General features: G+C 47.4%; 5 protein-coding genes and 1 long non-coding RNA gene across 18 annotated transcripts; 5 read left to right on the forward strand and 1 right to left on the reverse strand.

Moving 5' to 3' along the window:
* The first annotated feature begins 6,654 nt into the window (after positions 1-6,654).
* On the forward strand, positions 6,655-329,473 carry LOC140396225 (protein bicaudal D homolog 1-like). Of its 3 annotated transcripts, XM_072484546.1 has the most exons (9): positions 6,729-7,354; positions 155,944-156,156; positions 219,954-220,106; positions 241,559-241,996; positions 249,048-250,157; positions 262,602-262,753; positions 269,793-270,000; positions 302,082-302,157; positions 322,941-329,473. In XM_072484546.1, the coding sequence occupies exons 1-8, from the start codon at positions 7,139-7,141 to the stop codon at positions 302,127-302,129; spliced, it is 2,538 nt and encodes an 845-aa protein (XP_072340647.1). In that variant the 5' UTR covers positions 6,729-7,138; the 3' UTR covers positions 302,130-302,157; positions 322,941-329,473. The 3 variants fall into 3 exon arrangements, with proteins under 3 accessions (XP_072340648.1, XP_072340646.1, XP_072340647.1); XM_072484545.1 differs by lacking the exons at positions 302,082-302,157; positions 322,941-329,473 and having other exon boundaries at positions 6,727-7,354; positions 269,793-278,470; XM_072484547.1 differs by lacking the exons at positions 155,944-156,156; positions 219,954-220,106; positions 241,559-241,996; ... (3 more) ...; positions 302,082-302,157; positions 322,941-329,473 and adding an exon at positions 8,634-8,955 and having other exon boundaries at positions 6,655-7,354.
* A 13,481-nt stretch (positions 329,474-342,954) lies between these two features.
* Positions 342,955-375,782, forward strand: LOC140396226 (uncharacterized). The gene is made up of 3 exons (XR_011936485.1): positions 342,955-343,626; positions 349,815-349,904; positions 375,447-375,782. It is a non-coding gene; the product is annotated as an uncharacterized lncRNA (long non-coding RNA).
* A 17,378-nt stretch (positions 375,783-393,160) lies between these two features.
* Positions 393,161-825,135, forward strand: LOC140396227 (FYVE, RhoGEF and PH domain-containing protein 4-like). Of its 6 annotated transcripts, XM_072484548.1 has the most exons (19): positions 393,161-393,371; positions 481,619-481,657; positions 694,679-694,852; positions 706,498-706,669; positions 709,956-710,457; positions 715,994-716,083; positions 722,910-723,058; positions 737,519-737,675; positions 739,734-739,872; positions 753,534-753,592; positions 760,192-760,341; positions 762,698-762,790; positions 768,573-768,652; positions 789,936-789,966; positions 790,423-790,518; positions 792,224-792,349; positions 799,778-799,927; positions 802,655-802,798; positions 821,703-825,135. In XM_072484548.1, exons 1-19 carry the CDS (start codon positions 393,287-393,289, stop codon positions 821,940-821,942), a joined length of 2,676 nt encoding a protein of 891 aa, XP_072340649.1. In that variant the 5' UTR covers positions 393,161-393,286; the 3' UTR covers positions 821,943-825,135. The 6 variants fall into 6 exon arrangements, with proteins under 6 accessions (XP_072340649.1, XP_072340651.1, XP_072340654.1 ...); XM_072484550.1 differs by lacking the exons at positions 393,161-393,371; positions 481,619-481,657 and adding an exon at positions 558,171-558,244; XM_072484553.1 differs by lacking the exons at positions 393,161-393,371; positions 481,619-481,657 and adding an exon at positions 598,237-598,315.
* A 9,501-nt stretch (positions 825,136-834,636) lies between these two features.
* Positions 834,637-852,683, forward strand: yars2 (tyrosyl-tRNA synthetase 2, mitochondrial). Its single transcript, XM_072484555.1, has 5 exons — positions 834,637-835,489; positions 835,602-835,769; positions 849,068-849,223; positions 850,341-850,511; positions 851,596-852,683. Exons 1-5 carry the CDS (start codon positions 834,693-834,695, stop codon positions 851,750-851,752), a joined length of 1,449 nt encoding a protein of 482 aa, XP_072340656.1. The 5' UTR covers positions 834,637-834,692; the 3' UTR covers positions 851,753-852,683.
* A 20,792-nt stretch (positions 852,684-873,475) lies between these two features.
* Positions 873,476-966,017, forward strand: dnm1l (dynamin 1-like). Of its 5 annotated transcripts, none has more exons than XM_072484556.1 (20): positions 873,477-873,761; positions 890,106-890,253; positions 897,014-897,052; positions 905,853-905,899; positions 906,931-907,002; positions 907,852-907,938; positions 914,614-914,776; positions 915,238-915,358; positions 917,011-917,142; positions 918,262-918,468; positions 918,898-919,018; positions 919,408-919,563; positions 926,434-926,523; positions 932,966-933,058; positions 937,516-937,569; positions 938,331-938,408; positions 948,692-948,874; positions 949,759-949,868; positions 958,602-958,761; positions 965,370-966,017. In XM_072484556.1, exons 1-20 carry the CDS (start codon positions 873,660-873,662, stop codon positions 965,424-965,426), a joined length of 2,220 nt encoding a protein of 739 aa, XP_072340657.1. In that variant the 5' UTR covers positions 873,477-873,659; the 3' UTR covers positions 965,427-966,017. The 5 variants fall into 5 exon arrangements, with proteins under 5 accessions (XP_072340659.1, XP_072340657.1, XP_072340658.1 ...); XM_072484560.1 differs by having other exon boundaries at positions 873,481-873,761; positions 890,111-890,253; XM_072484558.1 differs by lacking the exon at positions 938,331-938,408 and having other exon boundaries at positions 873,476-873,761.
* Positions 966,018-1,012,999: 46,982 nt separating this feature from the next.
* pparab (peroxisome proliferator-activated receptor alpha b) lies at positions 1,013,000-1,124,442 on the reverse strand. Of its 2 annotated transcripts, none has more exons than XM_072484561.1 (7): positions 1,124,276-1,124,442; positions 1,091,925-1,092,164; positions 1,059,210-1,059,370; positions 1,056,086-1,056,224; positions 1,039,238-1,039,437; positions 1,034,483-1,034,930; positions 1,013,000-1,014,540 (listed from the first exon to the last, which is right to left on the reverse strand). In XM_072484561.1, the coding sequence occupies exons 2-7, from the start codon at positions 1,092,124-1,092,126 to the stop codon at positions 1,014,293-1,014,295; spliced, it is 1,398 nt and encodes a 465-aa protein (XP_072340662.1). In that variant the 5' UTR covers positions 1,092,127-1,092,164; positions 1,124,276-1,124,442; the 3' UTR covers positions 1,013,000-1,014,292. The 2 variants fall into 2 exon arrangements, with proteins under 2 accessions (XP_072340662.1, XP_072340663.1); XM_072484562.1 differs by lacking the exon at positions 1,013,000-1,014,540 and adding an exon at positions 1,032,509-1,032,854.
* Positions 1,124,443-1,153,433: the final 28,991 nt, after the last annotated feature.

Below are 1,153,433 nucleotides of genomic sequence, written 5' to 3' on the forward strand. Positions count from 1 at the left end.
TTCCCTGTGGTCAACAGGTCGAACTCCGTCTGGAGGTTCCGTCGCTCCATGTGTAGCCCCTCCTCGGTGGCCTCTGCATACCTCCTATCCACCCTTAGAATCTACCCCACCAACCTCTCCCTCTCCTTCCCCTCTCTCTTCTCCCTGTGGGCCCTAATGGAGATTAGCTCTCCCCTGACCACCGCCTTCACCGCCTCCCAGACTACCCCCACCTGCACCTCCCCATTGTCGTTGGCCTCCAAATATCTTTCAATGCACCCCCGTACCCACCCGCAAACCTCCTCATCCGCCAATAGTCCCACATCAAGGCGCCACAGCGGGCGCTGGTCCCTCTCCTCCCCCAGCTCCAGCTCCACCCAATGCAGGGCGTGGTCCGAGATGGCTATGGCCGAATATTCCGTTCCCTCCACTTTCGGGATTAGCGCCCTACTCAAAATGAAAAAATCTTTCCGGGAGTAGGCTCTATGGACGTGGGAAAAGAAGGACAATTCCCTGGCCAGGGGCCTGACATACCTCCATGGATCCACTCCCCCCATCTGGTCCATAAACCCCCTGAGCAACTTGGCCGCAGCCGGCCTCTTACCCGTCCTGGATCTAGAACGGTCCAGTGCTGGGTCCAGCACCGTGTTGAAGTGCCCCCCCCCCCATTATCAAGCTTTCTACCTCCAGATCCGGAATCCGACCCAGCATGCGTTTCATAAATCTGGCATCATCCCTATTCGGGGCATATACGTTCACCAGTACCACCCGCACTCCCTGCAACCTACCACTCACCATCACATATCGACCTCCATTATCCACTACAATATTCATTGCCTCAAACGACACCCGCTTCCCCACCAGTATTGCAACCCCTCTGTTCTTCGCATCCAGCCCTGAATGAAAGACCTGCCCTACCCATCCCTTTCTCAGCCTAACCTGATCTGCCACCTTCAGATGTGTCTCCTGGAGCATAACCACGTCTGCCTTCAGTCCCTTTAAGTGCGCGAACACCCGGGCCCTCTTGACCGGCCCATTCTGGCCCCTCACATTCCAAGTTATCAGCCGGATTGGGGGGCTACCACCCCCCACCCGACTAGCCAGCTCCTTATCTAGGCCAGCCACATGCCCGCGCCTCCCGCACCCTCCAGTCCCCCAGGTGGCGGACCCCCGCCCCGGCTACCTCTCCTACTTCCAGCTCCCTTTTGGCCAATGCAGCAGCAACCCTCTTCCCCCCCTCCCCCTCCCCCCGCTAGATCCACATCTAGCCATTTTGCTCCCCCCATGACACTCCCGTAAGTCAGCTGACTCCTGCTGACCCCGGCCCCTCCCACCATTCCATTGACCCCCCAGTGTGAGAATGCCCCCATCCATTGGCAGTCAGTGTGCGCTCCTCTCCAGCACCGCCCCCCCCCCCCCACCCCCCCGGCCCCACACCCATCCTTCCCTACCGCGGGAAAAAGCCCGCGCTTTCCTGAGCCAGCCCCGCCCCCTCTGGCGCAGCTCCTTTTTGCGGCCTTACCCCAAACCCCCATCCCCGCGCCTCCACTCTCCCTCTTCCTCCGTGGGCCCCTGCCCCTCCAACACTGACGCCCACACTCTCCCACAGCCCCCACATCAAATCCATTCACCCATCCCTACCCAGCAGTCAAACCCAGAGAACTTCCCCAAACGCAATAAACACAGTAAACATCTCCCCACGACCAACCCTCAATTTGAGTCCAACTTTTCAGCCTGGATAAAGTTCCATGCCTCATCGGGCGTTTCAAAATAGTGGTGCCGATCTTGGAACGTGACCCACAATCGCGCTGGCTGCAGCATCCCGAACTTCACCGCCTTCCGATGGAGCACCGCCTTAGCCCGGTTAAAACCAGCCCTCTTCTTAGCCACCTCCGCACTCCAATCCTGTTAAATTTGGATCTCCGTGTTCTCCCACCTGCTGCTCCGCTCTTTTTTGGCCCATCTCAGGACACACTCTCTGTCCATAAAACGGTGGAACCTCACCACTACAGTCCTTGGCGGCTCGTTGACTTTAGGTCTCCTTGCCAGGACCCGATGAGCCCCATCCAGCTCCAGGGGCCTCGGGAAAGCTCCCGCACCCATCAACGAATTGAGCATAGTGCTCATATATGCCCCGGCATCGGGCCCCTCCACTCCTTCAGGGAGACCCAGAATCCGAAGATTCTTCCTCCTCAACCTATTCTCCAGGTCCTCGAATTTTTCCGCCCACCTCTTGTGCAGCGCCTCGTGTGCCTCCACGTTCACCGCCAGGCCCAAGATCTCATCTTCGTTCTCCGAGGCTTTTTGCCACACCTCCTCGATCGCTGCCCCTCGGGCCTTCTGGGTCTCCACAAGCTTCTCAATCGCCGCCTTCATTGGCGCCAGCATTTCTGTCTTCAGCTCCTCAAAGCAGCATTTAAGAAACTCCTGCTGCTCCTGCGACCACTGCGCCCATGCTGCTTGGTCTCCACCCGCCGCCATCTTGCTTTTCTTTCCTCGCACTTTTCGCTGCCCCAAGATCACTTTTTTAACCGCTCCACTCCTGGTCCAATCCATATACTATCGGGGGGACCTTGCTGTCACCTTCCCACACTGGAAGCCGTCGAACAATTGCCGTTGGGGCCCCTCTGTAGTGCCCAAAAGTCCGTTCCTGGCGGGAGCTGCCGAACGTGCGACCTACCTCGGCATAGCCGCACCCGGAGGTCCTCGCTGAGGCTCCTTAACCAGAACCTTCAAAACCCAAGACCACTACCATCGAGAGGCTATAGCCCACAGGCACATTGGAACACCACTAGCAGGAAGTTCGTCTCCAAGCTGCACAGACACAGAAAACGTGACTTGGAAATATATTGCAGCTCTTTCACTGTCGCCAGGTCAAAATCCAGGAATTCCCACCCTAACACCACTGTGGGTGTACATAGATCACATGGACTGCAATAGTTCAGGAAGGTGGCTCATCACCATCTTCTCAAGGGCAATGTAGTATTGGGTATAATTGGGATCTAGAACCTGGTGCAGTTGGGTTCCAATGCTGCATGTAATTGGCATTGCGCATCATTGGGATCCAACACTAGGTGTCTTTGGGGTCTGACACTGGGATCCGGCACAGGGTGTCATTGGAATCGGACACTGGGTGTCATTGGGATTTGACACTGGGTGTCATTGGGATCCAGCACTGGGTGTCATTGGATCTGACACTGGATGTCATTGGGACCTGGCTGGGTGTCATTGGGATTCAACACTGGGTGTCATTGGGATTCAACACTGGGTGTCATTCGGTTCAGACACAGGGTGCCTTTGGGATCCGGCACTGGGTGTCATTGGGATCCGGCATTGGGTGCGATTGAGATCTAGCACTGGGTGTCATTGTGATCCCCAACTGGGTGTCACTGGGACCATGCACTGGATGTCATTAAGATCTGGCACTGGGTGTCATTGGGATCCGGCACTGGGGTGTCATTCGGAACACGCACTGGGGTGTCATTGGGATCCGGTACTGGGTGTCATTGGGATCGGACACTGGGTGTCATTGGGATCCGGTTCTGGGTACCATTAGGATCTGGCACTGGGGTGTCATTGGGATCCGGCATTGGGTGTAATGGGTTTGCTCTGGGATACTGGCTGTCATTGGGATCTTGCACAGGGTGTCATTGGGATCCGGCATTGCGTGTCATTGGGATCCGGCATTGGGTGTCATTGGGATCCAGAATTGGGTGTCATTGGGATCCAGCACTGGTGCCATTGAGATCCAGCACTGGGTGCCATTGAGATCTGGCACTGGATGTCATTGGGATCCGGCACTGGGGTGTCATTGGGATCCGGCATTGGGTGCGATTGAGATCTAGCACTGGGTGTCATTGTGATCCCCAACTGGGTGTCACTGGGACCATGCACTGGATGTCATTAAGATCTGGCACTGGGTGTCATTGGGATCCGGCACTGGGGTGTCATTCGGAACCCGCACTGGGGTGTCATTGGGATCCGGTACTGGGTGTCATTGGGATCGTACACTGGGTGTCATTGGGATCCGGTTCTGGGTACCATTAGGATCTGGCACTGGGGTGTCATTGGGATCCGGCATTGGGTGTAATGGGTTTGCTCTGGGATACTGGCTGTCATTGGGATCTTGCACAGGGTGTCATTGGGATCCGGCATTGCGTGTCATTGGGATCCGGCATTGGGTGTCATTGGGATCCAGAATTGGGTGTCATTGGGATCCAGCACTGGTGCGATTGAGATCCAGCACTGGGTGCCATTGAGATCTGGCACTGGATGTCATTGGGATCCGGCACTGGGGTGTCATTGGGACCGGCATTGGGTGTCATTGGGACCGGGCACTGGGTGTCATTGGGATCTGGTACTGGGTGTCATTGAGATCTGGCACTGGGGTGTCATTGGGATCCAGCATGGGGTGTAATGGGGTTGCTCTAGGATACTGGGTGTCATTGGGATCCGGCACTGGGTGTCATTGGGATCTGGCATTAGGTATAATGGGTTTGCTTTGGGATACTGGGTGTCATTGGGATCTGGCACTAGGTGTCATTGGGATCCGGCACTGGGGTGTCATTGGGATCCAGCGCTGGGTGTCATTGGGATCCGGCACAGCGTGCCATTGGGATCTGGCATTAGGTATAATGGGTTTGCTCTGGGATACTGGGTTTTATTGGGATCTGGCACAGGGTGTCATTGGGATCCGGCACTGGGGTGTCATTGGGATCTGGCACAGGGTGTCATTGGGATCCGGCACTGGGTGTCATTGGGATCCGGCACTGGGGTGTCATTGGGATCCGGCACTGGGTGTCATTGGGGTCCGGCACTGGGTGTCATTGGGATCCGGCACTGGGTTGTCATTGGGATCCGGCACTGGGTGTCATTGGGATCCGGCACTGGGTGTCATTGGGATCCGGCACTGGGGTGTCATTGGTTTCCTGCACTGGGTGTCATTGGGATCCGGCACTGGGTTGTCATTGGGATCCGGCACTGGGTGTCATTGGGATCCGGCACTGGGTGTCATTGGGATCCGGCACTGGGTGTCATTGGGATCCGGCACTGGGTGTCATTGGGATCCGGCACTGGGTGTCATTGGGATCCGGCACTGGGTGTCATTGGGATCCGGCACTGGGGTGTCATTGGTTTCCTGCACTGGGTGTCATTGGGATCCGGCACTGGGTTGTCATTGGGATCCGGCACTGGGTGTCATTGGGATCCGGCACTGGGTGTCATTGGGATCCGGCACTGGGTTGTAATTGGGATCCGGCACTGGGGTGTCATTGGTTTCCTGCACTAGGTGTCATTGGGATCCGGCACTGGGTGTCATTGCGATCCGGCACTGGGTGTCATTGGGATCCGGCACTGGGTGTCATTGGGATCCGGCACTGGGTGTCATTGGGATCCGGCACTGGGGTGTCATTGGGATCCGGCACTGGGTGTCATTGGGATCCGGCAGTGGGTGTCATTGGGATCCGGCACTGGGTGTCATTGGGATCCGGCACTGGGTGTCATTGGGATCCGGCACTGGGTGTCATTGGGATCCGGCACTGGGGTGTCATTGGGATCCGGCACTGGGTGTCATTGGGATCCGGCACTGGGTGTCATTGGGATCCGGCACTGGGTGTCATTGGGATCCGGCACTGGGGTGTCATTGGGATCCGGCACTGGGTGTCATTGGGATCCGGCAGTGGGTGTCATTGGGATCCGGCACTGGGGTGTCATTGGGATCCGGCACTGGGTGTCATTGGGATCCGGCAGTGGGTGTCATTGGGATCCGGCACTGGGTGTCATTGGGATCCGGCACTGGGTGTCATTGGGATCCGGCACTGGGTGTCATTGGGATCCGGCACTGGGGTGTCATTGGGATCCGGCACTGGGTGTCATTGGGATCCGGCACTGGGTGTCATTGGGATCCGGCACTGGGTGTCATTGGGATCCGGCACTGGGGTGTCATTGGGATCCGGCACTGGGTGTCATTGGGATCCGGCAGTGGGTGTCATTGGGATCCGGCACTGGGTGTCATTGGGATCCGGCACTGGGTGTCATTGGGATCCGGCACTGGGTGTCATTGGGATCCGGCACTGGGGTGTCATTGGGATCCGGCACTGGGTGTCATTGGGATCCGGCACTGGGTGTCATTGGGATCCGGCACTGGGTGTCATTGGGATCCGGCACTGGGTGTCATGGGTTTGCCTGGGATACTGGGTGTATTGACTTTTTAATGGGGTATTGTACTTGAACTCTAGGTTTATTAGGGTTGTTCTAATTTGCAGCTGTACATGTGATATTTATGTCCTGGAAAACCAAGTTAGTGTTCTTGGTTATTTCTATCTATTCCAGAATATCCTATCCAGGCTTGGGATTTTAGACCACACCTCTCCATGGGATAGGGTTAGTCAGTGATACAGATTTAGGCTGGAATATCGATAGTGTGATTTCTGATATTATTACCACATGGTCTGTTTATCCTTGAATGCTGAATCTGCAATTCCTTTCTGATGGGATTCCTCTGGATCTTAAACTCCTCAGTATATTTGGGATTGGCACTTTGTCTCTGTTGAGCTCTAGGTCTTTGGCTTTGTCCCAGGGTTGTTGGAGCTCCAGCTCTATTTAAAGGGTTTATTCCAGGATTATGGAGCAGTTTCTCAGAGTGATTGGATTATCCAGAGAAAGGAAATTCCAACTCTCTTAGTAATAGGATTATCCTCAAACACTAAAGGGTGTTGGTTAAGGGGATAATCCCGATTAGGGAGCTCCAGCTCGGCGCCATGGGTTTATTCTGGGAGGCCTTGTCCAGAAATAATGTGTGGGTTATCCAGAAAGGCTGAGCTGGAATTTTGTGTGCAACCAGGGGAGTATTGACCTGCGCTGCGTTGAGGGTGATGTTACTCGGGGATGCTCCCGCTGCCTTTGCGCTGCTGGGGACGTCATGTGACAGAGGGAGGTTCAGTCGGTGTTCCATCGGAGATGGCGGCTCGCTTCCCAGCAGGAAAGATGTGTGGCTGCTGAGCTGACCGGCAAGAAAGCCAGAGGGAAGATGACGAGAGGTGAAATGTTGCCAATGCAGCGGCGGTGAATCAGCTGCTCCTCCTTCATTGCCATTCAGTGTAGTGTGTGTTGCAGCCGGCCTGCTCCCTCTGCAAGGTGCTCTTAACATTCAGCCAGGGCCATGGCCGCAGAAGGTGAGCTGCAGCACAATGTGGAGCATTACAAAGCGGAGATCGACAGGCTCGCCAAGGAGCTAACGGAAACGACCCACGAGAAAATCCAGGCTGCAGAATACGGGCTGGTGGTGCTGGAGGAGAAACAGTCGCTCAAGCAGCAGTACGATGAGCTGGAAAGCGCCTACGAGACGGTCAAACATGAGCTGGAACAGCTGAAAGAGGTGGGTAGGCGAGGGAGCTGCGAGAAACGCCCAGTTTGTCTCGAAGCAGCTCACCTTGTGTGGCTCACACCATCCAGGACCAGAGAGAGATTCAATGTGAGGAGTCTCCCCCCCATCCTCACAGCTCAATAGCAAATTCAATGTTAATTAAAACAGTGCGTTAATGCGGGAACATGGTTATATCCAGTTCAGGCGGATCTCGGTGTCTCCCAGAGGGACAGTGGAGCTGAAATCGGTCACTCACATTTACATTGTGAAGCCCTGACCCTTAAATAAGAGGATTCGCTGTCTACCCCCCTCCTGCGGGGTGACAATCTAGCAGCCGGTGTTATACCAGCGTTACACAGAAAGACACCAGGCAGTGTATCAGCAATAGGGCACAGTCAGGATTTAGTGTGGGTGTGTTTTTTGAAATGTGGCTTTTGGATTGTAAACTAGACTCAAAATCCCCCCCCCCCCCCCCCCCGAGTATTGGGCATCAGAATGGACCCATTGCTGCTCGCACCTCCCAGCTCCAGAATGTCAGTCCTCCAGCCCCACAGTGAGAGGAGGCTGGCGGGAATGACAGGAGCTGGATTCCTCCTCCACGAGGAATTAAAGCCGTCACATCGAACTCTTCCCGGAAGAAGCCGAGAGATGGATCTCTTTCTTCCCCAATATGTTTTTTTGGGCGAGATTCGGTGTCGGTGCAGCCAATATCCTTGGCGAGCTGCCATCTATCGCATCACTTCCCTGAGTGCAGGCTTGTGTGTGTGAGGGGGGGGGGGGGGGGGGGGAGGAGGAGGAATGTCGGCACGAACTATTGAACGCAGAATAGTCTTCCAGCCGCAGGAGCAGATGCGATTTCCACAGCTTAATCCCTCCCTCAAACTGCATTCTCAGGAGCCAGAGGGCGATTTCTGTGGGGAATCTGCCACCCGTTGTCCGGCTCTTGCATCTCCTGTCGGATGTTGATTTCAACCCCACTGATGGTCAGAATATATCTATGGGATTGATCATAGCTGGCGTCCCACGCGGAATAAATGCGAACTAGGAAGCTGTAATTTAATTTGCATCAAAGGTTCAGATGACAAAACTGAAACCAGAGTGGGATCCAGCTCTTGACTGAATCCTCAATCCACCCCCTGACTATTTATAATAACCCCATGTTACCACTTCACTGCTGTGACGTTTCTCTGCCTACATCAGCTGGTGGTGCAAGATGCCCTGGATACTGAGCAATTCACTTGGTGCCATTCTCCAGCCTTCTACTGAATCCCTGCACATTCTTCCTTTTCAGATGCCAGTGTGATTCCCCTTTTGAAGGGTCCAATTGAAGCTGCCTCCACCACACTCTCAGGCAATGTGTTCTAGACCTTAACCACCCGCCACATGAATGTTTTTCCTCCGCTTGCTGTTGCTTCTTTTACCAATTACTTTAAAATCTTTGCCCCCTCGTTATCGATCCTTTCACAAATGGGAACAGTTTCTCCCTATCTGCTCTGTCCAGACCCCTCATGAATTTTGAACACCTCTATCAAATCTGCTGTCTGCCTTCTCTAAGGAAATGTGCAATGGATTACCAAATAATTCTACATCCTGTTTATCTTGTCTCATTTCAATAAATGTTGTAAATCAATGCTCTAAGCAACTATTTGCAAGGTTTTGATAGAGGTTTTTATTGATACGTATGTAACAGTGAAATAGTGTATTAATTATGGAATAGATAGATATTTCTAGTCAACTGGATAATGACAGGAATGGGGCGTGTGCTATGTTATCATCTACATGTTCAGAACGTCTTGCAATTTGCACTTGTGCCATAGAATTTACAGTACAGAAGGAGGTCATTTGGCCCATTGAGTCTACACTAACACTCGAAAAGAGCACCCTACCCCACTCCCCCGCCCTATCCGCGTAACACCATAATCCCACCTGACCAGCACATCCTATCATAGAATTCATAGAATTTACAGTGCAGAAGGAGGCCATTCGGCCCATCGAGTCTGCACCGGCTCTTTGAAAGAGCACCCTACCCAAGCCCACATCTCCACCCTATCTCCATAACCCAGTAACCCCACCCAACACTAAGGGCAATTTTGGACACTAAGGGCAATTTAGCATGGCCAATCCACCTACCCTGCACATCTTTGGACTGTGGGAGGAAACCGGAGCACCCGAAGGAAACCCACGCAGACACTGGGAGAACGTGCAGACTCCGCATAGACAGTGAACCAAGCCAGGAATCGAACTTGGGACCCTGGAGCTGTGAAGCAATTGTGCTAACTACCATGCTACTGTGCTGCCCTAAATCCCAGGATAGTAAGGGACAATTTGGCGAGCCAATCCACTTAACCTGCACATCTTTGGACTGTGGGAGGAAACTTTAGCACCAAGATGGAAACCCACGCACACACTGGGAGAACATGCAAACTCACAAAGACAATCACCCAAGGATGGAATTGAACCCGATCCCTGGCGCTGTGAGGTAGCAGTGCTAACCGCTGTGCCACCACAAACCAATCATTAACATTTTTTGGTGCTATAGGAGAGAAAACGGGTAAAATCTTTGAATGATGGCAAAATGAGCTACTTGTGACAGTTGCTCATGACTTTTACGCCTGTTCACTTGTGAAATAACTTTACCTGGCCATAACACACTGTCACTCGGGTAGCATCCTCATTGGGAAACCTTCTGCCGATATTTAATCTATTTCTAGATTAATTAGCATTAGAATATCCCACTTGGTGAGGATTAGTGGGAAGCCAGAGGATTGCGAGCAGAGGGCAACTAAATAAGCAATAAGGGGGAGAAGATGAAGTATGAGTGCAAGCTAGCTAGTAATATAAAAGAAGATAGGAAGAGTTTTTTTCAAATATATAAAAGGTAGGAGAGAGGCAAAAATAGACATTGGACCACTGGAAAACATGGCTGGAGAAGTAAAAATAGGAAACAAAGAAATGGCAGAGGAACTGAATAGTTACTTTGCATCAGTCCTCACCAGTGGGATGCCAGAGCTCCAGGAGAACCAGGGGGCAGAAGTGAGTGCATTGGCCATCACTAAGGAGAAGATTCTGGGGAGACTGAAAGGTCTAAAGATGGATAAGTCACCTGGACCGGATGGACTACACCCCAGGGTTCTAAAAGAGATAGCTGAGGAGATTGGGGAGGCATTGGCGGTGGTCTTTCAGGAATCACTGGAGGCAGGAAGTGTCCCAGAGGACTGGAAAGTGGCTAATGTAACACCACTGTTTAAAAAGGGAGGGAGGTAGAAGACGGGAAATTATAGCCGGTTAGCCTGACTTCGGTCATTGGTAAGATTTGCAGTCCATTATTAAAGATGAGATCACAGAATAATTGGAAGTGCACAATAAAATAGGACTGAGTCAGCACGGCTTCGTCAAGGGGAGGTCATGTCTGACAAATCTGTTAGAGTTCTTTCAGGAGGTAACTAGGAAGTTAGACTAAGGAGAATCACTGGGCGTGATTTATTTAGATTTCCAGAAGGCCTTTGACAAGGTGCCACATAGGTGACTGTTAAATAAGTTAAGAGGCCATGGTGTCAAGGGTAAGATCCTGGCTTGGATAGAGGATTGGCTGACTGGCAGCAGGCAGAAAGCAGGAATAAAGGGGTATTTTTCAGGATGGCAGCCGGTGACTAGAGGTGTGCCTCAGGGGCCGGTGCTGGGACCACAACTTTTACATTAATGATCTGGAAGAAGGAAATTAAGGCACTGTTGCTATGTTTGCAGATGATACATAGATCTTTAGAGGGACAGGTAGTATTGAGGAAGCAGGGGAGCTGCAGAAGGACTTGGACAGGCTGGCAGAGTGGGCAAAGAAGTGGCAGATGAAAGACAATGTGGAAAAGGGTGAGGTTATGCATTTTGAAAGGAGGAATGGAGGCATAGACTATTTTCTAAATGGGGAAATGCTTAAGAAATCAGAAGTACAAAGGGATTTGGGATCCTTGTTCACGATTCTCTTAAGGTTAATGTGCAGGTTCTGTCGGCAGTTAGGAAGGCAAATGCAATGTTAGCATTCATGTCAAGTGGGCTAGAATACAAGACCAGGGAGGTACTTCTGAGGCTGTATAAGTCTCTGGTCAGACCCCATTTGGAGTATTGTGAGCAGTTTTGGGCCCCATATCTAAGGAAGGATGTGCTGGCCTTGGAAAGAGTCCAGAGGAGGTTCACAAGAATGATCCCTGGAATGAAGAGCTTGTCGTATGAGGAATAGTTGAGGACTCTGGGTCTGTATTCGGAATTTAGAAGGATGAGAGGGATCTTATTGAAACATACAGGATACTGCTTGGCCTGGATAGAGTGGACATGGAGAGGATATTTCCACTTGTGGGAAAAACTAGAATCAGAGGGCATAATCTCAGACTAAAGGGACGATCCTTTAAAACAGAAATGAGGAGGAATTTCTTCAGCCAGAGGGTGGTGAATCTGTGGAACTCTTTGCAGCAGAAGGCTGTGGAGGCCAAAACACTGAGTGTCTTTAAGACAGCGATAGCTAGGTTCTTGATTAATGAGGGGATCAGGGGTAATGGGGAGAAGGCAGGAGAATGACAATAAGAAAAATATCGTCCATGATTGAATGGCGGAGCAGACTTGATAGGCCGAGTGGCCTAATTCTGCTCCTATGTCTTATGGTCTTATTTTTAAAAAAATATATTTTATTGAAAATTTTTGGTCAACCATCACAGTACATTGTGTATCCTTTACACAATAATATAACCGTATAAATAACAATGACCTGTTTTATAAACAAAAAATAAATAATATATAACAAAAACGAAAACTAAAACTAAATGGCAACTGCCTTGTCTCAGATAAACACTCTCCAAAAATATGATTTAACAGTCCAATATACAATTATTTATAGCAACGACCTATACATATTATACATATATATTAACAACCCTGAGAGTCCTTCTGGTTCCTCCCCCCCCCCCCCCCCCCCCCACCCCCCACCCCCCGGGCTGCTGCTGCTGCCTTCTTCTTTTCCATTCCCTCTATCTTTCTGTGAGGTATTCGACGAATGGTTGCCACCGCCTGGTGAACCCTTGAGCCGATCCCCTTAGGACGAACTTAATCCGTTCCAGCTTTATAAACCCTGCCATGTCATTTATCCAGGTCTCCACACCCGGGGGCTTGGCTTCCTTCCACATCAACAGTATCCTGTGCCGGGCTACTAGGGACGCAAAGGCCAAAACATCGGCCTCTCTCGCCTCCTGTACTCCCGGCTCTTGTGCAACCCCAAATATAGCCAACCCCCAGCTTGGTTCGACCTGGACCCCCACTACTTTCGAAAGCACCTTTGTCACCCCCACCCAGAACCCCTGTAGTGCCGGACATGACCAGAACATGTGGGTGTGATTCGCTGGGCTTCTCGAGCATCTCGCACACCTATCCTCTACCCCAAAAAATTTACTGAGCCGTGCTCCAGTCATATGCGCCCTGTGTAACACCTTAAATTGAATCAGGCTTAGCCTGGCACACGAGGACGATGAGTTTACCCTACTTAGGGAATCATCCCACAGCCCCTCCTCAATCTCCTCCCCCAGCTCTTCTTCCCATTTCCCTTTCAGCTCACCTACCATAATCTCCCCCTCGTCCCTCATTTCCCTATATATATCTGACACCTTACCGTCCCCCACCCATGTCTTTGAGATCACTCTGTCCTGCACCTCATTCGTCGGGAGCTGCGGGAATTCCCTCACCTGTTGCCTCGCAAAAGCCCTCAGTTGCATATACCGGAATGCATTCCCTTGGGGCAACCCATATTTCTCGGTCAGCGCTCCCAGACTTGCAAACTTCCCATCCACAAACAGATCTTTCAGTTACGTTACTCCTGCTCTTTGCCATATTCCAAATCCCCCATCCATTCTCCCCGGGGCAAACCTATGGTTATTTCTTATCGGGGACCCCACCAAGGCTCCCGTCTTTCCCCTATGCCGTCTCCACTGTCCCCAAATTTTCAAAGTCGCCACCACCACCGGGCTTGTGGTGTATTTCTTCGGTGAGAACGGCAATGGGGCCGTCACCATAGCTTGTAGGCTAGTCCCCCTACAGGACGCCCTCTCCAATCTCTTCCACGCCACTCCCTCCTTCTCCCATCCACTTACTCACCATTGAGACATTGGCGGCCCAGTAGTACTCACTTAGGCTCGGTAGTGCCAGCCCCCCCTATCCCTACTACGCTGTAAGAATCCCTTCCTCACTCTCGGGGTCTTCCCGGCCCACACAAAACTCATGATACTCTTTTTCGATCCTTTTGAAAAAAGCCTTCGTGATCACCACCGGGAGGCACTGAAACACAAAGAGAAATCTCGGGAGGACTACCATTTTAACCGCCTGCACCCTCCCTGCCAGTGACAGGGATACCATGTCCCATCTCTTGAAGTCCTCCTCCATTTGTTCCACCAATCGCGTTAAATTTAACCGATGCAATGTACCCCAATTCTTGGCTATCTGGATCCCCAAATAACGAAAGTCCCTTGTTACCTTCCTCAGCGGAAAGTCCTCTATGTCTCTGCTCTGCTCCCCTGGATGCACCACCAACAACTCACTTTTCCCCATGTTCAGTTTATATCCTGAGAATTCTCCAAACTCCCGAAGTGTCCGCATTATCTCTGGCATCCCCTCCGCCGGGTCCGCTACATATAACAACAAATCATCCGCATACAGAGATACCCGGTGTTCTTCTCCTCCTCTTCTTGGAACCCCTCAATGCTATTGCCAGGGGCTCAATCGCCAGTGCAAACAATAATGGGGACAGAGGGCATCCCTGCCTTGTCCCTCTATGGAGCCGAAAGTATGCAGATCCCCGTCCATTTGTGACCACACTCGCCACTGGGGCCCTATACAACAGCTGCACCCATCCAACATATTCATCTCCAAAACCAAATCTCCTCAGCACCTCGCACAGATAATCCCACTCCACTCTATCAAATGCTTTCTCGGCATCCATCGCCACCACTATCTCCGCTTCCCCCTCTGGTGGGGGCATCATCATTACCCCTAGCAGCCTCCGTATATTCGTATTCAGCTGTCTCCCCTTCATAAACCCAGTTTGGTCCTCATGGACCACCCTCGGGACACAATCCTCTATCCTCATTGCCATTACCTTGGTCAGAATCTTAGCGTCTACATTTAGGAGGGAAATAGGTCTATAGGACTCGCATTGCAGCGGGTCCTTTTCCTTCTTTAGGAGAAGCGATATCGTTGCCTCAGACATAGTCGGGGGCAGCTGTCCCCTTTCCTTTGCCTCATTAAAGGTCCTCATCAGTAGCGGGGCGAGCAAGTCCACATATTTCCTGTAAAATTCAACTGGGAATCCATCCGGTCCCGGAGCCTTCCCTGCCTGCATGCTCCTAATTCCTTTCACTACTTCCTCTATTTCAATCTGTGCTCCCAGTCCCACCCTTTCCTGCTCCTCCACCGTGGGAAATTCCAGCCGGTCCAGAAAGCCCATCATTCTCTCCCTCCCATCCGGGGGTTGAGCTTCGTATAATTTTTTATAAAATGCCTTGAACACTCCATTCACTCTCTCCGCTCCCCGCTCCATCTCCTTCCTCATCCCTCACTCCCCCTATTTCCCTCGCTGCTCCCCTTTTCCTCAATTGGTGGGCCAGCAACCTGCTCGCCTTCTCCCCATATTCGTACTGTACACCCTGTGCCTTCCTCCACTGTGCCTCTGCAGTACCCGTTGTCAGCAGGTCAAATTCTACGTGTAGCCTTTGCCTTTCCCTGTACAGTCCCTCCTCCGGTGCCTCCGCATATTGCCTGTCCACCCTCAGAAGTTCTTGCAGCAACCGCTCCCGTTCCCTACTCTCTTGCTTTCCTTTATGTGCCCTTATTGATATCAGCTCCTCTCTAACCACTGCCTTCAGCGCCTCCCAGACCACTCCCACCTGGACCTCCCCATTATCATTGAGTTCCAAGTACTTTTCAATGCACCCCCTCGCCCTTAGACACCCCCCCTCATCTGCCATTAGTCCCATGTCCATTCTCCAGGGTGGGCGCCCTTCTGTTTCCTCCCCTATCTCCAAGTCCACCCAATGTGGAGCGTGATCCGAAATGGCTATAGCCGTATACTCCGTTCCCCTCACCTTCGGGATCAATGCCCTTCCCAAAACAAAAAAGTCTATTCGCGAATAGACTTTGTGGACATAGGAGAAAAACGAAAACTCCTTACTCCTAGGTCTGCTAAATCTCCACGGGTCTACTCCTCCCATCTGCTCCATAAAATCTTTAAGCACCTTGGCTGCTGCCGGCCTCCTTCCAGTCCTGGACCTCGACCTGTCCGGTCCTGGTTCCAACACCATATTGAAATCTCCCCCCATTACCAACTTTCCCACCTCTAGGTCCGGGATGCGTCCTAGCATACGCCTCATAAAATTGGCATCATCCCAGTTCGGGGCATATACGTTTACCAAAACCACCGTCTCCCCCTGTAGTTTGCCACTCACCATCACGTATCTGCCCCCGCTATCCGTCACTATAGTCTTTGCCTCAAACATTACCCGCTTCCCCACTAATATAGCCACCCCCCTGTTTTTCGCATCTAGCCCCGAATGGAACACCTGCCCCACCCAACCTTTGCGTAGTCTCACCTGGTCTATCAGTTTCAAGTGCGTTTCCTGTAACATAACCATGTCTGCCTTAAGTTTCTTAAGGTGTGCGAGTACCCGTGCCCTCTTTGTCGGCCCGTTCAGCCCTCTCACGTTCCACGTGATCAGCCGGGTTGGGGGGCTTTTTACCCCCCCCCCCATGTCGATTAGCCATCCCCTTTTTCCAGCTCCTCACCCGGTTCCCACGCAGCTGTGTCCCCCCCCAGGCGGTGCCCCCCCGCCCATCCCACCCCATACCAGCTCCCCCCTCTCCCCAGCAGCAGCAGCCCAATAGTTCCCCCCTCCCACCCCCCCGCTAGATCCTCCACTAGCGTAGTTACACCCCCCATGTTGCTCTCAGAAGTCAGCAAACTCTGGCCGACCTCGGCTTCCCCCCCGTGACCTCGGCTCGCACCGTGCGACGCCCCCTCCTTCCTGCTTCCCTATTCCCGCCATGATTATCATAGCGCGGGAACCGAGCCCGCGCTTCCCCCTTGGCCCCGCCCCCAATGGTCAACGCCCCATCTCCTCCACCACCTTTCCTCACCCCACCACCTCCTGTGTAAGAGAGAAAAGTTACCACATCGCAGGATTAATAACATAAAACTCCTCTTTCCCCCCTTTTTACCCCCCTCTTCGCCCCCCCATACTTGCCCCACCACTTTGTTTCAAACGTTCTTTTTTTTAAAAAAACCCGCTCATTCCAATTTTTCTTCCACAATAAAAGTCCACGCCTCATCCGCCGCCTCAAAGTAGTGGTGCCTCCCTTGATATGTGACCCACAGTCTTGCCAGTTGCAGCATTCCGAATTTTATCTTCTTTTTGTGAAGCACCGCCTTGGCCCGATTAAAGCTCGCCCTCCTTCTCGCCACCTCCGCACTCCAGTCTTGATATACACGGATCACCGCGTTCTCCCACTTACTGCTCTGAGTTTTCTTTGCCCATCTAAGGACCATCTCTTTGTCCTTAAAATGGAGGAATCTCACCACTATGGCTCTAGGAATTTCTCCTGCTCTCGGTCCTCGCGCCATCACTCGGTATGCTCCCTCCACCTCCAGCGGACCCGCCGGGGCCTCCGCTCCCATTAACGAGTGCAGCATCGTGCTCACATATGCCCCGACGTCCGCTCCCTCCGCACCTTCAGGAAGACCAAGAATCCTTAGGTTGTTCCTCCTCGCGTTGTTCTCCAGCGCCTCCAGCCTTTCCACACATCGTTTATGGTGTGCCTCGTGCATCTCCGTCTTCACCACCAGGCCCTGTATGTCGTCCTCATTCTCGGCAGCCTTTGCCTTCACGACCCGAAGCTCCCACTCCTGGGTCTTTTGCTCCTCCTTTAGCCCTTCGATCGCCTGTAATATCGGGGCCAACAGCTCCTTCTTCATTTCCTTTTTGAGTTCTTCCACGCAGCGTTTCAAAAACTCGTGTTGTTCAGGGCCCCATATTAAACTGCCACCTTCCGACGCCATCTTGGTTTTTGCTTGCCTTCCTTGCTGCTGCTCTAAAGGATCCACCGCAATCCGGCCACCTTCCTCTCCTTTTTTCATCCGTATCCAGGGGGGATTCCCTTCTGGTTCACCGCACAGTACTTTTAGCCGTTAAAATTGCCGTTGGGGCTCTTATTAAGAGCCCAAAAGTCCGTTCCACCGGGAGCTGCCGAAACGTGCGAGTCAGCTGGTCATCGCCGCACCCGGAAGTCCGTCTTATGGTCTTATGATGGTCAAGGAGAAATGAAATCTAGAAGGAATGGTGAGATGCCGCCAAACAAAGGCACTACCTGCTGTCAGTCAGTGTAGGAGAGGTGTTAATGGCAGCACAGAGAAATGGTTAACTAAACATCGGAAAAGGGAAGTGTGGTGGCAAAAGGCAGCGGAGAGGCCGGGGGTGACATGAGAAAAACCTCAAAGGGATGGATATCAGGTGAAATAATGCAAAGCTGCTTTTGTTAATTTCAGTGCGTGCTTACAACATGGCAAGAAGGTTGATCTCTTGCCCGTGCAGTTAGCTGATTCCAGTCAGAGAGAAAATTGGCTTCTGAATTGGCCTCAATGCCCTTGGAGGCTCAGTAGCTTTGTGTCCCTTTTGTATATGTAAAGATGTTGGGTGAGGATGGGATCTCGCCTAGTTATGATGTGCTGTGTGGTTAAACAGCCAATTGGCGCTCACTGTCCTGGCTTTCGCATATATAGCTACATGGACTGGACACTTTGGGTGGGTTGGGAAGTGGGGTTTTGAAACAAAACTGCAGAGAGAGAATTGGTGCCAATAGAATGGATATTAGAGAAAACTGGGGGCAAAAGGTTGATTTTGATCAAGAGATTCTGCTGCTGAGAGAGAATATGAGTAAAGTAGTAGAACCAAATATTGAACAATACCAATTTGTTACATGTAACTTGTAGATTGCAAATTGAAATAGTTTAAAATACTTTTCTTCCATTTCCACAGTGTCAGCAATGTGACACAGTTGAAAGGGGATAAAGTTATAGAGACAGAGCTGACATAGAAGGTTAAGGATTATATAAATCGTCCTATAGCAACAGGAGCCATTTTGTTTTGTTTAAAATGAAAATCAACTGGTAGTGAAAAGGTTTTCACGCTAAAGGACCTTTTCTGTTTTTAGCAATAATGGAAAAATATTTTGAATTAACGATGTTCTTGACGCCTTATTAAAAGCTGTTCCTTTTAGTATATAGTCCCACAGACCAAGAAATGCTGTGTGTGTATAAGAGTGGAAACACGGGTGAGTAAAGAGGCACAATGAATAACCAGCAAGATTATCTGATTTCTTATCCGGCTGCTGGAATACAGCAGTGTGTTGTGCACTTGGTTGGGAATTAGTGTGTGCCTTAAGTTTCATTTGTGGAACAGACATCTTGTCATTGGGTGATACTTCCCAGAAACCACCTTCACTTCCTTGAAGGGTGAAATAAAGGTTAAATTCACCAATCATCCAGGATTTTAATCATACTATTGCAAGTCGTTTGCAGTGGAGCAACATTGGCAGTCGGTTTGACTATTTCTTTCCACCCCTTTGGGCAGACATTGCGTACATAGTGGAAGGTGCAATAAATGTGAATGGGGCAGGGGGAATTAGGAAGTAACATTTCATTAGTGAGTTTGTGCTCCGATGCGATAAAGAGTGGAAGGAGAATTGGAGGATCAGTGATGCGGGATTCCACACATCAAAGAACAAAACAAAGAACAAAGAAATGTACAGCACAGGAACAGGCCCTTCGGCCCTCCAAGCCCGTGCCGACCATACTGCCCGACTAAACTACAATCTTCTACACTTCCTGGGTCCGTATCCTTCTATTCCCATCCTATTCATATATTTGTCAAGATGCCCCTTAAATGTCCCTATCGTCCCTGCCTCCACTACCTCCTCCGGTAGTGAGTTCCAGGCACCCACTACCCTCTGCGTAAAAAACTTGCCTCGTACATCTACTCTAAACTTTGCCCCTCTCACCTTAAACCTATGCCCCCTAGTAATTGACCCCTCTACCCTGGGGAAAAGCCTCTGACTATCCACTCTGTCTATGCCCCTCATAATTTTGTATACCTCTATCAGGTCGCCCCTCAACCTCCTTCGTTCCAGTGAGAACAAACCGAGTTTATTCAATCGCTCCTCATAGCTTATGCCCTCCATACCAGGCAACATTCTGGTAAATCTCTTCTGCACCCTCTCTAAAGCCTCCACATCCTTCTGGTAGTGTGGCGACCAGAATTGAACACTATACTCCAAGTGTGGCCTAACTAAGGTTCTATACAGCTGCAACATGACTTGCCAATTCTTATACTCAATGCCCCGGCCAATGAAGGCAAGCATGCCGTATGCCTTCTTGACTACCTTCTCCACCTGTGTAGCCCCTTTCAGTGATCTGTGGACCTGTACTCCTAGATCTCTTTGACTTTCAATACTCTTGAGGGTTCTACCATTCACTGTATATTCCCTACCTGCATTAGCCCTTCCAAAATGCATTACCTCACATTTGTCCAGGTTAAACTCCATCTGCCATCTCTCCGCCCAAGTCTCCAGACAATCTAAATCCTGCTGTATCCTCAGACAGTCCTCATCGCTATCCGCAATTCCACCAACCTTTGTGTCGTCTGCAAACTTACTAATCAGACCAGTTACATTTTCCTCCAAATCATTTATATATACTACAAAGAGCAAAGGTCCCAGCACTGATCCCTGTGGAACACCACTGGTCACAGCCCTCCAATTAGAAAAGCATCCCTCCATTGCTACCCTCTGCCTTCTATGGCCTAGCCAGTTCTGTATCCACCTTGCCAGTTCACCCCTGATCCCGTGTGACTTCACCTTTTGTACTAGTCTACCATGAGGGACCTTGTCAAAGGCCTTACTGAAGTCCATCCTTGCAAGGAGGAAGAATTGTCCTAAACCTTTAATGTGCATATCATGCTGAAAAGATTTCGGATTGGCATTGACAGCTGTCAGGTTGTCCAGCTAATTAAAAATGCATAACATGGAAGATTTGGAAAATATATTTTGGTCTTGCTCTCAAAACAGAGTCCGAGCGGCTGCATCATGACAGAAGGGCTTTGGGAGTCAGGAGGTGGGTGATCTTGTGGACGGTGTCCCAATGTTGCGCCACGCTATGATTACACACTACCATGAATTTTAAAGCCGATTTTAAATCGTGCAGGAACACACTTTGCCATAAAACACATTCAGTCATTGAAAGGCTTATGTCATCGAAAGTCTCTGAAGGCACAGAAGGTCATTTTCAGCATTGTGCCATTGTGTCCTGGGTACAACATCCAGGCTCAGTAACTGCTGACAAACTGCTCAGTATTCTGCTCATAAAGCCTGTTGTCTGCAATTGATGAGCCATTCGTGAGTGAAAGGTCAAGGAAGTGTAAACATTGAAGTAAATCTCCATGTCAGGCATGCTGAGTCACTTTTTTTTCTTGATTTACACTTGGCAACTTTTCAGCTCCCGCACTAATTTCGGAATAAGTATTTTTTACATACCGTTTAAAGAACAGAAGGTAGAGCCCGAAAACAATTCTGCGAAAAGATATTTGCCAAAATTATGCAGAGGTGAAATGAGGGGAATTCAGTACAGTTGTATGTCATTGGTATCATGGTGGGTTCCCCAGTTTTATGCATTTGTTTCCCCCTTTTTTTGTATGAGTGCTGATGGCTGCAGTGGTATCTTTCCTGCACATCAGGTTGCCCAAACCTCACCCAAGTGCCATCCTTCCTGTAGAAGGATAGATAGGTGATAGTGGCAGGTCATCCCAGCAGGCAGGTCTGAGGAGAGGACTGAACTCTTTGCTCTGTCCTAACTCTAATAATAATAATATTTATTATTGTCACAAATAGGCTTACATTAATACTGCAATGAAGTTACTGTGAAAATCCCCTAGTCGCCACACTCCTGCACCTGTTTGGGTAAACTGAGGGAGAATTCAGAATGTCCAATTCACCTAACAAGCACGTCTTTCAGGACTTGTGGGAGGACGGAGCACCCAGAGGAAACCCACGTAGACACGGGGAAAACGCGCAGACTCCTCACAGACAGTGATCCGAGCCGGAATCGAACCTGGGACCCTGGCTCTGTGAAGCAACAGTGCTAACCACTGTGCTACCGTGCCGCCCATACAAGTGCACAGCACATCCATGTCTGTGGAAAGGACGGAGACATTAACCTTTTAGGTAGAGATCAGAAACTGGATGTTGCCGGGGGGGACAGGTGAACATTTGGCCAGATGTACTCCCTCAGTGTACCCAAACAGGCGCTGGAGTGTAGTGACTGGGGGATTTTCACAGTAACTTCATTGCAGTGCTAATTGTCTACTCATGCTTTTCGGCTAGGGGATGGTGCATTGTACAGCAAGGAATGAAGAGAATGGATTCACAAGAACAACACAGCAAATGTTTATCATTTCACCCAGTTTTTGAATCTAAATGTTGGAGGCGCTAATTTAATCTGGATTTAAATTGAACTCGGCATCTCGAGTTGCCAACTGTCTTAGATGTTGGTCAGGTGAGTTGCAGCTTGGTCTTTGGCAGTTCATGAGCTGGTCACCAGGAGGTGATCAAGAGGCCTTATAACAGCAGATTTTCACAGAAAATCACTTTATTCAACTCAGTCCTGATTATATAACCAAGATAATGAATTCACGCAGGAGTCAATGGCACTCTCTTGTTCCATGCTTGGTGATGCTGGATGCCTGCCTTTGCCATAAACAACCAAACTGCTTTACAGTGATTCTGGTACTCGGAGTGTTTCACCTGAAATGTTATTGGGGAATTTCAAGCTTTATTAATTTAGCAAACTGATGCGACCATCAATTCACACGAGACGGAGAGTTGAAGTGAACAGTGGCTTTAATCAGCTAGAACTGTGCCTGCCTGCGACTGCTCTGCACTGAGAGCCGTCTGCAGGACAGCAGCTCTATATACCTCCCCCAAGGGGGCGGAGCCAGGGGCGGAGCCCACAAGGGCACCAACATGATACAATGCGGTGTAACACAATGCAATGGTCCATAGGTGGAGCCCACAAGGGCAACAACATTGTACAATGCAATACAGTGGTGAATGGCTGCCATAATACATTCACCACACAAACATTGGCGGAAGAAAACTTTTTTTCCTGAATTTCTTTTGGGAACAAGACGTCAAAAACATTGTGAACTGAACAAAATGCACAAAATACACATCAGTCTGATCAGCATCTGAAAGTTGGACGAGGGGAAAGAGTTACAGATCAGATTTAATCCCAGATCATGAACTCCCACGTGTTTTCATTAGGGTTTTGTTTCCTGATGTTAGTCAAACTGCTGGATATTCTGAATATTTTTCTGGTTTTGTTCCAGGCAGCTCTGATGTCCGATTTTCATTTTGCTCCCGAATAAAAATGGTTATTGAGTGTTTTGCGCCTTCAGAAATCATGGCTTTCTCTGGGTAAGATTTGTTATTGGGGTTGTAAGCGATATAATGAACACATTACATAAGGCTCCTTAAAATGTGCTCATGGTGATGTTGGTTAGGATAACCTGAGCTTCAACATTCCTCTTTGGTATTAGATCCATCTAATAATTAAGGTAATTGCCAAGATTTTATTGCCAGGCGGGGTGTTATGCTACTGGAGTAAATGCCTGCTCCATCCGTTTGGGTTGGGAAACGCGCTGTGTGGTCGGGCTGTAATATCCTGGCCTTTGTTATCATCTTTAAAATTGCTTTAATAATTCATTTCTTGCTGGGAAGAAGTAGTTTAGTGGAAGAACAAGTTCAGCCAGGAAGGCAAGATGTCAGTGGATAGAAACTGTTCAAGGAAGAAGGGGAGAGTCAACGGACCGCCCTGATGGAAGATGGAGGTGTAGAGAAACTGGAAACCAGTCATGGAGCTAGGTGCAAAAAGTCTGGACAAGGAAAGAAAAAATAGCCGGGATAGGAAGGATTCAAGTCCGTCAGGCTGGAAAGATGGATCCATTAGGGCATTCCAGTTTGTGAATTTTAGGAAAAGGAGGTGGAAAGATCTCCGGAGGGGATGAGGTCAGAGCCACACCTGGAAGTAACGGTAGTGGTGGTCATTGTCCAGGGGTGGTTGGAGGAAATGTCTGAGTGTTGGAATCCGCTTCTGCAAGGTTGCGGTTGGTTCGCCAGGCAATAATAGCATCACCCTTGTCAGCAATTTTGATCATGTTAAGGTTGGAGCGAAGAGAACAGAGTGCAGAAAGTGCTTAATGAAACCTGTCTCCTTGAGTCCATGGTTTATATTCCCGTTATAAATCTTGCAAAATAAATCAATGTGATTTGAAGTAAATTGCAAAGGATTGGGTGGCTCGGATTTGGAATTGAAAGCTGCTATCAATAGAGTCTTGTTAGAAACCCAGCCCCACCGATTTGGAGTGCATGGGAGAGATTCAACTCCAAAGTAAAATCATGCCCTGCTCCACACGCTATTCAATCTGTAAAAATTCACATATGAAATTTCAGCAGCATGCAGTCCGTGGTAGTGCTTCCTCTAAACAAGATCAATGCCATTTCAGCCACGAGTTTGCGACCTGCCAAAATACTTCAGTTTAATGATTACAGTCTGAGATTTCCAAAAATCTTTGGTGTATCTATGAGTGGAGTTGCATTGCTTTCCCCCTGAGGAAATTTCTGTGTTACAGGTTTATGCTCAAATATCGAAATGCATGAATTTCCTCGATTGTTTGTGCCATCCCGAGTTAAGTCTGTCAAATCCAGTTAGCTCATTAAACTATTTTGTAAGGGCCATGAAGAGTCCAGCATGAGTTTGTAAAGTCAAACAGAAAGTAACTTTTATTTACAGCAATATTTACACAGCACCAGTAGTTCACTACTGGTTCTCTCTCTCTCTAGCCGGCATCACACTGGCCACTTCTATTTATACAGCTGAAAGGTTAACGATTGCCCCGCTCCCCCTCATTGGGGGAGCTCATATTCCTCAGGAGTCATGGGGTAACCAATTATCCCCCGCCATTGGATTTGGGCCGGTTATAACAAACTAACTCCACCCCCCATGCAAAACAACAATTTTGAACGGGTGTGAATTTATATCCAATAATTTAGGCTTCGTAGTTGTAAGTCATTACATCTGGCATTTCAGAGCATTGCTTTTATCTTGGTTTTCTTCAATACAAGGCACTGTTTTGCTTGCATCCTTGAATTCTTTGACATAATTGGTTACATTAAAGTCAGAAAAGCTTCTATAATTATTCTTAAACATGCATACTTAATTAGCATAAATGATGAGTTGATGCCTTCAAACATAACTTTTCATAATAATATGAAAAGGAGAGCATTAGAATTTAGATTGTGCATGCCCCATGCTTTCGGAACATCGGAATGGGAATTGACCTGTCATTCAGTGAGATCATGGCTGATCTGTGACACATGTTCATAAGCATTCATTGCCCCGTACCCCCCGTACTTTTTGGTGAGCAGAAATATATCAATCTCGGATTTAAAATTCATTCTTAATTTAGCATTAACTGCTGTTTGCAGAAGAGAATTCAAAACTTTTCTCATTCTTTGTCAGAAGAAGTATTTCCTAATTTCACTTCTGAAAAGGTATAACTCTTGATTTTTAGACTCTGTCCCCTATTCCAAATTTCACAAACAGTACAAATAGTTTATTTGTCATTTATCCTATCTATCCTTAATATCTTAAATTTAGTTGCATAATCTCACCTTATAATTTAATAATTGGAGTCCAGATTCTGCTAAATCTATGTTACACTGCCTCCAAAAGCCAATGCATCTTTTCTTAAGGTGTGTTATCTAGAATTGTTCATTGTATTCTAGGTGTGGGCAAACTGGGGCCTGTATAGTGTGAACACCACACCACCCTTTGAACACCACACCACACTCCCATTTTAGTCCTCCAGGTATAAAGGCCTCTTTGATAATTTTCTGTACCCATCCATGATGTGTGTGAATCCCCAATCCCTGCTTCTAGCTTTACTATTTATAATGTAACCTGTTCTACCTGTTGTAAAGGTCCAAAGTAGATAAGCACATAGCTTGCCCATATTGAAATCCAATTGCCGGTTTTGCTCATTATGCTTCCATCTGCACTGTTTATAATGCTGCTGATCTTCTTGTCATTTGCAAACTGACTCTATCGTGTCTGTCATTAACCAATACAGTGAATAGTTTTGGGTCTCACACGTACTCTTGTGGATGCCACTAGTCACATCTTGCCACTTAGAGTATCTGCTCATTACCCCACACACTGTCTCCTATTATTCAACTAATCTGCTATCAGGCTAATAATTTTCTCTCAATTTCATGAGCTTCAACTTTAGCTAACGATCTTGGGGGGGCCTTATTGAATACCTCTTCAAAGTCCATAATAAATCCCATCCATTGACCGTCCTCTATCCACCCTGTTTCCAGAACCTACATGAGTTTCTTTCTTTTCCGTGTGATCAAGTCACAAAACTTCTTTTCTGTGCTCCTTTCTGACAGGGTAGACATCAAGGGTTTTGGTCTATAGGGAATAGTAAGCACAAATGTCACGTTCCACACTATACAGGTTGCAACCTTTCCTCCATTGCACTTGTGCAATAGTTAACAAATAGGAATCGAGCTGGACTGCAAATGGAGGCTGTATTATGAGCCTGACATGTGGTTATGAGCTTTAAACTTTCGCATTAGCTATGAGGAGCGGTTGAATAAACTCGGTTTGTTCTCACTGGAACGAAGGAGGTTGAGGGAGACCTGATAGAGGTCTACAAAATTATGAGGGGCATAGACAGAGTGGATAGTCAGAGGCTTTTCCCCAGGGTAGAGGGGTCAATTACTAGGGGGCATAGGTTTAAGGTGAGAGGGGCAAGGTTTAGAGTAGATGTACGAGGCAAGTTTTTTACGCAGAGGGTAGTGTGTGCCTGGAACTCGCTGCCGGAGGAGGTGGTGGAAGCAGGGACGATAGTGACATTTAAGGGGCATCATGACAAATACATGAATAGGATGGGAATAGAGGGATACGGACCCAGGAAGTGTAGAAGATTGTAGTTTGGTCGGGCAGCATGGTCGGCACGGGCTTGGAGGGCCGAAGGGCCTGTTCCTGTGCTGTACATTTCTTTGTTCTTTGTATCTTTTGTTCATACGTTTAATTGCTTTACATTGAGAGTTGGACCAAACAACTATTTGTATTTATATTGCACTTTTTTAATGCAGTAATCTTTCCCATGAAGACACCTTGGGATGTATCAGACACAATTTGCCACCGAGTTTCAGAGATATTAGGACAGGTGACCAAAAGCTTGTTGCGAGGTTGGAGGTGGGGGTTGGCATTTCGATGTTCTGGCTCAAGACAACTGAGGGTGTGGTTGGCAACGATGGAGTGAAGCTGAGCTGTGCAAGAGGCCAGAATTGAATGAGTACAGAGCTCTTTGAGGGTTACAGAATAGAGAAAACTACAGAGATAGGGAGCAGTGAGGTCCATGGAGAGATTTGAACATCTGGAAAAATGAATGGTGTGTGCACAAACCACTATTCCTTCCAAAGATTGTGCTGCGTTGTGCAGCTTCTAAATTGAGAAAAAGCATCTGCTTTGCATCTTTCTTTTTTAAATCGCTGACTCTCAAAAGACGTTCCAAATTAAATTAAGCTGGTTCAGTGTTGGTTTTTCATTTTATTTCATTTCATTCTAGTGAGCAAAGTCAAACATTTAATAATTGAACTGAAGCAAAATTATTCCCATTTGGACCTGGTCTCCTGTTACTCTGGGAACAATGATTCAAATGAAGGTATTCGGGGTTTCCACCCTGTGGCTACAAAAGCAGATCAGAGTCTGGATGTTTTACAGTGAGAGACTCTCCTCCTGACTCGCCAAAGTCTGTCTACCATCTACACTTCTCTGGGTTCATGGGAACACCAGCTGCAGGTCCCTCCCAAGATCCACACCATCCTGACTTGGAAATATGTCGGAGCTCCTTTATTATCACGGGATCAAAATCTGAAGTGCTCTAACAGTAAGTACTACTGGGACTGCAACAGTTCAAAAGGACCTTCATCACTACCATCTTGAAGATAATTCAAGATGGACCTCGCCAGCATTGCCCACATCTTGAGTGAATTTAATGGGGAAAAATCGGGATCACCATATAGCTTAAAGTGGTATTTAATACATTTGAAATTCAGCAGTCCATCTGATGCTTGATGACCAGTCACAACATGCCCGTTCTTAATACTAATTTTTGTTGATGCTTTTTGTCTATTGTTATGAATATAATAGAAGTATATGGATAACGTAATGGAAATTCTAATAATATTTCACCATAAGAATTATTTGCCAAACCTTCTCTGCCGTTGATCTAGATTACAACAAATTGATTTGTCTGCCACAATATTTTCCTGCACTATCCCCATCTCCATTGATGTCAGTGATATCTAGAAATCTATCAATTTTGGTCTTGAACATGCTCAATGCTGACCTTCCACGGTCCTCTGGGGTAGAGAACTTCAAAGATTCACCACCCTGAGTGAGGAAATTCCTCCTCGCCTCAGTTTTAAATGACCTGCCCCTTAATCTGAAACTGTGTGTACTGGTTCTACGCCTCCCCCCCCCCCCCCCCCCCCCCCCCCCCCCCCTCACCAGCCAGGTGAACCATCCTTGATTCACCCACCCTGTCTAACCCTTTAGGAATTGTGATGAATGTAAGAAATTATTATATATTTTGTATTTTATAAATGTTCCAGTAATATTATTAAACACCTGGATTAAGATATATATCTATTGCAGTAATAATATTAAATAATCTAGGTTATTGTCTGCCAAAGCTGGAATGAAGGTGTTGTAAGAGTGAGGTAATCATTCATTCCAACCACTTACTTGGTTACAGTTAAAGGGCTAATGGAATAGTGTTTATATTTTGGATGGTTCCTGTGCTACAGATAATTTGAGGGATTGTATTTAGTTTGAGCTAAACAGATCATGGGACACCTTAGTGGGATACAGATGATGTAATTAATGGGAGGAGCCAGGTCTGTCTGTAGTTTGCAGTTTTGGTTGAGCAGAAGTGTCTGACAAGATAAGTGTACTAGATCTACTCTTGAAAGGGCCTACACAGAAAATCGAGTAAACCTGTTTTGTTAACTCTATTTATAAATGGCATTTGCACTGTATTGGGCTGGAATATTTTTAGTGAAGGTGTAGGGCAAAAGTTTTTAAAAATTATTTTATTTGATAACTGTTTAACTGTGAATTGTAGAGCTATTTATGTGATAGTGTGGTTAATATTGTGTTTAACCTAAACAATCCCTAATTGTCAGAGCCATCACAATTGGGGAAAGTATCCTTTCCTCACAGTTTTACAAATTGCAAATTGTTATCCAGTATCCTCACAGAAATTGTGGCCTTGCCCAGTAATCTAACAGAATTCTGTAAATTTCCATTAGATCACCACCTCTTATTCTTCTACGCTCCAGCGAATACAGACCTCATCTCCTCATGGGACAGTCCCACCATCCCAGGAGTTAGTCTGGTGAACCTCCTCTCCACCCCCTCTATGGCAAGTATCCTTCCTTGGGCACGGGCAACAAGACTCTACACAATATTCTCAGTACAGTCTAACCAAGCTTTTACACAATTGAAGCCAGACATGTTTACTCCTGTACTCCAATCCTCTTGCGTTACAAGCCAACAGGCCATTTGTCTTCCTAATTGCTTGCTGAACCGCCATGTTCGCTTTCAGTGACTTTTGAACAAGGACACCCAGGTCCCTTTAGACATCAACACTTCCAAATCTCTTACCATTCCAGAAATACTCTGCACCTCTTCCTCCTAACAAGTGGATAACCCACATTATATTCCATTTGCCATGTTCTCGCCCACTCACTTAACCTGCCCAAATCCCCTTAAAATCTCTTTGCATCCTCCTCACAACGCACAGTATCACCTAGCTTTGTCATCCGCAAACTTGGAGATATTTCTTTTGGATATTACATATCCAAATCATTGATATAGATTGTGAATATCTGTGGATTCAGCACTGATCCTTGTGGTACCCCACCAGCCACAGCTTGCCATCCTGATTATGACACATTTATTCCCACTCTCTGTTATTGTCCGTTAACCAATTCTCAATCCATACCAGATAATTACCCCCTATCTCATGTACTGTAATTACCTCCTGTGTGGGACCTTGTCGAAAGTCTTCTAAAAATCCAAATGCACCACATCCACTAGTTCCCCTTGCCTGGTCTGCTAGTAATATCCTCAAAGAATTGGCAATGGGTTTGTCAAACATGATTTCTTTTTTAAATCCATGTTGACTCTGCCCATTAAGACTCTTATTTTCTAAGCGTCCAGTTATAACATCCTTTAAAATCTAGTATTTTTCCAACTACTGACATTGAGCTAACAGATCTGTAGTTCCTAGTTTGCCTCTCCCTCCTCTTTTTTAAATAGTGGGGTTACATTTGCCATCTTCCAATTTGCAGGAGTCATTCCAGAGTCTCTAGAATTTTGAAACCTGACCACCAATGCATATACTTTCTCTATTGCCACCTCTTTCAAAATTCTGGGATGTAGATCATCAGGTCCCAGTCATTTATCAACTTTCAGCTGCATTAATTTCACTAGTATTACTTTAAAAAAAAAACTAGTATTAATTTATTTCACTTCCTTCTTCCTCCCAATCCTTTGGTTCTCGAGTGTTTCTGGGAGGTGTTTTTTGTATCTTCCTCCATGAAGACCGATGCAAAGTAGTTATTTAGCTTCTCTGTTATTTCCCAATTACAAATTATCCTGACACTACCTACAATGAACCCACATTTGTCTTTGCTAATCTTTTGCTTTTTACATACCTATAGAAGTCTTTTTTTAATGTTTCTTACGAGTTTACATGCATACTCTATTCTACCTTGCTTTATCAGTTTCTTGGTCCTCCTCTGCTGAATTCTAAAAATCTCCCAGTCCTCGGGCTTATTGATGTATTAATTCTTTAAATACTCTTCATTGTCTTTCTGCATACCTTTTCATGTATTTTCCCAATTCACAACAGGCAACTTGCCCCTCATATCGGTTCAAATTTAAAACCTAATTTGAGATTGAACATCATTGTCAAACTTAGTGGAAGATTCAGAATAGATTAGAATAGAATGGTAGCGAAGTTACAGAACAGAAGAAGGCCATTCAGTCAATGTTGTCCATGCCAGCCTGAGGACACCCTCTTTAAAACAAAAATATTATTCACCTTTTTTATATTTTAACATTTTTGATATTTTAACATTTGAAACACACATTATGAAACAACCCCAAATGCCTCCCACCCCCCGCCCCCAACACAAACAATCCCTATCTATTGTGGAACCACTTACTTGCCCCCTTCAAAGCAAATTTCACCGTTTCCAAATACAAAAACTCCATTAGATCCCGCAGCCAGGCCGAGGCACAGGGTGGAGAAGCTGACCTCCACCCCTACAGGACCTGCCTGCGAGCGATCAACGAGGTGAAGACTAAAACATCCTCCCCCGCCCCCATTTGTAGCTCCAGCAAGGCCAACACCCCAAATATAACCCCCATGGGACTGGGCTCCAAATCCACGTACAGGATCACCAACATGGTGCTGAAGAAGGACCTCCAAAATCTCTCCAACTTCAGGCAGGACCAGAACATATGTACGTGGTTGGCTGAGCCCCTCCCACACTGTTCACAACTATCCTCCACCCCATCAAACAACCGGCTCATCCTCCACTTTGTCAGGTGTGTTCTGTGCACTACCTTTAGCTGTATCAACCCCAGCCTCTCACACAAGGTTGAGTCATTCGCCCTCCGCAGCACCTCACACCGCAGCCCCTCCTCAATGCCATCCCCAACTCCTCCTCCCTCTTGGCCTGAACCCCCTTCAGAGATACCCTATCCTCCTCCTCAAATCCTCCAATAGATTGCCGAGGTGACCCCCCACCCCCAACACCGACAACACTCCCTCCAGCAACGAGGATGGTGGTGCCACCGGAAAAGTCGGACAGAGCTTTGTCGCAAAATGCCGCGCCTGCATAGCACCCCCCCCCCCCCCCCCCCGAGGACCCCACACCTCTTCCCCCAACTCCTCCAAACTTGCAAACCCCCTTCTAAAAACAAGTCCTTAATTTCCGACCCCTTAACTCCGACCCCTTACAAGAACCTGCCTCCATCCTCACCCACAAAGCCTCTGGCTCCCTGCTCCAGCCACACACTTTCTCAGCATTCACCACCCAATAATAATAAGGTTTGGAAGGGCCAGGCCCCCTGATTGTCACCCTCTCTGAAATACCGTCTTCATAATCCTTGCCGCCTTACCTGCCCACGCAAATGACACAATCAACCGTTCCACCTCCATAAAAAAACTACTTCAGCAAATGACCAGTCAGCACTGAAATAAAAATAAAAACCATGACAAAATGTTTACTTTAACCGTCTGCATCTGGCCAGCCAATGCTAGCGGAAGGCTAACCCATCTCAAATCCACCTTTACCCTACCCACCAGATGAGGTGCCCTTTCTAATCACACGTTCCTGAACAAGGTCCATAGCCCTGTAGCTTAGAGCACTTAAGGTGCAGATCCAGGTACTTTTTAAAGCGTTTAGGGTCTCTACCTCCACCACCAACTCTGGCAGCGAATTCCAGACTCCCACTACCCTCTGCGTAAAAAGTTCTTCCTCATGTCCTCTCAATACCTTCTGCCACTTTTATCTTGAACCTATGTCCCCTGGTTCTAGAATTCTCCATCAAGAGAAACAATATTATGGTCACTCTTCTCTAAAGGTTCTTTTACAACAAGATTATTAATTAGTCCTTTCTTGATGAATAATACAAGATCTAAAATAGCACATTCCTCAAAATATTGCTCAAGAAAACCGTCTTGTATACATTCCAAGATTTCATCCTCCACAACATTAGTAATACTGACTAGATTTACCCAGTCTATATGTAGAAGGAAGTCACCCATGATTATTGTATTACCATTGCTATACGCATCTCTAATTTTCTAATTCTTGTCACCTACTCTTCTGACAGTTTCCCATTCACTTTGGCAAAGCAAAGGCTGCTTTTCTCAAAAAATAGAAGAGATTTATTGGGGAAATCAAAGACGGTTAGTGCCAAACAATATTTTGATGTGATATTTTTTGTGCCTGTATTGGGGAAATTTTGTAAAGATTAGTCAGTCCTGCATTGTTGACATTCTTATGAAGGCACTGGGCAGTAAGTACCTCCTTTAGTTGTTTAGTCTTTCATTCTCAGTTTGAGGTTTTATTTTCTTGTCTCATTTCCTGCCTTTCTTTCAAAATTGCTGATTCATGCTGGGTTCCAAGAATCCCAGAAACCTTTCAACCTGACTAAAGCAACCACTTGGACATTGAGATTTGATGGCAGCAATTGTCTGAAGGCCATTTAACCATGTATGCTAAACACATCAAACCTTATCTTGTCCTTATTCAATGCTACCTCATGACCTTGTATTCCAGCAAGAATAACAAGTAGGACAGCATATTTCCTTTTCCCTGCTGCAGAGTTCTCTGGGCGGGGTGGAGGTCTGCAAACCCAGACCTTGGTTGAAAGGAATGATGCTTCTGGCCTGCGACAAGTCTGGTGGCACGTTTACTGACTGCTACAGGTGACGTTTTTATTTTTTCACACTGAAATATTTCTAACAAAAACGTTGAAACATATCGCTAATTAAGCCCCTCGTTGAACATGAGTCACCACCAGGGTATGATGTGAAGATGCCAGCGTTGGACTGGGGTGAGCACAGTAAGAAGTCTTACAACACCAGGTTAAAGTCCAATAGGTTTGTTTTGAATCACTAGCTTTCGGAGCACTGCTCCTTCCTCAGGTGAATGAAGCGGTAGATTCCAGAAACATTTGACTTTGTCTATATATAAATAAATAAATATATATATATATATATATATGTGTGTGTTTCTGGAACCTACCTCTTCATTCACCTGAGGAAGGAGCAGTGCTCCGAAAGCTAGTGATTCGAAACACACCTGGACTTTAACCTGGTGTTGTAAGACTTGATACTGTGACCACCAGGGTAGATAGTGGAGGAGGGAAAAGGAAAAACAATTGTCCAAACTCTGTCTAATCTCATTGCAATGGGACCCTGTTGGTTTCATTTTCCTCGATCTATAATTATTTTTTCCCTCTAAGTGGATTTAAATCTAAACTACAAATTGGCAAATGGTCTGACATTTAATGCATCTTGCGCATTAAAAGTCAAAGTCAAAATCAGTAACATCTTTGTCATAAAAGTGATGAGTCATCTTCCTTCCACTTAAGCTTTAATATTACTGGAATTTTGAATGGGTATACTACTTCCTATTGCAGATTATTCCTTTTAGTCTCTCCTCCATGTGCTGTCATAGGGACAGCCAGCAATTTATTATTTGTACCAGCTAATGGATTCTATTTAACACAGCCACGATTGTTTCAGTGATATTCACAGTTTTTAAATTTATTGTAAGTGCTGAATCCCTTCGTTTCAGTCCCAGCTAGGGTGAAGAATTTTTTTTTTGTACATATCCATCTGTTTTCCTTCTATTATCTGTATATATATATCACTGCTGTTTTCTCATATTTGCTTTTGAAAGATAATCCCATTGTCATGTCCTGTACTGAGTGTTTTAAGTGTTGTAAATCTCCATTATAACTGCATAATATTGCTTCTGAGATATCAGCAACAGATTAGAATGTTTGGAGCTAGATTGAAAGGTTGGACATCTGATAATTTCATTTTATTTTTCACTGAGGTTTCCAATGAGCATTTTCATTGCTGCAATTGGTGTTGATGTTGATGTGTTGGGTAGGCTGGGTCGATGTGGACTGCACTTGATGCAATGTAGCGAGAGACAGACCTCCAACACTTGATAAGATGCAACACGATTTTATTTAACATCTAAACTATTATACATGTTCAACTGTGGGTTGACACTATGCTGACTTGACTGGAGACCTGATACTAGGCTAACCAGATTTACTAGGTACCACATGGTGTTTGCACTGGCCAGCTCACTAACTCTGACTGTCTCAGAGGCTGGGTCCCGAGAGAGCGGGGAAACTGGTGCCCTCTGGCTTTATAGTGGTCGTGTCTTGTCTGGTGATTGGCTGCTCTGTTCTGTGTGCTTACTGGTCATCCTGTGTGTCAATCACTGCCTGTCTGCACTCCATTATATACATAGATGTATATTATGACAGATGTTTTGCATTACTGATGAACATTTGGGTAGAATAACAAAGCCACGTTGGGCAGAATTCTCCTAAGCCGCTGCTGGTGGGTTCAATGGTGTTGGGGGACGGATGGGGGAGAGAATTGGACAGGAGCCACAAAAATCGGTTTCACGCTAGCGTGAATTTACAGCGGATCTTTGCTGGTGCTCGCCATGAACCTCATTTGCATCCCGGTAATAGGATACAGGTGAAGTCCTGACCACCCATTCCCGATTCTCCACGACGGAAAAACCTGCCAGTACGCAACATTTTTGGAACAACATGATGTGCAGATGGTGGGATTCAGCTGAACAATGCCTGGAGCTGAATCCTGGGTTCAGGAATGGGAGCTGTCCGCAACCCTGGACTCGGAAACACCACAGCAGTGGGTGGGGGGAGCATCTACAGGTGTTCATCTTCCAGCCTCAGAATGTTCAGATCCACCTTAGTTTTCAGGAGGTCCGTTTTCTTCCTTCAATAGTGGGTCAGTGGTGTTGAGCACTTTTTCAATCTGATGCCTGGATAGGACGGCGGGGCTACTCTCGATCAGGCCTGGCCCCCATGGAATACGATGCACAATATACAGCTTCATAATTAATGAGATCAGTGCCGGGAAATTTGGTGTGTTTTTCTGTCGGCCTCTACAGGGGGAAACACTCCATGCTCCTGCCCCCACCATGGAATTTAGTCCTCAGATGGGAGCATTCTGCCCATTGTTCGTTGCACTGAATGTTCCCCTGCAAGGAAACGTCTTAAAGCAAAATTTGAAAGTGTGAGATTGGTGTCTTCAAGGGAATTGCATTCCTCCCATTAATAGAGGGCAGACATTCAAAGACATCACCAAAACAATAAAGGGAGAGATGAGGAGAATCTATTTGTGCAAAGGTTTAATCTGGCACGGAACGAAACAGTGGTAGATGCTGAAATGGATAAATGCTTGAAAAAGAAAGTGAATAGGATGTAAAGAGCAGCCCAAGGAATGCAATATTCAAATAAAAAACCTCAGAGACGTGCCAACACATCTGGTCGAATAGCTTTCTATGCTGTCAAATTCTATTTTGATAATTCTGCTTACTCTTGGCATATTCTGACCGAATCCTTGAAACGGGGATCTGCAGATGGATGTAAAAGACTAACTTTGCAGTGAGGCATTTCATTCCCAGCATTAAAAAAAGATTTGAACCTGTAAATGTGCCTCTGGGACCATTGGCCAAAACATTTGTTGAAGGTAACAAGACAAAAGTCAAAGTTGCAGAGAAATGTCGCTTTGTTGCGATGATTGACCTCCATCCAGTGAGGCTTGGATTCAATATACCACAAATCATGAGGACTTCCAGGTAGATTATGCATTGAGGGACTGTTGGATGTGGAAAATATCTAACCTATGACCTTGGAGAAAGTACAGGTGGAAATTGTGCATTGCCATGATCAGTAATTGACTTTTGGCGTTTAAAACAAATATTAAATGATTCCTTCAGACGTCATAACTAATCCCTTGAATACCACATTATGTAGTGTGGATATTTTCTTGAAAGGTAAATATGGTGGCAGTTCTTGGGTGTAGTGTGCAGTATGTAATTTTTTACGTCCATCTCATACTGGCCTATTTTAAATTTGTGTGTGTTCTTAGAGTATAACTGAGAGAAAACATTAAAGCACAAGGCCATAAATCACCACAATAAACTCCTATGGGAAAGAAATTCATATTCAAAACTATCTTTCTACTTCCGGAACATCAGCCACCTTTGATTCTGCCTCAGCCTTCTGCCAGCTGAGATCCTTATTGATTCTGAAGCTGATTGTTCCAATATTTCCTTTACTGGAATCCTCAAGTTGATTGGACATTGGCACCGGGGAAAGGGGGAGCTGTTCGTTGGGATGGGCTCTACTTGAATCATGCTGGGATCATTGTTTTGGCAAATCATAGTGTAAGGTAGGAGTACAAGTTAATGATGAGACTAATTGTTACCTGATAATGAAAGGAAGGGACAGAGCATGTCAGCATCATATTACACCAGGGAATCATGCAAGACCAGGCAAAATTAATAATAGGAGAAACCTAAAGGCTTTGTATCTGAATGCGCACAGTATTCGGAATAAAATCAATGAGTTAACAGCGCAAATAGAGACATCTTGATATGATTTGGTGGCGAGACATGGTTACAAAGAGACCAGATCCAGGAGTTGAATATCCAAGAGTACTCAGTGCTTTAGAAAGATTGACAGAAAGGAAAAGGAGCTGGTGTATCTTTGTTAGTGTTATGGGCCAGGGTTTAGAGAACCCCAAAGTGTATCGGGAAGTTCACCTGACCCACAACTTTTAATAGATTGTGGTATGGGGAGCACACGGACAACTCTACAGGTACAGCAGAAATGGGAAAGTACTTTTTAAAGCAAAACAATGTTTATTTTATGAACTCAAGTTAACCTTTTTAAACATACAGTGAACATCTTAGCAACCATCAATTCAAATATAACCCCCAAAGAATACAACACTAAATAATCCTTAAGTGGTCCTTTTAACATCCATAAGACTTGAAAAAAACTTTTAACAGAAACACATCAGGTTAAAGTCACTACTGAGAGCAGTTATTAGTTTTAAATCACCAAAGGATCGACTTACAGTCTTTAGATTACAGAGAGAGAGGCGAATACACCTTCTGGCTGTGGCTGCAGCTATCCAGCTCTGAAAACGAAACTGAAACAAACCCTGCAGCAAACAGCCTAAAACAAAAGTTAAAAGCAGACAGACAGCCCAGCTCCATCCACACTCTGACATCGCTGCAGTAGTAAACACCCATTTCTTAAAGGTACTCTCACTGCAGATACTTATATACACACTCCTTTATAAACACCCATTTCTTAAAGGTACTCTCACATGACACCCCCCCCCCAAGAAAAAAAATCCCATCAACTTCAAGATGGTTTCATTTTTCACTTTTTCACTATCCTTTAAGAAATGCACACAGTAAATATACTTTATCGTTTAAAAAAACACAACACACACAAACAGGTATAATAATATAGTACATTTATTTTCGTTCTTCTTCCTCCAACTGAACCTGCTTCCGTTTATCACATTCGTGACAAAGCCTCGGCTATCACGTTTTCCCGTCCTGCCACATCTACTATTTTTAAATGAAATGGCTGCAACAATAAACTCCAGCGAAACAGCCTTGCAATGTTTTTCCAGAATCGCTCCAAAAACGTCAATGGATTATGATCAGTATATATAATTATTTCAGACAGATTGCTGGTCACATAAATGTGAAAATGTTGCAAAGCTAGCACCAAACTCAAAGTCGTCTTCTCAATCGTGGAATACTTTGTCTGGTGAGAATTCAATTTCTTTGAAAAATAACCAATAGGCCGCTCTAGCCGTTCGTCGTCGTCTTGTAGAAGCACCGCACCTACACCCACATCACTCGCATCAACCGCCACTTTGAATGGGCTGGTATAATTTGGGATGGCTAACACAGGAGCAGTGGTTAACACAGCCTTCAGGCCGTCAAATGCCTGTTGACACTCCGCTGTCCACTGGAATTTGTAACGCTGCTTGAGCAAGTCCGTCAGTGGAGCGATCACACTGCTAAAATTCGGTACAAATTTCCGGTAAAATCCACTCGTACCAAGAAATCGCATTATTTCCCGTCGTGTCAAGGGTATCGGAAACTCCCCAATAACTTTCATTTTCACATCCCATGGGACCATTTGGCCCTGTCCGATTGTATGGCCAAGGAAAGTGACTTGGACTTTTCCAAATTCACTTTTGGCTAGGTTTATCACCAAACCCGCCCCCTGAAGTCGATCGAATAACTCCATCAGATGTTTTAAATGTTCTTTCCATGTCTGGCTGAAAATTACCAGGTCGTCGATGTATACCGCACAATTGGGTAATCCTGAAACAACATTGTTAACTGTTGAAATGTGGTTGGGGAGGGATAGGGCAGGGAAGTTGGTGGTGGCTCCAGATCTGATTGACAAGGTTTTTAAGGCATTTTATGAGAGGTTGTACAGGTCAGAGCCATCTGGGGGAGCAGGAATTTCTACTTGGGTTGGAGTACCCGAGGTTAGGGGAGGGGGACAGGGCTATATTAGAAGGAGCGATAGTGGAGCAGGAGATAAAGGATGCGATTGGGAGGATTCAGTCGGGGAAGGTGGCAGGGCCGGATGGGTTTCCGGTGCAATATTATAAAAAATTCAAGGATAAGCTGGCACCCCTGATGGTGGGGATGTTTGAAGAGGTCATAGGGAAGGGGGTGTTGCCACAAACTTTGGGGCAGGCATCGATTTCCCTGTTGCTAAAAAAAGATAAGGATCCGACGGAATGTGGGTCGTATAGGCCCATATCACTTCTGAATGTGGACACAAAAGTATTGGCGAAGGTACTGGCGGGTAGGCTGGAGGAATGCCTCCTGAACGTGATAGGTGAAGATCAGACGGGGTTTGTGAGAGGGAGGCAGCTCTTTTCAAATGTTAGAAGGGTGTTGAACATTGTTATGGCACCGGCAGAGGGGAAGGAAACAGAGGTGATTGTGGCATTTGACCGGGTAGAATGGGGGTACTTGATGGCAGTTCTGGAGCGGTTTGGGATTGGACCAAGATTTGTGAATTGGGTAAAGCTACAATATAAGGAGCCGAGGGCGAGTGTCCGCACAAACTGCATCACCTCGAGATACTTTTCTCTCCACCGTGGGACTAGGCAGGGATGCCCTATTGTCTCCTGCTGTTTGCACTCGCGATTGAGCCGTTGGCCATCGCATTAAGAAGTTCTGGGGTATGGAAAGGAATAGTGCGGGGAGGGGATCGAGCATAGGGTGTCCTTGTATGCCGATGACTTGCTGTTATACGTGTCGGAACCGAGTGTGTCGATAGCGGGAATATTGGAGCTGCTTCGAGTGTTTGGGCCTTTCTCGAGGTACAAACTAAATCTTAACAAGAGTGAGTATTTTGTGGTGCCGGGGGTGGAGGCAGGGGTGGGGGGGCTGCCATTCTGTAGGGCAGGGACACACTTTAGGTACCTGGGGGTGCAGGTTGCCCGGGTGTGGGGGAGGGGGGGCTCCACAGGTACAACATTTCTAGTTTGGTGGGGAGAGTGAAAGCTGATCTGGCAAGGTGGGATGGTCTCCCTCTGTCACGGTCGGGTACAGGCGGTTAAAATTAATGTGTTGGGACAGAGGGGGGAACACGGTGCGGAGTTCGGCTAAAATAAATGAGGTATTCAGGGATTTCTATGGGAACCTGTGTAAGTCAGAACCCCGGGGGGGTGGGATGCGGAGGTTCGTGGACCAATTGAGGTTCCCAAGAGTGGAGGAGGGGCAAGTGGAAGGCTTGGGGGCCCCGATTGGGATAGAGGAGCTGGTTACAAGTTGGGGAGCATGCAGGCGGGCAAGGCCCCGGGGCATGATGGATTCCCGGTCGAATTTTACAGGAGGTTTGTGGATCTGCTGGGTCCGCTGCTGGTGAGAACCTTCAATGAGGCAAGGGAGGAAGGGATTCTCCCCCCTGACAATGTCCCGGGCGCTGATCTCGCTGATCCTTAAGCGGGACAAGGACCCGCTGCAGTGTGGCTCGTATAGGCCGTTCTCGCTCCTTAATGTAGATGCCATGTTGCTGGCAAAGGTCCTAGCCACAAGGATTGAGGATTGTGTCCCGGGAGTGATACACAAGGACCAGATGGGGTTCGTGAGGGGCAGGCAGTTAAATGCAAACGTGCGGAGGCTCCTGAATGTGATTATGATGCCCTCGGAGGGTGGGGAGGCAGAAGTGGTGGCGGCAATGGACGTGGAGAAGGCCTTTGATCGGGTGGTGTCGGAGTACCTGTGGGAAGTGCTTGGCAGGTTTGGGCTCGGGGAGGGGTTCATAGGGTGGGTCAAATTGTTATACCAGGCCCCGGTGGCGAGCGTATCTACGAACCGGCGGAGATCAGAATATTTTTGGTTGTACCGTGGGGACGAGACGGGTGCCCCCTGGGGACGAGATGGGTGCCCCCTGTCCCCTCTGTTGTTTGCTTTGGCAATTGAGCCGCTGGCCATGGCGTTGAGGGAATCTAGAAACTGGAGGGGGTTGGTCCAGGGAGGGAAGGAACATCGGGTCTCGTTGTATGCTGATGACCTGCTTTTGTACATCGCAGATCCAGTGGAGGGGATGGTGGAGGTCATGCGGATCCTTAGGGAGTTTGGGGACTTCTCAGGCTACAAGCTTCACGTGGGGAAGAGTGAGCTCTTTGTGGTGCATGCGAGGGGCCAGGACAGGGGGCTGGAGGAGCTGCCGCTTAAGAGGGCGGAGAGGAGTTTCCGATATTTGGGTATTCAGGTGGCCAGGAGTTGGGGGGCCCTGCATAAGCTTAATTTGGCGCAGTTGGTAGACCAGATGGAGGAAGACTTTAGGAGATGGGATGAGTTGCCACTCTCCCTGGCGGGCAGGGTGCAATCCGGTAAGATGACAGTCCTCCCTAGGTTCCTGTTTGTGTTCCAGTGCCTGCCCATCCTCATCCCTAAGGCCTTTTTTAAGCGAGTAAGCAGCAGCATTATGGGGTTTGTATGGGCAAGTAAGACCCCGAGGGTCAAGAGGCTGTTTCTGGAGCGTAGTCGGGACAGGGGTGGGCGGGCGTGGCAATGATTCGGAAATGGGTAATGGAGGGAGAGGGGGTGGCGTGGACAGGATTAGAGGCGGCGTCATGCGTGGGCAGTAGCTTGGGAGCGCTGGTGATGACACCTTTGCCGCTACCGCCGATGCGGTACACCATGAGCCCGGTAGTGGTGGCGACTCTGAGGATCTGGGGGCAGTGGAGACGGCACAGGATAATTTGGTCCCCAATACGGAATAATCATAGGTTTGCACCGGGCAGGATAGATGGCGGATTCCTAAGCTGGCATCGGGCCGGGATTAAAAGGATGGGGGACCTATTTATCGACGGGGCTTTTGCTAGCCTGGAGGCGCTGGAGGAGAAAGTTGGGTTATCCCCGGAAACGCTTTTAGGTACATGCAGGTGAGGGCGTTTGTGAGAAGGCAGGTAAGGGAATTTCCGCTGCTTCCCGCACGGAAGATTCAAGACAGGGTGACCTCGGGTGTATGGGTGGGAGAGGGAGATCTATTAGGAGTTGCAGGAGGCGGAGGAAACCTCGGTGGAGGAGCTGAAGGGCAGGTAGGAGGAGGAGCTGGGCGAGGAACTGGATGAGGGCTTGTGGGCGGAGGCCCTGGGCAAGGTTAACTCCTCCTCGTCTTGCACCGGACTTAACCTGATCCAGTTCAAAGTGGTACACAGGGCACATATGACAGGGGTGAGGATGTGCTAGTTTTTTGGGGTGGAGGACAGATGCGTGAGATGCTCGGGTCCCCAGCGAATCACACCCATATGTTCTGGGCGTGCCCAGTGCTAGAGGGGTTCTGGAGGGGCTTCGCAAAGGCTATGTCCAAAGTCTTGGATACTCGGGTAAAACCGAGCTGGGGGATAGCAATGTTCGGGGTATCAGATGAGCCGGGGGAACAGGAGCTGAAAGAGGCCGGAGTTCTGGCCTTTACGTCCTTGGTAGCCCGGAGGAGGATCCTACTAATGCGGAGGGATGCGAAACCCCCAAGCGTGGAGGCTTGGATTAATGACATGGCAGGGTTCATCAAGTTGGAGAGGATAAAGTTTGCCTTGCGAGGGTCTGTGCAGGGGTTCCTCAGGCGGTGGCAACCGTTCCTAGACTTTCTTGCGGAACGTTAGGTGGAGGTCAAGAGCAGCAGCAACCCAGGGGGGAGGGAGGCGGTGTTTGGCTTGTTTTTATTATTGTAAGGGGCGTTTGCCCCATTTTTGTTCTTAGTTTTTTTGATAGTTTAATGTTTCGTGGTTTAAGTTGTTGGAGGGGATGGCGTAAGGCCCCCCCTTTTTATTTTTCTTATGTATATTTTCTTTCCTTTTTGGAGTGTTTTGTAAAAATTTATCGAAAACCTTGAATAAACATAATTTTTAAAAAAAAATGAATGTGTTGCCGCGATTTCTGTTTATTTTCTAATGCCTGCCGATTTTCCTGCCAAAAGCTTTTTTCAGAGAGATTGAGGGAAGGATTACTTCGTTCATATGGGGAGGGAAGGTGGCCAGAGTTAGAAAGGTGCTGCGACAGAGGGGAAGGCAGGCAGGGGGTTTGGGTCTTCCGAACCTGATGTATTACTACTGGGCTGCGAATAGGGAGAAGGTGCAGAGCTGGGTCAGAGGGGTTGATTCCCAGTGGGTCAGAATGGAGGAGAGTTTGTGCAGGGTGTCGGGATTGAAAACACTAGCAACAGCGCCGCTCCTGATAGCCCCGGGGAAGTACTCGGGGAGTTCGGTAATAATAGCTTCATTGAGAATTTGGAGGCAGTTTCGCCAACACTTCGGGTTGGGGGCAGGGTCAAGGGAAATGCCGATTCGGGGGAACCACAGATTTGAGCCAGGGAAGTGGGATGGAAATGGGAGGAGAAGGGGATTAAGACACTAAAAGATTTGTTGCTTCGGGGTCGTTTTGCAGGATTGAAGGAGCTAGAAGCGAAGTATGGGCTGGAGCAGGGGGAAATATTTAGATACATGCAGGTTCGAGATTTTTCCAGAAAGGAGATACAGAGCTTCTCGGTGGAGCCGGCCTCCACATTGCTGGAGGAGGTGCTGACGACAGGGGGACTGGAGAAGGGGTTAGTGTCAGCGGTTTACGGAGCTATTTTGGAAGAGGAGGAGGCACCAGTGGAAGGGATCAAAGCAAAGTGGGAGAGGATATGGAGGAGGGGTTCTGGTGTGAGGTGCTCCGGAGAGTGAATGCCTCCTCCTCATGCGTGAGGTTGGGGCTGATACAGCTGAAGATGGTATACAGAGCACACCTCACAAGGGCAAGGATGAGCCGATTCTTTGAAGGAGTAGAAGATGTGTGTGAACGTTGCGGGGGGCCCCGCTAATCGCGTTCATATGTTTTGGTCCTGTCTAAAGCTAGAGGATTACTGGAAGGAGGTTTTTCGGGTAATTTCTAAAGTCGTGCACATGAAACTGGACCCAGGCCCCGGGAGGCTATATTCGGGGCGTTCATAACTCCTCATCTCTTACCATTAAAGATTGACTAGCTCCCGTATCTCTTAAAATTGTGACTTTTTTATCTGCTCCTCCTGATACACATGAGTAAACTTTACCCACACAAATAAATTCTTTAAAGAGATCTGGTACCTTCTTATCAATCACCTCTTGATCAGGCTGTACAATCTTTTGCACCTCTTTCGCTTCACTTGGGCTTTGCTTTACCACTTTAACGAACCCCACTGTTTTATCCTGTTTTACCACATCAGCCATCCCAGTGCTTTTCTTCAACCACCAACACTGTGACTTTACATGGCCTAGATTATTACAGTGAAAACATTTGAAACTTTTCATGTCTCTTCCACCCTCCTGGATTTCTTTTTTAATCTGAGGTACACTCTCTTTATTATCTCCCATCAGATCACCTTTACCGTTACCACTTGAGTATTTCTCATGTCCCCAGTTTCTATCCCTCACAGGCTGAAACTGATGTTGGAAATCAAGCTTTGATTTATGAACTAATTCATAATCATCTGCCATTTCTGCTGCTAATCTCACAGTTTTAACCCTCTGTTCTTCCACATGAGTTCTCACTACATCAGGAATTTTTAAACTCCTCCAAAAGCATAATTTCTCTGAGAGCTTCATACGTTTGGTCTATTTTCAAAGCCCTTATCCACCTATCAAAATTACTCTGTTTGAGCCTTTCAAACTCCATGTATGTTTGACCAAATTCTTTCCCTAAATTTCTAAACCTTTGTCTGTAGGCTTCAGGCACTAGTTCCTATGCACCCAAGATGGATTTTTTTCACCTCCTCACAGGACCCAGATACCTCCTCCAGTAGTGATGCAAACACTTCACCAGCCCTACCTACCAGCTTTGTTTGAATCAGTAATACTCACACATCCTGTGGCCATTTCATTTGTTTAGCTACTTTCTCAAATGGAATGAAAAAAACCTTTACTTCCTTCTCGTCAAACCTTGGCAATGCTTGGACATATTTAAATAGATCCCCACCAAGCCTTCGACTATTTCGCTCTTTCTCGACTATCCTCCAACTGTACGTTTCCCTTCACGTCTGTCAATTTTAACTGACTGTTATGTTTCATAGCCATTTTCTGAAGTTCAAACTCTCTTTTTCCCTTTCCTCTCTATCTCTTTTCTTTTGTTCTGCTAGGGCTATTCTTTTTTTGTTTCTTTCTTCTCTCTCCTTTTCTTTTTCCTCGATCTGTATCTCCCTTTCTCTTTCTTTTTCTCTCATTGCATATTCAAGCTGCTTTAATTCTTTTTCATGTTCAAGTTGCTTAATCTGCAACTGGATCTTTGCTTTTTCTAATGAGTCAAACTGTATCTCAGGCAACTTTAAATGCTCAGCTACCACGGTAAGTACCTCCTCTTTTTGCATTTTGTCAGGTAATGTTAACTGCAATGTTTTTGCCAAATCTGAAAGTCTGTTTTTAGTCTCTGTCCTTAAGGTACTGCGTGTGACCGTCTCCACCCCCAAAAACTTCAGAGCCTCTGAAAGAGCCATTGTCCACAACGCACTCCCGGTTAAACTAAAATATCACACCTGAAAAGCAACCACAATATGCTCACCCGTCAGTGTCTTGAAGTTCACTAAGCCAATCCAATGGATAGACTTTTATCCCCTTCGGGACCCCAATTTGTTATGGGCCAGTGTTTAGAGAACCCCAAAGTGTATCATGGAGTTCACCTGACCCACAACTTTTAATAGATTGTGGTATGGGGAGCACACGGCCCAGTCTACAGGTGTGGTACAGCAGAAATAGAAAAGTATTTTTTAAAGCAAAACAATGTTTATTCTATGAACTCAAGTTAACCTTTTTAAAACATACAGCGAACATCTTAGCAACTATCAATTCAAATATAACCCCCAAAGTATACAACACTAAGTAGTCCTTAAGCTGTCCTTTTAACAGCCATAAGACTTTAAAAAAAACTTTTAACGTAAGCACATTAGGTTAAAGTCACTACTGAGAGCAGTTATTAGTTTTAAATCACCAAAGGATCGATTTACAGTCTTTAGATTACAGAGAGAGAGAGACTAATACACCTTCTGGCTGTGACTGCAGCTATCCAGCTCTGAAAACAAAACTAAAACACACCCTGCAGCAAACAGCCTAAAACAAAAGTAAAAAGCTGACAGACAGCCCAGCTCCACCCACACTCTGACATCACTGCAGTAGTAAACACCCATTTCTTAAAGGTACTCTCACTATAGATACTTATATACACACCCATTTATAAACAGCCATTTCTTAAAGGTACTCTCACATGACATTAGTAAAGGAAAGGATCAGTGCTGTGGAAATTAAATTGATACTGGAGATCAAGATGTACAATTAGTCTGGGTAGGAATCAGAAATAGCCAGATTCGGTGTCGTGGAGGGTGTTTATCTTCCAGCGACAATCAGACCTGGCCTGTCATGGAATACGACACCAAACACACAGCTTCGTAATTAATGAGGTCAGGGCCGGAAGATTTGGCGTGTTTTCCCGCCAGCCTCGGCAGAGGCAAACATGCCACTTTCCCACCCCTACCACGGAACTTAGTCCCCAGATGGGAGAAGTTTGCCCATTGTTTGCTTAACTGAATGGTCCCCTGCAAATGTCTTAAAGCAAAGTTTGAAAGTGAGAGATCAATTACTTAAAATGAATTTATTGCTTCCATTAATACAGGGCAGCCATTGAAAAACATCGCCAAAACAATTAATGGAGCGATTAGAAGAAGCTATTTGTGCATAGGTTTGATCGGTCATGGAATGAAACAGTGGTAGATGTAGAATTAATAAAAGTTTTAACACTGAAGTGGATAAATGCTTGAAAAAGAAAGTGAATGGGATGTAGAGAGCAACCTAAGGAATGCAACGTGGTCCTCTAATAGTAGTTCCACAGTATAAACCAGGAAATACTGGGGGCTTGTAAGAAAGGTATGACAAGAATCATGGGTGATTATAATATGCGTATAGATTGAATGAATAAAATTGGCAACGGTAGCCTTGAGGGAGAGTTCGTAGTGTATTAGAGATTGTTTCTTGGAAAAATATATTGTGCTACCAACCAGGGAGCAGACTATTTTGGATTTAGTATTGTGTAATGAGATGGGATTAATTAATGATCTTGGAGTAAAGGATCCTCTTGGGAAGAGTGATCATTGCATGCTTGAATTTCAAATTCAATTTGAGGGCAATACACCTTGAGTCCCACACTAATGTTCTGGTGTTAAACCGAGGTAATTACATATACAGGACAGATCTGGCCCCAGTGGACTGGACAGAAAGATTAAAAGGTAGTGCAGTTGATGAAAATGGCAGACATTTAAGGTGATATTCAATTCCTCCCAACTAAAATATATTCCAGAGAGGAAGAGAAATTGAGAGAAGGGGAAAAGCAAGGAGGTTAAAGATAAAAAAGGCAAAAACTAAGGCATACCATATTGCAAAGGTTAGTGGCAGGCTGGAGGATTGAGAAACTTTTAAAGACCAACAAAGAGTTATGAGTTACTAAAAAAGTATTAAAAAGGGGCGGCATGTTGACGCAGTGGTTAATACTGCTACATCACACGCCAAAAGTCCCAGGTTTGATCCCGGCTCTGCGTCACTGTCCGGGTGGAATTTGCATATTCATTCTTCCTGTGTCTGCATGGGGCTTATCCCCACAAACCAAAGATGTGCAAGGTAGGTGGATTGGTCACCCAACATTGCTCCTTAATTGGAAAAAAAATAACTGGGTACTCTAAATTTATTTTTAAAAAGTAATAAAAAGAGCAACGGCAAACTGTGAAAGAAATCTGGTGCAAAATATAAAAATGGATTGCAAAAAATCAAGTAAATAAAAAAAGAAGAGAGTAGCTAAAGTTAACATTGGTTCCTTAGAGGACCAGACTGGGGAGTTAATAATGGGGAACTCAAAAATAGCAAAAACAAAAATTGTCTCTGTTGTCACAGTGGAGGGCACTAGAACCATCTCCATAGTGAAAAGTATGCAGAGGTTGTTGGAAAGGAGGAACTTAGAACTGTCGCCATCACATGGAAAGGGTACTGATCAAAGGGATTAAAGACAGACAAGTCTCATAGGGTCTGATGGCCCTTATACTTTGGGTTTGAAGGAAGTGGCAGCAGTGATGGTGGAGGCATTCCCTGGATTCTGGAAAGGTTCCAGAGGATTGGAAGAAGGCTAATGTAACACCCTTGTTCAAAAAGTGAGAAAGGTAGAAAGTAAGAAACTATAGATAGTCAGTATAGTGTATGTTGGTAAACGATTGGAATCCATTATTAAGGAAGTAGTAACGGGATATTTGGAAAGTCCAAACTCAATCCATCTGAGTCAGCATGGTTTTATGAAGGGTAAATCATGTTTAACTAATTTGCTGGAATTTTTCAAAGATGTAACAAGTGGATAATGAGGTCCTTAGATGTAGTGTATCTGGACTTCCAGAAGGCTTTGATAAAGTGCCACCCAAAAGGTAAGATCCCATGGGGTAATTACATTAGCTTGGATAGAGGATTGGCTAACCAACAGAAAACAGAGCGTGGGGATTAAATGGGTCTTTCTCTGGTTGGAAAGCTGTAACGAGTGGTGTGCCACAGGGTTCAGTCCTTGGGGCCCCAGATATTTACAATCCATATTAATGACTTGGATGCAGGGTTAGAGTGTACTGCATTTGTGTCAAATCCGATTTCCAAGAGTGGCGTGAACAAGGCGATCCTCTGTTCACCAGAGACCTTGATGTGAGTGTAACAACTTTCTGCCATAGTGCTGCACTGCTACTGATGCGCTCTCCACTACTTGACCCAGGTACACCGGTTCCTACCCTCCATCTCCATGCAGTTAGTCCTCATGGACAGCACCATGCTATTGGCCCACAGACCTTCTCAGATCAGTGCTGCGCCTGGGGTTGGGGAGTATAGGGATCTCCTTCCCCTTGGTGCCACACACACCAATGTTCATCTGGGCAGCATTGTTCTGTGGGACCTGTGCCGCCACTGCAACACGGGTCTATGATCGACTGGGAGTGTGAGGGGAGGCCTGAAGGTGAGGCCTAACAAAGGCAAGGAGGGCAATGTGGAAAGAGAACTGCGCAAGGGGTTGGGGGGAAAGGGAGCTGGCTCACAATGGAACACCGGGGCAAGGAGATGGGTCAAGAAGATGAACAATGGAAGGCAAAGGGAAGCTGGACCTCGACAAGGCTGCATAAAAAGCTCACAAACAAGGAGGTCAAAGGGATACCTTATTGTTTACTGGAAGCGGCTGCACGGAGACTCCAGATGTGGTGGGTAGAGGTCCAAGTGGGGCATGGTCTTGTGGGAGGGTGGTTGAATCAAGGAACAGACTCCTTAAGATTGCTAGCCTTTCTGCTCTGGGTTGCTGACATCCTGCATAGTCTAGTGAAGACAGGTGGGTTGGAGAGAGAGTGATACAAGTCTGCTGGATTGGTGTTTAAATTTGGCCCCCAGACTTTTCAACCCATCAACTGAGGACAGATGAATTAATCAGCTGCTGGCCTGCCAGGAAAATCGGATGGAACTTGCTTGGGCATAGTTAATGACCTTTCAAGTGCAGGATCCCACTATTCTGGTCAACGGGACAGGCACTGTGGGAATTTCCAGCCAATGCATTTAGTCTCAAAATAGGAGATTTCCTCCCCCAATTTTGAATTTGTTACACTTTTATCGACACCAATTTCTCATGCATCGCAGATTTCCCCACAGGAAAGCATCTATGTGCATTAGGAAAAATGCCTCTTAGTTTCCCTTCATATACCCATAACACCTTGCTGCTTTTAACTGAACACAACCAGCTTTTAGTTTGATGGACCCAACTGGAAAATACGATACCCTGGATGCATCATTTGGCTCGTAAAACACACTTTTGTAGCTTCCATCATTTCAACCTTGGATCTCCAGCTTCTTCTGAAGGCTTTAAACAATACTTTGAAATTGTTATCCCTTCCCAAAATGCTGCTTTGACATTAATGGGTTTATATTCCCATCAGTGTGTCGCCAAAAGTGCTAGGAAAATCCTCAAACCTTCCTTGTCCCACTATCGGTACAGGTCTAACTTCCTGGTTACCCAATTGTTGTTCAGATTTCTGAGCTACAAGTCCAGCCTCGGCTTGTATGTACCATCAGGAAGTGGTTTCTCCCGACATATCCATCTATGGGACAATGTGGGATGTCCTTTGTCTGGTATCTCCGTGTAAACGCCAAACTCTCTCCAACTTTCAAGTTCTTCTTTGTTTTGTCCCCTTGACCAATTACCATCTAACTTTTGTAGCCACTCAAACGTCTCTATTGTAGGGGCGCCTACTTCTTGTGTTGCTCTTCACTCTTGTTAAACTATGTCCCCTACTAGATCTCTTGTCCCTATCTGGAACACAACTACTACTCAAACTGTCCCGTTTGTGACTGTGATCTTTTCCTTGGGTTGTGATCACAAATAGACCCACTGTCTGAACTTGCATTATGCTTCCTGGCTTTCCACATTTTTACTCCCAGGCATAGACTATTTTCCCATCTAAGTGGGGAAAAAGTTTCGGAAATCAAAAGCACAAAGGGACTCAGGAGATTCCTGAATTAGGACTCCTAAGGTTAATATGCAGGTTCAGTTGGCAGTTAGGAAGGCAAATGAAATGTTAGTATTCATGTCGAGAGGCTAGAATACAAGAGCAGGGATGTACTTCTGAGGCTCTGGTCAGACCCCATTTGGACTATTGTGAGCAGTTTTGGGCCCCGTATCAAAGGAAGGATGTGCTGGCCTTGGAAAGGGTCCAGAGGAGGTTCACAAGAATGATCTTTGGAGTTAAGAACTTGTCATATAAGAAGCGGTTGAGGACTCTGGGTCTGTACTCGATGGTGTTTAGAAGGATGAGAGGAGATCTTATTGAAACTTACAGAATACTGAGAGGCCTAGATAGAGTGGACGTGGAGAGGACGTTTCCACTATTAGCAGAAACTAGAACTCGAGGCTGCAGCCTCAGACTGAAAAGGCAATCCTTTAAAACTGAGATGAGGATGAATTTTTTCAGCCAGGGGGTGGGGAATCTGTGGAACCCATTGCCACAGAAGCCTGTGTAGGCCAAATCACTGAGTGTCTTTAAGACAGAGAAAGTTAGGTTCTTGATTAATAAGGGGATTGGCGGTTATGAGGAGAATGCAGGAGAATGGAGATGAGAAACATCAGCCATGATTGAATGGCGGAGCAGACTGGATGGGCCGAATGACGTAATTATCCTCTTTCTATCTTATGGTCTATCTGCCACAGATCTGATATTGTGCCCCTTGTCTTGTACATTCAGCCAGTTTTTGCCTGTGGCCTTTCTTCCACTCACTAACCCCTTCTGACACAAACGCAGTTGATGTTTTGATAAATGGTCCTACCCTGATCTTTGCAATCACATGGTTTACTCTCAGTTAGCCTGTTATTGGACACAATTTGTTGTTTGTACAAGTACAGCATATAAGTGTGTACGTAGTGCATGGTGAATCTCGATTCCATCCTCTGTTCAGGCTCCGTCATTGTGTAATCAGTGCCACTAAGTCATGTGGAATGTATTCTCTGTTTGGTTACCACGTTGCAAGATTATCAATTTGCCACCTGTGCCTATAATGTTTTGTCTGCCTTTACATTCTTTCTGCCCTTCACTTTATGCACCATGTCCCCAGGCTGAAAATTCATTTCTGATGGCCTTCTTCAACAACTGAAAACTCTCTGGAACTTCTGCCTTAATATATGCTGTCCCTCCCTGAATGCATGACATTCGAATAGTAGTCCGCTCCGAAGTCAGTAGAGGATCCCATATTATTGAAGATATCTTCAGAATTCTGCCATAAACTAATTGATGGGGACTGTAGCTCCCAACTATCTGAAGCTGTTTTTTGCGTGTACTGCCTGTACTAGAGCAGTTATCAACTGACCAGTTCAATTGGTTAGCTAAAATCTTTCAGTAAAAGTTGTCAACCATGGCGTGATTTCGCTCTCATATCCCATTTACGGACTTTCTGCTGCTGTGTGCATTGCTACAATATTCAGATTTTCACACATACTCCTGAATTCATCATTGGCAAATTCTACTCCTAAGAATTTAGCTGGTGCGGATTGTGTGCCGGGTGATAGACGAGGATCAGATGGGGTTTGTTAAGGGAAGGCAGTTGTCGGCGATTATGTGGAGGCTACTCATTGTAATTATGATGCCTTTGGAGGAGCAGGAGATAAACGTAATGGTGGCGATGGAAGCGGAGAAGGCTTTTTAAAAAAATAAACATTTTATTGAGGTATTTTTTGGTATTACAACAACGACAAAAAAACAATGTACATGAAACTATAAACATAGTGCCAAACCAGTCTCCCTCCCTTACAGGTCCCACCTTTATTAAACCCCTACTCTAAGCTAAACTAACCCCTCCCCTGCTGACGATTAATTTTCCGCGAAGAAGTCGACGAACGGTTGCCACCTCCAGGCGAACCCTAACAGTGACCCTCTCAAGGCGAACTTGATTTTCTCCAAACCGAGAAGGCGAGCCATGTCCGATAGCCAGGTCTCCGACTTCGAAGGCCTTGAGTCCCTCCAAGCTAATAGTATCTGTCTCCGGGCTACCAGGGAAGCAAAGGCCAGAACGTCTGCCTCGTTCTCCTCCTGGTTTCCTGTGTCTTCCGACACCCCGAAAATCGCCACCTCGGGACTCAGTGCCATCCTTGTTTTTAACACCGTGGACATGACGTCCGCAAACCCCAGCCAAAATCCCCTAAGCTTTGGACATGTCCAAAACATGTGGACATGGTTCGCTGGTCCTCCCGCACATTTTGCGCACCTGTCTTCCACCCCAAAGAATCTGCTCATCCGGGCCACTGTCATGTGAGCCCGGTGAACGACCTTGAATTGTATCAGGCTGAGCCTGGCACATGTTGCGGACACATTGACTCTACTCAATGTGTCCGCCCAAAGACCATCCTCTATCTCACCTCCCAGCTCCTTTTCCCACTTGCGCTTCAGCTCCTCGGTTTGCGTCTCCTCTGACCCCATAAGTTCCTTGTAAATGTCAGAGACGCTCCCTTCTCCGACCCACCCTCTGGAACCTACCCTGTCCTGAATCTCCCTTAGTGGTAGGAGCGGGAAGGTTGACACCTGTTTACGTAGGAAGTCCCGCACCTGCAGATACCTGAATTTGTTTCCCCTCGCCAACCCAAACTTCTCCTCCAGTGCCCTCATACTCGGAAAGCTCCCCTCTATAAACATATCCCCCATCCTCTCAATCCCTGCTCTCCGCCATATCCGGTACCCCCATCCATACTTCCTGGGGCAAACCGGTGATTATTACAGATGGGGGACCAGACCAATGCTCCCACATGTCTCCTCCATTGCCCCCAGACTCTCCGGGCCGCCACCACCACGGGGCTGGTGGAATACCGTGCCGCCTCCATTGCGGAGGAGGCTTTTGATCGGGTGGAGTGGGCGTATTTGTTGGAAGTGCTGGGGCAGTTTGGGCAGGGTTAGTGGATTGGGTCCGGCTGCTACATAAGGTAGCAGATAAGAGTGTGCGGACAAACTGAGTGAGTTTGGGGTACTTTGGCTACACCAGGAGATGAGGAGGGTGCCCACTGTCCCCGTTGCTTTTCGCCTTGTCAATAAGAGACTTTGCCAATAGAGCTTAGGGTGTTGAGGGATTATTGTCGACACGTTTAGCGTTATGGCCGGCCATGTACTCCGACAGCCCAATGGTCGGCCCAGAGGAGTGGGACAGTGGAGGCAGCATTTGGGGCTGGAGGGTGCCTCTATTTGTGTACCGATCTGTGATAACCAAAGGTTTGCGACAGCGAGGCTGGGTGTGAGATTTAGGGGAATGCAGCAGGCGGGGATTGAGCGTTTTGGGGACTTATTTATAGGGGGCAGATTTGCGGGGCTGGAGGACTTAGAAGAAGTGTATGAATTGCCCAAGGGGAATGGCTTTTGGGACCTGAAGGATCAGGACTTCGTCAGGAAAGAGCTGCGGTCCTTTCCTGGGCTGCCACCCCTGGGGTTGCAGAACAAGGTGCTGTCGAAGGATGAAATAGGGCAGGGGAAGGTGTCAGATATCTAGAAGGAATTGATGGAGTGGGAGGGAGCCCTGATGAGGGACATTAAGGGTAAATGGTAGGAGGAGGAGCTTGGAGTGGAGGTGGGGGCTGAGAGGTGGGTGGAGACCTTGTGGAGGGTGAATGTGTCCTCATCATGTGCGAGGTTAAGCCTCATCCAGTTTAAGATGGTGCATACGATTCATATGACGGAGGCGAGGATGAGTAGGTTCTTTGCGGGGATAGATGATAGGTGTGGACGGTGCGCGGGGGGGCTGGTCTGTGAATCACATCCACATGTTCTTGGCGTGTCCAGGTCTGACGGGGTTCTGGCAGGGCTCCCTGTGTGATGATCGAGGTGTTGGGTGTGGGGCTGGTTTCGAGTCCAGAGGTGGCGATATTTGGAGTGTCAGAAGACCTGGGAGTCCAGGGGCTAAGAGAGGCCAATTATGGGCCTTAAAGGAATATAATAATGGCTCGACTGTAAATCGCCTTTCGTTGATCTGGGATTTACAATCGCTTTATCATGCTCTGGGTCAAACTTTATTTGGGTCTCTCGTTGAAGGCTTACTTAATAGTAACTTAACAGTCCACGGTAGTCCTCAATACCGGAGCCCTGCACGTCTGCATACTTAGCCTCCATTTGGGGCAGCACGGTAGCATTGTGGGGCAGCACGGTAGCATTGTGGATAGCACAATTGCTTCACAGCTCCAGGGTCCCAGCTTCGATTCCGGCTTGGGTCACTGTCTGTGCGGAGTCTGCACGTCCTCCCCGTGTCTGCGTGGGTTTCCTCCGGGTGCTCCGGTTTCCTCCCACAGTCCAAAGATGTGCAGGTTAGGTGGATTGGCCATGCTAAATTGCCCTTAGTGTCCAAAATTGTCCTTAGTGTTGGGTGGGGTTACTGGGTTATGGGGATAGGGTGGAGGTGTTGAACTTGGGTAGGGTGCTCTTTCCAAGAGCCGGTGCAGACTCGCTGGGCCGAATGGCCTCCTTCTGCACTGTAAAATTCTATGATAATCTATTCTATGATCTATACTCCCTATACACACATGATTATGTGACAAAATTTGGCTCCAACTACAAGTTTGCTGATGACACGACCGTAGTGGGTCGGATCTCGAACAACGATGAGTTAGAGTACAAGAGGGATATAGAGAACCTAGTGGTGTAGTGTAACGACAACAATCTCTTCCTCAATGTCAGCAAAACTAAGGAGCTGGTCATTGACTTCAGGAAGCAAAGTACTGTACACACCCCTGTCAGCATCAATGGTGCCGAGGTGGAGGTGGTTGGCAGCTTCAAATTCTTAGGTGTGCACAACCTGTCATCGTCCACCCATGTCAACGCTACGACCAAAGCTCAACAGCGCCTATACTTCCTCAGGAAATGAAGGAAATTCGACATGTCCATGTTGGCGCCTACCAATTTTTACAGATGCACTATAGAAAGCATCCTTTCTGGCTGCATCACAGTCTGGAATGGCAACTGCTCGGTCCAAGACCATAAGAAACTACAGAGTTGTGAACATAGCCCAGCCCATCATGCGAACCTGCCTTCCATCCATTGATTCTGTCTACACTTCCCGTTGTCTTGGGAAAGCGGGCAGCATAATCAGAGACCCCTCCCACCCGGGTTATTCTCTCTTCCAACCTCTTAATTCGAGCAGGAGATGCAAAAGTCTGAGAACACGCACTAACAGATTCAAAAACAGCTTCTTCCTCGCTGTTACCAGACTCCTGAATGACCCTCTTAATGGACTGAACTGATCTCTTCACACATCTTCTCTACTGAGTAGCACTACACTCCGTATGCTTCACCCGATGCCTGTGCTTGTTTATTTACAATGTGTATTTATGTATGCCCTACGTTTCTTCATATATATAACGATCTGTCTGGACTGTACGCAAAACTGTACCTCGGTACACGTGACAATAAATCAAATCAGTAAAAGGTACTTCACTCCATGCCACGTCAGTATTGATGAAAGTGATGCACCTTTGCTGTTTTACACAGAATTACTATTTTTAGTGATTTCAACATGTCATCATCACCGAACCGGAAACAAGTAGAACGGTCATATTTCTTCACTACGTCGGTTTTCCTTACTTAAGAATCCATCAGCAGTTTAGCAAGTCCACTCCACGTATTGTGGATGTACACCCACTGTCTATTTAATAAGCACAGGGGGAGTTCACACTGAGTAAAATAAAAGAAACAAAGTTTTTATATATATAGCCCGGTCGAGCCTTACCGGGTTCCTTTCTGGTGGGTGCCTTACTGGCTGACCTTTTATACAGGGGTCCATAGGGCGCGGGAGCTCATACTCCACAAGGGCCATGGGGAAGACAATCATTCCCACCCCATTGGCCCCATGCGGGCGATTACAATTGAACAAATCTGCGATTAGAATATTCAATACTGGGCTGAAGTTTCTGGTGACCAATAAGATTCCTTCTGATGGGTCAGTATCATCCTCCGCGCCTTCTGTACCTTCCATGTTAAGCGTTGCCTCAACCCACATTTTTTTCATTTTTAGGCAATTCCACACATACCGATACTTAAGAGTTGCATTTGAAGCACCCATTGACCACCTTGGTTATTCCTTGGGTTTGTGGCAACCGAGCAAGGCCTAGATTTAGGCCCGATTAAAATTAAGTATTTTAAATTAAAGAATTGGTCACTTTAAATCAAACCACAGGCACTCCAGCACACAGCAGCATGGAAATTCGAACTGGCCAAATTCGAATACTCAACCAACAGACAAGCTACCAGAACATGTCTTGACCTGCCCCGTAAATCACCCATCAGGTAGTATAAACCAATCTCGGGTACCTCTAGGCTATATTTGTGGGTAGTATACGGGTAAATTGTGCGTTAAATAAATATTGTTGAACTTGAATTTGTGTTTGTTGTTTGTTCTCCTCGTTAGTAAAGACACCTAGGTAAAACCTTTGAGTAGGGGAACTGGCCAAAAGTATCTGAAGTTTTACAGATGCAACAGGTTCATCCTCCTTCCATAATTGCTCAACTCCCACTGCCTGTTAATAGTCCCAGAAAGATCTCTGTCCTCATATTTGTAGTTTGTAATTCTTTCGCACAGACGTTTGGGCTCTATATTCAAATGGTCTCAAAATTCCTGCTATCATTGTATCCTCCAGCTTTAATATCACTGCTGAAGAGCCTATTTGCATCATTAAAGCAGCTGGAAATTAATGCTTTATCAGAATGTTTCTGACGCTTTGCACATTTGATCCAAAAAGTGTATCTCTCTTTTTGAATCTAACTCTAGTTAAAACTATGAGCGTATCCATGTTTGATATCCTAGAACAGTCCAATAATTTAAAGGCAAGTACTGATATAGGAATTTCCAAGTGGAATCACTGTAAGCTTATATATAGTGGCTTAAACTCCATGATGTATTCTTTTATCGACGCATCATTCATTTTTAAAAGTCTGATTAAGCCTCTTTCATATAAGTTCGCTTTCATATAAATTTTATCCATTATATTTAATAGAAGATGTAAACCTCCATCAATATCCAACTGATTGGCATCCAACTCACAAACTACTTTGCTTCTGCTTCTACCTTTGTTAGAAATTAGCAAAAATAAGGGCACTACCTTGTTTTCTCCTTGCTAGGGATGTAACCGATGTCCACACATCCACTTGATTTTTCCGTTGCTCATATCGTTCCATTTCACAAAAGTGTGAAGGAAAATCATATCCTGCCACCTTATACCTGTTTTTAGTCATCTTTCTTCAGAGCCTCCACTTCTAACCTTCTGTCTGGAAGTAAATCTTAGTCTCCAATCTTCATTTCCACACGATCATTCTCCGCTACCGATGTTAGAGGAAATTCCCAAACCTGGTTGTGAAGAAGGCAAAGAGATGAGGATGCCTTGGTAGAGATTGTTTGTTGCTTACTTCTCCACGAAACACTCTTACCCCAGTGCTGGCTGACACTACTTTTTTCTTGTACACACGAGTATTAATCATCAATATAAACACTCGTTCACCTTATTACCTTAAACTACTCTGTATATAACATCTATCAACAGAATTTATTAGATATAACATATCACATGCTAATACACCTCCATACCCACTTTGCACAGAATTTCCACATGAACCAGTTTTCTGACTTTGCATTCGGTCTATGTTGCACCCAGGAATAGTCTCTACTCCGAGCAGCCCCTTAATCTGTGCTATTTGATAACCTGTCTACTTGTACAGAGTACTGCTGACTCACTTCTAAGTTGCAATGCTAGCTCAGCTTTCTGCAGAAATTTGCAAGTGAACGAAATTCCTGACTTAGCACTCTGTCTATGTTGCACTCGGGAATTGTCTCCACTCTGGATGTCTTCTTAATCCTTGTGGCTCAATGCCGTCGATTTGCTTAGAGGCCACAGAAAGATGTGGAGAATGAAAATGTGCTATAATGGTGAACTAAGGGTGCTGATCTGAGTTTGAGGTTAGGCAAGACCGGAGACAACTAGTTTACACGTCATTTGTGCTACCGTGGATATGTTTGCTGCTCTTGAGAACATGAGAAAGCAAGTAAAGAAGGACCTGCATTTATACAGAGCCTTTGAGAAGTTCCAACGTGTTGCATGGCCAATAAAGTACTTCTGAAATGTAGTCATTGTTGTATTGCGGGTGACCCTTTCCTTGATGGTAATAACTCACATTACCTTTTACTGCATTCACCTATTTATTTAAAAAGACATTGACTACTGCTCTCCAGTTACTCTCCAGCACCACATCCAGGTGGCCATTCTAGATGGCAGATGTTGTCAGGATGGTGGTGGTGTCAATCTCAAGTCCATTCCTGTTTTCATTCAACATGGACACTGACCCTTGAGCGGGAGCATTGATTCTTTCGGCTGCACTCCAACATGGTTCAACAATGCAGAAGTCAAGTTATGCCTCTATGCCACCTCTGTTGATCAGTTAACACAGCAAAGAAATGCCAGCCTTCTAGTCATGAATCAAGTATGTGGTTTCACCAGCCGAGTCATTCGGGGGGTCCGCTTGAGCACAGAAAGGAAGTAAAGCATCAAACCTGGAAGAACATCTTTCTTCAGAAAGACCTCCTTATGCTTCAGTCATTTTAATCTCCCTTTTGTGTGACAACTGCCCTTTTCAGATTTGAGCAGCTGTGAAAGATGAATAAAGTCTGCTGTTGGGACTAATTGCTTTTCAGAAGCTGAACATTTCAGATAGCAGCTTAGGATTGTGCATTGTAAATGCAATACAGTGGCGATGTGATCTTTGAACACCGCTCTGGGTCATTTGGTGATGTGCATAAGCAAGGAACCTCCTTTCCTTACAAAGGAGGAGGTGATTTCTTTAGGACTGTTGTTTTTTTTCTTCTGGCCTTGGAAAGGTGCTCCCTGTTGTTTGGCTTGATGTTTCACACTGCTAATGTGCAATAGAAATACTTGTTGTTGTTGATGACTGCAGCTCTGTGGGGCGCCGGCAACATTCTGGTATCTTTCCCAATGCTCTTTTTGCATGTGCGAGCCTCGATGGGGAATGTCAATCGTTAATTGATCAAAGTGCATCACAGAGAAACATGATCATAGTCTGACTGATTAATTTAGTCATTTACGGGATGTGGGCATCACTGGCTAGGGTCAGCATTTACTGCCCATCCCTAGTTGCACCTTGAGAAGGTGGTGTTGAACTGCCTCCCTGAACTGCTGAAGTCCATGTGGTGTAGGTACACGCAGTGTGCTATTAGGAAGGGAGTTCCAGGGTTTTCACCCAGCAACAGTGAAGGACCAGCGATTTGCTTTCCAAATAGAGATGGTGAGTGGCTTGGAGAGAAGCTTGGTGGTGTTCACATGCATCCGTTGTCCTTGTCCTTCAAGGGGGTAGAGGTTGTGGGTTTGGAAGATTCTGCCATGGAACGTTGGTGAGTTGTCGCAGTACATCTCTTAACCAGTACACCCTGCTGCCGCTGTGCATCAGTGATGGAGGGGGTGAATGGTGTAGATGATGGGTGGGATGCCAATCAAACAGGCTGCTTTGTTCGAGATGGTATTGAACTTCTTGAGGGTTGTTGGAGCTGCACTCATCCAGGCAATTGAGGAGTATTCCTGACTGCAGAATTTCCAGCCTCTGACCTGTTCTTGTAGCCACAGTATTTATATGGCTGGCCCAGTTCAGTTTCTGGTCAATAATAACCCCTATGATGTTGATAGAGGTGGATTCCGCAAAGGAAATGTCATTGAATGTCAAGATTCTCTCTCATTGGACATGGCCATTGCCTACCACTTGTGGCGTGAATATTACTTGCCAGTTATCAGCCCAAGTCTGAATGCTGTCCGTATGAGCATGGATTGCTTCAATATTTGAGGAAACGCGAATGGTGTTGAACATTGTACAATTATCAGCAAACATCCCCACTTCTTCCCTTATGATGGAGGGAACGCCATTGATGATGCAGCTGAAGATAGTTGGTCTTGGGACACTTCCCTGAGGAACCCCTGCAGTGATGTCATGGGACTGAGATGATTGACCATCAACAACCACACCTATCTTCTTTTTGTGCCAGGTATGACTCTAACTTGGGGGCTGGTTTAGCACAGTGGGCTAAACAGCTAGCTTATAATGCAGAACAAGGCCAGCAGCACGGTTCAATTCCCGTACCGGCCTCCCCGAACAGGCACCGGAATGTGGCGACTAGGGGCTTTTCACAGTAACTTCATTGAAGCTTACTTGTGACAATAAGCTATTATTACTAACTATGGAGTGTTTTCTCCCTGATTCACATTGATACACATTGACTCCAGTTTGCTGGGGCTCCTTGATGCCATACTCGGTCAAATGCTGCCTTGATGTCGAGGGCAGTCACTCTCGCCTCATCTCAAGATCAGGGGCGCAATTCTCCGACCCCCCACCGGGTCAGAGAATCGCCGGGGGCCGGCGTGAATCCCGCCCCGCCGTGTCCCGAATTCTCTGCCACCGGAGATTCGGCAGGGGCGGGAATCGCGCCACGCCGGTCGGCGGAAATCATGCCGATCGACGGGCCCACCCCCGGCGATTCTCCGGTCCGCGATGGGCCGAAGTCCCGCCGCTGTCAACCCACGCCAGCCGGCGTGGATTGAACCACCTTTCGAACGGCGGGACAAGGCGGCGCGGGCGGGCTCCGGGGGGCGCGGGGCGATCTGGCCCCGCGGGAGGCACCATGGGTGCCTCCATGGTGGCCTGGCCCGCGATCGGGGCCCACCGATCCGCGGGCGGGCCTGTGCCGTGGGGGCACTCTTTTCCTTCCGCCTTCGCCATGGTCTTCACTATGGCGGAGGCGGAAGAGACCCCCTCCACTGCGCATGCGTGGGGCCGTGAGCGGCCACTGATGCTCCCGCGCATGCGTCACACGGCAAAGTCATTTCCGTGCCAGCAGGCTCGGGCCTAGCCCCTCAAGGTGAGGGCTCGGCCCCTCAAGATGCGGAGAATTCCGCACCTTTGGGGCGGCACGATGTCGGACTGATTTGCACTGTTTTTGGCGCTGGTCGGCGGACATCGCGCCGATTGCGGAGAATCCCGCCCCAGTTCTGTTATCTATGTTTGAACCAAAGCTGTAATGAGGTCAGGAGATGAGTGGCCCTGGCGGAGCCCAAATCGAGCGTCAGTGAACAGGTTTTTACTGAGTAAGTGCCACTTGATATCACTGGCGTTGACTCCTTCCATCACTTTGTCGATGATTAAGAATAGATTGATAGGGCAGTAATTGGCCAGGTTGCATTTGACAGTCAGCTAGCTCAGATGGTGAAGTAAATTGAAAAAAATATATTTTTAACATTTAGTAACAACATTTACACACAAGAGACAGAGGCATTGGCAAAAACACAAACGAAGAAATCAAGCAACAACAACTTCATAAACAACTGTACAAATGGTTGTCACGTTTCCTGTGACCCAGTCCGGTGTTCATGTTATCTTATTTACATTTGTATTTACAATTAATGGCAGCACTCTTTACTTTCTTTATATTTACACTTGTTTGATGGGGGCGGCGGGGCGGGGGCGGGGGGGGGGGAGAAAGAAGAGAGCCCTGAGTCCCCCATTGAACTTTCAGGGGAGGTTAGGATGGTCCGCCTCTTCCATGTGTGGGAAAGGTCTGTATCCCTTCTGGTGAATGGCCTCCTGGTTGCAAGCAGGTCCTCAAAGAAGTTTGTGAACTTGTTTTGTGTGGCATGGAATCACTCCTCGGACCCTCTGATTAAGAATTTTATTTTCTCTAGTCTCTGGAACCAGGCCGGTTCCGAGAACCATTCAAAGGCCCTGGGTGGTGCTGCCGACTTCCAACCTAGCAGAAGTCTCTGGCTGGTGATCAATGAGGTGAATGCCAGGGCGTCCACCTCCTCTCTGTGTAGTGCTCTGAAAGCTCTGACACGCCAAAGACTGCCACAGGTGCACTACCGTCTTGAGTTGCATCAGGCTTAGCCCGGCGCAGGAGGAGGTGGAGTTGATCCTGTGTAGCACCTCGATCCAGAGTCCTCCCCCTATCTCCATGCCCAGCTCCTCCCCCAATTTCCATTTGGTCTCGTCCAGTGGAGTCCTGACCGGTAGTGGCTGGTTTAGCACAGTGGGCTAAATAGCTGGCTTGTAATGCAGAACAATGCCAGCAACGCGGGTTTAATTCCCATACAGGCCTTCCCAAACAGGTGCCGGAATGTGGCGACTAGGGGCTTTTCACAGTAACTTCATTGAAGCCTACTTGTGACAATAAGCTATTATTATCAATGAGTCATCTGTAGATGTCGCCACATTTGTCATCTCCTAACCAGCCCTACCCTACCATGGGTGAAGAAAGTTACTGTGGGGGTCCAACTGTGACCCTCCAACCTTTGCACTAGAATTGTTGAGGCACCATTGTGCCAGGGTGCATGGTAAGACATAACCAGGAGCTCAGAAACCATCCTGCTGACTCATTCGCACTGGGATTTAGTTTGGAAACAATTCGGGAAATCCGGGCGGAATTCAGAGGGGATGGTTACCTGGTGCAACAGGTCTTTGTCCCTTTTTTTTTGTCTTGACTGCACCTGAGGATATGCTCATTTCTCCAGGGCAGCAATAGGAACATTCTATTAATGTTTCTTTCAGCAATAATCACTTTTTCTGCAGTTGTCCTCTCCACTTGACTCAATATGAGGAGTGCTGGTGTGCATCCCTTTCTGACTGCATTGGAGATTCACTGCACTGGGCACGTGGCCTGTTTACAATTCCATTGACTTTACTCCGTTCTCCTGTGCCTTTCAAATAAGGGAAAAAATTTTCATGACCATTGTAATCCGTCAGAGTTGTCATAACCCTTCTTGACAGCTTGATAGATTGACTTTGTAACCTAATTCTTTTAAGGTTTATAGTCAATAAAACATCAAAAATCTAATTGAATCGCATTTTGACTGGGATGCAGTACATAAGATGGATGAAATTTCATGGCAATATTTACTAGCTTGCATTTTGTGTCAGAAACTAATAACATTGGAACTGTATACTTATATAGCTGGAGAGAAAAACAATTGTGGATTCTGGTGGAATAAACAACTGAGCCCAGCTGTGCTTAAGTGGGAATAGGCAGGTCTGGTGGTTATTTTTACTCTCATTAATTGGCAAGACATAATATTAAAAGGGGCAGTCTTTCAGTTGTTCCATGTTAACGTTGCACGATTACGCCTTGCTGATTAGAGACAGCCCAACTTCCCCAGATACCAGTGCACCTCGGATGTATGGGGTGACGACACAGGAGCGTGGTGTTTTGTCAGCGATTTGAGCTGTTGCTACAGACCTATTTATTCCTGGTGCAACGCCATCAATTGCATGGGGGAGATGGAGGTAAAACAGCATAAGCCTACAACTGTGCTTCTGGTTGCTGCCAATCTTTGTATCCAATGCAGGGGAAACATTTAAATCATCTGCAGGATAGAAAGGGTTAGAATTTAAGCACTAACCTGGCTCAATCCTCTCCATGCTCCTGTCCCTTTTTTTAATTTTAAAGAAGAAATTTCAAAATTGTCTGCATGTTTCCCCTATTTTTGGCACTTTTTCATCATGGTTCCTTATTTGTCTTTGAATCTATTTAATCCTTTGATTCCCTTTCCTACAAGGATAATAACGAGCTGCTCTATTTTAAATAACTCATCTACATAACAGTAAGATTGTGTGATCAGAATCACCTATAGCAGCTGCAGTGAGCTTTGAGATTGTGTTTTCTTTTGAGGGGGAGGGGTTGGGGAGGGGGTGGGGGGTGTTGGTGCGGTGGATGGAGATGCGCACAGATACACCGTAAGGTTTTGTCCAATTTTTGCTCCTGGGCACTTTTCAGACTGTCAGCCTGGGAATCCTCCTTTCCAACTGAGTGAGTTTTTTTTGATGAAAAAGGTGCTGAGGCCTAGGCTAAAGATCAATACTCATTCACGTCCTGAAGCAAGATAAACAACTTTGATTCACTGCTACCACTCCTTCTGTCATCATCTAGCAAGGATAGGGCAGATTCTACATACAGCCATTTCCTCCTTGTTGTGCTTTCTGTTTGCAATTTTAATCGAAAACACTTAAATGTTTTCTGATGATCATAACCGCAAATCAAAAAACACTCCCTTACTCTCAGCAACGTCTCTCTCGTGATTACTATGTTTAGGTTTTCAGACTTTCTGTAATCTGCCGCTGTGACAATGTTGCGGCAGGGGAGGTGGTAAATTAATTTCTGGCTAATTCTCACCCAACTCTTTGAAGTGTTGGGTACTCTGATACACAGACGAACCAACACGGTTGCGAATGGTACAACGCAGTTTTATTTCAATCAACTATTAACCTAGTAAACTCTGGTACTCAGCACATGGTGAATGTCTGAGTGGCTGGCAATGAGGTCTGTGCCCTGAGCCGTCTCCTGCTCGAGTGCCCAGGAAGTGTTGTGTTCCCTGTTTTGTACTGTGTATGCTCTTGTCTGTGATTGGCTGTCGTGTTGTGTGTGTTGATTGGTCCGTTGATCTGTCCATCATTATGTATGTATGTATGTGCTGTGCTGTGATGTTCACCTGAATATCATGACACTCTTCAGAGATTGTGAAACTGAAAAGAGAATGTAAAATACCAAATTGCTTTATAAATTGCTGATGCAATAACAGAAAGTAGGTTAAGGGCGCAATCCAATTGCCACCTTATGCCTGAAAGTCAGCTCGCTGTGGTACAGTGTGGCCGATAAAAGCCAAGAGACGCCGCACCCGCGATCTACCCGGCTCGGAACGCCTCGCAAGATTGTCGTGTTGGGTGTTCTGCTGCACAAATGATCCAACATGGCTGTAGATGGTACAACTCTGTTTTATTGTCTAAACAACGGTTACAACTAACTGCTGGCTTCGGTACGTGCTTCACCAGCTAACCTGTGGACCCAGCCCTATCACTATCGTATTGAGGCACTCAGCACATGGTCTATGTCTGAGTGGCACGCTGTGAGCTCTGTGCTCTGAGCTATCTCCTGGTAGAATGAGCGGGAACTGTGGTGTTCCCTGTTTTATAGTGCGTGTGTTCTCACTGGTGATTGGCTGCAATGTTATGTGTGTGCTGGTTGGTCCAACTACCTATCCATCAGTGTGTGTGTGATTGCACCATGATAGGCTGATGTGGATATCATGACAGATGTTGAGAGCCCACAAGGGACGGGATCATTGTTTGGCAAATCTGCACATTAAAGCGAGACAAATAGTCTCACTTTAATGTGCAGCTCCTGAGGTAATTGAGGCATTGGGATAAATCCGCTTCACTGTGGAGACCTTGGGTGAGCGCTGTTTGGTACTGGTCCCCACAAACGGGCCCTGAACGGCACTCGTGAGGGACACCCAGGGGATCAGAGGCCCCAAGCTGCATGTCCTTTGGGCAGGCTGGCAATGCTGGTACCACCTGGGCACCCTGGTAGTGCCAGGCTGGCACCAAGGAAGTGCCTGCCTGGCACTACCAAGGTTCCTAGATGGAAATGCCAAGATGCCAGGTTGGCACTGCCAAGTTGCCAATCTGGCATTTTTTGCACGTGTGCTATTGGGCCCGGGGTGCCCTGCGTGGATGTTGGGGGGAGTGCGGGGGGAGGCAGACAGCCGTCCCACAGGGCATTCGGGCTGGGGTGATCGGGGTCGCTTCAGGGCCTATAAGGTCGGGATGGTATTTCAAAATGGCGTCCCAATCTCTTGCAACACTCGGATGTCTGGCGAGCGGAACTCCTCCATGTACAAATGGGGGACCTCGGCCATGCGTTCCCCACTGAGGCCCCTTATACACGTTGTACAGCCATATGCCCCGGCTAAGCACGCTCGCTATGGGACTTTGTTCCCAATTAGTTGAATCCTGCCCATAATCTTTGAAAGCTATTCCCTTCATCCCAATCTTTACAAAGAGCTAAGTGTCACATATATGGTTTTCGCAAGATTAAGACCTCCCAAGGTAGGGTAAATATGCTTAAAATTATGTTTAATCCATGTTTCAGCAATATTAGACTTTCAGTACATTATGTAAACTTCCATTTTGTTCCGAATCTTTATTCACTTAATCAACAAGAAATTTTGACATTTGGTGCTTTGCCAGCCAATTAAATACAGCCACACAGAATCCCCGACCCCTTCACAGTACCAAGTTGCTAATTGGGTATTACTGTTCTCTGACTAATCTTGAGACACAGCGAAGACAAGTAAATATTTGCTACATTTACATATAAATGTGATTAATTAATCACATTCATACCATACTAATGCTCCATTTAAATTGAAAACAGCTCGTACTCACTGTCACATCTGTCGGTTAACCTTTCAGGTCAGTGACATTTTGTCAGATCCTGTTCTGATGAAAGGATCATAAACCTCAAACGTTAACAATGCTCCCAGACCTTTCGGGTACTTCCTGTTTTATTCCCAATTTCCAACATCTTCATCATTTTGCTTTTTGAGCTAAATTTGTATTTGACAAATAGTAAAGTTGAGTTGGTAATTGACAGTAACATTAGTCAGTGGGGAGATATTTGCACTATTGTGGTTTAGGTTTTTGAACTGTACCCCCCGAGGTGCATCTGAGTTGGTGAGTAGCGATGTATTGTCCGGCAATGAGTTTTGCACCAGAAATATATTGTCTCCTTCTTCGCCCTCTCTCTCCGGTAGCTTCTCCCATATCAGATAATTGATCCGACATCTATTAAAGGAGACACAGGCGGAGGATAATTGCCAATAGGGTTGGGGGCTATATGGGGAAATATTTGAATTCAGTGAGTTATGATTTGAATGCAATGCCTCAGGACGGTGGTGGAAGTAACTTCAATAGTAACTTCCAAAAGGGTGTTGGATATTTACCAGAAAAACAACATTTTACAGAGTTGAGGGAATCGTGGGGAAGTGGGACCAATTGGATATTCTTTCAGAGATACATGATGGACTGAATGTCACCTATTACCACACGCTGGACTAGTGCGCGGCCAATTCCAGTCCCACAGATCCCGGAGACCCAACAGAAGTGAACTAACTAATAATTCGTATAAGGGTTTCTGCGATCTTTGGCCCTTGACAGCTCCAATGACTTACAGGCACCAGAGTTGTAAGTGAAACACAACAACCGTTTATTTATAACACAGATAGAGATAAAACATGCAATACTTATAATAGGATAATGGCCAGATAATCTACTGCAAACCACCCCCCCCCCCCCTTTACCATCCCACCCTCTACCGACAGATACACACCAAGGGAGGGGGAAGGATAAAAATAATAAGAGGATTAATGTGAAATGGAAGATGAGTGTCCTGGTTTTCGGATGTTGAAGTCGTTGCAGCAGCAGGTTATCCTCCCAGGACGCGGAGTGACTGGAACCATCGGTTGGATCACTAACTAGGATCTTCCGGCAGCTACATTCAGTCAGAAACACCAGCTGTAGGATTCCCTCACAGCCTCAGGCCTGTGTAATTCTCATTTGTTTCCACCTCCACCAGAATGACAACAGCCCTTCTGAGACAAGAACAGAGTTCCCCACATGATATTTTAAAAGGGTTTTTAAACTACTGACCCTGTTTTAGCTGGTGGCTTGTCTGGATTTCCTCAAGACTTTCTTTGCCTCCCCTCAAACCCAGTTCTCAGTCAGGGTTTCACTCTTACTTCGTTGTCAGACTCACTAGAATGTCCTCCAGCTTTACTGAGAAAACAGCATCTCGAACCGGGTGTTTGAGAGATGTTTCCCCTTTCAGGGAGGGAGAGAAATGCAAAAGCGCCTCCTTCAAAATGAAACTAAAACTGGAAAAACCATCTCACAGAGGAAGGAATATTCCAGAGAAAAACCTGACCAATCAGCATGATCCATTGATAAGGCCCGGCAATTTGAAAGTCTATTGGCCAACAGCCAAGTCCATCAAGATGTGACATCACTGATGTCGGACGAAACAGCACACCCTGCTGGAGTTTCTTTTTTTTTAAATTAAAGCTGAAGTCCACCTTAATGGCATAGGTCCCATTAATTGTCCAGGTTAAAAAAATGAAATAGCAGAATAACCGAAATTAAAAGGGAAAACAGGGGATGGGCAGGGATTAACAGGAGGATCCAATGCTGTAAGATCCTAATTCAGGATTTGCAGAGACCTGGAGACTATCACAGGCAGAAGCAAATAGCTGCTCGGGATCTGCAGTTGAAACAAGTGGAATTGATGCCACTGGGGAATCTCTCCCAGGTGGTGGGTCCTATCAGATATCACACAATCATGTCCACACAGTAAAATGCGAAGGACAGTCGTCACGCTGTGAGTCATCATCAAGTGGGATCTGTGCAACTGCTGCTTTAGGGTGGGGGATTGACTGCTATGATATAAAAGTAGGAAATGCCATGCAGTAGATGCATAAATATTTGTGCCTTTGCAGGGTAGGAAGTTTTGATGCCCACTGGGAACCACACCAGCAGAGTGCGCATGGCTTACCATTACCCTCTCCAGGCTAGCAAGGGATGGACACTAAATGCCGTCTCTGATCGCGACGCCCCTATTCTAAGAGTGAATTAAGGGACGGTGAAGAGATGTCTAACACTCTCAGTTACATCCTCATGCGAGTTATGGAGTTAAGATGGAATGACATTACCTGTCCTAAATTCTGGTGCTTTCTGCTTCATGTGACTGTGTGCCACTGTTTACAGTGTACCATGACCTACTTGTCAATTAGAAACAACCTAGTTGAAGAGACAGTGCTCAACTGAGACTGCTTATGGAGACTTGTGGTTGCATCATGAAATGAATAGGAAAAAATACACTTTAACTGTTAGGTGTGGTAAGTCTTATATGTTCCGCATTCCCTTGGAAAAGGTTCTACTTTAATGATTATTATAAGTCTGAAAGTTGTTGTGTAAGTCCCACAGGAGCAACAGTTTATATTTATATAGCATCTTTAATATAATGTAACATCCTGAGATGCTTCACAAGAGCATTACCAAACAAAACTACAGAGACTAGAGCACAAAACTAAACTGCCGTTCAGTCTTTTCCTGAGGTAGTGCTGTGCTATTTGAGGTGCTGCCCTTTGGGTGAAATATTCAACTAATAGCCTGCCCCTCTTTTCAGATGGAGGAATTTCTCCTCTGGCAGTATTTTGAAGAACAAGAGGATTTCCCCTCCCCGGTGTCCTGGCCAATATTTATCCCCCAACCAACATGACTGCAGATTATGTGGTCGTTATCCCGTTGCTGTTTGTGGAACTAGCTGTGACCAGATTGGCTGCCATATTATCTACATTGTAACATTGATTCCACTTCAGCAGTTCCTTGGCTGTAATGTACTTTGGGGTGTCCAGAGTTTGTGAAGGGTGTGATATTAATGCAAGGGTTTCTTTCACAATGAACTTCCCACTGGGAACCTCGCTTTGCATAATATGCTTATCCTAAAGGGAAAGGAGCAGCAAAGTGGGCCAGTCAAACCATCGCCCATCCAGCAGGTTCTGTAGACCCGGGTAGGCTTTGGGGTCTTTCCCAGGAGATTGTGTTTTGGGTGATTGCATAGTTCCGACATGAAGCTTTGGAGGAGCTCGGTACCTTACTTCAGCCAGAACTGCAACCAAGCTGTGCAGCACATACACTCAACATGGCACAGTAAATGATGAGGACCCTCTTAAGACCTGAAGCAGATCTCCCCATCATTGAATAAATGCTCACACAAATAAACCACTTCAAGTTAAGCAGTGAACACTCGGGTACTGTTCTGTGAGACAAAGGTACTGTTCAGTGGCCTCATTTGAGCACATGGTTCACTTATTTTAATCGGCGCAGTTTGTCTCTGAGCAGGAATATAAAATAATGAACATGTTATGTGTTCCCATAGCAGTGGGTCATCTTACATAGCTTAAAAATAATAATATTCGCTTGGAATGTATAAGTTATTGGTGATTATGTAGGGGTTGAGGGTGGATTCCTGATTCTTTCCCTTTTGTGTTTTATATTTAAAATGTTGGGGATGGGAGGAGGGGATTGTCGGCCAGGGGACTGCCATTTTATTTGTTATTGTTGATTGTTTGTTGGTGGGTGTGAATTTGATGATCAATGTGCAAAAGGAGACGAATAAAAATATTTTTTAAAAAAATATTCTTACATTTTCCCCTCGATCAAAGCTTCTCCCAGATCTCTGATTCAAAGCTTTGACAGCCCTCCCAGCATTCTTGTTCAAAAGCATTCCCCTGTCCACTTCTTTTTAAATACCTCAACATCATGGAGAACAAAGGGCTTTTACGCAAAGGGTAAAAGGGTGGTAAAGTATTTCTTTAATTACTTCGAAAGCTATTGCACACTTTATTCCTTAATCTCTGGAGAAACAAATTTCCGTCCAGCAGGAGAAGGAAACTCCCATGATAACAATTATTATTGCCACATGTAAGCTTACATTCACATTACAATGAAGTGACTGTGGAAATCCCCGAGTCGCCACACTCCAGCGCTTGTTCGGGTACACTGAGGGAGAATTCAGAAGGTCCAATTCACCTAATAAGCACATTTTGCGGGACTTGTGGGAGGAAACTGGAGCACCCGGAGGAACCCACGCAGACACGGGAAGAACGTGCAGACTCTAAACAGACAGCGGCCCAAGCGCTGTGAAGCAACACTGTCTACCGTGCCGCCCTAAACCTCCCAATCATCAGCAATGGGGGGAGCCCAGCACGTATGAGCAAATAAACAAAGCTAAAGCTGCCACCTTCAGCTAGAAATGCCCAAAGGACGATTCATCACTGCTTTCTGAGGTTCACACCATCACGGCCAGTCTTCGGCCAATTTGACTCACTCCACGTGACATCAAGAAATAGCTGCCTAAGTTGGAACCATCAAGGTCTGTGGGCCATGGCAACAGCCATAGAATCTCTACAGTGCCGAAGGAAGCCATCCAGCCCATCGTGTTTTCACCGCCTGAAAGAACACCCACCCTACCTAGGCCATTCTGCCCCAGGCCCATAACCCCGCATTGATCATGGCCAATCCATCTAACCTGCACATCTTTGTACTGCGGAAGGAAACCGGAGCACCCGGAAGAAACCCCCGCAAACGTGGGGAGATTGTGAAAACGCCACACAATCAGTCACCCAAGGCCAGAATCAAACCCGAGTCGCTGGCACTGTGTGGCAGGAATACGAACTACTGTGCCACCGTGCCGCCCTGGCTGTAGTACTGTAGACTGGTGCTCTAGACCTGACCAAGCTGTCCTTTTACAGATACAGCATTAAAGACTACTGAAAAATGTGGGAAATACGTTCTGCCCACAAAAAGCATTTGACTGCTCCATTGGTCAACTCTCACTCATCAGAGTGCTGGAAGGTGACATCAAAAGTGCTACAAGTGGCCCTTACTCACCAATAGCCTACTCACCAATGTTCAAATTGGTTTCTGCCAGGGTCATTTGGCTCCAGACCTCATTACAGCCTTGGTCCAACCATGAGCTGACTTCGAAAGGTGATTTAAGAGTGATTGCCCTTGATGACAAGGCAGCATTTGACCAACTGTGGCACCAAGTGTGTTGTTATGTTACTTTGAGTAACATAAGCCGCTACTTGGTGTAGGCGTTGCTGAAGGATACTCCAGACCTTGAGGTAAGTTGAACGTATTTATTGAGCGATTAACAAAGCTCCTAAATGAGTTCTACACTCTACTAATCTGACTCTAGTATCACAGTAGACTCTACTAACTATATGAGCTTGCTCTAGACCACGTGCTATGGTGTGACGGTGCTGTTAACCACACACGTGTTGCTCTCTAGGTTTCTGCCAGTGGAAAGGGGCAGGGCCTGGCTGCCTTGTCCTTTTTATAGTGGTCGTCTGGTGCCCTCTTGTGGAGATGCCACCGCTTGGTGTCCTGATTACTCATTGGTTGTGTCCTGTTCTGATGACCCATTGGTTACGTGTCTGCATAGCATTACACCAAGGACTCGAGCAAAACTGAATTCAGTGGGAATCGGGGGAAAATTCTCCACAGGCTGGTGTCATGCCTGCCATAAACTAAGATGCTTGAGGCTGTTGGAGGTCCCAGTACATCACTGCAGGAGTTCCTCAGGGTAGTGTCTTAGACCCAACCATCTTCCGTTGCTTCATCAACAACCCTCCCTCTAGCATGTCAGGTGTAAAGATTTTTGCTCATAAGTAATGTTCAATTCCAGTCACAATTCCTCAGATAATATAATCAAGATAATTAAGTAGTCCATGCCTGTACACAACAAGACTTGGACAACATTCAGGCTTGGACTGATGAATGCTAAGTTGCATTTGGGCTGCACTAGTGCCTTTTCCATCTCTCCTTGACATTTAATGGTTTTAACATTGTTGAATCATCCACCATCAATAACCTGAGACGTTACCATTGACCAGAAACACAGAAATACAGAGGTACAAGAGGAAATCAGAGAGATTGTTTAGCAAGGTAAGATACTTCTTGACTCTCCAAATCCTGTCAACTACAAGGCAGAATTCAGGAGTCTGATGGAATACCCACCACTTGACTGAATGAGTGCAGTTCCAGTCACACTTGAAGCATGGCACGTTGTGGGACAAAGCAGCCTGTTTAATCAGCACCCCGTCCACCGTCTTCAACATTCAATCCCACCAACACTGGTGAACAGTGACAGCAGTGTGTACCATCCACAAGATGCATTGCAGCAACTCACAAACTAGTCATATTTGTGGTGTTGGGTGTTCTGACACACAGAAGAGCCAACACAGTTGCATATGGTACAACGCTTCTTTATTTAAACTCACTATTTACAACTTGGTCTTTGCACTCTGCACGTGGGGGGCTCCCTGCTTGTGGTGTTTCAACAGCTCTTTCTTGTTTCCTTCTCCCCAGACCTACTGACCTCCAGGTGTCGTGCTCGTGCTTTTTATGTGGTTGGTGTTCTTGTCTGTGATTGGTTGTGGTGTTGTGTACTCTGATTTGCCTGTTAGTGTGTCCATCATGATGTGTGTGTTTGAATATCATGACATCCCCCCTTTTTACAAAGATATGTGCCTACGTGGTAATAAATATGATCGTGACGTGAGTGCATCTAAGAGTGTGTGTGTGTCGTGTGCAGCATGTGTCTATGACGGAACTATGTACATGGGGCGATGTCGAGTGCGTCACATGAATCCAGTTGTACCATAACATAACAGAAATGCGAACGAGAGAAGAAAAAAAATTTGAACAGTTGTCCAGTCAGACGACATCTGGAACGATAAACAACAACAGGTTATCATGTAAAATTGTCCAACTTATTAAACATATGAACTGTATTATAAGTCCATTCTAATGGGTTTGCGACGAATTCGGGTTGACCGCCTTAAGGGTGGATCAAGAACCACCGGCTGCTGTGCAGGCATGGCCATGGGTGGCGATGGAAAGGGCGTGATGTGCGGCAGCTCCACAAAGTCATCCGCGGAAGCCTGTTGAGGATCTGGCGTGTTGTGTGGCTGTGAGCGTGGAAGTCGGCGAAGGGCGCGCCGATTGCGGCGACGCACGGAACCATCCGGCATGCGAACCAGGAACGAGCGGGGAGCCACTTGTCGGAGGACTTCGGCCGGTGCTGACCAGCCACCATACGGTTGATGGACGCGTACTTTGTCTCCGGAGGACAGGGGGGGCAGGTCCGTCGCTCGTGTGTCGTACCGACCTTTCTGGCGATCACGCTGCAGTTGCATGTCCCGAAGAACCGCCTCATGGTCTGTTGTCGGTGCCAGGACGGAAGGTACCGTCGTCCTGAGGGAGCGACCCATTAGTAGCTGCGCTGGCGAGAGGCCCGTGGATAACGGGGCCGATCGATAGGCCAGCAAGGCAAGGTTAAAGTCCGATCCGGCATCAGCCGCCTTGCACAGGAGCCGCTTTGCGATGTGGACACCCTTTTCAGCCTTCCCGTTCGATTGTGGATGCAGAGGGCTGGATGTCACATGAGTGAAACCATATGCTGCGGCAAAGGACGACCATTCACGGCTGGCAAAACAAGGTCCATTGTCTGACATGACAGTCCTTGGAATGCGAGCAAACGTTTCCTTGCAGGCCCCAATGACTGCGGACGACGTCAGATCATGGAGAGGCATGACTTCCGGGTAGTTTGAGAAGTAGTCTATAATAACAATGTAATCTCTGCCGAGCGCGTGAAATAGGTCAACACCCACCTTCGCCCAGGGGGACGTCACCATCTCGTGTGGTAGAAGTGTTTCCGGAGGTTGCGCTGGCTGAAACCTCTGACAGGTTGTGCAGTTGAGCACCATGTTGGCTATGTCTTCATTAATACCCGGCCAATATACCGCCGCCCGGGCCCTTCGTCTGCATTTTTCGACGCCCAAGTGGCCTTCGTGTAGTTGACGAAGAATCATCTGGCGCACACTGTGTGGAATGACGATCCTATGCGATTTCATAAGGACCCCGTCTATATTGGTGAGATCATCTCGCACATTATAAAACTGGGGGCACTGCCCTTTTAGCCACCCTTCCGTCATGTGGCGCATCACTCGCTGCAGCAGAGGGTCAGTCGCCGTCTCTGCGCGTATGTGGGCCAGACAAGGATCATCAGCTGGCATATTTGCTGCTGTCAGAGTCACGTGTGCCTCAATTTGACGCACGAACCCCTCTGCATCTGGTGGTGTGCTCACTGCTCGGGAAAGAGTGTCCGCCACTATGAGTTCCTTCCCCGGAGTGTAGATCAGTTCAAAATCGTACCTCCTGAGTTTAAGTAAGATGCGCTGGAGGCGAGGAGTCATGTCGTTCAGGTCTTTGTTAATGATGTTGACCAGGGGGCGGTGGTCAGTTTCGACCGTGAATCGTGGCAGGCCATACACATAGTCGTGGAACTTGTCCAGTCCAGTTAACAAGCCCAGGCATTCTTTTTCGATTTGCGCGTAGCGCTGTTCGGTAGGGGTCATGGCTCGTGAGGCATACGCAACCGGGGCCCATGATGACGTGCTGTCTTTTTGCAGGAGTACCGCTCCAATACCAGATTGGCTGGCGTCTGTTGAGATCTTTGTAGGGCGAGTCGCGTCAAAGAAGGCCAGCACTGGTGCCGTGACCAGTTTGTGCTTGAGCTCCTCCCATTCCCGCTGATGCGACTGGTGCCAGTTGAATTCCGTCGATTTTTTTACGAGATGGCGCATGTTTGTTGTATGAGAAGCCAGGTTGGGAATGAACTTCCCAAGGAAGTTGACCATGCCCAGGAATCTTAAGACAGCCTTCTTGTCAGCCGGTCGTGGCATGGCTGTGATGGCGCTAACCTTGTCTGCATCGGGACGGACCCCGGACCTTGAGATGTGGTCCCCGAGGAATTTCAGCTCCGTCTGGCCGAAAGCACACTTCGCACGGTTGAGACGCAGGCCATTTTGCCGTATGCGGGTGAAGACACGTCGAAGACGATGCATGTGTTCCTGCGGAGTGGTGGACCAAATGATGATATCGTCCACATATACACGTACCCCTTCGATGCCTTCCATCATCTGCTCCATAATGCGGTGGAATACTTCAGATGCCGAAATGATGCCGAATGGCATCCGGTTGTAGCAGAATCTGCCAAAAGGGGTGTTGAATGTGCATAGTCTTCGGCTGGCCGGGTCCAGTTGGATCTGCCAGAATCCTTTGGACGCATCCAATTTAGTGAATATGTTGGCTCGCGCCATCTCGCTGGTGAGGTCTTCTCGTTTCGGGATGGGATAGTGTTCCCGCATGATGTTGTTGTTCAGATCTTTTGGATCTATACATATACGGAGCTCGCCAGAGGGCTTCTTTACACAGACCATGGAGCTGACCCATGGCGTGGGCTCCGTGACCTTGGATAGGACCCCTTGGTCCTGAAGAATCTGCAGTTGTGCCTTGAGGCGGTCTTTGAGAGGCACAGGAACCCTGCGAGGTGCGTGAACGACAGGGATGGCGTCCGGTCTGAGTCGAATCTTGTACGTGTGTGGCAATGTCCCCATGCCTTCAAAAACCTCCTGGTTGTGAGCGAGGAGGGAATGGAGATTCGCGTGGAACTCAGCATCCGGGAAGTCGGATATCTCATCTGGAGAGAGAGACATGATGCGCTGTACCAGGTGAAGGACCTTACACGCTTGTGCGCCCAGTAACGAGTCCTTTGATGAGCCCACAACTTCGAAGGGGAGTGTGGCCGTGTACCTCTTGTGAGTCACCTGTAGCTGGCAAGATCCTACGGACGGGATAACGTTCCCGTTATAGTCAACCATCTTAAGCCGGGATGGTGTGATGGGTGGTTTGACCTTCATGGCCTGGACTGCAGAGTAAGCAATCAGGTTGGCGGATGCGCCGGTGTCCAGACGGAAGGCGACGCGCGATCGGTTGACCGTCAGGGTGGCACACCACTCATCGTCTGGATTGATGGCATTGACCTTGTTGACATCAATGACGGCAACTCGGAAGTCATCCTGGTCATCTGCATCACTTAACTGGAAGTCGTGATGCGTGGGCTGGACGGTCCTGACTCGTGTGCGAGGTTGCCGAGGATGCGCCGGATCCATGGGTTGAGCCGCACGACAGCGGGCTGCGTAGTGGCCTATCATGGCACATCTGTTGCACTGTCGGTATTTTGCAGGACATTGCCCTTTTAAGTGTAGACCTCCACAATTGCTGCACGTCATGACGTCACGACGTTCGTTGCGCCACTGCGCATGCGCAGTGCGATCTTGCGGTGGGCGCGCCTGCGCAGTGCGTCCCTCGTTGTGGCCGTTATTTTTGGCGCGCACCTGCGCGGGAGACCGCGAAAAGCGCGGGAAGCGGCCGCTGTCGTCCGGGCCGTGGGGCGGGAAGAAATCGACGGCCTGGATGCGTTCAACGTCGTGGGCGGCCTGGCTTGCCGATTCGACGGCTGGGGACCCCCTCCGTGCCAACTCGGACGCCTGAAATCGGGCAAAACGGCAGGTAGCATTTTCATGGAGGACACAGGCTTCCACAGCAGACGCTAAGGTGAGGCTCTTTATTTTAAGAAGCTGCTGGCGTAGGCCACTAGAGGCAACGCCAAAAACAATCTGGTCCCTGATCATGGACTCTGTAGTGGTGCCGTAACCGCAGGACTGCGCTAGAATCCGGAGGTGCGTCAAAAAGGGTTGAAAAAGCTCCTCCTTACCTTGCAGGCGTTGCTGAAAGATGTATCTTTCGAAAGTTTCGTTTACTTCAGTTTGAAAGTGCTGGTCCATTTTGAGGATGACCGTGTCATATTTGGCCTGGTTTTCGCCTTCCTCGAACACCAGTGAATTAAAGACATCGTTTGGGTGGGGGCCTGCGTAGAAGAGGAGCATTGCAATCTTCGAATCATCCGAGGCATTCTGTTTTTCGGTGGCACGGATGTACAGGTCAAATCGCTGCCCGTAGAGCTTCCAGTTGGTGCCTAGGTTCCCCGTGACTTGCATCGGCTGCGGTTTGCCGGTGTGGTCCATGTCCAGAATGGCAGGTTGGTAGGCAGGTATCGATCCACTCCTGTACCATGTGGTGTTGGGTGTTCTGACACACAGAAGAGCCAACACAGTTGCATATGGTACAACGCTTCTTTATTTAAACTCACTATTTACAACTTGGTCTTTGCACTCTGCACGTGGGGGGCTCCCTGCTTGTGGTGTTTCAACAGCTCTTTCTTGTTTCCTTCTCCCCAGACCTACTGACCTCCAGGTGTCGTGCTCGTGCTTTTTATGTGGTTGGTGTTCTTGTCTGTGATTGGTTGTGGTGTTGTGTACTCTGATTTGCCTGTTAGTGTGTCCATCATGATGTGTGTGTTTGAATATCATGACAATATTTGCCATCCAGAAAGGACAAATTGCAGCAGTGCATGGGAACAGTACAACCTGCTTTAAACCACATACTACCTGCCTTGGAAATATATCACTATTCTTTCATCAGGTAGAAGTCCTGGAACTCCCTTGCTAACAGCATAGTTGTGTGTACCTACACCACATGACTGTAGCAGTTCAAAGTGGCGGCTCACTACCACCTTTGCCAGCAATGTCTGCATTCCTTTGAATGAATTTTTGAAATATACTGTGTACTCTGGAATATTTATTTCCAAACCTGGATCACCTTGTAACCATGGCCGGGATTCTCCGAAATCCCAGCCAAGTGTTGACTCCGGCACAAACACCGGAGTGGTGTAGGCTGGCGTCAACGGGCCTCCTGGCCTAGCAATTCACCAGTGGTCAGGAGGCTAGCACGCCGCCGGAGTGCTGCGCGCTGCTCCGGCGCCGAAAGGCGGCCCTGCACGGCCGCCGCGGGTCCGCACATGCGCACAATGGCCGGCTCCGTGCCAGTGCACGCGCGTGGTTGCCAACCATGCAGGTGGTTGCTGTCTCATCGCCGGCTAGGAGCAACATGTCGGAGACCTAACAGCGGGCCCGCGCGGAAGGAGGTAGGCCCCCTCTATATCGCGGCCGCCCGCCGATCAGAAACGCCCGATCGCGGGCCTGGATCCTGTAGAGGACCCCCCAAAGTCAGATCCCCCCTCCCCCCACCACCACCACCACCACCAGGACATCCACTGCAGCCGCGGGTCCGACCTCCCGCCGGGTGGTACCAGGCTGGAACCACGCCGGCGGGACTCGGCAGGAGTTCGGCTGGTCACCCACGGAGAATCGTCGTGGGGGCCTATTTCAGCGGTCCCCGACCGGCACCGATTCTCCGGTCGCCGGAGAATCAGCAGCCCGGCATTGGAGCGGCGTGGCAGGAATTTCCCGCGTCCCCGGCGATTCTCCGACCCGGCAATTAAATCAAAACCATTTGCCTTTATTTGTGCTATTTGGCGCATATTGTCTTAATACATAGTAATTGCCTTTGTGTGGACGGAACCTTTTCTTTCCAATATGAGAATGCAATTTTCTTCAAAACTTTAGGAGCAATTCCTATTTCCATCTCCTTTCTAGAAAAATGTTTAAAATATAGACATATAACATAGTGCAATCAAACAAATACTGATCTTGGATCCCGGTGTCACCAATTAGCAAAACAACACAAAACTCAGGGCAACTCCACCAAAGTGCCAAATATTAGTTGAGCTTGAAGATCACCAAGCTCCTGTGGCATTTAGCTGAAGTTTGTACGAGTTTTTTGCTGCTTAACCAGTGACTGTGAACTTGCTGCTGGTGTTCGGTGACACTGAGTCTCAGATTGCATTGTTCTTTGTTCTTTAAGGGTTTCGCGAAGGTTGGGATCATGGCCAATACAGGCTTGGAGGGCCGAAGGGCCTGTTCCTGTGCTCTATGGGTTTTTGGTACTTGATAAGTGGTGTTTGTAGTGATCTGTACATACATCTGCACATACACCAGGGACTACAGGCAGATGTAACAGCCACAGCATCACTAGAGGGCAGCATCAGAGACGGGTATAAAGGGTCCAGCCCAATGGAGGATCCGCCTCTTTCAGAAGCACAGTGCTAGTGAGCAGCAGCAGACAGAGACAGCTCAGTATAGGTAGTTTACCTTAGCTTCACTGGTCATACCTCTTGACTGTATTATATGTAGTTAAGCTCTGGAAATTATATGTAGTTAAGCTACCGGGCAGCACAGTAGCATTGTGGATAGCACAATTGCTTCACAGCTCCAGGGTCCCAGGTTTGATTCCGGCTTGGGTCACTGTCTGTGCGGAGTCTGCACATCCTCCCCGTGTGTGCGTGGGTTTCCTCCGGGTGCTCCGGTTTCCTCCCACAGTCCAAAGATGTGCAGGTTAGGTGGATTGGCCATGATAAATTGCCCTTAGTGTCCAAAATTGCCCTTAGTGCAGGGTGGGGTTACTGGGTTATGGGGATAGGGTGGAGGTGTTGACCTTGGGTGGGGTGCTCTTTCCAAGAGCCGGTGCAGACTCGATGGGCCGAATGGCCTCCTTCTGCACTGTAAATTCTATGAAAATTCTATGGAACAGAACAAACCTACTGAATAAAGTATTTGTGTTAACTGGAAGTCTGCAATTTTATTCAGACTTCGAGAATAACATATACCAGGAGTGATTTCAGAAAGCTAGCTAGACGGCAGCAAGAGAAGAAAAACTTAAACCGGATATTCGACTGTGGAAGACTTTGCAGCAAATGGATCCTCGATGACTAACTGATTCGATGGAACTTGTTGGAACTCCATGGCAGCGGGAAACAACCAGTAATTTAAGTTATAACTGGAAAATGTTTGAACAGCTGTTCCAAATATCTATCACAGCTAATGATTTAAGCACTGCCTCTGATGCAAAGAAAATAGCCCTACTACTCTCAACAGGAGGGCATGAAGCTAGAGAAATCTATAATTGCTTTAATTACTTAGAAGGTGAGAACAACACCAAAGTAGACGTTATACTCAAATAATTTGCTAAACGCTGTAACAGTCAGTCTGGTGAGATGCTGGAAAGATTTAACTCTTGTCAGAGAAATGGAGGGCCCATCTCTGATTCTATTACAAATCTCAAGTTAATACCACAAGGCCGTGATTTTGCTGATTTCAGAGACACTGTGATAATGCATCAATTAATTTCTGGACTATCTGATAAAAATTTGAGGGAAGAACTTTCACAAAATAAGTATCTAACTCTAGAAATCGCTATACAAACATGCCTTGCTTATGAACAAAAACAAATCAGTATTTTGAGTCTCTACAAACACAGAATCATCATTTAGAAAACAAAATCGGTAAAAATGGCGCAAACAATCACCACGAGGCAGAGGCAGGGTTGAATCGGAGGAAGACGGAGGTTCTGAGCGGCAGCCATCTTGGGAAAGGAGCTGCACATGCTCAATTGCGAAAAGAGCGCACAGTACAGGAAACTCGGTGTGCGCATGGGCCATTGAGTCCTATGCATGATGTCACGAGTGTCATGACATCAGAGGACCAGGACCACGCCCACTTAAAAGGGAAATGCACGAAAATGAACAAAAAGAAATTTAAAGCTGCAAAACCCAATTTTCTTGCCTCAAAAGACAGAACAATGCCCGGACTTACAGCAGCAGTTGAAGATAACTTTCACAACACCCTGGAACAAGCAGTTAGCACCGCCCTACAAGATGATATGGTCCTTGTAGACTACGACTCAGGCGAAGATTTCATCTTGGGAGATGGCTACCCCAGTACCAAATCCGAACCGCAACTAGAGGAGTTGTACTGGGAAGACCCCGACGATGAGTTCTTCGGAATGGGGAATCTGCAGCCCAGCATATATGACATCCCGACTTGTGAGTGCAGGATTATGCTGTGGCCTGACGCCAAGAAACAGAGAGTGGTCCACGCACCACGAAGGGTCCCAGCCTCCACACAAGACGATGATTTGTTCAGTGAACATGAAGAGAACGATCACAACTCCGAAACAAAAAGCGATGATTTGTCTATCGAACAATACACAACACTGCTCAGACATGGCTGAGTTATTCGGCGATCCTGATCACAGCATCAGCAACATGGTTGAAAAGCTCAATACGACTCTTCTCATGGTAGATGAATCCAATACCATGGTGCCATGGCAGATCGTCGATACATGGGATGACAGCAATACCCAAGACGAAGACGACGCCACACACAGATCACAGAACGACTCCATTGAGAGAGCACTGATCGACTCTACAGCGAGAACACTGCACGACTCCATAAAGAGAGCGATGACAAACTCCACAGAGTGAGCGATGAAGGACTCCACAGAGAGAGTGACGTAAGCTTCCACAAAGAGAGTGGCGCAAGCCTCCACAGACAGCTCGGTGACAGACTCAAAAATGGAAGCAAGCAAACACTCCATTGCGAATGCCATGCATGTACAAGACCATGAAGATCTATCAAGCTCATTTGAACCACCAGAAGAAGATACTGAATGTCTACCTACTGTATGTGAGACAAATGACGAAGAAATCACAATTCCCATACAGGATGTGCACGATCACAGCGACACTGACATATCTCAGCCCGTCTGCACAGAAGCACTCAACAATCAGAGGAGCGCTACTCATGAGTCCAGAGAAACCACGTCAATTGAAATCTTGAAGATTTTGACTCCAGAAGAGGAGCACAAAGAGATCACAGATGATTCAAGTGAACCAGAAATGACTCTAGAAGAGGAGTACCAAGTAAGCAAAGAAGAGGAATCGAATCCACCACAAATGACTGATGTCACCAACATCAGATCATTCTCACAATTCTCAAGAAGACCACAAAGGACACTGACACCAATAACTGTGACAATGACTCAAATCATCCACATGGCACACTCATTGAGCGCAACATGCAGCGCAACAAGAACGACAAAAGCACCAAGAAGCAGCCCAGAAACAACAAGCACAACAAGAATAAAAGCGAAAACAACGAAAACAGAATCAACAAGCGTGACAAAAAGAATAGAATGACAACAACAAGAACGCCAACGGAAACAACAAAGACAGAAACAACAACAATGAAACACCGACCTGTACAACATGGTCCAACTCTGCACGTGAAGGACAATGCCACAGCACACTGCAAAACAATGACAAGACTACAACATGCCATGGCATGATAAAGAATCTCACGAATTCACATCTGCTCCAGAAGAAACAAGCAAAACAGCTTTCACGAATGATGACATACAGAATCAATACCAGAAACACAGGAAAAAGTCGAGGTACGACAACGGTGCGACACAGAATCGCTACCCGCAATCAAATGGAACAGGGGAAAAAGGTGTCCACATCATTAAACGACTTATCAGCAAAGCAGCCGAGTCACGTTCCGACATCAACCTAGCTCTGTTATCGTACCGAGCAACCCCATTAAGCTCAGGACTTTTGCCAGCGCAAATGCTCTTTGGCAGAGACATCCGGACAACCCTACCGGCAAAGCAATTCTGAGACCCCGGCAAAGTACCGGTTCTCAACGACATGCGGGCACTATGCTCCAAACAAAAACTATACTACGATCAACATGCGATCCCACTCAAACCACTGACAATAGGTGACACCATCAGAATCAGGGACCCAGAAGGCGGATGGTCTGAGTCAGTCACGGTGATCAGGCAGGAGGCACCGCAGTCCTACATTGTCAAATCGTCTGCGGGAGTACTTTTTCGCGTTAACCGCCGGGATCTATCAGAGATAAGACCTACAATGCCAGTATTTCCCACACTGGACTTGACCGAGTCCATTTGTCCACAGGACGTTCCTCGCCACACAATGCCAGACAGTACTCTTGATGACATCAAACCATCAGAGATGGTTGAAATCAGCCATGATTGAATGGTGGAGTGGACTCGATGGGCCAAATGGCCTTACTTCCGCTCCTATGTCTTATGGCCTTATCATCCCTACTACCACCGTTAAGATGCTTCAGCAGAAGCTGTAAGGCACCCGACCGGCTAGATTTGTAACGACACTTCAACACACGCACAAGACGAATATGGACATTTCTCACGATGGACTCACAACACAGTTAATTGTTTCTGTATTACTTTTACCATTTTCAAAGTGTGCAGATTTGCATATTCTCACCACTTGTTATGTACAGTTTTCTTGAGGCCAGTCTAGAAAACATGTCCAATGAAAGGGGGGTGGGGGTGTAGTGATCTGTACATCTGTACATACACCAGGGACTACAGACAGATGTAACAGCCACAGCATCACGAGAGGGCAGCATCAGAGACGGGTATAAAGGGTCCAGCCCAAGGGAGGATCCGCCTCTTTCAGAAGCACAGAGCTAGTGAGCAGCAGCAGACCGAGACAGCTCAGCATAGGCAGTTTACCTTAGCTTCACTGGTCATACCTCTTGACTATTATATCTAGTTAAGCTCTGGAAACGGAACAAACCTACTGAATAAAGTATTTGTGTTAATTGGAAGTCTACAATCTTTATTCATACTTAGAGAATAACATAGTGTAACCTTGCACCTCAATTAAAGCTCAAGCACTCAGTGCTCATTGGCATTTGCTGAAGAGTAGTAAGGCTGTCTTGTTTTATTGTAGTGCAGGCTGCTTTGGAGCCCTCAAAGAGTGAAACTCCTTATTGGAATATTGAGCAAATGATGGTGGGTAAAGTGTCCTGTGGGTAGCCAACTGAAGATTGATATGAACACAATCTAGGATAAATTATCCAATTTTTAAACAGATGCAGCTTGAAGCCTGTCGAATAAGACTCAGATTTTCTGATGTGTACTTGCTCATTTTCCTTGCAGGTTTCATGGTTTCTGCACACTAGCTTGGTCTTCTACAGTCGTCATTTATTTTGTTCTGTACCATTAGACTGAGTGCATTTGAAAATATACATTAGCGAATGGCAGGTTATTGTTACGGACAATATTTTTTTGCATGGACTTTTTTTAAACATAGCTGCTTGATGTATTCAATCCCTCAGGCAGTTTAATCCAATTGTTTGGTTAGATGCCCTTCTGAAATATACCACAAGCATAGTAGCAGCGGAGATGAGTGTGTGGATATCTTCAGTTTGTATCGCAGGGCTGCAAGTACAACGATGAATACTGTTGTAATACAAAGGTCTTTTTTTTAAATAACACCCCCATTGAGCAGGAGCAGGAAGAATAGGCCTTGCCTTGGGTAGGATGGTTGTTGGTATGCGTGTTTGTGTTCCCGACTAGTTCCAAAGAGAGTGTCAGCATGCGTTAATGAAACAATACTGGACTTGTCTTCAAAGTGCAAACCTATTAAATTTTCATATCTCTCATTGGAAACTGCAGCTTATCAGCTTTGGCAGCAGTGATGTCATTGGCTGCCATGGGGTTATCAGATAGCTGGAATATTTTGAGTGCTTTTACACTATAGTGACTAATCTGAGACTGCAGTGCCGATTTCAGCCAGGTACAGTCCCATGAAACTTGTCTTCTCCAGTTTCCTCAAGTCCCGAAAGACGTGCTGTTAGGTAACTTGGACATTCTGAATTCTCCCTCCGTGTACCCAAACAGGCGCTGGAGTGTGGCGACTAGGGGATTTTCACAGTAACTTCATTGCAGTGTTAATGTAAGCCTACTTGTGACGCTAATAAAGATTATCATTAGCTCTTCATCCCTGAACCCAAGAGGTGCATGTGGGGGAAGGGGGTGAGGTGATGTTCCTTCATTGAGGATATCAAAACTAAAGCCGATCTCTTCCTTGCCTGATTACACTTGTCAGCAGGTGTCCTTGATGACTGAACTGGAATAGGATTCACTTAGGAGTGCTAAAGCCTTGTCATTTTCATTGATGGGCTGGGCTATGGATTTGCTCTTGTGATGTTGCCCAGATACAAGTAGTTTTTGTAGTTAAAGTAAAGTCGCCATAGTCCCAGATGACCATGGGCTGCTTTCCCCTTTTGAGGGGGAGAAGTGGTGACTTAACCTGAGGATCAGCACACCCCAAGCGAGGGGCAAGGTTGAGAAGACGAGGCCTTCATGAATAACAAGTTTAGGCAACAGAGCAAAAGGGAAATTTGAGTTTAATTTTGGTGGGAGGTATTGGATGGATGAAGCTGGATGGGAGTTTCTTTAGCAATACATATTAAAGTGCCTTGCATTTCACATACTGAGAAGCATTGAAAACTAATGGATATGTTAATTTAATACAACATGCCTCTTGGATTTGTACATTGAAAAATATCAGAAACAAGTTAGATAACAGGCTGGATAGAGGCCTGTAAGTATTGCCGCTAGGCATTTATTTGTTCATGGGCTGTGGGCATTGCTGGCTGGGTCAGGCCATCACTAATTCCCCTTGAACTGAGTGGTTTGCTCGGCCATTTCAGAGGGCATTCTTCGAGTCAACCACATTACTGTGGGTCTGGAGTCACATTTAAGTCAGACCAGGTCAGACTTTCTTCGCGCAAGGACATTAGCTTACCAGATGGGTTTTTACAACAATCGACCATGGTTTCATGGTCATCACATTAAAATTCCAGATTTAGTGAATTCAAATTTAATCATCTGCCATGATGGGATTCAAACCCGGGTCCGGGAATCTAAACATTAGAACCTGTGCAGGGAAGGAATTAATGCACTTATTGGGGTGGAAATTGTATTTTCAATTTCTTAGGCAATTGAAACTTCAAGAGCCAATCTGTACCTTGTTAAAATGTTTTACAATGAGTACTTCTTTGTTCAATGATGGGATCTGAGCATTATTGGCTAGGCCAGCATTTATTGCCCATCCCTAGTTGCCCTTCAGAACGAGGTGGTGAATTGCCTTCTTGAACTGTTGAAGTCCCTGAGGTACAGGAACATCCACAATGTTGTCAGGGAGGGAATTCCAGGATTTTGACCCAGTGACCATGAAGGGACGGCAGTATATTTCCAAGTCAGAATGGTGTGTGGCTTGGAGGGGAACCTCCAGATGGTGGAGTTCCCAGGTATCTACTGCTCTTGTCCTTCTAGATGGTACTAATTGTGGGATTGGAAGGTGCTGCTTAAGGAACCTTGATAAGTTGCTGCAGTGTATCTTGTATGTGGTACGCATGGCTGCCACTGTTATTTAATAATCTTTATTGTCACAAGTAGGCTTACATTAATACTGCAATGAAGTTACTGTGAAAAGCCCCTAGTCGCCACATTCCGGAGCCTGTTCGGGTACACAGAGGGAAAATTCAGAATGTCCAAGTGACCTAACAGCACATATTTGGGAACTTGTGGGAGGAAACCGGAGCGCCCGGAGGAAACCCATGCAGACACGGGGAGAAGGTGCAGACTCCGCATAGAGAGTGACTCAAGCCAGGAATTGAACCTGGGACCCTGACGCGGTGAAGCAACAAGCAAATGCATTGGAAGCAGTTCAGTAAAGGGCAGCATGGTAGCATAGTGGGGTCAGCACGATAGCATAGTGGGGGCAGTATGGTTGCATAGTGGTTAGCACAATTGCTTCACAGCTCCAGGGTCCCAGGTTCGATTCTCGGCTTGGGTCAGTGTCTGTGCGGAGTCTGCACGTCCTCCCAGTGTGTGTGTGGGTTTCCTCCGGGTGCTCCGGTTTCCTCCCACAATCCAACGATGTGCAGGTTATGTGAATTGGCCATGCTAAATTGCCCTTAGTGTCCAAAATTGCCCTTAGTATTGGGTGGGGTTACTGGGTTATGGGGATAGGGTGGGGGTGTGGGCTTGGGTGGGGTGCTCTTTCCAAGAGCTGGTGCAGACTCGATGGGCTGAATAGCACTGTAAATTCTATGATTCAAAGGTCTATTGGGCTAATACCTGGAATGGGGGAGGATTGTCTTATGAGGAAAGGTTGGACAGGCTACGCTTGTATCTGCTGGAGTTTAGAAGAATAAGAGGTGACTTGATTGAGACATAAATTCTTGAGGGGTTGTGGTAGTGTGCATTAGGGGTCATGTGGGACTGTGAAGCCGTGATGTCATTGGCTGACAGATCCCGGGTCCTGGTTGGACGTTGACCTCTAGCTCCGCCCTGAAGGCGGAGTATAAGTACCTGGAGTCCTCCCCCGCAGGCAGCCTACTACTGAACTGCGGGGGAACAGACACGCTTAATAAAGCCTCATCGACTTCACTCTATTCGTCTCTCGGAGTCTTTGTGCGCTACAATTTATTAAGCCTGACTAAAGGACTATGGAGCTCAGGATCATCCCGGAATGCCTGAGGATCAGCCCCCACGCAGTGAACGCAGCAGCAGCTTTCAAGCACTGGCAGACTTGTTTCGAGGCCAACCTCAGAACGGCCCCCGGCCGGGTCACAGAAGACCAAAAACTACAGGTCCTGCACTCGAGGTTAAGCACGGAGATTTTCTCTCTCATCGAAGACGCAGAGGATTTCCAGACGGCATTCGCAGCACTAAAAAGTCTCTATGTTCGCCCAGTAAACCAGATCTACGCTCGCTATCAACTCGCAACGAGACGGCAAAGTCCCGGAGAATCGATAGATGAATTCTACGACGCGCTACTAATTTTGGGACGGGCCTGCAGCTGCCCGCTGGTGAACGCAAATGAACACACGGACATGTTAATGCGCGATGCTTTTGTGGCAGGTATGAACTCCTCCCAAATCCGCCAAAGACTTCTAGAAAAAGAGTCGCTAGGACTCTCAGAGGCACGGGCCCTTGCAGCCTCACTAGACGTGGCCGCGCGAAATACCCGCACCTACAGCCCCGACCGCGCGGCAGCCCATTGGGCTCCGTACGCACCCGTCGCGACAAACCCACCCCCCTCCCGGACACCCCACAGGCTTGCGCGGTTCAAACGCCAAGTCGCACCGGGGGAGCCCGCTGCTATTTCTGCGGCCAGGCGAAACACCCCCGGCAGCGCTGCCCGGCCCGCGCAGCGATCTGTAAGAGCTGCGGGAAAAAGGGCCATTTCGCGGCTGTGTGCCAGTCCCGCGAGGTCGCCGCTGTCCCGGGAGAACAGGGAGCCCTGCACGCCGTTTACGCTCCCCAACCACCCCAGCGCCCCATGTACGACCCGCAGGCGCAACCACTCTGGGTCCCGGCCACCGCTCTCCCCGGAGAACAGGGAGCCCTGCATGCCGTTTACGCTCCCCAACCCCCCCCCAGCGCCCCATGTACGACCCGCCGGCGCTACCACTTTGGGTCCCGGCCACCACGAGGGGAGGAAGGGCGCCGCCATCTTGGACCACCCCAGACCTGTGCGACGCATGGGGGCGGCCATTTTGTCCATCCCTGCCACCATCTTGTGACCCCCCAGCCATGTGCGATGCATGGGGGCAGCCATCTTGTTCACCCCCGACGCCATCTTGGACGGCAACAACGGACCCCAGTGTCAATGGCTCCACGGGGTTCGAAGAAGACGCTCAACCATTACAACCACGTCTGGCTTCAATGACGCTGGACCAAGCATGGCCCCGGACGCTCCAGACGACGACGACAACGGTGCTGATAAACGGGCACGAGACACCATGCCTAGTCGACTCCGGGAGCACGGAGAGCTTTATCCACCCCGACACGGTAAGACGCTGTTCTTTGACCATCCGTCCCAGCTCACAAAAGATTTCCCTAGCTGCAGGATCCCACTCCGTACAGATCAAAGGCTTCTGCATAGTTACCCTAACGGTGCAAGGGAGGGAGTTCAAAAACTACAGGCTCTACGTCCTTCCCCAACTCTGCGCCCCCACATTACTGGGATTAGACTTCCAGTGCAATCTACAGAGCCTAACCTTCAGATTCGGCAGCCCAATACCCCCACTCACTATCTGCGGCCTCGCAACCCTCAAGGTGCAACCCCCATCCTTGTTTGCAAACCTCACCCCGGATTGCAAACCCGTCGCCACGAGGAGCAGATGGCACAGCGCCCAGGACCGGACCTTCATTCGGTCCGAAGTCCAGCGGCTACTAAAGGAAGGCATAATCCAGGCCAGCAATAGTCCCTGGAGAGCACAGGTGGTAGTAGTAAAGACAGGGGAGAAGCAAAGGATGGTCATAGACTATAGCCAGACCATCAACAGGTACACACAACTAGACGCGTACCCTCTCCCCCGCATATCCGACATGGTCAATCGGATTGCCCAATATAAGGTCTTCTCCCCCGTGGACCTCAAGTCCGCCTACCATCAGCTCCCCATCTGCCCAAGTGACCGCAAGTACACAGCCTTCAAGGCAGACGGGTGATTATACCATTTCCTAAGGGTCCCATTTGGCGTCACAAACGGGGTCTCGGTCTTCCAACGTGAGATGGACCGAATGGTTGATCAACACGGGTTACGGGCCACGTTCCCGTATCTCGATAATGTAACTATCTGCGGCCACGATCAGCAGGACCACGACGCCAACCTCCAAAAATTCCTCCAGACCGCTAAAGCCTTGAACCTCACGTACAACGAGGACAAGTGCGTTTTTAGCACAAACCGGCTAGCCATCTTGGGCTACGTAGTGCGCAATGGGATAATAGGCCCCGACCCCGAACGTATGCGCGCCCTCATGGAATTTCCCCTCCCGCACTGCTCAAAAGCCCTAAAACGCTGCCTGGGGTTCTTTTCATACTACGCCCAGTGGGTCCCCCAGTACGCAGACAAGGCCCGCCCCCTAATACAGACCGCGAACTTCCCTCTGTCGACAGAGGCTTGCCAGGCCTTCAGCCGCATCAAAGCGGATATCGCAAAGGCCACGATGCGCGCCATCGACGAGTCCCTCCCCTTCCAGGTCGAGAGCAACGCCTCCGACGTAGCTCTAGCGGCCACCCTTAACCAAGCGCGCAGACCCGTGGCCTTTTTCTCCCGAACCCTCCACGCTTCAGAAATCCGCCACTCCTCAGTGGAAAAGGAAGCCCAAGCCATAGTGGAAGCGGTGCGACATTGGAGGCATTACCTGGCCGGCAGGAGATTCACTCTCCTCACGGACCAACGGTCGGTAGCCTTCATGTTCAATAATGCACAGCGGGGCAAAATCAAAAACGACGACAAGATCTTAAGGTGGAGGATCGAGCTCTCCACCTTCAACTACGAGATCTTGTATCGTCCCGGAAAGCTGAACGAGCCGTCCGATGCCCTATCCCGCGGCACGTGTGCCAACGCACAAATTAACCGCCTCCAAACCCTCCACGAGGACCTCTGCCACCTGGGGGTCACTCGGTTCTACCACTTTATTAAGTCCCGCAACCTCCCATACTCTTTAGAGGAGGTCCGTACAGTCACAAGGAACTGCCACATCTGCGCAGAGTGCAAACCGCACTTTTTCAGGCCGGATGGTGCGCACCTGATTAAGGCTTCCCGCCCCTTTGAACGCCTTAGTCTGGATTTCAAAGGACCCCTCCCCTCCACCGACCGCAACATATACTTCCTTAATGTGGTGGACGAGTACTCCCGCTTCCCATTCGCCATCCCCTGCCCTGACATGACCGCGGCCACAGTCATTAAAGCCCTGAACACCATATTCACACTGTTCGGTTGCCCCGCATACGTCCACAGCGACAGGGGGTCCTCCTTCATGAGTGACGAGCTGCGCCAGTTCCTGCTCAGCAATGGTATAGCCTCGAGCAGGACGACCCCCGGGGGAACGGGCAAGTAGAGAGGGAGAACGGCACGGTCTGGAAGACCGTCCTACTGGCCCTACGGTCCAGGGACCTCCCAGTTTCACGGTGGCAGGAGGTCCTCCCGGACGCCCTCCACTCCATCCGGTCACTACTGTGTACTAGCACTAACCAAACGCCTCATGAGCGCCTCCTTGTCTTCCCCAGGAAGTCCTCCTCTGGAACGTCGCTGCCGACCTGGCTGGCGGCCCCAGGACCCATCTTGCTCCGAAAACATGTGCGGGCGCACAAGTCGGACCCGTTGGTCGAAAGGGTTCACCTCCTTCACCCGAACCCGCAGTGCGCTTACGTGGAGTACCCCGACGGCCGACAGGACACAGTCTCCCTGCGAGATCTGGCGCCCGCCGGCAACACACACACCCCCCCGACACCAATCACCCCCTTCCTGCCACCGCCGCACCCCGCGACCGCCCCCTTCCCAGGAGGATCAGTCCTCCTCCCAGGCCCGACCAGGAATGAAGCCCAAGCTGAAACCGTAAGGCTCCCGGAGACGACAACACCGGAACAAGCACCACCACCACCACCGGGGCCGAGGCGATCGACACGGACGACCAGACCGCCCGACCGACTCGTGGCGTCGATCTAACACTACAATATGTGGACTTTTAACGAGAACATTTTGTCTTTTTTTTCCTGACGATTACTGTAAATAGTTCGAAACAAAAAAAAAACCTTGTACATACTGTAATAACATGCGAAAGTTTTCCTCCCAGGACCAGCCTTGTAAACCCTTACCACCATGCGAAGCATCACCCCGCCGGGTTCATTTTTAACAAGGGGTGAATGTGGTAGTGTGCATTAGGGGTCATGTGGGACTGTGAAGCCGTGATGTCATTGGCTGACAGATCCCAGGTCCTGGTTGGACGTTGACCTCTAGCTCCGCCCTGAAGGCGGAGTATAAGTACCTGGAGTCCTCCCCCGCAGGCAGTCAACTACTGAACTGCGGGGGAACAGTCACGCTTAATAAAGCCTCATCGACTTCACTCTATTCGTCTCTCGGAGTCTTTGTGCGCTACAGGGGTTTGACGGGGTGGATGTAAAGAGGATGCTTCTTGTGGGAGTATCTAGAACTGGAGGTCACCGTTTAAAAATAAGGGGTCACCCATTTTGAAAGGAGATGAAGTGAAATTTTTTTCTCCAAGGGTGGTGAGTCTTTGTAACTCCCTCCCTGAAAAGGTGCTGGAGGCAGAATCTTTGAATATGTTTAAGGCAGCGGTGGATCGATTCTTTGTAAGTAAGGCGGCTGTAGGTGGGATGCAAATTTGAGGTAACTATCAGGTCAGCCACGATCTTATTAAATGGTGACGCAGGCTCAAGGCGCTGAATGAACTCCTTCATTGTATGTTCGCCAATGTCTCCTGCTTCTGCTAATGTAGCCATTACTTCCAATACATAAATCTATTCCTAATTCATACTCGACATGAAAAAGTGAGTAGTCTGCGGGAGAAGAATTGCTGTGCAACATACGTGGCACAATTTGGTGTGGAAACACTAATATGAATAATATAACCAGGATGCATGTTCATAAACTAAAACGATTGGCACTGTTTCTTTAGCGGCACGTTTCACCATTAAACTGGTCACCATTTTGGGAGATTATTTTCCGTTTCTAGCCTTTTAAAGGCATGCAGCCTTTTTGTGAAGCAGCTGGGAGAGAGGATGCATTTGGAATTGTTAGTCTTGCACAATTTGATTGCATACTGTTGTTTCTCAGCCATCTGAGAAGCAGCATCTTTGGTGTAAAATGTGTAATGTGCTAATCGGTTTTGTGTGGGCAGGTGGTGGAAGTGGCTGAGCCGGGGCTGCTGAGTCAGAGACACAACGGACCAAAGCAGGTGCTCTAAACATCACATACTGCTGAGATTATGCACGGGTTTAATAAGAAAATGAAGGTTTTCAAGTCTAATTAGTGCTGGGCATGTCTTATTTTATTTGACTAGACTATAAATAAGCACATTCAGCAGCCCCTGTCAGCAAAGAGTGCAGAAAAAAAACCATTTTGCTTCCTGCATCATCATCCTTCACCTTGATGAGGAAAACACATTCTTTAAGAAACCTCCCTAAAGAAAATCTTTTTGTTAAATGTAAGCTACATGTTGATAAATAATGAAGAGAAAGCAATAATTCAGCCTCGCAAGCTGTTTATTGACTGGCTCTAGAAATGCAGCCCCTGACCTTTTCGAAGGTTAATTGAATTATTCTGGAAGTCTCATAAAAGGTGGATTTTTGCAGTAATAAAACAAAAATGTTCAGCTTGAAGACTCGCTAATATAATTCAATCTCTGTGCTCAAAGGCTGCAGAAAGCTCATTCCCACTCTCCCAGCAGTGTCTCCTTGAGCACATGAAACATCCTCTGCTGCACACACATACTGTCTGTCTCCCTGGCATCATTATGTGAGTAGCCGTGTGTGTCCAATAGCTCAATCCTCCGATATTCTGGCCGTAATGTTCAAGAAGGAAGTGTCGAGCCAAAATGAGCAATCTGTCTTTTCCAGTTGCTATTTGATCACTAATCTCCTTTTCTCCAAGGTCCTTGGATATGTCACCATCACCCAGTTGCAAGCTCGCCGTATCCATATTCATGGCTGTTCGATTCTCTTCAGTCTCAGAACAGATTAGTCAAGGTCACACGTGGTAGTCAGTGCAATTGACACGCTACAAATTTTCTCACCAATAATGGCCTTTTAAAGCTCGTTAGATTTGGTTAAATTGCAAATGGGTCCCCCACTTTCCACATTTGTTTCAAAAAATAGGGGTCAGAGGATTAAATCTCAAATAATGGTCCTGTGATTATGAGCTCCATTCTGACATGTTGATGAACGATAGGAAAAGAGGTTATCTGGAAGATGAGATTGCGGGAGTTAAAACTGGTTGTTGATTGGTGTGAGAGGTGATGTTGGTAATTGTTAGGGATACTGCTGTATATAACTTATTAATGATTGGAATGGATGGAGTTAATGTCCAAGGATGATTAATATCAAATTGGGCACAAGAGTCACAGAAGCCCATGTTCACCCAACATGGACTGGCTAGATTAGAAGGCAGGGAGATGGATTTCAGCCTGGATAAGTGTTTGTTCGGAGAATATGGATTACATATTAAGTGACAGCAGGCTAATGATCCTGATCTAAGCCCTTACATTTTAAATATTTTTGCTGTGCATTGGTGCCAGTTGGGAACAGATTCGTGCCCACTATTATGGGTGGAGTGAAATATATGTGAAGCAATTGGGGTCAACCCCATGGACTGTTTGGAAAACATGTAAACTTCAGAGTGCCTGATGGCAAATAATTGGATGTGTACATTTCAAGGGGGCACCAATATTGCTGCTGGAAGACTAGTTTGTTCATCAGATACACTGTGTCACCCTTTCATTTAAGCAGATTATTCAGCCCTACCAGTCTATATCATTGTTTATTCTCTAAGTGAGCGGGTGGAAACAATCGCCTTTGCTTGTCATGTTCTCCTACAGTGGATCTTCGGCCAGGGCAAAATAAATTCCCAATTTGCGTCCCTTCCTCCCCTGACTACAGATCCTCTGCAGAAAGGGATCGTGTTGGGGTGGACAAAGATTTCACTTTGAACGAGGCCCTATGGAAAGTGACAGCCCATTACCAGGGCCTGAAGATCCGAAGAAGAGTCATACGGACTCAAAAACGTTAACTCTGTTTCTTTCTCCACAGATGCTGCCAGACCTGCTGAGTTTTTCCAGCATTTTCTCTTTATATTCCAGGACCTGATGGGCCTAGTCTGAAGGCCTTCTGTGACATTCCAGCCTATCCAAGTGCTGTTGAAATTCATGGCCAAAGTGGTTAAGGTAACAGAGCTGTAAAGTGATTGAAGATTTTGGTGGCTAAGCCATCACAGGAGATTTAGAGGTGAGGAATACCATTCAGCAAATCTTGAGTCTTTCATCCAGAGACTCAATTCCGCATTTTACTTCAGTGTGTATTCCTGCATTGCTCTATCTCCAAAGTCATAGAGGTCTACAGCACAGAAAAGGCCCAACATGTTGGTCAGTCCATTCTATATATTAATCATCCTTTTGTGTTGTGAAGAAATTCCTGATAGTCGGTCCAAAATTGTCCCCGTATTAGTTTGAAATTGTGCCCCCCCCCCCTCATCCTACTCGTGTAATTTAGTTTAAAGCAACAAGGATTTTAATGCCCCTTTTTCCCTAACTCTCTACTTTCATAGGGTCTCAGCTACTTTTATTCCAGCTTGTACAACCTAAGCTTTACCAGTCATTGGCAATTCTGCTCTTTGACACTGAGGAACAACCATTTGGCTCTTCACTGCTCACTGGTGGTGCAGAAAGCTAATTAACTGTTGGGATCCATACTCATTTTGTAAGTGCAAGGTGGTTTCAATATTTTAGTGGAGCTGCTGTTGCTGCAGTACCGAGTTCAGTTTTTTACCTATTACATAAAATGGCAGAATTGTTGGCAGAAGTTCAGAGTAGGTCTGTTAAATTGATTCCAGAAGTTGTGGGGCTGAGTTATGCTGAGCAGAAGGACAAAGTAGATGAGATGGAGATCTTCAAGGGCCTCACTGGCATGGAGTATTGATTCTGCTATGTTCTCTGCAGGGTACAGGGTTGGAGGACACACATCAGGTTTGTCCAAAGTAAATTGGACATTTTGTAATAGATTCAGAATTGCACAGGAAGAGGCCATTTGCTCTATCGACCCAAGCTGGCTCTCTGTAGAACAACCCAGTTGGTCCCATTTTACTGCTCCATCCCCAGAAGTTTATTTCTCGTCCCGTCCAAGTTCCTTTCAAAATCATTGATCAGCTCCACTTCCGCCATCCTCATGGGCAGCAGGTTCCAGGACATTTCCGCTTGCTGTGAAGAAAAAAGAAACACTTCCCGACATTTTCATCCGTATCCCCACATTTCTTGCTCAAAACTTTAAATCTGTGCCCCCTAGTGCGTGTGTGATTAGTTAATGGGAACACCGGTGCTTAAGCAAAAGGGAGATTGCCTGTGGAACATTGCCGGCAAGGATGGCGAGCTGAAAATTATGCCGTGATTTTAAAAAGGATTGGATAAATTATGTTGGGGGCTATTAGCAGGAATTGCAGGAAACAGCTGATGAAAGGGTAAATTAGAAGGAGCTGTATTCTTCTGCTGAACGCATTACTATGCAACACAATCTCTGTGAATGGAACATTGAGGTCCAGAGCAATTATTTATATCAAAAACTCTACGTCTTGTTGTTGACTGCAAACACCTCTGACCGTTTACTCAGGCAAAACCAGAGTGCACTTAACTGAAGTGTTCTATTCTATTCCAAGCTGAGCTTCAAACTCTACACCCAGTTCCTTATCAAGATACATACTCCAAGCTTGACAGCGTTGCCCACAAGTGCTCCTACTTAACCCAACTGCCACCAAAATCCTTATTCAAGCCTCGATCAGCACCTTTACTGAATTCCTATCCTCTTTTAACTAATCAGCAACACTCTTTGTCATGTCCATTGTTCCTGAACTAAAGCCTCTTTTGTTCATCACCCCTTTTTTTTATTGATCTCCATCTCCAGATGTAAAAACATGACCTGTTCACATCTGTGAGTCCGAGAGGAAACCAATTGGTTTTCAACTCCAGAAATAGAAAAACATTGGTTTTAATTTCTGAGGAGCTGTGTGGACTATTAAGATTGTCCCAAAAAGCAATGGTGTGTTTTGTTAAAGATCACTTTTAAAATGGAACGCGAATGTGCAACTCTCCTGCACCACTGTTGTGAGCTAAATGTAAGAGGTTACCAAAGGGGGCCAAGGCAGCTGGGTGCTTTCAACAACCTGCCAAGAGTACAAGAACTATGACAAGTTTGTAATTGTCTCAGTCACTGTGGGTGACTTAGAGCAGTGTTCTTGAATTTTTTCATCTTTGGACCACTTAGGTAGGGAAAAAGACCACCTACCGGTCCTACCCCACCCGCTTTCATGTGCCACCCCTAAATATCTCAGCAGAACCAATGGGAAGAATGGTGCCGCTCTTGATGGGACACCAATAGCTGGTTCCAAGTTGGACAGTTTCAGTCTCATGTTGGGCTCCTTGTTCAGCAAGAAATCGCTCTTTGTTTTCAACTCCCCAAGTGTTGAAAATCTAATCCCACAATTGTATGTTGTAACAACAACATAAACATATAAAACTTCATTGTTGTTGTTTGCACTTATTGTGCTCTGCATGCGAGAGTTGTGTGGTTGTGTGAAGTCATGTGGATGTTAGGGATGAGGGATCTGGCATGTTAATTTGTATGGCCTCAGCCTTGGCATTGTGCATCAGTGAATATCATTTTTTTAAAATGTTTTTATTCTCCATTTTCACATTTTCCTTCAAATTTACACCCCACCCACAAACCGTAAACGGTAACAAATACAAAATCAATCCCCTTAACAATAACAACGATCCTATCCTCCCACCACCCCAAACAACGGCCCACCTGTCAATATATGCATCCAATAAAACAAACCCTCCCACGGTGGAAACAAAAAACAAAGGAGAAAAAGAAAAAGGAGTCCGGGCCCGCCCATGGTCACCATTGACCTATAGAGTCCACTCCCCACCCCCCACACACACTCAACGCCGTCCAACCTCTGAAAGAGTACCGTACATGATACGCAAGAGTTGTAAACACCCCCCCCCCCCCCCCCTCTCTCCCAACTCCTCCCGTCCACTGCCTCTTGTAAAACTTCTCCCCCCAACCTCGGTTCCTTCCCCCCAACTTTCCACCCCGGCTAGACCACTCGGACCCTGTTCTGCCAGGCTCCGATGGCCGCAGCCCCTCCCCCCACCTCACTCCCGTTCACTGGCTGGCTTAAACCGGCCAGCATGGAGGCCCCCGCCCGGGTCCCTTTCCCCCTTGCCCGGCCCTAGGAAAGCCCAGAAATACCCTTTTAGCACACAAACCCCGCATATCCACCTACACCCCAAAGAGCCCTCATTTCGAGTGAAAGTCCCATCACTTCCCTTGTCCAAATATATACAACATTGGCTCCTTTAGCCCATATACCCGCACGCAGTGAAACAAAAAAGAAGAAAATACAGTCATGAGGTTACATCGGCGCATGTCCGTCCATTCCTCAATTTTTCCGTTCTGCCACAGTTCTTCTGCCTTCGCAAACTCCTTCGCTGCTTCCGCCGTTCCAAAATAAAAGTCATTGAGCTTGTAAGTCACCCTCAGCTTCGCTGGATATACAATGCTGCACTGCACCTTGCGAATGTACCTCTTCACCCGGTTGAAGGCAGCCGTCCTCCTCCTCGCCAGCTCCACTGTAAAGTCCTGGTATACACGTATACCAGCTCCAGCCCACTGCACCACCCGCTTCTGCTTGGCCCAGCACAGGACCTTCTCCTTCACACTGTACCTACGGAAGCACAGAGTCACTACCCTTGGCGGCTCACTCGACCGATGAGCCCGATCCAGTTCATATCGGGAGGGATCCTCCCCCTCCCCCAATAGTTTCGCCAGCATTGCGGCAAAATACTCAGTCGGCCTCGGTCCTTCAACTCCTTCGGGCAGCCCCACAATCCTCAAATTCTGTCGCTTGGATCTGTTTTCCAGGTCTTCCATTTTTCCTTGCAGATCCTTGTTAATCTCCATCACCTTCCGCATCTCCTTCCCCATCGAGGTAAGTTGATCACCGTGCTGCAATAATGTCTCCTCCACTTCCTTCAGTGCCTCCCCTTGCTCCTGCCACTGTGCTTGCCACCGCCGTCATCACCGGGGAAATAGCCTCCTCCGCCAGCACACTCAAAACCTCCCTCATCTCCTTCCTCATTGTCTCCATGTATTTTGTAAACTGCCTTTCAAATTCCGCAGCCATCAACTTAGTTATTTCTTCAGCCGTAAGCAATGCAGCCTCCCCTGGTGCTCCAGCCTCCATTTTCCTTGGTGACTCCACGGTGACCTTTCCACTCCCCGACGGACCTTCAGCTGTTTTTTTCTACGGCCGTTTTGTTGCTCGCCCTCGATATTTTCCTTTACTGTGCCTCCTCCGTGCCTTCTCCCTGTTTTTGCCGCCTCCGTGGACCCTGGGACCGGGCTTAACGCCCCGAAAATGCCGTTCCCGAACGGGAGCCCTCCATTGTGTGGCCGCCTCCCGCCCACCGTCACCGGAGGTCTCGTGAGTATCATTTTCAACTAGCACATGGACGAATTGAGGACCCTCATGAACCGCCAATGGCCAGCAGACCACACTTGCGAACCACTGATTTAGAGGGGGAGGCACTGGGAAGGAAGGAAGGACTGAACTGCTGTGTGGGTGAAATTACTGAAAGAAGAAACTTAAATGATGAAGTTTATGACTTTCCCCGTATTGCACAATTTAAAGAAAATTGTAAGCCTATTTTATAAAGAATGGATTTATGACCTTGTCAAATATAGCGCACAAACTTATTCCTAAGGTTTCTTAAGTTGCCACTCCAATGACAGGATGGATTCTTGTTGGAATATGGACCCAGGGTACCCTCTACTCTCTGATGCTTTACCCGGGAGGTCAAACATCTAAATGTGGAAAGTCAGCAGGGGTTTTGACTCTGCGGGGTATTTTAGCAAATGACTGTGCTGGTTTTATATGAGCCAGTCACTGGATAGCGATCAGAGGCATTTGGGAAGATAAGTGAAAAGCTGATCATGAAGGAAAACAAGCTGGTGCACCTCGTACAAGTGTCGATGGCAGGGCCTTTTATATTTGCTGGCAGGAGCATCAAGGTGGCACCTATAAGGTATCTTACTCAAAGAGAGAGGTTTTGCTGACTTGACAGTAATTTTCCAGGCTAAATACTTGAGTAAAAGAGCTTTGCAATGTCATCTCATCATACTGCGAACTGAATAAAAGATTATGCAGAAGAATTAAATTAAGAGTTATCTCAGTGATTGCATTAAGGAAACAACTGTCTTGCTTTTAGCAAGTCTGATTGGGCGCATGATCTCTTTTGCAGTGAAGCTTTACAAACATAAATCCACAATGTACCTGTAGCGCACAATGACTTACACAAGTCGAGAAGTGATGAAGTCTATCGAAGCTTTATTAAGCAAGACTTGTTCCCCAGCAGCTCAGTTACAGAATGCGGCTGATGGGAGAACTCAAACTCTTATACTCCGCCTTCAGGGCGGAGCCAGAAGTCGGCAGATCCAACCAGGACCCGGGACCTGTCAGCCAATAGCCTCTCGGCTTCACAGGTACCATATTACCCCTAATACATACCACTACAGTACCCGATCATACTATTTGTAGGCCGGGACTTTCCTCTCCTCTTCACATTGGGCAGGTTCGATGATAGGAGTGGAAAATATTGCGTGAAGTGCAAAGTTGGGTTTTACCTTGGTATGAACGCATGACTCGATTGTCGTCTCCCACGTCAGTGACGGTGCACGATTCTCGATTGTTCAACTTCAGGAAACTCATTTGAATGCATTTGCAAGTCATTGTCAAGCCCGTACGCTGAAATCACCCCTCCATCCCCCAAACCATCCATCCACACATCACATCAAAAACCTCATCACGGAGGCATGATGCCAGAACGGCGCAAAGTCTGACTGATCTCCAAAGGCCTGTACCTGGTGAGCAGCACTCCCAGGGGCATTCAGGTGACCACAGCGCTCATGAAGGAGAGGCTCATGTCCTTGCACTTGCCTGGGGAATGTCAGGGGGTGATGCCAGGGTAAACTGGTTTACTCGCAGTGCACTGCGTTGGCTTTTAAAAATGGTGCCCCGAATCCTTGAGTTTCTAAGTTGCTGGTGGGGCAGGTGAATGGGAGGCGATACATCGTGGGGCCCGTCCCTTGGAGATTTTTTTCTAGGTCCTATGCAGGCTATACGGCAGAGAAAGCCGTTTTCATCGGCGGCCGCTTCAGTGCCGCTTTTCCCGCCCAGCATCGGCCTTTGCCGATATCCGGGGAAAATCTTTTCCCCCACTTTATCTGGAGCAAATTCCACAGTTACTTCTCCGCAGCTGTGCATTCACCATCAATGATCTGCAATGTGGCCTCCATTTTACAGAAGAAAGTAGACAGAACTTGCATTTATATAGTAACTTTCAAATCCTCGGCTATTGTCAAGCACTTCACAATCCGCGAGTTACTTTTGAAAGATATTTTTGATTGGATTGGATTGGATTTGTTTATTGTCACGTGTACCGAGGTACAGTGAAAAGTATTTGTCTGCGAGCAGCTCAACAGATCATTAAGTACATGAGAAGAAAAGGGAATAAAAGAAAATACATAATAGGGCAACACAAGGTATACAATGTAACCTACATAAGCACTGGCATCGGATGAAGCATACAGGGGTGTAGTGTTAATGAGGTCAGTCCATAAGAGGGTCATTTAGGAGTCTGGTGACTGGGGAAGAAGCTGTTGTTGAGTCTGTTCGTGCGTGTTCTCGGACTTCTGTATCTCCTGCCCGATGGAAGAAGTTGGAAGAGTGAGTAAGCCGGGTGGGAGGGATCTTTGATTATGCTGCCCGCTTTCCCCAGGCAGCGGGAGGTGTAGATGGAGTCAATGGATGGGAGGCAGGTTCGTGTGATGGACTGGGCGGTGTTCACGACTCTCTGAAGTTTCTTGCGGTCCTGGGCCGAGCAGTTGCCATACCAGGCTGTGATGCAGCCCGATAGGATGCTTTCTATGGTGCATCTGTAAAAGTTGGTAAGAGTTAATGCGGACATGCCGAATTTCCTTAGTTTCCTGAGGAAGTATAGGTGCTGTTGTGCTTTCTTGGTGGTAGCGTCGACGTGGGTGGACCAGGACAGATTTTTGGAGATGTGCACCCCTAGGAATTTGAAACTGCTAACCATCTCCAATATATTTGAAATTATATTTGAAAGACAGCCGCTGTTATTAATGTAGGCAAATACAGCAGCAAGCCCACAACAGCAAATAAGACAAGTATCTAGTAACTTTAGCTTGTTAGGTGAATTGGACATTCTGAATTCTCCCTCTGTGTACTCGAACAAACGCTGTAGTGTTCTAGGAGATTTGCACAGTAACTTAATTGCAGTGTAATGTAAGCCTACTTGTGACAATAAAGATTATTATTGTTGTTGTTGTTGTGGAGGGAGAAATGTTACTTCGAAGTACTTCTTGTTTTTCCGTAATGACAAGATGTATTAAGTCCACCTAGAAGGGCCAGGATTGCCCTAGGTTTAATGCCGAAACCAAAAACATAGCATTCTGTCAGGAAGTACAGGTAGTGAGTGGAACTCACAACCTTTTGACTTTGAGATGAGACCATCTAAACAAAGCTGACTTTAAAACATTTTTAAAGATCGTGTTAGTTGTACAAGATAACACAGCTGCTGGCTGCAGTATGTAACTTTACGCCATTCTTGAACTTGGCCTTCATAACCATTGTGACATAGAAGCAAAATACTGCAGATGCTGGAAATCTGAAATAAAAACAAAGTGCGAAAAAAACTCAGCGGGTCTGACAGTATCTGTGAGAGACTAACAGAGTTAATGTATTGAGTCGAAGCTGAGTCTTTGCGCGTGTGTATGTGTGTTTGTCTCCTACAAAACATTTTGCCTTCTTCCTTAATGTTTAATTTTGTTTTTTAAAAAAATCATGCCTCAAAACGGGATTTCAAAGAATTTGACAACTTTTGAGCTTAACTATGTGGTTTGAAAATTGTGTAAAGTTTCCTGTTGGTTGATCCTGGTTTTAAGAGCAGCAATGCCAGGGACTTCCGAGAAATACAAATAAAAAATGTAATTATTCTAGGTATATTAAGCAACTGTTCAATTTCTCTGTACAATAGTACGAAAGCAATAATGGGTAAGAAGCCAGAAAACTGAGTTGAAGGTAATTATCCACTGAAGGGATTGGTTCGGGGGCCACTGATATTGACCATATTCAGAAATGGTTTGGCCTTGGGAATTACATGTACAATTTCAAATTGACAGTTCTAGTTAATACTGAAGAAGATGAATGACAAAATGTAAGTTGTTAATAAACTTGCAGACTGAATGTATAAACAACAAATTAAAATCATTATAGGCGAGTGAAGTGGGACATTTAAGTAGGAGAAATAACCTAGGCGAATATGTCTAAGAAGAGCAAAGACATCTCTGGGTGCAAATTCACAAATCATTAATAATAGCAATGTCGGTGACTGAGGACATAAAATGCAAACAAAGCACAACGGTTCATTTCTACAGGAATATAATTGTAAAGCAAAGAATTTATGCTGCGCTTTTAGTCCAAACTACAAAAATTGAGCACCATTCGGATCTGTTTATGCCATTCTGATCTCCATGGGTTGGATTTCACAGTAGTAGGGGGGAGCCCGCCCAGGGCCTCAACAGCTGCTCCACAGCAATTTAATGCTGGATGCAGCTGCATTAATTACTTTTAAGGCAAGACGTCCGTCCCCATCTTGGGATGAAGCCCCACTGTAGACAGCTGCTGGACAACTGAATTGGCCAGCAGCTCTGTAATCCCATCAGTGCCAGCAGGAATGCTGGAAAGTGCGGGGACACAGGCAGCCCACTATGCTTAGAAGCCCAGGTAAGTGTGTAAGTCTGAGTTTTAGGGCCTTGGTAAACGTTCCCCTCCCACCCCCCCACAACCAAGTCTTGAAACGGGGAGTATGGGTGTGAGGAGCCAAGTCCCTAACTAGCTGGGGGTGATGGAGGGTGTTGTATGTAAAACTGCAGGGACTTCGACCAGTTTATTACTCAAACGTTTCACTCAGGTGCCCTTATTTGCGAGATGAACAAAGGATAAATGCAAGCTTATGATTCAACCAAATTTATTTTTAAACACAGTAAAACAGTTATCGCCCTTAAATTATCCCAACTAATAATAATCCCAAGATTGTTAATATTGCTCGTGCAGATGAACTCAGTCAAGCAGTAGGTCCAATTCTCTGAGTCTCTGTTGTCCTAGTGCCTTCATCCGCGAAGATGGGTCTCATACACCGCTTCCTACCATTCTCTGGTCTGTCGTCAAATCTTCTCTGCTACCTCGGCACCATGGCTTCGCTAAGGAGGGTCCTGTGTGGTCTTTATGACGTTCCAGAAAGTTCTCTCACCCTCAGCCAAAGAGGTCTCAGGGCAGGGGGTCACAACATCCAATGGAGCTGCTGATTGCAGCTCTACAGGACACCAGGAACCCACCCCTGGGACCATCTCCAGGAATATTGTCTGCATGTAATCTTACTCCATATATGGTAACAGCAGGGTTCCAGAAAGTTTAGCTTTATCTGGGCAATCCACAACAATCGATCCATTCGAATGGGACCAATTATCTCCTAATGTCTTGTTGACAGGGCAGGGCAGGCCCAGACTTGTCACGATTATCTGTCTCTGTTCAGTGGATTCAAACTTGGTTGTTCAAATTCCCATCAGGCCTGCCTGGAGCTGACTGTGGTTTAATTAAAAATGCCCAGTTCTTAATTTAAAGTGTCCAATTTTATATTGGGCACAAAATTCAGGCCGCTTGTCCATTTGAGCCTGCTCCGCCATTCAATAAGATCATGGCTGACCTAATTTTAACCTTCACCCCACATTCCTGCCCCGGTTAATCTTTCACCCACCGGCTTATTAGTAATTTATCTACTTATTCCTCAAAGATATTCAAAGGCTAAGCCTCAACCATCTTTTGGGGAAGAGAATTCCAAAGTCAACCCTTTGAGAGAATTCCCCCCCCCCCCCCCTAATCTCGGCTTTAAAGGGGCAGCACTTTATTTTTAAGTAGTGACCCTTAATTCTACGTTCTGCCACATCATAGATTATCATAGAATTTACAGTGCAGAAGGAGGCCATTCGGCCCATCGAGTCTGCATTGGCTCTTGGAAAGAGCACCCTACCCAAGATCAACACCTCCACCCTATACCCATAACCCCGTAACCCCACCCAACACTAAGGGCAATTTTGGACACTATGGGCAATTTAACATGGCCTATCCACCTAACCTGCACATCTTTGGACTGTGGGAGGAAACCGGAGTACCTGGAGGAAACCCACGCACACACGGGGAGGATGTGCAGACTCCGCACAGACAGACCCAAGCCGGAATCGAACCTGGGACCCTGGAGCTGTGAAGCAATTGTGCTAACCACAATGCTACCGTGCTGCATGAGGAAACAACCTTTCCACATCCACGTCAAATCCCATCAATGAAGGACATGGAGGCACTGGGAAAAGTACAAAAAGATTTGCAGCAATTAAACCAAAATTGAGACGTTATAACTATTTGGAAAGACTGGCTTTGCTGAGGCAATTTTCTGTGGAAAAGAGAAGACTGAGAGTTAATAAAAGCCATTAAAATGATGACGGGTTTGCTAGGGCAGGTGTAGAGAAGATCTTTTCACTTGTGGTGGAGTCCAAAACTTGGGTATTTCACTATAAGACGGCCACTAATAAGGAGTCCAGCAACAACATCTGAATGTTCAAATGTAGAACTTCCTATCATGTGAAATAATTTGGGCAAATTGCAGTGGTGCATTTAAGTGGAAGCTCGAAAATTCTGAGGGAGAAAGAAATGAAATACTGCTGGGGTTAAATTGGACAGGGTGGGAAGAGGCTGAGGTGAAAAATAAACGCTGGCACAAACCATTTGGATTGAACGTCCAGTTTCTGTTCTGTACATTCTATATAATTAATTCTTGTATTTTACTGAAGCGGTGCCTAACTTACGAGCAGGCAGATTGTGGATTTCACACCGTCGTGCTGCTTCTGAAATTCTTGCTTTGGTTTACATCAAAATTTCAAACTCATGAGGCATGAAGTTATGTTTGTCAGCTTGCCAGTGTCTCATGTACTCAAGGGTTTTGTGGGAATTTGCTTGAGGTATTTTTCTTCTCCAGGACAGGGAGACCACAACAAAAAGGGAGACGTTTACTTTGTAATCTTAATGGACTGGAAGAAGAAGTCTACTTTTTCTTTCAGGAAAAATGAATTTTGAAAGCTCAACTTCTCTGTCTGTTCATTCATATTCTTATTCTCTCTCTCTCTCTCTCACATTTTCCTTAATGAACACATTTTTCATATCAGTTTTGTAACTCGCTGTCCTGACCCATTTTCTTGAATGGCTGCAAGTGTTTGTACCCAGTGCTCTTTAATTGTTCACTAATTTGGTGGATTGCATTAAAGAAAGAGTTGCCAGAAGGCCATTCCACCCTTTTTATATTAAATCAAATGAATAGGGCACTCAGTTGAGTGCATACATTCTCGGTGTTAACTTGGCATTATTTAAGCTGCACAGCCCTTCCTTGAGGCTATTCCCTGCATAGTTGATGTTCTATCCCTGTAAAGCTGAAAAAAGAAATCCTTTTTATTAAGAGTGTTCATCTCACCTGAGGTGGCTTCAACAAGCTGCTCTGGAAACTGCTCATCCTTTGACAATTGTGACAAATTCCCCCTCAGCAGCGGAGACAATTCACAACATTCTAAAATAATCAACAACATTTAAATCAAACGATTCTTAATATTCTGAAAGAAAAAGTCATTTTTCCACTATCTCCCAATATTTACGGATCCTTTAAAAAGATTACAGATCTCGGATCTGCATCTTTGGCAAAAACTAGTCAGTTCTTCCTTGGACCAGATCCTAGCTACGTACGAAGATTCATTGAAATCCATCCATTTGTTTTTGATATATAGGACACCATCTAGCAACCCCGTTAGCCGGAACACAAAACCCCTAATGCCCGCTAAATCTTGTGAGCGGCCAAAAATGGGATTTGCACTGGTGAGATCTCCATTTGAGATCTTCCCCTGCTGGTGATGTAATCGGGATCATGCCCTCTCTGGCAGGGTGATAACCCTCCTCCATAGTGGGGGGGGGGGGGGGGGGGGAGACAGCCCCAATGGTGGCCAGGGGAGGTGGGGAGGAGGCTGTTGTGAAGGGCATCCTGATCTCTGTGGGCGGGTTGACTTAATAATAATAATAATAATAATAATAATCATCACTTATTGTCACAAGTAGGCTTCAATGAAGTTACTGTCAAACACCCCTAGTCGCCACATTCCGGCACCTGTTCGGGGAGGCTGGTATGGGAATTGAACCCACGCTGCTGGCCTTGCTCTGCATTACAAGTCAGCTGTTTTAGCCCACTGTGGTATACTAGCCCCTAAATGTAACTTTGAGATCGGGGCATTCTCAAAGATTGCACTGACCCGTGTACTGGTCTTGAAGAGGGAGAATTTTGTTTTTTTTCGAACACTTGCTTAAACCTCAAGAATGCACCATGCGAATGCAGTATCGATTCTGATTCATAACAAAGCAAATGCTTCAGATTTCCCGAATGATCAATCAATGATGTGCTTGTCCCTATATTAAACCATATAGATGGTGCCTGTTGTTTGATGCTTGCTGCGATGAGTAGACTGAACTCCGCTGGGTAGCAGTCAGGCAATTCAATTACATTTTTCAAATGTAACCAAGGAAAGTTCTTAAATGATTAAAATCTATCTGAAGCTAGCACATTGAGTTAAACACGTATTCTGCCACAGAGTAATTTGCAGTGCATTCTATTTGCCTGAATTGATGTTTACTCATTGAAGATGTGATATCTGGTTAAATAAGTGTTATTTTTTTGGGAGAACTGAAGATCAGCCTGCAACTAAGTCCAGCTTCTTACTTCATTGGAATGTGTTTTTCTCTTGTCCCCTGATAGATAGAACGGCAGAAGTTTATTTCTTCTACACTAAGGACAGGTATCATTGCCATAGAGGGAGTGCAGCGGAGGTTTACCAGACTAATCCTTAGGAAGGCAGGATTGTCTTGTGAGGAGAGATTGAGGAAACTGGGCCTGTATTTTGAAGGATGAGAGGTAATCTCATTGAAACTTACACATTCCTTACAGAGCATGGCAGGGTAGATGTGAGTAGGATGTTTCTCCTGACTGCTGAGTCCAGAACTGGGGACACAGTCTCAGAATAAGGGGAAGGCCACTTAAGACTGAGATGAGGAGAAATTTCTTCACTTTGAGATTCTCTAACCCAAAGGACTGCGGAAGCTCAATCATTGAGCATGTTCAAGACAGATCTGTTTGAATGACAGAGCCAGTTCGAATGGCCTACTGATGCTCCTATTCCCAGAAGTGAAATTGCAATATAGCAATATAATTTCTCATACTATGAGTGAAATCCAGCAGTTTTGAAGTGACATTTTAATCTTGAAACTAGTTTAGTTTTTTTTTCAAAAGAAAGATATTTCTAATTAACTTCAAATCTTTGTTGTAAATTGCAAATGTTATTTTGGAAGGTCAACAGAAAAATATAATTTCCACAATATCATCGTGCATCAGGCCTATGGTGTACATGTGGAAATACAAGCGCTGCTAATCTAGACCGGCAGATGGGGTGGAGTGGATATGATTGGTGTCAGACAGATGTTTTACAGGGGCAATTTTACATTCCAATGATTTCAATGGAACCCGAACTCGGGCCGAGTATAGAATGGCTGTCTGACCAGAACGCAGCCCATACTGGCTAGGAGGGTTGGGTTAAAATTGGTGTCTCTGCAGCAGAAAATTCTTAAAATATGAATGGTGCTTAGAGACGGGTGAGATTGGGTAGCACGGTGGCGCAGTGGGTTAGCCCTGCTGCCTCATGGCGCCGAGGTCCCAGGTTCGATCCCGGCTCTGGGTCACTGTCCGTGTGGAGTTTGCACATTCTCCCCGTGTTTGCGTGGGTTTCGCCCCCACAACTCAAAAGATGTGCACGCTAGGTGGATTGGCCATGCTAAATTGGTCCTTAATTGGAAAAAAAAAAGAATTGGATAAGCTGCATATATTTTAAAAAAGAGAAGGGTGAGATTGTGGGCTCTGTGACAGAACCCTTGCGATTGTTCACTGCGAATGATGTCCCGACATAATGAACATCTAAGTTGTGAGAGAAGATACTAGTCAGCAAGCAAATGGTAGCACAGTGGTTAGCACTGTTGCTTCACAGCCGAAGGGTCCCAAGTCTGATTCCCGGCTTGGGTCACTGTCTGTGCGGAGTCTGCACGTTCTCTTTGTGTCTATGTGGGTTTCCTCTGGGTGCTCCGGTTTCCTCCCACAAGTCCCGAAAGATGTGCTGTTAGGTGGATTGACCATGTTGAATTGTCCTTCCCATCCAAAGGTGGGGTTACGGGGGTGTGGGCTTAAGAAGGGTGCTCTTTCCAAGGGCCGGTGCAGACTTGATGGGCCAAATGGACTCCATCTGCGCTGTTTCTCACGCTAGCGATCGAACCCCTGGCGATAGCCCTGCAGGATGCGAAAAGCTGGAAGGGAATCCGAAGAGGAGACAGAGAGCACTCTGTACAGATGACCTGCTCCTCTATGTCGCGAAGCCACAAGAGGGACTGAAGGCAATACTGCAAATCCTGAAAGTGTTTGGCACCTTTTCGGGCTACAAACTTAACCTGGGAGAAAGTGAAGCATTCCCAGTGAACCCAAATGGGGGTTCCCGTTTAAAACGACCCAGAACAGAGTCCATTACCTAAGGATCCAGATAGCCAGAGACTGGACACAGATCCACAAGTGGAACCTGACCAGCCTGGTGGAGGAAATGAGAAAATACCTTCAAAGGTGGGGCTCACTCCCACTCTCCCTGGCGGGGAGAGTGCTGATGATCAAGACGAACGCACTGCCAAGGTTCCTCTTCCTGTTTAGAACCATACCGATCTTCATCCCTTTTTCCAAAATGTAGACAGTCTAATCATGGCATTTGTGTGAGAATTCCCAAACCGATACTGCAAAGAAGGAAAATCAATACTACCACTGGGCAGCAACGGCAGAAAGAGTGAGGGGATGGGTACAAGAACCCGGCACAGACTAGGTACAAATGGAGGAGGCATCCTGTAAAGGAACGACCCTCCGGGCCCTGGCTACAGCAGCACTCCCATCCTCCTCAAGAAGATACACAATGAGCCCAGTGGTAGCGGCCATGCTGAGAATGTGGACCCAGCTGAGACAACACTTCGGGATAACTAAAATGTCCCCCATGGCCCCCATCTGCGGCAATCACTGATTCCCTCCAGCCATGCTAGATACCACCTTCAAAAGATGGAGGTGGGATGGGGGCACACTGACGGTCGGAGACTATTACGTAGGGCACAGACTGGCAATACTGGACGAACTGACGAGGAAGTGGAAAGTAGCAAAAGGAAAGGAAATGAGACACATCCAAATAAAACACTTCCTCCACAAAATGACAGTGGGGTACCCCGGGTCCCAGAAAACACACTACTAGAGAACCTGATAGGCACAAGCAACAAGAAAGGGAGGGTGGGTATGTGGGAAAATATACAGACTGTCACTGGACAGAACCCGAATATTAGTGGATGAGACCAGACAAAAATGGGAGGACGAACTGGGGACAGAGGTACAGTAGGGACTCTGGAGTGAAGCACTGAGCAGGGTGAATTCCACCTCCTCCTAAGCCTAATGCAGCTCAAAGTGGTGCACAGAGTGCACCTGACCAGAACCCGAATGAGCAGGTTCTTCCCGGAGATGGAGGACAAATGTGAGCGGTGCCAGAGAGGCCCGGCTAACCACACCCACATGCTTTGGGCATGTCCCAAACTTGCTGGGTTCTGGACAGCCTTCGCCGAGGCAATGTCCAAGGTTGTGGGGGTGAGGGTGGAGCCATGCCCGATAGTGGCAATCTTCGGGGTATCGGAGCAGCTAGAACCACACATGGGGAAGGGGGCCAACGCCTTGCTTTCGCTTCCCTAATCGCACGCCGGGGAATCCTGCTCGGCTGGCGATCAGCAGCACCACCCACAGCTGCAGACTGACTCGCTGACCTCTCGGAATTTCTCCACCTGGAGAAGATTAAGTATGCTATCTGACGGTCGGAGGAAGACTTGCTGGATACGTGGGGACAGTTTGTCGGCCTGTTCCAAAACCTGTTTGAGGCCAGCAGCGAGGAGTAAGTTAAGAATAAAAAAACAAGATAGATGAGGAACCAAAGGACTGCGCAACCCGGGGTGGGGTAGGCGGGAAAAGAAGGGAAGAGGAGGGAGGGGGAAACCCCCCCCCTCCTTTTCCCTGAAAATAAAAGCAAAACACAGCTGAAGTCAAAGGGAGGTGAGGGGTGGAGCGGGAGGAAGGGGAGGTGGGTGGCGGGAGGAAGGGGGGGTGGGGGGCGGGAGGAAGGGGGAGGGAAGCAGGAGGGGGGAGGGAAGCAGGAGGGGGGAGGGACCATAGACCGATTCAGAGGATGGCGAAATGTATATAGCGTCAATTAAATGAAAGACAAAAGAAACCTCTCTGTACAATAAAGTAAATTAATGCGGGTAACAAAAATGTGATGTGTATATATACAATTGTTTATAAATATGGGAAATGTCAATAAAAAGATTTTTTTTAAAAAGTACCTGAGGGTTTACAAGCACAAAGTTCAGATGAAATGCAACATCAACACTAAAAAGATGAGAGTGGCAATAGAAGTGTGATGGCAGAAATATGATGATGCTACCTGATATGAGGGCTGGGAGATGGTGTATGTGAATTTGATCATTAATAAAAGGTCAGGTACATGACGCTGGGAGTTTAGAGACACTTCTCTCACATGCACAGGAGGAAGTTTATTGGGGATTATTATTTTATTGTACAGAGAGGTTTATTTTGTCTTTCATTTAATTGACCCTATATACATTTCACCATCCTCTGAATCGGTATATGGTCCCTCCCCCCTCCTGCTCCCCCCACTTCCTCCCCTCCCCCTCCTCACCTCCCTTTGACTTCAGCTGTGCTTTGCTTTTATTTTCAGGGAAAAGGGGGAGGGGGGGGCGAGTGTCCCCCCCCCCCCCCCCCCCACTCCCTCCTCCTTTCCTGAAAGGTGGTTGTATGTACGAGGCTGCACATATTGTCAAATAGATAATAGAAAGTGCAGGATGATTAGGAATGTTACGAGTTCTGATTGAGCACCTATCACCAAGTTTAGCTCGGGTTCGCTTCTGTCATCACTACTGCCCTTTATATTCCTGAATGACCTCCAAAGAATTAATGCAAGTGCAAAATAAATCTCAAAATGACATTAATTTGTGTGTGAAAGCAGAATATTCTTAAAAAAACAGTGGTAATCAGTTGGAAAGATCTGCATATATCAACAACTTACCAATGAATCCGAGTGATATAGAATACCAAGGGATGTAATATAATCTTTAAAAATGTATATGTAATCTCATCATGTGGACTTACAATACCTTTCGCAAGGTTGCTGTTATAAATTTGGTTTGCAAGTGATATCCACTTGCGTTCAGGGGTGCCAGCCTCTCCCTTAAGTGTTTTAGTTTTCTACTTCATCGAGTAGTAAGTCCCCACTGTCCAAAATCTAAAAGCACAGAAGTGGGATCCGGAAAACTAACAATTAAACTCTATTGTCTCCAGGTTTGGATCTCCATGTCTTACACATGTGATCCCATCCAATTTCGCAGGCCAAGTTACGCAATTTGGTGTTCTGATCGATTTCTGAGCTATTTTGTTCCCCAAAGTGTACACACTGAACATATGTACTCTGCCCCTGAAGGTGGTGAAAACGGGGATCACTGAATATCTTTAAGGCAGAAGTAGATAGATTCTTGTTAGGTAGGGGAATCAAAGGTTATCGGGGTAGATGGGGAAAGTGGAACTCAACACAATCAGATCAGCCGTGGTCTCATTGAATGGCGGAGCAGGCTCGGGGGCCGAATGGCCTGTGTCTCATATTTTGTATGTATATGAACATATGAATTAAGAGCAGCAGTAGGCCATTCGGCCCTACAAGCTGATCTGACTGCAAACAGAGTGGGCAAGCAATAGAGAATTATCCTGCTGGTCAATAGTGCAAATTAGGGGCATGACCAATTGAATGAAGCCTCAAACTACTTCCCGCCTAGGGGTTAAAGGGGAAAATAAAGAACCTGCATTTATCAAGCATCTTTCACAATCCCAGGATATCATGTAGGACTTCACAGTTAATAATGAACATTTTGAAATATTGTCATTTGTAGTTTAGAGGGGGACACAGAATATTCAGATGTGGGAAAACATCAAGGAAATCATAAGATCATAAGAATTAGGAGCAGGAGTAGGACATTTGACTCATCAAGCCTGCTCTGCCATTCAATGAGACCATGGCTAATCTGATTTTGGCCTTAACTCCACTTCTCTGCCTGTCCTCCATAACCCTCGACTGCTTGTAGATCAAAAATCTTTCAAACGCAGTCTTTAATGTATTCAGTAATCCAGCCTCCACTGCTCTCTGAGGGAGAGAATGCCAAAAATGAATAACCCTTTGAGAGGTGAAATTCCTCCTCATTCCTGTCTTAAATGGGAGAACCCTCAGTTTTAAATTCAGCCCCCTTGTTCTAGATTCCCCTACAAGAGGAAACATCCTCTCAGCATCTTTTTAAATTTGTCCACTCGATGTGGGCGTCGCTGGCTAGGGCAGGATTTATTGTCCATCCCTAATTGCTCTTGGAAAAGTGGTGGTGGTGAGCCGCTATCTTGAACTGCTGAAATCTATAAGGTGTAGGTACACCCACAGTGCTGTTAGGGTGGGAGTTCCAAGATTTTGACCCAGCAGCAGAGAAGGAATGGCCATTACATTTCCAAACCAGGATGCTGTGTGGCATGGAGGGGTTCATGCAGGTGGTGGTGTTCTCATGTATTTTCTGTCCTTGTCCTTCTGAATGGTAGACATTGCGGGTTTGGAAGGAGCCGTCTAAAGAATCTTGGTGAGTTGTTGCAGTCCATCTTATATATGGTACACACTGCTACCACTGTGTGTCAATGATGGGAGTGAATGTTTGTGGATGGGGTGCCAATCAAGTGGGCTACTTTGACCTGGAGGGTGTTGAGCTTCTTAAATGTTGTTGGAACTGCACTCATCCAGGCAAGTGGAGAGTATTCCATCACACTCCTGACTTGTGCCTTGTAGATGGTGGACAGTCTTTCAGGAGTCAGGAGGTGAGTTATTCGTTGCAGAATTCCCCGGATCTGACATACTCTTCTTGCCACCATATTTGCATGACTGGTTCACTTCAGTTTCTGGTTCATGGTAACCCCCAAGATCATGGGGGAACGAGGAACTGCCATCTGTCATCTCCTGAACAGGGTGACTGATAAGATCCTTTGCCATAATGCCTTGCTTTGGGGCCACATCTCTCTCATCTCACTTTTATGGAGATGTGAGTATTAGCCTTGCAGTTCAATGCATGGGGGCTGGGCTTCCAACTTAACTATTGGGTGCCAATCAGTGGCATACTCCTGCATTGCAATGCTGACTAAATTGGCACAATTGACTCCTCCAGGAAGGGTCAGGAAGTTGATTAGGCAACTGGCATCCCCTTGTGGCAGGTGATGCATTCCTGATGCATGTGAAGACTGCAATTTGCAGTCAACTTCATCCTCAGATGGCACCCTCCGTCCCCCAGCTCTCATGGGCTGCGGATTCATGAAACTTCCAATTTGAACAGCCAGCCACCCATGCACTAAGCCCTGACAGCCTGGCCTCCATAACCAATGAAGAAAGAAAGCATGCGATGTCTGATGGTGGTTCAAGGCCAACTTGCAGCCTTAGTGTGGTGGTTGATTCTGACTGCAGTCTTCCTCTGCCCTGTGTGAGAGTTTTCAGCCCACATGAGGCTGGAAATCACTCCTTGTCAGAGTTCCACGCCTATGCAGCATTCCATCTCGCTGTACCCCAAGCAGGGACCTGAAAGTCGCCCCCTGTGCTGCCTTTATGGATTCACCTCTCCCACTCACTTTTCATTTGCCACTCTGGAAGGGCAGTGCCTCAACAGTGATATCATCACAAGCCCAGCAAAGAGGACACTGCAAGCGCTGCCTTTACACTAACTCCTTTAAACCTAGAGGCTCACAGACATGAAGGAGCACGAAAGCCTGTGAGTGACCCCACTCCCGGAGATGTTGAGACTTAACTCCCCCACCCACCCCGGACCCGGGCGAACTGTGCTAACTTTTGGTTGGTTTAATTGGCTCTGTTTTATAACCTTTGCTCTAGAGTCACCAGGTATCTTTATGATACCGCCACGAGGTTCAATTCAAGTACTGATCAATAACTCAACACACCAATTAGTAAGATTCGAATCAAAACACATTTATTATACACAGTCAATCGCTACTCATGCATAAACTCTACTTTCTAGGCTATTTCTATCACTAACAGGCCTATACTTAGCTTCGGACTGGCCCACCAGATCAGGGGAACAAATGGCCTTTCGTTCGGGTTCTGAAACTGCGGGATTCAAAAGCTGGTATGGACTGGTAGCTCGGAGCGCCTATCTCGTAGCGAGCGTTGACTTTAGACTTAATTGTTTGGCGGCCACTCTCGGGATGCTTCGCGTTGCTGAGTGACCCTGTCAAGAAGGACGATTTGAACTTGGGGGCTTTGCTTTATAGTCCCCAGGGGCTTCCCGCCCTTTGGGGCGGACCCCGTACCTGGTTCCAAGTGATTGAACTACTTTCTGATCACCTAGATCGATTTCTCCAATGCTGGAGCAGTTCCCTGATCGCTAGGCGGTCCTAAGTGTCCGTTAGCCTTCCTTTGTCTTGGCTCCTGCTGGCGCCGAGGAGTCTGGCTTGGCTTTGTTTACCTTAACTGTTGCCATTGTGCCCGGGAATCGCTCATTACTATGCAGATGGCTGCTACATTACTATGCAGATGGCTGCTGGTTTCGATGCTGTCTGGTTGTTTTACAGGTTCCAATACACATGATCTCTGTATTTGCTAGTCTTTGCCAGTGTTGGCTGAATTTCCCTTCAGCCTTTGCGGTTCTCCATTTTAAGTCGGGAAGTGGCCAACTCAGGTGGCTACAGAACTTATCTGGATCCCACATGTCCTCTCTGGTACCCACTCTGCAATTGGCCCCACGAAGGGTGATGGCGACCTGAGCGCTCACCTCCAATATCCCCAGCAGAGTTCAGGTGTAGACTGTCCCAAAGTTATAGATCCCTCCTTCTCCAGCACTGGTGCCAGCGCCCCATGAATTGAACCAATCTTTGAGCCATGGCAGGATAATTCTTTTGAAAAAGTGCTGTTGATTAAGGGATAAATATTGACCAGAACACTGAGGAGAACTCTCCTATTCTTCAAACCATGAGATCTTTTGAGGAAGGTTGGCCCCTCGGACTCCATATATTGAGGTAAGAATGAGACTGGCACTGGGGTCTATGTGGAGTTAGGTGACACAGATGGAAATTAGGGGTTTATGCACCCTGCAGCCAGGTAGAAATAATACACGCATAAACATGGGCACAACCGACCGTATAATATTGCTGCAATAGAGGTGTTGAGGTTCATATGTACTCCTTTTGTCACAGTTTTCATTTTAGAAAGAGTACCAGTAGTAATGAACTCCCACATTAAAGCGGCTCTTATAAAGGCTATTCGTTACAGTAAAGTTGATGTGCTGTGCACAGTCAAACCTAGCTGACATTTAGAAATAATAGGGCACTTGTTAAACCCAGAAATTAAACATTTTTATGCACTGCCTTACATTTCATTCACACAATGATACATATTTTTCCCACCAAGGTTGAATAATCCAAGTGATGATCATAAAAACCATTGTTTCTCATGTTTCTTTTAGAACTGTATCATTGATTTGCTGATAATTCCACAAAGCCAAGCAGGGTTTTGACTGTGCAGTGGAACCTTTGCATATCTATGCGACTGTTAATGAGAAATACCACAGTTGGAGATTATTCTTGTTCAAGCTTTGAGTAATGTTCTAGTAATGGTCGCGTGGTCCTGCTGAAAGCTGGCACATTAAGACTCGGCACCTTGGGCTGCAGTGACGGGAAGAGCTAGGATTTTCTTTCTCCTCAATTAAGGGGCAATTTAGCTTGGCCAATCCACCTATCCTGCACATCTTTTGGGTTGTGGGGGTGAGACCCACGCAGACACGGGGAGAATGCGCAGACTCTACACGGACAGTGACCCGGGGCTGGGATCGAACCCAGGTCCTTGGTGCCAGGAGGCAGCAGTGCTAGCCACTGTGCCATTCTAAGGGAAGAGCTAGGATTGAGCCCTCTACTGTTCAATTCCAGGTCTGAGCTGTGACGTTTGGGCAGGTGCTAATCATGGTGTTCCCAGGAGAAATAGGGAACTTCAGTTCATTGGAGTTCCCTGGCATCTCACGTATCGTGTTGCAAGGACAAAGGTGACAGTCTGGAAGCAGTCTGGGGATTTGCCCTCTTAGCTGTATCTCTCAGAACTAAATTTGCAAATAAAATTGTGATTTTTTTTTTGTATGCTATTGCAGGAGCTGTGGCATTGGCCTATGTCCTAAAACTGTGTGTGGGGTTTTTCAGTGTGTAAAGTTAGGCTTCTGGCTCTTTGGCTTGGCGATTTTTGCATTTGAGGGGAAAAGTGCTGAGAACACAACTGAGAGAGAGCCTCTGGGGATACTCACTTTAAAAAAAAAGTATGAACCAGTTGAAAGAACAAATCAGTAATTTTCAGTAAAGTTCCATTTACAAAAGAAAATCTGCTTCCTGTTCCTCCAGTTGGTAAGTTTGCCCACTGTAGGACTGAAACCTGCAGCCTAAGAATGATTTATATTTAATCCCTGGTTTGAATTGCCAACACTAAGTGTTTTTTGATGTCGATCTAGCATGCATCAAGACCTGGTCAACTTTCGGGCTTGGGCTGATGAGTGGCAAGGGGCAGCCAAGCTACGAGAGTGGCAGGCAGTGGTGACCTGCCCTCATCATTCAACAGCGTTACCATCACTGAATTCCGCACCACCAACATCCCAGGAATTACCATCGGCCAGAAACCGCATGAATACTCAGCCACATGAATACTCTGGCTACAAGAGCGGGTCAGAGGTTGGGAATTCTGCAGTGAGTAACTCGCTTCCCCTAAACCTGTCCACCATCTACAAGGTACAAATCAGTAGTGTGATGGCATACCCACCATTTTTCTGTTTGAGTGCAGATCTAACAGCACTTGAGAAGCTTAATACCATCCAGGACAAAACAGCACAACTAGATTGGCACCCCATCTGCCAACTTAAACATTCACTCCCTCCAACATCAACACTGGTTCACAGAGCAAGTAAATAACAAAACAATTCACCTGGCAGTGTAAAAGCAGCAGACATTTGACATAGATTTTTAGCACACCTAACATTACAGAACAATACATTTCATCTAGGTTTTCAACAGGTGCTTGCACAATGCATCAAGAGAAAACACTTGTCCTTCCAGTGATTAATATCATCAAGTGCTGCTATGTTAACAGGTTATTTCCAAAAGGTTTTGCTTAAATTCTGAGTCGAACCCAAAGTGGAAAACCAAATGGATCTCTTTGTCTTCTAGTTTGTGCCAAGTTGGAAATGACTTGGGTTTATTCATGCAATTTCTCCCCTGTAGCCAGCCCAAATCCTTGGATGGGCTCTGGACAGAGAAAGCCTGGGGTTGTTCTCCCTGGAGAAAAGGAGATTGATGGGAGATTGAATAGAGGTGGATAAGATTACCACAGGGTTTGACAAGGTGGGGAAAAGAAAGTTGTTCCCGTTAGCTGATCATACAAGGACTAGGGGCAAACAGATGAAAAGTTTGGGATAAGAGGTTCAAGGGGGGGATGTGAGGAAGAACTTTGTTACTGGTAATGCCCTGGAACTCGATGCCCAGCAGGTGATGGAAGTGGAGATGGCCACTGAGTCCAAAATAAAATTGAATGGGCCAAATTGAGGGCAGTGAAGTTGCAGTGCTAAGGGGATAGAGTGGGTTAATGGGACAGGTTGGATTGTTCTATCGAGAACCAACAAGGATTCTAAGGACAGAATAGCTTCCAGCTGTACCATAATGATTCCATAACTCTCTGACAGAGTTTAAAATAACTAATAACTACATTATCTTTAATTTATTGATTTGTTTCCCTTGCTTCTCCTCTGACATTTCAAAAATAAGTACAAATTGCTAACTTTGCCCTGCGCTCTGTGATCCGCCAATGTTGTTTGCTGGTTTGCAAAGATCTGGAGCTCACACTTAGCAGGTCACTTGAATTCTGATGCAAGGAGGTCCTCGGTTGCCTCATGGCAATGGTACACCAGGTATTCACTGTGGAAATATCAAGGGTTTGGTTCATGGGATGCATAGGTTTGCCTACAGTAGCTGATTTTTGTGGCAAGCGTAAAGGAGCTTCAGGAAGGAGTGCAAATTGTACTTTGAGGAATGTGAAATAAGTTCGCTGTTTTTCATTCTGACTGTTAAACAGTAGCTCTGTATAGACGAGGCATGTTGTCATTTCCATCCAGCACTGAGCTACATGCATAATTTCACCCACACAGAGAAAGCTACAATGACTACATTTTTTATACTCGCTGTGCAGCCATTAACCGTTCTGAGAAGCCATTAGTAACTTTTGTTGCACAGCTTGATACTGCTGACTAGCACAGAAATGGGAACTGCCAACATAAGGTTGAGGTTTTATTGACAAAAATTATAGAATTTAAAAGCAAATTTTCTTTGTGGCGGTATTAATGCACAATCTTCTATTGAAAGGAAAATAAAATTACCTGCTGTCCATCATCTTCCCCAAAGCAATAAAAGGCTCCATTAAGGTGAATAGAATCGAAATGGCCCCTTTAGAAATTATTTTCTATTCGTCACGGCTTAACAAAAGCTCGACAATCAGAGAAGCATTTAATTTTCCTCTCATTAATGTACTCGTGGCTTCTGCCAAGTCTTTCCACAAACTCCTCACAGAAATGTCAGACCTACCTGTGACCTGAAACGTAAGTTGTTACAGATAGGATCTTGTCTGTTTTTCTAAGATTTTACTATGACGAGGAAGAAAGAGCTGCAAACTATCGCTGTTGTTAACAACGCTGGCTATTGCAGATTTAAAAGCATTCAGCACTTACGTATTTAAATTGGCGCGACCCATTCAAAAAGAGTTATTTTAGGGAAAGGAAGAAGCGCCACATACGTGACGTGGTGATGCATTCGGTGAGATTGGTGTCATCTGGCATTATCTTTTTAAAAGCATTAAAAAAATATTAGTCAAATGCTTCCCCATGATGATTAGTGCCACTTTGAGGAGCCCGTTTATGAGTTTTATTAAATGCTTCGTTCTATCATTTTTTAACTTATCAAATTATGTTAAGATTAGTTTTGCATTCCAAATCATCCTTCATGGGAATAATCTATTTGAGAATTTCAATCGTTATTGTTGCCAATATCTTGCATCAAACCGTACCAGTATTTGGCTCATGGTTATTCATGATTGCTTTCATTTTGATTCTTGGCTCGGACTCTGGGCTAAGATAACTGTCAACCCTGTCTGTTGTTCCTGTTTTAAATTGTATTAGAATTCAAGAGGGAATGAGTCTGTGTGTGTTTCATGGAGGTCCAGTTTGTTTCTAATTCATTGGTGTCGCGTGAGAATATTTTCATAGAAAGAATGCAAGAGTTTTCCATACACAAAACAACATGAGATACCTCCTCATCCTCTAATTTCTCCCTCTCCAAAAGCTTGAAAACTTGCAAATATCAGCTCTAAAATTGCTAACTTTGGAATACTGTGAAAGACTGCTTCCGGACTGACCAAAGAATCTTAAACAATTAGAGCCCAAAGCTGCTGAATTGAGCCTTGCACTATGGACCTATTAGGCTGAATCATAGGAGTTTCTAAGGTCACATTTGACTCACAGGCAGTGTCTTGGATGTCCACTTCTTATTGGATTGACAGGTCAAAACAAAATTAAATAATCAGGAAGACCAACTCCGACCAAGCCAGTAAGGAGAAAGTTGGAGGAAACAACCTGGGAGAATACAAAATCCCCAAATATTTTAAGAGGTGATCCTAGGGCGGCACAGTAGCACAGTGGTTAGCACTGATGCTTCACAGCGGCAGGGTCCCAGGTTTGATTCCCGGCTTGGGTCACTGCCTGTGCGGAGCCTGCATGTTCTCCCCGTGTCTGTGTGGGTTTCCTCCGGGTGCTCCGGTTTCCTCCCACAAGACCCGAAAGACGTGCTTGTTAGGTGAATTGGACATTCTGAATTCTCCCTCCGTGTACCTGAACAGGTGCCGGAATGTGGCGACTCGGGGATTTTCACAGTAACGTCATTGCAGTGTTAATGTAAGCCTACTTGTGACAGTAAATATTATTATTATTAAGAGAAGAGGCGGATCTAACGATGGATAAAAATGGAAACCTGCAAAAAGCAGCATTCTTCTAGTAAGCAAAACCTAGAGAGCTATCAAAGGAGAAGCGTTTTCTCTCAAGATACAAACTGGGTTAAAAGTAGGAGTAAACTAAAAATATTTAACAAATAAAATGATTGATTCCTAGCAGCACTCATTAGGTTAGATGCAGAAGCATTTCACTCATTGAGGTCCTACAATTGAAGCAGATGACATCACTTGCAAAGAGGACCTTGAAAGGTAGTTAGTTCCCAGGGATGTGTTCTATATCGAAGAGCACAAAGTGACATCGGGGTGAAATCTATGACTGTCTTCAGGAGGCAGGTGGTGACCACAAGGCGGCTGCACATATTTTGTAAAATAAATTTAGAGTACCCAATTATGTTTTTTCCAATTAAGGGGCAATTTAGCGTGGCCAATCCACCTACCCTGCACATCTTTGGGTTGTGCGGGTGAGACCTATACAGACACCGGAAGAATGTGCAAACTCCACATGGACAGTGACCCAGGGCCGGGATCGAACCCAGGTCTTCAGCGCCATGAGGGAACAGTGCTAACAAACCAAAAGAATAGTTAATACCATGAAGACAAAATTGCAACAGAGATACTTGTTTTCTGAAGTTTAATGCCCTTAATGTAAAAGTAGATCGTTTTAGGGAGGGAATTCCAGAGTTTGGGGTCTATAGGCAGCTAAATGCAAAGCAGCCTATAGTGGAATGGTGATGTGGAAGAGGCAAGAATTGGAGGAAGACCGAGGTCTGCGAGAGTTGTAGGACGCAAGGAAATGTGACGTCTTTGCTTCCCGGCAGCAGCTATTTGAGGGAAAAACTGAAGTAAAAAAATTAACACCTGTAAAGGAAAGGAAATGGAGACAGAGATTACTATCAGAAATTGTGGAACTCCATGTTGAGTTTAGAAGGTTGTATTGTGCCTAAACAAAAGATGAGATGCTGTTCCTCAAGCTTAACTTGTGCTTCATCAGAACATCGCAGGGGTAAGAGGTCAGTGTGACTAAGTGGAAATGTTTCACCAAGTGGTGTTGAACTCTTAAAATTTAATCTCTCATGTCTTCTACCCACCCTTTCACAGTCAATTCCTTTTTGTTCTGTTTTCACCCCAACCCCTCTCACTGACTTGTAACCTATTGCATAAATACTTCTGTATTACCAGCACCTGTGTTATTCTCTTTTGTATTACTGTTTAATTTCCTGGAATGCCCACCTGGAAGCTCTGTTCTCTCTGACGGGATTTTGGTTTGTCTCTTTTACCTTGTTTTCCTTCATTGTTTTCTACATCTCTTAATAATAATCGCTTATCGTCACAAGTGGGCTTCAATGAAGTTACTGTGAAAAACTCCTAGTCACCACATTCCGGCGCCTGTTCAGGGAGGCTGGTACGGGAATTGAACCCGCGCTGCTGAACTTGTTCTGCATTACAAGCCAGCTGTTTAGCCCACTGTGCTAAACCAGACCCTTTCGTGTGGGCTTCCCAAAACCTTCCTTCACAGCCACAGATGTGCAGGTTCGGTGGATTGGCCATGCTAAATTGCCCCTCAGTGAACAAAAGGTTAGGTGGGTTCACTGGGTTACGGGAATAGGATGGAGGCATGTGGGGCTGGTGCAGACTCGATGGGCCGAATGGCCTCCTTCTGCACTGTAAATTCTATGATCACCTTCCTCAGCAACTATCTCAGGCTCTGAGACATGGATTCCAACTGAAATTGTGCCCGAGATGTTTTGGATCCACCCACAATTACACATACCTCCCAGCCATTCCAATTCCTCGATCCGCTGTCCTTGCAATACCCTGAGAGCCACATTAAAGCCGTGGATCACTTCATGATCACACGACCGCTCTCTCCCACAGCACACACTCACTCTACCTCAAAGCTCTCCTGGTCCATAGTTTCATTTCATCCTTGGCATTTGAACAAAAACATTTTTTCCTTTTTTTGGAACCTTGAACAGTTCACTGGTACCAATGCCTCTCTAGATTCCTCTTCACTTTCCCCTGACTCTATCCCTTCTTCCAATCTTGCCCCTTGCAGTGTATTTACAGTACGTCGAACATTATCCCTTCTGACCATGAACAGTCTGTCCTTAGCAAAGGCCCAGGCTTTATCCCCTTGCAATCCAACTCAATAAATTTTAAGCTGAACACAAAACTGAACTCTACTTACGTTGTCTTCAACTCTGCATACATTTCTTTGGCCAGAAGTACTTCCCCCGCATGGAGGCATTTAGCCCATCTTTAGCCCATCTCCAGTATTCCTCCTCCACCTGGACACCTCCACCTAGCTTCTTACCTTCTCTTGATCCTTTCATTGAGAAATACTGGCGTGACATGGGTGACCTCAATTTCTCTGCTCCTCTCGCTTCACTCTAACCTGTCACCCTGTTAACCTTCTGCACTCTATTCTCTTGGGTTCAACCCTCAAATTATCATCAAACCTGCTAACAAGTGTGTTGTCATGTCTGGCCGCTAGCTGACAGAAGGCGAGTGTCAACTCTCGAACTCTTCCATCTCCCGGACCATGAATGACCTCACCACCGAAGATCAAGCCATAGTCACCAGCTCTATCATTGGCCTTATTTCCTCTGGATATCTTCCCTCCATGGCCTCCAACCCAAAGCCTCCCCCACTCCCGTCCATCCATTCCCCACAATGTCGAACAGTCTGCTTCTAACACCTTCCCAAATCCACAAACCGGAATGCCTCGGCAGACTTATTATTTCAGCCTCTTCTGCTGCGGTGAACTGATTTCTTCATATCTCAACTTTTATTTCTCTGCTTTTCCAGTCTCTTTCCATCTGCATCTGTAACTCTTTTTTAAAATTTAGAATAACCAATTTTTTTTTTCCCAATTAAGGGGCAATTTAGCGTGGCCATTCCACCGACCCTGCACATCTTTGGGTTGCGGGGGTGAGACCCACGCAGACTCGGGAGAATGTGCAAACTTCACATGGACAGTGACCCGAGGCCAGATTTAAACCTCTGTCCTCAGCACAGTGAAGCAGCAGTGCTAACCACTACATCTGTAACTCTCCCATTACTTTAATAGTTTCCAATTTCCTGGTCCTAACTATCTCCTTTTCACCACAGAGGTCCAATCCCTTTACACCTCTGTTCCCCACCAAGGTGGCCTCTCTGCTTCTTCCTGGAACAGAGACCCAAACAGTTCCTGGCTGAACTTGTTTTCAAATTAAACAATTTCTCTCTTAATTCCAGTTGCTTCCTCCAAATGGAAGGTGTTGTTGCGGGAACCTGCGGTGGTCCTATCTATGCCAGCTGTTCTGTGAGATTCGTGTAATATTCCTGATCCCAGTCCTGCTTGCGGCTTTTTCCAGCACAATGATGATAGTGTCAGGACTATTTACTGCTCTTGCTATGCACCGATCAATCTCATCAACATTGCTTCTGATGGAGGCGGCACGGTGGTGCTGTGGTTAGCACTGCTGCCTCACAGCACCAAGGACCCAGGTTCAGTCCTGGCCCCGGGCCATTGTCCGAGTGGAGTTTGCACATTCTCCCTGTGTCTCCATTTCTGAGAGTAATGATATGATTCCCGTAGAGGTCAGTACGGTTTTAAGAGATTAATTTTCTAGAGACAAATGGACAGAACCAAAGAACAGGATTTCACGTTTTAAGACGTTTGCTGTTTTTAAAAAAAAAAAGTGAAAATGAACATAGACCTAACAGTACTTAACTAATACACCTAACTAAAGAATGGGTACTCTTGCAATCAAGATACAACCCCTTTTGCTGTGCGCTGCAATTCTGTAGCATTACAGGAACTATTCCAAAGTAACTCTCATCTCACCAGTAGGCACACTTCTTTCCTCCTCGGTTGAAATTCCAGTGTCCTTCAAAAAGGCTACTACTTAGCCTGAGTTGTCCGAATCCAGTTTTTACAAGCAAGGTCCAGCCCAGGAACCCCCTGTTCCTTAAATGTCCCAGCACTCTGTCTGTTCTTTCCCTTTCTTTTGAACAGGAAACCAGCTCTCGCATGCATTCTGCCTGGTTGGGAACAAAAAGCACTCCTCTGCTTCCTCAAACAGGATCGCCTATGACTCTCAGGCATTCAAAAAGCAGTTAACCCTTTTCTGTGAGATACTATTGTTGCTAACTTTTGGTTGGTTTAATTGGCTCTGTTTTATAACCTTTGCTCTAGAGTCGCCAGGTATGATACCGCCACGAGGTTCAAGTTCAAGTAATGATCACTAACTCAACACACCAATTAGTAAGATTAAAATCAAAACACATTTATTATACACAGTAAATCACTACTCATGCATAAACTCTACTTTCTAGGCTACTTCTACAACTAACAGGCCTATACTTAGCTTCGGACTGGCCCACGAGGTCTGGGGAACAAATGGCCTTTCGTTCGGGTTCTGAATCTGCGGGATTCAAAAGCTGGTATGGACTGGTAGCTAGGAGCGCCTATCTCATAGCGAGCGTTGACTTGAGACTTACTTGCTTGGAGGCAATAAGACAGGTCACTGTCAAGGGCTGGTTCAAGTTGCTGAGTGACCCTGTCAAGAAGGATGATTTGAACTTGGGGGCTTTGCTTTATAGTCCCTAGGGGCTTCCCGCCCTTCGGGGCGGACCCCGTAGCTGGTTCCAAGTGATTGGACTATTTTCCGATCACTTGGATCGATTTCTCCAATGCTGGAGCGGTTCCCTGATCGTTAGGCGGTCCTAAGTGTCCGTTGGCCTTCCTTTGTCTTGGCTCCTGCTGGCGCCGAGGAGTCTGGCTTGGCTTTGTTTACCTTAACTGTTGCCATTGTGCCTGGGAATCGCACATTACTATGCAGATGGCTGCTACATAACTATGCAGATGGCTGCTGGTTTTCGGTGCTGTCTGGTTGTTTTGCAGGTTCCAATATACATGATCTCTGTATTTGCTAGTCTTTGCCTGTGTTGGCTGAATTTCCCTTCAGCCTTTGCGGTTTTCCATTTTAAGTCGGGAAGTGGCCAACTCAGGTCGCTACACTATGCAGAGGTGCTAAAACTGCCACCCCATTTCAGTGGGTTTCTGTTATGAGTTTCTCTTCCCCTTGGCAACCAGTTCACATGGGCATGGTTCTGAGCTGGTATTCTTCCAGAATTCTCTGTCTTCACTTAAAGGGAACATTTGAAACATGGGCATTTTGTAAAGTTAAGCATTCACAACAAAGTCCATATTCACAATAATCCCACTGATGCCATTGATACCTTGACTATACTTTCTTTCTCACACCCTGTTCATTGTGAGGACACCGTTCAATTTTCCCAATTTCTCCAACTTTGTTGCATCTGCTCTGATGATGCAGCCTTCTCTACCAGCATATCTGAAACCTCTTCTTTTTCATCAACCGAGGATTCCTCTCACAATAGTTGACAGGACCTCAACTGTGTCTATCTCCTACACTCCTGTTCTCACCCTTGCCCTCCCTCCCAGAATCATGATGGGATTCTTCTTGGCTTCATCTTTCATCCACCAGCCTCTGTATTCATTGATCATCTTCCGCCATCTTTAACATGAAGCACCTCCACAAAGCACATCTTCCCCCTCCCCTCTCTGCATTCTGAGGGACTGTTTCCTCATTCCTAGCAACTCCTCCCCTTGCCATGGCACAATTCCATGCAAGCAAAAAAATGCAAAACCTGTTCTTTTACCTTCTCCTTCCTCACTGGCCAATATCTCAAACACCCCTAACTGGTGAAGCAGTGATTTACACACACTACTTTCAATCTGGCACACCGTATTCGCTGCTCTCAGTGCGGTCTGCTTTCCTTTGGAGAGACCAAATGTGGATTTAGGTGACCACTTTGTGGAACACCTCCATTCAGTGTCCAAACATGATCCCTTTCCTCTTGGGAATTGTGTGGTACGGTGGCACTGTGGTTAGCACTGCTGCCCCAGAGCGTCATGGTCCCGGGTTAAATTCCAGCCTTGAGTGACTGTGTGGAGTTTGCACTTTCTCGCCGTGTCTCCATGGGTTTCCTCCGGGTGCTCCGGTTTCCTCCCAAAGTCCAAAGATGTGCAGGTTAAGTAGATTGGCCATGCTAAATTGCCCCTTAGTATCCAAAAGGATAGATGGGGTTACAAGGTTATGGGGGTAGGGTGGGGTACTTTCAGAGGTCGGTGCAGACTCAATGGGCTGAATGGCGGCTCCTGCACTGTACGCATTCTATGATTCTATGAATTATATGGACCAGGTTGACGACATGGCGAGAGAGGTGGTACACTAATGCGGAAGAGAAAAGGCTTAGTGAGACTTTCATGTCTTACATGTTTGAAAAGTGTTTTGATGGCATTTTGAGGTCTTAAACTTAGGGGAGGATGCACTATGAATTATGTCATTATACTGAGAATACTAATTATTTCATTTGGAAAAAAAAATGGCTTTGGAAAAACAGAGGGCTGGATTCTCCGATTCTGGGGCTATGTCCCCACGCCGGCGTGGGAACGGTGGTAAAATGGCGTAAAACGGTCACCGATCCTCCGTTTGGCTGGGGGCTAGCATGCCGACAGCGTAGAGCACTCAGCTCTAGCTGTCAATATGGCCCGGAGAATTGCCGGGTCCGTGGCCGCACGGCCGCGCCGTGCTACATGGCGGTAGCCGCACGCGGACTATGTCCCCTTTGGCCGGCTCGCGTGCCCCAGATCACCCGCCCCCCCCCTCCTGCCACAGTGCCCCCAGCCCCTGATAAAGTCCCCCCTGCCCACGGATCGGCCCATCCCTGACTGTGTCGCCGCCCCCAATTCGGTCGGGAACATTGATTGTCCAGCCGATCGCCGAATGCGATTTTGCCGTCGGCATCTGAAGAATCCAGCCCAGTGTTTCAAATCCATGGGTATAATTCTGAACATTTTGGAAAACGCCCATTATGGCTGCTAGCCTTATTGTGAAATACATGCAAAAGGAATATTTATGCCTGTATTAATAGACTTCAGTCTTGCAAACCATTAATTATTTCTTCATGTATCGCCAGAACAAAATTAATGATTGGTACTTAGATAGATGGAAAATAAGGCAATCTATAAAAGAGACGAAAACATCGATGAGTGTGTATTGTGCAGGGTAATCGACGTTTCAACATCCAGGATCATGTGTTTCATCTCATCAGCAATCTGTTCACACAATCAACGATCAGTCTGATAACATTGAGGCAGTCTGCAGCCCCCTGGCAGTTGAGAATGTACAGCAAAAGACTTGATCAAGTGAACTGGTGGTGCTGTGTGGCAAGGCACAGGTTCCTTTGAGAAGTCAAAAGATCCTTTTAATTGCCTTTGTTGTTGAAAACAAGCATTGAAAGAGCTATCTTCCTCGGCTTCCGGAGCAGGCTCAGAGCAGTTAACAGTTCTAACATGTACAGGAGCACTGAGGTGATTGTAGTCCTTAGTGTTCACTGCTGGAAATCAGCTAGCTCAGCACAAACTGGGGATTGAGCCAGAGAAATTCCTACTCTGTCGATTTTTTTTTTTCCTCTCTGCACCAGGCAATGCAGTGGTTTTACTCCAGTGCTTCTTCTGCTGCTTCCCTCCTGCAGCAAGAAGGAAATTCGCCAGACAATGGCTGTCAAACAGCAATAAAGGAATTATTCAAAATGCACCGCATTTGAGCATTCTGACATCTGTCCTTTAGAATAATAACTATGAGTCAGCAGCAAAACAGTGTCTACGTACTGGGATTTGAGAATTCATTGCTGGCACCGGAGAAGACAAACAGACAGGAGCCACAGGGATTTGTATTGTAACCCACGGAGCCATGTGACGTGATACAATATGTTATGGCAGACTCCACTCTGATAAATGACATTCAGAACAGGTCTTGGTTATGAATGCTTGATGGAATCAATTCAGCAGCTATGTACTCTCTCAAATAGATACACTAAGATGTAATTGGATTGTTTTTACAAGTTGGCTCGCCTTGATAGATGCGATTGGTGTGGATATCAGTCTTCTGCTTTTTAAAAATCATTTACAGGATGTGGCCGTCACTGGTTAGGCCAGCATTTATTGCCCATCCCTAATTGCCCTTCAGAAGGTGGTGGTGAGCTGCCTTCCTGAACCGCTGCAATCCCCAAGTTGTAGGTACATCCACTGTGCTGTTAGTGGGCGGGTTCCAGGATTTTGACCCAGCGACAGTGAAGGAACGGCGATATATTTCCAAATCAGGCTGGTGTACGGCTGGAGTGGAACTTCCAAGTGGTGGTGTTCCCTGGTGTCAGCACTGCCCTTGTCCTTCTAGATGGTACTGGTCATGGATTTGAATGGTTCTGGATTAGAAGACGTGATTAGTTGCTGCAGTTCATTTGGTAGATGATACACACTACTGCAACTGTGCATCAATGGTAGAAGGAGCAAATATTAGTGGATGGGGTGCCAGTCAAACAGGCTGCTTTGTCTTGGATGGCGTCGAGCTTCTTGAGTGGTGTTGGAACTGCACTCATCCAGGCAAGTGGAGACTATTCCCGCACACTCCTGACTGGTACCTTGTAGATGATGGACAGGCTTTGGGGGGGGTCAGGAGGTGAGTTACTTGTTGCAGGGTTCCTAATCTCTGACATGCTCTTGTTGCCACAGTATTTATATGACTAGCCTCATTCAGTTTCTCGTTAATGGTAACGTCCAGTATGTTGGTTGATAGTGGGGGATTCAACGATGATAATGTCATTGAATGTCATGGGCGATGGTTAGATTCACTCTTGTTGGAGATGGTCATTGCATGGTACTTGCCACTTGTCAACTCAAGTCTGGATATTGTCCTGGCCGTGTTGCATTTGGACATGAACTGCTTCAGCATCTAAAGAATTATGAATGGCGCTGAACATCCCACTTCTGACCTTTTGATGGAAGGAAGGCCATTGAAGCACCTGAAGGTGGTTGATCTGAGGACACTACCCTGATGAACTCCAGCAGTGACCCTGCACCACAGATAATTAACCTCTAACAACCACAACCATCATCTTTTGTGCTAGGTATGATTCCAACGAGTGGACAATTGGCCTTGCTGTCTAGCGCAGCCACTCTCCCTCACCTCTGGAGTTCAGCTCTATTGCCAGTGCTTTACACCAAGGCTATAATGAGGACAGGAGTTGAGTGACGCCGGCAGAATCTAAACTGAGCGTCAGTGAGCAGGTTATTGCTTCGCAAGTACCGCTTATTAACTCTGTTGATGACTCCATCCAACACTTTACTGATTATCAAGAGTAAACTGATAGAGCAGTAATTGGTCAGATCAGCAGCTCTCCCTTCCTAACTGTGCCGCACCCATGTCAGCAAGCCTCTTCTCCCCCACCACCCCCATCTCATACCCTGGAGCGGTGATCAGGGTCCTCCAATTGCTCTCTAGGCCTCTTCTGGCTATCCAACACCATCTCCAACTCAGTCTCCAGCGAGGCACCTTCCGTGGGCACTCGCACACCTTTTGCCCTCAAAAAGAAAACTCCATATAGATGGGGAAAGACCGAAAAAAATCCACCTTGAGCGGGAGTCGCCACATGTGTGACCACTCACTCCATGGCCACCACCGGAGGTCCACATTAAATAGATTATTTATTGACAAGGAGTCGAAGGGTATAAGGAGTAGGAAAGAAAGTGGGGTTAAAGCTACAATCCGATCAGCCATGATCTTATAGAATGGCAGAACAGGGTCAAGGGGCTAAATGGCCTACTGCTGCTCTTAATTCGTACATTTGTATAAATTTGAGGAGGAATCTGGCCTGGGTAATTTGAGTCGAAGGCTAGCAGGCGGAAATGAAGTGGGGCAATGGGCGTCCTTTAAAAAGGGCATGGTTCAAGTATAGCAGGCTTGTCCAATCATTTCGGGTACAGTATGGTGCCAGCAGTGAATTCCTGAATCCAGGAAAGCGGTTAAAGGAAGCCAGCCGAAGCCTGAGTTCCTAGCTGTCTGAGCATAGGATGATGCAGAAAGGGGCATTGCAAATAACAAATATCCTCAGCTTGATAAACAAGGGAGAGTAAGGTTGCATATATTAAAAAAAAGAAAAACGAAGAAGGGCTAAGGTATGTAACTTAGCAGCTAACTCAGAACAGAATCCAGAGGCCTTCTATAGCCATAGTAACAATAAAGTGAGAAGCATTTGGGGTTGAGCAGGGCTCACGGCGGAGATCTCTTCTTGGAACAAGGAGATATAACCGAGGCAATAAATGAGTACTTATGATGATTTTGCCACAGCTTATTGCTGGGATACTGGGTCAGATAAAGTCAGATTAAAGAGGAGGTAAGCTGTATTTGGAGCAAATATGTTACCCAGTCTGGAAGGGATACATCCTACATTGCTGAGAGGAGCAAGGGGGGGAATGTCTGAGGTGCTGGCCACAATCTTCCAATCCTCCTCCGATACAGGAGTGGTGCCAGAAGTCTGGTACATTGCAACGCTTGTTGAAAAATGGTGTGCAAGATGAAGCTGGCAATTGCAGGCCAGACAGTTCAAAAATGGTGGTGGGGAGGTTTTTGGAAAGAATAATCCAGGAGAAATTAAACAGCTGCTTGAAAAAACATGAACCAATGAAGGATAACCAGGAGCAATTTGTTGAGGGAAAATCTTCAGCCACAGAAAACAATTTCTTGATTTTAAATACCATGATCAATTCTGCTCTCTGGCTTCTCCGATCAACTCATCTTCTGCAGTTTATTCACGGAATAGCAATTCTTCATCCCTGCCCCGGTTCTAGTTCCAGCTCACCCTATAATTACACCCCCCATGTTCCTAACACCTCCTCCCCAACACACACACACACAAATTCATCTCAATGAAACGCACCCCCGTTTGTGTGACCCAGCCATTGACAATGCCGATGATCTCTTTTGACTTCCTACTTACTGCAGTTAATCTTTGCTGGTCTACTGGCACTGTCCTCAACCCTTTGAAAATCACCCTTTTATTATCACCCCTATACAATAATCTTTATTATTGTCACAAGTAGGCTTACATTAACACTGCAATGAAGTTACTGTGAAAAGCCCCGCGTCTCCACATTCCGGCGCCTGTTCGGGTACACGGAGGGAGAATTCAGAATGTCCAAATTACCTAACAGCACGTCTTTCGGGACTTGTGGGAAGAAACCGGAGCACCCGGAGGAAACCCACGCAGACACAACGCAGACTCCGCACAGACAGTGACCCAAACCGGGAATCGAACCTGGGACTCTGGTGCTGTGAAGCAACTGTGCCAACCACTGTGCTACCGTGGCAGCCCTAAACATTTCGGAATAAATCATCACTGCGAAGACCGGGAATCGTTTTTCTTAACTGCAGGTCCAATCTATCCTTTTCTTTTATCTTGTGAAGTGCAAGCAGTGAAAATGTATGTGCCTTTATGTGATGACTGTATAAATGCTTGTTGTTCACTCCTGCATCCTATAAAGACACTTAATGCATGGTTTACTCTCCCTTTTAGATTAAGTCCTTACATGTTTCCCTGACTCATTCATTTCATTAAACTGCACCTCAGATTAAAGCTGCACTCAGTAACCTTTTTATGGGTTATTGTGCAGTTCCTGAGGAAGAAAGGCTTTCTGCCGGGTGAGAGCACCCTGGACACTTTTGCTCACAAGTGCTAACTTCCGATTATTCAAAAATATATTTTCTGTTAATCTTCAAAAATCAATATGTTCTTAATTTTGGGGATGGGTTGTAATGAATGTCAGAAATTGCAGCTTAGTCGTAGCTCATGGTCATGCTGAGGTACCTCTGCGATATTTTTTTGATTGAGCCACTGAACCAGAAGAGGTTTGATCATTAGTGTTTCTAATCCATTGAGAAGAGTATTGATTCTCAACGTAATGGACAATGGAGGAGCTACTACACTACCTTGTGTGTACTATGGGTCACCAAATAGTGGGAAGGACATAGAGGAACAGATCTGCAGGCTAATTGAAGAAAGATGCAAGTGAGCAAAAATTGGTCTGCAAAGGGTAATTAAACAATGAACAAAGAACAACGAACAAAGAAAAGTATAGCACAGGAACAGGCTCTTCGGCCCTCCAAGCCCATGCCAACCATGCTGCCCGACTACAATCTCCTACACTTCCCTTCAAAGGGGAAAGCAGCCTATGGACAACTTTACCTTTGGGGAACACAGGCCATAATATCGTCAGGTTTAGAATAGTTATGGAAAGGAGAAAGACCAATTGAGCCTAAAAACTGTTAAGTAGAGGAGGGCTAATTTTAGTGTATAAACAGGGACCTACCCCAGGTGGTTGGAATAAAAATCGATCTGCAAAGAGTTATTAAACAATGAGGTGGTACAGATACAGGATCGACTCATTCCCACGAGGGGCAAAATCAAAGGCATCCAAAGCTAGAATTTCCAGAGTGACTGAAGAACTAGAAATTAAAAGAAGGCTTATGATTGATATAAGGTTTGTAATGCCAAACTGAATGTAGAAATTGAAGAGAAGTTCTTTTAAAAAGTGAATATTCAGAGCGAAATAGTGTATGAGAATTGAAGAGTAGTGAACATAAAAGAGAATTCAGAAGTTTTTTTTATCAACTGGTAAATAATAAAAAGGTACTTAAAAGAAGTCTGGAGTAATTAAAGAGATCATCTTGTGCAAACTGAGGGACTAAATGAAGACCAATGCAAAGATTTGAAAGAAGAGGCAGCCAATGGAGAAGTAAAGGAGGAAAATCTGATTTATCTTTTAGTCGACGTGCCATATCTCTTTGTGGTTTAATACAGTGCAAAATAGCTCCAGTGCTCCTCTTTTTGTAGACGGGCATTAGTCGCTTAATGGACCACAATATTTAGCGAACAGATATAGCAACTGGTTCACCCCACGAGCATCTGCTCAATTTTTCCATTTTGGTTGCAGCCAAAGTTTCACATGTAAATAAGTAAAATAAAATGTTCCAGCAGAGTAACAGGGATAGGGGAAGAGGATTTTCGGTGGGGCCCCAAATTTGGCAACAGAAGTTATGAAGCTAATCCTTGAGAGTGTCTATTTATGGCTGTGTTCATTCTGGTTATAAATGAAATGTTTTATCTTCTCCTTGCCTGGTTCTCAGTTTTCTATAGTTTCACATTCTGTATATGGAAAGCTTTTGCAAGTTGGTGGCAGCTTGCCGTCTTTGCTGAATATTTCCAAGACCCACTGGGCTGCAACTCATTGAGTTTTCGACAGCTTTTGTTGAACTAGCTTTCCAGTCAAGGTCTGTGGAGCACTTTCAGCAAAATCCATCATTCCAGTCACTCTAGCTGCTGTCTGCCCTGTGCAGTTAATGGAGCCCTGTCTCATTTCGCAATCTTATAGAATTTACAGTGCAGAAGGAGGCCATTCGGCCCATCGAGACTGCACCAGCTCTTGGAAAGAGCACCCTACCCAAGGTCAACACCTCCACCCTATCCCCATAACCCAGTAACCCCACCAACACTAAGGGCAATTTTGGACACTAAGGGCAATTTATCACGGCCAATCCACCTAACCTGCACATCTTTGGACTGTGGGAGAAAACCGGAGCACCCGGAGGAAACCCACGCACACACGGGGAGGATGTGCAGACTCCGCACAGACAGTGACCCAAGCCGGAATCGAACCTGGGACCCTGGAGCTGTGAAGCAATTGTGCTATCCACAATGCTACCGTGTCGCCAGGTATCAAATGATGCCACCACAAGGTTTTACCGGATATCGATCAAAGACCAAACAACCAGTTAGTTCAAGTTCAATGAGAGTTCATTTACACACAAGAATTACTTTGACATGCAACATAAAACACTACAAGCTAAATTACACCTAACACTACAACAACCTGTACTTAACTTCAGGCACCTGGCTTTATGGAGAGGAACAAGGCCATTGTTCTGATCTTGCGTGGCTGGAGAAGTGACTTTGTTTCTGCTGGGCTCATCCGTCTGGTAGCGATCGTTGGTCTTGAACTTGTCTTCTGGTCATGATGCTACACTTGGTTTTAGGCATAGGTCAGGGCCAAGAGAGACTGACAGTGTCTCTCTTTATCCTTCTGGAGTTTCGCGCTCTTTTAGGTGCTCCTTAGCTTTGGACCCAATAATTCGGCAGGCTTCGATTACAGATTCGATTTTGGCCAATAAAGGGGCGGGTGCCTTGATGGTGGCGCGTGTCCTGAGTGGTCATTGGCCTTGACTTTTTGGGCTCTCTGAGCAAGGGAGTGGCGCCCATGAGTCTGTTTCTGTATCTGTTACCCGAGTACAGGTCTTTTGTTCTGGGGAAATGGGCCATTAGAATGCAAAGTAGCTGGGGGTTTCGATAGCGTCGAGTTATCTGAGTTGCCAATATACATAAGCTTTGAGAGTCTGAGTCCTGGGTTGACCATATTCCCCATGGTCCTTTGCAGGTGGCCATATTTCCCAGGATCCTTTGTAAGTGGCCATCCCAGATGCCTACATCCCGTCCTTTTGAACGTGGTGGATCACACTGTTGATCCTCATCCGTCCTTGGTGCAGTTACCCTTGGTCAAGGACAGATTCTATACTACTCTGTCCTATGATTTTGGAGCATTTACCTAATTTTATCAACACATCATAAATTAAAAATCTCTAAGGGGCCACTATAAAACATTTAATCATTACACATTTAACTTATTTACACAAGGGGACCTCTAACTATCATTACCTAAGCTACTCATGCTGCTGGCAAATATCAAAAAGGAATTTTTTGAGAACATTTCTGAAAATTTTAAAGAAATAAATAGCAGCATCACATCTCTACTTAATCTATTACAGGCACAGAAGAAGTACAATCTTCTTATTTTGTCAGTGAAAAAGGTTTGTGGGGTTTGTTGGATTCCAAGGAAAGGGCTCGGAGTGTGTATATCGGGGAGCGGGAGGCTCCCCTTCGCCATTTGCGGAGTCTACGTGTCTGAACGACACTGCAGAGTATTGCTATTACCACAAGGGCTTCTACTATATAGGAGAGGAAATACCATTTTACAATGTTTTCGCACCATGTAGGGTATCAGTATTTATTTTCATGTGAGGTGTGGTGTCCGGGCTAGGGGTCTCGTATTGTATGGTCATGTCCGGGGCCGGAGTGGTGTGGGGTACAAAGGCTGTCAATGCGCGCAGTTGTAGGAGTCCAGCGATGATCACAATGGAGGTTATCAGTCCTGTCTTCATCTTGTCTTTTCGTTCTTCGTATATTCCTGAGGGTGCAAGCATAATATCTGTTATTATCGTTGGTTATCATCTCGTTTTGTTTGTCTTTCTCTCTTAAACTTCTTTTTTAAAAAAAATATATATATTTATTAAGAATTTTAACACAATTTTTCACCCTTACAAACAAACCCCCCCCCCCTAACAAAAAGAAAGAAAGCGCACATAGCAAGACATGAACATGGTAAAACGATATGTTACAGAGCTTTGTACATTGGATTCCTCCCGGACATGTCAGTTTTCCAGATCCTTCATGTACCAGTTTTCCAGATCCTTCATGTACCTCTTCAACTTCAATTACCCATTAGAATCGTCACCACGTGTGGCTCCCTCATTTTTTTTTTGAAATAACCATTTTAGAGACGAGACATCCAAAAGAAAAATTCTGTTTAAGTGCAAGGAATCCCGCAGCTTGTGGTCGATGCGGTGAGTGGGCAGACAATTTGCTGTCCAGGGTCCAGAGGTAGTTCACGTATAGCAGCAAATGTGTAACAACCAAGTGTGTCAAACATGTAAATAGCAGTTGGGGTAGCGACCAAAGAGTCGCGGAAGGTAAAGAGTTAAGTGTACAGGCTGTGTCAAAAGGCATTCTGTAAATCACACTAAAGAGCAGATAAGGGGAAACAAAGACCTGCCAAGGACAGTAAGGAGTGTAAAGAACCATTCCAGATTACTTGAAGTGAGCGAAGCACGAGGTGCGTGTGGGCTGCGGCAGGGCAAGAATGGGTGGGTTTCCCCGGGTAGGGCGGTGATCAGTACCGTTGCTCCACTACCCGAGCTTGGCTGACCGGATGCATTACGGGTCCTCAGGCAGGGCGGGGATTAGTGCCGTTACTCCCTACCTGGGTGACCCAATGAGCGGAAAGAAATAGTAGCATATGAGATCCAACAATTTGTTCCTTTAATGGTCATTGGGCAGTAAATGGCATCAGAAGAGTAACCATGACTGTATCAAGAAATTTTGTAACTGGCCGACGTTAATTAAAACCATGTAGCAATAAGAAAGAAAGCGGGCAGGTTCCATCAGCAAATAGGACACCGTAATTCACCTGCGGTTCCTTTATCTCATCATCTGGACACCTCAGGGTTCCATATCAAAAAGCGTCACGAAAGGGTTACCGTAACGGGAGTCAGATTCTGAGTCATCACCATCTCCCGGTTGCCAAACCCGTGTCTGTTGTTTCTGTGCCATGGCCGCGTGGGCCGTCGTGGGATCCGAATCGTCATTCCTTACTAATCGACAAGAGTTGTCGCGGTGCCAATGGGGGTTTGTTTGTCATGAGGGGCGGTAGCTGCAAAGGGCAAATTTCCGTTGTCGGGCGGTGGCTCTGGCTGTGGCAGTGAAATGAGGCACAGGGGGCCAAACATGGCCTGGTCGTGGTTCCAGGGGCTGTCGCTGTCGTCCGAATCAAGCTCAAGGTGGAAAGGCGTACCTGTGGGCGGAGACAAGGTCGGGTCTGTGGGCGTGGACGTGCTGTCCTGGCTGGGGGGGTGCTGGTCTAAGTTGTCGATGGGCGGGGGGGAATCGTCTGCCATTGCTAGGGAGACGTGGTGCGAGTGGCTCCATTGGGTTCCATAAACTTTAAGCTGGTTGATATGGAACCAACCTGTTTTTCCATTGGGGTACGTTATCTTGTACACAGAGGGGCTCACTTTATCCGAAATTGAGTCGGGTCCTGCAAATCTAGGGGTGAGGAACGAACTGGGACTATACAGGGAAACTATCACTTTCTGACCGGCTGTATACTGGGTGGACTGTTTTATCAAAGCAGGCCTCCCTCTGCTTTTTCCGAGCGCCTAGTCAGACAGCTGCAGCGAGCTGGGCTGCTTTAATATTTTCCATGAGTTGTTGGACTCCATTTTCGTGGGTGAGGGCGGTGACTGTGGGGCTGGCCAAATCAAGTCCTAATAAATATTCAGTTCCTTTCATGGGTCGTCCGGTCATGAGGGTGTGGGGGGAGAATCCTGTGGAACTGGATACTGTGTTCCTAATAAACATAAGTGCAAATGGGAGAACTGTGTCCCATGTGGTGTTGTGCTGTTGCACCATTTTCCTAATAGTCGATTTCAGGGTCCGATTCATACGTTCCACAATACCGCTGGATGGGGGTGATAAGCAATGTGGAATTTGGTCGGGTGTGTCTTAATTGTCCTTTTCTGGAGTACCTTTCAGGATTTGGGCAGCACGGTAGCATTGTGGATAGCACAATTGCTTCACAGCTCCAGGGTCCCAGGTTCGATTCTGGCTTGGGTCACTGTCTGTGCGGAGTCTGCACATCCTCCTCGTGTGTGCGTGGGTTTCCTCCGGGTGCTCCGGTTTCCTCCCACAGTCCAAAGATGTGCAGGTTAGGTGGATTGGCCATGATAAAATTGCCCTTAGTGTCCAAAATTGCCCTTAGTGTTGCGTGGAGTTACTGGGTTATGGGAATAGGGTGGAGGTGTTGACCTTGGGTAGGGTGCTCTTTCCAAGAGCTGGTGCAGACTCGATGGGCCTCCTTGTGCACTGCAAATTCTATGATTATTCTGTGCGCAGATTAAACAATTCTCAACATGCTTTTAAATCGGGCCACCAGCACAAAGGTCTTAAGTGCGCAATGGTGGTTTCTATCCCCTGATGCCCGTGTCCTTCATGACACTGGCAAATTATCTGGTTTCTGTCCTGGGTGGGGACCACATAAATTCCATTCTTTAAAATTATATTGTCCTGTACTGTCAGTGAGTCCTTGAATTTGTCGTAGGGGGCTGGGTCGTTTCCGTCTAAAACTTGCTTAAGAGTGTCGTCTGCCTTTTGGGCCTGGGCTAAATCTTCGATATTGGTCTGTGAAACCTGGACTGTGTGTGTCGGTTCACTCTCGGGGGGGTTGTCAAAAGTGACCGTGTCGTGATCCTGACTTGGCTAAGGCGTCTGCCTTTACGTTACCGGGTGGGGAGGAACGATGATGGCTTCCGACTTTGATTATGCCATACTTGCGGTCTTTTGCTGTCTCAAGAATATACTTCAATAATGGAGCTGAGGGTAGGGGCTTACCATCAGCGGATATGAATCCTCTAGATTCCCACAGGAACAGGAATTCTGTCAAACTATTGCAGACATACAAACTGTCCGAATATATATCTGCGGGGGTCAGGAAAGAATCTGGGTGCTGCACTATGTCATGATATGCAAACATGCAGCTAATGAACACATAGAATAGGACACAACCAATGAGCAGTCAGGACACTCAGGGGTGGTATCTCACTATAAAAGGGATGAGGCACTCACACCCCGCCTCTTTCCACAGACCAACATCTCCAGAGTGAATCACAGCATCACACCCCAGCACATGACTTAGAGCAAGGCTGGTTCAGTTAGACTGAGTTACTACAATTAGATTAGCAGAGAGTCAAACTCATTGAGAACTGTGCTAATAGATCAATAAAACACATTGAACTAATTTCAAAGTCTGGAGCATCTTTTACTCAAAGCTGCATCAAGTGGCAGCTTGTGTTATTCCAAATTACATAACACAACACACTACATATGCTTTTGCTGCTAATTCGGCTGCTTGTGATCCTAAATGGCCTGGCAATTTTTAAGATATTTCCGCTAGTGCGCGTCCCTGCGCGTCTTCCACATAAATAACGCATCCTGTTATTCTTTTTCCATTGTCAATGGTGGAGGAACCATCTACATAAATGTTTTTAAAGAGTTATCCGTGGTCGGGGGATTCTGTGTTCTGATGCCTACTCGTGTGGGTAGTGATTTTGGAATAAAGGGTCCTGTGTGGTGTTTGGCTGCAATGATCTGGCACTCGTGGGGTTCCTTCATACTGCAGGGTGTCTGCTAAAAATGTGTGGGTCTTTGTCCGTTTAACTGTGATGTCCCTTCCTTGTAATAACAGTGCCCAGCGAGCTGCTCTAATCTGGCTAACTGAACCGTCCTTTAACCTACCATCTAACAATAGCTGCGTTGGGGTGTGCTCGGTTAAAATCGTTACGGGGTTGAGGCCTGTGATATATGCAAAATACTGCACTGCCCAAAAGACTGCAAGCAAGTGGCTTTCGCAGGCTGAAAATCCTTGCTCCATGGGATCCAAAACTCGTGAGGCATAGGCTACGGATCCTAAACGGTCATGTCTTTCCTGTAGTAGTGCTGCAGAGAGGGTTCGGTCAGTGGTCGCTACTTTTATGGCGTAGGAGAGTGTGGGTCTGGTACCTGCAAAGCGGGGGCTGTGCCCAGGGCACGTTTTAATTCATCAATGGTATCCGTGTGCTGAGGAAGCCATTCCCAGGGGGTGTTCTTTTTGAGGAGGTCTGAAAGTGGGGCTGCTTTTGTGGCAAAACCATCAATATGTTTCCTACAATACCCAACTAATCCTAAGAATGATCGGAGTGCAGTGACATTGTGGGGCAGGGGCAATTTAACTATTGATTCAATCAGTTTCTGTTCGATCTCTCTTTTCCCGTATGTGAGAATGGTACCTAAGTAAAGGACCTTTTCTTTAAGGATCTGGGCTTTCTTCGGGTTGACTTTGCATCCAATTGATTGTACGAGACCTAGCAATTCGGAAAGAAGCTTAACTTGCTCTTCCTTTGTGTCCGTCTGCAGGAGTAAGTCGTCCATATACTGAATAAGGCATTCGGGGCGGGAGAATTTGGCAAGTCCGTTGGCCAATTGTCAGTGAAAGATTGAGGGGGAGTTGTGAAAACCTTGCGGGGGCCATGTCCACGTATACTGCTGTCCATGAAATGTGAACGCAAACTTGTATTGACAGGCCTTATCTAAGGGAATGGACCAAAAGCCATTGCTAATGTCCAGCAAAATAAAGTACTTCGCATGTACTCCCTGCTTCTGCATGGTTTCTGGACTCGTGGCAACGGTGGGGGCTGCTAATGGGTTGACCTTGTTGAGCTCTCGGTAGTCAATGGTCAATCTCCATGAACCGTCGGGCCAAATTGGGACATTGTTTGTTGAGGCTACGGGCCGAATTACTCCTTGATCTAGTAAGCTATTGATAACTTCACCCTCGGCTTGCTGTGGGAAACCGTATTGCTCCTGGGGCTTGGGATCGGGAACTGTAATTGTGACTGTTCCTGGAATTGTTCCACAATCGTGCTTGTGCTGGGCGAAGGATGCTTTGTGTTTCCTTAGGACCTCGCTAATCGTCTTATCTGTACTAATGGCTTGCGGATCAAACCAATAGTCGCCTACTGAGCAGATTCTATGTTTGTTGTCTCCTAATGTGAGCGTGGCGGGGGCTCTTGCTGTTCTGGCCAATTTCTATGCACACTTATTCACGGGGTCAAAGGAAAGGTTGTATGAGCTCATGAAGTCGATTCCTAAAATGTGCTCTGCTGTTGGGGGCAAGTCCACTAAAACAACGGGGTGCTTGGTGTTTATGTTGCTGATTTGAAAATCTACAGGGGCCGTAATGTATCCCTGCTGTACATGTCCTGTAAATCTACTGAGTGATGGTGTCTGTGGTGGGCAATTTGTCGCGCTGAAACATTGTGGAGGAGTTTAAAGTGGTGCGGGACCCTCAGTGTCCCAAAGGAACTCTACTGGGTGTCCCCAGACTGTGCCTGTGACTACTGGTCTGCCTGATTGGTCCCAGAGCGTGTCGCAGACCCAGGTTGGGGAGTCCGAACGCCATCAATCTGTGCTATTAATCACTGCATTATCTGATCGGGCGCTAATGCTATGTATGGGCCTAACATTGTTCCTAGGTGGGGCGTTCGATTGCTGGTTGGGGGGGAGTTGCATTCGGGGGCGTAATGTCCCTTTTGTCCACAATTGTAGCAACCTCATGGTGCCTGTGCTCTGGGGTGCTGTCCTTCATTTCTGCCCTCATTTACCCATGCGGGGTTCTGAGTAGTCCTGACTAGGTTCATATTCGCTTCTGCCTTCTCCTGATCTGCCTTTCTATGTAGAGATTGTTCCCAAGCTCTGAAGAGTCTCTTTAAAACCCAAACTTCATTATGTGTGGCGTCTGCGGGGTCGAAATTTACACAGGCTTTTTGACCTTCTTCTGTGGTGTGGAAGACTAAAGTACGAGCCCATTTAGTTGTGTTGTCGTTATCCAAGTTTGTGCGGTTCAAGTCCCCAAATACCGCTTTAAAATGGATCCAAAGGCGATCTGTGTATGCAATCGGATGCTCACCCTTCTTTTGTCTACATCGTTTTAAACCTTCTATGGGATCTCCTGTTGTATCCAATCGAGTATAAAATAGCTGCCTTCATCACCTGGAGGCTTCCTCCTCCTACATTCTGGGGTTCTGGTAAAGCTGAGCTAACGGACGGGTCAAGGCTCATGACTATAAGCTTAACTTCCTCCGGTTTGTCCAGACCGTACATAACTGTTTGCTGTCGTACTCTATCAAAGAAATTATGCGGGTCGGCTGTGGGTTCAAATGGTTCAATTTTGGCGCAGGCATCTCTCAGTTGGGTGATGGTTAGTAGGGTGGTGTAAATGAAACCGGGCTCCTCGTGATCCTGTGACGTGCGCTGTGTGGTGACTGGATTCATGAGGGTGTGTGCTGCCTGTGCAGTTGATGGTGCGGGTGCTTTCCTTTTCGGGTCCTGGGGGGTTCTATTCTGACTTTCTGTATCCTCCACATATCTAAGGGCGGTTTCATTTAGTTCTTGCCACCTGGGGCCATTCTCCTGATCTAAATTCGGTCCAAAGCTATCTCTGAAGCCGTTTTGCACTGAAAGCAGTGACTGTAACTTTGCTATTTGTTGCCTACATTTGGCGTGATCTACTGTGCTCTGTCTTTCTTCTGTAATGGAACTATGGAGCGGTCATAAAGCTGCCTTCAAATCTGCACCTTGTTTCTTTAACTGTTCTACCTGCTTTTCCATCTCTTCTCGCACCAAGACTGCGCGCTGTGTATCTTGGTAGGCCTTATCGTACTGGGTCTGAAAGCTGCTAAGGTGAACTATACAAGATTAGTGTGCCCGTTTGACATCAGCCATCTCTTTATCTTTAGCTGCCAACTGTTCCCAGAGTTGCTCATTAATTTTCTCCCATTCACTAAAGTTTCCCTCATTCTCCTCCTTTTTCTCAACCAGCTGTCTGCGGAGCGTCCTCACGACTTCCTCTGTGCCTCGCAATTGTGCCAAACAGGACATGATTGCCATCGGCTTACGAACTTTCACTGCGTTCTTTTTATGTACCTTGGTTAGGTTGTCCCACCAGGTTTGTCCTATGCTTCCTGGACCTGACTCTTTATTTGAACAAAACCCCGACCAAATGGGCCATCCTTGCCCCTTCAAATACTTTCTCAATTTCTCTTTCCATATGGGGCACTGCTCTGCTCTACTGGTCGCTGCGACCTCGGGTTCCTGCGGGTTCATTAGGTGTTCCATTGCCTTTGCTGCCATTGCTTCTATTATCTCTTTTCCTACCGTTAATTTGGGACAGGGGAATAAGGCGGCGATTCGAACAGCGGGTATGGCCTAGGCTATTTTCCTGTTCACAATACTCCCGATAGTTTACGCAACAAAATCTAACGAGTTTACCTTATTTCCCTGTTAGAACGCATGCAAGTTAATGCACACTTCCGAATCTTGGAGATTTGATCGTACGGGCCTTACACTTGTGGTTTCTTTCACTTTTCTCAATTGGGTTTCTAATGCAAAATGTTGTGGGTTCTCTCGGAGTGACAAAATCACTTCTAGGTCGAGTCCCGTCAGATGTCGCCAATAATGTTGCTCTTTTTAGCTGGATACTGATAAGACAGTTATTAATGATATTGCTTTTCAGAGTCGCCAGGTATCAAATGATACCACCACAAGGTTTTACCGGCTATCGATCAAAGACCAAACAACCAGTTAGTTCAAGTTCAATGATAGTTCATTTACACACAAGAATTTCTTCGACATGCAACATAAAACACTACAAGCTAAATTACACCTAACACTACAACAATCTGTACTTAACTTCAGGCACCCGGCTTTATGCAGAGGAACAAGGCCTTTTTTCAGATCTTGGGTGGCTGGATCTGGAGAGGTGACTTTGTTTCTGCTGGGCTCATCCGCCTGGCAGCAATCGTTGGTCTTGAACTTGCCTTCTGGTCGTGATGCTACACTTGGTTTTAGGCGTAGGTCAGGGCCAAGAGAGACCGAGCACCAGGGCCAAAAGAGACTGAACACATGGCAGTGTCTCTCTTTATCCTTCTGGGGTTTCATGCCCTTTTGGGCGGTCCTTAGATTTGGACCCAATAATTCGACAGGCTTTGATTACTGCCTTCGATTTTGGCCAATAAAGGGGCGGGAGCCTTGATGGCTGGGCGTGTCCTGAGCGGTCATTGGCCTTGGCTTTTTGGGCTCTCTGAGCAAGGGAGTGGCGCCGGTGAGTCTATTTCTGTATCTGTTACCTGAGTACAGGTCTTTTGTTCTGGGGAAATGGGCCATTAGAATGCAAAGTAGCTGGGAGTTTCAATAGTTATGAGTTGCCAATATACATAAGCTCTGAGTGTCTGAGTCCTGGGTTGACCATATTTCCCATGGTCCTTTGCAGGTGGCCATATTTCCTGGGATCCTTTGTAAGTGGCCATGGCTACACCTTGGCGCCCAGGCACTTCCACCTGGGCACCCTGGGAGGCATTGGAAGGCAGGCAGGTACATTGCCAGAGTGCCTGACTGGCGGTGCCCAGGTGCCAGGTTGCCAGTGCCAGGGATCGGGTTCGGAGGGGTGCCCTGGCCTTAAGAGGTAGGGTGAGGCATCGGGGGCCTTGAGGATGCACCAAGAGGTACTTTGGGGCAGTGGGGGATGCCTAGGGGCCGCAGTGGGGATTTCGAGGTGGGGATCAGAGCTGCGCTGCACTCATCAGTTCAGGAAGTGAGGTAAGAGCGGCGTCGACTGGGTGTTCTTGACCAAGACAAGAAAAAAAAACAGAGTCCAGTTTGATAGAGGGGTCGTTAGCGCCCAGAAAGACCCTGCTGTGTGTGCTGAAAACGGTACTTTTTTTACGCGTTACATCACGCCCTTTGTTTCAACACAATTATCGAAAGTTTTTGTGGCTGCAAACAATTTAAATTTGCGCCAGACAATGCTGTGGGCTGTAATGTTTACATGCAGTGTACACATTGTCAACAATCTGTCCTTGTCGACTTTACGACCAAGAAAATACAACCGCCTCAGGAAACCAAGGAAGTTTTGCATGTCCACATTGACTCTTACCAATTTTTACAGATGCACCATAGAAAGCATCCCATCTGGTTGCATCCCAGCCTGGTACGGCAACTGCTCGGCACAAGACCGTAAGGAATTACAGAGTCATGAACACAGCCCAGCCCATCACGCGAACCCGCCTCCCGTCCATTAACTCTGTCTACACCTCCTGCTGCCTTGGGTAAGCGGGCAGCATAATCAAAGACCCCTCCCACTCGGGTTATTCTCTCTTCCAACCTCTTCCATCGGGCAGGAGATATAAAAGTCTGAGAATACGCACTAACAGGTTCAAAAGCAACTTCTTCCCCGCCGTTACCAGACTCCTGAATGACCCTCTTATAGACTGAACTGATCTCTTCAAACATCTGGATAAATGCAAATTACTGCGGATGCTGGAATCTGAAACGAAAGAGAAAATGCTGGAAAATCTCAGCAGGTCTGGCAGCATCTGTACGGAGAGAAAAGAGCGAACGTTTCGAGTCCGATGACTCTTTGTCAAAGCTAACAGACAGAGAAAGTGGGAAATATTTATACTGTGGAGTGAGAGTGAAAGATGAGCCCTAGCCACAGAAACCCAGGGAAACCGGGTGCTAATGGCCACAGAAACCAAGGGGAAAGAGTGCTAATGGCAGTCCCCAGAGAGGACAAAAGGTGTGAAAGGTCAAACAGCAGAGAAACTAACATCAGAGGATGAACTGTAGATGTATGGGGGGGGGGGGGGGGGTGGGAAGCAAAGAGGAGAAAGGTGAAGGAAAGATGGATAAGATTGGGGGAAATTAAATATATATTAAGAAAGAAAGAAATGATAAAAGACAGTTAAAATGAAATGAAAACAAATGGATCGAGGTGTGGTAGAGCTGAAAAAGGCTCCAAGGCAGAGACATTGTGGGAGCTAGCTACAATCATGCAGCAGTTGTATAATTCTTATTAATAAATACCTTTTGTGTTCGCTAATGAAGTCTGTAAAAGTGCATCTTTACAGTTATACACTCCTGCTATAAGACCAAAAGATGTAGGAGCAGAATTAGGCCACTCAGCCCATCGAGTCTGCTCCGCCATTCAATCATGGCTGATATTTTCTCATTTCCATTCTCTTGCCTTTTCCCCATAACCCCTGATCCCCTATTAATCAAGAACCTATCTATCTCTGTCTAAAAGGCACTCGGTGATTTGGCCTCCACAGCCTTCTGTGACAAAGAATTCCACAGAATTTTGTCTCCAAGATAGCCTGACAATCTCTTTAGGCCAGACTTGATAGTTTGGATGGCTCGCTTGGCTAGTCCGTTTGATGCTGGGTGGTAAGGTGCTGTTCTAATGTGTTTACTACCACTGAGAGCGGTAACATTTTGAAATCTCAGTGCTGGTGAATATGGTTCCATTGTCTGATACCGTGACTTCAGGTAATCTGTGACTTGAAAAGAATTGGCTTAACCATTCGATGGCAGCATCTGATGTAGGTGACTTCACCTCAAAAATGTCCATCCATGTAGAGTTTGCATCAATTATGAGCAATAACATTGTGCTCATGGATGGATCGACACAATCAATATGGATTCCCAATGTGCAGTGGGGCTGTAGCAGGCAACCTTTGTTGCAGTTGGCACTATTAACAGTATTTGACTAGCTTCTCAATATCAGCATCAATACCAGGCCTCCACGCCACACAGAATGCAGCATAGTGCCAAGGACCTGGGATCATTTCCAGCCTTGGGTGACTGTATGGAGTTTGTACCTTCTCCAGGCATGATGACACAGTGGTTAGCACTGCTGCTCAAGACACACCAGAGACCTTGGTTCAATTCCATGCTTGGGTGACTCTGTGGAGTTTGAGCTTTCTCCCCTTTCATGTCTGTGGGTTTCCTTCACGTGCTCCGGTTTCCTCCCACAGCCCAAAGATGTGCAGGTTATGTGGATTGGCCAGGATAAATTGCCCTTTAGTGTCCAGGGATATCCAGGTTAGGTGGGATTATGGGGATAGGGTGGGGGAGTGGGCCTAAGTAGGGTGCTCTTTCAGAGGGTTGGTGCAGACTCAATGCCTTCTGCACTTTAGGCACTCCATTGTTCTAAACATCTTCATCTTGGCACTGCCAGGGAGAGGACTGTGTAATTCAGTTAGGAGCAGCTCTGCCTGCTACAGGAACAACTACTTTTGCTTCCCAGAGTATAATGCCATCCCGACAACTCAATTCATTCTTGCTGATAAAAATTGTTTCATTTTCCCGAAAACTGGCGGATTTATCCATTAAATAAGTATTTTGGACCTCACTTTGGACAGAAGTGGATCGCGATTGGTCCAGTGCCTGATCTGCTCCACAGTGTGTCTAAAACATTTAATGGCATGATGATTTCTTGTGGCACTGGCATACAGCTGGTACTTTCTTGCAAGGGTAGGCCGCTAAGATGTGTTCCAAGTCAGTGCTTGAAAGTATATTCATAGGCGGACAGAATTAATGCCCATCGTTGAATTCTTTAAAAAAAAATACTGGAAGCTATTCGCTCTCAAAGCCCCTTGTTTGAGAGCAACGCCGTATCCAGCCTCCCCAGGGGTCGCTGAGCGCAGCCTTCCTCCAAACATAAATGCATATAATGTGGAGCATGGCAGATATGACAATCGTCGCATACTCCGCCCCCACCACCCCGGGGAGTAACAACTTGCCCACTATAAAGAAGTAAATATGGGAATAGACGCGGTGTACATGTGAAGAGAAGGAAAATGCCTTCTCCTTCGGGTGTCTGAATCTCCATGGGTGCTCTCTTTCCCCCCCTCCCCCATATTCTCCATAAACACTAGCAGCTCCTTTGCCACCCCCCGATGTCATAAAGGGCTTGGGGCATGACCTATCTCGTCTTGGATCAAGCACACAATTAAAGTTCCCCTCCCCCCATGATTTCCCATCGTTGAATTCTTGCTGAAGCGATCGGTAGGGCAGCCTTTTGTCCTCTTTGAAAAGACCCAAGAATCCAGCCCATACCCTTTCAGAGCCATCGCCTAACACCGCACCAACATGCATATGGAGATCGTCGCAGGTCAATATCAGCCCTTTAGATGGGTCGAAGCGTACTAACGGGTGTCTCTGCCGAGGAGCCTTTCTCACCATGGAGTGATTCCACACTCCTGATTGGTCTCCCAGGCCATGTGGCCCTTACTTTGCTGTGTTGCCCTTAAAGGGATAATCACCACAGTAACACCACAGTAAAGTATGTTTTCTGCATTATAATTTGTTTACCTCTTTTGCACAGCACAAAAAGAAAGCTGACACTCCAATACCGAATGAGTGCTGCACTGTTGGATGTGCCATCTTTCAGATAAGAGGAACTGAGGCCCCATCTGCTCCCTCAAGAACACATCAAAGATCCCATGGCACTAATTTGAAGAATAGCAAGACAGTTATCCTGGTCAATCAACACCACCAAACAAAAATAGATTACCTGGCCAGTAGCACATTCTTGTTGTGGGGGAACAAATACTTCAATTGGCTGTAAAGCACTTTGAAACGTTCAGCAGTCATGAAAGATGCTATATAAATGAAAGTCTTTTTTCTCACCTGGTGAGAATACTCAAATGAAATCCAGGTGATAACACTTCCTATCTCAAGTCTTGAATGTAGTTGAGCTTTTAAAAAATATATATTTTTAATAGGGTATTTGCAAGTTTTTATAATAATAACCTTCATAAGAGCGACATAAACATGGTACAATTAGTTGAGCTTTTTTACCAACCATATTAATGATTTGAAAGCATCACTTGCTAGGAATTGAGTTTTAAATGATATTTTATTAATTAAACTATAAGGCTGCAGTTGCACAACCAGTTTCTGCATTCATTTGAAATGGTTGTACGATTTAAAAAGAATCAAAGATAAAAAGCCTGATCTGAGTACTTTGTTGGCCCTGAAGCACGTTTGGACTGCCTGAGGTTAGGAAAAGCACTCGCTCTCATACATTTCTCTCTAACAGCAGGAGCAATACAAATGCTATGTATGAAATGTAATTACACCCCATGAGATTCCATTTCTGTTACATTTTCACACAATACAGAAGCAGTTTGGGTTTTTTGAAATATTCCAAAATTATATTCGTTACTATCGTGGAGCTCTGTAGAGAGGTAATTAATGTTCTAGTGGAGGCACATTATCTGACCTCTGCGACCTTTCGGATTGATTAGACTTTTAGCCATAGGCAGGTCTGTCAGCGGAGCAAATTTATGTGCATGAAATTTGACATTAAAGGTGCTTTGTAAGTATAATTACAACCGTGACATATTAATGACGGCGCCTTGGTTTTAGATATATAATTGACATGATATAAAAGCTGACAATTTACCCCCCTCCCCAAAACACCTACAAATTCTCTGCATGTCCCCTTGTCACTCCTGTCTCAAACCTGCACTAAACAAAGCAATCTTGCTCATCTAATCCTCAAACCGCGTATCTCCACATTGTCTTTGGATTGTGTACGGTGCAGTGCTCTCTTGGTAAAAGTTAACAATTGTTTACTTCTTACTGGGATCTGCCAATCTTTCAGCAACAGCAAAATCACTTGGCGAAATGGGTTTTCGGAGAAACGTGTGTGTGTAAGACAGATCCATAGTTGCGACAGATGTGCTGGCAACACTGTATATGATGGTCAAGTTAATGTACGAAAATTAAACCCAAGATGCATCGGCGGTCTATAAATTGCTGTTGAAGGTGACTTAAACCTTCAGCATTTCGGACCTAATATACTCTTAATGGCTGTAGCATTAGGCAATCAATCAGTGTTACTCCATTAGGGCCTTTATTAATGTGGACCGATGGGCATGTCAGTCACCAGCGACAGTTCACGCAGGCTTCTTGATGCAGCACAAATCTTTTTGAAAAGGGTAATTTCATTTTGCTTGTTGCACATGACATAAGAAGGAATAGGTCTGGACCTGGAGGACTCCTCCTGGAGATTAGGGATAATCTTTTACTACATCCAACTTTCTTTCCAGAATAATTGCCCTCCCCAAGATCACCTTCCTGTTGCAGCATCTAATCTGTTGTTAAATGATTCCCAGGTTTTATTTCTACACGTTAATTCAAATAATCATCTGTTAATTATGGTTTATGTGAAGAATGCTGGAGATTCCTAATTTTATGTTAGAATCACAGAATAATCGATTCAGTACAGTACAGAAGGAGGCCATTCAGCCCATCGAGTCAGCACCGACCCTCTCTGTAAGAGCACCGTTCCTAGGCCCGCTCCCCCGTCCTATCCCAGTGACCCCACCTAACATTTTTGGACACTAAGGGGCAATTTAGCATGGCCATTCCACCGAACCTGCACATCTTTGGTCTGTGGGAGGAAACCGGAGCATTTGGAGGAAACCCACACAGACACAGGGAGAACGTACATATGTCACACAGTCCCCCAAGGCCGGAATTGAACCCAGTCCCATGTGCTGTGAGGCAGCAATGCTAAGCACTGTGCCACCGTGCTGCCCCTTATCTTAATGCAGTGCCGCCTCCTCGCTACGCCGAAGAGCAGAACACAAAGTCATCTCTCAGTATGGGGCCCCCCATTGGTTGGGCCTCTTGCTGCAGTGCTGTGTGTTTCATTGTAAGTCTGCCTCTGTGTAAACTCCTGAGGTACACGCACTGATCCCTGTGGCACACCACTCATTACATTTTGCCAACCTGAAAAATACTTATTTATGCCTACTCTCTGCGTCTTGTTAGCCAGCCAATCTTCGAACCATGCCAACATGTTAGCCCCGACAGCATGAGCTTTTATTTTTTGCAATGACCTTTGATGTGGCATTTTATCAAATACTTTCTGGAAATCTAAGTGCAGTACATCCACGGGTTCCCCTCTATGTACAACACAGGTTACTTTGTCAAAGAACTTCAATAAGTTGGTTCAATATGCTTTCCCTTTCACGCAATCACGTTGCCTCTGCCTAATTACCTTCAGTAATTAGTGCCCTGCTATAACTTCTTTAACAATAGCTTCTAACATTTTACCTTAGACAGACGTTCGGCTAACTGGCCTGTAGCTTGTGACCCGGTGTAGCTCGGTAATATCACACCTGTTCTGTAAAATTCATATCCTGGTTGTGTTCCTCCCCAAAGGGAAGGTAACCTTTTGTCACAAGCAATGACATAAGAAATAAAAACCATGAAATTAAAAAAAAAAAAAACAGCTGTTGACAATCAATTTCCAGTTTCCTCCGAAGACGATAAGTCGGTTCAGGCAAAATGTCCAGTGTCGCTGTACCACAAATGTGACACAGTTTTAAGTGCACTTACGTACACTGATCCAATATATTAATGTGGGTTCACTTGTTCTCTACCTACCATCAGATGATTAGGGTGAACATCAAGAGCTTCCTGTTTCAAGACGTGTGTGTGTGCAATTAGACAAGAAAAATAATAGGAAACTATTGGCAATGCAGCAACTTCTACTGAAGCCAGAATATAAATAACTGTCCAACTCCGAGCCAGAGTCATTTATCTTGAAATGACATGGTTCTTTTTATTTATGGCGCACGTTTCACCCCTCTGCTGTCCTCATGCTCTGCAGGCCACTGTGCATTGATGTGGATTTGGCATGGCCGGTGGTCTTCTCAGTGTCTTGACCCACTGGAATTATGAATCAAATTTCTTGTTAGTGGTTCGAAGTGTTTTATTGGACAGAAATTGTTGGGAAGCCATGCCACGATAATGCGATATTAACTGTACACTCCATGATTAATTCCTGCAGATTCCATCAATTTGCGCTGAATTTATTTTTCATCACTAGCACTTATCCTCATGTTATTTCTGGATCTGCTCTAGACAGGTTGCTAAGATTAATCAACAAGCCCACTATCTTTTTTTCAAATAAATTTAAAGTATCCAATTTTTTTACAATTTTAGTGTGGCCAATCCACCTACCCGGCACCTCTTTGGGTTGAGGGGGTGAGATCCACGCAGACACTGGGAGAATGTGCAAACTCTGCACGGACAGTGACCTGGGGCCAGGATCGAACCCGGGTCCTCGGCACCGTGAGGCAGCAGTGCTAACCACTGTGCCACTCTGCCACCCCGAACAAGCCCACTATAAATGTATCATGCAGATATCAGGATGGGAGACTAACTAGATGGACCTTTTGTTGTCTAGCAATTGCTGTGTTCTTGTGTGTTCCACTCTTCCTAATCATGATGGCTGGGCTGATATACATGGAGTCAAAAATGTACATATCTCATACCCAACCTGCCGCTCACTGGTTAACTATTTGAGGACAAATACTTTAATACCCCAGTGCTATTGAGTTACAGTCAACGCCTTCTGCTTGCTCTTTTAATTTTTCTCTCTCTTTTTCTCTCTGTCTCGCCCATCTCAATTTTCTTTGGTCATCAATTTAAAATTATCACCAAGAGCGCGAAAGTGAGGTTTGAAGAAATTCCTTTTCACAAGAGAGAACCTGGAGTACAGGATGTTTGTCCACAGTGACTTGCATTGTATCTTTCAGGAAAAAATTGGGGAAACTTTTGAACCAAATGAAATGAGGTTGCAGGGAGCGAGCTGGGAATTTGAATTAGCTTTGGTCGTTCCATCATTGAGCCATCATAAACAGCGGGCCAAATGGCCTTCTCCTGACCTGTTAAATTGAATAGTATTAGAGTACTAATGTTACTGTTTTCCTAAATAAAAAAAACAGACATTCTTTCAGCCAATAATTTTCCATTAAAATTACAGAATGCATTCAGTCATTCCTAGAAGGGACTAAATAATAATGTTAATGGCCCTGGCCTGCTCCTCGGGGAATAAGTGAAACTTCTAACACTTGGGGCAGAATTTTATGCTCCCCCCGCCCCCCAAGGCAGGTTCTGAAGCGTGGGGTGTAAAATTGAATGGACAGGATTCCCTCCAGGAACCGGCCCACTGGAAACCAGATGCAGTTCCACGCTTGGGCAGGCAGAACCTTTGGTGGGAAGCCCACCTATTTATCTATTAAGTCCTTTAAATTGTCACTGAAGGGTCTTATCCCACCCAGCCTCAATTTTTAGGTTGGCAGGAGTGGGTAGGGTGGGAAAGTGACTTTTGCACATTTCCGCATCTCGAGCGGGAAGGGGTGGGGAGGGACGCCTCACTCTGAAGGCCCTCAAAGAGTTGGGGAGCCTCCCCCTGCCTGGGACATTGAGCCGTCCCTCTCCCCCCACCCCCACCGGCCTACCCCCACGTGCAATTGCACCCACCAGAACCCCCGGGTCCTTTTCGAAGGTCCCGGGACTTACTCTCAGGCAGTGCAGTACGCTTTTAGCCACTGCAGCACTGTGCCTGGCCAGGTGGGGCTGCCTGCCGAGGGCAGACTGAGTTCCCACCCAGTGCCAATCAATGCTCAAGTGAGCATTAAATGGCAGTGGGACCTAGAGAGTTGGCGGCAGTACGTTAGGTGCTGACTCCCTGGAGCAGTGAATGCCGATTGCTTGCCAGCCTTAACATTCTACCCTTGGTTCATGACAGTATTTGGAAGCATAACTATTTCCTGACTCCAATACAAGCTGACTATATTAATGGTTCCTTCTCCATTGACACTTCCTTTGCAAACTGCCAATATCACCCGCTGTGCAAAGAAAAACATTTTCAAATCACCCATCTTTCCAAAAGCTGCCTCACCGTCAACCTCCATTTCTCTCTAATCTCCTTCCCTCAAGATCGAATGTGCCATTGCTTCCTAATTATGCATACCTCTCCTAAATCTGCCTTTGTATTTCTCCCAAATCTACTTTCATCCATCTTACACCATATAAATGACCCAACCTAAATTAAGTAACAGTATATTCTGTAACTGTGACCATGTGTTGACACTGCTTATACTCCTTGATGTTTGCATAATGTTTAACATTCCTGACTAGCCCTCACCATCATGTAGCTCCATGGGTCAGTTCTTGCACATTCTATTTCTGTCCACCTGAATATAGCCAATGCATGCATATCTAGCTTCTTTTGTATCTGCAGTCTGTCACCCTCTGTATCCCCAAGCGATTGTTTTGCGTTTATCTGCAAGCTGTCTCTCTGCAACATCATCTGCCGGTATAGGGTAAGCTTATAGAGGGGCACTAATGCCACCCCCATTTAGCTTCCCTTCACCACTCTTCGCCCCTTGGCTGTACCTGATCCGCCATTGAGAAGCTTTTCATTGAGAAGCTTTCCGAGAGAGACACTATTATCATAATGGGCCCGTAACTTCCTCGCTCCCCAATGTCGGATTTGGGAGATACCCCAAAGATGCGCTAGGGAAGCCCTCCTGGAGTTTCCTAGCGAAGGGTTTCTACCGCTATCTTCCGAAGCACTAACTTCACCAGGACAATTGCACTGAACTGGGAGCCATCTGACAAAGCGATTGAAATTGCTAACTTCGGGTGGTTCTGCCAGTGGAGTTACACTAATAGTTACTCTGGAAAAAGGTGGAAGAAATAAAACCTCTTCCAACTTCAGTGTAACTAATTTCAAATACCCAGATTGATCTCCCCCGCAGGGAAGTCACCACCCACTAAGCTGCCCCCCCCGCTCAACGATCCGAACAGGCTGGACCGTGCTCAACAACCCAGTTACATTCCCCCTGGACCCAGCCCCACTTAAACCTCCCCTGCCCAATGTACCTCTTCTCATCCCACAAATCCCACCCACTTACCTTACCTTCTCCCTTGCCTGATACTTTCAATGAGACCTTTAAACCTATCTGCTTTATGGCAGCTTGTGCCGTAAAATGGGGGTGGGCGGTTGTCCTCCTTCGCTCCAATTCTTTTAGACTCCGAGGCTGGAGCTGGGGACCCGCTGCGCTGCCCGAATCTCACTCGGCCTGAGTCAGGATGGTCGGGTGAGACAGACACTGATGAAACATGGCCCTGGTAAGTGGGTACGAAGTTGCATTCCGACGCTGATACCCACTCTGAGGAAGGTTATGGCCCTACAATCTCTGGAGGAGTGGGGCACCTTGGACAGTAACTACCTGATTTTCACATTTCAATGCCCGCGTGGTTTTCCAGAGATTGTTCTCCTGTTTACATTTTAAGAACGGTGAGAACTGACAACTTCACTCTTACTTTTGTTGCAAAATCCTGGTGAATACAAATGTCTGACTAGGATTTGCACAATGATTATTTTTTTTCTTCATATCCTTTTCAAGCTGTCAAGAGTATTTAGCAGCACTGCTAAAGAATTATTTGCAGAGTTCTGTCAGATCAGCAGATGTTAGTTTTATTGCTATTTTGCAGCCCTCATACCTCCGAACAGTTACATTGTTTTATTGCCTTGTAATATAATCGCAGCTACATGTCCTACTTAATATAAAATCGACTTGGACGTCTTTGACTCTAAATGCAAAGTTATTTGTTAACCGATTGCAAATAATGCTCAATGGTCTTGTGTGCACAAGGATGAAAGATGTCACTGCATTTATTTTTCAGGCATTTGGACAGGCCTATTCGAACCATCGTAAAGTGGCAGAAGATGGTGAGACCCGTGAGGAGACTCTTCTGCAGGAGTCTGCATCAAAGGAGGCATATTACCTCAGTAAGATTCTGGAGCTGCAGACAGAGCTGAAACAAGCCAGGACGGTTGTGGTCAACGTCCAGTCCGAAAATGAACGACTCGGTGCTATTTCTTTGGACCTCAAGGAGGTAACCACGGTGATTTTGCTGCTCTAGACCAGGAGGCGAGGGATCCCACATTAGCCAGTTATAGGAAAGCAAAATTGACGGGGAACACGACAGATGCATTTCTGCAAAGTATATTTGATGATTCTTGTGCAAAATATGTTGCTTTATGTTGAGACGTGTCCTGATGCATTGCTTCCTGATGTGATAAAATAGGTGCACAACAGTCATCCAGTGTAAAAATCTTTCTGAATGCTGTTCTCGTTTTGTATACTGGAGGTTTTGGTAGGCTCTGAGTTACTGTTTCAAGAGGACGCACAGACCTCCAGCACTTCACCCAAGTGGTTATTCCTCACTAAAGGCTTCATAAATGAGTGTAGACAGCCATTTAAACACAGGGGCTCGGGAGCATAAATTGGCCTAATCCTATCTTCATCCAATAGCCATACATGCATATTTTCTAGCACAGATCCTCAGGAGCAGTACTTCCCATTCCCTAGTCCTGAGGGAGCTGAAACAAAATGTATCTCCTGTGCCACCACCATGACAGGGATCGGAGCATTGACTGAATCTGGGATCACCTCCTGTGCATCACAACTGATTGTGAATTTACTGCCAGATGTGGTTATAATCTATGAAATACTTTTTAAATGAGTAGAATCAAGACAAATGCCTGAACAAACCATTTGCCATATCTATCGATTGAATATCATGGGATCAGGTTATAGCTTGTTATAAAACTGAACCTCATTGAAACAAAACTTGTTCTGCGACACAAGGTGTGTTTGCTGTGATGTGAACATCCTAAAATGACCACCAAGGCTGCTCCAGCCAAGTTTCTACAGCAAGTTCTTTTAGGAGCATTTACAGAAAAAATTAAATTGAAAACTACCAGGTAGTCTGAGTGAGACATTCTTTCACAGTTTGGTATGTAAAGACAGTGGGTTAAATTGCAAAGGAAGTTGAAGGAAAATCCATAAACTGAGATATTTTCCCTTCATTATTTAAAGGTTTCTTGCTCTGCAGAAAAAGGCAGAACCATATTAATGTCAATGAACCTTGTATTAATGCAGTAATAATTTATTTCCTATTATTTGGCAGCCTGAATTGTCATTACTTTCTGGGAATTTTAATCACATTTGAAGGTGCATCTGAGAATGCCCCTTTGAGGCGCCTGTTTCATGATTTTTAAAAGCACAAGTGAGGTTAGCAATCGGGAATTCGGCCATTCGGAGGCGGAGAATCGCGGAAGCCCCGGAGAATACCGGGTCAGGCCCGCTAATACGGGCGTTTGCTGTACGTGCGTTCTGGAATGCATTGACACCGCTGTCGAGGCGACAGAGAATTGCAATTTGGCAAGAAATCGGCGCATGCCGCGATTTCGGCATCTCTGCCAAATCGCGTTTCCCTATTCCGGCATTTTCCAACAGAGAATGCCGCCCAAGGTTTCTTTATTGCCAGCCTTATCATGATCAACCCTGTTCTTCCTATTCACTGGATAAGGTAGCATGGAGATACCTTGCTCTTATATATATGATGGTGTTGTGCTTTGGGATTATTACATGCTTTGTATTTTAAAAGTACAAAACATTTTTCAGCGATACGCTTTTCATTCCTCATTCCTGAGGGGTGTGCCCTCTACAGACTACTCGCCTTAAACTCAGTAAATGAGGAGGCTATCTATCACTTGGCTTTGGAGATTTATATTTTCTAAATAAATAAAAAAATCCATCCCTTCGGAGAAGTGTCTAATCTATTCCTGATGCATCCACCTAAAGGAATTTGAGCTCGCAAAGTCACTAAGGAAGGAGCAAAGGTTTGTGGAAGCTAACTTGTGTCATGTTGTCATGTTGGTGTTTGAGCAGACAACCACACCTTGGCTCTCTCATAGGAATAGGAATACACCATTCAGCCCCTTGAGTCTGTTCCCCATTCACCAAAATCCTGGCTGATACTTAACTCTATTCACCCACCTTCGCTCCGCATCCAGTAATATCCTTAACCAGCAAAAATCTATTTATCTTGTATTTGAGGTGATTAATTAGGATAACATTGATGGCTTTTAATGGGAGAGAGTTCCAAACTATCATCCTTTGTGTGAAACAATGGGTGAGATCTTCCAGCTGTTCACGCCAGCCGGATCTTCCGGTCCCGCCGATGGTACATTCCTGCAGTGGGTTTCCAGGAGATCCCGCCGCTGGCCAACGGCGAACTGCATCCCGTCGCCGATAAACATGCTGCGGGGAAGCCAGAGAATCTTGGCCCACATTTCCTGACTTCCCAGCAGAATGGCCTGGCTCTGATTTTGGGGTTATGCCCCCTTGTTTTGCATTCTCAGTGGCAAATGTTCCTCTTGATTTGTCCTATCTGTTCTTTCCAAAATCCTAAACATCTTGATCAACACACCCAACCACCTTCAATAGTCCAGGAATGCATGCCTAATTAATTGATGCAATCTCTCTTCATGGTTTAACCATTGAAGCCCCGGTTAACATTCTAGTAAATTTGCACAGCATTCATTTCAAGGCCAACAAATTGGGTGAAATTCTCCGCCTCGCGACGCCGCAAATTCCGCTCGGGGCGGGGGGAGAATCGGGCATCCAGCCAAAATTGAAGTCCGTGCTCAGCGCCGTTTCAGGGCCATGCTCTGGTCCCTCGCTGTTGGAGATAACAAGGTTTGCGCCCGCGCCAGCGGCGGCACGCAAAACCGGTATTTGCATGCATTTAAACGTGATTAGCGCGTTTGACCCACTATGGTCTGGGCCTCCGTGATGCTCCACCCCTCTCAGGCGGAAGTCAAGCGGACATGGTTTACTGCAGGTATTTACAAACAGGGACTGGTCACCATGGCTGCTGAGGGGGAGAGAAATGTAAGCAAAGTTTGAAACTGTTAAAAATTGTACAGCTTGCTAGGGGTGACTGCCAGGGCCAGAGTAGCAGAGAGTGACTTGCTGACAGCTTGGCGTCCCCCCTCAGGATCGGGGAGGCCTGGATCTGACCGCCATTGCTGCAGTATTTGTCTTAAACTCACCCATTTGGTACAAGTTACAGGCCTCTGGTTGCTCACTCTGCTGACTACTCACTGTGTCCTGTAAATGTTCACAGAGCCTCTGGTTATTTGGGAGCCCACCCAGGGCACCACTTTGGAAATCCTCAGATTCCAGCTGACCCATCAACTGGATGGGTGTGGCCAAACTCAATCAGTGGCCCACCAGGGGCAGGCGCACACTCAGTGCACTCCCTCATTCACGTCCTCTTCTGCACCTCTCTGGATAATGCCATTGCCCTCTACTTGGCGGGGGGTGAGAGCCTGGTGGGCCGGTAAACCTCCTCCGTTCTTCTCCTGCTCCCTTCTGTTGTGGGCCATCTTTAGCTAGGTGACATAGAAAGGACATGATGAGATGCATGGAAGCGAGTTACATGGTGGATCTGTTCCTGGTGGTATGTGTGTGCAAGGCACCTGGCCAAAGAGGGCAATACAAGTGTTGGGGTTTTGTGCAGAGTGGGATGTGAGGGAGATGGAGGCAGGTGGGTTTGATTGGCCTCTATTGGAGTGAGGGAAAGGAGTGATGGCAGGGAGCAGGTGGTGGCTCACCCGAGCTATTCCAAGGAGGTCGTTCATCTCCTTGCGACACTGCATGCCAGTCTGCCTGGTGAGGCTGACTGTGCTGAGAGCCTGGGCCTCAACCTCCACCCAGGCCCGGTTAACGACCGTGGGTGGCAACCTCCTGCCCACCCTGGGGAAGAGGGTGTCCCGCCTCTCCTCCACCACACCCAACATTCTCTCGAGATCCGTCTCCGCAAGGCGTGGTGTTGCTCTTCATGGAGATATCTTCTTGGCTGGAATTTGTGTGTGGGGGAGTTGAGTGCTTATAAGCAGTTCCAGCTTGTCAAGTTCTCCAGCGCCAATTCTGGCCCCGGCAAATCCGACGCCGGCAGGAATGAGAATTGCCCTAGATAATTTAATTTTAAATTTTGAGTACCCAATACTTTTTTTTTCCAATTAAGGGGCAATTTAGCGTGGCCAATCCACCTACCCTGCACATCTTTGGGTTGTGGGTCGGAACCCACGCAAACAACGGGAGAATGTGCAAACTCCACACGGACAGTGACCCAGAGCCGAGATCGAACCTGGGATCTTGGCGCCATGCGGCAGCAGTGCTAACCACTGCGCCATCGTGCTGCCCGAGACAAACATTTTTTGCAAAGACAGTTCTTCTTTAATATGGCAGGTGGAGCTGAGATATTTTATATTGTTGTAAGTTGGGAGCTTTGCCAACGATTGCGATAGCCTGTGGTAGATATTCACCCAGTGAATGCTTATTGAGGAATCTGATTCTCCTCAGCACTGTCTGATTGAGTATCACAACACTTCTGCTCCATGCTTGCCACTGTTTCATTCTAGCGGTGTCTGTAGAATTCTCTAATTGAATTGGGCGACAGTCACTGACTGTGAGAAATTATGGGAAATTCCTGAACACACTGCTGGCAAAACAGATAGGCCTCCAAAACCAGTACACAAAGTAAATCCATCTGTCTGAAATAGTCCCTTGGAATCGAGGATGAATTGCTTCCATTCCAGTCTGATGGGTTCTGAGATGGTTGATAAGCGATCTATCTGGAGGCCCCATCACCTGGTGCCCGATGGGTCAGGCAGATGAGTTGTCTGTGGATTTCTGCCCTCTGTCCATTGCTTCACTTTGCCTCTGCATGTTCACAATGAAGTCTCTCGATGTTTCTCATTGCGGGCTGTTGCCGCCTATGATCCTGAGCTGCTTTGGGGATGCAGCACTCAAACCTGTCACAGCTGGAGCCGTCCAGGAGTGCCCTGATGTCCCAAACCTAATTTTGAGCAGTGGAGGATGTGACACGGTTTGGACATTGCACAGGACTACCACTGGTCCCGACAGAGCGGAATCTTGCTCCAATGGCAACGGGGCTCCAAGATGATTGGAGGCCAGGCTCTGCTTGAGATACGAGCACGGCCTGAGCATTATTGTATGTAAGTGCAATAAGTGACCTGTGGCTAGGAACAGACTGAAGCTGCAAAAACATCAGAGCACGAACAGCCTTCATATTAATAAACATTACATTTACAAAAAATAATTTTGAATCCAATGAATAAAATGTGAAAGTTTTCTGTCATAGATGCGCTCATTTAGCAACTAAGACCTTGTATTTCCACCCAGCAGTTGATTCATTCACAGAATGCGTCCCAGTCAGCAGTCAACAACAGGACAATGGGTCAAACCCAGGTCACACAATCACGATCTTATTTAACTGGGTGAAATCCAGTATTAACAGTGGGATATTTGAAGTGTAACAGTGCTGCCACATGCTGATGGGAATATGGAGCTGTGCTAATGATCCTGTAATGGTCAATGCATCTTGCACAATGGCCTGTATTTTGCAAGAGGAACAATAGTGAGGTGATCAGCACTCTTCTTTTATTAAGGAAGAAATCAGATAGAAACATAAGGCTCTGCAACGTGCAGTTAAACATGGATATGCATGGTGCCTTGCCGTTTCAGGAACTGCACTATAACAGGATCTCACTGAGAGACGCAGCATGGAAATGTTTGGGAGGGTGTGAAGGTGCGATACTTAATCAAAAGATACTCACTAAAATCACCAGAAAATGTTGGGGTTTGTCTTTTCAAGATTGTGAATTTTTAATTAAGTGATATGTCTTCATTATTGCCAAAAAAACACCCCCTGATGCTGAAAATGAACTTCTACAGCCCAAGGCTCGTGTCTTCAGGCCTTAATTATTGCTGGGGCCTATTTTTTTTTCAACTTTCTGTCTCTTTCATCTCTTTCTCTTCATCTCACCTTAAGTTTCCTCCCACTGCTTTAATTAGAGTTAACTGTACTTCTTTTATTTTGTGTGTCTAAGTAAAGATTGTTCAATCTGATTGGTTAAAGAGCAACACACATGTCCCGGATCCTCCGAGTGAGTGGTTCTAATAACCCCAAGTTTCAGAGCAAAAGAGCACAGGTTGTCTGTGAGCAGTTTCCGTGCAATTCCAGACTGATGACATACACCAATGTTTTATCGTTCCGAAACTAGCAGTTTCATAAAAACTAAACATGTCATAAAAGAGGACGAGAAGGAGTGAGACTGAGAGTGGAGACGGGAAGATAGAATGTGAGAAAGAGTGAGACAGAGCGGAGCTGGGGAGATAAAAGAATGTGAGAAAGAGCGAGACTGAGAGTTGGACCGGGGTGATAAAGGTACATGAGAAAGAGCGAGACCGGATCCGAGAGATTAAAAGAGCGTAAGAAAATGAGAGATTGAGATTGGAGCTGGGGTGATCAAAGGGCCTGCGAAAGAGCGAGACTGAGAGTGGAGCCAGGAAAATAAAGGGATGTGAGGAAGAGCGAGTCTGAGAGCAGATCCGGGAAATTAAAAGAGCATGGATTAACAAAAGGGAAATCATGTTTGACAAATCTACTGGAATCTTTCGAGGATGTAACTAGTAGAGTTGATAAGGGGGAGCCAGTGGATGGGGTTTAATTGGACTTTCAGATGGGGTTCAACAAAGTCCCACATAAGAGATCAGCGTATAGAATTAAAATGCATGTGATTGGGGGTAGTCTATTGAAATGAATAGAAAACTGGTTTGCAGACAGAAAACAAAGAGTAGGAATAAACAGGTCTTTTTCCGAAAGGCAGCCAGTGACTAGTGGGTGTGCCGCTGGGATTAGTGCTAGTATCCCAGTATTCATAATATGTATTAATGATTTAGATGAGGGAACTAAATGTAATATATCAAAATTTGCAGATGACACAAAGCTGGGTGGGAGGATGAGCTCTGAGGAGGATGCATCGATGCTTCAGTGTGATTTGGACAAGCTGAATGAGTGGGAAAATGCATGGCAGGTGCAGAATAATGTGGATAAATGTGAGCTTATCCACTTTGGTAACAAAAACATGAAGGCAAATTATTATCTGAATGGGTATAGATTGAAGGAGGGGAATGTGTTACAAGACCTAGGGTGTCCTTGTACACCAGTCGCTGAAAGTAAACATGCAGATGCAGGAGGCGGTAAAGAAGGTAAAATGGTATGTTGGACTTCATAGCAACAGGATCCAAGTACAGGAGCAGGGATGTCTTGCTGCTATTATACAGTGCCTTGGTGAGGCCACACCTGGAATATTGTTTGCAGTTTTGGTCTCCATATCTGAGGAAGGTTGTTCTTGCTGTAGTAAGTGCAGCAAAGGTTTACCAGACTGATCCCTGGGGTGGCAGGGCTAATGTATGAGGGGATTGAGTCTGCTAGGATTATATTTGCTGGAGTTTAGAAGAATGAGAGGGGAAACTTATAAAATGTGAACTTGGTAGATGCAGGAAAGATGTTACCGATGGTGGGTGTGTCCAGAACCAGGGGTCACAGTCTGAGGAGACTGGGTAAACCATTTAGGACAGAGATGAGAAATTTCTTCACCCGAGAGTGGTGAGCTTGTGGAAATCGCTACCACAGAAAGCACTTGAGGCTAAAACATTGTGTGCGGGATTCTCCGTTAACCGACACTAAAATCGGGAAAGGCGATTGGGCGGAGAATCGGTCTTGATGCTGAAATTGCGGCAGGTGCCGATTTGACGTCAAATTGCAATTCTCCATCACCTCGACAGGGACAGGTTTGTGAGTTGGATGATGAGCCATGATCATAATGTATGGTGGAACAGGTTCAAAGTGCCAAATGGCCGATTGCTCCTGTTTTGTATATTTCGCTGTAATTTCCACACATTCACTGTGGATGCCATCGGTCAGGCAAATGATTTTTTGTTGCACAGTATCATGTGACCCTCGCAGAATTACTGTGTATGTAGTTCTATAACTTTGTATGAAAAGTTCTGATGGACAATAAAGGATGTCAGCTTCTGAGTGGATCTGAACATTAACTAAACCATTGCCTTTGTCATTGCCCATACTGGCCTGTGATATGTCGTGCCTGTTGGCTTGATGAAGGAATACTAAATAGAATTTACGCAGAGACCTCCCCACCTTCTGCTACAACTTTGGCAGAGGATCCATTAGAAATCCCATGGAAACCGCTTGAGTAGCCACTTTTCCAGTCTTTCCACTGAATTTATGGCAGGAAATTGGAAGGACCTCGGCGAAAATTCTGCACTTGATCTTTGGTGGGGTCAACCTGGATCCTGATGATCACAAGTCAACAGCAGGAAATTATTTTTAATATATGTTGAAAGAGGTAGCTATGGAAATAGTGATGCATTGGTGATCATCTTTCAAAATTCTATAGATTCTGGAATGGTTCCTGCAGATTGGAAGGTAGCAAATGACACCCCACAATTTAAGAAGGGAGGGAGAGAGGAAACAGGGAACTACAGAACTGTTCGCCTTATATCAATAATAAGGAGAATGCTAGAATCTGTTATAAAGGATGTGATTAATGTACACTTGGGGATAATCATGATTGATTGGGTATAGTCAACATGGATTTATGGATGGTCAATTATGTTTGATGAACCTGTTGGATTTTTTTGCGGATGTTACTAACAGAATTGATGAAGGAAGTCGGTGGATGTAGTGAACTTGGATTTTCAGAAGTCTTTTGATAAACTTCCCCCATAGGCGGTTGATTAGTAAAATAAAAGCACATGGGCTAGGAGGCAATATGGAGTGGCTAACAGGCAAAAAACAGAGTAGGATTAAGCAGGTCATTCTCACGATGTCAAGCTATGGCTAGTGGATCCCAGCTGTTCACAATCTTTGTCAATGATTTGGATGCGGGGACCAAATATAATGTTTCCAAGTTCGCGGATGATTCAAAGCTAGGTGGGAATATGTCTTATGAGGAAGATGTGAAGCAGCTACAGGAGGATTTGGACAGACATGATCAGTGGGAAAGAACATGCAGATAGAATATAATGTGGAAAAATGTGATGTAATCCACTTTGGGAAAAGGAACCGATGCGCAGACTATTTCCTAAATGGTAATAAATAAGAAGTGTAGATATACAAAGTGACCTGGGCGTCCTTGCAAATAAGTCACTGAAGGCTAACGTGCAGCAACCTAGTAGGAAGACTAATGGCATGTTAGCCTTTATTGCAAGAGGATTTGAGTGCTGGGGTAGTGAAGTCTTGCTTCCATTGTATAGAAGCTTGCTTAGACTGCACCTGGAGTACTGTGTGAAGTTTTGGTCCCCTTAACTATAGCCGTGGAGGGAGTGCAGAAAATATTCACCAGACTTGTTCTTGTGACGTCAGGATTGTCCTATGACGAGACATTGGGCGAACTGGGCCTGTATTCTCCAGTTTTAAAGAATGAGAGGTGATCTTATTTAGCCCTACAAAATATTAATGGGATATATATGGTACTCGCAGGTAAGGTGTTTACCCTACTTGAGGAGTCTAGAACCAGGGAGCACAATTTCAAAGTAAGACAGATGAGAGGAATATTTTTTACTCAAAGGATTGTGAATCTTTGGAATTCCCTACCCAAGAGGGCTATGGAAGCTCAGTCAATGAGTATGTTTAAAGGCGAGAGATTGAAAGATTTCTAAATGCCAATGAAGTTGTGATATGGGTTCTTTAGATGCCTCAATGTTAAGATCTTGAGATTGTATATATAAACATGAAATGTTTATTATTAGGCTTTAACTATTTGCAGATCCCAGGATACCGTCATGTATAGAGCTGCTTCTCCACACAGATAGGGTTCCAGAGTGTTCTCTCGGAGTCTGTTACCATGCGACTCTATACATCATACCGTGGGCAGTGCTATCCTCCAGCCTCATGTTAACCCTTGTTGTGCCAAGCAACATCCACCTTTCTTCGGTAAAGAAATTTTTCCTCCAGTCCAACAGAGTTTTACAATACAGGGCTGGATTCTCCGTCGGCGGGATCCTCTGCTTAGCTGGCAGCGCACACATGCCCGCAGATTTCCCAATAGCGTGGGGGTGCCCACAATGGGAAACCACATTGGCCGGTTGCCGGGTTGGAGGATTCTGCTGCCGTTGGGGTGTGCTGCGCAGAAAACGAGTGCGGCGGGAGGGAGAATCCTGCCAACAATCTTTACCAGCAATCTCTTTTACCTCCACAATGTCTGACTTTATGAATTCAGACGGTCTTGAGGTTTGACAGTTCTCACACATTTTGGTCCATCACGTTTAGAGGAATGGTAGTAGTGCTCTTTGATTCCATTACTTGATTATCTCCACTTGATTCATTTTTTCCACTTCTTTGAGTTGCATTTCTATTTGTGACAACTCGTCTGATTTATCCCATTCCGTCCTGGGGAATGTGCATTCCATTCCTTCCGAGAGTGGACTGGAATTTTCTTTTTCTGTGGGGTGCACCGCCAGGTTCTTGCTGAACCTATGCATTTTGCAAATGGAGCCTTCATTTCCACTTGTCTCATTGTCTCAGCCACGCATTTGTTTTGCTGTATTGTTTACAAACCATTTTACAAGCTTATGGGCGGGATTCTCTCGGCCCGGGGCCAGGCCAGAGAATACCCGTGACTGGCATGAATCACGCCACGCCGCCCCGACGCCGGCATGCGATTCTCTGCGTGGGTGGCGCGGCGCCGGTCGTGGCCGCTCTAGGTGGCCGGCCCGCCGATTCTCTGCTCTCAGCTGGCGGGAACTCGGCGTGGAAGGGTCTGGGGGCTGCCTGTGGGGGAGAAGGGGGGGGGTCCAACCACGGTTGGGGGGGGTGGGGGGGTGCCTCCGATGTGGCCTGGCCCGCGATCGGGGCTCACCGACTGGCGGGCCGGCCTCTCTGGCTGGGGGGCCTTTTTTCTTCCACGCCAGCCCCTGTAGCCCTGCGCCATGTTGCGTTGGGGCCGGCGCATTGAGGGAAGCCACTGCGCAAGCCGTGCTGGCCCCCGGTAGGGGCCAGAATTGCTGATCCTGAGGCCATGTAGACGGCGTTTCCGATGGCGTCAACACTTAGCCTCAGGATCACAGAATCCCGCCCATGAATCTTTGCATTCAGCTCATTGGTTCTCAGTACATCTGAGACATCCAGTGCTTTTTCATAGAATTTACAGTGCAGAAGGAGGCCATTCGGCCCATCGAGTCTGCACCGGCTCTTGGAAAGAGCACCCTACCCAAGGTCAACACCTCCACCCTATCCCCATAACCCAGCAACCCCACCCAACACTAAGGGCAATTTTGGACACTAAGGGAAATTTATCACGGCCAATCCACCTAACCTGCACATCTTTGGGCTGTGGGAGGAAACCGGAGCACCCGGAGGAAACCCACGCACACACGGGGAGGACATGCAGACTCCACACAGACAGTGACCCAAGCCGGGATCGAACCTGGGACCCTGGAGCTGTGAAGAAATTGTGCTATCCACAATGCTACCTTTTGGGTCCTTGCGCTTCAGTGTCAGATTTACATTTCCTGATCTGATTTCTGTCTTTTTCTCTATCTGCAGTTTGGAAAGTTCTATGGCTTTCTGGAGTCTTTGGCCCCCTCGCTCTGGGGACCTCTGCCTCCGTCACTCTGTGATCTTTGGCCTCCCTCACTTTGCAGTCTTCGGCCTCCCCCGCTCTGCGGTCTTAGGCCTCCCTCACTGGGGTTCACTGTTGGCCTCCCCCGCTGTGGGGTCTTTGGCCTCCGTCGCTCTAGGGACTTCGGCCTCCCCCGTTCTGCGGTCTTCGGCCTCCTTCGCTGTGGGGTCATTGGCCTCCCTCACTCTAGGCTCTTCGGCCTCTCCCGCTCTGGGCCCTTCGGCCTCCCTCGCTCTGGGCCCTTCGGCCTCCCTCGCTCTGGGCCCTTCGGCCTCCCTCGCTCTGGGCCCTTCGGCCTCCCTCGCTCTGGGCCCCTCGGCCTCCCATGCTCTGGGCCCCTCGGCCTCCCTCGCTCTGGGCCCCTCGGCCTCCCTCGCTCTGGGCCCTTCGGCCTCCCTCGCTCTGGGCCCTTCGGCCTCCCTCGCTCTGGGCCCCTCGGCCTCCCTCGCTCTGGGCCCCTCGGCCTCCCACGCTCTGGACCCCTCGGCCTCCCTCGCTCTGGGCCCCTCGGCCTCCCACGCTCTGGGCCCCTCGGCCTCCCTCGCTCTGGGCCCTTCGGCCTCGCTCGCTCTGGAGTCTAAGGCCTCCCTCGCTCTGGAGTCTAAGGCCTCCCTCGCTCTGGAGTCTAAGGCCTCCCTCGCTCTGGAGTCTAAGGCCTCCCTCGCTCTGGAGTCTAAGGCCTCCCTCGCTCTGGAGTCTAAGGCCTCCCTCGCTCTGGAGTCTAAGGCCTCCCTCGCTCCGGGGTCTCTTGTTGCTGTTGCCATGTTATTGGGAGTTGCCATCTCTCTGGGGTCTTTTGTTGCCGTCGGGACTTTATAGGGATGTGCTGGACCACTTTTGTATCTGGGAAGCCAATTCTTTACCTAAAATACATCTGGCAATGTTAATATTCTGTCCATGCTTATTGTGTTTTCTTGTAGTTAAAGCATTAAATTGTGTTGTCCCTTTAAGGTCGTTAGTTCAGGAATAGTTTTTTCACTTCAGGCAGCCTGTTGCTATTGGTTCTGTCACCGTGATTTTTCCACACTTTCCGATCTTGGCCTCCCCAGTGATTGTGGCGGTTCTGTTTTAAAAAACAATGTTCAAAACGGAAGCATTTTCTTTCCTCTTTTTCTTGTTCTTGAACTTTGCAGGTTATGTTTATTTTGAACTTGGGGGCTGTCTGCAGTCTGCAGGTTTACCGCCAGTAGTTTTCCCATGTTTTTTCGAGCTGGAGAGAATCATGATTGTGGCCATATTTCTGCGGTCAGAACCAGCACCCCAGGCAGCGTTGCCCGGCTTGGACCGCGACCTGCAGTGACTGCGGCAAGAAAGGACACTTCGCCAAAGTCTGCTTGGCCCGATTCAAAGCTCCTAAATCACAGGCCCGAATCACAGACTCACAGGCCTGCAGACCCCGCAACGTGGCTGCATGCCTGCCGGTACCGTCCCCTTCTGACGCGTCATCCGCCTCGTGCTATCCGTGGGGGCCGGCATCTTTAACTCCGCCCTACACGTGCGACTCATGTTGGCCGCCATCTTCAACGCCGCCCGACACGTGAGGCCGACGGGGGCCGCCATCTTGGCCACCATCTTGGGATCCCCTCTTTGCCACCGACCATGCCGGCTACCCGCAGCTCAGTGCGGTCATTCTCGACCAGTCACGGCCCAAGCACCTCAAGAACTGCATGGTGACTGTCCGGGTCAATGGGCACGAAACTGTCTGTTCGACTCCCAGAGCACGGAGAGCTTCATCCACCCGGACACGGTAAGGCTCCCTCCAGATTTCCCCCACGTTTCAAACAATCTCCCTTGCTTCCGGATCACATTCAATGCAGATCCGGGGGTACTGTGTCACGAACCTCGCGATACAGGGCGCCTAGTACGCCAATTTTAAACTCTATGTCCTTCCCCATCTCTGCGCTCTATCTTGTTAGGACTGGATTTCCAGTGCAACCTCAGAAGCCTGGCCCTGAATTTCGGCGGACCCCTACCCCCTCTCTCCGTATGTAGCCTCGCGACCCTGAAGGTCACCCCTCCCTCGCTCTTCGCGAACCTCACCTCCGACTGTAAACCCGTCACCACCAGGAGCAGGCGGTACAGTGTCCAGGACTGGACTTTTATCAAGTCGGAGGTCCAGCGGCTCTTGAGGGAGGGGATCATCGAGGCCAGTAATAGCCCCTGGAGAGCCCAAGTGGTGGTCGTCAGGACCGGGGAAAAGAACCGGATGGTTGTAGACTACAGCCAGACCATAAATCGGTACAGGCAACTCGATGCATACCCCCTTCCCCGGATAGTGGACAGGGTGAATCAGATTGCACACTACCAGGTTTTCTCCACGGTAGATCTGAAGTCCGCATACCACCAGCTTCCGATTCCCCTGGAAGATCGCCACTACACAGCCTTTGAGGCAGACGGCCGCCTCTTCCACCTCCTCACGGTCCCCTTCGGCGTTACCAATGGGGTCTCGGTCTTCCAAAGAACGATGGACCGAATAGTTGACCAGCACAGGCTGCAGGCCACGTTCCCGTACTTGGATAATGTCACCATCTGCGGCCATGATCAGCAGGACCACGACGCTAACCTTCAGAAGTTCATCTAAACCGCCCACTCCCTTAATCTCACCTACACCAAGGAGAAATGCATTTTCCGCACAACCCGACTAGCCATCCTCGGCTATGTCGTGAAAAATGGAGTCCTAGGGTCCAACCCCGACCCCATGCGCCCCCTGCTGAAACTCCCCCTCCCCCACTGTCCCAAGGCCCTGAAGAGATGCCTGGGGTTTTTCTCATATTATGCCCAGTGGGTCCCCAAGTATGCGGACAAAGCCCGCCCACTTATCAAAGCCATCATCTTTCCCCTGACGACTGCGGTCCACCTGGCCTTCAGCCGCATCAAGGTAGACATTACCAAAGCCGCGATGCACACGGTGGATGAGTCCATCCTCTTCCAGGTGGAGAGCGACGCGTCAGATGTCGCCCTGGCCGCTACCCTAAACCAGGCAGGCAGGCCCGTGGCCTTTTCCCGTATCCTCAACGCCTCCTAGATTCGACACTCCTCTGTCGAAAAGGAAGCTCAAGCCATTGTGGAAGCTGTGTGACATTGGAGACACTACCTGGTCGGTAGGAGGTTCACCCTCGTCACCGACCAACGGTCGGTAGTCTTTACGTTCAACAATACCCAGCGGGGCAAGATCAAGAACGATAAAAGTGAACTCTCCACCTATAATTATGATATCGTGTATCATCCTGGGAAGCTCAATGAGCCCCCAGATGCTCTGTCCCGCGGCACATGCCATCCACAATGACCTCTGTCACCCGGCTTCTCCACTTCATCAAGGCCCGCAACCTGCCCTACTCCACCGAGGAGGTCAGGGCCATGACCAGGGATTGCCAAGTCTGCGCGGAGTGCAAGCCACACTTCCATCGGCCAGACAAGGCCCACCTGGTGAAGGCCTCCTGCCCCTTTGTGCGCCTCAGCGTCGATTTCAAAGGGCCCCTTCCCTCCACTGACCGCAATGTGTACTTTCTCAACGTCGTTGACGAGTACTCCCATTTCCCCTTCGCCGTCCCATGTCCCGACATGACTGCAGCCACTGTCATTAAGGCCCTGCACAGCATCTTCACCCTGTTCGGTTTCCCCACTTACATCCACAGTGACCGGGGCTTCTCTTTTATGAGCGATGAGCTGCGTCAGTACCTGCTCGGTAAGGGCATTGCCTCGAGCAGGACTACCAGCTACAACCCCCGGGGAAACGGACAGGTGGAGAGGGAGAACGCGATGGTATGGAAGGCCGTCCTTCTGGCCCTACAGTCTAGAAGTCTCCCAGTTTCCCGCTGGCAGGAGATCCTCCCCGAAGTGCTCCACTCCATTCGGGCGCTCCTCTGCACAGCCACAAACGAGACCCCTCACGACCGTCTATTTGTCTTCCCCAGGAAGTTCATCTCTGGGGTCTCGCTTCCGTCCTGGCTGACAACACCGGGGCCTGTCCTCCTCCGGAAGCACGTGAGGAGCCGTGAGTCCGACTCCTGGTCGAGAGGGTCCAGCTCCTACATGCCAACCCTCAGTATGCCTACGTGGCGCATCCCGACGGGCGACAGGATACAGTCTCCCTCCAGGATCTGGCACCCACCGGTTCCCCAGCAACCATCACCAACGTGCCCCCCCCCTACACAGCTTAGCACCACCAACCGAATCCCTCACAGCGGGCTACCAGCTGCCCCCCTGGGGATCCGCCCTCGCCCCTACACGGCCTCCACCCCACCTTCCCCCATCGCCGACACACCGTGATGAAGCTCCAGACGACATGCTCCCGGAGTCAACGAGTCCAACACCCGTGCCCGCAGCGAAGCCAGAGCTGAAGCGATCACAGAGAATGATTAAGGCTCTGGACAGACTCGATATGTGAGCCCACTCCACCCCCGCTGGACTTCAATTTTTAACAGGGGGTGAATGTGGTGAATGTATTGCTACTGCAATTCACCACTGTATTGTACTGTACTATGTTGATGCCCCCATGGACTCCGCCTGTGGCTCCGCTCCCTCGGGGGTGGTATATAAACCTGCAGCCTGTAGGTGGCACTCAGTGCAGAGCAGTCGCAGGCAGGCACAGATCTAGCTTATTAAAACTGTGGTGATGTGCATCAATGTAAATACATGTAGGCTAGCTAGACACTAGAGGGAGCACTAGAAACATCACACACACACACACTCAACCAATAGATCAAGTAGATAGGACACGACCAATAGACATTCACGATACACACCGAGGTGACACGACCACAGGGGGGCATTACACCAACCCATATACAAAGGACACCACACACATGATCTGCCTCTTTCCAGTGGAGACAGTCAGTGAGTACAGACACAGTGTTGATTCAATATTACACCCACCACGTAGATTGCAGCAACTGGTTAGTCAGTCTGGGTAGCTACAGTAGGATTAGCAGTAGTGTCGAACCCGAGTAATAGAAGTGTAAATAGTTTAATAAACGTGTTGGAGTTATCTCCACGTCTGAACCTTCCTTTGTCAAGTGTACCACAAGGAAGCCGCTTATGTTACACCTACAACATAACAAATCAAAAACCACTGTTCACTTCTACTAATCGTCTCATGTGAATTGATGTCGCATCAATTAATAAATACTTTGAAAGCCTGTCAACAAGAAAATCTCTTAGGACATGGACGTGCAGTTAGTAAAAGCTTTTATATCTGTATCACCACTCGCCCCTCCAGCTACACACACTTCCCTGCACCCCACTTGTTTGAAGCCAGCTCCATTTATATAGTTCTCAGCTTTTCTAATAATGAAATGAAATGAAAATCGCTTATTGTCACAAGTAGGCTTCAAATGAAGTTACTGTGAAAAGCACCTAGTCGCCACATTCCGGCGCCTGTTCGGGGAGGCTGTTACGGGAATCGAACCGTGCTGCTGGCCTGCCTTGGTCTGCTTTCAAAGCCAGCGATTTAGCCCTGTGCGGACAGGGGCAGAATGTGCAAACGCCACACGGACAGTGACCGGGGGCCGTGATTCGGACACGGGTCCTCAGCGCCGTAGTCCCAGTGCTAACCACTGCGCCACCGTGCTGCCCCTTTTTTGTGCTAAAGTGATCATTTATTTCCGCATGAGCCTGGAGGATGAGTGGAGACGGGCAATTTGACCGTGGACTGATGGTTAGCAAAGCACAATGCTGTTCTCACCTGCTCCCCAAGAACAACTGGGGTTTCCAGATTGACTGCTACAAATGGTTCCATTGATGTTTTGGGTGCCAGTCATGACATGGCAATTTCCAACGTCCTGATTGGAAAGATTTCATCTGTTCTCCGACTGACCATTGGTCCAGAAACCGTGGCCTGCAGAGGTGGCCATGCATAATGACGCTTCTTTAGGGCAGTGAGATATTCGTTCTCTTTCTCCAAACCCCTCTGATGTGCTGCATAGTGAGCAAGATGTCAGAGCCTGGCTGGGCTTATCTCAACATGGGAAATGCATCTGAAGTTGCTCCCTCTTGTACTTCACTCTCCCGGAGACAAAGGACACCTCAGGCTGCCATAAAGTACCATCATCCCAAACTTACTATCTGCAGTCATAGAGAGAGGAACTGGAAGAATTAAAAGGCTCAGTGCATGAGGAAACAATGTTATATGCACAATGATAAGAAACAATATTGATTGTATACAAATCTGTCCAGAATCAGTGTGCCAACACAGCTAAAATTTAAATTGGAAGTTATTGCAAATGACGACTTAAAGAGAGGGCAGAGCGGTTAATTTATTTCCCAGTGCTCCCTCAATCGATCATTTCGTTTTCATCCAGGGAGAAACACATCTAATAACTTTGCTGCATAGACTTGCCTCCATCAGAACTGGTCTAAGATTACTGTACAGAAACATATATGTCTCAGTTTTTTCATCTTTGCCTTTCTCTCCCCTCCTCTCTCATTGAAGTTCTTGCCTTGTTGGGATCTGCGACCCTGAGCTCTGGGTGCTCAGAAAAGTGGCTGCATTTGTGAGTTTTAAGTGCAGGGTGGTCATAACTGAGCCGGACTCTATCCTCTTCTTACTTTCACACACATGCAAGCTAGATGGTGAACAGGAGCAGGAGGCAATCTGGCTGGACTGAGTTAATTTCATTTAGCGCCCTTATTTTGGCCGAGTCTGAGATCACACACTCAGGAATGAACCCAAGGACCTTTCTGTTTTATATAACTCAACTACTCATTGTAAAACATGCTGAGCCATGAGGGGACCCAACTTTCAGTTTCTCAACCTTGAGGAAAAACAGTGGGACGGGTGATTGAGCAATTAATGGAAGAATTGAGAAAGCAGTGAGTTGTATCAAGCCAGTCCTATACTTCACCTGGACAGTTTCTGCTATTACTGAGGGACTGAACGTTTAGTGATGATGAGATAGGGGAAGGTGGCGGTGGGATCTGTAACTTGCTTTTGCCAAACTGCAAAATAACTTTTATTTTCTGCTGGAATTGGGTATTCTTAGCACAGAGCAGATTTGTATTGTGCTCTTTGTTGTGCATTGTACATGAAATGGAAGATTGGATGGCAGAAGTCCTGTCAGACATCCCTTTGGGAAGAACAGTTCAGTAAATGTTGGCAGTGCCGTTAATCTCTGAGAATGTTTGTCCTCAGATTATGTGTTCTTGTCTGCTTTTATCTATTAAGGGAGTAATGAAAGTAGCTTTTTTTCTTATGAAATGCATCAACTGTTCCCTTTAGCTGTTTTTACATTGCCAGCTAGGAATAAAGGACTTCACATGAGAGACTGAAGAGATGAAAGAACGGGACTGAGGCCTTTATATTCACCACTGTTACTCCATTCTCCAACTACCTATCCATGTCTCCATTGGCTGAGAATTGTAACGTGGGAGGCTTATTATTTATGTCAGAAATGGTGCCATACTTGTGACCAAATAAGGAAAGTTGCCAAATTAGTTCTGAGAATGCCTTTGACAAACCAGGCAGTGCGCATTGGCATATGTACATGGATAGTCTGATGGCTCGGTATATTGACATAGCAACATGCGAGGCTATTCCCTTCCCAACCATTTAAATCTGACCAGCAATAACACGCATTTTTACAACACCTTTAACTGAGTGAAAGGCCCCAGGATGCATCACAAGGGAGACATAAGGAATTATTTGGACAGATACCTGACAGCCTGGTCAAAGGTTCAGGTTTTAAGGAATGTCTTAATGGAGGAGGGAATGGCAGGAAAGGTTTAGTGAGTAAATTCCAACACATGGGCCCTTGGCAACTGAAGACATGGCAGACAATGGCGTGCCAATTACAATCGGACGTGTGCCAAGTGGCCAGAATTGGAGGATTGCAGAAATCTCAAAGGTTTGTGCGGCTGGAGGAAGTTACAGAGGTGAGGACGGGTGAGACCAAGGGAGATTTGAACCAAGGATGAGAATTTGAAAATTGAATCGTTGCTTAACTGAGAGCTGGTGTACGTCACCGTGCTCGGGGATCATGGGTGAATTGATTGACCGTGAGTTAAGACAAGGTCAGCAGACTTCTGGATGAGCTGAATTTACTGAAGGGTATAAGGTGGGAGGCCACCCATGCATTGGAATAATCAAGTCTGGAGGTAACAAATGCTTAGATGAAAGTTTCAGCAGCCAGTGAGCTGAGGCAGGATGGAGTGGGGTTATATTACAGATGTGGAAATAGATGGGCAGAAGATCATCTTGGGATCAAAAACAATGAGATGGCTGCAGACAGTCCGGTTCAGCCTCAGAGTTGCCAGGGATAGAGAGCTGGAGTTGGTGGCCAGGAAACACATTTTGTGCTGGGACTGAACACAATGGCTTTGGTCTTCCCAATATTCAGTTGGAGGAGATTCTGTTCATTTCTTACTGGATGTTGGACAAGCAATGAGGCAGATCCGAGACATTGGGGGATTGAGAGAGGCAGCGGTGACGTACAGTGGGTGGACAGCAACGTTTCATCATGCAAAGAGAGCACCAATAGGCAAACAGAACAGCTGCCGAGGTCCCAGGTTCGATCCCGGCTCTGGGCCACTGTCCGTGTGGAATTTGCACATTCTCCCCGTGTTTGACAGGGTTTCGCCCCCACAACCCAAAGATGTGCAAGGTAGGTGGATTGAACACACTAAATTGCCCCTTAATTGGAAAAAATGAATTGGGTACTCTAAATTTATTTTACAAAAACTTGCAGCTGCCATTGGCCCAGTTGCAGATAGCAAGAGAATGGAACTGGATGATTGAATAGCAGAAATGATTGATAAGAAAGTGGTGGAAAATATCTATGTTTATATAGTGCCTTTCATGACCTCAGGATGTCTTGAAGCACTTTATAGACAATCAAGTACTTTTTCCAAGTGTAGACAGTGTAGTATTGCAGGAAACATGGCAGCCAATGTGTGCACAGTAAAGTCGGGCAGACAGCAATCTGATAATCAGCAGATTATTTGTTTTTGTGATGCTGATTGAGGGATAAATATTTGCCAGAACACCTGTGATATCGCCCTGCTCATCTTAAAAATAGTGCCAGTTCACCTGAGAGAGCAGTCAGAGCCTCGATTAATGTCTAATGTGAAATAGCACCTTTGACAGTGCAGCGCACCCTCAGTATTGCACTTGGGCGTCAGCCGAGATTTATGTGCTGAAGTGACTGGAGTAGGACTTGAACTTACAACCTTCTGAGTAAAAGACAAGAGTGAACTAACTGAGGCACGATCCCACTGACTTGTAGCTAGAAGAAAGAAGTGATGGAATATAATGGGCAGAATTTCCCGATATACGGTGAGAAAACCGGGGAGAATCCTGCCCAGCACCAACAGTGGGAAAAGCCACTGCACATTCAGCCTCTTTAGCAAAAATGTTTTTTCCACGTGTCTCACGTGGCACTCGTGGTGGCTTGTCTCTGATTTGTTTGCCCCAGGAAAACCTAATTACTGTAATCAGTGGGCAGCTCCTTTGAAACGCCTCCCTAGCACTTGTCCTAAGTCCAGTCTGGGGGCGGGTTGGCTGCCAGGAGAGCAGTACCACATTTCACAGAGGGATCCCTTTCCAAATGTCTGGATGATGTCAGGCAAAGGCATGACATCCTCTGCCTGTGATCGACCAGACGTCCAGCCAGCAGGGCCACCGTCCCCGCCTGGGAGTCTGTGGCCATGATAGTGGGTATCAGCTCGCTACACAAGAGGATGGGGCTACAATATCCAAAGAAGGTGAATGACCTCCTTTATGCAGACAGGGTAAATCTGCCTCCTCATGTTGCCCGCTGCACCCCTTAACACACCCATCACTCCTCACCCAGTCACCTCTGTAGCCCGTGGGCAGCACGGTGGCGCAAGTGGTTAGCACAGCTGCCTCATGGCGCTGAGGTCCCAGGTTCGATCCCGGCTCTGGGTCACTGTCCGTGTGGAGTTTGCACATTCTCCCTGTGTTTGCATGGGTTTCGCCCCCACAACCCAAAGATGTGCAGGTTAGGTGGATTGGCCACACTAAATTGCCCCTTAATTGGAAAAAATGAATTGGATACTCTAGATTTATAAAAAAAAGTTAAATGAGCCTCACTCCCTCCCCTGTCACACAATTGCCCCTCACAACTCCACCTGAATGAAGCTCTTCAACTGTGAGAGCCTCAGTGGGTGACTCCCCCAAGGGTGAGGAGTGAGGGCAGTTGAGTGCATTCAATGGACCTGCAGTCTAACGTCATGGTGGAATGTGACGCTGTCGCCCGCCATCTCCTGTACGGGGTGACTGATGAGCGCATGCACCATAATGCTTTGCACTGGGGGCCATGCCTGCTGTTATGGAGACATGTTCTTATAATGCTGTCTAAATTGACTCATTAAGGAGGGGTCAGGCAGTTGATTAGGCAACATGTTCCCCTTGTAGCAGACGATGCACACCTGATGCATGTAAAGACTGTAATTCAGAGTCAGCTTCATACTTAGACAGCATCCTCATTCCCCATCTCTCACGGGCTGCCGATTAGTGAGCCTTCCAACTTGAATAGCCAGCCATCATACACAATCCCTGACAGCCTGGCCATTGTAATCAGTGGCCTTGAACTGCCAGACAGCTCATACTGTCAAGGTTCAGCCTGAGTGTGGCGGTTCATTCTGACTGCACGCTGGAAGGGCAATCCCTCAAGCCCAACAGGGGTGAAACCAAGAGGCTCACAGACCTGAAGGGCCACTAAGGCCTGCGAGCAACCCCACGCCTCAAGATGCTGAGATGGTACCCTACTACCCAGCTCCGAGTTGCTCCAATCTGGATTCCCCACATCCTCTCTGCTATCCCCTCTGCAACTGGCACCCTGGATGGCAATGGTGACTGTCCTAATATACACCAGTATTTCATGGTGCAGACACACACTGATGGACACACAGTGGGACCAATCAACATACACAACACCGCAGACAATCACCAGTGACAGCACACGCACTATAAAGACAGCGGACATCAGAGTTCCCGCTCATTCAAGCTGCAGCTAGCTAGGAGGACAGAGCTCACAGCCTGCAACACAGACATTCACCATGTGCTGAGTGCATCGACTGGTTCGGACAAGGCAAAGGTCTTTAGTTAAAGCTAGTATCGTATTCACCCACAGTCTTGAGTATGTTTAAACAGTTAATGATTCAATAAAATAGTGTTGCACTATTTCAAGTATTGGTGACCTGTATGTGATCCAGAACACCCAACACATCAGTGACCGGAGTGTTCACCTCTAATCCCCCTCGGAGGTGTCGTCGGCAGGTTCTCGTTTTTATACAGCTGTTTTAAATGGCATCGGCATGACATCGCACCGGCTCCTGGTGAATCTTCACTGCGGGGTGGGGGGGGGCTGCCCCGGAAGGAGGGCTCGTTAATTATATGCTAATGAATTTAAATGACGTTCCTGACCTTCTGTGGCAGGAATCTTGTTACGTCGCCGGCGAGAGGCCTGGAAAATCAGGAATCTCGCCGGCAAGAATCACGTTTCCCAACTCTCGCCGTATTTTGCGCCTGTGTCCCTGTTCTTGTTATGATTTTACCCCATTCTGAATTATGATTTTTAATGATTGGCATCCTCCACTTGGTGCTGGTCTACTTTTCCATTTACGTAGCCTGATTCCAACAACCAAATAGTTTACACATGGCCTGTTTCAAGGACCTGCCGTTATACCCAGTAACCTGCCACAAAATGACAAGGATTGCCCAAGAATTACTCTGTTTTCTGATTTCTTGCATCTTGTAAACTTGCATTCTTCATTATTTGCGACCTGCTCACCAGCCTGTACTCATTGACCTGTATCAGATCCCCATACTCCAATGCATTAAACTTAAAACCAGTGTCCCTCAGATGCCATTGGATTTGCCTTTACTTGAGTGACAACAAATGGATGGAACTCCATTCAAGGTGAATAATTAGCAAACAGAAGGCTTGTATGATGTGAGGTGTGATCTGATTCTGGTGCATCTACATTTGGCATAGACAAACACATGACGTTGAAGTAGATATGCATACTTTTTTTATTCATTTATGGGATGTGGCCGTCGCTGGTTAGGCCGGCATTTATTGCCCATCCCTAGTTGTCCTTCAGAAGGTGGTGGTGAGTTACCTTCTTGAACTGTTTCAGTCCTTGAGGTAGGTACACCCACTGTGCTGTTAGGGAGGGAGTTGTCCAGGTCTTGTTGCATTTAAACATGGACTTCTTCATTATCTGAGGAGCTGTGAATGGTGCTGAACATTGTGCAGTCATCCACAAACATTCCCACTTCTGACCTTATGATGGAAGGTAGGTCATTGATGAAGCAGCTGAAGATGGTTGGGCCGAGGACACTATCCTGAGGAACTCCTGAAGTGATGTCCTGGAGCTGAGATGATTGACCTCCAACCACACATTTGTGGTTTTACCAAATGGTCGATTTCACTGACCTAAGGATTGTGATACAATATCCAATGTGAGTTAAGCTTCAGTTTGTGCTTTTCCAAGGGAATGTTTTGGAGTGAAGAGGAAAGTAATAGCCAATCAATTTAATGAGAAGCAGATTATAGAGGGAACAGCCTAATGATTCTATGTGGAATCAGTGCAGTGAATCCTGCAGAGGCGGTTACACTATCTCTAAAAAAACAATAGCCGAGATAGGTTGCACGAGTCATAGCTCAGTTTGAGACTGACTGTGTGAGCGATGGGACTGACAGAACTTTAATACTTTGCCCCTACACCGGTAACCATGTTGGAGGTAGGCAGAGCCCATGGACCTGGCACAGTGTGTTACGGTTACAGAATCATTTCATCCATTGGCTAATCAGGAATACCTGATGCAGCATAGTGACCCACCCCTCTTCTACAGTAAGGCAGCTTAAAATGTCTTGCCTGATCAAGATAAGGTATAGTGAACATTTGTTGAAGAAATAGGGAAAAGTGACATTGCTGACCTATAGTGCACAAGATCTGCTCAGGGTAGGTAGACCTGATGAATCTTGTTTGAAGAGGTGACTAAATTAGTAGACAGAGGAATGTCTGTGGATGATATTTATATAGACTTCCAGAAGGCATTCAATGATGTCCCTTGTAAGAGACCATTAGTTAAAGTTGAAGCTCATGGAGTTGAAGTCATATTGATGCATGGTGTCCTGCAAGCTTCTGCGTTGGGGCCTCAACTATTCGCTGTGTTAGCTGATGGGATAGAAGATCGCATATCCAAATTTGCCAATGACAGAAAGGGTACCTTTGCTAGAAATGCTACAGCCAGTGAGGGTCCAGTGAGGGTGTATGTATATAGATCTTTAAAATGTCTTGAGCAGGTACAGAAAATCAGCAAAAAGGTGAATAGAACACTGGCTTTTATATCTACAAGGTTAGAATAGAAGAGAGTAGAAGTTAGGCTGCAGCTCCACAAAACCCTCCAATCACACCCAGAGTACTGTGAGGACCAGACCTTAGGAAGAACATATTGGCCTTGGAGGGAGAGCAGGGGATTTACCAGAATAACCCTGCACTTCAAAGGTTAAATTACGAGGAGAGATTAGACAAACCAGGATTGCATTCCCTGGAATTTAGAAGGTTAAAGGGAAATGTTGTCAACTTTTGAAGAAATTGATGGATTGGAAGCCGGCTTCTGTTTGTTTGAGAGTGGCAGATCAGCCATCGTCTCATTGAACAGCGGAACAGGGTGGAGTGGCTCATTGGCCTCCTCCTGGTGCCACAACAGGACCCCACAGTCAACCAATCTCACTATCACCACCACCAAACCATGTAAATACAGCAGGCAAACACAGCACTGCCCACGTTGGCTGGAAATATATATCAATGTAACTTCTCAGAGCCTCAGCAGATTACCTTCACAGCTCAGGAATTGAGAGTAAATTCGGCAAGAAAACTGATCTGTTCGTGCTTCAAAAATCAACGCAGTGCTCTCCTTTTTGTAGATAGACACCTAGTCTGTGTGCAGGTGAAGGTGCAGATAAGAAACTGTCTCACTACTGAACATTGTCTTGATGTTTACTGTAATGGGAGGCGCAACCAACTGAATGGAATTAAAAATAAAATAGAATTTGCAGAGATTATTTAGCTATTCACTTGAAGGTTAACAAACCGGATATTGAATGGACTCCGCTTTAATGAACATTGGCTTCATGGTAATAGACTTATTAGTTGTTTCTCATAATTTACCAGCAATTTGCTGAAACTGGTCAATAATTAATTAACTCTTACAATGATTTATGTCTTGGATATTGGCGAATGTCTGGGAATTGTCGACGGGGTGTGATGGGATTGCACTGCTGCTTGCAACTCTCCATTTTCAATTTTAAAGAATTGATTGCTTGGCTTACAAATAATGTTGCATGACTTGACAAAGCAGCATGTGGAGAGTGCTGGCTGTCGTGCTGGCAAACATTAGCAATCAGTGTGGCCGCCCTTCAAATGACTTTCAGATTGGCCTGTTTTGTGGATGTTCTTTCTTGTTCTATGTGCAACGCTTTGTCAATAGCAACAGCCAGGATAGATGTGCCATTGAACACATTGGTTCTGTCCACTGTCTTTCAGTTTTCAAGACTCAACAATCTAGTTCCTTGCCTCAGCAGTTCTAATCCTACTCCCTAGTGGCAGCCCAGGAGCAAGACATCATGCTTTCTTGAGCCTCAAGTACAATGGGCTGTTTGCAGTCCTCCCCAGCTTGGGACTGGACCTCTCTGTGTGTCACTGCCAAGCACCAGTTTAACCTCATTGTCCAGGTTTTCCCCTGCAGTATAAGATCGCGGTTTCGCATATTAGGATTTTTGATTTGCTACTTCTGCCTTATCTCCTTAATCTGGAAGAATAAAATGGGAACTATTGTGGTTAATGAAAGTAACGGAGGCTGAATACATGATTAATACTGTGACAGTTATGACAATTACTAACATTAAGCTGAATCCTCTTCTTAAAAGTGAGAATTGAAAGCGCTGCCCATTTAGCAGGGTGGTTAACAGTGCTGTGCTAGAATAAAGAGAGAGAGAATAAAAAAATCTTACTGCAGCTTATCTGGTCATTCTATCACCTTGATGGATTTTTGACCACACCTGTTTTCACTATGTTCTGTGCAATGATCGTCCTACATACAATACCATCATAAAAAAATTAATGTGCTGTACGTGGAACCATTTGTAAAATCAATTTGTCCACAAAATGGCAGCCATAGTTACCAACACATTTTGAAGTCATTTATTGTATGGTAAGCTCTTTGGGATATCACAAGAGACATAATTAGGTGTTTGTTTCTTTAGTTTATGCCAGGTGGCTCTCTGTTTTGTTAAAAATTTGAGCTGATGTGATACTGCAGTGACCAAAGTAAATGAATATTCTTTAGTGCCTGTGCTTTAATTCCAGCTTGTCGGGTCTAACTGCGCGTTTGCAGTGCATTAGTCAACAAGCCCTATGTGGAATTTCTTCCTAATAATTCTGTGTACATCCCTGAAGATGAATTAAACTCCTACCTTGTCGTTTATGTACCTTTCTGGTACATGGCTTCTTTAACTTGCAGTTTTCGCTTTCTGTTCATTCTAGCCCTGCTCTTCTCCATTTCTTCCTCACTGTGTGTACATCTTGGCTGATCTTGGTTCTTCTGTTACTTTACCATGAAAAATGATCTTATTGAAGGCTGCTAGGGAACTGTCAATGTGTCAACTCACTTTCACAAGTGGGATGAGCACTTTGCTTTCCCAGTTGCTCTCGGATCATTCTATTTGTTCTTCCTTTCTCCGTAATGTAAGCAGAATATATAGCTGCCTCTCAAAAGCCTTGAATTGTTTTAGCTGTGCTTTTTTTGAGTCCCAATTTAAATGCCCGTTGCCCATGATATAGCACATGCTGTGAAGTGTCAGGTTTACAGATTGTGATGTTCCAGACTATTGCATACTCTGGCAGCCATGTTACTTGGTGAGTGTGTATGGCATTCAGTTTCTAGAACTACTCCAGTAATCATGTCAGTCACACTGTAAACCATTACACAGTACAACGATGTGTAGGTTAGGTTGATTGGCCATGATCAATGTGTTACAGGGATAGGGTGTGGGTAGCCTAGGTAGAGTGCTCTTTCGGAGGGTTGGTGCAGACTTGATGGGCCAAATGGCCTCCTTCTGCACTGTAGGGATTCTATAAATTCCCTGTCCACAGTATGTACCATCAGGATCAGTAGTTGACCTCTTCCAAACTCCAAGTGTCTTCCACTGATGATCGATTAACCATTTTTCTCTCTCCACAGATGCTGCCTTACTTGCTGTCTTTTCAGTATTTTCTAATTTCATTCCAAACAGGACGACATAACTGAAAACACTGTCCATCCTGGTCAGTGATTAGCAAACATCTCACGTCTGCACATGAAAACTGAGCCCTTTCCAGGCCCTGTGAATGAACAGTATTATTCAGAAAGGCCACAAGTGTGGTTTGGGAAAATACATATATCACACTGATCCAGGAAGGAGTGCTCTTCAGAAGTTGGATGAACCTAATGTTCGGGGACAGCAGAAGGAATGTAATCAATCTGATTCGAGTTTAATTTGGCATGGATGTGGAAAGAAGAAAATATTCCATCCTACACATTGCTAAATGTAAAAATGCGCTTGCTTCCGAAGAAAAGCGCACTTTACTGAGTTGATTTTGAACATAGCCTCGCGACCATCCTGCTCACTCCATTGGTCCAGTGTGGGCCGCTTCTTGAAAAATAATACACTGCTTAATTATTACTAATGAAAAGGTGACGGGTGTCCGAGGCAACATGCAGATGCTTTTGGAGTAGAGTTTAGATGAGGACATCTGGTTTTTTTTGCAGCATTGGTCTAATTGGAATCTGGTGAAACACAAGCTAACTCCCTCTCAGAAACATTCTTCCACATCCAAAGAGAAATTTCAAGCCCGGTTTCTTCATTTTAATTGAAAAGAAGTGATGAAGTAATGAAGTGGCCTTCAAGAGGAGCTTGGTAGAGATGCTAATGAGTGGGAGTCATTGTGAATGGGTGCATACAGTAACCATCTGTATTCACAGTAAGTACAAGTACAATGCCAGTTACACAGGGCTAAGGCTGGAAACCATGGTTGATGTAATTGCAAATAATTAAGGTTCTTATTCACTTGGTGCCAGGTCTTTGGCTGGGAAATTCCTTGGAGCTACACCCATTCTGCCAACGATATTTCACCTATCCTTGTTGGGGGGGGGGGGGGGGGGGGGGGGCAGGCAGAATGTTCAGGCAACATCCTGGTGGAGACGAGGGATTAAATAATGTGACGTTATTTGTTGAAAACTTGGCACTGAAGGGAGAGTAGTGATCTCTTCAGTGCCGACAATGACCACATTTTTGGCCCAACCGCTGATTAGCAGCAGTACTTCATTCTGCTCACTGTCGGCAACAATGCAAAGTACAAAGTGTAGCAGGACTGTGCCTTTAATGCTGTTGAAGACCATTATCAGCTTCCAAGAGAACAGTCTAGTCTGTGGTCTAACCAGAATACTCTATATTATAACCTGTGGCACCGGCACCACATTTACCCTGCAAGTGATGAAAGGCATGAAACTCAACATTACTAATCTCATGCTCATGGGTAACGCAGATGTGTCCATTTGTTTACATTGATTGAAAATTAGCTTGACGAGAGAAGAGTGGTGGGAAAATACTCTGTCTGAGAAAGTATCCAACAGGATTTGTTCTGGGCACCCTGCTACTGTTTGTGAATGATAGAGAAATAAATGACATTTTCTGATTACTATGCACTGTGAATGCTTTCGGAGCACAAAATGAACTGGTCTCAGTCTGCAATATGTACAAAACAGATCAGGAAACATGAGTTTGATCCTCAGCCTGTGATGAGTTCACTGATCGCTGCTGGATCAAAGATAGAGAGGCTGCAGTTAGACTTTGGCCAGGCAGAGAATAAAGTAACCCAGATTCCTGTTACTGATGGGTGCCCTGTGAATCTTTGTCAGAAAGTAGGTCTGGTGGAATCTTTTGCTATCTCTGGCAAGCTTGGAGGCGGGAAATGCATTTAATTTGATGGTATGGTGGCTTTCCTGGATCCAGCTGCCTTCCCGTCTCTGCCAGAATAAAGTTCTGGGCAGGAAGGCCTATGGTCGACCATCCTGCCCCACCACCGATTGAGGCCCATAAGTCGCCAGTTAATGACTCCTTATAGGACTCATCCTGCCGCTGCTGGTATTAACCCAGCTGCAGGCAGGTCTATCACCATGCAACATGCACGACAGGTAAAAACTTGCAACCACCTTGTCACCTCCAGGGATACTTCAATCAAAGGCAATTTGTGGCTGATAAATGGACTGGACTGTGAAGTGCAGGGATTGGGGAAGGGGCACTGAGAGCTAATCCTTGCTGTTGCTCCTGATACCCTGAACCCCTCTCCCTGTGAACCCCTCCCCACCAACCTCTCCCCTGTAACCACGTTACTTGCCTGTGGCCTGGGTCATGGCTGGAACTCCCAGTGCCTGTTCTAGCAGCAGCCACTTCCTCCCCAGTGGCACTGCTGAGGACAATAGCTACCAGCCTCTGATTGGCTGGCAGCTCTCGGTGGACGAGTCTTTTTGCCCCTGGGGTTTTGATTCCAGGGGAAGGCCTGATGAGTTCAAATCCCACCGTGGCAACTTTGCAGAAGGAGTGGACAATGACCTGGAGCTCAGTTTCTGAGTGAGCGCGCGAACAAGCGACATCTGCATTCTGAAGCTCACTGACTGAAGTTGGAGTGATTTTGGTTTTGGGTTGCAGGTGCTGCAGGTTGAACATTTTCCTGCCTGTTTTGTCGATTATTTCCACACCTGTTGATAATTTTCCAGTGGTATGGTGCAGTATTGCAGCAAGGACGATGGAGAAGAGAGTTGGTGCAATGACACAATCTAGTTTGACCCGCCTTCACTGAGGTAGGGTCTGTGGTGGTTCCATTAATGAGGATCTCAGCCATGTCATCATGGAGTAGGTATAGGATGGTGGTAAATTTCTGAGGGCTGCCAAATTTGGGGAGGATACTCCATAAGCCTTTGCGGTTGATCGAGTCAAAGGCTTTTGTGAGGTCGGTCCAGGTACAGCGGTTGGTGCTGTTCCTTGCTGCGCAGTGAAACTCATGCCTGTGGTGTCTCTCGATGGGCAAAAGCAGCACTGTGACTGGGAAGGAATTTTTCAGTTACTGGGAGGAGGCGATTGAAGAAGGCCCGTGCAATTATCTTCCTGGTGGTGAACAGCAGGCCGAGGCTGCTCTGTAGTTCCCACAGTCGGATTTGTCTCCCTCTTGAATACAGCCTCGATCAGGGCACCCCTGAGATTGCCTGATAAGCAATACTCTTCTCACTCGAGGGGTATGAGGTTGTGCCGACATGGCAGGAGTGTATCTCGGCTATGTTTCAGAATTTCAGTAGGGTTTTCATCTGCACCAGAGGCCTTGTTACTTTTTATTTAAATATGTTTATTGAAAAATTTTCATATTAATCAAAGCAACCCGAAACATTCAAACAGATATAAGCAATAGAAAAGAAAGAAACAAAAAAGTAAAAACAAACATTTTTATAATTAACTTTAACACAAAAATTAACCTAAACTCCCTAACAGCTGACGGCAGCTAACTCCTTAAGAAAGGAAATGAATGGATGTCATCTCAGGTTGAATCTCTCTGCTGAGCCCCTGATGGTGAACTTGACCTTCTCCAAATGTAGAAAAGGCATGAGGTCACCCAGCCAGGCTGAAGCACAAATCTCCATCCAGGCAGAATTTGCCACCTGGCTATCAACGAGGCAAAAGCGAGGACATCCACCTTCACCCCAGACTGAGCCACCGGTGAATCTGACCCCCTAAATATGGTCACCAGCGGACATGGGTCCAGGGCTACACAGACATGTCGTTAAAGAAAGAGGCCCAGAAGCCTATCAACTTGGGACAGGACCAGGACATGTGTGTATAGTTAGCTGGCCCACTGGATCAATGCTCACGGGCAGCACGGTGGCACAGTGGGTTAGCCCTGCTGCCTCACGGCGCCGAGGTCCCAGGTTTGATCCCGGCTCTGGGTCACTGTCTGTGTGGAATTTGCACATTCTCCCCGTGTTTGCGTGGGTTTCGCCCCCACAACCCAAAGATGTGCAGGATAGGCGGATTGGCCACGCTAAATTGCCCCTTGTAAAAAATGAATTGGGTACTCTAAATTTGTTTTTTTTTTTAAAAGAACAATGCTCACGCTTATCCTCAACCCCAGAGACAAAACACTCATCCTAGCTCTTGTCAAGTGCGCGCTGTGCAAAACCTTGAATTGAATCAGAATCAGCCGAGCACATGAAGACGAGGAGTCGACCCCGTGAAGTGCCTCATTCCACACCTCGCCATTATGAATGGGACCTAATTTCCCCTCACATTTTGTCCTCACACCACTCAAAGGAACAGAATCCATTGAAAGGATATGGCCATATATGTCTGAAATAGACTCCACCGTCAGGTACAGCCAGAGACAGGGTCTTCTTCAACAGGGAAGAGGGTGGCACCAAAGGAGGAGGGGAAAGCCTTGCACAAAATATCATGAATTTGAAAATACCTGAAAAGACTGGAAGCAGGCAGGTGGAATTTTTTAGCTAACTCTTTAAAACTAATAAACCTCCCCTCCTCTAAGCTGAAGTCCTCCAGCACAATACGTCGGTGCTTTTCAAATTTCTTCACAAGGTACTAGAAAGCACCTCGGCTGTTAGTGGAGTGGACGGAGCACCAGAAACCTACTCTGCCATTTTACCTGATGATGAGCTCTAAGAGGCCTCAGACTCTGTCGACGAGCTTCTGCTCTCAACCTTCTTTTCCTTAACATTTTTGGGCATTACAGTCATACAAGATGTTTATTACAATAATTTTATGGGTTTTCGGGAGTAAACACTCTGAGGTACTAAGAAGAGGGGCAAAAAATTCAGTACTCCAGCGAGAATTACCTCGTGTGCGTCTTCCCCCACATTACGCCACCGGAAATCTGGGCTTGTTACTTTTCAGTCTTGAATGACCTTTTCAATTTTTCTTCACATTGGAGTAACTCTGAGATAGCATTCTGAGGAATGGGCTTGTGGACATTCAAGTCAAAGACAGAATCTCAGTTGAGGAGTTCTTCAAAATGTTCTCTGCAGGAAGCAGTGACTGCTTTGCTGTCCTTGATGAATTTCCCTTCATTCTTGGCTGTCAACGGGATGGGCCCTTGAATGCTTAGGCCACAGATCATCTTGCCAGCGCTCAAGTGCATGTTGGTGCCTGCGGGTTGTTGGATCAAACTGATCGTCCTTTGAATTTTCAGTGTCAGACTCGGGAAGGAGGCGGATCTCTGGAAGGCTGTGACAGTCCAGGGAGGAGCAGGGAAAACAAACTCCAGTGGAAGAGTCCTTCTGATGAAAAGACCTATGCACCATAATCCCCAAATCTCTTTGGACATCCACCTACCAGGGGCGGGCGCTATTAAGTCAGCATGGGTCAGCTGACTCTTGGAAGCGCAGGGGGGGGGTGAGCAGGTATTAAGCTGGAGCTTGACTTGGGGGATTGGACTTACAGTGTTGTTGCTAAGGGGGGAGGGAGGGAGGGGGAGCTGCTTTGCTGACGGGAGGAACTGGTACTAGGGGACAAATGGGAGGTCGGGAACGGCGGCAGCCCGAGTGGGGGCTCAAGGAAGCGGAGGGCGCGAGCTTGAGGCTGGCCTAAAAAGGGTGATGGCTAGTCGGCTGGGGTGGGGGTGGGTTGGAAGCCCCCCGTCCAGGCTGATCACATGGAACGTTGGAGGACTGAATGGGCCGGTCAAGAGGGCTTGCATGTTCGCGCATTTGAGGGAACTGAAGGGGGACGTGGCAATGCGACAAGAGACGCACCTAAAGGTTACAGACCAGACGAGATTGAGGAAGGGGTGGGTTAGCCAAATGTTCCACTCAGGACTGGACTCAAAGGCCAGGGGGGTAGCGATCTTGATCAGCAAATGAGTGGCATTCGAGGCAGGGAGAATCGTGTCAGACAAGGGGCGTAGGTACATAATGGTGAGTGGGAAGCTGGAGGGGGTGCGAGTGGTACTTGTGAACGTTTATGCTCCGAATTGGGCCGACGTTGAATTTATGAGGCGGGTGCTAGGTAAGAACCCAGACTTGGAGTCATATAACCTGATCATGGGAGGGGACAGTCATTGATCCGGAAGTGGACTTGTCAAAATCCAGGACAGGGAGGAGGCCGGCTGTGGCAAAGGAATTGAAGGGTTTTATGGAACAGATGGGGGGAGTAGACCCATGGAGGTTTGCACAGCTGAGGACGAAGGAGTTTTCCTTTTTTTTCACATGTCCACAAGGTAGACTCTCGCATCGACAATTTTGTTCTGAGCAGGGCGCTAATACCGAAGGTGGTGGGTACTGAGTACTCGGCAATTGCAGTGTCGGACCATGCCCTGCATTGGGTGGATCTACGGGTTAGTGTGGAGAGAGGGCAACGCCCGCTGTGGAGACTGGATGTGGGGTTGCTAGCGGATGAAGCGATCTGTGAGCGGGTTAACAAGTCCATCCAGAACTACCTGAAAACAAATGATATGGGGGAGGTCTCTGCAGCGACGGTCTGGGAAGCTTTGAAGCCAGTAGTCAGAGGGAAATTAATCTCGATACGGGCCCACAGAGAAAATGCGGTACGGGCTGAGAGGGACAGGTGAGTTGAGGAGATACTCCAAGTGGACAAGAGATACTTGGAGGCCCCGGATGCGGGCTACTGAGGGAGCGGCGGAGGTTACAGGTGGAGTTTGGGCTGTTGACCACAGGGAAAGCAGTAGAACAGTTGAGGAAGGCAAGTGGGGGGCGATCTAGGAGTACGGGGAAAAGGCAAGCAGAATGTTGCCGCACCAGCTCAGGAAAAGAGAGGCGGCCAGGGAGATAGGTAAAGTAAAGAGTAGAGATGGGAATACTGTCCTGGACCCAGCGGGGTGAACGAGGTGGTTAAGGACTTTTATAGTAAATTATATGAGTTGGAGCCCCCGGCTGGGGTGGAGGGGATGAGGCAGTTTCTGGATCAGATAAGGTTCCCGAGGGTGGTGGAGGGGCTGGGGGCCCCAATTGAGATTGAAGAAATAATCAAGGGGCTGGAGGGCATGCAGTCGGGCAAGGCCCCGGGGCCTGACGGCAACCCGGTGGAATTCTATAAGACGTTTTCAGAGATATTGAGCCCACTGCTGGTGAGGACATTTAACGAAGCAAGAGAGAAGGGAGTCCTCCCCCAACAATGTCGCAGGCCTCCATTTCATTGATCCTGAAAGGGGAGAAGGATCCGGAGCAATGCGGGTCATTCTCTACTGAATGTGGATGCCAAACTGCTGGCTAAGATACTGGCCACAAGGATAGAGGACTGTGTCCCGGGGGTGATAGGAGAAGACCCGAAGGGATTTGTTAAGGGCAAGCAACTCAAGGCCAATGTTCGAAGGCTTCTAAATGTTATCATGTTGCCCTCAGAAGGAGAGGAGGTGGAGGTGTTGGTAGCGATGGATGCGGCGAAGGCTTTTGATCGGGTGGATTGGAATTACTTGTGGGAGGCGCTGGGAAGGTTTGGGTTTGGTGAGGGCTTCATTGACTGGGTGTGTTTGCTCTATCAGGCACCAGTAGCGAGTGTGCGTACGAACCGTCTGAGGTTGGGGTATTTTAAACTACACCAAGGGACGAGGCAAGGGTGCCCCTCTCCCCGTTACTGTTTGCTCTGGCCATGGCATTAAGAGCCTCTAGGAACTGGAAAGGGCTGGTTCGGGTGGTGGAGCACCGGTTATCGTTCTACGCAGATGACCTGCTCTTGTACATTTTGGACCCGTTGGAGGGGATGGGGGAAGTAATGCGAATCTTGGGGGAATTTGGCAATTTTTCGGGGTATAAATTGAACATGGGGAAAAGCGAGATGTTTGCTATCCAGGCAAGAGGACAGGAGAAGAGACTGGGAGAGCTGCCGCTTAGAATGGTAGGGAAGAGCTTTCGATATTTGGGAATCCAGGTGGCCCGGGAATGGGAGGCACTGCACAAGTTAAACCTATCCCAGTTGGTAGCGTTATGGGCCAGGGTTCAGAGAACCTCAAAGTGTATCATGGAGTTCACCTGACCCACAACTTTTCCTAGATTGTGGCATGGGGAGCACACGGCCCACTCTACAGGTGTGGTACAGCAGAAATGGAAAAGTATTTTTGAAAGAAAAACCATGTTTATTCTATGAACTCAAGTTAACCTTTTTAAAACATACAGTGAACACCATTAATTCAAATACAACCCCCAAAGAATACAACACTAAGTAATCCTTTAAGCTTTCCTTTTAACATCCATAAGACTTAAAACACCTTTTACCAGAAGCACATTAGGTTTACATTTACTACTGAGAACATTTATAATTCTGAATTCACCAAATGATCAAGAGATAGACTTTTGATGACAGGGAGAACAGCAGTACACCTACTCTGTCTGGCTTCAGCTCCAACACTGAAAATGAAACTAAAACACACCCTGCAGCCTGCTCAAAAACAAATGTAAAAAGCTGACAGACAGCCCAGCTCCACCCACTCTCTGACATCACTGCAGTAATAAACACCCATTTCTTAAAGGTACTCTCACATGACAGTGGAACAAATGGAAGGGAACTTTTAGAGATGGGACATGCTCCCGCTATCACTGGCGGGGAGGGTACAGACCATGAAAATGACGGTCCTCCCCAGATTTATGTTTGTCTTTCAGTGCCTCCCCATCTTCATCCCGAAAGCCTTTTTCAAGCGGGTAAATAAGATTATTTCGAGCTTTGTGTAGGCGAATAACACCCCGCGAGTGAAGAAAGTGTTGCTGGAGCGCAGTTGGGGGGAGGGTGGGTTGGCGCTGCCGAACTTCTACAATTACTACTGGGCGGCTAATATAGCCATGATTAGGAAGTAGGTAGTGGGGAGGGGTCGGCATGGGAGCGGATGGAGGCGGCGTCATGTAAAGACACCAGTTTGGGAGCACTGGTAACGGCACCTCTGCCGTTCTCGCCTGCCCGATACTCCACAAGTCTGGTGGTAGTGGCGGCTCTGAGGATCTGGGGGAATGTAGGAGATATAAGAGAGTGGAGGGAGCATCGATTATAATAACCACAGGTTTGTACCGGGTAGGCTAGATGGCGGGTTCCGGAGTTGGCAGAGGGCAGGAATTAGAAGGATGGGGGATCTATTTATAGATGGGAGCTTTCCCAGCTTGAAAGCTTTGGAGGATAAATTTAAATTGCCAGCAGTGAATGGTTTTAGGTATTTGCAGGTGCGAGACTTCCTGAGTAAACAGGTGCTGGCCTTTCCGCTGCTGCTGCCATGGGGGATACAGGATAGAGTAGTTTCCAGTGCCTGTGTGGGAGAGGGGAAAGTGTCGGATATTTACCAGGAACTTTTGGAGGCGGAGGAAAGCCCGGTGGAGGAGCTTAAGGGCAAGTGGGAGGATGAGCTAGGAGGAGAGATAGAGGTGGGTCTATGGGCGGATGCCCTAAGCAGGGTTAATACCTCCTCATCATGCGCCAGGCTTAGCCTGATACAATTTAAGGTAGTCCACCGGGCACACATGACAGTGGTTAGGATGAGTAAGTTTTGGGGGGTAGAGGATAGGTGTGCGAGGTGCGCAGGAAGCCCAGCAAATCATGTCCACATGTTTTGGGCATGCCCAAAGCTTAGAGGGTTTGGGCAGGGTTTTGCTAAGGCAATGTCCATGGGACTAAAAACACGGGTGGTGCCGAGCCCGGAGGTAGCGATCTTTGGAGTGTCGGAAGATCCGGGAGTTCAGGGGGGCGAAAGAGGCCGACGTTCTGGCCTTTGCCTCCCTGGTAGCCTGGAGACTGATCTTGTTAATGTGGAGGGACTTGAAGCCCCCGAGTGTAGAGACTGGGTTAGTGACATGGCTGGGTTTCTCAGTCTCGAGAAAATGAAGTTCGCCTCAAGAGGGTCAATGTTAGGGTTCTCCCGGAGGTGGCAGCCGTTCGTCGACTTTCTCGGGAAAATTAAAATGTCAGCAGATGCAGTATTGCAAGGGGGGGGGGGCGGGATTGTTGTTGTATGGTTGAAGTGTGTGAAGATTGGGCTGGGGGGGAAATGTTTATTTTACCATGTTGATGTCATTGATTATGTTACTGTTATAAAAAAATTCAAATACCTTAATAAAATATTATTAAAAAAATAATAATAATTTGTCCTCAACTCTGTGGGCTTCCACCTTTGTTAACAGCCTCGTGTGTGGGACTTTATCAAATGCCTTCTGGAAGTCCACAGAAATGACATCCATAGACATTCCCCTGTTCACTACCTTCATCACCTCTTCAAAAACTTCAATAAGATTAGTCAGGCATGACCTTCCCTTCACGAAGGCTCTCCCTGACCAACCACCATTTTTCAAGGTGTTCAGTTACCCCATCCCTGATTATAGACTCCAGTAATTTCCCCCCTACAGACGTTAGGCCATCTGGTCTGTAATTCTCTGGTTTCCCCCTTTCAACGGGCGGAATCCTCCCATACCCGGCGGGGCGGGGGTCGCGGTGGGACGGAGTGGAGTGAACCACTCCGGCGTCAGGCCGCCCCAAAGCTGTGGAATCCTCCGCACCTTCAGGGGCTAGGACGCTCCGGAGTGGTTGGCGCCCCGCCGGCCGGCGTGGAAGGCCTTTGGCGCCGCGCCAGCCGGGGCCAAAGGGACTCTGCATCCGGCGCAGGTCCGCGCATGCGCGGGAGCGTCAGCGTCTGCTGACGTCATCCCCCCACATCCGCATATGGAGTCAATTTCTCATCGGGAATGGCGGATGACCACAGCCTCCGGTGCGGAAGGAATAGAGTGCCCCCACGGCACAGGCGGATCGGTGGGCTCCGACCGCGGGCCAGGCCACCGTGGGGGCACATCCTGGGGCAAGATACCCCCGCAACCCCCCAATAACCCCGGAGGCCGCCCGTGCTGCCAGGTCCCGCTGGTAAGGGACCAACTCCAATTTACGCCAGCGGGACCGGCTACAGGCGGGCACGACTTCGGCCCATCGTGGGCTGGAGAATTCGGGCGGCCCCGGGACCCATTGAGTCGCGCCGGACCCCGCCATTCACCGAATCGGGCGGCGCAACTCACGCCAAGCCGGTTTTGGGGGGGTGGGAGAATTCGGAGGCCGGCGGGGGCGGGATTCACGCCGACCCCCGGCGATTTTCCGACCCGGCGGGGGGTCGGAGAATCCCGCCCAACCTTCTTAAAAAGTGGGGGTACTACTCCTGAATCTAGGGAACTCTGGAAGATTATAGTTAGGGTATCGCAATGTGCTCCCCTACTTCCTTTAACAGCCTTGGATGGAATCCGTTAGGTCCTGGGTATTTTTCACTCTTGTTCCATTAATTTCCTAGTTAGTGATGGTGTACTTACATTAATTATATTAAGTTCCTGCCCTCTATCCACTATTTAACTTTTGGGGAATTTCTGGCAAATTATCCTCCTTTACTAGGGAATATACTGAGGCAAAGTAATTGTTCAACATGTCTGCCATTTCCCCATTATCGTTGACAATATCTCCATTTTCAGATTTTAGTTGGCCTATATTGTTCTTCACCACCCTCTTTCCCTCTATCGATCTATAAAATTTCTTCTTATTGCTTTTGATGTCTCTTGCAAGTTTCCTTTCATAATCCCTCTTCGTAACTCTTAGAAGCTGCTTTGTGACCCTTTGCGGGTCCTTGTACCTATCCCATTCTCCGGATCTGTGCTATGTCTTGCATTTTTAGTTTTATGCTGTCCTTAACCTCGTCAGCTGTCCATGGCTGTTTTGTTTCGTGAACCCTCGACCTGTTCGTCCAGTGAGACAAGCACAAGACTGCATGGCAACACCCATTCTGGCAATCCTATAAGTGACCATAACCTGATTCAGTTTTCAGGGTCAACAGAGGTTGGGTGCATATGTGTGTGAGCCCCAATGGCATTTAGAGAGAGATTTCTGCTGATCAGCTCCTAATTGTGATGAAAGCAACTTGCTGATCAGTCAGCTGTGAAATATCATGCAGAAGGAACATTTCTCCAATTGTGGGATGTCAGGGTCCTGACTGCTAAAGCAAATCCTCTACTCCCAGCTCTTGGAAGGCTCCTGAACAAGAGGAAGATAAAGGAAGTGCTTCAAAAGACAACCCTGAAGTTTACCTCAAGAAATGCAATATAGAATCATAGAATTTACAGTGCAGATGGAGGCCATTTGGCCCATCGAGTCTGCACCGGCTCTTTGAAAGAGCATCCTACCCAAGCCCACACCTCCACCCTATCCCCATAACCCAGTAACCCCACCCAACACTAAGGGCAATTTTGGTCACTAAGGGTAATTTAGCATGGCCAATCCACCTAACCTGCACATCTTTGGACTGTGGGAGGAAACCGGAGCACCCGGAGGAAACCCACGCGCACACGGGGAGAACGTGCAGACTCCGCACAGACAGTGACCCAAGCCGGGAATCGAACCTGGGACCCTGGAGCTGTGAAGCAATTGTGCTAACCACCATGCTACCGTGCATCAACGCCCGGGATACCTTGGCTCAAAAGGAACCTACTTGAAGGAATCTCCTGACTGAAGGGACAGAATTCTTCAAGAACACCTGACGGCAAGAGGTGGTCCGGAAAAGGAGCCTGGGAAACAAATATTAGTGATCTAGAGTCCAAGAACCAATCCCACCTCCCAGAAACACCTGCCAAGTTTCCGGTCAGATGCGGCACTAGGATCGGGCTCATCAGCAAGAACCCATGACCAGTGACATGGCATTTCTCAGCTGGAGAATCATATTCATTAGTGAGTGATCGCCGGGGCAGCACGGTAGCATTGCGGATAGCACAATTGCTTCACAGCTCCAGCTTGGGTCACTGTCTGTGCGGAGTCTGCACATCCTCCCTGTGTGTGCGTGGGTTTCCTCCAGGTGCTCCGGTTTCCTCCCACAGTCCAAAGATGTGCAGGTTAGGTGGATTGGCCATGATAAACTGACCTTAGTGTCCAAAATTGCCCTTAGTGTTGGGTGGGGTTACTGGGTTATGGGGATAGGGTGTAGATGTTGACCTTGGGTAGGGTGCTCTTTCCAAGAGCCGGTGCAGACTCGATGGGCCGAATGGCCTCCTTCTGCACTGTAAATTCTATGATAAGAATGTTCAAGTGGTAACCTCGATTCTTGAGCACTGAATAATCCACAGTTACTGTCTTTAAAATCTGTGGAGGAAGTTTGTAACATAAAGAGATGATTAAAGAGTGCATTTTATACAGTTTATCTATTAGTGTAGAGCTGCTAATGCATACTTTGTATCTAGCATTGCAGTATATCAGAATAATATGGGTGAGAGAGCTAGCAACGTATGTTTTGTCATACATTTGGAATATTTATGTTATATATAAGGATGTTTGATATTGTTCTTGACAAAGCTGTAAATAGTAACATTGCATCAATAGTTCTGGAAAGTCAGGTAATATTCTGAGTGGTTTGCAGCAAATTGTTGTTTTGTGGGGGTCCATGGACTCTATTGATAGACAAAGCTGCCAGCTGTATGTAGGATGCCACATTTTACAACATGTCAGATGATTTTCTTTGCAATTTGTTCATGAGGCCCGGGCCTTGCTGGAAGGGCCAGCATTTATTGTGTATTATTGATTAGCCTCAAGAAGCTGATGGTGAGCTGCCTACTTTGAACCATTCTAGTCATTTAGTGAAGGGGCTTCCAAAGTCGCGAGATGTTATCATCGTATTTTGGCACAGCTGAGTGGCTTGTTAAGCTGTTTCAGTGGACAGTTAAAAGTCAAACATGTTGGGTAGAGCTGGAGTCGCACATAGGCCGGGCTGGGTGAGGACAGCGAACGTTCTTCCCTAAAGGACTTTCGAGAACCAGATGGGTTTTTATCACAAACTGGTCACCATCATCACCATTACTAGTTGCTCCAGGTCCCTTTAACTCATTAAATTAAAGTTAAGTTCCCCCCCAGCTGTCATGTCAAGATTTGAACTCCTGTTTATTAAATATTCATACAGGCTTCAGGATGACTAATCCTGTATTCTACCCTGCAGTGCAGAAGGAGACCACTCAGCCCACTGAGTCTTTACCGGCCCTCTGAAAGAGCACCATACCTAGGCCCAATCCCCCACCCTATCCCCATAACCCCACATAGGAGCAATTTAGCATGGCCAATCCACCTAACCTGCACATCCTTGGATTGTGGAAGGAAACCAGAGGAAAGACACGGGAAGAATGTGCAAACTCCACACAGTCACCCGAGGTCAGAATCAAACCCGGGTCTGTGACGCTGTAAGGCAGCAGTGCTAACCACTTTGCACCATATTGTAACCACTATGCTCATATAATGACACACACTTCACTTGACTGACAGGAGAGATATATTTTGATGGATTTTAGGTAGTCTTGTTGTCATTAACCTTAACCTCTCACCTTTGACGAACATTACATTCAGATAACCTATCCATCAGTCCCCCTCTCTCACATGAAGCCAGCCACTAAGCGGTAAGCATGAATGGCACATGTTGATTCATTCTAGGAGATTGAGTTCCTGCCTATGCTTCCAAGTCAACCTACATAAGATGAGGAATTCAACAGAAAGCATTGTTAAGAAGTCATATACTTTCATGAGGGATAATTTAATATCAATAGTCCTTTTTCTAAACAAGTAACTTGTCTTTTTAAAAGTGCCGTTTATTAGTTATGGACACAAACTAACTCTAAATGTCCATTGTTGCAAAGAAATTTAGCTTTAAGCACCGCATTATGAGAAAGATGACTTCGCTGTTTGCAGCCAGCTGGTGCCCTGGAATTGCATTGCCCCTTCTAAAGCGTTTGGAATTATATAACATTAAGTTTATTTCTGAGACAAGCACCTGTGAATACATTCACATGACAGAAGATGAGCGAGCTCGACACTGTGGTGACATGCTATCAACAGTGGCCCCTGCAGGAGGAAGGGACAATGGCATCTTTTCCTGCAGCATCAAAAACACATGGGGCAGCATTCTCCATTGCCCAACGCCGAAATCGGGAACGGCAGTAGGGCGGAGAATGGCTCCCGAAATTGCAGCAGGCGCCGGTTTGACGCCGGGTCACGATGTTCCGCCCCCTCCAAATCGGCATCATCAATACGCGTGCAGCGCGCAGTCGCAACCCCATTTGAATATCATTATTGGGCCCACCCACGATGCTCCGCCTCCAATGGGCCGAGTTCCCGACAGCACGGGCCACGTGGTCGCAGCGATCGTGAGCCTGGCATGGTGGCTGTGGAGGGAGAGAGAGGGCGTGCGGATAGTGTCCAGCACCGCCATACTCCACCGAGAGCCGTGCCGCTGGCCGGGGGATTCTGCCAGGGCTGGGGGGAGTAGTGGGGGATGACCAGGAGGTGGGCTGTGGAGTCTGGTGGACGGGTATGCGGTCCAGCACAACAGGCGCCATCTTTTCCGAGGTGATCAGTGCGCGTGTGGGGTGTGTAGGCCTACATGCGGCTGCAGCTTGTCAGCCCTGCGCAGGTCCAGCACGGACCAGGGGTTTTACCACCATTTTCCGTGCGTTCTGCGGGTGTTTCACACGGTGCCAGTGCTAGTCCCTCACCGGTAGCGGAATCCGTCCCGGTGTGGCGCCAATTTTCCCATCGTGAAACACCAAAGATCCTCTGTTGGCGTCGGCACTTAGATGCAGGTACGGAGAATCCAGCCCATGGTTTAGAGAATGGGATAACAATTGGTGTCTAAATGTTCTATTTCCTTGTCAGAAATAGTTGTTGAATGAATCCATTCCGTCCCTTGCTGAGTGTGTCTGTAATAATAATAATTTACTGTGGTTTAAAGCTAATAGGGGTTCTCTGTTGTCTGATACAACACAACTCCAGAGACGTGTCTTGTAACTGAGATTCTTGCGTGAGTCAGCAACATGGAAAGAGATTATTTTGACTGTTGGGTAATAACTTGAATAATTAAGAGGATTACTTGAGTCCAATTTGGCGATGGGAACAATTTGCGTTCATCTCAAGGCCGGGAAATTTGTATTCCAGCCTCTTCTAGAAAATCTAGATGAATGGAAGGTGTTAGCCTCACTGATGCCTTCCACCGCTGGGAACCGTTCGTCAGAATTCCAATTTCGATAACAATAACAGCATTTAGATAGTATCTTGGTGTTTAAATGTTATCAAGTGCTTCATACAATTCATTATCTTACCTGTTGAGATGGGCAAACGGAGATATTTCTCTGAATTCAGGTAAATGTTGCTCCAAGAATTGATGCATTGGTGGAAGAGCAATCCTTTTGACATCAACCTTTTTTCTCCCCCCAGATTTTTCTGGAACAATTGTAAGTGTGCCTATTCTACTATGTCTAAATCTCCGCAATATTGACTACAATTTATTATTTGAATTACCATGTAATTGTGTAAAATGGCTTGTTTGATCTGATTAAATTGTTATCAATCTGGGTGGTTTGAGTACATTTTTGATAAAGCAGTGGAGTGGTTTACGGCCTTTGGTGACTTTACTATAAATGTTGACATTCTGATTAACTGTATGAGTAATTGGGAGACCTGTTGGTTTAAAATATAACTGTGGAATTTGATGCAAGATAAATTATAAAGAGAATGGGTTTGTTACTATGCTCACAGACTTCTAGACAGTAACTATATTGCCATGGAAACAAAAACAATGGTGTAAATAATTAGAGAAAAGAAGATTCTAACAAAATCAATGTGATTCCCAGCGGGAGGAGGGGACAATATTGCAGGATTAGAGCAAGGGGTGTTATTCATCTGTTCATTTAATATCAATTAGAAAATCTTGACTCCAGATACCTAATGAACTCTTGAACTTTCTGCTACATTTAAACTCCACACCTCATTCAAAGCAATTCTTTTGAAGTGTTTGGATCTGGGGATAATTTCAACCTGCCAGTACAGTTGTTGAAAAGTGACTAATACAAGGATTCCTTCATTGACCAGCAAGGTTACCGTTGACTACAGCCATACAGAACAGGAACATTCCAGCTTAGTTAGCTGATCTCCACTGGGAAGTAATGGTGTTTTGTTGGCCTCTCTTCCCTTGATTCGGAGGTATCCAAGTTAGGGCCAAGCCATGCTCCTGGATGGAAGTGAAAGAATCCCGGCTCAGGGAGGGATCACAATGGTCCATGATGTCCACTGCAGTTGAGCAGCGATCTCTGCCGAGGCTCACACAGCAAGACTGACTACGGTCCAATAAAAGGAGATGTAGCACAGCAAGAAGTCCATGTCTTCGGGAGAGGGGAATGAATCACTTCTGTGATTAAGAGTTCAGTGTGGTATTTTAATTTTCTTCATGTGAAATAGAGGAACAGATGGGTAGTTAGATTTTGGAAAGGAGTAAAAGCAACAGGGTTGTTGTGATGGGAGACTTTAACTTCCCCCAAATTGACTGGGACTCACTTAGTGCTAGGGGCTTGGACAGGGCAAAGTTTGTAAGGAGCATCCTGGAGGGCTTCTTAAAACAATATGTAGATAGTCCAACTAGGGAAGAGGCTGTACTGGACCTGGTATTGGGGAATGAGCCTGGCCAGGTGGTAGAAGTTTCAGTAGGGGAGCATTTCGGAAACAGTGACCACAATTCAGTAAGTTTTAAAGTGCTGGTGGACAAGGATCAGAATGGTCCTAGGGTGAATGTGCTAAATTGGGGGAAGGCGAATTATAATATTAGACGGGAACTGAAGATTGGGGGTGGATGTTTGAGGGTAAATCAATATCTGACATGTGGGAGGCTTTCAAATGTCAGTTGAAAGGAATTCAGGACTGGCATGTTCCTGTGAGGAAGAAGGATGAATATGGCAAATTTTGGGAACCTTGGATAACAAGAGATATTGTAGGCCTCGTCAAAAAGAAAAAGGAAGCATTTGTCAGGGCAAGAAGGCTGGGAACAGGCAAAGCCTGTGTGGAATATAAGGAAAGTAGGAAGGAACTTAAGCAAGGAGTCAGGAGGGCTAAAAGGGGTCACGAAAAGTCAGTGATAAATAGGGTTGAGGAAAATCCCAAGGCTTTTTACTCGTATATAAAAAGCAAGAGGGTAGCCAGGGAAAGGGTTGGCCCACTGAAGGAAAGGGGAGGGAATCTATGTGTGGAGACAGAGGAAATGGGCGAGGTATGAAATAAATACTTTGCATCAGTATTCACCAAAGAGAAGGAATTGGTGGACGTTGAGTCTGGAGAAGGGCATGTAGATAGTCTGGGTGACATTGAGATCCAATGAGACGAGGTGTTGGGCGTCTTGAAAAATATTACGGTGGATAAGTCCCCAGGGCCTGATGAGATCTACCCCAGAATACTGAAGGAGACAAGAGCGGAAATTGCTGAGGCCTTGACAGAAATCTTTGGATCCTCACTGTCTTCAGGTGATATCCCAGAGGACTGGAGAATAGCCAATGTTGTTCCTTTGTTTAAGAAGGGTAGCAAGAGGGCAGCACGGTGGCGCAGTGGATAGCTTTGCTGCCTCACGGCGCCGAGGTCCCAGGTTCGATCCCGGCCCTGGGTCACTGTCCGTGTGGAGTTTGCACATTCTCCCCGTGTTTGCGTGGGTTTCGCCCCCACGACCCAAAGATGTGCAGGCTTGACGGATTGGCCACGCTAAATTGCCCCTTAATTGGAAAAATGTATAGGGCACTCTAAATATATATTTTTTAGAAAGGGTAGCAAGGATAATCCACGGAATTACAGGCCGGGAGCCTTACAACAGTGGTAGGGAAATTACTGGAGAGAATTCTTCGAGACATGATCTACTCCCATTTGGAAGCAAGTGGGCGTATTAGCGAGAGGCAGCACAGTTTTGTGAAGGGATGGTTGTGTCTCACTAACTTGATAGAGTTTTCGAAGAGGTCACAAAGGTGATTGATGCAGGTCAGGCAAAGGATTTTGTCTATATGGACTTCAGTAAGGCCTTTGACAAGGTCCCTCATGGCAGACTGGTACAAAAGGTGAAGTCACACGGCATCAGAGGTGAGCTGGCAAAATGGATACAGAACTGGCTAGGTCATAGAAGGCAGAGAGTAGCAATGGAAGGTTGCTTTTCTAATTGGAGGGCTGTGACTAGTGGTGTTCCGCAGGGTTCAGTGGTGGGAGCTTTGCTGTTCATAGTATATATAAATGATTTGGAGGAAAATGTAACTGGTCTGATTAGTAAGTTTGCAGACGACACAAAGGTTGGTGGAATTGTGGATAGCGATGAGGACTGTCAGAGGATACAGCAGGATTTAGATCATTTGGAGACTTGGGCGGAGAGATGGCAGATGGAGTTTAATCTGGACAAATGTGAGGTAATGCATTTTGGAAGGTCGAATACAGGTAGGGAATATATGAATGGTAGAACCCTCAAGAGATTGACAGTGTGGTGAAATGTATTCACCAGGAGATGTGGTGCCTGTGTAACCTTTAACCTTTAAGGATTGAGCTGGAACCCCGGTGGGCTCTGCCTCTGGCTCCGCTCCCCCCCGCCCCCCGGGACGGTATATAGTCCTGCGCCCAGTGGGTGGCGCTCATTTGTACAGAAGTCACTGGCAGGCTCGTTCTTTGTGTAATAAAGCCTTCGTTCACTTGTTCATATGGTCTCGCTGTGAATTGATGGCTTATCAGACAGTCAGAGAGATCTAGGTGTACAGGTCCACAGGTCACTGAAAGGGGTAACACAGGTGGAGAAGGTAGTCAAGAAGGCATACGGCATGCTTGCCTTAATTCGCCGGGGCATTGAATATAAAACTTGGCAAGTCATGTTGCTGTATAGAACCTTAGTTAGGCCACACTCATAGTAATGTGTTCAATTCTGGTCGCCACACTACCAGAATGATGTGGAGGCTTTCGAGAGGGTGCAGAAGAGATTTACTAGGATGTTGCCTGTTATGCAGGGCATTAGCTATGAGGAGAGGTTGAATAAACTTGGTTTGTTCTCACTGGAACGACGGAGGTTGAGGGGCGACCTGATAGAGGTCTACAAAATTATGAGGGGCATAGACAGAGTGGATAGTCAGAGGCTTTTCCCCAGGGTAGAGGGGTCAATTACTAGGGGGCATAGGTTTAAGGTGAGAGGGGCAAGGTTTAGAGGAGATGTACGAGGCAAGTTTTTTTACACAGAGAATAGTGGGTGCATGGGACTCGCTGCCGGTGGAGGTGGTGGAAGCAGGGACGATAGTGACATTTAAGGGGCATCTTGACAAATACATGAATAGGATGGGAATAGAGGGATACGGACCCAGGAAGTGTAGAAGATTTTAGTTTAGACGAGCAGCATGGTCAGTGGCCGAAGGGCCTGTTCCTGTGCTGTGCTTTTCTTTGTTCTTTGATCTGCCTGTTTTTGCTGAGAGTCAGTTCTATATATTCATTATCATAATTGTTTTTTCCCTGTCATTGCAAGAAGCTATGGATGACTGGAGCTTTTTGATGCATTGTTTTAAATGACACATTTTTCAGTAATCGATCAGCATTCTCGTTATAATGGTGAGCTGTCATTTCCCATATCTCAATATTGGTAAGACCAAAATGATCATCTTTTTACCCCCAACAATAAAGCCAAAAGTCCATCTCTTTCTCTGGCCACTGTCCCACCATGATATTAAGCCTACCTTGGCAACAACTCTCACATAGTTCCGCATCTTTTCTCTTTTACTCTCCACCCTCCTGTTCATCACTGTGGGGAGGTTAACTGCTGCTACAGTCTTTGGCACGGTAGCACAGTAGTTAACACTGTTGCTTCACAGCGCCAGGGTCCCAGGTTCGATTCCCGGCTTGGGTCACTGTCTGTGCGGAATCTGCACGTTCTCCGTGTTGGCGTGGGTTTCCTCCGGGTGCTCCGGTTTCCTCCCACAAGTCCCGAAAGACGTGCTTTTAGGTGAATTGGACATTCTAAATTCTCCCTCTGTGTACCGCCGCCGGAGTGTGGCGACCAGGGAATTTTCACAGTAACTTCATTGCAGTGTTAATGTAAGCCTAACTGTGACAATAATAAAGTTTATTTTTTATTTTATAGGAAGCCATTAAGGCAAGGCAAGAGATGTAGGCCCATAAGGCTACTGAATAACCTATACAGCAGGGAAAGTGGGAGTGATCAGGCTGCATTAACCTGGGGGCTGGCAAATGCCACATTCATACATTTAAAAAGGAATGGTCCACAATGCAAATTACATGCTGCGGAAAGTGTCTTTGAGACATTTTGCCAACAGTCTGTTGTTCGCCGCCTTCCCAGTGTTTAAGAAAAGCAAATCAAGCTACTTACCATTCTAGCACATTGAATACAAGATTCAAATGTTAGAAAATTACATCAGAGGTATACAGTTTAATCCCGAATTGTTATTGAAATTTTGAACTTGAAAACCACCATGACTGTCATAATATACACCAGTATATCATGGTGCAGATACACACACACTGATGGACACACAGTGGGACCAATCAACACACACAACACCGCAGCCAACCACCAGTTAGAGCACACTCACTATAAAGACAGGGGGCATCAGAGTTCCCGCTGATTCAGGATGCAGCCTCCTACAAGGACAGAGCTTACAGCACAGATCCTCACCTATGTGCTGAGTGCATAGACTGGTTCAGACAGGCATAGGCCTTTAGTTTAATCTAACATTGTGTTAACCCACAGTGAAAGTATGTTCAACAGTTTCTAACTTAATAAAATAGTGTTGCACTATTTTAAGTGTTGGTGGCCTGTATGTGTTCCACGGATCCAGAGCACCCAACACATCATGGTACCAGGAGTTGAGGGATATTAGAACTTCTTAGACCTACCTGCAAGTGATCTGCCTTCCACCAGCATACAGCCATCCTGCAAAATGGACAGCGTCCACCTGCAGCCGCCGCTCCGTACCACCGGTAACCTAGGGGCCAACTGGAAGATATTCAAACAACGTTTCCAGCTCTACCTTGAAGCCACAGACCGGGACGCTGCCTCAGACACCAGGAAGATCACTCTCTTCCCATCCACGGCCGGGGAACATGCCATCCACATTTTCAATTCTCTCACCTTTGCTGATGGTGAAGATAAATCAAAATTCAAGATGGTCCTCCTCAAGTTTGACAGTCACTGCAACATAGAGGTGAATGAAAGTTTCGAGCGCTATGTACTCCAACAGCGTTTGCAGGGTAAGGATGAACCTTTCCAGTCCTTTCTCACCCACCTCCGCATCCTTGCGCAGTCCTGTAATTTCGGGCCCACCTCCAACTCCATGATACGCGACCAGATTGTTTTCGGTGTTCAGTCAGACCCCCTACGCCCGCAGCTCCTCAAGGTAAAGCAGCTCACCCGAGCGACCGCCATCGAGACCGCGCAGCGAACGTACTGACGCTACAACGTGCGGCAGCTGTGGCTCCGCCCACTTAAAGCGGCAATGCCCTGCCAAATCCCGACAATGCCTGAGATGTGGCAAACTTGACCACTGTGCTGCTTTATGCAGATCAGCTCGGCCTGCCAATTCGTATCGCTCCGGCCAGCCTCGCAGGGATGTCTGGGCCATTCAACCCACGGTCACCGAGTCCGATGCGGACCTACTACCCGATATTGACACCGAGGACCCAAAGGCACCTTTTCGAATCGGTATCGTTACAAAAAACAGGGTGCCCCCGAAGCAAAGAATCCAGCCTCTATCGGTATACAGCATCGATCCAGACGATGAGTGGTGTGCCACCCTTACGGTCAACTGGTCCCAAATACGATTCCGCCTGGACACTGGTTCGCGTCTATGTCGACGACATAATCATTTGGTCCACCACCCCGCAGGAGCATGTTAGTCGCCTCCAGCACGTATTCAGAAGTATACATGAGCATGGCCTCCGCCTCAACAGGGCCAAATGCTCTTTTGGTCAGACGGAACTCAAGTTCCTCGGGGACCACATTTCCCAATTGGGTGTGCGGCCGGATGCGGACAAGGTAGCTGCCATCACAGCTATGAAAACACCAGAGGACAAGAAGGCGGTCCTCCGATTTCTGGGCAGGGTCAATATTTTAGGGAAATTTATCCCTAACCTCGCCTCGCATACCACGGCTCTCAGGAACCTGGTCAGGAAGACGACAGACTTCCAATGGCTGCCTGTCCACGAGCGCGAATGGAGAGAACTCAAAGCAAAACTGACCACGGTCCCGGTCTTAGCTTTCTTCGATCGATGCCAGTCAATCCGGCATGGGGCAGTGCTCCTTCAACGTGATGAGGCCTCACCATGGGCCCCCGTTGCATATGCGTCACGTGCGATGGCCCCCACGGAGCAGCGCTACGCGCAGATAGAAAAGGAGTGCCTGGGCCTTCTGACCATTGTGGTTCAGTTTCACGATTATGTCTATGGACTTCCTCAATTCACCGTCGAGACCGACCATCGCCTGCTGGTCAATATAATACAGAAAGACTTGAACGATATGACGCCTCGCCTCCAGCGTATTCTTCTCAAGCCCCGGCGATACGACTTCCAGCTGGTATACACCCCAAGCAAAGACCTCATCATTGCTGACGCTCTCTCCAGGGCAGTCAACACTCCATGTGACCCAGTGGGATTTGTCTGCCAGGTTGACGCCCATGTGGCATTCGCGGCCTCCAATCTACCTGCCACGGATGAACGCCTCATCCAAATTCGCCGTAAGACGGCAGCTGACCCCTTGCTACAGCGTGTCATGCGCCACCTAACGGACGGGTGGCTCAAGGGCCAATGTCCTCAGTTCTATAATGTCAGAGATGATCTGGCGGTAGTAGATGGGGTTCTTCTAAAACTGGACCGCATTGTCATCCCGCATAGCATGCGCCAACTTGTCCTGGAACAACTACACGAGGGCCACCTTGGCGTGGAAAAGTGCCGCCGACGGGCCCGAGAGGCAGTGTACTGGCCCAGCATTAATGAGGACATAGCCAACACAGTGCTCAACTGCCCCACTTGTCAGCGCTTCCAGCCGGCCCAACCACATGAGACCCTGCAACCCCATGAGTTGGTCACGTCACCATGGACCAAGGTGGGCATCGACCTGTTCCACGCACTGGGTAGAGACTATATCCTGATCGTGGACTACTTTTCGAATTACCCGGAGGTGATACGGTTGCACGACATCACCTCGTCTGCCGTCATTCGTGCACGTAAAGAAACATTTGCTCGACACGGCATCCCGCTCACGGTTATGTCGGACAATGGCCCCTGCTTCGCCAGCCAGGAATGGTCCAACTTTGTCAGGCGGTACAATTTTGCACATGTGACGTCCAGTCCCCTCTACCCCCAATCCAACAGCAAAGCAGAGGAGGAAGTACATATAGTCAAACGGCTCCTATGCAATGCTGCCGATGCTGGATCCGATTTCTACCTCGCCTTGCTGGCCTATCGCTCCACCCCACTGTCCACTGGCCTGTCGCCAGCCCAGCTGCTCATGGGTCGCACCCTGAGGACGACGGTGCCGTCCATCCATGTCCCAGACCTCGACCACGTTCCGGATGCAGCTGTCTCGTGCACAGCACAAGGCGGCTCATGACTCCCGTGCAGCTGATCTCCCTGCTCTGGCTCCAGATGACAACGTCCGCGTCCATCTTCCAGATGGGGGCTGGTCTGCAACCGCTGTTGTCCTTCGGCAGGTGGCCCCCCGCTCGTTCCTGGTTCATCTACCGGATGGCTCTATTCTGCGCCACAATAGACGCACCCTTCGTCTCTTTCCACGCTCGCCACGTGATCCTCCACTGTCGCCTCGCCCTCCTGCTGACCCTGCCACGGACTATGCAGAGCTCCCTGTCACTCTGCCTCCCCCTGACTCTGACGCAATCCAGCCCGCTCCTGAAGTGGCGGATCTCGACCCACCCTTGAGGCAGTCAACCAGAATTCGTGGCCCACCTCAGAGACTTAATTTATTAACTTTGCGGTCTTATAGACTCTCTGAATTGTTTTGTTGCTTTGTTTGATCGTTTCCCTGGTTTGTATATAGTGTTGATCTCGTTATTCTTGTTGCTTCTCTGCACCAGGCACCTTCCCATGTAAATAGCTTAGTTCTCATGCACGTAGTCCTGTAAATATGTCTTCGCACCCCACACGTAGTTAGGAACATTCTCACCACACATTATTTATTGCCACACACATACATTCTTTTATAAAAGGGGGGATGTCATAATATACACCAGTATATCATGGTGCAGACACACAAACTGACACACAGCAAGACCAATCAACACACACAACACCGCAGCCAATCACCAGCTAAAGCACACTCACGATAAAGACAGGGGGCATCAGAGTTCCCACTCATTCGGGATGCAGCCTCTTAGAAGGACAGAGCGTACAGCTTACAGCACAGATCTTCATCATGTGCTGAGTGGATAGACTGGTTAGGAGAGGCATAGGTCTTTAGGTTAATCTAACATTGTGTTAACCCACAGTGAAAGTATGTTCACAGTTTCTAACTTAATAAAATAGTGTTGCACTATTTTAAGTGTTGGTGGCCTGTATGTGTTCCACGGATCCAGAGCACCCAACACATCAATGACTAAGATTTAATTCCGGGTAGGGTTCAAACAGGTCCCCATGGGGTTTTTCAGGTCCCCATGGCTCAGTATTGCATGGAGTAATTTGGGAATCACTTGCTGTAGAATCTATGTTGTCAGCCAGGATAAGAAGGAGAAGGTCCTGTGACATTTCACCCTCAAGGAAGTAGGCCGATGGTGCAACCTCCCTTCTGCCTCTCAACATTATGGGCCGGATTCTCCGTGGGGGGACCCATTGTGAGCGAGACCGGAAAATTGGCGTTCCAGCCAAAATTCCATTCACTTTCAAATCCCAGCGTGAGCAAAGACTGAGAATTTCTGCCAATGGGTGGAATTCTCCAAAGTGTGGTGGCAGGACCCCACGCCAGATTCTGCACTTGGAACCTCATTAATTATGCACGGTTTCCCCTCTGAATCACCTGGCGGATCAGGAGTTGATTCATCTGCCCGCCGTCAGCTGGTGGGTTTGAAGGTCCCGGCGCCATATTTAAACACCAGTACAGCACACACTCCCCAGCCCAGCTGTCTTCACCAGATCATGCGGGATGTCAGGAACCCAGGGTGGGAAAGGCTAGCAGCCTCAAGAAGAAGGCAGACTGGCTTTCGCCGTGAGGGCCCTCAGCTTTTCACTGCGAGGACCCTCAAGGCCCTTATTCAGGGAATCCGGGCCCACTGGCATGTGGCCAATCCAAGGAATGGCTTGAGAAGGCACAGGAACCTCACCTCTCTGGCCTGGGAGGGCATTGCCCAGGAGGGCAAAACTATCCTTTTGCAGGTACCAGCAGACCGTGACCAGGTAGCCAGCCCAGCAGGACTCCGAGTCCCTGGAACACGTCTGAGGATGAGGGGCTCAGGAAGAACCATCACAGCGCTCCGTGCACGCTCCACCAGCACAGAGACACACACCTCGGTGGGGTGTAGTTCAAGGTTAGACTCGGAGTCACTTTCTGGAGAACCCCTCACTGTCACGCCCCCTCTGCAATCAGAGGCCGGGACAGCCCAGGATTCCAGCACTCCAGAGGGCTGCTGGAGACCTACCATCTGATCAGTCCCAGTCAGATCTGAGCCTGTGGAAGCAGCTGCCATCTCACTGGTGGTGATGCAACAGGAGGTAGCTGAACATTGGGCAGAGCTTCGACAATCAATCGTCAGAATAGAACGCACAATGAAGAAGTCCATTCACCGTCTGTCTGATGTTGTGGCTCCGACATGCGAGCAACTTGAGGCCACCATGGGAAAGTTGGCAACCAAAATGGACACCTTGGTCCAGCAGGTATTGCCAGATTTGCGCTGGGCCCTGCACTCCATGGCCACAGACTCTGGTGGGCATCATTAGGATGCAGGCCACATGGGGATGTGGCACCTTGACCTCCCTCCAAATGCCGCATCTCCTGCAAGGGTCATGTTGGGGCCCTCTGGTACCCATAGGGAGGATGAACGTCAGTCGGACACCCCGAGGGCCTTTCCTCAGGATACTTCAATGGTGATCAGCCATTCACAATCCCATTTTCCTGTGCCCGCACCAACTCCAGCAGCGCAAGCTGCCATGGGTGCTTCTGCCGCTGAGCAGGAGATCCACATGAGGCTGGGCCTGTCCAGGACTCGGGTCACCAGAGGACGTCAGCCAAGGTCGTACAAGCATCAGGAGGTAGCAGGCTGCGTCTGCCCTGCTGCACATCTCAGGCCTGCACCAAGGTGTAGTGGTCGGGTTAGGAAAGCTTAAAAGGTAAAAGAGCGGCGTTGTACATTTCCTTGGCTGGAGTCTGAGGGCGATGCACCAGAGTCATGAGCCACTGTTTAAGTGGGTAGTCGTTATCTCACGGCAACCATCCCTGCAGACCTTCTCGAGGACCCCAGGCACTTTGGAGTGACTGAGGATGTTGGAGTCATGGCAAATGCCAGGGAACTGTGCACACGCTTGCAGGATGTGCTTTGATGGCCACACACCAACTGCTCATTGAAGGAATGGAAGCCTTTTTGGTTGATAAACATCCAAGGGCTGCTGCCAGGGAACCCATATAGCCACATGGGTGCAGTCTATTACTCCGAGGGAACCCAGAGATAGCTGCGAAGACCGTGCATCTCTGTACCTGGCTATCTTGGTCAGGGAAAAGTTGACATAATGATGGTATCTCCTGAAAGGGCATTGGTCACCTCCTGAAATCACAGGTGTGTTGCTCTCTGTGAAATGCCACACAGGTCCACAGTTGCTCCCTGGAAAGTCCCAGAGGTGCAGAAATTGAGTGCTGCAGCATCTTCAAGTCCACTGGCAGGCGGAAGCTCCAAAGCCATGTGGTGTTGTCTTCTGCGAGCAAGTGGCATATGTTACGGACCAGGCCGGGATTCTCCGAAATCCTGGCCAAGTGTTGATGCCGGCGTCAAAACCGGCGTGAGCGACGCCGCTGTCACGGGCCATCAGGCCCAGGCATCACCCCTTCCTCGGGAGCTAGAACGGCGCCGGAGTGCAGCATGGCGGGGTTCGAGTGCCCCCCCCCAGCGATTCTCCGACCGGGCGTGGGATCAGAGAATCCCGGAGCAGATCTCTGGAAATTTGCAGCCTTGCCCTACACTACCTCTCAGTCATTTGTAGAAAGGACACTCATTGTCGATAGACCCCCGGTATGATCTGTCATCTCCACTATTTACTCCTCAGCCGCCTGTTGATGCTCCCTGGCTTTGTCACATATACAGTCCCTCCTGCTGGAGGTGCACACAGACGCCTTGCCCTCCTGCATTGAATGAGGATTCAGAGAAAAGCTCCCTGGATCAATGGATCCATCCTCACTTTGGGCTCCTCTCTAAAGGGATAGAGAAGACCAGCATGGGTGTTAGGTGCTGAATACAAAGGTGTGATCGAGAGATCTATGGGAGAAGTTGGGCAGCTAGGCTTTAACACCTTAGATTGCATTGTTCCTGATGCTACCTTACCTCGGGACTCTAGCACACATATTGAGGTGAGCAGCATTCCATTCTGCAGGTGTTATACCTGCATTCCATTCCACAGGTGGTATATCTGGAACTATGTGGGGGTGTGAACTTGTGAATTACCTCATTGAACCAATGTGATTCTGAATTCCACTCACTGACTTGGCAGAACTGTAAGCATCCCTTTGCTCCTGGTGAATGAATGGAATCCGTTTGGCCACTGATGAATGTCATTTCCTCTTCACTGATGAGATGGAAGAATTGATGCAGCTGTGCCTCCTTCACTATAGCCTTCTCTCTCCAAGGCTGCATTCCTGTCTTCCACTGTTTAGCTTTTCAAAGGTTGACACGAGAATATGAGTTGTGCTGATCCGCTTCAAAGCACAAAATTAGAAATCTGGCTTGCTCTTGCTTCCTGGGCACCCAGCTCAGAGTCCTGTGTAATTAACCTGTCGACTGTACTGGCACTAACAAGTGAGTATGGGTTGGAAGAAGGGGCCCCAGAGACCAGTTTTGTAACCTTCCAATATTTAATCGTGCGCCTCCCACAGAGAACCGATCGTACTTTTGATTTTGGAAGCCTCCTTTTTACATGAGTGTCAAGATCGTGTGCTGAACTTTTATTACAGGACGGAGTTCGACCCTCCCTCCCTCACTGACTGCATACCTCCAATTCACCCGGAGCCCCACAATGTGCAGGTAGAGATGCCACCTGTTGTTCTCCAGTTTCCCCCATTAGTACAAGACCCTGTCATTATGGTGGTGGACATTGACACACTCCCCCCACCATCACCGTCCATGCCTCATGTGAACCTGTACCCACCACATTTGGAGGCTGTGTGTACCATAACTTACAGGGGCTCCACCCCCGTATTGTGTGTTCCCTAGCTGCGGACTGCATGTGCCCCCTGTGACCATCACCATACCCTCTGCAGCCCAGTAAAGAGCCGCCACGGCCAGGGGCATCGCAGATATGATGGTGAATTTTAAGGGATGTCTTGCCAAATACATGAGTAGGGTGAGAATAGAGGGATATGGTCCCCCGGAAGGGTAGGGGGTTTTAGTTCAGACAGACAGCATGGTCAATGCAGGCTTGGAGGACCGAAGGGCCTGTTCCTATGCTGTAATTTTTGTTGTTCTTTGACTGTAGGACAGCTCTGCACACCAAGCTGGGCAATTTTGCTGTGGAGCACACAGTCCTTGTCCTCCCTGCAGCTGGGGTACACCATGCTGCCACTGATTGCTCCTGCTGCATGGCCGCTACACATCTGCACTGTCGCCTTTCTCTGACTTCAGACTGAGGTCCACATAGCCCCTGGATTGCCTATCACCTGTGACTCCTTTCCATTTCATGCAGGAATGTCTGCACTCTCTGACTCCTGTCTGCCAGCCCCTGAACTTAAACGGGAGCCTTGACACAGTTCCAGTTGCCAAAGAGGATTATGGACAACAGTAACCTTCACAAAGCACTGCAGGCCTGATCTGTTTAGTGTTGCCGAACTGCCCCTAATGTGCCACATTAACATGGCACCCACCTCATAATCCGCAGTCTGAGTTCACCCCCATCCAGTGATACATGTGCTAGCATTAGACCCCCTTGGTTTGTCTGCATTTCATGCAGCCTTGTTGGGGTCCAGCTCCCCTCCCCTCGGTATTCTCTCTACCTTGCATTCTTTGTTCTCTTCATCCACCTCCTTGCTCCTTTGCGTGCCGTCATGATCCCTTGTGGCAGCACCTCCCTTCCCCACTTGCACAGCGCTCCTTCCTCATTGCCCCCATTTTCTTTGTCAGGTGGCCTCCCACCCTGTCAGTCACACCTTACACCCGGGACAAACTTCGGCCCATTGCTGCAGTGGCTGCACAAGTCCCATGGCACAGTCCTGTCCAGATAGACATTGATAATTTGGCACTAGTGGAAGGGAATGAAACACCTGCACTCCCCAACCCCAGGCGCAGTACTGATCTGAGATGGTAACACAGGAGGGTTCATAGGTCCAGCAGTACAGTGCTGTCCATGAAGACAAGTTTGGCAGGTGGGGGGCAGGAACCGGTGTGCCCGGGCAGAGTGGTGCATCAGGAGCAGAATAGCACTATGACAGGTAGCCTTTGTTGCACTCACCCCGAAGTCTCTTGTGAACCGAGGACTGCTTTGTGCACACCACTATTTAGCAGTCGGGTTGGAAGCCAACGTAATTTCCTGCTGGCGTGATGCAGGATTGGAACATCTGACAGGGCACCTGCAGGCAGTTGTTTTAATGAGCATTCCTGAGCTGGAATGCACGCCGGCAGCCAGTGGGAAGACTGTCTGCCATTAACCCGTCATTGGGAAAATTGCAACGTGATTTTACACCAGAGGGTTTTTGACTTCTTGGCTCCCACTAGATTCTCCGCTCCTGTCCACCACCAAACCCGCCACAGGCATGATGGGAGAAATCCGCCCCAGCCTAAGGTTCCACTGTAAATGCTCAGCTTCACCATTCCAGTAATGCTTCCACCACCTTAAGCACTCTTTCCCAGAAGTGAGAGTACTGGCAATGCAGGCTATTTGATATATTTGTCTTTCCACCAAATTAAGTTCATTAATATCTGCAAAAACTCTTTCTTTTCACCTTCTATATTTCACCCAAACAAAATACTGAGGTGAGAACTCCAAACAAATTGACTTTGTTTATCCTATTCCTTTATCAATGATGTCAAGATCCCTTGTGCTCTCTGTAACTGCTTTCCAGCCACCTTCAAAATTTGTGTATGTGCGTCCCCAGGTTTATATATTCTGCACCTCCTTTGACATTGTACCATTTCATTTATATTGTCTCTTCTCAGTCATCTCACAAAGATATATTAGTTCTTAGCATTAAACTTCATCTGCCATATGTCTGCCCATTTCAACAGTTTCTCTATAACCTTCTGAAGTCAGTTATCCTTCTCCCCATTGTTTGCCACATTTCCGAGTTTGTTGCCAGTTGCAATTCTGCCCTGGATACCCAAGTCTTGGGACTTTCTCCTAACCCTGGCCCTGATAGTGGAAGGCAATGGCAAACCACACTGACTAGCACTGCCAAGATAAGTAATTCAGGCTGAAGCATCAGCAGACGATGAGCCAGGACCTGCCTTTAGGTGCAGCACTCATGAATGAATGGATATTCAGGTCTATGTCAGTAATGTCAGAACAAGCAGTAGTCCTAATAATAATCCATGGGGGATCACCACTGCTCTTCAGCTGTTCACCAATACGCTCTGCTTTCTGATCCTTAGCCAATTTTGTATCCATTCTGCCACTGTCACTTTAATCCATGGCCTTTAATTTTGTTGATGTGGAGATGCCGGTGTTGGACTGGGTTGAGCACAGTAAGAAGTCTTACACCACCAGGTTAAAGTTTAATTTTGTTAACATGTCTATTGTGTCACTTCGTCAAATATCTCTTCAAACCATTTACGTATTGTTACCCTCACTACCATCAACAACTCTGGCCATCCGCTGTGGAGAAAGATCCGTTCAATGTATCTGATGGAAGGTTCTGGCAACCTGATGTGTATTAGAGCATATGTCCAGAGGGAATAAATCACATTATTTTATTACTGAATTCTGTGTTGAATTTCATTACATCAGGCCCTTTTATTTAATCCAGTTATTGATTCATGGCTCAGAAATGTATTTTTAGAAATACAGATACTTTCTATCATGCACAGTCTCCTGGAACGCAGTTCCTGAGGTGGTTTATAATGTGCTGTCAGGTACAGCAGATGGGAGAATGGATCAGAAATGATTGTGGTTGCTCTCTGTTCATAACATATCTGTATCTGCTGGAATGGAATAGCAGTCAGTTTGTACACTTGCAGACAAAGTCAGTAGTCTTTGAAAGGCAGAATATGGGGGAGATGGAGCAAGCTATTATTTTCCCAAAGTTTCAAGGCATCCCACACTTGAGACTCATAGCTATTAGCAGGAATAAACATTGAGAGGCTTTACAATAAAGACATACTTGATTTCAGAATATTCTGACACAATTTGTGTTACAACCAGGGGGCAGCCCCCTCCGGTACTGTACTTACCTTTGCACCAAGTTCCCCTCGACTGCTTCCTCATTTTTCAGTCCCTGTTGTAGACCTCACCAATCTGGGGGAATTCCTTACCTGGGGGAAACATATGGCGGTAAAGCCCTTTAAACACATTTAAATTTATTAAGCCCTTTCTGGGTGGGAGCCTCGTTACATCTCCAGTGAGGGTCGGGGAAAATTGGAAAAATGAGATCTTGCCGGTAAGAATCTTGTTTTCCGATTCTCGTGAAATTTTGCGTCTATGTCACAATTTGCGCTGACAGCAAACACAGGTGCAAAATCACCCCATATTGTCAGTTTATTTAAAAGTGCACAATGCCATTCTCTAACAACAGCTTTGGGTATTTCTAAGGCAGTGATAGATAATTCATCAAAGAGTTTAAACAGCAAAGTTCCAATGGTTTATGACATAGGCAATAAGATCAGCAGAGGTAAGGCCTACTTGAAACCATGGCAGTCCCAACCTGAGCCTTATGTTTAACTGAAGAGTTAACTGAGATTAATCAATGTTAAATGCAACTTTTAAAAACTTTTAAAACAATCTGAAGGTCAGAAATTAACTCTCATCTTCCCTTTATCCCATGATACTGATGCCCATTCTAACCCCCTGCGACTGACGGAACAAACTGTTGCAGTGGGGAGGAATTCTTGAGGGGTTATTGCGGTCACAGGAACTACGAACATACAAATTAGGAGCAGGAGTAGCCATTTGGCCCTTTCGAGTCTGCTCCATTTAATAAAATCATGGCTGATCTGATTGTAGCCTCAACTCCATATGCCTGTCTACTCTGCATACCCTATGAGTCCTTTGTTAGTCAAGAATTTATCTACTTCTGCCGTAAAAAGATGAAATGTCTCTGCTACCATTACTCTATGGGGAAGAGCGACCTAAAGACACTCAACACTCAAAAAGAACCAGTTTCTTAAATGGGCGACCCCCTTATTTTTTTTTTAATAAATATATTTATTGAGAATTTTTAAACAAAATCTTTCACCCTTACAAACAAAACCCGCCCCCCCCCCTCGTACCAAAAATAAAGAAAGCTCGCATAGCAAGACATGAACGTGGCAAGTCAATATGATACAGAACTTTGTACATTGGATTCCTCCCGTACATATCAGTTTTCCGACTCATTCATGTATATTCTTGCTCAAATGCCCCCCAAATAAACCCCCCTTCTCCCCCCCCCCACAAAAGATCTCCCCCCCCCCCCCCCCCCCCCTGGGTTGCTGTTGCTGCTGACCGACCTTCATCTAACGCTCCGCGAGATAGTCTAGGAACGGTTGCCACCGCCTGTTAAACCCCTGCGCAGACCCTCTCAAGGCAAACTTTATCCTCTCCAACTTGATAAACCCTGCCATATCATTTATCCAGGCCTCATCGCTGGGGGGGCTTCGCCTTTTCCACACTAAAAAGATGCTTCGCCGGGCTACTAGGGACGCAAAGGCCAGAATGCCGGCCTCTTTCGCCTCCTGCACTCCCGGCTTAATCTTTAATTTTGTCACAAGTATGCTTACATTAACACTGCAGTGACGTTTCTATGTAAAGCCCCTAGTCGCCACACTCTGGCGCCTGTTTGGGTACACAGAGGGAGAATTGAGAATGTCCAATTCACCTAACTGCACGTCTTTCGGGACTTGTGGGAGGAAACCGGAGCACATGGAGGAAACCCACGCAGACATGGGGAGAATATGCAGACTCCGCACAGACAGTGATTTAAGCCGGGTATTGAACCTGGGACCCTGGTGCTGTGAAGCAACAGTGCTAACCACTGTGCTACCTGCCGTTAGCACTGTTGCGTCACAGCGCCAGGGTCCCAGGTTTGAATCCCAGCTTGAGGCACTGTGCGGAGTCTGCATGTTCCCCCTGTCTGCGGGGGTTTCCTCTGGGTGCTCCCGTTTCCTCCCACAAGTCCCAAAAGACGTGCTGTTAGGTGAATTGGACATTCCGAGTACTCCCTCTGTGTACCTGAACAGGCGCTGGAATGTGGCGACGAGGGAATTTTCACCGTTCCTTTGCGATAAACAATAGCATTACATTTGCCTTCCTAATCATAGAATCATAGAATTTACAGTGCAGAAGGGGGCCATTCGGCCCATCAAGTCTGCACTGGCCCTTGGAAAGAGAACCCCACCTAACCTTTATGGACACTAAGGGCAATTTACCATGTGGCCAATCCACCTAACCTGCACATCTTTGGGAGGAAACCGGAGCACCTGGAGGAAACCCAAGCACACACGGCGAGAATGTGCAGACTCCGCACAGACAGTGGCCCAAGCCGGGAATCGAACCTGGGACCCTGGAGCTGTGAAGCAACTGTCCTAACCACTGTGCTGCTAATCATTTGCTGTGTCTGCATACTAACCTTTTGTGATACTGTATCAGGACACCCAGATCCTTCTATTGGAGAGTTCTGCAATCTCCCCCCATTTTATTAATATGCTGCTATTCCATTCTTCCTGCCAAAGTGGATAATGTCACGTTTTCCCACATTATACACCATTTACCAAATTTCTACCCACTCACCTTGTTTATCTCTGTCCCTTTGCAGACTCAATGGGCGTGATTTAACGGGAATGAAATCGAGCCCTGTGTCAAGCATGTTTAGCCGGGTGTTTCCTGGTGCTGGAAGTGCCGAGAACAACCTTATTATTAAATGAGACTTTGCTTCATTTCGGGCCTCGGCGAGGAACGCCCAGCCAAGGCTGCACTTAGTCCCATTTCCTGCACTGGCGAGCAGAGTATTTTTAAATGGAGCCCCAATTTCTAGACACTCCACCATGACCTCCGGACCCCCCGGCCCCCCCTGCCCCCCCCCCCCCCCCATGCTCCAACTCACCTCTGAAAGGGGGGGCCATCAGGCCCCCTCCCACCACCCCCTCCCTCACCCCACCCATAAGGACAGGGCGCCCTAGGATCCCCGGCATTGCCAGCCTGGCACCATGGCGGTGCCCTTGGCAGACTATCAGTGACACCTGGGCACCCAGGTTGCCAGGCTGGCTTTGTGCCCACGCTGTTGATGCCCTGCCCGTGTGAGGTGGGATGCGGTGGGGGGTTGGGGCAAGGACCCCCTGTTAGGTGTGTTGGGGTTTTGGGCGGTCCGAGGGTTGCATCAGGGAAGTGGCCGAGAGATCGGAGCATCATTTAAAAATGGCGTCCCAATCTTCTCAAGCACTGAGGAGTTGTGGTGAGCAGAGCGCCTCAGTGCAGGAAATGGACTAAGTGTGGCCTCGGCAGGGCATTTCCCGCTGAGGCCCCAAGTTGCAACAAATTCCCGTCCAATCACGTGGTCTTTCTTGGCGCTTTGAGCACCAGTAAACACCCGGCTAAACGTGTTCAACGCGAGACTCTGTTGCAATTCGGTTAGATCGCGCCCTGAATTTTGAACCTAACTTATAAATTCAGGTCAATTGTTTCAGTTTGTCAAAAATGAAATGCAAGTCGTTTCTTTCAAATGGTGCTAAAAATAAAATTTAGAGTACCCAATTAATTTTTTCCAATTAAGGGGCAATTTAACGTGGCCAATCCACCTACCCTGCACATCTTTGGGTTGTGGGGGCGAAACCCACGCAAACACGGGGAGAATGTGCAAACTCCACACGGACAGTGACCCAGAGCCAGGATCGAGCTGAGACCTCGGTGCCATGAGCAAATGGTGCTATTTTTAAGCAAATGTTTTACAAACCTTATCCATATTTATAAATTAAGGTATTTGGCAATACTGTAAGCCTGATTAAATTGTGCTATTTTCTCCTTTTGTAACACACTATTGTGACAAGAATGGTACCTGATTCTTCCAATTTTCTCATCTGTCCAAAGCAGATAGGAGATTCATGGAATGCATTCCTTCAGAAAGGCAGTGGCAATTAAATTGATTGAAGCATCTCATTTTGCTCTTTTTCTTTTCTTCGAAGAATAACGAAATGTTGGAACTACAAAGAATACGGATGAAAGATGAGATTCGAGAGTATAAGTTTCGAGAGACAAGGCTGCTGCAGGATTACACTGAGCTGGAAGAGGAGAACATCACTCTGCAAAAGCTCGTCTCGACCCTCAAGCAAAATCAGGTATTTGCAGGTGACGAAGGGTTCAATAGGTGCTGCCAACGGCCCCGAATTCCAAGCACAATGCTAATGATCAGAATTAAAATCAGCTGCATTTTGGCTTCTCGTGTGAGTTTTTGGGGGAATTTCTTTGCATTGGGTAGTCAAGCATTATTCATGGGTTATTTGGGTTATTTGTATTATTTCAAAAGAACTTTTCAACTGTTTACTGTGTAAGTTGTTACTTACTTGGAAGTCAGCAGGCCAAAGGTAGTCAAGGTTTGCAAAGACACATGGACCCCAGTTGACATAAAATCTGTGAACTACTCGATTGTGGGTACAACTTTATAAAAGAGTACAAGCTCTATTCACAGCACCTTTTTTTGTGTATTGAACAGGATATAAGGGTTTGAGTATAAAAATAATCCGACCTTTAACAAACATTGCGAAAGAAAGTACAGATTTTTATAAGTTGGCTTATCCACTTAATATCACTGCAATGCAGAGCAAAACATAACTTCAACCTTAAACTAATTATTTGGCAATACGGGATTGAGTCTGCCATTCTGCAGACTGGAAAGTGGGAAGGATTAAGACTGACCTCATTCATTAAGTATTTAAACTTTCAATTCTTCTATTATGCGAGATCTTGCGGTGGCTAAACAGTGACTTTCAGGGTCAAGATTGAGGGAGTCCTAATCTTTCCCTTAATGATTAACATGGAGAGAGGGCCTGACACTGAGCAAACAGGGAGAATTTCAGCCCAGTCCCACACCCATCCTTTTGATAATCATTCAGTGTTAGTTTGTTCCAATGGTAGCATCCAGAAGTCCAATAAACTATCACTGCATATCTTATATATCAGAGTGACTGGGCGGGATTTTTTTGGCTACACCATCCTGGCGACCAGAAATTCCTACGAGGTCAATGGACCTTGACACGGTCCCCATCCCGTCCTGTCTGTGGCGATCTTGCGGCGGGCGTGGCCGAAATATCCAGCCCTCAATATTGCATCAATACATATTTAAATGTTCTTTTTAAATAAAAGATATTCAGGAGCCAAAAGAAAGTTACTTGTGAAAAATGTAACTCCAGTTCCAGAGGACCATGGGCTGCTCTCCCCCCCCCCCCCCCCCCCCCCCCCCGATCATCTTGTATGCCTCAATTAAGTCACCTCTTAACCTTCTCTCTAACGAAAACAGCCTCAAGTCCCTCAGCCTTTCCTCATACGATCTTCCCTTCATACCAGGCAACATTCTGGTAAATCTCCTCTACACCCTTTCCAATGCTTCCACATCCTTCCGATAATGCGGCGACCAGAATTGCACGCAATACTCCAAATGCGGCCGCACCAGAGTTTTGTACAGCTGCAACATGACCTCATGGCTCCAAAATTCAATCCCTCTACCAATAAAAGCTAACACACCGTACACCTTCTTAACAACCCTCTCAACCTGGGTGGCAACTTTCAGGGATCTATGTACCTGGACACCGAGCTCTCTCTGCTCATCCACACTGCCAAGAATCTACCATGAGCCCAATACTCTGTCTTCCTGTTATTCCTTCCAAAATTAATCACCTCACACTTTTCTGCATTAAACTCCTTTTGCCACCTCTCAGCCCAGCGCTGCAGCTTATCTATGTCCCTCTGTAACTTGTAACATCCTTCCGCATTGTCTACAACTCCACCGACTTTAGTGTCACCTGCAAATTTACTCACCCATCCTCTACGCCCTCCTCCAGGTCATTTATAAAAATGACAAACAGCAGTGGCCCCAAAACAGATCCTTGTGATACACCACTAGTAACTGGGCTCCAGTCTGAACATTTCCCATCAACCACCACCCTTTGTCTTCTTCCAGCTAGCCAATTTCTGATCCAAACTGCTAAATCACCCTGAATCCCATGCCTCCGTATTTTCTGCAGTAGCCTACCGTGGGGAACCTTATCAAATGCTTTACTGAAATCCATATACACCACATCAACTGCTTTACCCTCATCCACCTGTTTGGTCACCTTCTCAAAGAACTCAATAAGGTTTGTAACGCACGACCTACCCTTCACAAAACCGTGTTGACTATCTCCAATCAAATTATTCCTTTCCAGATGATTATACATCCTATCTGTTATGAACCTTTCCAAGATTTTGCCCACAACAGAAATAAGGCTCACTGGTCTATAGTTACCGGGGTTGTCTCTACTTCCCTTCTTGAACAAGGGACAACATTTGCTATACTCCAGTCTTCTAGCACTATTCCTGTAGACAAAGATGACTTAAAGATCAACGCCAAAGGCTCAGCAATCTCCTCCCAAGCTTCCCAGAGAATCCTAGGATAAATCCCATCCGGCCCAGGGGACTTATCTATTTTCACACTTTCCAGAATTGATAACACCGCCTCCTTATGAACCTTAAGCCCTTCTAGTCTAGTAGCCTGAATCTCAATATTCTCCTCAACAACATTGTCTTTTTCCTGTGTGAATACTGATGAAAAATATTCATTTAGCAGCTCTCCTATCTCCTCGGACTCCAAGTTCAACTTCCCACTACTGTCCTTGACTGGCCCTACTCTTACCCTAGTCATTATTTTATTCCTGACATATCAAAAGCTTTAGGGTAATCCTTGATCCTACCTGCCAAAGACTTCTCATGTCCCCACCTAGCTCTTCTTAGCTCTCTCTTTAGGTCCTTCCTAGCTAACTTGTAACTCTCGAGCGCCCTAACTGAACCTTCATGTCTCATCTTTACATAAGCCTCCTTCTTCCTCTTGACAAGTGTTTTGACTGCTTTAGTAAACCACGGTTCCCTTGCTCGACCACTTCCTCCCTGCCTGACAGATACATACTTATCAAGGACACGCAGTAGCTATTCCTTGAACAAGCTCCACATTTCCATTGTGCCCATCCCCTGCAGTTTTCCTCTCCATCCGATGCATCCTAAGTCTTGCCTCATCGCATCATAATTGCCTTTCCCCCAGATATAACTCTTGCCCTGCGGTATATACCTATCCCTTTCCATCACTAAAGTAAACGTAATCGAATTGTGGTCACTATCACCAAAGTGCTCACCTACCTCCAAATCTAACACCTGTCCTGGTTCATTACTCAGTACCAAATCCAATATGGCCTCACCTCTCGTTGGCCTATCTACATACTGTGTCAGGAAACCCTCCTGCACACGTTGGACAAAAACGGACCCATCTAAAGTACTCGAACTATAGTGTTTCCAGTCAATATTTGGAAAGTTAAAGTCCCCCATCACAACTACCCTGTTGCTTTCGCTCCTATCCAGAATCATCTTTGCAATCCTTTCCTCTCCTCTGTTAAAAGAAAACACGACTTTCCACAACTGTGGACCTGAGCGCAGGAATCTTCACCATGCAGGATAGTGCGGAGGGTTCCATGCTGGGTAGTGACAACTATCACATATTCCAGATACCCAGATTTCGGAGTTACACTTACAATGTCAGCAATTTATTTGGAGCAGAATGAAGGACAAGTTCTATGAAAATAAGAATGAGTCAATATGAAGCTTTATACAACAGCAAAATGAGAGGAAATTCACCTGAGAAAAGAAACTGCAATCAGGTAATGCCTCTGCAGAAATTTGCCTTGTAAACCTTATGGTGCCTGTTTGTAAAGCCAGGTCGGGTGATCGTAGAGCATTCCAATATTAAATAATTCAGATTAATACATGAAAGGCTGAGTCAGAGCAAGGTTAGGTTTCATAAGTAGGACCATTATTCCCTCGGAACTGCATGAGTGCATGACCACGAGGCGGTTAAGAATAGGAACACACAGGCCATACACAAGCAATGTTTGCTTCAAGGTGTGTGCATGTGTTGCAGCCTTAAAGTAGTACAACAAGCACGGAGGGAATATTTAATAGGGCTCATTTACATTTTCCTTCTCTAGAATTATTAATATAACCCTTACTCTGCTGGATGAAAAGACATTTTGCACAGTTAGCACAATGGATGGTGCGAGATGGACATTATTTTTGATTTACACTAAAAATCTGTAATCCTTTTGTTTGGGGCTGATAGCTCCCACTCAGATATCTTAGGCCTAACTCAAAATCACTTAAAAAAAGTAATTAAAATAGTTTAGCCTAGAATTCTATCTTAACAGAGACAGAGCTTTCCCCTCCTCCCCTTCTCCAGGTTTACGGTTGCCAATGTGATCAAATGTATTCCTGGATGTTCCATCACATGACTTGTTCCAGTCATTCGTTGGCCAACATATATCCATCCTTGCGACAAACTGCCTTTCTATGCCAATCGGAAAGCTAAAAGACTCCTTACCCAATTGGATAATTAATTATTGCCCGTCAGTCAAAAAGCCATTTTTTTCCCCCACCATTTTCTGTATTTTTATATCAGGTAAAGAGAAAGATTCAAATAAAATGACTTCTTCAATGTCCCAAAGATGTTCTCCAGAGTAGCGCTCAGCAGAGTCCTGGGGATTGGTCTGCAATTCCTGGAGCTTTCAGGCCAATCCTGGAGAGTTGGCAACTCCATCCAGGACACTGCAAACCGCAGAACTGCCGAATCACTCAGTGCAGAAGAGGCCCTTCGGCCCATCGAGTCTGCACCGACGAGTGAAAAACACCTGGCCTACCCACCTAATCCCATTTACCTTGACTGTGCTTGCTGAATGATATTTGGTGCATAAATGGACGGCAGCCCATAAACAATGAGCATGCTCAGTTAAGCGGTGTTTTCTGAATGTTAATGGTAATATAGCCCTGTCAGGTGGGGCAGTGACAATGGCAGCGCCATTAGGTGAATGACATTCAGAATCAGCCTTGTGTGCAGAGAACACAGCAATGACCAAATCGTTACTAATGTTTCCCCACTTAAACTGCTGGGGAGACGCAATCTGTGGTTGCCGGTAGCTGGATGCCCAGGCTTTGTACATCGGAATGCAAATGGAATTGTAGAACTCACGGGACTAGTTCGAACTAAAGGCCAGCAAGAACCGTTTTTTAAAAAAATGCCTTTAAATCAAAAACTGCAGCATCCCATGTTTTGTGTTTTTATCCAAAACTTTTGAGGCAAACAATTCATGGGTAGTGTTTTCTTCCATGCATGCTGTATTCCAAAGCTGCTGTCTTTTAACGTGTGAATTATGTGGGCTTAAATTGCTGACTTCCGACTTTCCAATCCAACTTCTTTGCCTTTGTAATTCAGCCGCTTACCAGCATGCTAATGCCCACCCAAATTAAGTGAAGGGCTGCAACATTTAGCTACTTCTTGCCTAAGAATTGAATGAAGAGCATGGTTGCCCAATGATCGATCAATTCTGTTGTCGAACTGTTCTTCATGGTTGACATTCGACATGCTCACTTTGGTCGGCTTATATCCTGGGAGTTTCATCTTCATGTCCTCCTGCCCCCTATATTCTTGTATGCATGGATATCAATTAATATGGCAATTACTCAATAATGGCAGCTACAATACCCCAAACCTCTGTGCTTCAGAAACCCCGTTCAGAAACCCTTCTATCCATTCCATAGTTCACATTGACTGCAAGGGCACCAGGACTATGTTGCATCCTGTATGCATAGCAACTCTGCTGTTTGTTGCGAATCTGGCCAAGGCAAAACTGGAAAAATGCTTGTCCCAATGATTTTACTCCTGGATTGCTGACAGGAGCGAACTGGAGCTGAATGGTTAATTCTAGGACACTCTAGGATAATCCAGGGTTGTTGGCAACCCTAGCATTTGGTGAATATAGGAATCATGGGGGATACTCCAATGAATCTAACGGTAAACATTAAACTTATGCTGACTAAAATGCAGAGAAGAAGCAAGATGGAAGAGGTGGAACATTTTAATTGCACATGATTTCTCTCCCCCCCCCCCGCCCGACACCCTTTTAGTTCCTGGTGGTGTGGGGTTACTTCAATCGGAATTCCAGGAATGGAGCAACGCCTCCAGCCACGGAGAAACACGCGTCTGGGAGGCTGGGGACGGACTTGGGATGGAGAAGTTATAAGATCAGAGGCTCGGTTTATGGAGTAATTGGATGCTGAGATCCAAAGAGTCTGACTAGGTACACTGTAGATTCCAGAAAGGGGGGTATTGTGTGCTGTACAGTCTGGAGAGGGGGATACTTTACAGTCTGGAGAGGGGGATACTGTATACTCCGGAGAGGGGGATACTGTATACTCCGGAGAGGGGGATACTGTATACTCCGGAGAGGGGGATACTGTATACTCTGGAGAGGGGGATACTGTACAGTCCGGAGAGGGGGATACTGTACAGTCCGGAGAGGGGGATACTGTATACTCCGGAGAGGGGGATACTGTATACTCCGGAGAGGGGGATACTGTATACTCCGGAAAGGGGGATACTCTACAGTCTGGAGAGGGGATACTGTACAGTCTGGAGAGGGGATTACTGTACAGTCTGGAGAGGGGGATACTGTACAGTCTGGAGAGGGGGGATACTGCATACTGTACAGTCTGGATACGGGATACTGTACAGCCTAGAGAGGGGATACTGTACGGCCTGGAGAGGGGGATACTGTACAGTCTGGAGAGGGGGATACTGTATACTCCGGAGAGGGGGATACTGTACAGTCTGGAGAGGGGGATACTGTATACTCCGGAGAGGGGGATACTGTACAGTCTGGAGAGGGGATACTTCACAGTCTGGAGAGGGGGATACTGTACAGTCTGGAGAGGGGGATACTGTATACTCCGGAGAGGGGGATACTGTACAGTCTGGAGAGGGGAATACTGTATACTGTACAGTCTGGAGAGGGGGATACTGTACAGTCTGGAGAGGGGATACTGTACAGTCTGGAGAGGGGATACTGTACAGTCTGGAGAGGGGATTACTGTACAGTCTGGAGAGGGGGATACTGTATACTGTACAGCCTGGAGAGGGGATACTGTACAGTCTGGAGAGGGGGATACTGTATACTCCGGAGAGGGGGATACTGTACAGTCTGGAGATGGGGATACTGTATACTCCGGAGGGGGATACTGTACAGTCTGGAGAGGGGATACTTCACAGTCTGGAGAGGGGGATACTGTACAGTCTGGAGAGGGGGATACTGTATACTCCGGAGAGGGGGATACTGTACAGTCTGGAGAGGGGAATACTGTATACTGTACAGCCTGGAGAGGGGGATACTGTACAGTCTGGAGAGGGGATACTGTACAGTCTGGAGAGGGGATACTGTACAGTCTGGAGAGGGGATTACTGTACAGTCTGGAGCGGGGGATACTGAATACTGTACAGTCTGGAGAGGGGATACTGTACAGTCTGGAGAGGGGATACTGTACAGTCTGGAGAGGGGGATACTGTACAGTCTGGAGAGGGGGATACTGTACAGTCTGGAGAGGGGGATACTGTACAGTCTGGAGAGAGGGATACTGTACAGTCTGGAGAGGGGATACTGTACAATCTGGAGAGGGGTACTGTACAGTATGGAGAGGGGATACTGTACAATCTGGACAGGTGGATACTGCACAGTCGGGAGAGGGGGATTCTGTACAGTCTGGAGATGGGGACACTACAGTCTGGAGAAGGGGATACTGTACTGTCTGGAGAGGGGATACGGTACAGTCTGGAGAGGGGGATACTGTACAGTCTGGAGAGGGGGATACTGTACATTCTGGAGAGGGGGATACTGTACAGTCTGGAGAGGGTGATACTGTACAGTCTGGAGAGGGGATACTATATACTGTACAGTCTGGAGAGGGGGATACTTTACAGTCTGGAGAGGGGGATACTGTACAGTCTGGAGAGGGGGATACTGTACAGTCTGGAGAGGGGTATACTGTATACTCCGGAGAGGGGGATACTGTATACTCCGGAGAGGGGGATACTGTACAGTCTGGAGAGGGGGATACTGTACAGTCTGGAGAGGGGGTACTGTACAGTCTGGAGAGGGGGATACTGTATATTCCGGAGAGGGGGGATACTGTATACTCCGGAGTGGGGGATACTGTATAGTCTGGAGAGGGGATTACTGTACAGTCTGGAGAGGGGATTACTGTACAGTCTGGAGAGGGGGATACTGTACAGTCTGGAGAGGGGGATACTGTATACTGTACAGTCTGGAGAGGGGATACTGTACAGTCTGGAGAGGGGATACTGTACAGTCTGGAGAGGGGATTACTGTACAGTCTGGAGCGGGGATACTGTATACTGTACAGTCTGGAGAGGGGATACTGTACAGTCTGGAGAGGGGATACTGTAGTCTGGAGGGGGATACTGTACAGTCTGGAGAGGGGGATACTGTACAGTCTGGAGAGGGGGATACTGTACAGTCTGGAGAGGGGGATACTGTATACTCCGGAGAGGGGGATACTGTACAGTCTGGAGAGGGGATTACTGTACAGTCTGGAGAGGGGATTTCTGTACAGCCTGGAGAGGGGGATACTGTACAGTCTGGAGAGGGGGATACTGTACAGTCTGGAGAGGGCGATACTGTACAGTCTGGAGAGGAGGATACTGTACAGTCTGGAGAGGGGGATACTGTCTACTCCGGAGCGGGGTATACTGTACAGTCTGGAGAGGGGGATACTGTATACTCCGGAGCGGGGTATACTGTACAGTCCGGAGAGGGGGATACTGTATACTCCGGAGAGGGGGATACTGTACAGTCTGGAGAGGGGGATACTGTACAGTCTGGAGAGGGGATACTGTACAGTCTGGAGAGGGGGATACTTTACAGTCTGGAGAGGGGGATACTTTACAGTCTGGAGAGGGGGATACTTTACTGTCTGGAGAAGGGGATACGGTACAGTCTGGAGAGGGGGATACTGTACAGTCTGGAGAGGGTGATACTGTACAGTCTGGAGAGGGGAATACTGTATACTGTATACGCCGGAGAGGGGGATACTGTACAGTCTGGAGAGGGGGATACTGTACAGTCTGGAGAGGGGATACTGTACAGTCTGGAGAGGGGGATACTGTACAGTCTGGAGAGGGGGATACTGTACAGTCTGGAGAGGGGGATACTGTACAGTCTGGAGAGGGGGATACTGTACAATCTGGAGAGGGGTACTGTACAGTATTGATATGGGATACTGTACAGTCTGGAGAAGGGGATACTGTACAGTCTGGAGAGGGGTACTGTACAGTATGGATATGGGATACTGTACAGTCTGGACAGGTGGATACTGCACAGTCTGGAGAGGGGGATACTGTACAGTCTGGAGAGGGTGATACTGTACAGTCTGGAGAGGGTGATACTGTACAGTCTGGAGAGGGGATACTGTACAGTCTGGAGAGGGGATACTGTACAACCTGGAGAGGGGTACTGTACAGTATGGATATGGGATACTGTACAGTCTGGAGAAGGGGATACTGTACAGTCTGGAGAGGGGGATACTGTACAGTCTGGAGAGGGGGATACTGTACAGTCTGGAGAGGGGGATACTGTACATTCTGGAGAGGGGGATACTGTACAGTCTGGAGAGGGGGGATACTGTACAGTCCGGAGAGGGTGATACTGTACAGTCTGGAGAGGGGGATACTTTACAGTCTGGAGAGGGGGATACTGTACAGTCTGGAGAGGGGGATACTGTATACTCCGGAGAGGGGGATACTGTATACTCCGGAGAGGGGGATACTGTACAGTCTGGAGAGGGGGATACTGTACAGTCTGGAGAGGGGGATACTGTATATTCCGGAGAGGGAGATACTGTATACTCCGGAGTGGGGGATACTGTACAGTCTGGAGGGGGGATACTGTACAGTCTGGAGAGGGGATTACTGTACAGTCTGGAGAGGGGGATACTGTACAGTCTAGAGAGGGGATACTGTACAGTCTGGAGAGGGGATACTGTACAGTCTGGAGAGGGGGATACTGTACAGTCTGGAGAGGGGGATACTGTATACTCCGGAGAGGGGGATACTGTACAGTCTGGAGAGGGGATTACTGTACAGTCTAGAGAGGGGGATACTGTACAGTCTGGAGAGGGGGGATACTGTACAGTCTGGAGAGGGGATAGTGTACAGTCTGGAGAGGGGGATACTGTACAGTCTGGAGAGGGGGATACTTTACAGTCTGGAGAGGGGGATACTTTACTGTCTGGAGAAGGGGATACGGTACAGTCTGGAGAGGGGGATACTGTACAGTCTGGAGAGGGTGATACTGTACAGTCTGGAGAGGGGAATACTGTATACTGTATACTCCGGAGAGGGGGATACTGTACAGTCTGGAGAGGGGGATACTGTACAGTCTGGAGAGGGGATACTGTACAGTCTGGAGAGGGGGATACTGTACAGTCTGGAGAGGGGGATACTGTACAGTCTGGAGAGGGGGATACTGTACAATCTGGAGAGGGGTACTGTACAGTATTGATATGGGATACTGTACAGTCTGGAGAAGGGGATACTGTACAGTCTGGAGAGGGGTACTGTACAGTATGGATATGGGATACTGTACAGTCTGGACAGGTGGATACTGCACAGTCTGGAGAGGGGGATACTGTACAGTCTGGAGAGGGTGATACTGTACAGTCTGGAGAGGGTGATACTGTACAGTCTGGAGAGGGGATACTGTACAGTCTGGAGAGGGGATACTGTACAACCTGGAGAGGGGTACTGTACAGTATGGATATGGGATACTGTACAGTCTGGAGAAGGGGATACTGTACAGTCTGGAGAGGGGGATACTGTACAGTCTGGAGAGGGGGATACTGTACAGTCTGGAGAGGGGGATACTGTACAGTCTGGAGAGGGGGATACTGTACATTCTGGAGAGGGGGATACTGTACAGTCTGGAGAGGGGGGATACTGTACAGTCCGGAGAGGGTGATACTGTACAGTCTGGAGAGGGGGATACTTTACAGTCTGGAGAGGGGGATACTGTACAGTCTGGAGAGGGGGATACTGTATACTCCGGAGAGGGGGATACTGTATACTCCGGAGAGGGGGATACTGTACAGTCTGGAGAGGGGGATACTGTACAGTCTGGAGAGGGGATACTGTACAGTCTGGAGAGGGGGATACTTTACAGTCTGGAGAGGGGGATACTTTACAGTCTGGAGAGGGGGATACTTTACTGTCTGGAGAAGGGGATACGGTACAGTCTGGAGAGGGGGATACTGTACAGTCTGGAGAGGGTGATACTGTACAGTCTGGAGAGGGGAATACTGTATACTGTATACTCCGGAGAGGGGGATACTGTACAGTCTGGAGAGGGGGATACTGTACAGTCTGGAGAGGGGATACTGTACAGTCTGGAGAGGGGGATACTGTACAGTCTGGAGAGGGGGATACTGTACAGTCTGGAGAGGGGGATACTGTACAGTCTGGAGAGGGGGATACTGTACAATCTGGAGAGGGGTACTGTACAGTATTGATATGGGATACTGTACAGTCTGGAGAAGGGGATACTGTACAGTCTGGAGAGGGGTACTGTACAGTATGGATATGGGATACTGTACAGTCTGGACAGGTGGATACTGCACAGTCTGGAGAGGGGGATACTGTACAGTCTGGAGAGGGTGATACTGTACAGTCTGGAGAGGGTGATACTGTACAGTCTGGAGAGGGGATACTGTACAGTCTGGAGAGGGGATACTGTACAACCTGGAGAGGGGTACTGTACAGTATGGATATGGGATACTGTACAGTCTGGAGAAGGGGATACTGTACAGTCTGGAGAGGGGGATACTGTACAGTCTGGAGAGGGGGATACTGTACAGTCTGGAGAGGGGGATACTGTACATTCTGGAGAGGGGGATACTGTACAGTCTGGAGAGGGGGGATACTGTACAGTCCGGAGAGGGTGATACTGTACAGTCTGGAGAGGGGGATACTTTACAGTCTGGAGAGGGGGATACTGTACAGCCTGGAGAGGGGGATACTGTATACTCCGGAGAGGGGGATACTGTATACTCCGGAGAGGGGGATACTGTACAGTCTGGAGAGGGGGATACTGTACAGTCTGGAGAGGGGGATACTGTATATTCCGGAGAGGGAGATACTGTATACTCCGGAGTGGGGGATACTGTACAGTCTGGAGGGGGGATACTGTACAGTCTGGAGAGGGGATTACTGTACAGTCTGGAGAGGGGGATACTGTACAGTCTAGAGAGGGGATACTGTACAGTCTGGAGAGGGGATACTGTACAGTCTGGAGAGGGGGATACTGTACAGTCTGGAGAGGGGGATACTGTATACTCCGGAGAGGGGGATACTGTACAGTCTGGAGAGGGGATTACTGTACAGTCTAGAGAGGGGGATACTGTACAGTCTGGAGAGGGGGATACTGTACAGTCTGGAGAGGGGATAGTGTACAGTCTGGAGAGGGGGATACTGTACAGTCTGGAGAGGGGGATACTTTACAGTCTGGAGAGGGGGATACTTTACTGTCTGGAGAAGGGGATACGGTACAGTCTGGAGAGGGGGATACTGTACAGTCTGGAGAGGGTGATACTGTACAGTCTGGAGAGGGGAATACTGTATACTGTATACTCCGGAGAGGGGGATACTGTACAGTCTGGAGAGGGGGATACTGTACAGTCTGGAGAGGGGATACTGTACAGTCTGGAGAGGGGGATACTGTACAGTCTGGAGAGGGGGATACTGTACAGTCTGGAGAGGGGGATACTGTACAATCTGGAGAGGGGTACTGTACAGTATTGATATGGGATACTGTACAGTCTGGAGAAGGGGATACTGTACAGTCTGGAGAGGGGTACTGTACAGTATGGATATGGGATACTGTACAGTCTGGACAGGTGGATACTGCACAGTCTGGAGAGGGTGATACTGTACAGTCTGGAGAGGGTGATACTGTACAGTCTGGAGAGGGTGATACTGTACAGTCTGGAGAGGGGATACTGTACAGTCTGGAGAGGGGATACTGTACAGTCTGGAGAGGGGATACTGTACAACCTGGAGAGGGGTACTGTACAGTATGGATATGGGATACTGTACAGTCTGGAGAAGGGGATACTGTACAGTCTGGAGAGGGGGATACTGTACAGTCTGGAGAGGGGGATACTGTACAGTCTGGAGAGGGGGATACTGTACAGTCTGGAGAGGGGGATACTGTACATTCTGGAGAGGGGGATACTGTACAGTCTGGAGAGGGGGGATACTGTACAGTCCGGAGAGGGTGATACTGTACAGTCTGGAGAGGGGGATACTTTACAGTCTGGAGAGGGGGATACTGTACAGTCTGGAGAGGGGGATACTGTATACTCCGGAGAGGGGGATACTGTATACTCCGGAGAGGGGGATACTGTACAGTCTGGAGAGGGGGATACTGTACAGTCTGGAGAGGGGGATACTGTATATTCCGGAGAGGGAGATACTGTATACTCCGGAGTGGGGGATACTGTACAGTCTGGAGGGGGGATACTGTACAGTCTGGAGAGGGGATTACTGTACAGTCTGGAGAGGGGGATACTGTACAGTCTAGAGAGGGGATACTGTACAGTCTGGAGAGGGGATACTGTACAGTCTGGAGAGGGGGATACTGTACAGTCTGGAGAGGGGGATACTGTATACTCCGGAGAGGGGGATACTGTACAGTCTGGAGAGGGGATTACTGTACAGTCTAGAGAGGGGGATACTGTACAGTCTGGAGAGGGGGATACTGTACAGTCTGGAGAGGGGATAGTGTACAGTCTGGAGAGGGGGATACTGTACAGTCTGGAGAGGGGGATACTGTATACTCCGGAGCGGGGTATACTGTACAGTCTGGAGAGGGGGATACTGTATACTCCGGAGAGGGGGATACTGTACAGTCTGGAGAGGGGGATACTGTACAGTCTGGAGAGGGGATACTGTACAATCTGGAGAGGGGTACTGTACAGTATGGAGATGAGATACTGTACAGTCTGGACAGGTGGATACGGCACAGTCTGGAGAGGGGGATACTGTACAGTCTGGAGAGTGTGATACTGTACTGTCTGGAGAGGGTGATACTGTACAGTCTGGAGAGGGGATACTGTACAGTCTGGAGAGGGGAATACTGTATACTGTATACTCCGGAGAGGGGGATACTGTACAGTCTGGAGAGGGGATTACTGTACAGTCTGGAGAGGGGGATACTGTACAGTCTGGAGAGGGTGATACTGTACAGTCTGGAGAAGGGGATACTGTACAGTCTGGAGAGGGGGATACTGTACAGTCTGGAGAGGGGGATACTGTACAGTCTGGAGAGGGGATACTGTACAGTCTGGAGAGGGGATACTGTACAGCCTGGAGAGGGGTTACTGTATACTGTACAGTCTGGAGGGGGGGGGTACTGTGCACTGTACAGGGGATGGATTTTGATGGTCAAATTAGTGTGTTTGTGGCACAGTCCAAAGATGATGGCTACATTCTATCCAATATTTAATTGAAAGAAATTATAGCTCCTCAAGACTGGATGTTGGACAAGCAATCTGACATGACAGCAGTAGTAAAGGCAGTGAGAGAGGTGGCAGAGAGGTAGACTTGAGGTTTTATCACCATAAAAGTGGAAAATGAAACCATGGGTGCAGTTGTACCCTTGTACAGTATCCTCCAAGGGTTAGCATGTGGCTGTGGAAGAGGAAAAGGCCAAAGATGGTTCTTTAAAGGTAAGTGTATGGTGTTGTTAAACATACTGTGGTTGTATAGATACAGTATGAGTTGGATAGATGGTGATAGGTGATGGAGAAAATGGTGTAATTGGTCATGTGCACCAGCATCACAGTCACAGAGAAACTATTCATGGCTTTGGTTTTAGCATTTTAGGAGTGGTTAATAACTGATTGGAGGGATTAAAGTAGAGAGTTGCAGGAAAGATCTGGAAGATAGCATCTTCAAGAACTTTGGAGGAAATGGGAAGTTGCAGATGGAGCAATAGCTTGTAAGGGTATGTTTGTAATTGAATAAGAAATGTAGATTTTAGTCAAGTCTATTCTGAATGAATAAGATACACATCCGCCATTCCACATCTAATTACATTTAAAATCACAACTTCGCTACCATAGGGTGTGCCTCGCACATGAAGGTTGGGTCTATCAAAGGCTCTACTCACCCTGAATACTTCTTAATACTTCCTAGTTGCCTGTAAGAGTGAAATCTAGAAAATAACCTTTTGTAAGAAATGACACCTTAAGTGAGGAGATCGATAGTGGGAATGGTGCAAAATTATACGCTTTTGAAGAATAAAGGAGACAAAATCACTTTTTGACGGTACTCCAGAACAGGTAGTAGAGGATCAGCAGAATAATTTTAAATTGCACACATTTTCCTTTCCATTACAGTCAATCAGGCAGGGTGCTATTTGCCATCGTCCATTTGGCACCATTGCTGAAGACTAATTTCAACACCAAACACTCAATGACAAATTCTCCTATTTACTGTCAATTTCTCTGTAGCTTTGCTACTTATAGTAAAATATGTTTATTTTCAATATTGGGTTTGTTGAGACAGAGTTAATTGGATTACTGTGTACCCTCATGTATTGTGAAATTTGACATGATAAATTCCATTAAACTGAGGTGGCATTGATGGGGCACAGTGGGTTGTTTATTAATGAACTTCACAGTGAAATGTTAAATAGCACGTCCACACACAACGTCCTAATCTCAGCCTCATTTCCATGGTTGAATCTGGCACCGATTTCCCCTCTTGTCTGGGAAAATGTGACACAATGTCAAGTGAGTCAACAAGGATACTCTTGCTGACCACCCAGTGATGGTTGGGAGAGGCAAGTGGGGGAGAGAGGGTGGGGGCATGTGACACTGCCTACCTACTAGTCCTATTGATAAGCCCTGGGCATTGCACAAGAGGAACCTGTATTGATGAAGAGGAAATAAGCATGAAATAGAAGAAGGGGGCAAAAAATGTGGAATACTTTGTAAATAGACATGTTGGTAATGATCATTTGCCTTGATTGTCTGGAGTTTTGACATCTTACATTGCAGATACAGTACGTTTTTAATTTTCACCTTTCATATACAGCTGATTTGGCAAAACAGAAATCAGAGGAAACCTTTTGACCAGTGTCCATTTTGTTGTACAACTTTTATATCATCTGATGCTGCTGGTACTTTAAGCTTACCTATCATGTATCTAAACTCATCCATTTCCCTAACTGACATGAAACCGACTGTCAATTTTTCTATTGACTATGCCAAATCTGGTCGATAAATTGGACAAGTCATTGTTCAACCCCATTTTACACTTCATTGTTTCGATGTCTGCTGGGTTTTTTTGGCTTTCAAAGGCTACTCAGAATATGGATTTAATTCTTTAAAAAAAAAACCAAGAAAACATTGTGACTCTGATACCAAGGAGAAAATGCTGGAAAATCTCAGCAGGTCTGGCAGCATCTGTAGGGAGAGAAAAGAGCTAACGTTTCAAGTCCAGGTGACCTTTTGTCAAAGCTGTCAAAACGTTAGCTCTTTTCTCTGCCTACAGATGCAACAAGATTTTCTCTTTGGTTTCAGATTCCAGCATCCGCAATAATTTGCTTTTATCTTGTGACTCTGATACCTGTATTCTGTCCATCTTGATAGTTTATTAACTCTGTGTAAATTCCACTAACCATTTGTGTAATTAAATTTGAATCGTTAATTTATGATTCAGTTTTGGACAAATTCCCTGATCTTGGTGACAAAATAGTGAACAACTGCTCTATCCTGTCATTGTTGGACCATGTTACCCAACAGCTTGTGTAAATTGGGTGATTGAGAAGCGATGGTTTTAGCCAAAGAATCCGTCTTAATGCTGTGTATATGTATGTGTATATATATATATATATATTGCCACAGTATAGAACTGGGGAATACAAACTGTCTGTGTAGAGCGAGTAGCATCGCTGTGGGATGTGGCGTCATCCTCCTTAAATGTATTTGTGGTCTTGTTACCTTTCCTTTTTTTTATTCTGTATGAAATATGCATCTTCTCTTTTTTGAATTCCTAATTACATCTCTTCTGATGCAGGTCATTGCACTCTATCTCTCCATTGGAAAAAGTGTGAGTGATATTACTAGAACAGAAGGCTATTGTTAGATTATGCAATGTGCTTCTCTTGTGTTGCTATGGGAGGGGGCTTGCCCATCACTTGAGGCTGATGGATGATGATTGAGATGTAAATTATTCATAGGGTGTAGTCTGGTGAAAAGGTACAAGTGGATCCAGAAATGGAACATTCAGCAAAAGATCACATGCAGCAGTGACCTCTCCAGAGTGCTGAAATCAGATTCACTGTCTCCCTTTAAAGGGGCCAATGGAAAGTTTCCCTTGCGTTTCTAATCCTACTGTCCTTATAAAACCCAAGATCTTAGCAATTTTAAGGCACTCGAACTGCCAAGGAGCTGGGAGTGGTTGTTAATTTTGATTTTAAAACACGCTATTGGTTTGGCCGCCACTTCTCCCGATTTCCACCTTTAATGGAAGTGGAAATCAGGAAAGGGGTATATACAGCGACCAAGTAAATATTGTAAATTTTACACTTCCTGCGAAAGTTTTTTGTTAAAAACCACCATGCTTTTTTAAAATGGTTGGGAGAATTAATTCATCCTTCTCTCTTTTAAGTAGCAGTGCCCAGAGTCTTTCACCAGCCAACAGGAGATGCAGGCCACCTGCTCCTAGGTAGCTGTAACACAAATTATGTTAGAATGGTCTTTAGTAGCCCACCCACCTTTTCTTTCCCCCCTGCCTAACCTGGAGCTAGATGTATATACACTGATCTCCCCACTCCATGGGGCAGTTCAATGGAATATCCCACCTATCCACCTTCCAGAAGGAACCACTCAACATTTGGTGTAATCCAGCATCGCAAGTGCAACACCAGTGTTTTTGCACCATCTCTACTGTTCCTCAGTGACAATGTGGTGCTACAGTAATAGTGCAATGGCAAGCTTTCAGCAAATTTAAATGAAAACAATGCACCAACATCGTTTTATTCTTTCAAGATTTAGAAGTACTTATAATTTTTTTTTTTAAATACTTGGAAAATGCAGGGCAAAATAAATGCAGGGTTCAGGAAGTTTCCTGTAGTTGGGGGCACCATTGGTACCTAATTCCCCCTCTTCCCCCCCCCCCCCCAATCCCAGTCCATTGTAAAATATGACTAAATTAGTGTTGAAAGGTGCCAGATTATGGTTGGGTTAAAATCTATAAAATTCAAAGCAAGAAATATCAATGCACATTTAAAAAAAAAAAAAATCTTGGTCAACCCACTACCATCCTAACCATTATGAATACATAATTGTAATAAAGAGCAAGATATATATCCACTTGGCTGTGCCCCTTATTCACATTCATTACTTGATGAAAAAGCTCCAATCTAGATTAAAATCCTTCACTTGGGAGCAATACTTATTAGATCCCAAACACCAGTGCAGTGTCACTATACAGTGTGTCCTTAAGTTCCTCCTTCTGTTAGGCCAATAATATTTTTTGACATACAAAGTATTTGGATATTTAATATTTGAAAACAAATATTTATATGAACAATAATTCTGATATAAAATTTGATTGATCTGGTGATTGTTCACAATGTCATATCACCCACACAGCTTCGCTAGTTGACATGCTCTGCTGGATTCCACGGCCTTGCTGCCCCTTTCATTGAGCCTATGGCCTCCGACACCACCTCCTCCCGGCAAAATTTCTACTATCTTGGCTGTGACTGTCCCTCCCTCCTTCCCTCTTCTTCCCAACATTCCTTCTCTTTTGCCCCCTTTGACGGTGAATAGGAGAGAAATCTTCGACTGGAAACGTACTCCTTTGCTGTTAAGAGGTTGCTGCTGATGGCATGGTTGTTCCACTATCGGCTGCTTTGCTTCATTTTGAAAAAGTAGTTTCAAAGCAAATTGACTTATTAAAAAAAGAAACAGAAAATTCTGTACTCTGAAGGTTAATGTATTCAGGGTTACTCCCATTTTTCTCACTCTTGGAAAAATAATGAGCTTTCTCTTAAGAAGTGAAAGAGAGTCGGGTCCACGTAGGCGTACAGCAGATGTTGGAAAATGTTGCGAATTCTGCAGCTCCTTCTGCGTCAGGACTCCCCTGAGGTAACCCTAAACTGTCAATTAGTCTGCTAATCATCTGCTTCACTTGTCTTTTTTATACTGCATAGTAAACGTAGCTGACGGTTCTCCTGGGGGGGGGGTAAAAGAAAACTTCATAATTTTTGAATGTTATTCACGCAATCATTGTCTCAAGTTATTCTTTTTGTAATGAATGAATGTTTTCATTTATTGGCTGGTTGTGTTCATGTGCCCAGAAGCAGCAGCTTAACAGGTTTCTGAAAACGATCATTTCCTGTGTCCATGGAGCAGGCTGTATGTTTTTGTCTTCTGCATGACTATTTCAGATTGGGTAACTTTATCTAAGAGGGATCTCCTGGCTAACTTTATCTAAGAGGGATCTCCTGGGTAACTTTATCTAAGAGGGATCTCCTGGTGAGATTGTCAAGTATAGCACGGTAGGAGGACCAGTGCTCCTCCAGCTGAGGCTTGGCGTGTCACACAATTTGGTTCCCAGTCTTGCAATCCTATGACGTTCAGTACATATGCCAATTCATTATTGTAGTTTATTTCCCAAAGAATTAAACAAAATAAAATCTGGATGAAAGCAAGCTAATTTGTTTTTCTTTTTGAGTTTTCTGTTTCAGCGAATGTCACACACTGTGGGGAAATAAATCAATTTTTGAGATGTATTTAATCAAGAATGGTGGTAATACTTCACCAAAATGAATCCATTAAATTGGAATTTGTATTCCTTTCCCCTTCCAGCTATAGTTTTTGCCTCTTCTGTCCTGAAAACACTCATTCACCAAGCTTGCCATCTTCTAAAATGCAATCGGAAGGTGCTGAAATCGCACAGCAGTTCTGTCAGCGTCTGAAAAGAGAGAAGACAAGCCATTGTTTTGGGTAGAAGAACTCTGAAGAGAAAACTCCTGACCCTAAATTGTCTTCCCTCTTTTCAGTTGTCAGGTCTGGTCTATCTTCCCAGTTTCAAAATAAATGGATCCAGTTGTGGGAGGAAAAACACCGATACTCTTAAAAATAACAAAAATGCCTTGTTTCGTGAGTTTGTATGCTCAATTGTAAAGGCGAAGGGGATTGCCATTAGTAAAGGTTTATCGGACGTTATACTAAATTCATTAAATGCAAGAGTGCTTTCTAAGGATTGGAAAGAGGTCTACAGAGCTGTATGTTGTTTTACACGATATAGGATCTGGAAACAACATCCCCAGAATTTTAACATCTGTGGCAGGCAACACCATGGAACAATTTGGAGAGATCAGATGGATAAGTGTAATTTTTAGCATGGAGAGGAAAGACAGGTCCACTTTAATTAGCCTGTTGTGCAAGGGATTTGAAGCCATTATTGATGTGATAAACAGGGAAGTTGCAGTTTAAATTTTAGAAAACTTTTCGAAAGGCTCCACAGCTGGAAGTGTGGCCAAATATAAGGAGTCATGGATTAGGAGGCAATTCAGACCACTGGGCAGATAATTAATTTAAACAGGGTGAGGTGTAAACAGGAAAATAGGAGCTTTTCAGGCTGGAAGTTTTGGGATGACCCTCCCCCAGGAGTTAGTTTTAAGGTATAATCTACAGATATTTTGCATTCATGTCTTGGTTGTAGGAAGAAAGTTGGCCAAGTGTGCAGATTATGCAAAGGTTCAGGAAAAGAATTAAAAGTTTCTTCATGATAAATCTATAAAACCATAAACTCATTGCAAGCTTTAAGTCCTGGGTTGCATTGGTGGAAGGCAAGAGCATCAAACAATGTGTAACTGGTTAGTCAGACTCCATCTGCATCTCTATAATTTTAATTCCAGAAATGGGGAGCGCTTATAGATATGTTGACCTTTACAAAATTACCAGTCACAACACTTTCAAACCTTGAAAATAAAGCAATTTCAGGTGGTATAATTTACTGGCTTCCACCACTGTTACAAATATTCATCAAACGCAGTCGGTCTGGTGCAGATATTCCTTGTTAGCAACTTCAAGTCAAGTGCCACTAAACCGTAGAGTTAGGAAAATAGTACTTCTGGACCTCCTGAAAATCAATGTAAAACCTGAATTCCTTGTGCTTGCACATCACAGGTTGAAACAGACAATGGAGGGAACTTCCACCAATGCCATTGGGCTCCAGCATCGCCTCCACTGCTACTAACAAAACGTTAAACTACATGCACACTTGCATGGAATGCTCAATACTCTGGGAACTGAACTGTGCACCTGCCTCTGGTGAACCAGGACCAGCTTAACACGTGGTCTTATGGCTGATGGGCTCGCCAGCATTCTGATAATTAAGCCGATGACCCTGGTTTGATAACCAGCTTAGTTTCAGCCTGTCTGGTGGTATCAGATACATGTAGGCATGATGCCTTGTGTGTTGTGGAAACTTCATCAGTTTCAACAGCATCATGTGAATATCTGAGTGCCTTTATCAATTTAAAGATTAAAGTTCCCATAAAGAACAATGTGGATTAATGGCAAAATTAAGTTATATTCGCAAAGACTAAATTTTGTTTGTATGCTGTCTAATCAGGTAGAATATGAAGGCCTCAAACATGAGATTAAACGTTTGGAAGAGGAGACGGTGCTGCTTAACAGTCAGCTGGAAGATGCTATCCGGTTAAAGGAGATTGCTGAGCATCAGTTGGAGGAAGCTCTGGAAACATTAAAGAATGAGCGTGAACAGAAGAACAACTTGCGCAAGGAGCTCTCGCAGTATATCAACATGAGTGACAGCATGTACAACAACCACATAAACATCGCAGTTGATGGGCTAAAATTCACGGAGGATGCCAATGAGCCAAATAATGATGACAAAGTGAATGGACACATCCATGGCTCTTTGGTAAAACTCAATGGCGATTATCGAACATCAAGTACCAGAAAAACCGACAACCCAGCTCTAGTCTCTGATCTGTTCAGTGAGCTCAACATTTCAGAAATGCAAAAGCTTAAGCAACAGCTCATACAGGTATGAACTCTATTGTAATACACCCCCCCTTATCTTTTCATCTTTGTTGTTTCGTTGATTTTAGTTCTCTACTCTTGCTCCAGAACAGCCAGATTAGTCTGTTTTTCAGTAACATGCCAACACTTTTCAAGTCTTGTATCAGTCCGATATTGTGCTGCAATAGAGTCTGAGAATAAGCTGAGACTAAACCCATGGAAGTGCGCATCGAGCCATAATTTTACATTCCTTTTGTTGGTCTGTTAAAGGACCTTGTTGTTGGCGACAGGAATGAGTAGGGACAGGCATTTTGTGTTGGACCCCTCAGATGTGACACCATGATGCTGCCGGCAAGGTCAGTTCACAGCTCATCATTGCCTATTCCACAGCTCATCATTGCCGTGAATAAAACATCTTAGTGTTACAGTCGGTGAAGGTAAATGCGCTGCACCTGCCCTGAAGCTATTTTGAACTACTTCTTTCCAGTATGTAAGCAAGGGATGACGAAAAGACACCATTTGGTGAACAAAGATCTTCCTGCGGGGATTGGGGAAATTTAGTTGATTTCTTTTGAAGTGTAGGGATCATTTGTGTTAATCAAATTCCAGGTTCTCTGTAAACATTGCAGATTTTGGATTTAAAACCTGAAGATTCAAGCAAAATACTGATTGAAAAATTCACGTCCTCGTTTTTAAATCCCAACATGGCCTGCGCTCCCTATTTCTGTAATCGCCTGCAGCCTCACAACTACGCTGTTTTAATTCTGGCCACTCACCCAATCAGAATTGTTGCACTAACGGTGGCCATGTTTTGGTTAGCTAGGCCCCAAACTATAGAACTCCCTCCCTACTGCGCCTCTACTCTAAAACCCTCCTTAAAATCGTCCTCTTTGACCAAGCTTTTGGTCACCTTACCCAATAATGGCACTTTTTGTTTTATAATGATTGTGGAGCACCTTGGGGTGTTCCATTTTGTTAAAGGCACTCTACCAATATAAGGTATTATTGAAATAAATAGAATATTCTATTTGTTGTTATTTCTCTGTTTGCTAAGACCCCCCCTGACATTTACTAACAAGCTTGAGATCAATGAATTTAGATTTGTCTTTAAAAGTGTTTTTATTACAAATTTTCAACATTTTACAATTTGTAACAAACACAAAGAACCCCCCCTCCCACCACAACATTAAGCCTCCCTCCCCCCTGCCCCTCCCTCAGCAGTCAATGGTAACCAATTCTCCAAAATGCAAAATGACCAAACCCCAACTATTGTAGACCCCTGGAGAGAAGACCATAAAGTACTCACTTTTCCCCAAATTCAGTTTATACCCTAAAAACAACCCAAATCTCTGAAGCAAACTCGGCTCCAAAATATAACTCAAGCCATCCGCATGCAAGGACACCCTATGGTCCATGCCACAACCTGACCTGCCAACATTCGCCCTGCCTTCTCCCCGTACTCACAGACAGCCCCCCTCGCCCTTCTCAACTGGTGCACCGCTTTCCCCATGGACAATAGGTCGAACCTCGCCTCCAACTCCTTTCTCTTTGCCAGAAGGCCTGGATCCGGGTCCCCCACGTACCTTCCATCCACCTCCAAAATCTCTTCTACCAACCGTCGCCGTACCTCCCTCTCCTCCCTATCCACCTTGGCCTTAAACGGGATCACCTCCCCCCTCACCACCACCTGCAGAATCTCCCAAACCACCTCTGGCGAGACTTCCCACGTGCAATGAAAACGCCACATTCTCCTCAGTCACCTTCCCTATCTTGTCACAGAAACTCCAATCCATCAATAACCCCACATCCATCAATAACCCCACATCCATCCTCCGCCTCACCCCGAGTCAACCCCAAACCCGTCTCCATCATGAGCCCTACCAACCCCCCCCCCCCCCAGTGAGCACGGCTGGGACCTAGCCACCCTTGGCTACAGCACTGTGTCCCAATCCCCTCCCACTATCAACTTGTGGGTATTCAGATTCAGAATGGCAGCCAGCATTCTCTTCACAAACCCCGCATCATCCTAATTGGGGACACCAGCTTGCCAATGCCACCAGCCTGCCCTCCAACATACCCATAACGGTCACATATTTGCCCAGCGATCCGCCACCACCTTCTCCATCTGGAGCCTCACCCGCTTACCCACCAAAATCCCCCCCCCCCGGTGACCCTCGCCCTCTTCACCGGTCCCCCTAACCCCCCGCCCCCAACCACGCCTCCTATCCACTATCACCATTACTCTAGACTCCATCCATCTAGCCTGACCCGTCCCATCCTTTTATTACTGTCGCCCCCCCCCCCCCCCCTCTCCGAATTCTCCCATCCACTTCCTCTTCCAAACAGTATCGATCCCCTCCCTCCGTCATTCACACCTCTCCGGTCCATCGAAACCCGCTCAACCAGGCTCCAATGACCACAGCGCCCCCCCCTCCCCATCCCACCACACTCCTGTTCACTAGCCAACATTTGTTTGCTCGTGCAGTGACCTGTGCCAGAGTCCCCCTCTCCCCCGGCCCCATGTGCCCGTAGCCCACCTCCATCAAACGAAGACACAAAATGGAACCACACCCATAAGGGAAAAACAAGAACACGTAAATAACCTCCTCACATTTAAGAGACAGAAACAAAACCCCAATCCAAGTAGAAAACACTCAATAAGAAAAACATTCCCTGTCCCCACCAACCAAGTCCAAATCCCAACTCCCATCTCAGTCTCAGTTCTTCGGCCTTTTAAAAAAAAAAAAATACTTTTTATTAAATTTTTTTCACAAAATATCAACAACAAAATGTGAAAGGAGCCCAATAGAATTAAGTACCAAGCAAAACAAAACAACCCAGTTCCCCCCTCCCCCTATACATAAATAATAAATTAACACCCGCGGAAACACATAGCAAATATATACACCCCCTCAGATCCCCCTGTATAGACAAACAAAAATAAAATAGAACCCAACCCCCCCACCAACCCCAGGATGCTGCTGCTGACCATTGTCTACCGTTCTGCCAGGAAGTCTAAGAACGGTTGCCACCGCCTGAAAAACCCTTGCACCGATCCCCTTAAGGCAAATTTCACCCTCTCCAATTTAATAAACCCCGCCATATCGTTGATCCAGGATTCCACGCTTGGGGGCCTCGCATCTTTCCACTGAAGAAGAATCCTTCGCCGGGCTACCAGGGGCGCAAAGGCCAGAATAACGGCCTCTTTCGCCTCCTGCACTCCCGGCTCCTCTGCAACCCCAAATATTGCGAGCCCCCAGCCCGGTTTGACCCTGGATCTTACCACCCTCGACACCGTCCTCGCTACGCCCTTGCAAAATTCCTCCAGCGCTGGGCGCGCCCAGAACATATGGGTGTGGTTTGCTGGGCTCCCTGAGCACCTAACACACCTGTCCTCACCCCCAAAAAACCGGCTCATCCTTGTCCCGGTCATGTGTGCCCTGTGCAGCACCTTAAACTGTATGAGGCTGAGCCTCGCGCACGAAGAGGAAGAATTCACCCTCCCTAGGGCATCTGCCAACGTCTCAGTTCTTCAGCCTTAACGAACACCTCTGCCACATCCACCATCTCAAGTAAAAGTCCTTTGAGTTGTGAGTCACTCTCAGCTTCGCTGGGTAGACCACTCCGAACCTTAATCCACTGCCGTACAATGTCGCCTTCACCCTTCCAAAGGCCTCCTGCCTTCTCGCCAGTCCTGCTGTCAGATCTTGGTATATGTGTATACCAACGCCTTCCCACTTCGCTCTCGTCTCTGCTTTGCCCAGCTCAAAGTCTTCTCCTTCACGTGATAGCTGTGAAAGCAGGCTATAACCACCCTTAGCGGCTCATTCTCTTTCGGCTTCAGCCTGAGCAACTGATGTTCCCTATTCAACTCATCTCCCTTGGGCAGACCCATGACGCTCAAATTCTGTCACCTCCTCCTCCTGTTCTCCATGTATCCACCTTGGCTCTAAACCCTTTGTTGACCTCTACCACCCTCCGCAGCTCTTTACCCATCAAGGTTAACTGATCGCTATGTTGTGACAATGCCTCCTCCACACCCTTCAACTTCGCTCCTTACTCCCGCACCTCGACCGACCTTTATCGAGGCAATCACCTTCTCGCCCACTCTTTAAGTGAAGCCATCATCTCCCTCCGAAGTACCTCCAAATGTTTGGCAAACAGTCTTTTAAACTCCACCAGCATCACCTAGGTTAGAGTTTCAACCGTGAGGGGAGCAGCCCCACCCCACCCAACGACCCAGCCCCCGCCATCTTTCTTCCTGCGGGACTCGTAGCAGCATTCGCCAACGGACCTTCGCTTGCCCCTTTTTTCCAGGACCTTTCTTCTGGGGCTTCGACATTCTCCAAACTCCTTATGACTTCCCACACCAGCTCACCCAAAAACTACCCCGCGACCGGGCATAAAAGTCCAAAAACCAGGAGCTACCTAATACGCGACCTCCACCTCCTTGTTACCATGGGTAGTCCTGAATTTAGATTTTAAATACTCACCAAGTACAATGCCTGTATTTGTGAAATTCTCTCTAATTAGATCTGTTTGAATTTGAGAGTGAATATATGACCCTCATATTCTGGCCACTGGAATGCCTCGCTCAGCTGGTATGTAGCATTGTAAGATCATACAGCGTGAAGAAAGGCCATTCGGACCATTTTGCCTGTGACAGCTCTTTGAAAGAGCTGCCCCATTAGTCCCACTACTCTCTGCTATCCTTACAGCCATGCAAAGCTTTCCGTTTCAATTAGATATCCAATTCCCTTTTGAAAGTTATTATTCAATCTGCTTAAGTCACTCTTTTAAGTGATGGGTTTTCTGATCATAACTGGCAACAGTATTTCTCCTCACTTCACCCCTGGCTCTTTTGCCAAACACATTAAATCCATGAGCTCTGGTCAGTGGGAAATATATATTAAATAAATTTCAAATTTGGAATGAAGATGTAACAGTTGGCCTCTTTTCTTTTTAACCTCACCGACCTCTGTTATAACTGCAATCTTGGAGGACAGACAATTTTTCATGGTGCAGGTGGGCATCGCAGGTTATATTTATTGCTGCAAAGACATGAGATTTCCAGTATTCCACCCTTGCTCCTCCCCCTCCCTAAAAATCCCAGCCAAAGAAAAATGACTAGTCTGAAACGCTGCTTTAAATGGCAGAAGGGGGTTGCTTGTAAATGGATAAAGCTGCCACAAAGCAGTTGTCTTCCCATCAGTGTCGGCCCTGGCCCAAGTGGAAGTAAAAGTACTAGAACGGTAATTGGACCATCCAGGCACCTCATCTCCGACTGGATTTACACACTCTTCTCCTGCACCGTAATCTTTACTGACATGCCGATTCAGTGAATTTAGTTATCTTGACACACTACTGAAGGATTTCACAGAATCGAACAAAAATGATTGCCGTTGCCTGAAAGGTTTTTGAAAGGCCCTTTGTCAATAAGCAACAGGTATCAGTGTGCAACCCACTTTGTCCAAGTCGTCTCCTGAATTCAGTGGATGATGGATGGCGGATAACGATTCTGATAAAAATAATCTGCTTACCAGTAATCGCAATCAGAAGCTACTTTGTATTGGTGCTACAGGATATCAAGACTGAGTTACCTAACTGAAATAATGAATGCTGTGCAAGTGAAAGGAATGTACTATTTGTGCAGCATTCGGGTTTGTTTCCTGTGTGTGGGTTCTAATGGACTGTAATGTTGATCACTATTGTCATTATTCTGTTGTCATCATATCCACTGAAAAGAAGCTAGTTACTCCCATGATTGATTATCCCAAACTCTCTGCACTCTCGGTTCAGTTTTTTCATTCTCCAGCCAGAGATAGCAAGTGAACTCGATTGAGGTTCAGCCACTAACACCCATTGCAGTTCATTGTAACTAAAGGCCCTGTATAATCTTATTAAAGATATTTTACTGTGCTTCTGGATGGTGAGATATTCCCAGCTCCATAGCAAATGTGATAACGTGACATTCTGTTCTGAAATTAGTGGAATGCTCTGTCCAAAAACCTCTCTTCTCCGCTGAAATGTTGCTGCAATAGAAACTCGCACTGCCTCATTTGAAAGGTTCACATGAAAGGTTCACACATCAGTTGCTCTGATCAGTAGTTCGGAATATTAAAAGATAAGAGGTGCCAGGGACCCAGGTTCAATTCCAGCCTTGGGTGACTGTGGGGAGTTTGCACTTTCTCTCCATGTCCACGTGGGTTTCCTCCGGGATATGCAGGTTAGGGGGATTGGCCAGGCTAAAATTGACCCTTAGTGTCCAAAGATGTGTCGGCTAGGTTGGGTTACGGGGTTGCAGGGATAGGGCGGGGGCCTGGGTGGGGTGCTCTTTTCAAGGGTCGGCGCAGACTCGATGGGCTGAATGGCCCCCTTCTGCACTGTAGGGATTCTACGGTTCTATGGGTTCTATCGATAAAAATCTCTTCATAACATTTAGGGTTGTCAGACACTTCAGATTGCATTGCTCCATATAAATATTTAGAAAATAACCATTAGATGCATTCTCTAATCTAAAAGGTGTCCACTGCACTCCAGTACATGAGATGCCAACAGCAAAGTTCCCTGGTAGGAAACTTGATCACCTGAAGGTGACTCATTCTATAAATAAAGCTGAAGTCCACTCTGGCCTGTTGCCTACAGATGTAGTAAATGGCACGGAGGAAAATGACAGATAATAATAATCGGTTATTGTCACAAGTAGGCTTCAATGAAGTTACTGTGAAAAGCCCCCAGTCGCCACATTCCGGCGCCTGTTCGGCGCGGCCGGTACGGGCATTGAAGCGTGCTGCTGGCCTCGTTCTGCATTACGATATGTCAGGGGTGTAAGATCATTGAAAAGAGACATGAACAAGAGAAAAGGATGAGCATAGGCCATTGAGTAAAAGTATTCACTCGTCAGAAGAAAGGTGAAAATTGGAAGTAAGAAATATTGGAAATAAATCAATACCTTCTGATGTCAGGTTATTGATATCTTGCCTATAGAATTGTTTTTTTTGCATCAGAGGTGTGTTTGCCTGAAAGTGCTGAGCGTAAAATAACACTCATAATTTATTGTTTAACCTTTATTGCAGGTAGAGCGAGAAAAAGCCATCCTCTTGATCAATCTTCAGGAATCCCAGACACAGCTGGAACATACCAAGGGTGCACTTACTGAGCAACACGAACGAGTTCATAGCCTCACGGAGCATGTCAATGCAATGAGGAGACTTCAGGTCAATAAGGAGTTAAAGACCAATCTGGATAATGAGAAAGGGCAGGAGTCTGGGGAAGAAACCCATGATTATGAGGTGGACATAAATGGACTGGAAATTCTTGAATGCAAGTACAAAGTAGCAATCACTGAGGTCATCGATCTCAAAGCCGAGCTCAAATGCTTGAAAGAAAAATACAATAAATGTGTGGAGACATACACGGAGGAAAAAACAAAGTATGAAAACCGTGTGCAAGAGCTGGATGAGCAGGTGAGCTGTCTGGAGAAAATGAACAAAGAATATAATGAAAAAATAACACATTTTGAAACAGAAGTTAAAACACTGACAGATATGGCAAATGAGGGTCATAATACTCTCAATACAGCCCAGGATGAACTGGTAACTTTTAGTGAGGAACTTGCACAGCTATATCACCATGTTTGCTTGTGTAATAACGAAACCCCTAACAGGGTCATGCTGGACTATTACAGGCAAAGCAGGGTCACCCGCAGCGGAAGCCTAAAAGGACCAGATGATCCAAGGGGAATTTTGTCTCCGCGACTTGCCCGACGGGGCATGGCCTCACCAGTTGACTCGAGAAACTCACCAGACCATTCTTCAAAGGACAAAACGGAGGCTGGTAAAGAAAATGCACAACAGAGCCCAACAAGAATGGTCAGCACCACCGTCACACCTATGATAACTGCTCCTCCCTCATCCCCTGTCTCCGACACAAATGACATAAGAAAGGAGCCCATGAATATCTACAACCTGAATGCCATCATAAGGGATCAGATAAAACATCTGCAGAAGGCAGTAGACCGATCTCTGCAGTTATCACGACAACGGGCAGCTGCACGGGAGTTGGCGCCAATGATTGATAAGGACAAAGAGGTTCTGATGGAAGAGATCCTGAAACTGAAATCGCTGCTGAGTACAAAACGGGAGCAGATTGCAACTTTACGGACAGTTCTGAAGGCCAATAAGCAGGTAGGGTCATGCATGCAAAACTGGCAAGTTCTGAAGTTCCCCTACACTTGCTTTGGCTGTTTTGTATTCACTTTTATTTTCCAATTAAGGGCAATTTAGCATGGCCAATCCACCTACCCTGCACATCTTTGGGTTGGGGGTGAGACCCACACAGAGAGAATGTGCAAACTCCACACGGACAGTGACCCGGGCCGGGATCGAACCTAGATCCTCGGCTTCTTGAGGCAGCAGTGCTAACCACTGTGCCACCATGCCGTCCCGTCTGTTTTGTATTCACATGCCGTCTTCTGGCTCAGTTGGGTGAATCCTGATTATATCCGAAGCGAGACTGATGTAAGTTCTAGAAAGCATGCTGAAGCTAATCAAATAACTGCAGAGCAGAGTTTCATATCAACACTGAGAAAATTGGAGTCTATTATTAGGATAAAGTATAAACTGAGAGACAAATTGAAATGAAATGAAAATGAAAATCGCTTATTGTCACAAGTAGGCTTCAAATGAAGTTACTGTGAAAAGCCCCTCGTCGCCACATTCCGGTGCCGGTTTGGGGAGGCTGGTATGGGAATTGAACCGTGCTGCTGCCCTGCTTGGTCTGCTTTAAAAGCCAGCGATTTAGCCCTGAGCTAAATCAGCCCCTATTCAATATGAGTTTGTGAAAGGCAGGCCACATTTAACTAAACCTACGGTGTTCTTCAATAGAGACACAACCCTGGCGAATGGAGCCCTATCAATGGATATCATGCATGGATTTTTAACAAGTGATGAACCGAAACCACAGTGTGTCAATTACCTATATACGATGGACAAATGACCACAAGTTTGTTTGATACAATAAAACACTTTATTTCACACACACAATAGTTCGTTATTAATCAGTCACACAACATGCAACATTGAAATCTAAGCTAATACACACAAGAAATACCGTAACTTAACTTCCAGGTGACTGGCAAGAACAGATATGGCCTCATCTGAGATCCGTGGTCTGGCAGTGCTGGATGTCTGTTGCTGGTCATCTGTGTACTCGGCTCTGGTCCCTCTGTCAATGGTGAGGATGGTCTTCCTCTTGATTGGTGATGGTGTCACCATTGCTGTTGGCTGTCGAAAGCTGCAGCTGAGAGAGCGAGTGGTGGGCTACAAAGCACCTTTTATCCTTGACCGTTTTGGGCGGTCCCAGGTGGATGTCCAATCTATCTATCAGGGCTTGATCACCTTGATGGACTCTAACCAATTAAGAGTTGCCACCTTGATAGCGGGGCGAGTCCCGGTCGGCCATGACCGAGTCATGGACATTTTCCTCTGTCAGTGTCCGAGGCACTTCGGCCTTCCCAATAAGGAAAACAGGTGCCACCAAGTCTGCCACTTATTTTCAGTTTCCACCTGGAGCCCATTGTCCCGGGATGGCCTTTCAACAGCCTTTTTCCTGTGTTACTTTTGCAAAGTCTGGGCTGCAACTTTTTTGTGTATCTGCAAGCTGCAGCCTGTCTGTGTTCGACTTTGACCATTTTTCCCATTTTTGATCTTTGCGGGTGGCCATTTTAGGTGGCCACACCAGCATATCAGTAGAAGCTACACAAGAAGCTCCTCGCTCAATTTGAGATTTAAGGGATTGGAGATAAGCTTGTGCCATCATTAGGAACATATTTGAGAGGTCACATAACGAAAATCGGAATAAAAAGATGTACAGAAATAAGTGGTGTCCTGGAGTGACTGTTATCAGGGATCTAATTATTCTGTCCAAATATAAATAACGTCCATTTTCCAAGGATGCCATCTTACTTGACCCAAACTTTCAAAACCCAGGAGAAAGACTATGACCTATCTTGGCCCAAGTCTGAGGAGACGCTTTCTCCAACAATGACTGATTCTGCCGTTGACCTTCAATTGAATTTTCCACTTAATAATAATAATCTTTTATTGTCACAAGTATGAAGTTACTGTGAAAGGCCCCTAGTCGCCACATTCCGGCACCTGTTCGGGTAAGCTGGTACGAGAACTGTACCCGCGCTGCTGGCCTTGTTCTGCCAGGGTGACAGTGCCAATATGCCCAGAGGCATCAGGGTGCCAGGGTACCACTCTGCCCAGGGCCTGACCACCCGGGGGCTTTCTGCAATTTCCAATGGCTTGGGATTGTAGTGCTGCTCAACCTTACACAAAACGCCCGACAGCAGTGTGACTTAGAATTTACAAGGGCAAACAAATTCTAAATGACACTCCTATTCCTGGAGAACAAATGGGCAAATCACTAAACATGGGGATGCAATTTAATGAGGCCATTTTAAAAAAGAGGTAAAGAAAGCCCTGAAAAAGAGCCATATGTACTTGAAATTTCAACTTTTAATTTAAAAAAGAGTCCTGTTTTGGGTGTGTATCGTGGGGTGTTTCTCCGCACCTGCAGCGCCAAGAACGACCCCGCTATCAAACAGGAATCTGCCTTATTTTGGACATTTGCGGGGAACGCCCCGCCGAGGCTGCATTTCCCTCATTCTGGGGTAGGGGGGGTGAGCTCCTTAATAATAATAATAATAATACCTTATTGTCACAAGTAGGTTTCAATGAAGTTACTGTGAAAAGCCCCTAGTCGCCACATTCCGGCGCCTGTTCGGGGAGGCCGGTACGGGAATTGAACCCACGCTGCTGGCATTGTTCTGTATTACAAGCCAGCTGTTTAGCCCATTGTGCTAAACCAGCCACTATATCAGAGGTCTGTGGGGAGATCTCTTATTTAGGGGCTTTGGGGGAGGGGGTCTCTTATTTTGGGTGTTTCCTTATTTAAGGGGTCTCTGTGAGGGGGGTGGGGTATCAGGTCACCCCTGTACTTGGAGGAAGGGGGGACACTCAGAAAATCAGGGGGTGGGAGGCTGAATTGCATTCTGGGGGACTCAATTGTGATATGGGGGGGAGGCGGTGGCCTACTGCGTGACCTAATTCGGGCCACCAGCTCAGAATGACGGCTCGATAGCGGATTTCCCTCGGGAATCCCTCACAATCCTCGCCATGCAATAATTTGCATACCAATGGATTGGGAATCGCCTCCGGGCAGCACGGTAGCACAGTGGTTAGTAGTGATGTTTCGCAACACCAGGGCCCCACGTTCGATTCCCGGCTTGGGCCACTGTCTGTGCGGAGTCTGCACGTTCTCCCTGTATTTGCGTTGCTTTCCTCCAGGTGCTCCACGGAGTGTCCTCCCACAAATCCTGAAAGACGTGCTGTTAGTTGAATTGGACATTCTGAATTCTCCCTCCGTGTATCCGAACAGGCGTTGGAATGTGGCGAGTAGGGGATTTTCCAGTAATTTCATTGCAGTGTTAATGTAAGCCCCCTTGTGACAACAATAAAGATTATAATAAAGATGATATTATTTGGGCCCCTTTCAGCTCTGACGGGAGTACATAGTATCCCAAATGGAGAATTTCACCAACTGTTTTTAATCAGGATTTGGAAAAATATGAGGATGCGATACAGGCACTCTTGAGAATTCATTCGAAATGTAATACATTGCGATATTCTAAATGTTTATGTTTTACTGAAACTGCAGTTACATTTGGCATTGACAGCAAACATGGCATTGCAGCTAAATGCAGAATGTAAATGAGGCCCGCCTTTCAATATTGGCTGTGCCTCCCACGGAGAGTCAAAGAAGGAAGAACAGTACAGCACAGGAACAGACCCTTCGACCCTCCAAGCCTGCCCCGATCATGATGGCCGTCTAAACTAAACCTTCTACACTTCCGGGGTCCCGATCACTCTATTCCCAGCCTATTCATGTATTTGTCCAGATGCCTCTTAAACATCGTTATCATATCTGCTTCCATCACCTCCCCCGCCAGCAAGTTCCAGGCACTCATCACACTCTGTGTAAAAAAAATTTCCCTCGCACATCTCCTCTAAACATTGCACCTTAAACCCCTAGTAATTGACTTTTCCACCCTGGGAAAAAGCCTCTGACTATCCACTCTGTCTGTGCCCCTCATCATTTTGTAAACCTCTATCAGGTCACCCCTCAACCTCCGCCTTTCCAGTGAAAACAATACAAGTTTATCCAATGTCTCCTCATAGCTAATACCCTCCAGACCTGGTAAACCTCTTCTTTACCCTCTCCAAAGCATCCACATCCTTCTGGTAGTGTGGCGATCAAAATTGCATACAATAGTCCCAAGTGTGGCCTAATGAAAGGACTAGTACAGCTACAGCATGTCTTGCTTTATGTCGTATGCCTTCTTGATTATCTTATCCTCCTCCATTGCCACTTTCAGTGATCTGTGGACCTATACACCCAGATCTCTCTGTCTGACAATACTCCTAAGTGTTCTGCCATTTATTGTATACTTCCCACCTGTATTAGACCTTCCAAAATGCATTACCTCACATTTGTCTGATTAAACACCATCTGCCATTTCTTCCCACAACTCTCTAACTGATCTATATCCTGCTGTATCCTCTGACAATCCTCATCACTATCTGCAACTCCACCAACCTTTGTGTCGTTCGCAAACTTACTAATCAGACCAGTTACATTTTCCGCCAAATCCTTTGTATATACTGCAAACAGCAAAGGTCCCAGCACTGATCCCTGTGGAACACCACTAGTCACAGCCCTCCAATCAGAAAAGCACCCTTCCATTGCTACTCTCTGTCTTCTATGACTGAGCCAGTTCTGTATCCATCTTGCCAGCTCACCTCTGATCGCATGTGACCTCATATGGGTATCAGTCTGCCATGAGTGCCTTTGTCCATGAAGTCCATGAATTGAACATCCACTGCCCTTCCTTCATCAATCATCTTCGTCACTCACTCAAAACATTTGATTAATTTAGTGAGGCACGACCTCCCCTTCACAAAACTATGCTGCCTCTCGCTAATAAGCCCATTTCTTTCCAAACGGAAGTAAATCCTGTCCTGAAGAATCCTCTGCAATAATTTCCCTACCACTGACGTAAGGCTCACCAGCCTGTAATTTCCTGGATTATCCTTGCTCTGCTTCTTGATCAAAGGAACATCATCTGGGACCCCACCTGTTACCAATGAGGATGCAAAGATTTCTGTCAAGGCCCAGCAATTTCCACCCTTGCCTCCCTCAGTATTCTGGGTTAGGTCCCATCAGGCCCTGGGGACTTACCTATCTTAATGTTTTTCAAAACTACCAATACCACTTCATTTTTGACATGACCCAGACTATCTAAACACCCTTCCCTAGACTCATCATCCACCAAGTCCTACAAAGAACAATACAGCATAGGAACATGCCCTTCGGCCCTCCAAGCCTGCACCAGTCATGATACCAACTTTTGCCAAAACCCTCAGCACTCCCTTGTACCTTATCCCTCTATACGTATCTTATCCATAAGTTTGCCAAGATGCCTTTTGGATGACGTCAATTAATCTCTTCCACAACCTCCCCTGGCAATGCGTTCCAGGCACTCACCACCTTCTGCTTAAAAAACCTGCCTCGCACATCTCCTCTAAACTTTGCCCCACGGACCTTAAACCTATGCCACCTGGTGACTGACCCTGCCACCTGGTGACTGACCCCTCCACCCTGGGAAAGAGTGCCTGCCCAAATTGAAAACAATCCGAGTCTATTCAGCCTCTCCACATAACTAACATCCTCCAGACCAGGCAACATCCTGGTAATCCTCCTCTGCACCCTCTCCAAAGCCTCCACATCCTTCTGGTAGTGTGGCGACCAGAATTATGCACAATATTCCAAGTGCGGCCTTACCATGGTTCTGTACAACTGTAGCATGACTTGCCAGGTGTTATACTCGATGCCCCTTCCAATAAAGGCAAGCATTCCCTTTGCTTTCTTGATTACCTTCTCCACTTGTGTTGCCACCTTCAAAGATTTGTGGACCTGCATGCAAATCTCTCTGGCTTTCTATATTCCTAAGAATTTTGCCATTTACGGTATATTTCTCCTCTATGTTAGACCTACCAAAATGCATTACTTCACATTTGTCTGGATTAAACTCCATTTGCCATTTCTCTGCCCAAGTCTCCAACCTTTCTATGTCTTGCTGTACCCTATGACAATCCTCAACACTATCTGCCACTCCACCAACCTTGGTGTCATCCACAAACTTACTAATCAGACCGGCTACATTTTTCTCCAAATTGTTTATGTATACTACAAACAACAGAGGCCCCAGCAGAGAACCCTGTGGAACACCACTAGGCACAACCTTCCATTCAGAAAAACATCCTTTGCCTTCTGTGACCGAGCCAGTTCTGTATCCATCTTATCACCTCACCTCTGATCCCGTGTGACTTCACCTTTTGTACTAGTCTGCCATGAAGCACCTTGTCAAAGACTTTACTAAAGTCCATGTAAACAACATCCACCGCCCTGCCCTCATCAATCATCAAACTCAACCAAGTTAGTGAGGCACGACTTCCCCTTCACAAAACCATGCTGTCTATCGCTAATGAGTCCATTTGCTCCCAAATGGGTATAAATCCTGTCCCTGAGCATTCTCTCCAATAATTTACCTACTACAGACATGAGGCTCATCGGTCTATAGTTTCCAGGATTATCCCTACTACCTTTCTGAAACATCGATACCACATTAGCTATTCTCAGTCCTCTGGGATCTCACCTGTAGCCAATGAGGATACAAAGATGCCAGCCAACAACATGATCCAGACTGTCACACACCCTACCCAAGAATCAGCTTCCATCATCTTCCACAAAGTTCCTTTCTTTGGTGAACACCGATGCAAAGTACTCAATTAGTACCAAACCCATTTCCTCTGGTTCCACACATAGAATCCCTCCTTTGTTATGGAGTGTTCCACCCCTTTCTCTGGCTACCATCTTGCCCTTTATATAATGTATAAAAATCCTTGGGATTTTCCTTAATCCTGTTTGCCAATGACTTTTCATGACTCCTTTTAGCCCTCCTGACTCCTTGCTTAAGTTCCTTCCTACTTTTGTTATATTCCTCAATGGCTTTGTCTGTTCCCAGTCTTCTAGCCCTTATGAATGCTTCCTTTTTCTTTTCGACTAGGTTCACATATCCCTCGTTATCCAAGGTTCCCGAAACTTGCCGTACTTTTCCTTTTTCCTCACAGAAACATGCCGGTTCTGAATTCTTATCAACTGACGTTTGAATGACTCCCAAATGTCAGATGTTGATTTCTCCTCAAACTGCTGCCCCCAATCTAAATTCTTCAATTCCTGCTGGACATTGTTATAATTAGCCTTCCCCCAATTTAGAACCTTCACCCGAGGACTACCCTTATCCACAAGTGTGGATATCATGTCTCCAGTTCTCCAGATAAGTAAACCTGTCTGCCGTTTCATAGCTCCATCTCTTCTATTCTGTGTAGAATTCTGAATAGAAAGTGAGGACTATCCTCATCCACAAGTACCTTAAAACTTACTGAATTATGGTCACTGTTCCTGAAATGTTCCCCTACTGAAACTTCTACCACCTGGCTGGGCTCATTCCCCAATACCAGATGCTGTACGGCCCCTTCCCTAGTTGGACTATCCACATATTGTTTTAAGAAGTCCTCCTGGATGCTCCTTACAAATTCTGCCCCATCCCTAGCACTAAGTGAGTCCCAGTTAATATAGGGGAAGTTAAACTACCAACCACAAAACCCTGTTGCTTTTACATCTTTTCAAAATATGCCTACATATCTGCCGCTGGCTGATGGGGGATGGGGGGGGGGGGGGGGCTGTAGTAAACTCCCAACATTGTGACTGTACCCTTCCTATTCCTGAGCTCTACCCATATTGCCTTGCTCCATGGGCCCTCTGAGGTGTCTTCCCACAGTACAGCTGTGATATTATCCTTAACCAGTAATGCAACTCTCTCACCCCTTTTACATCCCCCTCTATCCCGCCTGAAGCTTCTAAATCTTGGGATATTTAGCTGCCAATCCCGCCCTTCCCTCAACCAAGTCATAATAGCAACAACATCATAGTTCCGAGTACTAATCCAAGCTCAAAGTCTATCTGCCTTACCTGTTATACTTCACGCATTGAATCAAATACACTTCAGACCATCAGCCCGGCTGTGTTCTGCAATATCTCCTTGTCTGCTCTTCCTCTCAGTCTTACTGACCTTATTCGCTAGTTCCCCATCAGTCCTCGATAGGTGGCCCATGCTTCCAGCCAGGAAAATCAAAATTCCCCCTTTTGGGGATAATTTTGCACCCATGTTCGCTGTGAGTGCAAACGGCAATGTGAAAATAGGAAGATGAGATTCTTGTCGGCGAGGTCTTGTTTTCCATTTGCCCTGTCCCTTGCCGGTGATGTCACGAGGGCGTGAACCTCATTTTAATACATTTCAATAAATTATAAGATAATGAAAGGGCTTTTCTGCCAAATGTTCCCCCCCCCCCATTTAGAATTCCCTCCCTCGCTGACGTTTACAGCAAGTATTTTAAAATGTGAAGCATTCGAAGGGAACCCACTGGGGGTGAAAGGGACAAGCTTGGAGAGTGCCCTGTCACTGTTCCCGGTACTGCCCCCTGGCATGGCACTGCCAAGGGGCCACCTCTGGAGAGCTCATTTTCAGGGGTCATGGGGGTTCCTCTTATGTGAGGGGAGGGCAGGGGGAGTTCCCTTGGAGGGGCGTTAGCCCCAGTGCAAGTGGAAGGGATTCCCCTTATTCGTAGCAATGGGGGAGTTACCCCAGTGCTTATGGAGGGGGGTTGGCCCGGTGCTTATGTGGATATGGGGGGTTCCCCCAGTGCTTTGGGAGGGGGGGAATTTCTTTAGCACAGATCAGGGCACCCTTGCCACGATTTCTGTGGAGCTGGTGTTGCCAGCTTTATCAGGCCCTGCCAAATTGACGGCGTCAGATGGCTGCAACATTTTTTTACTCTTAGTGCTGCATTATCTGTTGCGGAAAACTGGCTGTGCAGCGGGGACTGCATGCTGGTTTTGTCGACAAAGCCAGCATAAATATTGGAAAATATTACCCTTTATCTCTAGGCCCAAATACTGAGATCCAGTTTAAACCTAAAGAATTTGCCTGTCATGCTGCAGTATTCATAGAAAACAGTGCCTTGAAAAGTTACATCATGCTGCAGATACAAGTTGGCAATTTGACAATAGTAGCTGTGTTTACTGCTTAGAGAATCAACAGACAACTACTCACAAGGCCTGGCGACAATTACATAACTAATATTGATTTTTAAATAGCTGTCCTACTTCATTATTTATTTTTAAATGTAATTCCACTGCACCCTTACTCCTTCCAATAATGCAACTTTTTTATTTTATCTTTAAAAAGCTAAGGAACCAACTCCCTAATCCCAGTCAGCATTCTTTACCTCTCTGAATCAAGTAGCTGGATGTGATGTTAAGAAATTGATAGTTTCAAGAGAAAGTGCGTAAAATTGATGTGCTGACCAACATTTCCATTAAGTCAAGATTTGTGATATGTCAGACATATTGCTCTCTGAGACTTACCACGGGTAGCTTCGTATCGCAGTTTTCATAATGTTTTGCCTCATGGGCTGACACCGTCTACAAGCTCTGTCCTGAGGAATTCTCTCTCATTTTGTGAAAGGTGCCTATATAGGCCCTGTCTAATTTGGAAATCATCTCTAAGCTGGCGGTGAAACACCAATAAGTAATCTAAAGCAAAATACTGTGAATGCAGGAAATCAGAAACAAAAACGGAAAATGCTGGAAATACTCTGTAGATTTGTCATCTGTGGAGAGAGAAACAGAGTTAATATCTCATGTTTGTGACCATTAATCTGAACTCAAGAACCAATAAGTAATGGCTCATCAATGACATTATTACAGCATTTTGCTAATTACCAAACCCTCCTGTGGAATTAATTGGAATATTGGGAGTGAAGCTTCATTATTGATACTTCCCACATATTGTCCGCCTTTAGCTGAAAGTAATGAGAATCCAATTTGTATTTAAATTATGCTTTGCAGTGCTGGCCAGATATTGATTCTTGAGATTATGTGGCCCTGCACTCTCAGCAGGGAGATGCAAAGAGGAGATAAATAATGTAACTTGTATTAACTGAGCCAGCCTTGGATGTATTTCGAATGGGGCTGAACTGTAGTGTCCCCACTATTGACTAATCTGCTAGTACTCGTTGTCAAGAATGCCTTGGAGGGTGTGAGCTATCGGTGATTGTGGAACTATATCTAATGTCAGTCAATGCTATCTGGAGAGATAGGGGAACTAAGATATGTTAATCAATACATCCAGGGACGATACCTAGAGTTTTGCTGGACTCACAGCATTTGATGAAATTGGGGATTTTAATTTGGAGAGATCAAGATAACAGACTGGAAATGTCAAAGTTTCCCGAGCTCGACTTTGTTTGTCAAAGGATGCTTGAAACAATTCGTGATGAAATGCTTTTGGGAGCTGTGCCCTGGCTAATAATCCTGATAAAACTAGTGCCAGAAGAATGGACCATAAAGACCACTAAATACCTAGGTCTTGTCTGATTGGCCTATCATCCAGAGTCTGGAGAGCACAGCTCAGGGAGAATGTTTTAAACACTCACCATTTTATTCAGCAGTGATTTGGTACTTGCCAAAATCTTGTAATTGGATCAAGGTTTCCAAGTGTGGAACAGAGGTGGGATGGAATGATTGTAATGAACTGGACCCGGAGATTGGATACAATGGACTTGAGATGCGGGTTAGCTTGAATCAAACCTAAATTCCAAGTCGTAGACTAATTTACACATCCCTTCTATTAAATCAAAATGTAATTTTAATTAGAGCTGTTTGCAATAGAAGAAGATTGTGAAAGTAGAGTTCTTTTGAAATCTAAATTCTAAACCCAAGTGGGCGCGATTCAGTGGGCAAAAGTCACCTTTTGGGCATTTGGCGGGGTGTTTCTCAGCGGCTGCAGCATTAAGAATCACCCCGCTATTCAACAGCACTTTGTCGGCCTCTGGGAGCTTCTCTGCGCCAAGGCCATACTCAATGTTATGCTGGTGAGCTGAGCTCGCAAGAAGGAATGGCTGCTCACAGATCAGGGTTTTTTGGTGGATGGCAGTCCTGATCTCTCTTCCCCCCCCCCCCCCCACCCCCCAACCTTCTTGAGGCCTCTGGATCCGTCCCATACCTGCTCCTGCAATTGGCAAGGCCTCTCCCCCTGGGCTCAGCCGCAGACGATGCAAACTTGGCACCCTGGCATTGCCAGCGCAGCACCCTGGCAGTGCCAGGGTGACACTGTCAGAATGGCAGTGCCAATGTGCCTGGGTACCACACTGTTCTGTCCTCAACCCCCTGGGAGTCTGAAATGGCCTGTGAGAACCCCAGGTGCCCTTACGCCTGGTCCACGTTTGTGCCCTGGTGAGGTCTCGCAGATGCAGTGGTTGAGTCCCGGCTGCTGCTGAATCCAATGTCCGGGGATTTAAATGAGCCTAATATACACATCTGGCTCTTGCCCAATGAGGGCGAGATCCAGAACGCGCCGGAGGAGCGAGTTGGGTGACTCATGATCAGCCCAGCGATTTGGCGCTCTCCTGGGATTCACCTGGCCCGCCCGGATCCATGCCGGGCACAACATGATCGCTGAATCACACCCCTGGTACTTGGGTTTTTGGAATGTTAGCAGTTCAGAGGTTTTCCGACAAGGAGTCCAATCGCTGTCCTTTTCTATAAGTATAAAGACAAAAGTTCTTTGGTAATGTCTAAAACTGACTAGCCCAGCGTAGACAGCAACACTAAGAGGGGAACTAAACCACCAACGAGGGAAAGGGAGGGGAGGGGGAGGAAAAGGAGGGGGGACCTCATGTAAAAATCATTGTAAATAAGATTCAAACTTGTTTGTGAATACCAGATACACATGTGCTGTCACTCTGCAAAAACTGGAAAACACCAATAAAATATTTTTAAAATAAAATAAAACTCACTGTGCTATTAAAATATCTAAATCTGTTCTTGAAATCCCGAGAATTGGAGAACTGGAGTTCTATGCGTTTATATAGGATCTTAATATCACAAACTGACATCCCAAATTGCTTTATACCCAATGAATTTTATTGATGTGTCACAGAAGTATGCAGTACAGGAAGAGGCCAGTTACCAGATCAGTTACTCAAACCAACCAAATGTTCAGTGTCAGCAGAATGAGTGCACCCTAAGAAATAGTAGGCTGCTTTCTGACCCCATGTGATGGATGCAGCTTACTACATTTAACCACGTTCTGGTTAGAATGAACAATAATGCCTCGGATATACAGCATCACGGGCAACATCACACAAATGAAAGTCGTTCAGTTTTGACAGCTGTGGATTGATTTATACTGTTGTCATGTTGTAGGAGGAGAAACAATGGCACTGAATGACCAGAAGCTGTTTCAAGAGGAGATTGAATGTGAACACTGTTGCCAGCCATAAACTTGCTAAGATATATTTCATCTGCTCATTTATTGGAAGGGTCTGCTGTGCGCATGGCTTTTATTCTAACCTTTTTTTTTTTGTTGCTAATTCCTGCAGACAGCAGAAATTGCCCTGGCAAATCTGAAGAGTAAGTATGAAAATGAGAAAACCATGGTGACCGAGACAATGATGAAACTGCGAAACGAACTCAAGGCCCTGAAGGAGGATGCGGCGACCTTCTCGTCCTTACGTGCCATGTTTGCCACCAGGTGCGAATGCTTGAGTTTCTTGACAGTGGAAATGTATAATTTTAATAATGATTTTCTTTGGAGGAAGAAGGTACTTGCTGTTATTGGACCATTGGTATCCCAGTCATACACGAGGTTTGGTGGGTCCGTTTCATTGAATGTTTGAGGGAAGACAAAACAACAACGTTATATGCAGGCTTGGTTGTATTCAAACTTCAAACTCCAAGCCGCAGGACCTGATAATTTTGGCCCTGCATGATTTTAGCTATGTTCTGATTCATCTATCAGCTTGATGATTCGCAATCCTCTTCACTGTACAAATGCCATTGTATTTTATTGGCTGCCAGATTAGCTTCAAATCTGCTTGATATACTTCCTGATTGGCTAACCCAATGACCAGTAATAACAAAATTAAGAATTAGATTTCCTGTCATTAGAGGCTATTATATTGCCTTGTACTCTCATCTACTGAGCTTCTCTAGGCCTATCTGTTTTAATATGACATGTTGAGTGCCTTTGTTTCATTTCATGTTCTGAAAAGTTAAGTGTACGTAATGGTGGAATAAAACTGTTACAGTAAAAACCTCTTATAGGAAACCCGAATAGGCAGAAATGTACTTTCTTTATGCAGTTGATCTCATTAGCTGCACATCCTATAGAATGTGATAGTCCAGGTCTGTTCCATATCAGATCCTCGTCATGATTGAACATTTTCATTCAAAAGAAAGCTTTGGTTCTCATGTTGACTCCTTGAGTTCAGATATTTCATAAGCCTGAGCCCTGCACAGACCAGGAAGGTCTGGCTTCAACCAACAGAGTCTTGGGCAAAGTATTGATGGAGGTGTATGTCAATCATTGCCTTCAGGACAGGGAAGGAGGGGGAGAAAATAGATTTTAGACAAAAGAGGAATCCATTGAGAGACTGCCCTAAAACCGAGGTGAGAAAGTGAAGATGTTGTATTCAGCAACACCAAGGCACTGTGACATGCATCACTAAGTGCTTGGTCATGGATCTCTTCCCTCTTTGACCACATGCTATTTCCAGTTTTGGTTTGAAGAAGTGGGCCTAGATGTCGGGAACCACAGGGAAATAGGTGGGAGATTAGAAGATGGGAGCACTGATAGCCACTTTACTGTGTCTCCCAGTTAGTGGCCCAGGAACAGTGTTTGCAAAGAGACACCAGCTGCAGGACCTCTCCATTTGCTTGACCGAAGAAAGCTGTCAAATAGAGAGGGTGAAAAAATGCAAAGATAAGCATGATGCTACTGTGTGTACTTATGTAATTAATACTATCACTGTGTGCACGTAAAAAAAAATGTTGTTCAAAAATAACCTAGAAAAAAATATCTTTTTTCTGTTTGCAGTAGCAGGAGAGTTATTTAAGCTTTGTTAAACAGCTAACAAAGTGCAGTACATTTCCCCTGGAATAGCTAGAAAGTTAAAGGGGCACAGTCTTCATAAGAGGGTTGTTTAGCAAACCTTTTTCCCCCCAAAATAAATTACTTACAATATATAGCACAGAAGCAGACATTCACCCAATGAGTCCATGTTGGTGTTTATTGTTCACATGAATCAGAAACAGATCAGGGACAAAGAGCTGCCATTTTATTCACAACAAATTGGTGCAGATGTGACCCCAATGATTCATCCTCAGTTTACTCCACATCCTGTGTTTGTGAACTCACGGAAAGGTTTGCCAAGCACTCACCGATGAAGACAGTGGCCCATAAAAGGCAGGTAATACATCAATGAGAAGAGACTCTCCTACCTGCGTTCATATGTGAAACTGCCTCTCCCCACATTCTCAGGGAAGACAGCTGGTGGGCGGAGCTCCTGAGGGACTGGGCGGGTAGACGGATTGCGTCAGGACACCACTCCATTGAATACTTTCCCCTCATTTTAATCCCAGCTCAAGTTCTCACAGTAACCTTTTACTTGAGGTAAGATTTTCAAGGACTTTACCCTCGCACCTTTCTTCCCCCTGCAATGGAATAAAATACCCACCTCCCTTTGCACCTTCACATTGACGATGTTTTCTGCACTTATCCAAGAAAACAATTCATTCTCGACCACCTTTCAACTTCCTCGCCCACTTTCCACCAGCTTTTGACCTGAAACACTTCATCTTAAACTTTGAGTCAAGCCACAAAATACATGAACAAATAGACTTTTGCTACGCACAAGGTATCATTTAGGGAAAAAAATGCAAGGAAAGATATAACTGAGCACTGAATATAATGGAATTTTCTAACTAAAAGGATGTTTTTTAATTTGTCTATGGGTGTTGCTGGAACAGCAGCACTTTGTCCAATCATAATTGTCCTTCAGAAGTTGGCGACGAATTGCCTTCTTGAACCATTTTGCCCACAGTTAGGTAGGGAGTTCCAGGACTTTGGTGCAGTGACTGTGAAGGAACGGAGATATTGCTCCAAGTCAGAATGGTGCGCAATTTGCAGAAAGTAGTATTTCCTTGCATCTGCTGCTTCTGTGTTTCTAGGTGGTAGAGACCCTGGGTTTGCAAAAGCCTTGCCAAATTGCTGCCATGCATCTTGTAAATGGTAAGCACTGAGGCCTGTGTGAACCAGCATTCAAGAGTGTGAATGTTTAAGATGGTTGCTGGGGTGCGAGTCAAGTGGGTTCTCTAGATGGTGTTGGACCTCTTGAGAGTTGTTGGAGCTGTACTAATCCAGGCAAGTGGAGAGTAATCCACCACACTCCTGACTTGTGCCTTGGACAGACTTTGGAGAGTTACTCGCATGCCTGCCACAGTATTTATGCTCAGCTTGTTAAGTTAAATTCTGGTCCCTGGTGATTCCCAGAATGTTGATGGTGAAGATTCAATGTTAATGCCATTGATGATTAAGGGGTGGCTGGTTTGATTCTCCCTTGCTGGAGATAGTGACGCTCTGGCATGAGTGTTACTTGCCACATATTAGTCCAAAACGCTGTAATTTTCATGAAGTTGGACTAACAAAGAACAAAGAAAAGTACAGCACAGGAACAGGCCCTTCGGCCCTCCAAGCCTGTGCCGACTATGCTGCCCGTCTAAACTAAAATCTTCTACACTTCCCTCTAAAGAACAAAGAAGGACGTGCACTAAAACACTTTGTGTTACTAAGCTGAAATCTCATTCCCATGACTTTCCGAATGGTGAGCACTTGATCTCAGCAGTACTGTAACGCCCAAGTGTCTCCAGAGGGAAAGAGAAACAAGCAGATGCCAAATTACTCGTAATAGATTCCTTACACTCAGCTAAAAGCAATTTGGCAAAAATCTGTAGTGGGTAAATGCAAGTCTTAATTGCAGTTCCCGCTGGAGCATCAGCAGTGATGGGAAAGAGAGGAGCCATCATTTGACTTTTGCCTGAGGAATTGGGGGGTGGAGGGGTGGAATAAGCTTTTTTTTTTTCCTGAATTGCTTTCCATTGATCCATTACTTGAAATACTAGTATGGCTCATTTTTGGATAATGGCCAGCTTGGTGGGTTATTGGAACAGTGTCAGCGTCAAAACCAACATTTTCATGTCAGAATTGCATCTTGCTTTTTCCCCACCAAAGTTTGACAGATACTACTTTATTTGGACGTGAGGATGTCTGCTCCACAGCCCACTCCCACTCCTCCCCACCATTCCTTCAAAAGGTGCCATCAGAAATATCTTCAGGATGACAAAGGAATGGAAGTTATGTTACAGCTGTAAAGCGGCCTGGCTAGAACTAGTCTGTTTGACTACATTCAGTTCTGTACACCTCACTACAGGAAGAATATATTGGATTTGGAGTGGATACAGTGACACCTTTCACTTGAAAAGGGATTAGTGCAAGGGGCAGAGTTAACAGCTCTATATAATCCCCCTGGTTAAAAAGGGAGATGGAACAAATCAAGGGAATTATGGGTGATTAGATTAATGTCAGAGTTAGGAAGGTAATGGAATCCTTAATCAAAAGCATTTAGGACCTGAAAATATATTTGAGTAGTCAACATGAATTCCGAAAGGAAAGAGTCATGTCTGACCAAACTAGTTGACTTCTTTGAAGCAGTAATTAAAAGGGTAACTAAGAGTAACTCAGTTCGCACAATATATTTAGATCTTTAGAAAGTCTTTGATAAGGAAGGGGGGGCAATGGCATAGTGGTATTTTCCCTGGGCGAGTAATCCAGAGACCGGGTAATGTACTGGGAGCTGGATTCAAATCCTGCCGCTGCAGATAGTGAAATTTGAATTCAAAATTTAATGCTGACCATGAGACCATTGTCAATTGACCCATCAGGTTCACTAATGTCCTTTAGGGAAGGAATCTGCCGTTGCTGACCCCTACTGTTCTACATGTGACCCCAGACCCACAGCAATGTGGTTGACTCTTACCTGTCCCCTCAAGGACAATAAATGCTGGCCCAGCCAGCAATGCCCACGTCCCATGAACGAATAAAAACAAAGTACCACATAGTAGACTCAAGACTAAATCAGGGGCCTCGCAGCAGAATGGATATTAAACTGGATACAAAATGAAAAATAGAGAGTAGGTGCTTAAGGTGTTTATTTAGTCTGGCAATAAGTGGGGAAGTTGTTCCAAAAGCATTGGTATTAAGACCAGTATAAAGACTGGAATTTAAGTAAAGAGGAATTGGAAATACAATTTCAAAATTTGCAGACACTCCCAAATCGATGGTGTAATTATGAAAGAACGGTGTGACAAATTATAGGAAGACAACAATACCAACTTGCATTTCCAAAGCACCTCCGTAGTAACAACTCCCAAGGCACACGGAATTTAGAAAACAAGATGTGTTTGTTAAGCCACATAATTGGGCAAATGACCAAAATTTGGTCAAAGAAGTGAAAGAGGTTCAGTTCAGGTAGAGCATTAAAGGAGAAAGAGGGAGAGAGATGGAAATGGTTTCTGGAACTTCCAGAACATGGGGCCTAAGTATCAGCCTCCCCGAACATGCGCCGGAATGTGGCAACTAGGGGCTTTTCACAGTAACTTCATTTGAAGCCTACTTGTGACAAGCGATTTTCATTTCATTTCATTTCATTTCAAGTAACTGAAGGGATAGCCCCTGATAATTAAATTCATGTGAAACTAGAGGCTGTACCACTAGGGGAAGTTGGAGATAGCTAGATCCTGAGGTGTTTTAAACACAACGATGAACATGTCAAATTGGAGACCTTGATAAAACTAGGTTCTGCTGTAGACCAGGGAGGATGTTGTGATACGTGAGCAGAGCTTCTGTGGGATAGAACATGGCCGCAGAGTTATGAATGAGCTGACGTTTACAGGGGGTGAAGATGGGAGGCAGGTCTATCATTTAGCTCCTCCACCCATCCAATGCCAAATCACTGTAGGATTGGAGACACAGCAAAGGAGTTTTGGTTGAGGTGAAGTTGACAAGGCGGAGAACGGAATGCCGGTCAGGAGAGCATTGGAATGATCAAGTCTGAGGGAGACCAAAGTCATGGATGAGAAAGTTCAACCTGTGACAGTGCATGCAATCCTAAATTTGCTGCTGTTGAAATATTTCTGCAGCAATTTTTCCCCTCACTGATTTCTCATTGACTTTCAAATCCCTCAATGCGGTTGGATCACTCCTCTGTAAACTGGACAGGACCATGTACCTACAGCATTCTTTATTAACACAGAATCATTTGCCTCATGCTCCCATTTTTATTTACCCTCTCTACCAGGAGTAAAATATCTAGTCTCCACTCAGTACCATTTAGTACAGTCTTTTTGAGAAGAATCCTATGTAACCCTGACTTTGTCCTTGGTTGTTTATCCATTATTTATCACAAGTTAATCAATACCTGTCAGCAAGGCATTGTGAGTGACTTCATCAAATTACTGTAGTTTGCAGTCCAGTTCAGGGGAGTTAGTACCAAGGTTCCAACAAACCTTGTGGTTTATTGGGTTATATGACTCTTTATGCAAGGCATCGTCAGCCACAATGCTGTTCAAATAGATGTTCAATGGAAGTTCCTCTGATTGATTTACATGTTACTGAATTATACAGACTAGGAGCATTCCATCCTACGCTGTCTGAATGTGTCCATCTGTGGCAGGGGCATTGCGTGCCTGGTTAAAGAGGGGGAAAATCATCCAGGGTTCACACTGCTAATTATCATCCAGCAAATCCTGCTGGGAAGAATACACGCACTATGACCTCGGAGAATATGATCAGGTGTGACTCTGATCACTGTTCAAATTTCCAGCCAGCATTCAATGTCTGGAGTTAAACAGAGTTGTGAGATGCTGGAGGGCCATGTGCCAGCATTGGTTAGCAGCTTCCTGAGAGGAGGAGAGGAAATAGAAAATAAAAGGAGCAGCAATCACAATGTTACTTTTTCAGAAATTGTCATTAAAAGGAGTTTTAGCGTCTTGAAAAAAGTCTCTGTCAAAGCTTTTTGTTTTAATTTGCTTACAAGCACATGAAGCAATTACATAAATCTCATTAAAAATGCATTATGGCGTCACTTGTGCATGACATCATCTTAGCAAAAATGTCACCAGTAATAAAAGTTTTCTGAAGACTTTATCCTGCACTATTAAACCAGCAGGAAGAGCTGTTTTATATCAGACAGTTAAGAACTATGGCTGGTAAAGACTTACCTGGAGATGCATCCCACCCAAAATTAATTTTTTTTAAAAAACTGAGTTGCAGAAGGGGAGAGCCAAAAGCAGGTTAATGCTATCCGTATGTGAACAGGACTAATCCTACTGACATCATGCAGTGGAAAGAGTGTTAAAGGGGTCAGTTCATATCACTCCCTTGCAACCATTCTGCTGTTTACTATGAGTTGGGGTCTTGGTATTCAGTGACTCTTGTAAACATGAATGCTTAAAACAATCAATGGTTAGATGCATCAGGAGTTAAGTACTTGCTATTCATAATGCTTACTTCTGGAGTTCCTTCTACATTTTCACTGATAAATATTGTTCTGGTTCCTGGAGGACAACTGTAAAAAAAATAAAAATAAAATCAGGGTATGTCATGAGGGAAAAAGATAAAAGATTGATGAATAACGAGTACCTGATTCCCTGCTTTCCTCAAACATTTTCCTTAGGTGTGATGAATATGTGACACAACTGGATGACATGCAGCGGCAGCTGGCAGCGGCCGAGGATGAGAAGAAGACGCTGAACTCCCTGCTGCGTATGGCGATTCAGCAAAAACTGGCCCTTACGCAGCGGCTCGAGGACCTGGAGTTCGATCACGAGCAGTCTCGGCGCAGCAAAAGCAGGCCGGGGAGAAGTAAAATTGGCAGCCCTAAAGTAAGTGTGGAAGCGGTGGCAGGCAGCATGCCTATCCCAGCTGCTATAGACATTCTGACACTGCTTAGTCAAGGCCCACAGCAATGAGCAAGGGTCAGGCGGTTGACAGTGGTGCTTGTAGGATGGGACCATGCAGTGACACTGATCGGACAGTGCTAAAGAGTGTTTGATAGCCTACAACAAAACAAGAAATCTGCTGCATCATTCCCTTATAGGGGGGAGTAATTGCCCCCCCCCCCCCTTAAAAAAAAAAAAAAAATTTGGGCACATCCCCAGATTTGTGCCTTTATTTTACTTTTTCTTTAGTTGGAAAGGGGAGAATTTGAAAGGGGGAGTGACCTGGTCTGATTTCACTTTGCTTAACCTCAATTACCTCTACAGTTTCCACGTATTTGTGTTAAACAAATACTGTCATCAGGAAGTGGCTGCATAGTTGCTGTATTGAGCACCATTATTCCTCTGTTGGAGACCTTTTTGAAACCAGCTCCACCCGAAGGAAGAGCTTTTGCCCTCCTACCCACAGTTTGAGTGGCACATTGTTTGACAGTGGCCAGAGGGCTTCAATGGCAGTTGTCTGCAGAGATCGATGAGGCCCAGATTCAGGCACTTCTCCTGTTTCTAGAAGATGAATGACAAAGTGGGAAGCGTATGTAAAGGTAAGGAGGATAAATAAACATCTCTGAGGCAAAATGGTACTTTTGAGCAGTCCCAATGCCTTCTGTCCACCCCTAAAACTCACTTACCACCTTGAAGGATTTACTTGTCAGTAAATTATCCAAATTCCGCTGGGAGAGAATCATTGTCTGGGCTTTGGTTTCTCTGTGACGGTGCGAATGATGAGCTGTGGCCGGTGCACACGTCATCCTGGTTAAGGTAACATTTGATATTTCCTATTCTGAGCAGATGAAACGTACTCCGTTGTGGCTTATAGGTTGAATGACAGTCCCTGGCGATACTTGGTTTGAGGAACATATACAATCTTAAGTATTAACAAAGCCTTTCACGTGTCTTTAAGCCCGAAAGAATGATTTGGTAAGGTTAGTTGGATGCTGAAGTGCAATGCCGTGATTCCACTGGGGAGCTTAAAACTATGGTTAAAAACCACCAGTGGAGCCCTAGTAGTTTTTGAATGACTCTCGTAAGCTAGAGAAGAAATTGCAGCCTGTAGCACTGTAATCAGTTCATTTGATTTTGTGTAATTTTGTGTAAAGTATCCCTTGTGTGTTGGGCAGGTGCGTTTTTAAATGTTTCAGTATTTGGAGTCTGCCTTTTTGAATGTTGGAACTCAGCATGAGGGTAAATAGTATGAGGTATTTCCCAGTCCCACTGACCTGAGATCGGAAATTCCTGCCCAAGGTCAACGGACCTCTCAATGGTCTGTCAAATCTTCCTTCCCGCCTACGACAATTCCCGTGACGGGCAGTACCGGAATGTTTACCCCAGGAATACAAGCAAATAACAACAGCCGACAGCTTTAGTGAGGAGTCATAGCATTACACATTAGGCAGTGTAATTCCACAATGTTGTATGTTTAACTAACTTTGGTTAAAAAGTACATGCAGTACACATTAAACAGTGAGCAACATATATCATCATATTCTTGTGATAATGCCCTAAAACTAAAGAAAGCTCCCCAAATATCCCTTTAAGATTATTAATACAGATTGGCCACTAGAGGGCACTTGAAATTCTGATTTAATGCTATCCCAAATGATGAATGAAAACGATAGCAGCTATTCCAGGCTTCGTTAGACTTCATTTCATAACTGGTTTTAAGTCCTCATTCTTTCACAAAATGTATAAGACTGTTTTTCAGTACTATTTGCTTGGTTTTCTTCCAGACACACAGATCACATATGTGGAATACAGAATTGTAATGGCCATACTATCTAAATGCAGGGTTTGGGGGATTTTCTTTGGATACACCCTACACCCTAAAGGTCTGCTCCAACACTGCCGATCTAGTGACCAAGAAGAGCTCGTAGTCCGGCAGGCACTATCTGCTAGGGGGGGGGGGGACCAATTTGGGAGAATTGGCTTCCAATTTTTTAAAAGCCATGTTTTAAAAATAAGTCACAGCTGTAGTTGGTTAAGTTATTGCATCATTGAATTTTCCTGTATTTACCAATCTGGTAAATTATCTTTCAAGATGCTACCTGTGCAGAGCTGCCCATATCATTATTCTGGATTCCAGTTCCTTAATGTGCAGCACAACAATGTCAACACACTGGAATAGGTGCCCATTTGAAATAAAATGGGTTGTTACAAACCTGCATCTTTCAACTTTCCATTTTGATACCTCACAAAGAGAACGGATTTAAATGGGGAGTGTTTGAATTTATTCTGTTTTATAGAATATACTTTTAAATCATTAACTGATGATTTTAGTGCACAATATTTAACTCGGGCAAGATATTTGTATTAAAAGGCCCCCCCCAGCTTTGTCGAAAGTAACGTTTGGCTAACGTTTCCTTAATTTGTAAGCACATGAGCCATTGATATAAAACACATCATTGTATATGTGATAGATGTGGGCTCTATCTTGTGTCATTTTATGTATTATGTCTTTTCATTTGATATTCTAGCGAGGCCAGGTGTAGCAAACTGAAAATCGTTTTGATTGACTATTATTAGGAGCTGTTTCTTTTGTTTTTTGACCATGTATTTGTGTGGGTATGAGGAGGAGGTGGAACAAGTAGCCAGCCTGTGTGAAGACACAACTTGTTACATTGCAGTAGATGTTCTCTCTGTCTGTGCAACTTTGATTGCTCAATACCTACTGAACGATACCAAACAAACTGCAAATTCTTTATAGGAAAATGTATTTATCAGGAAACTGTATTTATCAAGAAACTGTCATGGGATGTGAACCTATATAAGTATTTACTGCCTGGTGCTATCTGAGGTGTGACTCTACTCATGGGGACTTCTGACACAACAGCTAGCATATTAGAATATCATCGATACATTGCCCATGGTTTTCCCCTCATTCGTGAAAACAGTTGGAAATGAAAGGCAAGGCACACATGATTTCCTGGTAGTTACCTACTACACGTTGGTAATTTTGGAGTCAAGAGAAATGTAAATTATGGGAGCATAGGGCTTGCAGGAGGATAAATGATAGGGAGAGGTGATCCCGAGAACGGATTTTAAACCAGGATAAAAATGTTAAATTGGAAGCAATGGAGGAGCAGAAACCAATGTAGGTTAGTGAGGAAGGTTTGATGGGTGAGTATAGAATAGAATAGAGGTTTGGATGAGTTCAAATGCCTGGAAGGTGAAGTAATCGGGTCTGGAAGGAGACTGTGCTCTTTTAGTGCAAAATAATAGTGAGCTGTGGATTACAGTTTATTTAGTTCTGCTGCATTATGGCACATTAATGGATCAATGCAATAAGATTATATTGATATAGTTCTTCAATTTAAGGTATTGCCAAGCTGATCTAGAATAATGAGTTATGCTGGATGTTATTGTGCTGATTGAGAGTAGCATCTTAGGCTATTAGCGTTAAGTTGCTTCAATTCGTACGTCAGAATTTTAGAGAAAATATTGCTGAATGCATTGTATAAGGGTATAAAATTTGCTCTTTTACATCCAGCCATTATTGAAATTGCACAGTTCAGCCACCCCCGGTGTTGATTTGGAGAAACAAATAAATTATCTATTAAAAAAGGCCTGGCCAAAAGAACAAATTTCAATCCAGGGTTTGGTGTTATTCCAAGCCCAGCTTTCAGAATGGTGACTATAGAAGGTTCCCCTGTCAGATCTGATTACTGTTGGCACACCTTAAAGCAACAACCCTTTACTCTTCCAAGTACTAGGTTTGTTGGCACAAATTCCCAAATCAACCGAATTAAACCACCGAGGCAGTGGGGTGATTTGAACTGATCCAGTTTGGAAAAGATTTCATAGTTCATTGCTGTTTTATTACAATGTGCTGTAAACTTACAGGCCAGTTACCAACATCAGGGGCTATCTGCCGGGTCCCTCAGCTCAAAAACAAATTTTCCCGCAAAGTTGCTGAAAGTGCAAACTGTAAGGGGGCAATTCTCTGATATGGAGACCAAGTGTTTGCGCCGTTGTGAACGCCGTCGTGTTTCATGACGGCGCAAACAGGGCCCGGGCACAACCTATTCTGGCCCCCACAGGGGGCCAGCACGGTGCTGGAGCAGTTCATGCCGCTGCAGCGTCCTTACGCGGCCCCAAATGGGCGTCACGCCAACCCGCGCATGCGCAGTCGGGGCAGCCCAATCCTGCGCATGTACAGTTGGGCCGCGCCATCCTGCGTATGCGCAGGGAACGTCTTACGTACGCCGGCCCCTCACCAACATGGCGGCGGTGTTCTGGGGCCGCGCGTGGAAGGAGATAGGCCCGGGGGGGGGGGGGGGAGAGAGAGGCCGGCCAGCCAATCGGTGGGCCCCGAATGCGGGCCAGACCCCATCGGAGGCCACCCCAGTGAAGGAGCCCTCTTCCCTCCCCCACAGGCCAGTCCCCCAGCATTCCCGCAGAGTTCCTGCCGGCAGCGACCAGGGGTGGAAGGCGCCGCCGGGAACCTGTCGAGTCGTAGCGGCCGCTCGGCCCATCCGGGCTGGAGAATTGCCGCTCGCCGGTTCTCCGAGCAGCCCGGTGCGAATCGGCGGCGCTGGATTCCGGGGGCTGGGAGAATCGCGTGCGGGGGTCAGAGCGGTGTGGCACGATTCCCCCTGCGCCCCGGCGATTCTCCCACCCGGCATGGGGGGGAGAATAACGCCCTATGTGTTTCAATATTTATTTTACAGCAAGACTAACGGCATTAAAAGGCACGTTCCCATCTGTTCAGTGATTTCTAACTGATTGGGACATTAACAGTGCAATCAACGGAGAAACCTAGAGGGCCGATTTACCGGCTGCGCCCCTCCAAACTCTGGATGACCTGCACACTTTGGATCCTGGAGAGGCCTCTTCCAGGATCCCTTCTAGTCGTCATCCCTTGTGAGACCTAACCAGATATCGTAAAATGTCGCCATCTGGATATTGCCCACAACGGGCAGGACCCAGACTTGCATGGTTAAGTGAGCTCAAAAGCCCACTTAACTATGTCTATGCTGGATCAAACAGCCAGCTGGCATCTATCGACCTCATCGAAGGGACCCCAGCCAGGTGCCCTTTAACCCTGGTCCCCACAAACAGGGATCAGGCATACCGCCACTTGTAGGGGTGTCTCCCAGGCAACCCGAGGCCCCTGGGTGTTTGGGTCGGGTCGCACACTGGCACTGTTGGTGCCACCTGGGCACCTCGGCACTGCCAAACTGGCACCCTGCTAGTGCCACTTGGGCACCCTGGCAGTGCTACCAAGATGCCAGCCTGCATTGCCAGTGTGCTCAGGTGACACTGTCAGGGTGCCAGGCAGGTAGTGCCAAGGTGTCCTGCTGGCATTTTGTCCATGCCGGAGATTGGGCCCAGGGGTGTCCTGCCCATGTGAGGTGGGGTGCAGGGTGCCCGAAGATCCCCTTACAGGTGAGTTGGGGAGGGTCCGGGGGTTGTATCAGGGGCTTGGGAGACAGGGGTGATGGCCTGAACTCTTCCTGCACTGAGAAGCTCTACTGATCTGAGCTTCTCGGTGCAGGAAATGACATTAAGTGCGGCCTTGGGGGGAGGGGGGGAGCAAAGCGCCGAGGGCTGAAATAACAACAAAGTGCCATTAGATAGCGGGTGTAACACCAGGGACAACACCGCTAACCCTGCCCAGAACGGACTCTGACTTTTTTTGATTAAATTGCTCCCAAGATCACTGCCAACATCTGGATTTTCAGATAGAATTGCGCATGTGCCAACTCCAGATGTTGCGGTCAGTTTCGGAGGAATAATTCAGGCTAATGCTGGCAAATTTGCAATCATTACTAAAGCAAAATCTAGACCAAAAATGTTCCAAAACAATTGACAGCCTGAAGAAACAATACTCCACATTTTTAATCTTCTGTGCCAGAGAGGTTGATCGGTAGTCATTAACGCTTATCATGTACTTAAATTTGGTAATTACTAGCACTAAATATCTGTGGCAGGGTTAGCTCATATCAACTGTGCTAATAAATCAATTTCACATTATTCAACCTGTTCTCACCATGTCAGTGGCAGAATAGTGCAACATCTGGAAACTGACTTGTAACCACACGTATCTGCCCCTTGCCTGAAGTTGCTGTACTATTTACGGAAAATAACAATGCACACCATTAGTCTCACTGTTATTTCGACAGCAAAATCTGGGCCATTGTTTTATTAAGTATATGTAAGAATATTGACTGTCTGCCTTAGTCAAACTTACTTTGATCTTGCCCGGCCTGAGTTAGAATGTTGGGCGAGACAATCTGAGGGGGAAAAAAAATTCAGATGAAGAACTAGGAGCGGAGGGGCAATCCGATGCTGATTGTCACTCCAAGGAAGTTCAGGCCCGATAATTTGTTGGAAAAAGATCGCGCATCAGAATGCTGCTGGATAGCTGCTGTAATCCCTACATTTAAGAAAGGGAATCGACCATGCCCGGAGAAATATAGGCCAGTCAGTTTAACATCACTTCTAGGGAAAATAATGGAATCCCCACTAAAGGAGAGAATAAAAGAACATCTGGAAAAGAAAGTGCAAGGCAGGAGCGATTATTACAGAAAGAGTGGTGATGCAAGGTGACAGGAGATGGTGATGGGACAAATGCACAAACAAAAAATTGGATTTAGAGGAGATGTATCCCATGTAAATGGGGATGACGGAATTATCACCAACACTAACATCTGAAATAATGGGGCTGGAAATAATTGAGCTCAGTGTTGTCCAGAATCTAATTGAAAGTTGAAAGGCTGTTCCTTGGGCTTACCTTGGGTTCCAATAGAACGGTGAAGGTGACTGAGTGCTGAGAGGTCAGCGTGGCAGTGAGGGGGAGAACTATAATTGCAGATGGTTGTTATTAATTACCAATCAAACACTCTTGCCCAGAAACTAAATAATTATAAGTGTGGGCTCTTATTTCTCCTGGCTGCGAATAGTGTTGGAAGATTTTAATGTCAAGCTCCACAATATTTTTTTCTGACTTTTCCTTTCTTGCTCTTTTTCCCTACCGTGGCCCAATCTTTCTTTCCCCTCTCTGAACCTGATTTGTCATTGAATTTACCAACTCATATTCACCCTGTCTCTCAGTCCTTTATCTGTTTAGTTCTCAATCCTTTCATTTTTTGGTTGAGGAGATATCTTTTCTCCTCGCTGTACCATATCAGCATTCATTTACCAGCAACACTGTGGCAAAATATTTTAAGCAAAATGTGCAGTTGTAAGTTTGATTAATGGATCTATTGTGGGATACCTTACTGCAGCAAAATATGTTGTTGACTGCAGAGTAAATGTAATTTAGTGCATTTGATGTTAATTTTGTACAGCTAGCAAGTTCACAGTCTGTTGTCTTTCATAGGTTACCAATGACATCTCTTCATAAGTCATATGATATCATCTGGTTTGAGCTTGTTCAGACTAGAACACTGCGCAATTTGAAATACATCTTTAAACCTCTGTGTGAACTGAAAACTATTTTTCGGATGGTGCTGCACTTCTGTTAATTATGAACCTAAATTATTATCGGTGAACTTGCCTGAAACACTGTGTTTCACCGTTAGCCCAATATTACTGGATGGTATATCTTAAAGCACCACTGTCTGACCTTCATATATGGTAATCCTGTTATACAGTGCTGGTTTTCATCCAACAGAATTTTACAGACTGTTAATTCCTTCTATAAACCAAGCTTGTTAAATCATAGAGATGTGCTTTCAAGGAGTTGGGAATATTGAGCCAGCCCTGTATTTGGGGATTTGTATGCATAATTCTTGAAAATGAAATGAAAATCTTGATGAATGATATTCCGGTTAATCTGAGAGCATGCTCCTCGCTGACTGAAATTTTGCCCTGGGCGGCTAAAAATATGCCATTCACAATACACAATTATCGCAAATAAGATGAGGTTAAATGATGTGATGTTAGTCCAGATCTAAAAAAAAATTATTCTCTCTTCAAAATCATGTAATTTAAAAAAAAAAACTTCCCTCATCACTGAAAATTAGGAGGAATATTATTTGCATGGGGCTGACAGTCACAATTGGATCTTCTCATAAAAAGCAAAACTGCCTTTGTGGTGGCATTCAGTGGCCAATCATGAATCTCCCCGTTGTGATGGTATCTGAAAGGCATAATTCTTTATTTTAATAGTGAGTACGTTCCAGAATATTTGAGGCAAAGTTCCTGTCAGCTGCATATGTCTCTTCGCCTGATGTACCATGCAAACAAATCATTCATCTTCAATAGTGTTCCTTCGATGCAATTTAACATGAAGCCTTTGAACTGTTGTATATCACTTTTGTAAATTAAAATGTAAATAGTAGGTGTTCAACTCTCTGTTAAATGTTGTTCTATGTACTGCTTTAATGAAATCTAACAATATATCATTAGACTTCAATGTTTGTTTGTTTGTTAACTTTCTGCTAATTACTAACATCATTTACCAAACATTTCCAGAGGGATTTAGTGAGGATAAACCTTGAACTTTCTTTACCATGTTCAATGATTACCTTACCCAAAACCCTGTATATTGGAAAGGTGATGTCCAACTTACAGAGTATGTGAGACCTAGGATGTGACGAGTTGAATGCCAGTCAGATTTTTCTGTTGTTTTTTTACGTTGCAAAGCCTGATTTACCCACACCAAAAACTCCCCCGGCTCACCTTTTTGTGGAAGTTGTTTTACCATTAGACAGGTAAGTACAGCTAGTCATTGGTAGGCTTGTCTAAACAGCAGGACACTGTGTTGCTTGCAACATTGACCCTTCAACTGAAAGTTCAGTGAACGTAATAACGAAATTGTTAATAAGAAGCCCATGCCTCAGTTTCTTCCATTCACTAACTATTGGTGTATGAGAGGGCAGACGATCCTGCACATTTGTGTTCTTGTCAGTGGGAGGACAGCAGAGCAGGCAGGTAACTCCTTAAGTGAGTTAGCCACAAAATCACAATTCCAAGTTTAAAATAGTACCACACCAAAGCATTGATTAAAATAATGAATATAACATGAAAATATAATTAATGGAGAGACGTTTGAGATCTTGTCCATGGTTGCATGTAAGCTGATTTGTTAACACTGTAGAATAGTTTATTGACGTAATTGCAAATAAGTCAATTGCGGTTGACTTTAATTTTCTGATGACTCCTTGATTCTACATCAGTTAGTATTCACATGATGCTTTCTTTACCTGCTTTATTTAAGGCGTTTTTAAAAGGGACATATTGAAAAAAACTTGTGAAATTCATGTTTTCTTAACAAAAAATTAAAGTTCTGCTATAAGATTCACGACACTTCCAGTATGCTCAAAGTGTTGAAATTTTAGACAAAACTGCTGTCGGGAATTGAAATCCAGGACCACGTCAGTTAACTTTTGTCCTTTAAGCTCTGAAATCTCAACTCAAATAAAATCTTACAGCACAGAAGGAGGCACATTGAAAGAGCTGTTCCATTTAGTCTCACATCCCAGCTTGTCCCTCATAATATTGCACTTTTTACATGTCCGTTCTCTTTTGGTAGTTGCAATACAATCAGCTGTCACCCCCCTTTCAGTTAGTGCATTCAAAATCATAAATCCCTCTCTGGGCAATCGTTTCTCCTACTTTCCCTCCTCTATTTCTTCTGTCAATGGTTTTAAATCTCTTGTATGACCCAATTGTCAGAGGAAACCACTTCTCCCTACTTTCTCTATTGAAACCACTCATGATTTGAGTGGGTAAAGGCGGCAGCGCAGCCAACGGGCTAAACACCGCTTTTCCTGCCCAAGTTGACACTTTGGAAAAGAAATCGGAAAATTCTGTCCAATATCTAAATCAGTTAATTCCTTCATCCTCGATCTTTGGCTAAGCTCCACTGTATTCTTTCTAAGGCCATGTATGACCTCCGGGGCTAGTGTACAGTCAATTTCAGTTCCACGAGACCAGGAATCACAACACAATTGAAAATAATAAATAATTTTTAGAAAACACCCAAAGTTCTTGGCCTTTGGCTGCTCAATAACTACAGTCACTAGATTTGTAAAGTTAAACACAATTATTCTAATTAATAACAATAACTATAATTAAATATGCAGCATTGCAACAGGTTAACTATTATCTCATTCCTAGCCCCCCCCCCTTAACTCATCCCCACCTGCTACACACACACACACACACACACACACAGACAAACAAACACAAAGGGGAAAAGAGGGGTATAAAAATAATGGGTAAAGCGGATAAGAGTCTTTGTTTCAGGTGGTTGTCTTCTACCACACCTTCCTTCAACCTAGGCTTTCAGTTCGAAGTTTCTGCCTTCAGTCTGTCATGATTTTCACTGTAGATTCAGTCATGTCTCTGCAGTTTCAGAGACACAGGAGCTATGCAGCTTTTGTGGAGAAAACAAGGGAGGAAGGGAGAGAGAGCATCTCATTTCTCTGAGTGTTCAGGACCCCACTGTACTTTCCTTGGTTCTCTGAAAAATTATCCCAACGGGTAGGATCCAATCACCGCCTGATACCGGGGCAGAATACGGCCTTTTGGCAAATTCATTGGTCACCAGCCAACCAATCAAACTGAGTCCCACCGATCTCTCTCAGGTGCCAAAAAGTCTGAGTTCTGCTGTTCAAAGCTAGCACAGTGTACTATGTTGTAACCTTTGAGTTCCTCACTTCCCCTGCTCGACTTAAATACATTCAGCATCCATGGATCAAAATGATAACGGCAAAAATAAAGAAAGGGGGAAAAAGGGAATCAACAGGAAGGATACTTTCTAAAAGGAATGAAACGTCAGGGCACGGATGTTTCATTGAGGTACGTAAGACATAAATCACAAACACATATCCATTCATCCATTCTCATTATATAAGTTCCCTTCCCTACATTGGTAAGTAGTCAGTCCTTAAACCCCTGACAAAGCATCTGAAATCCTTTCCAGGAATGTGTAAAATTTTAACATTGAACTGTTGTAATAATAAACTCTAATGGAATAATCTTGTTTTCAGGGTGTCATTGTGCCGCCTGGCTATATGGGCACCGTCAACTGCCTATTTGCATCACTTTAGTTTGATTCTGTACATTGAAAGCACTGTCTTATATTATGACACAAAAGCACGTGACTTAAAGTCACTTGGATGTTCCCTGTATTAGTACAATCTCCAAGAGCTATTCATATTTAATAGATACAACATAAATATTTTGTTTTACTATCACAATTATCCAGTAATGGTTCAAAGTTTTTGGTAAATTTCTCGAATGTTTCTTTGACTGCTTTTGCCATTATGTCCTTGTAGAAAAAAATATTGGACCCTTTCCTAAAGTGTAATATAAGCTAATATATTGAACACATTCCTTGAGGAAAGTCCTGAATGAAATTATATCAAACCCAGTTGAAATTTTCTGTACCTTTTTTCAATTAATAATATAAAACTTTCACACAGACACATATAATAATTAACAGCTGTTTTTTTTTTGGAAATCTGTTAAATTTTGGAAGTACGTAACCAAAATCAGATTATTTTAAGTTTCACTGCGCGATTGATCTCTCTGGCTTTCTTTTCTTTTCCCTTTGTCAAAGAGTCATCCAGACTCGAAACGTTAGCTCCATTTTCTCTCCACAGATGCTGTCAGACCTGCTGAGAATGTCCTGTATTTTCTGTTCTTGTTTCAGATTCCAGCATCCGCAGCAATTTGTCTTATCTTATTTTCCCTTGTCTATCCTTTTCTGTTTTTATGCTTCTGTCTGGTGTGTAACTATAGGATTCATTTTCCACTTAAGTTTCAGGAGTAGTCAGGGCAGACTGAGTTGCTCAGTATTTTCTCATCAGTCAGCACTGGAGATTGCCTAAGTGTGCACACTTCAAAGGGCTGGACATTGATATAAACTATAGCATAACTTTCCTTCCCCATATTTCCTGATCTTTTGGTTCTTTACTGCAAATTCGCCTTCATCTGCCTTTGGCAGTCCTATTACAGGTTGAGCATACTATACTCGAAACTCGAAAAGCGCTAAAATCCACAGGTTTGTTGCACCAAAAGAGTTGAACCCAGTACCTGATTCCCTGTCGGGAGGGAAAACGAGTTCTCTCTCTCTCTCTCTCTCTCTCTCTCTCTCTCTCTCTCTCTCTCTCTCCCCCCCCCAATCAGACACAGCATCGATCAGCGACTCCGAATCGAATAGTGTCCGAGGTTCTTTGCAGCTTGGTATTCCAAAAGTCGAAAAAGTCTTAATCTGAGACACTTTCGGCCCTGAACAGTTTGAATAAGGGATACTCAACCTGTGCAGACAGATTTCCCAATCTTGAGGTTCTTAAAGCAGTTGTGCCCTTTACTATTATAAGTGACTGGGAAATAACATTATGATGAGTTTTCACTCCCCTTTTAATTGTCTTGACTATTAGTTACCAATGATTTCTTCTTTTAGTCGCCATCCACTATTCAGAGTGTTGCCTTCTGAATGGAAATAGTTTGTGCTATATTGGATAGGGCATTCCTTTGAGAATTTCTCTTGCTCTCCGAGAACCAGACAATGAAGAGAAGCCCCATCGTTATGGCTGTGCCTGCTTTGAAGGAGGGCTTGGCAGACAAGCAAGGGACGGTGAATGTGTATAAGAATCTCTGTATTTGCTGCTTATGCTGCACCAGGGAAGCAATCTCATCCTTACACTAAATGCTGCCAGTGGACTTCCAAATCTTGTGCGCAATAACGCTGCTTGCTCCAATAACACTGCTTGCTCCAATAACACTGAAAACTCTCTGCAGTGGCTCCAATCAGTCACGTTCAGCTCATGGCATACTTTAGGTCACTGATGGAGTTTTTGAAGGGAGTATGACCTTTTCAAAGGATAATGGGCAGAAGAAAGATGGTGCTCTTCACGTAGCTGGCTTCCGAGGAGTATAGGGCCTCATTGATGAAATTCATCCAACTGTACAAGCTCTTTTCACCAGTGGTATTTACGATTAGGAACTGGTCCTATTCATTAACTTGTGGGTTGCAGTCTGTATATGCCCATCAGAATTGCATCTTGCAAACGGATGCCAGGCACCTGAGAAATTGTCCTTATGCTTCTACCTTCTGAGCACACTTGAATGGACTTCCAGAAATAAGAACCCACTGGTGATTCTCCAGTCTTCAACTCTCCGAGACGAGCTTTGTTTCTTCAAACGGGGATTCCATCCTAACGATACTCCACTTTGGGTGATTCACCCAAAAGCAGTCCTTTTCTTCTGCCTCACTTATCAGCAGTGACTTCCTCTTTGACAAAGCTTTGACAAAGAGTCACCCAGAATCGAAAGGTTAACTCCCTCTTCTCTCCACAGATGCTATCAGAACTGCTGAGATTGTTCAGTATTTTCTGTTTTTGTTTCAGACGCCAGCATCTGCGATAATTTGCTTACATTTTAGCACTTGCTTTCTTTTGGTCTCACTGCCTCACAGTTAGTGAGTCTACAAGAGGCAACAAAAATTGTCTTCTACTTTGCGTCCGATTGTTAAAGCTGGCATTTGACATTCAATAGAGGTTGACCTGGGCCCCGGTTCCCTTGGCAACCTGGTCACAATGGCTGTTGCTGGGCAGAGTTTAGTACAACTCGCACAATCCCCCATTCTAGGGCATTCTGTTTTACCTTAAATTAAAAAAGACAGTTTAAAATATAGCAGCCGGGTAAAGTCTAATGGTCATAACGATCCACAGTCCCACTGCTGTTCAGTGACATTTCTGCCCTCAATGGACAGAACCTGAGTGCCTAACAATACCCTTTTGAGTCAGGGCTCTCGACATCAAGGTCGGCAGAAGCACACATCCCTACAAGATTCAAATAAAATAAATAAATCCCACTGTCTGCTGATGTTCTACTGTACCATTTTGAGGTACATGATTATATTGTGCTGAAAAATAATTCAAATAGGAAAAATGTCCCCGTGTGACGGATGCAATGGGAGGACCAGAAGAAACCAAGACAATCAGACCGAGGTTGAGGAGTTGCCAACTGCGAAGAGGAAAAGCAATTTAGAAACTGATCTTCCCGATGAGGAAGGGCGCGAACCTGATTTACATCAATTTGATTGCATTATAATGTACTTAGCCGAGATTAAAGTCAAATCTTCAGACCTCATTGAACCTTTCCACCCACCACATGTGATGTCACGCCGACATGAATTACTACTGCTTTTTAAAATCAGGAACTAGGCCCAAGCCTTCTGAGAGGGAGGAAGGAGATGAGCACACTGTCTCAACCTAGTATCAGGGAGTTCAGGGGGACAGAGGCGGTTGTCCAGCTCCAGAAGGGGAGAGGGAGCAGTTTGGGGGCTTCCGGGATGGGGGTCACGGCTGGTGTGTGCGACCCTGCCGCCTGCTTACAAAATTAATGGAAGGGGGCAACACGGTGGCGCAGTAGCTAGCACTGCTGCCTCACGGTGCCAAGGACTCTGGTTCGATCCAGTCCCCGGGCCACTGTCTGTGTGGAGTTTGCACATTCTCCCTGTTTCCGAGTGTGTCTCAACCCCACAACCCAATGATGTGCCGGGTAGGTGGATTGGCCACACTAAATTGCCCCTTAATTGGAAAAAAAAGAATTGGATACTCTAAATTTATTTTTTAATTAATGAGAGGCCCTGAGATGTGCTCCAGCAGTTCCTCCTCCATCCAACCTCCTCACAGGCATCAGGGCTTGTGACCCCCTCCACCACACACAAGGGGAATCCCCGCAATGGGGTTTCCCAGAGGGCCAGCCCTGGCAGTGTGAACCTGGCACTGTACCGGGGGCAGTCTTCTTCCACGTCCCTTACCTGCCGGGGACTATACATAGCTGCGCATCACTGGCATGGTCATCACGACTGGTTTTCGTTTTTGTAAACCGGTGGTGATTTGCGCTGGTGTGACATCTTGCCATCTTGCATCTGGGTGGCACAATGCGGAATAGGTAGAAGTAGTGGTTGTGATGAACGGTTACTGTAACACTGTACCCTTGTCATCATGTAAGGTGATGACCCCTTTAAGACCAGGCTTGAAACCCTGGGGGGCTCCGCCCATCTGGGAGCCATATATAAGGGGCCGCCTTGTGGGCGGCACCTCTGTTCGCACCCGTCTCGGCACCAGGCTAGTTCTTAGCTTATTAAAGCCTTCTTTACCGTTTACTCTCTAAGCATCGTTATTGAGGGTATAACAGTAGTATTTTTTAGGGCCTGAGAATCCGTTTTCCCACACAAAATCGGGACCGGAGCCGTTTCCGCTACTCTCCACCCCCCACAGGGAGTACGTCACGCCGAGTATCAACCACTTCTGACCATTGCCTGAGACCCGCCCCGCTATTCTCCGTCTCCAAACGGCCAAATTCCCAAGGCCGTGGACCACATATGGTCCCACTGTCCGTGATACTCGCCTGGTGGCTGCGGACTCAGTCCGGGGGAGCCACAGTTGGGGGAGGGCCAATCGGAGGGCAGGGGGACCCACATTTGGGTTTGGGGGGCTATGTGTGGGAGCGGTCCGGATCTAACGTGCGGCCGATTTGCGGCATTATTTCGGCGGTCCAGGTCCGCAGGCTGAGTCTGCCATTGAGAAAGGTGCGGCCACTGGAGGCCGCCGCCGCGCGCCTGCACGGTCTCTGACCCGGAGGTGCGTGGGGCCGTATCGGCAGCGAGAGCTGCAAGCTCCACGACAGCTGCCTGCTAGCCCCCTGCATGATGGTGCATCTGTGGCCTTTTGACGCCAGGAGAGACAACAGTATTCACCACGGCATGGGGACATCGTCCCAAAAACAGATAATCCAGCCCCTGAATAGGTGCCTCCTGTTCTATATGACACTATGCTTAACGATATCAACTACATTGTCGTTGGAACACTGTTCATTAAACTCAGAAGTAAAGTCGACATGGAGTTGACTCGCTCCACACCATCCCCACCCCGCTGCACACCATCCCCACCCCGCTGCACACCATCCCCACCCCGCTGCACACCATCCCCACCCCGCTGCACACCATCCCCACCCCGCTCCACAGCATCCCCACCCCGCTCCACACCACCCCCACCCCGTTCCACACCATCCCCACCCCGCTCCACACCATCCCCAACCCGCTCCTCATCATCCGCACCCCGCTCCACACCATCCCCACCCCTCTCCACACCATCCCCACCCCGCTCCACACCATCCCCACCCCGCTCCCCACCATCCCCACCCCGCTCCACACCATCCCCACCCCGCTCCACACCATCCCCACCCCGCTCCTCACCATCCTCACCCCGCTCCACACCATCCCCACCCCGCACCACACCATCCTCACCCCGCTCCGCGCCATCCTCACCCCGCTCCTCATCATCCCCACCCCGCTCCTCACCATCCTCACCCCGCTCCTCACCATCCCCACCCCGCTCCTCACCATCCCCACCCCGCTCCACACCATCCTCACCCCGCTCCACACCATCCCCACCCCGCTCCTCACCATCCCCACCCCGCTCCACACCATCCCCACCCCGCTCCACACCATCCCCACCCCGCTCCACACCATCCCCACCCCGCTCCTCACCATCCCCACCCCGCTCCACACCATCCTCACCCCGCTCCACACCCTCCTCACCCCGCTCCCCACCATCCCCACCCCGCTCCACACCCTCCTCACCATCCCCACCCCGCTCCACACCATCCCCACCCCGCTCCACACCATCCCCACCCCGCTCCACACCATCCCCACCCCGCTCCTCACCATCCTCACCCCGCTCCTCACCATCCTCACCCCGCTCCACACCATCCTCACCCCGCTCCACACCCTCCTCACCCCGCTCCCCACCATCCCCACCCCGCTCCACACCATCCCCACCCCGCTCCTCACCATCCCCACCCCGCTCCACACCATCCCCACCCCGCTCCACACCATCCCCACCCCGCTCCACACCATCCCCACCCCGCTCCTCACCATCCCCACCCCGCTCCACACCATCCTCACCCCGCTCCACACCCTCCTCACCCCGCTCCCCACCATCCCCACCCCGCTCCACACCCTCCTCACCATCCCCACCCCGCTCCACACCATCCCCACCCCGCTCCACACCATCCCCACCCCGCTCCACACCATCCCCACCCCGCTCCTCACCATCCTCACCCCGCTCCTCACCATCCTCACCCCGCTCCACACCATCCTCACCCCGCTCCACACCCTCCTCACCCCGCTCCCCACCATCCCCACCCCGCTCCACACCATCCCCACCCCGCTCCTCACCATCCTCACCCCGCTCCACACCATCCTCACCCCGCTCCACACCGTCCCCACCCCGCTCCTCACCATCCCCACCCCGCTCCACACCATCCTCACCCCGCTCCACACCATCCTCACCCCGCTCCACACCATCCCCACCCCGCTCCACACCATCCCCACCCCGCTCCTCACCATCCTCACCCCGCTCCTCACCATCCCCACCCCGCTCCTCACCATCCTCACCCCGCTCCACACCATCCCCACCCCGCTCCACACCATCCTCACCCCGCTCCACACCAACCTCACCATCCCCACCCGGCTCCACACCATCCTCACCATCCCCACCCCGCTCCACACCATCCTCATCATCCCCACCCCGCTCCACGCCATCCCCACCCCGCTCCACACCATCCTCACCCGCTCCTCACCATCCTCACCCCGCTCCACACCATCCTCACCCCGCTCCTCACCATCCCCACCCCGCTCCACACCATCCCCACCCCGCTCCTCACCATCCTCACCCCGCTCCACACCATCCTCACCCCGCTCCACACCGTCCCCACCCCGCTCCTCACCATCCCCACCCCGCTCCACACCATCCTCACCCCGCTCCACACCATCCTCACCCCGCTCCACACCATCCCCACCCCGCTCCACACCATCCCCACCCCGCTCCTCACCATCCTCACCCCGCTCCTCACCATCCCCACCCCGCTCCTCACCATCCTCACCCCGCTCCACACCATCCCCACCCCGCTCCACACCATCCTCACCCCGCTCCACACCAACCTCACCATCCCCACCCGGCTCCACACCATCCTCACCATCCCCACCCCGCTCCACACCATCCTCATCATCCCCACCCCGCTCCACGCCATCCCCACCCCGCTCCACACCATCCTCACCCGCTCCTCACCATCCTCACCCCGCTCCACACCATCCTCACCCCGCTCCTCACCATCCTCACCCCGCTCCTCACCATCCTCACCCCGCTCCACACCATCCCCACCCCGCTCCTCACCATCCCCACCCCGCTCCTCACCATCCCCACCCCGCACCTCACCATCCCCACCCCGCTCCGCACCATCCCCACCCCGCTCCTCACCATCCTCACCCCGCTCCACACCATCCGCACCCCGCTCCTCACCATTCTCACCCCGCTCCACACCATCCTCACCCTGCTCCACACCATCCCCACCCCGCTCCTCATCATCCCCACCCCGCTCCTCATCATCCCCACCCCGCTCCACACCATCCTCACCCCGCTCCTCACCATCCTCACCCCGCTCCCCACCATCCCCACCCCGCTCCTCAGCATCCCCACCCCGCTCCGCACCATCCCCACCCCGCTCCGCACCATCCCCACCCTGCTCCACACCATCCCCACCCCGCTCCTCACCATCCTCACCCCGCTCCTCACCATCCTCACCCCGCTCCTCACCATCCCCACCCCGCTCCTCACCATCCTCACCCCGCTCCACACCAGCCTCACCCCGCTCCGCACCATCCTCACCCCGCTCCACACCATCCCCACCCCGCTCCACACCACCCCACCCCGCTCCACACCATCCCCACCCCGCTCCACACCATCCCCACCCCGCTCCTCACCATCCTCCGCTCCACACCATCCTCACCCCGCTCCACACCATCACCACCCCGCTCCACACCATCCCCACCCCGCTCCTCACCATCCCCACCCCGCTCCACACCATCCTCACCCCGCTCCACACCATCCCCACCCCGCTCCTCACCATCCCCACCCCGCTCCACACCATCCTCACCCCGCTCCACACCATCCCCACCCCGCTCCACACCATCCCCACCCCGCTCCACACCATCCCCACCCCGCTCCTCACCATCCCCACCCCTCTCCACACCATCCCCACCGCGCTCCTCATCATCCCCACCCCGCTCCACACCATCCCCACCCCGCTCCTCACCATCCCCACCCCGCTCCTCACCATCCCCACCCCGCTCCTCACCATCCTCACCCCGCTCCACACCATCCCCACCCCGCTCCTCACCATCCCCACCCCGCTACGCACCATCCCCACCCCGCTCCTCACCATCCCCACCCCGCTCCTCACCATCCCCACCCCGCTACGCACCATCCCCACCCCGCTCCTCACCATCCTCACCCCGCTACGCACCATCCCCACCCCGCTCTTCACCATCCTCACCCCGCTCCTCACCATCCCCACCCCGCTCCACACCATCCCCACCCCGCTCCACACCATCCCCACCCCGCTCCACACCATCCCCACCCCGCTCCACACCATCCCCACCCCGCTCCTCACCATCCCCACCCCGCTCCACACCATCCTCACCCCGCTCCACACCATCCCCACCCCGCTCCTCACCATCCCCACCCCGCTCCACACCATCCCCACCCCGCTCCACACCATCCCCACCCCGCTCCACACCATCCCCACCCCGCTCCACACCATCCCCACCCCGCTCCTCACCATCCCCACCCCGCTACGCACCATCCCCACCCCGCTCCTCACCATCCCCACCCCGCTCCCCACCATCCCCACCCCGCTCCCCACCATCCCCACCCCGCTCCCCACCATCCCCACCCCGCTCCTCACCATCCCCACCCCGCTCCTCACCATCCCCACCCCGCTCCACACCATCCCCACCCCGCTCCACACCATCCCCACCCCGCTCCTCACCATCCCCACCCCAATCCTCACCATCCCCACCCCAATCCGCACCATCCCCACCCCGCTCCACACCATCCCCACCCCGCTCCGCACCATCCTCACCCCGCACCTCACCATCCCCACCCCGCTCCTCACCATCCCCACCCCGCTCCTCACCATCCCCACCCCGCTCCACACCATCCTCACCCCGCTCCCCACCATCCCCACCCCGCTCCTCACCATCCCCACCCCGCTCCTCACCATCCCCACCCCGCTCCTCACCATCCTCACCCCGCTCCACACCATCCCCACCCTGCTCCACACCATCCCCACCCCGCTCCTCACCATCCTCACCCCGCTCCTCACCATCCTCACCCCACTCCTCACCATCCCCACCCCGCTCCACGCCATCCCGCCCCACTCCTCACCATCCTCACACCGCTCCTCACCATCCCCACCCCGCTCCTCATCCCCACCCCGCTCCTCACCATCCTCACCCCGCTCCACGCCAATCCGCCCCGCTCCACACCATCCTCACCCCGCTCCACACCATCCTCACCCCGCTCCACGCCATCCTCACCCCGCTCCACACCATCCTCACCCCGCTCCACGCCATCCTCACCCCGCTCCACGCCATCCTCACCCCGCTCCTCACCATCCTCACCCCGCTCCACGCCAATCCGCCCCGCTCCACACCATCCTCACCCCGCTCCACACCATCCTCACCCCGCTCCACACCATCCTCACCCCGCTCCACACCATCCCCACCCCGCTCCTCATCATCCTCACACCGCTCCTCATCATCCTCACCCCGCTCCTCACCATCCCCACCCCGCTCCTCATCATCCTCACCCCGCTCCTCATCATCCTCACACCGCTCCTCACCATCCCCACCCCGCTCCTCACCATCCCCACCCCGCTCCTCATCATCCCCACCCCGCTCCTCATCATCCTCACCCCGCTCCTCACCATCCCCATCCTGCTCCTCACCATCCCCACCCCGCTCCTCACCATCCCCACCCCGCTCCTCACCATCCCCACCCCGCTCCACACCATCCTCACCCCGCTCCTCATCATCCTCACCCCGCTCCTCACCATCCCCACCCCGCTCCTCACCATCCCCACCCCGCTCCACACCATCCTCACCCCGCTCCACACCATCCACACCCCGCTCCTCACCATCCCCACCCCGCTCCACACCATTCTCACCCCGCTCCTCACCATCCCCACCCCGCTCCTCACCATCCCCACCCCTCTCCACACCATCCTCACCCCGCTCCACGCCACCCCGCCTTGCTCCACACCATCCCCACCCCGCTCCACGCCATCCCGCCCCGCTCCACACCATCCTCACCCCGCTCCACGCCACCCCGCCTTGCTCCACACCATCCCCACCCCGCTCCACGCCATCCCGCCCCGCTCCACACCATCCCCACCCCGCTCCACACCATCCTCACCCCGCTCCACGCCATCCTCACCCCGCTCCTCACCATCCCCACCCCGCTCCACACCATCCTCACCCCGCTCCATGCCATCCCGCCCCACTCCTCACCATCCTCACCCCGCTCCTCACCATCCCCACACCGCTCCTCACCATCTCCACCCCGCTCCTCACCATCCCCACCCCGCTCCTCACCATCCTCACCCCGCTCCACACCATCCACACCCCGCTCCACGCCATCCCGCCCTGCTCCACACCATCCTCATCCCACTCCACACCATCCTCACCTCGCTCCTCACCCCGCTCCACGCCATCCTCACCCCGCTCCTCACCATCCCCACCCCGCTCCACACCATCACCACCCCGCTCCTCACCATCCTCACCCCGCTCCATGCCAATCCGCCCCGCTCCACACCATCCTCACCCCGCTCCACACCACCCTCACCCCGCTCCACACCATCCCCACCCCGCTCCACGCCATCCTCACCCCGCTCCACACCACCCTCACCCCGCTCCACACCATCCCCACCCCGCTCCCCACCATCCTCACCCCGCTCCACACCATCCTCACCCCGCTCCACACCATCCCCACCCCGCTCCACGCCATCCCGCCCTGCTCCACACCATCCTCACCCCGCTCGTCACCATCCCCACCCCGCTCCACGCCATCCTCACCCCGCTCCACACCATCCTCACCCCGCTCCATGCCATCCTCACCCCGCTCCTCACCATCCCCACCCCGCTCCTCACCATCCCCACCCCGCTCCACACCATCCTCACCCCGCTCCACGCCATCCCGCCCTGCTCCACACCATCCTCATCCCACTCCACACCATCCTCACCTCGCTCCTCACCCCGCTCCACGCCATCCTCACCCCGCTCCTCACCATCCCCACCCCGCTCCACATCCTCACCCCGCTCCACGCCATCCCGCTCCGCTCCACACCATCCTCACCCCGCTCCGCACCATCCTCACCCCGCTCCGCACCATCCTCACCCCGCTCCGCACCATCCTCACCCCGCTCCGCACCATCCTCACCCCGCTCCACACCAACCTCACCACGCTCCTCACCATCCTCACCCCGCTCCACACCATCCCCACCCCGCTCCACACCATCCTCACCCCGCTCCACTCCATCCCACCCCACTCCAGGCCATCCCAGCCCACTCTGCGCCAGCCGCATCACGCCATCCCTTCCCCGCAGCACGTCATCCCACCCCGCTCCAGGCCATCCCAGCCCACTCCACGCCAGTCGAATCACGCCATCCCTTCCCCGCACCACATCCTCCCGCTGCGTTCCAGGCCATCCCAGCCCACTCTACGCCATCCTCACCCCGCTCCATGCCATCCCGCCCTTTCCAGGCCACCCTGCTCCACGCCAACCTCACCCCGCTCCACACCAGCGCCAGCCCGTCCCACTCCAAGCAATCCTCACTCCACTCCATGCCAGTCGGATCCCGCTCCATGACAGCCCATCCCCGCTCCAACTTCTTCCATCGGGCAGGAGATACAAAAGTCTGAGAACACGCACTAACAGATTCAAAAACAGTTTCTTCCCCTCTGCTAACAGACTCCTGAACGGACTGAACTGATGTCTCCACGCATCTTCTCTCAGTGTAGCACTGCATTCAGTATGCTTCACCCAATGTCTTATGTATTTACATTGTGTATTTATCATATGTCCTATGGTTATCACGTATGGAATGACCTGTCTGGACTCTACGCAGAACAATACTTTTCAGTGTACTCGGTACACGTGACAAATCTAAATTTAAATCCACTCCAGCCCACCTTGCTCCACACCAGCCCAATTGGCTGGCAACTCCATCAGTTCTGACAGTGCCAAGGGAGCATTAGTGGATGCTGCTGTGACTGCGATCAGGAAGAATAGGAAGGCTCATGGATCCCGGAGCCAGGTAGGTCCAGGGTCTTGGGCAGGGATGGTTTGGGCAGTTTCAGGCGTTGTGAGTCTTATGGAGCAGGTGTGTAGGAAGAAAAGGGGATTACTACCTCAGTGGGGGAGGGAGCTGCCGCTGACCTGCAAAGGGCAGTCTCCGAAGGTAGTGCCCCCCACCTTCCTTCCCGCCTTTGAAAAAGTTTAAAAAACGGCCTGCCTACTCCCAGCTGACTACTCATCCGCAGGGTGGCATGCAAAATGCAGCCAACTGCCCCTCCCCCACCCCCCGACCCCCACCCCCATCTCTGTTTATCTCTCTCTCATTTTCAACTTACTTCTCTTACTCACTCATCTCTACCTCTGTCTTTATCCAACAGGTATTAGATTTTGGGCCAATTGGAATAGTATGTTCTACAATGTTTTGCCTAACGACTGTCAGTGCATCATCAATAATGATCATTTTTCACAGCATCTTCAACACTTTCTCTGGATTTTCTCGGTCTTGGATTTGGTGTCAATCTGATGAAGAAAATGTGTTTTTTTTTATATCCTTCCTGTAGCTGGTTAATTACATTGGAAACAACAAATTCTTACAAACGCCCCCTGCGTTGCCATTCAGGGACCATGTCTGCATTGCTCCATGTCAGTACACACCTTAACTCCCAGCGGGTGCCAAGCCTCAGCATCCTACCCTGTTTACCTCAAGTTGCAAATTTCAAATTCAAATCTATAACTCTAATTTTATAAAATTTCAGCCAGTTAAATTGGTGAATTTTATACAATCACAACAGCAGGTGGAGAAGCAGGAATCATATATAAACTGAAGTAATGTTTATTGACGGTAACACCAGACTATGAAATGTTGTGCCCAAACACCAGTATTATTGCTGAAACCTCATTTTGGGCTGTTTATTTCTGTAAATGCAATAACATTTTAAATTCTAGCGTGATATTTACACTCCAACCTCAGGTTCCATTTGATAAAATTTCCAATGGCATTCTCCAAACAACCTCGCAGTGATGGCAATGAAGTCAACTCAGCTTCTGCATCAAATGAGAAAGGCGGCCCTGTCTTTTAATCCTTTACAGTTTTTAAGCTTATATACTTTTGTTCACTGCTATAAGCAGAAATATGGTGGGCTCCGACTAAATAAAGGAACTCGGGTGTATACCCAATGTTACATTATATTTATAGCGATGATGTGCCTGCCTCATTTGATCTGGTTGGCTTATTTTTGTAACTGATATTTCTTCCCTGCAATGGCGTTAAAGTATTATCAATCTTATTGCTACATATGAAATATACTTTTTGCTCAGTATGGACGTGTGCAAGTGTTTTGGTACGGAAGCATAAAGGCCAGAGTAATCCCAGGGTTCAATCCTTAATCTGTGCTGATCTCATCTGGGGCAGTGGTCGGAATATTACAGCCGGTTTCAGTCTCCCTAGAATGAAGAGAGCAGGATCAGACTGTGGTTTGGATAACCAGTAACAGCAGTAAGTGGCTGATGGTTCAGTAGATGATGAGACTGTGGTTTGGATAACCAGTAACGGCAGTAAGTGGCTGATGGTTCAGTAGATGATGAGACTGTGGTTTGGATAACCAGTAACGGCAGTAAGTGGCTGATGGTTCAGTAGATGACGAGATTAGGGCCAGTTTTATCATCCGGCTCATCGGCATTTCTACTTGAAAATTGTAATCTGCTTCCTATGCACGTTTTAAGTCTTTGATTTGGACATTAAACTGATCTCCCTCCTGAAGCAGCCAAACAGACTGGTCATCTGATTGCCCCCTACCGATGATCGCTAATTGTCACCTTGAATGGGGCTATAGGTCACCCAATTCTATTTTGAGGCTGCTACTAATCCACTTCTGCTGGGAAGCCACAATTAACATCAGACCTACTGATTGGCTTGACTCACATGTTTAAAAAGCGGTCACTTCAGCAAAGTTCCGGAGGCTTGTTAGCACCTGTGAAATTCTGACGTAACTCACTTCTTTCAGGAAAAGAGGTTTAGAGGGGGTAGGTACCAATGACATCTGTACATGTGCAAGAGCAGGAGTCGCTAGATAGCAGTTAGGCATAAGAGCCTGAACTGATTTTCTTTCCCCTCCCCCACCCCCCAGCTAATGGACCCTGTCCCCTACAACCACCCCCCCCCCCCCCCCCGAATTCCAGACACAATGAATGGTGAGAGTGATGTAATTTGCATTGTTTGTTTTCAGACACTTCTGTAGCACCGATGCTCATTTTATAAGACAATATGTTTTGACAATTCTATTTGTTTGGGGAGGGAGAAGAGCTGTGCCTCATTTTCATTACATCATTGGCATCACAAGTAATGCAGTGCTTCAATGTGATATGTTTAGATTGTTCATTTGTACCACCTGTAAAATAAATGTGTTCATTAGCTGGCCTGCAGGAATGAATAAATGCAAGATTTTAATTTACCAATTAAGATGAACAAGCAAAGGAAGATCGAGGGAAATACTTTGTTTCGAGCACTTCCATCATTGTTATATAGTCATGTAAATGTATGTTAACAGATATTAAACATTTTTAATGTTGTTGCTTTTCAGAGTCCTGTTCTGTCAGATCACCACTCCCCACTCATGCTGCTCCATAGAGTACTCTACAGCATAGTCCTTGAGAATCCCCAACTAGCCATGTTTGTTTCGATGCAATTATTTTGGGGGACAATCTAGGCATGCACCACCATGAGGTATCCACTTATATTCAACCTTGTGTGCAGTGTTTAGAGCATGAAGAAGGTGTGTGAATCTCCTCATGAGGTAGTTCTTCAAGTCTAGTTCAGAGAGACTGTATAGATGGCAGTGAATGTAGTGTCCATCCTTGAGTATGGTCTCTACAGACATCCCCAGACACCAGGCCAGGGAATAGAAACTTCTTTTGGAATATTTGAACCACTCACCTGCACTCTCCTTCTATTGCCGGTACTGTTTTGAAGTTAACACTTCTGTATAAAGGGGGTGAATTCCAGTACACAACTGAGCACCACTGTAACATCAAGATGATAGAAGGTTCTCTCTGACACAGAATAATCTGATATTGGAGCCTGAATTTTTCTGATTAGCCACAAGCTAGGAAATCCAGGCCGGTGCGTTTAATGCCTGAAGTTGATACTAATCCCCCTTAACTGTGAAAGAAGTGCCAAAGATCACCATTCCCAGTCAGATAGCTGCTATCTATTCAGTTTATAATAATGAACCACCGGAAGCGGTAAAATTCAAAGAACAGAATGAACAGATGATTTTTCCCTGGATATTTGAGGTGCAAGAGAACCTTTCGGGTGGGCATGTTGGGGTCTTAAGCTGAAATGCAAGACACCACCTTGGTTAAGGAATCAGACGTTGCGCTCAGAGCTGATTTCCACTTCAGTTGCCTACTAGTGCTCATTAATATGTCTGCATGATGCCTAGCACTTTGACCCAGTGCCCTGTCCTAACAGTGACCAGCTAACTGGGAGTAAACTCGTCATCATAGAGGATTCTGAGTACTTTTAAAGGTTTTTATCCTTTTACCATTCATTTTCTTCTTGAGGTTTGACGATGAAATTTGAGACAGATCGGGAGACTTTCTAAGACTCTTTATCAAAACTTCACTAACACTGTATCAACATTTAATCTGGAAATTCTCTGAGGACTTCACTTAAAAAGATTGGATGCTGTTGCTCTATGATATAGAGGAGTAATCAGTAGAAAGAGCTATGGTCAGCTGGTTAGGGGTTCCCCTTGGTCCACTGGAGTAAAGGGAGGAGGCGATGAGACCAGGTAAGGCGATAACCAACTGCTTCAGGAGAGAAGGAAGGTGGACGAGGTGGGTTCCTACTCCTACTACAGGAAACTCCGCCTCCTCTGGGCTTCCTCAACCCAGAACTCCAGTGCCATGTCCGAGAATCTGTACACTCTCACTCAGTCCCTGAGCCCTCCTGAAACCTGCAAATCTGTGACAACCAGCACATTCCACCCCTTCATTGGGCATGGTATTTTCCATGGACATTGTGCTGAACCAGCATTTTCTAAATTTTCAGGTGTCATTCTTAGCACCTCCAGACAAGTTCAAATTCTGGTAAACAATGAGGATCAAAATTGTGTGCCGAAGCCAGACTTTCAAGCAGATGTGTTTTAGTAGCACAGCACTCATCTAGAGCCTGTTTTCACCATTTCACCAAAATAACAGTGGAACGTGGAGAAGATAGCACCAGTAATTGTTGAACGTCCTGTTCCCCAGCCAATGTAATTTCAAGAGCACCATGTTCAAATGTATCAATAAAATGGTTACTACCACAGGGACAATGAGATGTATTAGCTGCTGGAATAGCCTTGTTACTTTATTAGAACTGTGGGCTGGAATTTTATTTTTTACTAAGGGGAAGAACGGTTTGTTCTTGCCATTGAACAATTCAGACATAACAAACTTGTGCTCAAATAAACACTTGGCAAATTAAATCATTTCAGATTTTATTTTAACCATTTCCCTCCAATTTGAGGGAAGATACTCACCTGCTGTCATTGAAAAAGAAGAAACCAATTCATTCAATCAAGTGGCCCTGTGACACACTTACTCACGATGTGGAGATGCCGGCGTTGGACTGGGGTGAGCACAATAAGAAGTCTTACAACACTAGGTTAAAGTCCAACAGGTGTGTTTCAAATCACTAGCTTTCGGAGCACTCTTTCCTCACAACACGCTGGTTGATCAAGCTATCTGGTTTACAGCTAATAATGGTCTTCTTTGTGGAGTCATTCATTCAGGGTCCCGCAAGTTAGAAAATGCAATACTTACATGCAGCAGGCTTCCTGGAGAGATACACTGTCTCTTATAAACCTGGGCCTTCAGCTCAAGGTTCATCTTCAGGCCTCTATCTTTCTGTATAGACACTTCATTTCACATCAAACCTTGCTTTCAGCTCATGGTTTTACTTCAGGTCTCTGTAGTCTCCAGAGAACGACATGCAAACTTTCTGGAGAGTCAACCCTCACAGTGGTCTTATGGAGATAATTATTTAGATCGTTTTAAAGAGAGTTAGTTAGATCTCTTCCTCCAGGCGCTCAGAATCAAAAGTGAAACCAAACTGGTGCCTCATGACTCTGAAAACATTCAAGTGGGATCAGATCCAATCACCACCCGTTGCCAGGCAGAGCATGGCTTTTTGGGCCAATTCATTGGCCACCAGAAAATCAATCAAACCGAGTCATCACTGATACTGGCCAGTCTGAAATCAGCAGTCTAAAACAGCACAGTCCTCTGGAATCTCCTGTTTGAATCAAAAGCAGACCACTGCTTCCTTTGCTTGAATTAAAGATAAAGGCTGCTTTAAAGACTTATGTCCATAAATCATCCATGGTTAAAAATGTAATGGTACAAATAAAAGGAAGGGAAGATAAGGGAATAAACAGGAAGCACCCTTATACTTAGCAAAATCACACTATCAAAGAATTTGGGCATGGAAACCAATGTCAAATCTATTTTTCAGCTTGGATCAAATCTGATGAAAACATTGCACTCCTTGTGTTAGTTAAATATCCCCACCTAGTCAAATTGCTCCAAAATCTGAAGTGCTACAAGTCGGACCATTTTGGCATTTGGTCCTATTAAAAGAAAATGAGTTTGCAGTTTGTGTCTCTAATGTGGAGATTCAATACCCTCCTATTTTCCACTGCCATTCAAGAAAAATGGTCTCATGTTCTACACCTCACCTGACCAGCTGTGATCATGTGGCAACCTTGCTGACAGCCTAACATTGTGCTTGAGCCAGTGTGCAATTTTAAAGTGCTGTTCCTTGGTGAGCTTTAAGGAGCAAATATTCTACACCTTGGTACAGGGTTAGTGAGTGTGCATCTTACACCTGGGAACTCTTTTCCTGGTGTCTTGGGACATTTGAAATATAGAATTCGGATTCAGATATGGAGAAGCTGAATTTGGGAGGCTGGAATCTGAGGAGGCTGTTTGTCTAGGTAAAGCTGCTCAGAAGCAAGCCAGAGTCTCTTTAAATTATATCAAGGAAAAGAACACATTCACTGGTATTTTCATGTAATTGCTTAAAGATAATTTACGGTGAAAAATGAAATGGCATATGATGCAATAAATTCTTAATTTCCTTTTATTCTAATAATAATAATAGCCTTTTATTGTCACAAGTATGATGTTACTGTGAAAAGCCCCTAGTCGCCACAATCCGGCACCTGTTCGGGTAACCTGGTACAGGAATTGAACCCGTGCTGCTGGCCTTGTTCTGCATCACAAACCAGCTTTCTAGCCCACTGAGCTAAACCAGCCTTCCAGCCCTTTTATTCTTTCATGGGATGTGGGTGTCACTGAAAAGCATTTGTTGCCCATCCCTAATTGCCCTTGAACTGAGTGGCTTGCTGGGCCATTTTAAGAGGCAATCACATTGCTGTGGGTCTGGAGTCACATGTAGTTCAGACCAGGTAAGAATGGCAGAGTAACTTCCCTGAAAGGACTTTAGTGAACCAGGTGGGTTTTTGCAATGATTGACAATGGTTTTGTGGTCTTCGTCAGACTTTGAAGTCTGCTGAATTCAAGTTTCATTGAATTCAAATTACACCATCTTCCATGTTGGTATTCCAACCCGCGACCCCAGACATTACCCTGGGTCTCTGGATTACTAGTCCAGTGACAATACCATTATTCCACTGCCCTCCCCAATAGTATGTGACTTACCAGCATGTTGATGTATCTTACAAAATGTAAAGCTTCTGTGTACAGAAATAATTTAGTTTCTGGTGTACAGTTTCATACATCCAATTATTTTGGGTACTTCCAATGAGAAATCAGGGGTCTGTGTTTTCAGTGGTAATCAGGTAGTTCTCATGACGGACATGAAAATCAAACTTGGTATTGTCTGTAACATATTTACATTTGTCAGGAATTTTCTCAAAGTCTCCTTTACCGGGGCAAATTTGGGGCAATTGCCAGACTTTTGCCAAAGTTCCAACTGCTTGTGGGAAAAGCCCTGAGGAAGTTCCTAGCCACTGTTCACATTAAATACAATTTTCAGTTTTTATTATATTAATTGTTTATTAATTATAATGATTGTGGTGCAAAGGATGAGATAAGACTTCCCTATTCAGAGATCTCAGGTGCATTGTTGGGCATTTATATTTATTGATATATTGGGATTCTTTCTCTAAAAGGTCCCAACCTTTTAAAGTAAGTGATTTGCAAATACTTTTCTGTTTACGGTGCATTATTTACTGCCAATTATCTATGTCCAGATTATCCATTAAAACCTTTGTGGGTTTAAACGTTGTGTGAAACATGACCTCATCACCCAGGGCTGTAGCACCTGATGTTAATTAGCTTCTGTCTAAAAATGATTAGCTTCATGTTATTTTTTATTGTATGTATCTTCATTCTCATTCCTCAGGTACTGATATACTACTCGTGTGGGACCAAATTGAGGTGCTCTTAATTATACGTTGGTTATCAATCATTCAGAAGGAGAACAATTTTCACTATCATAATGAAATGCCAATATGTTTTGAAGCGTGAAAAACATTGGCATAACTACATCACTACTCATACTGTTTCACTTATCAGCTGGTTTAGCACAGGGCTAACTCGCTGGCTTTGAAAGCAGGTCAGCAGCACGGTTCAATTCCCGTACCAGCCTCCCCGAACAGGCGCCGGAATGTGGTGACTAGGGGCTTTTCACAGTAACTTCATTTGAAGCCTACTTGTGACAATAAGCGATTTTCATTTCATTTCATTTCATTTCATTGCAACTGAAATGATTCATGTCCTAATGATAATCAGTTGTTCTATATCCCCACCCTCCACACCCCCATTAAAACTTCCTAACATTCATCAATAACATGTCCTTTTCTTCTTTCCTGAAAGTGATGCAGACTGTCAAAGTGGCTGGAGGCAACATTTTAATCCATAGTCTCATTGATCACCTTTCTCCATTTGTGAACCTAGTGTGAGTGATAATGCATTGACTGGCACCAGATAATCTGTGACGCAAGGAATACTGGCTCCCCATGTAATAAAATAGTATTACCAGCCCTCAGAGCATGCAGAAAAGCTTTGCATCTGGATCATTACAGTTCCAGAATTTATTTCAAAATGACCCACACCTCATAATGCAGCTGAACATCAGAACCCCCAATCACTTCAAACAAATGGAGGGCCAGCATTCCAACTGATAGCCTTGTCTTTCCAACCGGGACTGCCCGATGCCTGTCCTTTATCCGCTGGGCCAAAGACTGATCTTGAGAGGCGACGTTTACATTTTCAAATCATTGCTGTGAAGTGAGTTCATAAGAACGCAAGTTCTTTATCTAAGACCCACTTACCAAATGTCTTCGCTGAGAAGGACACAGTGACTCAAACGGTGATGTCATCGTCTCACCAGTCACCTCACATGCAGCAAATTTATAATTGTTTTGTGTTCTTATGGACTTCAATTTGGCAGGAAAACAATGGAGGCTGGGTTAGAAACTTCCTCCATACCAGTATTTAGAAAATAAAATGTCACATTGCATTTGCAGCCACCACCACTCTGTGCTGTTAAAAACATAATCCTATGCTACAAGTCAGATTTCACCATAAACTCCAATATGACGTAATGGTAGGCAATTTTGTTTGTTTTTCGTTCATCCAAGTTCTGATCTGGCATTAGCATATACGATCCGGGTTACCTAATATCTCTTGCTGGACAAAGCATCAGAAAAATGCACATTTGAATAAGTTAAGCTGTGCAGCTGAAGGAAAGTTGGGAAACTCCTCACTAAATTTCTCACTTATATCTTCTAATTTACTAACCCACTTTGCTGTGTCGTCTCTGTATATTTGTCTAATATGTCAGTTTTTTGTAGATTGTCAGCAGTCTGCTGCCTCCATATCGCCACGCTACTCACAACTAGACAGAGGATGTGACTCAGAGACTGAAAGGTAAAGCATCAGTTGCCTCTGAACCAGTCCAAAGCATGCATTAGCCATGAAATGCACATCATCAGTGTCCCATCTTATCTTTGCTGCATTGTGACAACCTGCTTTCCCACCCGCCTCACTGCATGTTGGGATTCACTCCTGAAGGTGGTACATTTACTCAGTCATGGTGTAGCTTCAGCTCTTCACAGCTTCTGACACAGTGTTGTTACTGTCGTGGCTGAAATAATAACCCTTGTTGACTTGTGGTGTATCTTTGAAACATTCCTACCCACAGCTTCTCTGTGTATAATCTGCCCATTTGAACCTTTCAACAATGAAAAAATAGTATGGGGAAATGCTAAACCAGGTTTAATGCTGCGACGATGAAGATACTGCCTGATCACCCTGTTAGTCCTTTAAAAGATTGGAAAATCACTGATTATTTTACAGTTTACATGAGCATTGCAACAGGATGCCATGTTATACAGGGCAACATTGGACAGCTAAGAATCATCACATTCTGACTTATTTGACAGGTTAGTAGGATCATATCCATTTAAGTACCTAGTCCATATCATCCTATTATCAAAACCTTAGTATCATTAACCTATGCAACATCCTTCATCATGCTTACCAGTTGGCAGTTTGCACGTTTCTTTAACAAGGTAAGTAGGAACAATGGGCACTATTTTTTTTTTAAATGCAACATCCATTTTGTGTGTGTATTTTTATTTTAGTTTTACTGCCAGATCGTTATGGTAAGTCAGTCAAATTTTTGTTTTATTACGTACCCTAATGGGATGTTTTGAAAATGTTTGGGGATCAGGTTCAGTGATCCTATCATTTTTTTAAATGGAAACTGAAAATCTGCAGCCTTGGTTTTTTTGGATGACCTATTTACTGTCCAGGATACACATCAAGAAGGTAGGTCTCTGACACAAAGGGGTTGGAAAGTGATAGGTAGCAACATTGGGAGGTCCCAGAGTGGTATCACTGGGGCAGGGGTTGCTGCTTGGACTGGAGTCCGGGGGTTTGCTAGTACTTTGGTGATTCTGGTATCTTTCAGCACGGGAGATGTAGTTTAACAGGGCTGAGCAAATGGCTCTTGGGCCTTGCAGTCAGAGGTTGGGGTTTCAGAGACTTGTTGCACATGACCAATGGAAAGGAGATAGATAAGACTGTTGCTGCTCTCAATGAGAGCTGAAGAATTGACAGTCACAAATATTAGATACCTTGCATCCTCAGAGAATGGCCCAAGAGCCTCGCTGTCATTTTGATTTTCCTTCAGCATCCTTTTCAAGGAAGTACCCAGCTGTTCAGGGTCCGTAGACTTTGGACCCACACACAGCCATTTCTGCTGGGAGGAAAGGCATTTCACAATCCCGTGCTTCCCTTCTGCTCTCATTCATCCAGTACCCCCACATCCTCACAAAGACTCTCCAGTCCGGGATCAAAGTATCCCTTTTTGAAAACTCATTCTTGGGGGATTGGTACCACTGCCAAGGCCAACATTTCTTGCTCATCCAAGCCCTTAAGAGGTTAGTGGTGGGCCTTTTTCTTGAATGCCTGCAGTCCATGTAGTTAAGGTACTCCAATAATGGATTTTGACCCAGCAATGAGGAAGGAATGGCAATATTTGTCCAATGCAGGATGATGTGTGACTTGGAGGTGATCTTGGAATTGATGGCTTTACAATGCACTCACTGCTTTTGTTAGGTGGTGGTGATTGAAGGTTTGCAGGTGCTTTAGTGTATTCTGTAGAAAGGTTCACACTGCAGCTACACTACACTGTTGGTAAAGGGAGTGGATGTTTAAGCTAGTGGATGGGAAGCTGATCAAGCAGACTGTTATTTCCTGGAAGCTTTCCAACTGCTTAAGTGTTGGCACAGCTGCATCTATCCATCACACTCTTGACTTGTGCCTTGCAGCTGGTGAAGAGGCTTTGAGGAGTCAGTGCAGCCTCAGGCCTAATCTGGTAGCTATTTGTGCAGCGGATCCAGTTAAGTTTCTGGTCAAAGATGTGTTTCCCCTCCCGCTTCTCCCATCGGATGTAGACGGTGGGGTACCCGGTGATGGTGATGTCATTGAACGTGGAGGAAAGGTGATTAGAAGAACTTCTACTTACACAGTGCCTTTCATAACTTCAGGATGCCCCAAAGCACTTTTCAGCCAATGAAATGTCTTCTGACACGCTGGGGTAGACAGCTTCACTATCTGAGAAATTGTAAATGGAGTTGACCGTCAGTGAGCAAGGCCATGTTACGAAGGGTGGAAGGAAATTAATGAGTCAGTTAAACGGTTGGGCCTAGAATGCTGCCATGAAGAACTCTTGAAACGATGTCCTGAAGCTGAGATGATGGGTCTCCATAACCCCAACTATCTTTCTTTGGTCTATGAATGTCTCTAGCCTGTAGAAAGTATCCCATCTGATTCCCATTGACTAGGACTCCTTTGATGTCACACTCTGTCTTGAAGACCATTGATCTCACCTTCTAGTATTCTAGTATTATGTCCATGTTTGAACAGAGATGTACTGAGGTCTAGAGTTGAGTGGTTCAACTGAAATCCAATCGTGAGTGTTAGTGGGTAGGTTATTATTAAATATATGCAGCTTAATAAGAATGTTGATGATTTTTTTCAATTGTTTTGCTTTTGATGGAGAATAGCCTGATACGATGGTAATTGGCTGGGTTGAGCTGGTACTACTTTTAATGAACAAGATAGTTTTTCACATTGTCAGGTAGATGCCAATCTTGTAGCTGTACTGGAACAGCGTGGCTAGCTGTGGAGCACAAGTCTTGAGCACAACATCTGGGATGTTGTAAGGGTCTGTAGGCTTCACTATGCCCAACACACAGCTATTTTTTGATATCACATGGAGTGAATCATCTACTCAGTACTTTTGGCTTAAGATGGTTGTGAATGTTTCAGGCTTGTCTTTTGCACTTGTATGCTGGGCTCCACCATCTTATGAGGACTGAGATGTTCATGGTTGCCTGTTTTTTTGTTTTTCATTCATGGGGTGTGGGCATTGCTGGCAAGGCCAGTATTTATTGCCCATCCCTAATTGCCCTTGAGAAGGTTGTGGAGATCTGCCTTCTTGAAAGGCTGCAGCCCATGTGGTGGAGGTACACCGACAGTACTGTTGGGGAGGGAGATACAGGATTTTGATCGAACGACAGTGAAGGAACAGCAATATGGTTCCAAGTCAGGATGTTGTGAGGATTGGAGGGGAACTTCCAGGTGGTGTAGATGATACACACTGTTGCCTCTGTGCACCAGTGGTAGAGGGAGGGAGTGTTTGTGGATGGGGTGCCAATCAAATGGACTACTTTGTCCTTCATACTGCAGAGTTTCCTGAGTGTTGTTGGAGCTGCACTCATCCAGATGAGTGGAGTGTATTCAATCACACTCCTGACTTGTATTATTTTGATGGTGGACCAGGCTTTGGGTAGTCAGGAGATGAGTTACTTACTGCAGGATTCCTAACCTCTGACCTGCTCTTGTAGCCACACTATTTATATGGCTAGTCCAGTTCCGTTTCTGTTCGATGGTAACTCCCAGGAGATAATGGGGGATTTGGCGATGGTAATGTCATTGGATGTCAAGACATGTTGGTTGGATTCTCTCTTGTGGATATGGTCATTGTCTGCACTTTAATGGCACGAATGTTACTTGCTACTTTTCAGCCCCAAGCCTGGATCATGTCCAGGTCTTGCTGCATTTGGATACAGACTGCTTCAGTATCTGAGGAGTCGTGAATGACGCTGAACATTGTGCAATCATTAGCAAACATCCTCACCTCCTACCTTATAAAGATCATTGATGAAGCAGCTTAAGATAGTTGGGCCTAGCACACTATGCTGAGGAATTCCTGCAGTGATGTCCCAGTACTGAAATGATTGGCCTCCAACAACCACAGCCATCTTCCTTTTAGTCGGATATGACTCCAACCTGAAGAGAGTTTTCCCCCGGATTCTCATTGTGATAGGATTGCAAAGCTTTGACCTGAACTGTTGGCTGTAATTCATATTTTTATTCACATTCAGTCATATGATTTTAATTTTGGGTAAAAGAAAAATGTCATCCTCAGTCTCGAACGCCAGATGTTGCATTCATATGTGCATGCTTTCTGCAGGCTCTATTCTTGCTATTCAGTGGCCTCAGCAGATGTTCCAAACATTGCAAACATTGAGACAGAACAGTGTTTTTGGCACTGGTGTAGTGTGATAGGTTGCAGGTTCATGCATGATCCTCAACGTGCTGATTAAACAATGACATTGAGGTTGATAATTGTGGGAAAGGATTTGGCATAGCCAGACAGATGCTACCCCCCCCAACAAGAAGGGATAGAAGGGCATTTCTGTAGTCTGTTCTCACACCACTCCTGGGTTACCCTTTCAAAGAGATATTGTTTGTAAGTTGAGATCTCAATGGTGTGACTGCGAGTAAGGCAGGAGTGGGAATCCAGAAGGTAGTAAGTGGATGAGCCTCAGCTCATGCAATTTTCCATTGGTTTGAGGTTCGTGTGGCTTGTGTGGATGAGAGCAGGGACAATCAGCAAAGTGACCACAGCAACATAGCGCAGGAGGCTATTCAAGTCGGAGATGTTAAAAGGAATGTAATTTTAGTAGGAGACCGTGTAGTTAGGGGGATAAATAAGATTCTTTGCAACCTAGGGTGGAGTCCCAAGGGCTGTGTTGCCTGCCCAGTGCCAGGGTTAAGGACATCTTAAGGCTAGAGAAGAATTTGGAGTGGAAGGAAAGGATCCAGTAGCTGTGGTCCTCGTGGATATCGACATCATAGGTAGGACGAAGAAAGGGGTTCTGCCAAGAGAGTATGAGCAACTAAGGCCTAAATTAAAAAAGCAGAGCCACAAAAGTAATAATCTCTGGATTACTAATTGAGCTGTGATCAAATTAGCATTAGAGTAAATGAGACCAGAGAGTTGAAGACGTGGCTCAAAGATTGATGTGGGAGAATTGGCGTTTATTTCATGGGACACAGGCACCTGTACTGGGAAAAGATGGAATTGCACCCCTAGGATGGCCTTCATCTGAACCTGGCCACCGGTACCAGTGCCCTGGTGAATTGTATAACTGAGGGTGTAGAGGGGGCTCTAAACTAAATGATTAAATCAGTACAATGGAAAGATGAACTTCGTTCAGAAGATCAGGATTGAGTGAAGATAACAAATAGCAAAGACAAAATGTCACTGGTGGGAGTAATCCCTAAAACCCCTACTAGTAGCTACTCAGGACAGAAAATAAAGAAATAATGGGAGCTTGCAAGAAAGATACTGCAATATTTATGGATGACCTTAATCTTTACATCAGTTGGACAAATGAAATTGGCAAAGGTAGCTAGTAAATGAGTCCATAGAATGTATTTGGCACAATTTTGTAGGACAATATGTTCTGGAACCTACCAGGGAACAGGTTATTTTGAACCTGGTAATGTATAATGAGTTAGGATTAACTCATGGGAAAGGATCATCTAGGCAAGAGTGATCATAACATGGTAGAATTTCACATTCAGTTTGAAAGCGAGAAAAGTGAGATTCCTCGCTATATCGTTCCTGCAGATAAGGAATTTCTCTCTTCCCCCCCCCCCCCCCCCCCCACCCCTTGTCGATGTCAAGTCAGCGAGGTGGACAACTTTTTTTTAATAAATGTTTTTTTATTGAGTTTTTGAACAAAGTATATTTACCGTTATGTACACAGAATAAGAAATATATATATATACACATATATAGAAGGGAAGGGCACACCCAAACATACCAAAAAAAAAGTAATAATAAATAAAAAATAAAATACATTAACTGGTAGGGTATTGTGCACCAACTCAACAGCAGCAACTCTGTACAACTGGCAAAATTATTTACAACAAATAGGTAGCCAACTGTTTGTGTGGGGGGGGGGGGGGGAGGCAGGGGGGAGGGGGGTGGAGATTGTGGAGGTAAATATACATTTGGGTGCCGGAGAAACAATCACAGTGGGCAATACCCAAATGGGTTTGGTGTTGGTATTGTCACTTGCTTCTCCTGGACGGATCTCGCTGCCGTTGTCGTCTCGCGCTCACCTCCGCTTCAGCCGTTCCTCCCGTCTTTCACTTGTATTCTCCTTACTCTCTGTTCCTGCAGATGCCAAGTTTGTTATCGTTTCCCGTGCCCTCCTTCTGGCTGTCATTCCTCTGCCTCCCCCGCACCTCCCTGGTTCTCCTCTCTTGTTCCCTGTCCCTTCCCTCTTTCCCCCCCTTCCCCCCTGCTTCTGCCCCCGCAACCCCCCCCCCCCCCCCCCCCGCTCCTGTGGTTTGCTTTTCTTTCCTCTTAGGTTTAGCTGCCCCGCCCCCCCCCCCTCTATCTCTCCCTCTCATGCTTTGGCTACTTTCCCCTGATTCTTGGCTACCTGGCTATTCTTCTGCTTGTACGTTGGCCACAAACAGGTCCCGGAACAATTGGGTGAATGGCTCCCATGTTCTGTGGAAGCCGTCATCAGATTCTCGGATGGCGAATTTGATTTTCTCCATTTAGAGAGATTCCGAGAGGTCGGACAGCCAGTCTGCAGCTTTGGGTGGTGCTGCTGACCGCCAGCTGAACAGGATTGTACGGCGGGCGATCAGGGAGGAAAAGGCAAGGCCGTCCGCCCTCCTCCCCAGGAATAAATCTGGCTGGTCTGATACCCCGAAGACTGCCACTTTCGGGCATGGCTCCACCCTCATCCCCACCACTTTGGACATTGTCTCGAAGAAGGCTGTCCAGCACATTGCAAGTCTGGGCAAGACCAGAACATGTGGGCGTGGTTGGCCGGGCCTCCTTGGCACCGTTCACATCTATCCTCCACCTCCGGGAAGAACCTATTCATACGTTCTTGTACGGGTGCTTATACAGGTTCTTGCTAAGTGGGCTCTATGTACCACTTTTAGCTGCGTCAGGCTGAGCCTTGCGCAAGTGGAGGTGGTGTTGACCCTGTGCAGTGCTTCGCTCCAGAGTCCCCATCCTATTTCACCCCCCAGGTCCTCCTCCCATTTCTTTCTTGTTGCGTCCAGTGCCGTTTCTACCAGTCGCTCATGCATGTCGCTACAGTTCCCTTTATCTTGGATGCTTGCGTCAAGTAACTCTTCCAGTAATGTCTGTCGTGGCGATTGTGGGTACGTCCTTGTCTCCTTTCTCAGGAAGTTTTTGAGTTGCAGGTACCTTAGTTCGTTCCCCCTGGCTAGCTGGAATTTCTCTGTCAGTTCGTCCAGTGTTGCGATCCTGCTGTCCATGTATAGGTCCCTGACTGTCAGTGTCCCTCCGTCATGTCCCCACTTTTTAAAGGTGATGTCAGTCAGCGCTGGTGTGAACCTATGGTTGTTGCAGATGGGAGCTTTGTCTGACATGTTGGGCAGGCCAAATTGCTGCCGTAGTTGGTTCCAGGATTGGAGGATGGCTATCACCACCGGGTTGCTGGAGTGTTTTTTGGGTGGGGAAGGGAGTGCTGCCGTGGCGAGGGCCCGAAGGGAGGGCCCCATGCAGTTAGCCTCCGCGCGCACCCATTCGGCTTCTGGCTCCTTGATCCATCCCCTTATTCGCTCGGCCGCCGCCGCCCAGTGGTAGAATTGTAGGTTTGGGAGGGCTAGCCCCCCCACTGGATTTTGTTTTTTGTGGGACCTTCTTTGGGATCCTAGCATTCTTCCCCCCCCCCCCCCCCCCCATGCGAACGCCATGGTTAGTTTGTCTAGTGCTTTGAAAAAGGCCTTGGGGATGTAGATCGGGATGGATCTGAATAGGAAGAGGTACCTGGGCAGCACGTTCATTTTGATCATCTGGACTCTCCCCGCGAGGGAGAGTGGGAGTGTGTTCCATCTTTGCAGGTCCGTTTTTACTTCCTCTGTCAGACTGGTGAGGTTCCATTTGTGGATCCCTTTCCTGTCATGGGCTATTTGGATCCCCAGGTAGCGGAATTTGTGTTGGGCTTGTTTAAACGGCAGTCCCATTAGTGCTGCCCCACCTACTTGTGGGTGTACCGGGAAGGTCTCGCTTTTGCTCATGTTGAGTTTGTAGCCCGAGAAGGCGCCAAACACTTTCAGGAGCGTGATGATTCCGTCCATGTTGCTTTGTGGGTCCGAAATGTAGAGGAGCAGGTCATCCGCATAGAGTGAGACTCTGTGCTCTCTGCCGCCCCTTCGGATCCCCTCCAGCGCTTTGCTGCTCTGAGCGTGATTGCTAGTGGCTCGATCGCTAGAGCGAACAGCAGCGGGGACAGTGGGCATCCTTGTCTCGTGGCCCTGTGCAGCTGGAAGTATCGGGAGTTGGTATTGTTGGTCCGTACGCTCGCCATGGGAGCGTTGTATAGGAGCTTTACCCAGGAGGTGAACCCTGTTCCAAGCCTAAACCGCTCCAGTACCTCTGAGGTATTTCCATTCGACTCTGTCGAAGGCCTTTTCTGAGTCTAGGGAGACGATCACCTCTGGTGTTCTCTCCTTGGATGGGGTCATTATCACGTTCAGCAGGCGCCTGATGTTCGAGGTTAGCTGTCTACCTTTGACAAAGCCCGTCTGGTCCTCTGCGACCACCTCAGGTACGCAGTCTTCGAGCCTTTTGGCTAGGACTTTGGCCAGTATTTTGGCATCCGAGTTCAGCAGTGAGACGGGTCTGTATGACCCACATTCCGCTGGATCTTTATCTTTCTTAGGTATCAGTGAGTAGCAGTGCTAGCGTGGGTGGCAGTGTGCCCCTAGCTAGCGAGTCAGTGAACATCTCCCGCTGGTGCGGGGCCAGTGCTGTCGCGAATCTTTTGTAGAAGTCCGCAGGGAACCCGTCTGGTCCCTGCGTCTTCCCCGCCTGCATGGAGCTAATGCTGTCCATGATCTCTCCCAGTGCTAGTGGTGCTTCCAAGCCCCTTTTTTTGCCCTCCCCCACGACTGGGATGTCCAGTCCATCAAGGAACCGTTTCATCCCGGACTCCCCCATTGGGGGCTCTGAGGTGTACAGCCCTTGGTAGAAGGACTTGAAGGTTTTATTAATCTTTTCCGGTTCTGTTTCTAATGTGCCTCTGGTATTCCTGATTTGTGCAATTTCTCTGGTGGCTGCCTGCTTTCTCAGCTGGTGTGCCAGCAGGCAGCTGGCTTTATGTCCGTGTTCGTACAGGGTCCCACGTTACTGGCGGAGTTGGTGCACTGCTTTCCTGGTGGGGAGCAGATCAAAGTTCCTTTCTAGCTCTTTCCTCTCCGCCAGGAGCTCGACGGTCGGGGCCTCGGAGTATTTACGGTCTACCTCCAGTATGGAGTCGACCAGCTGCTGCCTAGCCGCCCTTTCCTCCCTGTCTCTTCATGTTGAAAGCGATGATTTCCCCTCTTAGCACGTCCTTTAGCGCTAACCAGAACGTGGAGGGTGAGACCTCCCCGTTTTGATTGTTCTCCGTGTACTCTGCTATGGCCCACAATATATTTTAGTTGAAGGCCTTGTCAGCTAGTAGGGCAATGTCCAACCTCCATGTGGGGCGTTGGGCCCTGCCCGTCTCCAGCCTCACGTCCATGTAGTGTGGAGCGTGGTCTGATATCACAATTGCGGAGTATTCCACTTTGTCTATCCCCGGAAGCACCGTTTTCCCCACCACAAAGAAGTAAATTCTGGTGTATACGTTGTGTACTGGGGAGAAGACGGAAAACTCCTTCTCCCCTGGGTGGGCATACCTCCAGCGGTCTACCACTCCCATCTGCTCCATAAAGTGACTGAGTTCAGACTTCTGGTTGCGGCTAAGCAGAGCTAAGTCGCACGTTCGGCTGCTCCCGCTTGGAACGGACTTTTGGGCTCTTTTCAGGGCCCCCAAGGGCATTCTTTCGACATTTCCCGGTGTGGAAATAAGACTGCAACATTCCCCCGACAGTGTGTGGCTTGGACCAGGAGCGTGGCTACTAAAAAAGTGGTGGTGAACCCAAAGAAAGTGCGAGGGAAGAAGAGCAAGATGGCGGTGGGTGGGGACCAGGTGGCGTGGATGCAGTGGACGCAGGAGCAGCAGGAGGTTATCCAGCGCTGCTTCAGGAGATTAAAGCGGACCTGCTGGAGCCGATGAAGGCTTCTGTTGATAAGCTGCTGGAGACCCAGACGGCCCAGGGGGTGGCGATCCGAGAGGCTCGACAAAAGATCTCCGACAACGAGGACGAGATCTTGGGCCTTGCGGTAAAGGTGGAGGCGCACGAGGCACTCCACAAGAAATAGCAGGAACAGTTCGAGGAGATGGAGAATCGGTCGAGGCGGAAGAATCTGCGAACCCTGGGCCTCCCGGAGGGGCTGGAGGGGCCGGACGTGGGGGCCTATGTGGTCACCATGTTAAACTCGCTGATGGGAGTGGGATCCTTCCAGAGGGCCCTGGAGCTGGAAGGGGCCCATAGAGTGCTGGCGAGGAGGCCCAAGGCTAATGAGCCGCTGCGGGGGGTGTTGGTGCGGTTTCACCGGTTCGCTGATCGGGAGTGCATGCTCGGATGGGCCAAGAAAGAAAGGAGCAGAAGGTGGGAGAATGCGGTGGTTCGAATATATCAGGACTGGAGCGCGGAGGTGGTGAAGAAGAGGGCCGGGTACAACCGGGCGAAGGCAGTGCTGCACAGGAAGGGGGTGAAGTTTGGCATGCTGCAGCCGGCGCGACTGTGGGTCACCTACAAGGAACCGGGTTGCTGTTGCTATGGTCAAGGGGGAGCTGGAGCGAGTAGAGGGGGTTGGGACGGGGGTCTGCCGCTGTGGGGAACGGGCCGGGTGTGGGGTGCAGGCGCGTGGCTGGCCGAGGAGGGGTTATGGCTAGTCGGTGGGGGAGGGGGGCGGGTAGCGCCCTGATCCAGCTGATAACCTGGAATGTAAGGGGACTGAACGGGCCGGTCAAGCGGGCCCGGTTGTTCGCGCACCTGAAGGGGCAGAAGGCGGATGTGGTCATGCTCCAGGAGACACTCCTGAAGGTGGCAGACCAGGTAAGATTGAGGAAGGGGTGGGTAGGTCAGGTGTTTCATTCGGGGCTGGATGCTAAAGATCGGGGGTGGCGATCTTGGTGGGAAAGAGGGTGTCGTTCGAGGTGTTGAGCATTGTGACAGACAATGGCGGCAGGTATGTAATGGTAAGTGGTAAGCTGCAAGGGGAGAGGGTGGTGCTGGTCAACGTGTACACCCCAAACTGAGACGATGCGGGTTTTATGCGGCGCATGTTGGGTCGGATCCCGGACTTGGAAGTGGGGGGCCTGATAATGGGGGGGGGGGGACTTTAACACGGTGTTGGATCCGGCACTGGACCGCTCCAGGTCTAGGACGGGTAGGAAGCCGGCAGCGGCTAAAGTGCTGAGGGGGTTTATGGACCAGATGGGAGGGATGGACCCTTGGAGATTTGCAAGGCCGGGGGCTAGGGAATTTTCATTCTTCTCGCATGTTCATAAGGCCTATTCCCGGATCGACTTTTATTATGAGCAGGGCGCTGATAGCGAGAGTAGAGGATACCGAGTACTCAGCGATAGCTATTTCGGATCACACCCCGCATTGGATAGACCTAGAGCTGGGGGAGGAGAGGGACCAGCGCCCATTGTGGCGCTTGGAGTTGGGGCTGTTGGCGGACGAGGAGGTAAGTGAGCGGGTTCGAGGAAGCATAGAGAGATACCTGGAGGCCAACGATAACGGGGAGGTCCGAGTGGGGATGGTCTGGCAGGCGCTGAAGGCAGTGGTTAGGGGAGAGCTGATCCCCGTTAGGGCCCACAAGGAGAGGAAAGAGCAGAGGGAAAGGCTGGTGGGGGAGATGGTGAGGGTAGACAGGAGGTATGCGGAGGTGCCTGAGGAGGGACTGTTGAGGGAGAGGCGTAGCCTCCAGGCCGAATTCGACCTGTTGACCACCAGGAAGGCGGAGGTGCAGTGGAGGAAGGCCCAGGGGGCGATTTATGAATATGGGGAAAAGGCAAGTCAGATGCTGGCGCATCAGCTTCGGAAGCGAGATGCAGCTAGGGAGATCGGAGGAGTTAAGGATAGGGGAGGAAGTGTGATGCGGAGTGGGGGTGGCATCAATGGGGTCTTCAGCGACTTTTATGAGGAACTGTATCGGTCCGAGCCCCCACTGGAGGAGGGAGGGATGGGCCTCTTTCTGGACCAATTGAGGTTCCCGAAGGTGGAGGAGGGATGGTGGCAGGATTAGGGGCACCGATTGGGCTGGAGGAGCTGGCCAAAGGGATAGGGAGCAAGCAGACGGGGAAGGCACCAGGGTCGGATGGTTTCCCGGTCGAATTCTACAAAAAATATGTGGACCTGTTGGGCCCGTTGCTGGTTAGGACCTTCAATGAGGCAAGGGAGGGGGGGCTTTTCCCCCGACGATGTCCCGGGCACTGATTTCCTTGATCCTGAAGCGGGACAAGGATCCCCTGCTGTGTGGGTCTTGCAGGCCGATTTCGTTGTTAAACGTAGATGCCAAGGTGCTGGCGAAGGTCTTAACCACGAGAATTGAGGACTGTGTGCCGCAGGTGATCCACGAGGACCAGACGGGGTTCGTGAAGGGGAGGCAGTTGAACGCGAATGTGCGGAGGCTCCTGAACGTTATTATGATGCCGGCGAGGGAGGGGGAGGCAGAGATAGTGGTGGCGATGCACGCTGAGAAGGCCTTCGATAGGGTAGAGTGGGGGTACTTGTGGGAGGTGCTGAAGAGGTTCGGGTTTGGGGAGGGGTTCGTCAGGTGGGTTAGGCTGTTGTACGAGGTCCCGATGGCGAGTGAGGCGACGAACAAGAGGAGGTCTGAGTACTTTTGGTTGCATCGAGGGACGAGGCAGGGGTGTCCCCTGCCCCCCCTGCTCTTCGCACTGGCGATTGAACCCCTGGCTATGGCACTGAGGGAGTCAAGGAACTGGAGGGGGTTGGTGCGGGGTGGGGAGGAGCATAGGGTGCCACTCTATGCGGACGACTTGCTGCTATATGTGGCTGACCCGGTGGGGGGAATGCCGGAGGTAATGAGGATCCTCGGAGTTTGGGGATTTCTCAGGGTACAAGCTCAACATGGGGAAGAGCGAGTTGTTTGTGGTTCACCCAGGGGACCAGGAGAGGGGGATTGGCGAGCTCCCACTAAAAAGGGCGGAGAGGAGCTTCAGGTATTTGGGGGTCCAGGTAGCCAGGAGCTGGGGGGCCCTGCATAGACTTAATTTCACGAGGCTAGTGGAGCAAATGGAGGAAGAGTTTAAGAGGTGGGACGCGTTGCCACTGTCCCTGGCGGGTAGGGTGCAGTCAGTCAAGGGACGGTACTCCCAAGGTTTTTGTTCCTGTTCCAGTGCCTCCCCATTCTTATCCCGAAGGCCTTCTTTAGACGGGTCAATAGGAGCATAACTGGGTTTGTGTGGGCGCGAGGGACTCCGAGGGTGAGAAGGGTGTTCCTGAAGCAGAGTAGGGATGGGGGGGGGTGCTGGCATTGCCCAACCTCTGTGGGTACTACTGAGCCACCAATGTGGCGATGGTACACAAGTGGGTGATGGACGGGGAGGGGGCTGCATGGAAGAGGCTGGAGACGGCGTCTTGTGAGGGTACGAATCTGGAAAGTGCTGGCCACGGCGCCGCTGCAGCTCCCTCCAATGAGGTATACCACGAGCCCGGTGGTGGCGGCGACCCTCAAAATCTGGTGGCAGTGGAGGCGGCACAGGGGGGAAGTGGGGGCCTCGGTGTGGACCCCAATACGGGGGAACCACCGGTTTGTCCCAGGGAGAATAGATGGAGGGTTTCCGGGGTGGCACAGGGCTGGGCTAAGAAGGTTGGGGGACCTGTTTGTGGATGGGAAGTTCGCGAGCCTGGTTGAGCTGGAGAAGTATGGGCACCCACCCGGGGAAGACCTTTAGGTATCTACAGGTAAGGGCGTTTGCCAGGCGCCAAGTGGTGGAATTCCCGCTGCTGCTGCCACGCACAGTACAGGACAGGGTGCTCTCGGGGGGGGTGGGTTAGAGAGGGGAAGATCTCAGCAACCTACCAGGTGATGCAGGAGGAGGCGGGGGCCTCGGTGGTGGAGTTGAAAGGTAAGTGGGCGGAGGAGTTGGGGGAGGAGATCGAGGAGGGGACGTGGGCAGATGCCCTTGGGAGGGTGAACTCGCCCTCTTCTTGCGCGAGGCTCAGCCTGATACAGTTTAAGGTGCTGCACAGGGCACACATGACCGGGACAAGGATGAGCCGGTTTTTTGGGGGTGAGGACTGGTGTGTTAGGTGCTCAGGGAGCCCAGCAAACCACACCCATATGTTCTGGACATGCCCAGCGCTGGAGGAGTTTTGGAAGGGCGTAGCAAGGACGGTGTCGAGGGTGGTAGGATCCAGGGTCAACCCGGGCTGGGGGCTCGCAATATTTGGGGTTGCAGGGGAGCCGGGAGTGCAGGAAGCGAAAGAGGCCGGTATTCTGGCCTTTGCGTCCCTGGTAGCCCGGCGAAGGATTCTTCTTCAGTGGAAGGATGCGAGGCCCCCAAGCCTGGAATCCTGGGTCAACGATATGGTGGGGTTTATTAAATTGGAGAGGGAGAAATTTGCCTTGAGGGGATCGGTGCAAGTGTTCGTCAGGCGGTGACAACTGTTCTTGGACTTCCTGGCAGAGCGGTAGACAATGGTCAGCGGTAGACAATGGTCAGCAGCAGCAGCAACCCGGGGGGGGGTTCTTTTTATTTTTGTTTGTCTATACTGGGGGATCTGAGGGGGTGTATATGTTTGCTTTGTGTTAATTCGGGGTGTTAATTTATTATTTATGTATAGGGGGAGGGGGGTACGGGGGTTGTTTTATATTTAATTCTATTGGGTTCCTTTCTCATTTTGTTGTTGATATTTTGTGAAAACTTCAATAAAAATTTTTTTTTTTAAAGTAACCAAGTTCCCGTTCCCTTGCCATGCTTGAGGTTTTCCCCATTTTGGGGTTTGCCCTGTCTGTCGTTGGATCCTGAACACAGTTGAAGTCCCCACCCCATGATTAGCCGGTGCGTCGCTATGTCAGGGATTTCTGCCATGGTCTCCTTGATGAAGCTCGTGTCGTCCCAGTTGGGCGCGTACACGTTAACTAGTACTACCGGTGCCCCATCCAGGGCCCCGCGGACCATGATATACCGTCCTCCTGGGTCCGTAACCGTCTTTGTCGCCCTAAACATCGTCCTCTTGCTGATCAATATCGCCACCCCCCTGGCCCTCGTCCCGTAACAGGAATGGTAGGATTGTCCCACCCAGCCCTTTCTTACCCGCAGTCGGTGATGCTCTCTCAGGTGTGTCTCTTGAAGGAAGACTATGTCGGCCTTCATATTTCTTAGGTGGGTGAGGACTCTGGATCTTTTCACTGGGCCGTTGAGTCCCCTTACGTTCCAGGTGACTATGCTGGTGGGGGGCTTCTGTCCCCCTGCTCCTGTGGGATTAACCATACTTACCTGGTGGATGCGCCCCTGCCCTCCGAGGTTTCCCTTTGTTAGGGGGCCGTCCAGGATGGCCGCTGTCACTGCTCTCTCCATGCGGTCGGGTCCCTACACTCCGGGTTTTCCCTTTGTCCAGGGGGCACCCGACTTGGCCGCCCACTGTGTGTCTGCCACGCGGGCAGCCCCCTGCACTCTGGGGTCTCCCTTCGGCCAGAGACCGTACTGGGAGGATGCTTGCAGCGATTCCTTTTTTTTCGAGCCCTTGGTTGTGGCACTTTGTAGCCCTATTGCTATTCCTTTTCTGGCCTTGTTTGTCCCTCCTTCTCTGTGTGTCTCTTCCCCCCCTCCCCCCGGTCTCTCCATTTTCTCCCCCTCTCCCGTATACCCCTCCTTTTCCCTCTTTCCCCTGATTCTATCCCCGTTTGCTCTCCCACCTCTGTTAAGTGGTTCCCCCCCCCCACCCCCTGCCTGTCGCCTTCCCCCCCTGTTGGGGGCGCGCTGCGGCCCTGCTTTGTTGGATGTCCCCCATGCTAGCTTTCCTGCTAGTGTGGTGGCCCCCCTCTCGGGAGTTACTGTCTCGCTTCGTCCTTGCCCGACCTCTACGGTTTTCTGCCCGCTCTTCCCCCGTCCTACCCTGCACTCCTCTTGCTTGCTCTCCCTTCTCCGCTACCCTCGTTCCCTCGTGCTGGGGCCTGGTCTCCCACTTGAAGCGGTCCCTCGGGCAGTGGTTTGCTTTTTGTTCAGGGTGCACTCGCCGTGGTGGGGGTGGGGGCATTGCCTCACCCTCACCCCTCGCCCCTCCCCCCGTCGGCGTGTTGTTGCCCCTTGCCAGGGCCCCCTTATTTCTACCCTAGCTGCTGGTTTTCCAGCCCATGTTCCTCGACAGACTTGTTTGCTTTGGCGGGGGCTGTGAAGAAGTATTCTCTTTCTTGGTATGTGACCCAGAGTGTCGCTGGGTACAGCATACCAAAACGCACGTCGGTCTTGTGAAGAGCTGCTTTCGCTCTATTGATTTCGGCCCGTCTCCTGGCGAGGTCTGTCCCAATGTCCTCGTAAACTCTAATGGAGTGTCCTTCCCATTTGCAGGTTCTGTTTTGCCTGGCCCAGCGCAGGATTGTTTCCCTGTCTTTGTACCGGTGCAGTTTTGCTATAACTGCTCTCGGGTGGTCCCCTGCCTTGGGCTTCGGGTGCAGCGACCGGTGTGCTCTGTCCATTTCTGGTGGGTTGGGGAAAGTTTTCCTGCCCACTAAGTTGCCCAGTATCTCGGCCATGTTTGCTGTGGGGTTTCTACCCAACTATCCTTACATTTTGCCTTCTCAAACGGTTTTCCTGATCGTCCACTCTGCCCTTCAGGCTCCCCTGTGTTTTGCCCAGTCTCGCCACCTCCTTCTCCAGGGCCGTGATCCGGTCGCTCATGTCAGTCGCGGCTTCCTCCAGCTCCTTAATGGTCGCCTCTTGGGCTTCCAGTTTCTCCTCTGCTCTGCCCAGGGCAAGCTGCACCTCCGCCAGGGCCTTGACCACTGCTGCCTGCACTGCGGCCTCTATGTCTGCTCTCGCCTCTGCCTTGTTTTCCTGCTGATGTTCCTTCAGCGCCTCGGCAAAGGCTGCCTTCCAGTTCCAGTTCCCCCCTGGCCCAGGGGGAAAATGCTCCTGTCTGCCCAATTCTTTTTGTTGCGGCGAACCTTCCGTTCCGCCGCTTCGTGCGCTGATTAGCTCGTCTGAACGGGCTCGCACATTGCCCCGTCTGCTTTTGGTGCCCCTTCTCCCTCTGCTTTGGCTCCCTTCTGGCACATTTTAGCCACCTTTTTTCTTCCCCTCACTTTTTTTCCTTTCTTTTCCCCCTTTCCCCCCCTCTTTTTCTTTTCCCCTCCCTTCTCTCCGTTACCATTTTTAAAAATAAAATTCTTTTCTAGAGAATGTTTTTTTTTAAAAGTGAAAACATTTCTTTCTCTTTAAAAGTTTTCTTTTCAAAGTTTTGTTTTTGAAAAAGGGGGAGTTCTTTTTTCTTTTCCCTCAGTCACCCAGGGCCGAGAGAGAGAGGCTTCTGGCCGGGCCGGGAGTCCCTCTTTGTTCCTGCCTCGTGGTGATCGGTGGCGGGGGTTGGGGGGAGGGGGGAGGGGTCGGTCCTTGCTGCTGGTTCGGTCCCTGCCGCTGGCTTGGTCCCTGCTGCTGGCTCGGTCCCCGCTTTGGTCCGGGCCTCCGCTCGTTCTGCCATGCATTTGGGGGGGCTGCCGCCGGATCGCTTCACTCCCGAGCACCCAGTTCTCCTGTTCTAATGAGCTTAGGAGTGCGGGTTTTTCGGCGTCCCCACTCTCTTGTTGCGGGGGGTCCAAACGGGTGAATTTGCACGCTTGGCTGCAAGTTCTCGGCGAGGAGCGGGACACAACTTTGTTTCCCCCCAGGAGCTTCTCCACCCGCGACCGCTCTCTACCCCGCCGGAAGCCGACCACAACTGTTTTTTTTTAACGTGAACCAGACAAACAGAACATGGCAGAGGCAAACTATAGCCCCCCCCCCCCCCTCCTCCTCCTCCAGGGAGGCAGGGATATGGCTGGACAATATCCTGGCACCCTGAGGAGGCAATGCTGGGGGTGCTCCTCTGGGGAACCTTTATTCCCTGTGTCCATGGGGGGGAGGGGGGGGGGTTTCCTCTGTCTGTGTGTGGGGGGGTGGACACGCCATTTAAAAATGGTGCCACACGATCTCGGGATCCCCTGCGGTGCCGGCTTTTTGCAGCCCCATCCCGCCAGGCTGACTGCATGGGTCACACCTCCATTTTGCTTCGCACGGGCTGCTACACAAATGTGGCAAGAAAAGCCGACCGTGTAACTGCGTTTTGATTTTCTCACCTGACCGGCACTCTGTGCAAAACAAAAGAGAAAATTCTGCCCTTAGTCTTTGGAATTCTCTTTCCCAGAGGGCAGTGGGGATGGGGGTCATTGACTATATTCCAGGCTGAGTTAGACAGATTTTTGGGTGACAAGGGAGTCATGGTGATGCAGGGCATCAGATCAGCTGTGGTCTTATTGAATGATGGTGTAGGCTGAAGGGGCTGAATGGCCTCTTCCTGTTTTGATTTCTTATGTTCTTCTGTTCAAAACAATTTCCAAATATTGCGCACCAGTGATTTGGCACTCATGATTTGGCATTGCAACTACAATTTCAAAATGTTCCATTATTTTCACAATAAGTGAAGCATCCAAGAATCTCTCTGTACTCAAAACACACTACACCATCGCTCTATGATTCAAATAATGAAAAAATGCTGGAAATACTCCTTGAGTCCGTGGACAAAGACTTCAACTCAAGTAATTTTGCCTGGAACCATTGTGAAGTATCTTTAGTCATATCACTGATCATTTGTATTTATTCCCTTTCAGTCCTTTGTCATTATGTTTAACTCTGACTGATTCTGTACCACATTACCTTATTCTTAACATTCTGTATATTAGTTACTTTAAGTATCAGTGGATAAATGCCACCAGCCAGACCCTCTCTCAATAGATCCATTGTGTCAGATAACAAATAAATTTGACAACAAATAAATTTAACAACCAACTATGCAACCATGCGACTAAGCAGGCATTATCCATTTGTAATTTAAAATTAACAATCGATTCAGCAGCATTCAACATCGCAGCCAGATGCAACCAAACTAACAGTTCTTTTTTTCCCCCAGTAATTCTGTTTTTGGAGCTCAAAACAGTCTGGTCTTCATATTGTAAATCTTATTGTTGGGAAAATATTTCAAAAGGATTGGAAACGTGAAAGAGCCCATTGAAAAGAATTATAAAAAGAATCATCAAGTGATAGGTTAATTTTGGATCTGTCAATATGAAATGCATTACTTTCTAGTTGATTTTCCGCGCCAGAGGGGTTAATTGCTAGTCAATAACATTTAGCACTAGACTAAAGATATACTGCTGCTCGCAATGGTCAGACTTAACTTTCTGTAATGAACGTCTTGCGAAATTGACAGGCAACCACAGCAAGATCCTAAAAGCAAAACTGGGAGGCTAAGGGAAAGAACATTTTCATAAAGCTACTAGCAATGTGGTGCAACACAGACAGCAACATTTGGATATTCAAATTTAACCGCACATTGGTTCCTCGGAAACAGTAGTGAGCAGAATTAGCCGATAACTGTATATTCAGTTAGATTTTGGTGTGATTGTTGGGTTTGAAGATGCATGTTTGCAATATGTTTCTCAGTACAGTTTGTAAGCTATTATTTACAAAGGTTAGAATGCAGTTCTATATTTTACCACTTGGCTTTCTGAAATAGAACATTAGCCTTGTCGTTGCTTTGACAGCACATTCTGTCCCAATGTCATTGTAAATCCGTAACACGTAACCCTCATATCTCAGAGTAAAACTGCATGCCACTATTCGCAAGCTTCACATTAAATTTTAACAACTGGTTATTTTTGCTTGGATTTGTTTTATGGTTATATTTAACCCAGTTCGAAACAATTTCTAACAATCTAATTAACATGTGAAATATCCTAACTTTACACGATGTGTCTTGTGCATGCAGCAAAGGTGTCATTCTGCAAAGTAGCAAAATTCTGTTCACTTTACCGAAAATCCTAAGAAGCACCAAGGGTGGAAAAATGTGGGACGGGCAGATTGAAATTCGTTGGAGCTGTACGTTCAACAAGAACCCAGTTATGTGCCGAAAACAAATCCTGTTTAATGTACATTTTTTGAAGATATTCATGAGTAATTACTTGGCACTTACCAAGTCTAATGAGTTTTTAATTAGTCACAGTAACCTCAGGTGGTTTATAACAATTATCTGATTCCTGTAACTGCTTTGAAACTCCTCAAGGATCTGTCACTTTTTGACAATGATGTGTGATGTTAAATATGAACCTTAGTTTCATTGAGTTTATTGTTGTCAGTGAAAAAATTCCGTTGATATGTCGTGATGTTCGCTTTAACAGATTAACAGGGGTGAAATTGTTACGGCAAGTGCTTTGAGAAATACATTTGCAGTACATTTGCCTTTTACATGCCTCAGTTAACTAACACGGTGATGAACTGAGCCATATAAACTGGGAATTACACAGGTTCAAACTTTGTCTGTGGCAAGAGCAGTATAGCTGTTACAATTAGCTTGGATTGTCCAGGGCTATCAAGGCCACATTTAGGCCAGGATTTCTGTTCTTGTTTGCTGTCCAATCACACCTACTGGAAATTGGACAGCAGATGAAGACAGTGCCTGACTTGGCTCAGATGCAGGAGAGCCAATCCTGTCAGTCTTGTGCTGGAAGGATCAGCTTGGAATGTCTTCCGGAGAAGAGGGAAGAAAGGGATGTTAAAAGATTTTTAAAAATCTTGCACTTGATCAAAAAGTTAATTGTTTAGTATTCATTATATCTGGATTTTCTCTTCACAGTGCCACTTTGCTTTGTCAGTACATATATTTCTTACTGCTTCTTTTTAAATTTGCAGTCCTAATATAGCTCTCCAGCAAGAGCACTCACATTCCAGATCAAAATGTGTTCCTCTCAGATGTCTTTCTAAGCCTCCTCCCCATTCCTAGTCATGCCACAGGATGTCACCCACTGGAGAAAGAAGCAGGATTCCTTTGGTACTGATGCACTCCTGGGAAAGCCCTGAGCTTCCTACTCTGTTGCTTCACTGCCGAGCCCAATTCCTCTGGATGGTGGGAACAAAGGAGACAATGTTGAGAAACACAACAACATGAAGCACAGAGAGTAACCTGTCTGCAAGACTTCCTTTGCTGTTCAGTTTCCCCTTCCACCATCTATTACTTTGGAGTATGAAAACGAACTAACTTCTGTGAAACAGTATAGCTAACAGTTGCTTGGTTTTGCCTCAGAGACATAAGTAGGAGAGTGAGAAAAGGGGACAGAAAAAAAGGACTAATGGAATTAACCTACATATGATCAACATCAATCGCTCAGCATCTGTGATCAGTCACAGGAATTGATTTCAATGTGTGTTTCAGAAATTTTTGCAGCATGAGGTGATGCATTTATTTTGTAAGTTTAAATCCAAACCAATGTTTCAATATATGGTGCACTTAAGTGTTAGATTTTTAAAAATTTATTGGATGATCTTTGTTAAGACGACTATTATTTATTATTTGGAGATGATGTTATGATTGTTTAAAAAGATAAAAAGGATTTTGGCATTATTAGCATTCCTAGACTAGTGTTACAATGGCTAGGTTGTGACACTGTAATTCATAATGGTGATGATGACAGTTGTGAAGTGAGTGTCGGTCACTCTTAACTATTTGCAGTTCCGCTGCTGAAGCTGTGTGTTTGCATTTTTATTTATTAACTTGTTCCTGTATTTAACTTGTTAATGGATGCCGTTTTGATTTGTACCTTTTTCATAAAATAGAGTAACTGAGTAATTAATGTTGGGAAACAGTGCCAAATGAAACTGGAGATTGCTTGTCATGCCACATTTTTTTAAGACCATGATAATTATTGTTATCATCGTACGGCCCTTGAGCTTCCAGGTCACAGTATCATTAAATTGGTGCTTTTGTTGTGCAAAAATCAAGTTAGCAGAATTTTCAGAATTCTTCTCGGGCAACGGCAATTTAAAAAGGCGACAAGCAGTTTTCCAAATTGCGTGCAAGGGATTGGAACATTTACCTTTTGGGTATGAAGTCTTGAGTGTGACTTGGTAAACTTATCCAAGAGCCTCTGTATCGCATATCAATCTTGATTGTGTGAGTAGTTTACTAAATCATTTGGTGTATGGAGTTACTCTACAGCTTCAGAAAAATTAAAGCCAATCTGTGAATTGTATGGAAACTAGCCATAGTAAGAGAGTGTGGTGGATCTCTGCCCATGCTACTCAAGCAGGCCATTGCGGATCAGTATCGATAAGCGTCTGTGAGAATCAGGCTGAGCAGACTATGGGAATATGGGACAAATGTAAGGGGCATGGACAGTAAGTTAACTAGAGAAATAATAGTGAGGAACACATGGATTATGTTAGCCGTTGTCTATTACCCTTGTCATGATATCAATTCTTTTTCCAGTTACACAGGTCAAGAAACCAATTGTTTCCATTGTCAGACCTTCCTGTTATTACAAAGATAACAAAATCTATGAACACTTTGCTGTGGGTTTTGTGATCTGACACGGTTTATTATTTGCCTGCTTCACACCAAGTTGTGTTACCACAGAATTTTAATTGTTATTTTATATTTGTGTAAATTGGCATCATTTTGTTATTCTTCATTTCTGTCAACAAAATTCTGGGAACACAGTGTGTTCACATCAGTGAAGTCACTATAGCACATGCCCTATTCAAAAGATTCTTTGTGCTGCATAACCTTAAGTGTGATATGAAAGAGATTTCTCTCCCATCAGTTTGTTTTGATGAAAGACTATTATCAGCTCTTTTATCAGCTCTGCTATCATAAGGCAATGGAATACATCACACCCAACTGGTTGAGAGTAACAGTAGAGTTATTTCTGTGTCAGGATCCCTTCTTTCGTTAGTTGACAAACATATGATACAGGCATGAACTGTATCAAAGGCCAGATATAACTTGAGAATGATGTTATTGTGCTGTAAATTCAACATGACTCTTCTGGAAATACTTTTTCAAGAAAGTATCAATAGCTTTTTACAGCACAAACTGTAACATATTGCTATCTGTGACTAAAGCAACAAGCAGCAAACCTATTTAAAAAACATGTTTTTCCCCTGCTTAGAGAATTTTCTGCTGAATGAGTATGGTTATTTGTATCATTCAGTTAAATGAGAACTGAGATTGATGTGAAAGTTGTCACTACAGTTCTGCTTTCCTTGCCTTCTAGCTGAAGTTTGCTACTACTACAGTTAATCACAATGAAATATCATTTGAGTTACTGCCCTGCTTCTTTTCTAGTCCGTGGGTGTAATCATTGTGAAAATTTTCTATTGTTATTAACTTGTAGCCAAAGTTAAAACATTGTTGTGACGATACCTTCAATTGTACTGGGTTGTTTGACCAAAGCTCCTTATTGGATAAGTGGTGTAATTGGATGAATAATGAGAAAACTGGATGCTACTGAAGTTAAAACTGTTTGTAAAGTCTATTTTTGTTAAGTCACACCATAAATATTTTTATATTTAAGTTCCATTAAACTACATTAAGCGATGCATATTTTCCAGGATGTTCAGATGGAACATTAAATATATATTATATGCGGTATAACAGCTAGACACCACAAAGGATCAAATTGGGTTAAATAAACCAACCTGTCAATATAAAAAAAAGTGCAATATTAATGTTCTGTCACTTGATGTCACCAGCACATTAGGGAAATCTTTAGGGTACGTACTCCTGTCTGGCAATACAGAGGAAAATGTATTTCTATATCGTACTTAAAAAGCACACAAAAGGCATTTATCGGCAAAACATCATTACTGCACCAGTATTCTTTTCACTATGGTGAATCCATGAACTGCTAGACTGATTCAATATTGAGTATTAAAATCTAAGGGCTAACGACTTCAAAATCCTAAAGATAACAATGGTAATTCATATATTGCTCCTGGTTATTTCATAGTAAGGTTTTGTTTTAGGAATTATTTAGATCTTGCAATTTAATGAACAGGGATTTGGGTTATTTTATGGTCCAAAACCAACTTTGAATCTTCAGTTGGTGATTCATCTGCATCATGTGCTATTCCATACTTCATTTGAGCAGCTAGCCCGAGAGCTCTTATTGAAAGTGGATACATACTGAGAGTGGTTTAAAAACAACGGTTATCTTTTTGCTTCCTCCCCCTTATTCTTTATCTAGTGGAACAGCTTGAGTTTAAAATATCAACGCTGTTGACATTGTCGCCTGTAAAATAGCATTGTATTTAGTTGGAATAATCTGCGTTCTCAGGGTTGGCAAGGTCATATACATAAGACAAGTGTGTCTTTCCCAATTTTACACTGGACAAGTTGATCATGTTCTCGAACAAAGAAAATCAGAAGCTCTAGAAATTTAATCTCAGCATTTTCACCACAAGCCTAATGTTTTGTTTACAGGGCACTCCCAAGAGGCACCAATTAAGGCATTATGCTGTGTCTGTTATTTTTGCTTGTTGCCTTGTAGAGTTATGCTCTTGTACCAACAAGAACACACAATCCTAAACCTTCTCTAAGTTTTTCTCATTGTTGGATTAAAAACAAACTCCCTGTTCACTTTCAGTGGCAAGTTCTTGGAAACAAGTAATTTTTCTCCAATACAAAGGGAAGAAATGAATTCTATGGTTTTCTTTACCTGTGTCTTTGCTTGCTCTTGCCTTAGTGTTACCGCCAAGTCCAGATCAGAAAAATCCATGTGTAACACACAACCAGTGGGTTAAGTAATGTATGCATTGCTGCCTTATGAAAACAGCACTCCAAAGGGTAATGGCTCAAGATGCCACATACCAAGACTGGTACATTAAAGCAGTTTTATCCTACTGTTTGGTATGTTGACAATTCATTGAATGTGGAGCATATTACCATGATTGGAACATGTATATTTGTGAGTTTGTAATGTATTTTTATTTTAAGCACTACTTAAACATGTGAGCTTCCAATTTGATTTTTTTGATTGCACTACCACCAATTTCACTTTTAAACTAAAAACATGAAAACAAAATCTTGCAATCTCAACCAAAGTTACTTTTAACTTTGCTTGATTCTTGGGGCACAGTTAGGAACTTGGAATGATAAAAAGACCCATACAGTCCAACTTTTTTTTGTAAATCAATGTGACATAGCTGGGCTTACACACCACGATCTTCTCTTTCTGGAAGTATAACTACGCTACCAAAATATATTCTGCTGTACCATAAATTATGTTACTATTTTTAAGAATCGTAGAGTCCCACAGCTTTTAATTTTTGTGAAATCAAGAGAAGCCAATCTTTTTCTAAAATTGATGTCACTGTCAATGTGAAAATATTCAGCTTTTCACAGGGACAGTCACCTTAAAGAATGCAAGATCTGGGTATTCGCTCTCTTGATCTTATTCTTTTTTCCCTTATTCACACTCCACTGGATGTAAGACATAAGCCAAACTACATGAGCATACTAACTGTATGTTTTCCATATTGGCCCTTGGTATGAAACCATGAGTGTCTTCTAAGAGCCCAAATGAGGATTTAAAAACATCCCCCCCTGATAAAAGCGTTTACACTTTGTTAGGCAGTAAATAGGGAATAAATTACCCAAAGAGTGACTCCTATTAAATGTTGTGTTTAATGCAATCTTGCAGCTGGATCAATTCAGCATGAGGACAAATGCTCACACAAATGTTAGCTGTGAAATATCACATCCACAGCAACGCAGATAGGTTAGAACTAAAGGGGTCTGCACTGATTGGACAATCCCCACTCGGTTTCCTCCGAGCACAGAGTTGTGATTCCACCCAAGAGGGAGAAGGCAGCCATCACTGCTAGAATCTCGTAACTCTCAGATGTTGAGGTTAACTCCAGGCATCAACCTTTGATAACTGTTCAAAAGAGGAGACCACTGAAGAACCGAAAGGACAGGAGGATTTTTAATATTGTTCTGTAAGATTTGGAGATTTATTTTTTTTGTGTGTGACTACTGTGGGCCATTGTTATATTAAATAATATTAAGTAACATCCTGCAGGAACATTTGTGGTTATTGCATGTAAACTTATGTTGTGATGTACACTTTCATACAAAATCAGAGGCCAATTGGTAAAAAGATGACATCTCATTATGTGCTGTGAATCTCAGGTCAGTGGGGATTAATTCCTGATACATCTCCACATGTAAACATACCATTGGCACCTGAAAGTTAAATTGTAAGCAATCTATCTTTTAATGGCTACTATGCAGTCTTCAGTGATTTCTATGCTGGAACATAACTTGAGCTGATTGAAACCCTGATTGGAGCCACTTAAGTGGCATAGCCATCCCTTGACTTTAAATCCTCCTTGAATAGGACTTTAACTCTGTCCCAAATTACAAGATTAAAAACGTTGCTTTCCCACATTTTCATAGGCTTAAATTTCACCTTGTGTGTGATTTAAATCTGTTCCTAATTCCATTGCAGAATGTATTTGCCCTCTTTCTCTATTCCAGCAGAGAAGATCCTGGAGATGGAACTATAATTAGAACAATTGATTTTTCTTTAACATTATTTGTTCAATGCCTATTTTGTGCCTTTTTTGCAATGCAAATAAAGTTATATAAATTTGTTGGTTGACATTTGCATGTGCTTGATACTTGAGAAGTAGTTATTTGTTTAACTATCCTACAAAGTATTTTTTTCCATTTTAAAAGATTGTATAATGCACATAGGGTGCAGATTGGTTGATATACTATATGGTGAGTACTGTATCTCCCTGAATAGACTGGTTTCTAAGGGATTCTTATTATTCCACAACCTTCATATTCAGCTTCATAAAGTGTTCCTCTCCAATGCTGGAGTTTGTAATTTGAAATGTATAGTAACTATTTGATTGACAAGTAGTTTTTAGGAATGGTATTGGTGGTATACATTGTTCCTTTGTACTCTTGTGTGTTAATTCTGATCTGTGCATTGATGCATTTCTTCCCCTCTTATTTGACCTGTATTACAAAACTTGTAAATGAAATATTTGTTTGTATTACGAGAAACAAGTCCCTGTATTACCGTGTATTTATATTGTTCATCAGGCAACCTAAAGTTCCCAGCTTTGAAATTGGCTCTTTTTAGTCCTACCAAAGGTTGAAAAGGGAAACTTGCTGTGAGATCTTGGATTGATTTGGAAACATGAATCTGGAACAAAATCTGTCTCCTTTGTGTGAGTGAATGTGGACTGACAACAGCATCTTGGTGTGGTTTTAGTGCCCATGTTGCCTGTTCCTGCCCTTGGGATGGCGAAGAGGCTAACTGAAAAGCTTCAGAGATGAAAGAAGGCAACATATCTTTTTAAATTGTTTCTTAAAAAGCAACAGGCAGCAGTGTAATGTGTAATTGTTTCCAATAAATATAGCGGAGACAGTTTGTTTCTTGTCACATTGTTTCTTTTTTGCGCATCTTTGTTGCTTTATTTAGGAGGCGCTATGTGAGTTGTGGATTTTAAGTTGCACTCGTACTAGTTAAGGATTCAGGCAAAGAATATACAATGAAAATCTTGAGACTGACAGACTGCCATGTGGACACCAGAATCTCTGCAGTGAACTACATTTAGTGTTCTGTGTGGAAGAGGACTAGTACAATAATGGGCACATTGGATTTCTTAAACTAATAAATACATGGCGCTTTTACGTATGCTCACAGAGTTCAAATTTCATGTAGCTGAACTCTGTCAGTTACGTTCTGTTGACGACAATATAAGCAATTTTAGTTAAATGCCACGGGGCATGTGCTGCTAAGGAAAGGCTTGTATTTATGCAGCATTTTCTCAGAACATACACAGTGAGGTTAAAATCTTACGTAAGAAAAACAGCATCCATTTTACATTGCAGGGTCCCACAAATAGCCACAACAGGCTGTTGGTCTGCTTTTGGCTGAGGAACAAATGCTGGCCCAGGAACTGGAAAGCTTGGGCAATAATTTTTAATTAGTGCCATGGAGTCTTTGCCTTCCACTTGAACTGCTGCAACCAACAAATGGGATATTGGTTTAGCATCACGGGTAAGGGTAGAATGTCTGACAATTCGATTATCCCTCAATTGTGGAATTCAGTGCCATATTATAATAATAGTAATCTTTATTGCCGCAAGTAGGCTAACATTGCAATGAAGTTACTGTGAAAAGCCCCTAGTCGTCACATTCCAGCGCCTGTTCGAGTACTGAGGGGGAGAATTCAGAATGTCCAAATTACCTAACAGCACGTGTTTCAGGACGAGCGGGAGGAAACCGGAGCACCCGGAGGAAATCCACGCAGACACGGGGAGAACGTGAAGACTCCGCACAGACAGTGACCCAGCCGGGAATCGAACCTGGGACCCTGGCGCTGTGAAGCCATAGTACTAACCACTGTGCTACCATGCTGCCCATCTTAGATTATGAACTCAAGAGGTTCACCCTTGGACCTAGAGACAGGATTGCTACCCATTCAGTGAAGCTAATACATAATGTATTCACCACTCTGTGTAGGTTACCTAAATATTGAGCTGAATATTGCGAGAATTGGGAAATGTGATTCTCACCAGCAAGATAGTGTTCCCGATTTTCCATACCCCTTGCCGATGACATAGCAAAGTTCCCACCCACAAAGGGCGAGACCCTCTTGCATACATTTGAATGCATCTTTGTGAAAATATTTTTATTCAAATTTTTGATATTTTAAAATTTTAAGCACACAACATAGCAAAGAAGAAACAACACAAATCCCCAACCCCACCCCCAGCAACCTCAGCCAAACACCCCACTTTGATTCCCCTCCCCCTTAACAGCTGATGATGACCAGCTCCTTGAAATGTAGCACAAACAAACCCCATCAAACTCCTCACTCGCCCCCCTCAAATTCAACTTTTCCAGATACAAAAACTCCAATAGATCCCGCAGCCACACTGAGGCACAGGGTGGAGAAACTGGCCTCCACACCAACAGTAGGCTTACCCAATTTTACCCCTTCCCCCAAATACCCCTCCCTCTCCCTTGCTGACCCCTCAATTCTTCTTGAAGATATCGATGAACGATTGCCACTTCCGTGTGAACCCCTCTACCGACCCCCGCAGAGTGAACTTGACCTTCTCCAACCTCAGGAATTCTGCCAGGTCGCTCACCCCCGCTTTCGGTAGCTCCGAGTCCCACCAACCCAGCAAAATCCGAGTCCGGGATATCAGGGAGGCAAAGGCCAAACCACCGACCTCCTCCCTGCCCTGGACGCCCGGGTCTTCCGACACCCAAATATCGCCACCTCAGGACTCGGAACCACTCCCGCACCTCAGACATCACAACGAGAACCCCTGCCAGAACCCCCTCAGTCTTTGTCATGCCCAGAACATGTAGACGTGATTCACGGGGCCCTCCGTGCGCCACCCACACCTATCCTCTACCCCCGCAAAGAACCTGCTCATCCTCGCCACCGTCATGTGGGCCTTATGCACCATTTTACACTGAATGAGGCATAACTTCACACACGACAAGGACGCATTCACCCTCCGCAAGGCCTCCACCCATGACCCAGCCCCCACCTCCCCTCCTAGCTCCTCCTCCCATTTGCGCTTAAGATCCTCCATCGGAGCGCCTTCCCTCTCCATCAATTCCTTTAATATCCGACACCTTCCCCTCCCCTATTTCATCCTCCAATAACAGCTTGGCTTGCAGGACCAGAGGCGGCAGCCCCGGGAAGGACGGCACCTCTCTCCTCACGAAATCCCAAACCAGCAGGTGCCTGAAAACATTCCCCCTGGGCAACTCATACAAATCCTCCATCTCCTCCAGCCCCGCAGATTTGCCCCCTGTAAAAGAGCCGCTAAAATACTCAATCCCCACCTACCGCCACCCCTGGAACGTCGTGTCCAGTCCTGTCGTCATTATGATGGTTGTTGCAGATCGGTGCCCACAATGACACACCCTCTAACCCAAAATGCTGCCTGCACTGCCCCCAAAACTTTAAAGCCAACATCACCACTGGGCTCATGTAGTACCTGACCAATGAGAACAGCAAAGGCGCCAACAAAAAAGCCCCCAAACTCATTTTCCTACACGTCACCACCTCCATCCATCCCCAGACCGACCACTCCTCCAAGGCCCATTTCCTCACCACCGCAATGTTTGCAGCCCAATAATAGTTTAGCAAATTCGGCAAAGCCACACCCCCTCCCCCGTTCCAGAAATGTCCACCACACCCGAGGGGCCTTCCCCGCTCACAAACTCTGAGGTCAGTCCATTGACTTTCCTAAATAAAGATGTGGGACAAAGACCAGGAGGTTCTGAAACACGAACAGAACCCTCAGCAGCACCATCATTTTCACTGTCTGCACCCGCCCAGCCAGCGACAACGGCAAAACATCCACCTCTTAAAATCCGTCTTTATCGCCTCCACCAATCGAGCCAAGTTCAATCTATGCAGTTTTATCCCATGATGTAGCCCAAAGTACCTTGAACTCACTTGGCTCATCCCCACACTCACCAGCGGTGCCTTGTATAGCAGCTGGACACAATCCAAAAACCCCTGTCCAAGCTCAAATAACCACAGCACCTCAAACAAATACGCCCACTCCACCCGACCAAAAGCCTTCTCCACGTTCATCGCCACCACTACCTCTGCCTCCTGCCTTCCTCTTCACCAACTCTGCACCCGGATCCTGGTAAATCCCCAGTTCACTCCCTTCCCCGTGCATTCCCTGGTCTGCCTCGCCATTTCAAAATCTTTTATTTTTCCAAGTATTGATGCAACCGGATCACCATCACCCTTGGCCGGCCTCTCACCTGCGGCCTCCTCCTCTGCCCTGTGCACCAATCTACTGCGAGGAACCAGTTGAAGGACCCCTCCCCATCACCTTTTCCTGCATACTTGGCCTCCGCTCCCTTAATGCCCTCAGGCATCCAGACGATGCTCAGGTTCTGTCTCCTGGAGCGGTTCTCAAAGTTCTCTAATTTCTCTCTCAGCCTCTTCTGGCTGTCCAAAACCATCCCGAACTCTGTTTCCAAAGAGGCCATCCACTCCTCCTGCTCGCCCACCACCTCCTCCACCTTCTGCATGGCCCTGGGTCTCTTGCCTCTGCTCCACCCTCTCAATCGCAGCTCAGAGCGGCTCCACCAATTCTTTCAAAGCTGCTTTCCTCTGCAGTTGGAATTTGCCGTTCAAAAACTCCACGGCTCCGTCGACCACTGGGCGGGCAGTGCTGCCCCCTTGCCCGTCACCATCTTCACCTGTGGCGCACCATGAAAACTTTCCTGCTCACTCTTTCTCGTGGCACGTCTCATCCTCTGATGCATACACCGGACTCACCAAATGAGTATTACCTTCTCTGGGCACTCACACATCATTTGCCCTCAAAAAAAACCCATACAGGTGGGGAAGGATCCACCTTGAGTGTGGGCCACCAAATGTGCGACCACAAAGTCCATGGCCACCACTGGAAGTCCCCTCTCCCAGGTTCCCTAGGAAGGGGAAGTCCTTTCTCCCAAGTTCCCCAGTGAGCACGGTTAGCCATGTATTTCCCTGCACTCGCAGTGCCGAGAAACATATGGCTATTCAAAGTGACTCATGTTGAATAAGGGGCTGAACGGGCAATGCGTGCCGAGGCTGCACATAGCCCCATTTTGCACAGTGGGGAGCTCCGCTCCCAAAACGATTCCCGACCACCCCCTCCAGCCCGAACGCAATATGGGAAGGTCCCCGCACCCCTCCCAACACCCACACCAGGCAACCCCAGCCCGATTGCGCACACGCAAAAGATGCCAGCTTCACAGTGCCACCCTGGCAGTGCCCATGCCAACTGGTGGTTCCAGGCTGCCACCTAGATGGCACTGCCAGGCTGGCACTGCCAGAGTACCAGGTGGCACCAGTAGTGCCAGGGCACCACCCTCCCAAAGGACATGCAGCTGGGAACCTCCGATCCCCTGGGAGACTTCCCACAAATGCCATTCCGTCTGGTCCCCATTTGTTTATCATAGAATTTACAGTGCAGAAGGAGGCCATTTGGCCCATCGAGTCTGCACCGGCTCTTGGAAAGAGCACCCTACCCAAGGTCAGCACCTCCACCCTATCCCCAGAACCTAGCAACCCCACCCAACACTTAGGGCAATTTTGGACACTAAGGGCAATTTATCATGGCCAATCCACCTAACCTGCACATCTTTGGACTGTGGGAGGAAACCGGAGCACCCGGAGGAAACCCACGCACACACGGGGAGGATGTGCAGACTCCGCACAGACAGTGACCCAAGCCGGAATCGAACCTGGGACTCTGGAGCTGTGAAGCAATTGTGCTACCCACAATGCTACTGTGCTGCCCTCATGGTGACCATTGCTGAAAGCGCTTGCCAGAGGTATCTGAGGCAAAGGGATTGAATCCTAAAGCCTCAAGTACCTCAGGAATCTGCATATTAGAGTAAGGCTTACTGCCTCGCTCTAATATGCAGATTTGCTAAAATAACATATCAATATCATTTTCCAACCGCTCCAGGATTTTGTCATCTCTCATACATGTCACCACGCACTCGACTGTCATCAACGTTTTCAAATGTGAGTACACCCTCAACAGATATTTCATAGTTAAGTCCTCCCAGTTCAAGATACTGAGCACAACACACTCCAATGGCCCAGACCCACTACGTCACCCAGCCTCCATCACAACACACAAAAGAGCACAATTGCACTGGGAGGTTTGTATTGGCTAAATCAAGTAACCTTGCAACATCACCCAAAAACTCTTAGGATGACTTCCATAGACCTACATATTGTCACTTCCTCATGGTCCCATCCTGACTCTCCTGTCCGCTGCTTCTATGTTTCCTAATTTACAACTCCTATTCAATCCACTCTTAGATGTCACATAAAATCTTGCTCTCCCACCACATGTTCACCCACTTTAATAAGGCCACGAATAATCCACGGCAAGTTTGTAGAAACAAAATCTTATTTTGCAACCACTATTATATGCAGCTCCAGTAGCTCCCTACTGAGTCTTCACAGTTGGAGCCTCTCTGGCCGACTCATAGCCAGACATTGTGAGAGGTCCCCTCTCCCCCTTATTGTATTCTGCAAGGCCCACGGGATAGTTGTTCATTCCCACCAATGGGGGTTATAACACCCAGTTTCTACTAGAAACTTGCCATTATCCTCACTTAGAATCGGGATTAGCTTAAAGTACGAGGTTTACGTAAGCAGATGACTTCACTACTTATATCCATTCACCTTTGTCATAATATACACCAATATATCATGGTGCAGGCACACACACTGATGGACACACAGCAAGACCAATCAACACACACTACACCGCAGCCAATCACCAGTTAGAGCACACTCACTATAAAGACAGGGGGCATCAGAGTTCCCGCTCACTCGAAATGCAGCCTCTTAGAAGGACAGAGCTTACAGCACAGATCGTCACCATGTGCTGAGTGCATAGACTGGTTCGGACAGGCATAGGTCTTTAGTTTAATCTAACATCGTGTTAACCCACAGTGAAAGTATGTTCAACAGTTTCTAACTTAATAAAATAGTGTTGCACTATTTTAAGTGTTGGTGGCCTGTATGTGTTCCACGGATCGAGAGCACCCAACACATCAACCTCCAATCTGCTGTGCGCTGCTAACCTCCATTTTTAAAATAAAAATGCAAATATTGCTTGAATTAAAAATCATAGCGGACCCATCTCCATCTATGCCATTAAGAAGTTAGAAGCTCATTTAAAAAATGACTCACACACATTGTGAAACAGAAATATATTTTTAAATTTGCACAATAGGCATTTAAAAATAATAGAAGGAATACCTATGAAAGATATATACACAAATGCAAAAGTAAAGTGAAGGGTTACAAGCTGAAGTAAGATGCTGGAAATCTAAAGTATAAACAGGAAATGCTGGAAATGCTCACAAGTAGTATCTGTGGAGAGCAAAACAGAGTTAAAGTTTCAGGTCAGTGATCTTTCATCAGAAAGCAGTTCTGTAACAGAGTAACACAATTGGACCACAAATATCTGGAGGAAATCTATGACTACAAGCATAATTATACCTTATTTTTATTAATTGAATATTACTGTTTTGCAGGAAATGTATTTTTCTACTAATATGGTGAACAATGGGTGAACTTCCCAAAGGTGAACTTTTTCCCAAACAGTCTGCAGTATTTTTGTGGGGTGGTTGATGCACACAAATAGAGTCTTCAAGTAAAAACCTCCAGTTATTTGCAAGGAATTACTGAGAGAAAGATTTGAAAGACTTCCCTTTGCGTAGCTTCTTTCATGATTAGAGGACATTTCAAAGCAGCAATTAATTACGTTCGAAGCATAAAGTCGACACATTTAATGTTTAGTGAGTTCATACTTTAAGACTTTTACTGTAACAAATGACCAAAAGCACTATTGACTAAACACTACCTTTGTAGGCAACTTATACTTTAATTCACATATTCTCCTGTTTCTTTTGGAACAACCAAAAACACACCTCACACATGCACTTTGCACTATTCTTTCAGGAGACAGTCAATCCTCCTGAAACCAGTCTAAGGTGATTCTTGGCTCCCGGGTCCAAGACTGTGTTTTTAAAAAATATATATTTATTCAATTTTCAACAAAACACTCCCAACAGAAAAAATAAGAATAAAGCACAAAACAAGCAAAAATTATACATGAGATTTCCAACAAAATACAATAACCCCCATTTAACAAATAAACACGCCAGTAAGGAAAACGCCCCACTCTAACCTAAACAAAATAGAAAAACCAAACGCCCCCCCTCCTCCCTCCCCCCCCCCGGGTTGCTGCTGCTGTTGACCTCCACCTAACGTTCCGCGATAAAGTCTAGGAACGGTTGCCACTGCCTGGAGAACCCCTGCACAGACCCTCGCAAGGCAAACTTTATCCTTTCCAGCTTGATGAACCCTTCCATATCGTTAATCCAAGCTTCCACACTTGGGGCTTCGCATCCCTCCACATTAGTAGGATCCTCCGCCAGGCTACCAGGGATGCAAAGGCCAGAACACCGGCCTCTTTCAGCTCCTGCACTCCCGGCTCGTCCGATACCCCAAATAATGCTAATCCCCCAGCTCGGCTTGACCCGGGTGTTCACCACTTTGGACATAGTCCTCGCAAAGCCCCTCCAGAACTCCTCCAGCGCCGGGCACGTCCAGAACATAAGGGCATGATTTTCTGGGCTCCCTGGGCACCTCACACACCTGTCCTCCACCCAAAAAAACCTGCTAATCCTCGCCCCTGTCATATGCGCCCTATGGACAACTTTGAATTGTATTAGGCTGAGCCTGGCGCAAGAGGAGGAGGAATTAACGCTACTCAGGGCATCAGCCCACAGATCTCCATCCAGCTCCTCCTCCCACTTACCCTTTAACTCCTCCACTGAGGCCTCCTCCACCTCCTGCAGTTCCTGATAGATCGCCGAGACCTTGCCTTCTCCAGCCCATACACCCAAAATCACCCTGTCCTGGATCCTTCGTGCTGGGAGCAGCTGAAATTCCCTCACCTGGCGTCTCACAAATGCCCTCACTTGCATGTACCTAAAAGCATTCCCGGGAGGTAACCCAAATTTCTCCTCTATCGCCCCTAGGCTCGCAAAAGTCCCATCGATGAATAGGTCCCCCATTCTTTTAATCCCTGCCCGATGCCAGCTCAGAAACCCCCCATCCATCTTACCCGGAACGAACCTGTGGTTCTCTCGTATCGGGGACTAGACCGAGGCCCCCACCTCGCCCCTATGTCGCCTCCACTGCCCCCAGATCTTCAGGGTCGCCGCCACCACCGGACCCGTGGTGTACCTTGTCGGCGGAAGCAGCAATGGTGCCGTCACCAGTGCCCCCAGACTCGTACCCACACAAGATGCCACCTCTAGCCTCTTCCACGCCGCCCCCTGTCCCTCCATAACCCACTTACGGATCATCACCACATTAGCTGCCCAGTAATAGCCACATAGATTCGGCAGCGCCAGACACCCCTTCCCCCCCCCCCCCCCCCACCCCCGTCCCTGCTACGCTCCAAAAACACCCTCTTCACCCTCGGGGTCTTATTCGCCCATACAAATCCCATAATACTCCTGCTTACCTGTTTAAAAAAAGCGTTGGGGATTAGGATGGGCAGGCACTGGAACACAAACCGGAACCTCAGGAGGACCGTCATCTTGACCGACTGCACCCTACCCGCCAGGGAGAGTGGCAGCATCTCCCATCTCTTGAAATCCTCCTCCATCTGTTCCACCAACCATGTCAAATTGAGCTTGTGCAGGGCCTCCCAGCTCCTAGCTACCTGGATCCCCAGGTATCGGAAGCTCCTCTCTACTCTCTTCAGCGGTAGCTCGTCTATCCCCCTTCCCCGGTCCCCCGCATGCACCACAAAGAGGTCACTCTTCCCCACGTTGAGCTTATAGCCTGAGAAGTCTCCAAACTCCCTAAGGATCCACATAACCTCCGCCATCTCCTTCACTGGGTGTGCAACATATATCAACAGGTCATCAGCATATAACGACACTCGGTGTTCCCCCCCCCCCCCCCGGACCAATCCCCTCCAGTTCCTAGACTCCTTCAGTGCCATGGCCAGCGGCTCAATTGCCAGTGCAAACAACAAGGGGGATAAGGGACACCCCTGCCTCGTCCCCCGGTATACCTAAAGTACTCCGACCTCCGTCGGTTCGTAGCCACACTCGCCACTGGGACCCTATATAACAGCCTGACCCATCTTATGAACCCTTCCCCAAACCCAAATCTCCCAAGCACTTCCCAGAGATACTCCCACTCCACCCGATCAAACGCCTTCTCCGCGTCCATAGCTGCCACTACCTCCGCTTCCCCCTCCACCGAGGGCATCATGATCACATTTAAGAGCCTCTGCACATTCGTGCTTAACTGCCTGCCCCTCACAAACCCCGTCTGGTCCTCATGGATCATCCCCGGACACAATCCTCAATCCACGTAGCCAGAACCTTCGCCAACAACTTAGCGTCTACATTGAGGAGCGAAATCGGCCTATACGATCCACATTGCAATGGATCCTTGTCCCACTTCAAAATTAACGAGATCAGCGCCCGGGACATTATTGGGGGCAGGGTCCCCTCCTCCCTCGCCTCATTAAAAGTCCTCACTAGCAACGGGCCCAGCAGGTCCACATACTTTCTGTAAAATTCAACCGGGAACCCATCCGGTCCCGGGGCCTTCCCCGCCTGCCTGCTCCCCAATCCTTTAACCAGCTCCTCCAGCCCAATCGGCGCCCCCAAACCAGCCACCTGTTCCCCCTCCACCCTCGGGAACCTCAGTTGGTCCAAGAATCGCCGCATCCCCTCCCCCCCCCCCCCCCCCTCCGGGGGATCAGGCCTATACAGATCCCCCTAGAAGTCCCTAAATACCTTGTTGATTCTCACCGCACTCCGCACCGTATTCCCCCCTCTATCTTTAATTCCACCAATCTCCCTCGCTCCTCCCTCTTACAAAGCTGATGTGCCAGCATCCGGCTCGCCTTCTCCCCACACTCATATACCACCCCCTGCATTTTCCTCCACTGCGCCTCTGCTTTTCCCGTGGTCAATAGATCAAATTCCATTTGGAGGTTTTGTCGCTCCCTAAGCAGCCCCTCCTCGGGGCCCTCTGCATAGCTCCTGTCCACCCTTAATATCTCCCCCACCAATCTCTCCCTCTCCCTCCTCTCTCGCTCTTCTCCCTATGGGCCCTAATGGAAATGAGCTCTCCCCTAACCACCGCCTTCAACGCCTCCCAGACTACCCCCACCTGCACCCCCCCATTGTCGTTGGCCTTCATGTATCTTTAAATACACCCCCGGATCCGCCCGCACACCCCATCATCTGCCAACAGTCCCACATCGAGGCGCCACAACGGGCGCTGGTCCCTCTCCTCCCCCAACCCCAGCTCCACCCAATGCGGGGCGTGGTCCGAGATGGCTGTAGCCGAATATTCTGTTCCCTCCACTTTAGGGATTAGTGCCCTACTCATTATAAAGAAATCTATCCGGGAATATGCTTTATGGACATGGGAGAAAAAAGAAAATTCTCTGGCCACCGGCCTGGCAAACCTCCACGGATCCACTCTCCCCATCTGGTCCATAAACCCCCTGAGCACCTTGGCCACAGCCAGCCTCTTACCCGTCCTGGACCTGGAACAGTCCAGTGTGGGTCCAGCACTGTGTTGAAGATCCCCCCCATTATCAAGCTCCCAGCCTCCAGATCCGGGATCCAACCCAGCATGCGTTTCATAAATCCAGCACCATCCCAATTTGGGGCATATATTTTCACCAGTACCACCTGCGTCCCCTGCAACCTACCGCTCACCATCACGTATCGACCTCCATTATCCGCCACAATATTCATCGCCTCAAACGACACCCGCTCCCCCCCCAGTATCGCAACCCTTCTATTCTTCGCATCCAGCCCCGAGTGAAAGACCTGCCCTACCCATCCCTTTCTCAGCCTGACCTGATCTGCCACCTTCAAGTGTGTCTCCTGGAGCATAACCACGGCTGCCTTCAGTCCCTTTAAGTGCGCGATCACCCGGGCCCTCTTGACCGGCACATTCAGGCCCCTCACATTCCAAGTTATCAGCCGGATCACAGGGCTACTCGCCAACCCCCCCCCCCCCCCCCCTCCCCCCTTGCCGGCTAGCCATCCCCTTTTTTAGGCCAGCCATTTGCTCACGCCTCCCGCACCCTCCAGTCCCCCAGGCGGCGGACCCCTGCCCCGGCTCCCTCTTCTACCTCCAGCTCCCCTTTGGCAAATACAGCAGCAACCCAGTTCCCCCCCACCCCGCCCCCCCGTCCCCCGTCCCCCCGCCGCCAGATCACAGCCCAGCCATTTTGCTCCACCCATTACACTCCCGTCCATCAGTATGTTGAGCATTGTAACTACATGTGCCCCAACGTCGGACCCCTTCACTCCTTCAGGGAGACCCAGAATCCAAAGATTCTTCCTCCTCGACCTGTTCTCCAGGTCCTCAAACTTCTCCTGCCACTTCTTGTGTAGAGCCTCGTGCACCTCCACCTTCACCGCCAGGCCCAAAATCTCATCCTCGTTCTCTGAGGCCTGCTGCCGCACCTCTCGATTCGCCGCCCCGTGGGCCTTCTGGGTCTCCACCAGCTTTTCAATCGACACCTCCATTGGCGCCAGCATTTCTGCTCTCAGCTCCGCAAAGCAGTTTTTAAGGAACTCTTGCTGCTCCCGCGACCACTGCGCCCACGCTGCTTGATCTCCACCCGCCGCCATCTTGCTTTTCCTTCCCCCTCTCTTCGCTGCTCCAAAACCACTTTTTTGATCGCTCCACTCCTGGTCCATTCCATACAGTGCTGGGGGAACCTTACTATCATCTTCCCACACTGGGAACCGTCGTACTACCGGGAAGCCCTCCAACCACCCACTCACCAACAAGAATCTTCCACTCAGATCAGCGATGACATTTTTCATTGAGAAAGGCACCCTCTTACTTATTAACCCGGGAAGCCCTCTTGCCTTCATATCAAGTCTTGAATGGTAGATCCGACCCACCCCCCTTCTCAGTCTTATCTGGTTCGCGACCTTTAAATGGGTCCTCTGGAGAAACATCCGCCTTCAGGTTCTTCAGATGAGCAAACATGCGTGACCTTGAGGCCTCGGACATTCCAAGTTGCCAATCGAGTGAGGGGGCGCCTAGCACCCCCCCCCCCCAGCCATATTTTTGCTTGAGCCAATCATCCTAGGTCGTCAAGTCACAACCTTTGGGGCCTTCGTGCTCAGGTCCACTGCACAGAATTCTATATTTCAGCGCCGTAACATTACTCACAACGTCAGCTTCCTTGTTCGCCCCATCCCATCCCCCCTCCTCCCCCCTCAAACTAAACCACAAAGAAGAAATATTCGAAACCCTGCCTTCCTCACACCACCTTGTCCCCCACATCCCTTCCGATTACTCATTCTCACACCGTTAAGGTGGCCCCCGCATGAGGCCTGAACCCACCATATCACCCAAACCTGAATAAATCCCACCCTCCACATCTCCCCAACCCCGAACATCAAACCAACCTCAATCAAATAAAAAAAGGAGGAAAATGATAGAGAGAACAAAAAAAGATTCAGAAACGCACAGCAATCAAACTAACAACAATATCACAAATGGCACAGAACAATCACATTTCAACATATTTACAGATTCTCAATCTGGTCCCGGAAAAACTTGTCCGCCTCCTCTGAGGTGTCTAAAAAGTACTCCTCTTTGATGTGTTGGGTGTTCTGGATCACATACAGGTCATCAACACTTGAAATAGTGCAACACTATTTTATTGCATCATTAACTGTTTAAACATACTCAGACTGTGGGTTAATACGATACTACCTTTAACTAAAGACCTTTGCCTTGTCCTAACCAGTCGATGCACTCAGCACATAGTGAATGTCTGTGTCACAGGCTGTGAGCTCTGTCCTCCTAGCTAGCTGCAACTCGAATGAGCGGGAACTCTGATGACCCCTGTCTTTATAGTGCGTGTGCTCTCACTGGTGATTGGCTGCGGTGTCGTGTGTGTTGATTGGTCCCACTGTGTGTCCATCAGTGTGTGTCTGCACCATGATATACTGGTGTATATTATGACACTGTTTACGTGAGGTAATCCAGAAACGGGCCGGATACAACATTCCAAATCTCACACCTTCCTTATGCAGTACCGCCTTGACTTTGTTGACTCCGGCATGGCGTTTAGCTAGTTCCATACCCCAATCGGGGTATATTCTGATTACACTTCCCTCCCACGAGCTCTTCTTTGCCTGCCTGGCCCACCTCAGAATGTTTTCCTTGTCTAGGAAACAGTGCAGATGCACCACTATCGCCCCTGGTGGCCCACCCGCCTTTGGCTTTCTTCTCAGCGCTCTGTGTGCACGATCAATCTCGGGGGCGGGGTGGCTGAAAACGTTCTCACCTACCACTTTCTGCAGCATTTGTGCGACATACTCTGAGGATTGCGAGTCCCCCAACCTCTCCAGCAGACCCAACATTCGGATATTGTGCCGACGCTCTCGGTTTTCAAACTTGTCCACATTATCACCCACTTTTTTTGAAGCTGTCAGCCACCAAGGAAAGCTCTGCTTCCACCGAGATCAGCCGGTCATCATGGTCGGCGAGGTACTCCGCCATTTTCTGGAGCGACTCACCCTGATCCTGGCATTGTTGCTCAACAATCTCCACTGCCGACTTAGTCGGATCAATGGCCCTGATCAGATCTTCAGAGGTTTCTGACCTCTGTTTTTGTAACTGAGCAGTTAAAAAGTCCATCAGCTGAGCTGTGGAGCATTGGGTCGGAAGTGCTGACTCCGGGCCCGCCGCCATCGCCCTTCAGCCGCGCTTTCCAGAGCCTCGCGGTCTGCTCGCAGCCGCTATTTTTTTTGTCTTGCTCTTGGCCGCGTGCATTCCGGACCCTCCTCAAAATATTGCCAACACCTTCACCTGTGAGAACCGGGACTTCGTGACCGTGTTTAATGGGCCTATCGGGGTTTATGAGGAGAAAAGATGTTTCCCCGCGCGGGAGCCACCAGGTACATGGCCGCCATTGGACGTTCAGGTAACAATATTGATTATTGATCCTTGTGACCCAAACTCTCTTTTAGCTTGGGAGCAAATGGTCAGTTTAAAGCACAACCCCACATTCTGAACACTTTTCTGGTACTTTGGCGAGTCATAGTCTATCTACTTCAGCACTCAGACTGCCATTGTCTGAAGTGTAAACACCTTCCACCTCCTTCCCAGTTAAAAAAGGCTGTGCCCTTTTGATCTGTAACATTAAAACCACCCTGTCTGGCTGTCAGTCAGACGTCAGTGTACAGGACGTTACCATCAATGAAGGACACAATCCTAAAACGTAACTTATCTTTTTAATCTCAATTGTAAGAATATTGGTTTTAAGCTCATGCAGTCTGGCAGGATGGTGTGGTGCTGCCAGAGTGGACCATAGCATCGCTCCAAACCTTTCAATTTCAAGCAACCTGTGAACTCAATGTGGCCGCCAAATGTGGACATTCAAGTGACTGATATTCGAAAAGTGCTATAAGGCTGCTCAGATTCAATCACAGGCTGGATCCTCCGTGAAGTTGCAGCTGATAGGCTTACTCAAGATTCCCAATCCAAACCACTTGTTGCATTAAGACGTTTTTCCTCATGTCGCCTCTGGTTCTTTAGTTAACCACCTTAGAGTGCTCGCCCTTCTGCCGATGGGAACAATTTCTGCCCATTTACGCTTTCCAAACCTTTTATGACTTTGAACATGTCTTCTCTTCTCCGAGGAGAACACCCCAGCTTGGCCAATCTATAAGACCATAAGACATAGGAGCAGAATTAGGCCACTCGGCTCATCGAGTCTGCTCCGCCATTCAATTATGGCGGATATTTTTCTCATCCCCATTCTCCTGCCTTCTCCCCATAACCCCTGACCCCTAATTAATCAAGAACCTATCTATCTCTGTCTTAAAGACACTCAGTGATTTGCCCTCCACAGCCTTCTGCAGCAAAAAGTTCCACAGATTCACCACCCTCTGGCTGAAGAAATTCCTCCTCATCTCTGTTTTAAAGGATCGCCCCTTTAGTCTGAGATTATGTCCTCTGGTTCTAGTTTTTCCTACAAGTGGAAACATTCTCTCCCCGCCCACTCTATCCAGGCCTCGCAGTATCCTGTAAGTTTCAATAAGATCTCAGTCATCCTTCTAAACTCCAACGAGTACAGACCCAGAGTCCTCAACCTTTACTCATACGACAAGTTCTTCATTCCAGGGATCATTCTTGTGAACCTTCTCTGGTCCCTTTCCAAGGCCAGCACATCCTTCCTCAGATACGGAGCCCGAAAACTGCTCAAAATACTCCAAATAGGGTCTGACCAGAGCCTTATACAGCCTCAGAAGTACATCCCTGGTCTCGTATTCTAGCTCTCTCAACATGAATGCTAACACTGCATTTGCCTTCTTAACTGCCGACTGAAACTGCACCTCAAGAGAATCGTGAACAAGGACTCCCAAATCCCGTTGTGCTTCTGATTTCCCCATTTAGAAAGTAGTCTATGCCTAAATTCCTCCTACCAAATTGCATAGACTCACAATTTTCCACATTGTATTTCATCTGCCACTTCATTGGCTCTCTCCTAGCTTGTCCAAATCCTTCTGCTGCCCCCCTGCTTCCTCAATACAACCTGTCCCTCTACAGATCTTTGTAGCATCTGCAAATTTAGCAACAGTGTGTTCAGTTCCTTCTTCCAGATCATTAATGTATATTGTAAAAAGTTGTGGTCCCAGCACAGACCCCTGAGGCACACCCCTAGTCACCGGCTGCCATCCTGAAAAAGACTCTTTTATCCCCACTCTCTGCCTTCTGCCAGTCAGCCAATCCTCTATCCATGCCAGGATCTTACCCTTAACACTATGGGTGGTTAACTTATTTAACAGTCTCCTATGTGGCGCCATGTCAAAGGCTTTTTGGAAATCTACGTCCACTGGTTCTCCTTTGTCTAACTTTCTTGTTACCTCCTCAAAGAACTCTAATAGATTTGTCAGACATGACCTCCCTTTGACAAAGCTGTGCTGACTCAGTCATATTTTATCATGCTTATAACTGAAGTCTCTCATCCTCAGATTCATTCTTGTAAATCTATTCTGCACCTTTGTAAAACCTTCACATCCTCCTCATTGAGGTTGAACCAGTACTTAATGCAGCTTCATAACTTATTTGCATTTGTAAGTGTGCCCCTATATATCAAACACAGGATGCGGTATAATTCTTTCACTGCTTTCTCAACCTGTCTTTCCACCTTCAATAATTTATGCACATATAAACCCAGCTCCCTCTGCTCCTGCATTTCCTTTAAAATTGTACCCTTTATTTTATGTCCCCTCTCCTCTTCTGACCAAAATGTATCACTTTACACTTCTCTACATTAAATTTCATCTGCCAGGTGTCTGCCCATACCAGCAGTCAGTATATGTACGTCCACTTAAAATCTGGCATCACGGTACACAATTCTTCCAAATCTTGCATCATCTTCAAATCTTGAAATTGTGCTCTGTACACCCAGGCCCAGGTTATAAATATAAATCAAGAAAAGCAGTGATCCCAGTCAGAAATAAATAATGTATTGTGTAATTCGTGGGCGGGATTCTCTCAGCCCGGGGCCGGGCAATCCCCTAGACTAGTGCCGAATGACGCAGAGCGGAGAATCGGCACCATTGGCACCGGCATGGTTGGCGCAGCGCCGGTCGGGGGCCGCTCTACTCGGCCGGCCCGCCGATTCTCGGCCCGGGATGGGCCGAACGGCCATCGTGAAAACGGCAAGTCCCACCGGCGCCGTCCACACCTGCTCTCAGCTGGCAGGAACTCGGCGTGGAAGGGTCAGGGGTGGCCTGTGGGTGGGGGACGGGGGCCTCCGATGTGGCCTAGCCCGCGATCGGGGCCCACCGATCGGCGGGCCGGCCTCTGTAGGCCTGCGCCATGTTGCATCGGGGTCGACACGTTGAAGGAAGGCACTGTACATGTGCGCGTTGGCTGCGGCACCACTGTGCATGCGCAGATCCCGTCGCGCCCAGTTCGCGCCGGGATCAGCAGCTGGAGCGGCGTGAACCGCTCCAGTGCCATACTGGCCCCTTTTGTGGGCCAGAATTAGTCATCGGGTCGGCCCGTTCACGCCGTCGTAAAACGTGACGGCGTTTACGACGGCGTGGACACTCTGCCGCGGGATTAGAGAATCACACCCATTGTTCTTGATAGGATTGAATTAAATCATTAAACTGTTACAAAATAAAATTCTAGCTATGCTAAAAATTAATGTTTCAAAATACCAAATGGTTCAAAATAAAATGCCTACTGACACTAATATTTTTCACTGAAAAAGCATTGTTTTACTGATGTTTGGGGACTAAATTGATCAATATATAGGAAAACAATGTAATGGTCGGTTTAGAAATGATAGGGCCAACACATTTTCTTCGAACTTTTGCACCTCAAAATTTCCCATGAGACTATGTCCTTCAGGAATCTTATCTTCCTCCTGAGGTCCCCGATGTCACCGATGGCAATTATACCACTTCTCCGGAAACATGACATCAAGAAATGGCTGCCCGCACTGGATGCAGCACAGGTTATGGTCCCTAACAACATTCTGGTTAAATTGTTGAAGGGTTATGTTCCTAGCCTAGCTGTTCCAGCTCCACCACTAGCATTGAGTCGAGAATGTGGAAAATTGCCCAAACATGTCCTGTCCACGTGGAGCATGACAAATCCACTGGCCAATTACCACCTCCCTGCCCTGCCCCACTCTCTCCCTTCAATCTACTCTCAATCAATATAACATACCAAGTGGAACCCCACTGAACACCCCAGAAAATGAACATGATCATCTTTGCCTTGAAGGATGAACAAGAAGATGATAGATATCTTTGACTATGCAATCATACAGCACTCACTCAACAATAACCTGCACATGGAAGCTCAATTTGGGTTCTGCCAAGACCATTCTGCTCCAGATCCCTCATTACATTCTCCAAACATGAACAAAAGAGCTGAATTCCAGACGTGAGGTGGCGATGACTACCATTAACATTAAGGCAGCATTTGATCGAGTGTGGCAATAGGGGATCCGAATAATGTTGAAGTCAATGGAAATCAGAGGAAAGCTTTTCATTGATTGGAGCCATACAAAGCATGAAGAAAGGTTTCATTCGTTAGAGGTCAATCATCTCAGCCCAGAACATCACTACACGAGGATCCACAGGTCACTGTCCTAGTCCCAGCCACCTTCGACTGTTTCACCAATGACCTTCCCTCCGTCATAAAATCAGAAGTGAGGATGCTCGCTGATGATTGTACAGTGTTCACTTCCATTCACAGCTCCTCAGATAATGAGGCAGTTTGTACCTGCATGCAGAAAGACCTGGACAATATTCAGGCTGATAGATGACAAATAACATTCATACCACACAACTGTCAGGCAAAGACCATCCCCAACAAGAGAAAATCTAATGCAATGGCAGCACTATAACTGAATTCTCCAACTTTAACATTCTAGGGATTACCATTGATCGGAAACTTAAACAGACGAGTCACATAAATATTTTAGCTATGAGAACTGGTCAGATGCTGGAAAATATGCAATCAGCAACTCAACTCCTGACCCCTCAAAGCCTGACCACCATCTACAAGGCATCAGTCAGGGGTATGTCAGGGGTATGATCAAATATTCCCCACTTGCCTGGATAAGTTCAGCACCAACAGCACACAATAAGCTCGACACCATCCACGACTAAACAGCCCACGTCCACCACCTGCCAGTTCCTCTACAAGTCACACACCATCCTGACTGGGAACATTAGCGCCATTCCTTCACTGTCATTGGGTCAAAAACCTGGAAGTCCCTTTCGCACAACACTTTGGGGGTATCTACACCACATGGATTGCAACTGTTCAAAATGGCAACTTGCCATCACTTTCCCAAGGGCAATTAAGAATGGGCAATAAATGTGGAACTTTGGCCATTAGCGCCCAAATCCCAAGAACAAATAAAAAAACAAAAATGGTGTATCAGTTCCGCCAACCCGCAGCACATTATCGGACTATTTTTTTCAGGCGCAGGAATATTTGACCGTGTTGCTATTCATGGCTGGTTTCCCAGAATTGAAAATCGAAAATAATCACATTAATCCTTGACAAAAATAATTACTCATGTATTTCTGCCTCTACCAGGAAGCGAGCAAAGGACCCAACTATCATAGTATGTGTTCCGAGAAATCTTTGCAGATGGTGAGAAATTGTTATTTCGCACAGTTCAGAAATAATTAGCATAACTCACCATTGGCAGTAAGGTTAATGCTAAAACGAAACTACTAGAGAGGGGAATGTAATGTTCTTTGATTGGGCTGATGTGAACAAAGAACATTAGACTTTGTTTTATAAACAAAGCTATTTATTACTAACACTACATTAATGAATAACTAAAATGTCTAAGGTGAATACAGTTGGAAATAAATGTCTAACACTAACTTACACTAAGATACAACAGAACTGCTCAAATCTGCGACTGCTATCAACTCCTTCCAAACACCTTCTGAAGGAACACATGGTGCATCCCGGGTCCTGGGACTCCGTACTCACCACACCTGCTGGTTGGATGGTAGAACTACAACAGTAAAACATATAACTTGTAATACACATGCAGATCATAGATCATAGAATTTATTGTGATGATGAACTACTCATATTATATACAGATGATAATCTACCTATCATCACAGGAAACACTGCAACATTTGGACAGATGTTTGCCAGTTCACTGCACTAGGATGTTGGGAGAGGCTCCGCAACCTCTGCACTTTGTGCGCACAGAAGCGCGCAAATCCGAGAGTGATGGTGGGCTACTTCAGAGGGTTCATTACCTCAAATGGCATGCATGGAACCAGGGTGAATTTGGGCTAATTGATCACTAGTTATATCTTCAGGCAGAGGCCTCCTCTCATTTTGTGAATACATGTGAGAAGATCCACGTAATTTTGTAAGTTAAAACGGGTTAATTATATTAAACATGTATCCTTTAAAAAGTCTGATAAATGTTGTTATAAAGCAAAATCTATGTTGTTTCAGCATGATTTAGCAGACTTTAAAATATCACATTTTAAAAATGATTTTGCTTTGCTAATGATTAAATGTTTAACTTTGAAAAAATGTGTTTACGTCTGAATCTTGTCTACTAAATCTCAATTTCCAATGATTTTTTTACTACAGCAGCCTGCTTTACACTTTTTGTGCTGCGGAGACGGATGCCTACAATTGCTTGCCATTCGTCCTGCAGTAGAAGCTCACTGGAAGAGAATGGTGATTAATTTTGATGTGAAGCTGCAGATGCTTCTTTAGCGTGATGATTATCAGACTGACTATGATGAGTTGAAGTGTCTGACTACCTTGACTCAATATGTTAGGTCCCAAAAGCCAATGCGACAATTTGGGCTCTCACTAGATTTTTCTTTCCCGCAGTGGCCAACATGAAAGCCACCTCCTTTGGACATGTCTGCACATCCTGGGAGTAGAATCAATCCTGGTCTCTGCTGATGCTAGGAGCAGCGCCCAGCAGCGATTCCCTCTCCTATGCCATGCAAATTGATGCGTGGAGGGGAGCTCACGGAATTCTGTGTTGGGCTGCCATTTTGAGTGGGCAGCCCGATACCGAAATCTGGCAGCTAGCTCCCCCTCCCCACGCACTGCAAATCCTCTCCCCCGCTGACAAGTAGGGGCAATCTCCCCCACAGCATGCATGCTTGAGGGTGACCCGAACTCCCCACCGACCCATCATCGGACCCCCCATCAGACCTCCCATCAGAGTCCCTAAGCCCCCATTTCAGACCCTTTAGCCCGCCCATCAATCCCCCCATCAGAACACCCCAACAGAGACCCCTGTCTGAAAGCCAAAGAGCACCCCAGGCGGTAGGGTGAAAGATCATTGCATTTTCACTTACCCTTTCCTAACATCTGCTGCCTCAGACAAAAGTTTTCAAAGTAGCAACTGTTACAAGTGTCAGACATTTCCTTGAAAGTCCAGTACTCTTCAAAGGGCTTGGAATCTCTCAGCAGCCTTTGAAATGCAGATCTTTCATTTAATTTCACACAGCAATACATTGTATTTGCCAATGATTGACAGTTTTATTACTCCAAAGACAGCTGCTTGATGGATTGCTTCCCTTCACGCGTGAATGCATCTCCATTACCCTGTTTTGATGCTAACCACAATGTTCATAAACACTCTTGCTATGATTGACAACCCCTCACGATATCAAAGGCAGCTAAGTGCTTTCTGCTTTGAAAAAACAGAAGTCAAAACACATAGCTGTCCCACTCTAGGCTGACACCCACCCACAACCCCCATCCATAGTCGATCATCTCCCTCCCCCAGTCCAAATTTACTACTCCCCCTGTCCAAGGTCTTATTTCCATGCCCCCCACCCTGTTCTCCTGATCTGATTCGCACCACATCACCTCCACCACCAGGCCACCCCCCCCCCCCCCCCGACTCCAGCCAGTTCAACTCCTCCCAGGCCCTTTCATCCGATCTAAGCTAATGCCGACAAAAGAGGACATGTCCTCCCTCCCTGCACTCCACTCTGATACAGCAGGTGGTGCGATTTACTGCTCCTGTCTCACCCGATCTGAGTGAGGAAGGTCGGCAAGACAGGGGCTTTGGAATTCCAGCGAGTTCCAAATTTGCTGATGATTGTGACTCCAAGACAGTATGTCCAAATCACTTCAGATGATTAATAGCAGTCATATCAAATTCGTTTGTATCTAAGATACCACATACTTGAAGCCATTTCAAGAAAGAAGTGCATTTGAAAAAAAACAATGGTTGAAGTCAGTTTAAGTTTCAAAGCAGCTTGAAGTTAGTTCATGGAAGGCTTGAAGACTCACATTATATGGTTGAGTTGATCTGAATGCCCTTCTTTGTAAAGTGTTCTTTTAAAAAATGTTTCACTGCAGGGGAGCAGGCACAAAGTCCATATATTGGTTGCAGGCTTGGTTTGAATTTCATTAGTGGTTCCACCCACAGAGCTGTATCTTGCTTCTGCATCTATTATAAATAGATTGAAAATCTAACTAGCTAGTACATCCAGATTCTCCAATTCTCGGACTGTAAAATTCTTTGAAGTACATTCTGTGAAGTCAGTCTGCAGAGAATGGTGCTTTATTTGAACAATGACTCGAAATCTCCATATTATTTACACAAATGAATATCAATTTGATGACCTTCCAAGTGAGGACGGAAGTCATGCCTGTTGCCAATCAACGCTCGTTAGAGCATAAAATGGCAGCAGGCCTGTCTGAGTCAGGGGGGATGTGTTCGAGCCCCTGCTATCCTGGAAATTCACTCCATAAGCTAGGCCCAAATGTATTGCATTCTTTGTCAAAATTACCCTTCTCCGTGGCAGAATTTTCTATTGGTATAAAAGCAAAAAACTCTGGAAATACTTTGCAGTTCAGTCAGTATCTATGAAGAAAGAAAGAGCGCGTTCCAACGGTCACACTGCATTCAAAAAGTGTGCAGCATGGCCGATAGAAGCCAGGAGACACCACTCCCACGGTCTGCCTGGCTCGCAACGCCTCGCGAGATCTAACGTTGCGATGTAAATCTCGCCATTGTGAGCTGGATCACTTTTTAGCAAATCTGCATATGAGAACGAGACAGCTAGTCTCAGTCTAATATGCAGTTTCACGAGATATCTGAGTCATTGGGATCAATCCCCTTCGCATCAGAGGCCATTCAGTACATAAACGGAGACCAGATGAAACAGCACTCATGGGGCCTCCCAGGGGATCGGAGGCCCCCAGGAGCATGCCCTTTGGACAGGGTAGTAGTACATGCTGGTGCCACTCAGATACCCTGGGATTGCTGGCCTGGCACCCTGGCAGTGCCAGTTTGTCATGCTGGCAGGGCCACCAAGGTGCCAGCCTGTCACTGCCACAGTGCTCAGGTGACCCTGCCAGCTGGCAGGGGCACTTCCAGGATGCCAGGTTGGCACTGCCATGGTACCAAGTTGGCATTTTATGTGTGCTGACGATCAGACCAGCGGTGCCCTGCAAGGACTTTTGGAGGTGCAGGGGGACCGGGGACCCTCCCATAGTATGTTGAGTTTGTGGAGGTCAGGGGTTGCGTCAGGGGCCTCAGAGATCAGGACGTCATTTAAAAATCATTTTGTCTGACATGAACAACCACTTCAGACAGGTCGCCTCTACGGCACAGGCTAACCTCACTGTCAGTGACGGCTCTCTCCTCGGACAACCCTACGATCCCCAGGTCCCGTTCCCCATACGGGATGAGTACTCAGATCTGATACTCCGTCCCTGTCTTAGCCCTTTCCTGCTATTTATGGGCTATCTTCTGCAATTACAAAGAGAGGGCTTTGTGAGCCGCATGCTGGATGGATCCTGGGGTCTACAGCAGGTGGCATATGTGGCCACCACACCTGGACAAAAGAACTAGGAGCAGGAGTAGGCCATCTGGCCCCCTGAGCCTGCTCCGCCATTGAATGAGATCATGGCTGATCTTTTGTGGACTCAGCTCCACTTTCCGGTCCGAACGCCATAACCCTTAATCCCTTTATTCTTCAAAAAACTATCTATCTTTATCTTAAAAACATTTAATGAAGGAGGCTCAACTGCTTCACTGGGCAAGGAATTCCATAGATTCACAACCCTTTGGGTGAAGAAGTTCCTCCTAAGCTCAGTCCTAAATCTATTTCCCCTTATTTTGAGGCTGTGCCCCCTAGTTCTGCTTTCCCCGACCAGTGGAAACAACCTGCCCGCATCTATCCTATCTATTCCCTTCATAATTGTATATGTTTCTATAAGATCCCCACTCATCCTTCAAAATTCCAACGAGTACAGTCCCAGTCTACTCAGCCTCTCCTCGTAATCCAACCCCTTCAGCTCTGGGAATAACCGAGTGAATCTCCTCTGCACACCCTCCAGCGCTAGTACGTCCTTTCCCAGATAAGGAAACCAAAACTGAACACAATACTCCAGGTGTGGCCTCACTAACACCTTGTACAATTGCAGCATAACCTCCCTAGTCTCAAACCCCATCCCTCTAGCAATGAAGGACAACATTCTATTCGCCTTCTTTTTTTAAAAAAATATTTTATTGAAAATTTTTGGTCAACCATCACAGTACATTGTGTATCCTTTACACAATAATATAACAGTATAAATAACAATGACCTGTTTTATAAACAAAGAATAAATAATATATAACAAAAACGAAAACTAAAACTAAATGGCAACTGCCTTGTCTCAGATAAACTCTCCAAAAATATGATTTAGCAGTCCAATAGACAATTATTTATGGCAACGACCTATACATATTATACATATATATTAACAACCCTGAGAGTCCTTCTGGTTCCTTCCCCCCCTCCCCCCCCCCCCCCCCCCCCCCCCCCCCCCCCGGGCTGCTGCTGTTGCCTTCTTCTTTTCCATTCCCTCTATCTTTCTGGGTATTCGACGAACGGTTGCCACCGACTGGTGAACCCTTGAGCCAATCCCCTAAGGACGAACTTAATCCGTTCCAGCTTTATAAACCCTGCCATGTCATTTATCCAGGTCTCCACCCCCGGGGGCTTGGCTTCTTTCCACATTAACAATATCCTGCGCCGGGCTACTAGGGACGTAAAGGCCAAAACATCGGCCTCTCTTGCCTCCTGCACTCCCGGCTCTTGTGCAACCCCAAATATAGCCAACCCCCCAGCTTGGTTCGACCTGGACCCCCACTACTTTCGAAAGCACCTTTGTCACCCCCACCCAGAACCCCTGTAGTGCCGGACATGACCAGAACATGTGGGTGTGATTCGCTGGGCTTCTCGAGCATCTCGCACACCTATCCTCTACCCCAAAAAATTTACTGAGCCGTGCTCATCATATGCGCCCTGTGTAACACCTTAAATTGAATCAGGCTTAGCCTGGCACACGAGGACGATGAGTTTACCCTACTTAGGGCATCCGCCCACAGCCCCTCCTCAATCTCCTCCCCCAGCTCTTCTTCCCATTTCCCTTTCAGCTCATCTACCATAATCTCCCCCTCGTCCCTCATTTCCCTATATATATCTGACACCTTACCGTCCCCCACCCATGTCTTTGAGATCACTCTGTCCTGCACCTCATGCGTCGGGAGCTGCGGGAATTCCCTCACCTGTTGCCTCGCAAAAGCCCTCAGTTGCATATACCGGAATGCATTCCCTTGGGGCAACCCATATTTCTCGGTCAGCGCTCCCAGACTTGCGAACTTCCCATCCACAAACAGATCTTTCAGTTGCGTTACTCCTGCTCTTTGCCATATTCCAAATCCCCCATCCATTCTCCCCGGGGCAAACCTATGGTTATTTCTTATCGGGGACCCCACCAAGGCTCCCGTCTTTCCCCTATGCCGTCTCCACTGTCCCCAAATTTTCAAAGTCGCCACCACCACCGGGCTTGTGGTGTATTTCTTCGGTGAGAACGGCAATGGGGCCGTCACCATAGCTTGTAGGCTAGTCCCCCTACAGGACGCCCTCTCCAATCTCTTCCACGCCGCTCCCTCCTCTTATCCCATCCACTTACTCACCATTGAGATATTGGCGGCCCAGTAGTACTCACTTAGGCTCGGTAGTGCCAGCGCCCCCCTATCCCTACTACGCTGTAAGAATCCCTTCCTCACTCTCGGGGTCTTCCCGGCCCACACAAAACTCATGATACTCTTTCGATCCTTTTGAAAAAAGCCTTCGTGATCACCACCGGGAGGCACTGAAACACAAAGAGGAATCTCGGGAGGACTACCATTTTAACCGCCTGCACCCTCCCTGCCAGTGACAGGGATACCATGTCCCACCTCTTGAAGTCCTCCTCCATTTGTTCCACCAATCGCGTTAAATTTAACCTATGCAATGTACCCCAATTCTTGGCTACCTGGATCCCCAAGTAACGAAAGCCCCTTGTTACCTTCCTCAGCGGAAAGTCCTCTATTTCTCTGCTCTGCTCCCCTGGATGCACCACAAACAACTCACTTTTCCCCATGTTCAGTTTATATCCTGAGAATTCTCCAAACTCCCGAAGTGTCCGCATTATCTCTGGCATCCCCTCCGCCAGGTCCGCTACATATAACAACAAATCATCCGCATACAGAGATACCCGGTGTTCTTCTCCTCCTCTTCTTGGAACCCCTCAATGCTATTGCCAGGGGCTCAATCGCCAGTGCAAACAATAATGGGGACAGAGGGCATCCCTGCCTTGTCCCTCTATGGAGCCGAAAGTATGCAGATCCCCGTCCATTCGTGACCACACTCGCCACTGGGGCCCTATACAACAGCTGCACCCATCCAACATACTCATCTCCAAAACCAAATCTCCTCAGCACCTCCCACACATAATCCCACTCCACTCTATCAAATGCTTTCTCGGCATCCATCGCCACCACTATCTCCGCTTCCCCCTCTGGTGGGGGCATCATCATTACCCCTAGCAGCCTCCGTATATTCGTATTCAGCTGTCTCCCCCTTCACAAACCCAGTTTGGTCCTCATGGACCACCCCCGGGACACAATCCTCTATCCTCATTGCCATTACCTTGGCCAGAATCTTAGCGTCTACATTTAGGAGGGAAATAGGTCTATAGGACCCGCATTGCTTCTTTAGGAGAAGCGATATCGTTGCCTCAGACATAGTCGGGGGCAGCTGTCCCCTTTCCTTTGCCTCATTAAAGGTCCTCATCAGTAGCGGGGCGAGCAAGTCCACATATTTCCTGTAAAATTCAACTGGGAATCCATCCGGTCCCGGAGCCTTCCCCGCCTGCATGCTCCTAATTCCTTTCACTACTTCCTCTATTTCAATCTGTGCTCCCAGTCCCGCCCTTTCCTGCTCCTCCACCTTGGGAAATTCCAGCCGGTCCAGAAAGCCCATCATTCTCTCCCTCCCATCCGGGGGTTGAGCTTCGTATAATTTTTTTATAAAATGCCTTGAACACTCCATTCACTCTCTCCGCTCCCCGCTCCATCTCTCCTTCCTCATCCCTCACTTCCCCTATCTCCCTCGCTGCTCCCCTTTTCCTCAATTGGTGGGCCAGCAACCTGCTCGCCTTCTCCCCATATTCGTACTGTACACCCTGTGCCTTCCTCCACTGTGCCTCTGCAGTACCCGTTGTCAGCAAGTCAAATTCTACATGTAGCCTTTGCCTTTCCCTGTACAGTCCCTCCTCCGGTGCCTTCGCATATTGCCTGTCCACCCTCAGAAGTTCTTGCAGCAACTGCTCCCGTTCCCTACTCTCCTGCTTTCCTTTATGTGCCCTTATTGATATCAGCTCCCCTCTAACCACTGCCTTCAGTGCCTCCCAGACCACTCCCACCTGGACCTCCCCATTATCATTGAGTTCCAAGTACTTTTCAATGCACCCCCTCACCCTTAGACATACCCCCTCATCTGCCATTAGTCCCATGTCCATTCTCCAGGGTGGGCGCCCTTCTGTTTCCGCCCCTATCTCCAAGTCCACCCAATGTGGAGCATGATCCGAAATGGCTATAGCCGTATACTCCGTTCCCCTCACCTTCGGGATCAACGCCCTTCCCAAAACAAAAAAGTCTATTCGCGAATAGACTTTGTGGACATAGGAGAAAAACGAAAACTCCTTACTCCTAGGTCTGCTAAATCTCCACGGGTCTACTCCTCCCATCTGCTCCATAAAATCTTTAAGCACCTTGGCTGCTGCCGGCCTCCTTCCAGTCCTGGACCTCGACCTGTCCAGCCCTGGTTCCAACACCGTATTGAAATCTCCCCCCATTACCAACTTTCCCACCTCTAGGTCCGGGATGCGTCCTAGCATACGCCTCATAAAATTGGCATCATCCCAGTTCAGGGCATATACGTTTACCAAAACCACCGTCTCCCCCTGTAGTTTGCCACTCACCATCACGTATCTGCCCCCGCTATCCGCCACTATAGTCTTTGCCTCAAACATTACCCGCTTCCCCACTAATATAGCCCCCCCCCTGTTTTTCGCATCTAGCCCCGAATGGAACACCTGCCCCACCCAACCTTTGCGTAGTCTCACCTGGTCTATCAGTTTCAAGTGCGTTTCCTGTAACATAACCACGTCTGCCTTAAGTTTCTTAAGGTGTGCGAGTACCCGTGCCCTCTTTATCGGCCCGTCCAGCCCTCTCACGTTCCACGTGATCAGCCGGTTTTGGGGGCTTTTTACCCCCCCCCCTTGTCGATTAGCCATCCCCTTTTTCCAGCTCCTCACCCGGTTCCCACGCAGCTGTGTCTCCCCCAGGTGGTGCTCCCCCGCCCATCCCACCCCATGCCAGCTCCCCCCTCTCCCCAGCAGCAGCAGCCCAATAATTCCCCCCCCCCCGCTAGATCCCCCACACCCCTCATGTTGCTCCCAGAAGTCAGCAAACTCTGGCCGACCTCGGTTTCCCCCCGTGACCTCGGCTCGCACCGTGCGATGCCCCCTCCTTCCTGCTTCCCTATTCCCACCATGATTATCATAGCGCGGGAACCGAGCCCGCGCTTCCCCCTTGGCCCCGCCCCCAATGGCCAACGCCCCATCTCCTCCACCTCCGTTCCTCCCCCCACCACCTCCTGTGGAAAAGGGAAGAGTTACCACATCGCAGGATTAATGACATAAAACTCCTCTTTCCCCCCTTTTTACCCCCCTCTTCGCCCCCCATACTCGCCCCACCACTTTGTTTCAAACGTTCTTTTTTTTTTATTAATAACCCGCTCATTCCAATTTTTCTTCCACGATAAAAGTCCACGCCTCATCTGCCGTCTCAAAGTAGTGGTGCCTCCCTTGATATGTGACCCACAGTCTTGCCGGTTGCAGCATTCCGAATTTTATCTTCTTTTTGTGAAGCACCGCCTTGGCCCGATTAAAACTCGCCCTCCTTCTCGCCACCTCCGCACTCCAGTCTTGGTATACGCGGATCACCGCGTTCTCCCACTTACTGCTCCGAGTTTTCTTTGCCCATCTAAGGACCATCTCTCTATCCTTAAAACGGAGGAATCTCACCACTATGGCTCTAGGAATTTCTCCTGCTCTCGGTCCTCGCGCCATCACTCGGTATGCTCCCTCCACCTCCAGCGGACCCGCCGGGGCCTCCGCTCCCATTAACGAGTGCAGCATCGTGCTCACATATGCACCGACGTCCGCTCCCTCCGCACCTTCAGGAAGACCAAGAATCCTTAGGTTGTTCCTCCTCGCGTTGTTCTCCAGCGCCTCCAGCCTTTCCACACATCGTTTATGGTGTGCCTCGTGCATCTCCGTCTTCACCACCAGGCCCTGTATATCGTCCTCGTTCTCGGCAGCCTTTGCCTTCACGACCCGAAGCTCCCGCTCCTGGGTCTTTTGCTCCTCCTTTAGCCCTTCGATCGCCTGTAATATCGGGGCCAACAGCTCCTTCTTCATTTCCTTTTTGAGTTCTTCCACGCAGCGTTTCAAAAACTCGTGTTGTTCAGGGCCCCATATTAAACTGCCACCTTCCGACACCATCTTGGTTTTTGCTTGCCTTCCTTGCCGCTGCTCTAAAGGATCCACCGCAATCCGGCCACCTTCCTCTCCTTTTTTCATCCGTATCCAGGGGGATTCCCTTCTGGTTCACCGCACAGTACTTTTAGCCGTTAAAATTGCCGTTGGGGCTCTTATTAAGAGCCCAAAAGTCCGTTCCACCGGGAGCTGCCGAAACGTGCGACTCAGCTGGTCATCGCCGCACCCGGAAGTCTCTATTCGCCTTCTTAATCAGCTGCTGCACCTGTAAACCAACCTTTTGCGACTCATGCACTAGCACACCCAGGTCTCTCTGCACAGCAGCATGTTTTAATATTTTATCATTTAAATAATAATCCCGCTTGCTTTTTTCCTACCAAAATGGATAACCTCACATTTGTCAACATTGATCCAGCAGAGGGCAGTAGAGCGGAGCTGCTGATTGGCTGTTGCAGGGACAATTTGCATCAGTGCATTGCGGTCACTGCATCCAGAAAGTGTACCTGAGCATGACACCCTAGGTGTTCAAGTGAAGGCAAGCATCCAGCAGAGGGCAGTAGAGCTGAGCTGCTGATCGGCTGTTGCGGGGGAAATTTGCGTCAGTACATTGCAGTCACCGTATCTTGAAGGTGGTTTGTGGAGGAGCTGTTGTCAAGTGACAGTTAAACCCAAAACACTTCTTCAGTGTTTGTCTCCCTACCTCCTCCTCTAACCAAAAAAAAAGACAATCACTGTAAGGATCCCAGCCGATCAAGAGGGAGACTCGAGGGCAGGTAGAAGTAGAAAGAAGTTGAACCGTGACATCACAGCCTGCAGGTAAGTGATTGGCAGGTGACTGGTAAGTAGTTTTTCTTTTTCCTGAGGTGTTATCGTGCAGGGCACAGTGGTTGCTGAGTGAGTGCTTGCTGAGAAGGGGAGTAAATATTTTTGAAACTTACTGTTGGGAGTTTTCAGCTGAATCCGGTCAGAGTGAGAACAGAGTGACTGCTGGGTAAGTAATAAAGATTTAAATTGTTTGCGCAGGCCCATAACAGCTGATTACTGTTCTTGTGTGAGGCGCAGTGGTTGCTGGTTGAGTGATTTATTTTTACCTGTATTTAAGTTGGGCAGTTTCTAAACCCTAGACACTACACTTGTAGTGTCCCCCACCCTTCCACCTCCTTTAACCTAAGGGGTAGAGTGAATAACAGGCAAGCCCTGTCTTTCATTTTCTTTTTTTATCTAGAGGGGATGGCAGGGAAGGCAGTGCAATGTTCCTCCTGCAGAATGTTTGAGGCGAGGGATGCCGTCAGTGACCCTGTTGATTTCACCTGTGGGAAGTTCACCCATCTCCAGCTCCTCAGACACCACGTTTGGGAACTGGAGCTGGAGCTGGATGAACTTCGGATCATTCGGGAGGCAGAGGTTGTCATAGGTAGTAGCTTCAGGGATATAGTTACTCCGAAGAATCAAGATAGATGGGTGACGGTGAGAGGGGCTGGGAGGAAGCAGTCAGTGCAGGGATCCTCTGTGGTCGTTCCCCTCAGTAACAAGTATACCGCTTTGGATACTGTTGAGGGGGTAAGCCACGGGGAACGGATATCCAGCACTGAGTCCGTCCCTGTGGCTCAGAAGGGAAGGAGGGAGAGCAGGAGAGCAATAGTTATTGGGGACCCGATAGTTAGAGGGACAGATAGACGGTTCTGTGGCAGCGGAAGAGACTCACGGATGGTATGTTGCCTCCCGGGTGCCAGTGTCCGTGACTTCTCGGACCGTGTTTTCAGAATCCTTAAAGGGGAGGGGGAACAGTCACAAGTTGTGGTACACATCGGTACCAACGACATAGGTAAGAGAAGGGACGGGGATTTTAAACAGGAATTTAGGGAGCTAGGGTGGAAGCTGAGAGCCAGGACAAACCATGTTGTCATCTCTGGTTTGTTGCCGGTGCCACGTGCTAGTGAGGTGGGGAACAGGGAGATAAACACGTGGCTGCAGGGATGGTATAGGAGGGAGGGTTTCAGGTACGTGGATAATTGGAGCACATTCTGGGGAAGGTGGGACCTGTACAGACAGGACGGTTTGTACCTGAACCAGAGAGGCACCAATACCCTGGGAGAGAAATTTTCTACGGCTCTTCGGGGGGGTTTAAACTAATTTGTCAGGGGGATGGGAAAACGAGCTGTAGTCCAGAAGCCAGTGTTGAGAGTAGTGAGGTACTGAGGAGGGTATCAAGGTCGCAGGAGTGTACCGGCAGACAGAAAGGTGGGTTGAAGTGTGTCTACTTCAATGCAAGGAGCATCCAGAATAAGGTAGGTGAACTTGGAGAGTGGATTGGTACTTGGGATTACGATGTTGTGGCCATTACGGAGACATGGTTAGAAGAGGAACAGGAATGGTTGTTGGAAGTTCCGGGGTGTAGATGTTTCAGTAAGAGTAGGGAAGGTGGGAAAAGAGGTGGAGGAGTAGCATTGTTAATCAAGGATAGTTTAACGGCTGCAGAAAGGCAGTTTGAAGGGGATCTGCCTACTGAGGTAATATGGGCCGAAGTTAGAAATAGGAAAGGGGCGGTCACATTGTTAGAAGTTTTCTATAGGCCCCCAAGTAGTAATAGTGATTCAGGCGGGTAGGCTGGAGGAAGTAGATTTTCTGAGGAAGGATGTATTAGCAATTTTGAAAAACCTGAGGGTTGACAAGTCCCCTGGGCCAGATGGGATATACCCAAGGATTCTTTGGGAGGCAAGGGATGAGATTGCAGAGCCTTTGACTTTGATCTTTGGGTCCTCGCTGTCCACAGGGATAGTGCCAGAGGACTGGAGAGTGGTGAATGTAGTTCCTCTGTTCAAGAAAGGGAATAGGAATGACCCTGGTAATTATAGGCCAGTTAGTCTTACTTCGGTGGTCGGGAAGATAATGGAAAAGGTCCTGAAGGATAGGATTTATGACCATTTGGAAAGATGCAGCTTAATCCGGGATAGTCAACACGGATTCGTGAAGGGTAGGACTTGGCTCACAAATTTGATTGAATTCTTTGAGGAGGTAACTAAGTGTGTAGATGAAGGTAGAGCAGTTGATGTTGTATACATGGATTTTAGTAAGGGTGTTTGATAAGGTTCCCCATGGTCCGCTCATGAAGAAAGTAAGGAAGTGTGGGATAGAGGGAAATTTGGCCAATTGGATAAGTAACTGGCTATCACATAGAAGACAGAGGGTGATGGTAGATGGAAAATTCAGCCTGGAGACCAGTTTCCAGCAGTGTACCACAGGGATCAGTGCTGGGTCCTCTGCTATTTGTGATTTTTATCAATGATTTGGAGGAGGGCGCTGAAGGGTGGGTCAGTAAATTTGCCGATGACACCAAGATTGGTGGAGTAGTGGATGAGGCGGAGGGCTGTTGTAGGCTAAAAAGAGACATTGATAGGATGCAGAGCTGGGCCGAAAAATGGCAGATGGAGTTTAACCCTGATAAGTGCGAGGTGATTCGTTTTGGTAGAACACATTTGAATGCGGAATACAGGGTCAACAGCAGGGTTCTGAGGAATGTGGAGGAACAGAGAGATCTTGGGATTCATGTCCACAGATCTCTAAAGATTGCCCTCAAGTGGATAGAGTCGTGAAGAAGGCTTATAGTGTGTTAGCGTTTATTAACAGGGGGCTTGAGTTTAAGAGCCGTGGGGTTATGCTGCAACTATACAGGACCCTGGTGAGACCACATGTGGAGTATTATGTGCAGTTCTGGTCACCTCATTATAGGAAGGATGTAGAAGCATTGGAAAGGGTGCAAAGGAGATTTACCAGGATGCTGCCTGGTTTGCAGGATAGGTCTTATAAGGAAAGGATGAGGGAGCTAGGGCTTTTCTCTTGGGAGCGGAGGAGGATGAGCGGCGACTTAATAGAGGTTTATAAGATAATGAGGGGGATAGATAGAGTGGACGTTCAGCGACTATTTCCTCGGGTGGATGTAGCTGTTACAAGGGGACAAAACTATAAGATTCAGGGTGGGAGATATAGGAGGGATGTCCGAGGTAGGTTCTTTACTCAGAGAGTGGTTAGGGTGTGGAATGGACTGCCTGCTGTGATAGTGGAGTCGGACACTTTAGGAACTTTCAAGTGGTTATTGGATAGGCACATGGAGCACACCAGAATGACAGGGAGTGGGATAGCTTGATCTTGGTTTCGGACAATGCTCGGCACAACATCGAGGGCCGAAGGGCCTGTTCTGTGCTGTACTGTTCTATGTTCTATTGTATTTCATCTGCCAGACCCTAGCCCATTCACTTAACCTATCCAATGTTAGACGTTTTAGTTGCTGTGATATGAAGAGTCTAAAGTTCTGTTCCTTGTTCACAAACACACATTTATTTCCTTCCAACAGCCTTTGCACAAAACTCTCACTATACATCACCTGACAGAGGCCACCTGTAGACCCTTCACATATCAGTGTCAATTAATGGATACTTAACCTAAATGAGACAACTAATTGCAATGTCTCTTAACCCATTACTTAACAGTCTCTCCTTCCTTGGAGAAAAAAAAATTAGGTGAAAACAAAATTTCAAGAAACTCAAAAACACACACATGATTTCCTCCCTTTTTTTTGTTTGGATGAGAAAGAAAAAAAACAGTCACAGAAACAAGCGCCCTTCATTAACAATATCCAAAAGTTTCTGTGAACTCGTCCCTCTTTTCGTAAAACAGTCTGACAGTTGGTAGCTCCTGTCGACCCATTTAATTTTTGTTATTTCCCCTCTGTCCAACATCTGCTTCAAACTTGCCATGTCTATCAGTAACCTGTTTTCATTGACACTTTTTGTAGAGTGCACATTTTCCCACAGGGATTTATTGTCAATGTGACAGTCAATAGGTATATTACCCAAATCCCCTAATCCCAAAATTTCTGTCAATATTATACTTATATAAAAGGCCATATCCACTGCCTCTACAAGGCTTAATGTCTCAGCAGCCAAAGTGCTTTTTACCTTATTTACTTTGTTTCCCACACAAGCGGGCAACATTTACCATTGTACCCCAAAAGGAAAATAATAAAGCCTCTTGCGCTTGAAACCCCATCACAATAAATTTGCGTAGGACGCATCACTATAAACTATGAGTATCAAGTGCCTGAGGTCACCTGAAACTTCAAAACACACTCCTGCATTTTTAGTTTGGCCAACGCTTTATTTGCTCTTATTATGTCTTCCACTTTGGGATCATTCATTTTTGTACTCAACTCCAAGACATCAAAACTCACGTCCGGTCTAGTCTGTCTACCTAACCAGTTCAGTTGCCCAATTAAACTTTGCAGTTGCTCTTTTTCCATCTTTGAAACCATTGCGTCTTTTTGTGAAACTCGGCCATGACTAATTGCTATTGGGCTGATGCTTTCCAAATAAGATTGCTGACGTAAAGTTGCCCCTAACTTAGTCCGTCCAATTTCCAGTCCAATATATTTAAATGCACCGGAAGCCTGACTTCCAACCCTGAATTCGTTCCTCAAACCAGAGATTCCAATAGCTTCAAAATCACTAGTCCCACCCCACAAAAAATCATCGACATGCATCATAAAAATGCCAGAAGGATTTCCTTTTTCATGCCAGTAAAACATTGCAGGATCTGCTTTCAACTGGCAACAAAACTGACCTTACCGAAAAATACCAGGCTCTAGATGCATCATTTAATCCATGTACACACTTGTTCAACTTCCAGAGTACCCCTTCTGTGTTAGCTGCTTCTTTAGGAGGACGGAGAAAAATGTCTCTCTGGAGCTGATGCCCCTGCAAAAAGGCAGCTTTTATATCTATAGATTTGCATTCCCATGCCTTTGTGGCTAATAGAGCCAAGAAGATCTTTAAAATAACCTTTCCTGCTGTAGGTGAATCTACCCTTAAATCCTGATCTTCTAAGTTTTCTTCAAATCCCCTTGCCACAAGCCTGGCCTTTGCCTTATATGTTCCATCCGGAAGAGCCTTTTCCGTGCAAATCCATCTGTGGGATAGAGCTCTTTGTCCCCTATCCGGTACTTCCGTGTATACCCCAAATTCACTCCAACTATGCAATTATTGCTGTTTAGCTTCTTTGATAACTTTTTCATCAAATTTATTTGAAGCCACCAAAATCTCACGTGCATGTAGGCTTCTACTCCTATTAGTATTCGTAGTCTTACTCATGTTCCGAGATCTTGATAAACTACGTCCCCTCTCCCACCTGGTATCTCGTTCTGTACTGCTACTGCTGGATCTTTCCCTTCTGCTGTGGGTTGTCCTTTCAATTGTTCTTGACCTTTTCCTGCGGACCTGTTCACTATCAGATGTACTATCTGAACTGGCACTGCCCTCCATTTTTGAACTTTGTTTTCCCAATCAATTGTCTTGACTCCTTCCCCTGAATGCTGTACATTCAACCAATGTTTATACTTTCCAGTGGCCTTCCCTGCTCAACTAATAACAATTGCATCCTTCCATTGACTAGACCTTTCAGGCAAGTATGTCACTTTTGTACCAACGTTTGGCAGTTGCCCTTTCGGAAAAATGGCCTGTTCTAATTCATCAGAAGTGCTGTGTTCCTCCACAGAAACCCTGTCTATATCAGTTAATTGGTCCTCATAGTTCTGTAACACATGCGTACCAGATGACTCTGGTTCCTCGTCATGTCTGTCTGCTCTGTCTAAATTTGAAAATTTGTAATCTGTACCCAATATCCTTGATGTATGTACCCTAACAGTCTGATTACCATGTTGAAAAATAATTGTTTTGCCATCTATGCCTATGATCTTCCCTGGGCCTTTCCATTCATTAGAATTGTCTCTCTTATAGTATACCATGCCTCCTTGCTGGAAAACGGCATCTGATGGCCGTACGTTATGTCTTAAAGCTCTGCGAATTCTTTCAGAGACTTCTGCTTCCAAAAAGGCTTTTCTACTGCGATGTAATGCATTTAAATGTTCAGCAAAAACAGAGCTAATTGTAGTCCCCTCCCAAGCTGGAGGCTGGTCATCCAAAATGGACGGAATTTTAGGATTTCTACCAAACACTAATTGATAAGGACTATAGCCCCCAACCATCTGCAATTAATACTTTGCATGTACTGCCCATGCTAAAGCTGAATTTAGCCTGCAATTTGGTCGATCTGCCAAAATTTTCCGAAGCATGTCATCGATGACAGCATGATTTCTTTCACAGACACCATTACTAAATGGGCTTTCTGCAGCCGTATTCATAACTCTGATATTCATGTTTTCACACATATCCCTAAACTCATCATTAGCAAATTCTCCCCCATTGTCCGTAAGGAATTTTGCCAGTGGACCCATTCCTGTCCCTATCCATTTTTCCACGATTTGATCCAGAATTACTCTCTTTTCTTTACTTCGTCCAATCGCTGATTGACTAAATCTGGTTGCTAAATCTACAAAATGCAAAATAAATATATTATTTTCTTTATCCGAGATCTTAAGGTCCATGGCCACAATGTCGTTAAAATCCCTGGCCAAAGGTAGGGTTACTATCGGTCGTTCTGGTGTCCTTCTGTACTTCCTACAAACTTCACAGCGGTCACTAACCTGTTCTATCTGTTTAGTATAGTCGTCATCCCTTCCCCCTGCAACCTTTAATAAAATTTTCAGCCTCCGAGGAGAAGGATGTGCAAATTTCCTATGCAGTTTTAATACCGCAAGCTTTTTATCAGCTAAAGTCCCATTTTCAACTGCCATTAACACATCCTTAACCACTCTACTTGAAATATTATTTGTCAGTAATGGAATACAATAGTATCCCAACTGTGCAAATTGTAAGTCCACCGCCTTTCCAAAAACTGTTACCTTATACTGTTCCATATCCAGTTTCATTTGTGCTTTCTTCATCGATGGTCTGCTCAGAAGCAAAGGTATCTCACTTGATACCACATCCGTGCTAATGAAATTATTTACTCCGGAAATATTGCAAGGGATCACCACTCTTTTCAGCGACTTCAGAGTATTATCATCCCCAAACCTGAAACTTGTGGAACTTTCAAATTCCTTAACATTGTTACGATTTTCAGCATTCAAAGAGTCCAGGTAACATTTTAACCAGTCAATTCCACACACAGTGGATGTGCAGCCACTGTCCAATACAGCACAGTTGAAGGATTCTGCAACCAACACCCTCATTACCGGCGTAAAACTGCTTGTCAATAGGACAATGCCTTCTTTCTGGTCGCTATCTTTTTCCTCTTCTGACTCTTCCATGTCATGTGTCGCTTCGAACACTCTATCATAACGAGTTTGACAGTTGAAAGCATAATGGTATTGAGAGTCACATCGAAAACATCGATTTATCATGCCCCGTGTATTTCTGGGGTTCATCTTCCTATTGTAGGTTCTAACTGGGTTTCTCGCTTCATAATTTTCTTGTCTCGGTCTCCTTCTATAGTCTTGAGCCCTGTTTGTAGCCATATGATTTCGCCATCCTGTTAGTAGTGTATCTTCCATATTCTGCCTTATTGCAGGCTGGCCTATTTGGGTCATCAGAGCCATCGGAATCAAATGTTTCCCCAGAAACTTTTGTAAAGCTTTTGTCATCTGTTCGAATAAGGTACCCTTATCAGTAAACTGAACTCCTGTCAAAACCAGGAGCCTATCCATGTTGCTCACTCTAGCACAGTCAAGTAATTTAAAGGCCAACACAGACTGTGGAAATTCCAGGTTGTGTTTCTGCAGTCTTTTATATAGTCTGCCAAATTCCATTACATAGTCTTCCATGGAGATATCCTCCATTTTCCGGAACTTATCAAAATCCGACCATGCTTCATCCGCACTTAACAAGTCATCTTTCTTATAAATCTTACCCATATAATGTAACAAAGTCTCCAGACCTTCTTCTGAGTCAAACTCTTCCAATTCCAGCTCAGAAAGCACTTTGTTTCGATTTTTACTGCCATATGGTAGAGAAAGAGCCAATGCCATACCTTGTTTTCTCTTTCCCATAGCAGTTACCTTAGTCCACATAACTACTGCACTTCTCCATTGGTCGTACGATTCCCTTTCAGAAAATGAGGGAGGATAGTTATATCCAGCCATCTTTATCCTCGGTTCAGCCATATATCCCTTCTTTTTTTTTCTTTTCTCACTCACTCCTTGGTTTGATCTGGAAAAGTTGTATCTTTCAACCCTTCACATTTACACAGCAACCATCCTCTGCTACCAATTGTTAGACGTTTTAGTTGCTGTGATATGAAGAGTCTAAAGTTCTGTTCCTTTTTCACAAACACACATTTATTTCCTTCCAACAGCCTTTGCACAAAACTCTCACTATACATCACCTGACAGAGGCCAGCTGAAGCCCGTTTACATATCAGTGTCAATTAACATAAATGAGACAACTAATTGCGATGTCTCTTAACCCATTACTTAACATCCAAATCCCTCTGCAGACTTCCGGCATCCTCTGCACTTTTTGCTTTGCCACTCATCTTAGTGTCGTCTGCAAACTTGGACACATTGCCTTTGGTCCCCAACTCCAAATCATCTATGTAAATTATAAACAATTGTGGGCCAACACTGATCCCCGAGGGACACCACTAGCTACTGATTGCCAACCAGAGAAACACCCATTAATCCCCACTCTTTGCTTTCTATTAATTAACCAATCCTCTATTCATGCTACTACTTTACCCTTAATGCCATGCATCTTTATCTTATGCAGCAACCTTTTAAGTGGCACCTTGTCAAAAGCTTTCTGGAAATCCAGATATATCACATCCATTGGCTCCCCGTTATCTACCGCACTGGTAATATCCTCAAAAAATTCCACTAAATTAGTTAGGCACGACCTGCCCTTTATGAACCCATGCTGCGACTGCCCAATGGGACAATTTCCATCCAGATGCCTCGCTATTTCTTCCTTGATGATAGATTCCAGCATCTTCCCTACTACCGAAGTTAAGCTAAATGGCCTATAATAACTCGCTTTCGGCCTACCTAGTTTTTTAAACAGTGGTGTCACGTTTGCTAATTTCCAATCTGCCAGGACCACCCAGAGTCTCGTGAATTTTGGTAAATTATCACTAGTGCATTTGCAATTTCCCTAGCTAGCTCTTTTAGCACTCTAGGATGCATTCCATCAGGGCCAGGAGACCTGGCTACCTTTAGCCCCATTAGCTTGCCCATCACTGCCTCCTTAGTGATAACAATCCTCTCAAGGTCCTCACCTGTCATTGCCTCATTTCCATCAGTCACTGGCATGTTATGTGTGTCTTCCACTGTGAAGACCGACCCAAAAAACCTGTTCAGTTCCTCAGCCATTTCCTCATCTCCCATTATTAAATCTCCCTTCTCATCCTCTAAAGGACCAATATTTACCTTAGCTACTCTTTTTTTGTTTTATATATTTGTAGAAACGTTTACTATCTGTTTTTATATTCTGAGCAAGTTTACTCTCATAATCTATCTTTCTCTTCTTTATAGCTTTTTTAGTAGCTTTCTGTTGCCCCCTAAAGATTTCCCAGTCCTCTAGTCTCCCACTAATCTTTGCCACTTTGTATGCTTTTTCCTTCAATTTGATACTCTCCCTTATTTCCTTAGATATCCACGGTTGATTTTCCCTCTTTCTACCGTCCTTCCTTTTTGTTGGTATAAACCTTTGCTGAGCACTGTGAAAAATCGCTTGGAAGGTTCTCCATTGTTCCTCAACTGTTTCACCATAAAGCCTTTGCTTCCAGTCTACCTTAGCTAGCTCTTCTCTCATCCCATTGTAATCCCCTTCGTTTAAGCACAAAACACTAGTGTTTGATTTTACCTTCTCACCCTCCATCTGTATTTTAAATTCCACCATATTGTGATCGCTCCTTCCGAGAGGATCCCTAACCATGAGATCATTAATCAATCCTGTCTCATTACACAGGACCAGATCTGACATGAAGGGGTTGTGCTGGTGGGTGCCGGGGGGTAAGGACAAACAAGCACAAAGATCGGATGGGGGGGGGGGGGGTGTGAGGTGTCAGCTAGTGAATTGTGGGGGGGGTTGGGAATTTGAGGGTGACAGGCAGAACCAATGCCAGGAGAGAGGTGGTAACTTACCCTTGCAGCTCGGTCAAAGTCGTTTGTCTTCTTACATTGGACGACAGTCCTCCTTGTCATGCTGCCCACACTGACAGCTGCTGCCACTGCTTCCCAGGCGGTATTCATGACCTGGCTACTGGTCCTCTGGCCCCCTCGGGGTGAACAAGATGTCCCATCTAACATTGACGGCGTCGAGAAGCCTGGCTAGGTCTGCATTCACAAACTAAGGAGCAGGTCTGCACGCTGCCATGCTTGGGTCTTGACTGGAATGAGAGCTAGGGAGCGTTGAAAAGCAGCGGCGAGAAGCGGAGGCACAAGTCAGACGAATCAGATGGTGAGGCAGCCAGTAATGGCGAGAAGCACACGGGGGCTCATTTCAACACTAAGTGTGTTAAATAGGGGCCACAATCTCGCCAACGTGGCCGTCAAGAAACACCCCGGCAATCGTTCCTGAAATGACTCTACAAAATCTTTCCGTTCAATCACACACAAAGTTTCCGGTCAATGACCTTTAATTGGAACAGGATAAAGTTAGAATTGTAATCAGTGAAAGGGGTGAGGGTGAGGCAAAGGACGAAAGGGAAAGTTTATGATAAGGTGGAAGGCTTGAATCCTTCAAAGTACAAGGGAGTGTCATTGAACAAGTAAAGAGTCAAAAGATGTGTTTCGAGGTTATGTGAGTGGCACAAATAATGGACAGCTGCCATCCAAAAGCAAAAACAACTGAAAAATTAGTTAATATCAAATGCAATGAAGAAGTTAAGGTCTCAACTGTAAGACCTCATTGTTGAGTCCTGAAGGCTGTAAATTGCACAATCGAAAGATACTATTCTTTGAACTTATGTTGATCTTCATTGGAACACTACAGGATGTCAGAGAGCTTGGTGTGAGAGCAGGATGGAGGATTACACTGCCTGTCAACCAGAATCTCAGGTTCTCACGTGGGAACCGAACAGTTGTGGCTCGCAAAGCAGTCACCCAATGTTCATTGGTTACCATTATAATGGTAACTGGGCCCTGGGCATCTTGTTCAGGCAAATGGCCTATCAGGTTTCTCTCACTAGGCCAGCATTATATCAGTGTCACTGTCCACGCTCACCACCTTTTATTTACTGCACATTCATTTTTTTTAAATAAATATTTTTATTCTCCTCCTTTTTCACATTTTTACCCAAATTTACACCCATCAACAAACAATCAATGGTAACAAATACAATGTCCCCTGACCAACAATTCCTCCCTCCCACCAAGCATTTTAAATACAAACATCGAAGAAAAGAATTCAGGAATCCACCATCCACCCATACATAGTCACCAATAACACATACAGTCCAATCCCCACCCCACACCACCACCTCAACCACCCCCTAATGTTCGATGTCATCCAATTCTTGAAAGTCCATAATAAACAAAGCCCATGAATTGTAGAACCTTTCCATCCTTCCACTCAACTCAAACTTCACCTTCATGAGTGTTAAAAACACCAACAGATCCCCCCGCCATGTCAGGGCACAGGGTGGAGAAACTGACCTCCACACCAACAGGATCCGCCTTCAAGCGATCAGCGAGGCGAAGGCTAAAATATCTGCACCCGCTTCCAACCCCGGCCGATCCTTTACTGCACATTCATAAGCATTGGGTGTTTCTTTCATGCTCTGCCAGATCTAGGAATCCCATATCTCAGGGATATACTTGGTCTCCAGCATCACTGTACATTCACTTTCCGGTGACCATATACATAAATCACCTAAACGAAAATCCCTCAGCATAAATGGACTGTTTGATTTTGCACCTTCTAATAATTGCTTCCTTGCAGCCCATGTCTCAAGAGCTAATTATCTGTACCTAATAACCTTCAGTTTTTGCATCCCAGAATACCTTGATCCACTGCAATTTGCATACCGTCACAACCGGTCCACAGCAGGCGCCCTCTCCCTGACCCAATACTCATCCCTGGAGCATCTTGACAACAAGGACTCCTGCATCAGACTCCTATTAATTGACTACAGCTCAGTCTTCAACACCAAAATCCCAGCCAAGCTCATATCAAAACTCCAAAACCTAGGACTTGGCTAGGTCCCTCTGCAGCTACTCCCTCTGTAGCTGATCCTCGACTTCGTGACCCATAGACCACAATCAGTAAGGATAAACAACAATGCCTCTTCCATGATAGCCCTCAATACCGGGACCCCACAAAATTGCGTACTTAGACCCCAACTATACTCCCTATACACACCTGACTGTGTGACAAAATTTGGCTCCAATTTCATCTACAAGTTTTTTGATGACACAACCGTAGTGGGCCGGATCTCAAAAAACAACGAATCAGAGTATAGGAGGGAGATAGATAACCTAGTGTAACGAAAACAATCTCTCTCAACTTCAGCAAAACTAAGGAGCTGGTCATTGAACTCAGGTAACAAAGAATCGTACACACCCCTGTCTGCATCAATGGTACCGAGATGGAGATGGCTGACAGCTTATAATTCCTAGGTGGGCACATCACTAACAATCTGTCCTGGTCCACCCAAGTTGATGCCATGACCAAGAAAGCACAACAGCATTTATACTTCCTCAGGAAACTAAGGAAATTCAGCATGTCCACATTCACTCTTACCAATTTTTACAGACGCACCATATAAAGAACCCTATCTGGCTGCATCACAGCCTGGTATGGCAACTGCTCGGCCCAAGACTGTAAAAAACTACAGAGAGTCGTGAACACAGCCCAGTCCATCACATAAAACTACCTCCCATCTACACCTCCCGCCGCCTTGGGAAAGCGGGCAGCATAATCAAAGACCCCTCCCACCCGGGTTATTCTTTCTTCCAACCTCTTTCATCGGGCAGGACATACAATCTGAGAACACGCACTAACAGATTCAAAAATAGCTTCTTCTCCACTGTTACCTCCTGCATGACCCGCTTATGGACTGAACTGATCTCTCCACACATCTACTCTACTGAGTAGTACTACACTCTGCATGCTTCACCTGATGTCTGTGTCTATGTATTTACATTGTGTATTTGTCTTATGTCCTCTGGTTATTCATGTATGGAATGATCTGGACTGTACGCAGAACAATACTTTTCACTGTACCGCGGTACACATGACAATAAACCCAAATCCATCCAATTCAAGTACCTAAATTGCTGCAAAGTGTTACTCAGAATGGACACCTGGTTGAGCAGTAGAACCACAGAGATCCTGCAATGCAGAAGGAGACCATTCAGCCCATCGTGTCTACACCGGCCCTCTGAAAGAGCACTTTACCTAGGCCCACTGCCCCTATCCCCGTAACCCCACCTAGCCCGCACATGCCTGGAAACTAAGGAGCAATTTAGCATGGTCAATCCACCTAACCTGTACATCATTGGACTGTGGGAGGAAACTGGAGCACCCGGAGGAAACCCACGCAGACATGGGGAGAAAGTGCCGACTCCGCACAGACAATCACCCAGGGCTGGAATTGACCCTGGGACCCTGGAGCTGTGAGGCAGCAATGCTAGCCACTGTGCCACGATGCCTCCCTTGAAGTGATTCATTTTGGTAGGAAGAATGAGAAGAGGTGTTATTAACTAAGTGCCACAATTTTAAAGGGGGTGGAGAATCAGACACCCGAGGATGTGCTTACACAAGTCTTTGAAGGTGGTAGGCCAAGTAAAAAAGGTTTAATAAAAAGGCGAATGGGGGGCGGGATTCTCCGGTCCACCAACCGCGTTTTCTGGCATGGAGCACCTCCGCCGGAAGTGGGATTCTCCATTCCCAAAGCCAGCCAATGGGGTTTCCCAATGTGGCCACCTCGCGACGTCGGGAAATCCATGGGCGTGGGTGCGTTTCCGGTGGACAGGAGAATCCCGCCGATGGAGAATTCCGCTGAGGGTATTTTAGAATTGCAAGTAGGGAAGATCTCCAAACACCTGTACCAAACGGTACTTAGACCATATTTGGACTATTGCATGTATTTCTGGTGTCCGTATTATAAAAAACATACAGAGTCACTGGAGAGAGTACAGAGATTTACAAGGATGATGCCAGAAATGTGTGGGTATACATATCAAGAAAGGTTTCACAGGCTGGGTGTCAACATAGGAAGGCTGAGGGGTGACCTAATGGAGGTCTTTAAAATTATGAACTGTTTTGTTAAAGTGGATTCAGAGAGAATGTTTCCTCTTGTGAGGAGAAGTTTAACTAGAGGCCACCAATGTGAAATAGTCACCAAGAAACCCAGTCGGAAATTCACTTACACAAAGCCTGATAAGCTTGTGGGAGTGGCTGAAGCAAATAGCATAGATTCATCTAAGAGGAAGCTAGGCAATTATGTGAGGGAGAAAAGAATAGAAGGTTATAATGATTGATTTAGATGAGAAGGGATGGGAGGAGGCTGAGTGGAGCATTACTGCCAGCATGGACTAGTTGGGCTGAATGGCCTGTTTCTGTTCCTTAGATCCTCTGTAAGAGTACAAATACAAGGAAGTTATGCTACACTTTTATAAAACACTGATTAGGTACCAGCTGGAGTATTGTGGCTCCAACTCTGAGCACCACACATTAGGAGAGAGCGGGTGCAGAGGAAATATCAAATAATTCTAGCACGGATGAAAGAGTTCAGTTACGTGGAGAGACTAGAGAAACTCCAATGTTTATTGAGAGCAGTTTCTGTATTTATTCGCGAGATTCTGGGTTTGTTCCCCTTAGAGGAAAGTAGGTGTCAAAGTCATGAAGGATTTTGATCGACTATAAAAGTAGAAACTGTTTGCATTGACAGAAGGGTTGGTAACCAAAGCACAAAGATTTACAATCATTGACTAAGGAACCAGCGGTGGTATGAAAAAGAGACATTTTACAGAATGGGTTATAATCTGATAGGTACAGCCTGAAAGGCTACCATATGCAGACTTCATAATAACTTTGAAAATGGAATTGGATGAATACTTGTAAAGGCTCTATTTCGAAGTTATCCCCAGTGTCCTGGTCAAAATGTATCCCTCAATCAGTATTAATAACACCAGATTACCTCAGTGTTAACCAGATTCATTCATTCTGGTGCAAACAAATGTTAGTCTGCGATGCTGACATGACCAAAACCGAAGGAAACATTTGCAAGGTTATGGGGGATAGAGAGGGAACTGGGGCTAATTGGAGAACTCTTTTGAAAGAGCTGGCAATGACCTTCTGTGCTGCGTTATCCTATTATTTTAAACTTCTGCAATAAGATTATATTATTTGAGAATCGCAAATTACAGTATTTTACTCCACAAGGTGCGCTGGATCTAGTTGTAGGACTGTTGGCAAAGCTTTCTCACAGAACATACAAATTTTTTCTTTCATGTTCTCTGGTGTTTTACAGATGGTTCTCACAGTCAGAATGCCACAATGAATCCATATCCCAAAACAAGTGCTCTACTCCGAGCTCCGCAATGGCAAGCGATCACGAGGAGGGCAGAGGGAACGTTACAAGGACACTCTGAAAGCCTCCCTAAATAAATGCAACATCCCCACTGATACGTGAGAATTGCTTGTCTTAGAACACACAAACTGGAGAAGCATCTGCGAAGGCACATCACCTCGAGCGTCGCAGGATGGAGCACGCGGAGGCCAGCAGAAAGGGAGCGCAGGATCCAGAGTGTCCCACCCACCCATCTCATCAAACACCAAACCTATGGCAGAGTCCGCAGATCCAGGATTGGACTATTCAGCCACCATAGAACCCACCTCCCTGGAGTGGAAGCAAGTCAATCTCGAACCCTGAGGGACTGCCCAAGAGAAGATGAATCCATCAATGCATCATCAATACATTTTGAAATATGCTTGGGTTTACTAGGTACATCGTGTACCAGTTCCATCTTAAATTGTCCTGATATTGTAAGCTCATGTTTGTTTACAGCCTCCACATGCTGATATTTGCTGTATTTTTCCCCTTCAGCTTCATGTTTGTAGCATTCTCATTTAAAGAACAGGGCATTTGTTCCTAAAATAGGTATTAATGCTTACACAAATTCAAGGAACTTGCTTTGTTTTTTACAACCAATTGCCAATGCATTTATCAGTACTTTTTGTCATATCTTTTCCAGGGCTGTGAACAAAGTTGAATGATGTCATAATTCCTTTATTAAAGACTCAAAATAAATATAAATTGAAAATAAATTCCTTTCAATACCAAGATATATAGTTGCTAGGTTCTCTTTGAGCAGCTTTGGTTCCCGAATACAACCCTTCCATAAAAAACATGCTTATCCTAATTTAAAGTTTTAATTTTAAGAATTTTAGTTCAACAGTACAGCAAACCTAGAGTTCACATCTACTCTGATGTGATGTCTTATCAACTAGATTGCAAAACATGGCAAGAATAATTGCTCCAGTGGGGAACCGTATACATTCTTCCATAGTGTGTTTCTGCATGATGTTATTGACCACAGGATCAAGCCTGAGATCAGGTGTAATGCCTGTTCTTGTCAGTTTGGATTTAGTACGTCCATTTTGTGGGGACCATGAATTGGATTTAATTTAAATTTGCATTGGTTTTTGGAGTAAGCAAGGAGATGGTTTAAGGGCTTGCCCTGTTCACACCGCATTGGCTTTGTAACTTGGAGAAAGGAATTTAAAAAAATTGAATGTATTTCCGCATAATGTTAATAATTCAAAGCTCAGGGTACCCGGCAGAAACTTGGTGGATTATAAAAATCACCAGATTCTCCCACTAACATTCACAACATTTTGCATGTTCCAATTTTTGCTGAGCAGTAAGATTTTCCCAGTAAGTATGCATATCCAGCACCAATTAACTTGTCCAGACCAGGTTGTTATTGTGGCTTTCCCACCTATCCAATCTACATTGGAAGAGAAGCCCTGGCCAGAAAAGAAAAGAAATGCAGAAAACCTTTTCAAACTTTTCTGACTTTCCTTGTGAGGATCGGGGTGGGAGGAGACACAGGAGGCCTGTCCCAGGTCTCAGAAAAAAGACCTGTATTTATGTACATATAATACATTTATGTACTCCTGACTTGGGCTCCCTTCAATTGCGAAGCCTTCCCAGACACGTCCTTGCAATGATCTTCCGCTCGTTGCCATTGTACTTCCACACATTTCCTGCTGTTTCCAAATGAATCACAGAAAATACAGTGCCTAAGAAGCCCTTCAGCCATCGAGTCTGCACCAACACATGATAAACATCTGACCTGCCCATCTAATCCCTTCTGCCAGCACTTGGTCCATAGCCTTGAATGTTATGATGTACCAAGTGCTCATCCCGGTACTTTTTAAAGGATGTGAGGCAACACACCTCTACTACCCTCCCAGGCAGTGCATTCCAGACCGTCACCACCCTCTGGGTAAAAAAGATTTTCCTCACATCCTCCCTAACACTCCTGCCACTCACCTTGAACCTGTGTCCCCTCGTGACTGACCAACTAAGGGAAACAGCTGCTCCCTATACACCCTGTCCATGCCCCTCATAATCATGTACTCCTCGATCAGATTGCCCTTCACCAATGTTTTATACAACTCCTACATGACTTCCCTGCTTTTCTAATCTGTGCCTCACTTGATAAAGGCAAGTGTCCCATATGCCTTTTTCACCACCGTATTAACCTGCCCTCCCACCTTCAGAGATTGATGGCCAAGCACGCCAAGGTCCTTTTGTTCCTCAGAACTTCCCAGTGACATTGAATACGTCCTTGTCAAATTTATCCTTACAAAGTGAATCACCTCACACTTTTCAGGGTCAAATTCTAACTGCCACTTATCTGCCCACTTTTAAAAAAAATATTTTTTATTCTCCTTTTTCAAATTTTCTCCCAAATTTACACCCACCGACAATAAACAATAATCAGTAACAAATATGTCAATCCCCATATCAATAACAACGATCTCATCCTCCCACCAAACCCCAGACATTAGCCCGCATGTTCACACAAACAAATGACAAAAAGAATTAGGGATCACCCATAGTTGGCATTAACACACACAGACCCCTTCCCCCAACCTTCCCACCCACACGCCCCAACTAATGTTCGATGTTATCCAGTTCTTGAAAGTGCATAATGAATAATGCCCATGAATTGTAGAACCCCTCCATCCTTCCCCTCAGTTCAAACTTAACCTTCTCAAGAGTTAAGAATTCCAACAGGTCCCCCCGCCACGCCAGGGCATAGGGTGGAGAGGTTGCTCTCCAATCCATCAGGATTCACCTTCGAGCGATCAATGAGGCGAAGGCTGCCTCTTATCTGCCCACTTGACCATCCCATCTATATCTTCCTGGAATGCAAGATACTCAATTTCACTGTTAACCGCCCGGCCAATCTTTGTGTCATCCACAAACTTCCGTACATTGACCGGTGCTATGCAGAGGAGGCTAAGGAATCTTGGACCTCAGGCTGCCCAGGTCAGGACAGTTTGTTGCCTGCTTTGCAGTCCTTTTATCCAACTCTTGCTCCAGGTTATTACCAGAGTAGTAAGAGTGGACTAAATTTCAGAGTAAGTGATTGAAACACTTTTTAAATATGATGTAGCTAACCGTCATGGCAAATCTTGATTTGTTCACATTAACTAAAGGTAGTCCAATTTGATCTGAACATATTGAATAGTTTTAGGACCGTAACATTTGTTGAAGTTACAAGTCAAGTTCTCTTAAGTTGCACTTTCTGAAATGGAATTTAGTCAATAAAACTTGGACAATTTAAGATTATAGATCTGGGGCGTCATTCTCCGACCCCCCGCCGTAGGCCGTAGGCCGGCGTGAATCCCGCCCCCTACCCCGCCGAAGTCTCCGGTACCGGAGATTGGGCGGGGGCGGGAATCGGGCCGCGCCGGTTGGCGGGACCCCCCGCTGGATTCTCCGGCCCGGATGGGCCGAAGTCCCGCCCAGAAATTGCCTGTCCCGCCGGCGTAAATCAAACCTGGTATTTACCGGCGGGACCAGGCAGCGTGGGCGGGCTCTGGGGTCCTGGGGGGGGCGCAGGGCGATCTGACCACGGGGGGTGCCCCCACGGTGGCCTGGCCCGCGATCGGGGCCCACCGATCCGTGGGCGGGCCTGTGCCGTGGGGGCACTCTTTCCCTTCCGCCTCCGCTACGGCCTCCACCATGGCGGAGGCGGAAGAGACTCTCCCCACTACACATGCGCGGGAAACTGACAGCGGCCGCTGACGCAACCGCGCATGCGCCGCATTTCTGCGCCAGCTGGCGGGGAAACAAACGCCATTTCCGCCAGCTGGCGGGGCGGAAATCCCTCCGGCGTCGGCCTAGCCCCTCAATGTTGGGGCTAGGCCGCCAAAGATGCGGAGCATTCCGCACCTTTGGGCCGGCGCGATGCCCGTCTGATTGGCGCCGTGTTTGGCGCCAGTCGGCGGACATCGCGCCGTTGGGGGAGAATTTCGCCCCTGTTATTTCAAACACTTTACTATTGGAACACCTTTGAACTCCGATCAGTCAATATGTTGAAATATTCCTCGAAGGTGACAGTAAAAATTAATTAAATTTATTAAGTGTAAGTGAACCTGCCAGACTGGAAACATTATTTTATTGTACGAGTACTTCTTGTTTATTTCCTTTGTTCCCATTTCTTTTATGTTATTAGATTATTTTGGTCCATGGGCCCATAATCGGAATGTGCCTTTCAGCAGAAGACTCAAAGTTGAAGCAGCCTGCTTGTTCATGGGCATTGTGTTTCCAAGTTTTGTTTTTGGAAAGGAGAAGTCAGACGAGGAACCATGTTTGAAATATAGAATCATAGAATTTACAGTGCAGAAGGAGGCCATTTGGCCCATCGAGTCTGCACCGGCTCTTGGAAAGAGCATCCTACCCAAGCCCACACCTCCACCCTATCCCCATAACCCAGTAACCCCACCCAACACTAAGGGCAATTTTGGACACTAAGTGCAATTTAGCATGGCCAATCCACCTAACCTGCACATCTTTGGACTGAGGGAGGAAACCGGAGCACCCGGAGGAAACCCGGGGAGAACGTGCAGACTCCACACAGGCAGTGACCCAAGCCGGGAATCGAACCCGCATGAACATTGGTTGGCTCGCAACTGTTGTGTTGGCCAGGGACAGTGTTCTGCCTGACAATGGCCAGTGATTAGTTGCTGCATGATGCTTTCTGAGAGGACTGGGTGGAAATGTTTTCTCTCTCTCTCTCTCTCTATCTATCTATCTCTCCTGATTGCTGAAGTGAAAGAACTGAGGCATGATTCTCCATCGGCTGACACCTGAATCGGGAAACATGATTGAACGGAGAATCGGTTTTGACTCCAAAATCGTAGGGAGTACTGGTTTCATGCCAAATCGCAATTCTCCAGTGCCGCGACAGCAGCGTCAATGCGTTCCACTCCGCATGTACAGTAAACACCCTTGGTATATCATTAGGGGGCCTGCCCTGTATTCTCTGGGGCCTCCACGATTCTCCGCCTCCACCTGGAAGAATTCCCGATGGCAAGGTTCACTTTGTGAAAATCGTGAAACAGGCGGATTGGCTGTTGAGGGGGAGTGAGGGGGTACAGAAAGTGTCCAACATCGCCATAGTTTGCTGACAGTTGTGCCGCTGGCCAGGGGGCTTCTGCCAAGGCGGGGGGGGGGGGTTAGGGTAGCCAGGAGGTGGGCTGTGGGGTCGGGGTGGGCAGCATGGAACACCATTGCCGCGGCCTGCAAGGCAGCCCTGCAGCTGCACACGCCGCTGACTGCCCACTGTGAACGTAGGGCCACAGGTCGTATCTGTGTCCACCAGGCCACCCCCCCCCCCCCACGTGCCCTCAGGCTACAGCCGACCCATCAACGGGATTGGTGTGCTCTAGCGCAACCAGTGCCAACTTGTTGATGGGGTGGTGTGTGTGGGGAGAGGCTAAAGGAGGGGCAGGACGGGAAGCTCAATGTTCTGGGGTACAGGTGCTATAGAAAAGATAGACCAGGAGATAGGAGAGGAGGGGGAGTTCCATTTTTGATTTTGGGTGAGAATGTAGGAGTCATTGTTAGTAAGTTTGCAGATGACACCAAGGTTGGTGGCATAGTGGATAGTGAAAAAGTTATATAAGATTGCAACAAGATCTTGACCAATTGGACCAGTAGGCCGATGAATGCCAGATGGAGTTTAATTTGGATAAATGTGAGGTGGTGCATGTTGGTAGGTCAAATCAGGGCAGGACCTACTCAGTTAATGGTAGGGAGTTGGGGAGAGTTACAGAACAAAGATATCTAGGGGTACAGGTTCACAGCTCCTTGAAGGTGGAGTCGCAGGTGGACAGGGTGGTGAAGAAGGCATTCAGCATGCAAGATTTTGATGATCAGAATATTGAATACAGGAGTTGGGACGTCTTGTTGAAGTTGTACAAGACATTGGTAAGACCACAAATGGAATACTGTGTTCGGTTCTGGTCACCCTATTATAGGGAGGATATTGTTAAACTAGAAAGTGCAGAAGTGATTTACGAGGATGCTACTAGGACTTAATGGTCTGTGTTAGAAGGAGAGGCTGGATAAGCTGGGACTTTTTTCCTTGGAGCGTAGAGGTCTATAAAATAATGAGGAGCATAGATAAGGTAGATAATCAGCATCTTTTCCCAAAGGTAGAGGAGTCTAGAACTAGAGGGCATAGGTTCAAGGTGAGAGGGGAGAGATACAAAAGAGACCAGAGGGGAAATTTCTTCACACAGAGGGTGGTGAGCATCTGGAACGAGCTGCCAGAGGCAGTGGTAGAGGGAGGTACAATTGTTTTCCTTTAAAAAGCAGTGAGACAGTTACATGGGCAGGGTGGGTATAGAGGGATATGGGCCAAATGCGGGCAAGTGGGACAAGCTTAGTGATAGAAACTGGGCGGCATGGACAAGCTGGGCCGAAGGGCCTATTTCCATGCTGTAAACATCTATGACTCCATGAAGTGTGTCTATGCGGCTTGTGGGCCTCCTGAATGCCAATCGCGAATCCGCCGAACCCGGCACCATTTCTCATTGGAATTGATTGTGTTCCACGTGATGCTGGTGCTAGCCCTTTAACAGTCGTTGAATCGGTCCAGGTGAGGCACCAGTTTTGCTGTTGTAGAAATCCACAAATTCTGCCCCGGCATCAACACTTAGTCTCAGGAACGGAGAATTCCGCCGTTGCTTTATTGTTCTGAAAGCAGCGAGAACCTGGCAGGAACGGAGAATTCCGCCGTTGCTTTATTGTTCTGAAAGTAGCGAGAACCTGGCAGGAACGGAGAATTCCGCCGTTGCTTTATTGTTCTGAAAGCAGCGAGTACCTGGCAGGATTTGCTGTGAACTTGGAATGATTCTGAGTCTTTGCCAGAAAAACACATCTCAAATCTAAAAGGAAGAAGTATCAAAATAAAAGCTGAACTTCGGGGAGACACTAACCGGAAATCATCCCAGTGCATCAAAGAACTTTATCCGTTTATTTTATTCCTATTTTCTTTCTCTTTTCACCACCCTTTCCCCTCGGTGTTGTTTGTATCTATGTGCGTGTATATGAAGAGAATGGGTGTGGTTAGAAAGGGGGGTTTGGGAAAGGGATATTAGATTGTCAGTTACATTTTATGTCCATTTAATTATAATACTGTGGTTTTGGATGTGTCTTTGTTTGGGTGAGGGAGCAGCAGGACCACAGGGAACCTTTTACACAGATCAAGTAGAAAAGGGAGGTAGATAGGAGGAGCCTTCAGACAGGAGCTGCCACACTGGGAGGTAATGTTGGTGAACAGAAGTGAGGTAGGGGATATGGCCACGAGGGTTGGCCGATGGGGGAAGGGAGATGTGACGGGGCAGTGTTGGAGGAGAAGCATGGTCATGGGCGGAGAAGGGGGCCATCTTGGATGGGCCCGATTTAGGGTAAAATTAAAGGGGACAGAATCGGTAGGGGAGGATGGTGGACAGTAGAGGGGAATGGAGACGCAAGCCTCCGGTAAGGTACATAACATGGAACGTATGGGAGCTGACGGGCCGGTGAAGAGATCTTGGGTCTTTGCGCATTTGATACGTCTGAAGATGGGGTGGTCTTTCTGCAGGAGATGCACCTCCAGGTGAGGGATCAGGTTAGGTTGAGAAAGAGATGGGTGGGTGTTTCACTCGGAGTTTGACTTGAAGTAGCAGGGGGTGGCCATTCTGTTGAGTAAAAAGATGGGGTTTGTAAGTGACAAGGAAGTGCGGAACCCGGATGGGAGATACATGATAGTGAGCAGTGTTGGAGGGGACGCCGGTGGTGCGAGTAAATGTATATGCACTTCATTGGGACAACGTGGCGTTTATGAGGGGGGTTGCTGTAAGCCATTCCGGACTTGGCCACGCACCAGTTGATTATGGGAGGAGACTTTAATTGTGTGCTGGAGGGCAGCACGGTGGGTGTTTGCCAGGTCTAAAGTGGGTTAGCCCTGTTGCCTCACAGTGTGGCGTTTGCACATTCTCCCCGTGTTTGCGTGGGTTTCGCCCCCCACAACCCAAAGATTTGCAGGCTCGGTGGATTGGCCACGTTAAATTGCCCCTTAATTGGAAAAAATTGATTGGGTATTCTAAATTTTTTTTTTTTAAATTATTTCGTGCTGGAACCGAGGGTGGACAGGTCGAGCCCCAGGCCAATGGAGAGGCTGCGGATGGCAAAAGAGCTGGGAGGGTTTACGGAAAGAATGGGCATGGTGGACCTGTGGAGGTTTAAGAACCCGGAGGAGAGGGAGTATTCCCTCTTCTCGCACGTGTACGAAGTGTACTCAAGAATTGATTATTTTTGTGGTGAGCCGAGAAGTGTTGTTGGGGGTGGTGGGGGCAGAGTATGCGGGAATTATAATCTTGGAACATGCTACCGCCGCCCCCCCCCCCCCCCCCCCCATCACCTAGGTAATCACCCAGCCAACACTGCTTCTTTTTTTTTAATGACTATACGATTTCCCATGACCTCTCTGGAATATGAACTTCTCCTTTACAGCAGGCAGGCCTTCCCCTTCAAGGAGGTGGGGTTTCCGCTTTACAAGTAAGGCCTCAGTTGTATAAAAACCCCAGCCTAGTTTCAGGTCAGGGGAGGAGACCCTGAGGGGAGTGGAGGAGTATTGTAATTGTATCGAAATAAACCTCATTCTGTCATTTCTGCTTTCGTCTATGCGTTCTGCCTGCCTCAGATTCAACAGTAGTCCAATTTATCTTCCTTGAGAAGATTTAATTTTGCTTGATACGACTTCATAAGTCTTTTCATTTGTTCATGCTACATATCTCTTCAATTGTTGCTCAGGCCTTTTAGACTTTTATAATCGTCAATCATGGACATTATAATCTTATGTAAGAAGCTTGCTGGCTTTTCTGTACATGACCAACATTAGGAGGAGGCTGCCTGCTGCAGGAAAATCCATAACCCAAAACCTCAACCTAAAATTGTGATATTTTAAACTATGTTGGTAAGAAAAACAAGGGTTATTTCCCCTTTACATTCACGTACACTTTCCCTTTCAGACCACCAATTGCACCTCTGGCTAATGCCTCACTATCAAAAGGGTCCAAGAAGGTACAGCATGAGGAAATTCATTCATAATGGGGTCCAAATATTAACACTGAAGTCAAATAACATATGAATATAGACGATAGGCATCTGAGAAGTGTCATAATATACACCAGAATATCATGGTGCAGCCACACACTGATGGACCCACAGTGGGACCAATCAACATACACAACACTGCAGCCAATCACCAGTGAGAGCACACGTGCTATAAAGACAGGGGACATCAGAGTTCCCGCTCATTCGAGTAGCAGCTAGCTAGGAGCACAGATCTCACAGCCTGCAACACAGACATTCACCATGTGCTGAGTGCATCAACTGGTTAGGACAAGGCAAAGGTCTTTAGTTAAAGCTGGTATCGTATTTACCCACAGTTCAAGTATGTTTAAATAGTTAACCTTTTAATAAAATAGTGTTGCACTACTTCAAGTGTTGGTGATCTGTATGTGATCCAGAACACCCAACACATCAAGAAGTGTTACAATTATCAGTGAAATAAAATACATAGAGAGGTAGAGGATACAATTCAACACTTCAGTGTTGCTTTCTGTGGAGAGTGTGAGCATCAATCGATTAACTGCAAAATATTATGTAAGGTCACTGTGACTGACAGCCAGGTGATTCTCCAGATAGACTGAGCAATAGGTCCACCTGGGAGTAGGCATGGTAACAAGGTATGCAGTTGGCAAGTAACGCAGAGTTACTTGGGTGATAGGGGTGTGGTTGCTGAGTGATGGGGGCAAGGTTGGCTGGGTGATTAGGATAGTGTTACCTGGGTGGATGGGGGCTGTGTTGGCTTGGTGATTACCTAGGTGATGGGGGGGGGGGGGAGCTTTGCCTAGGTGATGGGGGCAATGTTGCCCAGGTGATTATCTGTGTAATGGGGGCAGTGTTACCTGGGTGATCATCTGGGTGATAGGGCAGAGTTAACCTGGGTAATGGGGGTGGGCTTATCTGGGTGATGGGTAGTTGTTACCTGGGGATGGGGCAGTGTTAACTAGGTGATTACCTGGATGATTGGGATGGTGTTACCTGGGTGACTATCTGGGTAAGGGGGGCAGAGTTACCTGCGTGATGGGGGTGGGTTTATCTGGGTGATGGTGAACTGTTACCTAGGTGATGGGGGTGGTATTACCTGGGTGATGGGGCGATGTTACTTGTTACCACGAACAAGTGCAGAAAATAATCAAATGCCAGGAACAAGTGCAGAAAATAATCGAATAGGCTAATGGAAGGCTAGCCTTCATATCTAGAGGATAGGAGTATAAAGACACCAATGTTATGCTGCAGCTGTACAAAACCCTGATTAGACCCACTTGGTGCACTGTGAGCAGTTCTTGGCAACACACCTTAGAAAAGATATGTTGGCCTTGGAGGGAGTGCAGCGCACGATTACAAATTGATACCTGGACGATAGGGGTTAAGTTACAAGGAGAGATTACACAAATTAGGCTTGTTTTCACTAGAAGTATTTAAGATGTTAACAGGGAAAGACAGGGTAGATAATAGTTTACTATTATATGTCCAAGGATGTGCAGGTTAGGTGGATTGGCCATGCTAAAATTGCCCCTTAGTGTGCAAAGTTTAGGTGGGGTTACAGGAATGGGTGGGGGAGTGGGCTTGGGTAGGGTGCACTTTCAGAGGGTCGGTGCACTCGATGGGGCGAATGGTCGCCTTCTACATTATAGGTATTCTATGATTCTGTGATTCTGTTTCTACCGGTTGGAGATTCTAAAACTAGGGGGCATAGTCTAAAAATTAGGGCTCGACCGTTCAGGAGAGATGTTAGGAAGCATTAAAGAGTGGTAGAGGTTTGGAACATTCTCCCACAAGCAGCAGTTGAAACTAGAACAACTGCTAATTTTAAATCTGAGATAGAATTTTTTTTATTAAGCAAAGGTATTAAGAGATATGGGCCCAAGGTAGTTATATAGAGTTAAGCCACAGATTAGCCATGATCTCATTAAATGGCTGAATGTTCCTATGTTCCTATGTGAAATTTGGGCAGTGTTTCCTGGGTGATTAACTATGTGATGGGAGCAGTGTTACCTGGGTGATTACCTGGGTGATGGGGGGGCGGTGTTACCTGGGTAATGGGGATGGTACACCTGAGTGATTACCTGAGTGATGGAGCGGTGTTACAAGAGTGTTTACCTGGTGTGGTAGTCTGTGTAGAGGTATTACGGTACCTAGTAATGCTGGAACACCATTGGTAGATATTGTATGTTTCCCATTGGTCAAGCTGTATGGTAGCTCCGCCCTGCAAGGTGGGGTATAAGAGCCCCTGCCGCCCCAGCAGCCTGAGCTGCTGGGGGAAACATCTAGCTTGTTAAAGCCTTCAGTTGGACTACAACCTCGCTTTAGTAGTCATTGATCATGCATCACTTTAATGAGCTAGATTTAAAAGGATGGAGCTCCGAATCAAGCCGGAGTCAACAGTCCAAAGTACCTCTCCAACACACCCCTGGTTGCTGAATGGGCCTCGTTTTATAGGGTCTCTGCGTTGGTCTGTAGCCTCCGTATTGGCATCTTCAGCCACGACCTCAACAGGTAACCCCTGTCACCCAATAACCAGCCCCTCAGCCGGGGGAGGGTCCCTCGAACATTGCTGGGATGAACGAATGTGCCAGAATTAAGGCGTCATGCACACTACCGGGGTACTGTGTGCACACGTGCATGATCCTCATGCGAGGGTCGCAAACCACCTGAATGTTCATGGAGTATGTACCCTTCCTGTTCAAGAATACTTCCCTGTTATCTGGAGGCGGGCGCATGGGGATGTGCACACCATCGATGACACCCTGGACCATCGGTATCCCGGCCACGGTGGCGAAGACACATGCCCGTGCTTCCCGCTGTGCGCGGTCCTCGGGAAATTGAATATACCTGTCAGCGATGGCGTACAGGGCGTTGGTCACGGTCCGGATGCACCTGTGAACCGATGCCTGTGAAATCCCGGATAGGTCCCCGCACGGCGCCTGGAAAGAACCAGTCGCATAAAAGTTTAGGGCCACCGTCACCTAGCATGTTCTCTTCCCGTTCCACGTGGTGCGAGGTGCGCCATGAGGTGACATATATGTGCGCCTGTCTCTCTGCTGAATAGTAGTCTCCTCCTGCATGCCCTGCATGACCAGTAGGTCCTCGAAGGGCATGCGGTTACGGTAAACCCTGGGCCTCGCTGGGCACCTGTGGTACCTTGACACCACCAGCACCTGCTCCTCCTTCTCCTCCTCCCCCTGTGCCCCATAGAGATCAGTGCCCGCATCCTGTGCATCCCCAACGATCTGGTGGTGATTGTTCCCCTCAGCATCCTCCTGCACATTCCGGCTCTCTGCGGCCACCCCCTCAGCAGCAGCAGTCCACCCAATTCCCCCTTGCGGCCGAGGCACAACATGCCTTCACCCGCAACAGAGCAGACATCGCCAAGGCTGGGATGCGCGCAGTGGACGAGTCACTGCCTTTCCAAGTAGAAAGCGACGCTTCAGACGTCGCCCTTGCCGCCACTCTAAACCAGGGAGGCAGACCCGTGGCATTCTTTCCCGCACCCTTCATGCTTCTGAAATTTGACACTCATCCGTCGAGAAGGAGGCCCAAGCTATTGTTGAAGCTGTGTGGCATTGGAGGCATTACCTGGCCGGTAAGAGATTCACTCTCCTTACGGACCAACGGTCGGTAGCCTTCATGTTCAATAACACACAGCGGGAGAGCTCTCCACCTATAATTACGAGATCTTGTATCGCCCCGGTAAACTCAACGAGCCCCCTGATGCCCTCTCCCGAGGCACATGTGCCAGCGCACAAGTGGACCAACTCCGGGCCCTACACGACAGCCTTTGTCACCCGGGGGTCACTAGATTGTACCATCTGGTCAAAGCTCGCAATCTGTCCTACTCCATCGAGGAAGTAAGGACAATCACCAGGGTCTGCCAGGTCTGTGCGGAGTGCAAGCCGTATTTCTACCGGCCGGACCATGCACGCCTGGTGAAGGCTTCCCGCCCCTTTGAACGCCTCAGCGTGGATTTCAAAGGGTCCCTCCCCTCCACCGACCGTAACACGTACATTCGCAGTGTGGTCGATGAGTACTCCAGATTCCCCTCGCTGTCCCATGCCCCAATATGACATCTGCCACCGTCATCAAGGCCCTCAGCACCATCTTCGCTCTGTTCGGTTTCCCCGCCAAATCCACAGTGACAGGGGATCCTCATTCATGAGCGATGAGCTGCGTCTGTTCCTGCTCAGCAGGGGTATAGCCTCCAGCAGGATGAGCAGCTACAACCCCCGAGGAAACGGACAAGTAGAACGGGAGAATGGGACGGTTTGGAGGGCCGTCCAGCTGGCCCTACGGTCCAGGAACCTCTCAGCCTCTCGCTGGCAGGAGTTCCTCCCTGACGCTCTGCACTCCACCCGGTCACTATTGTGCACCGCCACTAATAACACACCCCATGAACATGTTTTTACATTCCCCAGGGAGTCCACATCCGGGGTGTCGCTCCAGACTTGGCTGACTGCTCCAGGATCGGTCCTTCTCCGTAGGCACGTCCGACTCCACAAGGTGGACCCCTTGGTGGACAGGGTTCAGCTACTCCACGCCAACCTTGAATATGCCTACATTGAGTTCCCCGACAGCCGCCAAGATACTGTCTCACTCAGGGACCTGGCACCGTCAAGTTCCACCCAAACACACACCCCCACCAATGCGCCCCCCCCCCACCTCCCACCGTGCCGCCAATATTGACCCCACCAGACCATACACCCCCCTCCCCTTTTCCGCACAAGAGGACGAAGAGGACTTTGGCACGCTCCCGGAGTTCCCCGATGACTGGCCAGCATCAGCACTGCCACCACCGCCATCGGTGCCACCTCCACCACCGCCAGCACCGACTTCGCCGCCACCGTTACGTCGCTCCCAATGAAGCACCAAAGCACCGGACCGGCAGATCCTTTGACAGACTCCGGATCGTCAACATGGAATTTTCTTTCCCTACCACTGTATATAATTGCACTAATTGTATATAGTTTCACGTCACCCCCGCCGGACTCATTTTTAACAGGGGGGTGAATGTGGTGAACCACTGTAATAGGAGATGTAAGGTCGAACCTGCACTACAGGTTTGCCGGTCGCTCCTGCTGGCTGGCTCCGCCCACGGAGAACTGGATAAATATGTATGACCTCCAGTGCCCTGCCATTTCGCCAGCTGCAGCAGGAGGCCACATATTTGACTGTAATAAAGCCACAGTTGTACCCAACTTTAGCCTTTGTGCAATTGACTGTGCATCAGTTAGCATACATGGTAATCTGCAAGAGGGGGGTGGGGGGGTAAGAGAAACGACATGTTACACGGAGATGCTTGGACTCCTCAACAGCCAGGCGGCATGGGATACATGTGTGCCCCGGTGGCCTGGTCTCGCTGCAGACACGCAGTCAGCCTAACCCCTGGCCACTGTCTCCGTCCACCGGCCAGTTCACACCGTCCACCCTCACTGGTGCGCCAGTGGCCTCTGTCCATCAGCGAGACTTCAACTTGCAAGCCTGTCCTCGTCACCGTCCTGCCATGACAGCCTTCCACGCAGACATCCTCCTCATTCCACTCCCTCCCCCCCCGGGCATGTCTGTAGCCTTCCACGCAGACATCCTCCTCATCCCACCCTACCCCGGGCATGTCTGCAGCCTTCCACGCAGACATCCTCCTCATCCCACCCTCTCCCCACCCCCGGGCATGTCTGCAGCCTTCCACGCAGACATCCTCCTTATCCCCCCTCCCCCCTCCCCCCCCCCCCCCGGCATGTCTGCAGCCTTCCACGCAGACCTCCTCCTCTTCGCACCCCGCCCCCCCCTCAAGTGGCGGCAGCGTACCCGGAGAGGCCTTCCCAGCCCCCCCAGCACCAGCCGTATCCGCGAAAACTCCGGGACAAGGGCCGCTCACCTCCTCGCTCCTCATCGTCAGCCAGTGCGATTGGCTGACAAATTTATTTACCAGGTGTGAACGGCGTCGGGACTTCGGCCCATCCGGGCCGCTGAATAGCGGGGGAACAGGAGAATCGCCGGTCTGAGTATCTCGGGCGATTCTCCGGCAGGCGCAGTGCCGACCTCGACGTAGCCGTTCTCGCCGGTTGGGAGAATGGCGGGACGGCGTCGGACCGGCGTCTCGTGATATAATGGCGCACCCAGCGATTCTCCCAACCGGCGCGGCGTCGGAGAATCTCGCCCGGTGTACCTGAGTGATTACCTGGGTGATGGGGGCAGTGTTACAAGAGTGTTTACCTGGGTGATGAGGGCTGTGTTACCTGGGTGATTACCTATGTAATAGGATCTGTGTTACAAGGGTGATCACCTGTGTGTTGGGAGCTGCATTACCTGGGTGATGTTACTGGGTGGTTACCTGGGTGATAGGGTGGTGTTACCTGGGTGATGGGGCGGTATTACCTTGGTGATTACCTGTGTGATGGGGCTGGGTTACCAGTGTAATAGGTTGGGGTAGGGTTACCTGGGTGATGGGGCAGGATTACCTGTGTGATGCGGGCAGGGTGAACTGGGTGATTACCTGGGTGATGGGGTTATCTCGTTGATTACCTGGGGGATGGGGTGGTTACATGGATGATTACCTGGGTGATGGGGCGTGGGTACCTCAGTGATGGGTTGAGACTACCTGGGCGATGAGCAGGGTTACCTGGGTGTTGGGGTGGTGCTACCTGGATGCTTACCTGGGTGATGGACCAGTGTTTCCTGGCTAATGGGACGGAGTTACCTTATCTAGGTGATGGGGGTGGTGTTACAAGAGTGTTTACTTAATAATCCTTGTTTATTTTTATTTTTATTTTTATTATTATTTGTACTTCTATCCTTATTATGTAAAAACGTTGGTTGGAAAAGCGGGGTCAGCCCGGCACTGGAGGGGTTCTGGAGGGGAGTGGCGGGAACAGTATCTAAGGTGGTGAAAGTCCAGGTCAAGCCAAGCTGGGGGCTAGCACTATTTGGAGTAGTGGACGAGCTGGGAGTGCAGGAGGCGAAAGAGGCCGGCATTCTGGCCTTTGCATCCCTAGTAGCCCGGAAGGGGGATTCCTTTGGGGGGCATTTGAGCAAGAAAACACATGAATGATCCGGAAACTGACATCTACGGGAAGAATCCAATGTACAAAGTTCTGTATCTTATTGACTTGCCATGTTCATGTCTTGCCACGCGAGTTCTCTTTCTTTTCTTTGTTACGGGAGGGGGGGGGGGGTGGAAAATATTGTTGAAAAATTCTTAATAAAAACATATTTTTAAAAAAGGAAAAGCGGGGTCACCTGGGTTATGGGCAGGGTTACGTTGGGTGACAGGGCACGGAGTTACCTGGTTGTGTACTCGGGTGATGGGTCAGTGTTACCTGGTTAATTGGGTGGGGTTACCTGGGTGATTACCTGGGTGACGGGGTGGGGTTACCTGGGTGATGGGGCTGGGTCACCTGGGTGATTACCTGGCTGATGGGGCGGGGTGACCTGGGTGATTACCTGGGTGATGGGGTGGGGTTACCTGGGTGGGTATCATAGAATTTACAGTGCAGAAGGAGGCCATTCAGCCCATCAAGTCTGCACCGGCTCTTAGAAAGAGCACCATACCCAAGGTCAACAACTCCACCCTATCCCCATAACCCAGTAACCCCACCCAACACTAAGGGCAATTTTGGACACTAAGGGCAATTTATCATGGCCAATCTACCTAACCTGCACATCTTTGGACTGTGGGAGGAAACCGGAGCACCCGGAGGAAACCCACGCACACACGGGGAGGATGTGCAGACTCCGCACAGACAGTGACCCAAGCAGGAATCGAACCTGGGACCCTGGAGCTGTGAAGCAATTGTGCTATCCACAATGCTACCGTGCTGCCCAATAACTGGGTGATGGGGTGGGGTTACCTGGGTGATTACCTGGGTGATGGGTCGAGGTTACCTGGGTGATTACCTTGGTGATGGGGCGGGGTTACCTGGGTGATTACTTGGGTGATGGGGTGGGGTTACCTGGGTGATGGGGCGGGGTTACCTGGGATGGGGCAGGGTTACATGGGTGATTACCTGGATGATAGGATGGGGTTACCTGGATGATTACCTGGGTGATGGGGCAGGGGTTACCTGGGTGATGGGGTGGGGATACCTGGATGATTACCTGGGTGATGGGGCAGAGTTACCTGGGTGATGGGGCAGGGTTACCTGGGTGATGGGGCAGGGTTACCTGGGTGATTACCTGGGTGATAGGACAGGGGTACCTGGGTGATGGGGCGAGGTTACCTGGGTGATTACCTGGGTGATGGGACGGGGGTACCTGGGTGTATACCTGGGTGATGGGGTGGGGTTACCTGGGTGATGGGGCGGGGTTACCTGGGTGATGGGGCAGGGTTACATTGGTGATTACCTGGGTGATGGGACGGGGTTACCTGGATGATTACCTGGGTGATGGGGCAGGGTTACCTGGGTGATGGGCGAGGGCTACCTGGGTGATGGGGCGGGGTTACCTGGATGATTACCTGGGTGATGGGGCGGGGTTACCTGGGTGACGGGCTCTGATTGGAAGGTTTCCCACAGGCGCAGCGCTGCCTCACTGAGCGCTGACAGGCAGCCAGTGGGTTCTGCACTATGTGAACTATTTGCAGAGTCTGACGTTTCTGTGAGCGTGCCTTGTATTCTCATTGAGTTGGGTTTTGTTTTCTCCCCCCACCCACTTTGTACTCGCTGGTAAACGAGCTCAACATGCAGCAGGAGTTCAGGAGGGTTGCGCTAAAGAAGAGGGACATGAACGATTCTCTCCCCACACAGGAGCCACTGGGTGAAACGGGTAAGAGAGTCTTGGGTAAATGTTGCCTGGAAAGTTCAACGAGCGAGTATAAATAGTGGAATTTAAGTTGGCTGTTCGATATCGCCCCCATTCCAGGGGTGATATTCCAGTGTTCAACCGCAGGGTGTCTGTTAACTCGGGATCTACCTTAAGACTTCACGTCAAACACTTCCTCAGTGCTGTGACTCTCAGTAATCGCTTCCCGTCTCCAAGTTGTTTACTCTCGAGACTCCATTAATGCTGGTCAAAACAAACCTGAAATGAATTGGATATAACTGTGGCTGTATTTGGATCAAATAAAGATTCGTTTTACTGGAGAATACATTTCTGTGCAGTTGGCCAGAAAGGTGCCAGATATTTGGTTAGCTGGTAAAGGATTGAGGTTTTTGCTGGCAGTTGGTTTCCATGCACGCGGAGCAGGAACATTTTTATAGGAGTTGCTGTGCCCACTCCCTCACTGCGGAGGGAGGTGTGTGTGGGCGAGGATAGCTCCAGTGACCATGCATCCAAATGGTTTAAGGGACATTTGCTTGTAATGCTGACAGGTGGATGTAGACTACTTTGGGAAAAAGTTGCCAGAGGCTGGGGTGTTTCTGGGTGTGTGGGCGTGGTGGGGATGGGATACAGTAAATATGGAGATTACAAATAGTTAAATACACAGAACGCTGCAAACGCCCAGCCAGTCAGCCAACATTAATGAAAGAAAGGACAATGTTGGTGTTTCAGGCATAACCCTTCATCGGGATTACCTTTTCTTTATTTTGAACTACATAGATCAAACCTTTTGACGTTTGGAGGTGTTCTTTAAGTATCTCTAGTAACCGGTAAGGAGCCAAATCCTGAAAAGGATGACATACTGCTACTTAAATGTTGCCTGGTTTGTTTGCCAGAATGTTTTTTTAAATCATTGAATCCCTGCAGTGCAGAAGGCGGCCATTCGGCCCATCGAGTCTGCCCCTACCCTCTGAAAGAGCACCCTCCCTGACCAACTCACCCACCTAACCGGCACATCCTTGGACAGTAAGGGGCAATTTATATGTCAATCCACCTAACCTGCACATCTTTAGATTGTGGGAGGAACCACTGAGCACCAGGAGGAAACTCACGCAGACACAGTGAGAAAGTGCAAACTCTGCACAGTCACCCAAGGCTGGAATTGAACACAGCTCCCTGGCGCTGTGAGGCAGCAACGCTAACCACTGTGCCACCATTGCCTTATTCTTCCTTGTTGAGTTGTAATCATAATCACCTTGATAGAGCCTTTTTACTGAGGCGATACAGCTGAGTAACAGATAAAGCAAGATAAATGAGACATGCATTGTATTCGGCTTTTCTTGTTTTCAAAGTAATTTATAAGTATCAATTTTTATTTAAATACTCCTTGTGCTCGTTAAAAATTCTTTCTAACTGCTGATCAGGTTAATATCTGGTCAACTATTACAATACAATCAATAAAATCCTTGACTTGCATTCTTTGGTGATGCAGGAAGTTCAAACTAGCAAATCACAGTAGGTTTTTTTCAGTTTCAATCTGATTTGTAAAGGACAACAAATAATCATAAAATTCTAATGTTGGGAAGTTGACACCCCCCTCTCGGACTGATACCCCCTTCCCCCCCTCTGGACTGACACCCCATTTCCCCCCTCTCGACTGACACCCATTCCCCCCCCCCCCTCTGGACTAACACCCCATTCCCCCCTCTCGACTGACACCCATTCCCCTCCCCCACCCTGCTGGACTGACACCCCCTTCCCCCCCCCTCGACTGACACCGCCTTCCGCCCTCTCGACTGACACCCCCTTCTCCCCCCCCCCAATCGGACTGACACCCCCTCCCCTTCCCCCCTCTTCCGCCCCCCCCACCGGACTGACCCTCTCTTCTGACCCCCCATCGGACTGACCCCCCCATCGGACTGACACCCCCTCCCCATCGGACTGACACCCACTCTCACCTCCCCATCGGACTGACACCCCTTTCCCCCCCCCCATCGGACTGACCCCCCCCCCCCCACATCGGACTGACCCCCCCCCCATCGGACTGACATCCCCTCCCCCCTCCCCATCGGACTGACATCCCCTTCCCCCCCCCCTCTCGGACTGACACTCCTTCCTCCCTTCCTCCCTCTCGGACTGACACCCCCACCCCGGGACTGACACCCTCCTTTATGGCAGTGACTGCTGTACTATGCAGCAGTGAATATGCAGCAGTGAAGCCAAGGTCTCGGAAGGAGCAGCCAAGCCGTCAAGCCACCCAATGTACCCAACCCTTCAGGCACTACCTGCCCACTATGTGGAAATTCTACAAGGCACACTTCTCAGCCATTTCGGAATCTATCAAATCGGTGTGGAAGCAAGTCATCCTCAATCCCGAGGCAATGCCGAAGAAGAAGGTGACTTTTGCTCCTAATTAATCAATGCCTCAATTGTAAAATTCTTATCCTTTATTTCAAATCTGTTCATGGCCTCACCCCTCCCTATATTTATAATTTTCTCCAGCCCCGAAAGCCTCCCAGATATCTCTGCTTATTCACTTCTGGTCTCCTGTGCATCCTTGATTTTGATTGCTCCACCAATGGAGCCTGTGCCTTCAGCTGATGAAGCCATAAGCTCTGGAATTATCTTCCAAAGCCCCTCAATCTGCCTTTGAGATGCTTCTTAACCCACCTCTGTGACCAAACTCGGCCTCTAATATCTTCTTATGTGGCTCCATGTCAAATTCTGTTTGCTAATACTTTTGTGAAGTTTTGTTTGATTTTTTATCACATTAAATGCGTGCAAATTGATGCATGCAAATAAATACGAGTGCAAATAGTTGTTGACATGAAGTGGTTTTGCTTCACAGTAACTTCTCAGCTAAACTGTCAATTCAATCTGAATTTTGAATGCAGCTAGAATCCCAGAGGGAAGAGGAATGGGATAAGCCAGAAGAGGGAGTCTCGCTCTATTTTGTTCCTGAATTACTCTGGCCTCAGAATTGAACTCAACATCAATATTGAGAAACATTTTTAAAAATCAGACAACTTTAAGGAAATATTCAGGTTAAAGTATTTGGATAATAGAATAGAAAATAGTGATTATAGGGCAGTGATTTTCACACTTTTCTGTATGAATGTTAGAGTGGATATAAGACAAATTATGTGACCACACTGGAGACAATTGGAACATTTCTGGAGTTTGGGATTAGGTGAAAGTTAGCAAATAGAAAGAAAAACTGGTCAAAAGGGAGAAAGAAGAGAGGCGTTGAGGACAGTTTTGTTGGAAATTGATATACAAAGAACAAAGAAAGTTACAGCACAGAACAGGCCCTTCGGCCCTCCAAGCCTGCACCGACCATGCTGTCTAACCTAAAACCTTCTTCTGGGGTCCGTACCCCTCTTTTCCCATCCTATTCATGTATTTGTCAAGACGCCCCTTAATAGTCACTATTGTACCTGCTTCCACCATCTCCTCTGGCAGCGAGTTCCACTACCCTCTGTGTAAAAAAAAAAAACTTCCCTCGCACATCTCCTCTAAACTTTGCTCCTCGCACCTTAAGCCAATGTCCCCTAGTAATTGTCTTTTCCACCCTGGGAAAAAGCTTCTGACTATCCACTCTGTCCATGCCCCTCATAATTTTGTAGACTTCCATCAGGTTGCCCCTCAACCTCCGTTGTTCCAGTGAGAATAAACCGAGTTTATTCAACCTCTCCTCGTAGCTAATGCCCTCCATAGCAGGCAGCATCCTGGTAAACCTCTTCTGTACCCTCCACATCTTTCTGTAGTGTGGCGACCATAATCGAACACTATATTCCAAGGGTGGCCTAACTAAGGTTCTATGCAGCTGCAGCGTGACTTGCCAATTTTTATACTCAATGCCCCGGCTGATAAGAGCAAGTATGTCATATGCCTTTTGACTACCCGCGATGCTACTTTTCGTGACCTGTGAACTTGTGCACCCAGATCCCTCAATACTCTTAAGGGATCTGCCATTTACTGTATATTTCCCACCTCTATTAGACCTTCCAAAATGCATTACCTCACTATTGTCCCGATTAAACGCCATCTGCCATCTCTCCGCCCAAGTCTCCAACCGATCTATATCCTGCTGTATCCTCTAACAGCCCTTATTACTATCCGCAATTCCACCTTTGTGTCATCAGTTACAAATCAGACCAGTTACATTTCCTCTAAATCATTTACATAAACTACAAACAGCAAAGGTCCCAGCACTGATCCCTGCGGAACACCACTAGTCACAGCCCTCCATTCAGAAATGCACCCTTCCCCTGTTATCCTTCTATGACTGAGCCAGTTCTGTAGCCATCTTGCGAGCTCACCTCTGATGCCTTCTGTACCAGTCTGCCATGAAGGACCTTGTCAAAGGCCTTACTGACGTGCATTTAGACAAGATCCACTGCCCTACCTTCATCAATCATCCTCGAAAACCCAATCAATTTAGTGAGACACGACCTCCCCTTCACAAAACCATGCTGCCTCTCACTAATCTGTCCATTTGCTTCCAAATGGGAGTAAATCCTGTCCTGAAGAATCCTCTCCAATAATTTATCTACCACTGACGGAAGGCTCCCCGGCCTGTTCTCCTGTCCTCTGGGACCTCACCTGTAGTCAGTGAGGATACAAAGATTTCTGTCAAGGCCCCAGAAATGTCCTCCCTTGCCTCCCTCAGTATTCTGGGGTAGATCCCATTAGGCCCTGGGGACTTACCCACCTCAATTTTTTTCAAAACGTCCAACACCTACTCCTTTTTGATTTCAATGTGACCAAGATTATCTACACATCCTTCTCCAGACTCATCATCCACCAAGTCCTTGTCTTTGGTGAATACTGATGCAAAGTACTCATTCAATACCACACCCATTTCCTCTGGTTCCATGCATGGTGAGTCCCAGGCAATATAGGGGAAGTTAATGCCACCCAGCACAACAATCCTATTGCTTTTACATCTTTCCAATCTCTGCCTACATATCTGCTCCTCTATCTCCTGCTGTCCATTGGTAGGCCTGTAGTAAACCCCCAACATTGTGACTGCACCCTTCCTATTCCTGAGCTCTACTCATATTGCCTCGCTTCATGAGCCCGCTGCAATGTCCTCCCACAGGACAGCTGTGATATTCTCCTTAACCAGTAGTGCAACTCCCCCACCCCTTTTACATCCCCCTCTATCCCTCCTGAAACATCTAAATCCTGGAACATTTAGCTGCCAATCCTGTTCCTCAACCAAGTCTCTGTAATGGCAACAACATCATAGTTCCAAGTACTAATCCAAGCTCTAAGTAATAATAATCTTTTATTAGTGGCACAAGTAGGCTTGCATTAACACTGCAATGAAGTTACTGTAAAATTCCCCTAGTCGCCCCTCTCAAGCACCTGTTCGAGTACACTGAGGGAGAATTCAGAATGTCCAATTCGCCCAACAGGCAAGTCTTTTGGGACTTGTGGGGTTCTTCTTCCTTAACTGTTCTACTTCTCGCATTGAAACAAATGCATTTCAGGCCATCAGTCCCGCTGTGTTTTGCAACATCTCCCTGTCTACTCTTCCTCTGAGTCTTGCTGGCCCTATTCTCTAGTTCCCCCTTGGTTATTTCACCTTCTGACTTATTGCTCCGGTTCCCACCCCACCCTCCCACACTAGTTTAAACCCTCCCGTGTGACACTAGCAAAACTTGCGGCCGGGATATTTATGCCCCTCCAGTTTAGATGTAACCCATCCTCTTTGTACAGGTCCCACCTGCCCCGAAAGAGATCCCAATGGTCTAGATATCTGAAACCCTCCTATACCAGCTGTTTAGCCACATGTTTAGCTGTACTATCTTCCTATGTCAAGCCTCACCAGCACTTGGCACAGGGAGTAATCCGAGATTTCAACTCGGGAGATCCTGTTTTTTAACTTTCTACCTAACTCCCTGAGCTCCTGCTGCAGAACCTCGTCACTCTTTGTGCCTTTGTTGTTAGTACCAATATGTGCCACCGTACCGATATGTATATAGGGGACGATGGGGGACTGTTTCTATTCATTGTGTACATCAATGATTTGGATATAGTTCTACATGCAGATTATTTGACAGGAAGGATTGGTGTTTTTTAATTTCCCTGTCAGTACATGAGTATCTTCAGTTAATTTTTATTCATTGATGAAATGTGGGCATTTCTGGCAAAGCTGGAAATTTATTGACCACCCTTAATTGCCATTGTGAAGATGGTGGTGAGCTGCCTTCTTCAATCGGTTTGTCAATATCCATATTAAAAAGTAAATTATTAAGTAGAATATTAAAAGTAAAAGTTGACAGCTGACATCCTTTTAAGTGTCACATCATCAAGAATTTCTGAGATACCTTGCCCTTCCAGGGTAATCTGAGGCAGACAGGGGGCATTTCAGGGCCGAAAGTGATGGTCTTAGGCCCATTTGTGAGTTTGTGCGATACACAGCATGAAATGATCTGATCAGGTCAACTAGTATACCACATGATGCCTTTTGATGTGCCCTATTTCAGCATGGACGGCACAGTGGCTAGCACTGCGACCTCACAGCGCCAGCGATCCAGGTTCAATTCCAATCTTGGGTGACTGTCCTGTGTGGAGTTTGCACTTTCTCCCCTGTGTGGGTTTCCTCCGGGTGCTCTGGTTTCCTCCCACAGTCCAAAGATGTGCAGGTTAGGTGGATTGGCCATGCTGAATTGCCCCTGAGTGTTCAAAAGGTTAGGTGGGGCTACTGGGTTACGAGGATAGGGTTGGGACTTGGGCCTAGGTAGGGTACTCTTTCCAAGGGTCGGTACAGACCCGATGGGTCGAATGGCCTCCTCCTGTACTGTAGAGATTCTATCAAGGTTGAAGGGCTTGGGCCCCCTCCAAGAGGTGGCCGACAAGGCCAATCTTATAGCACATGGACTGTAAGAATCCCATAATGTGTATTGCCAAGTGTAGGTAGGCTTGCAGTAATCCTTGGGAGAGAACCCCTGGGGCAGATTTATCAACTAGTATGCAAAGGAAACAGTTAATTTGACTGCTCAAAGCTGAATTTTAATGTAGGATGGAGCCTATTAAAATATGTGAGGAAATTAGTACATGCAGATATAAATATGACCAACTTATCATCCACATATCAGAAATGTGCAATGAGTAAGAAGTTAGGCTTCATTTCGTTGAATACGCGTTTCTCATGGAACCTGACACAGATGTTTGTGAGAGCTGGACTGAGAGAGGATCCCATGGCAATGCCATCTATCTGGGCATACATGGTGTCATTAAAGCCCAATTCAACGGCATAAGTTCCCAAGTTCACAAGCTCAATGAATACTGATTCATGTTTTGGTGGCGGATCTAGATCGCTTTAATATAGTGCTGCAGCGTAAAATATCTGTGGTCTCCTTGAGTGGAACATTGGTGAATAGGCTAGCAATGTAAATGAACACATGGACACAGTATTGCTATCAATACGGGACTGGTTAGCTCAGTTAGCTGGACGGTTGGTTTGTGATGCGGAGTGACAGCAACAGCGCAGTTCAGTTACCGTACCGACTGAAGTTATTCACGTCTTCGCAACTTTGCCCCTCACCTGAGGTGTGGTGACCCTCGGGTTAAATCACCACCGGCCAGCTCCCCCTCTCAAAGGGGGTGCAAGAGGTCACTCAGCTGCCTCCATGAGTGGTGAGTGCTGAGGGAGCAGCGAGAGCACCGAGGACCTCTGGAGCTGTGGTGACATTTACATTTATTTATTTTTAATGACTTTATAAATATGAAGAAATCCTTCACCGTGTATGTGGAAAACGTGCCCAAGTTGTAACAATCCACCTAATCATTTGGCCAATTCATTTTATGCAGAACTGGTCATAGATAAGATAAGGCGTAAAGGGACATCACTTTTGTGTGTCTTTGGCAGCCCATACATACTGTGGACTGCGAGGACAAATCCTGTGATTTATATTGGATTGGATTTGTTTATTGTCACGTGTACCGAGGTACAGTGAAAAGTATTTTTCTGCGAGCAGCTCATCAGATCATTAAATACATGAAAAGGAAATAAAAGAAAATACATAATAGGGCAACACAACATGTACAATGTAACTACTGGCATCGGATGAAGCATACAGGGTGTAGTGTTAATGAGGTCAGTCCATAAGAGGGTCATTTAGGAGTCTGGTGACAGTGGGGAAGAAGCTGTTTTTGAGTCTGTTCGTGCGTGTTCTCAGACTTCTGTATCTCCTGCCCGATAGAAGAAGTTGGAAGAGTGAGTAAGCCGGGTGAGAGGGATCTTTGATTAGGCTGCCCGCTTTCCCCAGGCAGCGGGAGGTGTAGATGGAGTCAATGGATGGGAGGCAGGTTTGTGTGATGGACTGGGCGGTGTTCATGACTCTCTGAAGTTTCTTGCGGTCCTGGGCCGAGCAGTTGCCATACCAGGCTGTGATGCAGCCCGATAGGATGCTTTCTATGGTGCATCTGTAAAAGTTGGTAAGAGTCAATGTGGACATGCCGAATTTCCTTAGTTTCCTGAGGAAGTATAGGCGCTGTTGTGCGTTCTTGGTGGTAGCGTTGACGTGGGTGGACCAGGACAGATTTTTGGAGATGTGCACCCCTAGGAATTTGAAACTGCTAACCATCTCCACCTCGGCCCTGTTGATGCCGACAGGGGTGTGTACAGTACTTTGCTTCCTGAAGTCAATGACCAGCTGTTTAGTTTTGCTGGCACTGAGGGAGAGATTGTTGTCGCAACACCACTCCACTAGGTTCTCGATCACATTGTAGTTTCTTGCACAGTCCAGCACGCATTCTTTTCAGCTTGCTTTCAAGCAAGATATTCCGGTTATTTTGAGTGGCAGGTCTAATGGATATGAATTTGGAGACATCATTAAGAATAGCATGCATTTTGTTGACATAGTCACATTTGTCAAGGATTAGTAGTTCTGTCCTTTTGCCAGGTTTATGATGTGTATGTTCACATTGGTCTTAAGGCCATACAACACTGTAAGACATTTGCCTTGCATGTGAAAATCAGACAGGTTGTTCAGAACCCCGAAAAGTTGTTCGGAATCCTGCAATATGCGCAGCTGAGCATGTTTTCAATGATTCAGTGGCTTCAGGGATGCTGGTTTGTGATAGAATACCTGGGATCAGAGGAGTTCAAACTAAGCAAATACCTCTTCCCATTTGATTGGTGGTTAAGGCATACCAAACTATGCGCAAGAACAAATGCCTCGCTTTCTGAGCGTATTTGTTGCATGTTTAGTGGCATCGTTAATTACATTGCCAGACCCCTTCTGATTCAGTGAGTTTCCGGTGAAGACGTGTTTCAAACAGTATGTGCAGCCAAATATTAAAGCAATATGATGACAAACAGATCAAATCAAAAAATGAAAGAAATTTGTGCACCTCAGATAAAGCGTAGGGCATGGCTTAAATTAATATCCCTATTACCAATCTGTTCAATCTCATCTCGCATGAACACTCACTCAATTGGGAGCCTGTCTTACTTTAGGATTATCAATGCATCTAGAAATGAAAACTGCCACAACCTTAGGCTTAATATACTCTTGGACAAATCTGATATCTGTTCTTAACTTACCTGTAAGTCAAACTATGTTGTCGCTATCCCGAATTTGGTCTTTGTTGTTTGTATCTCTGTCTCAGGTGTACAAATTGTCGGTTTGGTAGTACAGAATGTAAGTTTTGCTGACGAAATGCATATTTGCAAAATGATTAAAATGCAAATTTTACAATACAATTAATTGTCTTCTGTGTCAGTTTAATGCTTTATCTACGTTTTAAAATTGTAGTCGCGGACCGTGACTTGATTTATTGAATTCAAAATATGCATTTTAAGCATGTTTCCAGGGTGCAATAATATGTTAGTCAGCTGAACAGGTTTATTTATCTTCTAGCGGTTGTTATTCACAATTTCCTGAAGAAGTACTTTTATTTAAGTAAAGTCTATATTGCATGTTTTTCTCCAAATACACAGAATCTGAGCAACAGCACATTCCAGTAATTTGTAGCTTTCTTTCGGGTTTATAAACTTCAGAAAATGTATTGCAAAATATTACAGCACAGAAACAGGCCATTCAGTGCCAGCATTTATGCTCCAAATAAGCTTTTACATCAGACCCTATCAATATATTTTTCCTTTTTCTCTCATGAGCTTTTCAAGCTTTTAAATACAACTATGCCGTTAACTTCAACTACTCCTTGTGGTAGCGACTTCCACGTTATAACTCTCTGGGTAATCCTCTTGAATTCCCCATTGGATTTCCTAGTAACCATTTAACATCTAGTTCCCGAGTTCTGGTCTCCTCCACAAGTGGAAACATCTTTGTCTACCCGAACAAACAATTTTGTGACCTTGAAGACTTTGCATTACTCTTCTCTTTTCTCGAGAAAGGAGTCCCAGCCTGTTCAATATTTTGTGATAAATTAATCTCTCAATTCTAGTATAATTCTACTTAATTGATTTTTCTGCTTCTTTCAAATGCCGCTATATCTTTTTTATAATATGGAGAGCTCCAAGTGTGACCTAAACAAGGTTCTATACCCGTTAAATGTTACTTCGCTGTTTTTCAATTGTATCCCTCTTGAAATAAACACCAGTGATTTTTGTTTTTAAAAATGTTCTTATTAAGCTGCATTGCTACTTTTAGTGATTTGTGTACCTCCTGTTTCCCTTGCTAATTAGGCACTAGCTTTCCTACCAAATTGTATTACCTCGCAGATAGATACACATGTTGAAGTTCATTTGTCAATTACATACCATTCTGCAAGTTTATTAGTGTCTTCCTGTATTTTGTTGCAATCTTCTTCCATAAATAAATAAACCACCTAATTTAGTGTCAGCCACAAATTTCGAAACTATACACCCAGTTCCTGAGTCCAAATTGTTTATGTAAATACTGATTCTTGTGGAACACTACTTCTCCCCATTTTCTATTCTGAGTACCTTTAACCCTTACTTTCTGTATTCTGTTTTGTAGCCATAAGAACATAAGAACTAGGAACAGGAGTAGGCCATCTGGCCCCTCGAGCCTGCTCCGCCATTTAATGAGATCATGGCTGATCTTTGTGGACTCAGCTCCACTCTCCGGCCCGTACACCATATCCTCGAATCCCTTTATTCTTTAGAAAGGTATCTATCTTTTTCTTAAAAACGTTTAAAGAAGGAGCCTCAACTGCTTCACTGGGCAAGTAATTCCAGAGATTCACAACCCTTTGGGTGAAGAAGTTCCTCCTACACTCCGTCCTAAATCTACTTCCCCTTATTTTGAGGCTATGTCCCCTAGTTCTGCTTTCCCCGACCAGTGGAAACAACCTGCCCGCATCTATCCTATCTATTCCCTTCATAATTTTATATGTTTCAATAAGATCCCCCCATATCCTTCTAAACTCCAATGAGTACAGTCCCAGTCTACTCAACCTCTCGTCATAATCTAATCCCCTCAACTCTGGGATCAACCTAGTGAATCTCCTCTGCACTCCCTCCAGTGCCAATATGTCCTTTCTCAGGAAAGGAGACCAAAACTGAACACAATACTCCAGATGCGGCCTCACCAACACCCTATACAATTGCAGCATAACCTCCCTAGTCTTGAACTCCATCCCTCTAGCAACGAAAGACAAAACTCGATTAGCCTTCTTAATCACCTGTTGCACCTGCACACCAACTTTTTGTGACTCGTGCACCAGCACACCCAGGTCCCTCTGCACAGCAGCATGTTTTAACATCTTACCGTTTAAATAATAATCAATTCTGCTGTTATTCCTCCCAAAATGGATAGCCTCACACTTGGCAACATTGAATTCCATCTGCCAGACCCTAGCCCATTCACCTAACCTATCCAAATCCTTCTGCAGACTTCCGGTATCCTCTGCACTTTTTGCTTTACCACTCATCTTAGTGTCGTCTGCAAACTTTGACACATTGCACTTGGTCCCCAACTCCAAATCGTCTATGTAAATTGTGAACAACTGCGGGCCCAACACTGATCCTTGAGGGACCCCACTAGTTACAGGTTGCCAACCACAGAAACACCCATTTATCCCCACTCTCTGCTTTCTGTTAGTTAACCGATCCTCTATCCATGCTACCACTTTACCCTCAATGCCATGCATCTTTAGTTTATGCAGCAACCTTTTGTGTGGCACCTTGTCAAAAGCTTTCTAGAAATCCAGATATACCACATCCATCGGCTCCCCGTTATCTACTGCACTGGTAACGTCCTCAAAAAATTCTACCAAATTAGTCAGACACGACCTACCCTTTGTGAACCCATGCTGCGTCTGTCCAATGGGACAATTTCCCTCCAGGTGCCCCGCTATTTCGTCCTTAATGATAGATTCCAGCATTTTCCCTACAACCGAAGTTAAGCTTACCAGCCTATAATTACCCGCTTTCTGCCGACCTCCTTTTTTAAACAGTGGTGTCACGTTTGCTACTTTCCAATCCTCTGGGACCACCCCAGAGTCTAGTGAATTTTGATAAATTATCACTAGTGCGTTTACAATTTCCCTAGCCATCTCTTTTAACACTCTGGGATGCATCCCATCAGGGCCAGGAGACTTGTCTACCTTTAGCCCCATTAGCTTGCCCAATACTGCCTCATTAGTGATTACAATCATCTCAAGGTCCTCACCTATCATATCTTTATTTCCATCAGTCACTGGCATGTTATTTGTGTCCTCCACTGTGAAGACTGACCCAAAAAACCTGTTCAGCTCCTCAGCCATTTCCCCGTCTCCTATTATTAAATCTCCCTTCTCATCTTCCAAAGGACCAATATTTACCTTAGCCACTCTTTTTTGTCTTATATATTTGTAGAAGCTTTTACTATCTGCTTTTATGTTCTGAGCCAGTTTACTTTCATAGTCTACCTTACTCTTCTTTATAGCTTTTTTAGTAGCTTTCTGTTGTCCCCTAAAGACTTCCCAGTCCTCTAGTCTCCCACTAATTTTTTCCACTTTGTATGTTTTTTTCCTTCAATTTGATACTCTCCCTCACCTCCTTAGATATCCACGATCGATTTTTCCCCTTTCTACCATCTTTCTTTTTTGTCGGTATGAACCTTTTCTGAACACTGTGAAAGATCGCTCGGAAGGTTCTCCACTGTTCCTCAACTGCTTCACCATGAAGTCTTTGCTCCCAGTCTACCTTAGCTAGTTCTTCTCTCATCCCATTGTAATCGCCTTTGTTTAAGCACAAAACACTAGTGTTTGATTTTACCTTGTCATCCTCCAACTGTATTTTAAATTCCACCATATTGTGGTCGCTCCTTCCAAGAGGATCCTGAACTAATCAATCCTGCCTCATTACACAGGACCAGATCTAGGACCGCTTGTTCCCTTGTAGGTTCCATTACATACTGTTCCAGGAAATTATCCCGGGCACATTCTATAAACTCCTCCAAAAGGCTGCCTTTACCAACCTGGTTAAACCAATCGATATGCAGATTAAAATCTCCCATGATAACCGCTGTACCATTTCTACATGTATCCATTATTTCTTTGCTTATTGCCTGCCCTACCATGCTGTTACTATTTGGTGGCCTATAGACTACTCCTATCAGTGACCTTTTCGCCTTACTATTCCTGATTTCCACCCAAATTGATTCAACCTTGTCCTCCATAGCACCAATATCATCCCTTACTATTGCCCGGATGCCATCCTTAAACAACAAAGCTCCACCACCGCCCTTACCGTCCATTCTATCCTTTCGTATAGTCTGATACCCTTGGACGTTTAACTCCTAGTCGTGACCATCTTTTAACCATGTTTCAGTAATGGCCACTAAATCAGTCATTCACGATGATTTGCACCATCAACTCATTTACCTTATTTCGGATACTACGAGCATTCAGGTAAAGTACACTTATGCTGTATTTTATGTCTTTGTTATGAATCCTAACACCTTGATCAGTAACTTTTCGCAAATTATTTTTCCTCTTACCCTTTCTCCTAATTTTCCTTGTCTTTGAACCCATATCTCTACATAATAACCTGTCACGTAACCTGCTGCCTTGATCTCCATTAACCATTATACTGTCCATAGCTTTACACTTCCCTTCCCCCCAACTTGCTAGTTTAAAGTCCTTGTGACCAACCTATTTATCCTATTCGCTAGAACACTGGTCCCAGAATGGTTCAGGTGAAGACCGTCCCAACGGTACAGGTCCCTCCTGCCCCAGTACTGATGCCAATGCCCCATGAAATGGAATCCCTCGTTCCCGCACCACTCCTTTAGCCACGTGTTAACTTCCCTAATTTTCTCAACCCTTTGCCAATTGGCACGTGGCTTGCGTAGTAATCCAGCGATTATAACCCTGGAGGGCCGGTTCTTTAATTTAGTCCCTAGTTTTTGATAATCCCCAAACAGGTCCTCTTTCCTAGTCTTACCTATGTTGTTAGTCCCAACGTGGACCACAACAACTGTGATCCTCCCCCTCCCTCTCCAAAATCCTTTCAAGCCGATCAGAGATGTCCCTCACCCTTGTACCGGGCAGGCAACATACCATGCGGGACTCTCGATCTGGCTTACAAAGGATGCCATCAATCCCCCTAATTATAGAATCTGCTACAACTACCACTTGTCTTTTTGCTCCCCCCTCTTGAATGGCTTCCTGTACCACGGTGCAGTGGTCAGTCAACGCATCCTCCCTACAGCCTCTTCCTCATCCACACAGGGAGCAAGTACCTCATACCTGTTGGACAAGGTCAAGGGCTGAGGCTCCTCAACTCCTAAATTCAGGATCCCCCTACCTGCCTCCCTTGCAGTCACACCACTCTGTCCCTGACCACTGAGCCAGCCAGAGCAGGAAAAAGCAATAGAATGTGGGAAATAACTGGTACTGGTCCAAACTGATCTTGCTTACAGTACCTTAAAATGGAACTCTGAGGCAGCACGGTGGCGCAGTGGTTAGCATTGCTGCATCACTGTGCCGAGGTCCCAGGTTCGATCCCGGCTCTGGGTCACTGTCCATGTGGAGTTTGTACGTTCTCTCTGTGTTTGCGCAGGATTCGCCCCCACAACCCAAAGATGTGCAGGGTAGGTGGGTTGGCCATGCTAAATTCTCCTTAATTGGAAGAAATGAATTGGGTACTCTAAATTTTTTTTTTTTTTTAAATGAAACTCTGTTCGTAACCAGTACCAGCCATTACCAAGGTTTGCTGATTTCTCCTTCTGACTTCACATGTACTGACTTTGGTCATGAGTTTACTATGTGGCACCTCAAAGTTCTTTTGGAAATTCAAGTACAAGACATCTACTGCATCACACATTGGCAACCCTACAATGCAAAAGGAGGCCATGCAGCCCTTCGAGTCTGCACCGATCCTCCGAAAGAGCACCCTACCTAGGCCCTCCCCTGCCCTATCCTCGTAACCCATCTAACCTTTGGACACTAAGGGGAAATTTAGCATGGCCAATCAACCTAACCTGCACATCTTTGGACATATCTACCCTTTCTGTTACTTCTCTAAAGAATTCAGTAGGATTTGTCAAGTATGATCTCTTTTGGAATCTGTGACTCTTGTGTTTTCAGTTTCCAAATGTTTTTCTTTAGTTTTGATTCAGGATCCCATTAATTTTCCTGCCACCATTGTTAAGCTTATTGGTCCATAGTTCCTTGTGCTTGTTATTTCTCCTTTTTTATATGTAGGAATCACATTAACTGTCCACCAGTCTTCTTGTGCTGTTACTTTTTTAAAAAATAAAATAATTTTATCTATACACCAACCAAACTGGGGTTTCATTGTGGTATTGTTGCTAGCTGAGTAATCCTGAAACCCAGGGTAATGCTCCGGGGACCCGGGTTTGAATCCCACAAGGCCAAACAGTAGAATTTTTATTTCATAAAAATCTGGAATTAAAAGCCTAATGGTGACATTGGAACCGTTGTCAATTGTTGTAAAAACCCATCTGGTTAGCTAATGTCCTTTGGTGTGGGGAGTTTCTCCATGTCATGCCCACAGTTAGTCAGCCATCCTGCACTGGTGAGCTAAGCAGGACGGTTCCTCCTTTCAGCCCCCCTCCACCCCACCTCCTGGCTTTCAGGACCCCTCCCCCTCCCGCCAACCTTCTCTGGTCCTTTAAAACCCCGGTCTTATGGAGACGACCCCCCCGGGCTCGACCCCTGACACTGCCAACCTGGCACCTTGGTACTGCCAGGGCACCATGCCGGCAGCACCAGGGTGCCCAGGTGCCAGGTGGTGCCAGGGTACCATCCTGCCTTGTCCCTGACCACCTGGGGTTCTCTCATGACCTGTGAGACCCCCCTAGGTGCCGTCACGTCTGGTCCACATTTGTGGAAACCATTGCTAAACGGCGCCGTGGTGGGGGTCTCGCAGGTGCCACATGTGCCGAGTAAAAGCGGCGTCTGGGTCTCTGGATCTGGCCCAGTGAGGGTAACATCCCGATCGCGCTGGCAGAGCGTGTTGGTGACTCGCATTGGCCCAGCACAGAGCCTGATTTGGGGCTCTCACGGAATTCACCTGTTGCGCTTGGATCCGCGCCAGGCACAATGAGGCAGTTGCATCATGCCCTGTGTATTTATTTGGATCTTCATGTGTACCATGTTAGTCTGCCAGATAAACACTGAGTTAATTATTTAATATCTCTGTCACTTCAATGTCATTTATCAGTGTGTATACCTTCGTCGCACTGTAAATTCTATGATTCCAATCCTACTTTCCATCATTTGGTCTGTGGTCCTGCAGGTTATGGCACTTCAGCTGCATAGCCAGACACCTTTTATATGAGAGGAGGATTTCTGCCTCTGCCATCTACCCAGGAAGTGAATCCCAGACCCTTAGCACCCTCTGGGTGAAGTTTCTTTCCCCCACCTTGCCTCAATCCTTCCACCAATCATTTTAAATCGATGCCCCTTGGTCACTGACCTCTCTGCTCAGGTAAATAGGCTTTTCCCACCTCCCCTATCCAGGCCCTTCACAATTTTGTACCTGTTGATCAAATCTCCCTCAGCCAACTCTGTTCCAAGGAGAACAATCGCGGTCTATCCCAGTGTTTTGCAAACATTTTTTTCGGGGACCCGTTTTTACCAACGGCCAACCTTCGGGACCCAACCCGGCCGACCTTTGAGGTCCACGCCGGCCGACCTTTGCGGTCCGCGCTGTCTGACCTTTGCGGCCCGCGCCGGCTGACCGTCGCGGCCCCCGCAGGATGACCTTCGCATCCCACCATTTTCTCTTACCTTGTTTGCTGACAAAATGGAGGAATCGCAATCGCGCCCAAAGCACGTGATGTCAACATTCGGGGGGCATGACCTGCTCTCTGCCTCCATTCAGGCAGGAAGATTACATAGAATTAAAAAAAAACATCTTCTGCGTCTCCGATTGCGCAAATCCGCGGGCAACAGCCGCAGCAGCTGGCTTTTAACAATGCCGGCTGCGAGCGGCCTTCAAAAAGGCCGCGACCGTATTAAAAAAAATGCGACCGCACTGCGCATGCGTGCCCGCTCATCGGTGTGCATGCGCAGAGTTTTGACGCATTGATAAAAGCCAGCTGCTGCGGCTGTCGCCCGCAAATTTGCGCAATCGGGAGCGCCGCCACAGATGGCTCCGCGACTCTCCCGACACCTGCCTGCGACCCACCCGCAGGTCGCGCCCCTGACTTTGAAAATGCCTGGTCTATCCAATCTTTCCGCAGAACTGCACATTCCAAACCTTTCTGTATTCCCTTTCATCTCCTGCTTTCACATCTATGTACTAAGTGTATGCTTTAAATTTTGCTTTACTTAAATTATGTTTTTATTTTTTCAATTCATGTTGTTGCAATATGGCTTGTTCCTGCATTTTAGCAGGAACTATTTGTGGGCTCCATTGATCATTGTTTTAAATATTATCCGTTGTTGCCCTCTCCATCTTTTAAAAATCATTTTGTGTTGCAATTTATTGCTTTTGGCATTCTTACTTAAGCCCTTCACGATCTTTACCTTAAACGTAATGAATGCTATTACTACATTCCTTTCTTGTTTCTGCGCCGTTCATTTCCAACATTAAGGTGAGTGGTAAAGAATATCTTCCATTATTTACAGTTTTCACATAATGGACAGAATTTTGGAAATCAATCCCCAAAGCACCAGTGAAAATCCAGAATACCATTGAATGAATTTTATTTATCTGATTTATTCTGACATTTTAAATCCGTATTCCGACCCATATACATGGCATCAGCACCCCAATTATAAAACATGAACTGTTTTGATTAACCCAACACAGGCCATGGAATGTCTAGTTTGAACATTAGTCACCATTATTTGCATTCCACATGTAGGCGTATTGAAACATGCTTGTTTTAAATTCCAGCTATCTTCATCCAGGTGGCAATGAAAATGCTGGGGAAAAAAATCCCCAACAATCGCACCAAAAACTATGCTGTCAACTTAATCCACAGATTTTATTCAACTTACTCACATTTTCTGTCACGTTACACTTGTTGCTGCTTATATTCTGTATGGCACAGTCTGGGCTCCGCCAGGGTCACTCAGCTCCTGACTTTATTACATTTTTGGTTCAAACATAGACAAAAGAGCTGCACTCCAGAGGTGAGGGGTCAGTGACTGCTTTTGATCTCAAGGCAGCATTTGACCGAATGTGGCATCAGTGAGGCCAAGCAAAACTGGAGTAAATGGGAATCAGAACTCTCAGCTGGAGTCATATCTATCGCAAAGGAAGATGGTTGTGGTTGTTGGAGGTCAATCATTTCAGTTCCAAAACATCGGTGTAGGAGCTCCTCAGGGTAGTGTCCATGCCCAACCATCTTCAGCTGCTTCATCAATGACCTTCCTCCCATCGTAAGGTCAGAAGTGGGGACGTTAGCTGATGATTGTACAATGTTCAGTACCATTCACAACTCCTCAGGTACCAAAGCAGTCTGTGTCCAAATGCAGCAAGGCCTGGACAATATCCAGGCTAGAGCTGACAAGTGGCAAAAAACATTTGCGTCACACAAGTGCCAGGCAAAGACCATCTCCAACAAGAGAGAATCTAACCATTGCCTCTTGACATTCAATTACATTACCATTGCTAACTCTCTCATTATCAACATCCTGGGGGTTACTATTGACCAGAAACTAACAGGACCAGCCAAAAAAATACTGTGGCTACAGAAGCAGGTCAAAGGCTAGTATTCCTGTGGCACGTAACTCCTCTCCGACTCAAAGCATGTCCATCATCTACAAGGCACAAAGTCAGGGGTTTGATGGAATGCTCCCCATTTGCCCGGATAAGTGAAACTCCAACAAAACACCAGAAACTTGAGACTATCCAAGACAAAGCAGCCTGCTTGATTGGCACCACATCCACAAACATTCAATACCTCAACCACCATGCACTGTGGCAGCAGTGTGTCCCATCTGCAAGATGCACTGCAAAAACTCACCAAAGCTCCTTCGACAACACCTGCCAAACCCACAACTGCAATCATCGAGAAGGACAAAGGCAGCAGACACAAGGGAACACCACAACCTGGAGGCTCCCCTCCAAGTCACTCACCATCCTGACTTGGAAATATATTGCCTTTCCTCCATTGTTACTGGGCCCAAAACCTTGAACCCCCTCCCTAACAGTACTGTATGTGTACCTACACTGCATGGGCTGCTGCGGCTCAAGAAGGCAGCTCACCAGCACCTCCTCATGGGAAATTAGGGATGGGCAATAAGTGTTGGCCTAACCAGCAAAGCCCACACCCCAGGAATAAATTGAAAAAACAATGTTCTTTGGCAAACATTGTGAACAAACTCAAATAAAATCAAAACATGCTGAAAATACTCAGCAGGTCTGGTACGTTTTAAGGAGAGAAAAGCAAAGTTAATGTTTCAGGTCTGTGACCTTTCAGACCATAAAGTAATAAAAGTGTTATAACCTGCCTACTTACGATTGGCTGGGGACTAATGACTATCCCACAATCCTATGGGAGTATGAACATCCCCAATGAGGGGGACGGAGAAACTCCTAGTATAAATAAGCTGGCCAGTTCAGGAACCAGCAGGAAGGAGAAGGTAGCAAGGGAAGTTACTGCTACTGTTATGTATATATTGTTATAATAAATAAACATTATTATTTTGTATCCTTAAAACTCGTGCTGGATTCTTCGTGGCCCTTACAAAACTGGCGATGAAGGTAAAAGTGAATAGCTGTCTACACTGCTGAAGCCACCTCCCTGGATTTTTTTTGGATACAGGTTGGAAGTTGTTTTCTATTACACCATGCCTCTGTGCGGACGTTTGGATGTTTTTGATGCTGCACTGGAAAGCTGGAACCAGTACGCACAACGGATGCGTTACTATTTCCGGGCAAACAATATCACTGAAAACGAGCGCCAGGTGGTCATATTGCTCACCACCTGCGGGCCGCATACGTTTGGGGTGATTAGGAGCCTTACGTACCCAGCTGCGCCGGACACCAAAACGTTTGACGAACTTGTGAATATAGTGGGGCAACACTTTAACCCAACCCCGTCCACGATAGTCCAGCGTTACCGGTTTAATACCGCTGAGAGGACCCCTGGAGAATCCTTTGCCGATTTTTTTAATCCAGGCTACGCGGGATTGCGGAATACTGTGACTATGGTGAGACCTTGTCAGAAATGTTACGCGACCGTTTGGTTTGCGGTATTAACAATGCAGCAACCAGGAGAAAGTTGTTAGCGGAGCCAACATTGACTTTTCAACAGGCAATACAAATAGTCTTGTCCCGAGAGAGCGCAGAGCGAGGAGTACAGGAGCTACAGGGAATGGAAGTGCATGCCTTGGGGCGCAACCCTTTCCACCCAAAAACGTCCCCCCGCACTCCTGCGGTACCTTGGGCGAGGCAACGACCGGACCGACGCCAGTGGCCATCGGACATTCCTCCCCGAAGGGAGCCTTCTCCAGAGCCAATGGATGAGGAGCCATGTCCGTGTCAGACTTGTAGGCGCCGACCCCGTCGCGGATGGCGGTCCTGGGGACGCCAGAGGCGCCGTCGTTCCGACCGAAACTGGGACCAGCCCAGGGGCCGTAACTGGGACCAGCCCAGAGGCCGTACCTTCCATGTGGATGAACCTGCGGCGACCACTCCTGAGGACGTGGAGACGGAGGACGACTGCCTGCAGCTGCATTGTGTGGCAGCTCCCCGTGTGGCCCCCATTAAGGTGACAGTACGGGTCAATGGCCACCCGCTGGAGATGGAGTTGGATACTGGCGCAGCGGTCTCCGTGATCGCCCAGAGGACATTCGATCGCATCAAGCAGGGTATACAGACCCTTAAATTAACTGACTCACAGGCCAGGTTGGCCACCTACACGGGGGAACCACTGGACATTGCAGGAACTACAATGACCCCTGTTGTCTATGGACACCAAGAGGGGCGTTTCCCACTTATCGTAGTGCGTGGCCATGGGCCCAGCCTGTTGGGTCGGGACTGGTTGCGCCATTTGCGGTTGCAATGGCAGCACATCCTCCAAACAGTTTCTGGAGGGTTGACTGAGGTGCTAGGACGATACCCAGAGGTATTCCAGCCTGGTTTGGGGAAAATAAAAGGGGTCGTAGCCCGTATCCAAGTTGAACCAGGAGCCACGCCGCGCTATTTCCGGGCGCGCCCAGTGCCTTACACTTTGCTCGAGAAGGTAGAAGGGGAGCTCACTCGTTTGGAGAGTTTGGGTATTATCAGGCCCGTCCGTTTTGCTGACTGGGCAGCACCAATTGTACCAGTAATGAAGCCAGATGCCACAGTTCGCTTGTGTGGCGACTATAAACTTACAGTGAATACAGTTTCCCGACTCGACCGATACCCAATGCCTCGCATAGAGGATCTCTACGCGAAACTTGCAGCGGACTCTCATTCACAAAATTAGATATGAGTCACGCCTACCTGCAGTTGGAGCTGGACCCTGCCTCCCGACCATATGTAACAATTAACACACCAGGGCCTGTATGAATATACACGGTTGCCCTTTGGAGTATCCTCTGCCTGCGCAATTTTTCAACGTGTTATGGAGGGCATTTTGAGAGGTTTACCACGTGTGGCTGTCTACCTCGATGACGTGTTGATTACAGGGACGTTGGAGCAAGAGCATTTGGAAAATCTGGAGGCTGTCCTTAGACGCCTTTCGGAGGCTGGAGTCCGTTTACGTCACACAAAGTGCGTATTTCAGGCAAAAGAAGTAGTCTACCTAGGTTATCGGGTGGACCGCGAGGGTCTGCACCCCGTCGCAGAGAAGGTACGTGCAATTCAACATGCCCCACCCCGACTGACACTTCGCACCTTCGTTCTTTTCTCGGTCTCGTAAACTATTGCGGGAAGTTCCTCCCCAATCTGGCAGCTACGCTGGCCCCTTTGCACCTTCTGCGAAGGAAAAATCACACCTGGGTTTGGGGTCAGCCTCAAGAAACCGCTTTCCGGTGGGTAAAGCAACAATTGTCGTCGTCTGGGAAAGCCTTTGCTCGTCACATGTGATGCATCCCCGTATGGTATTGGGGTCGTCCTGTCCCACAAGATGGAGAACGGGGACGAGCGACCGATAGCTTTCGCCTCCCGCACATTGACTGCAGCGGAAAAAAAGTACGCGCAGATCGAGAAGGAGGGCCTGGCAGTGGTTTTTGCGGTGAAACGCTTCCACCAGTATGTGTACGGCCGCCATTTCACTATCGTGACTGATCATAAGCCCCTGCTGGGACCCTTCATAGAGGATAAGCCAATACCGCCCATTGCTTCTGCACGGATCCAGCGTTGGGCTTTGTTGCTTGCTGCATACGAGTATTCTCTGGAGCACAAGCCAGGTACGCAGATAGCGAATGCCGACGCACTGAGCCGATTGCCTTTATCGACCGGCCCCATGTCGACCCCCACAACCGGTGAGGTGGTTGCAACCCTAAATTTTATGGACACCTTGCCTGTCACGGCATCACAGATCCGTGAGTGGACCCAGACGGAGCCAGTCTTGTCAAAGGTTCGGCACATAGTCCTGTATGGTGGGCAGCATAGACAGCTCCCAGGCGAGTTGCGGGCATTTTCCTCCAAGCTGTCAGAATTCAGCGTGGAAGACGGCATCCTCTTGTGGGGTACGCGTGTGATTGTCCCGGAAAAAGGCCAGGAGCTGATATTATCAGACTTGCACAATGGGCATCCGGGCGTGACCAAGATGAAAATGTTGGCCCGGAGTTATGTCTGGTGGCCAGGCCTCGACACCGACATTGAGAAGGTGGCCCAAAACTGCTCCATTTGCCAGGAGCATCAGAAGCTTCCGCCGGCCGCGCCCCTACATCATTGGGAATGGCCAGGGCGGCCTTGGGCACGCTTACATGCAGATTTCGCAGGCCCTTTTCAGGGATCCATGTTCCTTCTACTAATTGACGCCCAGTCCAAATGGCTGGAGGTGCATAAGATGCAGGGGACAACGTCCTGCGCAACAATTGAAAATATGCGTTTATCATTTAGTACGCATGGCCTCCCCGAGGTGCTGGTCACGGATAACGGCACTCCATTCACGAGTGAGGAGTTTGCCATATCCGCACAGCCCCTTACCACCCGGCTTCAAATGGGTTGGCAGAGCGCGCAGTGCAAACATTCAAAAGAGGCCTAAAGAAGCAGTCTTCCGGATCAATGGACACGAGACTGGCTCGCTTTTTGTTTACGTACAGGACCACCCCCCATGCAGTGACTGGGGTAGCTCCCGCAGAACTCCTAATGGGCCGAAGACTTCGCACCCGCCTTAGTATGGTCTTCCCGGACATTGGCGCAAAAGTACGCCGCACACAAGAACGGCAGGGACAGGGATTGCCTCGGCATCGTCCGATTTGGCAGTTTGCGCCCGGTGACCCAGTATTCGTGCGGAATTTTGCTGGTGGTGCCCAATGGGTTCCTGGTGTAATCTTTCGCCAAACGGGCCCTATATCTTACCAAGTGCAAGCCCAGGGTCGTCTCCAGCGAAAACATGTAGACCACGTCCGGTCCAGAAGATCATCCCCTCAAAAGATTCCCCGCCCCCGGAGCTCATTTCAACAGCCGCAAAGACCAGAGACAAGGAAAGGTAGTCCTCAAAATCTTCCACTGGTGCCTCACTCGAAGCCTGCGCAGGTCGTTACGGGACCGAATGGAGATAGAGACGCTGACATGACGGAGGCAGCACACTCTGACTCCGAGATGGAGACACAGGATGAATCAGAGGGGGAATCCTCGGGTCCACAGGCCGTGGATGTACAACCGCGCCGTTCATCACGGAAGCGCCGGTCTCCGTCTCGTTACACGCCGCCTGATCCAGCGCCGCGTGCAAATGGCATCCGGCCTGCGGCCAAACGAGTTCGACGCCTTCCTTTGCCAGGGTCGTCGGTGGATTCCTTGGACTTTGGGGGGGAGGGTTGTTATAACCTGCCTACTTACGATTGGCTGGGGACTAATGACTATCCCACAATCCTATGGGAGTATGAACTTCCCCAATGAGGGGGGCGGAGAAACTCCTAGTATAAATAAGCTGGCCAGTTCAGGAACCAGTATAAATAAGCTGGCCAGTTCAGGAACCAGCAGGAAGGAGAAGGTAGCAAGGGAAGTTACTGCTACTGTTATGTATATATTGTTATAGTAAATAAACGTTATTATTTTGTATCCTTAAAACTCGTGCTGGATTCTTCGTGGCACTTACAAAAAAAAGATAGATACATCCTGTCTCACTGAGATCTTATTGAATTAAATTAAATGGCTGTTGGCAAGTCTGTCGGAAAGTACATAATTCAAAAGTCGATTTTCTTTGAACTATCTGCATATGGGCCACAGTATTTGAATATCTCTATTTATACTTCTTGAACTTCCTGGTAGCGTAAGATAAAATATGACTTAAGTATTTCAAATACCTAGCTGTTTTCGGAATCCTGCAATAATCTACACCAAACATGCATTTTAGCTGAACAAATTCTTGAAATTATTGTTTAGTCTAATCGCTCCAAACTGAATTCATTTAGTTAGATTTTATAATCACTTTTCTATGTGAATTTGTTGTGGGTTAGCTTATGATTTAGTTAGGCAAACTTGCGCACTTCAAGAACTATTTACTTCTTACATTGAACCGTTCTCCTATTCAATGTTAACAGTAAAATAACATGGAGGACAGCAGTTTTACTGGCTTGCCTCTAATTTGGCATAATGTTTTTATTTAAAGTTTATGCATTGAGCTTCACTCCCAATAATTAAAGAATTGTATTGATATTAATGCAGTCTCAATTAACAATCCAAGTGGTATTAGATGATGAATATTAAACTACCTCATACATATTACAAAGAACTTTAAAAAAAGACTGGCAGTAAGTTGCATGTTGGAAGATGGATGCATGATTATCTATGGACGGTGCAACTGGTGGCAGTTTATTCTTCATCTGAAACACTAATTTTCTGCCTGATTACATTTTCAGGCAAACCTTTATCAGGGCCCAAATTTTCGTTAAAGTGGCAGCGGAAGTGGTGTGTCTTCACCAAAATGTTGCAGGTGCCCGAATTCCAAAGGTCCTGCCCCCAAGCCTGGCAGTCACCATTTTTCATAGAATCATAGAATTTACAGGGCAGAAGGAGGTCATTGGGCCCATCGAGTCTGCATTGGCCCTTGGAAACACACTTCCAACCTATCCCTGTAACCCAGTAACCCCACCTAACCTTTTTGGACATTTAAGGACAATTTAGCAGGCCAATCCACCTAACCTGCACATATTTGGACTGTGGGAGGAAACCGGAACACCCGGAGGAAACCCACGCAGACACTGGGAGAATGTGCAGACTCCGCACAGACAGTGACCCAAGCCGGGAATCGAACCTGGGACCCTGGAGCTGTGAAGCAACAGTGCTAACCGCTGTGCTACCGTGCCGCTGGAGGTGGGACCTATTTCACATATCCGCAGTTCGTTCAGGCAGGAACACATTAAAAAGTGCAGTTGTCTTCAATCAAAAGCAATATTTGTCCCCAAAGATTCTGCAACATGACTTGTGGGATTTACAACATTTTGCAAAAGTTTAAATCTGTGGGATTATGTGAAGAGGACTATCTCTTTGGAATTGTTAAGAGTGGACATGCATGTGCATAAAATGTGAATAAGGTCTGTGGAAATGTCAAGATATTGGCATGGAGGATATGAATAACCATGGTGTGTGTTTGAGGGCTAAGGGGTTTGAGGGATTTTGGCTGGAAGGCTTTTATTATAACGGGGGAGAAGTACCAAACCACCAATGCAGACCTTTTAAACAGCCTGCCTCCACACTCAATATATCCTGCTACTGCCTCTGCTCTGTTTCCAGGTAGCTCTGACTTCAGTTATTGTTCTTGCCCCGGAATAATAATACAGATATTTAGGGAAGTTTCTCCCAAGTCGGGTTAGGGAGTCGGAAATTTTCCCAGTCCTGCGCACCCAACTCGAGAGCATAACCTAAACCCTGGGTGTTCAAACCTCACACCTAAAAAGACCAAAAGCTTTTTCAATATACAAATTTTAGTTAAGATCTCAACTGTAATTTTCATGTGCAAATTGGCAGAGCATGTGCTGTGCATACCTACTCCCAGCTGAACCAGGAATTCATTGTCCTAACCAGTAGCTCTTAAAGGCACCCATCAATTGAAGCCCCTCATCAACCCTGCATCGATTAACCCCCTATCAGCATCCTGAGGTTTATTATTGACCAGAAACTGAACTGGACTAGTTGTGTAAATACTGTGGCTACAAGAGCAAGTAAGAGGCTGTGGTGATTAACTCGCCTCCTGTCCACTATCTACAAGACACAAGTCAGGAATATGATGGAATACTGTTCACTTGCCTACAGCTTCAACAACACTCAAGCAGATTGACGCTATCCAGGACAAAGCAGCCCACTTGATTGGCACCCCATCCATCACCACCTTCAACATCCACTTGACCCACTTTACAAGATGCACTTCATCTTGTAATTCAGCAATTCACCAAGGCTCCTTTGACAGTACCTTCTAAACCCGCGACCTCTACCACCTAGAAGGACAAAGGCAGCAGATGCATGGGAACACCACCACCTGCAAGTTCCCCTCCAGGCCACACACCATCCTGACTTCGAACTATATCACTGGTCCTTCACTGTCACTGCGTTAAAATCCTGGAACTCTCTTCCTAGCAACACTGTGGATATACCTACCACATGTTCCAGGAAGGAGGCTTACCTTCACAAGGGTAAGTAGGGATGGCCTTGCCAGCAAAGTCCACTTGAACTAATTTTAAAAAATCTCAAGGAGAAGATAGGTTTTTGGAAAAGGTTTCAGTGGTGCCAGGAGGACCAATCAGAAATATTTAACTTGTTGCAAGCCCATTTTCGGCCCTACCCCCTCAACAGACCCCACCTGCCCACCAGCTTTGTCTCCCCCCCCCCCCCCCCCCCCCCCCCCCCCGCCTTTCCAACTCTCTTCCCCCAAACCTGATCCTTACCTTTGGAGGTCGAATTAACATTAGTACCCCTCAATGTTACAGTCACGGTTATTGTAGAATGATGCTTGAAGAGTAGGCCATTCAACTCTGCAGCTGTCAAATGAATCCCACTCCCCTGTACTTTCTCCATAGCCCTGCAGTTTTCTTCCCTTCAAGCAGTTATCTAGTTCTCATTTGAAAGTTACTATCAAATCTGCTTCCATTGCCCTTTCAGGCAGTGTATTTCATCATAACAAGCTATGTAAACATTTATTTGATATCATGACTGGTTCCTTTGCCAATTGCATTAAAATCTGTGATTCCAACCCTTCTGCCACTGTGAACAGTTCCTCCTTATGTATTGTTCCAGGACCTTTAACACACTCTCTTCAAAAGAGAACGAGATCCAACTTCTCTTCGTTTCTCCACATAACACGTCCCTCATCCCTGGTCCCATTCCAGTAAATCCCCTCTACAAGGTTTGGTATTCTTCCAAAAGTGTGGTGCTCATTGGCCACAGTAGTCTGGAAAGAACCAAACTAGTGTTTTATTAAGATTTAGAGTAACTTAATTGCTTTTCTATATTATTTCTCTATTAATGAAGCAAAGGAAGCCATATGCTTTTTCAACGTCCTTCTCAATGTGACCTGTCACCATTAAAGATTTATGCACATGCACATCCAGATCTCTCAATTTCTCTCTTCTCGTTAACATTATGCCATTTAGTTTATATTTCCTCTCTTCATTCTTCCGACCAAAATTTCACCAGTCTGTCTCTGTCCTCCCTACTAAAGTGTATTAGTATTCTCAATGTTCATAAAGTTTCTGAGTTTTGCAACATCTGTAAACTTCAAAATTATGCCCTGAATAAGTCCAAGTCTTTCATATATATCAAAAAGTGCAATGGTTGTAATACTGATTCCTGGGCACCAATCTATACTTTTCTTCAGTCTGAAAAGCAATAATTCTCTCTCGACTTTCTTTCTCTCAACTAACTTTTTATCCACACACCCACTGTCTCATTTAATCCCGTGGGTTTCAAGCATCTAACAAATTTATTGCCTGTACTTTATCCAAAGTATTTTGAACGTCTACATACACTACAACTCTGCCACCCCCATCAACCCGCTCTTGTTAGCTCATCAGAGAACTCAATCAAGTTAGTCAAACATGGTTCAACTTTAACACATCCATGTTGGTTATTATTCATTAACCCATATTTTTCCAAGTGCCTATTGGGCTGGATTATATGTTGAGGGTGGGGTTCCTGAACCCCAGCATAAATGTCAGGTGGTGAGCCCATCTTTGCTTGGCCAGCTCGCCTCACCTTAATTTCTTGGGTGACGACCCTTTAATTGTATAAGGTGTGACTTCCGACCATCTCCAGGAGGAAATCTTGCCTTAGCGGCTAGCAGCTTGGCGCCACACCACGATCAGTAGCCACTCCAGGAAGCCCAGGCGGAATAGGAACCATGGATGCCCTGAAACTGAGTGAGGTCTGGGATCTTGCAGGGGCTGTGCAGGTAGGTCCTGGTGAGCGGTCAGCAAGGAGATGTTGGATAGGGCAGGGGGAGACGATGGACTCAGGAAGGCAAAACTGTTGTGGAAAAGGGCTCTGATTTTCCACTCCACTGCCCGTTAAATCAGAGTGGCAGAGGGATGAGGCCTTTATTTAAATGGGGATTAACTATCAAGGCCCTCATTTGGGCCTTGGGGGTCAAATTCATCCAGTGCCCGTAAAATTGTGGTGTGGACAGCAGATGATGGGCCATGAGCAGGCATGCCTCTAATGGTATTGCAGCCATAATTACAGGTCCACCCTCCTGTTACCCCACCCGTAAAGTTCAGCCATTGGCACAAAAGGTTCCCCCAGGATCGGCATCCGGCTGACTGGCTAATAATTTCCAGTTTCAACCTGGTCCCCTTTTTTGAACAGGGATGTAGTTTTTGCAGCGTTTGGTCGTCTGGCAGCACTCCCATATCTGGGAGGGTCGAAAGCACATAGCCAGAACCTCAGAAATCTCCACTCCCCTCGGACTTTAAAAGAGGCACAAAGAAGCAGACCAAGGGCTCTGTACAAATTCAGCTGGCGTGGTTCCTTTTTAATTGTAGGGCACCGCACGTGACAACAGAATTGCTGATGGGCTGCAGGTCCAGGACCTAGTTAAGCCTGACATTCCCGAACCTGGATAGGAAAGTAGAAGTGCAACAAAACATTCAGAAGTTGCACCACGACAATCGGTCGCCAGGGCGGAAATTCCAATCATGGGACATAGACTACACCCCCATTTTTGGAGGTGGGTACTCTGGCTCCCTGGAGTTGTAATTGAGAGGAGGGGGTGGGTCTCCTATAAAGTCAAGATCCAAGGAACGTCCAATGAAAACATGTGGACCACCTTATGAAGGCGGGAACCTACGCTACATGATGCCCAACCAGAGATGTCGATGCCTCCATCATCCGATTATGGCCCATTGCCCAGATCAGCAGGAGGAATATGGCTTTGACTCAGATATGGATACAGAGGCATCCCTGCAGATGGAAAAAGGCATGTCCGAGGCTCCAGCAATAGCCCTCTGGAGGTCGGCCAGGAAAACGCCATCGACCAACCAGTATGCACCACCCGACCTACACACAACGCAGACAGAGCCTTAACCTTGGGCAAAGCGGTGCAGAAGGCTCCCGCTGATTATAGCAGAGGGGTGGGGGGGGTGGGGTGCAGGCGCAGAGTGCAGGGGAGGATGTCATAATCCCCACAGGGAAACTATTATCAATCTCCCTGTGGGTCCATGGAGAATGAGCTTCTCAGGTAGGGGCGGAGGCTTACCCAGCTGGGACTCATAGAACTGATTATAAAAACCGGCCCCTGCAGGGATCAGCATGTTGGTTGTCCTAACGGGGACTGATTGCAGATGGTTACTGCCATAGGCGGAATATTGTTTAAAAATAAAGAAGTATTTTCCTTCCTTGCAGGTTTCCTTGGTCATTAAAGTTAACAACCTTTTTAAGTACCTTTTTTTAAATTCAGTTATTTCTATTTTTGCTACTTAATGTATGTTTTTGCCTTATTCTCAACCACAATCATTTCATTAGTTTTTAACTGTCTCACGTTTCCCTATTTCTTTCAAATGGTGAACTGGTAATAATTGTTTTGCTTCCAAATTTGAGAACCCCCTGAAATATACCAGTGTGTGTATTTGTGTGTGTGTGCTCTCTCTCTCTCTGGAATCTAATTTAATGAATTGCACATTGAAATGCCTTTCCTGTGCTATAATTTTGAAGTTATTTACGTTTCAAACCTATTAAGTTCAATTTCAATAAATAACTCACTTAAAAAGAACCTTGCAATGTTTAGAAAATGTTGCCCATTCTACTTTCAAATAGGATCTGTCTACATAACAGGAGAATGTGCAATCTCTTAAAGGAGAACTCCATGTACTGTATGAACAGTGGTACACGGTGAGCTGATGGAAATACTTGACGTGTCTTTTTACAATCAGAGCAAGAGTTACACAATATGCCATTGCAAGGATTGCGGCAGATGCCAATGTCGCAATGAGCATTTCAAATGGCAGAAAAATGTCTGAATTGTGCTACAGAGGAACCTACAGGATGATATGTTAATTTTGAATATATCAAATACTTTTTGCATCTCCCAACATGGATGGAGAAATAGAATTTGTTTTACTCCAGTTTTATACCACAACATACAATCATTATTGTTCTTTGAAATCTTAATGCAACACGGATTTTAGTTTCAAAGTATTGTAATATGTTTTTAAAATAAATACTGGTAGTAGCCTTAGCTTTCAGTTTGACCAGAAACTTAATGGGACTTGCCATGTAAATAATGTGGCCACAAGAGCAGGTCAGAGGCTTATTCTGCAGTGAGTAATTCACCTGCTGACTTCACAGAGCCTGTCCACCAAGTACAAGGCACAAGTCTGGAGTGTGAGTCAGGAATGCATTTGTCTGGACGAATGCAGCTCCAACAATTGAAGAAGCTTGATGTCATCAAGGACAAAGCAACCTGCCTGGTGGGAATCTCATTGTCCCCATTCACTCCCTCTACCAGCCGCACACAGCAGCAGTGTGCACTGTCGCAACTTGTCAAGGCTCCTTTGACAGAACCTCCCAAACCTTTGTCCTTTACCACCTGGAACAACAAGGGCAGCAAGCGTGTGGTAACGCCACCACCTGAAAATTCTCCTCCAAGTCATGCACCTTCCTGACATGGAGACGTATCATGTTTTTTCATCGATGCTGGATTAAAATCATGGTACTCCTTACCTAAAAGCACTGTGGCAGTAACTGCACGGGGACTGCAGCAGTTCTCAAGGGCAATAAGGGGTGGACAATAAACACTAGCCTTGTCAGCAATACCCACATCGCATGAACAAATAAATAATTTGTTGATGCAGGATTATTTTAAAATGTCCCTGATTAAATATAGGATATTGCACTGGCAGGATTCCCGGTCTGATTCCCGTCTTGGAACACTGCCTGTGTGGAGTCTGCACGTCGTCCCTGTGTCTGCGTGGGTTTCCTCCGGGTGCTCTGGTTTCCTCCCACAAGTCCCGAAAGACGTGCTGTTAGGTGAATTGGATATTCTGAATTCACCCTCAGTACCCAAACAGGTGCCGGAATGTGGCGACTAGGGGATTTTCACAGTAACTTCATTGCAATGTTAATGCAAGCTTACTTGAGACAATAAAGATTATTATTATAAGTGGGCTATTGCATGAGTTTGATTCTCACATCATGCTGTGCAAGCCAAGGTGCTTTTGGGTCCTTTTGCAAGAAATATGGGGCTGGATTCTTCGACCTTGCCCGCCGCATGAACGCTATGGACAGGACTCGGATCATGTAAAGGTCCATTGACCTCAGGCAGGAATTTACGGTCGCTGGGCAGGAGTGGCCAAAGAATCTCGCCCATGATGTTTTAGATATGGTATACAAATATTTTTTTCAATAAATAAAAGGTAAGAGAGAGGCAAAAATAGACATTGGAACACTGGAAAATGTGGCTGGAGAAGTAATAATAGGAAACAAAGAAATGGCAGAGGAACTGAGTCGTTACTTTGCATCAGTGGAGCATATTTTAACATCCAACATGACAGTCTGGTATGGTAATCTGAGTGTGAATTGCAAAAGTAAGTTGGCCAGAATGGTCAACACTGCAGTTAAAATCATTGGTAGACAGCAGACCCAGCTCGATGATTATTTTAACAACGCAGTTAATATGAAAGCTCAGGCCATCGGTGATCCCTCTCACTCTTTACATCATCAATTTGAAAGACTCCCTTCGGGCCAGGGCTTTAGAATTCGTATTGCTAGGAAAAATCTGTTCAAGCCTTCATTTGTTCCCAGTGCCATAAGCTTACTAAATAATATCATGTAAATTTAACTTGCTGTTTTATTAATTTTAACTGCATGAAGTGATTTAATGGCATAGTATGTTTGTATGGTTTGGCTGAATGTTATATATAATATAACATATTTTTTGCACAAATGTATGAATGTAGGTGTACATGAAATATTTATTATTTTAACTATTGAGTGGAAACTTTTTAGATCAAATAGTTTGGATGGGGTGGTGTTTGTGCAGTGTGTCCAAGAAGCTTTTCTAACACAGTATGTAGATTGTCCGACCAGAGGAGGGGCAATATTGGATTTAGTACTTGGTAATGAACCAGGGCAAGTGATAGATTTGTTAGTGGGGGAGCATTTTGGAGATAGTGACCACAATTCTGTGACTTTCACTTTAGTAATGGAGAGGGATAGGTACGTGCAACAGGGCAAGGTTTACAATTGGGGGAAGGGTAAATACGATGTTGTCTGACAAGAATTGAAGTGCATAAGTTGGGAACATAGGCTGGCAGGGAAGGACACAAGTGAAATGTGGAACTTGTTCAAGGAACAGGTGCTACGTGTCCTTGATATGTATGTCCCTGTCAGGCAGGGAAGAGATGGTCGAGTGAGGGAACCATGGTTGACAAGAGAGGTTAAATGTCTTGTTAAGAGGAAAAAGGTGACTTATGTAAGGCTGAGCAAACAAGGTTCAGACAGGGCATTGGAGGGATACAAGATAGCCAGGAGGGAACTGAAGAAAGGGATTAGGAGAGCTAAGAGAGGGCATGAACAATCTTTGGCGGGTAGGATCAAGGAAAACCCCAAGGCCTTTTACACATACTTGAGAAATATGAGAATGACTAGAGCGAGGGTAGGTCCGATCAAGGACAGTAGCGGGAGATTGTGTATTGAGTCTGAAGAGATAGGAGAGGTCTTGAATGAGTACTTTTCTTCTGTATTTACAAATGAAAGGGGCGATATTGTTGGAGAGGACAGTGTGAAACAGATTGGTAAGCTCGAGGAAATACTTGTTAGGAAGGAAGATGTGTTGGGCATTTTGAAAAACTTGAGGATAGACAAGTCCCCCGGGCCTGACGGGATATATCCAAGGATTCTATGGGAAGCAAGAGATGAAATTGCAGAGCCGTTGGCAATTATCTTTTCGTCCTCACTGTCAACAGGGATGGTACCAGGGGATTGGAGAGTGGCGAATGTCGTGCCCCTGTTCAAAAAAGGAACTAGCGATAACCCTGGGAATTACAGGCCAGTTAGTCTTACTTCGGTGGTAGGCAAAGTAATGGAAAGGGTACTGAAGGATAGGATTTCTGAGCACCTGGAAAGACACTGCTTGTTTAGGGATAGTCAGCACGGATTTGTGAGGGGTAGGTCTTGCCTTACAAGTCTTATTGAATTCTTTGAGGAGGTGACCAAGCATGTGGATGAAGGTAAAGCAGTGGATGTAGTGTACATGGATTTTAGTAAGGCATTTGATAAAGTTCCCCATGGTAGGCTTCTGCAGAAAGTAAGGAGGCATGGGATAGTGGGAAATTTGGCCAGTTGGATAACGAACTGGCTAACCGATAGAAGTCAGAGAGTGGTGGTGGATGGCAAATATTCAGCCTGGATCCCAGTTACCAGTGGCGTACCGCAGGGATCAGTTCTGGGTCCTCTGCTGTTTGTGATTTTCATTAATGACTTGGATGAGGGAGTTGAAGGGTGGGTCAGTAAATTTGCAGACGATACGAAGATTGGTGGAGTTGTGGATAGTAAGGAGGGCTGTTGTCGGCTGCAAAGAGACATAGATAGGATGCAGAGCTGGGCTGAGAAGTGGCAGATGGAGTTTAACCCTGAAAAGTGTGAGGTTGTCCATTTTGGAAGGACAAATATGAATGCGGAATACAGGGTTAACGGTAGAGTTCTTGGCAATGTGGAGGAGCAGAGAGATCTTGGGGTCTATGTTCATACATCTTTGAAAGTTGCCACTCAAGTGGATAGAGCTGTGAAGAAGGCCTATGGTGTGCTCGCGTTCATTAACAGAGGGATTGAATTTAAGAGCCGTGAGGTGATGATGCAGCTGTACAAAACTTTGGTAAGGCCACATTTGGAGTACTGTGTACAGTTCTGGTCGCCTCATTTTAGGATGGATGTGGAAGCTCTGGAAAAGGTGCAAAGAAGATTTACCAGGATGTTGCCTGGAATGGAGAGTAGGTCTTACGAGGAAAGGTTGAGGGTGCTAGGCCTTTTCTCATTAGAGCGGAGAAGGATGAGGGGCGACTTGATGGAGGTTTATAAGATGATCAGGGGAATAGATAGAGTAGACAGTCAGAGACTTTTTCCCCGGGTGGAACAAACCATTACAAGGGGACATAAATTTAAGGTGAAAGGTGGAAGATATAGGAGGGATATCAGGGGTAGGTTCTTTACCCAGAGAGTAGTGGGGGCATGGAATGCACTGCCTGTGGAAGTAGTTGAGTCGGAAACATTAGGGACCTTCAAGCAGCTATTGGATAGGTACATGGATTACGGTAAAATTATATAGTGTAGATTTATTTGTTCTTAAGGGCAGCACGGTAGCATTGTGGATAGCACAATTGCTTCACAGCTCCATGGTCCCGGGTTCGATTCCAGCTTGGGTCATTGTCTGTGCGGAGTCTGCACGTCCTCCCCGTGTCTGCGTGGGTTTCCTCCGGGTGCTCCGGTTTCCTCCCACAGTCCAAAGATGTGCGGGTTAGGTGAATTGGCCAATGATAAATTGCCCTTAATGTCCAAATTGCCCTTGGTGTTGGGTGGAGGTGTTGAGTTTGGGTAGGGTGCTCTTTCCAAGAGCCGGTGCAGACTCAAAGAGCCGAATGGCCTCCTTCTGCACTGTAAATTCAATGATAATCTATGATTAATCTAGGACAAAGGTTCGGCACAACATCGTGGGCCGAAGGGCCTGTTCTGTGCTGTATTTTCTATGTTCTATGTTCTATGTTAATGACTGTATGATTATATGTTGTACTGGAGTGAAGCCAAAAACAAATTTACACTTTTGTGTGGACAATTAAGTTCTATTCTATTCTATACTAATAGGGAGTCTTGATTGGCTTTCCCGATTATTGGTCTTAATACAGTTGAGTTGGAGAAAGACGAGCTCACTTCATGCATTCCCAAACACATGCATGGATACTAATGACCAGCTTTGACTGTTGTGTTATTTGTAACAACTGAAAAGAGTTGAATATCCCATCAGATCTTTGCAATCATTAAAAATTATACAATGAATTAGAGGACTGCATGTTTTTGAATAAAAGGGGACCATGTCACAGCTGCAGGTCTATTCCTACCTCTTGTGGGAAGTTCTATTCCTCATACTGAGCTTCACACTTGTACAGAATTGGTAACATTATCTGTAATTGGCATGGTACACGCGATCATGTTGCCATGACACCAGATGTGCAGTATAAATGGGTCATGAAAGGTTTGCAGTGCACATTCACTTCGAGGTGCGCATGAATTGGAAAAAAATAAATTTCATTATCACACAACTAGAATGCTAACTGTTTATAGAAAGTATTACATTTGTTCTTTCGACGCACGTAAAGCTATTCAGGAAGTGATTTCTGTTGCAGTGAGCTTTTGTGGCCTGTCCACTGAGCTGGTTCTTTTGTTTTGCGACATCAGTGCACTTAAGGGATTCTAAGATTAGTGAAAGGTGTTAATTTGAGAGAAATGCTTATGGTGCAGTGTGGGGCAGGAGTTCTGACGAGGGTTCACACATGCAAATCTGCTCTTTATTTGTCTTTTATTTGCCTTCTGATGCAAACTAAAGAAAACCTTGCATTTACATAATTGCCTTTCATGACCTCAGCACATCCCAAAGTGTTTCACAGCCAATTAAGCACTCTTGAAATTTAGTTACTCTTGTAATGTCGGAAATATAACAGTCAAATTGTGAACATCAAGGTCCCACAAACAATAATATCACAGTGCTCCAATAATCTGCTTTAGTGGCTGGGCTGAACGGTTATTGTATTACTGTACCCTTATCATCATGTAAGGTGATGTCCGCTTTAAGACCGGGCTTGGAACCCTGGGGGACTCCAGCTCCGCCCACCTGGGAGTCTATGTAAGGGGCCGCCTTGCAGGCGGCACCCAGTAAGCACCCGTCTCGGTACAGGCTAGTTCTTAGCTTATTAAAGCCTTCTTTACCGTTTTACTCTCTAGCGTCGTTATTGAGGGTACAAAAATTTAATAAGCTAAACTACATCAGGATGGACGCAGGCTGGACGATGGACCAGAGAAGCTCAATCTGGAAGCACGGACACCGGAGACAAAGGAAATTTTAAAATAGTGGCTCTGATGCTTTAGGCCTACCTGGACTCCTCAGAGACTCCCATCCTGGGGCCATGCAAGCTGCGCCTACTCCACACCCGGGTGAGTCACAGAATCTCCGCCACGCTCGAAAAGGCGACTACCTACGAAGAGGCAGTCGAGATACTATGCAAGCGGTTTGTCAAACCCATCAACGAGGTACATGCCCGGCATCTGCTCTCTACCTGCCGGCAGCGCTCGGGGGAAACGCTAGACGAATTCATAGAAAAATTCACCGCGCTCGCCAGGGACTGTGACCATCAGGATGTGACGGGGGAAATCCATATGAACTTGCACATCAGAGACGCTTTTGTGTCCAGCATCCGCTCGACCTACATCCGGCAGCGGCGACGGTGCAAAAGACCTCCAGGACACGCTAACGCTCGCCTCCTCGCTGGAAGTGGTCCGACATAATTTAGGCATGTACCCCGCAGACCCTGCGAGCCCCCCTTGGACTTCCCCAGACTCGGCCACGTTACGGGCCTGCGCCGTGCGGCGACCCGCCCAGACCGCGGGCACATCGTGCTACTTCTGTGGGCAGGGCCAGCACACACACCCACGCTGCCCAGCCCTCTCCGCCATCTGCAGCGACTGCAGGAAGAAGGGGAATTTTGCGAGGGTCTGCCTGGCCAGACCCAAGGGCCAGAAACACGAACAGCAGGCCCGAAAATCAGGCTCACAGGCCCGCAGGCCTCGCAACGCGGCTGCGCATCGACGCGACACGCCCCCTTCTGACGCGTCAGCTGCCTCGTGTGAATCATGGGTGCGGCCATCTTGGCGGCGGCCATCTTCTCGACCCGACACGTGCGACCAACGTCGGTGGCCATTTTACAAATCCGATTCGGCTGAGGACTCGGACTACCCGCAACTGGGAGCGATAACCCTCGACCAAACGCGGCCAAAATACCTGCAGAATCCTATGATGCAGCTCCAGGTCAACGGGAGCGACACTCCATGCCTTTTCGACTCTGGGAGCACGGAGAGCTGTATTCATCCAGAAACGGTAAGGCGCTGCTCCTTGGGCACCCATCCTGTGTCCCAAACCGTAGCCCTCGCATCCGGATCCCACTTGCTCCAAATCAAGGGGTATTGTATTGTGGATCTCTCGATCCAGGGCGCCGAATACACCCGTTTCAAACTGTATATCCTCCCTCACCTCTGTGCCCCCCTGCTGCTCGGACTGGATTTCCAGTGCAGCCACCGAAGCCTGACACTGAAGTTCGACGGACCCTTGTCCCCCCTCACGGTATGCACCTTGCGACACTGAAAGTTGCACCCCCCTCTCTATTCGCGAACCTCACCCCCGAATGTAAGCCCGTCGCCACCAGGAGCCGGAGGTACAGTGCCCAAGACATGACTTTTATCAAGTCAGAGGTCCAGCGTTTACTGGGAGAGGGGGTCAACGAGGCTAGCAACAGCCCTTGGAGAGCACAAGTGGTGGTAGTCCAGTCCGGGAAAATGAAACAAATGGTCGTGGATTATAGCCAGACCGTAAACCGCTTCAGCCAGCTTGGTGCATACCCCCTTCCTCGCATAGCGGAAATGGTAAATCGGATTGCCCAATACCGGGCATTTTCCACGGTCGATCTCAAATCCGCCTACCACCAGCTCCCTATCCGACTGAAAGACCGCCCTTATACTGCCTTCGAAGCAGCCGGTCGGCTCTTCCACTTCCTCAGAGTCCCCTTCGGCATCACAAATGGGGTCTCCGTCTTCCAGAGGGTGATGGGCCAAATGGTGGACCAGTACGGCTTGCGGGCTACATACCCGTACTTGGACAATGTCACCGTCTGCGGCCATGATCAGCAGGACCATGACGCGAACCTCAAAGTTCCTCCAGACCGCTTGAGCCCTCAACCTGACCTATAACAAGGAAAAACGCATTTTCCACACAACCCGGCAAGCCATCCTCAGCTATGTCGTGGAAAACGGGGTCCTAGGTCCCGTCCACGACCACATGCGCCCCGTTAAGGAACTTCCCCTCCCCCGCAGCCTCAAGGCCTCAAACGGTGCTTGGGGCTTTTCTCCTATTACGCCCAGTGGGTCCCCAAATATGCAGACATCACCCTGGCTGCTACCCTCAACCAGGCAGGCAGACCAATAGTGTTCTTCTCCCGGACCCTCACCGCCTCCGAGGTTCGACACTCTGCAGTTGAGAAGGAGGCACAAGCCATTGTGGAGGCTGTGCGGCACTGGAGGCACTACCTAGCCGGTAGGAGGTTCATCCTCGTCACCGACCAATGGTCGGTAGCCTTCATGTTTGATAACTCACAACGGGGCAAAATAAAAAACGATAAAATTTTGAGGTGGAGGATCGAACTCTCCACCTACACGTACAATATCAAGTATCATCCAGGGGAGCTCAACGAGCCCCCAGATGCTCTGTCCCTGATGCTCTGTCCCGCGGCACGTGCGCCAATGCGCAGGAGGACCGCCTGCAAGCCATCCACAATGACCTCTGTCAACCAGGGGTTACCCGCCTCATCCACTTTATCAAGTCCCGCAACCTACCTTACTCAACCAAGGAGGTCAAGGCCATGACCAAGGCTTGCCAGATCTGCGCGGAGTGCAAACCGCACTTCTACCGGCCAGACAAGGCTTGTCTCGTGAAGGCCTTGGGACCCTTTGAGCGACTAAGTGTGGACGTCAAGGGCCCCCTCCCGTCCACCAACCGCAATGCCTAGTTCCTCACCGTCATCGGGTTCTCCCGCTTCCCATTCACCGTCCCCTGTCCCGACATGACCTCGGCCACCGTGATAAAGGCACTGCACAGCATCTTCACCCTGTTTGGTTTCCCCGCTTATATCCACAGCGACCGTGTACATCGTTCATGAGCGATGAACTGCTTCAGTATCTGCTCAGCAAAGGCATCGCCTCGAGCAGAACGACCAGTTATAACCCGCGGGGAAACGGGCAGGTGGAGAGGGAGAACGCGACAGTTTGGAAGGCTGTCCTTCTGGCCCTACGGTCGAGAAGTCTCCCAACCACCCACTGGCAGGAGGTCCTACCCGACGCCCTACACTCCATTAGGTCGCTCCTCTGCACGGCCACGAATGAGACCCCTTACAACCTTCCCCAGGAAGACCACCTCCGGGGTCTCGCTTCCACCTTGGCTGACGGCTCCGGGACCTGTTCTTCTCCGGAGGCATGCGTGGAGTCATAAAACGGACCCCCTGGTCGCAAGGGATCCGGCACCCACTACTCCCCCCCCCCGTTGTCCCACTCCCCGTCGGTGGACACCGACCGTGCGCGCCCCCTAGCGCCCGCCCCTCTTCACCCCCCCCCCCCCCCGCCGGCACCTCTACCCCCAGCCCCAGCTATTTCCCCTGCGCCCCGATCCCCGACCAAGGCTCCGACCACCGTGCTCCCGGACGTACCCTCAACTAAGACGTCCGTGTCCGCCGCACCACCGCCCGAGCTGAGGAGGTCGATGAGGACGATCAGGCCGCTGAAACGAATGGACTTATGATTCCACTTCCGCCCGCCGTACTTCGTTTTTTTAAACAGGGGGTGAATGGGATGAACAGCTATTGTATTACTGTACCCTTATCATCATGTAAGGTGATGTCCCCTTTAAGACCGGGCTTGGAACCCTGGGGGACACCGCCTCTGGCTCCGCCCACCTGGGAGTCGTATATAAGGGGCCGCCTTGCAGGCGGCACCCAGTAAGCACCTGTCTCGGCACCAGGCTAGTTCTTAGTTTATTAAAGCCTTCTTTACCGTTTTACTCTCTAGCGTCGTTAATTGAGGGTACAACAGTGGCATTGATCAAGAGATAAGTATTGGCCAGGACACTGGGGAGAACTCACCTGCTCTTTTAAATAGTATCGTGAGATTTTTTTAATGAACACCTGCGAAGAGCCTTGATTTAACATCTCATGTGAAAGACAGCATCTGTAAAACGTCTGCTTCTGCAATCTGCACACCATCAGTATTGCACAAGAGTGTCAACCTGGAATTGGGAGTGGGACTTGAACACACATCTTCTGATTTAGAAGTAAGAAGACTATAACTGAGATTCAGCTGACATATTCAAAAGAAGCTGTTAGATTAATTATTATCCATTTTATAGAAATGAAATTCAATATCACTGGGGCGATTTTCCGGCCGCGTTATGCATGTCGGGGAAAATTCCAGGGGAGCCCAAAAACCGGATTTGCGCCAGGAGTAAAATGGTTTGTGATCTTCCTGGGCCCCTCCTGCTGGTATGAACCGTAGCTCACCCAGAAAGGGTGATGATGTGTTAAGTAAGTTGGTTCAACGTTGACTGCAACTGGATGCAGTGAAACTAGAAATGGGCTTCTGACACAGGAGATGGTCCAACACTGTTTTATTGAACTTCCTGATTGCTGTACATAGTCTGCTGTGAGTTGACACTCGATCAATCTAACTGATAACCTCTTACTGGCTTGACCAGACTAACTCTCTACCTCGTGGTGATAGTGCTCACTGGCTTGTGCACTCTTACTATCTCAGTAGTTGTGTCCTGTAGAGAGAGGGAGAGTCTTAATGCCCTGTGTGCTTTATAGTGGTGGTGTCCTGTCTGGTGATTGGTTGTTATGAGTCGTGTGTGTTCATTGGTTATCCTGTGTGTCAATCACTGCCTGTCTGCATCTCATTATATACATGAGTGGATGTTATGACATCTCCCCTTTTTGAAGTAAATTTTGGACTGTGTCGATATATATACATCCATGATTATATACAAGTGGTGAGTGAATGAACATATGTACATGGGAAGGTGTCTATCGTGCAGATACAGAGCAAAATCTACACTATTTAAGTCTATAGATTCAGTCTTTTGGCGGGCAACAAATTCTTGTCGATCGCCTCAGAGGTGGAGGGGGGGGGGACGCTGGCACTTGGACAGGCGGGATTGCTGCCATGTTGGTGGTCTCATGGAGAGGCGGGATCGCTGCCAGATCGGTGGCCTCGTGTTGCGAGATGTCCGGAGGAGGCATGATGACATGTGCAGAAGTGCGGCCAGGTGGTGGGCAGGGAACCTTTCGTAGCACCCTCCTGTTGCACCGTAGAATGGAGTTATCAGCCATTTGGACAATGAAGGACCTGGGGACAGCCTGCCTGACGACAATAGCTGGGGCTGACCAACCTCCCTCAGGCAACTGGACACGAACAACATCGTCTGGAGCCAGCGCGGGTAGATCCCTGGCATGAGCATCATACGTGATCTTCTGCTGATCCCTGGATCGGTGCACTTTCTGCAGCACTGTGAGGCAGTCAAGGTCTGGAACATGGATGGCTGGAACAGTCGTCCTCAGGTTGCGGTTCATGAGCAGCTGCGCCGGAGACAGAGGGGTTGCCCTTTATGCCAACAGCGCCAGGTTGAAGTCCGAGGTTGAGTCTGCAGCCTTGCACAGCAACCGCTTGACAATATGGACCCCTTTTTCGGCCTTCCCGTTTTATTGCGAGTAATGGGGACTGGATGTGATGTGACTGAAGTGGTAGCATTGTGCAAAGTCGGACCACTCTTGGCTGTAGAAACATGGGCCGTTGTCACTCATTACTGTGAGTGGTATGCCGTGCCTGGCAAACGTCTCTTTGCAGGCTTTAATCACTGACTTGGACGTGAGGTCCGACAGTTTCACCACTTCCGGGTAGCTGGAGAAGTAGTCGACCAAGAGCACGTAATCATGCCCATTTGCGTGAAAGAGGTCTATCCCCACCTTGGACCACGGAGAAGTCACGATCTTGGGCTGAGCTGGTTGAAGCTTCTGGCATGTTGTGCAGTTGAGGACCGTGTTGGCAATGTCCTGGCTGATGCCAGGCCAGTAGACTGCCTGCCGAGCTGTGTGTCGACATTTTTCGGCCCCGAGGTGACCCTCATGGATCTGTCTGAGCACCATGGCTTGCATGCTTTGGGGAATGACGATTTTATCTAGTTTAAGAAGGATCCCCTCGACAACCGTTAACCCGCCCTTAACGTTGAAGAACTGGGGGCACTGCCCCTTTTGCCAGCCATGGGCAAGGTGTTGCATCACACGCTGTCGTAGAGGATCTTTGGCAGTTTCTTTGCGTATCTGGACAACTCGTTCATCCCAGTGGCTGGGAGGTTGCTGGCACACAACTGCACTTCGATGTGGCGAATGAAGTCGCCCGGTTCACACTGCATGGTGATAGATCGGGATAGGGCATCCGCGACGATCAGCTCCTTGCCTGGTGTGTAGACGAGTTTGAAGTCAAATCGGCGGAGACGAGGTGTCATGTCATTCAAATCCTTCTGGATTATGTGGACTAAAGGCCTGTGGTCTGTTTCCACCGTGAACTTCGGCAGACCGTATACGTAGTCTTGAAACTTGACTATTCCTGTCAGGAGACCCAGACACTCCTTTTCGATCTGGGCATACCGTTGTTCAGTCGGAGTCATGGCCCTGGAGGCATATGCCATTGGAGCCCAGGACGAGGAATCGTCTCGCTGGAGGAGCACCGCCCCAATGCCGGCCTGGCTTGCGTCTGTGGATATCTTGGTATCCTTGGTTGGGTCAAAGAACGCCAGTACTGGGGCTGTGGTGAGCTACGCCTTCAGCTCAAGCCACTCCGCTTGATGTGCGGGAAGCCACTGGAACACTGACGACTTTTTAACGAGTTGCAGGAGGGCCGTGGTGTGGGATGCCATGTTGGGAATGAATTTTCCGAGAAAATTTACCATCCCGAGGAAGCGGAGGACCGCCTTTTTGTCCTCTGGTGTCTTCATGGCATTGATTGCCAGCACCTTGTCGGCGTCAGGTTGCACACCTTGCTGTGAAATGTGGTCACCTAAAAACTTGATAGCGGACCGCCCAAACAAGCATTTGGCCCTGTTGAGCTGGAGGCCATTTTCATGAATCCTCTGGAAAACCTGTTTTAGGCGAGCAATGTGATCCTCGGGCGTCGTGGATCAGATGATCACGTCGTCCACATAGACTCGCACCCCCTCGATGCCCTCCATCATTTGTTCCATTATGCGATGAAATACTTCGGAAGCTGATACGATACCAAAAGGCATGCGGTTGTAGCAATACCTGCCGAATGGAGTGTTAAAAGTGCACAGCTTCCGACTGGACACGTCCAGCTGAATTTGCCAGAAGCCACGGGAGGAGTCCAGCTTGGTAATGAATTTGGCGTGAGCCATCTTGCAGGTCAATTCTTCACGCTTCGGGATCGGGTAATGCTCTCGCATGATGTTGCGAATCAGGTCTTTGGGATCAATGTAAATGAGGAGTTCGCCAGAGGGTTTCTTGACGCAGACCATGGAGCTGACCCAGTCTGTGGGTTCCGTGACCTTTGAGATGATGCCCTGGTCTTGGAGCTCTTGTAGCTGTGTTTTCAGACGATTCTTGAGAGGAGCCGGCACCCGGCGTGGTGCATGGATGGCTGGAGTGGCATTCGGCTTGAGCAATATCTTGTAGCGGTATGGGAGCGTGCCCATCCCATCAAACACACTGTGGTATTGTGTGAGAATGTTGTCTATCTCAGCCTGGATATTCGCATTGGGCGAGGCGGTCGCCGGTGTCGAGGACATGGCATGAACTCGTTGTACCAGATTTAGGAGTTTGCATGAGCGAGCACTGAGCAGGGATGTCTTGTCAGGCCGGACGATCTCTAATCTCAACGTCGCTTTGACTTCCTTGTGAGAGACACCTAGCTGATACGACCCACTGGCAGCTATGGCATTACCATTGTAGTCAAGGAGCTGGCAGGCTGGTGGAAGAATGCTAGGTCGGATGCTGTCGAGGTCCAACTGTGATATGAGGTTCGCAGACGCGCCAGTGTCCAATTTAAATTGGATGCGAGACTGGTTGACCGTGATGACGGCACACCACTCGTCGTCAGGATCCACACTGAGGATCGAAAGGCGGTTGGCAGGCACGGTAGAGACCCACTCGCCTGTGGTAATGATGCCCACCCGATATGGAGACTCGAGGCAGTCAGCATCGGGATCCGTTGAGCTGTCTGGATCAGAATCCTGCATGCCTTGTTGTACGCAGCGGACAATCTGCACTGCAGCTGGAATCGCTGGCTGTTGTTCGGTGGAGCGGACCTGCAGAAGGCCGCGTAGTGGCCAGGCTTTCCACACTGTAGACATCGCTGCTTTGAATGGCGGAGTCACAATTTGGACACGTCATGACGCTGACATCAGCACGTTCTGTGCGCCATCGCGCATGCGCAGTGCGGTCGGCCCGCGTTCGCGCATGCATCTCAAGGTCTTCGGCCTCATCGTCCACCCGGTCATGGCGCGCATGCGTGGGGACCTGAGAAAAGTGCGCGAAGCGGCCACTCTCCTCGATGCTCAGGCCTTGCATTTTCGCTATGGCCTGCACCCTTTCTGCCTCGCGGGAGGCCAGTTTTGCAGTTTCTGCCGCCCTGATGCGGGAGTAGCGGTTTCTGGCATGCTCATGGACAACACACGTTTCGATGGCGACGGGAGAGGGTCAACTGTTTGATTTTGAGGAGCTGCTCCCGCAGGGATTCGGACTGGACCCCGAAAACAATCTGATCCTGGATCATGGAATCAGCCGTCGAGTCATAATTACATGACTGCGCTGGGAAGCGGAGATGGGTCAAGAAGGACTGAAAAGGTTCATCCTTACCCTGAAGCCTCTGTTGGAAGATGTACCGTTCAAAGCTCTCATTCACCTCCGTGTCGCAGTGGCTGTCGAATTTCAGCAGAACTGTCTTGAACTTTGTCTTGTCTTCGCCATCGGCAAACGTAAGCGAGTTATCGATGTGGATGACGTGATCCCCCGCAGTCGACAGGAACAGCGCAGTCTTTCTGGCATCCAATGCTGACTCGAGGTAGGAGGCCTCAATGTACAGGAGGAACTTTTGTTTTAAGATTTTCCAGTTGGCGCCGAGGTTGCCGGAGATCTGGAGTTGCGAAGGAGGCTGGATCCTTTCCATGCCACTGGATGGCTGCTTGCTGGTCGTTGCAGATGCACTCGAGGTAGGTTCGTTAGGATTAATAACACTCTGGTACCATGATGTGTTCAACGTTGACTGCAACTGGATGCTGTGAAACTCGAAACAGGCTTCTGACACAGGAGATGGTCTAATACTGTTTTATTGAACTTCCTGATTGCTGTACATAGTCTGCTGTGAGTTGACACTCTATCAGTCTAACTGATAACCTCCTACTGGCTTGACCAGACTAACTCTCCACCTCATGGTGATAGTGCTCACTGGCTTGTGCACTCTTACTATCTCAGTAGTTGTGCCCTGTAGAGAGAGGGAGAGTCTTAATGCCCTGTGTGCTTTATAGTGGTGGTGTCCTGTCTGGTGATTGGTTGTTATGTGTTGTGTGTGTTCATTGGTTATCCTTTGTGTCAATCACTGCCAGTCTGTATCTCATTATATACATGAGTGGATATTATGACAGGTGAGAAGCTGATTAGCCTGTGTCTGCATGCATTTACGAATGATTAGTGTCATGTGAGACAATGTACCTTTAAGAAATGCAGTGATGTGAGAGTGTGGGTGGAGCTGGGCTTTTAGCTCAGCTATTTTGAAGTTTCAGTTGGAGAGAGCAGCTGAAAAGTGCCTGGCTGGTTTGCTGAGAGCTGCAGGAAGGAAAAGAGCTGGTCTGGTGATTTCTGCAAATCCAAAGACTATAAATATATTGAATGTAAGCTGGTGTGCTCCTATTTTTGAAGTGTTGAAGTCTTTTGGAGGTTTAAAAGAACAGTTTGCAGGATTGGGTAGTGTTGTATTATTTTCGGGGTTATCTTTGAAGTAAGGGGTGTTAAGAGATCCAATGTTTATTTAAAAGGTTAAGTTGAGGTTATGGAATAAACATTGTTTTGTTTTAAAAACCACGTGTCCATAATTGTAATACTACACCTAGGGAACAAGCCGTGTGCTTCAAAAGCAACATTCCATTAAAGGGGGGGGGGGGTTGGTTGGACTCCATGATACATTTTGGGGTTCTGAAAACCCCTCTCCCATAACATTAGTCAGTTCCATACCAGATCTTCTGGCCTCCCAAATGTTCCTGTTCCCCTCAGTGGGAAGTCACCTGGGCGCAAATCACTCTGGTCCTTAAAAGTGGGAACCAACGCCATGGACTCCGAAGGGGAGGCAAGGAGGTCAGTAGCGCTCAGCACTTAATTCCAGGGTGCACAAGAGCAAGTCAGCCACCGCCATGTTGCAGGGTTTAGGGGGGCCATTAAAGGGAGCTGGGATTGGTGTGGGGGGGGGGGGGGGGTGGCTCGTGATATGTTGCGTTTAGTCATTTCTTTGGGAGAATTCTGCCCAGAGTGCCCTACATTTTGTCTGGAATGTAAGGGGTTAGGCCAGCATTTATTGACCATCTCTAATTGTCCTTTAGAATGTGAGGGTGAGCTGCCTCCTTGTATGCTGATGTCCACGTGGTGTAGGTACACCCACAGTGTTGTTAGGGAGGGAGTTCTGGGATTTTGATCCAATGACAGTGAAGGAACAGTGATACAGTTATAAATAAAGATGGTGTGTAGCTTGGAAGGCAACTTCCAGGTGGTGGTGTTTCCATGCATCTGGTGCAGTAAAGGTTATGGGTTTGGAAGGTGCTGTCGAAGGAGGTTTGATGAGTTCCTGAAATATATCTTGTCAATTTTTGAGCCAAGGCTAACGATTTGGAACCAAGTGACCCTGGTGACTGTGGAGTTTACACTTTCTCCCCGTGTCTGCGTGGGTTTCCTTCGGGTGCTCCGGTTTCCTCCCACAGTTCAAAGATGTGCAGGTTAGGTCGATTGGCTGTGCTAAATTGTCCCTTAGTGTCCAAAAGCAAAAGATTAGGTGGGGTTACGGGGATAGGATGGAGGCATGGGTTTAATTAGGGTGCTCTTTCCAAGGGCAGGGTGGGCCGAATGGCCTCCTGCACTGTAAATTCTATGATGGAACCCAAACTGGAATTGGTGAACAGGTTACTGCTGTGTAAGTGCAGCTCAGCAGCACTGTCAACGACACCTTTCATCACTATGTTCGTGATCGGGAGGAGACTGATGGAGCGATAAATAGTTGGGTTGGATTTCAACTACTTTTTATGGACAGGCTACACCAGGGTAATTTTCACATTGTTGGGTAGATAGTGTTAAGCTGAACTGGAATAGCTTGGCTAGTGGGTTGGCTGGTTCTGGAATGTTGTCAGGGCCCGTAGCCATTGCTGTGCCCAATGCCTACAGTTGTTTCTGAATACTACATAGACTGAATCAAATTGGCTGAAACCTGGCATCAACAATGTGGGGGACCTCAGGAGGAGGTGGATCATCCACTCAATGTCTCCACTAAAAGTGGTTGCAAATGTTTCCGCTTCATCTTATTCATTGTTTGGGGGGGTGGGGGGGGGGCTTAATTGATTTTAACATGCATGTTGTCCTGTGTTGTAGCTTCACTAAGTTGACAATTTGATTTTAGGTATGCCTGGTGCTGCTGCTGCCACATTCTCCTGCATTCATTGAACCAAGGTTTATCCCCTTACGGATGTTTGGGCCATGAGGTTCCAGATAATTGTTAAATACAATTCTGTAGCTGTTAATGGTCCAAAGCGCTTCATGGATATTTAATTTTGAGCTGCAAGAACTGTCCTGAATCTATCCCGTTTAGCACGGTGTTAGTGTCACACAACACAATTCAAGTTATTCTCATCTCAACAAGGATTTGCAGTGGTCACTCCTTCACTGAACAGTACTGTACTGAAGTTTTAATTCCTTTGGGAGAGGAAAGGAAAAAAAGAAATGAATGCAAGACACAGCCCTGGACAAAGTATGAATTCCAAATAATTAAATTTGTTAACTTTCAGTAACAAGAAAAGCAGCTGAACATTGGCCAAAATTTTGCAGTACAAATAACTGAGGTTATTGGCACTCTCTGTAATTTAAGAGTGAATTGGGCAGCAATTTCTGGCAACCACACTTGCCCCCTTTACATCATCCTTGGTTTTTCATGTGTGATAAATCTCTCGACAATAATTCAGATGCACTCTTTGCAAATATGTAAATATGACTTTCCCATGCCTTAGCATCTCCCCATTTATTTTGTTGCCTTTTCTCTTATCTTGCTGTTTTGACTTTATTCACAGAGAAAAGAAGGAATATTATCCGCGTTGTGTATTTCACAACCTTTGGATGTTTAAAAATGGATTACTGACCATAAGGTTCTTTTTGAAGTGTGGTGCAATATGGCAGCTGATTTGAGCACAACAAGGTTCCATAAATGCGATTAAATCTGCAATAATGGTCTTGTCTGGGGGATAGATCGTGTCAAGATACTGGGATAATGAACCTGCATTGGGTTCTCCTCTGTGCAACTGAGCACAAGGTGCCTCAGTTTTGTGTCTTATCAACATTGCCTTTGGCAATTCAGCACAACATTACTGTATTGATGCGTCAACTGTCATGGGAATGTCACTTTAAGAAATGTTTGTCTTCTCAAGTGGCTGCAGTGATGTCAGTGTGTGGGTGGAGTTGGGCTCTGGCTCTGCTTTTTACTTTCGTTTTGAGCTGGAAGATGTTTTTGGCTCTGAGTTTTAGTTTTGTTTTCAGTTGGAGAGCTGCATTCAAACTAAGGTGTATTTTGGTCTCTCTCTGCAGGCTAAAGAATGTCTCCAGATCACTTGATGATGTCAAAGTAATACCTGTTTCTGGAAGGAATGCAAACCTACTGTCTTTGTTAAAAAGGGTCTTTGACTTATGGATGTTGTTTGGAAAGCTACTAAGGGTTTCCTATAGAGTACTGTACCTTTGGGGGGAGGGTGGTATCAGTGTTGGTAATTGATTACTGTGTGTTTATAAAATGTTAACTGGGTTCATAGAATAAACATTGTTTTGCTTAAAAATACTTTAGATCTCTGTTGCATCACACCTGTAAAGTGGGCCCTTGTGCTCCTCATAACCAAAATCTATTAAAGGTTGTGGGTCAGGTGAATTCCATGATGTACTTTGGTGTTCCCTAAACCCTGACCCATAATACAGCCCTGACTTTTAGCTCAAGTCTCTGACGAGAGCCTTGAATCCATGATGTTATAATTCAAATGAGAGTGCGTCCACTGATCAAAACTGACAAAAAGGATTAGAGACTAAGAATTGCCTTATTTGTATCTTCCAATAAGAACACTTAAAAAAAACCATTTACTTCCAATGAAGTGTTCTTTTCTGATGGTTTTGTATTTGCCAAACACTCTGAAAGGTCACAGGTCTGAACTATAAACTCTGTTCGTCTCTCTGCCTGAATTGCCAAGTATTTCCAGCATTTTCTGTTTTTAGATCTAAGGGATAATCTCTAGAGGTTGTTAGTTACGGGGGGGATATAAGGTGTGCATGTCCTCAGCATAACATAACACGCCAATGGGGCGATTTACATGATTGTATAATTTTAATTTACAAATGTGGGAGAAGTTTGCCAAACCCTCACTTGTGATGACCACGTTGGTTAAAAGTTGTGGCTATGATTGTTCTGATTCATAAAATCAATATCTAAAATTCCACTCAGAACGGAACTCCGTAAAAAGAGGTATAATTGGTGCTTTTTAGCTCTTCACATGATTCGCATGACCAAACTGATCATCTGGTATGCTCCGTGTGTCATGTGTTATGCAACAGCTGAAGATTTGTTGTGATAAACAGCAGGCCTGGTGGTATATGCTTCTCACTTCCTCACATTAATGTTTGGCTGGAATTTATACCAGAGATCATAAAAACGCGAATCAAAGAGGAAAGTTGGCTGGTAGCCTGTGAGCCTAATTGAGGCTTCTCCTGGTTTAAGAACAGAATTAAAAACATTGTGATTAGGAGAGATCTGTAAACACACTTCACTTTTGTGCATCTCATGCATCTTGAATAGATATGGAATGAATGACATATCCAAAAAGGTATAAAATTTTATATGGAATTTGAACATGCATACTTTAAAATCACTGTGGAAGATTGTTTTTTTTTGATAAACAATTTTAATGAGGTATTTTTTGGCATTGTAGACAGTAGAATTACAGAACGAGAAAACAAAAAGACTGTACAATAAACAAAGTACACAGTGCAATTGCCATAACCCTTCCTACCCAGATCTGGGATAGGGGCTGGTTTAGCACAGGGCTAAATCGCTGGCTTTGAAAGCAGACCAAGGCAGGCCAGCAGCACGGTTCAATTCCCGTACCAGTCTCCCCGAACAGGCACCGGAATGTGGCGACTAGGGGCTTTTCACAGTAACTTCATTTGAAGCCTTCTTAGGACACTGTCATGTGGGCCCGGTGGATGACCTTAAACTGAATCAGGCTGAGCCTGGCACATGTTGCAGTCCCATTAACCCTGCTCAGCGCGTCCGCCCAGAGGCCTTCCCCAATCTCCCCTCCCAACTCCTCCTCCCATTTATGCCTCAGCTCCTCGGTCTGCGTCTCCTCCGCCGCCATGAGCTCCTTGTAAATATCCGAGAGACTTCCCTCCCCCACCTATCCTCTAGACACTACCCTATCTTGGATCCCCCTTAGTGGCAAGAGTGGAAAAGATGACACCTGCCTGCGCAAAAAGTCCCGCACCTGAATATACCGGAATTCATTCCCCCTTGTCAACCCAAACTTGGCCGCCAGCGCCCTCAAGCTAGGGAAGCTCCCTTCCAAGAACAAATCTCCCATCTGCTCAATCCCCGCCCTCCGCCATGCCCGAAGCCCCCCGTCCAACCTCCCTGGAGCAAACCGATGGTTGTCACATATTGGGGACCAGACCAATGCTCCTGTTGCTCCCACGTGCCTCCTCCACTGTCCCGAGATCCGAAGGGCCGCCACCATTACAGGACTGGTGGAGAAGCGCGCCGTAGGAAACGGCAGAGGTGCCATCACCAACACCCCCAGACTGGTGCCCCTACATGAGGCTGCCTCCACCCGCTCCGAAGTCCCCCCCCCCCCCACCCACTTCCTTATCATGGCTATGTTAGCTGCCCAATAATAGTTGCTAAAATTCAGCAGTGCAAGCCTCCCTTCCCCTCGGTTCTACTCGAGCATCACCCTCTTCACTTGCGGGGACTTGCCCGCCCATACAAAGCCCAAAATAATCTTGCTTACCCTCTTAAAAAAGGAACGTGGAATGAAAATGGGGAGACACTGGAACACGAATAAGTACCTCGGGAGGACCGTCATTTTAACATGAATAAGAACCTCGGGAGGACCGTCATTTTGATTGTTTGCATTGTTATAATTCAAATAAACCTGTTTTTTCTGCATGCACTGGTATTTGTTCCTGATTTCTAATTTTTTCATTTGATGGAGATAAAGTTTGTACCAGCATTTTGCTGGTAATGTTTGCTATGGAACTGGCTTTTTGTTCTTTATGAAGCATATTCAACATTTTAAGTAGTTGGACAATTAGGTTTGTCTATTCTTTTTAAATGTCCCTAATTTGAATGGAATATGTTTCGATTCCATCTTTTCTCATTCTACTTTTGGTGCTGTTGAACACTGCATTCATTTTTTAAAAATACATTTAGAGTACCCAATTTTCTTTTCCATTTAAGGGGCAATTTAGCATGGCCAATCCACCTACCCTGCACATCTTTGGGTTGTGGGGACGAAACCCACGCAAACACGGGTAGAATGTGCAAACTCCACACGGACAGTGACCCAGAGCGTGGGACCTCAGCGCCATGAGGCAGCAGTGCTAACCCACTGTGCCATTGTGCTGCCCCAAACCACTGCATTCATAATGAGAGGAAAATAAATGACCTCTCTTATGTAAGTCATTCTGAATGAGGGGAGTTTACTCTATTGTTTATACTTTTACAATTCAGACAGTGCAAGCTATTTCAGGCTTTCTTGCTTCTGATGCTTATTTTGAATTTTGGTCTTTGTTTTAGCCAATTGTGGTCACCAAAATCCTGCTTTCCCATCAGTGTTTTCTCTTGAAAAGGTGTTTTGGAGCATATTAGCTAAAATCTCAGAAGTGTTTCAGTTTGTCCCAACTATCAGATAACAACTTGCGTCATGCCACTGTTAGTCAATGGAGGGAAGCAGGATCTTGGAGTATGCTATCACATCTTTCAAAATTCAAATAAATCAAAATTCCCTTTCTGCAAGGAAGAACTGGAAAAAGTGAATATCCTCGACCACTTTGTCAATTTTACATTCTTCAATACACCGATTTTAGAATTTTCATATGGTGAGGAGGTGTTAATGAGTTTGTCTTGAAAACTTAGTTGGTCTTCTGTAAAGTGCATTAAAATAAAATGTGCTGTGACTGCAATTTAGATGGAATCACATGACTAAGATAATTACAAATGTGGAAGGCCAATTGTCCTATCTTAATTCATCCATCTAGTAAAGCCCTCCGCATTATGGTATCCAGTTGCTTCACGAAAGAGAAAGGCTATTGCAATTACCTTTATTGTCAATGATAGTCCATGTATTGGTGCATTTATTCCTCTACACATCATGTAAATTGGTTGAACTAATTCCGAATATCACTCTACTAAAGCATTTCCCAGTTAACATTTGAGTATTTGTTTAGGATATGGTTTCCTTCCGTCTGTTTCGCAAGTCTTCAGATTCTCATGTCAAGTTGGGAATTGCAAGACAGTGTTTATATTGTTCACATAATTCCATTGCTCTTAGCAAATGTCTGTGGTTTCTTCATATTCAATAATTACTGTAATGCCTTCGTACTAGCACTCTGTTTTATGTTGACTTTTGGTAGCGGCCATGAGTAATTGCAGAATTAATGATAACTAGCTGCGAAATTGGAGGAGGAGGCTGAGACGGCAGAAAGACAGAATGTTTAATCTTTATTGTGAAACCATTAGAAAGTAAAATTAGTTACAAAGGAACTTTGTTACGCCGTGTGCTGTTTCATGGACAGTTTAACAATGACATTTTGTTTTTGTTTTTAAAAGACAAATGTTGTAATCGGAAATAAAAAATAAAACTAAATGTAGTAGAAATTGGTCATTCTTCTGTCATTTGTGATCAAGATACATCCTTTTGCCCCGAGGATGCTTTAAAAGTTCCAATGCCACATTGGCCGTGGATGATTTTCAGGCACCGTGGGCAGCTACCAAAAGTAGGAAATAGGCCCCTAGTATATGATAAGACGAGGCCTAACAACTCTCTGAGGGAAGTAGAACTGTCCTGAGTGCAGTTGGTGCTGGACTATTCCAATTGGTTAAGTGTGGGTGTGGACAAGCAAATGATCACCACCAAAAGGTAAAATGTTTTCTTTTCTTATCTGAGACATGGCACGTGTTAACCTGACACGGAATATTTATGAGGCTCAATTTTAAACTGACTCTGGGTTCTCTGAGCAGGTGTGTGCTGCTCGGAAATATACCTGGGCTCGTTTCCACCGCATACTTTCTGTTTTATGTTTCTTTAAAATCTCTTGCACTGTGCTGGAAACAAAATACACCAAGGATAATTACCATTCTCTCAACTCTAACTCTTGCATCAGAACAAGATTCTGCTTTGTTCAAAACAAAGTGAAAGTAAAAGCCAGCAAATTAAAAATTTCATGTTGCAAATTTAAAATTTCATGTTGCAGAGACTAAAGGCATAAAAGATTTGAAGCACAAAATTAGACTGTAATGTGCTTTGACTGAATTCACTGGTTAGCTTTGAAGTTAGAATCTTTATGCACAATTTTCCTTTGAGTTGCCATAGTTCATTCAGTGAGAGAGGGGATTAGATGGGGTTATATTTTTATTACTAATTACCTCTTTACCTCTCTGTGATAGATGGCCTCTGGCATGACTTAGAAATGGAAATGGAACACCATAAATTCTCTGAACTCTACTGTGAACAGTGTGAGAGCTCCCAGCCCGGGAGTGTGAACCCTGTCTCTCCTCTGAAAGCAGTAGGGCAACATTATCAGCTTTGGGGCCTGCCAGAGAAATTGAATTATTCTAAAGCAATAAGATCAAGGGTTGGGGTTTACATTTTTCAGTGGGGTAAGAGAGGTGAAATGGAAGCTGAATGGTTCATCCATTCCTGCCCCCACCATCGCACCTCATCAAAGCAAGCATGGGTGGCCAATTAATATCTCTCGGGCAGGAAGGTGACTAATTAGAGGGGGGGGGGGGGTTGCTGTGGTGCTCCATTCCCAATTGGGAGTCTAGGCTGGAATATCATGTGGCAGAGGGGATGTGCTGTAACCAGGAAGACGGTCACTGCTACAGGTTTAAAGGCCTCCTGCTCTCTTGAACGTCCCTATGTTTTGTTGAAAGTTCAAAAAACAACATGCAGACACTGCCGCTTTCACCAGCAGAATCTGCTATTACATTCCCGGTGGCAGGCCTTCCCTTCTACCCTTGCACCCTCTTATCATAGCTGCAGGAAAACACTCGCAAGCGTTTGCACGTCCAACGCCTGAAACATTCAGTGGGCAACGAAAAGCTGCAGATGATTTGGTTCTTAATGAGCTCAGTAGCTTGTTAAGTAGTCATTTCAAAATGGCGCTCTGCTGAATTCGGCGCTCAGCTGCTTTCTGTCATTTGGGAGACTGGCGTGATGACATTGTATTGATGCCCTGATATCATACCCTACATTATGAGCACAATTTAACCACCGCGTTGCGGCCCGCCTGAATCTGGGTGCACTGGTTAAATAGCGGGAAAGGTCAAAATTGGTTTAGCGCCGGGAGCAAATCAGTTTTCCATCTAATCGACCCTCTCCCGATGGCGAGTTCTGGATCACGCCCAAATATGGCGAGCATTTTATTAATCCCAATTATCACCAATTCCCATCTCATTAATGAGATTAAAATCAAATGTAACGGCCTCCCGGGAATGAACTGGTCCCCAGTGGGAAATTATGCGGGCATTGTTCAGTTTTCAAAAACGTGCAGCTGGCGCAATGGCTGCTGAGGGGAACTGAGGAGGTGGGTAGACATTTCCATTTTCCGGCGTGCAGCCCAAGATCACTGGTGAGGGGCTTTCAGTCCGTGATGCCTTCAAATCATCTCTAAATATTGTGATACCCATAATATCAACTACAGCTGCTGCCTGTCAAAAGTACCAAACACACCGAGGACATGGCCCTTCTTTTGGTTATATGCTGAAGGTCATGTTAACTCCCTGTGACTGTGATGAGCCTCCAGATTCACAGCTGAGGGCTATTGCCAATAAGGAATTGGCCTTGTTAGTTGTGAGAACATTTCACAGCTGCAGGTTATGTTTGCTGCTTGCTCTTGCTGGTGGCTGCAGATGCCCAGAGGTTGCTGTTGCTGTTTACTTTCTTTTCTGTAGCCAGAAAGAAAAGATACATTTTTCTAGGATACCTGGGTCCGGGAACACCGGGCTCAGGGGGAGGTATGAGTCAGAAAGTAATTTGGTTTGAAGCAAGAAGACGCTGCGGGTCCTGGTGCGTGACATTGTTCCAAATGGGCCACCTGTTAACGCCTTTGAAATGCTTTTGCAGATTGCTGATGCTTTTGTTGCTGGTGTGATGAGTGCTGCGTGTAACTGGCACGTCACCGCAGGTTACACATGCTGGAAGGCAAGATGTCCAACTACACCTGAAGTGGAATATGTGGATGCCAGGATTTGGTTCTGGTGAGATTGGGCCATGTGGGAGGGCCTGCACAGCTGTGGCTCCTGGACAGAGAATGGCTCTGATATGTGGAACAAGTAATGCATTGATGGACAATCATTTCTACGACAAAGTTCTAGACATGATGACACATTCTCAGGCTTATCCTCCATTCCTGTTGAGGAACCTGTGAGGGGTGATACCGTGTGTTTTTGTTTCTGAAAATGAGCTGATATAGTTTTGTATTGGTACCAATATGTTTACTTGTAGTTTAATGGTTAGTGTAATATGTAGAATGTTGCATCGTTGATTTTTAAATCTTTGTTGCTGTTGACCGCTGAATAAACCGCTTAATTTTCATGTGCATTCCCATGGGTACACGTGCCATGTCTCAGATGATGAGTATTGCATTGGATTTCAATCAAGCCTTTGTTGCTGATTTTGCCTTAGTTTAATTGCTCTGTTTTATCACCTTTGCTCAAGTCGCCAGGTATCTTTATGATACCGCCACGTGGTCCAAGTCCGAGGAATGATCAATAATCCAATACACCGCTTAGTAAGATTTAAATCAAAGCACATTTATTATACACAGTAATCACTACTCATGTACAAATTCTACGTCTAAGCTACTTCTACAGCTAACAGGCCAGTACTTAACTTGGAACTGGCCCACCAGGTCAGGGAAACAAATGGCCTTTCGTTCGGGTTCTGAGCCTGCGGGATTCGAAGTTGGTACAGATTAGTAGCTAGTAGCGCCTATCTCGTAGCGAGCGTTGAAGTAAGACTTACAGTTTTTGAGCGGCTGTTGAAGAGTTAAGAGAGCGCCTTGAACTTGGGGCTCAATTCTTATAGTCCCCAGGGGCTTCCCGCCTTTCGGACTTTGTCCCAATCACTTGGTTCGATTCTCTCCAATGCTGGAGCGGTTCCCTGATCGATGGGCGGTCTTGAGGTGGTCATTCACCTCCTTTTGTGTAGGCTTCTGCTGGCGCCGAAGAGTCTGGTTTTGCTTTATGTGTCTAAATGTTGCTTATTGTTCCTGGGGATTGCTCATTAGTATGCAGATGGCTGGTGTTTTGTTATGCTGATGGTTGCTGGTATCGATCTTGTCTGGCCTTTCCAGAGGTAAATACACAGTCAACCAGCAGCTTCTCGTTTTTGTCCTGTTGGCTGACTTTCCCATCAGCCTTTGCCGTTCGCCATTTTAAATCGGGAGTTAGCCATTTTAAGTGGCTACACCTTGAAGCCTGAACACTTTGTGGTGCTGACATCTAGAGTTCAGGCAGAGGCAGCAGCCAACACACCAGAGCTGGGCTTCAGCACTGGGGATATCCTTACGACCAGAGGGTGTGTGTGTGGACCAGGGGAGGGCACCTGAGCACAGGCTCCCTCATGTTCCCGGCAAGGGTCTAGGGTCTAGGGGCTCAGGTTGTGGCCAGGTGGGTGTGTAGAGTGAGCTTTTCCAGCACAACTGGCTCGATGGATGGCACTCTGAGAGAAGGCGGGACACGTAAGGGTTGGGAGGCTTGATGGAATTGAGGGTCCCGGGTGAAAGCCCAAACTGATTATTCGTCTCTCTCCTTCTCCAATCCCTTAGAGACCAGAATGGCTGGTGTTGTCGATCCTGCAGAGGATCCCCTCGCTGTACTGGTGGCAGCCCAGGCAGCCAAACGCTGGAGAAAGCAGCAGTGTCAATGCAGGCTGGAGGCGGCACCCCATGTGCAGGAGGTCACTTCACATCCTGAACATCCGGCCGCCCATCAGGCTGAGGAGGTACCCAGAGAGGGACGCCAGCGATGGCCCAAGGTGTACATGCTTCATTGGTCTTTCAATGAGGTGATGGACAGCATGTGCCGCAGGAGACTACGTCTTAACAAAGAGACAGTGCGACGACACCTGTGCCATGTCCTCACGGACTTGGCATCCCATGGAGGAGGGGGGAACACCCGCTCCCAGTGGCTGTGAAGGTCACCGCAGCCCTGAACTTCTATGCCAATGGATCATTCCAGGGCTTGAGCGGGGCTTGTGTGGCATTTTACAAACTACAGCCCACAAGTGCATCAGTGAGGTCACGGATGCTCTGTATCCCTGGACAGCAGATCATGTTAACTTTGAGCTGGACCAACCCCACAGAGATGCTCGGGCTGCAGGATTCTCCACCACTGCCAGGGATGCCCCAGGTCCAGAGGGTAATTGATGGCATGCATGCATTAACTGGAAGGGGAACCACTCCCTGAATGTTTAACTTGTCTGCGACCACCAGCTCCAGATCATGCATGTGTGTGCACGCTTCCCAGAGAATGTGCATAACTGCTACATGCTGGGACACTCGGATCCCTGGCATCTTCGAGGACTATCCTGGGATGATGGATTGGTGCTTCAGGATAAAGGGCACCCAGTGAGGTGCTGGCTGATGATGCCAGTGAAGAGGCCGGAGACCGAGGCAGAAACCATGCTGCCAACCGTGCTGTCATTGACCAGTGCATCGGACTGCTCAAAATGCGGTTCCGGTGCCTGGACCACTCTGGTGCATTGCAGTACAACCCTAGAGGGTCTTCTGCATTTTGGCAGTCTGCTCTCCCATCTACAACAGTTGGCGGGTGGGGGAGTGGAGGGCAACAAGGGGTGGGGGTGCAGGCAGGCCCGCTGTGAAGATTAACGTGACAGAGGCTTCACGTATATCAGGTGTAACATGTTTTAATAGTGAACATTTGATATTTCCATTGTCCTTAGCTACAGATTATGCCCCCCCTTCCCCCAGTGCCCACTCAGTGATTCTCAATATTCTTGATCTTATATGATCTACTGCTACGTCTAGGTGAGTCCCCAGAATGCACATCAGAGGTGGATGCAGCCTGCTGCTTTTCATGCTCTGTGGCCTTTGATGCCCTTGGTGGACGTCCTCTGGAGGAACTGGAGCCGAAGGGTCCTAGCCGACCTACCGGTGTCACAGGCATTGTGTGCCACCCTGTTCTGACCGCCACCCTTGGGATGTGCCAGTGTTGGGGGATGGGTTTCAGAAGAACTGGAGACCACCATTGTCTCCTTGGTGGCATACCCGAGTTGGCCTCCAGCTTATCCTCCTCCCTGAAGGTCCCCGTGAGGTCCTGGGGGTCTCCATGGGACAGAAAGCAGCTGGGCTGGGCTTCAGGAGCCTCTGTGTTATCCTGGCACCTCTCCATTGTTTGACATTGGTGTTGATGCCCTCAGCAATGCTGCTCTGTGACTCCGCAACACTCATCAATGCCTCAGAAATGTCACCCTGTGCCTGGGACATGCTCTGGAATGCCTCGGCAATGTCCACCTGCATCTGGGACATGTCCCTCATCGACCGGGACATGATGCTGAGGCCCTCAGCCATGATCGTTACAGACCGAGCCACGCCTTGGACGCTGACCTCGTGCCTGGTTTTTCCACTGCAGTTGCCACCATAGCAGTGTTGGCCTTGGTGCCACGCATCACTGTCGGCATCATCTCCAGCGCCTGGTAGCCATTGGGATTCCTCCAATCGGTTCTGCACCGGCCGGAGTGTCGCTGACACCCACTCTTGAACCTTACAGCTATGTCCTAGCATCTGCATCAGCTCTGGGATAACCTTATGCAGAGGCTCGGCATCTGACTGGGATCCAGCTGAGCCCTGGAATCCAGCGGACCTCTGACTGCTGACTTACTAGTATATTCCGGCCTCCACCTGATGTGCATTAGCAACTGTGAGGTGCTCACCAGATTGTGCCCCAGAAGCGTGTCCACTAATGTTGTTTGTGTCTCTGTGCTGGTAGAAGTTGGGAGTGATAGCTGTGATAGGTCGATGGTGGTCTCCTCGGAGTTCTCTTTCAAGGCGGTCTCTCGGGTGGCAGCAAGGGGGATGGCTCCAGATGGCCCAGCCTCATCAGATGGAGATTGTGCACGAGAATGAACATGTGGTCAATGAGAGGGAAGGATAATTTTGTCTTGACATGAACAAATCACTTGAGGCAAGTAATTTGGGTGAAGGGGCAGTGGATCCTCACCTCTGCGGTGCAGGCCAACTTCACTTTGTGACTGCTCTCTCCCCGGTCAACCCCGGGATCTCCAGGTCCCTGTACCCCATAGGGGGTGAGCGCTCTGATATCTGATAATCTGCCACCGTCTTGGCCCTCGCACTCCTATTATGGGCCAACTTGTCCTGTGGGGACAAAGGGAGGGCATTGTGAGTGTCATGCTTGATGGATCAGGGGGTCTATGGCAGGTAGCATGTATGGGCACCGCAACTGGACATGGAAGGGTTGTGCCATGGGGTTCTGAGGAACAAGTACGAAGATCGGCTATGGGCATGGTGCGAGGTGTCAGCCAGTGATTTGTCGGGGGGGGGGGGGGGCATTGGGAATTTATGGGGTGGAAGGTGGAACTGATGCCAGATGAGAGGTGGTAACTTCCCCTTGCAGCTCGGTGGAAGTCATTGGCCTTCTTCCGACATTGAACGACAGTACTCCTGGCCATGTTCCCCAAACTGACTGCCGCTCCCACTGCCTCTCGGGCATATTGGTGATCCCGCTGCTGGCCCACCGACCGCCTCGGTGGAACAGGATCGCCTGTCTCCTATCCACTGTGTCCAGAAGCCTGGCCAGGTCGGCATCGCAAAGCGAGGAGCAGGTCTGCGCACTGCCACACTTGCCTGTTGACTGGGAGTGAGTGGTGAGGGAGCACTTAAAAGCTGTTCTCCCTTGTTAGTGGCGAGCGGCTGAGGCAGGTGTCTGGCGAATCAGATGGCACGATAGCTAGTATAGGCGGGAAGCTCATTTTGGCACAAAGTGCCATTAAATATGGGCTGCGATCCTGACAGCCTGGCCGTCGGGAAACTGCCCAAAATGACACTTGGGGCACTTTTGTTAAATTGTGCCCAAGTTATGACCACAAAATCCAGCCCCAAATGAGCAAATTGTAGGGTGTCTCATGTCTTCCCACGGCGGGGCCAATCAGTATTCTGGTCCAACTTACTTTTGCTAAATGCGCTCGGTATTTATGGCAAAGAGTGAGGATGCTGCAAAGTCTGGAGTTGCTAAGAAGGGAAGATATAGTGCAGTACAGTGTTATTCAAACTTTTTTCCGCGGACCCATTTTTACCAACTGGACAACCATTGGGACCCAAACCGCCCGACCTTTACGACCCAATCTGGCCGACCTTCGTGGCCCATGCCGGCTGACCTTCGCGGCCCACCATTTTCTCTTACCTTGTTTGCTGCCGACAAAAATGGAGGAAATGGTTTTGGGTCCCTTTGGCCCTCGTACAAGCTCCTCCAATGGAACCTGTTGGATGAAGGTGAAGCCTTCCGGTGTCGGAAAGTATGGAGTCTCCATCTGTCCAATGTTCTGCATTTTATCCGGCAACATTTTATCAAATAAACCCCCCCCCTCCAAACTTGTAAAAATAAAAATAAAAGTAATAAAATAAATGAAAAAAATAAAAATAAAATGAATAAAATAAAACCAATAAAACCGCCCCGAGCTTGTAAAAAAATAGCTGCGACTATTTTTGAAAAAAAAAAGCGACCACACTGCACATGCATGCCAGATCATCGGTGCGAATGCGCAAAACTATGCGCATGCGCACCGATGATCGGGCACGCATGCGCAGTGCAGCCGCATTTTTCTTAACATGTTCGCTGCCATTTTGAAGGCCGCTTGCAGCCGGCGTTATTAAAAGATTTACGGGACGGATCCGCGACCCTCCCAACACACGGCCACGACCCACCCGCGGGTCACGCCCCCGAGATTGACAATGCCTGGTGTAGCATAGACCTTGAGTGACAAGTGAACTCCATTGATCTGGGACTGGGGTTGAGGTGGTGGGACCGAGAAGTGGAGTGACAATCGAATGTCATTGTTATATTGAATTTTACTGAATCATGGTTAATTGCTGCTTCCCGGTGTACTGATGGATCATATAACTAGGGCTTTAAAGAAATTAGTGCAGGGGGAGGGTTCCTTTGAGAGTGACATTTTTAATGTTAAAGATAAAGGACAAGGTAACAGTGTGGATAGCAATACAGGAATGATGACCAGATTGTGACGGGACAGAGTGTACAAACGTAAGAGTACCAGCAAACAAGGTCACAGTCGGGGAAAAAATGGTAAAAAGAATAGAATTAAAGGCTCTTAATATCTGAATGCTGCAGCATTGATAGCAAGGTGGATGAGTTGATATCACAAATAAAGTAGATGAGTACGATATAATAGCCAATATAGAGACATGGTTGCAGTGACTAACAGGGATCTGAAGGGTATTTAACAATTTGGAAGGACAGGAAGAAAGGAAAAGGAGGTGGGGTAGTTCTGTTAATCAAAGAGGAAAATAGTACAGTATTGAGAAAAGATCTTCGTTTGGAGGATCTCAGGGGATTTCAAGTGTTGTGGAGTTTCTAGAAAAGCAGCAGTTTAAAAAGAATATGGTTGAGGGAGCAGATGAGCAGAAAGGAAACGTCTTCCTGGCTTGAATTTTCAATTAACCATCTGATCTGCTCATCAGCTGTCGGGCAGAGCAGGTGACGATGTGGCATAGTGGTATTGTCACTGGACTAGTAAACCAGAAACCCAGGGTAATGCTCTGGGGTCCCAGGTTTGAATCCCGTCACTGCAGATGGTGAAATTTGAATTCAATAAATACCTGGAATTAAAAGTCTAATGATGACCATGAAACCACTGTCAATTGTCGTAAAAAAACCATCTGGTTCACTAATGCCCTTTAGGGAAGGAAATCTGCCGTCCTTACTGTGGTAATACCAGGTATTGCGGTACCAGAGAGAGGAATAACCATTGGCTAGACTGCGGGGTCTACCATTGGGCAATGTACATAGGAACCAATGCCGTCCCAGCAGCCTTCACTTCTGTAACTTCGGTGCTGGGTACAGTTCTATCTGATTAAAGCTGAATCGATATGACTCCGCGTGGACTCAAGCGTATTGATTGTGTATCAATTTAATCAGATAAGTACTTTTGAAGGATGGACCTCCGCATCAAGCCTTCAGCTCAGCCCGCACACAGAAAACTCCGCCGCGATTTTTAAGCATTGGCTGGCATGCTTCCAGAGCTACCTCGATACGGCTGCCGACACCCCCACGGAAAGGCAGAAAATGCACCTCCTACGCTCGCGGGTCAGCCCGACGATCTACCCCCTGATCGAAGGGGCGGCGAACTATGATAAAGCCATGGAACTGCTGGAAGGACACTACATTCGTCCACTTAATCAGGTCTACGCCCGTCACCTGCTGGCAACGAGACGGCAGAGCCCAGATGAGACGCTAGAAGATTTCTACAGGTCACTGATCGTGCTGGGCCAAAACTGCGGCTGCCCAGCCGTGACGGCAGACGAGCACTCCAAACTTTTAATTCGAGACGCTTTCGTGGCAGGTATGATCTCCCCCGACATTCCCCGAAGGCTGCTCCAAATGGAGACGCTGGGCCTCACCGAGGCCCGGGCCCTGGCAGGGTCCATGGACGTGGCGTACAGAAACGCCCTGGCGTACGCCCCCGCGCCCCCTTGGACTGCGTGGCACCCCGCCGCGGCAGCCCCCCAGACTTACCCGCTTAGCCCTCAATCTTACCCGCTAACTCCGCAGGCCTGCGCAGCAAGGCGCCCCGCTACCGCCGCCGGCCAACGCTGCTTCTTCTGCGGCCAGGCGAATCACCCGCGCGCGCGCTGCCCGGCCCGCACCGTCACCTGCAAAGGGTGCGGCAAGAAAGGCCACTATGCCGCGGTCTGCCTCACCCGCGCGGTGAACGCGGTATCCAACGACTACCCTCAGCCATTCCTCCAGCCGCCCGCTACGCAACCACAGCCGTTCTTCCACGTCCCGACCGTCCCAGGCCCACCGCCGCACTCCCTTTTCCCAGCCCCGCCGGCCCAACGCGCACCGCAGCCTTTGCCCCGTCAGGCAGCGTCACAGCCACAGCCATTCTTTCCACCTCCGGCAACCATGCTGGAGGAGTACGCACAGCCATTCTGTCCCTCGCCGGTCCAATCGTCGGGGTCTCCGTCCCCGAACCCATGGGCGATCCCTGGCCGGCGCCAACTTGGATGGGGTCTCAAGCCCCCAGCGCGGCTGGCTGCGCGCTGCCCGACCAAAACCCTTTGTTGCAGCTGGCCTCCGCCACGCTGGAGTAGCGTGCGCCGCCAGTTTGCTCCTCCCCGCCGCCATCTTCCGAGTCCCCGGACTCCACGTGCGATCCATGGCCGGCGCCATCTTGGATGGGTCCCCAAGCCCCCAGAGCGGCTGGCTACGCGCCGCCCGACCAAAACCCTTTGTTGCAGCTGGCCTCCGCCACGCTGGAGCAGCGTGCGCCGCCAGTTTGCTCCTCCCTGCCGCCATCTTCCGAGTCCCTGGACTCCACATGCGATCCATGGCTGGCGCCATCTTGGATGGGGCCCCAAGCCCCCAGCGCGGCTGGCTACGTGCTGCCCGACCAAAACCCTTTGTTGCAGCTGGCCTCCGCCTCGTGGGAGCAGAATTTTGTCCCTCCCCGCTGCCATTTTGTTTCTCCCCGCCGCCATCCTCGGAGTCCCCGGACTCCATGGACGGCGCCATCTTGGATGGGGCCTCAAGCCCCCAACACGGCTGACAATGCGTGGCCCGATCTTCACTCCTTGCTGCAGCTGGCCTCCGTCACCCTGGACCAGAGTCGGCCCCGAACGCTAGCAAAGGCCACCACGACGATCGGCATCAACGGCCACGTGACGTCATGCCTCATCGACTCCGGGAGCACGGAGAGTTTCGTCCACCCCGACACGGTAAGGCGCTGGTCTCTGGTCACCTACACGACCCAACAAAGGATCTCCCTGGCCTCCGGGTCACACGCGGTGCAGATAAAAGAGTTCTGCCTCGCGAACCTCACCGTCCAAGGCAGGGAATTCCGCAATTTCCGCCTATACGTGCTGCCGCACCTCTGCGCAGCCACCCTTCTGGGACTGGATTTCCAGTGCCACCTACAAAGCCTTACTTTTAAATTCGGCGGCCCTATACCCCCCCCCCCCTTACTGTTTGCGGCCTTGCGACCCTTCAGGTCGACCCGCCTTCCCTGTTTGCAAACCTCACCCCGGACTGCAAACCCGTCGCCACCAGGAGCAGACGGTACAACGCCCAGGACCGGACCTTCATCAGGTCTGAGGTCCAAAGGCTGCTGAAGGAAGGGGTCATCGAAGCGAGCAATAGCCAGACCATCAACCGGTTTACACAACTGGACGCGTACCCCCTCCCCCGTATTGCCGACCTGGTAAACAGGATCGCGCAATACAAGGTCTTCTCCACGGTGGATCTCAAGTCTGCCTACCACCAGCTACCCCTCCGTAATAGCGACCGCCAGTGCACTGCCTTCGAAGCAGATGGGCGGCTCTACCACTTTTTAAGGGTTCCCTTCGGTGTCACAAACGGGGTCTCGGTCTTCCAGCGTGAGATGGACTGAATGGTTGACCGGTACGGCTTACACGCAATGTTCCCGTATCTTGACAACGTCACCATATGCGGCCATGACCAGCAGGACCACGACACCAACCTCCGTAAATTTCTCCAGATCGCGCGCCTCCTGAATCTGACCTACACTAAGGAGAAGTGCGTGTTTAGCACCGACCGTCTAGCCATCCTAGGCTACGTAGTGCGAAATGGAGTCATAGGCCCCGACCCCGAACGCATGTGCCCCCTTATGGAGTTCCCCCTCCCTCACTGCCTCAAGGCCCTAAAGCGCTGCCTCGGCTTCTTTAGCTACTATACACAATGGGTCCCTAATTACGCCGACAAGGCTCGACCCCTAATCCAATCCACGACCTTCCCCCTGTCGACGGAGGCCCGCCATGCCTTCTGCCGCATCAAAGCAGACATCGCAAAAGCCACGATGCGCGCCATCGACGAGCCCCTCCCCTTCCAGGTCGAGAGCGATGCATCTGACGTAGCTCTGGCCACCACCCTCAAGCAAGCAGGCAGGCCCGTGGCTTTCTTCTCCCGCACTCTCCATGCCTCCGAAATTCGCCACTCCTCGGTCGAAAAGGAGGCCCAGGCCATAGTGGAAGCGGTGCGGCACTGGAGGCATTACCTAGAGGCAGGAGATTCACTCTCCTCACGGACCAACGGTCGGTGGCCTTCATGTTCGATAATGCACAGCGGGGCAAGATTAAGAACGACAAGATCTTGCGGTGGAGGATCAAACTCTCCACCTTCAATTACGAGATCTTGTATCGTCCCGGGAAGCTGAACGAGCCGTCCGATGCCCTATCCCGCGGCACTTGTGCCACCGCACAAGTAGACCGCCTCCGAGCCCTCCACGAGGCCCTCTGCCACCCGGGAGTCAACCGGTTCTTCCATTTCATTAAGTCCCGAAATCTGCCCTACTCCATCGAGGAGGGCAGGACAGTCACCAGGGACTGCCAAATCTGCGCGGCGTGCAAACCGCACTTCTACAGACCAGAGAGGGCGCATCTGATAAAGGCTTCCCGTCCCTTTGAACGCCTCAGCATGGACCAAAGGCCACCTCCCCTCCACCGACCGCAACACGTATTTCCTGAACGTGATTGACGAATACTCCCGGTTCCCATTCGCCATCCCCTGCCCGGACATGACCACAACCACCGTCATCAAGGCACTCCAAACTATTTTTACACTGTTCGGTTTCCCCGCATACATCCACAGTGATAGGGGGTCCTCCTTTATGAGCGACGAGCTGCGCCAGTTCCTGCTTAGCAAAGGCATCGCCTCGAGCAGGACGACCAGCTACAACCCCCAGGGAAACGGGCAGGTAGAAAGGGAGAACGGAACGGTCTGGAAGACCGTCCTGCTGGCCCTTCGGTCCAGGAATCTCCCAGTCTCCCGCTGGCACAAAGTCCTCCCAGTGGCCCTGCACTCCATTCGGTCACTGCTATGTACTACCACGAACCAGACACCTCATGAACGTCTCCTTGTTTTCCGCAGGAAGTCCTCCTCAGGGACCTCGCTCCCAACCTGGCTAGCGACACCCGGACCCGTCCTGCTGCGGAAACATGCGAGGGCGCACAAGTCGGACCCACTGGTCGAAAGGGTCCACCTGCTGCATGCCAACCCCCAGTACGCCTACGTAGCGTTCCCCGACGGACGCCAAGATACGGTCTCCCTCCGGGACCTGCCGCCTGCCGGAGCACCACGCGCGCCCGAGCCACTGCCACCCCCCCTCCGTACCTGACCGGAGGGTCAGTACTGTCGCCAGAACCCCGACCCAGAGCAGAGAAGGCACCGATGCCCCCTACAGGCACCCCTTCCTTCTGCCCATCTTTCGACCTTACAGCGCCGCCTAGGGGTGACGAAGCTGCCTGGGAGGAAGACACCACGTTCCCGGAGTCACTACTGCCGGGGCCCTCACCAGGATCGCCGCCGAAACTTAGACGCTCCAGTAGGACGACCAGGCCGCACGATCGTCTGATTGCAGCACCATGTGGAAAATTAACAACGCAAGAACTTTCTCTACAACCCTCGATAGCATGGTACCTGCAATACCTGGTCCTACCATGAAAAGGCGACAGTAATACTGGCCATCACCCCGCTGACTCTTTTTTTAACAGGGGGTGAATGTGGTAATACCAGGTATTGCGGTACCAGAAAGAGGAATAACCATTGGCTAGACCGCGGGGTCTACCATTGGGCAATGTACATAGCCCCGCCCTGAGCGGCGGGGTATAAGAACCAATGCCATCCCAGCAGCCTTCACTTCTGTAACTTCGCTGCTGGGTACAGTTCTATCTGATTAAAGCTGAATCGATATGACTCCACGTGGACTCCAGCGTATTGATTGCGTATCACTTACCTGGTCTGGTCTACATGTGACTCCAGACCCACAGAAATGTGGTTGACTCTTAACTGCCCCCTCAAGGGCAATTAGGGATGGGCAATAAATGCTGGCTCAGACAGCAACGGCCATGTCTCATGAAGGAATGTAAAAATATATCTGCAATTCCTATATTCATCACACCCACAGTCCGAGCCCATCGAACTTCCCTACCCTTGTGGGGCCCTCCCTCTGCAGCAGAGGGGCAGTGCGCCATTTGCAATGCCAGGAAGCAGGGCCTAAAGGATGGCCCTGAAGTGGGGGAGGCTAAAAGGGCAGAGGGGGAGGGGGGGGGGTGGCTGAAGGGGTGGTGTGGGGCGGTTGGGTCATCCTCATGCATGCTTGGTGTTGGGGTGGTGGAGGGGGGGGGGGGGTGTTACCTGTTATTCCTGAGGTGTTGGGTGGGGCCCCCATCCCTGGATGAGGGATTGTGGATGCACCCTTGTCGGTAGTGGGGGGGGAGGCGGAGGCCTCTCTCAGGATGCTAGGATCCAGGCACACGTTCGGCACTCTGACACCAGTAAGTGCTGTGAAACTGGCGTGTTTGTTGCTTTGCATTATTTTGCATGCAAAATTTGAGAATTACACTTCAGCAATGCTCCTAATGCCAGCGGGAACAGTCTCGATTCTCCACTGGCAGGAGCACACCCCTGGGACGGAGAGTCATGTGAGATTCTATGGGGACTTGATAGGGTAGATGCTGAAAGGATGTTTTCCCTCATGGGAAATCTAGAACCAGGGGTCAGAGATGAGGAAGAATTCCTTCTCTCAGAGGGTCATGAGTGTTTGGAATAGTGGTGGTTGAGGTATTGAATTTATTCAATGTGGGGTGGGGCAGGGGGCTGCAGGCAGGAAAGTGGAGTTAAAGCAAATGTCAGATCAGGCTTGATCTGATTGAATGGTGCAACTGCTTCGATGGACCAAATGGCCTTCTTCAGCTCCATTTTTTTAATGATCTTATGAGCAAGTGGGGAAAGAGGAATTGACAGGAAAAGCTCTGGCAGATCACAGTCAGGCCGCTGGAAGGAGATGATTATAGATGGTGACTAATGCCAAAATGATGAGCTGGCTAGGATATTATGATTGATATAGATTGAAGCCAGGCAGGAAGAGCCAAGAGATATATGAAAAGAATTACCAAAGCACAATTCAAAATTACCGTACTCCAGATTGAGTCTCTCACTTCCAACATGTGAGAAGGCCGTCTTAAGAAAGTAGTTACTAAAATTTACACCACTGTACAGCCAACTCTATGACTGCTGATGGCTGTTTTATTCATAATTGTTTAATTTTTATGGATTCTGCGTTATAAATGTTATTTTTGTACATATGTCTTCAGCTGGAAGAAATATTCAAGATGGCATCTCAAACTGATGTCCCAAGATTTTTTTTTTTAGAAATTTGGCCTGTTGGGATTAGCAACTTTTAAAAAGAAATTTGAATTCCCAGTAGCCAACTTAAAAGGGATTGCACAGCCAGATTTTAAATGTTAAGATTTTCACTATAACACATAAACTAAAAACAACATTGACTGAACACTTTCTTTCAGTAGACAACTTATGCCCTAAACTACAGAAAATCTCCCACGTTTAACATTCAAAATGACCGAAAATCTCCTCTATGGTTATTCTTTACTCTGTCTCTTATGCGGACAATCTATTTTTCCAGAACCAACCAAAAGTGATTATTAACTTCCGAGGACTTGCTTCCCTTTACCTTTTCTAGCCAGGTAACCGCTAATCTCTAAACTGGCTTTTACAGTGAGGGGTACCCTGGGGATTCCGCTCTCTAGCCAAAGCTAGAGAAATCTTCCAGTCTGGTTTAAACCTCTTCAATCCAAGCATGAGCTTCCACCAACATTCTTGTGAAGTGAACTAGAGAAACCTGTTGTCTCTCTCTCTATGCATTCTCATTCAGATCCTTGCAGTCTAACCCTGTCTGTAAGGGTCAGTGATATTTTAGAAGACACCCTCTCCTATAATGGCTTCCTTTGAACATTCCCCCTCTCCGTGCTCATCTCCAAAGAAATATGAATAACATGGGCCTTATATCCAGCTCAAAATAATAATTAGCTATCCATTAGACTTCCAACTTCATTTTATTTTGAAACAAAATAGTCAGTTTAAAGTATAATCATTTACAAAACTTGACACACCCAACTCCTTCCTGGAACTTTGGAGATTAACAATCCATCCATCACCTGCACAGATCAGCAGAATTCAGAACAGATCACATGATCCCCTTCATTTCTTCATTTTACCCTAAATTAAAAACATGAGGCAGAATATCCCCATCTGTGACTAAGTTCCAGATGGGGTCAGGAACGTGGAGTGTTTCCTGTTGTCGGAGGTCAGTGGAAAACACGCCATATCTCATTATGCAACCAGGTGTTTTACACCATATTCCGTGGCAGGACAGTCCTCATGGTGCACAGTCTGCCATCGTACCAAGGCACCATATTGAAAAGGCACCCATCACTATTGAAGAAAGTTTAATAAGGACACGGGTTGTCCACACAGAGTAAAAGAATGAAGTTTTATTTACAAATGATATAGGTATACACTATCCGCTAGACCCCTACCGAGTTCCTTCTGGTCGGTGCCTCACTGGCCAACCTTACATACATTGGGTAATAGATACCCCACCCCTAGTGCGGGAGCCCGTACTCCACAAGGAGCAGGGCGAAGACGAGCATTCCCACCCCGTAGGTCCCATGCAGGATAAAAAGAAGATTTATCTCCAGGAACAACGTCTTCTTGGGTAGTCCCTTGACTTTGAGGATGACTTGCTTCCATACTTGGGTAACTGAGAAATCAAACGCATGACCTCCAATCTCTGTCACAGGTGGGATAGATGGTGGTTGGAGGAACGAGTGGATAGACTGGCCAGGTTACCACGTGCTCCTTTCACTGTCGACACTTGCTCTCAGTGGCCCCAGCTTGCTCTCAGTGATGAAACCCAAGGTGTTTAGCTCCGTCCCTGACTCTTTTGGGTGGTCCTTGGCCAGGAATTCCCAGGTCTGGTTGGGGATGTTGCATTTTTTTAAGGAGGCTTTGAAGATGTCCTTGAAGCCTTTGAACTGCCCTCCTAGGGCTCGCTTAGCCTGTCGAAGCTCTGAGTAGAGCGCTTGTTTCGGGAGTCTCTTGTCAGTCATGCAGATGATGTGGTCTGCTGAGGGAAGCTTAGCAAGCGTAGTCAATGCTTTGATGTTGGGGATGTTGGCCTGAGCGAGAATACTGATGCTGAAGTGCCAATGGATCTTGAGGAGGCACTGCTGGTGATACTTCTCCAGGATTTTGAGGTGCCTGTCGTACATAGTCCACATCTCTGAGCTATATCTGAGGGAGGCTCTGTAGACCATGAGCCAGGTCTGAGGTCTTGGTCTTCAAACACTCTCTTCCTCAAGTGACCGGAGGCTGCTGCTAAGGTGATGTGGAGCCTTGCTATGGAAAGTGGTCCATGTTGTCCAAGGCCTCGTCGTGGATTTTGATAACCGTGGGTCAGCACTATGTGACGGTGGTAGAGGACCTTTGCCTTACGGATGTACAGTGTAAGGCCCATGCACTCATATGCCTTGGTGAAGGTGTTGACGATAGTTTGGAGCTTGGCCTCCCAAGTGTGCACAGAGGAGGGCATCGTCTGCATACTGTAGTTCAATGACGCTGGATGGGACAACCTTTGTCTGGCCTACAAGCAGCAGAGGCTGACCAGGTTGCAGTTTGTTTTGTAGTTTGGCTCCACTCTAGCAGCGAACTTGCTGAGGGTGAGATGGAGCATTGCAACAAGAAAGATTGAGAAGAGCATTGGTGTGATGACACAGCCTTGCCTGACCCCAGTCTGAATGTGAATTTAGTCAGTGGTGGATCCATTGGTCAGGATCATGGCTTGCATGTCATCGTGGAGCAGGCGGAGGATTGTGACAATCCTTTGGGGGCAGGCAAAACTGAAGAGGGTGCTCTGTAATGTCTCACGGTTGACAGTGTTGAATGCCTTTGTGAGGTCAAAGAAGGCCATGTACAAGGGTTGGTGGTGCTCCCTGCATTTCTCTTGTAGTTGCCGCGTGCTGAAGATCATCGCCATTGTGCCCCTGAGTGGGCGGAATTCGCATTGCAACTCTGGAAGGAGCTCTTCAGCCACATAGAGAAAGCGATTAAGGAGGACCCTTGCAGTGATCTTTCCTGTGGCCGACAGCAAGGAAATTCCTCTGAAGTTACTGCAGTCGGACTTGTCACCTTTCTTTGAAGATGGTCACGCAAATGACTTCTCTGTGATCTCCTGGCATGTTCTTCTCCTTCCAGATAAGGAAAATGAGGGCATGTATTCGAGCTTCACCGCCATGTTTGGCGGGAATTCTATCTGCTCCTCATGCCCTGTTGCACTTTAACTGTCAGTTAGCCTTTTCTGCCTCATGTCAGGTTGGGGTTGTGCTGAGATGGTGGGGGGTTGCATGCTGCTGGATAAAATTGAGCACACCAGTCTTGAAGACAGAGGGTGAAATCTACCGGCTGCGCCATGTCCGAAAGGGGGCGCGGCTGGTAGATGGCGGGAGAGGCCTCCCTCGGGTTTCCCGATGGCCTTCCCAGGGAGACCCCAGCCGGGCACTGATGAGTACTGGCCCACACAAATGTGCACCAGGCAGAACAGCACCTTGGGGGAGAAGGAGGGGGGGTTGTTCCAGGTCGTTGGAGGCCCTTGGGTGGTCAGGGACAGGGCAGGGTGGCCCCTTGGCACCGCCAGGCTGGCAGGAGTGTTACCAAGGCAGCAGGCTAGCACTGCCAAGGGTCAGGGCCTGAGGAGGGCCATGCCTGTGAAGGGAGGGGTGGCTGGGTGAAGGGCGGGTATGGAAAGGGTAGAGTCCTGAGAGGGGGAGGGGGTGCAAAAAGGGGACGTGGGAAAGTCTGAAAAGGCAGGGCCCTGAGCAGCCCATAATGGGATGTCCTTACCTGGAGGTTGTGTGGGGTGACATTGCCTGTGGGTGTGGAGTGCGGGGGACCCTCAAGTTCACTTCGAGATCGGTGAACCCTTTCAAAATGGTGGCCCGATCATTGAGGAGCCAGTCTGGCCAGTGAGTTCAGCTCCCTGTGATGGAACAAATTCTAAGTGTGGTCTAGCCCGGAGAGAATCTCCCCAGGGCCCAAGAAAATGAATGTATGGTTACACGGTGGGTAACTTGCCGACAGATCCACAGAGAAACCCCCAGCCAAACCCGCCTGAAATGACACTTGGAAACATTTCCATTCGATCGTGCCCAGAATCTCTGTTGAGGAGTTCTCCAAAGCGCTCCTTCTAGTGAGTGCTGACTGCCTCTCTGTGCCTGATGAGTACCTTTCCGTTCTTAGCCAGCAGTGGATTGGGGCTTTGGGTGTTTGGATTGTAGGTAATCTTGACTGCACTAAAGAAACCTTGCGTGTCATGGTTGTCAGCTAAATGCTCAATCTCCTGTGCTTTCTCCACCCACCATCCATTCTTTACATTCTAAAAGTGGAAGATGGACTTCTTCGATGACAGTGAATCTGGAAGAGCCACCTGTAGATGCTCCCCCACCCACTGTTGTGGTGTTCCTGGGTCCAGGGTTGTTGATGGCCACCATTCTGAACTCTGGAGGCAGCCCCAGGGATTGTTTTCAGGTGAGTCCTGACATCTGCACGCCATGCTGTTCCAGATGTGTTTTGCACTGGTGTGTTTTTCTGCTGACGTTGCAGAGAATAGGGCGTGGATGGAAGATTCTGGTCAGGCCTTCATCTATATCTCATTAGCGGGATGCAAATCAGATTCACATTAGCCTCCAGCCGTTTTCCCGATCCGCCATGGCAGGCACCAGCTGAGGATTCCGTGAGAAATTCATGCTGGCAAGACACCAATTTTTGCACTCCTGCCAAATTCTCCTCCCTCACGCACCATTGAATCCATTGGTGGGGCCATGGGAGAATTCTGCCCACGATCCCACAATATAACAATCTGATAAAAACCCTACATTTGCTACACTCACTTCATGTGATACATTTGCCAGTTTAGGATGTGTTGCTCTTTCAAGTGAGCAAGTAATTTGCATGTTCAAGTTTTATCTGCTTACACATCTGTTCTTGGTACTTACTGGCTAAATTGGCTGCTTTCGATTTGATAAAGCTTCGTCCATTTCCTATTTTTTGATTTCGCCACTCTTAATATTTTGCCTTTTGAATCTATGACTTTCATGGGTCATTATCACAAGGCTGTTTGTGGGAACTTGCTGTGTGCACATTGGCTGCTGTGTTTCCCACCACATAGCAGTGACTACACTTCAAAATTATTTTATTGTCTGTAAAGCACTTTAGGATGTCCTGAGGTCGTGAATGATCATCTATAAATTGTTATGCCGTGTGTTTCCCAGATGTCTGAAATAACGTAATTCTCCAGATCTTTCCATGTGCTGTGGCATGATACATTGTTCGTTCTGTGCACAGACAGTGGTGTAGTAGTTATTGATGTAGCATCCTAGATATTTACATATTCATGCACTTGACAGTATAATTATTAACTTATAATTATTAACTCTTTTCGAGGGCTTAAATGGATCGGCGTAGACTCGATGGGCCGAATGGCCTCCTTCTGCACTATGTTCTATGTTCTAATAAAACAATATAACATCCCTTTTTCTTTAAAGATATTATGGCTGGAATTCTCCGGCAGTTCACTGGCGGTGGGATTCCCTGGTCCCGCCGGTCGCACACCCCCACCCGTGGGTTTTCCAGCAGCGCGGGGTAACTTTAATGGGAAATTCAATTGACAACAATGGGAGCAGAGAATCCCACCGCCAGTGAACGGCGCGCCACCTCCCATCACCGGAAAACCCACTGCTTGGTTGTGAGGACGGAGAATCGCGCCCTATTTTTTCAGTATAACGTTTCCAAATATTAACTTTCTTATTTCGAAACGAAAGGAGATTAAGAACAAACTTTTAGAATTAATCACCTAGAGAGTATGTCTATTTTTTCTCAAACTTTATTTACGGTATTGCTTAGGTGGTAGAATGTTGTGCCTCCATCTGATCGATTTGGTAGTCACGTTCTCCGTGATGGGTTGGCACACTTTTCAGGCCCCCCCCTTCCGGGACCCTCCCCCGTCACTTGCTCAACCTCCCAAAGGGCCCTACCTACCTGCCACGGACCCCCCCCCCCCCCCCACCCCCCCCACCCTTAAAACTCCTCCTCCACCCTCTTCATGGGCATGGCCAACCCTTGGGCCCTGGCCCTTGGCAGTACCGCCCTCGCACGTGGGCACCTTTGCACTGCCACCCTGGCAACAAGGCAGTGCTCCTGGCAGTGCCACCTGGGCAGTGCCAAGATGCCCGTATTCCAGGGGGAGAGCCAGGGAGCCACCCTGCACTATCCGTGACATCCCCCAGTGATCTCCCATGGCCCAGGAAACCCCTCGGGTGTCAATCCGCCTGGTCTACATTTGTGTGGACCAGTACTGAACGGCATCCGGCTGCAGCCTCACTGGGGAGGCTGGTAGATCCCAGGAGGCTAGTAGATATCGGGTAAACGGGCCTAAGTAGGTTTAAACCCTTCTTGGAGGCGTGCCGTTTGGTCACGCCTCTTTTGGGTGTGCTTCAGATTCCGACCCCTTGCGGGACTTGGGAGATCCCGCGAGGTGTGAAGACTGATTTCTCATGGAATCCACCGGCTGCGTTGTGCTGTTGCTCGAGCGTAATGTGGCCACAAAACTGCACTTACATATCACCAAATTCAGAATTGCCTGTTCCCTTGTGGGCTTTACCACAAGCGGCTCCAAAAAATCATCTCGTAGACATTCCACAAATTCCTTTTCTTGGGATCTGCTACCAACATGATTTTCTCAGTGCACCTGCATATTGAAGTCTTCCATGATTGTTGTAATATTGCCTTTCTAATATGCCATTTCTATCTCCTGATTTAGTTTCTGCCCCACAGCCTGACTACTACTGAGAGACACATCCTTAACTCCCATCAGGGTCTTTTATACTTGGCGATTCCTCAACTTTACCCACATCGATTCTACGCCTTCCAATCCTATTTTTCTTCTTGCTGTCAATTTAATTTCATTTCTTAGTAACAATGCAAACCTCTCCCTCTGCCCATATGCCTGTCCTTTCGATACGACACATATCCCTGCCCTGATACCTTGCAGCCACACCTCTGTGATGTCCACAACATTGTACCCTAAATTTCAGTATGTGCTACAAGCTCATTTATCTTGTTTCATATACTGCGTGCATTTAGGTGCAACACCCTTAGCCCTGTGTTGACCCCTACCCCCCCCCTTCTCATTGTTGTCCTCTTTTCTGCTGTGCCTTGTGGTAGTCACCACTGATTGTATAATAGTTGTTATTAGAGGTAATATGGTAAGGCTCCTGTACTACAGGTACGGGGGTAGATCCCTGCCTGCTGGCTCTGACCAGTAGGCGGAGTGTAAATGTGTGTGTTCTCCGAACAGCAGCCATTTCGTAAGCTGCAGTGGGAGGCCACACATCTCTGCTTAATAAAGCCTCGATTACTCTCTACTCTCGTCTCGTCGTAATTGATAGTGCATCAATTTATTAAGCAGAGATATTACAGCGAGGGAACTACGCATCAAGCCAGATTGCCTACAGCTACACCCGCAAGCGGCCAATGTCACGTTGGCCTTCGACCACTGGCTAGCTTGCTTGGAAAGCTACCTCGGATCAGCGACTGAACAACCCTTGGATGCACAGAAGCTCCAGATCCTGTACTCACGGGTGAGCTCCGAGATTTTTCCCCTTATCCGGGATGCGCTCACTTACCCTGAAGCTATGGAGCTTCTGAAAGGACAATATATTCGTCCGATCAACAAACTCTACGCCAGGCACCTCCTGTCTTCGAGGCAGCAACGATTTCTGGCGTGCCCTGCAGATCCTGGCGAGGAACTGCGATTGCCAGACAGTTTCGGCCGCTGAACATACAGAACTCTTAATCAGGGATGCTTTTGTTACGGGCATGGGGATGGCATACATCCGGCAGCGCCTATGAGAAGGGGGTACGCCCGACCTCACGGCAACCAGGCACCTCGTGAACTCGCTAACAGTAGCCTCCCGTAACGTACAGTCATATGCCCCCGACCGCATGGTGCCCTCATGGACATCATGGGCCCCACCAGCGGCCGCCCCCAGCCAACCTCAAGCCAATCCCAGGGGGCCCAAATGCTATTTCTGCGGGCAAGCAAAGCTCCCCCGGCAGCGCTGCCCGGCGCGGAGTGCAATCTGCAAGACCTGCGGGAAGATGTGATATTTCGCTGCTGTGTGCCAGGCCCGGTCGATCGCTGCTGAATCGAGGCCAGTGTTCCTGCAACCCCACGTGCGATCCGTGGGCGCTGCCATTTTCGTCCCCGCAGACCTCGTGCGGCCCGTGGGCGCCACCATCTTCCTCCCAGCAGTCCATATGCGGCCCGTGGGCGCCGTCATCTTTAACGCCACCCGCCATGTGCGCCGCCATTTTGGACAGCGCCTCAAGACCCCTGCTGGTCGGGCACTTCATCTGGCCGTTCATCACCTGCCACCGTCGCCAACCAGCCTTACCAACACCAGCCGCAGCTTGCCTCCATCATGCTCGACCAGTCCCGGCCGCTCAACCTCGCAACCGTGACGACGAGTCGATGGGCACAAGACATCTTGCCTTCTTGACTCCGGGAGCACGGAAAGCTTCACCCACCCCGCTACGGTAAGGCGCTGCTCCCTCGCGGTGCACCCTGTTACCCAGAGAATATCCCTGGCCTCCGGATCACATTCCGTGGAAATCCGGGGGTACTGCATCGCCACCCTCACCGTCCAGGGCGTAGAGTTCAGCAACTTCCGGCTCTACGTCCTCCCCAACCTTTGCGCTGCCCTGTTACTCAGCCTGGACTTCCAGTGCAACCTCCAAAGTATAACTCTAAAATTCGGCGGACCCCTACCACCCCTCACCGTATGCGGCCTCACGACCCCTAAGGTCGACCCACCTTCCCTGTTTGCAAACCTCACCCCGGATTGCAAACCCGTCGCCACCAGGAGCAGACGGTACAATGCCCAGGACAGGACCTTCATCAGGTCGGAGGTCCAGCGGCTGCTGCGGGAAGGTATCATTGAGGCCAGCAACAGCACCTGGAGAGCCCAAGTGGTAATGGTAAAGACTGGGAGAAGCACAGGATGGTCATTGACTACAGTCAGACCATCAATCGGTACACGCAGCTCGATGCGTACCCCCTCCCACGCATATCTGATATGGTCAATCAGATTGCACAGTACCGGGTCTTCTCCACAGTGGACCTGAAATCTGCCCACCACCAGCTCCCCATCCGCAAGGCGGACCGCCAATACACTGCGTTTGAAGCAGATGGCCGCCTTTGCCACTTACTTAGGGTTCCTTTCGGCGTCACTAACGGGGTATCGGTCTTCCAACGTGAGATGGACTGAATAGTTGACCGGTACGGACTGCGGGCCACCTTCCCGTACCTAGATAACATCACCATTTGCGGTCACGACCAGCAGGACCACGACGCTAACCTATTCAAATTTCTCCACATCACTAAACTACAATAAGGAAAAGTGTGTGTTCCGCACCAACCGCTTAGCCATCCTTGGCTATGTTGTGGAAAATGGAGTTCTAGGGCCCGACCCTGACCGCATGCGCCCCCTCATGGAACTCCCCCTTCCCCACTGCCCCAAGGCCCTGAAACGATGCCTGGGGTTTTCTCCTCTTATGCCCAGTGGGTCCCTAACTATGAGGACAAGGCCCGCCCACTCATCCACTCCACAGTTTTTCCCCTAACGGCTGAGGCCCGCCAGGCCTTGAACCGCATCAAGGCAGACATCGCCAGAACCACGATGCACGCGATCGACGAGACCCTCCCTTTCAGGTCGAGAGCAATGCATCGGACGTCGCCGTGGCCGCCACCCTCAAACAGGCAGGCAGACCCTTGGCATTCTTTTGCCGCACCCTCCATGCCTCCGAAATTCAGCACTCCTCTGCCGAAAAGGAGGCCCAAGCCATCGTAGAAGCTGTGCGGCATTGGAGGCATTACCTGGCCGGCAGGAGATTCACTCTCCTCACTGACCAATGGTCGGTAGCCTTCATATTTAATAATACACAGCGGGCAAAATCAAAAATGATAAAATCTCATAATGGAGGATCGAGCTCTCCACCTACAATTACAAGATTTTGTATTGCCCCGGGAAGCTCAACGAGCCCCCCGATGCCCTATCCCGAGGTACATGTGCCAATGCACAAGTAGGCCAGCTCCGGGCCCTACACGATGGTCTCTGTCACCCAGGGGTCACCCGGTTCTTTCACTTCATAAAGACCCGCAACCTGCCCTACTCCATTACGGAGGTCAGGGCTATCACCAGATACTGCCAGGTCTGCGTGGAGTGCAAACCGCACTTCTACCGGCCAGACGGAGCGCATCTGGTGAAGGCCTCTCGCCCCTTTAAACGCCTCAGCATGGACTTCAAAGGGCCCCTCCCCTCCACCGACCGAAACACGTACTTCCTGAACGTGGTTGATGAATACTCCCGATTCCCCTTCACCATCCCGTGCCCCGATATGATGTCTGCCATGGTCATTAAAGCACTCAACAGCATCTTCGCCCTGTTCGGTTTCCCCACTTACGTCCACAGCGACCGGGGTCCTCCTTTTGAGCTGCGTCAGTTCCTGCTCGGCAAAGGCATCGCCTCGAGCAGGACGACCAGCTACAACCCCCGGGGAAACGGGCAGGTGGAGAGGGAGAATGGCCGTCCTGCTGGCCCTGCGGTCTAAAAACCTCCCAGTCTCCCGCTAGCAGGAGGTCCTCCCCGACACGCTCCACTCCATTCGATCGCTTCTCTGCACTGCGACTAATGATACCCTCCATGAACGTCTCCTTGCCTTCCCTAGGAAGTCCACCTCCAGGGTTTCGCTCCCAACGTGGCTGGCAGCTCCAGGACCCGTTCTCCTCGGCAAGCACGGCGGATCCACCAAGTGGACCCGTTGGTCGAAAGGGTACAATTACTTCATGCAAACCCGCAGTACGCCTACGTGGCGTACCCCGATGGCCGCCAGGACACAATCTCCCTCAGGGACCTGGCACCAGCTGGATCCCCACCCACGGCCCACCACCACCCGACACCCCCCACCCCGATTGCCCCGGCGCCACTCGCCCTCCCCCCAGTGCACCTCACTACAGCCCCCGCCCCAGGACGATCCGTCCTCCCACTTGTTCCACCCGGGGGATGAAGATGAGGACAACACGCTCCCGGAGTCACAGGCGGCCAAGTCGGCGCCTGCATCACCACCGAGACCGAGGCGCTAACAGCGGAGGATCAAGGCACCCGACTGGCTGAATTTGTAAATTTTCACCAGACTGTCAACGTTAAATTTTCACAAACCTGAAATTTCTTTTCCACCAACCCCGCCGGATTCTTTTTTTAACAGGGGTGAATGTGATAGTCACCACTGATTGTATAATAGTTGTTATTAAAGGCTCCTGTACTACAGGTACGGAGGTAGATCCCTGCTTGCTGGCTCCAGCCAGTAGGCGGAGTATAAATGTGTGCACACCGAGCTGCTCCCATCTGGTAGCAGCTGCAGGAGGCCACACATCTCTGCTAAATAAATCCTTGATTACTCTCTACTCTCGTCTCGTCGTAAGTGATAGTGCATCATGCCTGAAGTTACATTCCTGCCAACCTCCCCCCCCCCCCCCCCCCCCCCCCCCCCCCCCCCCCACACCCCCCCCCCACACCCAACCTCGATCTTGAGGCCTGACCTGAGGCTGTTCCACTATTCAATTAGATTGTGGCTGATCTGTATTGCAACTCTAAAATAATTCTCAACTTTTAACCCCCTTACACAACACCCTTACACAACAAAGATTGATCAATCATAGTTCTGAAATGTTCAACTAACCTCCAGGCTCAACAGCTTTTTGGGCCAGAAAATCCCAGATTTCCAATGCCCTTTTTGTGAGGAAGCGCCTCCTGACATCACCCTGAATGCCCTGGCTCCAATGTTAATGTTCTTTCCCCTAGTTCTGGGCTTCCCCCTACAATAGGAAATAGTTTCCCGATTCTATATTGACCCTATCAACTTCTTTAATCATAAACACCTTAATTGGATCACCCTCAACCTTCTCAACACACAGAAATACAAGCTGTTCTCAAATGAACCCTTTTGGACTTGGTATCATTCTGGTGAATCTGTGCTGCACATCCCACACGGCTAATATATACTGAGGATAGTGGCCAGAACTGAACACAATTACACCAGATATAGTCCTAAGTAGAGCTTTACCCAGCTGGAACATTCTTTCGTATTACAATCTCCATCATGAACATTCCAATAGTCTTTCATTATTTTTTGCACCTCGGTATTCTCAAATTTAAGACCGAGAAAGTAGCTCAATTGTCACTGTCAAAATCTAACAGTTGTTAGGTAGAATGATCATGTGTGCCCACTTGACCCGTGCATTGATATTTTCCTGTGGTCTACAGCTTTCTTCCTCATTATCAACCATATAACCATTACTGTAAATGTATGCCAATACTGTTGTAGGAGTGTGCTTGCTTTAGCTGATGTTGTGACACTAATTGGTGATATTGTTGATGTTGTACCACTGTTTGGTGATGCCATTACTTGTTGCCTTGGTTGTTAGTGAAATTGCTGGCGCTGTTGATGAACTTTTCTGATTTTCCGGTTCAGGTATATGTTGGATATGGACTCTGGTTCTTGTTCTGGTTTCAATGATGTATGGCCTTGGAGTCTCCACTTCACAAACAACCTTTGCTGATTTCCAGAGTTTCAGGATTGGACTCTGCAAATGCACAGTTGGTCCTTTCAACAAGCCAGACAAGAAGTTGGCATTTTGTTGTAATGTTGACCTCATTCTTCCTGAGTTATGTTAAACCCAAGAAGTATCTTGCCTGACAGAGTTATTTTGTAGTTTGTGCAATGCAGTAGCTCTGTGAGTGATAGATAACATGTTAACATTGACAGCTATACCCTGGAGTGACAATCAGACAAGATTTGCATCTTCCTTTGTCCCTTGGCATTTCATGAGGGTTCTCTTGACTGTCCAAATACCTTGGGTATACAGTGATGTGATAAAGACATTGAGCCCATACAGTTTAACAAATTCCTTAAACTTGCTGGAGATTAATTGGATTCCATTTTCACATATATTATTCTTCCAGGAATCCCTTGCTCAGAAAACAAATACCACTGAGGTGATTGCTTTAGTTCTTAAATCTGTCACCTTTCTGATAAAAGGGATCTTCGCATAATAGTCTGCTACTATGAGGCACCATCTCTTGACTTTTGGAGCTTCCATCTCTGAAATAGCTGTGACATTTTTGGGACTTGGTTTTGTTCCATTCGATATCATATGTCCACCATTCTGAAGAAATGGCATTCTGTCACATTCGCAATGAATTTTATCTGTGTTTAGCTTAATCCCAATTTTTCTAATTCTCTCCAGGGCTTCATGTAGATGGTAGTTGTCGTAGTACAGACCGTTTAAGTCTTGCCAGTCCAAGTGACCGCCTAGGGACTAATTGCGCAGGAGCACGCAAACTCTAGCCATCAGAGAGAAAACACAGGGCCCTGGGAGCAGGTGCGTGGGCAGAGTGGACCCTGGAACCTGGGAGCCAAGACCTCACCACCATTATTCTGTGGCTGTATATAATTGCCTTTTCCTATCGGTATTAACCCCCCTTTTGTTGTTACTGAATACAATCGTTTAGACACAAATTTGGAGCTGATATTGTGTATTTCTCCAGATCACTTCATGTGCCGTGGATGCATTGTTAGTTTGGTGTACAGACTGTAGTGAGGTCTTGTGGCACAAAGGGTGCCATCCCTGCCTCTGAGGCAGAAGCTCCAGATTTGAGTCCCTCCCTAGGACTTGATGGCCACGGAATGTGCATTCATAACATTGTCAAACAGGTTGAGTGTCAAATCCTTCTAAACACGGATGGCAGTCAGAGTGGGAGTAACTCCTGGTCAGCCACGCTTGATGTAAAGTGACACCCCTCAAGCTGTAAGCCTTTGGCAAAAGACTGGTGACTTGTCCTGGGAATTGCCCACGAGGCCCACAGGGATGCCTGTGGAATATGAGCTTCCCCGCTAGTGGGGTGGAGGCCCGCCCAGCTTGGGCTCATAAGAACTCCGTATAAAGGCTGGCCCGGACAGGGACCGGCATGTTGGTTACCCGAACGGGTCTGTACTCTGTAAATATATTCGCTGCCGTGGGCAGACGTTTGTGACCATTAATAAATTAGTGTTCACCTTACAGCTCGGCTTACTGAGTCTTAATCCTAGGTATGGAAACAGTCAAGTCTGCCTTAGTCCACCACTAGATGCAGGAAAGGAGATGGAATGGGCAGACTATAGTACAGCAGTGAGGTGAGGTGGCATATTGGGCACTTATGCATAACAATATTGTTATGCGAAAACAGCGCGGGAGCAGAGAGAACCGGGACAGCGAAAAAAGCGCAGGAGGAGAGAGCCGGGAGATTTAAAAAGCGCGGGAGGAGAGAGCCGGGGCAGTGCTGGGAGAGGTGAGTGCACAAAAGGTGTGGCAGGAGTGCCTTTAGACACGGAGTGCTGATTGGAACAGAGTGCATCTGAGTTTAGGTGAGTGACTGAGTTCGGGTGAGTGGCGAGAGAGGGCTGTGTTTTTGTTGGTGTTCGGGTTTATCCTTGAGGTTCTATAAATACATTTAAAAAAAAAAATTTTTTTAATTAATTAACTAGTTTAATATGGCTGGACAGGTGATGTGCTGTTGCTGTATGATGATGGATTGGTGGATCCCATTGAGACCGTCAGTGACCACATCTGCAGCAAGTGTTGGCTGCTCGAGGAACTTCGGCTCAGAATTGATGAGCTGGAGACCGAGCTGCACACACTGCGGCACATCAGGGAGGGGGAACATTACCTGGACGCTTTGTTTCAGGAGGCAGTCACACCCGGTAGAATAAGTTCTGTTAATTCGGACAGTGGTCAGGGACAGAGTGGTGTGACTGCAAGGGAGGCAGGTAGGGGGATCCGGAGTTTAGGAGTTGAGGAGCCTCAGCCCTTGACCTTGTCCAACAGGTATTAGGTACTTGCTCCCTGTGTGGATGAGGAAGAGGGCTGTAGGGAGGATGCGTTGACTGACCACTGCACCGTGGTACAGGAAGCCATTCAAGAGGGGGGAGCAAAAAGACAAGTGGTAGTTGTAGGGGATTCTATAATTAAGGGGATTGATGGCATCCTTTGTAAGCCAGATCGAGAGTCCCGCATGGTATGTTGCCTGCCCGGTGCCAGGGTGAGGGACATCTCTGATCGGCTTGAAAGGATTTTGGAGAGGGAGGGGGAGGATCCAGTTGTTGTGGTCCACGTTGGGACAAACAACATAGGTAAGACTAGGAAAGAGGACCTGTTTGGGGATTATCAAAAACTAGGGACTAAATTAAAGAACAGGTCCTCCAGGGTTATAATCTCTGGATTACTACCCGAGCCACGTGCCAATTGGTATAGGGTTGAGAAAATTAGAGAATTTAACACGTGGCTAAAGGAGTGGTGCGGGAAAGAGGGATTCCATTTCATGGTGCATTGACATCAGTACTGGGGCAGGAGGGACCTGTACCGTTGGGACGATCTTCACCTGAACCATTCTGGGACCAGTGTTCTAACGAATAGGATAAATAGGTTGGTCACAAGGACTTTAAACTAGCAAGTTGGGGGGGAGGGAAGTGTAAAGCTATGGACAGTATAATGGTTAATGGAGATCAAGGCAGCAGGTTACGTGACAGGTTATTATGTAGAGATATGGGTTCAAAGACAAGGAAAATTAGGAGAAAGGGTAAGAGGAAAAATAAATTGCGAAAAGTTACTGATCAAGGTGTTAGGATTCATAACAAAGACATTAAAAACGGCATAAGTGTACTTTACCTGAATGCTTGTAGTATACGAAATAAGGTAAATGAGTTGATGGCGCAATTCATCGTGAATGACTATGATTTAGTGGCCATTACTGAAACATGGTTAAAAGATGGTCACGACTGGGAGTTAAATATCCACAGGTATCAGACTATACGAAAGGATAGAATGGACGGTAAGGGCAGTGGTGTAGCTTTGTTGTTTAAGGATGGCATCCGGGCAATAGTAAGGGATGATATTGGTGCTATGGAGGACAAGGTTGAATCAATTTGGGTGGAAATCAGGAATAGTAAGGCGAAAAGGTCACTGATAGGAGTAGTCGATAGGCCACCAAATAGTAACAGGATGGTAGGGCAGGCAATAAGCAAAGAAATAACGGATGCATGTAGAAATGGTACAGCGGTTATCATGGGAGATTTTAATCTGCATATTGATTGGTTTAACCAGGTTGGTAAAGACAGCCTTGAGGAGGAGTTTACAGAATGTGCCCGGGATAATTTCCTGGAACAGTATGTAATGGAACCTACAAGGGAACAAGCGGTCCTAGATTTAGTCCTGTGTAATGAGGCAGGATTGATTAATGATCTCATAGTTCGGGATCCTCTTGGAAGGAGCGACCACAATATGGTGGAATTTAAAATACAATTGGAGGATGACAAGGTAAAATCAAACACTAGTGTTTTGTGCTTAAACAAAGGCGATTACAATGGGATGAGAGAAGAACTAGCTAAGGTAGACTGGGAGCAAAGACTTCATGGTGAAGCAGTTGAGGAACAGTGGAGAACCTTCCGAGCGATCTTTCACAGTGTTCAGAAAAGGTTCATACCGACAAAAAAGAAAGACGGTAGAAAGGGGAAAAATCGACCGTGGATATCTAAGGAGGTGAGGGAGAGTATCAAATTGAAGGAAAAAACATACAAAGTGGCAAAAATTAGTGGGAGACTAGAGGACTGGGAAGTCTTTAGGGGACAACAGAAAGCTACTAAAAAAGCCATAAAGAAGAGTAAGGTAGACTATGAAAGTAAACTGGCTCAGAACATAAAAGCAGATAGTAAAAGCTTCTACAAATATATAAGACAAAAAAGAGTGGCTAAGGTAAATATTGGTCCTTTGGAAGATGAGAAGGGAGATTTAATAATAGGAGACGGGGAAATGGCTGAGGAGCTGAACAGGTTTTTTGGGTCAGTCTTCACAGTGGAGGACACAAATAACATGCCAGTGACTGATGGAAATAAGGATATGATAGGTGAGGACCTTGAGATGATTGTAATCACTAAGGAGGCAGTATTGGGCAAGCTAATGGGGCTAAAGGTAGACAAGTCTCCTGGCCCTGATGGGATGCATCCCAGAGTGTTAAAAGAGATGGCTAGGGAAATTGTAAACGCACTAGTGATAATTTATCAAAATTCACTAGACTCTGGGGTGGTCCCAGAGGATTGGAAAGTAGCAAACGTGACACCACTGTTTAAAAAAGGAGGTCGGCAGAAAGCGGGTAATTATAGGCCAGTAAGTTTAACTTCGGTTGTAGGGAAAATGCTGGAATCTATCATTAAGGAGGAAATAGCGGGGCACCTGGAGGGAAATTGTCCCATTGGGCAGACGCAGCATGGGTTCACAAAGGGTAGGTCGTGTCTGACTAATTTGGTAGAATTTTTTGAAGACGTTACCAGTGCAGTAGATAACGGGGAGCCAATGGATGTGGTATATCTGGATTTCCAGAAAGCTTTTGACAAGGTGCCACACAAAAGGTTGCTGCATAAATTAAAGATGCATGGCATTGAGTGTAAAGTGGTAGCATGGATAGAGGATTGGTTAACTAACAGAAAGTAGAGAGTGGGGATAAATGGGTGTTTCTCTGGTTGGCAACCTATAACTAGTGGGGTCCCCCAAGGATCAGTGTTGGGCCCGCAGTTGTTCACAATTTACATAGACGATTTGGAGTTGGGGACCAAGTGCAATGTGTCAAAGTTTGCAGACGACACTAAGATGAGTGGTAAAGCAAAAAGTGCAGAGGATACCGGAAGTCTGCAGAAGGATTTGGATAGGTTAGGTGAATGGGCTAGGGTCTGGCAGATGGAATTCAATGTTGCCAAGTGTGAGGCTATCCATTTTGGGAGGAATAACAGCAGAATGGATTATTATTTAAATGGCAAGATGTTAAAACATGCTGCTGTGCAGAGGGACCTGGGTGTGCTGGTGCACGAGTCGCAAAAAGTTGGTGTGCAGGTGCAACAGGTGATTAAGAAGGCTAATCGAGTTTTGTCTTTCATTGCAAGAGGGATAGTGAGGTTATGCTCCAATTGTATAGGGTGTTGGTGAGGCCGCATCTGGAGTATTGTGTTCAGTTTTGGTCTCCTTACCTGAGAAAGGACATATTGGCACTGGAGGGAGTGCAGAGGAGATTCACTAGGTTGATCCCAGAGTTGAGGGGATTAGATTATGACGAGAGGTTGAGTAGACTGGGACTGTACTCATTGGAGTTTAGAAGGATGCGGGGGGAACTTATTGAGACATATAAAATTATGAAGGGAATAGATAGGATAGATGCGGGCAGGTTGTTTCCACTGGTCGGGGAAAGCAGAACTAGGGGGCATAGCCTCAAAATAAGGGGAGGTAGATTTAGGACGGAGTGTGGAAGGAACTTATTCACCCAAAGGGTTGTGAATCTCTGGAATTCATTGCACAGTGAAGCAGTTGAGTCTCCTTCTTTAAACGTTTTTAAGAAAAAGATAGATGCCTTTCTAAAGAATAAAGGGATTCGGGGATATGGTGTACGGGCCGGAGAGTGGAGCTGAGTCCACAAAGATCAGCCATGATCTCATTAAATGGCAGAGCAGGCTCGAGGGGCCAGATGGCCTACTCCTGTTCCTAGTTCTTATGTTCTTATGTTCCTCACTGTTTTCAAATAATATAACATAAATGCAAGTCTTTCTTTTTTTAAATGTTCTGCTTAATTGGTTTTAATTTTGTTTTTGTTCATTCTAGTTGGAGAAACAACATTTGCTTTTCAACCAAAGAAAACAGGTATGGAACAAACCAGATTGAAAAATCACTATTACTGTGCAACTTTTAACTCATTTAATTACTTCAGATTTTTCAGAATTCTTAAAATTGTAATGCTATGAAGTGAATTTGACAAATATTATTTTATCTAACGTGGTTGCATGCTGGTGGTAAGAGGAGAGTTTAAGTTTTGAAATATATAATCCTGGACCACTAGCAGTGAATGAAGCAAAATATTACTCAGTAAATACAGTCCCTGTACACAGGTCAGTATTTCCTGCTGCTTTGTTTTCAAACAATATCATTCCTGGTGCTGGACAAAAATAGTATAAGGACATTAAATATTTCAAAAACAGGAAAATGTCATTAGGTCAGAACAAGCTAATTTCTTTATAATACATCAGGTTCAACCACTCCGCTACTCGCCATCTTTACAGAAGCACATGTAATTTATCTCTTGTTCATTTGTAAACAGTCTAGTTCAGTGACATTTTCCATTAATATAATCTATACTTAAGTCATCCTTTGATCATTGGGGAGCTGGAAAATATATAAATTCTTTTTACTGACGTGTATTGTAATTTACTTCACTTTACATTGTTACAGAGTTCAAGTTATTGGTTGGGTTGATTGGCATTCTGTGTTGCGACGGTTATATCTTATTTTAGTGAATGGTATGGGTTGGATTGTTGTTTTTGTTTTTTCTTTCTCTGGGACTGGGTGGGAGGGGGCAGTATGCCTTGGCGGGGGGAGCCACCCGTGCTAGCTAACTGAAGACGGCTAGTGAACGGAGGTGAGGTGAGAGGAGGGCTGCGGACATTGGAGCTTGGTTATCAGGTTTCGATGGGCCTACGAGGCGAGCGAGGGGGGGGTGGGGGGGGGGGGGGGGGGAACGGATTGATGCTGGGAGATGTTTTTTCGAGAGGAAATGTTTTTGGGAGGGTGGGGGGAGAGGGGTTCGATGTTGATAATGGATAGGGGCGGGTCAGGCTCATGGGGCAGGGCACGGTGGTATGATGATGGTGGTTAAGAAGCGTGAGTGGGGTGAGAGACCCACAGTTAGGACAGTCACGTGGAATGTGAGGGGGTTAGGAGGTCCGGTCAAGGGTGCTTGCACATCTTAAAAGTTTGAAAGCCGATGTGGCAATGCTGCAGGAGACTCACTTGAGGGTGAAGGAGCAGGTGAGACTTAAAAAGGGCTGGGTTAATCAGGTGTTTCACTCTGGGTTTGACGGAAGGGCTCGAGGGATAGCGGTAATGGTCAGCAAAAGAGTACGCTTCCAGATGGAAAAGGTGATAGCAGTTGTATTAGCGAGAGGCAGCATGGTTTTGTGAAGGGGAGATCGTGTCTCACTAACTTGATAGAGTTTTTCGAAGAGGTCACAAAGATTATTGATGCAGGTAGGGCAGTGGATGTTGTCTATATGGACTTAAGTAAGGCCTTTGACAAGGTCCCTCATGGCAGACTGGTACAAAAGGCGAAGTCACACTGGATCAGGGGTGAGCTGGCAAGATGGATACAGAACTGGCTAGGTCATAGAAGGCAGAGAGTAGCAATAGAAGGGTGCTTTTCTGATTGGAGGGTTGTGACTAGTGGTGTTCCGCCGGGATCAGTGCTGGGACCATTGCTGTTTATAGTATATATAAATGAGTTGGAGGAAAATGTAACTGGTCTGATTAGTAAGTTTGCAGACGACGCAAAGGTTGGTGGAATTGCGGATAGCGATGAGGACTGTCAGAGGATACAGCAGGATTTAGATCGTTTGGAGACTTGGGCGGAGAGATGGCAGATGGAGTTTAATCCGGACAAGTGTGAGATAATGCATTTTGGAAGGTCTAATGCAGGTAGGGAATATACAGTGAATGGTAGAACCCTCAAGAATATTGACAGTCAGAGAGATCTAGGTGTACAGGTCCGCAGTTCACTGAAAGGGGCAACACAGGTGGAGAAGGTAGTCAAGAAGGCATACATCATGCTTGCCTTCATTGGCCGGGGCATTGAGTATAAGAATTGGTAAGTCATGTTGCAGCTGTATAGAACCTTAGTTAGGCCACACTTGGAGTATAATGTTCAATTCTGGTCGCCACACTACCAGAAGGATGTGGAGGCTTTAGAGAGGGTGCAGAAGAGATTTACCAGGATGTTGCCTGGTATGGAGGACATTAGCTATGAGGAGCCGTTGAACAAACTCGGTTTGTTCTCACTGGAACGATGGAGGTTGAGGGGCGACCTGATAGAGGTCTACAAAATTATAAGGGGTATGGACAGAGTGATTAGTCAGAGGCTTTTTCCAAGGGTAGAGGGGTCAATTACAAGGGGGCATAGGTTTAAGGTGCGAGGGGCAAGGTTTAGAGGAGATGTGCGAGGCAAGTTTTTTTACACAGAAGGTAGTGGGTGCCTGGAACTCGCTACCGGAGGAGGTGGTGGAAGCAGGGACGATAGTGACATTTAAGGGGCATCTTGACAAATACATGAATAGGATGGGAATAGAGATATACGGACCCAGGAAGCGTAGAAGATTTTAGTTTAGACTGGCAGCATGGTCGGCACAGGCTTGGAGGGCCGAAGGGCCTGTTCCTGTGCTGTACTTTTCTTTGTTCTTTGTAGATCAGGGGGGTAGATATGTGATTGTGACAGGGGCTCTGGAGGGGAGGTTAGTGGCACTGTTAAGTGTATACGGTCCCAATTGGGACGATGTGGGATTTGCAAAGAAGATGTTTGGGGCCATCCCCAACTTGGACACACACAAACTGATAGTTTGGGGGGGGGGGGGGGGGACTGGAATTTGGTGCAGGAGTCAAGGTTGGACAGGTCACGGCCGCGCTCGCTGGTCCCATCAGGGGGGGGCGCGAAGGCGTTGGCTGGGCTAATGGTGGAAATGGGAGGGGTGGACCCTTGGAGGTTTCTACACCCAAAGGAACGGGACGCCTCGCTTTTCTCAGCAGTCCATAAGGTATACTCGTGGATCGGCGTTTTTGTGGTGGGGAAGGCTTTGCTGGCTGGCGTTAAGGGGTCGGAATACTCGGCAATTGCAGTGTCCGGTCATGCTCCGCATTGGGGGGATATGGTACTGGAAAAGGGGGTAGCGCAGAGGCCGGGGTGGAAATTAGATGTGGGACTTTTGGGGGACTAAGGGTTTGTGACAAAATTGAAAAGGTGATTGAGGAATATGTAGGTTTCAACTGTATGGGTGAGGTGTCGAAGGCAGTTGTCTGGGAGGTGGTGAGGGGTGAGGTGAATTTGTTTAAGGCCAGGGTGGACAAAGAGGAGAGGTTGGAGCGGCAGAGGGTAATAGATGAGATGTTGGAGGTAGATGGGAGTTATGCAGAAGTTGGGGACCCAGTGAAGTTGGAAAAGAGGAAGGAACTACAGGCGAGCTTTGACCGACTACCTACCAGGAAGGCGGTGCGGCAACTGAGACAAGCAAGGGATGCAGTTTACGAACATGGAGATAAGTATGTTAGCAGGTTAGCTCCAGAGGGAGGCAGCGGTAAGGGAAATTGTTCAGGTGAGGGATAGGCAGGGAAGTTGGTGATGGCTCCGGATCTGATCATCAAGGTTTTTGAGGAATTTTATGAGAGGTTGTACAGGTCAGAACCACCTGGGGGAGACCGTGAGATGCAGGAATTTCTAGATGGGTTGGAGTACCCGAGGTTAGGGGAGGGGGACAGGGCTACATTAGAAGGAGCGATAGTGGAGCAGGAGATAAAGGTTGCGATTGGGAGGATGCAGACGGGGAAGGTGGCAGGGCCGGATGGGAATATTATAAAAAATTCAAGTATAAACTGGCACCCCTGATGGTGGGGATGTTTGAAGAGGCAATAGAGAAGGGGGTTTTGCCACAAACATTGGGGCAGGCATCGATTTCCCTGTTGCTAACAAAAGATAATGATCTGACGGAGTGTGGGTAGTATAGGCCCATATCACTTCTGAATGTGGACGCAAAAGTATTGGCGAAGGTACTGGCGGGTGGGCTGGAGGGGTGCCTCCCGAAGGTGATAGGTGAAGATCAGATGGGGTTCGTGAAAGGGAGGCAGCTCTTTTCAAATGTTAGAAGGGTGTTGAACGGCGTTATGGCACCGGCAGAAGGGAAGGAAACAGAGGTGGTTGTGGCACTGGATGCTGAGAAGGCGTTCGACCGGGTAGAATGGGGGTACTTGATGGCAGTTCTGGAGCGGTTTGCGATTGGACCAAGATTTGTGAACTGGGTAAAGCTACTATATAAAGAGCCGAGGGCGAGTGTCCGCATACTTTCCTCTCCACCGTGGGAATAGGCAGGGATAGCCTTTGTCCCCCCTGCTATTTGCACTCGCGATTGAGCCGTTGGCCATCGCATTAAGAAGTTTGGGGGTATGGAAAGGAATAGTGCGGGGGGGGGGATAGGGTGTCCCTATATGCCGATGACTTGCTGTTATACGTGTCTGAACCGTGTGTGTCGATAGGGGGAATACTGGAGCTGCTTCGAGTGTTTGGGTCTTTCTCGGGGTACAAACTAAATCTAGACAAGAGTGAGTATTTTGTGGTGTCTCGGCCGAGGGTGGGGGCAGGGGTGGGGGGGCTGCCATTCCGTAGGGCAGGGACTCACTTTAGGTACCTGGGGGTGCAGGTTGCCCAGGAGTGGGGGGGCTGGAGCCGATGAAGGCTTCTATCGACAAGCTGCTGGAGACCCAGACAGCCTAGGGGGTGGTGATCCGCGAGGTCCGACAAAAGATCTCCGAGGACGAGATGTTAGGCCTTGCGGTAAAGGTGGAGGCGCACGAGGCGCTCCACAAGAAATGGCAGGAACGGTTCGAGGAGATGGAGAATCGGTCGAGGCGGAAGAATTTGCGGATTCTGGGCCTCCCGGAGGGGCTGGAGGGGCCGGACGTGGGGGCCTATGTGGTCACCATGTTAAACTCGCTGATGGGAGCGGGGTCCTTCCAGGGGCCCCTGGAGCTGGAAGTGCTGGCGAGGAGGCCCAAGGCTAATGAGCCACCGCGGGCGGTGCTGGTGCGGTTTCATCGGTTCGCTGATCGGGTGTGCGTGCTCAGGTGGGCCAAGAAAGAGAGGAGCAGCAGATGGGAGAATGCGGAGATTCGAATATACCAGGACTGGAGTGCGGAGGTGGCGAAGAGGAGGGCCGGGTACAACCGGGCGAAGGCAGTGCTGCACAGGAAGGGGGAGAAGTTTGGCATGCTGCAGCTGGCGCAACTGTGGGTCACCTACAAGGACCGGCACCATTATTTTGAGTCTCCGGAGGAGGCGTGGGCCTTTGTTCAGGCCGAGAAACTGGACACAAACTGAGGGTCGGGATGGGTGGTCAGGGATTGCTGTTGGTGTGTTACATTTTGAGGGGGGGGTTCTTTGCTCTTGTTTCTTTTTGGTTCGGTGTGGGTGGTTAGGGTGGGTTGGGCATTGTTTTGGTTGGGTCTGTCGGGTGGGCTCTTGGAGGGGGGTAAGTAAATGGAGTAGGGGTGGATGGCCGGGAGAGGGGATGGGGCCCGCGGGGGAGGGTGAGGCCCGAGTCGGGGGTGAGGGGACTGGGCCTGTAAAAGGAGCTGCGACAGAGGTGGAGGGGCTGGGCAGGTAGAAAGCGCGGGCTTTTTCCCGCGCTGAAGCCTGGAGAGGGCGGGGCCGGGGCGGGGAAGCGAGGGTTGTTTCTCGCACTTGGGATGGAACCGGGTTGCTGATAACCTGGAATGTAAGGGGACTGAACGGGCCGGTCAAGCGGGCCCGGGTGTTCGCGCACCTGAAGGGGCAGAAGGTGGATGTGGTCATGCTCCAGGAGACACACCTGAAGGTGGCAGACCAGGTAAGATTGAGGAAGGGATGGGTCGGTCAGGTGTTTCATTCGGGGCTGGATGCCAAAAATCAGGGGGTGGCGATCTTGGTAGGAAAGAGGGTGTCGTTCGAGGCGTCGAGCATTGTGACAGACAATGGCGGCAGGTACGTAATGGTAAGTGGTAAGCTGCAAGGGGAGAGGGTGGTGCTGGTCAACGTGTATGCCCCGAACTGGGACGATACGGGTTTTATGCGGCGCATGTTGGGTCGGATCCCGGACTTGGAAGTGGGGGGCCGGATAATGGGGGGGGGACACTTTAACACGGTGTTGGATCCGCACTGGATCGCTCCAGGTCTAGGACGGGTAGGAAGCCGGCGGCGGCTAAAGTGCTGAGGGGGGTTTATGGACCAGATGGGTGGGGTGGACCCTTGGATATTTGCAAGGCCGAGGGCTAGGGAATTTTCATTCTTCTCGCATGTTCATAAGGCTTATTCCCGGATCTACTTTTTTATTATGAGTAGGGCGCTGATAGCGAGAGTAGAGGATACCGAGTACTCGGCGATAGCCATTTCGGTTCACGCCCCGCATTGGGTAGACCTAGAGCTGGGGAGGAGAGAGACCAGCGCCATTTTGGCGCTTGGAGATGGGGCTGTTGGCAGACGGGGAGGTGAGTGAGCGGGTCCGAGGAAGCATAGAGAGATACCTGGAGGCCAACGATAACGGGGAGGTCCGAATGGGGATGGTATGGGAGACGCTGAAGGCGGTGGTTAGGGGAGAGATGATCTCCATTAGGGCCCACAAGGAGAGGAGAGAGCAGAGGGAGAGGCTGGTGGGGGAGATGGTGAGGGTAGATAGGTCGTATGCGGAGGTGCCTGAGGAGGGACTGTTGAGGGAGAGGCGTAGCCTCCAGGCCGAATTAGACCTGTTGACCACCAGGAAGGCGGAGATGCAGTGGAAGAAGGCCCAGGGGGCGATTTATGAGTATGGGGAAAAGGCAAGTCGGATGCTGGCGCATCAGCTTCGGAAGCGGGACGCAGCTAGGGAGATCGGGGGAGTTAAGGATAGGGGAGGGAGTGTGGTGCGGAGTGGGGGTGGCATCAATGGGGACTTCAGGCACTTTTATGAGGAATTGTATCGGTCCGAGCCCCCACTGGAGGAGGGAGGGATGGGCCGCTTTCTGGACCAATTGAGGTTTCCGAAGGTGGGGGAGGAACTGGTGGTGGGATTGGGGGCCCCGATTGGGCTGGAGGAGCTGGCCAGAGGGATAGGGAGCATGCAGGCGGGGAAGGCACCGGGGCCGGACGGTTTCCCGGCCGAATTCTACAAGAAATATGCGGACGTGGTGGGCACGTTGCTAGTTAGGACCTTCAATGAGGCAAGGAAGGGGGGGGGGCTTTGCCCCCTACGATGTTTCGGGCACTGATCTCTTTGATCCTGAAGCGAGACAAGGTTCCCCTGCAGTGTGGGTCTTACAGGCCGATTTCGTTGTTAAACGGAGATGCCAAGGTGCTGGCGAAGGTCTTAGCCACGAGAATTGAGGACTGGGTGCCGCAGGTGATCCACGAAGACCAGATGGGGTTCGTGAAGGGGAGGCAGTTAACGCGAATGTGCGGAGGCTCCTGAACGTTATTATGATGCCGGAGGGGGAGGCGGAGATAGTGGTGGCGATGGACGCTGAGAAGGCCTTCGATAGGGTAGAGTGGGGGTACTTGTGGGAGGTGCTGAAGAGGTTCGGGTTTGTGGAGGGGTTTGCCAGGTGGGTTAGGCTGTTGTACGAGGTCCCGATGGCGAGTGTGGCCACGAACAAGAGGAGGTCTGAGTACTTTTGGTTGCATCGAGGGACGAGGCAGGGGTGTCCCCTGTCCCCCCCCTGCACTTCGCACTGGCGATTGAACCCCTGGCTATGGCACTGAGGGAGTCGAGGAACTGGAGGGGGTTGGTGCGGGGTGGGGAGGAGCTTAGGGTGTCGCTTGCTGCTGTATGTGGCAGACCCGGTGGGGGGAATGCCGGAGGTAATGAGGATCCTCAGGGAGTTCGGGGATTTCTCAGGGTACAAGCTCAACATGGGGAAGAGCGAGTTGTTTGTGGTTCACCCAGGGGACCAGGAGAGGGGGATTGGCAAGCTCCCACTAAAAAGGGCGAAGAGGAGCTTCAGGTATTTGGGGGTCCAGGTGGCCAGGAGCTGGGGGCCCTGCATAGGCTTAATTTCACGAGTCTGGTGGAGCAAATGGAGGAGGAGTTCAAGAGATGGGACGCGTTGCTGCTGTCCTTGGCGGGTAGGGTGCAGTCAGTTAAGATGACGGTGCTCCCAAGGATTTTGTTCCTGTTCCAGTGCCTCCCCATTTTTATCCCGAAGGCCTTCTTTAGGCGGGTCAACAGGAGCATAACGGGGTTTGTGTGGGTGCGAGGGACTCCGAGGGTGAGAAGGGTGTTCCTGGAGCGGAGTAGGGATGGGGGGGGCTGGCACTGCCCAACCTCTGTGGGTACTACTGGGCCGCCAATGCGGCGATGGAGGGGGAGGGGGCTGCATGGAAGAGGCTGGAGACGGAGTCTTGTGAGGGTACGAGTCTGGAGGCACTGGCAACGGCGCCGCTGCCGCTCCCTCCAATGAGGTATACCACGAGCCCGGTAGTGGCGGCTACCCTCAAAATCTGGGGGCAGTGGAGACGGCACAGGGGGGAAGTTGGGGCCTCGGTGTGGATCCCAATACGGGAGAACCACCGGTTTGTCCCAGGGAGAATAGATGGAGGGTTTTTGGGGTGGCACAGGGCAGGGATAAGAAGGTTGGGGGGACCTGTTTGTGGATGGGAAGTTCGCGAGCCTGGGTGAGCTGGAGGAAAAGTATGGGCTCCCCCCGGGGAACACCTTTAGGTATTTACAGGTAAGGGCGTTTGCCAGGCGGCAAATGGTGGAATTCCCGCGGCTGCTGCCACGCACAGTACAGGACAGGGTGCTTTTGGGAGGGGGGGGGCGGTTTGGAGAGGGGAAGATCTCGGAAACTTACCAGGTGATGCAGGAGGAGGAGGCCTCGGTGGTGGGATTGAGAGGTAAGTGAGAGGAGGAGGTGGGAGAGGAGATCGAGGAGGGGACATGGGCAGATGCCCTTGGGAGGGTGAACTCTTCGTGCGCGAGGCTCAGCCTCATACAGTTTAAGGTGCTGCACAGGGCACACATGACCGGGACAAGGATGAGCCGATTTTTGGGGGGTGAGGACTGGTGTGTTAGGTGCTCAGGGAGCCCAGCAAACCACACCCATATGTTCTGGGCATGCCCAGCGCTGGAGGAATTTTGGAAGGGCGTAGCGAGGACGGTGTAGGATCCAGGGTCAAACCGGGCTGGGGGCTCGCAATATTTGGGGTTGCTGTGGAGCCGGGAGTGAAATGAAATGAAATGAAAATCGCTTATTGTCAGGAGTGCAGGAGGCGAAAGAGGCCGGTGTTTTGGCCTTTGCGTCCCTGGTAGCCCGGCGAAGGATTCTTCTTCAGTGGAAGGATGCGAGGCCCCCAAGCGTGGAATCCTGGACCAACGATATGGCGGGGTTTATTAAATTGGAAAGGGTGAAATTCGCCTTGAGGGGATCGGTGCAAGGGTTTTTCAGGCGTTGGCAACTGTTCTTGGACTTCCTGGCAGAGCGGTAGACAATGGTCAGCAGCAGCAGCAACCGGGGGGGGGGGTTCTATTTTATTTTTGTTTGTCTATACTGGGGGATCTGAGGGGGTGTATATATTTGCTATGTTTGCTTTGTGTTAATTCGGGGTGTTAATTTATTGTTTATGTATAGGGGGGAGGGGGGCACGGGGGTTGTTTTATTTTGTTCTGTATTTAGTTCTATTGGGCTCCTTTTTCATTCTGTTGTTGATATTTTCTGAAACCCTCAATAAAATTTTTTTTTTTTTAAAAAGAGAGGTTGATTCCCAGTGGGTCAGAATGGGGGAGAGTTTGTGCAGGGGGTCGGGATTGAAAACACTAGCAACAAGGCAGGCCAGCAGGACGGTTCAATTCCTGTACCAGCCACCCCGAACAGGGGCTGGAATATGGCGACTAGGGGCTTTTCACAGTAACTTCATTTGAAGCCTACTTGTGACAATAAGCGATTTTCATTTCATTTCATTTTCAACAGCGCCAGTCCCGATGGCACTGGGGAAATACTCAGGGAGTCTGGTAATAATAGCTTCATTGAGAATTTGGAGGCACTTTCGCCAACACTTCTGGTTGGGGGCAGGGTCAAGGGAAATGCTGATTCGGGGGAACCACAGATTTGAGCCAGGGAGGTTTTTGGAAATTTGAGGAGAAGGGGATTAAGACACTAAAAGATTTGTTTCTTAGGGGTTGGTTTGCAGGATTGAAGGAGCAGGAAGTGAAGTATGGGCTGGAGCAGGGGGAAATGTTTAGATACATGCAGGTTCGAGATTTTGCCAGAAAGGAGATACAGAGCTTCCCGGTGGAGCCGGCCTCCACATTGCTGGAGGAGGTGCTAACGACAGGGGGACTGGAGAAGGGGATAGTGTCGGCGGTTTACAGAGCTATTTTGGAAGAGGAGAAGGCACCACTGGAAGGGATCAAAGCAAAGTGGGAGGAAGATTTGGGAGAGGTTATGGAGGAGGGGTTCTGGTGTGAGGTGCTCCGGAGAGTGAATGCCTCCACCTCGTGCGTGAGGTTGGGGCTGATACAGCTGAAGGTGGTAAACAGAGCACACCTCATGAGGGCGAGGATGAGCCGATTGTTTGAAAGAGCAGAAGATGTGTGTGAACGTTGCCGGGGGGTGGGGGCGCTAATCACATTCATATGTTTTGGTCCTGTCCAAAGCTAGAGGAGTACTGGAAGGAGGTTTTTAGGGTAATTTCTAAAGTGGTGCACATGATACTGGACCCGGGCCCCCGGGTGGCCATATTCGGGGTGTCGGACCAGCCGGGGTTGAAAACTGATGCGGAGGCAGATGTTGTAGCTTCGCCTCGTTGATCGCCCAAAGGCAGATACTGATAGGTTGGAGAGCAACCACTCCACCCTGTGCCCTGGCGTTGCGGGGGGACCTGTTGGAATTCTTGACTCTTGAGAAGGTTAAGTTTGAACTGAGGGGAAGGATGGAGGGGTTCTACAATTCATGGGCATTATTCATTATGTACTTTCAAGAACTGGATAACATCGAACATTAGTTGGGGCGTGTGGGTGGGAGGGTTGGGGGGAGGGGGGCGGTGTGTGTTAATGGCGACTATGGGTGCTTCCTGATTCCTTTTTGTCATTTGTTTGTGTTAACATGCGGGCTAATGTCTGGGGTTTGGTGGGAGGATGGGATCGTTGTTATTGATATGGGGATTGACATATTTGTTATTGATTATTGTTTATTGTTGGTGTGTGCAAATTTGGGAGAAAATGTGAAAAAGGAGGAGAATAAAAAATATTTTTTTTTAAAAGTTATCCTTTGATGAAAAGTTTCGGCCTGACTTCCCCTTTTACTTCAAATTATAGTCCCTTGACCAAATACCAAATAATGTTAGCACAGACACTTCGCAAATACATTAGTTGCCAGATACAATTAAGATATTGTAAATATGTGCAAACGAAACAATACTGCCCAATTAAAGAATTAACTCGTTGTCTCAGCAACAAGATGCTTAGTAGACTTATGAACCTACCTACACTGATTGATGTGTCTTCGGTTCTTGCTAAAATCTACTTTGAAACAACACATAATTAGTTTATGACATATATAGGGCGGGATTCTCCGATGTCAAGGCAAACGGGCTGCCGGCAGCATCGATTCAGGCCCGAAAAGGAGTCAGCAGCAGGGCAGTGAGATACGCGGTGGGCGTGGCGCCAGAGCGGCTCCATCAGCGCACGACGTCCGGATGAAACGGTGCCGCATCATTTTATGTGCACGATCCGCGCACAGGCCCCGACACAGAGCTGGCTGCGTTCCGCCGTGCCGCTCCCAGGTTCCGGGACAATGACCTGGAGACACTGCTGGACGCAGTGGAAGAGCGGAGGGCGATCCTGTGCCCAAGACGTGGCCATCGGCACCCGACCAGCACAGTCAGGCGCAGCTGGCGTGATGTGGGCGTCGCCGTTAGCGCTCTGGGGCACACCCCATGCTCGGGAGAGCAGTGCAAGAAGCTCCACGAGGGCAGACAGGGTAAGTACCCCGGGCCACCCCCCCCCCCACCCCCCAACGTGTCGACGCCCCCTGCCCACGCCCGGGGGGGGGGGGGGGGGAGAACCACGTACCACACGACCCACATGGGCACCACACCGCCCTTGAGCTGCCATGGCGTGGTGCCCATGTGGGTCGTGTGGTACGTGGTTCTCCCAACCCCCCCCCATAATGTTGCCAACATCTGCGCATCTTGCTGCTGACCGCCTACCTCTGATGCTCCCCCCCCCCCCCCCACCCCGCAGGATAAGACAGCCCACAACCATCTTGAGTGTGCAAGAACCGGAGGGGGACCACCTGTGCTGCGCCCCCTCACCGTCCATGAGCAGAGGGCTCTCGACCTCGTTGGGGGAGCCACCACCCGGGAGGTAGCCAGATCGGAAGCGCAGTACCAAGTGAGACTCGCCTGCCTGGCTACACTCCCTCAGCCCCTCACCTCCTCCCTTCCCCCTTCACACAGCACCCCCTCACACTGCCCCCTCCAACCCCTCACAGCCAACTCCGCGTGTCTAACGATACATGCTTTATTGTGTGTTCCAGGGCCAGCCGCGGATCGTCCCGGAAAGTCTCAGACAAGCCACAGCCGTCCAGGTCCACGTCCATCCGCCCACACCTCGGTTGGGCACATTAGTGATGACACTAACTGGTGCGCACCAATCAGCCGAACCGGTACAGCAGGTGGAGGTATGAGCAGCCGAGGGGCTGGACGGTCGGAGGGCAGCCCAACCCAAGCACCCAGCTGCCGCCCAGACGGTTCCCGGGTTCCTGGACTTGCCAGACCCACCCACAGACCTGATGCGTTTGGAAACCCAGGGAGTGGAGAACGGGATGACGGCAACCTTCCAGCATCTGCAGACGCAGTTAGAGGAGTTCATCCGCGTCCAGGAGCAGGGAGTGGTGCCAGTCATAGCTGCCACCCAGGCCGACACTGCACTGGTGGAGTCCGTGGTGGTGGCAATGGGGGCAACGGTTTCGGCCATGGGTCAGGTTCTGGAATGTGTGGGGTTTCATGTGCAAGCGTCATCACAGGCAGCCATGTCCCAGAGCCAGCTGGGCATTGCCGCTGCACTCCAGTCTGGCCGAGTCTCAGCAGGCCATGGCCCAGTCTCAGCAGGCCATGGCCCAGTCTCAGCAGGCCATGGCCCAGTCTCAGCAGGCCATGGCCCAGTCTCAGCAGGCCATCGCTGAGAGCATCGACGGCCTTGCCCATGTGCTGGATGGCGTCGCCAAGCCCAGAGGGAGGTTGCACAGTTCCTGACAGGGATGGCGCACTCCCTGAGCTCCATCGCTGCGAACGTTCCGACCCTGGTCGATGCCACAGTGGACCTCCAGGACTGGCAGCGCCAGGTGTCGGTGGTGCCATGGCGCTTGTCTCTGCTCGCACCACCATCCCATAGTGAGGCTAAGGGCCACCGGGCTCCCCGAGGGAGAAGGAGGTTCTAGGGCCCGTCCCGGTGACTCCTGTAAGGGAGGTCCCGGAACATTCGGACTCCCCCCGTTCCGTCCCTGGTGCATCTGGTGGGCAGCGGGCAGAACAGGGTGGCACCATGTCATCCAGCACGCCCGCCGAGCAGCCTGGCCGATCCAAGCCGGGCCGCCCCAGGAAACGCGCGCCGACGGGGAGCCAAGTCGCAGGACAGGAATCTCAGCAGTCCACCTCCACTCCTGCTGCACCATCTGCGGAAACACCAAGGCGTAGTGGTAGGGCCCGTAAGGCAAAGAAGTTCGACACGTAGTAAGTTGGCATGGGTGCAGGGCACAGCTTAGTTTTAGGGGCAAGGGCACTTGTATGTGAATGTCACGATTAAAGTTACACCAAACCTAGATGCATCTGTGCTATGTCCGGTGCCTGAGGAGTCGTGAAGGGGACCGAGTGGCGCTGGGGTCGAAGTTCGGTACAACGATGCGGGTGTTCGCCCCCCCCCCCCCCATCATCCTCGGAACACCGACGCCAGCTACCCCACATGGCCAGTGATGGTGTGTCCTTGACACATACAGGGACCACCCAGGTGGAGGGTGTAGTTGTGTCCATGAGTCAGACATTGTCTAATGATCCGGAGCTCATCGCGGAGGGGGTTGTCATCATTCAGCATGGCACTGACCACCCCCTCTTACACAAGCAATTGTGTGAGACCATCCCGTTGTGCCGCAGGTGTAAGGTGCTGTGAAAGTGGTAGTGTGGGAGCTAGGGTTGTCGGATGGTGCGGGAGGTGGGGGGTGCTGGGTGGTGCGTTTGGGCGGAACGGTGGTGCAAGTGGCCGTGCTCAGCGATGCCCTCCCCCAGGTTGGCGAAACGTGCGGTGATCAATGCCTCGCGTGCTCGCTAGCCAAGCCGGTGGCGTCGTGCAGCCTCCCGGCCATATCCAGCCCCCATGCCGCGTCTGTGCCCCCCAACCCCCCTCCCCATCATCCTCCTCATGTACAGATGCGTCGCCCTCATCAGGCTCCCCCTGTGCCTCCTCCTCCAGGACAATGCCTCTCTGCTGGGCTATGTTGTGCAGGACGCAGCAGACAACAACATTGCGGCCGACCCGCTCTGAATGGTACTGGTGGGCCCCACCAGAGCGGTCCAGGCACCTGAAGCACATCTTCAAGAGGCCAAAGCACCTCTCGACAACACCCCTGGTTGCTGTATGGGCCTCATTGTAGCGGGTCTCCACGTTGGTCTATGGCCTCCGTATAGGCGTCATCAGCCACGACCGCAAAAGGTAACCCCTGTCGCCCAGCAACCAGCCCCTCATCTGGGGGGGGGGTTGTCTCTCGAACATGGCGGGGATGGAGGATTGCGGCAGTATAAAGACATCATGCACACTGCCGGGGTACTGGGCGCACACGTGCATGATCTTGCGACCACCTGAATGTTCATGGAGTAGGTCCCCTTTCTGTTCATGAACACGTCCCTGTTCTCCGAAGGTGGACGCATGGCGACGTGCACCCCATCAATCACCCCCTGGACCATTGGTATCCTGGCCACAGAGGCGAATCCCGCTGCCCGGGCATCCTGGTGCACGCGATCCTCTGGAAACTGGATGTACAGGTCGGCGATGGCATACAGGGTGCCGGTGCACCGATGCCTGGGAGATAGCGGACAGATCCCCGCTCGGCGCCTGGAACGTCCCCGCGCATAGACGTTGAGGGCAACCATCACCTTGACGGCCACCGGGATAGCATGTCCTCCCCCCATTCCACGTGGTGCCAGGTGTGTCATATATGTGCGTCTCCCTACTCATCCGGAGTCTCCTCCTGCATGCCCTGTCCGGCAGGTCCTCGAAGGACATGCGGTGACGGTACACTTGAGACTTCAAGGGGCGCCTCCAGCACCTTGACACCACCACCTGCTCCTCCTCCTCTCCCTGCACCCCATCAAGATCGGTATCCTCGTCCTGTGCATCCCCAACGATGTGGTGGTCATCGTCCCCCTCCGCCTCCTCCTGCACCTGTCGGGCGGACGGGCCTGCAGCCTGAGCGGGTGGCACGGGGCCCTCTGCAGCCAGTCCCTCTGCTGCCGCTGCTGCTCTGAGCCGCCTGCGTCGACGCTGCCAAAGGGTCACCTGCACGGCAGCAGCTCCCGTCACGGCGGCAAACATCGCTGGCTGGTGCCCAAACATTACGATCTGCAGGAGTGGGGGGAGAGTTACAACATGTTTAACGATGGCTCATTGACACCACGACAGCCTGTTGCCATGGGATACATGTGTGCCCCGGTTGGCTGGTGTTGCTGCAGACACGCAGGCACCCTGACCCCTGCCCACAGTATCCGTCCACCGCCCAGTTTTGCCCGTCTCTCCTTATTGCGTCACCGTGGGCTGGCCATGCCCTCACGGGGGCTGGCATGTGTGTCGCCTTGACCCTTTCCAGAGATGGTCTCCGTCAGCTGGGTGTTGCGGCACCTGTGTGTGTGTGAGGGGGGGAGTGGGGGGTGGGGAGGGGGCTGGGCGCACCCAAGGTCAAAGCGTGTGGCCGTGTGGGATGGCAGCGCCAGTGGCCTGTGCCCATCAGCATGATCTCAACTTGCAGGCGTGGCTTTGCCACCATCCTGCCATGGCAGGCCAGCTGGCATGTCGCCTCCGCGGAAAACCCTCTTTTCCCCCCACCACCCTCCCCGGAACATGGAGGCCCCCTGCCTGGACCCCCCCCCCGAATATGACTGCACCCTCCCCCCTCCTCCTTTCCCTCCCTCCTCCTTTCCCTCCACCTCCCCATCCTCCTTTTCCCCCCTCCTCCTCCCCCCTCCTTCCCCTGCTTCCTCCACCCCCTCCTTCTTCCCTCCCTCCCTCTCCCCCTTACCCCCCTCCTCCTTACCCCCCCTCCTTCTTCCCCCCTCTCCTCCTTGCCCCTTCCTCCCCCCTCCTCCTCCTCCTCCCCACCCCTTGCCCACCTCCCCCCCCCCCTCTCCTGATACCCTCCCCTCCTCCTCCCCACCTCGTGAACGGCGATTCTGCCAAACGGCACGGCACGTGAGAATTCCGCCCCCTGTTACCCTTCAGAGCTTAAAATTTAAAGGGCGCTGTGTTGAACACCACTAGTAGTATATTATATGTATTACGACACTGCCCGTATATTAGAGGTACAATGGTAAATCCGTGCCTGCTGGCTCCGCCCAGTAGGCAGCGTATAAATGTGTGTGCTCTTCTGCGCTGCAGCCATTCTGGTTCCAGCTACAGGAGGCACATCTTGCTAAATAAAGCCTCGATTGTTCCACTATTCTCGTCTCGTGGTAATTGACGGTACATCAATTTATTGAACAAGATTTTTAAACGATGGATTTCCTCATCAAGCATGATCGCCTGCAGCTGAGCCGTCAAGCAGCCAACGCCACGTCCACCTTCGACCACTGGCTAGCCTGCTTCGAACGCTACCTCAGAGCAGCCGCTGAAGAACCCTCGGGCTCGCAGAAGCTCCAAGTCCTCTATTCACGGGTGAACCCTGACATTTTTCCGCTTATCCGGGATGCGCCAACCTACTCCGAAGCGATGACGCTCCTGAAGGGGCATTACATTCGACCGGTGAATCAAGTGTACACCAGGCACCTCCTCGCCAGGAGACAGGGGAGACTCTGGACGATTTCTTGCATGCCCTGCAGATCCTAGGTAGAAACTGTGACTGCTAGGCAGTTTCGGCAGTCCAGCACACTGAACGTTTAATTAGAGATGCTTATGTCACGGGCAGGAAGTCTGGGTACGTTCACCAGCGACTATTTGAAGGGGGTACACTCGATCTTGCGGGACTAGGCAGCTCGCTAATTCGTTAGAAGTGGCCTCCCGTAACGTTCGGTCCCACGTCCCTGAGGCACGATCAATTTGATTGGAGACTAAGTTGAATCCAAACTGAGGCTTTATTAGTATCAGATGTGTGGCCTCCCACAGCAGCTGGCGAAATGGCTGTGAGCTGGTGGCCACGCATATTTATAACCGGCCTCCTGGGCGGAGCTAGCATGCAGGGGCCACAGGTGAACCTGTAGTGCAGGTTCTACCGTACAACCCCTAATATCAGAACACAGTGGTTTACCACATTCACCCCCTGTTAAAATTGAGTCCGGCGGGGGTGTGTGGATAACTATATACAAGTAGCAATTTTTAATATTTACAGAGCAGTAAAAAAAATGTCTCTTGGCATCCGGCGGGCCGGTCAGAGGTTCAGCCGGTCCGGTGCCTTGATGGTTCGTTGAGATCGACGAAATGGTGACGGCGATGTTGGCGCTGTCGTGGTCGAAGTTGACTCCGGGAGCGTGCCGAAATCCTCTTCATCAACAGGGGTGGGCAGGGGGAGGACGGACGATCCTAGGGGGGGTGATGGGGGTGGCGGGGAAGGGGAGGGTGGCGCCGGGGGCGACGGGGGTGGTGTGGGGGTGGAACCTGCTGGTGCCAGGTCCCTGAGGGAGACAGTATCCTGGTGGCTGTCGGGGAACGCCACGTAGGCGTACTGTGAGTTTGTGTGGAGCAGGTGCACCCTTTCCACCAACGGATCCGCCTTGTGGAGCCGCACATGTTTACGGAGAAGCATGGTTCCCAGAGCTGTAAGCTAAGTTGGGAGGGATACCCCGGATGTGGACTTCCTGAGGAAGGCAAAAAGGCGTTCATGCGGCGTACTGTTAGTAGCAGTGCAGAGTAAGGAGCGAATGGAATGTAGTGCATCAGGGAGGACCTCTTGCCAGTGGGAGGCCGGGAGGTTTCTGGACCACAGGTCCAGCTGGACGGCCCTCCATACCGTCCCATTCTCCCTTTCTACCTGTCCATTTCCCCAGGGGTTGTAGCTCGTCGTTCTGCTGGAGGCTATACCCCTGCTGAGCAGGAACTGACGTAGCTCATCACTCCTGAATGAGGATCCCCTGTCACTGTGGATGTAGGCGGGGAAGCCGAACAGAGTGAAGATAGAATTAAGGGCTTTAATGACGATGGCAGACATCATGACGTGGCATGGGATGGCAAAGGGAAACCGGGAGTGTTCATCGATCACACTGAGGAAATATGTGTGTCGATAGGAGGAGGGGAGGGGGCCTTTGAAATCCACGCTGAGGCGTTCAAAGGGGCGGGAGGCCTTCACCAGGCACGCGCGGTCTGGCCGTTAGAAGTGCGGCTTGCATCCGCACAGACCTAGCAGTCCCTGGTGATTGTCCGTACTTCCTCGATGGAGTGGGGCAAATTTTGTGCCTTAATGAAATGGTACAACCGTGTGACCCCTGGGTGACAAAGGTTGTCGTGCAGGGTCCGGAGTCGGTCTACTTGTGCGTTGGCACTTGTACCTCGGGATAGGGCGTCTGGGGGCTCGTTGAGTTTGCCAGAGTGATACAGAATCTCGTAATTATAGGTGGGAGAGCTCGATTCTCCACCGCAAGATTTTATCATTTTTGATCTTGCCCCGCTGTGTGTTGAACATGAAGGCTACCGACCGTTGGTCAGTGAGAAGAGTGAATCTGCTACCGGCCAGGTAATGCCTCCAATGTCGCACAGCCTAAACGATAGCCTGTGTGGTGGTATGTATTAGGGGTCATGTGGGACTGTGAAGCCGTGATGCTATTCGCTGACAGATCCCGGGTCCTAGTTGGCTGCCGACTCCTGGCTCCGCCCTGAAGGCGGAGTATAAGAACCCGAGCTTCTCCCCGCAGCTTCATTCTGTTGCTGAGCTGCTGGGGACAAGTCTCGCTTAATAAAGCCTGAATCGACTTCATCACTTCTCGTCTCTCTCGTAAGTCATTGTGCGCTACAATTTATTAAGCGAGACTTGTCCCCAGCAGCTCAGCAACAGAATGAAGCTGCGGGGAGATGCTCGGGTTCTTATACTCCGCCTTCAGGGCAGAGCCAGGAGTCGGCAGCCAACCAGGACCCGGGATCTGTCAGCCAATAGCATCACGGCTTCACAGTCCCACATGACCCCTAATACATACCACCACAGCCTGGACCTCCTTTTCGATGGATGAGTGCCGAATTTCAGAGGCATGGAGGGTGCGGGAAAAGAATACCACGGGCCTGCCTGCCTGGCTGAGGGTGGCGGCAAGGGTGACGTCCGATGCATCGCTTTCTACTTGGAAAGGAATTGTTTCGTCTACAGCGTGCATTCCAGCTTTGGCAATATCAGCTCTGATCCGGGCGCAAGATCAATTTGACTGGAGACGAAGTTGAATCCAAACTGAGGCTTTATTAGTATTAGACGTGTGGCCTCCCACAGCAGCTGGCGAAATGTCTGCGAGCTGGATGCCACGCATATTTATAACCGGCCTCCTGGGCGGAGCAAGCATGCAGGGGTCACAGGTGAACCTGTAGTGCAGGTTCTACCGCACAACCCCTAATATCAGAACACAGTGGTTTACCACAGCCCCAGTGGTAGTAGTAAAGACTGGGGAGAAACACAGGATGGTCATGGACTACAGTCAGACCATCAATCGGTACAAGCATCTCAACGCGTACCCCCTCCCACGCATATCTGACATGGTCAATCAGATTGCGCAGTATCAAGTCTTTTCCACAGTAGACTTGAGGTCCGCCTACCACCAGCTCCCCATCCGCCCGGAGGACCGCCAATACACTGCGTTCGAAGCAGATGGCCGTCTCTATCACTTCCTTAGGGTTTCCTTTGGCGTCACTAATGGGGTCTCGGTCTTCCAGCAAAAGATGGACCGAATGGTTGACCAGTATGGACTGCGGCCACCTTCCCGTATCTTGATAACGTCACCATCTGCGGCCACGATCAGCAGGACCACGACTCAAACCTCCAAAAATTCCTCCATACCGCCAAACTCCTTAACCTCACCTACAATAAGGAGAAATGTGTGTTCTGCACCAACCGCTTAGCCATCCTTGGCTATGTAGTGGAAAATGGAGTCCTAGGGCCCGACCCCGACATCATGCGCCCCCTCCTGGAACTCCCTCTCCCCCACTGCCCCAAGGCCCTGAAACAGTGCCTGGGGTTTTTCTCATTACGCCCAGTGGGTCCTTAATTATGCGGACAAGGCCCGCCCACTCATTCAGTCCACAGTTTTTCCCCTGACGGCTGAGGCCCGCCAGGCCTTCAACCGCATCAAGGCAGACATCGCCAAGGCCATGAAGCACGCAGTCGACGAGTCCCTCCCCTTTCAGGTGGAGAGCGATGCATCGGACGTAGTTATGGCAGCCACCCTCAACCAGCGGGCAGACCCGTGGCCTTCTTCTCCCGCACCCTCCATGCCTCTGAAATTCTGCACTCCTCTGCCGAAAAGGAGGCCCAAGACATTGTGGATGCTGTGCGACATTGGATGCATTACCTGGCCAGCAGGAGATTCACTCTCTTCACTGACCAACGGTCGGTTGCCGTTATGTTTAATAATACACAGCGGGGAAAGATCAAAAATGACAAGATCTTGTGGTCGAGGATCGAGCTCTCCACCTATAATTATGAGATCTTGTATCGCCCGAGGAAGCTCAACGAGCCTCCTAATGCCCTATCCTGCGGTACATGTGCCAGCGCACAAGTGGAACGACTCCGGGCTCTCCACTATGACCTCTGCCACCCGGGGGTCACCCGGTTCTTCCATTTTGTCAAGGCCCGCAACCTGCCCTACTCCATTGAGGTCAGGGCCGTCACCAGAGACTGCCACGTCTGCGCAGAGTGCAAGCCACACTTCTATCGGCCAGATAGAGCGCATCTGGTGAAGGCCTCCTGCCCCTTTCAATGCCTCAGCGTGGACTTCAAAGGGCCCCTCCCGTCCACCGACCGCAACGCGTACTTCCTGAACGTGATTGACGAGTACTCCCGGTTCCCTTTCGTCATCCTATGCCCCAATGTGACTTCTGCCACGGTAATCAAAGCCCTGCACAGCATCTTCACTCTGATCGGTTTCCCCACCTATATCCACAGCGATCGAGGATCCTCTTTCATGAGCGATGAGCTGCGTCAGTTCCTGCTCAGCAAGGGCATCGCCTCGACCAGCTACAACCCCCGGGGAAATGGGCAGGTGGAGAGGAAGAACGGGACGGTCTGGAAGGCCGTCCTGCTGGCCCTTCGGTCTAAAAATCTCCCGGTCTCCCGCTGGCAGGAGGTCCTCCCCGACGTGCTCCACTCCATCCAATCGCTCTTCTGCACCGCGACTAAAGAGACCCCTCATGAACGTCTCTTTGCCTTCCCCAGGAAGTCCACCTCCGGGGTCTCGCTCCCAACATGACTGACAGTTCCTGGATCCATCCTCCTCCGGAAGCATGTGCGGAGCCATAAATTGAACCCTTTGGTCGAAAAAGCCCATCTCCTCCATGCAAACCCGCAGTACGCCTACGTGGCACACCTCGACGGACGCCAAGACAGTCTCCCTTCAGGACCTGGCACCCACTGGGTCCCCACCCATGACCCCCGACCTGACACCGCCCCCCCCTCCCCACGTTTGCCTCATTCACCCCTGCGCCACTCACCCTCCCTCCAGCGAACATCACCCCAGCAGGATCCGTCTGTGGTAATACCAGGTTTTGCGGTACCAGAGAGAGGAATAACCATTGGCTAGACGGCGGTGTCTACCATTGGGCAATGCACATATCCCCGCCCTGAGAGGTGGGGTATAAGAACCAATGCCGTCCCAGCAGCCTCCACTTCTGTAATATCGCTGCTGGGTACAGTTCTATCTGATTAAAGCTGAATCGATATGACTCCACGTGGACTCAAGCGTATTGATTGTGCCGACACCCCCACGGAAAGGCTGAAAATGCACCTCCTACGCTCGCGGGTCAGCCCGGCGATCTACCCCCTGATCGAAGGGGCAGCGAACTATGATAAAGCCATGGAACTGCTGGAAGGACACTACATTCGTCCACTTAATCAGTTCTACGCCCGTCACCTGCTGGCAACGAGACGGCAGAGCCCAGATGAGACGCTAGAAGATTTCTACATGTCACTGATCGTGCTGGGCCAAAACTGCGGCTGCCCAACGGTGACGGCGAACGAGCACTCCGAACTTTTAATTCGAGACGCTTTTGTGGCAGGTATGATCTCCCCCGACATTCGCCGAAGGCTGCTCGAAATGGAGACGCTGGGCCTCACCGAGGCCCGGGCCCTGGCAGGGTCCATGGACGTGGCGTACAAAAACGCCCTTGCGTACGCCCCCACGCGCACCGCGCCCCCCTGGGCTGCATGGCACCCCGCCGCGGCAGCCCCCCAGACTTACCCGCTTAACCCCCAGACTTGCCCGCTAACTCCGCAGGCCTGCGCGGCAAGACGCCCCGCTACCGTCGTCGGCCAACGCTGCTGCTTCTGCGGCCAGGCGAATCACCCGCGCACGCGCTGCCCTGCCCGCACCGTCACCAGCAAAGGGTGCGGCAAGAAAGGCCACTATGCCGCAGTCTGCCTCGCCCGCGCGGTGAACGCGGTGTCCAATGACTACCCTCAGCCATTCCTCCAGCCGCCCGCTGCGCAACCACAGCCGTTCTTCCACGTCCCGACCGTCCCAGGCCCACCGCCGCACTCCCTTTTCCCAGCCCCGCCGGCCCAACGTGCACCGCAGCCTTTGCCCCGCCAGTCAGCGTCGCGGCCGCAGCCATTTTCCCCCTGGCAACCATGCTGGAGGAGTACGCGCAGCCATTTTGTCCCTCGCCGGTCCATTCGTCGGGATCTCCGTCCCCGAACTCCATGCGAGATCCCTGGCCGGCGCCATCTTGGATGTGGCCTCAAGCCCCCAGCGCGGCTGGCTACGTGCTGCCGGACCAAAACCCCATGCTGCAGCTGGCCTCCGTCACACTGGTGCAGCATGCGCCGCCAGTTTACTCCTCCCTGCTGCCATCTTTCGAGTCCCCGGACTCCACGTGCGATCCATGGCTCCATGGCGCCATCTTGGATGGGGCCTCAAGCCCCCAGCGCGGCTGGGTATGTGCTGCCCGACCAAAACCCTTTGTTGCAGCTGGCCTCCGCCTCGTGGGAGCAGAGTGCGCCGCCATTTTGTCCCTCCCCACCACCATTTTGTTTCTCCCCGCTGCCATCCTCGGAGTCCCCGGAATCCATGTGCGATCCAGGGACAGCGCCATCTTGGATGGCGCCTCAGGCCCCCAACACGGCTGATGATGCGCTGCCCGATCTTCACTCCTTGCTGCAGCTGACCTCCGTCACCCTGGACCAGAGTCGGCCACGAACGCTAGCAAAGGCCACCACGACGATCGGCATCAACGGCCACGTGACGTCATGCCTCATCGACTCCGGGAGCACGGAGAGCTTCGTCCACCCCGACACGGAAGTCCTCCTCGGGCACCTCGCTCCCAACCTGGCTAGCAACACCTGGAACTGTTCTGCTGCGGAAACATGCGAGGGCGCACAAGTCGGACCCGCTGGTCGAAAGGGTCCACCTGCTGCATGCCAACCCCCAGTACGCCTACGTAGCGTTCCCCGACGGACGCCAAGATACGGTCTCCCTCCGGGACCTGCCGCCTGCCGGAGCACCACGCGCGCCCGAGCCACTGCCACACCCCCCCCTCCGTACCTGACCGGAGGGTCAATACTGCCGTCAGAACCCCGACCCAGAGTCGAGCAGGCACCGACGCCCCCTACAGGCACCCCTTCCTTCTGCCCATCTTTCGACCTTACAGCACCGCCTAGGGGTGACGAAGCTGCCTGGGAGGAAGACAGCACGTTCCCGGAGTCACTACTGCCGGGGCCCTCACCAGGATCGCCGCCGAAACTTAGACGCTCCAGTAGGTCGACCAGGCCGCCCGATCGTCTGATTGCAGCACCATGAGGAAAATTAACAACGCAAGAACTTTCTCCGCGACCCTCGATAGCATGGTACCTGCAATACCTGGTCCTACCATGAAAAGGCGACCGTAATACTGGCCATCACTCCGCTGACTTTTTTTTAACAGGGGGTGAATGTGGTAAAACCAGGTATTGCGGTACCAGAGGGAGGAATAACCATTGGCGAGACCGCGGGGTCTACCATTGGGCAATGTACATAGCCCCGCCCTGAGGGGCGAGCTATAAGAACCGATGCCATCCCAGCAGCCTCCACTTCTGTAACATCGCTGCTGGGTACAGTTCTATCTGATTAAAGCTGAATCGATATGACTCCACGTGGACTCGAGCGTATTGATTGTGTATCACCGTCCTCCAACTGGATTCACTCAGGGTGATGAAGACGAGTACAGCGCGCTCCCGGAGTCGCAGGTGACCAAGTCAGCGCGGACATCACCACCAGGACTGAGTCGATCGCGGAGGAGGGTCAAGGCCCCCGACAGTCTTAATTTGTAATGTTTCCACCACCCCCGCCGGACTCTTTTTTAACAGGGGGCGAATGTGTTGAACACCACTAGTGATATGTTATATGTATTACGGCACTGCCCGTATATTAGAGGCACAATGGTAAATCCCTGCCTGCTGACTCTGCCCAGCAGGTGGCGTATAAAAGTGTCTGCTCTCCTGCGTTGTAGCCATTCTGGTTCCAGCTACAGGAGGCACAACATCTTGTTTAATAAAGCCTCGATTGTTCCACCATTCTCGTCTCGTGGTAATTGACGGTATATCAGGCACCATTTTATGATTTAAAAAGTGTAAAAACTTTTCTTACAGTCACATGATGCAAAGTGGCTTGTATCAATGTGCCAATCAATTGGTTTGAATTCTTTTCCCTCAATGTAATAGTTTGCAAATACATTGCAACATCACCATTAACCCTTTTAAAAATAAATTTAACAGAGACTATGTTTTAAAGGTACTGCAATACTTTAAAAGAACAGACTGCACCTGAGGGTAAGTTCTGACATGTAAATATTTAACACAAAATACACTGGCATAATACAATGCTACTTATTCAGTTGCAATTTTTTACACTGCTGCATAAGATTCCATGCAGCCTTTTTGAGATATACCAAAGACCTGAACATGGGTATCAGAATAATTTCAAAGTTTGAAGGTGACACAATACTCAGAAATGTGTTAAACCATGTTTCCACGTAGTTGCAAACTTCAGAAAGCTGTTGAAATGTGTTTTGCCATTTTATTGAGGCAGCAGCATTAGAAGAGCTGACTTATTGACATGTTGATGCAAGTCATGCTTTACATGATGTGACTCTAAAGAAAAGATTTTCCAAATACTTTCTGTGTCATAAAACGGTGCCCTTACAAAAGGACAGATACATGGCAGTTGAAATTTCATGGCAAAAATGTGAAGTGATGCATTTAGGCAGAAAGAATGAGGAGACCTAATGTGAACCAAATAACACAATTTTAACTTGGATTTACGAACAGAGACCTGGGGATATATGCACACCAATCTTCAAAGGTGGCAGGACAAGTTGAGAAGGCTGTTTTTAAAAAAAAAAAGCGATGCAGGATTTCGGTTATGCGGTGAGATGGTACAGTACTCGCAGACAAATTTAAGGGGATACTTATTGGAAGTTGCCAAAATCCTACACAGTTATGATAGAGTAGAAAGGAGAAGCTATTAACTGTGTCAAAAGAACTGGTAATCAAAAATCTCAAGTTGAAGGTAATTGACAAAAGAACCAGAGGCAATAGGAGGAGAATCATTTTACAAAGTAAATTGTTGTCTGGAATGTGCGGTCTGAAAGGGTGGAAGAAATAGATTCAATAAGAACTTTCAAGAAGAATTTGTATGAATGCTTGAAGAGAAAACATTTGCAGGGCTGTGGGGAAAGTACAGGGGAGGGGAACTAATTGGATCGTTCTTTCAAACTCTTTATTGGAAGCAATAGAGAGCAAAATGGCTGATAATTATGATTACTTGTGGGATGTCTGGAAGGCCAATCACGCAGTTGGCAACTATCCAGGTCATGAAGAGACAATCTTTGCAATTCCCACCATCAAGATTGGGAAAATAGCTGGCATGGGGCAAGCTGACTTTACCTCACAATCCACTGAGAATCCTGCTTCTGCCGCATGCCGATAATAAATGAGGTACAGTGGATCATGACATGAATTTATCTATCCCAAATTGAATTTTACAGCCTGATGCACTATCAATTACGACGAGACGAGAGTAGAGAGTAATTGAGGCTTTATTCCGCAGAGATGTGTGGCTTCCTACAGCTGCTGCCGAAATGGCTGCCGTTCGGAGAGCACACACATTTATACTCCGCCTACTGGGTGGAGCCAGCAGGCAGGGATCTACCCCCGTACCTGTAGTACAGGGGCCTTACCGTAATACCCTCGTATGCAGTGCAGTATATACAATCTAATACAACAGTGGAGACTACCACACAGCCCCTGCAGGAACCCATTAAATGAACTGGAAATAGTTGGCACATATGTCAGTTTATTGAGCTTTATGGAGAACATGAACCGAAAGCAAATAAGGTTGAATTGATCCTTCTCCATTTTGCACTAAGCTGCCACAATGTGATGTATATGTTTTACTACATGCATGTAGTGTTGATTATTTTGTTCACCAGTTTTATTAGTTTGGTGCAAATTCTGACACTAAAATAAACAATCTAATATATTTTCATTTACCATTTGTCCCTTTCATCAGTCTGGTGGGAATGGGTTGGACATTTTGGATGCCCTAAGATTCTGTGTTTAAGTAAGTCTATATAACGGCTCAGAAATTAAACTCTTGTTTTCCAGACCTGACACCCAGGCTTGCATTTCCTCCAGTGTAAAGTTTTGTGCTGGGCGTGCATCAGGGTAGGAGTTCTGCCCACTCTGTGTCCCTGCCTCGACCTTCTTCCAAAGCCATATCCTTCGATGCAGAATAAAATAGGAGTGGCAGAGATCGCCAACTTAACAAGATTGGGAAGGGAAAAATTCTCAAGCTAAAGTCAAGGAGTGACAATGTGAAATGGTGAAAGATTGGCAGGATTCTAAAGGCGGGCAGTTGGTTGGGGTGTAGTGTCTGTGAAATGGACCTGGAGGATGTCGGGGCCGATTGGAGGGGTAATTTCCAAGTTTAGGTGGTACCCCCGTACCATAATCTATTGACTTTGGAGAACGTTTTGAGACATCCTGCCAAGAGTAAATGGGGCAGTAGTGCCCCCAAATTAGAAGGGATTAATTTATTGTCTTGCTTCTGCTGTCACTGCGGCCATTGCTAGTGGAATGGACTCTCCAAAACATGTCAGGCATGCTTCCCATCCAAGTCACATCCCCCTTCCCGTCACACCTGGAGCTTGGCTGAGTTGCATGATATTGCTATTGTCTGGATCAGCGGACGGCCCTCGGTCATTGTCGTTTCCCCACCCCCAGCCAGTCGAACATTCAATGCTAACGGAGGCCACACTTCAAAATTAACTCTGCCCCTTGTGGTGAGTATTGAACAGCCAGTAAGTGCTCTACCTGTTGGCTGCCCAATTAAGTCCACATACACAGCACATTACATTTTCCTCCTCCTCAATTTAAATAAAGTCTCCAGTGCTGTCCATCCCTTCCATCGAGAATAATGGAATATGCTTTCTTCACTTCAAGTATTTCAGCTCAAGCTGTTTATATAGATGTGTTAGGCAGGTTGGTTCGATGGGGACTCCACTTGATGCAGGGAAGTTAGAAACAAGACGTCTAACACAGGAGAAGATCCAACTCTGTTTTATTCAACTAGATGAACTGCTGTACATATTCAGCTGTGGGTCGACACTATACTGATCTGACTAGTGACCTTGTAGTAGCCTGACCAGACTTACTAGCTACCGCATGGTGTGTGTGCTTGCTAGCTCGTGGACTCTGGCTGCCTCAGTAGCTGGGTCCCAAGAGAACGGGAAACCTAGTGCCCTCTGGCTTTATAGTGGTCGTGTCCTGTCTGGTGATTGGCTGTGCTGTGTTGTATGCTTATTGGTCATCCTATGTGTCAATCACTGCTTGTCTGCATCTCATTATATACATGAGTGGATATTATGACAATACTAAAAGATGAATGTTTTATTTTTGCATTTGGATGTGGTTGCATCCTCTGATTTTAGAGTTCTTCAGTACTCTCTTCAGAACTTGGATAGTCTTTGCTGAGAGCAGAAAGCTATGCAGGAAATTGCTGGATTTAAACCCAGATTAATTCCATGATACTGTGTCTTGTCACTTTACCATGGAACAATTAGGGCTGATGCACAGCTTAATTTATTGAAAACAAAATTGTTAGGAAATTGATGTGGAGGTTTACATGAGGTCAGGTGATAAGCCAGTTAAGAGTTAATGATTAAATTGCTTGTGGACTTAACATTTAAGCCTGGTTTGTTTGCAAAGGCTAAGCCATTGTGACTGCTGTGATAGCTTTATTGTTAAAAGGAGGCTGGCTGTACCAGGTAATCCTTTTGCTTAATCCCAGCATGGAGTATAGGAACATAAAATATTCATTAGTTGTTTAACCTAAACAGCCTATTTCCTCTGAAAACTGTCTGAAATGCTCCCTATTATAAAATTTGCTCAATTGTTTCTCCTCACCCACACCCTCCAGTGGAGTCAAAAACACTAGTATAATTTAACAAAAAGCTGAACGCATGTGTTCTGTAAGTCCTTTCTGGATAGGAAGGAACAATTTAGCACGGCCAATCCACCCAAACTGCACATTGTTGGACTGTGGGAGGAAACCGGAGCACCAGGAGGAAACCCACACAGATACAGGAAGAAATTGCAAACTCCACACAGTCACCCAATCTGGGTCCCTAGCACTGAGGCAGCAGTGCTAACTACCATGCCTATTGATGCAGACTCGATGGGCCGAATGACCATCTTCTGCACTGTATGAATTCTATGGTTCGAAGAGGACTGAATGGACTTCCTCACCGTTATCAATTGTGATCCTTGGTCAAGAATGATGATGAGCAACAAGTTCCTATGCCTCCCCCAATGCAGTACTACAACCAAATGCTGGAAGGCGTGCAAGATCATCTCGTATGACAGCTCTATTTGGACGCTCCCTGCCTTCTTGTAGGAAAGCAATGGATTCCATCTAATGCATTCCATAATAAAATTAGAAATTTAAAGTGGGAGGTCATGGGTCTGATCTAATATCGAACCAGTCTAACAGAGTACCTTAGGCCTCCAATGCTCAGTTTCTTGATATATTTCTTCTGGAACATTCTTCTATTAGTTTATGTATAAAATATAACCCTTGGTTGTAATTAAAAGTTCTTTCTAAAATTAGTTTAAATGTTGTAAAAGACTGGCATTTAAACTCCTATGCGTAACTTTGTTCCATACCTTTCTCTCACGTGGCACCTGTCAATTGTGTAAATAACAATGAAGATCTGAAAGTGACTTTTAAGGCTGCAATCCAATTGAAACATATCTCAAGCAGGTTAAAATTTCATCAGAGCTAAAATAACTACTCTTCAGGCATTCAGTGTGTGAGTATGTTCCCAAGCGAGGAACTCTAATGTTGAGCTTTCTGTTTCAGTTAAAATCCTGGCCTAAAAGCTGGGCCAACTAATGTATTTTGTATTCGCTCCTTCTCCAACCAACCATCCTCACCTCCCAGCCTAGCCAAAACTCACTGGATTGACCCATCATCTCAACGTCCCAAAGGACTGAGCAAAAGAAAGTGCAAATAGCTACGGCGATTGATAAAAAGCAGCAGAGGTCCACGCAAAGAAAAAAGTGAAAAATTGGGAATTCAGTAAAAGACAAAAATGCAAATTAAGGAGATCAAAAGTGATATCTGAGCTTTGGAAAATGACAAGTGTGAAATGCCGAAGATCTTGGGATACATGTCCAATTTCAACAGGGATGCCTCAGTGAGAGCAAGCTGATGGGAAATAGCACGAGAGGCCAAAAGCTAACGATAAGAGAAGTAGGGGCAGTTGCTCTGAGTGTCCTCAGTAAGTCAGAGTCAGGGCTTGAGTTGAACATGGAACACTGACAAATAAATGTCATTTATCTTATTAAATTCACTTTTTACTGCTGTTCATAATTTACTTGATGGTCTGTTCCCATTGTGTTTTAACTTTCTGCAGTCTATATTAGAGTTGTTAAAGTCTCCTAATATTTCTGTGCTATTTCTGTCATATGAAACGCGACACTGACATCTGAGACACTGGCCCCTAAGCCTCGAAAAGACTAAGAGCAGAATTTTCTGCTCCGGAGATGAAGGGCGGGATTTTTCAGCCCTTCCCACCGGCGGGATTTTCCAGTCCGGCTGGTTCCATGGCAACGGGATGGGCAAGCCACGCAAAATACTGCAGACATTTGTGGGACGTCCCAGTCCCACCAGCAGCCAATGGCGAACTGTCTCCGTCGCCGGAAAGCATGCCATTTTGGGAGGGGGGGGGAAAACAGAAAGCATGCCGTTTTGCGGGGGGGGGGGGGGCGGGGGCGGGGGGGGGGAAGAATCCCACCCTACATGGGTGGCGCCAGGATTAGTGGCGGGTTTCCTGCTGATCAGCGGGTCTGGTTCTCCCACCTGAGCTTCCACTTGAAACTTAGTTAACTGTGCATTGACTCGTTGCATCCCATGGCGGTATGGGCACTGATTCATCCCCCTGCCGTCACCTCACGGGATGACGTCAACTCAGCAGGCTGCCTCTACCTCTACTGCGGATGTTGGGGTGCACCTAGATGTTGTGGTAACATGAGATAAATTAAGTAATGTTAATGGCCATTATGTTGATCTCACCACAGTGGCTTGATGGGAGTATAATACACATTTGTAAATGCTCATGACGATGGTCTCATCATTTGAATGTGTCATGCATATACCTCTTATTGTGAAGGTGACCCAAGCTCCCATTCCATAAATGGCTGCCTTTGTTTGCAAGAATGTGTTGTCGAGCGCACTCATGTTAGTTACTCACCTCTTGTGTAACGTCAGGGAGGTATCTTTCCTGAAAGTGGAGGGCTACCAGTAATAGTGCCTAATCGACAATGAGCTGTCATAATTGTTTGCGCCGAAGCACAGGACCTGCAGCTATGGTATTGTATCCAACAATGTGGACATCTATATCACTGCAAGAGGTATCTCATTTCAGTGGCCATTGAAACATAGAAAATAGAAACGGGAGGAGGCCATTCTGTCCTTTGAGCCTGCTCCGCCATTCATTATGATCGTGGCTGATCATCAAGCTCTATACCCTGATCCCGCCTTTCCTCCCATATCCCTTGATTCCTTTAGCTCCAAGGGATATATCTAATTCCTTCTTGAAATTACACAATGTTTACAGAACTTCTTTCGGCGGTAGCGAATTCCACAGATTTGCCACTCTCTGGGTGGAGAAATTTCCATCCTAAAAGGTTTACCCCTCATCCTCAAACTATGACCCCTAGTTCTGGACTCCACCACCATCGGGAACATTCTTTCTGAATCTATGCTGTCTAATCCTGTTAGAATTTTGTAAGTTTCTATGAGATCCCCCCCTCATTCTTCTAAATGAATATAATCCTAACCGATTTAGTCTCTCCTCATATGACAGTCCTGCCATCCCAGGAATCAGCCCGATAAATCTTCGTTGCACTCCCTCGATAACAAGAACATCCTTCCTCAGATAAGGACACCAAAACTGCACACAATGCTCCAGGTGTGGTCTCATCAATTCCCTATATAATTGCAGTAAAACATCTCTCTTCCTATACTCAAATCCTCTCGCTATGAAGACCTTCTTTACTGCCTGCTGTACCATGCGCTTACTTTCAGCGACTAATGCACAAGGACACCAACGTCTCGCTGAGTATCCACCTCACTCAATTTACACTCATTCAAATACTAATCTGCTTTCCTATTTTTGCTACCAAAGCGGATAACCTCGCGTTTATCCATTATACTGCATCTGCCATGCATGTGCCCACTCACTCAGCCTGTCCAAATCCCGCTGAAGCATCTCTGCGTCCGCATCACAACTCACCCGCCCACCCAACCTTTTATCATCTGCAAATATGAAGATGATTCATTTCGTTCCCTCGTCCAAATCAATTTTTCAAAAATATTTTTATTAAGGCATTTATATATATAATATAAACATACACATTAAACACAACCAAAACCAAAAAGAGAATAATCAGGAAATCTTCTAACATCCAATCGTATTTCAGACCGGTTTAATTTCCTGCTGGCATGGTGTGTAATTGGGAGGGTTTCACGATTCAGCAACTTGCATTTTCAATGAGTGTTCATCGACATGCATATGCATGCAGGATTCCCGAAATGGGTCAGAAGGAAACCTGATCCGCCATCATCCCACCATGAAAGTGGTGAGAGGAAAATTCCAACTTGCTTTCCCACCGGGTTTTTTATATGGCTTCAAATAGTGTTGAAGAATTTCAAAGACATGTACAGAAATAGCATAGAAATTTTAGGAGGCTTTAATAACCCTAATATAGACTGGGAAAAGCATAGAACTAAGGGTCTCATAGATGAGGAATTCCTAATACGTGTACAGGAAATCTTTCTCGATCAGTATGTCTCGTCCAACAAAGAAGGGGCATTGTTCGATCTGCATCTGGGAAATGAATTGGGGAAAGTGGATGGTGTAATGTTGGGAGATCATTCTACATGTTGCACTTGCCTGGATGAGTAAAGCTCTAACAACACTCTTAAGTTCAACACCATCCAGGACAAATCAGCCTGCTTGATTGACACCCCATCAACCATTGTAAATGTTCACTCCCCCTACCATCAGCACACCTTTCACTAGATGCACTGCAGGAACTTTCCAAGGCTCCTTCAACAGCACATTCCTAACCCGGGACCTCTTCCATCTAGAAGTTCAAGGGCAGAAGGTGCATGGGAACACCACCACCGGCAAGTTCCCTTCCAAGTTATTCACTATCCTGACTCAGAGTTATATTGCCATTCCTTTATGATCACTGAGTCAGAAATCAGGAACTCCTTTCCAAATAGTACTGTGGATGTACTTGCACGACACAGATTGCAATAGTTGAGACTTCCGGGTGCGGCGATGACCAGCTAAGTCACACGTTTCGGCAGCTCCCGGTGGAACGGACTTTTGGGCTCTTAATAGGAGCCCCAACGGCAATTTTAACGGCTAAAAACACTGTGCGGTAAACCAGAAGGGAATTCCCCCTGGACACAGATGGAAAAAGGAGAGGAAGGTGGCCGGATTGCGGAGGATCCGCTAGAGCAGCGGCAAGGAAAGCAAGCACAAAGCAAGATGGCGTCGGAAGGTGGCCGTCTAGTATGGGGCCCTGACCAACAAGAGTTCCTGCGGCGCTGTGTGGAAGAACTTAAAAAGGAGATAAAGAAGGAGCTGCTGGCCCCAATATTACAGGCGATTGAAGGGCTAAAGGAGGAACAAAAGACCCAGGGGCAGGAGCTTCAGGTCGTGAAGGCAAAGGCCGCGGATAATGAAGACGAAATACAGGGCCTGGTGGTGAAGACAGAGATGCACGAGGCACAACACAAAAGGTGTGTGGAAAGGCTGGAGATGTTGGAGAATAATGCGAGGAGGAAGAATTTAAGGATTCTTGGTCTTCCTGAAGGTGCGGAGGGGACGGACGTCGGGGCATATGTGAGCACGATGCTGCACTCGTTAATGGGATCGGAGGCCCCAACGGGCCCATTGGAGGTGGAGGGAGCTTATCGAGTTATGACGCGAAGACCGAGAGCTGGAGAAATACCTCGAGCCATAGTGGTGAGATTTCTCAGATATAATGACAGAGAGATGGGCGAAGAGAACTCGGAACAGTAGGTGGGAGAACGCGGTGATCCGCGTATATCAAGATTAGAGTGCGGAGGTGGCGAGAAGGAGGGCAAGTTTCAATCGGGCCAAGGCGGTGCTTCACAAAAGGAAGGTCAAATTTGGAATACTGCAACCGGCAAGACTGTGGGTCACACACCAAGGGAAGCACCACTACTTTGAGACGGCAGAAGAGGCGTGGACATTTATTGTGGAGGAGCAGCTGGAATAGGCGGGCCAGAAAAAGAACGTTTGGGACAAAGTGGTGGTGTGATTACGTGGGGTGAAGGGGGCGGGAAAAAGGGGGAAGGGATGATTTCTCAAGTTGTTAATCTTGCGACCCTGTAACTTTTCTCTCTTCCCCATGTCGTGGGGGAGGGGGGGGGGGGATGAGGAATTGTGGGCGCCGGCCATTGGGGGTGGGGCCAAGTGGGAAACGCGGGCTTTGTTCCCGCGCTATGGTAATCATGGCGGGAACAGGGAAGCAGGAAGGAGGGGGCCTCGCACAGTGGGGGCCGAGGTCACGGGGGGAAGCCGAGGTCAGCCAGAGTTTGCTGACTTCTGGGAGCAACATGGGGGTGCAATTACGCTAGAAGAGGATCGGGCGGGGGGAGGGGGGGGGAGGGATTAACTGGGTTGCTGCTGCTGGGGAGAAGGGGGCGCTGGTACGGGGTGGGGTGGTCGAGGCGGGAGGCCGCCGTCGGGGTGAGATACGGCTACGTGGGAACCGGGTGAGGAGCTGGATTAAAAAAGGGGATGGTTGTGTCGACAAGGGGGGGGGGGGGGGGGGGGTGGTAAAGAGCCCCCCCAACCCGGCTGATCACGTGGAACGTGAGAGGGCTGAACGGGCCGATTAAAAGGGCATGAGTACTCGCACACCTAAAGAAATTAAAGGCAGATGTGGTTATGTTGCAGGAGACGCATTTGAAACTGATAGACCAGGTCAGACTACGCAAAGGATGGGTGGGGCAGGTGTTTCATTCGGGGTTAGATGCAAAGAACAGGGGGGTGGCTATATTAGTTGGGAAACGTGTACTGTTTGAGGCAAAGACCATAGTGGTGGATAGTGGGGGTAGATACGTGATGGTGAGTGGCAGATTGCAAGGAGAGGCGGTGGTTCTAGTGAACGTATATGCCCCGAACTGGGATGATGCCAATTTTATGAGGCGAATGTTGGGACGTATCCCGGACCTAGAGGCGGGAAAGTTGGTAATGGGGGGAGACTTTAATACGGTGCTGGACCCAGGGCTGGACAGATCGAGGTCCAGGACCGGGAGGAGGCTGGCTGCAGCTCGGGTGCTCAAGGACTTTATGGAGCAGATGGGAGGAGTAGACCCCTGGAGATTTAACAGGCCTAGGAGTAAGGAGTTCTCGTTTTTCTCCTATGTCCATAAAGTATATTCACGGATAGACTTTTTTGTATTGGGAAGGGCGCTGATCCCGAAGGTGACAGGGACGGAGTACACGGCAATAGCTATCTCGGACCACGCTCCACATTGGGTGGACCTGGAGATAGGGGAGGAAAAAGAACAGCACCCGCCCTGGAGAATGGACATGGGACTATTGGCAGATGAGGGGATATGTTTAAGGGTGAGGGGGTGTATTGAAAGGTACTTGGAGCTTAACGACAATGGGGAGGTTCAGGTGGGAGTGGTCTGGGAGGCGTTGAAGGCAGTGGTTAGAGGGGAGCTGATATCTATTAGGGCACCTAAAGGAAAGCAGGAGGGTAGGGAAAGGGAGCGGTTGCTGAAAGAACTTTTGAGGGTGGACAGACAATATGCGGAGGCACCGGAGGAGGGTCTGTACAGGGAAAGGCAAAGGCTACATGTAGAATTTGACTTGTTGACTACGGGTAATGCAGAGGCACAATGGAGGAAGGCACAAGGTGTACAGTATGAATATGGGGAGAAGGCGAGCTGGTTGTTGGCCCACCAACTGAGGAAGAGGGGAGCAGCGAGGGAGATAGGGGGGGTGAGAGACGAGGAGGGAGAGATGGAGCGGGGAGCGGAGAGAGTAAATGGGGTGTTCAAGGTATTCTACGAAAGATTATATAAAGCTCAGCCCCCGGAAGGGAAGGAGAGAAAGATGTGCTTTCTGGATCAGCTGGAATTCCCTAAGGTGGAGGAGCAGGAGAGGAAGGGACTGGGAGCACAGATTGAGATGAAGGAGGTAGTGAAAGGGATTGGGAACATGCAGGCAGGGAAGGCCCCGGGACCAGACGGATTCACGGTGGAATTTTATAGGAAGTATATGGACTTGCTGGCCCCGCTTCTGACGAGAACCTTGAATGAGGCTAGGGAAAGGGGGCAGTTGCCCCCGACTATGTCAGAGGCAAAGATATCGCACCTCCTAAAGAAGGAAAAAGACCCGCTGCAATGCGGGTCCTATTGGCCCATTTCTCTTTTAAATGTGGATGCTAAGATTCTGGCCAAGGTAATGGCGACGAGGATAGAGGACTGTGTCCCGGGGGTGGTACATAAGGACCAGACTGGGTTTGTGAAGGGGAGACAGCTGAACACAAACATACGGTGGTTGCTAGGGGTAATGATGATGCCCCCGCCAGAGGGGGAAGCGGAGATAGTGGTGGCGATGGATGCCGAGAAAGAATTTGATAGAGTGGAGTGGGATTATCTGTGGGAGGTGCCGAGGAGATTTGGTTTCGGAGATGGATATATCGGATGGGTACAGCTGCTGTATAGGGCACCGATGGCGAGTGTGGTTACGAATGGACGGGGGTCTGATTATTTCCAGCTTTACAGAGGGACGAGGCAGGGATGTCCCCTGTCTCCGTTATTGTTTGCACTGGCGATTGAGCCCCTGGCCATGGCACTGAGGGGTTCCAGGAAGTGGAGGGGAGTGTTTAGGGAAGGAGAAGAACACGGGTATCTCTGTATGCGGATGATTTGTTGTTGTATGTGGCGGACCCGGTGGAGGGGATGCCAGAGATAATGCGGATACTTGGGGAGTTTGGGGATTTTTCGGGGTATAAATTGAACATGGGGAAAAGTGAGTTGTATGTGGCGCATCCGGGGGAGCAGAGCAGGGAAATAGAGGATTTACCGCTGAGGAAGGTAACAAGAGACTTCCGATACTTGGGGATTCAGATAGCCAAGAATTGGGGAACCTTGCACCGGCTTAACTTAACACGATTGGTGGAACAGATGGAGGAGGACTTCAAGAGATGGGACATGGTGTCCCTGTCACTGGCGGGTAGGGTGCAGGCGGTTAAAATGGTGGTTCTCCAGAGATTCCTCTTTGTGTTTCGGTGCCTCCCGGTGATGGTCACGAAGGCTTTTTTTAAGAGAATTGAGAAAAGCATTATGAGTTTTGTGTGGGCCGGGAAGACCCCGAGAGTGAGGAGGGGGTTCTTGCAGCGTAGTTGGGATAGGAGGGGGTTGACACTACCGAGCCTAAATGATTATTACTGGGCCGCCAATATTTCAATGGTGTGTAAGTGGATGGGAGAAGGGGAGGGAGCGGCGTGGAAGAGATTGGAGAGGGCGTCCTGCAAGGGGACCAGTTTACAAGCAATGGTGACGGCACCTTTGCCGTTTTCACCGAAGAAATACACTACAAGCCCGGTGGTGGTGGCAACATTAAAAATTTGGGGGCAGTGGAGACGGCATGGGGGAAGGACGGGAGCCTCGGTGCGGTCCCCGATAAGAAATAACCATAGGTTTGTTCCGGGGAGAATGGATGGGGGATTTGGAGCATGGCAAAGAGCTGGGGTAGTACAATTGAGAGATCTGTTCGTAGATGGGACGTTTGCGAGTCTGGGAGCGCTGACGGAAAAATATGGGTTGCCCCAAGGGAATGCATTTCGGTATATGCAACTGAGGGCTTTTGCGAGGCAACAGGTGAGGGAATTCCCGCAGCTCCCGACGCAGGAGGTGCAGGATAGAGTGATCTCAGAGACATGGGTGGGGGATGGTAGGGTGTCGGACATATACAGGGAAATGAGGGACGAGGGGGAGATCATGGTAGATGAGCTGAAAGGGAAATGGGAAGAAGAGCTGGGGGAAGAGATTGAGGAGGGGCTGTGGGCTGATGCCCTACGTAGGGTAAACTCGTCGTCCTCGTGTGCCAGGCTAAGCCTGATACAATTCAAGGTTCTACACAGGGCGCATATGACTGGAGCACGGCTCAGTAAATTTGTCGGGGTAGAGGATAGGTGTGGGAGATGCTCGAGAAGCCCAGCGAATCACACCCACATGTTCTGGTCATGTCCGGCATTACAGGGGTTCTGGGTGGGGGTGGCGAAGGTGCTTTCGAAGGTGGTGGGGCTCCGGGTCGAGCCAAGCTGGGGGTTGGCTATATTCGGGGTTGCAGAAGAGCCGGGAGTGCAGGAGGCGAGAGAGGCTGATGTTTTGGCCTTTGCATCCCTAGTTGCCCGGCGCAGGATATTGCTTATGTGGAAGGAAGCCAAACCCCCGGGCGTGGAGACCTAGATAAACGACATGGCAGGGTTTATAAAGTTAGAACGGATCAAGTTCATATTAAGGGGTTCGGCTCAAGGGTTCACCAGGCGGTGGCAACCGTTCGTCAACTACCTCACAGCACGATAGAGGGAATGAAAAGAAAGAAAGACAACAGCAGCAACCCAGGGGGGGGGGGGGGGGGGGCGGGGGGCAGGATCCGGGCGGGCTCTTAGGGATGTCATTGTATATGTATAGACATTTGCTATAGGTAATGTATATTGGACTGTTGGATTGTATTTTTGGAGAGTAACTATTTTTGACAAGGCAGTTGCCATTTAGTTTTGTTTTTGTTTCTGTTTATATATTATTTATTTACTGGCCACTGTTATTTATATTGCTTTATTGTTGTTTAAAATAAAAACTATGTACTGTTATGTTTGGCCAAAAAATCTTGAATAAAATATATTTTTTCAAAAAGGATTGCAATAGTTCAAGAAGGAGGCTAGCCACCACATTCTCATGAGGAAATAGGGAAATTAAATGTTGGCTTTTCCAGCAATGCTTACATCCCAGGAGAGAATAAAATAAAACATTTAGTTATTGAGTCATCGATCATTTGTGCCAATTGTGGCTCACTCAATAGCTTTCTTACCTCTGAGTCAGAAGATTGTAGAGTTGTTATTGACACCCTGGGTGAGTGCGTGGTCAATTCCAGCCCCACATGTCCCAGAGTCCCAACACAAGTGAATTAACCAGTAATTTGTGTAAAGTTTCTGAGATATTTGACCCTTGACTGCTCCTATAACTATCAAGCACCAGCTCTGGAAGTAAAACACAAAAGAACTGTTTATTTATAACAATAATAGTTATAAGACATGCAATAATTATAATAGAATATTGGGCAGCTAACCTATTACTCCCCGTTACCATCCCACTCTACCCAAAACACATACCAGACTGACACACCTAGGGGAAAGGGGTAAAATAATAGGGATTAAAATGGAAGAAAGAGAGATGAGCGTTCTTGTTGCTGATATTGAAATCGATGTCGCCGTCTATCTTCCCAGGACGCGGAGTATTGAAAGCAGCAGTTGGATTGTTAACAAAGTTCTTCTGGCTGAACATTCAGGCAGGACTCTTGGATTGTGGGCTCTCCTCTGGGGAGTCACTTTAATTTGTATTAACCTGGGCCTTCCCATGAAAGATCTACTTCAGGTCTGTTTAATTCTGACTTGCTTCCACCTCCACTAGAATAACTATCAGCCTCACTGAGATAAGACTAGAGTTCTCCAGTTCAGAGTTTAAAAAGTATTTTCAAACAACCCACCTTGCCTGAAGCCGGTACTGGGCTGGATTTCCCTGCAGGTTAAACTGGCTGTGCAGAGTGAAAGGCCTTTTATTCAGGCCTTTAGACAGAGATCAGAGCTGTGGTCCTCTAACTTCTTGATCAAAACTAAAACTGAAAAAAACACACAGGGCGGGATTTAACGACCAGCCCGCCATGCGTTTTCCGGTGGCGAAGGCAGCCCACCAGCGGGTTTTTATGGTCCAGCCGTTGTCAACGGGATTTATCGTTGGCTGCATCCCTCGTCACCAGGAAACCCATGTGCCGTCGGTGGGACAGGAATATCCCGCAGGCGTGAACAGCCGTTACGGTATTAGATAATTATTTGAACAGAAACAATGTGCAGGGGTACGGGGAGAATGCAGGGGAATCGAATGGCACTAAGTCTTGATGCTTGTTTGGAGAGCCAGTGCAAACACCATGAGCCAAATTGACTCCTTCTGTGTCGTAACAATTCTACGATCTGTGATGAGACAACCTGGGACCCCTTTTAACCTTTAATAATCAAGCCAAGCCTCCATGTTATTGTAAACTAAGAGCAATATTCAGAACGGGTCACATGACCCTCTTCGTTCTTCCATTTTACTTTAAAGAGACAAGTATCAAGATATGACAATCTTATAAACTTCATATTTGTAATGCCTCCCCCTCAAAAAAATACAAGTCAAATTTTCAAAAACATTCCAAATAAAACAACTGATAACAATCAACATTTTAAATATTTTGTGGTGTATCGGCCAGGGGTGGGGGCAGGTGTGGGGGGGCTGCCATTCCGTAAGGCAGGGACTCTCTTTAGATACCTGGGGGTGCAGGTTGCCCAAGATTGGGGGGGGGGGCTCTGTAGGTACAACATTTCTAGTTTGGTGGGGAGGGAGAAAGCTGATCTGGCAAGGTGGGTTGGTCTCCCTCTGTCACTGTTGGGTCGAGTGCAGGCGGTTAAAATGAATGTGCTGCCGCGATTCTTGTTTATTTTTCAATGCCTGCCGATTTTCTAGCCAAAGGTATTTCTTAGAGAGATTGAAGGGATGATTACCTCGTTCATATGGGGAGGGAAGGTGGCCAGAATTAAAAAGGTGCTCCTACAGAGAGGAAGGCAGGCAGGGGGTTTGGGTCTTCTGAACCTGATATATTACTACTGGGCAGCGAATGTGGCGAAGGTAAGGAGCTGGGTCAGAGAGGGTGACTCCAAATGGGTAAGAATGGAGGAGAGTTTGGGTAGAGGGTCGGGATTGAAGGCGCTAGCGACAGCGCCACTCCCAACGGCCCCAAGGAGAAAAACGGGGAGTCCGGTAGTAATAGCTTCGTTGAGAATTTGGAGGCAGTTTCGACAACACTTCGGGTTGGGGGCAGGGTCAAGGGAAATGCCGATTTGGGGGAACCATAGATTTGAGCCAGGGGAGTGGGATGGAAATTTTCAGAGATGGGAGGAGAAGGGAATTAGGACACTAAAAGATTTATTTCTTGGGGATCGTTTTGTGGGATTGAAGGAGCTGGGAACGAAGCATGGGGAAATATTTAGATACATACAGGCTCGAGACTTTGCCAGAAAGGAGATACAGAACTTCCCAGTAGAGCCGGCTTCCACATTGCTGGAGGAGGTGCTGACAACAGGGGGACTGGAGAAGGGGGTAGTATCAGCGGTTTAAGGGGCTATTTTGGAGGAGGAGAAGGCACCGCTAGAGGGGACCAAGGCAAAGTGGGAGGAAGAGTTGGGAGAGGTTATGGGGGATGGTTCTGGTGTGAGGTGCTCCGGAGGGTGAACGCTTCCACCTCGTGTGCGAGGCTGGGGCTGATACAGCTGAAGGTGGTATCAAGAGCACCTTACAAGGGCGAGGATGAGCCGACTCTTTGAGGGGGTAGAAGATGTGTGCGAACGTTGCGGGGGAGGCCCCGCAAACCACGTTCATATGTTTTGGTCCTGTCCAAAGCTGGAGGATTACTGGAAGGAGGTGTTTAGGGTAATCTCTAAAATGGTGCACGTGAAACTGAACCCGGGCCCTCGGGAGGCCATATTTGGGGTGTCGGACCAGCCAGGGTTGGAAAAGGGCACGGATGCAGATGTTGTGGCCTTTGCCTCATTGACCGCCTGAAGGCGGATCCTGTTAGGGTGGAGATCAACCTCTCCACCCTGTGCCCTGGCCTGGCGGGGGGGCCTGCTGGAATTCCTAACGCTTGAAAAGGTCAAATTTGAACTGAGGGGAAGGATGGAGGGGTTCTCCAATTCATGGGCGTTATTCATTCTGCACTTTCGAGAATTGGATCACATTGAACATTAGGGGGGTTGGGGGCTGGGAGAGTTGGAGGGAGGTAGGGGGGTTGGGGGCTGGGAGAGTTGGAGGGAGGGGGGACTGTATGTGTTAATGGTGATTATGGGTGATTCCTGATTCCTTTTTGTCATTTGTTTATATTAACATGCGGGCCAATCTCTGGGGTTTGGTGGGAGGATGGGATCGTTGTTATTGATATGGGTTGGGGGCAGGGTCAAGGGAAATGCCGATTCGGGGAACCATAGATTTGAGCCAAGGAAGTGGGTGGAAATTTTCGGAGATGGGAGGAGAAAGGAATTAGGACACTAAAAGATTATTTCACTGATTATTGTTTATTGTTGGGTGTAAATTTGGGGGAAAATGTGACAACCGGAGGTGAATAAAATTTAAAAAAAAAAAATACAAACAACATGTTTTAATAACTGTACTTAGTACACAGTGTATTTATCAGTCTCTTCCCTTTTTGTCCCATCTCACCATTACACAATCTCAACCACACGTGTTAACCTATCACCCTCAATCAAATGGAACATGATTGAAGAGCAGAATCTGCCTATTTTAAGACCCTGCCAGAAAGATGGAACCCTTTTCAGGTCTGGAACACAACACTGAATTGCATGCCTGGCAAATCAATTATCATGCCACCCCTAGACGTCCCCATCAATTTGGGAGGGTAAGGTAGATGACACGTGAATTCTGTCAATAGAAGGATTTCTATTTGGATGGATTTGTTTGGATTTGTTTATTGTCACGTGTACCGAGGTACAGTGTAAAGTATTTTTCTGCGAGCAGCTTAAACTGATCATTAAGGGCATGAAAATAAAATAAAAGGAAAATACATAATAGGGCAACCTAAGGTACACGATGTAAATACATAGACACCGGCATCGGGTGAAGCATTCAGGGGTGTAGTATTAATCAGGTCAGTCCATAAGAGGGTCATTTAGGAATCTGGCAACAGCGGGGAAGAAGCTGTTTTTGAATCTATTTAAAGGGACCATGGTATGGGTCAGAAAAGCTGTCCACCATTTGGATTCTTGAGGCTCCAGCAACCAAAGCAATGGAGAACAGACCTGGAAAGGCAGCTCCTCCAGGTCTCTCACTCTTTACCTGTAGATCTGCTGTGGGATCAGAGGGATGGCATGAGTTGGGCTCTCCTAACCTCTCCAATCAATCAGGCATGGGTGGGGGTGGTCAAGGAAATGAGTAGCTAAAGTGCACTCCCTTCAACCTGGAGACACTGCACCAAGATAATCTAGGAGCACAGGAGGGCATGACAAGTGACTAATGGAACAACTTCAGGTGCCAAAACCCATAGGTTGCCCAACATTCTGCTGCACAGGATGCACCCTGCAGCACCATTGGTTCCTCTCCCTGCAGGCACCTCACATCCTCATTTTGACAGCCAACACTCATACTCATCCTCTCTACTGATGCCTCATAGTCACCCCCACAATTGTTGTCCTTCTCTCTACACAAACCATTAGGACCACCCACAGTTCTCTGGATCCTCTCCTTGCAAGAGGAGAGAAGACAAATTGGCAAGGAACAGATACCTGGCAGTGGGGGTGGAGAAAATGATGGTCCTCCAGTGACGGGCACATTGTCAGCCATTGGCAATGTGTGCCAAAGCCCCTCTGAAAAGGAAGTCTTGGTCCAGAAGGCTTCAAATATGAGCAGCGAGCAGCCGGAGCCTTCAAAGGTAGTGGTCTCAGATGTTTGTAGAGAGATGATCCTCTGCCTGTAAACCCTTGGTTAAAGGTCTTCCCTCCTTTACAGCTAGATCCTGATGCCAAGCCCATTTGCTTCTTTTCTAACCTTATCAGCAGAATTTTCCAGCGCTGTTTCTCTTAGATACTTATCAATTTCCTTGCGTTCACCTATGCTATTTGCCTCAACCACTTCAAGTGGTGACATGTTCCACATCCTAACTGCTCTTTGAGTAAAGAATTCCCAAATGTTTCCTGACTTCCGATTGGATTTGTTGGTGATTATCTTGTACTTATGATCTTTAAATATGCTCTGTCCCACTCATGAAAATGTCTGTATGTTTACCCCATCAAACTCTGTAATTATCTTGAAATCGAAGCCTTTTCGTTCTATTCAGCATTTCCTAATATGAATACCCTCTCAATTCTGCTCCCATACTTTGAAACTTCTTTGCACTTTCACCATGCATCCATATCCATTTTATAATATGGAGACTGGATCTGTGTACAGCACTTTAAATGTGGCCTAACTAATGTTCTACATCATTTTAACATAGCTTGTGTGTTTTTCAGTCTCTATCCCTGTAGAAATAAACCCCGTACTTGGCTTGTTTTATTTAATGATGTTTTGTAACCCGTGTTGCTACTTCAAGTGATTTGTGTACCTGTAGCCACAGGCCCCTTTGCTCCTCTATCCAAAAAAGGCAATGTTGATCTTCCATTAACCAAATGTTTAACTATATTGGAGTGAAATAAGGAACATTATGCCGCTTCTCTGATGTTTTGATACATATAAACTTCACAAAATAACGTAAAACCAGAAATAAACTATGGTCTTACAATACCATTTTAGGCCACCAGAGACCACTATATTATAAAATGGGGGGAGTAAAATTGTGATGGGAGAGGCAAAAATATGATGAAGAGCCGTCCTAAACCAATAGTCGAACAAATTGAGTATACTGGATTCTGAATGGTTGAGTATACCGGATTCTGGGTGGTTGAGTATACCAGATTCTGGATGGTTGAATATATCTGTACCGGCCTCCCCGAACAGGCGCCGTAATGTGGCGACTATGGGCTTTTCACAGTAACTTCATTGAAGCCTACTTGTGACAATAAGCTATTATTATTATAAACCAGATTGTGAATGGCTGATTATATCGGTTTCTGGATGGTTGAGTGTACTGGATTCTGAATGACTGATTATACCAGATTCTGGATGGTTGAGTAGGCCGGATTCTAGATTCCGGATTCTGGCTGGTTTAATTAGAGCGGCAAGTGTGAAGAAGCATTTTGCTGGCTTGCATTTAATTTTATCCATCCTCAGGTTTCCCAGATATCCCAATTATTTATCGAGTTCCGCAATTGATCCTATGTTTCCAAGTTGTCCTAAACCAGCTGTAGTTTTATTTACTGGTTGAAACTCCACTGTAGTAATTGTAATTGTATATAAATGAAATATGTCACTCAGTCACAAAATGATTTTGGACCGAATTCGGGTCAATTTTAACCCTTTGTTTCCATAGTTATCAGCATGTTTCATTTTTTAGCAGACACTTTAGATTACACCAGAATCTCTACATCCTATTTACATTGTTATTTCCTCAGTCTCTCCCCATTTCATTTTCTCACTACCATGGGCAACATGGTAGCACAAGTGATTAGCACTGTGGCTTTACAGCACCAGGGTCCCAGGTTCGATTCCCTGCTGGGTCACTATGTGCGTAGTCTGCACGTTCTCCCCGTGTCTGTGTTAGTTTCCTCTGGGTGCTCCGGTTTCCTCCCACAGTCCAAAGACGTGCAGGTTAGGTGGATTGGTCATGATAAATTGCCCTTAGTGTCCAAAAAAGGATAGATGGGGTTATTGGGTTACGGGGATTAGGTGGAAGTGAGGGCTTAAGTGGGTCGGTGCAGACTAGATGCGCCGAATGTCCTCCTTCTGCACTGTATGTATTATGTTCTATGTTCTATGCAAAGTGAACAATTGAAACATTGGCCAGAGTTTTCCCAAAAAGCGGGGGCAGGTTCAGGAGCATTTTGCAAATTGAATTTGGCTTGTGATCCTGCCCTCTTCTGGCTTCCCGGGGGCAGAATTTAAAAAAGGAAGGGTGAATCTGGATCTGTCAGGTAGGTCATTAAGTACCTGGTGAGGTTGTTAAGAGGTTTGAGCTGCTTTAACCATGACTCCTGAACTTGCCAGCCAGGTAACCTGTTTGCCAACCTGTTAGCAACTCGCCAGGGTGATTGAGGCAAGTTTCTTTAGTGAAACGGATAAGCTGTGCAGGCTTTGATTAGTTACATTGATGAGCTCCAGCATGGCCATTGAGACAAGCATTTCTTCTTTCAGAATAGGTGTTTGGCAACTGTTTGGAGGACACTTCACCTGTCCAGCATTTCACGCACTCTCAGCTGTCTTTCCCCACTCCTTATCTTTATTATGGCATAGGAGCAGCTCCTGGAGCTCCACCTTCTACCTCTGCTGAGGGCCAAAAGCAGAGGCCACGCCACCACCAACTACTCCAGCAGCAGCAGGAACTACATCAGCAGCAGCACCAACGGTCCTCTCAGCCTTATGCCCCTCATGTGAAGCATGAACACAGGCCTAGTCCAGTTAAGGGAGGCATTGGCGCAATGGTGCTGTTGCTGAACTAGTAATCCAGAGACTCCGGGTAATCCTCTGAGGATCCAGGTTCGAATCCCACCAGGGTAGATGCTGAAATTTGAATTCAATACAAATTTGGAATTAAAAGTCTAATGATGACCATGTGACCAAGAAACCATTGTCGGTAGTCGTAAAAACCACTAATGTCCTTTATGAAAGGGGATCTGTCATCCTTACCTGGTCTGACCTAAATGTTACTCCAGATCCATAGCAATGGGATTGACTCTTAAATGCCCTCCGGGGTGGGCAATAAATGTTGGCTTTTTCAGTGACGCCCACATCTCATGAACAAAAAAAAAAAAAAATAGCCTACCACCTCAATGACCCCAATATTTACAGGGAGGAAGAAATTGATGGCCTGGCTGCTGGAAAGATAGGCCTGCCAGGGCCAGTCTCTGGGAAAATGGCACCCTGAGCAAAGCAAGGGGGTCCTGACCCTGGGGTCCTTGGTCCCAGGGAATGCTCGCCTCTGGCCACTTAAGTGCCTGACTGTCATTTATAATGGTGGAGATTCCCCAAAGGAGGCAATGTGTGGCTCCATCAGCCCTCTATCCGGCAAGCGCGATCCTCATTACTTGGATTTAATTCCTCTGGTTTTGTGCAACCTATTCACATTGTTACTACTAATTCCTGCTCCCAAGCAAAAACCATTTCATCAGAATTGGGTAGGCAGCCCTTATGAAAGGATTGTTTTGGTGATTTTGTTACAAGCCTTTGAAGACCCACTATTTCCAGGTTTTCACCAATATTGAATTACTCCTTGAAGAGGCTTTGATAACCCAAGTTACAGGCATGTCCAGGAGGACTTCCAGGAACTAGCCTGAAATTGGATGCTTCAGGTCAGCCTGGAAACTGAGTTGGTATGTTAGCATTGGTTGAATACTCAACAATGCCGACTTGAACATTCACTCCCTCCACCACTGATGTGCAGTGGCAGGGGTGTGCACCTTATATCAGATGCACTGCAGCAATTCACCAAAGATCCTTTAACAGAACCTTCCAAGCCCCTGACCTCTATTAACTAGAAGGACAAGTTGCATGAGAACACCATCACCTTCAGGTTCCCCTCCAAGTGACACCCCATCATGACTTGGAACTGTATCACTGTTCCTTCACTATCACTGGATCAAAGTTCTGGACCTTCCCCCTTAACAACACTGTGGGTGCAACTGCACCACATGACTGCAAGCTGTTCAAGAAGGTGGCTCATGGGCGGCACATGGCACAGTCGTTAGCACTGCTGACTACGGCGCTGAGGACCCGTGTTCGAATCCTGGCCCTGGAGTTTGCACATTCTCCCCGTGTCTGCGTGGGTTTCACCCCCCACAACCCAAAGATGTACAGGGTAGGTGGATTGGCCATGCTAAATTGCCCCTTAATTGGGGGAAGAAAAATTGGGTACTCTAAATTTAAAACAAAGGGTGGCTCTCTACCACCTTCTCCAGTGCAATTAGGGGTGGGTAATAAAGATGCTAGTCTAGCCAGTGACGCCCACATCCTAAGGAACCCGTGCATATAAATAGGCAACTCCCTAACCTGCAGGCAAAATATCTGCAGGGTAGCTGATTAGAATCGGCTTGCACAGGGAGCTTGAATGGGAGTGGGAAAAGCATGAATAGTGAAATGGAGCAGCAGTTTATAGTGGAGATTAAACATACAAGTCTTTAATGCTGGAAATCCACAAGTGACTGCAGTAAAACTGAGTGCTTAACCTGCTGCCAACACTTCCTGACTGCAGTTAAAGATTCCTTTCAAAGAATGCTTAAGGACTGCTGACTGATGTTTTTTGCATAGGAGCAGAAACTAGTGGTAGCGATGTAGGAAGAGACAGAAATGGCACTGGGGTCGTAACTACCTCCTGAGGTTCACTGGGATCCAATAGGATCTTCAACAGCCAGAATCAAAATTGCTCATAAATTAGAATCGGCAGCAAGTAGTAAGTCAATGCTTCAGTTTCCCATTTGATTTCTGTACCTGTAACCATCTTGTTTTTAGACTCTAAAGATGTCAAGGGATGTGGGGAGAGCATTGCACTAGATATGGTGTTGAGATTGAGGACAATCCTGAGCATGTTGAATGGAGGAGCAGGGCTGAAGGCTGAATGGCCTACTCCTACTCCTAGTTTCTATGTTTTTATGTGCAAACGTACTATGCTAATTTTAAATTAGTCTTGCTGCTTTCAGGCACTTGGTGCATATGTTTCTGGGTGTTTCTAGAGGAAACTTGAAAAAGCAAGTTTCAAGCATGACTAATTTCTGGACAAACATAACACTGTCTCTCTCTAGGTACTTTGTAGCATTTTGGCATTATACTGATGGTGGGAGGGTGAAAAAGGAAGGGATTAAATTACGCGTGACATTGTACTATCTGTAGTAGAAGAATCTGATACCTAAAGGGTTAAGATGACACGGAGTACAGTACAATCCAACAGTGATGTAAAAAGGCACATGACCTGATGCACGATCAATTGCACAAAGACTAAAGTTTGGTACAACTGTGGCTTTATTACAGTCAGATGTGTGGCCTCCTGCTGCAGCTGGCGAAATGGCAGGGCACTGGAGGTCATACATATTTATACAGTTCTACATGGGCGGAGCCAGCCGGCAGGAGCTACCGGCGAACCTGTGGTGCAGGTCCTACCTTACATCTCCTAAGTGGTTCACCACATGACCTAGAGCTAGGTCCAATCTGGAGATGAGTAACAATATTTAAGTACCTAGTTATAGAGTCCTCTCCATACCTGCTATAAATATGCACATGATCAGTGTTAACAAAAGCTTCCTTGTAACTTATACAAGACTGCTTTATGTCTAAATGGTCTCCTTGAAGTGTAGCAACAACAGAATATGTCATGGATACAGCAGTAGAATCTGTCATGGAGGGCAGCGAGGGACAGAAAAATTCACACCCTCACTGCAATGCTGAAGAACTAAAGTAAAGGGCACCTTCAATACTTCCTGCACTGAAGCAACCTCACTCCAGAAGCTAAGATACTGAGAAAACTGGCCAGTGAAGCTCCAGAGACACAAGAGCCTGGAAGTAGCAAATAGGATAGAAATTTAAACTCAGACAGAGACTCCATTGAATCCCCTTTGGAATTTCAGCTTCAACCAAGCAGAGCCAGAACCTGCAGGGTGAGAGAAAAATCTTCCAAATTTCCAGGCTAACCAATCCTGTGAATCCTCTCTTTATTTGTATCAGACAGAATGCTGTCATAAGCGTCCTCCCCACATGGTACTCCGGTTCAGAACAGAACATAGAAAGCCAAGAAGACAAAAGCATACTGGAAGTAAACTAATGTCAGCATTTATTCAGGGGATAAAAACGTTGGGAGGTTTATTAGAAGGACCTGAAACCTAAATGGTTAACATGACACTGTGATGTAAGAAGACACATGACTTCGAGCTAGAACCAGCCTTGAGACTGGTAGAAATGTGTAACGGCCTAGAATGGAGTCCCTGCTGTAAATATGTACATAGTTCAGTGTTGTTCATCAGGACTTCCTTGTGACTTATACAAGACTGCTTCAAGGTGTTCAAGAAGTACCTTCAAGCACAGTGACAACAGAATATATCATAGTGACAGGGTAGGATCCATCACTATCTTTTCCATTTAAAAGTTCATAAAATCCATGTGTATTTTACCTAGTAAAGCATTTGAAATTGCTTTGTGAGTGCAGTGTTATGTTTGTTGTTATGATCTTAGCAAGACCCCCAGGTTGTTGGTTTGTTGAAAGCAGACAAAGTTTGAGATTTTAGACACTTGCTGAGAGAATAAAGCTGTAAGATTTCTGACTTTGTATAATAAAGTTTATTTTTGTTTGTTTAAAACATGTGGGGCGAAATTCTCCCCCAACGGCGGGATGTCCGCCGACTGGCGCCAAAGCCGGCGCCAATCAGACGGGCATCGCGCCGGCCCAAAGGTGCGGAAGGCTCCGCATCTTTGGCGGCCTAGCCCCAACATTGAGGGGCTAGGCCGACGCCGGAGGGATTTCCGCCCCGCCGGATCGGAGAATGGCCGTTGGCCACCGTGAATCCCGCCCCCGCCCCTGCCGAAGTCTCCGCTCCCGGAGATTGGGCGGGGGCGGGAATCGGGCCGCGCCGGTTGGCGGGACCCCCCGCTGGATTCTCCGGCCCGGATGGGCCAAAGTCCCGCCCAGGAATTGCCTGTCCCGCCGACGTAAATCAAACCTGGTATTTACCGGCGGGACCAGGCGGCGTGGGCGGGCTCCGGGGTCCTGGGGGGGGGGCGCGGGGCGATCTGACCCCGGGGGGTGCCCCCACGGTGGCCTGGCCCGCGATCGGGGCCCACCGATCCGCGGGTGGGCCTGTGCCGTGGGGGCACTCTTTCCCTTCCGCCTCCGCTACGGCCTCCACCATGGCGGAGGCGGAAGAGACTCTCCCCACTGCGCATGCGCGGGAAACTGACAGCGGCCGCTGATGCTCCCGCGCATGCGCCGCATTTCCGCGCCAGCTGGCGGGGAAACAAACGCCATTTCCGCCAGCTGGCGGGGCGGAAATCCCTCCAGCGTCGGCCTAGCCCCTCAATGTTGGGGCTAGGCCGCCAAAGATGCGGAGCCTTCCGCACCTTTGGGCCGGCGCGATGCCCATCTGATTGGCGCCGGCTTTGGCGCCAGTCGGCGGACATCCCGCCGTTGGGGGAGAATTTCGCCCCACATGTTTTAAACAAACAAAAATAAACTTTATTATACAAAGTCAGAAATATAAAACAATTTACAGTATCTATCATATACTCTAACATTCAGGGTTAATATGAGGTACATGCGAATTAACAGGCACACTGTGGTTGAACACACAGCACTACATAATAAATGGAAGATGCAGCCAAGACAGAGTCTATGATTTCTCAACAACCCACCTCGATGTCAGTAAAACTATGAGTCAACCCATCTCACTAAAGCTTTGTCTTCCTCACGCTGAGGACCCAGTTCAATCCCGGCCCCAGGTTTGATCCTGGCCCCGGGTCACTGTCTGTTTGGAGTTTGCACATTTTCCCCTTGTCTGCATGGGTCTCACCCCCACAACCAGAGGTGTGCAGGGTAGGTGGATTGGCCATGCTAAATTGCCCCTTAATTGGAAAAAAAAGGAATTGGGTACTTAAAAAAATTTTTTTAAACGTTCTCTCCCTCACGAGGGATTCTAATCTTTACCTTCAAAGATCTCGCCATGGAATTCTCCTCAAAAGTCACCCAAACCAGGATGGCTTCAATGACAGCCCATCTTGCAGGGTTTCAAAATCCTTTTCCAAGTTCCATTTCCTGGATTCCCAAGCACACTGCAACAGCAACTGACGAGCACAATTTCAGCTCTTTGACCATGCCAAACAGAACATGACCACTTCAATGGGGTACCAATGCCCCAGCAGCCTGCAAAGGGTCACCAGCCTTCTGCTGCCTTCTTGTGTCTTCCGACTCCTAAGCCCTCTTCAATTACCAAACGCGGATGGCAGCAACAACGTCCCACCTCCAGGCTTTTCAGTCTCTTCTGAGCTTCCATTGCCTTGGAATTCCCGAGTGTACACCCAAACACCAGGCTTAGGGAGCTGATTTGGCAACTAGTTTTCCCTTGTGGCAGGCGAGGCACACCTGGTGTCAAGACTGCAATTTGCAGTTAGTTTCATCCTGAGATGGCACTCTCATTTTCTCAGTTCTCATGGGCTGTAGATTAAACGAGCCTTCCAACTTGAACAGCCTGGCCTCCATAACCAGTGGCCTTGACCTCCCAGACATTTCATACCTTCAAGCTTCAGGCTTCAAAGTGCAGCCTGAGTGTGGGGAGTTCATTTTGACTCCAATCATCTTCCCTACTGCGTGAGGGTCTTCAGTTTCATGAAGCGGTGAACCATCCCTTGGCAGAGTCCCCACTCTGCCTGGCATCTCACGGGACCCCACCCAGGGACCTCTGTACTGACCCTGTGGGTTCGCCTGCTCCCACTCACTTCCCAGCTGCCACTCTAGAAGGGCAATTTCTCAGCAATTATATTGCCACAAGCCCAGTAAGGAGGACATGGGAAACAATGCTTGCAAACCAGCCACCAGACCCCTTTAAACCGAGAGGTTCATTGCTATGAAGGGCCGCTAAGGCCTGTGAGCGATTCCCAACTCCCAAAATGCAGAGATGAACACCTCCCGGTCCTGGGTTGCACTTATCCAGGTTCTCTGCATCCTCTTCAGTGCCCCACTGCAATTGGCGCCTTGGAGGGGGATGGCGACCTGAGCTCTCACGTCAGATAACCCCTTCAAAGCTGAGTTTGCCAGGTTCTCATTTTATACAGCTGTTGTAAATCGCACCAGCATGACGCCTGATAAACATTCAGTGGGTGGGGCAGGGGAGGGGGAAGTCCCGGCAGGAGGACTCGCTAATGATATATTGATGTATTGAAATGAGGTTCTTGACCTTCCGTGGCAAGGGGCCTGGAAAATTGGGAAACCCCATCTCGCTGGCGAGAATCACGTGTCTCAATTCTCACTAGGTTGTGCCCATATCGCCATTCTCGCTGACCACTAACATGGGTGGAAAATTACCCCCACTGTGTAAATATTCATTTAAAATATGTCAGACTTGCATTAATTGGTGGATGGGGTTGGGTGGGGCATGCAACTTTCTAAGCCGACTCTGATCCAAAATGCATCGGTAGGGAGTTCTGTGAACTATAAAGATGCAGAATTCTTCAGCAGAGATCTCTTTTTAGAATCTGCTTAATATATGTATGTAATGTTCTCTAATCTTCACCTCTGGCTTTGCGATTGACAAGTAGCTAGGGCTGTGAAGACAGGGGGGTAAATCTTGCTTGTACACATTCCATATTCTGAGAATCTCTGCTTGAATTTTTTTGAATAAACTGCAAGTATTACGCGAAGCCTAGGCTATGTGTAATTTGAAGGGCAGCTTCAGCTCTTTTTGAATAGAGCCTACAATTTGGCCCAATTCCATCTTCCTATATTGAACAGCCAAAGTAAAAAGCTTACTCTCCACTTCAAACCTTTGAATAAATACACAGGCTGGAGTAGTATTACGAATCGACACTTGCATTTTGCACTAGAGACTGTTCGTGCTATCGAGCCCTCACTCCCTAAAAATGTACCTTAATCTGTACATAATCTGGCATTGTGGTACAGTATTTTCCTTTTAATGGGAAAAACGAAGTTCTGATGAGGGTTGAATATAGGCTGCAGCGTTTGTGCTGACAAGGTTATAAATCATCTAAATGTGCAGCAAGAACGAAAATCTGGAAACAGCTGCTTCCGATGTAACAGATTTTGCTGAATGTGTGGGAGGAGAAGCTGATGCAGTTATTTCAGGCTTTGTTTTCTAATGGTAGACCCCTCTGGCATGTTTGTGGCCTGTATGAATGTGTATTTATAAAGATAACAAGGTACAATGATGGCACCCTTGTGTCTAAAGTATATGAAGAGCATGTGCTATATTGCAATGGTTATGATTTTTGCTGAGCACTGTGTTTGGCTATGCACAAAAACTGGCATTAAGGTCTTGATGACTTTTTTAAATTAATTCATCATTCATATTAAGTTTTATGCTGGAATCAGTTTGTTCCCCTGTGGTAAACCACTGTTGTACCTATATAAGAGGATGTACGGGAGAACCTGCACTACAGGTTCGCCAGTAGCCCCTGCTTGCTGGCTCCGCCCAGGAGGCGGGGTATAAATATGCATGTCCTCCTGCTCGCAGCCATTTTGCCAGCTGCTGTGTGGGAGGCCACACATCTGATAGCAATAAAGCCTCAGTTTGGATTCAACTTTCGTCTTTAGTCAAATTGATCCTGCCTCAATTTATTGCTATCAGTTTCGAAGGATGGACCTCCGTATTAAACCGGATCGCCTGCAGCTGGATCCGCACTCAAGCGACCCCAGAAAGAACTTCCAGCACTGGCTAGCTTGCTTCGATGCGTATATCAACGCGGCACCAATCCCTGTTCCGGGGGCCCAGAAGATTCAGATCTTATATTCCAGGCTGAGCTCCAAAGTCTTCCCACTAATCCAGGATGCGCCGAACTATGCCGAAGCCATGACTCGCCACTCGCCTCCAGCTACCTAGTGAGTTCATTGAAGACTTCTGGAGGGCCCTAATCCCACTAGTCCGGGACTGTGACTGGCAGGGCGTTACAGCCAAGGAACACTCAGACCTCCTTATGACCAGCCTTTGTGACTGGAATTGGGTCAGATATCATACGCCAGCGGCTCCTAGATGGGGCCACGCGCAACCTCGCAGAGACTAAAACGCTAGCGCTCTCCATGACAGTCGCCCTGCGCAACATCCAGTCCTATGCCCCCAACCGCGCGGCCCACCCCTCCTACGCTTTGTGGACCCCACAGACAGCCGCCCCAGCGGGGGCGCAGCCCACCCAATACGAGTGCGCTACACACCAGCCAGGTCGCCAGCCAGCGAACCCCGGGGCGCCCCGATGCTATTTTTGCGGCCAGCAAAAGCACCCCCGCCAACACTGCCCGGCCTGCGCTGCCCTTTGTAAAGCCTGCGGGAAGAAGGGCCACTTCGCTGCGGTGTGCCAGGCCTGCTCAGTAGCCACGATCGCCCCCACCCCCCACAGTCACGGACAATGGGCGCCGCCACCGCCTCGTCCCCCACCCCCCCCAGACCACGTGCGACCAGTGGGCGCCGCCATCTTCCCTTCCACGCAACACATGCGTTTCATGGGTGCTGCCATCTTGTCCCACCCCCGCAACATGCATTCCATGGGCGCCGCCATTTTGTAACCTGCAGCACATGGGCACCATCAGCATTCCAGGACCTGAACTCAACGGCCGCCCCATTACCCGACGACCAACCAAGGCTCGCCTCCATGTCACTCGACCAGTCTCGCCCGCATAACCTGACCAACGCATCCACCAGCGTGAAAGTCGACGGTCTTGTAACCTAGTGTCTACTGGACTCCGGGAGCACCGAAAGCTTCATACACCCGGATATGGTAAGGCGCTGCTCCCTCACGATACACCCCGCCAATCAAAAAATCTCCCTGGCCTCCGGATCCCATTGCGTAGCGATCCGGGGGTACTGTACGGTCACGCTCACGGTCCAGGGCGTAGAATTCCATGGCTTCCGCCTCCACGTTCTCCCTAACCTCTGCGCTACACTAATCCTCGGCCTGGATTTCCAGTGTAACCTCCAGAGCCTAACCCTGAAATTCGGCGGACCCTTACCACCCCTTACTGTGTGCGGCCTTCCGACCCTAAAGGTCGACCCACCTTCCTTCTTTGCCAATCTAACTCCAGATTGCAAACCCGTCGCCACCAGGAGCAGGCGGTACAGCACCCAGGACATCACCTTCATCGGGTCCGAAGTCCAGCGGCTGCTTCGGGAAGGCATCATCGAGGCCAGCAACAGCTCCTGGAGAGCTCAAGTGGTAGTAGTTAAAACTGTGGAGAAACACCGAATGGTCGTGGACTACAGCCAGACCATCAACTGATACACGCAGCTCGACGCGTACCCCCTCTCACGCATATCTGACATGGTTAACCAGATTGCACAGTACCGGCTCTTCTCAACGGTAGACCTGAAATCCGCCTACCACCAGCTCCCCATCCGTAAATCGGACCATCCATATTCCACCTTCGAGGCAGACGGCTGTCTATACCACTTCCTTAGGGTCCCCTTCGGCGTCACTAACAGGGTCTCAGTCTTCCAAAGGGAGATGGACCAAATGGTCGACCGGTATGGTTTGCGGGCCACGTTTCCGTACCTAGTCAATGTCACCATCTGCAGCCATGATCAGCAGGACCACGACGCCAACCTCGCTAAATTTCTCCGTAAACATGTCTGACTCCATAAGGCGGACCCGTTAGTTGTAGGAACAACCAGTTACCTGTACAAGTACAGTTTTCATTTAATATTGGTGGACAGCACTTGATGTATGGGTGTTTATTTTCAGTATGACGGCAAGTTCTTTGTAATTTTCTGGAAAGTTTTCGAAGCTTCCTCTGCTGAAAGTACGCCATGTATTTTATTCCAAAGCAACACAATATTTATAGAAAGCAAACTGAGTGAATTCTTAAAAAGGGAATAAGGGGGAGATTGTGGTTAGTGATATTCTCTTGTTAATGGTTCTGCTATCTTTACCACGCAGCAAGATGAGCCAATTCCCTAAAATTTGTGGCTATCTTGAAGTCTAGGTTAAACGGGATTGCTAAGCATTAAAGGAACATCGTCTTAGACTGGGCCCTCAAATACAAGTCCTCTTTTCCAGGAGTCCTGAAGCCCATAAAATTATCTTTCGATGAGACATACATTGAGGTTTGTCTTAGTAGACTAACTTCTTTGAAAATTTACCAATATCAGCACTTCGCAATCTTACTAAAACTTTTAGAGTCATATGTTTATGTGGATACTCAAGATAGGAAGTATTTCAATCTAGATGTTCTATGTCCTATATGCAGCACGATAGCATAGTGGTTAGCACAGTTGCTTCACAGCTCCAGGGTCCCAGGTTAGATTGCTGGCTGAGTCACTGGTCACCGTTTGTGCGGAGTCTGCACGTTCTCCCCGTGTCTGCGTGGGTTTCCTCCGGGTGCTCCGAGTTCCTCCCACAGTCCAAAGATGTGTGGGTTATGTGGATTGGCCATGCTAAATTGCCCTTAGTGTCCAAAAAATGTTAAGTGGGGGTTACTGGGTTACGGGGATGGTAGATACGTGGGCTTCAGTAGGGTGCTCTTTGTAAGGGCCGGTGCAGACTCGATGGGCCGAATGGCTTCCTTCTGTACTGTAAATTCTATGATCTATGCTTCAAAACTTTATACATTTTATTGAAGTCCATTATAGTCCATTAATGCCCTACCTGCTACAGTAGTGAACTCGCCAACATTGAGGGCATTTAAAAGTTTATTGGATAAACATATGGATGATAATGGCATAGTGTAGGTTAGATGGCTTTTGTTTCGGTGCAACATCGTGGGCCGAAGGGCCTGTACTGCGCTGTATTGTTCTATGCTCTATAGGTTACAGCTTGTACATGAAGTTCTAAATGTTAACCAAAGCTAATCATAACATGTCAATAATATAGTCTTAAGTGCAAGAAATTAATAAATCCACCGTATCAGCAAACGGATCCACCTCTGAGAAGAGCGTGTTCTGGTTAAATGCACCCTATGCACTACCTTTAGTTGCATTCCCTGTGCATGAGGAGGTGGAGTTTGCCCTGTGCAGTGCTTCAATCCAGGGTCCTCCCCTTATCTCCATGCCCAGTTCTTCCTACCACTTCTACCGTGACTTGTGCAGTGGTGACTGTACCTGCTCCAGTTGTCCTCCATACTCGTCCACACAGCTGCTGGCCCCAGTTTACCCACAGCCAGAAGTCTGTCCAGTAGGGAATGTCCTGGTGGCTGGGGGAACGTTGCTGTCACCTTGCAGAGGAAGTTCCTTTTTGAACGTACCGGAGCTCATTCCCTTTCAGGAGTTGGAGCTTGTCAATGCTTCCCCCCAGGTCACTACCCTGCCATCAAAGTATAGGCCCACTACCTTCAGTAACCCTTAATCCTGTCTCCACCATTTAAAGGAGGCATTGTTGCGGGGGTAAATTTATGGTTCTTGCAGATGGGGGCGGCAGTGGACATTAAGACCAGACCGAAGTGGTGTCTCAATGTGGCCACGATCACTGGGCTTCTTGAGTACTTGGCTGGGGGTAATGGGAGTGGTACATCCCTGTAAAGGAGCTCTCCTCCATTTTCACCCACTCCGCCCCCAGCTCTTTGACCCATCCCCATACTCTTTCTGTGGTTGCGGTCCATTGGTGAATAGGAGGTTCGGAAGGGCCAACCCCCCCATATTCCTCCTTCCCTGTAGTATGCTCTTTCCTATCCTGGGGTTCTTTCCTTCCCCACCCCCCAACACAGAAAAAACCTGCCTCCCCTCCCTCCCTTCTTGGGGATGAAGGTCGAGAGGGCATTCATCTATGGGAGGGCTATATAGTAGTTACACCTGCGAGGTGAACGCTGGGCAAACCCAAACCATTCCAATACCTCCATGAGGTTCCGCCTTTCAACCCTGTCTCCCCTGCATCTCGGGAGATATCACTTCTGGTGCCTTCTTCCCGAATAGGGTCATGATCAACTTCAGCAGTCACCTGATGTTCGCTGTTCTCTGCCGTTGACAAAGCCCGTCTGATCTTCCGCCACTACCTCTGGCACACAACTCTCCAGTTGCCTCACTAGGGCCTTCATCAGAACTTTAGCAACAGTGTTTATGAGTGAGATTGGTGTGTATGATCCACACTCGTCGGGTCTTTGTCTTTTTTAGGGATCAGTAATATTGAGGCCTGTGCCAGGGATAGGTAGCAGGGTCCGTCTTGATAATGAGTCTTTGAACAATCCCAAAACTGTAGGGTCAGGTCAGAGTTGTTGTGAATTTTTTATAGAAGTCAACCGGGAAACCGTCCAGACCCGGTCCTTCCCCAACTGCATGGAGTTGATACTCTCCATGACTTCCTCCATCCAGTTCTAGTGGTGCTACCTGCCTCTTTTCCTCCCTGGTATGTCCAGCCCGTCGAGGAATCTTTGAGTCCCCCTCCGAGGGCTCGGGGGTGTACAGCTCTCAGTAGAAAGTCGCAATGTCGTCTGACGCTGTGACTAGCTTGCCTTTCCTGTCTTTCACATGTGCTATTTCCCTTGTGGACGCCTGCTTTCTCAGCTGGTGAGTTAACAGGTGGCTGGCTTTGTCTCCCATGTTCTTAAAAGGTCCCCCGTGTATGACAGAGTTGGTGGACTGCTTTCCCAGTGAAGAGCAGGTCAAATTCCATTTGTAACTTTTTCTTCTCCGCCAGTAGTTCTACGGTCAAGGCCGTGGAGCACCGCCGATCCACCTCCAATATAGGATCGATCAACTGTTGCCTAGCCGCCCTCCTTCCTGTCCCTAAGTGCCCTGTACGCTGTTATCGTTGTATCACTGCCTTCAGTGCCTCCCAGAATGTGGAGGGTGAGACATCCCCATTCTGATTGCAGGTTTCATATCCACCAATGGCACATGACATTCTCTCACAGAACGCCTTGTTGGAGAGGACTGTGCCTGGCCTCTACGGGATGCGCTATGTCCGGCCCACCTCCAACCTCAAATAGACGTAGTGTGGAGTGTGGCCCGAGATTGCTAATGTGGATTATTCTGCTCCCACCATCTCCGGAAGCATCGATTTCTCCACTATGATGTCAATGTGGGAATATACTTGTGGACTTGGGAGAAGAAGGAGAATTTCCCCTCCACCCCCCATCTGTTCCATATAGGCATTGAGCTGCCTTGCCATGGCCGATTGCTTCCCCGATTTGGGGCTTGATTTTGTCCATTCGTGGGTTCTGTACGCAGTTGAAGTCTCCCCCCCATGATGAGCCGGTGGGAGTCTAGGTCGGGGATTTCTGTATGGTCTTTTTGACATAGTCTGCATCATAGTCACAAGTACCACCCCCTTCCAGGACACTGCTGACCATTACATACCGTCTCCCAGGTCCATTACCATATTCATCACTGCAAAGGTCGCCTTCTTACTGAAAAGCATGGCCACCCCCCGAGCCCTCATCCCATAGCAGGCTTGGTACATCTGCCCTATCCAACTCTTTCTTACCTTCAGTCGGTTCTTCTCCCTCAGGTATGCTTGTTGGAGGAAGGCTATGTCAGCTCTCAGGCTTTTCAGGTAGGCAAAAACTCCTACCTGTTGTTCTGCCCCCCCTTCTGAGAGGCGCTCCCTCTCGAGAGCTACATCATAGCCCCCCACTTCTTTTACTTCTGCGTGCGTGCATGCTTGCCATTCCAGTGGCTCCCCCCTCGGGAGCGTTTCTTCCTATCTTTCGCCCTTTTTGTTCCTCTCTTACCCTTCGGTGCCCCCCCCCCATAGATAATAATAGAAATGAAAAAAGAATATCATTAGTGCTCCATGTGTGCTCGTTGCTGCTGTCTTCCCAGCCTGTTTTTCTGAACATATTGATCTGCTTCTCCCAGCATGTTGAAGTTGTACTCCTTGTGCCATATGTCACCCAAAGGCTTGCCGGGTACAGCATCCCGAACCACACTTTGTTTTTTAATAGGGCCTCGCCCTTGGCCCATCGTTTGGCCAGGTCGGCCCCAATATCCTGATATATGCGGATCGTGTGCCCTTCCCATTGGCAGGACCATGTGCTCCTCACCCAGTTCAAAATTCGCTCCTTGTCCTCGTACCTGTGGAGCTTTGCAGTGATTGCCCTGGGTGGTCCTCTTGTTTTGGGCCTTTGGCAGAATGACCTTTGGGGGCCTGTCCGGGTTTGGGGAATCTTTCTCCTCTGACCAGCTCCTCGAGCATCTGCGCTCCGTAATCCGTTAGGCGTCTGCCCTCCGTGCCCTCAGGTAGCCTGACGATCCTGAGGTGGGATCTATTTTCCCGGTCCTCCACCTTCCCCTTGAGTACTCCTTGGGCCGCCACCAACTTTGCCACTTCTGTTTTGAGCACACCGATCCGATCACTCTGACCGGTTTACGCTCTGTCCAATTCCCTCACTGTTGCCTCCTGGGTCTCCAACCACCGCTCCATCCACACCAGCAGCTCCTTGAAAGGGGCCAAAGCGATTACTATGGCTGCCTTCACAGACTCCATGAGGTCCTTCTTAATGGAGTCCCTAAGTTTTAGATGCTGTTGTGTTAGGAGCTCAATCCACTGCCCTGTCGGTGGGTGAGCCGACGTTTGCATTGGCGATCCCTCCTGATCCGCCATGCTCAGCTCCCGCTTCGCTCCTCGTGTCCGCAGTCTGGGTTTTTCTCTCCTGACTCTTGCTGCTCTTGCTGTTTCTTGGTGGATTTGAGGGCATTTCCACGGGGGGGGAGGGGGAGGGGATTTCCAGGTTAAAAGGACCTAAATTAAAGTTTCTAGAGGAGAGCCATCGTTTGTGTGACTGTTCAGCACATCGCCACCACTGGGAGTCTCATTCAGAGACAATTTAATTGACAAGGATATCCGCTCTAGGCGTAGGTCTTTATTCTGGTTACATTCCAATTTCTCATCATCTGAAGGCTTTGTTCATTTAATCTATGCATTTGCAATGGTTTAAATTACCAGCCATTTTAGGTTGGTAGTTTTTATTCCAATTCTGCCATTTTAGGCTGCTAGCCTGATGCCGCTAACCTGGGATTAACACCGTAAAATCTTAGATTCTCCATTGGATATGTAACTTTATTTACACTCTTGAGTATATCTCTGACTCTTCCATGGCCTGACTATTGATTTGTATTTTTTTGCAGCTTATTAGCGATAACATTCATGGAATAATGTGAGCATTATATCACAATACACTCTAATTACAGATTTCGTTGGAGAGATTTTGTTACTGGCTGGATATTATTGTGCTAAAAATGAGATCCTTTCTTAGTTTTAGTCAGAGTGAGTCATGTAAGATGTTTAAAGGTCAGCTGCCATTAAAATCCACTTACCCCCAGTTTTGATCAATATGGTGTTACAAAGGAAACTCAAACTGTTTCTTGAACTGGAGCTTGGGGCTGAGCCAAGACATATTCTAAATAAAATGTACGATGAGATTTGTGCACTACCACGTGTGACACCTGTCATGATATGCAGACATGCACTTAATGAGATACAAACAGACAGCTAATGAACACAGAGAACAGGACATAACCAATCAACAGGCAGAACACTTGGGGGTGGTTTCCCACTATAAAAGGCACGAGGCACACACACTCCACCTCTTTCTACTAGGGACATCTACAGAGTGAGTCCGGTGTATATATCACGTAACGCATACAGCGCGTGGCTAAGAGCTAGTCTGGTTCAGTCAGACAGAGAGATCACACTTAGGTTAGCAGAGAGTCAAACTCACAGAGAACTATGCTAACTGTGTGACAAGTTCAGTAAATCAAATTGAACTAACTTCAAGGTCTGGAGTCTATTTCGGTCATAGCTGCATCCAGTTGCAGCCCGTGTTATTCAGTGTGCTTAACACGACAACACCCAACTATTTGTTTATCTAGCTGTTGGTTACTTAAATCCACACCTACTAGGAAAAAATAATATAGAGGTTAGTGAACAGAATTGAACAAATCTACTTGGAACTTAAAAAAATTAGGCTAGTTCAAATGCTGCTGGTGAGAAAAATGAGAACAGAATCATTGCATGGATAAAATGTTACTTCAAAAGAATTGTAATTTATTTTGAGGTGCTGGTTAGGATAACCTCTGTTGCAAAAGTGGCCCTGCCTTATACTCATGTTACTTATTCACTTGTTCATTCTTTTGTTCAGTGCATTTGTCGTGAGCTTAAAATGTGGCTGAATACTTTCTATTCTTGGGCCAGATTTGGCCCTGAGCTAGCAAGCTGAGCAAAATAGAGACGGAAAGAAAGATTTGATTGTGAGAGATAAGAATGTCATTACTTTTTAAAAGACAATCTCCAATAGGAAATGAAAGGTGAAGGAACGAGCGTTTGTAAAAGTTAATTTCCAGTGCCATTTGTGATGAATGTAGACATTCAGACATAGATTATCATAGAATTTACAGTGCAGAAGGAGGCCATTCAGCCTGTCGAGTCTGTACCAGCTCTTGAAAAGAGCACCCCACCCAAGGTCAACACCTCCACCCTATCCCCATAACCCAGTAACCCCACCAAACACTAAGGGCAATTTTGGATACTAAGGGCAATTTATCATGGCCAATCCACCTAACCCGAACATCTTTGGACTGTGGGAGGAAAGCGGAGCACCCGGAGGAAACCCACGCACACACGGGGAGGATGTGCAGACTCCGCACAGACAGTGACCCAAGCCGGAATCGAACCTGGGACCATGGAGCTGTGAAGCAATTGTACTATCCACAATGCTACCGTGCTGCCCAAATATAAAATCAAATTGGTCAATGTGGGCATCGATCCCACTACCTTTTACATGCAAAGCAAGCTCTCTACCATTTGAGCTAATTCCCCCTATGTTGGTGGGATTCTCCGCTTGCCGACGCCAAAAATCGCGAAACGCGATTGGGCGGAGAATAAATTCCGAAGCCGAAATCGGGATGCTCCAGCACCCCGAAAATGGCGTAAATACGTCGCTTGCTGCGCGAGGTAAAAGTACAGTAGGCATATCATTAGCAGGCCTGACACCTTATGCTCCGGGGCCTCTGCGATTCACCGCCTCCGATGGGCCGATTTTCCGACGCCGTGGTTCTCTTGTGGTTTTAAAAATCGTGAAGCTGGCGTCCTGGCTGCTGAGCAAGAGAGAGGAGGTAGGAAATGGTGTGGAGTGACTGCGGACACTGGCCATGCTGGCTGCGGTGGGGGGAGGCCTCAGCCAGGGCCGGTGGAGGGGAGGGGGAGGGGGGCGGCGGAGGGGGAGCTGGAGGGGGAGGGGGGGGCGGCGGCAGGGGGTCAAGCAGCCAGGGTGCCCCCCCCCCCCCCACAGGACTTGTCGCAGTGCCCAGGCACGGACCGTCATCTTGCTGCATACCCACTGACCACCCACCCCGGCCCTGGTTCTACACAGTGGCACCGGCCGTATGGGTGTGGCCCCCTGGACCCCAGCCCCCCGCCACAGCACCTCCCCCCCCCCCCCCCCCGCCCTAGCCCCAAGCTCCCTGCCAAACCGGAAGCCACCCACCGGAGGACCACCCAGGACCACACCCAAGGCAGCACCCGGTGAGGGCAGTGCCAGCCAACTGTACCCCTGGCAGCAGGGACGGGCACCAGGACCTGGGCCACGGAAGGAGCCAGGCACCGATGGGGTAGGGGTGCGGGGGTGGATGGGGGGAGGGGAGGAGGGGGGTCCCTGCATTGGCAGGGTCTGTAGTGCCAACTGGGGCCACCGTGTATTCCATGGAACCTGGCTGGGGACGGGAGTATGCGCCATGCTAACATGTTGGTGTTTTACCCCCTCAGACAATGGCATTTGGTCACCAACCCGCGATCCTGGCCGCTGTTGTGATGGCTGCAACCCTGCGAGAAACCGTGTTGTCGCGAGATTGGGTACCACTCAGAGAGTAGGGGGAGGCTGCTGCAGAGGAACGGGCTGCAGAGGGGCAGTTGGCGGCTGCACAGGCTGGAAGGCCGACCGCCCAACAGGTTGAGGAGAAGGAGGTGCAATGGAGGTGCCGCATGTCGTTCGAGGACTGCCGACCAGGCATGCTAATGGAGACTGCGGATGAGCAGAGGGACAGTACGAAACATCTGCCATATGATGGCACACCTGGCACCGCAGGGGTATGGGGGAGGACAGCTCCCGGTGACTGTCAAGGTGACGATCGGCCTCAACGTTTATGCGACGGGGTCGTTCCAGCTGCCGAGTGGGGACCTGTCCGGGATCTCACAGGCCTCTATGCACAGGTGCATCCGCGCCATCATGGACGCCCTATTTGCCCAGGCGGACCAGTACATCCAGTTCCATGTGGACCAAGCACACCAGGATGCCTGGGCACAGGGTTTGCTACCATCGCTGGGATGCCCCAGGTCCAAGGGGTGATCGACAGAATGCATGTTGCCCTACGGGCACTGGCAGATAACAGGCCACTGCACACTAACCGAAAGGGGTTTCACTCCATGAACATACAGCTGGTCTGCAATAAACAGCTTCGCATCATGCACATCTGCACCCGATACCCGGGCAGTATACATGACTCATCCTGGCACACTCGGTGATCCCCGACATGTTGAGGGGCACCCCCCGTGGCTGCGGGGTTGGCTGCTGAGCGACAGGGTTACCTGCTACAGTCGTGGCTGATGACGTCTATCCGGAGGCCACAGACCAATGCGGAGACCCAATACAATGACGCCCATACAGCGACCAGAGGTGTGGTCGAGCGGTGCTTCGGTATCCTTAAGATGTGCTTCAGGTGCCTGGACCGCTCTGGAGGGGCCCTCCAGTACGAGGCTGAGAGGGTCGTCCAGATTGTGATGGCCTGCTACATCCTCCACAATATAGCACAACAGAGGGGCGATGTGCTGGAGGAGGAGGAAGGACAGGTCTGATCCAATGAGGAGGATGTGGGGGAGAGAGAGAGAGACAATGAGCAGGACATGGGGCCCAGGCAGGCATGGGATGCCGCACAATGTCATCACCAGAGCCAGCGCGCACAGGACTCTCTGATCGCAACACGGTTCACCGACTGGGAGGAGGGGGTTGCTGGCCAGGGGCATGGACACCATCATCCCAGACCCATACCCCCTTACCTCCCACACGACCATACTGCCCGCGTGCACACCCCCCATCATGACAGACACCTGTGGCGAGACCAGCTGGGGGCCCTGGGTTTGCGGTAACAGTCCGTGGGATGGAGGATGATGACAACCCGCGCTGCAATGAGCTCTGCTGCTCCACATCGTATGACGATGTCTTGACTCATTCCCACAGTAGCGCCTTCCACCTGGGTGATCGCTGCACGTGAGCTGGCCAATCCATCACATGGTCCCGTAGGATCCCTGCGGAGGGGGTGCTGGGGACGGTCGGGACAGGGGGAGGGGAGGGGGGGAAGGGAGGGAGGGTGGGGAAGACAGTCCACCCACAGGGTCTGCACTGGCCCCCCACTGCACCTGGCCAACAGTGACCAGTCCACCCCCACCCCCCCACACACAGCAGACAGAGCACCGAGGCAGGTTTCAACTGTGTTAACAGGTGTTTATTGTGGAGAAATATATACAGTCTGTGCCCCAGCCCCTATAGCCTAACTGTGCCCTGCACACGTGCCAACTTAGCTGGTGTCTAACGTTCTAGCCTTACGAGCCCTAATGCTATGTCTGGTTCCCTAGATGGTACTCATGTCCTGTAACAGGGGTCCCTGTTGGCACATGTCTCCTGGGGCAGCCTGGCCTGGATGGGCCCGGCCTCTGCTTGGGCATTCCGGGTGGCATGGTGATGCCTTGTTCTGCCCGCTGCCCACCAGCTGCACCAGAAACAGGAGGTGGGGTAGGGCGGGGAGGAGGGGGGGGGGGTGTCTGAGGTGCTGCGGTATTCCGGCACCTCCCCTGCAGGAGTCACCGGCATGGGCCCAGTCAACCCCTCATCCCTCGGGGTGCCTGATGGCCCCTGGGCTACTCCATGGGATGGGGGTGTGAGCAGAGCCATCCCCTGAGGCACGCCACCGGCCCGCCACCTTACCAGTAAAGCCTAGTGGGGTGGCCTCTCAAAACCACTGCAGCAATGTTTAAAGAGGGATTAATTGCAGGTAATTGAATGTTATGATGATTTTGATCTGTGTGCCATTGTGCTGCTTGCAGATGGTACCAAGAGTACTGTAGAGAATGTTCAAGCAAATTAATTTTTTTTTTAGAATTTACAGTGCAGAAGGAGGCCATTCGGCCCATCGAGTCTGCACCAGCACTTGGAAAGAGCACCCTAATGAAGCCCTTGCCCCCACCCTATCCCGGGAACCCAGTAACCCCACGTACCCTTTTGGACACTAAGGGGCAATTTATCATGGCCAATCCACCTAACCTGCATATCTTTGGACTGTGGGAGGAAACCGGAGTACCCAGAGGAAAGCCATGCAGACATGGGGAGAAAGTGCAAACTCCACACCATCACCCAAGGTGTGAATTGAACCTGGGACCCTGGAGCTGTGAGGCAGCAGTGCTTGCCACCGTGCCGCCCATATTTGTTAGGGGTGTTTGACGAATGACATTTAATTTAGAAAATTAGAACAAGTGGCTATGTACACAATCAGGCCTAATGCCAAACATACATACACCTAACAAGGAACAGAATTATAGTCAGTGGGATAAGAAAAAGTGTAAAAGTCCATTACTCTGTAACTGTTCATGAAGCTAGCAAGCAGAATACTAGGTTTTAACAGAACAGTACATTACAAAAATATATCATTTTGTCTCATTCAAGATCTTGCTGAGCCTTCAGTTGGAATACTGTGCCCAGTTTTTGTATCCCCTCCAAAGGACAAGTTTTAGAAAGGACGCAGAGGAGGGCAACTTTGGATTTGCAGTGTTAAATATTTTAGCTGCCCAGATAGAGCTTGGTCTCAATAGTTCAGAGTAAACTTGCCGAACCTTATCTGGTGGGGGCCATACTTAAATGTTTTTCTCACTCAAGGGGCCGCTGGGCAAATATCAGAATGATAAAAAAATATTGTGCCATGAATTTTTTAAAAACCCCGAGGTATGGAAACAACTTGTTGAGCTAAAAATGAGTAATAAATAAAGATGAGTGATAAGAGAGTAAAAGGTTCAATGTGTGTGTTTCCAGTTCAATCCCGGGCTCATGGTGCTCACTCACTCACTCACTGTGAGAGTGGATGATGGTGAGTGAATGTGAGTGAGAACCCTGATATTGGCAGTGAGCCAGACCTATAGACGCATTCTTTGCCTGCACTCACATGCTCTCATTTCCCCTTTTCTCACAGCCTCCAGTCACTCATCTATCAGATGCAAGTGGCCCTGCTCCTGCTACTTTATATACTTTGCTGCAACGTCTCTGAGCCCCACGTGGGTACAGCTCCGGGTGCCTGGGTTCCGCTCTGGATGCCCTGCTCCTCAGCAACCTGTGCTCCCCAGTCCTCGACCTCCCCTGGCGCCAAACTCACGCACTGTTGTTCACTGCTCCTCCGACCTCGGGTTGTTTTTCACCCACATTTGCTGCTGATAGGTTCACTCGTCAGCTTATCAGCAGTAACATGGGAAAGAAAATGGCCTGTGATTGGAGGAGCAGTTCACTGCAGTATCCTCCATTCAAGCCGACCTGATTGACAGGCATTTTGAAAACGGACTCCAGGAGCTGCACAGAGGGACTTTGAGGGCGTCTGACCCCCTCAGGCCGCATGTTGAACAAGGCAGTTTTGAGAGATGCAGGCTCAGAGAATTGATGTTTATAAAATAATGAAGGAACTAAATTGTTTTTACATAAGCCAAATGCATCAGTTGGATAGTTTGTTCGGATTGGGTAATATTTATAAGTTATGTAGAGGTTAAGCTAGGTGGTTCTTTTGCATGAAAAAATGGATCTGTGGAATAGGTTGCTGGCTCGTACAGTACTTGTTCATTTGCTGTAATTGGGGAGGAGATCATAGAATTTACAGTGCAAAAGTAGGCCATTCGGCCCATCGAGTCTGCACCGGCCCATGGAAAGATCACCCTATCTAAGCCACATCACCCTATACCCGTAAACCCATCTAACGTTTTTGGACACGAAAAGCAATTTATCGTGGCCAATCCACCTAACCTGCACATCTTTGGACTGTGGGAGAAACCGAAGCACCCGGAGGAACCCATGCAGACACGGGGAGAGCGTGCAGACTACGCACAGACAGTGACCCAAGCCAGGAATCGAACCTGGAACCCTGGAGCTGTGAAGCAACTGTGCTACCATGCCGTCCATAAGTGCTGCCCAGAAGATCACCATGTAAACGTGATAGGGTGCCCTGTAATGTAGAGTAGGGTCAATGTGAACATTGGGTTCATTTCAATCGCTTTAAGGGGTCAGAGGAATTCCCCAGTTTTTCGCCTTCATTGGACCTTAAGGTGGATAAGGAATGGCTGTATTATCAGGCATTGTGCATCACAATCATATGGACCACATAGTCTTTCCGATCTGTCATTTTTATTATGTCCATGTGGTGGTGAGATTGCAAGGAGAGTTTTTGGCTTTTTTCATCTTTCTTGCCCTGGGTCAGTTCAACATGCTAATCGAGTGCTAATACTGTCAGTTTCATTTAGAAGGAGGAAAAGTTGAAGCAACAACAGTTCCTGAGTGTGTCAGAAGGTAGCATGTGAAAGAGATTGCTCATAAGACTTAATACCTAGTAAACCGGTTGTGTAGGCCAAGAGTCAGGTTTTTTTGGGGGGGAACTATCGCAGAAACAAAATTATTAATTTTGTGAAAGATAGCCAGGTAGCTGTTGTTACTTTTATCCTCCAACACTCAATCATTTCTCACTAACATTTGGTTCATTCAGGAACATTATAGATGACTGTTCCAGGATGAGAAAAGGTTCATCCCGCCAATGTAGCTCATGACACGCGACTGCAATCTCATGTTCATTGGAGCAACACAGGTATTATCAAAACCATGATAACAATTGAGCACACCGGTTCAAAATGGAGCGCTGGTTGCTTGGACAGATCTGGGGGCTCTGCAGTCTGCACCATGAAATGCCTTTCACATTGAGAATAAACTTGGTTTGTTCTCACTGGAACGACGGAGGTTGAGGGGAGACCTGATAGAGGTCTACAAAATTATGAGGGGCATAGACAGAGTGGATAGTCAGAGGCTTTTCCCCGGGGTAGAGGGGTCAATTACTAGGGGGCATAGGTTTAAGGTGCGAGGGGCATGGTTTAGAGGAGATGTACAAGGCAAGTTTTTACACAGGTAGTGGGTGCCTGGAACTCGCTGCCGGAGGTGGTGGTGGAAGCAGGGACGATAGTGACGATTAAGGGGCATCTTGATAAATATATGAATAGGATGGGAATAGAGGGATACAGACCCCGGAAGTGTAGAAGATATTAGTTTAGACGGGCAGCATGGTCGGCGCAGGCTTGGAGGGCCGAAGGGCCTGTTCCTGTGCTGTACTATTCTTTGTTCTTTGTCGTGATGATGCACAACCTTGCAGTGGGGCAGTAGAGCGGAGCTGCTGATTGACTTGCGGGGGAAATTTGCATACGTCTGTTGTGGTCACCCTAACTTGAAGGTGTACCTGTGCAAGAGACCCTAGCTGTTCAAGTGAAGACAAGTATCCAGCAGAGGGCAGTAGAGCAGAGATGCTGATTGGCTGTTGTGGGGGAAATTTGCGTACATCTGTTGTGGTCACCCTAACTTGAAGGTGGTTTGTGGAGGAGCTGTTATCAAGTGACACTTAAACCCGAAACACTTCTTCAGTGTTTCCCTCCCTAACCCCCTCTAACCAAAAAAAAACGCTGTAAAGATCAAGAGGAAGGCTCGAGGGCAGATAGAAGTAGAAAGAAGTTGAACCGTGACGTCACATCCTGCAGGTAAGGGATGGGCTGCTGACTGGTAAGTAGTTTTTCTTTGATTTTCCCTCGGGTATTATCGTGCGGGGCGCAGAGGTTGCTGAGTGAGTGCTTGCTGAGAAGGGGAGTGAATAACAGGTAAGCTCTTTCTTTCTTTTTCTTTTTTTTATCTAGAGGGGATGGCAAGGAAGGTAGTGCAATGTTCCTCCTACAGAATGTTTGAGGTGAGGGACACCGTCAGTGTCCCTGCTGATTTCATCTGTGGGAAGTGCACCCATATCCAGCTCCTCAGAAACCGCGTTACGGAACTGGAGCTGGAGCTGGATGAACTTCGGATCATTCAGGAGGCAGAGGTGTCATAGATAGAAGTTTCAGGGATGTAGTTACTCCGAAGAATAAAGATAGATGGGTGACGGTGAGAGGGGCTGGGAGGAAGCAGTCAGTACAGGGATCCCCTGTGGTTGTTCCCCTTAGTAACAAGTATACCGCTTTGGATACTGTTGGGGATGACGACTTGCCAGGGGTAAGCCATGGGTTACAGGTATCTGGCACAGAGTCTGTCCTTGTTGCTCAGAAGGGAAGGGGGGAGAGGAATAGAGCATTAGTCATTGGAGACTCCATAGTTAGGGGGACAGATAGGAAATTCTGTGGGAATGAGAGAGACTCGCGGTTGGTGTGTTGCCTCCCAGGTGCCAGGGTGCGTGATGTCTCGGATGGTGTTTTCAGGATCCTTAAGGGGGAGGGGGAGGAGCCCCAAGTCGTGGTCCACATAGGTACCAACGACATAGGTAGGAAAAGGGATAGGGATGTAAGGCAGGAATTCAGGGAGCTAGGGTGGAAACTTGGATCTAGGACAGAGTTATTATCTCTGGCTTGTTACCCGTGCCACGTGCTAGCGAGACGAGGAATAGGGAGAGAGAGGAGTTGAACACGTGGCTACAGGGATGGTGCAGGGGGGAGGGTTTCAGATTTCTGGATAATTGGGGCTCATTCTGGGGTCAGTGGGAACTCTACAAATGGGATGGTCTACACCAGGACCAGAGGGGTACCAATATTCTGGGGGGGAAAATTTGCTAATGCTCTTCGGGAGGGTTTAAACTAGTTCAGCAGGGGCTTGGGAACCTGAATTGTGGCACCAGTACACAGGAGGTTGAGAGTAGTGAGGTCAAGAGTAAGGTTTCAAAGTTGCAGGAGTGTACCGGCAGGCAGGAAGGTGGTTTAAAGTGTGTATTCTTCAATTCCAGGAGCATCCGGAATAAGGTGGGTGAACTTGCGGCATGGGTTGGTACCTGGGACTTCGATGTTGTAGCCATTTTGGAGACATGGATAGAGCAGGGACAGGAATGGTTGTTGCAGGTGCCGGGGTTTAGATATTTCAGTAAGCTCAGGGAAGATGGTAAAAGAGTGGGAGGGGTGGCATTGTTAGTCAAGGATAGTATTACGGTGGCAGAAAGGACGTTTGATGAGGACTCGTCTACTGAGGTAGTATGGGCTGAGGTTAGAAACAAGAAAGGATAGGTCACCCTGTTAGGGGTTTTCTATAGGCCTCCGAAAAGTCCAGAGATGTAGAGGAAAGGATTGCAAAGATGATTCTGGATAGGAGTGAAAGCAACAGGGTAGTTGTTATGGGGGACTTTAACTTTCCAAATATTGACTGGAAACGCTATAGAGTACTTTAGATGGGTCCGTTTTTGTCCAATGTGTGCAGGAGGGTTTCCTGACACAGTATGTAGATAGGCCAACGAGAGGCGAGGTCATATTGGATTTGGTACTGGGTAATGAACCAGGACAGGTTTTAGATTTGGAGGTAGTGACCACAATTCGATTTAGTGATGGAAAGGGATAGGTATATACCGTAGGACAAGAGTTATATCTGGGGGAAAGGCTTATGATGCGATGAGGCAAGACTTAGGATGCATCGATTGGAGAGGAAAACTGCAGGGGATGGGCACAATGGAAATGTGGAGCTTGTTCAAGAAACAGCTACTGCGTGTCCTTGATAAGTATGTACCTGTCAGGCAGGGAGGAAGTGGTCAAGCAAGGGAACCGTGGTTTACTAAAGCAGTCGAACCACTTGTCAAGAGGAAGAAGGAGGCTTATGTAAAGATGAGACATGAAGGTTCAGTTAGGGTGCTCAAGAGTTGCAAGTTAGCTAGAAAGGACCTAAAGAGAGAGCTAAGAAGAGCCAGGAGGGGACATGAGAAGTCTTTGGCAGGTAGGATCAAGGATAACCCTAAAGCTTTCTATAGATATGTCAGGAATAAAAGAATGACTAGGGTAAGAGTAGGGCCAGTCAAGGACAGTAGTGGGAAGTTGTGCGTGGAGTCCGAGGAGATAAGAGAGGTGCTAAATGAATATTTTTCATCAGTATTCACACAGGAAAAAGACAATGTTGTCGAGGAGAATACTGAGATTCAGGCTACTAGACTAGAAGGGCTTGAGGTTCATAAGGAAGAGGTGTTAGCAATTCTGGAAAGTGTGAAAATAGATAGGTCCCCTGGGCCAGATGGGATTTATTCTAGGATTCTCTGGGAAGCTAGGGAGGAGATTGCTGAGCCTTTGGCTTTGATCTTTAAGTCATCTTTGTCTACAGGAATAGTGCTAGAAGACTAGAGAGTAGCAAATGTTGTCCCCTTGTTCCAGTAACTATAGACCAGTGAGCCTTACTTCTGCTGTGGGCAAAATTTTGGAAAGGTTTATAAGAGATAGGATGTATAATCATCTGGAAAGGAATAATTTGATTAGAGACAGTCAACACTGTTTTGTGAAGGGTAGGTCGTGCCTCACAAACCTTATTGAGTTCTTTGAGAACGTGACCAAACAGTTGGATGAGGGTAAAGTAGTTGATGTGGTATATATGGACTTCAGTAAAGTGTTTGATAAGGTTCCCCACGGTAGGCTACTGCAGAAAATACGGAGGCATGGGATTCATGGTGATTTAGCAGTTTGGATCAGAAATTAGTGAACTGGAAGAAGACAAAGGGCGGTGGTTGATGGGAAATGTTCAGACTGGAGTCCAGTTACTAGTGGTGTACCACAAGGATCTGTTTTGGGGCCACTGCTGTTTGTCATTTTTATAAATGACCTTGAGGAGGGCGTAGAAGGATGGGTGAGTAAATTTGCAGATGACACTAAAGTCGGTGGAGTTGTGGACAGTGCGGAAGGATGCTACAAGTTACAGAGGGACATTGATAAGCTGCAGCGCTGGGCTGAAAGGTGGCAAATGGAGTTTAATGCAGAAAAGTGTGAGGTGATTCATTTTGGAGGGAATAACAGGAAGACAGAGTACTGGGGTAATGGTAAGATTCTTGGCAGTGTGGATGAGCAGAGAGATCTCGGTGTCCATGTACATAGATCCCTGAAAGTTGCCACGCAGGTTGTGAGGGTTGTTAAGAAGGCGTACGGTGTGTTAGCTTTTATTGGTAGAGGGATTGAGTTTCGGAGCCATGAGGTCATGTTGCAGCTGTACAAAACTCTGGTGCGGCCGCATTTGGAGTATTGCATACAATTCTGGTCGCAGCATTATGGGAAGGATATGGAAGTATTGGAAAGGGTGCAGAGGAGATTTACCAGAATGTTGCCTGGTCTGGAGGGAAGATCTTATGAGGAAAGGCTGAGGGACTTGAGGCTGTTTTCGTTAGAGAGAAGAAGGTTAAGAGGTGACTTAATTAAGGCATACAAGATGATCAGAGGATTAGATAGGGTGGACAGTGAGAGCCTTTTTCCTCGGATAATGATGTCTAGCACGAGGGGACATAGCTTTAAATTGAGGATAGATAGATATAGGACAGATGTCAGAGGCAGGTTCTTTACTCAGAGAGTAGCAAGGGCGTGGAATGTCCTGCCTGCAACAGTAGTGGACTCGTCAACACTAAAGGCATTCAAATGGTCATTGGATAGACATATGGACGATAAGGGAATAGTGTAGATGGGCTTTAGAGTGGTTTCACAGGTCGGCACAACATCGAGGGCTGAAGGGCCTGTACTGCACTGTAAAATTCTATGTTCTATTGCCATACAAAGGGACCTGCTTTTGGAAAAAATGCACAGCAGATTTGATTGAATGAGGAAGACCAAAGTGAGGAAATAGCTGAAGAAGAGGGTGTAACGTTTCAATGCTTTGCAGCAAGAGATGTGAGATATTGAGTTGCTTGCTGTGGGATTCTAGTGACCAGCTATTCTCCTGCCCTGAAAACCTATTCATAGTCTCCCCCCCCCCCCTCCCATATTAATAATCCTTGTTACATCTTGCACTGCCCCTTGATCCTGCATTAAATTAGCTACTCATCCACCTTCTATATCAATTATATACCAGTAATGTAGATTCTGACGGTGCTATAAAACCACATTGCAGACTAAAGTGCCAATTGTTTTGTGTTGAATTTAATTCCCAACACTAGTTGATTCTGCACCCCAAGTATTAACCAATACTATATTTCTTATCGGAAGGTTTACAAACTCTTTTTTCCCCACAAAAGATGTTCCCCCAGTAACCTCAGCAAAGCAGGTGGTTGCTCAAGTTGAAACTCTTGACAAGCATATGGCCAGTGACTTGCTTCTAGCCTGAGGCCCTAGGTGCAGCCTGTTGTATCCAATTTGCTCTGGGGACAGTCTGGCACAATTAACAGGCAGTCAACATTGACCCATCAACCATGCGAAAATGGACTGAGAGTTAAATTCACCCTGGTCTTATACTGCTGATATCATGTGACTTAACTGCTTTCCCTCTCCGGTCAATTCCATCTACCCCACCCAAGTTATAATTGGAGCTAATTTGGTTTGCTATGTCCTCAGGGAATCCAGCAAATATCGCAGCTACTTTTTTTAACCTACTTAAGCCAAATTGAAATGTTTCAAACTGCTTTTTAAATATCAAATTTTGAACTTGAAGATTAAGATAGCGTAGCTTTGCATCAAATACACAATTTAAAAATATGAAAATACAATCAAATAATAAACAGCAAAAATTACTTTTGCACAATTAACTTTGGCACAGTCACTAAATGGACCACTGAAAACATAAGCCAGGAATCAAAGAAACATCGGAAATAGGAGCAGGACTTTTGACCCTTTGAGCCTACCCCGCCATTTAATATGATCACGGCTGACCCTCTATCTCAATTCCATACTCCTGAATTATCCCCGTACCTCTTGATACCGCTAGAGTCTAGAGACCTTGTCCGTCTCCCCCGGGGCCTTTTCAACCCCGATGCGATTCACTCGACTGCTGTACATTTTAAATACCTGTTGTAAACCTCGAAAAATATGACGTCCTATCGGTGAAGTATGAACATTCAGTGAAGGGGAAACATATGGTGAAGAAACCCATTACTTATATTTAAATTTGTTACAATTTATTGAAATTAGGTTCCTGTCCAGAAAATTACATCACCGGCGAGAGGTGTGGAAAATCTGAAGATGAAATCTCACCGGCGAGAACCTTGGGTGCGATTGAACAGATGTGAAACAGAGTCCCGTGACGAGCGCGTTTAGTAGGGTGTTTCCTGGCACTGGCAGCGCCAAAGGCAACCCCACTATTAAACGGGAATCTGTTTCATTTCGTGGACTCGGCGAGAAACACTCGATTGAGGCCGCACCATTTCCGGCACTAATGAGCTCTGCTGGTCAGTGCAGGAAGAGATCAAATGGTTCCCTGACATCTAGACCCACTACCGTGACCTCCGGACCCCCCCCAATGCCCTAACCCGCCTATAAGGGGGTAATTGGGCCCCTTGCACCTCACCTCGTAAGGGCAGGACACCTCTGGGCCTGATCCCCGGCAGAGGTGTGATGCCACCTGGGCACCTTGGCACTGCCAGTCTGGCACCTTGACAGTGCCAGTGAGGCATGCAGGTGGCACTGCCAGAGTGACAGGCTGACATTGCCATGGTGCCTGGGTGGCATCGTGGTTCCAGGATGCCAACCTGCCTCCCCAACCAAGCAGGGGCCCCCGATCACCTGGAAGACCCCGCAAGTGCCAGTACACCTGGTCCATGTTCGTGGAAGCTAGGTGCTAAAGGGCTCCGGTTTGGGTTCTCCGAGGCAAGGCTGTTACCGCCAGGGCATTGGTTGATGTGGTATTAGGGTTGGTTCTTCAGGATTTCTCGTTTATTGTACCATGTGCATCAATCACTCTTTTGCTGCAGCAGTATTTTCAAGTCACAGCTGTCTTTTGAGATCGCCAGGGGCCGCCCAGTAGGGTGTGGAAAGAACCGGAAATAATGTGACATCTTTGAATATTTTAAGCCTGTTTCATTATTAGTGTTATTCAGGAAATGTGTTTCACTGCTTAGAAGCTGCTTCTATGAAAAACAATTGAATGGTGTAAGGCAGAAGCATGGATCGGACTATTTATTTCAATGTCTCAAATTCACAAGTTGTTCTCACTGGTAGGTAAACTTTACAAATGTCTGGACTATGGTGGAAGTTGAGATAGAAATCTCAACGTTTGTATGTTTTAAAATTAATTATACTTCAAAGCATGTACAAATATACAAGCGCAATTTTGATAAAACATGAAATATCATCATGATCGGCTTCATTTTCCCACTGCAAACATTATTAACGCACAAAAGTACAGTACAGTAAACTTTTTAAATTCCGTTTTTTATGTTTGCTGTATCAGTGTGATGATATATGATTTTGCGACAGACTGGTGGATTGAAATTTTGCACACACTATAAGCTGTGGTAAAATTGTGTTTTAGTCTATTGCCAAGTATCATTAGAAAATGAATCGTAATTAGATAATTTGTCATATATTTACATAAAGATAGAACAAAATAAAGAAAAATGAGAGAGAATCATTCTTTTTGCACAGTCTTACCTAGTCCTTTACCCGCAAGTGGATCACCAGCAACAGCACTACATCGGCCCTCCGATTCTTCAAGTGAGCAGAAACTCTCACCTGTTTCATCAGTCCCCCAACCCCCATATCAATAAACGGATAATAATAATCGTTAGTGTCACAAGTAGGCTTGCATTAACACTGCAATGAGGTTACTGTGAAAATCCTCTAAGTCATCACATTTCGGCACCTGTTCAGGTACACAGAGGGAGAATTCAGAATGTCCAAATTAACTAACAAGCACATCTTTCGGGATTTGTGGGAGGAAACCGGAGCACCCGGAAGAAACCCACGCAGACACGGAGAATGTTCAGACTCCACACAGACAGTGACCCAAGCCGGGAATCGAACCTGGGACCCTGGAGCTGTGAAGCAACAGTGCTAACCACTGTGCTACCATGCCACAAACCCCTACCCCACTCCCCGACTCAGCCATCACCTCCACGGAGATGATCCCATCCCCCACCATTCTCCAAAAGATGCCCCAGCCCCACCCATCAGATAGGACAGAAAAAAAACCCAGACACCATCAGCAAGCTTCCCCACCCCCATCCTAGAAATCTGCCAACCAATTCCTCTTGATCTTTGGGTGGCATGGTGGCACAGTGGTTAGCACTGCTGCCCACAGCTCCAGGGACCTGGGTTCAATTCCGGCCTCAGGTGACTGTCTGTGGGGAATTTGCACTTCCTTCCCATGACTGTGTGGGTTTCCTCCGAATGCTCCAGTTTCCTCCCACAGTCCAAGGCAATGTGCAGGTTAGGTGGACTGGCCATGCTAAATTGCCCCTTAGTGTCCAAAAGGTTAGGTCGGGTTATTGGTTTAAAGCGACAAGGTGGAGGTGTGGGCTTAAGTAAGGTGCTCTTTCCATAATGGGAATCCAAGGGCCGGTGCAGACTCGATGGGCCGACTGCCCTCCTTCTGCAATGTAAATTATAAGAAATATTTCTCCACCATCCCCATCTCCCATCATTCACACCTCATTGGCATGCTGAAATCTTCCTAAGCAGGTTCAGCAGCCCAAGCCCCTCCCCCCACCTCTCTCCGATTCACTGGTGAACTGATTTGCTAGCAGGGCAGGCCCTGCCAGCGTCTACACCCACCCCCCACCCCCACCCCCCACCCCCCACAGTGAGTACCATCCGTGTTCCACACAGAAAATTGTGAAGTTAGTACATTTTCTGCTTGAATTGCAGGCCTAGCTGATGAACAAGGAACGGTAGACCATTCAGCCCCTTGAGCATGCTTTGTCATTTAATGAGATCATGGGTGATCTGATAGTAACCTCAAATCTGCATCCCACCTATCTTTGAAGACCTATCACCCCCTTGCTTATACATTTATTTTCTTTAGCTCTCCAAACACAGTGAACTGCAGTCTACATCTCGACCAAAAACTGCAACTGCCTCTGGCTGTTCTGAAACTGAATGGCTTGCACACACACAAATAAATTCAGCAAAAGAAACTTCTAATCATAGCTGTACCCTGAATCATTATTTTTATTGCAACATGGTATGCATTGGAATGGATCAACAGAAATCCAAACAAATAATTTTACCTTCATTATGACTCTTTGATTCTGTGACCCAAATGAATAATTTCTATTTCTAATGGAGTTTTACGACCCTCTTTCCCAGATTGCTAGTTGTTGCCATATTTTATGGAGATAATGATAGCCACACTGGGCGGGATTCTCCATTGGCTGACAGTGAAATTGCGATATGCGATTGAGCGGAGAATATGTTACGACGCCAAAATCGCGGCGGGCGGCGATTTGACGCCAGATTGCAATTTTCTGTCACCCAGACAGCGACGCCAATGTGATCCGGAACGCACGGGGGGGAACAAGCCGAGTGGCCGGGGTGACCCCCCATGGGACTGGGGCGGTGTCCAGTCACGGACCACCATTGATGCGGCCTGCAAGACAGCCATCTTGCTGCATACCCCACTGACCACCCACCTTGGCCCCTGGTTCTGCAGAGTGACACCGTCCATATGGATGCTCCCAACCCAACACCCAACTCTCCGCCATACCCCTTCTTCCCCCCCAACTCGGCCGCTACCCGCTGGCGGAGCATCAAAGGCCCACTCAGGGCAACGCCCAGACTAGCCCCTACGGTGGCGCATGCGGGGGCCAAGGAGTGGAGTGTACCATTGGAAAGGGCAGTGCCAGCCCACTGTATCACTGGCATCAGGGACGGATGCAAGGGCCAGAGACCCGCGGTGCTGGGCAATAACCGGGTCAGGAGTGCAGAGGTGGGGGTGGGGCATTGCCTGTGAGGCAGCAACCCTGTCCTGGGCCAGCACCTGCACAGAATGCCCAGGCCTTGGACTTGCTGATCCATAGCCAACACCATCACCCCCAATGCCTCCAGCACGCATGCGACCGTGTGGTGTTGGCCTGGGTGGCACGCATGGCCGGCACCACCTGCTGCTCCTGCAACCGGTTGGACTCCTCCAACTGCACCTGAAGGTATTGGATGTTCGCCGACAACCCTTCATGTAGCCCCTGGCTCTGTGACTGCATCTTCACAATCGTCTGTTCCAGAAGCCTGAAACTCGCCCAGAAGGCAGCTGGTCACTGCGGTCGGCCTGCTTCCCGAATGTCCGCCCCCTCGGGTGTTTCTACTTCTACTTGCTGTACCAGGCCAACTGTGTGGTGTGCACCAGAGTGCCCCAGGATCCTCTTCACTAAAGTGCCCAACCGAGGTATGTGTCTCTGGGATGGTGGAGGGTGTTGGAGACAGCTGTGACAGGAAGTCAGTGACGTCCGCTGACTCGAGGAGGTTATGCAGTTTTTCTGGCACTGCTAACCGGTCGCGACTGTGTTACCCACGGCGCGGACCACCCCTTCTTCCAATGCCACAGCAAATGGCAGGGGCTGCCTGCTTCCTTCTGGGGCCGGGGCACAGAGTCATCCGCCTCCTCCACGGCATCCAGGAGGGTCTCCAGCTCGGCATCCATGAATCTTGGGGCAGCTCTCCTCGCTGCCATCTTGTGGACTGGGATAGTGTGTGTGGGGGAGTGAAGTGTGTATATGCAGCTTGTCAGCCTTCTGAGGGTCAATCCGAAACTGGCAAATCCAGCACCGTTTCTCATTGGAATCGATTGTATTCCACGTGACGCCTGTAGCAGAATCAGCCCAGGTGCCGTTGAGAAGCAGAGGAACCGACATAAGATAAATGGAGGTCTTCTTCTTACAGCCCAGTCAGGGCAGACGCACAAGAGGAGGGCAAAAGGAGCACTTAAAAGATGTGCCAAAAGCCAACACAAAATGCAACATTGACATCAACTCCTGGAAGGCCATCATCTGACTGATCTTTGAACAGATGGTGGCAGTTTCTGTGGGGAAGATCACAGTATTTTGAGACCCACAAAGACGAAATGAAGATGAAAAGTGAGAGCGGCAAAAAGAACATGTCATGACCCAAAATGATAACACACAAACAGATGTCCCACAAGGCAATAAGGTCTGCAGATCTAGGATTGGCCTCATCAGCCATCTTCAGACCCCTGGTAGACAATCATCCTCATGAACGATGGATTGCCAACAATGGTAATAATAGTTACAATCTGGAATGCAACGCCTGAAAGAATGGCTGCAGATTCACTTTCACAAGGAAATTGGATAATTATCTGAAAAGAAAATGAATTGCAGGGCTACCTGGACAGGGTAGGGGAGTGGGACTAATTAATTTGTCCTTACAGAGTTGGCATGGGTTCAACATGTCATGTGCTTTGCTGTTGTCTATCAGTCAGCTACCCAAGTTGAGATGGTAAGGTCAATCGCAGAATGTCATCCTCCAAGGTCACCTCCAGCCTCCTCACTGAAAGTCAGGAGCTTTCCTTCCGGGCTGAAGTCACTGAGGTAACACAGCAGAGGAGCCTCCGGTGAAGGTGCATAGAACATGGGAATTAATTGAGGGCATGAGGTAAAGTAGTTGGGTTTTGTGTGCAAGATGGCATGATTTTATTTACACATTTGGTTTGGAATGTTTATTTTGTGATGGCATATATTTTTACAGTGTGGCCAAGTGAACATTGAGATGTTCAGTGACACAGAAAAGTCTGTAGATGAATGGGGGATTGGGGCTTCAGTCATTGGTCTTGCAGTCTCATGAGTTCTTCTTGTCAACCAGATGAGTGTTGCCTTCTCCCTTCTTCCTCTTCCTCCTTCTTATGCTCCTGCTCTGCTCACCATGTAACAAGGGTTGTCCCCTCATTGTGATGAGGTTGTGCAGCATGCAGAGCACTACAAATCTTGACACCCAGCCTGCCGAGTACCTCCGGTCTCTTACAGAATGGTTCAGACAGTGGAAGTGTTGCAAATGGCTGACTCTGTCATATTTCACAAGGTGGTATGGTTTTCTGTATATGTTTGCTGCCCATGTGTATGGATTGTGCACCAGAATCATGAGTCATGCCACCAGCGGACAGCCCTTGTCTCCCATCAGTTGTCATCCTTTGTTTGCCATGTTGGCTCAAATGCAGCTGGCTCAGTGGACTGCCACAGAATAAAGACATCATGACTGCTACCAGGTTACCAGGTATTGACCTACATAATAACAATAGTGATCTTTATTAATGTCACAAGTAGGCTTACATTAACACTGCACTTTGGTGCACTCCCTCCATAGCAAGAAAGTTCTTCCTCAGATAAGGACACCAAAACTGCACACACTACTCGAGCTGTGGTCTCAGCAATACCTTATACAATTGCAGTAAAACATCCCTATTGCTATACTCAAATGCTGTTGCTATGAAGGCCAACATACCTGTCGCATTCTTTACTATCTGCTGTACCTGTGTACTTACTTTCAGCGACTAATGCACAAGGACACCAAGGTATCGCTGAGTATCCGCCTCTCTCAATTTACACCCATTCAAATAATAATCTGCCTTCCTATTTTTGCTATGAAGCGGATAACCTCACATTTATCCACATTACACTGCACCTGACATGCATGTGCCCACTCACTCAACCTGTCCAAATCCCACTGAAGAATCTTTTCACCCTCCTCAGATCACCAGCCCACCCAACTTTGTATCATCTAAAAATTTGGAAATAATGCATTTAGTTCCCTCGTCCAAATCATTAATGTATAATGTGAACAGTTGGGGTCCTAGCACAAATCCCTGTCACTAGTCCCTGCCTGTCAATCAGAAAAATCCCATTTATTCCAACTTATGCTTCCTGTTTGCTCACCAGCTTTCTATCCATCTCAAGACACTACCCGCAATCCCATACGCTTTAACTTTACATAGTAATTTGCAGTGTGAGAATTTGTCGAAAGCTTTCGGAAATTCTAAATAAATTACATCCACAGGTTCTCCCTGGTCAACTCTAATTAGTTACATCCTAAAGGAATTTCAATAGATTTGTCAAGCATGACTTCCCTTTCATAAATCTATACTGACTTTGTCTGATTATATCACTGCTTTCCAAATGCTGTGCTATGAAATCCTTGATAATGGACTCTAGCAACTTCCCTACTACTGACTGACTGGTCTATAGTTCCCTATTTTCTCACTATCCCCCTTTTTGAATAGTGGAGTTATATTAACTACCCTCCAGTCTGTAGGAACCATTCCAGAGTCATAAGATTTTGGGAAAATGACCACCAATGGATCCACTATTTCTAGGGTTCTTCCTTAAATATTCTGGGATGAAGATTATCAGGTCCTGGAGATTTAGTCATCTCCAATTGCATTAATTTCCAACAAATAATTTCCCTACGTAATACTAATTTCCTTCAGCTTCTCACTAAATCTTGTGATTCTCGGAACTATCGGTTCATTATATATAACTCCATGTATAAATCCATGTCTGCCTCCATCTACAAATCCCCTTTTTGAATCCTAATCCGCCCTACTCCTTTTAACACCTTTTACTATGTATGTGCTTACAGAGGATTTTTGGATTCCCTTTTATGTTGGTTGAAAGTCTCTATTCGTACTCGCTCATGCTTATTTTGCACCTTGCCTCTGAACCTTCTATATTCAGCCTGGTTCTCAATTCTATATTCTACCTGACACCTGCCATGAGCATGCTTTTTCTTCTTTATCTTAATTTCAGTCTCTTTCATCATCCAGGGACCTCTGGATTTGTTTACCTTACCTTTCCCTTTTGAGGGAACACACTCTAGGAACTCTTGCCTCTCTCTGCCCTCTAATTCCATCTCAGTCTATAGTCAGATAATTAAAGATCCACTGAGCAATGTAGTTGCACCCTTTTCGTTCCTTCTGTCCTTGACTCCCACCCCCCCACCCCGTGACATCCTTTTCTCCAGAACTGCAATGTTCCCCTTAATCGGTACTGCCACCTCTCTCCTTTTTCTTCTATTCCTATCTTATCTGAACACCTTGTACCCAGGAATATTTGACACCCAGTCCTGCCCTTCCTTGAGTCATTCAAGGCGCAATAGCTGATAGTGAGTGTACGGGAAGTGAGTTGTTGTCATTGTGGAGCAGGGTCTGCAGGTGGACTCATCCTCCTCCAGTGCCAACCTGCTGTCAGGAATTCTATGCAACATTTTACTGAAAAAAGGAAGGGAATGTGTTGCTGAAAGTCTTCGCACATGTTTGGAGAAGGTGGCTGTCATGGCGGAATAGCTGATAGTCAGTGTACGGGTTGTGCGTTGGGGGTCAGTGAGACTCGTCATTGTAGTTAATGTGTAATTATGAGGAAAGGAGATCTGGAGAAATAGTTGTGGAACAGTGGGGAGAGGGAAGTCTTGGGTATTCTTGTTAATTGGGCCAAAATCCTGGAACTCCATCCCTAACAGCACTGTGGATGTACCCACACCACATTCATTTCACGGAATGTGGGTTTCACTGGCTAAGCCAGCATTTGTTGCCTATCCCTAATTGCCCTTGAGAAGGTGATGGTGAACCTCCTTCTTGAACCATTGCAGTCCATGTGGTGTAGGTTCACCAACTGTGCTGTTAGGCAGTGAGTTACAGGATTTTGACCCAGCGACAGTGAAGGAATGGCGGTACATTTCCAACTCGGGGTGGTGAGTGACTTGGAGGGGAACTTCCAGATGGTGGTATTCCCAGGTATCTGCTGCTCGTCCTTCTCGATGGTAGTGGTTGTGGGTTTGGAAGGTGCTGCCTAAAGAGCCTTGGCGCATTCCTGCAGTGCATCTTGTAGATGGTACACACTGCTGCTACTATGGGGGAGTGAATATTTGTGGAAGGGGTGCCAATCAAGCGGGGTGCTTCATCCTGCATAGTACTGCAGCGGTCAAGAAGGCAGCTTACCAGCACCTTTTCAAGGGCAATTAGCAATGGACAATAAATGTGGGCCTCGCCAACGACGCCCACATTCCATGAATGAATTCGAAAAAATAAGGCGGCATGTGATGGAGGCATGAGCAGAGGATGGCAGATGTATTCTTACCTTAAATACTCTAGTTAAACCTTTGAATACCCTCTGGCATTTCAGCCATGGGTGCAGGGCTTCTCATAGATTCCCCTTATGACAGCAGAGTCGATGCCTGGAGTGTCTCCTGCACATTGGAGGAGGAGAATGCCCCTTCTCCTATTTGCTGTGTCCAAGGCAGCATCAGTAAACTCTGCTGCCCCCTAATGGGTGTTTCAGTGATATCCTTGCTCCAGAACCTTTTTATCTGTTGTCTGCAGCCAGAATGAACCTAACCTTTAAGAAGTGCTGGCTGCCTTTAAACGGTGTCAGATATTCCATATCCAGTCCCCCACCAGCCCATCCTACATACCTGCATGACGATACAATCAGGCAGCACACATATTTTGAAACAGGTGCTTGCAGTGCGCAATGTGCACATACTTGCCTGACTCCAGATGTGATTTGAATCCTCGGCCAATTTATTTTTTGATCTCAAAAGTGGAATTTGGATTGTCAGCATTTATAGTCTACTTACTTCACCAGGAAATCTATCTTCTGCAAACTTCTGAATGTGCATTCAACTTAAAGAAGAAGGGGAAGAGAAGGCAGAGTAGAGAAATGGGCTCCATGTTAATGTTGGCAATTAATTTGTGAAGACAACAAATTATTCATTTGTTTTGCTGACAACCAGGAAAAATTATAGCAATCTCGGTCTCACAGGTATCACCGAACATCTATGAGAGAAAGAGCCAGGAAAATAGTGCTTCCTGCATTTTGTGTTGCCTTCTTAAAAAACGATTCTGTATTTTACATTTCATTAAAAACGAAATTCGCAAGTTTCATACTCCTAGAACTCAGCAAGCCATGACTGAATGGATAAAACATCTATCGATAAAAACAGGCAAATAAGGCATGTGAACTTCCAGTGACAGAGTTCAAGTTACTCAGTAAATTTGCATCTGATGCCTTTTGAAAATTCTTTTTGCCATCTTTGATATGCACTGAATGAAAATCTTCAAAATGGAAATAAGGTTTGGAATGTAATAAAGAGAGCAAAAAAAACCCAGAATTTACAAATAGAACATTAAATCAGTATGAACAATGGTAATTGCTGTTTTTAACATATGTCTTTAATAGATTTTAGTTCCTTTCTGAAAAGCCTAGAACTTGAGCTACAAATGTGAAAAGGGCAGGCTGAACAATCAAGCATGGCCTATGCAGCCATATCATTGAGCAACAAAGGATTCATTGGTTTGTCTTTAAATATAGACAAGTTGCTCGAAGCAATTATTGACGCAATACACTAAAGAGGATCAGAGAAGCATCCAACATGGTTTCTGGAAAGAACGTTGTGTTTAACTAACATGGGTGAATTTTGGCGAACATTATTAGGTTGGTAGTCTATTTAACGTAGTACATTTGTGTAAAAATGTAACGGCCCAGATTTTCTGATCTCCGGATTATTGGAGACTGGTTATACAACCCAAGATGTATGTCGGGACCCTGTGGAAGTCACAACGTGCTGAATCCATGGGAATTGTTCATAATGTTTAACTTCTGATTGGCAATTTCCCTGCTGCCCTGGACCCTCCATGAAAGTCACTGACTCTGAGTTAGGTGGAGACTTTGAACATTTCTGCTCGGCTTACCGTAATAGTTATCCAGGAAATGTCAGAATACTCATTTAATCCCTGGGTAAATATATAACTGACCCCCCCCCCCCCCCACAAATCACTCACACGGACACCCACTACCACTTCTGATCTGACTCACCCATCCCTTCCGACCCAACCTGACTAATCTCCACCTGGCCTGAATAGCTCCCACCACCAGAATATGCCCCTTGACCTAGCCCCAAGGACAACTCCCATGACTCACCTACCCATCGGCCAACACTACTCCAGTACCAGCTGATCCATCTGCCACCATATCCACATGTCATTTCACCCACCCACCTATTTGCTTACCCATTTACCTCACGTACCCTACCTACTTACCTCACATACCCTACTCACGCACTTTACCCATTTACCCACTTACTCACCACTCTACATGTTCACACATTCATCCACTCACCCATTCGCTAACATTCACGTGTGTGTGTGTGTGTGTGTGTGTCCGTTGCTGGAGAAAGGTTACGAGAGACATTGTCTGGGTGTTTAAGACATGAAGGATACAGATGTGCATCTATAATGAGATATTATAGGGGTTTAAAGTTCAAGTAAATAGGTTGGATCTAACATTTACATTTTTAGAGTTTGTTTGACTAGCAAAGGGAAGTCTGAGGTTTTGAGAGTCTTTTTGAAACTTCTAGGAATTGCATGTAAACAGAAGAGCATATATATTTTGTTGACTGGAAAGCAGAGACAAAATAGAAACTTGAAACGTGATGGGCGGGTTTCTCTCAGCCCATGCTGGGTCGGAGAATCGCCAGGCCAGGAGCGATTCGTGCGACGCTGCCCCGACGCCGGTCCGCCAATTTTCCAGTGACCGGAGAATCGGCGCCATTGGCGCCGTCACAGCACCGGTGTGGGGCCGCTCTATGCAGCCCTCCCCCCGGTGATTCTCCGCCCAAGATGGGTCGAGTGGCCGCCCAAAAAAGGCCGAGTCCTGCCGGTGCCGTTCACATCTGGTCTTACCCGGCGGGACCTCGGCGTCCATTGTGTCGGGGGCGGCCTGGTGGGTGGGGAGGGGGGGTCCGACCCCAGGGGGTGGGTCTCCATCGTGGTCTGACCCGCAATGGGGGCCTGCTGATCGGTGGGCCGGCCTCTCGTGGTGGGGGCCTCTTTTGCTCTGCGCCAGCCCCTGTAGCCCTACGCCATGTTGCGTCGGGGCCGGGGTGGAGAAGGGAGCTACCGCGCATGCGTGCCAGTTGCAGCGCACATGCGCAGACCCGCGGCACCCATTTGACGGCGGTATCGGCAGCTAGAGCGGCGTGGGTCGCTCCAGTGCTGTGCAGGCCTCCTGTAGGGCAGAGGATCGCTACACACCGGTCCGTTGATGCCGTCGTTAAACTCTCCAGTTTTTACGACCGCCTCAACACTCTGCCGTCAGATGGGAGAATCCTGCCCGATATATTTGGAAGGATTTGAGTATGAAAGAGGTGTGAGAACAATGGAGCCTGAGATGAATGGAGGGGGTGTATTTTAAAGTTTGTGAGGAAGATCTCCTAGAAATAGCTCTGGGCTGGGATTCTGAGTCAGTATTTCTCTTTTGGAGTTCATTAATTTGTAATAGTAATAGCTGAGTTCTGCATTTTGAGTCTGCCAATAGTGTTTCAGTTTGATCAGATTTCCCGAGCTTAGATTTTGCAGCTCGCAATTGGTCAATGACTGCCACTAGTTTTTCTTTATCAGTTTTAAGTTCACAATTGTGTTTTGAGGTTGTGATTGTTTCTTGCTGCTTATGGAGCTGTGCCATTACTGCAAAATACCATTTCATACGTTTTTTTTTGGTCAATTGTGTGTTTTTTTCCCAAACTTTTTTGATGTCATCAAGAAACCACTGTCCTTTAGGGATGTCATATTTTGATTCAATTTTCGTAGCTACTTTAGACAATCTAAAATATCTATAAATTGAAGATTTAAGGTCTCCCAATATATCGTCAACAGAGACATCTGGTACAGCGTGACCTCCCCTTGAAGTTGTGAGAAGTTGTTCTCTACCTTTTGAAGGAACTGAATCTATTTTAGGATTTTTGTCCGCCATAAATACAGCCTTACACCCAATTTTGTGGTCGTCAACAATGTTGTGTAATTTGACAATTACACCACCGCGACTATTCGTTATTCAGTCCCGTTTTATTTAGTTTTATGACCTGCACCCGATTGAATAACGCTTTCTTAAAAAGGTCCTTTCTAAAGGGGTGGAAGCACTAGCTGGTACGGCTTTAAGACTTTTAATGAGTGAAAAAAGAGATTTTCTTACCCCAGTCTAGCCGTTTTTCTTTGGGTCTTCCGTCCTTCTGGCCTTTCATCGGACTTCCGACTTCCTCCGACTCTGCGCTCCTCCCCTCCTGCCGACGAAGCCAATTGTAGAGATCTACCTTGCAGTTCAAGTGCAGTCTCGCATACACTTTAAAACTCGGTAGAAATTTGAGTTACACTTCTCGGATGCGAAGTAAGAATCTTTTATTGCCTCTACTGATTACAATTGAGAGAAACTTAAATCTATTCTCAATAAAGCCTTGCCAGCAAAAGACTTAAAGAGAAGTAATTTATAAAACAATGTTAACTTTCAAAAATAATATAGAAATGGTTTCTTGCTTCAGGCAAAGACAGCTTGCGCAGACTTCAAGAGTTTTCGAAGGGAAAATATGAAAATAAGGATAGCAAATAGTCAAGTAAAAGTAAAGATTGATCCGGATAGAAAATGGCTGTCCGGACTCTCATGTTTAAGGAAAATGTTATCAGTCTGAGGCCATCTGTCCCTATCTCTGTGTCGTCCTGACTGGTTTGAGCGAGTTTCAAATACATTTGATTGGATGGTTAATTGTCAATCCTCAATGTGCAACATAAGTCTTAAATGTTTCATGTTTGAATTTTTGTATGTGCTTTGGAATGCGATTTATGCTGTAATCAAGTCTGGTTCTTACTGGTTTTCTGCTGACTTTCATTTTATCCATATTCTGAACAATGGTGGATTCATTTTGCTATGGTGCTCATTTCGACCTTGATCTCATTATTGGTACAGCTTATTTCTTTAAATGAAACTAATTTTGAATTTTGTTCATCAGAGCAATAGTCAGTTTATAATGTCAAGTAAAAATGTTGCATTTATCTCCAGCTAGTTTGTGGATGTGTCAATTTCTGTACCTCTGTTCTTGCAAGCTATGTGTTTTGTCATGGCCTAAGGTTATGCTTGAAATTTAATACTGAAATCCTTTTTAAAATGGGTTTTAAGACTGAGCTTTAATATTTACATTAAAATGGTCTTTTATCTATCAGAAATAGCTGATTTCCTTCAAGTATCCAGTGCCTTCAGATGTTTTTTGATTTCACATGGAGTGAAACAGATTGGCTGAAGACTGTCATCTGTAAAGCTGGGGACCTCCAGAGGAGCCTGAGATGGATTATCAACAAAGCACCTCAGCATGATTTTGTCAAAGGGAGATCATGTCTTGCAAATTTGTTTGAAATGTTGAGGAGGTGACTAGGTGTGTAGATGAGGGTAGTGCAGTTGATGTAGTCTACATGGGCTTTAGTAAGGCTTTTGATGAAGTCCCACATGGAGGCTGATGAAGGTAAGAGCCCATGGGATCCAGGGCAATTTGTCAAACTGGATACAAAACTGAGCTTAGTGGTAGGAGGCAGAGGCTGATGGTTGAAGATTGTTTTTATGACTGGGAGCCTGTGTTCTGCAGGGATCAGTGCTGGGTCCCTTGTTGTTTGCAGCGTGCGTTAATGATCCGGATGTGAATGTAGGAGGTATGATAACCAAGTTTGTAGATTACACAAAAATTAGTGGTGTGGTAAATAATGAGGAGCAAGGTCTTAGATTAGAGGATGATATTGATGGGCTGATTAGATGGGCAAAAGAGTTGCAAATGGAATTTAACCAAGAAAAGTGTGAGGTAATGCATTTTTGGAGGACTAACGAGGCAAGGGAATATACAATGAATGGTCGAACCCAGGAGGTACAGAGGATCAAAGGGACCTCGCTGGGCATGTTCACAGTTCCCTGAAGCCAGCACGGCAGGTTGATAAGGTGGTTAAGAAGGTCTATGGGATTCTTACCTTTATTAACCAAGGCATTGAATGTAAGAGCAAGGAGGTTATGCTGGAGCTGTATAGAATACTGGTTAGGCCCCAGTTGGGCCTGGGGTTGTTTTCCTTGGAACAGAGAAGGCTGAGGGTGGATTTAATTGAGGTGTATGAAATTATGAGGGCCATAGATAGGGTGGAAAGGAAGGTACTTTTCCTCTTAATGGAGGGGTCAATAATCAGGGATCATAGATTTAAAGTAATGGGTTTAGAAGACATGTGAGGAAAAACGAATTTCAGCCAATGGGTGGTTGGAATTAGGAACTCTGCTTGAAAGGGTGGTAGAGGTTGGAACTCTCACAATGTTTCTGAAGTATTTATATCAGCATTTGAAATGCCATTGCATACAAGGTGATGGACCAAGGTCTGGAAAATGGGATTAGAATAGGGAGCTGCTTGATGGTTGGCACAATCATGATGGGCCGAAGGATCTCTTTCCGTGCTGTAAAACTCTATGACTCTATGGCAGCTGTGACCTGTGTTTAACCCCTCAGCTGCAAGTCATTCATTCATTTCTGGTAGTGGGCTGTGATTGACAGCTTCCACAAACCAGCTGTGAGCCTTGCTTCATTCATCTTTACACCCAAAGAGAGTTAAGTGCTATCAATTTCCAGCTCAGCACTTCAAAATCACTCAAGCGTGAAGCGGCGTGGTTGGAATGCACTTAACTCTTTAATGTGGTTGATGTTTGTAAACATAGTGACTGCAGCACAAAGTAGCCTGCTTGATTGTTACCGCATCCACCACCTTAACAACGTAAGTTACAAAGCACATATGCACATATGGCTACTTGTTTTCTTATGTATTTTAGTCAAAAATGTTAATTCACTTTGACCCCAAAACCTGAGGCAGAAAAACTAATGTTATCCTGACCCCTACTGCAGATGGTGTGATATCTATGGCATAGGATTCCATTCCATTTGTAACTTTTCAGACAATGAATTCAGCACCACTTGAACATCATTCAGACTTAGGACTTAGGCAAGTAACTTTTGCATCTCACAAGGCAGGGATTGACCATCTCCAACAAGGGAGAGATTCTAACCACTTCCCCATTACCATCACTGACCCCCCCCCCCCATCCATCTATATCCTGGGGATCAACATCACCCAAGTGTAGTTGGACCAGACACACAAATACTGTGGCTACAAGAATAGGTCAGAGGTTTTCTGCATTGAGTAACTGTTCTCCTGACTCTCCAAAGCGTTTCCACCTACCAGGCACAAGTCCAGAATGTGATGAGTGCATAGATGAGTGTGGCTCAAACAGCACTCTAGAAGCTCGACACCATCCAAGACCAAGCAGCCCCCTTGACTGGTATCCCATTGTAAGCATCTATAGCCTATGTTACAAATCAGATATGATTACTTGTTTTTTTATGGGTGGGATTTTACAACTCTTCGAGCTAGCGGGATCTTCCTGTCCTGCTAAGTAGGCCCCCAGCGGCGGGATCCCCGGCAGCAGAGCAGGCAAGCTATGCAAAAGCCCGGAAGATCCCATGGGCTGCCAACGGCTTGCATCTGCCACAGGAAAAACCTGTGGGGCTGGGAGAGGGGGCTTGGAGTGTGGAAAGTCCCAGCCTATGTGCTTTGGTTAAAAAAACGTAATTCACTTTGTCCAAAGTTCAGCAGGAAAAACTAGTGTTATCCTAACCCCCCTATTATATAACACAGAGTAAGATCTATTATGTGTAACAAAAACATAAATCTGTTGTTTATTAATGGGTTTGATTTGAAGCCAATCGATGCACAGAGGAAATGTTGCCCTCATACTAATTAATTTACCATCATGTATCATTTTTATATGCTGTGGGGGGCTATAAAATCAAATTTTTGAATTTTTAACGAGCGAAATAGAAGCATTATTAGTTTTGAAAACCATTTGAACCCTTTGCAGTCGCTAACCGATAGCCGTGTTTCATTTTCTGTCAATAAAGTTACCGCACAATTGAATAAAGGTGGTTCCAGCAACAGGAAACTAATCTCAGCCGCATTTCAAATGTGGTAGTATAATTTCCTGACCTCCGGTTTGGATGGGGCTAATGATAGATACTTCACTGCACAGCACCAGCCTGTCCTGTCTCATTAGGAATGATGCAGGGACTATGAGGGAAGGAATAAAATTAATTATTCATACGGGTATTTTCTCTAAAACAAAAGCTACACTGAAAAAGCACCACCTACAGGAGTTGAGTTTTAACACCAGCAATGATTTTAATACTTGAGACCATAATTTGCCTACAGAATTCACATTGCGATCATGCTATCAGTTTTTCAACATGAAACTGGAAAGGAAATATTATCAGCCTCCGCAATATTTCCTCCTTGCTGTGGGAGGAGCTAGGTGAATGCCTTACTTCTATTTGGATGAGACATAATTCTATCAGAGGGCAATAGAAGCAACTAATAAAACTTGCATGTCTTTCAATGGGGGAAGTTAAATATTGGTAGGTTTTCTTATCCATAGTAATATTGTGTTTTATTAAATTTTTCTTTCCATCTGCTTACCGATGTTTTCTTTGTATAATTTTCTAGCTTTAATAGAGGTTTGATTATGACATTTGGTTGCAAGGCAGAATGACCATTTTGGCTCTGACATCAATAGTTTGTACTCAGTGAAACCATCAGTCACCAATTCATTTCTTTCATTCACCTGTTAAATCTGATGAGATTAATTAGTAAACAAAAAAATGCAACCAAGATCATTATTACATACTTAAATTGAGCTTGGCTTTTGTTTTGGCTGTACTGTGGTTATCAGCATGACATACATATTTTGAAGCCAAATTCACTTTAAAAAATAATCACTTGAACAAAGTAATTATTTAAAGTGGGAAAACCAATACTAACAAGCGGCAGCTTATTGAGTCTGTTTTGTCCTGACAGTCTGTTTTTAATGAAGCCCAGGGGTAGTCTGCAGCAAGCCACCATTTTACACATTGCAAACAATGTACATCACTGTATCAACCCTAGAAAGTGAACACACTTACCCTTTTTCAGTTTAGAAAGTGAAAGGAATGCTGTCCAACAAGTTAATTTGGAGTATGCAGATGTGGCACCCTCAATAACGACGCTTAGAGTGTAAATGGTAAAGAAGGCTTTAATAAACTAAGAACTAGACTGGTGCCGAGACGTGTGCTAACAGCTACGCCGCCCACAAGGCGGCCCCTTATATACGGCTCCCAGATGGGCGGAGCCAGAGACGGAGTTCCCCAGGGTTCCAAGTCCGGTCTTAAAGGGGACTTCACCTTACATGATGACAAGGGTACAGTGTTACACATCACTGCCGACTTCCATTTTGATAAGACCCTCCACCATTCTATTCCACTGTTTAAATTACTGCTATGTCTCTGACTGTTGCTCTTCCGACATTTGTTATCCTGCACCATATTCATCTACATTTTAGGTTGTGATTACTAAAGTATCATGAAGCCAAGAGCAGTACTCCAGTTGCACCTCTGACCGTAAGCCTTCTTTTGATATAATCCTGATATCTTCAAGTAAACTTTGGTCACCGTGTGCTTAACTTTACTGAGGTGTTATTAGTGATCCTGAATTGGACACTGTTAGGAGGCTTCCATTGCAGATTATTCTTTTAGGCTTGCTCACATGTTGGACTGATCAAAATGGAGGGCTTTCCACTTGCTTCACTCAGCGCTCACATCACACACTCAGGCAACACATATCGTTTGATAGCTGCGAAGGCAAAGCTCCCTCTCCATCACTTCCAAAATAACGATCTAACTTTAGATATGTATCTCTTCAACTTGATACATCTACTTGGGCTCATCTTGCTATAAATGCCCTGTATCAAAGTGCCACATTTTGTTACAATTGCAAAGTAATCTTAAAAGAGAAAGATATTCAGTCATTTTCTGCTGGTTTGCCATATCTTGGGGAGAGATTTTGAGCAGATTCCCTGTACATGAAGAAACCATTACCCTCTAAATGATCTCCGGATGTGTCTGTTTGGCACCTATTTAAACAGTCAGTTCTTAGCAATAACATGTGTATTACTTAATATACTATTTATTATTGTAATAAAATAGTGATATCCTCTGACTTGTCACAAGTAATGCCTTAGGAGATTCAATGGTTTATATTTATTTTACAGAAATATTGGCTTGATTTCCTCTAAACAATTCTTCTTCCTCCCTTCCTGAAAGGGGTTGACCCCTTTCTCGAGGGTAATTGCGGAGTGCCATTTCTGCTGTCTAAGTGATCATTATTTGTGTGGAAATTGTGAGAGTAAAGTGGTGGCCATAATTCCTGCAGCTAAATGAAACTCGCTCAGCATCCACAAGCTTCAAAAAGGTTTGTTTATCAGTATTTAAAAGCAAGAATCCAGGTTGATTCTTTCTTTCCCCAATTCAGGGATGATCAGACCAAATCTAAAACCTGTATTCCCACAGCACAGAACAAAGATCAAATATTAAATTTGAGGTTAATTGTTGGATTTATGAAATCATTCTGCGATTATTAAACAAGCATCACTGTGAACTGACGGTCAGACAATAGGATGTAAATATGGTGCTGATTGACTCTCTGGTTTCAATCTTTTATTCCCTCTACTCGTTCTCTTCCTCCCTCCCCACTCTCCCCTCCCCAAAGGGACAATTAAGTCTTTAACTCATCTTTTTCCAAAGCAACGCGAGAAATGTAGTCAATGGGCAGGATTCTGCAGCCTCCCAACCACATGGGACCAGAGATTCCCGACGGCAGCAAACGACTGGAGAACTCCGGGTCATGTTTCATTTTTTAAATTATTCATTTATGGGATGTGGGCTTCGCTGGCTCGGCCACAAGGGGATCAGGGATTATGAGGAGAAGGCAGGAGAATGGGGATGAGAAAAATATCAGCCATGATTGAATGGCGGAGCAGTCTCGATGGGTCAAGTGGCCTAATCCTGCGCCTATTGTGGTGATATGCATCACTGTAAATACACAAGGGGTTAATGAAAATACACTAAGACTAAGTAAACACTAGAGGGAGCACCAGAGATAACATGACATGCAGACATACAGCTAATGAACACATAGAATAGGACACGACCAATGGGCAGTCAAGACACCCAGAGGTGACACTACCACAAGGGGGCGACCCATATAAAAGGACAGGGCACACATGCTCTTTCTCTTTCCACAGGCGCCACTCAGGGAAGGACCGGGGCAGATCAGATACTGCCTAAGAACCCTCTGCAGTGCATCTTGCAGACAGTACACCCTGCTGCCACTGTTCACTGGTGGTGGAAGGAGTGGATATCTGTTGTTACGAACATTCCCCAGGTGAGGTTCCCCAAATTTGTTAACCTGGGTGCAATCCCTCAAGTTGTAACAGTTTGGCAAAAGCCTGGTTTAGCCCGCACTTTCGGGCCGCAATTTTGAAAGGTAGTCTGACCTCTAAGTGAGCTCACCTCCCCCCCCCCCCACTTCCCCCCACCCATAGGCAACATCACCCTCTAAACATGGGCACTACCCCCGCCCACCTCCCCCCCCCACCCCCCCCCACCCCCAAGTGAGGACATCCCGCAATGGGGTCCCTGGGGGCCCCCTCCTGGATCCCCCACCATCACACCACTAACCTCTCAGAGGGCTCTACTTATCTGCCCCACCCTTCAAATCCACCCTGTACCCTCCCTTCATGGGTCCTTGGTCCCTGACCCTTGGCAGTACCACCATGGCATGCAGGAACCCTCTGCACTGGCACTGTCAGTGCTCCTGCCAGCTTGGCAGTGCCACTTGGGCATCTTGCCAATGCCAGGGTAGCAGTGCCAACATGCCAGCTGGGCAGTGTCAAGATAGCCGGTTTTAAAAGGGAGGGCCAGGAGTCACCATGCCCTACCCCTGGCCACCTAGGGGCTTCCAATGGCCCAGGAGAGTGTTTATGTGGACCGATACTGAATGACGCCCGGCTGCAGCCACCCTGGGGTGGATGGTAGATCCTGGGAGGCTGGTAGGTCCCGGTAAGCTCACGTAAGTAGATTTAAATCCTCCTTAGGCGCGTGCCGTTTGGTCATGCCCCTTTTGGGCGAGATCCTGACTCTGATGCCTCGCAGGACTTGGGTATATCACACGAGGAGTGATGGCGGCCAGGAAGCCCAGGGGAGGCCTTTCCCAGGATCTGCCAGCTGGGTTGTGCTCTCGCTCGAGTGCAACGCGGCCGGTAGATCTCGCCCATTAACTCTGTTTCTCTCCTAATAGATGCTGCCAGACTTGCTGAGTTTTTCCAGCGTCCTCTGTTTGTGTTTCAGATTCCAGAATCCACAGTATTTTGCTTATTTTTAGCAGCTTTTGGGTGCCTGAAAGCAGAAAAGCGGAATGAGAATGTTGATCTAAGGAAATGGGGTAGAGTGGGAAGCACGAGGTCACAGCATCACCAGCTTACTCAGCATAGAAACATAAAAATAGGAGCAGGAGAGGGCCATTCCGACCTTCAAGCCCGCTCCGCCATTCATTATGGTCATGGCTGATCATCCAATTCAATAGCCTAATCTCCCTTTTCCTGCATATACTTTGACCCCTTTTGCCCTAAGTGCTTTATCTAATTGCTTCTTGAAAATATGCAATGTGTAGACCTCAACTACTTCCTGTGGTAACAGATTCCATGGGCCGACCACTCACTGGGTGAAGAAATTTCTCCTCATCTCTGTCCTAAATCCTCAGACTGAGATCTCTGGGGCGAAATTCTCCCCCAACGGCGCGATGTCCGCCGACTGGCGCCAAAAACAGCGCCAATCAGACGGGCATCGCGCCGGCCCAAAGGTGCGAAATGCTCCGCATCTTTGGGGGCCGAGCCCCAACATTGAGGGGCTAGGCCGGCGCCGGAGGGATTTCCGCCCCGCCAGCTGGCGGAAATGGCGTTTGTGTTTGTTGCCCCGCCAGCTGGCGCGGAAATGCGGCGCATGCGCAGTGGGGAGAGTCACTTCCTCCTCCGCCATGGTGGAGACCGTGGCGGAGGCGGAAGGGAAAGAGTGCCCCCACGGCACAGGCTCGCGATCGCGGGCCAGGCCACCGTGGGGGCACCCCCCGGGGTCAGATCGCCCCGCGCCCCCCCCCAGGACCCCGGAGCCCGCCCACGCCGCCTGGTCCTGCCGGTAAATACCAGCTTTGATTTACACCGGCGGGACAGGCAATTTCTGGGTGGGACTTCGGCCCATCTGGGCCGGAGAATTGAGCGGGGGGTCCCGCCAACCGGCGCGGCCCGATTCCCGCCCCCGCCCAATCTCCGGGAGCGGAGACTTCGGCGGGGGCGGGATTCACGGAGGCCAACGGCCATTCTCCGACCCGGCGGGGGGTCGGAGAATGACGCCCCTGGTTCTGGACACACCCACCATCGGGAACATCAACCCTGTCTAGTCCTGTTATAATTTTATAGGTTTCTATAAGATTCCCACCTCATTCTTCTGAACTCCAGTTAATACAATCCTAACCGATTCAATCTTTCCTCATGTCAATCCTGCCATCCCAGAATCAGTCTGGTAAATCTTCGCTGCACTCCCTCTAGAGCAAGAACCTCCTTCCACAGATAAAGAGACAAAAACAGCACACCATATTCTTGCCAAGGTCCTGTATAATTGCAACAAGACATCCCTGCTCCTGTACTCTATTCCTCTCGCTATGAAGGCCAACATACCATTTGCCTTCTTTACTGCCTGCTGTACGTGCACGTTTATGTTCAGTAACTGGTGTACGAGGATACCTAGGTCTCGCTGCATATTCCCTCGCCTAATTTATGGCCATTCAGATAATAGTTTGCCTTCTCGTTTTTGCTACCAAGGTGGATAACCTCGCATTTATCCAAATTATACTGCATCTGCCATGTATTTGCCCATTCACTCAACTTGCCCAAGGCCTCAGTGAGGCTTCGACCTAAACGTTTAGAAGCCCTAAAGAGTGGGACCCATGAGTGGGATTGGGCTTATTCTGCAGATGGAGATACTGGCAATACAAATTATTTGGATCAAACTGTCTGCTTCCATGTTGCAATTTCTATAAAAACACTCCCTTAAATTTAGTGATGTTATCAAGCTCGATTACCTCCCAGGTTCGTGTTCCATTTTTGTGATTTTACAATATAGAGCTATTACTTGGGTTTGATAGTAATGACCACTCCCAAAGAAGACCTCCTTTTCCGTGTTGCCCCATAGCAGAAGGGTGGGCCGTGAGTTGAGAAGTGGGCATGTTGCGAATTATGACCCCTGTACCCGAAAACCAGAAAAGTTTCAATAAGTTTTAGTATGATGAAAGTGTATATCCTTTTATTGTCAGAGGGGGCACACACAGCAAAGCAGTTTAAATCATATTTACTTTTCCCTTCTGGTGCAGTCATCCGATTTATTTGCTGCGCCGGTCTACATCCTTTGTACAATTTATTTTTTTAAAATATATATTTTATTCAAGTTTTTTGGCCAAACATAACAATACGTAGTGTTTCTTTTACACAACAATAAAGCAATATAAATAACCGTGGCCAGTTTTAAACAAATAAATAAGTAATATATAAACAAAAACAAAAAACAAAACTAAATGGCAACAGCCTTGTCCAAAATAAATACTCTCCAAAAATACAATCCAACAATCCAATATACAATTACATATACCAAATACCTATACATATACAATAACATCCCTGAGAGTCTGTCCGATTCCTCCCCCCCGCCCTTCCCCCCCCCCCCCTTCCCCCTTGGTTGCTGCTGTTGTCTACTGCTTTTCCATTCCCTCTATCTTTCTGTGAGGTAGTCGACGAACGGTTGCCACCGCCTGGTGAACCCCTGAGCCGAACCCCCTAACACGAACTTAATCCGTTCTAACTTTATAAACCCTGCCATATCGTTTATCCAGGTCTCCACACCCGGGGGTTTGGCTTCCTTCCACATTAACAATATCCTGCGCCGGGCTACAAGGGACGCAAAGGCCAACACGTCAGCCTCTCTCGCCTCCTGCACTCCCGGCTCTTCTGCAACCCCAAATATAGCCAACCCCCAGCTTGGTTCGACCCGGACCCCCACCACCTGCGAAAGCACCTTTGCCACCCCCACCCAGAACCCCTGTAGTGCCGGGCATGACCAGAACATGTGGGTGTGATTCGCTGGGCCTCTCGAGCATCTCGCACACCTATCCTCTACCCCAAAAAATTTACTAAGCCGTGCTCCAGTCATATGCGCCCTGTGTAGCACCTTAAATTGTATCAGGCTTAGCCTGGCACACGAGGACGATGAGTTTACCCTACGTAGAGCATCAGCCCACAGCCCCTCCTCAATCTCCACCCCCAGCTCTTCTTCCCATTTCCCTTTCAGCTCATCTACCATGATCTCCCCCTCGTCCCTCATTTCCCTATATATGTCCACCACCTTACCGTCCCCCACCCATGTCTCTGAGGTCACTCTATCCTGCACTTCCTGCGTCGGGAGCTGCGGGAATTCCCTCACCTGTTGCCTCGCAAAAGCCCTCAATTGCATATACCGAAATGCATTCCCTTGGGGCAACCCATATTTCTCCGTCAGCGCTCCCAGACTCGCAAACGTCCCATCTACAAATAGATCTCTTAGTTGTACTGCCCCAGCTCTTTGCCATGCTCCAAATCCCCCATCCATTCTCCCCGGAACGAACCTATGATTGTTTCTTATCGGGGACTGCACCAAAGCTCCCGTCCCTCCCCTATGCCGCCTCCACTGCCCCCAAATTTTCAATGTAGCCACCACCACCGGGCTTGTGGTGTATTTCTTTGGTGAGAACGGCAACGGCGCCGTCACCATTGCTTGCAGGCTAGTCCCCCTGCAGGACGCCCTCTCCAATCTCTTCCACGCCGCTCCCTCCCCTTCTCCCATCCACTTGCACACCATTGAAACATTGGCGGCCCAGTAGTACTCACTTCGGCTCGGTAGTGCCAGCGCCCCCCTGTCCCTACTACGCTGCAAGAATCCCCGCCTTACTCTCGGGGTCTTCCCAGCCCACACAAAACTCATAATGCTCTTCTCAATTCTTTTGAAAAAAGCCTTCGTGATCACCACCGGGAGGCACTGGAACACAAAAAGGAATCTCGGGAGGACCACCATTTTAACCGCCTGTACCCTACCTGCCAATGACAGGGACACCATGTCCCATCTCTTGAAATCCTCCTCCATCTGTTCCACCAACCGTGTTAAATTAAGCCTATGTAATGTACCCCAATTCTTGGCTATCTGGATCCCCAGGTACCGGAAGTCCCTTGTTACCTTCCTCAACGGTAAATCCTCTATCTCTCTGCTCTGCTCCCCCGGATGCACCACAAATAACTCACTTTTCCCCATGTTCAGTTTATACCCTGAAAAATCCCCAAACTCCCCAAGTATCCGCATTATCTCTGGCATCCCCTCTGCCGGGTCCGCCACATATAGCAACAAATCATCCGTATACAGAGATACCCAGTGTTCTTCTCCCCCCCCTAAGTACTCCCCTCCACTTCCTGGAACCCCTCAGTGCTATGGCCAGGGGTTCAATCGCCAATGCAAACAATGACGGGGACAGAGGACATCCCTGCCTCGTCCCTCTATGGAGCCGAAAATAGTCAGACCCCCGTCCATTCGTGACCACGCTCGCCATCGGGGCCCTATACAGCAACTGTACCCACCTGATATACCCGTCCCCAAAGCCAAATCTCCTCAACACCGCCCACAAATAATCCCACTCCACTCTATCAAATGCTTTCTCGGCATCCATCGCCACCACTATCTCCGCTTCCCCCTCTGGTGGGGGCATCATCATTACCCCTAGCAGCCTCCGTATATTTGTATTTAGCTGTCTCCCCTTCACAAACCCAGTTTGGTCCTCATGGACCACCCCCGGGACACAATCCTCTATCCTCATTGCCATTACCTTGGCCAGAATCTTAGCATCCACATTCAGGAGGGAAATGGGCCTGTATGACCCGCATTGCAGCGGGTCTTTTTCCTTCTTTAGGAGGAGCGATATCGTTGCCTCTGACATAGTCGGGGGCAGCTGTCCCCTTTCCCTCGCCTCATTAAAGGTTCTCATCAGTAGCGGGGCCAGCAAGTCCAAATATTTCTTATAGAATTCAACTGGGAATCCGTCTGGTCCCGGGGCCTTCCCCGCCTGCATGCTCCCAATCCCTTTCACTACTTCCTCCGTCGCAATCTGTGCTCCCAGCCCCACTCTCTCCTGTTCCTCCACCTTAGGAAATTCCAGCTGATCCAGAAAGCACATCATTCTCTCCTTCCCGTCCGGGGGCTGCGCTTCATATAATCTTTCATAAAATGCCTTGAACACTCCATTCACTCTCTCCGCTCCCCGCTCCATCTCTCCCTCCTCATCTCTCACCCCCCCTATCTCCCTCGCTGCTCCCCTTTTCCTCAGTTGGTGGGCCAACAACCTACTCGCCTTCTCCCCATATTCGTACTGTACACCCTGTGCCTTCCTCCATTGTGCCTCTGCATTACCCGTAGTCAACAAGTCAAATTCTACATGTAGCCTTTGCCTTTCCCTGTACAGTCCCTCCTCCGGTGCCTCAGCGTATTGTCTGTCCACCCTCAGAAGTTCTTTCAACAACCGCTCCCTTTCCCTACCCTCCTTTATGTGCCCTAATAGATATCAGCTCCCCTCTAACCACTGCCTTCAGTGCCTCCCAGACCACTCCCACCTGTACCTCCCCATTATCATTAAGTTCCAAGTACCTTTCAATACACCCCCTCACCCTTAAACACACCCCCTCATCTGCCAATAATCCCATGTCCATTCTCCAGGGTGGAAGCTGTTGTTTTTCTTCCCCTATCTCCAGGTCCACCCAGTGTGGAGCGTGATCCGAGATGGCTATAGCCGTGTACTCCATCCCCGTCACCTTTGGGATCAGTGCCCTTCCCAAAACAAAAAATCTGTTCGTGAAAATACTTTGTGTACATAGGAGAAAAACGAAAACTCCTTACTCCTAGGTCTACTAAATCTCCAGGGATCTACTCCTCCCATCTGCTCCATCAAATCCTTAAGCACCCTAGCTGCAGCCGGCCTCCTTCCAGTCCTGGACCTCGATCTGTCCAGCCCTGGGTCCAGCACCGTATTAAAGTCTCCACCCATTACCAACTTCCCCACTTCTAGGTCCGGGATTCGTCCTAACATACCCCTCATAAAATTGGCATCAACCCAGTTCGGGGCATACACGTTCACTAATACCACCGCCTCCCCTTGCAGTTTGCCACTCACCATCACGTATCTGCCCCCACTATCCGCCACTATAGTCTTTGCCTCAAACATTCCCCACTTCCCCACTAGTAGGCCACCCCTCTGTTTTTTGCATCTAGCCCCGAATGAAACACCTGCCCCACCCATCCTTTGCGAAGTCTAACCTGGTCTATCAGCTTCAGATGCGTCTCCTGAAGCATAACCACATCTGCCTTAAGTTTCTTTAGGTGTGCGAGTACCCGTGCCCTCTTAATCGGCCCGTTCAGCCCTCTCACATTCCACGTGATCAACCGGGTTGGGGGGCTCTTTAACCCCCCCCCCCCCCTTGACGACTAGCCATTTCCTTTTTCAATCCAGCTCCTCACCCGGTTCCCACGTAGCTGTATCCCCCCCAGGCGGCGCCCCCCCTGTCCCGACCCCCCCCTCCCATACCAGCTCCCCCTTCTCCCCAGCAGCAGCAACCCAGTTAACCCCCCCCCCGCCCCCGCTAGATCCCAAGCTAGCCTAATTGCACCCCCCATGTTGCTCCCAGAAGTCAGCAAACTCTGGCCAACCTCGGCTTCCCCCCCGTGACCTCGGCTCACACTGTGCGAGGCCCCCTCCTTCCTGCTTCCCTGTTCCCGCCATGATTACCATAGCGCGGGAATAAAGCCCGCGCTTCCCTTTTGTCCCCGCCCCCAATGGCCGGCGCCCTCAGCTCCTCATCCTCCCTCACCCCCTCCCCCACGACATGGCGGAAGAGAGAGAAGTTACAGGGTCGCAGGTTTAACAACTTGGGAAGTCTTCTCTTCCCCCTTTTCCCCCCTTCATCCCACAAATTCACCCCCCCACGTTTGTCCCAAACGTTCTTTTTCTGGCTCGCTCACTCCAGCTTCTCCTCGACAATAAATGTCCACGCCTCGTCTGCCGTTTCGAAGTAGTGGTGTTTCCCTAGATGTGTGACCCACAGTCTTGCCGGTTGCAGCATTCCGAATTTGACCTTCCTTTTATGCAACACCGCCTCGGCCCAATTAAAGCTTGCCCTCCTACTGGCCACCTCCACACTCCAATCTTGATATACGCGGATCACCGCATTCTCCCACCTACTGCTCCGAGTTTTCTTTGCCCATCTGAGGACCATCTCTCTGTCCTTATATCGGAGAAATCTCACCACTATTGCTCGAGGAATTTCTCCAGCCCTCGGTCTTCGCACCATAACCCGATAGGCTCTCTCCACCTCCAGCGGACCCGTCGGGGCCTCCGATCCCATTAACAAGTGCAGCATCGTGCTCACATATGCCCCGACGTCCGCCCCTTCTGCACCTTCAGGAAGACCAAGAATCCTTAGGTTCTTCCTCCTTGCATTATTCTCCAGCACCTCCAGCCTTTCCACACATCTTTTGTGTTGTGCCTCGTGGATCTCCGTTTTCACCACCAGGCCCTGTATGTTGTCCTCATTCTCAGCAGCCTTTGCCTTCACGACCCGAAGCTCCTGTTCCTGGGTCTTTTGCTCCTCCTTTAGCCCCTCAATCGCTTGTAATATCGGGGCCAACAGCTCCTTCTTCATCTCCTTTTTGAGTTCATCTACGCAACGCCGCAGGAACTCTTGTTGGTCAGGGCCCCATATTAAACCGCCTCCTTCCGACGCCATCTTGCTTTGTGCCTGCCTTCCTGGCCGCTGCTCTAGAGGATCCACCGCAATCCGGCTACTTTCCTCTCTTTTTTCCATCCGTGTCCAGGGGGGAATTCCCTTCTGGATTACCGCACAGTGTTATTTGCCGTTAAAATTGCCGATGGGGCTCCTATTAAGAGCCCAAAAGTCTGTTCCACCGGGAGCTGCCGAAACGTGCGACTCAGCTGGTCATCGCCGCACCCGGAAGTCTCCTTTGTACAATTTAAACTGATAGACTTCACAGCCGCCTTGGAATGCACTGCAGGCCTGATTCTTGAAAATCTTTTGCCCGTGGCAGGAACACAGATCATCTTTCCTGTGTTACACATTCTGCAGCAATTGCTCCATCAGATATAATGTTGCTACCGGTCCTGCCTGACGTTTTGATGAATTGCACAGATCCCACTGAATGCAAATACAAATTCTTCCTCCTTGTGATATTTAAATTGAAAGTAAACTACTGGCAGTATTCATTTCGCTGAAGTACTCCAGGATGTTTGACATTAAAATTCATGTTTACGGGATTAGCAATGAAACCAGAAAATAGTATCTCCTTCACAGCTTCTTGGAAATCTCCAAAGTGTCGGACCTTTAACCAGCCACAGGCCTTTAACGCCTGTGGCAGCACTGCAGTTTCCTGTCCTGTTATAATCATGTCCAATTGTAGTTTGCAGTACCCACCCAATAACCATTGGGGAAGTTGCTTACACCGTTCTGAGGTTTCCCTGGATCATTCTAGGGTGGTACAGTGGTTAGCACTGCTGCCTCACAGCGCTAGGGACCCAGGTTCAATTCCAGTCTTGCACTGGGATTCAACCCTTAAGGACTAACTGTCGAATCCTAGTTTAGAAGTATAAATAAAATCATAGCTTTGTTTAAGTTAATAGCTATTCTGTGATCTTTATGAACACTATGCCAACCATCCTAAAATAAGCAACACAAAGGACATCGCAGGCTCCATGTCTGCTGATGCTTCATCCTGGGCTGTTTTCTTGGAAGTATTCTTGTCGGCGATGGTTTGCCATTGCCTTCCACTCTCGGGGTAAGTTCCAAATCTACCTCAGCTGGAACAGGAATTGAACCTACAATGTTGACATTCTGAAGAATGATGTGTTGGGTACTCTGGATCTGTGGAGACTGCGTTTACCTTAGCAGTAACATAGACAGGCTACCAACACTTGTAATAGTACAACTCTATTTTATTTAACTAAGAGCTGTTAAACATACTTGCACTGTGGGTCGGCACTATGTTAGATTGACTGAAGACCTATGCCTAACCTGACCAGCCTATACTGCTAGCACATGGTGGATGTTTGTGCTACTGACTGCGGGCTCTGCCTGTCTCAGAGGCTGCATCCCGAATGAGCGGGAAAACTGGTGCCCTCTGTCTTTATAGTGACCGTCCCCTAACTGGTGATTGGCTGCTGTGTTGTGTGTGTTGATTGATCTTGCAGTGTGTGTCTCTGCACCATCATATACTGATGTGTATATTATGACAAAGAACATGCAGCCATCTAAGCTAACTGGTCCCCCACGTGTGATGCCAATGGTTTCCATGGTAACTGTTTCAGAGCTGTATAAAGGTATTGCAACCAAGAGCCTTGAAATCAAGAAAAATTATTTGACCTCCTTTAAAATTTTAATCTGATAACATCGCACTAATTTGTTGTGGTTCTCCCATCCTGCAAAATTATATGTATCTTGTAAAGAAAGCCCTTGACCACCATGAGCTTATTGTGGCAATCACATCGACATAAGGGTAGCACGGTAGCACAGTGGTTAGCACAGTTGCTTCACAGCTCCAGGGACCCAGGTTCAATGCCCGGCTTGGGTCCCTGTCAGTGCGGAGTCTGCACGTTCTCCCCGTGTCTGCATGGGTTTCCCCCGGGTGCTCCGGTTTCCTCCCACAATCCAAAGATGTGCAGGTTAGGTGGATTGGCCATGCTAAATTGACCTTCGTGTCCAAAAAGGTTGGGGGGGTTTACTGGGTTACGGGGATAGGGTAGAGGCGTGGGCTTAAGTGCGGTGCTCTTTCCAAGAGCCGGAGCAGACACGATGGGCCAAATGGCCTCCTTCAGCACTGAAGTTCTATGATTGTCACGGCGCCGAGGTCCCAGGTTCGATCCCTGTCCGTATGGAGTTTGCACATTCTCCCCGTGTTTGCGTGGGTTTCGCCCCCACAACCCAAAGATGTGCAAGCTAGGTGGATTGAACATGCTAAATTGCCCCTTAATTGGAAAAAAAAATGAATTGGGTACACTAAACGTTTTTTTTTAAATAATTCTATGATTGTGGCCATTACAGACAGACGGCTATGGGATCTCCGGCGCCTTTCTTAATGAAGCTTCTCTGCTTGGCAATACTTTCGGGCAACATCTCCTTCTTTAAGTATATCGCCTTGTTCCACCCCCAGTGGCTCTCATTTAAAATCCTCCTCCTTTTATCAACCAGATATCACTGCAAATTTCTGACTTAAATATCTTCTCTGCTTTCTTCCCTCAGTCTTTGTGCTGAGCAACTTTTCTCATCCTCGGTGATTTCAACCTCCATCCCAATTCCTCTTTTTATGTCTCCTCTAAGTTCACTGTCCTCCTTTCCTCCCTAAATCTCTTCCTCCTACATGATCACTGCTCCACCATCTTGCCACCTCACGTAGACAATCTCTCATCATTTCCTTGCATTGCTCTCTACCCATATTCCTCCCTATTTCTTTCTATGTCCGTCCCCAGGAAAAAAAACCTCCATTATGTATCTTACTACTGTGAGTTCAGATTCCTAACTACCTAGTCAATGGCCTGAAATTCATTACCATATGAGCTTTTGACCGTACTAAATCTGTGTTTTGTTACCTGTGTGGTAGGTAACATGTGCTACTCAATCCTTGGTTAGCGATGAGGTCTTCTGAATCTCGATGAAGAAGATTCAAACTCATCCAGTCGTAACAAAAGGTTTATTGAGTAACTACAACAATAATTGCATGAGTTCTTTACTTTAACTTTGATACTAGTGATAAGGTTAACAAGATCTAACTACAGTAACTATACGTAACTCCATTAGCCATCTGAACTAGTCTGCTATTGCCCTGGTCACAGTGCACCCCCAAGAGAGAGAGAGACCCAATGTGGTTGCCTTTTATACCCCTGGTGGTCCGGCCCTCTAGTGATCATGTGGTGCTACTGATTACACCCTAATCCCTTGTGTACATGCACATATAGAGATCACTACAATCTGCACCATCATTAAATGTATTTGCAGCTCCATGTCATTGCCCAACTCCAACCCTCCCTCAGTTCATCTGCTGTTGAAACCTCTTGTCCGTGCCTTTGTTACATCTAGACCTAACCATTCAAATACATTTCTGGCCCTTCTCTCTCATTTTACCCTCCATAAACCGGAGGTCGCACAAGACTCTGCAGCCTGATATGTCATTCCTCGCACACTCAGTCCCATTCACCCATTACCCCTGTGCTTGCTGATCTACATTGACTCCCGATTAAGCAATGTCCTGGTTTTAAAATTCTCATCCCTGTTTACAGATCACTCCCTGACCTCACCCTCCCTATCTTTTTAATGTCCTCCAGATCCACAACTCTCCAGTGCATCTGTGCCCCTCCAATTCTGTTATTTCCAGCATCCCCAATCTTAATTGCTCCACCATTGGCAGCCATATCTTCAGCTGCTATGACCTTGATTTCTCTTAACTAAGCTCTCTAAAACTCTGTTTTTGTTTTTTAGGTGCTCCTTAAAGCCCACCTTTGTGACCAAGCTTTTGGTCATCTGCCCAAATATACCCGTGCATGACTCGGTGTCAACACTCCTCTGAAGTGCCTTGAGACGCTTCCTACGCTATATAAATGCAGGTCATTTTCATTCAATTTTCAAGTCACAAAGCTGCCGGTTGTCATACATTTCTCATCCAATATAAAGCAATGTTTCAGCAAATTGTCAGTGTAACACAAATATCAAATTATCCCTGTCTCAGTTTCTAAACCTACTTCACAAGACAGCCAAATATTCTTTTGCAAACCATAGATCAGCGAAATGGAATATGTATGAATTCTTCGAAGGGACACACAAACCTAATCAGCCTTAACACAGATCAGGAAACAAACATTCCCCACATTTAATGTAAATGAAAAGCTAAGGATTCTAATGACATTCTAAACTGCTGTGATTTAATCACCATGTTTACAAGGTCATTTGAAACATTTCATGAGATTACAGCCCTGTAACTCACTCACAGTCGCACATGATTCTTTCTATCACTGCTGCTCATAGTTTGCAACAAATGCAGAAAAAAATTTAGGCATATTTTATGATTTTCATTTGGCCTTTAACTGATTGTTCAGTGTCTTGAAGTGCATGGAATAAGTTCAGTGTAACATTAAGATGCCTTGAAGCCTGGGATAAAATAATGCAATGAGCAACCAGACTGGGAATTCCTTGGGAATTTTACTGATTGGGCAGATGGCCCTGACATCAGCAGGAAATGCACGTCGCTGGCATGCACATGCAACTGCCGGGACATCCCCTTTAACTATATGGGCGGCAGCCAATGTGTCTGCTGCTGAGGCTGCCACCCTGTTAAAGACAGCAGACTGGGGCCACCAGGAGTGGTGATTGCTGCTGATTCAGGTAAGGGCCGTAGAAGGTAGGCAAACAAATCTTTAAAATAAATACAGGGACAAGTGTCCACTGCGGACCCCCACCCCTGTCGAGGAAATCGCTAAGGTTGTGCGGTCTGCCCTCACTGCCCCTGGGCTTCTCTTTGTTTTATAAAACCAACCCCCACCCCTGGCTGTCTCTATTTAGCTGGCAAACTGATCGTCTCATGTGGCAGGAGGGTTGACCTGCTGTCAGCAAACTGCCGACAGCATCTTTAGAGGGCCCATAATTGGGCCTTTATTTGTGGAAATTGGCTGCCCGCCACCTTGGCAGGATATAGGCAGGGATTTTCCAGTCTCAATAGCGGCAGGAAATCACTTTAGGAGTTCCATTCATCCACCATCCTTGCTGACCTACTTGGCTTCCAGCTCTCCAAAACATCAAATTTATAAGTACCCACAAAATTGTCAGATTGTCATTTAGAACTCAACTGGTCCTCTAATGTCCTTTAGGAAATTAATTACCCCATCTATCCGAGATGTGATTCCAGTCCCAAACCAACGTGGTGCAAAGAGCAATTCTTCAGTGGTGCATGGAGGAAGCTCACCATCACCACTCGGGCAGGGGCTCTCAAATTGGGGTCTGCAAACCACCTCTGTCCCAAGTTTCAGATGAGTCGAAAGATGTGCAGATTAGGTGGAATGGCCATGCTAAAATTGCACCTTCATGTCCAACGGTGTGCAAGTTAGGTGGGGTTATGAGGATAGGGGGGGGAGAATGGGTCTCGGAGTTCTCTTTGAGAGGGCCATGCAGTCCAGATGGGCTGAATGGCTCCCTTATGCACTGTAGGGATTTTGTGGAAATGTTTCTAAATGGAGAATTCTTCAATAAATGAAATGTTATTGTGCTGCTTTGCACATACTTAATGCAATTTCATTGTATACAAAAGCTTTTAAATTCTCTGTTAATTAGCAGTTTAGTCTGAGAGGTTAGTGGGAATTAACATTGCGTACTAATACAAAAGGTGTGTACCTTGATATATTCAGATGGTAAATTATTGGGATGTTTGCTTCTAATCTGTCTCTTGCCCAGCCTTGCAAGTAGTTGAAACTGGCATGGCTTTTGATAGTTACATCTATTAAATAGAAAATCTGGCATTTGGATGTACATTTCTTCAACACCGTTCATGTGAAGTTTGTTTCTAAGGGAAGAATCCACTGTTCTGCCTATAGGGCCTCTTATACTTGCAAATGGAGTTTTCACTGTTAAAGGTGCCACTTCTTGTCTGTCACAGATGCACACATGTCTAACGCTGTGCATATGTTTGTACACATATTTGGCATAGCTATCGTTTAGTTTATGTTGTAAAACATTCATTAAATCATTGCTAATAAATCGAGCCTTCTCTTTAACTCCTTACATATTAATTACATGTAAGTAGAATTAGAAAATCACTGGTTACAGCACAGATGGAGGCCATTCAGCCCATTGTGACCATACTAGCTCTGCATGAACAACTCAGCTAGCTTCACACCTTACCACATAGCCCTACAATTCTTTTCTCTTCAGAAAATTATGCAATTCTCATATGAAGGCCACGACTGACTCTGCCTCCACCATACTATCAGGCAGTGCATTCCAGATCTTGATGCAGGATAACGTTTTTCCTATGTCATCTTTGGTTCGTTTGCTGTTCACCTTGAATTGATGAAATGGTTGCTGACCCTTCCACCAACAGGAACAGTTTCTCCTTATCTCCCTCTTCCAGTTTCCTCATGATCCTCAAATCTCATCTCAATCTTCATTCCTTTAAGGAAAACAGTTCCAGCTTCTCAAATCTGTCCAACTAACTGAAATCCTTGGTCCCTGGAACTTAACCTAATAAACCTTTTCTTCCTCATCTCTAATGCCTTCTCAAAAGTTCCTCAAGTCTGGTGCCCAAATGCTGCGCTCAACTCCAGTGGAGGCCAAATCATTGTTTTATAAATGTTCACCATAACCTGTTTGCTTTTGTTCTCTTTATAGAGCCTATGACTTTTTTTATGCCTTAGCAACCACTTTCTCAACCTGCCCTGCAGTGTTCAACAGTTTATACGTATACACACTGAAGGTTCTTCTGCCGTTGAAATTATATCATCTGTTTTACGTTGCCCCTCCATGATCTTCTTGTCAAAATGTATCGCCTCGCACTTCTCTGCATTAAATTTTATCTGCTGCATGCCTGCGTATTCTACCACCCTGTCAATGTCCTCTTCAAGTCTGTCACTGTCCTCTGCACAGTTCACTAAACTTTTGAAGTTTCTTGTCATCGGTACATTTCAAGTTGTGCCCTGCACAACCAAGTCTAGGTCATTAACATAGATCAACAAAAGCAACGGTTCTTATCCTGACCTCTGGGGAACCCCACTACGTACATCCCTCCAGTCTGAAAAACAATTGTTCATCGCTACTTCTGTTTCCTGTCACTCAGCCACTTCATACCCATGCTGCCAGGATCCTTTTTATTCTGTGGGCTTTAAATTTGCTTATAGGTGGCACGTCATCAAATGCCTATTAGAAGTTCATTTATACCACATCAACCACAACACCCTCATCAATCCTCTCTGTTACCGCATCCCAAAACCCAGGCGAGTTAAAGAAACACTATTTTGCACCCACATCCGCCGCGAGGGGAAATGAGATTCTCACCGGTGAGATCTTGTTTCCCCATTATCCCCCCCCCCAACCCGTCGCTGGTGACGTAACGAGGTCCCTGCCCACAAAGGGAGAAAACTTCATTTAAATACATTTGACTACATTTTAGTATTATTCACGGGCCTCCTCACCACATGATCCGCCCCCTCACTAAATATTCAAACCTCGCCGACGTGACATCACATGGGTGAGATTTACAACAGATGTTTTAAACCGGGATTCAGTTGAGCAAATCCTGCCACGGTGTGTATAGCCCCCGGGGGAGAGGGATCTGCCCAGGCAGTACCCTGCCATTGCTCCTGGCACAGGTTGGCAATGCCAGAGATAGGCAGGGGAACATCTGGCAGAGTTACCAGAGGTTATGTGCAGCCTTGAGCAAATGATGGGATAATCCAAACAAGCTATGAATTTTGTCATGGCGCCATTATGGAAGTGCATGGCTTCCTCCAAGGAGAGTTTGGTGACTACCATGGAGGAGAACCAGGTTCAGAAGAACACTGCAATATTTGCACTTGGACTTGCAATTCATCGCTCTGGCCACGGGTACTATACATCATTGGCTCGGCAAAAAGGGGTTAAGGCACCTCGACTGGTTTATGAATGCTGCTGGATATTCCCATGAAGCTTCTGTGCCACCTGTGTGTTATCAGTTTTGCCGCCTGTGTGGTATCAGTTTTGCCACTTGTAATTGTGGAAATCCAGATACGGTGCTGAACCTAACTGGTTTGGCTGCCTGACACGGGTCTGCTACCACCTCTATATGTACCTGGCCCATTGCTGCACCTGGCATCTGGCTCCAGAGCCCATTGCTGCACCTGGCATCTGGCTCCAGGGCCCATTGCTGCATCTGGCTCCAGGGACCATTGCTGTGCCTGGCTCCTGGGCCCATTGCAGTGCCTGGCATCTGCCTCCTGAGCCCATTGCTGTGCCTGGCATCTGGCTCTTGTGCCTGTTGCTGCACCTGACTCTTGACCCCTGGGTCTGTTGCTGTCCCTGGACACTGGGACCATTCTATGTCTGGACCCTTGCTGTGCCTGGCCCCTACATGTTTTTGTGCCTGGACCCTGGACTGTTTTTGTGATGGCCCCTGGGCCTGTTACTCTGCCTCGGCTGTTGCTGCCCCGGGTCTCCAGCCCCATTCCTACCCCGGTCCCTGGGCTCATTGCTGCTCCAGGCCCCTGGGCTATTGTTATTCCTGGACCCTTGAGCAGTTGCTGTGCCTGGACCCCCTAGACCTGTTGCTGCCTGAGGACCTGAGCCTTTGCTGCCCTAAGGCACTGGGCCTCTTGCTGCCCGTAGCCCTAGGCCTGTTGCTGCCCCTGGGCACATTGGGCCTCTTGCTGCCTTGGACCACTGGGCCCCTTGCTGCCCTTAGCCCCGAGGCCTGTTGCTTCCTCTGGGCCCACTGATCTGTTTCTTCCCTGGATCCCTAGGCTTGTTGCTGCCTCTGGCCCCTGGGCTTCTTGCTGCCTCTGATGCCTGGGTTTCCTGCTGTTCCTGGAGCTCTGGGTCTATTGCTGTGCCTGGCCCTGGGCCATCCTCTACCAGTTGCACCTCCAATACGGAGTAAAAATACACTGGGTGCACAAGATCCACCTCCTCTGCCTGAAGAGAACATGGGGAAAGGGCTGCTTATTGGTCCTCCTTCATGACCTTGTGACTTGTAAACTAATGGGGTGCACACTTGTATATAAATCACACCCTGGTCTCTCCCTACTCCCTCCTTGACCTTCTCTCAGCATCTCTTCCCGCTGTCATAGCAATGTCTGCACTCCCCTGTGGCACGAGTTGATAGCCATCACACTGCATGCTCCATCCTCTGACCTTCTCTCCATCAGCCTTGATCAATCCTTCATCATCCTAGCCCTGCCTTCTGTGAGTCTTGAGCCATTCACCATTACTGTTGATAAATTTTGTCAACCTAGAGCTTCCCTAAGCACCCAGAATCCATCCCCCGCACCCTGTGACCATCAACCTGCCAACCATTATCCTCAACCCTGCCTATACCACCCTTGACCTGCCGTTACCCTTGACTCCCTCGACCTCGCCGTTATCGGCTCTCAGTCACCCTTGACCATTATGCTTGAACTCCCCCATTGGTAGAGATTGTCCTTCCCTCTGTTGTCCAGCTCTCTCCCTCCCTAAGTTCCCCATACAAGGTAAGCTGTGCCTACTCACTCCAAATCCAGGAACACTACCTCTGCTGCTCACCGACCTTGAGGAGTTGTGAATCTGAAGACACATGCTTCTCATTTGCTGCTGACGTAATCACAAAGGTACAACTTAATCTGGTGACCATGTGTTTTAATGACTATGATGTTTGACATATTAATAATGCATTAAAAATGGGTTTCCGCTGTTTGCCGTTGGGGACCACAATCTGCCTTTCATCCACCACCAACTTAATTCCCAACTTTCTTCCTGCTGTCAGGAAGCTGAGATTTGCCTCCTGCACAATTAAGTGTCCCCACCCACCTCATTTGCCATTCCCAGCTGCTTCGCTCAATTCTGCCCCGTGTTTCAAGCTGGGCCCTTCTTCAGCCACTTATAATTCCTTGATTTATATGAGAGGCCAACTTGAGTGAATTGAGAGATTTTCTACAATGCAGTGTGCTGAAACTTTTTAAACAATATTTTAACTGCGTATTATGTGTAATGAAGCCGGCAGTAGAGAACAAGATTATAATATAGTGCAGTGAAAACCTTGGCTGTCTTGCAAATCATTTCACATTTTCTTGCTGATCTTAAAACTGACCCATTTTGTGACCGTGTGTATGGAGCGTTAAAAAATATTGGTAAATGAAGAATTGGTGATGCTCCTTTGTAACCAGGAAGAATATTAAAAAGCAACCAGTCATGTTACCATGTCATTAAAACATACCAGAGCCAAAGGGTTATTAACCACTTTTAACAGGGACACACCCTGGCATCCAAAATCAAAACTGTTAAACACAATTTTTAAAAATAAATTTAGAGTACCCAATTATTTTTTCCAAGTAAGGGGCAATTTAGCATGGCCAATCCACCTACCCTGCATATCTTTGGGTTTTGGGGGTGAGACTGTGCAAACTCCACATGGCCAGTGACCCAGAGCCGGGATCAAACCCGGGTCCTCGGCATCATGAGGCAGCAGTGCTAACCACTGCGCCACCGTGCTGCCGTGTTAAACACGATAATAATTGAGGAATCTAAGCCTGTTTCACCTCACAACCCAAACGTTGCGTCATTTATCCTTATTCATTCTTAATTTCTTTTTAAAAAAATGTATTTTATTACAAACATGTATCAAAGCAGGTTACAGCAAGTAAACCCCCCCCCCCCCCGGGAAACATACTTTCCAATAATAACTATACTTTTCCCCTTTTTCACCCCCCCCCCCCCCATCTCCCCATCCCCCACCTCCCACCCCCCTGCGACAAATAGCTTTCATTCTTAATTTCTAGTTACTAAGTAAGAATTGATTTCCTCCTCCCTCCTGTAGGAAAGAAGTCATTAAAGTCAAACGCAAATTAAACTTTTGACAAAAGCTTCTCAAAACTAAATATATCTAAAAAGTTCAATTGTCCACTATTATCCCCCTCAGTAAACCAGCCATTCTATGAACCACAGCCTCTCTGTTTAACTTGTTGTTTATAGCTCCTTGACTGCCATTGAAGCTGGATCAAACATCCTTTTGTGGAGCATGCCTGTGGCATTGTTTTTTATTTCAAAGACTACCGTATATAGATGGTCTGGTTTACATGATGTATCGGAAATCTAGCGAACACTGCTTGAACAAGATGGGAGAGGGTCTGTATTGAATTTGTTAAGGTCAGTGATTCATAATTAAAACCGTTCCTATTCCTGTTCCCTCTTTCCAACAGGAAAGCAGAGGTCAGTGAAATGTAGTACATGCTGGCTGCAGCATAGTCATATGCTTAATGCATCTTCTATATTTAAAATGGTTGAGTAATTGCGCCAATTCCTATTGGTGCCAAGTTTATCTTAGTTATAATGTCGAGTAGGTTCAACAACAATGGGACATTGCATGTATGCACTTAAAAGTGATTCTGTTGTGATTTTAAAGCTACTGTCAATATGTGAATCATGCACATGGTGAATGTTATCATGAGGGAGAGCCTACATTTGATTTAATGCCACACCTTTGGATTTTAAAATGTGATGAATTTGGTACTAATACGAATAACAAGATCAACCTACATTCTGGTTAATGTATTAAGACATCCCACTTCATTGGAGAGTTATCAATGTAAATTTGACACAGAAGCATATTACGAGGTATTGGAGCAGTTAACCAAAAGCCTTGTCAAAAATGTCTATTTTAAGGAGCAATTAATAGGGAAAAGAGGGTGGGAAAGCAGCGAGGCTTAAGGAGGGAATCTCAGCACTTAAGGCCCTGGCAGCTGAAGGCATGGCCACCAAAGGTGGGATGATTAAAATCAGTAATTTTTGTCACCAGTACAAGGAGCAAAACCCAAGCTAAGAATCTTGATCTGTCTTGTAGAATAAATGGGTCATATGGTCACATGGAACTGTACTGTCACTTTGTCAAATTCCTGGAACTCCCTTCCTAACAGCACAATGGGTGTACCTACGGCACATAGACTGCTGCAGTTCCACCTTCTCAAGGGTAATTAGAAATGGACAATGAATTCTGGCCTTGTCAGTGAGACTCTCATCCCAAGAGCGATTTTTTAAAAAAAGGAATCTATAATGATAATCTTTATTGTCACAAGTAGGCTTACATTAACACTGCAATGAAGTTACTGTGGTAAGCCACTAGTCGCCACATTCCGGCGCCTGTTCAGGTCTGCAGAATTCAGAATGTCCAATTCACCTAACAGCACGTCTTTTGGAACTTGGAGGAAACCGGAGCACCCGGAGAAAACCCACGCAGATACCTGGAGAACGTGCAGACTCCACTCAGACAGTGACCCAAGCCGGAAATCGAACCTGGGACCCTGGAGCTGTGTAGCAACAGTGCTAACCACTGTGCTACCGTGCCGCCCAATCTTTAGTTTTAGAGGCAAACATAAACATATCTTTGACAGCTGTTAGACTGAACTTTTACAAACCCTTTCTGCACAAAGCTATAAGAAAAGCAACTACTTAAGGATCATTCCAAAAACCTAAGCAGGCTGGCCTCAATATTAACACCCCCATGTCAGGCAGGAGGAAGTTGGGGAGGGATAAACACTTAAAAATGCAACCTCAACATGCCTGCTGCCATTTTAATTGATGTATTTAAGCCAGGCTCCCGCAGTGCAGTTGGGAGCCTGATTTAAATTTGACAGCTGCAGGCAGGTTTTCGCAGGGCTGGGGAAAGCTGGAAACGAAATGGAGATTGAATTTGCCTGCTCCAAAAAAGTAAGTGCTTTTTATCACTCACCCTACTAACCCCTGTCCCACACCCAAGTCCTGATCTGCAGACCGCAATCCTTTCTCGATGACCAGAGAGACCATCCCCAGTGATCCTCGGCTGCGGCCACTTTGTGCCAGCTTCTGTGCCCAGTCCGCCAGCCTGTCTGGCTGCTGGGTGGGAAATGGAAGGGGGAAAGAAATTACCATTCTGCCATTAAATTTAGCAGAACCTCAACGTCCCCGACCTTGTCAGCTTTCCTCCCAGCACCCCACCACACCCACCCTACCTCCATGGAAATACTGGGGCCCAGCTGTTCTTTAAACTATTTCAAGAATTTCTATATGTACTGCTTTTATTTAACTAATAATTCATTCTGAAAACAGCAACCAGCTAATGTTCATGCTCATGTTTTTGCTGCGGAACATAGTCAGTAAATGTAGGATTTTCCCCATAAAGTTCAGTTCAAAAACTCCTTTCCCGGCAGAAATTAGATCAGTACTAATATAGAGAATAGCTACAGTATATCTTACTGCCAACAGATTTATTACTGCATTTTGATGTATGATAGAACTCTTTCCTGCAAAGTGGGACACTCTGCATCTTGTTCAAAAACCAGAGTCTTAACAATGGCATCATCACTCGATTTTGTTCAAAATTGTGCTGCTGCTGTGAACTCGAGCAGCCACAACAAAGCTTATATTTCACCCTTGTCCAATCTTCTTGCCTCAAGGCTGTGACTAATGTAGGGACACCATTCCATAGACAACAACAAACCTGCAGCATCGTTACCCAAGTCACTATTCTCTGCGCAAAGCAATTAGGCTGTTTGGGGGAGGGAAATTCATTTCCACCCTGACATTCATGCTAATGTACTTTCCATTGGGTGGCATTGGGTCATGATCAGAATTGGGAACCTTGGCTGAATTATTCCCCCTCCGAAAAAAACTGAGAGGAAATTGTAGAATCTTCGCTGTCACTTTGTTTGAGATCAATTTTTAAAAATATATAAACTTCCTGCTCGGTACGACAGTAGTGTTCTTAGCCACAAAGCTTAATTTTATTATTTTAGAAAAAAACACCTTCAGAATTTTTTTTTAAAATGGCAGCACGGTAGCATTGTGGATAGCACAATTGCTTCACAGCTCCAGGGTCCCAGGTTCGATTCCGGCTTGGGTCACTGTCTGTGCGGAGTCTGCACATCCTCCCCGTGTGTGCGTGGGTTTCCTCCGGGTGCTCCGGTTTCCTCCCACAGTCCAAAGATGTGCAGGTTAGGTGGATTGGCCATGATAAATTGCCCTTAGTATCCAAAATTGGCCTTAGTGTTGGGTGGGATTACTGGGTTATGGGGATAGGGTGGAGGTGTTGACCTTGGGTAGGGTGCTCTTTCCAAGAGCCGGTGCAGACTCGATGGGCCGAATGGCCTCCTTCTGCACTGTAAATTCGATGATAATCTATGAAAGCATGAAAGTTACACCAGTTCAACTATAGAAGTTTCCATTGTGGCAATGTTATACGTCCCAATTACTGGGCTGATAGAAAATTCGTAGAATCCTGTTATCTAACCGTGTAGTACATGTTTATGTTTTATATTTGCTTGTAATTTCTTGCACTCTTGTGGTTTTGTTGGTTGCTGGTTATTTTATTATTTGGTAGATGATGAGTCTGGGGAAGGGTGTGTAGGTAGATTGGGTCATGTCGATATTAAAAGGAGGTTGAAAAACATTAAGGTAGATAGGTTCCCAGGCCCTGATGGGATCTACCCCAGAATACTGAGGGAGGCAAGGGAGGAAATTAGAATCATAGAATCATAGAAGTTTACAGCATGGAAACAGGCCCTTCGGCCCAACCAGTCCATGCCGCCCAGTTTTTTACCATTAAGCTAGTCCCAGTTGCCCGCACTTGGCCCATAACCCTCTATACCCATCTTACCCATGTAACCATCTAAATGCTTTTTGAAAGACACAATTGTACCCGCTTCTACTACTACCTCTGGCAGCCCATTCCAGACACTCACTACCCTCTGAGTGAAGAAATTGCCCCTCTGGGCCCTTCTGAATCTCTCCCCTCTCACCTTAAACCTATGCCCTCTAGTTTTAGACTCCCCTACCTTTGGGAAAAGATGTTGACTATCTACCTTATCTATGCCCCTCATTATTTTATAGACCTCTATAAGATCACCCCTAAGCCTCCTACGCTCCAGGGAAAAAAGTCCCAGTCTATCCAGCCTCTCCTTATAACTCAAACCATCAAGTCCCGGCAACATCCTAGTAAATCTTTTCTGCACTCTTTCTAGTTTAATAATATCCTTTCTATAATAGGGTGACCAGAACTGCACACAGTATTCCAAGTGTGGCCGTACCAATGTCTTGTACAACTTCAACAAGACGTCCCAACTCCTATATTCAATGTTCTGACCAATGAAACCAAGCATGCCGAATGCCTTCTTCACCACCCTGTCCACCTGCGACTCCACCTTCAAGGAGCTATGAACCTGTACTCCTAGATCTCTTTGTTCTATAACTCTCCCCAACGCCATACCATTAACTGAGTAGGTCCCGGCCTGATTCGATCTGCCAAAATGCATCACCTCACATTTATCTAAATTAAACTCCATCTGCCATTCGTCGGCCCACTGGCCTAATTGATCAAGATCCCGTTGCAATCCTAGATAACCTTCTTCACTATCCACTGTGCCACCAATCTTGGTGTCATCTGCAAACTTACTAACCATGCCTCCTAAATTCTCATCCAAATCATTAATATAAATCACAAATAACAGTGGACCCAGCACCGATCCCTGAGGCACACCACTGGTCACAGGCCTCCAGTTTGAAAAACAACCCTCTACAACCACCCTCTGCCTTCTGTCGTCCAGCCAATTTTGAATCCAATTGGCAACCTCACCCTGGATCCCGTGAGCTTTAACCTTCTGCAACAACCTACCATGCGGTACCTTGTCAAAGGCTTTGCTAAAGTCCATGTAGACAACGTCTACTGCACTACCCTCATCTACCTTCTTGGTCACTCCCTCAAAAAACTCAATCAAATTTGTGAGACATGATTTTCCACGCACAAAGCCATGCTGACTGCCCCGAATCAGTCCTTGCCTCTCTAAATGCTTGTAGATCCTGTCTCTCAGAATACCTTCTAGCAACTTACCTACTACAGACGTTAGGCTCACCGGTCTGTAGTTCCCAGGCTTTTCCCTGCTGCCCTTCTTAAACAAGGGCACAACATTCGCCACTCTCCAATCTTCAGGCACCTCACCTGTGGCTGCCGATGATTCAAATATCTCAGTTAGGGGACCCGCAATTTCCTCCCTAGCCTCCCACAACATCCTGGGATACATTTCATCAGGTCCCGGGGATTTATCTACCTTGATGCGCTTTAAGACTTCCAGCACCTCCTCCTCTGTAATATGCACACTTCTCAAGACATCACTATTTATTTCCCTTAGTTTCCTAACATCCATGCCTTTCTCCACCGTGAATACCGATGAGAAATATTCATTCAGGATCTCACCCAACTCTTGTGGCTCTGCACATAGATGCCTTTGTTGATCCTTAAGAGGCCCTACTCTGTCCCTAGTTACTCTTTTCCCCTTTATGTATCTGTAGAATCTCTTTGGATTCTCCCTTGCATTATTTGCCAAAGCAATTTCATGTCCCCTTTTTGCCCTCCTGATTTCCCTCTTAACTCTATTTCGACAATCTCTATACTCTTCAAGGGATCTACTTGATCCCAGTTGCTTATGTACGTCATATGCCTCCTTCTTCTTTTTGACCAGAGTCTCAATATCTCGAGTCATCCAGGGTTCCCTACTTCTACCAGCCTTGCCCTTCACTCTAAAGGGAATGTGCTTACCCTGCACCCTGGTTAACACATTTTTAAAAGCCTCCCATTTACCAGCCGTCCCTTTGTCTGCCAATAGTCTCCCCCAATCTACCTCTGCAAGTTCCTGTCTGATACCATCAAAATTGGCCTTGCCCCAATTAAGAATTTTAACTCTTGGGCCAGACCTATCATTCTCCATAGCTATCTTAAAACTAATGGAATTATGGTCACTTGTCCCAAAGTGATCCCTCACTAGCACTTCTATCACTTGCCCTTCCTTATTTCCCAAGACGAGGTCAAGTTTTGCCCCCTCTCTAGTCGGTCCATCCACATACTGAATGAGAAATTCCTCCTGAATACACTCAACAAATTTCCCTCCATCCAAGCTGGGGCCTTGACAGAAATATTTGTTACCTCATTTGCTCCAGCTGAGGTCCTAGAGGACTGGAGAATAGCTAAAGTTGCTACTTTGCTTAAGAAGGAAGTCCAGCAAGGATAATCCAGGAAATCACAGGCCGGTGAGCCTTAAGTCAGTGGTAGGGACATTATTGGAGAGGAGTCTTCAGGACAGGATTTACTCCCATTTGCAAACAAATGGACTTTTTAAAAAAAAATTTAGAATACCCAATTATTTTTTCCAATTAAGGGCCAATTTAACGTGGCCAATCCACCTAACTTGCAAATCTTTGGGTTGCATACACTGGGAGAACGTGCAAACTCCACACGGACAGTGACCCAGGGCCGGGATTTGAACCCGGGTCCTCCGCGCCGTAGGCAGCAATGCTAACCACTGTGCCACCATGCTGCCCTACAAATGGACTTATTAACGAGAGGCAGCATGGTTTTGCGCAGATGAGGTTGTGACTCATTAACTTTATCGAGTTTTTTTGAGGAAGTGACGAAGATGATTGATGAAGGAAGGTCCGTGGATGTTGTCTACATGGATTTCAGTAAGGCCTTTCACAAAATCCCTCATGGCAGACTGGTACAGAAGGTTCACGGGTTCAGAGGTGAGCTGGAAAGATTGATACAGAACTGGCTCGGTCATAGAAGATAGAGGGTATCTGAGGAAGGGTGCATTTCTGAATGGAGGGTGCGACTAGTGGTGTTCCACAGGGATCAATGCTGGGATCTTTGCTGTTTGTAGTATATATAAATGATTTGGAGGAAAATGTGACTGGTCTGATTAGTAAGTTTGTGGCCGACACAAAGTTTGGTGGAGTTGTGGATAGCGATGAGAATTGTCAGAGAATACAGCAGGATATAGATCGGTTGGAAAGTTGAGCGGAGAAATGGCGATGGGAGTTTAAAAATGGACAAATGTGGACATTTGACAAATGATGGACGAATGTGGAGTAATGCATTTTGGAAGGTCTAATACAGATGGGAAATATACAGTAAATGGCAGAATCCTTAGGAGTATTGACAGGCAGAGTGACCTGGGCGTACAGGTCCACAGATCACTGAAAGTGGCAAAGTAGATCGGTAAGGGAGTCAAGAAGGCATATGGCATGCTTGCCTTCATCGGTCAGGGCATTGAGTATAAAAATGTGCAAGTCATGTGCAGCTGTACAGAACCTTAGTTAGGCAACAATTGAAATATTGCGTACAATTCTTGTTGCCACACTACCAAAAGGATGTGGAGGCTTTGGAGAGGGTACAGAGATTTACCAAGATGTTGACTGGTCTGGAGGGTATTAGCTATGAGGAGAGGTTGAATAAACTCTGATCATTTTCACTGGAGTGACAGAGATTGAGGAGAGACCTGATAGAGGATTACAAAATTATGAGTAGCATGGACAGAGTGGAAGAGTCAATTACCAGGGAACATAGGTTCAAGCTGCGAGAGGCAAAGTTTAGAGGAAATGTGCGAGGCACAGAGGGTGGAGAGTGCCTTAAAAGTGCTGCTGGGGGAGGTGGCGGAAGCACGTACTATAGCGACTTTTAAGAGGCATCTTGATGAATACATGAACAGGGTGGGAATAGAGGGATACAGATCCTGGAAGTGCAGAAGGTTTTAGTTTAGACAGGCATCATGATTGGTGCAGGCTTGGAGGGCTGAAGGGATTGTTCCTGTGTTGTACTGTTCTTTGTTCTATGAGTGCCAAACATGGGCGGGAATTCTCTGGCCTTTGGGATTCTCTTTTCCCACTGGCAGCGTACCCCTGACTGAGGGTTTCCCAGAGGCATGGGGTGGCTTCAGTGGGAAATCCCATTGACAAGTGGCGGGAAGAGAGAATCCTGCCTCCAGCAAACGTCGAGAAACACGCGGTTAGGGACTGGAGAATCCCGCCCATGTTCTGTATGGAATTAGGTGTATGTTTTGTCAAATCATTAGTTGGGGATATTCTCAATAGGGGGCAGTAGGGTTTAATGTAAAGAACTGGAAGACAATTTAACTTAAAAATTGAATGATTCTTTGAAGGGGTAGAAGATGTGTGTGAACGTTGCGTGGGGGGCCCCCCGCAAATCACGTTCATATGTTTTGGTCCTGTCCAAATGATTACTGGAAGAGGTGTTTAGGGTAATCTCTAAAGTGGTGCACGTGAAACTGGACCCGGGCCCTCGGGAGGCCATATTCGGGGTGTCGGACCAGCAGGGGTTGGAAACGGGTGCGGAGGCAGATGATGTAACCGTCACCTCGTTGATCGCCCGAAGGCGGATCCTGTTGGGTTGGAGAGCAGCCTCTCCACCCTGTGCCCTGGTGTGGCGGGGGGACCTGCTGGAATTTTTGGCTCCTGAGAAGGTTAAGTTTGAACTGAGGGGAAGGATGGAGGGGTTCTACAATTCATGGGCGTTAATCATTATGCACTTTCAAGAACTGGATAACACCAAACATTAGTTGGGGGTGGTGGTTGGGAGGGTTGAGGGGAGGGGGACTGTGTATGTTAATGGTGACTATGGGGATTCCTGATTCCTTTTTGTCATTTCTTTATGTTAACCTCGACTAGAGGGTTCGTCTTTTGGAGTAGAACTGGTCCTGGAGTCGTCAGCCAACGTGGAAGCGAGACCCCAGAGGTGGACTTCCTGGGGAAGACAAACAATCGGTTGTGAGGGGTCTCATTCATGGCCGTGCAGAGGAGCGACCTAATGGAGTGTAGGGCATCGGGTAGGACCTCCTGCCAGCGGGTGGTTGGGAGACTTCTTGACCGTAGGGCTAGAAAGACAGCCTTCCAAACTGTCGCGTTCTCCCTCTCCACCTGCCCGTTTCCCCGCGGGTTATAGCTGGTCGTTCTGCTCGAGGTGATGCCCTTCTTGAGCAGATACTGACGCAGCTCATCGCTCATGAACAATGTACCCCGGTCGCTGTGGATATAAGCGGGGAAACCAAACAGGGTGAAGATGCTGTGCAGTGCCTTGATTACGGTGGTCGAGGTCATATCTGGGCAGGGGACAGCGAATGGGAAGCGGGAGAATTCATCGATGACAATGACAAAGTAGATATTATGGTTGGTGGATGGGAGCGGCCCTTTGAAGTTCACGCTTAGTCGCTCAAAGGGCCCAGAGGCTTTCACCAGGCGAGCATTGTCTGGTCGATAGAAGAGCGTTTGCACTCCGCACAGATCTGGCAAGCCTTGGTCATGGCCTTGACCTCCTCGGTGGAGTAATGTAGATTGCGGGATTTGATGAAATGAGCAAGCCGGGTGACCCCCGGGTGACAGAGGTCATCGTGGATGGTCCACAGACGTTTTTTCTGCGCATTGGCGCACGTGCCGTGGGACAGGGCATCTGGGGACTCGTTGAGCTTCCCCGGACGATATGAAATATCGTACGCGTAGGTGGAGAGTTCGATCCTCCACCTCAAAATGTTATCGTTGTTTATTTTGCCCCGTTGTGCGTTATCAAACATGAAGGCTACCGACAGTTGGTCGGTGACGAGGGCGAACCTCCTACTGGCTAGATAGTGCCGCCAGTGCCGCACGGCCTCCACAATGGCTTGTGCCTCCTTCTCAACTGCAGAGTGCCGAATGTCCGAGGCGGTGAGCGTTCGGGAGAAAAATGCTACTGGCCTGCCTGCCTGGTTGAGGGTAGCAGCCAGGGCGACGTCTGATGCATCGCTTTCTACCTGAAAGGGGATGGTTTCATCCACCGCGTACATGGCGGCCTTGATGATATCGGCCTTGATACGACTGAAGGTGAACCGGGCCTCAGCCGTGAGGGGGAAAACCGTGGTCTTAATGAGTGGTCGGGCTTTGTCCGCATATCCGGGGACCCACTGGGCGTAATAGGAAAAGAGCCCCAAGCATCGTTTGAGTGCCTTGAGGCTACAGGGAAGGGGAAGGGGCCTAGGACCCCGTTTTCCACGACGAGGATGGCTAGACAGGTTGTGTGGAAAACACATTTCTCTTTACTGTAAGTCAGATTGAGGGCCCGGGCGGTCTGGAGGAACTTTTTTAGGTTTGCGTCGTGGTCCTGCTGGTCATGGTCGCAGATGCTGACATTGTCCAAGTACGGGTAAGTACCCTGTAAGCCGTACTGGTCCACCATTTGGTCCATCGCCCTTTGAAAAACGGAGACCCCATTTGTGACGCCAAAAGGGATCCTGAGGAAGTGAAAACGCCGACCGGTTGCTTCGAAGGCCGTGTAGAGGCGGTCCTCCGGGCGGATAGGGAGCTGATGGTAGGTGGATTTTAGATCATCTGTGGAGAATACCCGGTACTGGCCGATCTGGTTAACCATTTCTGCTGTGCGGGGAAGGGGGTACACATTGAGCTGCGTAAAACGGTTTATGGTCTGACTATAGTCCGCCACCATCCGTTTCTTTTCCCCAGCCCGAACTACCAATACTTGTACTCTTCGGGGGCTGTTGCTAGTGTATCTTGGGCACTGTACCGCCGATTCCTGGTGGCGACGGGCTTACAGTCGGGGGTGAGGTTCGCGAAGAGGGGGGTGGTGCAACTTTAAGTGTTGCCAGGCTACATACCGTGAGTGGGGGCAGGGGTCCGCCGAACTTCAGTGTCAGGCTTCGGTGGCTACACTGAAAATCCAGACCGAGCAGCAGGGGGGCGCAGAGGTGAGGGAGGCTATAACGTTTGAAACGGTGATATTCGGCGCCCTGGATCGCAAGGTTCGCGACACAATACCCCGTGATTTGGATCGAGTGGGACCCGGAGGCGAGGGCGATAGTTTGGGAGGCGGGATAGGTGCGCAAGGAGCAGCGCCTTACCGTTTCTGGGTGGATAAAGCTCTCCGTGCTCCCGGAGTCGAAGAGGCAGAGGTTGTCGCGCCCATTAATTTGGACCTGCATCATGGAATTTCGCAGGTGCTTCGGCCATGATTGGTCGAGGGTGATCACTCCCAGTTGCGGGTAGTCAGAGTACTCAGCTGAGTCGGACTCACAAAATGGCTGCCCGGAGTCACAACATGGCCACCACCATCAGTCGCACGTGTCAGATTTTGAAGATGGCCGCCCCATGACTCACGCAAGGCCGATGACGCGTCAGAAGGGGGCGTGTCCGGCCGGCACGCAGCCGCGTTGCTGGGCCTGGGAGCTCGATTATGGGGCCCAATGAGACTTTTGTTTCTGGGCCTTGGGCCAGCCAGGCAGACCTTTGCGAAATGCCCCTTCTTTCCGCAGTTGTTGCAGATAGCGGAGCGGGCTGGGCAATGCTGACGTGGGTGCTGGCCTTGTCCACAGAAATAGCATGGTGTGCCCCCGGTGTGACCGGGTCACCGCGCGGCGCAGGCCTGTAGTGTGGCCGACTCTGGAGGGGACCGAGAGGGGCTCGCAGGGTCCGTGGAGTACGTGCGGAGATTATGGTGGGCCACTTCCAGAGAGGAGGCAAGCGTTACCGTGCCTTGAAGGTCTTTCGCTCCGTCTTCGAGGAGTGGCTGCCTGATGTATGTGGATCATATACCGGATACCCGTAGCCTCCTCAAGTCACTGACATCCCCTCCTGAATCTTACAGCTGTGTACTAGCATCTGCAACAGCTCTGGGATAACCTTGTCCAGAGGCTCAGCATCTAACTGGGACTCAGCTGAGTTCTGGGATCCAGCGGATCTCTGACTGTTGAGTCCCTTGGATGTTCCTGCCTCCACCTGATGTGTATCAGAAACTGTGTGGTGCTCACCAGATTGTGCCCCAGACGCCTGTCCACTAATGTCGCCCACTGAGGTATCTGCCTCTGTGCTGGTGGAAGGTGGGAATTAAATCTGTAGTTTCTCAATGGTAGTTTCCTCGGAGCTCTCCTACAAGGTGGTCTCTTGGGTGGGGAGGGTGGGAAATGACTCCAAATGACCCCGCCCTATCAATTGGAAATCCTGTGAGAGAATAGATATGTGGTCAGTGAGCAGGAAGGATCATTTTGCCTGACATGAACAACTCACTTGAGACAGGTCATCTAGGTGAAGGGGCAGTTGATCCTCACCTCTGCAGCACAGGCCTACCTCACAGTCAGTAACTGCTCTCTCCTTGGACAACTCTGTGATTTCCAGGGCCTGTTTCTCATGGGGCGAGGTTGTGGATCTCCAGTACTCCACCCCCGCTGTCTTGGCCCTCTCCTGCTTATTATGGGCTATCTTCTCCTGCGGGACAAAGAGAGGGATTTGTGAGCCGTGCACTTGGTGGATCAGGTGGGTCTATAGCAGGTGGCATGTGTGGGCACTGCACCTGGACATGTAAGGGTTGTGCTGGTAGGTGTCAGGGGGTGCTGAGGAACAAGCACAAAGATCGGATGTGGGGGTGGCGTGCGAGGTGTCAGCCAGTGATTTGTGGGGAGGGGTTGGGAGTTTGACGGTGGCAGGTGACACTGATGCCAGGAGAGAGGTGGTAACTTAGCTTTTCAGCTTGATGTAGGTCGTTGGTCTTCTTCCAACATTGGCTGCTGGTCCTCCTTGTCATGCTGCCCGCACTACAGCTGCTGCCACTGCCTCACAGGTGGTATTGGTGGCCCTGCTGCTAACTCCCCTCGGGAATAGGATGCCCATCTCATCGGCATCAAGAAGCCTGGCCTTCGCCTAAGCGAGGAGCAAGTCCGCGCGCTGCCATGTTTATGTGTTGACTGGGAGTGAGCGGTGAGGAAGTGTTTAAAAGCAGCTGCCCCTTGTTAGAAGCGAGACGCTGAGGCATGAGCCAGGCGAATCAGATGGCGAGATACCCGGTAATTGCGAGGAGCTTTTGGGGCTCATTTCCAGCACTAAGTGCTGTTAAATATGGACTGCGATCTCACTACTGCAGTCATTGGGAAACACCCTGCCAATCGTGCCCAAAATGATACTTCGAAATGTTTCTGTTGTATTATGCCCTCAATGTTTATCTTTTTAATTGATTTTAATAACCATAAATAGAAGTTAAAATATGTGGATATATGCCCATGATGCCCCACGCAGCACTAACCCAGATAGCATTTATGGGTTCAATTGAAAGATAGTTAAATACTATACAGCAGGAAGGAGCAGATGCAAGCACCACTATCGGGGGCATCTCTAACTTTCAGCTATCCAGAGGTCTCCTGTTTGTGTTAGGGGGAGTGTAAGGAGGCAGGGATCCATCACCAACACACATCTTCCCTCTCTAATCACTATGCAAAAATTTAGAAATTGAAAAACATTGCGGCACTGTGGCACAGTGGTTAGCACTGCTGCCTCACAGCGCCATGGACCTGGGTTCGATTCCGACCTCAGGTGACTGTCTGGGTGGAGTTGGCACTTTCTCCCGCGTCTGTGTGGGCTTCCTCCGGGTGCTTCAGTTTCCTCCAATGGTCCAAAGATTGACCATGCTAAATTGCCCCTTCTTGTCCAAAGGTTAGATGGTGTTACGGGGATTGGGCGGGGGATTACGTCCAGGTAGGGTGCTCTTTTTGGAGGTTCAGTGCAGACTCAAAGCATTGAATGGCCTCCTTCTGCACTTTAGGGGTTCCATGTCTGCCTACATTTAGTAAGGGATCCAAGCCATTAACCAAATCCAGTCACCACAAGTGGGGCCCACATCTGCTTTTGTGAAAGCTCGTCTTGTTATTCTTTGTGTGTGCTATCCTTCACAAATTCACTGGTCTTGACTGAGCCAATGGTGCAGGATCTCCTGAGGTTGGATGTCACCCACACAAACCCTCTGTCCCCTTACTTCTAATTGCCTTGCAAAAGGTAAATGGAGGCTTCACCCCTTCAACGGGAAGTAAACTCCCAGAAAATGGAAACTTGGCACAGCTAGATCCACAGTTTTCAATGGAGCGACCATCTTTTGCCAGAACAATGGGATCCTCTCAGGAGCCTCAGACGTTTCTGCTCCAAAGTATCAGTATTGTGGTATCACCTATTTACCATGTGTAAAACTCCAGGCAAGTACACGGAAGGGATGGCTGTTCGAAAAAGCAATATTTATTTTACCTACTAGAATACAACTCCTACTCCCCAGGTCCACTTCCGCACCCAGCCCGCACTTGAGCCAGGGTATTTATGTCCCAGTCAACGCTTGCTTAAGTGTGTAACTCCTTCCCCTCGTCTGGGGAGATCGTATTCAGGTGAGGCCATTGGGACTGTGATGTCACAGACCTCGTGGCCTCCGGTCTCCAAGTCCGATTCGGAGTCCGATGAGTCGCCATCCCGCATCTCAAGGTCGAGGGACTCGTCTGCCTTGCCGGGTATCAATGGTGGCTGCACTGGAAGAAGAGTCACCGCTGGACGTGGGGGCTTTGGCTTTCCCTTGAGGACCTGTAGGGCATGGCTGTGGAGGTGGTCCACGTTCGATTCCTTCCCTTGCACACTCACTGAATGTGAGTCTGGGTCTGATCATCACACCACTAGCCCCAGGATCCACAATGCCCCGTCGGCAAAATTTCTGACACAGACCACATCGCCAGCGGAGAATTCTTATGGGTCTGGGTCAACTTGCTTCGGCGTGTTCCTGCTGATTGCGGACCTTCTCCCTAATGTCTGGCAGGACAAGACTCAACCGCATGCGCAGTCGGCGGCCCGTCAACAACTCCAAAGGTGCTACCCCAGTAGTAACATGAGGCATGGTGGGTTAATAGAAGAGGAAAAGGGCCAGACGGGTCTCCGGGGAACCGGACATTTGCTTCCGCATTCCTTGCTTGAAGGTCTGCACCTCCCGTTCAGTTAATCCGTTGGAGGAAGGGCGGTAAGACACGGTCCGTACATGGTGGATCCTGTTCATCTTCATGAATGTGATGAATGCCTCGCTCATGAAAGCCATGCCATTGTCAGAAACTAACACTGCGAGAAACCCATGGCTGCAGAAAGTGTGTTGCAGTTTCTCAATCGGAGCCCGCGATGTTGTCATAGACATGCGGTGGACCTCCATCCACTTCAAATGGGCGTCTACGATGAGCAAGTATATGGCTCCTTGGAAAGGTCCTGTGAAATCCATGTGGAGTCAGGACCGCAGTCAGCCCAGCTAATCCCATCCTCATCGCCAGTGTAAAGTTCCAGGCGAGCAACCACACTGAATCAATGACTGTTAGAAAACTCAATATTTATTTTACCTACTGGAATACAATCCTACTCCCCGCGCCCGATCCACACTTGAGCCGGGGTATTTATGTCCCAGTTAACACTTGCTTAAGCGTCTAGCTCCGCCCCCTCATCTGGGGAGATCGTATTTCAGGCGAGGCCACTGGGACCCTGATGTTGCAGACCCCGTGGCCCCCAAGTCGGGTTATAACACCATGTATTGCTAAAAGTGCAGCATTACAGTTTGAAAACTGCCTGGGAGACTTCAAACAGTGCCAAGTTACCATGAGTGGGATGTAGGTTCTTTTCAAACTGCTGTGAATAATTGAGATGTTAGAACCCAAAATCTGGCCTGGTTAAAGGGGGAAAGGATACCTGCTGAGCATGCTCAGTAGGCACTGCAGCTTTTTTTTCCAGTTCATTGTAGTACAATGCCAGCAATTGTAATGCTGTTAACAGCAGTCACATCCTTCTGCCAGTAGTTTTAATAGATGTAGTTGCCTTGGAAACAGCCATCTGCTCATTCCCTATTGGAATGCAATTGTTCCTCCTTTGCTGGGGTCGACAAGAAGCAGGACATTGCGTGCAGGGGAAATATCTAAGATGCTGTGTGCTAGTAAGAGGTAAGTGCTTGATTGGTAGAGTAGTTGAATGGAATTTATTGAAATCCAACAATGCTGCCAGGCAGGGCAGCTAGCCCTGTTTTCATAAGGTGAGGACTGTTAACAAATGTAGGGAATTCTACATTCATCTTGCATGCTGTTATTGATTTTTATTGTTGTGTTGTGTGGCCTGTTTTTACTGTGAGGAGAATTAAAAACATTTGTCGTAACAAGCTAGTCGTTGAAACTTGGAGACATGGTAGTTAATCTGTTTTTAATGGGTAATGCTCACCCATGGAGGATTTGTGGTGTTAAAACAATTACTGCTGCCCTCTTAGCGAGAGATTAAAGGCTATACCAGACAATACAACAAACCTTTCAACACTGCATTGAATGCAAAATCATTGAGGCTCATACGGACATAGATCAATGACTTTGTTCTTGTGTTGAAAATCTATTTTAACTTTCAAGTCTGATATTAATGGCTGAGATGTGTGCTGATGCTTGGTGTTAATATCCGCTGCTGGTTTGTGAAGACGGGGGTATTTGCTTCTCGTGTATCCTCGTTTTCTTCACCATTTCTACCAATGGGTTGCAAAGCTTTTCAATTGTTTCCCAACCTCAGAGGTCCAGTGCTGACGGGCCCAGAGAAGTCCCATCGTGAATAAGGTTTAGCTGTGATATGTAAATTATAATCTTACTGATGGTGTCAGCCTTTTAAAATATTAACTGCAATCGTAGTAATTGAATGCTGTTTCATGGTTGGGGTAAGGGAGAGGAAAGGAAAAATTGAAAAGTGACCACAGAAATTAGAATCTGTAGAGATTTGTTTTGGAGGGTTTACTAAAATGTGACCTTTATGTAAAGGTAATCAAATGAAAATTGCCTTTTCAAATAAATCCTTGAATCTTTGGATTCATCAAGTTGAGGGATATCAATCATTCAAGTACAGAATATATTAGTTTTCCCCTCAGTACCTGCATTAAGCACGTATAAATTGGATACATCTCTTCCAAAAATACACCTTAATTCTAGCTCCAGAACTGCACCCTCCACTATACCAATATTATATTTCTATTTTCAGCAACATCCACCTTATGTATTCTCTTGATGATTGTACCATAGTCTGACAGTGCAGGTAGCTTTGTTTTGCGACAGACCTGTCCTCACTGGGAACTGGATAGAGAATATGTTGATTTTGAATGCTACAGAAAGCACGTGTTATATTCTCAAAAGGGTTCTGAATTTGGTACTTGTTTTTTTGGGCTTATAATTTGAAGGTTTTTTGCACATCAGCAAAGTAGCAGCTCAAATCATAAAGTTGCACAAAATCATTAATGAAGAGGAATCATTTCTTAAGTCTTAGCACTGCTGCCTCACGTTGCCGAGGACCCAGGTTTGATCCCGGCCTCAGGTCACTGTCCGTGTGAAGTTTGCACATTCTCCCCGTGTCTGCGTGGGTCTCACCCCCACAACCTAAAGATGTGCAGGGTAGGTGGATTGGCCACGCTAAATTGTAAAAATAAAATAAAAACAAAAATAATTTCTTCAGTTAATTTTCATTTGCCGTTCTGTATAGATTTCTTGGAAACTTACTCCTTGATTATATTTAATCCATTAACAGACATCCATTTGTTAAAAATCTGTACCACTTCCTCATTCACTTTAGCCTCTTAAAGCGCTTCCAAAATTATATTTGTTTCATCATGTCGAATTTACACCATTTACCCCATGGAGTGAATTCTGAAACTACAGGACAACATGTGCTGTTTCTCAAAGGCACATATCAGACCTTAGAAACAATTGCAGACACAAATGGCACACACAAGAACATGCAAGCTGCAAACTCAGTCCATGGCTAAGTTGTCTGTTAATCCTGGGAGAAAATCAAGTTGGCAGATCTGGCTGAAATGCCAACACTGGCAATGTTTTATCTTTGCTATTGATCATGTTTTGTTATCTGAGGCATTGGCAAAATCAATTTGAGTGTTTTGTGTCTTTTGTTGCCACTGTTCATTTCTTCACAAGATAGGTTCCAATAACTGTAGCTGTTTAGGGGATCTTCCGAGGTAAATTTGCGAGGAGCTCATGGACTCTTTTGTCGCTGAGATTGAGACCATCCATTTAATTGCCTCTGCCACTTCCCTACCTTCCCTTAGCCTACCAAACCAAACGCCCTCAGATTCTCCCCTGCCCTATTTGTCTCTATTTTTCCTCATGCTCTCTAAAGCTGACCAGCCTCCTGCACCTTGCAACTTCATGTTTGAATCTCTTCAGTCAGGTTTTTGCCACTGCTCAAGAACTGAAGTGGTCTTTATCAAAGTCAGGAATTACATCCTGTGTCACTGTGGTTAAATATCCATGCTCACCTTTCTTTACCTAACTGCAGTCTTTGGCATGGTTGGCGATGAAATCTCCTCCAACATTCCCCATTGTCTAGTTGGGTGGGACTGCCACATCATTATGGATCTGTATGTGCCTGATTCCATTCCTGAAAATTGATTGATTAAACCTGTCCTGATAGCTCTGTATGGGGCTTTGGGTGCCATCTAAAGATACCTGTGTTAATTTTTCAGTTGCTCGAATAGGAAGGTACTTAACTCTCTTAGATGCCTCGACACAGACTCAGTTGCATAGCTAGCCTCTCTGCTGCATACACTGTCTGGCGTTTCACTTTCTATTTCTCTGTTTTAATACTGATGGTTAATTTGCAGTGTGTGTCTTAGCATTGTAGGATTTTAAAGAATACTGCTGCGCCATTCTGTCGGGAAGTAGAGTATAAACACAGCCATTTATCTCAAATCTTAGGAACAAGAAGTTCACTTGAAACAAATAATTGTTTCTATGTATTTAAGAGTTTTAAATTGAATATTTCAAATAATATCTACTTTGTGTTTTAATCTTTTGTGAGGATTTTACTTTTCTTTGCACAGACTGTTTTCACTGTGGAATGAATTGTGATCAGATTATGGACTTTCCAACGTCTATTAAATATCAATGTGTACAGAGAAAAGTATTGAAAACCTTAGCAGTGCTCAATAATCAAGTCAATTTGGTTGCTAATGTCATTGGAGAAACCCATTTTTGCCTTTTGGGACTTCCCGTTTTGTCGCTGCATGTAAACTTATCCTCTCAATGGATTGAACGTTTCCTTCTCAGTCCATCTGCTCGACAGCAGTGAGCTAAATAATTTTGGTATCATGGCTATTGTACCATCGTGTGATAAAAGTTTCCTTATTTAGCATGAAATATGAAAATATTGCATAAGGAAATTCAAGTGTGAATCAATGACAGAAAACATATATTGACAATTGCAGACAGATTGACACCCATCTCACATTGCTGAAAAGCGTGAACTAACCTTGGGCTTAGCAGCACAATCTCAATGATAAAATGCTCGATAATCCTTTCACCAAGTGAATGTTTTTGTCTGAAAATTTCATGAACTTAGACATGATTTGATTTAATCGCATGCTATGTAATTACTGGAACCCAAATTGCCTCTTTAAACTGATTTAGTTCGGGAGAGATATACCTCAGGCAAAGACTCGGATTCTGAGTTAGCAAACAATATCAAAATGTATTGATTTAAAAATAAAACAACAGTACAATCATCAATCAATTTATTGGTTTAAAAATAAAACAGTACAATAATCAATCAATCAATGACTTATCAATCACATATAAGCTAATCAATCAATTTATCATTCAACTTAAAACTTATCTATTAACTAATGAGAGAAAATAAATGGAAAGTGGACTTACCAACAAACTCTTCGGACTTCACACTTTCAAATGGGCGATTAATCCACACGAAGTGGAAAACAACCTCAACTGTTCGCACCAATATGGTCATTCTCAACTGCCTCGGAAGAGCACCACACCTTCCTTGGAATCCATGCTGGCTGGAAAACTCTTAACTGTACCTAAAGATCAAAACCAGTTTCTTCTCTCTTGGTGTACACAACAAAACAGTTCTTGTTGGTGCTTTTCATTCATAGAAAGACATGTCACCCCTTAGCCAATGTTGCTGGAAATGGCTAGTTGGCCAATAATGTTGTTCAGGGTTAATGTAATTGGATCTGGCTAATTGCACGCATTGCCTTAAACTTAAACAATAGGTTTGCTTCAAACATTGTCTCTTATCTTAAGACTTATCATGTCTTACAGGCAATCCACTGATCAAACTAAGATTGACCCAGTCAAGGCTAGTTTGTTCCTAATACAGTAGGACCCCATGGCGTTCTGGCTTTCTTTTTCCAGACTCTGTCACAGCACTTTTAATCCTTACATAATTTAGTAACTTGCTGAAGCCAGCAATAGTGGAACTAGAATTTATTGAACTGTGTACAATACTCAACCCATGGCAGTAACTCTCTCCCAATCCAGTCCTTGTTGGGACAGCCAACAGCTCTGGGCCCTGTTTGGGCCGGCTTTTGTGTGTAGTCTTTAATGAGCTCCGGCTGGGTGGCCACCACCCTCTACCTGGGAAGCACATATTCCATGAGTCCCATGTGGTGATCAACAATGGTATCCCCGTGGTCCTCATGGGGGTTTTGACATATCGAAATGTTGACAGAAAAGTACAGAAATCTGACTTATTTGGTTATTAATTGCTTATCCTTCGTTGCAGAATAATTGAGGCACCTCCTAATATAATCTGTTGTGAGTCGGTGATGACTTCATAGTATTATTTTGTGTTAGTTTGTTGTAAAAGGTTAGCAACATCAACGTGGCATCTTTATTGTTCACATGTTCACAAATTTATCAAATAAGCAAGCACACTAAATTCCATTAAATTAAAATCTAAACTCTCGGCCAGCTTACACTAGGGATTGAAAACAACCAGAAAAAATCCCAGAAGTTTTACACAATAATTATGTGTTGATATGGTTTAATGCAACTTACACCAGGTAAAGATTTTCCACTTTGTCCTAAAGACAATGCCGGTTTAAAGTGTGGCATTTTAAGAGTGAGGCATCTTTGATGGCACATGGCACAGTGGTTAGCACTGCTGCCTAAGGCGCTGAGGACCCGGGTTCGAATCCTGGCCCTGATTCACTGTCCGTGTGGAGTTTGCACATTCACCCATGTCTGCGTGGGTTTCACCCCCACAACCCAAAGATGTGCAGGGTAGGTGGATTGGCCACGCTAAATTGCCCCTTAATTGGAAAAAAAATAATTGGGTACTCTAAATTGTTTTTAAAAAAGTGAGGCACCTTTTCAATAGATACTTGCCATAATTTTCACCATGAATCACTGAATTACATTTCTCACTTTCATCTGAGCAGCTTTGCATCTTTTGCATGTAGAGCGATAGCCATGATGTTTGTGTTTTTCTCTCACTTGAAGGGATGGACTCCCTTTTCTCAAGTTGCTTCTGTTCCGCGGTTTTTCAGAGACCCATCAGAACTCTGAAGAGTACTGAATTCAACCTGTAGCAATCAAAGTATATTGTTTTCATTTAAAACATTTGCAAAAATAATTATCTCCAAGCTTCTGTTGTGCTTTACAGAAGCACACAAATCCCAAAAATATTGGGGGCAATTCACCCAAAAAGTGACTATGGGCTGGATTTTCTCCACCCGGCGACCGGAAAATCCCACCCGAGGTTCATGGACTTTTCCATTGTCTGCGTCTCGCCTGTGGCGATCGTGCAGCGGGCGGGGTAGAAGAATCCAGCCCTAGGTGTCATTTTGGGTGGGTTTGTGGGGTGTTGCCCATCGGCCTTTTGGGTATGATCCAGGCATGTATTCACCCACACTTAGTCATTTTGGGGGGCTTCGGGAGTTTCTCACTGGCCACGCCCACACTTAGAAATTTTTCCTGAGGTGTGGAACTGAACTCACCTTCCAGACCTGCTCCTCCGAGACCAGGGCTCCTTTTTCAAAGGGTGCCCCAATCTCAAAGTGAGCTTGAACGTCATCCACATCCCCATCCACAGACATGGGCAACACCCCCAACCCTTGATCCTCGAGGGGCAACCTCCCTCCCCCTCCCATCAATAAAAGTTAGCATAACACCCCCACCCCCCCACCACCACCCAGGCATGATGATGACCCTGCCCCACACCCATCCATCCTTATGGGCATTGGGGCACCCCCCCCCCCCCCCCCGACACTTCCAAGTGAGCATATCCTACAACGGGGTCATCGTGAGGCCCCACTTATAGGGCCTTATTTCAGTGCCCCGTCCCTTTCAGGACCGCCTCCATCACTCCCCCAACCTTCATGATGCCCCTTCACCCCTTTCATGGGCTTGGCCTCCCTCAGGGCCCATCTCTTGGCACTGCCAACCTGGCATCTGGAACTGCCCTGGCACTGTCTGGGTTCCAGGTTGGCACCTCCGGGGTGCTTGCTCTGTCCCCGACCACCCAAGGTGTCCAATGGCCTCTGAGACTCCCAGAGTGGCCATCACTTCTGCTCAACTCTTGTGGAGACCAGTATTAATTGGCATCCGGGTGAAGCCTCGCCGGTGTGGCTGGTGACTCCTGGGAGCCGCGGAAATGCAGCACCAAACCGGCCTTGCATGTTGAGATGAGCCTAACGCTTGGGTGTCTCCTGCACAGCTCGATGCCCGGCACAAAGCCCGTTTTGGGCCTCTCCCGCAATGCTCCCGGTGCAGTGGGATCGGTGGGCGCAACATGGTGGGAAAACCGTGCCCATTATTTCCATTATCATATCCTGTAACTAGATTTGATTAAGCTTTTAGGTGGTCCTACTTACTTGTAGAAATCTTGTAGATGTTATATTCTCACTATTTTATAATGGGCATGTTAGCTAATTAGTGTTGCATAACTTTCCAGTTCTCAGATCTAAAAACTCTAGGAAGGATAACTGTGCTCTGAGATTAGCAGTACTTTGAGGAGAATATGGTTTGCGTGTGAAGTGTTGGGGGGTGGTGGTGCTTCCCAGGGTTTCAGGTCCACCGTTGAAAAATACCAAGTCCTCGGAATATAAACAAATGCAGAATCACTCAAGAGATGTCAGGATCTTAGAAAGATTCTGGGAACAGAGAACACTGGAAATTTAGGTCTTTGGGTTTGTGAAGCTTTCCACCACACCTCCTGTTGAAGGTAAAAGACTGGAGCAGGAGCAACTCCACAAAATTCCTCGCCAAACATTTTCCTAAACCTTGCACTCTGAAAATTGACGAGACCACATTACCTCTTAAAATTATGGAAGCATTTTGGTTAAAATTAAATTTTAGTTGGTAAGTGTGGTAGTCACCACTGTTGTATTATATTGTATATACTGCACTGCATACAAGGGTATTACCGTAAGGCCCCTGTACTACAGGTACGGGAAAAGATCTTTGCCTGCTGGCTCCGCCCAGTAGACGGAGTATAAATGCGTGTGCTCTCCGAACTGCAGCCCTTTCGGCAGCAGCTGTAGGAGGCCACACATCTCTGTGTTATAAAGCCTCGATTACTCTCTACTCTCGTCTCGTCGTAATTGGTAGTGCATCAGTAAGTATTGTGAATTTTAAAATGCCGTATGTTCCCTTATTCAGTATCGGTTCATCATATTTCAGTTTTCTATTGTACTGTGTAGCATTAACCTATATAGGTCAAGGGAATGCCATGTGGTTTGCAATGTGCTTTGTGCTGAGTTAGCTGGTCTCCGATGAGGAAGTAGCCGTGAAAGTAATTTGTTTCAGTGCCCTTTGCAATGAAGTGAAGGAAATCAGCCTGGCTATCAGCAGCTGATTATAAGGGTGTGGGTGTTTGATGAAGATAGGACCATGCTCAGCTGCGATGACCTATGGTGTGTTATTTTGCTAAAACACATTATAGAGATGCATAAAGAAGAACAGACACTTGACTCGGATAATAAAAGCTGCTCCCATCAATGGAACAGCACCCAGCATGATTCAACCTCTTCAGGGTTGCTGCTGTGAACCATTGAGAATGGCAGAAGGTAATTAAAGCCATGATATTATTGTTTGATTCACAATGCTATGCTGTGTGTTTGTGTGTGCATCAGTCTGTGTGTGTATCTGTGTATACGTTTGTGTTTGTGTGCAAAATTTCCACCCAACAGCTTGAATGGATTGTGTCCTTGATGGAGTTTAAGGACCGAGTTTAATAAGCCACATTTGTCTTTTCTTCTTGTCACCTTCTTTCCTATGGACGATTCGAATATCCTGGAACCTACAGCGTTTTGAATACTTGGTCCAGTAATAGAATGTTGCAAAGGTATTAAGTCAGCTTTTATACCCAAGAGAGGATGAAGAGAGGAATGATGGTTCCAAGGGCCAAACATATAGTTCAGTATTGTACATTTACATTTTTTAGAAGCCCTCAATGAGTATCAAACAATTAAATTGCAATGGACTTTGCAAATCTAAAGCAATACAATTTTTAATGTTCTTAGTAGTGAATGCAAGTTGCAATGGCAAATTAAAAATTACTTGAGGGAGATTTCACTATTTTTTTGGGTAGCTTTCGAGGCAAGTTCAATTCTCGAACAATTGAAAGCAGCCACTTCAGCAGCTCTGCTGATGGCTCGACTGATTATAGATGATCCATTCACACCGGGAAAGCTGCAAACTAGTTTTCTAGTTTGTGTTCAGTTAGCTTATGTTAGCCAGGAGGAAACGAGTAGGTGGCAGTTGTGTGCGATTATTGTCTGTAGCACTTCTGGACTGTGGAAGGGATCAGCCAGAATCCCTCTACAGCACTGGTCAGTGCCAGCAGCTTGACCAGGAGGACAGGGGTTCAATTACTACGATCTGCAAGTCCTTACCCCTGTCGTTCTTTGGTATTCCACCCTTCTGTCAACCCCTGGAATGTCACCTTCAACCCACATGCTGTCACCTCGCAGGTTCCCAGCACCCAACCTCACATCAGCATCCTCAACACCCCACCCCCTTGGCACTTCACCAGAACCCCTCCCTGCTTGAGAACAGTGTTCACTCATGCCAGTTGAGCTCGACGTCTGACTCGCCAGGCGCCCAGCTCACGTTATCAATTTGGTGTCCCTGCAGGAGAAGATTGCCCACAACTTCAGAGAAAGGGAGAAGACGGGAGGTGGAATGCCCGAACTAAGGATCTCAACTCCTTTCAAGGAGAGAGCCATGGAGCTCGCAGGAGTGAACCTGCACAGATACCGAGGTTGGCTGCACCTTCATCTAGGTGACCAGTCCCAAATCAGTTTTTTGTTGTCCACACCTTTGACCAGACAATGTACTAAAACCATCTCCCTTACCTTGCAGGAACATCAACCAAAGTGCCTGGCCCATCCACCACAAGTGCAGCCCCCTGGCCACCCTTGACACCACCTCAGGAGATCTCCTAGGAGATCACAGCTATCACCTGTCCACCATCGTAGAGACAAGCACCTCGGTGGGTGGACTTAGCAGGAAGGCTTCTGGGTCACTATTTGGTGAGCACCACACTGCTTCTGATGCACATCAGGTGGAGACAAGAGGGTCCCAGGGATTGGACAGTTGGAGGTCTGCTGGGTCCCAGGACTCAGCTGTTCCCCAGCCAGGTGTTATGCCTAAGCTAGGGGAGATGCAAAGGCAGAGCCGAGAATTTCAGGAGGGGTTGTCAGGGACATTCCCGTGACTGCAAGGCCAAATGAAGTAGCCCTAAAACCTTCAGTCGCAGGAGGTGTTGCGTGGCAACCAGGACAACACTGCAAGGGTGGCGTCCGCAGTGGAAAACCTGGGGTAAGATATCAGAGCCGTGACTGGAGAGATCTGAATCATGGTTCAGTCCCTGAGGACCATGGCTGAGGCGTTCGACACCATGGTGCAGACGCTGATGGGCCTCCAGGGCTGGCAGTGCCAGATGACATTCAGGCTTTTGGAGCTCACCCCAGCTGCCCTTCCAACTCGTGGAATAATCCAGGGACCCACGAGCACTTGAGGGAGGAGAATGTACTGGAGGACCTCCTGGGGCCTTTCACCTGTAAGAGCCTGGAGTGACCAGCCCCTCTGAATCCCCCCCCCCCTTCCTGATACTGGTGTTTCTCAGGGATAGCGGACACAACAGGATGATGAGGCAACATCAATGTCACCTGAAAGTAGGCGGGGGCATTCCAGTTACTGGCCCTCAAGAGGACACCCGCCAAGGACATCTCGGGCAACAGGGCGTGCAAGGCAGCAGGCCACCTCCAATTCTGATATCAATCCTGAATACACCAGCAGCACGGTAGCATAGTGGTTAACACAAATGCTTCACAGCTCCAGGGTCCCAGGTTCGATTCCTAGCTTGGGTCACTGTCTGTGCGGAGTCTGCATGTTCTCTCCGTGTGTGCGTGGGTTTCCTCCTGGTGCTCCGGTTTCCTCCCACAGTCCAAAGATGTGCAGGTTAGGAGGATTGGCCATGCTAAATTGCCCTTAGTGTCCAAATTGCCCTTAGTGTTCGGTGGGGTTCCTGGGTTATGGGGATAGGGTGGAGGTGTGGGCTTGGGTAGGTTGCTCTTTCCAAGAGCTGGTGCAGACTCGATGGGCTGAATGGCCTCCTTCTGCACTGTAAATTATATATAATAACCAGTACATGGTGGTAGGGTTCACAAGTGTAAGGAGTTGTAGGTGCACAGAGTGGGCATGGTTGAAGTAAGGCACAGATGTCACAATTGCACTTGTCATCCTATTAAAACCTCTTGTTGTTCACATCGGTCTTTTTGACCGTCTTCCCACTGGGAACATAGAATTTACAGTGCAGAAGGAGGCCATTCGGCCCATTGAGTCTGCACCGGCTCTTGGAAAGAACACCCTACCCAAGGTCCACCCCTCCACCCTAGCCACATAACCCAGTAACCCCACCCAACACTAAGGGCAATTTTGGACATTACGGGCAATTTAGCATGGCCAATCCACCTAACCCGCATATCTTTGGACTGTGGGAGGAAACCGGATCACCCGGAGGAAACCCACGCACACACGGGGGGAATGTGCAGACTCCACACAGACAGTACCCAAGCCGGGAATCAAACCTGGGACCCTGGAGCTGTGAAGCAATTGTGCTATCCACAATGCTACCGTGCTGCCCTACTAGGTCACCCCATCTGGATACAGCTTTACTCACAGGCCTACAATGTAAGGGAAACGCTTAGGCCCACTCAAACCGAGAGTAATGTACATCCTGGAAGGACTCTGGCATTAATCAGTGAACCCTAACCCTCACCCCTAATACCCCTCTCGTGCTACGGGACAAAGGAATGAAGGCCCGATCCTCACTCGCATGAACCATGGAGTCAGCATGCTGGCAGTAGACAGACGGGAGTCAGACATAAGCAAAACCTGAGGAGCGTCAGAGCTTTCCTCAATGCAAGTCATCATCACCCACTTGCATTGATACGCTAAGCAGGCACAAGGACTCCCAAACCCAGCATCCTGAAGACCCAGGATGCGGCTCTCCTCCCTTGGTTGCGGAAAACTCACAAGGCTCTTTGGCAGGGAGGGGGGGGGGGGGGGGGACGCGGTTATAAAACTGTTGGACAACATGATCGGCTTATTGTGCGAATCAGCAAACTATGAGGACATCCCTGGTCCTCCTGCCCACGTGAAATTTCGCCCTCACCTGACCTCCATCCTTCGGCTCCTTTTGGATTTCCGCCTCAGGAGAGGAGACATTTTCGCTGCTCCTGGTCATCATCAAGAACATTGCCCTGCTGCTGTGCCAAGTTACAAGGGCACAACAGACCACGGTCAAGTGGGAGACCACCGTGGAATGTATTGCAGGGCCCCACTGGACCTGTAGAGGCAGCAGAAGCACATCTTGAGGAGGCCGATGCACCACTTTATCACAGACTGGGTGGCACTGTGAGTCTTGTTGTACCGGGCCTCTGCATCGGTCTCGGGTCTCTGGACTGGCGTCATTAGCCAAGACCTCAGCTGTAATCCTTGTCTCCAGTGATCCATCCCTGCGGCCTGTGGTGACCCTCGAATATCCCAGGAATTTGAGACTGCCCAAGGATAAAGCTATCATACAAGCTCCCTGGAAAAAGTGTACACATGTGCATGAATCTCATCTGGTCATCACAGAGCACCTGAACAATGGAAACCATTCCTGTTAATAAAGTAGACTCCCTGTTGCTGGGGCCTGTAGAGCCACGAGTGCCATCGATAGCCTCCACCTGTAGCATTACAGCTATGGTCCCGAATTCTGGAGCCCTCTCATCCTGATGGGCCTGGTCCAGCTCGATATGTAGTCTAATTCCCTGGCGTAAAGTGCATTCGTGACCTCACGGATGTATTTGTGGGTGGATGACTGCAAGATGCCACATAGGTCACCTATTGAGCCCCAGAACCATCCTGTGGCATAGAAGTTTAGGGTAACTGTTACCTTCACGGCCACAGGGAGTGGTTGCCCACCTCCTCCATGCGGTGCCCAATTGGCAGGTGCCGCACCGTCTCCATGTTGAAGCAGAGTCTCGTTGAGCACATGTTGTACCACAGCTCCATGAAGGACAATTGGGTCCTGTAAACCCTTGGTCTCCTTCTTTACCTGTGAGCCCCCGGTATGCTTTTGCTGCAATCGGTCTACACTCGGTTTGCCGCAATCGGATCCCGTAACAGCCTCCCCGAACAGGTGCCGGAATGTGGCGACTAGGGGCTTTTCACAGTAACTTCATTTGAAGCCTACTTGTGATAATAAGCGATTTTCATATCATTTCATTTTCATTTCTATGAGTCAGCTTTGCTGCCCCCGTGGCCTCCTAATGTTGGATTCTCCCTGGGCGTGGCTGCTCATTGCTACTGGAGTCTGTGCTCCTGCAGCGCTGTGAGGAGTAGAACTGCCAGCTCTACTGGCTCCATACCGAGATCTCTCGGAAAGCTGCAAGGTTTGAGAGACAGACAGCGAGAGAGAGAGAGAAGGAGCGAGAGTCAGGTTAGTGTCCCAGCCAGTTACCTTCAGATCCTCCTCGCTCACTTTGTCCTCCCAGTCCTGGAAGCCACCATTCCTACACCTTATACGGCGGCTAGCACTCACTCACATGTCTGGTGCCCTTCCCACTTCATCGCTTGACTTGCCCCAGTCAATGCCCTCACACCCTCAGAGTCATGTATGGCCTCCCATCTGGTTGTCTCCCTTAACCCCCATCACTGGGGGTTCTGACGGGCTATTTCAATGGTAGCTCATCCCTCATGGGCAGGATCAACTGGACGCTTATGCCTTTAGGCTAATGGGTCCTCCAGGCACTGGGGTCCGGAGGTTATGCTTGAACATTCCCTCGCGATCCTCGGTACACAACCTTTTATCCTTGAAACATTAATTTTCACCTATATCCTTGAATTAAGAATGTAGACAGCTAACTTTGTTAACACATGATGGCCAATTAGTTTGATGAGCATGGGTCTCAGGAATGTTAGAGGGCACAATTGCTCACCGAATCAAGAGGCACCGTTCTTACTCGGGCTTTTCCACGTATCTGCAGGCTTCAGGGCAACTAACCGTAGCCATAACCCCCACCGTGGAGGAGGTCCCCAACTCTCTCTCTTCCGCCCCCCCCCCAACACCCTTGAACCCCCGCCCTCCTCTGGAGCTGGCCATCGAGACCTGTTCCCTTGTACACCCTGGTACAAGGTGGAGAGGGGTGCTCACCCCCTTCCTCCCTCTTGGAGGTCATGGTGCCTGGTTCTAGTTTTTAAAACCTGGTAGTAATTTGTGCCCACGTGACTACATGCTGGTGGGTGGGAAGATTCAATGAGGTCTGCAGATTCAACTTTAATCACTAATGATATTAAAAAGCATTCAAATCAGCATCTCCCCCTTCCTGGGTGTGAAGCTGATCGCATCATCAGGAAGGGCCTGGGAACATCGAATTCTGAAATCTAGCCGATGCAAATCCCGCTTTTGGCCTCTCGCGACATTTTGTGGCATTACAGGATTTGTGCCTGCAGATAACAAATCTGCAGAATTGCGCCCCATATCTTTTAATGTTGTCCAGGGGTTGTGGATGTCATTTGCAGGATCAGTATTTGTTGCCCGTCCCTAATTTCCCTTGCGAAGGTGGTGATGAGCTGCCCTCTTGAACCGCTGCAGTCCACGTGGTACAGGCACACCTACAGCGCTGTTAGGGAGTTCCAGGTTTTTGACCTAGCGACAGTGAAAGAACCGCGATATAATTCGAAGACAGGATGGTGTCCGGCTTGGAGGGGACTTACAGATGGTGGGTGTAGTATGAGGTTCTGGCATAGAAAGGGTTAATGCGGGACTGGTTACAGTACCACCCACGCTGTGATGTAAAGAAACACACGACCTGAGTCTAGCGGGCAGTCTTGGGCTGGACAGCGACATGTATAGAGGCAAGCATGCACACAGCTCCTATCTTAGACCTCTTATACACACATAGTTAATAGATATACTAGTTACTTACTATAATAAGCACTTGCTGTCAAACTATGCGACTCAGAGCCTCTTCATGAGTCTTACTAAATTACACACATCTTTCAACAGTAGTATTCTCTTGCCTCTGCTGCACTTGTCCTTTGAAGTGGTGGAGATTACATCTTTGGGAGGTGCTGTCCAAGTCTGGTGAGTTGCTGCAGTGCATCTTTTAGATGATACGCACTGATGCCAATGTGCACCAGTGGTGAAAGCGAATGTTTAAGGTGATGAATGGTGTGCTAATCAAGTGGACTGCTTTGTCCTGGATGGTGTTGAGCTTCCTGAGTGTTGTTGGATCTACACTGATTCAAGCAAATACCAAATTGTATCAGACAGATGTGCACTTGTAGTATTTGTCACGTGTTGGTTACCAGTTTGTTTCTAACAAAGGGGCGTGATAATAATTAGAAAGTAGTTGTTTCCAATATGTATTTTATACAACATACTTGGAAGTTATTCATGCTTCTTATAAAGAGCAACCAAGTATCCATGTTTGAAAAGTATAAGCCATTTTCATTTGCCCACTGGTTTCTTTATTTCTAGCCACATTATATGCACAATTAATTTTTTTAAATGAGGAAATGCTGAAAATTCTCTGCTAGTCAGACAGCATCTGTGGGTAGAGAAACAGTTAGTGGGCGAGATCCTTCAGCTGTTCACTCTGGCGGGATCATCCGGTCCTGCCAACGCTGCATCCCCTCTGCGGGTATTCCAGCGGCATGGGGTGGATTCAATGGGAAACCCCATTGACAGCAGTGGGACTAGAAGATCCCCCTGCTGGCCAATGGCGGGGCATCCCCTACCGCCGCGGGGAGGCCAGAGGATCTCGCCCAATGTTTCTGGATGATGATCATTGGTCAGAATTCCTTTCAACCTGAGATACTAACTCTGTTTCTCTCGCCAGGGATTCCCCCATGATTTCATTTTCTCTTACACTTTCAGATGTCCAGCATTTGCAATATCTTGTTTTTGTAAATTTATTGGTAATGGTTTGTTTACCAATTTCTTTGATAACTGGTTGGATATCAAGTTAATTATCGGCCATCATTGGTAATTCAAATAGCTTGCCATTGAGCAATGGGCAGAATTTGATTCCCTTCCTCATGGAGAGTTTGGAGATGGGCATTTAGACAGGTGGGGAAGGTGCAGAATTGGAACCCAGCTGCCTTCCCTCCGTTGCCTCAATTAAATCTGGGCAGGAAGGCTCATGGCAGCCTTTCAACCCTACCACCAATTGAGGCCTGTAAATGGTCAATTATTGCCCAGTTCAGGGCCTCAGCACATCACTGTTGGAATTCAGTCTGTGGCAGGAGGTGCACTTGGTCACACAGGAAGCTCAGAAAATAAATAGGAAGGGTTCCTTGTCAGGCACTCGTGCCCGATCGAGAGACGGCATCAGGAGGGGGAGGCCCGCTGGCCTCATCGGGACCCCATTCCGCACTCACTCACATGGAACCTGGGTCCCTCGCTGACCCTGGGCCTCTGGTGGGTGCATTACCGACAGCTACCAACTCTCTCCCGCAGGTGCAGATGGCAATGAAGACCTGCCGTCCTCTGATTAGTGGGTAGCTCTAGGGGCATGGGGTTTCTACTGCAGGGGTCCTTGATCCTGGGAAAGGCCCCCTGCTGGCCACAGTGCCTGACTGGCACTTCTCTGGTGAGGCTTCCTGAAGCAAAGGAGACAATGGGGCTCTTGCCTGCTGTCCAACCAGTAGTTAAGACCCTGTGACCTGGATTAAATTCTTCCCAATTAATCCAACCATTTCAGTGAATTGAAAACATGGGAGAATGATGAATTGCATGCTGGAGCAGTGGTTTTGGTTAATAGGTACGTGTCTGGAGCAGGATCATGGATCAAGCTTTGGGAAGTTGCAAAGTTGGCAACTTTTGTAGTCCTTAGATGGATGGTCCTGTGTGTGGGTTTATTTGGGTTTCCTGCACCCAGTATATTCATCCGTTCTCAGCCCACAATGAGACATAGAATCCATACAGTGCAGAAGGAGGCCATTTGGCCCATCGAGTCCTGCACCAATCCTTCGAAAGACCGTCCTACCTTGGCCCAATCCCCTGACCTATTCCAGCAACCCCACCCTAAAGGGCAATTTAGCATGGCATATCCACCTAATTTGCACATTTTTAGACTGTGGGAGGAAACCAGAGCACCTGAAGGAAACCCAAGCAGACACGGGGGAGAATGTGCAAACTCCACACAGACGGTCACCCGCGGTCGGAACGAACCCGGGTCCCTGGTGCTGTGAGGCAGCAGTGCTAACCACTGTGCCACCATGCCACGGCGACAAGGCTAACTCTGTGCTGGAAGTTCACCGTGTGAAAATTGAGTGTTTGTTTCATTATTCAAATTAAATTAACATCTAACTCAGGGGATGTCTGCTTGGTGTTTTATCAATTTGAGCAGGATTACAAGGTGCATAAATTGCTGTAAAAATGCACGTTTAGATTGAATACTATTTATTCGCATGTCCTGTGAAATAAATTGCTTGTCGGCTTTAGACTGAGCCTCGGTCTAATTGAGTGTGTGCATTCCTATCTACCAAAAATACATGAGGTGGTATGTGGGAATTTCAGTAAGCCTGTGTCGGCACTTTGGGTCTGCAAGGTTTACTATTGGGCAGCACGATGGATAGTGGTTAGCACTGCTACCTCACAGCTCCAGGGACCTGGGTTCAATTCCAGACTCGGGTGACTGTCTGTGTGGAGATTGCACTTTCCCCTGTGTCTGCGTGGGTTTCCTCCCACAGTCCAAAGATGTGCGGGTTAGGTGGATTAGCCATGCTGAATTGCCCCTCGGTGTCCAAGGGGTTACTGGGTTACGGGAATAGGATGGAGGCGTGGGCTTAAGTAGGGTGCTCTTTCCAAGGGCTGGTGTAATGTCGATGGGTCGAATGCACTGTATGGATTCCATGATTATGAAAATGGCTAATGATGCTAAACATTAATATAGTTCTGAAACATAACATGTATTTCCAACTGGGATTTCTGCTGATATTATGTCGAGCTTCCCGTCTGACGTTTTCTATTACAGTTGATCTGAATCAACATCAGTCTATACTTCCATTTTGTGGGGATTTTAATCAGTGGAAATTTTTTAGAACGCCCTTTTCACTCACTGTACCTATACCACTGCTAGTTCTTCAATTGGAGATATCTACCCCTTAATTGCATTTTCTGGTCTGCTTCTATATTTCTGATATGTAATACGGTGTACAGGCTTCATGTAACCTAATTTGAATGGATTCTCTGTTAGGACCTTCATAGATGACCCATTTAGATGATTCTGAGAAATTACGCTATAACTGGTCAGACCTCCCTGTTCAGATCGCATAAAGGCTAGCTTGAACAGAGTTGGAAAGAAAACCAAAAAATGCAAATGCTGGGAATATGAAATCTCAGAAAATTTGCTAAATAGCATGTTCACTCGCATCTGAAATGATAGGTGACAGGTTAGTGTTTAGCAAAAGGTACCTGACTCAGAATTCAGTTATACCCCTCTCGTCTCTTTTAAGTTGCAGAGGGACAGGCTGTGTTTTTGCAGCAGTTTCTGCTTTTACTGCAGTGCGCTAATGTTGATGCCTTTGTAAGTACTCCCAATAGGATTGTGTGTCTATTGGCTATGTATGAGAGGAGAGGAGGGGGGGGGTGGAGGCTCTAAGGTTGGGCAGGAATGCATGTTACACATGCATGGGCGATCTGTGGGACCTATCCCTGCATTTTCACATCAGCAGCAAATTAACGGGCTACCAGTAATGAAGCCATCCAATTAACAGTGGCGGTTGAGCCCGAGAGCCGGCAGCTCGCACGGAGCTGCTGGGATTTTTAAATGTACCTGCGCAGCAACCGGCCAGCTTGATGCCAGAGGCAAGAACGAGGGGGTGGAGAGCTGAGAAAGTAGTATGGAAACAGCAGCAGAAGAGGCAGTCACCTCATCCTTCAGCATGTTTCCCTTGAGGCAGTTTGCCTTACTGACTGACCCATTCCTCCCATTGACCACATGTCCATTCTCCCGCAGGTCCTCCAACCGACAGCACAGGCCCATCCTGGGTGGCCCCCTCTCCTGACTCCCTGGAGAACACCTTAGAAGACAGCTCCGAGGATGCCACCGTAATATTCGTGTCACAGTTGTCACCCCACCCTCGACCAGCGCAATACATACACCCTGGTGGGAAATGTTAGTGGACAGGCTTCTGAGGCACAAACTGCTGCTGATATATATCAGGTGGAGGCAGGAACCCCCAGGCGAGACAGTAGTTGGAGGTCTGCTGGATCCCAGGATCCAGCAGGATCCCAGGATCCAGCTGGGTCCCAGCCTGATGCTGAGCCTGTGGAAGAGGTTTCCCTGGAGCTGATGGAGACGTTAGGTAGCGGCTGGGACATTCAGAGGGAGATGTCAGCGTCACTCCAGCAGATCCATAGCCGCTTGGAGGAGTCCCAGAGGCTACGGGCACTGGAGATGTCACTGGCAATGCTTGGCACCGAGGCCAACACTGCTAGGGTGGCGACCGCAGTGGACAGCCTGATGCATGAAGTCAGCACCATTAGTGAAGGTGTCCAAGGTGACGGCCATGGTTGAGATTCTCGACAGAATATCTGCCTCGTTGGGAGATGTGACCCAGTACCAGGCTGACCTTGATGAGGTTCTGCGAGACATGTCCCGCTCTCAGATGGGCATGGCCGAGGTGCTTGTCGCATTCAGAGGTGGGCATTGCCGAGGCCCTGGAGGGCATGTCTCAGATACTGAGGAGCATCGCCGAAGGTGTCAACGCGATGGTGCAGATCATGGCGAACCGCCTTCTGTCAAGAGCCCTATCGGCACCGACCGGGTACGGGGGTGCTGGGTGACCACCCGGACCCATCCCATGGAATGATGACGGTGGCCACGAGCTCCCCCAAGTTCCACCCCTCTGATGAGGCTGCGGCCCGCAGCCAGCACACTGGACAGGGCAGCACTGCTATGCATGTGCTGCCGACAAGTGAGCCGAGGCCCTCAGGCCTCAGAACCCCCAGAGGAAGCCCGTCAGGGGCATCGAAGGCCACAGGATGTGGTAAGCAGCTGACTGCCTCCACCTCCGATGCATCCTGGGGACACACCTAGACATAGTGGTAGAGCTAAGAGGACAAAGCAAAGCGATGATCACTGAGTGCACCGGGGGGAGTGGGGGGAGGGGATGTGGGGGCAAGGTTGGGGGTGAGGGGGCTGGGGACGGGGGAAGCACCATCGGGAGGGTGGGGAATTGTCAAACACAATAAACACCTTTGTGCACACCTAGTAGATGCCTATGTCACTTCCTTCTGCATTGCGGGCTGACCTTCGAACCCATGGCCCTTTCTCCAGGCAGCTTCCCCTCCCTGTGGCACTCACACCCTCTGGCCGTAGACATGTACCTAGAACTGTGTCCCATCCCCTGGGTGTTCGGATGTTACCTGTTGCATGTATGGTGTTGCCTCCCGCAGTGTTCAAACACAGTATCCATGCATCAAGGTGTGATTGGGATGCTAGGCAATGTCTCCCACATGCTACATGGCCACCCATGGGGATCCACTTGGGTTGTGTGAAGTGCTCACTTATCCAAGCAATAGCAATAGCCTCAGCCTCAGCCACATGGCCAGAGGACTTGGCAGTTGGTGGGGGTTATGGATGGTTGGTGGGGCAGACAGACAGGGACAAGGTTTGTTCCAGGGATTGGCATGGTGATGCCACGCATGCTCCCTGCCCCCCCCCCCCCCCGGCACCCTCCCATGGTGGCCCACCCTTGCGGAGGATCCCCCACCCCCCACCCAGCATTGGGGTGGCAAGTCCAGCATCCCCGGGCTCTTTGGCTGTGAGCAAAGGTGACTACTCACAGGGCAGTACGTGGCACTGCTTAGCACCACAGCCTACGGCGTAGAGGACCCGGGTTCGAATCCCGTCCCCTGGGTCACCGTCCGTGTGGGGTTTGCACATTCTTCCCATGCCTGTATGGGTTTCACCCCCACAACCCAAAGATGTGCAGGGTAGGTGGATTGGCCACACTAAATTGCCCCTTAATTGGAAAAAAATAATTGGGCCCTCTAAATGTATTTTTTTAAAAAGGTGACTACTCAGCTCCCCACAGAAGCCCTTCCACCAGGTTCACGTTTTTCAAAAGGAGTACTAATTGGCGCCAGCGTGACCACTTGCTGGGGAGGCCACTGAATGACGGGAGGCAGTTGGATATGAGGTGATTATCGTTAATTGTGTGGGAATGTGCCTTAAGAGGGGATAATTGGTTTCTCAAGAGATCCCGATTTCGCCTATGGGAGTGAACCGGTTGCACCGCAAACTGTTTGGCGCCTGGCGTGGTTCTCGCTTTTGGCATCTCTCACTATTCACCGGCCTCGTTTTGCTTGAGAGTGAGCATAGAGGGGGATCGAGTGGGGGGGGCTGGGATGCCACTGTGCTGAGTAGGGGAAGCAACTTTCGGAGTCAAAGGGGGAGTCGGGACAGGGAGCCTCCGGCTGGGGGGCTGGAGTGTGCGGGAGACGCGGAAACGTGGGTGGTCTAAAAAAGGGGATGGTTAGTCAGCAGGGTGCGGGGGGGGGGGGTAATTAACCCTCCGACCAGGCTGATCACGTGGAACGTGAGGGGCCGGTCAAGAGGGCCGGTGTGTTCTCGCACTTCAAGGGTCTAAAGGCAGACGTAGCCATGCTACAAGAAACGCATCTGAAGCTCGCTGATCAAACTAGGCTGAGGAAGGGATGGGTGGGGCGCGTCTTTCACTCGGGGCTGGATGCGAAGACCAGGGGGGTCGCAATCTTGGTGAGCAAACGGGTGGCATTTGAGGTGGGGGTATTGTGGCAGATAAAGGGGTAGATATATTATGGTGAGTGGCAAGCTATAGGGGGCCCGGGTGGTGCTAGTGAACGTGTATGCCCCCAATTGGGACTATGCGGACTTTATGAAGCGAATGTTGAGTAAAATTAGGATCTGGAGTCATGCAGCCTGGTAATGGACATTAACACAGTCCTGGACCCGGCACTGGACAGATCTAGGTCTAGATCGGGTAAGAGGCCGGCAGCGGCAAAGGTTCTGAGGGGGTTCACGGACCAGATGGGGGGAGTGGACCCGTGGAGATTCGCTCGGCCAAGGGCGAAGGAGTTTTCTTTCTTCTCCCATGTCCACAAAGTGTACTCACAGATCGATTTTTTTCGTGGTGAGCAGGGCGCTAATCCCGAGAGTGGAGGGCGTAGAGTACTCAGGCATTGCGGTCTCAGACCATGCTCCGAGGCTGGGGGCGGAGAGAGGCCAACACCCTCTATGGAGACTGGACGTAGGACTATTGGTGGATGAGGAGGTCTGTAGGCGGATTAGGAGGAGTATCCAAAACTATGTGGTGACCAATGTTACAGGGGAGGTTTCAGTGAGTATGGTTTGAGGCGCTGAAGGCAGTTATCAGTGGGGAGCTCATTTCTATCAGGGCCCACAGAGAGAAGAGGGATAGGATGGAGAGGGGGAGGTTGGTGGGGGGCGATATTCAGGGTGGACAGGAGGTATGCGGAGTCCCCCGAGGAGGGGCTGCTAAAGGTGCACCAGAGCCTGCAGGTGGAGTTTGACTTGCTTACCACAGGGAAGGCAGAGGCTCAGTTGAGGAAGTTACAAGGAGCGATGTACGAGTATGGGGAGAAGGCAAGTAGGATGCTGGCGCACCAACTACGGAAGAGAGAGGCGGCCAGGGAAATTGGGGGAATGAGGGACGGGGGGGGGGGGGGGGGGGTAACACGGTGCTGAGCTCGGAAAGGATCAATGAGGTCTTCAAGGATTTTTACGGTAAATTGTATGAGTCAGAACCCCCGGAGGGGAGGGATGGGATGAAGCAATTCTTGGACTAACTGAGGTTTCCGAAGGTGGAGGAGGAGCTAGCAGTGGGATTAGGGGCCCCGATTGAGTTGGAGGAATTGGTTAAAGGTTTGGAGGCTATGCAGTCGGGCAAGGCCCCGGGACCGGACAGATATCCTGTAGAATTCTAGAGGAAATTTTCAGAGCTGTTGAGCCGGCTATTGCTGAGAACCTTCAACGAGGCTAAGGAAAGGGGAACCCTTCCCCCGACGATGTCGCGGGCCTTGATCTCGCTCATCCTTAAGCGAGATAAGGACCCATTGCAATGTGGCTCCTACAGGCTGATGTCGCTCCTTAATGTAGACGCCAAACTGTTGGCCAAGATCCTGGCCACTAGAATTGAGGACTGTGTCCCGGGGATGATTAATGAGGACCAGACGGGGTTTGTCAAGGGCAGGCAGCTGAACACGAATGTACGGAGGCTCTTGAACGTGATCATGATGCCCTCCGAGGGTGGGTCAAATTACTGTATAGGCCCCTGTAGCGAGTGTGTCGACGATCCGGCTGCGGTCGGAGTACTTTAGGCTGCATCGAGGATGCCCCCTGCACCCCCCTGCTGTTTGCCTTGGCAATTGAGCCGTTGGCCATGGCGCTGAGGATGTCTAGAAACTGGAGGGGGCTGGTTCAGGGAGGGGTGGAGCATCGTGTTTCACTGTACGCAGATGACCTGCTCCTGTATATTTCAGATCCGGTGGAGGGGGTGGGGGAGGTCATGCAGATCCTAAAAGATTTCGGGGATTTCTCGGGGTATAAGTTGAATGTCGGGAAAAGCGAGCTTTTGTGATCCATGCGAGGGGCCAGGAAAAAAGACTGGGAGAGCTCCCGCTCAAGATGGTGGAGAGGAGCTTTCGCTACTTGGGCATACGGGTGGCTAAGAGTTGGGATGCTCTGCACAAGCTCAACCTAACGCGGCTTGTGGATCAGATGGAGGGGCACTGGAAGACAAATAAGAACCTGGGGAGGACTGTCATCTTCACGGACTGCACCCTGTCCGCCAGGGTGCAGTCCGTGAAGATGACAGTCCTCCCCAGGTTCTTATTTGTCTTCCAGTGCCGTCCCATCCTCATCCCCAAGTCCTTCTTCAAGCGGGTGAACAGGATTATCACGGGATTTGTGTGTGCAAACAAGACCCCGCAAGTTAAAATACGGGTGGTGATGGCGACACTGAGGATCTGGGGTCAGTGGAGACGGCATAGGGGGAGGTAGGGGCCTCAGTCTGGACCCCGATATGAAACAACCACAGGTTCGGCCCGAGTAGAATGGACGGAGGGTTTCTAAGCTGTCAAACTTAGTGGGTATCTAAAGGATGGGGGACTTGTTTATAGATGGGACTTTTGCTAGCCTGAGGGCGCTGGAGGAGAAATTCAGGTTGCCCCCAGGGAATACCTTTAGGTACCTGCAGGTCCGGGCTTTCTTGAAGAAGCAGGTGGTGGAATTTCCGCTGCTACCTGCCCGCAGGATACAGGACAGGGTGGTCTCGGGCATGTGGGTAGGAGATGGAAAGGTATCAGACATATACCAGGAGCTGCAGGAAGCAGAGGAGGTCTCGGCGGAGGAGCTGAAGGGCAAGTGGGAGGAGGAGCTGGGTGAGGGCCTGTGGGCAGATGCCCTGGGCAGGGTCAATTCCTCCTTATCTTGTAACAGGCTTAGCCTGATTCAGTTTAAGGTGGTACACCGGGCGCACATGACAGCGGCAAGAATGAGCAAGTTCTTTGGTGTAGAGGACAGGTGTGTGGGGACAGGGAGCCCAGCAAACCATGTACATATGTTTTGGGCATGCCCGGCACTTAAAGAATTCTGGCGAGTAGTGGTTTTGTGAAAATTCTGTCAAATTTTGAATACAAACAAGTTTAAAAAAAAAGAGAGTGATCATAACAAGGCCGGATATGACTGGTTATGCATATCAACACACCCCTATGATTAGCCAGTAATCTAAATACCAGTTGTGCATGACCAGTATGAAAAAACAGGTCAGTACTGATTATCATTGATTATTTAATCAAAGCACAATCATAGCAGGGTTAAGATCAATGTCTATCAAATAAGATTTGATACAAAATGATTTTAAATATATAATATAGGCTTAAAATCAAGAGCAAAGCAGAAAAATAATGCAAAAATACAGAATTACAAAAATTAGCGACAGCAGGCCTACAATGTTCATCACCTGGCTCTCATTTAGTGTAGATGTTGCCTGCCACATATCAGCCCACATTTTCCGTGTTGTTCAGGTCCTGCTTTCACTTGACATGTGCTGCTTTATTATCAGAGAAATTGGAAATAAAGCTGAATGTTATTGAATGAATAATCCTACCTTGATGTTAGACTGAAGGGAAGGCCATTGAATTTAAAAAAATGATAATGACTGAGCTAAGAAATGTGCCCTGATCAGTCCTGCAGCAATGTCCAGGGGCTGTGACCATTGCCCTCTGATGAGCATCTACCTGTGTGTAAGTTATGGCTTCTATTACTGAAGATTAAGTCTGTAACAGAATGATTGTGGGAGAAGCTATACTATGGAGGGACTTTTAACAACTCTGGCCCCTGTCCAGAGGGAGAGGGTCGGTGTGGTGGATGATGTTAAATAGGAAAATATCTGAAACCCATTTCAAATACAGTTTTTGAAACATAGGAACAGGAGTAGGCTATTCAGCCCCTTGATCCTATCCCGCCATTTGATGAGATCGTGGCTGATCAGGGCGTAACTCCATCTACCTGCCTTGGACTGATATCCTTTTAATATCTTTGCTTATCAAAGATCTATCACTAATCATGGCAGGTTTGAGGATATCCAAATCGCCCACTCTGTAGAGATAATGATAATCTTTATTAGTGTCACAAGTAGGCCTACATTAACACTGCAATGAAGTGACTGTGAAAATCCCCTAGTCGCCACACTCCGGCGCCTGTTCGGGTAGACTGAGGGAGAATTCAGAATGCCCAATTCACCTAACAAGCACGTCTTTCAGGCCTTGTGGGAGGAAACCCACGCAGACATGGGGAGAACGTGCAGACTCTGCACAGACAGTGACCTCAGCCAGAATCGAGCCCAGGTCCCTGTGCTACCGTGTCGCCCATATGTGATTATAATTATCCACTACAAAGACCCTCTAGAAACTCCCTGAGGTAACAGTGTCACGTGGTTGTTCGCTACTGCCACCTGCTGGTCAGAGGTCTTGTCTATAACTATATACATGACTGGTTATGCATATCAACACACCCCTGTGATCTGAGACCCACTGCATAATGTAACTAACCAGTATCTCCCCCCCCCCCCCCCCCCCCCCCGCCAGATCTTAAGGAAACTCCTCGTTGGTTTACCTCACCCCCAGTAATGTGACAACACTTGAAATGCTGTTGTATAATTCTTGACTTTTCTAAGGCCTGTTCGAGCATGGGTTATATATTCATTGCTAGTGTAATACATGTTGATCGGATCAAAGTGAAGAATTGTCTTATTGAATAGTATCCCACTGTGTGTAGGGATACGAGAAGAAGAAAGAAACAAAATCACCAGAACCTTTCCCCGCCCCCCCCAAACATTAACACATATAGACATCCTTCTATTGTAGTGCGCCCCTGGTAAAGGAAGTGGTGCAATGTTGCTAAAAGCATTTCTTACTTCCTTCAACTGAAGAGTGGGAGGTAGGGTGAAAAATACAACACTTGCTAAAATATTTCTGTTCATTTTTTAAATGTTTGGCTGTTAAAGGTACAATGGGCTATTTTTAATATATGCAATGCAAGCACTTAAATTCTCCACAACTCTCTGATCCAAAAGCCTTCGTGCTCTTTTGTAGTTTTTCATTTAATTTTACAAATGGTATATACATGATTCAAATTTCCTCTTCCTACTTATTCAGCCATTGGTAGTTATTTAGAGACAGAATGTTTGTGAGATATTAGGAAACAACAGGCAAGTAGTCAACATTCAGTTTTAGGTTTAAGAACTAACATCAAGCAGATCTACAGGACGTCTTTACCTATCGCTGTAAATGAAGGTAGGTGTGATAAGAACAAAAACTAAAAAAAGAAGTAAATTCAAGTTCCAACGTTGTCCTTAAGCTGGTTCACCACCCAACAAGCTTTGCAGGAACTCCCGAGTACACACTCTAAACTTCAGATACCAGCACTGGTGGCGTAATGGCCCATTTAATTAAGAATGGTCGCAGTAACTATGTTAAGATTCTGATACAGTCGAGAGCAACATTTAATGTTGATGAAGATTTCAGAGAGGAGCGGAAGGAAGAAAAAGTTCAAACTTCCGAGGCAGAATCTTCTGATCCCCCGAGCAGCGGGAAACGTTGCCGGCGGGCAAATTTAATTTGGTGGGAGGTGGGATGAAATGTAGGAATTTTGTACTCGGGACTTGTGAGGCGGGTTAAAGGTGAACAATGCTGGGGAGCCCATTTGCATTCATCCCGTGCATGCTCAATAATAGGCCACCATGCTGGAATTAGGTTTCCCTTCCAAATTAAGCTTCCCGCCAGCGGGAAATGAGAATCTTCAGTGTTACGACTGTATATAAGTGGCATGCATCTGGCAAGCTTCACTTTATCCAAGACTTTGAGGTCAGCTGACGCTGCTTTCGCCTTCCTGGCGACTGTTCAAAGTTTTATTTAAATCAGGTGCTGGTAGCACAAGCAGTGCCAAGGCTAGGCAGGCCAGAAGGGAAGTTGGGACGGTGGCAGGACTAGGGAGAAGGGAAAGGACCTTCAGAAAAGGCTGGGATGGAGGCAGGATTGGAGGATCCTTAAGGGTGAGGGGTGGGGACAGAGGCAAGACTGGAGGCAGGGAAGGACCATCGGGGAAGGGTGGCACAGAGACAGGAAGAGCGGGAGTAAGAATCAGCGGGGGAGGATTCTGGGAAGGAATACAGACTTTCCAGGGCATGTTAGAGGACTCTTCATGCCACGCATTTCTTGGTCCCATTCCTGGGTGGTTGAGAGGCTTTCTGCACAGTGACGGTCTTCAAGATATGTGTCTAAAGGGCATAGTCCGTAAGTTACTGCATTTGATCCTGGTGATTGGAAGGAGAAGACGTGAAGTGGCAGGGCACCATCAGTGTGTCCTGGGACTAAGCCCCCGGTGTGCCTGGCTGGCACTCCTCCACCTTGTGCTCCACCCTGATTTCCTTGAGGAGAAGGCGCATCTGGAGGGAGGACGAGGTGCCCCATCCCCTCCACCTATCCACTGCTGCACTCTACCCATGGCGAGATTGATGGAGCGCAGGTCTGAGCGCAAACCCGACAGAAACTGTGCAGTCTGCTAGAGCTGGGTCTTCAAGGTGAGCACCAGCAGAGACAGCTAAGGGCTCGCATGCCAGAGTCACGCATGCAGACAGACGTGGACCGGCTCGGACAGCCTTCGGTTCCAGTCTGTGCACGGTCTCTGGCAACTCTGCTTGATGTTCCCCTCTGTCTCTGCATCTCCAACAGGTCTGTCAGGGCTGAGTCCAAAGGTTCGCTCTCTGCTTGGGACTCTGCAGGTCTTGTCTCCAGCAATCCTCGAGTGTCAGAGACCTCAGTTGTCACATCCTCCACAAGCTGTGAACCTTTGTCAGTGATGTGCTCATCCAATTGTGATCGAGTGTTCTCTAGAACTTGGATCTACTGAAGTGAGTGTGTCTGTAGTGGTGGAAAGTGCAGGTGAGCATCCTGATGGTGCATCGTTGGAATTTTTTTGGATTTAGATTTTGGATTCGGGTTTATTATCACGTGTACCGAGGTACAGTGGAAAGTATTGTTCTGCTTACAGTCCAGACAGATTGTTCCATCCATGAAAAACACAGGACATGCAATAAATACACAAGTAAACATATAGACATAGGCATCGGTTGAAGGATATGTAGTGTAGTGCTACTCAGTAGAGAAAATTCATGGAGAGATCAGTTCAGCCCATAAGGGGGTCATTCAGGGGTCTGGTAACAGCGAGGTAGAAGCTGTTTTTGAATCTGTTGGTGTGTGTTCCCAGACTTTTGTATCTCCTGCCCGATGGAAGAGAGAATAACCTGGGTGGGAGGGGTCTTTGATTATGCTGCTCGCTTTCCCAAGGCAGCGGGAGGTGTAGACAGAGTTAATGGATGAGAGGCGGGTTTGTGTGATGGACTGGACTGAGTTCACGCTCTATAGTTTCTTACGTTCTTGGGCCGAGCAGTTGCCATACCAGGCTGCGATGCAACCAGATAGGATGCTTTCTGTGGTGCATCTGTAAAAACTGGTAAGAGTCGATGTGGACATGCCTAATTTCCTGAGGAAATATAGGCGTTGCTGTGCACTCTTGGTCATAGTGTCGACTTGGGTGGACCAGGACAGTTTGTTGGTGATGTGCACACCGAGGAATTTGAAGCTGTTAACCATGTCTGTGAATTCTGAGGCGGCATCCTCCGAGGTGGGCTGGGGTTGTGGCGTGTCTGGGCTGCTGTCCTCCCTCATTTCTTGCTGGCACCAAGAATAGAGAGAAGAGAGTTTTAGTGATTGACTAAGTAGGTTCACAAATTAAAGATTATTTACAGTTAGTGTGCATAAATGAAAGCTACAGACTGGATGTATCCTCACTGGGTTCCTGGGTGAGTGCAATCAAACCTTCTGACAGGCCACCTAACCCTGTGGCCTGTCCCTCAAAGGTGGTTCGCACTCTAATTTTGGCTTTTTCTGGCCGTTCTTATCCTGCAGAAAGACTGAAGAATTGATAATGATCCCAATTGGCGAATGAGCAGTTGAGGAGCAAGCATGCCTATTGCCACTGCTGAACCCTAGTAAGTGATTAAGAAGTTGTTTATCCTGCAACTAATATGAGATTGAGGGCATAAAATGACTGGCACACATTCAGTTCAATGTCCCATCTGCTGGATGTGTGTGACATCCCTGTGCATTCCAACCTTAGACTGCCTGATGATCTAGTGAGAGTGTCAGTTTGCAATTAGTAGACGGTGCATTTCCCCTAACGGAACTCAGCAGATGACTCATCCTTTTCCTGCGCTGCCCTCCTCCCAGGGCGCAGTGGTCAGGTGGGAGGGCCTGAAGGAGATTTTCCTGTCTTTTTTGGATGGCCTAAAGGGGAATCTTCAGGGTGGTATCTCTGAACTGCGGGGCCGGCAGTTACTTTCTCATTTTGGACATTTCTCTTGTCAAATATTGTGGAACTCATGGTCGGCAATCAGTGAATGGCTGTCTGGGTGCCCTTTAAATATGTCTCCGACCCCATGACGTGTCAATGGAGCAGACGACTTCCTGCCCGACCCACCTGGAGACTCCACATAAGTGAAGAGATGAACAGCACAAGATTGCGCGTGTTCAGCCATTCCACAGGAATCACTCCACTCATGGTCTACTACTTTCTTGCTACGCTTAATCCCAATGCATCAACCACCCAAATTGTTTTGAGCCCAGACCCTGTCCCCTACGTGCTGAATTCTGGAACAGTGTTGGGATGATTGCTATCATGTTATTGTTATTGACTTCTGCTACCAGATATTGCTGGTGCGATGCATAAATGGTACATTGACATTCAATGGCAGACAATAAGTGCAGGCTACTTCCATTGAGGTGTTTTGCCATTTCTATTGGGCTTCAGTTTACCCTATTATTTGTGTTAATTGCATTAACATGACAAATATTTGTCTCCTAAATGCTATGTTGTAAGGATATTGACGTGTGCTGTGCAGTTTAAACTGGGGTATTGAATGTCCTCAGAATCTGTGCAAGTTCGCCATGAGTACAGGCAGCTGCAGAAAATCAGCCAGGCTTCCATTTCCCACTGGGGCCCAGCTGAGTAAAATCTATGTCCACCTCAGGCATGACACATGATGTCAGAGAGGATGGTGTAAGCAGAGGGATTTCACGCCAGGAATTTCCTGGGCCCCACTCTTGCTTCTATCTAGCCATCGAGACTCCATTGCGTACTTGTTAAAGGTCAGAAGTGGGGTTCACCAGAATCTTTTGGCTGTGATCATTGCCAGAAAGAGCCGAGAAATGCTGTCATTAAGCATCTTACGACAAGGCTCGGACTTTGGAAGGCTGCCAGTCACACACATCCTCCAAAGTAGTTAGATCAAATTTTCAGCTCATCTTCCATTTTCTGGCCTTGAATTGTTTTTTTAACTAAAAGAACAAAGCATTTAGTAAAAATGTGCTTTACATAGAAACATACGTAGAAAATAGAAGCAGGAGGAGGCCAATCAGTCCTTTGAGCCTGCTCCACCATTCATTATGATCAGGGTTGATCATCCAGTTCAATACCCTGATCCTAGTTCTAGACTTCCCATGATGGGGAACATTTTTTCTGAATCTACCCTACCTAATCCTGTTAGAATTTTCTGCGATCCCCTCTCACTCTTCTAAACTGCAATGAATGTAATCCTAAGCGCCTTCGTCTTTTCTCATATGACAGTCCCACCATCCCAGGAATCAACCTGGTAAACCTTCGCTGCACTCCCTCCATCATCTAGATTTGAACCTTCCTTTTTTCACCACTGTTTCTCCTCTTATCCTTTTTTAAAATAGTATTTTATTCCTAAAATGTATTAAAAAAACAGTATGCAACAACACACTCCACAACCTCACAGTCCACAGTTTGTACAATTTTCCCCATTTACCTCCCACAGCCACGAACAGTTCCTCAAACATTACCATGAACAAACTCCACCGTGTCTGCTGACCCCCTCATCACAAATTTGATCTTTAACACCCAAAGAAAATCGTCCAGGTTCCCCCAACCAGGCCACCACCCCTGGCGGAGTATCTGACCTCCAATTTAGCAAGATCCTTCGCCGGGCAATTAGAGCCACGACTTCCCACCCTGATCCCCCAACCACCAATCCTGCCCTCTCCCGACTCATCCTGGAGCAGCAGTTGCTCCAATGGGGTGTACCCCAGCAACCTGGGAAACGTCCTCCACTCCTTTCGTGTAAAGTACCTCGCCTGCAAGTATCTAAATTCACACCCCCTCAGCAACTCAAACCTCGCCCGCAACTCATCCACATCTGCAAACTTCCCAAACTTCCCTTCCAGTCCCTCACCAGCCACCCTCCACTTTCCATATATCCCATCCATCCCCCCCCGGCTTAAACCTGGGTTTCTGCACAGTGGTGTCAACACCAAAATCCCCTCCAACTTAAAGTGGCTCCGCAGCTGATTCCACACCCTAACCATCGACTGTACCTCTGGGCTCCTGCAACCTCTTCCTCTCCGCCAGCAATTCTTTAGTGATGGCCCCCAAATATCTCTTGTCAACAGTGTGTTGTACCCTCAATAACGACGCTTAGAGAGTAAAACGGTAAAGAAGGCTTTAATAAGCTAAGAACTAGCCTGGTGCCGAGACGGGTGCTTACTGGGTGCCGCCCACAAGGCGGCCCCTTATATACGACTCCCAGGTTGGTGAAGACGTAGTCCCCAGGGACTACATGATGATAAGGGTACAGTAATACAGTAACCGTTCACCACATTCACCCCCTGTTTTAAAAAAAGTCCGGCGGGGGTGAAGTGCCATCATAAGTCCATTCGTTTCGGTGGCCTGATCGTCCTTATCGACCTCCTCAGCTCGGGCGGTGGTGTGTCGGTCCCAGCGTCTTAGTTGAGGGTACGTCCGGGAGCACGGTGGTTGGAGCCTTGGTTGGGGTAGGGGATCGGGGCGCAGGAAGAATAGTTGGGGCTGGGGGTAGCGGTGCCTGCGCCGGCGGGGTGTGTAGAGGGGGGGGCGCTAGGGGACATGCGCGGTAGGTGCCCACCAACGGGGAGTTGGGCCGGGAGGGGGGTGTTGTAGTGGGTGTCGGGTCCTGCAGGGGAGCAGGGGAGTCTGCAGTGGGGAACCCAGCGGGTGCCAGGTCCCGGAGGGAAACCGTATCTTGCCCTCCGTCGGGGTACTCGACGTAGGCGTAACTGGGGTTTGCGTGCAGTAATCGGACCTTCTCGACCAGGGGGTCCGTTTTATGGCTCCTCGTGTGCCTCCGGAGAAGAACAGGTCCCGGAGCCGTCAGCCAAGGTGGAAGCGAGACCCCGGAGGTGGACTTCCTGGGGAAGTCAAACAATCGGTTGTGAGGGGTCTCATTCATGGCCGTGCAGAGGAGCGACCTAATGGAGTGGAGGGCATCGGGCAGGACCTCCTGCCAGCGGGTAGTTGGGAGACTTCTCGACCGTAGGGCCAGAAGGACAGCCTTCCACACTGTCGCGTTCTCCCTCTCCACCTGCCTGTTTCCCCGCGGGTTATAACTGGTCGTTCTGCTTGAGGCGATGCCTTTGCTGAGCAGATACTGACGCAGTTCATTGCTCATGAATGATGTACCCCGGTCGCTGTGGATATAAGCGGGGAAACCGAACAGGGTAAAGATGCTGTGCAGTGCCTTTATCACGGTGGCAGAGGTCATGTCGGGGCAGTGAATGGCAAATGGGAAGCGGGAGAACTCATCGATAACGGTGAGGAAATAGGCATTGCAATTGGTGGACGGGAGGGGCCCCTTAGTCGCTCAAAGGGCCCCGAGGCCTTCACGAGCCGAGCCTTGTCTGGCCGGTAGAAGTGCGGTTTGCACTCCACACAGACTTGGCAGGCCCTGGTCATGGCCTTGACCTGCTTGGTTGAGTAAGGTAGGTTGCGGGACTTGATAAAGTGGACGAGCCGGGTAACCCCCGGGTGGCAGAGGTCATTGTGGATGGCTTGCAGACGGTCCTGCGCGTTGGCGCACGTGCCGCGGGACAGGGCATCTGGGGGCTCGTTGAGCTCCCCTGGACGATACTTGGTATCGTACGTGTAGGTGGAGAGTTCGATCCACCACCTCAAAATTGTATCGTTTTTTATTTTGCCCCGTTGTGCGTTATCGAACCTAAAAGCGGCCGACCGTTGGTCGGTGACGAGGGTGAACCTCCTACCGGCTAGGTAGTGCCTCCAGTGCCGTACAGCCTCCACAATGGCTTGTGCCTCCTTCCCGACTACAGAGTGCCGAACCTCGGAGGCGGTGAGGGTCCGGGAGAAGAACGCTGTTGGTCTGCCTGCCTGGTTGAGAGTAGCAGCCAGGGCGATGTCTGGCGCATCACTCTCTACCTGGAAGGGGATAGTTTCGTCCACCGCGTGCATAGCGGCCTTGTGATATCGGCCTTGATGCGGTTGAAGGCCAATCGAGCCTCAGCCGACGGGGGAAATATCGTGGTCTTTATGAGTGGGCGGGCTTTGTCCGCATATTTGGGGACCCACTGGGCGTAATAGGAGAAGAGCTCCAAGCACCGTTTGAGGGCCTTGAGGCTGCGGGGAAGGGGGAGTTCCTTAAGGGGGCGCATGCCGTCGGGGTCGGGACCTACAACCCCGTTTTCCACGACATAGCCGAGGATGGCTAGCCGGGTTGTGTGGAAAACGCATTTTTCCTCGTTATAGGTCAGGTTAAGGGCTCGGGCGGTCTGGAGGAACTTTTCGAAGTTTGCTTCATGGTCCTACTGGTCATGGCCGCAGATGGTGACATTGTCCAAGTACGGGTATGTAGCCCGCAAACCGTCCTGGTCCACCATGTGGTCCATCGCCCTTTGAAAGAAAGACGGAGACCCAATTTGTGACGTCGAAGGGGACCCTGAGGAAGTGGAAGAGCCGGCCGGCTGCTTCGAAGGCAGTATAGGGGCGGTCTTTTGGTCGGATCGGGAGCTGGTGGTAGGCGGATTTGAGGTCAACCGTGGAAAATACTCGGTATTGGGCGATCCGATTTACCATTTCTGCAATGTGAGGAAGAGGGTACGCATCAAGCTGCGTGAAGCGGTTTATAGTCTGGCTATAATCCACGACCATCCGTTTCTTATCCCCGGACCGGACTACCACCACTTGTGCTCTCCAAGGGCTGTTGCTAGCCTCGATGACCCCCTCTCCCAGTAAACGCTGGACCTCTGACTTGATAAAAGTTGTGTCTTGGGCACTGTACCGTCGGCTCCTGGTGGCAACGGGTTTACAGTCGGGAGTGAGGTTCGCGAATAGCGAGGGGGGTGGGACTTTCAGTGTCGCAAGGCTGCATACTGTGAGGGGGGGGGGGGGGCAAGGGTCCTCCGAACTTCAGTGTCAGGCTTCGGTGCCTGCACTGGAAATCCAGTCCAAGCAGTAGGGGGGGCGCAGAGGTGGGGGAGGGTATAAAGTTTGAAACGGGTTTATTCGGCGCCCTGGATCCAGAGATCCACGATACAGTACCCCTTGATTTGTACCGAGTGAGACCCGGATACGAGGGCTATGGTTTGGGACACGGGATGGGTGCGCAAGGAGCAGCGCCTTACTGTTTCTGGATCAATAAAGCTCTCCGTGCTCCCGGAGTCGAAGGGGCATGAAGTGTCGCGCCCGTTGACTTGGACCTTCATCATCGAGTTCTACAGATGTTTTGGCCGAGTTTGGTCGAGGGTGATCGCTCCCACTCGCGGGTAGTCCGAGTCCTCAGCCGAGTCAGACTCGTAAAATGGCCGCCGCCGTCGGTCGCATGTGTCGGGTCGAGAAGATGGCCGCCGACAAGATGGCCACTCCCATGATTCGCACGAGGTGGATGATGCGTCAGAAGGGGGCGTGTAGGGCCAGTGCGCAGCCACATTGCGAGGCCTTCGGGCCTGAGAGCCTGATTTCCGGGCCGGCTGTTCTTTGTTTTTCTGGCCCCTGGGCCTGGCCAGGCAGACCCTCGCAAAATGCCCCTTCTTCCCGCAGTCGCTGCAGATGGCGGAGCGGGCTGGGCAGCGTGAGCGTGGATGCTGGCCCTACCCGCAGAAGTAGCACGGTGTGCCCCCAGGATGAGCGGGTTGCCGCGCGGCGCAGGCCCGTAACGTGGCTGAGACTGAGGAAGTCCGAGGGGGGCTCGCAGAGTCCACGGGGTACGTACCCAAATTATGTCGGGCCACCTCCAGCGAGGAGGCGAGCGTTAGTGTGTCCTGGAGGTCTTTTGCCCCGTTTTCGAGTAGCCGCTGCCGGATGTAGGTCGAGCGGATGCCGGACACGAACGCGTCTCTGATGTGCAGGTTCCTATAGGTTTCCCTGTCACATCCTGATGGTCGCAGTCCCTGGCAAGCGCGGTGAGTTTTTCAACGAATTCGTCTAGCGATTCCCCCGAGCGCTGCCGGCAGGTGCCTGGCATGTACCTCGTTGATGGGTTTGACGAACCGCTTGCTAAGTAACTCGACCGCCTCTTCATAAGTAGTCGCCTTTTCGAGCGTGGCAGAGATTCTGTGACTCACCCGGGCGTGGAGTAGGCGCAGCTTACGTGGCCCCATATGGGAGTCTCTGAGGAGTCCAGGTAGGCCTCGAAACATTGGAGCCAGTATTTAAAGATTTCTTTTGCCTCCGGTGTCCGTGCTTCCAGGTTGAGCGTTTCTGGTTTTAGGCCTGCGTCCATCCTGATGTAGTTCTTGGCTTATTAAATTGTTGTACCCTCAATAACGACGCTTAGAGAGTAAAACGGTAAAGAAGGCTTTAATAAGCTAAGAACTAGCCTCGTGCCGAGACAGGTGCTAACTAGGTGCCGCCCACAAGGCGGCCCCTTATATACGACTCCCAGGTGGGCGGAGCTGGAGGCGGAGTCCCCCAGGGTTCCAAGCCCGGTCTTAAAGGGGACATCACCTTACATGATGACCAGGGTACAGTAATACAGTAACCGTTCATCACACAGTGACTATCTCATCCAACAACCATCAATGTTCAACCACCCTCCACCTGTCCCTGTGTGCCTTAAATAAGATAATTGCGGTTCAGATCAACGCCTTCAACGCCTCCCAGAACGTGGCCACCGACACCTTCCGATTCTGGTTAATTTCCACGTACTCCCCAATTACTGATCTCACCTTTTCACAAAGTCCCTTATCCACCAACAGATTCAAATTTAGTCTCCATCCCGGCATCTGCTCTTGCCCCAAACTAAGCCTCACTTGTCCAAGCCATCCCTTCCTCAACCTAACATGGTCCTTCACTCGGAGGTGCATCTCCTGTAAAAAGATCACCTCCGTCCTCAGGTGCGCAAAAAAGACCAGGACCTCTTAACCAGCCCGTTTCAGCCCAGGACGATCCACATTACAATTCTTACCTGAGGCTAACGCCATCATTCCCCTCTGGTCTGCCTCCTCTAACAGCACCCTGAATCAGGCCCACCCAAGATGCCCCCCACCTCTCCGACCATGACCTTGCTCAGTCTCCAACTCTGCCATATCGCAATCCCCCCTTACAAACTTCTAGCTCCCCAAAGAAAAAAAGACACCCTCCGGCAACATACAATGACCATAACCAACAACCTTTGCAGCTACAGCTCCTCCATCTCACACCAACTCTCAGTTCTCCCTAGTTTATGGTCCCTTATAAAATCATTAGCCTCTTCTAGAGTTTCAAAATAGTACTCCCGGTCTTCAAAAGCGACCCACAGTTTCGGTGGGTGCAGACAGCAACCTGAATCTTCCTTTGCTACAACAGTGCCTTGGCCCTGGTGAATCCTGCATGCCTCTTCGCCAGCTCCGCACTATTCTTGATATATTTGGACATGATTCCCCTCCCATTCATAGTCTCCCTTCTCCATGGCCCATCGTAAAATCTTCTCCTTGTCAACAAATTTGTGCAACCGCACAATCACTGCCTGCGGAAGCTCTCTCGGCCTCTGCCTTAAAGACCCGTGGGACCTGGCCACCTCTGGGGCCTTGTCCAGCACTCCCTGCTCCATCAACCCAGCCAACATCCTTGACACATAATTAGTGGTGTTCGTTCCTTCCACACCCTCTGGCAGCGCCACAATCCAAAGGTCCTGCTGCCTGGACCTGCTTTCCTGCTCCTGCACCATCACCCGCAATGACTTGCATAGGTCCCCCAGAACCTCCACCTCCAAGGTCACAATCCGATTGCTCTGGTCGGACTTCACCTTCTCCATCTCTCATATCATTGCCCATGTGCCTCAAGGCACTGTCCATCGATCCTCGCAGCGGTCCTACTGCTCCTTCAATGGCCTTCGATTAGTCGCCGGGCATCTCCTTCCTTTACTGGCGAAATTCAGCTTTGATGAAGACCATCAACTGTTCCATCGGAACCTTTCCCATTGGCTACAGCACTTGCCCCACCGCTATTTTCGCAGTTGTTACTGAACCACCGGTGCCCTCCAGTTCCTTAGCCTGGTCTTTAACTGTTTTTTGCCGGGTCTTGTAGCCAGTAGACATACCAATCTTGGGGGGAACCTCTCCCTCTACCTTCTGCACCACTTCCCTGCTGGAGCCACCCCACTAACTGGTATGAAGTGCCCAAACTGATGCCTTCGAGCTGGAGTGTGTGCTCACTCACTCCATGGCCGCCACTGGAACATAGAACATTACAGCGCAGTACAGGCCCTTCGTCCCTCGATGTTGTGCCGGCCTGGGAAACCAATCTAAAGCCCATCTACACTATTCCATTATCATCCATATGTTTATCCAATGACCATTTAAATGCCCTTAGTGTTGGCGAGTCCACTACTGTTGCAGGCAGGGCATTCCACACCCTTACTACTCTCTGAGTAAAGAACCCACCTCTGACATCTGCCCTATATCTATCTCCCCTCAATTTAAAGCTATGTCTCCTCGTGCTAGACATCACCATCTGAGGAAAAAGGCTCTCACTGTCCACCCTATCTAACCCTCTGATCATCTTGTATGCCTCGATTAAGTCACCTCTTAACCTTCTCTCTAACGAAAACAGCCTCAAGTCCCTCAGCCTTTCCTCATAAGGTCTTCCCTCTATACCAGGCAACATCCTGGTAAATCTTCTCTGCACCCTTTCCAATGCTTCCACATAATGTGGCGACCAGAACTGCACGCAATACTCCAAATGCGGCCGCACCAGAGTTTTGTTCAGCTGCAACATGACCTCATGGCTCCAAAACTCAATCCGTCTACCAATAAAAGCTAACACACCGTACGCTTTCTTAATAACCCTATCAATCTGGGTGGCAACTTTCAGGGATCTATGTACATGGTCACCGAACTCTCTGCTCATCCACACTATCAAGAATCTTACCATTAGCCCAGTACTCTGTGTTCCTGTTACTCCTTCCAAAATGAATCACCTCACACTTTTCTGCAGTAAACTCCATTTGCCTCTTCTCAGCCCAGCTCTGCAGCTTATCTATGTCCCTCTGTAACCTGAAACATCCTTCCGCATTGTCCACAAGTCCACCGACTTTAGTGTCATCTACAAATTTACTCACCCATCCTTCTACGCCCTCCTCCAGGTCAATTATAAAAATGACAAACAGCAGTGGCCCCAAAACAGATCCTTGTGCTACACCACTAGTAACTGAACTCCAGGCTGAACATTTCCCATCAACCACCACCCTCTGTCTTCTTACAGCTCACCAATTTCTGATCCAAAGTGCTAAATCACCCTCAATCCCATGCTTCCGTATTTTCTGCAATAGCCTACCGTGGGGAACCTTATCAAACGCTTTACTGAAATCCATATACACCACATCAACTGCTTTACCCTTGTCCACCTGTTTGATTACCTTCTCAAAGAACTCAATAAGTTTTGTGAGGCATGACCTACCCTTCACAAAACCGTGTTGACTATCCCTAATCAGATTATTCCTTTCTAGATGATTATAAATCCTATCTCTAATAATCCTTTCCAAGACTTTGCCCACATCAGAAGTAAGGCTCACTGGTCTATAGTTACCGGGGTTGTCTCTACTCCCCTTCTTGAACAAGGGACAACATTTGCTATCCTCCAGTCTTCTGGCACTATTCCTGTAGACAATGACAACATAAAGATCAACGCCAAAGGCTCTGCAATCTCCTCCCTAGCTTCCCAGAGAATCCTAGGATAAATCCCATCCGGCCCAGGCGCTTATCTATTCTCACACTTTCCAGAATTGCTAACACCTCCTCCTTATGAACCTCAAACCCATCTAGTCCAGTAGCCTGTATCTCCGTATTCTCCTTGACAACATTGTCTTTTTCCTATGTGAATACTGACGAAAAATATTCATTTAGCGCCTCTCCTATCTCCTTGGACTCACGCACAACTTCCCACCACTGTCCTTGACTGACCCTACTCTTACCCTAGTCATTCTTTTATTCCTGACATACCTGTAGAAAGCTTTAGGGTTTTCCTTGATCCTACCTGCCAAGGACTTCTCACGTCCCCTCCTGGCTCTTCTTAGCTCTCTCCTTTAGTCCTTCCTGGCTAACTTGTAACTCTCAAGCACCCTAACTGAACCTTCACATCACATCTTTACTCTCCTTCCTCTTGACAAGTGATTCAACTACTTTAGTAAACCACGGTTCCCTCGCTCGTGGTTTCCTCCCTGCCTGACAGGTACGTACTTATCAAGGACACGCAGTAGCTGTTCCTTGAACAAGTTCCACATTTCAATTGTGCCCATCCCCTGCAATTTCCTTCCCCATCCTATGCATCCTAAGTCTTGCCTAATCGCATCATAAATTAACAAAAGCAAGTACCAAATAGTAAACTGTGGATATTGCGAGCGATTTTGAGCCCGCACTAGTTGTGCGCTGGATCAGCGACATAGGTGCAAAATCCAGAGAGATTGTATTTCCTGATTTCCCCGCCCCCTTGCTGCCGACATCATGAGGTTCATGGCCACAATGGGCAGGAACCTAATTTAAATAAATGTTAATGAATTTAAGTATTAACGGGTCCCCCACCACATTATCCCCCCACAGTAAATATTCATACCTCACCAACGTGACATCACGTCGGTGAGATTACAACAGGTTTGGCCAAATGAGAATTGGTCAAGGGGACCTCTCGGGAGGCGCAGTGGTTAGTATAGCCGGTGGGGGGGGGGGGGGGGGGGGGGGGGGGGGGATGCCCGGGCAATATCCTGGCCTCTGTGGGCAATATCCTGGCCTCTGTGCAGCCACTTGCCGGCTCCATCAAGCCCGCCTGCCTGAGTGCTGGTGTAAACCACGCCCATACATTTCTTTAAAAGAGGCTCCAGATCTTGAGAGTAAACTGGTCTGTGCCCCTGGAGAGTCACATGCCAGTTTTCAGTCTGAACCTGACACATGCCAAATTCTGGTAAACTTCCTCCTATCCAGTGTCGACAGGTTTCGTCTGACGTGTGCCGCTTACACTAAGGATTAAATAATTCACTAGCAATCACCGTCTAAGTGCAGGCAAGAAGAATGAGTCATTTGGTGACTAAATGCAAGACTGTCTGGAGACACAGAAGAAGACACCTGGAGGAAGCGAAGGGAGATATTTGACAAGGGTTGCGTGTCCCTTTAAAAAGATGAAAATGCAGGGCATATTTGCAGTAAGGAAATTTTTTAGGTGCACAAAGTTAATTTGGCTCTGTTAGCTAGATAGGGCAGCACGGTAGCCTTGTGGATAGCACAATTGCTTCACAGTTCCAGGGTCCCAGGTTCGATTCCGGCTTGGGTCACTGTCTGTGCGGAGTCTGCACATCCTCCCCGTGTCTGCGTGGGTTTCCTCCAGGTGCTCCGGTTTCCTCCCACAGCCCAAAGATGTGCAGGTTAGGTGGATTGGCCATGATAAATTGCCCTTAGTGTTCAAAATTGCCCTTAGTGTTGGGTGGGGTTACTGGGTTATGGGGATAGGGTGGAGGTGTTGACCTTGGGTAGGGTGCTCTTTCCAAGAGCCGGTGCAAACTCAATGGGCCGAATGTCCTCCTGCACTGCAAATTCTATGAAATTCTATGAAATAACCAGTGACAGCTTTGAATTTATATGCAGAATTTGAATGATTGTTTGCTCTATTATGGTCGCACGAGTTAGAAAGTGGAAGGGGGAATAAGAGTGTTGTTATTCTGCATTGTCAGCAGGCTAGGAATCTGCTCCAAACCTCTTTCCACGAAAAGTGCTAGCTTATGCTCTTTTGACAAACTATTCTCTTTCGAACTTAATTGTAATGCTGTTACTTTTATTTCATTTGGGGCTTCCAACATTACTAAATTCTGATTAATACAAATTTTAACCATTATTTTGCAACATTAAAATGGCTTTCTTTTACTTTTTTTTGGTTCAGCTGCTGTGCTTTTCCCAGTAATCAGAGATTCTATATAAATAACATAAATTCTCCCTTTCTGTGATCTGCTGTGTTAGCTCTTAGAATGATAATCAATGACTAGAACCACACATTCAATGAGCTTAAGATTAATAAGCCATTCTCTACCTTTCCTGTATAATTAAAGATTAAATACTTGAATAATCTTTTAATTGGAAGAAAATACATTATGGTATCTTAATTTAGTAGCACATGTATCAGCCATATGGCTTCAACACTTTGCATTTTCTCCCTGTGTTTCCGAGGGGTTCCTCCAGGTTTTCTGGTTTCCTCCCAGAGTCCAAAGATAGCGGGTTAGGTTGATTGGAAATGCTAAATTGCCCCTTAGTGTCTAAAGATATGCGGTTACAGGGATAGGGCATGGGGGGGTGCTCTTTCGGAGGGTTGGTGCAGACTCGATGGGCTGAATGGCCTGTTTCTGCACTGTAGTAATTTTAACACAAAACTTGGTCAGTTAATTTTGGGCGCAATTTAAAGTGCAAAAAACAAGGTCCCATTTTGGGCACGTACAGCAGGTGTTTCTCGGTGCCTGTAGCTATCTAACAGCTGATTTTCTTTTTGCCTCGGCAAAGAATGCACTGCCAAGGCCGTACTTACCTCACTTCCTGCACAGGCGAGCTGTGCAGGAAGAGATCAGGGAGCCATGGAAAAGGTCAAGCTGCTCGAAGAGGGAGGAAGGGGAAAGGGAGATGGACTCTCAGCAGGAGACAAAATCCACCAGGGTCTTCAGGATGTAGAGTACTCCTACCTCAACTTCAGCAAGGAACTTTGCCTCAGACATCTCTGTTTCACTACCCAGGTGGTATTTTGGGCTGGGTGGGGCAGTGCCAGGCTGGCAGTACCACTAAGGAGGTCCTTACTGAATCTACTATCTGATGCAGGCATAAATGCAGCCTCAAGCAAGACAAGGATGTCATTTACAGTGGTGTGACAGTGACACGGGCATGACATTTAATATGTCTGTTACATTCCAGGTTGGAGTTGGCGATATTCACAGCATCTTCCAGTTTGTTGTCCACTGAAATTGCTGTCTAGTTTGCTCTGCTTTTCCACCAGCTACAGTGGTATCTTTGGACCCCCCTCGGAATCCCCACCATGGCCTCCCAACACCCCACAGGGGGTCCTTGAGCCCCTCCCTCACTCCATCTCTTAAGGCCAGGCCACCCTTGGCCTGATCCCTGGCACGAGCAACCTCACACCTGGGCACTTTGGTACTGCCAGCCTGGAACCCTGGCAGTGCCCCTGCCAGCCTGACTGCCCCGCCGAGCCCAGAAGTACATCTCGGGTAGTGCAATGTGCCTGGGTGCCAGCAGGGGTGCCCAGAGCCCAGCCACTGGGGACCTCCGATAGCTTGGGAGATCCCCCCCAGATGCCAGTACGCCTGGGTCACATTTGTGTGGACCAGTGCTAAACGGCGCTATGACGAGATCTCCCTGGTGCAGGTATTAGCTCCCGGGCCTCGGGAGAATCGGGCGCAGACATATTTAAATGAACCATTCGGCTCATTTAGATATGTTAATCTGAATCTCATGAGGCTGAGATCCAGATCGCGACGTCTCACAAGATCTAATGAGTTCTCGCGAGGTGTTCCGAGGGTCGCAAATCCCACGAGAAGCCTCTCACAAGACTTAACGGTCTCGTCACGTCACCAAGTCAGTCACGAAGAGACCATTAAATTGTACCCAACTGTCCAGTGACTAAATATACTGGTAAACCCAAACCGTTATAGTTGGAGTAAGGACAGAGGGCTCCAAAACACGAGTGCATTGTGCCCCTGTTTTCGGTGCTATCGTTCCAAAATAGGGTCTGCAGCACGCATGCACAAATCTCTTCTAGGTTCACCACATGACATCTTGGGTAGGACGTTAGTGCAGGCACAAGGAGAGTCCACTGAAACTATATATTACACATAGTAGGAAAATTGTGGTGTTAACTAATGTATAGCCTGGATTAAACACCAGCTGAGCCTGTTGGAGCTCAACTGTCCAGCTAAGGCTCTTTTCTAATGTTGCACTGCTCAACATGTACTGTCAAAGTGTAGGAAACAAGTTATTCTGAAGGCAATAGGATGCTGATAAGCGAACAAGTGGTTGATCAAAATGTCATCCCTCTCAACTGATCAAATCATCAGATGTATTTTCGGACATAAGCCTTGCAGTTCAATGTGATCAATGACATATCTTGGCTGAAGGACATTTAAAATATTTTAGAATTTAGAGTACCCAATTCTTTTTGTTTTCCCAATTAAGGGATGATTTAGCGTGGCCAACCCTTTTTTAAGCCAGCTCCTCACCCAGGTCCCACGCACCCGTCCGTCCCCCAGACGGCGCCCTCCCGTCCCGACCACCTCGTCTCGTATCAGCTCCCCCTTACCCTCAGCAGCAGCAGCACCCCCCCCCCCCCCCCACTAGATTCCCCTCTAGCTTGATTGCTCCCCCCATATTGCTTCCGGGGGTCAGCTAACTCTGGCTGACCTCGGCTTCCCCCGTTTATCCTTTGACCTCCCTGCGTGTGATGCCCTATTCCTTCCTGCGCCCTTTTTCCCGCCTCAATTTCCATAGTGTGGGAAAAAACCCGCCCTTCCCTCTCGGCCCCGCAGCTAATGGCGCAGTTCCCTCATTCCCCTTCCCTGTCCCCTTTTCCACCGGCGCCCCCATTTCTTCGTGTGTCCCCCCTCGGGGGGGGGGGGGGGGGGGGGGAGAAAAAATTCCCCGTCCAACATTCTTGCATATTAGCCCTCCCCTCTCCCCACTTTACATTTCTGTGCCACCACCTCGCTACCTCTCTCCAGACATCAATTTCTCAAGTCTAGTCCAATTTCTCTTCCTGAATGAATGTCCATGCCTCCTCCGCCGTCTCAAAGTAGTGGTGTTTTCCCTGGTGTGTGACCCACAATCTTGCCGGTTGCAGCATCCCAAATTTGACTTTCTTCCTATGGAGCACCGCCTTGGCCCGATTGAAGCTCGCCCTCCTTCTCGCCACCTCCGCTCTCCAATCTTGATATACGCGTATCACCACGTTCTCCCACTTGCTGCTCCGTGTCCTCTCAGCCCAACTCAGGACCATCTCCCTGTCCCTGTAGCGATGGAACCTCACCACTATTGCTCGTGGTGTTTCCCCTGCCTTTGGTCTTCTCACGAGAACCCGGTACGCTCCCTCCACTTCCAGGGGGCCCGTTGGGGCCTCAGCTCCCATTAGAGCATGGAGCATCGTACTCACATACGCCCCAGCATCAGCCCCCTCTGTCGCTTCGGGGAGACCTAAAATCCTTAGATTCTTCCTCCTCGAGCTGTTCTCCAGGGCTTCCAGCCTTTCTATGCACCTCTTATGTAGTGCCTCATGCGTCTCCGTTTTTACCACCAGGCCCTGTATCTCGTCTTCGTTCTCGGCTGCCTTTGCCTTCACTCCACGGAGTTCCATCGCCTGGACCTTTTGTGTTTCCTTCAATCCCTCGATTGCCAGTAACATCGGCGCCAGCACCTCTTTCTTGAGCTCCTCCACACATCGTCGGAGGAACTCCTGCTGTTCCGGGCCCCATACCATCTGGGCTCCCTCGGCCGCCATCTTGCTTCTCCCTTCTCTTCCCTGCCGCTGCTCCAGAGGATCCCCCGCAATCTGGACACTGCTGTCGCTCCTTTCCATCCACACCCGGGGGGACTTCTTCCTTTGTCACCTCACACTGGGTTTGGCCGTAAAAAATTTCTGTTGGGGCTCCCGATAAGAGCCCAAAAGTCCGTTGAAACGGGAGGTGCCAAAACGTGCGGCTTAGCTGGTCATCGCCGCAACCGGAAGTCATGCAAAAAATTTTTAGCTGACAATTCTAAGGGGCGCTATGTCAAGCAGGGTCATACATTACAAAACAAGAAAATGGGAACCTCGAACTATCCTTAATACACTACACTCACTTAAACATTTCATCACTCTAACTTCCTCAACCATACAAACAAAATCATAGCCGTTTATACACATTTTTCTGGCTTGGCAGTCAAGCTCAGGATCGTACAATTGCTCTTGAACATTTCTTTATTTACAACAAAACACAAACGAATGCTCTTTATTATAGATCGCGGGGGTCGGGGGTCTGGTCGTATCCGAAAATAGGGGATCTGATCCTATATACCGGGGTGCGAGCGCGGTAGGCTCTCCTCCATTTTCTCAGATGCATAGTCTGCACGATGCAGCAGAGTATCGCCAATACCAATAGGGATTCTATCACGTATGACATGGAGTACCAGGTTATAAACCTGGCACACCAAGATGATGTGGTGTCGCTGGTGACTGGGCTCTGGGTACTGTGGGGAAGTGAATCATTAACGGCTGGGGGGGCTTGCGGTCATGGGGTTCGCGTTCACGCGCAACCAAATGTCCATGATAACGATGAGCAACGCGGAGGATGTCTTCATGGTTCTTCTTCTTTCACTTCTCTTCTCTTCTCTTGGAGCTTCTGGAGTTCTGCGGAAACAAGCATAGTGTCTGTTACTACCTTGGTTTAACATCTCGTATGATAGCCTGTCTGTCCTTTAGTGCCAATTACTCCCTTTATAATTGGTCACTATGTGTGACTCACTCATTTTTTCTCAAAAAACGAATTTCAGGACAAGACACACTTACAAATAATGAACCAGTGCGAGCCGTCTCGCAGACTGTGCGGTTTACCATCCAAATGTTTGAGGATGTAAATAGCATGTGGTTGGCAACCTAATGGTCACCTGAAACAAAACAAAACTTTTTGAACTAAAACTTTCCAAAATGAGGTACGTATGGGCCGCGAAGGGTAAGAGTTGGATGGAGTCCCCGGGTAGGACGGCGACCAATGCCGTGTCTCCCCTACCCGAGCGTAGCTGACCAGAGGGGGGTTCCCAGGCAGGGCGGGTCCCAAGCCGTTTCTCCACTGCCTGAGCAACCGACAAGAATGGGCAAGAAATGTAGTCATCGTGGGGGGTTGCCGTATTGGTTCTACCTTCGAACCAGAAGGGCTTTTACGAACGGGGGTCTGGGTTTCCGTCGACAGCCAAGTTCCGCTGAACTGGCGTCTGGGACCTTAACAAGTCTCTGCAGACAAACTGGTTCCTCTGAACTAGCGCCTGGCCAATAGCAAGTCTCTGTGGGCAAGTTCTCAGAGGTTTCGGCTGAAAAGGGGTGGGGCCGTGGAAATTTTTTTTCCGGTCTGACATACAACATTTAACAAAACACTACGAACAACATAAAACATGCAGGTTCCATCAGAAAGGACACCGTTTTCTCCCAAGCAGTTCCTTTTAAAACATCATCTGGACACCTCAGTTATCGGTTGCGAACAGGGTCGCAAAGGGGTTCTCGTTTTGGGGAGTCAGACTCAAGGCCGTCGTCTTCTCCTGGATGCCAAACTCTTGAATGTATCAGGGCGGATAGGGCTGCTTGGTATGATTTTGGATCGCTCTCATCATTCCGGACGAGTCTGTACGAATTGTCTCTGTGCCAATAGGTGGTGTCTAGTTGTGTGGGGACTGAATCGTGTTCGTCATGGTAGGTCGGTGGTGGGGTTTGTTTAGGAAAGTGATCATGAAGGGATCACTCGAATCATGGTCAGATTCGCTGGGTGTGGGTCCTATTGCATGGGGATAGTAGGGAGGCGTGCTGTGGCTATCGTCCGAGTCACAGTCGCTGTCTCTGCTGCTGCAGTCTGTGGGCGTTCCGGGGCGGGGTCGAGGTTGAGTCCGTGGCTGGGCTGGACGTGTCGGGGGATGGTAGGGTCACGTTGGCTGTGGGTGGGGCGTGGTCTGCTGCGTCGAGCATGACGCGATGTGCATGGTTAGACTGTGTTCCATATGCCTTCAGCTGGTTGATATGGAACCACGCAGTCTTTCCGTTGGGATACCTTATCTTGTAAACGGAAGGGCTTACTTTGTCCGCAATGGAGTACAGACCCGAGTACTTTGGTGACAGGAATGTGCTGGGGTTGTATACGGAGAGCATGACTTGCTGTCCTACACTGAACTCAGTCGCATGCACTGTCTTATCGAAACAGGCCTTGCTCTGTCTCTTTCTTGTGCCCAATTTCACTGCGGCTGCTAGCTGAGCCGTTTTAACATGTTCCACTAATTGTTTGACTGCGTTCTCGTGTGTGAGGGCCGTCACTTCGGGGCTGGTCAAGTCTAAACCTAATAAAAATTCTGTGCCTTTCATGGGGTATTTTTGGGTAATGCCAAATATCGTGAGGACATTCTTCATGACACGTCCCGTAAAATGGGAACCTTGGTCGGATTCAATGCTGCGAGGGAGTCCCCATCTTGTAAAGATGTGGTGGGTCAAAATCTTGGCTGTGGTCTTTGCAGTGTTTGTTCTGGCTGGGAATGCTTCCACCCATTTCGTAAACGTGTCTATCACCACGAGTACATATTTATAACCATTCCTGCAAGGGGGCAATGGTCCTATAAAATCAATCTGGAGGTTAGTCCAGGGGCCATTAACGGGTCTGGTGTGACTGAGCCGAGCCTTTTTGGCGTATCTGTCCGGATTATTCTGGGCGCAGATAAGACAATTCTCGATGTAGTGATTTACATCGTCCTTTAAATTCGGCCACCAACAAAGCTGCCTGAGGTGGGCTGCAGTGGGATCGATTCCCTGATGTCCATGACTGTCATGGATCAAACAAATCAGTTGATTCCTGTCCTGTTCAGGAACCAACATAAAGGGTGTCTTTTAACAGCACACCGTCCTGTGTGGTCAGAGCATTTTTAAACCTCTCGTAGGGTGCTGGATAGTTTCCTTTTAAAATCTCCTTGAGATTGCTATCCTGCTTCTGGGCATGCACTAGATCCTCGATCTTAGTCTGTGAGACCTGAACTGCATTCACTGGTGCGCTATCGGGGGGGGTGTCCAAACATATCCGTGCCTGGAACCTGCTTTAGCCAGTGCGTCGGCTTTTATTTTTCCAGGGGGGGAGGAACGATGGTGACTTCGAACTTTGACTATCCCAAAAGTCCTGTTCTGTGCTCTCTCTAAAATGTGATGGAGCAATGGGGCTGTGGGGAAGGGTTTTCCGTCTGCGGAAACAAATCCTCTTGCTTTCCACAGGGGCAGGAATTCCGTAAGGCTTTTGCAGACATAGAGGCTATCCGAGTATATGTCTGCTGGGCTTTGTAAGGAATCTGGGTGTTCCACTATATATGCGATGGCCGCAAGCTCTGCTGCCTGCGCGCCCAAGTGTCCTGGAAGTTTTATTGCTATTTCTTCTAGGGCGCGTCCCTGCGCGTCCTCGACGTAAATTCCGCAACCTGTTATGCGCTTCCCATCCAATATTGTGGAAGATCCATCCACATATATCTTTATGGGCTCACACGTGTCTGTGTGCTGGGGGCTCTGGGATGAACTACCTATCTTTCTGGGGGGTGTTTTCGCAATAAAGGGGCCTGTGTTGTGGTGTGGAGAGATAATTTCACATTCATGGGGGGTTCCGGGGTACTGTAGGTTGTCGGCTAAAAAGGTGTGGGTTTTTTGTCCGTTTCACAGTGATGTCCCGTCCCTGCAAAAGAAAGGTCCATCTGGCTGCTCTTATTTGACTGATTGTACCGTCCTTGAGTCGTCCGTCCAGTAAAAGTTGGGTGGGGGTGTGTTCTGTGAGGATTGCGATGGGGTTCAGTCCGGTAATGTACGAAAAATACTGAACTGCCCAAAATACTGCGAGCAGGTGCCTCTCACAGGCTGAAAATCCCTGCTCCACAGCATCTAAAATTCCGGAGGCGTAAGCTACGGGCCTTAACTGTTCGTGCCGTTCCTGGAGGAGCACGGCCGAAAGGGTGCGGTCTGTGGTTGCTACCTCTATAGCGTAAAGGGAAAGCGGGTCTGGAACTTGTAGTGCGGGGGCTGCTATGAGTGCCTGTTTTAAAGAGTCCACAGCATCCGTATGCTGCGGAAGCCATTCCCAGGGGGCTCCTTTCTTTAGGAGGTCTGAGAGGGGTACTGCCTTGCTGGCGAAACCGTCAATCTAGTTTCGGCAGTAGCCAACCAGTCCTAAAAACGACCGGAGGGCTGAAACGTTCTGGGGAAGGGGCAATTTAGCAATCGAGTCAATCCTTTTATGCTCGATCTCGCATTTACCGTGCGAGATAATTGTTCCCAAATATATCACCTTATCTTCCAAAATCTGGGCCTTTTTGGGGTTAACATTACAACCAATTGAGTGTCAGAATTCCAGGAGTTCGGACAGAAGCTCAATGTGCTCTTCCTTGGTGTCTGTCTGCAGTAGTAGGTCGTCTACATACTGAACCAGACATTCGGGGTGAGAGAATTTGGCTAAAGCATTTGCCAGCTGTCGGTGGAAAATGGAGGGGGAGTTGTGGCATCCTTGTGGAAGGCATGTCCACGTGTACTGTTGATTTTTAAGGGCGAAGGCAAATTTTACTGGCACGCCTTTGCCAATGGAATGGACCAGAATCCATTACTGATATCCAAAACCGTGAAGTATCGGGAATTGAGTCCCTGCTTGAGCATGGTCTCGGGACTTGTGGCTACTGTGGGGGCTGCTGCGGGGGTGATTTTGTTGAGTTCCCGGTAATCGATGGTCAGTCGCTATGATCCATCGGGCTTTCTCACTGGCCAAATCGGGGCATTATTAGTGGAGGCTACTGATCTAAGTACGCCCTGCTCTAATAAGCTTTCGATTACTTTTGCAATTTCTCCCTCTGCCTCTTGGGGAAATCCGTACTGCTTTTGGGGTATGGGGTCAGGTCCTGTGATCTGTACGGAGCCAGTCATCCGGCCACAGTCGTGTTTGTGGGTCGCGAATGCTGCCCTGTTCTTTTGCAGAACTGCCCTAACCTGCTTGTCCGTGCTAAGCGTGGTCGGGTTGAACCAAAATTCACCTACTGCGCTAATTTTGTTCGCGTATTCTCCTATGTTGAGCGTTGCGGGGGCTCTTGCAGATTTTGCCATTTTCCAGACACACCGGTTGACTGGATCAAATTAAAGATTGTGGGAATTCATGAAGTCGATTCCCAGAATGTGTTCTGCTGTGTGGGGCAGATCGACTAAAACCACGGGGTGCTTGGTGGTGATGTTGCCGATTTGAATGGGTACAGGGGCTGTGATGTGTCCCTGCTGTGAGTGGCCTGTAAAGCCGCTGAGGGTGATAGTGACTGTAGTGGGCCACGTGTCTTTGTGAAACAGGGTGGAGGAATTTATTGTGGTGCGGGACCCTCCTGTGTCCCATAGAAATTCGATGGGCTGTCCCTGAATTTTCGCTGCAACTACCGGTCGTCCGGACCTATCCCAAAGGGTGTTGCAGACCCAACTGGGGGAGCCAGAACACCGTCAGTCCGTTTCGTAAGGTCCGTCTGATCTGAACGGGCGCTAACACTATGAATCGGCCCTGTCTTCTTCTTACTCAGAGTGCCCGTCTGCTGGGCTCTCTGTGGCTTTCGTGGGGCATTGCATTCCCTTGCAAAATGTCCCAACTGTGCACAGTTGTAACACTCCTGTGACTTTTGTGGGGGGCTGTTCTTTCCTTCATTTACCCATGCGGGGTTCTAGTGTGTTGTAACTGCCTGTAGATCAGCATCGGCCTGCTTTTCCTCGGGATTTTTAACTGTGGGTTTGCTTTGTACAGACTACTCCCAGGTGCGGGACAATCTTTTTACGACCCACTTTTCGTTATGAGCCTCCTCTGAGGGATCATAATTGGCGCAAGCTTTTTGTCCTGTTTCTGTGGCATGGGGACAAATGGGCACGGTCTAAGTCTCCAAAGACTGCTGCAAAGTGGATCCACAGGCGTCCAGCAAACGCTGTGGGGTACTCGGTCTTCTTTTGCCTGCGTTTGTTGAGGCCATCTACGGGGTCACCCCGGTTATACCTGATCGCATCCAGGCTCGCGGTATGCATTTCTGCAAGGATGCCTCCTCCTACATTCTGTGGGTCGGGAAGGGCTGCTACGACCGAAGGGTCTAAACTTAAAACTGTGAGCTTTACATGCTCTCGCTCATCCAGGCCGTACATGGTCGCCTGCTGCTTTACTCTGGCAAGAAATGGTGGGGGTCTGAGGTGGGGAGGAATGGTGTGATTTTCTCGCACGTGTCCTGTAATTGGGTCACTGTTAAGGGGGTGGTGTATAGAAATTCCGCGTCGTCTGATATGGCTGTGCGGTGGGTGGTTACTGGGTTCATTGGAGCCTGAACTATATGCTCTGTGGGGGGTTGGGGCGCTTTCCTCTTCTGTGGCTTTCCCTGCGCACATGTTCCCTGAACATATCTCTGTGCTGTTTCATTTAATTCTTCCCAATCAGGGCCGTCTTCCTCATCTAACTTTGCTCTAAAGGTTTCCTGGAATCCTTTCTAAACTGAAAGCAGCGATTGCAGCTCTGCAATCTGCTTCCGGCACTTTGCGTGGTCTAGTGAGCTTTGTCTTTGCTCCGTGGTGGCAGCATGGAGTGCTCTTAACGCTGCCTTCAGGTCACTACACTGCCTCTGCAATGTCTCTACCTGCTTCTCTGTTTCTTCACGTACCAGGACTGCACATTGCGTGTCCTGATAGGTCTTTTCATATTGGGACTGGAAGCTGCTTAAGTGCGCCAGACAAGACTGGTGTGCTCTCTTGGCATCCTCCACCTCTCCGTCTTTTGCTGCCAACTTCCTCCTTAACTCTAAGTTCTCTTTTTCTACCTCGCTTACATCGACCGTACTCATTCGATGTATGCCTTCTACTTCTTTCCGGAGCGTCCTAACAACCTCCTCTGTGCCTCGCAACTGTGCCAAGCAGGACACGATTGCCATCGGCTTGCGAGCTTTTCCTAAGCTCTTCTTGTGGATCTCGCTCAGGGTCTCCCACCAAGTATGTCCTATACTCCCGGGGCCTGATTCCTCGTTATCACAGAATTCACTCCAAAGGGGCCATCCTTTCCCTTTGAGGTACTTCCTGATTTCTTCCTCCCAAATGGGACATTGTCCCACCCTACTGCTGCTGGTCGCTGCGACCGCAAATTCCTCTGGGTTCATGAGGCGTTGCATTGCCTGCATTGCCATCTTTCCTATCCGAATGCTGCTCTTCAAATTTGGGACAGGGGTATTAAGGCGGTGCTGTAAATACGGGTACGGCTTGCGCTACTTTCCAAAATACAAACTGCCGACAGTTTTGTCGCAACAAAAAAATCTATCAGTTTTACCTTATCGCCCTGTTAGTTACGCATGCATACACACACTTCCGAATTATGAGGATTGATCAGAACTGCTTGAACGCTTGTGGTTTTCTGTTCCCAATTGGATCTCTAATTCAAATTCTGGGTTCTGCCGGAGTGGTTATGCCACTTCTAGATCGGGTCCCGTCAGATGTCGCCAAATAATGTTGCTAACTTTCCGGTTGGTTCAATTGCTCTGTTTTATTACCTATGCTCTCGAGTCACCAGGTATCTTTATGATACCGCCACGAGGTTCAAGTCCAAGTAATGATCAATAACTTAATACACCGCTTAGTAAGATTCAAATCAAAGCACATTTATTATACACAGTAATCGCTACTCATGCACAAATTCTACGTCTAAGCTACTTCTATAACTAACAGGCCTATACTTAACTTCGGACTGGCCCACCAGGTCAGGGGAATAAATGGCCTTTCGTTCGGGTTCTGAGTCTGCGGGATACGAAGTTGGTATGGATTGGTAGCTAGGAGCGCCTATCTCGTAGCGAGCGTTGAATTAAGACTTACTTCTTTCGGTGGTCACTGCACCGGTCATGGTCAAGGTTGGTTCGCGTTGCTGGGTGACCCGGGCAGGATGAAGAGAGCGATTTGAACTTGGGGCTTAACTCTTAGTCCCCAGGGGCTTCCCGCCCTTCGGGGCAGACCCTGTACCTGGTGCTGGGTGATCTTCGTTCCAATCGCTTGGTTCGATTTCTCCAATACTGGAGCGGTTCCCTGATCGATGGGCAGTCTTGAGGTGTTCATTAACCTCTTTTGTGTTGGCTCCTGCTGGCACCGGGGAGTCTGGCTTAGTTTTGAGTGTCCCAAATGTTGCTATTGTTCCCGGGGATTGCTCATCAGTATGTAGATGGCTGCTACATTGTTATGCTGATGGTCGCTGGTATCGATGCTGTCTGGGCTTTTGCAGAGTTAAATACACAGTAAACCTGCACCTGCTGGTTTCTGTCTGTGTTGGCTGACTTTCCCATCAGCCTTTGCCGTTCGCCATTTTAAATCGGGAGTTGGTCAATTTAGGTGGCTACAAACCCATGCAGACACAGGGAGAATGCACAAACTCTACGCGGACAGTGAACCGGGGCCGGGATCTAACCCGGATCCTCGGCGACGTGAGGCAGCAGTGCTAATCACTGTGCTACAGTGCTAACCACTGCGCTACAGTGCTGCCCTGCTGAAGTATATTTTAAAAGAAGGAAGCTACATTGCTGCAAGGACAGGATTGATCGAATAAGGAACTTGGTGCAGTCATAGCTAGGTTGTTCATAGTTATCGTCACTGTTGTGCATGCCACGAGTTTGCACTGTTTCCTGATTGTGTCATTAGGAGACGAGAGAAATAGGGAAGTTGAACTAAGGAACATCTGACACTTGTGTAGTCAAAGGATTATAACTTAGAAATTGGACTAGATAATATCTACGAATACTCAATGAAATCTACAAACTAGCTAAAGGTAATTTGTTTCAATTGATGACTGTTGTCAAACTTGGGTTTGGCTCATTTATAGAGAAGACACAAATGTTATCTGGCTGTAATATTTGAACAATGATAGCACTTGTTTTTTTAAAAGTCTGTGCTAATCTGCGTGACTATCGTTTCCATCATATCTGATCCCGTGCCATTGTTACAATTTAAAATGAAAGCTGTTTCTCGGAAACAATAGTACATTTATTTTACTTCAGATTGAACACTGGGATAGAAATTGCTTTTTCTTTTTAAATTTAAAGATGTAGATATCTGTGAAACCACTACAGTACTTTGCCAGGCACGGTGGCAGAGCGGTTAGCACTGCTGCCTCACAGCACCAGGAACCCGGGTTCAATTCCAGCCTCTAGTGACTGTGTGGAGTTTGCACTTTCTCCCCGTGTCTGCGTGGGTTTCCTCCGGGTGCTCTGGTTTCCTCCCACAGTCCAAAGATGTGCAGGTTAGGTGGGGTTACGGATATAGGGCGGGGGAGTGGGCCTAGGTAGGGTGCTCTTTCAGAAGGTTGGTGCAGACTCGATGGGCCAAATGGCCTCCTTCTGCATTTATGGATCCTATGGAAGTTGATAGACACTCAAACCTCTTGGAGTATGGTACCTGAAGGAGGAGCAGATGATATCTGCGGCCTCGAATTAAGGTTGATGAGTGAGTTAGGCACAAGCATTAATAAAGGAATAACTGAGAATTATATTTTCCACAGAAGGTTTGTCTCAGTGGAGTTTTATGAATTCTTTTCTGAAATGTTTGATATTTTCATGTTTGTTACTGTTATATAAATACTAAACATAAACGCAAGGAAAGCATTAATGTAACTCCCACTTAAGCCATCACTATTTATGATCCACACCGATCTGGAAGGTCTGGGTTCAATTCTCATGCTGTGCTGAACTCTGCTCAGATGTCATTTGGGGAATACAATTGATTACCACACCCCCAACTCGGCAGGCCAGGAAATATGTAAATTGATCTGAATTCTTGGGCTGGACTAAATGCTCCTCCACCAATGGGTTTAAAGGTGAGGGGGCATCATAAATCCAGCAGACAGCCTGCCACCTCGTCTGCTTTTGTCCCCACTGCAATTTTACCAGTGGCAGCCGTGGTGTCCACCAGTGGGCCAACTGAGTCCTTTAAGTGGAATTAATGCTCATTTAAGGGTCTCATCCTCCACTGTCAGGGTTGACCCTGAGGCTGCCGCCAAGTGGCCAGTCTGTCAGATTTCCGTGCGCAGGCTGGTGGTGGGCAGGAATTAGACCCTCCTTAACTGCTTCCTGTTACCCTAGTAAGGCCCCTTTCCCAAGGTTTTACCTCCTCATTATCTTTAAAATCTGAGCCCCCACCCCATTCCCCAACTCCCCAACAATTACAAAGTTTTCATCCATCACTGGTTGCCCCCTCAAGCCTTAGAGTGTACTGCTGGCTGATACAGGACCCCTGTCTCTGAGGAGTGGAAATCCTGCTCCCAGCCTACTGTTTGGCAGTTGAATGCTGTGGGGTAACTGTCCTTCCCCTTGAAGCACTCCACTTCTTTGACAATTTAGCAGGAGCGGGTGATGGGAACGTAGCAGGGACCACATGCCTTGTATAATTCAGCCCCTTACTACTGATCATAATTCAAGGACCCTGCTACGATACGCTATTTCAACAGTTATTGGACAAGAAAGGTATGATGTAATTCATGGCTGAACAGTCTGTCAATTCTGCCTATCTTGATGGACATTTGGAAAATGCTCAGTGGTATGAGTTTCTGGGTGGCTCCTGGTATGTGTACGACATCCTCAAAAAAAGGTGGTTTCTTAATCTAATGGAAAAGAACATGTGAGAAAATGGGAGGGGACAAAAACAAGAAACAAAACAAGCTTCAATTTAATCCCAACCCAATATGATATAAGTACCAAACAGCAAGAGATGGTTATTAGAGAGAAAATACTGTGCCTCAATATTCGCCTTCATATGGAATAGTAATTGACAGCTGCTAAGCATATAAAATAAAATTAAAAGTTGTTCTGAGCCAAATATTTATTTCTAAATATGTTTCTATATCTGTTGGACTTTTTGTGTCACCTTTTAATGAGCCATAGTAGTTAGGAGATCGGGGCAGGCACGTCAAAATCTGCACTCATAAGCATAGCTCGCAGCTGGGAGCACTGGATTGATGGATTTGAGTGGTGATTGTACCCTGTATCTCAGAAATCAAAACTGTAGAGGCTTCCACTTAAAGACAAGCACCTGGCCAGAGGGTGACAGAAATCCAACTCTGTTCCTTAGCAGTGGAGGAATGTAGGTTAAATTTTCTACCACTAGCTGCTTACATAACAGGAGCTTACACTGATTATTATTTATTAGATATCGGAGCACAGATTGCCAATCTGATTTTCCAGTCTTAAAGAGCAGTGATTGTACTGCCTCTTAAGGAAGTAGGTGAACTATGACTTGTAACAAAGGTAAAAGAAAATTAAATGCGGGCTCAAGCGTTTGGAAGAATACGCATTTTCTTAAGCTGTTGGTTTAATTCAAATCTTGAGATGAGTAAAATGAGGGATGTTAGTAGTGTATGGCTTGCGATTTCGGAATGAATTGTTGAGTACAGGAGCAGTATATTCTGCAAGAAACATACTGAGAGATGGTGCCTTGTTATTCATCTGTTTTGACATCTGTTACAAACAGGTGAGGGAGGGGTAGGATGGCTTCCCTCTTTTCCCACTCCTTGTTTGACTGCATCAGGTTTATTTTATTTTTTAAAAGGAAGCCCTTGCCAATTCAATGAGTGTTTCGGTGATGCATTTGTAAAAGAGGCACACAAATAGGGTGCCTTGAGCTTTTAAAAAGAAAAAGAGAATCCTATTTATTGTTCTTAACCCAGTCTAAATAAAAATAATAGAAAAATGCTCCAGCTTTCACATACACACATACTCAAAGTTCACATACACACTAATAGATTCCATAATGGGAGGATAGGTTAAGTAATTTAAAGTCCAAAAGGCTTTTTGGGGTATACAGATCCTGGAAGTTGGTGACTTGGCTGACTTCAAATTTAACCCGACGATCATTGTAGTTCAGCCTCAAGGCAATGAAGATGTTGATGGTCAATCTGGAGACTGCAACTGCTATGTTTATTCTTTACTCAGCCTACAGCTCGTGTATAGTCAATCAGCAGACTGGGCTCAAAACTCAAAACTTGTCTGGAGAAAGGGAACCAACTCATGGGACGTGATTTGCCGAGCAACCTGCCATGCGTTTTTCAGCGGTGGAGGCAGCCCACCAGCCGAATTTTCTGGTCCCACCGTTGTCAATGAAATTTCCGGTTGGACTGCACCCTTCGTTGCCGGGAAACCAGGGTGCAGAATATCCCTCGGTGTGAACAGCTGGTAAATTGCGCCCCCGGCCTTGCTTCTTCAGTGTTTCATTTGGTTGTGCCGGTCTGCAGAGCAAACAGATACTTAAACACACAGCTATCTAGCTTGTCACATGACCCCCCTTGCTCTCCAACTGCCCAGTGACCCCATTATAGCCAGAGATAGTGGATTGAAGTTGGCTGGTGTTATAACCTGCCTGCTTACCACTGGCTGAAGACTAATGGCAATCCCACAATCCTTAGGGAGTATGAGCTTCCTCAATGAGGGGGTTCGGAGAAATCATTAGCAGACTCCTTGCATAAATAGAGCTGGTCAGTTTGGGACCGGCTAGAGAGGAGTGAGCAGCAAGGGAGTACTGCTGCTGTTGAAATTGTAAATAAAGTTATTTCCTTCTACAAACTCATGCTGGATTCTTCATGGACCTGATAAAAGCTGGCTTCAAGTTCTCCAAGTCTAATTGATTGTCCCCACCTAGTTGAGGATCAAGAGGATTGTCTGGACAATTTGTTAATGGGTAGTAGATGTTGCCCATTCATACACCATGAAGGTAATTGTTCCTGATGAGACTTTGTAGCCAATTTGTCTCCATTTTAATGACTCTGGAATGTAGTAGGTGTGGTGTTGGGTGTTCTGACACACAGATGAGCCAACACAGTTGCATATGGTACAACGCTTCTTTATTTAAACTCACTATTTACAACTTGGTCTTTGCACTCTGCACGTGGGGGGCTCCCTGCTTGTGGTGTTTCAACAGCTCTTTCTGTTCCCTTCTCCCCAGACCTCCTGACCTCCAGGTGTCGTGCTCGTGCTTTTTATGTGGTTGGTGTTCTTGTCTGTGATTGGTTGTGGTGTTGTGTACTCTGATTTGCCTGTTAGTGTGTCCATCATGATGTGTGTGTTTGAATATCATGACAGTAGGTACAAAGTATATCATGTAAGGAACTGTTTGGAAATGTTGCCTTAGTGAGATGATCAAATTATTGGTTAGGGTCCATTTACATTGCTTGCATTCCAGGGTCACCTTTGTTAGTTGTATCTGTTCTTCCCATCGTGCTACATCTGATACAGCTTCACAAGCATGTGTCATGGAACTTGTGGATTGCAGTCCTGCCCCAGATTGCACATTTGTAATTAATGCCTTTAACTTGGCACACTCCGGTCTTGGAGTTTTTGAATTTTATGGGAGACTCTCAGAGACACTCAGAAGCAAAGAGAGGAATTTGTGGAATGTTTTCTCTGGAGAATAGTCACATGACAGATGAAAGCACAGGCACAGAAAGAGGGAGATTGTAACACTTAGTCAACAGGGTAAGCGAAAACCAAGGGGAAATAGTCACACAGTTCCACAGACACTGGTCTGTGAATAAAAGGATTTAGATTGTGGGATGGACAGCCAGGATCATGACAACTGGCATTGTGGAGCAAGGCCAGTCCAAGAGAGGGAAGAGAAGGAGGGAAACGTTGTACATATAAGGACTCCATTTAAGAGACATAATAGTGTCCTCTGCAGTTGTGATATAAAGTGTTACGTACCTGGTGCTAAGGTTAAGGATATTTCATAGCAAATGGAGGGAAATTTGCAAATGGACAGGGGAGATCAAGTTGTCGTGGAATATATCAGGACTAATGACATAGAAAAAAAAAATGAAGAGATCTGCTGAGGAAATAACAAAAGTTAGGAGTAAAATTAGAAAATAGGACCTCTTAAATGATATTCTTGTTAATCCGACATGAGCCATTTGGTAATTGGAAGAGGAATAGTCATATTAGGAAGATGACTGTTTTGTCATGTAGTTTTAAATTTAAGGTAAATGAAGAGGGTCATGTGACCAGTTCTGCAGCCTGCCTGACAAGCCTGGGTGGATTGATTGTTAGAGATTGTAGCGCACAATGACTTACGAGAGAGACGAGAAGTGATGAAGTTGATTCAGGTTTTATTAAGCGAGACTTGTCCCCAGCAGCTCAGCAACAGAATGAAGCTGCGGGGAGAAGCTCGGGTTCTTATACTCCGCCTTCAGGGCGGAGCCAGGAGTCGGCAGCCAACCAGGACCCGGGATCTGTCAGCCAATAGCATCACGGCTTCACAGTCCCACATGACTCTTAATACATACCACCACATTCACCCCTTGTTAAAAAGGAACCCAGCGGGATGGTGGTTCGCATGGTGGTAGGGGTTTACAAGGCTGGCCCTGGAAGGAAAATTTCGGACATGTTACTACAGTTTTAGCCCTACACTGGGCTATGTACAAGTTTGTGAAAACCATTTTCAATATTAGCAAAAAAACTTTTTTTGTTACAACAACATTCTTGGTGTCATGCGGATTCCACGAATCGAGCGGGCGGTCTGGTCTTCCTCGTCGATCGCCTCAGCCCCGGTGGTGGTGCAGGTGCTTGTTCAGGCGTTGTCGTCTCCGGGAGCGTTTCGGTGTTTGTTCCTGTTTTACTCCTGGGCGGGCACGGGAGGAGGACCGATCCCCCCGGGAAGGGGGCGGTGGCAGGGAGGGGATGATCGGTGTCGGGGGGGTGTGTGTGTTGCTGGCGGGCGCCAGGTCCCGCAGGGAGACGTGTCCTGTCGGCCGTCGGGGTACGCCACGTAGGCGTCCTGCGGGTTCGCGTGGAGAAGGTGAACCCTCTCGACCAACGGGTCCGATTTGTGCGCCAGCACATGTTTCCGGAGCAAGATGGGTCCTGGGGCCGCCAGCCAGGTCGGCAGTGACGTTCCGGAGGAGGACTTCCTGGGGAAGACAAGGAGGCGCTCGGTTAGTGGTGGTACACAGCAGCGACCAGATGGAGTGGAGAGCGTCCGGGAGGACCTCTTGCCACCGTGAAACTGGGAGATCCCTGGACCGTAGGGCCAGTAGGACGGTCTTCCAGACCGTGCCGTTCTCCCTCTCTACTTGCCCGTTCCCCCGGGGGTTGTAGCTAGTCGTCCTGCTCGAGGCTATGCCCTTGCTGAGCAGGAACTAGCGCAGCTCGTCACTCATGAAGGAGGACCCCCTGTCGCTATGGATATACGCGGGGCAACCGAACAGTGTGAATATGGTGCCAAGGGCTTTAATGACTGTGGCCGCTGTCATGTCAGGGCAGGGGACGGCGAAGGGGAAACGAGAGTACTCGTCCACCACATTCAGGAAGTATGCATTGCGGTCAGTGGAGGGGAGGGGCCCTTTGAAATCCAAACTGAGGCGTTCAAAGGGGCGGGAAGCCTTGATCAGGTGCGCTCTATCCTGCCTGAAAAAGTGCGGTTTGCACTCTGCGCAGATGTGGCAGTTCCTGGTGACTGTACGGACCTCCTCCACAGAGTAGGGGAGGTTGCGGGACTTTACGAAATGGTAGGATCGAGTGACCCCCGGGTGGCAGAGGTCCTCGTGGAGGGCTTGGAGGCGGTCTATTTGTGCGTTGGCACATGTGCCGCGGGATAGGGCATCGGACAGCTCGTTCAGCTTTCCGGGACGGTACAAGATCTCATAGTTGAAGGTGGAGAGCTCGATCCTCCACCTTAAGATCTTGTCATTTTAAATTTTGCCCCGCTGTGCATTATCGAACATGAAGGCTACCGACCGTTGGTCGGTGAGGAGAGTGAATCTCCTGCCGGCCAGGTAATGCCTCCAATGTCGCACAGCTTCCACTATGGCTTGGGCTTCCTTTTCCACTGAGGAGTGGCGGATTTCTGAAGCGTGGAGGGTCCGGGAGAAAAAGGCCACGGGTCTGCCCGCTTGGTTAAGGGTGGCCGCCAGAGCTACGTCGGATGCGTCGCTCTCGACCTGGAAGGGGAGGGACTCGTCAATGGCGCGCATAGTGGCCTTTGCGATATCCGCTTTGATGCGGCTGAAGGCCTGGCGAGCCTCTGTCGACAGGTAGTGGACTGTATTAGCGGGCGGGCCTTGTCTGCATACAGGGGGACCCACTGGGCGTAATATGAAAAGAAACCCAGGCAACGTTTCAGGGCTTTGGAGCAGTGGGGGAGGGGAAATTCCATAAGGGGGCGCATGCGTTCGGGGTCGGGGCCTATTATCCCATTGCGCACTACGTATCCCAGGATGGCCAACTGTTTTGTGCTAAAAACGCACTTTTCCTCGTTGTATGTGAGGTTCAGGGCGTTAGCGGTCTGGAGGAACTTTTGGAGGTTGGCGTCGTGGTCCTGCTGATCGTGGCCGCAGATGGTTATGTTGTCGAGATACGGGAACGTGGCCTGCAACCCGTGCTGGTCAACCATTCGGTCCATCTCCCGTTGGAAGACCGAGACCCCGTTTGTGACACCAAATGGGACCCTTAGGAAGTGGTATAGATGCCCGTCTGCCTCGAAGGCTGTGTACTTGCGGTCACCTGGGCGGATGGGGAGCTGGTGGTATGCGGACTTGAGGTCCACGGTGGAGAAGACCTTCTACTGGGCAATCCGATTGACCATGTCGGATATGCGGGGGAGAGGGTACGCATCTAGCTGCGTGTACCTGTTGATGGTCTGACTATAGTCTACGACCATCCTTTGCTTCTCCCCGGTCTTTCCTACTACCACCTGGGCTCTCCAGGGACTATTGCTGGCCTGGATTATGCCTTCCTTCAGCAACCGCTGGACATCAGACCGAATAAATATCCGGTCCTGGGCGCTGTACCGTCTGCTCCTAGTGGCGACGGGTTTGCAATCCAGGGTGAGGTTTGCAAACAAGAACGGCGGTTCAACCTTGAGAGTTGCGAGGCCGCAGATAGTGAGTGGGGGTATTGGGCCGCCGAATTGGAATGTTAGGCTCTGCAGATTACACTGGAAATCTAATCCCAGTAATGTGGGCGCGCAGAGTTGGGGAAGGACGTAGAGCCTGTAGTTCTTAAACTCCCTCCCTTGCACCGTTAGGTTCGCGATGCAGAACCCTTTGATCTCTACGGAGTGGGATCCTGCAGCTAGGGAAATCTTTTGCATGCTTGGATGGATGGTCAGAAAACAGCGTCTTACCGTGTCTGGGTGAATAAAACTTTCAGTGCTCCCGGAGTCAATCAGGCATGGGGTCTCATATCCGTTGACCAGCACCGTTGTTGTCGTCGTCTGGAGCGTCCGGGGCCGCGATTGATCCAGTGTCACCGAAGCCAGTCATGGTAGTAGTGTCGCGGCGTCTTCTTCGGACCCCGTGGAGCCGTCGATGCTGGGGTCCTTTGTTGTCAACCAAGATGGTGGCGTCCATGAATCGCACGCGGCCGGGGGTGGACAAAATGGCCGCCCCCATGGATCGTACGTGGTCGGACAAAATGGCCACCCCCATGAATCGCACGTGGCTGGGGGTTCACAAGATGGCGGCGCCCATCCTCCCCTCGTGGTGCCCGGGACCCAAAATGGCGGCACCCGCGGGTCGCACATGGGGCGCTGGGGGGGTTGGGGAGCGTTTGGGATGTGCTGGGCTTTCATCTCCGGGGATTGCGGCGACCCCCCGGGACCGGCACACTGCCGCGTAATGGCCCTTCTTGCTGCAGCTTTTACAAATAGCTGCGCGGGCCTGAAATAGCAGGGGGCCCCCCCGGGATGGTCTGGCGCTTTAACCGCGCAAGCTTGCGAGGGGGGTGGGTTGTCGCGACGGGGGTCCACGGAGCCCAAGGGGCTGCCGCGCGGTCGGGGCCGTAGGCACGGGCGTTTTGCGAGGCCACATCTAGGGAAGCTGCAAGGGCCCGTGCCTCTGAGTGTCCTAGCGACTCTCTCTTTCTAAAAGTCTTTGGCGGATTTGGGGAGAATTCATACCTGCCACAAATGCATCGCGAATTAGCATGTCCGTGTGTTCGATCGCGTTCACCGGCGGGCAGCTGCAGCCCCGTCCCAAAATTAGCAGCGCGGCGTAGAATTCTTCTAGCGATTCTCCGGGGCTTTGCCGTCTCGTCGCGAGTTGGTGGCGCGCGTAGACCTGGTTAATGGGCCGAACGTAGATGCCCTTCAGCAATGCGAGCGCCGTTGGGAAATCCTCTGCGTCTTCTATGAGAAGGTAAATTTCCGGGCTTACCCTCGAATGCAGGACCTGCATTTTCTGGTCTTCTGTGATCCGGCCGGGGGCCGTTCGGAGGTAGCCTTCAAAGCATGCTTGCCAGTGTTTAAATACTGCTGCCGTGTTCGCTGCGTGGGGGCTGATCCGCAGGCATTCCGGGGCGATCCGGAGCTCCATAGTCTTTTGAGCTCGCTTAATAAATTGTAGCGCACAATGACTTACGAGAGAGACGAGAAGTGATGAAGTCGATTCAGGCTTTATTAAGCGAGACTTGTCCCCAGCAGCTCAGCAACAGAATGAAGCTGCGGGGAGAAGCCCGGGTCCTTATACTCCGCCTTCAGGGCGGAGCCAAGAGTCGGCAGCCAACCAGGACCCGGGATCTGTCAGCCAATAGCATCACGGCTTCACAGTCCCACATGACCCCTAATACATACCACCACAGAGATCAATGGAAGACTTCATTGCTTTACTGTGATGAAGGCACAAGGTATTTACTTGGAGACAATGGCAGCAGTCTGAGTTTACAATCCCCCAAAGTTTCAGAAAGGTATTTTTGGTATTGGGTTGTAAACTGTCCATTTATTCCTAAATTGAAAGGGAATTGTGATCAAGAAAAGCTAATAGCATTTCTACCTAATTTACAAGGTTAATGTGTTTCACATTGCATGGGGCAGAGGAAGGTATTTATAAGATAGGGTTACAGGCTTCTCTACAAACCAACGAATAACACAAATGGACTGCAGGTGTTCTGTGTGGCTAGCAGAGAGAAGAGGCTGCTTGGCTTTGCAAGCTACCAGAGCTGCATAGGATATATCCCATAGCCACCTAAGGAATCTGGGAGATTTGTTCTGGCATTGCCAGGATACAAGGAATCATTGGAACAAACTTTACTGCTGGTGGTGGATTTAAGAAACTCTGAATACTGAGGAAAGCACCAGATCCACAGCAATGTGGTTGACACTGAGGTGCCCCCACAAGGAGAGTAAAGAATGGGCAATAAATACTTTTCCTGCCAGTGATGCCCATATCCCATGAAAGAATAAGAAAAAATATAAAAGGGGAATTTCACTTTCTGTAGTTTAAAGTATAAGCTGCTTTAGAAAACATAAATAGTCTTTGTAGTCATTTGTTACAGTCTTAAACATTAAATCTTGTCATTCTTTCAGCAATAAACTGGAAGTTTGAATCTCTCCCGGTATTGTAACAATTATCAAGGAATTTTAAAATGAATTGAAAGTATTCTACAATTTGGTAAACAGCAAATAAAAATAGGATAGAGATAGGATCACTGAGGAATGCACATAATAAACGCACAGATATTGACAGAAAAATGTCAAAGCTATTGAATAATTACTTTAGCTCAGTACTTTTTCTTTTTTTTTAATTTAGAGTACCCAATTTTTTTTCCAATTAAAGGGCAATTTCAAGTGACCAATCCACCTACCTTGTACATCTTTGGGTTTTGGAGGTGAGACCCCCGCAGATACTGGGAGAATGCGCAAACTCCACATAGCCAGTGACCCGGGGCCAGGATTGAACCCGGGTCATCGGCGCCATGAGGCAGCAGCATTAACCACTGCGCCACTGTGCAGTGGTTTGCACTTTAGTATTAGTATTGACCAGAGAGATTAACATGGCGAGCATGGCATTAGAAGAGATAGAAAAAGATATAAAGATGGGATAATGGGAGATAATTGATAAACTGATCAAAATTGAGAGGATAAAGCACGTGGCCTGGATGGATTGCATCTGTGCATATTCAAAGAAGTTAGGGAAGAGATAATGGAGACTTTGGGAATAGTGTCAGAGAATGATGGCTAATTTGAGTCAGTTATTAAAAAGGAAGATAGAACAAGTCCTGGGAACACTAGACCAATTATCTTAATGCAATCGTAGCAAAGATAATGGAATCCTTATTCAAAGATGTACTGGTAATAGAAAAACATCTACAAGCTAAAAAATATAGTAAAGAGTAACCAACATGGGTTTTTTAAAGTGAAGTACCTGCTTGGCCAACCTTACTGAATTCATTGAAGAAACAATAGAAAAGGTGAACAAGGTTAAGAGAATGGGTCAGATCTTCCGGCTGTTCACGCGGGCGGGATCTTCTGGTCCCGCCAATGGTGCACCCCTGCCTCGGGTGTCACGGCGGTGCGGGGTGTATTCAAAGGGACTTCTCATTGACAGCAGCAGGACCAGAACATCCCACCGCTGGCCAAGGATAGGCCACTTCCCACTGCCGAGAAATACGACGCGGGGAGGTCAAAGAATCTTACCCAATATTTGCATTTTGAAAAGGACTTCAATAACATAGCAGACTTATGACTAAGCACTACACATGTGGAGTCAGTGGATAAGAAGCAAGATGGTTAGTAAACTGGCTTTAGAACAGAAAAGAGAGTATAGAAGGTTAAAGGTAGTTATTTGGATGGATAAATGGTAGGAAATAGTGTTCTACAGGGATTGCTGCTGGACCACTGGTTTTCACTATTTGAGTAATTGGTTTGAACTCAATCAAATTGAATTGAATTTGATTTATTGTCACGTGTACCGATGTACAGTGAAAAGTATTTTTCTGCGTACAATCCAGACAGATCATTCCATACGGTACCACAGTGGTTAGCACTGTGGCTTCACAGTGCCAGGGACACGAGTTCGATTTCCAGCTTGGGTCACTATGTGCAGATTTTGCATGTTCTCCCCGTGTCTGCGTGGCTTTCCTCCGAGTGCTCCGGTTTCCTCCCAGAAGTCCCAAAAGACGTGCTTGTTAGGTCAATTGAACATTCTGAATTCTCTCTCAATGTACCCGAACAGGTGCCGGAGTTTGGCGGCTAGGGAATTTTCACAGTAACTTCATTGCAGTATTAATGTAAGCCTACTTGTGACAATAATAAAGATGAGTAAATTATTATTATTAAAAAAATACACAATGTCAATACAAAGCCACAGGCATCGGGTGAGCATATGGAGTGTTTCTTTTTATTCCTTCATCAGAGTTACAAAGCTAAAGCTCAGAGAGAACAGGGGCAAACCCCTAAAGCAGCTCCTTGCCTGCTCCAAAAACCATTTCAAATTGAATCCAATTCATGGTCCCCACAAGAGAGAGACATACCAGATCCAGGCATTACACCTGATCCCACGCTCAATCTTTTTTTTTAAGGGGCAATTTAGCGTAGCCAATCTACCTAACCAGCACATCTTTGGATTGTGGGGGTGAAACCCATGCAGACATGGGGAGAATGTGCAAACTCCACACGGACAGTGACCCAGGGCCGGGATTCGAACCCCGGTCCTCAGCGCCGCAGTCCCAGTGCTAACCACTGCACCACATGTCACCCTCTCACGCTCAATCTTAGCCAAAAGGCCAAGAAGTGATGAGCATATGGAATGTTATAGTACCTTTTCAGAGGTACCTTTTTAAACATTTGCAAATGGCACAAAATTAGGAGTTTGGTTAATATCAAGGAACTTTGCTAGAAAATACATGAAGATTTGCAGAGTTGGTATAGAGGTGACTTAATTGAGGCATACAAGATGATCAGAGGATTGGATAGGGTGGACAGTGAGAGCCTTTTTCCTCGTATGGTGATGTCTAGCACGAGGGGACATACCTTTAAATTGAGGGGAGATAGATATAGGACAGATGTCAGAGGTAGGTTCTTTACTCAGAGAGAGTAGTGAGGGCATGGAATGCCCTGCCTGCAACAGTAGTGGACTCGCCAACACTAAGGGCATTCAAATGGTCATTGGATAGACATATGGACAATAAGGGAATAGTGTAGATGGGCTTTAGAGTGGTTTCACAGGTCGGCGCAACATCGAGGGCCGAAGGGCCTGTACTGCGCTGTAATGTTCTATGTTCTATGTATGTCATGAACACAGTTAACAATCTATGATGTACTTTTGCAGGAAAAATGACAGCCAATTTGCACACAGCAAGCTCAAACAAAGAGCAAATAAATGAGCAGATAATCCATTTTGGGTATTGATTGTTAGCCCAGACACCAGGAGAGCCTCCCTGCTCTTCTTTGATTTGTGTCATGGGATCTTCTACGTTCTTCTGAGGGGACAGCTGAGGCCTCCTCCAACAGTGCAGCATTCCCTGCGCTGAAGTGTGAAGTGATTTATTATTTTGGCAGCAGGGACGAGGAGAGGCAATACGAGATAGAGGGTAGAATTCTAAGAGGATGCAGAGGAACCTGGGGCAGATGTGTCCAAATTATTGAAGGTGGCTGAACAGCTTAAGAGAGCAGTTAATAAAGCGTATGGGGTCCTGGGCTTTATAAATAAGGATTCAGAGTACAATAACAAGAAAGTTATGATAAATCTGTATAGCATACTGATTCAGCCTGAGCTGGAATATTGCATCCAGTTCTGGAAAATATACCTTGGGAGTGATGTGAAGGCATTACAGAGGACACAGAACAAAATCATAAGAATTGTTTTAGGGATGAGGAACTTCTGTTATGTGGATAGAATGGAGAAACAGGGGCTCTTTTTCTTGGAGCAGAGAGGATTAAGAGGGAGATTTAATAGAGATGTTCAAAATGATGAGGGGTCCGGATAGAGTAAATAGAGAGAAACTGTTCACGTTAATGGAAGAGTAAAGAACCAGGGGACACTGGCTTACAGTGATTGGCAAAAGATACAATGGCGGCATGAGGAAAACTGTTTTTACATAGCAAGTGTATAGGATCTGGAATGCACTACCTGAAAGTGTGGTTGCAGACCGACTCAAAAAGCAATGGAATATTTATCTGAAGAGAGCATTTTACAGGAGAACCAGGAATGGGCAGGCCTATGGGACTAGGTATTTGCACTTGCAGAGATCTGGCATGAACATGATGGGCCAAACTGGCTCCTTATATGTTGCAACCAATCTATGATTCCATGACCTGTCAGCCTAATTCATGCTCAAGGTTCTGGATTAGGGCTTGAACACATAGTGAGAATGCTACCAACTGAGCCACTGCGGACACTTCAGAAATGGCAATAGTTAATACTAGCAAAGGTGAATGCTGCCTTCAGTTTTAGCCACTGAGGCCCAGAATCTCCTGTGTTTTCATAGAATCATAGAATTTACAGTGCAGAAGGAAGCCATTCAGCCCATCGAGTCTGCACCGGCCCTTGGAAAGAGCAGCCTACTTAAGCCCACCCTATCCCCATAACACCACCTCACCTTTTGGATACCAAAGCACAATTTAGCATGGCCAATCCACCTAGCCTGCACATCTTTGGACTTGGGAGGAAATTGGAGCACCCAGAGGAAATGCATGCAGAGACAGGGAGAAAGTGCAAACTCCACAAAGACAGTCACCCGAGGCCGGAATTGAACCCAGGTCCCTGGAGCTGTGAGGCAGCAGTGCTAAGCACTGTGCTCCCTTGCCGCCTGTATGTTGGAATTCACCATAAACATAGAGGGTTGGATTTTCGTCCTCCGTTTGGGAATCGGGAGATGGGCCATTTCCCGACATCGTGGTCCTGACTTCTAAATGTCAGCTGACTCACTGGGTACTATGGTCTTCGGGTGTAGGCTGGAATCAGGGCTGTTGCCTCTCGAGGCAGGCTCAAAACAGTCATAGAGGTGGCTGGATGGTCAGGCAGGCAGGTTAGAAGGCCACCTCTGTTTACTGCATCATCGATCTATTTAAATTCACTGGTAGCATGCCCTCTAGCCCTCACACATCACTTCTCCATTCAGCCCTCATGTCTCCCATGCTCTCTCCAGACCCCCAATATTTTCTCTGCGACTTTCATGTTGCTCTGCCTCCTCCATGCCACCTCGTATCATCCCTGTCCTCTCCTAACCCCTCCACACCTTGTACCCCTTCCATTATTTCTATGCCTCTTCCATTACTTTTCTCCCCATCCATTACCCCTATGTTCCTTCTATGCTCCTCAGGCATCCAGCATACCCAGTCTTCAAGTAACTACCATATACAGAACAAATGAGCCAAACCTGGCAAGTCCTTGAAATGCTCCCGACAAAATAAGGAAATATGCTTTGAAAATCTCCTTTGAACAAATATCTGCTCATCTTGCAACCTCATTAAAGTGTTGATTGAACATAGCCATTCATAGTTTCAGTGGCAAAAAAGCTCTAACCCTCTTAGCACCTCATAGGGCAAAGAAGGGGCAAGCGGGTAATGGAAGGGTCATGGGGTGGTGGAGCAAAATCAGGAATGTGATCACTCGATGGGCCGAATGGCTTCCTTCTGCACTGTAAATCAAGACGTTTTAAACTTACCTATCAACAGGTTCCACGGCAGACTCTCCCCCCCCCCCCCCAAGGTACACGAACTGACTTAGCAGACGGTGTTCTCACGGCATTCAGGAACCCACCCACCTCCATGAAAATACTATGGGAAGGGAAATTTTAATCTCCAGCAGGAATTTAAATTGCAAACCTAATGTTACCTTAAGCGAGCATCAGTTGCGACAAGCCACGGTGCCAAATCCAATGAAAATGGCGGGTGGTGGGAATCATAGGGAAAATTTTAAAATGCGGATCTGCATGTCTCCAATTTTCTCCTCTCGACACGGACTTGCTCTGCCTCCCTGGAGAAAAATTCAGCCCAGAGGGTTCTGTCCATTTTTACTGAATGAAAGCACAGCAGCTTTATAGAATATGCCAGAATTTTCTAGTCTACTTTAAACAAAAGAAATTGTCACCAACTTGAATAAAATTGTGTTTTTTGGAAATAAATTTGTTTTAAACCGTTTCATAAACAATAAAGAGTCTGCCCTCATTAGGACTCTATGAAGCTTCACAAATGTGTTATATATGTGGGCTGTAAAAGAATTTGGAAATCATGTGATACCTGCCATAAGTAGGTCAGGACGGAATTACTGACAAATGTGCTGGAAATTATTTTCCCTCGGGCTATAATTCTTAGCTCTTATTAAAGTACTTTATTTTGTTCCTAATGGTATCGTTGGACTGTACTCGCACAAAGATTTTAATCGTTTTAGAAATTCAACTCAGCATTTCAGGATTAAAGTTATAAAACAAATTAAACATATATTTTTCAAAATTAATGTTAGATTTTTCAATCAGTTAATTTTAGTACTCTGAATTAATCACAGAGATTTCCTCCTTCCTTTCCTCCACTTACTGCATCAAATCCTGGGTGAGAACACAAAAGAGGTAAAATATTCAACTGTTTCCAAGCTTCCATCAATGCCGATCTATAATTAGCCTTTAAGAGATGGATAAGAGTGGCACTGACTCTCTGAGGAAACATATCTGACATGAGCACAGGCTACTCAACGATTGTGTAATGCATAGGGCTGACTAGAGTAGCCAGGTGCAGTTAAGCATATCTGTTTTTGTCCAACATGCACAGCTTCTAACTCTTATCACTGGAGAGTAATCATCTGCAGATCCCAGTCCACACAGGTCTATGTTCCATGTCTAGCACAGGGATACTTAGTTCAATTGCCGTCTATCCCATGTCTGTCCAAGCTGGGATTAGCTAAACGAGGTTTAAAGCCTGTAAAGAACAATTCTGTCCAGTAACATAGGACGAGGTTCTCTGGCCTCCCGGCGGTGTGATTCTGGGTGGCGGGAGGGAGCCTGCCATTGGCCGATGGCAGAATATTCTGGTCTCACCACTTTCAATGGGATTTCCCATTGAATCCTCCCTATGCCACTAGGAACCCCGTGGCAGGGTGCGCTGTCAGTGGGACTGAGAGATCCCGCCGGGGTAAACAGCTGGAAAATCTCACCCCATGTTTACTCATTCAGCCATCAGGGAGCTGTGAGTGGTAAGTGGACTCATTGTGCAAATATACACTCCATTAAAGGTTGAAGAATGTTTGGAATACAGTTCAAATGCGAGTATTGGTTTACGGTGAATTTTTAAAAATTCTTTCATGGGCTAGCATTTGTATTAACCATCCCGAATTGCCCTTGAGAATGTGATGGTGGGCTGCCTTCTTGAACCGCTGCTGTCCATACGGTGTAGGTAAACCTACAGTGCTGTTAGGGAGGGAGTTCTCGGATTTTGATGCAGTAACAGTGAAGGAATGGTGATATATTTCTAAGTCAGGATGGTGTGTGGCTTGGAGGGTAACTTGGGGATGGTGGTGTTCCCGTGCACCTGCTGCCATTGTCCTGCCAGATGGCAGAGGTCGTGGGATTGGAAGGTGTTGTCAAAGGAGCCTTGCTGAAGTGCATCTTGTAGGTGGTACACATGGCTGCCACTGTGTGTTGCTGGTGGAGCGAGTGAATGTTGGTGATGGTGAATGTGGTGCCAATGAAGTGGGCTGTCTTGTTCTGGATGGTGTACAGCCTCATGAGTGTTTATGGGGCCGCACAAATCCAGCCAAGTGGATTCTCCTGCCTTCTGACATGCAGATGTAGATGGGTTTTGGGGTGTCGAGAGGTGAGTTACTCATTGCAGAATTCCCAGACTCTGACCTGCTCTGTAGCCACAATATTTATATGGTTGGTCCAGTTCAGCTCCTGGTCAATGATAATACCCAGGATGCTGTTGCAAGGGGATTCAGCGATGGTAATGCCGTTGAATGTCACGGAGAAATGGTTAGATTCTGTCTTGTTGGAGATGATCACTGCCTGGCACTTGTGTGGTATGAATGTTACTTGCCACTGATCAACCCAAACCTGGATATTGTCTAGGTCCTGCTGCATATGAACACCGAGGAGTCGTGAATGATGCTGAACATTCTGCAATCATCCTATTTCATAGAAAATCATTAAAACTAAATTAACAAATTAAGAGATAAAAAAATAAGGCAGCTCTGTAAAGGGATACGGTATCAAACAAAAACAAATTCCAAAGGAAACTTAAAACATTAAAACAAACGGTGATTAAAGGGGTAGATAAAGCACCCCAGCCCCCACGATGCCCACTCAGCATGGAAGGGTTGTGCAATCATGAGCAAACATCACCACTTCTGACCTTATGATGGAGGGAAGGTCACTGATAAAGCAGCTAAAGATAGTGGGCTGGATTCTCCGTTTCCGAGCCTAAGTGTTGACGCCAGTGGAGCGTGTGTGGAGTTCCATGACAGAACAATCGGCACAAAACCCTCACCAATTCCGGTACCTGTGAGGGGTTAGCACCGGGGCCGAATGAAACTCCCGCAGATCGCGCTGAGAATGGCCGGGTCCCGGGTCGTGCATGCACATGTCTGACGACCTGCACCGGTCGCGCTGTAAAACATGACATTGGCCGTGCGCGAGCTCAACCCGCCAATCGCGACCCCACAGCCCACCCCATGGCCACCCCCCACCAGTCTCCCCAGCCCTAGCAGAAGCCCCCCCCCCCCCTCCCCCGGACAGCGGCACTGGCTGAGTGTGGCGGCGCTGACACTGTTCGCAGCCAGCACGCTGGGACCACGTGACCTGTGCCGTTGGGAACTTGGCCCATCGGGGCAGAGTATCGCGGGTGGGCCGGCCGATGACACACCAACGGCATTGAAAGGATGCGTGGTGCTCATCACAATGACACCACTTTGGAGGGGGCGGAGCATGGGGACTGCCGTCAAACCGGCGCCAGCCCTGATTCCAGCATCGGAATCCATATTCCGCCCAATCCCCGATCGCGATTTTGTCTTTTGGCTGCGGAGAATCAGTTCCGTGTGTCTAACAACCATACTCTGGAAATCCTGCAGTAATGTCCTGGGACTGAGATGATTGACCTTCAACAACCTCAACCAGCTTCCCCCCCCCCCCCCTTCTGATTTTTGTGGACATACCTGGGCAATTTTCCACATTGATGGGTAGATGCCAGTGCTGTAGCTGCACTGGAACAACTAGGCTAGGGTCGTGGAAAGTTCTGGCGCAGTACGTTGTGATGAAACAACATGTGTGATGCAGGTACAATAGGCATATTCACTCCGTTCTTAGTTTTGTTTTGAAGTTTCTGTAACTCGGAATTTTTAAGTAGATTGCAGTTTTAACATAGAGTGCAGGCACACACTAAGAACTTAAGCTCATTATACCTTTCTGTCTTCACATTGACTAAAACTGTTACTGATAATTTAATCCTACTGGCATTCATATTGAATCTAATTGAAGACTTGACCCTTTTATTGCTCGTAGGATAGATAGAGCGAGGGTAAGTGAGGTCTGTTGTATTGTACCTGGACTATTATTGATTGTCTCGAGCATAAGCGTTTGCAGACACAATTTTTTTTAATGTTTTGCACTCGCCAGTCATTTTTAAAGAGTAAAAAATGACAAATTCATGGGTGTCTAAAAGAAGGACAGAACATGGTGGAAATGTTTAGCAAATCCATCAACAGCTGTAAAGAGGGTTATATTTTTCCCAGTATACAATGACCATGCTGTGACATTTAGTATTCCCTTAGTCTTGAAACATTGTGTAGGACAAAAATTGCGATTATGGATCAATCAGAAACATCACATATTTTCCCTTGTGTCACAATCCTATGTGTAGCAAACTGCCTTAGTTATAAACGTTTACATTGCCAAATAGCCTAGCTCATTTCAGTATGTTAACTGTTTGAAGTGAAACAAAATGGATGTTTAATGAAAGAAAGCTTATGATTCCCTGTTGAACTCAAAAATCAAATATATAAAGGACTTGCTGGGCTTATGTAATCGGAATGTATGGTATAGGTGGGTGTTTAACATGAAGGTATTTAAATTAATGGTGAAGTGTAAAAATAATAGGGCAGGAAGATGAAAAATGAATGAAAATGAAAATCGCTTATTGTCACAAGTAGGCTTCAAATGAAGTTACTGTGAAAAGCCCCTAGGCGCCACATTCCGGCGCCTGTTCGGGGAGAAATGTTTCCTAAAAAAAGGATGGATACATTACAAATTCCTTTCTATATATTGGGATACTGCGTCTTTCTGCTAATAGTCTAAAATTAGTTGAGGGCATTGTACATGTCATGTTAATCACCCTGGGGTAACACGGACTGCAACTGGATGCAGTTGTACTTGAAAGTAGGCTCCAAACTTTGGTGTTGGTTCAATACGCTTTATTGAACTTGTTAAGCAGTGCACAAGGTTCGCTGTGGGTTTTGATACTCTACTAATCTAAGCGTGCTTACTATAACTAACTAGACCAGACTAGCTCTGAGCCACGTGTAGAAGGTGCTAACTGATATATACACCCTGACTGTCACTCCAGATGTCACCAGTGGAAAGAGGCAGAGTGCTGATGCCTCGTGTGTTTTATAGTGGGAGACCACCTTCTAGTGTTCTGCCTGGTGATTGGTTGTGTTCTGTCCTGTGTGTTGATTGGCTGCACTGGGTGTCTGTCACTGCCTGTCTGTACCTCATTATGTGCATGAGTGCATATCATGACAGTACATATATGAAAACACCTTGCTCAAAATTTTTGCCAGTAAGCTACTCAGAGGTTTCATCTGGAATTAATACAAAATGAAATTTATTTGAATTGAGAGCATTGAGAATATGTTCACCCAACAACTGTGCAGCATACTTAAAGACCTTTAATCGCAGGGTGTCATTATTACTCTGGTGTCATGTTAATGCTGCTGTCAGTGGAAACGCAGGTCTCACAACTGGCGCCAACGTCATGTAGTATTTATAGTGTGCTGTTAACATGGTAAAACAAAAGTGTTTCATAAAGGGCTTTGCAAAGAAAGATTCACTTGCCAGATTCATTAAGGCTGGGAAGATTCAGTGATAAAATGGATCACGCCAGCGACCAGCCGTTGTGAATTCAGAAAGTTTAATATGTGAAAAAAATTACTTTTAAAAATATGGCCCTGAGTTTATCGCAGTTGGCCCACGCCAACCCGCACATGCGCGGGGGAATTTTTAGGGCGCCGGCCCAAACGCAACATGGCATGGGGGTTCAGGGGCCGGCCACGCAATAAAGTAGGCCCTGCGGGGGGGGGGGGAGATGCCGGCCCACCAATCGGTGGGCCTCGATCGCGGGACAGACCCCATCAGAGGCCCCCCCCGGGGATGGAGCCCCCCCACCCCCCACAGGCCGCCCGCCGACCCTTCACGCAGAGTTCCCACCAGCAGCGACCAGGGGTGAACGACGCTGTCGGGACACTGCCGTGGCCACTCGGCCCATCCGGGCCGGAGAATCGCCGCGCCAAACGCACCGGCACAAATGGCGCCGATTCTCCGCACTTCGGAGAATTGCGCGCCGGCGGTGTGGCACGGTTGCGGCGATTTTCCAGCCCGGCGGTGGCTCAGAGAATCACGCCCGTGATTTCAGGCAAGCTGGTCAATTGATAGGCAGCCAGCGTGAAACAGGCACCGGAAAGGCTCCGCAGTGCCCGGTAGGGCAGGAAGAGAGCAGGTACTTAGAAAAGTGAGGGTGTGGGCTGTGCTGGCGCTTCAGGAGGACATCCACTTCAGAGCTATCTGAAGGAGATGCAGACCTGTGGAAAACAAATTGCAATCAAGTGTCCAGATACCTTTTTAATTTTTTATTTCAGCCAGACAGTTCATCCTGCCCTGGATCGAGGTTGCAACTAAAATGTAAAGATCGCCTGGCCAAGTGGCCTTCCCATCAACCGTAAAAGCAGATGGGCCACGTATTATTGCATCCAGTTGGCTAAATTGCCTACTTGATTGTCACTTCCAAACCTTGTGCACACTTGCCAACCAAAATATTGCACACGAGGACACTCTCTACTGGACAGTCTTCTGCTTGCGGGAAAACTAGGGGACTTACAATGCTGACATGTACGGACGGCTACTAGAGGAGGTATGTTCACCTCTTGATGAGACACGGAGAAGTGGGAGGAAGAGCTGGGCATGGAGATAGGGGGGAGGACTCTGGATCGAAGCACTGCACAGGGCGAACTGCACCTCATGCGCAGGGCTGAGCCTAGTGCAGCTGAAGGTGGTGCACAGGGCACACCTAACTAGAACACGATTGAGCGGGTTCTTTCCGGAGGTGGAAGATAAATGTGAACGGTACCAGGGAGGCCGGCCAACCACACCCATATTTTCTGATCTTGCCCTAGACTCGTTGCGGACTGGACAGCCTTCTTCGAGGCTATGTCCAAGGCCGTGGGGGTGATGGTGGTGCCATGCCTCTTAGTGGCAGTCTTCGGGGTATCGGAACAGCCAGAGCTCTTTATGGGGAGAGAGGCAGACGCCATAGCCTTCACCTCCCTCATTGCCCACTGAAGACTCCAGCTCGGCTGGCAATCGGCAGTGCCACCCAAGGTCGCAAAATGAATAAAAATATATATTTTAAAAATATTGCGCGAGGGCATGATGACGTCTGGATGCGTGCCGGACACCTTTGTGCAATTGCACATGATTTTGAGTGGGGCACACGCCTGCCCGAGCAACATAACATTTTGCCCATCATTTATCTTTTCTTTACTAGAATTAGCTGTTATATAGCACAAACCTTTACAGAAGCTAACACGTGTACAGTGATGCAAAAGAACAGATAGGACATTTTGGAAATAATTGGGATTTCCACCTAGCTTGTAGCACAATGGATAAAAATAATCAGAAGTTAACATGCCCAAAACCAGAAGAATAATGAAAAACTCTATTTCTGCTCTCTATATAATCAATGACTCAGTATTGCATTGAGCAGTATAAGGAGTTTGTCCATTATATTGTCCAGCATCAACAATATGGAAAGCCATTCCTTAAGGGTCCAGACCTGCCATAGTTTGCTTCTGCATGTTGAAGTGACCTGAATAACTGATGTGCAATAATAATGCTACAGTGTTTCTAAGTGTTCTGATTATGGTCAGGGTCACTCGTTACTGGGGCCTGCTATGAGTTAAGTTCCTCGGCAATTTTGTCTCTGCATGATGGATTTTATTTCAGTAAACCTCAATGTAAACCCTGGTTTAGAAATAGAGGCCATGATCTACTAGCCGTGCCCGAAAGGCAGCGCGGAGCCGCTGGTAGATGTCGGCGATCCCTCTTCCGGGATCTACCCGGCTCGCCACGCCTCACGAGCTCTAATGGGATCTCGCAGGATGTCATGATCTGAATCCCTTCCACATCACTATCTGGCAAATCTTCATATTAGAGTGAGAATATTTTGTTTATTAAACGGTCAACAGTAACAAAGATTTGAAAATCAACTACGTAACATTCCACATATCACACTAACCATTAAACAACAAGAAAATGTCACCTTTCCATATTGGTACCAATACAAAGCTATACAGCGCATTTTCACAAACAAAAAAAACCGCATGATATCACCCCTCGCAGGTTCCTCAACAGAAAGGAGGATGTGGTGATACGCCACTGTACTTCCCTACCATTGTACATAGTATATAATAGTTGTGTGTAACGTGGCCCTGTAATACTGTGTATTGTACTGTAGCTCTGTAGAGGTTCGGTCACCGGTAGGTAACCCGACCTGGCCACGGAGAGCTCCGCCTTAGCCACTCCCCCGGGAGTTACGTATAAGAACCCTCTTCTGGGACCGGCCCCATTCTGTCTGGGGTCGTCTGTGTCGGGTAAGCCTCCCATGTAGTATATTAAAGCCTTAGTTAAAGTCTCACATGTCTTTGTGGTTCTTGACGCTTAGTGCATCAGAGGATTGCCTGAAAATGGGTTATCATCATGTCCAGAACATTGTCTCAGAAATGATCTGTCCATCAGTGTGTTACTTGTTCCACGTATCAGTGCCATTCTCCGTCCAGGAGCCGCAGCTTTTCAGGCCCAATCTCACCAGAACCAAATCCGAGCATGCACATGTCTAAGTTGCAGTTGAACATCCTTGATTTTCAGGGGCAGCACGGTGGCACAGTGGTTAGCACTGCTGCCTACGGCGCTGAGGACCCGGGTTCGAATCCTGGCCCTGGGTCACTGTCAGTCTGGAGTTTGCACATTCTCCCCATGTCTGCGTGGGTTTCACCCCCACAACCCAAAGATGTGCAGGTTAGGTGGATTGGCCACGCTAAATTGCCCCTTAATTGGAAAAAATAATTGGGTACTCTAAATTTAAAAAAAAGAACATCCTTGATTTCCAGCGTGTTTAACTCATGGTGAAGTGCCAGAAACATGCAGCACTCACCACACCAGCAGCAAAAGCATCCGCAATCTGCAAAAGCATTTCTTCAATGGCATCATCAGGTGGTCCATTTGGATTAATGTCGTGCACCAGGTCCTGCAGCGTCATCTTGCTTCAAACTGGACTACCTCTCACTCTAATATGTGCTCCCCTGATCTACCAAGCCCTGGTATCTCACCCCTTTGCCTTGGAGATATCAGGCGAGTGTCACTTAGTGCTCGTCCCCACAAACGGGGACCAGATGGAATGCTACTTGCGGGGGTCTCCCAGGAGATTTGTTAAGGTGGCATCCTGGCACTGCTGGTGCCACCTGGGGACCTTGGCTGCCAGCCTGGTTACACTGATGGGTTATATAAAGAATATTAAATCCTGACTTTGTAGTTACTAATGATAAAGACTGTAATTCAATTCCTAAACATTGGAAGAAGTTGCAGCATCCAGTAATTACATTACAGACACGTGACTGAAATGATAAATGACAAGCCGAGGCCTAAGGTGAACAGAACAGTAAGCAATCAATTATATTATCAGGAAAGGGCATATATGATGGGAAGATACAGTTACCTGACAGTGAATTAGTCATGCCACACAATTAGACATTTTTGCATTGAGCTTCCATTTAGAAAACAAAATATTACCGACTGCGTAACTCACACTAAAATAACATTGTTTATTACACAGGAATATGCACAGAAATAAGTCAGATCAGCAGATATAAATATCACTACAGTGCATAATTGTCACTGGATCATTTAATCAGTTCTAAAATAAAATTTTGAGTTATCATCATTCTTATTTTTGAATGAGTATGTGATGATTTATTGTGATGAATGTAAGAAATTATATTTTATATTTGTGGCAGTAATGTTATTAAATCTCTGGTTTAAAATACATACAGGCAGTATGTTTGCTAAAGCTGTAATCAGGGTGTTGTAAAGGTTAGGCAATCATTGATTCTAACCATTTGCTTGTTTACGTATAGATGGCTAATGGAATCTTGTGCAGAGAAAGGAGGTTTCCTTGGGTATAGATAATCTATGAGGGAGTGGTGTTTCATCCTAGCTAATCAGACCATGAGACAATTTAGTGGGATATAAATTATGTAATCAATTGGAAGAGCCAGTCTGTCTGTAGTTTTGCAGTCTGCCAGAGGACTTTAAGTTGAAAGCAGTTTGTCATAGGATTCTATTTTGACAAGACAGAAGGATTTTCAGGTTGTTACCAAAAGGGTATGACTCCAAAGGTCTACAAAGAGCATGGCAAATAACCCTGATTTCTAACTTTATTTATGAGTGGATTTTGAATTGTATGGGTTGCTTAGTTGGAAAATATATAGTGACAGGTGTAAATAATGTGTCAAAGTGTTTCCTTTTATTTAAGAACTATTTAACTGTTGGTTGTAAAACTATTTTAAAAATTTTAATAATGTTAATTCTGTGTTTAAATTAAAGCTTGCTTTAACAGAAAAGATACCTATTGATCAGTTATTGCACCTGGGATGAAATGTCCTTTCCTCACAGTTCTACAAATTGCAGATTGTTTTAGGCTTCTTGTCTAGTATCCTAACAAAAATTGGGGTCTGACCCTGTATCCTAACATTATTTTAACATGAGAAGTGAATTTTCATGGAGACATTTACCCTATTCTGCATAGCTGGTTGTAGCTTGTAAGTAACTTGGGGAAGAATCTTTTCCAGTGACATAAACAGAAAGCAGTGGGATTGGACGGGGAATGGAAAATGAATGGTGGAGGATACACTGAAGTGATCAGTGGTCACCTTGACTGTGATTGATGCAATGGGACCACATGAAAGGAGGTTTAGGGGCGTTGATCTGAAAGGAGCATTTGAGAGAGGGCACAAGGACAGTGAGCTTAGAGTCAAGAGAACAAAATGAGTTGAGATGGAGTTTGAAATCACTGAGGATGTGATGTTGCTTGGTAAAGAGGTTGGGGGAAGAAAGATTGGTGAAAAACATGGCATGGGACTTGGGGAGGGTGGCTGGCGAACGCAATATTAATGGAGAGATAAGAGGAGTAGAACAAGTTGAGATGCTCAAAGGAGGAGAAAGTGTGAGAGAAGTAAGAGGACAGCCCAAGATTAATTTAGTAAATAAATTTAGAGTACCCAATTTTTTTTCCCAATTAAGGGGCAATTTAACATGCACATCTTTTTTGGGTTGTGGGGTGAGACCCATGCAGACATGGGAAGAATGTGCAAACTCCACACGGATAGTGACCCGGGGCCGGGATCGAACCTGGGTCCGCGGCGCTGTGAGGCAGCAATGCTAACCATTGTGCCACCATGCTGCCCATCCCAAGATTAAATTAACGATAAGGGCCGCAGCAGCACCACAGGCAAAGGAATAAGGAGTCTCAAAAGAAAGTCTAATAGCTTACACTTATTTAAAAAAAGATATTGTAACACCCCTTCACTGGGATGGCATGGTGGCACAGTGGTTAGCACCGCTGCCTCACAGCTCCAGGGTCCCAGGTTCAATTCCGGCCTAGGGTGACTGTCTGTGTGGAGTTTGCACATTCTCCCCGTGTCTGCATGGGTTTCCTCCCACAGTCCAAAAATGTGCAGGTTAGGTGGATTGGCCATGATAAATTGCCCTTCGTGTCCAAAAGGTGAGGTTGGGTTACGGGGATAGGGTGGAGGCGATGTGCTCAAGTAGGATGCTCTTTGTAAGGGCCAGTGCAGACTCGATGGGCTGAATGGCCTCCTTCTGCACTGTAAATTCTATCATTCTATGAAACATTTAAATTCCTTTTAGGCTCAATAGTGAAATAAAGAACACAGTGAAACACCCAGCACCAGTGGGCAGCAATAGCTACTGATGACATTGTTAGTCCAGGAACAGCCCTCTTCCAGATCTGCTGTTGACAACAGTGATAAGTACATCGGGGTCCCAACCATGAGCAGGAAATCTCACACAAACCGCTGTGAGTTGTTGGGAGGTGTGCCAAAGAGGTTCAGTGCTGTGGATTAGTGTGCGGTGGAGTCCATATTCACCCTCTGGTGCCATCTTGTATGACATCACTGCTTTGCAGTTTACCTTGAATAATTTGGGCATCTCGAGGGACAATGTAGCTGAATTTTCATGTCAGCAATTCATGCAAGCACATTTTTCAGATTTGATGAAAACTGAAATAATTGCCAGATAAAGATTGGGCAGCAGAAGAACACACAAATAAGGAGTAAGAGAAGGCCATTCGCCCCGTCAAGCATGCTCCACCAGTCTATCAGATCATCGCCGATCAGAGATTGTGGTGTTAACTCCACTTTCCTGTCTGCCCCCTTGACCATCAAAAATCTGCCTAACTCAGTGTTGAATATTCTTAATGACCCAGCCTCCATTACTCTCTGCAGACGAGAATTCCACAGACTAATGAACCTCGGAGGAACCAAATCCTCTTTGGCTGGGATTTCCCAGCTTCGTTGTGGCAGGACCCGCTGCAGGAGATTCAACAGTCCAACCAAAGATCAATGGACTTTTGTCGGGACCGGATGATCCTGATGGTGGGCGGGGCCAGAAAATCCCTCCCTTGATTTTCCCTCAATCCTAGACTCCCCCACAAGGGGAGACATCCTGTCAGCATCCAGCCTGTCAAGTCCTCTCATTGTGTTTCAATAAGATCACCTCTCATTCTTCTAAACTCCAATGGATATAGGCCCAACCTACTCAACCCTTCCTCATAAGACAACACCCATCATCCCAGGAATCAGTCAAGTGAAACTTCTTCAAATGCAATTATATCCTTTCTTAAGTAAGGAGACCAACTGTATACAGTACTCTAGATGTGCTCTCTCAGCTGTAGCAACACTTCTCTAATTCTATAATCGATTTGCCTTGCAATAAACATGTTACATTTACTTCCCTGCACCTGCTGTACTACAATGGAAAGACCAGTGGATTGAATCATTTTCAGCTTTGAAGGTATTGAGGATTGGGAATGAGAGGGCACAAATTTGAAATAATTGGCAAAAGAAGCAAAAGCGATGTCACACATCCAGTGATTAAGGTCTGGAATGCTTTGACAAGAGTGTGGTGGATGCAGATTCAATTAAAGCATTCACTAGTGGAATCAGACCGTTATCTGTCAAAGGGAGAATGTACAGCGTTAAGGGGAGAAGGAGAGGAAGGAGACTGGCACTAGGTGAATTTCTCATTCAGAGAGCCAGTACAGCCACAATGGGCTTGAATAGCTTTATTCTGCACTGCAAAAATTCTGTGATTCAGCAACAAAATGTTTACAGTTAATATACCAAGTTTTATACACCTCCAGATAGATGGAAATCTAAAGCAAATTGGCACACTAAGAATGCTAATCCCAATTGACCTTTATATTGAATCTTTTGTTTTTATCTTCAGCCACCAGCTTCAATCGTTTAAAGAAGCCTGCATCAGAGCATAGGCCCAGTCTGCCGAATATTTCCAAGCCAGTTCAGCAAACCTTCAGGAGCACAACAGGAAATCATGTTCAGGACATAAATGGGAAAAGTACCCCAAGTGCAGCCATATCAGACACCAGTCCAAAGCCTCAAGGTAAGTGATTCCCGTAACTTTCATCAAATGAGAAAGGAGATGGTGAAAGTGGAAAATTTTGAAGTGGTGGTGTGTGAAGTTCATTGTTTAGAATTAATTTCAAATTCACCTGTGTCATAGGACAGGTCATTTAAGAAAATAACAAGGATGTTTCCGTGGTAGGATTTTTGTGATATGATATGTGGTGCTACAGGAAAGAAGGAGATAAGCATGGTATTTGGAGCTGATGGATTTAAAATAGTGAATAAATGGAGCAGTGGTGGCCTCACTATAAAGGTGTTTTTTCCTCCTGATTCCTCTAATAGAATAGCCCTCCACATACAAAAAAAAGGACAATTATTTTCCAATCTAACATTATCTCAAATGGGTGACCAAATGCTGGTTCTGTCCTAGCTACTGCCCCAGAGGACTTAACAGCAGTATGATACAGTTCTCGGTTTACAACTGCAAACAGCCGAGCTAAGCATGCTCACTTCATCTAATGGGGAGAAAAATTTAAAAAGGACACCAGTAATTCCACTTGCCAAGTCTAGAATACTTCAGATAACATAAATCATATATGAAGGGCAGCACAGTAGCAAAGTGGTGGTGACACGGTAGCACAGTGGTTGTCAGAAGATGTCATCAGTATGATGACTGATCTTCATCTCCACAATATAGGTGTGCTGGTCAAGATATGGCGGCATGTTAGCACAGTGTTTAATCACAGGTTCTTCACAGCTCCAGGGTCCCAGGTTCGATTCCCGGCTTGGGTCACTGTCTGTGCGGAGTAATTTGGGTTTCCTCCGGGTTCTCCGGTTTCCTCCCAAAGTCCAAATATGTGCAGGTTAGGTGGATTGGCCATGCTAAATTGCCCTTAGTGTCCAAAAAAGGGTAGGTGTGGTTACTGGGTTTCGGGGATAGGGTTGGATGTCTGGGCTGTTGTAGGGTCCTCTTTCCAAGGGCCGGTGCAGACTCGATGGGCCAAATGGCTTCCTTCTGTGTCATAATATACACCAGTATATCATGGTGCAGACACACACGGATGGACACAGTGGGACCAATCAACATACACAACACCGCAGCCAATCACCAGTGAGAGCACACGCACTATAAAGACAGGGGCATCAGAGTTCCTGCTCATTCGAGTAGCAGCTAGCTAGGAGCACAGATCTCACAGCCTGCAACACAGACATTCACCATGTGCTGAGTGCATCAACTGGTTAGGACAAGGCAAAGGTCTTTAGTTAAAGCTAGTATCGTATTTATCCACAGTTCAAGTATGTTTAAATAGTTAACCTTTTAATAAAATAGTGTTGCACTGCTCCAAGTGTTGGTGGCCTGTATGTGATCCAGAACACCCAACACATCATTCTGCACTGTAAATTCTATGTTCTATGCTCTAAAGAGTCATTAGACAAGTAGCACAGCACAATCTTAACAGAGACATATGAGGAAATTTTAACCATTGAAAGATGAACAAGTTTGAGGTGAGGTAGATGGTTAACGTGGTAACAATATGAATCCTGACCCCACGCACACATACCCAATCCAACCCACCCACTTCAGTTTTTGGTCTGGGGAGATGGGTTGGCAATTTAACTATCAGATTGAGAGAAGTAAACCTGCTGGCTAAAGGAAGGTGAGGACCGCTGAATCCAGAAGGTAAAAGGCTTTTGGCGTACCTGTTTCCAGTATACCTGCTCACCAACACCGTGCAATTGGACACCCCATCCCCAGAGCTTCCAGTTTCCCCACCAAGACCTCCAATCATTTTGGGGGGCAACGGCATCCAATCCTACTCCCTGAAGAATCCAACCACCCTCCCAACCTGTGGTCCCCCAATGCCTGTTCAACCACCACGGCTACTGATTCCTCACGCCCCCAAACTTCAAAGGCCCCAATCAGCAATTTCCTCTAAATTGTATTTGGAACATACAGGTGATTTATTCCTTGCACAATCCTTTTAAACTTTATTGAGCACCAACTTGTGCACTGTTATGCAGCTAACGGGAAACATAAACTCCACCCACTATCCCTCCCCCCATAAGACCATAAGATATAGGAGCAGAATTAGTTCAATTGGCCCAATAAGTCTGCTCCGTCATTCGATCATCGATGATGTGTTTCTCATCCCCATTCTCCTGCCTTCTCCCCGTAACCCCGATCCCCTGATTAATCAAGAACCTATCTATCTGTGTCTTACTCAGTGACATGACCTTCTGTAGAAATGTGTTCCACAGATTTACCACTTTCTAGCTGAAGAAATTCCTCCTGCAGGTCCCTTCAGTCTGAGGTTATGTTCTCGGGTTCTTGTCTCTCCTGCTAGTGGAAACATCCTCTCCACGTGCACTTTCTCTATGCCTCTCAGTATTCTGTAAGTTTCAATCATTCTTCTAAACTTCATCGTGTACAAGCCCAGAGGCCTCAACTGCTCCTCATACGACAAGCTCTTCATTCCAGGGATCATTCTTGTGAATCTCCTCTGGACCCCCTCCTTAGATACGGGGTGCAAAACTGCTCACAATGTTCCAAATGGGGTCTGACCAGAGTCTCATACAGCCTCCGCAGTACATCAGTGTTCTTGTATTCTAGCCCTCTCAAAGTGAAATCTAATATTCCATTTGCCTTCCTAACTGCCAACTGAACCTGCATGTTAACCATAAGAGCATCCTGAACTAGGACTCCTATGTCCCTTTGTGCTTCAGGTTTCCAAAGCCTTTCCCCATTTAGAAAATAGCCTGTGCCTCTATTCTTCCTACCGAAGTGCATAACCTCACACTTTTCCACATTGTATTCCATCTGCCACTTGTTTGCTCACTCTGCTAGTCTGCCCAATTCCTTCTGCAGTCTCCCCCTTCCTCAATAATACCTGACCCGTAACATAACTTTGTATCATCTGCAAACGTAGCAATGATGCCCTCAGTTTCTTCTTCCAGATCGTTAATGTATATTGTGAATAGTTGTGGTCCCAGCACTGACCCCTGCAGAATACCACGAGTCACCAGCTGCCATCCTGGAAAAGACCCCTTTATCCCCACTCTCTGCATTCTGCCAGTCAGCTAATTCTCTATTCATGCCAGTATCTTGCCCCTAACACCATGAGTTCTTATCATATTTAGCAGCCTCTTATATGACATCTTGCCAAAGGCCTTCTGGAAATCCAAATAGATCACGTCCACTGGCTCCCCTTTGGCTAACTTCCTCATTACCTCCTCAAAGAATTCTAACAGATTTGTCAGGCATGACCTCCCCATGATGATTCTGTGTTCATCGTGGAAAAACTGTCTCTTATCATTGCCGTTGAATCAGAAGATTAGTTATGACTGTCTCAATGGGTGTCTGCCGACAAACTTGTTCCTTTAACTGCCATGTGGCATCAAAAGAGTAGTTGTGACTGCATCAAAAGGCGGCGTGGGGCCATGAATAAACTTTATCGAAGGGTCATGCACAATACAAACATTCAACATTTTAAAAAAAGTAAACTAAAATAACAAAATCGGGCAGGCTCCATCAGAAAGAAGGACACCGTAAATCTCCAGCGGTTCCGTTTTACCATCATCTGGACACCTCATTGTTCTATAGCGGAAAGAGTCACAAAGGGGCCCGTCTGGTGGGTGTCAGACTCTGAGTCATCATTTTCTCCTGGTTGCCACACTCGTGACTGCAGTAGCTGTGCCAAGGCTGCTTGGGGCGATGTGGGGTCCATCTCATCATTACGGATGAGTCTGTAGGAATTGTCGCGGTGCCAATGCTTAGTGTCTAGGTTGGAGGTGGTAGGGGGCAATCCATCGTCATCGGGCGGTGGGTCCGGTTCAGGGACATTTATGTAAGTGGTCTCGAAGGGGTCGAACTTATCCTGTTCGGAGTCGCTGGGAGTGGGGCCTGGTGCAGAATTGAAATCGTGTGGCGGTTCCATAAGGTCTAATGTATCAGTGCTGTCGCTGTCGGTCGAATGAAGAGAGAGGCGGAGTTGTGCCTCTGGGGGTGGAGTCGAAGTGGTGTCTGGGGACGGGCTGGACTGGTTGGGGGAGGGTAGGAATAGGTCGTCCATGGGCGGGGCATGTTCGTCTGCTGCTGCAAGTGAGATGTGGTGGGAGTGGTTGCTCTGTGTGCCATAAGTCTTAAGCTGGTTTACGTGAAACCATCCTGACTTACCATTGGGATAAGTGATCTTATAAACGGAGGGGCTGACTTTATCTGAAATGGAATAGGGTCCTGCAAATTTGGGGGAAAGAAATGAACTGGGGTTGTATAGGGAGAGCATGACCTGCTGTCCTACTTAAAATTCTGTGGGGTGTACCGTTTTATCAAAACATACTTTACTCTGTTTATTCCGTGTGCCAAGCCTAACAGCTGCGGTGAGCCGGGCTGCTTCATTTTCAAGGATCTGCTGTACCGCTTTCTCATGGGTAAGGGTGGTGACTGTGGGGCTGGCCAAATCAAGCCCTAACAAGTATTCTGTTCCCTCCATGGGTCATCCGGTCATGAGGGTGTGGGGGGTATATCTTGTCGAAGTTGATACCGTGTTCCTTATGAACATGAGTGCAAAAGTGAGAACGGTGTCCCATGTGGTATTGTGCTGTTGCACCATTTTCCTGAGGGTTGCTTTGAGGGTTCTATTCATACGTTCTACGATTCTGCTTGATTGGTGATAGGCAATATGAAATTTTTGTCAGATGCCGTAAATTGTGAGGACATTTTTCATGACTCCTCCTGTGAAATGTGAGCCTTGGTCTGACTTTATACTACGGGGAAGGCCCCATCTCGTGAAGATGTGCTGTGTTAGAATCTTGGCTGTCGTTTTAGCCGTTTTAGTCCTGGATGGAAAAGCTTCCACCCATTTCGTGAAGGTGTCGATCACTACCAACACATACTTAAAGCCATTCTTGCAGGGGGGGTAGGGGACCTATGTAATCAATCTGTAAATTCATCCAGGGGCCATTAACAGGGCGGGTGTGACTGAGCTGACCTTTCCTCACATACCTGTCTGGATTGTTCTGGGCGCAAATCAAACTATTTTCAATATAATGCATCACGTTGGATTTTAAATTGCGCCACCAGAAGAGATGTCTGAGGTGGGCAAGGGTTGCATCCATCCCTTGGTGTCCATGGTTGTCATGGAATTGGCAGATAATTTGGTTTCTATCTGGGTGGGGACCACATAAATACCATCTTTTAAAATTATGCCATTGTGTGCTGTTAAAGCGTTTCTGTACTTGTCGAAGGGGGCTGGGAAGTTACCTTTTAAAACTTCCCTGAGCTTTTCGTCTTCCTTTTGGGCTTGAGCTAAATCTTGAATATTGGTCTGTGAGACCTGGACCGCGTGTACTGGGGCACTCTCGGGGGGGATTCCAAAAGTGACCATGTCTGGAACCTGCCTTTGCTAGGGCATCTGCCTTAACGTTACCAGGGGGGGAAGAGCGATGGTGGCTACGGAATTTAACTGTACCGTATTTACGATCTTTAGCTGTCCTGAGGATATGCTGGATTAATGGGGCTGAGGGTAGGGGTTTTCCATCCGCGGAAACAAAACCTCTAGATGCCCACAGGGGTAGGAACTCAGTTAAGCTGTTGCAGGCATATAGGCTGTCGGAGTATATGTCGGCTGGGGTCGGGAACGAGTCGGGGTGCTCTACAATGTGTGCTACGGCTGCTAATTCTGCTGCCTGCGAACCTAGATGTCCAGGCAATTTTGGTGATATTTCCTCTAACGTGCACCCCTGCGCGTCCTCTACATAAATGCCACAACCAGTGATTCGTTTACCATTTAAAACTGTGGAGGAGCCATTCACATAAATCTTAAGAGGAGCGTTTGTGTCTGTGGGCTGGGGTCTATGGGGTGTAGGACCTGGTTTCGGGGGAGCTGATTTGGGTACAAAGGGTCCTGTATTGTGCCTGGTGGTAATGATCTCACACTTATGTGGGGTGCCTGCGTACTGTAAATTATCTGCTAGAAACGTGTGTGTCTTAGTCCTTTTAACCGTAATGTCCCATCCTTGTAGGAGTAAGGTCCATTGTGCTGCACGAATTTGGCTGACTGTGCCGTCCTTTAGTCTACCATCTAGTAGAAGTTGGGTTGGGGTGTGCTCTGTTAAAATGGTTACGGGGTTGAGTCCTGTTATGTACGCAAAGTACTGAACAGCCCAAAAAACTGCGAGCAAGTGCCTTTCGCAGGCAGGAAATCCTTGCTCTACCGGATCGAGAACTCGTGAGGCGTATGCTACGGGGCCTAAATGATCGTGCCTTTTCTGAAGGAGCAAGGCCGAAATGGTTCGGTTGGTGGTTGCAACCTCAATTGCGTATGGGTAGAGTGCGTCTGGGACCTGTAATGCGGGAGCTGTGCTGAGGGCTCGTTTTACTGCATCCACGGCATCCGTGTGCTGTGGAAGCCATTCCCATGGGGTTTTCTTTTTCAGGAGTTCAGAAAGAGGGGCTGCCTTTGTGGCAAAACCGTCGATGTGATTCCTGCAGTAGCCAACCAGTCCTAGAAATGACCGGAGGGCTGTAACATTATGTGGCAAGGGTCGTTTGACAATGGAGTCGATGCGTTTCTGCTCGATCTCGCGTTTGCCATGGGTGATTACTGTGCCTAAATAAATGACCTTTTCTTGGAGGATTTGGGCCTTTTTGGGGTTTACCTTGCATCCGATTTCGTGAAGGAGTCCTAATAATTCGGTGAGAAGCGAAATGTGCTCTCCCTTCGTGTCTGTCTGTAGAAGCAAGTCGTCTACATACTGGATGAGGCAATCGGGTCGGGAAGATTTAGCTAATCCATTCGCCAGCTGTCGGTGAAAATGGAAGGGGAGTTGTGGAAGCCTTGTGGAAGGCACGTCCACGTGTATTGCTGTCCCTGTAAGGTGAAAGCAAATTTATATTGGCATGCTTTATCCAATGGAATGGACCAAAAGTCATTGCTGATGTCCAAAACCGAGAAAAATGTTGACTGGGGTCCCTGTTTTAACATCGTCTCAGGACTTGTGGCCACGGTGGGGGCTGCTAATGGGGTTACTTTGTTTAGTTCCCTATAATCGATGGTCAGTCGCCATGAGCCATCGGGTTTCCTGACGGGCCAAATTGGGGCATTGTTAGTTGAGGTTACTGAACGAAGTACGCCTTGGTGAAGTAAACTTTGGATGACCTTTGCGATTTCTCCCTCTCCTTGTTGGGGAAAACCGTACTGTTTTGGGGGTTTGGGGTCGGGTCCTGTGATGTTGACTAAGCCAGCGATCTTGCCACAGTCGTGCTTGTGCTGTACAAAAGCTGCTTTGTGTCTCTGTAACGTCTTTGCCCTGGCTAATGGTTCGTGGATCAAACCAGAAGTCTCCTACTGCGCTAATCCTGTGTGCGTAGTCTCCAACTGTGAGCGTGGCGGGGGCTCGTGCTGCCTTTGCCATTCTCCACACACATCTATTGACAGGGTCGAACGAAAGATTGTGGGAGCTCATAAAGTCTATCCCCAAAATGTGTTCGGCTGTCTGGGGTAGATCGACTAGAACAACAGGGTGTTTGGTTTTAATGTTGCCTATCTGAATCACCACAGGGGCCATAATGTGTCCCTGCTGCAAGTGTCCTGTGAAGCCGCTGAGGGTAATGGTGTCTGTGGTGGGCCATGTATCCCGTTGGAACTTTGTGGAGGAATTTAGCGTGATACGGGACCCTCCTGTGTCCCAAAGAAATTCTATGGGGTGACCCTGGACTGTGCCTGCTACTACCGGTCTTCCGGACTTGTCCCAAAGGGTGTCACAGACCCAAGTTGTGGAGTCCGAAAACCATCAATTTGTGCTGTTCTCGGAACGGGCGCTAACACTGTGAATGGCCTTGGTCCTGTTCTTATTCAGGGTATTTGCCTGCTGGTTTCGCTGCTGTTTCTGGGGGGCATTTCTGAGGGCGTAATGTCCTAACTGTCCACAATTGTAGCACTCTTGGGATTTAGGCTGCTGTGGGCTGTTTCTTCCCTCGTTTACCCATGCAGGGTTTTGATGTGTCCTGACTGGATGCATGTTAGCATCTGCCTGCTCTTCATCTGCTTTTCCGCATTCTGACCTTCCCTGAAGAGACTGTTTCCAAGCTCGGGATAATCTCTTTAATACCCATTTCTCATTATGTGTATCATCTGAGGGGTCATAATTGGCGCAAGCTTTCTGTCCTGCTTCGGTCGCGTGGGAGTCTAGGATCCGAGTCCATTTGGGCATATTTTCTGGTGTCAAACGGGCACGGACTAACTCTCCAAATACTGCTGTAAAGTGGGTCCAAAGGTGTCCAGTGAACGCTGTTGGGTGCTCGGTCTTTTTCTGCCTGCATTTATTGAGGCCTTCTATGGGAACTCCCTTATTGTAGCCGATCGCTTCTAGGATCGCTGCATGCATTTCTTCGAGGGTGCCTCCTCCTACATTTTGTGGGTCGGGAAGGGCTGCCACGACTGAGGGGTTGAGGCTCAAAACTGTGAGCATAACTTGCTCTCTTTCTTCCAGGCCGTACATGGTCACCTGTTGTTTTACTTTCGTAAAGTAATGGTGTGGGTTTGATGTGGGTTAGAACGGTTTGATTTTGTCACACGCGTCCCTTAATTGGGTGATGGTTAATGGGGTAGTTAATCGGGATCTCCATTTGTTGTGGCCCTGCGCTGTGTGGTGACAGGGTAAATGGGATTGTGCACTACCTATGCGGTCGGGAGTGGGGGTGCTTTCCTTTTCTGGATTTTATCTTGGGTACATGCTCCATGCACATAGCGGTGGGCAGTTTCATTTAACTCCTGCCATTCGGGGCCATTTTTCTGATTTAACTGGGGTCCAAATGTATCTTGGAAACCATTATGTACTGAGAGCAGGGATTGCAGGTCTGCAATTTGCTTTCGGCATTTGGCGTGGTCTACTGAACTCTGCCTTTGTTCCGTCGTGGAACTATGGAGTGCTTGTAGGGCTGCTTTTAAATCCTGACATTGCTTCTCAAATTGCTCAACTTGAAGTTCTGTCTCTTCTCGTACCAACACTGCGCGTTGCATGTCTTGGTCGGCCTTATCGTACTGGGACTGAAAGCTGCTTAGGTGAGCGAGACAAGATTGGTGCGCCCGTTTGACTTCAGCCATCTCCTTGTCCTTCGCCGCTAACTGCTCTCTAAGTTGCCTGTTAACTTTCTCGCACTCGCTAACGTCGCCCTCACTATTCTTCTCTCTGTCTCGAATCTCTCTGCGGAGCGTCTTCACGTCCTCCTCTGTGTCTCGCAATTGTGCCAAGCAGGACACGATTGCCATCGACTTACGAACTTTTCCTAAGTTTTTCTTATGACTCTCTGGCAGGTTATCCCACCAAGTCTGTCCTATACTTCCAGGACCTGTTTCCTCGTTTGCGCAAAATTTGTTGCAAAGGGGCCATCCTTTCCCTTTTAGATACTTCCGAATTTCCTCTCCCCATACGGGACACTTCTCTGCTCTATTGGTCGCTGCGACCTCAAATTCCTGGGGGTTCAAAAGGCGTTCCATTGCCTTCATTGCCGTTTTGACTGTAATCTGTGGGTTTCTACCGTAAATTTGGAACAGGGGTGAATAAAGTGGTGATGCAAACACCGGTACGGCTCAAGCTATTTTCCGGTCTACAAAAGTCCCGACAGTTGTACGCAACAAAATCTATCAAGGTTACCTCTATCCCTTGTTAGAACGCATGCAAATAACACCCTTCCGAATCTTGGACGTTTGATCGATATCGGTCCTACGCTTGTGGTTTTTACTTTTCCCAATTGGGTTTCTAATTCAAAGTTGGGTTCACTCGGAGTGACAAAGTCACTTCTAGGTCGAGTCCTGTCAGATGTCGCCAGTAATGTTGCTCTCTTTTGTGGCTCTAAATACGGCGATTAATAAGATTGCCTTTCTTAATCCTAATTATGAGTATGCTTTCAGAGTCGCCAGGTATCTCTCGATACCGCCACAAGGTTCAACCGAATACCGATCAAAGAACCAATACACCAGTTAGTTCAAAGTCAATACTACTTTATTTACACACAGTATGATTTACTCATGCACAATAACACTACAGGCTAAACTATATCTATCACTAACACCTATACTTAACTTCAGGTGCCCACTTAGGTCAGAGGAACAATGGCCATTGTTCAGATCTGAGGCTGTTGGGTTTGAAGAGGTAACAGGAGTACAGCTAAGGTCGTCTGTCTGGTAGCAAGTGTTGAACTTGAACTTACTTGCTTCTGGTGGTGCAGGTGGAAGGGTCTCTCCGCTTGAGAGCCAAATCCAAGAGAGCGAACCTTTGGCGGGGGTTCCTTCTTGTACTCGGAGGGGCTTCGCCCGCTTTTAGGCGGGCCTTAAACTTGGTCCCAGTTAATTGGGCAGCTTCTTGATCACTGCCATCGATCTGAGCCAATAAAGGGGCGGGTGCCTTGATGGCTGGGCGTGTCCTAAGTGGCCGTTTGCCTTTCTTTGTTTGTGCCTTCTGGTTGAGGTAGTGGTGCCGGAATGTCTGGGGCAGTATCGGCTACCTGAGCACTCGTTCTTTGTTTCCCAGAGATGGGCCATCGATATGTAAATCGGCCCGGAGTTTCGGTTCCGTCTACAGTCTGTCTTCCAAATATACATTCAGGCTCTGTGCCTGCTTGTTGCTTTGCATTGTCCATTTTCCCTGTATGCTCCGCGAGTGTCCATTTTATATACTGAAAGTGGCCATCCCAGATGGCTACAGTGGTAAGTTGGTTTATAAATTTATTTCTTTATGTTTCTCTGGAAACGTTAGAAATTGCCAGTGAATTTGACTGGGAATTCAGGGTTACTTGCTGCTTTTGCATTTGGAGTTTAATTGCTTTGTGAACCATGTGGTATATTCAAAGAAGAACAAAGAACAAAGAAAAGTACAGCACAGAAACAGGCACTTCGGCCCTCCAAGCCTGCGCCGACCATGCTGCCCGTCTAAACTAAAATCTTCTACACTTCCGGGGTCCGTAACCCTCTATTCCCATCCTATTCATGCATTTGTCAAGATGCCCCTTAAATGTCACTATCGACCCTGCTTCCACGACCTCCTCCGGCAGCGAGTTCCGGGCACCCACTACCGTCTTGTAAAAAAACTTGCCTCGTACATCTCCTCAAAACCTTGCCCCTCGCACCTTAAACCAATGCCCCCTAGTAATTGACCCCTCTACCCTGGAAAAAAGCCTCTGACTATCCACTCTGTCTATGCCCCTCAGAATTCTGTAGACCTCTATCAGGTCGCCCCTCAACCTCCTTCGTTCCAGTGAGAACAACCAAGTTTATTCAACCTCTCCTCATAGCTAATGCCCTCCATAACAAGCAACATCCTGGTAAATCTATTCTGGACCCTCTCTAAAGCCTCCATATCCTTCTGGCAGTGTGGCGACCAGAATTGAACACTATACTCCAAGTGGAATGTGTTCAACATAAACTCATGCAATGGAATGTCTAGCTGTATTATTCATTTATTTACAATTTATGTTTTTCTTGGCTAATAATCATATGAGTATGCAAATATTTTTAATGTCAAATCAACTTATAAGTAAATCAAAAAGATACCGAAACTGGAAAGTTTGCTTTTGCAAAATCTTGGCCTAAAAACTGCATTGCTTCCATTTTTGATTGTTTGCCATTTTGCATCAAAACAACTCATGAATCATAAATGAATCATCATTCCCTTCTTTTTACTTAGTGCCTCGAAAACCTTTACACCTTCAGAATTCAACAACAAAACAACCAATCCAAGCCCCTGAAAAGAAGGCAGTGTTCAGTGTGCAAGCGAGGATGGAGACCTTACCATCCAACTCATGCCAGGAGAAAGTCGGCAAGGTGTCTGACCTCATAAATCGATTTCAAGGAGGCAGGTAATACATGATGTTTGTAAACCAATATTCATATGTGCATGGTCATTTTTACTGAACCAAGCCTTTTCCTCTTCTCATTTTGTCCCTATTCTTCTTGCAGATTCTTTCCTTGTGTTTGCCATTTTTTTCCACATTGGAAAGTGATTAGTGCAAAAGTAATTCCCAAACATTTTATCTGTTAATGCCGATATTATTCTACACCTCAACCAGCTGAAGAAACTCTTGGTGTTAGAACACAGCATTCTTTTTCCCGAGACTTAGCAATTTTTAATTCTGTCACGACGAATAAAGGGCAGTACAATATTTCAGCACACTTTGATGCCATAATTAGTCAGTTTTGTCCAAAAAGAGGATTTAGGAAGAAGGGCCAGAGTTTGAGTCCAAAAATTCTTTACTTTTGTTTTCTTTCCTTATTGAGGCCAGGAGGTATAGGAATGCTCCTGTAGGCACCACAAGGTAATTTCTACTATCCCGTGGCCGAGCTCCCATCCCACCCCCAACACCACTTCCGATTCCTGAACTAAGAGCCTCCTGACAACCGTTCCCCATGACATGTCGAACTGGTTCAGCCCCGACCTGAAGATTCCTCCCATTTGAAATTATACTCAAGCCAGCTGCCACTTCCCATCTGTTTTAGGGGCATGAAACTATAGGCCAAGAGTTGGATTTGTCCAGGCCTCGCACTGCCAAAGTCGAGATCTTTTAACGCCTGCCTCACATCCTGTCCACCATTCTTGATCCAAATTAAATTCGGGGCTCTGAAATGAAAATAACACAAAGTGGTTCACTCTTAACTGCCCTTGACTGCTCCCTAGCAAGCCACTTAGTTGTATCACTCATTCCTGGGATGAAAGGCTTATAAAGAAGGGTTGAAGAGTTTGGTTCTCGACCCATTGAAATTTAGCAGAATCAGAATCTTACTGAAACATATAAGATCCAAAGGGATCTTGAACAAGTGGAGAATATTTCCTCATGTGGAGAGACTAGAAATAGGGACAAAGTTTAGAGGTCTCCATTTTAAGATGGAGATTAGGAGATTTTTTTTCCCCTGAGGGTCGTGTGGAACTCTTTTGGAGGTTGAGTCATTTAATTCATTCAAGGCAAAGTGGGATAGATTTTTGATAGAAAAAGAAGTCAAGGATTATAGTGGAAGACAATGAAGGTGGGGTTGAGACCACAATTAAACCAGCTATGATCTTATCGAAGGGCAGAATAGCCTACTCCTGCTCCTATTATGTTCCTACTCCAACAAAGTATAATCAGTATAAAATCAGTTGGACCACTTGAGCATCTGTTTAGACATCACATTCAGATACATCGAAGGTGCAGCCAATCCAGTCCACTCTCTGAAATTCTCCTCACTATCATTTGGGGATTTGCAACAAATTTTGGAGTTGTCCCACAATGCTTCATGAATGCCAAGCCTTACACAGCTGTACCTGTACTGAATTTATCAAGTTTCTCACAATCAGAGTGCCACACGACACAATGGAGGATGTCATCAGTGTGATGACTGATCTTCATCTCCACAAGATAGGTGTGCTGGTCAAGATACGGCACCATGGTAGCACAGTCGTTAGCATAGTTTCTTCACAGCTCCAGGGTCCCAGGTTGAATTCCCGGCTTGGGTCACTGTGTTTGCGGAGTCTGCACGTTCTCCCTGTGTCTGCGTGGGTTTCCTCCGGGTGCTCCGGTTTCCTCCCACAGTCCAAAGATGTGGAGGTTAGGTGGATTGGACATGCTAAATTGCCCTTGGGTTAGGTGGGGTTACGGGGATAGGGTGGAGGTGTGGGCTTAAGTAGGGCGCTCTTTTCAAGCCGGTGCAGACTTGAATGGCCTCCTTCTGCGCTGTAGATTCTATGAATCTGACAATAATGACCTGTGCATCTCTGACCAGTAGATTGGTGAGGATGAGGACAAGAAGGTTTTTCCCTCTTCTTGGTTCCCTGATCCCCTGCTACAGGCCCATTCTGGCAGATATATCCTTCAGGACTTGGGCCAGTTTAATTGGTAGTGATCTCACCAAACTACTTTTGGTGATGGACATTGAACTCCATCGTCCAGAGTATGTTCTGTGCCTTTGCTACTCTCATGCTTCTTCCAAATGGTGTTCAATGTGGAAGAGCTCTGATTTATCCACAAACGGAGACCAGATGCGATGACCACGCCAGGGAGCTCAGAGACCATTGTAGCCCCCAGGCAGTCGGGGACTGGGGGTACTGCCAAGGGACAGTGCCAGGGTGCCAGACTGGCTATGCTAAGGTGCCCAATTGCCAGGGGGAGTGCCAGGATACCACCGTAACCTTGTCCCCGACCACCTGGGTGACTCCAATGTCCTGGGAGACCCCGCAGGTGCCGTTACACCTGGTCCACACGTGTGTGAACCAGCACTAAATGATGCCCTGGCGAGGCCTCCTAGGCACGGCCGTCGCGTGCCGAGTGAATCCGGCATCTGGGTATTTAAATGAGCCATTAGACTCATTAAAATATGCAGATCTCTATCTCGCCCAGTGAGGACAAGATCCAGATCGCATCGGGTGGAGTGAGTCAGATGTCTCGTAATCAGTCCGGTGTGGAGCTCAATTTGAGGGTTTTGCACAATTCACTCATTGTGCCTGGCTCCGCACTTGTCACAACGAGGGTCACTGAATCTCGCCCCAGGTTGTTGTCTCAAGGGTATTAGGGAAACACTGATTTAATGGGAAGGGAGATCAACAATGCATTCTGCAGTACCAGAACACCTTCTGATAACTAGTCTGAGGAATGGTACTGTCTGTATTTGTCAGAATATCTGCAGTTTGGAGCCTGATTATGAACAGTGCCAGGATCTTAACTGGGTCAGTTTCAAGGTAAACGAGAAAGAAAAAATATTATGGGTTATTTAGTTCCATTAGTGCATGGTTTCAAATAAGTTCATGGTAGCAAATAAGTTATTTATACTTAGAAGTGCATGGTTTCAAATAAGTTCATGGTAGCAAATAAGTTATTTATACTTAGAAGAAGCAATCTCTTATCGCAATACAACAGAGACTGATCTCAGTTCGCCAATCCTCTTGCGTAGTGGGCTTGTTTTAGCAGATGTATTTTTATTTTGTAGAAATGATGCATTTTTCCTCATGAGGACTGCATTTCTGCATCACTTTGTATTGCCAGAATGCAAAAAAAAAGAAACCAGCTACCTCGTATATATTTTTTTCCCCTTCTTTGTAATGTTGTAGTATGCAGAGGAACTGTAGTGTTATTCCACCAATGATTGGGAATTAACAGCAGCTTTATATTTTGACAGTCCAGCTAGCTCTAATGACGAGAAAAACGATGGTCAAAGTGGGTCACGCTCTCCCCGGAATTCTGCAAGAAATTTGATTCACTCTCAACCAAAATTGTTGTCAGACCACCCTCTACTTCAGCGACAGAGGACAGACACCGGGAAATCAAATCACGTTGGAGAACCTGTCCCAAGTACAGGTGTTCAGCCAGCCAATGGACTCGTAGCACCACTTCCAACAGATTGCCAAAACAACAGCAGCACTGAAGCCAGCATTTGTACGGCTGATTCAATGATGGAAAACAAGCAATCAAGCAAAGTAAAAAATACTGCCAAATTGAATCTATTGCCATCCACAGATCTGTGCACAAGAACAGATGAAGTCGATTCAGTCCGCAGAACACATGCAAGACACGAAGACGAGTCACAGATAGAGACACAGAATGTTCTGGAATCAAAAAAAATTTTGAATGGAGAAATTAAGGATAAAGAAAAAGAAAATGAAATGCATGTAGAAAAGAAGGTAAGGAACCTTTTAAAGTATGATTCTTGGGATACTGGTGTTAAACAATCTAATTTATTAGTTTGTGAGTTTGCTTAAAATGTCAGAATTCCATACTCCCGCCACTTGTCATGCGATTTCCCATTGAAACCACCCACGCTGCCGGGACACCTGCGGGTGGGGATGTGCTGCTGGCAGGAACAGTGAATCGCAACGGTCAGAGAATTCAGGCCCAGATTTTCAGCTACTCTGATGAAAGAAATCAGGAGGCGTGGTTTACACCATCAGTCTGGTGCCAGAGCAGTGTCCGCAGGGACAGGCCTTCTGGGGAGCCTCACTTGGTGGTGAGAGGGGGGGGGGAGAGAAATCCTGTTATGTTTGGTAGTGGGGGGGAGGGGAAGGAATGATGTCTTTGAAGGGGGGGATTTGACAGTGAGGGGGGTGCCAACCTGGCTGTGGCGACATGTGCTAATATGGCAGTGCCAACAGCCATCGATACATTGATGATCTCGCCTGAATCCCGCCTTTATAAAGCGGCCGTAAACACGTCGGCAATGTTTGAATATTCAGCGAGGGCAGGATCATTAGGGCGTCAACCTTGTTACGTAACCGGTGGGGGTGGGGAAAATCAGGAAATGAGATCTCGCTGATTTTGCACCCGCATTGCCGCTTATGCTGCTCTGGACGGCGGGAGCAATATCGCCCCCACTGTACTATCAATAGAAATTTGCCCACCACCAATGCATATTGCATATAATTACCCAAATGAATTTGAAGTTGGGGCGGGGTGGGGTGTAGGTGTAGATTGAGGTGAAACACTGATTTGTACACCCTGCCCTGGTTTACACATCATTCACTGCAATGGAGAACTAAATCTAGGCATTTTAAATTAGTTGTTCGTGTGGGCATTTTACATGGAATTTGTTGACACAAGTAGTTTGGTTGTACATATAGGGGAGCAAGATCAATGTATAAAAGAAAAGCAGAGATCAATAGGTTTAGATGAAATAGGGTTGAAGGAGGCTCTTGTAAAGGGGGCGAATGGCCTATTTCTTTACAGTAAATTCAATGGGCGCGATTCTCCGGCCTCGTTGCGCTCTCGTTGTAACGTGCCTAATCGGAAGAGTAGGACATGAGAGCCATTTCAACTCTCACGTCCACATGTTCATCCTTGGCCTGCTGCAATGTTCCAGTGAGGCACAGCGCAAACTGGAGGAACAGGATCTCGCCTTCTAATAAGGGACGTTACAGCCTTCTGGACTTGAGTCCAACAACTTGACCTGTGAACTCTCTCCTCCACCTTTACCCATTTTTATTTCTATCAATTGTTTTAAATTTCGCTTTGTGGTGAATGGAACGACTGTTAATTCACCAGTGCACTGTGATATCATGTTACTGCTGTATCGTGTTACGTTATGTGTTTAACCCTGTGGGCTCCACCTATGGGTCACTGTACGACTTCACCCACAGGGGGATATGTCGGGGCATGTACGGGCTCCGCCCATGGCTCCACCCCTTACAGGAAGTATAAAGGCAGCTGACCTGCAGGGCCGCATCGGTCACAGGCTGGCTCAGCTGTAAGCTGATTAAAACCACGGTTTACTTCTCAACGTGTCTCTCAGTGAATTGATGGTCGCATCAATTTAATCAGCTTAAAATACTACGATGGAATCAGCCCTCAAACCTGATAGACTGGAACTCGATCCACAGGCCGCGGAGGCGAGAGAAATGTTTTTGCACTGGCTTCGATGCTTCAAGGCCTATCTCGCCACGTCATCTATGCCATCCGTCACGGAAGAACAGAAACTGAGTCTCCTTCACGCACGGGTGAGCCATCGTATGTCTGTCCAGCTCGACGGCGCCGCGTCCTATATAGAGGCCCTCGCACTACTCGAATGCATATATGTACGGCCCGTGAACGAGGTCTACGCGCGACACATCTTAACCACTCGCCGCCAGCACCCCGGGGAGTCGCTAGATGACTACCTACGCGACCTCAAAGCCCTCGCGCGCAACTGTAACTACCAGGCCATTACGGCCCCTCAGCATATGGAATGAAATGAAAATGAAAATCGCTTATTGTCACAAGTAGGCTTCAAATGAAGTTACTATGATAAGCCCCTAGTCGCCACATTCCGGCACCTGTTCGGGAAGGCTGTTACGGGAATTGAACCGTGCTGCTGGCCTGCCTTGGTCTGCTTTCAAAGCCAGCGATTTAGCCCTGTGCTAAACAGCCCGCTATCCGAGACGTTTATGTGGCGAGGGTCCGATCGAACTATGTAAGACAGCGCCTGCTCGAAAAAGGGGCCCAGGACCTGGAGGTAACACTAGCTACCTCTCTGGAGGTTGCGTTTCAGAGCCTTACTGCGCTCCCCGCCGACCACGTGACCCCCTCGTGGGCCCCCGACCAGGAACTACCCCAGGCTTGTGCCGCGCGGCCACCCGCCCATCATGGGGGGCTGCCCTGCTATTTTTGCTGCCAGTCCCAACACCCCCGACAGCACTGTCCGGCCCACAACGCGAACTGTAGTAACTGCGGGCGAAAAGGACACTTCGCCAAGGTCTGCCTGGCCAGGTCTAAAAACTCGAACTCACAGACCCGATCCACAGACCCACAGGCCCGCAGACCCCGCAAAGTGGCAGCATGTCTGCCGACTCCGCCTCCGCATAACACGTGCTACTCATGGGGGACGCCACCTTGGACGCCATCATCCTCACCGCCCACCACGCTTGACCAACGGGGGCCGCCATCTGCTACAATGCCCGAGATGTACGAACGACATGGACAGCGGCCATCGCGGGGCCGCCCCAGCACCTCCGATCACGCCGCCGGCTACCCCCAGCTCAGCGCGGTCACCCTGGACCAGTCGCGACCGAAGCACCTCCGGAGCTCCATGATGGCCGTCCGGGTAAACGGGTACGAGACACCTTGCCTTTTCGTCTCCGGGAGCACAGAGAGCTTCATTCACCTGGATATGGTAAGGCGTTGTTCGCTCCCAGTATTCCCGACACGGCAAACTATCTCCCTCGCCTCTGGGTCACACTCGGTGAAAATCCAAGGGTGCACTACTGCAACCCTAGCAATCCAGGGTGCTGAGTACGCTAATTTTAAACTATATGTGCTCCCAGACCTCTGCGCTCCTCTCCTCTTAGGACTCGATTTTCAGTGCAACCTCAGGAGCCTAACTCTTAAATTCGGGGGGCCCCTGCCCCCGCTCACCATATGCAGGCACCATTTTTCCACTGGCAGCCGAGGCTCGCCAGGCCTTCAACTGCATCAAGGCGGACATCGCCTAAGCAGCAATGCGCGCGGTGGACGAGTCCGCCCCCTTCCAGGTGGAGAGCGATGCCTCAGAGGTCGTTCTCGCCACCTCTCTCAACCAAGCAGGCAGACCGGTAGCGTTCTTTTCCCACACCCTCACCACCTCTGAAATTCGACACTCCTCGATCGAATAAGAAGCCCAAGCCATTGTGGAAGCTTAGGTCCCGTCCAACCTCCCATGTTCAGCGCCCCTACCCCTATCCAACCTCCCATGTTCAGCGCCCCTACCCCGATATAGTTCTCGCGCTCCCTCCCACCCGCCGCACCGGTCCACAGGAATGAAGCTCCGGAAGAGCCGCTCCAGGAGTCCACGCCTGTGTCTGCTCCGGGCCCAGCTCCACAGCCACCCGAAACGGCTGCAACCCCAGTGCTTCGGTGGTCGCCACGTACGATCTGGGCACCAGACCGACTGAATCTGTAAACCCATCACCCCCCGCCGGACTTTATTTTTAAACAGGGGGTGAATATGGTGAATGGAACTACTATTAATTCACCAGTGCACTGTGATATGTTACTGCTGTATTGTGTTACGTTATGTGTTTAACCCTGCGGGCTCCACATATGGGCCACTGTACGGCTTCACCCACAGGGGGATATGTTGGGGCATGTACGGGCTCGCCCATGGCTCCATCCCTTACAGGAAGTATAAAGGCAGCTGACCTGCGGGGCCGCATTCATTGTTGTACCGGTCACAGGCAGGCTCAGTTGTAAGCTGATTAAAACCACGGTTTACTTCTCAACGTGTCTCTCAGTGAATTGATGGTCGCATCACGCTTCTTCCATTGATCTGATTTTCCCTCACCATTGTTCTCCTCCCCTCCCCCCACTCCACTTGGGCCAACTGTTCCTAGTTGCCCTTGACATACTGCCATTGTTCTGCCATTGACCCATTTTAATGTCTTAAAGTGCCACTATCAGCACCCTTCTTAACCTTAATAATCTCTATTTTCATTCCTTTTATCTTCTGTCCTCGACGTCCTTGTCTATCTCCACCTATCGACCCCCACCGCTACAGCCCCACGCCCCTACAGTATAAATCTGACCCCATTTCCAGTTTCTCTAGCTTTGACAAAGTCATCCAGACTCGAAACGTTAGCTCCCTTTTATCTGCACAGATGCTGTCAGGCCTGCTGAGATTGCCCAGTATTTACTATTTTTGTTTCAGATTCCAGCATCAGCAGTAATTTGCTTTTATCTGTGTTTGAATTTCTGCTTTCGAGTTTTCCATCCCTGTCACAGCATCAAAATGGTTGTAATAGAATTATAACTGAAGTCACAAGTAATATTCTGTTGCTGTGACAGAGTGGTGCATCTTGACGCGGTTGACCACACTATCTTCCTCTGTGACGGAGTCCTCTCACAAAGTTCAATTCTTTCCTATCCAGTCACAGACCGCACATCTCCAGCAATGGCTTTTCCTTTCAGTCCTGCGTCCATAGCAACATATGAACCGGAGAAGGCCACTCATCTCCTCTTGTCTATTCTAAGATCATGGGTGATGTATACCGCAATGCCATTTTCTCCATATCCCACAAGCTCACTTAGAGATCGGGGCATCCTTTCAAAATGGCGGCCCAACCTCTGAGTTCAGTTCTCCAGTGTTAAAAAAAATTCTAAGTGTGGGCTAAACCGGTGAGAAACTCCTCAGGATCCGCAAAAATTAGTGCGTCATTGAATAGTAGTGGGGAACACGCCGGCAGAGCCGACGGAAAACTCCCTGAAAATCCCACCCAAAATGAAATCAGAAATTTTTCCGGAGAGTCGTGCCTTAAAAGTGGGATTTTCTAGTGAAAAACGCAAGTTCCAATAAATGGGAATCAAACTGCCAAATCCCACACGAATAGCGGAATTCTCCATCAGCGGGATCCTCCGGTCCACCGGCAGCTCACCCAAGCCCGTGGGTTTCCCAACAGCGTGGGGTGGCCATAATGGGAAACCCCATTGGCCGGCTGCGGGAACGGAGAATCCCGCTGCAGGCGGGGTCACGCGGTGTCGCAAAATGCGGCTGGCGGACAGGAGAATCTCGCCCTAAATTACACTTCGGCATTTTTTGGGGAGAATCACACCGTGGAGTTGGCCATAAGATACTGCATCATTTCCACATTAAATCATGCACCTGCCCTTGTCTAATGTGGCTGCGGAATTTGAGTGTGTACAATGGTGAGTGCCTTCAGCTGTATGTTAACCGATTTGAGTCTAAAATTACATTTAAGTGTAAATTGTGTTCCTTTATAGGAGACAAATGAAGAGAAACTATACAAGATTGCTAATGAGCTTCTGCTTACAGAGAAAGCTTATGTTAGCAAACTTCATCTCCTAGACCAGGTTGGTGCTTAATTTGTTTGGCATTTGTCTTTCTTTCCTATTGCAAGTGTGCTTACGGCTGTGGTTATGCTTATTTGGTTACTATTATCTCACCGTGGCTGCCACATTTCCTATATTATAATATTGTCTATACTTCAAAAGTACCATTGGCTATAAACCACTTTGAGACGTCCTGAATTAATGAAAGGCTCAATAAATTCAAGGCTTTTTTTTTTTCTCCTTTTATTTTCTTGTTCTTGAATTAAACACTTGGTTTGAAACTGTAAATTTCCAGGAAGCATTTATTTAAAAGATGCATCTTCTTGGAGATTTGTTAGACAGAAACTGCAGAGGAAAAAGGGTTTATTCTCCTTTTAAATTTCTTTGTTTAAAGTTGCAGATTAAAACAAAACGTTATTTGCCTTTCTTTGACTGCATGTTATCATGCAGTGCGAGAGGATTGCAATGTGGAAAAAGAGCTAATTAGCAGGACAAACCCGATCTGATTAGGTTTTTTTTGCATTTGATCATTTTGATTGCGATTCATTGACCCTTGCTGGAAAGCAGCAGTTAGGAGAAGATAGAACTGAGTTCATGTGATCACTTCCCCCAGTGTTTAAATAGCTTGCAAAATATTCTCTGAGTGCTCACAAATGAAAAATCAGATTGTCAACAGGACAGTGTTGTGTTCTGTTGTCTTGCTGTTAGAATGATGCTCACAGAACTGCTGATGACTTAACTAGAAAGATGATTTATTGATGAACACATGGAAGGATAACATACATAATACTACTCTGACCAGGTTGCTCTGGAACTCGATGTGCGACTGTCCTGTTGTATGCCTTACTAACCAACTGATGAGTCTACCATGTCACGTGACCATGGTCTGATGCCACCAGATGATTGGAGGTCACATTGCTAACTGCATACAATATTATTCACAGACATATCCCCACGTCCCTCTTCCTCTGGAGATGTTAACACTTATGTACAGAAACATTCTTTGCCATATACAGAAACATTATTTGTATTACCTTTTAACACATGTTTATGTTTAATTATTATAATAATAATCTTTATTATTATCACAAGTAGGCTTACATTAACACTGCAATGAAGTTACTGTGAAAATCCCCTAGTTGCCACACTCCAGCGCCTGTTCGGGTACACAAAGGGAGAATTCAGAAAGTCCAATTCACCTCACAAGCACGTGTTTTCAGACTTGTGGGAGGAAACCAGAGCACCTGGAGGAAACCCACGCAGACAAGGGGAGAATGTGTAGACTCTGCACAGACAGCGACCCAAGTGGGATTTGACCCTGGCGCTGTGAACAGCAGTGCTAACCACTGTGCTACCGTGCCACCCATAGTACAGATTTAACTGAACTTTAGTTTACATGATATGTCTGCAAAATATGTCCTTTGTGCACAGATCATTGTGCACCTCCGATGGGATCACCATGCTAATCGTCTGAGGTCTTGTCAGATTTCTGGAAGACTGGTTTTTGTGTCGCTCTTTTGTGCCTTAGCCTTTTGAGGCGATATGCCTTGAAACCCAGTATTCTTGTTGCCCATCCCTGTGTCTTCAGCTTCTTCCGTTTCTTTACTCAATGCTTTTTATCTGCTGCGTTGTTGTGTGCTATCGCGATGCTCTTTGCTGTTGCGTTGCTGTGTGGTTTCCGGCCTGTCGGCCACATTGCCGATATCATCTTACTTGGTGTCCTCGGTGGGACTTGTGGTATTCCTCACTCTCCTTCTTTTCCTCTTTTTTTTTTTGAGTGCCATTTTGTGACCGCTCCTTTTGTCGTTTCTGAGAGCGATTTTGTGACGATGTGGTGGTATGTATTAGGGGTAGTACGGTACCTGTGAAGCCGAGAGGCTATTGGCTGACAGATCCCGGGTCCTGGTTGGATCTGCCGCCTGCTGGCTCCGCCCAGAAAGGCGGAGTATAAGAGCCGGGTTCTCCCAGCAGCCGCATTCTGTAACTGAGCTGCTGGGAACAAGTCTTGCTTAATAAAGCCTCGATTGACTTCATCACTTCTCGACTTGAGTGAGTAATTGTTGCGCTACAGATGACTTCTCTTCTTTCATTTGGCTCTGGTAGCAGCCATCTTACTGCTGGCCTGTGCCATGGAATCAGTGGTTTGTGGGTCATCTGCCGAGACGTCTCGTGTTGTTGTGCATCCGAGGGACTGGTGTGGTGGTTAAGTCAGCACCTTCAATGACAAGCTGCAGAGCCTCATACTCTGGTATCTGGGTTGGATCGCATTCTGGTGTCTGGGTTGGATTAGCATCCCCGGCGTTGGCCGCTGTCTCTACATCTTGTGCTTGAGCCCCAAGTGCTGGCTCCTCTTCACTCGAGATTAATATGCACAAATCATCTTTCCCAGAGAGACCAGGTAGTGACTCGTCCTCATCTTGTGATAGTATATAACGTATCATCCAATGCCGTGGAACTGCATCCAGGCTCCATATCAACCGTTGTCGTGGAGCTGCATACAGTTACAGGCTGCGCCTCATCCATGTCATGTACTTTTATGTACGTTTCATACATCGACGGAGAACTACATATGGATGCCGTCATTTGCTCCTCTTACTCCTCCTTCGGTGGAGTCGCCTCAGGTATCAGCGACTCCATTACCGGAACTTTTCATAGGGCTGCAATGGTTCCCCGTATGCTTCTGGAGTAGTTTCTCCAGAATGGGTACTATGTCTTCTGTTTTTAGTTTGTTCGGAGCTACATTGTTTTCCTCTGAGGTGTCTACTACTGCTCTCTTACTATCCACCTCAACTTGCGCTATCTCAGAGCGTTCGCACATCTCGCGCAGGCTGGGCGTCCCTTGTGATCACCTCGTCATTCCCGCCAATCCACTGACATGGCGCTGCACAGGCTCCCTGACTGAGTGTGCCATCCCTCCCACAAAACAGCTTTACTAGCATTTCATATTCATTCAGCACCGGCTCATCATCCAAACCTTTACTACTTCGTCTTTATGGTCTTTGTAAATATCATCAAGGTTCTCATCCTCGGAATCAGTATCATCGGCAAAGACTCCTCCGGTAAATTATGACATCGCACAGGGAATTATGTGTTCACACAGGATTCGACCAATTACAAAGTCCGCAGCGAGTCTTGCGGCAGAATCTTTATTTAACATTCCATGCTGCGGAGCTTCTGGAGGACTGGCGAAATTAAAGTATGAGTCATTCGTAACCGTTTTGCAAGTGCTTCAGCTTCACTTTAATAGTCTTCAGTGTGCTATTTTTTCCTTCCAGTCAATCTGGCACCCTGTGCATCCCATGATTTCTGGTTTGTCACAGAATGAGAATTCACACTTGTCAGGCCACGAATCTAGCTGGTATGCTTTCATAATTACCTCGTTTGTAAAGTACTCATTTGGCTCAAACGTAAACTCCAGAGTGAAGCTCATTGGTTGCCTACACTCTGAACATTTAACGTTCACATCTTGTAGATGCTTTAATACGGGCTCATCGTGCTCCTGTGTCATGCCACTGAGTATATACACCTGCTTGAAGACTGTTAACTAGAAGTCTGGAATTCCCTTTGGCTCTTCCAGCACCTCATCATATTTGTCGTCCTTCGCCTGGACTTTCACTTGCTTCTCATCGAGTGACTGCACGAGCATATCTCATTGCAAATCACAGTAAACGTCTGGCCACTCACTGTCTGGACCATACAGCCACTCACGACTATTCAGAAGGACTTCTTCACTTTTTTTGGTCGGACTGCTCTGGTCTTTGTCTGAAATGAGGTCAGTGAAGAACTGCTGTCCTAGGGGAATCTCCTCCACTGCATTAATTGCTCTGATTTGGCCCACTGAAGGATGCAAAAAACATTGTTTCGCAAAGTGATTTGTTCGGCCACACCTGGAGCATACTTTTCCATATGCTGAACATTGCCGTGGGCCATGTCGGTTGTCACATTATGGCATAAGATGGCGGACCCGATCGGCCGCTCTAAATGGCTGCCTGCATTGAACTGCGTCACAGTGCTGATGGCACTGGCATCTTATTCCATAATGGCGCCAAAATCATTTTTGTTGAATGTGGTGGTCTGCTGTGAAGCCGCTCACTTGCATGTCATATCTTGATATGGCTTTCTGATTGAAGCTCTTCTTTCTGGGTACGGGAACTAAATGTGTCACGTTTACATGCTTTTTTTTTCAGCGAGCAATACCGATCAAAGTACTTGATCATCTCATCGTAGCTCTTGCTCTCCTCTTCGCTGTCAAGGGGAAGGTATTGTATAGTTCTGTTGCTTGAGAACCTTCTACCGTGAGCGGCAATGCAATAAGCCTCTCATCAGGCTGTGCTTGCAGGCCAACGGCTACAACATAGAATCCGAATTGCTGCTTAAAAGTCCGCCAGTTTTTTTCTACGTTACCCGAGACTTGAAGCTAGTGGGGTGCCTTTAAACCTTCCATCTCGAACGTCGTCATTTGTTGCATTAAGTCGTGATGAGGCCGTAGTTCACCAGGTTGGTGGAAGAATCTTCTCTTTTTGTTCTTTGGCCGGTTTCGCCTCATCATTTCTGCTGTTACCTTTAAATGTCCTTCACACCTGGTACCATGTTGTGTTCTGTTGTCTTGCTATTGCAATGGTGCTCCCAGAACTGCTGATGACTTAACTCGAATGATAATTTATTGATTTATCCTTTATTTTATGGAAAGATAATATACAGAATACTATACAGACTAGGTTGCTCTGGAACGTGATGTGCGACTGTCCTGTTGTACCCCTTACTACTCACTGATGAGTGTACCACGTCACGTGACCAAGGTCTGAAGCCACCAGCTGGTTGGAGGTCACTTTGCTAACCGCATACAATATTATTCACAGACATATCACCACAGACAGGGCCCATAGAAACTGCACAACAGCAAGCCTCAATGCACATAGAAGAGAAACATGGTAGGATGGGGTATGAGAGGGGAAAGGAAAGGAACATTGATGTCTACCTTAAAGTGTAGTCTGGAGAGAACAGTAAATTAAAATGTTAATTCAAATTGTGGGCAATTGAAAATGTATAGTCTGCACAAATACAGGCCTGTAAAGCTGGTTGGAGATGGCATGACATCACTGGTAATGGATGATTTAGCAGCTCTTTGTTTCATATATCGTCATGCATGCTTTTGCCCTTTGGGGAATACTAGAGAAGCATTGGAAGGATTAGTAGGCTGATTATCAACCTGTTTGAACCACGTCATTACTGTTCCCACCGTGGCCAACAAGTCTTGCAGTGGGACTTGAATCCAGAGCTTTTGGCTCAGAGACAGGGGTGCCACCTACTGAGCTACAAGATTTTCATGGCAGCTGTTGTGAGGATGGAGAGCAAAGCAGCCTGGCTGAAATTATTAATTATTAAGGCAGCAACATGATATTTGGCATCTGCTATCACCCAGCAGCTTAAGTTGAACAGTTCGATTAAAGGGCTGTTTAGGCAATTGAGGGACACTTAAATGTGAGAATCGCGAGGGTTTTCATTGTGCCTGGAGATAATTGGCCAGACAAGGAACAACCTGTAGTGAATGAGACACAACTTCCTTGGGGTAATCAATGGTTGCTTCTTGATCTGTGGTGAGTGAGATATTGGATTTAATATTTCAGTTCACAGAACAGAGCAGTAACCTGCAAGTAGTGTGAACCCTTGAGCTGTGGTAAGCTTTGTATGGTGATGTTTATGTGACCTTGTGCACCCAAGCAATCACTGCCTTCAGTTCCAAATGTTTCTATTTCTGATGCACTTCAGGGGGTCTATACACAGTACCTGCTCCAAGGCTAACTTAGATTGGTAATTGAATATTGAAACATAGAATATTTATGGCACGGAGGGAGACCATTCAGCCCACCTTGCCTGTGCTGACTGAAGGAAAGCTACCAGCTTAACTCCAGCTCCTGGTCCGATGCCCTGTATATTGCAATGCTTCAAGTGGATATCCAAGTATCAGGATTTCTAAATAGGATGAGCGTTTCAGCCTCTCGTGTCCTTTCAGGCATAACTTGAGTTCCAGACACCTATCACCTTCTGGATGAAAAATTACATCTCAACGACCCTGTAATCCTTCTGCCAATTACTTTAAATCTATGTTCCCCCACCCCACCCTTTATTGACCTCTTAGCTATAAGAGAGAGTTCCTAACTTTCCACTCTATCTCGGATCCTCTGAATTTTATACACCTCAATTAAATCTCCCCTCAGACGCCTCTGTGCTAAAGAAAGCTTAATAACAAGGGGCAACTGAAAGGTGCCATTACTTGTACGAACATTTCCCCTTTTATAATAGTGATTTGGGGCTGTTCAGTAAAATATACATACCTTTTTATTCTAACATTTATATTTCCAACTGGAACTTTTTAAATGAAACATCTTGGTGACGATTTTCTGCACTTTTAAATAGACCTTCTTTATTATCCAATTAATCAAATAATTTTCAGAGCTGGAGCTGATGAAATATATCCTAATCAATGGAACAATTGATCTGAAGAAAATGTTCAAAGGATAAAACATTCTTGACTCTTGCTTCGCAATAGCCCAAGTAGTACTCAAATCATTTGCAGCTACGCTGCAACCCAGCCACATTTTTGAAACCTCCGTTTTAGGCTATCAGCGAGATACATTTTAGGCTGCATTGCAAACAGAATATGTTATGAATCCATCACAAGACAAGTGGGACTATTTCACCTCTTGCCCATGTAAAATATTAAAGCCACTTGCTTTGTGGAGCCTTATTGAACTATCCCAACATATTAAATATAAATATTCATTTATAGAGCATATATATTAACATGGTTAATCAAAGCTAGTTCTTTATTTGACTTGTTCTACAGGTTTTCTGTGCTAAACTGCTAGAGGAAGCCAATAGCAAGGGTTCATTTCCTGCAGAGGTAGTAACCAAAATATTCTCCAACATTTCATCCATTTACACCTTCCACAGTCAGTTCCTGCTGCCAGAACTGGAAACCCGCATGAATCTGTGGTAAGCTGTTTCAAAATTTTCTAACTTTATTGTTCTTTCCATTAACTTTAACCAAAGATTTTTTTTAAATTGAAAGGCTCTCTTGATGTGTGTAAGATAGTGCAATGTAGTGCAAAATTATAATTCATCTTCCAGCAATGAATTACTAGAAAGTGCGGGGTGCATTTATGATGCACCGAGCTCTCCTGGGAGGAGGTAAAAGAATAGTGATTTCCTCCTTTCCCAAAAGCCGTAGTGTCACCAAATGCAAGCAGTCACTTGGTGCTAGGACACGTACAAATTCTATGTGCATAATACTAATTAAAGAATGTTGACAAAATGCATGTGGGAAACATCACAGTAATCAGGGGCGAGATTCTCCGACCCCCTGCCGGGTCGGAGAATCGCCGGGGGCTGGCGTGAATCCCGCCCCCGCCGGTTGCCGAATTCTCCACCACCGGAGATTCGGCGAGGGCGGAAATCGCGCCGGTTGGCGGCCCCCCCCCCCCCCTCCCCCCCGCGATTCTCCGGCACGGATGGGCCGAAGTCCCGCCGCTAAAATGCCTGTCCCGCCAGCGTAGATTAAACCACCTACCTTACCGGCGGGACAAGGCGGCGTGGGCGGGCTCCGGGGTCCTGGGGGGGGCGCGGGGCGATCTGGCCCCGGGGGTGCCCCCACGGTGGCCTGGCCTGCGATCGGGGCCCACCGATCCGCGGGTGGGCCTGTACCGTGGTGGCACTCTTTCCCTTCCGCCTTCGCCACGGTCTCCACCATGGCGGAGGCGGAAGAGACTCCCTCCACTGCGCATGCGCGGGAATGCCATCAGCGGCCACTGACGCTCCCGCGCATACGCCACCCAGAGATGTCATTTCCGCGCCAGCTGGCGGGGCACCAAAGGCCTTTGCCAGCTGGCGGGGCGGAAATTCGCCCGGCGCGGGCCTAGCCCCTTAAGGTTGGAGCTCGGCCCCCAAAGATGCGGAGCATTCCGCACCTTTGGGGCGGCGCGATGCCCGACTGATTTGCGCCGTTTTGGGCGCCAGTCGGCGGACATCGCGCCGTTTCCGGAGAATTTCGCCCCAGATCCATGTGCTCTCCAATATACATGCACTCTGTCCTTGATGATTATCTGAAGTAGCCTTGCAGGAGCCAGGGTGTTGAACCAAACTCAATCTCCAAATGCTACTCAGCTAACAAACAAGGGATCACACCGGAGTCTTTCCTGGTCTGTGTGGCTCAGTATCGCGCACAAAAGCCACTTTTGTTAATATTGTGGATTTGAGGCGCTATATGTAAGTGGAGGATCTTAGATGGATGATGTATGCAAGATATAAAAACATATCTAAATATGACCAAAGCAGTTTCAGTTTTGCTTCATCAATGATCTTCCAACCATCCATCGTGAGGTCAGAAATAGGGATGTTTGCTGCTGATTGTGCAATGTTCAGCACTATTCGTAACTTTTCAGATGCTGATGCAAGGCATGTCCCTGTGCTGCAAGGCCTACATTCAGGCTTGAGTTGATAAGTGACATGCACACCGCACAAGTGCCAGGCAATGGCCATCTTCAGCAAGAAAGAATCTAACCATTTCCTCTTGACATTCAATGGCATTACCGTCACTGAATTCCCATCTATCAATATCCTGGGGGTTACCTTTGAGCTGAAACGGAACTGGACAAACCATTTTAAATACTGTAACTACAAGAGCAGATCAGAGTTGAACTCTGAGGCAATCACCTCAACCTCCTCACTCCCCAAAGCCTGTCCACCACCTGGAAGGCACAAGTCAGGAGTGTGAAGGAATATTCTCCACTTGCCTGGATGATCATGGCTCCAACAATCCTCAAGACGATCGACACCATCCAGGACAAAGCAGCCCACTTGATTGTCACCCCATTCACCAACTTAAACATTCACTCCCTTCACCACCAACACATAGCAGCAGCAGTGTGTATTTTATGCAAGATGCACCACAGCAACTCACCAAGACAGCCTCTTCCAAATCCCAAGACCCAAACACCTTGAAGGACAGGGGCAGCAGACGCATGCGAACACCACCGTCTACAAGTTCCTCTCCAACACATCATCCTGACTTGGAACTATATTGCAGTTCCTTCACCATCACTGGATCAAAATCCTGGAACTCCCTTCCTAACAGCACTGTGCATGTACTGTCGTGTTGGGTGTTCCGATGCACACATGATCCAACACGGCTGTAGATGGTACAACTCTGTTTTATTGTCTTAAACAATGACAACTACTAACTGCTGGTTCGTGCTTCACCAGCTAACCTGTGGACCCAGCCCTATCACTATCTTAGAGAGGCACTCAGCACATGGTCTATGTCTGAGTGGCGCGCTGTGAGCTCTGAGCTATCTCCTGGTAGAATGAGCGGGAACTGTGGTGTTCCCTGTTTTATAGTGCGTGTGCTCTCACTGGTGATTGGCTGCGATGTTGTGTGTGTGTTGGTTGGTCCAACTACCTGTCCATCAGTGTGTGTGTGATTGCACCATGATATGCTGATGTGGATATCATGACATTCCCCCTTTTCACAAGGATATGTGCCTACATGTGAATAAATAGAAATGTGTACTGAGTGCATCTGAGTATGTGTGTGCAATATTTACAACATGTACATGAGGCTAAACTATATACAGAGGAAGGTGTAAGGTGCAACAGAGCAACGAGGTTGTACCAATAACAGAACAAATGCAATCAGCAAACGACGGGAGAAAACTTCTGGAACAATAAACGACAAAAGAGAAACACGTCAACAGTACTGTAAAACAATTCAGTGAGTCCAATGTGCTAAACAGGCTCATAAGTCAAGTCTCTCAGGTGGGCGACGAATTTGGGTTGACCGTTAGGGTGGCACACCACTCATCGCCCGGATCAATGCTGTGCACTGGCAGCGGCTGGTGGTTCGACTTGGAGAAATCCGGTTCTTGTGGATTACCGCAACGCGGAAGGGCACCCTGTCTTCGGTATCGTTGATCTGCATACTGTCAGGGTATGACTCCATGTATGGTGGTTGAATTGCCCGCACGTCTCTGCGAGGCTGGCGGAATTGTTGAGAGTTGGCAGGTTGAGCTGCTCAACAGCAGGCAGCGTAGTGGTCCATCCTGCCACAGCGGAGGCATTGTCGCGCTTTGGCCGGACATTGCCGCTTTAAATGGGCGGAGCCACAGTTGCTGCACATTGTGACGTCATGGCGTCCGTTGCGCCACCGCGCATGCACGGGCAGCACGGTGGCATTGTGGATAGCACAATCGCTTCACAGCTCCAGGGTCCCAGGTTCGATTCCGGCTTGGGTCACTGTCTGTGTGGAGTCTGCACATCCTCCCTGTGTGTGCGTGGGTTTCCTCCGGGTGCTCCGGTTTCCTCCCACAGTCCAAAGATGTGCAGGTTAGGTGGATTGGCCATGATAAATTGCCCTTAGTGTCCAAAATTGCCCTTAGTGTTGGGTGGGGTTACTGGGTTGTGGGGATAGGGTGGAGGTGTTGACCTTGGGTAGGGTGCTCTTTCCAAGGGCCAGTGCAGACTCGATGGGCCGAATGGCCCCCTTCGGCACTGTAAATTCTATGATTCTATGAAAAGGCTCATCCTTACCCTGCAGATGCTGCTGGAAAAGGTACCTCTCGAAGCTCTCATTGACTGAAGTGAGTCTCCACGCTGAAGTGTTCCTCGAACTTTAGAAGCACCGTCTTATATTTAGAACATAGAACATAGAACATTACAGCGCAGTACAGGCCCTTCGGCCCTCGATGTTGCGCCGAACTGTGAAACCACTCTAAAGCCCATCTACACTATTCCCTTCTTGTCCATATGTCTATCCAATGACCATTTGAATGTCCTTAGTGTTGGCGAGTCCACTACTGTTGCAGGCAGGGCATTCCACGCCCTTACTACTCTCTGAGTAAAGAACCCACCTCTGACATCTGTCTTATATCTATCTCCCCTCAATTTAAAGCTATGTCCCCTCGTGCTAGACATCACCATCCGAGGAAAAAGGCTCTCACTGTCCACCCTATCCAATCCTCTGATCATCTTGTATGCCTCAATTAAGTCACCTCTTAACCTTCTTCTCTCTAACGAAAACAGCCTCAAGTCCCTCAGCCTTTCCTCATAAGATCTTCCCTCCGTACCAGGCAACATTCTGGTAAATCTCCTCTGCACCCTTTCCAATGCTTCCACATCCTTCCTATAATGCGGCGACCAGAATTGCACGCAATACTCCAAATGCGGCAGCACCAGAGTGTTGTATAGCTGCAACATGACCTCATGGCTCCTAAACTCAATCCCTCTACCAATAAAAGCTAACACACCGTACGTCTTCTTAACAACCCTCTCAACCTGGGTGGCAACTTTCAGGGATCTATGTACATGGACACCGAGATCTCTCTGCTCATCCACACTGCCAAGAATCTTACCATTAGCCCAGTACTCTGTCTTCCTGTTATTCCTTCCAAAATGAATCACCTCACACTTTTCTGCATTAAACTCCATTTGCCACCTCTCAGCCCAGCACTGCAGCTTACCTATGTCCCTCTGTAACTTGTGACATCCTTCCGCACTGTCCACAACTCCACCGACTTTAGTGTCATCTGCAAATTTACTCACCCATCCTTCTACTCCCTCCTCCAGGTCATTTATAAAAACGGCAAACAGCAGTAGCCCCAAAACAGATCCTTGTGGTACACCACTAGTAACTGGACTCCTGTTTGAACATTTCCCATTAGCCACCACCCTTTGTCTTCTTCCAGCGAGCCAATTTCTGATCCAAACTGCTAAATCACCCTGAATCCCATGCCTCCGTATTTTCTGCAGTAGCCTACCATGGGGAACCTTATCAAACGCTTTACTGAAATCCATATACACCACATCAACTGCTTTACCCTCATCCACCTGTTTGGTCACCTTCTCAAAGAACTCTATAAGGTTTGTGAGGCACGACCTACCCTTCACAAAACCGTTTTAGTCTTGTCCTCGCCTTCTGCGAATGCCAGGGAGTTGTAGATGTGGATGGCGTGTTGCCCCGCCGTGGAGAGGAGGAGTGCAATCTTCCTGGTGTCCGATGCATTCTCCCTGTCTGGCTTCTAGGAAAAGCTGGAAGCGCTGTTTAAACAGCTTCCAGTTGATGCCAAGATTTCCAGCGATTCGGAGCGGCTGCGGCGGGCTGATGTTTTCCATGGAGCAGGATGGCGGATTTCTGAAAGGGTGCAGGTAGATCTCACAGTCGCTGGTTAACTTCCACTACTGGTATCATGTCGTGTTGGGTGTTCCGATGCACAAATGATCCAACACGGCTGTAGATGGTACAACTCTGTTTTATTGTCTTAAAAAATGACAACTACTAACTGCTGGTTTAGGTTCGTGCTTCACCAGCTAACCTGTGGACCCAGCCCTATCACTATCTTGGTGAGGCACTCAGCACATGGTGTATGTCTGAATGGCACGCTGTGAGCTCTGTGCTCTGAGCTATCTCCTGGTAGAATGAGCAGGAACTGTGGTGTTCCCTGTTTTATAGTGCGTGTGCTCTCACTGGTGATTGGCTGCGATGTTGTGTGTGTGTGTTGGTTGGTCCAACTACCTGTCCATCAGTGTGTGTGTGATTGCACCATGATATGCTGATGTGGATATCATGACATGTACCTATAACCACGTTGACTATAGAGGTTTAAGAAGGCAGCTCACCAACACATTTTCAAGGCCAATTTAAAGGAGCGTTTTTACTGAAGGAAACAGTTATGAAAGATAAGTATTATTTCAGTGACTTAATGGTAATTACAAGGCAAGACAACATTGGGAGCACAAATTGGTGTTAGATATGTCAAATGGTTGAGTGCATAATTTGCATAAAAGGCAAAAAATGTTATTAAAGTTAGACTGCATTACTTGCCCTTGACAACGTTCTAATGAAAGAGGTTGCTTGCTTAGGTCAGTTGTACCCCAAAACTCCAATCACCCAAGAAACCTTTGTATGACCTATTTTTACCCTGTTATAAACATGTTCAGTGTTATTAGTTTGTACGACTGCAAGATTCTTTGTGTCCCTCAATAATCTGGAATGCACCTTTATTTTTGTACTGTATTTTGGTAAATGGTGATGAGACTTAGGGGTGGATTCTCCATTGCCTGACGCCAGTACCGGGTTTCTTGATCTGGCAGAGAATCGAGTGTCCGCCTTAAAACGGGACTAGCATCGGGTGCCGATCTCGTTCCGATGCTCCGGTCCCCCGCTGGTGGCGGCAGCGCGATGCACACCCTGCGCCCGTGGGAAGATGCAAATTGGTCCTTTGCACCCACTTGCATCCGATTAACCAGCTGGAAGCCTAATTTTTCAGCCCCCCCCCAACCCGATAATGCTCCCGGCCTCTCGGCCGGGATTCACGCGGGTGTGAATTGGTGCAGGTATTTTGAAGCATGGCTGTGACACGGTGGACCCCGGAGTGGGTCAAGGGGGTCAGTTCATAACAGAGATGCCAAAGTCTATTGGTAGCCCCCTCTCCTGCCCCCACAATGCAAATCCAGAACTCCCACCCAACCACCCCCTCATTAGACCACCGCCAGAGACCACTCCCCATCAAACTCTTCCCCCCCCCCCCACTTCCTCTTTTTCTCAGCAGAAAGCACTTAGCTGCTTTTGGTACTATACAAGTACTTATTTTCTCTAGCCTTTTTATCCAGCTCAATGGCCCTCCGTTTTTCATTGAAGTTTCAATTTCTTTAAAGATGCGTTGCATACGTGTCCCCCCAAGTTGTAAATCTGGATGGATTAATACACATTGTAAATATGTTGTCTAATGTAATTCTATCCTGATTATAATGCATGTGTATATATGGAATAACATTAATCTGGGTGTGTCAAGGGACAAAATAAAAACATTTGGAGCTGGAATGAGCTTCTTCAGCAGCTCAGGGTTTACTTTCTAGTGGTAGAATCTCATTCCAACCTTATTTAGAAACCTTAATGTTGAAGTTAACAAGAAATGAAAACAATAAATAATTGATTATTCCCATATCCCCAATGTACATTTGTGAGGGAAGCAATATTTTTGTCTGTGTGTTCTTGCAAGTTGGTGCCTGTGGGGATGACCTTTGGTTGACTGTAGATTGTAACATTTAAAGTACAGAATGTACCACGGTTAATAAATTATCCAGCCTCAGAGCAGGGGCAGACCCTGGTTGGGAAATCATAGAATCACAGAATTTACAGTGCAGAAGGAGGCCATTCAGCCCCTCGAGTCTGCACCAGTCCTTGGAAAGAGCACCCTACCCAAGCCCACACCTCCACCCCATCCCATAGCCAGCAACCCCACCGAACCTTTTTGGACACTAAGGGCAATTTAACATGGCCAATCCACCTAATGCACATCTTTGGACTGTGGGAGGAAACCGGAGCACCCGGAGGAAACCCACGCAGACACTGGGAGAACGTGCAGACTCCACACAAACAGTGAGTCAAGCCGGGAATCAAACCTAGAACCTGTGAAGCAACCGTGCTAACCACTGTGCTACTGTGCCGCCCTTGATTAACAGGTCGCACAGATCAGTTCAAGTGGCAGAGTGAACAACAGCCCATAATGAGCATGCAAAGAGGAGACTTGGCTCCATGCATCTGAAGTGGTGCTGCTCTAGCTCCGTGCTGTTGAGTGCACAGCAGCCTCTGGTGACCAGTGTTTGCTCCGATGACTCCAGAGCTGGAGGAGGCAGCAGGAGGTTAGTAAGCTGTCTGCTGATGGGGAGATTGGAGCTAAGAGAAGCCCAGGGCAGGTATCGACCCAGTGAAGCAGAAGTGAACTGTCATAATATACATCCGTACATTATGGTGCAATCACATACACACACTGATGGACATGCAGTAGGACCAACCAGCAGACATAACATCACAGCCAATCACCAGTGAGAGCACAAGCACTATAAAGACAGTGGACAGGAGAGTTCCCGCTCATTGTAGTAGCAGCCAGCTCAGAGCACAGAGCTCACAGCCTGCATCACAGACATTCACCGTGTGCTGAGTGCCTCACCATAACTAGTGATAGGAAAGGGTCCACAGTTAAGCTGGTATTGCTTATACCCACGTTTACAGTATGTTAGCATAGTTGAACAGTTCATAAAATAACGTTACACCACTTCCAGCATTGTTAGCTTGTTTGTGAACCAGAACACCCAACACGACATGAACAACAGCCTTTGGCCCCGTGTAGCTGACCATTGGGGCTCAGAGAAACCTTTGGGGAGCAGTATAAGCTCAGTGAAGCTGAGGTGCCCGTGTCTACTCCGTGAAACTAGACAGCTGGGGGGCAAAGGAAAGGCCCTGAGCAGTAGGGTTCTGCTCACAGTAAGTCGGGGGATTGAATCATGCCGGTAACTAGCTGCTGGGGTGGATCCAGCAGGAGGCAGTCTCGGGAGAGAAGATTGAGCGATTGGGAGGTGAGCAGTTGGTGGGGCAGCGTGTGTTGGCAAGGAGGTTGAGGAAAATCAGAGGCTAGCCCTTTGAAAGAAAGGTGCTGGAATCCCTCAGGAGGAAGGCAGAGCTGCGACTCATTGACATCTAGGTGGTTTGCTGGGAAAATTCACATGATCTGTCTGCCATTTAGCGTGAATTTTGTGGTGTGTACAACGCAGTTTGCACTTTAATTCGTTTTCATCTCATGTTAATTCTGGATGGTAGAGCATAGTGTTGACTGTTTATTTTGCTGACTTTTGTGTAGTAAAACGTCTTCTGTTCATTTAGAACTTGCAGAATCTTGTGGCTTTATTCCTATCATAAATACTCGGGATTTCACATTTTCTCTACTTAACAAAAAAAAGTTCATTTGTGCATAACCGGATCATAACAACATTTGGGGGTTTGGCCTGCGATTGTAACATCTTCAACAAAATGATGCACAGCTTTACATTTCTCATTATCCTTGTTACAATTTTTTAGTCACAAGGCTCACAGCTCATCAACTTTATTCCAAAATTGTGCTATGTCCCTTTGAATCTCTCCGTTTTCTGTAACAAAATGCAGCAGAATACAATTTTAGACTTGTTAAAAATAATTTAACGGGGGGGGGGGGGTGAGAGTCCCTCCAATCCGGCTGATAACGTGGAACGTGAGGGGCCTGAACGGACCGGTGAAGAGGGCTCGAGTGTTCGCGCACTTGAAGGGACTGAAGGCAGACGTGGCTATGCTCCAAGAGACACACCTGAAGGTGGCGGACCAGGTCAGGTTAAGAAAGGGATGGGTAGGACAGGTATTTCACTCGGGACTGGACGCAAAAAATAGAGGGGTGGCAATTCTGGTGGGAAACCATGTGTCATTTGAGGCCAAGACTATCGTAGCGGATAATGGAGGGAGATATGTGATGGTGAGTGGTAGGTTGCAAGGGACGTGGGTGGTGTTGGTAAATGTATACGCCCCGAACTGGGATGATGCTGGATTTATGAAGCGCATGTTGGGGCGCATTCCGGACCTGGAGGTAGGAGGACTGATAATGGGAGGGGACTTCAATACAGTGCTGGACCCAGCACTGGACCGCTCCAGATCAAGGATGGGAAGGAGGCCGGCGGCGGCCAAGGTACTTAGGGGGTTTATGGATCAGATGGGGGGAGTGGACCCATGGAGGTTTGCAAGACCGCAGGCCAGGGAATTTTCTTTTTTCTCCCACGTGCATAAGGCTTACTCCCGGATAGATTTCTTTGTTCTGGGCAGGGCGCTCATCCCGAGAGTGGAGGGGACGGAGTATTCGGCCATAGCCGTTTCGGACCATGCCCCGCACTAGGTGGAACTGGAGCTGGGAGAGGAGAGGGACCAACGCCCGCTGTGGCGGTTGGATGTGGGACTGTTGGCAGATGAGGTGGTGTGTGGGAAGGTGAGGGGGTGTATTGAAAGGTACTTGGAGGCCAACGACAACGGGGAGGTGCGAGTGGGGGTGGTATGGGAGGCGGTGATCAGGGGAGAGCTGATCTCCATCAGGGCTCATAGGGAGAAGATAGAGGGAATGGAAAGGGAGAGGTTAGTGGGGGAGATCTTGCGAGTGAACAGGAGATACGCAGAGGACCCGGAGGAACGATTACTTGGGGAAAGGCGACGGCTCCAGACGGAGTTTGACCTGCTGACCACGGGCAAGGCGGAGGCACAGTGGAGGAAGGCGCAAGGGGCGACTTACGAGTACGGAGAAAAGGCTAGTCGGATGCTGGCGCACCAGCTCCGTAAGAGGGCGGCAGCGAGGGAAGTAGGGAGAATCAAAGATGGAAGGGGAGCCACGGTTCGAAGTGCAACAAAAATAAATAAGGTATTCAAGGACTTCTATGAAGAGCTGTACAGATTCCAGCTCCCAGGGGGGGGAAGGGGGGATGAGGCGATTCCTGGACCAGCTGGGGTTCCCGAGGGTGGAGGAGCAGGAGGCGGTTGGTTTGGGGGCACCAATTGGGTTGGAGGAGTTGAGTAAGGGTTTGGGGAGCATGCAGGCGGGGAAGGCCCTGGGGCCGGACGGGTTCCCGGTGGAATTCTATAAAAAATATGTGGACCTGCTGGCCCCGCTACTAGTGAGGACCTTCAACGAGGCAAGAGAGGAGAGAACCCTGCCCCAGACAATGTCGGAGGCGACAATCTCCTTGATTCTAAAGCGAGACAAGGATCCACTGCAATGTGGATCGTACAGGCCGATTTCGCTCCTCAATGTGGATGCTAAGTTATTGGCGAAGGTACTGGCCACTAGGATTGAGGACTGTGTCCCGGGGGTGATTCACGAGGACCAAACGGGATTCGTAAAGGGCAGGCAGTTAAATACCAATGTGCGGCGGCTCTTAAACGTGATAACGATGACATCGGAGGAGGGAGAGGCGGAGATAGTGGCAACTATGGACGCGGAAAAAGCCTTTGACCGAGTAGAGTGGGAGTACCTCTGGGAGATATTGCGCAGGTTTGGGTTCAGGGGAGGGTTTATTAGATGGGTGAAGCTCCTTTACAGCGCCCCGGTGGCGAGCGTACTGACGAACCGGCGGAGGTCGGAGTACTTTCGGCTGTACCGAGGGGCGAGACAGGGGTGCCCCCTGTCCCCCCTGTTGTTTGCATTGGCGATCGAACCCTTGGCCATATCACTTAGGGAGTCTCAGAAATGGAGGGGGATAGTCCGCGGGGGAGAGGAGCATCGGGTATTGCTATATGCGGATAACCTGCTGCTATACGTGGCGGAGCCAATGGAGGGGATGGTGGAGGTCATGCAGACTCTGAAGGAGTTTGGAGAGTTCTCGGGCTACAAGCTTAATGTAGAGAAGAGTGAGCTTTTTGTATTACAGGCAGGGGACCAAGAAAGAGGGATAGGGGACCTACTGCTGAGGAGGGCGGAGAGGAGTTTTCGGTATCTGGGGATCCAGATAGCCAGAAGTTGGGGGGCCCTACATAAACTGAATTTGACGAGGGTGGTGGAGCAAATGAAGGAGGATTTTAAAAGATGGGACATGCTCCCGCTCTCGTTGGTGGGTAGGGTGCAGTCGGTCAAAATGGTGGTCCTTCCGAGGTTTTTGTTCGTGTTTCAGTGCCTCCCCATGGTGATCACCAAGGGCTTTTTCAAGATTGTAGGTAGGAGTATTATGGGGTATGTGCGGGCAAATAAGACCCCGAGGGTTAGGAGAGGGTTCTTGGAACGCAACAGGGACCGAGGAGGGTTGGCTTTGCCAAACCTAGAGAGTTACTACTGGGCAGCAAACGTGGCAATGATCCGCAAGTGGGTCATGGAGGGAGAGGGGGCGGCATGGAAGAGGATGGAGATGGCGTCCTGTAAAGGAACGAGCTTGGGGGCGCTGGTGACGGCACCGCTGCCGCTCTCGCCGACAAGGTACACCACGAGCCCGGTGGTGGCGGCAACACTAAAGATCTGGGGCCAGTGGAGAAGTCACAAGGGTGCAATGGGAGCATCGGTGTGATCCCCGATCAGGGGTAACCACCGGTTTGTCCCGGGGAAGATGGATGGGGGGTTCCAAGGCTGGCATCGTGCGGGGATAAGAAGAATGGGGGACCTGTTCATTGACGGGACATTTGCGAGCCATGGGGCACTGGAGGAGAAATTTGAGTTATCCCCGGTAAATGCATTTAGATATATGCAGGTGAGGGCTTTTGTGAGGCGACAGGTGAGGGAATTTTTGTTGCTCACAGCACAAGAAGTTCAAGATAGGGTGATCTCGGGGGCATGGGTCGGGGAGGGCAAGGTGTCGGAAATATACCAAGAGATGAAAGAAGAGGGGGAAGCGCTAGTAGAAGAATTGAAAGGTAAATGGGAGGAGGAGCTGGGGGAGGAGACTGAGGAAGGGCTATGGGCGGATGCCCTGGGTAGGGTTAATACCTCCTCCTCCTGTGCCAGGCTCAGTCTGATACAATTTAAGGTGGTTCACAGAGCGCATTTGACGAGGGCGAGGCTGAGTAGGTTCTTTGGGGTAGAGGATAGATGTGAAAGATGTTCAGGGAGCCCGGCGAACCATGTCCATATGTTTTGGTCATGCCCGGCATTGGAGGGGTTCTGGAGAGGTGTGGCAGGAGTAATATCCCAGGTGGTGAAAGTCCGGGTCAAGCCAAGCTGGGGACTAGCAATATTTGGAGTAGTGGATGAGCCGGGAGTGCAGGAGGCGAAAGAGGTCGGAATTCTGGCCTTTGCGTCCCTAGTAGCCCGGCGAAGGGTCTTGCTATTGTGGAAGGAGGCGAAGCCCCCTAGCCTGGAGTCCTGGATTAACGACATGGCGGGGTTCATAAAATTGGAGAGAATTAAGTTTGCTTTGAGAGGGTCTGCACAGGGGTTTTACAGGAGGTGGCAACCGTTCCTAGAATATCTCGCGGAGTGTTAGAAGAAGGTCGATCAGTAGCAGCTGCAACCCTGGGGGGGGGGAGGGGAACGAGAGATTGTTTGAGGGGATGGACGAGCGGGAGATAGCATGGAGGGTGGGGGGAAACGGTACGTGCGGCCAAGAGCCAGTGTATAAAGCTATGTAAATATACCATCTTGCCTTGTATATATCTTGCTCAGGGAGATTTTGCGTTATTTTGTTACGGGGGGCGGGGCGGTGGGGGTTACTGTTTGTAAGGGGAAAAATTGTGTTGTTAAAAAACCTTAATAAAAAAATATTTTTTTAAAAAGAATTTAACATTTAAATGTATTAATAGAAAATGTTCATATTTTTCTTGTTAGTTTTGGGAAATTTGTATTTCAGATTGAAAAATCCCGCCCTTGCTATGCATGCACTTTTATTTGAGTTCCAGAGACTGTGGGCGGGATTCTCCGAGCCCCGCGCCCGCCGGAGAATCGCTGCAACTGCGCCACGCCATCCCGACACCGGCACGCGATTCTCCAGGGAGCGGAGAATCGGCACCATTTGTGTTGCCGCGTTTGGCACGGCGCCAGTTGCGGACCACTGTCCGCGGCCGGGCCGCCGATTCTCCGGCCTTGATAGGCCGAGCGGCTGCACGGAAACGGCAGAGTCCCGCCGGCGCCGTCCACACCTCGCAGCTGGCAGGAACTCTGATCGCAGGGTCGAGGGGCGGCCTGTGGGGGCGGGGGGGGGATGAGGGCTCCTTCACCATGGGCGGCCTCCGCCGGCCTCTCCTGCCCCCGCCCTATTTTGTTACCCGGCCGGCCCCTGAACCCCCACGCCTTGTTGCGTCGGGGCCGGCACGTTGAGGAAGTCCCCCACGCATACGCGGGTTGGCGTGGCGCCCAGTTGGCACCGGGTAGGGAAGCTGGAGCTGCGTGAACTGCTCCAGCACCTTGCTGGCCCCCTGTAGGGGCCAGAATCGGTAGTGCCCGCGCTGTTTTCACGCCGTCGTGAATCGCGACGGCGTTCACGATGATGTGGATACTCTGCCTCCATTCCGGAGAATCCCGCGCACTGTGTTTTATGGAACTATACTTGACTTCCTTAACAGATTACTTCAACATTAATTTTAGTCACTAATTCTTCCAAGAATTTTTTTCAAACATGGACCTATAATTTCCCTTCCCGTTTTGCATAATAAGGTACGAATAGTGACCTTTGTGTCACTCTTACTCTTACATAGCTTTTGCACCTTTTTAATAAGCATTCAAATTAATAATTTTGGAAATAGAGAATGAAACATAGAAAACAGGAGCAGGAGTAGGCCATTCGGCCTTCCGAGCCTGCTCCGCCATTCAGCATAATCTTTGCTGATCCTCAGAACATGTAGCACTTCCTCAGTACTGGGACTGTCAGACCAGAACTTTGTGCTCAAGTCCTGGACTGGGACTTGAACTTACAACCTTCTGTCTCAGAGATGAAATTGGAACCAAGTGAGCCACAGCTGGGATTACAACCTTGAAATCTCTGTGCGATCACTTTGCATAAGGTACACTGTTGAATTTCTAAGTGGTTTTCTTTAAGAATTTACTGCTCGGGGAATCTAGAGCACCAAAGCACGTGCTAACATCTCATGACACAACGCATTGGAGGTCCAGTGTATGTAATCACTCAATTTACCTTCTGTAGGAATACTACACCGCAGATAGGAGATATTTTGCAGAAATTAACGCCATTTCTGAAGATGTACGGCGAGTATGTGAAGAACTTTGAAATGGCCATGGGGCTACTGAAAACGTGGATGAGCAGATCACCACAGTTCAAAGCCATTGTCGAGGAAATTCAGGTAACCAGCAATGATGATGCAAATTTATAATTGCAGGCATGAAGAATATCTTCTTCAGGTAAAACTCTGATATTTAGACATTGTCTCCTTGACATTTAATGTAAAGTGAATAGAAACATGCAATTATAATGTCAGACATCTAATGCAGCATTTGAGCTTGTGGCAGATCCTGAAGTGGAAACGTTTAGACAATTTAATGCGCCCCAACGGAACAATTCACTTGTGTACATACTTTATGGTACATGTTGTCATAACAGCAACACAAATTTGTTATGCTTTGGATGTTTCACGAGTCACCATGAGAAAAATGGATACTACTCTGGGAAGAGAGTGATTAGGATAAGGGACCGAAAGATAAATCGAAGAGCGAGGATTTGAGTTCTTGAATTTTTAAAAGGTTGAAGGACAAAGCTTAAGAGAGCAAGTCTGGGGCAATCAAAAATCGCACCAACCCGATTGCAAAGGCCAACGGTGAAGAGAGATGTTGGAATTAGAGCAATGGAACAATTTATAGAAGAATATATGGAAGAAGGTTACAAAATAAGGCCATAAAGGGATTTAGGATGAGAGCAAGATTTTGATTTTAATGTTTTCTTGGGTAATTTTTGGTTGTTTGGTTGAAAGGGTGCCTCGATCTCTAAGTGAGCTTGTGGGTCCCCCACACTACCTGACTATGGTCACTAACCCCCCCCCCCCCCCCCCCCCCCCCACCCCCCAAAGTGAGGACACCCTGTCTTGGAATCCCTGAGGTCCCCCTCTACAGGCCACCCCACACCCCCTTACAGGCCCCCTCCTTCCAGGATTCCCAGCCGTCATCCCCCCAAACCTTCCAGAGGCCCCTACATACCACATATGCACACCCTCTCCCCCACCCTTCATACCACTCTTCCACCCTCCTTTCATAGGCATGGCCCCCACTGCCCCTGAGACTTGGCAGTGCCACCCTGGCACTTGGACAACCTTGCACTGCTACCCTGGAATCTGGGCAATGCTCCTGCCAGCTTGGTAGTGCCAGGCTACCTGCGTTCCAGGGGAAGGACCACCCTGCACCATCCCTGACCACCCGGGGACATCCGATAGCCCGGGACCCCCCGCTCCCCCACCTGCCCGGGTGCCATTCCGCCTGGTCCATGTTTGTGTGGACCAGTGCTGAACGGGCCCGGCTGTGGCCTCGCTGGGGAGGCCGGTAGATCGCAGGAGGCCAGGTAAGCTCACCGGAGTCAGTTTAAAATTAACTTTGGCACGCGCCATTTGATCCCGCCCCTTTTGGCTGAGCTTCTGACTTCCAATGTTTCCCGGAAGTTGGGTAGATCCGACAAGGCGTGAAGGCTGCCTGGAAACCCGCAAGAGGCCTCTCCCGGGATCTCTCGGCCACACTGCACTCAAGCGAGAGCGCAACGTGGCCGGTGGATCATGCCCTGTATCTTTATAGCAGAATTTTAGTCAGTTTAGAACTTGTGAAAGTGTAGGACAGGAAACCAGCAAAAAATTTGGAACTGACATACATGTATAAGGCATTCCTTGGTGGAATGGAAGGGTGAAATTCAGTGGCCTTCATAATGGATATGACTTGGGTGTTAAAGCTCATCTTGGGGCTCAAGAGAAGACCAAGATCAAGAACAGACTTGTTCAGCCTGAGAATATGGCCAGAGCAGATAATCAAGTCAATAGCGAGGGAGTAGATTTTGTGACAGGCTGAAGGTAATGATTTCCCTCTCCATTCTTTACTCTGTGGTGGGATTTTCCAGTTCCAGGAAATTTCCAGGTTGACAAGATGTTCCGCTTGATAAATGTTCTTCCCCCCCCCCCCCACCCCAGCACAACGTGATTCATGTCAGTGGAGGTGACCTGCCATTAGCTAGTGGTGGGATGTTCTAGTCGTGCCGCTGTCCTGTCCAGGGAACCTGTGGCGGCAGGACCGGTCAGAAAAACCCGCCTGTTATATCAACAACGTATTTTCAAACAAATGGAGCTAATTAATTTTAGTTTGGGTGATATCTTTTTGCTATTTTTTTCTGAAATTTGTACACTTTGATAATGCTTGTGTCTGTTTTTCAGAAACAAGAGATCTGTGGTTCCCTCACAATACAACATCACATGTTAGAACCTGTCCAACGAATTCCTCGCTATGAGATGCTCCTGAAAGATTATTTGAAGAAACTACCACAGGATTCCTCAGACAGGAAAGATGCAGAGAGTAAGGAAAACCTCTGAATTATTTTGAAATTGGTTCAATACCAATTTTTTAGGGTGTGAATCGATCAGATCAGAATAATGCTTCAGAGCACTTAACAAAGACGAAGCTACAATAAACCTCAAACAATTTTAATACTTCTTTGCATTTTCTTTTCTCCTTTGATATATTCTGTTCATCATCACCTCAAGAGAATGTGATGACTCTGAATTACAATGGAAAGCTATCATCCCTTTGCAAAGTTGCTTGTAATGCAGATCCAAGTTATGTTGGGAATTGTGCACTAGACAGAACCAAATTTAGGATTAACATGCATGAGAGCTTTATTCATTACAATATTTCTTGCAGTATACCCGTCATGGAACTGATTACAAAGCAATACTTATCCTACATGAATTTGTAGCGTTATAGAAGCAGAAGCATAAATGTCCCTGCATATAGTGATTTCTCTTATTCTGTGTCTTAAAGTAGGAAAGCAAGGTGTGGGGGGGGGGGGGGGGGGGGGGAGGGGAGGGGGGGGCGGGGGTGGAGAGGTGCAGAGGGGGAATTCCAGAGCTTGGATATATTTTTAATATCCTTTTTATTGGAATGTGGATGCCGCTGAGGGAATTCCAGAGCTTGGATATATTTTTAATATCCTTTTTATTGGAATGTGGATGCCGCTGACCAGGCCAACTTGTGTTGCTCATCCCTAATTACCCACAACAAGATGGTGGCGAGCCTCCTTCTCAAACCGCTACAGTCCATATGGTGCAGGTACACCCAGAGTGTTGCTAGGAAGGGAGTCCGAGGAAGAAATTATGGTGAAATTATGATTGGGAATGTACAGCATTTCCTGTGAATGATATTCATAACCTCTATTGGAAGCAGTTTTCAAGGAAATCTTAAACTTTAAGCCTTAGGGGCTTGGTAAAAAGGCTAGGTGTTATAGCCAAGTTTCGAAAGTGATGCTATTTCTGCATTCAGCAGTGCTGGGTAGTCTGAAAGCAACCAGAATTTATAATAAAAGGCTTTCAAAATGGAAGATTTTTAGTCACGTGGCATTGATACGGAGTGGGAGGCAATTAGTAGTCTGTTCACATTAACAAAGTAGCTTCCATGTCCCAGGATCAAAACTATCGACGTACAACAGAGGCAGATTCCTTGTGCATAATCCATTTTGGGAGCTCCCCTGTGTAACCTGGCAGTTCTGATGACAGAGGTCTCAGGTTTTATTGTCCTTGCTGTTTTGGGGTGAGTCCTGACAACGGCAGGGGCATTGTATCACAAGGCTGTGGTCGTTGTAATCCACTTTCAGAAGCTTCCAGAAATTTGACCAATTTGCTATTCTAAAAGTCTTTGGCAGCCATTTTTAAAGTCCAACAATATCCATTTTTAAATGACAGTACAGTTTTTAACAATTTATAATATTCTCATGTCTGCTCCGCATGACATTTATTATTGAATCTGCTTCAACTATCCTTTAAGGCAGTATGTTCAAAATCATAACTATCTGCAGTTACTTAACACTTTTTGACTTCTCGCTGGTCTTTTTTCTCAATATCCTTGTATATATGTCCTCTAGTTAGATTCTTTTGATACTGAAAATATTTTCTCCTTAATTAATCTATTAAAACCCTTCATGATTTGGAACACCTTATTAAATTTCCCCCTAACCTGCTCTGCTCTAAGGAGAACAGCAATGCAAGAAGAATGTTCCCAATAGTGGGGATGTCCAGAACCAGGAGTCACAGTTTGACGATACAGGGACAGAGATGAGAAAAAATCTCTTCACCCAGAGAGTGGTCAGTCTGTAGAATTCACTACCACAGAAAGTAGTTGAGGCCAAAATATTGTATGTCTTCAAGAAGCAGTTAGATATAACACCTGGGGCGAAGGGGATCAAAGGATATCGGGGAAGGGGGATCAAGCTTGGGTTGGGTGATCAGCCATGATCAAAATGAATGACAGAGCAGGCTCGAAGGGCCGAATGGCCTACTCCTATTTTCTATGTTTTTAACCCCAGCTTTTCTGGTCTCTGAACAGGATTGAAGTTGCTGGTTCCGATCTCTGCAGCCTCTCTAAGGCCTTCCTAAAGCTTAGTTCCACATCCGTTCTTTTTGTTTTTCCCCATCATCAAGTACCTGTCCAACTCCCTTTTAAAAATTATTTATGAAATCAGCTTCCACAATCTTTTTGGTTCAAGTATTTCAGATCCCTAAAATTAAAGTGTGACTCAGCTCTGCTCCAATCTTTTCCCAATGATTTTGAATTAATTATTGATCCACTCACCAGATCCACTCTTTATTTAACCAATCAAACCTCTCATCTTTCAACCTCTATGAGATTACTTCTTAACTTTCTCTATGCCGACTATCTCGCGGAGCGTTAGAGGAAGGTTGGTCAACAGCAGCAGCAACCTTTGGGGCGGGGGGGGGGACGTCCTGGGAGGGGGTGGGGAAAGGGGGGACTGCCTGGGAGGGTGGATGAGCAAGAGATAACATGAAGGATTGGGGAGGCTGGCACGTACGGGTGAGGGCCAGTGTACAAAGCTGTGTAGATATGTCATTTTGCCATGTATATATCTTGCTCTGCGCGATTTCTCAGTTTTTTTTGTTACGAGGGTGGGGGGGGTTATTGTTTGTAAGGGAGAAAAATTGTGTTAAAAAACTGTAAGAAATATATTTTTAAAAAATAACTTCCTCTATGCCAAGGGGAATAAGTCTCCCATCCCTGGTAACATAATAAACCATTTCTTTTTTTAAAAATATATTTTATTGAAAATTTTCGATCACAATTTTTTCCCCTTACACATCAAACATAAGAAAAAGAAAATTTAACAGTACATGTAACATAGTAACCACAGTCTAATAACAAGTAGCTAACCAACATGGTAAACTAATCATTTAACATAAAATAAAACTTCCCCCCCCCCCCCCCCCTGGGTTGCTGCTGCTGGTCATCTATCTTCCCTCTAGCGTTCCCCTAGGTAGTCGAGGAATGGCTGCCACCGCCTGGTGAACTCTTGAGCCGATCCTCTCAGCACAAACTTCATCTGCTCCAGTTTTATGAACCCCGCCATATCGTTTATCCAAGCCTCCAGTCCGGGGGGCTTCGCTTCCTTCCACATGAGTAAAATCCTACGCCGGACTACTAGGGACGCAAAGGCCACGACATTCCCCAGGGCAGCTTATACTTTTCCTCCAACGCACTCAAGCTCGCAAACATCCCGTCTATAAATAAATCTCCCACCCTCCTAATTCCCAACTGGTGCCAGCTCTGGAATCCTCCATCCATTTTCCCTGGGGCAAACCTATGGTTGTTCCTGATTGGGGACTCCACCAGGGCTCCCAGCACACCTCCCTGTCGCCTCCATTGTCCCCAGATATTTAATGTTGCCGCCACCACTGGGTTCGTGGTAAATTTATTTGGTGAGAGCGGTAGCGGCGCCGTCACCAACGCCTCTAGACTCGTCCCTTTACAGGACTTTCTCTCCAGTCTTTTCCACGCCGCTCCCTCTCCCTCCATCATCCACTTACGGATCATCGCCACATTGGCGGCCCAATAGTAGTCGCCCAAATTCGGCAGCGCCAGTCCCCCTCTGTCTCTGCTACGTTGTAGGAACCCCCTCCTTACCCTCGGGACTTTCCCTGCCCACACGAAGCTCGTGATGCTCCTGTCTATTTTTTAAAAAAAGGCTTTAGTAATTAGTATAGGGAGACATTGGAACACAAATAGGAACCTCGGGAGGACCGTCATCTTAATTGCCTGCACTCTGCCCGCCAATGACAGCGGCTGCATGTCCCACCTCTTGAAGTCCTCTTCCATTTGTTCTACCAATCGTGTCAGATTAAGTCTGTGCAAGGTTCCCCAGCTCCTGGCGATCTGAATATAATAATAAACCATTTCTAACATTTGTACATCTTGCTGATTGATCAGATAATCTGTTTTATTTATGTCTTTTGAGGGATAAATGTGGTCAGTACACTACTAATAAGGCAGCACTTTCTCCTCTACTGCTCCCAGACTAGGTCCAGACAATAGTTCTGCCAACGGGGGTCAATTCTTCACATGTGAACCAAGTTAACATTGGAAGAGACACACTCATATGTGCACACCAGCAGAGGTTATTGGATGGAGATGGAAAACAAATGTAGTTGATTTTCTTGGAAAGTATTGAGCCTATAACCTGTGGTGATGTGCATCACTGTAAATACATGTAAGCTAGGCAGACACTAGAGGGAGCACCAGAAACATCACACACACACACTCAACCAATAGATAAGTTAGATAGGAGGCGACCAATGGACATTCACGATACACAAGGAGGTGACACGACCACAGGGGGGCATTACACCAACCCATACATAAAGGACACCACACACATGATCAGCCCCTTTTGGCCAGTGGAGACAGTCAGTGAGGAGAGGCACAGGGTTGATTCATTATCACACCCACCACGTGGAAGACAGCAGCTGGTTAGTCAGTTTAGGTAGCTATAATAGGATTAGCAGTAGTGTCGAACTCAAGTTATAAAAGTGTACATAGTGTAAATAAATGAGTTGAAGTTATTCACACGTCTCGACCTTCCTTGACAAATGCAACACAAGGAAGCCACTTAAGTTACAAAGGAAACATAACAAAACAGAACCCTTCACCTATTTGTTTCACCGATGCAGCTTTGTATCAATCCACATGATGCTACTATTAACATTTTTGATACTTGTATGCATCAGTGCTTTAGCAAAGCAACAAAGTTTATAAATTAGGAAAGCAGAATGATAAAATATTTGCAAATAAATAATTTATCTGTTCAAATAATGTTGAATTATAGTGATGCTTCCAGCTGATTTCTTTATTATTAATTCACTGTTTGTGGGAGTCACTGGCAGGACCAATATTTATTGCTCATCCCAAATTCCCCTCAACTGAGTGGCTTGATGGACTTCAGTGGCATTATGTAGGGGGAAGACGAGGTGTCTCCCGCTAGAGTACTGCACTCTCTGCCCTTTTCTCTTAGTCTCAGGGGTATTTTCTCTTGAAAACCCACAAAATTAATAGGATCAGGATCCTATATGATTAAAATGCCCAGGAAAGCCAGGGGGAAAAAGGCACACAGTAGAAGTTTGTAGATGGAAACGGAGGCCTCTCAGAGCTCGTGGGCAGAAAAGATGGCGGAGTCAGGCTCTCTGTCTCCGGCCGCTCCACTAACTGCTGAGGTGCTTTCAAGTACCTTGGCGAAAGAATTCGATAAGCACTGTGTCGGAGGACCTCATCCAAATTGCTCTGGAGAAGTCCAACTAACCTTGAGCGCCCATGGAGCCAAGATAAAATACATGGAGACGCAGTGATCAGATTGCCTCACTGGAAGCGGAGATGTCACTGGTGGCCGAAGCGAATTAATCGTTGAAGGCCAAGGTAAATGATTTAGAGTATCGGTCCAGAAGGTAAAATGTTCGAATTGTGGGGCTGCCAGAGAGGATGGCAGGCCCAACACCCTCGGAGTACGTTGCAGAGATGTTCAGTAAGGTGCTGGGGGAAGGTGGATTCACATCCCCTCCTGACCGAGCCCTCTGTACATTCCAACAGAGGCCTCATCCTTAAGATCTACCGCAAGTGGCATGGGCAGCATGGTAGCAGAAGTGGCTAGCACTGTGGCTTCACAGCGCCAGGGTCCCAGGTTCGATTTCCCGCTGGGTCACTGTCTGTGCGGAGTCTGCACGTTCTCCCCGTGTCTGCGTGGGTTTCCTCCAGGTGCTCCGGTTTCCTCCCACAGTCCAAAGAAGTGCATGTTAGGTGGATTGGCCATGCTAAATTGCCCTTAGTGTCCAAAAAGGTTAGGAGGGGTTATTGGGTTACGGGGATAGGGTGGAAGTGAGGGCTTAAGTGGGTCGGTGCAGACCTCGATGGGCCAAATGGCCTCCTTCTACACTGTATGTTCTATGTAAGTTTTGTAACTTCAAAGAGAACGAGCGGGTTCTGAGACAGGCGGGAGAGCATCGTGACTTCAAATGGGAAAACCGCACCACGACATAGGAACAGAGCTGGTGAAGAAGAGGGCTGTGTTCAACAAAAACAAGGTCGCCCTGTACAAATTTGTCCAATTTGGTGTGGTGTACCCAGTGGTTAAGAGTGACTTTCAAAGGAAAGGACTATTTATTTGACGCACTGGGAGAGGTGGACTCCTTTGTTAAGAAACTAGGATTCGGTGTGATTGAGTTTCTTGGGTGTTGGGAATGAGCATGCTGAATTGTTGGGGTTCCATGTTTATTTTTGCATTTTCCTGTTCTTGTAGCGGTTGATTTTTTTACTGTTTGGTCTTATGTTTGGGGTTTAGTTTCATGTGGGGTTCTGTTCTGATTGGAATGAAAATATATAGCTCCCTGTTGGAGCACAATGGTTCACGGGATTTTAGTATTTTGCTGGGTTATTTTAAACCATTTTTCTTCACTCTAGTTGGGAGCTTCCCTGTTAACCTAAGAGTTAGCAAATGGGAGTGGTGTTGAAAGGTTGACTGCAGCTCAGTATAGTAGTTTTTTAGATAATGAGCTTAGTTTCTTGTTTTGTTTAAGTTTGTAGATTTAGTTGGTTGTGTTCGCCTTGCTGCTCTCTGTATGTGTATTTGGGTGGGGTAGTATTCGAGGGCAGGGAAGAAGGGGGGCTGGAAAGGAGGTAGTTTGCTGGCAGTGACGGCAGATCGATCTTTGTTAAGCCTTGTGATTTGGTTTGGTGGCCATCTTGGGTGGGCCTTTTCTGTATATGTTGTGTAATCCCTCTCAGTGGAAATGGCTGACTTCGGATTGGGGGGGGGTGGGGAGAGGAATACACCCAATTTGTTTGGTCACCTGGAATGTCAGGGAGTTGAATGGCCCAGTGAAAAGGGCGAGGGTATTTGCTCACCTGAAGAGTTTAAATTCCGACGTGGTGTTTGATGCACGATCAATTGTACAAAGACTCGGGTTGGATACAACTGTGGCTTTATTGCAGTAAGATGTGTGGCCTCCCACAGCAGCTGGCGAAATGGCTGCTGAATAGAGGACACGCATATTTATACTCCTCCTACCGGGCGGAGCCAGCAGGCAGGGGCTACCAGCGAACCTGTAGTTCAGGTCCTACCTTACATCATCTAATACAGGTGTAACAGTGGTTTACCATATTCACTCCCTGTTAAAAATGAGTCCGGTGGGGGTGGTGGAGAACTATATACAGTAGTGAATTCATGTACAGTGTTTTATTAGGAGAGAAAAAAAAATGTCTTTTGAAAGTCCGGTGTCAGTTAGAGATTCAACCGGTCTGGTGCCTTGACGTTCCGCTGGGAGCGACGTAATGGTGGCGGCGATGTCGATGCTGGCCTGATGTCGGGTGACCCCGGGAGCGTGCCAAAATCCTCTTCATCCTCTTGCGTGGGCAGGGGAAGGAGGGATGGTCCTGGTGGGGTTAATGCTGGAGCGCCAGGGGAGGGGCTGGTGGCGCCGGGCCGGGGAAGTGTGTATGAGTGGAACCTGCTGGTGCCAGGTCCCTGAGGGAGACAGTATCTTGGCGGCCGTCGGGGTACGCCACATAGACATACTGGGGGTTGGCATGGAGCAAGTGCACCCTATCCACCAACGGGTCCGCCTTGTGGAGTCGGACGTGCCTAAGGCGCAGGACCGGTCCTGGAGGAGCGAGCCAAGTCAGGAGCGACACACCGGAAGTGGACTTCCTGGGGAAGGCAAAAAGACGTTCATGGGGTGTGTTATTCGTAGCGATGCAGTAGTGACCGGATGGAGTGTAGTGCATCAGGGAGGACCTCCTGCCAGCGAGAGGCTGCGAGGTTTCTGGACCGTAGGGCCAGTTGGACGGCCCTCTAAACCATCCCGTTCTCCCTCTCTACCTGCCCGTTTCCCCGGGGGTTATAGCTGGTCGTCCTGCTGGAGGCGATACCCCTGCTGAGCAGGAACTGACGCAGCTCATCACTCATGAATGAGGATCCCCTGTCACTGTGGATGTAGGCGGGGAAGCCGAACAGAGCGAAGATTGTGTTGAGGGCCTTGATGACGGTGGCAGACGTCATATCGGGGCAGGGGATGGCGAAGGGGAACCTGGCGTACTCATCGACCACACTGAGAATATACGTGTTACGGTCGGTGGAGAGGAGGGACCCTTTGAAATCCACGCTGAGCCGTTCAAAGGGGCGGGAGGCTTTCACCAGGCGCACACAGTCCCTGGTGACTGTCCGTACTTCCTCGACGGAGTAGGGCAGATTGCGAACCTTGACAAGATGGTACAACCGTGTGACCCCCAGGTGACAAAGGCTGTCGTGATTTTATAATTTTTGATCTTGCCCCGCTGCGTGGTGTTGAACATGAAGGCTACCGACCGTTGGTCAGTGAGGAGAGTGAATCTCCTGCCAGCCAGGTAATGCCTCCAATGCCGCACAGCTTCAACGATAGCTTGGGCCTCTTTGTCGACGGATGAGTGCAAAATTTCTGAGGCATGAAGGGTGCGGGAAAAGAATGCCACGGGTCTGCCTGCCTGGTTGGGGGTGGCGGCAAGTGCGACGTCTGATGCATCGCTTTCTACTTGGAAGGACAGTGTCTCATCTACTGCGTGCATCCCGGCCTTGGCTATATCAGCTCTGATACGGGCGAAGGCCTGTTGTGCCTCGGCTGTAAGGGGAAAGTGGGTGGACTGAATGAGTGGGCGGGCCTTGTCCGCGTAGTTTGGGACCCACTGGGCATAGCAGGAGAAGAACCCCAGCCTGCGTTTGAGGGCCTTGGGGCAGTGGGGGAGGGGAAGCTCCATGAGAGGGCGCATGCGGCCGGGATCAGTCCCCGGAACTCCGTTCTGGACCACATAGCCAGGGATGGCTAGGCGGGTTGTGCTGAACACGCACTTCTCCTTGTTATACGTGAGGTTGAGGAGAGTGGTGGTGCGGAGGAATTTAGCAAGGTTGGCATCGTGGTCCTGCTGATCATGGCCGCAGATGGTAACATTGTCTAGGTACGGAAAGGTGGCCCGCAAACCGTACCGGTCGACCATTCGATCCATCTCTCTATGGAAGACCGAGACCCAATTAGTGACGCCGAAGGGATCCCTGAGGAAGTGATAGAGACGACCGTCCGCCTCAAAAGCAGTGTATGGACCGTCCGATTTACAAATGGGGAGCTGGTGGTAGGCGGATTTTAGGTCTATCGTTGAGAAGACCCGGTACTGTGCAATCTGATTGACCATATCAGATATGCGTGGGAGGGGGTACGCGTTGAGCTGCGTGTACCGATTGATGGTCTGGCTGCAGTCCACGACCATTTGTGCTTCTCCCCAGTTTTAACGACTATCACTTGGGCTCTCCAGGGGCTGTTGCTGGTCTCGATGATGCCCTCCCGAAGCAGCCGCTGGACCTGAGACCTGATGAAGGTCTTGTCCTGGGTGCTGTACCGTCTGCTCCTGGTGGCAACGGGTTTGCAATCCGAAGTTAGATTGGCAACGAGGGAGGGTGGGTCTACCTTTAGGGTTGCGAGGCCGCACACAGTGAGGGGTGGTAGGGGCCCGCCGAATTTGAGGGTGAGGCTCTGAAGATTGCACTGGAAGTCTAGGACTAGTAGTAGTGCAGCGCAGAGATTAGGAAGGACGTAGAGACGGAAGCTGCTGAATTCTACGCCGTGGACCGTGAGAGTGACCGTGCAGAACCCGCGGATCGGGATCCGGAGGCCAGGGAGATTCTTTGATTAGAGGGATGGACCGTGAGGGAGCAGCGCCTTACCGTATCCGGGTGGATGAAGCTTTCGGTACTCCCTGAGTCCAGCAGGCAAGAGGTCACGTGGCCGTTGATTTTCACCATTTTCGAGGCGGTGGCCAGGTTGTGTGGACGAGACTGGTCGAGCGTCCTTGAGGCGAGCTGTGGTTGGTCGTTGCTGTCGTCCGAAGATGGAGAGCGTGGGGGGCCCAGGTCATGGAATGTTGTCGGCGTCCATGCCCCGTGGGGAAGACAAGATAGCGGCACCTGAAGATCCTGTGGGGGACAAAATGGCAGCACCCATGGGCCGCACGTTGCAGGGGGCTGGGCAAGATGGCGGCACCCATGGGCCACATGTTGCGGGGGCTGGACAAGATGGCGTGCCCAAGGGCAGCACGTGGACTGCGGGGGGAGGAGATGGCCACGCCCACAGGCCGCGCGTGGCTCGGGAGGTGAAGATAGCCGCGCCAACTGGTCGCGCCTGGCCCCGGGAGGTGAAGATGGCGGCCCCCACTGGCCGTGCATGGTCCGGGATGTAGATGGCGGCGCCCATTGTGTGTGGGTCAGGGGGGAGGGGGTGATAGCGGCGACTGCGTGGGCCTGGCACACCGCGGCAAAGTGGCCCTTTTTGCTGCAAGCCTTGCAAATGGCAGCACGGGCAGGTGGATTGACCACGCTAAATTGCCCCTTAATTGGAAGAAATTAATTGGGTATTCTAAAATTTAAAAGAAAAAAACAGGTTGTCCTCAGCGGGGTGATTATCTCATAAATTCATAAGATATAGGAGCATAATTAGGCCCATCACGTCTGCTCCACCATTCTATCATGGCTGATATGTTCCTCATCTGCTACCTACAATGTTACAGACCAAAAGCTGGATTGCAAAATCAGCCAGAGCATCTCCTCCCTGGAACACATGACCTAGGAGCGGGAGTAGGCCATTTAGCCTCCTGAGCCTAACATCCTCAATGTGATCATGGCTGATCCCATTGTGGCCTCAACTCCACCGTCCCGCCTGTTCTCTGTCATGATATGTAGACATGCACATAATGAGATACAGAAAGCCAGCTAATGAACACAGAGAACAGGACATAACCAATCAGCAGGCAGAACACTTGGGGGTGGATTCCCACTATAAAAGGTATGAGGCACTCACACTCCCCCTCTTTCCACTGGGGTCTTCTACAGAGTGAGTCAGGTGTATATATCATATAACACCTCCAGCACGTGGCTAAGAGCTAGTCTGGTTCAGTCAGACAGAGTAATCACACTTAGGTTAGCAGAGAGTCGAACTCTGAGAGAACTGTGCTAACTGTGTGACAGGTTCAATAAATCAAATTGAACTAACTTCAAGGTCTGGAGTATATTTCAGTTATAGCTGCATCCAGTTGCTGCCCGTGTTATCTCACGACATTCTCCATAACCCTTCAACCCATTACCAATTAAAAATCTGTCTAACTCCTCCTTACATTTACTCTCTGTCCCTGCATCCACCGCACTCTTGGGTAGCGAATTCCACAGGTAGAAAATTCCAAAGATTCACAACCCTTTGGGAGAGTTGTTTTTCCTCAAATCTGTTTTAAATTTGCTACCTTATGACCTCTCGTTTTAGAATACCCCACAAGAGAAAGCATCAGCTCCATGTCTACTTTATCCATACCTTTTAGTAGAGAACATAGAACATATATACAGTACAGAAGGAGGCCATTCGGCCCATCGAGTCTGCACCGACCCACTTAAGCCCTCACTTCCACCCTATTCCCGTAACCCACTTAAGCCCTCCTAACTTTTTTTGGTTACTAAGCGCAATTTATCATGGCCAATCCACCTAACCTGCACGTCTTTGGACTGTGGGAGGAAACCGGAGCACCCGGAGGAAACCCACGCAGACACGGGGAGAACGTTCAGACACTGCACAGAAAGTGACCCAGCGGGGAATCAAACCTGGGACCCTGGCGCTGTGAAGCCACAGTGCTATCCACTTGTGCTATCGTGCTGCCCAATCTTGTATACCTCAATTAGATCTCCCCTTATTCTTCTAAACTCGAGAGAGTATAGGATAAACTGTTCAATCTCTCCTCATACGACAAACCCCTCATCTCTGGAATCAATCTAATGAACCTCCTCTGAACTGCCTCCAATGCCACTACATCTTTCCTCAAATAAAGGGACCAAACTGTGCACAATCTCCTATAATGCACCCAAGGTGAAGACAGCGAGGGAGGAGCAGTCGCGGCTGGTGGATTCCATTCTTGAGGTGGACCACCAGTACTCACTTTCTCCAACCCCGGAGTTGTTGGCAAGTACGAAAAGGCTGCACACATAATTCAAGCTATTGTCAGCAGACAGAGTGATGGGCCAGCTGCGATTTTCGAGAGATATATTTTATGAATCTGGGGAGAAGGCCTGTTGCCTCTTAGCTCACCACCTGAAGCTACAGGTGGCTTCCCGGCAGATTGTTCAGTTTGGTATCAGCCCCTCCTCAGGTCAATGCGGCTTTTGAATTGTTCTGTTGGGGTCTCTATTAATCGGAACCTCCAGCTGAGGGATCGGTCATGACTAACTTTTTGGACAGCTTATCCATCCCAGTTGAAGAGGGGGAGAGGAGCGAGGTGTTGGAATTTTTGTTGGGGCCCAGAGGGAATTATGAAATGCATTGGGTTGGTGCAGACTGGTAAAGCTCCTGGTCCAGGCGGCTTCCTCATTGAATTTTATAAGAAGTTTGCGGAGCTTTAATTCTGCATATTCCTTATCCCGGGGTTTGTTGCCCCCTACCCTTACGCAGGCTTCTTACCCTCACGCAGGCCTCTTACCCTCACGCAGGCCTCTTACCCTCATACAGGCCTATATCTCCTTGATTCTTAAGAAAGTCAAAGACCCAACAGAGTTTGGGCCGTATCGACCTATTTCATTCTTAAATGCGGATGTTAAGTTACTTGCCAAAGTGCTGACGCTGTGGCTGGAGCCCTGTCTCCCAGAAATGATCTCGGAGGATCAGAAAGGCTTTGTTAAGGGTCAGCGATTGTCGGGCAATCTACTTCACCTGCTGAACCTTGTCCTTTTCCCCTCCTCGGTGCCCGAAACAGAGGAGATTGTTTCCCTGGATGTGGGAAAAGCATTTGATAGAGTGAAGTTCTCAGAGTCAGGTCCTCTACTATATTTTATCTTTGACAAGCTTCTGTGAGGAATCATTCTTGTAGAGATCATTTTATTGGTATTGGCCAAAACAAATTCACTACCATTGTCATTTGATAAGTGATTAATGTCTTTCAACATTTCTTTCTTTGAGTCATTTCATGCCCAATGGTTTTTCCTAATTCTCACCTGTCCTGCCATTAGCATCTCATATGCGATCCACAGTACTTCCCTCGGACTCTCTGTAATTATGGGTGAAGCTACTACCTTCACTCCTGCTCATGTGGTTTAAACTCAAGAGCATTAGTCCAGGCATCTGAATCATTAACCCAATATCATAATCATGCTGCTGCCATTTCCTTAAATGGTGAAAAATTGATAGTTCGGCACGTTTCCAGAACACCATTGACAATAGGATGTTTGTACAAATTGCTTGGCTGCTGGAGAACTGCTCCCAAACTTCAAAAATGTTTTCATTGAATTTAATTTAATTGTTAAAATTGCAACATTGAGTAAGAATCCGAGGCATTGCAAGACTGAGCAGAATTCAGTGACACAATTTTGGAGAATAGCAATTTTCAAATTGTAGTCCAACCCAGGATGCAGCTGCCTGTGATGGACCATTTCAGCGCCACTGTCAGGGTTCTGGTACCATCTGAACTTTTATGTCGGATTGTTTTCCTTTCATTACTCTGTCCACTATTTTCAATTTGTTGTAATTTTAGGTCATTTGAGGTTTATTATTGATTGCATTAGTGTAATATCCAGTTCATTGTGAATTTGAATAATTAAACTGAATGTGTTAATTTATTAATCTATTTAATATTTCTTACAGAGTCTCTTGAAATTATTTCCACTGCTGCCACCCACTCAAATGCTGCAATACGTATGATGGTGAGTGCAAATGTTACATGTTCCTTTTCATTATTTAAGCTTGTCTACAAAGGGCACATGTCAGGATTGCCTATTTGCAAGTGAGCCAGCGTGTAACTACCATGGACAAACACGGTAAATACAAGGGTCCTTACTGCAAAGAAAGGAGTCAGCACTAGTAAAGTCCAAACACATTGTGAATAGTTGACAAAAATTCACATAATAAATATGCATACGAATATTCATATGTCAGATCTTCTTACAAGTGCATTCTTGTGACGTTCTTGATCATGAATATCCCAGCAATTGCATCTGCTCGAAAGCTTGCTGTCAAATCTGATTTATCACAGTGTACTTGATTTCACTGCATAAAGCTGCTGAAGAAATGAAAATGATTTTCTTAATTATAACAATTAAGGAAAGCTCAACGATTGAACTATTAGTTGAACAATGGTTTAAAAAAAGGGTACATACCCTGGGCCGAATCGTTCTTTGGGTGTGGGGAAAATACGACCTGCGCACTTCCATGTCTCGAAAACTGCTCATCTGACCCATATGTAACTTCACACACCACTTTTTTCTTTTCACTTTGGAGTTGAGTTCGCTGTGCAGTTTATGCGACGTGCTGGAGTGCGTGAGGAGGGGGATTGGCTAGAAGGCTCGGCTTGGTTGTCCAACAGAGTGTCCCAGATCCCAACAGTGCTTAAAGGCCCCCTAAACATCACCTCCACCCACCAAATCCCACCAAAATGGAACACCTACTGAGCTGGAACTTATTAGCGCTTGAAACTCAGCCAAGCATTCAGAATGGTCGCAGCTGTCCACACAGCTGGCATGGCTGGCTGGGGTGACACCAGGACCGGGCTGCCCAGGCACGGACTGCTACGGCCCGCAAGTCCGCCATCCTGCTGTGCACGCCCACCGTGGCTCATGGTTGCGCAGAGTGACACCGGCCGTATGCGTGCGCGCAACCCCTCCCTCCACCCATTTCCACCCCCACAACCGGATGCCACCGGCCGGCATGGTATCACGCGGCCCACACAGGAATAATGCCCACAGTAACCCCTACAGGAGGGCGCTGGACGGGGGCTGCTGAGCGTACTGTTGGCATGGATAGCGCCAGCCACCAGTACCATTGGAGACAGGGACTGGTGCCGGGGCCAGAGGCGCGGTGCTGAGGCAGAGTGCCAAGAGGAACGGCTGGGGATGGTGGGGGGGGGGTGCGTTAGGTAGAGGGACATATGGGGGCAGCGACTGCAATGCAGGCTGGGGTCACCGTGTACCCGGTGGACCTGGTTGGGTACGGGAGTACGCACCATGCCAACAGATCTGCTTTTCACCCCCTGCGGAATTTAACCAGGAATGGTGGCCTTCATCCTGGCCGCTGCAGCCCTGGGGGACGCACTGAGTCTAAACGAGCAGAAGCTGCTCGAGGAGGGTCCTGCAGCAGCAGAGCCTGCCCCAGAAGAATAGGAGCCAGCCGGTGTGGATGGAGAGCCGGGCGCCCAACTGGGTGAGGAGGAGGTGGGAAGAGGCACCGCATGAGGCCTGTCATTCGAGGAACTGCTGGACCGGGCGTGCCGTTGAAGACTCTGGCTGAGCGGGGGGATAGTGCGACATATCTGCTGGATTATGGTACACCTGGAACCGCGAGGGTTTGGGGATGACACCCGCTCCCAGTGGCCATCAAGGTGATGGTCCTCCTGAACTTTTACGCCACAAGTCCTTCCAGGAGTCAATGGGGACCTGTCTGGGATCTCACAGACCTTGTTGTACAGGTGCAACCACGCCATAAAGGAGGCCCTATATGCCCGCTCTGCACAGGAGATTAAATTCAAATGATTCCTGGGGTTCGCTGCCATCGCCGGGATGCCTTGTCCCCTACAAGCACCGGCTCATGACAGACGGGTCTTCACAAACCAAAGGGGATTCCACTCACTAAACGTGCAGCTTGTATGAGACCATGAGCTATACATCATACACGTCTGTGCCTGATACCCGGGCAGTGAGCACGACGCTTTCATCCTGCATATACGCATATATCATGACACCTTCAAGGCCCAGCCCTGGGTCAGGGGTTGGCTCTTGGGTGACAGAGGGTATCTGCTGCAGTCGTGACTCATGACGCTTATCCGGAGGCCACAGACCGACGTGGAGACCTGCTGCAACGATGCCCATGAAGCATCCAGAGGCACGAAGGAGCGGTGCTTCTGTATCCTGAAGATGAGGTTCAGGTGCCTGGACCACTCTGGACTGGTCCCCCAGTATAGCACTAGGATAGTCTCCCATATCGCAGTGGCCTGCAGCTTCTTCCACAACATCGCACAGCAGAGGGGTGACATGCAGGAGAGGGGGATGAAAGCCAGCTTCATCCGACGAGGAGGAAGCGGGGCAGGGCCAGGATGGGCAGGGCATGGGGCTCAGCAGGTAGAGGAGGCTGCACAAGGTGTGCACCAGGGCTCCCGCGCACAGTATGCTCCAAATTTACTGACTGGGGGCCTGGCCAACAGCATGAACATCTCATCCTACCAATGTGGAGCACAGGGACTGGCTCACCATCTCTGAGACTGTGCCACATCACTCCGTGACTGTGCCACCTCCCTCTGGGACTGACTCGGGTGCCCGGGCAATGCCAACAACACCCCTCGCCATAACCTGTTGACTGGTGTGGGGGTTGTGCCAGGCATATCATGGGAAACCGCAACGCAGCTGGGTCTCTCTTGGTCTCCCAATGCCGACCTCTGCTTTGGCGACTGCCCTTTCTCTTGGCTCACCGACCAGCTCCAGAGCCCGCCACTCGCTGTGGTGAGGGGCCGCAGGTTCGGCGGTTCCCCCCCCCGCTCTTCTCTCTCTCACGTTAGACAATGGGTGCGAAGCTGGAGGCTATCGCGGCCAGGACACCCGGCCATGGCGGCCAGTATAGCTGCCACCATGTGGTGCAGGGTGGAGAGAGAGCACACTGCTGACGGGTGGAGTTTGGTCGCCCTCCGGGTGGGTGAGGGGGGGGGGGGGGGGGGGGGAGCTGGGGTTACGTGTGTTTGGGACGGGGGTTGGTGCCGGGGCACAATGCTGCCTACCCATCCTGGCTGCCCTGAGGAGATTGTACAGCTTTTTCCAGTCCTTTCAGTGGGGCCCATCGCCTCTGCCCAGACCCTGTGTATGGAGGCAGGTGGCGGCCTCCTTCCCGCCCCAGGGAACAGGGTGGCCCACAACTCCTGCATAGCATCCAATAGGGTCTCCAGCTCGGCACCGCAAACTGGGGTGCCACTCTCCAAGCTGCCAACTTGTTGGCTGGGTTGTGTGAGTGTGTGTGAGTGTGTGTTTGTGTGTGTGTGTGTGTGTGTGTGTGTGTGTGGTGTGTGTGTGTGTGTGTGGAGAGGAGTGCTGATATGTGGCTGCAGCTTGTCGGCCTTTTTTAAAATTGAGAGTACCCAATTCCATTTTTTTTCCCCATGAAGGGACAATTTAGCGTGGCCAATCCACCTACCCTGCACATCTTTTTGGTTATGGGGTTGAGACCCATGCAGACACGGGGAGGCTTATCAGCCTTTCGAGCGGCAAACCCGACTCCGGCGAATCGGACACAGTTTTTCATTGGAATCGATCATGTTCCACTTTTGGCGGTGCTAGCCCATTAATGGATCCTGAATTTCTCCGGGACCAGCGCCAATTTAGTTGTCGTAGAAGTCCACCAGTCCTGGCGTCGACACTTGTCATAATGTAAACCAATATATCATGGTGCAGACAGACACCGATGGACACACAGTGGGACCAATCAACATACGCAGCAAATCACCAGTGAGAGCACACACACTATAAAGACAGGGAGCATCAGAGTTCTTGCTCATTCGAGTTGCAGCTAGCGAGGAGGACAGAGCTCACAGCCTGCAACACAGACATTCACCATGTGCTGAGTGCATCGACTGGTTAAGACAAGGCAGAGGTCTTTAGTTAAAGCTAGTATCGTATTAACCCACAGTTTAAGTATGTTTAAATTAGTTAATGATTCAATAACATAGTGTTGCACTATTTCAAGTGTTGGTGACCTGTATGTGATCCAGGACACCCAACACATCATGATACCAGGTGTGGTGGGTTACTAGCACCTCTTAGACCTACCTGCAAGTGATCGGCCTTCCGCCAGCATTCCGTCATCCTGCAACATGGACAACATCAGCCCGCCGCCGCCGCTCCGCATTGCCGGCAATCTCGGGGCCAACTGGAAGATTTTCAAACAGCGCTTCCAGCTCTTCCTCGAAGCCACGGACAGGGAGGGTGCCTCGGACACCAGAAAGATTGCTCTTCTCCTCTCCACGGCTGGGGACCATGCCATCCACATTTTCAACTCTCTCACCTTCGCAGATGATGAAGATAAGACGAAGCTCAGGACGGTCCTCCTCAAGTTTGACACTCACTGCAACGTAGAGGTGAATGAAAGTTTTGAACGCTACGTATTCCAGCAGTGTTTGCAGGGTAAGGATGAATCTTTCCAATCCTTTCTCACGCACCTCCGCATTCTTGCGCAATCTTGCAGCTACGGGCCCACCTCCGACTCCATGATACGCGACCCAATCGTTTTTGGTAATGAGTCGGACCCCCTACGTTAGCAGCTCCTCAAAGTAAAACAACTCACCCTAGCGACCGCCATCGAGACCTGTGTCTTACATGAAAATGCCACGAGTCGGTATTTCCATATACAAGCGGCTGAAACGGCGCGGCAAGGTCCCCACGAGGCGGAACGGGTCCAAGTGATTGAGCACCTCCAGTGCCTCAGCCTGGATGAGGGCGGCCATTTTGCGCGCTTTTCGCGGACTCCTGCGCTTGTACGCACCAAACGAGGGGACGGCGACGTTGAGGAACGTGATGCGCAGGCACGCACCACGCACGACCGCGAACGTGCTGACGTCACGACGTCATTTAAAGCGGCAATGCCTCGCAAAATCTCGACAATGTCTACGATGTGGAAGACTTGGCCACTATGCTGCCTTCTGTCAAGCAGCTCAGCCTGCCAACTCCCATCGCTTCAGCCAACCTCGCAGGAATGTTCGGGCAATTCAACCCACGGTCACCGAGTCCGATGCGGACCTCCCACGCAGCAGTGACACCGAGGACCCAAAGGCGCCTTTTCGAGTCGGTGTCGTAACAAAAAACAGGCTGTCCCCGAAGCAAAGACACCAGCCGCTGTCGGTATACAGCGTCGATCCAGAGGATGAGTGGTGTGCCACCCTGATGGTCAATCGGTCCCAAATACGATTCCGCCTGGGCACTGGTGCCGCCGCCAATCTCATGTTGTGGTCTGCTTTCCAAAGCCTCCGTGTCATACCAGCCATCCTTCCATCGGCCTGCCAGCTATTGGACTACAATGGCAACATCATTCCTGCTACCGGCTCATGCCAACTTGAAGTGACGCACAAGTCACGGAAAGCCATCCTTCCTTTCGAGATTGTGGGCTCCTCGAAGGATCCCTGCTTGGCGCACAGGCGTGCAAGTTGTTGAACCTCATTCAAAGAGTTCACTCTCTCCTGATGACACGCCTGCCTTCCAGGACGCTGACTTCTGGGCGAAACTCGAAGCCATCATCGACCAGCACCGCGACGTCTTCGAAGGCATGGGCACACTCCCATATACTTAACAAGATCCTACTCAAACAGAACGCCACGCCTGTGGTGCATGCACCTCGCAGAGTCCCAGCACCCCTCAAGGACCGCCGCAAGCAGCAGCTGCTGGACCTCCAAGACCAAGGAGCGATCTCAAGAGTTACGGAACCAACCGACTGGGTCAGTTCCATGGTGTGCGTAAAAATGCCTTCCGGCGAGCTGAGAATTTGCATTGATCCCAAGGACCTGAATCGCAATATCATGAGAGAGCATTATCCGATTCCCAAGCGCGAAGAGATCACATGCGAGGTGGCTCACGCCAAGCTCCACCAAATTTGACGCCTCGAAAGGATTCTGGCAAATCCAACTCGACAAATCCAGCAGGAAACTGTGTACCTTTAACACCCACTTTGGCAGATATTGTTACGACAGGATGCCGTTTGAGATCATATCTGCTTCAGAAGTGTTCCACAGGATCATGGAACAAATGATGTCAGGCATTGAAGGTGTTCGCGCCTATATCGACGACATAATCATTTGGTCCACCACCCCGCAGGAGCATGTCAGTCGCCTCCAGCACGTGTTCAAACGCATACGGGAGCAGGGCCTACCCCTCAACAGAGCCAAATGCTCCTTTGGTCAGACGGAACTCAATGTCCTCGGGGACCACATCTCCCAGTTGGGTGTGCGGCCGGATGCGGACAAGGTGGCTGTCCTCCGATTTCTGGGCATGGTCAACTTCCAAAATGAGAACAAAACCAGAAGTTAAGCATTTCAACCTTAGGAAGAAATAAGACTAACTTTCAGTCCCAAGAATCCTTCTAAATACCATCAATGATCTAATCTTGCATATCAATTAATGACCAGCTGAAGAATGATATTGGAAATCTGCCCATAAAATGTGTTAAAGAAAAATACATAGCATGAAGCTCTGAAACCTAGAAATGAAAAGAAAATTACCTTTCATTTAAATAGAATGCTATTATAAACTTGAGGAGGTGACTAATATTTTGTTACATTTAGGAAAAGCTGAAGAAGTTGATCGATGTGTATGAAATGTTAGGAGGTGAAGAGGAGGATATTGTTAATCCCTCAAATGAACTAATAAAAGAGGGGCAAATCCTTAAACTGGCTGCTCGCAACACTTCTTCACAGGAAAGATACCTTTTTTTGGTAAGTACTCCTATCATTAAGAAGGCAAAAACTGGACAATTTGGCGAAAGGCAGTAAGAGCTATTGATCATATTATGAGGTTGCAAATGGTCTTCCCTTCCTTCCTTCACAGCCTGAGGGGTGCAAACCTTTGTTCAATTTATTTAGGTTTAGCTGATGTGAGGGAATGGAAGTTGGCATCAGAGAAGCCACTAAGTCTTTAGAGGTATCTTCAGTCATAAAGTCAGCTGAAGGACTAGGGTTCAGCCGCAGAGAAGCGATGAATATGAGGGTAAAATTCATGATTGCTGCTTTACTCGAGGGAGAAAGAGCACAAAATTGGGCCCATTATTAACAATGGTGATCAGATACTGCAGGCCTGTGGGGACGAGGCAGAGGGTGGGAGGTGTTTACCTCGAGCTTCTCCCACCATAGCATTTTACCTTAGTGTTTTACCTTTGGCACAATTACTTACAGCTCAATATGTCAAACTACTTAAAATATATATACTAATGCATAAAATAAAGATTTGGCATCAATTTGTCCAAAGTGGAAGCACCAACATTAGAGAACTGCAACATCATTCTGCAGTCTCACCACAGAATAACAATGTCGAAAGTAGGTTGAAAGAGTTTAGAAACAAGCAGCTGACCCCCCTACACTTGTATCATTAAAATAAACCAATTTTTCCAAAGCAGATAACCCAACCTGCATCCTTTGATCATTCAACCTTTAATTTGCATCAGGTTTATAATGGTTTTCAAAGACTGTTAAATCAGTTCTTCATGTCCGTTATCAACACTGAACGCATTCCACACACAAAAGAAAAAAAAATCTAAACTCTGTTCAAAGTTGAATCTCGAAGCTTTTCTGTAAACCACTAGAGAATGGATTAGTTAGGAGAAGGTTGCTTTGATTTATATTCCAGTGCATTCCACTGAGCCTCAAATGCACCAATTTCTGGTTGAATTCATTTGATGCTGGATGTAATTTATTTGAAATGCAAAAGGTAACTCGATGTAGCACTGAAACAAAACGTTTTGGAAAACTTTCACATTGATATTTCATAAACTGCCAGCGGTAGCAGGGTACCTATTGGGTTATCCCTCTACTGTCCCAATTTATGGGGTCTACTTGCCCTACCTACCCACACCGGCCACATAAGAAAATGAGCAGGGCTGTTTTTGACTTTATACTCTTCCGGGTTTAAAAAAAATCTCCCATGCTAGGAACACGCAACAGAAATTCAGGCAACTGCTAAACATTATTTTGCAACTATTTAAATTAATGGTTGGAGAATCAAACATGGCCTCTGGAATTTAAGAAATCCATGCCCATGGAGGTGTTTACCACTGGGAAAGCAGTCTTTCATTGACCTCAGTCACCTTTTCAATTTACAGTTTGTATTCAGTGTTATTTCACCTGCCACATGTCAACATCTTTAGATTCCCCAGCCTTCCTAAATTACTATTAGTAGTTGGTTAGCGTCTAACCCTTCTTCTCCATAACTTACCCCCATGAACCCTATGATGCTACCCCCCCCCCCCCCCCCCAGTAACTTGCAAATTTCTCTGAGACAATATTTTCCACGCATTCAATTTTCCACGCACCCCGCATCATGTTTCGCGACAGCAGAGACAACCCACCGTTGGCCGGCAGCGGGATTTTCTTGGTCAACAGATTTCCACATTGTATCCCTGGGTTTCCCAGCAGCGGGGCTTCGCCGCCGGCAGGACTAGAAGATTCCGCCAGCGGGAATGGCCAGAAAATCCCACCCGTTGTGTACAATTGTACAGCCCCATCGCAGTTGGGGGGTTTCGCTTAAAATGCTGCGAGCTCTTCAAAAGACTTCAGGACAGGAACATCCCGCTGGTGGGAGAGACAATACAGTGTCTACCTGCTGAGGTAATATTCAGTATTTGAGTTTATAACTATCTGTGTCTGTGCTAAAATGGGTGACATGGGAGCACAGTGGTTAGCACTGTTGCTTCACAGCGCCAGGGTCCCAGGTTCGATTCCTGGCTTGGGTCACTGTCTGTGCGGAGTCTTGAAGTTCTCCCCATGTCTGTATGGGTTTTCTCCGGGAGCTCCGGTTTCCTTCCACAAGTCCTGAAAAACATGCTGTTAGGTTCCATTAGATATGAAATGATCTAATGAGCAGACAGAACATTATAACACATTGCTGACATTGCTGTATGTCCTACTGAGTGAATTCTGCCATTTCAGTATCAGTGCTATTTAATGAGGCTTTCTTAAAGCAAAGATATAAAATTCCAGCTAAAACTGTTGACTCTTAACCCAGTCCCAGGATACACATTATGTTGAAATGGGTTAATAATTTGCTGACTTTATTATTGTTTTTTCATCCTCCCCACAGTTAAACAATATGTTGCTCTACTGTGTTCCAAAATTCAGTTTGGTGTTTACACGTTATTCCGTTCGAACGAAAATTGGCATTGACGGCATGAAGGTTTGTCAAATTCCTATTTATTTATTTTTTTAAAATATATTTTATTCAAGAGTTTTTGGCCAAACATAACAGTTCGTAGTGTTTCTTTTAAACAACAATAAAGCAATGTAAATAACAGTGGCCAGTTTTAAACAAATAAATAAATAATATATGAACAGAAACCAAAACCAAACTAAATGGCAACTGCCTGGTCAAGAATAAATACTCTCCAAAGATACAATCCAACAGTCCAATATACATTACCTAAAACAAGTGCCTATACATATACAATAACATCCCTGAGAGTCCGTCCGATTCCTCCCCCTCCCCCCCCCCCTCCCCCCTCCCCTGTCCCCCCTGGGTTGCTGCTGTTGTCTTCTTCTTTTCCATTCCCTCTATCTTTCCGTGAGGTAGTCGACGAACGGTTGCCACCACCTGGTGAACCCTTGAGCCGAACCCCTGAGTACGAACTTAATCCGTTCTAACTTTATAAACCCTGCATGTCGTTTATCCAGGTCTCCACACCCGGGGGTTTGGCTTCCTTCCACATTAACAATATCCTGCGCCGGGCTACTAGGGACGCAAAGGCCAAAACATCAGCCTCTCTCGCCTCCTGCACTCCCGGCTCTTCTGCAACCCCAAATATAGCCAACCCCCAGCTTGGTTCGACCTGGACCCCCACCACCTTCGAAAGCACCTTTGCCACCCCCACCCAAAACCCCTGTAGTGCCGGGCATGACCAGAACATGTGGGTGTGATTCGCTGGGCCTCTCGAGCATCTCGCACACCTATCCTCAACCCCAAAAAATTTACTGAGCCGTGCTCCAGTCATATGCGCCCTGTGTAACACCTTAAATTGTATCAGGCTTAGCCTGGCACACGAGGACGATGAGTTTACCCTACGTAGGGCATCAGCCCACAGCCCCTCCTCAATCTCCTCCCCCAGCTCTTCTTCCCATTTCCCTTTCAGCTCATCTACCATGATCTCCCCCTCGTCCCTCATTTCCCTATATATGTCCGACACCTTACCATCCCCCACCCATGTCCCTGAGATCACTCTATCCTGCACCTCCTGCGTCGGGAGCTGCGGGAATTCCCTCACCTGTTGCCTCGCAAAAGCCCTCAGTTGCATATACCGAAATGCATTCCCTTGGGGCAACCCATATTTTTCCGTCAGTGCTCCCAGACTCGCAAACGTCCCATCTACGAACAGATCTCTCAATTGTGCTACCCCTGCTCTTTGCCATGCTCCAAATCCTCCACCCATTCTCCCCGGAACAAACCTATGGTTATTTCTTATCGGGGACCGCACCAAGGCTCCCGTCTTTCCCCTATGCCGTCTCCAATGCCCCCAAATTTTCAATGTAGCCAGCACCACCGGGCTTGTGGTGTATTTCTTCGGTAGAACGGCAGCGGCGCCGTCACCATAGCTTGTAGGCTAGTCCCACTGCAGGACGCCCTCTCCAATCTCTTCCACGCCGCTCCCTCCTCTTCTCCCATCCACTTACACACCATTGAAATATTGGCGGCCCAGTGGTACTCACTTAGGCTCGGCAGTGCCACCCCCCCCCCTGTCCCTACTACGCTGCAGAAATCCCCTCCTCACTCTCGGGGTCTTCCCGGCCCACACAAAACTCATAATACTCTTCTCGATTCTTTTGAAAAAAGCCTTTGAGCCCACCACCGGGAGGCACTGAAACACAAAAAGGAATCTCGGGAGGACCACCATTTTAACCGCCTGCACCCTGCGCCTGTCCCTGCCAGTGACAGGGACACCATGTCCCATCTCTTAAAGTCCTCCTCCATCTGTTCCACCAACCGCGTTAAATTTAGCCTATGCAATGTACCTCAATTCTTGGCTATCTGGATCCCCAAGTACCGAAAGTCCCTTGTTACCTTCCTCAACGGTAAATCTTCTATTTCTCTGCTCTGCTCCCCTGGATGCACCACAAACAACTCACTTTTCCCCATGTTCAATTTATACCCTGAAAAAATGCCCAAACTCCCCAAGTATCCGCATTATCTCTGGCATCCCCTCCGCCGGGTCTGCCACATATAGCAACAAATCATCCGCATACAGAGATACCCGGTGTTCTTCTCCTCCCCTGAGTACTCCCCTCCACTTCCTGGAACCCCTCAATGCTATGGCCAGGGGCTCAATCGCCAGTGCAAACAATAACGGGGACAGAGGACATCCCTGCCTCGTCCCTCTATGGAGCCGAAAATAATCAGACCCCCGTCCACTCGTGACCACGCTCGCCATCGGGGCCCTATACAGCAACTGTACCCATCTGATATACCCATCTCCAAAGCCAAATCTCCTCAGCACCTCCCACAAATAATCCCACTCCACTCTCTGAAATGCTCTCTCGGCATCCATCGCCACCACTATCTCCGCTTCCCCCTCTGGTGGGGGCATCATCATTACCCCTAGCAGCCTCCGTATATTTGTATTCAGCTGTCTCCCCTTCACAAACCCAGTTTGGTCCTCATGAACCACCCCCGGGACACAATCCTCTATCCTCGTTGCCATTACCTTGGCCAGAATCTTAGCGTCCACATTCAGGAGGGAAATAGGCCTATAGGACCCGCATTGCAGCGGGTCTTTTTCCTTCTTTAGGAGGAGCGATATCGTTGCCTCTGACATAGTCGGTGGCAGCTGCCCCCTTTCCCTCGCCTCATTAAAGGTTCTCATCAGTAGCGGGGCCAGCAAGTCCATATATTTCCTATAGAATTCAACTGGGAATCCGTCTGGTCCCGGGGCCTTCCCCGCCTGCATGCTCCCAATCCCTTTCACTACTTCCTCCATCTCAATCTGTGCTCCCAGTCCCGCCCTCTCCTGCTCCTCCACCTTCGGAAATTCCAGCTGATCCAGAAAGCACATCATTCTCTCCTTCCCATCCGGGGGCTGAGCTTCATATAATCTTTCATAAAATGCCTTGAACACTCCATTCACTCTCTCCGCTCCCCGCTCCATCTCTCCCTTCTCATCTCTCACCCCCCCTATCTCCCTCGCTGCTCTCCTTTTCCTCAGTTGGTGGGCCAGCAACCTGCTCGCCTTCTCCCCATATTCGTACTGTACACCCTGTGCCTTCCTCCATTGTGCCTCTGCATTACCCGTAGTCAACAAGTCAAATTCTACATGTAGCCTTTGCCTTTCCCTGTACAGTCCCTCCTCCGGTGCCTCCGCATATTGTCTGTCCACCCTCAGAAGTTCTTTCAACAACCGCTCCCTTTCCCTACCCTCCTGCTTTCCTTTATGTGCCCTAATAGATATCAGCTCCCCTCTAACCACTGCCTTCAGCGCCTCCCAGACCACTCCCACCTGAACCTCCCCATTATCATTGAGTTCCAAGTACCTTTCAATACACCCCCCACCCTTAAACACACACCCTCATCTGCCAATAATCCCATGTCCATTCTCCAGGGTGGACGCTGTTCTTTTTCCTCCCCTATCTCCAGGTCCACCCAATGTGGAGCATGATCCGAAATAGCTATAGCCGTGTACTCCGTCCCCGTCACCTTCGGGATCAGTGCCCTTCCCAAAACAAAAAAGTCTATCCGTGAATAAACTTTGTGGACATAGGAGAAAAACGAAAACTCCTTATCCTAGGTCTACTATATCTCCAGGGGTCTACTCCTCCCATCTGCTCCATAAAGTCCTTAAGCACCCTAGCTGCAGCCGGCCTCCTTCCGGTCCTGGACCTCGATCTGTCCAGCCCTGGGTCCAGCACCGTGTTAAAATCTCCACCCATTACCAACTTCCCCACCTCTAGGTCCGGGATACGTCCTAACATACGCCTCATAAAGTTGGCGTTATCCCAGTTCGGGGCATATACGTTCACTAAGACCACCGCCTCCCCTTGCAATTTGCCACTCACCATCACGTATCTGCCCCCACTATCCGCCACTATGGTCTTTGCCTCAAACATTACCCGCTTCCCCACTAGTATAGTCACCCCCCTGTTTTTTGCGTCTAGCCCCGAATGAAACACCTGCCCCACCCATCCTTTGCGTAGTCTGACCTGGTCTATCAGTTTCAGATGCGTCTCCTGCAGCATAACCACATCTGCCTTAAGTTTCTTTAGGTATGCGAGTACCCATGCCCTCTTTATCGGCCCGTTCAGCCCTCTCACATTCCACGTGATCAGCCGGGTTGGGGGGCTCTTTACCACCCCCCCTTGTCGACTAGCCATCTCCTCCTTTTTCAATCCAGCTCCTCACCCGGTTCCCACGTAGCCGTATCTCTCCCCAACGGCGCCCTCCCGCCCCGACCACCCCACCCCATACCAGCTCCCCCTTCTCCCCAGCAGCAGCAACCCAGTTAACCCCCCCCCCCCGCTAGATCCCTCACTAGCGTAATTGCACCCCCCATGTTGCTCCCAGAAGTCAGCAAACTCTGGCCGACCTCGGCTTCCCCCCCATGACCTCGGCTCCCACTGTGCGAGGCCCCCTCCTTCCTGCTTCCCTGTTCCCGCCATGATTACCATAGCGCGGGAACAAAGCCCGCGCTTCCCATTTGGCCCCGCCCCCAATGGCCGGCGCCCCCAGCTCCTCATCCCCCCTCCCCCCCTCCCCCACGACATGGGGAAGAGAGAAAAGTTACAGGGTCGCAGGATTGACAACTTGGGAAATCATCTCTTCCCCCTTTTCCCCCTCTTCACCCCACATATTCGCCCCACCACTTTGTCCCAAACGTTCTTTTTCTAGCCCGCTTATTCCAGTTTCTCCTCGACAATAAATGTCCACGCCTCTTCTGCCGTTTCAAAGTAGCGGTGTTTCCCTTGATGTGTGACCCACAGTCTTGCCGGCTGCAGCATTCCAAATTTAACCTTCCTTTTGTGCAGCACCGCCTTGGCCCGATTAAAGCTTGCCCTCCTTCTCGCCACCTCCGCACTCCAATCTTGATATATGTGGATCACCACGTTCTCCCACCTACTGCTCCGAGTTTTCTTTGCCCATCTGAGGACCATCTCTCTGTCCTTATATCGGTGAAATCTCACCACTATGGCTCGAGGAATTTCTCCAGCCCTCGGTCTTCGCGCCATAACTCGATAGGCTCCCTCCACCTCCAACGGGCCCGTCGGGGCCTCCGATCCCATTAACGCGTGCAGCATCGTGCTCACATATGCCCCGACGTCCGCCCCTTCTACACCTTCGGGAAGACCAAGAATCCTTAAATTCTTCCTCCTCGCATTATTCTCCAGCACCTCCAGCCTTTCCACACACCTTTTGTGTTGTGCCTCATGCATCTCTGTCTTCACCACCAGGCCCTGTGTGTCGTCCTCATTCTCAGCAGCCTTTGCCTTCACGACCCGAAGCTCCTGCTCCTGGGTCTTTTGCTCCTCCTTTAGCCCTTCAATCGCCTGTAATATCGGGGCCAGCAGCTCCTTCTTCATCTCCTTTTTAAGTTCTTCCACGCAACGCCGCAGGAACTCTTGTTGGTCAGGGCCCCATATTAAACTGCCTCCTTCCGACGCCTTGCTTTGCGCCTGCCTTCCTGGCCGCTGCTCTAGAGGATCCACCGCAATCCGGCCACTTTCCTCTCCTTTTTCCATCCGTGTCCAGGGGGGATTCCCTTCTGGTTTACCGCACAGTGTTTTTAGCCGTTAAAATTGCCGTTGGGGCTCCTATTAAGAGCCCAAAAGTCCTTTCCACTGGGAGCTGCCGAAGCGTGCGACTTAGCTGGTCATCGCCGCACCCAGAAGTCTCAAATTCCTATTTAATAGTGAACTGCAATTCAATTGTGTTTTTTGAGTCATGTCATCTCAACATATTCTGTCTGTGCTGTTGCATGTTACAGGTGATTGGGACCCATAACAAAGACTATCCAAACACATTCCAGGTCTCTGGAAAGGAGCGAACACTGGAGTTGCAGGCTAGGTAAGATGAAATCTGCTTTAACAATTATTTTGCAGAATGTAAAACCGTCCTCCATACATTGTTATATTGCAATGGATTTTAATTGAAAGAACAAACAAAAATGTTTGCATTCATATGAACATAAGAACATAAGAATATCAGAACTAGGAGCAGGAGTAGGCCATCTGGCCCCTCGAGCCTGCTCCGCCATTTAATGAGATCATGGCTGATCTTTGTGGACTCAGCACCACTCTCCGTACACCATATCCCCGAATCCCTTTATTCTTTAGAAAGGCATCTATCTTTTTCTTAAAAACGTTTAAAGCATTTCACACACTCTAGACATCCTAAAGTATTTCAGAACCAATGAACTTACGTACCGGAAGGTCACACAAACAGCAAATGAGATAAATGATCTCATCATCCATTTTGTGATGTTGGTTTTGGAAAGGGTACTCAAAAAACTCCTTGCTCCTCTTTGTAAATAGTACTATGGGGCATTTTCCATTCACCTGAACAATGCCGCAGTTCAGCACCTCCAGTCCAGGACAATGGCCGTACAGCATTGTTGAAGTGCCAGGTCAAGTAGAGAAATGGAGCTTGAACCCATCAACGTTAAACTTGGAGGCAAGACTTTGTGTGCTCTTTTTATCATCACTCATTCCTAAAATCTTTCGTACAGAGCATCCCAGTTCAACTTCATAAACTAATTTTGGTCTATTGCACACAGCACAGAACTTCTCCAAATTAGCCAGTTAATTGAGGAAACCTGTTGGGGTTGCAAGAGGAGCTTCATCTAAGCATAATTATGTTAGCTGGGAGCTTGCTGTCATTGAGTTTCTCCAAACTACACTACATGTGCCATTACAAATTATATTTACTATGTATATTTACATTTCCTGTCAAACATTCATGCAGCGCAAGGGATTTTATACAGGTTCCAGAGCCTCAGTAGGAGGTTGTTAGATAGTGGTTTTCTCCATTGAGCCATTAGGCAACTCCCCTAAGATTTAAAGCATCCCTCAGCATGCATTTCTGACTTTAGAATGTGCTGTCTGCGACACCCATCGACAGCCCTGGCAGATCCAGCATCAGTTTGTTTATTCATTCAAGGGACTTGGGCTTAGCTGTCCATCACTAATTGCCTTTGAGAAGTTGATGTTTATCACTAAGTGCGGCCCTGAGAACAGAGTAAAGCACAGAGTCCTGTGTTATAGAGCTGATCAAGATGAACCTTGATAAAACCACAGTATCTCTTTCCAGTCGTGCTTTGCAAAGGTATATTCCTGAGGAAGTAGATGATAGTCTCTTCCCCACTGCAGCCACCTCAATAGCAAATGCAGTAGCACTAAGACCTCAGATCTGCCTAGGAGGGCCTTTCTTTCCCACCACCATCCAAACTACAACTTGATGCATGTTTGAAAGTTCTGGTGATGAGGCACTCTGCCAAATTACTTTGACAGACTGCTCAGGGGACCATCCAACAGGACCCACCATCTCTCTTCCTGCAGGGTCTTGAGAATGTTATGTGCTGACCACTGCCTGATGGACTTGTGGTCAAAGGTGTATTTCCACTCATTCTTTACCATGAATGACAGATGATAGAGTAATGTCCAACTGAGAAGACCATGACAATGTGGTCAGACCTATCCTTTACAACAACAAGAACAGAGAGAAACTCGGAACATTGTGACACTTGGTGTTTGTGTACCGGGGGCCGATGTACAACTTGATGCAGTCGGTGACTGTGGCGATGACCATGGTCATGAACCTTTGTGCATCTGGATTCTTTCCACCTGGCGCTGGAAATATTTGCAACATATCACAGTTTGCCATCTACTAATGTGTGAAGGAAGACATTAATGCTCTCTGTTCAAAGAGATTGCACTACATTTCATTTTCTCCTGCCAGAGAGCAGCAGGCAAGCATGTGGTTTTAAGAGCATTGCAGAATACTCCCTGGTGGTGGGTTGTATTGACTATGCAAGTTGCTTTGTGGGCACCACATGTCAATTGAGATGTAACATAACCAAAGGGATTCTACTGCCATGCATATGGCACGCAACCATATGCAATAAATCATGCTGATCAATGTCTGTTAGCCTGTCAGCAGTCATGGTACCTTCTGTTTGCAGTAGTTCATCTTTCCATCTGCATTTGTGCCACCAGAACAAGACAACGGGAGTCTACTAGGCAACAAGTGCTACTTGCTGATCACATATCTGATGATTTGAGTACTCCACCCATGTCCACAGGGACAGCATGCATACAATGAAAGCCACCCTGCCACATGAAATATAATGGAGCAGACGATTGGCATGTTGAAACAGTGATTCTGCTACCTGGACCACTCTGGAGGAGCCCTTCATTACTCTGCAGAGTGAATGTCAAGATTTGCAGTGGTCTGCTACATGCTGTGGAACTTCATAATGGGACAGCCCTTGCCACCAACTTTGAACAGGAGGAGAAAGAAGGGTGGAGCAACCTAGATAGCCCCTCTGAGCTTGCGTGGCAGAAGTTTGAGCTTTCACTGCAACACAAACATTGGATGCCTTCTACTTGTGCTGTAATGAAAACTTAGACTTCAGCAATCACGCGCTGTATCATGGTTGAGTGCACATGTGTGCTAACGAAGTTGGATAATGGGAAGGGTGGCAAATTTGGTGTTAGACTTCTACATGCTCCTTGACGTTGACCAGAAAGCCTATGTTCAGGCGCATGGTGGAGCAGTGGGTAGCACTGCTGCCTAATGGCGCTGAGGACCCGGCCGTGATCCCGGCCCCGGGTCACTGTCCGTGTGGAGTTTGCACATTCTGCACGTGTCTCACCCCACAACCCAAAAAGATGTGCCATGTGAAATTTCCCCTTGGGAAAAAAAAAGAAACCTATGTACAATGTGCCAAGCATACCATTATGCATATGCATTAACACCTTCGGCAGCCTGCAACATCCAAGTCCTCTCTGTCAGAATTTGTATGCAATCTCGCCCGCTTTGGAGGTGGCACAAATGTGACCCTTCCTGGGTGTGTAGGCCCCTCATTTCTTTTTTTTACAAAAATAATTTTTATTCAAATTTTCACAAAATATCAACAACAAAATATAGAAAGAAAAGAACAAACCCCCCCCCCCCCTCCCCCCAGGGTTGCTGCTGCTGATCATCTTTTAACGTTCTGCCAGGAAGTCTAGGAACGGTTGCTACCACCTGAAGAACACTTGCACCGATCCCCTTAAGGCAATTATTTTCACCCTCTCCAATTTAATAAACCCCGCCATATCGCTGATCCAAGATTCCACGCTTGGGGGCCTCGCATCCTTCCACTGAAGAAGAATCCTTTGCCGGGCTACCAGGGACACAAAGGCCAGAATACCGGCCTCTTTCGTTTCGTGCACTCCCGGCTCCTCTGCCACCCCAAATATTGCGAGCTCCCATCCCGGCTTGACCCTGGAACCTCGACACCATCCTCGCTACACCCTTCCAAAAGTCCTCCAGCGCTGGGCACGCCCAGAACATGTGGGTGTGGTTTCCTGGGCTCCTTGAGCACCTAACACACCTGTCCTCGCACCCAAAGAACCGGCTTATCCTTGCCCCGGTCATGTGAGCCTTATGCAGCACCATAAATTGTATGAGGCTGAGCCTCGCACAAGAGGAGGAAGAGTTAACTCTCCCAGGGCACCCGCCCACATCCCCTTGGCAATCTCCTCATCCAACTCCTCCTCCCACTTTTCCTTTAGCTCCTCCACCGAGGCTTCCTCCTCCTCCTGCAACCCCTTGATACATTGCCGAGATCCTCCCCTCTCCAACCCACACCCCCGACAACACCCTGTCCTGGACCCTGCGTGGCGGCAACAGTGGGAACTCCACCACCTGCTGCCGACAAACGCCCTTACCTGCATATATCTGAAGGTGTTCCCCGGGGGGAGCCCAACCTTCTCCTCCAGCTCACCCAGGCTTGCGAACATCCCGTCCACAAACAGGTCCCCCATCCTTCTAATACCTGCCCTGTGCCAGCTCAGGAACCCTCCGTCCATCCTCCCTGGGACAAACTGGTGGTTCCCCCGAATCGGGGCCCACACCGAGGCCCCCACTTCCCCCCGTGACATCTCCATTGCCCCCAGATTTTGAGGGTAGCCGCCACCACCGGGCTCGTGGTGTACCTCGCTGGAGGAAGCGGCAGTGGCTGCCGTCACCAGCGCCTCCAGGCTCGTGCCCACACAGGACGCCATCTCCAGCCTCTTCCATGCTGCCTCATCCCCATCCATCACCCACTTACGCATCATCGCCATGTTGGCAGCCCAATAATACCCACAGAGGTTAGGCAGCGCCAACCCCCCCCCTATCCCTGCACCGCTCCAGGAACACCCTTCTCACCCTCGGGGTCTTCTGCGCCCACACAAACCCCATAAAGCTCCTGTTAACGTGCCTGAAGAAGGCCTTAGGAATCAGGATGGGGAGGCATTGGAACAGGAACAAAAACCTCGGGAGCACCGTCTTTTTAACTGACTACACCCTACCCGCCAGGGAGAGTGGTAGCACGTCCCACCTTTAAACTCCTCCTCCATCTGCCCACCAGCCTCATGAAGTTAAGCTTATGTAGGGCCCCCCAGCTCCTAGCCACCTGGACCTGCAGGTACCTGAAACTCCTCTCCGCCCTTTTTAGCAGGAGCTCACCAATCCTCCTCTCCTGGTCCCCTGGGTGCACTACGAACAACTCGCTCTTCCCCATATTAAGCTTGTACCCAGAGAAATCTCCAAACTCCCTAAGGATCATCATCACCTCCGGCATTCCCCCCCACCGGGTCCGCCACATTTAGCAGCAAATCATCCGCATAGAGCGACACCCGATGCTCCTCCCCACCCCACATCAGCCCCCTCTAGTTCCTCGAATCCTTCAACGCATTGGCCAGGGGTTCAATCGCCAGCGCAAAGAGCAGGGGGCCTCGTCCCCCGGTGTAGCCGGAAATATTCTGACCTCCTTCTGTTCGTAGCCACACTCGCCACCGGGGCCTCATATCGCAGCCTCACCCACCTGACGAACCCCTCCCCGAACCCAAATCTTTTCAACACCTCCCACAGGTACCCCCATTCCACCCTATCAAAGGCCTTCTCCGCATCCATCGCCGCCACTATCTCCGCCTCCCCTTCCATTGCCGGCATCATTATAACATTCAAGAGTCTCCGTACATTAGTATTCAACTGCCTCCCTTTCACGAACCCTGTCTGATCCTCGTTATGACCTGCGGCACACAGTCCTCTATCCTCATGGCCAAAATCTTTGCCAGCAAGTTTGCATCTACATTTAGGAGTGAGATCGGCCTATATGACCCACACTGTAGGGGATCCTTGTCCCGCTTCAGGATCAGGGAAATCAGCGCTCCAGACATCGTCGGGGGCAGAGCCCCCCCCCCCTCCCCTTGCCTCGTTAAAGGTCCTTACCAACAGCGGGCCCAGCAGGTCCACATACTTCTTGTAAAATTCAACCGGGAACCCATCCGGCCCCGGTGCCTTCCCCGCCTGCATGTTCCCTATCCCTTTGACCAACTCCTCCAATCCAACCGGCACCCCCAACCCCGCCACCTGCCCCTCCTCCACCCTCGGAAACCTCAGCCGGTCCAGGAAGCGACCTATCCCTCCCTCCTCCAATGGGGGCTCAGACCGGTACAATTCCTCGTAGAAGTCCCTGAAGACCCCATTGATACCCACCGCACTTCGCACCGTGTTCCCTCCTCCATTCCTAACTCCCCCCGATCTCCCCAGCTGCCTCTCGCTTCCGAAGCTGGCGCACCAGCATCCGGCTCGCCTTTTCTCCGTATTCATATACCGCCCCCTGCGCCTTCCTCCACCCAATGCGGAGCATGATCAGAAATGGCTATCGCCGAGTACTCCGTATCCTCCACCCTCGGAATCAGCGCCCTGCTCATGACAAAAGTCAATCCGGGAGTAGGCCTTGTGGACATGGAAGAAGAATGAAAATTCCCTGGCCCCCGGCCTCGCAAACTTTCATGGGTGCACCCCTCCCATCTGGTCCATGAACCCCCTTAGCACCTTGCCCCCCCCATTACCAGGCCCCCTGTCTCCAGGTCCGGAATCCGGCCCAGCATACGCCGCATGAACCCCGCATCGTCCCAATTCGGGGCATATACATTGACCAACACCACCCGCTCCCCCTGCAGCTTGCCACTTACCATCACATACCTACCACCATTGTTTGCCACAATGCTCGACGCCTCGAACGACACTCTCTTCCCCACCAAGATCGCCACCCGCTGATTTTTTGCATCCACACCCGAATGAAACACCTGCCCTACCCACCCCTTTCTCAAGCTTACCTGATCCGCCACCCTCAGGTGCGTCTCCTGAAGCCTGGCCACATCCGCCTTCAGCCCCTTCAGTTACGCGAACACCCGGGCCCGCTTGACCGGCCCATTCAGTCCCCTTACATTCCAGGTTATCAGCCGGATCAGGGGGCTACTCACCCCCCCTCCCCCGCCGACTAGCCATAGCCCTTCCTAGGCAGGCCACGTGCTCGCGCCCCCCGCACGACCCGTTCCCCACAGCGGCAGACCCCCGCCCTGACCTCCTCTACCAACTCCAGCTCCCCTTGGCCATTCCAGCAGCAATCCGGTCCCCCCCCCCCCCTCCCCCCCACAGCTAGGTCCCCCCCTAGCTGCATTGTTTCCCCCATTGCATTCCCGTAAGTCAGCTGACTCCTGCTGACCCCGGCCACTCCCGCCGCTCCATCGACCCCCTCCAGTGTGGAACTTCCCCTCCCCCCCCCCCTTGTCCACCAACGGGATCTCGTCCATTCCACTCCCAGTGCGGGAGAGAAAGCCCGCGCTTCCCAGCTCCGGCCCGCCCCTTCAACCCTAAACGCGGGAAAAAGCCCTCGTTTTCCACTCGCCCGGCCCCATTTCCTCTGGCGCAGCTCCCTTTCCAGGCCCGGTCCCACTACCCCCAACTCAGCCCCGGGGACTCGAAATAATGATGTTGGTCCTTATAGGTGACCCACAGACGCGCCGGCTGCAGCACACCGAACTTCACCCCCTTCCTGTGCAGCACTGCCTTCGCCCGGTTGTAACCGGCCCTCTTCTTCGCCACCTCCGTGCTCCAATCCTGGTAGATCCGGACCTCCGCGTTTTCCCACCTGCTGCTCTGCTCCTTCTTGGCCCACCTTAACACACACTCTCGATCAGCAAACCGGTGGAACCGCATCAGCACCGCCCGCGGCGGCTCACTGGGCTTGGGCCACCTCGCCAGCACTCGGTGGGCCCCTGAAAGGCCCCCGCTCCCATCAGCGAATTCAGCATGGTGACTGTCGTACTTTGCGGTCGCCGCTGTCCCAGGAGAAGAAGCAGTCCTGCGCATTTCTAACGCTCCCCAACCCCCCAGCGCCCTATGTACGACCCACAGGCACAGCAATTTTCGGTCCCGGCCACCGCTGTCCCCGGAGAACAAGGAGTCCTGCGCGTTTCAAACGCTCCCCAACCCCCCCCAGCGCCCCATGTGCGACCCGCAGGCGCCGCCATTTTGGGTCCCGGCCACCACGAGGGGAGGAGGGGCGCCGCCATCTTGGGACCCCCCAGCCCTGTGCGACGCATGGGGGCGGCCATTTTGTCCACCCCCGCCGCCATCTTGTGACCCCCCAGCCATGTGCGATGCATGGGGGCGGCCATTTTGTTCACCCCCGCCGCCATCTTGGACGGCAACAATGGACCCCAGCATCGATGCTTCAACGGGGTTCGAGGAAGACGCTGAAGCACTACGACCACATCTGGCCTCAATGATGCTGGACCAAGCACGGCCCCGGACGCTCCAGACGACGACAACAACGGTGCTGATCAACGGGCATGAGACACCATGCCTGGTCAACTCCGGGAGCACAGAAAGCTTTATCCACCCCGACACGGTAAGACGCTGTTTTTTGACCATCCGTCCCAGTGCGCAAAAGATTGCCCTAGCTGCAGGATCCCACTCCGTACAGATCAAAGGCTACTGCATAGTGACCCTAACGGTGCAAGGGAGGGAGTTTAAAAACTACAGGCTCTACGTCCTTCCCCAATTCTGCGCGCCCACATTACTGGGATTAGACTTCGTGCAACCTGCAGAGCCTAACTTTCAAATTCGGCGGCCCAATACCCCCACTCACTATCTGCGGCCTCGCAACCCTCAAGGTTGAGCCCCCATCCTTGTTTGCAAACCTCACCCCGGATTGCAAACCCGTCGCCACTAGGAGCAGACGGTACAGCGCCCAGGACCGGACATTCATTCGGTCCGAAGTCCAGCGGCTACTGAAGGAAGGCATAATCCAGGCCAGCAATAGTCCCTGGACAGCACAGGTGGTAGTAGTAAAGACAGGGGAGAATCAAAGGATGGTCATAGACTATAGCCAGACCATCAACAGGTACACACAGCTAGATACGTACCCTCTCCCCCGCATATCCGACATGGTCAATCGGATTGCCCAATATAAGGTCTTCTCCACCGTGGACCTCAAGTCCGCCTACCATCAGCTCCCCATCCGCCCAAGTGACTGCAAGTACACAGCCTTCGAGGCAGACGGGCGATTATACCACTTCCTAAGGGTCCCATTTGGCGTCACAAACGGGGTCTCGGTCTTCCAACGAGAGATGGACCGAATGGTTGATCAACACGGGTTGCAGGCCACGTTCCCGTATCTCGACAATGTAACCATCTGCGGCCACGATCAGCAGGACCACGACGCCAACCTCCAAAAATTCCTCCAGACCGCTAAAGCCTTGAACCTCACATACAACGAGGACAAGTGCGTTTTTAGCACAAACCGGCTAGCCATTTTGGGATATGTAGTGCGCAATGGGATAATAGGCCCCGACCCCGAACGTATGCGCCCCCTCATGGAATTTCCCCTCCCTCACTGCTCAAAAGCCCTAAAACGCTGCCTGGGGTTCTTTTCATATTACGCCCAGTGGGTCCCCCAGTACGCAGACAAGGCCCGCCCCCTAATACAGACCACGACCTTCCCTCTGTCGACAGAGGCTTGCCAGGCCTTCAGCCGCATCAAAGCGGATATCGCAAAGGCCACGATGCGCGCCATCGACAAGTCCCTCCCCTTCCAGGTCGAGAGCGACGCCTCCGATGTAGCTCTAGCGGCCACCCTTAACCAAGCGGGCAGACCCGTGGCCTTCTTCTCCCGAACCCTCCACGCCTCAGAAATCCGCCACTCATCAGTGGAAAAGGAAGCCCAAGCCATAGTGGAAGCTGTGCGACATTGGAGGCATTACCTGGCCGGCAGGAGATTCACTCTCCTCACTGACCAACGGTCGGTAGCTTTCATGTTCGATAATGCATAGCGGGGCAAAATTAAAAATGACAAGATCTTAAGGTGGAGGATCGAGCTCTCCACCTTCAACTACGAGATCTTGTACCGTCCCGGAAAGCTGAACGAGCCGTCCGATGCCCTATCCCGCGGCACATGTGACAACACACAAATAGACCGTCTCCAAGCCCTCCACGAGGACCTCTGCCACCCGGGGGTCACTCGGTTCTACCATTTTATAAAGTCCCGCAACCTCCCCTACTCTGTGGAGGAGGTCCGTACAGTCACCAGGAACTGCCACATCTGCGCAGAGTGCAAACCGCACTTTTTCAGGCCAGATAGAGCGCACCTGATCAAGGCTTCCCGTCCCTTTGAACGCCTCAGTCTGGATTTCAAAGGGCCCCTCCCCTCCACCGACCGCAATACATACTTCCTGAACGTGGTGGACGAGTACTCCCGTTTCCCCTTCGCCATCCCCTGCTCTGACATGACAGCGGCCACAGTCATTAAAGCCCTTAACACCATATTCACACTGTTCGGTTGCCCCGCATACGTCCACAGCGACAGGGGGTCCTCCTTCATGAGTGACGAGCTGCGCCAGTTCCTGCTCAGCAAGGGGATAGCCTCGAGCAGGACGACCAGCTACAACCCCCGGGGGAACGGGCAAGTAGAGAGGGAGAACGGCACGGTCTGGAAGACCGTCGTACTGGCCCTACGGTCCAGGGATCTCCCAGTTTCACGGTGGCAGGAGGTCCTCCCGGATGCCCTCCACTCCATCCGGTCGCTAGTGTTTACCACTACTAACCAAACGCCTCATGAGCGCCTCCTTGTCTTCCCCAGGAAGTCCTCCTCTGGAACGTCGCTGCCGACCTGGCTGGCGGCCCCAGGACCCATCTTGCTCCGGAAACATGTGCTGGCGCACAAGTCGGACCCGTTGGTCGAGAGGGTTCACCTCCTCCACGCGAACCCGCAGTACGCCTACGTGGAGTACCCCGACGGCCGGCAGGACACGGTCTCCCTGCGAGATCTGGCGCCCGCCGGCAACACTCACACCCCCCCCGACACCTACCACCCCCTCCCTGCCACCGGCGCACCCCGCGACAGCCCCCTTCCCGGGAGGATCGGTCCTCCTCCCAGGTCCGACCAGAAGTGAAGCTGAAGCAGAAACCGTAAAGCTCCCGGAGGCGACAACACTGGAACAAGCACCACCACCACCAGGGCTGAGGCGATCGACAAGGACGACCAGACCGCCCGACCGACTTGTGGCATCGGTGTAACACTAGAATGTTGTGGACTTTAACGAGAATTTTTTTACCTTTTTCCCTCTTACGAATACTGTAAATAGTTCAAAACAAAAAAATACCCTGTACATACTGTGATGACATGCAAAAGTTTTTCCTCCTAGGACCAGCCTTGTAAACCTCTACCACAATGCGAAGCACCACCCCGCCGGGTTCATTTTTAACAAGGGGTGAATGTGGTAGTATGCATTAGGGGTCATGTGGGACTGTGAAGCCGTGATGTCATTGGCTGACAGATCCCGGGTCCTGGTTGGCTGTTGACCTCTAGCTCCGCCCTGAAGGCGGAGTATAAGAACCAGGAGTTCTCCCCCGCAGGCCAGTCTGTTACTGAACTGCGGGGAACAAGTCACGCTTAATAAAGCCTCATCGACTTCACCTCTATTCGTTTCTCGGGAGTCTTTGTGCGCTACAGTGACCACATAGGCCCCCACGTACGATCCCTCCAGCCCCTCCGGGAGACCCAGGATCCACAGATTCTTCCGCTTCGACCCGTTCTCCATCTCCTCGAACCTCGCCTGCCAGTTCTTGTGGAGCGCCTCGTGCGCCTCCACCTTCACCGCCAGGCCCAGGGTCTCGTCCTCGTTCTCCGAGACCTTCTGCCGGACCTCCCGGAACGCCGCTCCTTGGGCCGTCTGGGTCTCCAGCAGCTTATCAATTGAAGCCTTCATCGGCTCCAGCAGCTCTGCTTTCAGTTCCTTAAAACAGCGCTGGAGAAGCTCCTGCTGCTCTTGCGCCCACTGCCTCCACGCTGCCTGGTCTCCGCCCGCCGCCATCTTGGTATTCTTCCCTCGCACCTTTCTTTGCTTCAGTGCCACTTTTTTAATCGCCCCACTCCTGGTCCAATCCATACACTATCGGGGGAATGTTGCTGTCCCCTTCCCACACTGGGAAACGTCGAACAAGCGCCGCTACGGTCCCTAAAAAGAGCCCAAAAGTCAGTTTTTAAGCGGGAGCTGCCGAACGTGCGACTTAGCTCCGCATATCCGCAGCCGGAGGTCAGGCCCCTCATTTCTGTTGACACTTCAGACGTGTATCCCACCTAGTTATCCCCAAATGCATTCAGTGTTGGAACCTGGATTGGTGTTTGCAAGTAAGAAATCAAGAGATGGTATCTCTTCATCTGTCCTACATGTTACTCTTCTATCATTGCCCGGTCCGGTTGACAATTCTAAGGTATGTGAAAGGAGAAAGGCACAAGGGCATGAAAGGAGAAGAGGTTTGTGCCTACACCATCTGCAGCATGTAATGAGAAAGGATTGTGGGATATAAGAAGTAGGATTTGAGGATAACGTCATATTCTATCATTCCTGCTCCATCAATTGAGGCCCATGGCCTCAATAATGGCCACTCAGAATGGTGGGTACAATCTTCCCCCATAGAGGAGGTGAAGGCATACAGCCATGCCTGCCCCTATGCTTCTGTCTCTGGTTGTATGCCACTTTGTCCTGCAGGAAAGAGAGAAATGTGCCAATGAGTGTGGTGCATTGTGTTTGGGTAACATGGCTGCCTTGGATGAACAGCTGGAAGTATGTGCAACCACCATCCCATTCCTGTTTTTAGGGGTATCGAGTTTCATGGTCATAGTTTGTTGTCATGCACTTGGTGGAAATACTTCAAAAAGTACTTCAAATAATGATTCCCTTCTCCCTGCGATGGTAGGATGTGCAGAGACTTCGAAAACAAGTAGATTTCGACCATACAATGATCTCCAGCTCCACCTGTAGGATATGAGGCATGCACTTGCTCAACAGCAAGGTTAGGACTGACTGCAGGCGATCATCGTGATAATGAGCAGGCGGTACAAATTTGTCCTGCCATTTTCATCAGAAACAACAGATGTGGATTGAAGTATCACTCTTAACATTTGATCAACTACGTGTAAAACAGTAACTCTGAAAGTGCAGAGCTAGAATGATTATTTCCTTCTCTGACACATGCACAGGCCGGGATTTCCTATCCTGTTTTCTTGGGCAGGTTCGGTGATAGGAATGTAAATTCTCTCTCTGTCCAAATCACGTTTCCCGCCGATGTAAAACAAAGAACAAAGAAATGTACAGCACAGGAACAGGCCCTTCGGCCCTCCAAGCCCGTGCCGACCATACTGCCCGACTAAACTACAATCTTCTACACTTCCTGTGTCCGTATCCTTCTATTCCCATCCTATTCATATATTTGTCAAGATGCCCCTTAAATGTCCCTATCGTCCCTGCCTCCACTACCTCCTCCGGTAGTGAGTTCCAGGCACCCACTACCCTCTGCGTAAAAAACTTGCCTCGTACATCTACTCTAAACTTTGCCCCTCTCACCTTAAACCTATGCCCCCTAGTAATTGACCCCTCTACCCTGGGGAAAAGCCTCTGACTATCCACTCTGTCTATGCCCCTCATAATTTTGTATACCTCTATCAGGTCGCCCCTCAACCTCCTTCGTTCCAGTGAGAACAAACCGAGTTTATTCAATCGCTCCTCATAGCTAATGCCCTCCATACCAGGCAACATTCTGGTAAATCTCTTCTGCACCCTCTCTAAAGCCTCCACATCCTTCTGGTAGTGTGGCGACCAGAATTGAACACTATACTCCAAGTGTGGCCTAACTAAGGTTCTATACAGCTGCAACATGACTTGCCAATTCTTATACTCAATGCCCCGGCCAATGAAGGCAAGCATGCCGTATGCCTTCTTGACTACCTTCTCCACCTGTGTAGCCCCTTTCAATGACCTGTGGACCTGTGACACAGTTGTCCCACCTCCCCACCAGTGAGGTAGCGGGTTAAACATTTCCATACATTTGCACATAAAATTATCAGGCCTCCATGACTGAATCATCCCCCAAAGATTATGGGAGCGATTCTGCGCGGCGCAGAACAAGTGCCCACGCCATTGTGAACGGCGTTGCGTTTCACTACGGCGCGAACAGGGCCCAGGCACAACCTATTCTGGCCCCCACAAGGGGCCAGCACGGCGCTGGAGTGGTTTACGCTGCTCCAGCGTCCTTAGGCGGCGCCAAATGGGCACCGCACCAACCCGCACATGCGCAGTTGGGCCGTGCCATCCTGCGCATGCGTGGGGAACGTCTTGCACACGCCAGCCCCTCACCAACATGACGCCGGCCCCTCACTAACATGGCGCCGGTGTTCTGGGGCCGCGCACGGAATGAGGAAGTCCTGGGGGGGGGAGGCCGGCCCGCCGATCGGTGGGCCCCGATCGCAGGCCAGACCCCATCGGAGGCCACCCCGGTGAAGGAGCCTCCCCCCCCCCCCCCCCCCCCCCCCCCCAAACAGGCTGCCCCCCCCAGCTTCACCGCAGAGTTCCCGCCAGCAGCGACCAGGAGAGGATGGCGCCGGAGAGAACCTGTCGTGTCGTAGCGGCCGCTCGGCCCATCTGGGCCGGAGAATCGCCGCTCGCCGGTTCTCCGATTCTCCGAGCGGCCCGGTGCGAATCGCGCCCCGCTGGTCTCCGGGGAGTGGGACAGTCGTGTGCGGGGGTCGGGGCGGCGTGGTGCGATTCGCGCGGCGCCCCAGCGAGTCTCCCACCCGGCGTGGGGGGGGGGAGAATCGCGCCCACTGAATGTGTGTTTGTGTGTATGTATGATGTTTTAAAAATGTATTTATTAAGTATATGTGCACACACATGTGCAGGAAATAACAAACATGAGACTTTCAAAGTTTTAAACATTCGCCAAAAGATTTAAAGGGAAGAATAATTTCTGACAGAAAAATAGGGGGCGATTCTCCGATATGGAGGCCAAGTGTTCGCGGCGTCGTGAATGCCGTCGCGTTTCACGATAGCGCGAACAGGGCCCGGGGACGACCTATTCTGGCCCCCATAGAGGGCCAGCACGGCGCTGGACCGGTTCACGTCGCTCCAGCATCCTTACGCGGTGCCAAATGGGCGCCGTGCCAACCCGCGCATGCGCAGTTGGGGCAGCCCAATCCTGCGCATGCACAGTTGGGCCGCGCAATCCTGCACATGCACAGTTGGGCCGCGCAATCCTGCGCATGCACAGTTGGGCCGCGCAATCCTGCGCATGTGCGGGGAACGTCTTGCGCACGCCGGCCCCTCACCAACATGACGCCGGTGTTCTGGGGCCGCGCGTGGAAGGAGGTAGGCCCGGGGGGCGGGGGGGGGAAGAGGCCGGCCCGCCGGAGGTGATCCCCGATCGAGGGCCAGACCCCTTCGGAGGCCACCCCGGTGAAGGAGCCCCCCTCCCTCCCTCACAGACTGCCGCCCCAGCCCCGCAGAGTTCCCGCTGGCAGCGACCAGGGGTGGACGGCACCGGCGGGAACCTGTCGTGTCGTAGCGGCCCATTCAGGCCGGAGAATAGCCGCTCGCCGGTTCCCCGAGCGGCCCGGTGCAAATTGTGCGCCGCTGGTTTCCGGGGGGGTGGGTGTGGTAGTATGTATTGGGGGTCATGTGGGACTGGAAGCCCTAATGTCATTGGCTGACAGATCCCGGGTCCTGGTTGGCCGTTGACCTCAAGCTCCACCCTGAAGGCGGAGTATAAGAAGCCGGAGTCTTCCCCCGCAGGCCAGTTTACTATCGAGCTGCGAGGGAACAGACACGCTTAATAAAGCCTCATCGACTTCACTCTATTCGTCTCATGGAGTCTTTGTGCGCTACTATTTATTAAGCGTGCCTAAAAAAAAAAAGGACTATGGAGCTCAGGATCATTCCGGAATGCCTGAGGATCAGCCCCCACGCAGTGAACGCGGCAGCAGCCTTCAAGCACTGGCAGACTTGCCTCAGAACGACCACCGGCCGAGTCTCAGAAGACCAAAAACTGCAGATCCTGCACTCGAGGGTGAGCACGGAGATTTTCTCCCTCATCGAAGACTCGGACGATTTCCAGACGGCGTTCGCAGCACTGAAAAGTCTCTACGTTCGCCCAGTTAACCAAATCTACGCTCGCTACCAGCTCGCGACGAGACGGCAAGCTCCCGGAGAATCGATGGACGAGTTCTACGCCGCGCTGCTGATTTTGGGACGAGCCTGCAGCTGCCCGTCGGTGAACGCAAACTAACACACAGACATGTTAATGCGCGATGCTTTTGTGGCAGGTATGCAATCCTCCCAAATCCGCCAAAGACTTCTAGAAAAAGAGTTGCTAGGACTCTCAGAGGCACGGGCCCTAGCAGCCTCCCTAGACGTGGCCGCGCGTAATACCCGCGCCTACGGCCCCGACCGCGCGGCAACCCATTGGGCCCCGTACGTACCCGTCGCGGCAAACCCCCTACCCCCCCCACAGGCTTGCGCGGTCCAAACGCCGAGTCGCACCGGGGGCGCCCGCTATTATTTCTGCGGCCAGGCGAAACACCCCCGACAGCGCTGCCCGGCCCGCGCAGCTATCTGCAAAAGCTGCGGGAAAAAGGGCCATTATGCGGTTGTGTGCCGGTCCCGCGAGGTCGCCGCCGTCCCGGGAGCAGAGGGAGCCCTGCAAGCAGTTTACGCGCCCCAACCCCCCCAGCACACCATGTGCGACCCGCAGGCGCAGCCGCTCTGGGTCCCGACCACCGTGGTCCCGGGAGAACTGGGAGCCCTGCACGCCGCCTACGCCCCCAACCCCCCTCCCCGCAGCCCATGTATGACCCGCCGCCGGCGCTACCGCTTTGGGTCCTGCCCAACACTCTCCACGGAGAGGAGGGAGTTTTCCGCGTCCCTAACGCCACCCTAACCCCCACCGCGCGCCCCACGCCTGACCCGCCGGCGCCACCTACTTGGGCCCCGACCACCGCTGTCCCCGGTGAGGGAGCTCCGCGCGGTCCTCGCGCTCGCGGCCCCACGCCTGACCCGCCGGCGCCGCCGACCTGGGCCCCGACCACCGCTGCCCCGGTGAGGGAGCTCCGCGCGGTCCTAGCGCTCGCGGCCCCACACCGGACCCGCCGGCGCCGCCGAGTTGGGACCCGACCACCGCTGTCCCCGGTGAGGGAGATCCGCGCGGTCCTAGCGCTCGCGGTGAGGGAGCTCCGCGCGGTCCTAGCGCTCGCGGTCCTAGCGCTCCCCAGCCCCCCCAGCACACCATGTGCGACCCGCAGACGCCGCCATTTTGGGTCCCGGCCACCACGAGGGGAGGAGGGGCGCCGATGTGCGACCCGCAGACGCCGCCATTTTGGGTCCCGGCCACCACGAGGGGAGGAGGGGCGCCGCCATCTTGGACCGCCCCAGACCTGTACGACGCGTGGGGGCGGCCATTTTGTCCACCCCCGCCGCCATCTTGTGACCCCCCAGCCACGTGCGATGTATGGGGGTGGCCATTTTGTTCATCCCCGACTCCATCTTGGACGGCAACAACGGACCCCACTCCACTACTACAACCACGGCTCGCTTCGATTACGCTCGATCAAGCTCGGCCCCGGACACTCCAGACGACGACGACAATGGTACTAATAAGCGGCCACGAGACGCCATGCCTAGTCGACTCCGGGAGCACGGAAAGCTTTATACACCCCGACACGGTAAGACGCTGTTCCTTAACCACCTATCCCAGCGCACAAAAGATTTGCCTAGCTGCAGGATCCCACTCCGTACAGATCCAGGGATTCTGCATAGTTACCCTAACGGTGCAGGGGAGGGAGTTCAAAAACTACAAACTAAACCTTGCCTTCCCCAACTCTGTGCCCCCACCTTGCTGGGATTAGATTTCCAATGCAATCTACAGAACCTTACGTTCAAATTCGGCGGCCCCATACCCCCACTCACTATCTGCGGCCTCGCTACCCTCAAGGTGCAACCCCCGTCCTTGTTTGCGAACCTCACCCCGGATTGCAAACCCGTCGCCACTAGGAGCAGACGGTACAGCGCCCAGGACCGGACCTTCATTCGGTCCGAAGTCCAGCGGCTACTAAAGGAGGGCATAATCCAGGCCAGCAATAGTCCCTGGAGAGCGCAGGTGGTAGTAGTGAAGACAGGGGAGAAACAAAGGATGGTCATTGACTATAGCCAGACCATCAACAGGTACACACAACTAGACGCGTACCCTCTCCCCCGCATATCCGACATGGTCAATCGGATTGCCCAGTATAAAGTCTTCTCCACCGTGGACCTCAAGTCCGCCTACCATCAGCTCCCCATCCGCCCAGGTGACCGCAAGTACACAGCCTTCGAGGCAGACGGGCGATTATACCATTTCCTACGGGTCCCTTTTGGCGTCACAAACGGGGTCTCGGTTTTCCAACGGGAGATGGACCGAATGGTTGATCAACATGGGTTGCAGGCCACGTTCCCGTATCTCGACAATGTAACCATCTGCGGCCACGATCAGCAGGACCACGACGCCAACCTCCAAAAATTCCTCCAGACCGCCAAAGCCTTGAACCTCACGTACAACGAGGACAAGTGCGTTTTTAGCACCGACCGGCTAGCCATTCTGGGCTACGTAGTGCGCAATGGGATAATAGGCCCCGATCCCGAACGTATGCGTGCACTCATGGAATTTCCCCTCCCGCACTGCCCAAAAGCCCTGAAACGCTGCTTGGGGTTCTTTTCGTACTACGCCCAGTGGGTCCCCCAGTACGCAGACAAGGCCCGCCCCCTAATACAGACCACGACCTTCCCTCTGTCGACAGAGGCTTGCCAGGCCTTCAGCCGCATCAAAGCGGATATCGCAAAGGCCACGATGCGCGCCATCGACGAGTCCCTCCCCTTCCAGGTCGAGAGCGACGCCTCCGACGTAGCTCTAGCGGCCACCCTTAACCAAGCGGGCAGACCCGTGGCCTTTTTCTCCCGGACCCTCCACGCCTCAGAAATCCGCCACTCTTCAGTAGAAAAGGAAGCCCAAGCCATAGTGGAAGCTGTGCGACATTGGAGGCATTACCTGGCCGGCAGGAGATTCACTCTCCTCACGGACCAACGGTCGGTAGCCTTCATGTTCGATAATGCACAGCGGGGCAAAATCAAAAACGACAAGATCTTAAGGTGGAGGATCGAGCTCTCCACCTTCAACTATGAGATTTTGTATCGTCCCGGAAAGCTGAACGAGCCGTCCGATGCCCTATCCCGCGGCACATGTGCCAACGCACAAATTAACCGCCTCCAAACCCTCCACGAGGACCTCTGCCACCCGGGGGTCACTCGGTTTTACCACTTCATCAAGTCCCGCAATCTCCCATACTCTTTAGAGGAGGTCCGTACAGTCACAAGGGACTGCCACATCTGCGCGGAATGCAAGCCGCATTTTTTCAGGCCAGATGGAGCGCACCTGATTAAGGCTTCCCGCCCCTTTGAACGCCTCAGTCTCGATTTCAAAGGGCCCCTCCCCTCCACCGACCGCAACGCATATTTTCTTAATGTAGTGGACGAATACTCCCGCTTCCCTTTTGCCATTCCCTGTTCTGACATGACCGCGGCCACAGTCATTAGAACCCTGAACAGCATCTTCACACTGTTCGGTTACCCCGCATACGTCCACAGCGACAGGGGGTCCTCTTTCATGAGTGACGAGCTGCGCCAGTTCCTGCTCAGCAAGGGCATAGCCTCAAGCAGGACGACCAGCTACAACCCCCGGGGGAACGGGCAAGTAGAAAGGGAGAACGGCACGGTCTGGAAGGCCGTCCTACTGGCCCTACGGTCCAGGGACCTCCCAGTTTCACGGTGGCAGGAGGTCCTCCCGGATGCTCTCCATTCCATCCGGTCGTTATTATGTACGAGCACTAATCAAACGCCACATGAGCATCTCCTTGTCTTCCCTAGGAGGTCCTCCTCTGGAACGTCGATGCCGACCTGGCTGGCGGCCCCAGGACCCATCCTGCTCCGAAAGCATGTGCGGGCACATAAGGCGGACCCGTTGGTCGAAAGGGTTCACCTCCTCCACGCGAACCCCCAGTACGCCTACGTGGAGTACCCCGACGGCCGACAGGACACGGTCTCCCTGCGGGATCTGGCGCCCGCCGGCAACACGCACACCCCCCCGACACCATCAACCCAACCCCCCCCCTTCCTGCCACCGCCGCACCCCGCGACCGCCCCCTTCCCAGGAGGATCGGTCCCCCTCCCCTCAGCTCCGACCAAGAATCAAGCCCAAGCTGAAACCGTACGGCTCCTGGAGGCGACAACACTGGTACAAGCACCACCACCACCGCCGGGGCCGAGGCGATCGACACGGACGACCAGACCGCCCGACCGACTCGTGGCGTCAATGTAAAACAAATATGGACTGTTCACAAGAACATTTTGCTTTTCTTCCGATACCCTCTGTAAATAGTTGCAACAGGACAAAATTGTCCAATACTGTATTGCCATGTGAATGTTTTGTCCTCCCAGGACCAGCCCTGTAAACCCTTACCACCATACGAAGCATCACCCCGCCGGGTTCATTTTTGACAAGGGGTGAATGTGGTAGTATGTATTGGGGGTCATGTGGGACTGGAAGCCCTAATGTCATTGGCTGACAGATCCCGGGTCCTGGTTGGCCGTTGACCTCAAGCTCCGCCCTGAAGGCGGAGTATAAGAAGCCGGAGTCTTCCCCCGCAGGCCAGTTTACTATCGAGCTGCGGGAGAACAGACACGCTTAATAAAGCCTCATCTACTTCACTCTATTCGTCTCATGGAGTCTTTGTGCGCTACAGTGGGAGAATCGCGTGCGGGGGTCGGGGCGGCGTGGCGTGATTCGCGCGGCGCCCCGGCGATTCTCCCACGCAGAGTGGGGGGAGGAGAATAGCGCCCATAGTCTTTATGACAAGGGATGAAGAATGTGTGTTACGTTTGTAATGTTTAAATTAAAATGTGAAATAGACTGTCTTCCAAGTTCATTGCCGGGGTGCAATGAATACAGGTGACAACAAAAGTCAGAATGTACTTGATGCACTATGTTCGAAACCGCATACAAATGTAAATTGTGTGTTTGGTTTCTGACAGAAAACAACACCATGCATAAAGGTAGATACTTGAAAGCATTGTACAAAGATACAATGCCGCCCCGACCCCCGCACGCGATTCTCCCACCCCAGGAACCCAGCAGTGCGCGATTCGCACCGGTGGCTGCTCGAAGAACCGGTGAGCGGCAATTCTCCAGCCGGATGGGCCGAGCGGCCGCTACGACACGACCGGTTCCTGCCGGCGCCGTCCACCCCTGGTTGCTGCTGGCGGGAACTCTGCGGGAACGCTGGGGGGGGCAGCCTGTGGGGGAGGGGGAGGGGGACTCCTTCACCGGGGTGGCCTCCGATGGGGTCTGGTCCGCGATCGAGGCCCACTGATCGGCGGCCGGCCTATTCCTTTCCCCACCCCCACCCCCCTCCCCGGGCTTACCTCCATCCGCGCGCGGCCCCAGAACACCGGCCCCATGTTGGTGAGGGGCTGGTGTCATGTTGGTGAGGGGCCGGCGTGCGTAAGACGTTCCCCGCGCATGCGTAGGATGGCGCGGCCCAACTGCGCATGCGCGGGTTGGCGCGGCGCCCATTTGGTGCCGCGTAAGGACTCTGGAGCGGCGTGAACCATTCCAGCGCCGTGCTGGCCCCTATGGGGGCCAGAATGGGCCGTGTCTGGGCCCTGTTTGCGCCGTCGTGAAATGCAACGCCGTTCACAAAGGCGCGAACACTTGGCCTCAATATCAGAGAATCGCCCCCAATGACTATTTGTTAGCAAGTCTGGCGACAGATTTTTGCCAATTTTGCGAGCATAATAATAAAAATGTTTAGATTTTGTCATTTTATTGCATAGTGGGAAGCTTTCCCCATCAGTGAGCTCTCTGGAGTGGTTCTGATTCTGTTGTTTTATTCCAGCTCTGACCAGGACAAAGAGGAATGGATAAAGGTAAGAACTATACACATTGCAACTTGATATTTTGATGGTGATCTGAATCGGGAATGAAATAAGTTCTCAAATGTTACCTGTAGTGAGTATTTCCTTGTAAGCAAGATATTAATCGTTTTATTCAATAAAAATGTGACTTTGGAATTATGGGGCTGGATTCTCCGGTTTGTAACTTTTGGTATTACACAGTGGTATTTGTAAATAGTTTGTGATCTCTATAAATCTTTAGATTGCAAGGCCTAGAAATTTGGGGAAAAAACTAATCTTGCAGTGGAGGCCTCAAACAGTACACTTTGGTTATTTAGCCTCCAGTACCAACTGCTCGGTACAACCCAAGTGTCGAATTAACCTACTGAATCAATGGGAAGCTACATTTTTGGTTAGTTAATATACATGGCTTCTTCTGCATTTTACTGTACTGTATTTTTTTTAGCGTAAATGTTGTTCTTCGTATAGGCTCTAAAGGACACAATACAAGATTTCAATCAGAAGAATGAAACATTCAGATCTGCAATAGCCAAGGAAGGAGAGGACCAGAGTTTGGAAGTTTCGGTAAATTCCGCTACATTCAGTATTTCACTGAGCATATCATTTCAATTTTTAATGCTGAATTATATAAAATACACAACGAAGAACACATTTAACAAAGCTTTTATCTGTGGTGTTTTTCCCTTGGCTTCCATGGGTGGGATTCTCCGAACCCCGCCGTGTCAGAGAACCCCCAGTGGGGCGGCGAGAATCCCACTCCGACGCCAGCTCCGTATTTTCCGGCGCCGGTTTTTGGGCAGAGGCGGGGATCACGCCATGCCGGTCGGGGGCCGTTGGCAACGGGTCCCCCCCGGCAATTCTCCGGGCCCCGATGGGCCGAGCGGCCATCGGTTTCTGGCTAGTCCTACCGGCTTGAAGTGGACATGGTCCATAATGGCGGGACCTGGCTTGTCGGCTGTCTAGCGGAGTCCTCGGGGGGCGGGGGGGGGGGCACGGTGGGCTGGCCCACGTTCGGGGCCCACCGATCTGCGGGCGGGCTGTGCCGTGGGGGCACTCTTTCCCTCCGCACCAGCCTCTGTAGGGCACCGCCATGGCCGGCGCAGAGAAGAAACCCCCTGCTCATGCGCAGAAACACGCCAGCGAGGGACCGCATCGGCCCTTCGGCGCCAGTTGGCGCAGTGCCAAACCTCCGGCGCCGGCCTAGCCCCCGGAAGTGCGGAGGATTCCGCAACTTGCAGTTGGCCTGACGCCGCAGTGGTTCGCGCCGCTCTTGGCGCTGCCATCGGGCCATCGCACCATGTGCAGGAGAATTCTGCCCTTGATCACTGTGAAGCTTCAGATTTCTTGCACAAGTATTGCATCTCAATTTTCATTTTCTACTTTTAATGAGTACTCATATTTTGCATAGAGCCACCTGTTGCTTCTGTACAATAAGAATTTAATTCTGAAATAAGAATAATGCGATGGGGTAGGATTTACACGTACACTGAGAGATCACCGTGAAATTTATCCATACATTCCTGCCCTTTGAACTGAAATTAAACTGAGATTAATGTGACTCATGTCATGGATAAACTTTGCAGCACAAGAAGGGATCATTATCTTTTAAGGAGAACAGTATTTCATTCTCTTGAAAGATAATTTTCTCTGTCTAATATCTCTAGCCTGCTGTTTTGTTTGCCACATACGTTACTCAAATCTGTGCCTCTAATCCAAGGGGTTAACAAGTGACATTCAAAACCACTTTTATATCCATCTGGCCTAACATTTGACATAGACATGAGTGCTCCATTTTTACTATTTCCGTGGAAAACGGATGCCCCAACACACACTGCTTTAGGAGTTGGAAATATGGGGTGGGATTTACCAACCAACCCACCATTGGCCAGCGGTGGGCTCTTCATTGTCAACGAGGTTTCCTGTTAAATGCACCCCTTGTTGACTGGAAACCCACAGCGGGTGTGCACCATCGACAGGACCGGAAGATCCCGCCAGCATGAATGGTCGGAAAGTTCCAGCCATGAAATGTTATTTAAATCCAAGCCCCATTCACTCAGCTACATTATCAATAAAACAGACTTTATATTAAAAATGACTGAAACTTCATTTTTATGTCTTTACTGAATCTCAAGACAAATCTGCTGTTTGGGGGGAGACCGAAATGTTGATTTACCAGTTTGGTTTATAAACAAATGTTCATGCACTATCTGACTGGCACTACCGCATCTCCTTCAAGTGACCTTTTTCTGCTTTCTCTACCAATCCAAAGTCTGCAGAACTGGGAATGAGGGCACCAAAATGGATTCGTGACAATGAAGTTACTTTATGTATGAAATGTAAGGAGCCCTTCAATGCACTGACCAGGCGGAGACATCATTGCCGTGCTTGTGGATACGTAAGTGGAATGAATGTGTGAATCAAAGTGTTTTTAACTATTGGATGTATCAATACCCGCTAAAGTTGGAAAATGCACTGTTTCTATCAGGAGAGAATTCTTTGTCATTCAACCATCCTTCACCCAACATTCAAGCTGATCGAATCTTAATTTGCATTCATTTATCTTTGGCTCAACATCATATCGGTCAAAAGATCATTCCGACGGGATGCCCCATGTTCCACCCCTTTGGGTTAACACCAAAGTATAGGTAGACCATATGGCCCCTCAAGCCTGTTCTGCTGTTCAGTAAGACCAAGGCTGAGTGCCCTTATTATTGGGTTTTTGGGCAGTAAGTGAATAATCAATCTCAGCCTTGAACATACTCAATAACTGAGCATCCACCACCTTCTGGAGCAGCGAATTCTAAAGGTTAACAACCCTTTGAAGAAATTTCTCAACTCAGTCCTAAATGGCCTTATCCTGAGACTCTGAACCCTAGTTCCAGACTAGCCAGTGATAAATGCCTCTCAGCATCTAACCTCTCAAGTCCTCTCAGAATATATGGGTGCAAAATTGGTCTTAGAACCCCTGGAGCGGACACTACGTAGGCTGGAGATCCTCCAAGTTGGAAATGCATTACCTCCAACCACTTCAGGCCCAGCCCACAGAGTGGCCCATTCTGGGAAGAACATTCGTGCTGGAGTGCAGTGCCGACACCTAAACCTTCCCAATGTTCAGGTCATGTCACCACACAATTGATTTGTACACTTTACAAAGTTTGACAACACAGGCCGTGGACATATTTGCTTGTCACTTGCTAAGGAACATTCGTAGAGTAGCTGCAAGGGGAAGAAGGATCCAAAATTAACATTATTTAAAGTTTTGGGCACATAACTTGCAAATAAGTTTATTTAGGCTTGCTCATGCTATTGCAAAATTTCTGGCAGTATTCTGGGACATTTTTAGAGGTCTTGTGAGGAGTTTTAGGATTTGGCAGAGAATGTTGCTGCACCTTCACAAGGAGTTTAGAGGATTTGGTGGCCTGGTTACACACAGGCTGCAACAGGTATGGGGCTGTATCTCTGGGGTCTGTAACATGACAGGCAGAGGCTGCTGCGAGGGGAAGCTTTAAACAATTCCCGTCACGATTTTAGAGCAATACTCCTTCAGGCCTCTTGACAGTGACAGAAGTTGTCTGGCAGACCAATGCACCCAGCAACTCGGTGTCCATCACCACTCTTCCCCTGTGCTGTCTCATCAAAGCCCGCATCTTTGAGGTATAAGAGGTATAAGGCAGGAGCGTAACATCATCTCAATGTCCTCAGCAATGATGAGACACAAGTACTATGTTGCAGTCAGTCCCATGATGTCCCTGTAGGGCTCAGGAGTATAAATATTCTCATCCTCTATCAATTCAGCTCTGTTCCTGGTGGCTAGGGGTCAACTTATCCTTTAAGAGAGAGGGCGAAACATCAGTGATTGAGTTAAATTGTATTTGGATGATATGCTTACTACAGCAGAATAACTGGGGGTGGTTGGAAGTAATTTGGTGTGTCGCTGGCAACATCACACTGTCAGTGCAGACTCAAAGAACAAAGAAATGTACAGCACAGGAACAGGCCCTTCGGCCCTCCAAGCCCGTGCCGATCATGCTGCCCGACTAAACTACAATCTTCTACACTTCCTGGGTCCGTATCCCTCTATTCCCATCCTATTCATGTATTTGTCAAGATGCCCCTTAAATGTCACTATCGTCCCTGCTTCCACCACCTCCTCCGGTAGCGAGTTCCAGGCACCCACTACCCTCTGCGTAAAAAACTTGCCTCGTACATCTACTCTAAACCTTGCCCCTCTCACCTTAAACCTATGCCCCCTAGTAATTGACCCCTCTACCCCGGGGAAAAGCCTCTGACTATCCACTCTGTCTACGCCCCTCATAATTTTGTAGACCTCTATCAGGTCGCCCCTCAACCTCCTTCGTTCCAGTGAGAACAAACCGAGTTTATTCAACCGCTCCTCATAGCTAATGCCCTCCATACCAGGCAACATTCTGGTAAATCTCTTCTGCACCCTCTCTAAAGCCTCCACATCCTTCTGGTAGTGTGGCGACCAGAATTGAACACTATACTCCAAGTGTGGCCTAACTAAGGTTCTATACAGCTGCAACATGACTTGCCAATTCTTATACTCAATGCCCCGGCCAATGAAGGCAAGCATGCCTTTTGCCTTCTTGACTAACTTCTCCACCTGTGTTGCCCCTTTCAGTGACCTGTGGACCTGTACTCCTAGATCTCTTTGACTTTCAATACTCTTGAGGGTTCTACCATTCACTGTATATTCCCCACCTGCATTAGACCTTCCAAAATGCATTACCTCACATTTGTCCGGATTAAACTCCATCTGCCATCTCTCCGCCCAAGTCTCCAAACAATCTAAATCCTGCTGTATCCTCTGACAGTCCTCATCGCTATCCGCAATTCCACCAACCTTTGTGTCGTCTGCAAACACACTAATCAGACCAGTTACATTTTCCTCCAAATCATTTATATATACTACAAACAGCAAAAGTCCCAGCACTGATCCCTGTGGAACACCACTGGTCACAGCCCTCCAATTAGAAAAGCATCCTTCCATTGCTACTCTCTGCCTTCTATGACCTAGCCAGTTCTGTATCCACCTTGCCAGCTCACTCCTGATCCCGTGTGACTTCACCTTTTGTACCAGTCTACCATGAGGGACCTTGTCAAAGGCCTTACTGAAGTCCATATAGACAACATCCACTGCCCTACCTGCATCAATCATCTTAGTGACCTCCTCGAAAAACTCTATCAAGTTAGTGTGACACGACCTCCCCTTCACAAAACCATGCTGCCTCTCACTAATACGTTCATTTGCTTCCAAATGGGAGTAGATCCTGTCTCGAAGAATTCTCTCCAGTAATTTCCCTACCACTGAAGTAAGGCTCACCGGCCTGTAGTTCCCTGGATTATCCTTGCTACCCTTCTTAAACAGAGGAACAACATTGGCTATTCTCCAGTCCTCCGGGACATCACCTGAAGACAGTGAGGATCCAAAGATTTCTGTCAAGGCCTCAGCAATTTCCTCTCCAGCCTCCTTCAGTATTCTGGGGTAGATCCCATCAGGCCCTGGGGACTTATCTGCCTTAATATTTTTTAAGACACCCAACACCTCGTCTTTTTGGATCTCAATGTGACCCAGGCTATCTACACACCCTTCTCCAGACTCAACATCTACCAATTTCTTCTCTTTGGTGAATACTGATGCAAAGTATTCATTTAGTACCTCACCCATTTCCTCTGGCTCCACACATAGATTCCCTTGCCTATCCTTCAGTGGGCCAACCCTTTCCCTGGCTACCCTCTTGCTTTTTATGTACGTGTAAAAAGCCTTGGGATTTTCCTTAACCCTATTTGCCAATGACTTTTCGTGACCCCTTCTAGCCCTCCTGACTCCTTGCTTAAGTTCCTTCCTACTTTCCTTATATTCCACACAGGCTTCGTCTGTTCCCAGCCTTTTAGCCCTGACAAATGCCTCCTTTTTCTTTTTGACGAGGCCTACAATACCCCTCGTTATCCAAGGTTCCCGAAAATTGCCGTATTTATCCTTCTTCCTCACAGGAACATAAGACCATAAGATCATAAGACATAGGAGCGGAAGTAAGGCCATTCGGCCCATCGAGTCCACTCCACCATTCAATCATGGCTGATTTCAACTCCATTTACCCGCTCTCTCTCCATAGCCCTTATTTCCTCGAGAAATCAAGAATTTATCAACTTCTGTCTTAAAGACACTCAACGTCCCGGCCTCCACCGCCCTCTGTGGCAATGAATTCCACAGACCCACCACTCTCTGGCTGAAGAAATTTCTCCTCATCTCTGTTCTAAAGTGACTCCCCTTTATTCTAAGGCTGTGCCCCCGGTTCCTAGTCTCCCCTGCTAATGGAAACAACTTCCCTACGTCCACCCTATCTAAGCCATTCATTATCTTGTAAGTTTCTATTAGATCTCCCCTCAACCTCCTAAACTCCAATGAATATAATCCCAGGATCCTCAGACGTTCATCGTATGTTAGGCCTACCATTCCCGGGATCATCCGTGTGAATCTCCGCTGGACCCGCTCCAGTGCCAGTATGTCCTTCCTGAGGTGTGGGGCCCAAAATTGCCCACCGTATTCTAAATGGGGCCTAACTAATGCTTTATAAAGCTTCAGGAGTACATCCCTGCTTTTATATTCCAAGCCTCTTGAGATAAATGACAACATTGCATTTGCTTTCTTAATTACGGACTCAACCTGCAAGTTTACCTTTAGAGAATCCTGGACTAGGACTCCCAAGTCCCTTTGCACTTCAGCATTATGAATTTTGTCACCGTTTAGAAAATAGTCCATGCCTCTATTCTTTTTTCCAAAGTGCAAGACCTCCCACTTGCCCACATTGAATTTCATCAGCCATTTCTTGGACCATTCTCCTAAACTGTCTAAATCTTTCTGCAGCCTCCCCACCTCCTCCATACTACCTGCCCCTCCACCTATCTTTGTATCATCGGCAAACTTAGCCAGAATGCCCCCAGTCCCATCATCTAGATCGTTAATATATAAAGAGAACAGCTGTGGCCCCAACACTGAACCCTGCGGGACACCACTCGTCACCGGTTGCCATTCCGAAAAAGAACCTTTTATCCCAACTCTCTGCCTTCTGCCTGACAGCCAATCGTCAATCCATGTTAGTACCTTGCCTCGAATACCATGGGCCCTTATTTTACTCAGCAGTCTCCCGTGAGGCACCTTATCAAAGGCCTTTTGGAAGTCAAGATAGATAACATCCATTGGCTCTCCTTGGTCTAACCTATTTGTTATCTCTTCAAAGAACTCTCTAACAGGTTTGTCAGGCACGACAAACTTACTAAATCCATGCTGACTTGTCCTAATCCGACCTTGCACTGCCAAGAATTTAGAAATCTCATCCTTCACAATGGATTCTAGAATCTTGCCAACAACCGAGGTTAGGCTAATTAGCCTATAATTTTCCATCTTTTTCCTTGTTCCCTTCTTGAACATGGGGGTTACAACAGAGATTTTCCAATCCTCTGGGACTTTCCCTGACTCCAGTGACTTTTGAAAGATCATAACTAACGCCTCCACTATTTCTTCAGCTATCTCCTTTAGAACTCTAGGATGTAGCCCATCTGGGCCTGGAGATTTATCAATTTTTAGACCTCTTAGTTTCTCTAGCATTTTCTCCTTTGTGATGGCTACCATATTCAACTCTGCCCCCTGACTCTCCTGAATTGTTGGGATATTACTCATGTCTTCTACTGTGAAGACTGACGCAAAGTACTTATTTAGTTCCTCAGCTATTTCCTTGTCTCCCATCACCAGATTACCAGCGTCAATTTGGAGCGGCCCAATGTCTACTTTTGCCTCCCGTTTGTTTTTAATGTATTTAAAGAAACTTTTACTATCATTCCTAATGTTACTGGCTAGCCTACCTTCATATTTGATCCTCTCTTTCCTTATTTCTCTCTTTGTTATCCTCTGTTTGTTTTTGTAGTCTTCTCAATCTTCTGACTTCCCACTACTCTTTGCCACATTATAGGCTTTCTCTTTTGCTTTGATGCATTCCCTAACTTCCTTTGTCAGCCATGGCTGCCTAATCCCCCCCTCTGATAACCTTTCTTTTCTTTGGACATGCCGGTCCTGAATTCCTTTCAACTGACACTTTCAACTTGACAACTCCCAAAGGTAGGGGAGTCTAAAACTAGAGGGCATAGGTTTAAGGTGAGAGGGGAGAGATTCAGAAGGGCCCAAAGGGGCAATTTCTTCACTCAGAGGGTAGTGAGTGTCTGGAATGGGCTGCCAGAGGTAGTAGTAGAAGCGGGTACAATTGTGTCTTTCAAAAAGCATTTAGATGGTTACATGGGTAAGATGGGTATAGAGGGTTATGGGCCAAGTGCGGGCAACTGGGACTAGCTTAATGGTAAAAAACTGGGCGGCATGGACTGGTTGGGCCGAAGGGCCTGTTTCCATGCTGTAAACTTCTATGATTCTATGAAAGCCTCCCACATGTCAGATGTTGATTTGCCCTCAAACATCCGCCCCCAATCTATGTTTTTCAGTTCCCGCCTAATATTGTTATAATTAGCCGTCCCCCAATTTAGCACATTCATCCTAGGACCACTCTTATCCTTGTCCACCAGCACTTTAAAACTTACTGAATTGTGGTCACTGTTCCCGAAATGCTCCCCTACTGAAACATCTACCACCTGGCCGGGCTCATTCCCCAATACCAGGTCCAGTGCCGCCCCTTCCCTAGTTGGACTGTCTACATATTGTTTTAAGAAGCCCTCCTGGATGCTCCTTACAAACTCTGCCCCGTCTAAGCCCCTGGCACTAAGTGAGTCCCAGTCAATATTGGGGAAGTTGAGGTCTCCCATCACCACAACGCTGTTGTTTTTACTCTTTTCCAAAATCCGTCTACGTATCTGCTCCTCTATCTCCCGCTGGCTGTTGGGAGATCTGTAGTAAACCCCCAACATTGTGACTGCACCAATCTTATTCCTGATCTCTACCCATATAGCCTCACTGCCCTCTGAGGTGTCCTCCCGCAGTACAGCTGTGATATTCCGATGATGGGCCGAATGTTCCTCCTTCTGCACTGTAGGGATTCTATGAACTCTCCTTTAAGAGGGGCAGATTGCCTTTAAGAGAAGCACCATGGAAGATAAGGACTTGCTATGTGGTTCCTTGCTGAGAGTTCAGGCAGTTAACAGTGCCACAGTTGGACTTTTCAAATGCTACGATCAAGGAGCCAGCATTAAATTTTCATGCTGCCTGCCTCAAAGGCAACAAGCACAGGCAGGTCACACCAGAAAATGCCCCCCCCCCCCCCCCCCCCCCCCCCACTACCACCACTCGTTCTTCTGAACTCCATAGAATATAGATCCATTCAACCCCCTCACTCCTCCTTGGACAGCCCTCCTATCCTAGAAATCAGTCTGATGATCCCCTGCTCCTCACCCTATGGAAATAGATTGTGACAATAGTTACGCAGAAGTGGAGAAAAAAACATCTAATGCAGCTTTCTTAAAGAGATGCGCGCTCAACATAGATCAGAATATTGTACGGATAATGCCAGTAGAAGCTGAGGAAGCAGGATGGAAGCAAATTGACAATCAGCTTGTGACCAGTGAAAACCAAGAGATACATTAAAAAAATATTGAAAATGAAAATGATACATTTACTGTTTAAAAGATTGTACTTTATTTTGTCATCTGTAGGTTGCTACTGCTGCTATTTTTGTTGCTATTTACCTGCTATGATTTATCTTCATCAAGATGGCTGATGAACAGGAGGCTACGTAAATAATGGCGTTACCAGCTCCCTGGGACCCATCAGAAATCTGTTTAAATGAGTCTTTTCTTTTTCTAGGTTGTCTGCTGGAAGTGTTCTGATTACAAAGCAAGCCTAGCATATGACGCCAACAAGCTCAGCAAAGTGTGCAAAGACTGTTATACCATAATAACAGGAAAAACTGACAGTGAGGAGAAGGATGATAAAAAAAAGAAAGGAATTCTTGAGGTAGGAGCTGTAATCTTTTTGAAGTGCGACAGGATGTGTGCGTGCAGCTAGGTTCCTGCTGTTTTTTAAAAAATCAATTCTACAAGGTCATCTACATTGTTAAACAAATCAGACCTGTAGATATTGGCTGGACTGGGGGGGGGGGGGGGGGGGGGGGGTGGCTGCTGCCATTCCGTAGGGCAGGGACTCACTTTAGATACCCGGGGGTGCAGGTCCGCAGGTACAACATTCTAGTTTGCGGGGGGGGGGCTCCATAGGTACAACATTTCTAGTTTGGTGGGGAGGGTGAAAGCTGATCTGGCAAGGTGGGATGGTCTCCCTCTGTCACTGGTGGGTCAGGTACAGGCGGTTAAAATGAATGTGCTGCCGCAATTCCTGTTTATTTTTCAATGCCTGCCGATTTTCCTGCCAAAGGCATTTTTTAGAGAGATTGAAAGGATGATTACCTCGTTCATATGGGGAGGGAAGGTGGCCAGAATTAAAAAGGTGCTACTACAGAGAGGAAGGCAGGCAGGATGGTTGGGTCTTCCGAACCTGATGTATTATTACTGGGCGGCGAATGTGGAGAAGGTAAGGAGCTGGATCAGAGGGGTTGACTCCCAATGGGTCAGAATGGAGGAGAGTTTGGGTAGGGGGTCGGGATTGAAGCGCTAGCGACAGCGCCGCTCCCGACGGCCCCAGGGAGATACTCAGGGATTCCGGTAGTAATAGCTTCGTTGAGAATTTGGAGGCAGTTTCGACAACACTTCGGGTTGGGGGCAGGGTCAAAGGAAATGCCGATTCGGGGGAACCATAGATTTGAGCCAGGGAAATGGGGTGGAAATTTTCGGAGATGGGAGGAGAAAGGAATTAGGACAAGAAAAGATTTGTTTCTTGGGGCTGTTTTGCGGGATTGAAGGAGCTGGGAGTGAAGTATAGGCTGGAGCAGGGGGAAATATTTAGATAAATGCAGGTTCAAGACTTTGCCAGAAAGGAGATACAGAGCTTCCCAATAGAGCCGGCTTCCACATACCTGGAGGAGATGCTGATGACAGGGGGACTGGAGAAGGGAGTAGTATCGGTGGTTTACGTGGCTGTTTTGGAGGAGGAGAAGGCGCCTCTAGAATGGATCAAGGCAAAGTGGGAGGAAGAGTTGGGAGAGGGTATGGAGGAGGGGTTCTGGTGTGAGGTGCTCCGGAGGGTGAACGCCTCCACCTCGTGTGCGAGGTTGGGACTGATAGAGCTGAAGGTGGTGTATAGAGTGCACCTTACAAGGGCGAGGATGAGCCGGCTCTTTGAGGGGGTAGAAGATGTGTGTGACTGTTGCGGGGGAGGCCCCGCAAACCACGTTCATGTTTTGGTCCTGTCCAAAGGTGGAGGATTACTGGAAGGAGGTGTTTGGGGTAATCTCTAAAGTGGTGCATATGAAACTGGACCCGGGCCCTTGGGAGGCCATATTCGGGGTGTCGGATCTGCCGGGGTTGGAAACCGGCGCGGAGGCAGATGTTGTAGCCTTCGCCTCGTTGATCGCCCAAAGGTGGATCCTGTTAGAGTGGATTTCAACCTCTCCACCCTGTGCCCTGGCGTGGAGTGGGGACCTGCTGGAATTCTTGACACTTGAAAAGGTCAAATTTGAACTGAGGGGAAGGATGGAGGGGTTCTACAATTCATGGGCGTTATTCATTATGCACTTTCGAGAATTGGATCTCATCGAAAATTAGTTGGGGGGGGGGTGTGGGTGGGAGGGTTGGGGGAGGGGGACTGTATGTGTTAATGGTGACTATGGGTGATTCCTTTTTGTCATTTGTTTATGTTAACATGCGGGCCAATGTCAGGGTTTGGTGGAAGGATGGGATCGTTGTTATTGATATGGGGATTGACATTACATTCGTTACTGATTAATGTTTATTGTTGGGTGTAAATTTGGGAGAAAATGTGAAAAAGGAGGAGAATAAAATATACTTTTTAAAAAAAAAAGATATTGGCTGGAGTTCTCCGGTCGTTGGAACTCTCTTTTCCTGACAGCAGCGCACCCCCGCCCGCAGGTTTCCCGGCGGAGTGAGGTGGCTTCAATAGGAAATCCCAATGACAAGCAGCAGGAGTAGAGAATCCTGCCGCCAGCAAACGGCATGTCGCCGAGAAACAGGCGGTCCATTATCTCTCTTAATGTTTTAGTACACAAGATAAAGGTTAATTTCACCACGAGTGTTGTCATCAAAGGTTTTCTTTGAGTCATTCATGAGATATGGGCACTGCTGACAAGTCAGCATTTATTGTCATTGACAAGGTGGTGAACTGCCTTCTTGAGTACAACTAAATAGCCTGCTAAGTCACCTCCGAAGGGAGTTAAGGGCCAACCACATTGCTATGGGTCTGTAGTCACATACAGGCCAAACCAGGTAAGGGTGGCTGATTTCCTTTTCTACAGGACATTAGAGAACCAGATTGTTTTCTTTAAATGGCAATCTGGTAGTTTCCTGGTCACCATTATTGATAGCATTTTTTCATTTCCGGTTTATTTAATTAATTGAATTTAAATTCTCCAGCTACTAGGGTGAGACGAGATTTGAAATTATATCTCCAAGTCATTAATTCAGGCATTTGGATTACGAATTCAGTAGCATAATCATTTTGTTACATTACAGGAGCAACCAATGATTTTGTGACCATTTATTCATGATAAGTGCACCTTGTTCTGTGGATTAAATTTGCTTCTTTTTAAAATTTGTCCGTCCTTCTGCTTTTCAGATTGAGGCGTCTGAGGTTTCAGAAAATTGCATCATCTGTGACTTCCTTCACTATCTGGAGAAACCTGCCAAGCCCTGGCAGAAAGTGTGGTGTGTGGTGCCCAAGAATGAGGGATTGGTTCTTTATATGTATGGAGCACCTCAGGTACAAACTTTGAACCTTAAGAAATAATGTTATGAACTGTTCTAGACTGCAGATTTGTACCTGGGCTCTCTACTATGGTGAATTCCAGATCATCTCCACATCAGCAGAGAGGTAACTTGTGTTACGATCCCAGTTGATGTTGATGTTATAACTGGGGCGGAAAGATCCAAGCATGGAACTCTGACTCAAAAGACTGTGGGCCTGGATTCTCCGCAGCCCCGTGCCGAAATCACGGATATCGCGGGGGTGCAGAATCCACTTTCACGCAGTAATCGGGCGCGGCGCCGGTTCGGCGATTCTCCGGGACCCGAAAATCGGCGTGACTGCGGAGTATGCTGTGCTGCCGGGGGCCATTGCCAGAGGCACGCCCAGCAATCCTCTGCTCCCGATCAGCCGAGTTCCCGATGGCGTGGAACTAACCACCTATTACCGGTTGGGATGTTGGCGTGGCAGCTGGGGACTCAGTCTGCGGCCGCCCTGGCCAGGGGCGGGGGATCGGAGGTCAGGGGGGTCTTCTAGGTAGCCGGGGATCGGATCTCCAGAGCTCGGGTGCACGGCCGATCGGTCTCGTTTTCTGTCTGCCGCCGCGGTCTGAGACCGCCATGGAGCTAGGCGCGACCGCTGGAGGCCGCCGCCATGTGCATGCGCGGACTCCAAAACAGATGTGCGGGGGCCTGTATCCGCAGCTAAAGCTGCAAGATTTACTCTGAGTCCCTGCTAGCCCCCTGCAGGGCTGAAAATTAGGTGAACGTTTTTTTTTAATAAACATTTTATTGAGGTATTTCTTTGGCATTGTAACAGCAACAAAATCAACACTGCACATAACAAGGACAATATTAACATAGTGCAAATACCACCTCCCACTCCCACAGGTCCCACCATTATTTACCCCCCCTAATCTACGCTAGCCTAACCCCCTCCCCCCTCCCCGCTTCTGCTGACGATTAATTCTCTGCGAAAAAGTCGATGAATGGTTGCCACCTCCGGGCGAACCCTGACAGAGACCCTCTCATGGCGAACCCCACAGCAAACTCGAGATGGGATGAACTCAAAGGGTTAAGTTTATTTGCACAAGGGGCAGCACGGTGGTGTAGTGATTAGCACTGCTAGAAGCAAAGCCCAATGAGGTGTTCTTTCTCGGAATTTGGTGGGCTGAAAACAGATGCTTTTCCACTGGTGTTGACTTCCCGTGATGAGATAGACGCAGAGGTGAATCAGTCTCGTAGACGATGAACATCCAACAGTGTAGATGGGGCCAGGTGTTTAACCTGGGCAGAGCTCCATTTTTGAAAAAATGTATTTAATTACAAACGCGTGTCAAAACAGGTTAGAGCAAATAAACACCCCGGGAAACTTACTTCCCAGCAATTAACAATACAGTCTGTACAGATTTGTCGTTCTTCCCCCCCCCCCCCCCCCCCCCCCCCCCCCCCCCCCCCCCGGGCGTCGAACAGCTCACCAGACGCAGTCACAAACATCCCCACCTTCTCTCAAACCCCCCTGCCTTTAACTCGTACTTCTCCACCCGCGGGAATCATACAGGTCACCCAACCAAGCCGCTACCCCAGGTGGTGCTGCTGACCGCCACTCCAGTATAATTCGCCACCGTGCAATTAGGGAGGCGAGGACGACGACATCGGCCTTCCTTCTTTCCATGAACTCCGGCTTCTCTGAAGCCCCAAATATCGCCACCAAAGGGTCCGAGTCCACCTCCTCCTCCACTATCCTGGCTAAGACTGTGAACACTCCCGCCCAGAATCTTCCCAATTCTTCGCATCCCCAAAACTTGTGCACGTGACCCCCGCCCAAACCTCTCATTCTCATCTTCTACCCCTGAAAGAATCCATTCACGCCCGAGTCAACCACCTTAAACTGTATCAGACTCATCCTTGCACAAGAGGAGGTCCCGTTTACCCTAAGCAGTGCCTCGCTCCGTACTCTCCAATTGATCACTCCTCCCAACTCTGCTTCCCATTTCCCCTTGATCTTCACCACCCGATATGAGCCAAGTATATCAGCAACTTGAGTCACACTAGGCATCCTGAGATTGTTATGTAAAACACGCACAGCGATTTGTTTCAGTATTCGTGCCTACCCCTTGTGTCGTCAGCATGTGCTATTTTCCAGAGAACAATGGAAAGTCTATTGCAGGTCTCCCACGAGTCATGGTATGATGTTTTGATAACTGAATCGTCAGAAGCTGAGCCAAGCTAACTTAGAGGACGTGCTGAAGAAATTTCAAGAGGCTGGATTACACCTCAAGAAGGAAAAATGTACTTTTCAAGTTACAGAGGTAGCCCATTTGGGGTTACACTCCATGGAAGACAATGTCAGAGTAATAAGAGAGGCATTAGCCCCCAGAAACACATCTGAGCTCAAGTCATTCTTCGAAATGGTGTATTACAATGGGTGTTTTCTACCAAGTCTGATGACAGTATTGACCCTTTTGCATATGCGACTAAAGAAGCACCAACATTGGGTTTGGAAATCGCCCCAGCGAGAAGCTTTTGACAGAGTAAAGCAGTTGTTGCATTAATCGGGTTTATTGGTGCATTTCAACCCATCTAAGGAAAAGGTGTTAACTTGTGACGCCACTCCATACGGCATCGGTGCAGTATTGTCCCATAAGATGGACGACAGATCTGAAAGACCTATAGGGCATGTCCCGAGGACTCTCTCGAAGGCCGATAAAAGCTACTCTCAGATTGAAAAACAAGGCTTGTCAATAGCATATGGAATGTAAGAGTTTCACCAGTGTGGAAATTGGAGGCACTTTACCATGTTACCAGCAAAAAACACTTTTGGGTCTTTTTAAAGAAGATAAGGCTATTCCGCCAATCGCATTGGCAAAAATTTAGCATTGGGCATTAATTCTGTCCATCTACAAATCTACATTCAATCACCGGCCCACCGCACATATCGCGAATACGGATGTACCTAGTCGCCTGCCTTTAATAATAATAATCTTTATTGTCACAAGTACGCTTGCATTAACACTGCAATGAAGTTACTGTGAAAAGCTCCTAGTCGCCATATTCCGGCACCTGTTCAGGTACACAGAGGGAGAATTCAGAATGTCCAAATTTCCTAACAGCACATCTTTTGAGACTTGTGGGATGAAACCGGAGCACCCGGAGGAAACCTACACGGGGAGAACGTGCAGACTCCGCACAGACACTGACCCCAGCGCTGTGAAGCCATAGTACTCTGCTACCGTGCTTCTCATACAGAATAAATGGAAGCATTTCTTCTCCAGCGAATTGCTTTGAGAAAAAGGTGTGGAGGGGGCTGAGATTCGAACTCAGCATCCGCTGTTCACAAGAGCGGCGCTTTAACCATCTGAGCCATAGCGCCCATCCACCAGAGAATCTTTAGAGCTCCATTTCTGAGAGGCTGCTAGTCAAATGGTATACAGTAGACTGAGGTTATGCAGTTCAGCAAGAGGGCTGTGTCAAATGACTTCCTACCTCTCCGCCTGGCCTTTGATAAAAGATGTGTAAAATATTACCAGGACACCAGGGATACACTATCGGGCAGCACGGTAGCACAGTGGTTAGCATAGTTGCTTCACAGCTCCAGGGTCCCAGGTTCAATTCCCGGCTTATAGATCAGAGAACAGTACAGCACAGAACAGGCCCTTCGGCCCTCGATGTTGTGCCGAGCATTGTCCGAAACCAAGATCAAGCTATCCCACTCCCTGTCATTCTGGTGTGCTCCATGTGCCTATCCAATAACTGCTTGAAAGTTCCTAAAGTGTCCGACTCCACTATCACAGCAGGCAGTCCATTCCACATCCTAACGTGAGTACTCCACATCCCCTGTGGTTGTCCCCCTCTCGAACAGATATACCCCTTTGGATACTGTCGGGGGGGATAGCCTATCAGGGGAAAACAGCAGCAGCCAGAGCAGTGGCACCACGGCTGGCTCTGATGTTCAGAAGGGAGGGTCAAAGCGCAGAAGAGTAATAGTAATAGGGGACTCTATAGTCAGGGGCACAGATAGGCGCTTCTGTGGACGTGAAAGAGACTCCAGGATGGTATGTTGCCTCCCTGGTGCCAGGGTCCAGGATGTCTCCGAACGGGTAGAGGGAATCCTGAAGGGGGAGGGCAAACAGGCAGAGGTCGTTGTACATATTGGTACTAACGACATAGGCAGGAAGGGGCATGAGGTCCTGCAGCAGGAGTTCAGGGAGCTAGGCAGAAAGTTAAAAGACAGGACCTCGAGGGTTGTAATCTCGGGATTACTCCCTGTGCCACGTGCCAGTGAGGCTAGAAAGAGGAAGATAGAGCAGCTAAACACGTGGCTAAACAGCTGGTGTAGGAGGGAGGGTTTCCGTTATCTGGACCACTGGGAGCTCTTCCGGGGCAGGTGTGACCTGTATAAGATGGACGGGTTGCATCTAAACCGGAGAGGCATAAATATCCTGGCCGCGAGGTTTGCTAGTGTCACACGGGAGGGTTTAAACTAGTATGGCAGGGGGGTGGGCACGGGAGCAATAGGTCAGAAGGTGAGAGCATTGAGGGAGAACTAGGGAATAGGGACAGTGTGGCTCTGAGGCAGAGCAGACGGGGAGAAGTTGCTGAACACAGCGGGTCTGGTGGCCTGAAGTGCATATGTTTTAATGCAAGGAGCATTACGGGTAAGGCAGATGAACTTAGAGCTTGGATTACTACTTGGAACTATGATGTTGTTGCCATTACAGAGACCTGGTTGAGGGAAGGGCAGGATTGGCAGCTAAACGTTCCAGGATTTAGATGTTTCAGGCGGGATAGAGGGGGATGTAAAAGGGGAGGCGGAGTTGCGCTACTTGTTCGGGAGAATATCACAGCTATACTGCGAGAGGACACCTCAGAGGGCAGTGAGACTATATGGGTAGAGATCAGGAATAAGAAGGGTGCAGTCACAATGTTGGGGGTATACTACAGGCCTCCCAACAGCCAGCGGGAGATAGAGGAGCAGATAGGTAGACAGATTTTGGAAAAGAGTAAAAACAACAGGGTTGTGGTGATGGGAGACTTCAACTTCCCCAATATTGACTGGGACTCACTTAGTGCCAGGGGCTTAGACGGGGCGGAGTTTGTAAGGAGCATCCAGGAGGGCTTCTTAAAACAATATGTAAACAGTCCAACTAGGGAAGGGGCGGTACTGGACCTGGTATTGGGGAATGAGCCCGGCCAGGTGGTAGATGTTTCAGTAGGGGAGCATTTCGGTAACAGTGACCACAATTCAGTAAGTTTTAAAGTACTGGTGGACAAGGATAAGAGTGGTCCGAGGATGAATGTGCTAAATTGGGGGAAGGCTAATTATAACAATATTAGGCGGGAACTGAAGAACATAGATTGGGGGCGGATGTTTGAGGGCAAATCAACATCTGACATGTGGGAGGCTTTCAAGTATCAGTTGAAAGGAATACAGGACAGGCATGTTCCTGTGAGGAAGAAAGATAAATACGGCAATTTTCGGGAACCTTGGATGACGAGTGATATTGTAGGCCTCGTCAAAAAGAAAAAGGAGGCATTTGTCAGGGCTAAAAGGCTGGGAACAGACGAAGCCTGTGTGGAATATAAGGAAAGTAGGAAGGAACTTAAGCAAGGAGTCAGGAGGGCTAGAAGGGGTCATGAAAAGTCATTGGCAAATAGGGTTAAGGAAAATCCCAAGGCTTTTTACACGTACATAAAAAGCAAGAGGGTAGCCAGGGAAAGGGTTGGCCCACTGAAGGATAGGCAAGGGAATCTATGTGTGGAGCCAGAGGAAATGGGCGAGGTACTAAATGAATACTTTGCATCAGTATTCACCAAAGAGAAGGAATTGGTAGATGTTGAGTCTGGAGAAGGGGGTGTAGATAGCCTGGGTCACATTGTGATCCAAAAAGACGAGGTGTTGGGTGTCTTAAAAAATATTAAGGTAGATAAGTCCCCAGGGCCTGATGGGATCTACCCCAGAATACTGAAGGAGGCTGGAGAGGAAATTGCTGAGGCCTTGACAGAAATCTTTGGATCCTCGCTGTCTTCAGGGGATGTCCCGGAGGACTGGAGAATAGCCAATGTTGTTCCTCTGTTTAAGAAGGGTAGCAAGGATAATCCCGGGAACTACAGGCCGGTGAGCCTTACTTCAGTGGTAGGGAAATTACTGGAGAGAATTCTTCGAGACAGGATCTACTCCCATTTGGAAGCAAATGGACGTATTAGTGAGAGGCAGCACGGTTTTGTGAAGGGGAGGTCGTGTCTCACTAACTTGATAGAGTTTTTCGAGGAGGTCACTAAGATGATTGATGCAGGTAGGGCAGTAGATGTTGTCTATATGGACTTCAGTAAGGCCTTTGACAAGGTCCCTCATGGTAGACTAGTACAAAAGGTGAAGTCACACGGGATCAGGGGTGAACTGGCAAGGTGGATACAGAACTGGCTAGGCCATAGAAGGCAGAGGGTAGCAATGGAGGGATGCTTTTCTAATTGGAGGGCTGTGACCAGTGGTGTTCCACAGGGATCAGTGCTGGGACCTTTGCTCTTTGTAGTATATATAAATGATTTGGAGGAAAATGTAACTGGTCTGATTAGTAAGTTTGCAGACGACACAATGGTTGGTAGAATTGCGGATAGCGATGAGGACTGTCTGAGGATACAGCAGGATTTAGATTGGCTGGAGGCTTGGGCGGAGAGATGGCAGATGGAGTTTAATCCGGACAAATGTGAGGTAATGCATTTTGGAAGGGCTAATGCAGGTAGGGAATATACAGTGAATGGTAGAACCCTCAAGAGTATTGAAAGTCAAAGAGATCTAGGAGTACAGGTCCACAGGTCATTGAAAGGGGCAACACAGGTGGAGAAGGTAGTCAAGAAGGCATACGGCATGCTTGCCTTCATTGGCCGGGGCATTGAGTATAAGAATTGGCAAGTCATGTTGCAGCTGTATAGAACCTTAGTTAGGCCACACTTGGAGTATAGTGTTCAATTCTGGTCGCCACACTACCAGAAGGATGTGGAGGCTTTAGAGAGGGTGCAGAAGAGATTTACCAGAATGTTGCCTGGTATGGAGGGCATAAGCTATGAGGAGCGATTGAATAAACTCGGTTTGTTCTCACTGGAACGAAGGAGGTTGAGGGGCGACCTGATAGAGGTATACAAAATTATGAGGGGCATAGACAGAGTGGATAGTCAGAGGCTTTTCCCCAGGGTAGAGGGGTCAATTACTAGGGGGCATAGGTTTAAGGTGAGAGGGGCAAGGTTTAGAGTAGATGTACGAGGCAAGTTTTTTACGCAAAGGGTAGTGGGTGCCTGTAACTCACTACCGGAGGAGGTAGTGGAAGCAGGGACGATAGGGACATTCAAGGGGCATCTTGACAAATATATGAATAGGATGGGAATAGAAGGATACGGACCCAGGAAGTGTAGAAGATTGTAGTTTAGTCGGGCAGTATTGTCGGCACGGGCTTGGAGGGCCGAAGGGCCTGTTCCTGTGCTGTACATTTCTTTGTTCTTTGTTCTTTGTCTAACTACTCTCTGAGTAAAGAACCTTGGGTCACTGTCTATGCGGAATCTGCACGTTCTCTCCGTGTCTGCGGGGGTTTCCTCCCACAGTCCAAAGATGTGCAGGTTAGCTGGATTGACCATGCTAAATTGCCCTTACTGTCCAAAAAGGTTAGGTGGGGTTACTGGGTTACGGGGATAGGTTGGAAGTGTGGGCTTAAGTGGGGTGCTCTTTCCAAGGGCCATTGCAGTCTCAATGGGCCGAATGGCCTCCTTCTGCACTGTAGATTCTGATACCTCCTTTGCTCTTCTAAATTGTACGGTGGGATCTTTTCTGTTCACCAGAGATGGCAAGTTTTGGATATCTTGTCCAAAGCACAAGACCTCTCTGGGTTGGGCATGAACCCACAACCTCCTGACTCAGTTACCAACTGAGTGGCAGCTAACAATTGGGGTAAGAAATATCTGAAAGCAAATACTAAAATTCTGGAAAGGTAAGTAGAACAGCGAGAAGTTGTGGTTCATGTGGAACCGATGCATAGGAAGAAATAGAATTAGTGTCCTGCAAAGGGAGTTTCACTCATTAGGGATTTGATTAAACAGCATATTAGGAAGGAGGGTTGAGTCGGGAAAGGAAGCAGCGGTAATGAAGAGTTGGTCAGAGTGGCAGCAATTAAGGCGTAGGTTGATTTAGGAGGGATGGTTTAGTCTTTCAGTGTGGAATCAGAGCTGGCTCTGTGTGCAGGCAAGTTACTTAGCACCTTAGTTGCAAGCATTTTTTTTCTCTGATTGCAGTCAATAATGGTTTGCCCTGAGCTGTTTGGCACCAATGTTGGAATGGGGAATCTCATGACCTTGTTAAGCCCTGATTCCATATGTAAATTTCCAAATCCTGCTTCAGCCATGCAGGTTGGCGTACCATCAACTGGCTGTAGGCATCTGATTCCTACCTGTAATTTTTGTGAAACAAGCACTATGTGAGCCAATTTCTAAGTTCCTAAATTTAGTCAGGAGGCATATTGGATGGTGCCTCTGCCTCTGAGTCAAATGTTCCAGGGCCTGATGGCCAAGGAAGGTAGGTGGTAAGAGCAAGAAATGTGATGGAACAAAATTTGAGCCTCTCCCATTATCCATATCTCCAGGCTACAACATACGTGTAAACGTGTAAGCTGCCACAGTAAATCTGATGACTTGGAGAGCCAGTTGGTTTGGTTGGCTGGACGGCCTGTTTGGATCAGATTAGTGCCAAGGGCACATAATTCGATCGCTGTTACGGCTGGGGTGGAGCTTGAGTGGATTTGATGGAACATATCAGCCATGATAGAATGACGGAGCAGACTCAATGGGCCGAATGGCCTAATTCTGCTCCTATATCTTATGAACCTATGATACCTGTCTCACACTTGGAGTATAGTGTTCAATTCTGGTCGCCACTCTACCAGAAGGATGTGGAGGCTTTAGAGAGGGTGCAGAAGAGATTTACCAGGATGTTGCCTGGGATAGAGGGCATGAGCTGTGAGGAGAGGTCGAATAAACTCAGTTTATTCTCACTGGAACAACGGAGGCTGAGGGGAGACCTGATAGAGGTTTACAAAATTATGGGGGGCGTAGACAGAGTGGATAGTCAGAGGCTTTTTCCCAGGGTAGAGGGGTCAATTACAAGGGGGCATAGGACTAAGGTGCAAGGGGCAAGGTTTAGAGGAGATGTACGAGGCAAGTTTTTTTTATACAGAGGGTAGTGGGTGCCTGGAACTCGCTGCTGGAGGAAGGGGTGGAAGCAGGGACGATAGTGACGTTTAAGGGGCGTCTTGACAAATACATGAATAGGATGGGAATAGAGGTATACGGACCCCGGAAGTGTAGAAGATTTTAGTTTAGTCAGGCAGCATGGTCGGCGCAGGCTTGGAGGGCCGAAGGGCCTGTTCCTGTGCTGTACTTTTCTTTGTTCTTTGTTCCTTGCCTTACCCCTGGCGAAGACCGCATGCTATCTGCCTTCGGGCAGAGAGCTCAAGTCAAAGAAATTTAATGCCATCATCAAACGCACAGATTAAATGGTATGGGGAAATGGGCAAAATGTTTTTAGGTATTGGAATATTGTACAAGAAACTGCAATGGAACCAGAATCCATAATAACTAATGGATGTGGGAAAAGAACAGTGGAATAAGACAATGTGGATAGATCACTCGGGGAGCTGACATGGGGATGTCACCATCAAATGGTCACTTTCTGCACTGTAGAATTCTGTGGAAATGTTGGACATGATAAATCAAAGCCGGCAGCCAGAAAATCAAACAGGGAAATAACAAAGGCTGAAAAAAAGGAGAAATTGATTAGGAAATGAATAACCAGAGTCGGAAATAGTGATCTGAAAAGTGAAAACTGCAGATAATGGGAAAGAATGAACATCAGCTCATAGAGCAGAACGGTTAATGAGCAGAACAGTTAATGGATAGTTATTGTAAAGTGCCAAATTAACATTCACAACAATGCAATGAAATTCTGAAAGTAACAACATGCATTGTGCAATTGGCCAAAATTCAACCTCGGCCATGTTGTAATTGCTAAGCCAGTAGAAACTGAGCTTGAGCAAGCGATAGACTGAAGAGAAAGGCAAATATTTTTTCCAGGGGCAACTGGCCAGTTGGAAGCACTCTGAAGATAACTGTAACAATTTGGGACAGAGGGAGAATGGCTAATGATTCCTTTTTTTTAAATTAATTTTTATTAAGGTTTTCATAAAATATCAATAACAAAATGAAAAAGGAACCCAACAGGGTTAAGTACAAAACAGTCTAGAAAAGCAACCCTCCATACCCCCCTCCCCCCTATACAGAAATAATAAATTAACATTAACACCCCGACTTAACACAACAGGTATATACACCCCCTCAGACCCTCCAGTGTAAATAATAAAAAAATTAAAATTAATAAATCCGAGTTGCTGCTGCCATTGACCAATGTCTATCGTTCTGCCAGAAAGTCTAAGAACGGTTGCCACCACCTAAAGAACCCTTGTACCGACCCTCTCAAGGCGAATTTCACCCTCTCCAATTTAATAAACCCCGCCATATCGTTGATCCAGGATTCCACGCTTGGGGCCTCGTATCTTTCCACTGAAGAAGAATCCTTCGCCGGGCTACCAGGGACGCAAAGGCCAGAATTCCGGCCTCTTTCATCTCCTGCACTCCCGGCTCCTCTGCCACCCCAAATATTGCGAGCCCCCAGCCCGGTTTGACCCTGGATCCTACCACCCTCGACACCTTCCTCGCTACACCCTTCCAAAATTCCTCCAGCGCTGGGCGCGCCCAGAACATATGGGTGTGATTTGCTGGGCTCCCTGAGCACCTAACACACCTGTCTTCACCCCCAAAAAACCAGCTCATCCTTGTCCCGGTCATGTGTGCCCTGTGCAGCACCTTAAACTGTATGAGGCTGAGCCTCGCGCACGATGAGGAAGAGTTCACCCTCCCTAGGGCATCTGCCCACGTCCCTTCCTCAATCTCCTCTCCCAACTCCTCCTCCCACTTACCTTTCACCTCCACCATTGAGGCCTCCACCTCCTCCTGCATCACCTGGTAAGTTTCCGAGGTCTTCCCCACTCCCACCCACCCCCCCGAGAGCACCCTGTCCTGTACTGTGTGTGGCAGCAGCCGCGGGAATTCCACCACCTGCCGCCTGGCAAACGCCCTTACCTGTAAGTACCTGAAGATGTTCCCCAGGGGGGAGCCCGTACTTCTCCTCCAGCTCACCCAGGCTCGCGAACTTCCCCTCCACAAACAGGTCCCCCAACCTTCGCATCCCTGCCCTGTGCCACCCCGAAAACCCTCCATCTATTCTCCCTCGGACAAACCGGTGGTTCCCCCGTATTGGGGTCCACACCGAGGCCCCAACTTCCCTGTGCCACCTCCACTGCCCCCAGATTTTGAGGGTAGCTGCCACTACCGGGCTCGTGGTATACCTCATTGGAGGGAGCTGCAGTGGCGCCGTGGCCAGCGCCTCCAGACTCGTACCCTCACAAGATGCCGTCTCCAGCCTCTTCCATGCAGCCCCCTCCATCCTCCATCACCCACTTGCGCACTATCGCCGCATTGGCGGCCCAGTAGTACTCACAGGCGTTGGGTAGTGCCAGCCCCCCCCCCCCCCCCAATCCCTACTCCACTCCAGGAACACCCTTCTCACCCTCGGAGACCCTCGCGCCCAAACAGACCCTGTTATGCTCCTGTTGACCCGCCTAAAGAAGGCCTTCGGGATAAACACGGGGAGGCACTGGAACAGGAAACAAAAACCTTGGGAGCACCGTCATTTTGACTGACTGCACCCTACCCTCCAAGGACAGCGGCAACGCGTCCCACCTCTTGAACTCCTCCTCCATTTGCTCCACCAGCCTTGTGAAATTAAGCCTATGCAGGGCCCCCCAGCTCCTGGCCACCTGGACCCCCAAATACCTGCGGCTCCTCTCCGCCCTTTTTAGTGGGAGCTCGCCAATCCCCCTCTCCTGGTCCCCTGGGTGAACCACGAACAGCTCGCTCTTCCCCATATTGAGCTTGTACCCCGAAAAATCCCCAAATTCCCTAAGGATCCTCATTACCTCAGGCATTCCCCCCACCGGGTCCGCCACATATAACAGCAAATCGTCCGCATAGAGCGACACCCTATGCTCCTCCCCAGCCTGCACCAACCCCCTCCAGTTCCTCGACTCCCTCAGTGCCATAGCCAGGGGTTCAATCGCCAGTGCGAAGAGCAGGGTGGACAGGGGACACTCCTGCCTCGTCCCTCGGTGCAACCGAAAGTACTCGGACCTCCTCCTGTTTGTGGCCACACTTGCTATCGGGACCTCATACAACAGCCTAACCCACCTGACAAACCCCTCCCCAAACCCAAACCTCTTCAGCACCTCCCACAGGTACCCCCACTCTACCCTATCGAAGGCTTTCTCAGCGTCCATCACCACCACTATCTCTGCCTCCCCCTCCCTCGCCGGCATCATGATAACGTTCAAAAGCCTCCGCACATTCGAGTTCAACTGCCTCCCCTTCACGAACCACGTCTGGTCTTCGTGGATGATCTGCGGCACACAATCCTCAATCCTCGTGGCTAAGACCTTCGCCAGCACCTTGGCATCTACATTTTGCAACGAAATCGGTTTATAAGACCCACACTGCAGGGGATCCTTGTCCCGCTTCAGGATCAAGGAGATCAGTGCCCGGGACATCGGCGGTGGCAAAGCCCCCCCTCCCTTGCCTCATTGACGGTCCCAACTAGCAACGGGCCCAACAGGTCCATATATTTTTTATAGAGTTCGACCGGGAAACCGTCCGGCCCCGGTGCCTTCCCCGCCTGCATGCTTCCTATCCCTTTGGTCAGCTCTTCCAGCCCAATCGGGGCCCCGATCCCGCCACTAGTCCCTCCTCCACTTTCGGAAACCCCAATTGGTCCAGGAAGCGGCCCATCCCTCCCTCCTCCCGTGGGGGCTCGGACCGGTACAATTCCTCATAAAAGTCCCTGAAGACCCCATTGATGCCAACCCCACTCCGCACCACGCTCCCTCCCCTGTCCTTAACTCCCCCGATCTCCCTAGCCGCTTCCGAAGCTGATGCGCCAGCATCCGGCTTGCCTTTTCCCCATACTCGTAAATCGCCCGCTGGGCCTTCCTCCGCTGCACCTCTGCCTTCCTGGTGGTCACCAGGTCGAATTCGGTCTGGAGGCTGCGCCTCTTCCGCAATAATCCTTCCTCGGGCACCTCCGCATACATCCTGTCTACACTCACCATCTCCCCCACCAGCCTCTCCCTCTCCCCCTGCTCCCTCCGCTCCTTGTGGGCCCTAATGGAGATCAGCTCTCCCCTAACCACCGCCTTCAGCGCCTCCCATACTATCCCCACTCGGACCTCCCCGTTATCGTTGGCCTCCAGGTACCTTTCTATACTTCCTCGGACCCGCTCGCTCACCTCCTCGTCCGCCAATAGCCCCACCTCCAAGCGTCACAACGGGCGCTGGTCCCTCTCCTCCCCCAGCTCTAAGTCCACCCAAGGCAGGGCGTGGTCCGAAATGGCTATCACCGAATACTCGGTATCCTCTACTCTCGCTATCAGCGCCCTGCTCAAAATAAAAAAGTCGATTCGGGAATAAGCCTTATGGACTTGTGAGAAGAATGAAAATTCCCTAGCCCCCGGCCTTGCAAATCTCCAAGGGTCCACCCCTCCCATCTGGTCCATAAACCCCCTCAGCACTCTAGCCGCCGGCGGCTTCCTACCCGTCCTAGACCTGGACCGATCCAGTACCGGATCCAGCACCATGTTAAAGTCTCCCCCCATTATCAGGCCCCCCACTTCCAAGTCTGGGATCCGACCCAACATGCACCCATAAAACCCGCATCGTCCCAATTCGTGGCATACACATTGACCAGTACCACCCTCTCTCCCTGCAGCTTACCACTTACCATTACGTACCTACCGCCATTGTCTGCCACAACGCTCGACGCCTCGAATGACACCTTTCCCACCAAGATCGCCACCCCTCGATTTTTGGCATCCAGCCCCGAATGAAACACCTGACCCACCCACCCTTTCCTCAATCTTACCTGGTCTGCCACCTTCAGGTGTGTCTCCTGGAGCATAACCACATCCGCCTTCAGCCCCTTCAGGTGAGCGAACACGCGGGCCCGCTTGACCGGCCCATTCAGTCCCCTTACATTCCAGGTTATCAGCCAGATCAGGGAGCTACCCGCCCCCCTCCCCGCCGACTAGCCATAACCCCTCCTCGGCCAGCCACGTGCCCGCACCCCACGCCCGGCCCGTTCCCCACGGCGGCAGACCCCCGTCTCGACCTCCCCCACTCGCTCCAGCTCCCTTGACCATAGCAGAAGCAACTCGATTCCCCCCCACCCACCCCCCCAGCTAGGACCCATCCTAGCTGTTTTACTTCCCCCATTGTACTTCCGCAAGTCAGCTGACTCCTGCTGACCCCGGCCACTCCCGCCTCTCCTTCGACTCCTCCGATTGTGTGACACACCCTCCTCTTCTGTTCCCCATCCACAGGCTCTCCCCCTCCCCTTCCATCCTAAGCGCGGGAAATAATCCTCGCTTCCCCACCCTGGCCCCACACCCTCTCCAGTCTTCAGCGCGGGAAAAAGCCCGCGCTTTCCACCTACACGGCCCCGCCACCTCTGACGCAGCTCCTTTTACAGGCCCAGTCCCCTGACCCTCGACTCGGGCCTCCCCCTCCCCCGCGATGCCCCATCTCACCGCCGGCCATCCACACCTGTTCCATTTGCTTACCCCCTCCAAGAGCCCCCCCCGACCAACCCAACCAAAACAGTGCCCAACCCACCCCAACCACCCTCACCGACCCGAAAGAGAAAAACACAAAGAAAAAGAAACCAGGAGCAAAGGACCCCCCCTCAAAAAGTAACATATCAACCGCTAACCAAACGCCCATCCCGACCCTCGGTCTGTGTCCAGCTTCTCGGCCTGAACAAAGGCCCACGCCTCCTCTGGAGACTCAAAATAATGGTGCCGGTCCTTGTAGGTGACCCACAGTCGCGCCGGCTGCAACATGCCAAACTTCTCCCCCTTCCTGTGCAGCACCGCCTTCGCCCGATTGTACCCGGCCCTCCTCTTCGCCACCTCCGCACTCCAGTCCTGGTATATTCGAACCTCCTTGTTCTCCCACCTGCTGCTCCTCTCCTTCTTGGCCCACCTGAGCACACACTCCCGATCAGTGAACCGATGAAACCGCACCAGCATCGCCCGCAGAGGCTCTTTAGCCTTGGGCCTCCTCGTCAGCACTCTATGGGCCCCTTCCAGCTCCAGGGGCCCCTGGAAGGACCCCACTCCCATCAGCGAGTTCAACACGGTGACCACAAAGGCCCCCACGTCTAGCCCCTCCGGCAGGCCCAGAATCCGCAGATTCTTCCGCCTCGACCGATTCTCCATCTCCTCGAACCGCTCCTGACATTTCTTGTGGAGCGCCTCGTGTGCCTCCACCTTTGCCGCCAGACCTAAGATCTCGTCCTCGTTGTCGGAGATCTTTTGTCGGGCCTCACGGATCGCCACCCCCTGGGCCGTCTGTGTCTCCAGTAGCTTATCAATAGAAGCCTTCATCGGCTCCAGCAGGTCCGCTTTAATCTCTCTGAAGCAACGCTGGATACCCTCCTGTTGCTCCTGCGCCCACTGCATCCACGCTGCCTGGTCTCCGCCCGCCGCCATTTTGTTCTACTTCCTTCGCACCTTCTTCGGGTCCACCACCACCTTTTTAGTCGCCCCGCTCCTGGTAAAAGCCACATACTATCGGGGAATTGTTGTATAGCCGCAACCGGAAGTGATGGCTAACGATTCCTGATTGACAAGAGCAGAAATTTTGATAAATCGGATTGTTTTATTTTGCCTATCCTTGAGACTAAAATTTCAAACATCTCATTACCACCATAAACATTTTTTCCAAATTAAATAGCTTGCTGCTTATTTGGCATTTAATGCAATTATCTCAGCAGACAGTACAAGGATTTCAACTAACAGCTGGAGGGCAACAGAAATGAAGTGCAGTGATTGAACAGTTGCTGTAACAGTTGGTACTGAAATATGAGAGAGTATTCTGCTGTTAAATGGGGTAAATTTTGATTAGTTCCAACAATTCAGAACTGAGCATCCATGAGGAGCTGTAGGCCATCAGCAGCAACAGATTGTGGCTGAATACAATTCTGTAACCTCATGGCCTGACAATACCTCCATCTACCATTAGCATCAATCTGGGGGATCAATCCTGGTTCATTGTAGATTGCAGGTGGACAGTCCAGGAGCAGCACCAAACATACCTAAAAATGAGACATCAACTTGGTGAAGATGTCAACCTGGTGAAGATGTAATAAAGGACTACTTAAATGCCAAACAGCAGAAGCAGCAATGGAATGAACTAAGCAATCCCATAATCAATGAATCAGATCTAAGCTCTGCAGCCCTGCCACATCCAACCATGAATGTAGTGGATAAGCAATTGAAAGTTAAATATCCCCATCCTCAGTGGTGGGGGAGTCCAGCACATCAGTGGAAAAGACAAGGCTGAAGCATTGCAGCCATCTTCAGCCAGAAGTGCCCTGAGGTATCTTGCCTCACAGATCCTGGTCTTCAGCCAATTCCATTCACTCCACATGTTATCAAGAAACAGCTGAAGGTACTGCAATGGCTATGAGCCCTGACAACATTTTCAACAATAGTACTGAACACTCACACTCATGAACTACCCATGACCCTAGCCAAGCTGTTTGAGTACAGCTACAACATTGGCATCAACCTGCCAATGTGGTAAGTGGCCCAGATAGGTCTTGTCCACAAAAAGCAGGACAAATCCAACCCAGCCAATTACTGCTCCATCGGTCTACTCTCGATTGTTAGCAAGGTGGTGGATGGGTTGTTGACAGGGCTGCCAAGCAGCACTTAAACAGCAATAACCTGCTGACTGATGCTCAGTTTCCATTCTGCTACTCTTCTCTTGATCTCATTGCAGCTTTGATTCAAATATTGACAAAAGAGCTGAACTGGAGGTGATTTGAGACCGACTGCCCGTGACATCAAGGCAGCATTTGACCGAGTATGGCATCAAGGAACCCGAGCAAAATTGGAGTCAAGGGAACCAGTGGGAAAACTCCACCGGTTGGAGTTATACATAAGCACGAAGGAAGATGGTTGTGGCTGTTAGCAGGTCATCCCTCTCAGTCCCAGCTCATTGCTGCAGGAGTTACTCAAAGTAGTGTCTTAGGCCCAACCATCTTCTGTTGTTTCATTAGTGATCTTCCCTCCTTCATTAGATCAAAAGTGTTCATTGATGATTGACACAATTTTCAGCACCGTTCGCGATTCCACATACTGAAGCACCTTATGCCGTACGCAACAAGACTTGGACAACATCAGGCTTGGGCTGATAAGTGCCAAGTAACATTCATGCCTCACAAATGCCAGGCAATCACCATCTTCAACAAGAGAGAATCTAACAATCTCCCCTTGATAGTCAATGACGTTAACATCACTGAATCGCCCACTATCAATATCCTGGGGCTGCTATTCATCAGAAGCTGAACTGGACCAGCCATATAAATACTGCCGATACAAGAGCAAATCAGAGGTTGGAATTTAGTGGTGAGTAACTCCCTCTCGACTCACCAAAGCCTATCCATCACCTACCAAGATAAAAGTCAGGGTGCGGTGGAATATTCTCCCCTTGCCTGGATGAGTCTAGGTCCATAAACACTCATGAAGCTTGACACCATCGAGGACAAAGCAGACCACTTGATTGGCACCCCATCTACCACCTTGAACATTCACTCCCTCCACCACAAATGCACAGTGGCAGCAGTGTGCACCATACACAAGATGCACGGAAGCTACTTACAAGGCTTTCTCGACAGCACCGACAACCTAGAAGAACAAAGGCAACAGATGCTCAAGAACAGCAGGACCTGCTAGTTCCCTTCAAAGCCACACACCATACTAACTTGAGCATTGATTACTGTTCTTCCACTGTCGTTGGGTCAAAATCCTGTAACACCCTTGCCAACAACACAAGGACTGCAATGGTTCAAGAAGGCAGCTTACTATTGCTGTCTCACAGGCAATTAGGGATAGGGAATAATTGCTGGATTAGCCAGTGATGCCCACACCCATGAAAGAATAATTTTTTAAAAATCAGTCCAGTGAATCCTCCCAGTTTATGACATAAAAACTGGGAGGGATTTTTGGTTGCTAATCATATTGAAGTTGTAAACACTTTGGAGTGATCTTTTTGTGCCTCCTGCCCCATTGTGATTTGTACCCCAGATATCCTTGTCTCCCTGAAAAGCAAGGTAAGTTCTATCGAGACTATTGTTTTTTTGTGTTTAATCATTGTTCCTGTAATCTTCTAGAAAGATATTAATCTTGTGTCATTCTGGAATAGAAGCGCTGACATAGCACTTGAGTTCCCACCCAACCTAAATTTTTATGCAGATCCCGATCTCTGACCAGGCCTTCCACCGAAAATAGACGTATGTGCTAGATGAGGCAAATACAACTACAAAATGTGATTGGAAGAAATATTGACACTGGCATCTCCAATCTTGGTAAACATAAATATTCCCCCAAAAGGTAACTCTTCAAGTCCCTGGCATTATGATTATGAAAAGGTTTTTCAATTATTGAGTAGTCACGTTAACATTGGGCTGGATTCTCCGGTCCCCCAGCCGCTTGTTTTTCGGTGGCGCACCATTTGCTGGTGGCAGGATTCTCTGTTCCCTCCGCTGTCAATGGGATTTTCCATTGAAAACACCCCACGCCACCCGGAAACCCGCAGGCAGGGGTGCACTGCCAGCGGGAACAGAGAATCCCTACGGCCGGAGAATTCAATCCATTATTTCTCGGAATTGTAATTCACAAAATGATTTGCTTTTTTTTTTCTTGCCCTTTTTCTAGGATGTGAAGGCACTGGCCACTATTCCCCTTCTTGGCTACATCATAGAAGACAATCCAAAGGGTGTTGATATGCCCCATGTGTTTAGACTTAAACAGTCAAGATTCATCCATACTTTTGCTGCAGACTCTAATGATCAGAAACAACAATGGCTGAGAATCATCGACAAGGCTGCAAAGGGTGAAACACCCACTGACAATGAAGATCTTGGTAGCGATGACTCCTCTACTTGTGGTGACTAAGCAAGCAGTCTGAGGCAGAACAAGCTACCAACAGCTGACATAGAGGGTCCAAAGCCACTTAAGGACAATTTCTAAAGCGTGTGAGATAGTTTTCATGCAAAAACAAATCAAATCCATTACTTAAAATGAAATATCTGTGTCCACCATATCTTTGCCCTCTTCACCCTGAACTAAATCTGCAGCAACCACAAACTATGTTCAATCACTTTTGAAATTATTCACTCCCAACAAACCTCGATTTATCTTTGAATCCTGGAGCTGTTCAACATCTAATGCAAAAAAGGAACTGGACAATTAAGGTTTGAATTGTGGTGGTCTCATTAAAACTTCATTCTCTGGGTGCTGTCAGTTGATGAAGTAAAGTTAAAGTTGTGCAAAAGATGTTTCTCAATAATTTACAGGACTGATATTTATGAAATCTGAAGTTGTGATTTGTAGCCCAGATATCCTTGTCTCCCTGAAAAGCAAGGTAAGTTCTATCGAGACTATTGTTTTTTTGTGTTTAATCATTGTTCCTGTAATCTTCTAGAAAGATATTAATCTTGTGTCATAGCATTGGCAAAGATTTGGTGTAATATTGTTGTATTTATTAAAGCTGCAGTATCCCTTCTTTTCCTTCACCAATGTAGCAGTTACAGGTAAACTTCAGAATCAAAGAATTCATGATTGTTTGTGTGCATGGGGTAGTTTATTTATTAGGAGATACAGTAAAAGTTTAAACATGAAATGTAAAATAATGAAAGGAAGTGGATAGGTGCCACAATAAAATCTGCATTACAGAATGGCAAGAATCGTCATTATATAAAGAGCAGGCTAACCATATGCTTTCTGTACAATGAATTAAACAAAGTGCTCTCAGCTGAGCTAAATGGTGCCTAGTGAACTGTTTGCCAGAGATTGGATTCACATCCAAAAAGAAGCAGATGACATCTCAATCTTCTTGATTTAGTTTAGCAGCAGTGTCGTAGGAACTGGATAATCACTCACCCTCTCAAACTGTGAATGACACGAGGGGCACATCGTAAGATGGGAGGGAGAAAAAAAAATTCATCTCCAAAAATTGAAAAGGAAATCGTAAATGAACCTCCGATGGGGAGCAATAATGTATCTCTATACAGATGTAGATTTCAATACCTAGAAAGAATAGAGATGAAAATAGAAATCCATTAATGGAAGAGGGTCAGATAATATGATAAACAATGACCCAAATAAATGGAATAAACAGTTCAAAACTCATTAATACCTTTGAGTATTTCCTATCCATTTTGTAAATATGTACAAACTCTCAACTTTATAATTTTTCAGTGAAACGGTAATACCATGTGACAGTTTTAAGCATTTTGATATGAAACTATAACACAAGATTCTCACTGAAACACAGGATTCTCAATGAAAGTTAGGAGCTGGAGAGTAAAACAAAATCTCTGGTCTTAATGATCTTGCAGTGTGGGTTTATGACAAACTATTGGCCTTGATTTGTTATTTTCCCACTTATTTGTTATTCCCTATAAGATACGTTATATTCTGACTTAATTTATAGAAGCTGAAATAATAATTGTGCTTCAGATCACAGTGGAAGATTTGCCAAGACCACGGCCAGTCCACTGATCGGCAAAATGTGGCCGAGCGCATGTTACAAGAATTGCAACATAAGCAAGTGTCTGAAGTTACATTGCATGGTTTGGAGACAGAACAGTGGGTTCTATAGTGATCTAGTAGGTTAGTGTCTGTCTCCAGTGCGAGTTATAAATCCTAAAAGGATCAAGAGAAGGGATACTCCAACTTTAATTCAAGTATAGCACTTGTATTTATTTGCGTGGAGCTGGATTTTTCGGGATTGTTTTTCATTCAACCATTTTGAACATGTAACTAAATGGAATTCAATGACTAAACTACATATTCCTTTTGTAATTTGTCAACCATGTTATGCTAATGTCATGTAGAAGAGATATGATGTGTACTTTTGCAAGGCAATAATGCAACTTCAGTGCAAGTTGCAACATCATGGGAGCAAGTTTTTTCCATTTGATGATTAACAAAATCCAAACATTTCTTATCCTGCACAGCTCAAGGAAAAATTCTGTTCCTGAAGTCATGTGTGTATCAAACAAATGAAGTAGTTTGCAAATACTTTTCCTTGTTGATGGTGCCTCTGTAAGGCAACATTTCAGTTCGATGACACTGCCTTTGCACAGCAAAACTGTGACGAAGCTGTCATGGTCTTCTACCTCCCATTATCATCACAACCCCGCACAATCATTACCTGTTGTTTGGTGAAGGAACTTCTACCATAATTTTGTCTAAGATGTCTCAGCACTCCTACATGCTCAGCACCATTTAGAGCCTGCTATATGTATTTTACACCACAATTCACAAACCTCAGTAGGCAGCACCTTCCAAACCAAAGACCACTACCATCTAGAAGGACAAGGGCAGCATGTACATGGGAAAACCCACCAACCTGAAGACCCCCTCCCAGCCACTCACCATCCTGACTTGGAAATGTGTCACCGTTCCTTCACTGTCGCTGGGTCAAAATCCTGGACAATTAGGATGGGCAATAAATACTGACCTAGCCAGCAAAGCCCACATTCCTTGAATGAATGGGAAAAAATGCTAGCTCTCAGCCAAACAATCCCAGGTCCCATTATGTAGTGAGGTTTTAACATTCCATTAAAAGATTACAATATAGCTGGTTTTAGCTTGATTTCATGCAGTAAATGGAGCACTTTAAAAGTTGATTTTCCTGCTGATCATTTACACTAATCACTGTCCTAATTTACAGTGGAATTAGAAAATGCAAGCATGTCATTTTCCCTTTTATTCCACGTTACCAGTTCTGTAGGCGAGTGCTAAGAATTTTGAAACCTATTTGCTCCACATTGCAGGTTCTGTAAGGTGCCTGCAGTCACCAATTTGCAGGACTTGTTTTTGCAAACTTTTGTTTCAAATGTTTTCTGTGATCTCTGTTCTGTTACCTGGCCTGCAGCCTGTTTAAAGCGCATTAGCAGTTGATTTTTAGCGCACATTGGCTGCATATTGATACTACACTTTTCAGTATGGTTTAAATTGAAAATGATTGCAGAGTTTTGTTAATATTATCAATCACTGGCACAAGAAAATTATGTATATACATTTTGTTTTTAAATTTCCTATCAGTACAGTATTAAAACTGAATTAATACATCACACTATATTACAGAATTGTTTCACAATTATTCCTAATGATAACTATGTGTTATCTTGCATGCATCCTATTGCATCCAGATCAATGTAATCCAGATATTGCTATCAGTGGTAATCCATCAGTTGTCATGAAGTGATGGGAGCTAGTTGGTCAGTTCTTTTTCTCCCTCTTCTTGAGATGATCCAAGACTCACCCAATGATGGTCAAACTCACCTAATCAAGTTGTTTGAACAACAACTTTATTATTATTAACTTGCCACGTGTTTGAACTGGTTGCCTCAATCCTGGGAGTCAAGTGCCTTCAACACTTGGATCATCGTGCCAATAAATTTTTTTGGACCAACTCAAAAATAATTCCTAGTTGTGGATACAAGATGTACTGTTCTAACAATTCATGCTTTCTACATATGGTGCAGATTTAATATTTGAATGTTAAAATTCATAAATGCTTAATAGGATGATGGTATGAAAATCGACTATTTTGGCGACCCAATAAAATGAAACACGTTCATTTGGGTTCAACCACTCTGTACAGATACTCTGGAAGGCAAAGAGTAATTATAGATCTTTAGTTTCCTCAATTCCAATTAACTTTGCTTCACATTCTAAGGTTTTACATGTACAAAACATTTGTTGAAAATATGAACTGTTAAACTGGACCCGGGACCCCCGGTGGCCATATTCGGGGTGTCGGACCAGCCAGGGTTGGAAACGGGTGCAGAGGCAGATGTTGTAGCCTTTGCCTCGTTGATCGGCCGAAGGCGGATCCTGATGGGTTGGAGAGCAACATCTCCATCCTGTACCCTGGCGTGGCGGGGGGGACCTGTTGGAATTCTTGACTCTTGAGAAGGTTGAGTTTGAACTGAGGGGAAGGATTGAGGGGTTCTACAATTCATGGGCATTATTCATCATGCACTTTCAAGAACTGGATAACATTGAACATTAGTTGGGGGAGGCGGGTTGGGGGGGCGGTGTGTGTTGATGGTGACTATGGGTGATTCCTGATTCCTTTTTGTTATTTGTTTATGTTAACATGCGGGGTACTGTTTGGGGTTTGGTGGGAGAATGGGATCGTTGTTATTGATATGGGGATTGACATATTTGTTATTGATTATTGTTTATTGTTGGTGGGTGTAAATTTGGGAGAAAATGTGAAAAAGGAGAATAAAGAAATATTTTTTTTTTTTTAAAGAAAATATGAACTGTTGTACAACAGTCCATGTGTGTGAAATTTTAAGTATTTCTCACAAACTACCTCCAATACCATGAAGAACTGCAACGGTGTTCGGTGCTCACAAACTTGGCTTCCAGAATGTGAAAACATTGCAACGGTTTATTAGTAGAATTGAACAATTTGTATTGGGAACTCGAGTACAATTTGCTGCTCACACCTCTCACGATCAGTCATGTAGATATAATTGAGACCAACTAGGCATGTTCTTTGTGAAATTCTGCTACTGTTTTCCAAATATGTCTTTTACTCAATCATTGGCTTAGACTGCTTTTCTTGAGTTACTCATTTAGTACTATTTATGAAATGCAGTGCAAGCAAATATGTATGAAGGTGACTCTATAATTAAAATGATTGCCTGAGCCACAATATTCAAAGAAGTTTTTATAGTAACAAATTGCTATTTATCCATTACTCTTTGGATATTCCCACAACAAACGGTGCAGTGATGCATATGACCACAGCCTCTTTGGTAATATGCAGCAGTGGTACTTCCTATTGGTTAAAAAAATATATTTAATGTCCACTAATAAAGTAAGAGAGACTCATGTGCACAGTGTTTTTATCTACCATTGGATAGCTGAATGCATTTTACAGCCATTCAATGTAGGCCATGTAATGTAGAAAACAATGCAGCCAGTTTGTGCTCAAACTCCCTTAGACAGCAATGGAACGATCAGCTAATCTGTTTTTGTTTCTTTTAGACCATAAGACATAGGAGCAGAATTAGGCCACTCGGCCCATCGAGTCTGCTCCGCCATTCAATCATGGCTGATTTAGGATAAATATTGGCCGGGCCACTGGGGATAGCCCCCTTTGCGCGTCTTTGAAATTGTGCCAGGGGGATCTTTTGCATCTGCCTGAGCAGGTAGATGGGGCCTTGGTTTCTCATTAGAAAGACGGCACCTCTGACGGTGCAGCATACCCAGTACTGCACTGGAGTGCCCTAGCTTTGGCAAGCAACTAATCGTAGCACTTTAGCTAGTCTGAGATATTATTTTCTGAACCAATGACGTATGAAACAGTAGCAGCTAATTTGGTTTTAATTTGCTGTAATCTACTGGCCTTGCTTCCAAATACATCCACCTTGCTGTAGAAAACAAGCAGAAGGTTCTACACGTGGGCTTTGTAGCTTTTAAGCTGCGGTAGGTTTTGACTTTCCTTTAGGGGTATGAGAAGAACGTGAAAATTTTAAATCGGAAATCTAAATTTTGAAAGCACCAAATTGTTGATGCAGGACATGCATGAACCCCCCCCCCCTCCACCCAGAAAAGCTTACATTTTTACACTAAAATTAATGATTCTGGTTATATTAACCATTTATACCCTTCATAACAAATTTTGTTTTAAAAAAAAATCTTTGAATTTTCAATAGGCCACCAGACCATTACTTTCCTTATATTTACCTTAGTTGCCCTCCATTCAGGCCATTGGCCCAGTTCAAAGATATCCTTTCCCACTCCTCGTCTCTTCATAGAGCCTCTCTTATGACAAACTTTAACCTCAAATACAGGCCATTCAGGAGAGAAGTTATAAATCACTAGTTCACTCTAAGGTTGGTATAAATTTGGAAACCTCCCCCACAATAAGTAGAAGCTTGTTCAATTAATAATTTTAAGTCTGAGATCCAGAGGCTTTTGCTACCCAGAGGTACTAAGGGATACGGAGCCACAGATGGATGGAGTTGAGAAACAGGCCAGTTACAATTTCATTAGGGCAGAATTTTCACTCTGTATACAGAGTGTACAGCTGGCTGGGGTGATAACACCAGCGTGCAGCTCTCCAGCTGCACAACCAAGTTTTCTCTCAAGGTTTTTTGGCACTCTGTGCACAAAAGAATCAGGGGTATGGTTTCTGCCATCATGCTGGCCGGACCTGATAGAGCCAGCAACACCAGTTCCATAGAGATCATGGTGCCACCTTTAAAACATTTTTAACAATACTGCCCCCCCCCCACCATGGACATGGAGGACCAACACCAGGGCAAACCCTCCCCCACCCACAGGCACCGGGGCAAGCCCCTCCCTCAGGCACCAGGGCAACCCACTCCACCCACAAACACTGGTGTAACCCCCCCCCCCCACAGGCACTGGGGCAACCCATCTCCCCCACAAGCACCGGGGTAACCCCCTCCCACAGACACTGGGGCAACCCCCCAACAAATAAGGGGAACTCCTTAACCCCTCCCCCCTCCAATGGGGCTCCCCAGAGGCCTACCCCTGGCACTGCCACCCTGGCATTACCAGGTTTGAACTGCCAAGGAGCCGTGTCCCAGGCATCCCCCTCTCCTCAGTGGCTATACTGACATTTGCAACCCCGGTGGGTTCCTTCGACTGTTTCCCATTTTTCAATATCTGTTGTAAATCTTGTTGATGTATCTGGGGGTGCATATGGCAGAACCCTTTAAATCCATGTTAATTCATTTAAATGTGGTTTCTGTACTTTCTCAGCGGGAACATTGTGTCACTGGCGAGGGGTTGGGAATTTGAGAACAAGGGGCAGGATTCTTCGGCCACATTTGCCCAGCGACCGGAGAATCCCGCCCGAGGTCAATGGATTTTACCATTCTACGCAGCTCGCCGTGGCGTTCTTGCGGTGGGCGATGTGGGAGAATCCAGACCGAGATCTTGTCGCCAAGATTCACGTTCCCGCTGTCTTGTGGGATTTTCCACCGGCGTTACCATTTTCGCCCGCACTGAATGCCAGAAGAAAATCCTTCCCCATTAGTTGCAGAATAGGCTTAAGGAGCTGAATGGCCTAATCCTGTTCCGATGTTGGTATGTATGCAAATTGCAGATACTTATTTAGGCTTCTCTTCTAATTTAGGAAATGACAAACAACCCTAAATTATAGCAACTTTTAATCTTGCACAAGATAGCATAAAATACAAGATTCTATCAACACAGCTTAAACTGTTAGCGTGATGTAGAAATGCTCTCGTAATTAACTGGCTCAGTTGAGATGCAGCTATTTCGATCTACCTGCTACATGTGAGATGACTGACTGGTCCAGGACTACGTGCTGAGGGACGCACTCAAGCTTGGGACAGCTGCCGCCAAGGCGCAATGGGGAAAGACCACTGTGTAAGGTCTTACCAGCAAATGTACACCGAGGGGCGGGTAACAGTGTAAACCCCCCTCGGTCTAGGTCATTAACACTCCAATGTATAAAATAAACATGATAACGTAAATGTTTAAGAAGGAATGGTAACGTAAAGAGCGATATGTGTGTAAGGTTATCAAAATTGAATGGAAGAAAGTCAAGGGGATGTGTAACTCTGATAGAAATGTACAGTCAAGATAGTTCAAAATGTTCTGTAATGTTCATGATAGATTTTATGAATAAAGTATATTTTTTGAAAAAAAAAAAAAATTTGGCATGGGAAGCCAATTTGAATAATTATTCATAGCTGCGATGTTCTCTGGTTTTCACGGGTTGCTCACCTGCTGCGGGACAAATCTGGACAACAGCTTGAGTTCAAAGGATTGTGGATCCGCACACAGACAGATATTATCTTACAAAAGTTACAAATTAATGTTTAAATATGTTGGCTTTTTACAGGAAGGAGACAGTTAAAATTGAAATGAAAGGAAACCCAATATGGAAGCCCACAATCGAGACTGTAAAGAGGTCACTGAGAGCATAGTAATTTACCCTGCTTAATGGTGAGCAAAATAAACACACTGCTTTACAATGGGAGTTTGAGGAGGTATGCATATTGGCACTTCAAGATATCGTACCAAAGGACAGCTGTGCACTATTTCTGGTAGCAAATGATGTTTTGAACTCATTGCTGAGTTCATTCTGAGAATTAATTGGAAGTAAATTATATACCTTAAACAACGTAGCAAGCTTAGACTACCCAATAGTATCATGTGTTGCATGGGTGATCCAATATTTTATTATGCAGCATTGACTGTTAACTTATTCTACATTTACCATTTACCTAAGGCCGGTCCTGGCACAAATGTCTGGCTTTTATGGCATGGTGCAGAATATGATTTTTCCATTTAAACATGATAAAGAACCCTCATGGTTATATGTAAGATAAAGCTGAAGGTATGAATCACAGTGTGATACAATAGCATTGCAGTATGAATCAAAATATCACAGCATATGATTGAGTCATGATGCAACACCATTTCAGTGTACCGGCCTATTACACAATAAAACACTATTTATCGGTGTAGAATGACCTCCAGTGGTGGCTATGAGGCGAGTGGTCGCACACAAGGTGGCTCCCGCTTGGAGACTAGGTTTTGGCCATTTACGCATGGTGAATGGACACAGTTTTGGGAAGAAAGCTGGAGTCATTAAAGTTTGTTGGCGTCTCCTCCAGTGTGGGTTGTCTACAGGATACTACACGAGACAGAAGTCGAATAAAGGCCCCTCATCAGTCTCCAAAGGCCCTTGTGGCTGAGTGGAGAAGTAAATTGTGGAACCCTCCGTTTCGTCGTTGCCCTCCAAATGGATTATGGAGCAGTTGGGGGAATTCCAGAAGCAAAGACTGATGATGTTGGAGGACCTGTCCAAGGTGATTGAGGTGGCAGTGGCACCCATTCGTATGACTTTGGATAGGGTGGAGCAGCGGTTGGAATCGCAGGGCATAATGATTTGAGAGGTGGAAGAGGCAGTCACAGACTAGTGACTGGATTACCTCTTTGGAAGCAAAAATGGCGTTGTTCATAAAGGTCCAAAAGGTTTTGAAGGCCAAGGTGTATGACCAGGAGAACCGGTCCAGGCGCCAGAACCTGAGGATTGTCGGGCTGCCAAAGGGCATTGAAGGTACAAATGCCACAGAGTACGTGGCGAAGATGTTCGGGAAGTTGTTGGTGGAGAGGGTCTATATGAACCCTCCCGAGGTGGACTGAGCCTACCGGACATTGTGCCAGAAGCCAAGATCTGGGGGTCCACCGCGGTCAGTCATGGTTCTATTCCATAGATTGAGCGGATTTTAAAGTGGGCGAAGGCCATGCGAGAGTGTAGATCGGAAGGCCACCCCATCCGAATTTATCAAGACATTGGGGCAGAACCAGCAAAAACGACAAGCTGGGTTCAACAAGGCCAAGACTGCACTCTACAAGAGCAGGGTGCAGTTCGGAGAGGTGTACCCAGCACAGTTGCGGGTCATGTTCAAACATAGAGAACATTATTTTAATACGCAGAAGAAGGCGAAAGGCTTTGTGAGGAAAAATGGACTTCGAGAGAACTGATGTTCTGGAGTTTTGAATTTTACATGTGCATGTTTCTTGCCTATTTCTGTGTTTTTTTTTGCTATTATGTTTTTCGTTATTTAGTTCCCATGGTAGTATGGGGTTGCTTGTTTCATTGAAGGGGGATGTGGGTTCTTTCTTCCCAGTATGTACGATATTTGTTGAGGGACTGGAAAAGGGGGGGTGTTTAATCTTTCTTCTTGTTTCCCAAGTGGGGGGTCACCCTGCTAGCAGGTATGCTAGTTAGTAGGAGTGACGTGGGGGAGAGGGCTCCGGCTGGTTACTGTGAGGGGGGGGTATTTTCTGTTTTGTTTGGGGGTAAGATAACATGCCTAGGTTGGCTGGTTTATTTTTTGTTTAGGGTGAGGTGGGGGGGGAGGGTGCTTTTTGGAGCTGGGTGGGTTGGATATCTGAAGGGGGTAGGGGAGGGTTGTTGGGTGGGGAGTCGGGGGATGCAGGGGTAGGGGGTAGAGTGCTGGTAATGTAGGTTTCTTTGTTACTGGGTTTGTGAAACGGCGGTGACAGTGGCCATTTTGGGTGAGCCTGGAATCGGGGTAGATTTGGGCCCTGTTGGATCTCGTCACGGGTGGTGTATGGCTGGTCCTAGAAGGGGGAAGGTGTCTAAAGACCCTACCAGTTAGTATGGTTACATAGAAGGTGAGGGGGTTAAATGGTCTGGTTAAAAGGTCCCGGGTGTTTCTCATTTGAGAGTTGTAAGGCAGATGTAGTCTTTTTGCAGGAGATGTATTTGAGGGTCAGGGATCAGACCAGGCTAAGGAAGGGATGGTTGGGGCAGGTGTTCCACTCAAACTTTGATCTGGGAGTGTGGGGGGTGATGATGTTGATGGTGTTGATTAACAGGAGGATGGCCTTTAGAGCAACCAGAATTTTGATGGACCGGGGGATGGACTACTGGAATCGACGCGGAAGACGGTGAGCCAACCTTGTCTCTCGCGAGGGGCATTTTATGAGTATGGTGAGAAGGCCAGCCGGTTATTGGTTCACCAGTTGAGGTGGCAGGCAGCTGATCAGGGGATAACCCAGGTTAAGGTCAGGGGGGGGGGGAGGCTGGTTACTACTCCGGATAAGATTAATGGGGCATTTGAGGATTACTACTGGGGGCTGTATAAATCTGAGCCTCTAGCAGATGACTTGGGGTGGAGCAGTTTTTGGATGGGTTAAATCTCCCGCTAGGGGAGAGGAGGGAGTGATTGGAGGCACTGGTAGGGTGGGACGACATTATGGACTGTATTGGTTCTATGCAGTCGGGGAAGACACCGGGGCCGGATGGCTCCCAGGTGGAATTCTACAGTTTGCGGCCTTGTTGGCACCACACTTATTGGGGGTGTTTAATGAGTCTCTGTCTCGGGGGTGCTGCCAGTCGCATTGGCACCGGCATCAATCTCTTTGATCCCGAAGGACTAGGATCCTGTGGAATGTGGGTCTCACAGACCTATCTCAATGTTGAATGCTGCCTCAAAAGTATTAGTTAAGATCCTGCCGACACATCTGAAGGAGTGTTTGCCACAGGTGATCACTGAGGAGCAGACAGCGTTTGGCATGGGCCGACAGTTGTTGATCAACATAAGCAGACTTTCAAATGTGGTCCTGTCGCCCTCCTTGGGGAAGGTACCGGAGGTAATTATCTCCATGAATGAGAAGGCATTTCATCAGGTGGAGTAGAAGTATTTCTTTGAGATTTTGAGCGCTTTGGGTTTGGGCCAATATTTATCCCCTGGGTGAGACTGCTGTCTCGCGCCCCCGTTGTTTGCACTGGCGATGGAGCCATTGGCCATCAGGATTAGATTGTCAGGTGAGTGAAGGGGTATGGGGTGGGTGTAAGGAGCATAAGGTGTTACTTTACACGGACGATCTGCTGTTATACATTTCAGCTCCTCTCTTGCTAAACTCTTTTTAATCACTGAAATTGAAACCATATTTAGAAGAGCAGAAATGATTTAGTGCAATCCTTGAAGTCATGGCAGCACGGTAGCATTGTGGATAACACAATTGCTTAACAGCTCCAGGGTCCCAGGTTCGATTCCGGCTTGGGTCACCGCCTGTACGGAGTCTGCACATCCTCCCCGTGTGTGCGTGGGTTTCCTCCGGGTGCTCCGGTTTCCTCCCACAGTCCAAAGATGTGCAGGTTAGGTGGATTGGCCATGATAAATTGCCCTTAGTGTCCAAAATTGCCCTTGGTGTTGGGCGGGGTTACTGGGTTGTGGGGATAGGGTGGAGGTGTTGACCTTGGTAGGGTGCTCTTTCCAAGAGCTGGTGCAGACTTGATGGGCCGAATGGCCTCCTTCTGCACTGTACATTCTATGATAAAACACAAACAACACTAACAATAATGAACATAGCTGGATGTCTGGTTTACTTTTTGGAACCATTAAAGTCCAAAGTCAACCCATTTTATTTTATTTGAAGAAACTGAAGTGATTTCAAGTTAACTTTACGCAGCAGCAGGTGAACAAAGTTGTCATAATATGCACCATGCACATCATGAGGTAAAGACAGGCTGAGGTAAAGATAGGCAGTGACAGACACCCAGGTTAGCCAATCAACACACAGGACAGAACACAACCAATCACCAGACAGAACACTAGAGGGTGGTTTCCCACTATAAAACACACAAGGCATCAGCACTCTGCCTCTTTCCACTGGTGACAGTCAGGGTGTGTGTATATATCTCAATATCTCAGTCAGCACCTTCTACACATGGATCAGAGCTAGTCTGGTCTAGTTAGTTGGAGTTAGTACGCTTAGAGTAGTAGTCAACCCACAGCCAGCTGTGTGCATTGTTACAGAAGTTCAATAAATCATATTGAACCAACGTCCAAGTTTGATGTATGCTTTACAGTCCAACTGCATCCAGTTGCAGTCCCTGTTACCCCAGGGTAAATAACAGGACAAAAGTTATTCTGGTGAAGGGGAGGATTGTCAGCTGTGACACAGCAGCAGGTGAATGAAGTTACTCTGGTGGGGAGGGGAGGGGAGGGGGCACAGTCAGCTCTGGCACAGCAGCAGGTGAATGAAGTTATTCTGGTGAAGAGGAGAATTCAGCTCTGTTCTGCTCAGGAGCATTGATCTACATCCGGGCTTCCGTCAAACCTTCCCACAATGCTCCTGGATGCCGCTAAAATGGCGGCGCCCATGGTGCGGAGCCGGCAGCTCCTGACTTTATTCTGGACACCGGGATCCTTTCTCTCGGCCCCAGGAACGGCTGCGCTCCGAGTCCGGAACCGCTGTAAGAGCGGCAGGAATGTGCTGCAGCTTCACCAGCGAGGCATCTTCAAAGACATCTTCCCGGAGGCCGGAGTCCTGCACCAGTTGCTGGAATCCGGGCCCCAGACCTTGTACTGCGGCTTTGACCCGACCGCCGACAGCCTGCACGTCGGCAACCTGCTCGCCCTGATCGGGTTGCTGCACTTCCAGCGATCGGGTCACCGCGTCCTGGTGCTGCTGGGCGAAGCCACGGCTCGACTGGGCGACCCAAGCGGCCGAAGCAGCGAGCGGGGGGCCGTGAGTGCGGGCACAGTGCAGGAGAACGCCCGCGGTATCCAGGAGGCGATCCTCAGCGTGTTCCAGAACCACCGGGCCTGCTTCTGCAGCGATGCCGAGGCCGCTAACTTGGGGCCGGTCAGCATCCTCAATAACTGGTCCTGGTATCAGGATAAGGAGGTGGTGGGTTTCCTGGACACTGTGGGCAGGCATTTCCGCATGGGCACCATGCTGAGCAGACACAGTGTACAGTCCCGACTCAAGAGTGCAGAGGGCATGAGTTTGACTGAGTTCACTTACCAGATGTTTCAGGCGTACGATTTCTATTATTTAAATCAACACCACGACTGCAGAATCCAACTGGGAGGGACAGATCAACTGGGGAACATGATGTCTGGATACGAATTTATACACAAGTAAAGCACATCTGCTTTGAGTATACTCTTCACGTATCTACATTTCTTGCATTTGTGATTTGGCCATTTTTTTTGCATTTTTTTGAGTGATGTGCATTTAATTATTCTGTAGGGTGACTGGGCAGAACGTTTATGGCATCTTGGTACCACTAGTGACCAGTTCGTCAGGAGATAAACTGGGAAAATCTGCAGGAAATGCAATATGGTTGAACAGAAACAAGACATCACCCTTTGAACTGTACCAGTACTTTGTCAGGCAACCTGATTCAAATATAGAAAGGCAAGTTCTTTATACTTTTCAGAATGTTTTTACTTCCTGTGTTCACATGATCTGATGTAACACACAATACAATTTATTAATGCAAGACTGTTTAGAGGTCCTCTTGGACTGGGTGTTATACAGTGGGAAAGGATTGGATGCCAATATAGTTGTGAGAGAACCCTTGGGGATGAGTGACCGTTAAATCAAGTTGGATAGTGAGGTGGTTGGTTCTGAGATCAGGGTCCTGAATCTCAATAATGGTAACTGTTGCTATGAGACATGAGTTGGCATTGATGGATTGGGAAACATTACTGAAAGGAAGGACAGTGGACAGGCAATGGCAGGTGAACTCCAAAAGTTGTTTATTCCTGTTTGGAGCAAGAGTAGAAAGGGAGCTGTGGCCAAACCATGGCTTACAAGGAAAATTAGAGGTAGTATTAGATTCAAAGAAGAGGCATTCAAATTAGCAAGAAAAAGCAATAGACCTGGGACTAGGAACAGTTCAAAATTCAGAAAAGGTGGACCAAGGGCTTGATTTAAGAAGGGGAAAATAAATACGAAAGTAAGCTAGTGGGGAACATAAACTGACTGTAAAGTTTCGATAGGAAGGTAAAGAGACAAAGATTGTTAAAACAAATGTATGCCGCTTGGAATCAGAAATGGGAATTCATAATGGGGAACAAAGAAATGGCTGAGGAACTAAATTTGGACATTGTTTCTGTCTTCACAAAGAAATACATGAATAATGTACCAGAAGTTTTTTTAAAAAAAAGTTTTTATTAAGAATTTTTCAACAATATTTTCCACCATATAAACAACCCCCCCCCCCCCCCCCCCCGTAACAAAAAAAAGAAAGAAAGCTCGTGTGGCAAGACATGAACATGGCAAGTCAATAAGATACAGAACGTTGTACATAGGATTCTGCCTGTACATGTCAGTTTCCGGATCGTTCATGTATTTTCTTGCTCAAATGCCCCCCAGAGAAACCCCCCTTCCCCCTCCCTCCCCCACCACGAACAATGTCCCCTCTGGGTTGCTGCTGCTGTCCGACCATCATCTAACACTCCGCGAGATGGTCTAGGAACGGTTGCCACCGCCTGTAGAACCCCTGCACCGACCCTCTCAAGGCAAACTTTATCCTCTCCAACTTGATAAACCCTGCCATATCGTTTATCCATGCCTCCACGCTGGGGGGCTTCGCCTCCTTCCACATTAGCAAGATCCTTTGCCGGGCTACTAGGGACGCAAAGGCCAGTATGCCGGCCTCTTTCGCCTCCTGCACTCCCGGCTCGTCCACAACTCCAAATAGCGCTAGCCCCCAGCTTGGCTTGACCCGGACTTTCACCACCTTAGATACTGTTCCCACAACTCCCCTCCAGTGCCGGGCATGACCAAAACATATGGACATGGTTCGCCGGACTTCCTGAGCACCTCTCACATCTGTCCTCCACCCCAAAGAACCTACTCAGCCTCACCCCCGTCATATGCGCTCTATGAACCACCTTAAATTGTATCAGGCTAAGCCTGGCACACGAGGAAGAGGAATTAACCCTACTTAGGGCATCAGCCCATAGCCCCTCCTCAATCTCCTCCCCCAACTCCTCTTCCCATTTACCCTTCAGCTCCTCTACCAAAGCCTCCCCCTCTTCTTTCATCTCCTGGTATATCGCCGACACCTTGCCCTCTCCGACCCATACGCCCGAAATCACCCTATCTTGAATCCCCTGTGCCGGGAGTAGCGGAAATTCCCTCACCTGCCGCCTCACAAACGCCCTCACTTGCATGTACCTGAAAGCGTTTCCCAGGAGTAGCCCAAACTTCTCCTCCAGTGCCCCTAAGCTCGCAAACGTCCCGTCAATGAACAGGTCCCCCATTCTTCTAATCCCTGCCCGATGCCAGCTCTGAAACCCCCCGTCCATCCTTCCTGGGGCAAACCAACGGTTGTCTCTAATCGGAGACCATACCGAGGCTCCCGTCGCACCCCTGTGCCGTCTCCACTGCCCCCAGATCTTTAGCGTTGTCGCCACCACCGGGCTCGAGGTGTACCTTGTCGGCGAGAGCGGCAGCGGTGCCATTACCAGCGCCCCCAGGCTCGTTCCTTTGCAGGACGCCATCTCCAGCCTCTTTCACGCTGCCCCCTCTCCTTCCATCACCCACTTACGGATCATTGCCACGTTGGCTGCCCAATAGTAACCACCCAAATTCGGCAACGCCAACCCTCCTCTATCTCTGCTACGCTCCAGGAACCCCCTCCTTACCCTCGGGGTCTTGCTCGCCCACACAAATCCCATAATGCTCCTGCTTACCCTCTTAAAGAAGGCCTTAGTAATCACAATTGGGAGGCATTGGAATACAAAAAGAAACTCGGCAGGACCACCATTTTAACCGACTATACCCTACCCGCCAGCGAGAGTGGCAGCATGTCCCACCTTTTAAAATCCTCCTCCATATGTTCCACCAGCCGCGTCAAATTAAGTTTGTGCAGTGCCCCCCAGCTCCTAGCTACCTGAATCCCCAAGTATCGAAAGCTCCATTCCGCCCTCCTCAACGGTAGATCGTCTATCCCTCTTCCCTGCTCCCCCGCTAGGATCACAAAGAGCTCGCTCTTTCCCACATTGAGCTTATAGCTTATTGCCCGAAAGTCTCCAAACTCCCGTAGGATCTGCATTACCTCAACCATCCCCTCCACTGGATCCGCCACTACAGCAACAGGTCTTCTGCGTACAGCGACACTCGATGTTCCTCTCCCCCTCGAACCACCCCCTTCCATTTCCCCAACTCCCTTAACGCCATGGCCAAAGGTTCAATTGCTATTGCAAACAGCAGAGGGGACAGGGGGCACCCCTGTCTCGTTCCTCAATACAACCGGAAATACTCCGACCTCCGCCGGTTCGTGACCACACTCGCCACCGGGGCTTTATACAGGAGCCTAACCCAACAAATAAACCCTCCCCCGAACTCAACCCTCCTCAACACTTCCCAGAGATACTCCCACTCTACCCAATCAAAGGCCTTCTCCGCGTCCATGGCTGTCACTATCTCCGCTTCTCCCTCCACCGATGGCATCAGTATCACATTTAGAAGCCTTCGCACATTAGTATTTAACTGCCTACCCTTTACGAATCCCGTCTGGTCCTCGTGAATCACCCCCGGGACACAGTCCTCAATCCTCGTGGCCAACATTTTTGCAGCAACTTAGCATCTACGTTAAGGAGCGAGATCGGCCTATACGACCCACATTGCAGTGGGTCCTTCTCCCGCTTCAAGATCAAAGAGATCGTCGCCTCCGACATTGTCGGGAGCAGGGTCCCCCCCCTCCCTTGCTTCATTGAAGGTCCTTACCAGCAACGGGGCTAAAAGGTCTACCTACTTCCTATAAAACTCCACCGGGAACCCATTCGGCCCCGGGGCCTTCCCTGCCTGCATGCTCCCCAGTCCTTTAACCAGCTCCTCCACCCCAATTGGCGCCCCCAAACCAGCCACCTCCTGTTCCTCCACCCTTGGTAACCTCAATTGGTCCAAGAATCGTCACATCCCCTCTTTTCCCCCTGGGGGCTGGGACCTATACAGCTCCTCGTAAAAGGCCTTAAAAGCCTCATTCACTTTCCCCGCACTCTGCACCGTAGTTCCCCTGCCATCTTTGACTCCGCCTATTTCCCTCGCTGCCATCCTCTTACGGAGCTGATGTGCCAGCATCCGACTCGCCTTCTCCCCATAATCAAATATCTCCCCCTGTGCGTTCCTCCACTGTGCCTCTGCCTTCCCTGTGGTCAACAGGTCAAACTCCGTCTGGAGTCTTCGTCTCTCCCTGAGTAGTCCCTCATCAGGAGCCTCTGCATAGCTCCGGTCCACCCTTAAAATCTCCCCCACTAACCTCTCCCTTTCCCTGCCCTCTCTCTTCGCCCTATGCGCCCTGATGGAGATTAACTCTCCCCTGACCACCGCCTTCAGCGCCTCCCATACTACTCCCACCTGCACCTCCCCTCTGTTGTTGGCCTCCAGATACCTTTCGATACACCCCCGCACCCTCCCGCACACTTCCTCGTCTGCCAGCAGTCCCACATCCAACCTCCACAATGGGCGTTGGTCCCTCTCCCCATCCAGCTCTAGCTCCACCCAATGCGGGGCATGGTCTGAAATGGCTATGGCCGAGTACTCCGTTCCCTCCACTTTCGAGATCAGTGCCCTGCCCAGAACAAAAAAATCTATCCGGGAGTAGGCCTTATGTACATGGGAGAAAAAAGAAAATTCTCTGGCCAAAGGCCTGGCAAATCTCTACGGATCTACGCCCCCCCATAGAACATAGAACATAGAACAATACAGCGCAGTACAGGCCCTTCGGCCCACGATGTTGCACCGAAACAAAAGCCATCTAACCTACACTATGCCATTATCATCCATATGTTTATCCAATAAACTTTTAAATGCCCTCAATGTTGGCGAGTTCACTACTGTAGCAGGTAGGGCATTCCACGGCCTCACTACTCTTTGCGTAAAGAACCTACCTCTGACCTCTGTCCTATATCTATTACCCCTCAGTTTAAAGTTATGTCCCCTCGTGCCAGCCATATCCATCCGCGGGAGAAGGCTCTCACTGTCCACCCTATCCAACCCCCTGATCATTTTGTATGCCTCTATTAAGTCTCCTCTTAACCTTCTTCTCTCCAACGAAAACAACCTCAAGTCCGTCAGCCTTTCCTCATAAGATTTTCCCTCCATACCAGGCAACATCCTGGTAAATCTCCTCTGCACCCGCTCCAAAGCCTCCACGTCCTTCCTATAATGCGGTGACCAGAACTGTACGCAATACTCCAAATGCGGCCGGACCAGAGTTCTGTACAGCTGCAACATGACCTCCCGACTCCGGAACTCAATCCCTCTACCAATAAAGGCCAACACTCCATAGGCCTTCTTCACAACCCTATCAACCTGGGTGGCAACTTTCAGGGATCTATGTACATGGACACCTAGATCCCTCTGCTCAGCCACACTTTCAAGAACTTTACCATTAGCCAAATATTCCGCATTCCTGTTATTCCTTCCAAAGTGAATCACCTCACACTTCTCTACATTAAACTCCATTTGCCACCTCTCAGCCCAGCTCTGCAGCTTATCTATATCCCTCTGTAACCTGCTACATCCTTCCACACTATCGACAACACCACCGACTTTAGTATCATCTGCAAATTTACTCACCCACCCTTCTGTGCCTTCCTCTAGGTCATTGATAAAAATGACAAACAGCAACGGCCCCAGAACAGATCCTTGTGGTACTCCACTTGTGACTGTACTCCATTCTGAACATTTCCCATCAACCACCACCCTCTGTCTTCTTTCAGCTAGCCAATTTCTGATCCACATCTCTAAATCACCCTTAATCCCCAGCCTCCGTATTTTTTGCAATAGCCTACCGTGGGGAACCTTATCAAACGCTTTGCTGAAATCCATATACACCACATCAACTGCTCTACCCTCGTCTACCTGTTCAGTCACCTTCTCAAAGAACTCAATAAGGTTTGTGAGGCATGACCTACCCTTCACAAAGCCATGCTGACTATCCCTGATCATATCATTCCTATCTAGATGATTATAAATCTTGTCCCTTATAATCCCCTCCAAGACTTTACCCACTACAGACGTGAGGCTCACCGGTCTATAGTTGCCGGGGTTGTCTCTGCTCCCCTTTTTGAACAAAGGGACCACATTTGCTGTCCTCCAGTCCTCTGGCACTATTCCTGTAGCCAATGATGACATAAAAATCAAAGCCAAAGGTCCAGCAATCTCTTCCCTGGCCTCCCATAGAATCCTAGGATAAATCCCATCAGGTCCCGGGGACTTATCTATTTTCAGCCTGTCCAGAATTGCCAACACCTCTTCCCTACGTACCTCAATGCCATCTATTCTATTAGCCTGGGGCTCAGCATTCTCCTCCACAACATTATCTTTTTCCTGAGTGAATACTGACGAAAAATATTCATTTAGTATCTCGCCTATCTCTTCAGACTCCACACACAATTTCCCATCCCTGTCCTTGACTGGTCCTACTCTTTCCCTAGTCATTCGCTTATTCCTGACATACCTATAGAAAGCTTTTGGGTTTTCCTTGATCCTTCCTGCCAAATACTTCTCATGTCCCCTCCTTGCTCGTCTTAGCTCTCTCTTTAGATCCTTCCTCGCTACCTTGTAACTATCCATCGCCCCAACCGAAACTTCACACTTCATCTTCACATAGGCCTCCTTCTTCCTCTTAACAAGAGATTCCACTTCCCTGGTAAACCACGGTTCCCTCGCTCGACGCCTTCCTCCCTGTCTGACCGGTACATACTTATCAAGAACACGCAGTAGCTGATCCTTGAACAAGCCCCACTTATCCAGTGTGCCCAACACTTGCAGCCTACTTCTCCACCTTATCCCCCCCAAGTCACGTCTAATGGCATCATAATTGCCCTTCCCCCAGCTATAACTCTTGCCCTGCGGTGTATACTTATCCCTTTCCATCATTAACGTAAACGTCACCGAATTGTGGTCACTGTCCCCAAAGTGCTCTCCTACCTCCAAATCCAACACCTGGCCTGGTTCATTACCCAAAACCAAATCCAACGTGGCCTCGCCTCTTGTTGGCCTGTCAACATATTGTTTCAGGAAACCCTCCTGCACACACTGTACAAAAAACGACCCATCTATTGTACTCGAACTATATCTTTTCCAGTCAATATTTGGAAAGTTAAAGTCTCCCATAATAACTACCCTGTTACTTTCGCTCATATCCAGAATCATCTTCGCCATCCTTTCCTCTACATCCCTAGAACTATTAGGAGGCCTATAAAAAACTCCCAACAGGGTGACCTCTCCTTTCCTGTTTCTAACTTCAGCCAATACTACCTCGGAAGAAGAGTCCCCATCTAGCATCCTCTCCGCCACCGTAATACTGCTCTTGACTAGCAGCGCCACACCTCCCCCTCTTTTGCCTCCTTCTCTGAGCTTACTAAAACACCTAAACCCCGGAACCTGCAACATCCATTCCTGTCCCTGCTCTATCCATGTCTCCGAAATGGCCACAACATCGAAGTCCCAGGTACCAACCCACGCTGCCAGTTCCCCTACCTTGTTTCGTATACTCCTGGCATTGAAGTAGACACACTTCAAACCACCTACCTGAACGCTGGCCCCCTCCTGCGACGTCAAATCTGTGCTCCTGACCTCTATACTCTCATTCTCCCTTACCCTAAAACTACAATCCAGGTTTCCATGCCCCTGCTGCATTAGTTTAAACCCCCCCAAAGAGCACTAACAAATCTCCCCCCCAGGATATTTGTGCCCCTCAGGTTCAGATGTAGACCATCCTGTCTGTAGAGGTCCCACCTTCCCCAGAAAGAGCCCCAGTTATCCAAAAATCTGAAACCCTCCCGCCTGCACCATCCCTGTAGCCACGTGTTTAAATGCTCTCTCTCCCTATTCCTCATCTCACTATCACGTGGCACGGGCAACAACCCAGAGATAACAACTCTGTTCTAGTTCTGAGCTTCCATCCTAGCTCCCTGAAAGCCTGCCTGACATCCTTGTCCCCTTTCCTACCTATGTCGTTGGTGCCAATGTGGACCACGACTTGGGGCTGCTCCCCCTCCCCCCTAAGGACCCGGAAAACACGATCCGAGATATCACGTACCCTTGCACCTGGGAGGCAACATACCAAACGTGAGTCTCTCACGCTCCCACAAAATCTCCTATCTGTGCCCCTGACTATAGAGTCCCCAATTACTAATGCTCTGCTCCTCTCCCCCCTTCCCTTCTGAGCAACAGGGACAGACTCCGTGCCAGAGGCCCGTACCCCATGGCTTACCCCTGGTAAGTCGTCCCCCCCACAAGTATCCAAAGCGGTATACTTGTTTCTCAGGGGAACGACCGCAGGGGATCCCTGCACTGACTGTTTTTTCCCAGTCCCTCTTACAGTTACCCACCTATCTCCAATCTTTGGTGTAACTAATTCCCTGAAGCTGCTATCTATGACCCCTTCTGCCTCCCGAATGATCCGAAGTTCTTCCAACTCCAGCTCCAGTTCCCTAACTCGGTCTTGGAGGAGCTGGAGATGGCAGCACTTCCTGCAGGTAAAATCAGCAGGGACACTAACTGCATCCCTCACCTCAAACATCCTGCAGGAGGAACATTGTACTCCCTTCCCTGCCATTCCTCTAACTTTCTACCAAGATCTAGCTAACAACTAAATTAAATTTTTATAAAAAATAATAATAATATAATAAAAATATGGTACTTACCTCAGACCAATGGGTTTTATTATTAGGTTAGAGGAGGAGGGCGGGTGGGAGACACTACACGTGTAGTGTCTCGGGTTTCCTCTCCACCAGAATTTATTGGTGAGGGTCTTCCCAGACGTCCGCGGGTCGACTTCCTGATCCCGCCTAAAAAACTAATTTAAAGAAAAGAGAAAAAGTCTCAGCTCCTGCTGAAACTGACTCACCACTCACCAGCTGCTCTCACGCCGCCGAAATCGACTGGCCTGCCCCTGCAAAGAGAAGTGCTTTTAAAGGTTGACTTACCTCCCATCTGGTCCATAAACCCCCTAAGCACCTTGGCCGCAGCAGGCCTCTTCCCCGTCCTAGATCCGGAGCGAACTAATGCTGGGTCCAGCACCGTGTTAAAATCCCCACCCATTATCAAGCTCCCTGCCTCCAGGTCTGGAATACGCCCCAACATCCGTTTCATGAATCCAGCATCGTCCCAGTTTGGGGCATATACATTCACCAGTACCACCTCCGTCCCCTGCAACCTACCACTCACCATCACGTATCGGCCTCCCTTGTCCGCCACTATGTTCTTGGCCTCAAACGACATCCGCTTTCCCACCAGTATTGCCACCCCTCTATTCTTCGCATCCAGCCCCGAATAGAACACCTGTCCTACCCATCCCTTCCTTAACCTGACCTGATCCGCCACCTTCAGATGTGTCTCCTGAAGCATGACCACGTCTGCCTTCAGTCCCTTTAGGTGCGCGAACACTCGGGCCCTCTTAACCGGCTCATTTAGGCCTCTCACATTCCACGTGATCAGCCGGATTGGGAGGTTACCCCCCCTCGCCGACTAGCAATCTCCTATCTTAGGCCAGTCCTGTGCCCGCGCCTCCCGCACCCTCAAGTTCCCCAGGCGGGGAACCCCCGTCCCAACTACCTCTTCCATTTTCAGTTCCCCCTCGGACAGTGCAGCAGCAACCCTGAAATCCCCCTGCTAGATCCACATCTAGCTCTTTTGCTCCCCCCATATTGCTTCCGTGGGTCAGCAGAAGTCAGCTGCCTGCCCCCCCCCCCCCCCCCCCCCCCCCCCCCCCCCCCCCAAACCACATCCCCTCAGTTCGAGTCCAGTTTTTCCATCTGAATAAAGGTCCAAGCCTCTTCTGGCGTTTCAGATTAATGGTGTCGGTCCTGATAAGTGACCCACAGTCGCGCAGGCTGCAGCATGCCGAACCTGACTTTTTTTTATGCAGCACCGCCTTGGCCTGGTTAAAGCCAGCTCTCCTCCTTGCCACTTCTGCGCTCCAATCCTGGTACACTCGGACCACCGCATTCTCCCATCTACTGCTCCGCACCTTCTTGGCCATCTCAGCACGCTTTCTTTATCCGCGAAGCGATGGAACCTTGCCACTATCGCCCTTGGCGGCTCATCAGCCTTGGGTCTCCTCGCCAGGACCCGGTGAGCCCCCTCCAACTCCAGGGGGGTCGGAGGGGCCTCTGCTCCCATCAGCGAATGGAGCATCGTACTCACATACGCCACGGCATCAGCTCCCTCCACTCCTTCGGGAAGACCCAGAATCCGGAGGTTCTTCCTCCTCGACCTGTTCTCCAGGACCTCGATTCTCTCGGCCCACCTCCTGTGCGCCTCCATTTTTACCGCCAGGCCCAGGATCTCGTCCTCGTTATCATTCATTTTATCTTTCACCTCACGAAGCTCCACCGCCTGGGTCCTCTGGGTCTCCTTCAGCCATTCGATCGGCAACAGCATTGGCGCCAGCACCTCCTTTTTAAGCTCCTCCACACAGCGCTTAAGGAACTCCTGCTGGTCCGGCCCCCATGCTGCTCGATCTCCGCCATCTTGCCTTTTCCCCCTCGTTTTTGCCGCTGCTCCAGAGCCTCTTTTCCTGCAGCTCCACCGCTGATCTCGGCCATATACCATAAGGGGGGACCTTACTGCATCAGGTGATTTCAAATTGCCTACAGCTTGTCATTATACTGCATTACAGGATTCCCCGAAAGAGGACAGTCCAATTCTGTGGGAACATGGGATCAAATCAAAAAAGCTCCGTTGGGGCTCGTCTAGAGAGCCCGAAAGTCCGTTGTCGCGGGAGCTGCCGAAACATGCGGCTTAGCTCCTCATCGCCGCAACCGGAAGTCATAATGTACCAGAAGTTGTAAGTAACACAAGTTTTAGTGAGGAGCTGAAGCAAATTAGTATTAGTAGAGAAATAGTTTGGGTTAATTAATGGGATTGAAGATGGATAAATCTCCAGGGCCTGATGATCTTCATCCTAGAGTACTTCAGGAAGTGACCCCGGAAATAGTAGATCCATTGATGGTCATTTTCCAGAATTCTTTGGACTCTGGAATGGTTTCTACAGATTGGAACGTAGCTATCAAAACTCCGCTAATCAAAAAGGGAGGGAGAGAGGAAACCGGAAACTATAGACCAGTGAGCCTAATGTCTGTAGTAGGGAAGTTACTAGAGTCCATTATCAAGGAATTTATAGCACAGCATTTGGAAAGCAGTGATATAATCAGGCAAAGTCAGCATACATTTACGAAAAGTAAACATTTACGAAAAGTAATCATGCATGACAAATTTAGATTTCTTTGGACTAGTAGAGTTGACCAGGGAGAACTGGTGGATGTGTATTTTTTTAGACTTTCAGAAGGTTTTTGGTGAGGTGTCACAAAGCAGATTACTATGTAAAGTTAAAGCGCATTGGGTTGCAGGCAGAGTCTGGAGACGGATTACAAAACTTGTTAGCAGACAGGAAGCGAAAAGTTGAAATGAATGGGTCTTTTTCTGATTGGCAGGCAGTGACTAGTGGGGTAACGCAGGGATCTGTGCTAGGACCCCAACTGTTCACATTATATATTAATGATTTGGACAAGGGAACTAAATATTATCTCCAAATCTGAGATGATACAAAGTTGGGTAGGAGGGTGAGCTGTGAGGAGAATGCATCAACGGGATTTGGACAGGTTGAGTGAGTGGGCAAATGCATGGCAGATGCAGTATAATGTGGATAAGTTTGATGTTATCCGCTTTAGTAGCAAAAATAGGAAGGCAGATTATTATTTGAATGGGTGTAAATTGAGAGAGGTGGATACTCAGCGAGACCTTGGTGTCCTTGTGCATCAGTCGCTGAAGGTAAGCGCACAGAAACAGCAGGCAGTAAGGAAGGTCTCCATAGCGAGAGAATTTGAGTATAGGAATCTGTCCATGCTAATATGTCACTCTTAACACCATGTTACGTTACATTGTGAATAACCTTTTATCTGACACTTTCTTGAACGCCTTTTGGAAATTCAAATAAAACCACATCTAGTTTCACTTTATCCATCCAACTTGTTACAATCTCAAAGAGTTCTAATACATTTGTCAAACATGATTTCCCTTTCACATAACCATGCTGACTCTGTCTGACTATTATAATGTTCTAATTTACCTGCTATTACTTCCTCAATAAAGAATTCTAGCATGTTCACAATGACTAACTGACCTATAGTTTTCTGTTTTCCGTCACGTTTCTTGAATAGAGTTGTTACATTTACGTTTTTTCAATCTGCTGGGACTTTCCAAAATCGAGGGCGTTTTGGAAGATTTGGAAGCAATGTATCCACTATCTGTACAGCCGCTTCCTTTAAGATTTTAGGATGCAGGACCTCGGGTCCAAGCAACTTGTCAGCCTTTAATCCCATTATTTTTGTCAGTACTTTTTCACTCGTGGACGTGATTGTTGTAAGTTCCTCCCTCCTTTTTGCTGCTTCAGACTTGGAGGATTCGTCTTCCATCTCCAGGCACCAATTAACCCTCAGTGACACATCCCGTCCTTGTTTCATGAGTTTTACATGATTTAATAATTTGTTGAAACGTAAATTGTTATCTCAGCTTTAAGTGGCCATCAGGAAACGAGGAACCCCCCCCGGCCCTTTCCCCAAATGCTGTTATTTGTTGACTTTCTTCTCGATGCTTGAGTTTTTGGGGGAGCAAATGTTGACACTCTGCATGATCTAGGCAGACGATACGGGACATATCCTTTCTTCCCTTTTTGTTGTTAAACCCAGGCATGTATGTGTAACGTGGTGAAAAGTGTCCCTGTTTTTTATCCCTGTCTCCTCTACCTGGTCCCAGGGCGGGGCCAAAGTTTTGTTTGGTGACCAGAAATATAGTGCAGGTTGTGAATTTGAACATTTGGTGTCAAATACACCTCACCTTGGAGCTCTAATATAACAGACAGCTTCCACTTACAGATGAAATGTATACATCCGTTAAATTATTTCACCAAACAGGGCGCATATGACCGGAGCAAGGCTCAGTAAATTTTTCAGGGTAGAGGATAGGTGTGGGAGATGCTCGAGAAGCCCAGCAAACCACACCCACATGTTTTGGTCATGCCCGGCACTGCAGGGGTTCTGGGTGGGGGTGGCAAAGGTGCTTTCGAAGGTGGGGGTCCGGGTCGAGCCAGGCTGGGGGTTGGCTATATTTGCGGTTGCAGAAGAGCCGGGAGTGCAGGAGGCGAAAGAGGCTGATGCCTTGGCCTTTGCGTCCCTAGTAGCCGGGCGAAGGATATTGCTTATGTGGAAGGAAGCCAAACCCCCGGGCGTGGAGACCTGGATAAATGACATGGCAGGGTTTATAAAACTGGAAAGGATAAAGTTCGCACTAAGGGGTTCGGCTCAAGGGTTCACCAGGCGTTGGCAACCGTTCATTGACTACCTCGCAGAACGATAAAGGAAATGGGAAGGCAACAGCAGCAACCGGGGGGGGGGCTCGGGCAGGTCCTCGGGGGTGTTTTTGTATAGATATTTGTACTTGGTTATGTATATTGGATTGTTTGATTTTATCTCTGGGGAGTTATTATTTTTGTTATGGCAGTTGCCATTTAGTTTATATATTATTTATTTATTTGTTAAAACGGTCACTGTTATTTATATTGTTTTATTGTTGTAAAAAGGTAAACCTTTGTATTGTTTTGTTTGACCGGAAAAAATTTGAATAAAATATATTTATTTTTTAAAAATTTTAAAAATTATTTCACCAAACAGCAGTTTTGGTTTCTTTAGGTATCTGAAACTTTTCACCTTTATCCCACTTCCTGAAATTGAAAGTATTATGGTCCACCACAGAAAAGATCCAGGCAAACGCATTGCCCAGAAACGACTAGCAGCAGAAGCCACAAAATTGGTTCATGGCAAAGAAGGACTAGAGTCTGCCAAAAGGTGAGTCTTGAGAACATGTGAATCAAACGTCGAGAACCAGAGATTCAGTTCCATGAGGCATTTTTCCTAACGCCTTGAAATATAGACACTTGTGCTTGCAGGGAAGCAATTAGATGGGGTTCATTGGAATACAAAAAATATATAAATGACTGTCTGTCCTACAGAAGCTGATCTGTCCACAGTCCATGGAAACTTCCTCCCAAAAAATGACTGAGTTTAATAAACCAAGAGGTAAGCAGGATGCATTAGACAACGAGCAGTGGCTCATTCCACTCCTCTCAGCAGCTTCCTTAACCCCAATGGGAAATCAAAGTAAAATCAGCATGATCCAATTATAACATTTATCTAATTTATTTATACTTTAATGTTAAACAAGACCAAAAGTAAGAGGGGTACGTTTTGAGCTACTTACTGTTGGTGGGGAGAATTGTGTGGGGTGTGTTTAATTATACGAGATTCTGAGGAGTGCCAAAAGTTTGCTCAAAGAGGTGGGTTTGAAGGAGAGTATTAAAGGAGGAAAAGAGGGAGGGCAGCAGAGGGGTTTGGTAGGACAAACAGAAAGGGAGATGCTGGGTCAGGGAACACCCCATAAACAACCTCAGTGAGGACCTCAATTTCCAAGGATCACTTTACAAACCTGCTGTTTTCTGTCTTTTCCATTACAGTCCTGAGTTTGGGTTCTTGGTGATCCTTCATATGTTCACTAGAGATTTCTATTCCTAGTTTATAAGCCACTCATCTCAATTCTGGCTGTATTCAACACTCAACTTCCCATATCTTGCACAGATAGCCCAGTCATAATATCACTCGATGTTTCTTTTCTTTTTAAGTGTCAATTTGACCTTTGGTAGCAATCTCATCTCCGAATCAAAAAGTTGTGTGTTCAAATCCCACTCCTGGATTTCAATATGTGGACGTGAGCTTCATGTCTGAGGTTGCCTAATTGAGTCAGGTGATTAAGCAGGACAGGAAAAATAATCCCTTGATGAGCCCAATGGCTTATGAAAGCTATGAGCTTCAAATGTCAGTGTCTTCTGTGCTCCATCCAGCTCCATGAACAAATGCTGCACTATGTTTTACTGCTGCTGCTGTCAATTTGTTTGCCTTTCCTCTTCAGATGTACAAGTGCACTCTATCATAGTAGTATGGATTCCCTTGAGACCATGACAGATGAAGAGCTACAAGTATTGTTTAAAGAAGCACCATTCTCTGAAAATCTGCTTGAGCCAGGCACAACAGTGCTGGATCTTTGTCGTAAAGCTAATGCTATTCCAGATGGACCCACAGGGTATGTCCCTTGTGTAATCTCACTAGTTGGCATTTACCGTTGGTGAAGTAAGGATGAGGCAAAGAATCTCATCAGTGACATCAGTATAAACATCCTTTATGATTTTACTTAATAATTTCTTCTTTCTAACATAAGAGATGGGAGTGGGAGTAGATCATCGAGTCTGCCCTGCCATTCAGTACAATCATGGCTGATGTTGGCTTCAACTCCATTGTCCTGCCTGCTTTAGATTCCTCGAACAATAGGAACAATCTCAGCATCTACCCCATCAAACCCCTTCAGAATTTTGGAGATTTCAATGAGATTGCCCATCATCCTTTATAACTGGAGAATATAAACCCTGTCTACTCAGCTTTGCACCATTGTACAACCCCCTCATCACAGGTACCAATTTAGTCAATCTCTGCTGTACCACCTCCAATGGAAGTATATCCTTTTTTAAATGTAGAGACCAAAACTGCAGACACTATTCCAGTAGGAAGACTTATTTATTCCCACCGTGATGGTGTTGTGCAGTGCACAGTAGACCTCTTGAGCTTATACTGAATCTTACATTGCAAAAGCTATTTCAGATTTGTAATTTCAAATCCATGTATGGCAAAGACTGCAATATTTCTCCTCCAGCAAAATGGTATCACCAATATTTTGCATCTCTATTTTCAAAACCAATATAACTGACCTGCGGTTTGACAAAGGGTCAACTGGACTCAGAACATTAGCTCTTTGGTTTCAGATTCCAGCATCTGCAGTAATTTGCTTTTATAACTGACCTGTGCTCACCAGAAACCTTAAAACGGTGTGGAGCTGGATTTAAACCAAGGTCCTAGACGTGTCATTCAAACCTGATTAAGCTAATAACCTTCATCGAGTGCCAATTATCACTACAGTATCTACTTGAGTAAAAATAGCTGACATGTTACCGGGCATCTTTCTCTATAGCTCTGTTGGGTATCAATCTGTCATTGTTTTGTTGACGGTTCTTTTATTAGTGGTCATTTGAAATGGGGGTGGATTGGTTGTTGAGGACTGATTCTGAAGAAAATACAAGCTACATTCAGAATTTTCTTTTCTTTTCCCATCTCAGGTACCAGGTGATTACAGATGGTGGAATTTGGATCAATCACATACAAGTGACAAAACCAGAACAAGTCCTCGTTTTGGGACAGCATATTCTGACAAATGGGCTGTCGTTGCTTAGAGTTGGAAAGAAAAATTACCACATAGTCAAATGGCTCAGTTAGTCAGCGAGGTTTAATGGATGTTATTTTGTTGGAGTTCAGGTTTCATTTAGTCGCATGGAGAAATCTGGAGTCTCATTGAGATCTAGTCATGCTATTGCTAGGTTTGATGGGGAGAACATGTGTCCAGTAACTTGGAGCAATAGACCATGAGAGCCCAAATGTTTGAAATTGTAATTTTAATATTTGATATTGGGTAAATGTTGAGGATTTTAGATGGATCACTTTCCATCAACAGTATACTTTCTTGTGCCATTCCACTTGGTCAACCAATTATATTAGTTTGGAGGGCAGCATGGTGGAACAGTGGTTAGCATTGCTGCCTATGGTGCTGAGGACCCGGGTTCGAATCCCAGCCCTGGGTCACTGTCCATGTGGAGTTTGCACGTTCTCCCTGTGTTTGCGTGGGTTTCACTCCCACAACCCAAAGATGTGTAGGATAGGTGGATTGGCCACGCTAAATTGCCCCTTAATTGGAAAAAATAATTGGGTACTCTAAATCTATATTTTAAAAAAAATTATATTAGTTTGATAAATGTGAAGAAATGAAGTGCCTCTATTATATCACTATCCTCACAGAAATGGAAGTGGGTGAGCAACAGAGGCATTGATATGCAGACTGAGCCCCAATTAGGATAACTTTTAGTAAATCACAACGTGGGGTTGATGGTCATCAAAATCTTTTCACAACATTTTGAAATTGGGTTAGAATTGCATCTCTGAATGGATGGTGAGCAATGAGTTACAGTTTGCTGATGTTTTTGGCATCTACTGTACTATGTGTAGACTTTCAGACTCACTGAGTGAGTGAGGCCATAAGATGGCCACTGTGATCAGGTATCTAATTACTACATAAGGCTACTTTTTATAAATCTGTACATAATGTATACATACAATAAAATAGGAAATGAATTAAAAAATGTGAAAATGTTAATTTGCGCATATGGATTCCTTTCTTGTCCATATTTTCTATGTACTGCAATGGCTGATATTTGGGAAGTGAGCGAATGAATTGAAATGTACAGTAAGCTGTGATAACTTATCCACTTTGGTTGGCCCCACCAAAAGGAATGAGCAGCGCAGATGGGAGCTACTGTTCAATGTGAAACCACCAGGATTTGTTATCGTGCTTTGGCAAGGCAACTGCAATCAACTACAGGGCAGCCAGTTAACCTTGGTGGGAAAACCTTCAGAAATGATAATCCAGGACACAATTAATATTCTCTTGGACAAATGTGGATCAATTAAGGAAAACAAGAATTAAATTTGTTAAAGGCAAATCATGTTTAGCTAATTTGATTGAGGTTTTTGTTGAGGTAATGCAACGTGGCGTGCCTGTATTTCCCAAAGACTTTTGATAAAATGCTACATCGGAAGTTTGTCAATGAAGTTAAAGTTCAGATGGAATAAAAGGATAGTGAGAGCATCAATACGAAGTAGCTGAGTGATGGGAGAGTGTTAACTGTGGGCGGTTATTTTTAATGCTGGAGGAAGGTATGTAGAGGGTTCCCCAGGGGTCAGTATTAGCACCGCTGCTTTTCTTGATTTATATTAATAGCCTAGATTTGGGTGAGAAGGGCACAATTTTAGAATTTTCGGGTGACAAAATTTCAAATCATTAGGAATTGTGAGGAGGATAGTGATAGACTTCAAGATACTGGTTAATTGAATGGACACCTGACAGGTGAAATATAATCCGAGAAGTATGAAGTGATACATTTTGGTAGGATAACTGAGATGGAATATAAAATAAAGTATATAATTCTAAAATGGGTGTAGGAGCATAAGGCTTTGTGCAGAAATGTAAGGTGGCAGGTCAGTTTGAAGAATGTATGTTAAGGCTCCAGGATCCTGGGCTTTATAAATGGAGGCTGAGAATATAACAGGAAGATGTTGGGGTGGACCTTTTAAAACACTGTTTCGGACTCAACAGGAGTATTGTGTGCAATGCTAGGTGCAACACTTCAAACACATCATGAAAGTGTCAATAACAGGCTTTCAACAGTTCACACCTCTTAATCTTGTCCAAACAAATATTGAGATGATAGGGAGAAACATTCAGCTGTAGTGTATGTCACTCGAGAAAACCAGACCAAGAATTTTGGAGCTTCAAACAAGGCCTTTAATTTGAGCTATAGCATGGACCCCAATGCTCCAACTCGTGGCACACTAGAGAAGATTGTAAAAATAGTAATATTTCAGATTTGGTTAGCACGACTATAGATTAGGTTTACGTCATGCATACTATATGGGTACAATCAACCAATTGCAACATGTGCATGTATACTTGATTATAATATCAAATCAGTGCAAAGGGACAACTCCATTATCTGGCTTGTGCCTATCAATCAACCGTCCATCGCTGTCGGATATCCCTGCTGTTTAATAGCTCCTCTCGAGGTATGGATGCTACAATAGACAAACAGCTCTATGTGATTCTCGCCTCCCTTCCGTTATCTCCAAACACTGAACACCAGAGCAAATGGTAGAAGATCCTACATTGTTATTACTGGCCTGTGGAGTCCCTGCCTGATAACTAGCTGCTGGCAGCCTTGGGGTGCCTCCGTAGGGGCTGGTTTAGCACAGTGGGCTAAACAGCTGGCTTGTAATACAGAACAAGGCAGCAGCGCTGGTTCAATTCCCATACCGGCCTCCCTGAACAGGCGCCGGAAAGTGGCAACTCGGGGCTTTTCACAGTAATTTCACTGAAGCCTACTTGTGACAATAAGCGATTATTATTACAAGTTAGCAGCTCGTCTCACAGACCAAACTGAAGATTTTAACCTCTTCAATAAATAGTGGATATGATTAAAATTAACTAGTTTTAAACTAATTCAAATAAAATGTCCAAAGCTGCCCCCTTCAGAGTCGTTGACAAACAAAATCACAGAAAGAACAACTTACTATAACCACTTAAAGATGTCAATCAAAGTCATCGATTCATTTCAGTTCTCAAAACAATCCCTGTTGAGTGAATGCTCCGAGTTGCCCAACTTTAGTTGAGGGCTGGTGTCGGTCAGCGAGTACAGGGGTGATGGGTGTACTGACTTACTGCAAGTCAGGACAAGCATAGGAGAGTTTTTGATGATCTCATGTTTAGGAAGGTAAGAAATTGGGAGTTTGCACTGGAGTGCATTGGGGATAATCAAGTCTTTAAAGTCTCCTCAGTCATGGTTGTGAGTTTCAGCAGATGAGCTGAGGCAGGGATGGAATGGGTCAATATATTGAAGGTGAAGTAGGCTGTGATGGCACGGGGAGATGGCCAGATGCTCATCCCAGGGTCAAATATGACATTGCAAACAGCCTGGTTCAGTTTGCCAGGAGAAGGATGTATTTGATAGTGAGGAAATGGGGTTTGTGCAAGAAACAAAAGACAATGGGTGGGATTCTCTGTCGGCTGACGCCAAAATCAGGAATCTGACATACCAGCCAGCCTTTCACCCCCTGCAGATAATGGATATTGGAATACAACCAGCAATAGTGACCTTTCTGCTGGTCGCCACAGCTCTGGAGGATGCCCTGAGGCTGTACGAGTGGGCGCTGCTTGAGGAGGAGGAAGCTGCAGCAGTAAAGCGGGCAGCAATGCTCCATGCAGCAGAGGGGCATGTGGCAGCCGCCCAGGATGGAGACTGAGCCGCTCAACAGGCCGAGGAGGAGGAGGTGCCGCATGAAGCCTTGTGTGTACTGGCACCGCGATGTGCTGGAGGAGGAGGAGGAACAGCAGGCCTCGTCGACGAGGAGGATGCAGAAGAAGGCGAGGGTGGAAAGAACATGGAGCCCAGGCAGGCACGGGAGGCCACACGCTATGTGCGCCAGGGCCAACGTTCATGGGCCGTTATGATCGCCTCCAGATTCACCGACTAGGAGGGGTTAGAGATGAGGACTGGCCAGGGGCACGGACACCACCTCCCGCCTACATCCCACTCTGTGATACATACCTGCCGCACTATGTGGTGGGCACCCTGAATTGGCAGTAACAGTGGGTCTGGTCCACGTGATGGAAGATGATTACAGCCCGCTCTGCGACGAGCTCCAGTGCTCCGCATTGTACGACAACGTCTGACTCCTGCCCACGGTAGCACTTTCCACCGTCCAGCTGGATGATCTCTGCATGCGAGCAGGCCATTCCAATACACGGTCCCATCGGATCCCTGGGGTGGCAGTAGTGGGGTCAGCCCAGACCAGCCCGCCCCTCATACACATCAGACAGGGTACTGGGCAGGTTGTAACAGTGGTAACAGGTGCTTATTGTGAACAAATGTATACAGATTTGTGCCCCAATCCTATTAACTAAACTGTGCCCTGCACCCATGCCAACTTAACTGGTGACAACTTTTCTGGCCTTACGGGCCCTTACGCTACGTCTGATGCTGCTCGGGTGTCCCAGGTGACGTGGTGCTGCCCTGTTCTGCCCGCTGCCCACCAGATGCGGCAGGGACAGGAGGGGGGGGGGGGAGGAGAGAGTCCGGGGTGCTACGGTGTTCCGTCACCTCCCCTGCAGGAGTCACCAGCACGGGCTCCATCACCTACTTCCTCAGGGTGCCCAATGACCCCTAGGCTACTCATTGGGACGGGGGTACAAGCGGAGTCGTCTCCTAAGGCTCTCCCAAAACCTGGCGCTGCCAGTCCTGGAGGCCTGCTCTGGTCTCAACCAGGTTCTGCATGCTCGCGACCATGGATGGAGCTCGGGTGCGCCATATCACGCTGTGGCTGTGCCACCATCTTCTGGGTTTGTGTTACATCAGCCAGTGAATGTGCCATCTCCCTCTGTGACGGGCCATGCTTAGCGCCGCTGCAATTTCCAGGTGTTTCTCGGACCTGGACTCGGCCAGTGCCTGCACAAGATGCCCCAGGCTTTGGACACGCTGATCCATAGCCAAAACCATAGCCCTCAATGCTTCCACCGCGTTCGCCACCCATGCGGTGCTGGCCTGGGTGGCATGCATTGTCGGCACCACCATCCTGCTCCTGCACGTGGTAGGATGCCTCCAACTGTGCCTGCAGGAGCTGGATGCTCGCAGCCAACCCCTCATGTAGTCCCTGCCTCTGCGACTGCATCTCCACAATTGATGGAACGGCCTGTTCCAGAAGCCCGAGACCCATCTGGACGGCAGCTAGTTCCTCGGATCGGCCTGTCCTCTGATCATCCGCCCCCTTGGGAGTTTCTACCTCCACTTGCTGTACCAGAGAGTGTCCCAGGAGCCTCTTCACTAACATGGCCAACCGAGCTATATCTGGAATGGTGGAGGGTGTTGGAGACAGCTGTGACGTAAAGTCAGTGTCATCCTCTGACCCGAGCTCTGGGGTGTCCTGAGTGTCGGGCCGAGGGCTGGTGTCTGAGCTGCTCGGCTCACAGAGAGGCTCTGGCTGAGCACTGGCTGGGCGCAGGGGGGCACCAGATGGACCAGCCCCGTCTCAAGCAGGTACTGGAAGACAGATGACAAGATACATGATTACACCGTGGGCTAATGGGATGTGAGGTGGTGTAGGGTGAGGGTGGTGTCAGAGTCAAGAGCAGCACAGTAGCATAGTGATTAGCACAATTGCTTCACAGCTCCAGGGTCCCAGGTTCGATTCCCGGCTTGGGTCACTGTCTGTGCGGAGTCTGCACGTTCTCCCCGTGTGTGCGTGGGTTTCCTCCGGGTGCTCCGGTTTTCTTCCACAGTCCAAAGATGTGCAGGTTAGGTGGATTGGCCATGCTAAATTGCCCTTAGTGTCCAAAATTGCCCTTAGTGTTGGGTGGGGTTACTGGGTTATGGGGATAGGGCGGAGGTGTGCGGTTGGGTAGGGTGCTCTTTCCAAGAGCTGGTGCAGACTTGATGGGCCGAATGGCTTCCTTCTGCACTGTAAATTCTTTGAAAAATATTGGCGTGACAGTGGTTTGGGGTGGGGGTGGTTTTGGGGGCGGGTTGACACACGTGTCACCGAGAACCGCAACTAAGCGGGGTCTCACTTCCTCGCCCGTGGCCGAACTCCAACTCGGCGACTTCCCTTTCCTCCAGGCCGCCAACCACGCCCAGGACTGTCTGCTCTACCATGGTGAGGAGCCGCGGGTCCGTTGGTTCCCGTCCTGTCTTCTCCCGCAACCGGCAGTTCCGGGGGGGGGGGAGATATAAATCAAGTATTAGACAATCTGACACATGTGGCCCAGGGGTTGGTGGATGATGGCCTGACTGGCCAGGTCACCCGGCCATGGCAGCCTGTATGGGCACCTGCATTTGTCGCAGGGTGGGAGTTCGGCCATCCTCCAGGGGGAGTGGGGGAGGGATACGGGTGTGTGGGACAGGGTTAGTGCCAGGGGCACACTGCTGCCTCCTCAACCTGGCCGCCCTGAGGAGGTCATGCAGTTTTTTCCCTGGAACTGTGGGCTCGCTCACAGCCTCTGCCACCTGCACCCAGGCACGACGACTGGTGACAGCTGGCAGTCTCCTGCCAGGGTACAGGGTCATCCGCTGCTCCTCCACCACGTCCAACAGGGTCTCCAACTCGGCGTCTGTGAACCTCGGGGTTGCTCTCCTCGCTGCCATCTCGTTGGCTGGAATCGTGTGTGTGTGGGGGGAGAATTTGTTACATGCGCTACAGCTTGTCAGCCTTTGGGTGTCAATTGTGAAACTGGCGAATCTGACACTTTCCCATTAGAGAATCGTAGAATTTACAGTGCAGAAGGAGGCCATTCGGCCCATCGAGTCTGCACCGGCTCTTTGAAAGAGCACCCTACCCAAGCCCACACCTCCACCCTATCCCCACAACCCAGTAACCCCACTCAACACTAAAGGCAATTTTGGACACTTAAGGGCAATTTATCATGGCCAATCCACCTAACCTGCACATCTTTGGATTGTGGGAGGAAACCGGAGCACCCGGAGGAAACCCACGCAGACACAGGGAGAACGTGCAGACTCTGCACAGACAGTGACCCAAGCCGGGTCACTGATTGTGTTTCACATGGTTCCGGTCCAAGCCCCTTGACGGTAGTGGAATCGGTCCAGGTGTGGCACCGGTTTTCCTGTCGTAGGGGCCAACACAGAAACGGAGAATCCCGCCCAAAGGCTTTGGCTTTTCCAGCATGTAACGGGAAGAAATTTCTGCTCACCCAGAACCGGATGTTGGAAAAATGGTCTCGAACTCTGTGACGTAAGAGTACACGCAGAAACTGGGGGCAGCGTGTAGATATGAAATAGGAGGGAGCCCAGGAAGGATAGATCCTTGGAAGCTCCCTAGGTACTGGGGTGGAATGGGAAGAGAAGCCATTGCATCAATTTCTTGCTATGACTGGATAGATAGGAATGGTACGAAGCCAGTGTAGACCCAAGCAGCTGGATGAAAGTGGAGGAATGTTAGAGAAGGATGACTAGTTAAAATGACAAAGGCTACATGCAGGCCGAGACAAGTTGTGACTTTGATAAGAGCCATTGCAATACCATGTCATTACTGAAACCACTGCTGTGTCTGCACCTTAAGGGCAGGGCAAGGACTTAATTGCCAATGTGTGTTTCATTCCTGACTCCATACACGGATGCAACAAAATTCCTTTTGTTGTGTTTGACCAAGTCCACATGCACAAACTATCTTTAAATAGTACACATACTAAATATTGTGGATAGAAAAGCTTGTGATCATATGGCCTGCTTCTCATGAAACATTCTCATTGTAAATTGAATGTGGCATGACAAGTGTTAGAATGAACAAGAACCTGAGAAAGGATATACTTTTGAAAATGAAATGAAAATCGCTTATTGTCACAAGTAGGCTTCAAATGAAGTTACTGTGAAAAGCCCCTAGTCACCACGTTCCAGCACCTGTTTGGGGAGGCTGGCACGGGAATTGAACCGTGCTGCTAGCCTGCCTTGGTCTGCTGTCAAAGCCAGCGATTTAGCCCTGCGCTAAACCAGCCCCTGTACTTTTACAAAGTACTGGAGTCAGTAGATACAAGCCTAGCCCATATAACTATTCCTCAGGAGACAACTCGCACATTCTAGGTATTGGTCCAATAAACCTTCTCTGAACTGCTTCCAATATATGTACATCCTTCTTGAAATAAGGAGATCAATACTGTACACAGCACTCCAAATGTGGTCTCACCAGTGCCCGGTATAAATGTAGCATAATCTCCCTATTTTTGTACTTGATTATCCTCGCAATAATGATAATATTCTATTAGCTTTTCTAATTCCTTGCCGCACCTTCATATTAGCCTTTTGTGATTCATGCACACCCAGATCCCTCTGAACCCCAGAATCTGCAATCTCTCACCATTTAGATAAGATGCCTTTTTATTCTTCCTGCCAAGATGAACAATGTCACAATTTCCCACATTATACTCCATTTGCCAAGTGTAGAGAACTGTCGCAGACGTGCCAGACAGTGTACTGAAGGAAGATTCGTACAATATTGCCTGCCATAACAATTCCAAACATGGGTGAGCAGTTAATTCACGAAAAAATCAAGCAAAAGCAAAAAGCATACTATGAGAGCCATGCAAAACAACTACCACCACTCAAAGAAAGAGATATTGTCAGGATAAGAAATCCAAATGGTCGCTGGTCAGACGTTGCAAAGGTGTTAAATGAAGTTGCACCACGATCGTATGTGGTACAAACTGCGGTTGGACTGATGTATCGCAGAAATAGATGAGTATTATTAAAAGTAAAGAATTTGCGTCAGTTTCCAGAGTCAACTACAATAAACCCAGACACCATGTTTTATAACATTGACTTAATAGCAGCATTGATATCCACATCACAAATTGAACAAACAACAGACAACGCAAATGGCACTGCAAGTGCACTGAGAAGGTCAAAAAGGACAAGAAGACCATCTAATAGACTTAATTTGTAAAACACTAAGGACTGTAACTCTGAAATTGCAATTATGATATGGAATATAACATTAAGCATGAACTGTATGCAAGCATTCTCAATAATGTATGTAAAAAAATTGTTAGTAAGGGTTTCAAACATTTTCTCAAAGAAAGGGGGATGTGACATGGGAAATGTTCAGGATACAAAGGGTTAATGTTATATAATTAACCACTAGATGGAGCGAGATGCAGAACTATATAAAGCACTGACTCAGACTTCTGGGAGAAGGCTGGAGAGGAGAGCATAGGAGTAGTGAGAGAGATCAGAGTAGTTATAGATAGAGTGTAGAGACTAGTGTTAGTTGAGTGTAGATTGTAGATTACTAGATTATTGTTTCCTATAGGAGTAAGTGGTTGAGCTTTAATAAGTCGTGTAAATAAATGTTAACTTTGTTAATGAACTTAGCTTCTGTGATCTTTGTGAACACTACGACATCCATTCTGATAATAAGAATCATAAAGAACACCACAAGCATGAGCTTTTATTTTCCGCAATAACCTTTGATGTGGCATTTTCTCAAATGTCTTGAGTACATTCCCCTTCATCCACAGAACAGGTTACTTCCCCAAAGAACTCCAATAAGTTGGTTAAATATCATTTCCCGTTCACAAAACCATGTTGACTCTGCATGATTACCTTGAGCTTATCCAAGTGCCCTGCTGTAACTTCTTTAATAATAGCTTCTAACATTTTCCCTGCAACAGATGTTAGGTTAACTGGCCACTTTCTGTCTCCCTCCCTTTTTGAATAATGGAGCTAGGTTTGCTATCTTCCAATCTAATGGGCCCTTTCCTGAATCGAGGGAGTTCTGGAAAATTCTAATCAATGCATCAGCTATCTCATTAGCCACTTTTTTAATACCTTGGATGAAGTCCATCAGGACCCAAGCTCTTGTCAGCCCACAGCACCAACAATTTACTCAGTACCACTTCTCTAATATTCCCGAGTCCCTTCCTCCCTTCCATTTCCTGGTTTATAGCTGCTCTTGGGATGTTACTAATATTGCTTATAGTGAAAACTGATGCAGAAAACCTGTTCATTCATCTGCCATTGTAAAGGAACAAGGGCTATAATATATATGATAGATACAAGGAATTTATTTTTAAAATTACGTTTTGGTTGGGGTCATGTGATGAGAGCATGGGAGTGGCTGCGTTTTGAAAGCTCTGGCTCCACTCGTCTTCTAATTCTTTATTTTATTCGAATGCACATTCCAGAATTACCTTTCTTATTGGGATAAATGTCTTGCACTATGTCCCGAGATGATCCTGGTCAGAGTTTGGTGGTGAAGAACCGATTGAATCAGAGAGAATCCTCGTTTAATTGGGATGGTCGGAGATGGCTGGGGTGGGGTCCAGCTTGCAGTGGCAATTTTGTTGGTGAGTGGGGCCAACGTCTCAGTGGTGCTGTCTGCACTGGGATGATAACCGCCATGATGATCTCGGCTCGGTCGTGCAGGTTTGTGGTGCTCACTTTAATGAACTGCAATGTATCCTCGAGAGAAGGTTCGACGGAGCACATTGTATCCGGTCTTCGAGGCCTGGGGTCGGATGGAGGTCTCATGCTGTGAGTGACGGTGTTGCGGAGGTGAAGATAGATCATTCTATGGAATGTTTGAGAGATCTTGAGTATTGTCTGACAATCCTGTTATGACTGTCGTGTTGGGTGTTCTGATGTACAAATGATCCAACACGGCTGGAGATGGTGTAACTCAATTTTATTTACTACTTAACTATAACAGCACACTGCTAACTTGGGTACGTGCATTACCAGCTAATCTGTGGACCCTGTCCTGTTACTGTCTGGGTGAGGCACTCAGACATTCAGGCTCTGAGCTTGGTGCTCTGAGCTGGCTGCTGCTTGAATGAGCAGGAACTGTAGTGTCCCCTGTTTTTATAGTGCGTGTGCTCTCAGTGGTGATTGGCTGCGATGTGTGTGTTGATTGGTCCTACTGCATGTCCATCAGTGTGTGTTTGATTGCACCATGATATGCTGATCTAAATATCATGACATCCCCCCTTTTCGCAAAGAATATGTGCCTACATGATAATAAATAAAGCAGTGTGGTGAGTGCATCTAATCATGTGTGTGCAATAATTACAACAATATGTACATGTGGCTATACTATATACACAGGAAGGTGCCAGGTGCAGAAACTAACTACGTTACACCAAGAACGAAACCAATGTCATTAATAAACAATAACAAAATCTTAAACAGTATGGCAAAAAGTCTGAAACAGTATGTCAGAACAAGTCAGTGAGTCCAATATGAAAAGGTTCATAAATTAAGTCTCTCAGGTGGGCGACGAATTTGAGTTGACCGCCTCAAGGGTGGGTCAGGATCCACCGGCTGAGGAACGGGCCGGGCGATGGTCGAGTGAGGAGGATGCAGGGTGTCCGGAATGTCAACAAAGTCCATTGCAGGGACAACAGGAGGGCGTGGCACCGATGCGAGATCACGTAGCGAGCGCGGAACCAGACGAAGGGTGCGCCATTGCGGCGGAGAATAGAGCCATCAGGCAGACAAACCAGGAACGAGCGGGAAGCTATCTGTCGGAGAACCTCAGCGGTTGTCGACCAGCCACCCTCCGGAAGGTAGATGCGGACATTATCTCCAGGTGCCAGGGCAGGAAGATCAGTCACCCGAGCATCATGTGTCGCCTTTTGTTGCTCACGCTGTTGCTGCATCCGCCGAAGTACCGGAGCATGGTCGAGGTCTGGGACGTGAATGGATGGCACAGTGGTCCTGAGGGTGCGACCCATAAGCAGCTCGGCTGGCGATAGGCCCGTGGACAGTGGGGCCGAGCGATAGGCCAGCAAGGCGAGGCAGAAGTCAGATCCTGCATCAGCAGCCTTGCAGAGGAGCCTTTTAACGATATGGACGCCCTTTTCTGCTTTGCCATTCGACTGAGGATGCAGAGGACTGGACGTCACGTGTGTGAAGTTGTATGAGCTGGCGAAGGAAGACCATTCCTGACTCGCAAAGCAGGGGCCATTGTCTGACATCACGGTGAGCGGCATGCCGTGGCGAGCAAAGGTCTCTTTGCAGGCCCGGATGACAGCCGATGACGTGGTGTCGTGCAGGCGTATGACCTCTGGATAGCTGGAAAAGTAGTCGATGATGATGATGTAGTCCCTGCCGAGCACATGGAACAGGTCCACGCCCACCTTCGACCAGGGGGACGTGACCAACTCATGGGGCTGAAGGGTCTCACGGGGCTGTGCCGGCTGAAACCTCTGACAGGTGGGGCAATTGAGCGCTGTGTTAGCAATGTCCTCACTTATTCCCGGCCAGTACACAGCCTCCCGGGCCCTCCGCCGGCACTTCTCAACGCCGAGATGGCCTTCGTGCAGTTGTTCTAAAACAAGCCGGTGCATGCTGTGTGGGATCACAATGCAGCTTCAGGAGGACACCATCAACGACTGCCAAGTCGTCCCGAACTTTGTAAAACTGTGGGCATTGTCCCTTGAGCCACCTGTCCGTCATGTGACGCATCACACGTTGCAGAAGGGGGTCGGCCGCAGTCTCACGTCGAATGTGGGTCAGGCGTGCATCAGTGGCCGGCAGATTGGCAGAAGTGAAGGCTACATGTGCGTCGACTTGGAAAATGAACCCCTCAGGGTCGGACGGTGTGTTGACTGCCCTGGACAGAGCGTCTGCTATGATGAGGTCCTTACCCGGGGTGTAGACAAGTTGAAAGTCGTACCTCCGGAGTTTGGGCAGAATGTACTGGAGGCGAGGGGTCATATCGTTGAGGTCCTTTTGAATGATGCCAACCAGCGGGCGATGGTCAGTCTCCACGGTGAACTTGGGAAGGCCATACACATAGTTGTGGAACTTGTCAACGCCAGTCAACAGGCCTAGGCACTCCTTTTCAATCTGCGCATAGCGCTGCTCTGTGGGGGTCATGGCCCGTGACGCATAGGCGACTGAGGCCCATGATGAGGCGTCATCCCGTTGCAGGAGGACCGCCCCAATGCCGTACTGGCTGGCATCAGTCAAGATTTCCGTCTCCCTTGCAGGATCGAAAAACGGCAGTACCGGGGCGGTGGTGAGCTTGACCTTGAGCTCCTCCCAGGCACGCTGGTGGGTGGGAAGCCACTGGAATTCAGTTGTCTTCCTGACAAGGTGCCGGAGAGCTGTAGTGTGGGAAGCAAGGTTGGTGATGAACTTCCCTAGGAAGTTGACCATTCCGAGAAAGCGTAGCACCGCCTTCTTGTCTGTGGGCTTCTGCATGGCCGTGATGGCTGCCACTTTGTCGGCATCCGGCCGCACCCCCAACTGGGAGATGTGGTCCCCCAGGAACTTCAGCTCGGTTTGTCCAAAAGAGCATTTGGCTCGGTTAAGACGCAGGCCCAGGTCCCGTATCCGTTTAAAGACGTGCTGGAGGCGACTGAGGTGCTCCTGCGGTGTGGTGGACCAAATAATGACGTCATCTACATAGACGCGCACCCCTTCGATGCCCTCCATCATCTGTTCCATGATGCGATGGAACACTTCAGAGGCCGATATGATGCCAAATGGCATCCTACTGTAGCAGTATCTACCAAATGGAGTGTTGAAAGTGCACAGCTTCCTGCTGGACTGATCCAATTGAATCTGCCAGAAGCCCGTTGAGGCATCAAGCTTGGTGAATATCTTTGCCCGAGCCATCTTGCACGTGATCTCCTCACGTTTGGGTATGGGATAGTGTTCCCTCATTATGTTGCGATTTAAGTATTTCGGGTCTATACAGATCCGGAGCTCGCTGGAAGGCTTCTTGACGCACACCATGGAGCTGACCCATGGAGTCGGCTCCGTTACCCGGGAAAGCACTCCTTGGTCCCGAAGGTCCTGCAGCTGCTGCTTGAGGCGGTCCTTGACGGGTGCCGGGACCCTGCGAGGTGCGTGAACTACCGGGGTGGCATCCTGTTTAAGCCGGATTTTGTACGTGTAGGGCAGTGTGCCCATGCCCTCGAAAACATCCTGGTTGTGCGTGAGGATGGAGTTGAGCTGCGCCCTAAAGTCTGCATCTGGGAAATCGGACGTGCCTTCTGGAGAGAGAGAGTGTACACGCCGAACGAGGTGGAGGATTTTGCACGCCTGTGCGCCGAGCAGAGAGTCCTTTGAGGAGCCCACAATTTCGAATGGTAGTGTGGCTTTACGTGATTTGTGTGTCACTTCTAGCTGGCACGACCCCGTGGTGGGGAAGACGTTGCCATTATAGTCAACGAGGTGACAGTTGGATGGCAGAATAGGTGGTTTAACCTTCAGGGTCTGGAATGCTGACCATGCGAGGAGATTGGCAGAGGCACCAGTGTCCAGACGGAATCTGATCTGGTATCGGTTGACCGTCAGGGTGGCACACCACTCGTTGTCCGGATCAATGCTGTGCACTGACAGCGGCTGGTGCATTCGACTCGGGGACAGCTTGTTCTTGTTGATGGCAGAAACGCGGAAGGGCTCCCTGTCCTCAGTGTCATTGGTCTGTGTGACGTCGGGATCGGACTCGGTGAACGTGGGTTGAATTGCCCGAACGTTTCTGCGAGGCTGGTTAAACGGGTACGAGTTGGCAGGCTGAGCTGCTCGACAACAGGCAGCATAGTGACCCAACCTGCCACAGCGTAGGCATTGTCGCGCTTTGGCAGGACATTGCTGCTTTAAATGGGCGGAGCCACAGTTGCCGCACGTCGTGACGTCAGTGCGTCGATGCGCCACCACGCATGCGCGGTGCGGTCTTGCGTAGTGCACGCCTGCGCATCGCGTTCCTCTGCGTCAGCGTCCCCTCTTTTGTTGAGGTGAGAGTCTTGTTGAGCTGTGCCTCTGTGTTGTTGGAGCCCTTCTTTGGTTTGGGGGGTAGCCTTGATGGGGGAGTTAGTCAGCTTCCTCCAAGTGGTCTTCTCAATAGTGCGGTTTCCTGAATATCCTCATTGTGGTTGGGTCTTCCATGGAGAGGCAGTGTCTTTGTTTTTGTTGAGGCTGTGCTGTCTTGTCGCCTAGTATCCTCTTTACAATGGCATACAGAGCTGGACTGTGGCTAACGCTCCTGGGCTAGCTCATGCATTCCTCCTTAGGGGGGTTCTTCTCCTCTTCACTTGGGTGAGCAGCATAAACCCTGGTTTGGTTCAATGAGTTACAGCAATTTTCCCTTATCGTTCTTGGGGGTGGGGAGAGTGGATGTCTTGGTGATCCTTCTTCTCTTCAGTGGTGGGGTTTCCCCGGTTAAGGATGGTGTGATTTTTCTAGTGTTAGTAGTATTGGTGCACTGTCCTGGGTGTGGTGGGCGAGATGCAGGGCAGGCTGGGTGGTAGGTCGTGACGTGTGCAGGGTACCTGAGGGTACTGACATCTGTGTATCAGAATGTGCTGGACTAGGCCAGGTCAGGTGCTGAGGTTGGTATCCTGTTGCCACCTTTTGTTTGGGAATCCCTTCTTGAAGGCACATATTAGGGACGTCCTAAGAGTCTGGGTTTTCCGTTTGATGTATTTGAATACCCTTGGTTGACGGACTCCTTTGCGCACAAGGGTCTGGGGTTGAGCCAAGTTCTTACAATGGTTAATATCCTGTTGCGCCCCCCCCCCCCCCCTTATGGTTGGGATGGTCCCTTACCTGAACGCTTTCTCTTCTTCATCAAGGAGGAATATGGATCCCTGGCTGGGTCCTGGTCCACTTTTATCCTAGTCCAGCAGTTACCTTCTGCTCCTGGTAGTTTCCCTCTGTTTATACCTTGTTTCAATTAGGTTGCTGGGAGCCACTGACAGTGCAGACCGTAATCCGAATCTATAGCTGCTGGTATAACTATGTGAAATGATGATTGTTCTGTTATGTGCCTGAGGTTGGGGTTATGTTGTGTTGTTTGGGCATATGTATAACATCCTTTTAGAACAGAGTTCTCACATTTTTTTTTGTATTTGACCTTTTTTGTCATGGATTCCTCTGGTGTTGCTGGAGTTCAGGGAGATGTGTGCTGGTGCACGGCCGAACATGGCGCGAACAATTTATCCCGAACTCTCATGATCGTTGCAAGCAATCGAGGCCAAGTGCAGAAGGAGGTCATTCAGCCCATCAAGTCTGCACCGGCCCTTGGAAAGAGCACCCCACTTAATCCCACACCTCCACCCTATCCCCGTAACCCAGTAACCCCACCTAACCTTTTTGGGCACGAAGGGCAATCCACCTAACTTGCACATCTTTGGACTGTGGGAGGAAACCCACGCAGACACGGGGATAATGTGCAAACTCCACACAGACAGTGACCCAACCCGGGAATCGAACCTGGGACCCTGGAGCTGTGAAGCAACAGTGCTAACCACTGTGCTACCATGCTAACATGGCATGAACAATTTATCCTGAACTCTCATGATCTTGAAAGCAATCGCCGTGTGGGAAGGTGTGCACCATTTTACCATAATTTCCTGGCGTATCCTTCTCTTCCTTATTCTCTGGTAAGCATTCAGAGGCATCAAGTTGAGTCTAATGATTGCATTGAGCCAGCTATATTGCTGTTTCTCCTTTTCCCCTCTGTATCCATACATGTGAAGATCTTTTTTCTTGCTATACTGTACCATTCCTGTGGTTTTGTTGCATTATTTGTTAAATGTAAATATACTTATAAATAAAAATACTCCCAGTCTATATGTAAATTAAAATCTTCCATGATTATCACCTTGCCTTTCTGACAAGCTCCAATTATTTCTTCCTTTATGCTCCACCCTATCCTGTGGTTCCTATTAGGGAGCGTGCACACAACTCCCGCCAAATGACTTCTTGCCTTTACCGTTTCTCATCTTTACCCAAACCATTTCTGCACCCGGGTTTCCTGAACATCGGTCACCCCTCTGTACTGTGCTAATACCATCATTAAATAACAGAGCCTTTCCTTCACCTTTTCTTCACTTCCATATCCTTCCTAAATATCCTGTACGCTGCGATTCATAGAATCATGGAATAGAATCATAGAATCCCTATAGTGCAGAAGGAGGCCGTTCGGCCCATCGAGTCTGCACTGACCCTCTGAAAGAGCACCCCACCTAGGGTCAGGCCCCATCCTATTCCGGTAACCCAGTAACCTCACCTAACCATTTTGGATACTAAGGGGCAATTTAGCATGGTCAAGCCACCTAACCTGCACATCTTTGGACTGTGGGAGGAAACCGAAACAGTCGGAGGAAACCCAAGCAGACTCGGGGAGAAATTCCACACAGTCACCCGATCTGGAATTGAACCCTGTCCCTGGTTCTGTGAGGTAGCAAAGTGAACCACAGTGGCACGGTGCCACCCCAATCAGGTCCCAATCCAAGTCTTTCTGCACCCATGTCGCCGTAATAGCTATAAGATCGTACTTCTTTATTTCTCTGTGCATTCTCAATTCATCTGTTTTTTGAATGCCACGTGCATTCAGATGCAGAGCCATTAGTTTTATCCTTTTAGTCTTTTCATAACCTCGTGTCTCACTTGTTGATTGACTGTTAGATGTTGATCTGGAGATAATGATTGTAGCCATCTGGGATGGCCACTTCCAGCTAGGTATAGGGAAACTCGCAAAAGCCTGGCGGGTAAAATGGACAGGCCAAGACTCAGGCAGGCTCAGAGCCTGAAATGCATATTTGTAAGCAAGCAGTCCACACGGTATCGAAACTCCGTCCAATTAGCATTGTAATGGGGCCGATTAGCATTTGATGGCCCATCTTCACCAAGACAAAGGACTGGTACTCGAGCAACCGGGACAGTCCCAGACATTTCGGCGCCACTCCCTGTTCAAGGGAAACGCACAGATCCCCGCCCACTTATTGGTTATGAATTGAACGGAGTGATCAGGGATCACCCAATTAGTAGGGCCCAAACCGGAGGACCGCCCAAAAGAGCGCAAAACCCCCAAGTATAAGAAGAAGAGTTCGCCATATGTTCGCTCTGTCTTGGTCCTGGTACCCTGGTCACGGCCATCTCCAAGTGCAGCACCACCAGAAGCAAGTCCAAGTTCAACGCTCGCTACCAGACAGATGAGCCCAGCTGAACAGCAGTTAGTCCTCCGGACCCGAGAAGATCCAGAATCAAACAGCGGCCACTATTCTCTGACCTAAGCCGGGTGCCCGAAGTTAAGTACAGGTTGTCTTAGTCGATAGATGTAATTAACTAGTAGAGTTTATGTTGCATGACTAATTGTGTGTAAATAAAGTACCCTTGACCTTGAACTAACTAACTGGTGTTTGGCTCTTTGATCGATAGCCGGTAGAAACTTGTGGTGGTATCATTTGATACCTGGCGACTGTAGGCATTAGGACATAGATAACATAGAAAGAAAGGACAAATTCACTGATTGCCATAATTGGAACAGAGCCACAGGAAGGACAGAGAAAAGAGTATAGAAAACGAAAGGCAACAGGATCTTCTCCAAGTCTTTAAAGACTATACAAGACTTAAGAGTCCCTTTGTTTAAACTAGCTTTATTCAGGAATGTGCAAGGTAACTCATACCCATCAAAAGTGGAGCATACGTTCCTTGAAAACTACTAAACCACCAGTTTTATACTGGTATACAGATAGTGATATTTTTCATTTTTACCAATCATCAAATCACACAATGGTGTTCTGCTATCTCAGCCCAGTTATTCTCAAGACTAGATTCCTTAATTACATTCAAAGTGAGTACATATGATTATACTATCTGTTCACTGCTAATACTACATTGTTCAATCACAACTAAGGCGCGTATACATTGTTCCATATGACTGCCTGTGGTTAATCCTGCCCACTCCTCAGTCCTGCTTGCTGTTTAGATTTCTTTAAAACCTTTCAGATGTATAATCTCTACCCTTTCCTTTCACGGTCTGTTTTTCATTTCCCATAATACTACGTTTTTCTTTTACCTTGTTTTTGCACTTTATTTACCACATCTTCCCAAATTTAATCCCTTGACTGCAGTATTTAGCTTAAAACTCTCGCTACTTCCCAAGTTGTGTGGGTGTGGTAGTCACCACTGTTGTATAGCAACACAGCCATCTGGACTCACGTTCTTTGCTGCAGCGAACGGTGTCAATCCCTCTGACTATACTGTCTGCTACGACCACTATATTCCTTTTTGCTCCCCCCCACACTTGAATGGCGTCCTCTACCATGGTGCCTTGGTCAGTTAGCATATCCATCCTGCAGCCCCCAATTCCATCCAAATAAGCTCAAAAAATATCAATCCTGTTGGACAATTGTAAAATCTGAGAGTCCTCCAGTCATCTGGGTCCCCTACCCGCCTCACTTGCAGTGACACTCTCCTGTTCCTGACTACTGACCAAATCACAAGACTCTCTTCTAAGAGCAGCGACTGCCTCCTAGAACAAAGAATCCAGGTAACCTTTCCTCCTCCCTGATGCATCACAGTGTCTGTAATTCAGCCTTCAGCTCATAAACTCTTGAGCCAAAGCTGCTTGAATTTCAAACACCTTTTGCAGACGTGTTTGCCCTGGATCAAACTGGCGCCCTGCAGTTCTCACATGCTGCAACTGTGTCATATCACCAGTCCTGCCATTCTTAATATGTCGCGAGATTGACTCCCTACTGAAGGACAGATCTGAGGCGTTCAAGGCAGACGACCCTGGCCTATACAAGAAATCCAGGTACGACCTCCACAAAGCCACCCGGAATGCCAAGAGAGAATATCATACCAAGCTAGAGTCACAGACCGACCCTCGGCGGTTGTGGCAAGGACTAAACAACATAACGGGCTACAAAGCGAAGCCGAACAGTATCTCTGGCAGCAGCGCACCCCTCCCCGATGAACTCAATGCATTCTATGCTCAGTTCGAGCAGGTAACCAACAATCCGCTGGCGAGTGCCCCAGCAGCCCATAATTCACGAACAGACTCAAAAACAGCTTCTTCCCCACTGTCACCAGACTCCTAAATGACCCTCTTATGGACTGATTTCATTAACACTACACCTGTATGCTTCATCCGATGCCAGTGCTTATGTAGTTACATTGTATATGTTGTGTTGCCCTATTATGTATTTTCTTTTATTCCCTTTTCTTCTCATGTACTTAATGATCTGTTGAGCTGCTCGCAGAAAAATACTTTTTTCATTGTACCTCGGTACACGTGACAATAAACAAATCCAATCCAATATGTTCCTATTAACTATTTAATTATTTACTCAATTACATGTTTTACTTCTACTTTCATATAACCTTGCCACTAGTTGCTAGCCTATTTTGAAATTTAGGAATAGACTAAACCGTGGTCACTTACCTGATACTCACCAAATAACTAGTTTCTTCTGCAGCAGAGTAAGACCACTTCCCCTATACTGTCCCCACCAGTTCGCTTTGCTTCCCTTTCTTGAATGGCTTTCCGTACCATGGTGCCATTGTTAATTTGCTCATTCATCTTGCAGCCCCCCACTCTCACCTACACAAGCTGAGAGAACCTCAAACCTATTGGACAATTGCAAAGGCTGAGACTCCTGCCCTCAAAATCACCTTACCTGCCTCACTTGCAGTCACACCCTCCTGCCCCTGATCACTGACCAAATCAGAAGATCCTATCCTAAGTGGCATGACTGCCTCCTGAGGCAAAGCACCTTGGTAACTTTCCGAAGTATCTGCAGCTCAGTCTCCAACTCAATGATTGTGAGCCAAAGCAAACAGTTATTTGCTAACATTGCCTGCTCCTTGTGTGTCTGGAAGGCCTTGGGCGCGATTCTCCACTCCCGCGCCGGTTGGGAGAATTGCCTGGGCCGCCAAAATTTCCTGGGACGCCGGTCCGACGCCCTCCCGCGATTCTCCCAAGCGGCGGGAACGGCCCGGTCGAGTTTCACGGGCCGCAGGCCGGAGAATTGGCGCAGACACCCAAAATGGCGATTCTCCGGCACCCCTGCTATTCTCAGGCCCGGTTGGGCAGAGCGGCCAGGCCAAAATGGCGGGTTCCCCCAGCGCCGTCCACACCTGGTCGCTGCCGTCGTGAGCGGTGCGTGAACACTGGGGGGGGGGATCCTGCACCGGGGGGTACCTCAAATGTGGGTCATCCGCCCAAGGGTCCTCTCTGAAGGAGGACCTCCTTCCTTCCGCAGCCCCGCAAGATCCGTCAGACATCTTCTTGCGGGGCGGACTTAGAGAGGACGGCAACCACGCATGCGCGGGTTGGTGACGCCCATTATGCGGCGCCGGCCGCGTCATCTATGCGGCGCCTCCTTTATGCAGGCGACAAGGCCTGGCGTGTGTAGATGACGCGGCCCCGATCCTGGCCCATTGTCAGGGCCTGAATCGGTCGGGATCGGGGCCGTTTCGCGCCGTCGTGAACCTCAACGGCATTCACGACGGCGCGGCCACTTCGACGCAGGAGTGGAGAATCCCGCCCCATGTGTTCTCTTGTGGATAAAATATATCTCTCCTCCTTTCGACCTTAACCATAGCGAAAGTGATACAGGTTGTGAATCCTTTAGTCAGAAACAAAATGAAAGTTTGCAAACAAATGTTCAATGGTATTTTAAATGCAATGTATTTAATCATGAGATAGATCAAATGTTTTCCACCTTAAACATGAAGCATATTTTGGTATAATTGTGGTTGTTTTTTTTAGGAAATACTGACATATTAAAGAATCCGTTATGAACTTATGTGTGAATTATGTTAATGCAGTATGACACGTACAATAGAGGTTTCACTTATATAAAAACAACTTGACTCACTGGAATAAAATTCACAAAGATTCTACATTTTAAGGCAAGTTCACATGTGCAAGCCGATCAGGTCAGAACTTCCCAACGCGGTCACCAAGGGTGTGATGGGAGCTGTAGTTTCACTCTTTCCGCCAGAGGCCCACCCAAATCGGGAGGGCAACTACAACCCTCGGCATGCAGCGCGCGGACTCCTGCCGCCGAGCGGCGGGGCTCGGCGCGTGCGCAGTGGCGATCGTGACCAGCCCAGGAGACGGCCTGTTCGTCGCCCGCCGCCCCCACCGACCTGCCCGCCAACCCATCCACCATCCGCGGCCGGTGATGGTGACGGTTTGAAGTGCGGGTCAACCGTCCTCGGCGAGAGCGTCCACAACCGGACACCCGCTCTCTGAACACCGAGCAGCGATGGAGGCGCTGATTCCCGTCATCAACAAGCTGCAGGAAGTGTTTAACACGGTCGGGGCCGATATCATCCAGCTGCCGCAGATCGTGGTGGTGGGGACCCAGGTAGGGTGGTCGGGCCTGGCCGGGCGGACCGGAGCTGTCAGGGAGCGTGAGGGAAGGGGCAGCAGTCACACTGCGCGCACACACAGCTTCACTGGGATCTCGGGTTCCAGGGGCTTGACCCACATTCTTCATTTGCTATTTGCACCATTTCTATCCCCCCCCTCGCATTGATCGTTTTTAATTTCAGATATTGTCGGGTCTTCGGTTTAAATTTAGCTTTACGGTGTCTTAATGACACCAGTGTGCCTGCATTGTGTGATGATGATTCGGGTACAAAACGTCCCAAGGCCTTCGGCAAAGGACGAGGACAAACTGGAGGAGCTGAAACTATGTTACAGAGTTCAGGAGAGGTCACTGAAGGTTGTTTGGATTTTGAGGGGGTTTCTAAAGGGGGGGGGGGGGGCATCAAAAGTTAGGACTGAGTTGGTTGAAGGACCTGCCATCGATGGAGAGGACAGAAGGTTAAATGAAGGAGAGGGGGTCAGATTGCAGGGGTATAGAGTGAGGAAGCAAAAATAGATCTATCGCTTTTGAGACTAGGAAACCACCGTTATGGAGAGGATGATTGATGGAACATGGCGAGTTTCTGGAATGTGGACAATGGAGGGAGGAAAAAAGATAACATTGGCACAATCAAATTTGGTGGTGACAATACAGATAAGGAATAAGTTGAGAGTTGAATGAGATCAGGCTGGAAATGGGCAATATTGCAGAAGTATAAGTAATTTGGGGATTTAGTTTTTGAAGTGCAGTTCAAGATCAAACACTTATTTTGCTGGAATGATTGAATCATAGAATCCCTACAGTGATGAAGGAGGCCATTCACACTAGAGACAGGATTGCAATCAGTGAGAAAGAAACAGTTTATGACAAACCAAAATGCCTGACTTTGGTCTTTCCAAAGTTTAGTTGAAGGATGTTGGGATTCATCTAACACTAGATAGAAAGAGAAATGATTGTAGGGTTGAGCAAAATGGTGGAAAAATAGAACCAGATGTCACCATACTCCAGATTGTTTCTTATGATTAACGCCTGTCAGCATATAGATTGTATAAGCCATTTGGACAGATACATGGGTGGAAAGGTTTAGAGAGATATGAGTCAAATGCAGGCAAATGGGGTTAGCTTAGATGGGCTTTTTTGGTTGGCATGGACCAGTTTGGGCTGAATGGGTTGTCTCCGTGCTGTAGATTCTATGATTTTATATAGATGTGCGAGAGGAAAGCTTGAATAATATATCTTTTGAGAACTCAAAATAAAAGGAGAGATGGTGTTTTTCTTAGGAAAGCAAGTAGTGAGGAGGAAGCAAAGTTTGAAGAGGGATATAGATAGGTTGAGTGAGTGGGCAAAAAATTGTCAGATGGAATGTGATGTCGAAAAATATGAGGTCCACTTTGGCAGGACTGCAGAAGACTGTCCTAGTGCATGAATCACAAAAGATGAGCCTACAGGTACAACAATGAATTAGGAAGACAAATGGCATGTTGGTCTTTACTGCAAGGCAGATGCAGTATAACAGTAGGGATGTCTTGCTGCAGATGTACAGGGTATTGGTGAGACCACACCTGGAGTGCTGTGTCTTGTTTTGGTCTCCTTTACTTTTAAAAAAAAATTAGAGTACCCAATTCTTCTTTTCTAATTAAGAGGCAATTTAGCGTGTCCATTTCACCTACCCTGCACATCATTTTGGGTTGTGGAGGTGAGACCCACGTAGACACGGGGAGAATGCAAATTCCACATGGATAGTGACCTGGAGCCGGGATTGAACGCGGGTCCTCGGCACCGTGAGGCAGCAGTGCTAACCACTGCACCACCGCGCTGCCCCAGGCCGCCTTTACCGAAGGAGGGATATACTTGCATTGGGAGAAGTTCAGAGAAGATTCACTCGGCTAACTCCTGGGATGAAGGAGTCCTCTTTCGAGGAAAGGCTGACCAGGATGGGCCGATAGTCACTGGAGTTTAGAGGAATGAGAGGGTCATCTTACTGGGGGTAGGGTGAGGGGGGCTTGGCAGTGTCGATACCACGAGAATGTTTCCTCTCATGGGAGAGTCTAGAACTTGGAGCACTGTTTCAAAATTAGAGATCTCCCATTTAAGACGAAGATAAGGGGGAATCTCTCAAAGGATCATTAGTGTTTGGACTTCTCTTCCCTAAAGAGCATTGGAGACCGAGTTATTGATAATTTTAACAAGACATGTTTTTAATCGATAAAAGAGTCATGGGTTATGGAGAGCTAGCAGGAAAGTTGAGTTAAGACTAGAATCGGATCAGCCATGTTCTTCTTGAATGACAGAACCCGAGATGGTTCTCCTCCTATCATCATCTTATGAAATTTTGATTGATAACACTCCTGGAGTGTTTTTACTAATTTAAAGGTGCGACATGAATACAAGTTGTTAAAGGTAGACAGCTAACATCGAACATCAGGCACCTGCTAAATGTGATCATGACCCCATCCGGGGACAGAGCACCTGAGATGATCATCTCCCTGGACGCAGAAAAGGCCTTCGACAGAGTCGAGTGGAAGTACCTTATAGAGATGCTGGAGCGGTTCGGGCTCGGAAAAGGATTCACCTCATGGGTGAAATTCCTGTACAGTGCTCCCATGGCAAGTATATGGACAAACAACACCAGCTCCCAGTACTTCCAGCTGCACAGGGGCACCAGGCAGAGATCCCCGCTGTCGCCGCTGCTGTTCGCCCTAGCGATCAAAGCATTAGCGATCGCTCTCAGAACAGCACAGAACTGTAGGGGGAATCCAAAGAGTTGGCAGAGAGCATAGAATCTCGCTTTACGTGGATGACCTGGTCCTCTACATCTTGGACCCACAATGCAACATGGAAGGAATCGTCACGCTCCTGAAAGTCAACATGAGCAAAAGTGAGATTTTCCTAGTAAACCAGCAAAGGAGAGGGGCAGCACTGGTGGGATTGCCGTTCAAACAAGCCTGACACAAATTCCGCTACCTGAGGATCCAAATCGCTCATGACTGGACGGGGATCCACAAATGGAACGTGACCAGTCTGACAGAGGAAGTCAAAAAGGACCTGCAGAGGTGGAACACACTCCCACTCTCCATGGCAGGGAGAGTACAGATGATGAAAATGAATGTATTGCCCAGATGCCTCTTCCGACTAAGATCCATCCCGATCTATATCCCCAAGGCCTTTTTCAACTCACTGGACAAATTAATCATGGCGTTTGTATGGGGGGGAAATAATGCTGGGATCACAAAGAAGGTCCTACAGAAAACAAAGTCCAGGGGAGGGCTAGCCTTATCCTAAACCTACAATTTTACCACTAGGCAGCGACAGTGGAAAGAGTGATGGGATGACAAAGGAGCCAGAGGCCGAGTGGGTGCACGCGGAGGAGGCCTCCTGCAGGGGGACCTCTCTCCAGGACCTCGCCACGGCGGCACTCCCATCCCCAAACACTCCAGCAGCCCAGTGGTGATAGCCACCCTCCAGACATGGAACCAACTACGGCAGCAATTCGGACTGACTGAAATGTCCATTAAAGCCCCCATCTGCAATAACCTCAGGTTCACACCAGCATTCACTGACGCCACCTTCAAAAGGTGGAGACAGGATGGGGAGACATTGACGGTCAGGGACCTAGACACTGATGGTAGGGTCACAACACTGGAAGAATTGACGCAGAGATTCCAACTACCTAAAAGGCAAGAAACTCAGATATCTGCAGGTTTAAAAACTTCATACGGAAGGAGACAAGGACATACCCGTGACCACCACGATAGACACTATTAGAAGAGCTGCTGGGCGCAGACATCCTAGGCAGAGGGAACTGTAGTGATGTGTACAAACGACTGCTAGACAGGGCTGACACCAAACTGGACATGACGAGGAAATGGGAGGAAGACTTGGGGTTTGAAATAGGTTGGGGATTCTGGAGCGAAGCACTGCACAGGGTCAACTCTATCTCAACATGCACGAGGCTCAACCTAACGCAGCTAAAAGTGGTACATGGAGCCCACTTGACCAGAACCCGAATGAGAGGTTCTTCCAGAATTGGAGGATAGATGTGAACGGTGCCAAGGAGGCCCGGCCAACCATTCCCACGTATTCTGGACTTGTCCCAGGCTTGCTGGGTACTGGACAGCCTTCTTCGAGGCAATGTACAAAGTGGTGGGGTTGAGGGTGGAGCCATGCATGAAAGTGGCGGTCTTCGTGGTATCAGACCAGCTGGATCTCTTCATGGGGAGGAGGACAGGTGCCCTTGCCATTGCCTCCCTGATCGCCCGCTATAGAATCCTGCTCGGTTGGCGATCAGCAGCACCACCTAAAGCTACAGACTTACTGTCCAACCTATCGGAATTTCTCCAAATGGAGAAAATCAAATTCACCATCCGTGGGTCGGAAGAGGGCTTCCACAAAACATGGGAGCCATTGAGCCGACTGTTCCATGACCTGTTTGTGGCCAACACATAAATAAATATGTGGTGGGGGGGGGGGGGGGGGAGAGCAACGTGAGGTAGCAAAACCCAGCAAGAAAGAAAGAATGGGGGGCAGCAGTGAAGAAGGGGGGAAGGGAGGGAGGGGGGTCAGGGAGAGGGGAGCTGGAGGGGGGGGGGGGGGGGGGGGCGCTGCAGGGTAGAATGGATTGTACGCTGAGCTAGACGGTGACAGACTGTAAATAAAGAAACCTAAGAAGAAGCCTTTGGGTACTGTACAATAAATGAAAATGAACAGCAATGTATACAATTTTGAAAATACCAATACAAAGATTTAAAAAAATAAATAACTACAAGTTGTTAATGTTGACCTGAGAAGGTAGTGACTGGTTGTTTACTGGAACTTTTGCAGCCCCTTAAGTTGATAGTACTGTGAGAATGTTAATTGTGAGAATTCCAGGATATAAACTGAGATGGTGAGTGGAACATAGCGGTAATTGTCTTCCCACGACAAAGCTTTAATTATCTTTCTGAATTGGAGAATCTTTGGCAGGGGAGCTGCTGTTGAAGTCGTCCTGATAAATTGCTACAGCGCATCTTGTAGATTATCACAGACTCAATGCACAGGATAGAGATGGATGTTTCCAGTGGGCAAGTGGGACACTGATCAACAACTGCTTTGTCCTGGCTACCATTGAACTCCTTAACTGTGGCTCCACTCCAGTCAAACATTGAACATTCCATATCACAATTGTGATTTGAACCTTGTAGTTGGAGACGTTTTGAGGGCTCGAGTGCTGAGCCACTTATCACAGTACCCAGCCTTTGCCTGTTTCCTGATATGGTTGGTCATTAAGCTTTTGTTTGAGAGTGACATGAATGGTGAGGGATCTGCCAATGGTGCTATTTAAGGTCTGAGAGATGATAGGTTTTTGAAATAAAAGAGAATGCTGAAACACTCACCAGGTCCAGCAACATCGATGAAAGAAATGGCTCTATCTCCCTCCTGTATTCTGAATCATTGTTGTTTGAGATCCGACCCACTTCGGTTGTGTCATCAGCAAACTTGTAAATGGAGTTGGAGCCAAATGTTGCCACACAGTCGTGTGTGTGTATAGGGAATATGGTAGGGGGCTAAGTGCATGGCCGTGCGGGATCCCGATATTGAGGACTACTGTGGAGGCGGTGTTGTTTATTATCCTTACTGATTGTGGTTATGGGTCAGGAAGTCGAGAATCCAGTTGCAGAAGGAGGAGCCAAGTCTTAGGTTTTGGAGTTTTGATATGAGCTTGGCTGGGATTACGGTTTTGAAGGTGGAGCTGTAATCAATGAATAGGAGTATGACGTAGGAGTCCTTGTTGCCGAGATCCTCCAGTGAGGGAGATAAAGAACCTAGTGGCGTGGTGCAATGACAATATCTTCCTCAATGCCAGCAAATCTAAGGAGCTGGTCATTGACTTCAGGAAGTGAAGTGTCGTTCACACCCCTATCTGCATCAATGGTGTTGAGATGGAGGTGGTTGACAGCTTCAAGTTCCTAGGTGTACACACCACCTCGAAGCTACGACCAAGATAGCACAACAGCACCTATATTTCCTCAGGAAACTAAGGAAATTCAGCATGTCCCCATTGACTCTTATCAATTTTTACAAATATACCATAGATAGCATCCTATCTGGCTGCATCACAGTCTGGTATGGCAACTGCTCAGCCCAAGGTCATACGAAACTACAGAGTCGTGAACACAACCCAGTCCACAGGAACCCACCTCTCATCTATTCACTCTGTCTACACCTCCCAATGCCTGGGCAAAGCGGACAGCATAATCAAAGGCCCCTCCCACCCGGGTTATTCTCTCTTCCAACCTCTTCCATCAGGCAGAAGATACAAAAGTCTGAGAACACGCACTAACAGATCCAAAAACAGCTTCTTCCCCGCTGTTACCAGACTCCCCTTAAGGACTGAACTGATCTCTCTACGTATCTTCTCTAACTGAGTAGTACTGCACTCCATATGCTCACACGTTGCCTGTGCCCATGTATTTACATTGTGTATTTATGTATGTCCTATGTTTTTTTTTCACGTATGGAATGATCTGTCTGGACTGTACGCAAAACAATACTTTTCACTGTACCTCGGTAGAACATAGAACATTACAGCGCAGTACAGGCCCTTCGGCCCTCGATGTTGCGCCGACCTGTGAAACCAATCTAAAGCCCATCTACACTATTCCCTTATCGTCCATATGTCTATCCAATGACCATTTGAATGCCCTTAGTGTTGGCGAGTCCACTACTGTTGCAGGCAGGGCATTCCACGCCCTTACTACTCTCTGAGTAAAGAACATACCTCTGTCATCTGTCTTAAATCTATCTCCCCTCAATTTAAAGGTATGTCCCCTCGTGCTAGACATCACCATCCGAGGAAAAAGGCTCTCACTGTCCACCCAATCCAATCCATGTGACAATAAAGCTAAATCTAAAATCTTACATTAATGCAGTCCATTTTCTAGTATTTAGATGATTGCGAATGTTATCTAACATTTGACAACCAAAGTGTAGATGTTGTTAATATCTGGCTGCAGATCAATATGGTTGCTTCGTTGTTGAAGGAAATGATAAGAGGAGCTGAACATTGTGGAAGTTTCAGCCTCAGTCATTATCTTAGAAGGACAGGCCATGAATTAATTAATTGACCAAGGGCAGTACTGTGAAGAACTTCCCAGCGGTGTCTTGTTGATTTACTTCCTGTAACAGACTCATCTTCAAATATGACTCTCACCATTCAAGGGTTTGACCCCCATTGGTTTTACTTTTGGTCAGGCTCCTTGGTTTCGTCGGTTCATTCATCTTGTGTGGGTCCAGGCTGTGACGAGGGCTAGAACTGACTGGTTCTGTCAGAACTGAAACTGACGAGGAGAAAGTTCTTCACCCAGAGAGTGGTGAGCCTGTGGAATTCGTTACCGCAGGAAGTAGTTGATGCCAAAACATTGCATATTTTCAAGAAGCAGTTAGATATAGCACTTGGGGTGAAGGGGATCAAAGGATATGGGGAAGGTGGGATTAGACTCTTGAGTTGGATGATCAGCTGTGATCATAATGAATGGCGGAGTAGGCTTGAAGGGCTGAATGGCCTCCTTTTTTCCTTTTTTTAATGTATTTGATGACAAACGTGTAAAAAAACCACAGTAACATACACAAAAACACACTCAACAACCTCACAATCCACAGTTTGTACAATTTTTACCCCCTACCCTCTTTCCTTACCCCCCCCCATCCCACTCGACGAACAGTCCCTCAAACATCATGAACAACCCCCACGGTGTCTCAAAGCTCTCCTCCAACCCCGCAATTCAAATTTGATCTTTTCCAACCATAGAGAGTCATACAGGTCCCCAAGCCAGGCCACCATCCCCGGTGGTGTAATCAACATCCAATTCAGCAAGATCCTTCAGGCAATTAGAGAAGCGAAGGCCAGGACGTCGGCCCCCTTCCTTTCTATCGGCTCCAGCATTTCCGATACCCCAAAGATCACCACCATTTGGGTCCGGCCTGACCTCCACTCCCACAATTTTGGAAAACGCTTCCCAATACCTCTCCAGTTTCTCACAACCCCAGAACATGTGCACATGATTCGTCGGCCCTCGCCCAGACTTCTCGTCGGCCACCCCTTGGAAGAACCCACTTGTCCTTGCCCGAACTAGATGTACCCTATGCACTACCTTGAATCGAATCAAGCTCATCCGCGCGCAAGAGGAGGTTAAATTCACCCTATGCATCGCCTCATACCACTGACCACAGTCAATTTTCCCCGAACTCCTCCTCCCACTTGCACTTGATCCTCAACGTTTGTGCCTCTCCCAACCACCCATGTATATCCCCAATCCTACCCACTCCCGATTCGTCCGGGAGCAGCAATTGCTCTAAGGTATACCCCGCAACTAGGGAAACGCCCTCCTTTCTTGCAAAGTCCCGCACCTGCATATGCCCAAATTCACTCCCCCCTTGGCAACTCAAACCTCTCCTGCAACTCGTCCAATCCCACAAAATGCCTTTCCAGACACAAGCCCCTCACCCTTTCCAGCCCCTCACCCTCTCCAGCCCCACTTCCCGTACATCTCATCTATCTCCCCTGACTTAAACCTATTGTTCCCGCACAGTAGCATCGACATCCCCTCCAATTTACAGTGTCTCCTCAGCTGATTCCACACCCTGACCATCGACTGTACCACCGGACTCCCCGTATACTTCCCCGGAGCTAACAGCAGCGGAGCCGTCAACATGGCCCTCAGACTGGAAGACTGGATCCTCTACAGGTCTCCTCCTCCATCTCCTAATCCAGTCTGCTACCCCCCCCCCCGTGCGTGCTCTCTCTCTCTCTCTTGCCCCCCCCCCAACCCACTACCACCATCGTTTCACCTTCTCCACGTTCGCTGCCCAATAATAATGTAGCAGGTTAAGGGGAGCCAACCCCTGCCCCCCCCCCCCCCCCCCTCTTTCTACCTCTGTAGTACCTCTTTACCCTCAGCACTGCCTTCGCCCATATAAACTCTGAAATCACTGTCTCAAATTTCCAAAGAACGTCTTCAGGAGAAAGATTGGGCAGGTCTGGAAAACATAAAGGAACCTTGGCAGCACATTCATTTTCACAACCTGCATCCTCCCTGCCGATGACGGGTGTAGTGTGTCCTAGCTCTTAAAATCCCCCCTAATCTCCTCCATCAACGTTGCCAAATACCTCTTGTGCATTGTAGCCCATTCCCTCATCACCTGAATCCACAAGTACCTGGACCTTTTCCTGCTCCTGTTTTCTATGTTTCTATGAACATTGGTAAACATGTTAGCACAGTAGTACATACATGTGGCACTATTGATGACTCCTTCCATTACCTTATTCATCGCCCGGAAGAGGTTGATGGGGTGGTATTGACTGAGCTACATTTATCCTATTTTATTGTCCGTGATGCAGAGGAGGGAAATTTTCCTCATTATGAGATGCCAGGGTCATAGCAGTATTGGAATAGCTACTGTACTTACTCGAGGGTTCATGGAATGCAACTTGCTCTGATCTTGATTTGATCTGTTTGGGAAGGCATTGGTTCTCCATCCTGCTGTTGCTCCTGGTGATTTGGAAAGGGCAAATCCCATTGCTATTGTGTGCTCTGAGTTTTGGGGTGTTTGTATTACCCAATCTGATGGAAGGATGGTAAAAAAAGAACTATAACAAGATCGATTTAGTTATTTGTAATGACAATATCTGTCATTGTGCCTCTCAGTTTGTATAAGTGCCACTCCCTGAGGAAATTTTTTTTTGAGAGGTATTTTCAACAATTTACAGACTGGAATAATTTCTTTTGCACACATAGTAGAGGAAATCTGGAACCCTTTTGTTTGAAAGACAGCAGAAACTGGGATGATTGGAGTTTTAAAAAGTGAGATACAATTTTGTCATACAAGTGTGTTAAAGGATATGCGGCAAAGGTTGCTATATGGAGCTGAAGTTCAGGTCAGCCATGATCTAGTTGAATGGCGGAGCGGATTTGATGGGCTGAATGCCCTATCTATGTGATCAGAAGTACTCCAGTCCAAGCTGCAAGTATCATCTCTAGTGTTCAGCATTACTGAATTGATAATATATTGACTTTGTTGTAATACATAGAGTAAGATGATTAATCAGAAAATAATTTAATTGTTACTTTCATAGTCACATCTGAACATGTTCACTTTGCAATTACTCTTGTGTTTTGGAATATACATAATTTTAGTAAGGAATCTCAGTTTCCAACCTCACTGCTTGCCATTTGCCCACATTTCTATAATAGTGGGATGTTTTTTCTTTTCTATGAGCATATAATAACAATAATCTTTATTGTCACAAGTAGGCTTACATTAACACTGCAATGAGTTATTGTGAAAAGCCCCTAGTCGCCACATTCCGGCGCCTGTTTGGGTACACGGGGAGAATTCAGAATGCCCAATTCACCTAACAAGCACCTCTTTCGTTACTTGTGGGAGGAAACTGGAGCACCCGGAGGAAAGACAGGGAGAACGTGCAAACTCCGCACAGACAGTGACCCAAGCCGGGAATCGAACCTGGGACCCTGGTGCTGTGAAGCAACTGTGCTAACCACTGTGCTATCGTGCTGCAATAACCTTATCAAAGGCCAGGCGGAGAGATAGGAAGCCATGTGACACAGCCCTCTTGCTGAACTGCATAATCTCACTCTACTGTATACCATCTGACTAGCAGCCTCTCAGAAATGGAGCTCTAAAGATTCTCTGGTGGATGGGCGCTATGGCTCAGATGGTTAAAGCGCCACTCTTGTGAACAGCAGATGCTGAGTTCGAATGTCAGTGCTGCCCCCTGCCACAGTGCTAACCATTGTGCTACCGTGCTGCCCTCCACATTATAGTGCTGCTGTGAGTGCATGGTTGGATATCCCTCTAAGGGGATGCCATAATACCAAGACAATCTAACTGTTGCTGTCGCCTTTTGCTCACATTCAGCAACAATGAGTTAAGGATCACAGAATATGTTGTTGAGGATAGAGGCCATTGCACCTAGTCAACTCAATGTCCCTTTCACTCATATTGTTTTAAACTTCCCGTTTTTAAAATATGTATTCACTTCCTTTTAAGAGTATTTATGTATTTCCTTCTAGTTGTATTTCTGATGGCATTCATATATCCACTAGTTACCACTTCAGCGACCAATGGAAATAGTTCATTCCCACTTAACACTTTATAAGACTTCCATCAAATCTCATCTTCAAATTCTTTACTCTATTACAAAGAGCACCACTTTCTCCTGGCTTGATTTATATTCCTATGTGACCCAGTTGGTAACACCCTTGTTTCTGGATCGTGAGGTTTCAGATTCAAGTCTGTAGCCACCCGAGTTGGCCACTTCCTGACTTAAAATGGAGAACAGCAGAGGCTGAAGGGAAATTCAGCCAACACAGGCAAAAACTAGCAGGTGCAAGTTTACTGTGTATTAGACTGCAAAAGCCCAGACAGCACAATACAAGCAGCCATCTGCATAGTAATGTAGCAGCCATCTACATAGTAATGAGCGATCCCCGGGAACAATCAAAATATTTGAGGTAAATGAGGCCAAGCCAGACTCCTCGGCGCCAGCAGGGGCCAACGCAAAAGAGGTTAATGGACACTTAAAGACCGCCCAACGATCATGGAACGATCATCCAGTATTGGAGAAATCGAACCAAGTGATTGGAACGAAGTCCAGTCACTTGAAACCAGGTACGGGGTCTGCCACGAAAGGCGGGAAACCCCATGGGACTATAAAGTAAAGCCCCCAAGTTCAAATCGTCCTTCTTGACAGGGTCACTCAGCAACGCGAACCAACCCTTGACAGTGACCTGTCCAGCTGCCTCCAAAGAACGTAAGTTTCAAGTCAACGCTCGCTACGAGATAGGCGCTCCTAGCTAGTAATGATCAATAACTCAATACACCAATTAGTAATTGATCATTACTCGAACTTGAACCTCGTGGGGGTATCATAAAGATACCTGGCGACTCTAGAGCAAAGGTTATAAAACAGCCAATTGAACCAACCAAAAGTTAGCAACAAGTCCCAGTCCAGGACTTGTGCAGAAAAATCAAGGTTAATAGTGAGAACAGTATTGATGGTGTAGTGGACTGACTTTCAGATGAGACATTAAACCGAGGCCTCATCTGCCTGCTTAGGTGGCTGTAAAAGATCCCATGGACTTCCGGTGGTGGCCATGGTGTGAGTAGTCACACATTTGTTGACTCCCGCTCATGGTGGCATTTTTGGACCTCTTCCCCGGCTAACGGGTGCATTGTGTGACTGACAAAGGAGCAGGAGGGGTGGAGGGAGAGAGTTTCCCACCACTGCATGGATTTGTGGACCAGAAGTGGTCAAAAAAGAAAGGAACAGGCGGTGAAAGTTGCGACACAGGTGAAGATGGCGGAGGATCAGGGACCGATCCTATCCGCTCGGTGGTCGACGGAGCAGCTGGTGGGCTTCCTGAATGAGAAGTTCATCCAGCAGAGGAAAGAGAATTTGGAGGACCTGGCCAGGGTGGTGGACCCGATAAAGGCGGGGATTGACTACATGGAGAGGAGGTTGGAGGACCAGGGCCAGGCGATCCAGAAGGTGGAGGAGGCGGTGGGGAAGCACAAGGAGCAGCTTGCCCTGATGGCAGCTGAGATGGGCGTGATGCGGAATCATCAAAGGCGGCTGCAGGAGAAAGTTGGAGGACTTGGAGAACCGGTCCCACGGGCAGAACTTGAGGACTGCCGGAGGGCAGTGAGGGAGCGGGCGCCGGCACGTATGTGGTGTGAATGTTGGGGAAGCTGCTGGGAGGGGGGCATTTTCGCGGCCCTTGGAAGTGGATCGAGCACACAGGGTGCTAATGAGAATGTCACAGGGGACTGAGCCGCCGAGGGTGATGGTGGGGGCCTGATAGCAAGGCTGTATTTGACCGAGTATGGCATCAAGAAGTCACTGCAGTCGATGGGAAACGGGGGGAAAGTCTCTGTTGGTTGGAGTCACATTGGAAGATGGTTGTGATGGTTAAAGGTCAATCATCTCAGCTCAAGCTGCAGGAGTTCCTCAGGTAGTGTCCTAGGCCCAATCATCTTTAGCTGCTTTATCAATGAACTCCCTTCCATCATAAGGTCAGAAGTGGGGATGTTCACGGATGACTGCAAAATGTTCAGCGCCATTCACAACTCGGATAATGAAACAGCCATGTCCACATGTAGCAAGACCTGACCAAGCCTGGACTGACAAGTGGCAAATTACATTCGCGCCACATAATGCCAGGCAATGACCATCTCCAAGAAGAGATAATCTAACCATCATTCCATGACATTCAATGGCATTAACATCGTGATATCCCCCACAATCAATATCCTGGGGGTTTCCATTGATCAGGAAATGAACTGGACTAGCCACATTAATACTCTCCACCATCTGCAAGGCACGAGTCAGGAGTGTAATGAAATATTCTCCACTTGCCTGGATAAGTACAGCTCCTATAACACTGTAGAAGCTCGAAACCATCCAGGACAAAGCAGCCCGCTTGATTGTTCCCCCTTCCACAAACATTCAATCCCTCCACCACCACCGAACAGTGGCAGCCGTGCGTACCATCTACAAGATGCAGTACCTCGCCAAGATTCCTGAGGCAACACCTTCCAAACCCAACTACCATCTAGAAGGGCATGAGCAGCAGATACCTGGGAACCTCACCAGCTGGAGGCTCCATTCAAGTCAACCATGATCCTGAAGGAAACATATCGCCGTTCCTTCTCTGTCGCTGGGGCAAAATCCTGGAACTCTCTCTCCTTGACAGCACTGTGGGGTGTACCTACATCTCTGGGACTGCAGCAGCCCAAGAATGCAGCTGACCACCACCTTCTGTGGGCAATTGGGGATGGGCAATAAATGCTGGCCTAACCAGTGTCCATTTTGCACACTTCTGTTCTCATCCTGCCCCCTCCCTCCCAGAGTCTCCCTTGTTCTCACCTTCCACCTCACCAGAAACAAATCATCCTTTGCCTTTTTTGCCAGCTCCTGTGTTATACCATCACCAAACACACCTTACCCTGCCTCCACTTCAGCATTCTAAAGAGACCGGTTCCTCCGTGACACCCTGAACCACTCCCCAATCCCGCCTAACACTGCCTCCTTTCCCATGCAAGTGCAGGAGATGCTAAACCTGTTCTTTCACCTCTTGCCTTCTCACCATCCAAGGCCCCAAAAACTTTTTCCAAGTGAACTAGTTATTTACTACTCCTACAGTCAAATTTCTGTTATCTGGCACAATACCAACTGGAATTCACTATTAACTGGTATTCTGTGATCGGGACTGTTGAATCTATTTTTAACTGGCGTTTTCAAACTCCCCATAGTTGCTATTGGCGACCTGTCCCGCTCCGGTCTCAGCCATTCACTGTTTTGCAGCAACGTCTCCCCTTAGCGCCACTCACTCAGTTTGTGCACTGTCGCACATCTTGCAATATATCAACATTTGTGTGATCACCCTGGAGCTTTCTGATTGGATAAGAGCACAGAAACCATCTTACATCTTAGTTAACTGGCATATTTGAGTAACTGATACCTCACATTCCCGCTGTAGAACAGAGGTTTTCCTGTACTGTGAGAGTTCATATGCTGAGTCCCAGCCCCTGGTTTGTGGTTTGGTTTTGTGGGGTTACTGGGCACCAGATTTTATTTTTGGGGGGGCTGTATTTGGTAAAGTCCGGGGCCACACTGAGTGAAAAATGACAGTCAACGTGGTTATTCTCAGAAGTTGTGCCCACGGCTTTTTACAGTTTATTTTAGTATCTGAGGTCGCATTTTGAAAATAAGTACTTGCATCTACTGAGAATGACTCCCCTTTTGTGATATAAACCAAACTTTGGTGTAAAATTACATGAACTGTGAAAAGTGTACGTCTTATTTTTATATTCGCGCAGAAGAGCATAATATTTGGAGAATGCAGGCTTCAGTGTTGTACCTTCTCGCGCATTAAACTTCTGTGTCATGATTCAAAATTGCTATCTGGAAGAAATTTACCATTTTTGCATTTTGATGTGAATTAGAATGAAATTGCATTCTGGAAAAATAATGGATTTTTAAAGCTAGATTGTGATACCAGCTGATCGCTGAAATAATGCTCTTCACTATTGGGTTATGTTGTGATCTCTGGTGCCTACTTGTCTAAACTAAAATACTTATTGCAAACCAAAAAAAAGAGAATGGCGGGTGCAATTGCCTTGTAAGTGAAGATGGTACTTTGCCTCCACGAGGACTGTGGCAGTTACTCCTACGATTCTGTCATGAACAAACAGATGCATCTGTGACATGTACATTGGTGAGGTCAGGGTCAGGTAGGTTTCACCCCTTGTTGGCTCCCTCAGCACATGCCGCAGATCCAATCTAGCAGCTATGTCCTTTAGGATTTTGTCAACTCCGTAAATGGTGGTAGTACTGACCCACATTCTGTGCCCATGCCAACCTCGGTGCTTCCTCTTAAGTAGTTTTCAACACAGAGGAGTGTTGATTCATCAGTTGAGTGGACTGGGAGGGGTGAAGAGCAGGAGGTTTCCTTGACCATGATTGACCTGATGCCGTGAGATGCCGTAGGGCCTGGAGTCCATGTTGGACACCTGGAGCAACTTCCCCCTGACTGTATATCCCATGCTGCCACTGTTGCTTTATAACTCTCCCTATTTTGGGTTAATTGCCAGATGTTGGCAATGAGGACTTTTCAGGGTCAATCAACACTGCTGGGTTTGCCGTTATCATTTTTAGTGCCTAGGGTCTGGTTTTGTTTTTTTATTGCCTTTTCTGTAGCAGTTTGACAGAACTGAATAGTTTGCTAGACCATTTCAGTGGGCATTTAAGAGTTGGCCACATTGCTGTGGTCTAGAGTGAAATGTAGGCTAGACATTGTGGCATGTCATATAGGCTAGATTCCCTTCCCTAAATGACATTAGTAAACCAGATGTTTTTTTAATGACAATCAACAAAGGTCTTCATTGCTGAGACTTTTTTATTTCCGGATCTATTAATTGAATTTAACTTCCACCAGCTGCCATGATGAGATTTACTGCCGTGTCCCTGGGCCTCTCCTGTGACATTACCACTACGCATCACCTCCCCGTGTTTGTTTCCCTCGATCCTGCCACTTTGCAGCTGTGCTAATACCCACAAGTCATCATAATTTTTTTTGTCTGCCTGAAGTAAACCAAATGAAAGAGATGTTAATTCTGTCACTGGAATTGGTCTCAAATCACAGTGTCAGATGATGCTGTTGGAGTACCGTGTCGCTTCTACAGCGTTTGTTTCTCCCAGTGTTAATTGGAGCAAATCCTGTGCACCGTGATCTTGTGTTTTGTACTTTTAACAAACCGTTTCTGTTCTCCAATTCATGACAGAGCAGTGGAAAAAGCTCAGTGCTGGAGAGTCTGGTGGGAAGAGACTTGCTCCCCCGAGGTACCGGTATTGTCACTCGAAGGCCATTGATTCTGCAGCTAGTGAATATTTCCCCTGAGGAACAGCGGAAAGCAGCTGGAGATGATGATGGTATGTTTTTTTCCCTAATTTGTGTTGTATTAATTTGCCTGAAGTTTTCCCCATGTTGACTTAGGACAGAGATGTGAGAATAATGATGCTAACATTGTACGATTATGCTGTGCTGAACACCAAACTCTCAAAAGTTCAAAACCTCACCTGGTAGTTTTACTCCAGTTTTCTCTTTCTGTATGCTGTGATTGGAAACTAAATAACTGAAGAGTCTGAAAGATATCCTACCACTGATACTATTAGTTATATGACATAAACAACATCCTCCGATTCACTAAAGGTAATGCCATTGGAGATCTGCGGGTTATTTCAAATTTTGTTAGTTACCTCGTTTGCTTGAAATTGAATCATAAAGTTAGGTATATTATAAGTATTTCTACAATGTAGGCCGAGTTTGGGCACATTATCAGTTGAAAGAAATAAACCTTTTCCATGAAATTCTATGTTGAACTGCATGGTCATGCCACTGATTACTTCAGCTTCTGCACTTCTTTGGTGTTGAGAATGGTCAAGTAATTCAAGTATCACAAACCTTTCAGCTGACATTAGTTTAAAAAAATATATCTTTATTCAAATTTTCAACAGATTTTCAACAAACCCCCCCCCCCCCCGCCCCCCCAGAAAAAAGAAACACAAAGAAATAAGAACACAACCCGCACGAATTGTACATAGAATTTCCCCAAACTACAATAACCCCCCATATAACAATAAAAACACAAATAGGGAAACACCCCACCCTAACCCAAACGCCAGCCCAAAAGAAAAATCCTCCGCCGGGCTACCAGGGACGCAAAGGCCAGAATACCGGCCTCTTTCGCCTCCTGCACTCCCGGCTCGTCCGCTACCCCAAATAATGCCCGGCTTGACCCGGACGTTCACCACCTTGGACATAGTCCTCGCAAAGCCCCTCCAAAACCCATCCAGCGCCGGGCACGTCCAGAACATATGGGCGTGATTTGCTGGGCTCCCCGAGCACCTCCCACATCTGTCCTCCACCCCAAAGAACCTACTCAACCTCGCCCCTGTCATATGCGCTCTGTGAACAACTTTAAACTGTATCAGGCTGAGCCAGGCGCAAGAGGAGGAAGAATTAATCCTACTCAGGGCATCAGCCCACAGACCCTCATCTATCTCCTCCCCGAGCTCCTCCTCCTATTTGCCCTTTAGCTCCTCTACCGAGGTCTCCTACTCTTCTTGCAGCTCCTGGTAAATCGCCGAGACCTTACCTTCTCCAACCCATACCCCCGAGATCACCCTTTCCTGAATCCTGCGTGCTGGAAGCAGCGGGAATTCCCTCACCTGCCACTTCACAAACGCCCTCACCTGCATATACCTAAAAGCGTTTCCCGGGGGTAGCCCAATTTTCTCCTTCGGCACCCCTAGACTCGCAAACGTCCCATCAATGAACAGGTCCCCCATTCTTTTAATCCCTGCCCGATGCCAGCTCAGAAACCCCCCATCCATCCTCCCCGGGACGAACTGATGGTTCTCTCGAATCGGGGACGAAACCGAGGCTCCCACCTCACCCCTATGACGCCTCCACTGCCCCCAAATCTTCAGAGTCGCTGCCACCACCGGACTCGTGGTGTACCTTGTCGGCGGGAGCGGCAACAGTGCCGCCACCAGTGCCCTCAGACTCGTGCCCACACAGGACGCCATCTCTAGCCTCTTCCACGCCGCCCCCTCCCCTTCCATTACGCACTTACGGATCATCGCCACATTGGCTGCCCAGTAGTAGCCACATCGATTCGGCAACGCCAGCCCTCCTCTGTCCTTGCTACCCTCCAGGAAAACCCTTTTTACCCTTGGGGTCTTATTCGCCCACACAAATCCCATGATGCTCCTGCTTACCCGTTTAAAAAAGGCCTTAGGGATCAGAATGGGAAGAGAAACCTCGGAAGGAGCGTCATTTTAACCGACTGCACCCTACCCGCCAGTGAGAGTGGCAACATATCCCATCTTTTAAAATTCTCCTCCATCTGCTCCACCAACCACGTCAAATTGAGCTTGTGCAGGGCCCCCCAACTCCTAGCTACCTGGATCCCTAGGTACCGAAAGCTCCTTTCCGCCCTCTTCAGCGGAAGCTCATCTATCCCCCTTCCCTGGTCTCCTGGGTGCACCACAAAGAGCTCACTCTTCCCCACGTTAAGTTTATACCCCGAAAAGTCCCCAAACTCCCTATGGATTTGCATGACCTCCGCCATCCCCTCCACTGTGGCCACAACATACAATAACAGGTCATCGGCATACAGTGACACCCGGTGTTCTCTCCCCCCTGAACCAATTCCCTCCAGTTCCTGGACTCCCTCAATGCCATGGCCAGCGGCTCAATTGCCAGTGCAAACAACAAGGGGGACAGGGGACACCCCTGCCTCGTCCCCCGGTACAGCCAAAAGTACTCCGACCTCCGCCGGTTCGTAGCCACACTCGCCACCGGGGCTTTATTTAGTAGCCTGACCCAACTGATGAACCCCGCCTCGAACCCAAACCTCCGCAGCACCTCCCAAAGATACTCCCACTCCACCCTATCGAAGGCCTTCTCCCCGTCCATAGCCGCCACTACCTCCGCTTCCCCCTCCACCGAAGGCGTCATCATTACATTAAGGAGCCGCCACACATTGGTGTTCAGCTGCCTACCCTTCACAAATCCCATCTGGTCCTCATGAATCACCCCCGGGACACAGTCCTCAATTCTCGTGGCCAGAACCTTCGCCAGCAACTTTGCGTCGACATTGAGTAGCGAGATCGGCATGTACGATCCACACTGTAATGGGTCCTTGTCCCGCTTCAAGATCAAAGAGATCAGCGCCCTGGTCATTGTCGGGGCAAGGTTCCCCCCCCTCCCTCACCTCTTTGAAAGTCCTCACTAGCAGCGGGCCCAGCAGGTCCACGTACTTCCTATAAAATTCTACCAGGAACCCATCAAGCCCCGGGGTCTTCCCTGCCTGCATGCTCCCCAGTCCCTTAAGCAGCTCCTCCAGCCCAATCCGTGTCCCCAGCCCAACCACCTGCTCTTCCTCCACCCTCGGGAACCTCAGCCGATCTAGAAATTGGCGCATCCCCCCCCCCCTCCCCGTCGGGGGCACAGACTATACAGCTCCTCATAGAAGTCCCTGAATGTCTTGTTTATTCCCACCACACTCCGCACCGTGTTCCCCCCTTTATCCCTAACTCCACCAATCTCCCTCGCTGCCTCCCTCTTCCAAAGCTGATGTGCCAGCATCCGACTCGTCTTCTCCCCATACTCATACACCGCCCCCTGTGCTTTCCTCCACTGCGCCTCTGCTTTCCCAGTAGTCAGCAAGTCGAATTCCGTCTGGAGGTTCCGTCGCTCCCTAAGTAGTCCCTCCTCGGGTGCCTCTGCATAGCTCCTGTCCACCCTTAATATATCCCCCACCAGTCTCTCCCCCTCTCCCCTCTCTCTCTTCCTCTTCTCCCTATGGGCCCTAATGGAGATTAGCTCTCCCCTGACCACCGCCTTCAACGCCTCCCAGACTACCCTCACCTGCACCTCCCCATTGTCATTGGCCTCTAAGTATCCTTCGATACACCCCCGAATCCACCTGCACACCACCTCATCTGCCAACAGTCCCACATTGAGGTGCCACAGCGGGCGCTGGTCCCTCCCCTCCCCCAGCTCCAGCTCCACCCAATGCGGGGCATTATCTGAAATAGCCATGGCCGAATATTCCGTGCCCTCCACTCTTGGGATTAGCGGTCTACTCACGATGAAAATCCCAATTCGGGGCATATACGTTCACCAATACCACCCGCACCCCCTGCAACCTACCACTCGCCATCACGTACCGACCTCCATTATCTGCCACAATGTTCAGCGCCTCAAACGACACCCGCTTCCCCACCAGAATCGCCACCCCTCTATTCTTCACGTCCAACCCCGAGTGAAAGACCTGCCCTACCCACCCCTTTCTCAGCCTAACCTGATCTGCCACCTTCACATCAGCTTTCAGTCCCTTTAGGTGCGCGAACACCTGGGCCCTCTTCACCGGCCCGTTCAGGCCCCTCACATTCCAAGTTATCAGCCAGATCAGGTGGCTCCCCCCCGCCGACTTGCCATCTCCCTTTTTAGGCCAGCCACATGCCCGTGCCTCTTGCACCCTCGATTCCCCCAGGCGGCGGACCCCCGCCCCGACTCCCCCTCCTAGCTCCAGCTCCAGCTCCACTTTGGCCAATGCAGCAGCAACCCAGTCTCCCGTCTCTCCCCCCCCCCCGCTAGATCCTCCTCTAGCCGTTTTGCTCCCCTCATGGCACTCCCGTAAGTCAGCTGACCCCGGCCTCTCCCGCCACTCCATCGACCCCCCAGTGTGAGAATCCCTCCACCTCCCCCTGGCATTTGGTGTGTGCTCCTCTCAAGCACTGCCCCTTCCATTTTTCCTGCGCTTTCCATCCAAGCTGGCCCTGCCCCCTCTGGCGCAGCTCCCTTTTTGCGGCCTTGTCTCTACTCCCCATCCCCGGGCCTCCAACCCCCCCTTCCTTCCAACACCGATGCCCACATCACACAGCCCCCACATCGAACCATTTCACCCAACCCCACCCAGCACCAAAGAAAACAAAACAACATCCCCCAAAACACAGTAACCCCCCCCAGGCACCCCCTCCCATCAAACCCTCAGTTCAAGTCCAACTTTTCAGTTTGGATAAAGGTCCACGCCTCCTCCGGCGTCTCGAAGTAGTGGTACCGATCCTGAAATGTGACCCACAATCGCGCTGGCTGCAGCATCCCGAACTTCACCCCCTTCCGATGTAGAACCGCCTTAGCCCGGTTGAAGCCGGCTCTCTTCTTGGCCACCTCCGCGCTCCAGTCCTGGTATATTCGGATCTCTGTGTTCTCCCACCTGCTGCTCTGTCCTTTTTTGGCCCATCTCAGGACACACTCCCTGTCCACAAAGCGGTGAAACCTCACCATTACCGCCCTTGGCGGCTCATGGGCCTTGGGCCTCCTCGCCAGGACTCGATGAGCCCTGTCCAGCTCCAGGGGCCTCGGGAAAGCTCCCACGCCCATCAGTGCATTGAGCATCGTGACCCCAAATGCCCCGGCATCAGACCCCTCACTCCCCCCGGGAGACCCAGAATCCGGAGATTCTTCCTCCTCGACAGATTCTCCATGTCCTCAAATTTTTCTTGCCACTTCTTGTGCAGCGCCTCGTGCGCCTCCACCTTCACCGCCAGGCCCAAGATCTCATCCTCGTTCTCCGAGGCTTTTTGCCGCACCTCCCGGATCGCCGCCCCTTGGGCCTTCTCGGTCTCCACCAGCTTGTCGATCGACGCCTTCATCGGCTCCAGCAGTTCTACCTTCAGCTCTGCAAAGCAGCGTTTGAGGAACTCCTGCGACCATAGCGCCCACGCTGCTTGGTCTCCACCCGCCGCCATCTTGCTTCTCCTCCCTCGCACTTTTCGCTGCACTAAAATCACTTTCTTGACCGCTCCACTCCTGGTCCAATCCATACAGTGCCGGGGGAACCGTACTGTCACCTTCCCACCGTCGAACAATTGCCGTTGGGGCCCCTCAAAAGAGCCCAAAGGTCCGTTTCTGGCGGGAGCTGCCGAATGTGCGACTTAGCTCAGCATAGCCGCAACCGGAAGTCTTCAGCTGAGATTAGTTAACTCAACGATGACTGGAAGTTGAACCTGAGACAATGCATTCCAAACATGCTTGTTTGATCTATTTAGGAATAAGGTCCAGACTTTTCACAAAGACGTGAAGCTGGTACCTTGACATTTCTAGATTCCCAGTATCTACATTTTTCCTTTTTCTATCTCTGCTGTGGCAGCTATGAGCTTGAGAAGCAACAAGCTTTTGCCTCCAAAGTAGATGAACTAGGTAATAGATCAGAAAGGAATACTGCAAGGGTTTACACATCCAATTGATTAAGGAGCACCTGGATTTATAAGGCTTTAATTTTTCAGAGTATGATTATGTTAAAGTTCTCCCATTGCATCATGAATTTAACATTACATCATAACTTGAATATACAATTATATGATCATTCATTGCATCATATTGATCAATTCATATGCATCATTCATTATATTGAAAACCTTGAGCCGATGACTAATATCACAATTGATTGCAAACCATCCATTGCCTTCTTGGACTCCAGTAATTCTTCTTACTCCCTTCATTTGCAACCATGACTGTTGTTTCTCACTCCCTACCTGCTACCATGATCCAGAATGTCAGTTGTCAGATACTGACGCATAGGAATGACTGATGGTAGACAACTAGTTAGTCTACAACATGTGCAGGGCTTAGTAACTGTCATTAAATAAATCAATAAATCTTCAATCATTTGAAAATTGTTGGGATGCTAAATATGTTGTTGGATGTTGAATTCCTCTGTAAACATATTCACTCCTTCACCTCTCTTTCCTCCTTTAAGATTCTCCTTTGAACTTGCCTCTGTTGGACCTATTACGTGTCATCAGATTTTGTTTGATAATGCATCTGTGAAACTGCGTGGGATGTTTTTCTACAGTTGAGCTGCTCTAGTAATGAAAGCTGTTGCCACCAAAGTTCTCAATTTTAAATTTTTTTATCGCTGTCTTAAATGACCAAAATATTACAAAGTATTTCAGGTGGAACTTGGATTGCATAAATCTTTCTTTTCGCCTATGGCTAATGTGTGTATAACATCCATTGTATCTGTCTTTCCAATTTAGCATGAGAGAAAAAGTATTTGAGCTAAACATTTCATAAACAGACACCCACTTAACTATTCTGCTGTTTCTCTAACTACAGACACAGCCATGTGGAAAAATTATGGGCAACTTTACAAAGGTTTCCACTTTTTCTTGTTTACTTGTTTCTGTGCATTGTGTCTGTTCTCTGCATGGCTTTGGATCATTCTTAGTTATACACCTTTAAATGGTAACCATTTGGGTTTTGCATTACATAGAAACCTGTCTGAAATTTATTGTAGTTGATGTGAATATTTAAAAATTGGGCTTTTTTAGGTAAGAGGATCAAGGGGTTTTAGCCTTTAGTTTCCACATGGAAATGTCCCTGCATCAGCTATTCTGTGTGGTCTAAGAGGTCCCCAATGATGCTGGAAATCTTATCACAAGACGATTAAAATGAACCACCCCTGGTACAACTCCTAACATAGAAGCATTTGCAGAAGCCTGGAAGTATATTATTTGTTATTTTTCTGTGTACAGTGATAGCCATAAATCCAAAGATTTAAATGTAAATAATTAGCATAACATTCTGTGCTCAAAAGCAGAGAACATATTTTTGAGGGCTTGGAGTGCATCATGGACTGTCTAGGTCTACGGTAGTATTTACAGGAATAATGTTTTAATGTGTACTGGAGAAACAATATTGACGAGGATAATATTAGAATTGAGAGGATACAGCTGTCAGGAAAGGATGACCAGGTAGGGTTTTTTTCTCCTAGTAAAGAGAACCCTGATAGGTGACCTGTTAGGGGACTTTACAATTATGAAGTGATGCAGTGGAGCAGATGTTTGCACTTGTAGGGAGTCCAAAACTAGGCCATAAATAAATTAAGTCACAAATAATTCCAATCAGTAATTCAGGAAAAATCTCTTGAGTGGTTAGATTGTGAAATCTGCCATCACATAGTGTTTGAGGCGAACAGCGTGGATGCATTTTAAAAAAACATATTTTTATTCTCCTCCTTTGTCACATTTTCTCCCAAATTTACACCCACTAACAATAAACAATAATCAGTAACAAATATGTCAATCTCCATATCAATAACAACGATCCCATCCTCCCACCAAACCCCAAACATTAGCCCGCATGTTCATGTAAACAAATGACAAAAAGGAATCAGAGTGGATGCATTTAAAGGAAAATTAAATATATAGGGTAGGAATATGAGAATATGTTAAGATTGATGTATTAAAGCAGGAAAAAGGTGTCCGGTTGCGGCGATGACCAGCTGAGTCGCACGTTTCGGCACCTCCCGTTTTAACGGACTTTTGGGCTCTTATCGGGAGCCCCAACGGAAATTTTTCACGGCTACACTCAGTGTGAGGCGATAAAGGAAGGAGTCCCCCCAGGTGTGGATGGAAAGAAGCGATAGTAGTGGCCAGATTGCGGAGGATCCTCTGGAGCAGTGGCAGAGAAGAGAAGGGAGTAGCAAGATGGCGGCTGAGGGAGCCCAGATGGTATGGGGCCCGGAACAGCAGGAGTTCCTCCGCCGATGTGTGGAGGAGCTCAAGAAGGAGGTGCTGGCGCCGATGTTGCTGGCGATTGAGGGATTGAAGGAGATGCAAAAGACCCAGGAGATGGAACTCCGTGGAGTGAAAGCAAAGGCAGCCGAGAATGAAGACGAGATACAGGGCTTGGTGGTGAAGACGGAGACGCACGAGGCACTACATAAAAGGTGCATAGAAAGGCTGGAAGCCCTGGAAAATAGCTCGAGGAGGAAGAATTTAAGGATATTGGGTCTTCCCGAAGGGTCAGAGGGAGTGGATGTTGGGGCGTATGTGAGTACGATGATCCATACTTTAATGGGAGCTGAGGCCCCGACGGGCCCCCTGGAAGTGGAGGGAGCAGACCGGGTCCTCGTGAGAAGACCGAAAGCAGGGGAAATACCGCGAGCAATAGTGGTGAGGTTCCACCGCTACAAAGACAGAGAGATGGTCCTGAGATGGCCTAAGACGACACTGAGTAGCAGGTGGGAGAACGCGGTGATCCGCGTGTATCAAGATTGGAGTGCGGAGGTGGCGAGAAGGAGGGCGAGTTTCAATCGGGCCAAGGCGGTGCTCCACAGGAGAAAAGTGAAATTTGGAATGTTGCAGCCAGCAAGACTGTGGGTTACACACCAGGGCAAACACCACTACTTCGAGACGGCGGAGGAGGCGTGGACATTTATTCAAGAAGAGAAGTTGGACTAGATTTGAGGAATCGATGTTTGGAAAGAAGTAGCGAGGTGGTGGCAAGGAATTGTAAAGGGGGGAGAGGGGGAGGACTTATCTCTAAAAATGTTGGACGGGAGAATTTTTTCTCCCCCACCCTCAGAGGGGGGGACACGAAGAAATGTGGGCGCCGGTGGGGAAGGGGACGGGGAAGGAGAGAGGGAACTGCGCCATTAGGGGCGGGGCCGAGAGGGAAGCGCGGGCTTTTCTCCCGCGCTACGGAAATTGTGGCGGGAAAAGTGGGCGCAGGAAGGAAGGGGGCCCCACGCAGGGAGGCCAAGCGTAAACGGGGGAAGCCGAGGTCAGCCAGAGTTTGCTGACTCCCGGAAGCAATATGGGGGAGCAATCAAGCTAGAAGGGAATCTAGCGGGGGGGGGGGGGGGGGGGGATAAACTGGGTTGCTGCCGCTGAGGGTAAGGGGGAGCTGATATGTGATGGGATGGTCGGGACGGGAGGGTGCCGTCTGGGGGACAAACGGGTGCGTGGGACCCGGGTGAGGGGCTGGTTTAAAAAAGGGGATGGCTAGTCGACGATGGGGGGGGGTAAAGGGCCCCCCAACCCGGTTGATCACGTGGAACGTGAGAGGGTTGAACGGGCCAATTAAGAGGGCAAGGGTATTTGCGCACCTAAAGAGGCTGAAGGTGGATGTGGTTATGCTTCAAGAGATGCACCTGAAAGTGGCGGATCAGGTCAGATTAAGGAAAGGATGGGTGGGACAGGTTTTCCACTCAGGATTAGATGCGAAAAATAGAGGGGTGGCAATACTGGTGGGGAAACGGGTACTGTTTGAGGCTAAGACCATAGTGGCAGACAGTGGGGGCAGGTACGTGATGGTGAGTGGCAGATTGCAAGGTGAGGCGGTGCTGCTGGTGAGCGTATATGCCCCGAACTGGGATGACGTGGGTTTTATGAAGCGTATGTTGGGGCGCATCCTGGACCTAGAGATGGGAAATTTGGTATGGGGGGGGACTTCAACACGGTGCTGGACCCAGGGCTGGACCGGTCCAGATCTAGGACCGGGAGGAGGCCGGCAGCGGCCAAGGTGCTTAAGAAGTTTATGGAGCAGATGGGAGGAGTAGATCCCTGGAAATTTGCTAGACCGAGGAGTAAGGAGTTTTCTTTCTTCTCCCACGTCCATAAAGTATACTCCCGGATAGACTTTTTTGTCCTGGGAAGGGCGCTGATCCCGAAAGTGGCAGGAACGGAATATTCGGCTATAGCCATTTCAGATCACGTCCCACACTGGGTGGACCTGGATCTAGGAGAGAAGGAGCAGCGCCCACATTGGAGATTAGACATGGGACTGTTGGCAGATGAGGGGGTATGTGGAAGGGTGAGGGGATGTATTGAAAGGTACCTAGAGGTCAACGATGATGGGGAGGCCCAGGTGGGAGTAGTATGGGAGGCGCTGAAAGCGGTGGTTAGGGGGGAGCTGATTTCCATAAGAGCCCACAAGGGGAAAGAAGAGGATAAAGAAAGGGAGAGACTGATCGGGGAGATTATGAGGATGGATAGGCAATATGCGGAGGCCCCGGATGAAGGGCTACACAGGGAAAGACGGAGACTACAGACGGAGTTTGACCTGCTGACCATGGGTAAGGCGGAGACGCAGTGGAGGAAGGCACAGGGAATACAATACGAGTATGGGGAAAAGGCGAGCCGACTGCTGGCCCAACAACTTAGGAAGAGGGGGGCGGCGAGAGAGATCGGAGGAATTAGGGATGGGGAGGGAAGGATGGAACAGAGGGCGGAGAGGGTGAACGGGGTGTTTAAGTCATTCTATGAGAGGCTGTATAAGTCCCAACCCCCGGAGGGGAAAGAGGGAATGATGCACTTCTTGGACCAGTTGGAGTTCCCGAGGGTTGAGGAGCAGGAGGTGACAGGTCTGGGAGCGCAGATTGAGGTGGAGGAGGTGGTAAAAGGAATTGGGAACATGCAGGCAGGAATGGCCCCGGGACCAGATGGGTTTACAGGAAATATGTGGACCTACTGGCCCCACTCCTGGCGAGAACCTTCAATGAGGCTAAGGAAAGGGGGACACTACCCCCGACGATGTCGGTGGCGACGATATCGTTGATCCTGAAACGAGACAAAGACCCGCTGCAGTGCGGGTCATACAGGCCCATCTCCCTCCTAAATGTAGACGCCAAGTTACTGGCCAAGGTGATGGCGACTAGGATAGAGGACTGTGTCCCAGGGGTTGTACATGACGACCAGACAGGGTTTGTTAAAGGGAGGCAATTGAATGCCAACATACGAAGCTTGCTGGGGGTAATGATGATGCCCCTACTGGAGGGGGAGGCGGAGATAGTGGTGGCGATGGATGCAGAGAAGGCATTCGATAGAGTGGAGTGGGACTACCTGTGGGAGGTACTGAAGAGATTTGGATTTGGAGAGGGGTTCATCAGATGGGTTCAGCTCCTGTACGGGGCCCCGGTGGCAAGCGTGGTTACAAACAGGCAACGATCCAACTATTTCCGATTACATAGGGGCACAAGACAGGGGTGTCCCTTGTCCCCGTTACTGTTCGCGTTGGCAATCGAGCCATTGGCCATAGTGCTGAGGGGCTCTAGGAAGTGGAGAGGGGTGCTTAGAGGAGGAGAGGAACATCGGGTGTCATTATATGCGGATGATCTGCTGCTATATGTGGCGGACCCAGTGGAGGGGATGCCTGAGATAATGCAGACACTCAGGGAGTTTGGAGAGTTCTCGGGATACAAATTGAACATGGGAAAGAGTGAACTATTTGTGATGCACCCCGGGGAACAGGGCAGGGGAATAGACGATCTGCCGCTGAGGAGAGTAGCAAGGGACTTTCGATATCTAGGGATCCAGGTGGCTAAGAACTGGGGAACCTTGCATAAACTTAACTTGACACGACAGGTAAAGCAGATGGAGGAGGACTTTAAAAGGTGGGACATGGTGCCCCTGTCATTGGCGGGTAGGGTACAGGCGGTCAAAATGGTGGTCTTCCCGAGGTTTCTTTTCGTGTTTCAGTGCCTCCCCATACTGATTACAAAGGCCTTCTTCAAGAAAGTGGATAGGAGTATTATGAGCTTTGTGTGGGCTGGAAAGACCCCAAGGGTAAAGAGGGGGTTCCTGCAGCGTAGGAGGGACAGAGGGGGACTGGCACTGCCGAGCCTGAGTGATTACTATTGGGCCGCCAATGTGTCTATGATATGTAAGTGGATGAGGGAAGAAGAAGGAGCGGCGTGGAAAAGGCTGGAGATGGCGTCCTGTAGGGGAACAAGTTTAAAAGCACTGGCGACAGCGCCGATACTGTTTTCCCCGAAAGAATACACTACAAACCCAGTGGTGGTGGCGACTTTGAAGATTTGGGGGCAGTGGAGACGACATAGGGGGGCGACGGGTGCCTCGGTGTGGTCCCCGATAAGGAACAACCACAGGTTCGTCCCGGGAAGGATAGATGGGAGATTCCAATCTTGGCACGAGCAGGAATTGTGAAATTGAAGGACTTGTTCTTGGACGGAACGTTCGCGAGTCTGGGAGCACTGGTAGAAAAATACGAGTTGCCACCTGGGAATGCCTTTCGATATATGCAATGAGGGCATTCGCAAGGCAACAGGTGAGGGAATTTCCGCAGCTCCCCGGCGCAGGGGATCCAGGACAGAGTGATCTCGGGGGCATGGGTCGGTGAGGGTAAAGTGTCCAATATATACAGGGAAATGAGAGACGAGGGGGAGACGATGGTAGAGGAGCTAAAGGGTAAATGGGAGGAGGAGCTGGGGGAAGAGATTGAGGAGGGGCTGTGGGCAGATGCCCTAAGTAGGGTAAATTCCTCGTCCTCGTGTGCCAGGCTCAGCCCGATCCAATTCAAGGTTCTACACAGGGCGCATATGACGGGAGCAAGGCCGAGTAGATTTTTTGGAGTGGAGGATAGGTGCGGGAGGTGCGCGGGAAGCCCGGCGAACCACACCCACATGTTTTGGTCATGTCCGGTATTGCATGGGTTCTGGGTGGGTGTGGCAAGAGTGATCTCAAAGGTGGTGGGGGTCCGGGTCGAACCAAGCTGGGGGTTGGCTATATTTGGGGTTGCAGAAGAGCCGGGAGTGCAGGAGGCGAGAGAGGCCGATGTTTTGGCGTTTGCGTCCCTAGTAGCCCGGCGAAGGATTCTACTAATGTGGAAAGAAGCTAAACCCCCGGGCGTGGAGGCCTGGATAAACGACATGGCAGGGTTTATAAAATTGGAGCGAATAAAGTACGCACTAAAAGGCTCGGCTCAGGGTTTCACCAGGCAGTGGCAACCGTTCCTTGACGATCTCGCAGAGCGATAAGGGAAAACAGGAAAGACAGCAGCAGCAACCCAGGGGGGAGGGGGGGAGGGGGAAGGGGGGGAGGGGAGGGTACATGTGGGTCCTTGGTTTTTTTTTGTTCTTTTCCATGCTAGTTGTTTATAATTATACTTATTTTTTCAATGTTACTATTTATTTTTCTGCACTTGTTGTTAGTTAATATATTGTTTAAATAACGGTCAATGTACATTTTGTTACAAAGTTGTAAAAATGGAAAATTCTTTTTGATCGAAAAACTTTAATAAAATATATTTTTAAAAAAAAAAGCAGAAAAAAGGCCATGTGAAGAATAAACACCGACCTGGACTATTTTGGCCAAATGTTCTGTTCCAGATTATAAAATTCAGTGCAGTTCTATGTGACTGATTTCATTTGAATTCTTTTAAAAGGGCAATTAAGGTGATTGCTGCAATTTTCTATACTTCCTATAACATGTAAGAATTTACCAGAGATACTCAAAATGTAAATACCATTTCGAAATATGTAAAATGTTTGTATGAAAGAACAAATCATGAATTGTTATCCAATTTATACTGCATACAGCAGAGTAAAATATTGAAATTGGAGGCTCATTGTGGCTTTTTTTTCAGTTATTTTGTACAATGCTATGCAAATCTTTGCTCCTTTCCTTTTGTGCCATTCATGCACGAATTAATCAAAATACACAGAGTGCCTGATCACAGTTTAAAACACATGTATGTTTGTACCATCATTTTATATATATAAATGTTTGAGATCACTTCCTGTTAGAGAGGACTTTTCTTTAATACAAGAAAATGTTTGATTAATTGTATATCTAATTGTATGGTCTAAATCCTCGTCTATAAAAATGGAGTAGAAATTTCAGAAGTGGCAGGGTGTGAGAAACAGGACGAGCAGATTATAGGCATCCTCTATATATTTGTAATTGGTAATTACCCAAGCAATAGATACCTGTGCAAAGGAGTAAAGCGTGACATTGGGGGTGATGAGGTGAATCAGTCTCAAAATATATATTTAGTAAAGTTACCCAAATATTGTCATTTTATTTCCTAAGCTTTTCAGCGTTTGCAGCTTCTGACCAGATAGGAGAAAGTGTAATCAAAGTGACACCAAGTCACAAAATAAGCTGTCCATAGAGATATTCTGATTATGACCTGGCATCACCAATCTCGTTTGACTTATGGCATCCACACTTGCTGAAATTGTCAGGTTCGAGCCATTGGATTTGAAGATATCTCAGTGCTGCTGTGTCCGGTTTCAGTCTCAAGGGAGTTTTTAAAATCTGTGCAGCTTACTGGGACCCTCTTGTGGCCGGGCTGATGCATGACTCGGTGTCTGTAAATAGTATTTTTGAGTCAATTACACAGCTACCTTGAATCAGAAATTATGGCATAGACAGAAACATTTTGGTCTATTGTGCCAGTGCTAGCTTTCAAATGTTGCTATCTTTGGAAGCTGTTCGTGTTTGAGCAAGCAGGTGCTGCAGAGGCAGCTGTATTCCACCCTATTAGTTTTGTGAATACAATCGTAGTTTTTATAATCATATCAGGATGAAAGATTTCAACAGACTTCACAAGGAGACTTGAATTACACTAGTTTTGCGCCAAGACATAAAGGGCCTTGGGTGACTGCCTGTGTGCAGTTTACATTTTCTCCATGTCTACTTGCGTGAGTTTCCTTTAGGTGCTCCGGCCCTGCAACTCTTCCACTTGATGTTGTGGTGGTGAAGGACGTGACTGGGAAATGGCTTCAAGGATGGCAGTGATAAAGGTGGCATCTGAATCTTTCATCTCAATATACAGAATAGAATCTAACTCGTTGACAGCTGGGTAAATAAAGGTTCTCCATGAGTATGATTGCACCTTGTACAATAATAATCTTTATTATTGTCACAAGTAGGCTTACATCAACACTGCAATGAAGTTACTGTAAAAATCCCCTAGTCGCCACTTTCGACGCTTGTTCAGGTATACTGAGAGAGAATTCAGAATGTCCAATTCACCTAACAGCACGTATTTTGGGACTTGTGGGAGGAAACCGGAGCAGACACGGGGAGAACATGCAGACTCCACACAGACAGGGACCCATGTGGTAATTGAACCCAAGAACCTGGCGTTGTGAAGCAACAGTGCTAACCACTGTGCTACCGTGCCGCCCTCGTTTGTCATTAGTGCTGATTTTCCCTTCATTCTTAGTCAATGCCTATAAAATTAGCTCTGTATCACGCAGCTTAATATACTTGATTAGTTTTCTTTTCGCTCTTTTTACCATTTTTCTACGTGGTTTCCCATTATAATTTGCTCCTTTTCATTTTAATTTAAACTTTTCTTGTTGTCTTAAGGGTGTATGTTCAGCTAATGTCTACATTTTAAATTATTTTAACTTTGTTTAAAGGAATTGATGCAGAAGAATGGGGAAAATTTCTTCACACAAAGCACAAGGTATGCTCAGTGTTCACTATTAATTTTTTTAATGTTGCATATACTTAAGTATATGAGCATAGATAATGGGCAGAATTCAAAATAAATGGCAAAATGTCAGGGTGTGACTGAAACAGTGTTTCTCACACAGCTGAGTTTTCAGAGCAGATTTTCTGACACTTAGTGTACAGCAAATCTGGGGGGGTGGTTTGTACCATCAGCCTGGCAGGGCAGGGCCTGATAGAGTCAGCAAGCCATCTTTGAAGGGTGGCTCGATCTACGTTTAAAATAAGTTCCCCCCAACCCGCCCATGGGGGACCAGCCCCACAAGCTTTGGGGGCACCCCACCTCCTCACCTCAATCATCGAAGTATCGGGGACCACTTTACCCTCCTCGTATTTCTCCTCTGCCACACACACACACACCACGGTCATATTGGGAGGTGCTATCACACACCCCAACAGTAATTTGTGCCGCATGATGTTTTAAGCCTTTCTGGACATGAACCTGATTTTGTCACCAGCATTGGGGGGGGGGGGGGAGGTCTGGCAACATCTGTGGAGAGCGAAACAGGTTTAACATTTCAGGTAGATGACCTTGCATCAGTTTTGTTGAAAGGTAACAGATCTAGAATGTTAGCTCTGTTCCTCTCTCTACAAATGCTGCCAGACCAGTTGAGTATTTCCAACATTTTATGTTCCTATTACAACAACATTGTTGTCCACAAATGTGCATTCTCAGGCGAGAACACTGGGCAGTACTCTAAAGAAGGAGCTCTAGCTCTCCAGCGGCCCCAGACAGCATGGATTACTGATCTGGATGGCATTAAACTGCTACAGTTACTGCCAATTTGTTGTTCGTCTCACTTTTTCATGTAAAAGATATTAACTGATAATCTTTCTCCCATTCAACATAAAGTTTGATCTGAGGAAACCTTGTACAGTACAGGCACTTTTATGGTGGTTTACTTCTTGCTTTTCTGTGGATGGGGGTGGGGAAGAACCAAATAAATTGTTAATGACTTAACTATTTCAATAATTATCCATTTTCAGATCTACTCTGACTTTGATGAAATTAGGCAAGAAATAGAAAATGAGACAGAACGAGTTTCTGGTGGCAATAAGGTAAAGATACAAGTCAATGGACTGTGGCACAAGCTCCATAAACCTAATAATGTAGAAAAAAAAGAGCTGTTGATTTTAGTTGCAACTGTGTCACTACATTTAGTTAATTTTTAATGTATGATGTTCACTTGGGCCTTCAGCTTTGGTACTTGTAGAGGGAGGTTGCTGAAGGTAATTGGGAAAATATTTCGTGTGGAGCAGATAATACATTTTGTTTGCTACTGTGGCTTGAACCTCCTCTTAAGGACTTAGTTTGTAGAAGTCTGAAGAAAAAGACTGTCAGTCCTATTAAAGGAGTTATTCAATTTTATTTAATCCCTTACAGTGCAGACTATTATATACAGTCACTGACTCTGTTAGCTTCCATTATATATGAATGGTTCCGACCAAAGAATCATTCAGGAATTCAGGGACAAGTAGAGAACAGGAATGGCTTTGAAGCTCTCACTGAAGTGCATAAAGTCAAGACTGCTTTGATGAAAGTATTTTCTCTTTGACAAAGCGGACTGATGGAGATTAGCGGAGGACAGGTGAGCTGATCTGTTAAATTTCTCGGAAAACCTTTGGAAACCTGAGAGTTATTTATATACCCTACTATCCGAGATGAATTTTGAACACAGTTTCAAGAGAAAGGATATTTTATGTGGGCAATAACATAACTGGAAATGCCCATAGAATGAAGCATTTAGGTTCAGAGATGCATATTGAGATTAAAGTATGGTGTAAATGACAAAATATCCTCCAAATAAGCATGCTCTTAAAACTTGGGGTGAAGTAATGATTTCCAAAGCCAATATTAAATATAGTGCATTCCTTTTTCACTCATGCTATTTTTTTTTACTGTTTCAGGGTATTAGTGCTGAACCAATTCACCTTAGGATCTTCTCACCACACGTGGTTAACCTGACGCTTGTCGACCTTCCTGGATTGACAAAGGTGCAGTACATCAGGATATCTCAATCCTTACTTAGTCATCAAAATCTGTTTGAATTTGCTCATCATATATAATTGATTTTCATCCTACACATTGCACTATTAATCCAATAATCACTGAATGATAGTATGAGGTACATTCAAATCCTCCTTAACTGTTTCTGTCCTCTTTCATTTTACTTTCCTCTTCTGGGGTGGCACAGTGCTTAGCACTGCTGCCTCACAGTGCCAGGGACCTGGGTTCACTTCCGGCCTTGGGTAACTGTCTGTGTGGAGTTTGCACTTTCTCCCTGTGTCCGCTCCGGGCGTTCCGGTTTCCTCCCACAGTCCAAAGATGTGCAGGTTAGGCGGATTGGTCATGATAAAATTGCTCCTTAGTGTCCAGGGATGTACAGGTTAGGTGGGGTTGTGGGAATAGGGTGGGGGAACGGGCCGAGGTAGGGAACTCTTTCAGAGGGTCAGTGCAGATTTGATAGGCTGAGTGGCCTCCTTCACGAGAGATTCAATGTGATTCTTCATTTTTTTCCAGCTTTCTTCCTTCATGCCCAGAAGTCATGAACACATACAAGCTTATAGTCCTGTGGATAATAACAAATTTGATATCTTGCCTAAGTGATGATATGTGAGGTTAGGTATTAAGTCTCTGCAGGTTATTTAACTGAGGCAGTTGCATCACAGCTGATGTTTGTCCACATATGTGCATATTTCCAGCAAGAGTCACTGAACAGTTAGCAGGAGTGGAACCCATAGTGATGCCCTCTTTCTCACCCTAAGGCCAGTTAAACGCAACTCTAGCGCTTTTATTTTTAGATTATGATATGGAGATGCCGGCGTTGGATCGGGGTGGGCACAGTAAGAATCTTACAACACCAGGTTAAAGTTCAACAGGTTTATTTAGAATCACGAGGTTTCGGAGCGTAGCTCCTTCAGGTGGGTGAAGAGGTGTCATCTTGCATCATTGGCTTTGCTATATATACTGTGTTTGTGTAACCTACCTCTTCACTCACCTGATGAAGGAGCTGTGCTCCGAAAGCTCGTGGTTCCAAATAAACCCGTTTGATTTTTCGATCAGTTATCAGAGCACAAGTCAGGAATTGAAGTTGATTCTTCTGCTCAGTCTTAGTCACTGCCACACTGTTGCATTTGTTAACCAAATGGAGGAGATGCAGCAACATAAAAAAAGTTGTTATAAGTATTGAAAGAACGCATCACTGAATTGTTCTACAAAAGGAAGTTGTTTAGTAACCAACTTATTTTTAGCCTTGTTGTCATTCTCATTAACTTGATAACAACCAACATTCCTATATTGTGGTTGTAATTCTGTGTAAGTTGGTAACAGAACAATCAGTGTTGGAAATGCCAATACAAAAAAATTTGTTCAATCCTTTGAACCAGGTAATATTCCAAGCCTAGAATTTAGATAAATTGAGGTTATTGATAACACTGCTTCCAGAAACTTAGAGTTACAAATTTACAAATATTTTCATTCAAATGTTCCGTTTACAGACATATAAAATCCCTCCGTCCCTCCCCCTCGCTGACCTCAAACCTCCTTAAAGAAATCAATAAACGGCTTCCACCTCTGGGTGAACCATCCACTGACCCCCTCGAGACAAACTCAGCCTCGGGAATTCCCCCAGGTTGCCCACCCACACCCCTGCTTTCGGCATCTCCGAGTCCCTCCACCTGATCCGTCTCTGGGATATCAGGGAGGCAAAGGCCTCTGTCACCCCATGGACTTCCAGGTCTTCTGACACCCTGCATATCGCCATCTCTGGATTCCGGAACACCTCCACCCTCAGCACCTCAGACATAACCATTGCTGTGGACACGCCCAGAACATGTGAAATGATTCACGGGCCTCCCCTCAGACTGCCCACACCTATCATCTACCCCCTCAAAGAACCTACTCATCCTTGCTACCGTCATATGCGCCCTTAAACAGGATGAGGCTTGGCCTTGCACACATCAAGGACGCATTCACCCTCCTCACGGCCTCTGCCCATGCCTTGGCCCCCATGCCCTCTCCCTTCTCCCACTTACGCTTCATGTCCCCCACCAGGGCTCTCTCCCAATCCATCAACTCCTTATAGACATCGGATACCTTCCCCTCCCCTATCTCGTCCCTCAACAGCACCTTGTCTTTCAACCCCAGGGCGGCAGCCCAGGAAAGAAGCCCCCCCCCCACCCCAAGCCCTCCTAACCTGCAGGGGGTCTTCCCCGTCCACACAAATCCAAAGATCAGAGCATTGACCCTCTTAAAAATGAGTTGGGGACAAAGAGTCAAAGAGTGTGAAATTCTGGAACAAGAACAGAAGCCTTGGCATCACTGTCATTTTAACTGTCTACACCAACTACAACAGCAGCAGCAAATCCCACCTCTTGAAATCCACTTTCATCTGCTCCATCATTTGAGCCAGGTTCAACTTGTGCAGCTGCTCCCAGCCCCGCGTTACCTGGATACCCAAGTATCTAAAGCTTTCCCCCACCAACCTGAACGGCAACTCCCCTAACCTTCTTTCCTGTCCTCCAGTCTCAATCGAGAATACCTCTCTCTTTCCCATATTCAACTTGTATTCCGAAAACCAGCCGAATTCCTCTGCCTCCGATACTGCCCAATGGGACTGAAATATGCTGCAACAGGTACTCCACATAGGGGCTGTTTAGCACAGGGCTAAAGAGCTGACTTTGAAAGCAGACCAAGGCAAGCCAGCAGCACGGTTCAATTCCTGTACCAGCCTCCCCGAACAGGCGCCGGAATGTGGCGACTAGGGGCTTTTCACAGTAACTTCATTTGAAGCCTACTTGTGACAATAAGCAATTTCCATTCCATTTCCACATAAAATGAGACCCTGTGCTCGATGCAACCCCCTCCCTCCCCACCCTCGCTCAATCCCTCTCCAGTCCCTCGATGCCCTAAACACCATTGCCAGTGGCTCTATTGCCAAAGCAAAGAACAACGGGGAGAGCGGGCATCCCTGTTTCGTCCCCTGATGCAGCCCTCGTGACTGGCGCCTTAAACAGAAACCAAACCTAATCTACAGACCCCCTACCCAAACCACCCCAACACCTCCAGGAGATAACTCCCACTCCACCCGATCAAATGTCTTCTCCCCATTCATCGTCACCACTACCTCCGCCTCCGGCCCCTCCGAAGGCATCATGATTACGTTAAGCAGCGTCCTCGTGTTCGTCGTCAATTGCCTCCCTTTCACAAAATTCAAGGGACGCAATCCTTGATTTGCAAGGCTAGCACCTTCGCCAATATCTTGGCGTCTACATTCAGTGATATCGGGCGGTATGGCCCACACTGCTCTGGATTCTTATCATTCTTTAATATCAGGGAGGTGGAAGCCTGCGACAATGTAGGGGGCATTCCCCCTTCCCCTTCTCCCTTGCTTCTTTATGCGTCCTCACCAGCAGTGGCCCCAAACTTTTAATATAAATCTACCGGGAACCCGTCCAGCGCCGGGGCCTTCCCTGCCTGCATCGTCCCCATACTCTCCATTGTCTCCCTCAGCCCTTTTGGGGTACCCAGTCCTTGAACCAGCTCCTCCTCTACTGTGGGAGACTCCAGCCCATCCAAATACCGCTGCATCTCCTCTCATCCCGGCGGGGGCTCAGACTCGTATAGCCTCTTATAAAACGCCTCCAACATGCCATTCACCTCCTCGGGGTCCATCAGCACTTTATCCTTTTATACCTCACTCTGCCAATCTCCCTCGCTGCCTCTTGGTTCCTCAATTGATGGATCAACACTCTGCCCGCCTTGTCCCTGTACTCATACTGGTCCTCCGAAACTGCCTACCGTCTTCCCCATAGACACCAGCCCAAACTCCATCTGGAACCACTGCCTCTCCTTCAGCAACTCTGCTCTGAGTATCTCCACAGCGTTGCAGCCATGACCTCCCCCGTATCGTTTAGCTCCGCGTAACCGCAAATGGCTGCTCTTACCCGCTCGCACACCACCTGATCGGCCAACAACCCCATGTCCAGCCTCCGCTGCAGGCACTCGGTTCTATAACCATATTAAAGTCCCCATAATCAACCAATGCGAGTTCAAGTGAGGAACCTTACCTAATAATAATAATCTTTATTGTCACAAGTAAGCTTACATTAACACTGCAATGAAGTTACTGTGAAAAGCCCCTAGTCGTCACATTACGGCACCTGTTCGGGTACACAGAGGGCGAATTCAGAATGTCCAAATTACCTAATAGCACGTCTTTTGGGACTTGTGGGAGGAATGTGCACCCGGAGAAAACTCACGCAAACGTGGGGAGAACGTGCAGACTCCGCACAGACAGGGACCCAAGCTGGGAATCGAGCCTGGAACCCTGGCACTGTGAAGCCATACTGCTAACCACTATGCTACCGTGCTGTCCACACCCACCTCGTAAAATCTATAGCTTCACAATTCGGGGCGTAAACGTTTACCAGACCCACCACCAACCCTCCAGGCCCCCCCACCTGAACCGGCCACAATGCTCCCCACCTCGAACACTACCCACTTATGAACCAACACCTCCTCCCTCCTCATCTTCATATCCAGCCCCCAATGAAACACCTGCCCCACCCATCCAATCATCAACCTTGTCTGGTCCCCTATCTTTAAGTGCATCTCCTGCAAAATAGCCACATCCACCTTCAAACTCCTCAGGTGTGTGAACACACACAACCGTTTGACCGGCCATTCAACCCCCTCACGTTTCACGTGACCAACCTGGTCTGGTGGCTCCCCGCCCCCTTCCCCTGCCGATCATCCATTTTTCTTTTTGAGCCAGCCCCCTGCCTAAGTCACACAACCCTCCAGCCCCTCTCTCGGGTATCCACCATCAACGATCCCTTTCCAACTGCGCCACACCAACCCCCCCCCCCAGACAAAGAACCAGCTGCATCCCCCTGGCACCCCCCCCCCCAAGCCTGCCACCTGGCAACCCCCACTTCACTCCTGTAACATGCCCAGCTAGCATGGTGACCCCCGCCCAAGGCCTCCTACTTCCCCCAGTCACCCCCCGAATCCACTCTACCATACATTCCTGAAGAGTAACAAAAGGTTCACTCGCTATCGTTGTTTCCCCATGAAAAAACCTGTCTTCCAAAAAACCCACCATCAAAAACTTTAAAGAAAACACAAAACCTCTCCAAAGTTCAATGTTCTTGCACTCCTCCCAGTCCATTGTCCCTCATAAAGCCCATCACCTCCTCTGGCGTGCCAAAGTAGTACCCTTGCTTCTGGAAAGTTACCCACAGGAGGTCGGGTACATTACTCCAAACCTCACCCTCTTTTTAAAGAGGGCAGCCATAATCCGGCCCTCCTCTTTGCCAGCTCTGCTCCCAGGTCCTGATACACCTGCAGCTCATTGCCTTCCAAGGTATATTTCCTGGTCTGCCTCGCCCATCGAAGGATCATCTCCTTGTCCAGAAACCTCACCACCATCGCTCTCGATGGCCTCCTCATCAGTGCCCTGTGCGCTCGATTCACCTCCACAGGCTGGTCAAATGGCCCCCATCAATTTCTTCAGCATCGTTGACATGTATGCCCTTTAATATGCGACCGCTCAGACCATGGTTGCTACCGGCAGTCCATATTTTACTTCTAGCTCAATGAGTTTTAATCCATGGTGCTGCAGATGTGACACATAGACAGTTACTTCAGATTAGTTTTATTTTCCAAAACAACGTAGCTACAGATTCAGAATTTAGTTTTCAAAATTTTGGTGTAAATAAAATAGTTCCTGGAAAGCCAGTAAAATTTTATATTTTAGGCATGTTTTAGTTCAATATTCTGTTAATTCTGGGCTTCTGAGCTCCTAGATCCAGTTGTTAATTATTATGGGTCTCACTGTTTGAATTTGCCAACATGGGGCGCTATCCCCCCCCCCTCCACACACCGGGTGGGAAAATCGCCGGGGCGCCACGCGACATGCGCCACGCTGCCCCGACCCCCGCACGCGATTCTCCCACCCCCCTGAAACCAGCGGCGTGCGATTCGCACCGGGCTGCTCGGAGAACCTGTGAGTGGCGATTCTCCGGCCCGAATGGGCCGAGCGGCCGCTACGACACGACAGGTTCCCGCCGGCGCCGTCCACACCTGGTCGCTGCTGGCAGGAACTCTGCGGGAATGCTGGGGGGGGGGGGGGGGGGGGGCGGCATGTGGGGGAGGGAGGGGGGGCTCCTTCACCGGGGTGGCCTCAGATGGGGTCTGGCCCGCGATCGGGGCCCACCAATCGGCGGGCCGGCCTCCTGCACGTGGCCCCAGAACACCGGCGCCATGTTGGTGAGGGGCTGCCGTGCGTAAGACGTTCCCCACGCATGCGCAGGATGGCGCGGCCCAACTGCGCATGTGCAGGATTGGGCTGCCCCAACTGCGCATGCGCGGGTTGGCGTGGCCCCCATTTGGCGCCGTGCTGGACCCCTGTGGGGGCCAGAATAGGTCGTGCCCGGGCCCTGTTCGCGCCGTCGTGTAACTTGGCCTCCATATCGGAGAATCGCCCCCATAGTTTTAATAACTTCAATAAAACAAAATTCTTCAATCAAATTTCACAGATAATTTGTACTACTCAAGTCCTTCAACTGGAACTCAATCGATTGACAGATAGTATTTTATTGAAAAAGAATCAGTAGCTACTGTTTGCAGCAGTGGCTTTAATACTCACTGTAGCACTCTCTCTTTAGGTACCAGTGGGTGACCAACCTCGAGACATAGAGCTGCAGATAAAAGATCTGATACTGCGATATATCAGCAATCCAAACTCAATCATCTTATCTGTCACTGCTGCCAATACTGACATGGCAACCTCGGAGTCACTCAAAATTGCCAGAGAGGCAGATCCAGAAGGTAAGATGGTCAAGGAGATTACCCAATAGCTGAAACTCTAGAGCATTAGACTTCAAGTTGCAGCATCTGAGTTTAAATCTACAATCCGCTTTTGATCACCACTGGGATTCCTTTGGCACGATTATAGTCAATAGTCTCCGAGTTTGAGTAATACAGACAGAGGCATCAAACCAGATCAACTACTGAGAAGCCACTTTCACCAGTCTTAAGTGGGCTTCAGAGTGAAGGAATTCCTTTGTGACATTTCCTAACATGTCCCTTGGGAAATGTCCTGAAAAGCATTGTAGGCTTTACTAATACCGTGGCTAGATGTGAGAAAGAAACCATTGGATGGAGCAGCTTGGTAGAAGGAAGAAAATAATTTTAAATTAGTGAGTGTATATGTTTATTCTGCATTAAAATGGGAGTTGCATTCTCTCAAATAATCCATCTGAGTCAGTAATGATTTGTCTAATCTACAGGGCGGCGAACACTTGCTGTTATCACAAAACTGGACCTTATGGATGCTGGCACTGATGCTATGGATGTGCTTATGGGAAGAGTTATTCCTGTCAAATTAGGTATCATTGGAATTGTCAGCAGGTTTGTGGACATTTCCATTTACAAGTGATTGCCATGTGACACTCTTGTTAAAGCAATAATAGCTAGATAAATAGTTACTATTAGTCAAACTAGTGTATCTTTCATTCAATAACAAAATGATATTCCACTTGAAGGGTACTAAAATTTGTCTGCAGTATATTGATAAAATAGCAACTCACATAATTGATGTTAGATGCCAGAGACTGTCACAAGAGGTGGGTACGGATGTGCATTTTGTCACTGATTGATCTGGGAACATTCAGATCATGTTGTCATCTTTGCTTGTCTGTAGACAAAGATCTATTTAGCCATCAACTCAATGGCCATATAATGTACATTATAAACACAGACAATAGAAAATAGGAGTAGCCCGCTCCACTATTTAATATGATCATGGTTGATGCTATATCTCAGCGCCATACTCCTGCAGTCTCCCCACACATTTTGACACTTTTAGAGTCTAGAAATCTATCTAATTTTCTTCTTGAATTTATTCAGTTACTTGGCCTTCACGGCCTTCTGTGGTGGAGAATTCGACAGGTTCACTATCCTTTGAGCGAAGAGGTTTCTCCTTATCTCAGTCCTATATGGCCTACCCTGTCTCCTAAGACTGTGATTTCCACCCCTCCCCCACGCCAGACGAAACAACATTCCTGCATCCAGTCTGCACAGTCGTAGTATAATTTCATATGTTTCAATCAGATACCCTCTCATTCTTCTAAATTCTAGTGAATACAGGCCAGTTGACCCAATCTCTCCTCATACGACAATCCTGACAACCCAGGAATCAATCTAGTGTATCTTCATTTCACTTTCCATATGGCAAGTATATCCTTTCTTAGATACGGAGACCAAAACTGCACAAGGCTCTGAACAGATGTAGTAAGACTTCCTTGCTCCTGTACTCAAATCCTCTTGTCAATGAAGGCCAACATACCATTTGCCTTCCAACAGCTTGCTGTACCTGCATGTTTGCTTTCAGTGACTGGTGTACCAGGACACCAAGATCCCTTTGTACATCAACATTTTCCAATCTATCATTATTTAACTAATGTTCTGCCATTCTATTTCTCCTTCCGAAGTGGTAACTTCATATTTAGCCGCATTATACTGCATCTGCCATGTATTTGCCCACTCATTCAACTTGTCTAAATCACCTTGAAACCTCTTAACATCCTCCTCATCACTTACATTCCCACTAAGATTTGTCAGCAAACTTGTAAATATTACATTTGGTTCCCTCGTCCAAATCATTGATGTATATTGTGAGTAGCTGGAGCCCAAGCATTGACCTCTGAGGGACCTGGTTAGTCACTGCCTGACACTTCGAAAAAGACCCATTCATTCCTAGTCTCTGTTTGCGGTCTGCTAACCAATTCTCAATCCATGCTAATATATTAAACTCAATCCGGAGAAGGAGAGAGATGGTTAGCCAGCTTATTTTGGGATAAGTGAAATTGCTATGTCACCACACTGCTCAATGTGGTGACATTTTAACCGGAAATATGATATTAATGAAAATGCACCGTTGTCTAATTTCTTCTGGGACAGGTTGCTTATTACAATTCTCAAGTTATAAATAGAAACTTGTAAATAATTCTTTCTGTTGCTCTAATTGCTATATTTAAAATATGTTTGTGTGCATTCTTCAGGAGTCAGCTAGACATCAACAATAAGAAAATTGTGGCAGATGCTTTAAAGGATGAACATGCTTTTCTACAAAAGAAATACCCCTCTCTTGCTAACAGAAATGGAACCAAGCATTTGGCCAAAACTTTGAATAGGTAATTTGTGGTTAACTGATTTAACTATCAAAACGATCCAAACTGCAAAGTTTTTTTCAATTAAGATCAGGGGCACGATTCTCCAACCCCCCACCGGGTCGGAGAATCGTGAATCCCGCCCCCGCCGTGTCCTGAATTCTCCGCCACCAGAGATTCGGCGGGGGCGGGAATCGCGCCGCGCCAGTCGGTGGGAATTGCGTCGGTCGGTGGGCCCACCCCCGGCGATTCTCTGGCCTGTGATGGGCTGAAGTCCCGCCGCTGTCAACCCTCGCCCGCCGGCGTGGATTAAACCTCCTTTTAAACGGCGGGACAAGGCGGCACAGGCAGGCTCCGGGGTCCTGGGGGGGGGGGGGGGGGGGGGATTTGGCCCCGGGGGATGCCCCCACGGTGGCCTGGCCTTCATTATGGCGGAGGCGGAAGAGACCCCCTCCCCTGCGCATGCGTGGGCATACCATGAGCAGCCGCTGACGCTCCCGCGTATGCGTCGCCCGGCGAAGACCTTTCGCCAACGGCTGGCGTGGCGCCGAAAGCCTTTCTCGCCAGCCGGCGGAGCGGAAACCACTCCGGCGCGGGCCTAGCCCCTCAAGGTGAGGGCTTGGCCCCTAAAGGTGTGGCCCGACGCCGGAGTGGTTCCCGCCACTCCATTACGCCGGAGCCCCCCGCCCCGCCAGGAAGGGGAGAATCCCGCCCCATGTTCCAGAGATTGTTCCTTCGCATAATCACTGGAGCCTTCAATGGAGTTTGTTAAAAGAAAGCACATGCATAAAATTGCTTTTATTCCTCCTTTTGGTTTCCTTGGAGTTACTTTCACTGGCCATGGTACAGCTAAATTTCCTAAAAATGCTGTTGGTGGATTTTGTACACCTCAGGTTTTCTGAAAGGATTTGGAGTTGCGTGTGCCAACTACTTGTGCAGGAAAACCTCCAAACTGCACTGCTCAAAGTAGTGCTATTAAGTGTTCTACCTGTAAAGTCAGGAGCAAGTACAGCGGGAATTGAGTATTGTACCTAATTAGGCTGGGTGTTACATTTGCATTTTTAAACATCTATGTAATTCTGTTTTCTCTAAATTCTTTGGCCTGAGAGAGTTTTATTCATATGTTTAATTTTATTTTTGTAGATTACTAATGCACCATATCCGAGATTGCTTGCCAGAGCTTAAGACCAGGATAAATGTCCTGGCTGCTCAGTATCAGTCTTTACTGAACAGCTATGGCGAACCAGTGGAAGACAAGAGTGCAACATTGCTGCAGCTCATCACGAAGTTTGCAGCAGAATATTGCCACACAATTGAGGGAACAGCAAAATACATTGAAACTTCGGAACTGTAAGCATAGCTGCTATTTTATTATCCTTTGCGTCTAGTGTTAGTGCTTCTCTGAGGTATCCTAAGTATTGCTCATTAACATTTAGCTTTGATGTCGTGTTTTATACAATATAAATTATCATAATATTATGCCATGGAGTTTATCATTTGAGGATGAAAAAATAAATTTGAGTTAGCCTATGTTGCCTGATTACCTCAGATTGTGGCCCAGAACCTTGTCATGAGTTCCCTCCTGTTGATATGAATAGTCTGCTTACACATGAAAAGCTTTCCCAAAGTGGGTAAGTTGAATCATTTTCTTGCAAAGTTGTGTATTTACAACGTCACTTACTGTGATAAAAATACTATTTTCAGAAGCACTAGACTTTCACTAAAGATTTTTTAGAATCATGGGAATACCGTACTATCACAATTTCTGTTTCTTTCTAGTTGTGGAGGAGCGAGAATATGCTACATTTTTCATGAAACATTTGGACGTACTTTAGAATCGGTAGATGCTTTGGGTGGTCTCAACACTATTGACATTCTCACTGCAATTCGAAACGCCACTGTGAGTAGTCAGTACTCGTTCAGCATCAACAAGGAAAACGTCTGTCATTCCCTTACAATTGTTTTTTAATGGCCCACTTTTTGGTTGTGCTCTTTGCTTTTCTTCAGCCTGTCATATTCATGTGCTTTGTATGTTTTTTCTGCTTTTATGATGATGACACTTTCTCTATTCATTAACAATAATACAGGTTGCATTAGATCTCCTCTAAGTTTTTTTTTATTATACATTTCTTTGCATATGGGACATCTTTTATGACTATCCACCTCCTTTATAGAAATTTGGCATGAGAGAGTTTTGATGCATCATTTTGAATATTCTTTTAGAACTTGAGCATTATCATTTTTTTATTTCCGGAAGAATGAATTATTAACTAAATGTGTTTGATTTAGGGCCCACGTCCAGCACTTTTTGTTCCCGAAATCTCTTTTGAGTTGTTAGTGAAACGACAAATCAAACGCCTGGAGGAGCCCAGCTTGCGATGTGTTGAATTGGTCCATGAGGAAATGCAAAGGATTATACAACATTGCAGCACATACAGTACACAGGTACACAAGCCACTCAGTTGGCCTCTTATCTAGTGCCACAACTGTTAACTTAGGCTGAAAGTATTCTTGGGAGGAGCTGATTTTGATTTACTGGTCACTTGAATGTCAGTTCAGGGGACTTTATTGAGAAATAGTACTTAGTATAAGAAAATTACTGTTTAAGTTAAGAGGTAAATTAAGTTTCTTACACAGGGATACAAGTTCTCTGAGAACAGCTGTAACTAGTTAATTAGGTAGGTTTCTGAGCTTTAACAGAGCTGACTCATCATTTTCTTTCAGAGAGCATAAAAGATAGGGATCTCTGAGTGCTACCTGAGTCCATAGAGTGTGAAGCTGGGAGTTTGGTGAGTGAGGGAGCTTGGTGACGAGGGTAACTAAATTCATTTGGAAAAGTAATTTTAATTAACAAAGATGGCAGGATGAGTGATGTAGCATGGTTGCAGTATGTGGGGGCTACTGGATGCCACTACAACCCATGGCATCCACATATGTAGTAAGTGTCTGTGGCTTGCAGAGCTTTGGCTCAGCATTGGTGAGGTAGAGCCGAGCTGCCAACATTGCATCAGGAAAGGGGAAGTTTATTTAAACACTTATTCCAGAAGGCAGTCACACTCCTTAAGTTAGCGTCACCATAAGACGAAGGATCAGAATTAGGCCATTCGGCCCATTGAGTCTACTCAGTAGAACATAGAACAATACAGCGCAGTACAGGCCCTTCGGCCCACGATGTTGCACCGAAACAAAAGCCATCTAACCTACACTATGCCATTATCATCCATATGTTTATCCAATAAACTTTTAAATGCCCTCAATGTTGGCGAGTTCACTACTGTAGCAGGTAGGGCATTCCACGGCCTCACTACTCTTTGCGTAAAGAACCTACCTCTGACCTCTGTCCTATATCTATTACCCCTCAGTTTAAAGTGATGTCCCCTCATGCCAGCCATATCCATCCGCGGGAGAAGGCTCTCACTGTCCACCCTATCCAACCCCCTGATCATTTTGTATGCCTCTATTAAGTCTCCTCTTAACCTTCTTCTCTCCAACAAAACAACCTCAAGTCCATCAGCCTTTCCTCATAAGATTTTCCCTCCATACCAGGCAACATCCTGGTAAATCTCCTCTGCACCCGCTCCAAAGCCTCCACGTCCTTCCTATAATGCGGTGACCAGAACTGTACGCAATACTCCAAATGCGGCCGTACCAGAGTTCTGTACAGCTGCAACATGACCTCCCGACTCCGGAACTCAATCCCTCTACCAATAAAGGCCAACACTCCATAGGCCTTCTTCACAACCCTATCAACCTGGGTGGCAACTTTCAGGGATCTATGTACATGGACACCTAGATCCCTCTGCTCATCCACACTTTCAAGAACTTTACCATTAGCCAAATATTCCGCATTCCTGTTCTTCCTTCCAAAGTGAATCACCTCACACTTCTCTACATTAAACTCCATTTGCCACCTCTCAGCCCAGCTCTGCAGCTTATCTATATCCCTCTGTAACCTGCTACATCCTTCCACACTATCGACAACACCACCGACTTTAGTATCGTCTGCAAATTTACTCACCCACCCTTCTGCGCCTTCCTCTAGGTCATTGATAAAAATGACAAACAGCAACGGCCCCAGAACAGATCCTTGTGGTACTCCACTTGTGACTGTACTCCATTCTGAACATTTCCCATCAACCACCACCCTCTGTCTTCTTTCAGCTAGCCAATTTCTGATCCACATCTCTAAATCACCCTCAATCCCCAGCCTCCGTATTTTTTGCTATAGCCTACCGTGGGGAACCTTATCAAACGCTTTGCTGAAATCCATATACACCACATCAACTACTCTACCCTCGTCTACCTGTTCAGTCACCTTCTCAAAGAACTCAATAAGGTTTGTGAGGCATGACCTACCCTTCACAAAGCCATGCTGACTATCCCTGATCATATTATTCCTATCTAGATGATTATAAATCTTGTCTCTTATAATCCCCTCCAAGACTTTACCCACTACAGACGTGAGGCTCACCGGTCTATAGTTGCCGGGGTTGTCTCTGCTCCCCTTTTTGAACAAAGGGGCCACATTTGCTGTCCTCCAGTCCTCTGGCACTATTCCTGTAGCCAATGATGACATAAAAATCAAAGCCAAAGGTCCAGCAATCTCTTCCCTGGCCTCCCAGAGAATCCTAGGATAAATCCCATCAGGTCCCGGGGACTTATCTATTTTCAGCCTGTCCAGAATTGCCAACACCTCTTCCCTACGTACCTCAATGCCATCTATTCTATTAGCCTGGGGCTCAGCATTCTCCTCCACAACATTATCTTTTTCCTGAGTGAATACTGACGAAAAATATTCATTTAGTATCTCGCCTATCTCTTCAGACTCCACACACAATTTCCCATCCCTGTCCTTGACTGGTCCTACTCTTTCCCTAGTCATTCGCTTATTCCTGACATACCTATAGAAAGCTTTTGGGTTTTCCTTGATCCTTCCTGCCAAATACTTCTCATGTCCCCTCCTTGCTCGTCTTAGCTCTCTCTTTAGATCCTTCCTCGCTACCTTGTAACTATCCATCGCCCCAACCGAAACTTCACACTTCATCTTCACATAGGCCTCCTTCTTCCTCTTAACAAGAGATTCCACTTCCTTGGTAAACCACGGTTCCCTCGCTCGACGCCTTCCTCCCTGTCTGACCGGTACATACTTATCAAGAACACGCAGTAGCTGATCCTTGAACAAGCCCCACTTATCCAGTGTGCCCAACACTTGCAGCCTACTTCTCCACCTTATCCCCCCCAAGTCACGTCTAATGGCATCATAATTGCCCTTCCCCCAGCTATAACTCTTGCCCTGCGGTGTATACTTATCCCTTTCCATCATTAACGTAAACGTCACCGAATTGTGGTCACTGTCCCCAAAGTGCTCTCCTACCTCCAAATCCAACACCTGGCCTGGTTCATTACCCAAAACCAAATCCAACGTGGCCTCGCCTCTTGTTGGCCTGTCAACATATTGTTTCAGGAAACCCTCCTGCACACACTGTACAAAAAACGACCCATCTATTGTACTCGAACTATATCTTTTCCAGTCAATATTTGGAAAGTTAAAGTCTCCCATAATAACTACCCTGTTACTTTCGCTCTTATCCAGAATCATCTTCGCCATCCTTTCCTCTACATCCCTAGAACTATTAGGAGGCCTATAAAAAACTCCCAACAGGGTGACCTCTCCTTTCCTGTTTCTAACTTCAGCCCATACTACCTCGGAAGAAGAGTCCCCATCTAGCATCCTCTCCGCCACCGTAATACTGCTCTTGACTAGCAGCGCCACACCTCCCCCTCTTTTGCCTCCTTCTCTGAGCTTACTAAAACACCTAAACCCCGGAACCTGCAACATCCATTCCTGTCCCTGCTCTATCCATGTCTCCGAAATGGCCACAACATCGAAGTCCCAGGTACCAACCCATGCTGCCAGTTCCCCTACCTTGTTTCGTATACTCCTGGCATTGAAGTAGACACACTTCAAACCACCTACCTGAACACTGGCCCCCTCCTGCGACGTCAAATCTGTGCTCCTGACCTCTATACTCTCATTCTCCCTTACCCTAAAACTACAATCCATGTTCCCATGCCCCTGCTGCATTAGTTTAAACCCCCCCAAAGAGCACTAACTAATCTCCCCCCCAGGATATTTGTGCCCCTCAGGTTCAGATGTAGACCATCCTGTCTGTAGAGGTCCCACCTTCCCCAGAAAGCGCCCCAGTTATCCAGAAACCTGAATCCCTCCCGCCTGCACCATCCCTGTAGCCACGTGTTTAAATGCTCTCTCTCCCTATTCCTCATCTCACTATCACGTGGCACGGGCAACAACCCAGAGATAACAACTCTGTTTGTTCTAGTTCTGAGCTTCCATCCTAGCTCCCTGAAAGCCTGCCTGACATCCTTGTCCCCTTTCCTACCTATGTCGTTAGTGCCAATGTGGACCACGACTTGGGGCTGCTCCCCCTCCCCCCTAAGGACCCGGAAAACACGATCCGAGACATCACGTACCTTTGCACCTGGGAGGCAACATACCAAACGTGAGTCTCTCACGCTCCCACAAAATCTCCTATCTGTGCCCCTGACTATAGAGTCCCCAGTTACTAATGCTCTGCTCCTCTTCCCCCCCTTACCTTCTGAGCAACAGGGACAGACTCCGTGCCAGAGGCCCGTACCCCATGGCTTACCCCTGGTAAGTCCGTCCGTCCCCCCCCCCCCCCCCGTCCCCCCACACACACAAGTATCCAAAGCGGTATACTTGTTTCTCAGGGGAACGACCGCAGGGGATCCCTGCACTGACTGCTTTTTCCCAGTCCCTCTTACAGTTACCCACCTATCTCCAATCTTTGGTGTAACTAATTCCCTGAAGCTGCTATCTATGACCCCTTCTGCCTCCCAAATGATCCGAAGTTCTTCCAACTCCAGCTCCAGTTCCCTAACTCGGTCTTGGAGGAGCTGGAGATGGCAGCACTTCCTGCAGGTAAAATCAGCAGGGACACTAACTGCATCCCTCACCTCAAACATCCTGCAGGTGGAACATTGCACTCCCTTCCCTGCCATTCCTCTAACTTTCTACCAAGATCTGGCTAACAACTAAATTAAATTTTTATAAAAAATAATAATAATATAATAAAATATGGTACTTACCTCAGACCAATGGGTTTTATTCTTAGGTTAGAGTTCTAGTTCCTCCTACTAATGGAAATATCCTCTCCACGTTCACTCCATCTAGGCCTCTCAGTATTCTGTAAGTTTCAATGAGATACCCCTCATCCTTCTAAACTCCAACGAGCACAGACTCAAAGTCCTCAATTGCTCCTCATATGACAAGCACCTAATTCCAGGGATCATTCTTGGGAACTTCCTCTGGACCCTCTCCAAGACCAGCTCATCCTTCCTTAGATACGGAGCTCAAAACTGCTCCCAATATTCCAAATGGGGTCTGACCAGAGCCTTATACAGCATCAATAACACATCCCTGCTCTTGCATTCTAGCTCTCTTGACATGAATGCTAACATTGCATTTGCCTTCTTAACTGCCAACTGAACCTGCACTTTAACCATAAGAGAATCCTGAACTCGGACTCCAAGTCCCTTTGTGCTTCTGATTTCTGAAGCCTTTTCCCATTTAGAAAATATTCTATGTCTCTATTGTATCATCTGCAAACTTAGCAACAGTGCCCTCAGTTCATTCTTCCAGATCATTAATGTATATTGTGAAAAGCTGTGGTCCCAACACTGACCCCTGCAGAACATCACTATTCACCAGCTGCCATCCTGAAACGTACCACCATATCCCTACTCTCTGCCGCCTGCCAGTCAGCCAATCCTCTATCCATGCCAGTACCTTGCCCCTAACATCATGGGCTCTTACCTTATTTAGCAGTCTCCTATGCGTCACCTTGTCAAAGGCCTTCTAGAAATCCAAACAGATCACATCCACTGGTTTTCCTTTGTTTAACTGCCTCGTTACCTCCTCAAAGAATTCTAACGGATTTGACAGTCATGATCTCCCTTGACCAATCTGTGCTGACTCAGTCCTATTTTATCATGCACTTCTTAAGTACTCCGCAATCTCATCCTTAATAATAGACTCTAATATCTTACCAGCGACTGAAGTCAGGCTAACCGGCCTATAATTTCCTACCTTCTGCCTCCCTCCCTTCTTAAACAGGGGTGTTACATTAGCCATTTTTCAATCCCCTGGGACCCTCCCTGCCTTCAGTGATTCCTGAAAGATTACTACTAATGCCTCCACAATCTCCTCGGCTATCTCCTTTAGAACCCTGGGACATAGTCCATCCGATCTGGATGATTTATCCACCTTCAGACCTTTAAGTTTCCCCAGCACCCTCTCCTTAATGATAGTCTCTAAAAGTCTCCCCCCACCAAAAAAAAATCAAGGGATCAGTATAAATGAGGAACTGCAAGAAATTAATATTAGTAAACAACACCCTTCTACTGCTACCCTTTGCCTTCTGTGACCGAGCCAGTTCTGTATCCATCTTACCACCTCACCTCTGATCCCGTGTGACTTCACCTTTTGTGCCAGTCTGCCATGAGGCACCTTGTCAAAGGCTTTACTGAAGTCCGTGTAAACCGCATCCACCCCCTCCACTCATCAATCATCTTTGTCACTTCCTCAAAAAACTCGATCAAGTTAGTGAGGTACGACCTCCCCTTCAGAAAACCATGCTATCTATTGCTAATGAGTCGATTTGTTTCCAAATGGGTATAAATCCTGTCCCTGAGAATTCTCTCCAACCGATGCAGGAAAGATGTTTCCCCCCGGCAGGGGGTTCTAGAAACAGGGGACACAGTTTTACAATATGGGGCAGGCCATTTTGAACTGATTTGAAGAGGAATTTCTTCACTTGGAGAATGATGAACCTTTGGAATTTGCTACTACAGAGGGCTGTGGAGGCTCAGTCGTTTAGTATGTTCAAGACTGAGATCAGTAGGTTTCTACATATTAAAAATATCAAGAAAAACGGGGATAGTGCAAAAAAATGGTTTTGAAGTAGAACAGCCATGACCTCATTGAATGTCGGAGAAGGCGGAGGCAGTGTAGTGGTATTGTCGTTGAACTAGTAATCCAGAGACCCAGGGTAATGCTTCCCCTGGCATGGTGTGTTCACCACAAACCTGAAGAAAATAAAATACATTTTGTTTACTATGAGTGGTTGTAATGTCCTAGATCTAAAAGATTTTCACCTAATTTGGTTGAAATTGATCTGTTCAGCAGAATTGATCTTTGGTCAGTATTTTACATGGAATGTTGAATTCTCCTTTAATCAAACTGAGTTTTGAACTGATGATGCTATTTCTGTATAGGAATTGCTCCGTTTTCCAAAACTCCATGATGCCATAGTAGAGGTTGTGACATCACTATTGCGCAGGAGATTACCTGTTACTAATGATATGGTAAGTTTCTACAACCTAAATCATAATATCTGCATGTAGATTTGAACTGGAGGTAGAGTCTATGCAAATGAAACAAAGTTTTCTCTCGTTTGTGACTGAGCAATCTTTTCATGGTATTAAGATGCTCTTGTAGTTCACATTATTATTTTTTTCTTCTTCATTCAATCTACAGTATTACACTGAGCATAATCTGGTTGAAAGTCTTCCAGTTTGCAATAAAACTAATACAAAAGGGAAATAGTTTGCAGGAATCTTAGCCATCAAAGTATTTAAGGTTTTTCTCGGGAGTTATGTTACAAAAATACATCCTGCATCCCAAATCGTAAAAGAGGTGGCTCAAAGATAGCTTTAGTTATAATCTTCCAAAATTCCTTAGATTCTGGAAGGTTGCAAGTGGACTGGAAAATAGTAAATGTAACACCTTTATATGAGAGAGGAGGGCAACAGAAAGCGGTAAACTATAGGCCAGTCAGCCTAACGGCTGTCAGTGCGAAATTGCTAGTATCCATTATTAAGAAGGTCATACTAGCAGGATACCTAGAAAAATCATAATGGGATCAGGCAGAATTAACATGGTTTTGTAAAAGTGAAATTCTGTTTAACTAATTTATTAGCGTTCCTTGAGGAAGTAGCACGCAATGTGGATAAAGGGGAGCCTGTAGGTGTCGTGTGTTTGGATTTCCAAACGGCCTTTGATGAGGTGCTTCATCAAAGGTTAAAACAAAGTAGGGGGTAACATATCAGTGTGGATAAAGGATTGGCCAGCTCACAAGCTGAGGTTAGGGAGAGATGGGTCTTTTTTGGGTTGGCAATCGGTAACTAATGGAGTACCATAGGACTCAGTTGTGGGCCTCAACTATTTGCATTCTGTTTCAATGACTTGGATGAAGGTGCCGAATGTATGGTCGCTAAATTTGCCGATGACACCAAGATAGGTAGGAAAGCAAGTGAGAGGGGATAAAAGTCTACAAAGGGATATTGCTAGGTTAAATGAGTGGGCAGAAATTGGAAGATGGAGTATAATGCGGAAGAACAGAAAAGCAGAATACTATTTAATATGCTAAGAGATTGCAGAACTCATTAGTACTGAGAGATCTTGGTGTCCTGCTACGTGTAGTGTATAAAATTAGTATGTAGGCACAGCAAGTGATTAGGAAGGAAAATAGAATGTTAGCATTTATGGCAATGGGGATGAAATATAAAAGTGGAAAAGTTTTATTGCAGCTGTACAGGATCTTTGTGGAACCACATCTGGAGTACTAATCTCCTTATTTGAAAAAGGATCTAATTGTGTTAGAAGTAGACTGGAGTAGGTTCACTTGGCTCATTCCTGGAATGAAAGGTGTATCTTATGAGGAAAGTTTGAACTGGTGTGCCTATACCCATTGGAGTTTAAAAGAATAGAGGTGATCTTATTGAAAAATATAAGATCCCATGGGGATTTACATACAGAAGCAGAATTAGGCCATTTGGCCCAAAATGTCTGCTCCACCATTCGATTATGGCTGATCTCATCCTGGCCTAACTTCACCGTCCTGCCCGTTCTCCATAACCCTTCAGCCTATTACCAATTAAAAGTTGTCTAACTCCTCCTTCTATTTACTCTGTCCCAGCATCCACCACATTTGGGTAGAAAATTCCAAAGATTCACAACGCTTTGGGAGAAGTAGTTTCTCGTCAACTCTGTTTTAAATTTGCTACTTATCCTAAGACTATGACCTCCCGTCCTAGAATGCCCCACAAGAGGAAACATTTGCTCCACTTTATCCATACCTTTTATCATCTTGTATACTTCAATTTAATCACCCTTCATTTTTCTAAACTCTAGAGAATATAGGCCTAAACTGTTCAATGTATCTCCATATGACAAACCCCTCATCCCAGGAATCAACCTAGTGAACCTCTTCTGAACTGCCTCCAACGCTACTACATCTTTCCTCAAATAAGGGGAGCAAAACTATGCTCTTTACTCACCAATGCCTTGTATAGTTGCAACAACACTTCCTTACCTTTATACTCTATTCCTTTAGCTATAAATACCAACATTCCATTCTCTTTCTTTATTATTTTCTGTACCTGCACCCTAGTTTTCTGTGACACGTGAATGAAGACCCCCAGATCCCTCTGCAACGGAGCACCCCAAAGTCACTCCCCATTTAGATAATAAGTTGCATTCCCATTTTCCGACCAAAATGCATGACCTCGAACTTATCCACGTTAAACTCCATCTGCCACATTTTGGATTCTTATTTCCTCGTTGCAACTTACTGTCCCACCTACTTTTGTGTCATCTGCAAATTTTGCTATAGAACCTTCTATCCTCTTATGCTTCTTCTTATGGAGAGACTAAAACCAGAGAGCACGGTTTAAAAATAAAAGGTCTCACTTTTAAGACGGATATGAGAAATTTTTCTCTCGGAGGGTCATTTCTGTGAAACTCTCTTCCCCAGAAAGCAGTGGAGTCCGGGGTCATTGAATTTATTGAAGACTGAGTTAGAGTTCACATAGGCAAGGGAATTGAGGGTTATTGGGGTCTGACAGGAATGTGAAGTTGAGAGCACAATCAAACCAGCCATCATCTAATCGAAGTTGCAGAGCAAGCTGGAAGGTCATACTCCTGCCCTATTCAGATTTATGTTATAGCAGGAAATGCAGTAGCAATAAGAAATTTGCCAGTGGACAAGAAACCAGGGTTTAAGATTTGGGGTTTCCGGTTGAAGAAGAATAAAAAATGGTCTCCCAGACATCATTGTTTCTGTTTTAGATATTTGTTGATGATTTGAATCCGGGGATAAAGAGCACAATATCTAAATTTGATGACAACACTAAAATGAGGTTATCCAGAAGCTGCAGAACACCATAAAGGTTTGGCAGAATGGACAGTCAGGTGCTGTGTATAATTTAACACACTTGAGGTTTTTAAAATAGGAGCATAGAGTATACAGTGCAAAACAGAAACTATGCATTTGCACTCAGCAGTTATTAGGGCAGATTTGGATAACTGCATGCAGTTTCTGGCACCCCATTATTGAAAAAATGTTAAAGCTGTAGAGACCGTATCGTGAAAAAACGATGCTCGAAAAACTGGAAATATTTCCATTGGAGCAGAAACAGGCTGAGGAAAGTTTATAGATGTGTTTAAATTAAATGACTTTGATTTGATGCCCATTCCTCGATAGTATTAATTGGCTTTCTCATTGAACTGCTATAGTCCTATGTTGATGGTGTTCCCACAATGGTATTAAGTCGTTAAATTTAGGATTTAACCCAATGACAGTGAAATAAACAACAGTATGGTATGCCAGAATGGTGAGCTATTTGAAGTCAAACATGAAGTTGTTTGCATTCTCATGATCACATTGAATGTGGGGATAAAGAGCACAATATCTAAATTTGGTGGCAACACTAAAATGAGGTTTGCCAAAAGGTGCAGAACACCATAAAGGTTTGGCAGAATGGACAGTCAGGTGCTGTGTATAATTTAACACACTTGAGGTTTTTAAAATAGGTGCATCGAGTATACAGTGCAAAACAGAAACTATAAATTTGCACTCAGCAGTTATTAGGGCAGATTTGGATAACAGCATGCAGTTTCTGGTACCCCATTATTGAAAAATGTGCTGCAACAGGTCCACAGCAGACGCCATCTCCATGGCCCTGCACTCTACCCTGGAACACCTAGATAACAAAGGCACCTATGTCAGACTCCTATTTATCGACTACAGCTCAGCCTTCAACACCATCGTTCCTACGAAACTCATCTCCAAACTCCGTGGCCTTGGCCTCGGCTCCTCCCTCTGCGACTGGACCCTGAACTTTCTAACCCACAGGCCACAATCAGTAAGGATAGGCAACAACACTTCCACGATCAACCTCAACACCGGTGCCCACAAGCCTGTGTCCTCAGCCCCCTACTATACTCCTTGTACACCTATGACTGTGTGGCCAAATTCCCCTCCAACTCGATTTTCAAGTTTGATGATGACACCACAGTAGTGGGTCGGATTTCAAACAATGACGAGACAGAGTACATGAGATAGAGAATCTGGTGAACTGGTGCGACGACAATAATCTCTCCCACGATGTCAACAAAACGAAGGAGATTGTCATCGACTTCAGGGAGCGTAGTGGAGAACATGCCCCTGTCTACATCAATGGGAACGAAGTAGAAAGGGTCGAGAGCTTCAAGGTCGTAGGTGTCCAGATCACCAACAACCTGTCCTGGTCCCCCCATGCTGACACTACAGTTAAGAAAGCCCACCAATGACTACTTTCTCAGAAGACTAAGGAAATTTGGCATGTCACCTGCGACTCTCACCAACTTCTACAGATGCACCATAGAAAGCATTGTTTCTGGTTGTATCACAGCTTGGTATGGATCCTGCTCTGCCCAAGACCGCAGGAAATTAGAAAAGGTTGTGAATGTAGCCCAATCCATCACGCAAATCAGCCTCCTATCTATCAACTTAGTCTACAATGCCCGCTGCCTCGGAAAGGCAGCCAGCATAATTAAGGACCCAACGCACCCCGGACATACTCTCTTCCACCTTCTTCCGTCAGAAAAAAGATACCAAAGTTTGAGGTCACGTACCAACCGACTCAATAACAGTTTCTTCCCTACTGCCATCAGACTTTTGAATGGACCTACCTCGTATGAAGTTGATCTTTTCTCTACACTTTGCTATAATTGTAACATTATATTCTGCAGTCTCTCCTTCCTTCCATATGCACGGTATGCATTGTTTGTACAGCATGCAAGAAACAATACTTTTCACTGTATACTATTACATGTGACAATAATAAATCAAATCAAAACATTGCCCGTGTCCTTTTCAATGGTAGAACTCACAGGGCTGGGAAGTACTGTCTGAAAGTTAGGAGAAATTCCTTTACACCGAGAATTGTTGGAGACTTGGACATATATTGCTGTTTTTTGCCATTGTCATTGGTCAAAAACCGTAAATGTATCTACTTAATACCATTGTGGGAACACCATCAACGTAGGGCCTGCAGTAGTTCAATGAATAAGCTCATCTTATCGAGGGAAGTAGGTAACACGTTGTATAGAGCATTTGCAAAATAGTCTGTTGCATCTTTTAAAGGATAAATGGGTTTAGTTTCAGACTGCTCGAGCAAAGAACCAACTTGAACATGATTAGCTGAATTACTTATTTTAAATGTTGTCGACTTCTGTCATTCTGCTTTGTCACATTGGAGCTTCCAGAAGGCACTTGCCAAAGTGCTGCATGACAGACTCATGGGCAAAGTTATAGCTGATGGAATAAAAGGGACAGTAGCAACATGATGCAATATTGGTTGAATGACAGGAAACCGACCAAGGAAGTTATATTCAACACTCTTCATCTAATATTGGGCACCCAGTAGTGGGCGCCACACTTTAGGAAAGATGTGAAGGCATTATGGAGACCGTAGAAAAGAATTAATGAGAGTGGTTTCAAGGCTGAGCATCTTCAGTTGCGGAGATGGATTGGAGAACCTTTAAGAAAAAAAGGCTGAAAGAAGATTTGATAGAAGTATTCAAAATTATGAGGGTCCGGACACACTGGATAGAGAAGAATGGTCCCATTTGTGGAAGTGTCAAAAACAAGAGGGCACAGATGTAAAATAACAAATGAAGCAATGGCGCCCTAAGGGAAAACTTTTTCATGCAGGATGTGGTTAGGATCTTGAATGCACTGTCTTGAGTGTGTGTTGGAGGCAGGCTTAATCAAGGCACTCAAGAAGGAATGGGATGATTATCTGAAAAGAAAAAATGTGCAGGGCTATGGGGAGAAAGCTGGTGAGTGGCACTAGGTAAATTGCTCCTATGGAGAGCCAGTGCAGAAACCAGAGGCTGAATGGCCTCCCTCTGTGCAGTAACAATTCTGTGATTCTGTAAAGTGTTTATATACACACAACATTAATCTATTGGCTATGTATTTATTTTGGTTGCAAACTGTTGATAGCAAATATATATGCCATGTTACTTGTATTACAAGTGTTTCATAGAATCCAATTTGGCCCATTCGCACCAACCCTCTGAAAGAGTACTCCATCCAAGTTCACTCCCCCGTCCTAACCCAATAACCCCTTAACATAACCTCTTTTTTGGACACTAATCCACCTAACCTGCACATCTTTGGACTGTGGGAGGAAACCGGAGCACCCGGAGGAAGCCTACGCAGACACGGGGAGATTGTGCAAACTCCACACAGACAGTGACCCAAAGCCGGAATTGAACCTGGGTCTCTGGCTATACCTCTGTTATAAATGGGTTAAGTAGAGATGTTGAAGCTTCTGGGAGAACATTAATTATTTTAAAGTATATTTAGGTCCTAAGATACAAGAAAACTAGATTTAACCTGTGTTTAGTATGAGTGATACCATCTGGTTTATTAATCTGAACCTTTGCATAAAGATCTTTTTAATTATTCATTTTTAGGTTCACAATCTGGTAGCCATTGAGCTTGCATACATCAACACAAAACACCCTGATTTTGCAGATGCCTGTGGTGTTTTAAACAGTAACATCGAGGTAAGATCTATGCATCGCATTTGTAAAATTCTGATGACTGAATATGCATTCTCATTTACGAATTCTGACAAAAATTATGTGCTGCTTTTATTTTTTAAATGCTATTTTATAGGGAAGTGGCAAAATAAATAGTTGTACAGAAACATTTTTAATTAACAGTTCATTAAAACCAAACGATGGTGGTACTGACTGATTCTTTATAATGTCTCATTCTCCAAGCATTTCCATTGATGGTGGTAAGATTTGGGATTTTAATTACATTCCGTCTTGCATAGAAAAGAGGTTACCTACTTTATTGCTTGCTATGTATAAGTATGCTATACAATATCGCTGATTAGAGCAAATACTTGCACTTGTTTAAAAATATAATATATTTTGATCTTGGTAGCTCAGAAAATTTGAAAAAATAAGGGATTAATGTTTGGGAATGAATTAAAAGACTTATGGAACAAAGAAGTTATGTCTTAAACTCGGAAAACCCATAATGCAATATTGTCTTGAACTCCTCCAACTTTATATACAAATTTTACAACTAGAAATAAACATCTGGCTGAATTAATTTCCTCTCTTAGATATTTCTAAGTAAGCTTTCCTATTTATGTTACATGGTGTCATTTTTTAGATTTCAAGTCAAGCTGGTGGACTGCATTTCTTTTGGTTATTGTCCTTGGATATTTAATGTTGGCCCTTGGTACCAAAATGGAAGTAATTCATTTCTCAGTACTGACTACACGCCTTGACTACCAAATGTTAATAAATATCATACTGCGAAACTGTTTAGTGATTTTTCAGTGCTGACCACTCACTTTGACTACCAAATATTAAATATTGTATTGCAAAACTGTCATTAATATTATGCATACATTTATTACAGAAAATCTTGGGCTTCTATAAAAGGCATTATACATGACACTTTGCAATTGAAAACACTTCAAACTGTAAGGCAGGATGATGTCAGGGGTAGGGAACTATAATTATAAAAATAAATTTGAAGTATGAAGATTATTTACATTGGAGCAAAGAATCATTTAACAGAGGTTATTAAAATATTGGGTTATGATATAATAAATAGGGAAAGCCTGTCTTCTGATTAGAATTTTTGTAATGAGGAGTGTTATCAACTTGAAGCAAAGAGTGATGTTAGCAAAAATGTCTTTATGCCTCGTGCTAATAGCACATATAATGTTTTGTCCAGGGATGTTTGAGGGAAAAATCATTATATCCTTTAAGGGAAAATAGATAAATATTTGAAGCAGAAGAAAATGCAGGGCAATGGGATTTATTTTGAATTCATCTAGCAAAGAGCTAGTGCAGACTTGATGGCAATGAATTATTGAGCTACCCTTTGTGCTCAAGCAGTCTATGGTTGTACCCCTCTCTCTTTAGGTACCATGCCCTCAGACAGCATTGGCAGCCATGTACTTGCATTTGCTGGTCCATGGTAATGCTTGGGTAAAGTACTGCAAGGGTTTACCGTTGCCTTCTGAAGTGTTGGCTGATAACGAGACTCTCCCACTCTTACTGCCTGCCATAGATGTATTGGAAGGATTTGCAGGTTGATAATCTATTATAAAAACAAAATATTGCTGGAAATCTGAAATTTCACCCCACAAAGCCTGCACACAGTAAACTTCCATTAGCAACAAAATAAACGGAACTCGAACCATGATTCCATCCTCTGTTCACAAGATAATTATAAATGACAAAGGTCATCAAGCCTGATTCATCTCATCTATCCAGAGTGACATACAAATATACGTATTAGGAGCAGCGGTATGTCAGCTGTCAAGTCTGCTCTTCCATTTGAAAACATTGCCTACATTATACCAGTGATATAACTCAAGTACTTAATTGGCTGAGAAACAATTTGGGAAATTGTGAAAGGTGCTCTATAAATGTAGGTTTTGTCTTTAATTATACCTGCATGCAAAGCACTGTTGTTTTACAGTGCTAGGGCCCCAGGTTCGATTCCCGGCTTGGGTCACTGTCTGTGCGGAGTCTGCACGTTCTCCCCGTTCTGCGTGGGTTTCCTCCCACAAGTCCCAAAAAGACGTGCTCTTAAGTAATTTGGACATTCTGAATTCTCCCTCCTTGTACCCGAACGGGCGGCGGAATGTGGTGACTAGGGGCTTTTCACAGTAACTTCATAAGCCTACTTGTGACAATAAAGATTATTATCATTATATAGTAGGCAGAATGACTGTTGCAGTGATAAAATTAATACTGATTCTCTAAGGATAATTAATCAGAAAGCCTTCAACTGATGCTTGGAAAGTGGCTACAAAGAAATCACTACATTTACAAAGCAATTCAACTCTGTAGCTAATGCAACCTGACTTCTCTGACACCAACCCATAATATACCATAAATGGCATCTGCCCCTTTTAAACTAATGACACTACCCACAGAATTTGTCAATCGGACATCTACCAGCAGCTCATGGAAAATGCAGATTGAACTGTTGATTTTATCTTTTCAGAGCAGAACGATATGTGGTACAAACTCAAGAACTGGGTGGTTATCCCTTCCCCCAGATACAAATTGTGTGGTACACTGTGAATTTACAGCCTATCCCCACAGGTTCCATATGATGTTGCGATATAGTCACACTAAAAAGATGTGGAAATGGTATTTTATTAAATATTCTAGTTTATGGTGTGTGAGAAACAGGCAAAATAAGTGAATAAAATGTAATTAATAAGAATTTCCATCGGCAAAAAAAGTTGTGACAGCAATATTCTTCTAGAAATCATGTCTAGAAGCATTTAAGTCACGGGCTGGTTTAGCACACTGGGCTAAATCGCTGGCTTTTAAAGCAGACCAAGCAGGCCAGCAGCACGGTTCAATTCCCGTACCAGCATCCCCGAACAGGCGCCAGAATGTGGCGACTAGGGGCTTTTCACAGTAACTTCATTGAAGCTTACTTGTGACAGGATTGAGTTGCTATAAAGACCCTTATGTTAAAAGCCCTTGATGCTGTTTCTCTGAGACTGCAATGGATTTTTTGGGCCAAAGTTACAATGAATAATAGGGAATCCTTCCCTCAAACAAATTATAGTCCCATGGCACAACCGCCTTCTGCTAGATTTTAAACAGGATGGTGCAGGATGAGATGAACCTAGGATGAAGTAGAGATTTGTAAAACTTTTGTTTAAGCAACCTCTTAGTGACAAATAGTGATTTTATTCTCGGACTTTGCAAGTGTCATAAAATGGTTCTAAAAATCCAGTGGTTTTAAAATCATATTGGGGATTTCAATTACATTTTGCGACCAGGTATTCAACCAACAGCACTCTGATGACAATTGCTGTGAATGGGAATTGCTGCTGTTGACTTTCGGCCAGCTTCATGCTTTTCTGCCAGACTTTAAAAAAAAATTGGAACCACAAAGCTGCCTGAAGCATCTGTCAGTGAAACTGACCTGAAAGATTAGCTTTAAAAAAAAAAGTCAGAACTATCAGGCTGAAGTTTCTACTCCTCAATCTCTACTCTTTCCATAATGATGATAGTGAAGAAGTGACAGTCACACACAGATTAGATAAATAGAAGGAGAGACTAAATCAGTTCGGATTATATTCATTGGGGTTTAGAAGAGTGAGAGATCTCGGGAGAAACTTACAAAATTCTAACAGGATTAGACAAGGTAGATTCAGAAAGAATGTTCTGGTTGTGGTGGGAGTCCAGAACTAGGGCACATAGTTTGAGAATAAGGGGTAAACCTTTTCAGACTGAGGTGAGGAGAAATTTCTTTACCCAGAGAGTGGTGAATCTGTTGAATTAACTACACAGAAAGTAGTTTAACTACACAGAAAGTAGTTGAGGCCAAAACATTGTGTAATTTCAAGAAGGAATTTGATCTAATTCTTGGGGCTAAAGGGATCAAAGGATATGGGGGGGGGGGGGGGGTGGGGGGGAGGTGGGATCAGGGTATTGAACTTGATGATCATAATGAATGGCGGAGCAGGTTCGAACGGCCAAATGGCCTCCTCCTGTTTCTATTTTCTATGTTTCTATTTTCTAAAAGCAAAATTAGGAACAGCGATGAATGGGGGCAATTGGGTGGCACCCAATGTGATGGTACCAATGTGCCTGTCTACTGATAACCAGATCCAGATTTACATATATTTCTAGCTGCAATGGTGCAGTGTGTTGTAACATCATTTCAGGACACCAGAGTTCCTGATTTCAGGACTGGGGAGACACTGGAAGAAGGAAACACTTGGTGCTTACCCAAGGGGAAATTTGAGAGAAGTTGTTTCTGGGCAACACTCATGCGCAGGCTGGAAGCTGTCTCAGCTCTGAAAGAGATCTGAAAGTATGTAGTCTTGGGTAGTTGATGGATTTCCCTGGGCTGCAATAATACAGGGATTCTATTCATAAATCAAAAAAGTTTAGTTTTAGTTTCAAAATCTTCTGACTTTTGTTTTTACAAAATGTGATGGTTTTTGTTTTCTCAGGAACAAAGGCGTAACCGTTTAGCAAGGGATTCACACTCTTTGTCTCGAGATAAGGTAAGATTTGAAGGAAATTAAAGTCAATACCCTGTTGTATAGTTGCATAATCTCCTGCATCATGGGGTACGAGAACAGAGATTTAAACTCTACATGGCTAATTCCTAATTTTTGTGGGTAGCAAAAAAACAAGGCAATTCAATCAGTTGGAACCCATTTAAATTAGTGTGAGCAGCGATTTTATAAAAAAAAAAAAAAAAAAAAATTGGAATACCCATTTCTTCCAATTAAGGGGCAATTTAACGTGGCCAATCCACCTACCCTACACATTTTTGGGTTGTGGGGGCGAAACCCACGCAAACACTGGGAGAATGTGCAAACTCCACACGGACAGTGACCCAGAGCCGGGATCGAACCTGGGACCTCGGCACCGTGAGACAGCAATGCTAACCACTGCGCCACCGCGTTGCCCAGTGTGACCAGAGACCTGACGTGAATGTTGGGAGAAAATTTTGCTGGCAGCAGAGGGAAGGGAATTGTTTTCTTTTGGTGGATTTTATTGCAATGGATATGATTTAAAAGGATCTATGTTTGGCTGAAAATATTACATTTTTTGCCAATTATCGACTAGTGTACATTAGTCCAGTATGTTAGCTTGATGTCTATCCACAGTAAGGAGATGATCTTGAAAGGTTATCAATAATACTTTACTTTATGAAGCAGACATAAAAGTTATGCCTTTGCTTTTCAAAATAATGTAGTTATTTTACTTATTCACCTTTCACCATTTTTATTTTCTCGCATTTCTTTACTTGCTGCAGCCTACTAAAGCGCCCAATGCTATGTCTGCTCCTACCCAGGAGACATCTGCTGTTGCTTCTGCTGAGTTTGAGGGAAAGGTTGGTCACCTCTCTGCGACATGCTTTATTGTGGCATCATGTTTTTTTATAAACTGATAGCACCTGTAATTTGTCTTTCATATCCGGAAAATCCTTTCCTGCTTTCAGGTACTTACATCTACTTTCATGTGTTGACATTTTTGTGAAAAAAGCTTACTGGTATTACAATCCCAGACCAGACCCCAACAGTGACTAGGATACTGGACCAAACCCCCAATACTTTAGTTTATTTGAAAGACTGTGCGGAAAGAATGATTCGCTCTAGGAGTGATTGTATGAAGAAATAGGGCGTGCTTATTTTGAAATTTAAAAAAAATTATAATTACAATATTAAACATTTTAACTTCACACCCACAAAGAACAGTATACAATTTACACCTAAAAACACTAATACTCAATTTCCCATTAAACAACAAGAAAAGAAACATACAGCCCCTGATCTGTCTTACTGTGCGAGAATTGTGGACTCCGCATCAGGCAGAGCAGAAGGCTTATCTCATCTCGCTCCACACTAATGCTTTCAAAATGTCTCTGCCTCCCTTGGCTCTGCTCAGAAATTACCTCATCTCCCCAAGCTTAAAAACAATTTGGGCTGGGTTTAACTAAATGAACAAAGAACAAAGAAAAATACAGCACAGGAACAGGCCCTTCGGCCCTCCAAGCCTGTGCCGACCATGCTGCCCGTCTAAATTAAAATCTTCTACACTTCCTGGGTCCGTATTCCTCTATTCCCATCCTATTCATGTATTTGTCAAGATGCCCCTTAAATGTCACTATCGTCCCTGCTTCCACCACCTCATCCGGCAGCGATTTCCAGGCACCCACTACCCTCTGTGTAAAAGAGCTTGCCTCGTACATCTCCTCTAAACCTTGCCCCTCGCACCTTAAACCTATGCCCCCTTGTAATTGACCCCTCTACCCTGGGAAAAAGCCTCTGACTATCCACTCTGTCTATGCCCCTCATAATTTTGTAGACCTCTATCAGGTCGCCCCTCAACCTCCGTCGTTCCAGTGAGAAGAAACAAAGTTTATTCAACCGCTCCTCATAGCTAATGCCCTCTATACCAGGCAACATCCTGGTAAATCTCTTCTGCACCCTCTCTAAAGCCTCCACATCCTTCTGGTAGTGTGGCCTAAATAAGGTTCTATACAGCTGCAACATGACTTGCCAATTCTTATACTCAATGCCCCGGCCAATGAAGGCAAGCATGCCATGTGCCTTCTTGACTACCTTCTCCACCTGTGTTGCCCCTTTCAGTGACCTGTGGACCTGTACACCTAGATCTCTCTGACTTTCAATACTCTTGAGGGTTCTACCATTCACTGTATATTCCCTACCTGCATTAGACCTTCCAAAATGCATTACCTCACATTTGTCCGGATTAAACTCCATCTGCCATCTCTCTACCCAAGTCTCCAAACGATCTAAATCCTGCTGTATCCTCTGACAGACCTCATCGCTATCTGCAATTCCACCAACCTTTGTGTTGTCTGCAAACTTACTAATCAGACCAGTTACATTTTCCTCCAAATCATTTATATATACTACGAACAGCAAAGGTCCCAGCACTGATCCCTGCAGAACACCACTAGTCACAGCCCTCCAATTAGAAAAGCACCCTTCCATTGATACTCTCTGCCTTCTATGACCTAGCCAGTTCTGTATCCATCTTGCCAGCTCACCCCTGATCCCATGTGACTTCACCTTTTGTTCTAGTCTACCATGAGGGACCTTGTCAAAGGCCTTACTGAAGTCCATATAGACAACATTCACTGCCCTACCTGCATCAATCATCTTTGTGACCTCTTCGAAAAACTCTTACCAAGTTAGTGAGACATGACCTACCCTCTTGCTTTTTATGTACGTGTAGAAAGCCTTGGGATTTTCCGTAACGCTATTGCCAATGACTTTTTGTGACCTCTTCTAGCCCTCCTGACTCCTTGCTTAAGTTCCTTCCTACTTTCCTAATATTCCACATGGGTTTCGTCTGCTCCCAGCCTTCTAACCCTGACAAATGCCTACAATATCTCTCGTTATCCAAGGTTCCCGAAATGTGCCGTATTTATCCTTCTTCCGCACAGGAACATGTCGGTCCTGAATTCCTTTCAACTGACATTTGAAAGCCTCCCACATGTCAGATGTTGATTTACCCTCAAACATCCACCCCCAATCTAGGTTCTTCAGTTCCTGCCTAATATTGTTATAATTAGCCTTCCCCCAATTTAGCACATTCACCCTAGGACCACTCTTATCCTTGTCCACCAGCACTTTAAAACTTACTGAATTGTGGTCACTGTTCCCGAAATGCTCCCCTACTGAAACTTCTACCACCTGGCCGGGCTCATTCCCCAATACCAGGTCCAGTACAGCTCCTTCCCTAGTTGGACTATCTACATATTGTTTTAGGAAGCCCTCCTGGATGCTCCTTACAAATTCTGCCCCGTCTAAGCCCCTAGCACAAAGTGAATCCCAGTCAATATTGGGGAAGTTGAAGTCTCCCATCACAACAACCCTGTTGTTTTTACTCGTTTCCAAAATCTGTCTACCTATCTGCTCCTCTATCGCCTGCTGGCTGTTGGGAGGCCTGTAGTAAACACCCAACATTGTGACTGCACCCCTCTTATTCCTGATCTCTACCCATATAGCCTCGCTGCCATCTGAGGTATCCTCCCGTAGTACAGCTGTGATATTCTCCCTAACCAGTAGCGCAACTCCGCCACCCCTTTTACACCCCCCTCTATCCCGCCTGAAACATCTAAATCCTGGAATGTTCAGCTGCCAATCCTGTCCTTCCCTCAACCAGGTCTCTGCAACGGCAACAACATCATAGTTCCAAGTACTAATCCAAGCGCTAAATTAATCTGCCTTACCCTTAATACTACTTGCATTAATGGGAATAAAGTCCCATAGAGAGCACGTTTCGCCAGCTTGTAGCACCGAGAGACACAATGCAATAAAACAGCATTCGCGTTGGATGGGGACCTCAGCAGGAAACGCTCGGCCGAGGCCGCACATAGCCCCGTTTTGTGCACTTAGGGGCTCCGCTCACTGGAACTGCTCAGGGTAGGGAGAGATCCGGGGCTGGATTCTCCGCCGGCAGGATTCTCAGTTGCATCAGCAGCGCACCGATGCCTGTGGGTTTCCTGGTGGTGTGGGGTGGCCACAATGGGCAATCCTATTGGCAGGTGGCGAGAACGGAGAATCCCGCTGGCGGCAAGGGCGTGTCACCCATGAAAGCTTGCGAACCCCCGGATCTCTGGAGCGCCCAAAGCGATGGCCAACTCCTACCACCCCTTAAGACCCAACGCATTATGTGATCCCCAACTCCCACCACCCCCTCAACACTTGCTCAGGGCACCCTGACTCGATTGCTACCACACAGAAAATGTCAGCATGGCACCGTGGCAGTATCCCTGCTAACTGGCAGTGCCACCTGGGCACCTTGGCAGTGCCAGGGTGTCAAGCCTACCGTGTGGTGCCTGGGTGCCACCAGCAGTGCCAGGGTGCCACCCTGCCCAGAGGGCATGCACTTGGGGGGTCTCCGATCCTCTGGGAGACCCCACGAGTGCTGTTCCTGTTTGTGGAGGCCAGTACCGAAAGGCGTTCGACCGAGGTCTCCTAAGGCGATAGATCTTAATGCCTCGGGTACCTTGAGAATCTGCACATTAAAGTGAAACTAGCTGTCTCGCTTTGATATGCAGATTTGCCTAAAAGTAACCCCGTCTACAATGTGCAGGATTTACATCACAACGTCATGCAAAATCACATTGGATCTCGTGAGCCATTGCGAGCCGGGCAGATCCCATGAGTGTGGTCTCCTGGCTTCTACTGGCCACGCTGCGCCGCGGCGCGCAGCTTTTCGGGTGCAGCGTGGCTGTTCAATTGTGCCCCTTATCTCTGCAGGCTGCAAAGTGCATTAACTCCCCAAGGACTTCCCCAGGCAAACCACTATGCATTAGCCCAGACTGAAAAACACATTCTTTCATCAATTCCATCTGCTGGCTGCTAAAACACCCAAGCCCTGCAGAACAAAATTTATTTTTTAATAAACCCATTCTAACCCCAGGCTTTTAACCCTTAAATTGCCCACTACATTTATAATCCAACATCTTCCAATCGGCACAGGGGTCAATTACCGTGTACATTTGTATAATTTAACAAACAGTATAGAAAAAAAGTAAACCCTGAATACTATTCCAGGTTAAACTGTGGAAGTTGAAGGGAGTATAAATGCAATCACTTAGAATACTGATGTAAAGGAAATTATTGTTCACATACTGTATAATCAGCTTTGGTAACAGATAGGATAGCAAGACAAATCATTTAAGAAATATTTGACTTTGATGAACGGGTAGATAATGGGATGAATGGCCACCTTCACCTCTATGTGTTTTTTTGTATGATGAAAAGAAACTTCAGCATATGGCTTGATTTAGGCAGCAGCAGCTCAAGCAAAATTGGTTTGTGCAAACCTATTGCAAGGTCTTATAATATGGATGATTTTAAAAACGTTAAGATTTAGATTCACAAGACCGTCCCTGTTCCTAATACATTCATTAGCTATTATCTCAAATTCATTTTGTAAGGGTCAGTTCTGCCTGGCAACAGGTGGTGATTGGATCCTGCCCGAGTGGGGTAATTTCCAGAGATCTAAGGAAAGCAGAGTTGAGACTGGGACACACCGAGAAAAGGACCTGCTCTTTCTCCCTCGTGTTTTCTCCAGAAATGCTGTAAGCTACTGTAATTCTGAAACTGCAGAGACCTGAATGAATCTACAGTAAAAACTATTACAGAGTGGAAAGCAGAAATGTCAGCCTAAAAGCCTGGTTTGAAGGGCAGTGGCTAGAAACACATCTGAAACAAAGGCTTTTATTCTTTTCATTATTATTTTTACACCTCTCTTCTCCACTTTGTGTGTGTGTGTGTGTGTGTGTGTAGGATGGGGCCAAGTTAAAGTGGGGATTAGGAATTGGATAATTGTTAACCAGTTGTATTTACTGCATATTTCATTATGGTTCTTGTTATAAATAAAAAGTAATTGTATTTAATTTTACAAACCCGATGGCTGCAATTATTGGGCAGCCAAGAGCTTATTTTTCTAAGAATTATTTGTTAATTCAATTTTGCTGCAACTTTGGGCCAAGGGGGGCTGGAATTGACCCTGCGGTAGCCCAGAAAGTCGTAACGTAATTTGGGTGCTAAGGTCCGTGATATTTGGAACGGTAGACTGCAAAGTTTGGGTTACAGTATGAATTAAAAAGCGACACCAGGTTTGTAGTAATATAGCTCTGGAAGCTGCTAAGAGTTTTTTCTTCAGATGGACAACTTGTCTTTAATTTACTTAAAAGGCCTTCGAAAAGCTAGTCGAAATGGTAGGTGAATTAGAAATAAAGGCACCAGCTAAAGCTAGGAAGGTAGAGATAACTGGAACGATTGCTCAACATTTAAATGTGAAAGAGATGCCAGAAACACAGCTTGGGTCATGGTAACCGTCAGTAAAATTAGCTAAAATCCAGTTACAAATGAAACAATTATTGATGCAGCAGAAAGGAACATAAATGGAGATGCGGCAGAAGGAAATGGGTGTCATAACAATGTTGTTATGGCCACGCAGATATTAATTGCTGAACAAATCAAAATACAGTGGGAAACTTGGCATATGGGCTATATACTGTTTTATTTTTGTATTCTGAAAACAAGAAGGAAATGTACTGACCTCAGCAGAAAGACGTCCTGAAACTCTTTTGGGATTTTAAAATTAAAAGTAAAAGGTTTATTAACGTGACTATAAAACTTAAGCACACAGGATTACAGTTACACAGTTAAAATTAGTCTTACAAAGCATTTCCCTAAAATTCTTAATCCCATGCCATGTAAATACCTCCCAGGCAATACTCCCTTATAAATGTTTGGTAACTATAAAAATCCTACGGCAGAGCTGTGTTAATAATGTATACCACACAACATCTTAATTTTTACCACTCTGCTGTGGAATTCCCAAGAAACCTTCAGACACACAAAACTAAGCGGGAGGATCTGGTTAAGAAGATCGTGCTATGCTGCTCCGAGGTAATGGAAGAGCTCCAACGCGATTGCTTGGAGTCAGTGGACTGGTCCATATTCAAGAATTCAGTGGCCAGCCTAGACGATTATGCCACTATCGTCACAGACTTCATCAGTGAGTGTGTCGAGGACTGCGTGTCAAAGAAGGTAGAATGTGCATTCCCCAACCGGAAATCACGGTTTAACCGGGAGATCCATTCCCTACTGAAGTCCAAGTCTGAGGCGTTCAAGACAGGTGACCCTGACCTTTACAAGAAATCTAGGTACGACCTCCGCAAAGCCATCAGGGACACCAAGAGGCAATACCAGACTAAGCTAGAGTCCCAGACCAACGACACAAACTCTCGTTGGTTGTGATAAGGCTTAAACAATACAACAGGCTACAAAGCAAAGCCACAGTAAAACCTCTGGCACCAGAGCACTCCTCCCTAATGATTTCAGTGCATTACTGCTCATTTAGAGCAGGGAGCCAACAAACCGTTGTCAACTGCCCAACAGCCTCGGACACACCTATCCCTACCGTCACAGCCTCAGAAGTTAGATCGGCCTTCTCGAAAGTGAACCCACGAAAGGAACGAGTCCTGACGGAGTCGCCAGTTGTACGCTCAGATTCTACGCCAACCAACTGGTGGGTGTGTTCGCAGACATCTTCAACCTCTCCCTACTTCGTTCGGAGATTCCCACCTGCTTCAAGAAAAGCACTATCATACCGCTGCCAAAGAAGAACCAGGCAATGTGACTCAACAACTACCGATCAGTGGCCCTGACATCTATATTTATGAAGTGTTTTGAGAGGTTAGTCATGAGACACATCAACTCCATCCTTCCAGATTGTCTTGATACACTGCAATTTGCCTACCGCCACAACGGGTTCACAACCATCTCCCTGGCCCTACGCTCCATCCCAGGAGCATCTCGGCACAAGGACTCCGACGGCAGACTCCAGTTCATCGACTACAGCGCCGCCTTCTACACCATAATCCCAGCAAGCATATATCCAAACTTCAAAACCTAGGACTCAGCTCCTCCCTCTGCAACTGGATCCTCCACTTCCTGACCCACAGACCACAATCAGTAGGGGTAATCAACAACGATAGTTCTCAATACCGGACCCGGCCCTGTAAGGCTGTGTACTTAGCCCCCTACTTTACTCCTTATACACACACGACTGTGTGGCAAAATTCGGCTCCAACTCCATCCACAAGTTTGCTGATGACATAACTGTAGTGGGTTGGATCTCAAACAGCGATGAGTCAAGAGTACAGGAGGGAGAATGGCTTGGTGCAATGACGACAATCTCTCCCTCAATGTGAGCAAAACTAAGTTGGTGGTCATCAGTGAAATGTCATACATGCCCCTGTCTGCATCAATGGTGCCGTGGTGAAGATGGTTGACAGATTCAAATTACTAGGTGTAAACATCACCAACAATCTGTCCTGGTCCACCCACATCAACGCTACAACCAGGAATGCAAAATAGCGCCCATACTTCCTCAAGAAATTCACGTCAGCAATCACTCAACGACTTTCATAGATGCACCATAGAAAGCATCCTATCTGGCTGCATCACAGCAACATCTCGGCAGTAAGACCATAAGAAACTGCAGAGAGTTGCGAACACAGCCCAGTCCATCATGTGAAAACACCTCCCATCCATTGACTCTGTCTACACCTCCCACTGCCTTGGGAAAGCAAGCAGCATAATCAATGACCCCTCCCACCTGGGTTATTCCCTCTTCCATCGGGCAGAAGATACAAAGGTTTGAGAACATGCACCAACAGAATCAAAAACCGCTTTCTTCCCCACTGTTACCAGACTCCTGAATGGCCCTCCTAAGGACTGAACTGATCTTTCTATGCATCTTCTCTACAGTTGGAGCACTATATTCCGTATGCCTCATCCGATGTCTATGTATTTGCATTGTGTATCTATCATATGTCCTATGTTTTTCATGTATGGAGTGATCTGCTTGTACTGTACGCAGAACAATACTTTTCACTGAAACTCGGTACACAATAAATCAAAATCTTATTGCAGCTCAAGACTTCTGGGATTGGTGCTGTGACCCCAGCAATCCACAATATATATTAATGATTTAGATAAAGGAAATAAATGTAATATCTCCAAATTTGCAGATGACAGCTGGGTGAGAAGGTTAGCTGTGAGGAGGGTTCAGAGATGATTGAGTGTGATTTGGACAAACTGGGTGAGTGGGCAAATGTACAGCAGATGCAGTATAATGTGGATAAATCTGAGGTTATCCACTTTGGTAGCAAAAACAGGAAGGCAGATTATTTGAATGGCCATAAATTGAGCATGGGGAATGCGCATCGAGACCTGCCCCTGTCTTGTACACCAGTCACTGAAGGTAAGCATGCAGGTACAGCAGGCAATACAGAAGGCATATGGTATGTTTACCTTCATAGTGAGAGGATTAGAGTACAGGACTAGTGATGTCTTGCTGCGATTATGCAGGGCCTTGGTGAGGCAATACCTGGAACATTGTGTGCAGTTTTGTCTCCTTGTCTGAGGAAGGTAGTTCTTGCTATGGAGGGAATGCAGCAAAGGTTTACCAGAATTTTTCCTTGGATGGCAGGACTGACATATGAGGAGAGATTGAGTCGGTTAGCATTATATTCGCTGGAGTTTGGAAAAATGAGGGGGGAGTCTCAAAGAAACGCATAACATTCTAACAGAACTAGACGAGCTGGATGCAGGAAGGATGTTCTTGATGGCAAGGGAACCCAGAACCAGGGGTCACAGACTAAGAATGGTAAACTATTTAGGACTGAGATGAGAAGAAATCTCTTCACCCAGAGAGTGGTAAGCCTGTGGAATTCGCTATCACATAAAGCAGTTGAGGCTAAACCATTGTATGTTTTTAAGAAGGAGTTAAATGTAGCTCTTGGGCTGAAAGGTATCAAAGGACGTGTGGTGCAAGGCAGGAACAGGCTATTGAGTTGGATGATCAGCCTTGATCATAATGAATGGCGGAGAAGACTTGAAGGACCGAATGATCTATTCCTGCTCCTATTTTGTATATTTTTATGGTTTGGCTGGATGGCTGATTCAAATTGTATATCTTCTCCCAGCCCAGAATTGTTTCCACCAGGTCTTCCCCTCACAGCCAACAACAAATTCTTTCAACATCTCTTCTTAAATATCCCTTTTCCCCATCATCGATGATTCCATTATACTCAGCATTTCTTTTAACTCAACCTTTCCAAAATATAAAAAAAATCTTTCATGTTTTCCTATGGCCTCCACTTTTGGGTCAAATAAAACTTTATTAACCTATGAGACCGTTGCAAGTTGTAAACGCCTTTTACTTCTCTTTGAAATTGAACAGCTGTAAAGAACAGATCCCTATATATGTTCTAATGTAGATTTCTATCCCTAGCCTATTTACTTATATACCACTTGACCAGGAAAGCCTCATTTTAAGTGCATGCACCTAGCACCTTTACTCCTTTTCCCTCAGCTCTTCCAGCCAAATGGTCTCTATTAACCTTTTCCAAGCTTAATTAATAATTTACACATCTACAGGTGCACATACACACTTTACAGAATAATGGAATATTCCGCGAAAATATACTTCCAACATTTTTTTTCACTATGTCGGAGAATATGATGTCTTGTCAAATTTACTGCCATTCATAGAAATAGTGTTACTACTTAAATTTCATATAAAAGGCAACATTTTTAAAGAAAAGCCTAAACAGGACGATTGAAAGAAGGAGGCTGTGGTGTTGCTGTTGGGTGTTACACTGATATGTGATGAGCTCCTTTTGCAATTCATTGCAAAATCATCTGCAGAAATGATGAGCAAAGTCACCGCATTGTAAAATCCATTGGAGAATGCATTTTAAAACAGAGTTTAGTATAAAATGTAGTACATACCAGTTTAAAAGCTGACCATGAGATTTGATTTGGTTACCCGGTCTAGGTGCATGATGCATGGCAAACAACACTGATATTTGACAGAGGACAAGTTATGTTGGTGTTGGAGGAACTGATATTTATTTCTCAAACATCTCTGCTGCGTTTGGTTTGGGTGTTTCATCCCTCACTGTAGGTGTGTGTATGTGCAATTGTACAGTGAGTACTGCTGGAAAATTTTCAGAAGTACTCAACAGTTGTTTAAAGGATTGAAGTTAAAGAGCCAGAGTACATTGAGTAATAGCTTTATCGTTGCTGCTGTTATCTCTCCTATTACCAGGTTTCAGGTAAAGAAGGTCAGGTACCGAATGGGAATCCAGATGGAGCAACTGCTGGAAATTGGAGAGGAATGTTAAAAGCATCTGTATCAAAGCCAGACGAAGGACCATCTGAAGAAAAACCTAGGCTGCCCGTGGCTCCTGGCAGCCCTCATAGAGGACCTGCGGTAAATTTCCTGGATGTGGTAGGTTATAATTCTGATTCTGGTCATTCTCTCTTTCTTGGATAACAGGATAGTTCGAATATGTGAAGATGTGGCAATTTGGCACTCTGTGTAATCCTTGGACTTTGAATTCTTCCTGCATCTGGAGATGCATGAAGCAGACAAAGCACATGCTTATATCTGTTTTCAGTAGCTTGTTTTCTGTCTGGATCAGATAGTTAGCCTGAAGCTCAAAACTGTATCTTGAACGATGCTACTCTGCATCAGACATGGTTGACCAGGAGGCTCTCCTGGTCTTAACACATGCCATAGGCGTGTTGGCAGAATTTACAGGTAGATAACCAAACTGCTTGGCCTTGTTGTGGCAATCAACTCCTGGAGTGGGATTCTGGCTCAGAGTCCAGGACGCCACAAGACCTCTTTCTGATAGGCTCACCACGCCCATTAATATCTACAGCACCAACATTTCTCTGTTAAATCCTTTCAGTCTTGTCTGCCTTCATTCATAACCTCTCCTTGACCAGATTCTGAATAAGCTATTATCTTTCAAAAGGAGTAGTGGATTCTGAAGATTGGTTTTGGCAGAAGTATATTTATTTCAAAACAACATTGATAAGAGGCTTAAAAAGGTTACCTGTGGAAATTGATGGGGAACAGACACAGGAAAGACCACAAGTGGTAGAATCATTATTCTAGTATTTTATTGCGAAACAAAACCAAAATACCTCAATTTTCACTGTCTTGTTTCCTTGTGCCTGCGGTTAGTAGATTAAAAAAAAAACAAATTTGCTCCAGAATTCTGCAGTGACATACAGAAAACAATGGAAGCAAATAGTTTCATCTTCTTTAATGTGCATTATGCTTTTTAAAGCACACAGTAATTATAATGGATGTTATCTTCACAGCGTGTTCCTGTCTCACGTAAACTCTCCGCGCGGGAGCAGCGAGATTGTGAAGTCATCGAACGACTCATTAAGTCCTATTTTCTGATTGTGAGAAAAAACATCCAGGACAGGTATGTTTGTAATAAATTTTAAAAAATATATTACTACCTGTCTTGCTGTGCTAGCCCTCCCTGCTGGTACGGTGGCTCCCCTTTCAGGGCTGGTTCAGCCTTGTTTCCATTTTTTCTGCCTGCCTCCATTCCCTTCATCGTCCCCTCACCTGCTTTCCCTGTCACCGCTCCCATCTCTCTGTTTTCCAACTCTTAACTGGAAACGTGGCAGTACAGTCCCGCGCAAACACAAAGTCCACACAGTTGCCTCTGGTCTCCGCTCTTCTTTCCCACTGCGGTCCCTTTTCAGTGTGTCCTTACCGCTGCCAAGGTTGGTCCCTCTTCAGGTAATTCGCTCTGACAAACTCGTTGGCCTCCGCTGGGGTGCCAAAGTAATGTTCCTTCCCCTGGTATGTGACCCAGAGTCTGGCCGGGAATAGCATGCCGAACCTCACCCCATTTTTATAGACCGCCAAATTCACTCTATTAAATTCGGCCCTTATTTTTCGAGGTCTGCCCCAGTGTTTTGGTAGACCCGGATTCTGTGCCCTTCCCATGAGCACGACTTTGACTGCCGGGCCCACCTCGGAATCTTTTCCCGGTTCTGGTACCGGTGCAGTTTAGCGATGATCGCTCTCGGCTGCTCCCCTGCTTTGGGTTTCGGCCAGAGCGACCTGTGTCCCCTGTCGAGTTCTGGGGAATTCGGGAAGCCATCCCTCCCTACTAAGTAGGCCCAGCATTTGGGGAATGTAGTCTATTGGGTCCCTGCCCTCGATGCTCTCCGGCAAACCCACAATCCAGATATTTTGTCGCAGAGACCTGTTTTCTTGGTCCTCGACTTTCCCCTTCAAGTTCCTCTGGGCTGCCACAAACCTCTTCACCTCTGCCTCCAAAGCCACGATCCTGTCACTCTGACCTGACAACGCCTTCTCAAGGTCTAGGATCGTGCTTTCCTTCGCCTCCACCTTCTTCCCCAGGCCATCTATTGTGCGCAGGAGGGAGGCCATCGCCTCCATTACCACCTCCTTCACCACCACCTGGAATTCCATTATTATCGCCGCCCTCATAGCGGTCAGTTCCTTCTTTAAAAAGCTCGTCCCCTGGTGGGGAGGGGGAGGCCGTCACCCGCGTTGGTTCCGCCGCTCGGGTCGCCAGTCTTCCCCACTTTTGGGTAGTCGGGGCTTCCTCCTCGCCTCGTGGGTCCAGCGGACCGTCCGCTCGGTGCTTGTGCCCCTTTCCGTTGCTCCTGCCTTCTTGCCGGCATCTTCTCGTCGAGCTACCGTTGGCCGGCATCCTCTTTACCACTGTTGGTCTTTGTCCTGGATAGGTTTGGGAAAGTTTATGGGTGGCCTTTTGAGCCAGAAATCTCCAAACATTAACTCTTTTGGTTCTAGTTGGGAGGAGAGCCATCTGATGTGCGTCCGCTCACCACATCACTGCCCCGGAAGTCTGTGTTTCTAATAAATAAGTGCTCTTGTCTATAATTCATAATATACAGCACAGAGATTCTCTGTAACATCTCTTTAATTTAATGAAACATTTTTATTTGACTCTTTGTGCCTATATATTTCTTCCAATCTTTTATATTTGCAGCAACAGCTGACATAATATAAATATTCTTTGCTGAAGATTTTGATTTCTTTCTTTGGATATAGATCAACAGTTGATAATCGCCCTCCGGTTCCTGTTAGTTGGACATTTTTCATGAGTGAATTTAGACTGGTTTAGCCAGGCTGGTATATTGGAGAGGGCACCATGACGTAGCATCCAGTACTGTGAACCTTCAGCACGGTTTTCTGGATAGTGATCTTGCAAATCATAATGCCCTTCTGATCAAAAAAAAAAAATGGGTGACTCAACAAGGACCATGCTGTGAACACTGGGTCATCCTGATCTATGCAGCTTAGCTTTTCATTGTTATAACCAACTGAGACTTTAAAAAAAAATATTAAATCCACCTTCAAATGTCCCACACTTTGCATATAGTATTAGATTATTTTATGACATAATTGTATGAATATAATATCACTGAATTAATTTTCCCTTATTAGTCTTTGGTGTAGACCACTTTATTTTATAAATTAATTTACTTTCACATCTGCTTTAGATGGCACTGTATAGATTCAGCTTTGATTATTAAGATGTAATGTTGATGTAATCCCTTTTGAGTATTTCCATTCATTAACATTGTTATCGCTGTGGCCAGTGTGTTGAAACAGATTGAAACCAATCTCCTAATATTTGTTAAAACATAGCATTATTGGAGACTTAAATACTATTTTAAAAAAATAAATGTTTTATCAAAGCTTTTCCAACCAACGTTTTTACATAACAAAGATAGAAGTACAAATAATAATAAAAATAAAAATAAACAAGAATTATTAAACAGAACAAGGTGGGTAGCTCCCCCAGAAAGTCGAGGAAAGGTTGCCACCGCCGGGAGAACCCCATCAAGGACCCTCTCAAGGCAAACTTTATTTGCTCCAGGCCGAGGAACCCCGCCATATCGCTAACCCAAGTCTCCACACTTGGGGGTTTCGAGTCCCTCCACATTAACAAGATCCGACTCTGGGCTACCAGGGAGGCAAAGGCCAGTACCTCGGCCTCTTTCGCTTCCTGCACTCCCGGATCCTCCGACATCCCAAATATCGCTACTGTTGGACTCGCCTTCACCCGAGTGTCCAAAATCCTAGACATCACCCTCGCAAACCCCTGCCAGAATTCTTTAAGCGCCGGGCATGCCCAAAACATATGGGCATGGTTCCTCGGACTCCCTGCACATCTCAGGCGCCTGTCCTCCACCCCAAAAAACGTACTCATTCTTGCCGCCGTTATATTCGCCCGATGCATCACCTTAAACTGAATTAAGCTGAGCCTGGCATATGATGAGGAGGAGTTCACCCTGCCCAGGGCGTTGGCCCACAGGTCCTCATCCAGCTCCTCTCCCAGCTCCTCCTCCCACTTGCCCTTCAACTCCTCCACTGAGGCTTCCTCCACCTCCTGCAGCTCCTGATATATGTCCGACACCTTCCCCATCCCTACCCAGATGCCAGACACCACCCTGTTGTCCTGGATCCTACGCGGGGGCAGCAACGGAAATGTCCCCACCTGTTTTCTAAGAAAGTCCCGAACCTGGAGGTACCTGAACGCATTCCCCTGGGGCAGGCCAAACCTCTCCTCCAGCGCCCGCGTGCTGGGGAAAGTCCCGCCTATAAACAGGTCCCCCATCCTCCTAATACCTACCCTATACCAGCCTTGGAACCCCCTATCCATCCTACCCGGAGCAAATCTATGGATATTCCGTATCGGGGTCCACACAGCGGCCCCCGCCTCCTGCCTGTGTCTCCTCCACTGCCCCCAAACCCTCAGTGCCGCTGTCACCACCGGACTTGTGGCGTATCGCGCCGGTGAGAACGGCAGTGGAGCCATGACAAGTGCCCCTAGGCTGGCGCCTTTGCATGACGCCGCCCCCATGCCGCTCCATCATCCACTTCCTAATCATGGCCACATTGGCCGCCCAATAATAGCTGCAGAAGTTCGGCAGAGCCAGTGCGCCCCCCCCCCCCCCCCCAAACTACGCTCCAAGAATGCCCTTTTAACTCGCGGGGTTTTATTCGCCCACACAAATCCCGTAACAATCCTATTCACCCGCTTAAAAAAGGACTTGGGGATGAAAATGGGGAGGCACTGAAAGACGAAGAGGAACCTTCACAGTCTGCACCCGTCCCACCTATTAAACTCTCCCTCCATCTGCTCCACGAGCCAGGTTAAGTTCAGCCTGTGCAAGGCATCCCAGTTCCTGGCCACTTGTATCCCCAAGCACCGAAAGCTCCTCTCCACTATCTTGAGCGGGAGCTCCCTCAGTCTCTCCTCCTGTCCCCTAGCGTGGGCCACGAACAGCTCGCTCTTCCCCACGTTCAATTTATACCCCTCAGGATCCGCACGACCTCCCCCATCCACTCTAGCGGGTCCAAAATGTACAACAAGAGGTCATCCGCGTAGAGGAAGACCTGGTGTTCCTCCCCCCTGCGCACCAGCTCCCTCCAATCCCTTGAAGTCCTGAGCGCAATGGCCAACGGCTCAATCGCTAGGGCAAACAGCAACGGGGACTGGGGACACCCCTGCCTCGTCCCCTGGTGCAGCCTGAAATACTCCGACCGTAGCCGGTTTGTGGACACACTCGCTACAGGGGCCTGATACAGCAACTTGACCCAGCCTATGAATCCCTCACCGAATCCAAACCTTCTCCGCGTCCATTGCAGCCACCACCTCCTCCCCCCTCCCCCCCTCCCCTCCGAGGGCATCATGATAATATTCAGGAGCCTCCTCACATTCGTGTTCAGCTGCCTGCCCTTAACGAAACCCGTCTGGCCCTCCCCAATCACTCCCGGGACACAGTCCTCTATTCTGGTGGCCAGAATTTTTGCCAACAGTTTGGCGTCTACATTCAGGAGCGATATCGGCCTGTAGGACCCACACTGAAGCGGATCCTTCTTCTTCAAGATAAGCGAAATCGTCGGAGGAAGGGTCCCTCTCTCCTTTGCCTCATTGAAGGTTCTTAACAGAGCGGGCTCAGTAGCTCCGAGAACTACTTATAAAATTCTACAGGGAAGCCGTCCGGACCCAGGGCCTTGCGCGACTGCATGCTTGCCAGCCCCCTGACTACCTCCTCCAACTCAATTGGGACCCCCAATCTCTCCACGCAAGTCAAACTCTGCCTGCAGTTTCCGGCGTTCGTTCAGCAGCTCCCCCTCTGGGGCCTCCGCGTATCTCCTGTCTACCCTGAGTATCTCTCCCACCAGCCTCTCCCTCTCCGCCCTCTCCTTCTCTCTGTGGGACCTGATGGAGATGAACTCTCCCCTAACGACCGCCTTCAAAGCCTCCCACACCACTGCCACCGTTACCTCCCCTGTGTCATTCGCTCCCACATAGTTCTCAATGCTCCTTCTTAGCTGCCCACACAGCTCTTCATCCGCCAGCAGCCCCACATCCAGTCTCCAGAGAGGACGCTGACCCCGCTCCGCCCCCAGTCGCAGGTCCACCCAGTGCGGGGCATGGTCCGAGACCGCAATGGCCGAGTATTCGACCCCCTCCACCCTCGGGATCAGCGCTCTGCTCAACACAAAGAGGTCTATCCGCGAATAGACTTTATGGACGTGGGAGAAAAAGGAGAACTCCTTTGCCCTTGGCCGCGCAAACCTCCACGGGTCCACACCCCCATCTGGCCCATGAACTCCCACAGGGCCCTGGCCGCCGCTGGCCTCTTTCAAGACCTGGACTTGGAACAGTCCCAAGATCGGATCCAAGACCGTATTAAAGTCCCCTCCCATAATCAGGTTACTTGACTCCAAGTCCGGGATCCTACCCAACACGCGCCTCATGAAGTCCGCATTGTCCCAGTTCGGGGCATACACATTCACTAGCACCACCCGGGCCCCCTGCAGCTTGCCACTCACCATTATGTACCTGCCCCCCTTGTCCGCCACGATGCTCCCCGCCTCAAATGCCACTCGTTTACTAACCAAAATTGCCACCCCTCTGGTCTTTGAGTCTAACCCCGAGTGAAACACCTGTCCCACCCACCCTTTCCTTAGCCTCGTCTGGTGCTTTAAGTGAGTCTCTTGCAACATGGCCACTTCCGCCTTCAACCCCTTTAAATGTGAGAACACGCGGGACCTCTTGACAGGCCCATTCAGGCCCGTCACGTTCCAGGTGATCAGCCTGATCGGGGGTTGGCCACCCTCCCATCCTGCCGACTAACCATCTCCCTTTTTCGGCCAGCCATGTGCCCCGCCTCCCGTTTCCAACCCTCTCCTCGGTGGCCCCCCAGCCCGAATCTCCACCCATCCACCCATTCCCCTTACCAGGCTCCCCTTCAGTCCGCAAAGCAGCGCCCCCCCCCCCCCCCCCCGGCCAAGTATCCGCTTAGCTCTGATTTCCCCTCCACTGTGCTTCCGTGAGTCAGCTGACCCCGGCCACACCCGCCTCTATATGCCGACCCCAAACTTGTTGCCTCCTTCGGGCCACCCAACCCCCCCCCCCCCCCCCCCCTGCCGGCCCCACTCCTGGTTCTCTCCATGCAGCACTGGGGGGGAACCTCTCCAGTGTCCGTTCCCACACCGGTCTCAGCCACCAAGTGCCGCCGCCGTCCCGTTTAGCGGCCCGAAATACCGATCTCGGCGGGAGCTGCCATGAATGCGACCTAGCTGGTCATGGCCGCCACCAGAAGTCGGCTTAAATACTATTGACATGAGGCTGAGTTATTGAACTTGGATGGAATGTTGGACATTGTCGCCTAGAATGCAGCTCAGACAGATGGTTATGGAGGTCACATCAAATTAGTTGGAGTTACTCTGCATGTAACTGTGCTAAAATTGGCCTGGGGACACTTGATGTAAGTGAAGAAGGAAACTTTATTTTTGAATGGTGACTCTCGCCATCCAAAATGAGCAAAAGAAATGTGCAATCTGAAAGGTTAATTACACGAACAACAGTTTAAAGAGAAATCAGCTTTTAGCTAGTCATTCTTACTACTCGTTCTCTGTAAGGTGACTCTAACTCAAAACTCGGGTGGTTGTGTGGAAATAACATTTTTTTTTGTTTTAAAAAAAAAAAATGTATTTAAAACAAATTTGTAACATTTACAGAAAAAAGGCAATAAGCAAAGACCCTTAACATGGTGAAAACAAACATAATAAGGCACTTCCCCTGTCAGCTCTGTTTGCACAGCCCACATATGGTCACCTAAACTAAAGTGCCCCCCCCTCCCCCCTGGATGGCGCTGCTGCCGGTATCCTAGACTTCTCCCTGAAAGTCGACAAGTCATTTCCCCCTACGGTTCCCACCCCTGGCCCACTTGTGTCTCCCCTCCCCTACCTCACAGCAGTCCAAAAGCCTGAACTCCCAGGTCAGCCATCTGCTTGGCCCTAGCTAGCCGCTACTCCTGTGCGCCCTGGTGCCCCCGACTTACGCTAGCCTCGCTGACCCCTACCCTTGGCGCCTGTCTGACTACCACCCGACCACTCTGGGCACGAAGAAAAGACCCATTAACCTGATTGCATTCCTTAGTGAGTAAACAGCTACTCTGTAAAGGGCATTTACATAGCCCTTAACCAGCCCAGAGCCAGTCCCCCAGAACAGAGGCCCGGTTCTCCCACCGAAAGATACTGACTGCAAGGGCCCCCCTTGCACACACCCCCCCCCCCCAAATGCAAACTCCCGAAACAACCGTCCCTCCAGTCCATATTCTCTGCCAAGACTAAGTACCTTCTTGAATGGAGCAGTACAGTACAGATTAAATTAACAAACCGCCACCGCATCACATCTCTGGAAGCCTAAAGTCTTTCCAGTTTCTTCTCTTAGTCCAAACCTGATCAGGACAAATTAGATTCACAAACCGCCGCCACTGTGCAACACTGGAAACTAAGTGTCCTTCAGTTCAAGTCCAGTTTCTTCTCTTTAATAAAAGTCCAAACCTGATCTGGCGACTCAAAGTAGTAATGATGCTCTTCGAACGTTACCCAAAGCTTCGCAGGATACAGCATTCCAAACCTCACCTTTTTAAAGAGGGCCACCTTTACCTCGATGAACTCTGCACATCTCTTGGCCAGCTCCGCTCCCAGGTCCTGGTATATGCGCACCTCACAGTTCTCCCACCTGCTGCTCCGCTCCGCTTTGGCCCACCGTAGCACACGTTTCTTGTCTGAAAGCCGGTGGAAGCGAACCACCAGTCCCTCGGTCGATCGCCTGCCTTGGGCTTCCTTGCGGGGGCTCTGAGCGCCCCATCCAGCTCCAGGGGTCGAGGGAAGGCCCCCGGCCCCATCAACGCCTCCAGCATACTCGCCGCGTATGCTCCCGCGTCCAATCCCTCACTGCCTTCAGGAAGGTCAACGATCCTTAGGTTCTGCCTTCTGGCTCTGTTTCCCAGCTCCTCAAGCTGCTCCTGCATCCTCTTTTGGCGAGCGTTCAGTTCCTCCACCTCGTGCTCCAGCACCGTTATCGTGTTTTCCTGACTGGAAAGCTTCGACTCAACCTCCTTGATTGCCTTCTCCTGTGTCTCGACCATTTGGTTCATCACCGCTCTCATCGGGTCCAGCGTGTCTCTTTTCAATTCGGCTAAGCAGTTCTTGAAAAACTCCATCTGCTGCTCCCTTGGCCAGTGAGCCTCAGCTCTCTGGTCCGTGCCGTCCGCCATGCTTCGCCGCCCGGTCTGCTGTCCTCGCTGCTCCCGGTTCGATCGAAGTCGCTTCTGGTCCAGGCGTCCATACCCCGGGGGGGTAAACCTCTTCCCTGTTGTTTCCTCCACCGATTCAAGTCGCAAAGTCCCGAAAAATCAGGTCGAAAAAGGTCTGTTAGCACATCACCGGCGGGAGCGATCGGACTTGCGACCTATTTCATCCTGGCCGCCACCGGAAGTCCCTGAAATAACATTTTGATAACATTTCGGAAGTTGCTTTATTTTTGAAATTTTGAACACTATCAATTTGTGATGTCCAAATGTATATCGAAAGCAGTGATCATCTCTCATTTTACTGGATAATTGATAATTTCTTAATTGAATTAGTAGAAGTTGAATGTCTGTTTAGTTATCATAGAATCCCTAAAGTGCAGAAGGAGGCCATTCGGCCCATCGAGTCTGAACCAACCCTCTGAAAGAGCACCCAACCTAGCTCCATGTATATTTCCGTGTAATTTATCAACAAGGATGACACTATCAATGAAAGTACATTGGCTAAGTTCTTGTGTTATTCTCAGTGTGCCAAAGGCTGTGATGAATTTCCTCGTCAATTATGTGAAGGACAATCTCCAAAGTGAATTGGTTGGTCAACTCTACAAGTCAATGTTGCTGGAAGACCTTCTTACTGAATCCGAGGATATGGCCCAACGCAGGAAGGAGGCTGCAGACATGCTAAAGGTACTGTTTTGTGAAATTTAAAAACTCTTATAAATATCGCAAAGTGGAGTCTTTTGTGACTAAAGTTCATAGAATTGTCTTCCTAATCTGTGAACTGTTATTCTTAACAAGAATAGGCAGTCTGTAGGCTTCTATGGAAGTTGTGTTTTTTATCCAGCTATATGCATTTCCATATAGGAATGGCTGAAGTCAGAGACTCGCTCCAGGGAGTCATTGCCATGAACCAACATTTTACTTTCTGGAAAAACTGACCAAGTCTTCAGTGCACTGCTCTACCATACTATTCATGCGTTGTCTTAACCAAATGATAGAAGGGCTATAAGCCAGGAGGAGGCCATTTGGCACGGCACATTGTGCCTATGTCTGCTCCCTGCAAGAACAACTCACCTATTCCCACTCCCTCGTATTTTCCCCGTAGCCCTGCAATGTTTTCTCTTCAGATAATTTTCTAATTCTCTTCGAAGGCCTTGATTTAATCTGCCACCACTACACTCTGAGGCAATCCATTCTATATCCTAACCACTCACTGTATTAAAATGTTTTTCCTCATTTGCCATTGTTTCTTTCTCAATCATCTTAAATTGGTGTCCCCTGGCTCTGGATCCTTCCTCAGCCCAGATCCCTCATGATTTTTGAACACGTCTATCAAATCTCCTCTTCTCCAAGGAGAACCCCGCATGATGACCATAGAATTTACAATGCAGAAGGAGGCCATTCGGTCCATCCGAGTCTGCATCAGCTCTTGGAAAGAGCACCCTACTTAAGCCCACATCTCCACCCTATTTCATTTTCATTTCATTTCATTTTCATTTTTCATTTCATTTCATTTTCAGTAACCCAGCAACTCCATCAAACCTAAGGACAATTTAGCATGGCCACTCCACCTAACCTGCACGTCTTTGGACTGTGGGAGGAAACCGGAGCACCCAGAGGAAACCCACGCAGACACGGGGAGAACGTGCACACTCTGCACAGCCAGTGACCCAAGCGGAAATCAAACCTGGAACCCTGGTGCTGTGAAGTCAGAATGCTAACCACTATGCTACCGTGCTTCCCTCCTGCAGGACCCTACATGTGCTGAAGTTCAAAACATCACAAAACTTGCTAATCATCGCTTCTCGGCCTTTTGGCTCAGTTCAAGCGTAGCGCTTCTTGGCCTTTTGGCTAAGATGAGCGTGGGATCAGGTGTAATGCCTGGATCTGGTATGTCTCTCTTGTGGAGACCATGAATTGGATTCAATTTGAATTGGATTTTGGAGCAGGCAAGGAGTTGGATTAGGGATTCACCCCTGTCCGCACTGTGAGCTCTGCTTTGTAACTCTGATTAAGTAATGGAAAAAAAAACCTTGCTAATCAATTGCCAGTGGCTCAATGGCCAATGCAAACAACAAGGGGGCAGAGGGCAACCCTGTCTAGTCCTTCCCTGGAGCTCAAAGTTTGATGACCGTATTCCATTCGTGAGCAATGCTGCCACAAGTCCATGATGTAATTCTCCCCCAACCCAAAACCTCTCAACATATAAACCAGATAATTCCACTCAATTGGTCAAACGCTTTCTCTGCATCCAAGGAAATGACCATCCCATCTCGGGAACATTTATGAAAAGCTTGTATCACATTAAGAAGCCTTCTATTATTACTCGAAAATCTCCCCTTAATAAACTCAGTCTGGTCCTCCGATATAACTGTCGGAAGGATGTCTTTTAGCCTTTTGGCCAGAACCTGAAATAAAAGTATCAACTTGATATTCAGAAGAGATATTGTCTATCGGAGGCACACTCCTGGATCCGAAAGCCCCATTTATCTCTTCTGTCTTCATAACCCGTTTCCCTCCCACAAGTCGCACAGAGGGCACCGCCCTAGAGTCGGCCTTTTTCTTTGGTGAACAGGCTAAATGCTTTGTTTATTCCTAAATTTGTACAACTTCTGCCTCACATGCTTTTAGCTTTTCTCAGCCTACTGAGTCAATAAGGAGTTCAAAGCCACTCTTGCCGCACCAGCCTCTTTTAACAACTTCTTGTTGGGAGTCTTATCGCTCTGCCTTCGCTGAGCAACCCTCCAGCCTCAACTGGTTCTCCAGCATCTTGCCCCTTTCATTAGCTTCATACAAAATAATCAACCCCCTCACATAAGCCTTATACATCTACAAAATAGAGGGAGAGATACCTGGGGTTGGGGTACAACGATCAAAGAACAATGCAGTAGAGGAACAGACCCTTTGGCCCTCCAAGCCTGGACTGGTCATGATACCACCCTTTGCCAAAGCCCTCAGCACTTCCTAGTGCCATATCCTTCCATGCCCATCCTATCCATGTATTTGTCAACATGCCTTTTGAACGCCGTTAATATATCTGCTTCCACAACCTCCCCTGGCAGCGCATTCCAGGGCACTCACCACCCTCTGAGCAAAAAACTTGCCTTGCACATCTCCCCTAAACTTTGCCCCACAGACCTTAAACCTATGTTCCCTGGTAACTGACCCCTCCATCCTGGGAAAGAGTGCCCTCCCACCCACTCTATCCATGCCCCTCATAATCTTGTAGACCTCTTATCAGGTTGCCCCTCAATCTCCGCCATTCTAATGAAAACGTCTGAGTCTATTCAGCCTCTCCGCACAGCTAACACCCTCCAGACCAGGCAGCATCCTGGTAAACTTCCTCTGCACCCTCTCCAAAGCCTCCACATCCTTCTGGTAGTGTGGCGACCAGAATTGTGCGCAATATTCCAAGTGTGGCTGTACGAAGGTTCTATACAACTGTAGCGTGACTTGCCAGTTTTTATTCTCGATGCCCCTTCAAATGAAGGCAAGCATTCTGTATGTTTTCTTGACTACCTTGTCCACTTGTGTTGCCACTTTCAAAGATCTGTGGATCTGTACACCCAGATCTCTCTGACTTTCTATATTCCTAAGAGTTTTGCCATTTGCTATATATTTCCCCTCTATGTTAGACCTACCAAAATGCATTATCTCATTTGTCTGGATTAAAGTTTATTTGCCATTTCTCTGCCCAAGTCTCCAACTTATCTATGTCTTGCTGTTTCCTCTGACATTCCTCAACACTATCTGCCACTTCACTAACCTTCGTGTCATCTGCGAACTTACTAATCAGATCAGCTACATTTTCCTCCAAGTTGTTTATGTATACTACAAATAACAGAGGCCCCAGCATCGATCCCTGTGGAACACCACTGGTCACAACCTTCCATTCAGAAAAACACCCTTTTACTGCTACCCTCTAACTTCTGTGACCGAGCCAGTTCTGTATCCATCTTGCCACCTCGCTTCTGATCCTGTGTGACTTCTGCCATGAGGCACCTTGTCAAAGGCTTTACTGAAGTCCATGGAAACAACATTCACTGCCCTCCCCATATCAATCAAACTAAGAGAAAAATGTTTTATTCTTTTTTAAAGTGTTAAATTATGTTTCTCTTATCGGGAAGCATTAAACCTCGAGCAAAACGTCCCAAGAAAAACGGGGCATGGTCCAAGATTTCAGTGCTACCTATGGAGCTGAGGACACCAGGTACACGTTTGTCCTTGGCATAAAAAAGTAGGCAATTATAGTATCACATTAATGCGGGGCTGAAAAAAAAGTTTTAAGTCCCTACCTGCTAAGGAAACATGCTGGTACAGAACATTCTCCTGAACACATACTACAACTCCTGACACACTACAAACCCTTCATTTTATACTCTTCTGTCTATTTTAGGATAAATGAAGCCCCCCATTATATCTACTCTAATTCTTGCAGCACAGTGGTTAGCGCTGCTGCCTCATCGTCACGGACCCAAGTTCAATTCTGGCCTCGGGTGACTATCTGCGTGGAGATTGCACTTTCTCCCCGTGAACCAAGTCACTCATCGATAGAATGAGATGCACAGGAGCTCCTGCATTAACTGTAGGAGGAGGATCTACTAATATCGCCATCCTCAATGATGTGGGAGCCCAGCACGTTAGTGCAAAAGACAGGTCTGAAACATTTGCACCCATCTTCAGCTAGAAGTGCCGGTTGGATAATTATCTTGGCCTCCCCTTGAGGTCCAAAGCATTACAGATGCCAGTCTTCAGTCCACATGATATCAAGAAGCAGCTGAAGGCACTGGATACTGCAAAGACTATGGACGTTGACAACAATCTGGCAATAGTACTGAAGACTTGTGCTCCAGAATTAGCCATGCCCCTAACCAAGCTGTTCCAGTACATACACAGCACTTACGCCTACCTGGCAATGTGGAAAATTGCCCAGGTATGGCCTGCCTACAAAAAGCAGGACAGATGTAACCCCATCAATTACCTCCCCATCAGTCCAGGCTCGATGATTAGCAAACTGGTGGAAAGTGTGCTGAAAGTGCCATCAAGTAGCATTTAGCAAAACCTGCTCACCGATGCTTAGTCTTGGTTCTGCCAGGGGAGATCAGCTCCCAACCTCATTTGCCACGCTAAATTGTCCTTGGTGTTCAGAAAAGGTTAGGAGTGTTTATTGGGTTAGGGGGATATGGTGGAAGTGAGGGCTTAAGTGGATCGGTGCAGACTCGATGAGCCGAATGGCCTCCTTCTGCACTGTATGTTTTAAACCAATTGAGGCATTAAATTTACAGTGCAGAAGGAGGCCATTCAGCCCCTCGGGTCTGCACCGGTCCTTGGAAAGAGCCTCCCTACTTAAGCCCACACCTCCACCCTATCCCCGTAACCCAATAACTCCACCTAATCGTATTGGACACTAAGGGCAATTTAGCAGAGCCAATCCACCTAACCACATCTTTGGACTGTGGGGGGAAACCGGAGTACCTGTAAGAAACCCACGCAGACAAGGGGAGAACATGCAGACTCTGCACAGACAGTGACCTAAGCCGGGAATCGAACCTGGGACTCTGGAGCTGTGAAGCAACAGTTCCTCAGGCTAGTGCCCTAGGCCCAGACGTTTTCAGTTGCTTCATCGATGACCTTCCCTCCATCATAACGTCAGAAGTGGGGATGTTCGCTGATTATTTCGCATTGTTCAGCACCATTTGTGACTTGTCAGATACTGAAGCAATCCGTGTCCAAATGCCTAAATTCAGCAAGACCTGGACAACATTCAGGCTGGGTCTAATGAGTGGCATGTCACATTTATGCCAAACAGATACCAGGCAATGAGCATCCCCAACAAGAGATAATCTGACATTTCCCATGACATTCAATGACATTAGCATCACTGAATCACCCACTATCAGCATCCTGGGGTTACCTTTGACCAGAAACTGAAGTGGAACAGCCATATAAATTTAGGTGCTTCAAGAGCAGATTACAGGCTGAGAATTCTGCAGAGAGTAACTCAATTCCTGACTTCCCAAACTTGTCCACCATCTGCAAGGCACAATTCAGGAGTGGACAGAATGCCCTCAACCTGCGTAGATGGATGTAGCTTCAACAACACTCAATAAGCTTGGTTCCATCCAGGAGAAAGAAGCCTGCTTGATTGGCAACCCATCCACCACCTTCAACATTAATAACGTTAACTCCTTGCACCACCAACACACTGGCAGTAGTGTTTGCCAGCAACTCATCCAGGCTCCTTCGACAGCACCTTCCAAACCCATAACCTCTATCATCTAGAAGGACAAGGGAAGCAGATTCATGGGAACACCACCACCTGCTAGCCCCCCTCCAAGTTGTACCCCATCCTGATTTGGAACTATATTGCGGTTCCTTCATTGTCGCTGTGTCAAATCCTGGAACTCCCTATCAGCACCGTGGATGTTCCAGCAACACAGACTGCAGAGGTTCAAGAAGGTGGCTCACCACAACCTTCTCAAGGACAAGTGGGGATAGACAATAAATGCTGGTTTAGCCAGCAACACCTATACCATGAATTTTTTTTTTTAACAACTACCTGCCTTGCAGTCACCCATTCCTTCTCTGCCTGTATATCTTTAAATTACAAGGTGACCATATGTAAAATGTGCTATCCATAAAACACTCATGCCCATGGATTCTTTGCTGTGATGCCAGCTGCTGCTGAAGCTCCGAGACCAGGAGCATGAGCTATTGAAACTGTCAACATTTGCTGCTGATGTGATTGTCCAAAATATGAGAAGCATCCTGGAGTTTCCACATGTGCACTTCCTGTGTCTGAGCTGTCCCGCCATTCCTCTGTTTATTAGATTGATTAATTTATCAGGAATAATCAAAATACTCATCTTACTGTTTTATTTACTAATCTACTACCTGTGTTCATCAAGTACAATTCAGTTGCTCAGGTGGCAAACTATAGTCTTCAATCCATTTGATAATCTTCAAGCTATTTATCCAAGATTTACTCTTTTACCACTGAAAGGTAATTTAGACCAGACCCCTGAGGAAAGGGATACAAAGATGCAATACTCACCAGTCAATCAACCCGAGGCCTACCTGTCATGTCACACTTTCTATTTTAAATTTGTGCACATCCCTGGTCCACTCCTGATGATTCTCTCTCCAGGTGGTATAGGTAATAGAGTAGTTTTTAAATTTTATTTTGTTGGTAAACTCTTTTATCTAACTAGATGAGGCAGAACAATGAAAACAAAAACATTGTCAATCCAAATATGTGCAGAAACTGACCCTAAATGTTTCCTCTCCTCAAACAGGCCTTACAACGAGCCAGCCAGGTTATTGCAGAAATACGGGAAACACATCTGTGGTGAACCTGTTGGCCACATGTCGTAAAGTTACTTTGATGGATACATCTATTACTTGAATGCTGCTGAATTGAAAAAGGCACTGTTTATTTGCTTACTGTGTAAAAAATGTATTTATGAACTTTCAGCTATGGTGCTGTGAAGGAAACCACAGAAACCCAATGCCACAAATCTCAAGCCCTTAATGTAGTATTTCCTATTGAACTTGTGTAATATTTGCTTCATAGTCCTGTGGTGGTAGAAAACACAATGTAAGATTAAATTGGAAAATAGAAATCTTCGGAATCACAAAATCAACTGATCTTGCCTCCATTCCAACTTTTTGATCTCTCTGCAATGTCTGCTCATTAGGTAAGCAATTAAGCTTGTACAGTCCATAAGTGCTTAAAAGAAATAATAGTTTGGCCATTTTTGAATCACTTGAAATCACCACTTTGGTGGTCCCGTTAGGTGCATGAAAGAGTTTTTATCTTATTTGTAGGTGTCCATATTATCAAGAGCACATGACCAATGACCAAATGTCAATGTTTGAAGATTTCTTCATGGTCTGCATCAGTTACCAACCTGCAGATTTAATAAATGCTAATATCTTTCTGCCATGTTGTTCATGAGGCGGGCCAAATTATAGCAGAAATGAAGGCTCAGGAATGAATGAAAACTGTAAGCGGAGGCAGTGAACAGCAGGCTAATTGCCTGTTGAGCTTGAGATGTAGGGAGCCAGTTACATGATTGGCTGATTTTGAGAGGATCATGAAGTAAGCAACAGCATACCATGTGGCCGTAAATTAAGACTTATCTCATTTTTGTTGTATCTATTGGGCTGGGTGTGATTACTGAAACCCCCCCACCACCACCAAACCAGGGCCATCTGATCCCTGTCCCAGGTTGACCTTTGACACACTGCTTACCTTTGTTCTGCCATTAACACATTCTGATCTCTGAATGTGCCACTATCAGTACCCTTCTTAGCCATGATCACCACCTACATTCCCTTTTTCTTTTTGTCCACAATATCTTTGTCAATCTGTCCTAGCCTCCACCTGTTGCTGGCCCTCTATCCAGCCCTGACTAGTTCTCTCCCCCCTACAGTATAAATCCTATCCTATTTCCAGTTCTCTTTAGTTCTGACCAAGAGTCATGCAGACTCGAAATGTTAGCTCTGTTCTCGCTCCACAGATGCTGTCAGACCTGCTTTTGGCCCAAATAAGTATTCTTTATATAAGTGCACAGAGTATAAGGAACAAATTGAATGAATTGCAGGCACAAATCCAACTTGGCAGGTGCAACATGCTAATCATTACTGAGATACGGCTACAAGATGGACTGAAAACAAAATGTAACAAGTTACAAGGATTATAGAGGGAAAGGGGTGGGCTTAGGCATTGAGAATACAATTACATCAATTAAAAGAGGATATAAGAGGCAAGCTGGCAGTGGAGACTCCATAGGTAGAATTATAAAATTGAAAAGAATTTAACACTTTAGGAGTAATGTATAGGCTTCCTGGTAGCAGCAGTGAAATGGTAGAATATATAACAGCAGAGGTTAGACTGGCATGTTTAATATTAAAAACAAAGTCCTCTCCTTCAAATGTAGGGAGGAGTGCACCCATGTTGACTGTCAAACATGCATCTCTACCAATATATAACTAAACTAATTAACCTGTTGATCAAGACATTGTTATTTGTGGGATCTTGTGTATAGATTGCCTGCTATGCTACAGAGACTATAATTCAAAAGTACCTCTGGCTGAAAAGTACTTTGGGGTAGGAGACATGAAAGACCCTCACCAAATGCAGTTCCAGCAGCTCGTCGTCAGCTCGGTTCATATGTATTCTGATTTGCTGATTATGAAAATATATCTAATGATTTGAATTGATGGGGGTGGCACAGTGTTAGCGCTGCTGCCTCACAGCTCCAGGGATCCGGATTCAATTCCGGCCTCGGGTGACGGTCTGTGTGGAGTTTGCAGTTTCTACCGGGGTCTGTTCTCCTCCAGGACTGTCAAACAGTCCAAAAATGTGCGAGTTAAATGGATTGGCCATGATTTTAAAAAATTTGCCCCATGGTGTCCAAAATGTTAGGTGGGGTTAAGGGGATAGGGTGGAGGCGTGGGCTTAAGTAGGGTGCTCTTTCCAAAGGCTGGTGCAGACTCGATGGAGAATGACCTCCTTCTGCACTGTAAATTCCATGTTGTAAAAACAGAATGCAATAAGATTGGGATGTGCAGTCTCACTCATGTCAAACGTAGTGATCTCTTTGAATACGTTGAGGCTAATTTCCTGCAACAATTTGTCTGTGACCAACAACGGCCATGCCATATTAGATTCAGTAAGGAGCTAGATTTAGTTAACAGCTGAGCAGTGTGTGAAAATGTATCGAATAGCGACCTTAATATGATTGAGTTTCACATAAATGTTTGAAAGGGAGAAACAAATGAGATTCTAGAATTAGGAAAGGCTGGCTTCAATAGAATGAGTTGGAGACTGTCCACAGTCAACTGGGAAAATCAGTTAATGGGTAAAATGACAAAGACCAGTTGGAGGTCTTCAAAAAATAATTTAATGTCATACAGAACCAACTTGTATCCCTAAGGAGCAAGGACTATGTTTGCCAAAGAAGTGAATGACTTATGGAGGTAGGAGACAACATAATTGTTTTACATTTTTGTGTGCTTTTTAAAAAGAAATCTTGGATTCTGGCAAATGTGAAAGGCATAAAGAGCAGCAAGGGTGACAAAACCGATAGAGCTACATGCAGGAAGTATAAAAAGAAACTTCCAATAGGATATGAAAATGAAAACAGATTTGCAAAATTATAGCAGTAAAAACCGATGTAGATCCCTTGAAATTGTTAAGTGATATTGTAAATAAAAATAAAGAAATAGTGGCCATAATGAATAATTACTTTGCATCTGCATTTATAGTAGAGGAAGAGGATAGCATGCCAGACAACCCAAAGCGAATAATGGAATCGGGGTGGAGGCGCAACGTAACTTACGTCAGCAAAGAATAATAATGAAAATAACGGTACTAAAGAGTGACAAACCTCTAGACCAGATGGTTTCCATCCTAGGGTTTTAAAAGAAAGTGAAATCATTCCAGATGCCATAACTATAGTTTCCTAAAGTTCTTCCAATTCAGGAACCATTCCTTTCAGTGGGGATATTGTGCATCTCACTCTGCTATTTAAAGAAAGGTGTGTGTGTGTGTGTGTGGGGGGGGGGGGGGGGGGGGGGGGGAGGGGGGGGAGAAGAGAGAGAAGAGAGAGCGAGAGAGAGAAAAAGAAGGAAAGAGAAAAACTAAAGAATTCTAGACCAGTTAGCCTAACATTTGACCTGCAAAGATAGTACAGTGTACTTTTTTAATGGTGGAAGCTGGAAGCAGTGGAGGTCCAAAAAAGACTTGGGATCCAACCACATTGATCACTAAAATTTGCTGAACAGGTAAAGAAAATACTTTAAAAAGCCTACAACAATGCTGGCTGTTATAATTTCCGGGACTGGAATGTAATGAGATAGAAGTTCAATTTAAGGCTATTGGTCTTCGATGGTCTTCAGTGTAGATTTCCCCACAATTGAGAAGGGCTGATTTGATTGACATTTTCAAGACATTAAGGAAAATTCGTAGGGTAGGGTAAGCTTTCTGCTGGAAATGTGTCTACACTCGAAGGGTGCTGGAAGTTTGGATCTCTCTTCTGCAAACAACAATTGATACTAGATCAATTAATTTTAAAGTTGCGTTTGATATATGTTAACCATAGATATTTAGGGGTGTGGGACAAAGGTGGATGTACAAGGTTAGGTCACGGATTATCCAGGATCTCATTGAATGGTGCAAAAGGCTTGACTACTCTTTCTATCTTCCTATGGCAAGGCCATAGCTGCTCTTTGTCTTCTTGTGGTTGTACCAACAATACAATAAATAATCCAATGACTAGCTTCACATTATATCCACTGACTACTTGTAAGGAACAGATGGTTACAGAGAATGAAAAATTAGTATGAGCGTAAGAAACCGAGTTGGGTGAACAAAATGCTTTCAAGAAGTAGTAATTGAGATGGCATCTAATCTTGGAAAAACAAGCTAAACCTGATATTATGAAAAGAGCCTGAGAAGTTTGCGTGGGAGTCAAAAGCTGCTATAAGAAGTTAGAAGGACCTAAGAAATGGCTAGGATAGGTAAGGCTTTTAATCAAGATTGAAATTGAGAACAGAAGAAAGATTTTCTATAAACTATTGATTCATTTAGAAATAAAAAGTTACAGTTGTCTGGAAAATTTATCTCACCTTTGTTTCTAGGTTATGGGATTAAAGGTTTAACCTGAACAAACGATTAAATGTAGTGGTATGATTATGCTTTTTTTCATGGTGTGATTTGAATATTATATGCTTGATTCAGTTAATGGTGTTTGAATTATGTGCAGTATTCTGAAACAATGATTAAAATTAATCTCTTGTAATTCTGATAAACTTAATCAGGTGTCAAAACAGTCAGGAAAATAAGGTGCAAGAGGTATAAGTAATGAGCTGAATTTGAAACTATAATACTTTTTAACAATTAAAGTGAATTAATGGTCATACTTGCAGAATTAAATTCAGTAACTTTATTTTCTCCGTCTATCGAGAAAAAAAAGATATCTACGATTCAGTAGAGAGAGAGCTGATTTCTTTTTTTACCATACAATTAAAAAAGAAAAAGAAGGAAAAACGGAATCTACAAAATGGGTATACAAAAGGAAATAATGAAGGACAAACAAACCGTTATACCCTCAAGAAAAGGATCCTATGTACAGGTATGGGAACCCCTGTTTTTGAGCCCCTGGAAGTTGGTTGCCACAACTGTATTGTTTCACTTATGTCCCTGCTACCCCCTGGTGCTAGAAGATACTGGAGGGGGGGGCATGATTGGCATTGACCATATACGCTTCGATTTTGCTGCTGTGGCCGTCCCCATGTGTGCCCTTGCCCGTTGTCTCTTCTGGTTCCCTTGCCCTGTATTAACCTTGGCGTCTTCAAACCCCCCCCCCCCCCCCCCCCCGCCCGGCTTCTCTACGTTTGCCCAATTTGGTCCCTCCCCCACACCACATCCCTTACTGGTTGCTGATCACAAACAGGTCTTGGAACAGGCTGGTGAATAGTCTCCATGTGCTGTGGAAGCCTCCCTCCAATCCCCGAACAGCATATTTTATTTTTTCCAATTTGAGAAACTCTGCCATCAGACAGCCACTCTGCTGACCGTCAACCGAGCAGGAGTCTTCGGTGGGTGATAAGGGAGGCTAGGGCACCTACCCCATACCTCATAATGAGTTCTGGCTGCTCTGAAACCCCGAAGACCGCCACTAGCAGGCATGGTTCATCCCTGCAACCTTGAAAAGGTCTGTCCAGTACCCAATGAATCTGGGCAAGACCAGAACTGGGTGTAGTTGGCCGGGCCTCCCTGGCACCGTTCACATTGTCCTCCACCTCCGGGAAGAGCCTGCTCATTCGTGTTCTGGTTAAGTGCGCCACCTTTAGCTGCGGTAGGCTCAGCCCTGCGCATGAGGAGGTGGAGTTTGCCCTGTGCAGGGCTTTGATCTAGAGTCTTCCCCTTATCTCTATGCCTAATTCTTGCACTTCTCCCGCTTTTCATCCAGTGGTGACCGTATCTCTAGTAGCCGACTGTAGATATCTGTGCAGTTACCCTCCCCTAGTTCATCAGCCATCAGACGTCTGTCCAGTGGATAGTGTTCTGGTAGCTGGGGGAACGTTGCTGTTTCAGTACCTTTTAAAGGACGCAGGAGGGAGCTTATTGTTCTTGCAGATGGGGGTCATGGTGGACATTGCAGTCAGACCCAAGTGGAGTCTCAGTTGGTTCCATGTTCTCAGTGTGGCCGCTATCAGTGGGCTTCTTGAGTATCTGGTTGGGGGGAATGGGAATGTGGCCATGGCCAATGCTCAGTGGGATGTCCCCATGCACGAACATTCCCCCATTTTAACCCATTCCGCTCCCAGCCCCTTTACGCATTCCTGTACTCTCTGCGGTAGCTACCAGTGGTAGAATAGGAAGTTCGGGAATGTCAGGCCCCCCACGTTCCTCCTATACAGTGTATCCTTTCTTTTTTTAAAAAAAATATTTTATTGAAAATTTTTGGTCAACCATCACAGTACATTGTGTATCCTTTACACAATAATATAACAGTATAAATAACAATGACCTGTTTTATAAACAAAGAAGAAATAATATGTAACAAAAATGAAAACTAAAACTAAATGGCAACTGCCTTCTCCCAGATAAACACTCTCCCAAAAATATGATTTAACAGTCCAATATACAATTATTTATAGCAACGACCTATACATATTATACATATATATTAACAACCCTGAGAGTCCTTCTGGTTCCTCCATTCTCCATTCCACCCTTCTGGTTCTTCTTTTCCATTCCCTCTATCTTTCTGTGAGGTATTCGATGAACGGTTGCCACCGCCTGGTGAACCCTTGAGCCGATCCCCTTAGGACGAACTTAATCCGTTCCAGCTTTATAAACCCTGCCATGTCATTTATCCAGGTCTCCACCCCCGGGGGCTTGGCTTCCTTCCACATCAACAGTATCCTGCGCCGGGTTACTAGGGACGCAAAGGCCAAAACATCGGCCTCTCTCGCCTCCTGCACTCCCGGCTCTTGTGCAACCCCAAATATAGTCAACCCCCAGCTTGGTTCGACCTGGACCCCCACTACTTTCGAAAGCACCTTTGGCACCCCCACCCAGGACCCCTGTAGTGCCGGACATGACCAGAACATGTGGGTGTGATTCGCTGGGCTTCTCGAGCATCTCGCACACCTATCCTCTACCCCAAAAAATTTACTGAGCCGTGCTCCAGTCATATGCGCCCTGTGTAACACTTTAAATTGAATCAGGCTTAGCCTGGCACACGAGGACGATGAGTTTACCCTACTTAGGGCATCCGCCCACAGCCCCTCCTCAATCTCCTCCCCCAGCTCTTCTTCCTATTTCCCTTTCAGCTCATCTACCATAATCTCCCCCTCGTCCCTCATTTCCCTATACATATCTGACACCTTACCGTCCCCCACCCATGTCTTTGAGATCACTCTGTCCTGCACCTCATGCGTCGGGAGCTGCGGGAATTCCCTCACCTGTTGCCTCGCAAAAGTCCTCAGTTGCATATACCGGAATGCATTCCCTTGGGGCAACCCATATTTCTCGGTCAGCGCTCCCAGACTTGCGAACTTCCCATCCACAAACAGATCTTTCAGTTGCGTTACTCCTGCTCTTTGCCATATTCCAAATCCCCCATCCATTCTCCCCGTGGCAAAAACGAGAACTCCTTACTCCTAGGTCTGCTAAATCTCCACGGGTCTACACCTCCCATCTGCTCCATAAAATCTTTTAAGTACCTTGGCTGCTGCCGGCCTCCTTCCAGTCCTGGACTTCGACCTATCCAGCCCTGGTTCCAACACCGTATTAAAATCTCCCCCCATTATCAGCTTTCCCATCTCTAGGTCCGGAATGCGTCCTAGCATCCGCCTCATAAAATTGGCATCATCCCAGTTCGGGGCATATACGTTTACCAAAACCACCGTCTCCCCCTGTAGTTTGCCACTCACCATCACGTACCTGCCCCCGTTATCCGCCACTATAGTCTTTGCCTCGAACATTACCCGCTTCCCCACTAATATAGCCACCCCCCTGTTTTTCGCATCTAGCCCCGAATGGAACACCTGCCCCACCCATCCTTTGCGTAGCCTAACCTGGTCTATCAGTTTCAGGTGCGTTTCCTGTAACATAACCACATCTGCCTTAAGTTTCTTAAGGTGTGCGAGTACCCGTGCCCTCTTTATCGGCCCGTTCAGCCCTCTCACGTTCCACGTGACCAGCCGAGTTGGGGGGCTTCCTACCCCCCCCCCCCCCCCCCCCCCCTTGTCGATTAGCCATCACCTTTTTCCAGCTCCTCACCCGGTTCCCACGCAGCTGTATCTCCCCCAGGCGGTGCCCCCCCGCCCATCCTCCCCCATACCAGCTCCCCCCTCTCCCCAGCAGCAGCAACCCAGTAATTCCCCCCTCCCACCCCCTCCGCTAGATCCCCCGCTAGCGTAATTACTGCCCCCATGTTGCTCCCAGAAGTCAGCAAACTCTGGCCGACCTCGGCTTCCCCCCGTGACCTCGGCTCACACCGTGCGACGCCCCCTCCTTCCTGCTTCTCTATTCCCGCCATGATTATCATAGCGCGGGAACCAAGCCCGCGCTACTCCCTTGGCCCCGCCCCCAATGGTCAACGCCCCATCTCCTCCACCTCCCCTCCTCCCCCCATCACCACCTGTGGGAGAGAGAAAAGTTACCACATCGCAGGATTAGTACATAAAACTCCTCTTTCCCCCTTTTTAACCCCCCTCTTTGCCCCCCACATTCGCCCCACCACTTTGTTCAAACGTTCTTTTTAATAACCCACTCATTCCAGTTTTTCTTCCACAATAAAAGTCCACGCTTCATCCGCCGTCTCAAAGTAGTGGTGCCTCCCTCGATATGTGACCCACAGTCTTGCCGGTTGCAGCATTCCAAATTTTATCTTTTTATGAAGCACCGCCTTGGCCCGATTAAAGCTCGCCCTCCTTCTCGCCACCTCCGCACTCCAGTCTTGATAAACGCGGATCACCGCGTTCTCCCATTTACTGCTCCGAGTTTTCTTCGCCCATCTAAGGACCATTTCTCTATCCTTAAAACGGAGGAATCTCACCACTATGGCTCTGGGAATTTCTCCTGCTCTCGGTCCTCACGCCATCACTCGGTATGCTCCCTCCACCTCCAACGGACCCGCCGGGGCCTCCGCTCCCATTAACGAGTGCAGCATCGTGCTCACATATGCCCCGACGTCCGCTCCCTCCACACCTTCAGGAAGACCAAGAATCCTCAGGTTGTTCCTCCTTGCGTTGTTTTCCAGTGCCTCCAACCTTTCCACACATCGTTTCTGATGTGCCTCCTGCGTCTCCGTCTTCACCACCAGGCCCTGTATGTCATCCTCATTCTCGGCTGCCTTTGCCTTCACGACCCGAAGCTCCCGCTCCTGGGTCTTTTGTTCCTCCTTTAGCCCTTCGATCTCCTGTAGTATCGGGGCCAACAGCTCTTTCTTCATTTCCTTTTTGATCTCTTCCACACAGCATTTCAAGAACTCTTGTTGTTCAGGGCCCCATGTTAAACTGCCACCTGCCGACGCCATCTTGGTTTTTGATTGCCTTCCTTGCTGCTGTTCTAAAGGATCCACTGCAATCCGGCCACTTTCTCCTCCTTTTTCCATCCGTATCCAGGGGGGATTCCCTTCTGGTTTACCACACAGTGTTTTTAGCCGTCAAAATTGCCGTTGGGGCTCCTATCAAGAGCCCAAAAGTCCGTTTCACCGGGAGCTGCCGAAACGTGCGACTCAGCTGGTCATCGCCGCACCCGGAAGTCGCCTTTGCCTTCACGACCCGAAGCTCCCGCTCCTGGGTCTTTTGCTCCTCCTTTAGCCCTTCGATCGCCTGTAATATCGGGGCCAACAGCTCCTTCTTCATTTCCTTTTTGAGTTCTTCCACGCAGCGTTTCAAAAACTCGTGTTGTTCAGGGCCCCATATTAAACTGCCACCTTCCGACGCCATCTTGGTTTTTGCTTGCCTTCCTTGCCGCTGCTCTAAAGGATCCACCGCAATCCGGCCACCTTCCTCTCCTTTTTTCATCCGTATCCAGGGGGGGATTCCCTTCTGGTTCACTGCACAGTACTTTTAGCCGTTAAAATTGCCGTTGGGGCTCTTATTAAGAGCCCAAAAGTCCGTTCCACCGGGAGCTGCCGAAACGTGCGACTCAGCTGGTCATCGCCGCACCCGGAAGCCCAGTGTATCCTTTCTGATCCACAGGTTCATCTCTACCCCTCTCCACACTCCCCCACACACACAAGCCATGATTAATTTGTCTATCTTAGTGAAGAAGGCCTTGGGGATGAAGATCAGGAGGGATATGAGCAGGAAGAGGAACCTAGGCAACACGTTCGTTTTGATTGCAATCCACCCGCCAGGGAGAGTGGGAGTGAGTCCCACCTTCACAGCTCTCTCTTTACCTCCTCCACAGGTCTCTCTTTACCTCCTCCACTAGACTCGCCAGATTCCACTTGTGGATCCTTGTCCAATCATGAGCTATTTGGATCCACAGGTGTCAGAATTTGGCTTGGGCCAGCTTGAATGGCAACTTTTCCCAGCTCTGATCCTCTCCCCTGCGGGAGAAGATTTTGCTCTATTTCTGGTTAAGATTGGCATCTGAGAAGGCTCTGAACTCTCTTAGCAATGCCATTATTCCTTCCATGCTGGCTCCGGGGTTTCAGATATAGAGGAGCAGGCCATCCGCATAGAGTGAGACTCTGTTTTCCCTGTCTCCCCTCTGGATCCCTTTCCACCCCTTCACTGATCTGAGAGCGATCGTCAGTGGCTCAATTGACAGGGCAAATAGCAGTGGGCACAATGGGCACCCTGCCATGTGCCCCTGTGCAGCCAGAAATATCCAGAGCTGGTGGTGTTTGCCTGTACGCTCACCATGAAATCCTGTACAGTATGTTTCACCCATGAGGTGAACCACAGCCAAATCCAAACTGCTCTAGTACCTCCATTTGACTCTGTCGAAGGCTTTCTCTGCGTCTAGGGAGATGATCACTTATGGTGTCCCCTCCCCGGGTGCGGTCATGATCACACTCGGCAGTCTCCTTATGTTCGTCTTTAGTTGTCTGCCCTTGACAAAAAACGTCTGATCCTCCGCAACTACTTTTGACATGTAACTCTCCAGTCGCCTCGCTAGGGCCTTCGCTAGGACTTTGCTGTCTGTGCTTAGGAGTGAAATAGATGTGTATGACCCACACTCGATCGGATCTTTGTCCTTTTTAGGAATCTGTGATATTGAGGCCTGTGCCAGCGGGCAGCTGGGTTCCTTTCGATAGCAAGTCGTTGAACATCTCCCGCAGATGCGGGCCAGTGCTGTCAAAATGTTTTTATTGAAGTCTACTGGGAATCCATCTGGCCCCAGTGCCCTCCGCGACTACATGGGAGTTGATATTCTCCATAACTTCCCCCAGTTCTAGTGGTGCTTCCAGTCCCTGCTTCTTTTCCTCCCAAATGACCAGCTCGCCGAGCAACCTTTTCATCTCCAGAGGCTCGGATGTGTATAGCTCTCAGTACTAAGTCACAAAGGTCTCATTAATCTTGTATGGCGTTGCGACTAGTTTGCCTCTCCTATCATTTACCTGTGCTTCTTCCCTGGTGACTGCCTGCTTTCTCAGCTGGTGTGCCAGTAGGTGGCTAGCCTTGTCCCCATGCTCATAAAAGGTCCCCGTGTCTGGCGGAGCTGGTTCACTGCTTTCCTAGTGGTGAGCAGGTCAAATTCCATTTTTTCTTCTCTGCCAGCAGTTCCAAGGTCAAGTCCATGGAGTATTTCTGATCCATCTCCAGTATGGAGTCGACCAGCTGCTGCCTAGCTGCTCTCTCCTTCCTGTGTACGAGTGCCCTATACACTATTATTTTCCCCCTTATCACCACCTGCAGTGCCTCCCAGTTTTGGAGGGTGAGACCTCCCCTTTCTGGTTGCAGGATACATACCCGTCAATGGCTTTCACAGAATGCCTGTGTCCAGCCTCCATGGGGGCCATGTGCAACCTGTTGGAGCCAGCATTCTACACTCTTCCCCACCCCCATTCCACCTAATCCCTGAGCCACTTTCCCTCCGCTACCCCCACCCCACCCCCCCACCCCCGTCCGTCCTTCCTCCTGACCTAGTGTCCTGCACCCTCCCCCCACTTCTGCAAGGTGCTCCCTCCCTTTTGGTAGCTGTGCAGCTGACCCCCCTCTCCTCTTCCCTGTACTAGCGTGTTTGCCAGCATGGTGGCTTCCCCCCGGGAGTGACTCCTCCACCCATTCTGTTACCTTCTCCTCCTCCCCACCCCACCAGGACGTGCTGTTAGGTAGTGAAGAAACACTACCATTGTCAATGGTCCATATATGTCCATTACTTCCAGCCCGTTCTTGTGGATTAACTCCTGTGCTTCTCCCGGCGTGGTGAAGTAGCGTTTCCTATTTCCATAAGTCACCCAGAGTCTTGCCGGTTCAGCATCCTGAACTGCACCTTGCTCCTGAATATAGCTGCCTTGGCTCCATTGAACTTGACCCGGCGCTTGGCCCGGTCAAACCCAATGTCTTGGTATATTCAGATTGTATGCCCTTCCCATTTGCAGGGCCGCATGTTCCTTGTCCAATTCAAGATCCATTCCTGGAATCGGTGGACCTTGGAAATGATCGCCCGTGGTGGTTCTCCTGCCTTGGGCCTCTGCAGGCCCTGTCTACCTCGGGGGCTTGGGGAAGCTTTCTCCCCCGATCAGCTTTCCTAACATCTGTGCCATGTAGTCCATTGGGTTTCTACCTCTGTGTCTTCCGGCAGGTCAACAATCCTAAGATTCTGGCAGCGAGACCTGTTATCCTGATTGTCCACCTTCCCCTTAAGCGCTTCTTGGGCCACCACCAACCTTGCCACCTCTGCTTCGAGTGCAGTGATCCGAACACTCTGGTCGTTGGCCGCCTTCTCCGACTCCCATACCGTTGCCTCCTGCGTCTCCAGTCGACATTCCATCCTCTTGCGCCTCTTTGAAGGGGGCCAAGGTGTCCTCTACTGCCAACTTCACCGTCGCCATGAGGTCCTCCTTAATGGAGTCCCTCAGCTTTAGGAGCTCTCGTGTCAGGAGCTCCATCCATTGCCTTGTTGGCTCGAGGGCCTTAGGTTGATTCTGTGACTCCGCTCGACCTGCCACATCCTGCTCAACCTCGCTCCTCGTATCTGTAGCCTCGCTCTTCCTCTCCTGGCTCTTACTGTTTTTGTTGTCTTTCAGCCCTGGAGGTCCAGAGAGCTGATTTCTGACAATCTATCATCCTGTCTTTTGCAATCAGTTATTAGATTAGTGACATATTTCAGTTGTGATGTACCATTTTTACAGTCAAGATAGTGCCTATTGAAACCATCAAGTGGTGAGAAGGAACATTTTTTAATTCTGGTAGAAAGTATCTGTTCCAACTGGGTTACTGTTCTTTTTAAAAATATATATATTTTATTCAAATTTTTTCTGGTCAAACAAAACAGTACAAAGGTTTACCTTTCTACAACAATAGAACAATATAAATAACAGTGACCGTTTTAACAAATAAATAATATATAAACTAAATGGCAACTGCTATAACAAAAATAATAACTCCCCAGAGATAAAATCAAACAATCCAATATACATAACCAAGTACAAATATCTATACAAAAACACCCCTGAGGACCTGCCCGAGCCCCCCCACCCCCGGGTTGCTGCTGTTGCCTTCCCATTTCCTTTATCGTTCTGCGAGGTAGTCAATGAAAGGTTGCCACTGCCTGGTGAACCCTTGAGCCAAAACCCTTAGTGCGAACTTTATCCTTTCCAGTTTTTTAAACCCTGCCATGTCATTTATCCAGGTCTCCACGCCCGGGGGTTTGGCTTCCTTCCACATAAGCAATATCCTTCGCCGGGCTACTAGGGACGCAAAGGCCAAGACATCAGCCTCTTTCGCCTCCTGCACTCCCGACTCTTCTGCAACCCCAAATATAGCCAACCCCCAGCCTGGCTCGACCCAGACCCCCCACCACCTTCGAAAGCACCTTTGCCACCCCCACCCAGAACCCCTGCAGTGCCGGGCATGACCAAAACATGTGGGTGTGGTTTGCTGGGCTTCTCGAGCATCTCCCACACCTATCCTCTACCCTGAAAAATTTACTGAGCCTTGCTCCGGTCATATGCGCCCTGTGCAAAACCTTGAACTGTATCAGGCTTAGCCTGGCGCACGAGGACGACGAGTTTACCCTCCGTAGGGCATCAGCCCACCGCCCCTCCTCAATCTCTTCCCCCAGCTCTTCTTCCCATTTCCCCTTCAGCTCCTCCACCATGATCTCCCCCTCGTCCCTCATTTCCCTGTATATATCCGACACCCTACCATCCCCCACCCATGTCCCTGAGATTACTCTGTCTTGAATCTCCTGCGTCGGGAGCTGCGGGAATTCCCTCACCTGTTGCCTCGCAAATGCCCTCAGTTGCATGTACCGAAATGCATTCCCTTGGGGCAACCCATATTTTTCCGTCAGCGCTCCCAGACTCGCAAACGTCCCGTCTACGAACAGATCTCTCAGTTGCACAACCCCAGCTCTCTGCCATGCTCCAAATCCCCCATCTATTCTCCCCGGAACAAACCTATGATTATTTCTTATCGGGGACCGCACCGAGGCTCCCGTCCTTCCCCTATGTCGTCTCCACTGCCCCCAAATTTTTAGCGTTGCTACCACCACTGGACTTGTGGTGTATTTCTTCGGGGAGAACGGCAACGGCGCCGTCACCAGTGCTTGTAAGCTGGTTCCTTTGCAGGACGCCATCTCCAATCTCTTCTACGCCGCTCCCTCCCCTTCTCCCATCCACTTACACACCATTGAGATATTGGCGGCCCAGTAGTATTCACTTAGGCTCGGTAGTGCCAGCCCCCCCCTATCCCTGCTACGCTACAAGAACCCCCTCCTCACTCTCGGAGTCTTCCCGGCCCACACAAAACTCATGACACTTTTCTCAATTTTCTTGAAAAAAGCCTTCGTGACCATCACCGGAAGGCACTGAAATACAAAAAGGAATCTCGGGGGGACTACCATTTTGACCGCCTGCACCCTACCCACCAGTGACAGGGGCACCATGTCCCATCTCTTAAAATCCTCCTCCATCTGTTCCACCAATCTTGTTAAATTAAGCCTATGTAAGGTTCCCCAACTCCTGGCTATCTGAATCCCTAAGTACCTGAAATCTCTTAGTATCATCCTCAGCGGTAAATCATCTATTCCCCTGCTCTGCTCCCCCGGATGCACCACAAACAACTCCCTCTTCCCCATATTCAATTTGTACCCCGAAAATTCCCCAAACTCCCTGAGTGTCTGCATTATCTCAGGCATCCCCTCCACTGGGTCCGCAACATACAGCAATAAATCATCTGCATACAAAGATACCCGGTGTTCTTCTCCTCCCCTGAGTACTCCCCTCCACTTCCTGGAGCCCCTCAGTGCTATGGCCAGGGGCTCAATCGCTAATGCAAACAGTAACGGAGACAGGGGACACCCCTGCCTTGTCCCTCTTTGAAGACGGAAGTAGTCGGACCTCTGCCTGTTCGTGATCACACTTGCCACCGGGGCCCTGTATAGCAGCTGTACCCATCCAATAAACCCTTTCCAAAACCAAATCTCCTCAGCACCTCCCACAGATAATCCCACTCCACTCTGTCGAATGCTTTCTCGGCGTCCATCGCCACCACTATCTCCGCCTCCCCCTCTGGCGGGGGCATCATCATTACCCCTAGCAACCTCCGTATGTTTGTGTTCAGCTGTCTCCGCTTAACGAACCCAGTTTGATCCTCGTGGACCACCCCCGGGACACAGTCCTCTATCCTCGTCGCCATCACCTTGGCCAGGAGCTTAGCATCTACATTTAAAAGGGAAATGGGCCTGTAGGACCCACACTGCAGCGGGTCTTTATCCTTCAAAAGGAGCGATATCGTCGCCTCCGACATAGTCGGGGGCAACTGCCCCCTTTCCCTGGCTTCATGAAAGGTTCTCGTCAAAAGCGGGGCCAGTAGGTCCATATATTTCCTATAAAATTCCACCGGGAATCCATCCGGCCCCGGGGCCTTCCCCGCTTGCATGCCCCCAATCCCTTTTACCACCTCCTCCATCTCAATCTGTGCTCCCAGTCGCGCCCTCTCCTGCTCCTCCACCTTCGGGAATTCCAGCTGATCCAGGAAACACCTCATTCCCTCCTTCCCTTCCGGGGGCTGAGCCTTATATAACCTCTCATAGAATGCCTTGAACACCCCGTTCACTCTCTCCGCTCCCCGTTCCATCTCTCCCTCCTCATCTCTCACCCCACCTATCTCCCTCGCTGCTCCCCTCTTCCTCAATTGGTGGGCCAGTAGCCGACTCGCCTTCTCTCCATACTCATATTGTACACCCTGTGCCCTCCTCCACTGTGCCTCTGCCTTACCCGTGGTCAGCAGGTCAAACTCCACATGTAATCTTTGTCTTTCCCTGTACAGTCACTCCTCCGATGCCTCTGCATATTGCCTGTCCACCCTCAAAAGTTCTTTCAACAATCGCTCCCTTTCTTTACCCTCTTGCTTCCCTTTATGTGCCCTTATGGATATCAGTTCCCCTCTGACCACCGCCTTCAGCGCCTCCCAGACCACTCCCACCTGAACCTCCCCATTGTCATTAAGCTCCAAGTACCTTTCAATACACCCCCTCACCCTTAAACATACCCCCTCATCCGCCAATAAGCCCATATCCATTCTCCAGAGTGGGTGCTGTTCTTTTTCCTCTCCTACCTCCAGGTCTACCCAATGTGGAGCGTGGTCCGAAATGGCTATGGCCGTATATTCCGTCCCTGTCACCTTCGGAATCAGTGCCCTTCCCAAGACAAAAAAGTCTATCCGTGAGTATACTTTGTGAACATGGGAGAAAAATGAAAACTCCTTACTCCTAGGCCTACTAAATCTCCAGGGGTCTACCCCTCCCATCTGCTCCATGAAGTCCTTGAGCACCCTGGCCGCTGCCGGCCTCCTCCCGGTCCTGGACCTCGACTGGTCCAGCCCTGGATCAAGCACCGTATTGAAGTCTCCCCCCATTACCAACTTTCCCGCCTCCAGGTCCGGGATACGTCCCAACATACGCCTCATAAAATTTGCATCATCCCAGTTTGGGGCGTATACGTTCACCAGAACCACCGCCTCCCCTTGCAATCGGCCACTCACCATCACATATCTACCCCCACTGTCCGCCACTATGGTCTTTGCCTCAAACAGTACCCGTTTCCCCACTAAGATAGCCACCCCCCTATTGTTCGCGTCTAAACCCGAATGAAACACCTGTCCCACCCATCCTTTACGTAGTCTGACCTGGTCTATCAGCTTCAGATGCGTCTCCTGCAACATAACCACATCTGCTTTAATTTCTTTAGGTGCGCGAGTACCCGTGCCCTTTTAATCGGCCCATTCAGCCCTCTCACGTTCCACGTGATCAGCCGGGTTGGGGGGCTCTTTACCCCCCCCCCTTGTCGATTAGCCATCCCCTTTTTTAACCCAGCTCCTCACCCGGTTCCCACGTACCCGTATATCCCCCCGACGGTGCCCTCCCGCCTCGACCACCCCATCCCATAACAGCTCCCCCTTCTCCTTAGCAGCAGCAACCCAGTTAACCCCCCCCCCTCCGCTAGATCCCCCTCTAGCGTAGTTGCACCCCCCATGTTGCTCCCAGAAGTCAGCAAACTCTGGCTCACCTCGGCTTCCCCCTTATCCTCAGCTCCCACTGTGCGAGGCCCCTTCCTTCCTGCGTTCCTGTTCCCGCCATAATTACCATAGCGCGGGAACAAAGCCCGCGTTTCCCACTCGGCTCCGCCCCTAATGACCGGCACCCACAGTTTCTCATGCTCCCTCCCCCCCCCCCCCCCCCCCCCCCCCCCCCCCCAACATGGGGAAGAGAGAAAAGTTACAGGATCACAAAATTAACAAATTGAAAAATCATCCCCGTCCCCTGTAATCACACCACCACTTTGTCCCAAAAGCTCTTTCTCTCGCCAGACTATGCCAGCTCCTCGTCCACAATGAATGTCCACGCCTCTTCTGCCGTCTCAAAGTAGTGGTGCTTCCCTTGGTGTGTGACCCACAATCTCGCCGGTTGCAACATTCCAAACTGGACCTTCTGTTTGTGAAGCACCGCCCTAGCCCGATTGAAACTTGCCCTCCTTCTCGCCACCTCCGCACTCCAATCGTGGTATACGCGGATCACCACGTTCTCCCACCTACAGCTCCGAGTTTTCTTCGCCCATCTGAGAACCGTCTCTGTCATTGTAGCGGAGAAACCTCACCACTATAGCTCGAGGTATTTCTCCAGCCTTTGGTCTTCGCGCCAGAACTCGATAAGCTCCCTCCACCTCCAAAGGGCCCGTCGGGGCCTCCGATCCCATTAGCGAGTGAAACATCGTGCTCACATATGTCCCGACGTCCGCCCCTTCTGCGCCTTCGGGAAGACCCAGGACTCGTAAATTCTTCCTCCTTGAGTTATTCTCCAGCGCTTCCAACCTCTCCACACACCTTTTATGCTGTGCCTCGTGCGTTTCTGCCTTCACCCCCAGGCCCTGTATTTCATCTTCGTTTTCAGCAGTCTTTGCCTTCACGACCCGAAGCTCCAGCTCTTGGGTCCTCTGCTCCTCTTTTAGTCCTTCAATCGCCTGCAATATCGGGGCCAACAGCTCCTTCTTCAACTCCTTCTTCAGCTCTTCCACACAGCGCCGCAGGAACTCTTGTTGGTCTGGGCCCCATAGCAAACGGCCACCTTCCGACGCCATCTTGCTTTGAGCTTCCCTTCCTTGCCGCTGCTCCAGAGGATCCTCCGCAATCCGGCCGCTATCCTCTCCCTTTTCCATGCGTGTCCGGGGGGATTCCCTTCTGGTTTACCGCACAGTGTTTTTGCCGTTTAAATTGCTGTTGGGGCTCCTATTAAGAGCCCAAAAGTCCGTTCCAACGGGAGCTGCCGAAACGTGCGACTCAGCTGGTCATTGCCGCACCCGGAAGTCTGGGTTACTGTTCTTGACCACAGTGATGTTGTGCAGTGGTTTTGTATTGTCTTTACTTCCAGCTCTAGAAGAGAATATTATTTAAAGACCGGTGGAAGGAAATGAGAGTGCAGAACCCATTATTCCTCATGTTTGCTGTTTTCCTCTGCAGTAACATTATTTTCAAGATACTGGTTTTGACAGAAAAAATGAACAGAAGCATAGAATTCACTACCTAAAGCACAAGCGTCCCACACATGGAAAGAATTTGACTTAGGCAGTCATTGAAAACCATGTCCTTTTTCCAATGTTGCAGCTAATTTGACCTAATGTCTACATGAACCACTTTCAGCCAGTTTTGCTCGATAATAATCAGCAGTGTTGAGCTAAATGGTGACTGAAACTAATTAAATCATCACAGAGCAAGGATTGAAGCTGGCATCCATTTACCTGTGCTTATGGCTTAGCTATTCATCGGTTGTAATTATATTTTAATACATACAGGCTAGTGATATTGGAGTCTATTAACATGATGACTAAATGAACATTCTATTCTCAACATTAAGTAATTAAATAATCACAGACATTATTTTGATGGATTTAATGGTTCACTGATATTTTCATCACTTCCATCTGTGAATCTAATGTTTAAGATTTTTATGGAATACACATTGGTGGAAAAGTTTCTTTTCACCCACACCAAGCATTACATAGCTCAAATATGTGTAATTTCATTAACCTGTATGCACTTGAAGTAAACTGTATACCAGTGTTGCAGTGAGGCATTGACAATGAAGGACCGACTATCGGTTTGGATATTATGTCATGGTTAACTATAAATGTCAAGTGTAATATGGATCCTGCATCCTGTATGTTTGAAACATGTAGAATATAGATCCTTTATATTTGAAAAGTAGCAGTGTTGCAATTTATGCTTTCTGTATGGTACATGCACCAGGCTAACTACAGTCAGCATTGATAATTACACTTGACTTTTATCCCTTTTAAAGTAAACAAACTAAATAAATTTGAATTGTCATTGGTGAAGATTACTATCAAGTATAATATTTTGTACTCTTAAAAAAAAATTTCAGTTAAATTGTTCCACAAGATTTCACTTGATACTGACATAATTATGTTACAGATGGCATTCCAATTCAGCTAGATTTCTTTTGTTTTGCTAACTCTATTTGAACCCTAATTATATCCACTTTATCAAAAACAATTTTATTGTATTGAAGTATGTACTCTCTTCCAAAGTCACTTAATTCAATTTTTTAATAACTAAATTAATACTTTGCTCTGTTACTTGCATTGTTTAATTACATTAAAACAAGCTTAAATTATCAAGAGTAAACTAACCACCAAAGTAGAATCTGCATACTAATCATCTGATACAATTGACTTGTGCAAATTTGTTAAACATGGTTACTGGTTGTGGGCAGCATGGTAGCTTTGTGGATAGTACAATTGCTTCACAGCTCCGGGGTCCCAGGTTCGATTCCGGCTTGGGGCACTGTCTGTGTGGAGTCTGCACATCCTCCCCGTGTGTGCGTGGGTTTCCTCCGGGTGCTCCGGTTTCCTCCCACAGTCCAAAGATGTGCAGGTTAGGTGGATTGGCCATGATAAATTGCCCTTAGTGTTGGGTGGGGTTGCTGGGTTATGGGGATAGGGTGGAGGTGTTGACCTTGGGTGGGGTGCTCTTCCCAAGAGCCGGTACAGACTCGATGGGCCGAATGGCCTCCTGCACTGTAAATTCTATGATCTATGATCTATGGTTACTAATTATAAGGGATGAGCTGAAATCCTATATGGATCACAAGTATAGAAGAGTGAATGTACGACCTCTTGAAAACTGGAATAACCACTTGATAAACATAATCACTCCATAATTAAACAATGTTTTAGTTTTATATACAAGTCTGTATTTACATGTACATATATATATACACACATGATATTCACTTCTATATAGGTGTGTGTATGTAACATGGTCAGCATGGTAGCACAGTGGGTAGCACTGTTGCTTCACAGCGCCAGGGTCCCAGGTTCGATTCCCAGCTTGGGGCACTGTCTGTATGGAGTCTGCACGTTCTCCGTGTCTCCATGGGTTTCCTCCGGGTGCTCAGCTTTCCTCCCACAAGTCCCGAAAGACGTGATGTTAGACATTCTAGTTGGACATCCTAAATTCTCCCTCTGTGTACCCGAACAGGCGGCGGAATGTGGTGACTAGGGGGTTTTCTTTGCAGTGTTAATGTAAGCCTACTTGTGACAATAAAGATTATTATAAATGCCTGGTGAAGACAGAATTGTGTGAATCTGCTAAATGGATTGGTGGTAGGAATTTAGTGAGATCTCAGATTTTTTTGAGACGGACCCTAATAGAAACAGGAAGGAACCATCCCCCTGACGTTTCCCTTTTCAAAGGAAACGAAGATTGAAACTGATTGGAAACCAAAACTTCTGGGGAGACTGAAACTGGTTGAAATCATATATGGAAGGGCATTGAGGCATTCCAGCTCAGGTGATGATGGCCCCAGTAGTGCAGACAGGCTGAAGCTGATGTAAGCTAGATCCAGAAGCGGAGAAGGGGCAAGTATGCAATTGCTACAGCTGTTTCTTACCTGAAAATAACATTGGTGGATCTAGACCATCATAAGCAGAGAATTGGGGAGCTTCTGCAAATGGGTGCCATTTTTTTGTGAAGACTGTGCCCATGGAACTTGGGTTGGTTCTCTGCTGCTTTTGGCTGGGGGTCAGGCTAAATCTTAAGAAGAGCTGAAATAATTCATGAGGAGGACAGAGTTCTGAAGGATTTTATGGTTGAGTTTTTGATGACCTATATGCTGAATGGACTGCTGAGCCAATTTGTAAGATTTTTCTTATTTGTATCTTCCCATTTAATGTGCAATTTTTAGTTTATAATTTGCCTGTTAATTCAGGTTTAAATTATATTGATTATGAATTTTAGAATATAGGTGGTAACCCAAGTGTTTAACATTTGCCTTGTTTGACTCTTGTACAGAAACAATTCTTTTGTTTTAAACAGTGGAATCTTGTGGCTTCATTCTTTCAGTAAATAACTGAGATTTTGGATTCTTTTTTATAAAAAAGTTACTAGTCTTGACTGAGATCATTACAAGGGCAGTAACAGTTAACAATCAAATTGTCTTGCAAAACAGTAATTAACTAGATCTAAGTGGATAACATTAGAATTAATTATTGCACAGGATTGAATAAGCATGGTGGTTAGCACAATTGCTTCACAGCTCCAGGGTCCCAGGTTCGATTCCGGCTTGGGTCACTGTCTGTGTGGAGTCTGCACATCCTCCCCATGTGTGAGTGGGTTTCCTCCGGGTGCTCCGGTTTCCTCCCACAGTCCAAAGATGTACAGGTTAGGTGGATTGGCCATGATAAATTGCCCTTAGTGTCCAAAATTGCTCTTAGTGTTGGGTGGGGTTACTGGGTTATGGGGATAGGGTGGAGGTGTTGACCTTGGGTAGGGTGCTCTTTCCAAGAGCCGGTGCAGACTCGATAGGCCGAATGGCCTCCTTCTGCACTAAATTCTATGAAAAAAAAGACATTTGGCACAGACAGGCCATTCGCCCCAACCAGCCAATGCTGGCATTTCTGCTGAACTCTCTCCACCTCCCATCTTTCCTTATCTAAATCCATTTAAATAATCCTCTATTTTCCCTCATATGCTCAACTTCCTCTTAACTGCATCCATACTATTTGTTTCCACCGCTCCCTGTAGTTTTACATTCCCATTCCATAAAGAAGCATGGGATGCTGACATTAAAGGAATCCAAATTACATTAAAGAAAGCGTGGTATACATAAATAACCAAAACACAAAATACTGCAGTGTAAAAGAGGCCCTTCAGCCCATCGAGTCTGCATCAACGCATGAAAGGCCCTGACCTGCCCACCTAATCCCACTTGCCAGCACTTGGTCCATAGCTTTGAATGTTATGGCATGCCAAGTACTTATCCAGGTACTTTTTAAAGGATGTGAGGTATCCCGCCACTACCACCCTCCCAGACAGTGCATTCCAGACCGTCACCACTCTGGGTAAAAAAGTTTTTCCTCAAATCCCCCTAAACCTCCCACCCCTCACTTTGAACTTGTGTCCCCTCGTAACTGACCCTTCAACTAAGGGGATTAGCTGCTCCCTGTCCATGCTTCTCCAATATGCTAAAACATACTATGCAGTAATTAGATTTTTAAGCAAAATGGACAGCTGAGACAGGTAGCTGTCAAAATCCTGTACGAGGTGAGAGCTCCCAAGGTGCTTTGTGTGTCCTGGGTGACCACATATGCAGTGTGCCTCCAATTTCTCAAACTGAAACTCATGGTTTCTGAGACTAAAGGAGTGACGAGTCACTGCATGGCATAGGGGAGCCTGGAAATATTCTGGAGTGCTCATTCCAGGAAGCTAGCCAAGTGTGTGGCCATCTGGCAGGAGGTACAAGACAGGCAGTGCAAAATTCCTCAAAGTGTAGCAATCTCAATCCAGTTATCAGTGTTAACTACTGGTGAATGTGGTGAAACCTCAGATGTGAAATCCATGGCAACATAGGATAAGTAACTGTGAGTGGGACAGAAACGTGTGAAATATTCTACAGCGAATTGAAATATAGGGGGATGGGGAAGGGGATAAGCACCGGAAAGCTGGTACAAACTATAAATTCCGTTGTGGGGCGGGGCGGTGAACAAGGCCGACATCCCCACGATGGAGGTGCAGTCAAACCAAGACCGCCCTGTATTACTACAGATATAGGGATTGCAATTTAACAGAAAAAGGAATCTCATGATATTATGACAAAGCCTGTCACAAGTCTAAAGCTCCTAATCTCTGAAAGCTTCCTGCCATCACCACCAAGTCTCTGTATGCCAATCTCAATTTGCCACATCATCAACTTTGAAAGACTTCACCAACTCTCGCTTTCAGCAAGCTGTACCCACCTGAACGGTAACTCCGACATGAAGAAACCTCACTGGACTCTTAACATTTGCGTGAATTAATATTCCTATTTTTTTTTTGTTTTGCTCTACATTATTCCTGGTAATAAAACGATTCTCTCCTATCTCTTTGAGTGGTTGTGTGTGTATGTAATTGTGATCACCATCCTCTGGGTTTGAGTATATGAATAAACAATACTTCTGATTTAACCCTGAAGAGAGTTTGCTGCGAGTCACTTTAAAATTTACTTCGCAAACAAGGTTTGAGAAAACGCCACCAATTAAAAAAAATTTAAAACACCTCTGCTTATGGACAGACGGTGAGAAAAATAAAAGAGTTCATTTTGCCTCTCTCCCCTGTCAAACAATTCCCAACCACATGCCATTTTCCTCTGGGCTTTTTAAACAGGTGAAGAATAACGTGGGCAACACTGAGGTTGGTTTCCCCATTTTAAAGGGCGGACTAAAATCTAATTTCTTCCTGCACACCATCTTCATCTGGTGGTGCCATGTTTTGGAATCCCATTAAAAGTAAACCAGGTTTGAGAGTTTGTGAGGAAAATGGAAGACCTGTTAAGGAGTCTGGAACATTCTGAGAGGCAAGTGTAAAGTCTTTTGACACCTTCAAATGCCACTATTAGGCACTTCAGTACAATGTAGATGTGTTAATTCACCATCGGGATCTGTCCTTCAAAGGTAAGTTGATCCTTTCATTGAGCAGCCTAGTGTATTTGTGCACATGCATTGGTGTTTTGCCAATGGAGGAAGCTCCAAAACGGCTGTGTAAAATGTTACAAAATGTCCTGTCAGCTTTTGTGTCCCATTTTCTACTGTGATATTAATGGTTCTGGCAGTTTAAAAAAAAACTGCTTTTGATGCTTGAAAAAGAGTACATTTGAAAATAAAAATCTAATAACCGTATTGATTGACAGGCACCCTGCTTTGAAATTGAAATGAACATCTGTTCTTTCCTCCCCAGAGAGCAGACTATTGATTGGACAGCTGTGGCCATCTTGAATGTTTGGTTGAGTTTCAAGTGCTACTTTTCAAGAAGTTGTAATAACAGATTGTCCCTTTGATGTGGTTTCTAGTTTGTTGACACAAAATCATAGAATTATAAGTATCGCAAAGTTTCTTTTTAAATGGCAGAATGCATTTTTTTCCTATGATGCTTATTTTCTCCCCCTGCCCCCACAAAAGAATATAAAATATTTTCTATTGATATGGCGTGGAATCCGAGGATTTTGCAGACTGGGTGTGTGGCTACGCAGGGTATGTAGGGGAATAGAATTTGCATAGGTGATCAGGGTGGCATGACGGATATGAGTGACTTGAGGGGCCTTGGGTTGAGGGTGAGGTTTAGCGGACCTTTAAACATTTTGGGGAGTTGGGATACTGTGTTGAAGAACTGAGGTGAGCTTTCTAAACATCTCATCTCTGCACCTACAATCCACAGGCATTACAGCATGGCTTGAACCTAACCCTGGTGTGAAAAGACAGTAATGGCATGTGAAGTCACACGTCAGGTGTGAAGTTTGCAAGCCAGAAAAGTTGGGGTTTCCTGAACCCAGAAAAATATTCAGTAGATAACCAGACTGAATCAAAAAAACTATAAAAGGGAACTAAGAAAACAAATATAAGAGGGGAAGAGTGTATGAGAATAGAGAAAGCATATGACCAAAAGAAATACCAAGGTCTTCTACAAATGTATGAATAGTAAAAGGATAGACAAAGAAGGATGGGGGCTGATTTAGAGTCACAGATGTTTACAGCATGGAAACAGGCCCTTTGGCTCAGCTTGCCCATGCCGCCCAGTTTCTATCACTAAGCTAGTCCCACTTGCCCGCATTTAGCCCATATCCCTGCCCAATGGGCCAAAATGGATACACAATGTATATTGACATCGGCAGCAATGTTTTCAGTGACAACAGATGCACCGTACAGGAGGATATAGTACAGAAATGGGTTAGGATAAAATGGAGGAGATGGTTGATGTTAGCAATGTTCAAAGTTGAAAAGCTGCCCAGTTCAGGTGAATGCATTCTAGTTTTCTGATGGAACTATAGAAGCTTTGGCTCCTCCTTGGATCTGCAGGTGGTGCCAGAGGACTGGAAGATTTGGAAAGATATCTGGACACTTTCTACCAGAAACAGTCACACCCCTGAGGATATGATCTTCTGATTTGGTCAGGGACAGAAGAGTGTGACTGCAAGAGAGATAAGAAGAGGACCAGGAGAAATGGGGGAGATTCAGCCTTTGTCATGATCCAACAGATTTGAGGTTCTTGCAGGCTGTATGGATGAAAGGTGGATGAGCAAACTGACCATGACCTCTTGGTGCAGGAAACCATTCAGTTAGTGGGTAATGGGGGGTGTAAATAAGAATGTAGTGGTAGTTGGGGACAGAATAGGCAGAGGGAGAGAAGTAGTTCTCTAGCTGAGAGCATGACTAAAGATGGCCGTGTTGCCTGTGTAGTGCCAGGGTTCCAGTCATCTGCTGGGGGTTGGAGAGAAGCATGCAATGGGACGGGGACAATCCAATGGTTCACATGCCACCACCAACATAGCAGAACCCCTTGTTCAACCTGCACAATATCACTGGTGAATCTTGTAATGGTCGATCTGGAATCGTAGATAGAGGTAATTTGAGAATCTGGACATGATCCTCTTCCACTCCCCCAGCAGAGTCAACTGGCAAGCAAACCTGGAACCACAGGAAACCTTTTCCTGGGGAACATCCACAGCAGCATTACCTTGGGCCATGTTATCTGTAATGATTCCTGACTCGTGTCATAACATAAACTAATATGGTCTTGGTGTCTGTGAATAACTTCCATACTGTAGTCTTATTACTTTGATACTGGACCATTTTGGTTTTAAAATTATTCCTGGTAACCACCTCTGGTTACTAACAAAGTTCCTAATATAAACTTGATCATCCGGTTTGAACCACTTCTCTTTGGTGTGGTTGCAGTGTCTCTCCTCTGCTTCTCTTGTCCCCTGATCACTTTTGCTCTGAGATCGGGTTGAAGCAGATCCAGATGAGATGTGGCCTCTACGTAACAACAATTCTGATAGTGGGATAAAAATCTGCAAATATCACGTGCCATTCGCTTCAATTCCTCATCTCCAGAGGTTAACAAATTGCCATGCCAAACCATGTGATGCCGAATAAAACAGAATAGCACGCACATTGCCTATACTGTTCTTTTGCATGAATTCTTGAAGTACTTCACTTGTAAACGTAGTGCCATTATCCAAAATGAGCGAATCTGGTAGACCATGAGTTGCAAAAATTTGATGCGGCTTCTCAATTATCACAGGATCTGTAATATTACCCACGATCTGTGCTTCACCCATTTCAAATGCACACCTACGACAACAAAAAACAAAAAGTTCACATGCAGTCTGCCTATCATCTATGATAGTTGGCCATCCTTGCATCTGAAATCTTTAAACTTACGACAGAATAAGATCCCTGTTCATCCACTGCTTAATCTGCTTCACACTCACTGGAGAATGTGCAAGTCTCTCAAGTAAGAAAATTGTCTCAAAAAGACAATTCTTTGGATGGCCAATCCGGTTAAGTGAGACAACTCAACGTATCAGCATTTGTATTGTCTTTCCCTGCTCTATACACATACTGACAATGTAAACGCCCAGCGCTGTATTCTTGCTGAGGCCATAGGAGGAATACATTTTGACTTCCTGAAAAGATTAATCTACGGCTTGTGGTCGTTACATATGGTGAAAGACTGACCATTGAGGTACTGATGGCATTTTAAAGAATAAATTTAAAGTACCCAATCATTTCTTTTTCCAATTGAGGGACAATTTAGCATAGCCAATCTATCTACCATGCACATCTTTTGGGTTGTGGGGGTGAGACCCACGTAGACACTGGGAGAATGTGCAAACTCCACATGGACAGTGACCTGGGATCGAATCCAGGTCCTTGGCACTGTGAGGCAGCAGTGCTACCCATTGTGCCACCCTCTGATGGAATCTTTTCACTGCAAAAATGATAAGACCCTCTTTGTCCAACTGTGAATATCCCTTTTCAGCCTTTATCAGCGTCCCAGATGTAAAGCTAATGGGTTTTCGGACCTGTCTTCCATTAAATGAGAAAGTACCCTTACTACACCGTAAGGCACCACATAACATGAATAAGTTACCTGCCTGGTTCAAAATGGACTCGCAGATTAGCCCATTGCAGCAAGATTTTCACATCCTTGAAAGCCTTCTTCCATGTGGACTCCCACTTCCATTTGGTTTCTTTATGCAGAAGTAAGTGCATGGGAGCTAACTGTAGACCGGTTTAACAAAAGGCTTCCATAATAGTTTACCAAGTCCAAAAATGACCTGAGCTCTGACATTCATGGGCTCTGGAGCTTCTTCAATGGGTCAAATCATCCCCTCCACAGGCGATAAGGATAAGCCTTGTGCACTGCAGATACTCTACACTTTGTGCTTGGGAAATGTACTTGTTCTTCTTTAGATGCACTCCCGCCGATGAAAACTTTTTTAAAAACTTGATCCAGATTGCTGAGGTGCTCCCCCTCAGACTTCCCTGTAATTAAGATGTCAACTAAGAAGACCGCAACCTGAGAAATGCCTTGCAACAGGTTGTCCATCATCCTTTGAAAGATCACCGGACTGGAAGATATACAAAAAAGCAAACTATTGTAATTGAACAACTCTTTATGCTTTTTGATGGTCATGCAATGCTTTGAATCTTCTTCTCGCAAAAGTTGTTATGGCTCATGTCCAGTTTTTTAAACGTGTGGCATCTAATTTGGAAACCTGGTTAGTGGTGAGCTTGTAGTCACCACATATGCGCATCACACCATTGTTTTTAAGGACAGGAATGATTGGAGTTGCGCGACGAGGAAACTGAATAGGCTCAATGATTTCAATCCTTTGCAGTTGTTCCAACTCCTCCACTTTTCTTCTTGTGGCATAGGGCACTGTCCTGGACTTGAAAAAGCAAGCAATAGCCCAAGTACAAGGTCACATTAGTAGCACACAATGTACCCTGTTCATCCTTGAACCCGCCCAGATACTCGTTGATAACATCCTTGGTCACCTTCATCTGATTGATGTCATTTCCCTTCAGAGGAACTCAGCTGAGCCAGTCCCGCTGTAGCAAACTCAGTCCTTCCCTTTGACCACATGGAGATGTGCCCATGCTTCTTGACTATTATACGCAACATGGACTTCCTATGGGCCAAGCAAAGATATGGGGCTGGATTTTCTGCAGTCCCGCACCAAAATTGCATTTGGCGTGGGGGCAGAGAATCGACTTTCACGCCCAAATTGGGCCCGGCGCCATTCCCGCGAATCACGTCACGCAGCTGGGGGCCATTGCCAGAGGCCCTCCCAGCAATACTCCAATCCCTATCAGCCGAGTTCCCAATGGCGTGGTTCTAACCACGTCTGGCCGGTTGGGACTCAGTCCGCGGCTGCCCAGGTTTTTTGGGGTGGGGGGGGGGGGGGGGAAGAGGCCTTATAGGCAGCCGGGGCAGCGATTGCGCGGGTCAAATCAAGCGTCTCGGGGCCAATCGGGAGACCTTCTTTCTTGCTGATGGTCCGACTTCCAAGTCCGTCATGGCGCTCAGCGGGGCCACTGGAGGCCGCCACCGTGCGCATGCGCAGACTTGGAACAGGAAGTGCGGGGGCCCATTTCCGCAGCCAAAGCTGCGTGAAGTTCCCCGGGTCCCAGCTAGCCCCCTGCAGGGAAGTGAATTGCTCTGTATTTTTTCAGGAAAGTCTGGATTAAACGTCAACGTTTTTACGCCGGCATGGGGACATAGCCCCATTTTTGGAGAATCCAGCCCCAGAAATCTCCAGTGTATGTCCGAAGATTAATCTCTGCCAGAGTAAGGACTGGCGCTCAGCTAGAGTCCCATGTCAAATTGTAGGCCTCTTCACTAATTACAGACATGGAGGCTCTTGTGTCCACCTCCATGTTGATTTGCTTACCATGGCCACCATTGTAGTAAAAATAGGCTCTGCTCATGCTTCATTCATATTAAACATGCTGTAAACGTGCTCCTCTGCCTGCTCTGAGCTGTCCAAATGAATGCAAATTTAAATTTTCTTGCTCAGTTTTGCCTTGCTCTTTGCACCCCTGCATTTCTTCGCTAAATGCCCCTTGTACCAGTGACAAACAGCATCCATAGTTTGTAATCTTTCACATAATGTGGCCCACTAGACCTAAAACACTTCACTACTTTTACCTTTTTGCATGCAACCTTTTCCTTAACTTGATGCTGCGCCCCTGCCTAAGCACCAACATTCCTTCTGCATATCGTTAGCTTTACTGGCAGCCATTTCAATGCACTGCAAAATTTTCAGAGCCGCTTCACCCATCAACCAACGAGGAATGCGGACCTCATTAATACCACAGATCAGGGGGACTTCCGGTGGCGGCTATGAGGGAGTAGGCCGCACATTTGGTGGCTCCCATTTCGGTCAGACTTTTGGACCTGTTCCCCTGACTTTTTTGCGCTTTTGAGTGCGGAACTGGAAAGCAATAGTACTCAGACACTGAACCCATACAGAGTTATATGGACTTAAGAAGCTGAAGGGACAGTAAACAGCAGAAGAAGTGGTCAAGCAAGGGCACAGTGAAGGCTGTGAGAGAGACCAATATGGCCGATGTCCAGAGCAAGGCGCCGACAGTCCAGCCTACAATGGAGCAGCTGCTACAGGCCATGCAGGAGGGCTTTTTAGCTCTGAAGCACGATAACTTGGAGCCGCTCCAGAAGTCCATCGACTGACTGGAAAAAAGGCTGGATGATCAGGCTGAGAAGCTCCAGAAGCTGGAGAAGATGGTGGAGGAACAGGCCGATTTTCAAACGGTGGCAGATGTGGAGATTCGGAGGTTGAGGGATCAGCAAACAATGCTCCTGGAAAGGTTGGAGGACCTGGACAACAGATCTCGCCGGCAGAATGTAAGAATCGTTGGCCTCCCGGAGGGGGCTGAGGGGCTGGATGCGCTGCGTATGTGGAGGGTATGTTTCAGACGCTGCTGGGGAATGAGGTGTTCCCTCGCCCACCGTGGACAGGGCACACTGCAGGCGAGGCAGCCCCGACGAGGGGGTCCCGCACAAGCGATGGTGGTCCGGTTCCACAGGTACCTGGACAAGGAGCGGGTTCTGCATTGGGCCAAGAGCACACAAAGCTGTACTTGGGACAATAGCACCCTGCGGGTTTACCAAGACCTGAGTACTGAGGTGGCCAGGAGGAGGGGAGGCTACAGGCAGGTGAAGGTGATTTTGTATAAGAACATGGTGAAATTTGGGCTGCTTTTTCCAGTGCGACTGCGGGTTACGTACGAAATGAAATGAAAACCGCTTATTGTCACAAGTAGGCTTCAAATGAAGTTACTGTGAAAAGCCCCTAGTCGCCACATTCCGGCACCTGTTCGGGGAAGCTGGTACGGGAATTGAACCGTGCTGCTGGCCTGCCTTGAAAGCCAGCGATTTAGCCCTGTGCTGAACCAGCCCCAGTAAGCAGAGTCAGCACCACTATTTTGAGGAACCCGATGAGGCGATGGACTTTGTTAAGAAGCAAGGGCTGGCCCTGAGCTGAGGACTCTTGGACTCATGGTAGAACTTATTTTGTTTCTCTCTCGCTGTGAGAGATGCCTGCATGCTTGGGTCCGTTCTTTTCATTTTTTCAACCTTTTTAGGTGGATGTATTTTGGTTGCGATGTGTTTTTCTTGTTCGATTCGTGGTTTCCTTTTTGGGTTACTGGTTTGGTTGGAGTTGTGGTAGGGAGAAAATATTGAAAAGAAAATAGTTAAAAAGGTGCAGTTATGATGGGGATTTCACAGGAATTCTTTGCAATCTTTTTCTGTGTTTGGAGGGGGAAGGGCTGAGAGAGCCTGGTACTTCTTATCTCTATTTGTTTGATTTAAATTGCACTATTGTTGTGTCTGATTTGTATAGAGTATTTGTTTAAGCAAGACTGGTTTGGGGAAGTGGTATGGATGGGCCGGGGCGAGGGGAGCCAGGGAACAATGGGTGAGAGACGCGCTGGCGCCCAAAGCTAGGAGCCACCAGGCTAGCTTGGTGGGCTAGTCAACGGAAGCCAGGTTGGGGGGGGGGGGGTTCATATAGTTAGATTAGAGCTGGGGTTAGGTGGTAGGATGGTGTTGCTAGTGGGGTTGGGGGTGGGGGGGTGGGGGGCGTTGATCTGCTGACGAGGATGGAAATTGGACATGGCAACAGTGGGGAGGTCATGGGTGGAGCCAGCCAGGAGGCGGACCAGAGGATGTGCGACACATGGCTGGCCAAGGAAAGGGGATGGCTGATCGGCAAAGGGGGGGGGGGGGGGGGGGAGTAGTGCCCCCCAACCAGGCTGATCACCTGGAATGTTAGAGGGCTAAACCGGCCAGTGAAAAGGGCGTGTGTGTTCGCGCATTTGCGGGTTCTGAAGGCGGACATAGTCATGCTGCAGGAGACGCACCTGAAAGTGACAGACCAGGTTAGGCTAAGGAAGGGCTGGGTTAGTCAAGTCTTTCATTTGGGGCTTGACACTAAGACTAGGGGGGTTGTGATCCTGATTAATAAAAGGGTTAAATTTGAGGCGGAGGGTACAATTGCGGATGGGGGCGGCAGATTTGTCATGGTTAGGGGTAAGCTCGAAGGGGCGAGAGTAGTTTTGGTTAGTGTGTTTGCCCCTAATTGGGACGATGTGGATTTTATCAGGTGGTTGCTAGGGAAGATCCCCGACTTGTACTCGCGCAAACTGATCATGGGTGGGGACTTTAACACAGTCCTGGACCAGAGCCTGGATCGGTCATGTTCAAAAATGGGCAGGTTGCCAGCGATGGCAAAGGAACTGAGAGGGTTCATGGAGCAAATGGGCGTAGCTGATCCGTGGAGATTTATACGGCCGTCAGCGAGGGAGTTTTTATACTACTCTCATGTACACAAGGTGTATTCCCAAATTGATTTCTTTGTCATGAGTAGGGACTTACTGGCCGGGATGGTGGGGGCAGAATATTCGGCAATTGCCATATCGGACCATGCTCCGCACTGGGCAGATCTACGGATTTGGAAGGATACCTTTCAGCACCCACAATGGAGGCTGGCAGTTGGATTGCTAGCGGACGAGGCGGTGTGTGAGAGACTCAGGAGATGCATGCAGAATTACCTGCAGGTAAATGATACCGGAGAAGTCTCAGCAGCGGTGCTCTGGGAGGCACTGAATGCAGTGGTGAGAGGGGAGCTGATCTCAATCCGGGCTCATAGGGACAGAACAGATAGGGCAGAAACAGACCGACTGGTTAAGGAAATTTTACGGACGGACAGAAGCTACGCGGGTCCCCGAGGCCAGAGTTACTCAAGAAACGACAGAAGCTGCAGGCCGCGTTTGGGGTACTGACTACAGGCAAGGCCGTAGAGCAGCTTAGAAAGGCAAAAGTTGCGATATATGAGCATGGAGAGAAGGCCAGCGGAATGCTCGTGCAACAACTAAGGAAGAGCGAAGCGGCTAGGGAGATAGGAAGGATAGCAGATGGGGAGGGAAATCTGTTGGGGGACTCGCCAGGGCTGAACAAGGTGTTTAGGGACTTTTATAGTAAGCTGTACTCTTCGGAACCCCCAGAGGACTGGAGGGGATGAGGCGATTCCTGGACAGACTGACCTTCCCAAGAGTGGGTAGAGGGGTGGTAGATGGACTGGGGGCCCTGGTCAGGATCAAAGAGGTATTGGGGGGGCCTGAAGGTCATGCAGTCGGGTAAAGCCCCGGGGCCGGATGGGTATCCGTGGAGTTTTATTAAAAATTTGCCGAGATAATGGGGCCGGTGCTGGTCAGGGTTTTTAACAAGGCAAGAGACAGAGGGGTTCTACCCCCGACAATGTCCAGGCCACTATTTCGCTTATTCTGAAACAGGATAAAGACCCGGAGGCCTGTGGGTCTTACAGGCCAATCTCTTTGATCAACGTAGATGCTAAATTACTGGCCAAGATCTTGGCGACTAGAATTAAGGGCTATGTACCTTACGTAATTGCGGAGGACCAAACCGGGTTCGTAAAGGATAGGCAACTGGTGGCCAATCTAAGAAGGCTGCTTAATGTGATTATGATGCCCCCGGAGAGCAGGAAGGCAGAGATAGTGGTAGCTATGGATGCGGAAAAGGCTTTTCACCGGGTCGAGTGGGACTATCTGTGGGAGGTACTGGGACGGTCTGGGTTCGGGGAGGGGTTCATTAACTGGGTGAGGCTGTTATATCAGGCCCCAGAGACTAGTGTAAGGGCGAACAGGACGACATCAGATTATTTCAGACTGCACCACGGGACAAGACAGGGTTGCCATCTCTCCCCAGTGCTGTTCGCGCTGGCCATAGAGCCCCTAGCAATTGCTCTAAGAGCTTCAAGGGACTGGAAAGGGCTGGTCCTGGATTTTTTTTTGGGGGGGGGGGGGGGGGGGGGGAGTGGAACATAAAGTCTCGTTATACGTGGATGACCCGCTGTTATACGTATCGGACCCAATAGCAGGGATTGACGGTATCATGGAAACCCTGAGGGAATTTGGCCGGTTTTCAGGATATAAACTGAATGTGGCTAAGACCGAGTTGTTCGCAATTCAGGCAAGGGAGCAAGAGTAGGCTGAAGGGGTTGCTGTTCAGGCTGGTAGGATAAAGCTTCAGATACTTGGGATACAGGTGGCACGGGACTGGGGCAAGTTGCAGAAGCTCAACCTGTCCCGACTAAATGAATATTTTTCGTCAGTATTCACTCAGGAAAAAGATAATGTTGTGGAGGAGAATGCTGAGCCCCAGGCTAATAGAATAGATGGCATTGAGGTACGTAGGGAAGAGGTGTTGGCAATTCTGGACAGGCTGAAAATAGATAAGTCCCCGGGACCTGATGGGATTTATCCTAGGATTCTATGGGAGGCCAGGGAAGAGATTGCTGGACCTTTGGCTTTGATTTTTATGTCATCATTGGCTACAGGAGTAGTGCCAGAGGACTGGAGGACAGCAAATGTGGTCCCTTTGTTCAAAAAGGGGAGCAGAGACAACCCCGGCAACTATAGGCCGGTGAGCCTCACGTCTGTAGTGGGTAAAGTCTTGGTGGGGATTATAAGAGACAAGATTTATAATCATCTAGATAGGAATAATATGATCAGGGATAGTCAGCATGGCTTTGTGAAGGGTAGGTCATGCCTCACAAACCTTATTGAGTTCTTTGAGAAGGTGACTGAACAGGTAGACGAGGGTAGAGCAGTTGATGTGGTGTATATGGATTTCAGCAAAGCGTTTGATAAGGTTCCCCACGGTAGGCTATTGCAAAAAATACGGAGGCTGGGGATGGAGGGTGATTTAGAGATGTGGATCAGAAATTGGCTAGCTGAAAGAAGACAGAGGGTGGTGGTTGATGGGAAATGTTCAGAATGGAGTACAGTCACAAGTGGAGTACCACAAGGATCTGTTCTGGGGCCGTTGCTGTTTGTCATTTTTATCAATGACCTAGAGGAAGGCGCAGAAGGGTGGGTGAGTAAATTTGCAGACGATACTAAAGTCGGTGGTGTTGTCGATAGTGTGGAAGGATGTAGCAGATTACAGAGGGATATAGATAAGCTGCAGAGCTGGGCCGAGAGGTGGCAAATGGAGTTTAATGTAGAGAAGTGTGAGGTGATTCACTTTGGAAGGAATAACAGGAATGCGGAATATTTGGCTAATGGTAAAGTTCTTGAAAGTGTGGATGAGCAGAGGGATCTAGGTGTCCATGTACATAGATCCCTGAAAGTTGCCACCCAGGTTGATAGGGTTGTGAAGAAGGCCTATGGAGTGTTGGCCTTTATTGGTAGAGGGATTGAGTTCCGGAGTCGGGAGGTCATGTTGCAGCTGTACAGAACTCTGGTACGGCCGCATTTGGAGTATTGCGTACAGTTCTGGTCACCGCATTATAGGAAGGACGTGGAGGCTTTGGAGCGGGTGCAGAGGAGATTTACCAGGATGTTGCCTGGTATGGAGGGAAAATCTTATGAGGAAAGGCTGATGGACTTGAGGTTGTTTTCGTTGGAGAGAAGAAGGTTAAGAGGAGACTTAATAGAGGCATACAAAATGATCAGGGGGTTGGATAGGGTGGACAGTGAGAGCCTTCTCCCGCGGATGGATATGGCTGGCACGAGGGGACATAACTTTAAACTGAAGGGTAATAGATATAGGACAGAGGTCAGAGGTAGGTTCTTTACGCAAAGAGTAGTGAGGCCGTGGAATGCCCTACCTGCTACAGTGGTGAACTCGCCAACATTGAGGGCATTTAAAAGTTTATTGGATAAACATATGGATGATAATGGCATAGTGTAGGTTGGATGGCTTTTGTTTCGGTGCAACATCGTGGGCCGAAGGGCCTGTACTGCGCTGTATTGTTCTATGTTCTATGTTCTATGGTGGAACGAGTGAGGGAGGAGGTTTGGAGTTGGGATGCGCACCCGCTGTCACTAGCGGGGTGGGTGCAGACTGTTAAGATGACAATTCTCCCGAGATTCTTGTTCATATTTCAGTGTCTCCCCATTTTCATCCCGAGGTCCTTCATTGAGAGGCTGAATAAAATTATCCTGGGATTTGTCTGGGCGGGGAAGTCCCCTCGGGTGAGGAATGTGATGCTCGAAAGGAACAGAGGGGAGGACCCAGAAGGAACAGAGCTGGCATTGCTGAACTTCAGCAACTACTACTGGGCGGCCAACATAGCGATGACAAGGAAATGAATGGTGGGTACAGGGTCGGTTTGGGAGTGGATGGAGGCTGCTTCGTACAGGGGCACCAGTTTGGCAGACCTGGTTACGGCGCCTCTGCCGCTCCCGCCGGCGTGGTACTCCACCAGCCCTATAGTGGTAGCGGCTCTTTGAACCTGGGGCCAGTGGAGGAGGCACATAGGGGAAGTGAGAGCATCGGTGTGGACCCCAATCTGCAGTAATCATCAAATTGCCCTGGGGAACATTGATGGTGGGTATCGACTGTGGCAGAGGGCGGGAATTGCGAGGGTGGGTGATCTGCTCTTGGAAGGGAGCTTCCCGAGCATGTGGGCGTTGGAGGAGAAGTTTGGGCTGGCAGGAGGGAATGACTTTAGATACTTGCAGGTGTGGGATTTTGTGCGTGGGCTGGTGCCGTCCTTCCCACGCCTCCCGCCAAAGGGGAGGCAGGACAGGGTAGTATCGAGGGGGGAGGTAGGTGAGGATAGAGTCTCAGATATTTACAAAGAACTAATGGGAGCAGAGGATACACAGACGGAGGAGGAGCTCGGGGGGGGGGGGGGGGGGGATGGAGGACGGTATTTGGGCAGAAGCTGAGCAGAGTAAATACGACCGCAACATGCGCCAGGCTCAGTCTGATCTAGTTTAAGGTTGTGCACTGGACCCACATGACGGTGGCCCAGATGAGTAAATTCTTCGGGCTGGAGGACAAGTGTGCCAGATGCGCCGGTGGGCCGGCTAATCATGTGCACATGTTCTGGTCGTGCCCTAAACTCAGGGGGTACTCGCAGGGATTCGCGGACATCATGTCCCGGGGTTTGAAAACTGGGGTGGTAATCAGTCCTGAGGTGTGTGATGGGTCAGGGTTTAGAGAATCCCAAAGTGTATCATGGAGTTCACCTGACCCACAACTTTTAATAGATTGTGGTATGGGGAGCACACGGCTCACTCTACAGGTGTGGTACAGCAGAAAATGGATGTGTTTTTTAAAAAACAAAACAATGTTTATTCTATGAACTCAAGTTAACCTTTTTAAAACAAAGTGAATATCTTAGCAACCAGTAAATCAAATACACCCCCCAAAGAATATAACACTAAGTAATCTGTATGCTGTCCTTTTAACATCCAAAAGACTCAACAAACCTTGAAACAGGAGCACATTAGGGTTTACATTCAAGATTGAAAACATTTATAATTCTTCTGAATTCACCAAATGATCCATAGTCTTTGGATGGCAGAGATCACAGCAGTGCAGCTCACTTTTAACTTCAGATTCAGCTCAGTGAAAGACACACCCAAGCTGAGGGGGGCGAGAGTAGAGTAGGGTAAGGGGTGGTTTAGGCAGGTCCTTGCGAGAATGGAGTTGTGGTTTGTACTATGCATTATTTGCTTTTCTTTTGTGTACAGTACTATACGATGTCATTGTTTTATGCCAAAAATACCTCAATAAAATTGTTTATTAAAAAAAAATACCACAGATCAGACTATCTCTGAGCATATCTTCTAAAACGGCTTCAAATTCAGTGTTCTGAAAGCTGACGAATTCTGCTATAAAGTTAGCCGCTTTGCGAATATTGCTATAAAATTTGAATCTAACCAATCATTGAAGGCTTCGGGTTATGGTGATTCTGGATCAGATCGACTAAATCTGCAAATGAAATCTCCCCTGACTTCCACAGCATGGCCAGATTCTTCGTCAACTTATAAGTCTTTGCTACACACACACACGAGAATAGAGCGCTGTTTTGCCTCATCTTCTATTCCACTTGCTAAAAAAGAACTGCTGCAACCTCTCCATGTATTCAGCCCAGTCCTCGCTTCTCTCATTGAACCCACTCACCCCCTCTGGTGCTGCTAGCTTGAAATTCCATTGAATAAACCCATGATGGAAAACTAGCTACTCATGGAAATGCAATCTCGGGTTGCCATGCTGAACATCAAAGAACTTGGTTTTATTTTCTTGCCATTTTCTCATCGTCGCCAAGATGTGGTAACATGAGACCACAAAGGTAGTCAAATGCATGGTTTAAAAGAATGACAATAACAGTAACTCAGCAGAACAGTAGTAACAGTAATAGCTATGAAAACAGGAATACTATTAAAGCAAGTCTTGCTTACAGGCCACTCTCTTGCTAACTGATAAACCCTCCAAAGCCTGCACATGCTCAGAACCCTCAACAGATGCCAGGAAAAGAATTACACAGGAGAAAGGCTTATAAGAACACACTGTACTCAAAATGACATTCTGTAACACACTAATTTAAGATGGCGATGAGAATAAGTTTTTTCTTTGAGGGTTGTGAATCTGTGATGAATGTAAGAAATTGTCACATTTTATATTTTTTTTCATTAAAGTTTTTAAAACCTGGGTTAAGATGCATACAGTCAGTATAGCTGCTAGAGTGGCGATTATGGTGTCATAAAAATGAGGCCATCAATGATTTGCAGGTGAAATGTTCTGCTAATATATTTTGTGAACCATTTACTTGTTTACAGATAGCTAGTTAATGGAATATGGTTTACATTTGAAGGCCCCAGGAGTGCAGATAATTTTGAGGGGTAATGGTTTGGGTTATGGCCAAACAAGTCAAGAGACAAAAGAAAGCCGCGGGTACAGATCATAAAGTTAATGGGAGGAGCCAGGTCTGTCTGAAAAAGGCAGTTTGCCATATAACTCTAATCTGAACAGAAGTATTTCAGTTATATCTTGAAAGGCTCTCTCTCCAAAGATTCTGCACAGCAAGTAGAAACCTGGTTGTTAACTTTATTCATGAGCGGCATTTGAAATATATTGATTTGCTTAATTGGAATATAGTGGCAGGTTTAGGAAGTTCGTTAAGGTTTCTCTTTTACTTAAGAACTGTTTGTTGCTAATGTGATTAATTGTATTTTAAGTTTGCTTTAACATAAAATATACCTATTGGTCAGTTATCACTCCTGTGGTGCAATCATTTCCTTACACTTTCACAAATTGGAAATAGTTGGGTTCTTGTTCAGGATTCTAACGTTTGGAACTCTCTTCCCCAGAGCGGTGGAAACCGGGGCAATGAATATTTTTAAGCAGAGGTATATAGATTCCCGACTAACAAAGGACCCAAAGGTTATCTAGGTCAGTATAAAGTGGAGTTGAGGCCACAATCCGATCAGTCCTGATCTTACAGAATGGCTTACTCCTGCTCATTTGTATGTAGTTAGCGAACATGATGTGTATATCACAATATATTGTGACATCCACTATAGTCCCAAAGATCTGAAGTTTCTCCACCATTTTCTACTCTTGCTGGCATTTGGCACTGGGAGCAATCCAACTTTCAAATTTACTTCCGAGCACCAGAAAATCGGATCTTAGAACCTCAATACCTGACCTGTCCATGTTGGTTCCACATCTTCAGAGTCACTCACTTCCCCCTGCACTATTATGCACCATACAGGGCTTGCGATTATGGTTAGAATTGTCCGTCTCTTCCCTACTACTGCATGTCTATGCTTTGCAGTCCCTTCCTGTAGTCCTTTGCCCATTGGTGCCATTGTCTAATATCACATGCATGTACATACATGTTTATATCTAAACACCACACTCTTGCATATAAAGCATGTTTCTCACATACTTGCATGTGTATCAATACTTGGGTTATACATGTCTATAAACACAGAAACACGTGCACTTTATATACAAGCGCCCTAAAATGCATAGCGCTTTCTGGAATCAAATATTTTCAGGCTCCAAGGCAGATTGACATTTTGGATATGATACAAATCCTGCTCTGATCTTGCTGTTGAATAACTCATGGGTGGCCCTAGAAGTTGTATATTTGTGGTTTTGTGTGACACTAACCTTATGGAATAATATATGATGTTTTAAATCTTCTAATGATATCAGGAATTCCATCTGTTCTTGAAAATATGTTTATTGTTTTTAGAAAGAGACAAGAGGATAAACATTTCTTGATTTCAAAGATACATTCATTAAATGTTTTACAGCATAGGTCTTGATCTATATGTACAATACCTCACACACAAGTACAGCTCAAAAGGTACATTTTGGATGTTAAAGCACAATCCCTTATTTTTAAATTACAGAAAACAACACCCCAATACATTCTTTTAGTGACAATAGGATTAATTTCACCATTGATCTACTGTCATACATATCCTGATAACCCTCTTACTGGCAGCATTCCCCATGCAAATTGCATGCTATACAATATGTTGTTAGAGTTCTCTGCAAAAGTATAGGTGAATTGCTGAATACATTTCATGATAAAGTGCAAAATTAACTTATATTTTTCTCTTTAGGAATTTTATGCCATTGCCTGGCTTTCAACCTGTTTCTCAGAAACAGCATCCATCTATATTTACACACCTTCTGAAAAAAAGTACTTGATTTTAACCTGAGAAAAGAAAACTACGTAGACTCACAATATATACAATTCCATTACACTTTTAAATTGTTTTACTTGTTTTAGTTTGCAAAAGGCATTGATGACCTCTACCCTGGAGATATATAAATAAACCCCTTTCAGCTGTTTGTGTTTAAGATTCTTGCATTTGAACATTGTATTGGCTAGTATCTCAAACAGAAGGCAAACTATCAACATGCAAGATACTAATGGCTAAGTTTACAGATGCAATAACATCCAACTCCCTGTTTTTGCATCACTGACCGAAATTACTAAGTTACACTATACCACTGTGAGGGAAGCCAAGCACCAAGATCTAAATGCCTCCATAGATACGTGGCACACAAACACCCAGATGTGAAACTCAACCATAGGTCACGAAATACAGTCAGATTTGACCTAAAACATCCTTTCAAATGTTACACTAACTACTTTTACATTATGCACCAAGTGCTGGGGTAACATTTAAAAAAACATATTTTAACTGAAACCTTCCCGTCAGTTGATGCTGTAATACCGTCAGCAACTTCATTATAAAGGCTGTCAACATCCTTCCTGTTACGATGATATAATGTAAAACAGTAAATTCAACACTGCTTAATTTAGAGGGGAAAAAAAGTAACAATTGGTATCACAAAAATGATAACTAAATAAAAACATGGTAAATAGTACATCTAAGTTCATTTAGAAAAAAGGTTTAATCTCGAGGCTTTTGATAAAGCTTTAAATCTCTCAGATTTTGCTTCAGGAATCTGAGTTAGGCTTTGTTGGACATTCCTAGCTATCCATTAAATGCCACATATGCTTGCAATGTTTGTACATTATGTGATAATATTTGAAAGTGGGCATTGCTCAGTGCCATTTTCATTAGATTATGAATGATCAGATTTATTGCTGTAAATAGGATACTGGTGGACAATGGTAGAGTGTTTTGGTATCTGAATAATTACTCATTTCTTCAATGGAAGCACTTTGACTTTACTATTTCTATAAAATCAGTTTACTAACATATTCCTCATCAGCAGCATAGTATTAAAAGGCAACTCAGTTGCATCCAAAGGTGCTCTATGAGTTGAGCATATTGTTACATTGAAAATTGGCATCGGGATAAGGAAAGGAATTAAGGATAGCACACTATTACAAAAGTAAATTTTTAAAGTTCCTAAACTCAATGAAAATCTGATCAGTAAAACTGGTAAATTACAGTGTTGAGTGCTACCTAACCTCTCTAAAACATGCTTAACATTACTAAAACGTACATTACATTACTGTAACCAAACTTAAAGAATAATTATCTGCCTCAAATGGTGAAGAGACAAATTTACACTATTCCATATTTTGTGATTCTCCTCTATCAGAATCCAGTATTCTTAATGGGATTCCCTGTGATTTTACAAGTAATTAGATCGACTTTGGCACAGTGAGCTTTGATTTGCCAATAATCCATGGTCTTAGATTACAGCTAGCGATCTGAAACCAGATGATTAACTCCAATGTATTCCTCTTTTAATGTACCTGAGATTCTTAGAACTAAGATATTGAGTGAATACCAGAACTGTTTGGGTACCATTATCAAGATTTCACATCCAGAAACAACAAAAGAAGCATGAGAGAAGGAATTAGTGACTGCATTGTGTCAGCGATATATACTAAGAAGTACCTCATTTGCATTGGTTGAGTCAAACTTCAGAATCGCTGTATTTGTTCTTCAATTTCTACAGAGCTGGGACAATACAGTTGCCTAAATTTACTACTGAATTAATCTAACAAACTCTTACTCTTCATATTAATCAGACTTAATAAAAGTTTGCATAAAAACATATAACTAGGTTTATTTATCTCAAAAATGAAAATGTCAAGTTGGCACAATGAAAATGCACCATCCAAACACTATGGAACATGCATGATGACATCTTGGTTTTTGATTTATTTGCTGCATAAATACCTGCTAACTTATTAACAAAGAGGAAATAGTTGCATCAGTTTTAGGATCACAGTAAGAAACTGACAGGAGAGAGGAAAGCATAGGCTAGAATAATTGGCTCTTTGAGTTGTAAATTTATTTATAAATTCCTTTCCACTGCTGAACTTAAACTCTAGAATCTTAAATTCATAATTTAGCATTTGAAAGACACCTGCTGTGTTAAATCCAAATGTTAGAATTACCGATAGGCGTTTTGAAAAATTAACTAGTGTATTCTTTCTGGGGGCGGTATGGTGGCACAGTGTATGCACTGCTGCCTCAAGCACCAGGGACCCTGGGTCGATTCCGGCCACTGCAGTTTGCATATGCTCCATGTTTGTGTGTGGTTCCTCCGGGTGCTCAGGTTTCCTCCCACTGTCCAAAGATGTGTAGGTTAGGTGGGTTGGTCATGATCAATGCGCAGGGATAGGGCAATGGAGTGGGCCTTAGTGGGGTGCTCTTTCGGAGGGTCAGTGCAGACTCAATGGGCTGAATGGACTCCTTCGGCACTGAAGGGATTCTATGAAAAGTGAAGTTTAGGAATAAAATGTAATGAACTAATACACCATTTGTCCTGGAAATAAAAGTAAAAATAAACAAGATAGGAGATGCAATACTGGTTATGCTGGATTTATCCTTTTCAGAAAATGTTATTTTAATGATTTTGCCTCACCATGTTTGTTGATATTTTAATCTACAGGCTATTTCACACACAATTTCCTATATTTGATTAAGAGTCATTTGGTGGAAGGAAGGAATGTCCTTTTACAAAACCTCTGAAGGGCTCAAAACATTATGCATTTGACAAAAATCATTACACAATCCATGTACAATGTCATAAAAGTTCTAGTAGTAAAATACAATTTTATGCAACTGAATCACGGTTACACATTTAAGAATTAAGATGGTTCTCAAGCCCCAAACATGAAACAGATTACTATTGAGACAGAAGGCATGTGGCAGTTCCATTCAAATTTCTACATGAAAATACAAATATACAATTGCTCAATTTGTACATTATTATTATTGCTGGTTAAATACAAGTTGATATTGGCCACAGTAAGTAAAATAATCCACTAGCTTTTCCAGTTATTTCACTGAAACATGGCATGGGGAAATATTCAGCAGTCATGAAGTAAGCAAGTAGGTCAAGGCTTTTCATCACTCCACAGAATGTTTTAAAAGTGCGTCTCTCATGAAGGCCTACAGATTTTCATCTATGCAGTAGAATCCCAGGACCTGCATAAACATTGTAATCCATTCTGCAAAAATTTGTGATATTTTGAACTGTTATACAAAATAAAAACCTCTCTGATTTCCTGGCTAGTTGCTATTTCACAATATTCATTTTAGCATCTGACTCTCAATAGAACTATGGGCTGACTTTAAAAAGGAGATTGCTTGGGTATAGTCACGATACATTCCCATAAGGGGGAAAAAGTAGAGCAGCGAAAGCCTGAACAATCTGGATTTAAAAAAAAAATTATTTCATGGGGTGTGGACATTGTGGGCTAGGGAGCATTTGTAGCTCATCCCCAAGTGCTCTTGAATGGAGTGACTTTCTAGGCCATTTCATAGAGCAGTTAAGAGTCAACCACTTTGCTGTGTGTCTGGGGTCACATGTAGTTCAGAGGTAAGGATGGTAGATTTCCTTCCTTACAAGGCACCAATGAACCATCTGGGCAATCAATAATAGTTTCATTTAAACCATTATTGAGACAAACTTTCAATTCCAGGTTTATTAATATTTCACCATCTGTCATAGTGGGATTTGAACCCATGTCCACAGAGCATTAGCTTGGGCCTCTGGTTTACTAGTCTAATGTCACTACCACTACACCACCTTCTCTGTTTTTAACCAAGGAAACAATACCACCCACATCAGTGAAAAAAGTAATTGACCATGGGTCAAATCTGATGAGGAAGTGGTATTAGAAAGGCTGGCTATACTTATAAAGTTGATCAATACCACCCACATCAGTGAAAAAAGTAATTGACCATGGGTCAAATCTGATGAGGACGTGGTATAAGAAAGGCTGGCTATACTTATAAAGTTGATAAATAACCAGGGTCAGGTGGAATGCATCGGAAGATTCTGAAATTAAGAGTGGAAATTATAGAGGTGCTGGCCATAATCTTGCAATCTTCCCGAGATATGGCAGTGATGGCAGAAGACTGGAGAATTTAAAATGTTAAACCCTTGTTCAAAAAAGGGATAAACAAGTCAGTCAGTTTAACCGCAGTAGCGGGAAATCTTCAGAAACAATAATCTGGGATAAAATACATAGTCATTTGGGCAAAGGAAAACTAACATGGATTTATTAAAGGTAAATTGTGTTTAACTAACTTTCCTGAGTTTTTTTGATGATTAAGAGAAGGTTGATGTAGCTTTCATGGACTTCCAAAAGGCACTTAAGACTGTGCCACATAATAGGCTTATCAACAAAGTGGAGGCCCATGAAATAAAAGGGTCAGTGGTGGCACAGATATAAAGTTGGTTGAGGTACAGGAAACAGAAGTGATAAACGGTTGATTTTCCAGAATAGAGGAAGGTACACAGTTTGTTTCCCTGGGGTCACTACTAGGACCAGGGCTTTTCTTGATAATGACTCAAACTTGGTTGTACAGTGCACAATTTAAAACTTTGCAACTGACAAAGCATTTGGAAATATTGAAGAGTGAGGGTGTTAAAGACTTGAACAGTATTTAGACTGGTGGAAATGGAGCAAAGGGAACATATAAAACTATAAACTAAAGGCAACATTCAAAAGGGGTGACAGGTCGAGAAAGTGGTGAAAAGGGCAAACAGGTTCCCAGGCTTTAGAAATGAAGACAGAATACAAAAAAGGAAGTTACGATCAACCTTTATAAAATAAGAGTTTGGCCTCAACTAGAGTACTGTGTCCAATTCGGAACATGCTACTTTAGGGGTGGCACAGTGGTTAGCACTGCTGGCCTCACAGCTCCAGAGTCCCGGGTTCAATTCCAGCCTCGGGTGACTGTCTGTGTGGAGTTTGCACTTTCTCCCCGTGTCTGTGCTGGTTTCCTCTGGTTGCCTCCCACAGTCTAACGGTGTGCAGGTTAGGTGGATTGGCCATGCTGAATTGCCCCTTAGTGTTCAAAAGGTAAGGAGGGGATACCGGGTTACGGGTGGATGTGTGGTCTTAAGTAGGATGCTCTTTCCAAGGACCAGTGCAGATTTGATGGGCCAAATGGCCTTCTGCACAGTAAATTCCATAATATCAAAGCTTTAGAACCAGAGCAGAAAAGATTTATGGGGTTTGTTCAGGGATGAGAAACTTCTGTTAAATGGGTAGATTGGAGAACCTGGTGATGTTCTTCTTGGAGAAGAGAAAGTTGAGATTTGATAGACGTATTCAAAATCATGAGGGGTCTGGGTAGAGTAGGTAGTGGCAGAGAGGTCAAGAAACAGAGGGCAGAGATTTAAGGTGACCGGCAGAAGAACCAAAGGCAGCAGGAAGCCACATTTCTTTATGCAGTAAGATTACATAGATTACATAGAACATACAGTGCAGAAGGAGGCCATTCGGCCCATCGAGTCTGCACCGACCCACATTAATCCCTCACTTCCACCTTATCCCCGCAACCCAATAACCCCTCCCAACCCTTATGGACACTACGGGTAATTTAGCATGGCCAATCCACCTAACCTGCACGTCTTTGGACTGTGGGAGGAAACCGGAGCACCCGGAGGAAACCCACGCGGACACGGGGAGAACGTGCAAACTCCGCACAGACAGTGACCCAGCGGGGAATCGAACCTGGGAACCTGGCGCTGTGAAGCCACAGTGCTAATCACTTGTGCTACCGTGCTGCCCAAGATATTAGGATCTGTCTGTACTGGTTGAGAAGATGACAGATTAGAAAAAAAAGGGAATTGGATAAGCATTTGAAGAGGAAAACATTTTGCAGGTCTATGGGGAGAGGGGCATGTGAGTGGGAGTAGCTAAAATTGCAGGGCATTGATTCAGCAAGTCGAATGGCCTCCTTCGGTGCTGTAACCATTCTATGAATCTTAGTGCCAACCATTTGAAGGATACATTTCTTTTGCACCTCCTTGAAGGTCAAAGGGATAAAATTTGCTCTAAAATGATCAAAAAAATCCCCCATTTATGTATTTAACAGAAACATGATAAATTTCAAATCTGAATAACATTTCCTCATTGTTTCACTCCAATAAAAAAAAACTTTAATTTTCTTCTCATCAAGGGTAAAGCAATTTTGAGTCTGAAATAAGCACTTTAAAAAAAAAAACTCCCATAGGGCTTGCCAATTTACAGTCGGCATGTGCAGGAATTAGAAGATCACGCAGGAAGACATTTCTGCCAATTTTGACGAAATAAAGACATTTTGGGTTACATTCTTAAAAGTAGAGACAGATTAGCTCTACGTTTAATAGAGGTTGCCCACAATTAATAAGCGCATCATTCACTATTCTTTTGTATTTGATCGTGGCTCATACTTTTGTTTGGAATTTTAATTAGGATTTAGCATCCATCTTTCCTCTTATTCTCAATAAAGGAGTAGAGACCTGACAGCACTGATCTCTGCCCAATCTTGTAAATCATCTTTCAAATCAGAGGGTGATTTTCCGGCAGCAATGTACGTGGTGCAAGTCTGGCTATGACGGGAAAATTTCAGGAGAGGTCTGGAATGGGATTTGCGCCAGGCACCAAACAGTTTGTGATGTTCCCCTGCGAGGGCATGAACCTGATTGTCATTCATTTAATGGATTTTAATATTAAAAATTGGCTTAATACTGGGAACATACAATGTTCCCACCCACCAACGTGATGTGGTGCCGGCGGGAATCACTTCTGATCTCCACAGAGGAAGACCAGATGTAATGACCACCGGGGGGGGGGGGGGGGGGGGGGTCGTGGTGCCCTGGTGCAGTGCCAATGGGCAGGGGCCTGAAAGAAGCAGGGGCCTGAAGAGGGGCAGGTCATATAGGGCGACCCATTGGGAGCGGGGGACCAGGCCGGCGACCTATTTTCAGGGTGGGTATTTAACTTCACTGACTTCGGGCTGTGAAGCCGAACTTGCTGGTGTTTAGGGCCCGTCCCTCATAGTGATGGTGCAAAACACGCTCCTCCCCTTCAAAAGAAAATGTCAAAGTGTGGGAACATCTCAGCAGGAAACCTGCCGCTGGGAGAAACGGGCTGGTTTTCTAACTGAACCTGACACGTGTCATTTTTAGGGGAAAATCACGCCCAGAATCTCACTCAAGATCAAAAAGCATTCGAAGGTTGAATATGATAACCACCTTTTACTTGTTCTTTATACTACTGCATAAATTAGATTAAAACCATCATAGAGTGGAAAAATAAAATGATATTTTTAGGAGTTAAGCAGGTAAAGAAATATTGAAGTGAAGTGTTAACATTACAAATTGTTAAACTATTGTTGGCAGTTAGCCAGTCTATTTGCTTTTAATTGTTTTTTTAGTGGGTCTGGATTTTCTTTTAACTGCGTAACAAGAATTGTACTATAATAATAGATTCCAATATATTCTGTTTGAAAATTTCACATTTTAGAATAGTGGTTTTCCCTTTCTCTGTGCAAAGTACACAACGATATGTAAGTTACAATTATTTAATATTGTGTATGCTTAAAATTTATTTTGACTAATTTATGGATGCAAACATAATGAGTTGCATAGTTTGAATTATTGTATGCAAAAATTGTAAAACAATTACAAACTTTGAAAGCAAGAGGTTGCATGAAATACCAGCAGAACTTTTGCACTGATTGTTGAATGCAATGATTAACAGTTTTGGATTAATTTACTGATGAGAAATTGATCCTTTCATAGTTAAATTTGCAGTAAACTATGAGGTTTTCATCTTATGTTGGAGAACAATTGAATAGCTTCATTATTTTGAGCCATAAACATTGCCAAATAGCAAATTAAATAATCTGAATTGTTACAAGCAAAATATATATTGGATTAATAAATCCAATTAATTTCAAAATATGCTTTAAATCTGCGCAGGTACTATATACTATGTTGTCTCACAAGGCACACCATTTAGTCAATCATGTTAGAGAAGCACCGTGTATTTAGTGATTAATTGACTAAGAAGTAATCTTTGCACTCTTAATTATTCTTAGTGGACTGTGTGATTTATAACCTCTGATATTGCTAAAAGACTGCAATAACATTAGTACATATCCCTGTAAATTTCCTGTAGAAGTGGATGTAGGAAAGTGTCTGCCTCAGTCTTTTTGATCTTCTGGACAAGTTGAGCATGCTCTGTAACCAGCTGGCGGAGGTCAGCCATCTTTTGGAGAAGTTTGGGAAACAGGTAGATGGCATCAGGATGGTTGCTATGCAGGTGGAGGCGAAGGGCTTGAACAATAGTTTCCTGCATCTGTTCAATCTGTGATACATTAACCAGACCTGGTCGATCTATTAAAAAAAAGATGTTACATTCTGTATTTTAATTTTGTAAATTATTATAAAATATATCTTAAACTGCAATCTAATCTACATTTTAAATATTAGGAATATTAAAGCACGCGTCTTCAGCCACTGCCAGTAGCTCCATACACTCGCCACTAACAGCATTCGATATCCCAGCCACTGTCTCAGACAGTTCACAATCTCCTTTACGCTGATGACCCCTCATTTATGTGCTCCTTTAATTTTTGCCCATTGTGCATCCACCTACTTTAATCACTCCACCACTGGTAGACATACTTTTCAGCTCTCCACAGCCTAAACTCTGGAATTCCTTCCCTAAAACTTTTCAGCTCTTTACCTTTCTTTCCTCCTTTAAGATGTTCTGTAAAACCTGCCTCTTTAGCCAAGTCTTTCGTCATCTGTTGTAACATGCCCTGATGTAGCTTGGTATCAAATTTTGTCAGCATGGACCTGTGAAGCACCTTGAACAACAGCCAATATACATTAGGAAGTATGCCAACTTCACTTAGCCAAACATCCCGTCAATCTTTGGGGCTGATATGATGCAGCTATATTTTTTTCAAATTTTCATGTGTCCTGTTGGGGAAAGACGCACCAACTACATGAATGCTCTTCTCTTTGGGAAGTGCTTTTCCTGAAAATTCAGAGGTTTCTCAGAACAAGGAAAATTGACCTAAAGGATACAGATTCTGTGTTTGCAGCCATGCAAATAAGATATGTTTGGCTGGGAAATTCAGAATTCTATTCTGAAATTGCAGAGCCGTTGGCAATGATCTTTTCGTCCTCACTGTCAACAGGGGTGGTACCAGGGGATTGGAGAGTGGCGAATGTCGTGCCCCTGTTCAAAAAAGGAACTAGGGATAACCCTGGGAATTACAGGCCAGTTAGTCTTACTTCGGTGGTAGGCAAAGTAATGGAAAGGGTACTGAAGGATAGGATTTCTGAGCATCTGGAAAGACACTGCTTGATTAGGGATAGTCAGCATGGATTTGTGAGGGGTAGGTCTTGCCTTACAAATCTTATTGAATTCTTTGAGGAGGTGACCAAGCATGTGGATGAAGGTAAAGCAGTGGATGTAGTGTACATGGATTTTAGTAAGGCATTTGATAAAGTTCCCCACGGTAGGCTTATGCAGAAAGTAAGGAGGCATGGGATAGTGGGAAATTTGGCCAGTTGGATAACGAACTGGCTAACCGATAGAAGTCAGAGAGTGGTGGTGGATGGCAAATATTCAGCCTGGATCCCAGTTACCAGTGGCGTACCACAGGGATCAGTTCTGGATCCTCTGCTGTTTGTGATTTTCATTAATGACTTGGATGAGGGAGTTGAAGGGTGGGTCAGTAAATTTGCAGACGATACGAAGATTGGTGGAGTTGTGGATAGTAAGGAGGGCTGTTGTCGGCTGCAAAGAGACATAGATAGGATGCAGAGCTGGGCTGAGAAGTGGCAGATGGAGTTTAACCCTGAAAAGTGTGAGGTTGTCCATTTTGGAAGGACAAATATGAATGCGGAATATAGGGTTAACGGTAGAGTTCTTGGCAATGTGGAGGAGCAGAGAGATCTTGGGGTCTATGTTCATACATCTTTGAAAGTTGCCACTCAAGTGGATAGAGCTGTGAAGAAGGCCCATGGTGTGCTCGCGTTCATTAACAGAGGGATTGAATTTAAGAGCCGTGAGGTGATGATGCAGCTGTACAAAACTTTGGTAAGGCCACATTTGGAGTACTGTGTACAGTTCTGGTCGCCTCATTTTAGGAAGGATGTGGAAGCTCTGGAAAAGGTGCAAAGAAGATTTACCAGGATGTTGCCTGGAATGGAGAGTAGGTCTTACGAGGAAAGGTTGAGGGTGCTAGGCCTTTTCTCATTAGAGCGGAGAAGGATGAGGGGCGACTTGATAGAGGTTTACAAGATGATCAGGGGAATAGATAGAGTAGACAGTCAGAGACTTTTTCCCCGGGTGGAACACACCATTACAAGGGGACATAAATTTAAGGTGAAAGGTGGAAGATATAGGAGGGATATCAGAGGTAGGTTCTTTACCCAGAGAGTAGTGGGGGCATGGAATGCACTGCCTGTGGAAGTAGTTGAGTCGGAAACATTAGGGACCTTCAAGCAGCTATTGGATAGGTACATGGGTGATGTTAAAATGATATAGCGTAGATTTATTTGTTCTTAAGGGCAGCACGGTAGCATAGTGGATAGCGCAATTGCTTCACAGCTCCATGGTCCCAGGTTCGATTCCGGCTTGGGTCATTGTCTGTGCGGAGTCTGCACGTCCTCCCCGTGTCTGCGTGGGTTTCCTCCGGGTGCTCCGGTTTCCTCCCACAGTCCAAAGATGTGCGGGTTAGGTGAATTGGCCAATGATAAATTGCCCTTAATGTCCAAATTGCCCTTGGTGTTGGGTGGAGGTGTTGAGTTTGGGTATGGTGCTCTTTCCAAGAGCCGGTGCAGACTCAAAGGGCCGAATGGCCTCCTTCTGCACTGTAAATTCAATGATAATCTATGATTAATCTAGGACAAAGGTTCGGCACAACATCGTGGGCCGAGGGGCTTGTTCTGTGCTGTATTTTCTATGTTCTATGTTCTAATCTGCACAGGAAACTTTCACCTCATTCGGGGAAGCAAAACTTGGAAATGAATCCTTCAAATAGATAAGAAGGATATGAACATGTAACATACATTTTGCTTGGATGATATCAGGAATAAGGGGTTAGTTATGATGAAATACTTCTACAGGACAGATTTTGTGCAGGGAAATTGGAGTAACGAATGGGATCGGAGCATTGATTTGTTTGGCTTTGGTGGTTTGCAACGAGGAGGAATGTGTCTCAATTTTGAAGGGCCTACGGTTAAATTCTGGTTAATAATTCTCGATAGTGAGAGCGTGTATGTAGGAAACGGGCAACTCTGAAATCCTCTCAAATGATGATGATGATGCCCTTTATAATCATTGTTTGTTTCCCCCACAGGTGAAACCTCGGCAAATGTAGACACCAGCCCTGAGGAGGCGGAGCGAGCCTCAGAAGGTGCATCCTTGTGCAGCACCTAGCACCAGCAAAGATGCATGCGCAGATCATCTAAAAGATGATCTAAAACACTGATTTGAGCACATCACAGTCACAGGACCAACTGTTGGAGACCGAGATAGTGCAGGCCTCTGTCACCTGATCATTTGCAACCTCACCTAAACTGTCTTTTAACAAGATGTGATGCAATTAGGATCGACAAGGTCAGCCGGAGTTGACTGGCAGAGCCAAACCTAGTGAGAGCTAAACCATAATAATTATGTATTCTGATTTGGAATAATTTATTTATTGAATTTGGATTAAAAAATTACCAGGGAGAAATCAACTTTCTTGACCTCCATTCCTGTCCCACACACTCACATCCAACTCCTGACATAAACCGCACCCCCCCCGCAACACCTGCCACAACCTACTCTTGATACTCCTAATTACTCAGTAAGCTTCACTCTGGTGAAATTACATTTTTATGCGAGAGGATACATGGGAATAGTTCCAGGAATGAGGAACTTTAATTATGAAGATAGATTGGAGGAGTTAGAGCTGAGAGGTATTCAAAACCATAAGGGGTCAGGACAGTGTAGATAGGGTAAAATTACTACTCGTGAAAGGATTGAGAAAGAGCAGGCACAGATTTAAAGTAATTGGCAAAAGATATGAGAAAAAACTTACACACAGCAAGTTAAAATCTGGAGTGCTCTGCCTGGTGAATGTAGGTTTAATCAAAGCATTCAAAAGGGAATCAGACTGCTATTTGGAAAGAGGAATGTGCAGGGTATGGGGAGAAGGCAGTATAATGACACTAAAGCAATTGCTCATTTGAAGAGCTAGAGCTGACACGATGGACCAAAAGGCCTCCTCCACTGTAATTCTGTTATTTAACCTGAGAAACAAGTACCAGATTAAACTAACTTAACCTGGAAACAGTTATCAGCAGAAATTATTTTCCAATATTTCAACTTTGCAAAGTCAGTTAGTTACTTTATATCATCTACCTGTGAATTAAAGAAACATATATCATTTTACAAAAACGGGATATTCCCTTGAAAAGCTCAACTCACTTGGCCCAACCAGTACACCTGGGTTACCAAAATAAATTTTAAAACATCTGAATATTGTGTAGTGGAAAAGGGAACTTAAGGAGACTTGGTGTCATTGGTGAATTATGGGAATTCACTGTCATCATATCAACTACCAGGCTGTCACAGGAGTACTTAACTAACAATGCTAGTCCCTTTTTATGCTTCACTATATATCCCAACTTCGTCATAGTAAAAACCTTAAACATCTACCACCTCTAACATTCACTCTCTCCACCACCACCTTATAGACCAGTAAACCTAATGTCAGTAGCGGTGAAAATTCTAGAATCCATTATCAAAGATTTTATAGCAGAGCATTTAGAAAACAGTGGCAGGATCGGACAGTCAACATGGATCTATGAAGGGAAAATTATGCTGGAGAAATCATGCTCGACAAATCTACTGGAATACTTTGAGGATGTAACTAGTAGAGTAGAGGCAGGGGAACCAGTGTACATTTGGACTTTGAGAAGGCTTTTTGACAAAGTCCCGCAAAAGAGATTAATGTGTAAAATTAAAGTGCAAGGGATTAGGGGTAGTGTACTGAGATGGATAGAAAACTGGTTGGCAGACAGGAAACAAAGAGTAGAAATGAATGGGTCTTTTTCAAATTGGCAGGCACGGATCGCTGCTAGAATCCAGCTATTCATTATATTAATGATTCAGGTGAGGAAACAAAATGTAATATCTCCAAATTTGCAGATGACACCAAGTTGGTGGGAGGGTGAGCTGTGAGGAGGATGCAATGATCCTTCACTTGTCCTTCAATTGAGTGAGTGGGCAAATGAATGGCAGATGCAGTATAATTTGGATAAATGAAAGGTTACCCACTTTGGTAGCAAAAACGAGATGACAAATTATCTGAATTACCATAAATTAGGAGAGTACCAATACACCAATCACTGAAGGTAAGCATGCAGGTACAGCTGGCGGTAAAGACGGCAAATGGCATGCTGGCCTTCATTGCGAGAGGATTGAAGTACAGGAGCAGGGATGTCTTGCTGCAATTATATAGGACCTTGGTGAGGCCACACCAGGAGTAGTGTGCGCAGTTTTGGTCTCCTTATTTGAAGAAGAATGTTCTTGCTTTAGAGGGAGTGCAGCAATTCCTGAATTGGCAGGACTGACATATGAGGAGAGATTGAATCGGTTAGGATTGTAGTCACTAGAGTTCAGAAGAATGGGGGGAGAAGAGAAGTCTCATAGAAACCTATAAATCTCTAACAGGACTAGGCAGGGCAGGTGCAATAAGGCTGTTCCCGATGGTAGGTGTCCAGAACCAGGGGTCACAGTCTGAGGACACGGGGTAGACCATTTAGGACAAAGTTGCGGAGAAATTTCTTCACCCAGAGTGGTGAGCCTGTGGAACTCATTACCGCAAGAGGTAGTTGATGCCAAAACATTGCATGTTGTCAAGAAGCAATTAGATATAGCTCCTACAGTGAAGGGGATCAGAAGAATATGGAAGGAAAGCAGATTACGCTGAGTTGGATAATCAGCCATGATCATAATGAATGGCGGAGCAGGCTCGAAGGGCTGAATGGTCGCCTCCTGCGCCTATTTTTTATGTTTCTATTGTAGCGTCAGGAGTGTGTAATATTTACAAGATGCACTGCAACAATTTGCCAAGAATTCTTTGATAGTATCTTCAAACCTGCACCCTCTACCTCTAGGACAAGGGCAGCAGACACAAGGTTACACCATCACCTGCAAGTTCCTCTCCAAGTCACACAATTATATTGCAGAGTCTTCATTGTCGCTGGGTCAAAATTCAGGAACTGCCACTCCAGCAGCATTTTGGGTGTACCTACACCAAATGGCCTACAACAGTTCAAGGCAGCAGCTCACCACCACCTTCTCGTGGGCAATTAGGGATGGATAACAAACGCTGGCCATGCCAGCAACGCCCATATCACATTAATAAACGAGACAAAAGTATAAAGTTCACAAACAGAAACCAGCTGAGCAAACACAGTTTACTGTTAGTTATCTGATGAAACACCTTAAAAACCACACATCAGTAGATGACGGTAGCCAAATGCAGCCAAAGTAAATAGCAATTTTCATATTATTGTACGGCCGTACATGGTATTGTACTAAAGCTGAATTCTAAGGGCCGAATCTTCCTGAGCTCAGTAAGAAAAGATTGGAAGAAACTCATTTTGCTGTTAATGAACTTAAAGCAGAAGGTGGTTGGATATCTTTCAAGAGCAGACTTTCTCCCAGTTATTTTTTTTAATCAGCTGAAGCCAATTAAAATCGCAGTAGAAAAAATGAGATACAAGTTGACAGGACATTTTAGACAGCAATATGGTGCTTTTTCTATTGGAAAAGCAGTGCAATGCATGAGAAAAAATACACAATCAGCTCAATGGAATAATCGCCTCACCTTTGAAGGACAGATCCCCATGGTGAATCACTGCTTTAAAAATACATTATAAACAGCATCTAATAAAGACATCGGAAGGTCTGAAAACATTTTATATTTACCTTTCTAAATGTTACAGACTCCTCAGCAGGCTTTCCATTTTCTTTACAAACTCTCAAGTTTGTCATGCTTTTAATCGGCACTTCGATAACTTTGCATCACCAGTTAAAATGGTGTGCAGGGGAAAATCCTATTTACACCCCCATTAAAGTGCCGAACCCAACCTCATTAGGGGAAGATGTGCATTTTGAAAAATTTGAATGAATCTGGATTGCTGATTATTTATTAATATTTGCACCACACAAGTCCTCAAGACATTCAATGACATTACCATCGCTAAATTCATCAACAACATCCTAGGGATTACCATTGATCATAAAATGAACTGGACACACTGTGTCTACTGAGGCGTCACTGTGGTTAATACTGCTGCCTCCCAGTTCAACCCAGGTTCGATTCTGACCTTGGGTGTCCGTGCGTTCTCCCAGTCTCTGCGTGGGGTACTTCCAAGTGCTCCGGTTTCCTCCCACAGTTCAAAGATGTGCAAGTTAGGTGCAATGACAATGCCCCTTAGTGCCCAAAGGTTAGGTAGAGTTACAGGGATAGAAAGGAGGAGTGGGCCTGGGTGGGCAGCTCTTTCAAAGGTGCAGACTCGAATGGCTGAATGGCCTCCTTCTGCATTGTAGGTATTCTATGATTTGTTGGATTTTAACCTGGTGTTGCAAGACCTCTTACTGCGCCCACCACAGTCCAACGCCAGCATCTCCACATCATGGCTACAAGAGCAAGTCAGAGGCTGGGCATTCTGAGTCAAGTGCTTCATTTTCTAATTCTCTAAAGCCTTTGCAGCATCTATAAGGTACTAGTCAGATGTGCGATAGAACACTCTCCACTTACTTGGATGAATGCAGCTCCAGCAATGGTCAAGAAGCTCAACACCATCCAGAACTGAGAAGCACGCTTGATTTGCACCTCATCCATCATTTGTGCACTGCAGCTGCAGTGTATACCATTTACAAATATAGAAAATTGGAGTAGGAATAGACCATTCAGCCCTTCAAGCTGCTCTGCCATTCACTATGATCATGGCTGATCATCCAACTCAATAGCCTGTTCCCAGCCTCCTCCCCCCCCCCTCCCCCCCCCCCATATCCCTTGATCCCTTTCGCTCTAAGAGCGATATCTATCACCTTCCTGAAAACATACAATTTGGCTTCAACTGCTTTCTGTGGAAGCATATTCTACAGGCTCACCACTCTCGGTGATGCAATATCTTCCCATCTCAGTCCTAACTGGTCTACCCCATATCCTCAGACTGTGACCTCTGGTTCTGGACTCTCCCTCCATCTGGAACACCCTTCCTGCATCTACCCTGTCTAGTCCTGTTCAGAGAGTTATGTTCTGTCAATTTCCAGCTGGCCACTTCAAAAGCATTCAAGCGTGAAGGGAGGTGATGGGAAAGCACTTAGCTTTCTTTGAAGTGGTTGATATTTGCAAACACCAGTTACTCAACCATGAAGAAGATGAATGAAGCAAGGCTGACAGCTGTGTGTTTGGAAGGTGTCAATCACAGCCTAGTAAGGGAAATGAACGAATAGCTTGCTGCTCAAGAATCTGAGGGGGTTTAAACATAGCTGCCTGGTTTCTCTTTCCAGGAATTGTCAGGCGGTGCTTCCTATGTGTGAGCCATCATGTCATGCTCCTAGTGTGCGATGTGGGAGCTCAGGGACCGGTCCCTGGCTCCTTCACGTGCAAGAAGTGTGTCCAGTTGCAGCTCCCGTTAGACCGCTTGACGTATCTGGAGCTGCGGATGGACTCACTTTGGAGCATCCGCGATGCTGAGGACATAGTGGATAGCACGTTTAGCGAGTTGGTCACACCGCAGGTGAAAGTTACTTGGGGAGATAGAAAATGGGTGACCAAAAGACAGAGCAAGAGTAGGAAGGCAGTGCAGGTGTCCCCTGCGGTCATCTCCCTGAAAAACAGATATACCGCTTTGGATACTGTTGAGGGAGATGGCTTACCAGGGGAAGGCAGCAGCAGCCAGGTTCATGGCACCGTGGCTGGCTCTGCTGCGCAGCTGGGCAGGAAGAATGGCAGGGCTATAGTGATAGTGGACTCAATCGTACGGGGGATAGACAGGCGGTTCTGCAGACGCAATCGAGACTCCAGGATGGTATGTTGCCTCCCTGGTGCAAGGGTCAAGGATATCTCGGAGCAGCTGCAGGACATTCTAAGGGGGGGGGGGGGGGTGAACAGCCAGCTGTCGTGGTGCAGATAGGCACCAACGATACAGATAAAAAACGGGTGAGGTCCTACAAGCTGAATTCAGGGAGTTAGCAGTTAAACTAAAAAGTAGGACCTCAAAGGTAGTAATCTCAGGATTGCTACCAGTGCCTCGAGCTAGTCAGAGTAGGAATGTCAGGATAGATGGGATGAATGCGTGGCTCGAGAGATGGTGCACGAGGGAGGGATTCAAATTCCTGGAGCATTGGAACCGGTTCTGGGAGAGGTGGGACCAGTACAAACCGGACGGTCTGCACCTGGACAGGACTGGAACCGATGTCCTGGGGGGGGGTTGTTTGCTAGAGCTGTTGGGGAGAGTTTAAACTAATGTGGCAGGGGGGTGGGAACAGATGCAGGAAGTTGGAAGGTAGTAAAACAGGGACAGAAACAAAAGGCAGTAAGGGGGAACGTGTAAGGCAGAGAAGCCATAATCAAAAATCAAAAAGGGCGACAGGACAAGGTACAGTGACTGAGGGGAGCTCAGGGAATAGGACCAGTAATACTAAAAGGAATAAAACGGGAAGTAAAAACATTAATGGTAAGCGATGCGGCAGGTTGTTACATGAAGATATGGGTTCAACGACAAGGAAAATTAGGAGAAAAGTTAAGAGGAAGTATAACTTACGAGAGGTTACTGATCGAGGTGTTAAGATTCAAAACAGAGGTAAAAAAGCCAACATAAGTGTACTTTACCTGAATGCAAGTAGTATTCGGAATAAGGTAAATAAGTTGATGGCGCAAATCATCGTGAATGCAATGATTTAGTGGCCATTACTGAAACATGGTTAAAGGATGGTCACGACTGGGAGTTCAATATCCAAGGGTATCAAACTATTTGGAAGGACAGAGTGGATGGTAAGGGAGGTGGTGTAGCTCTGTTATTTAAGGATGACATCCGGGCAATAGTAAGGGATGACATCGGTGCTATGGAGGATAATGTTGAATCCATTTGGGTGGAAATCAGGAATAGTAAGGCAAAAAAGTCACTGATAGGAGTAGTCTATAGGCCACCAAATAGTAACATTATGGTGGGGCAGGCAATAAACAAAGAAATAACAGATGCATGTAGAAATAGTACAGCAGTTATCATGGGGGATTTTAACCTACATGTCGATTGGTTTAGCCAGGTCGGTCAAGGCAGCCTTGAGGAGTTTATAGAACGTTTCCGCGATAGTTTCCTAGAACAATATGTAATGGAACCCATGAGGGAACAAGCGGCCGTAGATCTGGTCCTGTGTAATGAGACAGGATTGATTCACGATCTTAGTTAGGGATCCTCTCGGAAGGAGCGATCACAATATGGTGGAATTTAAAATACAGATGGAGGATGAGAAGGTAAAATCAAATACTAGTGTTTTGTGCTTAATCAAAGGAGATTACAATGGGTTGAGAGAAGAACTAGCTAAGGTAGACTGGGAGCAAAGACTTTATGGTGAAACAGTTGAGCAACAGTGCAGAACCTTCCAAGGGATTTTTCAGAGTGCTTAGCAAAGGTTTATACCAACAAAAAGGACGGTAGAAAGAGGGAAAATCGACCGTGGATATCTAAGGAAATAAGGGAGAGTATCAAATTGAAGGAAAAAGCATACAAAGTGGCAAAGATTAGTGGGAGACTAGAGGACTGGGCAATCTTTAGTGGGCAACAGAAAGCTACTAAAAAAGCTATAAAGAAGAGTAAGATAGATTATGAGAGTAAACTTGCTCAGAATATAAAAACAGATAATAAAAGTTTCTACAAATATATAAAACAAGAAAGAGTGGCTAAAGTAAATATTAGTCCTTTAGAGGACGAGAAGGGAGATTTAATAATGGGAGATGAGGAAATGGCTGAGGAACTGAACAGGTTTTTTGGGTCGGTCTTCACAGTGGAAGACACAAATAACATGCCAGTGACTGATAGAAATGAGGCTATGACAGTTTAACCTTGAGAGGATTGTTACCACGAAGGAGGTAGTGATGGGCAAGCTAATGGGGATAAAGGTAGACAAGTCTCCTGGCCCTGATGGAATGCACCCCAGAGTGCTAAAAGAGATGGCTAGGGAAATTGCAAATGCACTAGTGATAGTTTACCAAAATTCACTAGACTCTGGGGTGGTCCTGGCGGATTGGAAATTAGCAAACGTGACACCACTGTTTAAAAAAGGAGGTAGGCAGAAAGCAGGTAATTATAGGCCAGTGAGCTTAACTTCGGTAGTAGGGAAGATGCTGGAATCTATCATCAAGGAGGAAATAGCGAGGCATCTGGATGGAAATTGTTCCATTGGGCAGATGCAGCATTGGTTCATAAAGGGCAGGTCGTGCCTAACTAATTTGGTGGAATTTTTTGAGGACATTACCAATGGATGTGGTATATCTGGATTTCCAGAAAGCCTTTGACAAGGTGCCACACAAAAGGTTGCTGCATAAGATAAAGATGCATGGTATTAAGGGTAAAGTAGTAGCATGGATAGACGATTGGTTAATTAATAGAAAGCAAAGAGTGGGGATTAATGGGTGTTTCTCTGGTTGGCAATCAGTAGCTAGTGGTGTCCCTCGGGGATCAGTGTTGGGCCCACAATTGTTCACAATTTACATGGATGATTTGGAGTTGGGGATCAAGGGCAATGTGTCCAAGTTTGCAGACGACACTAAGATGAGTGGTAATGCAAAAAGTGCAGAGGATACTGGAAATCTGCAGAGGGATTTAGATAGGCTAAGTGAATAGGATAGGGTCTGGCAGATGGAATACAATGTTGACAAATGTGAGGTTATCCATTTTGGTAGGAATAACAGCAAAAGGGATTATTTAAATGATAAAATATTAAAACATGCTGCTGTACAGAGAGACCTGGGTGTGCCAGTGCATGAGTCGCAAAACGTTGGTTTACAGGTGCAACAGGTGATTAAGAAGGCAAATGGAATTTTGTCCTTCATTGCTAGAGGGATGGAGTTTAAGACTAGGGAGGTTATGCTGCAAATGTAGCAGATGTTAGTGAGGCCACACCTGGAGTATAGTGTTCAGTTTTGGTCTCCTTACTTGAGAAAGGACGTACTGGCACTGGAGGGTGTGCAGAGGAGATTCACTAGGTTAATCCCAGAGCTGAAGGGGTTGGATTACGAGGAGAGGTTGAGTGGACTGGGACTGTACTCATTGGAATTCAGAAGGATGCGGGGGAAATCTTATAGAAACATATAAAATTATGAAGAGGATAGGATCGATGCGGGCAGGTTGTTTCCACTGGTGGGTGAAAGCAAAACTAGGGGCATAGCCTCAAAATAAGGGGAAGTAGATTTAGGAGTGAGTTTAGTGAAGCAGTAAAGGCTCCTTCATTAAATGTTTTAAAGATAAAGATAGATAGTTTTTTTGAAGAATAAAGGGAGTAAGGGTTATGGTGTTCGGGCCGGAAAGTGGAGCCGAGTCCACAAAAGATCAGCCATGATCTCATTGAATGGCGGAGCAGGCTCGAGGGGCCAGATGGCCTACTCCTGCTCCTGGTTCTTATGTTCTTATCAGTGAATGCCCAGATGAGTGTCACAACAGTATCTTTGTCCACTGCTTGGTGTCTGGGCTGCTTTGTAGGTACCAGACAGAGGTCTCTTTTCTTGGGAGCTGCCTGACAGGGGCCTCTTTCGAATTTTTTCTGCAGTGGGGAACTAAAGCTGTTGGCAAGACCAGCGTATGGGGGGGCATGCTGGCATAGTAGTTAGCACTGCTAGTGTGGCACTGCCTGGGAGCTTTGCCCTGTCCCCACCCGAGGGCTCCAATGACCTCCGAGCGGCCCCGCCCCGCCCCAACCTCACGGCCATCACGTCTGGTTTCCCTAATTGGAGACCAGTACTTATTCGCGCCTGCATCAGGTCTCACCGGTGAATTCAGGGAGCTGGGAGAGTGCAGCCTCGAACAGACTCGCATACTTAAATGAGTTTAATGACTCATTTAATATCCCGATCTAGATCACACCCAACGAGGCAGTGATCCAGATAGTGTTGGGCATAGTGGGCTGAGCGCATCACGCGCGGTTCGGTGCCCACCACAAAACCAGTTTTTGGCCTCTCCCTCTATGCAGCCAACGTAACGGGCTCGGCGCCAGGCAAAGTGCAGTGGGAAAGTCAGGCTTTGTATCGATTTTGCACTTTTAATGTAGTGAAATGTCCAATGGGAATACCGGCATCTAACACACAAACGATGTGGAAATAAATTATCTCTCTTTCAACGTTTCAACTGGGTAAATCCAGAAACTCTACTTAACAGCATTGTATGATTACCTCCACCACATGGACTGCAAGCGGTTGAAGAATGTGGCTCAACAACATCTTCCCATGGTTATTTAGGGATGGGCAATAAATGCTGGCCAAGCCAGCAATGCCCACATCCATGGTGGAATACATAAAAATCTACAGCAGCTAATTGTATTTAGCAAACAAATTTGACAAGAAGATATTAAGACAGGTGGACAAAAGATTTAATGAGCACCTTAAAAGAGGAGAGATGAAGAGCTTGAGGGAGTTCGGGAAGAAATTATAGAATTTAGTGGCTAAGCATTGAAGACACAGTTGCTAATAGTTGTGTGATGGGAAAAGAGGTCGGATTGGAGGAGCGCAAAGATCAGAGAATCTTGTAGCATAGAATTGGGCCATTTGGCCTCCTGTACCTGTCTGAGCTCTTTGAAAGGGCTGTCTCACACCCCAGGTTCTTTCCCATAACCCTGCAAATTTGTTCTCTTCAAATACTTGACCAATTGCCTCTTTTAAAAACTTTTTTTCGAAACTGATTCCCCCACACTTTCAGGTAATTATTTGCATATCAGAACAACCCCTTATCCGAAATAAATTCTCCTAATTTTTCCTCCAGTTCCACCTATTACCTTTGGTTTTGATCCGCTTGGTAAGAGAAACAGTTTGTCCCTATTGTGCTCTATCGAAATCCATTATAATTTTGAATACCTGCTATTCGGTCTCCCCCATCTTTTCTGTTCAAAGGAGACCAATCCCAGTTGCGTCAATTTCTTGCAATAACTTCAGTTTCTTATCCCGGGTACCATCTTGATAACTGTCCTCTTTACTTTCTCCACGATCTTGATATCTTTCCTAAAATGTGGTTTCCAGAATGTACCCAGTTCACAAATGAAATTGTTCATTTTGTATTCAATGCTCCTCTTTATAAAGCCAAATATCCCATCGGTTTTCCTAACTGCTTTTTCAACTTGACCTGCCCAAGGATTCGTTACACATGCTCGACTTCACATTTAACCCCATTACATTGCATTGTCTGCCCATTTCCCCAGTATGCCTATAGCCTCAAGTTTTTGTCCTGATTATTTACTATATTGTCAACTTTTGTATTATCTGCAAACTTTGAAATGACCCCAGTCCAGGTTATTTATTTATTGATTTTTAAAGAAAAAGCAAACCCAGGAGGCCCCCACTGCATACATCTCTCCAGTCAAAAGCAAATCTGTTCACTGCTACTCTCAGACTTATTTTGTGAACAATCAAGCACCCAAATAACTGCAGCCCCTTTAATGCCACCTCCTTTTACTTTCTGAAAAATCTGCTGTGGTATTTTATCGACTGCCTTTTAAAATTCCAATATATGTCTACTCCACTACCTTCATTAATGTTATCTGTCATTTCATCAGAGAACTCAAATCAAGACGCAATTTGACGTAATAATTCCATGCTGACTGTTCCTAATTGACCCATGATTCTCTAAGTGAGAATTACTTTTGATGGAACATTGTGGGACTAGAGGAGTTTACATACCGAGAAAATGGCAAGGCCATGAATGAAGAATGAGAATTTTAACATTCAGGCTTCTTTGAACTTGGGAGCCAATGGTGAGCCGTAAACAAAAGGGTGAACAGGATTTGGTGCAAGTTAGGACAGAAGCAATAGAGTTTTGGATGAGCTGAAATTTATGGAGGTTGCAATCTGGTTTCAATCTGAAACAATGGGAGATTAACATTTCTTTCTATAAACAAGTCTGCACCCAATCATAAATCCACTTACATAGAACATCCCATTCCATGGAGTATTTAATTATCAGTTTATATTAATTTATTCAAATTATCCTGATGCTAGCCAAGTATTTGTCCAAATATTTTCGACTGGGATTAATTAACACACACGCTGGAATTCTCTGGCCATTGCGAGTCACTGTTCCCGCTGGTAGCGTAAAATGCCCGCGGGTTTTCCGGCAGCGCAGGGTGGCTTCAATGGAAAATTCCTTTGCCAAGCGGCAGAAGTAGTGAATCCCGCTGGCACGGAATGGCACGCTGCCAATAACAAGGGGCTGCGGAACCGGAGAATCTAGCCCACTGTTATCTGAAGGGATTTTATTCGACATATTTACTACTTTGAAGAGCACAAATTTTGTTCTAAACTCCAGCCGCACTTGTAACTCACTAATTTTATGTTGGCATCTTTTGGATCTACTGTCACAGCTTATCCTTAATAACTTGTATATGTCAACATATCTTCATCATTTTTGATCTTGGATGATCAACTGTAATATTCCAGTTCTTCAATAAAACATATTAATGTGGGAGTTGCTCTTCATCTTTTAAAGTTCTAAGTCCTGGAATCATCCTATTTTGCTCTGCCCTCGGAATGTCCTTTCGAAGGTAGTATCTCCAAATCTATCTCAATATTTTAAACGTTTGCTTGATATACACAAGATTAAAATATTTTGTTTTACTTACAATAACATTTACTTAGATGCACCTTAGTACTTGATTAGCCTTGCTGATTAAAAAAAACTCATTTATTGGATGCATTTGGTTAATGGTCAACAAAACCATAACATCTCTATGCAAATGTTATTTTTTAACTGCCTGCATAGAGGATTCATGTTACTTGTTTCAATATACATTCTCCTTGGTGTCCTGGCCAATACTTATCCCTCAACCAACACCACCAAAACAGATCATCTGGTCATTAATTCACTGCTGTGCACAAACCTATTTCCTATTTTACACAGACTATGGACCAAAAGTGCTTTACTACCTGTAATGCGCCTTGTGCCTGAGATCATGAAAGGTGCTGTATAAATACAAGTATTTTTCTTCTTTTTTGTTTTACGTCCGCTTTAGATTCTCTTTAGTTACCGCTCAATTGGCCATCAAAGCTATCAGCCACTTTTAAACTATGGTCACAGATGTGAACTTTATTAGTTAATGCTACCGCCACTGATTTATTCCATTCTCATGTTCACCTTTACTTCTACATGAATGTTTTTGAATTTGTTGTACCCACATTCATAAGCTTACTTAACTGCTCCCTAAAACTCTATTGATCGTTTCTCACCACTATATCCCTACAGACTCAAACCTCTCCTCTTTATCTATCTCCAATTCTATACTTTTAATTACTCACCATCTAACTTCACCTCCTGACTGTTAACCCACTTCCCCACTGCCTACAATCCCTATAGTTTCCAGTACACCATTGCATTTCTCTTGCCATCCCCATTATTTCTGATATAGGTATTTCCAAGCACAAGTCATTCCCTTTTACTTCTGTCCACACCAACATCTGGTTTTGCCACTCCATCACTCCTTGCCTGATGATGTTCTGCAGTGTACTGATTACAATCCTAAACCCACCTTATTCAGCTCTCACCAGAAATGCCACAGTCTTCACCACTCACATTTCATAATCACACCCAGCCTTGGTCCATTGCACATACCCTGTGATCTACCAAGTCTGCTCCACAGTCTCATCACTGGGCAGTACGGTAGCACAGTGGTTAGCACAGTCACTTCACAGCTCCATGGTCCCAGGGTCGATTCCCGGCTTGGGTCACTGTCTGTGCGGAGTCTGCACGTTCGCCCCATGTCTGCGTGGGTTTCCTCTGGGTTTTCCGGTTTCCTCCCACAGTCCAAAGATATGCAGGTTAGGTGGATTGGTCATGCTAAATTTCCCTTTTTGTCCAAAAAGGTTAGCTGGCGTTACGGAGTTACAGGGATAGGGTGGAGGTGCGGGCTTATGTAGGGTGCTCTTTCCGAGGGCCGGTGCAGACTCAATGGGCCGAATGGCCTCCTTCTGCACTGTAAATTTTATGGTTCTATGGGTGACATGACCCCCTTACCTTCCAAAACATACCATTGATACAAAACACATGAATAGGGTTGCAATTTGTCTATGAATAGATTGTGCACAATGGCTTTTTAAAATTCTTTCAGGGAATGTGAGCACCACTGACCAGACCAGCAGTTGTTGCTCATTCCCAATTGCCTTTGATATGGTGGTGGTGAGCAGCCTTCTTGAACCATTGCAGTCTATCTGATATAAGTGAGTTCCAGGATTGGGACACAGAGACAATGAAGGAATGGTGACATAGTTTTAACCAAATGTGAACTGTCACGCCATTCTAATAGAAGTTATTCTCAATTCTGTTGGCAAATTTACTTCTTCATTATGAAGCCTAATAGAAGGGGATCAGTTTATTGGAGAACTTCATTTTACAAGAGGGACATTTTTAAAAATACACTTGATTAGAAGTTATAGGATTTGACTACATGACTTCAAATGGACAATTGAAATTGTTGTTATGGGTTGGAGTTAATTGCACTTTAAATATTCATTTAATTATGAACAAAGGAGGAATAATACTAGCTTATTTGTATAAAATCATACTTTCAGTTAAAATGCATAACCGTTAGCTTGAATTCATGGTTTAATATCTGTTTTTCATTTTCAGCTAAAAATTATTAAAGCTATGATGATATGATTTATGTTCCAGAGGCATCATTAAAAGTTAATTTATTACTTTGCTCAAAATCTATTTGGTTCACCTACTTGTGTACACAATTTCTATCCTACAGTTCAGTTTACATTATATATGAACTAAAGAATCTGAATTAAGGATAAATAGAATGATTTTAAAATATAGGCTATGGTGCTGTATAGATTTATGTCAACATTACATCTGTCTATTTTGTTCGCCAGCATCACTATGATTATGAAAAATAGCAATTTCAACATTGCTTCCACCTTTTTATAGTAATTACATGAATGACCTGCTCAAGTTTGTGGCCCTGAAATTTCATGCTTTTAACAGAATTTTTCACACTGAAACTTTATCTAGCAGACAGCATTGACCTTGTATTACGAAGGAACATAATAATGAGCAAACCACAACTATATGATTAACAAAATGCACGACTATTTTGTGAAGACCAATTAATATCAGTAATATGTTTATGTTTTCTAATTCTACTGTGCTTGCACAGTGAGCATTATTTATTTATCCACTTTTCATTGCTGTTACACAATACTAAAACAATGGCCCGGATTTTTCCATCAGCAGCAAACTGACAACAGCACAAAGAAATCCGTATTTACCTGGTTCATAGGCAGGACCCAGCGTTGGGCGAACAGTGAAGTCTTCCAGCACGGTGCATTGCCAGTGAAGCCATGCCCTCTTGTCATGTCATGCACTGAAGACATGCCCCTTGGAGGTCAGTCCTCAACTTAATGGCAGGTGGGTTTTTCCACTGACTTTTAGATATTTTAAAACAGTATTGCCACTTTTTAAAAACTGTTATAAACTTTTAAATACTTCCAACATTTTTATAACACCTATTAAAAATTCATAAACTTTTAATGCTGTGACAGGGAGAAAGGGAGAAAAACAGATGGAGGGAGACAGATACAGAGAGAGACAGGCATGGGATATTTCTGGGTCCCTGGAGTTCAGGAAACCTTGTGTCTGTTGGAATCTGTCCCTTGGGGATAAATGCCACCTGGCTCCTCTTATACCTGCCACCCCCGGCTCCCCTCACCACCTACAGATTTGTTGTGATATTCCCCCTCCCATCAAGTGCCATTTCTGATTTTGGTGGGACTGAGGAGCAGAGGTGGAGCAAGATGCGACTCCAGACCCACAGCAATGCTGTTAATTCTTTTTTTTTTTTTAAATTTAGAGTACCAACTCTTTTTTTTCAAATTAAGGGGCAATTTTGCGTGACCAATTCACCTACCCTGCACATCTTTTTGGGTTGTGGGGGTGAGACCCACGCACACACGGGAGAATATGCAAACTCCACAAGGACGGTGACCCGGGGCCGGGATCGAACCTGGGTCCTCAATGCCGTGAGGCTGCAGTGCTATCCACTGCGCTACCTCAGAAATGTGGTTAATTCTTAACTGCCCTGGGCAGCACGGTGACGCAGTGGTTACGAGTGCTGCCTCACGGCGCCAAGATTACTGTCCACGTGGAGTTTGCACATTCTCCCTGTGTTTGCGTGGGTTTCACCCCCACAACCCAAAGATGTGCAGGCTAGGTGGATTGGCCACGCTAAATTGTCCCTTAATTGGAAAAAATGAATTGGGTACTCTAAATTTAAAAAAAAAATATTCTCAACTGCCATCTGAAATGGCTTAACAAGCCACTGAATTCAAAGGCAATTAGAGATGGGCAACAAATGCTGGCCCAGCCAGCAATGCCACATTCCATGAAATAATTAAAAAAAAAAACATTTTAGAGGAGTGATTGATATGTAGCCTGGTAAAGTTACAAAATTAACGAGAGGAGCCAGGATTTATTAGTGATCATCCTGCATTTGTGATAACAAAGAAGAGTTGTGATTTTATTGCTGATAGTTTCATCACTACTACCCTGTCTAACAGATTATCACCCTTCAAATAAACAAGGCCGTCCAAATATATCTGCTTTAAATTTCCTTTTCACTAATGTTATCCTTCTTCCTGTGACTATCAGCCCTTTTTGCACATAAAAAATTGTACAAATTGTGGGCAAATAGGCACAATCTTGCACTAATGGTCCCTGCTATTTTAAGCATTGGATCAGTGGGACCATAAGCTAGGGTCCCTCTGGAGTCCATTGAGGTGCCGGTGTAAGTGAGGTTGCCCAAAATTGTGGGGTCATTGCAGCCCTTGGTAGCAAAGCATTTGTCACTACTGGGGAAGAAAAGTACAGACCAATGTCACTAGCAGAAGAAATATCTGAGCCTCATCATCGATGTTGTTGAGAGCATTAAGTACCATTTGCATTTTTTTGTAACATGCAACATATTGATATCTTGGAAAAGTGTTTAATTACAACAGTGAAATAAGTATTGTGCAGTGACATGGCTTTTCAAGTTTTATGAGTCACTCATTCTTACCTCCAGAAAGAATGATGGCAGCCACAAAGAGAGCCAAATCATTGTCATCCAACTCTAGTGCATTGAACTTCATGGCAAACTCAAACTTGGGTTCCATTATCTCATTAAAAGGTTTCCGCAGGCTTTTTAAAAACTCTCGAGTCATAAAACCGTTCCCATAGGCTACCAGCAGCCCATCTTTGTTCATAATGGATGCCAACATGGCAAACATGGCTTCATAAACTCCATATTTTAACAGGGTCACTTGATCATTGAGGTCAAGGTTTATAAATTCAGGGATACATTTGGCAAATTCTGTCAGTTCCCTTACTGTTTCCACAGATGTACACTGGCAGCGTTGAAAGATTCTAACTTCAGCTTCTTTGTTCTGGATGCCATTTACTGCTTGCTTTGAAACTAGATTCTCTTCTGCCAGACGTAACGTCTCCATGTCATGAATTACAAAAGGCTGTAAATTTATTATTCAAGAATTAATAAACATCAAAACATTCTTCTGTACCAAGTTCCCAGAATACAATAATAGTTTCCTTAAGTGCTTTTAATTTTCCAGTGTTGCCTGTGTCCTAACTCGCACCAAATCATTTTACCCATCACCCCTGTGCTTGTTGACTTATACTGGCTCTAATGTCTCAATTTCAAAATTCTCAATTTTGTTTTCCCTCCATAGCCTCACCCCTTCCTATTTCTGTGTCCTCCAACCCGTACAATTCTCAGAGATATCTGCACAACTCCAATTCTGGCCTCTTGGGAATTTCGGACTTTAATCACACCAGCATTGGCAATCGTTTCTTCAACTGCCCAACTCTCAAGCTCTGAATTCCTGCCCTTACCTACTCCACCTCACTTCTTTTCCCCTTTACAACACTCATAAAACCCACCTCACTTCTTTTCCCCTTTACAACACTCTGTAAAACCTAACTCTTTGACCACACCTTTGGTGATCTGCCCTATCTAATGAGACTCATGTAAAAGTTTGTTAGATAACATTCTTGCAAAGGATGATTCACAATGAACATAACAAAAGAAATAGGAGCAGAAGTAGACCACACAGCTTCTTGACACAGCTCTGCCATCTCACGTGATTATGGTTGATCTTTGGTCTCAACTCCATTTTCCTGCCCACTCCCTATATCCCTTGATTCACTGAAAAAGACCAAAAGTATGCCTATCTGATCCTCAAATACACTCAACAATTAAGCATTCATAACCCTCTGGGATAGAGAAGTCCAAAGAGCCACAACCCTCTAAGTGAAGAAGTTTCGCCTCATCTTTCTCCTAACTGATTCACTCCTTATCCCAAGACTGAGCCCCCATGTTTTAGATTCCCCAACCAAGGGTAACAACCATTACCCTGTCAAGCCCCTTCAGAATCTTCTTTATTCTTGTACTTCAATCCCCTTGCAATAAATACATTTCCCTTCCTAATTGCTCGCTGTATCTGCATAATGACTTTGTTTCATGTACGAGTATTCACAAGACTCTCTGGACATCATTTAGAAGCTTCACACATTAAAAAAAATATTTTGCTTTGTTCTTCGTACTATTGAAGTGAAGAATCTCACATTTTCCCACATTATACTCCATCTGACACCTTGTTGCCCATTCACTTAACCTGTATATATCTCTTTGCGGCCTCCTCCTCAGTTTATATTTCCACCTAGCTCTGTATCATCAGTAAACTTAAATACTTTACTCTTTGCTGCCTGTCCATTAATCCATTCTTTATCCATGCTCATATATTGAAGGTAAGGTGAGGTTAAGTCGCCGTAGTCCAGATGATCATAGGCTGCTTTCTCCTGAGGGAGAGAGCTGACTGGAGTTGGTTTAATCTGAGGATCACCACACCTCAGGCGAGGTGCAAGGTTGAGAAGTCGGGCCTTCATGAATAACCTCATATTACCCCCAATGCAATGCGCCTTTATCTTGTGCATTAGCCTTTTGTGTGGCACCTTTTGGAAATCCACTGGTTTCCCCTTTATCTAGTTATATCCTGAAAGATTTTCAATAAAGTTGCCAAACACTATCTTTTCATAAAACCATGTTGACTTTGTCTGATCACTCTATGCTTTACTTAAATGCATTGTGCAGCTTCCTTAAATCTTAGATTCTAGCATTTTTCTGATCACTGATGTCAGGTTAACTGGCCTGTGTTCCCAGTTTTCTCTTTCCCTCCTTTCTTGAATCACGATGTTACATTTGCTAATCATGTAAAAGCTGATATATAGGTACTATATACTTTTTAAAGCAAAAAGAGCAGCAGATGGTGAAGATTCAAGACAAGTTATGCACAGGTAAAGTTCAATTACTCCTTTAAAATGATTTTTTTCCAGCACTGGCAGGGCCAGCATTTGTTGCCCATCCTTAACTGCCCGTGAACAGAGTGGTTTGCTAAGCCATTTCAGAGGGCAGTTGGCACATTGCTGAGAGTCTGGAGTCACATGTAGGTCACTAAGGTCAGCAGATTTTCTTTCTTAAAAAGGACATTAGTGAACTAGATGGGTTTTTATGACAATCAATGACAGTTTCATGGTCATCATTACTAACACTTGCTTTAGATTTCAAATTTGTTACTTGAATTTACATTCTCACTAGCTGCCATGGTGAGATTTGGACCCGTGTCCCAGGGACTTTGGTTGCTGGTCTGGTGATATTACCAACATGCCACCACCTCTCCCTAAAATTACATATTTTAGATAACCGTTATAATTGATAGAAGTTTGTGGGGGTAGTTCAGATGCGGTCTGAGACTTCTAACAACCTGGTGAATGCATTTGTTAATCATGCCAATATTGAAAAAAGAAACTTTCATCAATCAGTGAGGGATCCCCTTCTCCTCATTTTGAATATATTTTCTGCAAAGGATAGCATTTACAGAATCAAAGTAAAACTAGCATATGAAAAGGAAGTGGAAAATACAATCAAGCCCAAACAAACCCATTTGATGGTAAGTCAGGTATGTTGCCAACCTGCAAAAAACCATCTACCAGGAAGAAGAGTATGGAGAGGAAAAAAATGACAAATGATTCTTCAACTCCTTTATCTCATCAAGAACAATACACAATTCCTGGTGGCAGTTGAATTAATGTTAAATGATTATGGATTTTACCATCCATGGCTTACTTAGAACAAGAACAAACCTCCTACAGTGAGATGAGAAAATATTAAATTTAAAAGTTATCAAGTGTTCATTTTCCTGCAAGTAAAGCAAAATGTCACTATTTATGTATTTTGAGCTGCCAAGTTTGTATGAAAATGTGACCAGAGGTCAAAGCTATTCAATTGATAGAATTTTCCACACTACAGGACTTTAAAGAACTAAGCTGCAATGAACCTCAGAGGTGTCACTATTTTGTCTGAGTGCTGTGCACCATTTCTTGCCTGATTTTCTATCCATCTGAACGATCTGTATCGAAAGAAGTGCGGGCAAAATAGAAGGAAGATGAACATGAGGAGCAGAAAGAATAACAAGAGTTCAGAAGATAGTGATAATGATGATGATATCACCACATGCACCATTGCCCCTTCCACCATTTCACCCATGTCCTCTGTATCCCCCAAAGCCAAAATTACATCTCTGGGTCCAGCATTACAGGAACAATTCTGTGGAGTGTTTGATTATCTCAATTAAAATTTGCCTGACATTTAAGACAAATTTTTAAAAAAGGAATTTAAAAAATGAAATGCAATGTACAGATGTGTGATGTAGTTTATTTTGGCTGGAAGAACAAGGAGAGGCAATATTGGATACAATTCTGAAAGAGGGACCTAGGGGTATATCTGTATGGATCATTGAAGCGACAGGGCAGGTTGAGAAAGGAATTAACAAAGCATTACGTGATCCTGGCCTTTATAAACAGAGTGCAAAATCATGCAAGTCATTATAAATCTGTACGAAACACTAGTTAGACCTCAAGTATAGTGTCCAATTCTGGGCACACACTTGTGCGAAGGTATTAGAGAGGAGATAGAAAAGATTCATAAGAAGGTTTCCAAGGATGAGGAATTTCAATTAAATGGATTGATTTGGAGAAGTTGGGGCTGTTCTTCTTGGAGAAAAGAAAATGAAGAAATTTAGATGTGCAAAAATATGAAGAGTATGGACAAAAGTAGAGAGAAAGGAACTTTCCCTTTGGCGGAAGGGTCAAAAACCAGCCGACTGGCAATAGCAGCAATAGCGACATGAAGAAAAACATTTTTACTCAGTGAGTAGTTAGGATCTGGAATACACTGCCTGAGAGTGTGGTAGAGGAAGATTCAATCAGGGTTTTCAAAAAAGAATGGAGTAATTACTGCAAGAAAAAAAATTTGCAGGGCAACAGGTAAAAGCAGGTGAATAGGTCGCTCTTGCAGAGAGCTGATACAGATGTAACAGACCAAATGACCTTAGTCCATGCTGCAACCATTTTCTGACTTCATGATTCCATAATAGCCATTTAAAAAAGCTAAACTCAACATTTATGACTGCAGGCACTGTAAAAGTTCATTGATATCAGCTAGGATGATAGACTACCCAAGAATGAAATACTGGAATCTCTGAATGCAAAGCCTGTCAAACCTTTTTGCCACGTGCTATAATATAACTGCAACTGACAACAATAAAATAAATGAAACTCAAAACCAAAATGAAACCTTATTCCCACTAAAGGATATGGGGGAGGAGATAGAAATGTGCATGTTTTGAGGCATCAAATTTTATATCAACATTTTAATTATATATTATTCACAAATTAATGTGGAGGAATTACAATTACTTACCGGGATATTAGCTTTTCCTGTCAAAATGGCTCTGGCTTTGGTCTTGTTCATGTTAAAATTCTTTAGGTATGCCTCAAACATATGTTTGGCAAGAGTCTTGAGATCAGCCATCTGAGAATTCTGTACATCTTGTTCTAGTGTTAGGATCTCTGCCTTTAATTTCTCCTTTTCAGATTGTGGCATTCTACCGAAACGAATAGCTGTGTAGGTAGGGAACATAAAATTTATTCAATTTGACCCTTCAGTTGACACTGGCACTCTTTTCCCCCTCTCCCCATTTCTGTCCATACTGGCATTATTCTCCCTTTTTTCCTCCTGAAGTTCATACCGTCTTTCCCTCCAAGTTCATGCTGTCACTTTTCTCCTCCTCTTTTCTGCCCTAATTCACTCTGCCACACAGTTTCCCTCAGCACTACTCCAGCTCATCCATTTTTGTCAGCACCATCCACTCTCCACCCCCTTTCAACTCCCCAACCTCCAGCTGGCATCATTCCTGGCCTCCCCCTAGTACCTCCTGCACTCTACCATCACACTCCACATCATTCCTGGTCTTCTGCCTCCTGTTGATGCACAAGTGATAGAATGTGACTGTGACTGCGTGAGAATTCCTGAAATCACCACAATTCCTGTCAACAGTATCTGGTAGTATTCAATAGCCTAGAATACCAACAGTAGGTTGAAATATTGGGCTGGATCCTCTGTTATTGGGACTATGTCCCCACAGCTGGCGTGAAAGGGCCACATATTCCTTGCTCTGCAGTGGGATAACAGGGACCCGGCGTAATCTAGGCTTTTGCTAGATTTTGCTGCAGATACGGCCCCCTGCATTTCCAGGTCAGAGGCTGCACATGTGCACGGCGACGGCCTCCAGCGACCGCGCCGTGCTCCATGGCGGACTTGGACCACGGAGCTGGATCCTGAAAATAGACCCCCCGATTGGCCAGGTGCCCAACTCTCAAACATTTCCGGCCACGTATAAAGCACCCCCTGCCCTCCGATCGGCCCACCACACTAGTTTCCTGACCGGCTGGACCACACTAGATCCACGCCGTCAGGACTTCGGCCGGTTGGGGGCGGAGTGGGCCTCCAGCAATGGCCCCAGGTAGGTCCTAGGTAACGTGGTGTATTCTCAGAGTACGCCGCTTTTTGGGACGCACAGAATCGGGGAACAGGCACCGATCCCGATTCAGTGTAGGAAAATGGATTCTCCGCCCCCGCGCCGGCCGCGATTTTGGTGTCGGGGTGCGGAGAATCCAGCCCATTGTCTTTCATTTACAAACATGGATAAGTAGGCAGTGCCTTGAAAATGTATCATTCACCTGAAACACAAATGACTGACGTATATGAAAATGCAATAATGCATCCTAAATTAACTTGCGGAAATGAACATAATTCTGAAATGCATGCAACAAAAAGTAAACTTGCTTTGAGTTGTGCTGCCATGGAAGAACTGAATTGACCCCATGCTTTGTGGAAGCTCCCTTCCGACTCTCGGATGGTGGCCTTGATCTTCTTTAGATGGAGAAATTCCGCCAGGTCTGCCAACCAGTCTGCAGCTGTGGGTGATGCTGCTGATTACCAGTCGAGCAGGATTCTCCGACGAGCGATTAGAGAAGTGAAAGCTAGGGCATCAGCACTCCTCCCCACGTGCAGCTCTGGCTGTTCCAATACCCTGAAGACTGCCACTTTCAGGCACGGCTCCACCCTCACCCCCACAACCTTAGACATTGCCTTGACAAAGGCTGTCCTGAACCCTACAAGTCTGGGGCAAGCCCAGAACATGAGGGCATGTTTGGCCGGGCCTTCCTGGCACCGTTCACATTTATCCTCCACCTCCACTTGCCTCGTAAATTTATTCTAAACATTGCCCCTCGCACCTTAAACCTATGCCCCCTTGTAATTGACCCCTCTACCCTGGGGAAAAGCCTCTGACTATCCACTCGGTCTATGCCCCATATAATTTTGTAGACCTCTATCAGGTCGCCCATCAACCTCCGTCGTTCCAGTGAGAACAAACTGAGTTTATTCAACCGCTCCTCATAGCTAATGCCCTCCATACCAGGCAACCTCCTGGTAAATCTCTTCTGCACCCTCTCTAAAGCCTCCACATCCTTCTGGTAGTGTGGCGACCAGAATTGAACATTATACTCCAAGTGTGGCCTAACTAAGGTTCTATACAGCTGCAACATGACTTGCTAATTCTTATACTCAATGCCCCGGCCAATGAAGGCAAGCATGCCGTATGCCTTCTTGACTACCTTCTCCACCTTAGTCGCCCCTTTCAGTGACCTGTGCACCTGTACACCTACATCTCTCGGACTTTCAATACTCTTGAGGGTTCTACCATTCACTGTAAATTCCCTACCTGCATCAGACCTTCCAAAATGCATCACCTCACATTTGTCCGGATTAAACTCCATCTGCCATCTCTCCGCCCAAGTCACCAAACAATCTAAATCCTGCTGTATCCTCTGACAGTCCTCATCGCTATCCGCAATTCCTCCAACCTTTGTGTCGTCTGATAACTTACTAATCAGATCAGTTACATTTTCTTCCAAATCATTTATATATATTATGAACAGCAAAGGTCCCAGCACTGATCCCTGCGGAACACCACTACTCCAATTAGAAAAGCACCCTTCCATTGCTACTCTCTGCCTTCTAGGATGTAGCCAGTTCTGTATCCACCTTGCCAGCTCACCCCTGATCCCGTGTGACTTCACCTTTTGTACCAGTCTACCATGAGGGACCTTGTCAAAGGCCTTACTGAAGTCCATATAGACAACATTCACTGCCCTACCTGCATCAATCATCTTTGTGACCTCTTCGAAAAACTCAAGTTAGTGAGACACGACCTCCCCTTCACAAAACCATGCTGCCTCTCACTAATACGTCCATTTGCTTCCAAATGGGAGTAGATTCGGTCTCGAAGAATTCTCTCCAGTAATTTCGCTACCACTGACGTAAGGCTCACCGGTCTGTAGTTCCCTGGATTATCCTTGCTACCCTTCTTAAACAAAAGAACAACATTGGCTATTCTCCAGTCCTTCGGGACATCGCCTGAAGACAGTGAGGATCCAAAGATTTCTGTCAAGGCCTCAGCAATTTCCTCTCTTGCCTCCTTCAGTATTCTGGGGTAGATCCCATCAGGCCCTGGGGACTTATCTACCGTAATATTTTTCAAGACGCCCAACATCTCGTCTTTTTGGATCTCAATGTGACCCAGGCTATCTACACACACTTCTCCAGGCTCAACATCCACCAATTCCTTCTCTTTTGGTGAATACTGATGCAAAGTATTCATTTAGTACCTCGCCCATTTCCTCTGGCTCCACACACAGATTCCCTTGCCTATCCTTCAGTGGGCCAACCCTTTCCCTGGCTACCCTCTTGCTTTTTACGTTCGTGTAAAAAGCCTTGGGATTTTCCTTAACCCTATTTGCCAATGACTTTTCGTGACCCCTTCTCGCCCTCCTGACTCCTTGCTTAAGTTCCTTCCTACTTTCCTTATATTCCACACAGGTTTCGTCTGTTCCCAGCCTTTTAGCCCTGACAAATGCCTCCTTTTTCTTTTTGATGAGACCTACAATATCTCTCGTTATCCAAGGTTCCCAAAATTTGCCGTTTTTATCCTTCTTCTGCACAGGAACATGCCGGTCCTGAATTATTTTCAACTGACACTTGAAAGCCTCCCACGTGTCAGATGTTGATTTACCCTCAAACATCCGCCCCCAATCTAGGTTCTTCAGTTCCCGCCTAATATTGTTATAATTAGCCTTCCCCCAATTTAGCACATTCACCCTAGGACCATTCTTATCCTTGTCCACCAGCACTTTAAAACTTACTGAATTGTGGTCACCGTTCCCGAAATGCTCCCCTACTGAAACTTCTACCACCTGGCCGGACTCATTCTCCAATACTAGGTCCAGTACAGCCCCTTCCCTAGTTGGACTATCTACATATTGTTTTAAGAAGCCCTTCTGGATGCTCCTTACAAACTCTGCCCCATCTAAGCCCCTGGCACTAAGTGAGACCCAGTCACTATTGGGGAAGTTGAAGTCTCCCATCACAACAACCCTGTTGTTTTTACTCTTTGCCAAAATCTGTCTACCTATCTGCTCCTCTATCTCCCGCTGGCTGTTGGGAGGCCTGTAGTAAACACCCAACATTGTGACTGCACCCTTCTTATTCCTGATTTCTACCCATAAAGCCTCACTGCCCTCTGAGGTGTCCTCCCGTAGTACAACTGTGATATTCTCCCTAACCAGTAGCGCAACTCCGCCACCCCTTTTACATCCCCCTCTATCCCGCCTGAAACATCTAAATCCTGGAACGTTTAGCTGCCAATCCTCCCTCAACCAGGTCTCTGTAATGGCAACAACATCATAGCTCCAAGTACTAATCCAAGCTCTAAGTTCATCTGCCTTACCCGTAATACTTCTTGCATTAAAACATATGCACTTCAGGCCACCAGAGCCGCTGTGTTCAGCAACTTCTCCCTGTCTGCTCGGCCTCAGAGCCATACTGATCCGATTCCCTAGTTCTCCCTCAATGCTTTCACCTTCTGACCTATTGCTCCGGTGCCCACCCTCCAGTCCCTTCAGCTCTGTCCCTCCCCCGTTTGGGTTATCCGGGAAAACCGGAAAGCCTCGCTCTTGCGCAGGTTGAGCTTTTTTTTTTTATTGTGACAAGTGGGCTCACATTAACACTGCAATTAAGTTACTGTGAAAATCTCCTAGTCGCCACACTCCGGCACCTGTTCGGGTACGCCGAGGGAGAATGCAGAATGTCCAATTCACCTAACTGAACATCTTTTGGGAGTTGTGGGAGGAAACCGGGGCACCCGGAAGAAACTCACGCAGACACAGGGAGAACGTGCAGACTCCACACAGACAGTGACCCAAGCAGTAATCGAACCTGGGACCTTGGTGCAGTGAAGCAACAGTGCTATCCACTGTGCTACCGTGCCGCCCATACCGTAGCCGGAGAAAGCTCCAAACGCTTTCAGGAGCTGCATGATTGCTCTCAGGCCTTTCTGTGGTTTCGAGACGGAGAGGAGCAAGTTAACTGCATAGAGTTTGAGACTCCTTGCTCTCCACCACCTCTTTGGATGCCCTTCCAGCTTTTTGCATCTTGCAGTGCGATCACCAAGAGTTCAATTGCTATGGCAAACAGGAGCAGGGACAGTGGGCATCCCTTCCGTGTGCCTCTGTGCAGCTGGAAGTATTCAGAGCTGGTGGTGTTTGGTCCGAATGCTCACCAGGAGTTTCACCCAGGAGGTGAAACTAGCACAAACCATTCCAGTACTTGAACTTCCGGGGCAGCATGGTGGCACAGTGGTAGCACTGCTGCCTCAAGGCGCCGAGGTCCCAGGTTCGATCCCGGGCCTGGGTCACTGCCCGTGTGGAGTTTGCACATTCTCCCAGTGTTTGCGTGGCCCCCACAACCCAAATATGTGCACGGTTAGGTGGATTGGCCACACTAAATTGTCCCTTAATTGGAAAATATGAATTGGGTACTCTTAAAATTTTTTTTTAAAAAAGAGGTCCTTTGAAGGCCTTTTCTGCATCCAGAGAGATGATCACAACTCATGTTCTCTCCCGGGGAGAGCTGGGGAGTGAAAGAGCTTTCTCGGGCTACAAATTCAACTTCTGGCATGCAGCTCTCCAGTCTCTTGGCCAGGACTTTCACGAGTATCTTCGCGTCTACATTAAGCAGTGAAATTGGTCTGTACGATCCTCATTCTGGCAGGCCTTTGTCTTTTTTAGGTACCAGCAATATAGTGGCCTGTGTTAGCGTAGGAGGCAGGGTGCCCCTCACTCGCGAGTCGACGAACCTGTCCCTTAGGTGTGGGGCCAGGGCCGGCACAAATTATTTTTATAGAAGTCGGGGGTCCCGGCACCTTCCTCGTCTGCATGGAGCTGATGCTCTCCATGATTTCTCCCAGACCTATTGTGTGCTTCAAGTTCGCCTTGCTTGTCCTCCCCGACAACTGGCATGTCCACTCCGTTGAAGAACTGTTATCAGTCTGCCTCGGCTTTTTTTTTAACCTGCGCTATCTCCCTCGTGGCTGCCTGCTTTCTCAGCTGGTGAGCCAGTGGCCAGCCAGCCTTTTCTCCGTGCTCGTAGAAAGTCCCCCGTGTTTGGCGGAGTTGGTGCACGGTTTTCCGAGTGGGTAGCAGGTTAAAGTCCATTTGCAGCTTTCTCCTCTCCGCTAGACGCTCTACGTTGGGGACTCGGAGTACTTTCTGTCGACCTCCAGGATGGAGTAGATCAGTTGTTGCCTGGCCCCCCTCTCTTCCCTGTCTCTACGAGTCTTCTCGGCTATAATTTCTCCTCTGATCACAGCCTCCAGTGCCTCCCAGAACATGGAGGGTAAGATTTCCCCGTTCTGGTTCTTATAGCCCATGATGTTTTTGGCAGAAGGCCATGTTGGCCAAGAGGTCCATGTCCAGCCTCCATGTGGGGCGCTGGTCACGGCCAGTCTCCAACATCACATCCATGTTGTGTGGAGCGTGGTCGGAGATGGCTATTGAGGAGTATTCCGCTCTTGCTATTCCTGGAAGCACCAATTTCTCCACTGCAAAGTTGGCGATCCGGTGTATACCTTGTGGACCAGTGAGAAGAACGAAAATTCCTTCTCACCATGGTGTAGGAACCGCCATGGGTCCACCGCCCCCATCTGCTCCATGAATGTTCCCAATTCCTTTGCCATGCCTGTCTTTTCCCCCATTTTGGGATTTGATCGGTCAGTCAGAGGGTCTTGTACACAGTTAAAGTCGACCCCCCCTTCCCCCTCCCACCATGATCAGTTGGTATATGTCAATGTCGGGGATTTTCGCCATGGCATTCTTTATATAAAGTCTGTGTCGTCCCAGTTGGGCGCGTGCACATTCACCAGTAATACCGCTGACCACGATATACTATGGAAAAGGAGCCTAGCAGGGAAGACAATGGCAGGAGTCTTTCGGGGTTACTCGGGAGGCACAGCAGAAATTCATCCCAAGGAGGAGGAAACATGCTAAGGGCAGGACAAGGCATCCTTGGTTGACGAGGGAAGTCAAGGACAGCATAAAAGAAAAAGAAAAAGCATCCAATGTGGCAAGGATTAGTGGGAAGCCAGAGGATTGGGAGTCCTTTAAAAGTGAGCAGAGGACAACTAAAAAAGCAATAAGGGGAGAGAAGATAAAATATGAGTGTAAGCTAGCTAGTAATATAAAAGAAGATAGGTAAGAGAGGCGCAAAAATAGACATTGGACCACTGGAAAACGTGGCTGGAGAAGTAATAATAGGAAACAAAGAAATGGCAGATGAACTGAATAGTTACTTTGCATGAGTCTTCACGGTGGAAGACACCAGTGGGATGCCAGAGCTCCAGGAGAATCAGGGGGCAGAGGTGAGTGCAGTGGCCATCACTAAGGAGGCCCTAAAAGTGGTAGCTGAGGAGATTGTGGAGGCATTGGTGGTGATCTTTCAGGAATCACTGGAGGCAGGAAGGGTCCCAGAGGACTGGAAAGTGGCTAACGTAACACACTGTTTAAGAAGGGAGGGAGGCAGAAGACACGAAATTATAGGCCGGTTAGCTTTACTTCGGTCATTGGTAAGATTTTAGAGTCCGTTATTAAAGATGAAATCGCAGAGTACTTGGAAGTGCATGATAAAATAGGACTGAGTCAGCACGGCTTTGTCAAAAGGAGGTCATGTCTGACAGTTCTTTGAGGAGATAACAAGGAAGTTAGACAAAGGAGAACCAGTGGACTTGATTTATTTAGATTTCCAGAAGGCCTTTGACAAGGTGCCGCATAGGAGATTGTTAGATAAGTTAAGAGCCCATGGTGTTAAGGGTAAGATTCTGGCATGGATGGAGGATTGGCTGACTGGCAGAAGGCAGAGAGTGGGAATAAAGGGGTCTTTTTCAGGATGGCAGCCGGTGACTAGTGGTGTGCCTCAGGGGTCTGTGCTGGGACCACAACTTTTCACAATATATATTAATGATCTGGGAGAAGGAACTGAAGGCACTGTTGCTAAGTTTGCAGATGATACAAAGATCTGTAGCGAGAAAGGTAGTATTGAGGAAGCAAGGGGGCTGCAGAAGGAATTGGACAGGCTAGGAGAGTGTGCAATAAAGTGGCAAATGAAATATAATGTGGAAAAGTGTGAGGTTATGCACTTTGGAAGGAGGAATTTAGGCACAGACTATTTTCTAAATGGGGAAATTCTTAGGAAATCAGAAGCACGAAACAGTTAACGTGCAGGTTCAGTCAGCAGTTAAGAAGGCAAATGCAATGTTAGCATTCATGTCAAGAGGGCTGGAGTACAAGACTAGGGGTGTCTTCTGAAGCTGTATATGGCTCTGGCCAGACCCCATTTGGAGTATTGGGAGCAGTTTTGGGCCTCATATCTAAGGAAGGATATGCTGGCCTTGGAAAAGGTCCAGAGGAGGTTCACAAGGATGATTCCTGGAATGAACAGCTTGTCATATGAGGAACGGTTGAGGACTCTGGTTCTGTACATTGGAGTTTTGAAGGATGAAGGGGGGGGGGGGAAAAGAGAATCTTGTTGAAAATTGCAGGATATTGCGAGTCCTGGATAGAGGGGACGTGGAGACGATGTTTCCACTTGTAGGAAAAACTAGAATCAGAGGGCACAATCTCAGACTAAAGGGACGATCGTTTAAAACAGAGATGAGGAGGAATTTCTTCAGCCAGTGAATCTGTGGAACACTTTGCCGCAGAAGGCTGTGGAGGCCAAATCACTGAGTGTCTTTAAGACAGCGATATATAGGTTCTTGATTAATAAGGGGATCAGGGGTTATGGAGAGAAGAATGGGGATGAGAAAAATATCAGCCATAATTGAATGGCGGAGCGACTCGATGGGCCAAGTGGCCTAATTCTGCTCCTATGTCTTATGGTCTTATCCCCCTTGGTCTGTAACCGTCTATGTCTCAATGAACTTCGTCCTCTTGCTAATCAGTATGGCTACTCCCCTAGCCCTTGCCCCTTGGCACAAATGGTACGTCTGTCCCACCAAGTCCTTTCTTACCCGCAGTCGGTCCTTCTCCCTCAGGTCTGTCACCTGCAGGTAGATTATGTTGGCTTTTAGGCTTAAGTGGGCGAAGACTCTGGACTTTTTCACTGGGCCGTTGAGTCCCCTGACATTCCAGGTGATAATCCTGATGGGGGGGTTTCGCTCCCCCCCCGGTCCTGCGGGATCAATCATACTTGCATGGTGGACGCGTCACTGCACTCCGGGGTTTTTCTTTGTTTAGGGATCCTCCAAAGTGTCTGCTTACGGCGCCATCTTGTTTCCTCAGCCTGCTCCCTACCTGCCAAAGCCAATCCAAGTACTAACTCTTTTTTTCCCCGTCCTGTTCCCTACCTATTCCTTCCCCGCCCCCCCCCCCCCCCTTCCTCCGTCTGGCCAGATGCTCCCTCTCTGCCGAAAGGTGCACCCCCCTTACTGCCTGTCTTCCCATGCTAGCCCTCCCTGCTCCACTCCCATGGCTGCTCTAGCCCTTTCCTAGGCCCACCGACTGTCCACTTTCTCTGCCTGCCACGTAACCTGCATTTCCCGGTCATCGCTCTCTCCTGTGACTCGGTCTTTCTGATCAGAACGAGGCAGTACAGTCCCGCGCAAACAAGTTAACTTGTTTTATCAGTCTGTTTCTATCAGCGACTTTCCTCCAACCCGCCTTCAATCGCTGCCTCCCCTGCCCCTTGTCCTGGCCGATGGCCTATACAAAGTTGTTTGCCTCCGCCGGATATTGAAATAGTACTCTTTCTCTGGCGTTTGACCCAGAGTCTGGCTGGGAATAACATACCGAATCACACCCCATTTTTGTAAAGCGCCAACTTTGCCTGGTTAAACTCAGCCCTTCTTTTTGCCAGGTCTGCCGTCTTGATAAATATGGACTCTGACCTTCCCATGTGCTTGCTTTAGTCTGTCTTGCCCACCGCAGGATCCCCTAACGATCCTGGTATCGGTGCAGCTTCCCTTTGATCGCTCTCAGCTGCTTCCCAACTTTGGGCTTCAGTCTGAGCGACCTGTGAGCCCTGTCGAATTCTGGGAGGTTGGGGAAGCAGTCTCTCCCGACTAGGTTCCTCAGCATTTGGGCCATGTAGCCTGTTGGGTCTCTGCCTTCGATGCCTTCTGGCAGGCCCACAATCCACAGGTTTTGTCGCCGGGACCTATTTTCCTGATCCTCGACCTTCCTCTTCAAGCTCCCTTCGGCCGCCACCAACCTTTTCACCTCTGCTTCCAGAGTGACGATCGTGTCGCTCTGGTCCGTCGCGGCTCTCTACAGGTCATGGATCGTCCTCCCCCACGCCTACACTTTCTTCCCCAGTCCGTCGATCGGCTTTTGTAGGGTGACCATCGCCTCAGTCACTTCCACCTTAACCGCCACCTGGATCTCAATTCTGATAGCCTCTTTCATAGTGGCCAGCTCCTTCTCGGGGGAGGTCTTCCACCCGTCTCCAGGTGGCAAGATGGAGGCTGGTGCTCGAGTCGATGGGCTCCCCCTCTCTTGGGCGGCTGGGGCCCCCTCGCCTTGTGGGTCTGCCATTTCAACTGCTTGCTGTTCGTTGCCCTTTCCACCACTTCTGCCATCCCTTCAGCTCCCGTTTGTTGGCATTCTTTTTGCAGTTCTCTCTCTTCCATTGGGGTTATTTCGCTATCGATTTTCCAGACAAAATTCGCCTCAGTGCCTTTTGATTCTGGTTGGGAGGAGAGCCACCTGATGTGTGTCCGCTCAGCACATCACCATCACTGGAAGCCCCTCTTTGACAGAGTTTCACAGAACTAGAAATCAGCTTGGTCAGATATGACGGAGAAAGGGGAGGGACAATCTGAGGGGGAAAATAAAAACTGCATAACTTTTTGGCAAGCAAGAGATTTAATTGTGTGGACAATTTAAAAAGGAAACAAACAGGTGGAAGATTAACAAGAAAATAACCAAGAATTGGAGTGAACAACAAAAATACTAGAAATTGCAGTTAATAAAAAGGTCTTTGATGGTACAAGATGACATCAAGGAGGCTCTCAAATTAAACAAAGAGGACAGATGCCTCACAACCCGTCACAAAATTTGCTAATAAATTAAGTTTAAACTAAAATGTTATTTAAAAATAACAAGATAAAACATCAATAGAATTTTAAATACTTAGCTACTAGAAAATTGCTTAAAAATGAGTGTGATAGAACTGGGAGAAAAAATAAATAAATTTGTACACCACAGTTACAATTACATGATAACACTGATATTGCAAAACCCCAATTCCAATTTAAGTACTAGGGAATAATAAATCTCTCTTAAATTATCGTGCCATTATTTATGGAAATTGGCTGACCGTCTCCTTGGGGTTGGCAGACTGTTGATTCCAGTCTTACCATTGGCAAAATTGCCCAATGGCAGGCATGGTCAGGGAGCCAGCCTGACATCATTCCTTGCAATTTCAGTTGCACCTTCCAGGTAAAATTCATCCCCGAGACCCCAAGGGTTAAGTTATGAGGAAGTGTATTATCTGGAATTTAGAAGCTTAAGGGGTGATTTGACCAAAGTTTTCAAGATATTAAGGAGAAGATGGGATAGAATAGAGAGAAACAGAGGGAATTTTTACTTAACAACATAGCAGGAGCATTGGAATCCTGTGGAGCATGGAAAATCCAGAAATCCAAGTTTCTCCACATCCAGTGGAGTTAAAACTGTGACACTACACAGCATAGATTTTTATCTTGAAGTGGCCATAGGGGCTGGGATTAAATGGTGAGGGAGTTTGGCAGGAGTAGGAGGAAGCACTCCCAACTCCTAACCCAGAAGGGTAGGGAGAAGGCAAGTGGCCATCATGTAGGCTTATGAAAGTTAAAATCCACTATGAAATCCACCCTACCTTTACTACATGCTTGTTTAATCTTTGCATTTAAATATTCTACCACTTCACATCTGCTACCAGGAGGCCTGTACAGAACTCCTATTAGTCTTAAATATTTTCTATTTATTAATTCTACTCTTAATGTTTCCATTGTCTGCTTACCTCTCATCATTTAAATTATTTTATCAATACCCTAAGGCTACACCTCCTCATCTACCATTTTCCCCATCTTTCCTGTGACTTTGTAACCTGGTGTATATCTAGTTCCCAGCCCGGATTGTCTTGCAGCCATGCTTCAACAATGGCTACTATGTCATATTCTCAAGTTAAATTTTTGTCATTCTTTCAATTTATTCTTTCTACTGTTGTTTGTATAATGAATGCTTATTTGGGCCACACACCCTCACCTGTACTTCTGTTCTAATGTTTACTCAGATATTTCTTATTACTCTCTCCTGGTTTAATTATTTCACACCTTCGCTTTATCCTTTAACTGCAGTGCCAAAAGCACAGTTTCGACCGCTCTACTCTTTCCCTTTCTTTTGTTTTGGAACATTTTTGCTAACACGCAGCAGTAGAATGTGATACTAAGCTGCGGAGGAACAAGCTGACATGAGATGGCAGCTGCCTCAGTCCACTGATCCCTCTCAATAGGTTGAGAAGCCAACTTCCTGGAATGGTGTCACTCAGGCTGCACTCATAGGAGCACTAATAGGTGATAGAAAGCCAGGTTTAGACACACCGGTGATAATAAAAAAATAGGGTGATTGTATGTACTTTGCTATTACTACATTGAAATAAATTGCACTGGTGCTTTCATACAATTGGAGGTTTATTATACAGAAAAGGGGTATGTTGCAAGAACCAAGCTGGAAGTGATCAACTATGAAGGTGGTAATCGAACTCAGCTCCTGTAGCACACAGCAATTCGGGCAGCTATGGAACAATCTCTTTATCAAGTGAGCAGTATTAATGTCAGGTTACTGATTTCTTTACATGCGAGTGGGCCATTCATAACCTCCCAACCCAAGAGAATCAAATAAATGGATGTCTTTTGGGCAACAAAACATCAGTCTCGTCAAATACCATGCTTCCCATAGTCTCGGCAAAGAAATAAATAATTAATTTTTCATCAGTTCTGATGAGATGTCATCAACCCAAAATGTTCCCTCAGTTTCTCTCCATTGATGCTACCAGATCTCCTGAGCATTTTCTGTTTTTCTTTAAGATTGCCAGCATCTGCAGTAATTTGCTTTGTGCCAAACACTATAGGCTGAATAATATTAATCGCTTTCTGGAAAGCAATATGGGGGTGACGCTGGGGCACCATTTATGACATCATGCCATCTTACGATAATATAGTATGTGGGCATGTCAGGAGCCGCCCACATTATTTAATTTGTAATTAAGAACGCAAGTAAGGTCATTAATGACCCAGCTCACAGCTAAAGTACATTAAGACAATAACATGCCTTCAGGGTGAAATCACGACAGGTAGGGAATCGGTTTTCTAATGGGCAAGCTGGTTTAGATAGGTATACACTTAATTGACTGCAGAGCATCCTCAGGGGAATGAGTGGAACCTTTTGGATATTGTTTTCCCTCCTCTGACTCAGAGGGCTCTTTTGATTGATTAATTATTTTCATGTCCATGACCCAGGGTTGTAAAGTCTCGAGACAGATGGGCATTGTGGTCACAGTTGGAGACGGAATCTCCACTGAGACAAAGTGAAGGATTAGGAGAAGGGTGAAAGGAAGAAGGGAACACAAGGAGACTCAAAATTATGTGGATTTTCAGGAAGGGGATCGAGCAAAGCAGCCCCAGACCCCGAAGGTGAGGAACAACCCAGAAACACTCAGTAGAAGAGCAGACGATCTTCTGCTGCCCCAAGAGTATGCAGCCAGAGATTTAGCTACCTGCAACAGTGAGACTTAGTGCAAGTAAAGACTCAGGTTTTCAAGAGCCACTGTAACATTACTTTGCGAGATGCCCGCAGGAAAAATGGCATCCAACTGCATTGGGGACCACCCGATGCCTGTCTCATTGAAGGTGACAGTGGCATTGAACCTCTTCACAACAGGTTCATTTCATGCAGCCTGTGGAGACCTTCTTGGATTAACACAGCCTGCTGCATATCATTGCATCTCGATGTTCGCAGATGCAATGTTCCAAGGGCTGGGAATTATATTGCTTTCACACAAGATGGCCACAGCCAAATTCATAGAGCCAGAGGATTTGAAGCTACTGCAAGTTTTCCCAGTGTGAAGGGAGCCATTGACTGCATGCATGTAGCTTAAGTCTCCTGCAGAACAGCCATGCACCTTCACAAACAGGAACGGATTCTATTGATCAATGTCCAGCTGATGTGCGAGCATAATTGGTGGATCATGCAGCTTTGTGCCAGGTACCCAGGCAGCAACTCATACATCCTTAGAAATCTCATATTCCAGAACTTTTTACATGCACCGATTTGTTGGAAGAATGGCTACTATGTGATAAGGGATATCCACTGAAAAGGTGGCTTATGATGCCTGCGAGGGTGTCCAGATTTGACAGAGAAGGTAGAATTAGAGCCATGCTAGCACCAAGGTCATAGTGGAACAGACCACTGATCTACTAAAGATGCAATTCCAATGCCTGGACAGATCTGGAGGTGCATTACAATACTTCCCCTCGTTTGTGTCCTGATCGTCATGGTTTACTGTGCACTCCATAGCCTTGCCATCCAAGATGTCTTGACGGATGAGGATATGCCAGAAGGGGCAATGATGAGTTGAGGTACCTCAGGGATTTTCCTGCTTGTGATAGAGTAGAGAGGTGCACCACTGCTGGGATGCCTGCGTGTCTTACCACTGCTACAGAAGGATTCTGGTGAAAACATTGGGCCTCCTTTTCTCATGTTTCAATGAAAATCCTGTAGTTCCTGTATCCAATCATTCACGATCACCCCACAGGAGAACAATATTTCTCCTGCCCTCCACCAACCTTTTATTTATTTCTTAAACCTCCAGACACCAGTCACACAGCAATCAATAAGAACATCAGCATAAGGGAATGGGAGATGTGTGTTTCCACAGGCTCAAAAAATCTAACAACATCAATGAATAAAAACCTCACCGATGTGCCCCTATTCATGACCAATGTGGATATTTACTACCACATTTACGAGTGCTTCAGCACAGTGCTCCCTCCTTGCTTGGGGGTATATGGAGAGAGACAGCTGATCTGCTACCTCCATTGCACTGAATGACTTTGACGGGCATACTCTGCATAACGGCTGACACTTCAGGAGACTCATGTTGAGATGCATGCGAATCTTCAGTCGCCACGGCAATGGACAATGGCTGATGGATGAAGGAGATGCCGCCCCAACAGAAGTGCCATGAGAGAAACTTCCAGATGAAGGCAGCTGCAGCTCACCTCCTACCACTAGTATCGGAGCGTCAAGTCATTACATACCCTTACCGATATCTCTGTTACAGGAGAAGCCTCTTCAGCACAGGTGGGCACCAAAAGCCATCCGGCAACCTCTCTCCTCCTCGTCCTCGGAGGCCTCCTTGGATGAGGAGGAGAGAGGTTGCCGGATGGCTTTTGGTGCCACCTGTGCTGAAGAGGCTTCTCCTGTAACAGAGATATCGGTAAGGGTATGTAATGACTTGACACATCAGCATTATCACATGACGACCGTCAACCTCTTCACAGTCCAACATGAATGATTAAACGCCAGACACAATGAGCTTTTGAACTATGATCTGAAACTCGAGATCATGAAGTTGGCAGGGTTTTGTGAACTCTATTCACCAAACACATTACATAATCGCTAACTCCCATTAAACCACCAACAGCCATGTCTCCTCTTTATCAATCACTCTGATAATTTGACTATATCACCAGGACCAGGCCTTCCTCCAATTCCTCCATTGCCTATACTTCTGGATGAATTGGGCTACAGCAGGGCCAACATTTGCTCCTCATAAGGAGTCAGGACGTCCAGATTGGGTAGAACCCCACCTGCATGGGCTCTCACTTCTCCTGAAAAGATTGGACATAAAGGCTTCACCACAAATTTCAAACTATTATACGGTATGCATCCAACTCATTATCAGATTAGAAGCCTATGCTCATGCGTTATAAGATGATCCTACTGACCACATTTCATATAACTAGTCCATTACTTGAAATGCAAATGGTATGGTATAGGATAGGATATAGCTTTGTGGAATCGTACTACTTCTGACAAGCAGCTAACCTCAATGACCTCCTGCATTCGCGAGCAAGGCCTGTATCACAATGGACCAAGATTACTCATACTGATGCCAAACTCACCTTGGCCAACCTCAGGAGGTGATTGATCCTTTTGTAGCACTGGGACCACGTGCTTTTCATTACGCCAACACTGTTGGCCTCTTTGGCCACCTTCACCCACACAGCAAGAGTCTGACTGTGCTTCCTTCTCTTGCCAGCGCGTGGCACATACCAGAAGTGCATATTCTTCTCTATTTAGAGTAGATCCACTCGATTGATCCTCTGATGGGTTACCTGACACTGTTCCATGACAGAGGTCCTTTAAAGTGCTGGCCATGACCTTTTTCTGGGTCACAGCTGACAGCCTCAGAGAATTGACATCCTGCTCTCCAGCATTCATTGGGCTGGTGACGCTCTGTAACCTGCTCTTGCCACTAATTAGCAGCAATTAGCGCAATATCAGGCACACTTCCTACGGCAGATCCAGACGTCAGAACGCCGCTGACTTCAAGGTGCGGAACCAGCCAGGCCATTATTCAGCCCTGCACGTATTGACCATATAAAAACGTAGGACCAAAATCAGAATGTGGTGTGTGTATAATGTGACAGAACTTGGATATGCTTATGAGAAAAACAGATACATCAGTCCATGCCCATGCACCTCCCAATCAGAACCGCGCTGGGAGTGCTTAAGTTTTTGCTTCAAAATCTAGCGTACAGCCATCACATACCATTATGTGACATTCCCACTGAAAGGCACTTCTGAAAACGACAGGACTGGCACTTGTTGCGGTTTTTTTTTTGAATCTTACAATTGCGTTCACACTGATCATAATCCAGTTTCAATCGTATTGTTCGTCGAAAAAAGCCCTGCAAAATAAAAATCACAGCAGCAATTACAGAGCAACATGATTCTAATAGAATACAAGATCTTGGTAAATAATTTAATCTTCCTTTTTCAATTCCAGTATTTGTTGACTTTCTCAAATACAATACAAAGAAAAATTCCAATTTGACATTGACTTCTGGTCTGATATTTTCCCTCCAGACATGAGGGCATATGAATTCACTTTCAGAAAACAGTAAATGAAATAAACTATAAACAGATGACTTCTATAGTCCTCAGCTAAAGTTACAATTTCCGCTCTTAACCAAAGCCATAATCTGCACAAAATTAATTGGTCGAGAGAATTAGTCAAAGGAAAGTGCATTGTAATAAGGAGCCTACTGATGTCTGTCAATAATTCTGAACAACATGATAAAATAAAGTTGTTTTACTATTTTAGCAAAATATTGATACGTGATTCTTGTATACAGCAGTGCATTTTCCAAATTGAAACAAATATTAGGTTCCAACAAAAGCATTTTGCATTCCTCACATGCGGAAAATATCTCACAGTAGTTTACATGAAGAAAAAGCTCTTTAAACAAAGGGAAAACAAGGCTCAGGTAGTAGCAAGGCAAAAGTACAGTTGAAGATAAAGGTTTCAGAAGATATTTGAAAAGAAGGCAGCAAGATACAAGAACTAAATAGGAAATTCCATTCGCTTGGATCTTCTGGACAGCAGCAAAGCAGTGGTGTATGCCCTGACAGAGTTTGATCGTGAGCAGTTATCTTTGTATGTTGGACTAGCATGGGCTTCCTCTCCCAGCTGCAGTACGGAGAAATCATTGTAGGAACTCAGGAAGGCAAGTGGCAAAGCACTGCTTCACCAAATTCAAGCCTCCTTTGAGGTTAATAGAGGAAGGCATGCCCCTCGAGGTCCAGATCCAGTGTTTTGGCAGGTGCTGTGTTGAAGTGCCTACAAGTACTTATAGCTGTTTCAAGTGTTTACAGGTGTTTACAAGGGTTCCTTCATTTAACCTTTATGTCCAGTCAGCTGCTATCCGCCCCAACACTTCTCATCACAACCCTCCCCAACCCCCAGCTCTGCTCACCCTTCTTCCGCCTGATCGCTGCTCGTCCACACTCCTGCCTCCCCTCTGCTCACACACCAACTCCTCCCTCTGCAAGCCTGATGTCAGAGAAGTCCTGGAGGCTGACGTGTGGGGAGGGGTGAGGGTGTGTATGTGGTGAGCAAGGTCAGTGGATAGCAAAACTGGGGGATGGCTTGATGAGCAGTGCCAGAGATGCCAAAGTGCTTTGACGCTCCTGCTGATGTAAAACGCTATACTCCTGAGAAGGCTTTATGCCCGCTAGGAGCAGCCCTAAATAAATGAAGTAAATAACTTATTAAGTACAGGTCAAATAGACCAAACTTACACCCAGACAGGTCTCGGTACAGGGCAAATAGACCAAACTTACACCCCGACAGGTCTCGGTAATATTCAAAACCAGACAGAACAATGGCAAAAGAAATTCAAACAGGTTTAATGCACCATCTTATTAATTCAGAGTTAATTTACATGGAAATACACAAAATAAAAAGTTAATCTGAAGCGCTATTTCAAAATAAAGGTACAATCCGGACTGATGGCATGTACTACTGCACACAGACTAATTAATATCTGGCATAGTCTTCAAGGTAGGCAGTGGAAGCAAGCATTTGGGAATCAGTTAAAGGTTGTTAATTGGTTTTGATGGAACAATGAGGGAAAATGGCCTCTCCCTTCAGTTCAATAGAACATTTAGTTCTTAAAAAAGATGGTATATAAATGAGCTTGAGTACAATGCTCATGCTTTAAGGATAAAAAGGAAATTAATTGTTCCAGATTTTTGTATACTTTGTGTAAAATTAGATACTCCCAATCGAGCCCAAGAAAAGACTGAAAAGGCTTAATTTAAAATTCCAAGCCAGCATCACTTATGAAAAACCATTTGAAATTCTGCAGATCAGAACTTCAGTGTCTTAAAATTGTCCAGTATTTTGTATTCCGAAACATTTAAACCTCAATATAAAAGGCATTCAGGTCTTTCATCAGGAAACAGTTAAAATTGTCACATCTATATCCATGTAGCATGTGGAGATGTACTGCTAATATATCTGCAAATCAAGTTTTATAGGCTCTAGTGATGAGTAAAGTAATGTTCTCCCACTGCAGTCCTACCAGAATAATTTTCTGAATCAACCATTCACGCAAAGAAACCCAGCTAGTTGGAAGGCAATAGTTGTACTGTGACTTCTGGTCCCATACTTCCCTTGAGGAATTGAAGTATAATGGTTGTCCAAAGCAATTAGTGAATGCTCCAATGCATCACACTCAGCATCTGGGAAAATGTATGGTTGAGGTGGGTTGCGTGCCAGGAGGGAGGAGACTCCACTTTAAAAAAAAAAAAATCTTTGTCACACGGAGGCTTACACCAACACTGCAATGAAGTTACTGTGAAAAGCCTCATTCCAGCCCTTATTCAGGTACACAGAGGGAGAATTCAGAATGTCCAAATTACTTAACGGGACTGGTGGGAGGAAACCGGAGCACCCAGAGGAAACCTACGCAGACACAGGGAGAACGTGCAGACTCCACACCGTCAATGACCTAGGCTGGGAATCGAATCTGGGAGCCTGGAGCTGTGAAGCAACAGTGCTACCCACTGTGCTACCGTGTTGCCCATGAAGTCTAGAATTGCCAATATCCAAAAAAATGACATGAGCATGAAGGACATGAAGCTGGCATCCTAAGAACTTCAAAACTGCACTTAGCCAAATGTCTAATGTCCTAAGCATCTGAAATCAAGTATCAAAATATTGAGCTAAAAGAGAGTTGACCTCTTGATGCTGTAGATTTGGTGAAGCAGTCAGAATTGAATAAAGTCTATCTCCTTTAATCATCAATAGAGGAGCTACTGATAATGTTGACAAAGAAAATCAACAAAATACACACTTCAATAAAAAGACTTCATTATATTGCACATACCTTACAACCCTCACAGGCATGTACACCGTAATGAAAGCCAGAGGCCTTGTCCCCACACACTCGACATTCTATGCTGAGGCTAGAGGTGGAAGCTTCATCTTGGGCTAATGGTGTAACTGGAAAGATTGCTGATGATGGACTAGAGGCCGGTGTAAGAGTATCTGAAGGTAGATGGGGAAGAAGGGAAAAATATACTGAAAATGAGATTAATCAGGTAGTCCAAGTACAATTGAAATACATGTTAGATATTTTTACATCTTAGCCATTTGTGTGGCTTTTAATAGCCCTTGAATCAGGGACACAAATCAAGAAGCAAAAAACTGATTTTTCATATCGTGTCTTTTGTAATCTCAGGACACCCCAACTTCAGTACTTTTGAAATATAGACAAAGTTGCAATGTAGGAAATGTCATCTTTGCACAGCATGGTCCCACAAATAGTAATGAAAACAATTACTGAATAATAGATTTTTAAGTGATATTGGTTGATCAATAAGTATTGACCAGGACACAAGTGAGAACACCCTGACACTTTCTCCAATAGTGCTATGGAATAATCCACTCAAGGGGGCAGACTTGATTTTAACATCTTTTTCAAAGAATGCTAATTCCAACAGTGCAGCATTCCCTCAGTGCTGGACTGAGGTATTTACTTAAGTGTTAAGAACCAAGGTGATTTTCCAAACAGCGGAAGGGAGACTTGGAATTCCAATTCCTAATTATATTTAGTATAATGTTGGGAAAGTTGTGAAGACCAGTGAGGAAGGTCTTCTTGTGATAATTAAGTAAAATAAATGGTGATAATTAAATAAAATAAATGTCTGCTGAACAGTAAAGCACAAAAGAAAGACAACCAAAAACGTACACTCAACTACAATAACGGCTACATACAATATTGTTAAATTGACCCAGTTCCCAGCCCCCCTATTATCCAAAATTCAGAGCTCTGCCTCTCCAAGCAACATCCCATAGATTTTAAAATTAAGCAAATCTAGCAATAGTTACCACATTCAACACCATCTCTTTTGGGATTGCTTCTGCTTTTAGAATAGAAACTGTCAGTTCAAATAGGATGTCTCAGACACTGGCTTGTTTGGAGTGAACACAGCAGCCTGCTGCATGTGGCTGTGATCTTGGACCAGTTCTGCTCAGCTCACTGTCCAAATCGGAGGAATCTTGCCACTGATGTACTATCTTTTCTTTTGATCTTTTCTTACCTGAACTACTTGTCCCTCTTAATGACATTTTTAAACATATATTCTGTAAGGGCGAGTTTAGGGTGCAATTCACCCTAGTCTTCTCTTTTGTACTTTTACCATCTGTGCATGATCTCCTGAAATTCTATTCCCTATTGTTTGTTATCCACTTCACTTGGGTAAATATTTGTTTAGTGTGGCTAGGCTAATCCACATATCAAAGACCTCAGTCAAACTGTCTTCCTAACTAATTCCCATTTATTAGTTCCTTGATTTTCACTTTATCACAACTTCCTGGCCCCTCCCATTTTTAAGCATCATAATTGAAAAGACAATTTCATTTCTTACCATTTCCACCTCATCTACAATTACAAAAATCAGATTTCATGCATTGACATAAAATATACACCATGTTTCCTTACAAATAAAGGTCCACGTCAGTCCTTTCACACCCTTGCTAAATGTCCAACTTCTGTACACTTCACATCCTTGGTACTGCATCGGCAATACACATGGTTGAAGTAATAGATTCCATCAAAATAATCTGGTGTCCCAATCCAGAGGTCTTTCCAGAAATTGTAGGGGGTTATGGTCTGCTTATGGTCTTTGATGTATTATTAGCAACATAAACTTCAAAGTGCTGCAATTCCAAAACCAAACTCAATGTTTCCTTTTTGATAATAGAATATTTTGTTGATTATTTAATTTCCTTGAAAATATTCGACAAACTTTTCTATACCGGTGTCATCCTCCTACAGCAACAGTCCCAATGCCAATATCACTTGCGTCCACATTCAGTTTAAATTGTTTATCATAATTTGGTATGGTTAAAACTGGTGCTGCTGTTAATCCGGGTTTTTTAAATTTTTGAACAGTTTGGCATTCCACTGTCCAGTTAAATTTCTTATTCTTCTTGAAGAGTTCTGTTAATGGCACAAACTTGCAGTAAAATCCACTCAGCCCCAGAAATCTCAGAACTTCCCTTTTGTTGTCGGTTCTGGAAATTCCCAAATGGCATGTATTTTTGCATCTCATGGAGCCATCTGACCATGTCCCACAGTATATATTTTTTTACAATCTTTATTGTCACAAGTAGGCTTACATTAACACGGCAATGAAGTTACTGCGAAAATCCCCTAGTCGTCACACACCAGCGCCTGTTCGAGTAAACGGAGAGAGAATTCAGAATATCCAAATTACTTAACAGCAATTCTTTCAGGACTATATGGCCTAAATATGGGATTTGGGCTTTAGCAAACTCACTTTCTGCCAAGTTCATGACCAAGTTAGCTTTTCGTAAGCGATCATAAAGCTCTTCCAGATGTTGTAGGAGCTCCTCCAAACTCTGACTAAACACCACCAAATCGTCAATGCAAATCATCAGCACAGTGTCTGAGTCCACGAATAATCTTATTAGTTAGTCTCTAGGATGTTGAGAGTTAGTTTTTCATCTCAAACTTTAAGGTGATAGCCTTTGCCTTTACTTTTCTGATAAAGGTACTTGCCAATATCCTTTTAGCAAGTCTATTTTTAATAATGGATTTTGACTGTCCCAACTTTTTAATACAACCCCACTTGATGACTTTTCTGTAGTTGGCACAGAGAGCGATGGCATGGTAGCACAATGGTTAGCACTGTTGCTTCACTGCGCCATGGTCTCAGGTTCGATTCCCGCTTGGGTCACTGTCTGTGCGGAGTCTGCACGTTTCCTCCGGGTGCTCTGGTTTCCTCCCACAAGTCCTGAAAGATGTGCTCGTTAGGTAAATTAGACATTCTGAAGTCTCCCTCAGTGTACCCAAACAGGCGACGTAGTGTGGCGATGAGGGGCTTTTCACAGTAACTTCATTGCAGTGTTACTGTAGCCTACTTGTGACAATAATAAAGATTCTTATTGCACAAAAAAAAAAAAAAGGTCTTGTTTTGGGCACACATTGCAGGGCGTTTCTCAGCACCTGCAGCGGGGAGAACAATCCCACTATCTAACAGACTTCGGCTAGTTTTTATGGTCTCAGTCGGGAACGCCCCCGCCGAGGCCGCACGTACCTCATTTTGAGCTCGTTAGTGCAGGAAGATGACTCGCAGATCAGGCCGCCATTTTTTAATACCGCCCCAATCCTTCGACCCCTCCCCCCCTTGCTCCTCCACCACGGCCTCCGAACACCCCCTCCATTCTCCTAATACACCTTGTGGTTTTCCTATTGCTTGACATGCTCAACAAATAACTACATCTGTGTGTAACCCAAGCCAGTAAAACTGTTTTTGTATCTTCTCCCGAGTTTTCCTTATTCCTAAATGTTCCCTTGATGGAATCGCATGGGCTATTCACAGAATTTCTTTCCTAGGTGGTAGTACAATTTGGTGCCCATTTTTCATCCGCATTAACATGAGAAGGTTTCCACTTTGGGCTTCTAATTCAGAATATGCTGTTTGATAGACCCGTTTTATCTTTGTATCTCCTTTCTGCAACTCTATTAATTTCTTTGAACTAAACACTTCAACTCCCTTACCGACTTCCCTTTCATCCAGAACCCCTTATCGACTTCCCTTTCATCCTGAATCATTTCACCAAAGATTCTGTCAGCTAATTGTATCTCACTTCCCTTATCCTGTGCTACACTCCTCCTGTTTCATCTTTTGTGCCCATGATCTCATTATCCAGAAACAACCCAGGATTCTCGATCTGTAATCCTGTCACGACTTTCTACAGGCTGTTCAACTATAGTAGGCATTACTGTGACCCAGCGATATCATGCTCGAAGATAAGTTAATCTTGCAATAGGCAATTTTTCTACTGTTCCTACAATCCATTCTCCCATCCTCAAACTACTTCTCAAGTTTACTTTAGCCAGAATAATTCTTTCAGCTTCCCCATTTATACCACTTACTAGAACCTCTTCCTTCAAAATCCCCTCTGGACAGCAAATATCCTTATAGCACAACATTAGTGATTGACTTGCTCCAGTAAAATTTTAACATCTTTACCCACTCCATTTTATAAATATGAAAGGACTTTTCCTTCACAAAGTCCTTTAACACATTGGCTGCCTGTTGTTCACTCTGATCCTGAAGAAGCTATGCACACACTTTCACATCTCCTTACAAATTCTATTGTTTGTTTTTTCTGTGATCGAATCCTACTGTTTTTTCTTGTTCCACAGTCTCGGACTTATTATTTCCCAAGTCCCACAATTCCAACTGGTTTTCCCACTTAACTCCAGAACATTGACTTGATATGGCCTAGTTTATTACAATGCAAGCATCTAATCTTCCTCATATTCCTTGTACTCTCCCTTTCTTTTCACTGAGCTGGAATCTCTGAAATTTTCAACTATTCCTTCTTTTACCTGACCTACTTTTTTCTCACCTTCCCATTTCTCTCAGATCTAAAACGATGTTGTAAAAAAAACTTGGATCTATGAACTACTTCACAATCATCAGCGAATTGAGCTGCCTGCCTGTTCCTCCAAATGAGTCCTTATTACTGAAGGCAATGTATCTTTAAATTCTTCCAGAAGAATTACTGACCTCATGGGTTATTTCTATCTTTAATGCTCTTATCTACCTATCAACATTTAACGGTTAACCCTGTCAAATTCAATACATGTTTGTCCAAACTATTTCAAAACTTTGGTCTACATGTCTCTGATATCAACTCATCAGCTTTCTTAATTGTAATATACTCCAAAAATATCTCTTCTCACAGAAATGTATACAATGTCCAAATCCCTTGTGGCCTTTTCATTTGTTTAGCTAATATATTTAAACAAATTGAAAAATGTATCTACGTCCAAGAGCCTGTATGAATGTAAACATCTCCCCACTAGGTTCTTGTTTGGAACAAGTACTTCTCCACCATCCGCTGGTGTCATTTTTACCTGCCAGCTTTTTACGCTGTACGTCTCCAACTCCCTTTCCGGTCTTCTTTCTCTCTCTCCTCCCTCTCTTTGAAATGGTCTCTCTCTTTTTCCTTTTTCTCCATTTCAATTTTTTCATTTCGATTTTCTTTGAAACATTCTCTCCTTTCTTTTCCTCTGCTTCCAATTCAAGTCTCTGCATTTGCAACTGTATCTTAGGCAATTTAATTGCTTCACCCTTTGGAGAACTCGGTCTCTCACGTATACCTTGCAACTTCAAATGCTTAGCTATACTTCCAATTATGTCATCTTTCTTTACCTTTGCAGGTAATCACAATTGCAACATATCTGCCAATATAATCATTTTAGCTTTAGTTACACTTTTCAAACTCTGCAAGGTTACATCCTTTACTCCCAAACAGGTATTAGCAATTGCCAAAACTTTACTTTAAATGTCACACTACCACACTGATGCACGATCAATGACCACTAAAGCGAGGTTGTAGTCCCATGGCTTTAATAAGCTAGATGTTTCCCCCAGTAGCTCAGGTACAGAATGAAGGCTGCTGGGGCGGCACGGGCTCTTATACCCCGCCTTGCAGGGCGGAGCTACCATACAGCTTGACCAAGAGGAAACATACAATATCTCTCAATGGTGTTCCAGCATTACCAGGTACCGCAATACCTCTACACAGACTACCACATTCACCCAGTTAAAAAAAGTGTCTGGCGGGGGTGGTGGCCTGATATTACAACATGGCAACGTGGTAGAAATTATAGTTATGGAAGTACCGTAATACCTCCGTACAGCACTTTGTAACTATTACAATTCTATTTACAATTTATGATTCATAATTAACTATACACTTTAAAATGAAGCAATCAGTCGATCGGGTGCCCTGGTCGTCCTCTATGATCGTCGAAGCATCGGTGGTGACTCCGGTGGAGGCTCGGGCGTCTGTGATTCCGGGAGCATGGCTTCGATCTCTGTGGCAGCTTCAACACCCCTAGAAGGCGCTGGTGGAGAAAACGGTTGACCTGGGAAGGGAGCATCTGCGGGTGCATCGGTGGGTGGGGGTGCCTAGACGGGGCTGGAGGAAGGACTGATCCTCCTGTAAGGTGCACAGGTGGGAGGGAGGGTGGGACTGGTGGCTGGGGTGTGCGTGGGGCTCCGGCGGGCACCAGGTCTCGTAGGGAGACCGTATCGTGTCGGCCGTCGGGGTACGCCACGTAGGCGTACTGGGGATTAGCGTGCAGGAGATGGACCCTCTCGACCAACGGGTCCTACTTGTGTGCCCGCACACGTTTTCGGAGCAGGATGGGTCCGGGAGCTGCCAGCCAGGTCGGGAGCGAGGTCCCAGAGGAGGACTTCCTGGGGAAGACAAGGAGATGTTCGTGAGGTGTTTGGTTGGTTGTGGTACAAAGCAGTGACCGGATGGAGTGGAGGGCATCCGGGAGGACTTCCTGCCAGCGGGAGACTGGGAGATTTCTGGACCGTAGGGTCAGTAGGACGGTCTTCCAGACCGTTCCGTTCTCCCTCTCTACCTGTCCGTTACCCCGGGGGTTATAACTGGTCGTCCTGCTCGAGGCGATGCCCTTGCTCAGCAGGAATTGACGCAGTTCGTCGCTCATAAAGGAGGACCCCCTATTACTATGTAATAGTAATAGGGAACCCGAACAGTGCAAAGATGCTATGGAGGGCCTTGATGATGGTGGTTGCGGTCATGTCGGGGCAGGGGATGGCGAATGGGAACCGGGAGTATTTGTCAATCACGTTCAGGAAGTACGTGTTGCGGTCGGTAGAGAGGAGGGGGCTTTTGAAGTCCATGCTGAGGTGTTCAAAAGGACGGGAAGCCTTTATCAGGTGCGCTTTCTCTGGCCAGTAGAAGTGCGGTTTGCACTCCGCACAGATTTGGCAGTCTCTGGTGGCTGTCCTGATCTCCTCGATGTAGTAGGGCAGGTTGCGGGTCTTGATAAAGCGAGTGACCCCCTGGTGGCAGAGGTCCTCGTGGAGGGCTCGGAGGCGGTCCACTTGTGCGTTGGCACATGTGCCGCGGGACAGGGCATCAGGAGGCTCGTTTAGCTTCCCAGGACGATACAAAATCTTGTAGTTGTAGGTGGAGAGTTCGATCCTCCACCACAAGATCTTAGCGTTTTTTATCTTGCCCCGCTGTGCATCATCGAACATGAAAGTAACCGACCGTTGGTCAGTGAGGAGAGTGAATCTCCTGCCGGCCAGGTAATGCCTCCAATGTCGCACAGCTTCTACTATGTCCTGGGCCTCCTTTTCGACTGAGGAGTGGCGAATTTCGGAAGCATGGAGGGTACGTGAGAAGAAGGCCACTGGTCTGCTCGCTTGGTTGAGGGTGGCCGCCAGAGCTTTGTCAGACGCGTCGTTCTCGACCTGGATGGGGAGGGATTCGTCGATGGCGTGCATTGTGGCCTTTGTAATGTCTGCTTTGATGCGGCTGAAGACCTGGCGGGCCTCTATCGGCAGGGGAAAAGCTGTGGATTGGATCAGGGGACGGGCCTTGTCCGCATAGTTGGGGACCCACTGGGCATAGTAAGATAAAAACCCTAGGCTGCGCTTCAGGGCCTTGGAGCAGTGAGGGAGAGAGAACACCATAAGGGGGCGCATGCGTTCAGGGTTGGTGCCCATAACTCCATTTCGCACTACGTAGCCGAGGATGGCTAGGCGGTCGGTGCTAAACACGCATTTATCCTTGTTATATGTAAGGTTAAGGATCTTTGCGGTCTGGAGGAATTTTCGGAGGCTGGTGTCGTGGTCCTGCTGGTCGTGGCCGCAGATGGTGACATTATCGAGATACGGGAATGTTGCCTGTAAACCGTACCGGTCAACCATTTGGTCCATCTCGCAATGGAAGACCGAGACCCTGTTGGTGACACCGAAGGGAACCATTAAGACGTGATAGAGCCGTCCATCTGCCTCGAAGGCAGTGTATATGCGGTCACTAGTGCGGATGGGGAACTGGTGGTAGGCGGACTAGCTGCGTAAACCTGTTGATGGTCTGACTGTACTGGATGACCATCCTATGCTTCTCCCCGGTCTTTACCAGCACTACTTGAGCTCTCCAGGGACTGTTGCTAGCTTCAATGACTCCTTCCCTCAGTAGCCTTTGGACCTCTGAGCTAATAAAAATCCGGTCCTGGGCACTGTACCGTCTGCTCCCGGGGCGACGGGTTTGCAATCCGGGGTGAGGTTCGCAAACAGGGAAGGCGGATCAACCTGGAGGGTCGCAAGGCCGCAGACAGTGAAAGGGGGGGGGGGGGGGGGGGGGGGGATAGGGCCGCCGAATTTGAAAGTTAGACTTTGAAGATTACATTGGAAGTCTAAACCTAGGAGTGTGGCCGCGCAGAGGTGGGGAAGGACGTAGAGCCGGTAATTTTTAAACTCCATTCCCTGGACTGTGAGGTTTGCTACACAAAAGCCCTTTATCTCTACTGAGTGGGAACCGGAGGCCAGGGAGATTTTTTGATTAACGGGGTGGACGAGGAGAGACCAGCGCCTTACCGTGTCGGGGGTGTATGAAACTCTCCCTGCTCCCAGAGTCGATTACGCAGGATGTCTCGTACCCGTTGATTAGTATTGTTGTAGCAGTTGAGAGTGTCCGAGGCCGGGACTGATCCAGGGTCACAGAGGCTAATCTCAGCAGTTGAGTGTTCTCTTCGGGCGGTGTGCGGTCAGCCGAGCTGGGGTCCTGGGAGTCCATCCAAGATGGCAGTTCTCATTGGTCGCACATGGCTGGGGGTGCACAAAATGGCGGCGCCCAGGCGTTTGTGTGTGGGGGGGGGGGTAAGAACCCGAGAATCCCAAAACAGACACTGCAAAGGAGGAAAATCAAAGGGGGCTTGGCATTACCAAACCTACAATACTACCACTGGGCAGCAACGGCAGAAAGAGTGAGGGGTTGGGTACAAGAACCTGACACAGATTAGGTACAAATGGAGGAGGAATCCTGTAAAGGAATAACCCTCCGGGCCTTGGCTACAGCAGCACTCCCATCCCCCTCAACAAGATACACAACGAGCCCAGTGGTAGCGGCCACGCTGAGAACATGGACCCAGCTCAGACAACACTTCGGGATAACTAAAATGTCCCCCATGGCCCCCATCTGCGGCAATCACAGATTCCCCCCAGCTATGCTAGATACAACCTTCAAAAGATGGAGGCGGGACGGGGGCACATTGACAGGCGGGGACTTCTACGTAGGGCACAGACTGGCGACACTAGACAAACTGACGAAGAAGAGGAGGCTAGCAAAAGGACAGGAAATGAGTCACCTCCAAATAAAACACTTCCTCCGCAAAGAGACAGTGGGGTACCCTGGAGCCCCAGAAAACACACTAGAGGACCTGATAGCCCCCCCCTTCCCGTTGCTTGTGCCTATGTGGGAAAATATACAGACAGCTACTGGACAGAGCCCGGACTCCACTGGACGAGATCAGACAAAAATGGGAGGACGAACTGGGGACAGAGGTAGGTTGGGGACTCTGGAGCGAAGCACTGAGCAGGGTGAACTCGACCTCCTCCTGCGCAAGGCTAACCCTAATGCAGCTCAAAGTGGTGCACAGAGCACACCCGAGCAGAACCCGAATGAGCAGGTTCTTCCCGGAGGTGAAGGACAAATGTGAGCTGTGCCAGAGGGGCCCGGCCAACCACACCCACATGTTTTGGGCTTGTCCCAAGCTTGCTGGGTTCTGGACAGCCTTCTCCGAGGCAATGTCCAAGGTTGTAGGGGTGAGGGTGAAGCCATGCCCAATCGTGGCAATCTTCGGGGTATCGAAGCAGCCAGAGTTACACATGGGGAAGGGGGCCAACGCCCTTGCTTTCGCTTCCCTAATCGCACGCCGGAGAATCCTGCTCGGCTGGCAATCGGCAGCACCACCCACAGCTGCAGACTGGCTCGCTGACCTCTCGGAATTTCTCCACCTGGAGAAGATGAAGTACGCCACCAGAGGGTCAGAGGAAGGCTTCCTGGATACTTGGAGGCAGTTTGTCGGTCTGTTCCAAAACCTGTTTGAGGCCAACAACGAGGAGTAACCTAATAAGAATTTATTTTATTTTTTTTATTATTATAACACCAAGATAGATGAGTTACCAAAAGACTGCGCAACCCCCGGGGGGTGGGGGGACCTCTGTATAATAAAGGAAATTAGCGCGGGTGAGAAAAATGTGATGTGTATATATACAACTGTTTATAAATATGAGAAATGCCAATAAAAAGATTTTATTATAAATAAAATGCCAATAAAAAGATTAAAATCGCCCATCCATCGAACGTGGCGTCTGCAGGACAAGATGGCGGCTCCCGGGGCCGCACGTGGCCCTGGAGTAGGAAGATGGCGGCGCCCGCTGACCGCACGGGAACCGTGGAGAGGTTTGTGGTGGCGGTCCGCATTCGCCGCTGGAGACCGCACGGGCCTGGCATACCACCACGAAGTGGCCCTTTTTACCGCATTCCTTGCAGGTGAATGCGCGGGCCAGGCAGCGCTGCCGGGGATGCTTGGCCTGCCCGCAAAAGTAGCAGCGGGGCCCCCCGGGATTGCCAGGCCGCCTTGCAGCACAAGCTTGTGAGGGGATGGGGGGTGTCTCGGGGTCGGCTGTGGAGGGGTTCCACGCTGCCCAGGGGCTGCTGCGCGGTCGGGAACGTAAGCGCGGGCGTTTCTGGAGGCCACATCCAGGGGCCTAGGATGTCTTGCGAGTGCAGGACTTGCATTTTCTGTTCTCCCGTGGGTGTGTTTTTGGCCGTTCAGAGATATCCTTTAAAACATGCCAGCCAGTGCTTGAAGATTGCCGCTGAGTTCGCCGCGTGGGGGCTGAGTTGCAGACACTTCGGCTTGATTCGGAGCTCCATCCTTTTAAATCTAGCTTATTAAATTGATGCACGATCAATGACCACTAAAGCGAGGTTGTAGTCCAACTGAAGGCTTTAAATAAGCTAGATGGTTCCCCCAGCAGCTCAGGTACAGAATGAAGGCTGCTGGGGCGGCACGGGCTCTTATACCCCGCCTTGCAGGGCGGAGCTACCGTACAGCTTGACCAATAGGAAATATCTACCAATGGTGTTCCAGCATTACTAGGTACCTTAATACCTCTACACAGACTACCCCACACACATGGTACAAAACCTCATAGAATCATAGAATCCCTACAGTGCAGGAGGAGGCCATTCTGCCCATTGAGTCTACACCAACCCTCTGACAGACCCTACCTAGGCCCAAAGCCCAAATTATTTCCGTAACTCCACCTAGGGCCAATTTAGCATAGCCAATCCACCGAACATACACACGCTCATTATTTTAAAAATCACTAATTCCAACACAGTCAAGAAATTATGCCTTTAATATCTTGTCAAGAGCCCAAAATTTTGTTAGGAACCCAGCTGATGTTAAAGTCTAGGAATTCCAAATCCCAGAAGGAAAACATGCTGGTTCCTAATGTTTTTTGCAATTTGGTTTAATGTGAGGAAAGATGTTAAAACCAGTGAGGAAGGTTCCAGTTTTCTAATTAAACAAAATAAATGTTTATTAAACGGTAAAACACACAAGAAATATAACTAAAAAACATACACTTAACTATAATAACAACTACACATTATATTGTTAAATTGATCCAGTTCCAATCCTCTCTATTTTCCTAAACTCAGAGCCATACCTCCCCAAACAACATCCCACAGGTTTTTAAATTATTAGCAAAATCCAGCAATAGTTGCCACATTAAGCACCTTTTGGGATTGCTTCGGATCTGAAACAGAAACAATTGGAAGTTCAAACAGGACTTCCCAGACACTGGTTTGTTTGGAGTGAACACAGCTACCTCGGTGTAGCTATGACCTTGGACCAACTCTGCTCAGCTCCATATGTAGGATGAACCTTGCCCACTGACGTACTGATTTTTCTTTTGATCTGTTCTTATCTGAATTACGTCTTTGGAGGTCTCTCAATGAAATATATTACAGGAGTGCACCCTTTTAGATTACAAGTGCGAAATTCACCCTTGTCCTCTCCTTTGAACTTTTACCATCTGCACTTTAACTCCAAGTTCTATGCCCTGCTGTTATTCACTTCGGAGGCAAATATCGGATTAGTGTTGCTATGCTAATCACATATCAAAGACCTCAGTCCAACTTCTTAACCAATTCCCATTTATTAATTCCTTAATTTTCATTTTATCACAACTTCTTGACAAGAGTTCCAGCATCAAATTTAGAAAATATTCACAGGAAACTAGAGACTGAATTTGAAGACATGTAGTGTATAATTCTTCATGATAAAGCATATTTTCTGTCCTGAGAAATTTCCATTATCGAATCTAACCAAAGAAAAATCAGAATAGATTCATTATTCTTGAAATCAAAAGGACTTGTACATAAACCGATTCACCTGGTATCAGTTATCAAATAATAGTCATAAAGTGTGAATTCCACATAAAAATACAGCATTTCAATGATACTGATCAAATCGGTAACTCCTTTGCGGTGCAAACATTCAATCTCTTTGGAAGGCATCTTTTTTTTTGATAAACAATTTTAATGAGGTATTTTTGGCATTACAAACAACAGTATAAAAACAATGCACAAAGAGCAATAAACAGTGCAATCACCGACTCCCATCCCGCCAAGACCCGCCAAATTGACCCCCTATTCTATACTACCCTAAACCCCCTCCCCCTGCTGACGATTAATTCTCCGCGAAGAAGTCGATGAATGGTTGCCACCTCCGGGCGAACCCTAACAGTGACTCTCTCAAGGCAAACTTAATCTTCTCTTGGCCTAGAAAGCTGGCCATGTCAGTTAGCCAGGTCTCCGACTCCAAGCTAGCAGTATCCGCCTCAGGGCTACCAGGGAAGCAAAGGCCAAAACGTCAGCCTCTCTCCTCCTGGACTCCCGGGTCCTTCGCAACCCCAAAAATCACCACCTCTGGACTCATTGCCACCCTGGTTTTCAATACTCTGGACATGACAACCGCAAACCCCTGCCAATATCCCCTAAGTTTTGGACACGCCCAGAACATGTGAACATGGTTTGCTGGTCCTTCTGCACATTTTGCACACCTGTCCTCTACACCAAAGAATCTACTCATCCGGGCCACCGTCACGTGGGCCCGGTGGACCACCTTGAATTCGACCAAGCTGAACCTGGCGCATGTTGCGGTCGTGTTGACTCTGCTCAATGCGTCCGCCCATAAGCCATCCTCCATCTCACCACCAAGCTTCGCCCCCCACTTACGTCTCAGCTCCTCGGTCTGCGTGTCCTCCGCCCCCTTGAGTTCTTTGTAGACGTTCCCCTCCCCCACCCATCCTCTAGACACTACCCTATCCTGGATCCCCCTTAGTGGCAAGAGTGGGAAGAATGAAACCTGCCTACGCAGAAAGTCCCGCACCTGTAAATATCTAAATTCCTTCCCCCTTGCCAATCCAAACTTCTCCTCCAGCGCCCTCAAGCTAGGGAAGATCCCCTCTAAAAACAAGTCCCCCATCTTCTCGATTCCCGCCCTTCACCATACTCGGAACCCCCCCATCCAAGCTCCCCGGGGCAAACCGGTGATTGTCACATATCAGGGACCAGACCGATGCTCCCACTGCTCCAGCGTACCTCCTCCACTGACCAAAGATTCTCAGGGCCGCCACCACTATGGGGCTGGTGGAGTACTGCGCCGGCGGGAACGGCAGAGGTGCCGTTACCATCGCCCCCAGATTGGTGCCCCTACACGAAGTTGCCTCCATCCACTCCCAAACCGCCCCGCCCCCATCATCCACTTCCTTATCATGGCTATGTTAGCCGCCCAGTAATAATTGTTAAAATTCGGCAGCGCAAGCCCCCCCTCTCCCGGTTCCGCTCAAGCATCACCTTCTTCACTCGCGGGGACTTACCCGCCCACACAAAGCCCAGGATGATTTTATTGACCCTCTTAAAAAAGGACTGCGGAATGAAAATTGTGAGGCACTGAAATACGAACAGAAATCTCGGTAAGACCGTCATTTTGACCGTCTGCACTCTCCCAGCTAACGACAGCGGGAGCGCATCCCATCTCCGAAACTCGCCCCTCATCTGATCGACCAACCGGGACAAGTTCAACTTGTGTAACCGACCCCAGTCGCGCGCCACTTATATCCCTAAGTACCTGAAACTATCCCCTACTAATCTGAACGGCAGCTCCCTCAGCCGACCCTCCTGGCCCCTCACCTGAACTACAAACATCTCCCTCTTTGCCAGATTCAGTTTATACCCCGAAAACCGGCCGAATTCCCCTAAAATCGCCATAATTTCGCCCATCCCTGCCCCTGGATCCAATACATACAAGAGCAGGTCGTCCGCATACAGCGAGACTCTATGCTCCACACCCCCCCCCCCCCCGAACCAGCCCCTTGAAGCTCTGAGCAATTGCCAGCGGCTTTATAGCTAACGCGAACAGCAGTGGGGAGAGGGGGCACCCATGTCTTGTCCCCCCGGTACAGTCCTATTCGTCCTTACACTAGCCTCCGGGGCCTGGTACAACAGCATGACCCAGTTGATAAAGCCCTTTCCGAACACAAATCGTCCCAGCACCTCCCATAAATAGTCCCACTCCACCCAGTCAAGTGCCTTTTCCGCATCCATTGCCACAACTACCTCAACCTCCCTACCCTCCGGGGGCATCATGATCACATTGAGCAGCCTTCTTATATTGGCCACCAAGTGCCTGCCCTTGACAAACCCGGTTTGATCCTCCATAATAACATCCGGCACACAATCTTCAATCCTGGAGGCCAAAAGTTTGGCCAGCAACTTGGCATCAACATTAAGCAGGGAGATCAGCCTACATGACCCACATAGCACTGGGTTCTTGTCCCGCTTCAATATCAACGAGATAGTGGCCTGTGACATCGTCGGAGGCAGCACCCCTCTGTCCCTTGCCTCATTGAAAACCTTGACCAGCAACGGCCCTAAAATCCCCGAGAACGTTTTATAGAACTCCACCGGGTACCCGTCCGGCCCCGGGGCTTTACCCAACTGCATTGCCTTCAAGCCCTCAACTATTTCTTCGGCCCTAATCGGGGTCTCCAGCCCAACTACCAGCTCCATACCCACTCTTGGCAAGGTCAGTCCGTCCAAAAAGCGTCTCATTCTCTCTGGGCCTGTGGGTGGTTCCGAGCAATAGAGCCTACTGTAAAAATCCCTGAACATAAGAACTAGGAGCAGGAGTAGGCCATCTGGCCCCTCGAGCCTACTCCACCATTCAATGAGATCATGGCTGATCTTTTGTGGACTCAGCTCCACTTTCCAGCCTGAACACCATAACCCCTTTATTCTTCAAAAAACTATCTATCTTTATCTTAAAAACATTTAATGAAGGAGACTCTACTGCTTCACTGGACAAGGAATTCCATAGATTCACAACCCTTTGGGTGAAGAAGTTCCTCCTAAACTCAGTCCTAAATCGACTTCCCCTTATTTTGAGGCTATGCCCCCTAGTTCAGCTTTCACCCGCCAGTGGAAACAACCTGCCCACATCTATCCTATCTATTCCCTTCATAATTTTATATGTTTCTATAAGATCCCCCCCTCATCCTTCTAAATTCCAACGAGTACAGTCCCAGTCTGCTCAACCTCTCCTCTTAATCCAACCCCTTCAGCTCTGGGATTAACCTAGTGAATCTCCTCTGCACACCCTCCAGTGCCAGTACGTCCTTTCTCAAGTAAGGAGACCAAAACTGAACACAATACTCCAGGTGTGGCCTCACTAACACCTGCTACATTTGCAGCATAAACTCCCTAGTCTTAAACTCCATCCCTCTAGCAATGAAGGACAAAATTCCATTTGCCTTCTTAATCACCTGTTGCACCTGTAAACCAACTTTTTGCGACTCATGCACTAGCACACCCAGGTCTCTCTGCACAGCAGCATGTTTTAATATTTTATCATTTAAATAATAATCCCTTTTGCTGTTATTCCTACCAAAATGGATAACTTCACATTTGTTGCCTTATTTAGCCCTGCCGACTCCCCTACAAAGTTCCCATCCCCATTAACCACCCTCTCTATTTCCCTGGCCGCCTCCCTCTTCCTAAGCTGCTGTGCAAGCATTCTGCTGGCCTTCTCCCCATGTTCATAAAACGCACCCCTCGCCTTTCTAAGCTGCTCCACTGCCTTACCTGTGGACAACACCCCAAACTCCTCCTGCAGGCTCCGACGTTCTCTTAAAAGTTCCACCCCCGGGGTCACCGCATACCTCCCGTCTATCTGCAAGATCTCCTTTACCAGTCGGTCTGTCTCTGCCCTATCCATCCTGTCCCTATGAGCCCGGATCAAAATCAGCTCCCCTATCACCACTGCCTTCAGCGTCTCCCAGACCACTGCTGCTGAGACTTCCCCAGTGTCATTAACCTGCAGGTAATTCTGCATGCAATTCCTCAGCCTCTCGCACACCGCCTTGTCCGCCAACAACCCCACCTCTAACCTCCATTGCGGGCGCTGGAAGCTCTCCTCACTAACCTGCAGTTCCACCTATGATCCGAAATAGTGATGGACGAATACCATGTGTACACCACCCCCGCCAGTAAATTCCTGCCAGTAAATAGCCGGGAATAAACCTTGTGAACATGCAAATAAAAATAAAACTCCTTCCTCGTCGGTTGCCTAAACCTCCATGGGTCAACCTCCATGGGTCAACCTCCATGGGTCAACCTCCATGGGTCAACCCCCCCCCCCCCCCCCCCCCCCCCCCCACAAACTGCTCCATGAACCCTATCAGTTCCTTTGCCATTGTTGGCACCCTATCCGTTTTTGATCACGACCGGTCCAGGCCAGGATCGATGACTGTATTAAAATCCTCTCCCATAACCAACTTGTGCGAGTCCAGGTCAGGTATCTTCCCCAACAACCTCTTTATAAATTCCACGTCATACCAATTTGGCACGTACACATTAACCAAAACTATTTTCCTCCCCGCCAGCTTACCGCTATCCATGACATAATGGCCCCCCCATCCGAGACTATACTGCCCACCTGTAATTGCACCCGCTTGTTGATCAAAATCGCAACCCCTCTAGTCTTGGTGTCCAGCCCTGAATGAAAGACCCGACTGACCCAACCCTTCCTTAGCCTGACTTGATCCGCCACTTTCAGGCGTGTCTCCTGCAACATCACCACGTCCACCTTCAGAGCCCTCAGATGCACGAACACACGTGCTCTCTTGACAGGCCTATTCAATCATCTAACATTCCAGGTGATCAGCCCAGTTGGGGGGCACCGTGCCCCACCCCCCTCCCCCGATCAGCCATCCCCTTTCCTGAGCCCGCCACCAGCCCATGCGCCGCGCCTCCATCGGCTCGCCTCCTGGCAGCCCCCACCCCCGACCTCCTCGCTGTCCCGAAACCCAAGTCCCTCCCTCGTCAGCAGAGTAACTTCTCCCCCACCCCCCCAGCAACAACACTTTGTAACCTAACCTCTGCCATAGACTAATCATATGCACACTCCCCACTTTGCTTCCGTAGACTAGCTCACCCAGCTAGCATGATGGCCCTCGCCTCCGGCGCCAAGAAGTCTCCCACCTATTGTTCCCCCACTCCCCTCCTCCCCCTCCCATCGAAACCACTTCCCTCATCAAACCGACCCGAAACAAACGCCCAATTAACTTGAGACAGCCCAAAAAAAAAAACCACACAGAAAACCCCCACAATAGTGTAAATCAAAGTAATACAAAGTAAAAGGTTCCACGAGCCACCCCCACCAAAACACCAAAAACCCGCAGAAACCTGATAACTTTCACTTCCCCTTCTTCAACCAAACAGAAGAGAAACGACAATAGAAACATAGAAACATCACTCAAAGTTGTAACATTAAACAAAAAGTTCTCAGTTCAACACCAGCCCTTTCCTCTTGGCAAAGTATCGCGTCTTCGTGCGACTCAAAATAATGGTGCTGGTTCTAGTGCGTAACCCAAAGACGCGCCGGGTATAACAGTCCAAATTTCACCCACTTCTGGAACAGGATTGCCTTAACTTGGTTAAAGCCTGCCCTCCTTCTGGCCATCTCCACACTCAAACCCTGGTAAAGACGCAAAATGCTGTTGTCCCATTTGTAGCTCCGCGTACGCTTGGCCCACTGGAGAACACACTCCTTGACCAGGAACCTGTGGAACTGGACCACCATCGCTCTTGGGGGGGGGGGGTCCCCCGGCCGCGGCTTCCTCGCCAGCACTCTGTATGCCCCGTCAACCTCCAACGGTCGGGGAAATGCCCCCTCCCCCAGAAGCTTCTGAAACATATTCGCCACAAACGCACCAGCATCAGCCCCCTCTGGGAGACCGACAATTCTTAAGTTCTACCGGCGAGCTCTATTCTTCAGGTCCTCTACCTTCTCCAGCACGTTTTTTGCTGATCTTTCAGCATCCTCACCTCCAGCTCCACCACCGTTTGGTGCTCCTCCTGGTCCGCCAGCACTTTCTCCAGCTTCTGAATTGTCCGATCCTGGGCATCCAGCCTGCGCTCCAGCCGATCGATCGATTCCTTTATTGGATCAAGACAGTCCCGTTTCTGCCTAGCGAAGCCCTCTTGAATGACCTGCATCAACTCCTCCGTTGATATTGGCCCGCCACAGCAGGGGTCCGGACATCAGCCATATTGTCTTCTACCGCAACCGCCACCCAGCCCTTGCTTGTCTTCCTATTTCTCCCTTTTCGATGGGGTTCTTCGTTCCATACACCAATTGTGGAATCAGTGCCAGATTGACTTCGCCTCCAAAGCCAGCGCTCAAAAACGCAAAAAAGTCAGGGGGAAAGGTCCAAAAGTCCAGCCAGAGCGGGAGCCACCAAATGCGCAACTTACTCCCTCATAGTCGCCACTGGAAGTCTTCCTTTGGAAGGTATCTTTAAAGCAATTGGCATCTTTCTGTACGCCCTATGTAGAGGTTATCATTCTTGACTTACTGCAAACAAGAGTATGAAGCTATTGTTACCTTTATCATTCTTCTAGGTAATGATTCCAATGATTTTTTTTGCTTGCTACTTGCAAACTTAGTTTATATTGACGTCGCACTTTTCTGGCCAATCATTAAGTATTAAAATACTGCACATCAAAAGGTTTCTCTCGTCAGTTTAACTGTTGGCTCACCTCAGTTGCCTGTACACTGGTTTGGGTTTGAATGCATACCAGGTTTATGGCACATAATATTCAGGATGATCTTACAATGCAGTAATGAAGAACTGCTGCTTTGTCAACAACACCGACATTCAGCAGATCTCCCATCTCCTTGTTCAGACATTAAAGATCTCATGGCACCATTCAAAGAGTTGTTGTTTCAGTGCCTCCCTTAATTATCAAAAAACATTGCTCCTAATTGTTTCTCATCTCTTGCTTTGAGGGGCTGTGGGAGATTGATGATGAGGTACAGCACATAACACATCATTCAAACTTAAAAACCAGGAACAGTCAGCAAAATGCCAAAGTACCCTTTCAAAAAGATCAGTAATCTGTTGAGAACATGCATGCCCCTTCAAGCACCATCATGATGGCAGAAATCGGAGTCTGCAAGGCACCAAGCAGGGCTTGCATCGATCTCATGTCCGGAGTCTGAGCTTGAAACTTTTGAGTGGCTTCTTGTTGTGCTGCAGTGGAAGCGGAGACATCAGGGATCATACATTGAATCACAAGTCGAACCAGAAGTGTTAACATGCAGTTGGCATCAAGTTATATACAGGAAAGGATGGGCTTGACACTCTCTGACATTGTCTCTAAATGCTGTAGCCATCTGAGATGGCCACCTGCAAAGAATGATGGGAATTATGGCCAGGTTTGAGTCACAGACAAGCTGCAGCTTGCATCTTTGCAAACTGCAGCCCAGAAGTATGCAGGAATTCACACCTGCAAATGGGCCATTCAAGGCGATTAAAATAACAATGGGACCATCAGGTCCATTGTATCTGATACCTACCCCAAAAGTGATGTGGCCGCCCCTGACTGGATGGGACCAGAGGGTGGAGCCCTGAGGAATTGATTGACAGTGACCCAGAAACTGCCCACAAAAGGGGTGGGGAAAACTCAAGCCAGTTAAAAGACAATGCAGCCATGATTTCTGGCTCTTTTGGACCCGGCTTGTGCCAGCCTCTCTTGGATCCGCCTATGCCAACCCAAGTGCAGCATAACAACCAGACAGACAAGTTCAAGACCAACGATCGCTACCAGACGGATGAGCCCAGCAGAAACAGAGCCACTCCTTCCACCCAGTCATGCAAGATCCAGACAAAGGTCTTGTCCATATGCATAGAGCTGGTTGCCCTGAAGTTAAATGTAGGCTATTGCAGTTGTTAGGTGTAGTTTAACTTGTAGTGTTTTGTGTTGCATGTCGAAGTAACCCTTGTGCTTAAATAAACCATCTTTGAACTTGAGCTGACTAACTGGTTGTGTGGTCCTTTGATCGATAAAGCCTTGTTGTGGTGGTATCATTTGATACCTGCCGACACTAAAGTGCATCATTATTAATTGGCAACATTACTCTGGTGCCGATTGGCAACAATGCACACATCAGCTTTCTCCTGTATGCCACCCCAAAATCCTCATTGGAACCCTCTGCAGCAGACGTCATCTGCAACTGCACTTTTCAGTGAGCTGGCATGCACTGAGCATGAGGTCATATCAAATGGATGAGGGGCCATGTTCAGATCTCTCTCTCTCTCCCATCTTCTCCTGCTCGAGACCTTCGCAAGAACATCAACCAGAAACTGTAAGTTTGACTCCAGCGATCGCTACCCGATAAAGACTCCTAGCCATCGACCTGCATCAGCCTTTTTGAATCCCGCGGGCCAGGTCCGATTCGATAAGCCATTTGTTTCCCTGACCTGGTGGGCCCTTCCTAATGTTAAGTATTGGCCAGTAATGGTAGGTTAAAGATTGGGGGGGGGGGAAGAGAAAGTCAGGGAACCAAGAGGTGAAGTAATCAGTGGGAAGCGTAGCTGCTTAGGAATACAAAAAAGCACGAAAAGACAAAACTCAGGAGGGGTTACGATAGTCCCCATCCCCAAAATATGACACAGTGTATGGAAAGGCTCAGTAAACCAAGGTCCACCACACTAAGAAAACAAAAAGGGACGGTCAATAGAGAATTAAAGGTGCTATATTTAAATGCGCGCAGTGTACGGAACAAGGTAGATGAGCTTGTGGCCCAGATTGTGACTGGCAGGTATGATGTGGTAGGCATCACAGAGACATGGTTGCAGGGGGTTCAGGACTGGCATTTAAACATCCAGGGATTCACAACCTATCGAAAAGACAGGGAGGTGGGCAGAGGGTGCGGGGTTGCCTTGTTAATTAGGAATGAAATTAAATCAATAGCACTAAATGACATAGGGTCAGATGATGTGGAGTCTGTGTGGGTAGAGTTGAGGAACCACATAGGCAAAAAAACCATAATGGGAGTTATGTACAGGCCTCCTAACAGTGGTCAGGACCGGGGGCACAAAATGCACCACGAAATAGAAAGTGCATGTCAGAAAGGCAAGGTCACAGTGATCATGGGGGACTTCAATATGCAGGTGGACTGGGTAAATAATGCTGCCAGTGGACCCAAGGAAAGGGAATTCATTGAATGTTTACAGGAGGGCTTTTTGGAACAGCTTGTGATGGAGCCCACGAGGGAACAGGCCATTCTGGACTTAGTGTTATGTAATGAGCCAGACTTGATTAAAGATCTTAAAGTAAGGGAGCACTTAGGAGGCAGTGATCATAATATGGTAGAATTCAATCTCCAATTTGAAAGAAGGAAGGTAGAATCAGATGTAAAGGTGTTACAGTTAAATAAAGGTAACTACAGGGGCATGACGGAGGAACTGACGAAAATCGACTGGGAGCAGAGCCTAGGGGGAAAAGACAGTAGAACAGCAATGGCAGGAGTTTCTGGGAGTAATTGAGGACACGGTGCAGAGGTTCATCCCAAAGAAAAGAAAGGTTATCAGAGGGGGGATTAGGCAGCCATGGCTGACAAAGGAAGTTAGGGAATGCATCAAAGCAAAAGAGAAAGCCTATAATGTGGCAAAGAGTAGTGGGAAGTCAGAAGATTGGGAAGGCTACAAAAACAAACAGAGGATAACAAAGAGAGAAATAAGGAAAGAGAGGATCAAATATGAAGGTAGGCTAGCCAATAACATTAGGAATGATAGTAAAAGTTTCTTTAAATACATTAAAAACAAACGGGAGGCAAAAGTTGACATTGGGCCGCTCCAAAATGACGCTGGTAATTTTGTGATGGGAGACAAGGAAATAGCTGAGGAACTAAATAAGTACTTTGCGTCAGTCTTCACAGTAGAAGACATGAGTAATATCCCACCAATTCCGGAGAGTCAGGGGGCAGAGTTGGATATGGTAGCCATCACAAAGGAGAAAGTGTTAGAGAAACTAAGAGGTCTAAAAATTGATAAATCTCCGGGCCCAGATGGACTACATCCTAGAGTTCTAAAGGAGATAGCTGAAGAAATAGTGGAGGCGTTAGTTATGATCTTTCAAAAGTCACTGCAGTCAGGGAAAGTCCCAGAGGATTGGAAAATCGCTGTTGTAACCCCCCTGTTCAAGAAGGGAACAAGGAAAAAGATGGAAAATTATAGGCCAATTAGCCTAACCTCGGTTGTTGGCAAGATTCTAGAATCCATTGTTAACGATGAGATTTCTAAATTCTTGGAAGTGCAGGGTCAGATTAGGACAAGTCAGCATGGATTTAGTAAGGGGAGGTCGTGCCTGACAAACCTGTTAAGAGTTCTTTGAAGAGATAACAAATAGGTTAGACCAAGGAGAGCCAATGGATGTTATCTATCTTGACTTCCAAAAGGCCTTTGACAAGGTGCCTCACGGGAGACTGCTGTGTAAAATAAGGGCCCATGGTATTCGAGGCAAGGTACTAACATGGATTGACGATGGGCTGTCAGGCAGAAGGCAGAGAGTTGGGATAAAAGGTTCTTTTTCGGAATGGCAACCGGTGACGAGTGGTGTCCCGCAGGGTTCAGTGTTGGGGCCACAGCTGTTCTCTTTATATATTAACGATCTAGCTGACAGGACTGGGGGCATTCTGGCTAAGTTTGCCGATGATACAAAGATAGGTGGAGGGGCAGGTAGTATGGAGGAGGTGGGGAGGCTGCAGAAAGATTTGGACAGTTTAGGAGAGTGGTCCAAGAAATGGCTGATGAAATTCAACGTGGGCAAGTGCGAGGTCTTGCACTTTGGAAAAAAGAATAGAGGCATGGACTATTTTCTAAACGGTGACAAAATTCATAATGCTGAAGTGCAAAGGGACTTGGGAGTCCGAGTCCAGGATTCTCTAAAGGTAAACTTGCAGGTTGAGTCCATAATTAAGAAAGCAAATGCAATGTTGTCATTCATCTCAAGAGGCTTGGAATATAAAAGCAGGGATGTACTTCTGAAGCTTTATAAAGCATTAGTTAGGCCCCATTTAGAATACTGTGAGCAATTTTTGGCCCCACACCTCAGGAAGGACATACTGGCACTGGAGCGGGTCTAGCGGAGATTCACACGGATGATCCCGGGAATGGTAGGCCGAACATACGATGAACGTCTGAGGATCCTGGGATTATATTCATTGGAGTTTAGGAGGTTGAGGGGAGATCTAATAGAAACTTACAAGATAATGAATGGCTTAGATAGGGTGGATGTAGGGAAGTTGTTTCCATTAGCAGGGGAGACAAGGACCCGGGGGCACAACCTTAGAATAAAAGGGAGTCACTTTAGAACAGAGATGAGGAGAAATTTCTTCAGCCAGAGAGTGGTGGGTCTGTGGAATTCATTGCCACAGAGGGCAGTGGAGGCCGGGACGTTGAGTGTCTTTAAGACAGAAGTTGATAAGTTCTTGATTTCTCAAGGAATTAAGGGCTATGGAGAGAGAGCGGGTAAATGGAGTTGAAATCAGCCATGATTGAATGGCGGAGTGGACTCGATGGGCCGAATGGCCTTACTTCCGCTCCTATGTCTTATGGTTTCTATATAGATAGTAGGATTATTGCGTAAGCATTACTTGTTGTATATAATAAATGACCGTTGATTTCAATCTTACTAAGTGGTGTGCTGACTTATTAATCATAACTCGAGCTTGAACCACGTGGCGGTATCAGAAAGATGCCTGGCGACTCATGAGCAAAGGTGACATAATCAGAGGTAATAAAACTAAGGCTAAAAAGAGCAACACCTCCCACCCGGCTTACTCACTCTTCCAACGGGCAGGAGACACAAGTCTGAGAACACGCACGAACAGACTCAAAAACAGCTTCTTCCCCACTGTCACCAGACTCCTAAATGACCCTCTTGTGGACTGACCTCATTAACACTACACCCTGTATGCTTCATCCGATGCCAGTGCTTATGTAGTTACATTGTATATGTTGTGTTGCCCTATTATGTATTTTCTTTTATTCCCTTTTCTTCCCATGTATTTAATGATCTGTTGAGCTGCTCGCAGAAAAATACTTTTCACTGTACCTCGGTACACGTGACAATAAACAAATCCAATCCAATCCCCGTTGTAGCGAGAGATCGGGATGCCATTTTAAAATGGCGCCCCGATCTTGGAGGCCTCAAAAAGAGTCGCTGACCGTCCCCCCCAGCCCAAATACGACATGGGTGGGCCCACAGCCCCGCCCCAATACGACATGGGTGGGGCCCACAGCCCCCCCCACCCCCCCGCCATGTCCACCACCCACGGCGGGCAACCCCAGCCCAATCATGCGTGTGCAGAAAAATGCCAGCTTGGCAGGGCCAACCTGGCAGTAGTCCTGCCAGCTGGCAGTGCCACCTGGGCACCATGGCAGTGTCAGGCTGGCACTACCAGGGTTACAGGCAGGCACTGCCAGGGTACCCAGGTGGCATCAGCAGTGCCATGGCACTACACTTACAAAGGGCATGCATCTGGGAGCCTCCGATCCTCTTGGAGACCCCCACGAGTGCCGTTCAGTCTGGTCCCCGTTTATGGGGACCAGAACCAAACGGTGCTCGCCTGAGGTCCAAGGCAAAGGGATTGAATATCAAAGCCTAAGGTACCTTGGAAATCTGCACATTCGAGTAAGGCTTACTGTCGCGCTCTAATATGCAGATTTGCCAAAATGTGATCCCACTCATCGTGGGCGGGATTCCCCTTGCAGCATCTCGCGATATTGCATTGAATCCCACGAGGCGTTGCAAGCCAGGTAGACTCCGGGAGCGGGGTCTCATGGCTTTCACCAGCCATGCTGCACCGAGATCCTTTTCCGATGCAGTGTGGCCAGAGGATCGCACCAATTGTGTGCAAGAGTAAAGTACCATTCTGGTGTTCAGGTCAGAATTCCCCATGAAAAATGTTGTCCTTGGATTCCATCACTTTTTTTACTCCTTTTAACAACATAATAAGATCTGATCCGTCCTGTTATTTTCTGTAGTCAAATTCAGCTACCTTAGAAGGAATCAACTTTCTCAAGGACACAAGAAACAGGAGCATAAATAGACCAAAAGGCAAACTGAGCCTGCTCCACGATTCAATATCATAGCTGATCTTGGACTTCAACTCCATTATCCCACGCGCTTCCCATATCTGTTAATTCCTTTGACAGCATCTTCCAAATCCGCAACCTCCAAAAGGGATAGGGCAGCAGATGTCTGTGGACACCACGACTTGCAAGTACTCCAAACCACACCGCATCCTGACTTGGAACTATAATTGCCCTTCCTTCATTGTGGCAGGTTAAAATCCTGGACCTCCCTTCTAACATGATTGAGAGTGTACCTACACCACATGGGCTGCAGTGGTTCAAAACAGCAGCCCACCGCCATCTTAAGGGCAATTCAAGATGGGCAATAAATTCTGACCTGACCAGCAACATACACAGCCTAATAATGAATAAAAAGACCAAACATCCACCTATGCCAGTTTTAAATGTATTCAACGATGGAGCATCTACATGTAACCCTTTGGGTTGAAAATTCCAAAGATTTACAAAATTGAGTGAAGTAATTTCTCCTCATCTCAGATCTAAATGATCAGCCGCTTATCCAGAGACTGTACACCATGTTTGAGACTCAGTTGAAACAATTTCTCAGCATTCATTTTATCAAACCCCTTCTGAATTCTGTAGGTTTCAATGAGATCACCTCTCATTCTTCTAAAGTCCAGAGAATATAAACCCAATTTACTCAATCTCTCACCATAGGACAACCCTCTCCTCTCGGGGGCTGTCCCCTCAAGTTAGTAAATATTTGCTCCAATTAAAGTATTATTTCTGAAATGCGGAGGCCAAAATTGTACCCAGCACTCAAATGTGATTTCACCAAAACCCTGTACAACTATAGCAAGACTTATTTATTCTTGTACTCCAATTCCCTTGCAATAAACGCCAACTTGCCATCTGCATTCCTATTTGCTTGCTGGACCTGTATGCTAACTTTTGACATTCCATGTGTGAGCACACACGTTTCATACCTTTAAATATTCTGCTTTCCTATTCTTACAACCAAGTTAAAAAGTTCACACTTCCCATTATACGTCACCTGCCATTTTATTGCCCACCCAATTAACCTATCCATATTTTTTTGCAGCCTGCGTCTTCCCACAGTTTGCTTTCCATGTAGCTTATCAGCAGCAAACCTAGATACATTACTCGGTCTTTTCATCCAAGTAATTAATATAGATTGCAAATAGCTGGTACCCAGCACTGATACTTGCAGCATTCCACTATTCACTGCCTTCCAACCTAAAAATCCCTGTTCATGCCAACTCTGCTTTCTATTTATTAACCAATCATGCACCCAGAGAATCCCTACAGTGCAGAAAGAGGCCATTCATCCCATCAAGTCTGCACCAATACCCTGAAAGAGCACCCTACCTAGGCCGACTCCGCTGCCTTATCCCCTACACATCTTTGGACTGTGGGAGGAAACCGAAGAACCTGGAGGAAACCCCCAAAGACATAGGGAGAAAGTGCAAACTCCACAGACAGTGACCCCCAAGGCCGGAATTGAACCCAGGTCTCTGGCGCTATGAGACAGCAGTGCTAACCACTGTGCCAACATACCGCACAAGCTAATGCATTACCCCCAACTTCACGAGCCCTTATCTAGCCTATTAATCTTGTGGAAATCCAGGTTTACTGCTAATACCAGTTTTCCTTTATCTACCAGTTCCCTTTCATCTACCCTACTCGTTATATTCTCAAAAACTCATAACTTTATCAAAACAGAATTTTCCTTAGTAAAACCATTGTCTTGTTCTAATCATACTATGCTTTTTTAAGGCTTCTTTAATGATAGATTCCAGCATTTTCCCAGCAGCAGATGTTAGACTAACTGGCCTGCAGCACATTGCTTTCTCTCTCCCTTCTTTCTTAAAAAGCGGTCTAACATTTGCCAACTTCCAATCTAAATGGGACTGTTCCAGAATTGAAGGCATTTTAGAAACTCACAGCTGGCACATCCACTTCTGTAGCTATCTCTTTTCGAACCCAAGGGTAAGGCATCAGGTCCCAGGGATATGGTGAATTTTAGTCCCTTTACGTTTCTCCATACCTTTTCTCTGCTGATATTAATTTCCTCACTCTTCACCCTTGAGTACCTGTCTACTTCTGGTATGAAACTGGTGTCTTCTACTGCAAAGACAGACAGAATATTTGTTCAATGCCTTTGCCGCTTCCACATTGTCCATGATACCTTCTTCTGCCCCTGCTTCAAATGGACTAACATTTATTTTAACTACTCTCTTTCCTTTCATATACCTATAAAAGCTCTTACAAATAGTTTTTATATTTCTTGCTAGTTTACTCTCATTTTTAATCAATATTTTGGTGGCCCTTTGCTGGTGTCTAAAACACTTCTAATCCTCAGACCTGCTACTGCTTTTTGCAACATTGTCAGCCTCTTCTTTTAATCTAATCCTTAACTTCCTAAGTGAAGCATGGAAAAGGATTTCTTATAGCATTTTTGTTTTTCAATTTTAGTTGAACTTTTGATTAGTTTTTTTAAATGTCTCCCACTGTTCATTTACCTCCAAATCTTTTAGAATATTGACCCAAATAAATCTTAACCAGTTCCCCCCCATACCTATGTTTATATATAAGATTCTGGTTTGTGATTGGGATGGCACTTTCAAACTTAGCGTGGAATTGAATGGTACTCTGGTCACCATTTTCCAGAGGATCTCTTACCATGACACCCTGATCACCTTGTAACCATATCTCTGTAACAGCAAATAGATCAAAATCATTTACTTCTACTTGTGCAATTAGTTCATCTACCCGATTGCAGATGCTTCGAGCATTCAGAACTTTTATTTTCATTTTTTTTTTTTTTACTTCTATCCACTGAAAAGATATTACTCGCTCTTGCACAATTTCTGTTAAACTTTATCCACATCACTATACTATTCCAATGTCTTGACCTTTCTCTATGGATTCCTATATCTACCGTTACCAAACCGTTTCCGCCCCAACCCCTCTGTTAGTTTAAAGCTCTGTACACAATCCTAGTTATACAAATGGGCAAGACATAACTCTCAGCCCAGTTCAAGTGGAATTCATCCCAATGAAATAGCTCACTCTTTCCAGAGTACTGATGCCTGTACCCCATAAATTTAAATCCCTTCTTCCTGTGCCACTCTTTGAGTCGCGCATTTAATTTTCTAATATTTTTTACCTAATGCCAATTGGCATGTGGCTCAGGAAACAATCCAGAGATGATTACCTTTGGTGTTCTGCATTTTAATTTGGACCCTAACTCCTCAAATTTTCTTAGCAGATCATTCTTGGTTCTACCTATGTAGTTGGTTCCCATGTGGACCCTGACAACGGGATGTTCCCCTCCCCCTCCAAGTTCTTTTTTTTTCTGTTTTACCGCCAACCGCCCCCCCCTCAGAAACCTCCACCCACCGCTCAGAAACCTCCACCCCCCCCTCAGAAACCTCCACCCCCCCCCTCAGAAACTTCCACCCCCCCCCCTCAGAAACCTCCACCCCCCCCCTCAGAAACCTCCACCCCCCCCTCAGAAACCTCCACCCCCCCCCTCAGAAACCTCCACCCCCCCCCTCAGAAACCTCCACCCCCCCCCTCAGAAACCTCCACCCCCCCCCTCAGAAACCTCCAACCCCCCCCTCAGAAACCTCCAACCCCCCCCTCAGAAACCTCCAACCCCCCCCTCAGAAACCTCCAACCCCCCCCTCAGAAACCTCCAACCCCCCCCTCAGAAACCTCCACCCCCCCCTCAGAAACCTCCACCCCCCCCCTCAGAAACCTCCAACCCCCCCTCAGAAACCTCCACCCCCCCCTCAGAAACCTCCACCCCCCCCCTCAGAAACCTCCACCCCCCCTCAGAAACCTCCACCCCCCCTCAGAAACCTCCACCCCCCCCTCAGAAACCTCCAACCCCCCCCCTCAGAAACCTCCAACCCTTCCTCAGAAACCTCCACCCGCCCCCCCCCCCCGTGGATACATCATCGCGTGACGCCTGATTCCAAGCGCAGGCCGCACTCCCGGATCAGCGCCCTTCCCGATTCGGCAAACACCGGATTAACATTCCACGATTTTACGGTACCCTCGGTTACCAGGGTTACCCCCCTCCCTCAGTTACCAGGGTTACCCCTGTTACCAGGGTTACCGCCCTCCCTCTCTGTTACCAGGGTTACCCCAATCCCTCAGTTACCAGGGTTACCCCCCTCCCTCAGTTACCAGGGTTACCCCAATCCCTCCCTCAGTTACCAGGGTTACCCCAATCCCTCCCTCAGTTACCAGGGTTACCCCCCTCCCTCAGTTACCAGGGTTACCCCCCCTCCCTCAGTTACCAGGGTTACCCCCCCTCCCTCAGTTACCAGGGTTACCCCCCCTCCCTCAGTTACCAGGGTTACCCCCCTCCCTCAGTTACCAGGGTTTACCCCCCCCTCCCTCTCTCAGTTACCAGGGTTATCCCCCTCCCTCAGCTCCACTCCAAGTTCTTCTACAGCCATGAAGAGATGTGATTAATCCTGGTATGAGGCAGCCAACACTGCCTATGGAGCTCCCTATCACAACTGCAGAAAACAATATATATCTCCTGACAATATTGTCTCCTATCACTACCACATTCCTCTTTCCTCCCCCCATTGAAATGGCATCCTTCACTATCGTGCAATGGTCGGTTTGCTCATCCACCTTGCAGTCCACCTCGTCATCCACAACAGGTACCAAGCACTTTGTACCTGTTGGCTAATGTCAGAGGTTAAGGCTCCTCCATTACTGTATACTAATTCCCCATACCTGCTTAACATGCACCCTCTATCCCTGACCATTGGCCAACTCTAAATTTCTTCCAAGCCTAAGGGGTGTGAATGCCTTCCGGAATAAATTGTCCAGATAATTTTACCCCTCCCTAATGCTTCAGTTCTGCATCTCAGTCTCCAGCTTAATGACTCGGAGCCAAAGCTCCTGAAGCTGCAGACACTTACTACAGACATGTATGCCTTGGATCACACTGGTGCCCAGGAGCTCCCACATTCTGCACATGCAAAACATAATCTGTCCTGCCAAATTTATTGTGTTAATTAATGTATTACTTTTTTCTTAGTTCATTTAGAATTAATAAATCCTATTTCCAATAGAGACTCGGGTCAGCCACGTGTGATGTGGAGTGGTGCCCTCAAGCCCCTCAGGCTAGCAACCAGTTACAGGAATTATTAGCTAAGGAAACAGGTGAAAGTCTGCCTTAGTGCACCATTATTCCGCCACTGCAGATGGTGAAATTTGAATTCAATATAAATCTGGAATTAAAAGTCTAATAATGACCATGAATCCTTTGCCACTTGTCGTAAAAACCCATCTGGTTCACTAATGTCCTTTAGAGAAGGAAATCTGCTATCCTTACCTGGTCTGGCCTACATGTGACTCCAGACCCACAGTAATGTGGTTGACTCTTAACTGCCCCCTCAAAGGCAATTAGGGATGGGCAATAAATGCTGGCACAGCCAGTGATGCCCATGTCCCATGAACGAATCAATAAAAAAAAAATCCTTTCAAACCTCATGCAATCTATTAGTAATTGTTTAGATAAACAAACAAATATTCAACCATTTAAGGTTTCCATCTGATGTCACGCTTTTCTCCGAATGCAATCAGTCCACAGTCAAAGCCCCCTTCCCCTTAGCTGTTCAAAATTAACTCTCGCCTGCCACTCTGCTGTTCAAAATGAGCTCTCGCCTGCCACTCTCTCTGTGCTGTTCAAAATGAGTTCTCGCCTGCCTCCCTCTGTGCAGTTCACAATGAACTCTCACCTTTCTGCCCTGTTTGCAATTAACTCTGACCTCTGTGTGCAGTTTAAAATGAACCCTTTCTTCTCCACTGAACTCTCGCCCCTCACCAGTTTAAAATCCCTCTTTTGAATTTAATTTATTTTTTCCAAAAGAGGCAATTTAGCATGGCCAATTCCACTTACCCTGCACATATTTGGGTTGTGGGGTTGAGACCCACGCAGACACGAGGAGAGGCTTTGACTATTTCATTTTGGACCAAAATAAATAAATGTAACCCTCAGGTCGCCATTGTGATGCTACTAAGTTAACAGACTCAATTTCCACGTGAGCACGAAAACAAAACAATTTGTATTGGGGAAGCCAGGACAAACATTAGTGGCAAAATTCTCTATAAAATGGTCTATAAAGAGGATTTTAACAAAATAATTACTGTATTGCTTTTTCCAACTCTAAAGGTAGATTGGCGGAAGCAAAGAAAAATAGGAAAGTTTGCTGCTTGAAAGCAAAGGATGTAAAGAGTCAGCACTCATTTTAAACTATATATTTAATTACTACAATAAACCCGGGGCATCTCAGCAACATTTGCGTGCTTCTTCATTCAGTGTGTAGACTTATTTTTTAAATAACTGGAGCAACGGGTACAGAAGTCACTAGAGCGGTGGCTTTTTAGAAAACACGATATATTCCGTTTTTATGCTCAATGTTGAAAACAAATTCAAAGGAAAATGTGGCATTTTAGATGAACAGGGAACATCTGTGAGACCCAAGCAGACATGGGGAGAATTGCAAACTCCACATGGACAGTGACGTAGGGCCAGGATCGGAGCTGGGTCCTTGGCGATGTGAGGCAGCAGTGCTAACCACTACGCCACCATAATTGTCCCTGTCAATTTCATTAAAGTCTAGACTAAATGCCTGAATCATTGAAATGCAAAAAACAATTTTAACATAATAGGTAACAGCATCATCAAACAAAATGCATCAAGGACTCAGGTTGTGATAAGCAGTCCTCCAACTCCTTGGGCTGAATGACCACCTTCTGTGCTGTTCTAGTCCATAATTCTAGTTAGTGTAAAATCTTTACATTGGTAGCAGCAGTGTATAAATTATGCTCCCAGTCGGTTTATGGAGCTATGACCTATGAATACAACTCTTCAGTGAGTTACCATGACCCTCGATAGATTAATAGAAGTCTGAAAAACAACTCAAGTGACACTTGCATCTAATTTGACTAGGAGCAAATCGACTAATTGGAGTAGATGGCTGCCAATAAATGGCTTTTTCTCTCTGGGAGTAGAATGTTTGATTTGTCATAGCATGACAGTTAAGCCTAATGCAATAAATAATCATTCACTGCAATCCTGTTGAAATGAACGAGTTGCCCACTCACTGACACATTTGGAAAAATGATTGCCTATTCAAAGTAAATTCCCCTACCTGGTACAGTTTCATTTGATCCAGGACCATTTCCTGAAGTCAGGTTCTCATCAATGCTAAAAGTCTCTGAACTGTTGTCCCCCACAGATTGTGAAGCGTCTTGTACATTCTCCATTTCCTGTACGAATTCTCCAGCCAAGGGAGTCCCAGAGTCATTTTCCAGCGGCGATAATGGATTAGAGTGGATCTGTGTGTCTACCATTCCAGTGGACACTGTCTGGTAGCACAACAGTCATTAGCCTATAAAAAGAAGCCAGTTCACCTATGTTAATTTTTACTGAAAATTTGTTTCCCATCAAAATGAGACATTACATAATGTAGGAAATGTCGGTCAACAATAAAATGATGCATTATCCAGATTTCTCCCAATACCGAGGATTCCATGTCACATAGTGTTTGGAAAGAAGAACAAGCTCAAAACAGGATGATAAACCGGCACGAACATAGATTTTGAGAGATAGGTTATCCAAATAAAAATTATATTTTCAGTGAAAAAGGTTACTGTATTGAACTTTATTGCCACTTTATTACAGTGGCTACATGTGGAAAATAATTAATTGATAACGTAGTAGCATCCTTTTTAAAGAAAAATTGATTTTTGATCTCAATTGGTCTTTGTTGTTGCAGCAGTGAGACCAGTGTATTTTGTCTAACATAAAGTGGCGAAGGAGAAGCATTGGCAAGAAATCCCACTGCCTAGAAACTACTGCTGACAAAAGATAGGCTTTTGCCATCACCTATGGAATTATACACTAGAAAGAATTATTGCTTTGGGGAGAGGTTTCAGGCAATAGAAAATAATGCTATGCTTACTCTTCATTTTCTTGAACACAGAAATTTGAATATACAGAAAAGATCAGACCAGTGTGTTGTAAGATTTTATTTAAATGACGTAATAGAATTTATAATTCACAAGTGCTGCAGGGTGGATTGGGATAGAGTTTCTTATCAAAAAAAAAAAGTACTGGAATCTATCAACTGTACCAACCTCAAATATTAAATTTTGGGACTACCTATAAAAGTTGGTTGCTTTCTAAACACCATCAATTTATTGAGACCTTTGATAATATGTTAAAAAAGAATTCACAGTAAAATGGGCATAAACACGATCCATATCTGTGCAATGGGTTTTGATCACTTAAAACTAGTCTACTATGGACTGTATGGCACCTTCAGTAGCAATTTTAAGAGCAGCTGCATGCTCTCAGAAGCATCAAGATCTTGCACTCCAGTCTCCGAGTTGACGCTTATTGTATTCTCCCTGCTGAAGGACAGGAAAGATGCAAAGTGTGATGGCCCATGTGCTTGGGTGGGGGGAAGAGAGAGAGAGAGAGAGAGAGAGAGAGAGAGAGAGAGAGAGAGAGAGAGAGAGAGAGAGCACGTCATATTTTATGTTGAGATGGTGGTCTCATTTAAGAATTAGGTTCCCGAAAATAATTTCTTTGTAAAATGCAGCTTGCTCCAGTAACTGATCATCTGGGCAACACGGTAGCACAAGTGGATAGCACTGTGGCTTCACAGCGCCAGGGTCCCAGGTTCATTCCAGCTTGGGTCACTGTCTGTGCGGAGTCTGAATGTTCTCCCCGTGTCTGCGTGGGTTTCCTCCGGGTGCTCCGGTTTCCTCCCACAGTTCAAAGACGTGCAGGTTAGGTGGATTGGTCATGATAAATTGCCCTTAGTGACCAAAAAGGTTAGGAGGGGTTATTGGGTTACGGGGATAGGGTGGAAGTGAGGGCTTAAGCGGGTCGGTGCAGACTCGATGGGCCGAATGGCCTCCTTCTGCACTGTATGTTCTTTGTTCTATGGTCAAGCTACCTGGGAGTTAAACAACATTAAAAAAAGCTCAACCAAAAGTTAATTATAGGTAGGTTCCTGGGTGTGATTTTTAGATTTGGAACAAGCTGGATGCAGAATTCAATTGAAATTAGAGCAGGAAATTCCACGTGTTGGCTAAAAGGACTTTAAAAACCTTGATATTTGAAAGACTCAACTAATAGCCAGTTGGATTTCTAAGATTCGCTGAGCTGAACAGAGAGAGAGAGTTCTTCAAATCATAATACACAATATAAAATGATTAAGCGATTTAAACAAAGGGAAGGTGGTGATTTAGCAAAAGCAGCAAGGAAAGAGGTTTTAGAAAAAGATAGATTGAATGCGGAATGAGTTTTTCCATCTCGGGTAAGTTATTCTTAAGGAGATTATCTTAAGGTCTCCCCTTCTTTCACCTCTGATTGGCTTTAACTAATTTATAATTCACTCAATTTGGCCAAACTGTCTATCAATTTTAAGAAATATATGTATTTGAATATCGTGGTTCCACTTTCCCATACCATTGCTTGCCAATTTAATTAGAAAAACACAGTTTTTGTTAAGAAATTATCAGTCCTAGACTGGCTGTTACTATAGAGGCGGAACTACCAGTTCTTTACTGTATAACAATGGGGCCTTTTAGCTAGTTGATGTCACTGTTCTTACAATCTTAAGCAAGTCTCAAGCAACTTGCAAAATGTTCCCAGCTATTCGGCTTCCCTTACTCTCATGGTTAATATGATTATAGTCAATTATTCTTAATGAGTTCTCATTTAAACCTCATATCAGACTAGAATAGACAATTTCTATCAAAAGCTCAGTTTAGAGTCAAAACAACTGTGTTCACTGTACCTTTAATATCATCAACATAACTATTTAAGGTAGGGTGCAAGTTATTAGTATTCATGTTCCTTGATTTTTGTATAGTAAAATTATTTTGCTTTATATGGTCAACCTTGTGGATTCGTACTTTTAGTAACTCCCTGGGTTTTCTGATTTCTAAAAAGGAATTACTGGTCTCTATTGAGATCATAACACAAGGCTACCATGATCTGTGGACTGCACCATTCAGCTGGATGAACATGCAGGAGGATAGCACCAAGGGAAGACAGGGACAAAGTATATCTTTCAATACAATTCAACCTCCATGTCACCAAGCTAGCCTACTCAGCTGATTCAGAAGAGTCAACAGATGAGTTGATGCTGACTGCCATTATAGCAGAAGTGGTGCCTGTAAATTTAGGGGTATCTTCTGGACTTGCTGGAGGTGGCAATGAATCACCCTAGTCCAGCAAATCCTGCCACTCCATTGCCTTTAATGTCAACAGTGGTTCAGTTGGTAGCCCTCTTGAACCCACAGCCTTCTAGCTCGGACAAGTCCCACAACAGAGACCTGGGCGGACAAAAATCAGGCTGACTCTCCAGTGCAATACGGAGCACGTTCTGCACTGTCGAATGTGCCGCCTTATAGATACCACAAATTGACACCACAGTGAGCCTATATTAGAGGGAGTGAATTTAAGGTGATGGATTGGTGCGCTAATCAAGATGATACGTGATCCGGGTGGTGTCTTGAGTGTTGTTGGAGCTGTACTCATTCAGGTAAATGGGAATATTCCATCATTCCTGAATTGTGCCTTGGAGAAAGGTTTTGGGAATGCAGGAAGATACTCCCTGAGAATTCCCAACATCTGACTTGATCTTGTGATCACTACATTTATGTGGAAGTCCACTTTATTTTCAGGTCAATGGCACTCCCTACGATGGTGAGGAATTCAGTGATGGTAATGTTGCTGAATGTCACGGGGAGATGGCTAAGTTCTTTCTTGTCATTGTTTGACAGATGCATGGAATAAATGTCATTTACTACTTATCAGCCCACGCCAGAATGCTGTCCAGGCTCAGATTGCTTCATTTTGAGTTGCGAATGGAGCTGAACACTAATTATCAGTGAACATCCTCACTCCTGACCTTATGATGGAAGGAAGATCATTGATGAATGAAACTGAAGATGGTTGGGCCTAGGTTTTCGCTCCGAGGAATTCCTGTAGCAATGCCTTGAAATTATTAAACGTTCTATACAAATGGAAGCCTTTCTTAAGTTGACAGTTAGAATGGGCATTTCGGGAATTACAACAATTTGCATTTAGACAAGTGTATTTAATAAGAGTATAACATCACAAGAGCATTATCAAAAAATGTGACACCAACACCAAGTCAAATAAACAGACAAGGTGATTCAAAGGCCTCGTTGGCAGTACAGCAGCAGTGGTTAGCACTGTTGCTTCACAGCGTCAGGATTCAATTCCCAGCTTGGGTCACTGTCTGTGTGGAGTCTGCACGTTCTCAACTTGTCTGCGTGGGCTTCCTCCGGGTGCTCTGGTTTCCTCCCAAAAGTCCTGAAAGACTTGCTTGTTAGGTGATTTGGACATTCGGAATTGTCCCTCAGTGTACCCAAACAGGGACCGGAGTGTAGTGACTAGGGGATTTTCACAGTAACTTCATTGCAGTGTTAATATAAACCTCCTTGTGACACTAATAAAGATTATTTAATATATATTATATTAAAATTCGGGGCTGAATCACGTCCACAAATTTAATTTTCAAGTCCATATGATTCTTCTTCAGAGCGGAAGGGAAGTAGAAATGTGATAGATTTTATACTGTTGGAGAAGGGTGGAGTAGATGGAGAAAAAAAGGTCAGGGATAGGTGGGACCTCAGGACAGATTTGACAAAGATGTCATGGACGCAAGATAAAGAGTGTGTCAAAAATATTGTTAAAAACTAAGGAAGGTTCTGATAGAGGCATAAAGGTCAGATAGCAAAATGTGTTTGTCGCAGGACAAGAGTGAGCGCTTTCTGAAACCCAAGGACAAACTACAGAGTGATCCTTTGGGGGAGGGGGAGTTGGGAAAATCTTTTTTTAAATGATCAAAATGGAGGACAGAGGTCTGAAGTTGTTGAACTCAATGTTAAATCCAGGCAGCTGTAAAGTGTCTAATCAGAAGATGAGGTGCTGTTCCTCCAATTTGCATTGGGCTTCACTGGAACATTGCAGCAGACCAAGGTTGGAGATGAGGGCCTAAGAGCAAGACGATGAATTCAAGTAGCAAGTGACAGGAAGGTTGGGGTGCTTGCATCAATATTACAGAAAGGCAAAACTATTGCATTCGCTTCAAAATCCTTATATGCAATGCAGTCCAGTTACTCTTACTTTGAATGGGAAGCATTAGCCTCGGTGTTTGGAATTATGCATTTTCACATCTATAATAAGATAATCTTGTCACAAGTAGGCTTACATTAACACTGCAATGAAGTTACTGTGAAAAGCCCCTAGTCGCCACATTTCGGCGCCTGTTCAGGTACACAGAGGGAAATTCAGAATGTCCAAATTACCTAACGGCATGTCTTTCGGGACTTGTGGGAGGAAACTAGACACCCGGAGAACGTGCAGACTCCACACAGACAGTGACCCAAGCCGGGAATCGAACCTGGGACCCTGGAGCGGTGAAGCAACAGTGCTACCCTCTGTGCTACCATGCTGCCCATATACATAACCACCTACATATTCAACAACAGATTTGTGGGAGAAAATGACCACAAGCTGCTAGAGATGCTGCTGGTGTATTACTCTAGGTAGCAGCGTCTACAAGTACAGATAGACATACAGCTACAACTGCAAGGTTCAGTATAATCCTGGCAACCTGATGATGCCCTTAGCTGGCTCCCAAATCCAGCAAAGATTGTGCATGTGGCCATAGAACTTGGAAGATGTTCTACACATTAAGCTGGTGAATTTTGCACAACACAAGTGTCAGCATCTACAAGAGGAGACAACAAAATACATATGCTGCAGTTTCTCTGGAAAACAATTATAAAAGGATGCCAGACTCCATTCAGGGTGTTCCTAAGCCCTTGAGACGGCTTTAGGCTCATCGAGAAGAGCTAAGAATATCTTAGTCATCTTCAAAGACAGGGCGGTCAACATACTAGAATCATTGTGATGTGACATACTTTAACAACTTCAATTAATTGTAGAGAGACACAATTTATTGGCTGGTATGAACCATATCATTGAAGTTATAGTTAAGAAAGGTGAGGCATGTTAAGAAAATATGCCAAAATCTTCTATCTTGAGACTGGTTCTCAATTATTTTATCCACCCGACCGCGATTCAAATTATTTTTCTGCTTTATCGTCCAGAGAGTTCTGGATATGTTTGCCTGGGGCCTTTCCTCTGCATGGGAACATGCCTCGGTTGTTCCTGAACCTTTAATGACAGTCTATTGTTCCATTACAATTTTGTCTGCTTATATTTGATTCTAATTTATCTGGGCCACATCAGTTCTTGCCCCATTAAAATTGGCCCTTTAATTAATTAATTTTACTGATTGGTTCATGTCCTTTTTCACAACCAACCTAAGCCATATACTATTATAATTACTGTCCACTATAAGTCCCCCACTGACACCCGTCCCACCTCATTCCCCAGAACCAGCAATGTCGCTTTTCTTGTTGGACTAGAAACATACTGATATAGAAATTTCTCATGAAAACACTTGAAAAGCCTTTGCCTCTCTCTGCACTTTACCCATTAATTATCGAAATATAAACTACGAATTGTCTCCGGCATCTCCCAAATTGCATGAATGCACTGGTTTTAAATCAGTAATGGGCAACACAGGCTAGTGAGTGGGCCGCATGAGGGGCTCTTTTTCATCTTAGTGGGCTGCAAGATTAAAACCGGTCTTGTTTACTAACCATGACCCCATTAGCAAGATTAAGTACATTTAATACATGCCAAATATTTCATAAAAGGCCAACAACGCCTTTGCCACACCTGATGGAACCAGCGATTTGGGCCTAGATCGATCCATCCTCAGATCTAGAGTGCAGTTTAAATTATCCCTCCTCAAAATTAGCTGATGTGAGTCCAAATCAGGGATGGAGGCCAGCATCCTGTTAATCAAACACGTATCACCACAATTTTGCACATAAACGTTGACCAGGATCACCGAGGTGCCCGCCAAGGATCCACTAACAATCACATGCCTACAATTAGGATCCGGCAAGATCTTTGCAGGCAAAAATTGAACTCTTTTATTTATCAAAATTGTCACCTCCTGGGCCCTACCATTGAAGTGAAATACCGGACTCACCCACTCCTTCCGCAACCTAGTATGGTCACTTATCTGCAAATTAGTCTCCTGCAGAAACACCATATCAGCACTCAAACTTTTCAGGTGGACAAATATCCTACACCTGACTGGGCCGTTCACCTCCTTTATCTTCCAGATGACCATCCGAATTGGGGTTCCCCCCCCACTGCAGCGGAGTCAGACATTTCCACCAAGAGGAGCCATCCAACTACTGCTTAAGAGTGTACAAGCACCAGGGCCACCCAAGACTGCCACACCAACAAGACAAAACAAAGAAAGACCTGTGGTCAGTTATCATACTATCCCTACCTCCACTCCCTCCCCATCCCCAACCAAAACCACACTCAAAAGGTACACCACATAACAATGATGCAAACAAAAACCTCTAAACCCTACTCTACTAACCCTAACCCCAAACCAAACGCTAAGCTCATTATCCAAATCTAAACTAAACAATGAGCTGCAGCTACACCCACCGCTCTGCTCCCGTTAGCTAGCTAACACTTCAGCTAGCAGTGTGGTCCGAGCCCAGAGTGAAGAAAAAGACTGGAAAAACTCAAAGTATTACAAGGTTCTCCAACAGGGAGCCATATATATATATATATATATAAAGACCAAAAAACCCCTGTAACATAGAGTCCCCCATCCAAATCCAACCTTCGAAAACCATCATACCACCCACGAACAAAGAATTACAAACATATACATGGAACCCTAATAACTCCCCATAACCACATGCCCATCCTCACCCTTCAAATGCCTCACATAAATCTCAATCAACTCGCACCCAGCCCATGTTTTTTTTTTACATCCTCCGATGCATTGGAAAAAAAATAGTCTTTCGACTCTAAAGTCATTCTGAGCGTCAGGTACCACCACCCCAAAAACTCGACTCAAGGTGGCCTTAGCTTTGTTAAACACCACCCGCTTCCTTGCCAGCCCCGCACCAATGTCTAGGTACATCCTGATGGCGTAGCTTCCCCTTTATAGTCTCAATGTTCCTTAACTCCTCCTGAAAGCTATGGAACGTTACAATAACAGCTCGTGGCAGTTCATTGGAACAGGGCTTCTGGCAGGTTGTCCGGTGCGCTCGATCCAGGTAAGGAGGGGTCGCGAATCCACCCGCCCCACCATATTCCCAAACATCTTAGAAAATAATTCTGTGGGAGTTGGGTCTTCCAAGCCCTCTGGCAACCCCACAATTCTGATATTCTGCCTCCAGATCGTCCACTTTGGCCTTCAGTGTTTCATTTACCCCACCCTATGCAACATCTCAGCTTTCAGAGAGGCAATCTGGTCGCTATGCCTCATGAGGGCTGCCTCCACTCCCTTTGTCCCAACGCCATGTGTTTTTTAAATAATATATCTTTTTATTCAAACTAGGGCACAGATAAAACTATCAATCCAAAACATAATCACCATAATTTGCCATTTTCTCCCCTTAACACTATTAACCCCCTCCCTCCCCTTACCTGCTGGCAATGGACAGATCCTCAAACAGGGACACAAACAGTCTCCATCCCGCCCAGAACCCTCCCCGATGAGCACTGAAGGGCTAACTTAATGTTCTCCAGTTTAAGGAATTCTGCAACATCCCCCAACCATGCGGATAACCTCGGCAGCTCCACCGACTTCCACTCCTTAAAATTTGCCACTGGACAATCAGCATGGTGAAAGCCACTACATCCTACATCCACCTCCCCTCCAACAACTCCGACGTTCCGATACTCCAAGTTTCGGCACCAGAGGGCCCGGCGACATCTTCACCCCCATAATTTTTGATAATGTTTTAAATATCAAACCCCAGAACCCCACCAATTACGGACATGATTTGCCACCCCCCCTCCACATCTTTCACACCTATCTATTAACTCTGCAAAGAACCTACTCATCCATGCCCCCGTCATATGGGCCCTATGCACCACCTTGAACTGTAGCGCCATGTACTTTTACCAACTTGTGGACCAACTTGTTGGTTTTCTCCAATGCCAACCGAATAGGAGCCCAGGCCACTTCTCAAATTCAGCCACCAAGATGCCGGTAAGTATCTTGGCCGTAAGTGAAGTGTAAGGTGTCACAGCAGCATCAGCCTCCACCATATTCTCCAATGAAGGGCAGCACGGTGACACAGTGGTTAGCACTGCTGCCTCACAGCTCCAGGGTTCCGGGTTCAATTCCTGTCTCGGGTGACTGTCTGTAAGGAGTTTGCACTTTCTCCCTATGTCTGCGTGGGTTTCCTGCGGATGCTCCGGTTTCGCCCCCCCCCAGTCCAAAGATGTGCAGGTTAGGTGGATTGGCTCTGCTAAATTGCCCATTAGTGTCCAAAAGGTTAGGTGGGGTTACGGGGATGGGGTGGGGCATGGGCTTAAGTAATCCCCGTAACCCCACCTAACCTTTTGGACACTAATGGGCAATCTGGGTGTTCTTTCCAAGGGCCGGTGCAGACTCGATGAGCTGAATGGCCTCCTTCTGCACTGTAAATTCTAAGATTCTCTGAAGAGCTCCGAAAAGCCTCCGTTTCCATCAATAAATTTCTTTCTTCAACTGTCTTTGCCCTGGTCCTTCTGGGCTTTTCTCTTATGTGGGCACCTTGTACCAGTGATCAGGGGGTATTTTAAGCAAACGTACACTCAGAAACTGGGCAAAAGGGCTAAAAATGCAGTATCCTGACAGGACCCACCTAATGTGGGTCTACCTTCTACATGCCACCACCAGAAGACCGCTGAATATTTCATAATGACTTATAGAAAATGTTTAATCATTCATATATTAATAGAACAGTCATCAACATCAAATGGTAAAAGCAAAATACTTTGAACGCAGAGGGAGCACATGTCTCTCACAATCAATGTTGTGTGCAATCAACACCTCACTTCCCTTGCCTTTGCTTTAAATGCGTACCATTTCAGGCATACTGGTAGGAATGAAACTATACAGATGGAAATTAGCAGAATGTGGCAATCCTGCACATGGGCAACAATTAACAAAATATCTTGTGGGCCAAACTCAGAACCCAGATGGGCCCACATGTGGTCCACCACTGCATGAAACACGATTTGAGGATATTAAGCCTACTTCCAAATCCTTCCTGTAGCACATGCGCAAAGTAAAATGTATATACTTACACAATCCTATTATTTAAACAAAAACTACATTGAGAAACAAAGACAAAAACACAATTTAGTAAGATAAACTACTAACTGACCCAATGGAAGTTACTACACTTCATTGTAAATTTTGTTTAAATGGCCTGGATGTTGGTATTTTTTTCATGCTGTAACTTAATTACTAAAGTACAGTTTTTCCATTTACTTTGCCTTAGATATTCTACTTCCTGAAAGTAGAATTTATCTTTTTCAATTTACTTTAAGCCAGAGTGCTAGATTCTGGGCAACTGCCACTTACTAGCTGGTACCAAACAACAGCAGAATACGCCAATAGGCTGTAAGTAGATGTACAGGCATGCAGACTTGATTTATAGAAATAAATTTGACTCCCAAAAGCTGTAATTTGACTCTGGTTTTAAAGTTGTGTTATCATCTTAAATACAAAAGCAGCTTTGTTCAGTTTCTGCTCTTCTGTTTTCGAAGTAACAGCATGTCAAAAATATAATTCCCTGGCTAAAGCAACAATAGGGGAAAGCATAATGTGCAGGATTTCTAAAAAGTAGTATTATTTTAAAAAGGAGGAGTTATCAAAAAAAGGGAATTTTTACTGTAATGCATGCAAATTTTGAAACAAATCTTAACAATTGGTTCTTCAGTATAGGGCTACACTATGAATTTTTCCAACCACAGGAAAGGATATACCCATACAGCACTTTATTTTACCAACTTACAATATCAGGAAATGTCACCCACGAGCCAGACACAATGAAAATCACAGCCACATTGTCATTATTTTTCAGCCATTCACGGTGATACAGTGGTTAGCACTGGGTTCGATTCCAGCCTTAGGGGACTGTGTGTGTGAAGTCTGTACCTTCTTCAAGTGACTGCATGAGTCTCCTCTGGGTGCTCTAGTTTCCACCCACAGTCCAAAGATGTGCAGGTTAGGTGGGGTTGCAGGGATAGGGCAGGGGAGTGGCCTAGTTGGAGAGCTCTTGTGGAGGGTTGGTGCACTTAGTGGGCCAAATGGCCTCCTTCTGCACTGTAAGGATTCTATGGATTAATGGTGGTGCTCATTTGAAAATTGCAGCTAGAATACAAAAGGCAATAGAATTTGTAAACTGAAAAACTGCTCAACAGATGATTCTATTTCTATTTATAAATAAAAATTGTGTATACCACATGCATAAATAAATTGTAATGCAATAACCAAAAGGGCTACTTTAAAATACCTAGTATCTATATAATGTTAATTTGCTTAGATCTAATTTCATTCATGAACTGTTAACAATGTGCCCTTCAGACCCATGAGTTGCTTTCAGGCTTTTTCCTCACTTATCTTGGTACCACAAGTTGTAAGAGAGAGAGAGCAATATATGAGAATTAACTGAAAAGACAATACAGACAGGCTTCATAGGGTGCAGGATGAAATGACAACAACATCATTTTTTCTGCATCGCCCTTCGCCCATCAGACGGCAAGAAAAGGAATTTAAAAAAATAAATGCTAAATAAGGAAATAACTATTAAAGCCGTAAATTGAAGATCCTCTGACAGCTCGAGAAGTAGAATATTGACATCAGAGTCAGATGTTTTAATTATATTTCTTGGTGAAATCACCATTCATATTTAAAATAGTCCTTTGCAGTAGCTTCCAAAAACAGCACTGCTTTCCACTACAGAATGTTTGACAGCTGCATGAATCCCAACGCAGAAAAAAACATGTTACTCAAACACTGACAGACCTGATAATCACCATGGAGAAATTTACAGCTGGAGGACACAAGAAAAAAAGATATGGCACCATCAAATTTCTAACTGGCAGTTTCCACACTCACGTTTGGTCCGCTGCTCCTACTCTAGTATTTTGAATAAAGACAAAAAGACGATCCAATGTTTTTATTGAAGATTTTAAATATTTTGAAGGTTTTTAATAATTTGCAGTATTCAGTTATGTTACAAAATAGTTATGAGTGCAATGTCAGGGTGAATGGGTTTATTGAAATTGATAAGAGTGAACAGGTTCATTCAAATAAACAAGTGGGGGTTGGTAAGGAGCAGGCCAGAATTCTGCAATGATACTGAATGTCAAAGAACTGCAACATGGGAACAGTGCTTTCAGTTCATGGAGGGCAAACTCTAATTTAGGAAGCTTACTGTGTACAATTTGTTAATGGTTGACTGGTTTAACACAACACTGTCTGGATTCCTTGCTTCAAATATCTGCATCACGTTTGCACCGATCCACTCTGCCCTATACCTGTAACCTAACCTGCGCATCAAGAGGCAATTTATCATGGTCAATCCACCTAACCTGCACATCTTTCGACCGTGGAAGTAGACTGGAGCACCCCGAGGAAACCTACAAAGACGCAGGGAGAAAGTGCAACTCCACACACAAACAGTCGTTCATGGTTGGAATCGAACCAGAGTCCCTGGCGCTGTAATGCAGCAGTGCTAACCAACAGGGAAGACGTTTACCTCAAGAACCTGGTATTATATCGATGTCTGATTTGGGATAAATCTGGTCTGTCATTATAATTCACAATAAAATACAACTTTAGCAATTTTTACTGGACAATCTGATTACATTTGGGACTGTTACTCTACATTTTAGCATTCAAGGTGACCCACCTCCAAGTGACCCCACCCAATTTCCTAGTCAAATGTCTGGGGGGGAAAATATCCATACATAAGAGGTCCCATCAATTGTTGAGACTCACGAGTGGAAAAACTGGTTTTAATGTACCTTGTTTGCTCCACATGGTACAACGACTGTGCACAAAAATGGAGCAGCAAACTAGGACCCTGAGAAAGGAGCAGAGAAAAGAAGGAAACAGGTCTGGAGGGCCCACAATAGAGAGGAGTGTGGAATCAGGCCACCTGTATTATACATTGTAGCGAGTCAATGGCAATCCACTATGATTGCCCCTTTGCAAGACTCCTTTCTCAAATTTTAATCCACAAATGATCTAAGTTTTTAGTATTTCTTGCAAATATATCCTTCATTTGTGCACAGTTTGGAACATAAGGATCAGAAGTATGCATTGTCAACACAGATATACTGAATTAGTGTTATCTAGGATGATTCTATAGATTCGGTAGGTTGGGAGCATGACAATCATCAATAATCTCTGAAGCTGGCAAATGCCGAATTGCTGCGACCGCCATGTCATGATATTTAATGGGAAGGAGAGTAAAGTGCTGGTCATGCCCACCAATGCAGTCATCTGCATAGCACCACGTTAGCTGATATCACACTGCTAACTGACAATGTGATATTATCTTAATCATAGTAAACTTGCTAGTTACCATCAGGGTCATCCTTGTGCTGCATGATTTATTAGCTGGTCTCTTTACAACTGGCTTCTTCCTGACTCAGAGCAAGCTGCAACCGATTGGTGCACCAAACTCTGCAGGTATAATTTGGTATTTATTTAAACTTGTAACTCTCCAATTAAGAAATACTGGTCTTGAGACAACTTGAATACAATTTTAGTGCAGGAGTCAAGAAAAATTGTCAACATTTTTGATTGGCTCCCCGAACAGGCACCGGAATGTGGCGACTAAGGGCTTTTCACAGCAACTTCATTGAAACCTACTTGTGACAATAAGCGATTATTATATTATTAAAATAGACTATAAACATACAATAAAAATGTAGAAAGAGAGAAAACCTCTTTGTAACAAATACCAAAATATCCAAAACCTGTGACAATTTAAAAACTTCTTCACAGATGAAGCATCTCCCATTTGAAAAAGGCATACAAGGTAAATTCTGCAAATGCATTACAAAAGCTGCAGAATCTAAATGCTTTGTATCAAATCTGAAGCCTCAATGAGGCTAAAGGCACCAAATGGACAAAAAAAGTTCATAAAATCAAAGCTGCAGAATGCCAACCTAGTATGAAATTGGCATCATATTTGTTCTCCCAGTTCTGCCATCCTCCATGTTCAGTTCATATCTGTTTTCATTGTATAAATCACTGCAGAATCCACCCAGGCAGAAGGGAAGGTGGCGCTGGACGAACTGTACACAGTTATAAACAACTACGAAACAGAACACCCGGAGGCCTTGTTCATCATGGCCGGGGACTTCAACAAGGCCAACCTCAAGAGTGTACAGCCAAAATTCCACCAGCACATCGCCTGTCCCACCAGGGGCGACAACACTCTTGACCACTGCTACTCAAAAATCAAGGGCGCCTACCGTTCCATCCCCCGACCGCACTTTGGAAAATCAGACCTTCTCCTGGCATACAAAGTAGAAACTCAAGCGGGAGAATCCAGCTAAGAAGGTCGTGCAATGCTGGTCCGAGGAAACAGAAGAGCTCCTACGTGACTGCTTAGAGACATATTTAAGAACTCAGCGATCAACTTAAATGAGTATGCCGCCACTGTCACAGACTTCATCAGCAAACGTGTGGCCGACTGTGTGCCAAAGAAAGCAGTACGTACATTCCCCAACCGGAAACCATGGCTCAATCGCGAGATTGACTCCCTACTGAAGGACAGGTCTGAGGTGTTCAAGTCAGGTGACCCTGGCCTATAGAAAAAAATCCAGGTACGACCTCTGTAAAGCCATCCAAGATGCCAAGAGATAAAATCAGACCAAGTCTGAGTCACAGGCTAGCTTTACAGACTCTCAGTGGCTGTGGCAAGGCCTAAACAACATAACATGCTACAAAGCAAAGCCCGAGCAGTATCTCCAGCAGCAGCGCACCCCTCCCCGATAAACTCAATGGATTCTATGCTCGGTTCGAGCAGGAAACCAACGATCCGCTGTCGAGTGCCCCAACAGCCCATAACACACCCATACCTTCCTTAACAGCATCCAAAGTCAGATCGGCCTTCCTGAAAGTGAACCCTCAGAAGGCTACAGGTCCGATGGGATCCCTGGTCGTGCACGCAGAGCCTGCGCGGACCAGCTGGCATATGTGTTCGCGGACATCTTTAACCTGTCCCTACTCTGCTCCGATGTCCCCACCTGCTTCAAGAAGATCGCCATCATACCAGTGCCAAAGAAGAACCAGGCAACATGCCTCAATGCCTACTGTCCAGTGGCCCTGACTTCAGTCGTAATGAAGTGCTTCGAGAGGTTGACCATGAAGAGCATCACCTCCATACTCCCAGAACATCTTGATCCACTATGCAATTTGCATACCGCCACAACAGTCCACAGCAGATGCCATCTTCCTTGCCTTACACTCATCCCTAGAGCATTTCAATAACAAAGACTCCTACATCAGATTCTTATTTATTGACTACACCATAATCCCAGCCAAGCTCATTTCAAAGCTCCAAAACCTAGGACTTAGCTCCTCACTCTGCAACTGGATCCTCGATTTTCTGACCCATAAGACCACAATCAGTAAGAATAAACAACAACACCTCCTCTACCACAGTCCTCAAAACCAGAGCCCCGCAAGGCTGCATACTTAGCCCACAACTATACTCTCTGTACACACACAACTGCGTGGCTAAATTTGGTTCCAACTCCATCTACTAGTTTGCTTACGATACGACCATAGTGGGCCAGATTTCGAATAATGACGTTTCAAATAATGTTCTCACCGAAGAAATACACCACAAGCCCGGTGGTGGTGGCTACATTGAAAATTTGGGGGCAGTGGAGACGGCATGGGGGAAAGACGGGAGCCTCGGTGCGGTCCCCGATAAGAAATAACCATAGGTTTGTTCCGGGGAGAATGGATGGGGGATTTGGAGCATGGCAAAGAGCAGGGGTAGCACAATTGAGAGATCTGTTCGTAGATGGGACGTTTGCGAGTCTGGGAGCGCTGACGGAAAAATATGGGTTGTCCCAAGGGAATGCATTTCGGTATATGCAACTGAGGGCTTTTGCGAGGCAACAGGTGAGGGAATTCCCACAGCTCCCGACGCAGGAGGTGCAGGATAGTGATCTCAGAGACATGGGTGGGGGATGGTAAGGTGTCGGACATATATAGGGAAATGAGGGACAAGGGGGAGATCATGGTAGATGAGCTGAAAGGAAAATGGGACGAAGAGCTGGGGGAGGAGATTGAGGAGGGGCTATGGGCTGATGCCCTACGTAGGGTAAACTCATCGTCCTCGTGTGCCAGGCTAAGCCTGATACAATTTAAGGTGTTACACAGGGAGCATGTGACTGGAATACGGCTCAGTAAATTTTTGGGGATAGAGGATAGGTGTGGGAGATGCTCGAGAAGCCCAGCGAATCACACCCACATGTTCTGGTCATGCCCGGCACTACAGGGGTTTTGGGTGGGGGTGGCAAGGGTGCTTTCGAAGGTGGTGGGGGGTCCAGGTCGAACCAAGCTGGGGGTTGGCTATATTTGGGGTTGCAGAAGAGCCGGGAGTGCAGGAGGCGAGAGGGTCTGATGTTTTGGCCTTTGCGTCCCTAGTAGCCCGGCGCAGGATATTGTTAATGTGGAAGGAAGCCAAACCCCCGGGTGTGGAGACCTGGATAAACGACATGGCAGGGTTTATAAAGTTAGAACGGATTAAGTTCGTACTAAGGGGTTCGGCTCAAGGGTTCACCAGGTGGTGGCAACCGTTCGTCGACTACCTCACAGAAAGATAGAGGGAATGGAAAAGAAGAAGACAACAGCAGCAACCCAGGGGGGAGGGGGGGGGGGGGGGGGGGAGGGAGGAATCGGACAGACTCTCAGGGATGTTATTGTATATGTATAGGCACTCGTTTTAGGTAATGTATATTGGACTGTTGGATTGTATCTTTGGAGAGTATTTATTTTTGACAAGGCAGTTGCCATTTAGTTTGTTTTTTGTTTCTGTTCATATATTATTTAATTATTTGTTTAAAACTGGCCACTGTTATTTATATTGCTTTATTGTTGTTTAAAAGAAACACTACGTACTGTTATGTTTGGCCAAAAAATCTTGAATAAAATATATTTTTTTTTTAAAAAGGGACTTTGTGGGGGTTTGCAGATGTCATGTCCAAGGTGTTGAAAGCAAGGGTGGCACCGAGTTCAGAGGTGGCGATTTTCTGAGTGTCGGAAGACCCAGAAATCCAGGAGGAGAAAGAGGCAGACGTTCTAGCCTTTGCTTCCCTGGTAGCCCGGAGAAGGATACTATTAGCTTGGAGGGATTCAACGCCCCCAAAGTCGGAGACCTGGCTAACTGACATGGCTAGCTTTCTCTGCCTGGAGAAAATCAAGTTCGCCTTGAGAGAGTCAATGTTAGGATTCGTCCGGAGGTGGCAGCCGTTCGTCGACTTCTTTGGGGAAAATTAACCGTCAGCAGAGAGGGGGGGAGGGGGGGGAAAATCGGGGTTTAGTTTAGTTTAGAGTAGGGGGTTAGCAAAGGTGGGACCTGTAAGGGAGGAAGAGAAGACGGCTTTTGCACTATGTTAATATTTTCATGTACATTGTTTATTCTGTTGTTGTTATAAAACCATAAATACCTCAATAAAATGTTTATAAAAAAAGGGACTGTGTTAATGAGACCATTGTAGTTTACAATGTACTTTGTAATCCATGTTAATCTTTAAATCTATGTATTTGTTGACCTTAGGAGAGTAATTGCGTATTGTATCATAATTCAATTTTTTCATGTTTAATCAATGTTTTAACCAATGCGTTCAAACACAGCACTGTACAGGAACTCTCCTCCATCCAGCCCCAAACAGACCCTTCCTCCATGACCCATTTCTGAATCTTCTCGATATTCACCACGAGTAGTAATTCATACAATCAGGCAACTCCAACCCCCCTGACTGTCTATCCCTCTGCAAAAACGCTCTCCAAACCAGAGATGTCTTGTCTGTACATACAAGATCAAAACCAGCCTGTTAATCTTCACAAAAGCAGCTTTAGGTAAAAAGATCAGAAGACTTGGAATATAAATAAGATTTTTGGAAGGACCGTTATTTTCACAGTTTGAACTCTTCCCGCCAACAAAGCAGGGGGGCATCCCACCTTTTCAAATTCCCCTTCAACCAGACCGGCCAGATTTAGCTTATGCAACAATGCCCAGTCATGAGCCACCTATTTTCCCAAATATCTCAAACTTGTCCCGCAATCTTTTCCTGATGATTCACCAAGAACACCTCACTCTTCCGCATAATGAGTTTATAACCCGAAAGGAACCAAACTAATTTAATATCTCCATAATCTTCTCGCACTGGAGCGGGGGTCTGTTACATACAACAGTAAGTCGTCAACATATAGGGACACTTGGTACCTCCCCTCTCTATACCCTTCCAATGGACAACCTGAGTGCAATAGCCAACGGTTCAATTGCCAATGCAAAAAGTAACAGGGAAAGTGGACACGCCTGCCTTATTCCCCCATTCAGTCGAAGTTACCCAGAGCTTAACGTGTTGATACAAATGCTCGCAACGAAGGGCCTTATGCAACAATCTGATCCAAGAGATTACCTAGGTCCAAACCCAAACTGCCACGCTATCTCATTCTACCAGGTCAAACACTAATCTCCACATCCATGGAGATTACTACCTGCAGCTCCAACCCTCCCGGAGGCAACATCAACACGTTCAAAAGTCTCCTTATACTGGCCGACAATTGTCGTCACTTCACAAACCCAGTTTGACTCTCAACTACTACCCTCGTCAAACACTCCTCGAAGCGAATTGCCAGCACCCTCGGCAAAATGAATCAGCATTCAACAGAGATATAGGCCTGAGTGTGAGAGGTGTGGGCGGGGGCCAGCGAATCACACGCACATGTTTTGGGGTTGCGAAAATTTGGGAAGATTCTGGGCAGGAGTGTTGGCAGTCTTATCGAGGATAGTGGAGGAAAAGGTGGATCCAGACCCTTTGGTGTCGATATTTGGGGTCTGAGAGAAGCCGATGGAGAGGAGGAAAGCCGAAGCTTTGGCCAGCGCCTCTCTGATTGCACAGCGGCAAATTGCCAGTCGGCATCGGGGGTAGCGGCTTGGTTGGGTGACCTGTACGACTTCCTGCGATTAGAGAAGATAAAGTAGGAGTTAAGGGGCTCTTCAGGGGGGTTTGAGGTAAGGTGGGGGATGTTTGTGACCGTGTTTGAGGGACTGTTCGTCGGGGGGGGGGGGGGGGGTGAAAAAGAGGAAAAATCTGTACAGACTGTATAGTTGATTGTAGGGAAGCATGTTTCCCAGCATGGTTGTTCGCTGTAACCTGTTCTGATAGATGTTTGTAAACAAATTTTAAAAACAGATATAGGCCAATATGACCCACACTCCTCTGGATCCTGATACTTTTTCAGGATTAAAGCCTGTGCCAATGTTGTCAACAGCACCACCCAGGATAACGAATTGTTGAACATCCCCAGTAAAAGTGACCTCAGCTGCGTCACAATTTTAAAATAAAATTCCACTGGGAATCTGTCCTGGCCTGGGCCCTTCCCAGACTGCGTGGAACCAACTCATCTCAATTTCTTCCAGCCCGAACAGAGTTGTCAGCCCCTGCACTTCCTCCCACTCCACCCATTATTGAAGATCATTATTAAACCATCCACGAATTGTATAATGTCAGAGTCACCCTATGGGGGCTCCAATCTGTACAATCTCCAGTAAAGGTCTCAAACACCAGCTTCCACTCCAGCCTTCCATTCATCATCACGTATCTGCCCACCTGGATCCACCACTGTGTTACCTACCAGGAAGCCACCCTCTTATTAATAAGCACCGCGGTTCTCTTTGTCTAAAGTAGAATGGATTGGAACACTTGGCCCACCCACCCTTTCCTCGACCTGGTTTGATCCCTAATGCACAGGGCGGTTCTCCTGTAAGAAAACCACATCTGCCTTCAAGCACAAACGGGTGGACACCCGAGATCTTTTAACCGGCCCATTCAATCCAGTCACGTTCCATGGGACCAGTCTGGTCTGGTCTGGTCAGCCCCCCCTCCCCTCCTTCCTCCAACCAGCTATACCCTACTTGTAAGGTAATGCAACAGGGCCCCTCAACTCCCAGATTCCAGGCCTACCTAAGATGGCCGTCACCATCCCCCCTGCACCCAGAAGCTCATAGGCCTTTACCATCAGCACATCCGAACCGTCACCATACAGGTGAAACCATCTAATTCACCCAAATGTCCTTCAGTACATGCTCCTTGATAAATGTTTTTGCCTCCTCCGGCGTGCCGGAATCATGGTTTCTGCCCCATGCATGATCCGAAGGTGTACCGGGTACACCATTCCAAATTTCACCTTGCTCCCAAAAGAATTGACTTGGCCTTATTAAACCCTGCACGCCCATCCGGATTGGCTCAGTCACATTTGCCAGATTGTCCGTTTGCCTTTTAAACTCTCCAATTAGAAACTCCACCAACTTGTCGTCCACGGAGCGGGCAACAACGCCACTCGTCCCTTTACCATGTTTCCCCTCCTGCTCCCCCCAATGTCTTCTGAGTCCGAAGAGAGCCCTTTTCTCGACACACTTCTCGTTTGGTAACTTTTAGCCATCCTATACCGTAGGAGGATCCTAGCTCTTCTACAATATCACTTTTTCACCTGCACAGAACCTGCCAAACGGGCAAGAATCAAGTCCTCAGGCAGGAGCTACCTTTTATGCGACCACTCACTTCATGGCCGTCACAGGGTGTGTTGCACCCTCAACAGGTTGGCACCTCTTAGGTATGCCTGGTCCTGTTCCTTACATGCTCTCTTGCACTCCTCATTGAACCAGGGTTGATCTGAGTAATCAACCCGAGTGATATGGCAGGCCGCACCACAAGGTTACAGATTGAAGTTGAAACTGACAAATTTGAATAGTTACTATAGATTATGGCCATAGAGGCATTACTGTGCAAAATACTTTGGCTCTCAGGGAATGCTTTCGATGCTTAACAGGTGATTACCAACTGTTTGGAAAGCACTTCACCTGTCTAGCAGGTCACTTGTGTTGCAGTTATATACAGCTGCATTTACCTATCAGCCTTTATGGTGGCAGCTTATGCAGCTCCCCCTTCCACCTCTGCTGAGGTTTAAGAGCATCAGCCAGATATCCTACACAAAGCAGACAGGATTAACACTGCAATCCATCTGGAAGGTGGCATGAAATCACAATGGGGCAAGCAGATTTTTAATGAACTACATTATGTAGATGTAGATAGATGGAGTACTTGGAATACAACGCGCTTCATTGATATTGGCTTTCCTGGGAGAAATTAAACTCATTTTCTGGTATAAAATTATTGCAAGGCATCCAAGTTTTACATCGCAATCTGCCATGCTAGACCTATTCCAGAACTGCTACTGACAGCAACAAGAGGTTGAGCTTTTTATAATGCAAATTAATCCACAGGCTCGCATTGAAGACCTACACCTGAAGCGTGCAAGGACTTTAGTCTAATGATAGGAGTAACAGTTGGTGCTGGATGGGAAAGGAGAGACAGATCAATTAATTAAGACATTCCTCAATGATCAGCTTCCATAAAGCTCTGAAGCTGGCAAGAATGGGGAGCCTTGTTCTTCCTCATAATCCTCCTATAAATGAAGTTCTTACAGTATGCAATGCTTCTAAGATTAACCTGTTCTACCATCTCTGACCATTTACCTTGGTACCTTTCCATGGTCATTGGAAGGAGTAACCTGATCACCACCTCCTCAATGACCACCAGAGATGTTTCTGGAGTTTAGGAAACCACTGTTTAGCCTCTCTTGAGCCACCATCATTGGCTGAGAAGTCCGATTCAAAACAGCTGAAATGCACTGTCTCTGCAAACGAAACATGGTAATTTGCTGTTCCATTTACAAATCATACACATTTCCTATTGTGGACTCTACCCAATCCACTAAATTTCTGAACTATAAAATCAATCCTAAAATAAAGATCTCTGAAAGTTTTCCCTACCTATAAAGGTAATAAGAAATATTATTCCAACTTATGTACTTAAGGCCATCTAAGCATCCAGCAGAGGGCAGTAGAGCAGAGCTGCTGATTGGCTGTTGTGGGGAAAATTTGCATCAGTGCATTGCGGTCACTGCATCCAGAAAGTGTACCTGAGCAAGACACCCTAGGTGTTCAAGTCAAGTCAAGGCAAACATCCAACAGAGGGCAGTAAAGCAGAGCTGGTGACTGGCTGTTGCAGGGAAAATTTGCATCAGTGCATTGCGGTCACCGTATCTTGAAGGTGGTTTGTGGAGGAGCTGTTGTCAAGTGAACCCAATACACTTCTTCAGTGTTTCCCTCCCTACCTCATCCTCTAACCAAAAAAAGGAAGACAATCACTGTAAGGATCCCAGCTGAGTAAAGATCAAGAGGGAGACTCGAGGGCAGGTAGAAGTAGAAAGAAGTTGAACCGTGATGTCACAGCCTGCAGGTAAGTGATTGGCTGGTGACAGGTAAGTAGTTTTTCTTTTCCCTGGAGGTGTTATTGCGCGGGGCGCAGTGGTTGCTGAGTGAGTGCTTGCCGAGAAGGGGAGTACATTTTTATTTAAACTTACTGTTGGGAGTTTCCAGCTGAATCCGGTCAGAGTGAGGACAGAGTGACTGCTGGTGAAAGAGATTGAGGAGCAGCAGAGACACAGTGAAAGAGCGCGAGGAGAGCGGCGGGGACACAGGATAAAAGAGCGCGAGGAGAGCGGCGGGAACACAGGATAAAAGAGCGCGAGGAGAGCGACGGGGACACAGGATAAAAGAGCGCGAGGAGAGCGACAGGGACACAGGATAAAAGAGTGCGAGGAGAGCGGCGGGGACACAGCTGCCGGAGAAGCGGCCTTCAGATTTTCAGCGGGAGCAGTGGCCACGGGTCTGTCGGGAAGGTAAGTTTTCCTCTTTAAAAACTTACCTTGAAGAGTGACATCACAGCAAAGCAGTGACCTGATTGGCTGGTAAGGAAGGTGCTCCAATTAGCAGTAGCTGGGAGAAATTTAACTCTTCATGTGTTGGTAAGTATTGTGATTGGTAAGTAAAATCTATATTCCTTTCACTTATTCATTATTTGATATTATATTTGTAATCAGTTAAGGTAAAGTGTAAAAATGGCAGGAGATCCCAGACCTGTGTTATGCTCCTCGTGCTCAATGTGGGAGTTCAGGGGCGCGGCCGATGTCCCTGACTCCTTCATGTGCGGGAAGTGTGTCCAGCTGCAGCTGTTAGACCGCATGACGGCTCTGGAGCTGCGGATGGACTCACTTTGGAGCATCCGCGATGCTGAGGTCGTGGATAGCGCATTCAGTGAGTTGGTCACACCGCAGATTAGGATTGGTGAGGGAGACAGGGAATGGGTGACCAAAAGGCAGAGAAAGAGCAGGAAGGCAGTGCAGATGTCCCCTGCGGTCATCTCCCTCCAAAACAGGTACAGCGTTTTGGATACTGTTGGGAGAGATGACTCACTAGGGGAAGGCAGTAGTAGCCAGGCTCATGGCACCATGGCTGGCTCTGCTGCACAGAAGGGCGGGACAAAGACTGGCAGGGCTATAGTCATAGGGGATTCAATCGTAAGGGGAGTAGACAGGCGTTTCTGTGGTCGAAAACAAGACTCCCGAATGGTATGTTGACTCCCGGGTGCACGGGTCAGGGATGTCTCAGATCGGCTGCAGGACATACTGAAGGGGGAGGGTGAACAGCCAGTTGTCGTGGTGCATTTAGGCACCAACGATATAGGTAAATTACGGGATGAGGTCCTATAATCAGAATTTAGGGAGTTAGGAGATAAGTTTAAAAAGTAGGACCTCAAAAGGTAGTAATCTCAGGATTGCTACCAGTGCCATGAGACAGTCAGAGTAGAAATTCAAGAATAGTCAGAATGAATACGTGGCTTGAGAGATGGTGCAGGAGGGAGGGGTTTCAGATTTTTGGGACATTGGAACCGGTTCTGGGGGCGGTGGGACCATTACAAACCGGATGGTCTACACCTGGGCAGGACTGGAACCAATGTCCTTGGGAGTGCTTTTGCTAACACTGTTAAGGAGGTTTTAAACTAATGTGGCAGGGGGGTGGGAACCAGATTAGGAAGTTAGAGGTCAGTAAAGAGGCAGCAACTAAAGCGGTAAGGGACTAGATAATAAACTCGATGTGACTAAGTGGAAGAGTAGACAGGGAAGAGATGATGAACGGAAAGGGACAGGTGGTCTGAGGTGCATTTGAAATGTGGGAGACTTTTAAGGAAAGGTAGAGTGCAGGACAGACATGTCCCTGTGAAAATGAGGGATAGAAATGGCAAGATTAGGGAACCATGGATGACGGGTGGAATTGTGAGACTAGCTAAGATGAAAAAGGAAGCATACATAAGATCTAGGCGACTTAAAACTGATGAAGCTTTGGAGGAATATCGGGAAAGTAGGGCAAATCTCAAACGCGCAATAGAGGGCTAAAAAGGGTCATGAAATATCTTTGGCTAACAGGGTTAAGGAATATCCCAAACCTTTTATTCATATACAAGGAGCAAGAGGGGAACTAGAGAAAGGATTGGCCCACTCAAAGACAAAAGAGGGAATTTATGCGTGGAGTTAGAGGAAATGGGTGAGATTCTTAATGAGTACTTTGCAAGCTGTTGGCAAAAATTTTGGCCACCAGAATAGAGGACTGTGTCCCGGGAGTGATTGGGGAGGACCAGACGGGTTTTGTTCAGGGAAGGTAGCTGAACACGAACGTGAGGAGGCTCCTGAATATCATGATGCCTTCGGAGGGGGGATAGGTGGAGGTGGTGGTTGCGATGGGCGCGGAGAAGGCCTTTGACAGGGTGGAGTGGGAGTATCTGTGGGAGGCGATAAGCAGGTTTGGATTCGCGGAGGGACTTATAGGGTGGGTCAAGCTGCTGTACCAGGCCCCTGTAGCGAGTGTGTCCACAAACCGGCTACGGTCGGAATATTTCAGGCTGCACCGGGGGACGAGACAGGGGTGTCCCCTGTCCCCGTTTGCCATGGCAATTGAGCCGTTGGCCATTGCGCTCAGGACTTCGAGGGATTGGAGGGGGCTGGTGCGCGGAGGGGAGGATCACTGGGTCTCCCTCTATGTGGATGACCTGCTGTTGTATATTCCGGACCCGTTAAGGGGACGGGGGAGGTCATGCGGATCCTGGGGGACTTTGGGAGGTTCTCGGGGTATATGTTGAACGTGGGGAAGAGTGAGGTGTTCGTGGTCCACGGTAGGGGCCAGGAGAACAGCCTGAGGGAGCTCCCGCTCAGGATAGTGGAGAGGAGCTTTCGGTACTTGGGGATACAAGTGGCCAGGAACTGGGATGCCCTGTACAGGCTCAACTTAACCCGGCTAGTGGAGCAAATGGAGGGAGAGTTTAAAAGGTGGGATATGCTCTCGCTTTCCCTGGCAGACGGGTGCAGACTGTGAAGATGATGGTTCTCCCCAGGTTCCTCTTCGTATTTTTCAGTGCCGCTCCATTTTCATCCCCAAGTCCTTCTTTAAGCGGGTGAATAGGATTGTTACGGGATTTGCTGAACTTCTGCAGTTATTACTGGGCGGCCAATGTGGCCATGATTAGGAAATGAATGATGGAGGAGGGGACGGTGTGTAGAGGCACCAGTCTAGGAGCACTTCTCACAGCTCCGCTGCCGTTCTCGCCGGCGCAATACACCACAAGTCCGGTGGTGATGGCGGCACTGAGGATCTGGGGGCAGTGGAGGAGACACAGGGGAGACACTGTGTGGACCCCAATACAGAATAACCACAGATTTTCTCCGGGTAGGATGGAGGGGGGGGGGTACCAAGGCTGGTATTGAGCATGTATTAGGAGGATGGGGGACCTGTTTATAGACGGGGCTTTCCCCAGCATTCAGGCGCTGGAGGAGAGGTTCAGCCTGCCCCCGGGGATGCGTTCAGGTACCTTCAGGTTCAGGACTTCCTTAGAAAACAGGTGGGGACATTCCCACTGCTGCCCCCATGTAGGATCCAGGATAGGGTGGTGTCTGGCGTCTGGGTAGGGGAGAGGAAGGTGTCGGACATATATCAGGAGCTGCAGGCGGTAGCGGAAGCCTCAGTGGGGGAGTTGAAGGATAAGTGGGAGGAGGAGTTGGCCGAGGAGCTGGGCGAGGGCCTGTGGGCCGATGCCCTGGGCAGGGTGAACTCCTCCTCATCATGTGCCAGACTCTGCTTATTCCAGTTTAAGGTGGCGCATATAACGGCGGCAAGAATGAGTAGGTTTTTTGGGGTGGAGGACAGGTGCCCGAGGTGTGCAGGGAGTCCGGCGAATCATGCCTATATGTTTTGGGCCTGCCCGGCGCTTAATGGCTGCTGGCAGGGGTTTGCAAGGGTGATGTCTAGGATTTTGGACGCTCGGGTGAAGACGAGTCCAACGGTAGCGATATTTGGGGTGGCGGAGGATCTGGGAGTGCAGGAAGCAAAAGAGGCCGAGGTACTGGCCTTTGCCTCCCTGGTAGTCAGGAGACGGATTTTGTTAATGTGGAGGGACTCGAAACCCCTGAGCGTGGAGACCTGGGTTAGCGATATGGCGGGGTTCCTCAGCCTGGAGCGAATAAAGTTCGCCCTGAGAGGGTCCTTGATGGGGTTCTCCAGGCGGTGGCAACATTTCCTTGACTTTCTAGGGGAGCAGTAAGTGTTAGCAGCAGCAGCATCCTGGAGGGGGGCGGGGGGGGGGGGGGGGGTTGTTCAGGTGGGGAGGGTACTGTTGATATAATGTGAGTTGGGCATGGAGACAAAACCCACCTTGTTCTGTTTAAAAAAATCTTTTTTCTTTTTTGTAATTAGTTTTATTGTAAGCTTTGGGCTATGCTTATTGTTATTTTTTATTACTATCTGTATTTCTATTTTTGTTATGTAAAAACGCAGTTTGGAAAAACTTTAACAAAAGATTTATTTTTTTAAAAAAGAGTACTTTGCATCGGTATTCACCAAGGAGAGGGATATGACAGATGTTGAGGCTAGAGATGGATGTTTAAATACTCTAGGTCAAGTCGGCATAAGGAAGGGGGAGGTTTGGGGTATTCTAAAAGGCATTAAGGTGGACAAGTCCCCAGGTCCGGATGGGATCTATCCCAGGTTACTGAGGGAAGCGAGGGACGAAATAGCTGGAGCCTTAGCAGATATCTTTGCAGCATCCTTGAGCACCGGTGAGGTCCTGGAGGACTGGAGAATTGCTAATGTTGTCCCTTTGTTTAAGAAGGGTAGCAGGGATAATCCAGGGAATTATAGACCTGTGAGCTTGAGGTCAGTGGTAGGCAAACTATTGGAGAAGATACTGAGGGATAGGATCTATTCACATTTGGAAGAAAATAGACTCATCAGTGATAGGCAGCATGGTTTTGTGCAGGGAAGGTCATGTCTTACAAACCTAATAGAATTCTTTGAGGAAGTGACAAAGTTAATTGATGAGGGAAGGGCTGTAGATGTCATATACATGGACGTCAGCAAGGTGTTTGATAAAGTTTTCCATGGCAGGTTGATGGAAAAAGTGAAGTTGTATGGGCTTCAGGGTGTACTAGCTGGATGGATAAAGAACTGGCTGGGAAACAGGAGACAGAGAGTAGTGGTGGAAAGGAGTGTCTCAAAATGGAGAACGTTGACTAGTGGTGTTCCAGAGGGATCCGTGCTCGGACCACTGTTGTTTGTGATATACATAAATGATCTGGATGAAGGTATAGGTGGTCTGGTTAGCAAGTTTGCAGATGATACTAAGATTGGTGGAGTTGCAGATAGCAAGGAGGACTGTCAGAGAATACTTCAAAATATAGATAGATTGGAGAGTTGGGCAGAGAAATGGCAGATGGAGTTCAATCCAGGCAAATGCGAAGTGATGCATTTTGGAAGATCTAATTCAAGAGCGGACTATACGGTCAATGGAAGAGTCCTGGGGAAAATTGATGTACAGAGAGATCTGGGAGTTCAGGTCCATTGTACCCTGAAGGTGGCAATGCAGGTCGATAGAGTGGTCAAGAAGGCATACAGCATGCTTGCCTTCATCGGATGGGGTATTGAGTAAAAGAGTCGGCACGTCATGTTACAGTTGTATAGGACTTTGGTTAGGCCACATTTGGAATACTGCGTGCAGTTCTGGTCGCCACATTACCAGAAGGATGTGGATGCTTTAGAGAGGGTGCAGAGGAGGTTCACCAGGATGTTGCCTGGTATGGGGGGTGCTAGCTATGAAGAAAGGTTGAGTAGATTAGGATTGTTTTTGTTGGAAAGACGGGGGTTGAGGGGGGACCTGATTGAGGTCTACAAAATTATGAGAGGTATGGACAGGGTGGATAGCAACAAGCTTTTTCCCAGAGTAGGGATGTCAATTACATGGGGTCACGATTTCAAGGTGAGAGGTGGAAAGTTTAAGGGAGATGTGCGTGGCAAGTTTTTTTACGCAGAGGGTGGTGGGTGCCTGGAACACTTTGCCAGCGGAGGTGGTAGAGGCGGGCACGATAGCATCATTTAAGATGCATCTAGACAGATATATGAACAGGCGGGGAACAGAGGGAAGTAGGTCCTTGGAAAATAGAAGACAGGTTTAGATAAAGGATCTGGATCGGCGCAGGCTGGGAGGGCCGAAGGGCCTGTTCCTGTGCTGTAATTTTCTTTCTCCTTAATTGTTTTCAATTAATAGTATTTCTATGAAGTCTCAGCACCACATATATTTTAATTTTATAGATTGTTTATATCTCGTTTCACTGTGGGCAGCACAGTGGTTAGCACTGCTGCCGCATAGCGCCAGGCTATTCGTTCGATTCCGACCTTCCCTGACTGTCTATGTGAAGTTTGCACATTCTCCTTACATTGGTGTGTTTCCTCTGCTTTCCTCCCACAGTCAAAAGATGTGCAGGTTAGATGGATTGGCCAAAATAAATTGCCCTTAGTGTCCAATGGTTAGGTGGGGCTACAGGGATAGGATTGGGGAGTGGGCCTAGGTAGGGAGCTAGCTCGGAGGGCCTCCTACTGCACTGTAGGGATTCTTTGATCCCATTTTTAGATTGATACTGATTCAATTCAGAGAAAAAGAGATGTATAAAAATAAAAAGCCTGCAGTATTCATTGTTAATTTCACTTAAATTATTTTATAAATGCAAATAAAAATGGTTTATGTAGAAAATATCAATATTTGATCTCCAGAGAATAATTAAAACATTTCCCACATAAATAATATTAATGTTGGTACCTGAAGTAAAACATATGTTTATTTTATTGAGCTTGCATTCATTGCCCAATTTTATTTGGTGATATTATTCTACCAACACCTAACAGGGGAAGCATATCTAAAACTCTGTTAATCAAAACAGTAAAATTATACTTCGGCAGTTAATAATAATAATAATCTTTTATTATCACAAGTATGAAGTTACTGTGAAAAGCCCCTAGTCGCCACATTCCGGCACCTGTTCGGGTAAGCTGGTACGGGAATTGAACCCGCGCTGCTGGCCTTGTTCTGTATCACAAACCAGCTATCTAGCCCACTGAGCTAAACCAGCCCCTACAACACGAGTTAACCACTCTACTGTGGGACAGAGGCATAAACTGACAATCATGTTGAGAAAAGTTCCTTTACTAAGTCATAACAAGTGTCAGCCACGACACAGCTGATGGTACTCCCATTAAAAGCAAAAGATTAGAATCAAGTTCCAGGACTTGAGCACAAAAGTCAAGGCTGACACTCTAGTGTAGTACTGCAGAGATGCTGGCATTCAAGTGGAACATTAAAACCAAGGCCCAATCTGACCTCTCAGGCCAGTATAAAAGGGCTCAAAGTACTATTTTGAAGAAAACCAGGTGACCTGTTCAATATTTATTCCCAAATCACAAATAGATTCTCTGGCTATTATCACATCGTTGTTTGAAGAAACTTGTTGTGCACAAACTGGCTGCCACATTTCCTACATTACAGCACCTCATTGACTTAAAGTCCTTGGGTCACCCTGTGATCATGGAAGACACTATATAAATGCACATCTTTCTTTGTCAGATCTCACCAAATAAAATCAGCATCAGAAGCTGCCTCCAGTATTTTAAAAAAATCGACACACCTGACATTACATTTTACCAAATTAATAGTAAAAATGCTCTTTTCCTAGGTTTTCCTTTCAGAGGAATGGCTAACAATTTATTGATAATGCCCAATACATACAATCAATATTGCATTAATCATAGAAATTTTAAGTTTATCCTAAATTGAAGCTTTTTGTCATTTAGTCTTATTTTTGTTTTTGGAAGACCATAAGACATAGGAGCGGAAGTAAGGCCATTCGGCCCATCGAGTCCACTCCGCCATTCAATCATGGCTGATTTCAACTCCATTTACCCGCTCTCTCTCCATAGCCCTTAATTCCTCGAGAAATCAAGAATTTATCAACTTCTGTCTTAAAGACACTCAACGTCCCGGCCTCCACCGCCCTCTGTGGCAATGAATTCCACAGACCCACCACTCTCTGGCTGAAGAAATTTCTCCTCATCTCTGTTCTAAAGTGACTCCCTTTTATTCTAAGGCTGTGCCCCCGGGTCCTAGTCTCCCCTGCTAATGGAAACAACTTCCCTACATCCACCCTATCTAAGCCATTCATTATCTTGTAAGTTTCTATTAGATCTCCCCTCAACCTCCTAAACTCCAATGAATATAATCCCAGGATCCTCAGACGTTCATCGTATGTTAGGCCTACCATTCCTGGGATCATCCGTGTGAATCTCCGCTGGACCCGCTCCAGTGCCAGTATGTCCTTCCTGAGGTGTGGGGACCAAAATTGCTCACAGTATTCTAAATGGGGCCTAACTAATGCTTTATAAAGCTTCAGAAGTACATCCCTGCTTTTATATTCCAAGCCTCTTGAGATGAATGACAACATTGCATTTGCTTTCTTAATTATGGACTCAACCTGCAAGTTTACCTTTAGAGAATCCTGGACTCGGACTCCCAAGTCCCTTTGCACTTCGGCATTATGAATTTTGTCACCGTTTAGAAAATAGTCCATGCCTCTATTCTTTTTTCCAAAGTGCAAGACCTCGCACTTGCCCACGTTGAATTTCATCAGCCATTTCTTGGACCACTCTCCTAAACTGTCTAAATCTTTCTGCAGCCTCCCCACCTCCTCCATACTACCTGCCCCTCCACCTATCTTTGTATCATCGGCAAACTTAGCCAGAATGCCCCCAGTCCCGTCATCTAGATCGTTAATATATAAAGAGATTTAATTGTAGTTTTAATCCAGTATTTCATTGCCATATTTTGGTAATATTTCAATTTTACTACTGGAAATAATTAAATTCAAAACAGATTTTATTTAACACCTTGTCATTCTAATCTTTTCAGAATTTGTGTTTCACTCCTCGGACAACTCATGGGGCCAATGGAAATGTTGTTCACTCATTCCAATTTCCAAGAGGTGCAAACTACTTACTTACTAACCTGTATTTTCAGTCCGAAACTTTTCTAAATTCCTGACTCAAAAATTTACTGTTGGCCTTCGTAAGAGGCTTGCTCCAATTTTAATATAGTCAGTAAAAAAATAAATATAGCTAGATTTAAAAACTGTAAGTGGTTTTCCTCCCGATTTTAGCCATCGAAAATAATACTGTTACTGATCAGAAACTGGCTGAAATGTTGAAAACATGGGCAATGCAAGGAAACTTTGCTCTAAAGTTTGCTGCAACAAAATCTCGGCTATCGCCCAACATAATGGCACACCTACGAAATGACAGTATTACGATAATATATATTTATCATTGTATCTATTAAATAAAATTGAGAGCTTTTTAAACTATAAAAAGCCCAAATTTAAAGCAATATGGTTGAAAACTATTCAGCACCCGAGCGCGCAGACAGTTTGAACAAATTTTTAAAAACTGAAATATTGGGGGAAATGTGGTCTTTCTGACCATTATTTTCGGTTACTTGACCTTTTAAAGATCGAGAAACGAATCGGCACAACCCGAATGGAGCGCCATTGGGTCTCTGGGATGACATCAGTCTGGATGGAGCAAATGTTTCACTGGTTTCCAAAGATGGGCAGCACAAGTGTTGCAAACCCCGGCGTGGCATGGGCTGCACCTGCCAACGGCAAAATTAATCCCGTTGTCACACATTACGAGCTGTGCCAGCATTTGACAGGCCGCCGAGTCCAAAGTCCTGTGTGCCCCGATCAGCCCTGGCACCATTCAATAGTGACAACAACAGCGGGAGCCCCTCCCATTCCCAGGCCGGTCGCTGCAGGGGTGGGGGGGGGCGGCTGGCGAACTCAGCTGCCCACAGTAGGAGGGAACGGAAAAGAATACCACACGGCTCGTTAAAACGGGCTGCCACCGTCACCTGCTGCCGTCCACACACCACTTTTGCGTTCAGTTTACATCGTTAACAGCCGTGCCCGTGCGCGCCTGGGGCCGGCTGACCTCCCATCCCCACTCAAGTGCCGAAGTAGTCAGAAGTTACCTGCCCTCCCCATCAACAGAAGCCGCCCTCGCGCGAGCGGCCCAACCCCTCGCCTTCGCTCGGCGGTTGCTCTCGGAATGCTCCGGGCACTTCCCAAGAAGGCGCTCGCGACCGCCTCGAGCTGTTTACCGACACTCCATCCAAAAAAAACACACACACAAGCGCCAGGTTTGGAGGGGGGCGGGGGCTGACAGACGGAAGTGACGGCACCAGGCGGGAGGAGCTCGAGGCGCTTGGAGGCCAATGGCGGCGCGCCGATAGAGCGCCCGGAGCAAGTGAGCGTGCACACGAGGTAAGGTCGTGCCACTCAAAACAGAAAACGTTCAACGTGCACACACTGAGCAAAGGGTACGGGTTAACGCGTGCCTGCACACAGGGGAAAACACATTGATTTACTAACGCTGTTTGTTTGAGGTCCCACATCTGCCTGGAACGGCCCCTTCTTATTCACAAGTGGCAGGAATAAGTTTATTTGTTATGTTGCACCACAAGGGAGGATGACTGGTACTTTGGACGAAATGTCTAAGCCAAATTAAGGAAAAGAGCGAGAAGAGTTAATTGTCCTAAATAAGTGTTGTTAGCTTGTGCTCTGAACTTGATGGCTAACAATTAATTCATGAGGCGTCATCTTTAAAATTATAGACGGCAAAATTGGGCTACGAAATGCGGACAGTGTGTGTAAAAAAATCATGAAGCCACTTCAGAGCAAGATGAAGTTGTAGGTCTTTGTATCCACTCATAAACTACACTGCCCATACCTGTTTCTTGTTTATGGGTGGGTTCAGATACAACAACTTTTTTGTCAGATCTAGTAATCGGATACTTGGTAGCATCAGTTTCATGAGAATCACCTCTAGGTAGTCAGCTGTTGTCATTTTGGTTTTGACAATCTACACAAAGCAGCAAGATCTTGTCTTAGAATGGTTATAGCACAGGAGGACATTCAGCCTGTTATAACTATGCCAGTTCTCTTGAACAACTCAACTCAACCCCTTCTTTTTCTCTGTAGCCCTTCAATTTTGTTTTTTATTCAGATAATAATCCAATTCCCTTTTGAAAGCCACAGTTAAATCTGCCCCATCATACTATCCAGTGGTGCATTCCAAATCCTAACCACACTGCATTTAAAAATTCCCTCATGATACCTTTGGTTCTTTTGCCATTGACCTTAAATTAGTGATGCTTTTGCCAATGGAAATGAGTTATCCCTATATCCTCTGTCCAGACCTTTCATGGTTTTGAGAGCCTTTATCAACCTCCTCAATTTCTAAGGAGACGAGCCCCAGCTTTTCTAATCTATCCACTAACTGGTGTCCTTCATCCCAGCAACCAGTTTTGTCAATCTTTTCTGGACCTTCACTGATGCCTTCACATCCTTCCAAAAGTGTGGTGACCAGAATTGGACACAATATTCCAGGTGGCCAAACCAGTGCTTTATAAAGGTTCACCGTAACTGGGGGACTTCCTGTGGTGACGTGTGGGTAGGTGAAGGTCACACGTTGGTGGCTCCTGCTAGATATTTATGCCCGGTCTCGGGTACGTTTTGGATGAGCTGGTGTGGAAAGTTCTAAGGAATCGGTGGAATGTTGAAGTTCCAGAAAAAAGTTCAGGGGAGGAAGGGGCAAGTGAAAGTCCGCCGTGAGTACTGTTGTGAGTCCAACAGGAGGAAGGATGGAGGGTGTTGGTTTGTCGGGTGGGGCCACTCCCATTACGGTTGAAACTCTGACCAAGGTGCTAATGGGGGAGTTTGAAAGGCTGTTAGTCAAGTATTTAGAGGTGCATCGGAGGGAGATGATGACCTTCCTCAAAGAGTGGGTGGAGGAAACGCTTGCCCCGATAAAAGGCTGCGTTGACAAAGACGTCAATAGAGGTGCAGGAAGCATTGTCATAGCATAGCAACCAGTTCACCTCAATGGGTGAGGAGCTGCAGAGGTCAATAAAGGGCTGAGCCAAAGTGGAGGACCTGGAGAACAGGTCAAGGAGACAGAACTTGAGGATCGTGGGCTTGCCTGAGATGGTGGAGGGCCAGAATCCGACTGAGTACTTTATGAACGTTCGCCAAGTTTGATGGGGAAGGGGGAAGAGCCCTCCCTCTATGAGTTGGACAGGGCCCATTGGTCACTCTGGAGGAAGCCTAAAGTCACAGCTACCATGTGAAGGAAAAGGTTTTGAGTTGGCCGAGGAAGAGGTGAAGTGGGAAGGCATTTGTATACGTATATATCAAGATCTTAAGGCAGAGTTGGCGAGAAGGCAGGTGGCCATTGCTTAGGTGAAGGTGGCACTGTACAGCAGCGGGGTGAGGTTTGGAGTAGTCGACCCAGCGAAGTTGAGAGTGACCCACAATTCGAAGACTTCTATTTTGAGACGGCAGAGGCTATCATGGAGGCTAAAGGACTGGGACTGAGATGAGTTTTGGGATTGGGACTTGGATGTTGCGGACTAAGTCCGCAATTTGATTATTTTCCACTGAGTTTTTTATGTGTTTTTTTCTTTTTTGGTGTATTTTCTTTTGTTTTGTGGATGTATTCTCCCCACTCCGACTGTATGGCTGGGGCTTGGTTTGCTTTTGGTGGGAGTGCGGGGGATGGGGGGTGGAGGTTGCAGGGTCCTGGGCATGGGGGAGCTGGGTTGCTAAGGGAGTGGGTGGGGAGGAGGAGGGGGCTCTGGCAAGGGTCACCATGCTAGTGAATATGAGTATGGTGGGGGGAGGTGCCGTGGTCATTGAGACCTGGTTGGGCAGGCTTCATTGGACCTTGGAGGTGTGAATGGTGAGGGGTGGGGATCAATACTGGGTGGGTGTTTGCAAGAGAATAATAATAATCTTTATTGTTACAAATAGGCTTACATTAACACTGCAATGAAGTTACTGTAAAAAGCCCCTAGTCGCCACATTCCGGCACCTGTTCGGGTACACAGAGGGAGAATGTAGAATATCCAATTCACCTAACAAGCAAGTCTTTCGGGACTTGTGGGAAGAAACCGGAGCACCCGGAGGAAACCCACGCAGACATGGAGAGAACACGCAGACTCCGCACAGACAGTGACCCAAGCTGGGAATCGCACCTGGGACCCTGGAGCTGTGAAGCAACAGTGTTATCCACTGTGCTAGAAGTAGGTGGGGGAATTCTGGGAAGCGGGATGGCAGTTGATGTTAAGTGATGGGTTAACAGACATTGCAATTAGTTGTCTCATTTATGTTAAGTATCCATTAATTGACACTGATATGTAAAGGGGCTTCAGGTGGCCTCTGTCAGGTGATGTATAGTGAGAGTTTTGTGCAAAGGCTGTTGGAATGAAATAAATGGGTGTTTGTGAAAAAGGAACAGAACTTTAGACTCTTCATATCACAGGAACTAAAACGTCTAACAATTGGTAGCAGAGGATGGTTGCTGTGTAAATGTGAAGGGTTGAAAGATACAACTTTTCCAGGTCAAACCAAAGGGATATATGGCTGAACCGAGGATAAAGATGGCTGGATATGACTATAGAACATAGAACATTACAGCGCAGTACAGGCCCTTCGGCCCTCGATGTTGCGCCGACCTGTGAAACTATTCTAAATCCCATCTACACTATTCCCTTATCGTCCATATGTCTATCCAATGACCATTTGAATGCGCTTAGTGTTGGCGAGTCCACTACTGTTGCAGGCAGTGCATTCCATGCCCTGACTACTCTCTGAGTAAAGAACCTTCCTCTGAGATTGGTCCTATATCTATCTCCCTTCAATTTAAAGCTATGTCCCCTCGTGCTAGACATCACCATCCGAGGAAAAAGGCTCTCACTGTCCACCCTATCCAATCCTCTGATCATCTTGTATGCCTCAATTAAGTCACCTCTTAACCTTCTCTCTAATGAAAACAGCCTCAAGTCCCTCAGCCTTTCCTCATAAGATCTTCCCTCCATACCAGGCAACATTCTGGTAAATCTCCTCTGCACCCTTTCCAATGCTTCCACATCCTTCCTATAATGCGGCAACCAGAATTGCACGCAATACTCCAAATGCGGCCGCACCAGAGTTTTGTACAGCTGCAACATGACCTCATGGCTCCGAAACTCAATCCCTCTACCAATAAAAGCTAACACACTGTACACCTTCTTAACAACCCTCTCAACCTGGGTGGCAACTTTCAGGGATCTATGTACATGGACACCGAGATCTCTCTGCTCATCCACACTGCCAAGGATCTTACCATTAGCCCAGTACTCTGTCTTCCTGTTATTCCTTCCAAAATGAATCACCTCTCACTTTTCAGCATTAAACTCCATCTGCCACCTCTCAGCCCAGCGCTGCAGCTTATCTATGTCCCTCTGTAACTTGTAACATCCTTCCTCACTGTCCACAACTCCACCGACTTTAGTGTCATCTGCAGATTTACTCACCCATCCTTCTACGCCCTCCTCCAGGTCATTTATAAAAATGACAAACAGCAGTGGCCCCAAAACAGATCCTTGTGGTACTGTAACAAGTACTGGACTCTAGTCTGAACATTTCCCATCAACCACCACCCTTTGTCTTCTTCCAGCTAGCCAATTTCTGATCCAAACTGCTAAATCACCCTGAATCCCATTCCTCCGTATTTTCTGCAGTAGCCTACCATGGGGAACCTTATCAAACGCTTTACTGAAATCCATATACACCACATAAACTGCTTTATCCTCATCCACCTGTTTGGTCACTTTCTCAAAGAACTCAATAAGGTTTGTGAGGCATGACCTACCCTTCACAAAACTATCCTCCCTTATTTTCTGAAAGGGAATCGTACGACCAATGGAGAAGTGCAGTAGTTATGTGGACTAAGGTAACTGCTTTGGGAAAGAGAAAACAAGGTATGGCATTGGCTCTTTCTCTACCATATGGCAGTAAAATCCGAAACAAAGTGCTTTCTGAGCTGGAATTGGAAGAGTTAGACTCAGAAGAAGGTCTGGAGACTTTATTACATTATATGGATAAGATTTATAAGAAAGATGACATGTTAAGTGCGTATGAAGCATGGTCGGATTTTGTTAAGTTCCGGAAAATGGAGGATATCTCCATGGAAGACGATATAATGGAATTTGGCAGACCATATAAAAGGCTACAGAAACACAACCTGGAATTTCCACAGTCTGTGTTGGCCTTTAAATTACTTGACTGTGCTCAAGTGAGCAACATGGATAGGCTCCTGGTTTTGACAGGAGTTCAGTTTACTGATAAGGATACCTTATTCGAACAGATGACAAAAGCTTTATAAAAGTTTCTGGGGAAACATTTGATTCCGATGGCTCTGATGACCCAAATAGGTCAGCCTGCAATAAGGCAGAATATGGAAGATACACTAGTAACAGGATGGCAAAATCGTATGGCTACGAATGTTATACGTTGTTATGACACGGAAGAGTCAGAAGAGGAAAAAGATAGTGACCAGAAAGAAGGCATTGTCCTATTGACAAGCAGTTTTACGCCAGTAATGAGGGTGTTGGTTGCAGAATCCTTCAACTGTACTGTATTGGACAGTGGCTGCACATCTACTGTGTGTGGAATTGACTGGTTAAAATGTTACCTGGACTCTTTGAATGCTGAAAATCGTAACAAGGTTAAGGAATTTGAAAGTTCCACAAGTTTCAGGTTTGGGGATGATAATACTCTGAAGTCGCTGAAAAGAATGGTGATCCCTTGCAGTATTGCCGGAGTGAATCATTTCATTAGCACGGATGTTGTATCAAGTGAGATACCTTTGCTTCTGAGCAGACCGTCGATGAAGAAAGCACACATGAAACTGGATATGGAACAGGATAAGGCAACAGTTTTTGGAAAGACGGAGGACTTACAATTTACACAGTTGAGACACTATTGTATTCCATTACTGACAAATAATATTTCAAGTAGAGTGGTTAAGGATGTGTTAATGACAGTTGAAAATGGGACTTTAGCTGATAAAAAGCTTGTGGTATTAAAACTGCATAGGCAATTTGCACATCCGTCTCCTCGGTTGCTGAAAAATTTATTAAAGGGGTAAGGGATGACGACTATACTAAACTGATAGAACAGGTTAGTGACCGCTGTGAAGTTTGTAGGAAGTACAGAAGGACACCAGCACTACCGATAGTAACCCTACCTTTGGCCAGGGATTTTAACGGCATTGTGGCCATGGACCTTAAGATCTGGGATAAAGCAAATAATATATTTATTTTGTATTTTGTAGATTTAGCAACCAGATTTAGTCAATCAATGATTGTACGAAGTAAAGAAAAGAGAGTAATTCTGGATCAAATCGTGGAAAAATGGATAGGGACAGGAATGGGTCCACCGGCAAAATTCCTTACGGACAATGGGGGAGAATTTGCTGATGATGAGTTTAGGGATATGTGTGAAAACATGAATATCAGAGTTATGAATACGGCTGCAGAAAGTCCATTTAGTAATGGTGTCTGTGAAAAAAATCATGCTGTCATCGATGACATGCTTCGGAAATTTGGCAGATCGATCAAATTGCAGGCTAAATTCAGCTTTAGCATGGGCAGTACATGCAAAGAATTAATTGCAGAGGGTTGGGGGCTATAGTCCTTATCAATTAGTGTTTGGTAGAAATCCTAAAATTCCGTCCATTTTGGATGACCAGCCTCCAGCTTGGGAGGGGACTACAATTAGCTCTGGTTTTGCTGAACATTTAAATGCATTACATAGCAGTAGAAAAGCTTTTTTGGAAGCAGAAGTCTCTGAAAGAATTCGCAGAGCTTTAGGACATAACGTACGGCCATCAGATGCCTTTTTTCAGCAAGGAGACATGGTATACTACAAGAGAGACAATTCTAATGAATGGAAAGGCCCAGGGAAGATCATAGGCATAGATGGCAAAACAATTATTTTGCAACATGGTAATCAAACTGTTAGGGTCCATTCATCAAGGATAATGGGTACAGATTACAAATTTTCAAATTTAGACAGAGAAGACAGACATGATGAGGAACCAGAGTCATCTGGTACGCATGTGTTACAGAACTATGAGGACCAATTAATTGATCTAGACAGCGTTTCTGTGGAGGAACACAACACTTCTGGTGAATTAAAACAGGCCATTTTTCCGAAGGTGCAACTGCCAAAAGTTGGTACAAAAGTGACATACTTGCCTGAAGGGTCTTGTCAATGGAAGGATGCAACTGTTATTAGTAGAGCAGGGAAGGCCACTTGAAAGTATAAACATTGGTTGAATGTACAGCATTCAGGGGAAGGAGTCAAGACAATGGATTGGGAAAACGAAGTTCAAAAATGGAGAGCACAGTAACGCAGTGCCAGTTCAGATAGTACATCGGATAGTGAACAGGTCCACAGGAAAAGGTCAAGATCTATTGAAAGGACATCCCACAGCAGAAGGGAAAGATCAAGCAGTAGCAGTACAGAACGAGATACCAGGCGGGAGAGGGGACGTAGTTTGTCAAGATCACGGAACATGAATAAGACTACGAATACTAATAGGAGTAGAAGCCCACATGCAGGTGAGATTTTGGTGGCTTCAAATAAATTAGATGAAAAAGTTATTAAAAAGCTAAACAGCAAGAATTGCATAGTTGGAGTGAATTTGGAGTATACACGGAAGTACCGCATAGGGGACAAAGAGCTCTATCCTACAGATGGATTTGCACGGAAAAGTTCTTCCGGATGGAACTTATAAGGCAAAGGCCAGGCTCGTGGCAAGGGGATTTGAAGAAAACTTAGAAGATCAGGATTTAAGGGTAGATTCACCTACAGCAGAAAAGGTTATTTTAAAGATCTTCTTGGCTCTATTAGCCACAAAGGCATGGGAATGCAAATCTATAGATATAAAAGCTGCCTTTTTGCAGGGGCATCAGCTCCAGAGAGACATTTATCTCCGTCCTCCTAAAGAAGCAGCTAACACAGAAGGGGTACTCTGGAAATTGAACAAATGTGTATATGGATTAAATGATGCATCTAGAGTCTGGTATTTTTCGGTAAGGTCAGTTTTGTTAAAGTTAGGCTGTTGCCAGTTGAAAGCAGATCCTGCAATGTTTTACTGGCATGAAAAAGGAAACCTTTTTGGCATTTTTATGATGCATGTCGATGATTTTTTGTGGGGTGGGACTAGTGATTTTGAAGCTATTGTAATCTCTGGTTTGAAGAAAGAATTCAGGGTTGGAAGTCAGGCTTCCGGTGCATTTAAATATATTGGACTGGAAATTGGACGGACTACGTTAGGGGCAACTTTATGTCGGCAATCTTATTTGGAAAGCATCAGTCCAATAGCAATTAGTCGTGGCCGAGTTTCACAAAAAGACGCAATGGTTTCAAAGATAGAAAAAGAGCTACTACGAAGTTTAATTGGGCAACTGAACTGGCTAGGTAGACAGACTAGACCGGACGTGAGGTTTGATGTCTTAGAGTTGAGTACAAAAATGAATGATCCCAAAGTGGAAGACATAATAAGAGCAAATAAAGCGTTGGCCAAACTAAAAATGCAGGAGTGTGTTTTGAAGTTCCCGGTTTTAGGTGACTGTAGGCACTTGAAACTCATAGTTTATAGTGATGCGTCCTACGCAAATTCATGTGATGGGGTTTCAAGCACAGGAGGTTTTATAATTTTCCTTTTGGGGAACAATGGTAAATGTTGCCCGCTTGTGTGGGAAACAAAGAAAATAAGGAGAGTGGTAAAAAGCACTTTGGCTGTTGAGACGTTAAGCCTTGTAGAGGCGGTGGATATGGCCTTTTATATAAGTATGATACTGACAGAAATTAGGGGATTTGGGTAATATACCTATTGACTGTCACATTGACAATAAATCCCTGTGGGAAAATGTGCACTCTATAAAAAGTGTCAATGAAAAGAGGTTACGGATAGACATCGCAAGTTTGAAGCAGATGTTGGACAGAGGGGAAATAACAAAAATTAAATGGGTCGACAGGAGCTATCAAGTGTCAGACTGTTTTACGAAAAGAGGGGCGAGTTCACAGAAAATTTTGGATATTGTTAATGAAGGGCACTTGTTTCTGTGACTGTTTTTTTTTTTTCTTTCTCGTCCAAACAGAAAAAAAGGGGGGGAAATGATGTGTGTGTTTTTGAGTTTCTTGAAATTTTGTTTTCACCTAATTATTATTTTTTCTCCAAGGAAGGGGAGACTGTTAAGTAATGGGTTAAGAGACATTGCAATTAGTTGTCTCATTTATGTTAAGTATCTATTAATTGACACCGATATGTAAAGGGGCTTCAGGTGGCCTCTGTCAGGTGATGTATAGTTAGAGTTTTGTGCAAAGGCTGTTGGAATGAAATAAATGGGTGTTTGTGAAAAAGGAACAGAACTTTAGACTCTTCATATCACAGCAACAAAACATCCACAGTTGATGGTGGCTGAAGGATGGGGCGGACCCTGCCGGTTGGGCGGGGCCTGGGGTAATGGTGCTAGCAGATAGAACGGAGCCAGGGCGGGGGGGGGTTCCCAGTCAGAATGGTGACGTGGAACGTGAGAGGGTTGGGGGGACTGGTGAAGAGGGCGAGAGTTTTCTCGCACTTGAAGAGTTTCAAAGCTGATGTGGTTATGCTGCAAAAGACCCACCTGAGGGTGAAGGACCAGATGAGGCTTAGGAGGGGCTGGGTGATACGGTGTTCAGGGTTTGATAGTAGGGCCCGGGTGGGGTGGCGATTTCGGTGGGCAAGTGGGTGAAGTTTCAGATGGAGACAGTGGTGGCGGATCAGGGGTGTAGGTGCGTGATCATAACTGGTGCACTGGAGGGGAGGGTGGCGGCATTGGTTAGCGTATATGCCCTCAATTGGGATGACGCGGGGTTTGTGAAGAAAACGGTGCTGCCATCCCGAATCTAGATACCCATGAGTTGATTTGGGGGGGGGGGGCAGGTCCCAGCAGCACTCGGAAGCATTGGCTGGGCTTATGAAGGGGTTGGGAGGGGTTGAGCTATGGAGGTTTTTACACCCGAGAGATCAGGAGTATTCATTTTTTTCTCCGGTGCATAATGTGTTATCGAGGATTATATTTTTTGTGGTGGGAAGGTGCTCTTTGCTGGAGTATTCAGTAATCGTGATTTCGGATCTGGCTTCACATTGGATGGACATGGTCCTAGAGAAGGGGTTGGCTCAGGAGCCAGGTTGGAGACTGGATGTGGGGTTGTTGGCAGACCAGAGTTTCTATGATAGGATGGGGTACGTGATTGAGGAGTATATGGGGTTTAACTGTACTAGAGGAGTCTTGCCATCGGTGATTCGGGAGGCTCTGAAGGCAGGGGGCAAGTAATTTTGTTTATGGCTACGATGGATAAGGAGGAGAGGGAAGAAAGGCAACAATTGATAGAAGAGATTTTGGAAGTGGATGGGAGGTACACGGGGGATCTGGATCCGGGACTCCTGGTGAAGAGAAAGGAGTTGCCGACCGAGGTTTGATCTGCTGTTCACAGGGAAAGCGGTGTATCAGCTGAGAAGGTAAAAGGAAGTATGGGAAACTTTGGGCAGCACGGTAGCATAGTGGTTAGCACAATTGCTTCACTGCTCCAGGGTCCCAGGTTCGATTCCCGGCATGGGTCACTGTCTGTACGGAGCCTGCATGTTCTCCCCGTGTGCGCGTGGGTTTCCTCCGGGTGCTCCGGTTTCCTCCCACATTCTAAAGTTGTACAGGTTAGGTGTATTGGCCATTCTAAATTGCCCTTAGTGTCCAAAATTGCCCTTAGTGTTGGATGGGGTTACTGGGTTATGAGGAAAGGGTGGAGGTGTGGGGTTGGGTAGGGTGCTCTTTCGAAGAGCCATTGTAGACTCAATGGGTTGAATGGCCTCCTTCTGCACTGCAAATTCTATGAAATCTATGAAAGAAGGCAGGTCATATGTTGGCAGGTCAGCTCCGCAAGGAGATAGTTCGGGTTCAGGATATGACGGGGGAGCTGGTGGTGGTCCCGGAGCGGCTTAACAAGGTGTTTGAGGGGATTTATAGGGATTTGTATATGTCGGAACCACCAGAGGCTGAGCGGAAGATGAGGGAGGTTTTAGGGAGGTTACAGTGCCTGAAGGTGGGTGTAATGGAGAAGTTGGGCTGGAGGAGTCGGTGGAGATAGAGGAGGTGAAGGCAGCAATTGGGAAGGCGGCAGGGCAGGATGGGTTCCAGGTGGAATTTTACAAGAAATTTAAGGATAAGCTGGTGGAAATATTCAAGGACCCAATGGACAGGGAGGTTTTGCCAAAAATGATGTGTCAGACCTCCATCTCGTTGCTGCTAAAGAAGGATAAGGACTTGGTGGAGTAAGGGTCGTACAGGCCCGTATCTCTGCCGAATGTAGTCACCAAGATATTGGCATAGGTTCTGGCGTTAAGGTTGGAGGTGTGCTTTCCGAGGGTGATTGGGGAGGATTAGACTGGGTTCATGATGGGCAGACAGTTGTTGTTGAATGTACGTTGGCTGCTGAATTTGGTGCTTCCTCCAGCAGAGGGCAGGCAGTCGTGTTGGCACTGGAGACGGAGAAGGCGGTTGATTGGGTGGAATGGAGTTATCTGATTATGGTGTTGGAGAAGTTTGGGATTGGGCCTAAATTTGAGGGTGAAGTTGTTGCATAAGGAGCGGATGGCGAGCGTGCACATGATTGATATGAATTCAGGGTATTCTTCATTGCACCAAGGAACGAGGCAGCATGCCCCATGCCCCCCTTCTGTTTTCATTGGCGATAGAGCCCTTGGTTTTTGCGCTGAGGAGCCCGGAGTTGTAGAAGGGGATAGTGAGGGGGTAGATGTTGCCATTCCGTGTGGCAGCGCCCCATTTTAAGTATCTGGGGGTGCAGGTGTCTCAGGATTGGGCAGGTCTTTGGAAGTTGAATTTTGGTGGGGAGGTTGAAGGCAGATTTGTTGAGGTGGGATAATCTTCCTCTGTCATTGGTGGGCCGGGTGCAGCCGGTGAAGGCGAACGTTTTACCACGGTTTGCATTTTTATTTCAGTGCCTGCCAGTCTTTTTGCCAAAGGCATTTTTCAAGGAAACACTGATTTCTTTGTTTGTCTGTGTGGGGAAGGTGGCCATTATAAGGAAGGTGGAACTGCAGGGGGGACGGCAGTCATGGGGGTTAGGCCTCCCAAATTTGATGTATTATTACTGGGCGGCAAATGCAGAGAAGGTACAGAGTTGGAATAGGGAGGCAGCGGCTTTGTGGATAAGGATGGAGGCGAGTTCATGTAGGCGGTCAGGGTTGCGGGCGCTGGCAAAAATGGCGCTCTTGTTGGCTCCAGGGAACTATTTGGGAAGTCCGGTTGCGGGGGCCACGCTGAAAATTTGGAGGCAGTTCCGACAGCACTTTAGGTTGGGAGCAGGGTCAAGGGTGATGCCGATCAGGGGGATTTGAGCCGGGGAGGATGGCAGCGAGGTTCAGGGAATGGGAGGAGAGGAAGATCAGGGAGATGAAGGATCTGTTTCTGGGAGGACGGTTTGTGAGCTTAGAGAAGTTGAATGAGAAGTTTGGACTCGTGTGGGAGGAGAGTTTCCAGTACACGCAGATGCGGGACTTTGCAAGGAAGGACTTTCAGTTGGGAGTTGGGAAGGGGGGATGTCTTTGCGATTTTAAGGGAGGGTTTTGGAGCAGGATAAGGTGTCCATGGAGGGGATTCTGGCTAAGTGGGAGGAGGAGTTGCAGGCACCATTGGAAAAGGGATTGTGTTATGAGGTGCTGTGGAGGCTGACTGCCTCGACCATGTATACGAGGCTGGGGCTGGTGCAGCTGAAGGTGGTGTAGGGCGCACCTAACAAAGTCAAGGATGAGCTGGTTGTTTGAGGGGGTAGAGGACATCTGTGAGCGGTGTGGGACGGGCCCTGCTAATCATGTGCATGTGTTCAGGTCCTGTTCGAATTTGGAAAGGTTCTGGAGATCTGTTTTCAGCACCAACTTGGCGGTTCCGTACATAGATGTGGAGCCCGGTTCCCTGGAGGCTATATTGGAGTGTTGGACCGACCGGAGTTGCAGACAGGGGGGGGGGGAGATGTTTTAGCTTTCGCCTCGCTGATTGCTTTCAGATGGAGGTCAGCTTCTCCACCCTGTGCCTCGGCGTGATGGGGGGGGGGGGGGGACCTATTGGAGTTCTTAGCCCTGGAGAAGATGAAATTTGTCCTAAGGGGGCAATAATGGGTTCCACAAGTGCTGCCATTTGTTAATTCTGTACTTTGGGAGTTGGTTACCGTTGACCATTAAGGGGGGAGAGGGGAAGGGTTTTATATGTTGGGTGTATTTTTTTTGTATAATGTAAAATGATGAAAATTGAAATAAAAATACTTTTCAAAAAAATGTCACCATAACATTTTTGTTTTTGTACTCTAGCGTTCTCTAAAAAGCTCAGGATTCTATTTGCCTAGTTAACCTCTTTCTCATCCTGCCCTGATGCCTTCAGCGTTTTGCACACATATGTGAAGAACCCACTCATTCTTGCCCGAGTCATATGTACCCTATGTACCACTTTGAATTGTATCAAGCTCAAACTCGCGCACGAGGAAGTCGCGTTTACCCTGTGTAGCGCCTCACTCCCCAATTAAACTCCCCTCCTAACCCCCCTCCCACTTCTCCTTAATCTTCACCACCTGCTCGCCTCCCTACTCTCCCAGCCACCAATATATGTCTCCGATCCTGCCCTCCCCTTTCACGCCCGGGAGAAGCAGCCGCTCCAGCAGGGCATACTTCAGTAGATTAGGGAACTTGTTCCAAACTTTCCGCGCGAAGTCCCTTATCTGCAAGTATCTAAACTCACTTTCTCTCTGGAGCTCTACCCTCTCCTTCAGTGCCTCTAGGTACTTTCAAGTTTTACAACTGCTAATTTTGAAATTGTACCCCGTGCACCCAAGTTAGGGTAATTGAATTAGATCGTGAAAAGTGATTGATTGTGCGCTTGATATTTGTATAGCAATTCAAACAAGCCTGTGGATTTATACAGTGCCTCCCTGTAGACAAACAAAAAACCACATCATTTCATCCCAGTCCTTTGGACTGTACTCAGGCTACGTGCAGAGCATGCAAGTTAGAGTGTCATCAGACCTCTTTACTAACCCATTCGTCTGGGAGGAGTTGTTACCTATCATTTCCATTACTTTTCTCAGCATAAAATATGTACTTTTCCACTGTGAAACCCATAATTTGTTGGCCCAGCCTGTTCCAGCTCCACTTGCTATTGCTGATGATGGCATTTTTCAGCGATGATTTGTTTATTGGAGCGCTTTTTCTTGGTTACCACAAACCAAATGGACAACATCGATAATATTGTACACCTTTCTATTTTATATTTGGCATCTACTTTTGCATTCCTCCACTTAACTTTTTTTATGAATTCTAAAAACATGAGTACAAGATGCTAAAATGTCTCAGAACTTGGCCTTGCGAGTTCTTTCTTTCAAACACCTTGTAAACATTTAGAAAGCTTGGTCTTTCTGTGTTTGTAATATATCATCTGCTAGACAACCATAGCAAAAGTCACAGACATCACTTGAGTGAATCAAAATCGCTCAATATGTAAAATTTTCCTTCAGCAGTGAGGTAATTAAGACAGCTTCACTGAGAAATGTACAAAAAAAACATTTTACGCAACCAAGTCGTTTATTGCTTCAAAATGTTTTTAAATGCATGGCAGTATTGTAATTTTGAGAATTATACAACTTACATGAATATATAATATGAAAATAGATGGAAAATACCAAAGTAATTCTTCAGAGTCTGCAGATATCTCGGGCGAAATTCTCCTACCCGCCCCGCCACATTTCTGCCCCGACCGGCCGGCGGGAGTCTCCGTAACACCGGCCGGTCAATGGGGTTTCCCATTGTGGGGCAGCCCCACGCTGTCGGGAAACCCCCGGGCGCCGGCAAAACGGAGACTCCCGCCGGCGGAGAATGACGCCCCTTAAATCAATTTCAATCAAAACCATATTTGAATTTCAAAGGCCTTATATTTTTCCAAATCCTTTGAATTTGATAGACTTGAAATCTCCTAATTGGCAAAATGCTGACTGAAGAATCTTTTTTTTTAGAAAACATTTTATTGAAGCATTTGTAATGTTCACAGTTTAACAAATTAACATTGTAAACAGCCTAGCGGCCCGACACACGCAACAATATTACAATAACATAACCAACTACATCTCCCCACCATAGCTCCTAACTACCCGTACATTAGATTCCCTCTCTCTTATTTTACACTGCCATGCCTCTCATTTTTGTCCTCCCCGTTTCCCCCCTCTCCTTTCTGCTGACAATCAGTTTTCCTTAAAAAAGTTGATAAACGGCTGCCACCTCCGAGCAAACACCTGAATTGAACCTCTAAAGGCGAACTTAATCTTTTCCAGCCTGAGAAACCCTGCCATGTCACGCACCCACACTCCTGACTTTGGAGGCTCCGAGTCACTCCATCCCAGCTAAATCCGTCTCTGGGCCACCAGGGAGGCAAAGGCCAAAACCTCGGCTTTTCTCCCCCCCCTGAGCCCCCGGATCCTCCAATACTCCAAATATTGCAATTTCTGTACTCGGAGTCACCCTCCCTTCCAGGACCTCTGACATGACGTCCGCAAATCCCTGCCAGAATCCCCTCAACTTCGGATATGCCCAGAACATGTGTACGTGGTTCGCCGGGTTACCCCTACACTGCCCGCAACTATCCTCCACGTCTTCAAAAAACCTACTCATCTGGGCCACAGTCATATGAGCCCTTTGAACTATCTTGAACTGGATCAGGCTAAGCCTGGCACACGACGAGGATGAATTGACTCTCTTCAAGGCCTTTTCCCATAGTCCAACTTCCAACTCCCCTCCCAATTCCTCCTCCCATTTCCTCTTCACCTCCCCGATAGGGACCCCTTCCCACTCCATCAACTCCTTACATATCTCCGAAACCCACCCCCCCAACCCCCGTTTTTGACATCACCTTATCCTGTAGTCCCCTTAGGGGGAGGCGAGGAAAGCTTGGAACCTGCCCCCATACCTGTAGGTACCGAAACCCATTCCTATCCGGCAACTCAAATTCCTCCTCTAATGCCTCCAGGCTCGGGAAGCCCTCCTCAATCTCTTAATCCCTGCCCGCTGCCACCTCCTAAAGCCCCTGTCCAGTCGCCCCGGAACAAACCGGCAATTATCACAGATCGGTGACCACAATGTGCTGTCTCCATTGTCCCCACACCCTCAGGGCTACCACCACCGCTGGGCTTGTGAAGTACCGAGCCGGCAAGAACAGCTGGGCGCCGTTAGTAAAGCCTCCAAACTCGTACCCTTTCAAGATGCCGCCTCCACTTGCTCCCACACTGACCCCACCCCCACTCCCCACTTCCTAACCATCGATATGTTGGTGACCCAGTAATAGTTAATAAAATTCGGAAGGGCCAAGTCCCCCTCCTCGCGCCCCTGTTCCAAAAGTCCCTTCTTCACCCTCGGGGTCTTACCAGCCCATACAAAACCAGATCGCCGCGTTCATCTTCCTGAAAAAAGCCTTGGGGATAAAAACTGGAAGGCATTGAAAAACAAATAGCAACCTTGGGAGGACTGTCACCTTCACAGTCTGCACCCTCCCTGCCAATGACAGCGGGAGCATGTCCGTCCCACCTACGGAAGTCTCCTTTCATTTGCTTGACCACCCTGCCTAGAATTAACTTATGGAGCTGACCCCAGTCCCTAGCCACCTGGATCCCAAGGTACCTAAATCTCTTCCCCACCACTTTAAACGGTAACTCCCTCAGTCTCCTCTCCTGCCCCCGTGTCTGGACCGTGAACACCTCGCTCTTACCCATATTTAACTTGTATCCTGAGAACCGACCCAATTCTTCTAGTATCTCCATAATTCCCCCCCCCCCCCCACCCCCCCCAAACGGGTCTGTTATGTAAAGGAGCAAATCGTCCACGTAGGACGAGACCCTATGCTTCACACACACCCTCTCCGTATCCCCTGCCAGACATTCGATGACCTAAGGGCCATTGCCAAGGGCTCTATGGCCAGGGTAAACAGGAGCGGACATCTCTATCTTGTCCCCCTACACAAACTAAAGTATTCTGACCGGACCCGGTTGATCCTTACATTCGCCACCGGTGCCTGGTATAGCAACCGGACCCAATCCCCAAATCCCTGCCCAAACCCAAACCTTCCTAGGATATCCCACAAATACTTCCACTCCACCCTGTAGTGATATGCATCACTGTATATACACAAGGGGTTAATATAAATACACTACAACTAAGTAACCACTAGAGGGAGCACCAGTGCTGTATATATACAGACAAACAGGAAGTCAGGGCACTCTTCACAGGAACGGCAGCTGGTGAGCAGGACACCGACAGGCAGCTCAGATGTAACATAGTATAAGTGCTGAAGAGAGAACGAACTCATAGAAATAACGCATCTACTTCAACTGTAAGACTACGAGCTTTATTCAGACACATGGAATAATACATGGTACCAGGTGACTTCAGAGCGCTTCCTAGAAAAGTTACACAAGATGCAGACAAAGCAAGATTGAAAACAGAAGAAACCTCGTACGTGGGGAGACTTCGCTGAGTCGATGAAACTCATTGGAACTCCACCGCAGCTGAAAACAACCGGTAATTTAAGTCATAGATGGAAAATTTTTAAACAAATGTTCGAACTATATATCGTAGCTAATGAGTTGAGCAAGGCCTCAGAAAAAATGAAAATACCACTTCTACTAGCAGGACATGAAGCTAGAGAAATCTATAACTGCTTTAATTATGTGAAAGGTGAAGACACCACCAAATTAGAAGTAATACTTAAAAAATTTGAAGATTACTGCAACACCAGTAACAATGCTGCTTTAAGACATTCAATGCTCAGAGACCAAATTGCACAGGGAATGAGTGATGCGAAACTCAAACAATCATTACCAGAACAGAAAGGTTTAACGCTTGAAATCGCGATTGACAAGTGCAGATTGCAAGAAAAAAATGGCTTTAAGTTTTTAACAAGAAAAAAATGACTTTAAGTTTTTAACAAGAAAAAAATGACTTTAAGTTTTTAACAAGAAAAAATGGTGAAAAAATTATTTTCCACGGGTCTGAAGAAGTTAAAATGGCGTCTGAGTACATTTTAAATTGCCCAGGGAACAAAGGCCGCAAATCTGGGTCTGCGCCTGTGCAGGAAACCACAGCCGCGCATGCGCAAATAAAAAAAGAGGTTTTGAGCGCAGATCATTCTGCGCATGCGCAAGCCGCGCATGTGCAGCCAAAAGAAGATTGAACACCGTTCGCCGATGGATCTGCGCAGACCGCGCATGCGCAGCTGGACAAAAAGAGCGCACAGTTCGAAGAGGGATCGAAGAGTTTACGAAAAAGTGCACAGTAAAGGAAAATTGATTTGCGCATGCGCAATCGGTTCCTACGCTTTAAGTCACGAGCGTCATGATGTCGGACAACTCAGACCACGCCCACTTAAAGGGGAAATGCCCGAAAATCACAAACCCGACTCTTAAAGGCACAAAACCAACAAATTTAATCTCAGAAGGCACAACAATGCCTGCGCTTCTACCAGCAGTTGAACACAACTTTCGCAGCACCCTGGAGCAAGCAGTTTGCACCACCCAAAGTGAAGAGCACAATGACCAATCCAAAAGCAAAGAAGACGATTTGTTCATTGAACATGAAGAGGACAATAACACATCCAAAACAAAAAAAGATGATTTGTTTATCGAAAAATACTATTCGGATATGATGATCATAAAAGCATCAGCGTCACGGTTGAAAAGCTCAACACGACTCTACTCTGGTAGATGAATCCAATACCATGATGCAATGGCAGATCGTCGATACATTGGATGACAGCAACCTGTCAAATACCCAAGAAGAAAATAATGCCACACAGCGAGTACTGAATGGCCCCATTGAGAGAGCACAGATCGACTCCACAGAGAGAACATTGCGTGACTCCACACAGAGAGCGACACAAGCCTCCACAGATAGCTCGTTGACAGACTCCAAAATGGAAGCAACTAAAGACACCAGAGCGAAGTCCATGCATGAACAAGACCATGAAGGTCTATCAACCTTATCTGAGCAACCAGAAGCAGACTATGAAAGTCTACCAAGCTCACATAATCAACAAGCAGACAATGTCAGTCTACCCACTGTATGTGAGACAAGTGATGAAGAAATCACAATTCCCATACAAGATGTGCAAGATCACAGCGAGACTGACAGATCTCAGCTCAATTGTACAAAAGAACTTGACAATCAAAGCACAACCACTCATGAGTCTAGTGAGACCGCATCTATTAAAACCTCATCTACTCTTGACAACCAGCAAGAAAATGAAATCTTGAAGACGTTGACTCCAGAAGAGGAGCACCAAGGAATCAAAGATGATTCAAATGAACCAGAAATGACTCCAGAAGTGGAGCACCAAGGAAACAAAGTAGAGGAATCAAATCCACCACAGATGACTGATGTCACCAAGATCAATGCAACATCAGATCATTCTCACAATCCTCAAGAAGAAACGCTCAATGAAACAGCAGATACCACAAAGGACACTGACACCAATAAATTTGAGAATTACTCAAATTATCCACATGGAACAATCATTGAGCGCAACAAGAACAACAAAAACCACAAGAAGCACAACAGAAACAAGAACAGCAACAACAAGAACAACAACAAAAACTACAAGAACAACAACAAAAACTACAAGCACAATAACAAAAACTACAAAAACAACAACAAGAAGCATAACACAGGCAACAACAAGCACGACAAAAACAACAGGAACAACAACGAAAACGATAAAAACAGAAACAACAAGCATGACAAAAACAACAACAATGAAACAACGACCTGTACAACATGGTATAACTCTGCACATGAAGGACAGTGCAACAGCACACTCCAAAACAATGACAAGACTACAAACACACCATGGCATGACAACGAATCTCACGAATTCACATTTGCTCCAGAACAAACCAGCACACCAGCTTTCAAGGCAGATGACACACTAAATCGATACCACAAGCACAGAAAAAGGTCCACATCAGTCAACATCAGTGGTTCGACCATTCGAACACCTTGTGATGATTTGTTGCTAACTTAAAAAGAAGAACACTGATGACATTCACAAAGAAGTTACAATATAAATATCACTATGTCAACAACAGGAAAAAAAACTCAACTGAACAAATTCATAAAGTTTGGACTCATAATTTTTTAAAATTAAGATTGGACTCATAAATATTAATTGGCCTTGTATAATCATCAATATCATCACAACCTGTACATATCATCATTTATCTACCTGTTTTGTACAATTTTCTTTAACAAAGTACAGAAAATATGTAAAAAAGCAAAAAAGGGGGGATGTAGTGATATGCATCACTGTATATACACACGGGGTTAATGTAAATACACTACAACTAAGTAACCACTAGAGGGAGCACCAGTGATATATACATAGACAAACAGGAAGTCAGGGCACTCTTCACAGGAACGGCAACTGGTGAGCAGGACACAGACAGGCAGCTCAGATGTAACATAGTATAAGTGCTGAAGAGCGAATGAACTCATAGAAATAAAGCATCTACTTCAACTGTATTTATTCAGACACAAGGAATAATACACACCTGATCAAAGGCCTTTTCTACATCCATGGCTACTAACACCTCTACCTCGCGCCCCTCCGTTGGCATCATTGTAACATTTAGGAGCCGTCTAATGTTGGACGTCAAGTGCAGTCCCTTCACAAATCCCGTCTGGTCCTCCCCTATTACCCCCGGGCCACAGAACCTCTATACGTTTGGCCAAGATCTTTGCCAGCAACTTCGCATCTACATTCAAAAGAGAGATAGGCCTATACAATCCACAGCTCTCTGGATCTTTATCCTGCTTCAAAATAAGGGAAATCAAAGCCTGGGATTGCATCCTCAGCTCCTTTGACTCATTAAAAATCTTTACCAGGAGCAGCCCCAGCAACCCGGAGAACATTTTGTAAAACCCGACTGGGTATCAATCGAGTCCCGTAGCCTTACCCGATTGCATCCCCCCCAGTCCATCTACCACCTCCCAAGCCCGATTGGGGCTCCCAAGCCTTCCACCAGCTCCTCGTCTACCCTCGGGAACTCCAGCCCAACTAAGAATCGCTTCATAGCCTCTTCCCCGACTGGGGGTTCCGATTTATAAAGTCGGCTATAAAATTCCCGAAACACATCATTCACCCCCTCCAGGTCCACAACCACCTTCCCCCTTATATCCTTTGCTTTCCCAATTTCTCTTGTCGCCTCCTGTTTCCTCAGCTGATGCACCAACATCCTGCTGGCTATTTCCCCAGATTCAAACACTGCCCCCTTTACTCTCCTCAGCTGTCCCTCCGCCTTACCTGTGGACAGGGGCCCAAAATCCATTTGCAGTCTCTGCCGCTCCTTCAGGAGCCCCTCATCCGGAGACTCTGCATATCTCATGTCCACCTGTAAAATTTCACCTACCAGCCTGTCCAACTGCACCCATTCAGTCTTCTCCCTATGAGCCCAAATCAAGATGAATTCCCCCTAATAACCACCTTCAGTGCCTCCCATTCCACCCCTGCTGAGATCTCACCCGTATGATTAATCTTTATATATTCCCGAATGGCCTCCCTCACCCAATCACACACCTTTTCCTCCGCTAGCAGCCCTACATCTAATCTCCATTGTGGCCGCTGAGCCTTTCCTTTGCTCACTTGCAGGTCTACCCAGTGTGGGGTGTGGTCTGACACCACAATTACTGAGTATTCAGTATCCACCACCTCCGCCAGCATCGTTTTGTCCACGACAAAGAAATCTATCCTGGAGTACACCTTGTGCACATCGGAGTAGAATGAAAACTCCTTTCTCCTTGGCCTCCCGAATCTCCACAGATCCACCCATGTGCTCCATAAACCCCCGCAGCTCTTTTGCCATTGCTGACACATTTCCAGACCTGGGATTCAACCGGTCCAGTCTCGGATCCAAGACCGTGTTGAAATCACCCCCCATAATCAGTCGGTGCAAGACCAGGTCCGGAATCTTCCCTAGCACCCTCCTAACGACCTCGACATCATCCCAGTTTGGGGCATATATGTTCACCAGCACCACAGCCATTCCCTCCAGCTTCCCGGTAACCATAATAAATCTACCCTCCCGGGTCTTCCTCTATCTTCCCCACCTCGAATGCCACTTTTTTGTTGACCAGAATTGCCACCCCCTCGTTTTAAAGTCCAATCCCAAATGGAACACCTATCCAACCCATCCCTTCCTCAGTCTAACCTGGTCTCCCAAATTCAAGTGCGTCTCCTGCAACATGGCCACGTCTGCCTTCAGTTGCCTCAAGTGTGCGAACACACGGGCTCTTTTGACAGGCCCATTCAGTCCACGAACGTTCCACGTAACCAACCTGGTCCGGGGGCACCCTACCCCTTTCCCCTGTCGATCAGCCATAGCCTCTCCTAGGCCAGCCCTTGGCCCATGCCCCGCACCTCACCTGGCCGCCCTCCGGCAGCTACCATTATCAACTTTTCTCCTCCACCACCTTAAAAGTCTTCTCCCCGTCAGCAGTCTAACCGCCCCCCCCCCCCCCCCCCGCCCCTGGCGCCTAGCATCCTACCCCCCACTGGTTTCCCTCCCCCTGCTCTTAATACAAACTCTCAAAACAATGGCAAGATGCAATAACAAACAAGCAATCCCTCCCAAGTACGGAGCACAAAGGCCCACCTCTCCTCCCTTAACAAAATATTATCTATTCAACTAACCCCAAACAGAACCGAATGAAAAACTGAAAAAGAAAATATATATACAAAGCCTCAAACGTCATTCCGAACACGGCAAATTGAATGTTGAAAGTTTTACAAAACGTAGCTAATAGCTCAGTTCTCCACAGTCAAAACTCAAGGTCTTCATTCTCCCATCAGCTTATTGTCTTTCATAAAGTCCACCACATCCTCCGGCGAGCCAAAGTACAATTCCCGACCCTCATAGGTCACCCATAGACGGGCCGGGTAAAGCAGTCCAAACTTTATTCCTTTTGCATACAGGGCCGACTTGACCTTGTTGAAACTCGCCCTCCTCTTTGCGAGTTCTGCTCCCAAGTTCTGGTACACCCGGATCTCAGCATCTTCCCACATACACCGCCTCGTCTGCCTGGCCCATCTCATAATATGTTTCTTGTCTCGGAACCGATGCAGTCGTACCACCATCGCCCTCGGGGGCTCACGCCCCTGGGACTTACGCATAAGTGCCCTGTGGGCCCGGTCCACTCCATTGGCTTGGCGAATGAACCTTCCCCCATCAGCTTCTCCAGCATCTTCCCCACATACGCACCAGCATCCGATCCTTCTTTTCCCTCCGGCAGACCCACGATCCGGATGTTCTGCCTCCGAGAACGGTTCTCCAGGTCCTCCACCTTCACCCAACAATCGCTTCTTCTGGTCCTGCAGCATCCCGATCTCCACAGCTATCGAGATGGACTGCTCCTCATGCTCCCCCTGCTCCTCCAGCCTCTGGATCGCCTGTCCCTGGGTTGTCAGTCTCGCCTCCACACGATCAACCACCGCCTCGAGTCCACCGCCTCAGCCAGGTCCTCCGCACACTCCTTACGTTGTTGGGAGAACTTCTCATTCAAGAAGCTCACCAGCTGGTCCATCAACCACTGAGCTGGCAGGGCCAATCCCTGCGCATCCGCCATTGCCACACCCAAAATCTGGTCCTCACTCGCCACCAAATTCTGATTCCTCCTTTTCTGATTTTTCCTGGCGTGCAGCTCCATAAACTAGGGGTCCCCTCCTTCTGTTCCTGCTTCTACACCCTTACTTCACAAAATTCCTACAACAATCTGGCGTAAAAGCCACAAAAAGACCACCATGAGCGGGAGCTTCCAAATGTGCGACCGCTCACTCCATAGCCGCCACCAGAAGTCCTGAAGAATCTTTGAAATTATACATTACAAAACTGAATGGGGCTCTTCTTGATGCAACACATCATTCCTAATGACTGTCAAAATCTAAGTACAGGTTTTGGAAATTCTAAGTCCTGATTTAAATCATCACTATCATTTTATAAAGTGAATACACCTTAGTATCCAGAAAATATAGTAAATAATATTGGGCGGAAACAAAATAATTTTCTTGTGTGAAGCTTATTGTAAAAGTACAAGGACCCAATGGAAATATATTAGGATGTATGCTAAGAATCACTGAAGGTGAGTGAATCAAAACTAGGGCCAACATGATCACAACAGATTTATTTGGGTTTTTAAATGTAACAACTTTTCTTTAGAAGGGATTAAAAAGGGAGCTGTTGAGGTTCTTTCGATTTTCTCTGGAAGTGAGAGGCTTTATATGATCATCTCTCTCAATACGGTTTGTCTTTTCTGATTGAATGACAACTCAATAGTCCAACATTCTCCCCTTTACTCTAGAAAGATGATGAGAGTTTTGCTGCATCCTCTTAAATGATTTGAGATTTAGGATTGAAAAGTACACATATAAAAAGTGAGCTATCGATCTGGAGCTTTAGACTCTACATCTGATAAAGGATAGAAATTTCAATAAAAGTGAAAATGCAAAAATTTCTATAATTAACAGCTGATCCGCAACACCAGGCAGCAAGTTACAAATCCACCCCAATGCTTGAAATTGTGACAAATCCATGGCCAAAAGAAAAATGCAGCAATGATGACTGCTAGCCTGGAGATGCGGGTCAGTCATCTGTAGGTCTTTATGCATTGTAGTCAATGATTTGCAGAATCATTTATTCCACCTGGGTTGGAGCTTCATGTTGGGGGAACCAATACAAGTCGTTCACCTCTTTCTTTTCCTGCATTCATTAAGAGGTTGGTAAAGTGGTGAACATAATAGTTTTGAGAGAGACTAAATGATTCCTAAATGCTCAGTGTCTAATATAAGCATACAAAGCACCCCTTTAAAGGGAGAAGCACTCCCACCTTTCTAGACTCTAGTGTCTACCATGTATAATATGCCATGAAAAACAATTTCAAAACACTGCGCTTGAAACACAAGAAAATGATTTTGTTTCTGTCCAATATTATTTACTATTTTTTCTCGATACTAAAGTGTATTCACTTTATAAAATGATAGTTGATGATTTAAATCAGAACTTATAATTTCCAAAACCTGTCCTTAGATTTTGACAGTCATTAGGAATGATGTGTTACATCAAGAAGAGCCCATTCAATTTGTAATGTATAACTTCAAAGATTCTTCAGTAAGCATTTTGCCAATTAGGAGATTTCAAGTCTATCAAATACAAAGGATTTGGAAAAAATATGACCGCAAATGCCGCTTCAAGATGCATCAGCAGTTATTTTCTACTGCCACTACTGTACAATATCCCTCTTACCTTCCCCAATACATACTGTATTAAAGCATAATTATTAAAATGAGGGTACTTAGAAAATACTACTTTGTCTTGGATGGTATCATGTATCCTTACTGTTGTTCTGGCTGTGCCCATCATGACAATTGATGAGGATTCCAGGGTACATCTGACTTGAGCCTTGTAAATCGTCGAGAGCTCTGAGAGGTTAGCAGGTTGGAAGTCTTTGAGGGAGGCAATCAGCAGGCCGTCTGCTGCTTGCCTAAGTCTAGCCAACCAATGTGAAGAATGTCTCAATTCCAGAGTTCCTCTGTCCACAACCTCAACATGTATCTTTCAGAAAAAAGATGTTACACATATGTGAGTTGCTATCACCAATGGAGATTGGCATGTCTTCACCAGAACCAAAGCTAATAGCTAGATATTTATCTTGTGGAACCTGTATTTCAAAATGAAATACCTTGCATCAATCAAACAAATAGTGTATGATCCTTCAGACCTAGGTGAAGAATACAATATCAAATTGTAACTGCTAGCTTAACTTTCTTAATACCCAACATGTTCCAAAGTGTTCCAAAACCGGATAATAATCAGAAACAATATTTTCATCTGACAACCATCTACATCCATTAACATTTTAAACATGCCATTCCACTGTCAAAGATATTTTATCAAAACCGTAAATAATCTTGTTTCTTGTCGCAGCTATCTCTGCAAGAGCAGAGCTTCTATTTTAACTCCTAGTTCTTTGAAAATCTATAGATATAAAGAATTTATTGCTTTCATCAAAACAGACATCTGGTTTAAATTTTGGCCAATTTTGTGTTCCAGCTTTAATGTGTCCAGTTGATATTACCGTTTACAAACTCTGAACTTTAATATTTGGCTGTTTTAAAACGTCCTTTAAGGAGAAATAGAATGTTCTGGGTAGGGGAATGTGATTGTGCTAACTCTGCCCTGAGACAGTGATTATGACCCGGTTGTCATGGGGAAAGAAACCAAAACCAAATCCAAAAATCAACTTAAAGTTTTCACGCCTTGGCACAAAAAGAGGTAGGTTGTACTTTGGACACAAAGATACAGACAAAGGAATTATTGCTGTGCGGAGAAGCAGCTGCTGCTGTGAAGATCAGGGTGAACTATCTTTATGTTAACAACTAAGCAAAACGCTTGCAAAAGCTATTTTTCTGTTCAAAAGGAAACAGGATTGATGGGACTTTTTCAAGATTCCAGGAACAAAGAGTTGCTGAGGTGGGCCTTGCTAGTGAAATCACCCGGTGCTGGGATATTACAGCCGAGTGAGCTGATTTTCGAAGGATATTAGAAGATTCAACCTGGCTGGAAACTGGGAGATCTTGGGAGTTAATCTTGTACTGATACCCATCTGCTAAATGGGTGATGCACACCAAAAGGAGTTGAAAGAAGAATTGTGATTGGGTTAATTAGTTAATGTAGAAGCAACTTTTCTCTAGTTTGGTGTTTTAGACTCTTGGGCGGTACGCCCAATCTTGTGGATAGTGCCTTCTTCCTTTTGCAGTGTTGCTAACTTTTGGTTGGTTCAATTGGCTCTATTTTATAACCTTTGCTCTCGAGTCGCCAGGTATCTTTATGATATCGCCATGAGGTTCAAGTTCAAGTAATGATCAATAACTCAATACACCAATTAGTAAGATTCAAATCAAAGCACATTTATTATACACAGTAATCGCTACGCAGGCATAAATTCTACTTCTAAGCTACTTCTACAACTAACAGGCCTATACTTAGCTTCGGACTGGCCCACCAGGTCAGGGGAACAAATGGCCTTTCGTTCGGGTTCTGAGTCTGCGGGATTCAATGTCATTACGGACTGGTAGCTAGGAGCTCCTATCACATAGCGAGCATTGACTTAAGACTTACTGGACCTTGGCGGCAGCTGAACCGGTCACTGTCAAGGGTTGGTTCGCATTGCTGAGTGACCCAGTCAAGAAGGACGATTTGAACTTGGGACTTAACTTTATAGTCCCCAGGGGCTTCCCGCCTTTCGGGGCGGACCCTGTACCTAGTTCCAAGTGATTGGACTTTGTTCCAATCGCTTGGTTTGATTTCTCCTATACTGGAGCGGTTCCCTGATCGATGGGCAGTCTTGAGGTGTCCGTTAACCTCTTTTGTGTTGGCTCCTGCTGGCACCGAGGAGTCTGGCTTGGCTTTGTTTATCCCAAATGTTTCGATTGTACCCGGGGATCGCTCATTAGTATGTAGATGGCTGCTACATTATTATGCAGATGGCTGCTTGTATCGTGCTGTCTGGGCTTTTGCAGAGTTTAATACACAGTAATCTTGCACCTGCTAGTTTCTGCCTGTGTTGGCTGAATTTCCCTTCAGCCTTTGCTGTTCTCCATTTGAAATCGGGACTTGGCCAACCCAGGTGGCTACACGCCCTCCTTGTGATCCTAACGCGAAGCGTGAAGGATCACATAACTGTGTTGTTTTTCATTCCCTGACCTGGCGAGCACTCTTCTATGGCCTCTACACTGACCATAACTATGTAAAAAAATTTTAACTGACAATTCTGAGGGGTGCTATGTCAAACAGGGACATGCATTACAAAACCAGAAAATCAGAACCTCTAACTATCCTTAATAAACTACACTCACTCAAACATTCCATCACACTAACTTCCTAAACAATACAAACAAAATCATAGCAGTATTATACACATTTTTCTGGCTTGGCAGTCAAGCTCAGGATTGTACAAGTGCTCATGAAACATTTCTTTATTCACAACCAAAAACGCAAACAAATGCTCTTTATTACAGATTGCGGGGGTCGGGGGTTTGGTCATATCCGAAAATAGGGGATCTTATTCTATATACCGGGGTACGAGCGCAGTAGGCTCTCCTTCTCCATTTTCTCAGATGAATAGTCTGCACGATGCAGCAGAGTATCACCAATACTAATAGGGGCTCTATTAAGTAGGACAAGGAGTACCAGGTTATAAACCTGTCACACCAAGATGGTGTGGTGTTGCTTGTGACTGGGCTCTGGGTACTGTGGGGAAGTGAATCATTAACGGCTGAGGGGGGTTGAGGTCAGGGGGTTTGCGTTCGCGCGCAACCAAATGTCCATTAGGGTGATGAGCCACGCGGAGGATGTCCTCATGATTCTTCTTCTTTCACTTCTCTTTTCTCTTGGAGCTTCTGGAGTTCTGTGGAAACAAGCATAGTATCTGTTACTATTTTGGTTTAACATCTCGTATGACAGCCTGTCTGTCCTTTAGTGCCAATTACTCCCTTTATAATTGGTCACTATGTGTGACTCCCTCATTTTTTTTCAAAAACCGAATTTCAGGACAAGACACACTTACAAATACTGAACCAGTGCAAGCCGTCTCGCAGACTGTGCGGTTTACCATCCAAATGTTTGGGGATGTAAATAGCAGAGGGTTGGCAACCTAAGGGTTACCTGAAAACAAAACAAAACTTTTTGAACAAAACTTGCCGAAATGAGGTGCGTATGGGCCGCGACGGGTAAGATTTGGATGGCGGCCCCGGGTAGGACGGCGACCAATGCCGTGTGTGCTCTACCCGAGCGTAGCTGACCAGAGGGGGGTTCCCAGGCAGGGCGGGTCCCAATGCCGTTTCTCCACTGCCTGAGCAACCGACAAGAACGGGCAACCTATGTAGTCATCGTGGGGGGTTGCCATATTGGTTCTTCCTTCGAACCAGAAGGACAGTTATGAACAAGGGTCTGTGTTTCAGTCGACAGACGAGTTCCTCTGAACTGGCGTCTGGGACATTAACAAGTCTCTGCGGACAAACTAGTTCCGCTGAACTAGCGTCTGGCCAAACTAGTTTTTCTGACTGCCAGTGGGCGTCAGAAGGGTGGTGTCGTGGGGCCGTGGACATTTCT

This window comes from Scyliorhinus torazame, chromosome 19 (genome assembly GCF_047496885.1).
Source record: "Scyliorhinus torazame isolate Kashiwa2021f chromosome 19, sScyTor2.1, whole genome shotgun sequence".
NCBI lineage: Eukaryota > Metazoa > Chordata > Chondrichthyes > Carcharhiniformes > Scyliorhinidae > Scyliorhinus > Scyliorhinus torazame.

Coding starts and splice junctions, on each gene's coding strand:
- LOC140396225 (XM_072484545.1), top strand. CDS start 7,139: ATGGCCGCAGAAGGTGAGCTGCAGCACAATGTGGAGCATTACAAAGCG. Junction 7,355..155,943: donor AGCTGGAACAGCTGAAAGAG/GTGGGTAGGCGA, acceptor TTTATTTTTCAG/GCATTTGGACAGGCCTATTC. Junction 156,157..219,953: donor TTTCTTTGGACCTCAAGGAG/GTAACCACGGTG, acceptor TTTTCTTCGAAG/AATAACGAAATGTTGGAACT.
- LOC140396227 (XM_072484548.1), top strand. CDS start 393,287: ATGCAGCAGGAGTTCAGGAGGGTTGCGCTAAAGAAGAGGGACATGAAC. Junction 762,791..768,572: donor TTGGCATTGACGGCATGAAG/GTTTGTCAAATT, acceptor TGCATGTTACAG/GTGATTGGGACCCATAACAA. Junction 768,653..789,935: donor ACACTGGAGTTGCAGGCTAG/GTAAGATGAAAT, acceptor GTTTTATTCCAG/CTCTGACCAGGACAAAGAGG.
- yars2 (XM_072484555.1), top strand. CDS start 834,693: ATGCTCCTGGATGCCGCTAAAATGGCGGCGCCCATGGTGCGGAGCCGG. Junction 835,490..835,601: donor GGATACGAATTTATACACAA/GTAAAGCACATC, acceptor ATTATTCTGTAG/GGTGACTGGGCAGAACGTTT. Junction 835,770..849,067: donor CCTGATTCAAATATAGAAAG/GCAAGTTCTTTA, acceptor TGGTTTCTTTAG/GTATCTGAAACTTTTCACCT.
- dnm1l (XM_072484556.1), top strand. CDS start 873,660: ATGGAGGCGCTGATTCCCGTCATCAACAAGCTGCAGGAAGTGTTTAAC. Junction 905,900..906,930: donor TTCTTCACACAAAGCACAAG/GTATGCTCAGTG, acceptor ATCCATTTTCAG/ATCTACTCTGACTTTGATGA. Junction 958,762..965,369: donor AGGCTGCAGACATGCTAAAG/GTACTGTTTTGT, acceptor CTCCTCAAACAG/GCCTTACAACGAGCCAGCCA.
- pparab (XM_072484561.1), bottom strand. CDS start 1,092,126: ATGGTAGACACACAGATCCACTCTAATCCATTATCGCCGCTGGAAAAT. Junction 1,039,438..1,056,085: donor AGTGGGAATGTCACATAATG/GTATGTGATGGC, acceptor CTACCTACACAG/CTATTCGTTTCGGTAGAATG. Junction 1,034,931..1,039,237: donor CAGGAAAAGCTAATATCCCG/GTAAGTAATTGT, acceptor ATAAATTTACAG/CCTTTTGTAATTCATGACAT.